The sequence below is a fragment of the Rhinolophus sinicus genome, linkage group LG14, assembly GCF_036562045.2.
Source record: "Rhinolophus sinicus isolate RSC01 linkage group LG14, ASM3656204v1, whole genome shotgun sequence".
NCBI classification, from domain to species: domain Eukaryota; kingdom Metazoa; phylum Chordata; class Mammalia; order Chiroptera; family Rhinolophidae; genus Rhinolophus; species Rhinolophus sinicus.
The window spans coordinates 25,649,265-26,802,697 of NC_133763.1; the positions used below are offsets into that span (position 1 = coordinate 25,649,265).

The 1,153,433-nt window shown below is 36.2% G+C and overlaps 4 protein-coding genes, 1 long non-coding RNA gene and 1 pseudogene across 15 annotated transcripts; 3 read left to right on the forward strand and 3 right to left on the reverse strand.

Annotated features, from left to right (window-relative positions):
- Positions 1 to 42,375: 42,375 nt before the first annotated feature.
- On the reverse strand, positions 42,376 to 856,166 carry SNTG1 (syntrophin gamma 1). Of its 10 annotated transcripts, none has more exons than XM_074318422.1 (21): positions 856,038 to 856,166; positions 854,846 to 855,632; positions 565,798 to 565,873; positions 369,428 to 369,541; positions 364,729 to 364,782; positions 351,427 to 351,561; positions 300,124 to 300,180; positions 287,047 to 287,104; positions 286,172 to 286,215; positions 286,037 to 286,078; positions 252,338 to 252,440; positions 228,600 to 228,682; positions 221,399 to 221,529; positions 196,698 to 196,827; positions 163,151 to 163,189; positions 130,785 to 130,901; positions 129,562 to 129,633; positions 114,984 to 115,154; positions 110,539 to 110,631; positions 87,022 to 87,132; positions 42,376 to 46,522 (listed from the first exon to the last, which is right to left on the reverse strand). In XM_074318422.1, exons 5-21 carry the CDS (start codon positions 364,753 to 364,755, stop codon positions 46,364 to 46,366), a joined length of 1,572 nt encoding a protein of 523 aa, XP_074174523.1. In that variant the 5' UTR covers positions 364,756 to 364,782; positions 369,428 to 369,541; positions 565,798 to 565,873; positions 854,846 to 855,632; positions 856,038 to 856,166; the 3' UTR covers positions 42,376 to 46,363. The 10 variants fall into 10 exon arrangements, with proteins under 10 accessions (XP_074174523.1, XP_074174524.1, XP_074174522.1 ...); XM_074318423.1 differs by lacking the exon at positions 369,428 to 369,541 and adding an exon at positions 518,484 to 518,567; XM_074318421.1 differs by lacking the exon at positions 369,428 to 369,541 and adding an exon at positions 662,482 to 662,574.
- Positions 519,729 to 528,426, reverse strand: LOC109435024 (sodium-coupled neutral amino acid symporter 2). The gene is given in 7 exon segments (XM_074318623.1): positions 519,729 to 520,109; positions 520,111 to 520,301; positions 522,351 to 522,824; positions 522,826 to 522,944; positions 522,947 to 523,249; positions 523,252 to 523,385; positions 528,380 to 528,426. Coding segments are annotated over 7 exon segments (1,551 nt in total). The 3' UTR covers positions 519,729 to 519,826.
- Positions 631,709 to 633,045, forward strand: LOC109435025 (heterogeneous nuclear ribonucleoprotein H3; annotated as a pseudogene).
- LOC141568446 (uncharacterized) lies at positions 855,701 to 858,349 on the forward strand. Its single transcript, XR_012491573.1, has 2 exons — positions 855,701 to 856,110; positions 857,247 to 858,349. It is a non-coding gene; the product is annotated as an uncharacterized LOC141568446 (long non-coding RNA).
- Positions 858,350 to 942,394: 84,045 nt separating this feature from the next.
- Positions 942,395 to 943,717, forward strand: LOC141568490 (endogenous retrovirus group K member 7 Env polyprotein-like). The gene has a single exon (XM_074318624.1). The coding sequence runs from the start codon at positions 942,395 to 942,397 to the stop codon at positions 943,715 to 943,717; it is 1,323 nt and encodes a 440-aa protein (XP_074174725.1).
- A 38,377-nt stretch (positions 943,718 to 982,094) lies between these two features.
- Positions 982,095 to 986,330, reverse strand: PPDPFL (pancreatic progenitor cell differentiation and proliferation factor like). Of its 2 annotated transcripts, XM_019712588.2 has the most exons (5): positions 986,165 to 986,330; positions 985,745 to 985,857; positions 984,151 to 984,228; positions 983,952 to 984,048; positions 982,095 to 982,985 (listed from the first exon to the last, which is right to left on the reverse strand). In XM_019712588.2, the coding sequence occupies exons 2-5, from the start codon at positions 985,797 to 985,799 to the stop codon at positions 982,973 to 982,975; spliced, it is 243 nt and encodes an 80-aa protein (XP_019568147.1). In that variant the 5' UTR covers positions 985,800 to 985,857; positions 986,165 to 986,330; the 3' UTR covers positions 982,095 to 982,972. The 2 variants fall into 2 exon arrangements, with proteins under 2 accessions (XP_019568147.1, XP_074174894.1); XM_074318793.1 differs by lacking the exon at positions 982,095 to 982,985 and having other exon boundaries at positions 983,948 to 984,048; positions 986,165 to 986,327.
- Between the last annotated feature and the right edge of the window lie 167,103 nt (positions 986,331 to 1,153,433).

Consider the following 1,153,433-nt stretch of genomic DNA (forward strand, 5'->3'; position numbering starts at 1 on the left):
TGTTTTTTTGTTCTATTGCTTTAAAAAATGCCATTGGGATTTTGATGGGGATTACATTAAATCTGTGCGTTGCTTGGGGTAATATTACCATTTTAACGATGTTGATTCTTCCAATCCATGAGCATGGAATGTCTTTCAATTTCTTCGTGTCTTCTTCAATTTCTTTTAAAAATGTCTTATAGTTTTCAGCATATAGTTCTTTCACATCGTTGGTTAAGTTTATTCCTAGGTATTTTATTCTTTTTGCTGCAATTGCAAAATGAATTGTTTTTTGTATTTTTTTCTGAGGTTTCATTGTTAATATATAGGAATGCAATGGACTTTTGTACGTTGATTTTTAGCCAGCAACTTAGTGAATTCGTTGATTATTTGTAATAGCTATTTGGTGAAATCTTTAGGGTTTTCTATATATAGCATCATGTCATCTGCAAAGAGTGACAATTTAACTTCTCATTCCTAATTTGGGTGCCTTTTATTTCTTTCTCTTGCCTGATTGCTCTGCTAAGGACTTCCAACAATATGTTGAAAAGCAGAGGTGATAGGGGACAGCCCTGACATGTTCCTGAATGTAGACAAAGGGCCTCAGTTTCTCACCATTAATTATGAGATTATCTGAGGGTTTGTCATATATGGCCTTTATTATGTTAAGTCATTTTCCTTCTATACACATTTCATTAAGTGTTTTAATCGTAGATGGATTTTGTATCTTGTAAAATGCTTTTTCTGCATCAATTGATATAATCATATAATTTTTTCCTTTATTTTGTTTATGTGATGTATCACATTCATGGATTTGAGGATGTTGAAACATCCTTTCCCCTGGGGTTGAACCCCACTTGGTCATGATGAATAGTTTTTTTAATGCATTGTTATATTCGATTTGCTAGAATTTTGTTTTGGATATTTGCATCTGTATTCATCAGAGATATTGGTCTGTAGTTTTCTTTTTTTGTGCTGTCCTTACCAGGTTTTGGTATCAGGGTAATGTTGGCCTCATAAAATGAGTTAGGGAGTACTGTTCCTTCTTCAATGTTTTGGAAGAGTTTGACCAGGATTGGTATTAGATCCTCTTTGAAGGTCTGGTAGAATTCAAGAGTGAAACCATCTGGTCCCGGACTTTTGCTTTTGGGAAGATTTTGGATGACCTATTCAATTTCATTACTTGTGATCGGTCTGTTTAGATTTTCCAGTTCTTCATGGTTCAGCCTAAGAAGGCTATATGTTTTTAAGAACTTGTCCATTTCTTCTAAGTTATTGAATTTTTGGCATATAGTCCTTCATAGTATTCTTGGATGATCCTTTGTATTTCTGTGGTGTTCATGATAACTTCCCCTTTTTCATTTCTGATTTTGTTAATTAGTGCCTTCTCTCTTTTTATCTTAGTGAGTCTAGCCACAGGTGTGTCAATTTTGTTAATCTTTTCAAAGAACCAGCTCTTTGTCACATTAATTTTTTCTATTGTCTTTTTGTTCTCTATTTCATTTAGTTCTGCTCCAATTTTTGTTATTTTCTTTCTTCTGATGACCTTGGATTTCATTTGTTCTTCTTTTTCTAGTTCTTTAAGGTGTAACATGAGGTTATTCATTTGGGATTTTTCTTGTTTCTTGAGATAGGCCTGTAATGATATAAATTTCCCTCTTATTAATGCTTTCATTGCATCCTAATAATTTTGATAAGATGTGTTTTCATTCTCATGTTTGTATGTATCTTTTGAACTCTCCTTTTATTTATTATTTGATCCAGTCGTTTTTTAATAGCATCTTATTTAATTTCCATGTATTTGTGGTTTTTCCCACTTTGGTTTTGTAGTTGATCTCAAATTTTCAAAGACTTGTGGTCAGAGAATATGCTTGGTGTGATTTCAATCTTCTTAAAGTTGCTAACTCTGGTTTTGTGTCTCAAGATATGGTCTATCCTTGAGAATGTTCCATGTGCACTAGAAAATAATGTATAGTCTGGTGTTCTAGGACAAAATGCTCTGTAAATATCAATTATGAAAAGGACAATAATCTTAAAACCACAATATAGAATAAATTTTTTAAACTGCTACTGGTACTTACCTGCCACATAACTGCTGTATTATTTTTTTCTCCTCTTTCCCCCATCCACGCCTAGTTTTGTAATCCAGTTCCAGAACATAGAGGTTTTAATTGGCACCAGCACATCTTTGGAATGTATGGCCACAGGCCACCACATCCCCATGTTACTTGGACCAGGGACAGTGGGGAGATGCTGGATGAATCCAGGCATCTGTCTACTCCCAGAGGCACTTGCAGAACATCACTCTGCAGGATTACAGTCCATTTACCTTTCATGCCAACCACAATCAAGGCTTTGTTCAAGCTACTTGTATAAAGTATGAGATCAGAAAGTCATGATTGAAATGTTTATGCTTCCACACTCAGAAAATTATTTTTGAACATAAAAAAAGTCAATAAATAAAGGGAGAGATATTTTTATTTGCTGTTTATTTTTGAAATAATAGAATTTTTAAAGTTAATCTGTTTCATATTAAAACTTGGATTTTTCTTTTTCACTTCAGTCTTTATCGAAGTGCCATAATCAACCACCAGCAATAAAAGAGATCAAGTCATTAATCTGGTAGCAAACTGTCAGAAGATATTTGTGCTTCACAATGCTTTACAATATAGGAAAGACACTCCAGATATGAAAGTGGAAAGGCTGTGCCCTACATTCGTAGTCACTTACTAAGCTGTCTACTCAACATAGCTTAAAAATATGCTGATAGCTTTTACAAGTAGCCTAGGCTGTATAACAAAAGCAATAATAAAATTATTTTGAACACAATAAATTCATATACATGGGCATGCAAACAAGTTAGAAAGGCTGTGTTTTTCTGCTATGCTATTCTTCTGTTCTTAAGCCAGGGCCTGCCTCTTTCTATTGTGGTTGTTGTTTGTGGGGATGTAGGTTTGTGTGCATGTATGTGTCCATGCATGCACTCGACACTCCTTGTGGGCTTAGAGGTTTAATAAACAGCAAGATATATGTTTTTGGAGTGATGTCAAAAGTCCTGATCTATACCAAACAGTTTTTCATCAGTTGACAAGAATACAATAATTTATAATTATCCATTTCAAGAACTTGCTGGAATCATGGACATTGTCATTTAGTTAAGAAATTTTACTATTTTACTTAACATTTGCATAGGATCTGATTTATCAAAAAATCAGACTCTGATAAACACAGGGGAAAATAAAAAACAGTTTAGAAATATGGAACTGACCAGCATAGCTCAATACTTGATTGTGGGCAATATCAGGGCAGTTCACTGCTGTGAGCAGTGAAACTGACCTACCAAAAGGCACAGTGCTTCATCTATACTAGGTTTTCAGCATTCAGTAAATATTTGCTGAATTAAGTTCTTTACCGTTAACTCCTAAATAGCAATAGATAAGTAATTTCTTGTTCCAATTGATATGTGTTAAGAAAAAGTTGTGTTTTCTCCTAGGAATATTAAAACCATGAAAATCAGTTTCTATACTCTAAAAAAAAAGTGTACAAAATAAATTTTTTCTTGAAGTCTATGGTAATTCCTGGAGGAGATTACTTTTGAAAGATTAAAGCATTATTTTGAGACTTTTAATGTGTTGGGATTGAAAAATATTTTTAACACAATGGTGTTTGTTGTTTTTTTTTTTTTTTTGCTTGTGTTTTTTTATTTAATGTCTGTTTTTGATGCATAATGACTAATCAAACATTTGTCCTCTAATAGTCTTTATTTCACATTGTACTAGTCTTCTGTTTCTAAGCTTCTTGCCTTTAGTTTCTATTTGTCATATTTGTTCATCTGCCTCAGTTTATGTTTAACTAAACTCTAATAACATTTACGATCCTCTTCGTTTCTCAACTACAATACACTAATGATTTCCATTGTCATCAGTTTGCACTGAAATCACCATCTGCTTATCTTTTTCTCCTTGCAACTGTGTACTTGTAGATCTACATGTTGAAATTTTTAATTGGTCTTGATATTGTTCATTAATTATTCAATACATTTATAAAAGAGGCTTATTTTGACTAGTGCATACATATTTTAATATTTTAAGATTTATCTCTTTTGAGTCATCAACAGATGTTTCATCCTGTTTTTTTTTTAGTTCTTTTAATGTCCATTTAAGCCAAGACCACAATTACTTACATTTTAATTTCCTTCCTGTAGCGGGCCAGCCGCCACGAGTCGAACGGTTCCTGACAAGGGGAGTGGGAATGAAAGAAGGCACTCACACTTTGATGATGGCGATCGCGGACCCCAGTGTTCCTGGAGACGCTGAGTTTATTTTGTCCCCAGAATTTATACCTTCTGTGGACGTGCAGTTTAACAAGTACAAAAATGCATTACCTAGTTAACAGTGAATCTTTAACTTTAACACAGGAGACACAAAATTTACTGAAACTCCCAAATGTAATTATCTTATCAATAGCCCTGATAGGCATCAGCCTTCTGTTCTGGGAACTGGCCACTCCCACCACATTCCTGAGCAGCATGCAAGCACTCTCCAGATGCAGGCAGAGACAATTGCTTCAGGGGGCAGGAAATAGGTTAAGTATAAACTGAGCCATTCTGTTAAGGCTTTAAAGTTAACTGCAACCATGGCTCCCCACATCTCCCCCTTTTTTATTTTATATTTTTGAGATTGTGTCTGGCTTAGGTGGTCAGTACAGACATTTTTACTTACCCGTCATTGGATATCGATCATCAAAGCGATCGACTCCTGTCTTAGGTTGTAAAAACGCTTACTGATCATTACCCGTCATTGGCTACCGATCTCCTTTGAGGAAAGCCAGAGACAGCAGTGGCTTTTCCCAGGCAGGGGAAGGGAGGCAAGGCCTCTTCCCATATTTTTCTAAGGCAGCTCATTGGGGGTCCCCACTCGGTTTTGCCTGGCTTAGGTTGTATCTCCCTTGAGATATCTTACCCGTCTTTGGCTGCAAACCATCTTTTGGGGACCAGACAGAGAGACATGAGGTGTAAAACATAAAGATAAGCAAAGTCCTACAAAGCCAGTCTTACAGGCTCTTCTTTCCTTAAGGAAAGACATGGGGGGAACAGTCGGCTAGGCTGTTGTGTGACTACATCTCCCCCTTTTTTGTTTTTGAAGCATGAGAAACACAGAACGTGTAGTTATTTCATTTACAGCCTGTCGGAGGGCTATTTGTCCACATCTGAGGACTATGTAAAACAAACAGAACAATAAACAGAATAGCAATATCCCCAGCAAACCCTCTACCCAAAGTCTTTATCCATTTAACAGGGTCTGAAGTGGAAAGTCCTTCTGCAGCTGTGGAAAGTGAGAGCTTTTTCACACCCTAGGGGCGTGGATGGGTATCTATAGATGTCTTCTCTTCTGTGGGCTGTCGCTCATGGTATGGTTTAACACCGACCAGGAATTTACAAAGGTTTTTTCTTCCAGACCTGGAGAAATACAAGCAAAGCCTCTTCCCCATGTTATCTCGCGGAGAGAAGTAGGATCAGCTTTTCCACGTAATATTTTAAACAAAGGTTGTAATTTACCAGTTGTCAACTGCAACTGAGGTCTAATCCAATTAATGTCTCCCAGTAGCTTTTGGAAATTATTTAATGTTTTTAAACAATCTCGCCGGATTTGTATTTTTTGAGGCACAATGGCTTGAGGCATTAAACAATATCCCAGATAAGAGTAAGGACGCACTTGCTGAATTTTTTTGGGGGGCTAGAACTAGCCCATAATTGTGGAGCTTTTTTTGTAAATGAGCAAAAGCAGCAAGCAACTTTGGTTCACAAGAGTGGGCAAGAAGTATGTCATCCATGTAGTGGATGATGTAAATATCTGAAAATGCCCTTTGGGTAGATTTTATTTCAGCTGATACAAATTTTTGACATAATGTAGGGCTATTAGCCATACCCTGAGGTAGCACTAGCCAATGATATCTCTTAAAAGGTTTTTGTAAATTAACAGAAGGAACACTGAAAGCAAATCTAGGGCAATCACTAGGATTTAAAGGTATAGTATAAAAACAATCTTTTTAAGTCCAAAACAATTTTATATGTGTTTTTTGGTATGGCTGTAGGACAGGGCAAGCCTGTCTACAAAGCTCCCATTAATTTCATGGTTTTATTAACTTTTTGTAAATCTTGTAATAATCTCTATCTACCAGATTTTTTCTTAATAACAAAAATGGGAGAATTTTAGGGAGAATTGGAGGAAGCAATGTGTCCCTTTTAAAGTTGGTCCTGTACTAGCAGCTTGTAAAATCTCTTGTAGGGGGGACCTTTGATCTTTTACACCTGATAATTGTCTGATTGTCACAGGGGCTACAACAGGGGCCTCAGGCTGTGGATTTAGCCCTGCAACTACACTTGGAGGAGAATTTAGTTGTAATCTAGGCTTTTATTTTGATTGAGATTTTAATAAAGGCCCAGTCTGTTGAGCCTGGACTAATTGCATTTGAACAGAGAGGGAAGTGAGTGCAGCTTGTAATCTTTGCACCTCTGTTTTTAAGGGGGATCTTTTCCCCGAGGATTTTATTGATCTCTAAAAGGAATCTGGGGACTCCGAGGACAATTTTCTCTGTCCACAGCTGTCCCTGAATCTTTTTTAGCTGATCTGCAAAAGAGAGTGCAGTGCCTGCAGGCTGCTCCTCTCCTTGAGCCATAGCCACTAAAGGAGGGTTTTTGTCCCTATCATATTTAGCAGCCTCATCCTCTAATTTTTCCTGGTCTCTAGGGCTCAAATTTTTCCATATGTCGTCTGGAAACTCTTGAGCAACCGGCTCTTTGTTAACTTTAAGAACTCCCTCTAACAACTTTGCGCCCCCTCCCTCCTTCTCTCTCTCTGCCGGAGAAGCGGCAGAAGCGGCAGATGGGAGAATTTCCTCGTTTTCAGCTTGTTTCACTTTTTCTAGCTTGCAGCCCTTTTGTTTAAGTCCATGGGCAGCATAATAATCTTGTAACTGTTTTTCCACCTTTCTTTTGCAATTTTTATAAAACTTGTCTAACTGTTCTCTGCTCACCCGACTGCCACGGGCGGTAAGCAACTTCTTAAGTCCTCTAACATACAGGTCCTTGCTGCTGGCGTGACCCATCCCTTTTCCCTAACTCGGTCCTTCTTTCAAACAAAGAAAAACACCCAGGTGTCCTTCTGGCCGTGTCCCATGCGGGGCTAAATCTGTCTTAGCTAGAGGCGCTCCGGTATAAATCCCCGGACAGGTGGGTTGTAAAGCCCAGTCGCCGTTATGCCGTATGACAGAACCGGAACCGCAGGTTAGGACCCAATCAAGCTCCGTAACACAAAGTCGTGGAGCTATCACTCACTCACACACTCATTCGACCGAGGGGACAGTGCCTTGCTCACCGTGCATCCACTGATTAGCTCCAATGAGCTGGGCCCTTGCCACACGGTGTTCCTCACTATTACCCCTATATCCAGTCCCTGTTCGGGCGCCACTTGTAGCGGGCCAGCCGCCACGAGTCGAACGGTTCCTGACAAGGGGAGTGGGAATGAAAGAAGGCACTCACACTTTGATGATGGCGATCGCGGACCCCAGTGTTCCTGGAGACGCTGAGTTTATTTTGTCCCCAGAATTTATACCTTCTGTGGACGTGCAGTTTAACAAGTACAAACAATGCATTACCTAGTTAACAGTGAATCTTTAACTTTAACACAGGAGACACAAAATTTACTGAAACTCCCAAATGTAATTATCTTATCAATAGCCCTGATAGGCATCAGCCTTCTGTTCTGGGAACTGGCCACTCCCACCACATTCCTGAGCAGCATGCAAGCACTCTCCAGATGCAGGCAGAGACAATTGCTTCAGGGGGAGGAAATAGGTTAAGTATAAACTGAGCCATTAAGGCTTTAAAGTTAACTGCAACCATGGCTCCCCACACTTCCTTAGACTGGCTGAGCAAATAATAAAAAAATTTAAAAAGCTTTATTGAGAGGGTTAAACATAGTGTGGAACAGTTAGGTGAAAAGGTCTATAGTCATCAACAATGCAAACGAAAACACTTGCTTTGTATGAGTCACCATGGTCATGGATTTTGTAAAATCTTCTCGAAGTGTGGGTTTTAATAAAATAGCAAATGCTTCATCTAAGCGCATGCTGGGTTAGCATTGGAGGTGGGATTCTGATAACCACCATTGTAAATGAAAGACCAAGAAATATCAAACTCATCATTCCGGTCTAGTTTCTCCAGCCTGCACTACCTACTTTGGTTATGTTCTGTTTTTTTGGGTTTTCTCACCATTGTATCAAAATTTCTTTATTGATCTAGCAAATCAGTCATTTTAGTGTTAGGAATGAATGTAAAATGATCGTGTACTCATTTATTTTCCTTTTTCTTTTTCTTTTTTTGATAGAATGTGGAGTCTTGGGAAATTAAAAAAAAATATATGAGAACACATGAAACATAAAAATGCTTTTCACCCAGACTTGGCTACTTACCTCATTGCTGAATATCACTACAGTCACCTTCGAAGCACTACCCTTGGGAAGTGATGCACCGATGCCAGTGCAGTTTTGGAACTCATTTTCTGGAATGGCCATCAGAGTTTTCATCGTATTACATTGAATATCATGAATGTCATCAAAATGTCTTCCCCTTGGGAAGCTATGCACTAACACCAGCACTTAGTCCGTTCTTCAAAGCAATTTTGGAACTCTTTCTGGAATGGCCATCAGAGCTGTCGGCCTGAATGTCTCAAAATGTCTTCCTTTCGATAGTTCCTTTATTTTTGGGTAAAGAAAGAAGTCATTGGCAGCCAGATCAGGAGAGTAGGGAAGGTGTTCCAGTACAGTTGTTTGTTTACTGGCTAAAAACTCCGTCAGAGACAGTGCTGTGTGAGCTGGTGCATTGTCGTTATGTAAGAGCCATGAATTGTTGGTGTTCAGGTAGTCCAACTTTTTCATGCAGCCTTTTCAGCACTTCCAAATAGTAAACTTGATTAGCTGTTTGTCGAGTTGGTACAAATTCATAATGAAAATCCCTCTGATATCAAAAAAGGTTAGCAACATCTTTGCAACAAGTTCTTGAACTTAATTGTGTGTGTGTGTGTGTGTGTGTGTGTGTGTGTGTGTATAGTACTCGTATATATCAACTTCTTTATCCATTCATCCATTGATGAACCCCAGGCTATTTCCAAGTCTTGGCTATTTTAAATAATGCTGCTATAAACATGCAGGTGCAGATATCTTTTGAGTTAGTGTTTTTGTCTCCTTTGGATATTCCCAGAAGTGGAATTGCTGGATCATAAAACATCTAGGAACAAATTTAACCAAGGAGGTGAAAAACCTCTACTCTGAAAACTGTAAGAAATTGATGAAAGAAATCAAAGAGGACACATAAGTAAATGCAAAAGTATCATGTGTTCAAGAATTAATATTGCTAAAATGTCAATACTACCAAAAGCCATTTATAGATTCAATACAATGCCTATCAAGATTCAATGGAATTTTTTTGGAAATAGAAAAAAAACACTCCTGAAATGTATATGGAACCACAAGTAACACTAAATAGCAAAAGAAATCCTGAGAATGAAGAACACAGCAGAAGGCATCACACTTCCTGATTTCAAGCTATACTATAAAGGTATAGTAATTAAGGCAGTATGGTACTGGCATAGAAATAGACAAAAGACCAATGGAACAGAATTGAAAACCCAGAAATTAACCCAAGTATATACAGTCAACTAATATTTGACAAGTGAACCAAAATATTCAATGGTGAAAAGATAGTCTCTTCCATAAACAATGCTAGGAAAATGGATATTGACAGGTAGAAGAGTGAAACTTGACCCCTATCTTTTACCACTCACAAAAATTAATTTGAAATGGAGTAAATATTTAAATTTAAGATGTGAAACTATAAAACTCCTAGAAGAAAACATACGGAAAAGCTCCTTGACATAGGTCTTGGTAATCATTTTTTGGAAGTCTAAAATAAAAGAAGCAAAATAAAAAATAAACAATTGGGACTGCAACAAACTAAAAAGCTTCTGCACAGAAAAAGAAACCATCAGCAAAGTGTAAAGACAACCTATGGAGTGAGAAAAAAATAACTGAAAACCATGTATCTGATAATATGATAAGGAATTAAATCCAAAATAGATAAAGAACACATACTACTCAATAGCAAATAATAACAATAATAACAACAGTAATAGTAATAATAATAATAATACAAATAAAATTAAAACCCCCCACAAATAATTCAATTAAAAAAATGAGCAAAGGACCTGAATAGACATTTTTCTAAAGAAGATATATGAATGACCAGCAGGTAAATGAAAACTTGCTCAACATTTTTAGCCATTAGGGAAATGCAAATGAAAACCACAATGGGAACATCTCTTTTTTGTGCCTTTGACACATCCAACCCAACAGGAATTTATTACTTAAGTATATTTTGCTATATAAGACCTGAAAAATTGCAAATTTGACACCTTCTTTTAATCATATTTCAACTAGAATTTTATTTCTACTAATACTAGTTATTATCATGTTTTTTACAAAAATACCATTTTATGTTTTCTTGAAACATATTTTTACAAAGCTAGTTAATTAGCCCCAGCTGCATAGACTATCTCATAGGAGAATACAGTTTCTCAAACCTGACAGGCTGAATCTTGGTCTTATGTTGATATATTTTTTATACTCGGGGTTATTGGGAATATACTGCAGACACTATGTTTAGACTCATGTCTAAACACTTTAGACATGAGCACTTTGGTTTATCATTACTAGTAATACTCTAAAATGAGATAGTTATTTGTCAGTAATTTAATGTCAAATGATGTAGAAAAGGAGAAGACTCAGGTTTAACTTTTTAAAGATAATTCCAATATAAGAATGAAAAATGGTTTTATTAAATACTATTGAAATTTCTAATTTCCTTGTTTATGTCGAAATGAAGGAACTTACTTGCAATATATATGACACCTAAATACTGCTTTACATTTAAATGGTATTTTTTTTATGTTTCTCTGCAAATTTGCTATAATTTGGTTTGATGTACTAAATCTAAATTAGGAGGCAACACATATTTAGATAAGAATATATGAAAAGTAGAAACAAGCTACTGTCAGATACAGCAATATAAATGTGAGAAGAAATGTTAGTAAGTTGACGTATTCATGATGCTGGGACATGGACCTAAGACTACATCAAGCTAACACTATAAATTATGTTCTCACTATATTTTAGACATATCTTATTTTTTAATGGTGGTTGAAGTTGTACGAGAAAAGATGCTGGGGAGGCTGTGAAAATAGCAACTCAAATTCAAAGGAAGTTTTGAAAATATTAAACATCCATTTCTTTGGCTCCATTTTGTCTAAATGGAAATACCAAAAGCTGGTCTGCAGAATTTTTAAAACTACTTTCGAATTGGGTTTCAACTGACTCAACTAATTAAAAGGATCAGAAGGTTTAACATTTATATGTTTTTAAAAAGGAGGACATAGAAAATAAATATTAGTCAAATAAAATATAATATGAAGATGCTAAAGTTGATGATCTTAGTTTTGTTCTCTTATTACTCCATTGTCATGTCCTTTCACCTCATAGGATATCTCACATTGATCACTAAATCTCAATTTAGAAGCCACTTCCCTAAGGGGGTTTCCTTTTTTTGACTCTATAATATCATAAGGTGCCTCTGTTGAAATTAATATTAAAATATACCCTTTAATTGAGTGATGTAAATGAATTTGGTAAATTTATCAAATATCCATAGCTGAGAAAACACCATTAGCAATAGGGGTAAATGTAGAAACAAACATTGTTTTAGAGAATGGAGAGTCCTAAATGTTGAAATTAGATTGTGTGAATGGAGTAAGGGTAGAGCACCATATGGAAGGAAACACTTGGAATGATTGGTTGAGTTAGAATGTACCAGATTTTGATTTTTGGCTATGGAAATATTGAAAAATGTTGATCATATTTATTATGTAGAATATTAATCAGTTCAAACTGAATATGATAGGCTGGAGTAAAGAAACACTGAAAGTGAAAAACCATTAGCGGTCTGACTATAGCCAAGTGATGTGTGAAGAGATCGACCATCTATGATAGTAGGAATGGAAAAGTAAATAAATTTTTTTCTAATAACTGGTAATATTTTTCAGACTCTTCCTTTCTTTCCTGAAGAGAATCAGGTTTCTTAACAATATTTTGAGCATAATGTCTCAATTCTTACGAATTTTTATATATCATGACAGCCTCATTCTAAGATGTCTCTTGCTGAATTTCCTATCATATTTTATTATGAAGGTTCAAATAATATTTATAGAATATTTTTAAATTAATTATTTTAATATTTCATGTGTCCCATTGTGTTGCGTCCCGCACGGTAAGAGTTGTGGGGGGCAACGAGGGCAGCTCAGGGTTAAGAAAAGACAGCAGCCATGAATATAATTTAAATGTGGAGGCTAAGGGACCGGCAGCCTCAAGATCTGGGCTGTGGCACCTGGTTGGGCCTGTGCAATAACTTTTATTAGTTAGGTGGGGAAGCAAAGGAGATAAAGCTTGTCAATTTCAAAATCTGTGAATTCTGTGCATCATAATAGAAAACCAATTTGAGTCAATCACCCTTGCCTGCAGGCAGCTGGACCATAAGTCTCAACTTCCCCAAGAGACAAAAACCTATATGCATATGAATAGATGGAGAACACCTCATTGAATTACTTCCCTTGCAGGTTTTGGGAAGGAATGTAGGGACAGAGGCTGAGGCTTTCCTTAGCCTGAGGAAGGTGGGGGGGCTGTGCCCAACTCTGTGAACCCCATGGGTTCTCCTGTTGGTCCCCACGACTGCATCTGGCTTGAGTTGTTCCTTCTGTGAGGAATCTTACTCGTCATTGACTGTCCAGTCATCTTTCTGGGACCAAACAGGGAGGCATAATGTGCAAACACAAAGGTTTAGCAAAGTCCCTGAAAGCATCTGTCTTACAGACTCTCCTTTCTTTTGGGGGCAGGTACAAGGAAACAAAAGGTGAAGGTGTTGTGTGGTGACACCATTGTTTATTGCTTTCTTGAGAACATCCACAGTTTATGTGTATTGCAGTGTTTCTCAAAGTTCTGTAGATCATTACTGGAGGTAATCTCCAAGACCCTTCTAGAATATTCTGGATCAAAACTATCTAATAATAATAGCAAGATGTTAATCCCCTTTTACACTGGGTTGACATTTGCACTGATAGTACAAAATTAATGGTAGGTAAAAGTGCTAGAACCTGAGGATGAACCAAGGCAGTGGCACCAAACTGCACTAGTGATGTTTATACTCCCCACTTGCAGTGGGGGAAAAAAATTATTTTACTTAAGAATGTTAGTGATAAAACAGGGGAAAATGCTACTTTTATTAAATCTTGACCCTTTCAGTAGTATGTGTGATGAAAAAAATTGGAAATAAAAACTACCAATTGTCAACTTTTGGTATAGTATCAAAGATTTTTCACAATTATCTGAGAGTTTTTAAAAAAATCTTATTTTTTTAAATACTTATAATTTGTGAGGCCATTCTTTATTAATATAGTTCAACTGACATGACTAATTGTAATACATTGAATTAAAAACAATTATTCGATTGAGATGTATAAAAGTATAAAACAGTGCTACTGCACTGTTTTAATTTTTGGAAAAATTAGTTAATTTTCATAAAAATAAGTTATTTATCTGAAATGTTATGGGTTTATATTGTGATTTTTAAATAAGTAAATAAAATGTAAATTTGTCAGATTTAATTTCTAATGTAAACATAGCTATATTTAACTGACATTAATAAAAGCTTTAAGGTTCTCAATAATTTTTAAATGTAAACTGTTCCTCAGATCAAAATGTTTGGGGAGCACTCATTTGTTAGTTTTTCTTTGCCTTTTTTCTAGACCTTTCACTTGTTTGGTTTTAATTTATCTCTTTATTTCCATATAATTTCATTTGTCTTTATCATGCATATTCTTTATGTCCCTTAATGTGTATTCACTCTAGAGATGCTTCTTTTAGTTATGCAATGGTTTTATTTTCTCCATCAATAATTTGCCCAACTATATGCAAATAAATGATAAACATTGGGTGAAATAGTAATAGTTAATGAAACCTTATTCCAGAGGAGATAAAAGTCTAAACAGAATATAGCAGGGGAGAAAAAAGTTGCCAAAGATCAGAGCAATGCAGAAAATCCTGCTGTTACTCTCTGGCATTGCAGTTAATTATCTGAATATTAAACTGTGAAAGAGTACCTTCAATAAAAACATGTGGCTAGGTGGTTTCCCAAGAAAAAACGTATTTTTAAATAAATGACAAACAATTCTAATGTGTTTAAATTGTTTCAGGGATTAGAAAATATTGAACACTATAAATATTTTTAATGAAACAAGCATAATCTTGATAATAATATCCTAAGAATTCATCAAAATTTGAAAAATGATATCTATTTCAAAAACCTATGCAAAAAAATCTAGGAGTATAAACAAATATTATAAATCATAAAGAATCAAGTAGTGTGATCCTGGGAGACAGTTGGCACAGTGCCCACCTATTCCACCATTTTAGCTCCTCCCTCCTCTTGCTGTATTTTTGATAGGAATTGCATTAAACTTAACATCAGTTTGTGGAGAAGTGACATCTTCTTGAGACTTCTATCTTAAGACTTCCAATCCATGAATATGATATGCGTATGTCTTTTCATTTATTTAGATTTTATTTGATTTCTTACATCAGCATTTTGTAGTTTTCAGCACACAAGTGCTATATACACTTTGTTAGATTTATGCCTAATTATTTTATTTTTTAAACACTTTTAAATCATTTTTAAAATTTCTGGGTCTGTATGTTTATTGCTTGAATACACAAATATATATATATATATATATATATATATATATATATATATATATATATACACATTTATCTTGTATCCTACAGTTTTACTAAGCTCACTTTGAAGTATTGTAGATTTCTTAGAATTTTCTACATAGACAGTAATATTATCTGCAAAAAGGGACAGTTTTATTTCTTTTTATTTTCTAATTTGCATGCCTGCAATGTCCTTTTCCTTCCATATTATACTGGCTGAAACTTCCAGCACTATGCTGAGTAAGAGTGGTGAGAGCAGACATCCTTGCCTTGTTTTGCTTTCTGAGAGGGAAAGCGTTCACTCTTTAACCATTAAGTAGAAAGTCTATGTGCATTTAAAAATTGTCTAAGTTCTATTCTTATTTTTTCTGAGAGATTTTATTTAATTATAAATGAGTGTTGAGTTAAGTGAAGTAACTTTTTTGCATTAATTGGTATTATCATGTGACTTTTCTTCTTTAGATGTTAGTATGGTAGATTCTATTAACTGATTTTCAAATATTGAACCAATCTTTCATCCCTGAATAAATTCTACTTGGTCATGGTGTATAAATATTTTTATACTGATGAATTTTATTTGCCAGTACTTTGTTAATGATTTTTGTGTCTATGTTCATGAGAGGAAGTGGTCTGCAGTGTTTTCTTTTTTGTTTTGTTTTGTTTTTTTTCTTTCTGGTACTCCCTTTATCTGGTTTTGTATCAGGCTAAACTTCCTCAAAAGAGTCAGTCAACATGCTCTTTTATTTTCTAGACAAGATTGTATAAAATTGGCGTTAATTTTTAAAAATTGTTGTATAGAATTCTCTATTAAAGTTTTTTTTTTTTTTTCCCTGGAGATTTATGTTTTGGGAGTTTAAACAATTATTAATTCAATTTCCTTAATAGTTATAAGGCTATTTCAATAAACTCTTTCACATTAGGTGAGTTATGTAGTTTGTGTTTTATGAAGACATGAAGTAAGATTGAATCTTTTCAATTTTAGCCAGCAATAAATATTTGGTGTTACCATGTATCTTACTACAGACTTACAAAAAGATACTGGGAAAGAATAATGAAAATCTCTGTACCCACTATTTAAATTAAGAAATAAATATGGTTAAAAACTGTGTGCATTCCTCTTCCTTTTTATCTGCTCTCCCCTCTACCTTAATTGCTACTACCCTGGGTTTAATGTTTATTATTTTCTCAGATGTCCAAGTAATTGATTTTTGAACTTCTTTCTTTAATTTTTCAATTATAGTTGACATACAATATTACATTAGTTTCAGGTGTACAGTATAGTGATTAAACAGTTATATAACTTATGAAAGGCTCACCATAGTTATTACACTATCACTGGCTATGTTCTTTATACTATACATCCTCATGCCTATTTTGTAACTACCAATTTATACTTTTTAATCCCTTCCCCTTTTTTACCCATCCCCCCAACCCGCCTCCCATCTGGCAACTCAAAATATTCTTAATATCTGTGAGTTTGTTTGTTCATTTATTTTGTTCTTTAGGTTCCACATGTAAGTGAAATCATATGACATTTGTCTTTCTCTGTCTGACTTACTCCACTCAGCAAAATACTCTCTAGGTCCATCCATGTTGTTTCAGATAACAAGATTTTATTAATTTTTTTATGGCTGAGTAATGTACCATTGTATATATGCACCACGTGTTCTTTATGCATTCATCCATTGATGGACTCCCAGGATACCTCCATATCTTGGCTATTAGTAATTGATTTTTTAAAAAAAACTAGTGTGGCTAATCAATATAGTATTCAGATATTTACTGTTTGACATGGCTGGCACATATTGACAAAAAAAATGATATTAACATGACATTAATTTTGTTTGTTTCCACAGTTTTCCCAGTGTTTACTGAACTGCTTCAGGATACAAGTGTAGAAGTTGGAAAGAATATAAACATTTCATTTCATGCTCAAGGAGAACCATAGCCCATAATAACTTGGAACAAGAGCTCAAATAAAAGTACAGTAATATTAAAAACACTGACAGATGTATTGACCCACTGAAACAGAGGTAATAGTTATCATATTGATTTTTTTACTATTGTGATTTTTGCTAGCAGGTAATACTTTTACACTGAAAGAGGTTTATTTCCTGCTTTTTCTTTTTTTTTTTTAAGTAACTATATCTGATTTTGGTTCAGGGCTTTGAATTTATCCTTTCTCATTTGCTTGCTCATAATAGCTTCATAAGTATAGCTAAATTTTTCTAAGGAAAAATTACTCTTGTTATGTATAAATTAAGAGTTTTCATGGCTAGCGAGAAACAAATTTGCATTAATAACTCAGAAGTAGCCATTAACTGATACAAGAAAGGAATGAAAAGCTTGGTATTAAAACAAAGTTACATGAAAAAAGTACTGCTCTGGGTTCAAAACTTGAGTGACTTTAGTAAAACAATAACTCTTTACATATCTTATTCCCTTACTCCTTTACTCCCATATTATTTCAACATAATTGATTAATTTTTTTAATCAAAATAAAATAATGGGTCTCAAATTCTGGTAGTCTTACAAATAAATGAAACTGCATACTCCTGAATGGCCATTTTTATGGAAAATTTTGACAAAATGTAAAATTTTTGAAAGTTGCTTTTCAAAACTACTTGGTTTATTATTATTTTTTGTTGCTATATGGTAATAAGGCCTTATATTTTTTGGTGGCTCACTTATTTTGTGCTGGAGCTAAGAATCGTATGCAGTTCTCTATAAAGAGTAAGTTTAGTGGTCTTAAATTTGAAAATTTAGGTCTATGTTCTGTCAATAGTATTAATATTTTTTTATAATTTCATTTTAATTTACTATTATATAATTCAAATGTTTTTAAGCTAAAATAGAAAATGTGAAAAAAAATACATTTTGGTCTGTATCTAAAGCATTGTTTGATAGTCTACTAAATGCTTTATCATATAATCTTACCAGCAAAATATCTCAGAGTCTAATTTCAAAAAGGTATCTTCTAATCATAAACAAACTGATTGAGGGCTGACTAAATACCAGACATATTACATACACTATCACGTTTTAGCTTCATAACAATCCTCTTCAATTCACAAATTTGAAAGGATATGTGTTAGGATACATTTGCTATGAGCTACAGAAACTACCTAAAACAAGCAGATAAGGAATTTATTGGAAAGCTGTCTGCTAGCTCAAAGACTCTAAGGGAAAGTTGTAGAACTGTAGGTCTAACCCAAGAGTTCTGGCAGCAAGTAAGGAGAAGAGAGGGGAAGGGAACAACTTTGGAAAGAAGATGCAGCAGTGGTCCATTAGAAGGAAGTGGAGGGACTTGTCCAGAAGGGAGGACCCTCTAGATCCTACTGCAGTGCACCTGTTTGCCTCATGCCCCTTCTATATAGATCTGATCTCTTTCAGTGTGCCCTTCCACCTGGTATGTCCCTGCCACTTATTCTTATTCACTACCTTGAGTTACCAGCTTGGACTTGTTTTGTAGCAATGACCAAAGACAGATGTGAGAATCTGAAGATCTATTAAACATTTTTTTTTTCACTCAAAACTTCTGTGGCTACATTCTGGCCTGTTGGATATCACTGGAATATAAATACTTTTGAAATAGTATCTCCCATCCTCAGTTTCCTGTAAGTCTTTGGGGGGAGGGGTGCAGGATAGAGACATCTCCATCCCTACTCCATTCCAAGTGTAGTCTCATAAAGCCAATTTCTTTTCCTCTCTAAATTAATAGCATAACAATGAAAAGTAAATAAATCCATGTTAACTATAAATGAATACACTTTAATAGTATTACATATAAAATGTAGCTATTTTTATCTTTTAAGGTATAATTTTAATTGAGAAACTGATATATAAAAACCATACAGTGATACAAAACTTATGAGTACATATGAAGACTTAGAAGAAAAATGAAAAAGATGAAATTATTTTGATGTTTTTATGTGGTAGATTTGTGAACATTTTTCTCCTTTTCAAATTTTGTTTTTATTGTTGATAGAATTCTTTTTTGGAAGTAAAGAGAGTATGGATAAACTGTATAGATTCTTCCATTAGAATGACGATTATAAAATAATCATCATATTAAATAAGTACATGACTGAACATTTCAGTATCATATTTATTACAATGAGAGAGAGAGAGAGAGAGAGAGAGACAGAGAGACAGAGAGAGAGAGACAGAGAGAGAGACAGAGAGAGAAACCCCACCTCCTGAAAACATCTCTCTCTTTTTTACTGTCCATTAGACTCATATAATACCTCATTTAGTGCTTGACACATAGTGGACACTTAATAGATATTCATTGAACAAAAAAAACTACATCAAACAAAATGTAAAGATGTTATTTTATAAGAAATCACATTTTCTCGCAGTTGACAATTCTTTTTCACTCCCTAGGCAGGCATTCAGATAGTGGTACATTCCATGTCAGCAGTGGAGGCATGTTAACCATCTATGATGCAGGGCAAGCTGACCAAGGAAGATATGAATGTGTGACTTGGAATTCATTTGGCCTCATGGCCAACATGTTTTTCACAGTCATTGGTAAGTATTTGTAGCTCCTCCTACAACACCAAAATAAATGTTTTTGAACAGCTTGTATTCTTACTACCCAGTTACTTATACATTCTTTTAAATCAAACATGTTAATGTTAAATTACAGCTATTTTAATTTTTTAAAAAAATCTGAGCTCTTAAGTGTAAACTATGTTAATAGGTATCAAACACCAAAATTAACAATGCCAAAAGAGACCATAAATAATAATGATTTGCAAATGTATATCATGTTTTCTTAAGATATGAAAATTATAGAATATAAGAATATTCATAGCCAAATAAATGTGCAGGCAGAGATTTAAGGATAAATGGAATTTACCATGTATTTAAACATACAAGGCCATGTCACCTTTTATTTAATCCTACATTAAAATTAAAAATCAATCAGTCAGTCAAACTTGTAGCTAAGATTTGCCACTATGAGGACAAATATCTTAATATTTGGAAGCATTTATAATTGGCCAAAATTGCCATTTTTAAACATTTTATCATCAATCTGGTTACATAGCTGCAGCCCTCTGTACTTGATTATAAATGATGATTGTTTACAAATTTGATTGTCATTATGTTATAAAAAATAAAGTCCTTTTTTTTAAATTTTATTTTATTAAATTTATTGGGGTGACAATTCTTAGTAAAATTACATAGATTTCAGGTGTACAATTCTGTATTACATCATCTATAAATCCCATTGTGTGTTCATCACCCAGAGTCAGTTCTCCTTCCATCACCATATATTCGATCCCCCTTACCCTCATCGCCCCCCACCCCCCGCCCCCCTTCCTTTTTTCAATTAATCATTTCATGTTAGATGTAAGACAGTCCGTTTGTGGCCAGACTCAAGTAGACTGAACTAAAACCTCTGTTGTGGTTATAGAAATGGAAACAGGCTGTCATGATTGATTGATATGTTCTCCACGTGGGGAAAATATTCCAGAAAAGCACATTATGTCTGCATGTGTGAGTTGACATCAGAGTTGCTTTTCTTGCAGATGATTTTAGCAGTTTTGGCCTTTTTGACAATCAGAAGTGGAAATAAATGAGTTCAGCTGCAAGTGTATGGGATGTTGTTTTGAGTTGTGCTCATTTTTTGATCTCCTCAGAAATGGGCAGATTTCACAAATAGAGTTTTGCAAATTATTTATCCTTTTTAGTTTTTCCAGCTCTTGTAGGTCTACAAAGGATATTCAGTGCTCTTTTCATTGTAAATACAGGCCTGGTTAAAAGTATTTAAACGAATCATATCCATAAAGATGTCACTATTTTTCTATCGTATAGTATATTAATTTCATGATCTTCCACCTGCAAATTCTTCTGAGGCAACAAACATGAATATCCCATTTGCTTGAGTATTTCATATGAAGTGTATCTTCATTAATAGCATATCAATTTTTATGTATTTACTATACTGTATAGTAAAACCTAGTCTCTGTAGAACATTTTTCTTAAAATTATAATGTAGCTAGTAACCAGCAAATATTTATTCTAGTAAGGATAGGAATTCCTTATTACTCAGGATTTCTTAATGTTACATAATCTTAGTCTTACTCAGCTATCCTCTATAATTTCATGTTTTTCCTGATTTAAAAATCTATGTGAGTTGTTTTCTTTTTATAAATTTGTGAAGGTCTCTCTGTGCTATTCAACTATTTATGAGACCGAACAAAAAATATCCTTGAGCCATCTGGAAAAAAGCTAATTTAAAATTTATGTTCTATACAAATGGCAAATAGACATATGAAAAAATGCTCAACATCACTAATCATCAGAGAAATGCAAATGAAAACCACAATGAGATATCACCTCACCCCAGTCAGAATGGCTATCATCTACAAGACAAATAATAACAAATGTTGGAGAGGCTGTGGAGAAAAAGGAACCCTCATACACTGTTGGTGGGAATGCAGACTGGTGCAGCCGTTATGGAAGGCAGTGTGGAGGTTCCTCAAAAAATTACGAATAGAATTGCCATATGACCCAGCAATCCCTCTCCTGGGTATCTACCCAAAAAATCTGAAAACATTTAGAGATAAAGACACGTGTGCTCCAATGTTCATTGCAGCTTTGTTTACGGTGGCCAAGACATGGAAACAACCAAAATGTCCTTCGATAGATGAATAGATAAAGAAGTTGTGGTATATATACACAATGGAATACTATTCGGCAGTAAGAAAAGATGATATAGGAACATTTGTGACAACATGGATGGATCTTGAGAGAGTAATGCTGAGCGAAACAAGTCAGACAGAAAAAGCAGAGAACCATGTGATTTCACTGATATGTGGTATATAAACCCAAAACAACAGAAGAACAAGACAAACAAATGAGAAACAGAAACTCATAGACACAGACAAGTTTAGTGGTTGCCAGAGGGTAAGGGGGGCGGGGGGTGGGGGGTGGGAGATGAGGGTAAGGGGGATCGAATATATGGTGATGGAAGGAGAACTGACTCTGGGTGATGAACACACAATGGGATTTATAGATGATGTAATACAGAACTGTACACCTGAAATCTATGTAATTTTACTAACAATTGTCACCCCAATAAATTTAATAAAAAAAAGAAGAAAAAAAATTTATGTTCTAGAGATGCTAAAAATCTCTACCCAAAGCAAACAAATAAACAAACAATCAAACAAACATTTTCTCTCTGCCTCTTATTCTCTCCCTGTCTCTGTTTTGCTCTGCCACACGCACACAAACATTGTAATCACAATGGCTAACATTTTAGAACCTCCAGTAAGACTTCCATTGTGGTTAGCTGAAATTTCACTAACGATCTTATACATACACACTAAAAGTAAAACATTCAGATTAAAATGTATTAATTGCTCTAGCAGATTTTAACACAGTGATGAGTAGCATTTATCAATAGTCTGCTCTATTGTGTAGAAAACAGAAAAATTAGGCTGTAGGTATAATACAAAAAAAGAGTTATTGTATCAAAAGAAAAAAAAATTTTGCTCTAGATACATTTATATATCAATATAAGGGAAAATTAATTTATATTTATATCACATACCAAATAAATTTAATAATATTAGAAATGTTTGTTTTTTTATAAAAGGAGGAAAATATAAGTATATAAATTTAAAAGGTTTGTGTAAGTTTAAGATTTCAGACAAGAAGTGTGTGTGTGTGTGTGTGTGTGTGTGTGTGTTTACATAACCCAAATTAGCACAATAGGAGAAATGTGTCAATATAAAATATCACTTATAGAACATTTTATGACTTAGATTTAGATTGACCAGGTAATCCTAATTAAAGGAAAACGCCCACGTGTTATAGGAAAATTTTCCAATTTTCTTGCCCTCACTTAGTAATTATGGAATGTTGTAAGTCCACTCACTGTGTAATAAGCAATACAAAGAGAATTATGCTTTCCAGTTTCTGTTCTGCATTGGGGAATATAACCATAGGAAGTAATCTAAAATAATGAAAACTACACAATAGAAATTTAAGCAAAAACTGAGCATTATTTATAAAAGGTACATTTTAGTGACCAATGTTCAAAGCAAGGAATTTATAATAGACAAAGAAAGTTTCCACAAGTTGTATTTTTTAAAGGATGTTTATTTTTCATAAATTTAATAGATTTTTAGTAGTTTTAATGGATTTAAATGACCAATAAGGCTGAAATAGTATTTACTGGGAACTTATCCTTTTGTTTAGGGTGACCTCAATGTGTTTTATATTGGCAAATATTACTCATGTCTGCACACTTCTTTTTCTAGATCATATTTGGCATGTGAATGCTATTCATTTCACTTTTAACTGAAAAAAAACAAAACATCAATTTTTGTTCAAAACAATTTATTTTAAATACACACACAAACACTGTTAAGTACTATGAAATATAAGACTTAGTTCCTGGTTTTGAAATGCTTCAGTCTAACTGAAGACACAAGACATTTATGTTGAAGATGAGAAGTGTGAGACAGTGGGAAAAAAAACTCTGGGTTAAATAATCAGACTTTATTGATATCAGCCACTGGATATCTTACTTTATATAACCGGAATTAATTTTCTCATTTAAAAAGGTGGAATTGAACACTCCTGAGAGTCCTCTGTGGTATAGAATTTCTGTTTCTGTGATAGATTCAAATGTGCAACAATAGTCTGGAAGCAGTTTTTGGCATGTCTGCATGATAGAATGCTTACTGTTGAGACTATAATATGTAGAGAAGGCTAAAATTATGGTGACACAGAATTTATTAAACAAAAATTTTGGAGCACAGACATGCACATACTATTTTTAATTATATAAAAATAAATCTAAACAATGTTCTTTTCTCTGAAATTCTGAGTTGAATATATAAGTGTCTGTTGGACATTTCATTTTGGTTGACCCACAGTACTCCCAATTCCAAATGTTAAAAATTGAGCTTGAATGTATTCCTCATTTTCTGAACTCCTCATTTTCCCCTCAAGATCCTGTATCTTTCTAGCAGCCCTTTAATATTGTCTGTATTCCTATGTACTGGAAGCATGAACCACTATTGATTTCTTCTTTTCCCCTACCCTCCTTTACCCCCACTACCACATATCACAAGGTTTTTTCTTCCTAACATTGCTTCTTTTCCACTGTTTTCTACATTACCTCCTCTTCCATAGTTTATCTTTTTGTCATTCAAGCTTTTGCAGTATGATCTTCCTATGATCATCCCATCTATAATATTCTCTACTTTGACTATATCTTTAATGCAATAAGTAATTATTGAACTTAACTGAATGAGAATTAAGGTTACATTAGTTGACTTTAAATTAGTGAGAACTTTTCTTATTTTAAGTAAATAACCTGTGTTAAATTCATACTAATATTACCAATAAAAATTAGTTAACATTTTGGACATTTACCATTTACCATGGACCACACCCTCCAGTTCTGTGACTTAAGCAGTCCTTTAAGGGCTTCCCCACCCTTACGCTGAGCAGTACTGACAGAGAAGCATGTAAACACATGGCAGACATGTAGGCTATAACCACTCCTGCGACCTAGCATAGAGGTGGAGGTCTAGTATTAGCCTCCAGCTTGGAATCTGGAACCACATTGACTTTCAATGGCACATCATTATCAATCTCGGCACCATCAAGATGGCGGGCCATGGAACCTGGGCTGGGCCTGCTAGGTCTGTGACTTCATTTACCAGGTGTTCCAAGTGCTATACATCAATGAACTTATTTAATTCTTGTGGGATACTTTTCAAATTTCTCAATTAATAATTTACTGATTATTTGACATTTAATGCAGATATTTATCATTGTCTAGACAAAATGTCAGTTCCAAAACTTCTGACCTTTTGCATGAGTGAACTATGAAGTATCAAAAATATTTAATGAATTATATTTAGTCAAATATATCAATGGAATTAAATTGATAATTGAATCATTTTAAATTGCTATTTTACAATATTTGTTAGTTTTCTCTGAATATGGTAGAAATTAGTTTACATAATAATTAATAGATACATGACAATCTTGTTTATATCACTAAACTTTAATACAAAATAAATGGTGAAATATTTCTATTAAAGGCAGCATATACATACACATACATTTATACTTTTTAACTATGTTGAACACATTACCCTTGCAGTTATCCATTAAATTTATAATAAACACGTGTCTTCATGAGATAAACCATGTGTTTCAAAAATGTTAGCACCACATTTCAAGATAAGTAAGTAGCTTTTCCAGATTTTTAGTGTAGATGTTTTTGGATACTTTAGAAATCATAAAGAAAATAAATCATATAGTTCTCGACTTTTTCTGTCTGACTTATTTCGCTTAGCATAATAATCTCAAGATCCATCTATGTTGTTGAAAATGGCACTATTTCACCTTTTCTTATGGCAGAGTAGTGTGTATATATTTGTGTATACATGCCACATCTTCTTTATCCAATCATCTACCCAAGGACACTTTGGTTGTTTCCATGTCTTGGCCACTATAAATAAAGCTGCAATGAACATCATAAAACGTACAACTTTACAGATAAATGTTTTCAGATTTTTTTGGTATATACCCAGGAGAGGGATTGCTGAGACATATGGTAATTCTATTCTTAAATTTTTGAGGAACCTCCACACTGCCTTCCAAAGCAGCTGCACCAATCTGCATTCCCACCAACAGTGTATGAGGGTTCCTTTTTCTCCACAACCTCTCCAACACTTGTTACTATTTGTCTTGTTGTTGATAGGCATTCTAACTGGTGTGAGGTGATATCTCATTGTGGTTTTTATTTGCATTTCTCTTATGATTAGTGATGTTGAACATTTTTTCATGTTTATTGGCCATTTGCATGTCTTTGAAGAAATGTCTATTCAGGTCCTCTGCCAATTTTTCAATTGGATTGTTTGTTTTTTGAGCTGTATGAGTTCCTTATATATTTTGGGTATTAGCCTTTTTTTCGGAGGCATTTGCAAAAATCTTTTCCTGTTCGTTTGGTTGCCTCTTTATTTTGTCAATGGTTTCCTTTGCTCTGCAGAAGCTTTTTAGTTTGATATAGTTCCACTCATTTATTTTAACTTTTACTTCCCTTGACTTTGAGATCAAATTCATAAAATCCTCTTTGAACCCAAGGTCCATAAGTTTAGTACCTATGTTTTCTTTTATGCAGTTTATTGTTTCAGGTGTTATGTTTAGATTGAGAATCGTATGATTTCACTGATAAGTGGGATATAAAACTGAAAACAACAAAGGATCAAGACAAACAAATAAAGAAACAAAAACTCATAGACATGGACAATAGTTTAGTGGTTACCAGGGGTAAGGGGGGAGCTGGGTGGTAGATGAGGGTAAGGGGGATCAAATATATGGTGATGAAAGGAGAACTGACTGGATGGTGAACACACAATGTGATATATAGATGATGTAATACAGAATTGTACACCTGATACCTATGTAACTTTACTAACTATTGTCACCCCAATAAACTTTAATTAAAAAATAATCAAAATAAAAAGCATATTTCAAATATCAAAACCTAAAAAATAAAAATACCTGATGTCTTTCTATTTTTCAGTCTCTGAAAAAAAACATGGCACCTGCAAGACAATGAATCTATTTACATTTTTAATGATGCAAAATAATGAGTAAGGCACAATTGTTTCTTTTCAAAGGAAATTATATCACAAAGGCAGTTATTTATGTCAATCTATATACTGTGAAAGTATCTGGTTTCCTAGGACAACAGTCATAAATGTCAGAGGTGGTCAGTGCCATTCTTTTTAGGGGAAGATTTAATGTGATCAGGTCTATTTAGTTATGACAGTTACATTATCCTGCTACTTTTCTCTAGGGGATGGGAAGGGAGAGATAAAGAATACTCAAAAACCCTGTTGGCAACTGGAAAATAAACTCAGCTTCAATGGAGACCTAGGCATTTTGTGGTGAGAATGATAGCAGGAGTACTCATTATAGTGGCCCTCCTCTAAGTTTCGTCCCCAGTCATACAGAGCAGACCATTTAATACGGTGGACACAGCACAGGTGGTGGGCCATTTGGCCTAAGCTTCCATTCTTGAAAGAACTTTAATTTGTCTTTTGACTTTATTCTCAAGGGGATAGAGTCTCATAGATACCATATTTTGCTGTGTATAATATGCTCTATATATAATGTGCACCCAAATTTTTGGCCTAAACTTGCAGGGAAACATTTTTTTTGGTTTTAATTCTTTAATTCAAAATTTTATTTGTTTACATTTAGGTACTTGTTTCTTGCATTATTAAGGAATTTTAGCATTTTTAAAAAACATATTATGGTACAAGAAATTTTATGTAACAAATAGTTTCAAAACACAAGAACAGATACAAGGTAGAAGAAATTTTATGTACCGGTAACAAATTTATGATATTTATGCATCATAGAAGGCCAAGAACTCTTCATTTTTGCAAGTTTGTCATTAAATACAACAGAACTGATGATCATATTCCAGGATATTATTTTGCATGTGGATATCATTATTGATTTCTAGAGTTACACTTTTAACTCATAAGCATAAATAAAAGAATTAAAAACATTTGTATATATATATGGAATTAGTACTACCCATGTATAACATGCATCCTTATTTTTCTCACAAATTTGGCCAAAAACGTGCTCATTATACATGGCAGAATACGGTGCATGGGCAGGATTTAAAGTAGATGTTCATCAGACAACTTAAGATGTGTTTATTTCTTAAACCTACTGAGGCCTTTCTTCTTTGTTAACTTCAAGAATTAAAGAAAAATAATCTAATTCTCTCTCCACCTCTGTAAAATTTTGCATAAAAAGATGGAGAATATTCTCAGAATTTTCTGATCATTCCATTCCTTGTGCCATTAATTGAGGCAGTTTTTGATACAAATAATTTATTGACAGTATGGTTTGATTCTAATGTGCCCCTCAAAACTGAAATTGTTTTGTATAATACAGTGCTGTTGTAAAGAAATTATAAAAATCCTTTCTCAGTTTGTATCAAATCAAACAAAACAATACTGAAACAAAATGAATAAAAAGATTAATATTGTCAAGAATATTTTCTGTGTGAACATATTGCATATTTAATGTACTTTTAAAATTCTGTGAACAACTTTTATATGTTTTTAATTTGTGTACTTTAAAATTTAATTATCTCAAAGTATATTTACATATTATGCCACCTTTCTTGTTACTTTCTCCTTTTTTTTATATCCTGACACTTGTTGGTTTCTTTTGAATACAGAGAAATAGCAAGTCAAGTTGAAGGAAATGACAGAAGACAATAGCAATTGAAAATTATGTGAGGATATAGATTACCTATTGGTTTAAAACATAATAATCATTATATTCACTCATTTTTGAATTGACATGTAGTTTTCTGCTTGCCTTTTTTGTTTGATAATCACACTTGATAACCACATCAAGCCTGAACTATATACTGAGTAAGTCTTATTATTTCTTATTATTTCTATTTTATGAATGAGTCAAAAGATCAAGAAGAGTTGTTAACTACCTTATGCTTATACATTTTATACAACTATAGCAGCAAAACTATTTTATAAATAGAATAAATGCAAAATTATCCAAGAAATGAAATTCAGATTAACATGTTAAATGATGCTTTCTGACATTTAACTATCACTTCCCAAGTTCTGTCTGCCACAATGAACAGCTTTTTGAGTTTTGGCATCTCAGCACTACTGTGTGCTCAGGGATAACTTAGTCCTAGCACACTTTTCTTACTTCCAAATGCAAGTACCACCTTTGATAACATATATTGCACACAGGTGCAGTGGTCCAATGACAATAATTGTCGTTAATAAGAGCACATGATTCATGATATTTTCTACACTTGAGGTTCAAGAGTGAAGGAGTTACAGGAAAACATGTCAGCCTAGATTAATTTGATTGATCTGTTTCCTTATTTCCAAGTAAAAGTAACAAATTAAGTGGATTCATGTTTACTGATTTTTTCATTAACATATCACAAGCAGATTGATGTACCTATATTGAGAATATTCAGTTTTCTCATAATCATTGTAATTATATTTATGTCATACCCAACTCCCATCATGTTCATTATATATGTAACAACTATAATACATTTAAATACTGGTAGTGTATGTTTTAATTAAATCATTTTATGGTAGTATGTTTCAGCTTTCTAATTTTTACATTAAGCGCTCTTCTTAGCTTCCATCCATGAGGGCATCCGGTCAATTCTAACTGCTGCATGGATAATTCCATATTGTGCTTCCACCATATTATTCTTGCCCACACTTCCATTGCTGCACAATTTTCTCCATTTCCTTTCACAAAAAGTTGCAATGAACATTCTCATTTATAACCCTATGGATTTGTATGAGAATTTATATACATATGTATATCTGTGTGTGTGTATATATATATGTATATATATATACACACATATGTATGTCTGTGTGTGTGTATATATATGCATATACACACACAGATATACATATATACTTATATATACATATATACACACATATATATACATATGTATATAAATTCTCATATATATATACACACATATATACATATATAATTAGATTAATAAATATGTATATCTTTGGACTAACATATATATATGTGTGTGTGTGTGTATATATGAATGAGCTTGATGAATTAAGGAGGTATACACTGGTAATTAATTCATTGATACTTTAAATTTTATTTCTGAGGTTTAAGTGATTTAGAACATCTCATATATTTATTAAACAGGGGTGTTTCCTCATTTATAACTTGCCTACATGTATTTTTTTCTTAGATTTAGAAACTGCAAATGTCATTACTCATTGTGTCATTTTTCTATGACATGTTACTTTTTTTACTTATGTCCTTCCTTGAATGAAAGTTGTTAATTTCCTATAATCAAATTGATCAAGTTGTCTTTTTTCTTTCAATTATCTTTAGCTAATATATGGTCAATACAATGTTTTTTGTTTTATTTGTTGTGTGTGTGTGTGTGTGTGTGTGTGTGTGTGTGTGTATTTTGGACTAGAAAACGTAACACTACCGTGTTACCCTGAAAATAAGACCTAACTGGAAAATAAGCCCTAGTATGATTTTTCAGGAGGACATCCCCTGAACATAAACCCTAATGTGTCTTTTGGAGCAATTTTTTTTTTTTTACTAGAATGCAAATCATTTTACTTTTATAAGAATTTAAATAAGATTGAATAACAACTCCCAAATATTAAATTAAAAATAATAGCCTTATTTAATTTTGATATAAAATCTATAGTTATTAACTATAATTTGTACTTCACTTTTCATTTGATAGAACATTTGTAATAGAAATAAAACAACAGAAACAAAACCATTGTTTTATGAATATATATGGAAACATTGATATTTTTGTTTGCATTGCCTTTAATGTATACCTATTTAATGAAAGCATATTCAAATGTGTTCCTTTGAATGCAATCACGTTTTATTTTATTTTTTGATATTATAAATTTGCCCAGTAAGACTCTCTTTATTTATTTATTTTTTATTAATTTTTTAAACTTTTTTTTATTAGTAGTTTCAGATGCACAAAACAATGTAATAGTTAGACATTTATCATTTATATCCCACACATAGTAATAACCCCCCTTCCCCCATCCACTGCCCCTTTGACATCGCACACAGCCATTACATTTCCAGTCTCATTTCCTAATGCTGTATTCCGCTTCTTGTAACTATATATGTATATAAAATTGTACCTGACATTCATTATTGTTCAGCTTCAGCTTCAGGTGTACAGTGCAGTGATCAGGCATCTAAATCATCCCTGAGGTGGTCTCCCTAATAAGACAAGTGCCCGTCGGATACCTACAAAATCTTTACAACATTGTTGATTACATTCCCCAAATTGACTTTCGTATCCCTGTGGCAATCTTGTGGTTACCGACTGTGCTTTCTAATACCCTCACTTTCCCCCTTATATCCACCCCCACCTCCCATTTAGCAACCCTTAGTTTTTCCACTATGTCTCTGAGACTGTTTCTGATTAGTTCATTCATTTATTATTTTATTTATTTATTTATTTATTTACTTATTTATTTTTAAATTTATTGGGCTGAAAATTGTTAGTAAAATTACATAGATTTCAGGTGTACAATTCTGTATTACATCATCTATAAATCCCATTGTGTGTTCACCACCCAGAGTCAGTTCTCCTTCCATGACCATATATTTGATCCCCCTTACCCTCATCTCCCACCCCCCACCCCCCTTACCCCCTGGTAACCTATTGTCTGTGTCTATGAGTTTCTGTTTCTCATTTGTTTGTCTTGTTCTTTTGCTGTTTTTGGTTTATATACCACATATCAGTGAAATCACATGGTTCTCTGCTTTTTCTGTCTGACTTATTTTGCTCAGCATTACTCTCTCAAGATCCATCCATGTTGTCACAAATGTTCCTATTCATCTTTTCTTACTGCCGAATAGTATTCCCTTGTGTATATATACCACAACTTCTTTATCTATTCATCTATCGAAGGACATTTTGGTTGTTTCCATGTCTTGGCCACCGTAAACAAAGCTGCAATGAACATTGGAGCACACGTGTCTTTATGTATAAATGTTTTCAGAATATTTGGGTAGATACCCCGGAGAGGGATTGCTGGGTCATACAGTAATTCTATTCATAATTTTTTGAGGAACCTCCACACTGCCTTCCATAACGGCTGCACCAGTCTGCATTCCCACCAACAGTGTATGAGGGTTCCTTTTTCTCCACAGCCTTTCCAACACTTGTTACTATTTGTCTTGTTGATGATAGCCATTCTGACTGGAGTGAGGTGATAGCTCATTGTGGTTTTTATTTGCATTTCTCTGATGATTAGTGATGTTGAGCATTTTGTCATATGTCTATTTGCCATTAGTATGTCCTCTTTGGAGAAATGTCTCTTCATGTCCTCTGCCCATTTTTCAATTGAGTTGTTTGTTGTTTTGTTGTTGAGTTGCATGAGTTCCTTGTATGTTTTGGATATTAGTGCCTTATCGGAAGCACAGTTTGCAGAAATCTTCTCCCATTCAGTTGGTTGCGTCTTTATTTTGTCAATAGTTTCTTTTGCTGTCAGAAGCTTTTAATTTTCATACAGTCCCATTCATTTATTTTAGCTTTTACTTCCCTTGCCTTTGAAGTCAAATTCATAAAATGCTCTTTGAACCCAAGGTCCATATTTAGTACCTATGTTTTCTTCTATGCAATTTATCCTTACAGGTCTTATGCTTAAGTCTTTGTTCCATTTTGAATTAATTTTGGTACATGGTGACAGATAACAGTCCAGGTCCATTGTTTTGCACGGGCTCTCCAGTTCTGCCAGCACCATTTATTGAAGAGGCTTTCTTTTCTCCATTGTATGTTTTTCGCTTTTTTGTCAAAAATTATCTGTCTATATTTATGTGGTTTTATTTCTGAGTTCTCAATTCTATTTCATTGGTCTACGTGTGTGTTTTTCTGCCAATACCATGCTGTTTTCATTATTGTTGCCCTGTATTACAAGCTAAAGTCAGGGAGTGTGATACCTCCAGCATTGTTCTTCCTTCTTAAGACTGTTTTGGCTATTCGGGGTCTCTTGTGGTTCCAAACAAATATGATGCCTTTTTGTTCTATTACTTTAAAAAATGCCATTGGGATTTTGATGGGGATTGCATTAAATCTGTATACTGCTTTGGGTAATATGGCCATTATAACTATGTTGAATCTTCCAATCCATGAGCATGGAATGTTTTTCCATTTCTTTGTGTCTTCTTCAATTTCTTTAAAAATGATGTCTTATAATTTTCAGCGTATCATTTTTTCACGTCTTTGTTTAAGTTTATTCCTAGGTGTTTTATTCTTTTTGCTGCAATTGAAAAAGGAATTGTTTTGTTTTGTTTTTTCTTTTTCTCAGAGTTCATTGTTAACATATAGGAATGCAATGGACTTTTCTACGTTGACTTTGTAGCCAGCAACATTACTGTATTCATTGATTGTTTCTAATAGCTTTTTGGTGGAGTCTTTAGGGTTTTCTATATATAGCATCATGTCATCTGCAAAGAGTGACAATTTAACTTCTTCATTCCCAATTTCGATGCCTTTTATTTCTTTCTCTTGCCTGATTGCTCTGGCAAGGACTTCCAACACTATGTTGAAAAGCAGAGGTGATATGGTACAGCCCTGTGGTGTTCCTGAACATAGAGCAAAGGGCTTCAGTTTTTCACCATTAATTATGAGATTAGCTGAGGGCTTGTCATATATGGCCTTTATTATGTTAAGGTATTTTCCTTCTATACCTTTTTTATTAAGTGTTTTAATCATAAAAAATTTTGCATCTTGTCAAATGGTTTTCTGCATCTATTGATATAATCATATGATTTTTGTCCTTTATTTTGTTTATGTGATGTATCACATTGATGGAATTGCATATGTTGAACCATCCTTGTGCCTCTGGGATGAATCGCAATTGGTCGTGATGAATAATCTTTTGAATGCGTTGTTGTATTCGAATAGCTAGAATTTTGTTTAGGATTTTTGAATCTGTATTCATCAGAGACATTGGTCTGTAGTTTCCTTTTTTTGTGTTGTCCTTACCAGGTTTTGGTTCAGAGTAATGTTGGCCTCATAAAATGTGTTAGGGAGTACTGTCTCCTCATTAATTTTTTGAAAAAGTTTGAGCAAGATTGGTATTAGATCCTCTTTGAAGGTTTGGTAGAATTCACTAGTGAAGCCGTCTGGTCCCGGACTTTTGCTTTTGGGAAGGTTTCCTATGACTGATTCAGTTTCGTTACTGGTGATCGGTCTGTTTAGTTTATCCAGTACTTCATGGTTCAGCTTAGGAAGCCTATATGTTTCTAAGAACTTGTCCATTTCTTCTAGGTTATTGAGTTTGGTGGCATATTGACCTTCATAGTATTCTTGGATGATTCTTTGTATTTCTGTGGCATCCCTGATATCTTCCCCTTTTTCATTTCTGATTTTGTTTATTAGTGTCTTCTCTCTTTTTATCTTAGTGAGTCTAGCAAAGGGTTTGTCAATTTTGTTAATCTTTTCAAAGAACCAGCTCTTTCTCACATTAATTTTTTTCTATTGTGCTTTTGTTCTCTATTTCATTTAGTTCTGCTCTGATTTTTGTTATTTCCTTTCTGCTGCTGACCTTGGGTTTCACTTGTTCTTATTTTTCTAGTTTAAGTTGTAACATGAGGTTATTTATTTGGGATTTTTCTTGTCTCTGAGATAGGCCTGTAATGATATAAATTTCCCTCTTAAAACTGCTTTCGCTGCATCCCCAAAATTTTGGTAGGATGATTTTCATCGTCATTTGTTTCTATGTATCTTTTGATCTCTCCTCTAATTACTTCTTTGACTCAGTCATTCTTTAAAAGTATGTTGTTTAATCTCCATGTATTTGTGTTTTTTCCTGCTTACTTTTTACAGTTGATATCCAATTTCAAAGCCTTGTGATATGAGAATATGCTTGGTATGATTTCAATCTTCTTAAATTTGCTGAGGCTGATTTTAAGTCCCAATATATGGTCTATCCTTGAGAATGTTCCATGTACACTAGAAAAGAATGTATAGTCTGATGTTTTAGAATGAAGTGCTCTATATATGTCAATTATGTCCATTTCATCTAATGTGTCATTTAGTGCTGCTATTTCATTATTTATTTTCTGTTTGAATGATCTATCCATAGCTGTCAATGATGTATTAAAGTCCCCTAGGATAATTGTGTTTTGGTCAATTTCTCCCTTTAGTTCTGTTAGTAGTTGCTTGGTATATTTCAGTGCTCCCTGATTGGGTGCATAAATATTGATTACTGTTATGTCTTCTTGTTGTATAGTCGCCTTTACCATTATGAAATGTCCATCTTTGTCTCTTGCTGTCTTATTCACCCTGAAGTCTGTTTCTTCTGATATCATTATGGCTACACCTGATTTTCTCTGGGTACCATTTGCTTGGAGTGTCAATTTCCACCCTTTCACTGTGATTCTGTGCTTGTCCTTATAGCTGAGATGTGTCTCTTGGAGACAGCATATGATTGGGTTTAGTTTTTTGATCCAAGCTGCTTGTCCATGTCTTTTTATTGGTGAGTTCAGTCCATTTATATTTAGGGTGATTATTGATATATGAGGATTTCCTGTTATTCTATCATTAGTTTTCTGGTAAGGCTGTTTCTCCATTGTTTCTTTGCCATTTTTTTGTTGTGTATTATTTATGTGTGGTGGTATTGTATGATGTTTCCCTTTGGTTCTTCTTTTATTACAGTATATATTTCAGTTCTGGATTTTTATTTATTTATTTTTTTTGAGTGGTTACACTTAATTTTATTTAAAAAAAAGTTTGATATTTAAAGTATTCCATTTTCTTCAGTATGCTTACTTTCTCCATTCCCATTTTCCAGTTCAGGCCTTTACGCTCCCCCTTTTTGTGTTTTGCTTGCCACAAATTGTCTCTGTTAATGGTGGTCAAATAGCCTTTTTTAAATTATTATTATTTCTTGCAGTGCAGGTCGTGTATTAGCAAATTCCCTCAGCTTTTGTATGTCTGGAAAGGTCTTTATTCCTCCTTCATATCTAAAGCATATCTTTGCTGGGTATATTATTCTTGGCTCATAATTTCTGTCTTTCAATAGTTTGAATATTTGGTTCCACTCCCTCCTGGCTTGTAGAGTTTCTGCTGAGAAATCTGATGATAATCTAATGGGCTTTCCTTTGTAGGTTACTATCTTCTTTTCCCTGGCTGCCTTGAGGAGTCTTCCTTTGTTGTTGATTTCTGACAGCTTCAATACAATGAGTCTTGGAGAAGGCCTGTTGGGATTGAGGTAACTAGGTGTTCTATTTGCTTTTTGGATTCGAGGATCAAGTTCTTTCTACAAGTTTGGGAAGTTCTCATTGACTATTTGAATATATTCTCTGTTCCCTTCTCTCTTTCTTCTCCTTCTGGTATGCCCATTATTCTTATATTGCTCTTTCTGATGGAGTCAGAATGTTCCTGCAGATTTCTTTCATTTCTTGTAAGTCTCAAGTCTCTTTCTACTTCCATCCGTGTCATTTCCAGGTTTCTATCTTTGATGTCACTGATTCTTTCCTCCATCTGGTCAACTCTACAACCTAAGCTGGCTATTTCATTCTTAATTTCTTCTATTGAGTTCTTAATCTACAGTAATTCTATTTGGTACTTTTATAAAATTTCAATCTCTTTGGTAAAGTGTTCATGTGTTCTTTGTGTTTGTTAATTCATTGAACTGCCTTTCTGTGTTTTTTTGCATCTCATTGAGATTTTTCAGAACTGCAATCTTCAATTCTCTGTCATTTAAGTCACATATTTCCATATCTTTAAGTTCCTTTTCTGGAGACTTTTCACTTTCTTTCTGAGCTATCTTGTTGCCTTGGTTATTCATGGCAATCAATGATTTATTGTTTCTCTTCCTAGACATCTACAGGAGTGGGTTTTGCCACAGGTTGATAGGAAGAGGTCTTTCTTTTGTTTTCCGGTATGTGTTGGTAAAATGTTTTATTTTCTCTCCACCTGCAGCCTGTTTTTCTCTCTCACCCTGTTGTGTTATGTTTTCTCTGCACTATTCTAGCTTCTCACACAATGGGATTCCGTGGAAGGCAGGCTTCTCCTCTGTTAACAGTTTGCCTGGGTCATAGGGCATGTGTCCCTGTGGGGATGTGGAGAACTTTTGAGGTTCCAAAGCTCTTCCTGCACCAGATTCAGAGCCCGTGTTTTTCAGCAGTTCTGTTTACTCCTGCAGGGATCCACCCAGATAGGTGGGGACAGGAGCTGGGTGAGTTGTGTGTGGTAGCCCAGAGCAATGTTGGCGACCACCACCCCAGCCGATCCTACTTCCCCAGCTCGTTCCCCTTTGCCGGAACTCACTGGGCTGTGAATCTACATTGGTGGATCACAGTTCTCAGAACTGCAAATATTCTGTACTTTTGATCCGACACTGCTATTGTCCCGCTTCTAGCACTGGGCAGGTTGGGTCAGGGCAAGCTCTGTGAGGGTAGAGAGGGGGTGGCTAGGCTCTGTGCCTAAGGCTTCTGTTCTCTGCTTGGCAGTGAGGGCTTACGCCACCTTTTTCAGCTTTCTTCCTTCAGTCTTTGCTCTGAGGTCTCTGCTGTGAGCATTGGGTTAAGCTGTGTTATATGCTATCCCCTCAGCACTGTGGGCCATAAGCGGAGCCCTAGCAGTCCGAGTTCTTCCCTCTCCCACAGCTGCGGTAGTTCTAGGATGCAGTGAGCTCGGAGCACTGAGCTAGGTCTGCGTCCTGTGCCTGCCTGTCTCCTTCTCCGCCCTTCTCCCTTCCCCCCTCCCCTGCTCACACAATTTGCCCACCTTTAGGTGAATTCAGTAGTGAGACTCTTCGTTTTGCCTGTCTGCTGTGCAGGGAGTCCTTTGTGGAGTTATATTTTTTCAATTTGTTGTAAATTCCAGGGGAGATTTTCAGAGGCTCACCTCATGCCGCCATTTTGATGACTTGTCTACACTGTAATGTTTTTATTTGACAGAAATTGCGTTGTTCCATAGGTGATGTGTGACACAAAGCATTGTCAAGCTAGAGGATAATTTATGGCACACTTTAAAACACATCTTCTCTCAACCGTAGCTCAAACCCAACTGACTGCAACAAACAATTTGAAACCTGTTATACACTCTTATTAAGGTTTGACACACAGTCTCCCATATTGAAGATCCCTGCCTTTCTGTTGGATGCCACTCAGCAGCAGCATTCACCATATATTGTGATCACAATGGAAAGTCTCCCTGTCACATATAGCTTCTGGTATGGCAATTTCTGTCAAATAAAAACATTACGGTGTGTCCTTGCCCACCTTATTCACCAGACCTCGTACTCTGCGACTTCTGCCTCTTCTCCAAATTCAAACTGACCATGAAAGATAAACATTTTGAATCGATGCAGGACATCGAGACAGCCACGGCAGCACAACTAAAGACACTCATGAAAGAGGGCTTCCAGAACTGCTTCAGAAAGTGGCAAGAATGATGGGATAAGTGTGTTCAAAGTGAGGGGGAGTATTTTGAGGGAGATTAACGGCAATGTGTCTTTTACTGTAATATTTTTTTAAACATTCACCCTATGTTTTGATCACACCTCGTATATATATTGATGAGAGATATTGGTCTGTACTTTTCTAAGTTCACATAATGAATTGAGAAATGTTCTCTTTCCTTCTCCAGTCGTGGACCACTTAAAAATGGGGATAGCTCTGAGAAATTTGTCATTAGGCAATTTTGTCCTTGTGTGAACATCTTAGAGTGCACTTACACAAACCTAGATAGCATAGCTACACACCTAGGTCATATATTATATGCTATTTCTCCTAGCCTGCAAGCCCATACCACATGTTGCTGTACAAAATATCATGACATTAAATCAAGTAGAAGAGAAAATGATGCAATCAAGAGACAGGGTAAGCACGAGATATGAGGCTGCTGCAGGAGTAATACAGCATCCTGTTTTATAGCAAACTTCTTTTCATAAGTAGAAAGAATACACTTTAAAATAATGACAAAAAGTATAGAATAGTAAATATATAAACTAGTAACATAGTCATTGATTATAATTATTAATTATTATGTACTCTACATAATTGTATGTGATATAGTTATATGTGACTGGTTGTGCTGTTACTTTGTTTACATTAGCATCAGCAGAAACATGAATAATGTGTTGTATTATGATGTTACTACAGCTTGATGTCACTAGATGATTAGAATTTTTCAGCTCCATTATGATCTTATGGGACAGCCATTTTATACGTGGTCCATCTTTGAAACATAGTTATGCAATGCATGACTGTTTTTCTAAGACATTGTGTAGGACTGGTGTAAATGTTTTTTTGTTTGTTTGTTGTTTGTTTGTTCATTAAAGTTTATTGGGGTGACAGTTGTTAGTAAAGTTACATAGATTTCAGGTGTACAATTCTGTAATACATCATCTATCTATCACATTGTGTGTTCAGCACCCAGAGTCAGTTCTCCTTTCATCACCATATATTTGACCCCATTTTCCTTCTTCTAAAACATCCATCCCCCCTTACCTTCTGCTAACCACTAAACTACTGTTTATGTCTATGAGTTTTTGTTTCTTCATTTTTTTGTCTTCTCTTGTTTTCAGTTTTATATAATTTTTCTTTAAAAAAAAATCACGTGTTTTGATTTTCTAGTGAAAATATCTGAGCCTGTAAATTTCTTCTTGGGAAGATTTATAATTATGAATTCATTTTTTAAATAATTATAGAGCTTTTCAATTTTCTGTTTTATGTTGAGAATGTTGTAGTAGTTTGTGCTTTTCAAGGAAATGGCCAATTCATCTATTGTCAAATCTATGTATTCAGATTATGTGTTTAGAGTTCATATCATTTCATATTATATTTTTGATGTCTGCACAATATTTAGTAGTATTCCTTTTTTATTCCTGATATTGGTAATTTTTGTTGTTTCTGTTTCTTTATTAGTCTTTTTGATATTTCTTGATATCCCTCTTTACCCATGTATTATGTAAATTGTGTTATTTAGTTGCCAAATGTTTAAAGATTTTTCTGTTCTTTTGTTGCTAATTTCCAGTTTGATTCCATTGTTGTCAGAGAACACATTCTGTATGAGTTCAATTCTTTTAAATTATTTTAAAATTCTTTGTTGAGGCTTGTTTTACAATCCAGAATATGGTCTGTGTTGATATGTGCTGCATAAAGCTTGAAAAGAACATGTAATCTGCTGATGTTGTGGTGTGAATTGTTCTATAAACAGCATATACAGTTTGGTGAAAACCTGTTAAAATCTTCTGTTCTTGTGAATTTCTGTCCAGTTGTTCTATCAATTGAGACAGAGTTGTTGAAGTGTTTAATTATAATTGTTATTTTTTAAACGCTCCTTTCAGTTCTATAATGTATTGCTTCATGTTTTTCAACTCTGCTTTTTGGTACATATACATTTAGGATGATGGACATATGTTCTTGGTGGATTGACTCTATTATCATATTATAATAACCATGTCTATTCTTGATCATTTTTTCTTTGTAATTGTGCTTTATTTGACATTACTATATTCACTCTTGCTTCCTTTTGCTTAATATTTGTATATCATATACATATATTTCATGTTTTTTATTTTCAACCTATCTATATCACTATATTTGATATTAGTTTCTTCTAAAGAGTCTATAGCTGGATCATTTTCTTTCTAAATCCAATATTCCAATCGCAGCTTTTACTCTGGCATTTTTATATAATTTACTTTTAATATAACTTGTGATATGTTGGAGCTTTTGTCTGCCACTTAATTTTTTTATTTTCTATTTGTTCTCTTGATTTTTATTACCTTTTTTTCCTTTCTCTTTTTCTGCTTTGCTGCAGGTTATGAAACATTTGTTTAGATTTGTATTTGTATTTATCTATAGTGTATTTAAATGTAAATGTCTGCATAATTTGTTGGGTTTTTTTAGTACATTATATCTTCGTAATATGCCTCTTTCTGTTGCTATTTACCAGTTCAAGTGCAGTATAGAGATCTAACTTTCCTTTACATCCTTTTATCAGCCTTCATTTATAATATAAATGTATTAGGAAACTTTATAAACAAGTGTTCTTATTTTCAACCATCATTCATAATTTAAAAAGCTCAAAACAAGAAGTTAAATCTAGTGTATTTAATCACATTAACTTTTTCTACTGTTTTTTCTTACTTCATGTAATGACAAGATTATGTTTTCATAGTTTCTTTTCTCTTTAGAAAATATCCTTTAGCCATTTATTTATTTATTTATTTTGTAAGTTTGTTGCTCATAAATTTCCTTGCTTTTACTTAGTCTGAGAATGTCCTGATTTCTCCCTTCTTTTTGAAGGATATTTTTACTGGATATAGGATTTGGGGTTCATAATTAATTTATTTCAGTACTTGAAAATTATTGTGCTACTTCCTTCTGGCCACTCTGGTTTCTGAAGTAGATTTCGATCTACTGTCATTCTAATTGTTTGCTGTTCTTTCCGCCCCTGCCCCATGGGGATAGAAAACAGGTCAATAATTGAAAGATGTTGGGATTAGGGGAAGGGGCTATCTATAAATGGCACCAAGTAATTTATTGGTGAGACTAAATTGTTCTATATATTGAATTTGGTGGTGGTACACAACCATATCCAATGTCAAAACTTGCAGAATTGTATTCTGAAAAGGTTGAATTTTTGTACCTGGTATTTACCTTAATTTATCTTAAAAATTAAAATAAGAATATTCTTGAGGTCATGATTCTTTTAAAACATATACATAATTCTACCTTTTGCTAACACAGTTGACTCTTTAACAACGTGGTTTGAACAGCACAGGTCCACTTCATATGCAGAATTTTTTCAATAAATATACAGTTGACCCTCTTATCTCCAGGTTTCGTATACTCAGATTCAACTGACTGCAGATCGAAAAGAGTATTTTTGATCTGTGATTGGGAATCTGAGGATGAGGAGGGTGGACTATATGCATAGTTCTACACCATTTTAAATAAGGGACTTGAGCATCCGCAGATTTTGGTATCCTCAAGGTGTCCTGGAACCAATCTGCAAATTTCGAGCGACTACTGTAGTTACATTTTGGGGAGCAAAGATTATCTGAAGATTTTCAACTACACAGTGGTCAGTGCCCCCAACCCCTGTGTTTGTGAAAGGTCGACTGTATATAGTTAACTTTTAAAAATTCACATTTTGCTATTCTTGTTCATATATCCCTCAAAACACAGTTATCTGTTTATTTTTTGTGTGTGAGAATATATTTATAGAAGCATTTAAATCTATGTACTTGTACATCAACTATTTTTTACCTCAATGTAAACATAAATGTATGTATAGAATAACATTTATCTAAAATTCATAGCACATATTTGTGATTGATATTTAATATCTGTTTTGTTTCTTGTATTCATTTTAAGTGCTTAAGTTACCTATGATAGGCATGTACGATTTTTTCTTCAAAACACACAAACAAAAAACACATATAAAACAAGAGAGATGTTTGTTTGGTAGCTGGAATAGTATAGATATCAGACTTGATTTTAAAATTATTTACATGATCAGTCACTTTTATGTCACTGTAATTACCTGAAGGACATCTGTGGTCTTGTATGACATAGTGATGAGTTGCTTCTCAGTTACAAATGACCAGATAATGATGCCCTGTCAGACTAGTCTTCTTGATATAGAGTCAGCTCATAATCAAACATTGTGAAGAGATCTAAGTTGTCATGCTTTCAATAGTTGTAACTCTGGTTGTTTAAGTAACTTGTTAAATAGTATTTTTCTTCACACTTTAGGACCTTTTAGAGGTCAGATATCTATCTTCATAAATATTGATGAACTAGAATAGATCATGTCCGAAGAGGTTTGCATCCAAGTCAGACAGCTCACATCTGCTCCTGTTTATTGTAGTTATATCTCTTAGGATCATGCTCTAAACATATACAAAACTTACAAATGCAGTCCAAAAATGGAAACACAAATGTAGTTAAAGTATTTGTTTTTATTGTCTAGGATGCTTCATAAAAAGGTTACAGTTTTATTAGTAGTACATTGATAAACTCAAAGAACAAAGTGACAAGCTTTTGTCACTGATATTAATTTACATTTTACAAACATCCACCAAAACAATTAAAAATGAAATAAATAGATTTACATTTCATATTTCTGGAATTTTCACTGTATTTTAATATGTATAAAATATATAACATTTATAATATTTATTTATCTTCAAAAGCAACGTCAAATGTGCAAATAAGTGAATATTGATTTTAAAGTATTGAGGAATAAGAATAAATCATAAACAAGAGTTTTAGAGGTATGAATAAAGCAATTCTTTAAGGAAAGTTCAGAGTACAGCAGTATTAAGAGTTGTAAAAGGTTTGTTATTAATATCAGAATATCTACTCTTACCTTAAAAAGTAAAGCACAAGATTGCCCTTGTGCTTTTAAAGCTTCTCCACACTGCTGATTTCTATCAGTAGTTTGAAAGAGTTGTTCAAATATTACTGTCCAGAACAATAAATTAGGCTTCTCTCAAATCCAGCATTCCATGTAGACAAAGTTTATGAACAAGCTTTGTCATTGTAAATGAGGGAAATGTCAATATATAAACTAATGCACCCAAAGGAAAATTACTCTGTTAACATTGTCAATATGGACTTGACATTTATTTTCAAGTGATTACTTTTCTACTTGCTAAACGACAGTTTTGTGAGCAAAGGCTTTAAAACTGTAAGTTGGTATATGTTTGGAAAATGGGCAAGAAATTATTAGCTGATAATTTAATTCTCACTTAAATATAGTGCTGGATGATAAATGTTAGGATACACATTACATTTACATTATTTATTGAAATATTTTTAAAGTAAATACTTGTTGCAATATGACACATTTAAAATTGCCTTGTTTTAATATATTTTAGCTTAAATGGATTGTTGTTATTCTTTATCAGGCAAAATACATTATTATAGTAGTTAGCAAAGATTTGAAATGATAGTTGAACTCCTTTCTCTGACCTAAGAATCTGTAATACAATATTTTCTTTGAGCTTGCACTGTGTGCACTATAATGTATCCTTTAATGTGCGTATATAGGCACACTTTGTATACATATATATGCACACTTTGCATACACACACACACAAACACACATACACACACATATACCAAGGCACTAGAGGGGTTAACACAAAATTGAGCATTCTTCTATTAAAATGTGCTCTAGTACAAACTAGGTTTTGATGAATAAATCTCATGCATCTAAACCTAAATTAAATAAGAAATAGAGATTTTTCTTAGTATTTTTGATTTCTAAAGTGTCTCATTCAAGTAATCCAAGTTATAGCAAATGATACTGACTAATCATTGCACTATAAAAGAAAATGATAAATACTATTTACTAACTAATGAAAATCAGAATCATAATTTTTAATAGGTGGCTGCTCTACTAATCCTGTTAAGTAAAAACATAGGCCGTTTTTATCAATAGTACCAAAAATAAATATGGTAGTATCATAAACTAATTCAAGCTAAAATTTACAATGTAAGTTTAAAGTATGTTAAGTGTATGTATTTAAAATATATCCTTCTAATATAATTTGTGGTTAGTATTTTATTTTATATACACATACGTATATGTGTATGTGTGTGTGTGTGTGTGTGTACTATACAATGAGATGTATATATCTCATTGTGTACCTTTTCCTTTATCATACACAGAACCACAGGCTAGAAGATTTTTATGATATAAGAAAAAGGATATTGAAATAAATTGCCTTTTTGTTTTTTTCTTCTGGTTTTTGTTTTTAAGAAGGTCGCAGCTCATAGTGGCCCATGTGGGGATTGAACTGGCAACCTTGGTGTTATCAAAACCACGTTCTAACCAACTGAGCTAACTGGCCACCCCCCACCTTTTTGTATTTTTAAAATGGAGTTTTTACAAAACTCAACATTAATTTTTAATGATTACATTATATGTATTTAAAGTTTTTAAACTTTTTTTTCCTTTTGGCTAACTAGCCAATTTCATATTGCCTGTCGACCAGGTTATCTCACTGTGGACATATAGATCTTATCCTAAGGTGAAGCACACCGACATACAACTCTATTAGTAGCAGAGATTCTATAATGAACTGGCTGCTACTGTTTCACATCCTAAGTTAGACACCTCCCTCTACTTTTTCTCCATAAGCTCTCGACAGTGGCCTACCGAAGCCTGTTTTGTGGTGGGCTTCTGATTTTAGAATGACTGTTGTGTTTGATCCATACATAGTGAGGGGTAATTCCATGGTATTACCATAATTATATATATGTACTTAGTTTTTTGATCAAAATAAATTATGCTAAAACAGTACATTGTCAAATTTGCCACAGTTATTTTAATAGTGTGTCCTAGATTCAACTTGACACTTGCACGCACAGGTAAAATTATGAACCTTCACTTTTTAAAATTTAATATTCTTCAGAATTAGTCAGATGGAAAGTGAATTGATAATTTATGGTTATGTAAATAGTTTGATGTTAAATTTTTAATTGTAATGGTAGTGCCCTTTTTATAAAAGATCATGTGTCCTTCTTGAGTGACTTTTTTCTTCCATTAAAAATGTAAATCAAAGCACCTTATTAGATACTTGGTCATTTTCACAAGGAAATATTCCACTTTGATTTAGTTGAGAACATGTGCATACATAAAAAAAATATTATTTTCCTTTTTTTAATGAGTAGCTGTTGTTTAAAAGCAGATCTCATGCAGTTGTAGTGAAGGTCAGAGAGTGTTTCCACATTATGTAAATAGTTATGTAATACCTGGGATTTGAGTCTCGTGCACACACCTCCAAGGCTTTCAAATTTCAAACCTCTTCAGATTTACATTCCTAAGAAAAAATACCTAAAATTACTGACATAGCTTGCTGTTATATGATCACTTTTCATGACATGGTAAAATACACATTTTAAATTGTATTTTCATATCTCACTTTATTTTCTCATAAAATATTACTAAAATGGAAAAAATGTCATTTAACATAAGTAATAGTTTTGAGACTACTTTGTAGAAACATTTCAGTTCATGATTAGCTAGCAGGGTTTCTCACGCTATATTTGTTGATATTTTTTCTACCAAAGTTTTCTCATGTCACTGCAAGTGTATGAAACTTTAACTTGATAATAAATCCCATTAGGTAAAATATAAATCTCCTTAAATGAATGAAAGAACAAGAGGTTCATGAATGTTTCCTTCATTCATAATGAAATTAACACATTTTGGCATATTTGGTTGACACTGGCAGTGAATAAAACATGTAGTATCAGTGATCCAAAGATGAAATAGTCCATTTCATACTGTGTCTATCATAGGTCAATGTTATTATCCTTTTATAATTCTTAGGAATATTTACAATAAGATGAACAAAATTGGAGAACCAGTGTCAAATCATGGAATGAGAATACAGGAGAAATCTATGTCAGCAAGTTAAAGTGCTTTTTACTTTGATGAAATTTTTTTGTATGCTAATGTTCTTGTTGCCATATGTTTTTTTGCCTCATTTACATCACTAATAAAACAATTACAAAGGATTAATTTATGATCTGAACCCAACATGTATTTTGAATGCAAAATAATCTAAAATACAGAAGTAGCCATTTAATTGGTATTTTCATTGATAGATAGGTTACAATTTTTAAATTATTTACATAATTTGAATCATTCATTCTTTTGTCTCCAGTTTTCATGAAAATATACTGGTACAAGTCAACCAAGTGAGAATAAGCTCTTGCACTCATTTAGGATTATTCACAGATGCCTTTCAAAACAGAAGTGCTTTTGAGATTTCTTATGATCCTTTTTCTGCAGAAACTTTAATTTGACTTCACTGTTGATTTGATGATATCATTCTTTCTTCATGGCCCAAAATGATGAATATGTTTATCCTATTTATATAGCATGGTAAATGGCAATACAAATCTCAGCGTGTCAAGTTGTGTACTTTGCTTTGTTTGTAGTAGCAGAGCTGGCAGCAGCAGAAGCAGTAGCCTGATTGCCCAAAAAGAGAGGGTCCAAACAAGCTACTTTGGCAGCAAAGAATGAATGAATGCAGTGAAGGACAGCAAATAGATTTGAAAATTCCAGCTCCTGCAAAGAAAACAGAAATGGGTCAAACAAAATAAAAACAAATTCCTTTAAAAAGTTCATAATACCTAGACAACTAGAAAATAACTAGACATTTTTTTCAAGTGCAGTAAATGTTACTAGAATCAATTACATCTAATGTATGGAAACTGTAGAAATATTTATTCAATTTGTAAATTCCATATGCATTGTAGATTTACTTCAAAACATGGTGGTCTAAGAGCTAGAAGGACTAAACATTCTTATTATCCATGCAAGTCATTTCAGTATTGATATATGCTGCATAAAAATTTATCTGTCCAGATTAAAATTTTATTCCTGATAAAGTATAAGTAAAGAGAAACCTGGGGAATGCTTAAAAACTATTTTTATAACTTTACACACTTCACATAATAAATTTGAATTGGAATAATTAAAAATACTTTTCATTATTCTATAGAATAAGTCACTATTTGTCATTAAGACAGTGAATATGAAATACTGAAAGCAAGAGGACATGAATGTGTTTGACATTAGTTTCAATTTAAAAAAGTAATGTATGCCTTAATTTTAAATTTAAATAATGTTTTTAAAGTTTATTGGTGTGACGATTTTTAGTAAAGTTACATTGGTTTTAGGTGTACAATTCTGTAATGTGATATATAAAACTGAAAACAACAAAGGAACAAGACAAACAAATGAAGAAACAAAAACTCATAGACACAGACAATAGTTTAGTGGTTACCAAATTTATATAACTTCAATTGTTGTACTTGGTTGTTAAAATCAGTAAGTGATGCTCAGGATAGATTTTAAAAGTTGACATCACGAACATTTTTTATGAAAAACCATACAAATATTTTAATTCCAAGAGGATTGAAAGAAGACAGATACATATATGTGCTTAATAAAGTCCATATGATAAAATTATCCTAAAGAGGATAACTAGAGGGTAATAAACCATATGAAATTGCTGATAAAACTGTTGCTATATCATTACATATTTGTAATACAGGATGCAGAATTATATTTGATATGTACATTACTGAGAGTGTTTGCAGTTTATAGTGTGTGGCAATCTATTCAATTAGGACATTTTAATACCTGCATGTACGAAGGAACTATTTTTATCAAATAACTCACTTTGGGGGTATTTTTCTCAGGTCATGCCATAGGAATGCAATAGATCACAGCATAGATTCATAGCTCTGTACAACACAGATAAAATTGCCTATGTTGTCTCAGTGATTCCTTTTAAAACTTGAATATTTCATACTCAGTTTCCTATAGCAAATGTTGACATTCTATTTAATTCAAGTATTTGAATTTTCTAAAATGCTTCCCTATAAAAACTATTTTAGTTACTGCATCATAATTATTTCAGAAGCTTTAATTTAACAATTCACTTCACTGGCACTGTATGTTATTCATTAACTTACAGGTTTCCTCTTGACTTAACTGAACCCCAAAATCCTCCATTCACCGCTTCATTCTTTGTGTAGTCAGCATATGTCACCTGCCGATTTTTAATAATTTCTGTGTCAACCCATATTAAGTTCACCAGATATAAAAAGGGTGGGACAGGTTTAGAAAATAAGAAATGTGCTTGTGTAGTATTAAAAAAATAAAACAAACAAAAACACCCATGAAATTCACTTTTGGTGAAGGGAAAAATATTGTTGAATTTTGCAACTGGACAACAATATAACGAATAACTTTTTCTCAAAAATAATTCTGTCACATCTTTATTAAATTGGAGATTATATCTTTGTTATCAAAAACAAATATCTAAATATACAATAATTTTGGGAAGATTAAAAATTTCAATTATTCATGCCTTGTCATTTATATGTCAATTACGTGATGTAGACTGGCACTTTAAAAATTTTATGCCTTTTCTCAGGGAAGTAAGTAGTAGACAAGAAATAATAGGTAACTAGAAGAGAAAGCAGGAGACAGAGATGTGCTCAAGTGTGGTCCTTGATTCCAATGTCAACTCATCTTTCCTCAGCCTGACGGATCCGCTTTGACAATCATATTCATTTCTAGGGTTTCAATTATCACTTCTACGTATATAAGTAAGACCCTCTTTTACTCGTTTATAATGCAAACCTTAGACCTACAGTTTCATCTATCTACTAAGTATCCAAGTTATTTACTATCTCCTTGTAATAAAGCTCATCCAAACCCCATCTATCTCACCAAACATGATTTCTTCAAATTTAATCATTCATTCCTTAAGTGAATATTTATTGATGCTTACTATGCATGTAGTCTTTTTCTTGGTGAAACATATAATAGTGAGTAACACAGACAAAAATAAGTATTGATGGAACTTATATTCTAGTGGCAGGGAACAAAATATAAAGGCATAAGTAAATTAAATATAATATTTCTAAACATGATAATAAGTACAGTCAAGAAAATAAACAGGAAAGAGAGCTGAGTGTGAGAGAGGCTGTGGGACAAGAAAATCCACATTACCATGTGGGCAAACCTGAAGGGGACATAGAAGTAAACCAGTTGAATGTTTGTGGTTAAGACCATTCCAGGAAGAAGTGCAATTTCAAAGGCTCTGAAATAGAGACATAATTGGAGATTCTGAGGTAAAGCAAGGGGCTATTATGCTTGGACAGAATGGATTAAGGAGTAATTAATAGAAAATGAGGTCAAAGAAATAACAGAGGTCAGAATTTGCAGTGTTGTATCAGCCATGTGTGAGTTTTACTCTATGTGCGATAGCAAACCACTGGAGATTTGTTAGCAGAGAAGTGGCAAAAACTGACATAAGTCTTAAATGATAATTCTGGCTACACAGCTGTGAATGAACTTTCTGGGAATAAAATTGAAATAAAGGAGAGAAGTTACAAAGATTTTCAATAAGAAAAGGTGTGGCATTTGAAAGTAAAGTTGAGTCAAAGATGATTCCAAGATCTATGATAGAACAACTGGAAGGAGAGACTTGCCATTTACTGAAACAGAAGTTTCAGTGAAAAGCAAATCTCTCCTTCCAGTTTGCTCAACCAATTTGCTATTTACTGCATTGTGGGAAACACAGGCTTGTCATGAAATATCAAGACTGGTTTTGGACATATTGCATGTGAGAGAAAATTAAAATTATAAGGAGTAAGTATATAGCTGCATAGATTAATATAAATGTAAGGGAAAATGTGAGATCAAGATGTGGAGGGCACTTAGCGAAAAAGATATAGGACTAATTCCTGGAATCTTACAGTATAAAATTGTAGGATTAAATAGGAAAGAACGAGGAAAAAAAAAAAAAAAGGAAAACAGAACAGCAGTTGCCAAGGAAGTGAGACAGAGAAAACAGAAAGTCTAGCAAAATGACACCTGAAAATTGACCATTACATTTAGCAATATGGAGGTTATTTTTATTTTTGACAAGAGAAATTTTTATGGAGAAGTAGAAGCAAAAGACACATAGGAATGGGTGACTGGGTGACTAGGTGTAAAGAAATTAGAGGCTGAGTATAGATAACAACACTTTAGGAGTCCTTTTTTTTCCTATATGAGCAGAAAAATGGATCAATAGATAAAATCAGTAATGCTTTTCTAATGTTTAAGAAATTAGGGAGCATCTACATCTATAAAGTAGATATTAACAGACCCAAAGGGAGAAATAATATAATATATTACAATATAATACTAGTAAGGGACTTTAATACCCCACTTACATTGATGGATAGAGCTTCTAGATGGAAAATTAGTAAGAAGACATGAACCTTAAGAAACACATTAACCAGATGAGGTTAACAGAATATTTCATCCAATAGCAGCAGAATATACGTTCTTCTAAAGAACACATAGAACATTCTCCAGGATAGGTTATATTTTAGACCACTAATAAAGCCTTAATAAATTTAAAAAGATTGAAATCATATCAAGCATCTTTTCTGACTACAATGATATGAAAATAGAAATCAATTACAAGAAGAAAATTGGAAAATTTACAAGCATGTGTAAAATTGAAGAACATGCTGCTAAACAACAAATGAGTCAATGAAAAAATCAAAAGACAAATCCAAAATACCCTAAAACAATGAAGATCGAAATACAACATACAAAAACTTATGCAGCAAAAGCAGTTCAGAGTGAAGTTCATAGAGATAAATGCCTACCTCAAGAAACAAGAAAAATCACAAATAAAAAACAAACTTTACAGCTGCTGGAATAAGAACAAGAAGAACAAATGAAGCCCAAAATTCGTACAATAAATAAAATAAAGAGTACAAATAAATGAAATAGAGACTAAAAGACAATAGAAAAGAGCAATGAAGTTGGCATTTAGATTTGAATGCATTTATGACTGTTTGTCTCCTAAACACTGTCCTTTAAGGTATTTCCTCCACTAGGATTTCCTTTTAATAAGCTAAAATTGTATTCAAAAGAAAAAAGAAGAAAAGAGCAATAAAACCAAGAGCTGGTTCTTTAGAAAGATGAACAAAATTTACAAATATTGGTTAAACTCACCAAGCAAAAAGAGAGAGGAATCAAATAAATTAACTTAGAAGTGAAAGAGAAAATATTATAACTGATACCACAGAAATACAAATGATCATAAGAGACTACTGCTAACAATGATATGCCTGTGCCAACAAGTTGGACAATCTGGAAGAAATGGATACATTTCTAGATATACAGCATTTGAAAACTGAATCAAGAAGAAATAGAAATCTGAACAGAACCAATTACTAGTAAGAGGTTAAATCACTGATAACAAACTATAGTCCAGGACAAGACAGCTTCACTAGTGAATTCTACCAAACATAAAAATAATACCAATCCTTCTAAAACCCTTCCTTTTAACCTACTGAAGAGAAGGAAACACTTCTAAACTTGTTTTAAAAGGCAGGTATTACCCTGATACCAAAACCCAACTAGGACTCAACAAAAAAAAGAAAATTACAGGCCAAAATCCCCGATAAACATAAAATCATCAAAAATGCAAAAATCTTCAACAAAATATTAGCAAACTAAATTCAACAAAATGTTAAAGAGATCATACACCATCTTTAGGTGAGATTTATTCCAGTTCAAGGATAGTTTAACACCCACAAATCAACTATTGTGATATGCTACGTTAAAAAAATGAAGGATAACAATCATATGATTGTCTCAGTAGATGCAGGAAAAGCACTTGACAAAATTCAACATCAATTTATGATATAAACTCTCAACAAGGTGGGTATAAAGAGAATGTACCTCATCATAATAAATGCTATATATAAGAGAAGCCTTCAAAAACATCACACACAAGAGTGAAAAGCTGAAAGCTTTTCCTTTAAACTCAGTAAGAGCAGAACGATGCCCATTGTCATCACTTTTATTCAACACAGTATTAGAAGTCTTAGCCAGAGTAGTTAAAAAAGAAAAATAAATAAAAGACATTCAAACTGAAAAGAAAAAATTAAATGTCTCTATTTGCAGATGATGTAATATGGTATACAGGAAACCATTAAAACCCCACCAAAAATCTTTTGTAATTAATAAACAAATTCTCCTAAGTGTCAGAGTTCAAAATCAATATACAAAAATCTGCTGTGTTTCAATACACCAATAACAAACTATCAGAAAGAGAAAATTTTAAATAATCCTATTTACAATTGCATAAAAAAACCCTCAAAATAAATTTAACTAAAAAGGTGAAACAGCTGTACATGGAAAACAAAAAATATTGATGAAAAAAATAGAATAAAACACAAATAAATGAAAAGATATTCCATGCTCATGGATTGAAAGAATGATATTGTAAAAATATCCATCTAGGATGGATATTGCAAAATATCCATCTATCCATCCTGCAGGTTACCCAAAGCAACCTACAAATACAATGCAATCTCTATAAAAATTCAATGTCATTTTTTCACAGAAATACAACAAACCATCCTAAAATTTGTATGGAACCAGAAAAGACACCAAATAGCCAAAGAAATCTTGAGAAAGAAGAACAAAGCCTGAGGCATCAAGTTGCTTGATTTCAACTATACTACAAAGCTATTGTAATCAAGACAGTATGGTATTGGCATAAAAACAGACATATAGATCAATGGAACAAAATGGAGTCCAGAAATAGACTGACACAGTCTACGGTTAATTAATTTAAAACAAAGGAGCTAATAATATACAATGGGGAAAAAACAGTCTCTTCAATAAATGTTAGGAAAACTGGACATCCACATGCAAAAGAATAAAACTGGGTTAGTGTCTTATACTATACATGAAAATAAATTCAAAATGAATTAAGGAATTCAATGTAAGACCTGGAGCTATAAGACTTATAGAAGAAAACATAGGCAGTAAGCCCCTTAACATTAGGCTTGGCCATGAAGTTTTGGGGACCTGATACCAAAAGTAAAGTGAACAAAAGAAAAATAAACAAGTGTGACTATATCAAACTAAAAAAAAAATTCTGCCCAACTAAAAAATAACCACCAAATGGAAAGGCAACCTACTCAATGGGAGAAAATGTTTGCAAATCATATATCTGATAAGGGGTTCATATCCAAAAAAAATATGAAGAACTCATAAAATTTAATAATAAAAAATAATCCAATTAAAAAATGGGCAAAGAAACTGAATAGACATTGTTCCAAAGGAGAGAACAGATGGCCTACATATACATAAAAAGATGCTCAATGTTACTAATCATCAGAGAAATGCAAATCAAAACCATAATAAGATATAACCTCATGCTTGTTAGAAAGGCTAGTATCAAAGAGACAATAAATAATAAGTGCTAGTGAAGATATGGAGAAAGGGAACTCTTGTACACTGTTAGTGGAAATATTAATTGGTGTGACCACTATAGAAAATAGTATGGATGTTTTCAAAAACTTAAAAATCAAACTTCCATATAATGTAGCATTTCCACTTCTAGGTATTTATCCGTAGAAAATGAAAAAAATAATTTGAAAAGATATGCACCCGCATGTCCATTGTAGCATTATTTACAATAGCCAAAAAATGGTAAAAATCTATGTGTCCATAGATGGATAAATAGATAAAGAAATTCTAATTATATATACGTGTATACATATGGAATATTCAACCATGGAAAAGAATGATTCATGCCATTTGCAACAACATAGGTGAACATTGAGGTCATTATGCTTAGTAAAATAAGTCAGAGAAAGAAAGACAAATGAAGTATGATATAACTTTTACGTGGAATTTAAGGGGGAAAAAAGTTCATAAATACAGAAAACAGATTGATGGTTGCCAGAGGTGGGAGTTGGGGTTTGACAAAATGAATTAATGGGTCACAAGGTACAAACATCCACTTATACAATAAATAATTCATGGGATATAATGTATACCATGGTGACTATAATAATACAGTATTGCAATAAAACATCAATACAATTATCGAATGCTGCTAAGAAAGTAAATTTTACACGTCCTCATCATAAGGAAACAAATTTTGTAAATGTGTATGGTGATAGATATTACCCAGACATATTGTGGTGACAATTTTACAATATATACAAATACTAAATCATTATGTGTTACACCTGAAACCAATATAATGTATATTTCAATTTTACCTAATTTTTTTAAAAAACTATTTTAATAGCTTCACAACTTCAGGAAAAAATCATGTTTAAATTCATGCTTTATCACATATATTTTAAAACTGTGTATAGTGAAAATAATGTCCAAGTTAAAAAATAAATAAAAGTATAAAGCTTAATTAGATTTTTTAAATTTAAAAGAGGTCATCACATGCTGGATTATGTTTATTTTTAATTAATTTTGCTAACCTTCGGTTTTTGTTTGGAATGTTTAACTTATAAGGCCTGAAAACTAAGTTCGCGAACTTAGCACTGTGCACTTACATTGGCTGCACTGTACAAACAGCTCGGTAAGGTTTCATAACCTTGGTGTATCAGTTTCTCACAGCTGTGTTCATGTTGACGTGTGGCGGTGTCTTGCTGAGTGTCGTTCATTAATGTTGCATGTTTTTGTGTGCCATCTCTAGAATGTCTGAGCTTGAATTAGAGCAATGAACAAACATTAAATTTATTGTTAAACTTGGCAAGAGTAGAAGTGAAATCAGGGACATGTTAATCCAAATTTATGGGGATAATGCCATGAAGAAAACAGCAGTGTACAAATGGATTAAATGTTTTTCTGAGGGGAGAGAATAGGTCACTGATGAAGAGAGGTCAGGGCAGCCAGTGATTAGCAGAACGGACAAAAACATTGCAAAACTTCATCAAATTATGTGTCAAAGTAATTGGCTGAATGTGAGAAGCTAGCAGACCAAGTAAACATTGATAGAGAAACAGGAAAATCTTCACTGAAAATCTTGGCATGAGAAAAGTGTGTGTGAAAATGGTCCCGAAAAAGCTCACCGATGAACAAAAACAAAGGAGAGTCAAAGTTTACCAAGACCTTTTGGAGAGGCAAAACAGAGTTTTGGGCCATGTTATCACTGGTGATGAAACATGGGTGTACCAATAGGACCCTAAAACAAAGCATCAAAGGGCACAGTGGAAGTCAGCCAATTCTCCATGACCAAAATAGTTCTGTCAGTCCAAATCAAAAGTCAAAACGATGTTGCTAACCTTTTTTTGATATCAGAGGTATTATTCATTATGAATTTGTACCAACTCTACAAACTATTTGGAAGTGCTGAAAAGGCTGCGTGAACAAGTTAGACGAAAATGACCTGAACTTTTCGCCAACGATTCATGGTTCTTGCATCACAACAGCTCGCACAGCACTGTTGGTGAGGGAGTTTTTAGCCAGTAAACAAATAACTGTATTGGAACACCCTCCTTACTCACCTGATCTGGCCCCCAATGACTTCTTTCTTTAAACAAAGATAAAGGAAATATTGAAATGAAGACATTTTGATGATATTCAGGACATTAAGGGTCATACGACGACAGCTCTGATGGCCATTCCAGAAAGGGTTCCAAAATTGCTTTGAAGGGTGGACTAGGTGCTGGCATCAGTGCATAGCTTCCCAAGGGGAGTACTTCAAAGGTGACCATAGTGATATTCAGCAATGAGGTATGCAACACTTTTTCTAGGATGAGTTCGCAACCATAATTGTCAGAGCTCATAGTGACTTTAAATGTAATTTATACATAAAGTAAATTTAATATCTCTCATTTGCTATTTATTTGCAATATATCTTAGTAGTTTTTGTTCCTTTATTTTTCATTACTGCTTTCTTTTATGTGTGTATATATTGTTGAAGACTATATACATATATCGTGTTGTTTTTCTCTTATTTTAATTATCTTTTTTATTTTAGTATATGTTTAACTTAATCTCATTCAGATCAATAGCAACTTAATTTCAATAGTATTCAAAATTTATTCCAATATGCCTGTCCCCCCTTCTTCATGCTATTACCTGTCACACGTATTATATCTTTGTAAATTATAAGTCCAATGACACATTTTTACAATCATTGTTGTATGTAACTGTCTTAAAACAGAAGAAAAGAATTACAAACAAAAATGTATTTATACTGTCAATTTAACAGTGTTAATTTCTTCATGTGGATTCTAGTTACTGTCTTATTTTATTCTTAAGGACTCTAGTATTTCCTGTAGTGCAGACCTACTAGTGACAAATTATGTTGTTTTTGTTGTAATTTTTATTTTATCTGGTAATAACTGAATTTCTCTTTCATTTTGGTTTATTATGAGAAATTACCTGTTACCTTTACTAATGGTCCCATGTATGATTCACATCATTTTTCTCTTGCTGCTTTCAAGATTTTTTATTTTTGGCTTTTAAAAGTTTAATCATAATATTGTTTCTCTTTGTATTTATCCTACTTGGTGTTCACTAAACTCCTGGGATGTGTAGGTTAAGGCTTACATCAAATTTGAGGTTTTCATTTCTTCGCTTCTTCATGTATTCTTTCTGCCCTTTCTTTCTCTGCTCTCATAGGGTTCCCATTATGCATATGATGGTAAACTTGATGCGGCCACACAAATTACTTAGAACCTTTTCATTTTATTGATGGATTGTTTTCTTCTTACTTAGACTGAATAATCTCCATTGACTTATTGAGATTGAAATGTTTTGAACTTTTCAAGTTCTCTCATTGTTTCCTCAAAAACTGTAATTTTTAGTTGTTCAATTCCTTTATGGAATTTTTTATTTGTTATTGCACTTTTAAACTACAGAATTTCATTTAATTCTCTTTATGATTTCTATCTCTTAATTAACAGTCTTCATGTCATGAGATATGCCATACATTCTTTTAATCCTTTGACATGACTTTTTTTAGTCCTTTGATCATATATGCAGTTCACAGTGCACAGCTTTTGTCTAGTAAGTCCAACAGCTGAATTTCCTTAGGGAAATTTGCTACTGATAACTTACTTTATTCCATAAGGACCATAATTTCCTGATTCTTTGAATGTCTCATAATTTTGTTTAAAACTGGACAGTTCAAATAATATACTCTGGAAATTAAGGTTCCCATCCCTCCCAAGGGTTTGCTATTGTCACAGTTTGTTATTAAGTCGTCATTGCTCTTTTTTGTGTGTGACCTTTCTAGAGTAATTCATAATTTTTAAAAACTTGTATTTTCGTTAATATTGCCAATAAAGTATCTGCTTGTTTAGAGTAGGGGTGTAATGATTTGACAGATATTTCCTTAAATGGCTTGAATCAATTTCTTCTAACTTTTCCGTGGATTTTTGTGTGTATTTTGTTGTACTCCTTCAGTAGTCTAGCAGTTTATAATTCTTTCTAAGCCTTCACTTCCTTCTTTCACAAGGTCATAAAATCATCCAGGTCTGAGACATTAGGGCATCTTTCCTCATCATGTGCACAGCCCTGCTCAGTAATATGTCCTTTTAGGTTCTCAGGAATATATTAGTTTTTCAACCTCTTATTAATAGCTATGCCTCAGATCTTTATTTAAGTTTCCTTAGTTTCTTATTTGAACAACTGGTATCACCAACTCAGGAATATTAAACAATATTGCTGGTTGTTTTCAATAAATATCTTGCAGTACAGTTTTCCCAGGAAACAAGGTCTGAGTCATGTTAAGTAATGACAAGCATTGTAAATGGGCTTTTCCAGGGAGTTTCCAGATAGATCAAATAATTATGATTTTTCTGGGCATAGAGCTTTTTGAGGTGCTCCAAACCCAGTCTGCACTCTTAAGTGGCTTCTGGGCTGCTGGTTTTCAAAGCTGTCATGTTTTCTAGGCATCTCATTTTCATGGTGATAATGAAGCTCAGGAGCAGGTGATAGGAAGAAATAAGGCAAGTTAAAAAGCCATAAATCTCCTTGTTCTTTCCAAAATTTACCTGTTTGTTTTGTTTTTAATAAATGCTCTGTGATTATTACAAATATTTGGCTAATTTCCAGAGTTCTGAAAAAGTTAGTTCTGATAATTATGAGTGTTTTCTCATTATTTTTCCAGAGAAGTGCCATTTCAGAAAAACTTTTTGTGTCATTCTGGAAGTCCAACCCACAGTTACATCTGATTTCTTAAAATGCCTTAAGATATAATGATTTTCAAAATGTATGCAGTCAATAAATAGCAAATCATTTGCATTGCAATGTTTATATAAATAGATCAGATTCCAACCCTTTTTTTTTGGATCCTTTCATTTTACTCTTTTCACCTACATTATGGGTTCCCAATAATAACAGCCTATATCTCTTTGAGGTTTGGGTTTTTTATTTATTATGTATTTCTATCTCCTGACTTCAATTACAGAGCTTGTTGAATAAAAATAGAAAGTATTTAATTGACAATCTATATTAAACTGTTTACTTTCAAAGTCTTAAGTACTTCTAAAAGCTCGATGCAATATAATCCTGTTTAATAATAATGTCATTCCTTCGAGTTAATTTAAAGAAAATAAGATACGGATATATGTTAATATCATATTTATACCACTTTTCTACTATTAAGTTATTTAGTAAATGGCAACATATTAGCCAATGTCTTGATATATTGAACCACAAATTTGGAGAAGACATGACTACTGCAGTAAAGAAACTTGTCTGGTGCATTATTAGATCTAAGTTAAACAGTTAATCCAGTGCATATGCAAACGACTAATTAATATATGTGCGGCTTCAGAACAATTCTATGGTACTTGTTATCATCATCAAATAATTAATTTTTTAGGTTGAAATTCAGTTCATTTTTCCTATTGTGAAATACTTTCATGGCTATTGTATTGCTTATGTTTTTTAAATTTATTTTTGAATGATAGTTAACATACTGTAATATATTAGTTTCAGGTGTACAACGTAGTGATTAGAAATGTATATACCTTACAAAGTGATCATCCTAAGTAAAATACACATCTGGCGTCATACATAGTTATTACAACAGTATTGACTATGTTTCCTATGCTGTATCTTACATCCCCATGACTATTTTTATAATTGGACATTTACAGTTAATCCCTTTCACCCTTTTTATCCAGCCCCCAATGTCACTCCCATCTAACCACCATCAGTTTGATTATTGTAATTGTTGATATTATTTCTTTATTATGAGAAGATAACACAGTACCTGGTTGCTATACTCTGTATTTTACGTTAATTTACCTCCTTGGAAAATGCTTTTAAGTGCATCTTTGTTCTTAAAATTCTGTTTTTCAAAATGTTTTTACTTACATGAATTAATTACAAAATATAATTACATTTCTTCTGTAGGTAAAAGGTGGCTTTTGGCAAAAAGGAAACAGAATTAAAAATCACACTATGAACTAGTTCCCCTTCACAGGTTACTTTAGAGGCATTTAATATATTTATTTCATCCAAAAAAACATCAATTTAAGTTTTTCCAGAATTTGTAAAGAGAGAATGAAGATTTATAGAGATTAGCTAGAAGGTGGCATTATTGAAAGTCAATATTCAGTTCCTTATTTGAATCCTACTGAACCATAAAAGATGTGGAAAGGTCTTTTATGGCAGCATATAATCTCTGAGATCCTGGAGATTGGGGGAAGGAAAAGGTTTTGGGGACGAAGCCTCCAGTGACCAAGTCTATTTAAAAATGTTGTCAAACTCAGCACCGCTCCACTAAATAGAAAAGCGATCTTTTCCTTCCTTTATTAGTACTGTACAAAACATCTTGGCCTTGGTTTCTAGATCTCAAATCCAATAATTTAGGATTAATATTATGTATACACTCATTTAGGAAATTCATATATATTTTTTTCTTTACCTAGGAAATTTTTAATGTATTAAAAATTTTAATCTTTATGTATTAGTGTCTATATTAACAATACATATAAACCACTTTTTAAAAACTTTAAAACAATAATAAAATGAGCTTTTATTGTAAGTTTTCAAATAACTACAGCATTGCTCATGACTTCAGTTGGGAATCATTCCCTTGTTCTAGGAAAATTCAGAGAAGTTTAATGAGGCTTTAGAAAACAGATGGGAAATATATTCAGCTTTCTGAGTACTGAAGTGAGAATGGGGGTTTCTGTATTCAAAAAAGGGTATAACAGGCTTTTGGATTATGACATTGTTCTTATATAGCTATAAAACAGCAACAACAACAAGAATTAAATTCCCCCCAACTCCCACATAAATCTGCATGTCTTCTCTCTGGATTTCTGAGACTTTTTCACAACAAAAGTTAAATAATACTTTTAATCTTGTAGTACATATGGTAACTCAAGCAATCATGTCCCCTAAACAAACCATATTTTTTTGTTGTTAAATAAGTTCTGGTTATAATTTGCCTTGTAACTGGAAATGTATATACATATTATTAAAATAAGGCATGTTTTATTAAAAATATTTACTTATTATCCCATGTGACAAAATTAGGGTCCACTCTCTAAACCATTTCATCCTTTTTAAAATGATTTTCAAAAGAAGAGAAACATTGTAATAGCTTCCATATTTAACCACTTTTTCTGTACTATATTTCAAATGCTGACTCATTTTTTATTTTATTTTATTTTATAAAGCTTTATTTTATATCTTTGACATGTAAAGTGGTATATATTTAAAATGTATGAATTTATGTTTTTAATATGCATAGATTGTGAAAAGAGCACAACAATCAAATTAATTAACATACTGTCACCTCTAACATAGCTACCATTGTGTGTGTGTGTGTGTGTTTGTGTGTGTGTGTGTAGATTTTATGGTAAAATCTGTCCTCTTTGCAAATTTCAAGTATACTATACAGTGTTGTTAACTATCATCATCACATTATACATTAGATCTTTATTCATTTCTATAAGTGAAATTTGGTGCACTTTGACCAGCATCACCCCATTTCCAACTCCCTCCAGGATCTGGCAACCATCATTTTACTGTCTGCATCTGCATTTGAGTTTGACTATTTTAGATGCCACATATAAGTGAGATCATGTGATATTTCTCTTGCTGTGTCTTGCTTATTTTGCTTAGCATAATGTCCTCCAGCTTCATCCATGTCACAAATGGCAGGGTGTCCTCTTTTCTAAGGTCGAATAATATCACTTTTTTTTATTTACTCACCTGTCAAAGGACATTTAGATTGTTCCCATATATCTTGGCTATTGTAAATAATACTGTAATGAACATGGGAGTGCAGATATCTCTTCAAGATACTGGCTTTATTTCATTTGGAAATATACCCAGAAGTGGGATTGCTGGATAATACTGGTAATTCTGATCATTCTATTTAATATTTTGAGGAATGTTTATACTGTTTTCCATAATAACTGTACCATCATACATTCCCAACAGCACTGTATAAGGGTTCCCTTTTTCTTCATTCTTGTCAACATTGTTACATTTTGTCTTTTTGGTAATAGCCACCCTAATAGGTGTGAGATCACATCTCATTGTAGTTTTGATTTGTGTATCCCTAATGATGCATGCTGTTGAGCACCTTTTCATATATTTGTTAGCCATTTAAATTTCTTCTTTTGAGAAATTGATTAGTCCCTTTGCCCATTTTTTCATCTGAGCTATTTGTATTTTTGGTATTGAGCTGTATGAGTTCCTTATACACAAGGTTGGATAATTAAGTTCATGAACTTGTTGCAATGATGTTGCTAATAACCTTTTTTGATATCAGAGGGATTATTCATTATGAATTTATACCAACTGGACAAATAGTTAACCAAGTTTATTTTATGGAAGTGCTGAAAAGGCTGCATGAAAAAGTTAGACGACCTGAACTTTTCGCCAACAATTCATGGCTCTTGCATCACAACAATGCACCAGCTCACACAACACTGTCTGTTAGGCAGTTTTTAGTCAGTAAACAAATAACTGTTTGGAACACCCTCCCTACTCACCTGACCTAGCCCCCAATGACTTCTTTCTTTACCTGAAGATAAAGGAAATATTGAAAGGAAGATATTTTGATGACATTCAAGACATCAAGGGTAATACAAGAGCTCTGATGGCCATTCTAGAAAAAGAGTTCTAAAATTGCTTTAAAGGGTGGACTAGACACTGGCACCAGTGCATAGCTTCCCAAGGGGAATAATTCGAAGGTAACTGTAGTGATATTCAGCAATGAAGTATGTGGCACTTCTTCTAGGATGAGTTCATGAACTTATTTGTCTGACCTGGTGTGTGGGTGTTAATCTACTATTGTATATATGTTTTACAAACCATTTTTTTTCCCATTCCATGGATTGTCTGTTAATTTTTTTGACTTTTTTGTTTTTACTTTTGTTTTTATTTATTTGTGAAGAAGATTTTTGGTTTATGTAGTCTCACTTCCCACTTGTCCATTTTGGCTTTTGTTGCTTATGCTTTTTGTGTCATATTCAAAAAAATATTGCTAAGATCAATGTCAAGAAAGATTTTTTCCTGTTTCCTTCTAGCAGTTTTATGGTATGAGTTCTTACGTTTAAGTCTTTAATACATTTTAAGTTCATTTTTATGTATGGTGTGAGATAGCCATTCAATTTCATTCTTTTCCGTGTAGATATCAAGTTTTCCCTGCACAAAATTTTGAAAAGATTGCGTTTTCATTGTATGTTCTTGGAACACTTGTCAATAATCAGTTAATCATAAATGTACGGGTTTATTTCTGAAATCTCTATTCTATTCCATTGGTCTATATGCCTCTTTTATGCCAGTACTGTACTGTTTTAATTACTATAGCTTTGTAATATAATTTGAAGTTTTAGGAAGTGTGATGTCTCCAGGCTTGTTCTTCTTGCTCAACATTGCTTTGGCTTTGGGGTCTTTTGTAGTTCCATATGAATTAATTATTATTTTACTTCTGTGAAGATATCATTGTAATTTTTATAGGTATTAAATCTGTAGATTGCTTTGGGTAATATGGTATTTTAACAACATTAATTTTTCTATTTCATCAACACAGATGTCTTTCCATTTATATGTGTCTTTTAAAATTTTCATTAATGTTTTATAAATTTCATTATACAAGTTTTTTACCTAAGTTAAATAATAAATAATGTATTTTTTTTGTTGCTATTGTAAATTCGATTTTCTTAATTTCTTCAGATAGCTGGTTGTTAGTGTATACCACCAACTTTTATTAGATCTTTTTATTTTCTCTGTTATCCATTGTATGTTTCTCTACTTAAACAGAATGTTTTATTTTTCTTCAGAAATATATGTAAAATATAATATTAAAACCCTCTAAAACTAGCCCAGACTTGATAACTACATTTTAAATACTCAAATATTTTACTCATAATTTATCTGGTGAAAGCTTTACATTTATATGGTCATTAATATTCCTAGGCTGTGAAAAACTAAATAAAAAATTTTCAATAACATTACCAAAATCAGCAATAAGCAAAGTAAAACATATGGGCATCACATAAACTACTTAGTAAAATCTTGAAATACCAGGAGAAACTATCTTAATATAAACATTTTTATATCTTAATTATAAATTATATAAATTATAACTATCTTAATTATAATCATTTTATAAACATTTAATATAAACATAATTCATAGGCCACCTATTTGATTATCTATATAAAATGGGATCAAAGTGTGAAATACAAATTTTATTTTGATAAATAAATACTATTTAATATTCTAAGGATGAAAAATGTTCTGTTGAATGATAACTAATGGAGTGAGAGATGTGGAGAAAAACAAATTCTTGTATGCAGGCAAGGGCCTTCACCTGAACAAACTGGTTATTACAATCTCTCCCTAAATAAAAACTATTGCAACTCATAATTCAACCACAATTTAAATTTATTTTTTATTTAAAATTGAGGATAAAAAATATAAATATAAATGTTAAATTACTTTAAACCATATAAATTCCTCCAGTACTTTTTAATCATGTGGAATCTATTATTTTATTGTGTCATATTTGCAATGAAGATAAAGTGGAACCCAGGAATACATTGTAGAAACCTTTTTATTCTACAAAAAAATAAATCTATATAACTAGGTCCTTGTATATGAAGAATTCTTGCTATCATACTATTGAGCTATAATAACAAGATTTATGACCATAATAACTTTAATTATCAAATTTTGCTTTATTTCTGTTACTATTTCATTGGGGATGCGAAAGGTGAAGAACTAATAATCTGACTTACTATGACAATTATTTTTCTTTTAGAAGTGACATTAATAGCAAGTTGTTTAAAAATAAATATAATTTACTTTGAGACAATATAAGCAGATGTATGTTTCTCTATTCCTCCCACTAAAAATAATCAAAAGCTGTGGATATGATATGTAAAATAAACCAGAGGACACTCTGAAAAGAGGTGAGAAGAAGGCAGATAGGCTAGGGATCTAGAGACCTCAGGATCTGAGGAACAATATCATAGTTAGTTCTAGGTTTTTTTTGTTTGTTTATTTGTTTGTTTTCAGCATACTGGGGGTGCCAAAAAATGCATACAGGTGGACACTTTGGTCAGTGTTACTCCAAGCAGTAGTTTGCTGTAATGGGAAATGTCTGGATGCTGACGGTAACCACTTTGAGCACCTCTTGTAATTGCAGAAGTCAAACATGACTTGTATTCATCTTTTGTTATCGGTATATATTGAGTATTATAATTTTAATAGTTTTTTTTTCTTTCTTTCTTTCTTAAAATGTGTATACTTTTTGTGGCACCCTCTGTATATCCCAAACAAGATAGTGGAGAGTCTGGCAACCCAGAAATACCAATGAGTGCAAACAAATAAAAATAAAAATAAAAAAATCCCAGGAGACATCTACTGTATCTAACCATATGACCTGAAAAGGGGCAGTATAGCCTGGCAGAAAGCTTACACACATTAATTGCTCTACTTTAGCCAAATGTTACAGTAAAATTGTGACCCTGCTCCTGCTCCCACCAGCAAAGGTGGAGTGAAAAGCCTACACTTCTACTCTTACCAAGCTCTAATAAAGTCATATCCTGGACCACAAAGATAATGTCACCTAATTTAAAAAAGAAAAAAGTGAAATCATACAGAATATGTTCTCTGAGCAACCAGGTCAGACTAGAAATTAATTCGAGAAAGATAATAGAAAAGTCCCCAAATACTTGGAAAATAACATCACACTTTTCAAAAAGTCCATCTGTCAAAGAGGAAGCCTTAAGGAAATTAAAAACACATTGAATTGAGTGAAAAGAGAAATACAATATATCAAAATTTGTGGAATGCAGTAAATGTAATGCTAATAAGAAAACTACAGAATTAAATGCTTTATCAGAAACAAGGAAATTTCAAATAAACAATCTTAAAATCCCATCTTGGGAAGTTAGAAAAAGAAGAGCATTGTAAAACCAAAGCAATCAAAAAGAAGCCACTAATGAAGATAATAGAAGAATTCATTAAATTAATAACTGATTTCAGTAGAGAAAATCATGAGAAAATAATTCTAGGTCTTTGAGAATTCTTTAGCAAGATTAACAGAAAAATAGAAGGCACCAATTTAATTACTAATATGAAAAAGGAAACAGATATAATTACAGAATCTGCAGACTTCACAGTGGCAATAAGGGAATGCTATGAAAAAGTCTACACACATAAATTTGACGACTTAGATAAAATTGACCAAGATCTTGAAAATCAATTACCACAAGCAAAAATTACCACAAGTTATCTGATAAGAATGGGTAATTTGAATATTTATGGTTTCAGTAAATTGAATTCATAATTTTAAAATATGCCAACAACGAAATCCTCTGCTCAGATGGTTCCACTAGAGAGAATTAATAACAACTGTACATAATATTTTCCAGAAACTAAAAGTGGAGAGAAGAACATTTCCAACTTATCTTATAAATCTACTGTTATCCTGATACCAAAACCAGACAAAGATAGTGCGGAAAAGAAAAAAGAAAAAAGAATAAACACCAAAACAAACAAACAAACAAAACCCTACAGATCAATATCTCTCATGGATGTAAAAGCAAATATACTTAACAGATTTTTCACAAATATAATTCAACAATATATATAAAGAATTACACATATTTATCAAGTAGGCTTTATCCCAGGAATGTAATATTGGTTCAATATTTGAAAATCAATTAATACATCCCACTATAATGACAACCTAAACAAGAAAACTTACATGGTCATATTAGTTGATACACAATCATAGTGAAAACTTTCAACAAATTGAAATAAAAATAGAACTCAACCTGAGAAAAAATTCTTTAAAGTACTAAAGTTAATAACATACTTAATGATGAAAGATTAAATGCTTTCTGCTAAAATAAGGAATTAATGGAGAATGTCCACAAAGGTATTCAATATAGTATTAAATTTGTAGCCATGACAATAGGCAAGAAAATAAAAGTAATATGAACAGATTTTACAAAGAAAATATATCTTTCCTTATTTGCATGCCTTTATGATTTATGTAGATAAACACAATAAATCTTAAAAACAAAAACACCTAGGACTAATAAGTATATTTATACAGATTTCAGAACGCAATATAAATATAAAAATTATACTTCTACATAATAACATTACTATTTGGAAAACAAAATTTAAAAAGAAATACCATTTACCTTCCCTCAAAAAGATAAAAAAAAATTATTTACCTAAATGCAAACTAACAAAGCATGCATAAGGTTTGTATGATAAAAACTACATAATGCATAAGAAATAAATCAAAAAGGTTTAAAGAAATAGAGAACTATTCTGTTTTCGTTGCTTCAAGACATATACATAGTAAAGTCGTCGCTTCTCCTCACATTGATATGATTTATGCCATTCCTATCAAAGTGCCAACAAGATAATTCAAGACATGATAATTCTAAAATGTCTATAAAATAAGGAACTACAATGGCTAAAGTGATTACAAAAAATAAGAGTAAAGTATGAATCATGCTATTTAATTTGAAATATTATTATATATATAATGTATTCATAAACACACACACACTTGTGTTTTGGTATCCTGTCTGTGAAACCATTGCCTAATTCAAAATAACAAAGATATAATAGCATATTTTCTTTTGCAATTTTATATATTTTTAATATTAGTTTCAGGCATGAAAAATATAATGATTAGACATTTAGATCTCTCACAATGTGATACTCCCCCAAAGTCTATTACCCCTCTGACATCATATATAGCTGTTATAATACCATTGGCAAAATCTTACCATTTGCAAAACCAAGGATAGACCTAGAGAATATTATGCTAAGCGAAATAAGTAAGACTGACAAAGATAAATACCACATGATCTCACTTATATGTAGAATCTAAAGAACAGAATAAACGAGCAAACAAAATAGAAATAGACTCCGAGACACAGAGAAAAAAACTAATGTGTTTTGGAGTATAGGGGAGAATGTGAAGGGATTAGAAAGTAAAAATTGGTAGTCACAAAACAAACACAGGGACATACAGTGAAATACAGTATGGGGGATATAATCAATAATGTTGGAAAGATTATGTAGGGTGCCAGACGGATAGTGGACTTATCAGGGGATCATGTCATAGATTGTGTAGATGTCTGACCACTGTGCTGTACACCTGAAGCTGAAGTAGAATGATGTTGAATGTCAACTATAATTATATATATATATATATATATATATATATATATATATGTATATGTATATGCATATGTATATATGTATATGTATATATAAGTTAAATATTATATATATATGTATATGTATATGTATATGCATATGTATATATATGTATATGTATATATAAGTTAAATATTATATATATGAAATTACATATATATATATATATAGTCACAGGGTGTAAAATAACATGCATATTTTCTTGTAAGAGTTTTTTAATTTTAGTTCTTATATTTAGTCCTAAGATTGATTTTGTGTTAATTTTCTTATGGTTTAATGTAAGGTTTCAAAATCATTCTTTTGCATGAGGATACCCAGTTGTAGCAACATTTATTGAAAATATTATTTTTTCTTCAGTGAATTGCCCTGGCAACCTTGTCCAAAATTAACTAACTGTAAATGGGAGGGTTTGGTTTTGGCCTGTCAATTCTATTTTATTGATCTATATCTACCCTTATACTAGAGTAATCAATACACTGTCTGATTACCATAGCTTTGTAATAAGTATTGAAATTAAGAATTCTCCAACTTCATTCATTGTCAACTATTTTGGTTACTCTAGATTTCTTGCACTTTCATAAAATTTTAGAATTAGCTTATCAATTTCCATGATAAAAACAGCTGTCATTTTGAAAACGTTAGTATTGAATCTATTGTTTAATATAGAGAGAAACTGCCTTTTTCACAATATTGTCTTCTGATTAATGAATATAGACTGTCATTTCTTTTATGCAAATATTCTTAATTTTTTTTATAACAATGTTATGTTGGTTTCAGTATAAAAGTTTTGTACTTATTTTGTTGGAAAATGTTTTTTATTTTATTCGTTTAGATGTTAATGTAAGTAAAATTGCTTTCTTAATTTTGGGGCAGAATTTTTTATTACTAGTATATATAAATGCAACTGACATTTTTATGTTGCTACATTGCTGAAATCATTTATTAATTAAAATAGTATTTTAGAGAGTTCCTTATATTTTTAAATATACAAATCATAGCATGTGTGAATCAAGATAGATTTTATTTCCTAATTGTCCTGGTTAGAAAATCCAGTACAATGTTGAATAAGAGTGGTGAGAACAGACAATCTTGGCTTGTTCTGACTTTATCAGAAAAACATTCAGTCTTCTTACTATTAAGTATGATGCTAACTGTGGGTTGTTCACAGATACCTTTTATCAGATTAAGAAATGTCCCTTCTATTCCTAGATTGAGTATTTTTATAATGAAAGGGTGTTGGGTTTGTCAAAGCTATTTCGGTCTCTATTGAAATGATATATATTTAAAAACTTTTAGTATGGTCTATTGCATTGATTGATTTGGGGTTGTTAAACCAATCATGAATTCTTGTAATAAATCTCATTTGGTCATGTTCTATGTATTTTTAACTGAGGTCACATTAGTTAAAATGTCATATAAGTTTCATATCTACAATACTATATGAGGTCTGACAATTAAGTTTGCGAGTTCATCCTAGAAAAAGTTCTACATACCTCATTGCTGAATATCACTATGGTCACCTTCGAAGTACTCCCCTTGTGAAGCTATGCACTGATGCCAGCACCTAGTCCACCCTTCAAAGCAATTTTGGAAATGTTTTTCTGGAATTGCCATCAGAGCTGTCGTAGTATTACCCTTGATGTCCTGAATGTCATCAAAATATCTTCCTTTCTATATTTCATTTATCTTTGGGTAAAGAAAGAAGTCATTGGGGGACCAGATCAGGTGAGTACGGAGGGTATGTCAATACAGTTATTTGTTCACCAACAGTGCTGTGTGAGCTGGTGTATTGTCGTGATGCAAGAGCCATGAATTGGCACAAAGTTCAGGTTGTCTAACTTTTTCACGCAGCCTTTTCAGCACTTCCAAATAGTAAACTTGGTTAACTGTTTGTCCCGTTGGTACAAATTTATAATGAATAATCTCTCTGATATCAAAAAAGGTTAGCAACATTGTTCAGACAAGTTCGCAAACATAATTGTAACACCTCGTATACACTATAGCATGTTCACCACCAAGTCTAGATTCCATCTGTCACCGTGCAATTTGACCTGCTTTACTTTCACTCTGCCCCCTATTCCCTTCCCCTCTGGTAACCACCAATATGTTGTCTTTATCTGTGAGTTTACTTTTATTTTGTTTTGTTTCTTTTTTGTTTTATAATCCACGTATGGGTGAAATCATGTGGAATTTATCCTTTTCTGTCTGACTTATTTCACTTAGCATAATAACCTCAAAGTCCATCCATGTTGCAAATGGCAATATTTCATATCTTTTATGGCTGAGTGTATTACATTGTGTGTTATATAGACCACATCCATCATTACCAATTCATCCATCGATGGGCACATAAGTTATTTCCATACTTTGACTACTATAAATAATGCTGCAATAAACCTAGGGGTGCATATATCCTTTCAAATTAATATTTTCTTCACTAGTGAAGTCACTTTTTTATGGAAATGCTTAAAGTATTAATTCAGTATCTACTTTTTTTTTTTTTTAAAGATTTTATTGGGGAAGGGGAACAGGACTTTATTGGGGAACAGTGTGTACTTCCAGGCCTTTTTTCCAAGTCAACTTGTTGTCCTTTCAATCTTAGTTGTGGAGGGTGCCGTTCAGCTTCAAGTTGTTGTCCTTTCAGTCTTAGTTGTGGAGGGCACAGCTCAGCTCCAGGTCCAGTTGCCGTTTCTAGTTGCAGGGGGGACAGCCCACCATCCCTTGAGGGAGTCGAACCGGCAACCTTGTGGTTGAGAGGACGCACTTCAACCAACTGAGCCATCCGGGAGCTCAGCGGCAGCTCAGCTCAAGGTACCATGTTCAATCTTAGTTGCAGGGGGTGCTGCCCACCATCCCTTGTGGCATGAATTATAGTGCTGTTGGCTGGGATAACTTATAATGTATGTATGTGGGACTCGAGGAATTGAACTGGCAACCTTGTGGTTGAGAGCCCACTGGCCCATGTGGGAATCGAACCGGCAGCCTTCAGAGTTAGGAGCATGGAGCTCTAATCACCTGAGCCACTGGGCTGGCCCCCAGTATCTACTTTTAAGAGGTATAATAAAAAATTTCTTGTCTGGTCATTTTTGGTCGTTTGTGTTTTTATATAAATTTCATCCTTTCATCTAAGTAATCTAATTTGTACATAAAGTTGTTCACTGTATTCTTTTTTTTTCTTAACTGTTAGATCAGTAATGATGTCTTCTCTCTCCTCAATTATTTTAGCAATCTGAGTCATTTTTTTAAAAATCAGACTTGCTAAGGGATTTTCAATTCTGTTGACCTTTTGAAGAACCAACTTTTGATTTTGTTGACATTCTGTATTGTTTTTTCCTTCTATTTCATATTTCTCTGCTCTAATCTTTTTTTTTTTCTTACTTGGAAATCTGTTAAAATATTGATTTGTGATCATTTTTTCTTTTTTATGCACACATTTATATGTATAAGTCTTCCTCAATCACTGCTCTCTATGCATTTCATAAATTATCATGTTTGTTTTTATTTTATCTCAAAATATTTTCTAATTTCTCTTATAATTTTACCTTTGACCCACTAACAATATAGAGGGTTTTTTTTCCCTCCTCATTATTTGCAAATTCCAAGATTCTATATTTGCAAATTTATCTACTTGCAAAATATTTGTATTCCAAAATAAATAGTTGTGGTGCTTTCCAGGTCATTCATGAATATATGCAGAGCAGTAAAATATTTTAGTCACCCAACATGCTCTCTCCCAACAGACGTCAAACAAGGTGGTACTCTGATTTCTTGTTTCTGCTCTCAAACAGTAAAGTGTGTACAAAAAATGTGCCCTTGTTGCAGCTTCTTTAGTGTTAAGTTTTTAACATTTTTGTATTTGTCATTTTCTGTTTAAAATGTCCCCCAAAGATAGTGCTGAGGTGTTTTTTAGTGTTCCTAAGTACAAGAAAATTGTGATGTGTTTGCAGAGAAAATACATGTGTTAGATGAGCTTTGTTTGGGCATGAATTATAGTGCTGTTGGCTGGGATTTCAGTGTTAATTAATTAGCAATAATATTAAATAAGCTGTCTTTACACAAAAACACAAATAAAACAAAGTTATGTATTAATTAGTTGATGAACGTGCTATAACCAGAGACTTGCAGTATGTAACCCTGTATTTCCCCTAAGAACAAAGTTTCCATATTTGCTGACTTAGTGTTTATGGCTTTATAGAACTTATCACAAGTAACAAGAATCAACTGTAATCATGAATTTCCCAAATTCTATTCTTTTATTTCAATTAAATCTATTTGATAGAGAATACGTTTTGTATGGTTTCAATCATTTTGAATTTGTTGGGACTTTTGCATGAGATAGCATGTGATTTATCCTGAAGAGTGGTCTATGAAATGTTGAGGAAAATGTATATATTCTGCTGTTGTTAGGTGGAGGGTCCCATAGATGTCTGTACAAACTAGCTGTTTTCTTCTGTTTTTCAGGTCTTTACTCATTCATCTTCACCCCAGTTGTTGTATCGATAATTGTAAAAGGGGTATTGATGTTTCCAACTATTATTGTTGAATTGTCTATATCTCTTTTCAGTTCTGTGTGTTTTTGTTTCATGTATTTGAAGTAATATTATTGGGTACCTGTATATTTATAATTGGTATGTTTTTCTCACAGATTCACCCTTTTATCCCTTTAAAATGTTATTTTTTCTCAAGTAACAATGATTGTTTTAAAGTTTATTTTATCTGAATAGAGTTCCCATCAAGATGGCAAAGTAGATAAACTCTGTGCTCACCTCCTGTGACCAGATCAAAATTACAACTAAATTATAGAATAAATCAACCTGTGGAACAACCTGAAAACTAGCTGAACAGAAGTCCTATAACTAAGGATATAAAGAAGAAGCCACATCTAGATTGGTAGGAGGGGCTGATGTGAGATGGGCTGGTCCCATATCCATACTTGGTAGTTTAGAATTGGGAGTCATATCTCAGCTGCAAAAGGTCCCCACCTGAGGAGCAAAAGGTCCCAGCCTTACATCAGGCTGCCCAGCTCTGTCCACAACTTCTGACTGTAAAAATAAGCAGTGATTCCATCCATCTGGGTGAGACAGGCAGATGCTGGAAACCTAGGTGCTCCCTTAAAGGTCCCGTGCACAGACTCACTCACTTGCAAGCACTCACCCTGTACTCCAGCAGAGGGATGGCAGCTTGGGAGGTGCCAGAGATATATAGGAAGAGACTGAGGTGTGTGGCTTCAGAGCAAGAGCTAGAGAGAAAGCCACCATTATTCCTATGTTGAGCCCTCCTCCCACACAGCTGGCAGGTGGGCACCATATTTAATGTGTTGAGCCCTACCCCCACACAGCCAAATCTGAATCTGTATTGTCCTGGTGAACACCACTCACTTCACCCTGATGACACTATGAAACAAACCCTGCCTCATGCAATCCCCATACCACCAGAAGCTTTTATGGCAGCAGACAGCTGGCCTTGGCCCACTGCCTTTTTAAAAAACTCTCAGAGGTCCACAAACCCTATTGGTAACAGCTGACCTCATTGCATCCTGTGCCTTTTCATGACTAGCCTCAGGCTAAGCATTGGTGCCAAATGTGAACCTGCATTATCTTGGTGAACACAACCTGTACAACCTTAATGACTCCTTGAGACCCTGCCTCACTGAACAGGTATACTACCCAAAGCTCTTTCAGTATCTGAGCCTTGCAGTCAGCTGGCAGGCAGTGGTAGGTTTTGGAGTACCCTGTAACTTATGGTGAGCTGCCCCAGGACCTATTCAGTGGCCCTCATTTCCCAGCATGGCCTGTGCCATGTGCTTCCAGTTTGAACACGAGAGGCTACCAACCATGGATCCCTTTATAGCCCTGGGCCAGTCATAGGCAACTACTGAACTGGACTACATAGGAATCTTTCCCAAGAGGTCCCAGAACCAACACAGGCTGTGGTTGATTTCAGTCACAACAGAACATCACCCAATTAGCTCACAAGCAGCACATCCAAAAGGTGGTCTTGGTAGGCACCAGAGCCTTCTGGGGAAAATCCTGCTCCATGGGGCCAGCCACAACACAGCAGCTTATAAGCTATAGTCATGGTAAATCCTCATATCCAGTCTGCTTGAGGGTCAATCACACCCATTGATGTGCCAACAGCAGTGAAAGCTCAACTACAACAGGAGTGTACATACAACCCTTACAAAGGACAATCCTGGAGCACCCAGGTCAAGTGATAAGGGACAATGTGCCACTGGGTCCTACAGGACACCCATTATATAAGACTACCCTGCCAAGACTGGGAGATGTAGGAGATCTACATACTACATAGAAACAAACACAGAGAAGTAACTACAATGAAGAGATAAACAAACATGTCTCAAATGAGAGAACAAAGGAAAACTATAAGAAAAGAAATACATGAAATAGAGGCAATCACTCTATCAGATACAGAGTTCAAAACACTGATAATAAGGATGTTCAAGGAACTTTGTGAGAACTTCAGCAAAAGATAGTAAACATTAAGAAAGGACATAGAAACTATAATAAAGAACCAGGTAGAAATAAAGAATGAAAGGACTGAAATGAAAAATAAACTAGAAGGAATCAACAGCATATTAGATGAAGCAGAGGATCAAATCAGCAATTTGGAAGACAAGGCAGCAGAAAACACACAACCAAAACAACAAAAAGAAAAGAAGAATTGAAAAAAAAAAAAAAAAAAAAAGAGGACAACATCAAGCATAACAACATTCACATTATAGGGGTGCCAGAAGGAAAAGAGAGAGAGTAAGTGGTTGGGAACTTATCTGAAGAAATAATGACTGAAAACGTCCTTAACCTGTCAAAGGAAACAGACATGCAAGTCTAGGAAGTACAGAGTCCCAAACAAGATGAACCCAAACAAGCCAACACCAAGAAATATCATAAATGCCAAGGATTAAAGACAAAGACAGAATCTTTAAAACAGCAGAGAAAGGCAGTTAGTTAACTAGAAGGGAGTGTCGTGTCCATAAACCTGTCAGCTGATTTGTCAACTAAAACTTTGCAGGTCATATGGATTGGCACAAAATATTCAAAGTGATGAAAAACTAGGAACTACAGCCAAGACTATTCTATCCAGTAAAATTGAAGGAGAGATAAAAGCTTCCCAGACAAGAAAAAGCTAAAGAGTTCATCACCATCACACCAGTATTATATGAAATGTTAAAAGGACTTCTTTAAGGAGAAGGGAGAAAAATAAAAAATAAAAATAAAAGTAATGAAATAGCAATAATTATGTACCTATCAATAATCACTTTAAATGTAAATGGATTAAATGTTCCAATCAAAAGATGTAAGATAGATGAGTGAATAAGAAAAGAAGACCCACACATATGCTGTCTATAAAATACCCACTTCAAATCAAAAGACACACAGAATGAAAGAAAAGGGATAGAAAAGGATATTTCAAGAATATGGAAAGGAAAAAAAAACTGGGGTAGCAATACTTACATTAGGGAAAAAACAGACTTTAAAACAAAGGCTATAAGAGACAAAATAGGACATTTCATAATGATAAAGGGATCAAACCAACAAAAAAATGTAACCCTTGTAAACACTTATGCACTCAACATAGTTATTTATGCACTCAACCTAAATGTATAAAACAAATACTGACAGGCATAAAGGACTTTAACACCCAACTGAAACATTGTCAAATATTACAGAAAGAAAATCAACAAGGAGTGGCCTTAAATAACACAGATGGATTTAATTGATATTTCTATCCCAAAGCAGCAGAAGATACATTCTTTTCAGGGGCACATGGAACATTTCTGAGATATAGTACATTCTTGGCCACGAACAAGTTTCTATAAATTTACGAAGATTGAAATCATACCAATCATCTTCTCTGACCACAATGGTCTGACTCCAAATCAATTACAAGAAAACAAAGAATGGAAAAACACACAAATACATGGAGGCTAAATAATATGGTACTAAACAATAATGTTAACAATAAGATCAAGAAAGAAGTCAAAAGATATTCTGAGACAAATGAAATGAAAACAAAATGGTCCAATATCTATGGGACATAGCAAAAGTCATCTTAAGAGGGAAATACATAGCAATAGAGGCGTACATCAAAAACAAGAAAAATCTCAAATAAACAATCTACCTTTACACTTAAAGCAAGTAGAAAAAGAACCACAAACAAAGCCCAAAGTGAATAGAAGGAAGGAAATAATAAATACTAAGGTGGAAATAAATAAAATAGAGTCTAAAGAAACAATACAAATGATCAGTGAAACAAAGAGCTGCTTCTTTGAAATGATAACCAAAATTGATGAACCTTGAACCAGATGCATCAAGAAAAAAAGAGAGAGGAACCAAATAATTGAAATTAGAAATGAAATAGGAGAAATGACAACTGACACCACAGAAATACAAAAGGTTATAAGCAAATACAATGAACAATTATATGTGAACAAAATAGACAATCTAGAAGAAATGGATAGATTCCTAAAAACATACAGTCTTCCAAGACTGAATCAAGAAGAAACAAAAAATATGAACTGTCCGATTACTACTAATAAAATCGAATTAGTAATAGAAAAAACTCCCAAGAAACAAAAGTCCTGGATCAGATGGCTTCACAGGTGAATTTAACCTAACATTCAAAGAAGAATTAAAACCTATTCTTCTCAAACAATTCCAAAAAAATTTAAGAGGAGGGAAGTCTCCCAAGCTCATTCTACAAGGCCACCATTATCCTGATTTCACAACCAAGCAAAGACATTACAAACAAGAAAATTACAGGCCAATATCCCTGGTGAACATAGATGTAAAAATCCTCCACAAAATATTACCAAACCAAATTCAACAATACATAAAAATTATCATACGCCATGATCAAGTGGGATGTATTCTTGGCTTAATGTTTGGCTTAATATCTGCAAATTAATTATTGTGATATACCACATACAAAAGAAAGATAAAAATCATATGATTTTTATCAATAGGTGCAGAGAAAGCATTTGACAAAATCCAGCATCCATTTATGATAAAAATTCTCAGCAAAGTAGGAGTAGAGGAAATATACCTCAACGTAATAAAGGCTATATATGACAAACCCACAGTTAATATACTTAATGGGAAAAAGCTAAAAGTGTTTTCCTTAAAATAAGGAACAAGACAAGGATGTTCAGTTTCATGACTTCTAGTCAACATACTATTGAAGACCTATCCACAGCAAACAGACAAAAAAAAAAAGAAAGGAAGAAAAATAAAAAGAAAAGAAAGGTATCCAGATTGGAAAGGGAGAAGTAAAACTATCATTATTTGCAAAATACATGATGATATAGAGAGAATATTAAAGATTCATTAAAAAAACTGTTAGAATTGATAATTGAATTCAATAAAGTAGAAGGATACAAAATTAATATTCAGAAATTGGTTTCACTTTACTATACCAATAACAAACTATCAGAAAGGGAAATAAAAAAACAGTCCCATTTACAATTGCATCAAGAAAATATAAAATACCTAGAAATTAATCTAAACCAGGAGATAAAAGGCTTGTACTCAGAAAATTATAAGACATTGAAGAAAAAAACTGAAGGAGATACAAATAAATAGAAGCATATACCAGTCTCATGGTAGGAAGAATTAACATTGTTAAAGTTCCATACTATCCAAAGCAATCTATAGATTCAATGCAATCTGTATCAAAATGCCAGTGACAACTTTAACAAACTAGAACAAATAATCCTAAAATGTATGTGGAACAGCAAAACCCAAATAGCCACAGCAATCTTGAAAAAGAACAGCCAAGTCAGAGGTACCACTCTACCTGATATCAAATTATATTACAAGGCCATTGTAAGCAAAACGGCATGGGACTAGCATAAAAACAGACACATAGATGAATGGAACAGAATGAAGAGCCCAACAATAAGCCCAGGCTTATATAGACAATTAATCTATGACAATGGAGGCAAGAATACACAGTGGGTAAAGACAGTCCATTCAATAAATGGTGCTGGGAAAACTGAATCAATACAGGCAAAAAGATGAAACTAGAACACCTCTTTATACCACATATAAAAATAAACTCAAAATAGATTAAAGACTTAAATGTAAGACTCAAAATTATAAAACTCTGAGAAAACATAGACAGAAAACTCTCTTATATTACTTTCAGTAATATTTTTTCTGATATAGTTCTTCACTCAAGGGAAACAAAAGAAAAAAGAAACAAATGGGACTCTCAAACTAAAAAGGTTTTGCACTGCAAAGGAAACCATCAACAAAATGAAAAGAGAACATACTTAATGGGAGGAGATATTTGCCAATGATACATTTGATAAGTGGTCAATATCCAAAATTTATAAAGAACTCATACAACTTAACACCAAAATAATAATAACAATAATAATAATAAGCTAAAATAGAGCAATCCAACTAAAAAATAGGCAGAATACTTGAATAGACATTTTTCCAAGGAGGACATACGCATGGCTAATAGACATATGAAAAGATGCTCAATGTCACTGTTCATCAGAGAAGTGTAAATTAAAACCGCCATGAGATATCACCTTACACCTATCAGAATGGCTATCAATAAATTAATAAATAACTGTTGGTGACAATACAGAGAAAAGGGAACCCTCATGCACTGTTGGTGAGAATGTAAATTTGTGCAGCCCCTGTGGAAAATGATTAGGCGTTTTCTCAAAAAATTGAAAATAGAGCTACCTTATGACCCAGCAATTCCACCTCTGGGTATTTATCCGAAGAAATCCCAAACACTAATTTGAAAAGATATGCATACCTCTATGTTCACTGGAGTACTACTTACAATAACCAAGATACAGAAGCAACCTAAGTGCCCATCAATAGATGAATAGATAAAGAACATATGGTACATATGTTCAACTGAATACTACTCAACCATAGAACAAAATGAAATCTTACCATTAGCAGCAACCTGGATGGACCTATTGGGTATTATGCTAAGTGAAATAAGTCAAACAAAGAAATCCAAATACCATGATTTCATTTATATATAAAATCTAAAAAACAAAATAAATGAAGAAACAAAACAGAAATAGACTAATAAATACAGAAAATAAACTGATGGTTACCAAATGGGAGGGGCATTCAGGAATTGGATGAAAAAAGTGAAGGGATTAGAAACTAGTATAAAATAATATTGAATGCACAATTTTGTCATACTTGAAACCTATGTAACTTTACTAACCATTGTCACCTCATTAAACACTAATTCAAAGTGAGACTCTGCTTAATACAGGAAAAGAATAAGGGAGAAATCTGAATGGTGGCAGCTTCCAAAACAGGAAGCAAAGAGATTTTGTTTACTTGAATAAAGGAACTGAAACAAAAAAACAAACAAACAAACAAAACCAAAAAACAAAAAAGCATTGAACATGAATTATAATTGGGAAAAACAATAAATTAAAAAATAAAATCCATTTTGTCTGATGTTATTGTAGCCATTTAAGTTTCATTTGATTTACTGCTTCTTCGTTGGTATATCATTTTCTATCCTGTGACTTTCAATGTATTTATTTTTCTGAATCTTAATCATGCCTTTTATAAACCACATATAGTTGAACATTTTAATGCATTCTGCCAATCTCTGCCTTAAACTGGGACATTTAAGCTCTCTGCATCTAATGCAATTACTGTACATGGAGAATATTTTTCTGTCATTTTTCTCATTGTTTACCATGTTTATTGGATTTTTTCCTCACTATTTGTTGAGTCCTGCTTTCTTTTCTGTTAGAGATTATCTAATGCAGATTTTTAATTCTCTTTTCTTCTTTATTTTATAATTTTATTTTTGCTGTTGTTACTAAGAGGATTACAATAACTTAAATCAATCTATTTCTTATTAATAACAACTAAATTAAATTATTTAGATGAGACTTTGCTTCAGTATGCCCCTGCTCACTATTTTTGTCATACAAAGTATACCTTTTTTACATTTTAAGTACATCAATACAGTTTTCTGAGGTTCTGTTCATTTTTTATTACTTTATTTTCTCCTGCTCAGAGTAGATCATCTTTATTGGCCTATACTCAAGATTGTTGATTCTTTCTTCTGCCAATTCCAATCTTGTTTAGCCCCTCTAGTAAGTGTTTAATTTCAATAAATGAGTATTTCAACTATATATTGTCTATTTTTATATATAATCTCTGTTTTTTTATTGGTATTTTCTATTTGGTAAAACACCATTGTGCTACTTTCCTTAATTCTTTGACATGATTTTCTCTAGTAATTTGAATGTATTTATATAGCTAATTTGAAATCTTTGTCTACTAAATCCAAAATCTAAGCCCAAGTAGAAGTATATTCTGTTGATTGATATTTTTCCTGTTTATGTATATACTCAGAGACCAAAACTAACAACATAGGATGGTCTGAACATAAAAATTCCTAACTACTTGAAAGCAAGTCATGGCCAGTAGTCACATCCTTAGCCTGTAGCTTCCTCTGACAAAGGTCAATCTTTACCTTATCTGAGCCTGTCTATTGAATTTTTACAACTAAGATAACACACCCTTTGAATGTCAGAGTAACCCCTTTTTTCCAACCCCTCAGAGCACAACCTGCCATACCAGAGCAGGAAACTACAGTCTCTCATTGTTGTTCCTATCCCGATTACTATCTCTATGTGCTGTAAAATGCTATTAACTATCCTGTACCCACCAATGTAAAAGAAGTATCCATCTCTCCAATTTACTTTTTATCCAATCCCAGAGATTTCCCCACTTTGCTTTCTCCCACCCCCTTAATCTACCACCAATGGATCATGTAATCCTCCTACTTAGATTCTAATGTATAAAGTAAATTGCAAAACCGCCATTTTCTGGAGCATTTTCTCAATCCATTGAGATTTTGCTTCCTGGAAATTGTCAGTTTGGCTCAAATAAACTCTTATAAACTTTCTCTTAGGCTGGATGTTTTTTCATTGACATTGCTATTTCTTTGTTTTGCAGTTTTTTGCACTGACTCTACAGATTTTGCATTCCCAGTAGTGTGTGGCCACTAATTTGTGTGTGTGTGTGTGTGTGTGTGTGTGTTTAACATTTATTAAGTCAAGCTTTCCACTGGTCATGTCTGGGTCAGCCAACTGTGGTCAGACAATTTCATTAAATGTGTTGCCTCTATATCTGTTACCTTTTGCCCAGGGAATTTGCTTATGAAGGCACATTTTCTTACATTAGACCATTCCCAAGACAAACTTGACTTTAATCTCCTGCCTGTTATGATCTCAAGCTGTCAGAGTGAGTAACTCCTGCCTTTTCCTTTTTCGTATCTTTTGTAAACATGCATACAGCCTTGAATATGCATATATGAATTTAGATCCCCAAGAATATGTCAGAAGTTTTCCTAAATTGTCAATCATTATCTAATTTTTCAAGATTTTCTTTTAAATTCTAGGCTAGGATTTTATTTACTCCAATTTAAATCTCAGCCTTAGGTATTTGAGATGTTGCTAACAGCTTGCTATTATTAGGTCCCCTTTGTTTTTTCCCCTCCCGCTGCTAGCTAAGCTCTGAGTCAAATAGCCACACATTCAATATAGAGAATTCCCAGGGAGTTGCAAATTCAACCAAATTATTGATTGTGCTCTGATTGAGGTCAAGCCTCTCGATTTTCTGCCATGCTGTTGGCTTTGCTACAAAGCCACTGATCTGGAAAAGGAGAGGCTTTTAATATCTTCAAGTAAAAATTTTAAGACATACCCCATTATCTTACTGAGTGAGATCCAGCACAGAAAATGTTCAGTCTGTTCTGTAACTTTCGTTATTTTTCATTTTTGTTAATTTGACTAATTCTAGAATGTTTTTAAATGAGTGTTTTATCTCAGCTGCTTTGCCTGTATTTTCAAAGTTTTAGAGGGATTCCACTGGATGATTTAACTTTTGTTTTATTTTTGGATTTTGAAATTTTGGTAATATGATTTAGGGTTTTTTGTTTTTTTTGTTTGTTTATTTGCCTGTTTGTTTAAAGTAATCAGGGCTCAGATTTCCCCTTGAATATGAAAACTCAAGTACATACTCAGTTTGGGGGATTTTCTTGTAATTTTAATTTTTTGTCTCCTTCATTTCCTACTCATTTTAAATGCTAGTTATTTAGCAGTAAATTCATGGAACTGTCTTTCACTTTTTATTTTCTATATGTTTTCTACTTTATCTTTAGAGAATCTCTCAGCTATAGTTTTCAGCTTTAGATGTTTCTATTCTGCTGTGGAGTTTTTATTTCAATTCTGATATTTATATTTCATAGAATCACTAATTAGTCTGGTTCATAAGAGTTAGGTTTTAAAAATTGGCTGCAAGTTTTTCTAAGCACTATGAGGAGTTTGATGTATATTCTGCTTAAGTGAGCTTGTCTTTGATGATTATTGAAGATGAGAAATATTGTCCCTAAAGATAGCTGGAAGTTTTCCTTATGGAGTAGGGGGTGCTATCCTTTCTAGAGACCCGTGGGGCACTCAGAGATTGATCCACATTCACAGCTGAAATATGAGAGTAAATCATTTCTTATGTCTACCTTAGCAAAGCTCATGAGTTAGGAGGGATTGGCTAACCCATTAAACTCAAAGGTAGTTTTCAAATAACTATCCTGACAATTGCACAAGTGTCGACCCTCATCCCCCAGTACTTCAGACTGTATACATGGATAACTTCCCGAATAAAGGTCAATCACTTGAATTTCTTTCATGGTCTTCTCTTGCATCTGTTTAGAGTCATGGGTTCTTCTGTGAATTGATCTTACTTTAATGCCGATGGCACAAATGACTTTTGTACTTTTTCTCTACCTATAACTTTCTGCCAATTCTAGGATATTTTTGAACATGTAACAGAAGTACATTAGTATTCTCAACCTTCTGAGAATAGCACATGTACTTTTATCCTTATAACTACCGTGGAATTTATTAATCTCCATCTTATATAAGAGGATGCCAAGGCTGAGTTTAATAACTTATCCCACATAAAAGACATTTATATGTTAAAGCCAGAGCTTAGAGCTTATTAACTATTAAGCTCATATTCTTACAACTACAGGGCAGCATTTTATTATAAAAATTAGATAAACAACAAATGATATATAAAGATAAACTGCAATAAATGATTTTTAAAATTTCAGTAACTGATATTCATTTAGTATTGCTTTATTTATTTAAAGCTAGGACAAGTGAGGTAATACTTACTGTCTCCATATCTTTACTCACCAAAGGGTTCTTTACGTTTAACCTAAAAATAATCTTTCATACATTAGTGATTATAAGAAAATATTCACAAGTGGTTCTCCAAGATCATACAGGATTTATAACATACCTGTAAAAGTACACTGAGACCTCTTACCACATAGCTTTCAAAACATTTCTCAAAATACTGTAAGTTGAAATCATCATCATTTTGATCTCTTTAATCTTAATTTAAGTCGTAAGAAAGCTGATATTTCTAGGTTTGGTCAATTTTTCATTAAATACATATGGAATTTTATGTCATTGGTTTTTAATGAAAATATGTTTAGTGTTTCTTCTTTTTTATTAGCTACTTCAGGAAATAATACCAGGAATATGGTGATAAATATTGTTTTTGTTAAACATTTGTTCATAAAAGCTCAGTTGCATCAAGTGATTTCATGCTTTGGATCCCTAAGAATGGGATCAAAATTGTATATATACAACTTACTTTCTTAGAAAACAATATTTTTTAATATAGACTAAAATATAGTGATCTAATTTGCTGGTTATTTTGTCATTTTACTAAGATTATTTTCTACTCAAGTTAAAGTTTACTTAGTCTGCTTTTAGATTATACAATTAAAAGTATATAATTGCAAATTATTTAAACAGCTATAAATTCAAGGCACTGTCCAATAAAACAATGGGTGAGAAATTTGGAAACAGATTGAGAGAGACAACATTCCACAAATAAAACATATCGCAAATTGCTCAATCATGCTTATGTCTGCAATTTACTTCAAAATGTGTCAACATTTTGATGGATTAATGGATAAATGATGAAGTGGATAGACAGATGTGTGATAAAGAAGTATAATGGAATATCAATAGTGGAATTTAGATTGATTATATATGGGTGTTTATTGGAAACCACGCTAAATATGCTGTATGCTTGAAAATTTTCATAACAAAATGTTGAGAAAAGTGTTTACAATTCTCCACTGTAAAGTAGTGACCTAGTATGTTTTAACAAATTTTTATTTTATGTCTGTAAACAAATTCACAAATACTTTTAAATCCATATAGCTTTATTTTTGTTTCTGATGGTTTGGTAAATGCCTTTAATTTCCCCAGAAGTCAGTTTCTTATACGTGATAAATAACATATTTCTGTACTGTTTTATTTTCTGTTGAAAGAAAGTATAAATGAAACCAAAATATAAAAAAATAAACAAAAGGAAACAACAGATAATCAGCATAAACAATTCAGCATGCATTTATTATACATAAAGAAATGCCAAATACTTCTACAGATCTTCTAATATACATTCACAACATGTACTTCATAGTCCATTCAGATTATGACTAATTAGTTAATTTGTTTGCCTAAGTGGAAAAAAAAAAAAGATTGGAGAGAGTGACTAAATAATGATACCAGGAAATATTAACTAAAACAGAGACAGTTATTACTTGTGCATTCCCAGGCAAGCATCAGGCTAGCCTTAGGAATACTATGTTGTAAGATATATTCTTTGTGTTTAAAAGTTGTTGATCTAGAGAATAAGGCACACTGATGAAATAACTGCCAGGAAGGATGGTCACCAATGTTATGGTATATATAAATTTAGAGGAGTTATATAATATAATCTATAAAAGTAGTTCTTGTCTCTGTAAAGTTTATAGCTCTAAACTTGAAAATTTTAAATGTGGGAAGGACAGAAGATTTATATACATTTAATAATTATCTTTACTGACTACTCTTCTAATAATAATAGCTATTTTTTCTAATATTTCCTTAGTTACTGTGCTAGTTTCTTTAAAAATGAAACCTTTCATTAGTGATTTATTGAGTGTCTTCTATATGCTGAAAACAGGGGGTATTTATTCTTTATATTTTCCCTGCAAGGTAGCAGTGGTAATTTACTGGTAAATACCCCAGGTAATAAAGCTAAAGAAGAGATTTTATCTCAAAGCTACCTGATTCTAATTTTCTTTTGACTGTATCATGTTACCTACCCCCTTAGTTAAAAATAGTGATGTTCTAACAAAATGTTGAATCCTCAAATGATATCAACTTCAATCATAAGGATGGCTTATGATACATGGGTCTTGTAAGTCCAGTAATGAAATACTTGCTGGTTATTCTCCTTGCTTTCCTTCTATGTGATACTTTTAATTCTTGCTCACAGTTGTAATTATAACAGTTATAAAATAGAATTTGTGGTAGTTTTAATTCTTATACAATTTCTATGATGTCAACAGAGGTGACACATACAGTATGGCTAAACGATTCTATAGAACTGGTCATTGTTTGATTGGTTAGTGGCATTTGATGTTAAATAGTATCCACGTTTAGTCTGGTATTTTCAATGTTATTCATGGAAGTACTATTTTCCCTTGTTTTATAGAAGGAGATGGTGACTTTACAGAACTTCAATAACCCACCAAATACTCTCATTATTTTTAAGACTGCTCTTTCTACTATTCAAAAATTGCCTATAAGTTTAACACATTCAATGAAAACCTTTTGAAACTAGCTCTTAATGAATGAATTTTTAAAATATTGTTAAAAACACTATAATAAGCATATAATAAGTAATATTTAGAAGCTGACAGGTTACTAATAACTAGTAAAGTTAACTAAATATAATTAGCTGCATATATAAAGGACTTATCTTACTACATTAAACTTGTCTATATACTATAGTGAATAATCATTTTATTGAATTTATCTTTTGCTTCTGTTGTCATAAAGGATTTGTTGGCACATTAGAAAGGATTACAAGAGAAGTAACTTATCAAATGCTATACTGCTGTCAGCAACTAGGGCTTATGGTTCAACATTTGCCAGAAGAATATAGAACTGACAATATTAACATCATTCACCAGTATTAAGATATGTCCAGTGTTTTGAAACATTGAGAAATCTATCAAAAACTAAATATAAATAATTCTGAACAATAGTAATGCATTTTGATAATAACAGAAAGAATCAATTTAATGAGCAGTGTTAGTGGCTGGAACAAAGTAAATGATCAATCAATGGTAACCAGAGGGGAAAAGAGAAGATGTAGCAAGAAATGAAGAGAAGACTGCTCCATAGATAAGTCTATACTTAGGGAAGAGGCAATGATGGAATGTAGATTTGAAAATTATGAGACAAGTTACACAAAGGAAGTGGATGAAGTTACCAAGATATTTGTCTAAACTGAAGGGAGACAAATACAAGGCAAGACCATGTGTAACAACAAAGCTCTGGAGATATACAGTAGGAAAGGAACCAGCAAAAAAGGACCTACAGCCACAATTCCCTTTTTAAATAACCTACAGACTAGGAGGGGGTAGTAAGATAAGTCCAAAGACAATCATAAGACAGAAATGGGTTATTCTCAGAGAGAATCAGGAAAAAACTAATGAAAAAAGTTAAGAGAAAAGCATGAGCAGATATATAAGGCAAAAAGAAGATATCTTGTTAAAAGAAGAATGAGAGTGCTAGAATAGCAAATAGGGTCATTCGTTGGAAGACTTTTAATGTCAGGCTAAGACTATTGCCCCCAAATTTAATAGGCACTTTAATGTAACAGAATTGTGGTAATTTTGATCTAGAGTTGAAAAATTAATTTTGAGGATTAATTTCCATAGAATTAATTTTTCACTTTGGTATTTGTTATTTTTCCTTTTTTTTCACATTGGAATACTATATTTATAATTAATTCTAACCCAAACATTGTTGTGGTGAATTCCATAGTAGAGTAATGGAAATAATTCATATTTTTAATAGTGAAAAATATATGTATTCATAAAAATAAAAGTAGTGAATATTTCTAATGAGTTAAATACAACATAGTTAATGTATTTCAGAATATCAAACATTTGCATGAAACAAAGCAAAAAATCATTTATTTATTAATTTCATTTAAAACATAATAACATGAGGAAAACATAAATTAATTTTAAAAATAATTTTTGTAAGGATTTCTATTCATATCCAAAGAAACCCATAAATAATGATAAAATAGTCAGATTTTTTAAAACATTTAAATTATCATTTAGAATGTTAAACCACTAAGAAAGTGACTGTTTAGTTACCAGAATGTTATTTTAGTGTGATATAAATGCAGTTCATAAGGAATTAAAAGTAAGAAATGCAATCAGTTATGCATAATTTAAGTTATGCCTTTCAGTGAAAATTAAAATCTTTAATTTATTCTTTTGGTCATGAGAGACATTAAAGGTAAACAAAGAAAATGTGTCCTTTTACACTTTTGGTTCTCTTAAATTTTCTCCCCTTTGCTTCTTAACAGTATTAATGCAGTTAGAGGTGGTTTATGTGATGAACTTGGGTTTACCTTTGCTTCAATCTGTTTAGTATCTGGATTCTGAAACAAAAATTTGATTTTGCTTTTGCCATCATCTGAAGAACCTTTAAGCTGAGAAAATTTATACCTCCAAAGTATAGCCTAAAAGAAAAAAAGAAACATATACAAATCAATACAATTAATACCTGTGTTGAAACCAAGATAGAGTTCTTGCTTAAGTGGGAAGTTAATCGTATTAAGTTAACATTATATCTCACTATTAAATACTAAATTGAAATACATTTATCTAAGGCTATAATAGTATTCAATATATACTTTAATTTCTAAAAATAACTTTAGTATGTATTTTCAAAAAATACATACAGAAAAATCAGAGTATCTTGATTTATATTATTATAAAATAAAAACAAGCTCATTTAAAGCATATGTCTATGCCAGCCACTAAGCAAAAACACCTATTGCTTGTTTCTTTGTTTTGTTATCAGTAGAAGTGATAAAGTAATTTTGAATTTATACTTCCATAGATAATTCTCAAGAACTTTCTTGTGAAGCTCAAACTAATAATCTGGAGCTTTTCAAAGATGAAAATAATTATGAGTAAATAATTATGACAAAGTTTTGCATGGAGTCTTCCTGAGATTGAACTAGAATAAGCATTGTATAAAACTAGACACATCAAACAATAATATCTCAGTTCATTGGATTATTTGACTAAAATTCCTCTTCCAGTATTGCAGCATCAGATTTAGATAGTATACAATCTACATAAGAATCAAACCACTAATTAAAATGTAACTGTGCTCATATTGTTTAAATACATAGTGAATTTTTCCATTTCTTTGAGATTGTCCAATTTGTTAGCATATAATTGCTCATAGTATTTTCCTATACTCCTTTGTATTTCTGTACTGTCATTTGTCACTTCTCTTATAGTGCTGATTTTATTTCTTTGGGTCTCTTCCTCTTTTTTTTTTGATGAGTCCAGTAAAAGCTTTATAAGTTATTTTTTCAAAGAATGAGCTGTTGATTTCATTGATCCTTTGTATTGTTTTTTCAGAGTCTATTTCCTTTATTTCTACACTAACCTTTATTATTTCCTTCCTTCTACAGCAATTGGGCTTTGTTCACTGTCTTTTTTTCTAGTTCCGTTAAGTGTAAGCTTAGCTTATTTATTTGAGGTTTTTTTTTTTTGTTTTTGAGGTAAGTCTGCATTGCTATGAATTTCCCTCTTAAGACTGCTTTCACTGTGTCTCATAGCTTTTGGGTCATTGTGCTTTCATTTTCAATTGTCTCAAAATATCTTTTGATTTCTTCCTTTATCTCATTGTTAGCCCATTCATTGTTTAGTAGCATGTTATTTAGCCTACATGTACTGGTGCTTTTTCAGGGTTTTTTTTTGTGTGTTTTTTTTGTTTTTTTTTCTTGTAATTGATTGAAAGTTAAATACCATTGTGGTCAAAGAAGACACTTGATATATAATTTCAATTTTCTTAAATTTGTTGAGACTTGTTTTGTGGCCTAACATGTGGTCTATCATGGAAAAGTATTGATATGCACTTGAAAAGAAAGTATATTCTCCTGCTTTTGGGGTGAAATGCTCTGAAAATATCAGTTAAATCCACCTGGTCTAGTGTGTCATTTAAGGCCACTGTTTCCTTGTTGATTTTCTGCCTGGAAAATCTGTCCATTGGTGTCAATGGGATGTAAAAGTCCCTTTCTATGACTGTATTGCTGATTGTTGTCTCCCTGATTGCTGTCGATCACTCCCTTTATGATGATCAATATTTGCTCTATGTATTTGGTGCTCCTATGTTTGGTGCATAGATATTAACTAGGGTGTATCCTCTTGTTAGATTAATCCCTTTATCATTATATAATGTCCTTTGCCTCTTATTATAGGCTTTGTATTAAAGTCTATTTTGTCTCATATAAATATTCCTACCCCAGCTTTTTTATTTTTTTGTTTCCAATGCATGGGATGTCTTTTCCATCCCTTTACTTTCAGTCTATGTTTGCTTTTCAATCTGAAGTGGGTATTTTCTAAACAGCATATATATGGGTCTTGTTTTCTTATCCATTCAGCTACCTTATGTCTTTTGATTGGAGCATTTAATTCATTTACATTTAAAGTGATTATTGATAGGTACATAGCTATTGCCATTTTATTATTCATATGTATGTTCTTTTATTCTCCCCCCCAACACACACACACCTTCTCCTTTATCATTTCTTATAATATTAGTTTGGTAATGATGAACTCCTTTAGCTTTTCCTTGTCTGAGAAACTCTTTATCTCTCCTTAGATTCTAAATGATAACTTTGCTGGGTAGAATAATCTTGGTTGTAGGTCCTTGCTTTCCATCACTTTGAATATTTGAAGCCAATCCCTTTTGGCCTGCAAAGTTTCTGTTGAGAAATCAGATGAGTCTTATGGGAGCTCCCTTATAGATAACTAACTGCCTTTCTCCTGCTGATTTTAAGATTCTGTATATGTCTTTAACTTTTGGCACTTTAATTATAATATGTCTTAGTGTGGGCCTTTTTGGGACTCTTTGTGCTTCCTGGACTTGTACGTTTACTTCCTTTGTCAGGTTAAGGGAGTTTTCACTCATTATTTCTTCAAATAGGTTCTTGATCCCTTGGTCTCTTTCTTCTCTTTCTGGTACCTCTATTATGTGAATGTTATTACACTTGGTGTTGTCCTAATTTATTATTTATTGATTGATGGATTGATTGATTGATTTTGCTGTTCTTGTTGGGTGTTTTCTGCTTTATTATCTTCCAAATGGCTGATTCAGTCCTTTGCTTCATGTAGTCTGCTGGTGATTCCTTCTAGCTTATTCTTCATTTCAGTTATTGTATTCTTTATTTCTGGTTGGTTCTTTTTTATGGTCTCAATGTCCTTTTTTTTATGCATGTTATTTTTTTGTTGAAGTTGTTACTAAGTTCCATGTGCATCCTTATAACCAGTGTTTTGAACTCTGCATCTGGTAGCTAGCTACTTCCATTTCATTTAGATTTTTTTCTGGATTTTTCTCCTATTCTTTCATTTGAGACATGTTTCTTTATTTTCTCATTTGGCTGCCTCTGTTTCTATATATTATATTAGGAAGAGCTCCTATGTCTCTCAGTTTTGCCTGGTGGCTTCATGTAGTAAATGTTTTGTATGTCTCAGTGGCACAGTCTCCCTGATTACCCACACCAACTGCTCCAGGAGTGTCTCTTGTGTGAGTTGTGTGCCCTACAGTTGTAGCTGAGCCTTGATTGCTATTGGCAAACCAGTGGGTAGGTAGGATTGACTCTCAGCCTGACTGACTATGAAGATTGGCCATGCCTACAGCATATGAGCTGCTGTGTGGGGGCTGACCCCACAGAGGGGGATTCTCCCCAGTGGGTTTGTGTGCCTGTTGTGACCACCCTTTTGGTGTGCCACTTGTGGGGTTAGTTGCATAGTAACTCTATTATAGCCTGAGGCTGGCTTCTTCTTGTGTTGGTTCTGGGGCCTCCTGGGTGGGGCTCTGGTGCAGGCCCAGGTCAGCCACTGTCTGTGACTGGACCAGTGCTACCTGGTAGAAACTATAAAGTTACCCATGGTTGGTTGCTCCCTGTGATGGACCTGGAGGTGCATGGGAGAGGCCACGCTGAGAACTGAGTTTAGCTGTTACCAGTACCAGGCCTGAGGCAACTCATTAAAATGTTCAAGGCACCCTGAGGCTTGACTCTACCTGCCAGTTGCCCGTGAGGTTCAGCTCAGCCACTAAAAGAGCCTTGGACTCTACACAAGTTGGGTGAGGTTGGGCCTAGAATAGTCACCAGGGTGGGGCAAGTTATGTTTACCAGGTCAATGTAATTCAGGTTTGGTGCCATTGCTAAGCCAGAGGCCCTTAAAAAGTCTCAGAGCAAATCTAGGCCAGCTGTTACCCTCCTCATGTTTGCAGACCCATGAGTGTTGTCCAGGTAATACTGAAGCCTTGGTGAGGCGGGTTACTCACCATGGAAAGTGCCTCATTCAGCGTGCAGCCTGAGACAAGCTATTTCTTCCTGAAAGAGTCTCCTCAGGTGCATGGGTTGGGGTTGGTTGTCCAGGCTCCCAAAATGGCTTTGGTGGTGTGCTAGTTGGGTGAGGCAGTGTTCCAGGGAGTCACTGGGGTAGAGTTAGAAATGTTCACCAACCCAACACAGTTTCAAAGTTGGCCATGTATGTGAGGGCTCAGGGAAAGATGGTGCCACCTATAGGCTACATTGGAAGAAGACTCAACACTGGGACAGCTTTTCCGTGTTCCTTTGGTGTCACTTGAGTTGCAATCCCTCTGCCAGAGTCCAGAGTAAATGCCTGTGAGTAAGTCTGTGTGCAGGTCCTTTAAAAGGACATCTGGGTTTCCAGCAGAGTTTCTGTTTCACCCAGATGGGTGGAATCCTTGCTGATTTTCACAGCCAGATGTTGTGGGGATTCCTCTTCCCGGCACTGGAAACTTACGCTTGGTGTCCTTGTGTGATGCTAGGTCCTAAGGGTGGACCTCTGCCATCAAGATATCCCTCCTGATGCTCCACCAACACATGTGGGTGTGGGGTCAGCCATTTTGTGTCTCTGCCACTCTTACCAGTCTCAACATAGCATCTTCTTTAAATTCTTAGTTATAGGACTTCTGTTCAGCTAGTCTTCAGATAGTTCTCCAGGATGATTATGCTATAAGTTAGCAATAATATTAATGTGATCATGGGAGGTGGCAAGGGAAGTATTTTCCTACTCTGCCATCTTGCCTGGAACTCTGCTTGCACCTCTGTCTTCAGAAGGTTTAGTTCTGGATAAGGCTGGGGTGGTGAAAATGGGTTATCTTCATTCCACCTCACTCCAACCAGCTTGGGAACCCCACTTTAAATCAATCCCCTGAATAAACCCAGGTGGGATTAATGCAGATCTTCTTCAGGAAACCAAAGACTGTGGTTGCTAATGGCGACTGCATGTAGCAGGAACAACTAGTGAATTCTAATATCTCAAAAAGTTGATAATGTGTGTATAATTGAACAAAATGTATTTTGATGTTTACCCATCCACCATGGGAACTACAGTATCTCTGATCACATAAAAACAGCACAAATTGGAAGATATTTGAAATATTAGTAGCTACTTTTTAAAAATGCCCAGAGTTTTTATAATATAATTAGACATATAATTATATTTAAAAATCATTCTTTTTGCATAAGTATTTATTTAGATCAAATGACTCTGCTTTAAAAAAAAATCTGGTCATTTTGAACTTCAAGTTTTCTTATACATGTATCAAAGTGAAGCTATTGAAATTGATTTGTCTCCATTAACAGGAAAACTTCACAATTAAATGATGTCATTTGTCTACTGATATTTTACTTAGAAAATCAGTTAACTCTAATAACTTTTTTTTCCATTTAAGTTGTACAATCAAAGTAAAGCTTTAGAAATTTCACTATGTCAAATCTATTGTTTTGAATGCTATTATAAATTCAGTTAAAACTTCAGCATTGGATATGTTACTTGTAACTGCAATGGTAATATGAATCAGTAGAGCACAATGTTGTGGTAATATTAATATTTCCCTAAATTAAGAAACATGTAGCTAAAGTATACTTGAATTGGTTTTGGTGAATACATCATTCATAATTGCATCTTAACAAGCTGCAGTACTTTACTAAATTATGTACCAAAAAATAATTACCCTGCTTATTAAAACTTAGATATTGATACAAATGTCTTTCAATTTTTCTCTACTATGCCTAAATACATGTTTATATTTTAGGGATAATAGTCTTTTAAAATAACTTTTGAACAGAACTATTTTTCAGGTCTACCAATATCAGAAAACTAACGTGTTTTCTAATAATTACTTATTATCACATGTGAAGAGTAAATTGCATGGTCACCCCACTTATTGATTACAAAGGGGTCTGATATTCAACTAGAACTGTAGGGAACTCAAAATTAGAGGAAAATGTTTGACTATGTCTCCTACTCTCATCCTTTTTCCAGAGATCTGACATCTTTTACTTAATGATCAATGACCATATAAATGTACAATATCTTTCACTTGCTACCTTTGTTGGTTTGTAATTATCTCCACTATATCTGCATGTCTTCCTAAAGCATAGACTCATCCTACTTTTGGTATTAAATATGGAAAAGTTAGTTAATTTAGACCACTTAAAGTAAAAGGCATATGTTAAATATGAGGGCAGAAAATTAAGTTCCCGAACTCATCCTAGAAAATGTGCTGCATACCTCATTGCTGAATATCACTATGGTACCTTCAAAGTACTCCCTTTGGCAAGCTATGCACCAACACTAGTGCCTTCAAAGCAATTTTGGAACACTTTTTCTGGAATGGTCATCAGAGCTGTCATCGTATTACCCTTGATGTCCTGAATGTCTCAAAATGTCTTCCTTTCAATATTTTCTTTATTTTCAGGTAAAGAAAGAAGCCGTTGGGGGCCAGGTCAGGTGAGTAGGGAGGGTATTCCAATACAGTTATTTGTTTACTGGCTAAAAACTCCCTCACAGACAGTGCCGTGTGAGCTTGTGCATTGTCGTGATGCAAGAGCCATGAATTGTTGGCGAAAAGTTCAGGTCATCTAACGTTTTCATGTAGCCTTTTCAGCACTTCCAAATAGTAAACTTGGTTAACTGTTTTTCCAGCCAGTACAAATTCATAATGAATATAACCCCTCTGATATCAAAAAAGACTAGCAACACTGTTGCAACAGTTTGGGAACTTAATTGTCAGACCTTGTACAAACAATGTTATGAATCAGAGGCCTCAGATAAGTTACAAATAAACACATAAATCTATGTTTTTACAATTAGAATGATCTCTCTCTCTGTCTCTCTCTCTCTCTCTCTCTCTCTCTCTCTCTCTCTCTCTCTCTCTGTCTCTCTCTGTCTCTCTCTTTCTCTCTCCCTTATGTTTCAAAAAAAAAAATCCTTTTGTTTTTCTGGCTTAACAGTTCCTTTTGCCACTTTTTGAAAATTCTTCCCCCAACTTATTTCATAGCTGTTCCATTCTTTCCATCTAGGCCCCTCTAGAAATAGAGACCTCAAAGAGCCTTTTCCTGGCAAACTGTTAAAAGGCCCTTCTGAGGTCTTCTTTTTCTCAATACTTTGCTCATTTCCTTGACAAACCTGACTGCAATCTGTGATCATCTTGCTCTGTCTCTCTCCAATATGAAGAAAGTTTCAAGTCGACAGGTAGTTGATCAAACAAGCTCATCACTGCATCCCTCGATCTTAACAGAGCAGCTGATATATAGTAGACACACAGTGAACCTAACTTTTGTGAAAAAAATGCATTGAGAGAGGATAAATATTAAAGAAGAAACGTGTCCCTTCTCTTCCCTTGTATTATTAGGCTGTCATGTTATTGGAGTCGTGCAATTAGGAGAAGTGGAAGAGACATACACTAAAGTGAGAACTTATAAAGTACTGTGAATTTTCCAATCACCAGTAGTAATCTTAATAGGTTAAACTTGATGGAAATCAGGTCAAAAAGGAGGGAGTAAAAGGAAAACAAAACAAAACCAATAAATAAATAATAGCAATTTATGAAGATATTTCAGAACATCTTTGAAATCTGGAATTTGACCCAAAGCCTTCATTTATAATAAAATTACATACTAAATTTTCACTTCCCCATGTCTTTTCATGGGTAACTTCTGCTTGCTCCTGAAGAAAAAGGATGTTAAATAAACATGGTCAAATACATTTAATGAGGATTATCTGCATAATAGCGTCTGAGGATATTTTTGGAAGAAAAACGTATTTAATTTTGTTAAACCAGGTAGATTTTCCCATGGAATACATTTCAAAAAATGATAAACATTTTCAGTATAAAATAAAATATTGAATGAATTTAAGTATAGCAATAATGGATCCAAAACACCTATGATTTATCAAAACATTTATTTGTTTTTGACAGTCAAAAATAGTGTTGTAGTCAACATATTCTTTGAATGATTATATGGACTGATACATATAAAGTGCATCTGGCATTTTGAAGATACATTTAAATATTTTAAGTGCTTAAAAGCTAAACGCAAAGATAACTATATGTATGAAGAAAGAACAATACAATGGATCACAACATTTTCAATATTGTTGGTGTAATAAAGTCATTGAAGATGACAAAGAAGGAAAATAATATGAAAATATATAGTAAAAGCTTATTAATCTAAGTGCTCTTACATTAAAGATTTTGAAAAATAATCATTTTGCAAAAGAATCTTTTGTCCCTGAGCTACTCTTTGCAATAGCTACATTTTATTTAAAACAATCCAAGCAAACAGATAAATGCTAAAAAACTTTGGATGTAATGCCATTTGGGGTTTATCATTTAAGGTCATAATTCTTAACTTGGGGAGTAATCTTTATAAAATGTGCTTACAAATAATGATTAATGCATTTGTGATTGAAGATGAAACATTGATTATTATCAAGCACAGTATGTTATGTAAAGATAATGAAGCACATAATACGTAATCTATCATTTATTCCTAATACTGATGGGTGAATACATGTACAAATCAATTTTAAAATACTTCATTTAGTGCCTGTGAAGCATTCCCTGTGTCTGTTGTTGTCTTTTCATGGAACATTATTATTACAATGAACATAACACTGTGGTAGGCCCTTTTGTACATTTTCTCTAATTTTTGCAAGAGCTGTGTGCTAACTAGAATATTGCCATTTTCTAGACTATATAATTAAGAAAACATCATACACATTGATAATATTTCATAGCTAATTAGTGGGAATCAAATCCAAGTCTGTTATTCTCCATGGTTTATATTTCTTCTTTTATCTCAACCTGTTTCTTTGCTTTGCTATAATTACCTTAACTAAACACCACAAACCCATTTATTGAGCATGATTATAAGTGAATTGCCTGATTTCTTTCTAAATATATAAGAAAAACCCAGAGCACTATTTAGTACAAGACACTAAACCCAGAAAAAGTAATTTACTGATTTTTTTCAAACATAGTGTGCAGAGTCATAATTTCTTCTTCCTTATAATGCTGTTATTATTTTAAGCTCCCCTCCCCCACCTCCTCTAGTAAAATGTTTCCCATAAGCTATTCATTCGTTTAAGATCCATTTTTAGAACTGACTTTAAGTTTGGAAATGCCAGTGATTTAGAGAACTTCAGTGGGAAGGAAAAAGAAACACCCTGCCCTTATTCTTCACTTTTGCCATTTATAACAAAGATTCTCAAAGGTAGGTGTAATCCATCAGCGAGCTGGAATGCAAAGCTGGCTACAAACCAAGGGATGCGGATTAGTGAATTAATTGACATTTGTAGAGCATCCAGCGTTCCTTAGCTGCAGGCTATTAAAAAATAAAATTCCTTGATTGTATATAAATGAAAACCAAAGTTACACAAATGATAGTGAAAACTTCCATATTGAACAAAAATAGGCAAAACAAACTCAAGTGCATCATTTATCAGTTTCCTTATCACTATTTGCATACCCCAGTTTTTCATGCCCTACAGAAAAATTCTTCTTTAAGAAAAACAGAAACAACTACTACATATGAAGATAATTTAAGCAGTATGCCAGCTACTTCATGAGAAATGGAAGTAGGATAGTTTACTATATAGGGGCCAAAAACACTAAAAGAATAATCTATGTGGATTGTGACTTAATACATAGAGCACTAAAAATTATAGCAAAGATGCTTTGAAGCCAGGATCTAATTTTGCACTCCTTATAACACCAGTTACCTGGTATTTGACATTTAACTAATGTTTTCCCAGGAATAACCACAAGCATTTTTTTTTTCTTTGCAAATTATCTTTATGTGTCTTTTAGTTAAGCAGTAAATCAAACCTTCCCACACAGTCCTATTTCTATTTTGCATCACCCTTCAACTTTAGCAAAAAGCACACGGACACATAATCCTTTTTGGCCTTCTATCCACCGCTTACCCTCACAATATTAATGTGGCTCTTCAAAGTGTCTCCTTTCCTTCCTTTTTTTGTGGGTTTGCTAGGGGGTCATATTTAGTAGAAAACCATGAGAAACCTTTTCTTTACCACTACTTTTCTTTACACATCTTTACACTTCTCATTTGTTTTTCATTCATGTGAAATTATCCTAATTAAATATGTCTTTGGCTTAAGTAATTGCATTTTACAAAATAAATATTTCAACTACATACTAATTTTATAAATTTTGTAAATTTGAATGGCAATTATGAATAAAGGGATAAAAATAGAAACATCAAAAGATCACAAAATAGACAAATGTTTATAGCTTTCACTATTTCCTTAGATAGTATCATATTAATTAATATATTTACCACTAGTCATAGAATTAATTCTGTGTTACTGAACTATGTTTGAGTCTGGACAAAGAGGTTAGAGTTAACATCCCCACCAGACTCGACTGTAATGCATTATAATAAGTGCTATGCTAGGGTATGCTTACAATTCTCTGCTCTCAAAGGGACATCTAAATCAGATTGGTGAAAAAAGCTTTCTGAATGAGGGTTTGCACTCTTGGGAGTGTTACGTATAAAAGCATGGAGTATAGCAGAGCCACTGATTGCTGGGGGGGATTGCAAGAGATGATGCTAAATTGTAGGCAGAGACCAGAACATTAAGAGGTTTCTATACTATGCTAACATATTGTCTTAAAGGTAGTAGGAAGCCACTAAAGTAATTAACAAGACATACTAATGACATAGCTGAATTTACATTTTAGAAGGATCACTAATCTGGTAGCGGTGTGGAAGATGGAACACAGAGGGATATAACTATATGTCCTTATAATGCTTTGGCTTCTTATCACACTATCTGAAAGTAACCAGGTCCAGATATGTCTTTTCTATTACATTGTAGGTTTCTTAAGAGAAGGAACTGTATCTATTTTTGTATTCCTAGTGTCTGTCAATGATCGTAGCACGTAGTTGGTGCATAAAAAAGAATGTGTTCAACAATAAATCGAGCAAGCCTTTTTGGACAATGTTGCAGTAATTCAAATGAGAAAGGATTACCCAAGTTAGTTAAGGTACACCTTCTAGATTTATTTAGAAGAAGTTGTTGAGGAACAGGTATAAGTATAAAATACAATTCAAATTCCTTTCAATATCTGAGATAGAAATGCAAAGGAGTCAGACAGCAATGGACAACAAATTCAGGGGTGGACACTCTCTGTTTAAGGTGCAGCCTTTCAGATCAAGATGTATGTCTGAGCTGGAGTTAACAGAACAGAAATTCATTATCATCAGGAGAATTGCCTAAAGTAAAGACTGGATGAAATTGCTCAATCAGGCTGAATTTCTCCATCAAAAGTATTTCAAATAAATTAATTCCCCCCAAATTGACTCTACATATTGAAATATATTTATATTTTTTTCATCAAATATACGGAACAATCAAAGAGGAGTATACAGATTTTCACTCTAAGAATTTATTTGGTTAAGATGTATTAAAATAGAAGTAATAAATATTCAAAAAATTATTTGGAATCTATAAAAAAGTTAAAAAAGGCAGGATAAATGTTTCTAAAACTCAGACCTTGTAGGTCATTTTATTTATTTATTTATTATTATTTTTTATTCATTGTGAGGCAACTATGTCTTAAACACTGTCCAATGGGAGCTGGTTACCATAAGGTCCTCAGTTCAATTCACAGAGTAACCTCAGTAATACAGATAAATTGAATTTGGTTTCTTTGCAGTCTAAAGATTACTGACTATTATGCTTGCCGATTAGAAATTTCTATTTATTTGTTTTAGTTTGTCTGAAATCTATGTTTTTTCATTTCATATATTTGATAGGTTGTTTTGTATTAGATTAAATTCACCAATTTAGTGAGTTGATGTACACAGAGTACTTATTTTAATCATATTTATGTAAAATTTTTCAGAAGAATAACCAAAATACATGTGGGAAAGCAAGCACTAACATGTTTCCACATATTATTCAATATGGTATGCCATTTATTATTCTTACCATACTAATTTCATTTTGAGAAACTTTATATGTTGTCTGTATAATAAATACTGTCAAGAAAATTTTGTTTTGTTGGCATAAATTTCTCAGAATCATAGGTTTTTGTTTTGTTTTGTTTTGTTTTAATTGTTGTTGCTGTTTTCTGACAACACGATAAAATTCAGCCACACTTATAATTCGTATTATCAATTCTCTATATAAGTCAACTCTTTTCTTTTTAACATATGCACACACAGTTGCTGCCAGCTCAGTGGATAATGACAACTCTAGAGAGAAAAAGAGATGAGTTTACTGCGATAGCTACATCTAAGTCAATATACCTGTGCAATGCAATAAGCCATCACTGTTTCATGCTCCAGGTTGTCTGTAGGCTGCTCCAATGACAGAGATTAAACACTTCATTTAAAACTGCTAAATTAACACCTAAGTTTCTGCATATTTTTATTTTGAGGCAGCACCAGCTAGTCTACACATTTACTAATTTGATTTCTAAACTTTAATTATGAATTTTATTGTTATGAGTCAACCATTTATTATTTTTTCCCTGAGCATAATAAAAAAAAAAATCTCCAAATTAAAACAAATTTGTGTTTCTAGCAATTGATAGTTTCCATTTGACTCAAATGTAAAAAGTATCACTTGGGAAATTATTGCATTCATTAAATTAGCAACATATAATGAATTGCCTTGGGATGTATACTCTTTCTTTCTGTATTGAATCATTTTGATTTAGTTAAACAGGCCATACAATATTGCAAATGGTGAGAGTCTGAATTACTCAAGGTTAATAAGGGTATATATACCATAAATATGATGCTTGAGTAAATTTATACAGGGTAGATCCAATATAGAAGGTGCCAGCTGGAGCCTAAATCTTGTTTACCCAGTGAATTTGGAAAAAAATTATATTTTGGTATCCTGGTGAAGCCTGATAGTCATAAATTTGTTTGTATTAGAGACAAGGAAACCTTTTGAAGTGAAAGTCATTCTGAGATAAGTAATACATTATATAGCATTGCATAGTATATGGAAAAGCTATTAGAACTAAACCTTGGCACTTTAAGTCCACAATATACTTTGTTTATAATATCTGAATCTTTGGTATATCACACTATGTTCAAATGTGTTTTTTCCAAGAAACAGGCAAGTTATTTAATGTAAGACACATAGCATTAGAAAAGTGAAAAATGTGTACTTCTCATCTTTACATCGAACATTCATAGTAACTATTCAGTGACCTCTCCATAGCCACTTTCATGAGAACAATTTAATGAATATCCTGCACATCCATTTCTTTTCCATTGTATTTCCTTTTCCCACATAATGCTCAAGTCAGAAACTTTGCTGTCATGCTTGTTCCATCCTTTCTATTCTCAAGCCCTACTCAGAGTCTATCCTCATTGTTACACAATCCCAACCACTCTGCATTTGAAAAGCACCTACGCTAAACCACATAATCTCCTATTAACCTCCTCCCATCCCAGCATCCACTCTTCTCCATCTCCAAAGCATTCTCCGCAAAGATGCTGAAGTCGTCTCAGATTGTACCCTGTTACTCACATAAAATCTGTTAGTGGGTTTCCATGGCCTTGGCACGATGGGCATATCAACCCTAATTTTCACGAATGCCTATTGCAATATAACTTAGAAATGCCCTTCCACCATAGACTGAGGTGATCTGTCTTTTTACTTGGTTTTGGTCTCAGTCACATGACATGCTTTGAACAAGGGGATTTTGCAATTTTTCCAGCAGCAAAGGCTAAAGCAAAATTGCACATTAAGGCTTATATTCTTTTGCATTTGCCATCTACAAGAAAAGGACACGCCTGGGATAAGCTGGTTCCACTAATAATAAGGAACAAGGAGAGCAGAACCTAATCGAGCATATTTGAAAGAACCATCCAAACTGCAGTCTCATTGATGAACCCTGTCCAAATCAACAGTTTGAACCCCACGGAAGTGTGAAAAATAAATATTTACTACTGTAAGCCAGTGAAGTATTGTCATTGTATGTTACATAGCTATTTTGTGGCCACAGCTATAATAACTGATGTAAGTTCCAAAGCTTTACAGTGAAGATAAAAGCTCCTCATTATTTGGTGTCTGACTACTTTACTTTTGAAAACTGCTCCCCTCTTATTCTCCTGCTCTTGCTACATTGATCCTGTCAGCACTTTCTCACATCTTAGCACACATGCTACTCAGTCTTTCTCCACCGTGTGCATAGTTAGCTTCTCACGACCTATGAATTCTCAGGTGTTATGTAATTTTCTCTAAGTACCACCTATGGTCCCTTAACCTAGTTTATATGCTTCCATGCTATCCCAAACTCCCTTTTCTGAGAATCATTAAACTTATCAATTACTTGTTTAATGTCAATCTTGTCTACTAGGTGCCATGAGAACAAAAACCTCTATAAAAGCAGAGACCCACGAGGACTAGAATATAGCAAACATGTTGATTGATTGATTGATTGATTGATTGATTGATTGATCAAGAATTCTAAAAAAGACAGTGCCACTTTGACATCTTGAGAGTGCCAGTGAGGTAGAAGGTGTTGTTTGTGCTAGTGCCCTGCAGTGGTCAGAATTACCTACCAGTGAATAAGCAACAAAATATCCACCTCTTATTGAAGGTTCATCATTTCCCACTCACTGTGCAACACATTCCACATACATTTTCTTAATTAACTTTACAATAATCCTATGAGAAGGGTGTCATTTTCATGTCCACGTTAAAGGTGAAAAAGGCTACAGCAACTATATGATTTGCAAAGATCCCACCAATGTTAATGGTGGGAGGACAGAAGCAGCTAATTTATGAATTTTGGAGGATTTGAAATAGAAGGGGGAAAAGAAGAATAGATTCCTGGGGTTAGATGAAAGACTGTGATTTGTGGTTGAGACAAGATCCATTGAAAGGTGGGATACCTGGAAATAATACTTAAGGACTTCCAAATCTAGGTGTTATATTTTTTAGTTTACTATTTTTTTTTCAAATAAGCTGTCTCATTTAGTTTTAGAATAATGTTGTGAGATAGACCCACAGCTATTATTATTTCCATTTATTATTTGAGAGTTTTAAAAATCAATACATTGTATTAACAAAAAAAAATAATGTAAATCAAAACTGACAGCTGAAGGAAAGACAATCTAAAACACAATGAGAAAAGTTTTAAGAGAGATATTCTTACTAATAAAAAATAAATAAAACCTATCAAAGACCATAGAAGGGAAGTAGAATTAGAAAATGTAAAGGGTGAAATAAGAGGAAACAAAAGATATAAAATGAAAGAAGTATGTAAAGCATATATTAGCCAAAGAATTTTTGACTATTACCTGATTTTTTTCTTTATATACTTTTAATTATAAATATAGTCAGTCATCTAATGAAGGACATTTTGGTTGTTTCCATGTCTTAGCCACCATAAATACAGCTTCAATGAACATTGGAGCACACTTATCTTTATATATAAATGTTTTCAGATTTTTTGGGTAGATACCCAGGAGAGGGATTGCTGGGTCATATGGTAAAGGGGATCAAATATATGGTGATAGAAGGAGAACTGACTCTGGGTGGTGAACATACAGTGTGATTTATAGATGTTGTAATACAGAATTGTACACCTGAAATCTATGTAACTTTACTAACAATTGTTACCCCAATAAACTTTAATTAAATATAGATAAATAAATAAAGTCAGTAAAGTATGTGTTAATTCTACATAACTTTCTAGTCTTTATATGGCAAGAAATGAACCAAAAAATCCAGAATTTTATTATTGTATTACATCTAGTTATATACTGGCACAAATACTTGGGTTAATACTTTTCTTCAGAACATTTACAGCTAACTTTGAAATGTTTGAGGGTTAAAAAAAATTACCTGATGGATTGTTTCCCTAAATGCCTGAGTTTGTTTTATAATAAGTGCAATGTTTTTTATTGCAAAGAAGAAATAATTTATCTGAAGAACATAAAATTTCCATCAAATAGTTAATTGTCCGTCTTTTGGTGCTGTAAGTTACACAATTAGAGAATAAAAAAGATTGAAAGATACTGTAAAAAGGAAAATGCTAAGATTTATATAGATATTGTCATAATGACATTCTAATTAATGTATTTTAAAATTTCTACTTAGGAGATATTTCAAGAAAATATTCATTTCAATAACTTCAAATTTTCCTTTTGTATTTTTAATAACTGTCTTTGATATGAAATAGCAAAAATACTATAGAACAAATAGCATAAAGTTAAAAAAAAAGTAATTCTATTTCAAGAGGTCTGACCTACAGAATTCATATTATAATTCTTTTATAATTATAAACGTTTTTTAGAAAAATTCAAATAAGCATATTATGAAATGTGTGCATATGAAAGACATATATCTTTAGGAGAAACAGTAGCTCAAACATTAGCTCTTTATAATTAGTGACCTTCAATTTATCCAATCCATATCAAAGACTTTTGAAAATGAAAAGTATAAGTATAAGTCAAATTAACTTTCAGATTCTACCTTGAAACACTGTAGAAATCAGTGTGTACTTAAAGGTATGAATGGATTAGATCGATTAAGATATTTCATGAATCAAATGCATTAACAATGAATTTAGTTCTGAAGCACAATTATTTGGGAACAGGAGCACTTCTAATTTTATAGAAAAAAATCTAAAACAAGAAGGAAGTGATTTTGGTTAGGGTGATATTGTTTTTTGCTACACAGAATATAAGTTCTTAAATTGCAAGTCACCATGCGGATATATGGGTTTTACAGATTTTCCCTAGATAATGTTTTCAATCTATGTTCAATGAAAATTAGTTATAAGGATAAGAAGAAAGCATAATATCTTTATAATAGATTCTAACATACAATGGAGCTAATTCTTTAAAATGTTACTATTTTATTTTGTAATTTATGATCTTTCAAAGATCTGTTGTTAATCATGATATCAAAAAATATTTCTAATATGCTATGTATTATTTAAATATCTTGAAATAAAGAAGTTTTTAAGTAAAGAAGCTGTTAAAGAAGCTCTTGACATTTCTCAAATTCAACTATTAAAACATTAAAAAAAAAACAAAAAACTATCAGACAATTACAATTTGGCAGAACTAATGGATTCACAGACTCTACCAGGGAAACAGTAAGAATGTGAGTAATAATGTCTTTCACTTTGACCCAGGTTTAAGGGTCAAGTTTTGTGGTGTTCCACACATTGCAAGGGACAATTACACAGAATGAAGTCCTCATGCACCAATTACAGCCAATGGAGCACTTGAAGTTGGCTCATCTGCAACATGATAAGGACTGAAGGGGAGCTTTATGGTGTGGCATTGGGATGACTTTTTCCTCATTTTAACCGTTACAGATGAGGTGTTATTTGGTTGATATAAATAAATAAAAAACACGCCTTGTCTCATTTTTTTTTTTTTTTATGGTTTCAAATTTCATGATTTTTTTTTTTAAGAAGTTATTCTTCTAAATTTTCAAGGGATAACATAAATGTCCATTAATTCAGTCTTGCCTCCACTCAATCAATGCAATCTATGCACCTCAGCTAGAATGATCTTTCCACAGTATAAATTAGATTTAAGTCAGATCTGGTCAAGATGGCAGAATAGGTGAATGCTGTGGTTACCTCCTTTTACCAACACATCAAAATTACAACTAAAGTACACAACAACCATCATTGATAATCACTTGAAGTCTAGCTGCACCAAAGCCCTACCATTAAAAAAATACAGAAGAAGCCACCTCAAGACTGGTAGGAGGGGCAGAGACACAGCATGGGGGGTCCTCTACAAGCATGTGATCATTAAAAATTTGGGGAGATATCTCCATTGCAGAGATCCTGCTGGGTGGAGTGGGGGGTCATATAGCCCCACACCAGTTTCCTCAGCCCAGAGTTTAATGAATTCCAAAGACTGAAGGTCCCCCATAACTTCTGCCTGTGAAAACTAGTGCCATTGTTTCTATGTTGAGACTTCCCTTCTCCCAGCATGTAGCCATAGGTGGCCACCATATCTGAATCTCCATCAACCTGACTAACACCATTTGTTTGCCCTGATTCCCTGAGATCCTATCCCACCCCACTTCCAGGCACATCCAAACTGCTTCCAGTGACTTTTCTGGCCTTTCTTGGTTCATGCTGTGGATTTTCCTAAAATCTCTCAAAGGCTCACAAATCCCACACAAGCAGTATCTGGCTTTGGTATGTCCCCTATCTCTGGCTAAGCAGACCTAAGCACTAGTGACAACTGACCTTGGTTCTTGGCTTGGCCTCTTGAGACACCTCCAAACCCATTTCAGGTGTTGGCCATCTGTGAATTGCTTTGTGGCTCATTCCAGGTGTCCCTAGGCAGGGTGAAGTCTATGGTTGAGCATAGCCTGCAGTGGGGCCCCTTCCAGGAGGACATGGGGCTGGCATGCCTGGCTAGGGCATCAGCCTGCTGCTCTAGGGATAAAACACTCAAAAGGGCACACTGGGCAGGCACCAGAGCCCTGCAAAAGTGCATCCTGCTCTGTAGGGTCAGCCCCTGTACCACAACACCTCCATTGTAGTCTCGACCAATCCTTACAACTAATCAGCCCAAGGGTCAATCTCTCCCATTGACATACAATTAGCAACCATACAAGGCTCAACTACAGTAGGAGGGCACACACAGCACACACAAGGGGCACACCTGAAGCACGTGGCTCAGGTGACCAGGAAGACAGCGCCACTGAATATCACAGCACACCTACTACATAGGGCTACTCTACTACCGTGTTTCCCCCAAAATAAGACTGGATCTTATATTAATTTTTGCTCCAAAAGATGCATTAGGGCTTTTGTTCAGAGGATGTCATCCTGAAAAATCATGCTAGGGCTTATATTGCAGTTAGGTCTTATTTTTGGGGAAACACAGTAAGAGAGAGAGAGATAGCAGGCCTCTCTAATGCATAGAAACAAACACAGGGACACAGCCAAATGGAGAGATTGATGAGACAAGCGTTAATAACAGCAAACTTGTACACTAACAGGAATGAGCTTAAACATGAAGCACTTGGCTCTGAATCCCCTGGCTAGTACTGCACCTGCAAGCTGACAAGCACCTTACATCCAGCATAGGTGGAAATAGAGCAGTTCCCAACCGCAACAGCAACCTATAAGCTGACATGCATCATATATGGGAGCAGGACAGTTCCCAGGAGAAGACAGTTGTAATGGCCGCCCCCACCCCCCAACCCCCTCAAGCCAACAAGCACCCTGCATTCTGCTTAGAAAAATATAAAACTCAAGCTAAACAGAAACCCAATGCAGCTGTCTCCATTGGCCTCTCCCCTGGCTAAACTCCTTTTGCCAGTATCTCTCTTGCCTCTCTGTCTCAGCAGCTCTCCCTATCAGACTGCTGTGGCAAAACTTTTGCCATTATTTCTCTTCCAAACAGAACTCTCTCTCTCTGCCTGACTTTCAATACAGCTTTCTTGCTCTCCCACTTTGTAGAGTCTCGTGGATGCTTTCACATTCTGTGAATGACCAGGGGTTAATTCTGTGCCAATACAAAGACACAGAAACATGTCCCAAATTAAAGAACAGAACAAAGCTCCAAAAAAAGATCTAAACAAAGAGGAGACAAGCGATCTACCAGACACAGAGTTCAAAACACTGGTTATAAGCATGCTCACTGATTGCAGGAAAACTTCAACAAAGACGTGGAAAACACAAAAATGGGAAAACATAAAACAGAACCAGCCAGAAATAAACAATATAATAATTGAAGTGAAGACTACATTTGAGGGAATCAACAGTAGATTAGATGAAGCAGAAGTTCAAATGAACGACTTACAAGATAAGGTAGCACAAAACACCCAAACAGAAGAGCAAAAAGAAAAAGAAGAAGAAGAAGCATCCAAAAACTGAGGATCGTTTAAGGGGCCTCTGGGACAATATCAAGCATACCAACATTCACATCATAGGGCTACCAGAAGAAGAAAAGAGAAAGGGAGGAATTGAAAACCTATTTGAATACCAATGACTAAAATTGATAAGTGAAGATGTAGTCAATATGCATATTACACGTTTTAAAGAAATGGAAATAAATAGTCCTTGGCTCTGCAGTGAACAACACAGATGGCATTCCCTCTCCAAACCCTCACTCTCCATCCTCTGGAGAGTACATACATTTGGATATTTTGGGGGATCTGTTCCTTACCCTCTGAACTCCCACTGCTTACATCTGAAACCCAGACCACAAATAAATTTGGATCATTTGGATCATGTGGTGCTTTTCACTTTCTGAATTTGGTATCTGACTCAGGAACTAAATAGATTCAGATACTTGATATTTACATAAGCTTACTGTAACTGCAGACCCTTAACTGGGAACTCCAACCCGTGTCTGACTCATGCAGCATGGAAGGAAAGGTTGAAAAGGAAATGTTGAGGATTCTGTTTTCACTGGCATAAGCCCTAGCGATCAAGATTACAGAAAATATCTGACAGTCGTAGGGGCATCCAAACTTGTTTAAACTGATTTCTCTTGTTGAATTCTGAATCTCTTTCCAAAGTAAACAGCATACTTTCTTCTTGTTCAGGAAAAAAAGAAAACATATTTGAAGAAATGGTGACTAATAAATTTTCTAACCTGGTGAAGGAAATAGACACACAAGCCCAGGAAGTGCACAGTGTCCCAAACAAGGTGAACCCAAAGAGGCCCACACCAAGACACATAATAATTAAAATGCCAAATTAAAGACAGAGAGAGACTCTTAAAAGCAATAAGAGAAAAGCAGTCAGTTACCTACAAAGGAGCTTCCTTAAGACTGCCAGCTGATTTCTCAACAGAAACTTTCCAGGCTAGAAGGGATTGGCAGAAAATATTCAAAGCAATGAAAAGCAAAGACCTACAATGATGATTACTCTACCCAGCAAAACTATCATTTAGAATTGAAGGACAGATAACGAGCTTCCCATATGAGGAAAAGCTAAAGGTGTTCATCAACACCAAACCAGAACTACAAGGGATCTTAGAGGGATTTCTTTAAGATGAACAACAAAGAACAAAAAAAGGATAAGGAATATAGTCAACAATATTGTAATAACTATGTGTGGTTTCAGATGGATACTAGATTTATCAGGGTGATAGATGAAAGAGGGGTTTGGGAACAGGGTGAAAAAGGGGGAAGGATTAAAAAGTACAAATTTGTAGTTAGAAAATAGTCAAGGTGTGCAAAATAAAGCATAGGGAATATAGTTAATACTATGGCAATAACTATGTATAATGCCAGATGTGTACTAAGACTAGTCAGGGGTACGTACAGCATAGGGAATACAGTCAATAGCATTGTAGTGTCAGATGGCAGCTGGTGATCATTGGTGATCATTTCTTTAGATACACAAATGTTTAATAACTGTTGTGTACACCTGAAACTATAATAATATTGTATGTTAGCTATATTTTAATATAAATCTTTTAGAAAAATCAGATTTAGGTCAAACATGAAATGGAACTTAACCATGTGGCCCTGCTTATTTTTTTCCCCCTCCAGTATTGTCTCTCTCCATCCCCTTCCTGCACCTTATCTTTCGGTTATACTAAACTACACTGTGATTACTGTTACCCTCAATTTGTAACAATGTGTTTATTTGACCTTGTCAACCATGCATATAATTTTCTGAGCGATGTCGTAGAGTGATAGATGCCCAGTTGAAGACAGATTTTGAGAATTTAGAATCTGTAGTTTGCCCAGGTTCGCTCAATCTTACTCATATACTCTCCTATTAGTTGTGTATTGTCAAATAAACCTCTTATCATTTCCTTCCTTTTTCTCAAACCCTTCAAAGGTATTCTTCTGTTCTTAACACCAAATCTGAATTCTTTAATAGAACCCCTTTCATCATCTGTCTCTTAGTTAGCTACACACTTGATCTCACATTTCTGACCTCAAATTCAATGTCCTTCCTCACTTACAGATATATGTCTGGATAATCTTACTCTCGGTGTCTCAATTTCTATGAAGCCTTCCTTGAGCACCCACGACTGACAGGTATACCCCACCTGTGTTTCTCTATAAACAGCAAGTATCAAGTAAATACTTATTTGAAAATATTACCAATGAAGACTCTGTTTACATGGAGATCTATTATTATATATAATTAACTAATGTACCTACGACTATGTGTGTTTAAAGGAACATAATGGCAGAACATTTATACTCTTAGCTATGAGAATTATATAAGTACCGCAACATCAGACTTTGACACATTAGTGAGAAAACCTTTTCCTAACATGGAAAAGGCTACATTTTAACAAGGATGAGGATTACAAAGGACAAGCTGAGCTGTATATGCCAACAAACTTCTGTGAGGGAATAACCCCAGCAACACTAAGGGAAACAGAAGAATGTACAACCTCCTGCTATGTTGCTAATGTAAACTGAAGTACATGGAATATGGTGCTATTTAGTGTGTCTTACACTCTCTGGAAAATCCAGGAAAATGGTTTTTATGGGGACTTTCATACACAAGTACTATGTAACAAGAACCAGCTTGACATTCCCAGACACCTCGCTGCTTCCAAACCAGTAGTATTCAAGTATAATCTAAAATCATGCTGACTCTCATTTCCTACGCTGACCACACCAATAGACTCTTATTTTTTCTCAAGATCAAAACACGTCTCCTATCTGTACACTGCCTTTCTCACATATTTATATCACTATCCTGTTTTATTTGCATTTGCTTTTTTAAAATCCTGTACAAGTCTTACTTTCTAGGTAAAATATATTTCCCAGTAAAGGGTTTCTCGTTAATCCTTAAAATTAGTGACAAAAAAAATATTGGTTTGTTTCTTAGGTTATACTTCGATAAAGGAGAAAGTGAGGTGCACCTAAGGAATTGATGTCCTTTTAGGAGAGAAGAGAGTGTCTTCCATTAAGACCAGAGCTCCAAGTCAGAAAGTTGAAGCAGTGACTCCAGTACTGGAAGATTAACAGTAGATGGTAGGTCAGTTGAGCTTTAGGATTTTTTAGATATAACTGGCTGAGAAAGTGCCCTTAATCATTCAATATATGTCCGTCCCACAAACATAACCTTTGTGAAAATGGCACCCAATTAGAGAGCACAAGACCATATTAAGTTATGTGTTTACAAGGATTGTATCCTTGGCTTGAAACTTCAAACCCTTAAATTCCTCCATTCTATAATTCTAACATATTATCCATAAAACTGAAAAATATATTTTCCCTATTCTGATATTGGAGATGTTGCTGCAGAAAAGTAATAAAGGGATATTTTGCTTTAAAAATAGTTTGGGGGAAGGAAAATTTCCCCTCAATATGAAGCCATACCTTTAGTAAAAGAGGATATATATGTATACATATATAATATCATATATACACTTTATATAGTTATAGTGTTTTTTGGCAAAAAATTGTTTATTAAAATTATTTTTTTTTGTTTTTCTATAAACAGATTAAAGCATAATTTAACTTTTTGAATGACAGGCATTCGAAGTTATTTCAATCATTCTTAAATTAGAATGTATGCAGCACATTTCCCAGAGCTGACTTGATCACATTACCTTTGTTGCAGCATCAAAGCAGATAAATCCTGTGCTAAAGTCAATCGTGAGTCCCATTAGATGACTTTCTAGGACACATGCATATGTCTTGCTCTAGACAAAACAGAAAATACTGTTACTTTTCATGTAATTGACCCAATATCAGCCTAAATAGCCAACATTTTTCAAAGACACTGTGAAAGCTCCTGTAGTAAGTTCTCTATATAATAGCTAACTTAATATCTGCAGTAATTGTATAAGGAAGAGAGTGTTATTAACTTCTTAATGTTAATAAAACAGAAGCTAAGTGATTTTTGACCTGCTAGGGGATACTCAGGGCCAAATTCCCAATTCTGCTCTGTCAGCTCTTGTCTTTACCTTGGGCCACACTGGCTTCCTTTGGTATTTTGGCAATAAACTTGGTATTAAAAATTTTAGGTGTAGGCAAGATTATGTTCAGTTGTTAAGTCCACTAGCTAAATATCACTGCATTTTCATTAAGTCAAAAGTGAATTATTAAAGATTAAAATGTTACTTAAATTCTTGACATATTAATTTTATGGATATTATTAGAAGAACTCTCAGGCACACAAATTCAGATTCCCTAACAAAGGCAAAAAATTCAAGAAACATCTTGACCTTAACAGTTTCAGTATGTTCATTCATGTCATGTAGCAAAACATATTTCCCAAATTACCACTTGTTATTATTTGTATAAACTTATTGATTCTTCAGAAATCAACAATTAATTAATTTTTACATTGAGACAGATTAATTTATAATGTTACTTATATAAAATTATTGGAAAGACTAATAAAACAGGTACTGAAATATAAGAATAACAGGAAATAAAAACTTGAGGCTTATACGCAACGTAATACATTTTTATATCCATGGGCTTGTTTTATTTGCATAGTTAGATATCCAAATAGAGAAAATTACTTGTAATTAACAAACAAGGAGAAAGAGAAGGAGGGAAAATAAGGAATAAATCTATTTCAAGCAAATTTTCAATACCAATCCTTACATTGCATTTGTTTTTGTATTACTGTATATGAAAATACATTAAATGAATCACATTCTCACTATAATTTCGGAGAAATGCATCAAGTTGTCTTCACCAAAAAGCTATATGGTATATTCATATATTTAAGTTCAATTTGCAAAGGAAAGTTATAACCATGCCAAATTATTCATTTGGAAATAACTTTTTTAGGATTAGCAAACAAACTTAATAGGACCTATAAGGTCGTTTGGGGTGGAAGTTTATTTATTTAATACATGGACATCTTCTATGCTTGCATCCACCCATTACTACTTTGTCAATACGACTATCAACATTAAGGAATGTTCAAGGCTATCTCATTTCCTCTAATTTAGACATAATTGTGTGCTACTTCAAGTACTATCATTTTTTAAAAATATGTCAGGTGAAAATATTAAATATTACAGAAAATTAAAATTTATTTCTTTAAGTTCAGATTTACAAATTAAATTACATTGTTTCAATAATCATTAAATTGAAACACATATGATGTAAATTAAAATACACTGAAGTTTAATTCTATAATGTCTAATCTTAATAAACATATATAATGAGTATACTTAACATGTTTTTCACATTAAAATATTTGATTAATTTCTATGTTTATTTTATAATAAAAATGGAATTATAGTTAGAAAAATGCAAAAAAAGTTTAGGAAGTTTCAAACTAGAAACACTTCAAAAGATTTTGCATAATTATATATTATTAACAACATTTAAAGATACATGACACAAAATATTTGTTAATATACCCTGTTGAATGACAGCTAAATGTGTATAGCTTGGTAATATACATATGAAATTGTCTGCAATCATAATTAAAGGAAATCATTATTTTCTTTTATAATTATATTCAAAAGTGAAATGATCACTTTTGAAAATGATACACTTTTTCCTTAAAAGTTCTGCTGTAAAAGAACTATATATTTTTCAAATTAAATTAATGTAAAGTCTAAAACAATTATCTGCTTTTTACTAACATTATTCATTTACTCTGGGAAGATTGTTCAGAAATAGGACAAGCAAAGGAACTAAAAATACTATAAATGAATTAGGCTTCATACTGGTACTTTGGATACTATGGAAATGTAAGACTTTATTCATATAAATTTTTACCTTTCTGTTTCAATATTTACTACATTTTCTATTACTAAGGTGTGAATTTAAATGTCAATATCAAGTGTTTAGAAATACCTGCATTCAATGGATTACCTATTAAATATGTAGATATTTATAACAATATTTAGTATAGTAGAGATCAGAAAACTTGTAAGTAGATAAAGGAATAGATTACAAGCTAGGAAATGTTAGAGTGCAATCCCATTAATGAAAACCAATTTCCAAATAAAAATAATTTTATTTATTAATTTATTAATCATATTAATCACTTCATTAATTTTCTACATTTCTGCCTATTTCACATATTTTCCCTCTTTATTTTTTTTATCAACTTTAATGTTAGTGGGAATATTGAGAACATAGAAGGAAACATATAAAGTTCTTTTGTAAATATATGCACATTCTTGTTTTTGAAAATAACACTACCAAAGTGTTTAGTCATTAGCTATTGATTCCTGATAAAGTAATTGACATAAAAATATTTTTATATTTGTATAGAAAATTTATGACTGGGAAATTATAAAGTCTATGATAAAACTGAAAGCTACAATGGCATTAAATATTTTACTTTTCACTTACTATATGCATTTTAAATTGGCATTGTGAATAGGTAAGTTGATAGATAGTCCAAAGAAATGCATTGCTCAAGACATCAGCTTAGAGAATATGAAGCCCATTTTACAAACATACACACACACACACATAAATAAACAAAAAGTATTCAAATATAGTAAAACAACATAACTTTATCTCTAGCTCATTTCTAAACATCAGGAGACTCAAAATGAAATATCAAATTGAGACCAACAGGTAGAAATCAATATGTAGATTTTTCCAAGTAAAATGTGATATTCTAGGAACATGATAATTAGGGAAACCTAAAAAATATCAATATAATTTTAAATAATGTCAACGTCTATGAAACTGACATGTTTTATGCTTTAAAATGGTCTTAGATGTTGTCACTTGAAATAAAATAATATTTAAGACAGTTTTCACCTTTTCATTTTTGATATTAATGTACCTATTTACTAAATTGAGGTTATATATACAGTTAAATTTTTGAAAGAGTATTTCTGTTACTTTAACATTTTTAGATATATGCAGATCAGCAGAGCTATTAGAAAATGTCAACTGAGAAATAAAACAAGTAGAATTTGAATCTTCTTCTTGTTCTTTTCCCCTTTTGTCATGTCATACTGCAAATTGATGTGTTGAATACAGGTTTGTAGTCAGAAAAAAATAATAATATATGTTATAAATCAGTTCAACATACGGAAAAAATATGCATCCAATCTCCTATTGTAGATAAGCATTCTAGGATAGTCAATGCTATATCATCATCGTCACATATTTGTTTTTCAAAATTAACTGCCTATGTGTCTATTTAGGTTCTGGTTCTATGAGTCTATTCACATGTGGCAAGTGCACCACAACTGTTCAGTATTGCCATTGATCTCTGGTCCCTGCCAGGCTCATAACCTATATTTAGTAGTCTGCTTCATTTCATAGTTCTATGAATTAGGGAGGCTGAAGGCTCTATGAAGTTTGATCTGGATATAACTTCATACTTAAGAAATAAAACTTAATAAGTATGTATTGAATACTAGTGATGTACAAAATACACTGTACTTCCATTTGTAGAGGAATAAAATAATCTCAAGCAAACTATAACTATTGTGAGCAATGTCAAGCACACATCACTTCAATACAGACAGTGTGAGCAGACTTAAGAAAGTGATATTGGTGTTAAAAAGTGAACAGGTTTGTTGTGGAAGGAGTAGTGGTACTCAGTGGCCAGCGAAGACTGGAAGTCAGGAAAATCTTCATGGATAATATGACCTATGAAAAGAGTTTCAAATTCTGTGTAGAGTTTTGAAACATAGAGACGAAGATAAAGCTTTCTAGCAAGAAAAAACATTATAAGTGAATGAAGCCATTCAGCTGAAAATTTGGTGGTCATGATTGGAGAACAGAAAATGGTCTTGTAAATGATTAATGAATATCAGAGTATTTCATTTTAGATTTAAAGTGGAGAAGATTATAATTAAAATTAGAAAGAATATATTTTGATGAGTGGCAGGAAATAGCCTAGACAGATCAAATTTTAGAAAAATTAAAGTGTTTTTCACAGCTGTATTACTATTCATTTAATCACAATGAATAATTATAAAATGTATTTGAGAAGCCAAGACTCACAGAACTGTATTTTTATGCTAATTTTAATTCAATAATTAGACCTTTAGGCCAGTGGTCATATATCTGTGTGAATCATAGATCCTAAAATTCCACAGACTCTCACCTGTATTCGTTCCACTTCCAGAAAGGTTGCTGTTTGGAAGGCTCTTTCCCACTGGGCAAGGTCACAATCTAACTCCACAGAGAAGTAGAGGTCTTCTCCAGACTCGGACTGCACAGTGAAGCAGTGTTTCCGCCGGTCTAGCAGGTCACTGTCCTGTGATGTATACACAGGCTGGCATACATCAATTCATATTGCTAACATGGTCAAACCTTGAATCAATGTTGACTAATGCACACTTAATACATGAGATTCAGGTTCTTATTGTACAAAGGGATAACACACAACCTCCTTTATTAATAATAGAGTCATAAAGGTTACTCTATTATTTTTATCATGTAATCTTCATTAAAATTGGTCATGGCAGTTAAATGCCAGGCCTCAAAGTCCATTACTAACATGTTTCTTTCCTGTATTGACACTGAAGTATGTCCATAAAATCGAAGTTTGGATTTCTGGTTTCAACTCTTATTAGCAATGTAACTACCAAACATTTAATACATGAGATTCAGGTTCTTACTGTACAAAGGGATAACACATGGTTATTCCTTTATTCCCCTACAGAGCTGTCAAGATGATAAAATTAAATAGAATGTGAGTTTGGCCCCAATAGAAATAATAACCTCCAGAATACTTTTTGCTAATTGGAAAGTATCATTTAATAATGGTAATAAAATAATAACTAAACATATCTGCAACAATATCTTTGTACACTTCCCTCATTTATGATTTCTCCTTTCAGAAATATCCTCTAGATTTTAGATTTATTCCAAGTCTCCTGGACATTTTCTGCAGACTAATAACCAAATGCTGTCCTTCCTAGGATAAGTTTGAAATTTATAAAGCAATAGTACATAGAAACCACATATTACAAATATGGTTGATAGTAATGTCTATATTTTTTCTAAGGTATTCAGAGATCAATGGGTCTAACCAAAGTGTATTACTTTTTTAAAACAACAACCAAAACAAACCATATGCTTATAATAATTATTGAACATATAGACATTACCAGTCATAAATTTTCTACTGTCTCAAAACATATAAAACTAAAGGCAGTAAAAGCTGCAAAAAAAAATCATTGAGTAATTTATTGCTGTGGCAAGTTTCTGCATATATCAGTATGGTTTCTTCTCTCCTTTATACTATATCACCCAATATTCACTAATATGACAAGTTACTTGTTTCCCACTGTGGACAGAAAAGGGGCCACATACTAAACCTGACAAGCTCAGGGGAGGCCAGCATGGGAGGTCCTGCAAACTCAGAGACTGAAATTAACCACATAGATTGTTCTGCGCATAAAAAGTCTTGACTAAAAGCAGTCACTGCTGATATTCCATCCTTGGCATATAGCTTCCTTGAAAAACTCAATCTTTATTTACCTTAAGTGAACCTGTCTATTGTCTTTTTGCATCTAAGATAACATACCCTTGGAATGTCAGAGTAATCCCTTTTTCCAGACCCCTCAAGGCTCAACACACCACACCAAAGCAGAAGACCACAGAACCCCTCATTTTTATTTTGTTCCCCAAATACCATTTCTATGTGCTGTAAATGTTAACTATCACCTATCATGTACTCACCAATGTAAAAGAAGTATGTGTCTCTCCATTTTACTTTTTATTCAATCCTAAAGATTTCCCCACTTTGCTTTCTCCTACCACTTAACTAGCACAAATGGATTTCAGGTTACTTTCCTTACATCTCCTCCTTTGATTCTAATAGATAAAATAAGCTGCAAAAGTGCCATTCTCAGGAGAATTTTCTTTTCTTTTTTAATTAAAGTTTACTGGGTGACAATTGTTAGGAAAGTTACATAGATTCCAGGTGTACAATTCTGTGTTACATCATCTATAAATCCCATTGTGTGTTCACTACCCAGAGTCAGGCATCCTTCCATCAACATATATTTGATCCTCTTTACCCTTATCTCCCACCCTCCTCTGCCCTTACCCTCTGGTAACCACTAAACTATTGTCTGTGTCTATGAGTTTTTGTTTCTCATTTGTTTGTCTTGTTCTTTTGTTGTTTTCAGTTTTATATACCACATATCAGTGAAATCATATGGTTCTCTGCTTTTTCTGTCTGACTTACTTCGCTTAGCATTACAATCTCAAGATCCATCCATGTTGTCACAAATGATCCCATATCATCTTTTCTTACCGCTGAATAGTATTCCATTGTGTATATATAACACAACTTCTTTATTCATTCATCTATCGAAGGACATTTTGGTTGTTTCCATGTCTTGGCCACTGTAAATAAAGCTGCAATGAACATTGGAGCACATGTGTCTTTATGTATAAACGTTTTCAGAATTTTTGGGTAGATACCCAGGAGAGGGATTGCTGGGTCATACGGTAATTCTATTCGTGATTTTTTGAGGAACCTCCACACTGCCTTCCATAACGGCTGCACCAGTCTGCATTCCCACCAACAGTGTATGAGGGTTCCGTTTTCTCCACAGCCTCTCCAACACTTGTTACTATTTGTCTTGTTGACAATACCAATTCTGACTGGGGTGAGGTGATATCTCATTGTGGTTTTTATTTGCATTTCTCTGATGATTAGTGATGTTGAGTATTTTTTCATATGTCTATTTGCAAATTTTATGTCCTCTTTGGAGAAATGTCTCTTCAGATCTTCTGCCCATTTTTCAATTGGGTTGTTTTTTTTTGTTGTTGTTGAGTTTCATGAGTTCCTTGTATATATTGGATATTAGCCCCTTACCGAAGGCACTGTTTGCAAAAATCTTCTCCCATTCAGTTGGTTGCCTCTTTATTTTGTTGATGTTTTCTTTTACTGTGCAGAAGCTTTTAAGTTTCATATAGTCCCAATCATTTATTTTAGCTTTTACTTCCATTGTCAAATTCATAAAATGTTCTTTGAACCCAAGGTCCATAAGTTTAGTACCTATGTTTTCTTCTATGCAGTTTATTGTGTCAGATCTTATGCTTAAGTCTTTGATCCATTTTGAATTAATTTTGGTACATGGTGACATATAGCAGTCCAGTTTCATTCTTTTGCACGTGGCTATCCAATTCTCCCAACACCAATTATTGAAGAGGCTGTCTTTCCTCCATTTTATATTTTTAGCTTCTTTGTCAAAAATTATCTGTCCATATTTATGCGGTTTTATTTCTGGGTTCTCAATTCTATTCCATTGGTCTATGTGTCTGTTTTACTGCCAATACAATGCTGTTTTGATTATTGTAGCCCTGTAGTACAAGCCAAAGTCAGGGAGTGTGATACCTCCAGTATTGTTCATTTTTCTTAAGATTGCTTTGGCTATTCGGGGTCTTTTGTGGTTCCAAACCAATCTGATGATTTTTTGTTCTATTTCTTTAAAAACTGCCATTGGGATTTTGATGGGGATTGCATTAAAACTGTATATTGCTTTGGGTAATATGGTCATTTTAACTATGTTGATTCTTCCAATCCATGAGCACGGAATGTCTTTCCATTTTTTTGTCTCTTCTTCAATTTCTTTCAAAAATGTCTTATAGTTTCCAGCATATACGTCTTCACATACTTGGTTAAGTTTATTCCTAGGTATTTTATTCTTTTTGCTGCAATTGCAAAAGGAATTGTTTTTTGTATTTCTTTTTCTGAGATTTCATTGTTAGTTTATAGGAATGCAATGGACTTTTGTATGTTGATTTTGTAGCTAGCAACTTTACTGCATTCGTTGATTGTTTCTAATAGCTTTTTGGTGGTCTTTAGGGTTTTCTATATATAGCATCATATCATCTGCAAAGAGTGATAATTTAACTTCTTCATTCCCTATTTGGATCCCTTTTATTTCTTTCTCTTGCCTGATTGCTCTGGCAAGGACTTCCAACACGATGTTGAAAAGCAGAGGTGATAGGGGACATCCCTGTCGTGTTCCTGAAAGTAGAGAAAAGGGCTTCAGTTTTTCACCATTAATTATGAGATTAGCTGAGGGCTTGTCATATATGGCCTTTATTATGTTAAGGTATTTTCTTTCTATACCTATTTTATTAAGTGTTTTAATCATAAATGGATGTTATATGTGGCAAATGTTTTTATGCATCAATTGATATAATCATATGATTTTTGTCCTTTATTTTGTTCACGTGATACATCACATTGATGGATTTGCAGATGATGAACCATCCTTGTGCCCCGGAGATGAACACCACTTGGTCGTGATGAATAATCTTTCTAATGCATTGTTGTATTTGAATTGCTGGAATTTTTTTTTAGGATTTTTGCATCTGTATTCATCAGAGATATTGGTCTGTAGTTTTCTTTTTTTGTGCTGTGCTTACCAGGTTTTGGTATCAGGGTAATGTTGTCCTCATAAAATGAGTTAGGGAGTATTGTCTCTTCTTCAATTTTTTGGAAGAGTTTGAGCAGGACTGGTATTACATCCTCTTTGAAGGTTTGATAGAATTCACTAGAGAAGCTATCTGGTCCCGGACTCTAGCTTTAGGGAAGGTTTTGGATGACTGATTCAATTTCATTACTGGTGATCGGTCTGTTTAGATTTTCCAGTTCTTCATGGTTCAGCCTTGGAAGGCTATATGTTTCTAAGAACTTGTCCATTTCTTCTAGGTTATTGAATTTGGTGGCATATAGTCCTTCATAGTATTCTTGGATGATCCTTTGTATTTCTGTGGTGTCCGTGATAACTTCCCCTTTTCATTTCTGATTTTGTTAATTAGTGTCTTCTCTCTTTTTATCTTAGTGAGTCTAGCCAAGGGTTTGTCAATTTTGTTAATCTTTTCAAAGAACCAGCTCTTTGTCACATTAATTTTTTCTATTGTCTTTTTGTTCTCTATTTCATTTAGTTCTGCTCTGATTTTTGTTATTTCCTTTCTTCTGCTGACCTTGGGTTTCACTTGTTCTTCTTTTTCTAGTTCTTTAAGGTGTAACATGAGGTTATTTATTTGGGATTTTTCTTGTTTCTTGAGATAGGCCTGTAATGAGATAAATTTCCCTCTTAAAACTGCTTTCGCTGCATCCCAAAATTTTGGTAGGATGTATTTTCATTGTCATTTGTTTCTATGTATCTTTTGATCTCTCCTCTAATTTCTTCTTTGACCCAGTCATTACTTAAAAGTATGTTGTTTAATCTCCATGTATTTGTGTTTTTCCTGCTTTCTTTTTGCAGTTGATATCCAATTTCAAAGCCTTGTAATCAGAGTATGTGCTTGGGATGATTTCACTCTTCTTAAATTTGTTGAGGCTGATTTTATGTCCCAATATATGGTCTATCCTTGAGAATGTTCCATGTACACTAGAAAAGAATGTATAGTCTGATGTTTTAGGATGAAGTGCTCTATAAATGTCAATTATGTCCATTTCATCTAATGTGTCATTTAGGGCTGCTATTTCGTTATTTATTTTCTGTTTGGATGATCTATCCATAGCTGTCAATGATGTATTTAAGTCCCCTAGTATAATTGTGTTTTGGTCAATTTCTCCCTTTAGTTCTGTTAGTAGTTGCTTGGTATATTTCGGTGCTCCCTGATTGGGGGCATAAATATTGATGACTGTTATGTCTTCTTGTTGTATAGTCCCCTTTACCATTATAAAATGTCCAATTTTGTCTCTTGTTATCTTTTTCACCCTGAAGTCTGTTTCATCTGATATAATTATGGCTATACCTGATTTTCTTTGGGTACCATTGGCTTGGAGTGTCAATTTCCACCATTTCAGTTTGAGTCTATGCTTGTGCTTGTAGCTGAGATGTGTCTCTTAGAGACAGCATATGATTGGGTTTATTTTTTGATCCAATCTGTTAGTCTGTGCCTTTTTAATGGTGAGTTCAGTCCATTTACATTTAGGGTCATTATTGATATTTGAGGATTTCCTGTCATTCTATCTTTAGTTTTCTGGTAAGGTTGTGTCTCCATTGTTTCTTTGCCTTCTTGTTGTTGTCTATTATTTCTGTTTATTGGTATTCTATGATATTTCCCTACGTTTCTTCTTTTATTACAGTATATATTTCAGTTCTGGATTTTTTTTTAGTGGTTACCCTTAAGTTTATATAAAAGAAAGTTTGATATTTAGAGTATTCTGTTTTCTTCAGCATGCTTACTTTCTCCATTCTCATATTCCGGTTTAGGCCTTTACTCTCCCCCTTTTTATGTTTTGGTTGCCACAAATTGTCCCTGTTGATGGTGATCGAATAGCCTCCGTTATTATTTCTGTAATGCAGGTCATGTATTAGAAAATTCCCTCAGCTTCTGTACGTCTGAAAAAGTCTTTTTTCCTCCTTTGTGTCTAACGGATATCTTTGCTGGATATATTATTCTTTGCTCATAATTCCTCTCTTTCAACAGTTTGAATATTTGGTTCCACTCCCTCATGGCTTGTAGAGTTTCTGCTGAAAAATATGATGATAATCTAATGGGCTTTCCTTTGTAGCTGACCGTCTTCTTTTCCCTGGCTGCCTTGAGGATTCTTTCTTTGTCGTTGATTTTAGACAGCTTCAATACAATGTGCCTTGGGGAAGTCCTGTTGGGATCGAGGTAATTAGGTGTTCTATTTCCTTCTTGGATTCGAGAATGAAGTTCTTTCCACAAGTTTGGGAAGTTCTCATCGACAGTTTGAATATATTCTCTGTTCCCTTCTCTCTTTCTTCTCCTTCTGGTACGCCCATTATTCTTATATTGCTCTTTCTGATGGTGTCAGAAAGTTCTTGTAGAGTTCTTTCATTTCTTTTAAGTTTCAAGTCTCTTTCTTCTTCCATCTGTGTAATTTCCATGTTTCTATCTTTGATGTCACTGATTCTTTCCTCCATCTGGTCAACTTTGCTACCTAAGCTGGTTATTTCATTCTTAATTTCTTCTATTGAGTTCTTAATCTCCAGAAATTCTATTTGGTTCTTTTTTAAAATTTCAATCTCTTTCGTAAAATGCTCATTTTGTTCTTTGATTGTGTTTCTGAGTTCATTAAACTGCATTTCTGTGTTTTCTTGCACCTCATTGAGTTTTTTCAGAACTGCAATATTGAATTCTCTGTCATTTAAGTCACATGTTTCCATATCTTTAAGTTCCTTTTCTGGAGACTTTTCACTTTCTTTCTGAGCTGTCTTGTTGCCTTGGTTATTCATGGCAATTGCTGATTTATTATTTCTCTTCCTAGACATCTACAGGAGTGGCTTCTACAACCGGTTTATAGAAGAGGTCTTTCTTTTGTTTTCCAGTACTTGTTGGTAGAATGTTTTATTATTTCTCCAACTGCAACTTATTTTTCTTCTCCCACACGGTAGTGCTATGTTTTCTCTGCACTATTCCAACTTCTCACACAATGGGGGGATTCCCTGGGAGAGGGGCTTCTCCTCTGTTAATAGTTCGTCTAGGTCACAGGGCGCAGTGTCCCAGTGGGTATGCGGAGAGCTTTTGATGTTCCAAAGCTCTTCCAGCTCCTGATTCAGAGCCCGTATATTTCAGCAGTTCTGTTTACTCCTGCAGGGATCCGCCTAGATAGGTGGGGCCAGGGGCAGGGTGAGTTGTGAGAGGTGACCCAGAGCAATGGCTGCGTCCACCACCATAGCCAGTCCTGCTTCCACAGCTCCCTCCCGTTTGCTGGAACTAGTTGGGCTGCGAATCTGTGTCTGTGGTCCACAGTTCTCAGAACAGCAAATATTCTGTTCTTTTGATCTGACACTGCTACTGTTCCTCTTCTAGCACCGGGCAGGTGGGGGCGGGGTGAGCTCTGGGAGGGTAGGGAGGGGGCGGCTAGTCTCAGTACCTAAGGCTTCCGTTCTCTGCTCAGCAATGAGGGCTTAAACCACTGTTTTCAGCCTTCTTCCTTCAGTCTTTGCTCTGAGGTCTCTGCCGTGAGCGTTGGGTTCAGCCGTGTTTTATGCTGTCCCCTCAGCCCTGTGGGCCATAAGCGGAGCCCTAGCAGTCCGAGTTCTTCCCTCTCCCGCAGCTGCGGTAGTTCCGGGAAGCAGCGAGCTCCGCGCACTGAGCTAGGTCTGCATCCTGCGCCCACGTGGCTCCTTCTCCGCACTTCTCCCTCTCCTCCTGCCCTGCTCGTGCAATTCTCCCACCTGTAGGTGACTTCGGTAGTCAGCCTCTTCATCTCCTGTCTGCTGTGCAGGGAGTCCTTTGTGGAGTTTTTGTTGTTCGATTCGTTGTAAATTCCAGGGGAGCTTTACAGAGGCTCAACTCACGCTGCCATTTTGATGAGCTTCGAGTGCTGTTTTTCTTATTCACAAAACTCCAAGCCCTACTAAAACAAAGCTTCACCTGTTGAGTCCTTCAATAATCATTTAGATTTCAAGTTTATTTAAAGCATTCTATAACTTTCCTAATTTTTTCAGTCAGCTAGGCTTTTTGTCAGCTCATCCTTCCTTTGAAGTTGTATTGAATCTCTAATACATACTGGAGTCCTTGGTATATATAGGGTACTTAACAAATATTTTTAATATATTTTTATTTTTCAATTACACACACATATGATGTTATATTAGTTTCAGGTGTACAACATAGTGATTTGACATTTATATAACTTATGAAGTAATCATTCTGATAATTCCAGTACCCACCTCACACCATACATAGTTATTACAATACTACTGATTATATTCCCCATGCTATACTCTATATCCCCATGACTATGTTGTAACTACCAATTTATACTTTTTAATTCCCTTCCCCCTTCACCTATCCCTCAGACTTCCCATCCAGCAACCATTAGAATGCTCTTTTTATCTATGAAATTGTTTATGCTTTGTTTGTTCATTTATCTTGTTATCCAGATTCCGCATATAAGTGAAATTATATGGCATTTGTCTTTCTCTGTCTGACTTACTCCACTGAGCAAAATACCCTCTAGGTCTATCCATGTTTTCACAGATGGCAAGATTTCATTCTTTTCATGGCTAATATTCCATTGTATATATGTACCACCTCTTCTTTATCTATTCATTCATTGGTGGACACCCAGGGTGCCTTCATATCTTGGCTATTTTAAATAATGCTGCAATGAATATACAGATGCACATCTCCCTACAAAGCAGTGTTTTGGGTTTCTTCAGATAAATACCCAGAAGTGAAATTGCTGGGTCCTCTTTGTCTCTTGTTATCCGCTTGTTTTAAAGTCTATTTTGTCTGGAATAACTATTACTACTTCAGCTGTTATTTTTATTTCCATTTTCATGAAATATCTTTTTTTTTCCATCCCTTTACTTTTTAGTCTGTGCATATCTTTCGATCTGAAATGAGTCTCTTGTAGGCAGCATTTTTTTTTTTTATCCATTCACCCATCCTATGTCTTTTCACTGGATTATTTAATTCATTAACATTTAAGGTAATTATTGATAGATATATAATTATTGCATTATTATTATTATTTTTATTAAAGTAGTTCCTCTAAGATTCCTTGAAATACTGGTTTGGTGGTGATTAACTCCTTTAGTTTTTTCTTGTCTGGGAAGTTCTTTACCTCCTTCAGTTCTAAATGATAGCTTTGCTAGGTAGAGTAAACTTGGTTGTAGGTCCTTGCTTTTTTTTTTATCACTTTGAATATTTTCTGCCAATCCCCTGGGCCTGCAAAGTTTCTGTTAAGAATTCAGCTGACAGTCATTTAAGTAACTAGTTGCCTTTCTCTTGCTGCTTTTAGGAGTCTCTGTCTTTAACCCTTGACACTTCAATTATGATATGTCTTGGAGTGGGTCTGTTACAGTTAATCTTGTTTGGGACTCTCTGCATTTCCTGAACTTGTATGCTTATTTCTTTCACAAGGTCAGAGAAGTATCCAGTCATTACTTCAAATAGGTTCTTGATCCCTTGCTGTCTCTCTCTTCCCCTTCTGGAACTGCTATGATGCAAATATTGTTATGCATGATATCCTGAAGCTCCCTTAAACTATCCTCACTTAAAAAAAAAAAAAAAAATTGTTGTTGTTGTTGTTGTTGTTGTTCTGATTGGGTGTTTTCTGCTACCTTATATTCCAAATCACTGATTTGATCCTCTGTTTTATCTAATCTGCTGTTGATTCTTCCTGATGTGTAATTCATTTCCATTATTATACTCTTTATTTCTGACTGGCTTTATTTATGTTTTCTATCTCCATTTTTTTATGTGTCTATCTCTTTGTTGGAATTTTCCCTGAGATCACTGAGCATCCTTATACCCAGTGTTCCAGTGTTGTGAACTCTGCATCTGGTAGTTTGCTTATCTCCACTTTGTTCAGTTCTTTTTCTGGAGCTTTGTTCTGTTCTTTCATTTGGCATGTATTTCTTTGTCTCCTCATTTTTGCTGCTTCTCTGTGTTTGTTTTTATATATTACATAGGACTTCTATGCCTGCCAGAGTTAGTAGAGTGGACTTATGTAGTAGGCATCCTGTGGAGTCCAGTGGTATAGTCTTCCTTGTCAGCAGAGCTGGTCTTCCAGGTTTGTCCCTTGTGTGGGACTTGTGAGCCCTCCTGCTGTTGAGACTTGGTTTCTGCTTGCATATCAATTGGAGAGAGACCCTTAGCCTGCTTGGTTTTGAGGACTGGCCATGACTATAGTAGAGGAGCTGTTTTGTAGGGGCTGGATCAACAAAGCTAGACTCTCTTTAGTGGGGCTCTGGTGCCTGCCCAATCTGTCCTTTGGGTGTCTTTTTTGTGGAAGTGGTTTGTTACTGCTCTGGTATGATATAAAGCTGGCCACCAAATGTGTTGGTTGTAGGGCCTCTTGGGAGGGGCTGTGCTGCAGGCCAAGGTCAACTGCTGCTTGTGCCCTTCCAGGGCCACTTGATATAAGATACAATGTGACCTGCAGCTGGTTTCCACTTTTGTTGGGCTTGGTGGCACCTGGACGATTCTAAATAATAGCTATGCTAAGAAGAAGCTAAGCTGGGAACTGAAGCTGGCTTCCACTAGTGCCAGGCTTGGGGCTGCTTAGCAAGAGGTACAGGGTATGCCACACCAGGTACTGCTTGTTTGTGTATCTTTGAGAGATTTAAGGAAAGTCCCCAGAATGAACCAACTTTGTATGGAAAAGCCATTGGAAGCAGCTTGAGTGGCCCACAAGTTGAGTGTGGTGGTGTCTCACCAACACGGGGCAAACTGTGTTAGCCAGGTTAATGGAGAATCAGATATGGAGGCCACCTCATTTGCATGTCAGGAGGAGGGAACGCTCAATAGTGGAACTATGGATTCTGATAACACTTCTGTGTAGGAGAAAACTGCTGCATCTCCCCTTGCCCTGGATCCAGACAATTCCATTCCTCTGTATGTCCCTGGTACCTCTGAGCTGCTGCCCCAGTACTGGACCTCAGAGCAAGTGAATCTGTCAGAGAATGTGTTCATGCTTAAGAGGAACACCTGGGATTCTAGCGGCCCTCCATCTCACTTAACCAAAATCTCTGCTGGTTTTCACAGCCAGAATTTGTGGAGGCTTTTCTTCCTGGCACCTCAAGCCTGGACCAGGGAGCGTGGTATGGGGCTGAGACCCCTCACTCTTCAGGAGTACCTCCACAGCTGAGATATCCCTCTCAATTTTTAACCACCATATGCGGGCATGGGAAAGCCCATTCCTCATCTCTGCCCTTTCTACCAGTCTCAAAGTGACTTCTTCTGTATGTCCTTAGTTGTATGACTTTTGTTCAACTAAACTTCAGGAGGTTCTAAATGATGGTTTTTCTGTAGTTTAATTGTAATTTTGATGTGTTCATGACAGGAGGCAAGCATAGTGTTTACTTACTCTGCCATTTTGTAGAACTCTCAACAAATATTTATATTATGAATTAATAAAGAAAAATGCATTTACAAATCAATTAATGCATTGCTGATCTTCACAATAGCCTATGTTTTATTAGCCCCATGGTCCAGGTGAAGAAACTGAAGCTTACAGTGCCTAATATAATTGCAAAGGGTAATACCCTAGCTCTTTGTAAACAGTGTATCTCTTTTCAGTGTGCCGCTTTCTCATTCTCATATCTTTCCATTTTATCAATGCTTATACTACCAGAGAAAGGGTCAATATGTTATAACACTTAAAGCACAGATTTCGGGGATAGATTGCAAGATTCAGATCCTTTGCTCCAACGTTAACTAGCTATATGTCCTTGAGATATTTAGTTAAACTTTCTTTGCCTTACTTTTCATATCTGCAAAAAGGGAATAATAATAACTGCCTCATAGTGTTGTATTATGTAAACCCCTTAGAATAATACCTGGCACATACATGTAAGCTATATACAACTAATGATTATTTCTTCATTTTCTCTTTTATTACTTGGTGTAGCTTCATATCAGAAGACAGAGGGTTTTCTCAATTAGTGGCCCCAGGCAAGATGTTCTCTGGTCCAGATCATTAAATTGTGGTTTCAAATTGCTTTACCTGAGGGATCCCTTTCTGGAGACAAAAGTCATCAACACACACAGCTTGCAGAAGACTTCTACCTTACAGTAATAAATGGTTGGTTCTTAGGAGTTGCCCCTTCAAATTTGCTACCCAGATCCAACTGTCTGAGACCCAGCTTCTTGTTAAACCAATTATCCTCCAGGCACTGGTCTGCATGCAGGAGATAATCCATTTAGCACTAAAGCTTATGTCCACTCCTCTGTTCTTGTGCTATATGGAATTGAATGAGAATTCTTGATGGATAATTCTGCATGTCAACTGTGAATCCATGATGCATAGAACTTTGGTGTTTTACTCAGTAATGGTAGGAGTGTTTTCTTATTTATGTATAACAAATAAGAGTAGATTTTTTTTTTTCTGTGTCTGAAAATATTTATCTCCAGGCCTCACTGCCTATGCAAAATTTTCCCAAAGCAACTAATAAGCTAAAGACACATTTTACATTGAAAGATAAATGTGAAGTGCTCTTTGATTTTAATTCGGTCAAAGTGCAAATACAAGGGCACTTCCAGATACTTGTGATAGCATTATAAATTGGTATGGTTTTTCTAGGAAGCAATTTAGATATATAAACCTGACATCTTCAATATATTAAGATATTTTCCACCCAGGAATTCCTAAACTCATAATTTACATTAAAGGAAATAACTTGGAATTACATAAACTCTGTGAGCAAGGTCAATTCTTTGCTATCTATTTTTTGGTATCCCTTTATATTTACTTAACATCTGTGTGATCCTTATAAAAGGTAAGCTCAATGAAAGCAGAGATTTTTCTTTTCCTGCCTTTTCCCCAGCCATATCACAATATTATCTGGTATATAACAAGTACTCAACAATTATCTATTAAATAAATCAAAGAATGTTTGTTGTAATATGTCTGATAAATGGGAAAGTATATAAATCGTAAAATGAAGGATTTAGCTAAATAAATATGACTAAATGATGGGATAGATGAAATCTACCAAAAAATATCATAGTATTTTTGAAAGAATATTAGTTGACATGAAAATTTCAAGACACTTATTTTTACATAAAAAAGTAAATTACAAACAACGTAATCCTAACTTTGCAAAACACATTTTTTTAAGAAAAGAGAAATAAAATAATGAGTACTTATATGGAACCAGATATAATTCATATTGTCTCCTTTAAAATTGTTCCTATTTCAAGTATAATAAACCACAGGGTTTTTAAATGTTCAGACATCTTTTTTTTTTTTTTTTAATAAGAGGTTATAAGGACTACTTAGCTACTTGGACAACAGGAAATAATCTAAGTCTAAATAAAAATATAAAAATGCATGCTGATCAAGAAAATTATACTGATGTATAAAAAAAGTCGTATTAATGTATAAATAAGGAATGGACAAATAAAATTGATTTGTTAGGGTAGTTTCCAGGTTTCTTTCTTTGTCTTTTCTTTCTCTATTTTCCTTCGTTCCTTCCTTCCTTCCTTCGTTCCTTCCTTCCTCCCTCCCTCCCTCCCTTCCTTCCTTCCTTCCTTCCTTCCTTCCTTCCTTCCTTCCTTCCTTCCTTCTCTCCTTCCTTCCTTCCTACTATCCTTCCAACTTCCCTTCCTTCCTTCCTTTTTTCCTCCCTTCCTTTCTTCCTTCTTACCTGTCTTTTTTCTTTTTCTTTCATTCCACTGGGGCTTTTGCTTAAAAAAATTCAACTAGAAAGCTATCTCATTAGCCATTTTTTGTAGTTATTTCAAAAACTAGAATTGAGTATTATCTCCTTTACTTCAGATGCTGGTACACCTTTTAATAGTTGCCAGAGCCAACTTTACTAACAATAAACTCAAGAATATCAGAGTTGTTCTTCCATGGTTAGTCTCACAATAGAATTAAAACCACGCACAGCAATGAACAAGCAATAACGTATATTTTTATTTAGCTCTTATGTTGTTGTAAATATCAGCTTTAATCTAGGATTATTCTGTAGGGAATAAAAATTATGAACAGTTTTGAGGTAATGATATATGTTATATATATAGCCAAAAAATGTATACACATTTTAAGAAAGGAAAAAACTGTATCAAAATACAGATAACAAAAGATGAAACCATGTGTACACATTTTTTTGACACCCCAGGATATATATATGTATTTATTTTCTTTGTATTTATCTTGTATTTTCTTTTATATTCATGCATCATTTATTGTCATGAGCTACGTTTAAGCCCAGAACCACTCTTTGTTGAGAAAAATACACTAAACTTTTACTACATATTGATCATACCTTGAGAATCTTGCACATAATCTCGTAAACTGAAAACGTTTTTTCTGCTCGGGTCCAGTCCCATGTTGTCACCTTGAAAAGATAAGAAACTAATATGCCATTTGTTTTAGAAAGATAGCTTTAATTCCTTTATGTTATTTATATAATATGGTGTATAAGTGAACCACTCACATATGTACTATATAATTTCTCAATTGTGAAGTTACTGTCATAGAGATCCACGTATAATGTTTTAGTTTCCTCTCTTCTAAGCTTGATCACCTCCTTCAGCAAATTTTTATATAACATGCAACAATCTCCACTTGCCTGATTTTTTTATACATTTTAAATAATGTGTGTATTCTCTACAATAAATACTAAGTATTTATATTTCATACATATTTTTTCAGTTTACCTTTATATATATATATATATATATATATATATATATATATATATATATATATGCATATATATGAATACTAGATAGCAACACAGACTTTAACTTTTTTAAAAAAGGCATTATTTTATATTAAGAAGTCATATCAAGATGTGAGCGTTTTATAACACTGTAAATGCATCAAACACTACAGTAAAGTTGTTTCATTTATTTAAGTTTGAAATATATATCCTCTGTCCAGTCATAGAAAGTATTCAGAGTAGTAATATAGTAAAACTTATAAATACAAACGTTTTTTTCCTACCTTCCTGGTGTTCTGAACTTTATGACACAGACATTCAAAACAGCAGCAAGCCAGACTTGATCATTCCAAGACCCTAAGCATTATTACTTGTGCAAGTGAGTGATATAGCATTTGATATTTATAGTCAACAAATATTTATTGAGAATCTACTGTTGTGTAAAGTGCATGTTTCAAAGGCAGGACTTTACATACAACAGATACCCATACATATTTAATACAAAGCCTAAAAACTAGAATATAGGATATCAAAAACATTATTGATTTGATTTAGATAGACATGCCACATAAGCTTATTGTGACTGTTATAAATGCCTAAACAGAAAGGACTTCTAGATTTTTCTGGGGTTATAAAGAAATGTTTAATGCCAGAACATATATCTTTAGCTAAATATATTCAGAAATATTTGGACTGTGTTCTATATTTTTCCTGTATTTTATTTTCTAAATATACTGGTAATATATTATCTGCTATTGTTTAGTTGATATCACTCTGTTGTGATAAGATGAGAAAAATAAAAAATGTTGGACAAAAATACTTACTGGAGGTGCCGGAAACTTGTGAAGACATGAGCCCCTCAGGGCTAGAAATGTTGGAAAGTACACACATTCTTGAAGGGGGTCCTGTTCCCGTGCTTCACACCAGCCCATGTAGACTATCTGCAAGGAAATTGAATATAATTACTGACAAATAAATCTCATATCAGTGTGTTATGTGAATTTTTTCATATCTTGTAGTATTTTAATTCTCATAAAATTATCAAATTAATTGATGCAAACAAGTACATTAACCAGATTTACCTTCAATAAGTGAATGGGAACCACTCATAAGAGTTTACAATATGTTTCTACCAGCACTTATTAAGTTTTTATTTGTTCATGTAATCCATCTTGGCATAAATTATAAATCCCACCCTCAGCCATTCATACTATGAAAATATTTTTTGTAATATAATTCGTTGACTTATACCATCATTTCCCCAATTAGTCACATTTTACTGTCTGGGAATGTGCTCCCAGGATAAAATATTCAAATGGATAAAGGAAATAAGTCAAAGAGAGAAACCCGATGTGATTTCCACTAGTGTGGTGCACCACATCTCTCCTGTGCCTGACAGGGTGGGATGATAACCTTTCTTGTTTTAGTCACTGATCTCAGAGGAATATAGATTTATTAAGCACTATTAATTTGTAAAGTGGCAGTGACATCAACTCTTTTCTTCTAGCTCTTAATTTAGGTGGAACAATTTCCAAAAGAAAATCATGAGATGAACCACCCCTCTAGACATCATTTGACAGTTTTAAAATAAAAAATGTACATAAACATTTATTAAATGAATATTACATATCTGAAAACATATTCATACGTCATTGCATGTATCTTTGACCACAATCTGTGTGGTATTATTTCCTACATCATGTAACTTTGATTTTATGGTTGGCAAAATGTTCTTTCCTGCTCCTACCATGTTTTCCCGAAAATAAGACCTAGCTGGACAATCAGCTCTAATGCGTCTTTTGGAGCAAAAATTAATATAATACCTAGTTTTATTTTACTACAATATAAGACTGGGTAATATAATATAATATAATATAATATAATATAATATAATATAATGTAATATAATATAATATAATATAAATACTGGGTCTTATATTAATTTTAGCTCCAAAAGATGCATTAGAGCTGATTGTCTGGCTAGGTCTTGTGTTCAGGAAACAGTAAACTTTCATTTTTTGTTATGATGACTAGAATATTAATGCACATACACAAGTAAGTTTAACGTATACCTTGTGCTTCTGTTATTACTATGAAAAAAGCATGCCCAAGACACTAGCATATGGAGCAGTCTAGAGAGCCCAAACTATCTCCTGTACCAAAACCCAGCCAGTTATAGCCTAGTGGCTAATGTCAAACAACCAATTCACTTGCAGAGAGAAATAAATACTTATTGTTGTGCTACACCTACTTTTTGGGTTGTTATGCAGCATCACTGTGGTGATAGCTTATTAAAAACAATGAAAAATTTGAAATGTAGAATTGGAATTAGGATATCTGTTTGATTTCAGCCTCATTTCCTTTCCACTATATTATAGTTACTCTCCAAAATAACTATATTGTCCATTATCTCATTATCAGAGTTTGATAATAAGCCTCTAAGAAATACAGACCTTTCTTTAGTAAATTAAGGAATTGTGATTTAAATAAATTATCCTGACAAGAGAATCAAACTTGATATGTTAGAATTGGAATTTGAACCAAGGTCCCTTATTCTTTTAATTATACTATGTAGTCTCTATATCTGCTTTGAAATATATAATACATGGGAGCTATTCAGAACTTCATTGGTTAACAATAACACAATAACAACCAGCTATAATAATTGATTATTTTGTATTGCTTATATGGCTATGTAGATATTTAATTAGATATCATCTTTTTCTTTCTTTTAGAGTAACTTCATTACTCTTTTAAAAAAGTTACTTCATTACTATGTGACCTTCTGAAATTTAGGGATGCATATATGAAAATTATTATTATTAAACATTGACAATCCCAATCATAATCTCAGCAATTCATTCTGTGGATATCCACAAAATGATTCTAAAGTTTATATGGAGAGGCAAAAAGATCCAGAATAGCCAATACAGTAATGAAGATGAACAAATTTGGAGGACTTACACTACTCTACTTCAAATCTTATTGTAAAGCTACATTAAATAAGGCAGTGTGGTATTGGTGAAAGAACAGACAAATGAGTTAATGTTACAGAGTAGAGAGACCAGAAATAGATCCACACAAATATAGTCAACTGATTTTTAACAAAGGAGCAAAGGTAATACAATGCAAAAAAGAAAGCTTTTTCAACAAATGGTGGTGGAAAAACTGGACATTCTCCTTCTAAGAAAAAGAAAGAAAAAAGAAAGGAAAAATCTGGACAGAGACCTTACACGCTTCACAAAAACTAACTCAAAATGGATCACAGCCCTAAATATAAATTCCCAAATATAAAACTTCCAGAAGATAGCATAGGAGAACATCCAGATTTTCTTGGATATGTTGATATTTGGCGTGCAACACCTAAGGCATGAGCTATGAAAGAAATCATTGCTAAGCTAGACGGCATTAAACGTTAAAAAACAAACAAACAAAAACTATGCTCTGCAAGAGACAATATCAGTAGAATGGGAAGATAAGCCACCAATTTGTGAGAAAATATTTGGAAAAGACATTATCTGATAAAGGACTTTTATCCAAAATATACAAAGAACTCTTGCAACTTAAGAATACAAGTACTGTAACTCAATTTAAAAAGTGGGCCAAAGACATTAACAGATACCTCACTAAAAAAAGATATACTGATGACAAATAAACATATGAAAAGATGTTCCACATTTAAGTTATTGGGGAAATGCAAATTGAAAAACAATGAGATACCATTATACATCTATTATAATGGCCAAAATCCAGAACACTGACAACACCAAATGCTGGTGAGGACATGGAGTAATAGGAACTTTAAAACCTTGCTGTGCGAATGCAAAATGGTATAGACACTTTGGAAGACAGTTTGGTGGTTTCTTACAAAACTAAGTATACTTGTACCATACCTTTCAGCAATCATGCTCCTTGGAATAAACCTAAATGAGTTGAAATCTTATGTCTACACAAAAACCTGCACATATATGTTTATAGCCCATTTATTTATAATTTCCAAAACTTGGAAGCACTCAAAATGGTTTGGTAGGTGAATGGATATATACACTCTGTTACATCCAAACAATGGAGTATCATTTACTGATCAAAACAAATGAGCTATCAAACTATGAAAAGACATGGAGGAATCTTAAATGTATATTACTATGAGGTGTGATCAGACAATACGGTGAATGTTTAAATAAAAACAATCATTATAGTAAAAGACACATTGCCATTAATATCCCTCAAAATACTCCCCCTCACTTCGAACACACTTATCCCATCATTTTTACCATTTTTTTGAAGCAGTTCTGGAATTCCTCTTTTGTGAGTGTCTTTAGTTATGCGATCGTGGTTACCTCGATGTCCTAAATCATTTTGCTTTTGGGGAAGAGCCAGAAGTCACACAGTGCCAGATCTGGTGAATAAGGGGGATGAGGACACACAATAATGTTTTTATTTGACAGAAATTGCCATACGGCGGAAGTGATGTGTGACACTGATCATTGTCATGATGGAGGACGATTTGTAGCACACCTTAACACACAATTTCTGTCAATCGTAACTCTCACCCCATTGACTGCACTGAACAAGCTGAAACTTATCACACACTGTTACTAAGGTTCGAGGCACTGCTTCCCATATTGAAGATCCCTGCCTTTCCATTGGATGGCATTCGGCAACAGCATTCACCGTAATTTCTGATTACAACAGAAAGGCTCTGTGTTACACATAGCTCTGATACAACAATTTCTATCAAATAAAAACATTAGTGTGTCCTCATCCATCTTATTCACTGGATCTGGCATCCTGCAACTTCTGGCTCTTCTTCAAAGTCAAAATGACCATGAATGGTAAATGTTTTGGATCGATTCAGGACATTGAGGCAGTCATGATAGCACAACTAAAGACACTAACAAAAGAGGACTTCCAGAACTGCTTCAGAAAGTGGCAATAACAATGGGTAAGTGTGTTCGAAGCGAGGGGTAGTGTTTTGAGGGGGATTAATGGCAATGTATCTTTTACTGTAATATTTTTTATTTGAATATTCACTGTATATTTGATCACACCTCATAAGTAAAGGAAGTCAACCTGAAAAGACTGCATGATCCCAATGATATGTCATTCTGGAAACAGTAGAATTATAACAATAGTAAAAATATCAGTGGTTGCTAGAGGTTGAGTAGAGAAGGATGAATTGGTGAAACACAGGATTCTCAAGATAGTGAAATTATTCTGTATGATACAATACGGAGTATACATGTCATTATACATTATTAAAACCCATAGAATGTACAACACCAAGAGTGAACCATGATGTAAACTATGGAATTTGGATTATAATGACCTCTCAATGTAGGAGCATCAGTTGTGACAAATGTACCATCTGATGGAGGATGTTGGTAATGGAGAAGTCACACAGGCTGTGTATGGGAGGGGGGCAGGAGGTCTATGGGAAATCTCTGTATCGTCCACTCAGTTATGCAGTGAACTGCATAATTCTCAAAACTAAACTAAACTAGTGAACTAAAACTTCTCAAAAAACAAAATGTATTTAAAAGAGGAAAATTATTATTTTAGCATTTATTATATTTTATTATGTAATAAAATATAATAAATTATTATACTTATATTATAATGGAAGGGGAAGTATTTAAGAAGATAGATATTACAATATAGCTTGTAATAACATATGCTTAACAAAAAATAAAACTGAAGCAAAAGGTACATTCTTGCAGCAGAATAATTATAGCACACTAAGTCTTTGCATTTATTAATATAGGTCAACAAGGGTGGGTTTAACTTTTCTTAGCTAAAGTGAAATCAGACAGAACACTTAATCTGATCTCCTGTGATAGTGTGGTCCTTGGTCCATCAGCATAAGTATCATCTTGGAACTTGCTAGAAATGAAGGTTATTATGCCATATGATTCATATCTACTGAATCAGAACCCTTGAGGTCGGGGCCCAGCACTCTGTGACTTAACAAACCCTCCAGCTGATGCTGGTGCTGCCTAAACTTTGAGCATACTTATCCTGAAACTAGGGAGTAGACTATCTAATTGTGTTATACTCCCAACAACTGGTAAGTTTGTGTATTATTGAGAACAGTGTTTTCTACTTATGATAGAAGAAACCACTGCAAAAGTATTTTAGTTCTTGAAAGAGAAAAAGAAATGTTGAGTTCTTCATAAACAGGGTATTTCCAAATACAACAATGGTCGACCAGCTTGTTGAAGACAAATTCTACTTCCTGGGACAACTAGAATAAAGTAGGCAACCATTTTAAAAGGAGGATTGTCATGCAGGGTGACAGGAGGGGTCTCTGCTCTCGCTCCCCACACAAGAACGCAGGATGTGGTGAGGCCCAAAAGGAGCACCCACGAAGCCATAGGTAGTGGAGTCATAGCATTATAGTCTCACTGGATTCACACGATGTGTGACCTGCTGTCCGCTTTTCTGCCAACCAACCGACTCCCCTCCACTCGATTCCCCAGGGCAGCCAGGGAAGTTATATTAGTGGCCAGTTGGCTAACCAGCTACAGCTGATGGCCAACTAGCCACAGTTGACAGCCATCTACTACCCGAGCCAGCACCCCTCCACGTGAGGACGAGAGCCTGGAAACTGCTCTCTGGGGCTCTGTCCCCACAGGATAAAAAACATTTTAGAAAGTATCGCTATGTTACCAAGGTATAAAGACTTAAGCAGTCCAGCTCCTAGTGAAAAATAAAGTGTAGAGATATGAGTCACCTTCAATTCTAGTCCCTCATGACATTCATCCTTTGTAAACTAGCTGTGGAGGGGCTGAAACAATGGACCTCAGCCTATTCAAAGTTTGATGTAATATGTTGGATTTCAGAGCATTCCAAGAAAAAAGTCCAGCAGAATACAACATAGGAGTAAAAACAAATGAGTAATAGGCTAGACCTCCTAAAGACTGGCGCTTATTGTATAAGCACTCAGTCCTGATTGTGACTAGGTAAATTGTAATTCTGATTTTATTTTGCCAGAATGAAAATAAATTCTCTCTGGAGGAAGGTGACATCATTCAGAGCCTCAAATTATGTCTATATAGATTTTTTTTTTTGCAGTGTCTACTCAACTAATATTTAGAAGTCATATAAGGAGACAAAAATAAATATAATTAGGAAAAACAGGAGATAAAACAGACAATAGGGGTAAAATAACACACACATAGGAAATTCAGATTTTGGAAGTATCAGACCCATATTTTAAAACTGATGTTATGCTCAATATATGTTCAAAATATAGATGACTAGTTTACAAATTATAGCAAATAGCTGGAAATTGCAAAATAATAAAACACATATCTAGAAATAAAAATATTAGAATAACTGTAACTGCACCTCAATATAATGATTTGCCAGAAGTTTATATACACCTGAAAAGAGGAGCACAGAATTAAATGAATTTAATAGTCACTGTATATAAAAGAAACATCACAGTCAGTTGCATTTCTATACTGAAAAGACCATTTTCTACCTTTTGATGTGCATGTGAATTTGCACTTGTGCACTTGTACGTGTGTGTACAAAGATAATTAGCAGAACTTTAAATGCTACAACTAAAACCAACTGGGAGTAACAGCTCTTTCTCAAGGCCAAAGCAATCTAAAATGTCTACAGAAGTCGAGAAGATAAAAAAAAATTAAATTATTTATTATGGAGTTCTGGTTTAGTGGTACCCTCGTCTCACAGCACTCCTCACCTTGCAGAACTTCAAAATTAGCCTCAACTTCCTAAATCAAAGGAGAGATGTAATATCTCCTAAATTACAATCATCTTTATGTTCCACCTTGCCCCTTATTCTTTCAGACCATGACATCGACAACTTCTAACAAATTCATGTCTTCCTTGGATAATGTTTCCAGGAGGTTTCTGACAAAACTGTGCCTATACTCATGACAGTATGTGGTCACTGCTGCCACTGTGTAACTCAGTTGTCTTTTCCCACAGTATCCACTCCAGCTGCTTCTTGGAGAAAAGCCTTTCCATGGACCTGTGGGCTTGAGTTCTGGACTGGTTCACCTGCTTTATAATGTGAACATGTCCTTTCTTCCCCTCCCATTGTTCTTTGCATTCAGTGGACACCACTTCCAGAAGCTGAAGCCATTCAACTCAAGTAACAGGACAGACTATGTCTCATCAAAAACGTTTATGTTAGTTGGCATCAAATTCACCCTCCCTGTCAGGCCAGGAGGCCAGCCTGTTTCTGTCTGGCCTCAGAGTAGAAGTCAAAACCACTCCTTCAGTCCTTTCCTCTGTCCAACCCCATTGTAATGTCATTCACTCACTGTTTGATAAATGTTTCATCAGGTGATTTTATTGAGGGGGGACTTTTACAGTACTTCTGTTGTGCTGATTTTTCTCTAAGTCAAATCTTAATAAAATGAATTTGAAAGAGAGCTAAAAATGGAAGAGAAGTTACAAAATATACCCTGAGTGCTCTGGTACAAGCAGGGAGAAGTAATCGTCACATTGTTGATTATGAGTTTACAAATGAACCTTTACCATTTTTATGCCAACTGTAGAAAACCATCCCCTTTCCCTGTTGCCAGCTGCTTCCCTGAAAACCACTGATGAGCCAGCAATTATTGTAGCAGCACAAAGCACCTCAAATAGGGGAGCGTGGCAATTACTTTGATTTGTCACCACAAAGGGTTGGCTATAAAGACTTTTTTCAAGACACTGAAACTAAGCAGCTTGGGACTATGCCAGGGTATTTTAGAGAGTAGCAATCAGGAGAGAAAAATGAGACACCACTGTCAGCACAAAAAAGTAGGTAGACTTGGCAGGAGGGGCTAAATGTGTTAATAAGAAATAGGATGACTGTTTTCTGGCAACAGGTGTCAGAGTTATCTGAGAAACATTGTTTTTCTGAGGTTGGTCACTCTCAGACAAATAAAATTATTCTAGGCCATCTTGATTCACAATTAAAGAGTAGAACAAGATTTTTGTTTTGTTTTATTATGTTTTGTTTTGTTTGGCTAAGAGGCATTTCATAAATAATGACATTGAAAGTTTCTGCATATATAAAGGTAACATTTTCAGATGATTGGTAACCTGAACATCTTTCCTTTTCATATACGCAAAATTTAGAGTAGTTGATTCAAGCCTCTGTTATAAACATTGGTGATATAGCAGTGAACTAAATACACACTGCAATAATATAACTTAGAGTCCAATTTCGAAGATTGAGAATGAAAAGAGAAAAAAATTAAAATATATGTTATATTAAAGAGTAAGAAGTCCTAAGGGAAACAAAGTTTTAAAAAAAAATAGGGAAGGAAAAAGAAAAAGAATTGGGAAGAGTCTGAAACTTTAGGTGAGATTGCATAAGGTCTTATGGAGGGGACATTTGCGTACAGATGTAACAGAACTGATATTTTCCAAATACTATATTTATCTGGAGGAAGAGAATTAAGGTGAAGGGACAAAAAAAGGCAAAGGCTGGAATGTAAGAGCGTGACAGGATGATTGGTAGGACTGTGAAGCTATGACGATTAGAGAAAAATGATTTAGAGATTATAGTGGATCATGAGGTAGATGGAACGTGACCACAGATGTGCACAACTTTGCAGACCACTGTAAGGACTCGGGCTTTTGCTCTGAGTGAGAAGGTCAGTTACTGGAGGGTCTGAGTATAGGAGACACAGAATCTGATTTGTATCTGAACAGCATCACTCAACTGAAAAAGAAATGAGAAAAGAGGCAAGGAGGCCTGTCAGAATGCTTTTGCAGCAATTCAGGCAAAAGACGATGGAGGCTTGAAAAGACTGGCAACAGAGCAGGTTTTAGGAAGCTGTTGGACTCTGAATGTATTTTGAAAATTGAATTTCAACATATGGTGTGAAAGAAAAAAGTGAAGTGAAAGATGATACAAGGGTTTTTGACCTTTACAAACAGAAGAATGCTGATGACCATTATGAAATGGGAAACCTTTGAGAAAATCAGCTTTGGAGGAAAAATCAGGAACTCAGTATTACACATTTTAAGACTATGATCATTTTTGACATAAAGTGGACATACCCATAAAATGTTGTGGAGTTCAAGAGAGTGGTCAAGTCTTATTATGTAGAATCCTGATTTGTCAGTTTAAGATATTTAAAGCCTTGAAACTGGGTAAATGTGTACTGAAGAGAGAAGAGGCCCAAAGATAGTCTTGGAGCAGCAAATGATTTGTGTGGCAGAGAAAAGGAGAAAATACCAGCAAATTTGATGTCATGTGAGATAAGTGAAAAGAGGTTGATCAACTGTATCAAGAAGGTAAATGGGGTCAAATATATGGTGATGGAAGGAGAACTGATTCTGAGTGGTGAACACACAATGTGATATAAGATGACATATTACAGAATTGTACACTTGAAACCTATGTAATTTTACTAACCATTTCACCCCAATGCATTTTAATTTAAAAAACAATGCCGCTGATGACTCCACTACCATGAGGACTGAGAACTGATCATTGATCTAGCAAAACAGTGTTTATTTGTGTCCTTGGAACAAACAGTTATTGAGTTGGGCACAAGGAGGACTCTAACTGGAGACATTAAATATTTAGCCTCTCTGTTAATGAGGTTCACTCTAAAGCAGTGGAGAATGGAGTGGTCATAAGAAACAAATCAGTGGAGAGGAAAACAATGATGTCAAGTTCCCTTGACTCAGGAGCACTATGCCTGAGTGAGCAACAGTGATAGCTAGGAGCTCAAACAATTCATTTAGACAAGAGCAACAGCAGAGCCAGCACAGATGCAGGGAGCTGGACAGATGTGTTCACTTCTCATCTGATTGCTTCAATTTTCCCAGTGAAGCAGGGAGCAAAATTGTCTTTGGAGTCTAAGGATATGGGTGGAGAGTTGAAGAGACAGCAGAAATTCATTTAAAAGAGAAGGAAATAGTGACCTAGGGGAAGATAGAATAATTGCCAAACTAGGAGTCTACTTGAGGTCAGTGATCATGAATCTGAGACATTATCATGACTGTTTATTGTTCATTAGCTATGTTTAGCTATATGAGAACAGTGATATAATGGAAAGAAAGTTTGATTTTATTTGAATTATTTTTTCGCAAGGGAGAATAAGGAGAAAAGCAAGCTGAGGATATATGTGATGGAATGGTAACATTAATTGATCACAGAATTTAAGCTAGGTAAGTGTAATGAATGCAGTAAAATTAAAAAAAAAATGATAGGGGGGGAAAAGTTGAAAATTCCATTAAAATCAGAGTATTATGCAGTTTGGGGTGCTAGAAGGGCCAGGGGAGAAGGATTAGATTTATCATTCTAGCAGAATGTTTGAAATTTAGATTACAGTCACTTTGTAGTTCCTCATAATGACAAGGTGAAGGGAATGACCAAGTGGTGAGGAAGTATGAAGGTCAAAGTGATTGGATAGGAGCAGGTCAGGAAACTGAACGACCAGGACACTTTAGTACATCTTCTTTCATATGGAGATACATATTGAATGAGTAATTATGGAGATATTTATAATGACCCAGGGACTAAAATTGTCACCTAGCTGGGCAGATATCTAAAGATGTCTGGCATAGTGGATAGTAAAAGCACGCGCGTGTGTGAGAGAGAGAGCGAGAGAGAGAGCGAGAGAGAGAGAGAGAGAGAGAGAGAGAATGATGAAAAAAAGATTAGAGGGACAATGTAATGGGAGCAAGCTTAATGGCTATGCCTCTCCAAGATTAATAATATGAAGAGTTAGGGAAAGAAATTAGATACCACTTGAGAGAAGTACAGGACTAAACAACTCTCCACAGGAAAGCCAAGTTTCAGTTAGCCCAGGAAAGTAAGCAACTCAGATTAAAGAGCTAAAATAATAACAAAAAGAACACCTTTAGCTAGACTCATCAAAAGAGAGAGAGAGAGGACCCAAATTAATAACATCACAAATGAAAGAGGAGAGGTGACAACAGACACCACAGAAATACAAAAAAATTTAAGAAAATACTGCAAGCAACTATATACCAACAAATTAGACAATCTGGAAAGAATGGATAATTTTCTACAAGTATACACCCATGTTTCCCTGAAAATAACACCTAGCCAGACAATCAGCTCCACTGCGTCTTTTGGAGCAAAAATTAATATAAAACCCAGTATTATATTATATTATATTATATTATATTATATTATATTATATTATATTATAGGAACTAGTCTTATTTATATATATTATATTATATTATATTATATTATATTATATTATATTATATTATATTATATTAAAGACCTCATTTTATATTATAGTAAATAAGACTGGGTCTTATATTCATTTTTGCTCCAAAGACGCCTTAGAGCTGATTGCCTGGCTAGGTCTTATTTTTGGAGAAACACGGACCCTTTCAAGGCTAACTCAAGAAAAAAACGGAAAACCTGAACAGACTGATTACTACCAGTGAAATTGAATCAGTAATCAACAGGCTCCCAACAAACAAAAGCCCTGGACCAGATGGCTTTACAGGTGAATTTTACAAAACATTCAAAAAAGAACTATCACCTGTTTTCCTCAATCTATTCCAAATAATCCAGAAGGAGGGAGGGCTCCCAAACTCTTTTTATGAGGCCATTATCACCCTGATCCCAAAATCACACAAAGACATTATAAAAATAGAAAACTATAAGCCAATATCCTTAATGAACATAAATACAAAAATGCTCAACAAAATATTCGCAAACAGAATTAAGCAATTATTAAGATCATACACTATGACCAAGTGGGATTCATTCCTGGTATACAAGGTTGATTCAATATCTACAAATCAATTAATGTGATACACCACATTAACAAAATGAAAAATAAAAATCATATGGTTATATCAATAGATGTAGAAAAAGTATTCGACAAAATCCAGGAGCCATTTATGATAAAAAATCTTAAGAAAGCGGGAATAGAGGGATCATATCTCAACATAATAAAGGCCTCATATGATAAACTCACAGCTAAAACATAGTCAAAGGGGAAAAACCTAAAACCATTCCCCTTAAGATCAGGAACAACAAGCTTGACCACTTTCACCACTTTTATTTGACATAGTTCTGGAAGTTCTAGCTACAGCAATCAGATAAGAAAAAGAAATAAAAGACATCCAAACTGGTAAGGAGGAAGTAAAATTGTCAGTATATTTAAACAACATGATACTATATAGAGAGAACCACAAAGACTCCACTAAAACACCATTAAATCTTTTAAATGAATGTAGTAAAGTAGCAGGATATAAAATTAATATTCAAAAACCAGTTGAATTTGTATACACGAATAACAAACTATCTGAAGGAGAAATTAAGAAAACAGTCTCATTTTCAATTGCTTTAAAAACTATAAAATACTTAGGAATATATTTAACCAAAGAAGTAAAAGACCTGTACTCTGAAAATATAAGACATTGAAGAGAGAAATTAAAGAAGATGCAAATAAATGGAAACATGTAAAATGTTCATGGATAGGCTACATTAATATAGTTAAAATGTCCATACTGCCTAAGGCAATATACAGATTCAACGCAATTTCTATCAAACTACCAAGGACATTTTTCACAGAACTAGAATATGTAATCTTAAAATTTATAGGAAACCATAAAAGACCCCAAACATCCACGGCAATCTTGAGAAATAAGGACAAAGTGGGAGGTATCACAATACCTGACATTAAGTGATACTACAAGGCAATAGGAATCAAAATATCATGGTGCTGACATAAAAACAAACCTATAGATCAATGGAACAGAATAGATAGCCCAGAAATAAATCCATGCCTAAATGGTCATTTAAACTATGAGAATAGAAGCAATAATTTACACTGGGGTAAAGACAGTGTATTCAATAAATGGTGTTGGGAATCCTGGACAGAAACATAAAAAAAAAAAAAAAAAAAAAAGAAAGAAAAATGAAGCTGAACCTCCTCTTTACACCATATATAAGAATAAATTCTAAATGGATTAAAGACTTAAATGTAAGATCTGAAAACATAAAACTCCTAGAAGAAAATATAGGGAGTAAATTGGCAAACATTACCCTTAGTAATATTTCTACTGATATATTCCCTCGGGTAAGGGAAATAAGAGAAAAAATAAGCATATGGGATTACATCAAACTGAAAAGTTTTTCAAAGCAAAGGAAACCAGCAATAAAATGAAAAGGCATCCCATTGAATGGGAGAAGATATTTATCAATGATACATCTGATAAAAAGTTAACATCCAAAATTTGTAAAGCAAACTCATTCAACTCAACATCCAAAAAAAAAAAAAGAAAAGAAAAAATACACAATCCAATTAAAAAAATAGGCAGAAGACATGAAGAGACATTTTTCTAGAGGACACACAGATGGGAAACAAACATATGAAAAAATGCTCAACCTCGCTAATCATTAGAGAAATGCAAATAAAAACTATGAGATACTCCCTCACCTCAGTCAGAAAGGCTATCATGAGTAAATGAACAACCAGTGCTGGCAAGGATGTGGAGAAAAGGGATCCCTCATGCACTGCTGGTGGAATTGCAGATTGGTGCAGTCACTATGGAAAGCAGTGTGGAGGTATCTCAAAAAACTGGAAATGGAACTGCCTTGGGACCCAGCAATTCCACTCTTACCTGTCTATCCAGAGAAATCCAAACACTAACTCAAAAATATGTATGCACCCCTATGTTTATTGCAACACTATTCACAATAGCCAAGACATGGAAACAACCATAATGCCCATCGGTAGATGACTGGATTAAGAAACTGTGGTACATGTATACAATGGAGTATTACTCGGCCACAAAGAAGAATGAAATCTTACCATTTGCAGCGATATTGATGGATCTAGAGAACATTATGCTAAGTGAAATAAGTCAGACAGAGAAAGACAAATACCATATGATCTCACTTATATATGGAATCTAAAGAATAAAATAAATGAAAAAACGAATCAGAAACAGTCTCAGAGATATAGAGAAAGAAACTGAGTGTTGCTAGATGGGAGCGGGTAGGGATGAGGGAGAAGGTAGGGATTAGAAAGCACAAATTGATAACCACTGGATTCCCATGGGGATAAGACAGTTTGGGGAATAAAATCAATAAAGCTGTAAAGATTTTGTAGGGTGTCTGATGGACACTTATCTTATTAGGGAGACCACTTCATGGACAGTGTAGTTGCCTGAGCACTGCAGTATATACCTGAAGCTGAAACTGAATAATAATGAATGCCAACTAATATATATATTTTACAGGATGTAGAGCATAGCATAAAGAATAGAGTCAGTGGAACTGTAACATCTATATATGATGTCAGAAGGGTAGTAGATTGGGGAAGGGGGGTTATCACTTTGAGTGGTGTAAATGTCTAAATATTACATTGTTTTGTATACCTGAAACTAATGATAATAACAAAAATATATATATATTTTTTTATTTCTGTGGTGTCTGTTGTCACTTCTTCTCTTTCATTTCTGATTTTATTAATTTGGATCCTCTCTCTCATTTTCTTGGTGACAGGCTACAGGTTTGTCGATTTTGTTTATCTTTTCAAAAAAAACAGCTCTTGGTTTCATTGATCTTTTGTATTTATTTATTTATTTTTTGGCCTCTATTTCATTTATTTCCACTCTGATCTTTATTGTTTCCTTCCTTGTACTCCATTTGCTATTATTTTTCCAGTTCTTTTAGGTGTAAAGATAGACTGTTGATTTGAGATTTTTCTTGTTTCTTTAGGTAGGCCTGCATTGCTATGAATTTCCCTCTTAGAACTGTTTTTGCTGCATCCCAGAGATATTGGGTCATTGTGTTTTCATTTTCATTTGTCTTGGGATATCTTTTGATTTCTTCTTTGATCTCATTGTTGACCCATTCACTTTTTAGGAACATGTTATTCAGCCTCCATGCGTTCGTGTGTTTTCCGATTTTCTTCATGTAATTGATTTCTAGTTTCATAGAACTGTGGTCAGAGAAGACACTTGATATGATTTCAATCTTCTTAAATTTATTGAGACTTGTTTGGTGGCCTAGCATGTGGTCCATCTTGGAAATTGTTCCATGTGCACTTCTGAAGTGTGTATATTTTGCTGCTTTGGAGTGAAATGCTCTAAAAATATCGATGAAATCCAACTGGTCTAATGTGTCATTTAAGGCCACATTTCTGTGTTGATTTTCTGTTTAGAGGATCTGTCTATTGGTGTCAATGGGGTGTTGAAGACCCCTATTATGATAATGTTATTGTCGACCTCTTTCTTTGTGTCAGTCAAAATCTGCTTACTATATTTAAGACCTATTATGTTGAGTGCATAAATCTTTCCTAGGGTTATGTCCTCTGTTGGATTGATCCCTTTATTATTATGTAGTGTCCTTTTTGTCTTTTATTATAGTCTTCATTTTAAAGTTTATTTTGTCCAATATAAGTATTGCTACCCCAGGGTTTTTCTCCTTTCCATTTGCGTGAAATATTTTATTCCATCTCTTTACTTTAACTCTGTGTGTGTCTTTTGATCTGCAGGAGTCTCTTGTATAAAGCTATGCATGGTTCTTTTTTATCTTATCCACTCAGCCACCCTACGTTTTTTGATTGTGACATTTAGTTCATTCACATTTAAAGTGATTATTGATAGCTATACATTTATTGCCATTTTATTATTTGTATTTCTGGTCTTCCTTTGTTAGTTTGTTTTCAATTTATTTTTAACATTTAACATTTCCTACATTGCTGGCTTGGTGGTAATGAATTTCTGTAGCTTATTATTTTCTGGGAACTTCTTTATCTCTCCTTCAATTTTAAATGATGACCTTGCTGGATAGAGCAATATTGATTCTAGGCCTTTATTTTTCATCACTTCAAATATTTCTTGCCACTCCCTTCGGGCCTGCAAAGTTTCTGTAGAGAAGTCAGCTAATAGTCTTATGGGAGTTCCCTTGTAAGGAACCCACTGTATTTCTTTTGCGGCTTTTAGGATTCTTTATTTGTCTTTAATCTTTGCCATTTTAACTATAATGTGTCTTGGTGTGGGCCTGTTTGGATTCATCTTGTTAAGGATTGTCTGTGCTTCCTGGGTTTGTGTGTAATTTTCCTTCACCAGGTTAGGGAAGTTTTGGGTCATTATTTCTTCAAAAAGTGTTTGATCCCTTTCTTCTCTTCTCTTTCTGGTATTCCTATGATGCAAACGTTGTTACACTTGATGTTATCCCACATGTCTCTTATTTTCATTGTTTTTAATTCTTTTTCTTTTTGTTGTTCCAATTGGGTGATTCCTACTATCTTATCTTCTAAATCACTGATTCAATCCTCTGCTTCATCTAATCTACTGGTTATTCCTTCAAGTGGGCTCTTCATTTCGGTTATTGTGTTCTTTATTTCTGACTGGCTATTTTTTTATGATTTCTGTATCCTTCTTTCTGTTTACTATCTCTTTGTTGAGATGCTCACTAAGTGCCTTAAATATTCTTATAATCAGGGTTCTAAACTCTATATCTGATTGGTTGGTTACCTCGGGTTCATTTAGTTTCATTTCTCCTGGTTTCTTCTGATCTTTTATTTGGGAAATGTTTGTTTCCTCATTCTGGCTGTCGCTCTGTGTTTGCTTCAATGTACTAGGTAGATCCCCTATGTCTCTCAGTCTTTTCTGAGTGGCCTTATGTAGTATGTGTCCTTTATATTTGAATTTCATAGTCTCTCTATTCTCCTGTGTATATGTTCCAGAGGTGTTCCTTGTGTTGTGTGTATTCTCCTGTTGATGTTGAGCTTTAATTGCTTTTGGTTTATCAGTGGGTGGGATTGCCTACCAGGCAGGCTAGTTGTGAGAATTGGCTATGTCCACAGTGTATGAGCTGCTGTGTGAGGGTTGACCTATCAGAGAAGGCTTGACCCCTGTGGGCTCTTGTGCCTGTGGAGAATTTCCTTTGGATGTGTCGCTTGTAGGTCCAACTAGGTAGTGCTCTGGTTTGGTCTGAAGTTGGCCTCTGGGTGTATTGTTTCTGGTGTCTCTTGTGTAGGGTTCCTACACAGAGCAGTTTCAACCCTGTCTGTTACTTGCCATGGCTACCTGGAAGGTTCCTCAAAGCTGTATGCAGTTGGCGAATGCCTGAGCTGGGCCTGGATTCATGTGGGGGTGGCCTCTCTGTGATCTGAGCCTGGCTGTTTGAATATGGGAGTGGAGAAAGTAGGCATGCTGAAGAAAATGGAATACTCTAAACGTCAAACCTTCTGTACATAAACTTAAGGGTAACCACTCAAAAAAACTCTAGAATGGAATATGTACTGTAATAAAAGAAGAAACACAGGGAAACATCATAGAATACCACCACACAGAAATAATAGACAACAACAAAATGGAAAAGAAACAATGGAGACACAGTGTTACCGGAACACTAAAGATAGAATGATAGGAAATCCTCACATATCAATAATCACCCTAAATATAAATGGACTGAACTCACCAAAAAGAGGCACAGAGTAGCAGATTGGATCAAAAAACTAAACCCAAACATATGCTGTCTCCAAGAGACACACCTCAGCCAGAAGGACAAGCATAGATTCAAAGTGAAAGGTTGTAAATTGATACTCCAAGGAAATGGTATCCAGAGAAAATCAGGTGTAGCTATACTGATATCAGGTGACAGACTTCAGGGTGAAAAAGTTAACAAGAGACAAAGATGGACATTTCACAATGGTAAAGGGGACTGTACAACAGGAAGACATAACAGTCATCAATATTTATGCCACCAATCAGGGAGCACCAAAATATACCAAGCAACTACTAACAGAACTAAAGGAGAGAAATTGACCAAAACACAGTTATGCTAAGGGACCTAAATACATCATTGACAGCTATGGATAGATCACCCAAACAGAAAATAAATAGTGAAATAGCAGCCTTAAATGACACATTAGATGAAATGGAAATAATTGACATTTATAGAGCACTTCATCCTAAAACATCAGACTATACATTTTTTCTAGTGTACATGGAACATTCTCAAGGATAGACCAATTTTATTGGGACACAGAGTTAACCTAAGCAAATTTAAGAAGATTGAAATCATACCAAGCATATTCTCTGATCACAAGGCTTTGAAATTGGATCTGAACTGCAGAAAGAAAGCAGGAAAAACCACAAATACATGGAGATTAAACAACATACTTTTAAAGAAAGACAGGGTCAAAGAAGAAATTAGAGGAGAGATCAAAAGATACATAGAAACAAATTACAATGAAAATACACCCTACCAAAATTTTCGGGATGCAGCAAACGCAGTTTTAACAGGGAAATTTATATCATTACAGGCCTATTTCAAGAAGCAAGAAAAATCCCAAATAAGTAACCTGATGTTACACCTTAAAGAACTAGAAAAAGAAGAACAAATGAAACCCAAGGTCTGCAGAAGAAAGGAAATAATAAAAATCAGAGCAGAACTTAATGAAATAGAGAACAAAAAGACAATGGAAAAAATTAATGTGACAATGAGCAGGTTCATTGAAAAGATTAACAAAATTGACAAATCCTTGTCTAGGCTCACTAAGATAAAAAGAGAGAAGACACTAATAAACAAAATCAGAAATGAAAAAGGGGAAGTCATCATGGATGCCACAAAAATACAAAGGATCATCTAAGACTACTATGATGGACTATATGCCACAAAATTAAATAACCTAGAAGAAATGGACAAGTTCTTAAAAACATAGCCTTCCTAGGCTGAACCATGAAGAACTGGAAAATCTAAACAGACCGATCACCAGTAACAAAATTGAATCAGTCATCCAAAACCTTCCCAAAACAAAAAGTCCTGGACCAGATGGCTTCATTAGTGAATTCTACCCAACCTTCAAAGAGGATCTAATACCAATCCCGCTCAAACTCTTCCAAAAAAATTGAAAAAGACACAGTACTCCCTAATTCTTTTTATGAGACCAGCATTACCCTGATACCAAAACCTGGTAAGGACAACAGAAAAAAAGAAAACTACAGACCAATATCTCTGATTAATATAGATGCAAAAATCCTAAACAAAATTTTAGCAAATCGAATTCAACAATGCATTAAAAAGATTATTCATCACGACCAAGTGGGGTTCATCCCAGGGGCACAAGGATTGTTCAACATAACGTAATTCCATCAATGTGATAGATCACATAAACAAAATAAAGGACAAAAATCATACGATTATATCAATTGATGCAGAAAAAGCATTTGACCTGATACAACATCATTTTATGATTAAAACACTTAATAAAATATATATAGAAGGAAAATATCTTTACATAATAAAGGCCATATATGACAAACCCTCAGCTAATTTCATAAATAACGGTGTAAAATTGAAGCCTTTTGCTCTACATTTAGGAACATGACAGGGCTGTCCCCTATCACCTCTGCTTTTCAACATAGTGTTGGAAGTCCTCGCCAGAGCAATCAGGAAAGAGAAAGAAATAAAAGGCATCCAAATTGGGAATGAAGAAGTTAAATTGTCACTCCTTCCAGATGACATGATGCTATATATAGAAAACCCTAAAGACTCCACCAAAGAGCTGTTAGAAACAATCAACGAATACAGTAAAGTTGCCGGCTACAAAAACAACATTCTAAAGTCCATTGCATTCCTTATATACTAACAATGAAATCTCAGAAAAAGAAATAAAAAAAGCAATCCTTTTGCAATTGCAACAAAAAGAATGAAATACCTAGGAAAAAACTTAAGCAAGGATGTGAAAGACCTATATGCTGAAAACTACAAGACATTTTTAAAAGAAATTGAAGACACAAAGAAATGGAAAGACATTCCATGCTCATGGATTGGAAGAATGAACATAGTTAAAATGGCCATGTTACCCAAAGCAATATACAGATTTAATGCAATCCCCATCAAAACACCAATGGCATTTTTTAAAGAAATAGAACAAAAATTTGTCAGATATTTATGGAACCACAAAAGACCCCGAATAGCCAAAGCATTCCTAAGAAAAAAGAACAATGTTAAAGTTATCACATTTTCTGACTTCAGCTTGTACTACAGGACAACAATAATCAAAACAGTATGGTATTGGCAGAAAATTAGACCAATGGAATAGAATTGAGAACCTAGAAATAAACCCACATAAATATGGACAGTTAATTTTCAACACAGAAGCCAAAAACATACAATGTAGAAAAAACAGCCTCTTCAATAAATGGTGCTGGTAGAATTGGAAAGCCACATGCAAAAGAATGAAACTCTCTCTTCTCTCTCTCTCAGATTTAACTTACAATATTCTTCCTTTATTGTACAATTATAGAATGATGCAGATATAGACATAAATTAAGATTTCAAGTTTCATATTTCATGATCTTACATATCTGAAGTTACATAAATAATTTAAAAATTTAATAATCCCTACTTAGCTTTTATCATTTCTGATTTCTCATCAATAACATGCCCAACGGAAATTGAATCTTGAAACTAATTATAAAATTATTCAGGCAATTGAGAAAATCAACTGATTTGTCAATTGAAAAAAATAATCAAATATTTCCAATGCATAGGCTCTGGACTAGGTAATGAGGTCATACATATTAACAATATCAGAAGAGATTGTTTTCCTTTGACACAGTAGATAAGTTCATCAGACAATATATCTTCCCAATATTTTTGGATTATGAGATGTACTAGCTACAGTATGGCATGTTAAAAAGCACAGAAAATAATGAACTTACAGTTTATAAGAGCATAGGAAATTACCTAATCAACGTGGCTTTGAAGTCATAAAATACAGTGCTCTGTGTGAATCTTATAGAAGTATAAGCAGCAGATGAGTGTTGAAATGCATCTTTTATGAGCAGGGATGGCATGTCTAATTTTAGGGATTCATTATTCTCTCAGCTTATAAAAATTGTTCATATCACTATGACATATTTAAAAAGCTTCCAGTCATGCAAAGCATAGATGATTTGCAAACATTCTAAATTTGAGAAAAAGAAAAATATTTTCAAATGTTTTTCCTCCCATAACCAGAATTTTGTATTTATTATCTGGGTATGGTTAATAAGGATCTGTTAGGGTAAATGGTTTCAGGAAAGTTTGTGAATGTCTGAATAGTGTTGGCTCCTGCTCTACAGTATTGACGAGGGAAAAAATTACTTCATTTGAAGTATCACTTTATTATCATTATAATATCTCTTTATACGTACTACAACACAAGGGAAATTATAAACAGAAAATATCATTTCAAAATAAACAATATTCAGGAAATATTACAATAACAATTTAAATTGTAATAAAAATTTGCATACATTTGAAAAAAATCTCCCCTACAAAACAAAACAAAGCAGACATAAAAACCACAGGTAAGACACTAAAACAAAAATGAAAAGAAACATAGCTGGTTTATCTCAGTAGAGAAATGACAACAAAATTTAAAATTTACAGAAATGAAGTTGAAATTCAAAGATACTATCAGAATAAACACTGCTGAAACTCACCTAGGAATAGACAATAAGACTGAGAAAATACGAAAAGTAAAATAGAAATGAAGAATATAAAAGAGTTCACTAGAAAATAACTATGGAAGAAAAGTAAAAGACACCCAATATGTACGTAACTAGTGAAACTGAATAAGAGAATAACACTTATGGGGAAAAAAACAAACATATAGAGCTATATTTAATACAAAAAAAGTTTTTGCAAAATGTAAGATTTGTGTCTAACAATCAAATAAGCACATGGTGTTCCAGGAATAACTGAACCAGAAAAGTCAATATTGAGGCCTAGATCAATCAAGTTATAAAAAAACAAAACAAACAAACAAACAAAAAAACAGAACAACAACAACAACAAAAAAATCATCAAAGAAAAGGAAAGAATCTTTTGATCATCTAGGCCAGGTCAATAAAGAAATCTTCTAAGAGGAAAATGGATGGATTTTGCGATTATAACGCTAAGCAAAATAAATCAGACAGAAAAAGCAGAGAACCATATGATTTCATTGATAAGTGGTATATAAACCAAAAACAACAAAGAACAAGACAAACAAATGAAAAACAAAAACTTATAGACACAGACAATAGTTTAGTGGTTACCAGAGGGTAAGGAGGGAAAGGGGTGGTAGATGAGGGTAAGGGGGATCAAATATATGGTGATGGAAGGAGAACTGACTCCGGGTGGTGAACACACAATGAGATTTATAGATGATATAATACAGAATTGTACCCCGGAAATCTATGTAACTTTACTAACAATTGTCACTCCAATAAACTTTAATTAAAAAAAATCAATTTAGCTTCGGTCACCTCAACTGCAAAATTTAACACATGAAGATAATAATGTTTTGAAAGGAAGAAACTGTGAACTTTTAATACCAATATGCTAGTCAAGCATAAAGGACACAGTTTACAAATTCTGAACATGTAAAAACAAATGGAAAAATTATTCTCTTGAAGAGAGATAATTTTCTTATAGAAAATATAAGAGGGCAAACTTCTGCCAACCAGAGAACTGAAATGAGTAAAAACAAACAAACAAACAAACAAACAAACAAACAAACAAACCAAGATGGTACTGGATAGTAGAAATTATAGTGTCTTTAAAAAGTAAGACTAAATTGAATCGGCAATTGTTACAAAAGCGGATTTAAATGTTGCAAACTATTGAACATTAAAACGTGCAATAAAATAAATAAGAATAGTTGGGAGTGTTTGGGGAAAGAAAACTACCAGTAGCATAATTATGCTGACTTTATCATATATTATAGTCAGTTATCAAAATATACCATTCAATGCTAAAGATAAAATAATAGGAAAGTAAATATATTGAATATATAAAATAATTTATAGAAGTCATGTGACATTAGGAAAGAAAAAAGAAAGGATAAATGTTTACTCGTACATTATCTTATTTTTCAAATTAGGGATTCTATAGCTCATATCTAATAAAATGGAGAATAATTGTAAATTAGAGGATTATAGTAAGGTAAACCTTTTCAACTGAAAGTAAGCACAAACAGGGAGTATTCAGTAATATAATGTATTTAATAAAACCTATAAAATAGGATTGTAGAATTAACACATATCTGTTATTTAATTATAATAAATGAAGTAAATTTCTTCATTAAAAGAAGTCTGTCATATTATTTCAGTAAGCAAAACACAATTATGCAATATATATAAAAATCATATGAAACGATGTGACTCAGGAAAGTGAAAATAAAAGGTGAGCAAAGGCAGACATGCCAAGCAAATGGAATAAAACAGAAGTGACGGTGTTTATATCCAGACATGGTAGAATTCAGGGAAAAAGCATTAAATAAGATTAATAAAAGCACTTTATAATAAAAAGGTGTGCAATAGACAATATCAATGTGCAAATAACAAAACCTAAGTATCAATAATAGAAAAGAAATGAGAATTTTGTGAGAAATAAATTAAGACTTTAATTTGCATTTCTTTTTTCATGACGGTCAAATGGCTTAAACCTTAATAATAACATAGAAGACTGTTCTTTCTAATTGAGGAACATATTTAACTTAATTCCTTGAACTGATTTATATAACCTACATTTGTATTGCTGCTTTTGTTACCTACTTCAATGTGTAGTCAATAACGACATAGTAACTGATATTTTCAGCATACTTTTGAAACATTTTGGCAGACTCTAACAAGAAATACATATTAAAAGGAGCTTGTTCTACAAAGAAAATTCAGCACACATATCTTCATAAGTGTGGTTATGCCTGAAAATATATATCTTAGAAACTCCTAGATCTAGCAGAATCAGCTGAAAAAGTGTATGCTCTCAGACAGACAAATCTGCATTTGAGTTCTGATATCAGAAGAGACTTTGAGCAGCTTAAGTAACCAGTCTGGACCTGTGCGTATAGCTGCAGGACGTGTACAAAATCCCACCACCACAGAAACACTAGGAAGAAAAAAAAACATGAGGTGTCTGTCTTCTAAAAGAAGCTTTTAAAAACAATTTAATACATATGCATTCCTATGCCATCCTAGCTATGTGAATCATATGTACACATATCAGAATACCCAGGTCATGTTTAACAATTTTATGATTCACTGAATGAAACCAAAACATATTATTTTTTTTAATTAAAGTTTATTGGGGTGACAATTGTTAGTAAACTTACATAGATTTCAGGGGCACAATTCTGTATTACATCATCTATAAACCCCATTGTGAGTTGTCGTGCTGGAGACCCTGCTCGATGCGCCATCTTTCAGGCGGGGCGGCCTGCGGGGTCTCTGCTCCCGCTCCCCACACAAGAACGCAGGATATGGTGAGGCCAAAAAGGAACACCCACGGAACCATAGGTAGGGGAGCCATACCACCATGGTCTCACTGGAGGCTGGGCCCACTGGACGCCGACCTGCCGTCCACTTTTCCGCCAACCGACCGACCAACGACTCTCCTCCACTCTCTCCTCTGTTCCTCTCTCTCGGCTCTCCTCTTCCGCTCTCCTCGGCCCTCCTCTTCTGCTCTCTTCGGCTCTGCTCGGCTCTGCTTGGCTCCTCGGCAATCCTCCGTAGCCGCAGCAGTTATACCAGCGGCCAATCGGCTAACTGGCCACAGCCGACGGCCAATCAGCCACAGCCAACGGCCATTCACCACCCAAGCCAGCACCCCTTCACATGAGGCCGAGAGCCTGTAAACTAGTCTCTGGGGCTCTGTCCCCACAGAGTTCACCACCCAGAGTCATTTCTCCTTCCATCACCATATATTTGATCCACTTTACCCTCATCTACAACACCCTTCCCTCCTTACCCTCCGGTAACCGCTAAACTATTGTCTGTGCCTACGAGTTTTTGTTTCTCATTTGTTTGTTTTGTTCTTTTGTTGTTTTTGGTTTATAAACCACAAAGCAGTGAAATCATATGGTTCTCTGCTTTTTCTGTCTGACTTATTTCACTCAGCATTACACTCTCAAGATCCATCCATGTTGTCACAAATGGTCCTATAACATCTTTTCTTACCACTGAGTAGTATTCCATGGTGTATATATACCATGACTTCTCTCTATTCATCTATTGAAGTACATTTTGGTTGTTTCCATGACTTGGCCACTGTAAATAAAGCTGCAATGAACATTGGAGCACATGTGTCTTTATGTATAAATGTTTTCAGATTTTTTTGGGTAGATACCCAAGAGAGGGATTGCTCGCTCATATGGTAATTCTATTTTTAATTTTTTGAGAAACCTCTACACTGCCTTCCATAATGAGTGCACCAGTCTGCATTCCCACCAACAGTGTATGTGGATTCCTTTTTCTCCACAGCCTCTCCAACACTTGTTGCTATTTGTCTTGTTGATGATAGCCATTCTAACTGGGGTGAGGTGATATCTCATTGTGGTTTTGATTTGCGTTTCTCTGGTTATTAGTAATCTTGAGCATTTTTTCATATGTCTATTTGCCATTTGTGTGTCCTCTTTGGAGAAATGTCTCTTCAGGTCCTCTGGCCATTTTTCAATTGGGTTGTTTGTTTATATTGCTCTTTCTGATGGAATCAGAAAATTCTTGTAGAGTTCTTTCATTTCTTTTAAGTCTCAAGTCTCCTTCTTCTTCCATCTGTGTCATTTCCAGGTTTCTATCTTTAATGTCACTGATTCTTTCCTCCATCTGATCAACTCTACTACCTAAGCTGGCTATTTCATTCTTCATTTCTTCTATTGAGTTCATGATCACCAGAAATTCTATTTGGTTCTTTTTAAAAATTTCAGTCTCTTTAGCAAAATGTTCATGTTGTTCTTTGATTCTGTTTCTGAGTTCATTAAACTGCCTTTCTGTGTTTTCTTGCACCTTGTTGAGTTTTTTCAGAACTGCAGTCTTGAATTCTCTGTCATTTAAGTCACATATTTCCATATCTTTAAATTCATTTTCTGGAGACTTTTCATTTTCTTTCTGAGCTGTCTTGTTGCCTTGGTTATTCATGGGAATTAATGATTTATTATTTTTCTTCCTGGGCGTCTACAGGAATGGGTTCTGCAACAGGTTTATAGAAAAGAGGTCTTTCTTTTGTTTTCCAGTACCTGTTGATAGGATGTTTTATTTTCTCTCTGACTGCAGCCTTTTTTTCTCTCTCACAGTGTAGTGTTATGTTTTCTCTGCACTATTCCAGCTTCTCACACAATGGGGGATCCCCTGGAAGGCGGGCTTCTCCTCTGCTCATGGTTTGCCTGGGTCATAGGACGCCGTGTCCTTGTGGGGATGCAGAGAGCTTTTGAAATTCCAAAGCTCTTCCTGCAGCAGATTATGTTTCAGCAGTTCTGTTTACTCCTGCAGGGATCCACCTGAATAGGTGGGGACAGGGGCAGAGGTGGCCCAGAGCAATGGCTGTGACCATCACCACAGCCAGTCCTGCTTCCATGGCTTCTCCCCTTTGCATAACTAGTTGGGCTGCATCTCTTTGTCTGTGGACCACAGTTCTCAAAACTGCAAATATTCTGTTCTTTTGATCTGACACTGCTACTGTTCCGCTTCTAGCACTGGGCAGGTAGGGGTGGGGCGAGCTCGGGAAGGGTAGAGGGGGCCCAGCTAGTCTCAGTGCCTAAGGCTTCTGTTTTCTATGGCAGTGAGTGCTTAAACCACCGTTTTCAGCCTTCTACCCTCAGTCTTTGCTCCAAGGTCTCTGCCGTGAGCAATGGGTTCAGCCATGTTATATGCTGTCCCCTCAGCCCTGTGGGCCATAAACGGAGCCCTAGCAGTCAGAGTTATTCCCTCTCCCACAGTTGAGGCAGTTGTGGGATGTAGCAAGCTTGGAGAACTGAGCTAGGTCTGCGTCCTGCACCTGCGAGGCCCTGTCTCTGCACTTTTCCCTTCCCTCCTCCCCTGCTTGCGCAATATGCCCTCCTTCAGGTGAATTCAGTAGTGAGCCTCTTCGTCTTGCCTGTCTGCTGTGCAAGGAGTCCTTTGTGGATTTATAGTTGTTCAATTTGTTGTAAATTCCAGGGGATATTTCCAGAGGCTCACCTCACGCCGCCATTTTGATTGCAAAAGATATTCTTATCAAAACTACAGTAGCAAAAACTTCAGAATATTAGCTAATATGTTGTTGATCCAAATAGTTTTTGTTAGACTGAAACAAACTGATGGCATTTAAGAGTATTAGATGTGAAAATATTCACTTACTTTTAGAAGGTTAACTAGGTATGAGCAGGGTAATCTGTGGTACAATGAGATGGTGATATGTGATTACTTTAAAAAAGTAATGTCCTGAAAGATCAGTATAGGTAGATGACTTCATATACAGGTATTCCTCATGTTATTGTGCTTTGCTATATTGCACTTCGCAGATATTGCTTTATTTATTTATTTATTTTTATGTAAATGGGAGGTCTGAGGCAAACCTGCGTCAAGCAAGTCTGTTGGCTCCATTTGTTCACTTTGTGTCTCTGTGTCTCATTTTGGTAATTCTTACAAAATCTAAACTATTTCATTATTATTATATTTGTTATGATGATCTGTGATCAGTAATCTTTTATATTACTGTTGTAATTGTTTTGGGGCACCACATACAAATTGCAAATTTAGTCCATAAATATTGTGTCTGCTCTGACTACTCTACTAACCAACCCTTCTCCCATTTCTCTCCCTTTCCTCAGGTCTCCGTATTCCCTAAAACAGAAAATGTTGAAATTAGGCCAAGTAATAACCATATAATGGTCTCTAATTGTCCAACTGTAAGGAACAGTCACAAGTCTTTCACTATAAATCAAATGATAAAAATAATTAAGCTTAGTGAGGAAAGTATGTTGAAAGCCAAGATAGGCCAAAAGCTAGGGCTGTTGTACCAAACAGTGAACTTGTGAATGTAAAGGAAATGTTCTGGAAGGAATTTAACAGTGCTACTCCAGTGAACACATGAATCATAAGAAAGTGGAACAGCCATATTCCTGATATGGAGAAAATTTTAGTGGTCTGAATAGAAGATCAAACCAACAACAACATTCCCTAAGCCCAAACCTTATGCAGAGAAAGGGCCTAAATCTCTTCAATACTGGCAAACTGAATTAAACAGTACATTAAAAGGATCGTAATTATTGATCAAATGGATCAAGTGGGATTTACACCAGGGATGCAAGCATGGTTCAATATCCACAAAACAATTAATGTGACTCATCACAAAAAAGAGAGAGAAAAGAAAGATAAAAATCATATAATTATCTCAATAGTTGCAGAAAAAGGATTTGTCAAAATTCAACATCCATTTATGATAAAAACTGTCAACAAAGTGCATATAGAAGGAACTTACCTCAACTTGATAAAGGCTATGTATGTGACAAGCCCATAGCTAACATCATACTCAATGGTGAAACTCTGAAAGCTTTTCCTTTAAGATCAGGAACATGACAACCATGCCTACTCTCACCACTATTATTCAACCCAGTACTAGAAGTACTAGCCGCAAAAATCAGACAAGGAAGACACATAAAAGGCATCCAAATAGGAGAGGACGAAGTAAAACTGTCACTATTTACAAGTGACATGTTAGTATATATATAGAAAACCCTAAAGAATCCACCAAAAAAATTAATAGAATGAATCAAATAATTCAATAAAGTAGTGGGAAACAAAATTAATATACAGAAATCTGTCGCATTCTTGTTCACTAATAACGAGCAATCAAAAGGAAAAATGAAGAAAACAATCCCATTCACAATTGCATCAAAAAGAATAAACACCTAGGAATAAACTTAACCAAGCAGGTGAAAGACATGTACTCTGAAAACTGTGAGACACTGAAGAAAGGAATTGAAGAGGACACAAATAAATGAAAGGATATATCATGTTCATGGATTAGAAAGATTAATATAGTTAAAATAACCATACTACCCAAAGCAATTTATAGATTCAATGCAATTCCTATCAAAATACCAATGTCTTTCTTCTCAGAACTATATCAAATAATCCTAAAATTTATATGGAACCACTAAAGACCCTGATTAGCCAATCCATTCTTGAGAAAAAAGAGCAAAGTTGTAGTTATCAGGCTCTCTGATCTCAAACTATTCTACAAGGCTATAGTAATCAAAACAATATGGTACTGGCACAAAAACAGACACATAGATCAATGGAACAGCATAGAGAGACCAGAAATAAACCCTTCCTTACATGGTCTACGACAAAGGAGGTAAAAAATATTCCCTGGAGGAAAGACAGTCTCTTCAATAAGTGGTGTTAAAAAAACTGAACAGATACATGCAAAAAAAATGAAACACTCATATCATATACAAAAATAAACTCAAAATGCGTTAAAGACAAATGTCAGGTCTGACACCATAAAACTCCTAGAAGAAAACATAGGTAGTAAACTTTTGACATCAATCTGAGTAATATCTTTTTGGATAAGTCCCCTTGAGCAAGGAAACAAAAGCGAAAATAAACACATGGGACTACATGGAACTAAAAATCTTCTGCACAGCAAAAGAAACCTTGAGTAAAACAAAAAGTCAACCCACTGAATGGGAGAATATATTTGCTAATGACATACCTGATAAGGGGCTGATATTCAAAATATACAAGAAACTCATATGACTCAATACAAACAAAAAATCCAATTGAAAAATGGGCAGAGGGCATGAAAAGACATTTCTCCAAAGACATACAGATGGTTAACAGACATACGAAAGATGGTCAGTATCATTAATTGTCAGGAAAATGCAAATCAAAACTACAGTGAGATACCTCACACTAGTCAGAATGGCTATTATCAAAAAGTCAACAAATAATATGTGTTGGTGACAATGTGGAGAAAGGAAACACTTGTGCACTGTTGGTGGAATTGCAAACTGGTGCAGCCTCTATGGAAAATTCTATGGAGATTCTAAAAATAAAATAAAAAAACAAACCTAAAAGATGTATAGACCATATGAACCAGCAATTCCAGTTTTGGGTATTTAACCAAAGAAAAGGAAAACGCTAATTCAAAAAGACATATGCACCCTTATGTTAATTGCTGCATTAATTACAATAGCCAAGATATGGAAACAATCTAGGTGTCCGTCAATAGATGAATGGATAAAGAAGTGGTTATATGTATATATACAATGGAATATTCTGCGTCAATAAAAAATAATAAAATCTTGCCATTTGTGACAACATGGATGGATCTAGAGGGTATTATGTTAAGTTAAATAAGTCAGGCAGAGAAAGACAAACACAGTATGGTTTCCTTTATATGTACAATCTGAAAACAAAAGAAAACAAAAACAGACTCATAGAAATAAAAATCAAAGAGATGGTTATCAGAAGCAAGGGAGTGGGTGGATGGGGAAAAGGGCAAGGGGAATATAGTCAATAATATTATGATAAGTTTGCATGGTGACAGATGATCACTAGAATTAGTGCGATAAACAAATTGTAAGGTATAAAAATGTCAAATCACTATATTGTACACCTGAAACTGATATAATAAATATAAGATTATATACCAACTATACTTAAATAAAAATTAATTTTAAAAATTCAACATCATTATGTATGTAACAAAAGAATAGTTGTGAAACATTAACATTTGAAACATTCACACTTAATATAAATTACACTAATTATTAATTCTTCACATGTTTTGAAAGATTCACATTTAATATAAATTACACTAATTATTAATTCTTCACACGTTGAGGTTAGAAAGGGCAAAGAAGGGTACTAACACAGATATTAGAGTCATTCTTCAAAAAGGTTTATCATTTATATTTTTGGCAAGAATTCCCCAAATAAGTTGATCTACATTTCTATACATTTGGCAATAAAACAACCTAGGTTTCTGATGGACATTACAACCTTACTCCATTGCTGATGTTTCTTTCCATTTGATTAATTTCTCATTAGTAATTTCTTTTCCCTTTACTGAAACCCTATGAAATTGTTAAACTGTTTTTCCCAAGATGTCACCTTGTACCACCAGCATCAGAATTACCTGGGATGGGATGAGAGATGCAAAGGTAGTTTTTCATGTTTCGTCATAGAGCTATTGAATCAGAAGCTCTAGGCAAAAGATCTGGTCTTAGCATTGCAAACAAGGGCCTCAAATATAACCACAGCTTGCTGAGGAATGTGATAAGACACATATATCTCTCCAACCTCTGCATCTATGCAAAACATCAACCTGTCTCAAGCATGAGGTCCTGAATTTAGGAGGCATGGGATGCCTAGGGCTGGAAATACATAGTTCTGAGAATTGTAGACATGCTGAGTTCTGCCGAGCTGTTCTCACTAATATTTCAGTCACACATGGCTTTGCGTGCTAGTCAGGGCTAGTGGCATAATTAATAATATAATTTATACAAGAACATATATTTTGTATTCCAAAGAACAAGTCTAAAAATTTAACACATTATCGATAATAATAGTGTATATTGAGAACTTTACATGTGATACCATTTAATCCTAAAAACAAACTTATTAGTTGTGCTTATACAAACAGATGAGGGAACTGAGGTATAGTTAAGAAAATAACCTAGTTTTTATAAACTGAAGGCAATTTTTACCATTGAAATTAATTTGTGATTGGTATACCATTTATGAATAGATACCTTAGACATTTAATTTTGATTAGTGGTTGCAAACTGAGGTTGATGTCAAGGGTAAGAAGTTTACGCCTTGCCGATGCAGTTGCACCATCACACAAATCCTGTATACCAAGTACATGCATGAGACAAAACACTGAGCCTTCACATACTTTTCCTACTCAAATTAATGTTATTTTGTTTATAAAAGTAACACAAAACTTGATTTTAGCATAATAAAGTTATAAGGGGTATCAGTTATTTACTATAACCAACTATTAATTTTATGTCAACTAAAATCTTTGCTTGATTAATTAGACGTTATCTTCATTCAATGCCTCAATTTAGACTCATTTGAAAAACAGTCAGCAAATTTTGAAAATTTCCTTTAACTTTTAGATCAATTTAATAAAGCTCTCCCAAATGTTGATACAGTAAAATTCTCATGTAAATAGCTTTCCAAGTTCTTTAACATTGTATTTAAATACATATAATATATTTGTATAATTAGTTTACTTAGATAAAAGATTTTTAAAACTGCTTTTTAATATAATGAAACAGACATATACTATGAAAGAAATCTAATAAACTACGTATTTTCCTGAAGATAGCAAATGATAGTACCAACTATTTCCACATAAAAATGAAATGCAATCAAGATTATCTTCTGTAATAAATAAAATGAAAGAAATACATAATTTGACTTTCTAAGTATTCTTCCATCTTACCTGCTGGTTTACAGGGAAGTTTCTGTTGATTTTTTTAATCTGCAATGTAAATAAATAATAAAAGTGAGAACAAAGATAAGGTGACACAAGATTCTTGGAATTTTATGAGAATCTGTTTCTAGTGAGTACTTACTATTGGCATACTAAAATAATTGCATATCAAACAACAATTATAAAAGTTATAAAAGTAAATTTTTTTTACCAAAATTATCCCATATTTCATATGAAAACATTTTTTTAATGAATACCATGATATCACTTCAGGAGAAGAAACCAGCTCATCTGAAGTAGTAAGTTATATACAAAAAGAAAAAGATTTTGTTGATTTTTTAAGAGATTTCCATCTAATTTATTTTGTTGTTTATGAGAAACCAAAAGACTGTGTCTTTTGTACACGTTAAATAACTATCTACTAAGAATATAGAGATTAACATCTGTAGTTTTGTATTTTTTTTTTTTTTACTTTGAAATCATATTATTTTCAAGGTGCTTTCACACTTAAGAGAACAAAGGAAATGGGATATTCAAATACTAAAGGATAAAATATGTGTTAAAATATTTTCAGTGAGAATCCCAAATAAAGTATAACATTTACTTCAAGACAAATGAGTGACATTTATAAGAATTTAAAATAAATCTTCAGAGAAAGAATTTCCTCCATCATAAGTTATGTTAAAAAACTTAAAAAACCCAGTGAAAATGAGTGTGAGATTTAGATAAATGATTGTACACTACACAAAGTCTTTGTTCAACAGCATTTGTACTAATCAAAACAATTATGATTTTTCTTTCTTTTTTAGATAAACTTAAAGAACGCTAACTCTGTATGGTTTAACCTTATATCCTACTAATGCAGCCTATTTTCATTTATAAAATGTTTTATTTATTACTTTATTTTTTCCGTTTTAAATTTTAGTTCCCTTGTCTTGCTGATAAATGTTAAATCATAGGAAATTTAATGGATATGGTGGATGAAATTGGAGAATCATCAAATAAATCACCTACAAGCAAGACCAGATTTTCTAGCAAGGTATTTCTCTTTTAAAATAGAAAAGAAATTTGAGAAGATTTATATGATTTCAGCAGGGTCATGTAAAAGAAAAAAATGTCTCTCTTACATTACAATAATTACTTCAAAGTAGTTTTGCTCTGGTGAGGAATCAGCTAAGCAAATCTCTAAAACTACTGGTGCCTTCAGCTAAAATGAGGATAGTTTGGAGATGTAGACAGAAAGAGCAGATCCTTATACATTTGTTATAAATCAGTCAAAAAGCCTGTATTGAATACTTTGTGGAATTATGCTTCTTGTTAGGTCTTATTAATTATTATAAAAAATCAATTAAATAAAAATATTTTTGTGGACCTGTGTTCAAGTGTATGCTATCTAACTTTGTAGTTTTGGTTTTTTGATCTGAAAAAAAAAGTCTGAATAATCTGTTTTGGAAAGCTGAAAATTATGTAGAGAAGCATTCCTTGATGGAAAATAGTGGTTGAGAGTAAAATACATGTGGATCGCAGAAATCTTTTTCTACTAACCCACATTCAGTAGTGTTTGTGGAATTCACATGCTTTTTTCTGTAGTAGTACAATTTCTTTTCCCATTACAGTATTTACTAGACCATCAGGTTTATTTACCTGTGTAAAGCTAGCATATTGTATTTGTTGTTGTTTTGTTATAGGTATCCTTAGTATATCCTGACTGTTCTCATAGATCAACTTAGTAACATATGAATCTTACCATCTGTTTTTTAAATACATTTATTTTATACTATTACTTCTATATAAAATAAAATGCATGGTATATTTTCCACCACTCTCCCCAAACTGCCAAGAATGTAGAAGCAACATAGATTGACAACAATTAGAATATAGGAAAAGTAAAGAAAGGGTATTTTAATGATTAGAGAGTTAGTATCACAAAATATTTAGTGAGATATACAAACAAGAATAGAATCTTTTAAAAAATGGTATGTAAAGAAATAAAAAATGTCTGGAAAATCATGAAATGGACCTTAGAAGTTACTTCTAGATTGTTTTCCTAACATGCAACAAATACAATATATTAATAAAAATAAAACAGAATAAGACCTTAATATTAAGTCAATTATTGAAGAATTAATGTTTTTTAAATTGTAAATACTAATAAATTATGTTCCTTTTTTCAAATTATACCATCATAAACTTATGACTTCATGCTTCTTTATAAATTCTTCATACCATATTTTTAACAATTTATCTTAACCTAGGAATCTGAATAAAAATATTTAAATATTTGAAAACTGCTACCTTTAGTATTAATAAATTTAGTTGGCAATGGCATGAACTTTTAGAAAGTTATTTCTAGTAAAATATACATATTTTAATTGTGTTTTGTATAAAATAATCTGCATATACTTCTTCATGTTTTAATTAGACAAAAAATTAAATAACCTAAGTACTAAGCATAAAGAAGTGGAAGGTTGCTAATCAGAGGGTGAGGCTGGTTCTATGGCACAGGAAAATGTCCCATCTAGTGCCCCATTTTGGCAGCAAGTAAAGTAAATCAATTCAGGTTTTTGTTGTGGAGTTTTAGACACAAAATATAACTAACTGTTAAGATTTTGAACCCATTTACACACCGTAATCCACTCTAAAGATAATTTCAATTATTCCTACAGCAAGTAGAGTAGAGCAATATAAAATATTCCATTTTCTTGTTATAATATTAACATTTTAAAATAAGACAATATAAAAAAATGTGAAAGCCTCACATCTGAAAAATTTTAAGAGTTCATTTTAAACATTCTAATAGTATTTTACACTCCCACAGAGAACAAAAATTGAATATAAAGTGTACTGCTGTTAAGATTTATATACAGCATATGGGGGCTAAAAAAATTAATACTTGTTCACCCACCTTCTAAGTTCTTCTAGCTGGGCTAATAATCAAATTAACAGGAGAAAAATCAAATGTTTTAATGTGTGCACATGGGGGATTCATATATGCATGAAAATTCCAAACACAGTGAGGCAATATTGGCCATATAAGACATTTTTGGACAAAGGAGAAAGTGAAGGGGACTACTGGGGTATTAGATTGTAGAAATGAGAATGGGTACTTAAAGAAGAGTGGAATGCACACTCTAAATTCTTGCCAGGCAACTTAGAAACAAAGAGACACAGGGTATCTGACTAACAGGTACCTGTCTGATGTCCTCTTATTTAACATACTTACTTCAAATTATCCTAAGGCAGCATTCTAACATTCCTTCCTGAGAAGATTTCTCTCTCTGAATCTCTTGGGCAGGAAAGGGGAAAGGGTTAAGGGTTCTTTTTGAGAATTATTTTTTGTAAAAGCTTAAAAATCAATATCCCAAAAAGCAGCTTCAGGGTGGCAAAATTTTAGTTCCCTTCAAGCATATACTGAATTATTTATAGTATTAAACAATGATCGATAAGTCCAAAACATTAGAATACTGTGTAGTCATCCCTAATGTTCATGGTATATTATTTATTGACTGATAAGAAACAAGGCTTATAAAATGCTCCCATTCAAAAACCGTGTTTTAAGCAATTATTTTAAAAATTTGATATAAACACATGTAGATTGGTAAATTATGCATAATCAAACACTTATTCTTTTAGATTAATGTATGCATGTATGAACCATTTATTTTTGTATGTCAAATACACACATATAAATAGACATATATGTATTTGTGTACAACAAAGTTTTTGACAATTATAAAAAATGTTAATTTTATTTTTGGTTTGGGAATTATAGCATAATTTTTTCCTTTGGTGCTCTGCATTTTCTCCTTATTATTTTAAAACAATATTACTTGGATAATTAAAAAATAATAAATTAGTGCAAGCCTTATTTTCTTAAAAAAGCTGTCTCACTATACATAAAATACCTTCAACACAAAGCCCAGAATAAGACGTTTTAAGGAGAATCCCTTTTATGTTTTCCCTCTCTACATGAAGTTTTAAGTCATTCGTGACATATTTAACAACCCTCAGGCCACAGTAATTGTATGTATGTATGTGTACGTGCACACACACATTTCTGTATATATTTGATAAATTAAGTGAGAAGGGGGTAGACTACTATTCATTCGTTTCTAAAATCCTTTTAATGATCTTCTACCAAGTGTGAGTCATGGTGCTAAGTGGTGGAACATGGAAATGAAAGACATCCCATGCAGAGACAATAACATAATGATGTAAGCCTACAGAGTCCAAATGGTCCAAAATGGCTACAGTGGGGAATAAAAGTTGAATGCAGGAGCTACAATGGAGATGGATAATGGCATAGTCAGGGAAACCTGAGTTTGAATTCTAACTGTAGCTGTTATTAAATATTCTAAGCAAGTTATTGATTACCCTGTTGTCTAATTCTCTTTCTTTGTAAAACGTCGATAATTACATTAACTGCTTGTATTTGTTGGAAAATTAAATGGAAAAACAAATGTCATGAAGGTAGACCTCAATAAGTGACAATTATTATTAATATAAAAGAAGTGTGGATTTTATTTTGAGACCGGAAGGTGACTTCCTCCTGTTGGTCAGAAAGGTCAGCTACTGGAGCCTGATAAGTTCATATCTGCCCTAGAGTACCACGCATCAGCATCAAGGAGACTTGAGAGGCAAACCAAAAAGATCCACTGCAGGGACCTAGCCCACAGTCATATATGAGATCTGACAGTTAAGTGCGCGAACTTGTTGCAATGGTGTTGCTAACCTTTTTTGATATGAGAGGAATCATTCATTATGAACTTTTACCAACTGGACAAATAGTTAACCAAGTTTACTATTGGGAAGTGCTGAATAGGCTGCATGAAAAGTTAGACGACCTGAACTTTTTGCCAACAATTCATCATGACAATGCTCCAGCTCACAGGGCACTGTCCGTGAGAGAGTTTTTAGCCAGTAAACAAATAACTGTATTGGAACACCCTCCCTACTCACCTGATTTTGCCCCCAATGACTTCTTTCTACTCGAAGATTAAGGAAATATTGAAAGAAAGACATTTTGATGACATTCAGGACATCAAGGGCAATATGACGACAGATCTGATGACCATTCCAGAAAAAGAGTTGCAAAATTGCTTTGAAGCATGGACTAAGCAATGGAATTGGTGCATAGCTTCCCAAGGGGAGTAATTCAAAGGTGACCATAGTCAAAGGTGACCATTCAGCAATGAGGTATGTAGCACTTTTTCTAGGATGAGTTCACAAACTTAATTGTCCAATCTCATAAACTAATAGTCAAGGTCTCCTGCCTCCTTGGGCATGCTGTGTATGTGAAAGCATGCCTGCAGGGCCTGCCAGATGATTTCTCCCACAAAATGCTCTTTGTTTAGCTCTACCTGTATAACCTTGCTTCTTCTTTGCCTCTCAGGTCGGTCACCACCAGAGACTCTCTCCAGTCTGTAAGTCTCAATAAACCTATGTCCCTCACTCATCCACCCAAATGTTCTCTGGGCTTGTGGCTTATCGAACACAAATCTTGAAAAAACTCAGATTCAGTCTGACCATCCACATACCATCAACAAATGATTTTCCCTATTACTGCACATGCACAGTAAGGCCCAAGAGTGTCCCTAAGGTGAACTTTCCCTAATTTAAATACTAAACATCATGCTCAGGGGTGGAGATTTCCAATGCAAATGAGACATGCGATGCATGAAGCAGCAAGTGGACGCACTTCCCAGGTGCCAAGAAACCTCCACCTTTATAGGCCTGAACATAGCTTTTACCCCACCTAGTTCCCTTTAAAACCCTGTCCCAACTTTTCTCAGGGAGCTACCAGAACCTTTCCTTTCTTGGTGTTGGCTCTGTTGTACACAAGCTTAATAAATCTTTTCCTCTTGCCTGAACTTTTCTGTGGTGATCTCACTTGATTTCCATCTTTGGAGACCTCAAGAACCTAGGGCACCAGTAACAATTTGAAGAGAATGAGGGTTTTTTTAAGGAATGCTGAGCAGAGATGTTTTCCCTCCACTACACTTTGCAAGTGCCTGTCTGTTTTCTTGCAAACTCTAGGTTAGGATTTGCACACTCACATGTCAAGTGGATGACAACTATGTGTGAATCAGGCTGGCTGCAGACCCTATGGCAGACTGGAGATTGCCTGCTATTAGCCTCCCCACTCTCAATCATTTGTAGGCATGCCCACAGTTACATGGATAATAAATCAATTAAAGCTTTCTCAGATGTGAAAGAGGTAGAATATCCTACTGTTTATAAATTGGAAACAGTATACCTCCTTTAAAACTTACAAGCATAGTCTAGGAAACCTAAATTATGAATAAACTCTGTGTGTAGAAAATACTAGATATCATTTGTTCTGAAAATTACTTATTTTGTAATCTTAACAACTAATATTGATAAAATAGCTTAATAAGATAAAATATTTAAAACATTGACAATAGAAATTTATTTTTAAAATAAAACATTATGTCATATGAGTGAGCTTGTTTAATTTATTATATGTAATAAAACGTTAAACTATAAATAATATATCTTAATAATAAAATACATTTATAAAGGGAGATCAAAGATGGCAGAGTAGATAAATGCTGTGTTTGCCTCATCCAGTGAACACATCAGCATTACAACTAAATTATAGAACAATCAACCTGGAGAACTATCTGAAGTCTAGCTGAACAGAAGTTATAATTGAGGATATAAAGAAAAAGCCACATTGAGACTGATATGAGGGGCAGAGATGTGAAACACATAGGCCCCAAATCTCTGTGTGGAAGATGAAAATTGGGAGGGATATCTCAGCTACAGAGGTTACCCACAAAGGAGAAAGGGACCCCAGCCCTACAAGAGGCTCCCCAGCCAAGAGTAATGGTAGTGGGAAGAGGAGCCCCCACATCTGGCTTTGGAAACAGTAGGGATTCACCAACAGACAGCAGACCACAGGGTGTCCTGGCTTTTTGCACAGCTACACTAGATGGATACTGGTAGCAACCATCCTCAGCATGGCCTCTCTCTTGCACATCCAGATTCAGCACAGGCAGTGACCAACCATGGATCACTGTACCTCCTCTCAGGTAGTCTCCAGATGATCACAGGCAGTGGGTGGCCTAGGCCTACAACAAAGCTCTTCTAAAGAGGCCCCAGACCCAACATACTTGGAGGTTGGCTTCAGACCACAGCATAACACCACCCAATTGCCCCACAAGTGGCACACTCAAGCAACAGAGCCCACTGGAACAAATCCTGCTGCATGTGGTAAGCACCCTGTATAGCAGCCCATAAGCTGTGGACATGGCCAGACACCACAGCAAGTCAGCCTTAGGACAAACCCCACCCACTGAAATGTCAATAGCAATCAAGACTCAACTATAACAGGAGGGCACACACAGCACACACCAGGGACAATCCTGGAGCACTTGGCACAGGTGAACAGGGAGACTGTGCCAGGGCCGAACAGGGCCAGTACTATATAAGGTCACACTTCAAAACTGAGAGATGTAGCAGGTCTACCTAATACATAGAAATATACAGAAGTGCCAAGATGAGGAAAAGAGGAAATATATCTCAAATGAATGAACATAAGAAAACTCGAGAAAAAGAACTAAATGAAATAAAGGCAAGTATCCTACTAGAGACAGAGTTCAAAACACTGGTTATAAGGATGTTCAAAGAATTTAGTGAGTATGTCAACAAAGAGATAGCAAGCATTAAAAAAAAAAAAAGACGTAGAAAACAGTCAGAACTGAAGAATAAAGTAACTGAAATGAGTAGTGCGCTAAAAGGACGCACCAGCAGACTAGATGAAGCAGAGGATCGAATCAGCAATTTGGAAGAAAAGACAGCAGAAAACGCCCAATCAGAAAAGTAAACGGAAAAAAGACTTTTTATAAAAAAGAAGATAGTTTAACAGACCTCTGAAACATCCAATATAATAACATTTGCATCATAGTAGTATCAGAAGGAGAAGAGAGAAAGCAAGAGATTGAGAACCTATTTGAACAAATAATAACTAAAAATTTTCTTAACCTGATGAAGAAAATAGATATATGAGGTCTGACAATTAAGTTTGCGAACTTGTGGCAACAATGTTGCTAACCTTTTTTGATATCAGAGGGATTATTCATTATGAATTTGTACCAACTGGACAAACAGTTAACCAAGTTTAGTATTTGGAAGTGCTGAAAAAGCTGCGTGAAAATGTTAGTCAAGGCAAAGAAACAACGGAGACACCATTCTACAAGAATATCAAAGATATAGTGATAGGAAATCCTCATATATCAATAATCACCTTAAATATAAGTGGACTGAACTCATCAATAAACAGGGACAGAGTAGCAGATTGGATCAAAAACTAAATTCAACCATATGCTGCCTCCAAGAGACATATCTCAGCTATGAGGACAAATGTAGACTCCAAGTAAAAGGGTGGAAATTCGCATTCAAAGCAAATAGTATTCAGAGAAAAGCAGGTGTTACTATAACGATAACATATGAAACAAACTATATGATAAAACCGGTAAAAAGAGACAAATATGGACAATTTATAATGATAAAGGAGACTATACAACAAGAAGACATAACAGTCATCAATATTTACGTTCTCAATCAGGGAGCACCAAAATATACAAAGCAACTACTAACAGAACTAAAGTGAGAATTTGACCAAAACACAAATCTAGTAGGGGACATAAATACATCATTGACAGTTATGGATAGATTATTCAAACAGAAAATAAATAAAGAAATATCAGCCCTAAATGCAACATTAGATGAAATGGACATAATTGACATTTATAGAGCACTTCATTATAGAACATCAGACTATACATTCTTTTCTAGTGTACATGGAGCATTCTCAAGGATAGACCATGTGTTGGGACATAAAACTAGCTTCAGCAAATTTAAGAAGATGGAAGTCATACCAAGCACATTCTCTGATCACAAGGCTTTGAAATTGGATATCAACTGCAAAAAGAAAGCAGGAAAAAAACCACAAATATGTAGAGATTAAGCAACATACTTTTAGAGAAGGACTGGGTCAAAGAAAAAATAAGAGGAGAGATCAAAACATACATAGAGAAAACAAGATGGTGCAGTAAGTAAACACTGTGTTTACCGTCTCTCACAACCACATCAAAATTACAACTAATCTACAAAACAACCAATATTGATAATCCCCTAAAATCAAGCTGAACTGAAGCCATTAAACTAAGGACTTGCATAAGAAGCCACCTCCAGACTGGTAGGAAGGTCAGAGATGCGGAACGGGCTGGTCCTACACCTGCATGTGACCTTTAAAGATGAAGAGAGCTATTTCAGTTGTGGGCGTCCTCCTATCCCCTAAAGGAGCCAGAGAATCCAGCCCCATGCCAGCCAAGGATTCCATAACCAGGAAAAGAAGTCCCCATAATTTCTGGTTGTGAAAACCAGTGGAGATTATGACTAAGTGAGACTGAGGGTGGCTGCACTCACAGGAGCTTTTCTTAAAGGGACTGTGGCTGTACTTATCCCCCAACAGAATCACTTACTCTGAGCTCCAGCACTGGGGCAGCAGGTGGGAAGGCGGTGGGAACAGATGGTGGGGAAATGAGTTGTCTGGCTTGGGATGGGGGCTGGAGAGGTGGTTTTCTCCTGGACCAGGAAACCAGTGGAGGACATCGTTTCTTTGTTGAGCCCACCCCCTTCCTGGCGGCTGAACACAGGCCACTACTGAGTGTCCCTGGGTGGGGCCCTGGGTGGCCCTGACTGGGGCTGAAGTAGGCCTACAGTGGATCCCCTCCAAAGTGGTTTTGGGGCTGATGCCCCCAGTAGGCAACTTCAAAATGAGCTGGAGCATCACCCAGCTGCCTCCAAGTATGACACACTGAAGGGGAGGTTTGGGCAGGCACCAGAGTCCTACTGAAGCAGATCCTGCTCTGCAGGGAGTCAGCCCCTGCACCACAACTCCTATACTGTAGTCAAGGCCACTCCTCACAACCAGTGAGCCCAAGGGTTAGTTTCTCACACTGATGTGCAATTATCAACCAAGGTTCAACTACAAGAGGAGGCCACACACAACTCACACAAGGGACACACCTGGAGTCCCTGGCTCAGGTGACCAGAAATACTGTGCTAATGAACCCCACAGCACACCTCCTACATAAGGCCACTCTACTAATACTGAACACATAGCAGCCCTAACACAGAGAAACAAACACAGGGAGGCAACCAAACACTGGTTATGAGAATGTTCAATCTGAGGGAGAACTTCAACAGAGCAACAGGAAGTATTAAAATGGAGATGGAAACCATAAAAAAGAACCAGTCAGAAATAAAGGATACAATAATAGAAATAAAGAATACATTATAGGGAATCAACAGTAGATTAGATGAAGCAGAGGATCCAACCAATGATATATAAGGTAAAGTAGCAGAAAACACCCAACAATAACAGCAAAAAGAAAATAGAACCCCAAAATTTGAGGAGTGTTAATGAGCCTCCAGGAAAATATCATATGTACAAATATTCACATTATAGGGGTACCAGAAGGAGAAGAGAGAGAGCAAGGAATTGAAAACCCGTTTGAAGAAATAATGACAGAAAATTTCCCTAACCTGGTGAAGGAAATGGACATACAAGCCCAGGAAGCACAGGATCCCAAACAAGATAAACCCAAGGAGACCAACACCAACACACATCATAATTAAAATGCCAAAGGTTAAATACAAAGACAGAATCTTAAAAGCAGCAAGAAAAAAATCAGTTAGTTACCTACAAGTGGGTCTCCATAAGACTTTCAGCTGATTTCTCAACAGAAACTTTGCAGGCAAGAAGGGAATGGCAGGAAACATTCCAAGTAATGAAAAGCAGCGGCATACAACCAAGATTGCTCTACCCAGCAAGGCTGTGATTTAGAATTGAAGGACAGATAAGGAGCTTCTCAGACAAGAAAAAGTCGAAGGAGTTCATCACCACCAAACAAGTATTACAAGGAATCTTAAAGATTCTTAGAGAATCTAAGTTGAGGATGGATGGGTTAGATTAAGGATGGGGGGTTAAGGATGGGTGAAAAGGGAAGAGACTAAGAAGTACAAATTGGTTGTTATGCAGTAGTCATGAGAGTGTAGGGTATAGCATAAGGAATATAGTCAATAATCTGATAATAACTAGGTACGGCGCTAGATAGGTACTAGATCCATCAGGGTGATAGACGGGAATGGTGTTGGGAGCAGAGTGAAAAAGGTGAAGACATTAAGAAACACAAATTGATACAGATGAGACAAATAAAGTGTTAACAGGAGTGGGCTTGTGAGCTGGCAGGATGGGACAGGCAAAAAGTTAACAGGAACGAGCTTGTGGGCTAATAGAAACAAACTTAAACATTAACCATTTGGCACTAGCTCCCCTGGCTAGCACTAAAACTGCCAGCTGACAAGCACCTTACATCCATCATAAGTGGGAACAGAACAGTTCCCAATGACAACAGCAACCCCCTGCAAACTAACATCCATCATAAATGGGAATAGAACAGTTCCCAGGAGAAGACAATCGTAACGGCACTCCCCTGCAAACTGACAAGCATCCTACATGCTGCATGGAAAAATATAAACCCCCAGCACACCTTCTCATTGGTGCAGCTGTCCTCCATCAGACTCTGCCTTGGTTAACTTCCTGCCAGTGTCTCTCTATTACCCTTCTGTCTATGCATCTCCATAGCTGTCCCCAATCGGACTCTGCCCTGGCACCACTCCATTTGCCAGTATCTCTCTCTTGCTCCGCTGTCTCTGCACCTGTCTCCATCAGACTGCTCTGGCACACTTCTGCAAATATCTCTCTCTTACCCCTCTGTTTCTGCAGCTCTCAGTCCCAAATGGCCCTGGTAAAACTTCTGCCAGTTCCAAACAGAAATCTCTCTCTCCCTTTTCAACTTTCAGTAAATCTTTTTTTTTTTCTGGATACTCTTATAGAGTCTTGTAAATTCTTTAACATTCTGTGAATGATGAGGGGTTAATTCTACACCAAGACAGTTAACACAGTATGGGGAGTGTAAGCAACAATGTTGTGAAGATCACATAAGGTGCCAGGTGGGCACTGGACTTATCAGGGGGATCATGTCAGAGACTGCATAGATGCCTGACCAATGCAGAATACACTTAGAGAGCTGAAGTAGAACAATAGTGAATGCCAACTATAACTGAATATATAAGCATATATAGTCATGGTATGTGGAGTACAACATAGGGAAGATAGTGTATGGTATAGTAACAGTTATATAAGATGTCAGAGGAGTAGTATCTTGGGGGGGGTTGGTTATCACTTTATGAGGGGTTTAAATGTCTAACTATTACATTGCTTTGTACATCAGAAACAAGCAAACAAACAAACAAAAAGAATAATTTAAAAAAAAGATATATAGAAACAAATGAGAATGAAAATACATCCTGCCAAAATTTTGGGGATGCAGGGAAAGCAGTTTGAAGAGGGAATTTTATATCATTACAGGCCTATCTCAAGAAAGAAGAAAAATCCCAGATAGCTAACCTCACGTTGCACCTTAAAGAACTAGAAAAAGAAGAAGAAATGAAACACAAAGTCAGTAGAAGAAGGAAACAATAAAAATCAGAGCAGAACTAAATGAAACAGAACAAAAAGGCAATAGAAAAAGTAATGCAACATAGGACTGGTTCTTTGAAAAGATTAATAAAATTGACAAACCCTTGGCTAGATACACTAAAATAAAATGAGAAAAGACACAAATAAACAAAGTCAGAAATGAAAGAGGGGAAGTTATCACTGATGCCACAGCAATACAAAGGATCATCCAAGAATACTATGAAGGACTAAATGCCACCAAATTCAATAACCTAGAAGAAATGGACAAGTTCTTAGAAACATATAGACTTCCTAGGCTGAACCATGAAGAATTCGAAAATCTAAATAGACTGATCACCAGTTAGAAAATTGAATCAGTCACCCGAAACCTTCCCAAAAACAAAAGTTCAGGACCAGATGGCTTCACTAGTGAATTCCAGTACACATTCAAAGAGGATCTAATACCTGTCCTAGTCAAACTTTTCCAAAACATTGAATAAGAGATAATACTCCCAAACTCATTTCATGAGGTAAACATACCCTGATAACAAAACCTGGTAAGGATAACACAAAAAATTACAGACCATTATCTTTTTTTTTTTTTTTTTTAAAGTTTATTGGGGTGACAATAGTCAGTAAAATTACATAGATTGCAGGTGTACAATTCTGTATTACATCATCTATAAATCCCATTGTGTGTTCACCACCCAGAGTCAGTTCTCCTTCCATCACCATATATTTGATACCTCTTACCCTCATCTCCCACCCTCCTCCCCCTTACCCTCTGGTAACCACTAAACTATTGTCTGTGTCTATGAGTTTTTGTTTCTCATTTGTTTGTCTTATTCTTTTGTTGTTTTTGGTTTGTATACCACATATCAGTGAAATCATATGGTTCTCTACTTTTTCTGTCTGACTAATTTAGCTTAGCATTATACTCGCAAGATGCATCCATGTTGTCACAAATGGTCCTATTTCATATTTTCTCACCACCGAATAGTATTCCATTGTGTATATATACCACAACTTCTTTATCCATTCCTCTATCGAAGGACATTTTGGTTGTTTCCATGTCTTGGCCACCGTAAATAAAGCTGCAGTGAACATTGGAGTACACGTGTCTTTATCTCTAAATGTTTTCAGAATTTTTGGGTAGATACCCAGGAGAGGGATTGCTGGGTCATATGGTAATTCTATTTGTAATTTTTTAAGGAACCTCCACATTGCCTTCCATAATGGCTGCACCAATCTGCATTCCCACCAACAGTGTATGAGGGTTCTTTTTTCTCCACAGCCTCTCCAACACTTGTTACTATTTGTCTTGTTGATGGCAGCCATTCTGACTGGGGTGAGGTGATATCTCATTGTGGTTTTTATTTGCATTTTTTTGATGATTAGTGATTTTGAGCATTTTTTCATAACAGACCATTATCTTTGTTGAATACAAATGAAAAATCTTAAATAAAATTCTAGCAAATTGAATGCAACAATACATCAAAAAGATTATACATCGTGACCAAGTGGGGTTCATCCCAGGGGCACAAAAATGGTTCAACATATGCAAATCGATCAATGTGATACATCACATAAACAAAATAGGAGAAAAATCATATGATTATATCAATAGATGCAGAAAAACCATTTGGCAAGATGCAACATCCATTTATGGCTAAAACACTTAATAAAATGGATATAGAAGGAAAACACCTTAACATAATAAAGGACATATATGACAAACCCTCAGCCAATATCATAATTACTGGTGAAAAACTGAAGCCCTTTGCTCTACTTTCAGGAACACGACAGGGCTGTCCCCTATCACTTCTGCTTTTCAACATAGTATTGGAAGTCCCAGCCAGAGCAATCAGGCAAGAGAAAGAAATAAAAGGCACCCAAATTGGGAATGAAGAAGTTAAATTGTCACTTTTTGGAGATGACATGATGCTACATATAAAAAGCCCTAAAGACTCCACCAAAAAGGTAGTAGAAACAATAAATGAATACAGTCAAGTTGCCGGCTACAAAAGTCAATGTATAAATGTCCATTGCATTCTTATATACTAACAATGATATCTCAGAATAAGAAATTAAAAAAAAATTTCCTTTGCAATTGCAACAAAAAGAATAAAATACTTAGGAATGAACTTTGTTTCTTTTTAGTATTTTTTGAATTAAATTTATTGGGGTGACAATGGTTAGTAAAATTACATAAGTTTCAAGTGTGCATTTCTATAATACATCATCTATATATCACATTGTGTGCTCACCACCCAGAGTCAGTTCTCCTTCCATTATCAAATATTTCACCCCATTTACCCTCTTTTACTAACCCCCTCACCCCTTGTCCCCTGGTAACAACTAAACTCTTTTCTGTGTCTATGAGTTTTTGTTTCTTTGTTTGTCTTGTTGCTTTGTTGCTTTCAGTTTTATATCCCATACATGAGTGAAATCATATGGTCCTCTACTTTTCCTGTCTGACTTATTTCGCTTAGTATAATAACCTAAAGATCCACCCATGTTGTCACAAATGGCACTATTGCATCTTTTGTTACGGCAGAATATACGTACACCTATGTTCATTGCAGCATTATTTACAGAGGCCAAGACAGAAACAATAAAAGTGTCCTTTGATAGATGATTGCATAAAGAAGATGTGGTACATATACACAATGGAATACTAAGAATAAACTTAAACAAGGACATGAAAGACCTATTCACTGAAAACTATAAGACGTTTCTAAAGAAATTAAAGAAGACACAAAGAAATGGAAAGACATTCCGTGCTCATGGTTTGGAAGAATCAACATAGTTAAAATGTCTGTATTACCCATAGCAATATACAGATTTAACATAATCCTCATCAAAACCCCAACGACATTTTTTAAAGAAACAGAACAAAAAATCATCAGATCTGTATGGTATCACAAAAGACCCCGAACAGCCAAAACAATCCTAAGAAAAAAGAACAATGCTGGAGGTATCACACTCCCTGACTTGAGCTTGTACTACAGGGAAACAATAATCAAAACAGCATGGTATTGGCAGAAAAACAGACACACAGACCAATGGAATAGAACTGAGAACCCAGAAATAAACCCACATAAATATGGACAAATAATTTTCAAGAAGGCCAAAAACGTACAATGGAGAAAAGACAGCCTCTTCAATAAATGGTGCTGAGAGAATTGGAAAGCCACATGCAAAAGAATGAAACTGGACTGCTATCTGTCACCATGTACCAAAATTAACTCAAAATAGATCAAAGACCTAAACATAAGACCTGAAAAACTCACTGCATGGAAGAAAATATAGGTACTAAACTTATGAATCTTGGGTTCAAACAGCATTTTATGAATTTGACTTCAAAGTCAAGGGAAGTAAAAGCTAAAATAAATGAATGGAACTATATCAAACTAAAAAGCTTCTGCACAGTGAAATAAACCATTGAGAAAATAAAGAGGCAACCAAAAGAATGGGAGAAGATTTTTGCAAATAACACCTCCAATAAGGGGCTAATATCCAAAAAATATAAGGAACTCATACAACTCAACAACAATAAAACCCAACAATACAATTTAAAAATGGGCAGAGAGCCTGAATAGACATTTCTCCAAAGAGGACATACAAATGGCCAATAGACATATGAAAAAATGCTCAACATCACTAATCATCAGATAAATGCAAATAAAAACCACAATGAGATATCACCTCACCCCAGTCAGAATGGCTATCATCAACAAGACAAACAGTAACAAGTGTTGGAGAGGCTGTGGAGAAAAAGGAACCTCATGCACTGTTGGTCAGAATGCAGATTGTTGTAGCAGCTATGAAAGACAGTGGACATTCCTCAAAAAATTAAGAATAGAATTACCATATGATCCAGCAATGCCTCTCCTAGGTATCTACCAAAAATAATCTGAAAACATTTATCCATAAAGATATATATGCTCCAATGTTCATTGCAGCTTTAATTACTGTGGCTGAGACATGGAAACAACCAAAGTGTTTTGATAGATGATTGGATAAAGAAGATGTGTAAACACAATGGAATACTATTGTGCCATAAGAGAAGATGAAATAGTGTCATTTGCTACAACATAGATGGATATTGAGATTATTATGTTAGGCAAAATAAGTCAGACAGAAAAAGTGGAGAACCATATATTTTCACTGATATGTGGTACATAAAACTGAAAACAACAAAGGAAAAAGACTAACAAATAAAGAAACAAGAACTCATAGACACAGGCAATAGTTTAGTGGTTGCCAGAGTGTAAGTGGGGAAGGAGGTGGTAGATGAGGACAAAAGGGATACAATATATGGTGATGGAAGGAGAAGTGACTCTGGGTGGTGAACACACAATGTGATATGCTTTCTCCTGCAGTAGTTCAATTTATTTTCCCATTACAGTATTTACTAGGCCATCAGGTTTATTTAGATATGTCAAACTTTCATATGGTATTTGCTGTTGTTTCATTATAGTTTTCCTTAGTATATCCTGACTGCTCTCATAGCAGTCTGGTATGGCTTCTGGTACGGCTATTTCTGTCAAAGGAAAACATTATGGTGTGTCCTCATCCACCTTATTTACCAGATGTGGCACCATGCAACTTGTTCTTCTTCAAAGTCAAAATGACCATGAGAGGTAAACATTTTGAATTGATTCAAAACATCAAGGCAGCCACAACAGCTCAACTAAAGACACTCACGAAAGAGGACTTCCAGAACTGCTTCAGAAAGTAGTAAAAATGATGGGATAAGTGTGTTTGAAGTGAGGGAAAGTATTTTGAGGGGGATTAATGGCAGTGTGTCATTTATTGTAATGAATATTTTTATTTAAATATTCACTGTATTATTTTATCACACCTCATATAAAAAATAGATTCCTAATTGGAATAGGAGAGCAAGAGGCACAACTCCCTTCCTATTGTTATCAACTGGAATGGAAAGATACGCTTACTAAAAGCATTTTGTTGAAAGACATCTAAGTGTTCCTGCTGTAACAAACGTGAGCATGACTAAGAGTACAGAGATGAGAAACACAAAGACATGAGGTGACCTTCTGTTGCTGGAAGGTAAGCACAGAGAAGAGGCTGGGAAGTGTAATTTGCTGCACAGAGAAAATGTGGGCAGACAGAGAAAGATACAGAGCATTTGCTTTTCTCCTAGGATATTAGCAACATTTGTGAACAGTGAGGCTTCAAACACAACATTGGTTCATCACAAGACATTTGCTATATTCTGAACCTTGAGCAAAACAAAAAGCTACAAATGTTAATGGGAAAACCTATGAAAAAACAGTTGATTTAGAAAACTTGCTATGCTGAGAGGTAAATGAGGAAAATTCATAATCAGCTAGGAACAGGAGTTTTGAGAATAGACCATATTCTCAGCTCTAAGGCATGGAGGGCTGTATCTTTGGGGACATGTTGAAAACAGAAGTTAACAGATCCTTAAAAAAACTTCAAGCCAGCCTTAATTCAGCTGATTGGATTAAGACATAAATCTCGGAATACAGGACTGTTGAATGTTCATATTCTATGATTTTTTTGTCTAAATACTTACATTAAGTAATGTTTTCAATGATTAATGTACAAAAAATTAATAAGACACTTTGATATTAATGATATGTTTTAAATGATTTATATGTCAAGTAATAACTCATTCATTAATTATGATGTAAATAAATAGCAGAATACCTATTACTTCATTAAAAGTAGGTAATCTCAGAATATAATTACTGTTGTGGAAAATGCTCATGATTAAATGTTAACTGAGCAAAGGATAATATCATCTACACAAGAGGATGGCAATTTTATTTTATATATGTAAACAAAAATACATATATCTCAATGTATATATAAACCATACATTAATTTAAAAAAAGCAGTAGCAATAAATATACCAGTATTATTCCAATATTTGTTATACTTTTCTGCATTTTCAGAAATACCTAAAACAAAAAAATATGAAAACACATATTTTAAAATATATTTGTTTACCAACTCTATTAACCCCAAAGACAAATGAGCCTTTTTGTTTAATTTTCTAGAAAACAATTTGTCCAAGATACATTCAAATCAAATAATATTTATATACTCTCCCAGAAAGAAGATTTCAAATAATCTCCTTAGGGAAAGTGTAAGTTAAAAACCCAACACGAGGAGAATCTTCACAGTTTTTAATGAAATGGACTAGAAAGAAAGTTATTTTAAAGATTTTACAATTTATTACTGAAAATTGTACTCGTTGTTGCAGATCATCTGCATTATTTTTACAGATGTTAAATAATATTACGAAAAATATGCATCATGTTTTATCAAATATTTTCATCATTTATGTTGCCCTCTTATTTTATTCTATTACATTAGTGATTTTTTTTTTCCTAGTAGGAATCTCTGGCATCATTGAAGTTTTACATTTAAAGAGACAAATAGCTAAAATCTCTATTATATGCAAAATTATATTCCCATATTAATAAAAGTCTAGTTTATATTCAGTAACTTATTCATTACAGAATTGTCATTAGAACTTTGTTAAATTTAAGACTCTACTTAAAAAGCAGAAGGACAAATATAAAGTTATTTAATGCTTATATTGCAAATGTTTTTCAGATGGTATTCCTTACCATCAAAAACTGGAGAGTGGTGATGTCATAAGATTGGCGTCATCTTGAGACCTGGTCTTCTTGAGTTCTTCTCTAAAATGTATCACAAATTGAACATCTATAACCCATCAAAGGACTTTCTGCTCATCACACAGAACAGCTAAGAGACTCCTACGAGGATTACTTGAAGGTAGGCAAACCAGACAAGCAGGGGAAGAGAGAAGGGAGCAGTGCAGAGACACAGCCCACATCTGTGGCTGCTGGGTCATGGGGCCTCAGGTCACAGAACAGAGATCACAAGACCCAGGAAGTGGGCTCTTTCACTGCTTCCCGCACCTGATCTCTCCTGCTGAGAAAGCAGCATATACAGCCTTTGAGGCGGTAACCTCAGCTAAGTTCTCTAGCTGGGCCCTAGGGCAAACAAAAAAGACAAAAGGCAAATTCCACACCTGGGCTCCTCCCCCCACTATCCCACAGCAATCCTATCCCTGCCCTTCCAGAGTCTCAAACTGGTCACTGAACTGAAGAGTAGTGTCAGATTACAGAGGAGCTGTAGTGATCAGGACCTAAAAAAAGCCACCTTACAGCTGTGACCTAGGAAAAGGCTGGAAAGAGTGTGACACTACTGGGCTGGGAGACGGAAGACATCTCCCTTCCCAATCCTCACCTTCTTGGGGTTGCAGCCAAGGAGAATTACAGCTACACACACACACACACACACACACACACACACACACACACACACACGGTCAATAGCAGGTGGCAGAGGCAGCTGTGGGCTTTTAACAGGTCAGAAATCTCACACCCTCCACACCCCCTGAAGAAAGAAGTGCCCTAAGACTCAGGAGAACTGGGCACAGGGAATAAACCCACCTCCGATTGACTGGCTAGGGTGCTCTCAGAGTATGTTCTGTGCAGACAAGAGCAGAAACTGCACTGACTTTGTAAAAACAACCATCCACACCCCACAGCCCCACTCATCTAGAACTGCAGTGCCAGGGAAACTCTGGGCACAAGGTGGACAGATCTGCCCCCACAAGATCCAGAGGACTTTTTGTACAGCAGAGGACAACCTGGAGAAAGTTTGGTAGGTTTAAGCAAAGACTGATGCTTTTTTTCCTTTTTTTTTCATTCTTGTATTTTTGCTATTTTTGCCTGTGTTGAGTGTAGGTTATCGGTTGTTTTTACATGTTAGTGTATCTGTTTTTTTCTTTTTAATTTATTTTTTTTATTAAATTTATTGGGGTGACAATTGTTAGTAAAATCACATAGATTTCAGGTGTACAATTCTGTATTACATCATCTATAAATCCCATTGTGTGTTCATCACCCAGAGTCACTTCTCCTTCCATCACCATATATTCGATCCCCCTTACCTTCATCTCCCACCCCCACCCCCCAACCCCCTTACCCTCTGGTAACCACTAAACTGTTGTCTGTGTCTATGAGTTTCTGTTTCTCATTTGTTTGTCTTGTTCTTTTGTTGCTTTTGGTTTATATACCACATATCAGTGAAAACACATGGTTCTCTGCTTTTTCTGTCTGACTTATTTTGCTCAGCATTACACTCTCAAGATCCATCCATGTTGTCACAAATGTTCCTATATCATCTTTTCTTACGGCCGAATAGTATTCCATTGTGTATATATACCACAATTTTTTTACCCATTCATCTATCGAAGGACATTTTGGTTGTTTCCATGTCTTGGCCACCGTAAACAAAGCTGCATTGAACATTGGAGCACACGTGTCTTTATCTCTAAATGTTTTCAGATTTTTTGGGTAGATACCCAGGAGAGGGATTGCTGGGTCATATGGCAATTCTATTCGTAATATTTTGAGGAACCTCCACACTGCCTTCCATAATGGCTGCACCAGTCTGCAGTCCCACCAACAGTGTATGAGGGTTCCTTTTTCTCCATAGCCTCTCCAACATTTGTTACTATTTGTCTTGTTGATGATCGTCATTCTGACTGGGGTGAGGTGATATCTCATTGTGGTTTTGATTTGCATTTCTCTGATGATTAGTGATGTTGAGCATTTTTTCATATGTCTATTTGCCATTTGTATGTCCTCTTTGGAGAAATGTCTCTTCAAGTCCTCTGCCCATTTTTCAATTGGGTTGTTTGTTTTTTTGTTGTTGAGTTGCATGAGTTCCTTGTATATTCTGGATATTAGGCCCTTATCGGAGGCACTGTTTGCAAAAGTCTTCTCCCATTCAGTTGGTGGCCTCTTTATTTTGTCTATGGTTTCTTTTGCTGTGCAGAAGCTTTTAAGTTTCATATAGTCCCATTCGTTTATTTTAGCTTTTACTTCCATTGCCTTTGGAGTCAAATTCATAAAATGCTCTTTGAATCCAAGGTCCATAAGTTTAGTACCTATGTTTATTTCTATGCAGTTTACAGGTCTTATGCTTAAGTCTTTGATCCATTTTGAATTAACTTTGGTACATGGTGACAAATAGCAGTCCAATTTCATTCTTTTGCACATGGCTATCCAATTCTCCCAGCACCATTTATTGAAGAGGCTGTCTGCGCTCCATTGTATGTTTTTAGCTTCTTTGTCTAAAATTATCTGTCCATATTTATGTGGTTTTATTTCTGGGTTCTCAATTTTTTTTTTTTTTTTTTATGAGTCTGGCTGGAAGTTTGTCGATTTTGTTTATCTTCTCTAAAAATCAACTCTTGGATTCATTGATCTTTTGTATTGTTTTTCTGGTCTCAATTTCATTTATTTCTGCTCTGATTTTTATTATCTCTTTCCTTGTACTTCCTTTGGGCTTATTTTGTTGTTCTTTGTCCAGATCTCTTTAGTATGAAAATAAATGGTTGAATAGTGTTTTTTTGTTTCTTTAGGTAGGCCTGCATTGCTGTGAATTTCCCTCTTTGGACTGCTTTCACTGCATCACATAGATTTTGGGTCGTCATGTTTTCATTCATTTATCTCGAGATATCTTTTGATTGCTTCCTTGATCTCATGGTTGACCTATTCATTATTTAATAACATGTTAATATTAAAGTCTATTTTGTCAGATGTAAGTATTGCAACTCCAGCTTTTCTCTCATTTCCAATTGCATGAAATATCTTGCTCCAACCCTTCACTTTCAGCCTGTGTGTGTCTTTTGATCTGAGGTGTGTCTCTTGTATACAGCATATACAAGGGTCTTGCGTTCTTATCAACTTAGCCACTCTATGTCTTTTGATTGGAGCATTTAAACCATTTACATTTAAAGTGATTATTGATAGGTGCATAGTTATTGCCATTTTTTATTTGTTGGTAGATTGTACTAATCTTTCTTCTGTTTGCAGAAGCCCTTTTAATAATATCCTGCAATGCTGGCTTGGAGGTAATAAATTCCTTTAGCTTACTCTTTTCTGGGAAGCTCTTTATCTCTCCTGCAATTATAAATGATAGCCTTGGTGGATAAAGCAATCTTCGTTGTAGGCCTTTGTTTTCCATCACTTTGAGTACCTCCTGCCACTCCCTCCTGACCTGCAATGTTTCTGTAGAAAAGTCATTTGATAGTCTTATAGGAGTTCCCTCGTATATAACCTGCTGTCTTTCTCTTGCTGCTTTGAGGATTCTCTCTTTGTCTTTAACCTTTGCCATTTTAACTATAATGTGTCTTGGTGTGGACCTGTTTGGGTTTATTCTGGTTGGAACTCTCTGCACTTCCTGGTCTTGAATGTCGGTTTCCTTCACCAGGTTAGGGAAGTTTTCTGACATTATTACTTCAAATATGTTCTCAATCCCTTGCTCCCTCTCTTCACCTGCGGGTATTCCTATGATGCACATGTTTTTGCACCTGATGTTATCCCAGAGGTCTCTTAAACCATTTTCATTCTTTTTTCTTTATGTTGTTCCACTTGGGTAATCTCTGCTAGCTTGTCTTCTAAATTGCTGAGTCGATCCTCTGCCTCATCTAACCTGCTGGTAATTCCTTCAAGTGTGTTCTTTATTTTAGTTATTGTATTCTTTAGTTCTAACTGGTTGTTGATTATGATTTCTCTATCCTTATTTATGTTGTCACTAAGTTCCTTAAACATTCTTATCATCAGTGTTCTGAATTTTGTCTCTGATAGGTTGGTTACCTCTATTTCATTTGGTTCCAATTCTGGAGGTTTCTAATGTTCTTTTATTTGGGACATGTTTCTTTGTTTCCCCATTCTGAGTGATTCTCTGTATTTGGTTCGATGTATTCGGTAGATCTCCTAGGGTTCTTGTTTTTTGCTGGGTTATCTTATGTAGTATGTGTCCTTTATATTTGACTTACACCACTTCCCTATTCTCCTGTGTATGTGCTCCAAAGGTGCCCCTTGTGTTGTGTATATTGTTCTGTTAAAGTTGATCTTTAATTGCTTTTGGCTTGTCAGTAGGTGGGATTGACTCCTAAGCTGACTAGTTGTGAGACTTGGCTCTGCCTACAGTGGATGTTCTGCTGCATGAGGGTTGACTGCTCAAATGAGGCTTCACCCCTATGGGCTCATGTGCCTGTAGAGAATTCCCTCTGGGTGCGTCCCTTGTAGGTCAAACCCAGTAGTACTCTGGTTTGGTCTGGAGTTGGCCTCTGGGTGTGTTGAATCTTGTGCTGCTTGAGCTGGGCCCTGGTGTAGGGCAATTTCAGAAAAAGCAAATCACCAAGCACAACAAAAACAACAACAAAGAAAAAACCAAATGCACTCACATGTAAAAACAACTGATAACCCACAGTCAATACTGGCAAAAATATCAAAAATGCAAAAATAAAACAAAACAAAAAAGCAGTGCCAATCTTGGCTTAAGCCCACCAAGTAATCTACAGGTTGTCTTCTGCTGTACCAAACAGTCCTCTGTGTCTTGTGCAGGCAGAGCTGGCCAACTGGTGTCCAGAGTGACCCTGGGACTGCAGTTCTGGATGAGACGGGCTATGGGTTCTGGATGGTGGTTTTTACAAAGTCAGTGCAATTTCTGCTCTTGCCAGCACATATGCGCACTGAGAGTAACACAGTCAGCCCTGTGTCCCGGTCTTCGAGTCTTAGGGCACTTCTTCCGTGTGTGTGTGTGTGTGTGTGTGTGTGTGTGTGTGTGTGTGTGGAGGGTGGGAGATTTTTGAGCTGCTGAAAGCCCAGAGCTGCATCTTCTGCCTGTTGCTGACCCCTGCGTATGTCTCTGCAGTTGTAATTGCCCTGCTCTAGGCAGGCCAGAAAATGTGGGAGCTGGGGATGGAGGAGTCTTCTCTATCCCAGCCCAGCAGTGTCACACTCTTCTCAGCCTCTTCCTTGGGTCAGAGCTGCTAGCTGGGTCTTCCCACATCCTGAGCGCTATGGCTCCTCTGTAATCTGACACTACTCCTCAGTTCAGGGGCAGCTTGAGTCTCTTGAAGGGCAGGGATAGGATTGGGAGAGTGGCGGGAGGGGCCCAGGTATGGTTTTTACATCCTTTGTCTGACCTAGGGCCCAGCTGGAGGTCGCAGCTGAGGTTACTGCCTCAAATGCTGGATATGCTGCTCTCTCAGCAAGAGAGATCAGCTGTGGGATGCAGGGAAAGAGTCCACCTCCTGGCTCTTGTGGTCTCTGTTCTGTCCTGGGACCCCCTACATCTCCGCAGCTGCGGATGCGGCCCGAGTGTCCACTCTGCTCCTTTCCCTCTTCTCTTGAGCACCCAGTTTGCCCACCTTCAAGTAATCCTCATACAAGTCTCTTAGCTGTATTGTATGATGAGCCGAGAGTCCTTTGATGGGTTATAGATGTTCAATTTGTGGTAAGTTCTGGAGGAGAACTCAAGAAGACCACCTTGCTACTCCCATTTCTATGACGTCTCCGCTTTCCCCTCTATGATAAGAACATTCCTGGGCTAGCTTGGGCTCCAGTGAAGGGATGGTGATTGGGGCGGGGGGGGGGGGACTCAAAAACATACAGGAGACAGACTGTGGTGTGTAGCTTCAGCAAGAGGACTGAAGGACAGTTGGCATTTTTCTGGAGAGGGGTCCTTTTCCTGTGCAGCCAGCAGACGGGTGCCTTCTTTCTTATGTTGAGCCCAATCCCACAGGACATCAATGTTATTTTATATTAGTTTCAGGTGTACAGCACGGTGGTTAGGCATTTGTATAATCTATTAAATAATCCCCCCAATAAGTCCAGTACACATCTGACAACTTACATAATCTTTACAACATTATTGACTATATTCACATCCCCATGCCCATTTTTCAACTACCAATTTATACTTCCTAATCCCTTTACCTTTCTCTCCCATCTTCCAACCTCCCTTCCATGTAGCAACCATCAGTTTTTTTCCCTGTATCTCTGTGTCTATTTGTTTTGTTTTCTCATTTATTCTGTTCTTTAGATTCCACATATAAGTGAGATTACATGGTGTTCATTTATCTCGGTCTGACTTATTTCACTTAGCATAATATCCTCCAGGTCTATCCATGTTGTTGTAAATGGTAAGATTTCATTCTTTTTATGGCAGAGCAGTACTCCATTGTATCAATATACCACAATTTCTTTATCCAATAATCTATTGATGGACATTTCGATTGTTTCCATATCTTGGCTATTATGAATTGTTCTGTAGTAGACATAAGGGTGCATATATTTTTTTAAAATTAGTGTTTTGGATTTCTTTGGAATAATATCCAGGAGTGGAATTGCTAGGTCATAAGGTAGTTCTAGTTTTAATTTTTGAAAAAAACATGGCACTGTTTTCCATTGTAGCTGCACCAATTTGTAATCCTACTAACAGTGCACAAAGCTCCTCCTTTTTTTTCACATCCTCACCAACACTTGTTGTTTGTTGATTTATTCATGATAGCCATTCTGACAGGAGTGAGGTGATATCTCATTGTGGTTATTATTTGCATTTCTCTGATGATTAGTGATGTTGAGCATCTTTTCATATGTCTATTGGCAATCTGTATGTACTCTTTGGAGAAATGTCTATTCAGGTCGTCTGCCTATTTTTTAATTGGACTGTTTGTTTTTTTTGGTGTTGAGTTACATGAGCTTTTTACAAATTTTGGATATTCACCCCTTATCAGCTGTATCATTGGCAAATATCTTCTCCCATTAAGTGGGGTGTCTTTTCATTTGGTTGATGGTTTTCTTTGCTGTGAAAAACACTTTTTTAGTTTGATGTAGTCCCATCTGTTTTTTTCTCTTGTTTCCCTTGCTCAAAGAGATATATCAGTAAATATATCACTAAGGGTAATGTCTGAGAGTTTACTTCATATATTGTTTTCTAGGAGTTTTAGGTTTTGGGTATTCTAGTTTTCAGGTCTTACATTTAAGTCTTTAATCCATTTTCAGTTTAATCTTATATATTTTTTTTCATGTATCTTTCTAGTTTTCCCAGCACCATTTATTGAATAGAGTGTCTTCACTCCGATGTAAATTCTTGCTTTTTTGTCATAGATTAAATGACCATATAGACATAGATTTATTTCTGGGCTCTCTATTTTGTTCCATTGATCTATGTGTCTGTTTTTATGGCAACACCATGCTGTTTTGATTACTATGGGCTTGTAGTTTAATTTGATATCAGGTAGCATGATACCTCCAACTTTGTTCTCCTTTCTCAGGATTGCCATGGCTAGTCAGGGTCTTTAATGGTTCCATATAAATTTGAGGATTATTTGTTCTAGTTCTGTGAAAAACGCCATTTGCATTTTTGATAGGGATTGCATTGAACCTATATATTTCTTTGGATAATGTGGACATTTTAACTATGTCAATTCTTCCTATGCATCCTTGTTTTAAAGTTTATTTTGTCCAATATAAATATTGCTGCACCATCTTTTTTCTTACTTCCATTTGCATGAAATATCTTTCTCCATTCTTTTACTTTCAGTCTGTGTGTGTCTTTCAATCTGAGGTGGGTCGCTTGTAGACAGCATATGCATGGGTCTTGTTTTCTGATCCATTCAACTACCTTATATTTTTTTATTGGAGCATTTAATCCATTTACATTTAAAGTGTTTATTGATAGGTACATAGTTATTGACACTTTATTATTCATATTTTTTTATCTTCGTTTTTTTTTTTGTTTTCTTCTTTCTTCTGCTTAAAGGAGTCCTTTTAACATTTCCTGGAATACTTCTTTTGTGGTAATGAATTCCTTTAGCTTTTTCTTGTCCAACAAGCTCTTTATCTCTCATTCAATTTTAAATGATAGCATTGCTTGGTAGACTAGTCTTGGTCATAGTCCCTTGTTTTCCATTACGTTTAATATTTCCTGTCATTCCCTTCTGGCCTGCAAAGTTTTTGTTGGGAAATCAACTGATAGTCTTATGGGAGCTCCTTTATAAGTTACTAGTTGTCTTTCTATCACTGCTTTTATGGTTCTTTCTTTGTATTTAAACTTTGCCATTTTAATTATGATGCATCTTGGTATGGGCCTGTTTGGGTTCATCTTGTTTGGGCCTCTGCACTTCCTGGACTTGTATGTCAATTTCCTTCACCAGGTTAGGGAAGTGTATGGTCATTATTTCTTTAAATAAGTTCTTGATCCCTTGCTCCCTCTCTTCTTCTGGTACTCCTATGATGCAAATGTTGTTATGCTTGGTTTTGTCTCACATGGTCCTTAAACTATCCTCATTTTTTAAAAAAAATTTTCTTCCTTTTGTTGTTCTGATGGGTGTTTTCTGCTACCTTGTCTTCTAAATCACTGATGTGATCCTCTGTTTCATCTAATCTGCTGTTGCTTCCTTGTAGTGTATTCTTCATTTCAGTTATTGTATTCTCTATTTCTGACTGGTTCTTTTTTATGGTTTCTATGTTCTTCCTTATGCTTGCTATAATTTTATTGAAATTATCACTAAGTTTCTTAAACATCCTTAAAACCAGTGTTTTGAATTCTGTCTCTGGTAGGTTGCTTGCCTTTATTAAATTTAGTTCTTTATTCTGGAGGTTTTTCCTGTTCTTTTATTTGGGACATGTTTCTTTGTTTTCTCATTTTGGCTGTCTCTCTGTGTTTGTTTCTATGTATCAGGTAGATCTGCTATGTCTCTCAGTCTTTGTGCTGGGGGTGGCCTTATGTAGTATGTGTCCAGTGTCGTCCAATGATGCAGTCTCCCTGATTGCCTGTTAATGGGTTCCAGGAGTGTCTCTGGAGTGTGTGTTCTCTTATTATAGGTGAGCCTTGAATGCTTTTGGCGTGTATGTTGGTGGGATTGACACTCAGGTTAGCTAACTGAAGATTATCTACCCCCACAGTGTATGAGCCGCTGTGTGGGGGATGACCCCCAGAAGAGGCTTCACCTCTGTGGGCTCTTGTGCCTGCTGAGACATCCCTTTGGGTATCCTGCTTGTGGGGCTAACTAGGATGTAATCTGGTGTAGTCTGAAGCTGGCCTCTGGGTGTGTTGTTTCTGATGACTCTTGGGAGATGCTCCCGTGCAGGCCAATTTCAGCCTTGCCTGTTACCAGCCCATGGCGACTTGGTAGGAGCCACAAAGCTATATGCTGTTGGCTGCTGCCTGTGTTGGACCTAGAAGCATGTAGGGGTGACCTCGCTGTGAACTGTGGCTGGCTGCCAGTAATATTGGGCCTGAGGCATCTTATCAAAAGGCCAAGGGGCCCCTACACCTATTTCCACCTGTCAGCTCCCTGTAAGGCTCAGCTGTTGAAAAATCCTCCTGAGGTGCTTGTGTGGGGCTGGTTGACCTGGTGTTGAGAGTGCCTTTAGCGATGCAGCACTAGCTGAGCAGGGTGGAGTCCCAGGGAGTCATGAGACATGGCTGGTGGTTTTCACAAAGTTAATGCACATTCAGTTCTTGCCAGAGTCCAAATTATGACTACTTTGCACAGTGCCCTGAAAACACCACAGTGAGCTACCACTTGCTTTGAATTCACAAACTCCTGAGAGCTGCCCAAGAGTGACTGCAATGCTGGTTTCAGGTCACTATCCAACTCCAAGAGTTCACCAGGCTGTTGCGGGCCTTCTGCTACTATAAAACGTTTTCACAGGCTTGTGAGTCAAGGCTGGCCACTCAGGCACTGAGAGTGCTCCCTGACAATGCAACTTTAGATGAGTGGGGCAAGGTGACAGGGAGCTAAATATTGTGATCAGTGGTTTCTACAAAGTCAATGCAGTTTCTGCTCCTGAACAAGTGCCAGACTTATGACCACCCCACAAAAAAGTCCCAAGAAGTCTAAGGCCAGCCACTGCCTGCCTCAGACCCACAGGTCCCCAAGAGCTGTGCAGGTCTTGGGTCACCACCCACCAACAAATGTTTCCCAGACCACCGTGGGCTGTCTATAGCTGCAAAAAACCTTCTGCAGCCTGTAGGGCAGGGCCAGCAACCCAACAGTTAAGAGTGTTCTGGGCAAAGCAGCACCAGCTATGTGGGGGTCAGGGATCCAGGGTATTACCAAGGTGGTGTGCACACTGCAGATTCTACCCAGTGCAGTACCAGGCTTGGCCCTTTGGGGGCAGACTCAACACAAAAACAATGGTGCCCTCCTGTAGACTACATGTGTATCAGGCTCCACACAATGATAATAATGACTCCTGTCCCTCTAGTCCTCGCCCTCCACACAACCTAGTCTTTCCCCACACATCTCTGGTCCTCTCGAGTTGCCATCCCTCCACCGGAGACCAGATGAGTGTTTGCAAGCGAGTGCGTCTGTGTGTGGGCTCTATAAGAGGGCATCTGGATTTCTAGCTGCCTTCTGTCTCACCAGGACAGGCAGACAGAGTCTTCATTGATTTCCTCTGCCAGATGTTGTGAGAACTTCTCTTCTTGGTACTGGACCCCTGGGTGATGTTCTGGCTATGTCCAAAGTTGGCCACTGGATGGCCACCCTGGCACCACCTGGGAAGAGACTTGCTGCAGATCAAGATCAGCTGCAGCCTGTGCTCTGCCTGGGACTACCTGGCATGAGCCACAAAGCAATCTGTAGATGGCCTCCTTTTGCATTGGGCTTGGAGGTGCCTTGAGAAATCAAACTGTAAACCAAGGCTGGCTGTCGCTAGTGTCAAGCTTACTGCTGCTCATTCAGAAGTACTGAACACACCAAAGTCAGATGAAGCTTGTTTGGGTTTTGTGAACCTTTGAGAGATTTTAGGAAAATCTGCAGCATGATCCACAGAAGGCTGTTTGTATGGAAAAGCCACTGGAAGTGGCTTGGGTGGGCCCACAAGTTGGGTGGAGCGAGGTCTTATAATTACCAGGGAGGGTTGAAGGAAAGGTGTTGGCCAGGTTTATGGAGACTCAGATATGGCAGCTGCTATGTCTTCAAGCCAGAGGAGCGCAGGGTTCAACAAACAATGGTTTCTGCCAGCTCCTCCTAGGACAAAGCTCCCCCTCCAGCACTTGCCCTGAGATGAGACACTTCAGTTCCTCCTTGTATGTCCCTGGAACATTTCAAACTGCTGCCCCAGTGCTGGAGCTCAAGGCAAGTAAATCTATCAGTGAGAAAGTCCATGTGGGTAAATCTATCAGTGAGTAAGTCCATGTGGGGTTTTTTTAAGAGGAACACCTGAGACTGCAGCTACCCTTCATCTCACTCAGCCACCATTTCTGCTGATTGTCAGAACGAGAAGTAATGGAGTCTTTTCTCCCTGGTACTGGATACCTGGGCTGTGGAGCCTGGTGCGTGGCTGGGACCCCCTCACTCCTCTGGTGGGGGACGTCTGAAGCTGACATATTGCTGCTGATTTTTTTAATGGTCACACGAGGTTGTGCGACCCATCTGTTCCATGTCTCTGCCCCTCTACCGGTCTCAAAGTGGCTTATTCTGTATGTTTTTATTTGCAGGACTTCGGTTCTGTTAGACTTCAGGTGTTTCCCGATGAATGTTCTATAGTTTAGTTATAATTTTGATGTGGTCATGAGAGGAAACAAGCACAGCATTTATCTACTCTGCTACCTTGACCAGAAATCTCTCAAAATCATTCTTATGCACACTAATCTTTAGATTGGAATTTCCTTAGATAGTTGTCTCAATATTTTTCTTTTGCACATATTAGTAACAGGTAAATTATTCAGAGTCAGACTTATAAAGGCCTACATGCCCTCAGAGTATTTGCAAATATAGAGATATTTAGTTCTATATTAATAGTATTAATGATATCAATATAGTCATTATACCATCACTAAAGTCAATCTAATGTTTACATATTATTACTATGGATAATAAGTTTTCAACATTTATGTAGCACTACAGATATGAGAGTGTGTTTTAATCATTAGTACTTTTGAATGAAGACTAATTACAAGATCAAAGGACATGCAATTGGAGTATAACCACAGGAAGGTTAAAGAACAAAAAGAACTTATAAAACGGCAACATCATCATACTAGATATAGCTAAAACACAATAGATAGAATTGTGTGCTTTCCTAAGTTTGATGCTGAACACTTATGAAAAACACGCAATGAAATTTGGTTCTTCCTTTTTTTGTGCTTACAGGGGACAGTGGCATTTATACCTACACCATTGCTGTTTTTTGTGTTTTCTTTTAATTAATATAGTGTTAACTTTTCATTAGCTTGCTTTTGGGGGTCATAGCACTCTAACTGAACATACATTTGAAAGAAACAATTTTTATAACAGAATTCCTAGGATTTAGGGTTGATATAAATTTGTATCTAGGTAAAGAGAAACACATTAGATTTAAAATTTAACTTTCTGTTCTTTAATTTTTTTCCTAATAAATATAAGATCTAAGCTTATTTGGGGCACTCTATTCATTGCATGTAATGAAATAGTCAGTACTCTAACAAGATATTTTTCTCTTTTTTTTAACCCTGGAACACCCATGTAAAGGAGTAAGGGATGAGGAGAGGAATGATCCTCAGAGAAATGCTGCTTTTTTACTTTTTATTTATTTTCAGTCAATCTGAAAACCTTCTGTCATCTTTTGCTGTTCCTGTATTATATCAACATATTAACAATGATTGGGTGTTGTCAGGTAATTCTTGCCCAAGCCAGACATGCCGAGGCCAGGCCTCGTTGTTGAGTGATGTTCCAGGTAAGGCTTTGTTTAGTTGGACCTATTTAGACACCATGAAAAAAATACACCTGCTTTTTATTTTATACCACAATGAGACACAGTTCCACACACACAAAATAGCCCCAAATTAAAAAGATAGGATAGTAAGAATTGTTCCAGTGATCTCTGGGAAAAGATTTGTCAGTCACTGAAAATAAGGAGGTAAATTACAAGTAATTTGGAAAACACTTGGCATTAACAGCAAATGTTGAACATGTACATATCCCATGCCTATCAATTCCATTCCCAGAAAATCCCTTCAACATCCACTAGGAGAAATAAGCATAGTTGTATATGATGATATTGTTGTCTTTAATGGCTAATGGTCTTCGTATTTAAAAAAAAAAAAATATATATATATATATATTTTTAATATATATATATTTTAAATATATTTAAATATATATATATATATATTTATCACAATCTTTTATAGATTTCAAAGCAAAATCTGTGCAAAGATATTTGGGTCTGGAGGGTCATTTATGTGAAGAGTTTTATATGCTCATGAGTTAGTGAAAAAGTTATATACTTTCAATTGACTATTTATATATCAGACCTCTGAATTTCCCATAGGACTTCTTAAATGCTCCAAAATGGCATAGAACAATTGTGGAAAGAGGACAGTATTATGCCATGGGTGGTATCTATTTTTTTAAATTAATTAAGATCAAATAATTTTAAATAATATGCATTAATACTCAATGAAGTGAGGTTTATGATTTTGCATATTTTGTTAAACTAATTTAAGTTATCAATCAATAGTGATAGAGAAAATAGTAATAATAAAGAGACAGGTATGGGGAAAGAAGAAAATGTTTAAGTAGAAAGACAGAGAAAAAGTAGAGAAGCCATTCCTAGTAATATAGACATGGCTTTTATATGCAAGTTACCAGATCCCACAATGACGTGTTCGGACTGTTCCTATACCAGTGTAGTCTTAGGTAATATCTTCAGTGTCCATGCTAACTCTTTTAACCATTCCTTCCAACTCCTTTGATAATTTCTACCTGCAATTCTCAGGTCACTAAAAGAAAATCAGCAATATTTTTGAAATTCATTCCAGAATGCTTTTATATAGATGATAGATAGATAAATGATCTAGACATAGAAATAGAGGCAGAAATAGAGACCGGTATTTAGTGATTACATGCTAAATATCTATTCTCATTTAACTAATGTAGATGTTTAGCAGGTTTCTGAATGGAAACCTATGTGTGTAACTATTCTGGAACTGATAAATTGGGCTAAAACTCTCAGGATAAAGTGATTTTCTTTTTATTAGTATTCCAGAAAACTTTCATGATGGATTTTCTTAGATGAAAACCGAACAGTTGATGCAGAGTTTTCCATATGTATATGGAATTCACCAAGGGGAGAAACTCTATGGTCATGTATCCCTTGAATCACTACTTACATTGTGCTTTGTGAGGTTTGAAATATTAGTTGCTATTGCTTGTAGCCAGTCAATACAGTCTTCAGCAGAGAGGCACTGAATAATCCCACTGCAGACCCCATCCACAGCAATGACTTGAAAAGCATTCTGCCTATAGATATGTCAGAACAAATCAGATCAAAACATTATCTTATTTATATATTTGCAACTTGAAATAGTAGCTGTTGAAAAGCTCTTCGTTCATACAATACAAATACAGCTTCAAATTCATATTTGCTTACTTCACTTAATATCTCTGTTTCTAAATGGAACACTAAAGACACATTAAGACAATATATAATTTTGAATTACTAGAAAGCATCTTAAGATTTAGATAAATTTGGAAAAACTTTGGGTTATAAAATATATATTATGTAAATGGAAGAATATCTAAGATATTTTAGGATTCTTTTTTCAGTTTATCATGAAATTATACGTAAAAGTTCAGCCATTATTTTGGCTATCATCCTCGCTTAACAATTTTAATGCATCTTCTGATTTATAATTGAAATATCACATTTTAAAAACCCAGAAATATAAACATATATAAAAAAAATTCACTTGATGTCATGACCTAGCATTTTGTCAGTTGGTAAACGACTTTTGATTTCAGTTAATTTATCTTCTCAGAGATGGTTTGGGAAAGAGATCACAGCTTCTCTTCAGGTCTAAATTGTCATACTGTAAATTACATGAATGTTGTGTATTTCAATGGCAATTAAACTTTTTCCTTAAAATGCAATGGCCAGTCTAAATATCCCTATGATCTTTTGTTATTGTTATTGGAGATAATTAAATAAGTTGTTTACCAAAATGCTATAGAATTTAAAGAAGCTCATAAAGCTTTGATGATTGACTTCTTTTTTTTTTTTTTTTCCTGTATCAAGTTCTTGCATGGTCAGATATAAGCTTAATGAACAGGAATAGACAAAAACCCAAAATGAATAAAAGGTAACCAAATGTCTCATGCTTAAGAATTATTCTGTTGTATAACACTTTAGAAAATGTACAAAGTATATTTAAATTCCAGCCAATTATAATGCAATAGAAACATTCTGTAGTTCAGTATTCAAAAGCTATGTAAAAAAAGTATATATATATATATACATATATATGTATATATATATATATATTCCAAATATATACATATTCCAAATAAATACTTTTCTGCCTCTTCTGAGTTTTGTAACTAGATATTTGTTGACATTAGACATGCTATTATTTCCCCAAACAAAGTATACCCCACAGAGCATATGTCTGGCTCAGTCTCATCACTAGGCCTGTGTCGCTCTTTCTTCCCATAAGAACCAGTCCCTATCTCTGAACTAGGCATTAAACTTCAACATTAAACTTTTTCCTCTAAGATAGTCTGCATCCAAATTATTAATATTTTTAGAGAAATTTGCTCTCATATCTTTGACCAAGCACTTTCAACTGATAACAAGGAAGTGTTCAAATACACTTTTTTTGTTTTATCTTAAACTACGTGAAAAGCCTTCAGGAAGTACAACTATTGTTTCTCTCTGAAATAATGTTCTTTGGAATTTGTGAAAAGAAAAAAATATGCATAGCATGAAAAGAATATTACAACTTTATATAATTTTCTTAGCTTTAATTTTGATATTCAACAGTGAATAGGACTTTTAAAATCCAGAAAGAAGTTCAACTGTCCATGGAAAATGAGTTAAATTAAAATAATTTCAGATTAACAATATACACTTCTTTCTATTCTCTGATCATCATAAGCATTACTTAATGAACCACAAATTAAAACATGTCTTGACATACTTGTTTTTTCTGCTTTAAATGAGTCATGGCAGTTTGATAGTTTTAGCTGATTACAGTTAATAGACTTACATCAAATCTACAATCTATATTATATATGTAACATCGGCCCTAGATGGAATGATTCTGAAGACTAACCTTTTATAAACCTAGACTATATATTCATATATATCACTTTTACATTCTGTTTTCACTTTAAGGTTGATTTGATGGAAACTCTCATGACTATAACTGAATTATTTGAACAGTTTCTTTGCTTACATAAGATTTCTTGCAAAATAGGCTGATCATAGAGATTGCCACTTGGGTCATAGTTCTGCCTCTAATATTGAATAAGTGAGAGTATTGATTAATTAGTCCACTTGTGCCTCAATTTCCCCTAAAGGAAAATAAAAATAATATACTTTGCAATTTAACAATTATTTATGGGGTAACTGGTGGGATCCAAATACTTTTACTGAAGCTGTATGAATACATTTCCTTTGAATGTTCAATTAATATACGGTCTTGATAGCAGTATTTGAGAGCATTTAGTGAGAATGTCTCCACATGGACTTACTATTTCATTAAGGATTTAATAAGAACTGCAGTGCTTTTTATTTTATTTGTAGCCTTTACAGAATGTAATTCTTTGAGTGAAGATAATTGAAAAACAAAATTGTTTCATATTATTTGATTGTACAAGGTATCAAATAATCGAACAATACAATGAATGTTTAAATAAAAAAATATTACAGTAAAAGATACATTGCCATTAATCCCCCTCAAAATATCCCCTCTTGCTTTGAATGCACTTATCCCATTGTTCTTGCCACTTTCTGAAGAAGTTATGGAAGTCCTACTTTGTGAGCATCTTTAGTTGTGCTATCATGGCTGCCTCAATATCCTGAATCGTTTTGACTTTGGAGAAGAGCCATAAGTCGCATAGTGCCAGATCTGGGGAATAAAGTGGATGACGACACACCATAATGTTTTCATTTGACAGAAATTGCCATATACCAGAAGTGATGTGTGACATAGAGCATTGTCACGATGGAGGATGGTTTATGGCACACTTTAAAATGCACCTTCTCTCAACCATAGCTCACACCCGACTCACTGCACTGAACAAGTTGAAACAGTTTCACACTGTTACTAAGGTTTGACGCGCAACTTCCCGTATTGAAGACCCCTGCCTTTTCTTTGGATGGCACTTGGCAGCAGCATTCACCATATTTTCTGATCACAATGGAAAGGCTCCATGTCACCACTGCGTCTGGTACAGCAATTTCTGTCAAACAAAAACATTACAGTGTGTCCTCATCCACATCATTAACTTGATCAGGCACCATGCGGCTTCTGGCTCTTCCCCAATGTCAAAATGACCATGAAAGATAAACATTTTGAATCAATTCAGGAAATTGAGGCAGCCACGACAGCACAACTAAAGACACTCATGAAAGAGAACTTTCAGAACTGGTCCAGAAAGTGGCAAGAATGATGGGATAAGTTGTTTGAAGCAAGGGGGAGTATTTTGAGGGGGGATTAATGGCAACTTGTTTTTCACTGAAATATTTTTTTTTTTATTTAAACATTCACACTGTGGTATATATTTTCTGAAATCAGTAAACTCCATTACCCGTTTATTTAGTATTGTAAGACATTAAACTTCAACATTTCTAGCAGTCTTGAGGATACCCCAAAAAAATTATGATACTTAGTACACACACACACACACACACACACACACACACACATATTTGTTGAAAAAAGTTATGTAATTAAAGAGTTAGATAATCTTACGTTTTGAGTACAGATTCTTTTTCCACTCTCTGTTCAGTATCTTTCACATTTTTCTAGGGATTCTTGGTCATTGCCTTGGCAATAAAAATTATTCTCAAATGTTGCTGAATTTTAAATTAGGTTTATTTATTTAAAATAAAAATTTAAGCTTTGTATGAAAAATACACTGTTCACTATACTAATATATAAATAACCTTCAATATACCACATATATATATATATTATATCTATAATATATATGGTATATATATAGTATATAACATATATATTTCTGATTAATACAATAATTATTGTTTTGATTCATTGTTGATTATATAACACATGAAGTCATATGCCTAAAATTTCCTTCTATCCCACTCCGTTTATTATCTGTATGGTTATTACAAGTAACTTAATGTTATGTAACTCTCTGACCTCCAACTTCTTTGCATGTAAAATAAACATGGCAACATTTTTCTAGCATACCTCACATATTTAGAAACTTTTTTAGAGCAGTTTTAAGTACACAGCAAAATTAAGAAGAATGTCCTATATACCTCCTGCCCCCACACATGCACAGCCTCCCCAATTATCAACACCCCCACTAGAGTGGTACATTTTTTACGTTTAATGAACCAACATTGACACATCATTATCAACCAAAGTCCTAAGTTTACATTAGGGTTTACTCTTGGTGTTCTACAATCTATAGGTTTGGACAACATATAACTCTCATTATATTATAATGAGTATTTTCTCTGCCTAATAATTCTCTCTGCTTTGCCTATTCATAAATAGCAACACCCCACTATCCCCAGCTCTGACAATCACAGATCTTTTTATTGTCTCCATTGTTTTGCCTTTTCTATAGTATCACATAGTTGGAATCATAAAGTATGTAGCTTTTTCAGATTGGCTTTTTTCATTTAGTGATATGCATTTATTGTTCCATCATGTCCTTTCATGACTCGATCATTAATTTCTTTTAAGCACTGAATAATCTACTGCCTGGATGTACCACATTTTATTTATTCATTCACCTACTCTAAGATGTCTTGCTTTCAAGTTTGGCAATTGTGAATAAAGGTGCTATAAATATCTGTGTTTGGGTGGACATACGTTTCAACTCCTTTGGGTAAATATCAAAAACTGTGATTGCTGGATTATGTGGTAAGAGAGTTTTTAGTTTTGCATTAAACAACCAAGAGTCTTTCAAAGTGGCTGTACTATTTTTTCTTTCCCACCAGCTATAAATGAGATTTCCTGTTGCTCCATATCCTCCCTCACCAGCATTTGATGTTGTCAGTGTTCTGGGTTTTCAACACCCTAACAGGTGCATATATCATTATTGTTTTAATTTACATTTCCCTGATGACAGAAGATGTGAGCATCTTTTGATATGTTTATTTACCATAGTATATCTTCCTTGGTCTAGTAAGATTTTTAGCTCACTTTTTGGTAGCTTTTTTCTCATTTTTGAATTTTAAGAGTTCTTTGTATATTTTGCATAAGAGCTCTTTGACAGTCGTGTCTTCTGTAAGTATTTTCTCCCAGTCTGTGGGTGTTCTTCCCATTCTCTTGACATTGTCTTTGGCAGAGAAAAAGTTTTTAACTTTGATGAAGTCCAGCATATTGATTATTTTTTTCATAGATCATGTCTTTGCTTTTATATCCAACAAACCATTGCCAAGGTCATCTAAATTTTCTTCTATGTTATCTTCTAGGAGTTTTATAGTTTTGTGTTTTACATTTAGTCTTTGATCTATTTTGAGTTAATTTTTGTGAAAAGTGTAAGATCTGTATCTAGATTCGTGTGTGTGTGTGTGTCCATCTGTCCCAGCACCATTTGTTGAAATGACTGTTTTCTCCATTATATTGCCTTTGCTCCTTTGTCAAAGATTTGTTTGACTATGTTTATGTGAGTCTAGGATGGGTTATCTATTCTCTTCCATTGATCTATTTATCTGTTACTTTGCAATACCACAGTGTCTTGGTTACTGTGGTTTTGTAGTAAGTCTTAAAGTTGGGTAGTATTAGTCCTCCAGCTTTGTTCTTCTCCTTCAATATTGTGCTGGCTATTCTGGGTCTTTTGCCTCTCCAAAGAATCACAAAATAACTTACTGGTATTTTGAATGAGTTTGCATTGGATCTATAGATCAAGTTGGGAAGACTTAACTCTAACCCTAATCCTAATCCTAACCTTAACCCTAACCCTAACCCTAACCCTAACCCTAACCCTCCTGACATCTTCACAATACCAAGTCTTCCTATCTATAAACATGGAATATCTCTCCATTTATTTAATTCTCCTTTTATTTTCTTCATCAGTTTTGTAGTTTTCCTCATATAGATTTTGTACATATTTTCTTATACTTAAGTATTTCATTTATTTGGGTGCTATTGTGATTTTAATTTCAAATTTCCTTGTTCATTACTTATATATAGGAGTTATTGGCTTTGAATAGTAACCTTGTATCCTGCAACCTAGCTATAATTGTCTATTAGTTGCAGGAGTATTCTTTTGTTCATTCTTTCAGATTTTCTATGTATATGATCATGTCATCTGCAAACAAAGACAGTTTGGTATCTTCTTTCCCAATCTGTATATCTTTTATTTTATTTTCTTGCTTTTTCATTTTAGCTAGGACTTAAAGCATGATGTTAAAAATGAGTGGTGAGAAGGACATTCTTGTTTTGTTCTTGATCTTAGTGGGAAAGCTCCCAGTTTCTCACCACGGAATATAAAGTTAGTTGTAATTTTTTTGTACATATCCTTTATGAAGTTGAGGAACTTCTCTATTCCTAGTTTACTGAGAGGTTTCTTGTGTTGTTTTTTTTTTTTTTTCATGAATGAGTGTTACATTTTGTCAAATGCATTTTCTACACAGATTTATATAATCGTGTGATTTTTCTTCTTTAGGTTGTTGATTTGATGGATAACATTAATTAATTATTTTAATGTTGAACTAGCTTTACATAGCTGAGATAAATCATACTTGGTTGTAGTGTATATTCTGTTTATACAATGGTGGATTCAATTTGATAATATTTTGTTGAGAATTTTTGCTTCTATGTTTATAAGAGATATTGGTCTGCATTTCTAATTTTTGTTTTTCTTAATAATGCTTTTGTCTGATTTTTGCATTAGAGTCTCAAAGAATGATTTAGAAAGTATTATTTTTGCTTCTATCCAATGAAAGAGATCATAGAGAATTGGTATGATGTCTTTCTTAAAGTTTTGTGGCATTCCCGCTGGACCATGTGCTTTCTGTTTTGGAAGCTCATTAATTATTGATTCAATTACTTTAATAGAAATATGCCTATTCAGCTCCTCTATCTGCTTGTGTGTGTTTTGGTAAATTTTTTCTTTCAAGGAATAGGCCTATTTCATCTAGGCTATCAAATGTAGGCATAAAATTGTTCATAATATTCCTTTATTATTCTTTTAATGTCCATAAGATTTGTAATGATGATGTAATAATTTGTGAAGATTTGGAACAATGTCTTCTCTTTATTCCTAATATTATGAGCTTGTTGTCTTTCTTTTTTTTTTTCTTAGCCTGGCTAGAGTTTTGTCAATTTTATTGATCTTTTCAAAGAACCCAGGTTTTGATTAGTTTTCTCTATTGATTTCCTGTTTTCAATTTTATTGATTTCTGCTTTAATTTTTATTATTCATTTTCTTTACTTGTGATTTAATTTTACCTTATTTTTCTAATTTCATAAGTGGAAACTTCACTTATTGATTTTATATCATTTCTTATTATGTGCATCTGATGCTATAAATTTTTCCTCTAAGGACTGCTCTTACTGTATTCCAAAATTTTTGATAAGTTGTATTTTCATTTTCATTTACTTCAAAATATTTTAAAATTTTCTTTTGAGATTTCTTGTTTAAGCCATGTGCTATTAGAAGTGTGTTGTTCCATATTCATGTATTTGGGTGTTTTTCAGTTATCTTTCTGTTATTAATTCTTATTTTAGGTCCACTGTGCTCTAAGAGCAGACATTTTATGATTTTTCTTATTTTAAATATTTTCAGTGTGTTTTATGGCTTACTATTTGGTCTATCTTGGTTAATGTTGCATTATATTGTATTTTGAAGCCTGTGACTGCACTTCTTAAAACCTGACAATCTGTTAAAAATGCTTGTTGCATTATTTCTACCTGTCAAATACAATTCAAATTTTAAAAAGTTAACTCAGATATCATCTAGTCCATGACTTTTTCTGTAACCCAGGTATTTGGAATAAATCTCTTCCACTTGAGTACTCTCAGTTTTCCCCACCCACTTATTGTAGTCTTTGTTCTTTGTGTTTCTTAAACCTCTGTTTGTATATATTACATACTGTTCTTTCTTAGTAGGCTGTAAGCTCCATGAGGAAGGACCATGTATGTTCATTTTAATTGCTCATAGTACTAGCTCAGTGTTGGTACTCTGAACTTTAATTTGTAAGTGCAAAACTATCCATCCCCATTTTATTTTAGCAATCTCTGCTTTTGCTAATTTGAGACCTAGTTGTAATTCAAGACAGCTTCACTCCTCAGCTTGAATTCTGATATTTCTGTTCTTTGACCTCTTTCTTTTTAACCTAATTAACTTTTCTTATTTTTATTTTATTTTATTTTATTTTATTTTATTTTATTTTATTTTATTTTATTTTATTTTATTTTATTTTATTTTATTTTATTATTTTTACTCCTTCCAGTTGTCTGGCCCATAAATACATTTAGGATTCTGTATCCCTACCAAGACTGGGTTCCCTGTTCATCCATATCAATTATGTGATTTTTTCTCCCCACCCTAGAATTTCTTGTCATTTTGACCTCCAGCTCTTCCTACATTACTAATATCTAGCCCTTAATAACTTCAATGTATAGCCTATTTTTCCTAATGTGCCAGGATTCTCTGGCAAAGGAATAATTTGTGAAAAGGAGTCACAATATAATTGGTCACTGGGAATCAGGTTGTTTATTTCCTCTTATATACTTTACTATGTTTCTACCCTCACAGCAGTCAGCATTGTATATTGCAGATTATTTGCCACCTAGTAGTCATTTTATTTATCTCTTCCTGATAAAATAAGAAAGTCCTATTCCTCATAACATATCTTCCTTAGCTTATCTGTCCGTTTTTAATTCCTGAATCCCTCCATCTCTATGTCATTCTGAGAAGACAGCTTTGCCTTACAACTCTTGAATATTTAGTTTTCAGGCAGCAGAAGCACCACATTGTATATCTTTAGTCTATTTTTGTCATAATTCATGGGTTTTTGACATACATATCCTTTCATTTCATCAATTAGAAAATCTTTCATCTGAGCCTAATGTGTACTGGAATATTGCTCTTTCAATGGTTAGTCCCTATTTATTTATTTATTTATTTACTTACTTATTTATTTTTTCTATTTTCCAGAGATACTCAAGTTCCCTGAGACTCTCTCTTTTCTGTCTATGGGAAATATTAAAATGTAATTAAAATGTAGTCTTGTATCATTGAATAAATATGTCACAAACTTCAGAAATGAAACCAGTAGGAAATCTTTGACAAGACAATTTTCTCCAGTTTGTAAAACCTATGCAAAGTTGCTCTAGAGCTGTCTATAAGAGTTTTGAGCTTTTAAAGAGAGAATTGTGTATCTTAAGGGTATTTTGGCAATTTCTTACTTAACATCACAGTACAATTGTGTAAGAAGGTGAAAAGGTGAGGTATATATGAAGATTGTGCTAGACATAGGGACACTTGCATTGCTCAAAAAGTAGGTAAAATCAAGTAGTATCTTAATTTTATTCAGTTAAATATTTTTTGAAAATCATTGAATGTTCCTGGTTTACATAGAACACAGTTCCTGTGGATGTGTTTATCTATTTGTCAGTTCAATAACTCTGGATCCCCATGTGTAGAACCACATGTAAAAATACAGCAATGGAATGGCAAAGGCCATGACACACCAAAAAAGGGATGTTGTCTCCATCTTTGATATTGACTCCCTCTCCTTAATCACTAACCATGAACATGATATACCTTGAAATTTATATGCCTCTTCTTCTTTCCTCATCACATTATAAATACAATAACCTTATACATTGGTTCTCTTTCTTTACTATCAATAATATTCTTATAACAAAACTGTTTTTCATCCAGTTGGTTCCAAAAATTATTCTACCCCAAATCACCCCAGAATTGATCACTATTTTTCAGTCATTTTAACATATTCTTTCTGTCATTGATGTGATCAACCATTTTCTTCTCTTTACAAACCTGTTTGAAATAGCTTCTCTGATATCATAATATCATACTTAGTTCTTCTTCCATTTACTTCTTTTCTATTTCATACATTCACTGTTTCTGTTTCCTCTTCAGATCTTCAAAAGTATACATTACTGAAAGTGCCACCCTTCCATGAGCAACCATGAATTGAGTGTTTACTATGAAGCAGATTCATACTTCTTTCTATTGTTACAAACCTATTTAAGCAGGTACTTGCATTATTGCAAGCATAGTTCTCACAACCCCTATCCTAAACTACTGTTCAGATACTGAATTTCATCCATAGGTGCCCCGTATGGCATCATCTCAGATGTTCTCACCTCAGGAGAAAAATGCTGTGTGTTCTTGAAAGGACAATAGAAATTCTGCTATCATTGGAAATTTTCTAAAATTAGTAGAAAATTCATTTCAATACTATTAATTTCCATAATTTATAATAAGCATGCAGTAGATGATACTCCTACTAGTAAAACAAACTAGAAATGAAATTCTTCCTCCTTATTATTTATTTAATTAACATTTATCAAGCACTTTTGAGCCATAAAATATGCTTAACACAGAAAGTACAGAGATAAATACTGTTTCCAAAACAGAAATACACACACACACACACACACACACACACACACACCGGGACTGCAACGTTCTGCATTATTAACACACTTCAGAGTTGAAAATAGGACATATTTTTATGAATTGAATATTACTCAGACATAACAAAAGGTAAACAATTGAAAAATGCAATGAATTGAAATAATTGTCAGGGAATTATGCAAAGTGAGAATATCCAAACCAAAAAAGTTATGTACTACAATATTCTGTTTATATAATGCTTTTAAAATGACAAAGTAATAGAGATGAAGAAGAGATTAGTAGTTGTCAGAAGTTAGGGGCATGGTAGAGGAGGAGTGATGCTGGCATGTTTGATAGAAAGGCAACAGGAGGATTCTTGTCATGAAACTTCTATATCATGACTGTGTTGATGAATATAGGAACATACACATGTGATAAAATTCTATAGAACTAAATACAATCACACACACACACATAAACTCTGAATGAGTGATTGATTTTATCAATATCAATTTCCTGAATGTGGTATTGTATTACAGTTTTCCAAGATGGTACCATTTGAGAAAATGTGTAAAGTATAAATGGAATCTCTCTGAATTATTTCTTACAATGGCATGTGACTCTACAATTAACTCAAGATAAAATATTTAATCATAAAAGTATTTTAAAGAATTGAATATAAAACAGATACTAAAGATAAAAATGGTGGCGTGAGGTGAGCCTCTTGAAATCTCCCCTGGAATTTACAACAAATTGAACAACTATAAATCCACAAAGCATTCCCTGCACAGCAGACAGGCAAGACTAAAAGGCACACTATTGAAATCACCTAAAGGTGGGCAAATTGCGTGAGCAGGACAAGAAAGAAGGGAGAAGTGTGGAGATGGGGCCGCGTGGGTGCAGGACGCAGACCTAGCTCAGTGTTTCAAGCTCGCTGCATTCCGGAGCTACAGCAGCTGTGAGACAGGGAAGAACTCGGAATGCTAGGGCTTTGCTTATGCCCCACAGGGCCAAGGGGCCAGTGTAGAACATGGCTGAACCCAATGCTCACGGCAGAGACCTCTGAGCAAAGACTGAGGGAAGAAGACTGAAAACAGTGGTTTAAGCACTCACTGCTGAGCAGAGAAGGGAAGCCCTAAGCACTGAGCCTAGCCGGCCCTTCCCCACCCTACCCAAGCTCGCCCCGCTCCAACCTGTCCAGTGCTAGAAGAGGAACAGTAGCAGTGTCAGATCAAAAGAACAGAATATTTGCAATTTGGAGAACTGTGGTCCACAGACACAGACTCACAGCCCAACTAGCTCTGGCAAAGGGGAGGGAGCTGTAGAAGCAGGACTGGCTGTGGTGGTGTTCACCACAATTTCTCTGGGCCACCTCTAATAACCCACACCACCCCTGCCCCCACATATTTGGGTGGATCCCTGCAGGAATAAACGGAACTGCTGAAATACATGGGCTCTGAATCTGGTGCAGGAGGAACTTTGGAACTTCAAAAGCTCTCAGCATCCTGAAATAGAGGAGGTGCCTTATGACCCGGGTGAACTGTTCACAGAGGAGAAGCTTGCCTTCCAAGGAAACCCCCTATTGTGTGAGAAGCTGGAATAGTGTAGAGAAAGCATAACATTACAGTGTGAGAGAGAATAAAAGGCTGTAGTCAGAGAGAAAAACAAACGAAAACATTCTACCAACATGTACTGGAAAACAAAAGAAAGACCTCTTCCTATCAACCTGCTGCAGAACCCACTAGTGTAGAAGTCTAGGAAGAGAAATGATAAATCATTAATTGCCATGAATAACCAAGGCAACAAGAGAGCTCAGAAAGAAAGTGAAAAGTCTCCAGAAAATGAACTTAAAGATATGGAAATATGTGACATAAGTCACAGAGAATTCAGGATAGCAGTTCTTAAAAAATTCAGAGATGCAAAAAAACATAGAAAGGCAGTTTAATGAACTCAGAAACACAATCAGAAAACAAAATGAACATTCTACCAAAGAGATTGAAATTTTAGAAAAGAACCAAATAGAATTTCTGGAGATTAAGAACACAATAAAAGAAAGAAAAAAAAAAAGAATGAAATAGCCAGCTTAGGTATAGAGTTGACCAGATGGAGGAAAGAATCAGTGACATCAAAAATAGAAATCTGGAAATGACATGGATGGAAGAAAACAGAGACTTGAGACTTAAAAGAAATGAAAGAACGCTACAAGAACTTTCTGACTCCATCAGAAAGAGCAATACAAGAATAATGGGCATACAAGAAGGAGAAGAAAGGAAGAAAGGAACAGAGAGTATATTCAAACAAATAGTCAATGAGAACTACCCAAACTTGTGGAAAAAACTGGATCCTTGAATCCAAGAAGCAAATAGAACACCTAATTATCTCAATCCCAACAGGCCTTCTCCTGTTGGGAATCATTGTATTGAAGTTGTCAAAAATCAATGACAAAGAAAGAATCCTCGAGGCAGCCAGGGAAAAGAAGACGGTAAACTACAATGGAAAGCTCATTAGAATATCATCAGATTTTTCAGCAGACACTCTACAAGCCAGTAGGGAATGCAATCAAATATTCAAACTATTGAAAGAGAGAAATTATGAGCCAAATATAATATATCCAGCAAAGATATTCTTTAGATATGAAGGACGAATAACGACCTTTCAGACATACAGAAGCTGAGGGAATTTTCTAAGACACAACCTGCACTATAAGAAGTACTGAAGGAGGCTATTCGACCAGCATCAATAGGGATAATTTGTGGCAACCAAAATATAAAAAGGGGGAGAGTAAAGACCTGAACCGGAATATGGGAATGAAGTAAGTAAGCATGCTGAAGAAAATGGAATACTCTAAATATCAAACTTTCTTTTACATAAATCTAATGGTAACCACTCAAAAAAAAAAAAAAAAAGAATCCACAACTGGAATATGTAACATAATAAAACAAGAAATAGAGGGGAAAATCATAGACTACCACCACACAGAAACAACAGACAAAAAAAAGGCAAAGAAACCATGGAGACACAGATTTACCAGAAACCTAAAAATACAATGACAGGAAACACTCACATATAAATAATTTTAGAAACCTAAAAATACAATGATAGGAAACACTAAATATAAATGGACTGAACTCACTAATAAAAATACACAGACTAGCAGATTGTATCAAAAATTAACCCAACCATATGCTGCCTCCAACAGACACATCTCAGCTACAGGACAAGCATAGACTCAAAATGAAATGGTGGAAATTGACACGCCAAGCAAATGGTACCAGGAGAAAATCAGGGGTAGCCATACTGATATCAGATGAAACAGACTTCAGGATAAAAAAATGGTAACAAGAGACAGAGATAGACATTTTGTAATGATAAAGGGGACTAAACAAAGAGAACTTAACAGTCATCAATATTTATGCCCCCAATCAGGGACACCAAAATATATCAAGCAACTACTAACAGAACTAAAGGGAGAAATTGACCAAAACACAATTATATTAGGGGACCTAAACACATCATTGAAAGCTATGGATAGATCATCCAAACAGAAAATAAATAATGAAATAGCAGCCCTAAATGACACATTAGATGAAATGGACATAATTGATATTTATAGAGCACTTCATCCTAAAACATCAGACTATACATTTTTTTTCTAGTGTACATGGAACATTCTCAAGGATAGAATATATATTGGGACATAAAAATAGCCTCAAAAAAGTGAAGATTGAAACCATACCAAGCATATTTTCTGATCACAAGGCTTTGAAACTGGATGTCAACTGCAAAAAGAAAGCAGGAAAAACCACAAACACGTAGAGATTAAACAACATACTTTTGAAGAGCGACTGGATCAAAGAAGAAAGAAGAGGAGAGATCAAAAGATACATAGAAACAAATGAGAATGAATATACATCCTACCAAAACTTTTGGGATGCTGTGACAGGAGTTTTTAGAGGGAAATTTATACCATTACAGGCCTATGAAGAAACAAGAAAAATCCCCAAAATAACCTCATGTTACACCTTAAAGAACTAGAAAAAGAAGAACAAATGAAACCCAAGGTCAACAGAAGAAAGGAAATAACAAAAATCAGAGCAAAACTAAATGAAAGAAGGAACAAAAAGACAATACAAAAAATTAATGTGACAAATAGCTGGTTCTTTGAAAAGATTAATGAAATTGACAAACCCTTGGCTAGGCTCACTAAGATAAAAAGGGTAAAAACACTAATAAAAAAAATCAGAAATGAAAGAGGGGAAGATATCACTGGTGCTACAGAAATACAAAGGGTCATCCAAGAATATTATGAAGGGCTATATGCCACCAAATTCAATAACCTAGAAGAAATGGACAAGTTCTTAGAAACACATAGCCTTCCTAGGCTGAATCACGAAGAATTGGAAAATCTAATAGACTGAGCACCAGTAAGGAAATTGAATCAGTCATCCAAAACCTTCCCAAAAGCAAAACTCCGGTACCAGATACAGCTTCACTAGTGAATTCTACCAAACTTTCAAAGAGTATCTAATACCTGTCCTATTCAAACTCACCAAAAAATTTAAGAAGAGACAATACCCCTTAACTCATTTTATGAGGCCAGAATTCCTTGATACCAAAACCTGGTAAGGATAACACAATAAAACTATAGTCCTATATCTCTGATGAATACTGATTCAAATCCTAAACAAAATTCTTGCAAATCGAATGCAACAATACATTAAAAAGATTATTCATCACAATCAAGTGGGGTTCATCCCAGGACCACAAGGATAGTTCAACATACCAAAATCTATAATATGATACATCACATAAATGAAATAAAGGACAAAAATCATATGATTATATCAATTGATGCAGAAAAAGCATTTGACAAGATACAACACCCATTTATGATTAAAACACTTAATAAAATAGGTATAGAAGGAAAATAACTTAACATAATAAAGGCCATATATAACAAACCCTCAGCTAATATCATAACTAATGGTGAAAAACTGAAGCCTTTTGCTCTACTTTCAGGAACACGACTGGGCTGTCCCCTATCACCTCTGTTTTCAACATAGTGTTGGAAGTCCTCCTCAAAGCAATCAGCCAAAAGAAAGAAATAAAAGGCATCCAAATTGGGAATGAAGAAGTTAAATTGTTACTCTTTACAGATGACATGACGCTACATATAAAAAACCCTAAAGATCACCAAAAAGCTCTTAGAAACAATCAACGAATACAGTCAAGTTGCCGGCTACAAAATCAACATACAAAAGTCCATTTCATTCCTATATACTAAAAATGAAATCTCAGAAAAATAAATAAAGAAAACAATTCCTTTGCAATTGCAACAAAAAGAATAAAGTACCTAGGAATAAACTTAACGAAGGATGTGAAACCTATATGGTGAAAAGTGTAAGACATTTTTAAAAGAAATTGAAGAAGACACAAAAAAATGGAAAGACATTCTGTGCTCATGGATAGGATGAATCAACATAGTTAAAATGGCCATATTACCCAAAGCAATATACAGATTTAATGCAATCCTCATCAAAATCCCAGTGGCATTTTTTAAAGAAATAGAACAAAAAAATCACCAGATTTATATGGAACCACAAAAGACCCCAAATAGCCAAAGCAATCCTAAGAAAAAAGAACAATGCTGGAGGGTATCACACTCCCCGACTTTAGGTTGACCTACAGTACAACAATAATCAAAACAGCATGGTATTGGCAGAAAAACAGACACATAGACCAATGGAATAGAATTGAGAACCCAGAAATAAAGCCCCATAAATATGGACAGATAATTTGTGACAAAGAATCAGAAAACATACATAGAGGAAAAACAGCCTCTTCAATAAATGATGCTGGCAGAATTGTAAAGCCACATGCAAAAGAGTGAAACTGGACTGCTATCTCTCACCATGTACCAAAATTAATTCAAAATGGATCAAAGACTTAAGCATAAGAACTGAAACAATAAACTGCGTAGAAGAAAACATAGGTACTAAACTTATGGACCTTGGGTTCAAAGACCTTTTTATGAATTTGACTCCTAAGGCAAGGGAAGTAAAAGCTTAAATAAATGAATGGGACTATATGAAAGTTAAAAGCTTCTGCACAGCAAAATAAACTATCGACAAAATAAAGAGGCAACCAACCGAATGGGAGAAGATCTTTGCAAACAACGCCTGCAGTAAGGGGCTAATATCCAAAATATAAAGGAAATCTTGCAACTCAACAACAAAAAAACAAACAACTCAATTGAAAAATGGGCAGAGGACCTTAAGAGACATTTTTCCAAAGTGGACATACAAATGGCAAATAGACATATGAAAAAATGTTCAGCAACTGTAATCATCAGAGAAATGCAAATAAAAACCGCAATGAGATATCACCTCACCCCAGTTAGAATGGCTATCATGAACAAGACAAATAGTAACAAGTGTTGGAGAGGCTGTGGAGATAAAGGAACCCTCATACACTGTTCGTGGGAATGCAAATTGGTACAGCCGCTGTGGATGGCAGTGTGGAGGTTCCTCAAAAAATTAAGAAAAGAATTACCATATGACCCAGCAATCCCTCTCCTGGGTATCTACCCAAAATATCTGAAAACATTTATCCATAAAGATATATGTGCTCCAGTGTTCATTGCAGCTTTTTTTACGGTGTCTAAGGCATGGAAACAACCAAAATGTCCTTCAATAGATGAATGGATAAAGAAGTTGTAGTATATATACACAATGGAATACTATTCGGCACTAAGACAAGATGAAATAGGACCATTTGTGATAACATGGATGGATCTTGAGATTATAACACTAAGTGAAATAAGTCAGACAGACAAAGCAGAGCACCATATGATTTCAATGATATGTGGTGTATAAACCAAAAACAACAAAAGAACAAGAGAAACAAATGAGAAACAAAAACTCATAGACACAGACAATAGTTTAGTGGTTACCCAAGGGTAATGTGGGAGGGGGGTGGTAGATGAGGGTAAAGGGGATCAAATATGTGGTGATGGAAGGAGAACTGACTCTGGGTGGTGAACACACAATGTGATTTATAGATGATGTAATACAGAATTGTATACCTGAAAGCTATGTACCTTTACTAACAATTCTCACCCCAATAAACTGTATTTAAAAAAACCCAAAAACAAACAAACAGAATATACTAAAATGTTAGATATTCCAATTATATAAGTAATTACATTAAAAGTAACTAGACTAAATAATCCAATTAACAGACTAAGATTTTTCCTTTGGATTAAAAACAAATAAAGAAAAAGAAAAAACACCCAAGCATGTGCAGCTGAGAAGAGGTGCATTTCATAGATCAAAAATAAAAAAGGTTAAGGATCTGGTCAAAATGGCAGAGAAGGTAATACGTTGTGCTTTCCTCCTGTCATGACCACATCAAAATTACAATTAAATTACAGAGCAACCATCATTGAGAATCACCTTAAGTCTAGATGAACAGTCGCCTAATGAAAAATACAGAGAAGAAGCCACATCAAGACTGGTAGAGGGAGTAGAGAGGCGAAACAGCTTAGTCCCACAACCATGTGTGGTGGTTAAAAATTGGGAGGAATATCTTGATTGAGAGGTTCGAAGGGTCACAGTCCCACAGGAGGCTCCCCAACCTGGGTTTCAGAGCCAAGAAAAGAAGTACCCATAACTACTGGATGCGGAAACAAGCAGGGGTTGTGGTTGAGTGAGCTAGAGGGCTGCTGAAGTCCCAGGTGCTCCTCTTAAGGGGCCATGCATACAAGGTCTGACAATTAAGTTTTTAAACTTGCCACCATGCCCTTACATTGGCAGCACTGTACAAACAGTTCAATAAGGTTTCATAACCTTCTTATATCACTGACTCTTGGCTGTGTCCATGTGGTTGCATGGCAGTGTCTTACTGAGTGGAGCTCATTATTGTTCTTGCATGTTTTTGTGTGCTGCCACAAGAATGTCTGAGCTTGAATTAGAGCAATGAAAAAATGTTAAATTTCTTGTTACCTTGGCAAGAGTGGAGGAAGAATCAGGGACATGTTAGTTCAAGTTTATGGAGATAATACCATGAAGAAAATGGCAGTGTACAAATGGAATAAACATTTTTCTAAGAGGAGAAAATGTGTCACTGATAAAGAGAGGTCAGGGTGGCCAGTAATGAGCAGAACTAATGAAAACATTGCAAAAAATTCATCAAATTGTGCATCAAAATTGTCACCTGACTGTGAGAAGCATAGCAGAACAAGTAAGCATTAATAGAGAAAAGGAAAATTTAACTGAAAATCTTGGCATAAGAAAGGTGTGTATAAAAATGGCCCCGAAGGAGCTCACCATGAACAAAAGCAAAGGAGAGTCGAAGTTTGCCAAGACCTTTTGTAGAGGAAAGACAATGTTTTGGGCCATGTTATCACTGGTGATGAAACATGGGTGTACCAATACGATCCTGAAACAAAGCGTCAAAGTGCACAGTGGAAGTCAACCAATTTTCCATGACGAAAAATGTTCCGTCAGTCTAAATCGAGAGTCAAAACAATGTTGCTAAACTTTTTTTTTTATATCAGGGGGATTATTCATTATGAACTTATACTGACTGGACAGACAGTTAACCAGGTTTACTATCTGGAAGTGCTGAAAATGCTGCGTGAAAAAATAGACAAAAACGACCTGAAATTTTGACAACAATTTATGGCTCTTGCATCACGACAATGCTCCAGCTCACAAGGCACTCTCTGTAAGGGAGTTTTTAGCCAGTAAACAAATAACTGTATTGGAACACCCTCACTACTCACCTGATCTGGCCCCTAATGACTTCTTTCTTTACCTGAACATAAAACAAAAAACAAAATTGAAGACTTTTTGTGTTTGTGTGTGGTATGAAATACTTTATTTATTTATTTTAAATTAAAATTTATTAGGATGACAATTGTTAATAAAGTTATACAGATTTCAGGTGTACAATTCTATAATACATTATCTATATCTCACATTATGTGTTCACCACCTAGAGTCAGTTCTCCCCCCATCACCATATATTTGACCCAGTTTACCCTCTTCTAGCATCACGTCATCTGCAAAGAGTGACAATTTAACTTCTTCATTCCCAATTTGGATGCTTTCTATTTTTTTCTCTTGCCTGACTGCTCTGGCTAGGACTTCCAATACTATGTTGGAAAGCAGAGGTGATAGGGGACAACTCTGTCATGTTCCTGTACATAGGGCCAAGGGCTTCAGTTTTTCACCATTAATTATGATATTAGCTGAGATTTTGTCATATACGGCCTTTATTATGCTAAGATATTTTCTTTCTATACCTATTTTATTAAATGGATGTTGTTATAATGGATGTTATCATAAATGGATAACACTTTTCTTGTCAAACACTTTTTCTGCATCTATTGACATAATCATATGATTTTTGTTCTTCATTTTGTTTATGAGTTCTATCACATTGATGGATTTGCATGTGTTGAACCATCCTTGTGCCACTGGGATGAACCTCCCTTGGTAGTGATGTATATAATCTGTTTAACTCATTGTTGTATTCGATTTGCTAGAATTTTGCTGAGGATTTTTGCATCTGTATTCATCAGAGATATTGGTGTGTAATTTTCTTTTTTTGAGTTATCCCTACTAGGTTTTGGTATCAGGGTAATGTTGGCCTCATAAAATGAGTTAGGGAGTACTATCTCTTCAATTTTTTGGAAGAGTTTGAGTAGGATAGGTATTAGATCCACTTTGAATGTTTGGTAGAATTCACTAGTGAAGCCATCTGGTCCCGGACTTTTGCTTTTGGGAAAGTTTCAGATGACTGATTCAATTTCCTTACTGGTCTATTTAGATTTTCTAAATAACATCAATCTATTTAGATTTTCCAATTCTTCGTGATTCAGCCTAGGAAGGATATATGTTTCCAAGAACTTGTCCATTTCTTCTAGGTTATTGAATTTGGTGGCATATAGTCCTTCATAGTATTTTTGGATGGTCCTTTGTATTTCTGTGGCATACATGATAACTTCCCCTCTTTCATTTCTGATTTTGTTTATTTGTGTCTTTTTTCTTTTTATCTTAGTGAGTCTAGCCAAGGGTTTGTCAATTTCATTAATCTTTCCAAAGAACCATCTATTTGTCACATTAATTTTTTTGTATTGTCTTTTTGTTCTCTCTTTCATTTAGTTTTGCTCTGATGTTTATTATTTCCTTCGTTCTGCTGACTTTGTGTTCCATTTGTTCTTCTTTTTCTAGTTCTTTAAGTTGTAACGTGGGGTTATTTATCTGGGATTTTTCTTTTTTCTTGAGATAGGCCTGTAATGATATAAATTTCTCTCTTAAAACTGCTGTCGCTGCATCCCCAAAATTTTGGTAGGATGTATTTTCATTCTCATTTGTTTCTATGTATCTTTTGATCTCTCCTCTCATTTCTACTTTGACACAATTGTTCTTAAAAGTATGTTGTTTAATCTCCTCATATTTTTGTTTTTTCCTGCTTTCTTTTTGCAGTTGATATCCAATTTCAAAGCTTTGTGATCAAAGACTATACTCGGTATGATTTCAATTTTCTTAAACTTGCAGAGGCTAGTTTTATGTCCCAATATATGGTCTATCCTTGAGAATGTTTCATGTACACTAGAAAAGACTATATAGTCTGATGTTCTCGGATGAAGTGCTCTATAAATGTTGATTATATGCCTTTCTTCTAATGTGTCATTTAAAGCTGACATTTCTTTATTTTCTGTTTGGATGATCTATCCATAGTTGTCAGTGATGTATTTAGGTCCCCTACTATAATTGTGTTTTGGTAATTTCTCCCTTTAGTTCTGTTAGTAGTTGCTAGGTATATTTAGTGCTCCCTGATTGGGGGCATAAATATTGATGACTGTTACGTCTTCTTGCTGTATAGTCCCCTTAACCATTATGAAATGTCCATCTTTGTCTCTTGCTACCATTTTTATCCTGAAGTTGTTTCATCTGATATCAGTATGGGTACATCTGATTTTCTCTGGATAATTTTGCTTAGAGTCAATTTCCACCCTTTCTCTTTGAGTCTTTCTTTGTCCTTGTAGCTGAGATGTGTCTTTTGGAGGTAGCATATTGTTGAGTTTAGTTTTTTGATCCAATCTTCTACTTTGTACCTTTTTATTGGTGATTTCTGTCCTTTTACATTTAGGGTGATTATTGATAGATGAAGATTTCCTATCATTCTATCTTTGATTTTATGGTAAGACTGTGTCTCCATGTTTTTTTTTTGTTTGTTTTTTGTTTTTTTGTTTGTTTGTTTGTTTTTGCCTTTTGTTGCTGTCTATTATTTCAGTGTTGTGGTATTCTATGATTTTGCCTCTGTTTCTTCTTTTATTATGTTATATATTTCAGTTGTGGATTGTTTTTGACTGGTTTCCATTAAGTTTATGTTAAAAAGAAGTTTGATATTTAGAGTATTCCATTTTCTTCAGCATGCTTACTGTCTCCATTCCGTATTCTGGTTCATGCCTTACCTTACTCTCCCCCTTTTATGATTTTATTGTCACAAAATATCCCTTTTATGCTGGTCAAATAGCCTCCTTCACTATTTCTTGTAGTGTAGGTCGTGTGTTAGAAAATTCCCTCAGCTTCTGTATGTCTGGAGAGTTCTTTATTCCTCCTTTATATCCAAAGTATATCTTTGCTTGATATATTATATTTAGCTCATAATTTCTTTCTTTCAATAGTTTGAATATTTGATTCCACCTCCTCCTGGCTTGTAGAGTTTTTGCTGAATAATCTGATGATAACCTAATGAGCTTTCCTTTGTAGGTTACCATCTTCTTTTCACTGGCTGCGATGAGGATTCTTTCTCTGTCATTAATTTTTTGACAGCTTCAATACAATGTGTCTTGGAGAAGGCCTGTTGGGATTGAGGTAATTAGGTGTTCTATTTACTTCTTGGATTTGAGGATGCAGGTCTTTCCACAAGTTTGGGAAGTTCTCATCGACCATTTGTTTGAATATATTCTCTGTTCCCTTCTCTTTCTTCTCCTTCTGGTATGCCCATTATTCTTATATTGCTCTTTCTGATGGAGTCAGAAAGTTCTTGCAGAGTTCTTTCATTTCTTTTAAGTCTCAAGTCTCTCTCTTCTTCCATGTGTATCATTTCCAGATGTCTATCTTTGATGTCACTGATTCTTTCCTCCATCTGGTCGACTCTAATACCTCAGCTGGCTATTTCATTCTTCGTTTCTTTTATTGAGTTCTTAATCTCCAGAAATTCTATTTAGTTCTTTTTTTAAATTTTTCAATCTCTTTGTCAAAATGTTTATTTTGTTATTTGATTGTGTTTCTGAGTTCATTAAACTGCCTATCTGCATTTTCTTGCATCTCATTGAGTATTTTAAGAACTGCAATCTTGAATTCTCGGTCATTTAAGTCACACATGTCCATGTCTTTAAGTTCATTTTCTGGAGAATTTTTATTTTTTTCTGCACTGCTTTGCTACCTAGTTTATTCATGGCAATTAGTAAATTATTATTCCTCTTTCTAGTCATCTACAGGAGTGGGTTTTGCAATAGGTTGTTAGGAAGAGGTCTTTGCTTTGCAGTAGGTGTTGACAGCATGCTTTATTTTCTTTCCAGCTATAGCCTCTAATTCTCTCTTGCTGTAGTGTTATATTTCTCTGCTCTGTTTCAGCTTCTCACACAATTGGGGCATTCCCTGGAAGGGGGCTTTTCCTCTGTGAGTAGATTGCCTGGGTCTGTGGGCACTGTCTCTGTTGGGGATGTGGAAAGCTTCTGAAGTTCGGTAGCTCTTCTAGCACCAGATTCAGGGCCTGTGTGTTTCAGCGGTTCTGTTTACCCCTGCAGGGATCTGCCCAGATAGGTGGGGAGGGATGGTTTGTGAGAGGAAGCTGTGAGTAATGTCAGGACCACCAGTACAGCCTGTTCTGCACCCAAGGCTCCCTCCTTCACTAGAACTTGTTTCGCTTTGAGTTAGTAGCTGCAGGCCACAGTTCTCAGAACTGCAAATATCTGTTCTTTTGATGTGACACTGCTACCATTCTGCTTCTAGCACTGGACAGGTTGAGTTGGGCGAGCTCTGGGAGGTTAGGAGGAGTCGGCTAGGCTCAGTTCCTAAGCCTTCCATCCTCTACCTGGCAGTGAGGACTTAAACCTCCATTTTTACCCTTCTTCTCTTAATATTTGCTCTGAGGTCTCTGCCATGAGCATTGGGTTCAGCTGTATGATATGCTGATCACTCAGGCAGGACTGTGGGTCATAGCAGGAGCACTAGCTGTCTGAATTCTTCCCTCTCCCATGGCTGAGGTAGCTCCAGAATGCTGGAAGCACTGAGCTAGGTCTGTACCTAGGTCCTGTGCCTACATGGCCTGTGTGTCAACACTTCCCATTTCTCTCCTCCCCTGCTTGCCTAATTTGCCCACCTTTAGATGATTTCAGTTGCATGCCTCTTAGTCTTGCCTGTCTGCTACACTGTGAGTCCTTTGTGGAATTACAGTTGTTCAACTTGTTATAAGTTCCAGGGGAAATTTCAAGGGGCTCACTTCACGCTGCCATTTCTATGACGTCATTTTTGAACTTTTTATTATACAAGGGCAGAGCTGAGTAGTTGTGACAAAGACGTTAAGGCCTACAAAGCTTAAAATACGTACTATACTCTTCTTTATAGGCAACTTTCTGATACCCTAGAAATTCCATCTCAAGAAACTGTAAGAACAAATAATAAAGCCATGGAATGGAAACAATCAAGAAAGAAGAGGAGACTTCTGATTTACTATACATACACATGTAGAAGACCTTCAATAAAGCCCCAAATTAGTCCTTTGAAAAACAAATTAATAAAATTTACAACCCCCTTGCAAAAGTGACCAAGATAAAAGAGAAAAATACAAAATTCAAGAATGAAAAGGAAGACATAGTTAGTGCCCCTACACTTATTTAAAAATATAATAATATGAGAACATTATAAACTACATGAAAATAATTTTTGCTATTAAATGAACTATATAATTTCCTTGAGAAAAAAATACTCATTAAAGAGGACACAAGAAAAATTTAAAAATCTGATGACACTATCTCTATTAAAGACACTGATTCCATTACAAATGTTTGTATTAGAGTCAGGGTTTTAATTTATGTTTTTATTACCTGATTCATAAATATTTTACTGTACTATACTATTCTTTTCTAGCTCTTTATCTTGCTATTAGAAACGTGTTAAAAAAAAGGATCATAAGCATACTATGTTAAAAGCATACTATGTAAATGTCTCTTTTTCAATCAACAGTAAATTAGAACTCAGTAACATGAACTCACCGACTCAAATCTGTCCCAGGTACATACTGAGAGAAACGAGAATGAAGTAGAGGGATCAGTCTAAGGTCACACCATTGCTTTTCCCATCTCAAGCCTGGAGATGTTGGCCATGAGGAGCACGATAATGTGTCCTGAAAAAAATATTAATATTCAGTATTGTTTTTTTTCTTCCTGTTTTGAGTTTCTATGTAACAAATCCTTAGACATTTACAGACTACCACAAGAAGAAATCTATATTCATTGACAATAAAAATGTATTTAACGTCTTTATTAATGTAATTCTATAAGAAAGTGAGGAGCAAGTTGTTAAGATTAATATTCATAGTGAAACATGAAAAAGATGGGTTGGGAGAAGAAAGAAAAATTAAAAGTATGACGGAACTGATTTCATCGACAAATGGTAAAGATGGGGTAAAACTGTAATTGTAATGAACTAGTAAGTGACAAATAAAAATAAGTTGTACTTCATCCAATTAGCCAATATTTTCTGAGTATCTGCTAAGCACAAAACACTGATATAAGTCTGTGTGATTTATCAGTTATTTGTAAATATTTTTCAGTATAATGAACAATATTGAGTAAATATTTTTGAATATTTTAAACAACATTTAAAAACTACTCAAGGAAATGTTTGTCCATTAAAACAATGCTATACATTAAAACAATACTTAAAACAAAACTTAATGCTTATAAAATGTTTGTATTTTTTTATATTGTTTTAATGTCAAGTCAACTTGCATGTATTTTATGTTTCATTAGAAGTCTGTGGTTTTTTCCCTTATGTATGGAGGAAACAGATTTGAATAAAATTTGAGATTTTCACTTGATGTTGATTTATGCTTCTATCACCATATGAGCTTCATTGTTAAAATTTCTTCATGGCTATAGTTTAGTGGTTATCAGAGGGTAAGGGGGTAGGAGAATAGTAAAAAAATAAAGTTCTTCATAGCACTAGCACATGAAATAAAGTTGATATTTAAGTTGCCATGGGTTGTAAGGAGCCAAAGCTTAAATTGATCAGGGAAATATTGATACTGATTTTCTATAATTTTTGAGTGACAATGTTAGAAGGTTCTGTTTTAGTCATGTTGAAACTTTTAGTCTAATATCTTTTGGATATTAATTTATTTAAAAATGCTTTAGGGAAACAAAACCTTCCATTATTATCACTAAAGGTTGAGTGTTTCTTGGCATTATTATGTTGTCTGTCACCAATTGTGCAAATACAAATCTACTAAATCCTTAGAACAGTTTAGAACACCCAGAAGGGAGAACTGGCTAAGACCACTCAGTGAGGTGTCCCTTACCAGTGATTCAGTGAGCACTTTGGTCTAAGACAAAATCCTTTGATGCAAGACAGTTGCCTTTAATGCTTATCTGGTAATTTCAAAGGCACAAACCTAGGATTCATGTTTGTCTTTCTTCTGGCCTTCATGACAGATGTTACAGATGGTCAGCATGGGGTCGTTTGTGGGCAGGGGGGTGAAGGCTCAGGCTCCAAATCAGAATTGGACCACCTGGTTTCAAAATCCCAATTTCCCAACTGACTTGTCCTTTAAAGCTAGGGGAAGTTATTTAAATTGTTTGTGCCTTATTGTGCCTATTTCCAAATATAAAGGTATTATAAGGCTACGCTTACAAAAAAAAAACCTCAAAGCTTTTTTAGACTCATTAAATTATTGCTTCCCCACCTTTTCTTCATGAGGACACTTGAAGAAATTATAATCCTGTGTGACACACAAGGATAAACAGACTATGTTTCTGTGGTCAGGCCAGAGCTAACCATAGGTATTGTAAGTGTCCCAGGTCCCACCAAGCTGCCCTATAACTCAGCCCATATCAGCATATAGTTCAAACCTTTTCCAAGACTCCAGTACACTGCTAAGACGGCCCACTCCTGAGCATTTCTATGGTCAATAATTTATCCAAGTCATCCAGCCAGCAAATGACTGGACCAGGATTTGCAGAAAGTTACATCTTTCTGATTCCAGGACCAACAAATCTATCATAGCACATTTAATATTCATAACCAAAGGTGAAATTATGGAAATAATTCAGATCTTTATCTTGATTATTTTACAGTTTTGCTATATAAGTTTAGGGAAATTATTTAACATGGTTCCTCATCTTTCTTGAAAAGTACAAATAGTTCCCCATTTGTTCATGAACAAATGGGATAGAAAATGTAAAAAATCATAAAAGACATAGGCAATAGAATATTGAAGACAATGATACCAATACACAAGTACGATAAGTTTTAAAAATGATATTTAATAGACTTCATATATTGCCAGATATGAAAATACATGTGATCTTTTACATAACTTTGATGTAGCATCCCAACTTGAGGCCTTTAGGAACCAAAGTTGTGAAATGTCACTTTCTTTAATGTTTGCTCCTTATAAAAAAGATGAATAAGCCCCACTTCAGCTATTGAATTAATCAGGGTTAATATATTTCATTTTATAGAGCTGTTATTTCATGGAAGACCTAGTGTATTTTGATGATTATTTATCTTTATTTATTTTAATTATGAAAGCAATGTAAATTTGCTTTCTGTCTTTTACTATAACAGTAATCTTAGAGTTACTGTGAATTGTATGTAAGATGATCTAAAAACACAACAATTTTTGGTTTTAAGGCCCTTTACTACTTTTCAAGAGCTTTATTCTTCAATGTCAAGAATGTTGAGTCCCATATTACTAATAACATGAATGGAGAAAGTAGCATTTATATAGCATTTGCTTTAAAATACTCTTTTTCCAGAACTTAACACATTTCAAGATGTATTGCCATAAAATAACCTCAGGGACAACCGTCTTATCAAAGTAGAATTGCAGAGATGGCAAAATGCTGATCCAGTTTCATTAAGAAATTTGCTTAGAAAGTATTTGTCAAAGGTATATAGTTATAACACAATGTTTCTAAAAGTCTGGCTGGATGATTATCTGAATTTAAGTCTCCTGATGAGAACAAAGCTAATTGTTTTTCTCTACCTTGGCTGGAAAACAAGATGACTCTACACTCTGAAATTGATGACATGAAGTCCTTAAAAAGACTAGACTATAATTTTCTGTAAGATGATGAAGTGATGTTAATACATTATAAGGTGTGATTTTGCCTTATTCTTAAAATACTGTTTCCAAAAAACAGAATTGTGCCTACTTACCCAAAATTTGCTTCAGAGAATAACTAAGGCATAGGAAGTGAAAATGAAGTTACCTGAGTCCAGGATAGATTCGAGGATTTAGACATATCAGTGAATTAAATATTTCTCTTAAGGAAATAATACATGCACATTTGGTGAAAAATACACGAGGTCTGACAATTAAGTTCATGGACTCATCCTAGAAAAAGTGCTACATACCTCATTGCTGAATACCACTGTGGTCACCTTCAAAGTACTCCCCTTGGGAAGCTATGCACGACACCATCACCTAGTCCACCCTTCAGAGCAATTTTGGAACTCTATCTGGAACAGCTATCAGAGCTGTTCTCGTATTACCCTTGATGTCCTGAATGCCATCAAAATGTCTTCATTTCAATATTTCCTGTATCTTTGGGTAAAGAAAGAAGTCATTGGGAGCCAGATCAGGTGAGTAGGGAGGGTGTTCCAGTACAGTTATTTGTTTACTGGCTAAAAACTCCCTCACAGACAATGCCATGCATTGTCATGATCCAAGAGCCATGAATTGTTGGTGAAAAGTTCCGGTTGTCTAACTATTTTATGCAGCCTTTTCAGCACCTCCAAATAGCAAACTTGGTTAACTGTTTGTCCAGTTGGTAAAAATTCATAATGAATAATCCCTGTGATATCAAAAATGCTTAGCACCATTGTTGCGACAAGTTCTCAAACTTAATTGTCAGACTTCGTAATTCACAATGTACACTTCCTTACAAGTTCCCACTGTTCTTTGTTATTTAGTGATGGGTCACAAGATAACATGCATTTGACTGCTTCTAATTTTATAAATCTCTGAGCAAAATGTCATCCATTCTTTACATCTACATCAAAGGCTATTCAAGTTATGGAAGAGAAACACAAGATAGCACTTGCTGTGTAAGTCTGTGTGATCCAATCAAGCCTGAAAGCTCATTCCCACAAGGGCAACAGAACATATTTGTTTGTAATTTTTGTTGAGTTCAATTAAGTCAGATACTCAAAGTCTCTAACAGGTCTTTTCTCTGATATTAGGATGCTAATCTAATATCCATTATTTCTTTTCTGTTTATGGTATAGTTAAATGCATGCATTTTTTATAGATCTGAGTTTTAAACTTTTGAGTCAAGAACCATAATTAAGTTCATCTCCTGTTCCCTAGAGGAGTGTTTTCACCGAGTAGTGTCCTGGTAAATACTCATTTAATTGAAATGCATTGAGATTATTTTCTTTATTTTTAATGTACTTTATTTGAATTTACATTTGTCTTTATTGCAGTCTAAAATCATGATAAATATCATTAATTCCCTTACACCTAAATATCTTTAGCAATGTCAAAATAACGTTCAGTCCTAATGCTAAAAACAAATAAAATGTGTCTCTTGAAAATAGAAAGACATAACTCCAGTAAGAAAAAAAAAATTATGACAACTGTGTTTTTATTTTATACAACTGAATTTATTTGGAACAATCCTGTTATGGAATTACTCGGTGATTTTTCTTGCTTTACTTATAATTTCCTGAAGAACATTATATATCAAGCAATGACATAGAGGCACCATTCATAAAATGAATTCCATAGATTTGTTTCGTACATCAATGGAATGAGTTAAAACCATAATGATTATGGTTAACCAGAATGATTTTTACGCATAGAACTTCCACTCTGACTTCTCTACTTTTTATTATTATAGAGGAGTTCAGGGGTACCAGGAGAAGAATTATGATAAAAATATTACCAGTTTTCTCCCAGTGTTGAATAAAATAGCTCTTCTTTCCTGTCTTAAAGCAGAGCTGAGATGGGGATTCTTCTGTGACTGTCATGTGGAGGGAAAGTTGTTGGGGGAAACCTGTGAAGACTAAAGGAAGCAGTGAATGGGGCAAGGAAAAACCTGGCCAGAGATGGAAGAAAAGCGTCCATGTCATCTGCCAAGGCCCTGTAAGAGGGTTTGGTTTTACACCCCATCAGTAAGTCCTGGGCTGCAGCCACGCCAGGGAGTGGGGTGGGACGCCCTGATTCCTAGGCAAATGTTCTTTACAGGAGGGGTCCCTGTGAATTAGGGGCAGCCAACACTCACAGCAGCTGGGGGTGTGCACAACAGCTCAGTAAAGAGAACTGGAAGGTCTTTGAAAATATCAAGAGCATTTAGAATGGAAGAGAAGAGGTCAGCAAAGCAATGACTAAAGTAAGAGGTGAAGATTTGGTTGTATATTATAAGTCTGTAGAATTGAGAAGGGAGCTAATAGGAGCACAGAGTGTATATATTCATTTCTTTTCATTAGGAAGTCAATGTTTAAGTAACTCAGAACTTGCCGTTTTCTGAAGATTAGTGTTTTAAGATAACCTCTGTATGACAACTGTTTCTGTGGCAACAAAAGTAAAAGAAAAGCTCAGATAAAATGCACTCAGATGTGGTTAGGTTATACTTGGAGAAATAATATTGGTTTTGCCAAGGGTTCTTCTTTAGGAGAAAATAAATACCTTATTTTGCCCAAATTTGTGAGGGAAAAATAAGGATGCACTTTATACGTGGGTAGTACTTCTGTATCTATATAAATGTTTTTAATTATTTTATTTATGCTTATGAGTTAAAAGTTAACTCTAGAAATCAATAATGATATCCATTTGCAAAATAATACCCTGGAATGGGATCATCGGTTTTGTTGACATTATGACAAACTTGCAATGACGAAGAGTTCTTGCCCTTCTAGGATGCATAAATATTGTAAATTTGTTACTGGTATGTACCTTGTATCTGTTCTTGTGTTTTATAATTATTTGTTACATAAGATTTCTCATACCATAATGTTAAAATCTAAACACTAAAATTTATTTATAATACAAAAAACAAGTACCTAAATGTAAACAGATAAAAATTTGAATTAAAAAATTAAAATCAGATTTTTTCCCCCTGAAAGTTTGGGCCAGAAACATGGGGGTGCATTATACACAGGAGCGCATTATACACAGCCAAATATGGTAAATAAATAAATAAATAAATAAATAAATAAATAAATACTAAAATAAATAAGACTTGGGGACCTCAGGCACACAGCTTAAGAATGATACTGATACAGTTAGGTACAATGGAGACTATTCAGGCCTTAAGATGTTCAAAAGGAGTAAAATTTTACTTTGAAGTAAAATGCTACAATTGGATTAAGAACTTCAAATAGAGGATGAATCATACAAGTCAGAAAAAGAATGTATATGTCTTATATATCCCAATATGTGGAATAAAAACATAAAAGCCTATTTAAAGTAAGCTCTGCTACTCTTATGTTTGTGAGCACAGGGGATAATCGTTAGTCTTATATATAGCTAGAAAGAATTGTTTTGTCTTTAGAATATGTGAATATTTTAAAGGGTGAAATCCATGACAATTAAAAAATACTTAAAAAAAAATTTTTAAACCTATTTACTCCAAAATACAAGTGAAAAATAAAAAATTAACATTTTATTAAATATATTTAAAACACATGTCAATTTTTCATTACTAAATACATGTTTAAAGTTCATTACATTTAACATAATGTGTAGCTTAGATTTTCTCACTTTGCATTAATTCCTTGATATGCATGAAGATTTCTGATAAATTCTAACAAATGGCAAACGAAATAGCTAAGTTTAGCTAAATAATTTCAATAGAAAAGGTTATTTTAAAAATCATGGCAAATCATTTAGAGCATGAAATTACATGTAATACGCAATGTTATAAAGTGATTATATGATATTATGCATGATGGAGAAAAGTGACATTAAAAAACTAACTGACCTACTTATTTTTTCCTTCCTGGATTATCATAATATTTAATGATGAAGCAACCAAGGATTTCAAACCAGATTCAATAGCAGTTTTTACAAACTATAAATATACATATTGTCCTGGGTTTTTTGTTTGTTCGTTTGTTTTGTCTTGTTTTGTGTGTGTGTGTGTGTGTGTGTGTGTGTGTGTGTGTGTGTGTTTGTGTGCGTGTGTGCGTGTGTGTGTGTGTGTGTATTCAATCTTATTAATCTGAACTCTGCTTCAGTCATCTTACTGTATTGTTGGGATGATAGTTGAGATGTAAGCCACTGTCACAAAGAGGAGAGGAGGTGCCACTGCTCTCGTTACTTGGCGCACCTACAGGAAACAAAAACACAATGCACCATTGGTCAGAATGAGAAACTGTCCTAAACTAATGTGTTCCACATTATACATGTGTACTTCAGCATACCCAATTTTATCAAGTAAATCAGGTAATAAAATAAAATTATTGTACTTATATCAATGTACATTTTGCAAGTAAGCTAACTGTCTAAATGTATAAGGGCTGCAAGTCTTGATCATTGATTTCAGAACTTTGAAAGCTTTATTAAGGAAAATATATGAGCTTATAAAAAGTAAGGCCATTATCCATAGTGGCTTGTACTTATGAACCATACTTATAATAGCTTTGTTTGCCTACAAAGTTCTACATAATGTCATGTTTCAACCTACTGGCAAATCCTATCATTAGATACCATAATTTTCCATGATGCAAAAAAGTTTGCCTGTGCTTTATCACTACAAATGCTCTTGGTATATACTATACTTGGAAGTACCCTCATTATTGCTATCTAATTTTTGTGAAACTGCAACTAAATACTTCATGTTAGATCTTAATGAGAAACCTAATATCTATTTTTTAAAGAGAAAATGGGGGCCAAAGATTTTTTATTTTCTAAGAGTCTATAATTTGGTTTTAGAATTAGAATACATATTTCTTGTTTTGTGTTTATTTAACATTTTCTAGAAGCATTATGTTTTCTGGAGTTGCTAATGTTCATGAATATAAGTTCTTAATTTACTTGACTCCCAAATTTTATTTGGAATATTATACTTAAATTTAAAATCAGCATCATAGGTAAAACTCCTAACATATTAAACAATGAGTTCAAAAAATAATGATTTTGTTCACCTCTTTTATTACTCTAAAATTCTGTAGTTTTCATGATGCTAAGAAGGGACTCATATCCTTTTTTGCTATACCAGCATGGATACAGTTTTTCCACACTTTAAATCTTAAAGATTTCATACTTTGTTTTAGCTACATTTTCCTGTTGATGTTTATCTACATTTCTCTTATGAGACAATAATTTTAATACACACACATATTACTTCAATGCTTGTATGTTGTCACGCAGCAGCCTACCCGTCTGTCCCCTCGTACCTACCCCTAAAGAAAGGAGAAACTGATCCTTTCAGGGACTTTGCTTCACCTTTGTGCTTACACCTTATGTCTCCCTGTTTGGCCCCCAAAATAGTGGCTGGTTAGCCAATGACGAGTAAGATTCCCCACAGGGGGGACAACTCAAGCCAGGCACAGTTGAGTGGGGACCAGCAGGAGAACCCACGGGGTTGATAGAGGTGGGCAAAACCCCCCACCCCCGGTTGAGAGCTTCTGCCTTTGTGGCTGTGTTCCTTCCCACAACCTGCTTGGAAAGAGATTCAAGGGTGTAATAACATCAGCTCTCCATCTATCCATTTCAGTAAGTTTCAGCATAAAGGTTTTGTCTCTTGGGGAGGTACATCCTGAAATTGACAGTCCAGCTGCTTGCAGGCAAGGGTAATTAGTTCACATCAGTTTCTTAATATAATGTGTGAAATTCACAGACCTTGGAGAAAGCAAGTTTGCTTTCTTGTGTGTGCATCAATAAAAGCCACAAGGTGCAGGTCTGATTTGGGGCTCTCAGTCCTTTGAGGCTGTGAGACCCTTGGCCCCTGTTTCATAACTTTCTTGATTTCTGTTTCTTACTTTCTTAATCCTTCGCCACCCCTTCTCGTTCGCTCACTGCCTGTGTTGCGCTGGAGGTGACACTTGTATCCATTTTGAATTGAATAAAATGAAAATGTAACATATCAAATTCTGTGAATGCATATACAGCAGTCTTTTGAATAAAATTTAAAGATTTAAATGTATGCACAAAAATAAGGTAGGCATAAATTCAAGGATATATGCTTATATCTTAAGAGTTAAAAATGGAAGAGAAAGTTAAACAAATAGAACACTGAAAATAATAAAATAAAAGTGGAAAGAAATGAAATAGAAAATAATACTCAAAATTAACCAAGTCAAATGTGTGTTCTTTGAAAAGATTAATAAAACCTATAGTAAAAATTATCTAGTAAGAAACAGAAAAAATACAAGTTACTAATATCAGGAGGCAGCATTACTACAAGCCAACACATATTGAAAGGAAAAATGAAAGGATTTCACTAATAATTTTATGCAAATACATTGACAACTTAATTGCAATGGACAAAAACAATGAAAAAGCTCTTACCAAAACTTACAAAAGAAGAAAGTTAACAATATATTAACAAATTAAAACCTGTAATAATAATAATAATAAAAACACAGTATCTATGACGTTGTGGTGCTTATCCTAAGAATGCAAGCTTGATTTGGCATTTAAAATCCACTTTTAAAAAGTCACTATATCAACAGAATACTATATATATATATATATATATATATATATATATATATGTATGTATCTCAATCGACTTTTTAAAATTGAGACAATTCAATATCAACTTATATTTTAAAAAAAGAAAGAAAGGAAACAAAAGAAAAATCCTCAGTGACCAAAGAATAGAAGGGCACTTCCTCAAGCTAATAAAGGGCATCTGTGATCACCTATAGCTAAAATCATACTTAACGGTAAGAGACTGAAAATTTCCCCTCTGACGTCCTGAGCAAAAGAAGGATGTTGGCTTTCAATATTTTATTCAACATTTAACTGGAGATCCTAGCCATTGCAATAGGAAAGAAAAAGGAATTAGCATATAGTTTGGAAAGGAATAAGGCAAACTCATTACTTGCAGATGACATAATATTATATGTAGAAAATTTTAAAGAATGTACAAAATGTCTTATTAAAATTAATAAGAAAATTAAGATATGTTGCAGAATACACAATATGTAAAATTGTATTTCTATGTGTTAGCAACAGAATTAGAAATTAAAGTATGTAAATGCCATTTACAATAAAATAGAAAAACAAAATGCTTAAAAATAAATTTACTGACAGATATGTAAGACTTCCCCACTGAAACACTAAAATATTGCTGAGAAAAATTAAAATATAAATAAATGGAAAGGCATATTATGTTCATGAATTAAAATGTTTAAAGTTGTTAAGGGACTTAATCCTTCAAAATTGTCTATAAATTCAATTTAGTCTCATTTACAATCATAATAGGTTTATTTCAATAGAAATTGACAAGCTGTTTCTAAAATGTATGCAGTAATGTAAAGGATTTAAAATAACCACTGATCTTGAAATTTTGCAAGGTTGAAGAACCTATCCTAGGGGATGTTTTAAAGACATTATAGGCATACCTCAGAGATATTGTGGGTTCAGTTCTAAACCACTGCAATACAGTGAGTACATATAATGTTATGTTTATACTACTGTAGTCTATTAAGTTTGCAATAACATTATGCCTAAAAAATGTACACACCTTAATAAACAATATTGCTAAAAAATGCTAACCATCATCTGAGCCTTTAGCAGGTTATAATCTTTTTCACTGGTGGAGGGTCTTGTCTCAATGTTGTTAGCTGCTGAATGATCAGGGTGGTGGATGCTAAAGGTTGGGGTTTCTGTGGCAATTTCTTAAAATAAGACAACAATGAAGTTGACTCTGACATTAATTGACTCTGCCTTTCATGAATTATTTCTCCATGGCATGAAATGTTGTTTGATAGTAGTATTTTACCCACAGTAAAACCTCCTTCAAAACTGAAGTCAATCTTCTCAAATTCCACTACTGCTTTACAGACTAAATTTATATAATATTCTAAATCCATTGTTGTCATTTGAACACTATTCACAGCATCTTCACCAATTGTAGATTGATTTCAAGATAACACTTCCTTTGCTCTTTCATAAGAAGCATGTCCTCAACCATAAAAGTTTTATCATGAGATTGCAGCAATTCAGTCCCATGTTCAGGCTCCACCTCTAATTCTAGTTCTCTTGCTATTTCTAACACATCTGCAGTTACTTCCTCCACTGAAGTGTTGAAACCCTCAAAGTCATCTACAAGGGTTGGCATCTTCTTCCAAATTCCTGTCAATGTTCATAGTTCAACCTCTTCCCATGTCTCCTAAATGCTTTTTAATGGCATCTAGAAGGGCAATCTTCTTCCAAAAGTTTTCAGTTTACTTTCTCTAGCTCCATCAGAGGAATCACAATCCATGACAGTTATAGCCTTATGAAATGTATTTCTTAAATAGTAAGACTTTAAAGTCAAATTTTCTCCTTGAAACGTGGGCTGCAGAATGGAAGTTGTGTTACCAGACAAGAAAACATTAATTTTGTTGTACATCTCCATCAGAGCTCTTGGGTGACTGGGTGCATTGTCAATAAGCAGTAATATTTTGAAAGGAATCTCTTTTTTCTTTTTTTTTTTCTGAGCAGTGCATCTCAACAGTTGGCTTAAAATATTCAGTAAATAACAGATGTGCTGTCATCTGGGTTTTGTTGTTCCATTTATATAGAGTACAGGAAGAGTATATTTAGAATGATTTTTAAGGTTTATAGGATTTTTTCAGAATGGTAATAAGTATAAGCTTCAATCTAAAGTCACCAGCTGCATTAGCCCCTAACAAGATATTCAGCCTGTCTTTTGAAGATCTGAAGACAGATATAGACTTCTCTTCTCTACTTATGAAAGTTTTAATGGCATCTCCTTCCAATATAAGGCTGTTTCATTTACATTGACAAACTGTTGTTAGTGTAGCCACCTTCAGTAATTATCGTAAAGTCTCCTTATAACTTGCAGCAGCTTCTACATCACCATGTGCTGCTTCACCTTGTGCCTTTATGTTTTGGTCCTATGTTCTTCCTTAAACCTCGTGAATCAACCTCTGCCAGCTTCAACTCTTTTTCCTGATGATTCCTCACCTCTCTCAGTCATAGAATTGAGACGAACTAAGGTTTTCCTCTGGATTAGGCTTTGGTTTAAGTGAATGTTGTGACTGGCTTGACTTATTTCCAGAATATTCTTCATGTAAGATGGCCATGGGCTGTGGCTAGTTGGCCATCAGCTGTAGCCGGTTAGCCAATTGGCCACTGATATAACTGCCGTGGCTGCGCTGGGGAGGGGAGTCGGTTGGTTGGCAGGCAGAAAAGCGGACAGCAGGTGCAGGACGTGTGACTTCAGCCTCCAGTAGGACTATAGAGGTATGACTCCCTTACCTATGGCTCTGTGGGTGATCCTTTTTGGCCTCACCATATCCTGCATTCTTATGTGGGGAATGGGAGCTGAGACCCTGCAGACCGCCCCACATGAAACATGGCGCAACGAGCAGGGTCTCCCGCATGACAAATAGCGCAGCGAACAGGGTGCGGTGCTGGCCAAGGCCTACTGAAGGATGGTGGAGCAGTTTCTGCATGTGAAAGCTCAGCTTCGGGAGGCCCGTGAGGAGCAACACCGGGAACAGGAGATGCAGTCTGCCTGGGAGACTCAAACCTCCGGATGGCACGCCACCCTGTTGGCCACAGCAAGTGTCATCTTCCTTTTGGTGGTCTGCTGCTGCCGTGGGTTCCTAGAGTTGTGGACATCTGACACGGATCCTCCACCCACTCAGACACCTGGCACGGAGAGCAGGATTCTGACCAGGTAGGAATGAGGTCTGACTCTGGGCAGGAGGATGTGTGGCCCCCCCTCCCCCCGGTGTGTGGTGTCCAGTGGCCACTGTTCTCAGGAGTTGGACCCCCAAGGAGGGGTGGGAGGACATGGATGGCTCTCTGGCCAGTGTGGAGAGGGCCCTGTAGGCTCTGGCTGAGCGGTTGTTGGAGGAGGCAAAGGCTACAGCTGGTCGCGTGGGCTGGATGTTCCTCACGGCCTTGAGTCTCAACATGGAGGGTGAAATAGCCCAGGTGCCAGACCAGGTGTCCCAGTTGGAAGCGCTAGAAGCCCAGGTCCGCCTGTTAGAACAGGGGCCCCATAGTGGAGACTCTGAGGCAGAGGTGGATGAAGTAAGTGGAGACAATTTAGCTCCCAACCCCCAAGCCCAGCCAATCTTGAAGCAAAGGGTAAAACGTGAGCAACCTTTGGGCCCCGGGGCATTGTTGCAGGCAACCCAGCTGTGACTGAGTTCACGACCTACACCCCATACACTCCCACTGAGTTGCAGGAGCTGGGGAGGCAGTACAGACAGCAACCTGGAAGGCAAGTCTCAGCTTGGCTATTATGTTTATGAGATGAGGGCGCAGACAACATTCTCTGCTCCCCAGGCGAGATGCATCCATCCTTGTGACAGTGCATCCATCCTTGTGACAAAGGTTACAGAATTGCCATAGGTTGGCCCAAAACCAGGGCAACCATTCTCTAATGGAGTGGCTCACTGCTGCGGTAAACACAGTATGGGGACAGGCTGGCGAGCTGCCAGACACTGTGAGTCAATGGCAGTCATATACGGAACTTACTCAAATCATCCATGAAATGGGCATGAGACATGCTATTTTCAACCCTAATATGCAAGGGCCAGATGACGAGCTTTTTACAGCCAGAATGAGAGATCTGGTTTTGGATACTGCACCTGCGAATGCTTTTGGATCCTTGGTCACCATTCTTACGTCCTATATGGGGCGGCGGATCCATAAAGTTACAACTGCCATGGCCACCCTAGGAGATGGTAAAAGCCAGAGGTGAAGGAATTTAAGACAGGAGGCCCAAACAGTCGAGACCTGGAAGCCCAAATCAAAAGTAAAGGGGCAAAGTCCTGGGCCTCAGAGAGTAACACGCACTAATGTGGCGTGACCTCGTGACAGCAGGGGTTGATCAGGGAAAAATAGACCAACAACCCGATGCACTCTTGTTGAAACTTTGGAAACAGTTGCGTCCAGAAGAGCAATTCTGGAGAAGCTTAAAGAAGTCTGGGAAAGCGCGACCTGTGTCCCTCCAGGACTTCATACAGCTGCCTGAGGCCGATTCCCTTCATCTTGATTAGGGGTAGGGCCAAGGTACCCAGTCAGAGGGGACAAGCAGGGACCGGAGGCCCCACGTGGAACTGTCCATACATTGGTCCCCTTCTGATGTGCAGAGGGTTTTAGCCCTAGTTGACACTGGCACAGACTGCAGTCTTGTTTATGGGAACCCAGAACTGTTCCCTGGACCAGCAGTCTGCATTGATGGCTACGGGGGAAAAACTGACTATGAAAGCCGTTTCCTTACCACTGGGTATAGGAAGGTTTCCCCCTTGTACCTACAAGCTTTATGTCTCCCCCATTCCGGAGTATAGTCTAGGGGTGGATGTGCTACATGTCCTCAGCTTACAGACGTCGGTAGGAGAGTTCCGTCTCTGGATCCAGGTAGTGAAAGCAGTGACACGTGGGCATGCTTGCTACCCGCCTCAAGTGTTGCCACAGCCCTGGCATGTGGTTACAGTGCGACAATACCGCCTGCCAGGAGGAGACTGGTGGTACCCTAAGAGGCCCAGGAAGTCTGGCTGTGCCCAGAAGGACTTGGGGTGCCCTGAGAAACCCTGACTGTGTCCAGAAAGCCTGGCTGTGTCCAGGATATTGCATACACCTCCAGGGTCCTCACACAGGGACCTTGCGGAAGATGCTTGTCGTGTAGATTGTGAGGTGAGACCCTGGAGGGGTGGAGAGTGGGGACAGACCCCCAGGGAGCAGTTTCCAGGCTCTCGGCCTCACGTGGAAGGGTGCTGGCTCAGGTAGTAGATGGCTGTCGGCTGTAGTTAGTTGTCCGTCAGCTGTAGCCGGTTAACCAATTGGCCACTGATATAACTGCCGCAGCTACGCTGGGGAGGGGAGTTGGTTGGTTGACAGACAGAAAAGAAGACAGCAGGTTGCAGGTCGTGTGACTCCAGCCTCCAGTGAGACTATAGTGCCACCAGTGAGACTATAGTGGTATGACTCTCCTCCCTATGGCTCCGTGGGTGTTCCTTTTTGGCCTAGCCACGTCCTGCGTTCTTATGTGGGGAGCGGGAGCTGAGACCCCACAGGCCGCCCTGCACGACAACTTTGTTGTCATTTATGTGGTCACTGGAGTAGCACTTTGAATTTCCTTCAAGAACTTTTCCTTGGTAATTTGGTTAACTGCTTGGTGCAGGAGGCCTACCTTTCATCCTTTCTTGACTTTCAACATGCCTCCCTCACTAAGCTTAATCATTTCTAGGTTTTTTCGTAAAGTGAGAGATATGTAACTGTTCTTTTCACTTGAACTCTATGAGGTTGTTGTAAGGTTATTAATTGGCCTAATTTTAATATTTTGTGTCTCAGAGAATAGGGAGGCCTGAGAAGACGGAGAGAAATGAGGGAACAGCCAGTCAGGTAGAGCAGTAAGAACACACATGACATTTATCAGTTAAGTTCACCATGTTATATGGGCATGGTACATGGCACTCCAAAACAGTTATAGTAACATCAAAGAAGACCAATCACAGATCACCATAAGAAATATAATAATGATAAAAAGGTTTGAAATATTGTGAGAATTACCAAAATTTGACAAAGAGACAAGAAGTGAGCAATGGTGTTGGAAAAATGACACTGATACATTTACTTGATGCAGGGTGGCCACAAACTGTCAATTTGTAAAAAAAAAAAAAAAATACAGTATCCCTGAGGCTCAAACAATACAATGAGTATGCCTGTAATGCTATAATAATTATCAGTGTGGTTTTGCTGAAAAAGTAGACACATAAATTCATGGAAATAAGAAAATGATTCCTTGATTCTTGATTCATACCTCAAACACAAAAAAGTAAATAATATGAAATGGATTATAAACTTAAATATAAAAGCCAATGCTCTAAACCTTCTAAGAAAAATTTAGGAAAATATCTTTGTAACTGTGGGGTAAGCCATTATTTTTCACAGAAGATACAGAAAGGAATAAGTATATATAACAAAAATTGCAATAACAGAAAGGTAAATCAGACTTTATCAAAATTAAAAATTGAGACAGAGGTCAAGATGGTGGAGTGGATAAATGCTATACTCGCCTCCTCCCATGACCACATCAGTTGTAATTTACAACTAAGTTATAGAACAACCACCTTTGAGAACCACCTAAACACTAGCTGAAAAAACTCCCATAACAAAGGCTATAAAGAAGAAGCCACAATGAGACTATTAGGAGGGGTGGAGAAGTCAACAGGTTGGTCCCACACCCATGTGTATCAGTTAAGAGAAAGAAGGGATACCTCAGCTGCAGTGGTTTCCCCATGAAAAGTGAGGGGTCCAAGCCCCAAACTGGGCTCCCCAGCTCAGACCACCAGTGCCAGAAAGAGGAGTCCACACAACATATGAATGTGAAAATCAGCAGGGATTCTGTCCAGGAGATGAAGAGTTGCTGGAATTCCAGGTGCTCTTCTTAAAAGACTCAAGCATGGACTTACTTACTGACCAAATGACTCACTATGAGCTCCAGGGGCAGCAACTTGAAAAGTTCCAGGAATATACAGGGAAGAACTGAGTTGTCTGGCTTCAGGGAAAGGGCTAAGAGGGGCAGCTTTGGCTAGGATGGAAATGCTGGCAGGTGCCTTTGTTCCTTTATTTAGCTTCCCTACCACATAGCCAGCAGGGACTGGAGAGCACGAAATCTGAGACTCCATCAAACTGGCTAATAATGCTAACTCCACTATGGTGATTCCCTGAGAACCCTCTCCACAACTCATACACAGGTCTGAATTTCCTCACAAGTGGTTATGTTTGACTCATGAGGCTGACTTCCTTATAAGCTCTGAAAGGAGCACAAACTCCCAACAAGCAGCAACTGGCCTCAGTGTGCCTTGTGCCTCCTGCTAATAGGCCCCATCCTGGCATGAGTGGAAGCCAACATCATTTCACAACACATCTTCTCTTTGGTGGCTCTAAGCCTAGTACAGTCAGCTATCAGGCACAGATCATTTTGCAGCTTCTATTTGGTGATGTTGGGCTTGGCACAGGCAGTGGCTGTCCTGAAATTGCACCATAGGCTCTCACAAGAGGCCTGTGAACAAACACACCCGATGAGCAGCTTCAGACCAACTAGAGCACCACCCAATTAGCTGCACAAGTGACACACCCATAGGGTAGACTCAGAAGGTATCAGAGCCCCACTACAGAGAATCGCAATCCATGGGATCAGCCCCCACACAATAGCTCATCTGCTATAGTCACAACCAGTCCTCATAACCAGGCAGCCGAAGGGTGAATTCCACCAACTGAGATGTCAAAAGCAATCAAGGCTCAACTGCAGTGTTTCCCCGAAAATAAGACCTAGCTGGACCATCAGATCTAATGCATCTTTTGGAGCAAAAATTAATATAAGACCCAGTCTTATTTTACTATACTATAAGACCGGGTCTATAATATAATATATAATATAATATAATATAATATAATATAATATAATATAATACCAAGTCTTATATTAATTTTTGCTCCACAAGACACATTAGAGCTGATTGTCCAGCGAGGTCTTATTTTCAGGGAAACAGGGTACAACAGGAATGCAAAAACTATCCACACAAACCCTCCTGGAGCACCTGGCTCAGGTGACCAGGAAGAGTGTAATACTGAGCCTCATGGGACACCTACTAGAAAAAGCCATGTTGCCAAGACTGAGAGATGTAGCACATCAAGCTAATATGTAGAAATAAACCAAAGAAGGCAAAAATGAGGAGATAAGAAAACATGATCCAAGTAAAACACAGGATAAATCTTCAGAAAAAGAACTAAATGAATTGGAGGGAAGATGTCTACCAGATACTGCATTCAAAACACTGGTTATGCAATGCTCAATGAAATTAGGAGAAGAATAGATGAACTCAGTGGGAATTTACACAAAGAGAAAGAAGCGATAAAAAAGAACGAGTCATAAATGATGACTACAATAACTGAAAGGAAGAATACATTAGAAGGAATCAACAGCAGATTAGATGAAGCAGAAAATCATATCAGTGATTTTGAAGACAAGAAAAAAATTAATTGGAACAACAAAAAGCAAAACGATTTTAAAAATTAGGATCGTTTAAGGGACGACTAGGACAACACCAAGCATAACGACATTCACATAATAGCGGTACCAGAAGGAAAAAAGAGAGAGCAGGAGACCGAAAACCTGATGAAAAGATAATGACTTTAAATTTCCCTGACCCGGTGAAGAAAATAGACATAAAATTCCAAGAAGTACAAAGTGTCCCAAATAAGATGAACCCGAAAAGGCCCACACCAAGATATACCATAACTAAAATGCCAAAAGTTAAAGACAAAGAGAGAATGTAAACAATAACAACAGGGATGCAGTTAGATACTATCAAAGTAGCTTCCATTAGATTGTCAGCAGATTTCTCAACAGAAATGTTGCAGGCCAAAAAGGATTGGCATGAAATATTCAAACAAATCATCAAAATGGCGGCATGAGGTGAGCCTCTGGATATCTCCCCTGAAATTTACAACAGATTGAACAACTATAACTCCATAAAGGACTCCCTGAACAGCAGACAGGCAAGACAAAGAGGATCATTACTGAATTTACGTAAAGGTGGGCAAATTGTGTGAGCAGGGGAGGCGGGAAGGGAGAAGTACAGAGATGGGAACTTGGGGGCGCAGGACGCAGACCTAGCTCAGTGCTCCGAGCTCGCTGCATCCCGGAACTACACAACTACAGTAGAGGGAAGAACTCAGACTGCTAGTGCTCCGTTTATGGCTCATAGGGCTGAGGGGACAGCATACAACATGGCTGAACCCAACACTCACGGCAGAGACCTCGCAGAAAAGACTGAGGGAAGAAGGCTGAAAACGGTGGTTTAAGCCCTCACTGCTGCAGAGAACGGAAGCTTTAGGCACTGAGACTAGCCGCCCCCTCCCTATGCTCCCAGAGCTCGCCCCGACCCTGCCCCCCACCCCCCGTCCAGTGCTAGAAGCAGAACAGTAGCAGTGTCAGGTCAAAAAAACAGAATATTTGCAATTCTGAGAACTGTGGTCCACACACAGATTTGCAGCCCAACTAGTTCCGACAAAGGGGAGGGAGCTGTGGAAGCAGGACTAGCTGTGGTGGTGGTCACCGCCATTGCTCTGGGTCACCTCTCACAACCCAACCTGCCTTTGTCCCCACCTATCTGGGTGGATCCCTGCAGGAGTAAACAGAACTGTTGAATCAAAAGGGCTCTGAATCTGGTGCAGGAAGACCTTTGGGACTCCAAAAGCTTCCGCATCCCCACAAGGACATGGTGCCCTATGATCTAGGTGAACTGTGAACAAAGGAGACACTCACCTTCAAGGGAATGCCTGCATTGTAAGAAGCTGTAATAGTGCAGAAAAAAACATAACACTACAATGTGAGAGAGAATAAAAGGCTGTAATCAGAGAGAAAATAAAACATTCTACCAACATATACTGGAAAACAAAAGAAAAACCTCTTCCTATAAACCTGTGGCAGAACTAACTCCTGTAGATGTCTAGAAAGAGAAATAAAAAAATCAATAATTGCCATAAATAACCAAGTCAACAAGGCAGCTCAGAAAGAAAGTGAAAAGTCTCCAGAAAATGAACTTAAAGATATGGAAATATGTGACTTAAATAACAGAGAATTCAAGACTGCAGTTCTGAAAAAACTCAATGACATGCAAGAAAACACAGAAAAGCAATTTAATGAACTCAGAAACACAATCAAAGAACAACATAAATATTTTACCAAAGAGATAGAAATTTCATAAAAAAGCCAAATAGAATTTCTGGAGATTAAGAACTCAATAGAAGAAATGAAGAATGAAATAGCCAGTTTAGGTAGTAGAGTTGACAAGATGGAGAAAAGAATCAGTGACATCGAAGATAGAACCCTCGAAATGACATGGATGGAAGAAGAAAGAGACATGAGACTTCAAAGAAATCAAAGAACTCTATAAGAAATTTCTGACTCCAACAGAAAGAGCAATATAAGAATCATGGGCATACCGGCAGGTGAAGAAAGAGAGAAGGGAACAGAGAGTATATTAAAACAAATAGTCAATGAGAACTTCCCAAACTTGTGGAAAGAACTGGATCCTCAAGTCCAAGAAGCAAATAGAACACCTATTTACCTCAACCCCAACAGGCCTTCTCCAAAGCATATTGTATTGAAGCTGTAAAAAATCAAAAACAAAGAAAGAATCCTCAAGGCAGCAGGGAAAAGAAGACAGTAACCTACAAAGGAAAGCCCAGTAGATTATCATCAGATTTTTCAGCAGAAACTCTACAAGCCAGGAGGGAGTGGAACCAAATATTCAAACTATTGAAAGAGAGACATTATAAGCCAAGAATAATATACCCAGCAAAGATATCCTTTAGATATGAAGGAGGAATAAAGACCTTTCCAGACATACAGATGCTAAGGGAATTTTCCAATACACGACAGTACTACAAGAAATACTAAAGGAGGCTATTCGACCACCATCAACAGGGACAATTTGTGACAACCAAAACATAAAAAGAAGGAGTAAAGGCCTGAACCAGAATGTGGGAATAAAGAAAGCAAACATGCTGAAGAAAATGGAATACTCTAAAAATCAAACTTTCTTTTAGATCAACTAAATGATAACCACTCAAAAAAAATTCAGAACTGAAATATATACTGTAATAAAAGAAGAAACAGACAAAAAAAAACATAATACACCACCATGCAGAAATAACAGACGACAACAAAAAGGCAAAAAAACAATGGAGACACAGTCTTACCAGAAAACTAAAGATAGAATGATAGGAAATCCTCACATACCAATAATCACCCTAAATGTAAATGGACTGAACACACCAATAAAAAGGCACAGAGTAGCAGTTTTGATAAAAAACTAAACCCAATCATATGCTGTCTCCAAGAGACACATCTCAGCTACAAGGACAAGCATAGACTCAAAGTGAAAGGGTGGAAATTGACACTCCAGGCAAATGCTATCCAGGGAAAATCAGGTATAGCTATAAGGATATCAGATGAAACAGATTTCAGGGTGAAAAAGGTAACAAAGGACAAAGATGGACATTTCATAATGGTAAAGGGGACTCTACAACAAGAAGACATAACAGAAATCAATACTTATGCGCCCAATCAGGGAGCACTGAATATATCAAGCAACTACTAACAGAACTAAAGGAAGAAATTGACCAAAACACAATTATACTAGGGGACCTAAATGCATGATTGCCAGCTATGGATAGATCATCCAAACAGAAAATAAAAAACGAATTAGCTCCCTAAATGACACATTAGATGAAATGGTCATACTTGACATTTATAGAGCACTTCATCCTATAACATGAGACTATGCATTTTTTTTCTAGTGTACATGGAACATTCTCAAAAATAGACCATATATTGGGACATAAAACTAGCCTTAGCAAATTTAAGAAGATTGAAATCATACCAAGCATATTCTCTAATTAAAAGGCTTTGAAATTGGATATCAACTGCAAAAAGAAAGAAAGAGAAAACCACAAATACATAGAGACTAAACAACATACTTTTAAAGAATGACCGGGTCAAAGAAGAAATAGAGGAGAGATCAAAAGATGCAAAGAAACAAATGAGAATGAAAATACAACTTACCAAAATTTTTGGGATGCAGTGAAAGCAGTTTTAAGAGGGAAATTTATATCATTACAGGCCTATCTCAAGAAACAAGAAATATCTCAAATAAATAACCTCAAGTTACACCTTAAAGAACTAGAATAAGATAGATTCACTAAGATAAAAAGAGAAAAGACACTAATTAACAAAATCAGAAATGAAAAGGGGAAGTTATCACGGATGCCACAGAAATACAAACGATCATCCAAGAATACTATGAAGGATTATATGCCACCAAATTCAATAACCTAGAAAAAATGGACAAGTTCTTAGAAACATATAGCCTTCCTAGGCTGAATCACGATGAACTGGAAAATCTAACAAACTATCACCAGAACAAAAGTCCGGGACTACTAAATTTTACGAAACCTTCAAAGAGGATCTAATACCAATCTGGCTCAAACTCTTCCAAAAAATTGAAGAGACAGTACTCCCTAACTCATTTTATGAGGCCAACATTACCCTGATACCAAAACCTGGTAAGGACAACACATAAAAAGAAATCTACAGACCAATATATCTGATGAATACAGATGCAAAAATCCTAAACAAAATTCTAGCAAATCGAATGCAACAATGCATTAAAAAGATTATTCGTCACAACGAAGCAGGGTTCGTCCAAGAGGCACATGGATGGTTCAACATATGCAAATCCATCAATGTGATACATCACATGAACAAAAAAAAGGACAAAAATCATAAGATTATATCAATTGATGCAAAAAAAAACAAAAAACATTTGACAAGATACAACATCCATTTATGATTAAAACACTTAATAAGATAGGAATAGAGGAAAATACCTTAACATAATAAAGGCCATATCTGACAAACACTCAGCTAATCTCATAATTAATGGTGGAAAACTGAAGGCCTGTGCTCTACATTCAGGTACCCGAGAGCGTTGTCCCCTATCATCTCTGCTTTTCAACATAGTATTGGAAGTCCTTGCCAGAGCAATCAGGCAAGAGAAAGAAATAAAAAGCATTCAAATTGCGAATGAAGAAGTTAAATTGTCACTCTTTTCAGATGACATGATGCTGTATATAGAAAACCCTAAAGATTCCACCAAAAAACTATTAGAAAAAATCAATGAATACAGTAATGTTGCCGGCTACAAAATCAATGTACAAAATTCCACTGCATTCCTATATACTAACAATGAAATCTCAGAAAAGAAATTAAAAAAAAAAATTCCTTTTACAATTGCAGCAAAAAGAAAATACCTAGGAATAAATTAACCTAGGATGTGAAGACCTATATGCTGAAAACTATAAAACATTTTTAACGGAAATTGAAGAAGACACAAAGAAATGGGAAGACATTCAGTGCTCATGGATTGGAAGAATCAGCATAGTTAAAATGGCCATATTACCCACAGCAATATACAGATTCAATGCTATCCCCATCAAAATCCCAATGGCAGTTTTTAAAGAAATAGAACAAAAAATCATCAGATTTGTTTGGAACCACCAAAGATCCCAAATAGCCAAAACAGTCTTAATAAAAAAGAACAATACTGGAGGTATCAAACTCCCTGACTTTAGCTTGTACTACAGTGCAGCAATAATCAAAACAGCATGGTATTGGCAGAAAAACAGACACATAGACCAATGGAATAGAACGAAGAACCCAGAAACAAAACCATGTATATATGGACAGATAATTTTTGACAAAGAAACAAAAAACATACAATAAAGAGAAGACAGACTCTTCAATAAATGGTGCTGGCAGAATTGTAAAGCCACATGCAAAGAGTGAAACTGGACTCTTATCTCTCACCATGAACCAAATTTAATTCAAAATGAATCATAGACTTAAGCGTAAGACCTGACACAATAAATCGCATAGAAGAAAGCATAGGTACTAAACTTATGGTCCTTGGGTTCAAAGAGCGTTGCATGAATTTGACTCCAAAGACAAAGGAATAAAAGCTAAAATAAATGAATGGGACTATATGAAAGTTAAAAGCTTCTGCACAGCAAAAGAAACCATTGACAAAATAAAGAGGCAACCAAGTGAATGGGAGAAGATATTTGCAAACAGAGCCTCCGATAAGGGGCTAATATCCAAAATATAAAAGGAACTCATGCAACTCAATGACAAAAAAACAAACAACCCAATTGAAAAATGGACAGAGGACCTGAACAGACATTTCTCCAAAGAGGACATACAAATGGCAAATAGACATATGAATAAATGCTCAACATCACTAATCATCAGAGAAATGCAAATCAAAACCACAATGAGATATCACCTCACCCCAGTCAGAATGGCGATCATCAACAAGACAAATAGTAACAAGTGTGGGAGAGGCTGTGGAGAAAAAGGAACCCTCATACACTGTTGGTGGGAATGCAGACTGATGCAGCCGTTACGGAAGGCAGTGTGAAGGTTCCTCAAAAAATTAAGAATAGAATTACCATATGACCCAGCAATCCATCTACCAAAAAAATCTGAAAAGATTTATACATAAAGGCAAATGTGCTCCAATGTTCATTGCAGCTTTATTTATGGTGGCCAATACATGGAAAGAACCAAAATGTCCTTCGATAGATGAATGAATAAAGAAGTTATGGTATATATACACAATGGAATACTATTTGGCAGTAAGAAAAGATGAAATAGGACCATTTGTGACAACATGGATGGGTCTTGAGATTATAATGCTAAGTGAAATAAGTCAGACAGAAAAAGCAGAGAACCATATGATTTCACTGTTATGTGGTATATAAAACTGAAAACAACAAAAGAACAAGAAAAAGAAATGAGAAACAAAAACTCATAGACACAGACAATAGTTTAGTGGTTACCAGAGGGTAAGGGGGTGGGGGTGGTGGTAGATGAGGGTAAAGGCGATCAAATATATGGTGACGGAAAGAGAACTGACTCTGAGTGGTGAACACACAATGGGATTTATAGATGATGTAATATAGAATTGTACACCTGAAATCTGTGTAACTTTACTAACAATTGTCACCCTAATAAACTTTAATTAAAAAAAAAGAAATATTAAAAAATGATGAAAAGCAAGGACATAAAAGCAAGACTATGCTACGCAGCATAGCAATCATTTAGAATCTAAAGAGAGATAAGGAGCTTCCCAGACATAAAACAAAACAAACAAACAAACAAACAAACAAAACCTAAAGGATTTCATCCCCATCAGACCAGTATTATAAGAAATGCTAAAAGGATTTCTTTAAGAAGATGAGTGTGAAAAAAAGATAAAAATATAAATAATAAATGACAACAATACAAAAGTATCAAAAATTAAAATAATAAATGGATTAAATTCTCCAGTCAAAAGACATAGGGTGGCTGAATGGATAAGGAAAGAAAACTCATGCATATACTGCCTATAAGAGACCACTTCTGATCAAAAGACACACATAGGCTGAAAGTAAACTGGACAGAAAAAGGTATTTCATGCACATAGAAGTTGGAAATAAAAAACAAAAATCTGGAGTATCAATAGTTTTATGAGCCAAAATAGTCTTTAAGACAAAGGTCAAAGACAAGAGTCAAAGAAGGACATTTCATGATGATACAGGGATCAATCCAACAAGAAAATATAATGCATATAAACATTTACACACCTAACAAAGGAACACTTAACTACATAAAGCAAATATTCATGGACAAAAAGGGAGAGATTAACAGTAACACAGTTGTAACTCAGGACTTTAACACCCTATTGACATCAATGGATAGACCATCCAAACACAAAATCCACAAGGAAAGAGTGGCCTTAAATGACACATTAGACCAGGTGATTTAATTGATATGCTTAGAATATTTCCCCCCAAAACAACAGAATATATATTCTATTCAAGCACAAATGGGTATTCTCCAGGATAAACCACATATTAGGCCACAAAACAAGCCTCAATAAATTTAGAAAGATTGAAATCATATCAAGCATCATCTCTGATCACAATGGTACACAACTAGAAGTCAATTACAAGAAGAACAGGGAAAAACTCACACAACATGCCACTAAACAATGAATGAGTTAACGAAAAGATCAAGGGAGAAATAAAAAATATCCTGAGACAAATGAGATGTAAAACACAATGACCTAAAAAATCTATGGGACACAGCCAAAACAGTTGTGAGTGGGAAATTCATAGCAATACAGTCCTATGTCGAGAAACAAGAAAAATCTCAAACAAGCTAACCTTAAAAAAAAGGAACTAGAAAAAGAAGAACAAACAAAGACCAAAGCGAGTAGAACGAAGGAAATAATAAAGGTTAAAGTGGAAATAAACAAAATAGAGTAAAAAAAAAAAAAATCAGTGAAACCAAGAGCTGGTTCTTAGACAAGATAAATAAAATTGATAAATCATTAACCAGATTCATCAAGGAAAAAAAAGTGAGAGGACACAAATAAATAAAATCAGAAATAAAAGAGAAGTGACAACTGATATCACAGAAATACAAAGGAGTAGAAGAAAATAGTATAAAGAATTACATGCCGACAAGCTGGACAACCTGGAAGAAACAGATAAATTCATAGAAACATATTACCTTCCAAGACTGAATAAAAAAGAAACAAAATCCGAAGAGATGGATAATTATGAACAAAATCAAATAAAGGATAAAAACAAACCAAAAAAAATAAATAAATAAAATAAGAAGAAAAGAAAAAAGAAAAACTCTCAACAAACAAAAGTCCTGGACCAGGTACTTCTCAAGTGAATTTTACCATACATTCCAAGAATTAACACCTATGCTTCCCAAACTATTCCAAAAAATTCAAGAGAATGGAAGACCCTCAGATTCACTTTATGAGGCCACATTACACTGATTCCAAAAACAGACAAAGACAGTATAAGAAAAGAAAACTACAGGCTGATATTCCTGATGAATATAGATGTAAAAATCCTCAGCAAAATATTAGCAAACCAATTCAACAATACATTAAAAAGATCACATACCATGATAAAGTGGGATTTATTCCTGGTATGCAAATGTGGTTCAATATCCACAAATCAATTAACATGACACACCACATAAACAAAATGAAGGATAAAAATCATCTGATCTTATTAAGAGATGCAGAAAATGTATCTGACAAAATACAGCATACATTTATGATAAAAACTCTCAGCCAACTGGAAATAGAGGAAATATACCTCAACATAATAAAGGCCATATAAGACAAACCCACAGATAACATAATACTCAGTGGTGAAAAGCTAAGTGTTTTCCTTAAGATTAGGAACAAGACAAGGATGTCCAATTCCATTACTGCTATTCAACATAGTAATGGAAGTCCTAGCCACAGCGATCAGAAAAGAAAAATAAATAAAAGACATTCAAACTGGAAAGGAAGAAGTAAAACTGTCATTATTTTCAGATGGCATGATACTATATAAAGGATCCACTCAAAACTACTTGAACTCATATGAATTCAGTAAGTAGCAGAATACAAAATCAATATTCAGAATTGGTTGCATTTTTGTACTCCAATAACAAACTATCCCAAAAAGAAATTAAGAAAACCATTCCATTTACAATTGCATCAAAATGAAATAAAGTAAAATACCTAGAAATAAATTTAACCAAGGAGGTTAAATCTGTACTTGCAAAATTGTAAGACATTGAAAACACAAATTGAACAGGATATAAATAAATGGAAGCATATACTGTGTTCCATTAGGAAGAAATAACATAGTTAAAATGTCCATACTCCCCAAAGCAATCTATACATTCAATGCAATCCCTATCAAATTACGAATGGCAATTTTCACAGATCTAGAACAAATAATCCTAAAATTTTATGGAACAACAAAAGACCCCAAATAGCCACAACAACCTTGAGAAACAAGCACAAAGTTGGAGGTATCATGCTGCCTGATAACAAACTATACTACAAGGCTATAGTAATCAAAACAGCAAGGTACTGGCATAAAAACAGACACATAGATCAATGGAACAGAAAAAAAGAGCCAAGAAATTAACCCAAGCCTATAGGGTCATTTCACCTATGACAAAGAAGGCAAAAATATACAGTGGGATAAAGATAGTCTATTAAATAAATAGTGTTGGAAAAACTGGACAGACACATGAAAGAAAATGAAAGTGGACTACCTTCTTACTCCATATACAAGAATAAACTCAAAATGGATTGAAGACTTAAATGTAAGACCTGGATCCATAAAACTCCTAGAAGAAAACATAGACAGTAAATTCTCTGATATTGCTCTTAGTAATATGTTTTTTCTGATATACCTCCTTAAGCAAGGGAGAAAAAAATAAACAAATGGGACTGCAACAAAATAAAATGCTTTTGCACAGCAAAGGAAACCATCAGCAAAACAAAAAAGACAATCTACCTATTAGGAAGGTATTTGCCAATGATACATCTGATAAGCAGTTAATATCCACAATTTATAAAGAACTCATACAACTTAACACCAAAAAAATAAACAATCCAATTAAAAAATAGGCAGAGGAACTGAGTAGACACTTCTCCTAAAAGGACATACAGATGGCCAACAGATATATGAAATGATGCTCAATGTCACTAATCAGATAAATGGAAATTGAAACCACAATGTGGTATCTCCCCTCACACCTATCAGAATGGTTATCATCAATAAATCAAAAAACAACAAGTGTTGGTGAGGATTAGGAGAAAAGGAAACCCTCATGCTCCATTGTGATTACAAATTGATGTAGCCACTATGGAAAACAGTTTGTTGGTTCCTCAAAAAATTAAAAATAGAGCTACCATATGACTCAGCATTCCCATTTCTGGGTACTCATCTAAAGAAATCCAAAACACTAATTGAAAAGAAACATGCATCCCCATGTTCATTGCAGCATTATTTACAATAGTCAAGATACGGAAGCAACCTAAGTGTCCACTGAGAGATGATTGAATAAAGAAGAGGTGATGTGTGTGTGTGTGTGTGTGTGTGTGTGTGTGTGTGTGTGTGCGTGCGTGCATGTGTGTGTACTATATGTAATGGAATATTACTCAGCTGTAAAAAAATAAATAAATCTTGCCATTTTTGACAACATGGATGGACCTAGAGAATATCATGTTAAGTGAAATAAGTCAGACAGAGAAACACAAATACCATATGATCTCACTTATATGTGGACCTTAGAAACAAAACAAATACATAATCAAAAACAGATACAAACTCATAGAAACAGAGAACAAACTGATGGTTGACAAGGTGAAGGGATTAAGAAGTATGAATTGGATTAAGAAGTATTAGTCATGGGGATGTAAAGTACAGCATAGGGAATATAGTCAATGTATTGCAATAACTGCATCATGTCAGGTGGGTACTAAGCTTATGTGGGGATCACTTTGTAAATTACATAAATGTATAAACAATATGCTGTACTCCTGAAACTCATCTAATATTGAATGTCAACTATATTTGAACAATAAAAAAGAATTTAAAAATAAAGCAATGTTCAAGAAAATTTAACATATAAATCTAAGACAACTTTAGACAAAAAATACTAGGGGTGCCAAAAAAATGTATACAAGTGGACACTTTGGTCAACATTGCTAAAGCAGTAGTTCAACATTGCATAATCAGAAGTGTCTGAATGCTGATGGTAACCACTTTGAGCACCTTTTGTAATTGCAGAAGTCAAACATGACTTGTATTCATCTTTTGTTATCGGTATATATTGAGTACTATAATTTTAATATAGTTTTTCTTTCTTTAAATGTGTATACATTTTTTGGCAACCCTGTATAGTTATAGATAGACTGAGTGAAAATATTTGTTTCACATAGAGCTGATAAATGGCTGTACACAGAATACATTTTTAAAACTCCTGCAGTGCAATAATAACATACAAAAAAAAAAATGGGCAAAAGACTTGATTAGATGCATTATAACATTACATATGCAAATGAAATATAAAATACGCAAATGGAACATGATAAGGAGCTCATCATCATTAGTTTTCAGGGAAATGAAAATTAAAACTACAATAAGCTACCACTACACACTCCATATAATGCCTTAAAAAAATTTTGACCATTAAACTTGGAATAATTATAGAACAACTTGAACTCTCATATACCTACTGGGGTGGGAATTGAGAGTTCTTTATATATATATATATATGTTTGTTTTATAAATAAATTTGGCAGTTTGTTAACAAGTTAATTATACATCTGTCTGTAACTCTACAATTCCACTTCTCGCTACTTGTAATAGTGCCATAAAATTCTAAGACTTCCAAAGCTTTGTACAAGAATGTTCATAGCAGCTCTATTTATAATAGCAAAATACTGGTAAAAGATAGGTGTCTATTGACAGGAGAATGCATTACCAAACTTTACTATATTCATATAATGGAGTATTACACAGCAATGTAAGTGAATAATCTACAGAAATATGTAACAAGTGATTATACATAATGAAAGAAACCAGACAAAAAGAATAAATACAATATGATTCCATTCTATACAATTTTAGAAGAAGCAAAAATAATATATGATGATAAGAAATGAAGTTAATGGATGTTTCTGGCAGTGTTATTTACTGGGAAAAGACACAGAGGAATTATTTGTGATTTAAAGGAGTGTGGAGTAAGCAAATGTGTGTATTTGTCAGAACCATTCCAACTATGCATTTAAGATCTTTTAATTTCATTGTATGCAAATTATACCTCAGTTAAAAAATATTGTTCTATCAAAAACATTAGAAAACATACCTTCCATTTCATAATATGCAAATGATTGATATTTTTAAGTAGCTCTTATGAAAATTAATACACTTCCACGTAGACTGGTACTTCCTGCAATCTTCCAATTTTTTTATCAGGACAACTTACATGTAAATGCTTTTTAGCAAGTAACTAGTCAAATAAGTGTATATCATTTTCTAGTTAAAGAAAATATATTCATCAAATATTATTAATAAAATTTAATAAAGATATACAATGTGTATATTTGATATATTTATTTTCAAACACACAATACTTCTACAATTATAGATTAAAAATAACTGTAAATGTAATGAGTATATTTTGAAATAAAAGTTACATCTGTTCTCTTTATATAAGAATAACAGAATGCCATAAAAAATGTTTGTATTCAGGCAGAAATCCCAATATTAAAAAGAAATTACTAATTACTGTCATGAAATAATACTTTGAATGTAAATATGATGAGTATTTTACCTATTCTTCATAAATGCTTACATGCACAGTCTTCATTCAGTGGGAGTTTGAGGAAAGCAGGCGCTCTTTTTATAAAAGACACTGTTAGGGTCACTTCTTCTCCAGCATTCCGAAGAACTTGAACCTAAAATAAAAAAGCATAAAATGACACCATTATCAGTATGTCCACAAATTTTTGATGATCATAAAACTTTGAAATTATTTGTTGTCTTTCCCTCCTTTCATTGTTCCCTGGTGGTCAGAAACATTTTATGAAAGACAGAGAGAATAAATGATCTAACATTATAGATATACAGTCAATAACATTCCTCTTTTTACCATTCTATGGTTTCCTGTTCAGTCAGTGTCATGATCTTCCATTCACATTTACTGAGGTTGTCTTGAGTCCATGGTCTATATTAGGCAAATACTAGGGATCGTGAAGTCTACAAAATGATGTAGTGATCAAACCGGTGTATTTATTAAATTAATAAATATTTATTGAGCATCTATTATGCAACATTTGGAAACATACAAATAAATGACTGCAGATATTGTCCAGAGTGCTAACTTTAATTAAACAAAATTGCCCCAATTCACTCAAACCCACTGGAAAAAAAAAAAAGGTATTATTTTCCTATTATATTATTGCATAATTTATGTTTCATTTCTTGACAAGTTAGAATTATAATGAAGACTATTATTATCAATAACTCTCATCATTTCCCAAATGTAATTAATACGTGTAGATCGACCAGTTAAAATAAAGAAAATTTCTCAAAAAACTAATCCAAGAGAAGTATAAAAAATATTAGGATTACAAAAAGCTGTGGATTTATTTATAGAAGACATACCTGGAAAAGATGTAAGTATATTTAATTTTTTAACATTTCACATAAACTAAGAGAAGAATTAAGAATAATTAATAAGTAGCCGTTAATAAACATGGGACCACAATTTGTTAATGAAACATAGAAAAGATGCTCGGATGACATCACAGAAACGACAGTGTGAGGTGAGCCTCTTGAAATCTCCCCTGGAGTTTACAACAACTTGAACTATAATTCCACAAAGGACTGCCTGACAGCAGATAGGCAAGACTAAGAGATGCACAACTGAAGTCACCTAAAAGTAGGGAAATTGGGTGAGCGGGGAGGACTGTAGTGGGAAGTGCGGAGAAGTGGTCTCATGGGCGCAGGACCCAGACCAGAGCTCTGAGCTGCCTGTATTCTGGAGCTATCGCAGCCAGGGGAGAGGGAATCACTCAGACTGCTAGTGCTCCCCTGAGGGCCCACAGTCCCACCTGAGGTAGCAGCCTTTAATGAGCTGAACCTAACCCTCATGGAAGAGACCTTGGAGCAAAGACTGAGGGAAAAGGGATGAAAACGGCTGTTTAGCCCTCACTGCCAAGCAGAGGAGGGAAAGCATAGGCACACAGCCTAATCAACCCCCTCCCACCCTCCCAGAGCTTGCCCCACGCCCACCTGCCCGGTGCTAGAAGAAGAACAGTAGGAGTGTCAGATAAAAAAACAACAACAGAATATTTGCAGTTCTGAGGACTGTGGCCCACAGCCACAGTCTTGCAGCCCAACTAGTTCTGGCAAAGGGGAGAGAGCTTTGTGTGCAGGACTGGCTGTGGTGGCAGTCACCGCCATTGATCACAGTCACCTCTCACAGCCCACTCCGCCCCTGCCCCACCTATCAGGGCTAAACCCTGCCAGGGTAAACAGAGCCACTGAAACACACAGGCTTGAATTTGGTGCAGGAAGAGCTTCAGAACTTCAGAAGCTTTCCACATCCCCCAATGGAGGTGGTGTCCTGAGATGCAGACAACCTGCTCACAGAGGAGAAGCCACCTTCCAGAAAATACCCACATTGTGTGAGAAGCCAGAGCAGTGCAGAGAAAATATAACACTACAGCATGAGAGAGAAATAAAAGCTGTAGTTGGAAAGAAAATAAAGCATTCTACCAACATCTACTGGAAAGCAAAAGAAAGACGTCTTACTATCAACCTGTTGCAGAACCCACTCCTGTAGATACCTAGGAAGAGAAATAATAATTCACTAATTGCCATGAATAAACAAGGTAAGAAGGCAGTTCAGAAACAAAATTAAAAGTATCCAGAAAATGAACTTAAAGACATGAAAATATGTGACATAAATGACAGAGAATTCAAGATTGTGGTTCTTGAAAACCTTAGCAAAATGCAAGAAAACACAGACAGTTTAATGAACTCAGAAACACAATCAAAGAACATGAACATTTTACCAAAGATATTGAAATTTGTTAAAAGAACCAAACAGAATTTCTGGAGATTAAGAACTCAATAGAAGAAAAAAAGGATGAATATCCAGCTTAGGTAGTAGAGTTGACCAGATGGAGGAAAGAATCAGTGACATCGAAGATGGAAATATGGAAATTACACAGATGGAAGAAGAGAGAGACTTGAGTTAAAAGAAATGAAAGAATCTACAAGAACTTTCTGACTCCATCAGAAAGAGCAATATAAAAATAATGGGCATACCAGAAGGAGAAGAAAAGGAGAAGGGAACAGAGAACATATTCAAACAAATCGTCGATGAGAACTTCCCAAACCTGTGGAAAGAACTGGACCCTCGAATCCAAGAAGCAAATAGAACACCTAATTACCTCAATCCCAACAGGCCTTCTTCAAGGCACATTGTATTGAAGCTGTCAAAATTAATGACAAAGAAAGAATCCTCAAGGCAGCCAGGGAAAAGAAAATGGTAACCTACATAAGAAAGTCCATTAGGGTATCATCATATTTTACAGCGGACACTCTACAATCCAGGAGGGAGTGGAATAAAATATGCAAACTATTGAAAGAGAGAAATTATGAGCCAAGAATAATATATCCAGCAAAGATATCTTTTAGATATGAAGGAGAAAGAAAACCTTTCCAGACATACAGAAGCTGAGGGAATTTTCTAACACACGACCATACTACAATAAATACTGAAGGAGCCTATTCGAGCCACATAAATACGGATAATTTGTGACCAAAATAAAAGGAGGGGTGGGGAGAGCAAAGGCCTGAACCGGAATATGGGAATGGAGAAAATAAGCGTCCTGAAGAAAATGGATTCCTCTAAATATGAAACTTTCTTTTACATAAACTTAAGGGTAACCACTCAAAAATAAAAAATAAAAAAAAATCCAGAACTGAAATATATAACATAATAAAAGAAGAAACAGGGAAAATAATAGAATATCGCCACACTGAAATAATAGACAGGTACAAAAAAGCAAAGGAACAATGGAGACACAGCCTTACCAGAAAACCAAAGATAGAATGACAGGAAATCCTCACATATCAATAATCACCCTACATGTAAATGGACTGAACTCACCAATAAAAAGGCACAGAGTAGCAGATTGGATCAAAAAACTAAACCCAACCATATGCTGCCTCCAAGAGACACATCTCAGATACAAGGACAAAGAAAGACTCAAAGTGAAAGGGTGGAAATTGACACTCCAAGCAAATGGTGTCCAGAGAACAGCAGGTGTAGCCATATCAATATAAGATGAAACAGACTTCAGGATTAAAAAAGGTAACAAAAGACAAAGATGGACATTTCATAATGATAAAGGGGACTATACAACAAGAAGACATAACAATCATCAATATTTATGCCCCTAATCAGGGAGCACTGAAATATACCAAGCCACCACTAACAGAACTAAAGGGAGAAATTGACCAAAACACATTATAGTAGGGGACCTAAATACATCATTGACAGCTATGGATAGGTCATCCAAACAGAAAATAAATAAAGAACTATCAGCTCGATGGAATAGAATTGAGAATTCAGAAATAAATCCACATAAATAGGGACACATACATTTTGACAAAGACGCAAAAAACATATTGGAGAAAAGACAGCCTCTTCAATAAATGGAGCTGGGAGAATTGGAAAGCCACTTCTGCAATTTGTTGGAAAAGAATGTAACTAGACTGCTATCTGTCACCGTGTACCAAAATTAAAATGGATCAAAGACCTTAAAGATAAGACTTGAAACAATAAACGGCACAGAAGAAAACAGGTACTAAACTTATGAACCATGGGTTCAAAGAGCATTTCATGAATTTGACTCCAAAGGCAAGGAAAGTAAAAGCTAAAATAAGTGAATGAACTATATCAAAGTAAAAAGCTTCTGCACAGCAAAATAAACCATCAAAGAATAAAGAGGCAACCAGCTGAATGGGAGAAGATTTTTGCCAACAACACCTCTGATAAGGGGCTAATATCCAAAATATATAAGGAACTTATACAACCCAACAACACAAAACCCTAACAATCCAATTAAAAAATGATCAGAGACTGAATAGACATTTATCCTAAGAAGACATACAAATGGCCAATAGACGTAAGAAAAAATACTCAACATCACTAATCATCAGAGAAATGCAAATAAAAACCACAATGAGATATCACCTCACACCAGTTAGAATGGCTATCAACAACAAGACAAATAATAACAAAAGTTGGAGAGGCTGTGGAGAAAAAGGAACCCTCATACCGTGTTAGTGGGAATGTAGATTGGTGCAGCAGCTATGGAAGAATGGAGGTTCCTCAAAAAATTAAAAATAGAATTACCATATGAACCATAATCCTGTGTATCTACCCAAAAAATCTGAAAAAACTTATCCATAAAGACTTGTGTGCTCCAATGTTCATTGCAGCTTTATTTATGGTGGCCAAGACAAGGAAACAACCAAAATGTCCTTGTCCTTCAATAGATGAATGGATAAAGAAGTTGTGGTGTACATACATAATGGAATACTATTGTGCCATAAGAAAAGATGAAATAGTACCATTTTTGACAACATGGATGGATCTTGAGAATATTATGCTGAGCAAAATAAGTCAGAAGGTAAAAGTTGAGAACCATATGACTTCACTGATATGTGGGATATAAAACTGAAAGCAACAAAGGAACAAGACAAACAAATAAAGAAACAAAAGCTCATAGACACATACAATAGTTTAGTGGTTACCAGAGAGTAAGTGGGCAGGAGTGTGGCAGAAGAGGGTAAATGGAGTCCAATATATGGTGATGGAAGGAGAACTGACTCTGGGTGGTGAACACACACTGTGATATGGTGGGGATGTATTACAGAATTGCACACTTGAAACCTATGTAATTTTACTAACCATTGTCACTCCAATAAATTTCAATTAAAAAGAAAAGAATTGGTTGTCAAGATGATTTACAATAACTTCTGTCACAAGATAACACAGATTCATCTCCCCTGTCCCTCCTAAATAAGTACAACTGTAAATACTGAAAAAATATGCAAGAGACAATCAGAGTAGAACTCTGAAAGATAGAATGAAAATAAAGAACTAATTAGGGACCCCCAGACTGCAGGAGGAGGACAGAGGAGGGATATCTTAAATGCTCCTACCCAATGGAGTAATTATCTACTTTCTGCTGGGTAAAGCATGCCTTGTCCACTTAGTGGCACCAGGGATCCACCTGGGAATGATATTTTCACCTCCTCAAACAGCACCAGCAGGTAGCAGTAGGAGTCCCAATAACAAAAAGAAAACCAATCAGATCAAAGTAGTAACAAACAGCCTGTAAATATTATGTTGTCAAATGAAACAAAGGCTACAAAATTAGACAAGGAATTTGTGCTAAACAGAGTGAATTCCTTCTTTTAAAAAGAAAAAAAAATAAACTTAAATAAGAGCCAGTCTCTTAACATAATATGCAATATGCAATAAGATATTTCAACAAGAAATTACAAATTCTCACTTGAAACAAATGAATAATTGCTAAGTTTTATCAAAGAAAGACAATGTATAAAAAATAACCAAATGAAAATTATAAGACTAAAAATACAATAATATAAATGAAAAAGAAACCATAGTGGATTGGCTCTATAATAGAGTGAAACAGACAAGATAGCATCATTAAACATGAGGACAGAACAATAAAATTAACTCAGTCTGAACGACAGGGAATATACAGATACACATGCAAGAAAACGATATATTTCATCACATTAACAGTAGATAAAAGGATATACATATATATATATATATGTGTGTATTATATATATATACATATATATATACACACATATATATTTAATGCAATAGATGCAAAGAAGCATTTCACAAAATTTATTTCATAAAAACTCATAGAAAACTGAATATACAAAGGGTATTCATATTATAAAGAGTATATGCAAAAAAATTTAAGACATACTATAGTTAATGGTGAATTACTGAAGCAGTTCTCTCTGAGATCAGGAATGAAGCAAAAATGTCCACTATCTCTTTTTTTTCTTAATCTTTCTTCAGGTCTTACTTCAATAAGGCAAAAATAAAGTAATAAAATATATAAAACTTGGAAGAAGAAAATAACCCTGATTATTTAGAGGTAACATTTTTTAGAATATAGAAAACACTTAAGAACTTATAGGCATGGTTACATGAGACATTAATGGGTGAGTTAGCAAGCAAGTTTAGTATGGAATAACATAGATACAAAGTTAATATACAAAGACCAACTTATTTTGATTTAATATCAAATAAATATAACAATTTTTAAATAAATGGAAGGATATGCTATGCCTTGAATTGCTAGACATAATATTATGAACATTTCAATTTGCTACTGCTTTTCTGTAAATTCAAGACAATCCCATTCAAAGTTCCAACTTTTTTTCATTCAATTTTTGGCTTAGTATGAATATATAAATGTGGCTTATGTTTTGCACTGACATTTAATATTGATATTATCATTATTACATGACTATACTGGGAGGTTATGACTCAGTGAAACATGAAGCTATAGAATGCAATCACTAAATACTTACGTTCTATAGTAAGTGTACAATAAATAATATCTAGAGTTAAGTAATCAACAAATAACAGTATAAGCATCTTAAGTGTAAACATGAGAATTGGACATGCATAAGTGAAATATAGTTGCTGCAGAAATAGACAATGGGGAACTGCTTTTCTTTTAAAACTTTACATTTGTACTTCAATCTTGAAGGTTTGTTCAAGTATAACCGAGAAAAATAAATTTTTTAAATTATAAAATCTCTCCCTAAAGAGATTATTTTGTTTTGTTTTTAATAAAAGGTCAGTTATGGGTATCTAGCTTTTTCAGCTATGTTCTGTATCAGCTAGTAAAATTAAAATACTAATTAGAATTTACATATTAATGTGTTAAGGTAGGTTTATGTAAGATAACTATAACTGAGGAAAAAAAATCTATAAAATCTATTTGAAAAAACTATAAAAATTGTAGGGATTTAACATGTAGGCATACATTGTAGGGATTTAACAAATAGGTATAGTAAATTGCAAATACTTATTGAAAGACAGAAAAAAATCTGTACCTTTTTGAGTATATACTTTATGCTTGATAAAATTTTCTGTAATAACCATTTAAGTCAACAAAATGTTTTAAATATCCCCCGGATAATCAAGAAATCCTTTTAAAAAAACAGGAGCAGTAGTTAGGAGAAATTGAAACTATATGCTGTTAAGACATATAGTCAAATAAATATATTGTTGATATACAAATGCACAGTATGATCAGTAGAAATGGATAGGATATCCAGAATAGATCGTAATGCTCTTGAACTTTTAATATATAATAGAGGTATTTTTTTTAAATCTAGTGTTTATTTATCAATAATGTGGCAGGCATATATGGCTTTTTTTTAGAAGAAAACAAACTGGGATACTATTTAGACAGTACACTAACAATACATCTTAATGAATTGAAGAGTTAAATGTAAATAATACTACGGAAATAATGTTGTAAGAAACTATACAGAGGATTCCATGTAAAATCTAGGAGTGAGAAGAACATATTAAACTGAAATGAAAACCCAGAACTTAGAAGAGATAGCTATATCTATCAAGCTATATATAGATAGACAGATATGTACATAAATGTTGCAACAATTACGCCTGTTCTTTAGAGAATTAGCCATTTCTTTTAAATAGATATGAAGACAACTGTTTTTATTTATTTTTACTCTTGTTTGTTTGCTTGTTTGTTTGTTTGGGTCACAATTTCTCTAAGCAACTCCTACACAAGGCCACTGTTCATTTAACCCTTGACATCATGCTTTTAGATGATCTTAAAAGTTCCATGGTTCTTAGATTTGTTCAGGCCAACAAATAGAGAAGAACAGTTTTCAATCTCATCATCTCACTCTTGTACTGGACAAAAGCACGATGAACAATAAGCTTGAATCTTAGCTATAGACTATATTTTAAATCATAGAAACAAAACTAAACCAACATGGTAAAAGCTGGCTGTATAATGTAATAGCAGGAGCTCCACCTGTCCTGTCTTGAAATCACTATCATTCTTAATTAACCTACACACACATCAATGGTTCTTTAAACACTATACTGTCGGAGATGACAATGACACATAATGCAACATTATTAAAATAGTCCAACAATAATTCAATATGACAATATTTCTCTAGTGAATATTAGACCAAATTATCTGACCAATAAATTATTTTGATTTGTTCATTTGTATTTCCTAAAAGTTTTACATTCAATTTTATGTTTAATGATTCATGTTTATGTAAATGAGTAACATGACACCACGTGTGCAAGTTACAATACAGCCTCAGGTTTACAAAATAAAACCCATGAAGTAAACAAGGCCAAAATTATTGCCTTTTATTTTACAAATGAGAATATGAAAACATTTAAAAGTTAAGTGACTTGCTTAGACATCACAGCTAATATATAATAGATTGACAAGTAAAACTACATGCATACATGTAAATGAATTCTCCATTTTTTCCAACTAGGCCATTTTCCAAGAAGCTCAATAGCTGTTTAGCTGTTTTTTAATGACAAATATTTAATAATTGTTTTAAAAGCATATTTGACTCTCATAGAAATTTTGAGATGATAATCATCATCACTCAGCTTCCACATACCCCTTTATCTATAGACTCCAGCGATACAGCACCAACACGCTGCTCTCCTTCTGAGAGGGAGCTTGGAGACAGAGTCCTTTTGGGTACCAAAAAGCAAGATAAAATGGAGTACATAACTTCTCTCTAAATTAGTAAGGCTGCATTTTTCTAAGTTACTTGTGCATATTTTCTTTTTGATATTAATGAATATGGAATTTGAATCAATTCAACAAACATATTTCAAGTGTCTACCATATTCAAAACACCATATAGAATATGCAATATTGAAATAAAGATGATAAAGCCCTTTAGTTCCAGAGACTACCAAACTAGTGAGAAGACAAATGGCTCACAGTAAATTAAAAAGAATAAAAAAATATAAGGAAAATTTGAAAAAGGAAATAATATATGTAAATTACTCAGTCCTAAATCTAGTCAGCATAATAACCATCACAGTATTTTTTCTAGTTACTCTGCTAACAAAAGTGATATCACTGCAGTTTTCTACACTCTTCTCATTGCTTAGCATGATAAAAACCACAACCAAAAAGCTCACAATGTCAAGGTCTAAGCAATCTTGCCACCAGTTTCTGCAGTTCTCTCATTGGTTATACTTCAGAGATCATCAGTGACTGTCAAATGAGCAATATTCAATTACCATACCAAATGTAATCAAATGTTTACTGAGGCCCTAAAGTATTTAAATGAGACATTGATGTTTGAATGAACCCCTTTCTTCCATCAATAATGAAAAGTATATTGATAAAATGGAGTCATTGCACCTTATAGCACATAAGTTCACTTTAAATTTTGGAGGAAGGGGGAAAAAGACATATTTTATAGGATGAAAATATTGTAGTATATTTTTATGTACAGTTTTGATATATTTGATGCAGAAGAGTGAGGTACAGAAAATCTCCATATTTATCTAAGAAAATCCAGTGTTTAAAATACCATACAGATGATAATATTTTGCTTAATCATATTGGACTGAAATAACTAATGCACATATTTATTCTAAATTTATAATATTAAAACCACAGCTACATAAATATCTAGTTTGTAAATACACCAGATTTAAGTAGTATTCCTGAAGGAAAAGAGAGAAATTGTAACACTTCCTTATTTTTTTAGAATTCTGTGTAAGATTATCTTACATAAAATGAATTGTCAAGATTTGAAAAACAAAGTTAAACATTATCACACTCTATTAGATTCACAGTTGCAGCATACAGTTGCTAAATATCTGTTTATATGTATTGTACATATAGATACAAAACATGTTTGCATAATATAAACCTAAGAAGTAAATATTTTACAACAGCTTGTGCTGTTTCCTGTCATATACTGTCATTTAATTCTATTGTAGGAGTCATTTAAATGTTATTTTGAATTTTAAAATCCATCCGCCTGTGATGCTCACTGAGTTCAGTATAAATACTCTGATACCATTAGCATCACTGTTGGGGACACCAAAATAGGCTGTGCCAGCATTTACTTGGTAATTGAAATTTGCACAGGGAAAAACACAGCTGTACTGCCATGGAAAAACAGCAGTTTCTTTGAGATTCTGGTAATTTCAAATACTTGAAAATGTGTATGTCTTAAATATAATGTATTAAATGATTAGGGACAAAACAATCTGCCTTATATGTTGCTAAATATATGAAGAAAAATATTTCTGCATTTTGTTACTCAATAATTACTTCATACAAATTGCCAGCTATAAAAATAGTCATGGGGATATAAAATACAGCATAGGGAATATAGTCACTAATATTGTAATAACTCTATATGGTGTCAGATACTAGACTTAGCGGGGTAATCACTTCATATGATACATAATGTCTAATCACCATGTTGTACACCTGAAACTAATATAACATTGTATGTCAACTGGAAACTGAAAAATACATTAAATTTTTTAAAAAATTAATTGCTTCAAATTTCAGTCTTCAGAGAAATCGATCATGCACAGAAATGTTGGAGATATGACAATTGTACAAGCCACAAGTTATTTATAAAATGATGCATAATACATGTGTTTTATGAGATGCATGCACTATATTTGGAATGTATGCACATGTATGTCACCATCTTGCTTATTGGAAATTACTGAGATTACATAAGGATGACTCTTAGCAAAAATTACAAACTTATTGTCTTTCTGTTTTGTCATCTTGAATTTCTCTCTGGTCTACTTTTCTATTTCATTCTAACAGAGGCCCTAAGGACACTCCTGCCACCACCTGAATGACAAAACAAACAAACAAAAACTAAAAAACACTCTTTGGGAAATCTCTGTTTATGCACTCCATTTCAGGCTCAGACTTCATTCTCATCCCCTTTCTTCTCCAAACTGCTTGCCTCGTCATCTCAATCCAAAGGAATTGCCAGGAAAGGGGTAAACACATTCAATGTAAATATGTTCAAAATAGTTTGGTGCCACTCTATTTTTACATGAGCCCCCACGTCTTAAAACTGCAGTTTGTCAGAAGACATCTGCAATCTTATATTTCTTTTGTGACCTTGTAGCAATGGTTAAACAACAGGAATTTAAGCTCTATATCTTTAAATGAATAGAAGTAAATTAATGCCCATTTCAGAAATCTATAAGCTATTCATTCAAGACATAAAATTGAAATGGTTTATATTCAGTTAGAAATTTTAGAACAAGTGTCCATTTAGGGTATGTGAACTCACAAATAATACTTTCAAATGAAACAGCATTGGAGAAAACTACTGATTGTAATCCTCACAAATATTTCCGTTGAAAAACAGGTGCTAAATAGGTAAGAATAAGGGAAGCTGGACTCCATGCCTACCTGGAGTGTTGAAGACATTAGACGCATATGTCTTTAAAATCCTCTTATTGTCATTCCACCTGCCTTAGTTATACTTGAAGTCCTGAGTGTAAGTCAATGTTTGTTAGTAATAAGAGGAGGCAAACAAAGCTGCTTTTACTTTCATATCTATTATTGCTCTGTCTTCATAGCAACCTGAGGCAGCAATACTCCCAGACAGAGTTATTCCATAACTACAACTTAATGAGAGAAAAAGAGGAAACATGGGAAAGACATGTTGACAGACTGAGTGGGGCAACAATTTATCAGATCACTAGACTGGGAAATCCCTGCTAACTTTATTCCTATCTTAACTTCATAAACTGGACACTCAATAAAAATGTTTCTAACACACAGCATGCAAGGTTGAAATCTAGGATCAGCACTATTTCTGTTCACTGATGAACTGACCATATCACTTTCTTTACAGTGCAGAAATCACAGAACTAATCAATAACAACAAATATTTCATTGTAAAGGAGATCAATAAGACCAATCAAGTATGCCTTCTCTTTGACATTGCTTTGTGAAAGAAACTGAAAAGAAATTTTTAGACATTTTTCAAACCAATCATCAAACTCTCTTTGATGTAACTAGGAGATATGTAACGTTACCCCAACTCTTGATAAGGAAAAAGAGAGCTACTATGATTTCTTTCGATGAGTCCAAAGAAACACAGTGGGAAACAGAGTGCAGGCCTTTTGTCCAGACTGTATATCATCTCAATGGGCTTTGACAGAAAAAGAAGAGTACACCAAAGTTTTTAATTATTTGCTACCCAACAAGCAGACTACTTCACATGCCTTCAATATATGGAGCCTGATTAATTATAGGAACAGAGTTGTAATGACAAGCGGGGAGGAGAAAAAGGGGGGGCACAGGCTAGAGTGGGGCTAATTAATTTATTTATTAACATATAATCAATTTATTTAGCATTATGCAATTGCAAAAGACAAAGCCATTTAATAGAATGTGCTAATGACAGAAAGTAAAGGTGGTTAAGACTAAACTATATACGTTGATACCAATGGCAAAGGAGTACACATACATATAAGTTTAAGAGATCCCAACATATGTTTACTATTGATCAAAAATCACTTGGCTAAATACACAAATAGCATCAGTAAGGAGTATCCAAAAGCAGTAACAAGATTTATAGGATAGTAACTATTACAGTAGATGCCAAAAGCTTGACAAACCAGGGTGGGGAACGGTACTGGAAAGCTCATAAATCAAAACCTTGCCAGGTCTGTAGCTGAGAGAAACTCAGGCATCCCCACACCCAACTAGTTTGCTAGTTCCCAAGAATGCTGCTGCTGTTGGCATTGTTGCTGCTGTTGTTGCTGTTGTTGTAGTTCTTGGAAGTTGGGAAGTCTTCTGATACTGCAAGCTGCAAGCTGCATACAAGTTCCCAAAGATGCTAGAATGATGACAATTAACCAACAAAAGAAGTCTCTACTGTCCATTGAGGCAAGTTCCGATCTCTTACTCAGAAACAATCCAATCCTGAAAATGAGTCCTGAAACAGCAAGTCTTCTGAATAGCAATCTCTTGAAACAGAAATCAATCCATATCAATATGCCACCTGAGGTCTGTCTTATATATCTACTTAGATGCACCCCAGAGCCAAATTTTATGTTCCTGCCTCCCCCCTCTCAAGGAATGGCCAGTTCTGGGAGGGTCTGACAGTTGCTGATATGAATGCTGCCCATCTGGCACAAGGGCCAATTCATCAGGATGAGCAATATCTACTGTTCTTACTTGGGACCATCAGCCCAGGGTCTTCCAAGGCCTGGCAATGTGCCTGTCACATTGTCTTGATATAACTTAGCTACTTTTTCTCTTCATCTGTTGATGTGGGTGAAACAGACAGAACAGAGGGAATTCTCTCAACTCCTGATCAAGAATTTCTTTAACCCTAAGCTAACCATCACCTCACAGCACAGACAGAACAGCAAACATCATCTCATATCTCCCTGCTCGGGAGAATGAGACCAAAGGGGGAATTTACTCAACCCCTGATCACAGCACAGAAATCACCTCACATACAGGGACAGACAAAAGCTAATAGACAAAAGCTCACATCAACCAATGAAGGCAAATTTTCCTCAGCATTTACCCTACAAGAGTGTAAAAAAATCAAAATAAAGCATATTTTATATATTTTCTATCACTAGCATCTGATAATACCTTATGTTGTATGCTGTATATAATACTTTATAATGTATGTCTTCAAACTATTACTACTCTGTTTTGTGGATGCTGTCATCTTAAACTATAAACTCTAAAGGGAGAAACAGAGCCTCTAGTATGACTTTTTTTAATGCTATATGTACATTAGATATTCAATACTTGTTTATTAATAAAACTGATGGTAATTATGGTTTTGTGTCTCTGACACTATTTGAATTATATCACTTTGAAAACAATATGCATTTTCTCATTTTCACAATCTATAATTCTTTCAACTAAATATTTTATATTGTTAAATATAAGCTGATTTCTGCTGCAAAACTAAGAATATTTTACTAATCATTTTGAGACAATACAAAATATCCAATATCTGATCATCAAATATAATTTTGTAAAGAATATGAAACAATTTTGACTAAACCTTCAACATCAAGTTGGTGTGAAAGAAACACTTCAGAGACTCTAAATGCTTTTTTTGGATGATTCTAAATGTTTTTTGGATGTTTTATGTCAATATTTTCATGCCAAAAAAAATATATATCTCGTGTAATTATTTTAATGCTAACTAATAGTATGTTACCATTTCTTTTCTCAGATTTTTAATGATGCTGTATGTTAGGAACTTGTGAATTCGTGTGAGAAGCTCCCCTGATAAATAGTAAATAAATTTAAGTAAATCAAACATTATAGTTCTAACTAATGCAATGGATTTAGACATATCTCTGTCGTATATTTTAAGGTATATGTGGTATATAAAATTGAAAACAACACAAATAAATGAAGAAACAAAAAATTGATAGACACAGACAGTAGTTTAGTGGTTACAAGAAGGTAAGGGGGGTAATGAATGGTAGATAAGGGTAAAGGGGATCAAATATATGGTGATGGAAAGAGAACTGACTCTGGGTGGTGAGCACACAATGTGATACATATATAGATGATGTAATACAGAATTGTACCCCTGATATCTATGTGATTTTACTAACAATTGTCACCCCAATAAACTTAAAAAAACACACCCAGATATCTCAAGTCAGTGAACTGAAAGTGGCTACATCGATTCCAAAGGTGACTGCACTCACCTGATCTGGGACTGGCCCTGAAGTTAAATTTGTTCGTGTTGGAAAGATCTCAGAGAAGGAAAGGATGACAATATTTGTCAAAGCTACTGTAGGCTCCACACTCGGAGTGAGTATAAATGTGTGTGAGGTGAAAGTAGGAAGAAAGGGTAGAGAAAATGACTTACTGAAGAATGCTATATTGAAAGGTTTCTGATATTAACTCTTATGAGTTAAAAAAAAATTTTATTATATTCCAAAATATTTGACATGTAGTTTTAGCCAGAGGTGTTCTTCCCTGAGTTAGGTTAAGGTGTTACTGTTTTATGGTCTCCATAGATATAATTCATCTATTGTTATAACCTTACCTTCTCTAATTTATTATCCTAATCAACAAATATTTACTGAACTTCTACAATGAAAATTACAACAGCATTCATTAAGATACCAGGGAAACTTGAAATATAGACAAATATCTGTAATTGTCAGGGTCTAGTTGATAGAAACTACTACAGGCATTTTAAGCAGAGGGATTTAATCAGGGAATTTTAAGAAAATCTCAATGGAGGAATGAGACAATGTGTAGACTTAGCAGCAGCAGAAAGCCACAACCACCCTGATATAAAGGACAATATAATGGGGCAATGTTGGATGGGCCCAAGAGACAAGGTGTTGCCAGACTCCAGATAGGGCTATCTGTGAAAACAGAGGAAAGGACTCTCCAGTGAGTTATAATGATGCCAGGATGTACAAATCTTATGCCATGTGAACCCAGCTTTTCTGCAGATGAGGGGTTAAATGAAACCTGGGGGACATATAGAAGGTGGGGGAAAGTTGGATGAGATAAAGGAAAGCAGCCAACAATTTCCCCCCAGTAGGGAAATCGATAGAGGACAGGAATTAAGAAATCCATTTCAAATGCTACAGGAGAGAAAGCATTTTTCCATTAACACACAACACACTACAGATTTGAAGCACAAAAAACACTATTGGACAGTAGGTCTGAGATGAGATTCACATTCAGGATAGAAAGCTGAATAATCAGGATAATCCCTCAATACTCAAGATCTATAAAATTCCGGGAAAAAACAAAAATCCAAGAACTTTAATCATATTCATATCTTCAGAAAAAAAGCTTACTATAATAAAATTATCCCAAAAATATTTAATCTAAATGGTATGTGCTCCAGAACTATGTATTGAGTTCTGGAATCAGACTTCAGTAGTTGAATTTCATAGCTACAATTTTCCAGCTGTATAGAGTCCAAAGAGTTTCTCAAGGAGAAGTTTTCAAAATGGTACTTGAAGACACAGATTTCTGTTAATTTATCTATAATCCCATGTGCTTTGTGGGAAAAGTAAAGGCATAATTTAAAACCATTTGTCCAAGGGCTAATATCTAAACCTTCCTTTCTTAAGTTGGTAAGAGAACTGTTATGGCAGTTTAATATAAAAATTGGTTATTATTTGGAAAGGGTAAAAAAAGAATAAGGAAGCAAGAGCTACAAGAGAGAAGGAAAACTATTTCTTAGACTAGTGGGGTAGTCTAGTTTGAAGTGGGGAGGTTATTTCAATATTTCATTCACTATATATTTATTCATCACTTGGATTTTGTCAATACACAACTCACTGAATAAATGAGAAACAATTCCCACCGCAAGGAGCTGACATGCCAGAAAAAGAGAGGAAAAAAATAAAAGTCAAAGAAAAAAAACAGTATAAGATCATGGTAAGTACCAGTCTATTCAGTTTTTTAAAATAAGCTTTTCTATATTAGAACAGTTTTAGATTTATAGAAAATTGAAATGATAGTACAGAGTGTTCCCATATACCTTATATTCAGTTTCCCTTATTAACATCTTACATTAATTTTGTAACTTTGTTATACGTAATGAACAAATATTGATACATTCTTATTAACTAAAGTCTATAATTCATTCAGATTTCCTTAGTTTCCCTTTAATGTCTTTCTTAGTTATAGGATCCCATCCAGAAAATCACATTATATTTAGTTGTCATGTCTCTTTAAGCTCCTCTTGGCTGTGACAGTTTCTCAGACTTCTCTTGTTTTTGATAACCTTAAGTTTTGAGGAGTACTTGTTAGATATTTTGTAGAATGTTTATGAATTGGGATTAGTCTGATGTTTTTTCTCATTATTAACCTGAGTTTATGTGATTTTGGAAGGACCACAGAAGTATGGTATCATTGTGCTTTTATCAAATCAAGGGCACATCTATCACCATAACTACTAGTGTTAGGCATGTTGATCTTGATCAACTGGCTGAGGTAGTGTTTGTCAAGTTTCTACACTCCCAAGTTACTCTTTCCCTCCTCTATGTAAAGCCCAAACTTATGAAGTGAAGAGTTATATTTCACCTCCATGAATGTGACCTATCTGCATAAATTATTTGATATTGTTCTGCACAGATTTGTCTATTGTTCTGTATTTAATTATTTATTCAATCATTTATTTATATCAGTGAGGTCTCATAGATATGTATTTATAAAGTGGATTATAATCCAATACTACTTTATTTATTTTGTTATTCAAATGGTTCCAGCTTTGGCCATTGGGAGCTCTTTCAATCAACTCCTTTGATCCTTTAACAAATGTCCATCAATGCTCTGTGTGTGTGGGGGGGATATAATAAAAATCACTGAAGTAGATGATGAATATAAAATTTAGGCTAGCGGTTATATCTGGAAGGCTATGATTACGATGGAGTATACAATGGGCATTTTGGATGGTAGACAAAATTGTATTTCTTAGTAGAGAAATGATTAAAAGTTTATTAGTCATAATAATTTGCTAAACTATATTTGTTTTGTATGGTTTACCATATTTGCTTTTTATTGTACTACAAAAATTTAAATACAATTAAATTTAAAACAGTAGAGTTTAAAATAACATTTAAATGGTACTAAATGACTTCTGCAAATGTATTTTCTTTTCATCCAACATTTCTATTGATAAATTATTTATAGACCATGAAATTCACCTATTTAAAGTATACAACACAGTGGTTTTTAGTATATATATATATATATATATATATATATATATATATATATATATATATATAGAGAGAGAGAGAGAGAGAGAGAGAGAGACAGAGAGAGAGAGACAGAGACAGAGAGAGACAGAGAGAGGTGTAGTCATCACCACTATCTAATTTTAGAAAAAGTTTCGTCAGCCTAAAAAGAACTGCATCTTTTAACATTAACTTCTCATTACTCCCTCTCCCAGTCCTAGGCAACCATTAATTTACTTTCATCCCTATGGATTTGCCTTTCTGGATATTTCATTTAAATGAGCTCATACAATATGTGGTATTTTGTGACTAGCTTCTTTTACTTAGTTTATTTTCAACGTTCATCCATATTGTATCCTGTATAAGAATTTCATTCTGTTTTTGGTCCAATAGCATTCCATTATGTGAATATACCACATTTTGTTTATCCATTAATTTACTTTTTGACTGCTAAGAATTATACTGCTATGAACATTTGTGTACGAGTTTTTGTGTGGATATATGTCATTTCTCTTGGGTACTTACTGTAGAAAATCCAAGACAAAAATGAAATCCTGAAATAAGCCAGAGGATTGAGGAAACAACTTACTTATAGTGGAATACAAATTAGAATTACAGCTGATCTCTTATCAGAAAATATGAAAGCAAGGAGAGAGTGATGTGAAATATTTAGAGTGTTAAAAGAGAAAACCATCAAATTAGAATTCTATATCCTATGAAATTATTCTAGGTGGAGAAATAAAAATGTTATCAGATACACAACAACAGAGAATGCCTTAACAGAGCCCCATACTGAAAGAAATATTATAAGAATTTCTTTAGGGGTTAAGGAAATGATATGTCAGAAACTCAGACATAAGGAAAGCAAGAACTAAAGGAGTGAATAAAAGTAAAGTATTTTATTTCTCTTATTCTTAATTGATTGGAAATACAATGTTTAATTTAAAGTAGTAATAGTAACAATGTCTGAGGTCATTAAAAAGTATAGATAAGTTACATGAATGACAGCAATGTTGTGAATAAATTAGGAATATTCCATTATAAGGTAACTGAATTGTGCTTGAAGCAGTATTGGGCTACTTGAAAGTGCCTGCAGATTAATTAAAAGTCATTTGGAAACTCTAAGGTAAATACTAATTGTTTTTCATGTATAGTTCATACAAAAAGAAGAGATATAATGGACTCATACAAAAAGCTTAATTTAAACCAAGAAAGCAAAAAAAAGAATTGGGGTGAGTGGGTTGCGGGAGGTGGGGGGGTTACAAAAAACAAATGCAACAAATAGAAAAGAGTTATAAACATGTTGGACATTCATTCAGTTATTATCAATAATCAGTTTATATTTAAATGTTCCACATATATAAATTAAAACACAGAGATTGTCAAGGGGATATTGAAGACCCAACTACAAATTCTACAAAAAAAATAAATAAAATAATGTAAAGACATTCATAGGTTTAAGGTAAAGACATAGAGAAAAGGCATAGAAAAAAGAACTGACAAGTAAGTTTGCGAACTCATCCTAGAACGAGTGCTATATATCTCATTGCTGAATATCATTACAGTGACCTTCCAAGTACTCTCCTTGGGAAGCTATGAACTGATGCCAGTGCTTAGTCCACCCTTCAAAGCAGTGTTGGAACTCTTTCTGGAATGGCCATTAGAGCTGTCATCGTATTACCCTTGATGTCCTGAATGCCATCAAAATGTCTTCCTTTCAATATTTCCTTTATCTTTGGGTAAAGAAAGAAGTCATTGAGGGCCAGATCAGATGAGTAGGGAGGGTGTTCCAATACATTTATTTGTTTACTGGCTAAAAACTCCCTCAGAGACAGTGCTATGTAGCTGGTACATTGTCGTGATGCAAGAGCCATGAATTGTTGGCGAAAAGTTCAGGTCATCTAACCTTTTCACGGAGCCTTTTCAGCATTCCCAAATAGTAAACTTGGGTAACTGTTTGTCCATTTGGTACAAATTCGTAATAAATAATCCCTCTGATATCAAAAAGAATTAGCAACATCGTTGCAACAAGTTTGTGAACTTAGTTGTCTGACCTCATATACTGATATAAAACAACCTAGGAACAGACTATCAAAATATATAAGGCAAATGCTGATGAAACCAAAAGAAAAAAGAGACATATTGATTATTATATTTGTATACTTTAGCAGAACTTTCAAGAATTGATAATTCAACCAGGTAGCAATTTAGTAAAGATATATTTGAACTAAACAGTACTACCTTTCAAATTTATATAATAGACTGTTACTGAATACTCCATCCAAAGACAGCAAAATGTATATTCTTCCCAAGCTCATACGGAAAATTCACAAAGATAGACCAGATTCTAGGTCACTAAAAAACAAAGCTTAACAAATTTAAAAGAATAAAAATCATACAAACTATGTTCTCAGACAACAAGAAATTTAAAGTAGAAATCAGTAACAGAGATAGCTGGAAAATACCCCAAATGTTAGAAGATAAAACAATACCTTTCTATATAATGCATGAGTCAAAGAAAAACTCTGAAGAGAAATTTAAGAATATTTTGAACTAACTAAAAATAAAATGTAATTTTTCAAAATTTGTGGAATGCAGTGACAGCAATACTTGCAAAGAAATTTATACTATTAAATGCATATATTAATAAAAAAGATTAATTTGAAATCAATGATCTAAGGTTCCACTATAGGAAACTAGGAAAAATAAAGCAATCTAATCCTAAAGCATTAAGAGGAAAACAAATAATAAAAAATACAGAGGAAATAAAAGTAATGAAAAATAAACCAAAATGATAGAGAAATATCAATAAAACTAAACACATATTCTTCGAAATGATAAATAAAATTGATAAACCTCTAGCCAGACTAAGCAAGAAATAAAAGAAGAAGATAAAAATTACCAATATCACAAATAAAAGAGGGGTCATCCCTATAGATCCCACGGACATTTTTAAAAAGGTTCGTAATGCAATATTATGAACAACTCTGTGCCGACAATTTGGATAACTTGGATGATATGGATGAATTCTTTGAAAGACACAAAGATTATAACTCCCACAAAGACAAATAGATTTTATGAAATGGCCTATATATTTTAAAGAAATTTAATAGGTATAGATTACAATACTGCAAATTGGTTACAACATGTAACCAATAAAGATCACAATATTTTTTTTTTTTTAAATCACATAACCGTGAAAGATTCCCTGGTGTGTTCTATCACTTATTTAATGAAAAGATTATACGAAGTCTCCACAATCTTGTCTAGAATATAGAGGTAGAGGCATCACTTTGCAATACATTCTTTTTTTAAATTCCTAACTTTTTGTGTAATAAATTTATTGGGTGACATTGGCTAATAAAATTATATAGGTTACAAGTGTACAATTCTACAATACATCATCTATATTATTGCATTGTGTACTCACCACCTAGTGTAAATTCTCCTTCCATCACCATATATTTGGCCCCTTCACCTTCTTCTACCTCCCCCCACTCCCTTTACCCGCTGTCAACCAGTAAACTGTTGTCTGTGTCTATGAGTTTTTGCTTGTTTGTCTTGTTCCTTTGTTGCTTTCAGTTTTATATCCCACATATGAGTGAACTCATACGGTTCTCGACTTTCTCTGTTTGTGTAAATCATTCTTTGATCTAGCATTATCTTAGTACCAAAAATAATTTTAAAAAATTACAGAAAAAGGAAATTAAAACCGATATCTCATGAATAAAGATGCAATGATCTTCAAAAATTATTAGCATATCAAATCCAACAATGTATAAAAGGAATTATACACACCGCATCCAAACTGGGTTTACAGCAGGTAAGCAAGGATGATTCAATATTTTAAATTCAATCAGTGTAATCTACCACATCAAAAGGCTAAAGAACAGAGGATATATGGTCACATCAATTGATGCAAGACAAACATTTGAAAGAACCCAACATACATCTATGATTAAAACTCTCTGCAAACTGAGAATATAGGGGAAATTCTCAACTTGGTAAAGAACATCTACAAAAACCTAACTAACATCTTACTTAATGGTGAGAAAGTAGACTCCTTCCCACTGAGACAAAGAACAAAGCAAGGATGTACTTTCTCACAATGGCTATTCAAATTGTATCGGAAGTCCTGGCTAGTGCAATATGACAATAACAAAACGGAAATAAAAGATACATAGATTGGAAAGGAGGAAATAAAGTCATCTTTATTCACAGACGATATTATTATCTGTGTAGAAAATCCCAAAGAATCTACTAAAATCAACAATAACAATAGCAGACGATTCCTAGAACTAATAGAGATTTTTTTTTAATGGAGCAGGATAGATATTTACTATACAAAAATGAATTGATTTCCCATTTGCCAGCAATCACTAATTAAAATTTGAAGTTAAAAAAGTAATACCTTTTACTATAATACCTAAGAATTGAAATACTTAGGTTTAAATCTAACAAAATATGTGAGTATATAGCATATGTGCAAATCTAGAAAACTCTGAAGATAGAAAAAAGACAAAATAATCCATGCTCATGCATTTATAAAATTCAATATTGTTTAGCAGTTGATTCTCCCAAATTGATCAATCAATTTAATGAAACCACCATCAAAATCCTAAAATCTATTTTGCAGATATCTAAAAGTGATTCTAAAGTTTATATGGAAAAGAAAAATACTTAGAATAGCTAATAAAATACTGAGGAAGAAGAACAAAGTTAGAAGGCATACTCTTCCTGATTTCAAGACGTCCCATAAAGCTGCAATAATCATGTCAGTATGCTATTGGCAAAGCAACACACATACTGGTTAATAGAAGAGAATAAAAAGACCAGATATAGCTTCACACGAATGTAGTCAACTCATCAACAAAGGAGCAAGTATAATACAATGGGAATGAATAATCCTTTGACAAATGTGCTGGAGCAAACAGAAAGCTGTATGTCAAAAAGAAAATAATAATAATAATAATAATAACTTAGAAGCAGATTTTACAAAATTTCACAAAAATTAGCTCAAAATAATTCTTAGAAGTAAATGTATATTTCAACATTACAAAAATTCTAGGAGGAAACCAAGGAGATTATCCAATGAACTTGGGTTTGGTGATGAGTTTTTACATGCAACAAAAAAGGCAAAATTAATGAAAAAAAAAATTGATGCATTGGACTTTATTAAAATTAAAAACTTTTGTTCTGAAAAATACATTTTAAACAAAATTAAAAGGCAGCTCACCCACATATAGGGAGAAAATAATTTTAAAACATATATTTGATGTTGTATCAAATATATACAAAGAGCTATAAACATGGAACTTAGCAATCAACAAACAAACCAATTAAAATGGGTAAAATATATGAAAACATATATCATCAAAAAAATATGAGGGCAAATAATCATATGACAAAATGCCCAACATTGCTGTCATTAAGAAATTATAAATGAAAATAGCAATGAGATATGACTATACACCTCTTAACATGGTTAAATTCCAAAATCCTGACGATGCCAATTGCTGGGAGAGTATAGACTAATGGCAACTCTCCTTCATTACTGGTGGCTGTACAAAATGGTACAGATATTTTGGAAGAGTTTGGCAGTTTCTTACAAACTAAACATAGTCTTAACCATATATTCTAACAATCATCCTCCAAGGTTATACTCAATTGATTTGAAAACTTATGTCCGCACAAAAACCAGTCTGAAAATATTTATTGCATCTTTATTCATAATTGCAAGAATGATATTATTCAATAGATGAGTGGATAAACAAACTGCAGTGCAGTTGTTCAATATTCCATTGTCTGAGCAATGGAATATTATTCAGTGCTCAGAAAGAAATGAGCTGTCAAGCCACGATAAGCACTATCAAGCCACTAAAAAACACTTAAATGCGCATTGCTAAGTGAAAGAAGCCAATGTGACAATGCTACATTCTCTACGACTCTAATTATATGACAATCTGTTAAAGACAAACTTATACAGACCATGAAATGGTAATTTCCAGAAGACTGTGGTATGGGGAGGAATTGGGGAGGAAGAGATGAAGAGAAATGTTTAGGGCAGTGACACTGTTCTATATGATATTGTAATGGTGGTGTCGTGCGGGAGACCCTGCTCGCTGCGCCATGTGTCATGTGAGGTCTCCCGCACGACAAATGGCGCAGCGAGCAGGGTACGGTGCCGGCCACAACCTACCGAAGCATGGTGAAGCGGTTTGTGCGTGTGAGAGCGCAGCTTCGGAAGGCCCATGAGGAGCGACACCGGGAACAGGAGGTGCGGTCTGCCTGGGAGACTCAAGCCTCCAGCTGGCACATCACCCTCTTGGCCATGGACGGCATTGCCTTCATTTTATTGATCTGCTGCAGCCTTAAGCTCCGAGAGTTGTGGACATCTTACACAGAGGCCTCCACCCACTCAGACACCTGGCACAGTGAGCAAGAGTCCAACCAGGTAGGCATGGCGTCTGACTCTGGGCAGGAGGACATGTGGCCCCAACACAGTATATGGTGTTTGGTGGCCACTGTTCTCAGGAGTTGGATCCCCAATGAGAGGTGGGAGGACATGGACGGCTCTCCGGCCAGTGTGGAGAGGGCCCTGCAGGCTCTGGCTGAGCGGTTGCCGGAGGAGGAGAAGGCTACAGCCGGCCGCGTGGGCTGGATGTTCCTCAAGGCCTTGAGTCTCAGCACGGAAAATGGGCTTAATGAAGTGGCCCGGGTGCCGAACCAGGTGTCCCGGTTGGAAGCGCTGGAAGCCCGGGTCCACTTGTTAGAACAGGGCCCCAAGGTGGAGACTCTGAGGCAGAGGCAGAGGAAGCAAGTGGAGACAATGTAGCTCCCAACCCCCAAGCCCGGCCAATCTTGAAGCAAAGGGTAAAACGTGAGCAACCTTTGGGCCCCGGGGGCGTTGCTGCCGGCAACCCAGCTGTGACTGAGTTCACGACCTACACCCCATACACTCCCACTGAGCTGCAGGAGCTGGGGAGGCAGTACGGACAGCGCCCTGGAGAGCCAGTCTCGGCTTGGCTATTACGTTTATGGGATGAGGGAGCAGACAGCATTCTCTGCTCCCCAGGCGAGATGGAAAAGCTAGCCTTCGTGACAGTGCATCCGTCCCTGCGACAAAGGTTACAAAACTGCCATAGGTTGGCCAACAACCAAGGCAACCATTCTCTAATGGCGTGGCTCACTGCTGCGGTACGCACCGTATGGGAACAGGCTGCCGAGCTGCCAGACACTGTGAGTCAGTGGCAGTCATATACAGAACTTACGCAAATAATCCGTGAAATGGGTATGAGACATGCTATTTTTAACCTCAACATGCAGGGCCCAGATGACGAGCTTTTTACTGCCAGCATGAGAGATCTGGTTTTGGATACTGCACCTGCGAGTGCTTTTGGATCCTTGGTTGCTATTCTTACACCGTATGTAGGGCGGCGGATCCATGAAGTTACAACTGCCATGGCCACCCTAGGGGATGTAGAAAGCTGGAGGCGAAGGAAGTTAAAACAGGAGGTCCGCACAGCTGAGACCTGGAAGCCCAAACCAAAGGTAAAGGGGCGAGGTCGCGGGCCTCAGAGAGTAACACGCGCACAGATGTGGCGTGATCTCGTGGCAGCAGGGGTCGATAGGAAGAAAATAGACTGACAACCCAATGCACTCCTGCTTGAACTTAGGAAACAGTTGTGTCCGGAACAACAATTCCGGAGAAGCATAAAGGAGGAGTCTGGGAAAGTGCGACCCGTGTCCCTCCAGGACTTCATGCAGCCGCTTGAGGCTGAACCCTTGCAGCTTGATTAGGAGTGGGAACAGAGACCCCGCAGGCCGCCCGCACCACGCCCCGCATGACAAATGGCGGAGCGAGCAGGGTCTCCCGCATGACAGGTGGATACATGATACTATGCACCTGTCAGAACCCACAGAATTTGCAGCCAAAACTAAGTGAGACTTAATCTATGCAAAACTTTAAAAAAAATCATTTAGGAGGTTGGGGGATATCATAATGGAATGCAGAATGTGTCAGGAGAACCTACTTGTATTACAAATATTTGAAACAATTCCACTGAAGGGGTTGAGGTAGTGGTACTGACTTACGCAACTTCGGAAATGAATGAAATTTGTAAGACTGAAAGAAAAAAATGAACTGTACATAAATCTTTTACTTGGGGCCATCCCAGTGGCTCAGGTGATTGGAGTGCCGTGCTCCTAATGCCAAGGTCACCAGTTCGATTCCTACATGGGCCCGTGAACTGCGCCCTTTACAGCTGAGATTGTGAACAACGGTTCTCCCTAGAGCTGGGCTGCCATGGGCTGGGATGGGCTGTTGTGTGTTGTGTGCTGCCATAAGCAGCCGGTGAACAGTGTGAGCGGCCTACAGCCAGCAAGAGCTAGTAAGAGCTGCTGTGAGTGGCCAACGACAACCTGTGACCAACTGCCTCAGCCCCCGGGAGTGCAAGGCTCATAATACCAGCATGGATGGTCCAGGGAGCTGTGTCCTGCACAACTAGACTGAGAAACAACAGCTGCTTGAACTGGAGTTGCTGGGTGGAGTGGGGAGGGTGAGGCAGAGAAAGAGGAAAAAATTAAAAAAACACAAAAAAACCTTTTACTTAATAACCTTTTTCTCATTGGGGAATGGGTTAACAATTTTGATACTGCTATACATGTGTTTTGGATTTGAACAATTAACTAAATGGATGTCAGATGGTATAACTATCTGTTGGAGCGGGAGATTACAGATAAGAAGGAGGAGGCTGGAATGATTGATGTGATAATGGATAAAGTTGGAGACAGCCATATAAACTTAATATTTAGCCTGATATAAATATACATGGTTTCATACAGAAATGTGTATGACTAGATATGTATATATGAACAAGTGTATATACACACATTTCCTGTTCTATCAGCTGACAGGGCCTAGAAGACACTGCTACTCTAGTAGCATTGAGCACACCTAGCACCCAGATTTTAGTTTATAATATGTTCTCTAATAAAAGGAAATGGGATCTCTAAGAGAAAGAGCTGATTCTTGGACTGGCAGGAAATATATACAAGATGAGCCTGAAAATTCTTGTGGTGCTGGAAACCAAGGAAGAGCTTAAAAAAAAAAAAAAAAAAAAAAAAATCAAGGGGAGTACATATTTCAAAGCAACACTGAAACCAACTGAAAGAGCTCCCGATAGCCAAAGCTGGAACCATGTGAGCAATAAAATAAATAAAATAGCATAGACTTTTAAACTGTTTAATTTATATGATGATTTCTTCCATCTCTCTATAAATATTTGAGTATTAAGTCCTTGTTTCCCCCTGAACCTTGTGTTGTCTCTCTTTCATTTTTTTTTTCTTTCTGTTTTAACCGTTACCTTTGATGTGCGTGATTTTATTCAAATACTGGTAATCCCACGGTATCAGCCAATATTTACAAGTGAGACATTAAAAAGCAAATTGATGTCTTTGGGTAGAGGATACATGGCTTATCCACCACTGAGATCTGCTGCGGAGTTATTACTAGTGGGAACCCAGCCTGCAGAGCTCAAATGTATTGTTGCATAATTTGTGGTCTACTTCTCTTAAATCAGTTTCACTAAAGAAGAATCTTCTAACATCCTCTCTTAGTGAAAAACAAAAACAAAACAAAACAAACAAAAACCTGCTGCCTGTGTTCTGAGAGTTGAAAGAAGAGCAAAGGCCGAGAAACTTACTATTCAAAATATATCTCTTCCTTTATTTCAGTAGGAACTTCACCCACACCCTCTGACGTTACTGGGGCCAACTACTCAGACTCTAGTAGAATTCTAACTCAATCTCCTATTCTTTTTTTTTTTTTTTTCATTAAATTTATTGGGGTGACAATTGTTAGTAAAATTACATAGATTTCAGGTGTACAATTCTGTATTACATCATCTATAAATCCCATTGTGTGTTCATCACCCAGAGTCAGTACTCCTTCCATCACCATATATTCGATCCCCCTTACCCTCATCTCCCACCCCCCACCCCCCGCCCCCCTTACCCTCTGGCAACCACTAAACTATTGTCTGTGTCTATGAGTTTCTGTTTCTCATTTGTTTGTCTTGTTCTTTTGTTGTTTTTGGTTTATATACCACATATCAGTGAAATCACATGGTTCTCTGCTTTTTCTGTCTGACTTGTTTCGCTCAGCATTACTCTCTCAAGATCCATCCATGTTGTCACAAATGTTCCTATATCATCTTTTCTTACTGCGAATAGTATTCCATTGTGTATATATACCACAACTTCTTTATCCATTCATCTATCGAAGGACATTTTGGTTGTTTCCATGTCTTGGCCACCGTAAACAAAGCTGCAATGAACATTGGAGCACACGTGTCTTTATCTCTAAATGTTTTCAGATTTTTGGGTAGATACCCAGGAGAGGGATTGCTGGGTCATATGGCAATTCTATTCGTAATTCTTTGAGGAACCTCCACACTGCCTTCCATAACGGCTGCACCAGTCTGCATTCCCACCAACAGTGTATGAGGGTTCCTTTTCTCCACAGCCTCTCCAACATTTGTTACTATTTGTCTTGTTGATGATAGCCATTCTGACTGGGGTGAGGTGATATCTCATTGTGGTTTTGATTTGCATTTCTCTGATGATTAGTGATGTTGAGCATTTTTCATATGTCTATTTGCCATTTGTATGTCCTCTTTGGAGAAATGTCTCTTCAAGTCCTCTGCCCATTTTTCAATTGGGTTGTTTGTTTTTTGTTGTTGAGTTGCATGAGTTCCTTGTATATTCTGGATACTAGCCCTTATCGGAGGCACTGTTTGCAAAAATCTTCTCCCATTCAGTTGGTGGCCTCTTTATTTTGTCAATGGTTTCTTTTGCTGTGCAGAAGCTTTTAAGTTTCATATAGTCCCATTCGTATATTTTAGCTTTTACTTCCATTGCCTTTGAGTCAAGTTCATAAAATGCTCTTTGAACCCAAGGTCCATAAGTTTAGTACCTATGTTTTCTTCTATGCAGTTTATTGTGTCAGGTCTTATGCTTAAGTCTTTGATCCATTTTGAATTAATTTTGGCACATGGTGACAGATAGCAGTCCAGTTTCATTCTTTTGCACGTGGCTATCCAATTCTCCCAGCACCATTTATTGAAGAGGCTGTCTTTGCTCCATTGTATGTTTTTAGCTTCTTTGTCAAAAATTATCTGTCCATATTTATGTGGTTTTATTTCTGGGTTCTCAATTCTATTCCATTGGTCTATGTGTCTGTTTTTCTGCCAATACCATGCTGTTTTGATTATTGTAGCCCTGTAGTACAAGCCAAAGTCAGGAAGTGTGATACCTCCATTATTGTTCTTTTTCCTTAAGATTGCTTTGGCTATTCGGGGTCTTTTGTGGTTCCAAACAAATCTGATGATTTTTGTTCTATTTCTTTAAAATATGCCATTGGGATTTTGATGGGGATTGCATTGAATCTGTATATTGCTTTGGGTAATATGGCCATTTTAACTATGTTGATTCTTCCAATCCATGAGCACGGAATGTCTTTCCATTTCTTTGTGTCTTCTTCAATTTCTTTCAAAAATGTCTTATAGTTTTCAGCATATAGGTCTTTCACATCCTTGGTTAAGTTTATTCCTAGGTATTTTATTCTTTTTGCTGCAATTGCAAAAGGAATTGTTTTTTGTATTTCTTTTTCTGAGATTTCATTGTTAGTATATAGGAAGGCAATGGACTTTTGTGCGTTGATTTTGTAGCGGAAACTTTACTGTATTAGTTGATTGTTTCTAATAGCTTTTTGGTGGAGTCTTTAGGGTTTTCTATATAGAGCATCATGTCATCTGCAAAGAGTGATAATTTAACTTCTTCATTCCCAATTTGGATGCCTTTTATTTCTTTCTCTTGCCTGATTGCTCTGGCAAGGACTTCCAACACTATGTTGAAAAGCAGAGGTGATAGGGGACATCCCTGTCGTGTTCCTGAACGTAGAGCAAAGGGCTTCAGTTTTTCTCCATTAATTATGAGATTAGCAGAGGGCTTGTCATATATGGCCTTTATTATGTTAAGGTATTTTCCTTCTATACCCATTTTATTAAGTGTTTTAATCATAAATGGATGTTGTTCAATCTCCTATTCTTAGCTACAGGTTCTCAACTGTCCCTTTTAATATCCCAGCTAGCTCAGATTCCTATCTGAGTTCTGTAATGAATGTTTACTAGACATTAGCATTTGCTTCAGCTTTCCCAGACCTTCTAGGACAGTTACCATTGAAATGAAAATCTGCTTTCCAGTTTCAAAATATTTACCAACAACACAGTTTATTGTCATATAATAGAGTTTCAGGAGAGAAGAGAAGTAAAAACATCTAATTTAACTCCAAATCTCTGAATTAACTTGCTCAGGATTGAACGTTTACCACTTTGGAAGGTGGCTTACTTCGCCCAGGCAGCTATGACAAAATACCACAGACTGGGTAGTTTACATACATCGGAAATTTATTTCTTACAGTTCTGGAGGCTGGAAATTTAAGATCAGTATGCCAGAGTGTTTAGGTGAGGACAATTCTTCTATATTCACGTGAGGGAAGTGGCCAGGGAACTCTCTGGGGGGAACTTCTTTTATAAAAGCACTAATCCTGTTCAGGAGGGTGGAACCTAAGCACATACCAAAGGCCCCAGTTCCTAATACCATCATGTTGGCATTAGGGTTTCTACATACAAATTTGGGGGAGGCACAGGTTTTCAGACCACAGTAGAAGGCATTAGATTTGTCTTTTGATGGGTACTCCTGAAAGGATCAAATATGCTATCTCCTGTGCTATTTTGATAACCCAAACCAGGAACCCAAGGAAGTGTTCTGGGAGTTTGCTCGCATGTATATCATTGGTACTATTGATTAAAGGAATAATAATTTCTATAGGACAAGTCTGTAGCAGCTGCTTTAGGGATCCCAGGCATCATAGCATACATATACAGGATATATAAAGCATATATTAAAAATAAGCATACACATGTAGGATATCTTTCTGCCTCAAACTACTCCTTATCTGGGTGACCACAGATATAGGGATCTTTAACTAGATCTTGGGGGTTTTCTTTTTCTTTTTGGTTTCCAGATTTCTGATCCAGGGAATCATGTCTATTGTCCAGATGACCTTCAGTAGTAGCTTATAGCATCGTGAGATGTCTCACAACTACTACAGAACATACAACTCCAGAAGCTTCTTGGTAAGACTTCCAGTATTGCCCAGGTATAAATGTGAATTCTTTAAGGCTTCACACTAACACAGGACCATAATAACGTTTTCACAACTGGGAGGATACAAGCTATTTTCTCTTCATTAATGAGAACTACCCACCTTAAAAGGGAGAGATAAATGTACAACCCTTATCTCATTTATTTTTATACCCATCATAAAAAACATAGAATCTCAACCCTCACAGCCATCTATCCCCTGATATTTCTCAGTATGACCATATGCTCAGAAATCAGTCTTTCTGTTTACCCAATGCCTTATTCTCTCTCTCTCTCTCTCTCTCTCTCTCTCTCTCTCTCTCATCTCTCTCTATTACTTTCATTCTTTCCTTCTCTCTGTCTCTCTCTGTCTCTCTGTCTCTCTCTCTGTCTCTCTCTCTCTCCCCCCGTCCCCATCTCTCTCTAAGTGCCCAGAGTGGACAATAAAGAATACCCCTTCTACAAAAGCCAAACCTTACAACTGCAACATAAAGTAACAACTATATTGTTGAAGGCTTCCTAAGAGTTAAGTTGATCAGAGACAGATGCAGAATTTCCAACAATATCAATGAATGGTGTAGGTTAATAAAAGTTATATGCACATGCACAAACAACATATAGTCATGCCCACCCAATTTGTTTCTGACTTTAAAACTTTATGTGAATCATTGACCTGGAATAAACAATGTGGTAGATCAGCATACTGTTTTAAAAACAGCTACATCCTCTGAGCTTCTGTTGCTTTTTTTGTTCCCATGTAAGTCCATTCTTAAATATTTAATTAACATCCCAGTCCCATGGAGGTGCAGTAGGTCTATTTGTTTAGGTAATTAATAGTGAAGACAAAAGGATCTAATCACTGGTGGACAGTGAAAGATTGAAATTAAATAAGAATATCAGTACGTACATTTCAAAGCTGATGAAGGTAAACCTCTTAAAAAAATAAAAGTTTATTGTGAAGGACCACACATAATTTGCAATACAATTCTACATTCCTTTTCTTTGAAACAGAATGAACATTATTAAGAAATGACATTATTAACAAGTTCCATTCTTTCATGCCACGCTAATGAGTTTAATCAAAGCTCCATCAGTTTGTCTAAGCATGCTGCCTGCCTCTGAAGGGAAAACTGCAAACATGATTCCATCTAACAGCATGTGGTTCTAAAGGAGAATGTACTTGTTTTTGCTCCCCGTATGAGTTTAAAATCACTTTGTATTTTTGGGAAAAAAAAAAGACTAACATTAAAATGTCTTTGCTTACATGGCAATATTTAAGATTCACACGAATCTGCAGAACAGAGTGCTCTGTGCTATGGTGTTCTCTCATTTGTCTAAAACACTGCTTTTCTCTCTACATATTCATTGGAAACTTAAGACTTACATACTTATATTTTACATAAAGTTCGTCACAGAATGGCAATAGGGTGGCCCAAGTAAGAAGACAAAGACAAGTGATGAATACAAGTGATTAACTATTCCAAGTGCTAATAATCAAGAACGCTCTCTAATATTAATTATTTGTAGAACTGTGGCTTTTTCACAGACACTCCAGGTTGCCTCTTTGAGGTTTAAAATATGTAAATATGTCAGAATAGGGTTTTCCAAATAGCTTTTAACAGAGGAGCAATGTATTAAAAGAAACAAATAAATAAGAGCTGTGAGAAGCAAAAGGCTTACAGTCTTTTTCATTTTGTTTGACCCTTGATATAAACATTTAAACATAATTTTTCCTCTACCCCTTCCCATGTGAACTGATGCAGAAATTCAGCAAAAGTTCTATAAATAGTATTTAATCAACCATGACAAACATTTCCCAAAGAATCTAACACTGTCCGATTCCCTTCTGTATCATTTTTATGTAATCGTACCATCCCAAACAGAAGCTCCTCAACCTTCCATTCTGCCTAGTACTAAACCACCTGTTTGCCTTGAGATTAAGGTCATTTAAATTCTCTCTCGCTCTCTCTCTCTCTCTCTCTGTCTCTTTCACACACACACACACACACACACACACACACACACACACACAATCTTTATATCATCTTCCAGTTGTTCCTGCTCCTGTATGATAATTTATGGGCATAAATTTTATTCTTTATAAATTCATAAACATTTGCAAAAATGTAGAGATGATTTCCATGTAGAGATATACTTAGTCGACATCGGTTGGTAGGGATTGATAGAAAAATTGGGAAAACATAGCAAACCCCCCACACCCAGGTATTTCTTTGAAATACATTTTATCCTGGGAAGTACTCGCTGATCTGTTTTTAATATGAAACAAACAAACAAACAACACAGCTACCAATTAAAAAATCAAGAAGTTCTTTGTAAATCTGATACCATAATGGACAAATGTCATATCTTTCTATTGAATAAAATGAATAGTTTTTAGCAATGTATTAAATCTTCATTTACATGTGGGGAAAAATCATATTAGGAAAAATAAAGAAAACTCACCACTTCTTCATGTCTGCATTTTCTCACATTAATTCCATTTATCTGCAATGAAAACAAAGCACAGTTTTATGTGGTATAATGTGAAATAACTTTATGTTTTGGTTACACATAAAGGAATAATGGTAAAATGCATACCTGCAGAATTGCATCCCCAATAAAGAGTAGTCCTGAAAGTTCCGCTATGAATGGAAGAGGACAATTGTTATGCATCAACTATTTTCTTCATACAGAGGAGTTTTTTAAATTAAATAATATCAAAACTGATAAACAGAAAAAATATAAATGCTTGATATGGATATCGTCTTAAAAGACCCACGAAGAATAGAAATGCAAAACAATTCTATGACTCAGCCCAAATATTAAAACACAAACTGAGATATTTCCATTTAGTTCTACCATTTTATATCTTACAGTTGCTTAAAAAAAAAGAAAAGAAAAAAGTGACTCTTCTGGAAGAATGATTAAATTTTCTCATGTGCTTATAATTTTAAGGTATTTATGAAAAAGTTTAGATCTAAACATTCAATCCATCAGTCATAGAATCACCTCCAACTTTCTTTTAAACATTAGATTGTCTTATAAATGTCAATCATTGATACAGTTACTTTACATCTTCATTGTTTTCCCTAGATACAATTTTATAGGGAGGGCTGAGTTAAATTTCATATGAGAACAGAAAATAATATACATTAAAATAGTTTACACTTGATGTGACTTGTTATCATCAGATATGTTCATTGTTTGTTTGTTTAATGAAACTAAAGTTATGCAGTCCCTTATTCATATAATCACATGCTCTGTTATCTTTCAGTTTTGCTCTTCCATGACAGAAGTCTTTCCCTAGAGTAATAAAGAGTCTAGACTCAGGAATCAGACTCATCCACTTAATGCCTGGTCATGGGGAAGCTGGAACTAGTCAATCACATATTTATGACTCATAATATCATCTTGTTCTTCAATAACAATGACTTACAAAGAATGGCTACTGTATAATTCTCTTAACCCATTACCTCTTTGTTCTTTGGAGATTTTTGAAATGACAACTGGAATGTTATGTTCTGCTCCTCCCTGAAAAGAAAACAAAAAACATATATGGTTCTTTTTAATCTGAAAAAATAAAAATGCAGCGTCTAGTTAGGAACTTGAGGCTATGAATAGTATATTAATGAAGATTAGATACAATTTAAATAAACTTGTGGAATTTTTTTACTAAGTAGATATTGTTCTCAAGAAACTTATCTACCTGTTCAGAATTTCACTATAACATCCAATAATTAATAATAGATGGCTTTGAAAGTTTTCATTTTCCTAATAAAAAATGATAATGAGTTAAATGGGTATTTTCTTCAATGTGGAACAGAGATGTCCATTATAGAAATTCTTATTTAGGGCTCCAAATACTTGATAATCATGTGTTTCCACTATATGCCTAAGTTGTTCTATGCAGGTGACCAAGCACAGCCCCTTTGCATGCTAAGTGACTAAAGAGACCTCTATCTGAACAAATCGATGAAATCAGAGTGTGCATATGCATGGTGTGGAAGGGATAGTCTGCATTTTTTAAATTAGCATTATATTCCTTTTCATGTGGAAACACATACTAAACAATTAATAGAGTAAAATAAAATGGCAAGAATACTGTAGCACTGCTTTGTCTAATTAACAAAATGAGATATGAAAATCAAAACAAAAATAAGTTAGCTGAATTTATGTATAATGAAATAAAATAAATCCCTGAAATAACTACACAAAAATTGTTTCTATATTACAGAGTTGAGACAGTTGAAAGCAATAATCGAAAAGTCAATTTGTGCATTAAAGAATAAAACGTCATGTGGAAAAGAAGTATAGCACTTTTAACATACGGTTGAAAAGGTGATATAATTCCACTGGAGTTTATCTTCAGAATAAATAAACTTTCTAAGCCTCTTTTTGGTAAGGACAATAAATTATTTTACAATAGACATCTATCCTCCATGAATGTCTATTTTTAACACTGAATTACCAAAATACTTAAATAGCAGATAAGCAGTAGTTGTTGAGAAAAGTGGTGATATTCGACTTTTGCTTGGAAAGTAGTTCTTTCTACTTCTGGAATATTAAGAAGAGACATGAAAAATAAAATATTGAAAACTGTCTTACTCAAGTTGAAATTGAAACCCACTACTCAATTAACCTTTTCTATTTCCCACCAACCCAATATTCCTCCACCCACCCTCACTAATTCAGTGAAGAAAGTCTCTGGCATAAGCTGCTTTGGCTTCTAACTTTGCTTTTGCCTTTTAGTCTGTATGTCCTTAATGAGCACTGTCTAAGATAATCTCTCATCTGATCAAAAGGATAGTGATTTTTGACTGATAGTGTGGTGGAACTGAGTGCTTATTTAGCACACAGTAAAAACTAAAATAAATAAAATGTAGCTATTATTGTAATGTAGTCTATTAAGATTTATGAGTAAAATTGTATGACATTAAATAGTAAAAATGTTAGTATTAATCTATTCCAAGTCTCTTAATATTTACTAGTTAGGATTCCAAATTCACAATCCCCTACATTCTGTTCTATTCTTTTCCATCATACTTACCAGTTTCTAATCTATTTTCTTTATTCATTTCTTACATTTATTATTTGTTTTCTTTCTCCTTCCTCCATCCCTAACTAGAATGCAAGTTCCATGAAGGCATTGAATTTTTCGGCAATCTGTTGTGTCCATTGATGTAACCGTAGTGCGTGGGATAATGTTTTTACTTTTTATCTTTGAAATGTTTGTGGAATAACTGAGTGAATGAATAAATGAAGTCTAAGGCTTTGCCAGCTTAAAATTGTTTGAATCTTCAAATGCATTGAGGAATGATTTTTAGTAGAAGATAATGTAACCACACATGAACTTCATTCCTTTAGCATGCGTTCTGCTTTAATCCACGCTTGCTTTGTTTAGCTGATAGAACTACATACCTCTCTTGCATTCTTTCCCTCAGATCCTCCTACTTGTGCGTATACTCTATGTCCATTCCTTTTAATCAGTAAGTCCTTAGGACATTAGATTCTGGTCAGCATCAAACTCACTCAAGAATAAAGCTTCAAGTTTATCAACCATGACCAAGATACAATAACCAAACTTTGTACTAGAATAAGGTTTTAATAAAACAAAGACAACACCTTCGCTTCAGTTGTGTTTTAGCTCCAGACTCATGAAAAGAGACCGGCCCCACGGACCACATCCCCTTGGAACTGGACCGAATGCCAGGACTGACACCAGGACCTGAAGCTATGATCAATTGCTCCCTGCCTTAACCCCGACCAATCAGTAGAGCCGACGACCCCAAGTCCTACAGTAACCATGATTAATGATTTTTCCCTTATATAACCTAGCTGCATGAAGCCAAGAGGCAGCCAGGTTTTTGAGAGCACTAGCTCACCTGTGTCTCTGGGCTTGACACCAACTCCTTAACTTTTACTTTCTTTGCTGCAAACTCCTGCTTCTGTCTTTTTTAGCTTGGATGCACACAGGCAAATGGACCCTTTGCGTCTATGATAACTAAAAAGGTGTACAATGAAATCAAATGTTCGTGGTCACTGACAGTTTCTAGACATACTTGGAAATTGGAAAGATTTTTTAAGAATGCATCTCCATTTTTTTAGAAGAAAAAGCTGGTCAACTAAAATGAATCATCCATTGAAGAAGTTTTAGGTGACAAAAAAAGAGGAAGCAAAACCATACAGATATTTTAGGGTAAACGATGACATTGTTTATGTCACTCTTGCTGTATGGCTGTCATCGGAGTATTTTTCTGTAGCTGTTTTTTTCACAATTTTCTCTCCTTGCATTATTGAGTCCAAAGTTTATCTTAGTCCTTAGATTTGTAATGCAAGTTACAGTGATAAGAGGGTGGGAAACCTCTCCCTGATGTCTGTCTAGAGAAAAGGCTGTTGAGATTGCAACTTTCTGAATGTCAACTCAGTAATGCCATTCTTCCCTAAACACTTAGATTTATAAGTATCTTTTAATGACAAGATATAAATAACCCCTATTTTGTCAACACTTTTATTTTACATATAAAATTTCTCCCGAAATCTGAATGGTTTGTGCTCAAAGGTATTTTATTTATTTATTTATTTTTTTATTCAGACATTTGGCGCTCTGAGAAAAATTTTAAACTATTTTTGGAAAATGACTTTATGATTAATTAGAAAAATTTAAGACAGCACTCAGGAGGTAAAAATTGTAACTTAAAATCACAGTACCTTCATTTATTAGATGAAATGTGAGAGCAATCCAACTCTATTGAAATTAATTAGATTTAGTTCTGGACTTAAATGGGAAAATTTGAGGTTTTCCCAGCAGTAATCTAATAATGTGACTCACCCTGTTTAAAACAGATGATAGACTTCCCCTTACACTTATAATAAAAACCAGAATGCTTAACAACCTTCTCTCATGTGGCCTCATTTTTCTTCTGCAGCTTCATCCTGTACCTTCATCACTCTGAGCACTAAGGGAGGTCAACATATATTGTCCTGTCTTCCAGGAAAGCATTTCTTTCTTTACTTTTAACCAGCTAAACTCCTGCTCATATTTAAGATTTCAGCTGAAGTGCCCCACTCCTTCAACAACTCTTTACTTGAAGTAATTCTGTAGCTCAAATCGTGGCTGTGATTTACATTTCTTTACATTGAAATTTCATCAAATTCTACTTTGCCACTAGAGTATAAAGGCCCTAAGGTCAAAGGCAGGGTTCCCTTTGTCAGCTTCTCTCCAGCCTGTTCTTAGACCAGAGTGTGGCTCAGGATCATGGTTTGGAGAATAATGAATTAATTGAACTCTATTATTCCAGTGTAAAATCAAGATTAGGAAAATAGAGGTGACATTCTAACATGCATCCCAGAAAATATTAAAGCATACATTACTCAATTTTGTAATAGTCTTTTTACAAACCATAGTTAATGTTACAGCTAGCCTTATAGGAACCAGATATAAAGTCCCATCTAAAAGCATTTTGAGCAGGACTCTATACAATGATTTTGCCAGTATAACCCTGCAATTCATTCAAATGAACTCCAGAATGTTTTTGATGATTGACAACTGTGCCAAATAAATCTTTTCAATGCAATATGTATATATTTTTTTATTTCAATCAATCAATCAATCAATCAGTCATATTCTGGGCTCTGGAAGAAAAAAGATGCATAGACTCCACCATTATATATTCATTTAAAGTAAAGAAAATACTGGTAAACAGGTAACAACACAGTTATTAGACTTAAGAGCCCAGTGAACAGGTATGGAAGAAGCAACTAAGGAAGATCACCTGAAAGAATATGGGCAACTATCCTTAATCTATTTGTATCCCACACTTAGCTGCCAAAATCACTTATTTTGGTTTTGTGGATGAAAAAGGGGTTCTCCAGAAAGTAACCTCACAGGGTGATCAGATCATAAATTCCTAACTGGGCAGGTCATGGTGGGTAGTCGCACCTCAGGCATATAACTTTTTAGTAAAAGTTTATCTTTGCCTTAAGCAAGCCCTGACCATTGTTTCTGTGCATCTAGGTTAACACACCTTTGAAATGGCTCTTTCAGATCCTTCTTTCTAAAGCATGACCACCTTCAAGAGAATACATAATCTTATTAACTATCCTATAGTCCAGTCTCCACCTTGCCTTCTCCTACCTTTTTGCAATCTTCCTTCAATTCCCTCCTTAATTCCAAATGCATAAAAGAAACTGCAAACTGTCATTTCTCGTCAAACAGTCTTTCAGCATTTTTCTAGTATGTTGAGATCTTGCTTCCAGGTGTATCCTCTATTCAACTCAAATAGATTATTATAAAAATTCTCTACAGGTTTGGATATTCTTACATTGACATTTTTGACAAAAATTAATAATCTTTCCCACAAACTATATGACTGCCTTCATAAAAGTCCAAAATGGGAAATCTATAGAGAAAGAAAGAGACTAGTAGTTGCTTAGAGCTAAGACAGGAAGACAGGGAGGTAAAGGAGTAATAGCTAACGGATATATATTTTTTCTGAGCTGCTGAATATATTGTAAAATAGAGTGAAATGATGATTGTACATGTTGGAGCCCAGGGCAGGCTGCCACAAGACATCCCATAATAGCATATTGATTATTTTGAATTAAAGTTACTTAAGAAACTATGCTTGCAAGAAGAAAACCCTGACCTCTCTGTCTCCTTAAGGGTGAGACAAATCTCACATTTGTTAAGTGCCCTCCTTGCTTTTCGGATTTGAGAGACAACTTTATCACGAGTTAAAAGAATTTAGAGTTGAAAAGTTTGTATAAACAAATCTTGTACTACCTTTGCTAAGTTACTACCCAAACCCAAACTTTGTTTAGATTCTTCACTAAGAAATATCCAAACATTGCTTTGATTCCTTTGTAATGAATACTAACTTTCCTTGTCCTGTCAATTTATGACAAATGTATTGTTTCTTTGTCTAAAAAGAATAAAAAGTTACCTGGTTTCACCATTTCTGTGAGCCTCATTTTACTATCTGAGCATCATATTGTGATTCTCCCTTGAGCATGTATTAAATTGGTTTTTCTCCTGTTGTTCTGGTCTTATGACAATTTTATTATAAATCTTGCCTTAAGTACTTAAGAAGGTGTGTGTGTGGGGAGGGGGGGAGGATTCTCCCTCTCCTCTACACACACGTCTATGAATATAATAAAAAACATTGAATTGTACACTTTAAATGGGTAAGTTGTGTGGTAATTATATCTCAAAAGGCTATTTAATTAAAAAATAATTTTTCAAATAATAATTTGTCAGTGATCTTTACTGATTTTGGGGACTAAATCATAATCTTCAATGTAAGCTTCATCACCTGCCTATTTCTATGGTGGTAGGTATCCATGTTATCACTGGTGGAAACAGATAAATCAGACTTAAGAAGAAAAAAGCAAGGGGACAAAATGGGGAGAAATGTATGCAAATGTGTGTGTGTACTTATATCAATAGTTGATATTTAAAGAGTTTTGCCCTAAAATGATTAATAAATTAATGACAGAAATTCATTACAGCTACAATGAAGGTGTACATTTTTATTTCGTAAATTTGACACTAATAAAACTCAGGACTTCTTATTAAGAAATCATTTGCTTGATCCTGGACATTTTAATCCATTTATTTTAGTTTTAAATAAACCTGATTGTAAATAACTTTGATAAGAAACATTTTTTGTTTTTTCCCAAATAAAGTGTTTAGAGATAATTTAGTTTAGGTTTTATATCTGTATAGTTATTAAGAGAAAGGGCTTTGTCATCAGGTTTGCATGGGGTTGAGGCGCAGCTCTGCCACTTACAATAATGAGTAAGTTAACTTATGTGTAGAGTGCCCCTGGAAGCTGTTAGAATGAGTTTTGTGTGAGCAAGAGTGACTCCATATTGAATGAGCAAGAGTAACTCCATTTTGGACATGCACAAAGAACTTAGTAGACAAAGCCCAGGGAGCTGCCCAGTTGCCCTGGTAATTGGGTATAACCAGCTATACCCCCAAAGGTCTGCTACTGAAGATATGATGATGTCAGGGTGGTCAGCTGGCTGCCCCTATAAGGTAACATCAGGAAGGCACTCAGAACTGCACAAGAACTGAGGACTTTTGCAGCTCAGAGAGCGGTCTCAATTGAGAAATGACCACGCTGCCACTCTGCTCTGCTCTAAGAACCCTCCACTCGGCTCTGCTCCACTCAGGCCGAACCTCTGCTGGATGAACCTGACAGACTAGTCACTCTTCCTCACTCCACCAGGACTCTGATTGACTTTGGGACTGGTTCGTTACTCTATTTTACTAAATTATGGTACTACTCTGTGTGCTTTACTATTTGGCGTATTGATGATTAATGTTTGAGTAAAGAGCATATTGAAAGGCATTTAACACCTTGCGTGCTCTGTGCTTCACTTGTGCCATGGCTACCATGGAGGCCTCAGTCAGTGCCAGGTAGATCCTGGGGTTCTGAGAGTCTGTCTGTCAGGAATTAGTTTCCTGACTTGCAGGGAGAGACTGCAGCATAGACTGTGAGCCTTGTAGTCACCAGTGACAACTTAACTTCTTAATACTTAATCTCATTATTTGTAGAGGGATAACAATAATTAGTTAGATACTCTGATGATAGTAAAAACCAAATGAAACAGAATATAAAGTATTTACCTCAGAATATGATGCTTAAAGATCAGTTAATAAATATTAGCAATTATTGTTCATATATGATACAATTTTAATGATAATAATAGTTATAATTTCATTTTTTATTGTTGCAAAGTGAAAGCTTCCACATATAAATCACTTTTGATTGCAAACATTTCCTTGATGAACTTGGCTAACTTATTGTTTACATTAGAAAACTTGTCTGTTAGAAAATACTCCATAAAATATTTTTCTATTAATAATATTCAAAACATCATTTCTCTAAAAGGTGATTTTTTAAATGACAATGACCAGAGGTATTTAAAAATATGTACATGTATGGTATTGTATTGTAAAAGATATGGAAGATAAAAAAATGTCTCACATGCTAATCTGCATAAGAAGAATGAGGCAAAAATACAAAATATTGGGTCCAATGATGCAAAAACTTGATAACTATTTGGTGTGTAGTGATAGAAACATTAAGTTACGTTTTAAAACAGTAAGTATCAGAACGATCCAGACAAGGAAGATGAGCACTTAACAGAAGAAGTCTACAGGAGGGCCAGAGGGCAGGAGAGCTGTAAGGGAAATGAGGCCGAGCCCCAGAGGTGGGAGCAAGACCCAGAAAATGCCAATATGAGTGGTGAAGCAACTTGAAGAATTAGACAGGAGCCCAGAGGTCATGTGCAAGATCAATACAAATAGGGAAGTCCTTCAGGAAAACTGAGAATATATACCAGCTTGCCTGATGAATCTGAGAGTTTCAAAGAAGCAGTTTCAGTCTGAGAACCGAGAATAATATGTGATTGCAAGTGGAAAGTTTAGTAATTCTTTTGTTCAGTTTTTGGAGAGTGACTATTGGGAGATTTAAAAATGCAAATACAAGAGCTTGACACTTACTGAAGGGCAAACAAAACCAAAAACTAATAAAAGAACACACACACACACACACACACACACACAAGTTTGTGACTTCTGAGGGATGTTTTAATCAAGAATTGTCAAAAATAAAATAAATAAATAAAGCAAAGTTACAGTAGATATTGAAGCAGGGCCTGGTTGGGACCCCTGTAGTAAAGGCCTCGCTGCATCCCCAACCTCACGTTTCCTTGACCTATAGCTTAGTAACAGATTATCTTCTTGCAACTTGAGTTCAGATTGTCCCCTGTCCCAGGTCCCTGTTTCAGAAAATTATTCTGAAACTTACAATCGATAAATACCCTTAGGTACAATCTCTATTGTCTAGCATTCTTTCCAGGCTATTCCCATCATTGTTCCTGGGTTGCTGACACCACCAGAGAACCATGTTGCTGAAGGGAAAGCTCCATGCAGACCCACAGAACCATCATGTATCCTCTGGAGGAACACCCAGAGTTTTCCTTAAGACAGTCTGACCGTAAGACAGTCTGAGAATGTTAAGGCAGTTTTTGAAGGTGTTAACGTGCTGCCTTCTCCAATCACCTGTGCTCTAACAATAAATGCTTATCCTATAGCCCAACTCCTGTGTCAGTCTATTGGCTGAGTGGCGAAAAAAACACAAGCCCCAGTCTCGGTTGCCCTCTGGTTTCAATATGAGAATGGCTCTTCAATATGAGCAGCACAAGAGTACAAATAAGAATAATAATTCTTATTTATTAAAAATAAATCTGGGAAGACTGAGAGCAGGTATGATTGCAGTGCAACAAGCCCTAGAAATGATTCATTACTAAGTTTCTGATCAGAAAGCATGGCAAGAATTTCTCGCTTCTTTGAGGTTGTAGAGCATGTGGATGAAAGGTCATTTAAAGGCAATGAGGGCTGTGCCAGGATCAGAATATGTACACCACGCTTCCAAATTTCATTTCATTGCACTCTGGTTCAGTTGCATATCTGTTCCTTCTAGATTTGTTAACTGCTGCAGTGAAAAAATAACTACAACATGAGACAAAAAAGCAAAGAAACAAGTTGTGATTCATGGATGTACATACTCCCCAGCGGTAAAAAACAATTCCTTTCATTTTTAGGAGATGAAGACAATTCATTTAAACCAGAGGATGGGAACACGGGAGCAAGAAAGTCAGCTTTGTGTGTGTCACCTCCTCTCTTCATGACATCTGCTTTACCTTATGATGCATCAGTACAAAACTGTTATGTGCTCAGATGTCCTTGGCTGTGTGTGTGCGTGTGTGTGTGCGTGATTCTTGTTTTCATAGTTTAGAATTAACATGTATATATAGGTAATTTTGGTCTCCACCTTTGCATGGTAAAATACTACCATTACAAAATGATGGGATTTTAGGAATGTATACTGTAAATTTGTCTAAGAAGATAATTGTGTGATTTCTGTATTGAATCTCAATGTAATTGATGTAGAAACATTTTTTGGATGACTGTGTTTCAAATTGAGGGTTTAGCATCTTTAGACATGATTCTAAAAATAATAACTATGATTCTCAAAAGAGAGTCTCAGAATCTGTAAAAAAAAATTCTTACAATGCAAACCAAAAAATTTCTTAAGGTGAAAAAAAAACAAAACAATAACAGAAAGGGAAGTGGACAAAATTTGAAAAGAAAGTGCATTAAAACTTACTTAAATTATATTTTTATCATTTAAATCTAATAAATATTTCTTTCATTTACATTAAATATATTATTTCCTCTTAATCTTTGGGATATTAGGAAATTTTGAAGTGGAAACCTTCCTCAATGGGCACTGTCATGTCTGGCATTTGGCCTTCAAGGGAAGATGTCAAATTGAAGACCTAGAACTCAAGTGTAGAGACATATAACTGTCTCAGTCTCTAAGTCACCTGCACATTTTTTTGTCACAGAAGTTTCAAAGTTATCTCATTAATAAGGCAAAGAAAAATAAAAGGGGTAAAGGCTGACTTTTACTTCTTCACCCCTCCAGGGGAATCTCTGGCTGGAGAGAGTGTTTGGGAGCAAGAACAGTGTTGTACATGGGCAGGTGACATCAGGCTTAATTAACAGCTTCAGAGACATCATACTACTGAGGGATGTTAATAAATAAAGCACTAGAAGAGATGCTATATAAAACGCTTCTGTGATGTTGGCTATCAACTTTCTTTTGTAGCACTGACTGCCACATGGGACATCTGAGGAATTACTGCCATGTACAATGGTGAGAGTGGCAGGAAGGTCCCAGAAGCCAAGATTTGTCAGGAGTATGGAGCGTGGTCAACTAGCCTAGACTTCTAATACCACATGTTAGAGTATTTTAGTATTTGCTGACCAAAAAGGACATCTTGTTATCTTTCAACCAATTTTTAAAAAAGAGTTTTAGGGAAGGTAAAACTGAAATAACAGCACTACATTTTCTGAGTACAGTAAAATTCAGGAACACCTACAAGAGTCTTAACTATATTGGTAAATGTCTTTTCAATTGTCTAACATATGCTTTTCCTTCTTTTATCGCTAGTTGAGATATTCACGGTTTTAAATAATAATTCCCACTTATAACAATCTCCAGCGTGTGTCAGTAGTAATTACTTAAATGAAACAAATAAGGATAAAATATATATTTATATATTATGTGCATAGTTATAGCTGACTGAAATTACTCCAGCAATAGATACATAGGTAGATAAATAAATGATCAACATTAAAATAATAATTCTGCATTTAACCTAGAATATTTTCTTAAACTGTTCATTTTATATATATAATTTATAATATAAAATATAAATCTAATTACATTGTATAATATAACATATTACATAATATAATCGTACTGTATAAACTATCAATATATAACTATTAATATAAAATAATATTAAAACATATATAACATATATATTTTAAATTCTCACATCTAAAGAAAATAGTGCGAGTAGATAAACACCGTGGTTTATCCAATTTACATGTGACAGAGCAAAGGAAACAAGGATTTGTATAATAACATTGTAATTTAAAATAAATAATCATATTTTGAAATACATTAACAGAATAAAAGGTAGTTTAAAAAACAGAAAAGCAAAGGTCAGGGGTAAGTATTGAGAAAATTAAAATGGAAAGCTCTAAAAATAACTCTTCAGTATAAATAGGTGTAAGGGTGACACTATATCTTCTATTTTGAGATTTAAACCTCTAGTGTAATTCGATTTCACAGTGTGGTTAGCTTGGGACTTTTTGAAAGATTTTCTTTTCTTTGCTTCTCAACCCTCAAACCAAACATTAACGACTTGGTTTACTATACATTTACTATGCATACCAGTTTCAATGGTCCTGTTTACTTTGGGCCCTGTGCCTGCCTGGCCCAGTTACTTGACAGAGGGATCCACTCCTGTCCCTGAGGCAGACTAACCACTATGAGGAAGCTAAAGGATATAAAATACCTGATTAGATTAGACCCATCACTCATGCCTGCGCAGTAAGGGTTGCAGTGACCTTCATTCCACCTAGCCCTCATTATACTATCATTATAATCTCATACCTATACCTGGATGTTCCTTAATATCATTATAACAGACTGAATTATGGGAAGAAACATGCAAGTCTGAAAAGATGATGTAAAGTCTCCTGTCAATCATAAGTACCAATCAAGAGGCTCCACACCCAAGGAGGAACAGCCCATTGTGGAAGAGAAATAAATAAAACTACCAAGTCTTCACCAGTCAGGGCGCTGAGCCACTCTTTTGCTCGGGTCTGCTTCTATCCCTTTGGAGTATGGTTTTGCTTCTAATAAACTGCTCTTTCACCACTTCCATTTCGTGTCCCTCTCAATTCTTTGTTTAGGATACCAAGAACCTGGACACCACACCGAGGGGAGTCCATGCTCTGGTAACAATGCCATTAAATCTTTCAGAGCAATCTCAACAAATATAGTGGTTAAAAATAAAAACAAACAAACCAACAAAACTTGTCTATCGGATGATGGAATTCCCACAGCATAGTTTCCATCATAAATCCTATAACTTGTTCTGTATGTCTCCTGGGTCTTACTTGATGATAGATAAAGTGAGAGTACAAATATATTTTAAACCTAACATTTTATGTAGTAATATTTTTATCACTTGACAACACAATACTATTCCACATTGATCAATTTTCTGAGTCATTGTCATAATGTTGACTAAAGCTGTAGTTCCAAATATTGAGTTCCACTTTCTAAGCATACATAATTTGATCTGTGTTAAAATTTCATGAAATATATACTTGAGATGTATGATGTTCACCCTGCATAAGGAAAATGACTAACCAAACAAGCAAGTTAAATTTCATTTATCTAGCAGAGGTATGGGTTTCTAAAAGGCATTCAAAGTCATTGAGTTAACCTTTCCAATATTTATATAATTTCCCATACTTTCAAAATTTCTGTTTTGCTTCAATGATGTAATTGCAGGTGTGGTACATCTTTAATGGTCAACAATATACAGAAAGGAAAGCCCTTTAGAATTTAATAATAAATGGAAATAAAAAGATATTATTTTTTATAATAGATCAGATGCGAAACATTAAGTCTATCCTATATACTTGGCAATGTAACATGAGATTTTACTGGTTTCTTGAATAAAAAAGAAAATGAAACAAAAGAAAAAGAAGAATAGACAACAATTAACAACTAACTAATAAGGCATTATTAGCATAAAACTTATTCTTGCTCCATTCATTGACAGGTTAGCATTTCCTAATCTGGCTGCTTAGAGGAAGACATGCACTTTGAAACACCATATTTAGTATTTTAGATTAAACTAAATGAACTTAATGAGTTATATTCAATGGCAGCTAAGGTAAAATTTCCAAATATTTTTGTAAAATTTCTAAATCAAAAGGCGGCCATGGTTCTATGAGAACCTACCTAATGCACATCCAGGTCCAAATATTGAGAAGTTTGCTACAGCCATTCTTGTCTAATAATTAATCAGTCAAAAATTAAAATACATGAAAATGCAGCATTATAGCACACCCTCTGTAAGAACAGACTGGAAGGATAGGCTACCTTTATGCTTAATCCAAATCCTCCTACAGTTTGTCGTCTAATGGTCACCGTTCTTTCCTGAAAGACAGGATTTTAAAAGTGGTTAACATTTCCTAATACTATACTTACACAACATTTTCCTTCTTTAGGTTTTATATGTATACATGAGGTCGGACAATTAAGTTTGAGAACTCATCCTACAAAAAGTGCTACGTACCTCATTGGTCACCTTCCAAGTACTCCCCTTGAGAAGCTATGCACTGAGGCTAGCGCCTAGTCTACCCTTCACAGAAATTTTAGAACTTTTTCTGGAATGGCCATCAGAACTGTCCTCGTATTATCTCTGATGTCTTGAATGTCATCAAAATATCTTCCTTTCAATATTTCTTTTATCTCTGGGTAAAGAAAGAAGTCACTGGGGGCCAGATCAGGTGAGTAGTGAGGGTGTTTCGATACAGTTATTTGTTTACTGGCTAAAAACTCCCTCACAGACAGTGCTGTGTGAGCTGCTGCATTGTTGTGATGCAAGAGCCACAAATTGTTGGCGAAAAGTTCAGGTCATCTAACTTTCTCACTCAGCCTTTTCAGCACTTCCAAATAGTAAACTTGGTTAACTGTTTGCCCAGTTGGTACAAATTCATAATGAATAATTCCTCTGATATCAAAAACGGATAGCAACATCCTTGCAACTAGTTTGTGAACTTAATTGTCACACCTCGCATATGTGTGTGTGTGTGTGTGTGTGTGTGTGTGTGTGACAGAGAGAGAGAGAGAGAGACAGAGAGACAGAGATAGAGAGAGAGAGAGAATAGAGGCTCCAATCTTGCAATAAATGGAGGGCTTTGTAATTTTAAAAACAAAGGTTAGTAATTTATTGGTCAAGATGAAAGGGATAGTACTGTTATTAAACAGCTCAAGTTTTAAAAAACAATCCTTTTCAATGATCTTTTGGATGCATTTTGGAATCAACTTTTAAAATATTTTTATTAAAATATAGTTAACATACAATATTACATTAGTTTCAGGTATACCCCATAGTTATTCAATATTTATATACCGAAAGAAGTGATCACCATGATAAGTCCAGCAGTCATTTGACACCGTACCATGTTATCACAATATTATTGACTATATTCTTTATGCTGAACGTGACTTATTTGTTTTGTACCTGGAAATTTGAACCTCTTATTTACCTTTACCTTTTCCACACCTTTCCAAAATTTTCAATTACAGTTGACATTCGATATGGTTTTATATTGATTTCAGGTAGAAAGCATAGTGGTTAAACATTTATATAATTTAAGAAGTGATCCTACTGAGTAGTCTAGTATCCATCTGGCACTTTTCATAGTTACTATATTATTGACTCCCTATGCTTTACTTGACATGCCCATGACTATTTTGTAACTACTAATTAATAGTTATTTTCCTTTCACCTTTTCCACGCAGCCCCCTAACTCCCTCTTCATCTTTCACCCTGATAAATATAGTACCCATGTGACACTATGAATAGTTACAATATTATTGACTATATTATTCCTTATGCTATACTTTACATCCCCATAACTACTTTGTAACAACCAATTTTACTTCTTAATACCTCTCCTTTTCAACCACTTCCCCAAAGACCCTCTCATCTGACAACCATCAAAATGTTTTCTGCCTTTACGATTTTGTTTCTGTTTTATTTGTTTATTGTGTTCTTTAGATTCCGTATACAAGTAAAATTACATTGCATCTGCCTGACATACGCCATTCAACAGAATACCCTCCAGGTCCTTTCATGCTGCTGTGGATGGGAAAAACACATTCCCTACATGGCTGAGCAATATTCCATTGTATATATGTACCACCTACTGTTCATCCATCCATCAATGGACACCCCGGCTACCTCCACATATTGCCACTGTAAACAATGCTACAAAAAAAAAAGTATATATATATATATGGATGACACACGCCCTCGAAATAGCATTTTGGGTTTCTTCTGATAAATACTCTGAAGTGGGATTACTGGGTCCTTCTTTGTCTCTTGTTACAGCCTTTGTTTAAAATCTATTTAGTCTGGTATAAGTATTGTTACCAGAATTTTGTTTCCATTTTCATGAAATATCTTTTTTCCATCCCTTTGCTTTCAGTCTTTGTGTGTCTTTCAATCTGAAGTGAGTCTCATATAAATAGCATATGTAAGGGTTTTGTTTTCTTATCCATTCAGTCACCCTATTACATTGGAGCATGGAATCTATTTACATTTAAAGTAATTGTTGATAGACATATAGTTATTGCCATTTTGTTATTCATATTTGTGTGTGTGTGTGTTAAAGCAGTTCTATGATTCTTTGAAACACTAGTTTAGTGATGATGATCTCTTTAGCTTTTTCTTGTATGTGAAGCTCTTTATCTGTCCCTCGATTCGAAATGATAGCTGTGTTGTAGAGTAATCTTGGTCCTTGCTTTTCATAACTTTGAATATTTTATGTCAATCCCTTCTGGCTGGCAGTTTCTATTGTGAAATCAGCTGATAGTCTTATGGGAGCTCCCTTGTAGCTAACTAATTGCTTTTCTCTTGCTGCTTTCAAGATTTTTTTCAATGTCTTTAAACTTTGGCACTTCAAATATGATGTATCTTTGTGTGGGTCTCTTTGGAATCATCTTGTTTGGGACTCTGCTTTCTGAGCTTGTATGTCTTTTTTTTTTGTGTGTGTGTGCAGGTTAGGGAAGTTTTCCATTACTATTTTTTAAAATAGGTTTTCAATCCTCTGCTCTCTTTTTTCTCCTGGTACTCCTATGAGGCTAATGTTGTTACAGTTGATGTTCCAGAAGCCGCTTAAAGTATATTCAGTTGTTGGATTCTTTACTCTTTGTTTTTGTCTGATTGGGTGTTTCTGCTAGTCTTCTAAATCCCTGATTTAATACTCTGCCTCATCTAATCTACTAATGATCCCCTCTAATATGGTCTTCATTCCAATTATTGTATTCTTGATTTCTGACTGGTTCTTTTATTACATTTTCTATCTCCATTTTTATATTTTCTATCTCTTTGTTGAAGTTCTCCCTGAGATAATTAAACATCTTTATAATTGGTGTTTTGACCTCTGTGTCCGGTAGATTTCTTGTCTCCATTTTGTTTAGTTCTTTTACTGAGCTTTGTTTTGTTTCTTCATTTGGCACATGTTTCTTTGTTTCCCCATTTTGGCTGCCTCCTTGTGTTTGTTTTTATGTGTTAGATAAGGCTATTATGCCTCCTGGTTTAATACAGTGGCCTCATGTAGTAGGTGTCCTGTGGGGTCCAGTGACACAGTTGCCTTGGACACCTGAGCCAGGTGCTGCAAATGCATGTCCCTTGTGTGGGTTGTGTTTGCCCTCCTATTGTAGTTGAGCCTTGGTTGCTGTTTGCATGTCAATAGGAAGGCTTGACCCTCAGGCTGATTGGTTGTGAGGACTGGTCCTGACTACAGTAGGGGAGCTGCCATGTAGGGGCTGAACCTATGGAGCAGAATTTGGTTTTAGCAGGGTTCTGGTGACTGCCCAGTCTGCCCTTTGGGTGTGTCATCCTTGGAGGCAGCTGTGGGATGCTCTGGCTCAGTCAGAATCTGGCCATTGGCTGTGCCATTTCTCGGGCCTCCTGGGAGGGGCCCAGCTGCAGACCAAGTTCAGCTACAGTCTTTTCCCTGCCTAGGGCCACCTGGCATGAGTCACAAAGCACGCCACAGATGGCTAGCACATGAGCTAGGCTTGGAAGTACCTGGAGAGTCCAAGCTGCAAAAAGAGGCTACCTGACACTATGCCAGATTTAGGGTTGCTCAGCAAGTGGTATAAGATACACAGAAGCCAAATGGTGCTTGTTTGGGTTTTGTAAATCATTGAGAGATTATAAAAAAATCTGCAGTATGAGCCAAGATAGGCCATTCATTAAGAAAAGTCGCTGGAAGTGGATTTGGATGTGCCTGAATGTTGGATGGGGCAGGATCTCAGGGAATCACCAAGGCAGGGAAAGTGAAAGGTGTTAGCTAAGTTGGTGGAGACTCAAATGTGATGTCTGCCTGCAACTGCATGCTGGGAGGGGGAAGGCTCAACAAAGAAACAATGGCTTTTGCCTAACTCCTTCTAGGAGAAATCTGCATCTCCAGCCATTGCCCTGAAGCCAGACAGCTCAGTTCCTCCCCATCTGCCTCTGGCACCTTTTGAGATGCTGCCCTGCCCTGGAGCTCAAAACAAATGAGTCCATCAGCAAGTGAATCCATGCATGGACCCTTTAAGAGGCGTGCCTGGGACTGCAGCTGCTCTTGTCTCACTTAGCCATAATCTCCACCAGTTTTCACAGCCAGAATTATGGGGACTTCTCTTCATGGCACTGGAACACTGGGCTGAAGAGCCCAGTGTGGGGCTGGGACCCCCTCACTCCTCAGGGTTTGGACCTCCACAGCCAAGATGTCCCTCCTGATTTTTCTTCTTTTTGAAAGCTTATAAGAGTTTATTTGAGCCAAACTAAAAATTTCTGGGAAGTAAAATGTCAACAGATTGAGGAAATACTCCCTCTCTCCCTATTTTTAATGGTCACACACAAGTGTGCGACCAGCTCGTTCCTTGTCTCTGCCTCTCCTACCAGTCTCAAGATAACTTCTTCTGTATGACCTTAGTTATAGAGCTTTGGTTCAGCTAGAATACAGGTGATTCTCAATGATGGTTGCTCTGTAGTTTACTTGTAATTTTGATGTGGTTGTGAGAGAAAGCAAGCACAGAATTTATTTACCTTGCCATCTTGACCAGAAATCCCTGGCATCAACTTTTAAATCTCTTCTCATTTTCACATTATGTATTCTTATTGTCTAAGAAATGACAAGCTTTTGGTTCCATAGAAGGAACTCAATGTCAATGGTAATATTATCTTTGTCAACCAAGGTCTTATCTATATTACTACCAAGTCATATTGCTTGTGAAGATTTGAGAGCTGATCTGAGAGGCTGCCATGTCCCATCACATAAATGATTAATTTATACGTCTGGGAATGAAACTGCAAATAAACAGTTTCAATAAAATTGCTTTTTTTCTTTAAAGGATTTTATACCTAACAAATAATTATAATGGAATTATCAATTTTCAAAATCAGTCCCCCTTTCCCCTCCACATTGGAAATAATAATTCAATTACTGGTATATGATTCTCGAAAAACACAAATCTCTGGAACATCACAAAAATGGTGGCATGAAGAGTGGTTCTTGAAATATCCCCGAGAAGTTACAACAAATTGAAGAGTTATAATTCAACAAAGGATAACCTAAGCAACACACAAGCATGTCAGAGAGATCTTCACATTGAATTGTCTGAAGGTGTGCAAATCAGGTTAGCAAGGGAAGAGAAGAGGGGGGAGTGCAGAGATGTGGGCTGCAGGACACAGTCCAGAGCTCACTGCAGTCTGGGGAGAGGAAAAAATTCAGGCTGCAGGTGTACTCGCTGTAGCCCACAACCCTGCCTGAGGGATCAGCATATAATATGGCTGATCACAGCATTCAGGGCAGAGACCTCAGAGCAAAGACCAAATACAGAAAGATGAGAACTGTGGTTTAAGCCTTCATTGCCAGGCAGAAAATAGAAAACAAAGACATGGAGCCTGGTGACTCCCCCCACTGCCTTCCCAGAACTGCCACTCCCACCCAACCCTCCAGGTATTAGAAGCGGGATCCAGAAGAAACAGTAGCAATGTCAGATTAAAGGGAGGAATATCTACAGCCCTAAGAGCTGGATACACAGTCCCATAGCCACAGACGCACACTGCAACTAATTCCAGCAATAGGGAAGGAACTGTAGGGATGAGACAGCTGTGAGCTGGTAGTTGTCATTACTCAGAGCCACAAACACACCAGCTACCTCTCACAGCCCATCCCACCCCCATCTTTCTAGGCGGATTCCTATGGGGGCAACCAGAGCCACTGAGAACACAGATCTGAATTGGGCTGCAGGGACAGCATTGAGATTTCAGAAATGCTGAGCTCTATTGCCCTCCATATTCTCCTATAGAGGTGATACCCAGAGATCCAGGTGACCTGCTCACAGAGGAGAAGCCCACCTTCCAGGGAATCTCTGTTCATGTGTGTGAGAAGCCAGGATATCACAAGAAAATAAAATGCTGCAGCATGAGAGAAAATAAAAGGTTGCCGCAAGAAAGAAAATAAAACATTCCACCAACACCTACTGGAAAGCAAAAGAAAGCCCACTTTGTATCAACCTGCTGCAGAACCCACTCCTGTAGATACTCAGAAAGAGAAATAATAATTCATTAATTGCCATGATTAACCAAAGTAACAAGTCAGGTCTGAAAGAAAATGACAAGTCTCCAGGAAATGACCTTAGAGACAAGGAAATATGTGACTTAAATGACAGAGAATTCAAGATCACAGTTGTGAAAAAACTCAGCAAGATGAAAGAAAACACAGCTAGGCAGTTTAATAAACTGAGAAATAAAATCAACAACCAAATGAATATTTTACCAAAGAGACTGAAATTTTAAAAAAGAACCAAATAGAAATTCTGGAGATTAAGAACGCAATAAAAGAAATGAATACTGAAATAGCCAGCTTACAAAGTACAGATGACCAGATGGAAGAAAGAATTAGTGGTGTTGAAAATAGAAATCTGGAAATAACACAGATGGAAGAAGAGAAAGACTTGAGAGTTAAAAGAAATGGAAGAAAAAAAAAATCTCTACAAGAACTGTCTGACTCCATTGGAAAGAGCAATATAAGAATAATGGGCATACCAGAAGGAGAAGAGAGGGAGAAAGTAACAGAGAACATATTCAAATAAATAGTAGACGAGGACTTCCAAAACTTATGGAAAGAACTGGATCCTCAAATCCAAGAAGCAAACAGAATACCTAATTAATGCAATCCCAACAGGTGTTCTCCAAGGCACATTAAATTGAAGCTGTCAAAAATTAATGACAAAGAAATAATTCTCCAGCAGACAGGAAAAAAAAAATAAGACAGTAACCTATAAGGGAAAATTCATTCAGCTATTAATATCATCAGACTTTTCAGCAGAAACTCTACAAGCTAGGAGGGAGTGGAACCAAATATTCAAACAATTGAAATACAGAATTTATCACCCAAGAATAATATATCCAGCAAAGATATCCTTGAGATATGAAGGAGTAATAAAGACCTTTTCAGACATACAGAAACTAAGGGAATTTTCTAACATATGACCTGCATTACAGGAGATACTGATGGAGGATATTCGACCTAAAACAACAACAATAAAAAAATCAAAAGAACACAAAACCATGAGGAAGATTTCGAACAGAAAGACAGAAGCAGAAAATGGCAGCCTATACACAAAATAGGGCACAATACACTTAAATATAGCATAAAGGGTAAATAAGATAAAAACATTTAAGAAAAAGAGAAAAAATGACAACTTGCTACTGCAACTCAGAAATCATCTCACAGAATAAGGAAGGAAAACTTATGACAAAAAAAAAAAAAACATAAAAGGGGAGAGAGTAAAGGTCTGAACCTGCCAAGGGAAATGGAGATAAGAAGCATGCTGAAGGAAAAGGCCTACTGTATATATGAAAATTTCTTTTCATAAACTTAACAGTAGCTACTCAAAAAAAAAAAAAAAAAAAAAATCCAGAACTGAGATATGTAACATAAAAAAAGAAGAAACAGAGGGAAAAATCACAGACTACTACCACACTAAAGTAACAGACAGCAACAAAAAAGGAAAAGAAAAAATGGAAACACCAAGCTACCAGAAAACAAAATATGGAATGACAGGAAATCCTCATATATCAATAATAACCCTAAATACAAATGTGCAGAAGTCACCGATAAAAAGGCACAGAGTAGCAGATTGGATCAAAAAACAAAACCCAACCATATGCTGCCTCCAATACACTCATCTCAGCTAAAAGGACTAACATAGACTAAAAGTGAAAGGGTGGAAATCGATACTCCAAGCAAATGGTCTTCAGAGAAAACCAGGTGTATTCGTACTTATATCAGATGAAACAGATTTCAGTATAAAAAAAGGTAACGAGAAAAAGATGGACATTTAATGATAAAGGGGACAATACAACAAAAAAGCATAACACTGATCAATATACTAGGTCTGACAATTTCATGAACTTGTTGCAATGATGTTGCTAACCTTTTTTGATATCAGAGGGATAATTCATTATGAATTTGTACCAAATGGACAAACATTCACCAAGTTTATTATTTCAAAGTGCTGAGAAGGCTGCATGAAAAAAGTTAGAGGACCTGAACTTTTTGCCAACAATTCATGACTCTTGCGTCACAACAATGCAACAGCTCACATGGTACTCTGAGGAAGTTATTAGGCAGTAAACAAATAACTGTATTGGAGCACCCTTCCTACTCACCTGATCTGGAATCCAAAGACTTCTTTCTTTACCCAAAGATAAAGGAACTATTGAAAGGAGACATTTTGATGACATTCAGGACATCAAAGTTAATATGACAACAGCTGTGATGGCCATTCCAGAAAAAGACTTCCAAAATTGATAGCAAGGGTGGACTAGGAGCTGGCATCAGTGCATAGCTTCCAAAAAGGAATACTTCAAAAGTGACTGTAATAATATTCAGCAATGAACTATGTAGCAGTTTTTCTAGGATCAATTCACGATATTAATTGTCTGACCTCGTATATACCCCCAAACAGGGAGCACCAAAATATACAAAGCAACTACTAACAGAACTAAAGGGAGAAATTGACCAAAGCACAATTATGTTAAGGGACCTAAATACATCATTGACAGCTATGGATAGATCATCCAAACAGAAAATAAGTAAGGAAATATCAGCCTTAAATTACACCTTAGACCAAAAAGGCATAATTAACATTTGTAGAGCACTTCATCCTAGAACACCAGACTATACATTCTTTTCTAGTGTACACGGAACATTCTCAAGGATAGACCATATATTAGGACATAAAATTAGCCTCAGCAAATTAAAGAAGACTGAAATCATACCAAGCATATTCTTTGACATAAGGCTTTGAAATTGAATATCAACTTCAAAAAGAAAGCAGGTGAAACCACAAATATGTGGAGAAAAACAACATGATTTTGAAGAACAACAGGGTCAAAGAAGAAATAAGAGGAGATATCAAGATACATAGAAACAAATGAGAATAAAAATACATCCTATTAAAATTATTGGGATGCAGTGAAAGCAGTAATAGTCATACCATTACAAACCTATCTCAAGAAACAAGAAAAAATCCCACATAAACAACCTCACATTACACCTTAAAAAACTAGAAAAAAAGAACATATGAAACCCAAAGTCAACAGAAGGAAGGAAATAATAAAAATCAGGACAAAACTAAATGAAATGGAGAACAAAAAGACGATAGACTAAAATAATGCAACAAAGAACCAGTTCTTTGAAAGATTAATAAAATTGACAAACCCCTGGCTTTGTCAGATTCACTACAGAAAAAAGAGAAAAGACACAAATGAACAAAATCAGAAATGAAAGCGGAGAAGTTACAACAGAAATACAAAGGATCATACAACAATATGAAAAACTATATGTTACCAAATTTAATAACCTTGAAGAAACGGGCAAATTCTTAGAAACATGTAGCCTTCCTAGACTGAATCACAAAGAACTGGAAAACCTAAATAGACCAATTAACGCTAAGGAAATTGAATTAGTTATCCAAAACCTTTCCAAAAGCAAAATCCCATGACCAGATGGTTTCACTAGTGAATTCTACCAAACATTTGAAGAGAATCTAACACCTGTCCTCCTCAAACTCTTCCAAAATATTGAATAAGACTCAACACTTCCTAACTCATTTTATGAGCCTGATACCAAAACCTAGTAAGGAAAAAACAGGAAATTACAAACCAATATCTCTGATAAATACAGAGGCAAAAATCCTAAACAAAATTCTAGCAAATTGAACACAACAAACAATGCATCAAAAAGATTGTACATCACAATTAAGTGGGGTTCATCCCAGGGGCACAAGGAAGGTTCAACATATGAAAATTGGTAAATGTGATACACCACATAAACAAAATAAAAGATAAAAATCATACGATTATATCAATAGACGCAGAAAAAGCATTTGACAAGATACAACATCTTTTTTGACTAAAACACTTAATAAAATGGGTATAGAAGGAAAATGAGCATAAAATGGGCAATAAAGGTTATATATGATAATATCTCAGCTAATATCATAATTAACAGTAAAACAACTGAAGTTTTTGGTCTACATTGACGAAAAAGACTCAGTTGCCCCCATCACCACTGTTATTCAATGTAGTATTGCAAGTCCTAGCCAGAAAAATCAGGCAAGAAAAAGAAAGAAAACACATCCAAACTGAGAATGAAGACATGAAGTTGTCACTTTTTGCAGATGACATGGTGCTATGTATAGAACACCATAATGACTCCACCAAAAAGCTATTAGAAACAATAAACAGATACAATAAAGTTGCTGGCTACAAAATCAACATACAAAAACTCCATTGCATTCCTATATACTAGCAATGACATTTGAGAAAAAGAAATGAAAAAAAAAATTCTTTTGCAATTGTAACAAAAATAATAAAATACCTAGGAATAAACTTAACGAAGGATGTGAAGGACCCATACACTAAAAACTACAAGATATTATTAAAAGAAATTGAATAGGACACAAAGAAATGGGAAGACACTCCATGTTCACGGATTAGAAGAATCAACATAGTTAAAATGTCCATATTACCCAAAACAATATACAGATTTAATGCAACCACCATCAAAACCCCAATGGCATTTTTTTTAAAGAAATAGAACAAAAAATCATCAGACTTGTATGGAATCACAAAAGGTGCTGAATAGCTAAAGCAATCCTAAGAAAAAAGAAGGTTGGAGGTACCACACTCCCTGACTTTAGTTTGTACTACAAAGTGACAATAGTAAAAACAGCATGGTATTGGCAGAAAAACAGACACATAGACCAATGGAATATAATTGAAAACCCAGAAATAAATTCACATAAATATGGGCAAATAATTTTTGACAAGGGAGGAAAAAATGTACTCGTACAATGGAGAAAAGAAAGCCTCTTCAATAGATAGTACTGGGAGAATTTGAAAGCCACATGCAAAAAGAATGAAACTAAATTGCTATGTGTCACTATGTACCAAAATTAACTCAAAATGGATCAAAGATCTAAACATAAGACCTGAAAGAATAATACGCATAAAATAAAGCATATGTACTAAACTATGGACCTTGGGTTCAAAGAGGATTTTATGAATTTGACTGCAAAGGCAAAGGAAGTCAAAACTAACATAAATGAAAAGGACTATAGCAAACTAAAATGATTCTGCACAGCAAAAGAACCATCAACAAAACAAAGAGGCAACCAACTGAATGGGAGAAGATATTTGCAAACAACATCCATGATATCGGACTAATATCCAAAATATATAAAGAATTCGTATAACTCAAATACAAAAACAACAAACAATCCAATTTAAAAATGGGCAGAGGATCATAACAGACACTTCTCCCAAAAGACATACAAATGGTCAACAGCTATATGAAAAAATGCTATTAGGGAAATGCAAATCAAAACCATAATGAGATACCACCTCACTCATGTTACAATGTCTATCATCAAGACAAATAATAACAAGCGTTGGGGATTCTGTGGAGAAAAAGGAACCCTCATATACTTTTGATGGGAATGTAAACTGGTACAGCTGCTGTAGAAAGCAGTATGGAGGTTCCTCAATAAATTAAGAATAGAATTACCGTATGACCTAACAATCTCTCTCCTGGGTATATGTCCCAAAAATCTTAAAACATTTATCTCTAAAGATATGTACTCCAATGTTCTCAATGTACTCATATGTACTCCAATGTTCATTGCAGCATTATTCATGGTGGTCAAAGGATGGAAAAAAAACAAAGTGTCATTTGATAGACTATTGGATAAAGAAGATGTGGTATATATACAGAATGGAATAGTACTCTGCTATAAGAAAAGATGAAATAGTGCCATTTATGACAACATGGATGGATTTTGAGATTATTATGCTAAGCGAAATAAGTCAGACAGTAAAAGTTGAGAATCATATGACTTCATTCACGTGTGGAATATAAAACTGAAAGCAACAAAGGCAACAAGACAAACAAACAAAGAAACAAAAATTCATAGACACAGACAACAGTTTAGTGGTTACCCAGAAGGTTGGGGGCAGGGGGAACCCTAGAAAAGGGTAAAGGGGGTGAAATATGTGATGATAGAAGGAGAACTGACCCTGGGTGATAAGCATACAATGTGATATATAGCTGATGTATTATAGAATTGTACACTTGAAACCTATGTAATTTTACTAACCATAGTCACCCCAATACATTTAATTACAATAAAAAGAACACAAAGAGCCACGTTTGGACACATTCTTTAATTTTCAATTTAAAAGATCAATAATACTCTGTTTTGCAGCACTTATCTTTCCATAATGAATATTCTGAAGGCATGAAGAAAGGTTGAAAGCTTTTATGTATGACTTTCTTCATTTATTTATAACCTCATCTTCTGGAATCTTTTCTTATCTATAAAGACTTGAGACACATTTTTCTCGTACCTGCCATAGATATTTGTTATATGGTTCCCGTATCTCACAAATGCTTAGTTTATTTGACTACATTATCCATTCCCAAATCTAAATACTGCCCTCTTTCTTATAAATGAATTCTCTCTATTACTCCCTGGTTTCAGAGGGGCTGTGTGAAATAGATATCATATCATTTAAAAAGCACCAAGAGAAAATCTGTAAAACATGGGTTTATAGTGGCTAATTTTAAAATGGCATAAAATTCATCACTTTGGAAAAGTTACAAGCTACCTTCATTTAGCCAAGTATTTAGATTTCATAAATAAAAACAAACTAATGATTATAGAACAAAATTGCCATAAAAGAAATTGAGGTTTATTAACTTATTTATTTTTAATTAAAAAATAATCCTTATTGTTCGGAGACTGGGGTGTATCAAAAAGAAAACTATTGGTGCCAATGAGTAGCATTTAATAACATAAATTTTCTTCTTTTTGACCTTGTGCTAATTAATTTGATCTATTTTAAAAGTACTTATAACTTTTACTCTTGTAACCAGTTACCTAATGATGTTTTGAAGCCAATATTAAAATTATATTTATACAACAAAGTTTATAGATATATTACAATTGATACAGGGCAACTTGAAATATAAAACACAATATTCATATTAAATAATACCATAAACTCTATTCTTTTAAATTCATGAACAGATTTTTATGTCAATTCCCGTCAGTCTAGTCACAAGTATGAGAAGATGCAGTGTTTTAGAATTTATATTGCAAATTTTATTAATATAAACATACCTGAATGTACAAAAGCAAAAAGAAGGTGAACATATGCATTATAAATATACAAAATCTAATTTAAAATAAGTTAAATGTTTTGGTGCTGTCTTTTTATTGAATAGATAAGAGCAATCTATTAAATTAATTCATCTTTGATTATTTTCCATTAAATGATTAATCAAAGGGAAGTTGTATATTACTAACAATATTGTAATTGAAGTCAGAGACTCTACCAATGACTCAAATATTTACAAATTAATTATGTTTGGCAAATTACTTAAGCCCTGTGAGTCTCTGTTTCCAAATCTGCAAAACTGTATATGACTTAATATTTGTGAGAAAACATAGCATATAGTAGAAACTTCATGAATACTGACACACACACACACACACACACACACACACACACACACACACTATCTGTTATTCCACACAGGAATTTTTACTTAACAGTTACTTAGACATATAATTACTGTTTAACTACCTCATATTCCAGTATTTGTATTACAGAGTAGCTCAAATACTGGAATACTGGAATACTCATTCAGAGTGTGGATAACTAATTGGCTATCTTTATTCTTATAAAACAAAGAGGCAAACTGCTTTCACAATACTGCCTATCAAACCAAACTAACATTCTTCGATAGCAGAGTTATTTTCTTAATTCCTTTTCTCTTAGGAATAAATACTTGATTCCTTAAAATAGTATTAAAAACCAATGCAGTCAGCTCAGAAAACCCATATAAACTGTCTTAAAATTAAGATTTCAATCTGTCAAAACAAATGCATTTTACTTAGCAAATGACATCACCAAAATTTTCTAGAACATCTTCCATAACAATCATTAGCCACGAAGGCAACCTGGTGGGTAAATTCTATTCCGTAGGCAGTATATGTTGAAACACGGATATTCTTTGAAGAAACGATAAGCATGCTGCTGTTATTAAAGGCCCATGCAATGCCTTTACTCCTTCTCTAACAAGACTGCCTTCCAATCTTTGGTAGCGAATATTTAGAACACGTTCCAAGTCAAATACAAAATTGCTGATGCAGACAGAAGTTTGGAGAAATTAAAGTTTCAATAGAAACTGCTGAAAGTCTCAGAAGCAGCACTTATTATAATATTTTTTAAATACAAGGGCACACATACACGCACACGCAAACCCCAGCCAGCAGCTCTATGTATTATTGTTTCATTAGCTTACTTTTAGAAAGTTAGGAGAGCCAGGTAAGACAAATTATTTCTTGTTTTGAAGCCAAAATACTCAGTTGGTCACTGCAGGCAGCAAATAACTGTTCTCAGTTTGGCACCTTGCCGATATTCTCCCCAATTTTGTGTGTGTTTGTTTTAGCTTTGCCCTCTATCCCCCTTCTACTTCTCCATATTTGGTGTTTCCTTCCAGTCCTCTCCCTTCCCCTTCTGGTCCTTTCCCTCTCCTCCCCTCCCCTCCTAGTCCTTTCCCTCCCCTCCCCAATAAAAGGCAATGTTAACAAATTGTTTCGTTGCTCACCTCATAAATCAGAGAATACCTGGAAGCTGATCTGAAGTTGTATTTAATTAACAAATCTTGAATATCATAAAGGTGTTGCCTAGCAACAAGCACTGTACTTTGGGAAACCATGGTATTATCAGTTATTTTTTTGAACACAAAATTAAGATGGGCATTCCTATAAACTCAGATATATAAAACAACTTTCCTTAATCTTCCAATTCCTTATAAAATGTAAAGGATAGAGTTCAAAATAATATTGGACTATATAAAGATGTACTGCACACCTAAATAATCAGTATTAACGTTTTGAAAAAAGCTTAGTTTGAATGGATAATGTGCTTTATGCTATACACCATTAAAGAAACAAAAAAATTGGTTTTCTACTGAGCACTGATGGAAACAAAAAAAATCTCATAGACCTTGAGGCTCTGACCCTCCATACCTAGTTGCCCAGTAAGTTTTGGGTCATGCAAATAACACCCCATAAGCTCAGTATGGCTACTGAGACCTCCTGAAGTCAGGATGGAGCCAAACCTGGATCCTCTGGCATATTCTGCCTGTAGGAGGATGTGTGCTCCCTTGTCCTCAGTCTCTTGCCTGAAAACATGGTGCTGGAGGAGGTCAGGCCTCTCTTAGACGTGTTGGCTGTCTGGAGCCCCTTAAGATTAATTGAATGAACATCAATAAAACATAAGCCACCATCATAAATGATGAAACTCAGTGATTTTTTTCCCCTTAGTCAAGACATCCCTGATAAAGGATGAAACCCAAGGGTTAACACAATTGGCCAGACTTCAGGAAGTCATCTTAGCACTGAATCCCTTGGCAACATTTATTACAAACTGTTGAGTCATTGCCTAAGAGCTGTCCCCTTCGGAGTAAAGAACTCTGGGACTCTTTTGCCTCAAGGTGCCAAAAATACAGAGGATGCCAAAAAAAATGTATACAGATTTTAAGAAAGGAAAAAATTGCATTAAAATTAATACTCAATATATACCGATAACAAAAGATGAATACAAGTCACGTGTATACATTTTTTGGCACCCCCGTTTTATATCAGATTCACACGTGTCTACATATACTAAGGGCCTTTCTAGGACACTTCCTTATCTCCTTCATAGTTACAGACATTGCTGATAGTAACCAGGGCACACATTTCACTTCTCAGAATACACAATGCTGAGCTCTTAATAAAGACAGTCAATAAAACTTTCATGTCCTTATAGGTACCAGATAGCAGGTTTAATTGAGAGACATAATGATCTCCTCAAATAACTTCTTCCTAAATTCTAGTCCAGCAACCAGGACTGCCCCTAAATGAGCCTTTGTCTTGTCCCAGACCTCAATCTCTCTTAATTCAAGGTCCCTTAAACAACTCACACCAACTTAATGAAAACTTTCCCATTGCCCTTTCCTAAATTAAAAGGGTGATATCTCTTCCTTCCATGTATATAACTCATTATGAGTCCCTCTATCTTTATAAATCCTCAATCTTGCATTCATTGTATAAGAGTTGGAGGCCAGATCAAAGGTACAGATTTTTCCAGAACCCATTACCTATAGATTGTCTCATGGACCAAGAGAAGGAAACTTTTTAAGACTAAACTTTTATCACTCCTCCTCAAGGTAAATTCCAGAATATCAGGGTTATAAAGTAGAGATACTTAATCTGGGCTCTCCCTCGGACCCTCTCCAGAAAATGGTAATTATATTCTTAATTTTTTGAGGAACCTCCATACTGTTTCCCACAGTGGCTGTGCCCATTTACATTCCCACCAGCAGTGTATGAGGGTGCTTTCCTCCGCAACCTCTCCAACAATCTCTATTACCAGTCCTGTTGACAATAGCCGTTCTAACAGGTGTGAGGTAGTATCTCATTGAGGTTTTATTTGTTTTTTCCCTAATAGCTAGTGAAGTTGAACATCTTTTCATTTATCTGTTGGCTGTTTGTATGTTTTCTTGGGAGAAGTGTCTGTTCAGATCCTCTGCCCATTTTGAAATGTGATTGATTTTTGTTGTTGTTGAATTGTATGAGTTGTTTATGTATTTGGGATGTTAGCCCCTTGTTTGCAATATTTTCTCCCATTCGATTGGAGACTCTTTGTGTTGTTTATGGTTTCTTTTGCTGTGCAGAAGCTTTTTAGTTTGATGTAGTCCATTGATTAATTTTTGCTTTTACTTCCCTTGCCTTTAAGGTCAAAATCAAAAAAATCCTTTCTAAGACAAATGTCCATAAATTCAGTATCGAGGTGTTTTACTATGTATTTTACTGTTTCTGGTCTTATATCTAGGTATTTGAGCCATTTTGTGAAAATTTTTGTGTATGGTGAAAAACAGCAGTCTAGTTTCATTCTTTTGCTTGTAGCTTTCTGATTTTCCAAGCACCATATATTAAAGAGGTTTTCTTTTCCCCGTTGTATGTTTTTTGCTTCTTTGTCAAAAATTATTTTCCCATATATATGTAGGTTTATTTCTGGGTTCTCAGTTTTGTTTCATTGGTCTGTGTGTCGGTTTTTCTGCCAGTACCATACTGTTTTGATTAGTTTCACTTTGTGGTATAATTTGAAGTCACAGAGTGTGACTCCAGCCTTCTTTTTTTTTCCCCCTCAGGATTGCTTTGGCTATTCAGGGTCTTTTGTGATTCTATGCTAGTCTGATGATTTTTTGTTTTGTATTGTTTTGTTTTGTTTTTAAAAGTCATTGGGGTTTTGATGGGGGTTACATTAAATCTGTATATTGTTTTGGGTAATATGGACATTTTAACTATGCTGATTCTTCCAATCCATGAACATGGAATATCTTTCCATTTCTTTGTGTCCTTTTCAATTTTTTTAATAATGTCTTGCAGTTTTCAGTGTATAGGTTCTTTATATCCTTGGTTAAGTTTATTCCTATGTATTTTATTCTTTTTGTTGCAATTGCAAAAGGAATTGTTTCTCATTTATTTTTTTTAAATATCTTTGTTAGTACATTGGATTTTGTACAATGATTTTGTATCCAGCCACTTTACTGTATTTGTTTATTGTTTCTAATAGCTTTTTGGTGGAGTCTTTAGGGCGTTCTATATAAAGAATCATATTTGCAAAAAGTGACAATTTTATTTATTCATTCCCAATTTAGTTGCATTTTGTTTCTTTTTTTTTTTTTTTTTTTTTTTTTTTTGCCTGATGGCTCTGGCTAGGACTTCCAATACTATGCTGAATAACAGTGGTTGAGGGGACATGATTGTCTTGTTCTTGGTTTTACAGAAAAAACTTGCAGTTTTTTCACCATTAAGTATGATATTAACTGATGGTTTGTCATATATGGACTTTATTATGTTGAAGTACTTTCCTTCTGTACGCATTTTATTAAATGTTTGAATCCCAAATGGATGTTGTATCTTGTCAAATGCTTTTCCTTCATCTATTAATATGATCATATAATTTTTACCCTTTATGTTGTTTATGTGGTGTATCACATTGATTGATTTCTTTGTGTTTAACCATCCATCTTTGAGCCCTTAGGATGAACCCCACTTGATTGTGATGTGTAATCTTGTTAATGTATTGTTGTATTCTATTTGCTAGTATATTGTTTAGGATTTTTGCATCTGTATTTATCAGAGGTATTAATCTTTTGTTTTCTTTTTGTCTGTGTGTGTGTTATCTTTGCCAAGTTTTGGTGTCAGGCTAATGTTTGCCTCATAAAATGAGTTAGGAAATATGATCTCTTCCATTTTTTTCAAGAGTTTGAGAAGTACAGGTATTAATGCATCTTTTTTTGTTTGGTGCAATTCACTAGCGAAGCCATCTAGTTCTGGACTTTTGCTTTTGGGGAGGTTTTGGATGATTGTTTCAATTTCCTTACTATTGATCAATTCTTTGTGATTCATTCTAGGATGGTTATATATTTCTAAAAACTTGTCCATTTATTTTAGGCTGTTGAATTTGATGATGTATAGTCTTTCACAGTATTTTTTGTATCAGCCTTTTTATTTCTATGGTGTCTCGTAACTTCTCCTCTTTCATTTCAGATGTTGTTTTTTGTGTGAATTTCTCTATTTTGCTTAGTGAGTCCAGCTAGGAGCTGTCAATTTTATTAATCTTTTTTTAAAAAAACAGCTTTTTATTGCGGTAAGTTTTTCCATTGAGTTTTTGTTTTCTACTTCATTTAGTTCATTTATTATTTCCTTCCTTCTGCTGACTTTGGGTTTCATTTGTTCTCCTGTTTCTAATTCTTTAAGAGGTAATGTGAGGTTGTTTATTTGGGATTTTTCTTTTTTCTTGAAAGAGGCCCGTTGCATTATATTAGGTTGGTGCAAAAGTAATTATGGGTTTGCAATTATTTTTAACCTTTTAAACCTCAATTACTTCTGCGCCAATCTAATATAAACCTCCATCTTATTACTGCTTTGGCTGCATCCCAGAAGTTTTGATATGCCATATTGTCATTCTCATTTTTCTCCATGGATCTTTTGATTTCTCCTTTTATTTCTTCCTTGACCTAGTCATTCTTTAGTAGCATGTTGTTTAATCTCAACATATTTGTGGTTTTCCCTGCTTTCTTTTTGCAGTTGATTTACAATTTTAAACCATGTGATTGGAGAATATGTTTAGTATTATTTCAATCTTCTTGAATTTGTTGAGGCTAATTTTATGTCCCAACATGTCATCCATCCTTGAGAATGTTCTATGTACACTAGAGAAGAATATATGACATGGTGTTCTGGGATTTAAGGCATTTTAAATGTCGATTATGTCCATTTGGTCTAATGTGTCGTTTAATGCTCATATTTTCTTATTTATTTTCTGTTTGGATGACCTACTCATAACTGTCATTTGAATATTTAGGCCCCCTAGTGTAATGTATTTGTCAGTTTTTCCCTTTAGTTCTGTTAGTAGTTGTTTTATATATTTTGGTGCTCTCTTATTAGGTGCATATATATTGATAAGTATTATGTCTTCCAGATGCATTTTCCCTTTAATCATTATAAAATAACCACCTTTGTCTCCTGTTACCTTTTTTATCTTGAAATCTATTTTGTCAGAAATAAGTATGACTATACTCACTTTTCTCTGGATGCCATTTGCTTGGAGTATAATTTTTCATGCTTTCACTTTGAGTGTATATTTGTCCTTGCAGCTGAGATGTGTCTCCTGAAGCCAGCATAAGGTTGGGTTTTGTTTTTTTATCCAGTCTGCTACTCTGTGCCTTTTTAATGATGAATTCAGTCCATTTACATTTAGGGTGATTATTAGTATATGACGATTTCCTATAGCCATTTTATCTTTTGTTCTCTGGTATCTCTGTCTCTCCATTGTTTCTTTTTCCTTGTGCTTCTTTGTTATTTTAGATCAGTGGTATGCTATGACTTTTCTTCCTGTTTCCTCTTTTTTATATTATGTGTCTCAGTTCTGTGTGTGTGTGTGTGTGTGTGTGTCTGTGTGTGTGTGTGTGTGCATGCATGTGTAGCTACCATTAAGTTTGCACAAAAGAAAGTTTTATAAATACAGTAAATTTGTCTCTCTGATGCATCTTATCTCCATTCTCCTTTGCAAATTTAGACCTTTATCCCCTCCCCTTTTATGCTTTTGTTGTCAAAAATTATCCCTATTTATGCTGTTAGTTCATTTCTGAGTTGCAGTAGCTATTGTCTTCTTGTTCTTTCTTTTTAAAATGTTTTTACCTCCTTTAATCTTTATGTTATATTTAAGTATATAATATCATATTCTAAATAAGAGTTACAATTTCCTACTTCTGTCTGGCTGTTAGTCATATTTCTTATAGTTTTGTATCCTTTTGTCTTTTTGTTTCAGGTAGAAACCCCTTCAGTATTTTCTGTAGTATTTGTCTTGTAGTAGTAAATTCCTTTAGCTTCTGTATATCTGGAAAAATCTTTATTTATATACATATAATATAACTTTGCTGGATATATTATTTTTCGCTGTTAATTTCTCTCTTTCAATATTTGAATATTTGAATCCACTCCCTCCTAGCTTGTAGGGTTTCTGTTGAAAAATCAGATGATAATCTAATGGGATTTCCTTTGTAGGTTGCTATCTTCTTTTCCCTGGCTGCCTTGAGAATTATTTCTTTGTCGTTAATTATTAACAGTTTTAATATAATGTGCCTTGAAGAAGGCCTTTTTGGATTGAGATAAGTAGGTATTCTATTTGTTTCTTGGATTTGAAGGCCAGTTCTTTCCATAAGTTTGGGAAGTTTTTTTTATCAACTATTTGTTTGAATAGGCTCTCTCTTACCTCTCCCTCCCTTCTTCTTCTGGTATACCCATTATTTTTATATTGCTCTTTCTGTTGGAATCAGATAATTCTCATAGAGTTATTTTATTTATTTATTTATTTATTTATTTATTTATTTATTTATTTAACTCTCAAATCTCTGTTCTTCCATCTGCCTAATTTCTATATTTCTATCTTTGATATCACTAATTCTTTCCTTCATCTGGTCAGCTCTATTTTCTAAGCTCACTAGTTTACTCTTCATCACTTTTATTGAGTTTTTCAGTGTCAGAATTCCACTTAGTTCTTTTTTGAAGTTTTAATCTCTTTGGTAAAGTACTCCTTTTGCTTACTGATTTCATTTCTGAGTTCATTAAACTGCCTATCTGAGTTTTCTTGCATCTCATTGATTTATTTCAGAACTTCAATCTTGAATTATTTCATTTCAATAACATATTTCCATGTCTTTAGGTTTATTTTCTGCAGACTTTTTCATTTTCTTTTTGAGTTGTCTTGTTATCTTGGTTACTCATGATATTTGATAGATTATTTCCTCTGCCTAAGCGTTTATAAGAATTAAATCTGCTTTTAAAAAAAAAGAAAAGAAAAGAATAATACCTTTTTAGCAGGTTAATAAGAAGAGGGCTTTCGTTTGATTTCCAGTAGGTGGTGATAGAGTGTAGGTGTTTTATTTTCTCTGGCACTGCACAGGCTTCTCAGATCTCTTTGCACAGTGGGAAATGCCTTGTGGCCAGGTTGCCTCCCTCTCAGGGCACCACCCCTGTGGGAGAATGTAGCCCCTTACTTTTCATGTGCTGCTTAAACTATTCTGATCTGGCTTCAGGCTTTTCCACACACCTGATACAGTCCTAAATTAAGTGGACTGAGGTACGAATATGACAGTTTGAACATACTGGCTCCTCTTCTGTTCATTGTTTGAATCAATTAGCTCTCTGTTGCCATGACAAAACTTAAAATATTTCCATGAGAAAACTCATCCTCTTACTACCCATCCTACTCAAACTTTGATGCTGCGTAAATGCACAGTTATTAGGATGATTAATACAAACTCCCATCCCTCCAGGGTCTCATAGTCGTTTGAAGGCAGCAAACATGTCAACATAGAGGTGCAATAAATGTCTTATTAGGCACACAGAGAGAAATGTAAACAGGCCCAGTGGAGATTCTAGTTCTCCCCAAGTGTGTGAAGTCAATGTTGACTTTGCTTGTTTGTTTTGTGCTGCATACCTATATAGTATTCTCTGAGGCTTGTCCTTATGGAATTTTTATGAGAAATTCTAGCTGAATATGTCTCAAATTCAATTTTTATCTTCCTCCTTTCTGACATCTGATATTCTTCCTCAGATTCCTCCCTTCATTAATGGCTCCACATTCCACTCCACTAAGCCATTTTTCATATGAGTTTGCACTTTACCTTACATCCTGCCCTACTTCATCCCACAAGCAACTTGTCCCATGACCCACAATCTTCGATTACTGCACGGTTTTTCATAGCTTGGTAATCTTCCACACACTTTCCCCTCTGCTTAGAAGTTCTGCTCTCCACATATATCTTTCAAAATTCTGCCTAATATTTAAGGCATGTTTCCTTAGTTACAACCTTTGGAAAGAGGTCTCTCATTTAGCTATCCATACTCTGTCATCAGCATGTCTATATATACCTGTGTTGGATCATGTTCACATAAATGAAAATATTATTTATTAAGCCTTTACTATGTGCCAGAGACTGTATTGCCTCTTCTAAATATATTAACTAATTTAATCCTCACAATTACCCAATGAATTAGATACTACTATCCTCATTTACATGATTTACATGTAAGGGAATGAGGTAAATCTTATTATTCTCTGCAGTTACATGTAAGGAAACTGAGATCATCAAACTAGTAAGTGAAAAAACGAATGGGTCTGGAGACAATTTTACACATTGTTCAATCGAACCACAATCGATTCCACAATCTTTTGCTCGAACCACAATCTTTTCTTCCAGGGCTGTCATATCTTCTGCAGCTTAAGTCCAGGGACATTAGTGACCCTTGTGATGATTGTTGACTGTTTGAAAACCAAAAATAACAGGAAAGAAGTTTTCCAGCACTGTCTTGTAAATTTAGCAATCTCTGTAACAATAAAAGAAAAAGGTACTCTAGTTTTAAAAGTTAGGCCTTTATACATCTTTCCATTTTAAAATCACAACTATCTAAATCATAATTGTCTACCTACAATTATGTGCTTTAATTTTGAGAAACATTCATACCCTTCCTTTCTTAATCTTATTTGCAGAATATTTGGAATGGCTGTCTCCCCAAAAGAGAATCGTTCAAAAAAGTAGGAGCAGAAACAAATACCCTCTATTGCTTCATTCATAAACATAAAATAAAATGTAAAAAGGATCAAGATTAAACCAATAACTTCTATTTTAATTTTACTGACCAATGACCACTTTTACTTCTATAACTGACTTGGGAAAATCAAATGAATTTACTTAGAACACATCAAATTTTAGAACATGTTCTAATAAGTCATATGTTGCCATATGAGATTACTTTTTAAAAGTTCAAAAAATAATGTGTATGTTGTGCATGTTTGTGTGTGTGTACCCAGATTCTGACCTCTGCATTGAATAGCTATTTGATGTGGAAAAAAGAAAAAAAAAAAAAAAAAAAAAATATATATATATATATATATATATATATATATATATATATATATATATATATATATATATAATCAGGCTACAGACACTATCCATCCTAGATTATATCATAAGAATCTGTCACGGGCTGGCCCGGTGGCTCAGGCAGTTAGAGCTCCATGCTCCTAACTCCGAAGGCTGCCGGTTCGATTCCCACATGGGCCAGTGGGCTCTCAACCACAAGGTTGCTGGTTCAAGTCCTCGAGTTCCGCAAGGGATGGTGGGCAGCGCCCCATGCAACTAAGATTGAACATGGCACCTAGAGCTGAGCTGCCTCCCCGATGGTCCAGTTAGTTGGAGCGCGGGCTCTCAACCACAAGGTTGCCGGTTCGACTCCCCCAAGGGATGGTGGGCTGCGCCCCCTGCAACTAGCAACGACAACTGGACCTGGAGCTGAGCTGTGCCCTCCACAACTAAGACTGAAAGGATAACAACTTGAAGCTGAACGGCGCCCTCCACAACTAATATTGAAAGAACAACTTGACTTGGAAAAAAAGTCCTGGAAGTACACACTGTTCCCCAATAAAGTTCTGTTGCCCTTTCCCAATAAAATCATTAAAAAAAAAAAAAAAAAAAAGAATCTGTCTAGTCTAGCTGTAATCTCTCTACTGATCAAATTGACCTCACCTCAGACTGCTCCACATCTTGTCACATCTCATGTGGAAGTTAGTTCTAACTCCAAAATTAAAGGTAAATATTACATTCTCTTAATGTTACCATCAGGAAATTATGGTTTCACTAATGGGATTATGAATTGCACATTTTCTCTCACATGGACAAATAAAGGAAGTTGTTTTGTTTTGTTTTAATGATGCCCGTAAGAACTTTATTGAGGTACTGAATATGTTGATGCTATATATCTGTTAATTCTGCCATAGTTAGAATTTAATCTCCAAGATTTCCTCAACTTTTACTTGCAGTGCATTTGAAATTGGTGTCTCAGTAATGAAATATTTAGCCATCTCATGTTGATTTTAGCCTCATCAGCCTTCTAAAAATATTTTGTCACTATTTAAAATTAGCATAGGCTAAATTTGATTTTTCTTCAGGACGACACTAAAGAGGATAACATCACTAGGTCAACCACAGCTATTTCTGCCATTGAGTGGTAGACGACAGGAGGAGCATGAAAGGGACTGAATGCTTGATTTCTGACCACAAGGGAAGACAATCACTTTCTTTTATGTCAACTAAAGCTTTAGTATGCAGTAGTCCCCCCTTTATTCACAGGGATATATTCCAAGACCCTCAGGTGCCTGAAGCTATGAATAGTACCGGGCTCTATGTGCTCTATGTTTTTTCCTATACATACATACATTTTCACTTAAAGAAAGCACATTAGGACGTCTCTTCGGTATATCTGAATTGCAAGAATCACTACTCTTACACTTTGGAGCCATTATAAAGTAAAATAAGGGTTACTTGTACACAAACACTGTGATACTGAGCGTTCATCTCATAACCCAGAAGGCTACTAAGTGACTAATGTGTGAGGAGCATATACAGTGTGGAGAAGCTAAACAAAAGGATGATTCACACCCTGGGTGGGAAGAGCTAAACAACATGAAATTTCATCACACTTCTCAAAATGGCAAGCAATTTAAAATTTATGAATTGTTTATTTATGGAAATTTTTATGTAATATTTTTGGGCCACAGTTGCCTGCACATAACTAAAGCCCCCAAAAGCAAAGCTGCAGGTAATGAGAGAATACTGTATATATCTGACAACTGCTGTGCATAATTCTGATCAGCACTCACTGTGCCATCTGCATCTAAAACTCCTGAGTAATTGCTCTCTGCGTTTTGTTACTGTTTCCCAACTATCTGAGAGGAACAGGTCTTATCTCAGATGAACTGCACACTCCACTTCTGAAGTAAAATCTCTGTCTTGGTCAGTTCAGGCTGCTATTTAAAAAAAAAAAAAAAAAAAAAAAAAAAAAAAAAGCATACCATAGGCTGGATGTTTCAAACAATAGAAATTTGTTTTCTCACAGTTCTGAGGCTGGAAGTCCAACATCAGAGTGCTAGCCTCGTTTGGTTTTGATGAGGGCCCACTTCCAGGCTTGCAGATGGCTACCTCCTAATTGAATCCTCATGTGATGGAGAGAGTAAGCTCTGTTGTCTCTTTCTCTTTTTATAAAGACACTTGTCTCATCATGGGGTCTCCATCCTCATAAATTTATCTAAATCTAACTACCTCCCAAAGATCCCCACCTCTTAATACCATCATATTTGGGGGTAGGGCTTCTATGTGTAAAATTTGGGGCAACACATATATTAAGTTCCTAACAACCTCTTCCCAGGTATTCCTTCATCATCCCAATCCAGTCTCCTGCCTTCTCATAGAGGCACTCACTCATGCACATGACTTTTCCAATTCTGGATTCCTGATCCTGAACTAAGCCCCATCATATGCCAAGGACTTCAGAGACAGGGGCTAAGATCACTCAGTATGGGTGCTTTGGTTTCAATCAATCTGCTAATCCGTGATCTTGAGAAACTAACGTTTTGCCGAATTTAAGTTCTTGAACCATTCCCTTCCATGTCTCATTTATATGAATGAGCATTTCCCTGGGCTCATGCTCCAGTGTTTTTGCTCCATGGTCAGTAGGCCAATTCCAGGTCCCAGGGCCCCTTCCCCCACGTATGGCTCAGATGTGCAGACATTGTCAAGCTGCACCACTAATTCCCCAGCGCAAGAATCATCCCACAGTGACTCTTCACTCAGAATGCCCAAGGGCTTTCTTTTATCCTGGACTGGGTAGCCCAGAAGTGTTAGGAGATGACAACCCTAGAAGTAGGCCTGAGCTAATGGGATGAGCCTAGGAACGCAAATGCCAGATTGCACCATTGTCAGGATGTAGGGAAACTGTGATAATCTACACTTTCTAGGAATTTTCTAAATAATGGACCTTCATTTTCCCTTAGAGTAAACTGCCTGATGACAAGGTGTCATTAGCCCTCCCAATGCCTGTGCCCTATTTGCACGTTCTCCAACCAGAGCTTCATAGCATCGCTCCCAGATTTCATACTATCATCTTTGCCTGGAGTCTCTACCTAATGTTTGCTATGCCCTACGGATACTCTCCCAAACTTCCCACTAATATGAGGGGCCTAAACATAACAGTTTTAGTTGTTAGACACAGATATGACTTTCTGCTCTCAAAGGATGGATGATTACTTCAGCCCCAATCCCAGCCCTCTTAAACTCATCTTATGATTAAGTTAAAAGTGAAGCTATCACTGTAAAGAGAGCACACTGGAACAAAGACAATACATTGTGAAGGGTCACGTTCAAAGAGGGTCTGTTTTCTCAGTGCAGAGGTATCTGAGGGACTTTAGCAGTGGGCGGTTTGCAAAAGCAGACATACAGAGTTCTCCCAGAGAAAAGTTGTGAGTCTGAGAATGCAGTGTGTGCTATATACTCTTTAGCAGGCTGGTTTCTCCCAGACCTAGATGCAGAGGGTAGAATTTCCCTTGGAAGTGATCCTAGGAAGCACTCTCGAGTAAGGGGAAGCCGGTTGGAGAGCAGAAGAAAATGAAGCCAGTGAAAGGCTTTTTTTTGGAAGCGCATTACTGAGGTATGCAACTGGGCCCAGTCCTACTGAGGGTCAGAATGTCCTTCAAAGTTCCCACCCAAAATCAAGGAAGCTGAGTGCTCACCTTCCACTTCCTGTTGGTCCTTGGTTAAATGCTGCTACCCAGGGAAGCAATTCCCAGCACCTGCCCAGTGCACTAGCACACTGTACTCCCACAGCCAGGGAGAGCTCTCAGCCAGACAGTGGCAGGGGCGTGAGACAGGAAACCACCATCAGGCAGCAAAAAGAGCACCACAGTATAATGAGCAGCCCCCTGCAGTACTGGCACCCTCTCTTATGGGGTGTGGGAAGGATGAAGATCTAGACCTGAAATGTTGCTGTGTCCATAAAGATAAAGACTAGTGACTCTTTGTTTTGGAGAAATATCTGAGAGATGGTGGCCTGAGCATAACTCTAGACCCTGCTGGTACATAGAAAGGAGCAGATAGGGAATACCTATTTATTCAGAGGGAAAAGACTATGGCCTCATGAGTTCCAATGTCTCTGTGAAAGGGAAAACAGGTTATCTCAGCTGCAGTAGCTACCACATACTTTCCTGAACAAATTCATTTGACCTAATAACAACATACTTATTGGAAAGGAAATCGGGTCTGTTTTGTTGGCAGTGTACCAAGAAGAGATGAGACTTCCTGTACAAGGTTCTTATGCTCTAAAGTTTTTTTGTGTGCGTTGTTTTTTTTTTGCTTTGTTTTTTAGCCTGTTGGTATCATGGGTTACATTGATTGATTTTTTAATGTTAAACCAGATTTGCACACCTGGGATTAAACTCATGGTGTACAATTCCTTTTATATATTGTTGAATTCAGTTTCTGAATATTTTGTTGAAGATTTTGCATCTATATTCATTAGAGATATGTCTTTGCTTTCTGTATATTTTTCTCCACCAATTTCATTTTAATCTGTAAGTGTCTTTATATTTAAAATGGATTTATTGTAGATGACATATAGTAGGGTCTGGATTTTGATCCACTCTGACAATCTGTCTTAATTGGTATATTAGACCATTGATTTCACGGTTGTCACTGATATCATTACAGTAATATCTAACTTATTTGTTATTGTTTCAATTTGTAGCCTTTGTTCTCTGTTACCTTTTTTGTCTTCCATTCTTTTTCTGCCCTTTGCTCTTTTAATTGATCATTTTAAGGGAGTCTATTTAGTTTCCTTTCTAAGCAAATGAGTTATAATTTCTTTTTTACTTCTTTAGTGGTTGGCCAAAAGTTTGCAATATATATTTACAGCTAATCCAAGTCCACTTTCAAATAATACTATACTGCTTCATCTCATAGTTATAAAATAATTTTAACTTTTCTCTCCTTTCCCTTGTATAATTGCTGTCATTCATTTCACTTATATATAAGCATATATATATATATTAAATATGTCTATATATATAATTTCAAATTCATAAACATATACAATCCAATATTTTTTGTTATTATTTTGAACAAACTCTTATCTGTTACATTAATTAAGAATAAGAAAAGTAAAATGTTTTATTTTTCTATCACTTATTTATTCTTTGATGCTCTCCATTTCTTTATGAAGATCCAAGTTTTTTCCCTATTACTTTGTGTCTCTCTAAAGAAGTTTTTTTCCTTTCTTGTAAGCCAGCTTTACTGGCAACAAATTGCCTCAGTTTTGGTCACAGAAAATCTTTATTTCGCTTTCATTTCTAAAGAATAATTTTGCACACTACAGCATTCTAGGTTGATGTTATTACTTTTTTTTTCCTCAACATTTTAAAGATCTCACTCCACTCTCTTCTTGCTTGTGTCACTTCTAGGGGGAAGTCAGTTGTAATTCTTATCTTTGTTCCTCTATAGGTAAGGTGTTTTCTTCCCTTTGGCTTTTTCCAGTATTTTTTCCTTATCTTTGACTTTTGTGTAGTTGTAAATAATATGTGTAGGTATAGGTTTTTGCTATTTATCCTGCTTGGCGTTCTCTAAGATTCTTACATCTCTGGTTTGACATCTAATATTAATTTGGGGAAATTCTCAGTCAGTCATTACTGTTTCAAATATTTTTTTCTACTTCTTTCTTCTCCTTCTGGTATTCCCACCGCATGCATCTTATATTTTTGGTAGTTGTCCCACAGTTCTCAGATATTTTGTTCTGGTTTTGTGGGGTTGTTTTTTTTTACAGTCTTTGTTCTCTGTTTTTCAATTTTTGAGGATTTTGTTGCTACATACTTTAGTTCAGAGATTCTTTCCCCATCTCTGCTCAGTGTACTAATAAGCCCGTTAGAGGCATTCTTCATTTTTGTTAATTTTTTTTTAAAAAACCTATAGCATTTATGTTTATTTCTTACTATTTTCATCTCTCACCTATATTGCCCATATGTTTCTGCATGCTATCTATTTTATTCATTAGAGTCCTTAGCATATTAAGCACAGTTGTTTTAAATTCTCAATCTGATAATTCCAACATCTATGACATGTCTGGTTCTGATGCTTATATTGTCTCTTCAAAAAAAATTTTTTTTCTTTTGCCTTTTTGGTATGCCTTGTGATAGTTTCTTGGTATCCAGATATGAAGTATGGGGTAATAGGAACTTCTGTCAATAGGTACTATTAATGTGGTGGTGCGTCATGGAGGGTGTCATGCAGCATCTCAGCTCCCACTCCCCACATAAAAACGCAGAATACCGTGAGGCCAAAAAGGAACACCCACGGAGCCATAGATAGGGGAGTCATACCACTATATTCTCTCTGGTGGCTGGGTTGGAGACACAGGAAGCAGAAGACACAGGAAGCAGGAGCCACACGATCTGCAACCCACTGTCCATTTTTCTGTCAAACCAACCTCACTTGCCAATTGCAATCCGCCGTGCTAACGCCAATCTGCACTTGCTAGCTTAGACATGGCAGTTATATTAGTGGCTAATGGCTAACCAGTAACAGCTGATGACCCACTAGTCATAGCTGATGACCATCTACTACCCGAGCCAGCACCTGTCCATGTGAGGCCAAGAGCCTGGAAACTGTTCTCTGGGACTCTGTCCCCACACTCCACCCCTATAGGGTCTCGCCTCACAATCTACTGGGAGGGTCCCTATGCCATATTAGTCTATAGACACGGGCGGAAAGAAATAGTGGTAGTCTTTGGAACCAACAATGGCAAATCCCTTCCATTTAGGAAGATACATGGCAGTTCTTTGTCCTGGGAAAGGAGGGTTGCTGCCACTGGCACCTTCCCCAGTTTGTGGTACCAGACTTTATGGCAGTGCTTGGGGTCCCTTGCATAGTTTCAACATGTAACAGAACAGGGGACCCCATAATAGGCCTTAACGAGAACACATAGGTTCCCCCCAAAATCATCCCAGCATTGGGACTTCCATATACCACAGTCACTTGCAGCGGCCACTTGGCCACCACCCCTGGTGTCACTTGCAAATCATGAGTCAAACCAGCCCCCCGTGGGGCTATCAGGCCCAACCACTGACAGTGGGGGCTTTTGACCCGCCAGGGCCAAATCCATTGCTGCCGTTCCCCTGCTTTCAAGCATGTGGGTGCTGGCAGCAAAATGTTTCCATTTCTGCCATAGCCTGACTTTAACAGAGTCTCACTTGTAGTAATCTGTAACTGAATGGGAGCAGCCATTCGATGTAGCAGAGCTTTTACTGGTGCTGGCCCTCCCTTCCGTGGTCTCTCATTCAGGACTCTCATGATGTCCCATAGATGCGAGGCCCAGTAGCACATTGTGGGAGGGTATTTTGACACCCAGAGGCCTTGCTTCAAAATCCGCTGTATCATTCGATCATGTCAGCTGCTTTTGGATTGTACGGGGTATGAAACAACCATTGCATGTCCATCCTGGCAGCCCAGCGCTGCACTTCTTGCCCTGTAAAATGGGTAACCCTGTCACTTTCAGTGATTTGAGGGCACCCATAGAGGGTGCACAGCCATGTAAGAGTGACCACTGTATGCCGCTGATCCGCAGCCGGACACGGCCAAGCAAACATCAACCCCGTAGCAGTGTCCACTGCTGTGAACGCATACATGGCATTGCGGGCCTGAGGTAGGGGTCCAATGTAATCCACTTGCCGGCGAGGGAGGGGCACCCTCCCTCGCATAGTCTGCTGTGTCTCCCATGGGAGCCTCCGCCTTTGGGGGCTATCTTAGGCACAGGAGGCACAGTCATACCAAGCATCTGTTATCTCCTGCCATTTCAAAGCAGACCCCAGCATCTGCTCACCTGCCACATGGTTTGGCTTTCAGCGTGCTGCAATTTCCTATGCAACCAATGGGCCACATCAATGGCAGGAGCCTGTTCTAACCATCGGACCCGTGCTAGGGCGTCTGCTTCATCATTACCTGGGGACCCTAAAGGGGAGTGACCTGTGACATGCATTAGGGTCACCTCTTTTCTCTGCCCTAGGTCCCAGAGGTCCTGCCACATGGCTTGACCCCACAGTGAACGGTGTCCTACCAACCAGTTTTGGTGTTTCCACGTAGGGAGCCACAACGTTAGACCCGGAACACCGCCTAGCTGTCAGTGCAAATAACTAGAGGCCAGGGCTCGTGGCTGATTACCATCCACACAGCCCATAGCTCAGCCCACTGGCTTCTCTGGCCCATCGCAGTATCAAACCAAAGGGTGTCTGTTTTGGGCTGCACACCAATAGCCGTCCAAATGGCTGCAGCTCCTCGGCTAGAACCATCAGTAAACCAGGCATCCTCAGGTACTGGGGACTGTCCTTCTTTGTCGAGCGAGGGCTCCAAGTCCTCCCCTCTAGGCAGAGCACTTGGCTCAGCCTGGGCTACAAGCTCCACAGGCCCCAGGACCTGTTGTAACTTTGTGCTCAAAGGGCTTGAACTAAGGCTGCTACGTTGCTCCAAGTAGGCACCCCACTTGGCAAGGGTGGTGGTCTGTGGCACCACCGTTTTGGGTTCCTGGGTCCACATACGGACACACCTCTGGACGGGATAGGTTGTTAGAATCAACACCCGTGTCATTCCTGTGATGGCTCCTGCAGCCACTAGGGCTGCATGCACAGCAGCCAGCTGTTTCTCTATTAGAGAGTAGTGGACTTTCACTCCTTTCCACAATTGGGACCAAAATCCCACTGGTGACCGGAGATGCTCCTGCCATTGCCAGAGGACCCAATTGTACCCCTCTTGGGTTACGTGAACATCAAGTTCAAACGGGCAACCAGGGTCTACTACTTGCAGAGCCTGTGTCTGCTGCACTGCCCATATTGTGGCAACAAAGACTTGCTCTATAGCCTCTGTCCAATCCCATGAGGCTCCCTTTCTTATCATGTTATAAAAAGGCCTTGCCATTTGTGCTAAATGGGGTAAAAAACCCCGCCAGTACCCCAGCAGATGCAAATACATCTGCAATTGGGAGACCTTGGTTCATCAGGGAAAGGTTTCTATTTTGTCAATAATTCCCTCAGGTATGACCTTTGTCTTACCCGACCACACAACACCCAAAATCTTGACGGATAAGCCAGGGCCTTGAAACTTTTCCTTATTCACCGCCCAGCCACGTGACTTTAGGTGGCAGAGAAGAGAGGGAGCTGCTTGCTCTAAATCTGAAAGAGAATCAGATGTTAGTAAAATATCATCAACATAGTGAAACAAGGCCACAGAGGATGGGCGATCCCACTGTGCCAAATTCTGGACTATGAGCCCATGCCAGATAGTGGGGCTATGCAAGTATCCTTGTGGAAGGACTTGAAAAGTCCATTGCCGCCTGTCCCAAGTAAAAACAAACTGCTCTTGACACTCAGGTGCAATGTCAATGGATAAAAAAGCCTTTGTCAAGTCCACTACGTACTGATACATTCCCAGGCAGACAGTCAGACGATCCATCAAATTGTGTATTGAAGGCACTGCAGTGCGCAAAGGTGGTGTCACGTTATTTAACTCCCTATTGTCCACAATCATTCGCCAGGTCCCATCTGGCTTCTTGACAGGCCATACTGGGGAGTTAAAAGGACTATGCATCGGCCTCACAATACGTGTCTTCTCCAATTCCAAAATTGTACGACCAATCTCCTCCTGTCCTCCTGGCAGGTGGTACTGTCGCACTGTAACCACGCGCCAGGGCTGCGGCAACACTTGAGGAGGGTGGTGAGCATGACCGAGTGTCACCACTTTCATCACCCGGATCCTGAGACGGAAATTTCCCACCGATGTCTGGAAACTGAGGCCATGTAGCACGTCCACTCCTAGAATATATTCCAGAATGGGGGAGACATACACCTTGTAGGTACGGGTGGGGGGAAAGCCTTCCTATACCCAGTGGTAAGGAAACCATTTTTACCTTCACAATCTTTTCCCCGTAGCCATCAATGCAGATTTCTGGTCCGGGGAACACTTCTGGGTTCCCATAAACAAGACTGCAGTCTGCGCCAGTGTCAACTAGAACCAAAACCCTCTGCACATTAGAAGGGGACCAATGTATGGACAGTTCCACGTGGGGCCTCCGGTCCCTGCTTGTTCTCTCTGACCGGGTACCTTGGTCCCACCCCTAATCAAGCTGAAAGGAGTCGACCTCAAGTGGCTGCATGAAGTCCTGGAGGGACACGGGTTGCACTTTCCCGTACTTCTCCTTTAGGCTTCTCTGGAATTGCTGTTCCGGATGCAACTGTTTCCAAAATTCCAACAAGAGTGCATTGGGTTGTCAGTCTATTTTTTCTCGATCAACCCCTGCTGCCATGAGATTACACCACATCTGCATGCGTGTAATTCTCTGAGGCCCAAGACCTCACCCCCTTACTTTTGATTTGGGCTTCCAGGTCTTAACTTCTCGGTCCTCATGTTTTAACTTCCTTTGCTGCTGGCTTTCAACATCCCCTAGGGTGGCCATGGTGATGGTAACTTCATGGATCCGCTGCCCCACATAGGGTTTAAGAATGGCAACCAAGGATCCAAAAGCACTTGCAGGGGCAGTATCCAAAACCAGCCAGAACCTGTAGGGCTCTCTCCACGCTGGCCGGAGAGCCATCCACGTCTGCCCACCCCTCCTCGGGGGTCCAATTTCTAAAAACAGTGGCTACCGGGTACCGCACACTGTGTGGGGGCCACCTGTCCTCCTGCCCAGAGTCAGACACCATTCCTACCTAGCCGAAATCCTGCTCGCCATGCCAGGCATCCGATTGGGTGGAGGGCTCAGCATCAGATGCCCACAACTCTAGGAGCCCACAGCAGCAGCGGACCACGAAAAAGAAGGTGACGCTCGCCCCAGCCAACAGGGTGGCGTGCCATCCAGTGGCTTGAGAGACCCACCAACTCACCGAGGAGTAATATTTCTCCCAAACAGACCGCACCTGCTGTTCCCAGCACTACTCCTCACAGGCTTCCTGTGAGGGCTTCATACATGTAAACTGCGTCCTCACAAGCTTCATACATATAAACTTCTCCATTACCTTTCGGAGAGTTTCGGCCAGCACCGTACCCTGCTCGCTGTGCCATTTGTCATGCAGGGTGTCAGGTGGGGTCTCAGCTCCCGCTCTCCATATAAGAAGGCAGGATATGGTGAGGCCAAAAACGAACACCCACAAAGCCATAGATAGGGGAGTCATACCACTATATTCTCGCTAGTGGCTGGGTTAGAGACACAGGAAGCAGGAGCCACACGATCTGCAACCCACTGTTCCCTTTTCTGCCAAACCAACCTCACTTGCCAACTGCAATTTGCTGTACTAACTGCAATCCATACCTCTCTGCAATCTGCAATCCACTCTTGCTAGCTTAGCCACGGCAGTTATATTAGTGACTAATGGCTGACCGGTAACAGCTGATGGCCAACTAGTCACAGGTGATGACCATTTACTACCTAAGCCAGCACCTGTCCACCTGAGGCCTGGAAACTGCTCTCTGGGACTCTGTCCCCACATGGTGAGATGGGGGAAGGGGAAGTGTTCTATAGTTCTATGATTATGTCCCAGTCTTTTAAAGAGTCTTTGCTTTTGGACTGTGAATCTCACAAGTGCTTCTCAGCTTTGTCCTTCTCCCTTATGTAGAGCAGGATGGCTAGAGTGGGCTAGAATTGGGTATTTTCCTTCCTCATGTCACTTAGAGTTTGGTAATACCACAGAAGCTTAGGGTCTGGTTAACTAGTTTCTCCTGAGGTCAGGCTTTGTTAAGAATAGTGTTGTGTATTTCAAAATGGTTCTTTCCCCCTTCCCTTAACAGAACCCCAGGGAATTTTTCTCCAATTTTTACCATGGAAAACTGGGTAGAAACAACTTGGATTTTCATTTTCTTAAAAGTTTTTTTTTTTTTTTTTAAAGATCAAAAGTGCTTAGTTTTGATTAAGTTCATTTTAACACCTTATTTTTAATTTTATTAGTATTGTTTTGTCCTAAGAAAATTTTGTCCTTCCCTAAACAAAATTATTTTCTATGATTTTTTCTAGATGCTTATTGGTTTTAGTTTTACATTTTAATGTAATATTAATCTAAAAAATGTTTGTAATATATATGAGGTAGGGGTCAGTTGTAATTTTTCTTTTCCATACATTTATTGAGTTGTTTTATTGCTATAATATTTATCAAAAATATTTTTATTCTCCTTTCAACTGATTTCAGACATTTGTTAAAAAAAAAAATGACCAATCACATTAGGGAGGACAGGGGACTTGGAAGCACCAGGAATCCTTCTTTCTACCTAGATAAAAATTACACTGGTTGAATCTGTTGATGTAATTATTTCAGAATTTTGAAATCTATTGTAAGTATTGCAGCTTTCAGGAGAAAGCTTGGATGGTAAATTGGATCTAATTTTGGTCAATTTCAGGTCTAAGAACCATAGTAACTACCCATCCCCCATCACTTGTCAATGACAGGCAGGTGTGTAGTTGTTCTTAGAGCATCTTGCTTGCAGGTTATAGGAAACAGGATAGGCAATAAGGAACCTTTACTCTAAATATTGGGGACCCTTTACTCTAAATATTGGGTTTGCTAGTTTCGATTTCTGATTGTAGAGGTGCACAGAGAGAAATAAGCTGCCATTGTTGCAACCCCCGTTGACCAAAGTGACTTCCAAGAGACTTTAAGAGCTAGAAACGTCACTCTCCTTCATTATTTTCTTTTTCCTCTTTTGGTGTTAGACATTTAAGAAATGGGGTATTCAAAAGAAACTGTATATTTGGGGAAATTGTAAAGTTACAGTGAATGCCTGGCAAATGACATAGGCTCAGAAAAGACTTGAGAAGACCTCAGGTTGACACCTTAGGCTAATCCTTGGACCAAGACAGTCTATGAAAATTAAAGTAGCCAACAAACCAAAATAGCAAGCCCTAGGAAAGGGGAAAAATTTGATTTCCAGAGTTATCACATTGTTAGAGTCAAATATCCAGTTTTCAACAAAAATTCACAAGACATACAAACGGGAAAATATAGCTCATTCAAAAGCCAGCATTCCTATGAAGTGTACATGGACTATTTTCCAGGATACGCCACAAATTAAGTCTCAATAGATTTAAAAAGATATATCTTTCGTGACCACAACAGGATGAAAGTAGAAGTCAATAACAGAAGGAATAGTGAAAACTCACAAATTTGTGGAAATTAAACAAAATAATTTTAAGCAACTCGTGGCTAAAAGAAGAAATCACAAAGGAAAATAAAAATACTTAGAAAAGATGAATATAAAAGAAAGTACAGATTAACGAAATTTATGTAATGCAGTGAAAGTAGCACCAAGAGGGTAAACTTTTGTTAAAGTTTACATTAAAAAAGAAGATCTCAAACTAACAACCTTACTTTACTACTAGAAGAAATAGAAAAATAAACGAAACAGAAAGCTAGCAGAAGGAAAGAAATAATGATGCAAACAGAGATACATAAAATAGAGAATAGAAAAACAGTAGAGAAAAATCAATAAAATAAAAAATTTATTCTTTCAAAATACTAATAAAATCACAAATGTTTCCTAGATTGGCTTAGAAAAAAGAAGACTCCAATTATTAAAATCAAAAATAAAGGTGAGCTATGTTTTTAGCAATCTATTTTCACTTGATCGTTGCTTAAATTTGAACACCTTCTAAAATAACTCCATATACTCATGCATAAGGAACATCATAACCACGAACCAAAATCTACAAGAGATATACAAGAAATAAATAGAAAGGAATCTAAACACAACACTAAAGAAAGTGATCAACATATAAGAGAATAAAGCACAAGAATAAAAAAGAAACAGAAGAAATATAAAAACAATCATAAAACAATAAAATAGGAATAACTATCAGTAATTACTTTAAATGTAAATGGATTAAATGCTCCAATCAAAAGTTGAATGGATAAAGATGTAATACATACAAGGTGTGATCAAACAATGCAGTGAATGTTTAAATTTTAAAAATGTATTACAGTAAAAGACACATTGCCATTAATCCCCCTTAAAATCCTCATCCTTGCTTCAAACACACTTATCCCATCATTCTTGCTACTTTCTGAGGCAGTTCTGAAAGTCCTCTTTTGTGAGTGTCTTTAGTTGTGCTGTCATGGCTGCCTGGACATCCTGAATCATTTTGACTTTGGGGAAGAACCAGAAGTCACATGGTGCCAGATCTGGTGAATAAGGTGAATGAGGGCACACTGTAATGTTTTTATTTGACAGAAATTGCCATACCAGAAGTGATATGTGACACGGAGCATTGTCATGATGGAGGATGATTTACGGCACACATTAAAATACACCTTCTCTCAACAGTAGCTCTCACCTGACTCACTGCATCAAACAAGTTGAAAATTGTCACACACTGTTCCTGAGGTTTGACACATCCCTTCCTGTATTGAAGATCCCTGCCTTTCCATTGTATGGCACTCAGCAGCAACATTGATTGTATTTTGTGATCACAATGGAAAGAAAGATTCTGTGTCACACATCGCTTCTAGTATGGCAATTTCTCTCAAACAGAAATATTATGGTGTGTCTTCATCCACCTTATTCACTGGATCTGGCATGGTGCAACTTCTGGCTCTTCTTCAAAGTAAAAATGACCATGAAGGGTAAACATTTTGAATGGATTCAGGACAGTGCAACTGAAGACACTCACAAAAGAGGACTTCCAGAACTGCTTCAGAAAGTGGCAACAATGATCAGATAATTGTGTTCGAAGAGAGGGGGAGTATTTTGAGCGGGATTGATGGCATTGTGTCTTTCACTGTTATACACACTTACACACACACAAACACACACACACACACACACATATATATATATATATATATATATATATATATATATATATATCTTTAATTTAAACGTTCACTATATTTTGAAATCACACCTCATATATACAATGGAATATTACTTGTCCATAAAATATAATGAAATCTTACCACTTGTGACAACATGGATGAACCTACAGGGTATTAGGTTAAATAATATCAAACAAAGACTAATACCATATAATTTCACTTATATGTGAAATCTAAAAAAACAAAATAAACAAACAAAACAGAAACAAAGTAATAGATACAAACTGATAGTTGCCAGATGGAAATTTGGGGTGCTTGGTGAAAAAAGGTGAAAGGATTAAGAAGTACAAATTGGCAGTTACAAAATAGTCACAGAGATGTAAAGTACAGCTTAGGGAATATAGTCAATAATATTGTAATAACTATATATGGTATCAGGTGGGTGCAAGACTTATTGGGGGATCAATAAGTTATATAAATGTCTAAACACTATGCTGTACACCAGAAACTAATAAGACATTTAATGTCAACTGTAATTGAAAAATAAAAAAAAAATAATAGAGGTGAGAACATACTAACATTTTAATAGAAATAAAAAATAATTCAAAGAGACTACTAAGAACAAACGGATAGCCTTGATAAAATGGACAAATTCCTGGAAACAAAAAACCTACTAAGACTGGATAATGAAGAAATAGAAATTTTGAATAGTCTTAACACTAGTAATGATACTGAATCAGTAATTATAACCTCCCAATGAAGAAAGTTGTGGACCTGATAGTTTTATCAGTGAATTTTACTAAACATTTAAAGAGGAATTATAATAGTTCTTCTCAAACTCTTTTTAAAAATTGAAGATCAAAAAACTCATAACTCATCCTTTAAGGCCAACATTACCTTGATACCAAAACCAGAATATAACAACACAAGAGAATATAACTGTAGTATCCCTTATGAATATTGATGCAAAAATCCTTAACAAAATAATAGCAAACCAAAGTCAGTAGCATATTAAAATGGTTATACATCGTGACCAAATGGGATTTACTTCTGAAATGCAAGGATGATCCAACATATGAAATTCAATCAATGCAATACACCATGTTAACAGAATGGAGGAGACATGCACGAGGGCGCACACGCGCGCACGCACACACACACACTCACGATCATCCTGATGCAGAAAGAAACACTTAACAAACTTAATACCCTTTCATGACAAAATTCAAAACCTTTAAACACTGATCAAACTAGATAGAAGAAAACTGCCTCCGTATAATAATAGCCATATATAATATAGAAAGCCCTCAGGTAAAACTATACTCAAAAAGTGAAGGACATAAGCTTATTTTGTAAAATCAGGATCAAGGCAAAGATGCCTAGTTTCACCATCTCTTTTAAATAAAGTACTGGATGTCTTAGCTAGATAAATTAGGCAAGGAAAAAATACATGTAATAGAAAGTATTGATTTTGGCTTGAGAGAGCAGAGTAGATAAGTACTATCCTTACCTCCTCTCATGACCACCTCAAAATTACAACTAAACTACAGAACAACCAAAATTGACAATTGTTTGAAGTCTATCTGAACAGAAGTCCTACAATTAAGGTCATATAGAAGCCACCTAGAGACTAGTTAGCCTGGGCAGAGACACAGAACATGCTGTGCCCACACCTGTGTGTGGTGGATAAAAATTAGGAGGGATATCTCAGCTGTGGAATTCCCCTTTGAGGAGAGAGGGGTTCCAACCCCACACCAGGCTTCCCAGTACAAGCCTCCAGTGTGGGGAACAGAAATCCCCACAACTTCTGGCTGTGAAAACCTGCAGATATTGTGGCTCAGTGAGACAGAGAGCTGCTGGAGTCCCAGGAGTTCTTTTTAAAGGGCCCATTCATAGACTTACTCACTAATGGACTCAATTGTTATGAGCTCTAGTGCTGCAGGAGCAGCTTGACATGAACCAGGGAAATATAGGAAGGAACTGAATTTTCTGGCTTCAGGGTGAGGGCTGGAGGGGCAGATTTCAACCAGAGAGAAATGCTGGTAGAATCCATTGTTTTTTTGTTGAGCCCTCCCCCGACCAGTGTGTATATGCAGGCAGTTGCCATATCTGAGTCTCTATCAATCTAGCCAACACCAACCATCCTGCCCTGATGATTCCCTGAAACCCCACTCCATCCAACTTATAGGCCCTCCCAAGCCACTTCTAGTGCCTTTTCCATACAAATGGCCTGACTTGACTCATGCTGCTGACTGTATTAAAATCTCTCAAAGGTTCAGAAACCTCAAACAAGCAGCATCTGATGTCACCATGCCCCACACCTTTGAAAGCAGCCCCAAGCTTGGCATTAGTGGCAGCTGACCTTGGTTCATGGCTTGGTGTCTCAAGGCACCTCCAAGCCCAGTAAGTGTGTTGGCCATCTGCAGATTGCTTTGTAGCTTATGCCAGGTGGATCCTGGCAGGACACAGGCTGCAGCTGAACATGGTTTATAGCACAGCCCTTCCCAGAAGTCCCTGAGGCCAGCACACCCATTTGCGGGCTTTGGACCAAGTACCACCCAGCCACCTTCAAGGGCTAGACATCCAAAAGGCAGACTTGGCAGACACCAGAGCCCTGCTAAAGATAATTTTGCTTTGTAGGGTCAGCCCCTGCACTGTAGCTCGTCCACTGTAGTCATAGCCAGTCCTCACAATCAATCAACCTGAGGGTCAATCCCTCCCATTGATGTACAAATAGCAATAAGGAAGCAAATTACAACAAAAGGGCAAACATAAACCACACAAGGGACAACCCTGAAGCACCTGGCTCAGGTGACCAGGGGAAAATAGCAGCCATAAGACTGTCATCTGATTTCTCAACAGAAACTTTGCAGGCCAGAAGGAATTGACACAAAATGTTCAAACTAATGAAAGTAAAGACTTACAACCAAAATTACTCTACCCAGCAAAGCTATCATTTGGGATGGAAGGACAGATAAAGAGATTCCCAGACAAGAAAAAGCTAAAGGAGTTCATCCCCACCAAACCAGTATTACAAGAAATGTTAGAGGGACATCTTTAAGAAGAAGAAGAAAACAAAAGACAAAAAATATGAATAAAAAAATGCCAATACCTACATATCTATCAACAATCACTTTGAATGTAAATAGATTAAATGCTCCAATGAAAAATAGGGTGGCTAAACGATTAAGAAAATAAGACCCTTACCTATATTGCCTATAAGAGACTGACTTCAGATCTAAAGACACACACAAACTTAAAGTAAAAAGATGGAAAAATATTTTTCATGAAAATGGAAACAAAAACAAAGCAAAACCAAAAATCTGGGGTAGCAATACTTATACCAGACAAAACACACTTTAAAACAAAGATTATAACAAGAGACAAAGAAGGACCCAGTAATCCCAATTCTGGCTATTTATCCAAAGAAACCCAAAACAGTATATGTGCATCCATATGTTCACTGCAGCATTATTTAAATAGCAGAGATTAAGCCAACCTGGGTGTCCCTGAATGGATGAATGGATAAAAAAGAGGTGGTACATATGTACAATGGAATATTATTCAGACATAAAAATAATGAAATCTTGCCATCTGCAACAACACGGATGGACTTAGAGGGTATTGTGCCGAGTGGAGTAAGTCAAACAGAGAAAGGCACATGTCATATAATTTCACTTATATGTGGAATATAGAGAACAGGATAAACAAACAATCAAAACAGAAGCAGGCTCACAGATACAGAGAACATTCCGATGGTTGCTGGACTGGGGAGAGAGGTTTTGGGAAAATGGGTGGAGAAGATTAAGAAGTACAACTGAGTAGTTACAAAATATTCATTAAGATGTAAAATATAGCATAAGGAATATAGTCAATAATATTGTAATAATTATGTATGGTGTTAGGTGCTAGACTTATCAGGGTGATCACTTTGTAAGTTATATAAAAATCTAATCACTGTGTCATACACCTGAAACTAATATACTATTGTGTGTCAACTATAATGGAAAATTTAAAAAATGTTTTAAAAATGAGAAATAGACAGTATCAAATTATAAACGAAGAAGTCAAATTATCTTTGTTCACAGATGACATGATCTTATATGTAAAAAGCCTAAAGATTACACATACACACACACACACACACACACACACACACTCATTAGAACTAAAAATAGTTTTCAGCAGATTAGTAGATACAATGTGAGCACACAAAAATCAGTTTGATTACTATACACTAACAATTAACAATCAAAAAAGAAAATTAAGAAAACAACTCCATTAATAACATAAAAAAGAACAAGATTCTTAGCAATTAACTAACCAAGAAGGTGAAAGACATACACTAAAATGTACGAAATATTACTGAAAGTAATTAAAGACATATATAAATGAAAAGGCATCCCTTGTTCATGGATTGGAAGGCTCAATATTGCTAAGATGCCAATAGTATCCAAAGTAATTTACAAATTCAGTGCTATCTCCACCAAAATCCCAATGTGATTTTTTTACAGATATAAAAAAATCCATCCTAAAATTTAGGTGTAATCTCAAGGAACTCTAATTAACCAAATTGTTCTTGAAAAAGAACAAATCTGGATGCCATGCACTGTCTGATCTCAAAATTTGGCAAAAGCTATAGTAATCAAAACAGTGTGGTACTGACATAAAGATAAACATATGGACCAATGGAGTAGAATAGAGAGTCCTGAAATAAAACCTCACACATGGTCAAGTGATTTTCAACAAGGGTGCCAAAACACAAATGGTATTAGAAAAACTGGATATATATCTGCAAAAGAATAAATTTGGACACTTACCTAACACCACATGTAAAAATTAATTTAAAAAGGATTAAATACATACATGCAAGAGCTAACACTAGAAGTTCTTAAAAGAAAATATAAGATAATATATTAATAGCATTGAAATTGACAATGATTTCTTGGATACAGCACCAAAGTATAGCCAACAAAAGAGAAATAGACAAACTAGATTTCATAAAAATGAAAAACTTTTATGTATCAAAGGAAACAACAGAAAAAAAGCTATCCCATAGGTTAGAAGAAAATATTTGCAAACCACATATCTGATAATAGAGTAAGCAACAAAGTAGTAGAGAATTACCATTTTATCCAGTAATTCTACTTCTGGGATCATAAACAAAAGAATTAAAAACAGTGACTCAGATATTTGTATGCACATGTTCATAGCAGCATTATTCACAAGGGCCAAAAGGTGGAAACAACCTAAATGTTCATTGTTGGGTGGATGAATAAACAAGTTAAACAAAGTGCAGTATATACATACAATGAAATATTATTCAGTCTTATAAAGGAATGAAATTCTAGTCCATGAGGATGGAACGTGGATACAATATACGAAGTGAAATAAGCCAGGTACAAAAAGACAAATATTGTGATTCTGTTTATATGAGTCAATACATAGAGATAGGAAGTAGAACAGTAGTTACCAGGGCCTGAGGAGAGGAGGGCACAGGAAGTTATTGTTAAATGGGTACAGAGTTTCAGTATGCAATAATGGAAGTTCTGGAGATGGATAGCAATGGTAGGTACACAACAATGGGAATGTACTCTGTGTCACTTAAAGGTACATTATACACTTAAAAATGGTTAAAATGGTAAATTTTATGTTATGTATAATTTACCACAATTAAAAAACAGCAATTGACCATATAAGTTTGGGTTTGTTTCTGTAGTCTTTAAAATGTTCCATTGATTCATGTGCTTATATTTACCACAATATCACTATTGTAGTCTTATATTAAGTTCTGAAATCAGGAAGTATAAACACTCCAACTTTGATCTTATTCAACATTGTCTTGGCTATATTAAGTCCTTTGTATTTTCGTGTAAATTTTAGAATCAACTTGGCAATGTCTACAAAAACATTTTTGGGTTTTGATTGAAATTGGATTATTTGGGAAGATGTGAAAACTTAGCAACATTTAGTGTTTAATTCATGATTGTGCTATATTTCTACATGTATTTGTTTACTTATCTTCATTTTCTTCATCACAGTTTTGTAGTTTTCAAGGTAGAAGCTTTATATACATTTTATTAAATTTATTCTGAAGAGATACCTTTGATATATTGTGAATTGCATTTTTATTTTGTTTGTTAAAAATTACAGACATACAATTAACTTTGGAGTTGGCCATTATTTCCAGCAACCTTGCTAAATTTACATGTTATTCTATTTTTATTTTTATTTTATTCCTTAGGCTTTTTTATGTACATCATTATGACATCTAAAATAACACCGTTTTAACTCTTTCCAATTATTATGCTGTTTATTTCCATTTCCTGACTTGCTGTACGACCAAAACAATATTGAGTAGAAATGAGGCAATTGATGATCTTGACTTACTTTCAAACTCAGAGACTATATTTAATGTTAAATAAAACATTAGTAACTCACAGAAGTTCCATCTTATTTATACTTTGCAGAAAGTATTTCTTATAAATGTGTGTCAAATTTTGCCAATTTTTTTTTTTTTTGCATTTGCTAACATTATCATGGGATATTTCTCCTTAATTCTGTTTGAGTTCTTTCTAACACTCTTTTCAAAAGAGAGATTAGGTCTATGTATTAGGTATTTTGACCACAAAACTTAAAAAAAAATATTTCAATGTTGAAATAATGAATTTTACAAATTACAAAATTATACTGATCTGTGTAATATTTGATTCCAGAGAGTTATATGAAACATATTTATTCAGTAAAATAAATGAAAGAAAGAATAGGAAGGAAGGAAGGAAAGGCACTATTCTTTCCTTAATTGAAAGAAATAAAGAGCAACCCCATGGGAACAATGTAATCAGCCTTAACAGCAAGACTGGTGATTCAGGATAATTTAAATGGTCTGTGACATAAGAATACTGCAAAACGCCCATTATCTTTAGTTAGCAAGGACATATTGATGTAGGATCTATGTGACTCCTATAAGATATTAGTGAGAAGTGAGATGGAAAGTTCAGCATTATTCACCACCAACAAAAACACTTCAAGATAAACATAGGGGTGCATATATTTTTTTGGAATTAGTGTTTTGGATTTCTTTGGATAGATACCTAAGACTGGAATTGCTGGGTCATAAATAAGAATTAAATCTTACAATTTGCAACCATATGGATGGACCTACAGAACATTATGCTAAGTGAAATAAATCAGACAGAGAAAGACAAATACCGTATGATCTCACTTATATGTGGAATCTAAAGAATAGAATAGAATAAATGAAAAAGCTAATCAGAAACAGTCTCAGAGATATAGAGAAAAAAACTGAGGGTTGCTAGATGGGAGGGGGGCGGGGATGAAGGAGAAGATGAGCGGATTAGAAAGCATAGTCAGTAACCACAAGATTGCCAAGGGGACAAGAAAGACAGTTTGGGGAATGTAATTGATAATGTTGTAAAGATTTTGTAGGGTATCCCATGGACACTTGTCTTATTAGGGAGACCACTTCAAGGATGGTGTAGATGCCTGACCACAGCAGTGCAGAATGCGGAGTACAGCATAGGGAATAGAGTCTATAGAATTTTATCAGCTTTATATGATGTCAGACGGGGAGTAGATTGGGGTAGGGGAGTTATCACTTTGTGAGGGGTGTAAATATCTAACTAGTACATTGTTTTGTACACCTGAAACTAATTTAAAAAACAAACAAACAAACAAACACTCCAAGGTAGGCCTGTTAATAAGCTACAAATGAAATCTTCCTGCTGGGGATTTTTTCAAAATGGCGGCGTGAGGTGAGCCTCTGGAAATCTCCCCTGGAATTTACAACAAATTGAAAAACTAAAACTCCACAAAGGACTCCCTGGAGAACAGACAGACAAGACGAAGAGGCTCACTACTGAATTCACCTAAAGGTGGGCATATTATGCGATCAAGGGAGGAGGGAATGGAGAAATGCGGAGATGGAGCCGCACGGGCTCAGGACGCAGACCTAGCTCAGTGCTTCGAGCTCACTGCATCCCGGAAATACCACAACTGTGGGAGAGGGAAGAAATCGGACTGCTAGAGCTCCGTTTATGGCGCACAGGGCTGAGGGGACAGTATATAACATGGCTGAACCCAAAGCTCATAGCAGAGACCTCGGAGCAAAGACTGAAGGAAGAAGACTGAAAATGGTGGTTTAAGCCCTCACTGCTGAGCAGAGAAGAGAAGCCTTAGGCACTGATCCTAGCCACCCCCTCTCTGTCCTCCAGAGCTCGCCCCACACCCACCTGCCCAGTGCTAGAAGCGGAACAGTAGCAGTGTCAAATCAAAAGAACAGAATATTTGCAGTTCTGAGAACTATGATCCGCAGACACAGATTCACAGCCCAACTAGTTCCGTCAAAGGGGAGGGAACTGTGGGAGCAGAACTGGCTGTGGTGGTGGTTGCCGCCATTGCTCTGGGCCACCTCTCACAGCTCACCCCGCCCTGGCCCCACCTATCTAGGCGGATCCCTGCAGGAGTAAAAAGAACTGCTGAAACACACGGGCTCTGAATCTGGTGCAGGAAAAGCTTTGGAACTTCAAAAGCTCTCCGCATCCCCAAAAGGACATGGTACCCTATGGCCCAGGCAAATTATTAACAGAGGAGAAGCCTGCCTTCCAGGAAATCCCCCCCATTGTGTGAGAAGCTGGAATAGTGCAGAGAAAACATACCACAACATTGTGAGAGAGAACAAAAGATTGTAGTCGGAGAGAAAATAAAACATTCTACCAACACGTACCGGAAAACAAAAGAAAGACCTCTTCCTAACAACCTGTTGCAGAACCCACTCCAATAGATGTCTAGGAAGAGAAAAATAAATCATTAATTGCCATGAATAACCAAGGCAACAAGACAGCTCAGAAAGAAAGTGAAAAGTCTCCAGAAAATGAACTTAAGGAAATGGAAATGTGTGACTTAAATGACAGAGAATTCAAGATTGCAGTTCTGAAAAAGTCAACAAGTTACAAGAAAACACAGAAAGGCAGTTTAATGAACTCCAACACACAACCAAAGAACAACATGAGCATTTTACCAAAGAGATTGAAATTTTGATAAAGAACCAAATAGAATTTCTGAGATTAAGAACTCAATAAAAGAAATTAAGAATGAAATAGCCAGCTTAGGTAGTAGAGGAAATTGAATCCATCATCCAAAACCTTCCCAAAAGCAAAAGTCTGGGACCAGATGGCTTCACTAGTGAATTCTACCAAACATTCAAAGAAGATCTAATACCAATCCTGCTCAAACTCTTCCAAAAACTTGAAGAAGAGACAGTACTCCCTAATTCATTTTATGAGGCCAACATTACCCTGATACAAAAACCTTGTAAGGACAACACAAAAAAAGAGAACTACAGACCAATATATCTGGTGAATACAGATACAAAAATACGAATCAAAATTCTAGCAAAGCGAACGCAACAATGCATTAAAAACATTATTCATCACGACCAAGTTGGGTTCATCCCAGGGGAACAAGGATGGTTCAACATACGCAAATCCATCAAGGTGATACATCACATAAACAAAATAAAGGACAAAAATCATGATTATATCAATTCATGCAAAAAAAGCATTTGACAAGATACAACATCCATTATGATTAAAACACTTACTAAAATAAGTATAGAAGGAAAATTTCTTAACATAATAAAGGTCATATATGACAAACCCTCAGCTAATCTCATAATTAATGGTGAAAAACTGAAGCCCTTTACTCTATGTTCAGAAACATGACAGGGCTGTCCCCTATCACCTTAGCTTTTCAACATAGTGTTGGAAGTCCTAGCCAAAGACATCAGCAAGAGAAAAAAACAAAAGGTATCCAAATTGGGAATGAAGAAGTTAAATTATCACTCACTGCAGGTGGCATGATGCTATACATAGAAAACCCTGAAGATTCCACCAAAAAGCTGTTAGAAACAATCAACGAATACAGTAAAGTTGCTGGCTACAAAATCAACGTACAAAAGTCCATTGCATTCCTATATACTAACAATGAAATCTCAGAAAAAGAAATACAAAAAACAATTCCTTTTGCAATTGCAGCAAAAACAATAAAATACCTAGGAATAAACTTAACCAAGGATGTGAAAGACCTATATGCTGAAAACTATAAGACATTTTTGAAAGAAATTGAAGAAGACACAAAGAAATGGAAAGACATTCCGTGCTCATGGATTGGAAGAATCAGCATAGTTAAAATGGCCGTATTATCCAAAGCAATATACAGTTTTAATACAATCCCCATCAAAATCCCAATGGCATTTTTTAAAGAAATAGGACAAAAAATCATCAGATTTGTTTGGAACCACAAAAGACCCCGAATAGTCAACACAATCTTAAGAAAAAACAAAAATGCTGAAGGTATCACACTCCCTGACTTTAGCTTGTACTATAGTGCAACAATAATCAAACAGCATGGTTTGGGCAGAAAAATGAACATGTAAACCAATGGAATAGAATTGAGAACTCAGAAATAAAACCACATAAATATGGACAGACAGTTTTTGACAAAGATGCAAAAAACATACAATGGAGAAAAGACAGCCTCTTCAATAAATGGTGCTGGCAGAATTGAATAGCCATGTGCAAAAGAGTGAAACTGGACTGCTACTGTCACCATGTACCAAAATTAATTCAAAATGGATCAAAGACTTAAGCATAACACCTGAAACAATAAACTGCATAGAAGAAAACATAGGTACTAAACTTATGGACCTTGGGTTCAAAGAGCGTTTTATGAATTTGATTCCAAAGGCAATGGAAGTAAAAGCTAAAATAAACGAATGGAACTACATCAAACTTAAAAGCTTCTGCACAGCAAAAGAAACCATCGACAAGATAAAAAGGCAACCAACTGAATGGGAGAAGACTTTTGCAAACAGTGCCTCCGATAAGGGGCTAATATCCAAAATATACAAGGAACTCATGCAACTCAACAACAAAAAGACAAACAACCCAATTGAAAAATGGGCAGAGGACCTGAAGAGACATTTCTCCAAAGAGGACTTACAAATGGCAAACAGACATATGAGAAAATGCTAAACATCACTAATCATCAAAGAAATGCAAATAAAAACCACAATGAGATATCACCTCAACCCAGTTAGAATGGCTATCATCAACAAAACAAATAGTAACAAGTGTTGGAGAGGCTGTGGAGAAAAAGGAACCCTTATACACTGTTGGTGGAAATGCAGACTGGCGCAGGTGCTATGGAAGGCAGTGTGGAGGTTCCTCAGAAAACTACGAATAGAATTACCATATGACCCATCAATCGCTCTCCTGGGTATCTACCCAAAAAATCTGAAAACATTTATCTATAAAGTCACGTGAGCTCCAACGTTCATTGCAGCTTTATTTACGGTGGTCAAGACATGGAAACAACCAAAATGTCCTTCGATGAATGGATAAAGAAGTTGTGGTATATATACACAATGGAATACTATTCAGAGGTAAGGAAAGATGAAATAGAACCATTTGTGACAACATGGATGGATCTTGAGATTATAATGCTAAGTGAAATATGTCAGACAGAAAAAGCAGAGAACCATGTGATTTCACTGATATGTGGTATATAAACCAAAAACAACAAAAGAACAAGACAAACAAATGAGAAACAAAAACTCATAGACACAGGCAATAGTTTAGTGGTTACCAGAAGGTAAGGGTGGAGGGGGGTGGGAGATGAGGGTAAAGGGGATCAAATATATGGTGATGGAAGGAGAACTGACTCAGGGAGGTGAACACAAAATGGGTTTATAGATGATGTAATACATAATTGTACACCTGAAATCTATGTAACTTTACTAACAATTGTCACCCCAATAAACTTTAATTTTAAAAAAAAGAAAGAAATCTTCCTGCTAAATAGCTACGAATGTCTGGGGAATCCATGAAACCAACTGTTTGATACTTGCTATAATTTTCTTCTGAAATCACATGTGGGAACACTGTTATGATGATGTCTTTAATGTTATTATACAAAAAAATGATAAATTAAAATTGTTCTGTTTTATTATGAAATTGTTTTGTTGAATTTAATCTAATTTTGCATAAAATATCTTCCACCATGGTACTTCAGTGTTAGTTAGCAGACCAATGAGTTTGATCATTTATGAGGTTAGAATAGCAGCATAGTACTATGTCTACTGTTTAGAGCATTAGATAGAACATGCTACAACACTCAAGCATAAGTCTATCAACGAGGTCCATAGAATTTTTCATGCATAGCCCCCTGGTGTAAAGCCACTTGGTGTAGACAGAAAAAAAGAAAAAAGAAAAAAAAAAGAAAGAAAGACTGAGTTCAGTGATCACTACCTTAAGCCTTATGCTTCCTAGATGCCAAGAACGGGGCTCCCCCTTGCACCACCTCCAGAAGGTCAACATGTGAGAGAAGGTCAGGGCAGGAAAAACTGCCATGTTAATCCTCTGTGTGAAAAGGTAGAATACAACCAATCTCTCATGATCAGAAAATACAGGTGTCACTCCAGTCACACGTAGACAACTAGAAGTCAATGAGACACCAAACTAGAACTGGACACAAAGTGTGTGGCTGTGGACTCAAGTATGGGTACTTATACAAAGACACTGCTTACTTAATAATGTAGACAAAAATTATATGCAGGGTGATTGACTAGACTGTAAAAGTAAAATACATTAATAAGTTTTAAGCATTTTAATGAAAAACAAAAGAAAAACAAAAAACTAAAATCTTCAACGGAAGTAAAATCTACTTACACCAGAATAGAAAGGCTCACCAGACACACATATCACATCTTGTTCCTGGATCATCAAAATATCTTTGGCTAGGTGCAGTCGGACTTTGAAAGGCTCCTGATTACCATCCTGCAGCAAACAAATCCCTGTCTTCGTCTTCAGACAGGAAAAAGAAAAAAAAAAAAAGACAGAGAAAATAATTATACTTATAGATTATAGTTGTATGGTGTATTTACTGTAAAACATGATGAATAACATTTGAGAACTAGGGGAAATGCACTCTGATAAGTCTGAAACAATACTTAATGTAGGTACAGACAAAAAGATAACCATTTCACATAAAGTAGACACCCAGGTCCCAGATAATAGAGATTATGTCAGAAAATCCACATAAATATTTGGAAAATAAGGAGTATAGTTTATACACCATATTGGAAAAAATGAAAATTTTGTTTACTACTTTTCTATATATAAAATTTTTGTATTGAGATACAGCTTTATTGAGATACGATTTATATTTTATACGATTCAACCCTTTAGAGTGTACAATTAAATGTTTTTCAGTATATTAAAAGTTGTGCAGCCATCACTATAATTTCAGAACATTTTCATTACTCCAAAAAGAAACCTGTTACCACCATCTCCCCAGCCTACCCCTCAGGCCCAGGCAACCACTAAATTACTCTTGTCTCTATTATAGAATTTTAAATCTGAAAACATACCTACTTAACATCTTCTCTAACCTCCACTATTTAATCATTTCTAGTTGCCAACACACACACACACACACACACTTTATACAGATGGAAAAACAAGGATAAAGAGGTGACCTGAACTGTCTAAATTAATACAGTTAATTAAAAACAGAGCCTGGTTTGAGACCCATGATTTTTTATTCCCAATCCACAGTTTTTGCTTCACACCTCTTTGGGAATTGTGAAACAACCTGTGAAGAAAGACTTCTGAACTTGTACTATATGGCTTTAAATCAGAAGCTTAGTAATCACTAGAGAAGTCCATGAATCTTGTCACTCCTGAAGCATGCCAGTGTTATAGTATCATCCAGATAAATAGGCAGATTCTCCCGAGCAACTGCACTTAATGTTCCCGTTTGTCAGAGATATAAAAAGAAATTATTTAGAGACAGAATGAAATCTCCGGATGTTATTCTGAACCAACAAGTCAACAGGAATAATGACTACTTTGGCAATTACACTTTTATTTAATAATTATTGAACTATTCTTAATTTAGATAAAGGGATCTGCTCATAGAAATACATATATTAATATATCCTTAGCATTTAATGAACACAACGTCCCAGACAAATAATGCCAGACTTTCCCTCTGTCTTGAAATAGAAATTTACATGTGGATTGCTAAGATTTTGTTTCTTTAAAGAAATGTTCCATAATGTTGATAAGCATACAGTTAGATAAGGCAACCTCCAAAGATAACTCTTTTAGTAAACTGCTTTAACCTACTTGTATGCACTAATACATGCCACTGTACCCTCTATCACATATGACATTATACTTTATAATTATTTTGCAAGGGTTATGATGTATTTTAAGGAAAAACATGCTTTGTTTGGAGCAAGGATGATATTCTTAACTCCTCTGAGACTGGTGCACAGCAGGCACCACTAATTAATCTATTCTAGAACAGAACTCCAGTGGATATGTCTAAAGGACAAAAATATTTCAGCCACAGCAAATTATATTTTCCTTAATACAGAACACAGTTTTCTACATTTTCACATGAGTTTCTTGTGCTTATAATGTGATCTTCGCTAGGAGCCAACATTAGGATACTCTGAGGTGGCAGGGGCAGAGAGGGGTATAAAATAACATCAAAGCCAGGTGAACAGAATTGAGCTCATTTGCTGGTTTTTCATTTGGTGCATTTTGCCCCCAGAAGTGTAATGGCAGAGCTGCCATTCACAAATAATGCTCTGTCTCAACTTGTAGGATGAAAGAACCCATAAATACATTATTGTTATACATCAAAAAGATATAAAAGATCACCCAGGGAAAGTTTGAAGGACTAAACAATTATGAGGCTTCTCTCATCACATTTCAAATGTGTTCAATCTTCATTCATTCAACATTCAAATAATATGTAAAATTAAAATGTCCCCTAATTATTAGATAGTTGTCTATAAAGAAAATACAGGCTCTGAACTCATGTTTTGGTTTTGAGATAATGAGAGAATGGGGCAGCTTTTTATTAGAATGAAATATACATATTACATATACAGGTAACCCCCATATAACACAGTTTTTGGGTTTCTAAAAACGTCGTGTTATGCGAATCCGTGTTATACGAAACAAAGAACTACCATGTTTCCCTGAAAATAAGACCTAGCCAGACAATCAGCTCTAATGCATCTTTTGGAGCAAAAATTAACATAAAATCTGGTCATATTTTACTATAATATAAGACTGAGTCTTACCTAATATAAGATTGGGTCTTATATTAATTTTTGCTCCAAAAGATGCATTAGAGCTGATTGGCTAGATCTTATTTTCGGGGAAACACGGTAGTACAAAAAAGGAGGTTAGGTTCCAAACTTAAAAAAAAATACTATTATATGTTTATAATTAGAAATATCTTTATTAAAGCAATTTTCACCAAAATTATAACATATTAATATGTATTAAATAATGTTTTCTTTGTCATCACTGCTAAGCTTTTACTGCATTCCATGTTGTTCGGGGATTTCCCTAATTTCAAATGAGATATCTTTTGCTCTTAAAAGCTTTTATTAAGCTCCATGTTGTTTGAGGATTTCTCTAATTCTCAAACCATTTTAGAGTGAAACCCTGTTCTAGGGTGTTGTGTTGTATGAGGATTTTCCACAATTCTCGAAACGTGTTACAACGAAACCATGTCATAGGAGTGCTGTGTTATATGGGGGTTTCCTGTGTGTGTGTGGGTGTGTGTGTGTGTGTGTGTGTGTATGGCATTTTGCAGAAATTACAGATGTTAGATATATTCCATTATGAAAATGCAGTTTGTGTACAAGAAAGTACATTTAAAACCCCACACATGCATCAATTTGCAAATATTGTATAACATTAACAGAGCCAGATATGAATTATACGATAATCTCTGCCCTCAGCATATTCCTACTTTCAAAAAAAATACATACGAGGTTTGACAATTAAGTTCGCAAACTCATCCTAGAAAAAGTACTACATACCTCATTGCTGAATATCTCTACAGTCACCTTCAAAGTACTCCTCTTGGGAAGCTATGCTCCAATGCCAGCACGTGGTCCACCCTTCAAAGCAATTTTGGAAATCTTTTTCTGGAATGGCCATCAGAGATGTCCTCATATTACACCTTGATGCTCTGAATGTCATCAAAATGTCTTCCTTTCAATATTTCTTTTATCTTCATGTTAAGAAAGAAGTCATTGGGGGCCAGATCAGGTGAGTAGGGAGGGTGTTCCAATACAGTTGTTTATTTACTGGCTAAAAACTACCTCACAGACAGTGCCGTGTGAGCAGGGGCATTATTGTGATTCAAGAGCCATGAATGTTTGACAAAAAGTTCAGGTTGTCTAACTTTTTCACTCAGCCTTTTCAGCACTTCCAAATAGTAAACTTGGTTAACTGTTTGTCCATTTGGTACAAATTCATAATGAATAATCCCTCTAATGTCAAAAAGAGTTAGCAACATCATTGCAACAAGTTCGCAAATTTAATTGTCAGACCTCGTATATAAGATGCAATGTGATATCTGATATGGGAGCAACATACAGAGAGGAATGGGATGTTCTTGATAGAATGGAATGCTAAGTGGGCTTTATAAGTAGAAAAATGTGTTGTTTGTGTTGAAAAAAATCAGTTGAGGAAATGATAATTGAAGGAGGCAAAAGTTATTTTATTCAAGATGGAAAAAGAAGTAACAATATGGAAAAGCATGAGAATGCTTAGTTTATATGATTCAAGAATACAGAAGCACAAGAATGCATCCCTAATGCTGATTCTCTGTGATTCATCAGGGGTCTAGGGAGAAGTGCCAGGAGAGGAGGAGATGGGGCAAAGCCCTTGTGTGATGTGCCAGGTGTTTGAAGGTAATGGAGATAACTTAATGAAATCACAGCAGTGAAATAATGCATTTACATATATGTTTTATAAAAAACATTTATTATAGCAGAGTAGAAGATTGATAGGAATTTGTAAAGTTCAAACATAGTTTTTGTTGATAGAAAAATAAACCTTGAGCTGGAAATGTTAGGGACTGGTAAACAATTGCATTAAATTCAGAGCTGCTATAGTAGATGAAAGAAAATGGATAAAATCCATCTGAGAGCACTCTCCTGATTTAGAGCAGAATTGCTGTACTGTATCATCACTAATGAAATGTGGTCATGTATTTCATTTACTTTTTGTTTAATAACCACTTATATAGAGCTTATTGTGTACCCAGAAATATTAATTTTTGACTCTCCCAATAACCCAGTGCAACCAGTCTCATAGACTGGACGGGAAGAGAGGAGCAGAGATGAGTGGGAGTCAGGATCTGAACCCTGGCTGCTGGGCTCCAGATTCTGTGCTGTTTTCATTTATTGTTTGGGAGGGCACAGATCACAGTGGTCCATTCAGAGATCGAACCAGCAACCTTGGAGCTATTAGCACCACAATTTAACCAACTGAGCTAACCGGCCACCCCCAGATTCTGCGCCCTTAACCACTCTCTTGGGTTTCCCTCAGGCAGAGTTTATTTGAGGGATGCCTCCTCCAATCTGCCTGTATACAGCCACATGGCTATTGGTGTCTTTCCCCAGGTAGCATTTTGGTCACCAAGAATCTCCTATAGGAGTGCAAAAATTCTGAGAAGGACCTCATCTTAAACTAGCTGTTCTTCATGTATCAAAGCAATGATTGCTATAGGGAAAATACAATGAGTAAGAGCCCACTCTGGAACCAACAGCTGATGTTCCTGTCAAAGACATGCTACTAAGGGAGTATAGGACACTGTCAGATATGGGGAGAGGCTTGACCTACAGACACTTCTCCCTCTGCATTGTTTCAGGAGTAAGAATGGGAAACAGGACCATGATAGTGGCCACTAATGTGGAAGAGCCTAAAACAGCCCACCACAAAGTCCTGACAGATCTGTGCACCCAGATTGTTTAAAAATAAAAGAATTGCCTAGTAATTATTGACCCCACATTTTAGTATAAATTTAATGTCTACACTTATCTTCTCTTTATTAACAAAACAATCATCTTTCATCAAACTTTTTTGACTCTGTATACATCTCACATGAGTCCAGAAATATATGCGGTCCAATTAAGTTCACGAACTTGCCATGGTGCACTTACATTGGCAGCACTGTACAAATAACTCAGTAAGATTTCATAACCTTGGTATATCAGTATATCACAGCTGTGTTCTGTGAAGAAGTGTCTTGCTGAGTGGCATTCATTATTGTTGTTCTGTGTTTTTGTGTGCCATCACGAGAATGAGCTTGAATTGGAGCAACAAACATTAAATTTATTGTTAAACTTGGCAAGAGGGGACATGTTAGTTTATGGGGATAATGCCATGAAGAAAATGGCAGTTGTACAAAGGGATTAAAACGTGTTTCTGAGGGGAGAGAATGCGTCACTGATAGAGGTCAGGGCAGCCAGTAACAAGCAGAACCGACGAAAACATTGCAAAAATTCATCAAGTTGTGCATCAAAATTGTCAGCTGACTGTGAGAAGCATAGCAGACCAAGTAAATATTGATAAAGAAACAGGAAAATCATAACTGAAAATCTTGGCATGAGAAAGGTGTGTACAAAAATGGTCCCGAAAGAGCTCACCAATGAACAAAAGCAAAGGAGAGTTGAAGTTTGCCAAGACCTTTCAGAGTGGTAAGATTATGCTTTGGGCCATGTATCACTGGTGATGAAACATAGGTGTACCAATTTGACCCTGAAACCAAGTGTCAAAGTGCACAATGAAAGCCAGCCAATTCACCATGACCAAAAAAGTTCCATCAGTCCAAACCAAGAGTCAACAGGATGTTGCTAACCTTTTTTGATATCAAAGGGATTATTCATTATGAATTTGTACCAAGTGGACAAACGGTTAACCAAGTTTACTATTTGGAAGTGCTGAAAAGGCTGAGTGAAAAAGTTAGACAACCTGAACTTTTCGTCAACAATTCATGGCTCTTGCATCACGACAATGCACCAGGCCACACAGCACTGTCTCTGAGGGAGTTTTTAGCCAGTAAACAAATAACTGTTTTGGAACACCCTCACTACTCACCTGATCTGACCCCCAATGACTTCTTTCTTTAACTGAAGATTATATATATATATATATATATATATATATATATATATATATATATATATATGTATAAATATATATATATATGTGTGTGTGTGTATATGTATATATATATATATATATATATATATATATATAGAGAGAGAGAGAGAGAGAGAGAGAGAGAGAGAGAAGAAAACATTTTGATGATATTCAAGACATCAAGAGAAATATGATGACAGCTCTGATGGCCATTCCAGAAAGAGTTTCAAAATTGCTTTGAAGCGTAGACTAGACACTGGCATTGGTGCATAACTTTCCGAGGGGAGTACTTTGAAGGTACTGTAGAGATATTCAGCAATGAGGTATATCTAGATATTTTCTAGGATGAGTTCGTGAACTTAATTGTCATTCCTCGTATGTGCTATAGTAATATATAAATATATTATGCTAACTCTAAAAAATATATAAAATTGAAATTTTAAAAGGTTGATTTATAAAAAAATTATATAAGTTCAAATGTTGTTTTCTTGTACCTGATGGATAATCCTATATTGCAGCTGGGTTTTACAAAACCCAGATTATTTGTTAGAGAAATATTAAAAGACAATATGTCTTAATTACTTAAGAAATAATACTTTTAAATATCTAGCTATTGACTTATTTTTCTGTGAATCAACTCAATGTGTTTATATATTTGCATCAATTTATTCTTTGTTTTAAAAACAAGCCTCACGTTTAAACTTATTAGGGATTTATGCTTCGCTTAAACTTAGTACCTTTGGAAGTTTAAAAAGGTGACTATCATTCGTTTTTTATTGATAGAGCACAAACTATTTGTTCTGGAAATTTTAAAACCTGTGTTCCTTTAATCTTGAAATATATAATTTGCAATATCAGTTGTAAGAAAATACAAACTACAAGAAACTAGTATACTCAGAATTTCTATAATTTGCTTGCCAAATATAATTTAATTTGTTCTATAAAGCTATTATTTTAAGTGATATATAGTATTTTATACTGTACCATACTGCTCTAGCAGCAGTGCACTAAATGCCATTTCATGCAAGGTTAAAATTTTATTTTATTCTTTCTTGTCCCTTTCCAAGATTACGTCTAATCGTGGTTTTCTCTTTGCTAAATTCTAGATGGTTTTCAAGTGCTATTATAAGACTCACTTCTCCATAAAGCTTTTGGAGACCACTCCATCCAAAAATGAGTACTTGCTGCTCTGAACTTAGAGTTTTCATTAAATAAATATATCCACCTAACAATTGAGTATTGTATTTAGGCATCACATGTAGTGACTTCAATAATATTTAGCTCTATATCACATTATTTGACTTTATCTTATACATCGTTATCTTAGGAAGATCTTAATAATAATATATTACTGTTTTTATAATTAAGGGTTATTAATCCATAGGACCTAGTACAGTACTTTATTTATACTAGATTTTCTTTCAATTCTTGTTTAAAGAATCATAGTCACAGATTATATTGTATTTCATGAGGAATTAAATTATATTATGTATGTGCATGAATTATTAAATTATTAAATTTGAGTTATAGAGAAATACGTATTTTCATAATCATCACACAGACATGGATTATATTTTAAGGAATGTAGATGTGAAAATAAAATATGAGGAAAGCCTACACTAGAGATAGAAAATTGGCTTACTGGATACATAGTTATTTTCATGAAACTTTTACAAGCAGATAAATCAATAATTATGCCTGACTATACGTATGCTTTTTCTTCTAAATTGCAGATTTTTTATTTGTTCCAATTGTATACTCTACCTTCATTTTTTGCATATTGTCAGACTTCTAAGTCTCAGTTCCTTTAAATAATTGCAATATTTTATTTTTAAGAGAAAAACTTTCTTAAACAATAAATAAACCTCTCTTTTAAAAAAGATCTGTATTAGAAAATTAAGATTTTAAAATGGAACTTATCTGGGCATAGTTCTATTCTGTTTCAAAGAACACATTTCCTGACATCAGCACTGTAACATTCTAGCTTGATTTGTCTGATGAACATGGATATCAGATTTTCATTTTTAATAATTTATTAGCAATCAAGAAAAAAAAATTGTTTAATATATCTTGACTGTGATATAATCTCCAGCAATGTAGTACTTTGGAAAGAGGCCCAAACTTAGACTTCAAGCTCCAAATTATGTTTTTAGCTAATTAAATGGCACTCAACATTTTATAAAACCTCTCAATTTCCTCATCTGCAAAATGACAGAGTTAAGCTAAATTACCTTTATGAATCCTTAAATATTCTGAGACTGTAAATTTCAGGCAAACTCACTGACTGTGTTCCAGTTGGAGGGTCATTTGATCATCCTCAGAGAATACTATGGTTTTGAATTCCTGCCAATCTACCCATCACGTGGAAGATACATGGGTACTCCTGCTGAACAGTTCTGAGAATGTTCGATTCCATGTGGGGACAGTCTAAAACAGCACAGATTTGCAAAGGGCCTATTCCAAGAGAGCAGGAACCCATTACTACTACAGAAGTAAGGGTAAGATGATCACAACAGTATTACCATTGTAAAATCAATCCTCTATTTATAGAATTTGATATATAGTCCAAATCAGTGAGTCAAAATAATTTTGTTGAAAAAAAAAAAAAAGGAAGTCTGGAAATCAACCTATGTGAGCCTTTGGAGTCTAAGGTAAACCATTTGTCAAAATAGCATTTGGCCACTATCTCTACCCCATGAATGTTATGTGTTTCATTTGTGTCTCATTCACACAAATATCCCTTGTTTTAACGAGTGCTTTACATAACACTTTGACAGAAATACAGATTTATTACATTCGATTGAGTATGAATTGAGTATGATTGTCGTGGGGGCGGCCTGTGGGGGCCTCTGGTCCTGCTCCCCACATAAGAACGCAGGATGTGGCTAGGCCAAAAAGGAACACCCACGGAGCCATAGATACGGGAGTCATACCACTATAGTCTCTCTGGCGGCTGGGCAGGACACACGCAGTAGTAGCCACACGATGCGCGGTCCACCGTTCACTTCTCTGCCTGCCTACCAACCAACCAATCAACGCAGCCCCGCAGTTACATCAGTAGCCAATTGGCTAACGGGTTACAGCTGATGGCCAACCAATCACAGCCCACGGTCATTCACTACCTGAGCCAGCACCTCCACACTGGAGGGAGAGCCTGGAAACTGCTCTCTGGGACTCTGTCCCCACACTCCACCCCTCCAGGGTCTCGCCTCACAATCTGTGTGACAAGCATCTTTCGCGAGGGTCCTTGTGTGAGGAGCCTGGAGGTGAATGTAGTATTCTGGAAACAGCCAGGATCTCTGGACACAGCCAGGGTTTCTCAGGGCACCACCAGTCCTTCTGGGCACAGCCAGACTTCCTGGGCTTCTTAGGGTACCACCAATCTCCTCCTGCCCTCCTGGCAGGCGGTACTGTCGCACTGTAACCACGCGCCAGGGCTGTGGCAACACTTGAGGAGGGTGGTGAGCATGCCCGCGTGTCACCGCTTTCACCACCCAGATCCGGAGATGGAACTCTCCTGCCAACGTCTTTAAGCTGAGGCCATGTAGCACGTCCACACCTAGAATATACTCTGGAACAGGGGAGACATAAACCTTGTAGGTATGATGGGGGAAGCCTTCCTATACCCAGTGGTAAGAAAACAGCTTTTACAGTCACAGTCTTTCCCCCATAGCCATCAATGCAGATTGCTGGTCCGGGGAACAGTTCTGGGTTCCCATAAACAAGACTGCAGTCAGCGCCAGTGTCAATTAGGGCTAAAACCCTCTGCACATCAGAAGGGGACCAATGTATGGACAGGTCCACGTGGGGCCTCCGGTCCCTGCTTGTCCCCTCAGACCAGGTACCGTGGCCTTACCCCTAATTAAGCTGAAAGGAGTGGGCCTCAAGCAGCCGCATGAAGTCCTGGAGGGACACGGGTCGCGTTTTCCCAGACTTCTCCTTTAGGCTTCTCCGGAATTGCTGGCCCAGACACAACTGTTTCCAAAGTTTCAAACAAGAGTGCATTGGGTTGTCGGCCTATTTTTTCCCGATCGACCCCTGCTGCCACGAGATCATGCCACATCTGTGTGCATGTTACTTTCTGAGGCCCCTTTACTTTTGATTTGGGCTTCCAGGTCTCGACTGCGTGGACCTCCTGTATTAACTTCCTTCGCCTCAGGCGTTCAACATCCCCTAAGGTGGCCATGGTAGTTGTAACTTCATGGATCCATCGCCCCACATAGGGTGTAAAAATGGCACCAAGGATCCAAAAGCACTCGCAGGTTCAGTATCCAAAACCAGATCTCTCATTCTGGCTGTAAAAAGCTTGTCATCCGGACCCTGCATATTAAGGTTGAAAATAGCATGTCTCATACCCATTTCACGGATGATTTGAGTAAGTTCTGTATATGACTGCCATTGACTCACAGTGTCTGGCAGCCCGCCAGCCTGTCTCCATATTGTGCGTACCACAGCAATGAGCCACTCCATTAGAGAGTGGTTGCCCTGGTCATGGGCCAACCTATGGCAGTTCTGTAACCTTTGTCGCAGGGACGGATGCACTGTCACGAAGGCTAACTTTTCCATCTTGCCTGCGGAGCAGAGAATGTTGTCTGCTCCCTCATCCCATGAATGTAATAGCCAAGCCAAAACTGGTTCTCCAGGGCGCTGTCTGTACCACCTCCCCAGCTCCTGCAACTCAGTGGGAGTGCAAGGGGTGTAGATTGTGAACTCATTCACAGCTGGTTTGCCCTCAGCAATGCCCCCGTGGCCCAAAGGTTGCTCATGCTTTACCTTTTGTTTCAAGATTGGCCGGCTTAGGGGTTAGGAGCTACATTGTCTCCACTCGCTTCTTCTGCCTCCGCCTCAGAGTCTCCACCTTGGGGCCCCTCTTCTAACACGTGGACCCAAGCTTCCAGCGCTTCCAACCGGGACACCTGGTCCGGCACCTGTGCTATTTCATTAGGCGCGTTTTCCGTGTTCATACTCAAGGCCGTGAAGAACATCCAGCCCACACGACCGGCTGTACCCTTCTCCTCCTCCAGCAACCGCTCAGCCAGAGCCTGCAGGGCCCTCTCCACGCTAGCCAGAGAGCCATCCATGTCCTCCCACCCCTCCTTGGGGGTCCAACTCCTGAGAACAGTGGCCAGCGGACACCACATGCTGTGTGGGGGCCACACATCCTCCTGCCCAGAGTCAGACTCCATTCCTACCTGGCCAGAATTTTGCTTGCCATGCCAGGCATCCAGTTGGGTGGTAGCCTCAGTGCAAGAGGTCCACAGCCCTCAGAGCCTACAGCAGCAGCACATTACTAAAAGGAAGGTGACGCCTTCTATGGCCAAGAGCGAGGTATACCATCTGGAGGCTCGAGTCTCCCAGACAGACTGTGCCTCCCATTCCCGGCGCAACTCCATTCAGGCCTTCTGAAACTGCACTTTTACATGCACAAACTGCTCCACCATGCTTCGGCAGGTTTTGGCCAGTACCATACCCTTCTTGCTGCGCCATTTGTCATGCGGGACGGCCTGCGGGACCTCTGGTCCCACTCCCCACATAAGAACACAGGATACGGTGAGGCCAAAAGGAACACCCACGGAGCCATGGGGGGGGGGGGAGTCATACCACTATACACTCTCTGGAAGCCGGGCGAGACACACGCAGTAGTAGCCACACGATCCACAATGTGCCATTCACTTCTCTGCGAGCCAACCAACCAATCAACACAGCCCCGCAGTTACGTCAGTATCCAATTGGCTAATGGGTTACAGCTGATGGCCAACCAATGACAGTCCACGGTCATTCACTACATGAGCCAGCACCTCCCCATGTGAGGCCTAGAGCCTGGAAACTGCTCTCTGGGACTCTGTCCCCACAATGATACTCTGCATTTAAACCTAGAGATAGAATAAGATTGAATTTGTTCTTCTAAATTTAAGCTTTTAAAACATTAATTTTTTAACATATGAATTGATAGATGTTAAAAGGATGAATAAATTATATACTATAACTTTATAGTATTCAGTGCTCACGAGAGGTTTGTAAACAAAAAACTACAATAAGAAGCATAAGTATCGAAAGTATAAAAAAGCAACTTATTGATTTTCTAAAAGAACTTAAGTTCTAAACTATGAATGAACTCTGACAAATATTTTTTTAAAGAAGATATTTTTGCAAGATTTTTAACACATGACATTTCATTAAAGGAACAATCTTCACAAATATTAATAACTGAAGGTTTTGTTGGTTGCTTTTTAACTCTCTCATAGGTTATCAAGTTGTGGTTGCTTTTTCTATTTATACACAATATTTATACACAACAAAAATATTTTATACCTTTTCAACAAATGTGAAATATTTTAACCTTTGAATATATTCATTTTGCCTGAAGAAGGGAAATACAATGCTTTCAGTGTCCCATGTTTAGTAAAAAACATAGTCTTTCTTTCTAAAATAGAATAGGTACAATTCCCTGGAGGCTCAATCCACGCACTTTTTACTGTACACTTGAATGGCCTTTAATATCTTTGAAAGAGCAATGCACAACTGTAAGTCATACTGAAGTATGATGACAGTTCTACAGAGAATCCGAATTGCCATATATTAATACTTAAATAATATTGAAATACTTAAATAATATTGGAGTCATAAAGTCATAGAATTTTAGTGCTGAAAGAGACCTTAAATGTCTTCTAATTTATAAACATTTATGTGGAAACATTTATGTGGAAAGAAGTACTTCCAACCCTTCTACTACCTGAAATTATGCAGTGCGTAGTTTTTGGAGAAGGGCAAGTTAGTCAAACCACATACACTCCCATCTTCTTCTTAACAGAAGAGTGAATATCTGAGGCTTCCCAGCATTCTTTGGCTTTCTAATCTTGCAGAAAGGGATCATATTCTGTAAATAAAATGGACCCCTCACCCATTCCTCCACTAAAAGCAGTGTTCCACTAATATAAAGGAGGGCCAAGTGTTTCCTGTTTCTACCTTATTCTTATTTGAAAAGCAGAAAGCCATTTAACCTACCTCCTCACAGGCAGTCCTGAAATCCATGTGCTATGGCACTGCAAAGGATGTCGTCTGAAAAGACAGAGAAATGGTAAGCCATCAAGACAGCATCGAGTATAAGAGAGAAGAACACTGACAAAGCGTAAGAAAATTATGAAGCAGTTCCTGTGGGCCAACAGTGTTTATGGTCACCTGTACCAAAAAATAACTCCCAGTGTATAATAAAGAGAGATGAAGGAAGAGATGAAAAGGTCTGACTCCCTGCTTTTGTAAAATACAAACACACTGCCATCATTCAGTGTGGTTGAGAGTGCATTTCCACACTCTATTCTGCTAAGCATTCAGACATGATCGACAATATAATTAACCACTTGTCTCAAGTGTCAGCTCTTTACTAACATTCATTTTGAAACCTGAGTTGGCAACTGGGAATGAAACTTCAAAAAGAGTAATTAAAAGTTGGCTTTCCTGTGGTTATCTCTTGAAAAAAAAGGTTGACTAATCTTTCTCTTTTTAATTGAAAAGCTACATCCATGAATAATTCTCTCTGGAACTTGAAATTTTATTCATAAAACAGTGTCATGTAAGGAAACAAGCTATTTATCAGAATGAATAATATTAAGATAAATTCAACGTACAAAATATATAATACAGATTCATTTTATGATCACTATAATACCTAAATGGAAGACATAGGCTTAAATGTATATAAATGCACCTAAGTTTTTTTTAATATTGTTAGAGAGTTTCAATTATATAATGAGCTTAATAAAACTAAGAGTTATCATAGAAAATTGAGACCCTAACACTAGAAAAAATGCAGACCAAAATATAATGGTTTAGGTAAATGAGACTTAAAAGTAAAATGTATGGCGAATTCAATTCCTAAAGAAGACTTTGTATACCTCAAAATTACTCCCCCTCTCAGTCTTTGAAACAGTAAACTATTTTGTCCTTTTTTATCATTTTCTGTTGTGTGATATTAATGAACAAGTATGTGTGGGTGAAATAGAGTAAAATGCTCACTTATGCTGTCACCAAATTACTACTATTTCTTTTGAAAGAAAGGAGATTGACCATTTTCAACAGTGAATGAACATGCCACACGTTGACTATTTTCCCTAAGTAAGTCTTAAGAGTTGTGGCCCTGGGTTCATTTTATTGGAATGAATAAGGAGGCTGATCACAATAAGTCATTAGCAAATAAAAGAGCAATCTGTTAATAAAATTATAATTTGAAAATATAAACTACATTATATTATGGTATCTATAAGAAATTTTCCATTAGTTTAATAATTATTTTTCAAAATTGCTCTTAAAGATTGAATTTGAAAAAACTAAATATTTTCTCTTCTTCAACTTTGACATAAGCCTATTCCTTTACTATAAAAGTAGTATTTCAAAATTTATTGATTACATAGAAACATCCTATCTCTAGAATAATTTTTCTGCTACTAAAAAGCAAAAAGAGAAAATATATGAGGATATTTATCCCACCTTTCTAAACTTAATCTCATAATTAGTTTCATATACTGATTTTAATTTTTATGTATACATTTTTAAAATGTCATTTCTAAACAATATGACGTATTTGAGTAGAGGCTGTATCTACACCTTCTTCCATTTTTAACGTCCTTTATTTTTCTTAATCTGCCATCATTTTTCATCAAAATATTAGAGAACAGAATCACGTGTTCATTCAGAAAAAGAATTTGTATAAGATTCAAAATAACTTAATTACTACATAACATAATAAACTATATGGCTATAATAAAACTATTTTCAATGCTCATAAATTTAAAAACTAAACTAAACACTGTTCCATATTTTAGTTTTTAAAATTTTCTGAGACTTTTTGTATAAATTTTTGTGTTGAAATAGTCTTAAATTTACAGGAACATTATAAAATAGCACAGATTCCATATATTCCACATTTTTCCCTCTATTATTAATATCTTAACATTGTGTCGTGCAGGGTATCATGCGGGGTCTCACCTCCCACTCCCCACATAAGAAGCAGGATGTGGCTAGGCCAAAAAGGAACCGCCACCGAGCCATAGGTAGGGAAGTCATACCACTGTGGTCTCACTGGAGGCTGGATTCATACAACGTGCGACCTGCTGTCTGCTTTTCTGCCAACCGACAGACTCTCTGACTTCCCTCAACTCTCCTCGACTTCCAAACGTAGCCAAGGCAGTTATATTAGTGGCCAATGGCTCAATGGTTACAGATGATGGCCAACTAGCCACAGCTGACAGCCATCTACTACCCGAGCCAGCACCCCTCCATATGAGGCCGAGAGCCTGGAAACTGCTCTCTGGGGCTCTGTCCCTCACTCCACCCCTACAGGGTCTCGCCTCACAATCTATGCAACAAGCGGTTTCCGCGAGGGTCCCTGTGCCATATTAGCCTATCGGCACCTATGGACGAAAAGAAACAGTAGTCTTAGGAACCAACAATGGCAAATCCCTTCCATCTGGGAGGATACATGCTAGCTTTTTGTCTTGGGAAAGGAAGGTTACTGCCACTGGCACCTTTCCCGGTTTGTGGCACCAGACCTTTATGGCAGTGCTTGAGGTCCCTTGCATAGTTTCAACATGTAACAGAACAGGGGACCCCATAATAGGCCATAGTGAGAGCACATAGGTTCCCCGCAAAATCATCCCGGTATCGGGACCTCCGTATACTACAGTCACTTGTGGTGGCCACTCAGCCACCAACCCTGGCGTCACTTGCAAATCATGAGTCAAACCGGCCCCCTGTGGGGCTATCAGCCAAACCACCGACAGTGGGGGCTTTTGACCTGCCATTGCTGTTGTTCTCCTGCTTTCAAGCATGTGGGTGCTGGCAGCAAAATGTTTCGATTTTTGCCGTAGCCTGGCTTTAACAGAGTCTCACTGGTGGTAATCTGTAATTGAATGGGAGCAGCCGTTCGCTGTAGCAAAGCTTCTACTGGTGCAGGCCCTCCCTTCTGTGGTCTCTCATTTAGGACTCTCAGGACGTCCCATAGACGTGAGGCCCAGTCACGCATCGTGGGAGGGTGTTTTGACACCCGGAGACCTTGCTTCGAAAGGCCATTATAGCGTTCAATCATGCCAGCTGCTTGTGGGTTATACGGAGCATGAAACAACCATTGCACGTCCATCCTGGCAGCCCAGCGCTGCACTTCTTGCCCCGTAAAATGGGTACCCCTGTCAATTTCAATGACTTGAGGGCGACCAAGGAGGGTGCACATCCGTGTAAAAGTGACCACTGTATGACGCTGATCCGCAGCTGGACACGGCCAAGCAAACATCAACCCTGTAGCAGTGTCCACTGCTGTGAATGCATACATCGCATTGCAGGCTTTAGGCAGGGGTCCAGTGTAATCCACTTGCCAGCGAGTGAGGGGCACCCTCCCTCGCGTAATCTGCTGTGTCTCCCAGGGCAGCCTCTGCCTTTGGGGGCTGTCCTGGGCACAGATGGCACAGTCATAGCAGGCGTCTGCTATCTCCTGCCATTTCAAAGGCAGACCCCAGCGTCTGCTCACCTGCCACATGCAGCCAATGGGCCACATCAGTGGCAGGAGCCCGTTCTAACCATCAGACCCGTGCTAGGGCGTCTGCTTCATCATTACCTGGGGACACTAAGGGGGAGTGACCTGTGACATGCATTGGGGTCACCTCCTTTCTCTGCCCTAAGTCCCAGAGGTCCTGCTACATGGCTTGACCCCACAGTGGACAGTGTCCAGCAACCAGTTCTGGTGTTTCCACATAGGAAGCCACAACGTTAGGCCCCGGAACACCGCCCAGCTATCAGTACAAATTACTAAGGGCCAGGGCTCGTGGCTGATTACCATCCACACTGCCTGTAATTCAGCCCACTGGCTGCTCTGGCCCGTCTCAGTATTAAACCAAATGATGTCTGTTTTGGGCTGCACACCAATAGCTGTCCAAACAGCTGCAGCCCCTAGGCTAGAACATCGGTAAACCAGGCACCTCAGGTACTGGGGGCTGTCCTTCTTTGTAGGGCGAGGGCTCCAAGTCCTCCCCTCTAGTCAGAGCGCTTGGCTCAGCCTGGGCTACAAGCTCCACAGGCCCCAGGACCTGTTGTAGCTCTGTGCTCAAAGGGCTTGAACTAAGGGTGTTATTTTGCTCCAAGTAGGCACCCCACTTGGTGAGGGTGGTGGTCTGTGCCACCCCCGTTTTGGCTCCTTGGGTCCACGTACGGACCCACCCCTGGATAGGATATGTTGTTTGAACCAACACCCATGCCGTTCCTGTGATGGCTTCTGTGGCCACCAGGGCTGCATACACAGCAGCCAGCTGTTTCTCCATTAGAGAGTAGCAGACCTCCACTCCTTTCCATAATTGGGACCAAAATCCCACTGGCAACCGGAGACGCTCCTGCCGTTGCCAGAGGCCCCATCCATGTCCCTCTTGGGTTACATGAACATCAAGTTCAAACGGGCGGCCGGGGTCCACTACTTGCACAGCCTGTGCCTGCTGCACTGCCCATTTCGTGGCAATGAAGGCTTGCTCTATAGCCTCTGCCCAATCCCATTAGGCCCCCTTTTTTATCATATTGTACAAGGGTCTTGCCATTTGTGCCAAATGGGGTACAAACGTCAGCCAATATCCTAGCAGCCCCAAATACGTCTGCAGTTGGGAGACCTTGGTCAGCCGGAGAAAGGCTTGTATCTTATCAATAATTGCCTCAGGTATAACCTTTGTCTTACCCGACCACAAAACACCCAAAAACTTGACAGATAAGCCAGGGCCTTGGACCTTTTCCTCATTCACCACCCAGCTGCGTGACTTCAGGTGGCATAGAAGAGAGGGAGCTGCTTGCTCTAAATCAGAAAGAGAATCTGATGTTAATAGAATATCATCGACATAATGAAACAAGGACACAGAGGATGGGTGATCCCACTGTGCCAAATCCTGGGACACGAGCCCATGGCAGATAGTGGGGTTGTACAAGTGTCCTTGCGGAAGGACTTGAAAAGTCCACTGCTGCCCGTCCCAAGTAAAAGAAAACTACTCTTGAAACTCGGGTGCAATGTCAATGGAGAAAAAAGCATTGGCCACTTCCACTACATAGTGATATGTCCCCAGGCAGACAGCCAGATGATCCATCAAATCGTGTATTGAAGGTACTGCTGCATGCAAATGTGGCATCACCTTACTTAACTCCCTATAGTCCACAGTTATTCGCCAGGTCCCATCTGGCTTCTTGACCGGCCATACTGGGGAGTTAAAGGGACTGTGCATTGGCCTCACAATATGTGTCTTCTCCAATTCCAATACTGTACGACCAATCTCCTCCTGCCCTCCTGGCAGGCGGTACTGTCGCACTGTAACCACGCGCCAGGGCTGTGGCAACACTTGAGGAGGGTGGTGGGCATGCCTGCGTGTCACCACTTTCACCACCCGGATCCGGAGATGGAACTCTTCTACCGACGTCTGTAATCTGAGGCCATGTCCAACCCTAGAATATACTCCAGAATGCAGGAGACATAAACCTTGTAGGTATGAGGGGGAAGCCTTCCTATACCCAGTGGTAAGGAAATGGCTTTCACAGTCACAGTTTTTCCCCCGTAGCCATTAGTGCAGATTTCTGGTCCGGGGAACACTTCTGGGTTCCCATAAACAAGACTGCTACCTACGCCAGTGTCAACTAGAGCCAAAACTCTCTGTACATTAGAAGGGGACCAACATATGGACAGTTCCACGTGGGGCCTCCGGTCCCTACTCGTCCCCTCTGACCAGGTACCTTGGCCCCACCCATAATCAAGCTGAAAGGAGTCGGCCTCAAGCGGTCACATGAAGTCCTGGAGTGAAACAGGTCGCGTTTTCCCAGACTTCTCCTTTAGGCTTCTCCAGAATTGCTGTTCCGGCGCAATTGTTTCCAAAGTACCAACAACAATGCATTGGGTTATCTGTCTATTTTTTCCCGATTGATGCCTGCTGCCTCGAGATCACGCCACATCTGTGCGCGTGTTACTCTCTGAGGCCCGCGATCTTGTCCCTTTACTTTTGATTTGCGCTTCCAGGTCTCAACTGTTCAGACTTCCTGTCTTAACTTCCTTCACCTCCGGCTTTCAACATCCCCTAGGGTGGCCATGGCAGTTGTAACTTCATGGATCCGTCGTTCTACATAGGGCATAGGGTGTAAGAATAGCATCCAAGGATCCAAAAGCACTCCCAGGTGCAGTATCCAAAACCAGATCTGTCATTCTGGCTGTAAAAAGCTTGTCATCCAGCCCCTGCATGTTAAGGTTAAAAATAGCATGTCTCATACCCATTTCACTGATGATTTGAGTAAGTTCCGTATATGACTGCCATTGACTCACAGTGTCTGGCAGCTCGCCAGCCTGTCCCCATAATGTGTGTACTGCAGCAGTGAGCCATTCCATTAGAGAATGGTTGCCCTGGTTGCTGGGCCATGTGTCGTGTGGGAGACCCTGCTCGCTGCGCCATGTGTCATGCAGGGTGTCATGCGGGGTCTCAGCTCCCGCTCCCCACATAAGAATGCAGGATGTGGCTAGGCCAAAAAGAACAGCCACAGAGCCATAGGTAGGGGAGTCATATCGCTATAGTCTCACTGGAGGCTGGATTCACACGACGTGCGACCTGCTGTCTGCTTTTCTGCCAACCGACAGACTCTCTGACTTCCCTCAACTCTCCTCGACTCCCCAACATAGCCGCAGCAGTTATATTAGTGGCCAGTGGCTCAATGGTTACAGCTGAAGACCAACTAGCCACAGCTGACGGCCATCTACTACCAGAGCCAGCACCCCTCCACGTGAGGCCGAGAGCCTGGAAACTGCTGTCTGGGGCTCTGTCCCCACACATTGGTAGGACACATTTGTAAAAATTAATGAACCAATTTTATTATATGGACAAAAATCATAAAGATATTTGAGTCCCATGCAAATGCTTACAAAAGGGTGAGTTAGGCAGAGGAAGATTTTAAAAGTCAAGTGAACAGGAAGATCTGTTCTGTGGCTACCAATTAGCCCCATCCACTCTGTCATTGCCCAATGGACACATGAATAAGGTGGCACTGGGGGCAGGGATGGAGGCTGTTCATTCATGTGCTCAACAACCCGGGCTTCCACACACCAAGGCCAACATCGTTACAGTTACTGCCCAGTAACGAATCCTCCAGCAGTAGAAATCAATATTGCATACAATATATTAATAGCACCATACCCTGGAATGGTTAACCAGCTACATGGTGACAGGTTGATTATATTGGACTACTTCTATTTTGGAAGGCACGGTGTTCTGTTCATACTGAACTAAACACTTGGGATACAGATTTGCCTTTCCAATACGGAATGCTTTGATTAAAACTGCAATCCATGGACTTAACAGAATGTCTTATTCATTGTTTGTATTCCATACAGCATTGCCTCTGATCAAGGAACTCAACAGCAAATGAAGTGGGGAATAGGCCAATGCTTATGGAATTTATTGGTCTTACCATATTCTCCACCATTCAGCAGCAGCTCATTTGACAGAACAGTATAGTGGCCTTTTGAAGGCTCAGTTGCAGTGTCAGCTACATGGCAATATCTTGCAGTGTGGGGTAAAGTTCTCCAGAAAGCTATACACTCACATGCTTTGAATCAGCATCCAATATATGGTGCTGTTTCTCCCATAGCCAGGATTCACAGGTTCTAGAATCAAGGGATGAAGTGGAGTGGTACCACTCACTATTGCCCATAGTGACTCAGTAGCAAAACTTTTATTATTCCTCTGACTTTGTGCTGTGCTGGTCTAGAGGTCTTCATTCCAAAGGAAGAAGTGCTTCCAGCAAGAGACACAATTGTTTCATTGAAATGAAAGTTAAGACTGCCACCCAACCACTTGGGACTCCTCATGACTCAAAATCAACAAGCAAAGAAGGAGTTACTTTGCTTGTTACTTTATTGATCCTGACTACCAAGGGAAACCGGACTGCTGTTCCGCAATGGAGGGAATGAAGTGTATGTATGGACTACAGGAGATACCTTATGGCTTCTCTTAGTATTGCCCCCATGTCCTGTGATTAAATCAAGGAAAAGCTAAAGAAACTCAATTAATGCAGAGCTGCTAATGGACCTTTATTCTCAAAGGTGAGAATAAAGTTTTGGATCACCCCATGAGATAAAGAAACATGACCAGCTGAGGTGCTTGTTGATGTTAAAGGAACATACAACAGATAGTGGAAGAAGATAGTTATAAGTACCACCTATGATGATGTGTTCAGTTGCAAAAATGAGGACTATAGTTGTATTTCTTCCTCATTTTGCTAGGAACTTTTTTGTGAGTATGTACCATATACATTTCAAATATCTTTGTTCACTTTCCTCTCTTATCCCCTTATCATCTAATCATGTAACATAGGATTTATTAAAATAATAAACGTTTATATCTCAACATTTAAATTACAGTAAGCCAAGGAGCACAGTGAACTCCATTGAAGGACTTTGCACTCCTTTCAAAGGAAATAGCTAGTATATTTTAGACCCTATGAAGGATATTTGTATAATGTTGGTTAAAAATATGAGTTTATGGTTTTTATTTGGTGGTTTAGTACAATAAGGAGATGTGTTTTGGTGCCAAGTGGACAAAGGGTGGATTGTGATTATTAACCTTTATGTACTACTTAGTTAACCTGGTACTCAGTTATTCAATCAAACACTAACATAAGTTTTGCTGCAGAGGTATTTTGTAGCTATGGCTAACATCTACAATTAGTTAACTTTAAGTAAATTAGATTAATTTTAGGCAATGTGGATGGGCCTCATACAATCAGTTAAAAAGCCTTATAAGCAAACTTAGACATTTCTCTGATAAATTCTGCTTTAAGACATCAGCACCAATTCCTGCCCAATAATTTTCAGCTTCCAGCCAATCCTACAGATTTCAGACTTGCCATCCTTCACAACAGTATGAAACAATTCCTTGAAATAAATCTGTTAATATATGTGCCTAGATTTACAAGTATCCAACTGGAGAATCCTAAATGATGCAATACTGTATACCACTGAGATTTTGTGGTTTTATATGCAAAATTAGGAGGTGTTATTAAAACATACAGTGAATGTTTAAATTTAAAAAAATTATTAGAATAAAAGACACATTGCCATTAATCCCCCTCAAAATACCCCCCTCTCTTCAAACACACTTACCCCATCATTCTTACCACTTTCTGAAGCATTTCTGGAAGTCTTCTTTCATGAGTATCTTTAGTTGTGCGGTCATGGCTGCCACAGTGTCCTAAATCCATTCCAAAGATTTACCTTTCATGGTGATTTTGACTTTGGGGAAGAGCCAGAGTTGCACCATGTCAGATCCAGTGAATAACGTGGATGAGGACACACCATAAAGTTTTTATTTGACAGAAATTGCCATACCAGAAGCAATGTGTGACATGGAGAATTGTCATGATGCCATTTGCCCATTTCATGTTAATATGTTGTTCGTGATCCATAATTTATGGCACGCTTTAAAACACACCTTCTCTCAACTGTAGCTCACACCCAACTGACTGCACTGAACAAGTTGTACACACTGTTACTAAGGTTCCACATGCCCCTTCCTATATTGAAGATCCCTGCTTTTCCATTGGATCACACTCAGCAGCAGCATTCACTGTATTTTGTGATCACAAACCGAAAGTCTCCATGTCACACGTCACTTCTGGAATGGCAATTTCTGTCAGATGAAGACATTACGGTGTGTCCTCATCCACCTGATTCACTGGATCTGTCACTGTGTGACTTTTGGCTCTTCCCCAAAGTCAAAATGACAATGTGGGGACAGAGCCAGGAGTGCAATTTCCAGGTTCTTGGCCTCACGGGGAAAGATCCTGGCTCGGGTAGTAAATGACCTTCAACTGTGATTGGATGGTCATCGGCTGTGACTGGTTGGCTGTCGGCTGTAGCCGGTTGGCCAATTGGCTGCTGATGTAGCTGCCGTGACTGCATGGGTTGGTTGGTTGGTTGGTTGGTTGGTTGGTTGGTTGGTTGGTCAGTTGGCAGGCAGAGAAGTGGAAGGTGGATTGCAGATCATGTGGATCCTGCTTCCTGTGTCTCGCCTGGCCGCCAACGAGAATATAGTGGTGTGACTCCCCTATCTGTGGCTCCGTGGGTGTTTCTTTTTGGCCTCACCATACCCTGCATTCTTATGTGGGGAGCGGGAGCTGAGACCCCGCATGAGTCCCAGCATGACAAATGGAGCAGCGAGCAGGGTATGGAGCCGGGCAAAGCTTTCTGAAGGATGGTGGAGCAGTTTGTGCATGTGAAAGCTCAGTTTCAGAAGGCCCGTGAGGAGCTGCACTGGGAACAGGAGGCATGGTCGAATGGGAGACTCAAGCCTCCAGATGGCACACCACCCCCTTAGCCGTAGAAGGCATCGCCTTCCTTTTGGTAATCTGCTGCTGCCGTAGGCTCCGAGGGTGGCAGACATCTTACACCGAGGCCTCCACCCAATTGGACGCCTGGCGAGGTGAGCAGGATTCCAGCCAGGTAGAAATGGCGTCTAACTCTGAGCAGGAGGACATGTGGCCCCCACACAGTGTGTTTTTCTTTCCCACTTTGGTCTCATTCTCCCAAGCAGGGGAGACATGAGATGAGGTTGCTTTTCTGTGTGGTCTCATTTTCACGAGTAGGGGAGATGTGAGATGAAACTACTGTTCTGTGTGTTATGTGAGGTGATAGTTAGCTTAGGGTTAAAAATATTCTATATTCAGGGGTTGAGAGAATTCCCCCTTTGGTCTCAGGTCTCATCCTCCAGAGTAGGGGAGATACGATTGATGATGCTTTCTGTCTGTTTTGTCCACATCAGCAAATGATGTGAAGAAGTAGCTAAGTTATATCAGGATGACATTGCCAGGCCTTGTTGCTTATCTGGATGAATTGGCCCTTCGGCCGGATGGCCAGGATTCATGTCAGTAACTGCCGGACCCTCCCAGAACTGGTCATTCCCAAACGGGGAGGCAGGAACAAGAAACATGGCTCTAAGGTACATCTGAGAAAATATATGACAGACCTCAGTTGGCAGTGTAATTATTATTTCGTCATTTGGTCATTTGTCATTGGTGATTTTTCACCATTCTAACATTTTGAAGATTTCCAGCAACATGCAGCTTATAACACCAGGGGACGTCCTGACTTCCAGCCGTAAACCTGATAAGGTCTGTCTGGTTCCCGACGTTTCCAGTGTTGTTCCCCACAGTTAGCCTTCTTGAGAACTTGTTAGCATCTTGAAAACTTGTATGCAGCTTGCAGCTTACAACATCAGAAGACTCTTGACTTCTAACAACAACGACAACAGCAACAACATTCTTCAGATTGTTAACACCTTGAAAATTATATGCAACTTGAAGCTTACAGCATCAGAAGAGGCCTTGACTTCTAACAACAACAACAACAACAACGGCAACAGCAGCAACATTCTTGGGAAATAGCATGCAGTGGTGTGGGAGACGCCTGAGTTTCTCTCAGCTGCAGACTTGGCAAGGTTTTGATTTATGACTTTTCCAGCATTGTCCTCCCCTGGTTTGGTGAGCTTTTGACATCTACTGTAATAGTTACTATCCTATAGAGCTTATTACTACTTTTGGATGCTCCTTACTGATGTCATTTGTGTATTTAGCCAAGTGATTTTTGATTAATAGTAAACATATATTGGGATCTCTTAAACTTATATGTATGTATACTCCTTTGACATGACATTGTTATCAATATATATAGTTTAGTCTTAACCACCTTTACTTTCTCACTTTAGCATATTCTATTAATTGCCTTTGTCTTTTGTTATTGCATATTGCTAAATAAATTGATTAGATACTGCTAAATAAATTAATTAATTCTCTATAGCATGTGTCCTCCTTCTTTTCCCTGCTCGTCATTACACTTGGGAGCAACTATTCAGGCATCTTTTATCTTTCTTTTTTTTTTTTTTTAATTGAATTTTATTGGTGTGACAATTGTTAGTTAAGTTACATAGATTTCAGGTGTACAATTCTGTATTACATCATCTATATCTCACATTGTGTGTTTAACACCCAGAGACAGTTCTCCTTCTATCACCATATATTTGACATTGTTTACCCTCTTCTAGAACCCCCCTCCCCCATCTTTCTATATTAGTTAGAATACTGGTTGGTTACTTTTAGAAGATTCCAACATAATAGTGGCTCAAACAACTTGTTTCCTCTCCTACAGTATAAGGTCTAAACTTAATAGTCAAGAGGTGAATTTAAAATATCTGAAACCCATTCTTCTCCCATCTTATTTCTCTGCCATCCTCAGCATGTGTGGTGTGAGAGAGTCCAGTTTCTGCCCCATGTTCAAATTCCTGCAAGTAGAGAAAATGGGAATTGAACACACCAAGTTTGTTTACATTTCATTCTTCTCATCTAGCCACATTGAGAACAGGAGATGCAGTGTTTATGGGGGCAGCTCTGTGATAATACAAAACGTGTATCACAGAGAAGAGGGTCCATCAGCAGCCAGGCCACACCAAATATGAACACTTCCTTTTCTCAGTGTTGCTCTTACTGCTTTCACTTCTCTTTTGTCTCTTTAGAACAAATCCTCCTTTAGAGACCATTTTTAGAGGCCCTGAGATTATTGAGAAAATTTTATGTACTTTTTATCATGGTAAAATTATTTTTCCCTACATATCAGTTTTGGCCAGTTATGCCTACTCTACTTGCTTGCAAAGTTGTCAAGAATTTTAGGTAATGTCTGTCTGTCCCTCAGGGACCTGTCCAAAATCAATTTAAAAAAATGAAATAACTTCAATCACTTACTGATGTTTGGATATTTTACATGGACTCTAAATTTCTACATTGATCTTACAACTCTTAAATGCATATTTAGGCAATAATATCACTATTTTAGATGATTTTGGTTTTCATGCTAAACTCATTTTCAGCCATTCTATTTAGCTAGATTTTTTGGCATTTTTGAGTGAATATTTATTTTTCACTTTGTAGTTTTGATAATATGCTACAAAAAAAGGAAGGATTTTTTTTCCTTTGGGTTTTTCTTTTTCAATATTTGATACTTCGCTTAGAAGAAAAGTTCTGAAATTCATTAATAGATTGCCAGATAAGCACTGCAGACCTAGTGAATTAGAAATAAAACAAATAAGATGTTGAAAGAGACATATGTGCTTAAAGGAAACTTCCAAAAAGCTGAAGAATGCCCTATTTTGCAAAATTATCCCCTCTTCTATGTTCTTGAATTTGGTGGAATCTAAAATAGCCAAACACATAAAAACAGAATGATATTGTGTTTCCAGGACCTGGGGTGAGGGAGCAAGAAAGATGTTGTTTAAGGGTATAAACTTGCAACTAATAAATAAGTTCTGGAGATTCAATGCACAGTATGGTGAATATAGACAACACTATTGCCTTATAATCATCAGACTTGCTAAAACTAGAGCTTATTTATTCCCACCATAAAAAAATATAATTACATAATATGATAGAGGTGCTAATTAATGAAACAGTGACAATCGTATTAAAATATATAAATGTGTCAAATCAACATGTTGTACACCTTAAACTTAGAAAATGTCATATGGCAAATATATTTCCATTAAAAAAATTAAATTTGTTTCTTCCAATCTAGAAAATGGATAAAATAATTGAAATTATGTACAAACTTGTAAAACCTTCCCATTGTTTCCAGAAATAAACCAAGAAGGATATGTAGGTGGGTATCAATATTCATATTTCTAGACATTTGATGTTTTCTTCTTTTTTTATCCCCTAAGGTTTTTATAGATGAAGATCTACAAAACCCACTGCCTAGGTTTTGCCATTTCAAAACTTCAGGAAAAAACAAACAAACAAACAAACAAACAAAAACAACTTCAACCAAGCTCATTTATATCATATCAAACTCCAGGCTCATTTGTCCTCACCATCGTCATACACACACCTGTCAAATACCAAAGAGGCATCTCCTTTAAATGTGGTTATTTTGTGCAGATGACTCAGGAAGTTGACAATTTATGGTACTTGTCTTAGGATGATCATGGGATTCATGGTGTCTGGCCAGGACAGGAGCTACCAGGGCAGGTCTGTTTGCCTCACTAGCTATTTCATTCTCCTGCATGCGGATGTACATTGGCAGGAACTATTAGAACATGGAGAGCTCTACAGATTTAAAATCTTCACACAAGGAAGTTGCCTCTGATTGTGAGATTTTCAAAGTATGGTGACATAGTTATTTTGAGGTTAATTATTTTGTTTCTATTTTGAAAAACATTCCTCCCCGTGCACGTGTCTGTACAATACACTGTATGACGGTCTCTATTTTCTTCTTCAGCATTTCTGAATAGAAGTTTTAAGTCTGAGACATGAGATTGAAGGAAGTAAATTCTGAATGCAGTATGTAAACAGCACAGGAAAAATGATCAACATATGTGACTTAGAAGGTGAAAGTGAATAGAGCTACAGAGTAAATTAATGCTTTTTATTAAACTCATAAAGAAATACATTTATACGTTTATAATGTCTGACAACTAAGTTCTCAAACTCATCTTAGAGAAAGTGCTACATACCTTTGTTGAATATCACTACAGTCATCTCTGAAGTACTCCCCTTGGGAAGCTATGCACTGATGCCAGTGCCTAGTCCACCCTTGAAAGCAATTTTGGAACGCTTTTGGAATTTTGGAACAAGAGCCAATTTTGGAACAAGAGCTGTCATTGTATTACACTTTATGTTCTGAATATCATCAAAATGTTTTCCTTTCAATATTTCTTTTATCTTCATGTTAAGAAAGAAATCATTGGGGGCCAGATCAGATTAGTAGGGAGGGTGTTACAATTCAGTTATTTAAATACTGGCTAAAAACCCCCTCACAGACAGTGCTGTGTGAGCTGGTGCATTGTCATGATGCAAGAGCCATGGATTGTTAGTGAAAAGTTCAGGTCGTCTAACTTTTTCACTCAGCCTTCTTAGCACTTCCAAATAGTAGACTTGGTTAACTGTTTGTCCAGTTGGTATAAATTCATAATGAATAATCCCTTTGGTATCAAAAAAGGTTAGCAACATCATTGCAACAAGTTCACAAACTTAATTGTCAAGTCTCATATTTGTGTGTGTGTGTGTGTGTGTGTGTGTGTGTGTGTATTATATAGAAGATGCCAAAAAATGTATACATATTTTAAGAAAGGAAAAAACTGGATTCATATATACGATAACAAAAGATAAATACAAATCACGTTTGACTTCTGCAATTACAAGAGGTGCTCAAAGTGGTTACCATCAGTATCCAGACACTTCTGATTATGGTGAACTACTGCTTGAAAAACATTGATCAAATTGTTAATATCTCTTAAAATGTGTATACATTTTTTTGGCATCTTGGTATATTTGTGAAAATAGATTAAATCCCTGGGATTCACAGAGGCAGATTAAAGCAAGTAAAGTAGGACCTTGAATAACGTCATTTCATTCAATGTTGTTATAATGTTGATGAAAAAAAAAAATCAATTCCTGGCCATGGGGACTATCTTTGTGGAGTTTGCACATTCTTCCCATATCTGCATGGGTTTTTTTCAGGTACTCTTGCTTCCTCCCATATCCCAAAGATGTGCACATTAGGTGTGAGTGTGGGTGTGGGTATAAATGCACCCTTCAATGGAACATTTTGTCCAGGGAGGGCTTCTGCCTTGTACCCTGAGTTGTTGGGATAGTCTCTGCCAACCTACAACAATTAGAATAAGCAGATTAGAAAATAATTATCTCACTTGTTTTTATTAACCTTTTTTAAATATATAGCTTACAATTATTTCAATGTTTAATAGTAGAAGTGTTTTGAGTCTTTATTTAGAAGTTTGGTGGTATTTTTGTGACTAGAAATATGCCACAGGAACTTACCACATTTTGCCATACATAATGCACTTCTCTGTATAAAGTGCACCCACGTTTTAGTCCCAAACTTTAATGGAAAAAAATATTTTGTTTTAATTTTGTAATTCAAATTTTTATTTGTTTACATTTAAGTACTTGTTTTTTGTATTAGAAAGTAATTTTAGCATTTATTTTTTTAACATATTATAGTACAAGAAATTTTATGTAACAAATAATTACAAAACGCAAGAACATATATAAAGTACAAGAAATTTTATGTGCTGGTAACAAATTTACCATATTTACACATCATAGAAGGCTAAGAAATCTTCATTGTTGCAAGTTTGTCTTAAGTGCAACAAAATTGATTATCGTGTTCCAGGGTATTATTTTGTATAAGGATATCATTATTGATTTCTAGAGTTATACTTTTAACTTATAAGCATAAATAAAAAAAATAAAAACAGTTATATAGATATGGAACTAGTACTATCCATGTATGATGCACATGTTTATTTTTCTCTCACAAATTTGGGCAAAAGATGTGCAATATACAAGGCAAAATACAGTAACTGTTGTTTATATCAATTGGCCCATGGAAAAATTTGTTTTATTCCACATTTCACTTAAAATTAAAATTTCCAAGAACTTATGTATGAGTTTCAGTGAGAACTTAATGTATCCAATTTAATGAAAATTCAGAAAGAAGACTAGTGGAGTATAGGAAACATCAGGCCACATTCAGGAAGTGCTCTATAATGACTGTGGTACTTATTTGCTGAATAATTTACTTAAATAGCCTTAGTGTCAGTACCCTTTTTTATCCAATGAGGAAAGTAATCAACACCCTTCTTCTCAGGGGTAATGTAAATAAAGTTCAAATGAGATACAATGTATATAAATATTTCAAAATTCATAATTTATTCTAACTATTGTCATTCAAAAGTATTATTAATCATTTCAATGAAAATTCAGAAGGAAGACATAGAAAAATATTTTACCCATTCTAGGATATGTAAATACTCAAATTTCAACCATAACAATGAGGTCTAATTTTCAGTAATTGCCAATTTAGTTTTAGATATAAAGTGAAGAGTGTATAAGCTCTACATAGTTAAAGTAAGGTAAAATTCCAATTGTTAATCATACTGTAAGAGGATTTTGTCAATATAACTTATCCTGGCTCCCTTTATGGGACTAACATCCCAAAATAACTGCATACTACGATTGTAAATTTGTCACCACTTCCAGGGGTTAAATCCAAAGAACTCCCATTTCTTTGCTAGTTTCCTTGACTATTTGTTTTCACTTTTTATTATGGTTATGATTATAATTTCACCAGGTCAGCACAGCATCCAGGACCACCCACGTTGGTCCACTTTGCCCAGCTGTGTGCCTGAAGGGGTTTGATGACATTAAAGTGAAGATTCAAAGCTCATGTCCTCAGAGGACAGCAAGGAAAACAGCATATTTTATCACTAGCATCCATCACATTTCAGAAATGATTTTGTTTCATTAACACTTTAGTTTGCTCCATATCAATGTGAGAGATCTCTAATAACAAACCTAGGGCAGAATATGGCCTGTAGATATATTGTTTGTGTGTTAGATTTTCACTCTGGCAGGACATTCACTCTTCAACTAATTAATCACTTGTTTCTTCTTTACAGGATACATTACACCTTTACTTGTTTATTTTATCTCCCAGTGCCTGTGGCATTTGAGCTTGTGAACCCTGTTTTTCGTTATGAAAACATTTCCATTTATGTGGAAACAAGTTTGCAACCTAAAACAGTTTTCCTCTGCTATATATAAATATATATATAGGAAATATAAAATAACCTAAGGAATAATATTTATCCAGCCATGGAATGCTGGAAGCCACTCTTCTCAAAGCCTGGAACTCTGTAGGGCAAAATTTAAAGACCACTCTACTAGGTAATTACTACAGCCCATATCATCTTATGGCCTGAGTATGTGGTCTATGAAGAGGCCTGACAGAGAGTGGCCAGAAAGTCAAGATGTTTTACATACCTTATTGCAATGATACTGTTCAATATAAATATCTACCATGCGTTACAAAAAATAAATAGACATTTTTCCAAAGAAGACATCTAAATGGACAACATTTATAATAAAAGTGGTAACATCACTAAACATCAGGGAAATGAAAATCAAAACCACAATGAGATATCACCTCAATATTGTTAGAATGGTATTATTAAGAAATAAAGACATACGTATTTGTGAGGATGTGGAGAAAAGGTAACCCTGTATAAATTGGTTCAACTACTATGTAACACAGCATGAAAGTTCTTAAAAAATAATAGATATATCATATAAGCCATAAATTCCATTTCTGGGGATATACCCAAAATAAATTAAAACAATGTATCCTAGAGATATATACACTCCCATGTTAAGTGCAGCATTTTTCACAAAAGCCAAGATATGGAACCAACCTAAGTGCCCATCAATGGATAAATGCATAAAGAACATACAACATATACACACAATAGAATATTATTTAGTCATACAAAAGAAGGACATCCTGCCATTTGTTACAACATGAATGGACCTTGAGAACATTATGCTGAGTGAGATATCAGGCAGAAAAAGACAAATACTGTATGATATCACTCCTGTGTGGAATCTAAAAAAGCCAAACTCATAAAAACAGAGAGTAAAATGGGGGTTTCAAGGGTATATGTAGTGGGGGAAAAGGACAGATATGGTTTAAGGCATAAACTTACAACATGTAGTAAATAAGCCCTAGAGATGTAATGCACAGTATAGTGAATATAGACAACAATATAGTATTATAATCATTAAACTTTCTGAGATTAGAACTTAATTATTCTAACCACTGAAAATAAATGATAATTGTGTAATATGATAGAGGTGCTAATTATTATTATAATGGCAATCATAGTACAATACATAAATGTATCAAATTAACTTGTTATACACCTTAAGTTGCAAGTTACATAGCAAATATATTTCAATTAAAAAAAAAGATAACTCCCTCATCCAAACAATATTGTAAAAATACACTGAAGTCTAGGAAAAATATTGACTAACTTTGAAAGGGCTGATATAACTTTGTTAGACAGAATTTAGTTACTTATTACAATTTTTTAATGATTTCAAAAATAAAAACACTGATATTTTGACAAGGTTAACGCTTAGATAGTAAGGGGAAAATATAATTGTACTCTTTCAAAAATATTACCAAATTTTTCTGTACCTAGAATAATACTTTCATTGGAATGATTTTAATGTCCAGCCCTGGGTTTTAACAATATTTTTTAACAGTTTATTTATCTTTTCTCTTTACAACTATTAAAGAAACCCTATTCTGAATGTAAAAGGGAAATATAATATTAATGGCTCTCACTGAAAAGTCAATTTTTCAACATAAATTGAAAAATTATGTTCTACGATTAAAAAAAATACTTAAAAATAAAAACTGAAGTCTTTACTTATTATGTGGCATACAATTGAATTGTATCTCAGAGAAATACAACCCAAAATTTCCATGCAAAGGAATCACTGTGGGATCCTGTGAGCATGCAGATTCCAGTTCAGTAGGACACTGGAAAAAGATCAGACTTCCAGGAGATGGTCAAAACCATATTGGTTCTTTGACCCCTCTTTTTAGCAGGGCTACAGATTTCCAAGGAAATTTATGATTTTACTGGCAAACAGAGAGATCTCAAGTACCTAAAAGGCGCTCAAAAATATGACAGATGGCTTTGGCAGCTTCTGTTTTACAGAGTCCTTCACCATCAAAATAGGTCATCTCCTAAGAAGCCATATATTTGAACACTAATATGTAATATATCATGATTCACAGCAAGAAACGCACACATTCATTTTACTCAATTTTATAAGAAAAAACATAATTTGTCAATTATGTTAGAGATGCAGAATACAATGTTAAAAATATGGAAGAAAAGGTGTGTAATGTTAATAATGAAAATAAGTCATTTTCAGAAGCAGATTTATTAGTGATCAAAACTCTTAAAGATTATCTCAGTTTATGAATCCATCATGTTTCTAATCAGATAGATAATAAAATTTTAAAAGCAAGCATAGCATTGATGATCATTTTAATATAACCTCCTCTTTATACTACTGAGAAAGGGAGTTCCAGAAAAATGGCATACATTTTCTAAAATACCTGTTTTGTGTCCAAATTTAAAATAGAACTCAATAGTTTTAAACCCTAGATGGGCTATTTATCCCATGGTCGCTTAAATATTTACTGAAGCACAGGTCTGGTTTGGTGTGAAATAACACACATCACATTCATAACTGAAAAGACAAAGTATAAACTTAATGTTAGAAAAGAAATATTAACTTTGTAGTTAAGGAAATCTAGGCTTGAATACTGACCACTCACTTACTAGCTTTAAGAAACTGTCAAATTATTTAAATTATCTAAGCTTCAGTTTCTTCCACTATAATCTCAGGTTGATATCTCTACCTCCACGGGTGAATGGGAAGAATTCAGTTAGATGGCATACATAAAAAGATAGTTAGAGTGCCCATACATAGTAGACACTCAACAGTGTTAATAAGAATGGTATATGCTTTACATAGTAATACATAGAAACCAAAATATGTTACATTTCTGCTTAGATTAATGCCCAAAGGACATAAACAAGAATATATCACTGTGTATAGCAGTGACTTGAGATGATTCATGAAATAAAGTCAAGTTACAGGACATTGAATAATAAAGTCTTAGCCATGGTCTCACTTCAGAAAGCACAGGCTGACTCAAGAGCTTACAGGTCAGGTGACATCAGCAAAATAGCAGAACAGAAATTTCTACCATCATCCACTCAAAGGAAAACATGTTTGACAATCACCCAAGTATCTTTCTGGAAATCTGGGACTTTAGTGGAGAAGTTCCAACAAACCATTGAAGAAAAATAAAAATCCAAGATTGGACATATGAAAGAGGATAAGAGGAACAGTTTTACTTTACCCACATGACCTTTCTCCTGAGGTGGCAGAGCTTAGTGCCAAGAATGATTTTCTCAGCTCATGATTTCTTCCATGGAGGAAAATGAAAGTGTGTGAATAAATGCCTGGCTCCCCCAGCTGTGCAGAACACTGCCAAAGAGGCTCAATTCTTTCTTGCTCCATCCAGAATACTGTGGCTGCATGGTGGGGAGGGTTGGGAGAATAGCAACCAAGGGTCTGTAAGGGCATCAAAGAGACATGGATACTACTAATCACTTTGCAGACACATCAGGAAGCCCATCAACAAGCTTCTGGGGATGCCTTACCTTTGGGTCCCCCCAAATGGTGCTGGGCATCCCCAATGTGCCATTTGTCACACGCACATACCCCCATACCTCAAGGCTGACTCCCTGTGCATGCTCCTGAGGGCAGTGAGCACACACATTTACAAACAGCTAGTGAGAACGTGCAGAAAGCCATCCCAACTCTGGGATTGAGAGAAAGTACACAAACTAAAGACTTTAGAACTCTTATGGAAAGTAAACAGAAGGCTTTCAGTACTCTACCTAGCTTTCTAGGGTTGAGAGAAAGCATACAATCTTAAGAATCTCACCCCTAAGAGAGAACAAGTGTGGAGTGTGTATATCCATAGAAATGGTCTGAAAATGTCTCAGAATCCCTTGCAGCGTTGGCACAGGTTTTTCTCTTCCAAAGTCATTCAAAGTAGATTGGATATAGTGACTGCTTCTTCAAATGTGAAGACAGCAATGCAAAATCTCAAGAGACATTAAAAAAAAAAAATGACACCACCAAAGAAAAACAATAATTTCTCAATAACCAACCAACCAAAAAAAAAAAAAAAAAAAAAGGAGATATAAACTTTGCCCAATAAAGAATTGAACAGTTTTTAAAAAGAAGCTTGGTGAGCTACAAGAAGACAATGCAATAAAGTCAAGAAAACAATGCATGAATAAAACAAGAAGTTTAACAGAAATATAGAAATTACAGAAATAACTAAACAGAAATTCCAGAGCTGAAGAATACAATGAATGAATTGAAAAATGCAATAAAGAGCATCAACCGCAGACCTGATCAAGCAGAAGAATCTGTGAAGTCAAAAATAAGTCATTTGAAATTATTTAGTCAAAATAAAACAAAGAAAAAAGGATAAAAAAATGTAAAGCCTAGAGCAATTTTGAGATAACATCAAAGGAAACAACCTACACATTACAACAGCAGGGGATATGTTCTAATACTAACAGTGGATGCCTCAAACTGCTGATAGTACTGACCCCTATATAGAATATGTTTTTTTGTTCTTGCATATACAAATTTAAGCTAAAGTTTAATTTGTATATTAGACATAGTAAGAGATTAACAACAACAGCCAGTAATAAAATAGAATAATTATAATATACTCTAATAAAATATATGTGGATGTTGTCTTTCTGTCTCTCTCATAATATCTTATTGTATTGTACTGTACATGTAGTGTGAATATGCTAGACAAATGGATGACACATGCCCCAGGTGGGACTGAATGGGAGAGCATGACATTTTATTACACAACTCAGTATGGCATGCAATTTAAAGTGTATGAATGTTTATTTTTGAAAATTTTCATCAAATATTTTCAAACCATGTTGACTTCAGGTAACTGAAACCATAGAAAGTGACAGCACAGATAAGGGAGGACTACTATATAGAGTCCCAGAAGAGAATAGAGAAAGAAAGGGTCAGAAAGCTTAGTAAGGGAAATAATTGTTGAGAATGATTTGGACATTTAAATTCATGAACCTCATAAGTCCTCAAAAAACTTCGACCCAAAAAGATCTTCTCAAAAACATATAGTAAATTGTCTAAAATCAAAAATAAAGAGAAAATTGCAAAAGGATGAAGAGAAAAGTATCTTCACACGTAAATTCATTAGTGGATTTCTCAGCAGAAACTTGCAAGCCTGGAGATAGGGGGATTGCATGTTTAAAATGTTGAAATAAACAAACAAACAAAAAATGCCAACCAAGAATACTTTACCTGGAAGAGCTGTTCTTCAGAACAAAGGAGTGACAAAGATGTGCCCAGACAAACAAAAGCTGGTAGGGATCATCACCACTAGCACTGCCTTAGAAGAAATGCTGAAATAAGTCATTCAATTTGAAAAAAAATGGGACACTAATTAATAATATAAAAACATATGAAAATTAAAACACACTGGTAAAGGTAAGTATATACTCAAATTTAGACTTTACTATAAAAGTTAAAGGACAATGGTATTAAAAATAAGTTTAGTACGACATTTTAATGGATAAACAATAGTAAAATATGTAAACTGTGACATCAAAAACATAGAATGTGGGGGAGGAGTAAAGGGGTAGAGTTTTTGTATGCAATTGAAGTTTAGTGGTAATTGACTTAAAACAGACTGCACTAATTACAAGATATATATACTTATATCATGGTAACCACAAAACAAAATCTGTAGTGCAACACAAAAGAAAAAAAGAATGGAATCAAAGCAAATCACTATTGAAAAATCATCAATTCACAAAGACAGCAAGAGAGGAAGAAAGGAACAAAGGGAGTACAAAACAGAGGAAATATTTAATAAGATGGCATTAGTAAGTCCTTACCTATCAAAAATTACTTTAAATATAAATGGAGGGATAGCTGCACTCCTATGTTTCTTGCAGCATTACTAACAATCTCACAATAGCCAAGACATGTAAACAAACTAACTTTCCATTGATGAATAAATGGATTAAGATGATGTATAGGCTAGATTATAGATTCCAAGACTAGACTCTGGAAGATAAGAGAGATGATTCTTGTAATGTCTTGAGAGTTGTTTTAAGAGTGAGGATGCTCAAGAGAGTAAGTACTATAACGGGACTTCTGAGACAAAAAGACCTGGTGGTCAAACAATGATAAAGAATGAGATCTGGAGTTAGCATCAACACAGCCCAAGTGATATCAAAGTCATTCTCACCATAACTAGATATAGATTTTAAAATATTTGATTTTATGGAAAAATAATTTTCAGCTGAAAATGTATTGTACTCTTCAAGTGCACATTGAACTATAATAAAAATTATGATACCTCTTCTGAGTTTAGAGCTTTACACTTTTTAAAGGAGCTTCCTATCTATTGTCCTTATATCATCAGAATAACCCTGGGAAATAGAATCTATCTTGAAGATGAGGAAACTGAGACATATATTGTACACTTTTAAACAACTCAGTAATTTAATTGTCATTTAAATCCACTTAATCACACAGTGCTAGACTTAAAAATGAGGTTAACGAATCAATTTTAACACAACCCCCCATATTTGAGCCTATAAAATTAATTTTGTGATTATATATTTGCACTCTTTAAACAATGACAAAAGAAAATTGCAACTCATTTATTCTTATGAAACAAAGAAGGTTTTATTTATTTTACAAAATAGAATTCACCAAGTACTTCGTTGGGATGATTTGCAATAAAGGTATGAAATATTTTTTACCTACATTGGCATTTTTACCTCCTTCTGTTCTCTGCAGAGATAAGAATAAAACTAACTTTTAAAAGAAACTTGTAACATTGAACGTTTTAAAATTCAGTGTGTAAATGCATTTACATACATGCAGAATGGATAAATGTTTAAATTTAAATTTCCCCTTTCAACAGCTGAAATAAACAGAAAATAATTTTCAAAAAAAAAAAGTTAAATTCTAAACCAGTTGTTCTTTTTTACCATTGCCTCTTGGAAACTCTTCAGTTAAAAAATGTATTTTTTTGTGATTGAAATACTTTTTTTTGGAAATATTTTGACATACAACATTGTGTAAGTTTAAGGTGTATAACATATTGATTTGATGCATTATTGCAATATGATTGTCATTGTAGGCTTTTTTTTAAAGTATAAAGTATCCAGTTTATCTCCCAAAATTCAACCCAGTGTGGAGTTTCTTGCAATTTAGTCTATGACTCCACAGAGGGAGGCAATCCCTCAGTCTTCACTCTGTACAGACTTTAATTATTTAAATTCTTACACGATTTTAATATTTTTTCTTGCTATCTCATCCCATTACAAAAATAACACAGAGGTGTCTTTCTTTCTTGTAATTCCCAGAACTTCCCACTGAACTTGGCACAGAACAGATATTTAATAAAAGCGTATTAAATTATGACCATTTCATGTGACTTAGTTGTAATAAAAATAATTTTAAAAGTATATTTATCCATTTAAAAATAGAGGCAAAAGGGGAATGCCATCAGCAAGATGGCAGAATAGAAATTTCAGCCATTCTCCACAGAGACACTGACTTAACATCAATATCTGGTATATAAAATAGTAGGGAGGAGATGAAAAGTGGAAACGTTGTATGTGACTGAGGTTAAATTCTTATCAGATTAAAATAAATTGCTATAACTTTACAATGTTTAATGTAATCCCTATGAGAACCACAAAGAACGTACCTATAGAAGGTGCAAAAAAAGGATAAAGGAATCAAAGCATATCACTACAATGAAATGCAAATGATTGCAGCAAGAGAGAACAAAGAGGGACAAAATAATTACAAGGCATGCAAAAAACAATAATGAAAATAGCAATATTTGCTTCTTCCACATCAGTAATTATTTTAAATATAAATGGATTAAACTGTACACAATGGATGAGTGAATAAAAAACAAGATTCAACCATATGCTGTCTACAAGAGACTCACTTTAAATATAAGGACATACATAAGACTGAAAGTTAAAGGATGAAAAAAAGGTATTTAATGCAAATGACAGGCAAAAGAGAGCAGAGGTGGCCATACATATCAAACAAAATAGACTTTAAGTCAAAAATTGTCATAAGAGACAATGACGTACTTTATGTAATGATAAAAGGATTAATTCACCAGGAAGATATGACAATTATAAATATATATGCACCTAAAGCAGAGCACCCAAATATACAAAGAAAATTTTAAAGAATTGAAGGGAGAAATAGACAATAAAACAATAATAGTAGGAAACTATAATAACCTACTTTCAATAATGGATAGATCAAACAGATATAAAATCAATAAGAAAATAAAACACTTGAACACTATAGACCAATTGGTGTTAACAACTATATACATGATACTCTACCAAAACAGTATAATACATATTTTTCTCAAGAGCACATAGAAAGTTCTCTAGGATAGATCACAAAGTAGTCATAACCAAGTGTTAACAAATTCAAGATTTAAATTATACAAGTTATCTTTTCTGATCACAATAGAATGATGATGCAAGAAATCAAAAGCAAAAGGAAAACAGAAAATTCATAATATTGTAAATGAAAGAGAAAACATTACAAATGATGCTACAGAAATAAAAAAATGATCATAAGAGACAACTATGAACAAATATACATGGACAAATTGGATAAACTAGAAGAAATAGATAAATTTCTAGAAACATACAAACCAAACAGACTGAATAATTAAAAAAATAAAATACCTCTACAGTCTTATAACTTGTAAAAACATTTAATCAATAATGAAAAACTTCCCAAAAACGTTTAGGACCAGATGTCTTCACTGGTGAATTCTACCAAACATTCAAAGAATTAGCACCAACCTTTTTCGAATTCTTCCAAAATATTGAAGAGAGAGAAAATTTCCCAACTCATTGTGTGAAGAAAGCATTACTCAGACAAAGCCATTGCAAAAAAAAGGAAACGACATACCAATATTCTTAATGAATATTGATGTAAAAATCCTCAATAAAATACTAGCAAATCAAACTTAACAATATATTAAAAGGATTCTACAGAGCAACTAAATGAAATACAAGGATGTTCCAACACATTAAAATTACTGCAATAGACATTGATAGAATGAAGGACAATAACAACCTGATCATCTTGATTAGTACAAAAAAGTATATGACAAAATTCAAATTACTTCAACATAATAAAAGCAACATATGAAAACCCCACAATTACCATCATGCTCAATGGTAAAACACTGGAAGTTTTCTATTAGGAAAAAGGAAAGGATGGCTGCTCTTGCCACTCCTATTCAACATAGTACTGAAAGACCTAGCCAGAATAATTTCACAAGAAAAATAAATCAAAGGCATCCAAATTAGAAAGGAAGGAGTAAAATGATCTCTTTTCACAGATGGCATAAGCTAATATTTAGAAAACCCTAAAAATTCTACAAACAAATACCTGTTAGAACTAATAAACAAAGTCAGCAATGTTGCAGGATCTTAATCAACACACAAAAATCAGTTGCATTTTTATAAACTAACAATGAACATTCAAAAAGGAAAAAAAAAATAATGTATTTATAATAGGATAAAAAGAGTAAAATATTTAGGATTAAACTTGACCAAGGAAGAAAGAGACTTGTATATTGAAAACTATAAAACATATTCATGTCAATTTAAAAAGTCACACATAAATGGAAAGACATCCTGCATTCATGGACTGGAGGACTTTATATTGTTAAGATGTCAATACTACTCAATGTGATCTACATATTCAATGAAATCCCTGTCAAAATCTCAGTGGGCTTTACCATCCCAGTGGCAATTTTTTCAGAAATGAAAAAATAGTCCTAAAATATACATGGAATCTTGAATACCTCAACCAGCTATAAAGAAAGTTGGAGGTTCACACTTCCTGATTTACTACAAAGTTACAGTAATCAAAACATTATCACTTTGCCATAAAGACATGCATAACAGACCAATGGAATAAAATAGAGAGCCAAGAATTAAACCCAAATAAGCTCAAATAACCTTCAGACAGGATTGAAGGCTGCACAATGAGAAAAGAGTGCTCTCTTCAACAAATGATGCTGAGAAAACTGGATATACACCTGTAAATGAATAAAGTTGGGCGTTACCTTACACCATATATAAACAGTAACTCAAAAGGGTTTAAAGACCTAAATATAAGGCCTAAAACTATCAAATTGCTGGAAGAAAACATCGGAGAAAAGTTTTATAGTATTGGATTTAGCAGTGATTTCTTGAATATGACACAAAATGCACAGTCATAAAAACAAATATAGATAGATGGGACTACACCATCTTTAAAACTTCTGCTAAACAAAGGAAACAATTAACAGAGTGGAAATGCCAGCTATGGACTGGGAGAAAATATTAAAAAATTAACTATCTAATAAAGGGTTAATATCTAGAATATATAAAGAACCTACACAACCAAAAAATTGGCAAATTAATTGAACAGAAATTTCTTTAAAAAAGATATACTACCCAAAAAATCTGAAAACATTTATACATAAAGACATGTGTGCTCCAATGTTCATCACAGCTTTGTTTACGGTGGCCAAGACATGGAAACAACCAAAATGTCCTTCGATAGATGAATGGATAAAAAAGTTGTGGTATATATACAATATGGGTGAACCTTGAGGACACTATGCCAAGCGAAATAAGTCTGTTACAAGAAGACATATATGAGGTCTGATAGTTAAGTTTGAGAACTTGCTGCAACGATGTTGCTAACCTTTTTTGATATCAGAGGGATCATTCGTTATGAATTTGTACCAAATGGAAAAACAGTTAACCAAGTTTACTATTTGGAAGTGGTGAAAAGGTGAAGTGAAAAAGTTAGACGACCTGAAATTTTCACCAACAATTCATGACTCTTGCATCATGACAATGCACCAGCTCACACAGCATTGTCTGTGATGGAGTTTTTAGCCAGTAAACAAATCACTGTATTGGAATACCCTCCCTACTCACCTTATTTGGCCCCCAATGACTTCTTTCTTTACCCAAAAATAAAGGAAATATTGAAAGGAAGACATTTTGATGACAGCTCTGATGGCCATTCCAGAAAAAGAGTTCCAAAATTGTTTTGAAGGGTGGACTAGGGGCTGGCATCAGTACATAGCTTCCCAAGGGTAGTACTTGGAAGCTGACCACAGTGATATTTAGCAACGAGGTATGTAGCACTTTTTTCTAGGATGAGTTAGCGAACTTAATGGTCAGGGTTTTCTCACACAATTATGGAAGCTAGTTCTCAAGATTCGCAGTCAGCAAGCTGGAGATCTAAGAGAGCTAATGTTGTAGTTTTGGTCTGAGTTCAAGTCCAAAGGTCTGAGACCCAGCAGAACCAATAGTATAAGTTCTAATTCCAAAGCCAGGAGGCTTACAAACCAAAAAGCCTGTCTTTCAGTTTAAGTCCAAAGGCAAGAAAAGACTGATATCCATAAAGGCAGTCAGCAGGTGGTGTTCATTCTTTCTTATGGGGAAGTCTAACCATTTTTGTTTGACTTAGGCTTTCAATTGATGGCATTAGGGTCACTCTCATTAGGGAGAACAATCTGCTTTACTCAGCCTACCAACTCGAATGTTAATTTCATCCAAAAACACCTTCACAGATACACTCAGAAAAATGTCTGACCAAATATCTGGGTGCCTTTGGCCCAGTCAGGATGACACATAAAATTAATCATCACAGGTGGTTACTACATATTATCTGCCAATACAGTTATGATTGTTTAAATATTTTTAGCAAACTGTGATTGATAATGATTGGAAAATGATTCCATAATAATATAAACAGTTGTTAAAATACATACATGTCTCTGTATTTTCAGTGGAGTGATTATTAAATGTAGTAATATTTTGAAAGACCACACAAGCAAACACATATTTCTATCACCATTATAAACAAAATAAAAATCAATGAAGTTTGCATATAAGGTTAGGTTATAATTGATATCTTTTAATACTGGCTATAATCCAGTATTTTTATATAATGACAAAATTAATGTGCTGCTGATGATTAATTTTATTGTTGGAACTTAATGAATTATACAACTATATCCATGGTAATGCTGCTAACTAAGAATGGGCTTCAGTTGATTTCCTGGTGGTCAAATGACTAAAATCAAAGTTTCAATTTGCATTTTAAAAAAATAGCTTCATGAAAAGAACTCGGAAAAACACTTTGAAAAACACTTGGAAAAAAAATAACACACTATCACATAGATGAGTGTTTTCCAAATATGATGGTCTCTGAATTACTTAGCTCAAACCAAAACAACTATCATCATCTCTGGGTAGGCTCTAGGAATCTATATTATTGTTATTGAAAATTTATCCCGGTTATTTTGATGTTGTAAGCTGTATTAATGAAATAGACAAAGTAGTTGATTGATTATATCTGTATTGTATCCCTTAATATCTGTATCTTTTAGACCTATATTCGTTTTTTAAAAAAACAACGTATGTAAAAATCAATTACAAGTTACTTATTAACAATGCAGATCCCCACCACCTATTTCCAGGCCCCAATATGATTCAGTCAATTTAGGAAAAAGCTCAGCATTATGAATATTTCTCAGGCATGCCAAATGATTGTGATTCAAGGGGTCAAAGACCACACTTTGAAAAGTCCTATGTAACTGCAGGGTGTGACAGAAAGGCAGTTGGATCAAGGCATAATTCTGTCCTGACGCACTCTGTGATCTTGGGCACAATCATGTATCATCTCTGATCTTGGTGTTGTCATCTCCAAGATTTGGGGTTAAGCTATGTTCTTTTCTAGATCTAACATTTAGAGGTCCTGTAAGTGTCCTTTACAGTGTTATTGTGGTGTGTTGCCTTTACCGTATCTGAAGCTCATGAGACCGTATAATAGTATAAATGCATTTAAGAATGGTTTCATTCATTGGGTGGACGATAGGTCTTATTCTATCATTGTTCATTGGAAATTTTTAATATTGCTTAATAAAAGTTTTATAGTCCTTAAATGGTTGGCTGATGAATAGTTTGCTAATACTTCAATGGCCATGCCTTTTAATTTAACCGTTTGAACTACAGTCAATTGGTGAGTTAGTTTACAAAAGCAGGAAATACTCAGAAATGAACTTTAATGTCAGCTGCCCAGAATCAAATCTAGATTTTAAACAGGTTTGCAATATTTTGTAAAAGAAAGTTTCCAAATGGACTTATGTTACCAATTAAAGAGAAATAAGTTTTTGAAATGTTTTATGCAATTTAAAATGAATACGTAAGAACAATTGTGCTTTACAACTCGTAATTTATGGTTATAAGAATTCTTAATCAAGAGCCATAATTAAGTAGATATCACAAAGTAATCAGGCTATTGAAATAAATAATAAGCCCACAGTAAATTCTTGAAGAAACTGGTCAAAATAACTGAATTTAAATCACTGTACCCATTCATGTAATTTCATAGCCCAGATATAATTTTTAAAAAGCACTTATTTATTCATTTTTGCAAGATTTTCTAAAGTCTATGATTTTATAAAGTTCTTTCATACTTTAGCTCAGATATGGTAGAAGTTTTCCTGTGTTTAACTAGTAAATATCAAGGAAAACTTATAAATGTATGTATATATTCTCAATATATATGCATTCATATATATATATATATATATAATTTATTTATTTAATATATATTATTTAATAGATATATACATTTAATTATAATACAAAAATTATACTATATGACATAATATATTATTTAAATGTATTATATATAAAAATTCAAATATATATGTATACATATAACATACAGAGATAAAAGGTATATTTAAAAATAACAAATATAAAAGTAAATTCATCTAACCAACTTTTTTCTCCAAATTTGGTTTATTTTGTGTTAGGGTGTTGTTTAAATAATCACCTTATCATGTCCCTTGCATAAACTATAATGATATACCACCAGAAAACTAAATATATTTATGGGAAAGGCAATGGGTAAATCTTTTAGAAGGTGACATCAGCATCATGGTGGAATAAGACATCCCTCCTTTTTACCCTCTCCTTTAAACAATGAAATAGACATCCATTCACAACAAAAGTGCCTTTGTGGGTGCTGTGGGATCCAGCACCATATGCCGAAGGACCCAGAATGAGTTTCACCACCTGGGCATCTGGAAATAGTCAAATAGACTTTATTTTGAGCTGTTGAAAGAGGGGAGTCAGCAAATCTACCCAGTCTACTCTGGGTATGGTAAGGAAAAAACACCTGGAGAATGCTGACTTGGGCAGAGACCCAGGCATGAGAGAATTTGCAGAAACTCCACCTTGTGAGGGGGAGATTCTAGTATGTCATTGGAGAAAGAAAGAAAGAGAAAAAAAACTTCCCAAATATGAATTTAGATGGAGAAGAGATAGTGGTAAAGAGAAACTTTCCCAGTGGCAACTCATCTTCCAAAGGAAATAGTTCATGGAGCTGATCTATCCAGGAACAGTGACCTAATCTGAAGAGAAAAGGATAGCAGCAAGTGAGCGCCCAGGTGTGTGGGCACAACTGGAGAAACTTGTTTTACTTCAGCAACACCAAGGTTACTGAAATGGGACCTCCATTACTGGGAGAAGTTAGATTGAAAAAAGGCAGACAAGGGATGCAATTTCAACTGATTGTGCACAGAAAGAAGTCCACCCACAACCCTCTGGGAGCACCAAACCTAGGGATCTCCTTACTGGGTCCATGAGCACCCTAACACCCTTAGTGGCAAACCCAGACCACTTGTGTGTGATTCCATGTGCCCCAGTGAGAGATCTTTGGTAGAGAGGGAGTACACTTAGAAAACAGGCCACGCTCTGTGGGCAAGGGATAAAACACAGACTTGAGCAATACTATCCAATTCTGGAAAACAAAAGAGAGATTTCTAGTAGTCAGCCTGGTTACTAGTAAAAACCAGAAAAGACATAAAAGCTTAAGAATCCTGTCAAAAGAGGGAGCAAGTCTCCAGTAATATAAAAAATATGGTTCTGGCATAATAAAACAGATATATAGAAAAATGGAACAGAATAGGACACCCAGAAAAAAGCCACTACATATACAATCACTAATATTTGACAAGAAAGCCAGGGACATACTCTCTAGGGAAAGACAGTTTGTTGAACAAGTGGGGTTATGAAAACTGGGTAAACACATGAAAAATAATGAAATTGGACCCCTATATTTCACCACTCACAAATATTAACTTGAAATGGATTAAGAAACTTAAACCTAAGATTTGAAAATCTAAAACTCCTGGAAGAAGTTCTTAGAAGAAATAATAGGAGGAAACTCCTTGACATTGGCCTTGGCAACAATTTTTCCTTTGGATATAACAGCAAAAGTACAAATGATAAAAGCAAAAATCAATAAGTGGAACTAGATAAAACTAAATAGCTTCTGCACAGCAAATATCACATAAAGAGTTAATATCCAAACTGTATAAACAACTGATGTAACTAACAAAAAAATGAACAATTTCATTTAAAAGATGAGCAGAGGAACTAAGTAGACATTGTTGAATGGTTGTTACTTTCTCAAAGCATTTTCACATTGTGCTATTGCACTCGCAAAATAAATATAAGCAACAGTTATGTTTGATATTTGTATAATGGAGTGAAAATATATGAAAAATATACAGATGATGTCCCAACTATTTTTTCAAAATGTTCAGTTTCAGTCATAACTTATTGTGAGTTTTACTTGGAATTCCTTAGAGCATTGCTCTAATTCTCTTTTATTCCCCTATTAAATTTAGGTTCTAAGTTGCTTTTCTGAGGTGCATGAAAAACGAAACTTATGGACTAAGACAATAGATGACCTCCCAGAAAACAACTATTTCCCAATTTTGTTTTATGACTATAGATATTTTACCATACACAAATATAGAAGTTTTTGTCTTTTGTTTGTTTTTGTTGTGTGTTTGTGGGGAGGGGCGGGGGGGTGGCTAGCAATTTATATTTTCCTTAAACAATAGTTCAATAACGTCTGACCCAGATGTTAAATTCAAATTGCAAATTTGGTCATAAATTACATGTTTATCAAGGATTTCCTAAAACACAGTTTTACTAAATTCCATCAGTTTATAAAATTTACCTGTGGGAAGAAACTAAATGGATTCAATACATAATATATGACAAATACATTTTGTAAAAATTGTTTTGGTTACTGATCCCTTGCAAAAATGAGAGGCAAATGTGTATGGATAAATTATTTTTTTTAAGCAAAAGTATAACAGTAACTACTGAAATGGAACACTCATGAAAAAATTTAATTTATATTAAAATATCTGTAATTCTAAATATTTTACAAATAACTTCTCAATTATTAACAGTGACTTAAGTAACTTTAAGATAATTATAATTAGTCCATGGTTTTGCTCTTAAAAACTGTAAAGAGCCTGAGATTTTAAAAGTTAACAATTCGTTTGCAAGCTAAAAATTTAGCTTGTCACAATGTCAAGGGTTCTGGCAGAACACAGGAGACTTCTAGGTCAGACACAAGAATTAATTAATTACTCACAGCACAACAAAAAACATAAGCATCAGCATATTGTGTCAGTTATTGTGCCCATGTCCCAAGGGGGTGGCACAGATGGGCGCAGATGGGTGACAGCAGACAAAGTTGGTTGCATTACAGTAAAGGAATGTTGACTATAGGAAACCTAAATCTTTCATAGCACACATTAAACATCCGTTGGCTTCTGCTCTGTAGACAGACATTATCTTTCTTGTGCTGGACATTAAGCATGCCTGCCCTTTGCTCTGGAAGGAAATGCTATACTTTTATTCTAAGGCTCTCTAATAATAAAATATCCTTGAAAGGATATCTGAAGCAAAGGGTAGTAAGTGCCCTTGGTAGTAAAGAAAAAAGATAAAAGAAATTATTTTTTAAATATGTCAGAGGAAAAGCTTGAGGATAATCTATCAGTGCTTTCTAGGATACCACATAGGTACCACAATGATAAGACTAATAAGTACATTTCTCCTAGAGAAAAAGAAAAAGAAAACATGATCTGCCAGATGTTGATAGAAAACTAGACTATCAAGAAGATGTTGAGCAATCCAGGTGTTTGGGAGATTTATATATATACATATATATTATATATTCATATATAGTTACATATAACATATATTATTTATAATATATACTATATAACTATAACTACATATAATATATTATATATATGCTATATGTAACTATATATAATACATAATATGTATATAACTTTACTATGTATATATAATTACATGTTTAACTGTATATTAGATATTTTGGAAATGTAATGGGGCATAGTATGTGTCAAAATAGCCAAGTTTGTTGCACAATGTAATTTGATTAGGGTTAACATCCTGAAAAATTTGTAATATGATGATATACTTGCGTGGGTGTGTGCACAGTATTTTCTACATGAATAGTAACACTAGCTAATAATAGTTGTTGATTATCACATTCATTGAAAGTTAGTATTGAGTCCTTCAGATATTTATCCTAACAAAGCTTCTACATAAAGGCTTAAATTTCTAGGAGAGCCATGGGTGTTTTGTTTATTTTCCTTTTTCTTTTTTGTTAAACATAAACATTCAGTGAATTAATTGAGTACCAAGGTAGTCAGAAAAATCTGTAATACATCCATGTGGATAGAGAGAAAAAGGCATTGCAGTGGAAAAAGCAGGAGAGAATGAAAGACTCTAGGTTTAAATGCAGAACATGGATTAAAAGAAGCCAATAGAAAGAAGAAAGATATTTTGAAATATTTTTTAATCCTCATTATTGAAGCTTTCTACCTTAAAATTTTCTCTCATCATGCTGACAGATGTTTTACAAAAGGGTTTTCTTTCACACATTTAATTTAGTGTACATTTGGGTTTTTTAAATTATTTTTTTCATGTTCAGTTGACAATCAATATTATATTAGTTTCAAATGTACAGCATAGTGGTTAGACATTTATATAATTTATGAAGTGATCCTCTTGATAAAATTCATACCCATGTGGCACCATACATTGTTAATAACATATTATTGACTATATTTTCTATGCTGTACTTTACATCCCTGTGACTATTTTGTAACTGCCAATTTGTATTCCTTAATCCCTTCACGTTTTTTATTCAGCCTCCCAACTCCCCTCCCATCTGGCAATGATGTTTGTTCTCTGTATCTATGAGTCTGTTTCTGTTGTATTTGTTCACTTATTTTCTATTTTAGATTCCACATATAAGTGAAATCACATGATATTTGTCTGCCTTTACAAGACAAAGGCACATTTTAGACAGGTTCACAAAATCACTTTGAGATTGGAAAACATTACTGCTATCATTGGTGCAAGACTAGCTCAAAACAAACTTTCTTGAAAAAGACGATCACATTGGGAACCAGAAGAAAACAGAAATACAAAAATTGGAAATAAACCAGGATTATATTGTGTTATAATATGCAAAACAATCTAATTTAGGACCACTTGAATTCCTGCAGTCTACAATGTGCAGACCCAGAAAGCAAATTGCACAAAGCAATAAAAGATCCAGCCCCAGTCCAGATGTTAATACATGCTGCTGAGTACAGCCGGGTGCAGAGCAGGGCCTGTGAACTGAGAAGTATGAGGGTATAAATGTTAGAAATCTAGAGATCTCGTAGAGTGGGGAGCAATTTCATGGACTGAGGCAGTCAGCTCAGATGAAGACCGAGCAAATAGCGGAATAATAGTTATGTCTATTTTGGGAAATTTTGGCATTCATGTGCCCAAGCAAAGAACTAGCTGAAAGTTTCAGTTGTGAAAGCAAAGGCAAAGGGAAAAACATAAGGGCATTCTGCAGTTGGAAGGCAGAAATGATTACACTTTGACCAACATTGCAGTGCAGTGTGGTGATCTGTCTGTGGACGATCAGAAATGAAGAGGTTAAGAGTCCACTTTTTGAGGTCAGAGACTACCAGCATGCATACCTCTTAAAACATTGAGACATAAAGGAATCTCCAATTATGTGCAAACTTAAATATGCAATAATAAGAGATAAAAATGTCACACAGCGAATGTTCTTTTGTCACACTTGATGGTTTGAACTTGAATAATTAATTATGGTTTAAAAAACAATGTATATCTGCATAGAAGATGTTAATTGTCCGTAGTACAAGATGGTAATTTATTGACTAAATTTGAAATCTTTGAACAGTAGCATAGCATTAACCTTAACGGTGATAGAAGTAAATTATATTTTTGATACTTACAGTAAAGTCATTTGGTAATTTATAGTGGGTTAAATTATCCAAATAATCATTATAAAAATTGTCTTAAAATAATTAAGCTTTGAGAGTTGAACATAGCATCATTTGTTCAATGTTTTCTATGGCCTATATCATTGCAAACTTCATCATAAATCATGAAATGTAAATGGGGGTCCTGGGCTAATTGTCACTAGAATCATGCATCCCTCTTTATTTGATTCTCTCTTTCAGTTTGTCAAATGTAAAAATGGAAGTGGTGCTTTTGTTGTTGTCTTTCGGTGCTTCCTGAAGACACGTGGTCATAAGTAGTCCTGACCTTTGCTTTTATCTTCCATTAGTTAATAAATTAAGAAACAAACAAAAAAAATAACTTACTCTAATGAACATTACAAATACAAGACTGTGAACATTCTTCCAAACAAGTTGGGAATGACCTGGAGCACAAGTTGTATAGCAAACAATGTTTCTTTTCTTTTTTTTCAATCAAAATGTATTGGGGTGACAATGGTTTGTAAAAGTATATAGGTTTCAATGGGACACTATTCTGACATAAGAAAAGAAGAAATAGTGCCATTTGCAACAAAATGGGGGGATCTGGAGATTATTATGGTCAGCAAAATAAGTCAGAAAAAGTCGAGAACCATATGATTTCACTGATACGTGGGATATAAAATTAATGTTTCTTTAACTTGCATTCCTATAATGTTCAAGACGATTTTGAAAATAGGCCATGGGTCTCCTAGAGGAGGTTTGGTCCTTGTTGGTAAGCATAGCATCCACTGCACCCAGCACATGTGGTAGCTGCCAAATGGTGGGCACAAAATAAATATTTGAAAGAGATCTTACATTATGTTAAAGTGGCTGGAAAAGGCTTTTATGGATAAGATGGGGCTGGATTTTAAAAGAGTAAGGAAGTACTAATACAACATTAAAAAAATACAACTTCTAATTACATAATACTCAATGTGGACAGAATCAAATATCAGTCATCGGGGTTATTGAAAGGAAATAGTGGCTACTAAAATCCAGCAATTATTTATCGTTGGATTTGGAGTTCATTGTATTTTTTATTCTTATTAAGCCTATTTCATCATTTTTTATGTAATACAAGATAAAATCCCTTTATATTCCTTAAAATGACATCACTAACTAATTATTAATGTATTGGAAAATAATTGTAGGTGGCAAGAGAAAAATACTTCTGGAAATACAGATAATTATGAATATATTGATAGGGACAATCAAGCAATGACAGCATTAAATGTGTTTCAATATCAAGGCTGGTCAATTGCTTTTGTAGTCCAGTCTTATTGCAGAAAATGATGTTAATATAATATAAAATCTACCTATCTTGGTAACTGGAGAAATAGTGATAATTTCCAAATGCCAGGAATATTTACATTGAATTTGCAATGTAGTTTTGAACTTCAGAACATGAATTTGTCTGATTCTTTGAGAATTCACTTCAAAATAATAATAAAGCATGTTTCAGAAACAACATGTATAGTTAGTCTGTCACTTCAATCAAATTCAACTTAGCATTTATTGACTGACTTCTACATGCCTAGATAATATCCAATGCAGGAATACAGAGATGTAAAGGACTATACCCCTGGCCCTCTAAGAGTTCTGGCAAAGGAGACCAAAGAGAAACACAACTACCCAGTCGCATGGGCTGTGCTGTGATGGGACCACATTTACAGAGTGCTGAGCCCTGGTTGCTGAGGGGAAAGAGAGAGTCCCTCACAGCAGAGTATGGCTGATGTAGGCAATGGGTAAGAGAGAATTCCAATGGGGAAATCCTTAAATCATGAGGAAGAGCATCTTCTCAGGCAGACTATGAAGAGAAGCCTGTCTGCAGAAAGAAGACAAGACATGTGCTAAAGTCCAGCAGGGGCATTTTGGATACAACACACGAATGAAACTCTTACAGTGATAATTCACTAAGACTGGGAAAGCAGAGCTTGGAGCCTTCTAGTTGGAACCTGAAGTTATACCAAGGTAATTTGTTTCAGGACCAGCAATGAGTCTGGTATTGTACAAACACAATCTTAATGAATTCTTATAAGAGTTATTTCTACATTATGAAAATTAAAACAAAAAACAAAAAACTTGACCATTTGCTCAACAGAATACTACATTTATTTTTATGGTAAGATTGCACATTTCTTTTGGACTATAAATCCCTGGTTGTGTCCACAACAGCACTGTGATGTCACTTTGATTCCTGCTTCTCTATTAAATTGGTACAGGGAAATGCAAACCTAGTCCGAGGCCTGCTCTGCTTTTATGTGCTGCTTTCACACCTTCGCTTGGAAGATGAACCTAATAATTTGGCTTAAAATCCCTGGAGACAGTCCCCTAAGGTTGCATAAGATGTTGTGAGTGAACTATCCTTCGACTTGATAGGTCTCTGAAGCCTGGAATCAAGTCAGCTTAGAAGCCATGATTAACTCCAAGCAAATAATCACAAGGTTTTTCAATAAACAGATTAGATTTATTCTGGCGATAGTTAAAGCTAAAAATGAGGATGTTTTATCTTACAATAAAACCCTCATTATTCTTACAGCATAAGGATCCCACAGATTGAGGTCAGACCCCACAATTGATTCTAAAGTGAATGGGAAACACTTGGGAATCAGATTTCTCATCAGCAGCAATTGATGCTAAAAGACAATGGAGTGACATCTTCGAAGTTTTCGCATGAAATGTTTTTCAAACTATCCTTTAAACATTAAGGCAAACAAAGACATTTTTTGACATTAAAAGATCTACAAATTTGATCTTTCATGTATCCTTTCTCAAGTAAAGCAAATGAGTATATAAAGAAGCATATAACTTAACAGGTACCAATTAATCCAAACATACTAATGTAATTCTCATTTTTGGATGGGAGTAGAGGGTAGCAAGAGAAAGTAATGCAAATTAGCTTGATTTTCTTCTTTCAGTAGATAGCATTCAAGTGTGATACATCATGAATTAGAGGTATAATCATATCATTTAGATTAAAATTGGCAATATAATTAATAAGAAAATTAATAAATGAGTATGAGGCAATCTAGGTACTTTAATTCTCAAATACCCTACTAAAGAGCTCTTTGGCTTATTTTTTTGTTTCTTAATTTGTAAAATAAAATATTTGAACTAAAATTATCTGTAAGGCAGCATGATTTCAGAAAAATAGTGTAGGTGTTGAAATTAAACAGATTAAAAAGACTTGCATTTAAATTTTTCTTCCACAACTTCCAGACCTTAAGTCTCCTTGTCAGAAATAATATATAGCTCTACAACTGCAAGGAACTCATTTATGCCAACAGTTATGTGAGCTAGTAAGAGGAATGACCCCAAGTTCCAGAAAAGACACAGCCTGGCCAACACCTTGATTGTAACCTTGGAAGACCCTGAACCAGGGACCCAATTAAGCCATACTTAGACTCCTCAAATAGAAACTGTGAGGTAATAATGCATGCTGTATTAACCCACTACATTTATGGTAATCTGTTACACAACAACAGAAAACTAATAGAGCAGAAGAGATAGTAATATCAATCCTCAGGTTACAAGATCTGCCTAGAGGTAACTAGGACAAGATGAAACAATATATAATAAAACAGCTAATTTTTTTAACCACTCTGTGAAAGATTCAGTGGTGATACAACATATAGAAAATCAGATCCTGAACCATAAGAGCCTAAATCTAGTATTATGAAAAATTAGGAAAGAAATTGTTATTAATATTACATAGAGTATTCTAGACAACATGTTGAAAGCTTTTGATGAAATCTAATTTAAAGAATGCTTAGTCATATTTTACTTTGAAGAGAGTCAATAGTGCTTTTTTAATGAAAGGTAGATCTGTGGCTGTTTGCTTCAGACAGAAAGAACTGTCTGTAACTTTTAAGGCTTTCAGGAGGGAAAAGATAAGGCTTCCTTTAGTAAAAACTAATAAAGAATAACTGAGGTTTGCATCAGCAGGACTGCATCAGGAACAGGCAGATTGAGCTTTCTGGATAAGGACAAGAAAGGACAGTACTTTCTGAAAGGGAAAGCAGTGCTTTGGCATTTATCAAGTGCACATTTCACTAATAGGTCTACCCTTCTGTGATAGATGCACTCTCTCTTCTGAGAGATTATGTGTCTTCCTCACTCTGAGAACCAGGTACATACTACCAATTAGTGATTTGAAAGCACCACGGTTTCCTTTGGGACCACTTAAAATAATAAACACTCAAAGCATGTTATTTGTGACTGAAGAATAAATCCTTCACCCTTATCTTCCTGGATGGTTTCCAGTCTCCATTTACCAATTCTTCACCCACATACAATTCTATTGAAAGCACCACTTCTGTTATCATACTAAATGTGGCTTTTCTGACTAAACTTTACCTTGTATGAAAAAAAAGAGATGTTTTCTGGCCTCAGTGCATTTACAGTTAACCATGTGGAAGAACACATACATAAAAATATATATCACTTGCTAAATGCACTTAAAATAAATGTTTATTCTGCATTTGACATGTGGATCACACAACCAAGCCCAAATTAGCTTGTCATATCTCATTTAAGGGAATTGTTTGACTTGGATTACATATCAAGGTAACAGTTTTAATTTTCATAGTGTTGATGAGTTCTACTTGCCTGGTATAATGAAAAGACTGAAATGTTCCCACCCATTTCCAGTGCTACTTTCAGTAAGTAGGATAATTAGTTAGAGTGTTTTTTTAATTCAGGTATTCTGAGAGGTCTAAATATTATGAGATTTATACTACAAAGTGACAATAATCAAAACAGTATGGTATTGGCAGGAAAGCAGACATACAAACCAATCAAATAGAATTGAGAACCCAGAAATAAACCCATACATATATGGACAGAAAATTTTTGACAAATGAGCCAAAAACATACAATGGAGAAAAGAAGGCCTCTTCAATAAATGGTCCTGGGAAAGCTAAAAAGCTGGACTCGAAAGAAACCAGATTGTTATCTCTCACCATATACCAAAATTAATTCAAAATGGATCAAAGACCTAAACATAAGACTTGAAACAATAAATTGTATAGAAAAAAATATATGTATAATTGTACAGAAGAAAGCAGAGACCTAAACATAAGACTTGAAACAATAAATTGTATAAAAGAAAGCATATGTACTAAACTTATGGACCTTGGGTTCAGAGAGGATTTTATGAATTTGACCTCAAAGGCAAGGGAAGTAAAACCAAAAAATAAATGAATTGGATTATATCAAACTACAAAGCTTCTGCATAGCAAAAGAAACCATCAAAACAAAGAGGCAACCAACCAAACAGGAGAAGATGTTTGCAAAAAACACCTCTGAAAAGTGGTTAATGTCCAACATATATAAAGAATTTGTACAACTCAACAACTAAGCAATCCAATTAATTAATTAATTGTATTATTGTAAATATTGTAATTATTGTAATGTAATTATTAATTAATTGTATTTACCATTATCACTTAATTTGAGTAAGTCTACCTTGCTGGATTTTAGTTATGTAATATCTAAGATAAGGTGCCTATAAATAAAATTCCTAAGTCTGTTCTAAATCAAAATTCTCTAAGCCCATACTCAATTTAACTTGTAAATATGAGTAAGAGAAAGTCAAATATATTAAATAGTGCAAAAAGGGAGAAAACAGCAATAAGGAAAATTTATCATGGCTGTATTTATCTTTCTTGTTTAAAAAAACTGGATAAAAACAGTTTCCATAGAAAGTTTTACAAAATTCTCTAATATCTTTTTCTTGTTGTTGGTTTTTTTTTTAAAGAAACATACAAAATTATGTAAATTACTAAAATTCCCTCCAAGAGAGAATTTTGCAACAGGATAAGTAGTATCTTAGGGCGAAACATTTTCTTAAAATGGTTTCAAAATAAAATGAAAACAAAAATGCTTACTAAGCTCTAAGTAGGAGTGTGTAAACACCATGAGGAAAGTAAGCTTTAGGAAATTATAAGCATCATAAACTAGCAATAGTTAGATAGTCAGGTTAGTCAGTGTGACTTCAGGCAGTCAGGAAATCCCTGGTAGAATGGACAGGGACAGTCATGTCTTCAAGGCCGTAAACCTGGGAAACATCATTAGCACAGAACAGCTGGTTTGTTTAAAAAGACTTCTCAAAAGCCTCCTCAAGGCTGAGAATTTGATAAAACTGTACCAATAGACATCAGCTTTTCTCCTGAGATATACAAGAAAAAGTACAAAAACCGAAGTGTTTTGCTTTAGCTGGTGGGCGTCCCAGGTTCGGGTACCTCCTCATGCTCAGGAGCTGTTACTCTGTGCTTTAATAAACTATCCTCTTCTGCAGTAAAACTATAAACTGCTTCAATTTACCTCTCTGTGTCCATGTCTTCGTTCTTCAAGTGCGTGAGGCCATGAGCCCCGGACACCAGAAACTACAAATCCTACATTATTGTGAAATAAGGAATGTTACAATTCCATGTTTTAAGAAGTTTAATTATTAGCTTTTGGATATTAAAGTAACTCAACTATAATTATTATAATTACCACAACCACAGTATAAGATACAAGTCCATACTTTGGGTGCTCTCTCTGAAATAATGTTTTAGAGGTAAACACATGGTGACCCATCATATAAAAACAGAAAAATCTTGCAGATTTGCAGACTTTAGCATACATTCAAAAGTTTACTGTAAACTATCATTTTTTTGTTCTTAAATGAATAATGTATCATCCTTTTAATACGCAACTAAGTTAGAAGCGTTAAAATCTCAATGGCAGGGTATGTTATTCCTCGTTATCCTCTCTTTGAAGAACCCCAGCACTTGCATCTTGGAGGCACTCAATATTTATTTTTTATTCTTAAAAGCCAATATTATTCTTTTCCATTCCAAGAAGAGGTGCATTGGTATTTCTCAGTCACCAAAGGTAATCTAGGAACTGTCTGCCTACTTCAGGAAAAAGAGAACTTTACTACCATTTTAAAGAAATCTTAATCAGGAAATCAGTCTAGAATGTACTTGCCAGTTTTCTCAGCAAGGTATGTCCTGAGACATAGGAAATTTACAGCTCTGTTCCACCTTTCATATCTCCCTTAAATTAGATTGTAATTTGTTTTTTAACACTACTGAATTTTTTTCATTTGTTTTCACTATTTCTCCTTGAGGTTTTGTTTGTTTGTTTGTTTGTTGGTTGGTTGGTTGGTTTTATGCCAGGGTCTATATTTTATTGTGCTATGTCTATGCTATAGGCCTACTTATTTCTAGAACAGCTCATTGAATGATTTGGTTTAAAAGCCATTATTAAGTTATATATGATTAAATGCAATGCTAAGAAAAAAAGAAAAAACATATTAGTCAACTGAAAAAAATCATTTATTGTGTCAAAGATTAATTTTCTAGAAAGTTCTAAAAATAGCATTCATTTTTTCTTTCAAAAATAGAAAGCATTTTTGTGACTTTTCTATATAAACTCTACATTGGGATATCTGAATGGTGGTTGAAGGGAAACACTGTGCATGGAAGTATCCCATCTAAGTAACCAACTTGTTCAGGTTTATCTTGACTTTCATAGTTTTTCATTGAAAGTCCTACATCTCAAGAATGAGAAATCTTCATGCTGAACTACCGGATAGGTCAGGAACCCTAATGCCAACTAATATATAAACAATGACAAAACTAGAATATCAGTATTTGCAACCTTAGTGAGCAATAGATTAAGTGAATAATCAACAATGGCAGTCAATACCACAAAAAGAAAGACAAAGGAACACAAAAAACTTTCCAAAGTAATCATATACCACTACTTAGGAAAGCATCTTATCAAAAACCAAAAACACACTAAACCTGAATCTTATCAAATCTCTAGAACTAAGTACCAATTTACAGGACATACAAAGTTGTGTATAATAGCACAGAGATGCATTTAACAAAATCCAGACTGGGAAACTGTACAAAGGAGATCTCATTTCTTCAACAAACAAATTTTGAGGATAAAATAAACAGATTGATAAAGAGAAGAAGAAGGAATCTACAGACTAAAAGATTACATTTTTTGTAGATTTGTCCTGTTAGGCTATGGAAACTTTGAAGCAAGACCTTTGTCTCAATCTCCAGCACTCAAAATTTAGCACAGTTCAAAAGCATAATGGTCATTCAAAGAAGGTTTGCTGCATATTGGATAAATAAAGCTTTTTCTAATTTTCCTAATACAAGTGAATTTTTCCCCTATGAAATCCAACAATTTATGCATGCTATACTAACATACTTGGCTTGTTACACTAAGCACTTAGTTCATTTACTTAACCAACAGTAAACTTCTTAATATCAGGGACTCTTCCATATTATTGTAAATTCTACAGTGTCTCCCTTAATGTCATACATACTATAAGAATTACATGCATATCTAGCAATGCATGCTATAAGAACTAAATCAGGATTAAATTCACCAGGGGTGATAGTTTTAATTATATGCACAGGTGGTGTACTGAAATAGTTTCCTACAAAGCCTCAGCCCAGCTGTGTTATTAAAAGACAAAATTTAATCTAAATCAGGTAGCCACCAGGTAAGGATGATGTTGGAACTATGAAATGACTGTCTTCCCCCTTTACATTCCTTCCCTGGGAAGAGAGACAACAATGTAAGAGCTGCTTATCTTAAATCCATAGGGTATTATTTATACTTCACTTGTCACATTCATTGCAGGTTACATACTTCTGGGGTACTTAATATTCATCCTGATTAGTTTTATCCTGAAGGAACACAAGATATTCTGGATCAGAGACATATTTCTCATTAATTTCCATACAGTAAACATTAAGTGCATTGGTCTCCCTTGCCTCAAACCTCACCTTTGGAGCAACAAAATGAAAGCAAGGCCAAGTGCCCTACATGAGTAGCCAGACATCTATATGCAGGGGATGGAAAACAATGAATTTTCTCATTATGTATAAGAGAGAAACAGTCATTCCATCTTCCCAAAAGGAGAAAGGGGGAAAAATAAAGCCCCTTTGCTCCATTGAGGCTTGATGGGAAGGATTCTGGGTTCTTACCCTAACATTTTGGAATGCAAATACACCTTCCAAGGGCCAGGAAAGTGTATTCATATCCTTCTCTGTCTTTGGCTCTTAAATCCTAGAGATGTCTCCCAGTTCCCTGGCTTCATTCCCCTTGTAATGTGAATACCTAGAAAGATAAGTCTCCAGTGCCCTTGTCACCTTGGCAGCTCACCAGGTGCCTGTTCCAGGATGTATCCAGTTAACTTTGGGAGAGATCAGAGAAGTTTTACTTTCATTTTGCATTAGAGCAATTAACTGCATTATCAGAGAAGCAATTAGCTATAGATCTAATACGTATGGTATGTGAGACTATTTCTTGGAAAAATAAAAGTAAATGTTCTCTAACTTTATATCATATATATTTCCATAGCTCATAAGGCTAAGACTGTTTAAAGGCTCACTGGAATATCTAGGAATGTTTTGTTTCCCCATAGTCTTACTTAAATTATACATGTATATATATGAATATTTATGTTTGTGTGCCTTATCCATTCAATTGAATTGAAAGCTCTTTGAAGGATCCATAACTTCATAATTTCTTGCAATAAAAAACATGAAGGAATAAATATTTTTTGAGCATCTACTATTAACCATACACTAGAAAGACTCAAGAGATACAAAGATTAACAATGTGTCGTCCTTATTATCAAGGATCTCACAGTTTACTATTTTTTTCAATTTCATACATAGTATGTGCCATGTACATAATAGGAGCTCAGAATAAATGAGTCAATAAATAAATCCCATTTTGAACTCTAAGGAAATCCCAATATAGCACAACTATGAGGTCTGACAGTAAAGTGTGTGAACTTGTTGCAATGCTGTTGCTAACCTTTTTTGATATCAGAGGGATTATTCATTATGAATTTGTACCAGCTGGACAAACAGTTAACAAAGTTTACTATTTGGAAGTGCTGAAAAGGCTGTGTGAAAAAGTTAGACGATCTGAACTTTACGACAACAATTCATGACTCTTGCATCACAACAATGTACCAGCTCACACAGCACTGTCTGTGAGGGAGTTTTTAGTCAGTAAATAAATAACTGATTGGAACACCCTCCCTACTCAACTGATCTGACCCCCAATACCTGAAGATAAAGGAAATATTGAAAGGTAGACATTTGAATGACATTCAGGACATCAAGTGTTATACAACGACAGCTCTGATGGCCATTCCAGAAAAAGAGTTCCAAATTGCTTTGAAGGAGGGACTAGGCACTGGCATTGGTGCAGAGCTTCCCAAGTGGAGTATTTCAAAAGTGACTGTAGTGATATTCAGCAATGAGGTATATAGCACTTTCTAGGATGAGTTCACGAACTTAATTGTCTAACCTCGTATATCTAATGACATTTTTTGAAGTTGGTTAGAAGAAAAAGCCTATTTGTGGTTAATGTAACATAGATATCTGTTTAATCATAGATGTTTTTGCAATATCTTAGAATACCATTTCGCTCCATGATGGCCCCTTATCATGTCAAATAACATAATAATAAATTTAAAAATAATAGAATTAAGACCAAATACTTACATGCTATTAGTAAAGTGAACTAAGCCCAGTTAATGTAATTAAACACAATTAGATTTGGTAAAATAATACTATTAAACTAAAACAATGTGGTTAAAATTAACTGGATGGAAAAAGATATGAGGCAAATGCAGATAAAATGAAAGAGGGATTTAACATACTAACAAAAACAGCATACTTGAAAAAGCATTATTTTACATAATGACATTTTATATTTATAAAGATAAAAGTGCACCACAGCATAACACTGAAATACTGAAAAGTAAATTGTATGGATACAAAGAAAAATTGATAAAAGTCAATAGTCATTGCATACTTTGACTTTTGTCTGAACTTGATAAAACAATTAGAAAATAAGCTTAAATTAAAAATAAAATCAATTTCTAGCTGATACAATGCATTCATAATACATCCAATTTTTTGTAAATCAAGAACATATATTTTAACTTCCCTTGTATATGGTACACTGGAAGTACCATTAAGAGTAAAAAGCCAGGATCCCAGAAGGCAAATCCAAGATTCCTGAAGGCAGAATTGGCATCCCAGAAACAAAGACAACAGGTCAGAAGGAAGAACCAAGATCACAGAACCCAGAGCCAAGATTCTAGAGGGCAGAGTCAAGAGCTAAATGATTCATACCCAGGCACTGTAACTGAGCTCTAATCAGTGAACTGACATGCTGGCTTTTAGAATTGCTGTTGTCCAGTGACAGCTGTTGGTCTCCAGTCTTTCCACTTCTTGAATAGAAGGGTCTATTGTGGCTATTCTAGTTCTGCCCAACTATTGTATAATGGTTGTGTAGGAGAAAATAACTTGTCTCTTTGGTGCAAAAATGTATTAGTTTGCTAGGGCTACCATAACAAAATTCCACAGACTGAGTAACTAAACAACATAAGTTTATTTTCTCACAGTTCTGGCAGCTGAAAGTCTGAGATCAAAGTGCCAGCAAGTTTGGTTTCTGCTGAGGCCTCTCCTTGTCTTGCAGGTGGCTGCCTATTTCCTGTCTGCTGACGTAGTCTTCCCTCTGTGCGTGCGTGCGTGCGTGCGTGTGTGTGTGTGTTCAAATTTCTTCTTATAAGGACACCAGTCAGACTGCATAAGGATCCACCCTAATTGCCTCATATTAATTTAATCACCTCTGTAAAGTTTATCTCCAAATATTCATATTCTGAGGTACTGGGAGTTAGGGCTTCCACATATGAATTTTGGGCAGACACAATTGAGCCCAAAATAATATCCTTCAGAACTAAACAGGCTGCACTCAAAGAATTAAACATGAGCAGCCTTATATAAACCTAGAGCTAAGCTGGATGATTAAATCTTGACCTGGAACTATAACGAGATAAATTTTTACAGAGTTTTTGAGAGAGGTTGAATTGAGTGTATTTTGCATATGGGAAAGATGCTGTGAATTGTGGAGGCCAAAGGGCAAAATGTGATGGATTACATTATTCAAAAATGCCCACAGCAATACATCTGTTCTCACATGCTCTTCTAGAACACTGCCACTACCCATCAAGAAGTGGAATCTATTTTCATTCCCTTTGAAATTGGGTGGAGTGTGGGGACATCTTTGACAAATAGAATAAGGAAGGAGTGACACTGTGTGCTTTTCATGATTATATCCAAACAGATATTGAAACTCAATCATGGTTTTCTTTATCTTTTTCTGTCTCTCTTATTTATCTGTCAGGACACTTACCATTGGTATCCTCTCACCACGTTGTGAGAATGCTCAGGCTACATAGAGAGGCCACAGTCATTGCATGTAACTAATGAGTGAGTGATTCTTCGGATGAGTCCAGGGGCCAGCCTTCAACTTGCCCCAGCTAACACAGCCTAGGGGAGAAACCACCTAACCTCATTGACCCCTGCTCAAATTAAAGATCTTTGAGCAAAATAGACATTTTTGTGTTGTTTTAAGCTCCTAATCTATGTGTAATTTCTTTTTTAAAAATAAAGTCATACTAACTGGAACACCGAGGTTTGTTTTTGTTTTTCTCCCCAAAAAGAATATTTCAAAATTCATGAGAAAAAAAATCATAGTAACTTCTAACTATAACATTATCATCCAATAAACTAATAGTAAAACAGTAAATCCCCAAACCTAAACCTTCTCAGACAAAAAATGAAATGTCTTTGACGTTGTTGTTTACATCCTGTGTTTTGGACTACTGTCATTGACACTGTAATGTCCTGTCAGAAGGAAGAGAAACCAGCTGTAGGACTGAGTTATCCCTTCAGGATACTAAAGCTACTCAGACTACTCTATCCTTTGTGTTCACTGATGTCTTTTTCTTGAATATGCAAGCCAGGGAAGCATCCACATTTATCACATTGTGATGGTGTTAAGGCCCAGAGTTTCAATTCTTTTAAGCCTACAACATAATCTGATTTTTTTTAAAATGCATATCTTATATGAGGTCTGACAATTAAGATCACGAACTCATTGCAACGATGTTGCCAACCATTTTTGATATCAGAGGGATTATTTATTATGAATTTGTACCAACTGGACAAACAGTTAACACAGTTTACTATTTGGAAGTGCTGAAAAGGCTGAGTGAAAAAGTTAGACAACCTGAACTTTTCGCCAACAGTTCATCACTCTTGCATCATGACAATGCACCAGCTCACATGGCACTGTCTGTGAGGGAGTTTTTAGCCAGTAAACAAATAACTGGATTGGAACACCCTCCCTACTCACCTGATCTGGCCCCCAATGACTTCTTTCTTTACCCAAAGTTAAAAGAAATTTTGAAAGGAAGACATTTTGATCACATTCATGACCTGAAGGATAATATAGTGACAGCTCTGATGGCCATTCCAGCAAGAGTTCCAAAATTGCTTTGAAGGGTGGACTAGATGCTGGCATTGGTGCATAGCTTCCCAAGGGGAGTAATTCAAAGGTAACCATAGTGATATTCAGCAATGAGGTATATAACAATTTTTTTAGGAAGAGTTTGTGAACTTAATTGTCCAGTCTTGTATATACTGTGTCATTACTGTTTTTTATATAAAAAATCAATAGTATTATTGCCTTGGTTTTCATTATCTGATAACCTCACTATGTTAAGTTGTTATGGTGATCACATAAGAATCATAAACATAATTTAACCAATGATTAATTTTTATGCAACTACAGATAAAATACAGTAAAATAAAGTATTTCCTAAATCTTATCTAGTTCTTCATTTAAAAATCCAATACAGTATTGGTAATCCTGTTAAAAATAATTTGCTTGCCTTTATTTTGTTTGTACTTTGCCATCTTTTAAAGTGTTGTTTTCAACTGTTAATTACTTTCAACCATTCTAATATGATACTTTGACTGCTCTAATATAAATATCTCACTTTACTATTCTAGTCTTAAAATGTAGCTTTATAAACTCAGGTAAGGACTTTCGCATAGAAGTCATAGTAATGCTATAAAGGTTTTCCATTTAGTTGTTGGCTCATAAACTACTTACTAATTAATGCCGTGTAATCTATTTAATCAATGCTGATAGTATCCTTATCTATGTCCCACCTTCTGTTGTAGTTTTGAAACATTTTCACTCACTGGGAGGTTAAGTTTGATTAACTTTAACTGAGTATAAACCTTGTTGACTGACATAAACCCATCAGAAATTACTGTTGATTAAATAACAAGGCAGGAAAATTTTCTGTGACAAATTTGTTTGATTTGTGTGCTTATTTGTTTCCTGGTTTTGATTTCAAATTTGTTTTCTGGAAATAAAATTCCAGGCACTTTTTCTTAAAAAGGGATATTATCTTAATAATCCAGACTTATCATACTGATGGATTTCTGTTCCCAAAACATTTATAATGTCGGGTACATAATAAATACAAAAAGTGAAGACACTTATTTTCTTCAATAACGATCATATTAAGAGACACACAGTAGTGAAGAGTACAAACTTAAAATTTAGGGGTTCAAATTGCATCTCTACCACTCCTTGGGTCATGACTATGCAGTTATTTAACTGCTCAGTGCCTTAGTTTCCTCATTGTAGAATACCTGTGCCTGGCAGATAATAGAATACCTGTGCCTGGCATTGTAGAATACCTGTGCCTGGCAGAATACCTGTGCCTGGCAGATACTAGAACAACATAAACAGAAAATGTTACTATTAATAAACATCAATTCAATAAGTCTATATGATATGTATTAGAACATTCATTTTATATCATTTATTCACTTCAACAAACAAACATGATGTGGGTTTACCATGTACATGGAACTCTGCAGAGTCTGGGTATGCACAGACATAATCTCTGCCCTGAGAAAACTCCTACGTTCTGAGGAGGCAGGCTATAACTGTGGTTCATTTGACATGTACTATATAAGTAAATTACTATACAAGGAAAACAAAGAAAAGGACTAACTAGCTCAGATAATATGGGAGAACCTCACATAGCTTCCACCAATGCCACAAAATGAGTGGCATTGATAAATGAGTGATATCTCCGTAAGTGTATAAATGGAGACAGAACACGAATAAACAAAATCACTGGCGATAGGACAACATGTTGAGGTAATCTCTGGATGAAATTCCAGCATGTAGTGAGACAATAATGTTTCTAATAGTAATGGTAAATAGTAATGTGTTTAGCACACAAAAAAATGGCAGAAGCTGGATTTAAAATAAAATAATAAGCTGAAAGACTATATGATATTAGTTATACAGCTAGGAATTGAGACTATAAAATCCTGAATAATAAATGAGATATTCATATAAATTTGGGGAGGAATATAAAACATATATATTTTTAAATGGCAGTAAATACAAAACAAATACAAAAATAGTATAAAATATGTCTGACATTATATAAATTTGAGAAATATTAATTCTTTTAATTTGTATAGCAACCTTGTTAAGTAGGCACTTTTACTATTCCCACTTTGTAGATTATGAAGCATAGGCATAGACAGGTTAAGTTATTATGTCCAAGGTCCCACAGCTGTGAAGTGGTGGGGTCAAGACTGAGGCCAAAAGTTTGACTCTAGAGCTTGTACCTTAACCTCTGTTTCATGACTTTAAATATGCCCAGAAGTACCCAACATTAACCATCATTTAAAATATGTCATAGATAGCTAAATGAAATAAGTGAGCTCAAACTTATGGAGAAAGTTAGTTTAGCCATTCTGTACATTAAGTGATAGGAAAATGGTTGGAAGACTTACTGGAGCATTAAAATATTAAGATTTTACAAAGTTAGTAGTGACTTTTAAAAATAGTTTTTTTTGTTTTGTTTTTTAGGAAGAAGAGCAACAAATCACAGTTAAAAATAAGTTAGATAGTATCGCAATTACATCAATGATTACTTAAATATAAATGTTTTATTTGTTTGTTTGTTTTTTAAAGATTTTATTGGGGAAGGGGAACAGGACTTTATTGGGGAACAGTGTGTACATCCAGGACTTTTTTCCAAGTCAAGTTGTTGTCCTTTCAATCTTAGTTGTGGAGGACGCAGCTCAGCTCCAGGTCCAGTTGCCATTGCTAGTTTCAGGGGGCGCAGCCCACCATCCCTTGTGGGAGTCGAACTGGCAACCTTGTGGTTGAGAGGATGCGCTCCAAAAAACTGAGCCATCCTGGAGCTCAGCGGCAACTCAGCTCAAGGTGCCGTGTTCAATTTTAGTTGCAGGGGTGGAGCCCACCATCTTTTATGGGACTTGAGGATTTGAACCAGCAACCTTGTGGTTGAGAGCCCACTGGCCCATGTGGGAATCGAACCGGCAGCCTTTGGAGTTAGGAGCCCAGAGCTCCAACTGCCTGAGTCACTGGGCCAGCCCCAAATATGAATGTTTTAAATACAATAACAAAAAGAAGAAGTCTCTTAGAATGTATGAAAAGTGCAGTGACAACTATATGCTGTCTATAAGAAGCTGACTAAAAATAAAGACAGAAATATTAAAAGTAAAAGGATAGAGAATGATATACCATGTTAACACTAATCTAAATATTAGTCACTGGAGTGACTTCTTGTATCTGGTCTAGCATGTAAAGAGGTTGTAAGTCATCACTCTATACCAAAAACAAGTCAAAAGCTGAATAAACTGAATAAATCAAGTATTCTTAGACCCACCAGAGAATTGATGGATTAATAGAGCAAAACATTGCTGCCAAAATTAGATAAGTAATATAGAGTATCACAACTTAATGGAGCAGAAACATTTTACCTAGGAGCAGAAACCACTGTGGGAACCAGCACCAGGTAGGAAAACCTGAACTGTAATTGACAAATTACTGGAAACTCACTGTGGATAAGTCTGAGAGTTAAAAACTCTGAACTTGTGCATATGTGATTAGAAACTTCCAAAACTGAAAAAGAAAAAAAGAAGGAAAGAAAGAAAGAAAGAAAGAAAGAAAGAAAGAAAGAAAGAGAAAGACTAGAAAATTGATAGAATTTCCAAGAACTATAGTATTCCCACAAAAAGTGAAACATTGATAAAGATAACAGAAGAAGAAGAGGAAGAAGAAGAAGAAGAAGAAGAAGAAGAAGAAGAAGAAGAAGAAGAAGAAGAAGAAGAAGAAGAAGAAGAAGAAGAAGGTCGGAAGAAAGAATTCAAGCAATAATTACTAAGAATTTCCCCCCAAATTAAGTCAGACAGCAAACCATAGATCTAGGAGCTCAGAGAACACCAAGCAAGATAAATGCCACACACACACACACACACACACACACACACACACACAAACACACATGCATACCCTACATACAGCATACCATAGTTCAACTTAAAAAAATCAAATATGAAAAAAATCTTGAAAGAAACCAGAGGGGTATGGAGAATGCATTATCTACAGGAACGCAAAGAATTACACCCACTTCTTAGAAACAAAGCAAGCAAGAAAAGAGTGGAAAAAAATCTTTAAAGTACTGACAGAAAAAACAATATACGAGAAATTATTTATCTGCAAGATTATTCTTCAAAAGTGACATAGAAACAAAGACTTTCTCAGGACAACAAAAATTGTAGGAATTTGTTGCCAGTTAATCTGTCTTTAGAAATGTTAAAGAAGTTCTTAAGAGAGAAGAAATATGATACAGGTCAGAAACTCAGATCTACATAAAGAAAGAAGGCATTAGAGAACAAATAAGTTAAAATAAAATTAAACCTATTTTTCTTATTTGTAATTGAGTTGAAGATAACAGCTTGTTGAAGCTAATAACTATGTATTTGATGATAATAGTTCATGTATAACTGAAATGAATGGCAGCAAAGATACAAGAAATGGGATGGAGGAATCAGGACTAATTTATTATAAGTTACTTGCACTACCTCTGAAATAGAGTACAGTTATTTGAAGGATTTGTATTAGTTGTAAATTTATATTGTGCACTCTAGACAACCATTAATAAAAATTCAAAAGAAGTATAATAAATATGTTAAGAATGGAAAAAATGTAAACATGTAAATGCTTAATTAACACAAAAGTCAGAAAAAAATGTGGTAAAAAATTACAATAGAAATAAGTAGAACTGGACATCATCAAAATGGCGGCATGCGGTAAGCCTATGGAAATATCCCCTGGGATTTACAACAAATTAAACAGCTATAACTCCACAAAGGACTCCCTGCACAGCAGACAGGCAAGACGAAGAGGCCCACTACTGAACTCACCTAAAGGTGGGCAAATTGCATGAGCAGGGGAGGAGGGAAGGCAGAAGTGCGGAGACGGAGCCGCGCGGGCGCAGGACGCAGACCTAGCTCAGTGCTCCGAGCTCGCTGCTTCCCGGAACTACCGCAGCTGCGGGAGAGGGAAGAACTCGGACTGCTAGGGCTCCGCTTATGGCACACAGGGCTGAGGGGGCAGCATATAACACGGCTGAACCCAACACTCACGGCAGAGACCTTGGAGAAAAGGCTGAGGGAAGAAGGCTGAAAATGGTGGTTTAAGCCGGCACTGCTGAGCAGAGAACAGAGCCTTAGGCACTGAGACTAGATGCCCACTCCCTACCCTCCCAGAGCTCGCCTCGCGGCACCTGCCCGGTGCTAGAAACGGAACAGTAGCAGTGTCAGATCAAAAGAACAGAATATTTGCAGTTCTAAGAACTGTGGTGGTCCTCAGACACAGATTCACAGCCCAACTAGTTCCGGCAAAGGGGAGAGAGCTGTGGAAGCAGGACCGGCTGTGGTGGTGGTCGCCGCCATTGCTCTGGGCCACCACACACAACTCACCCCACTCCAGTCCCCACTTATCTGGGCAGATCCCTGCAGGAGTAAACAGAACTGCTGAAACACACGGGCTCTGAATCTGGTGCAGGAAGAGCTTTGGAACTTCAAAAGTTCTCCGCATCCCCACAGAGATGCGGCGCCCCATGACCCAGGTGAACTGTTAACAGAGGAAAAGCCCGCCTTCCAGGGAATCCCCCCATTGTGTGAGAAGCTGGAATAGAGCAGAGAAAACATAACACTACAGTGTGAGAGAGAAAAAAGGGCTGCAGTCAGAGAGAAAATAAAATATTCTACCAACATGTACCGGAAAACAAAAAAAGACCTATTCCTATCGACCTGTTACAGAACACACTCCTGTAGATGTCTAGGAAGAGAAATAATAAATCATTAATTGCCATGAATAACGAAAGCAACAAGACAGCTCAGAAAGAAAGTGAAAAGTCTCCAGAAAAGGAACTTAAAGATATGGAAATATGTGATTTAAATGACAGAGAATTCAAGATTGCAGTTCTGGAAAAACTCAATGACATGCAAGAAAATACAGAAAGGCAGTTTAATGAACTCTGAAACACAATCGAAGAACAACATGAGCATTTTACCAAAGAGATTGAAATTTTTAAAAAGAACCAAATATAATTTCTGGAGATCATGAACTCAATAGAAGAAATTAAGAATGAAATAGCCAGTTTAGGAAGTAGAGTTGACCAGATGGAGGAAAGAATCAGTGACATCAAAGATAGAAACATGGAAATGACACGAATGGAAGAAGAGACTTGAGACTTAAAAGAAATGAAAGAACTCTACAAGAACTTTCTGACTCCATCAGAAAGAGCAATATAAGAATAATGGGCATACCAGAAGGAGAAGAAGGAGAGAAGGGAACAGAGAGTATATTAAAACAAATCGTCAATGAGAACTGTTTTCAGTTAAAGTTTGTGAAGGTCTCTGTCTAAATAAACTTCTAAATCTGAAACACAAAACTATAACACGCCTAGAAACAACATAGGGTGGAATCTAGAAGATCTTGGGTTTAGCAACAACTTTTCAGATACAAAACCAAAAGCTTGATCCAGGCAAGAAATAATGGATAAGTTGTATTTCATCAAAATTTTAAAATTCTGCTCTGTGAAAAACACTGTCAATATGAGAAAACAAACCAGATTTGGAGATAATATTTACAAAAGATATATCTGATAAAAAACTTATCTAAAATATACAAAAAAATCTTAAAACTCGACAATAAAAAATCATACAACCTGATTTTTTTTTAAAAAAAAGATGTAAACAGATACCTTACAAAGTAAGATGTAAAGATGGCAATTAAGCATATGAAAAGATGCTGAGCATGCATTAAGGAATTGCAAATCAAAATATCAATGAGATACACAGCAATTAGAATGGGAAAAATCCAGAACACTGACAACACAAAATTCTGGCAATGATGTAGAGTAACAAGAACTTTCTTTTTCTTTTTTTTTTCCTTGTGGGAAGGTAACATCATATGGCCACTTGGAATAGTTTAGTAGTTTCTCACAAAGCTAAACATAGTCTCACCATATGGTCCAACAAACTCACTCCTGGGTATTTGTCCAGGTGAATGGAAACTTATGTGCACACAAAACACTGCACACTAATGTTGTAGCAGCTTTGTATTTAATTGCCAAAACTTGGAAGCCACCAAGATGTCCTTCAATTGGTGAATGGATAAACAGGCTATGGTACATCCATACAGTAGAATATTATTCAGTAATAAATAGAAGTGAACTATCAAGCCACTTAAGGATGAACCTTAAATGCACAGTGCCACGAGAAAAAACAAAAGAAACACAGTATGAAAAGGCTACACACCACATGATTCCAACTATATGACATCTGGAGAGAAAGAAAAAAAACTTTAAAGAGTATAAAAAGATGAGTGGTTGCCAGTGGTTTAGAGTGAAGGCTGGAGGTATAAATAGGTGGAGCACAGAGGACTTTTAAAACAGTGAAACTATTCTACATGATACTATAATGGTGGATATATGACATTATACTTTTGTCAAATCACAGAACTGAAAAACACAGAATTAACCCTAACATAAACTATGGGTCTTAGTTAATAGTAATAGATCAATATTGCTTCATCAAGTGTTAACAAAAGTGCCACACTAATGCAAGATGTTAATAACAGGGAAAACTATTTGGAAGGGCATATGGAACTCACTGCACTTTCTCCTCAATATTTTTAGCTCTAAAAACTAAAGTCTTTTAATTTTAAAAAGTTTATTTTTTTTCAAAATAAAAAAAAGCTGCAGACAATGTAGGCAACTACATATTTAATGCATCACATACGACATATAATTCAGTGTTGACAAATATCTTCAAGATTTATTCTTGTCATGGGTAAAATGGGAAGAGTCTTAATAAAAGTACTTGGGCCATTGTGCTTAACTTGTTTTTTACATATGAAGACAAAATGTATGTTTTTAAACTGACTTTTCTATACTCTCTTTCCAAGCTACTGAATATATCTTTTGCACTAGCAATGAAAAGATTTCACAACCCATTTGGGTTTTAGGAATAATCTGTTCACAGTCACTTGAATTACCTATGATTAAAGATTTATGCCAAACTTTTGCTTTTGCAAAATTTATCATAATTTAAAATATTTTCTTAGAGTATAAAGATGTATCAAATATGCATTCGGAATTATAAATATCAAGTTCAGGAGGTAGGAAGCAAAATAGAATTTTAAACAGTTACCGCGGGACATTTCTTTAGTATGGTAGTAATTAAGTGGGTATATGAAACTACTTTCTGTATTGTTCACACATCTAATTTGTATAATAATAAGTAAGAAAGCCTACAAATGTAAAAACTACAACTGAAACAGAAGGAACCTGAGTTAATAAAAAAGTATGTTTGAGAAATATGAAAAATATGAAAAAGTAGAATTATATATTCTAAGAAGTAAAATAGACTAGCATATCTATGAAAAAAATCCAGAAATCATATAAATTTTAAATGTGAGTTTCAGGGAAAAAAGAAGTAGATGAACTAAAAAGAATAAGTCAAATAAATACAGAAGAACAATTTAGAAATCTGGAATTATGGGGTCAATCAATTTAAGGAGATTAATATACATTTGCTAAATATATTACTTAAATGGATAAAAATACTAAAATTAAAGTGACTATGCAATTTAAAGAAAGATACGTTTAAAGTATCTAAACACAAAATAGTCAATTTTCAAAATAAAAATTGTTTAAAAATTTGCAAAAGCTTTATTAAATCCGTGGATTTTATGCTCAGTAAAATTGCTTTCAAGTACTATGTATATAGGTATACAGCATGAAACATATCAGGTAACTCATTCTGAATAATTTATTTCAGAAAAAGCTTCAGATAACAAAACCAACTAGAAATAGATTAGCATAGGACTAATAATAAACATTAAATATGAAAAATTTAAAATATTTAAAAGGAGAGATTTTCAAAATAACTACATACTCTGTCAATGAAGATTAATTAAAATTATCCAAAAATAATGGGAATACTATTATAACAGCCAAAAAATGGAAACAACCCAAATGTTTACCAATGGTTAAATGGATAAATAAATGTAATATAGTAATACAATGGAATAATACTCAGCACTAAAAAGGAATGAGGTATTTATATCAGGTTTTATTGAAAAAATACAGTGAATGTGTAAATTTAAAAAATTGATTACAGTAAAAATCACATTGCCATTAGCCCCTCCTCAAAATACTCCGTTAGCTTTGAACACATTTATCCCACCATTCTTGCCACTTTCTGAAGCAGTTCTGGAAGTCTCCTTTTGTGAGTGTCTAGGTACAGGTGATGGAAGTACAACATTGTGAATGTAGTAAATGTTACTGAATTGTATACCTTAAAATTGTTAATTTTAAGTTAGATGAATTTTACCTCAATAGAGAAAAGTAATTAAGAGAATTGAAAAATATGAAAAAGTATAATAAACTAAAGAGTAACACTTACCTTGTGGTTGTTACACAGCAGTAAAAGAATATTATTTCAGATGCAGGTTAAGAGAAATATAAGAGATCATTGCTGATTTCATTATTGCTCATAGGAGGGAATTGACCGTCAATAACCAAACCAAAACCCAAATCAGAAAAAAAAAGGGGGTCAAGAAGGATAATGCATAAAGTTATCAATATAAGGATAAACATTAGAATAAAATAGAAATCTTCCTAAACATGAAAATATGTGCAAAAAAGAGGAAGATCACAGATGAAACAGATACCAAAGTAAAAGTTATCATGTTTAAAATGGAAGTATGCATCATAAAATTACAAAAAAATAATTACCTTCATGGGGAGGGAGGGAATAGGTAGAAGTAGACAGTAAAAAATAGACACTTTTGATTAGAAATTGTTTTATACATTTCACTTTGGAATTATATAAATATTTATTATAGTAATATGATTATGATCATGTAAATATTTATTACATGACTATGAAACAAAAATATCTAAAAATTCAAGTTTTTGCAATTGAAAATGAAATGGAAAAAAAAATAAGCCTACATGTCACAGGTACTATAACTGTAGCATAATCACACAAAATTGATTTGACTTTCAATAACAATATTTTAACTATATACCTGTAATGGAATACACTGTAAGATTAAAAGTACTGTAAAAAATGGAAACTGTCTTCAGTCATCATATTTTGATGTTATTCTAAAAATGTTCTGTAGCTAATGTAAGATAACATAAGTTAGCACTTAGTAACTATGTAACACTTTAATTCTACCATCAAGGATATTCTAGAGAAACAGGATTCTTGTTATAGAACAGGTAAATAAAATAAAGGAAGATAAATAAAAACCATTAGTAAAAAAGTCAAAGTAAAAATACTAATATGAATTAATGTTGTAATTTATGTATTAAAAATGCATTCCTCTTTTTTAAGTTTGAAGTTTGAAACAGTGATCAACCCAGTAGAAACAAGTACTCCTAGATTCGATTAGCATCCCAAAATATTACTTCTTATTTAAAAGATGTGCTACTTGGGAAATGATCAATTTCGGTTTTGGGGTAGGAAACATTCAAGATGTGTCTGGAACATCATAGAAATAGCAAGGAAGGAATCAAAAACTGCTAAGTAAGTGTAAAAAAGAGAAACTAAAAAAAAAACAAAACTAGTTATTAATTAATATTAAAAAGATATGGAAGGAAACTGAACAGGCCCTCACAAAACACACAATTTGAATATCAATCAGAATGATAACTGTTGTGACTGAAATACACAAAATGAGTTCATTGAGGTTACAATAGTGAGTGTGTATGCGAGTGTACTCATGTTATTAGCTACCATTATGTGAACTAAACCATTTTTTAAAAAATTGTTATACTTTACATACTTTATAGCACCAAAATCTTCAGTGAATTGCTTGTTGAAGAAATATTCAAATGAGGATATAGAAAGCTTTCTGTACTCCAGAAGACTCCACAGGCCACTGTCAGCAGTATCTTCCACAAGAGTAACTATTAATCTAATTTCTGTTACCAGAGATTAGTTTTATCTGTTTTTAACCTTACATAAGCAGAATTATACATTATGTATTTTTTGTCTGACTTCCTTAAATCAATATTATATCTCTGAGATTATCCCAAGCTACTGTGTTGCTAATTAATTCATTTGAATTACCATATAATGTTCCACTGTGCACAACTCATTTCACCATTCTGTTAATGGGCATTTGACTTGTTTCCAGTTCTTAGCTAATGTGAATAAAGGGACTATAACAATTTTTGTATATATTTTAATGGGAATAAGCATGTATTTCTACTGACAATATAAATTATTTTTTGAAAACTATTATATAAATAGAAAGAAGCATGTGTCATACTTTCCCTATACAAGGTATAAAACTAGAAACCACATAGTAGAAGGGCTGTTTCTTTGTATATCAATATTCCTGTTGATAAACAAAAGTGGAATGATAAAAGTAGAATAGAAAATATATGCAATACCACTTTGAAAATTTTTTTTAAAAAAGAAATGCATTAAAATATGAGGTTGCTTCTTTCTGGTCAATATGGCAGAGTAGTTAAATGCTGATTACTCCTCCCATGAGAACATCAAAATTACAACTGAACTACAGAAGAACCATCAGTGAGAATCCCCAGAAGTCTAGCTGAACCCAAACCCTACAACAAAAGACATACAGAAGAAGAAACTGCCAGACATATAAGAAGGTAAAAATGTGGAACGGGCTTGTCCCATACCCATGTGTGACCATTAAAAATCAGGACAGATATCTCAACTGTGGAGTTTCCCCCAGAGTAAGGGGTCTCATACTCATACCAGCTCCCCGGCCCTAGCATTCCTGTACCAGGGAGAGTAGTCCCCATAACTTCTGACTGTGAAAACCAGAAGAGCTTGTGGCTGAGTGAGATGAGGCCTGCTGCAATCCTAGGAGCTCCTTTTAAAGGGAATGGACACAGACTTACTGGCTGACAGACTCACTTGCTCTGAGCTCCACTGCTGGGGCAACAGCTTGAAAAAGCACAAGGGACATACAGGGAGGAACTGAATTGTCTGGCTGCAGGGTGAGGGCTGGAGGGGCAGCTTTCTCTTTGACGGAAGAGCTTGCAAGTCATTGTTTCTTTGTTGAGCCCTAACTCCTCCCAGCATGCAGACTCGGTTGGTCCCCATATCTGAGTCTCCATCAACCTAGCTAACACCTTTCATTCTCCCTGCCCTGGTGATTCCCTAAAACCCTGCTCCACCCAAATTTCAGGCACACCCAAGCCCCTTCCAGTGGCTTTTCCATACAAACAGCCTGTTTTGGCTCATGCTGCAGATTTTCCTAAAATCTGTGAAGGTTCACAAAACCCAAACAAGGAGCATCTGGCTTTGGCATGTCTGTATTTCTCGGTGATCAGCCCTATGCCTGGCACTAGCAGCAGGTGGCCTCTGTTAGGGGCTTGGACAATCCAAGACCCTCCAAGCCCAGCATGGGTGGTTGCCATCTGTGGATTTCTCTGTGGCTCATGTCTGGTGACCCTGGGCAGGGCACAGGCTGTAGCTGAACTTGGCCTGCAACGAATTTGCTCTCAAAAGGCCACAGGGCTGGCACACATGGTGTCCAGCTTCAGACAGAGCTGGAGCATCACCCAGCTTCCTCCATAATGAAACACCCAAAGGGAAGACTGTGAAGGCACAAGAACACTGCTAAAGGAAGTCCTACACAGTAGGGTCAGCCCCTGTACAACAGCTTCTCCACTGCAGTCACAGCCAGTCATCACAACCAATCAGCCTGAGGGTCAATCCTCCCCAATGGTGTTCCAGTAGCAACCAAGGCTCAAGTACAAAAGGAGGGCAACACACAACCCACACTATGGACATGCCAGGAGCACTGGCTCAGGTGAACAGGGAGACTGTGTCACTGGGCTCCATGGACACCTACTACATAAGACCTCCCTCCTAAGACCAGGAGGCATAGCAGCCCTATTTAATACATAGAAACAAACACAGAGAAGCTGCCAAGTGGTGAGGGAATAAAAAACACATGTACCAAATGAAAGAAAAAATAGAAAAGCTCCAGAGAAAGAACTTTAAAAAATGGAGAAAATCAATCTACCAGATGCAGAGTTCAAAGCACTGGTTAAAGCAATGCTCATTGATCTCAGGGAGAACTTCAGAAAGAGATAGAAAGCACAAAAATTGAGTAAACATAAAAAAAAGTCAGAAATGAAAAAAACAATAACTGAAATAAAGAATACATTAGAGAGAATCAACCATAGATTAGATGAAGCAGAGGATAAGGTAACAGGAATCCCCCAAACAGAACAGAAAAATATAATCCAAAAATATGAGGATAATTTAAGGGACCTCTGGAACAACAGCAAGCATAATAATATTCACATAATAAGGGCACCAGAAGGAGAAGAGCAAGAGTAAGAAATTGAAAACCTATTTGAAGAAATAATGACAAAACTTCCCTAACCTGTCAAAGGAAATAGATGTATAAGACCAGGAAGTACAGAGTCCCAAACATGATGAACCCAAAGAGGCCCACACCAAGACACATCATAATTAAAATGTCAAAGGTTAAAGATAAGGAAAGAATCTTAAAAGCAGCAAGAGAAAAGCAGTTCTTTACTTACAAGAGGTTCCCCTAAAACTGTCAGCTGGTTTCTCATCGAAAACTTTACAAGCTGGAGGGGATTGGTAGGAAATATTCAAAGTGATGAAAAGCAAGGACCTACAACCAAAATTAATCTACCCAGAAAAACCATCATTTAGAATTGAAGGACAGATAAAGAACTTCCCGGACAAGACAAATCTAAAGAAGTTCATCACCATCAACACAGTATTACAAGGAATCTCAGAGGGACTTCTTTAAGACATAAATAAATGAATACATAAACATATATATATATATATATATATAAATACAAACAATAAAATGGCAATAACTATATATTTATCAACAATTACTTTAAATATAAATTATTGAAAGCTTCAATCAATAGATAGGGTGGCTGAATGGATAAGAAAATAAGACCTTCACATACGCTGCTTACAAGAGATTCACTTTAGATTAAAAGACACACAGACTGCATGTAAAGGGATGGAGAGAGATATTTCATGAAAATGGACACAAACAAAAAGTTGAGGTAGTAATACTTACACCAGACTAAATAGACTTTAAAGAAAAGGCTATAACAAGGAAATAGAAGGACCTAGTAATCCCACTTCTGCATATTTATCCAAAGAAACCCAAAATTCTACTTCAAGGGCAGATGTGTATTCATATGTTCATTGCATCATTGTTTACAGTGGCCAAGAGGTAGAGGCAGCCTGGATGTTCATCAATGGATAAATGGATAAAGAGGAGGTGCTACATATGTACAATGGAATATTGCTCAGCCATGGATGAGAATGGAGTTCTTTCCATCTGTGGTGAATAGACCTGGAGGATAAGTGCTGAATGGAGTATGTCAGACAGAAAGAAAGATGCCATGTGATTTAATTTATATATGGAATCTAACAAACAAGAGAAACAAAAAAACAAAACAGAAACAAACTTATAAATACAGAGAACATTTTGATGATTGCCAGATGGGAGCGGTGTTTGAGGGTGAGTGTAAAAGGGGAAGTGATTAATAAATACAAATGTGTTGTTACACAGTAGTCATGGGGATAAGGATATAGTATAAGGAATATAGTCAATAATATTTTAATAACTATGTGTGGTGTCATATATGTACTAGATTTATCTGTGTGATGGGAGGGACTTGGGGGGCAGTGTGACTTATGTAAAGGAATTAATAAGTACAAAATAGTAGTTATAAAATAGTCATGAAATGTAAACTAAAACTTAGTGAATATAGTTAATAATATGGTAATAACCATGTATAGTTCCAGGGGAGTACTAGACTACTCAGGGGGATCACTTCTTGAAATATATATATATAGTCTATATATATATATATATAGTCTAATACATATATATATATATATATATATATATATATATATATATATATATAGTCTAAATAAATATATATATATGTCCAACCACTATGCTGTGCACCTGAAATTAATATAAAATAATATTGAATATCAATTGTAATTGAAAAATTAAAAAGGGGAGGGAAAAGTGAAGGGGAATAAGAAGATCAAATTTCCAAATACAAAACAAGTAAGTCACAGAGCTATAATGTACAGCATAAGGAATATAGTCAATAATATTGTGATTCCACGGTATGGTGTCAGGTGGTCGCTGGACTTATCATGGTGATCACTTCTTTAGGTATATAAATGCTGAATAGCTATGATATACATCTGACACTAATATAATATTGTGTTAGCTATATTTTAAAGTGAAAAAAGTGATGTTGCCAGTTAGATGGATGTGTGTATATTATTTTTCATATAATACGTTGTTGTGGTTTGCACAAATACACAGAACATATAGTTCAGTATTTTAAAACTGATATTGGCTCTGTAAGTCTAAATTATCACAGAAAACATAATTCAGATACTGACAAGAAAAGCTGGCAACTTCTTAAACCTACTTAAAGAAATTCGTCCAGCAGTATTGGCCGCAGAACTGTTGGTCCCCTCATTAGTGCTTTTGGAGACAAATGGTACAGACGGTTATCACAGGAGGGACACAGCACCATTCGTATTATGGGCAATTGAGAGATTAGTTCTGTTCTGTGATATGATGGAGGGCAATGAATTACATATTACCTTTTTTCCCCCAGGGAAAATGAGCAAAAATTTTTAACACACTGAGCTCCAGGAAAGTAAACAACATATAGGCCACAGCTTGCATATCAGTATGAACTCCCAAATTGAAGAAAGACAAAGTGTTTTATGCAGTTAAGCATTGTAACCAGTGGACTCCACAATGGAATAGCTATATGTTACCATAAAACATTATTTTACACATACTTGTAGATGGTCTTTATATACACAAAAAGAGTTTCAGGTATAGACTAAACAAAAGACGCAAGAAAGTCCTGTCCTCCAGTCCAGTGAGGAAGCCAAATACGCCTACACTAATTACAACTCAGGTGGTACGTGGCATGTGCTAAGTAGGAAAAAAAAAACGTTTTGAGGACCCATAAGAAAAGTAAAATTATTTAAAATCCCTTTGTAAACTCCAGTTTTTTGTCAGATTTGCTATACAAGATAACGACCAAGAATTAAATGACGTAAATAAGAAAATGTCAATACTTTACACTGCTCTTAATAATATTTTGTGATTTTTTGAAATAGCAACATGAGCAAAGGCAATAATCCCTCTTTCTGACAAACATGCTTTACTTTTAAATAATGAAACATAAAAAAAATGACTCCAAAATTAATGAAATATATACAACCATGCCCAGGATGTACATTTTCTGTTTTTAATCATGTCCTGTCATTCTCATGGACTCTACAATGGTTAGCACATTTTATAAGCTAGAAGAATATGCACAAGTTTGTTATGCATTACTTACACATCAACGGCATATTACAGGTGAGCAACAATAAAAACAATCCTAATAGTTATATATTGTTTTTAAAGAAAGCATATCAAAGCTCCACTTGGGAAGACTTTAAATATCACCTTGCTCTGTCATCTAAAAAATGAAAAAAGTAAGGTCTAGAGAGTATTCAAAATATGCTTAAGGGCACAACTTTTATTAGGTGATAATTATAGAATTAGAACACAGACTTAAGCACTCTTCTCCTGTATTATGATACTTGAGTTAATCATTTGCAATTATAAGACTAAGAGGAAAGAAGATTAAACATAATCTAAAAAACAAAAGACAAGGTAAGACAAACCTAACAACTGAAACCTGAAAATAAAGTGTGATTTTAAACTTCAGTTCTTAAAAAAACAACTAAATTTTGATTTGAATAAAAAATATGAGGAAATATTTGAGTAATAGTGTGTCCTTAAATGTTTAATCACATTCAATTTACACTTTCCTGAACTTCTAAGTAGTATTTATTCAACTACAATTCAAAAAGTATCCTAGAAATAACCTTGTCATGAGTACACTTTAAGCTTACAACCGATAATTTTTTAACTTAATTGCAATACAGATGTTTATGGTGTGAATAAAAGGGAGAAATGTTTTGATGACTTTGAATCCTTAGTAGTATTGTTATTATATTTTTTCAGTAGTGGTTTTAAATGTAGGTTACCTATGAAGCATACATTATTTTCACTGTGAGTGCCCAGGAGCAAAACAAATTTTTCTTGGAATAACTGCATTATCACAATTTCAAAACTAAACAATTTAATTAAACACTACAGGTTTTCTGCTTTGTTCTCTGAAGCAGTCTACATTTTCTGATTTTCCTTTCAGCACTCAATAACTTTCTGTTGCATTGTTTTCACCACCAAATATACCAGTTTATTATCCCTTACATGCTATTTTTATTACCCTTAAACAATTTACTAAACAGTGTTGATAGTACAATAAATTCAGTTTTTTTATTTTGTTTCTAATTAAAGTTTAATGAATTGTCTGGCTTCAGAAAGAGGACAGAAGGGAAAGCTATGTCCCAGACAGAAGTCCTTACAAAATCCATTGTCCCTTTGTAGATCCCTCACCTCACCAAGCATGGAGACTTAGGCGAGCACCATGTCTGAGATTTCATCATCTCAGCTAAAACCCTTTGCCCTGCCATAGTGATTCCCTGGTGTTGCCCCATCCAACTCGTGGGCCCACCCAAGCCACTTCCAGTGTCTTTTCCATATAAATGGCCTGTCTAGTCTCATGCTGTGGACTTTCCTAAAATCTCTCAAAGATTCACAATTTTGATAAAGAAGCAAAAACCATACAATGGAGAAAAGACAGCCTCTTCAATAAATGGTGCTGGCCGAATTGGAAAGCCACGTGCAAAAGAACAAAACTGGACTGCTATCCGTCACCATGTACCAAAATTAATTCAAAATGGATCAAAGACTTAAGCATAAGACCTGAAACAATAAACTGCACAGAAGAAAACATAGGTACTAAACTTATGGACCTTGGGTTCAAAGAGCATTCCATGAATTTGACTCCAAAGGCATGGGGAGTGAAAGCTAAAATAAGTGAATGGGACTATATCAAACTTAAAAGCTTCTGCACAGCAAAAGAAACCCTTGACAAAATAAAGAGGCAACAAACTGAATGGGAGAAGATTTTTGCAAACAGTGCCTCCTATAATAGGCTAATATCCAAAATATGCAAGGAACTCATGCAACTCAACAAAAAAAAAAACAAACCACCCAATTGAAAAATGGGCAGAGGACCTGAAGAGACATTTCTCCAAAGGGGAAATACAAATGGCAAATAGACATATGAACAAATGCTCAACATCACTAATCATCAGAGACATGCAAATAAAAACCACAATGAGACATCACCTCACCCCAGTTAGAATGGCTATCATCAACAAGACAAATAGTAACAAGTGTTGGAGAGGCTGTGGAGAAAAAGGAACCCTCATACACTGTTGGTGGGAACGCAGACTGGTGCAGCCGCTATGGAAGACAGTGTGGAGGTTCCTCAAAAAAAATTACGAATAGAATTACCGTATGACCCAGCAATACCTCTCTTGTGTATCGACCCAAAATATCTGAAACATTTATCCATAAAGACAAGTGTGCTCCAATGTTCATTGCAGCTTTATTTACGGTGGCCAAGACATGGAAAGAACCAAAATGTCCTTCTATAGATGAATGGATAAAGAAGTTGTGGTATATATACACAATGGAATACTATTCGGTGGTAAGAAAAGATGATATAGAACCATTTGTGACAACATGGATGGATCTTGAGATTATAATGCTAAGCGAAATAAGTCAGACAGAAAAAGCAGAGAACCATATGATTTCACTGATATGTGGTATATAAACCAAAAACAACAAAAGAACAAGACAAACAAATGAGAAACAATAACTCATAGACACAGACAATAGTTTAGTGGTTACCAGAGGGTAAGGGCGGAGGGGGTGGTAGATGAGGGTAAAGGGGATCAAATATATAGTGATGGAAGGTGGTGAACACACAATGGGATTTATAGATGATGTAATACAGATGTAATACCTGAAATCTATGTAACTTTACTAACAATTGTCACTCCAATAAACTTTAATTTTAAAAAAATGAAAGAAAGAAAGATAAAACACCATGCTTTTCATTACTTTGAATATTTTGTGCAAATCCCTTCTGGCCTGCAAAGTTTCTGTTGAGAAATCAGTTGACAATCTTATGGGAGCTCCTATATAAGTTACTAGTTGCCTTTCTCTTGCTGCTTTTAAGATTCTTTAACCTTTGGCATTTTAATTATAATGTGTTTTGGTGTGGGCCTCTTTGGGTTTACTTTCTTTGGGAGTGTGCACTTCCTGGGCTTCTATGTCTATTTCCTCTGCCAGATTAGGGACATTTTATACCATCATTTTTTTACATAGATTTTACGTATCCTTCTCCCTGTCTCTCGTTTCCTTCTGGTACTACCCCCAGTGATGTGCATGTTGGTATGCTTGATGTCATCCCAGAGGCCCTGTAAACTATCCGCATGGTTTTAGATTTTTTTTTTTTTCCTGTGCTGATTGGGTGTTTTCTGCCACCTTATCTTCTAAATTGCTGATGTAATCCTCTGCTTCATCTAATGTATTGTGGATTCTCTGCATCACATTTTTCATTTTAGTTATTGTATTCCTCATTTTTGACTTTTTTATGCTTTCTCTCTCCATTTATATGTTTCCTATCTCTTTGTTGAAGTTCTCTCTGAGATCATTAAGCATCTTCATAACCAAAGTTTTGAACTCTGCATCTGGTAGTTTGCTTGTTTCCATTTTGTTTAGTTCCTTTTCTGGAGTTTTGTTTTGTTCTTTCATTTGGGACATGTTTATTTGTCTCCCCATTTTGATTGCCTCCTGTGTTTGTTTCTGTGTATTAGGCAGCACTGCTATATCTCCCAATCTTGGTGGAGTGGCTTTACGTAGTAGTTATCCTGTGGGTCCCCATCATGCTGTCTCCCTTGTAACCTGAAAGAGGTGCTCCGGGTGTGTCCCTTGTGTGGGTTGTGTATGCCCTCATTTTATAGTGGAACCTTGGATGCTATTTCCATGTCAATAGGAGGGATTGACCCTCAGGTTGATTGGTTGTAAGGACTGGCAGTGACTACAATGGAAGAGCTGCAGTGCAGGTGCTGACCATAGTGAGCAGGGCTTCAGCAGGTGCACCTGTATATGATATTCACTGTGAATGAAGCTTGCAAAACTGGAAGTTGCTCTGGGTGAGTCCATGAGTGACTGGGGAGTGAATGGAAAGGTTTAGGACATTACTGTATTCTGTGGTAGACTTTATAAATGCTACACTTAGGCTACACAAATTTATAAAATATTTTTTCCTTCTTCAATAGTAAATTAACCTTAGCTTACTATACCTTTTGTAATAATTTCTTTTTAACTTTTCAACTCTTTTGTAAAAACATTAAGCTTAAAACACAAATGCATAGTAAAGATGTACAAAAATATTTCTTTTCTTTTGTATCCTTATTCTATAATCTCCATCTTCTAGTTACAGCTCTGACTTTCATTTTCACACTGGTACTCACCTTAGTTATTTCTGAATTTGGTTATACATCTAAAATAATGTTATAAATCATCTGCAAGCTTAAGAAATTTTATACTAACATTTTATATTTTTCCAATTTTTTAATTTACTTTATGTTTGGAGATAAAAGGGAGGAATTTAAGCAGGGTTATTAGAGAAATAAGCTATCTGTGGTTTAGGGCAACTATTTTTATTATTTTAAAATGACAACTAACCACCCAATTTTTGGAAACAGGACTAGAGAAGATTTAAACAGAAAATGCATGTGGGAACAAAAAGTATTTTTTGGTTTAAATTTGTACAATAATACTTAAATTATTGATTACATTCTCACCTATAACTTTGGGTTTATTACTTAATCAAACTTTCATATATTAAAGATAAGAACACTGAAGCCAAGAGTGAAACCCAGAGTAGGTGAGTAGCTCATCCATTGTCTTACAGGTAGATTATTGTCTATTTTAAAGACAAAAAAAATACTCTACATATGTAATTATAAAATACATTTCCAAATCACATTTGCATTGCCTTCATTCACTACTGTTGAAGAGAATCTATTCTTTCAGTCTTTTTCTTTTGTATGACTATTCAAGAATCCATGATGATCCCAGGAGATCAGATAAGACACAAATATCAAATAATTGAACTAGAGATCTCAAGTGCAAAGACTAGTTCGCAGTTACCTTGGCAACTTATTTAATTGAATATTTCACCTTACTCTCAAATGAATCAAAAACTGTACAAAGTGCATTTCCATGTAGTTTCTACAGAATATTTTTAAAAATAATCTTAAGCTTCAAATATTTCTAATTCTTATCTATTATTTAAAATGTTTTCTTTGTTGTCTTCATTACACACACACAACACGCACACACACACACACACACACACACACACACGTGCGAAAAGGACTGACACATTTTACCATTTAAGACTGTGAAATGTATTTCCAGAATTTCAAGGTACATAAACCAAAATTATTTGTATTTCTAGTCACATTGTGCATATTAAAAAGATACGTTATAAAATTAAGACATTTAAGTATGAGGTTATTTATAGACACACAACCTACTTAATGTAGCTATTTCAAATCCTTCTACTAATAAAAGGCTGATTTTGCTTTTAGTCAAATGCTACATATAAACACAAAATACATCAAAATGGTTATAAAAGCATTTTGGAGTTGTGTTTAATTTTGAAATTGGAGGTTAATCATCACACATATCACTGACTATAACAGAGCACAGCCTTTACCGAAGTGGCTCACCTCATAGGTCCTATAGCCCCTGATATGAATGCTAACAGAGATATCTAGTTACTCGGGCAGGCTGCAGCCAGACCTCTTAGCCATGTTAGCTGAAGAGAGTTGATGAGAGCATAAACATGGAACACAATCTCAGCTATCCAATCACAAAATCAAAGAAATACATTTTAAAAAACAAAACTTCGAACCAGTAATTTTGACTTCATAAAGTTCATAGTATTTTTAGAAAAGAAGCATAACTTAATGAAATAAACAATGAATCATAAATTAGGACATAGTTTTATATCAGACATTAAGTAGCTATGAGATCTGAATAAATCTTTCTGGACATTAGCTTCCTAATTTGCACAAAGGCAGAAAGTGAGTGGCAAGTGAGAATTGAACACTTGAATTAGATTATAAGACCCTAGTTAGCTATAGTAGTCTATGATTAAATTATACACACACACGCACACATTCTATATATGTGGGTAAACATATTTTATAGCCATATTTATATTTTATCTAAATAAACAAGTTACTTAGCAAATGTAAGTTGTGTACAGATTGTTTTTCAAATGGTACTTATTAAATATAATTGCCATCTTTAAGTCTCTTGAAATTCTACTCTTAGAACTATTTTTAGAATGTATTTTTGCAACTATCTTTAGCAATGTCAAATCTTCACCATTCTAAATTGAAATTTTATGATACTCCAAAGAATGCACAAACAATTTCATTTAATAAAACTAGAAAACATGCTGGGTAAGAAGTTTGAAATAAAACAAAACAAAAAAGATACCTTGAGCAGTTATGGTATCACTTTCCAAGACGACCAATTTGAAGGACAACATTCATTGGAAACAATGAGCTTAAGAGTGTCTTGTAGATTAATGCATATGGCAGACACAAATGCATACTGAGATTTATTTAATATGCACTAAATAAAATGGACAGTTATTTGATTGTTTTAACACACGTAAACACATAGTTTTTAATTTTAACATCAATATAACAGATGTAAAAAAAAATGTTTTCCCCTTAATTGTCTTAATTCAGTGTTTCTTGTTTAATGGCCAGTGGGGTTTCTGGACCTTGAGTTTACATTGGCAAGGAATTAAAATGAAAAACACTTTATTATTATACTAAGTGTTAAGATATGTTTCCTCTAAGGACTTACAACTTTAGGGAAGAGAAGTGATTAGAACTATATTAAGCGTATATTTGACTTATATCTCCACTTCCTCTTTCAGGTGCTTACCTCAGCCATCTTTGAAATAGCTTCACATTTAAGCCAACAACTAAGGCATGGTATATTTGTGTCAGCCTTAAACGTCACCTGTCACTTTTGTAGATTTTTAAATATTACCATTAAAGACAGATATAATCAATGTGTCGTAAATGAATAAATGTAGCTTGTATGTCAAATTTCCCACACTTTTTATTGAAATTTGAATGCTGTGCTATAAGATTGACTGCCACATACATTTGTTTGCCCAGCAGTAGTTTTGCATCAAACAATGGATTAAAAAAAAAATCAAAACTAGCAGACTTGCTTTTCTTGGAATAATCACGCATTTTTTCCTCAAAATAGAAAAAAGCTATAAACTTTTTAATATCTAGAACTAAAGAGAGAGAGAAAGAGAAGAGTAAACACACTGCTCATGTCTAATCATTAAATACTATCATTTATTTTGGGGTAAATGATAGGTTACAAAAGAAATTTAAGCCTAGGTACCCTTTCAATATATAACAATAGCAAAATCATGCGGTTTTCCTCATCTCCTGAACTTTAAGCTTGATTAAACTCAGTAAAAGGTCATTAACACTATCAGACAGTATTAGAAAAACATTTTGTATTAGCTCTTTCCAGATAAGTATAAATGTCAAGATTTAATGAAAATACATTTGTTTTCTTTTGTGAAAGCTGTTTAAAGTCATCTTCAATGTTTAAATCAAAACTATTGCTTTTTAGTTAGACAAAAAAACCGGTTTATGAATAGAAACATATTTTAGAAAACATACCACTGTTTCTGTAATACTGTATCTCTGGAAACATTTCTAAGAAAATGAGGACAGAGGGTAAGGGGGGTGGGGGGTGGGAGATGAGGGTAAAGGGGATCAAATATATGATGATGGAAGGAGAACTGACTCTGGGTGGTGAACACACAATGGTATTTATAGATGATGTAATACAGAATTGCACACCTGAAATCTATGTAACTTTACTAACAATTGTCACCCCAATAAATTTAAAAAAAAAGAAAGAAAATGAGGACAGCAAATTAACAAGAACAAACAAATCTAAATAGCATCTGTAAGTTTAACAGTTGATTGTTAAAATACATCTAATATCTATGAACAGTGATGAAATGACAGCAACTTTTAGTAGGCATTTAATAGTATTAATGAATAAGTATAACTTATGAGTAACTGAAGTGAAATAAAATTAACTGTAGTGTACTCTCTCCAGCTTAAGACATATAACTTGGAATATTATAAATCTCAAAATGGAAGGAAGAAGGAGATGGTGACAATGCAGATTTTTTATCTTCTTAAATGCCCCCCAAAACAGTTACTCACACACACACACACACACACACAAACACACACACACACATGCTGGCATGCCAAAAAGTGTGTACAAATGGACACTTTGGTCAACGTTGCTCAAACAGTAGTTCGCCATAATCAGAAGTGTCTGGATGCTGATGGTAACCACTTTGAGCACCTCTTGCAATTGCAGAAGTCAAAAGTGACTTGAAATCATTTTTTGTTATCAGTATATATTGAGTATTGCAATTTTAATATAGTTTTCCTTTGTTAAAAATGTGTATACCTTTTTTGGCACCCTCTGTATATTAATAACATATTAATAAATGAATAACATCTACAATGATGACAACACAAAAGGAGATGAGGTAGCCTCACACAACCCAAAATGTGTTTGGTAGGGGAGAAATACACAGAAACAATTACAAGTCTGTCATGGCATTAGTATCTGTGTGGAAAGAGCAGAGAGAAAAAAAATAAAGCTCTGTTGGATATAAAATAACATAAAAGTAAAAGAAAGAAAGAAACTCACAGCCAATAGTAATTCTCGGGAATGTACAGCAGGCTAATTTGAGAATGACAACTGAGGCTTGGAGGTACTTAATCATCTCAAATTAATAGGTGAAGAAAAGGGGGTCTATGATAATGTCTAAAGGTGCTGGGACAATGTATCTGGTCAACACTTCCAATTGTTTACCCAAATTTCCCCCCGGAACAAAGCCCTGAACTGAGGGGAAATCTCTGACAAAATGTTCCTCATTGAAAGGATAGCAAAAATAGTGGCAAAGAAAAGGGGTGATCACAACTAAAATTAAAGGAAAACACAGATCCAGTACAACTCAGAAAGCATGAGACTAACTTTTTGAAAAATCTATATGACAACAGAACAATCCTTAAATACACAAAGCTAGAAAAGCAAACCCTATATACATTCCTTCCTAAAAGTTCAGGAAAAAATTAATACCATATAAAAAATAAAAAACAGAAAGAAAATACAATTAAATTACTTATAGAGCTGCTGTAAGGAAATGATAATGAGGAACCAAATAAGGTCCTTACAGAATATGAAAGCACAATGATTCATGTCAACAAATAGATGAAAACTATTACTGAATTTTTCAAAATGAAGAAAAATAAATTAAGAACATAATAGAAGAAAAATAATAAATAAAGTAGAATGAAGAAAACTGGAAAACTAAATGATAAAAGGGTAAAGAATTATAACTGTAGTACATTTATTTTTCAGAAGTAAACATTAAGTAAGATAAAAACACAAAAGTAAATAAACCCAATAGACAACGCTTTAAGAGACTAGAAGTTGGAAAGAAAAAAAACATCTTTTTTTTAATCAAAAAGAAGTGGAAAGACAAAAAAACAAAACAAAACAAAACAAAAAAACACACACACAAAAACCCCACTATAATGCCATACTACCACATATATCACACAAAGACTAAATTAAAGATTATATATATATATATATAATATATATATATATCCCCAATTGTTTCAATAGGTAAAGAGCAATTACATATCTCATTAAGCACTTGTGGGTACAATCACTTTGGAAGACTGGCAGTACTTACTAAAATTGGACACATCCATTCTCTAAGACCTAGCAATCCCATTCATAAGTATATGTTCAAAAGAATGTTTACCAAAAGACAGATATATTAATAGTCATAACAGAACTATTCATAATAGCTAAGACTTTAAGAGAGTCCAACTTTCAATTAGCAGTATGAAAAATAATAAATTATGGTATATTCATTCAATGACACACAATAATATATTAATGAGATTTAATGGACAATTATACATAACCAAATGGATGAACTCACAAATATAAGATTGAGGGAATGAGGCCAGACACAAAAGTATACACACTGTAGTTATCCCTCATATAAGATTTAAAAACGTGTATGATATTAAAAATCAAGATGGTGGTTACTTTTGGTGATATTAGCAGTTAGATGAAGGTATGCAGGGCTAGTGGGGTCTGATAACTTTCTATTTCTTATCTAGATAATGTTTAACTGAGTATGTTCAATTCATTGAACTGTTATCTTCAGTATGTGAATTTTTGTGTATGTTACATTTCCACCTTTTTCACCCAAGAAATAAATAAAAGAAATTTTAAGAGTATTGGAAAGAAAGTGACATATTGAAGACAGGCAAAAAAATATATCTAACACACATGTAATAAGACTGCACATAGGAGAAAACAAAAACAAAAGAATGAATATATGTATAGATAGATAGATAGATGATAGATAGATAGATAGATAGATGATAGATAGATAGTTAGATAGATAGATAGATAGATAGATAGATAGATAGATAGATAGAGATATGTATGTATGTATGTATATACCTGAGTATGTTCAATTCATTGAACTGTTATATATATATATATATATAATCCTCAAATTAGAAATAAATGCTACTTGAAATTTAAATAGCATACCTTAAATCAAATATAAGTAACCAACACCAAAACATATTCTAGTAAAAATATTAAACCTTAAAGAAAATTTTAAAAATTAAAAAAAATAAATCATTTCATCACCTAAGCCAATGTTGAAGAGGTCAAGCATAAAGAAAGGAAAAGAATACCACTTCCAGATTTTTCAATTTCCATACTTTTTGCCAAAAGAAAGTGAAATAACATATTTAAGATACTCAAAAAAGAAAATGTGAACTACTGACATTGCATTGAGCCAAAGTGACTTCAAAATTAAAAGGTCATGACTGTAAGAGCTCAGTGAAGTATTCCCATGAATACTTCTTGAGAAATCAACAAGAAAACGTGCTTCAGATAAACAAAATGACAGGAAAGATAATCACAGAAAGAATGGTGGTAAACACAAAATGTATTTGCTGGTGGATCACAATTAAATGATGACTATATGGGACCAAGTATACTATGGAATAACTATATTCTCAGACAACAAAGATATAGGTCAACTATCAAAATTAAAGGTGAGAGGAGTTAATGCGGAGGCAATTGAAAAACTGAATTGGTTTGATGATGGTCATAAAAATTGAAAGAATAAAAGCATTATTTCAGATCAGCTGGCAGCCAAAAGAATGGGAGAAAGAAGAAGTTACAAGATGTTTTAGTAATGTTTTCTGTAGAGAAAAATAATGAAACAAATGACAATACTGAGGACATTACGTAAATATATTTATATTAATATAAGAGTAACCACGGAAACAAAAATAAAAAACTTGCTAATACAGAAGTCAATAAAAAATGGAAGGGAAAGAAAATGAAATACCAAAAAGGATGATTTATATAAATATCAGACTATATACATAAAAGATATAAATATGCACAAACATAACAAAGTATTGAATAAATTAAATGTATCTGTAATGTACATGGACACAAAATAACTTAAAATAAAAAAAAAAAAAAGACTTCTACAAACAAAGCAAAATCTTACTCTTGTGTATTCAAAAGACAGAAACAAACACAGAAAGGTTAAAATCCAAGTACATGCAAAGATGCCAGGCAAATACAAATATAAAGAAAGCTGGGGTCACAAACTTGCTACCTGACAAAATATACTTCAAAGAAACAAAAATTTCAAAAGAATAAAAAGGCTATTTTATCCTGCCAAAGGCTATGATTCACAATGATATATATAAATATAGATATAGGTAGAGATAGAAATCTGTGTGTGCATGAGAGAGCGATCAGAGACAGTGTTGGAAAAGGAACAGGGGAGAGAGGAAAAGATATGAGAAAAAGAAAGAGAAAATAAATGTAATATAATGTTAACTTTAACCCTTGAATAACCTTGTTCAAAAGTATACAAAAATTTTTCTACTTTTTTTTCATTTATTTTAGTAAATTTGAAATTACTTCAAGGTATAAAGTTAAAAAAACAAAAATCCCAGAAAGATGCTCATAGTGGAATGACAAAACACAAAGTCTCTAAGAGTCTTGTAAAGTTCTAACTCCAGAACTAGAGTGAAGTATATTGCAATTATTAATAAATTCTTTTTTAAAAATACATGATTTAGGAATCCGGTTTCTGATCCAACATCTAAGAAGTTTGGGACTTACCACTCTGTCCTATCAATAAATAAAAATCTGAACAGACTAAAAATATAACAAAGTATTCTTAGATCCATAAGAAAATTGAGGTCATGGGGCAAACTGCTGCCCTCAAAATTGAAGAGATCAATGAGCAAATATTGAGACTCACAACTCAATTGATCAGAAACCACCATGAGAACCAGTGCTTGCGGAAGATAATTGAGCAATAATTTATGAGTTGCTGGAGGCCCAGTGTGACAAGTCTGAGTGATAAAAACCTCCAGGGACAGCCAGTTATCAGGAAGCCCTGACTCTGTAGTACGTTTTACCACCTGGTTTTCACAGTGAATATCAGACATAAATCTCCTGTGCTTCCAATAGTGGAAGAAGAAAAAAAAACAAAAAACATTTTGAAATATGCCAGAGCATTCTGCATATTTGTTCCAAATAATATCTGCCCTCAGGAGAAACTAGATAACCAGAGTTTAAAATTCTGGGATTTTACCAGCTTAACTGACCTGGGGGAAGGGAAATACCTAAATCCAGCTTCCCCTAGCCTTCCTGTACTATCTAAAGGTGGAGGTAAGATAAACTTAAGAAGTTCAAATCCAGAAGCAAATGTTCATTAATAGACTGAGACCTAATCATAGGACTATAGAACACTATTCGTTCACACCTTACTAATACATTACTAAAGGCTCATTTATAACTGTTCTTTTTAACTGGTACGTCATGTCTGGCTAGCAAGAAAAAAAAGTATAAGATATAACAAAAAGGAAAAACAAAACACAACTTGAAGAGACACAGTAAGCATCAGAACCAGACTCAGCTATATCAGGAATATTGAAATTATCAGACTGGGAGTTTAAACAACTATGGTAAATCTGCTAAGGGCACTATTCAATAAAGTAAATAACATGTAAGAACAGATGGACAATGTGAGAAGAGAGATGAAAATCCTCGGGGCCGGGGGGAGAGAAAGAAAACTTAGAGAAGAGAAACACTATAATGAAATAAAGAATACTTTTGATGGGCTTATTAGAAGATAGGTCATGGCTAGGGAAACGATCTCTAACACAATTTCTTCCCCCAAAAAAGCCCTATACCTAAATATATTATTTTCAAACTAAAGAAAATTACAAAATTAAAGATAAAGAAAAAAATTCTGAAACTAGAGGAAAAGCATACAAACGAAAAATTCACCTACAGAAGAGCAAAGGGAAGAATTATATCTGAATTATTTTCAGAAATCATGTAAGCAAGAAGAGAGTGGACTGAAATATGTAAAGGGTTGAAAGAAAAAAATCCCACCAATCTAGAATTCTGTACCTTGCTAAAATATCCTTAAAAATGAAAATAAATAAATAAAGATTTTTCCAAATAATTGCAAATGAAGGAAAGTTTTGCCAGTAGATCCACTTTATGATAAATGTTAAAAAAAGAAAAATGTGTTTAAAGGGAAGGAAAAAGATATAGGTAAGAGACGTAGATCTACATAAAGTAAGGAAGAGCATCAGAGAAGGAAAACGTGTAGGTAAAATAAAAACTTAAATTTTCCTTATTCTAGCTAACAGATAACCATTTGTTCAAAATAATAATAGAGACAATGCATTTAGATAAATATATATATATATATATATATATGCTTATAAATATATATATATATATGATTATGTATAATTTAAATAAATGACAACAAGGACACAAAGGATGGGAGGGAGAAATAAGGATTATGTTGTTATTATAAGGTACTTGCTCTACCTATGAAGTAGTATAGTATTATTTGTATCTGGACTTCGAATTGTTCTTAAATTTATATTGCAAATGCTAGAGCAACTACAAAAAGTAAAAAAAAAAAGCATAAATTGGAGTCACATAAAATACTCAATTAATAACACAAGAGGTTAAAAAATGTGGAAGACAAAAATAGGAACTAAATAATGGCAACAAACAAAAAACAGTAACTAATATGACAAATATTTATCCAGCTATATCAGTAATCATTTGAATGTCAATGGTCTAAATGCGCATTAGAATTCAGAGATAGCCAAAGTGTTCAGCCAAAAAAAAAAAAAAAAAAAAGAAAATTTATGTGTTGCTTTCAATAAACCCACTTTATATGTAAGGAAACACAGGGATTAAAAGAAAAGAAAATGGATGGAGAAAGATATATTGTGTCAGTAATCAAAAGAAAGTGGAAGTATCCATATTAATTTCAGACAAAACAGCATCAAGCAAGGCAAATTGTAAGGGATTAAAAGGACAATTACATAATGATAAAGGGGTCAATTCTCCAAGAAGAATTAATAGTTATTAACATGCATATGCTTAACAACACAGTACCAAAATATATAATGCAAAAACTTATTGAACTGCAAGGAGAAATAGATGAAGCCATTATTATAGTTGGATACTTCAACATCCCTCTATGAGAAATGAACTCATTCAGCAGGCAAAAAATTAGTAAGGACATTGTTGAAATCAACACCAATATTAATTAACTTGATAAAATGAATATATATATATATATATATATATATATATATATATATATATATATATATATATATACCACTTTACCCAAAACAGTAGAATACAAATTTCTTCTAATGCACCATGAAATATTTACCAAGATAGACTACATTCTGGGCCATAAAACACACCTTAACAAACTTTTAAAAATAGAAACCATCACTGTCTTTGTTTACATATGACATGATCATCTGTGTATAAAACCTGACAGGATCTAGAAGAAAACTCTTGGAACTAATAAATACTTATTCAATAGTTGCAGGATACAGGTTGATATACGAAAGTGAACCACTTTTTTGTGTATCAGAAATGAGCAAGTGGAATTTGAAGTTTAAAACACCATACCATATAAATTAGCATCTAAAAATGAAATACTTAGGTATAAATCTAAGAAAATACGTTCAAGATCTATATAAGGAAAACTGTAAAACTGATGAAAGGCACTAAAGAACTAAATGAATGGAGAGATTTTCCATGTCCATGGATAGTAAGACTCAATAGTATCACTATGTCAGTTCTTTTTAACTTGATCTATTGATTCAAAGTACTACCAATACAATTACAGGAAGTTATTTTATGGAAATTGAAAAAGTGATTATAGATTTTACATGGAGAAGCGAAAAAAAAAAAAAAAACCAGACAAACCAACACAATATTGAAGGAGAATAACAAAGTTGGGATAAACCTTACCTGACTTCAAGACTTATTATAAAGCTTACTATAAAGCTACAGTAAACAAGATAGCATAATATTTGGGGAAGAATAGACAAATTAATCAATGGGACAGACTAGAGAGTCCAGAAATTGATTATATGTATAAGAATATATATATGTATATATGTATAATTGAATATATATATATTCAACTACTCTTTGAAAAAGGAACAAAAATAGTATTTTAAACGAATAGCACACGTATAAATAGACATCCATATGCTAAAAAAAAAAGAACCTAAAGACTGCACCTTTCACAAAATTAACTCAGATTTGGTCAGAGAACTAAATTTAAAGTGCAAAACTATAAAATTCCTAGAAAATAACTTTCTAGGTGAAATTGGAGTAAATATGAATAAATCTAGATGACCACAGGTTTGGTAATAATGTTTTAGTTTCAACACCATAGGCATAGTCCATGAAATAAATAACTGATAAAATGAACCCCTTTAAAATTCATTTTTTTTTTTTGCTCTGTGAAGGATACTGTCAAGAGAATAAAAAGTCATTTTCAGAAAAAAATATTTACAAAAAAAGTCACATAAAATAGATAAAATATACTTTAAAAACTTTAAAAACTGAGCATACAATGTGACATATAGGTGACGTATTACAGAATTGTACACCTGAAACCTATGTAACTTTACTAACAATTGTCACCCCAATAAACTTTAATTAAAAAAAACAAACTCAACAACAAAGAAACAAACAAGCTGTTGGTCCAGTAAAGATAGCAGAGTAGGTAAATGCTGTGCTCATCTCCTCCTCCCATGACCACCTCAAAATTACAACTAAACTACAGAACAATCACCATTGAGACTCACCTGAAGTCCAGCTGGACGTAAGTTCTATAACTAAAAATACACATAAGTTCTATAACTCCTTGAGACTGGTAGGAGAGGCGGAGAAGCAGAACAAGCTGGTCCCGTACCCATGTGTGGTAGTTAAAAAACAGGAAGGATATCTCAGCTGCAAAGGAGCTAGGGGTTCCAACACCACACTGAGCTCCCCAGCCCACAGTTCTTGTGCCGATAATAGCAGTCCCCATAACTTCTGGCTGTGAAAACTAGCAAAGATTGTGGCGAAGTGAGTCAGAGGGCAGCCAGAGTCCCAGGAATTCCTCTGAAAGGGCCAAACCATGAACTTACTTGCTGACAGACTCACTCATTCTGAGCAAAATCTCTGGGGCAGCAACTCAAAATGCACCAGAGACATACAGGGAGAAACTGAATTGTCTGGCTTCAGAGAGAGGGCTGGAAGTAGAGCTTTCTCCCACACAGAATTGCTGGCAGAATCTATTGTTCCTCATGACCCCTTCCCGCACCCAGCATAGAGACATAGGCAGGCAACGTATCTGAGATTCCATCAACATAGCCTGGCCCTGGTGATTTCCTAAGACCCAGCAACACTTGTTGCTGCTTCCAGTGACTTTTCCAAACAAATGGCCTGTCATGGCTCATGCTGTGGAGTTTTCTAAAATTTCTGAAAGGTTCACAAACTCCACATAAGCAGCGTCTGGCCTGGGTGGGCCCCATACCTCTTGCTAAGCAGCCTCACACCTGGAATTAGTGCCCACCAGCCTCGGTTAGCAGTTTAGCCTCTTCCAGGGATGTACAAGCCCAGCAGAAGTGGCAACCATCTGCAGATTACTTTGTAGCTCACATCAAGTGGCCCTGGGCAGGGAATAATCAGCAGCTGAACTTGACCTGTGACAAATACCCTCCAAAAGGCCCTAGAACCAAAACACTTGGTGCCCACCATCAGTCCACAACAGAGCACTACCCAACCACCTGCACAAATGACAAACCCAAAGGATAGACTTGGCAGGTACCAGAGCCCTGCTGCAACAAATCATATTCCTTAAGGTCAGCCCCTGCATAGCAGCACTTCCACTACACTCATGGGCAGTCCTCACAACAAATCATACCAAGGGTCAATCTGTCCCATTGACATGCTAACAACAATAAAAAATCAACTACAATAATAGGACACACATGACCCACACAAGAGTAACACGTGGAGCAAATCTTTCAGGTGACCAGGGAGAGAGCACCACTGGGTCCCACAGGATGTTTACTACTGAGGCCATTCTACCAAGATCAAGACATGTAGCTGATCTACTTAATTGATATAGACACAAGGAGGCAGCCAAAATGAAGAGAAAGAAACATATCCCAAATGATAGATCAGAACAAAGCTCCAGAAAAAGAACTAAATAAAATGAAGACAAGAAATCTATCAGATGCAGAGTTCAAAACACTGGTTATGAGGGTGCTCAATGATCTCAGGGACAAGTTCAACAATGAGGTAGGAAACATAAAAAATGGAGATAGAAAACGTTCAAAAGAAGAAGTCAGAAATAAAGAATAAGGTAAATGAAATGAAGAATATATTAGAGAGACTCAACAGTAGATTAGATGAAGCAGAAGACTGAATCAGTGATTTAAAAAACAATGTAGCAGAAAACACCTTAGCAGAACCGCAAAAAGAAAAAAAAAATCCCCCAAAAAACCTAAAACCACTTCAAAGGGCCTCTGGTAAAACTTCAAGAATAAAAACATTCACATCAGAAGGGTACCTGAAGGAGAAGAGAGAGAGCAAGAAACTGTTTGAAGAAATAATGATGGAAAAGTTCCCTAACCTGGCAAAGGAAATAAACATACAAGACAAGGAAGTGCAGAGATTCTAAAACAAGATGAACCAAAGAGGACCACAAAAAGACACATCATAATTAAAATGGAAAAGGTTAAAGACAGAATCTTAAATGTAGCAAGAGAAAAGCAGTTATTTACCGATGAGAGCTCTCATAAGACTATCAGCTGATATCTCAACAGAAATTTTACAGACCAGAAGGGATTGGTACATAATTTCAAAGTGATAAAGAGCAAGGACCTACAACCAAGAGTACTCTGTCCAGCAAAGCAATCATTTAAAATCAAAGGACAGACTAAGAGCTTTCCAGACAAGAAAAAGCTAAAGTAGTTCATCCCACCAAGCCACTATTACAAGAAATATTAAAGGGACTGCTTGAAGAAAAATAAGAAAAAAGATAAAAATATGAACAATAAAATCACAATCCCTACATAACTATCAACACTTATTTTAAATGTAAATGCATTAAACGCTCCAATCTAAAGACATAGCTGAATGGAATAGAGAGCAAAACCCTTATATATATTGCCTATAAGAAAATCACTTCAGATTGAAAGACACACAGACTGAATGTAAAGGCATGAAAAAAGATATTTCATGAACATGGAAACAGAACAACAACAACGAAGGCCAAAGCTGAGGAAGCAATACTTATAGGTGACAAAATAGAGTTTAAAACAAAGGCTATAAGAAGAGACAAAAAATGACCCTCTCCTGGGTGTTTATCCCACTCCTGGGTAGTTATCCAAAGAAATGCAGAATGCTTCTTTGAGGGGAAGTGCACATCCATATGTTTTTGCAGCATTGTTTACAATGGCCAAGATGTGGAGACAGTCAGGGTGTCTGTGCATGGATGAATGGCAATGGAATATTGCTCAGCCATAGATGAGAAAGAGTTCTTGCCATCTGCAGCAGCATGGATGAACCTAGATGGTATTGTGCTTAGTGGAGTATGTCAGACAAAGACAGATGCAATGTGATTTCATTTATATATGGAATCTAAAGAACAAAATAAACAAATAAAATAGAAACAAACTTATAGATTCAGAGACCATTTTGATGGTTGCTAGATGGGAGGGTGTTTGGCTCTGAGTGAGAAAGGGGAAGGGATTAAGAAGTACAAATTAATTGTTACACTGTAGTCTTGGAGATATAGAGTATAGCATAAAGAATATATTCAATAATATTGTAATAACTATGTATAGTGTCAGATGGGTACTTGATTTATTGGGGTGATAGATGGAAGGGAGGTTGGGGGATCAGGTGAAAAAGGTGAAGAATTACAAAGGACAAATTGGTAGTTAGAAAATAGTCATGGGGATGTAAAGTAAAGCATAGAGAATATAGTCAATAATATAGCAATAACTAGTTTTAATGCAGGTGGGTATTAGACTAGTTAGGGGATCACTTTTTAAATTATATAAATTTCTAACCACTGTGCTGTACATTTGAAATTAATGTAAAATAATATTGAATGTCAAAATAAAGAAAGAAGAAAGTGTGAAATATAAAATGAAATGAAATTCACAAAAGTAAATAAAAGTTAATTAATTAATTAAAAAAAAAAGAACCAAGTGAAAATTCTCCAGTTTAAAATAACAATAACTGAAATAAGAATTTCAGTACAGGGTTACTGTAATTTTTAATTGGTTGAATAAATAATCAGTGAATCTGAAGACAGATCAATATAGAACAACCAATTTAAACAGCAAAAATTAAAAAGAATAAAGAAAAATAAAGAGACCCTTAATACCACAAGACTCCATCAAGTGTAGTAACATAACTGTAATAAGAGTACAAGAAGTAGAGTAGATGGAAAAGAGCAGAAAAAATATTTAAAAAAATAAAATCTAAAAACTTCCTACATTTCATAAAAAGTATCTTTATATTCAAGTAGCAGAATAAATTCTAAATAATATAAATATAAAGTTTCCACACCTTGCTACATCATACTCAAACTTTTGAAAGACATAAAGATAAAATCTTTTTTTTTAATTAAAGTTTATCGGGGTGACGATTATTAGCAAAGTTACATAGGTTTCAAGTATACGATTCTGTAATACATCATCTATATATCATGTTGTGTGTTCACCACACAGAGTCAGATCTCCTTCCATCACCATATATATGGCGAAGACAAAATCTTGAAAGCAGCAGTAGGAAAATTAATTATCATACAAAAGGGAACCACAATACGATAAATATCTCACTACTCATTAGAATTTATGGATGCCAAAAGGCAGTAGAGTGATGTATTATAATTGTTAAGTAAAAATTAAAATGATAACCAAAAATTATGTATCAACTAAAACTATATTTCCAAAATAAAGGCAAAGAATTCCAAGATGAAGAGGAACAGACAAAATTTGTTGCTAATACTTGCCTTACAAAAAATAGTAAATGATTCCTTAATGCTAAATGGAAATGACACCAAACATTAACACAAATCCACATAAAATAATGACTATTGATGAAGTAAATTGCATTGTTATATGTAAGTACTCACTTTCTCCCAGATCTTACTCTTATAATTGTTATTTTCTTGCTCTACATTTTCTTTAATCAGTCTTTCCTTTTTTATTGTTTCAATTATTTGGACATTCAACATTATTTTATATTACTTTCAGATGTACAGTGTAGGGTTAGACATTTATATAATTTATGCATTCATCCCTCCTATTAGTCTAGCACCCATCAGCACTATATATAGTTGTTGCAACATTATTTACTATATTCTCTGTGCTGTACGTAACCTATCCATAACTATTTCATAACTCCCCATTTGTACTTAATTCCTTCACTTTTTTCACCCAGACACCAAAACTGCCTCCTATCTTGCAACCGTCAGTTTGTTCTCTATATGTGTGAGTCTGTTTCTATTTTGCATGTTCATTTATTTTGTTCTTTATTTCCATATATAAGTGAGATGATATGGTATTGGTCTTTGTCTGATGTTTCATTCTGCATAATACCATCTAGGTCTATCCATGTTGTGGAAAATGGTAAAATTTCATTCTTTATCATGGTTGAGCATTGTATAATATGCACCATTTCTTCTTTATCCAATTTTCCATTGGTGGTTACTTATATTGCTTCCATATCTTGGCTACTGTAAATAAGTGCTATAGTGAACTTAGGAGTGCATATATCTTTTCGAATTAGTGTTCTGTATTTCTGCAGATAAATATCCAGAAGTTGAATTTCTGGGTCATAAGGTAGTTCTATTTTTAAATTTTTGAGGAACCTTTAAATTGTTTTCCATAGGGGTCTCTCAATTTTCAATCCAACCGAGACTGCATCAGTGAGGTTGAAAATTTTCCGCATCTGCACCAACACTTGCTGTTTGTTGATTTATTGACGATTGCCATTCTGACAGGTGTGAGGTGAAATCTTATCAGGTATTAATTTGCATTTGTGTCTTCATAAGTGATGTAGAGCATCTTTATATAGGTGTGTGGTCCTTCTGTATGTCCTTTTTGGATAACTGCCAATTCAGATCTTCTAACCCATTATTTATTTACTTTTTTAAAATTAAATTTATGGGGGTGACAATGGTTAGTAAAATTACATAGATTTCAAGTGTACAACTCTATAATACATCATCTATATATCACATTGTGTGCTCACCATCCATAGTCAGTTTCCTTTCATCAACATATATTTGACCCCCTTTACCCTCTTCTGTCATCCTCCTTCCCTCTTTACCCTATGGTAACCACTAAACTGTTATCTGTGTCTATGATTTTTATTTCTTTGTTTGTTTGTCTTGTTCACTTGTTGCTTTCAGTTTGATATCCCACATACGAATTAAGTTGTATGTTTCTCAACTTTTTCTGTCTGACTTATTTTGCTTAGCATAACATTCTCAAGGTCTATCCATGTTGTTGCAAATGGCAGTATTTTATCTTTCCTTATGGCAGAGTAATATTCCATTGTATACATACTACACCTTCTTTATCAAATCATCTATCGAAGGACACATTGGTTGTTTCCATATATTGGTCACCATAAATAATTCTACAGTGAATATCAGAGTGCATACATCTCTACAAATAAATGTTTTCAGATTTTTTGGGTAGATACCCAGGAGACAGATTGCTGGGTCATGTGGTAATGGTATTCTTAAATTTTTGAGGAACCTCCACACTGTGTTCCATAGCAGCTGCACCAATCTGCTTTCCCATCAACAGTGTATGAGGATTGCTTTATCTCCACAGCTTCTCCAACATTTTTATTATTTCTCTTGTTGATGATAGACATTCTAACAGGTGTAAGGTGATCTCATTGTGGTTTTTGTTTGCATTTCCTAATAGCTAGTGAAGTTGAACATTTTTTCATCTACCGGTTGGCTGTTTGTATGTCTTGTTGGGAGAAGTTTCTGTTCGGGTCCTCCGTCCATTATTTAAAGGGATTGCTTGTTTTTCATTGTTGAGTTGTATGAATTTTAGTGTTGTGGTATTCTATAATTTTTCCCTCTTTCTTTGTTTTAATGTTACGTATTTCCAGATTTCTATCTTTGATATAACTGATTCTTTCCTCCATCTGGTCAGCTCTATTGCCTAAGCTTGCTATTTCATTATTCATTTATTTTACTGAGTTCTTAATATCCTGAAATTCTATCTGGTTCTTTTTAAAAATTTCAATCTCTTTGATAAAATGTTCATTTTGTTCTTTGATTCTGTTTCTGAGTTCATCAAACTACCTGTTTTCTTGCACTTTGTTGAGGCTTTTCAGAACTGCCATTTTGAATTCTCTGTCATTTAAGTCATATTTGCATGTCTTTAAGTTCATTTTGGAGACTTTTCATTTTCCTCTGAGCTGTCTCATAACCTTGGTTATTCATGGCAATTAGTGAATTATTATTTCTCTTCCTAGGCATCTACAGGAGTGGGTTCTGCAACAGGTTTAATAGGAAGAGATGTTTCTTTTGCTTTCCAGTAGGTGTTGATGGAAGGTTTTATTTTCTCTCCCACTGCAGCCTGTTAGTCTGTCTCAGGCTGTAGCATTATATTTTCTCTTACACTGTTCCGACTTCTCACATGATGGGGGGGGTTCCCTGGGATGTGGGCTTCTCCTCTTTGAGCAGTTCACCTGGGTATCTGGACACTGTCACCATGGTGGGTGTGGAGAGCTTTTGAAGTATTGATGCTCTTCCGGCAACCAGATTCAGAGCCTTTATTTTTCCAGGACTCTTTTTACCCCTGCAGGAATTGTGCCAGATAGGTGGGGATGGGGGCAGGGTGGGTTGTTTATGGTGTCTTTGATTTGCACACAATTATCTTGCCCCTGCAGACCCTTCCTTTTCACGGGAATTAGTTGTGATGTGAGTCTGTGGCTGTGGGGCTGCTGTACTCAGAAGTGTAAGTATTCTATTATTTTGATCTGACACAGCTACTATTCTGCTTCTAGCACTGGAAGGGGGTGGTGGTGGTGCAAGCTCTGAGTGGGTGGGGAGGGGATCTGCCAGGCTCTGTGCCTATGTCTTATATCCTCTGCTTGGCAGTGAGGGCTTAAACCACTGTTTATCACCCCTCTTCCCTCAGTCTTTGCTCTGAGGTCTCTGCCATGAGTGTTGGGTTCAGCCATGTTATATGTTATATTGCTCAGTAGGGTTTTGGGCCATAGGGGAGCACTTCCCTCTTCTGCAATGGCAGTAGCTCCAGACTGCAGAGATCTCAGAGTTCCAGTGTGAGTCCTGTGGCTCACTGCCGGTGCCCTGCATCTCTGCACTTCCCCCTTCCCTCCTTCACTGCTTGTGCAATTTGGCCTCCTTTAGATGATTTCAATTGAGCGTTTCTTGGGCTTGCCTGTCTGTTGTACAGGGAGTCCTCCTTTGTGGAATTATAGCTGTTCAATTTGTTGAAATTCCAGGGGATTTTTCAAGAGGCTCACTTCACATCACCATTTCTACAGCGTCAATCAGTAATTTCTCTCTCCTTCACTTTTAAATGATAGCATTGCTGGGTAAAGTAGTCTTGGTTGTAGGTCCTTGGTTTTCATCACTTTGAATATTTTGTGCCATTCGTTCTGGCCTGAAATGTTTCTGTTGAGAAATCTGTTGATAGTCTTATGGGAGTTCCCCCGTAGGTAACTAACTGCTTCTTTTTTGCTACTTACAAGATTTTGTCTTTGTCTTTACCTTTTGCATTTTAATTATGATGTGTCATGGGGTAGGCCTTTTTGGGCTCATCTTGTTTGGAACAAGAGAGTCTCCCTGTGCTTGTATGTCTATTTCCTTAGACACATTGGGAAAGTTGTCCATAATTACTTCTTCATATAGGTTTTCTATTCTTTTTTCTCTCTCTCTCCTTCTGGTACCCCTATGGTACAAATGTTGTTAAGCTTGATGTTGTCCCAGAGGACCCCTAAACTATTCTCATGTTTTTGGATTGTTTTTTTCTTCTTGCTGTTCTGATTGGGTGTTTTCTGATCCCTTGTCTTCCAAATTTCTGATTTGAACCTCTGCTTCATCTAATCTGCTATTGATTCTTTCTAGTGTATTCTTCATTTAATTATTGTATTTATTATTTCTGACTCATTCTTTTATATGGTTTCTATGTCCTGTTTTATGCTTACTATCTCTTTGTGGAAGTCCTCATTAAGTTCCTCGAGTATCCTGATAACCAGTGTTCCTAACTCTGTGTTGTAGATTACTTGCTTCCATTTTGTTTAGTTTTCTGGTGTTTCCTCCTGTTCGTCTATGTAGGACTTTTGTTTATTTGTTTGTTTCTTCATTTTGGCTGCCTCCCTGTGTTGCTTTCTATTTTTTTTGTACATCGATATTTTTCTCATTCTTGGCTGGATGACCTTATGTAGCAAGTGTCCTGTGTGGCCCAGTGGCACAGTCTCTTTGATCTCCTGAGCCAGGTTCTTTAGGAGTGTCCTTTGTGCAGGTTGTGTGTACCCTGCTGTTATAGTTGAGACTTGTTTGCTGTTGGCCTGTCAGTAGGTGGTATTGACCCTCAGCCTCACTGATCATGATGATTGGCCATAACTACAGCATAGGATCTGCTTTGTGGGGGCTTACCCCATGGAGAGGATTTAACCCATAGGGCTGTTGTGCCTGCCAAGGTCACTTCTGGGTGTGCCTCTTATGGGGTTAATCAAGTGGTGTTTTGTTTTTGTCTGAAGACAGCTTCCAGGTGTATTGATTTGGGGGCCTTTTAGGGGCTCCCGTGTGGACCAATGTTTGCTGCTGTCTATGACCAGCCCAGGGCTACCTGGTAGGAGCTTCAAAGAGATTCATGTTTGGTTGTTGCCTCTGTTGGATAGAAGCACAAGGAAAAGGCCACCCTGTGAACAGAGGCCAGCCACTACCAGTACCCAGCCTGAGGCCACACAGCAAAAGGCTCAGAGCATATCGAGGCCATTCACTGCCCACCTGGGGACCACTGACCACTAAAAGTAGTCCTGGAAATACTGAAGCATAGGACTGGTGTTGGCCGCCTAGCACAGAAGGGTCTCAGGCAGTGCACCAGCCAAGGATGTGTGTTTGCTGCTGAAAGGGTACCCTGACATAAGCACACTGGGGCTGGCTGCCCCCTCCCACATCAAAAATGCCTCTGGGAGTGCTCAAGTTGGGTTGGGTGGCGTCCCAGGGTATCACCAAGGTTGAATAAGCAAATTTTCAACAGGCTAATGCAGATTCATATTTGGCTGTGTGGGTGGAGGGCCCAACACAGGAAAGATGGCACCGACCTGTAGGCTGGATGGAAAGAGGGACAATGGCAGCTATCCCTCCATCCTTCGCCCTGAAGCCATAAAACTCAGTCTTTCCCTGTAGGTCTCTGGCACCTCCAGAGCCACCATCCCTCTGCTGGAGCCCAGGGTGAGTGCCTGCAAGTGAGTCTGTGCATGGGTTCTTTAAGAGGATACCTGGGTTTCCAGCAGTTTTCTGTGTCACCCAAACTGTCAGAATCCCTACTGATTTTCACAGCCAGATGATGTAAGTGCTGGGGAGCCCAATGTGGGGCTGGGACCCTTTGCCCCTCAGGGGTGACCTCTGCCATCATGAGGTCCTTCCCAATTCCCAACTGCCACACATGGGTCCAGGAGAAGTCCATTTCACATCACCCACTTCCCCACCTGTCTCAATGTGGCTTCTTCTTTATATCCTTAGTTTATAGAGCTTCTGTTCAGCTAGTCTTCAGATGGTTCTCCAGATTGATTGTTCTATAATTTAGTTGTAATTTTAATGTGTACATGGGAAGAGGAAAGCACAGCATTTACCTACTCCACCATGTTGCCCAGAATTCTCTATTTTTCTTCCATTGGAAAATTTGTCTGAATTACTTAATGTATAACCATAAAAGAAAATTTCCAATTATTGATATTTATTAGACTAAATTTTTGTTTAAATTAATTTTAAGTGACAAGTTGCACCTTAAAATGTTGTATATAGGTAAATGTGTGCTTACATGCTTTTAAGAATATGTGTTCATGAATATCTTCTGGTCCAATGTTCTTTTTCAACTCTATATATTTCTGATTGCATAATTAGATTGACCAGCAAAGTTAAAGTTAATTTACTACAACTACCTTTGAAATCAAATTATACTTTTATACTCAGAGACATTTGTTATCATTTCATCAAAAGTAAAGGAAAGAAAAGAACGTATTCATGAGTTCAGATGAGGACAGAAAATGGAATTTTTTATTTTTATTTTTATTTTTTGGTTAAACTAGGTCACATCAAGCAATTATTTAATTTACATTTTCTGAGTTACTAAACAAAGGAACACATTAGAAAAAATGCTTTGGAAAAGATAGATCTGCCAAGTCAATAAAATAAATTGCAGATGCTAGAAATTTATGTACCCTATCAGTCAAAGAGAGACATATTTTACAGCAGGATGACTTTTCTTGAATCACTGAAATTATAGTATGGCAGGATGTATTTTTAAATATGTCCATACAATAGCTCCTATTTCACATATTCCTTTCATAGTGTGACATTGACCCATCTCCCATTGAAAGGTGGGGACCATGACCCATTCCCTTGTAACTGGGTAGGATTTTGTGACATTTTGACCAGTGAAGTATGGTGCAAATAACATTATGTACTTTCTTAGTCTACATCATAAAAGGCAATGCCACCTCTGCTTTGTTTGCTGGAATACACATTTTTGAAGACTCCAGAAACCACTTGAATGTCCAATTGTCCACCATAGTGCAAGGAACCCAAAGTAGCCCACATGGAGGGATCAAATGACTAGACCCCTAGATTACATGAGATGAAAGAGATCTATACCACTGTTTTAGTTTGTCATTTTATGAAGGTATGTGAGAAAACCAAGGCAGACTTGTTGATCTGAGCTTTTCCCTCATTCTCAAACTTCTCATAAACTTGATGAGATAATAAAATTATTATTGTTGTTTTAAACTACTAAGTTGTTTTTTTGGGGGGTGGTTTGTTATATGTTACTGGAAACTGTACCATTTAGAATATATTTCATAAAATATAATTTGAGAAATCCACTTTAGGAATTATAATGATGTAATCATACTAATCTTAGTCTGCAAAATAGGCTGCCATAATAATTTTTTTAATGTTGTTTAATTTATATGATTACATTTTTCTTATGGTCCATGGAAAAGACTTTTAAAAATATATGAAAGATGTAAATCTGCAAGTACCTTAAGCCTCCACTGTAGACCCAGAAAGTGAGGAATAGTATGTATGGGTCTGACGATACTAATTTTTGTTTATACTTGTACAGTGGGGACAGGGAAAATGAGAAACACTATGTAAACTGAGATGTTGTGTATCTTGATTATGATTTACCCATGAATTTAGCACAGTGATCATAGTTGGAATGGCAAACTTTTGTTCAGTGAATGAATGAGTCAATGAATACAATCATTTTGAGTTCACTAGCCATGACCATATGTGGCATCAGGGTAATAATGATTAATAATAATTAGCTAGTTTTTATTGGGAACCCTCTATGAGCTTGGCAATAGTCTAAAAGGTATACATACAACTAATGCATTTAAGCTTTATAGCCAAATTGAGTGTATTACAATTATTCTCGCTTTATAGATGAAAAAAATACGATAAAGAGGTTATTGACTTGCCTAAGTTTATAGAAATGGCATGTTGAAATAAAAAGTCATGACTCATTTTGTTTATTTTCAGATATTAAGAAAGGTTTTAAATAATTTTAATTGTGCATATTTATTTTACTTCCTCAACTTTGATCCTTGAGATAGCTGTCCAAATGAATTTTATAATTTTGATAAAATTTTAGATCAATGTTCTTTTCATTGTAAGTGTAAACACTAATTTAGGCAAAGTACTGTACTCAGATGTCATACAGGAAACTGTAATTATAACCTTATCTCATGCTTGATTAATGAATATAGATTGCTAATATATAAAACTTATTTTTCATTTACCCTGAAAGAATTTATAGTCATATAACTGTTAATTGTAGGGAATTAAAAATCTTTTCACATATAATATGTCTGTGCCTAAATTATAGTATAGAAATATTAAATGGTACCATGTGTTAGGTGCTATATTTCCATTTAATATTTATATTATTAATTTTCTTTTCTGACGTTTCATTCAGTTTGGGGCTTATAATATTTTGTATCTACTGGGTTAAATAAAAAACACCATGAAAATTAAATTTACCTATTTATCTTACGTTTTAATATAGCTACTGGAAAATTTGAAACTGACATATGGAACAAAGCTATTGGATGCAAACCTATTGTTGCACTAACCTATGATGTCTCTGTGTGCTTCATCAAAAGATTACTTATAAAGGTTTTAAGATTCCAAAAAGATTATTTAAGTGCCTATCTCAAGGTACATACCTAATAAATTTTAAGTCTCATTTTCTTACCCTTTTTCCCCTCCAAACTAATAATTAAAATGAGGAAGCAGAGGAGGAGGAAGAAAAAATGGGCACTGCAACACTAGAAGAGGTTGAAATAAATGCAATATTTTGTATGTGAACAAGGAGAACTACCTGATTTTTATGCAGTCTCTACTGTCTCTAACACATTCTCTAAACAGAGAAACTAATGCCAGGAAGCTCTGGGGACCAGGAGGAAACCTTAAGTAAGTTCTCAACCTTATCTGAAAACAACGAGGTTAATACCCAAATAACAATTGAGCTTTATACATATTGGCAAATAAAGAATTTGGAATACAGTTTAATATTTTTCTGTGCTATAGTACCCTTATATCTTTACCTTTGACATTAAAATTATCAATGTGTGAACTGGTCCTGGAGGAATCAACTTAATTTTAATGGAACTTTAAATAATATTACCCATGATTTTGGAATTATGTTATTTGATTATTTTTTTTTTCACATAAGAGTTTTGAACATTCAAGGTCAAGGTATATGCTATTTCACTTTGAAACAAATGCATTTAAAACAACCTTGCCTTCAATGATTTATAGGAAATAAAATTTTCCTATTAGGTCTTATATGTTGGCATCGTTGCTTTGTGATCGATGTTTAAAGTATATAAAAACGCTAATCAAATAATAAAGGCTTTGTGGGGAAATAAATCTTTCTGGCAGTCCTCAGAGCTTATGCAAGATGCCTTAGGCTTCTGAGACATGGAAATGTATACAGTATAAAAATGGGAAATGTTTGCTTTCACCTCACCTGAAAACATTTTACTCTTCACATGACATAAGGATTACCTCCATAGTCATTTGTTGAGTTTCTCTGGTCTGAAAGGGTAATAAAACACTTACCTCCCTGAGATGGACAAATAGTCACAGCTCAGATTAGCTCCCAGGTTACACCACAAAGTACCAGGAAGACTAGAGAAAGTATCTTCCTAGGTATTTACATTTTAAAGAGAAATGATACCTGGGAATTTGCAAACATTTGTAGGTTGTAAATGTCCTCATACATAGGGCTATATGGCTTCCAAACAGATTCTATTTACATTACAAAGAGTTGGAGTTAGGACTCAGGCCCATTTTGTTCTAAAGGAGGAGACTCTTCCAGGAGAAGAAGGGGACAGCTGCTTCATTCCCCTTTATAAGCAAAGAAATATAATTTTCATCATCCCTCTCCTCTAGAGTTTCTGTCTATTCACATAGGAAAAATTTCCATGGGCTCTCATGACATGGGACAAGGGTTAAGGCATTGGGCAAGGGGGCAACAAATTTATTTAATTTTAAGTAATAAAAAAATCTCTCTATGATCAGGACACTTCATGTGAGCAGTCAAAATAAATATAATGAAGAAGATTATTGTAAACCTAATAGACGTCAATACATGTCTTTTTAGCATGTCCTCTCAACCAATTTTTGAAACCTAATTCAAACTTTGTTTACTTTTCATCAGTCACATAATGCTATATTTAATCAAACTTTTGTATTTTTTGTACAACCTACGAATTATTCATTGTACAGCACTCATGAAACTATTGCTGAATATGATTGCATGCAAAGTGAAACAAGAACACCAAAAGGAAAAATAAGACAATTCACATGCCATGTTTCCTGGAGAATAAGACCAGGTCTTAAACCATATTTCCCCAAAAATAAGACCAGGCCTTATATTAATTTTTGCTCCAAAAGATGCATTAGGGCATATTTTAAGGGGATCTCTTATTTTTTCATGTACGACCATCTACATTTATTCGAATACAGTCATGTCATGTTCTTCTAGAACATCATCATAATGTACTAAATGTGTCCATCTGGCTGATGATCTTAACTGGGGCTTATTTTCAGAGTAGATTTTATTTTCAGGGAAACATGATAGTTAAAGCTGGCAAGCTATTCCTACCAGTTTCATGTTTCCTTTTCTACTTTTTCATAGCATTTAGAGCTAGTCCAAAAGCATGCAACTTGTAAATTATTGTGTTTCATGCTTTCTTGTCTTTGTTCATGCAGATTCCTTTGTCTAAACCACTCTTCTACTCTATTATTTAGCTTTTATAATATTGCAGGATTCAGCTAAGTTCATTATTTGCATTTATATATAAATATGATGCATAGTGACTCAATGCATGAAGTATATTTATTACCTCCATTTTACAGATAAAGAAAGTGAAGTTTCAAAGGATTACTTGCAAATGTTACATAGTAAAGTAACAAACCCAGGAAATATGATGTTAGAGACAAAACTTTTCACTATTGTCTCACCTTTGTTGAAAGTAAACTGACATCTTAAGACATTTAACCATAGAGCTGGGAGGACTATGGGTGGAGTTGGGCCCCTTGTTGACTCTGTAGTCTTGACTACCTGTTGAACTCTGTGGTGACCTCCCTGGGGAGGGATGTGAATAAAGGGGGGAGCCAGGTTGGTCTCATGCTTCTGTCCACGTGGGCAGCCGGAGGGCAGTCCGATCAAGAGTGTGTTTGCACTCTCTGGTGGTTCCGTTTCTTTTCTTTTCTCAAATAAACCATTTTCTTTTGGTGGATTATCTGGAGAATTATTTGGCCAGACGCCACCTTACAAAACACATGTATTCTTCAAGTCACAGTCCAAACTTCATATCTTCTTAAAGATCCTTTCTTGATATCCTACTTTAATGAAAATGCCTTTCCTTTGCACCTCTGCACACATCTCCATCCTTACACTACTTATCACATGCTCAAATCATGCTGTAGTCACTCTTGTATAGACACATACACACCTATACATTCATCATATGCAAGTATAACAGGAATGTAAAGGAGACTAAGTTGATCTCTGCTTTTCTAGAATTTGTAATTGAATAAATACATACTTATTTAACTGAATAATTAACTAAGATTGGTTGGATCTGTAGATGTGGATCCCGTGGATACAGAGGGCTGAATGTATATGCTATTTTATTTCTAATTCCTAATTATAATTAGTATTCAATTTTCTGAGAAAGTGATTTTTTTTTAATGAGACCTGCATAAAAGAAGCTCACCATTGGAAAGAAGGAAAAAGAAGATGCATTCTACTGAGAAAGAAATAGAAAGTGATGCAAATAATATTTCAGGCAGAAGAAATATACTGCGGGAAAACCTTGACGTGAAAAGGAGTGGAAAACAATGGCCAATGTGCCAGGAGCACCTTTAATAAGGGAGTGAGAGACGCACGATCAGCTCGCTGTAAAGCTGGCAATGACGAGGGGAGTATGGCCCTTACTAGGGATAGTTCAGCATTTGAATAAGAAACTGATAGAGCATCTGTCTTCCCTCTCCACCCTATCCCATTACCTTGTTTTGACAACAAAAGCAATATTTTACCTATATTTCTGTTCTCATTGTCTAGCAGAGTGTCCTTACATAATAGATACCTAACTATTTATTGACAAAATGGTGTTGTCAAAAAAAGCCAGGTATATCAACCAACTCTTCCTCCTGCAACTTGTCTGTTTGCTACTACACTGCTCCCATGCTCAGTAATGAATTGTTCAAATAATGGCTACAATGTCATCGCTAGGTGATAGAAATTTTTTAGCTCCATTATAACTTTATGGGACCACTCTCATATATTAGTCCTTCATTGAAGGTAATCCTTATGCAGCATGTAACTGTATATAACTATATAAAATGTCTGCCCTTGGTCTTTATCAGCTAACATTTTCTTTATGAATTAATGCCTAATGAGAGGTATTTGTAGAATCAGCCACAAAATAAATCATTGAGAAATGGTGGCTGAAACAGAGAATCCAAGGATGAGTGTCTGAAGAGAAAAGAGAGCTTCTCATAAATCACAAAAAAGAAGAAAAAGAATAAGTTCTTCACTGTTTTGCTGAAGCCTGGTCCTACTCATTTTAGGATGAGTGCAAACCATATGAAGGATGCGGTGAAAAGGTCAGTGGTCTGAAATAGATTATCAGAGAGTGACCAACACTCAAGCACAAGCAGAATGCATTCCCAAAGCAAAGGAAGCACACCACCCACCATAAAAGAGGATAAGTATCTGAAAGGCCAGAATGAATCAGCATTCTCTGAAGAAGGCTTAATTGAAAGAGAAGAGCAGTGGGACCATTAATTAATTATGGGTCGGCAGCAAGAAGGCTTCTGGGGAATAACTGAACTTTTAAATTTCTGAAATCCTTTGGAATACCACTGCTTGACTTTGAGAAGCGTTCTCCATCTCTGCTCCCCAACACTCGCTTAGTAGTAACACACCTCCTGGGAAGCCCTCTTAATTGAACTTTAGAACTAAGTACAGATTGTTCCACATCACTTATAAATAAAGAACAAGCATTCATTTCAGTGATTTTACTTTTTAGTGACAAAAAAATTTGCAAACATGTGAGTGTTCTAACTTTAATACAGCCGAGCTTAATCCCTGATGTTCTGTTGATATAGTTTGCCTCCTAAAGTCAAATGTAAATAGCATTAATTTTAGCAGTAAAAAATAAATATTAAACACATTTATACATGAAAAAATAATGAATTGTTTAAAAGTTTTCCATTCAAAATATATTCATTCATGAAATAGATCATAAATATGTACTAAGCATTACCACGTGTCCTGAGCTGTGCTGAGCAGTGATAACTTAGGGATACATATGAGTGGACACTGCTTTTAAGGAATCCAGAGTTAAGTTGAATAATGATAAATTTAGAAATGGATTTATGGGATATGTGGGACATGTGTTTAGGGAGTGCTTTATGTGTTCACTGCTTAATAAACAGGATTGCTGATTTCCTCAAATATGATGTAAAGTCCATTTATAAAACGTGTGTGGTTTTGTTTTTTTTTTTAATAGCAACCTGTAACCCATCCTTTCCATTATTAGTGTTTACTCCTTTAATTAGGATACAGAACATTGTGCTGTGTTTGGAAAGTGTGTGTGGTCTGGTGGAAAACAAATTAAATGTTAAATGATTTCAAATCTTAAAATCTTCTTAAACACTTTAAAAAGTTTTTCCAGTCTAGAATTATATTAATGAGATACACACATACTCAGTTGCCATCATAGGATATAAATGCATGAGATGGAATTTCTATATTAAGAGTTTCTTTATTAACCACCAGGAATTGAAATCTCTACAATGGGTTTAGACTCAACAGGGGAACATTTGTTTAAAGATATTATGTCCTAAATGCTTTATTTTCTATATCAGGTATATGGGTTTTTGCAGTTTCTAATTTTTATTTTTTAACTTGCCTTTAAATAGTCAAGCAAATATTATGGCAATTAAAGAATATCTGCAACGATCAGAATAATTAAACTTCTAAAATTATTTGCCTGCACCAATTGTCATTGGCAGTAGTGTTTTTCTCTTTTTAACACAACACAAAAATGAGGAACCTATGATTTGATAAAGCAGGTGAATCGGATCAATAAATCTGTGATGGTATCTGGGAAACCACTTCTCAGTTAAAACTGCAAATATTGTCAATGACACACTGATTTAGATAAGAATTTTTGTTTCAAAGATATCATTCACCTATTTTATTAAAAGAGAAAAAATCTCTTAGAAAACTGTAAAAATTACATGCCCATATAGTATGTGTGCTACTATAGTACATATAATATTGTGTACGGATTTTTTAAAAAACATAAGCAGGTACATGCTTGAAATGGAGGTTATCAACAAAAATCATTTTCACTGTTCAATTGCCTATAAATATTGACATTATTGGTATTTATTTCTATTTACAGAGGGATGGATTAATATTATTAGAAAATGTGTGTTATTATTTAGTATTTAAATTGTAGCCTTATAAATGCACTGTATTGCTAGGCTTGATTTTATTGTATTTGCTTCTCTAATTTTTAAAAATATCTTGGAGGTAGATGCTGTCTTAAATAATTTCTTTATCAGACTCTAGTACATCCATGAGCATATGATATATACAAAATGATTTGTATAAAAATATTCTATTTATCTGACTGATCTGATTGTTTCAGAACCTGGCCACTAAGGGGAGGGATGTGATGTTTTGCTGAAGGAGTGATTTAGTGCAAACACTCTAGCTCTGGGGAGCTCCTAGCAGGATAATGGACCCCTGGACCACTGACCTGTGTACCGTGTTTCCCTAAAAATAAGACCTAGCCAGACAATCAGCTCTAATGCATCTTTTGGAGCTAAAATTAATATAATACCCGGTAATTATATTATATTATATTATATTATATTATATTAATTTTATATTATTTATTTTTAGGAATTATTCAGTCATTAAAACAATAGTGTTAGATGTTCTTAATTTTTAATGCTATGTCTTTATTTATTCCATTATATTTTTTCCTGATTTCATATAATTTTGGATATGAGAGGATAGACATGTGCATCTATTCTTAAAATCTAATCCCATCTTCCACATTTCTTAATAATAGATCTTAAATTAATTTACCATTATTGTTTAGGTCATAATTTTGTCTTGATTAAGTGTTCTCTCCAGCAACATGACAGTGTAAATTATTTTTCTCTATGAATAGTAAAGTTTTATGATGCTACATATTGAATAATTTCTGTAAAAGTTTTATTTTTTCCCTTTCTAGTCATTTATGTAAACTGACTGTTATGAGATGAATTATGTTTTCCCCAAATTTATGTGTTGAAATACTAACTTCCTGTATCTCAGAATGTAAATATATTTGGATATAGGGTCTTTAATAAGATAATTAAGTTAAAAGGAGGTCATTAGGGTGGGCCTTAATCCAATATGATGATGTATTTATAAGAAGAGGATATTAAGACAGACAAAGACAGAGGGAAGCCCATGTGAGATACAGAAAGAAGACACCCATCTACACACCAAGGAGAAAGACCTCAGAAGAAACCAATCCTATTGACACCTTGACTTTGAACTTCTAGCCATGAAAATTTTGGAAAAATACATTTCTTTTGTTTAAGCCATTGTCTTTGGTACATTGTAATAACAGCCCTAACAAACTAATATACTGACAAAACATCTTGCTGTCCAATTCTACAATCCATTCCAAAGGCTACACAATAGATGCACACACTAAATGTCCCAAGGCACAAATTGATGTGAGCACAATTTTGGGACCTCACAGATACTACCTACATCAGACACCCTCAAGAGGAGGCTTCTGTACTTTCATTTTACTTCCATGGTTAGAATGGTTTTCATCTCAGATCTTTGGATATTCTTTCTTTAGTCCTGTGCTCTCTATCTTTTAAATGCTATTGGACACTGCTTTTTCTCTGGTGGTTCTTTTGTTAGGTAGAAGTTAGAAAATGTAGAAGGAAGAGGGATGAGAGGGGTTCCATAGCGCTTACAGAAACAGCTCATAAATAGCTTTGATTAACTGCCGCCAGCCATCTGTTTTTACAGTGGATGAAAAGAGGTGGTCTGGAACAAAATAAGGATCTGAGTTAACAGACCTTTATCCGTCTTAGGAGGTCACGCCCTCCTGTGGAAGAGCATGCACCAGCATGCACCACCTTTCCAGACAAATCAATATGTAACTCCCTCACTCCACCCAGAAAACTATATACAGGTAACCCCCATATAATTTGGTTGTCAGATTTCTAAAAAATGCAAACTCATGTTATACGAAACAAAGAACTAATACAAAAAAGGGGCTTGGGTTCCAAAAATTTAAAAAACACACTATTATATTTTTATAATTAAGAGAAATATCTATTAAAGCAATTTTCACCAAAAGTATAACATATTAATATGTATTAAATAATGTTTTCTTCATCATGAACTACTAAGCACCATTAATCGAGGGTATTTCCTTTTTGACGAGATATCTTCATCCTCTGAACTTAATACTCCACGAACAAAATGGATTTACAATTCCAATAAATTTTAAAATTCTGCAGTCAAATCTGATACGACATCCATGCTCAAATGTAAAATTTCAAATGAGATATCTTTTGTTCTTAAAAACTCTTACTACGTTCCATGTTGTTCAGGAATTTCCCTAATTTTGAATGAGATATTTTTTGCTCTTAAAAGCTCTCATTATACTCCATGAGTTTTGGGGATTTCTCTAATTATCAAACAGTGCTAGAGTGAAACTTTGTTCTAGGATGTCGTGTTGTACGAGGATTTCCCCAAATTCTCTAATCGTGTTAGAGTGAAACTATGTTACTGAAGTGCCATGTTATATGGGGGTTACCTGTAAGTCCGTGGGACAAAGGGTCCGGAGGCCTATGCCTTTCTCACCCACCTCAGCTAGGCCAGTTCTCTTCCCTGAGAACCTATCGCTAATAAACCCTGCTTGCATACTAATCAGCTTGCTGACCTTTGAGTCTTCACTATGTTGGCAAGAACTGAGCTTCCCACAATACTTTCTTGCCCCCATTCTAGGCATTAATAGATAAAGCTCATTTATTTCTTTGGTTTTAATTGTTTCTTATAGGTTGTAGATGAGTGAGAATGAAAATATTCATTCCAGTTCTGTTCCCAAATATAAAACACCCATTTAACAAGGAGCACATCAAACTCATTATGTCTCTTCCATCCACCAGTGGTTTTTTGTCTCAATTGACAGTAACACTTCCTCCAAGCACTCAAACTAGCAACCTGACCTAGTCTTTCAATTTTCTTTCAAATTCCTTTACTTCTCTCTTTCCACAACCACCATCTGGGTCCAAAATGCAATCATCTCTCACCTGCACTCCTGTAAGTTTCTTAAACTGTTGGTCTATCTGCACTTTCTCTTTACCTCTCTGTTAGTCTTCAAACTTCAATCAGACAGATTTTAAAAAAGAAAAGAAACAAACAAACAAGCAAAAAGAAAAAAAGAAAGAAAAAAACAACAACAATTGAATGTGTTAGTAATTGCACAGTGGAAAATCTTCAGTCATTCCCCAGTACTCTTTTTTTTTTTAAATTGTATTTTATTAAATTTATTGGGGTGACAATTGTTAGTAAAATTACATAGATTTCAGGTGTACAATTCTGTATTACATCATCTATAAATCCCATTGTGTGTTCATCACCCAGAATCAGTTCTCCTTCCATCACCATATATTCGATCTCCCTTACCCTCACCAATTGAAAAATGGGCAGAGGACTTGAAGAGACATTTTTCCCCAATACTCTTAACATGGCTAGCCAGTCCCATCCCAACTTCGAACCTGCTTCTTCTTTCTGCTCAAAACATATCACATTCTCCATCCCTCTTTATTTCACCCAATCTGGTCTGTCCTGTCTTCACATGGCTCATGCTTTTAACTATAACTGTTAATATGTTATGCCAGCTTAGAATTTCCCTTTTACTTTTCTACTCTGGTAAGCATTCACACTCAGTCTTTCCCTGATCCTCTGCTCTTCTATCAATGTTACTCTGTGGATGATATCCAGTTTCATAGATTTAAATCCCAACTAAATACACTAATCATTCCCATATTTATATCTCTAGGATTAACTTCTCTCATGAACTGCAGACTCAAGCCAAACACATATTTCGTTACACATGGCTATATAATAGGTATTTCAATCTAAGTATTCAAACAAAAACAAAACATAAAACTTTCCCCATTCTGTTGCCTACTTTGAACCTTTCTCCATTTCAATAAATGTCTCTACTATTGGCTAGACTGAGTCACTATGGGTCATCTTGGTGCCTCCCTTTCGCCCACATCTCAGATCCAATACATCACAAATCCTATCTTTATCTTCAAAATTATCCTAACTATGCTTTTTGTTCAACATTATTCCTAAAACTGATCCAGCACACAAGCCACTCTCACTTGGATTATTTTGTTATTCTCCTAACTGGTCTTTCTGATTTCATTCTTACGTTCTTGCAGCCTATTCTCCACTCACCGACCAGAGTGGTTTTATAAACACCCATTTCATCAAGTTACTCCTCAGTCAAAACCTGCATTGACTCTCCAACATACAAACAGTAAAATTGTAAGTTCTTACCGTAATCTAAAATGCTTCCCACAGTCTGCTCTACCTTCCATCTAATGTCATTTCCCACTATTACATTTTTCATGTGTTATATTGTTGGTCCTCATACACACTAGGCAAGCTTTGATTGCATGGCATGTGGACATGTTTCCTTCTATCTGGAAAAGTTTTGCCTTAAATGTTGACATGGCTTGCTCCTCTGTTTGACACAGGTCTCTACTCAAAGAACAATCCTCACAGAGGTCTTTCCTGACCACCCTTTTAAAAATAGCACTATTTACACTCTATCCTTCCACTCAGTTTTATTTTTTATCATAGCCCCTCTAATTACCTCGCATTTTCTTATATATTTATCTCTCTCTCTCTGTAAGACACTTAAGGAAACAGAATTTTTTCTCTGCTAAAACCTCAGGGTATGGAAGTGCATTGAAAATGCACAATAATTATTGCTTGAATGAAATTCACACATTCAGGAATGAGTGGATTAGAATGGTATTATTAACATTGTAACTAACTAGAACCTGTTTTAAAGGAGAATAAACAAAAATAGACACATATATAAACAATAAGGACAATAAAGTATATATATGTTATATTGATGGTTATATTTAGAGACACACAATGTGAGAACTTGAAAGAACTCTACAGATATTTGGTAAACTCAACCTCAACATTTTTGGATATTTGCCAAAGATTGCACAGTTATTCAATAACTTTTCTAAAACCCCAGTAATCCAAACAATGATGTTTTTCTTCAGAGGCCTTATGTTATATAGAAAGTACAGCAGTGAAGATTGGTATAACTTATCCTACAATTATTTTAATTAAAAAGAAGGAAACATTTTTTCCCAAGGACCTTTTGGCATTCCTATTGGTATTCTGAAGCCTGAGTTAGGTTACTTTCAATAGAGATGTTATAAAATAAGCAGAAATAATATAATAACTGACACATTACATGATCTGTTTATTAAAGTAATCCCAGATACTTAAAATGAGCAGAGCTTGGAAGAATCTAGGCACAGGAGAAGTTTGGCAAACATGAAACTGAGGGAATGTGCCAGAAAAAGTCCTCAGCCTTAAATGAGTTTGAGAGTTGCCCTTTCTGAGAAGTCAAAGTATACACCAGGCATTCACTGGCTCTGGTAGCACTGAAAAAACTGAAAAGACCTACAGGTTTAAAGGGAATTTAATCACACTCCTGTGCGTGCGTGCACACGCACGCACACACACACATACACACACACCCAGGATTAATGTTTATGGGCATCCAAATCAGATTAATTCTGATTAAGGAAAAAGCATTTGGAATCAGCAAAATATTAAGAAATAAAATTCAACGATTCATTCAAAGAATAATAAATCATAACCCATATAACCAAATTGGATTTATTCCAGGATGCTTTTTCAACATTGAAAAATCAATCAATGCGATCTCTCATATCAATACACTGAAAAAGAAAAATCATATGATCATATCAATAGATTTGGAAAGAACAATAGACAAAATACAGCACCAATTCATGATAAAAATTCTCAGCAAATTAGTAATAAGGACTTCCTCTAATTGATTTTAAAAATCTAAAAAACCTACAGCTAGCATCATGTTTAATCATGAGAAACTAGATGTTTTCCCCTAAGATCAAAAACAAAGCAAGTTTTCTCCCACCATCCTTATTTAATATTGTAGAGGAAGTCCTACCTATGTATTAAGACAGGGAAAGAAAATAAAAATTGATACAGATTGGGAAAGAAGAAATAAGAAGAATATCTGTTAGTACATAACATGATTGTCTATATAGAAATTCCCAATTATATGGAAAAACATTCCTGGAACTAATAAACAATTATATTAAGTTCATGGGATACAATGTTAATATGCAAAATTTAATTGTTTTATAATATACCAGTAATGGACAATTGGAGTTTGACATTAAAAACAAAATGTCATTTTCATTTACATTAGCACTAAAAACTGAAATAGTTATAAACCTCATGAAATAAGCATAAGATCTAAATGAGGAAAACTACAAAAATCTGAGGAAATACTTTTTTAAAGATCTAAAATAATGTTGAAATATTCTGTTCATAGAAAGAAACAATCAATATTCTTAAGATTCTAGTTCTTCCCAACATGATTATGGATTCAATGTATTCTAATAAAAGTTTCAGCAAACAATGTTTTTGAATATTGATGAACAGATCCTAAAGAATATTTGGAAAGGCAAAGAATCAAAATAGCAAATACAACACAATACAATACAAAAAGAACAAAGCTGGAAAATTGAAACTACCAGACATTAACAGTTCCTAGAAAACTAAATTAATCATGTTAGTGTGGATATTGTGAAAAATTGACACATATATCAATGGAATAAAGAGAGAACACAGAGTTATGTCCACAAAATATAATTAACAAATTTTTGACAAAGGCGTAAACACAGTTCAGTGGAGAAAAGTAGTCTTTTCAACAAATGATGCTTGAAAAATTGGATGTCATATGCAAAAAACATGAATGTAGACACAGACTTCATATCTTTCACAAAAATTAACTGAAAATCGATTATAGTAGAAAATATAAAATGCAAATCTGTAAAACTTTTGGAAGAAAACATAGGAGAAAATCTAGTTGACCTATGATTTGGCAAATGTGTTTATATACAACACCAAGAGCAAGACGCATGAAAGTAAAAACTGATAAGCTGGACTTTGTAAAATTAAATTTTTTTTGATATGCAAAGTACACTGTTAAGAAAATGAAAATGCAAACTATATGCTAGGAGAAACTACAAAACACATACCTGGGCAGACTTGTATCCAAAATATACATAACTCTTAAAATTCAACAGTAAAGAAACTAACATTCCAAAATATGGGCAAAAGATCTAACAAGCACCTCACCAAAAGGCGAGAGAGAGAGAGAGAGAGAGAGAGAGAGAGAGAGAGAGAGAGAAGGCAAATAAGTATATGTAAAGATTCTCAGCAATGTGTTTCATTAGGCAATTTCAAATTAAAACAACGAGATATTATTACACACCTGTTAGGATGCCCAAAGTAAAACTAAACAAATAAAAAAAAACCCTGACAAGACAAGTTAGCAGTTTCTCACTAAGTCTAAACTTGTTTTACCATCTGAACCAGCAATTGATTTAATTGAGTTGAAAACCTACACTTATGCAAAAAGTGCACACAAATATTTATATCAGTTTTATAATTGCCAGAATTAGGAAGCAAAATGCTTTTTGATAGATAACTGGATACACAAATATGGTATGTCTATACATCACAATATTATTCAGTAATTTATTAGGCTGGTGCAAAAGTTAATTGTGGTTTCAAAGGTTAAAACAATTGCAAAAAACGTGATTACTTTTGCACCAACCTAATAAAAAATTTCTATCAAGCCATGAAAAGACATGGAGGATTCTTACATACATAATACTAAGTGAAAGAAACCAGTCTAAAAAAGCTGCACATTATATGATTCAATTATATGACATTCTGGAAAAGGCAAAACTATGGAAAAGGCAAAACTATAGAAAAGGCAAATCTATATAAATAGATAAAAGATTTCCAAGGATTTTCAGAGGGGACAAGTTATTAATAGGTGAAGCACAGGGGAGTATTTCAGGGTAGTAAAACTATTCTGTATGATATGGTAATAATGGCTATATGACTATGCATTCATAAAATTTGACAGAACTGTGGAGCTTTCCCCAAGTTAGACAAACTGTGAGATCTAGGACACAGCATTCCAGGCTGTCATGTCTATGACTTTTTACTACCATGGCAAAGAGGGTCTAAATATCAAGTTTGAGGGCACAGTTTTTATAAAGACCACTTTCATTTCTGACACCAACTGCAAGTTTGAGGGTCTTAAAAATGATCCTCAGTTTCAGAAATCACTAGGGATACAAAGAACTCACTGACAACTATTATACTTATGATTACATTTATGACACTTATGATTAATTTTATTACAGAGAAAGGATACATTAAAACCAGCTAACAGAAGAGATACTTAGGAGAGTCTGGGAGGGTTCTAAACATGAAGCTTCCACTGTCTTCAGAACATGTTTGCTGCCTTATTGTTTTATGACAAATAGCATGGAGTAGTGGCACCCCAGGCATCTCACCCAAGCTTCACTGTCCAGAGGGTTCATTACCTTGGCATGATTGACTGATTGTTTATCCACGTGGTTGAATCTAGTCTCTAAGCTGACTGATAATTTTGTTACCCAAAGCCCCACAATAAAGCATATAATTGATCTTTCTGGTATGGCCATTTCCTAGCCTACAATCATTGAGTGTAGCCAGACCACCTGATTCATCTCCCTAGCATAAACGATCAACTGTGGTCAAAATGGCCCACCATGACGTATGAAAACATTCACATCTCTCAGGATATCCCAAGAGTTTACCTCCAAAAACCAAGAACCATATGACTTCACTGATATGTGGGATATAAAACTGAAAGCAACAAAAGAAGAAGACAAACAAATAAAGAAACAAAAACTCATAAACACAGGCAACAGTTTAGTGGTTACCAGAAAGTAAGGTGGGGAGGGATTGGCAGAAAAGGGTAGAGGGAGTCAAATACATGGTGATGGAAGGAGAGCTGACTCTGGGTGGTGAGCACACAATGTGATATACAGATGATGTGTTACAGATTTGAACACCTGAAACTTATGTAACTTTACTAACAATTGTCACTGCAATAAACTTTGGTTAAAAAAAAAAAAGAAGAAAATTTTTCAATGATCTATTGTAACCACAACAATTTATTGAGTTAAAATAATGTTAAACTCTAACTGGATTTATTTATTATATTAATATAACCTATGTCCAGTTTAGCTATTATATGACAAGCCTCTTTCTGTGAAAGACATTTCCTAATTTATAATAAATTGTATATCAAAGATCTTCATATATATATGTAAAATTATTATTAATATTGAGTAAACAAGTCAGGTAGGGAGGCAGCCAAATGAGCAAATGTTTGATAGGCTGTTAATTCCCCAACACAAACTGATAAAAACTGCTTATAGAATTAAGAGTTTGAGATTAAATCATTGTTACAAAATTATTACATTATTTTATAAAATTTTATAATTTTTTTAATTTATAAAAAATGGTGGAGAAGTAAATGCCAATTCCTTTGTACAATGTTAAAATTATTGCCTTCTAGAAGAGTAAAATAAAAGAAAATGTTGATTTACTTTTAAGATATGGAAGACAGTGAAATTAGATGAATGTTGTTTGTTTAGGTAATTAACATAACATATCCTGTCTCTGCATCTTTGCTAGTTAATAGGAATAAATCACAGTCATTGCCTCAATACAATTTCGTGGCACTCACTAACTTAAAAAAACTAAGAAGGTTTTATCAGCAGTAGACTAAACATGGCAAAGGAAAGAATCAGTGAGTTTGAAGATATGTTAATAGAAACTTTTCAAAATGAAAGCAAAGGGATAAAAGCATGAAAAAACACACCCGAATATCTAATAACTGTGGAACCAGTACTAATGGTGTCACACATGCATAAGTGAAATACCAGAAAGAAAAGAGAGAACAGAAAAGAAGAAATATTTAAAGTAACAATGACAAAGAATTTTTCGACATATCCTAAACCACAGATGCAGAAAACGGAAAACACTAAGCAACATAAATGCTACCAGATTTACACCTAAGCATCAAAGTAGTCAAACTGAAGTAAACCAAAGACAAAGAGGATATCTTGAAAGAAGATACAGGATGGAAATATCTCACCTATAGAGGAACATGGATAAGAATTCTATTGGCCTTCTTATCAGGCATCATGAAGCAAAAGAGTAGTAGAGGGAGATATTTAAAGTGTTGGGAAAAAAATACAGAATATGTATCCAGTGAAATTATGTTTCAAAAGTGCAGGAAAACTACAGACTTTTTCAGACAAATAGAAACTGACGAATTTTCTCCAGTAAACTTGCCATACAAAAAAATGTTAACAACAACTACAACAAAAGTTTGTCAGATGGAAACAAAATTATATATGAAAAACTTAAATGTATGCAAAGAAAGGAAAAGCATCAAATGAGTGGGAAAAAAAGATAAAATAAAATATTTTTATTTTCATATTCCTAATTGATCTAATAGATAATTGTTCAAACTAATAATAGCAACAATGTACTGGGAGATATATATATATATATATACACTCACACACACACACACATATGTTGAAAAACTGAAATGAATAACAATATAATAACAAAGGGAGTTAGGAATTGTGAGTGCTCTGCTATAAGGGTTATAAGGTGCTTGCACTAACTGTAAAGCATAATGGTGTTATTTGAAAGTGAACTTAGATTCCTTGCAAATGTGAATTGCAAACTCTAGGACAAACACTAACAATATTTTTAAGGTCATAATTATGCTAGGAGAGAAGAAGTAGAATCTAACAAAATAATCACTTGTGTGAAGAGAAGACAGGAAAAGGGGAACATTACAAAAGGAAACAAAGAACAAGTGTAACAAACAGAAAACAGTTGAAAATGCTGTAGATATTAATTCAACTATATAATAACTTTAAACATTAATGATCTAAATGCATCAATTACAAGACAAACACTATCAGAGTGGATAAAAAACTGTATGCTGTTTACAGAAAACCCACTTTAAAAAAAAAAGTAGATTAAAAGTAAAAGGATAGACAAAGATGTATTGCACTAACATGAATCAAAAGAAAGCTGGATTAATTATATTAATATCAGATAAAGTAGACTTCAGAACAAAAAATATTATCAGTGATAAAGAGCAGAATTGCAAAATTATAAAGATATCAATTCTCAAAAAAGACAATAATCTGTAATGTGCATGTGTCTAACAATAGAATGTCAAAATCGTGAAATAAAAATTTGTAGACCTACAGAAAGAAACAGGTGTATCCACTGGTAGAGTTGGATATGTCCACAGCACTCTATCAGATTTAAACACCTTTTATCAGAAAACCAAGAAGCAGAAAATTATAGTAAAATAGTTGGACTGACCAGAAACACTGGTCAGCTGGATATAATTCACAGTAACAGAATACTTCACTTTTTGAAGATTCAAAATTTATGTAATAATTCTAACCAACTTGATCAGTAGATTCAATGCAATCCCAATCAAATCACAAGATATGCTGTGGATATCGACATGGTGATTCTAAAGTTTATATGATGATTTCCAGACCAAGATGGTGGCATAGGAAGATCTTGAATTCACCTTCTCCCGTTTACCCATTGAATTTATACATACGAACAGAGAAGTTTCCCCTGAAGAAGAACTGAGGGTTGACTGAACAACTTCTGCACAACAAACCAGAGAGAAAGACCAAATAGAAACAGGTAGGACAGACAGAGACAACATACTATGATTACCCCAGTTCCAAGATACTAAACTGCAGTGAGGAGAAAGCACTGGGAAGCCTGGACACAGAATCACCAGGGGACACAGTAAAAAACAAAAACAGTTGTTTAAAGGGTGCCTATGCTATATGGGAAGGAAATCTATTTACTAACCCTAGAGTGTCTGCAAAACTGAAGGGGAACTGTGGGAACTCTGTCCAGTGTGGGAGGCATCAGAGAGTGCCATTTGTTTCCTTTTTCCTTCCCCTTGATTGCACAAGCAGGAGCACAACAGGAATTCTAGCCAGCAAGCCAAGGCTGTCAGAGTTCACACCAGGCCCCAGCACTACACCAGCTCTGCAATTTGTTCCCAGGACTCCCCACAGCTCATGTTCATATTCCAACTACAGCTCTTGTCCTCAGATTGAATTACCTGCATGTCTCCCCAAGGCCTACTCCAGCTACAACATCCCGCTGGCATGCCAAGGCAGTCCCAGTGTACCTTCCCCTCAGGATTCCATGTGGCTTATACCCAACCTAGTTACGGCTCAGAGACCCAGTGAGGTATGTCCCCAGAACTCCTCATGGCCCAAGCCAGCTCCAATTACAACCCGAGCTGGCCCTGCCAAAGTGGCCCTGGTGAGGCTTGCTCCTGGGATTCCACATGGCCCACAACTGTTCCAGTTCCAGCTCCAACCAGCCTGCCAAAGTGGTCCTGGTGAGGCTTGCCCCCAGTTTCCTTGCGACACATAACACTATAGCTCCAGCATCAGCTGGCCTGTTAATAACACTAGGCACCTGAAGTCTACAAAGGGGAAGAATTTATACAAGTCCAGGCCTTCAGGATGGGGAGAGGTGGTTGTTTCACCTGATTCATAAAAACAAGCACAGAGAGCCAAGATGAGGAGACAGAGAAATACGTTACAAAAAACAAAACAAAACAAAAAAACCAAAACAGGGCAAAACCCCAGAAAAAGAACTAAATAAGATGGAGATAAGCAATCTACCAGATAAAAGAGTTCAAAGCATTAGTTATAAGGATACTCAATGAACTCAGGAAAAGAATAGATGAACTCAGCAAGAACTTCAATAAAAAGATAGAAAATATAAAAAAGAACCAATCATAACTGAAAAATACAATAGCTGCAATTAAAAAATACACTAGAGAAATCAACAACTGGTTAATTGATACAAAAAAAAATAAGTGAGGTGGAAGACAAGGTAGTGGAAATCACCCAATCAAAACAGTAGAAAGAAATAAAATAATAATAAAAATAAGGATAGTTTATGGGACCTCTGGAACAATATTAAGCATACCAATGCTGGAACCATGAGCTTTGAGAAGGGAAGGAAGAGAAAAGGGGGCAGAAAACCTGGTTAACAAAATAATGGCTAAACATTTCCCCAACCTACTAAAGGAAACATACATCTAAGTCCAGAAATCACAAAGCACCAAAGTAACCCAAACAGGCCCAACACCAGGACACATCACAATTAATATGCCATATGTTAAAGAGAGAATCTTAAAAGCCACAAGAAAAAAACAGCTAGTTATGGTCAAAGAATGTTCCATAAGCTAATTTTATATCAGAAACATTGCAGGACAGATGGGAATGGCAAGATATATTCAAAGTGATGAAAAGAAAATCTACAACCAAGAATACCCAGAAAGGTTATCATTCAGAATTGAAGGAGAGTTTCTCAGAGAAGCAAAAGCTAAAAGAGTTCATAACCACAAAACCGGCCTTAAAAGGAATGTTAACAGGACTATTTAAATAGAAAAGAAAAGGCCAAACCTAAAAATAAGAAAATATAGAACATATACTCTCACTGATAAAGGCAAACATTTAGTAAATTTAGTGAATCAACAAATTATAAAGCTAGTACAAAGGAGAAAAGACAAAAGTTCTAAAAGCATGTAATATATTAAGAGAGAAGCAAACACACAAACAAAAGATGTAAAATATTATATCAAAAATGTAAATGGGGGTGAGTAAAAAAATAGTGCTTTTAGAGTTCATTCAAATTTAAGCAACCATCAACTTAAAACAGACTGTTATAAACATACCTTGTTATATATGAATCTTATGTTAATCACAAAGAAAAAAATACCATAACATATACACAGAAAATAAAGAAAAAGGAACCCAAATGAAGCCATAGAGAAAGCCATAAATGTACAAGAAAAGAGTTAAAGAGAAGAAAGCAACAGGGAACTACAAAAACAACCAGAAAAAAATAAATAAAATGCCAGTAAGCATACATTAATCCATAGTTACTTTAAATGCAACTGGACTATATGTTCCAATCAAAAGAGATAGAGTGCTGTACTCCTCATCCTTGTGAGGGGTATAAATGTCTAACTATTACATTGATTTGTATACCTGAAACTAAATTAAAAAAAAAAAAAAAGAGAAAGAGTATGGCTGAATGGATAAGAAAACATGACCCTTACATATGCTAACTACATGAGACTCACTTCAGATTGAAAGACACACAGACTAAAAGTGAAGGGTTGGGAAAATATGCTTCATGCAAATGGAAATGGAAATTTGCATGAAGTACCCCATGGAATAGTACTACTTACATCAGACAAAATAGACTGTAAAGCAAGGACTATAAAAGAAAAATTGGGAATTACATAATGATAAAGGGATCAGTCTAAGGGGGATATAACACTTGTACACATCTATGTTTCCAGCTAGAAACATTTAAACACATAGAGCAAATATTACCAGACATAAAGGGAACTATCAACAGAAAAGTAATAATAATTGTAGACTGGGACATTGCACTTACATCAATGGATAGATCATCCAGACAGGAAATCAACAAGAAAACAGTGGCCTTACCAACATGTTAGATCAGATGGTTTTAGCATATATAAAGGGTGCAAAAAAATAAATGTATACACATTTTAAGAAAGGAAAACTGTATTAAAATTTTCATACTCAAAATGTACTGATAACAAAAGACGAATACAAGTCATATTTGATTTCTGCAATTTCAAGAGGTGCTCAAAGGGTTACCATCAGTGTCCAAACACTTCTGATTACAGCAAACAACTGCTTGAGCAACGTTGACCAAAGTGTCCAGTTGTATACATTTTTTGGCACCCCCAGTATTACAGAGCATTCCACCCAAATCAGTAAAATACATATTCTTTTCAATGGGACATTTTCCAAGATAGACCACATGTTGGGCCACAAAAAAAGTCTCAGTACGTTTAAGAAGATTTAAATTACTAGATGAAACTAAAAACCAATTACAAGAAGAAAACTGGAAAAAACACAAACACAAGGAGGCTAAACAACACACTGATAAACAGTCAATGGGTTAATGAAGAAACAAGAAGTAAAGCCATATATATATCGAGACAAATGGAAATGGAAACACAATGATCTAACATCGTTGGGGCACAGAAAAAGCAGTTCTAAGAGAAAAATTTATAGAGATACAGGTCTACCTCAAGATTTTTTTTTAAATCTCAATAAACACCAAAAGGAACTAGAAAAAGAAAAATATACAAAGTCAAAAGTGAGCAGAAGAAATGATAAAAATCACAGCAGAAATAAATTAAATAGAGACTAAAAACAAAACAATTAAAAAGATGAACAAAACTAAAAGATGGTTCTTTGAAAAGATAAACAAAATATATAAAACTTTATCCAGAATCATCAAGAAAAAAATTAGAGGGCTCAAATAAATAAAAGCAGAAATGAAAGAGAAGTAATAATCAACACCACAGGAAAAAAAAAAAAATAAAAAAAAATATATATATATATATATATATATATATATATATATATATAAAGAGAATACTATGAAAAATTGTATGCTAGAAGATACAGATAAATTCCTAGAAACATATAATCTTCTAAGACTAAATAAGGATAAAAAAGAAAATCTTAACAGACTGATTACTTGAAATGAAATTGAATCAGTAAAAAATAAATTAATTAAATAAATAAATAAATAAATAAACTCCCAACAACAAATGAAAAGTCCAGGACCACACAGCTTCACAGTGAATTTTAGCAAGCATTCAAAAAGAATTACAGCAATCCTCCTCAAACCATTAAATAAATAAATAGATGATAAATAGATAAATAGATAAATAAATAAATAGAAGGGAAAGCTGCTAAGTTCAGTGTACAAGGCCAGCATTACCCTGACACCAAAACTAGCAAAGACACTACAAAAAAACCCAGATAGTTACAGGCTTTTATCCCTGATGAATATAGATGCAATTATCCTCCATAAAATATTAGCAAACCAAATTCAGCAATACCTTAAAAAGATCATATGCAATGATCAAGTAGAATTTATATCAGGGATGCAAGGATTGTTTAATGTCTGCAAATCATTCAGTGTGATGCACCACATAAAAAAAGAAAAAGAAGGATAAAATTCATCTTAATAGCTGCAGAAGAAGCATTCAACAAAACTCAAAATCCACTTATGAGAAAAACTCTTAATAAATTTGGTATAAAAGGAACATGCCTCAACATCACACAGGTCATATATGACAAACTCACAGCTAACATCATACTCAACAGTGAAAAGCTGAAAGCTTTTTCTCTAAGATCAGGAATGAGAAAGGATGCCCACTCAGAGCACTCTTATTCAACACAGTATTGGAAGTCCTAGCCACAGTAATCAGAAAAGAAAAATAAATAAAACCATCAAAATTGGGAAAGAAGAAGTAAAAGTGTCACTATTCACAGATGGCATGATATTATATATAGAAAACCCTAAAGATTCCATCACAAAACTGTCAGAACTAATAAATTAATTTAGTAAAGTTGCAGGATACAATATTAATATTTTGAAATCTGTCGTATTTCTATACATAAATAACAAACTAACAAAATGAGAAATTCAAAAAAGATCTCACTTAACAATTACATCAAAAAGAATAAAATAGCTGGAATTAAATTTAACCAGGAAATAAAAGACCTGTACACTGAAAATTATCAAACACTGATGAAAGAAATTTAAGACACAAATGGAAGGGTATACTGTTCTCATGGTTTGGAAGATTTACTATTATTAAAGTGTCCATACTACCCAAAGCAATTTACAGAGTCAATGCAATCCCTATAAAAATACCAATGGCAATTAAAAAAAACAAAAAAAAAAAAAACTAGAACAAATAATCTGAGAATTTGTATGGAAACACAAAAGACCCCAAATTGCCAAAGCAATCTTGAGAGAGAAGAACAAAGTTGGAGGTATTGTGCACCCAGGTTTCAAACTATATTACTAAGCTATAATAATCAAAACGGTATGGTATTGGCAAAAAAAAAATAGATACATAAAACAAAGGAACAGAGACCCCCCAGAAATAAACTCACACTTATATGGTCAACTAATGTGGGACAAAGTAGGCAAGAACATACCATGGAGAAATGACAGTTTCTTCAATAAACAGTGTTGAGAAAACTGGACAGATACCTGGGAAGAAATGAAACTAGACTACTTTCTTACATCATCTACAAAGATAACCTCAGAAAGACTTACGTCTAAAACCTGAAACCATAAAAGTTCTGAAATATAATATAGGCAGTAAACTCTTTGACATAGGTCTTAGCAGTATTTTTTGGACATTTCTCTTTGGGCAAGCAACAAAAGCAAAAATAAATTAATAGACCTTCATTAAACTAGAAAGCTTTTGCGCAGTGAAGGAAACAATCAACAAGACAAAAATGTAAACTATTAAATGGGAGGAGATATGTGAAATTCATATATCTGATAAGGGAATAATATCCAAAATATATTTTTAAAAACTCATACAACTCCTCATCAAAAAAGAACAAATAATCCAATTAAAAAATGGGCAGAGGATCTGAATAATCATTTCTCCAAACAAGACATATAGATGACACAGACACATGAAAAGATGCTCCACATCACTAATTAAAAGGGAAACGCAAATGAAAACCACAATGTGCTATCAACTCATAATTGTCAAATGGCTATCATCAAAAATACAACAAACAATAAGTATTACTGAGGATGTGGAGAAAGGGCAACCCTAGTACACTGTTGGTGGGACCGTAAATTAGTGCAGCCATTATGGAAAACAGTATGGAGACTTCTCAAAATATTAAAAACAGATATATCATATGACTCAGCAATTCTACTTCTGGATGTTTATCTGAAGAAAACAAAAACAATAATTCAAATAGATATATACACCCGATGTTCATTCCAGCTTTGGTTCATAGCCATGATGTGGAAAGAATGTAAGTGTCCATTGATAGATGAATACATAAATAATACATATACACAATGCAACATTCCTCAGCCATAAAAAAGAATGAAATCTTTCCATTTGCTACAACGTGGATAGACCTAGAGAGTAACATGCTAAGTAAAATAAGTCAGACAGAGAAAGACAAATACCATGTGATTTCACTCACATGTGGAATCTGAAAAATAAAACCAATAAATAAAATAAAACAGCAACAAACTCAAAGATACAGAGAGCAAACTGATGGTTCCCAGACAGGAAGGGAGGGTTCGGCAAAAGAGGAAGAGGTTACTAAGTACTAACTCCCAGTTATAAAATAAGTAATGTACAGCATATGAATACACTTAATAATATTGTGAGAACTATATCACTTTGTGTGGTATATACATGTTGAATCATTACATTGTAAACCTGAAAGTAATATAATATTCAATGTCAATAATAATTAAAAATAAATTTGGGGTATTACATCACATTTATGGTGGTGTGAGGTAAGCCTCTTGAAATATCCCCTGGAATTTACAACAAATTGAACAGCTATAATTCCACAAAGGACTCCCTGCACAGCAGACAGGGAAGACTAAGAAAGGTGCAATAGCAATCTTCTAAAGGTGGGCAAATTCGACTAGCAGGGGAGGAGGGAAAGAGAAAGTGAAGGGGAAAGTGAAGAGAAGCAGACTGCGCAGGCCCCAGAATGCAGACCGAGCTCAAAGCATCCAGCTCTCTGAATTCCAGAGCTACCACAATCACCAGAGAAGGAAGAATTCACAGTGCTAGTGCTCTCCTTATGGCCCACAGTCCTGCCTGAGGGATCAGCATATAACACAGCTTAACCCAAAACTCACGGCTGAGATACTGGAGAAAAGACTAAGGGAAGAAGGGTGAAAACAGTGGGTTAAGCCCTCACTGCCTGGCAGAGGACAGAAGGCATACACATGGAGCATAGACGACCCCTCCGCAACCTCCCAAACTCAGCTAACCTGCACCTTCTCAGCACTAGAATCAAAATGGTAGCAGTGGCAGATCAAAATAACAGAATACTTGTAGTTCTGAGAACTGCAACATACAGTCACAGATTCAGAAAAAACTAGTACTGGCAAAAGAGAGGGAACATTGGGTTCAAGATTGGTTGTGCTGGTGGTAGTACCATTGCTCAGAGCCACTTCTCAAAATCCACTCCACCCCTGTCCCACCTATCTGGGTGGATCCCTGCAAAAGTAAACAGAGCCCCTGAAACAAAGGCCCTGGAAAAGATTTCAAACTTCAGAAGCTCTCCACATCCCCCACAAGGAGATGCCATGAAACCCAGGATATGTGCTAACAGAGGAGAAGTCCAACTGCCAGGCAACGCCCTATTGTGTGAGACTCTGGAACAGTGCAGAGAAAATATAACACTACAGCGTGAGAGAGAATAAATGTTGGATATAAAATAAAATATTGTACCAACACCAACTGGAAAGCAAAAAAAAAGCAAAAGAAAGACCTCCTCTTATCAACCTGTTGCAGAATCCACTCCTGTAGATGACTAGGGAGAGAAATAATAATTTACTAATTGCCACGAATAACCAAGGTAACAAGGCAGCTCAGAAAGAAAATGAAAAATCTCCAGAAAAATCAACTGAAAGACATGGAAATACGTGACTTAAATCACAAAGAATTCAAGATTGCAATTCTGAAAAAAACTCAATGAGATTCAAGAAAACACAGACAGGCAGCTTAATGAACTCAGAAACCCAATCAAAAAACAAAATGAACCCTTTACCAAAGAGATTGAAATTTTCAAAAAGAACCAAATAGAATTTCTGAAGATGAAGAACTCAATAAAAGAAATGAAGAATGAAATAGCCAGCTTAGGTAATAGAGCTGACCAGATGGAGGAAAGAATCAGTGACATTGAAGATAGAAATCTTTAAATGACATAGATGGAAGAAGAGAGAGACTTGAGACCTAAAAGAAATGAAGTAACTCTACAAGAACATTCTGACTCCATCAGAAAGAGCAATATAAGAATAATGGGCATACCAGAAGTAGAAGAAAGAGAGAAGGGAACAGAGAACATATTCAAACAAATTGTCGACGAGAAATTCCCAATCTTGTGGAAAGAAATGGATCCTCAAATCCAAGAAGCAAATAGAACACCTAATTACCTCCATCCCAACCGGTATTCTGCATGGCACATTATACTGAAGCTCTCAAAAATTAAGAACAAAGAAAGAATACCCAAAGCAACCAGGTGAAAGAAGACAGTAACCTACAAAATAGAGCCCATTAGGTTATGATCAGATTTTCCTGCAGAAACTCTATAAGCCAGAAGGCAGTGTAATCAACTATTCAAACTAATGAAAGAGAGAAATTATGAGCCAAGAATAATATATCCAGCAAAGATATCCTTCAGATATGAAGGAGGAATAAAGACCTTTCCAGACATACAGAAACTGAAGGAATTTTCTAACACATGACCTACACTATATGAAATACTGAAGGAGGCTATTTGACCTGAAAGAACAAAGAATACAAAACCATGAGTAGTATTACAAGCAGACAGACAGAGCAGGAAAAGTTAACCCATACACCAAATAGGACACTATATACACTTAAACATAATACACACGGTAAAGAGGAAAAAAAAAAAAAAACACAGTTAAGAAGAGAGAGAGGAACAAGACAACTTGCCACTGCAGTGTAGAAATCAACTCCCAGCATATATAGGCATAATTTGTGACAACAAAAACAAAGGGGAGAGAGTAAAGATCTGAACCGGCACTAGGGAGTAGACAAAGGAAGCATGCTGAAGAAAACAGAATACTCTAAATATGAAACATTCTTTTACATAAACTTAATGGTAACCACTTAAAAAAAAATCCAGAACTGAAATATACAACATAAAAAAAAAAATAGAAACAGAGGGAAAAATCATAGAATACCACCACAATGAAATAATAGACAGCAACAAAAGGCAAAGAAACAATGGAGACACCATCCTACCAAAAACCAGAGATAGAATGATAGGAAATCCTCATATATCAATAATCATCCTAAATGTAAATGGACTAAGCTCACCAGTAAAAAGATACAAAGTAGTAGATTGGATCAAAAAATTAAACCCAACCATAAGCTGTCTCCAAGAGACACATCTCAGCTACAAGGACAAATGAAGACTCAAAGTGAAAGGGTGGAAACTGACACTCCAAGCAAATGGTATTCAGAGAAAATCATGTGTAGTTATACTGATATGAGATGAAATAGACTTTAGGATAAAAAAAGGTAACAAGAGATAAAGATGGACATTTCATGATGATAAAGGGGACTATAGAACAAGAAGGAAAACAGTCATCAAAATTTAAGCCCCCAAGGAGGGAGTACTGAAATGTACAAAGCACTACTAACAGAACTAAAGGAAGAAATTGACAAAAACGCAATTATAGTAGGGAACCTAAATATATCATTGACAGGTATGGATAGATCATCCAAACAGAAATAAAGAAATATCAGCCCTAAATAACACATTGGATGAAATGGACATAATTGACATTTATAGAGCACTTCAATCTAGAACATCAGACTATATATTCTTTCTTAGTGTACATGGAACATTATCAAGGAGAGACCATATATTGGGACACAAAATTAGCCACAGCAAATTTAAGATTAAAATCATACCAAGTATATTCTCTGAATCCAAAACTTTGAAATTGGATATCAACTGCAAAAAGATAGCAGGAAAACCCACAAATATGTGGGGATTAAACACCATACTTTTAAAAAATGCTGAGTCAAAGAAAAATAAGAGGAGAGATCAAAAGATACATAAAAACAAATGAGAATGAATATACATCCTACCAAAATTTTGGGGATGCTGCTAAAACAGTTTTAAGAGGGAAATTTATATGATTATAGGCCGATCTCAAGAAAAGAAGAATAATCCCAGATAAATAACTTCAGAGTACCCCTTAAAGAACTAAAAAAGAACTATGAAACACAAAGACAGCAGAAGGAAAGAAATAAAAATCACAGCAGAACCAAATGAAATAGAGAACTGAAAGAACATAGAAACAGTTAATGCAACAAATAGCTGGTTCTTTGAAAAGACTAATAAAATTGACAAACCCTTGATTAGACTGACAAAGATAAAAATAGAAAAGACACAGATAAACAAAACCAGAAATGAAAGAGGGGAAGTTATCACGGACACCACAGAAATAAACACGATCATCCAAGAATACTATTAAGGACTATATGCCACCAAATTCAATAACCTAGAAGAAATGGACAAGTTGTTAGAAACATATAGCCTTCCTAGGTTGAATCACGAAGAATTGGAAGTCCAAATAGACCAATTAACAGTAAGGAAACTGAATCAGTCATATGAAATCTTCCCAGAAGCAAAAGTCCAGGACCAGATGGCTTCATCAGTGAATTATACCAAACTTTCAAAGACGATCTAATAATTTTCCTACCCACTCTTCCAAAAAAATTGAAGAAAAGTGAATACTCCCTAACTCATTTTATGAGGTCGACATTGCCCTGATACCAAAACTTGGTAAGGATAACACAAAAAAAGAAAATTACAGACCAATATTTCTCGTGAATACAGATGCAAAAATCCTAAACAAAATTAGCAAATCGAATTGAACAATGCATTAAAAAGATTATTCATCACGATCAAGTGGTGTTCATCCCAGGGTCACAAAGATGGTTCCATATATGCAAACCGATCAATGTGATACATCATATAACCAAAATAAACAACAGAAATCATATGATTATATCAATAAATGCTGAAAAAGCATTCAACAAGATACAACATCAATTTATGAGTAACACTTAATAAAATAGTTATAGAAGGAAACTACCTTAACATAATAAAGACCATATATGACAAACCTTCAGCTAATCTCATAATTAACGGTGAAAAACTGAAGCCCTTTGCTCATATACAGCAACACAACAGGGCTGTCCCCTATCACCTCTGCTTTTCAATATAGTATTGGAAGTCCTAGCCAGAACAACCAGGCAAGAGAAAGAAATAAAAGGCATCCAAATTGGGAATGAAAAACAGAAATTGTCACTTATTGCAGATGACCTGATGCTATACATAGAAAATCCTAAATACTCCATCAAAAAGCTACTAGAAATAATAAACGCAGTAAACTTACCAGTTACAAAATCAACAGAATACAAAAGTCCATTGCACTCCTATAACACTGAAATCTCCAAAAAAGAAATAAAAAACAAAACAAAACAATTCATTTCGCAATTGCAACAAAAAGAATAAAATACCTAGGAAGAAACTTAACCAAGGACGTGAAAGACCTATACACTGAAAACGATAAGACATTTTTAAAAGAAATTGAAGAAGTTGCAAAGAAATGGAAAGACGTTCCATGTTCATGGATTGGAAGAATCAATATAGTTAAAATGGCCATATTACCTAAAGCAATATTCTGATTTAATGCAATCACCATCAAAATCCCAATGGCATTTTTTAAAGAAATAGAACAAAAAATCATCAGATTTGTATGGAACCATAAAAGTCAGATAGCGAAAGCAATCCTAAGAAAAAATAACAATGCTGGAGGTATCACATTCTCTGACTTCACCTTGTATCACAGGGCAACAATAATCAAAGCAGTATTGCATTGGCAGAAAAACAGATACACACACCAATGGAGTAGAATTGAGAACCCAGAATAAACCCACATAAATATGGACAGATAATTTTTGACAAAGTCGCCAAAAACATACAATGGAGAAAACACAGCTTCTTCAATAAATGGTGCTGGGAAAATTGGAAAGCCATGTACAAATGAATGATACTAGACTACCATCTGTCACCGTGTACAAAAATTAACTCAAAATGGATCAAAGATCTTAACGTCAGACCTGCAACTATAAACTGCATGGAAGAAAACATGGATACCAAACTTATGGACCTTGGGTTCAAAGAATATTTTATGTATTTACTTCAAAGGCAAAGGAAGTAAAATCTAAAATAAATGAATGGGACTATATCGAACTATAAAGCCTCTGCACAGCAAAAGAAACTACTGACAAAATAAAGAGGCAACCAAACAAATTGGAGAAGACTTTTGCAAACAACGCCTCTAATGAGGGGCTAATATCCAAAATACATAAGGAACTCATACATCTCAACAACAAAAACATGAATAATCCAATTAAAACAATAGGCAGAGGACCTGAATAGGTATTTGTCCAAAGAAGACATACTCATGGCCAATAGACACATAAAAAAATGTTCAACATCACTAATCATCAGAGAAATGCAAATAAAAACCACAATGAGATATCACCTCACACTAGTTAGAATAACTATCACCAACAAGACAAATAATAACAAGTGCTGGAGAGGCTGCAGAAAAAAAAGAACCCTCATACACCGTTGGTGGGAAAGCAGATTGGTGCAGCCGTTATGGAAGGCAGTGTGGAGGTTCCTCAAAAATGAAGAATAGAATTACCATATGACCCAGCAATCCCTCTTTGGATAGATTTTTTGGGTATCTACCCAAAAAATCCAATAACAATAATATGTTGTCCGATGTTCATTGCAGCTTTATTTATGGTGGCCAAGACCTGGAAACAACCAAAGTGTCTTTCAATAGATGATTGGATAAAGAAGATGTGGCATATATACACAATGGAATACTATTCTGCCATTAAAAAAGATGAAATAGTACCATTTGTGACAACATGGATAGATCCTGAGGTTATTATGCTAAGTGAAATAAGTCAGACAGAAAAAGTTGAGAACCATATGATTTCACTAATATGTGGTATATAAAACTGAAAACAACAAAAGAACAAGACCAACCAATAAAGAATGCAAAACTCATAGACACAGACAATAGTTTAGTGGCTACCAGAGGGTAAGGGGGGGTCAGTAGATGACGATAAAGGGGATCAAATATGTGGTGATGGAAAGAGAACACACAGTGTGATATATATAGATGATGCATTACAGAATTGTACTCCTGAAATCTATGTAACTTTACTAAAAACTGTCACCCAAATATATTTTTATTAAAAAATAATAATAATTTTTAAAAATACAGAGGGTACAGATGTTGAACTACAATTATTGTATGAGAGAATGTCTGTTATGGTGGAGAGAACATGTCCCTTATAGTCAGACAGACTTGAATAAGTTATTTCACCCACCTGAGCCTAAGTTTCCTCACCTATAAAATGATAATATTAAATCTCTTTCATATGCAAATGATGTTTACCTGAATTTACAAAAGACCCACAGTAGCTAAACAAGACTGAAAAAGAAGAAAATTGGACACTCACCTTGTTTCACTTCATGACTTACTATATAGTTGTGGCCTTTAAAAACTTAATAGAACACTTTAAAAATTATATTATTCTCCTATTGGAAACTTTATCTTGGATATCTAATAGTATTCCTAATTCAACCTATCAAAAAATAAATACCTGATATAACCACCAAAATAGGTTTCACTCACAGCCATCCTCATCTCCAGGACCAGCAACTTCATGCTTCATGATTCTTAGAGCTCAACCTGTAGAGTCATCCATGACTCCTCTCTCTCAATCACACTTCACATCTAATCCACCGAGAAATGCTGTTGGCTCTACTTTAAAAGCACATCAATAAAATAACCTCTTCTTCTCACCACCTGTTCAGCTATCTTCCTGCTCAGGAGTCATCATAATGTTCATCTGGATTACTATATAAGCCTCTTCCTGGTCTCCAGGACTGGACTTGACCCTGTTGAAGTCAATTCCTCCTGCAGCAGACAGAGTGAACCTTTGAAAATGTTTTGATATGACCATGTTAATCCTCAGTTCAAACCTAGGGATGGCTCCCATCTCACTCAACTACAGACCAAAGCCCAAGCTGAAGCTTTCCAAGTCCCTCAGCGATCACCTAGTCCTTGTGTAATGCACTTCCCAGTAGTTGCCTCATTAAATCTCTGATTTTCTCTTTCATCATTCTCTCTTGCTCCCTTCATTCTGACAATTTTTCCATGGCTCAAACATACCTGTTATGAATTCACTTTAGGGCCTTGGCATGGCTGTTCCCAGAACATAAAATATTGTTCATTGACGTTGTTAACCATCTCACTTTCTTCAAGTATTTGTTTAAATGTCAGTTCCAGGGGACCTATACATCAATCTGTCTGTCTGAAATTGCAACATACATGTGTCCCCATTCAGCGTTTCCAATCTTTCCAATCCTCATGACACTAATCAAAGTTTCCATTTTTGCTATAACACTCAACATAATTTAACGTACTACATATCATTTTGTTATAACAGTTATACTTTGTTTTCTATATTTTCTGAGTATATGCTTAAGAGGGTAACAGTTTTTGTTTGTTTGTTTTGTTTTTCGTTTTGGTCATTGATATATCTCAGCACCTAGACAGTGCCTGGTACGCAGCAAGTACCATGTAAATGTGTGGAATGAAAAAGTGAACAAATGAATCAATGACCAGGTATGTGGTTTTTTGCAGAACTTCTATCAGGCTTGTGTTCTTCAGAAACCATTTGAACCATGTTGGATTAAGTATTTGCATAAGGCTCCCAGTGTGAAACTATGTACAATTTTATTGTGAATGCTGCTTCCCCCCCCCCCCAACGCTCTTATAATGTGACCTCCTAAGAATTGTTCATTAAAAATATCCTAAAATGACTCTAAATTTCAGTACTAGTCATCTTTCATGTTGATTCAAATTCTTTCTCATTCAAGAAGAATTTGAGATAATGTTTTTAGTTCTCATTATGGAAAATTTGAATAAACATTAAAATTTTTAAAAAATATAGAATTGCCAGAGGTATGGTCTAATCACTTTACCAGTCAAGGCTCAAGGCTTTTTGTCTTTGTGTCTCATGATGGCACTTAAAGTCCACAGGATAGGCAGTGGGAGGGAAAGATAGAAAGAAACAAAGGAGAGCAAGACCAAGCAGTAACTGTCAAGCATGAGCTGAAGACCACAAAAGGGACTGAAAGTTGTGTCAGTTCTTGTTGTATATGATCCTGATGGTATAGGGCCCTTGCAGAAGCTGAGACTCTTTGCTGTGGAGTTAAGTACACATACCTGGCAAAAGAAACATAAACAGTAAAGGAGGATCCAGGAGAAGATGTCAGTTGCAGGCTCAGCTGCTCCCTCAGGGCAAAGAAGTCAGCCAGTGGGGAAGGATACACCTGTGAGAACTACACAATAGCTGTTGCTTCCTCTCCCTCTAAAATCTCACAGGAATATTCCTTGTGGTCCACCCTAACCAGAAACATACAGAAAGAATAATTCTGGGAAATGTAGTACAGCCTATCCAAGTGAACATTTGAGAAAGCCACAATTAGCAATTATTTAAGAACTATATAATATTAAAACTAAGTATACATACCTTAACTTAAACACAAGCAGTTCCTCTAAGAAATCTTAGCTATAGAATTTTCAGGGTCAAGATGTTTAGGAAATAAACTCTCATAAAAATATATTGGCTAACTCCCCAGTTAAACTCAGTTGAATCGTGCTGATGAAAGAAAACTGAATTATGCTTTAATATTTTACTGCAATTTAACTGTTGGAAAGAAAAATGCTATAAGAAATCTATATAGGTACAAAATAAACCCTTGTAAATATAATCAGTAAAAAACAGCTCAAAAATTTAGAATTGATTTAAATGATGTCTGCCAATTAATTATCAGAAAGCATCCTGACCTCCAGACTTCAAATGTAAATCTAAAGAAAATATTTGTTAGTGATTTAAAAAAAAAAGTGGAAAAAACCCACTGTAAATTTGAATATAAACATAAAATCTTTATGAGTTATGGATAAACATAAGAAATATGGCACATTAAAATGGAAAATTATATTGTTTGTACTTCTTCAGTAAACATTATAATCATTATTCTTACAATTTGTTGGCATAATAATGTATCTTCAGAAAGGTTTAGGGATAAAATACCAAAACTGACATTTTTAATAATGCTTTCAATTACTCACATGCTTCTATAATCTTTTCCCCTAATCATGTTTTCCTAGGGATGTTGTTATTCCACTTAATCATCCAACCTCAAAGTACTCAGTGTTGATTTGAATTTGATACATAGCACCTCATGTTCTCCCTCAAAACAAATAACCTGGTTCATCTATTTCTCTGACTCTGACCAAAAGCTTCTAAGTGGCAATAAAGGAGACAGCCTGTCACTGCGGGGCGGCCTGCGGGGCCTCTGGTTCGGCTCCCCACATAAGAACGCAGGATATGGCTAGGCCAAAAAGGAACACTCACGGAGCTATAGGTAGGGGAGTCATTCCGCTATAGTCTCAATGGAGGCTGGATTCACACGACGTGCGACCTGCTGTCTGCTTTCTGCCAACTGACCGACTGTCTCCTCAACTTCCCTCGACTGGACTCCCCAACGTAGCCGCGGCAGTTATATTAGTGGCCAATGGCTCAAAGGTTACAGCTGACGGCCATCTGTTACCCGAGCCAGCACCTTTCCACGTGAGGCCGAGAGCCTGGAAATTGCTCTCTGGGGCTCTACTCCCACACAGCCAGAGCATATTTAGAATATCTTTCTCTGTATTCTAACTATGCCCAAATGCACTGCAAACAGATGAGCTGTGATTGCCTCATAACTCTAGGTCATAGCTGTGAATACCTCGATCTTTAAAGGAGCTCTTTCTCTATAAGATACCACTACTTGAACAGCTCTTTGTTTTTAGGTCTTCCCTTTCTCTTTGATGCACAAAATCAATATGTGATAAGCCTAATGATTCTATCTCATGTATGTGTGCATGCATAATGTCTTTAAAATATTTACTGATCTGTTCTTATGTTACAAACAGTGTAAAGTACTGAGAATAAAGCCCTGAACAGAGATGTGGTTCCTTCCCTCATTGAGCTTGTAGGATGGAAGGACTCTTGAATCTGTCTCTTTAACTCAGTTCTTTCAAAGACCATGCAATTCTCAGTTCCTCTGGCCTAAAATATAGCCCAATTACAGAAGACCTGTTTGCACCCTAATCATCATAACAGGTTTTTGGTGTTTAATTTACACCAGATAGCAGAGATATTTGTTAGAATAACTTTTCCTTTTTCTAGTTGTTGCTTTTTTTCTTTTCTTTATTTTTGGAAAAAACAAAGTTTTCACTCATACATGTTTTTATCAGATTCCCTGTTTCATATCTGTGTGGCCCTGTTGAAACACCTATAATGACTCTAACAACCTATAGGAAAGTTATAACATTCTTAACCTGGATTCAAGGCCGTCTAAAATGTGGCTTGAGCTTTTTTTCTGACAAGACCATCACATAGAACTCTCGACTTGAAAGACATGGGCTTATTGTATATTGCCATCTCATGGATTTTTTGTTTTGTTTTGTTTTGTTTTGCTTTGTTTTGCTTTGATACGCTTGTTCAAGCTGTTTGTTTTGCCCTGAATTTACCCTAGTAATAATTTATGTCTACAAAAATCTTCTTGTTCTTAAAGATTACCACAAAAGGCTTGTGTTTCATGGAGTTTTCCAAAAAGCATTGCTATCTGCGTCTTCTGCTCACAGAGTAAATGTGTATATGTCTTTTATATAACTTACCACATACTGCCTTGCATCACCATCATTTATATCTGTCCTGTTTTTAGTTACAGAATCCTTGAAAGCAATAACTATGTATGCAATGTTTTTCATCTTTTTCTGTGTCAAATTATGGTTTACCATATGCAAGCTATCATTTATGGTAAAATAGTAAATGTTTGCACATATATATCACACATATTTACAGGACAAAATTGTGTACATAAATCTGAGTACCACACTTTAAGATCACCATGAGGGAAATTCAAATGTAACTCTGCCTGTACATGACATTTTTCTTTTAAAAAATCTGTTTTGAGCAAAATTTTAGTAAATTTTTTTTTGAGCAAAACTATTTTAAATTCTTGTGTGCACTGTAAGAATTAATGCAGAAAGATCCAGAGTACACTTTACACAATTTATCTCAATGGAAACCTAGTATAATAACCAGAATTATGACATTGGTACAACCGACCAATTTTATTTGAATTTCTTCAGTTGTGTTTGCACCAATTTGTTTCTGCATTTATTTAATTATAGAAGGTCGGACAATTAAGTTCACAAACTCCTTGCAACAATCTTGCTAACCTTTTTTGACATCAGAGGGATTATTCATTATGAATGTATACCAACTGGACCAACAAGTTTACTATTTGGAAATATTGAAAAGACTGTGTGTAAAAGTAAGACGACTGAACTTTTTGCCAACAATTCATGGCTCTTGTATCACGACAATGCACCAGCTCACACGGCACTGTCTGCGAGGGAGTTTTTACCCAGTACACAGATAACTGTATTGGAACACCCTCCCTACTCACCTGATCTGGCCCCCAATGACTTCTTTCTTTACCCGAAGATAAAGGAAATATTGAAAGAAAGACATTTTGATTATATTCACAATGACAGCTCTGATGGCCATTCCAGGAAAAGAGTTCCAATATTGCTTTGAAGGGTGGACTAGGAGCTAGCATGAGTGCATAACTTCCCAAGGGGAGTACTTCAAAGGTGACCATAGTGATATCAAGCAATGAGGTAGAGCACTATTTTTAGGATGAGTTCGCAAACGTAATTGTCAGACTTCGTATACAATATTGTCACATGTGTAAGTTTGTGTATCCACAACCACATTCAAGATACAGAAGTTCCATCACATAAGGATACTTCCTGTTGTCCTTTAATAAAAACACATATCCCTCCCAGCCCCACATCTGCCCTTTTGTTAACAAACAACTGACAACTGCTACTGTTCTCAATTTCCATAATGTTGTTATTTCAAGAATAGCATATTAAGGGAATCATATATCATGTCATCTTTGAAATTGACATTTTTCACTCAGTATAATTCCCTGGAAATTCATCCATTTTCTTGTGTTCCAATATTCCATTTCTTCTTCTTGCTGACTATTATTTATGATAAGAATACACCATTGCTTGCTTAACCCTTCAGCCATAAATGACATCTAGTTTGTTGCCTGGTTTTGATTGTTACAAGTAAAGAAAGCTGCTATGACCATTTGTTAACAGCTTCTTATATGATGACACTTTTCATTTCTCTAGGATAAATGCCCAAAAGTAAAATTATATAGGTTGTATCTGTTGTATGTCTAGCATTATGAGAAGCTGAAAAAATGTTTTCCAGAAGTACTGTACTATCTTACATTCCCAACAATGAAATATGGGTGGCCACACCAGCATTTGATATTGTCACTATTTTTTATTTTAGCCATTTTGATTGGTGTGCAGAAATATGTCATTGTGGCTTCATTTTACATTTCCCTAATGGCTAATGAGGCTGAACAGCTTTACATGTGCTCATCATCTGTATATCCTCTTTGGTGAAGCATCTCTTTATATTTCTTATACATTTTGTACTTGAATTGTTCGTTTTTAACTGTTAGGTTTGAGAGTTCTTTATATATTTTACATATTATGCTATTTCTTTGCAATATTTGTTTCTAGCCTTTTTTTTTTATCTTTTCACCCTCCTAAATAGTTTCCATAGAGAATGTTTTGAATTTTTATGAAGAACAATTTATGAATTCTTCTTTTTATGTATCATGATTGTGGTGTTATGAGTAAGAATTCTTGCCCAGTTTTAGATATCAAAGATATACTTCCTGTTTTTTTCCAGTATTAATTTCATACGAGGTGCGGCAATTAAGTTCAAAAACTCATCCTAGAAGAAGTGCTACATACCTCATTATTAAATATCACTGCAGTCACCTTCGAAGTATTCCCCTTGGGAAGCTATGCGCTGACACCAGCGCCTAGTCCACCCTTCAAATAAATTTTTGAACTCTTTTTCTGGAATGGTCATCAGAGCTGCCATCATATTATCCTGAAACTCATCAAAATGTCTTCCTTTCAATATTTTCTTAATCTTTGGGTAAAGAAAGAAGCCACTGGAGGCCAGATCAGGTGACTAGGGAGGCTATTCCAATACAATTACTTGTTCACCTACAGTGCTGTGTGAGCTGGTGCATTGTTGTGATACAAGAGCCATGAATTGGCGAAAAGTTCAGGTCATCTAACTTCTTCACACAGCTGTTTCATCACTTCCAAATAGTAAACTTGCTCAACTGTTTGGCTAGTTGGTATAAATTCATAGTGAATAATCCCTCTGATATCAAAAAAAGTTAGCAATATCGTTGCAACAGTTTACTAACTTAATTGTCAGACCTCGTAGCTTTACATTTGATGTTCAAGTCTCTGAATCCAATTAGTTTTTGTATAAGGTGAATGTTTATCCCAATGATTGTTTTTTTTTTTTGTTTTTTTTTTACTATTCATATAAAATTGCTCAAATATTAATTGATGAAAATGCTATTTTATTTCAAATAAATTGCTTTAGCACTTTTTTTTCAAAACAAGTTGGGCATATTTATCACTATTCATTCTTGGGCTTTTTACTGTATTGTGTCCCATTGATCTGTGTAACTCTTCTTCTACCAATGCCATACTATCTTGATTATCGTGATGAAATATTAATGCTGAAGTGATTCTTCTCACTTTATTCTGTTTTGGGGTGTATTTTTTTTCAAAATTATTTTTGCAAATCTAGAACCACAGCCCATATAAAAATATTATATATATATATATATATATATATATATATATATATATATATACATTTTAGAATAATTTCCAAGAATTGACCTCTTTACTATGCTGACTCTTCCATGACACATGCAATCCATGAATCCATGATTATGGTATGTCTGTCTCTTCATGTGTTTAAATCTTCCTTGTTTTCATTTAGCAACATCCAGCACACAGACACTATGTATTTTATTAAATTTTTTTAAATAATCTATTGGGATAACAATGGTTAGTAAAATTACATAGGTTTCAAGTGTGCATTTCTGTTGTGTTTTTTTTTAAATTACAGTTTATTGGGGTGACAATTGTTAGTCATGTTACATAGATGTACAATTCTGTAAACCATCATCTATATATATATACATACATATGTATACACATATATATATACATATACATATACATATACATATATATATATATATATATATATATATATCACATTGTGTGTTCACCACCCAGAGTCAGTTTTCTTTCTATCACCATGTATTTGATCACCTTCACCCTCATCTTCCACCCTCCTCCCCACTTAGCCTCTGTCAACCACTAAACTACTGTCTCCGTCTATGAGTTTTTGTTTATTCATTTTTTTGTCTTGTTCTTTTGTTGTTTTCAGTCTTATATACCACATATCAGTGAAATCATATGGTTCTCTGCTTTTTCTGTCTGACTTATTTTGCTTAGCATTATAATCTCAAGAGCCATCCATGTTGTCAGAAATGGTACTATTTCATTTTTTCTTACCGCCAAATAGTATTCCATTGTGTATATATATACCACAATTTCTTTATCCATTAATTCATCGAAGGACATTTTGTTTGTTTCCATGTCTTGACCACCGTAAATAAAGTTGCAATGGACATTGGAGCACATATGTCTTTATGGATAAATGTTTTCAGATTTTTTCAGTAGACACCCAGGAGAGGGATTGCTGGGTTATATGGTAATTCCATTGTTAATTTTTTGAGGAACCTCCACACTGCCTTCTATAGCGGCTGCACCAGTCTGCATTCCCACCAACAGTTTATGAGGGTTTCTTTTTCTCCACAGCCTCTCCAATACTTGTTACTATTTGTCTTGTTGAGGAAAGCCATTCTAACTGCTGTGAGGTGATATCTCATTGTGGTTTTTATTTGCATTTCTCTGATGATTAGTGATGAGCATTTTTTCATATGTCTATAGGCCATTTGTATGTCCTCTTTGGAGAAACTTCTCTTTAGGCCGTCGGCCCATTTGTTAATTGGATTGCTTGCTTTTTTGTTGTTGAGATGTAAGAGTTCTTAATATATTTTGGTTATTAGCCCCTTATCAGAGGAGTTGTTTGCAAAAATCTCCCATTCTGTTAGTTGCCTCTTTTTTTTGCCCATAGTTTCTTTTACTGTGAAGTAGCTATTTAGCTTGATATCGTCCCATTATGTATTTTAGTTTTTACTTCCCTGGCCTTTGAAGTCAAATTCATAAAATGCTCTTTGAACCCAAGGTCCATAAGTTTAGTACCCATGTTTCCTTCTATGCAGTTTATTGTTTCAGGTCTTATGTTTAGGTCATTGGTCCATTTTGAGTTAATTTTGGTACATGGTGACAGCCTTCTAGTTTCATTCTTTTGCACGTGGCTTTCCAATTTTCTCAGGACCATTTATTGAAGAGGCTGTCTTTTATCCATTGTATGTTTTTTTGGTTTCTTTGTCAAACATTGTCTGTCCATATTTATGTGGGTTTATTCTATTATATTCCGTTGGACTGTGTGTCTGTTATTCTGCCAATACCATACTGTTTTGATTATAATTGCCCTGTAGTACAAGCTGAAGTCAGAGAGTGTGGTATCTCCAACATTGTGTTTTGTTTTGTTTTCCTTAGGATAGCTTTGGCTATTAAGGGTCTTTGCGGTTCCGTACAAATCTGGTGATTTTTGTTCTTTTTCTCTAAAAGATGCCATTAAGATTTTGATGGGGATTGCATTGAATCTGTATATTGTTTTGGGTAAATGGCGATTTTAACTATGTTGATCTTTCGATCCATGGACATGGAATGTCTTTCCATTTCTTTGTGTCTTCTTCAATTTCTCTTAAATAGTTTTATAGTTTTCAGGATATAGGTCTTTCACTTCCTTGGTTAAGTTTATTCCTAGGTATTTCATTCATTTTGTTCCAATTGCAAAGGGAGTTTTTATTTTTTTTTTTGAATTTCCTTTTCTGAGATTTCATTGTTAATATATAGGAGTGCAATGGACTTTCATATGCTGATTTTGTAGCTGGCACTTTACTGTATTCATTTATTGTTTCTAATAGTTTTTTGTTAGATTCTTTAGGGTTTTCTATATAGTATCATGTCATCTGCAAAAAGTAATAATTTAACTTCTTCATTCCCAATTTGGATACCTATTATTTCTTTCTCTTGCCTAATCGATCTGGCGAGGACTTCCAATATTATGTTGAAAAGCTGAGGTGATAGTGGACAGCCTTGTCGTGTTCCTGAATGTAGAGCAAAGGGCTTCAGTTTTTTCACCGTTAATTATCATATTAGCTGAGGGTTTGTCATATATGGCTTTTATTATGTTATATCTGTCATATATGGCCTTCTATACCCATTTTATTTAGTGTTTTAATCATAATTGTATGCTGTAGCTCATCAAACAGTTTTTCTGCATCTATTCAAATAATCGTATGATTTTTGTCCTTTATTTTGTTTATGTGGTGTATCACATTGATCAATTTGCGTATGTTGAACCATCCTTGTGCCCCTGGATTGAGCCCAACTTGGGCATGATGCATAATCTTTTTAATGTATTGTTGCATTTGATTTGCTAGAATTTTGGTTAGGATTTTTGCATCTGTATTCATCACAGATACTGGTCTATAATTTTCTCTTTTTGTGTTATCCTTACCAGGTTTTGGTCTCAGGGTAATGTTGGCCTCATAAAATGAGTTAGGGAGTATTGTCTCTTCTTGATTTTTTTGGAAATGTTTGAGTAGGGCAGGTATTAGATCATCGTTGAATGTTTAGTAGAATTAACTAGTGAAGCCAGCTGGTCTCCGACTTTTGCTTTTGGGAAGGTTTCAGATGACCGAATCAATTTTCTTACTGGTGATCGGTCAATTTAGATTTTCCTGTTCTTCGTGATTCAGCCTAGGAAGGCTATATGTTTCTAAGAACGTGTCCATTTCTTCTAGGTTATTGAATTTGGTGGCATATACCATGTTTCCCCCAAAATAAGACGTAGCTGGACCATCAGCTCTAATGTGTCCTTTGAAGCAAAAATTAATATAAGACCCTGTCTTATTTTAATATAAGACAGGGCCTTATATAATATAACATAATTTCAGACTGGGTCTTTCATTTGATATCAGTATGACTACACCTGATTTTCTCTGGATACTGTTTGTTTAGAGTGTCAATTTTCATCCACCCCTTCAATTTGAGACTATATTTGTTCTTGTAGCTGAGATGTGTCTCTTGAGGGCAGTATATTGTTGGGTTTAGTTTTCTGATCCAATCTGATACTCTATGCCTTTACACTGGTGAGTTCAGTCCATTTACATTTAGGGTGATTATTGCTATATGAGGATTTCCTATCGCTTTATCTTTGGTTTTCTGGTAGGACTGTGTCTCCATTGTTTCTTTGCCTTTTTGTTGCTGTCTATTATTTTAGTGCAGTGGTATTCTATGATATTTCCCTCTGTTTCTTCTTTTATTATGTTATATATTTCAGTTCTGGATGTTTTTTCAGTGGTTACCATTAAGTTTATGTAAAGGAAAGTTTCATATTTAGAATATTCCATTTTCTTCAGTATGCTTAGTTTCTCCATTCCTTTATGCCAGCTCAGACGTTTACTCTACCACCTTTATGTTTTTGTTGTCACAAACAACCTATATTTATGCTGGTTGAATAGCCTCCTTCAGTATTTCTTGTAGTGAACGTCATGTGTTAGAAAATTCCCTCAGCTTCTGTACGTCTGGAAAGGTCTTTATTCCTCCTTCATATCTAAAGGATATCTTTGCTGAATATATTACTCTTGGTTTACAATTTCTCTCTTTCAATACTTTAAATATTTAAGTCCACTCTATCCTGGCTTGTAGAGTTTGTGCTGAAAAGTCTGATGATAACCTAATGGGCTTTCTTTTGTAGGTGACCGTCTCATTTTCCTTGGCTGCCTTGAGGACTATTTCTTTGTTGTTAATTTTTGACAGCTTCAATACAATGTGCCTTGGGGAAACCCTGTTGGAGTTGAGGTAATTACGTGTTCTATTTGCTTCTTGGATTCGAGGATCCAGTTCTGTCCACAAGTTTGGGAAGTTCTCATCGACTATTTGTTTGAATATATTCTCTGTTCCCTTCTCTCTTTCTTGTCCTTCTGGTAAGCCCATTATTCTTATATTGCTCTTTCTGATGGAGTCAGAAAGTTCTCACAGAGTCCTTTCATTTCTTTAAACTCTCCAGTCTCTCTCTTCTTCCTTCGTGTCATTTCCAGGTTTGTATCTTTGATGTCACTGATTCGTTCCTCCATCAGGTCTATTACCTAAGCTGGATATTTCATTCTTCATTTCTTTTCTTCCATTCTTAATGAAATTCTATTTGGTTCTTTTTTAAAATTTTAATCTCTTTGGTAAAATGTTCATTTTGTTCTTTGTGTTTTTGAGTTCATCAAACTGCCTTTCTGTGTTTTCTTGCATCTCATTGAGTTTTTTCAGAACTGCAATCTTGAATTCTCTGTCATTTAAGTTACATGTTTCCATATCTTTAAGTTCATTTTCTGGAGATTTTTCATTTTCTTTCTGAGCTACCTTGTTACCTTGGTAATTAATGGCAATTAGTGAATTATTATTTCTCTTCATAGACATCGACAGGAGTGGGTTCTGCAACAGGTTGATAGGAAGAGGTCTTTCCTTTGCTTTCCAGTAGGTGTAGGTAGAATGCTTTATTTACTTTCCAACTGCAGTCTTTAATTCTCTCTCACGCTGTAGTGTTATATTTTCTCTACACTATTTCACCTTCTGACACAATAAGGGGATTCCCTGGAAGATGGGCTTCTCCTCTGTGAGCAGGATGCCTGTGTCTCTGGACACCACCTCCGTTGGAAGTTGTGGAAAACTGGAATTCCAAAGCTCTTCCTGTACCAGAGTCAGGGCCTGTGTGTTTCAGTGGCTCTTTTTACCCCTGCAGCGATCCGCCCAGATAGGTGGGGGCAGGGATGGGTGGGTTGTGACAGGTAGCTGTGAGCAATGGCATTGATCACCAGAGCAGGTAGTCTTGCACCCAGGACTCCCTGTCCTTCACTGTAACTAGCTGGTCTGTGATTCTCTGACTGCAGGCCCCAGTTCTCAGAACTGCAAGTATTCTGTTCTTTTGATCTGACAGTGCTACTGTTCTGCTTTTAGAGCTAGGCAGGTGGGGGCAGGGTGAGCTCTGGGAGAATAAGGAGGGGTTAGCTAGGCTCTGTGCCTAAGCCTTCCATCCTCTGCTTGGCATAAGCGTTACCTCCTTTATCAGCCTTCTTCCCTCAGTCTTTGCCCCGAGGTCTCTGCCGTGAGCATTGGGTTAAGTCGTATTATATGCTGATCCCTCAGACAGGACTGTTGGCCATAAGGGGAGAGCTAGCAGTCTGAATTCTTTCCTCTCCCTTGACTGCAGTAGCTCCAGAATGCAGCAAGTTCAGAGCTCAGTTCTGAGCTCGGTCTGAGTCCTGTGCCCGAGTGGCCCGTGTCTCTACACTGCCCACTTCCCTCCTCCCCCGCTTGCCCAATTTGCCCACTTTTAGATGACTTCAGTTGGATGTCTCTTAGTCTTGCCTGTCTGCTGCGCAGGGAGTCCTCTGTGGAATTATAATTGCTCAATGTGTTGTAAATTCCAGAGGAGATTTCAAGAGGCCCACCTCACACCTCCATATCTATAATGTCATCCCATTTAAAATCAAGTGTGCATTCTATAATACATCATCTATATATCGAATTGTGCTCACTACACAGAGTCAGTTTTCTTTTTATCACCATATATTTGACCCCATTACCTTTTGGTAACCACTAAAGTGTGGTCTGTGTCTGTGAATTTTTGTTTCTTTTTTTCTCTTATTCCTTTGTTACTTCCAGTTTTATATCCCACATATGAGTGAAATCATATGGTTCTCGGCTTTTTCTATCTGACTTATTTCCTTTAGTGTAATTATCTCAAGATCCATTCACATTGTCTGTTTTGTTAAATTTTTACCAAACTACATATTTTCTTGGAGGGATTTAGAATGGTGTTATGTTATGAAATTTTGTTTCCTTACGTTTATTGTAGTATATGGAAATACAAATGAATTTTCATGTTGATTTTGTGTCCAGTAACCTTCCTTAACTCACATTATTTCTAGGAGTTTTCTGCACATTGATTGTTACTTTCTTCATAGTCAATTTTATCATTGGCAAATAAGAATGGATTAGTTCTTCCTTTACATCATGTATGACTTTCACCTTTTGGTACTGTGTTTTATAAGAGTGATGAAAATGGACATTCTTATCTTTTTTATTATCTTTGAGGGAAACATTCATTCTATCACTGGAAGTATGACATCAGTTATATTTTGTTTTTATAGGTGCTCTCTATCAAGTTGAGGTACTTTCTATTTATTCTTGAATGTTGAATTTTGTCAAATATGTTTGAATACACATATACTCGTATAATAGTCCATTAGTATAGGGGATTACATAGTTTGAATTTTAAATATTACATAAGCTTTGCTGATTCATGTAGGAACTTAATGTTTAACATTTTGAGGAACTGTCAAATTGTTTTCCACATGACAGCACCATTTTACATTCCCTTGAGCAATGTATGAGCATCCCGATTCCTTCACATATTCACATTCAACAACAGCTATTGTCTGTCTCTTTGATTACAGCCATCTAGTGTGTAGGAAGAGTATCTCATTGTGGTTTGACTTGAATATCCATAATTAATAGTGATGTTAAACATATTTTCATATATTTTTAGCCAATTGTATACCATCATTGAAGAAATATCTATTCAAATTCTTCACTCATTTTTTTTCATAATTTTATTAGTTTCAGGTGTACAAAGCAATGTAATAGACATTTAAACACCTCATAAAGTGATAACCCACCCCCTAAGCTACTACCGCTCTGACATCTTAATATAGCTGTCACAATACCATCGATTATCTTCCTTATGTTGTACTCCACATCCTGTGACTCTGTATATATTTGGTTATAGTTGACATTCAATATTATTTTACTTCAGCTTCAGGTGTATAGTGCATTGGTCAGGCATCTACACAGTCTATGACATGATCCCTCTGATGAGTCCAGTGTCCATCTGGCACCTTATGTGATCTTTACAACATTGTTGATTATATACTCCATAATGTATTAACTAGAAATTTGTATTTCTTAATACATTCACCTTTTTCACCCTGACCCCCGCCCCATTCCCATCTGTCACCCTGATAGATCTAGTACCTATCTGGTACCATCCCTAGTTATTATAATATTATGGACTATATTCCTCATGCGATACCCTATATCCCCATGACTACTGTATAACACCCAATTTGTACTTCTCAATCCCTTCCCCTTTTCTCCCATCCTTAACGCCCCTCCTATCTTAAAGAAGTCCATCTAAGATTCCTTGTAATACTGCTTTGGTGGTGATGAACTCCTTCAGCTTTTTCTTGTCTTGGAAGCTCCTTATCGCCCTTCAATTCTAAATGACAGACTTGCTGGGTAAAGCAATCTTGGTTGTATGTCATTGCTTTTTGTCACTTGGAATATTTGCTGCCACTGCCTTCCTGCCTGCAAAGTTTCTGTTGAGAAATCAGCTGACAGTTATATAGGGGTTCCCTTCTAGGTAACTAATTGCTTTCCTCTTGCTGCTTTTAAGTTTCTCTCTTTGTATTTAACCTTTGGCATTTTAAATATGATGTGTCTCAGTGTTGGCCTCTTTGGGCTCATCTTGTTTGGGACTCTATGTGCTTCCTGGGCTTGAATGTCTATTTCCTTCACCAGGCTAGGGAAGTTTTCTGTCATTATTTCTTCAATTAGGTTTTCAATTCCTTGCTTTCTCTCATCTCCTTCTGGTACCCTTATAATGTGAATATTGGTATACTTTATATTATCCTGGAAGCCCCTTTAACTGTTCTAAAATTTTTGTATTCTTTGTTTCTTTTTGCTGCTCTGGTTGGGTGTTTTCTACTATCTTATCTTCTACATTGCAGGTTAGATCCTCTGCTTCATATAATCTACTGTTGAGTCCTTATAATATATTCTTCATTTCCATTATTGTATCCTTGTTTTCTGACTGGTTCTTTTTTATGGTTTTCATCTCCATTTTTATGCTTCCTGTCTCTCTGTTGAAGTTCTCCCTGAGATCATTGAGCATTCTTATAACCAGTGTTTGGAACTCTGTGTCTGATAGATTGCTTATCTCCATTTCACTTAGTTCTTTTTCTGGAGCTTTGTTCTGTTCTTTTATTTTGGGACATGTTTCTTTGTCTCCCCATTTTGGCTACATCTGGTGTTTGTTTCTGTGTATTAGGTAGAGATGCTATGCCTGCTGGTCTTAGTAAAATGGCCTTATGTAGTAGGTGTGCCGTGGGGTTCAGTGGCACACTCTTTCTGTTCATCTGAGCCATGCACTCCAGGTGTGTCCCTTATGGGGTTTGTGTGTGCCCTCCTCTTGTAGTTGAGCCTTGGTTGATAACTACACATCAGTGTGAGGGACTGACCCTTGAGCTCACTTGTTGTGAAGACTGGCCTTGACTACAGTGGAAGAGTTTTTATGAAGGGGTTGACCCTACAGCTCCAGCTACTTTTGAAGCCAGCCACTCGGGGCATCAGCCCCAGTACCACCTTGGAGGGGATCTGCTATAGGTCTACTTCAGCCACTGCCCACACCACATCTAAGACCACCCAGTGGGAGCCAGAAAGAAATCCGCAGATGGCTGCCACCCATGATGTTCTTGGAAGGCCTTGAGAGGCCAAACTGTGAACCTAGGCCGGCTGCTGCTTGTGCCAGCTTAGGGCTGCGCAGCCAGAGGCACAGAACACGCTCAAGCCAGATGCTGCTTGTCTGGGTTCCACAAACCTTTGAGAGACCCTAGGAAAGTCTGCAGCTTGAACAAATGCAGGTGGTCTGCATGAAAAAGTGGCTGGAAGCATCCTGGGTGTGCCTGAAAGTTGGGCGGGCAGTGTCTCAGATCACCAGGGTATGGAGAGTTAGAAGTGGCGATCACCTGTCTTCCAGTGACAGAAAGGGGGATGGCTCAACAAAGAAAAATGACCTCTGCCAGCTCCCCTGTATAGGAGAAAGCTGCCTCTCCAGCCCCCGTCCCAAGCCAGACAATTCAATTCCCCACCACTTGTCCCTGCCACCTTTTCACCTGCTGCCCCACTGCTGGAGCTCAGAGCGAGTGATTCTGTTGGTGGGTAAGTCCACGCGCTGTCCCTTTAAGAGGGGCGTCTATGAGTGCAGCTATACTCAACGTCACTCAGTCACAATCTCCACTGGTTCTTACAGCCTGAAATTATGGGGACTTCTCTCCCTAGCGCTGGAATCCTGGGCTGGATTGGGGCTGGGATCTCCTGCCCTTCTAGGGGATGGTGAGGGATCCCCACAGCAGAAATAGCCCTCCTTATCCTTAATGATCACATGCTGGGTATGGGACCAGCCTGTTCCCCATCTCTGACCTTCTTACCAGTCTGGAGGTGGCTTCTTCTGTATGTCTTTAGTTGAAAGGCTTCAGTTCAGCTTGATTTTAGGTGATTCTCAATAATGGTTGTTTTGTAGGTGAGTTGTAATTTTGATGTGGTCGTGAGAGATGGTAAACACAGTGTTTACTTACTGCACCATCTTTGCTCCTCTGATGCTTTTGATATCTGCTTCACTCATTTTTAATTGGGTCATTTGTCTTTATATTATTGAGATGTAAGTGTATAGTTTGAATACAAGTCTTTTATCAGACTTGTATGATTTGAGATATTGTCTCTCACTCTGTGTATTGTTTATCACTTTCTTAGTGACACCATATCTAGCACCAAAAATATTAATTTTATTAATTAATATATTTTGTTACATAAGATTTTATTTTCATATCATAAAAAACTCTTGCAGAACCAAATTTCATGAAGACTTATTCAATGTTCTCTTCTGAGACTTTTATAGTTTTAGCTCATATGTTTAAATTTGTAGTTCATTTTAAGTTAATTTTTTATGTTATGGAAGGTGATCCAACCTCATTGTTTTTGCACATGTATATCCAGTTGTCCCATAACAATTTGTTGAACAGGCTAATTTCCCTACTCAATTCTCTTAGCATATTTGTTGTAAACCAATTTATCATAAATGTAACAATTTATATATGGAATCTTAATTTTATTCCACTGATTTATGAATCTGTCTTTAGGCCGGCATCACACTTCTTGCTTACTGTAGCTTTGAATTATTAAAATCTAGAAGTATGAGTCTGCTAACTTTATTCTTCTATTTCAAGATTGATCTGATTATTCTCAGTATTCTGTATTTCTATATGAATATTAGTATCAACTCATCAATTTTTACAAAAGAGCCAACTGGGGTTTTGATAGTGATAGTATTTAATCCATAGGTCAATTTGTGAACTATAGCTATCTTAATAATATTGTCTTACAATCCATGAAAATGAGTGGTCTTTCTATTTAAGGATCTTTCTATTAAAATCATTAATTCCCTAATGTTGCAGTTTCACTGTATATGTTTTACACTGTTTTTATTAAACTTATTCCAAAGTATTTTATTATTTTTGATGCTATTGCAAATGAAATTGTTTTCCTGATTTCATTTAAAATTTTTCTATTGCTAGAGTATAAAAAATAAATTGATTTTATGTTGCTATTGTATTTGTAAACTTGTTGAACTTTCCTATTAGCTCAACTAATTTTTTGTGTATTTCTTAGAATTTTCTATTTACAATATCATGCCATCTGCAAATAAATATAGTTTTACTTCCTTCTTCCACTATGGGTTTCTGTTATTTTATTTTATTGGCTACTTGCCCTATTAGAACCACGTGTCACAGATGAATAGAAGTGGCAAAAACATATACTCCTGTCTTGTTAGAGAACCCATCAAGAAAGAATTAATCTTCAGTTATTAAGAATGCTGCCAGTTGCAGCTTTTTCATAGGTGCCATTTATCTAGTTAAGGAAGTTGCCTTCTACTTTTAGCTTATTGACTGTTTTCATAATGAGATGGGTGTTATATTTTGCCAAATAAATTTTTTATATCTATTGAGATAACCATATGTTTTTTTCTAATAATACAGTATAATGTATTACATTAACCAACTTTCATGCTAGTGATACATGACACAGAGTTTGAAATAAATGAGATTTACTTAATTAAGATAATTAAAATTCCAATGAGTTCCATTTGATTATACCTAAAATACTTAAATTTTATGAACCATCATTAATCTTTCACTCTACTTTTGTTTTGCTCCTTTGTTTAACAAACTAAACCTGGCTCAATTTTTATATTTTATATTTCATACCAGAAGAGATCTCATCTGTGGTGAGCAGAGAAAGCTAGAAGCAAGCAATAAAGGTAATCCTGTTTATGATGGACCAGAATCAAGTCTAATCCTCAAAGTTATCTCAACTGATGGTTGAGCAATAGAGGCTTTTTATTTAGGTCTCTGGCTCATTCCTTCATCCACAAGTAGAAATTATTCATAATATAATGATCAAACAAGGAAAATAATTTTAGGTATAAATAATTTTACCAGTTTTTAATAAAGTTCCTATTTACTCATGAGAGATTCATATTCTGAATTCATATTTTTAAATATAAGAAAATGATGTGTATTTTTCTGTTTCACTTTTTCTAGCAATTAAGGATGATGAATAGAAGACTTAATGGAATTAAGTCTTGATAGAGTCAAGAAGTGTCCACTCTAAAAAGTCATCCAGAAATTCATGATATCATAGGAAAATTTTATCTTTTATTGGAATATTAGGATAAACAAAAAAACTGTGTCATGTAAGTGTGGATTAAGGACTTGTGGTAGAGTAAACCATTATGATACACTCACAACTTAAAAGACAGAATTACGCATTTGTTTACTTTTTTTTTAATTTACAAAACGTGTTCATATACCTTTTTTTTTAACCTTTTTACTTTCTAGTTATAGATCCATGTGAATCATTATGTTATATTTAAGGCCAAAACTATAGGGGAAATGGTAAAGAGGGTAAGAAAGAATAGCTTGGCATCAGAGTTACAATTTGGAAGAGACAAATTCACACTGCATGGGATTAATTGAAGTGATAGAAATGTCTCAGGTGAATGGAAGAAAAACAATGTTTTTGGTGTATGACAATCTTCTGTTGAATTTTAGCCTCCAGTTTACAGCAGTGACCAAGATCAAGCTATGTAATATTCCTATAAACATCTAGAAGATCTAGAGTAAGGGGATAGGGAATGTAGGTGGGTATTGTTCCAATGTCCAAGTGGGCAGGCATGGATGTTGAGAAGTCCCTTCATGGACATAAGTACTGTTCTTGTCAGGGGTGTCCAAACTTTTTTCAACGTTTTTCACCAAGGGCCATATGCGGTAAAATACACAAACAGCCGGACCACTCACTCGAGGTGAAGTACGTATTGCCTCACCTGGTTTATTTAAGTAAACTAAATATATTTTTGGAATTTGTTGCGGGCCAATTAACAATGAATCATGGGCCGCAGTTGGCCCGCGGGCCGCAGTTTGGACACCCCTGGGTTAGATGAACAGAGTTTATTTCTTGAGAAAACGAAGAATAAGGTGATGCCACAATACTAAGAGGAAGTTGCAATAATAGTTGTCACAAAGTTGCTGCGGAACATGAACTAATGTAGAAAATTAAAGATGAGCAGGGAAAAATGACTAGACCTATGGGGTGAAATACACTTCCAAATTATACAATAAGCTTTATTATCAGAACAGATGTACCACAGGGTATACACCTGGATCTTAGGAAGCAATACGGATCCCACAAGACAACTCAAACATACCCGTCTCAAGTCATCTGAGCAAGGATTATTCATAGACAGTCCTGTGGTACTGAGGTGCTAGGTGCAAATAATAAGCAGCATTGCTGAGTGATAGAGACATAGGCTGAAACTCTTGCTTCCTTTTGATATCATACCAGTATTGATCTGTGGCCTAGAATTGAACTGTAACCAATGTATCTTAGAATTGCTGAAAAGAAAGGCAAAAAGACATAGCTGTGTCTGGGTGTGAGGTGGAGGGTAGGTGTAAGTTCTTTTAATTGGTACTAGTGAATTAAACAAGGCATTTATTATTATCTCAAAATTTTATTTAAAAATAGCCTTGTAGAAGTTGAGATATTTATGGAAAGTGAAATGGATAGCATGTGCTAGTGTCAGACGTTTTTCTAACATGCTCTTTCTATTACATCCTAAGTCATTCTAGTTATGCTAATTTATTTTTATGAATTATAAATTATTACTGGTTAGTATTCTTGATAGTTTTTTAAAAGGTGCATCTGGAAGAGCTGGAAGTTTTTAAAAAGGTGCATCTATCTATCTATCTATCTATCTATATGTATATACATATACATACACATACACATATATATATACATATATACATATATACATATATACATGTATACATATATGCATATATATATATATATATATATAGAGAGAGAGAGAGAGAGAGAGAGAATTACAGATCTGAAGCTGTAAATGATATTGAATGGGAAAAATTTTTCTTAGGTTGCTTAACACATCTTTATACAGAACTCACATCCAGAAGAACCCAAGTCATACACTCATTATATACATTCTCACATGAATTTTCTAATCTAATTTTTGTTTTCTTAAAATAATCATTGAAATTAAATGTGAAAGCCAGTCCACATGTTTACTTGGTGCATCTAAATCCCTTTTACAAATCTTACAGAGACAAAGAGAAATCTTCTTTCCTAAAAGGATTAGTACAGCTAAATGAAATTATAGTGAAATGTGAGAACAAATTCACGTCTTTACTTAGCTCATCAAAACCGCTTTTTAAATAATGTACAGTGACAAAGTAAAATTGTGTTTGAGAATTAAATAGAAGCAAAAGCAGCATAGCCTTTACAAATAGTAATTACAGAGTAGTTTTTCTCAGATTTTCAAAGAAGTTAATTTCAAGTTAGAAGAAAGTGGATGAATGCACTCTGACATGTCTAGAGGTGCATCTGGAAGCACTAATGGCAGAAATATTTTTTTTTCAAATCCAGAGGTTATTTAAATGTGAACTTTTTCACATGTTCTATTCTATTGATATGTGTGTTTTGTTGATCACAAAGAAAATGTTGTCCCTAAATATTTGAGTAAAGCTGGTGCTCAAAGATGCACCCTATTTATTCTGTAGCTTTTTATATAATTTAGTATATTGATGTGATCCTCCAGAATATACACACATTTTGCTGTGTGAGGGATGGAAGTAGGTAGACATTATCTTCCCAATAAGCTTTTTGTATATCCACATCATTGTGCATACTACCTTAAATTGATTTAAGTGTTTATAGACAATAGATAATGATATCTGTTTTTAGAACAGTACTGCACAGAAATCATAGACTTTACTTTGATTTTTCCCCCTAAATGTGATGTGGTCATTTATTTAAATACAAATGTATTTTATTTTATGTTTTAGGTCATGACATTTTTATTTATTTGTTTAATTTTTATTTAAACATAATTGTATACAATACTATATTAGTTATAAGTGTATAATACAGTGGTTTGAGATTTTTATACCTTGCAAGATGATTGCTCTACTAATTCTAGTAATGATCTGTCACTGTACTAACTTATCACAATATTATTGATCATATTCCCTTTCACTTTTTTCACTCATTCCCCTTCTGGCATCCATCCCTTTGGTGTCTGTTTCTATGAGTCTGTTTTGATTTCATTTTGTTTGTTCATTTTTTTTTCTTTTTTTAGATTCCACAAATCAGTGAAACCATATATTATTTATCTTTCTCTGACTTATTTCAAGTTCCATCCATGTTGTCAAAAATGGCAAGCATTCATTATTTTTTATTGCTATTTAATATTTCATTTTGTGTGTGTTTGTGTGTGTGTGTATATACAAGGGTGACAAAAAATGTATACACATTTTAAGAGATGTTATCTATACTCAAGCAGTAGTTCGCTATAATAAGAAGTGTTTGGACACTGATGGTAACCACTTTAAGCACCTCTTTCAATAGCAGAAGTCAAACATAATTTATATTCATCTTTTGTTATTGGTATATATTATTACAATTAATATAGTTTTTTTTTCTTTTCTTAAAATGTGTATACATTTTTTTGGCACCCTCTCTATATAATCTCACATCTTTCTTATTCATTCCTCTATCCAGAGACACTGAGGATGCTTCCATATTTTGGCTATTGTAAATAATACTGCAGTAAACATAGGGGCACATATATATTTTCAAATTAGCATTATCAGTTTGTTCAGATAAATACCAAGAAGTGGAATTGCTGGGTCATATGGTAGTTTTATTTTTAATTTTTTGAGGCATCTCCATACTGTTTCCCATAATGGCTGCAACAATTTGCAGTTCCACCGACAGTGCATGAGGGTTCCCTTTTCTCCACATCACACATCAATATATTTCTTTCCACCTCTATTGTACCAATAATAAAAAAAATATTGTGCAGCTATTAAGTATTATATCAATGGCCCAGGTCATTTTTATTCTTTGGAGAAATGCCTCATAATTGCAATTTTGAAAGTCAGAGCCAATACAATACACTGCTGAAGACTGAAAAAAAATGAGTAATTAAAGAATATCAGTGAAAATAATTAAATATTCCTTATTAAAATATATTAGAAACTTCATGCATAGAAATAATATATGTCAGCCACTGGTTACATTAAATGTGACACAATCATGACTGTATAAATATTTATCTGTAACGATATATGTGCCCCAATGTTCATTGCAGTTCTGTTTACCGTGGCCAAGACATGGAGACAACCAAAGTGTCCTTTGATAAATGATTAGATAAAGAAGATGTGGTATATATGCACAATGGAATATTATTCTGCCATAAGAAAAGACAAAATAGTGCCTTTTGTGACAACATAGATGGATCTTGAGATTATTATGCTGGGTATTTATCCAAAGAAATCCAAAACAGAAATCAAATAGGTATGTGCACCCCTGTGTGTATTGCAGTGCTATTCACAATAGCCAAGATTGGGAGAAACGGAAATGCACATCAATAGATGAATGGATAAAGAAGTTTTGGTACATATACACAATGGAGTATTCCTCTGCCATAGAAAAAGAATGAAATCTTACCATTTGCAACAAAATGGATGGACCTAGATGGTATTATGTTAGTGAAATAAGTCAGACTCAGAAAGACAAGTCCATGATCTCAATTATATTTGGAATCTAAAGAACAGAAGAAATGAACAAAGAAAACAGCATACAGAGAAGAAACTGATGGCTTTAAGATGGGAGAGGGGTTGAGAGGATGGGTGAGAAAGGTGAAGGGATTAGGATGTACAGATCAATCGTTACAAAATAGTTACAACAATGTGAAATACAGTGTGGGGAATAAAAAAAGAAAAAGGAAGAGGAAAAAGAAATAGTGGCTGATAATGTTCCAAATCTAACTGAAATCATTGACCTATACATATGAGAATCTCAACAAACTCCAAACAGTAAAAATAAAATAAAGACAGTTCTTCATGCAGACATATCATAGTAAAATGCTGAAAGACAAAGAAAAAATCTTGAAAGCAGCAAGATACAGGAGGACCACAATAAGATTAATAGCTTACTTCTCATCATAAGGTTTGAACAACAGAACACAGCATGCTGGTGTATCTGAAATCCTGAAAGAACTATGAGCCAAAAATTGTATATCAAACAAAATTAGCTTTCATAAATTAAGGGAAAATAAGGAAATTACAATATGTATAAAACCTTAGAAAATTTGTTGTTAACCAACTCACCTTAAAAGAACTACTAAAATTTTCTGATTTCCAATATGGTAGATAGGAAATTGGAAGCATCTCTTCCAGGTATGCCATAAAGAAAAACCTGAACAAACTGAAAATTACTACTAAAAGCAACCTACAGATTCAATGCAATCCCTGTTCAAATTCCAATGGTATTTTTCACAGAAATAGAACAAATGATCCTAAAATTTGTATGTATTCAGAAAAACCCCAAATAGGCAAAGCAATATTGAGAAATTAACATTGGAGTTATCACACTCCCTATTTCAAACTATATTACAAAACTATAGTAATGAAAACAGTATGATATTGGCAAAAAAAACAGAGAGATTAACGGAGCAAAAACACAGAACTTAGAAATAAATCCACACATACATTGTCAACTAATTTACAACAAAGAAACTAAATATATACAATGGGGAAAAGGTACTTTCTTCAATAAATGGTGAGGGGAAAGCCGGATAACCACATTCCTAAGAATGAAACTAGATCACTATCTCATACCATACACAGAAATAAGATATCAAAAACAAAAGCAAGTTCAGTGACAGAGAATAATAACAAATATGGCACAGGATAATTCAAATATATCAAATCAATAATTGTTTTTAATGTTGATGGTCTAAATATATCAATTAAAATATTGAGACTGTTGAAGTAGATCAAAACCAAGTCTCAAGCATATATAGTTTATAAGAAAATCTCCCTTAAAATATAAATACACATATAGATTATAAATAAAAGGATGGATAAAAATAAACAATGCTAACATTAATTTTTTAAAAAGCTGGAGTAGCTATAGTAATTTCAGACAAAATGAACTTCACAACAAGGAAAATTATTGAGTTTTCAGAAGGATATTATATAAACATAAAAGGATAAATTCTCCAAGAAGGCAAAACAAACTTTAACATGTATGCACATAACAAGAGATCGTCAAAATACATGAGACAAACTGATAGAAATGCAAGGATAATTATGTAAATCAATTATTGTGCTTGGAGACTTAAATACCTCTCTATCAGTAATGGACTGGTCCAGCAGACAGGAAATCAGTAAGGATATATTTGAACTACACAGCATTATAAATCAACTGGATATACTTAACATTTATGGAATAGTTCCACTGAAACAGCAGAATGCACATTTTCCTTAGTCTAACGTGATATTTCACTAAGATAAACCACATCCTGGGCCATAGACCAGACATCAAGAAATTTGAAAAAAACTAGCAATCATGTTTTTTCAACAAAAATGTTTGCTTTCATGTCACAATGGAATTAAACTAGAAATAAATAATTGAAAGACAGATTAGCATCAAGCTTCCAGACAAGATGGCGCAGTAGATAAATGCTGTGCTTACCTTCTCTCACAGCCACATCAACATCACAACTAAACTACAAAACAACCATCATTGAGAATCACCTAAAATCTTGCTGAATTAAAGCCTGACAACTAAGGACATGCAGAAGAAGCTACCTTGAGACTAGCAGGAGGGATAGAGATGCTGAACTAGCTGGTCCCACACTTGCATGTGACTACTAAAAATTGGGAGTGATATCTCGTCTGTGGAAGTCCCCCCAGAGGAACAAGAAGCCCCAGACCCTCCATAGCCCAGGGTTCCAGTGCGAGGGAAGGACATCGCCATAATTTCTGGCTGTGAAAATCAGCAGAGATTCTGACTTAGACAGAGGGCTGCTGGAGTCCCAGTAACTTCTCTTAAAGGGATTGCATGCGGACTTACCCACCAACAGAATCACTGGCCTTGAGCACCAGCGTGGGGCAACAGCTGGAGAGGCAGCAGAAACATAGTGGGTAACTGAGTTGTCTGGCTTTGTAGCAGGTGGGAGGAGCAGCTTTCTTCTGGATGGAGGAGCTGGCAGAGGCCTTTGTTTCTTTGATGAACCCTCCCCATTCCCAGCCTGCAGACACAGACAGCCACCATATCTGAATCTCCATCAAGCAGGCTAACACCCATCAATCCCCATGCCCTGGTGGTTTCAGACCTTGCTCCACCCAACTTTGGGGCACACTCAAGCTGCTTCCAGTGGATTTTTCATACAAATCGCCTGTCTTGGCTCATGCTGCAGACTTTTCTAGGCTCTCTCAATGGTTTCCAGAGCCCAGACAAGCAGCATCTGGCTTGACTGTGTCCTGTAACTCTAGCTGAGCAGCCCTAAACCCAACACCAGTGGTAGCGGGCCTTGGTTCATGGCTTGACCCCTCAAAGCACTTCCAAGCATGACATGGGTGGTGGCCATCTGTGGATTTCTTTTCTTTTTTTAATTAAAGTTTATTGGGGTGACAATTGTTAGTAAAGTTATATAGGTTTCAGGTGTACAATTATGTAATACATCTTCTGTGTACCGTGTTTCCCCGAAAACAAGACCTAGCTGGACAATCAGCTCTAATGCATCTTTTGGAGCAAAAATTAATATGAGACTCGGTCTTATTTTACTATAATATAAGACTAAGTCTTATATAATATAATAAAAACCCGGTCTTTTTTTTTTTTTCAGGAATAAGCATGTATTTATTTTAGTTCAGTTAAAACAAACATACATTGCTTCATTGAAACGGTGTAGCACTCTTTGCCAACAAGTCATACTGGAATTGTTGGCCTATAACAGTACAATGGGGATTTTTACATTATATACAGGAAGTTAACACAACCAGGTTCTCACAGGCCTTAGGTACAAAATCAACAATTCTTTCAGGAACTCAAGCAGAAGTGCCAAGTCTTGGTCTGAACTAGAGGTGAGGTTCTGGATTTGAAGGGAGTGCCAAAAGCCCAATTAAACGAAAGCAGTGCTGCAGAATCTACCTTCTCACTGCCTTTCTAGATGGTTCCTAATTGTTTTGTTTGTAGAAACAAACAAAAATGGACCATTGGTTTCACCCAAGGTAGCACTACAAGACGTTTTCAATTTCCACAAGCGTCTTTAATTATAGATAGACATATCTTGTCTGTAATCTAGTCACATATAATATGAGAATGCATAACAAAAACCTGTCTGCCACATTTCTGGCCCTTGCCTAAAACTAAAAATGTTTAGTTTAAGACAAAACCTTAGAGCCAGATGACCAATTGATGCTTCCATTATTTGCTTCCCCCAATCATCAATGGAATTAATGTATGTTAGATTTTAGACATTATGCCTGATGAGCAAAGTACCACATTATTTAATAACATATTCACCATACTTCATAACGTACAATAAATGTGCTCTTAAAGCCAAATTTTTTCAGCCAAAAATTTAACTGGAATTGAAACGGAAGGGTGAACGTGCAGTTGGACCAACTACTTACATGCAGGTTGCTAACCATTAGTTGGATGTAAACAAATAATTCTCTGTTGTACAAGAATGAGATGACAATCCTGTGCAGAGGAGTCTTTAAAAAAAAACAAAACAAAAAAAACTTACTGCATGAAAAACGCTGTGGCCGATATGAAGAGAACTCATACCAAATATCAGTGTAATCTGTGTATTAGACCTCTGCTGTAGACATGAACACAACTAACATGAGCACGACTAAGCCATACATTATTGTCATTCACACTCCCAGTAGTAGGCGAGCATTTTGAAAAGTTGTACTCTGGATACATAGTTTTGCCCAATAGCCATCAAATGCCCATTATCCACTGCTGGAAGTAATGTCAAAAAAGGGCTGACCCAAAAAACCCAGACCTATCTGTATAACTCTGGAGACAGATGCAACTGAATAGACCCTGTTTTAACCAGTTGCACTATTTGATACCTGAAAAGTAGTTATTTTACTTTTCCATAGAAATATCTGCATTATCTTTCCATTCTAATAGATTAAAACCATAAATATCTCAGTTTGAGTGAACTAAATTATTTGGGGACAAAGAAAAGTGATGAACAGAGTTCATCTGATTTGGTACAACAATAATCAATCATCCTTGAACAGTGAAGTTTCAATGGATAAACCTATACTCCTATTCATGGTACAATTTTTCATTACATCATTTTGTTTAAAAATCATTTTGGGTAAAAAAAGTATTTGGCTTATTATGCCTATAAAAAGGCAATTCATTTCATAATACTAATATTTGTTTTGAAAACACCAGTGAAAAATTTTTTTGTGGAATTTATTGACAGCTATTTTTGGACAATATCCAAAGAAAGCAATTTTTAAAAAGTAAAATAGTGCTTCTGAGGTCTTTAAATATTTTTGATACACACACACAAAAATAGTGTTTTTCTCAATGGTTATTTGAATATGTTGCTATAAATTAAGAATTGTTTCTCACACTAAATGGTTCCATTAGGCACATTTAAGTAAAATCATAAAATATCCAAGTTTAATAATGACACAGCCAAACATGTGACTTGATAACACTTAAGAGTCTGTCCATTCTCTGGAATGGAATAAAATTGTCACTTCCATTAACCCAAGACTCGTGACTTTGCTGTTAATGTCCATTTCTATCATACAGAATAGTTTCTTTTAAGAAAATAGAAAACAAACAAAAAAAGAATTCACATATTCTGCACTCAGAAGAACCAGAGAGGAATGTGCACTTCAAAAGGAAGTGAAACTAAAATCATTGAGTGACATTGCATAGTGGTTGAGAGTTGACTCAACACTGGCATCAAATGGACTACTGAAGTTTTAGTGGTGCCCAGTTAAGGGCCGTCTCCATGGGCATTGTGTGACCAATCCAGAATTATCAAGGCCATGCTTCCGGTCATCACCACTATGCCACTTAACAGGAAGAACATAGCCCCAATCTTCTGTACAGATTTCATAGGTTCTTTCTTAATTAATTTGATGTAGAAGACTGATGGGAGAATAAAAATCAACATAGCAGCTGAAGATGCACCAATGAAACCAAAGATATCTCTAATAGTTGGGACAAAGATGACAAGCAAATTGGTAAATGCCAAAAAGGACACTGTAATGAGACTGATGCCACCAACTGAAATCTTTTGCTGGGCTCAAGTGAGTTATGGAACCCTGGATCGAGAAAATAATGACTGATACTGTTAGGGTGACAACCACCAACAAAGTCAAATGGACAATGAGAAGAAGAATATCAGTTCCCAAGGCACTGGAGTAGGTATGAAGCAATTCAGACTCAACGTGTTCATAAAATGTCAGTGTCATGCAGGGTGTCATGTGGGGTGTCTGGTCCCACTCCAGTGTCAAAACAAATGGTGTCTGTTTTGGGCTGCACACCAATAGCCATCCAAATGGTTCCAGCTCTTCGGCTAGAACCATCAGTAAACCAGGCATTCTCAGGTACTGGGGACTGTCCTTCTTTGTAGGGTGAGGGATCCAAGTCCTCCCTTCTAGGCAGAGTGCTTGGCTCAGCCTGGGATACAAGATCTACCGGTTCCAGGATCTGTTGTAGCTCTGTGCTCAAAGGGCTTGAATTAAGGGTGCTATGTTGCTCCAAATAGGCACCACAATTGGTGAGGATGGTGGTCTGTGCAAATCTCATTTTGGGTCCCTGGGTCCACGTATGGACCCACCCCTGGATGGGATAGGTTGTTTGAACCAATACCCGTGCCGTTCCTGTGATGGCTTCTGTGGCCACTAGGGCTGCATATGCAGCAGCCAGCTGTTTCTCTATTAGAGAGCAGCGGACACCCTCTCCTTTCCACAATTGGGACCAAAATCCCACTGGTGACCAGAGACACTCCTGCCATTGCCAGAGGCCCCAACTGTACCACTCTTGGGTTACATGAACATCAAGTTCAAATGGGTGGCCAGGGTCCACTACTTGCAGAGCCTATGCCTGAGCACTGCCCATTTTGTGCTTGCTCTTTAGCCTCTATCCAATCCCATGAGGCCCCCCTTTCTTATCATGTTATACAAGGGCCTTGCCCTTTGTGCTAAATGGGGTACAAACACCTGCCAATACCCCAGCAGACCCAAATATGTCTGCAGTTGGGAGACCTTGGTCTGCCGGGGAAAGGCTTGCATTTTGTCAATAATCGCTTCAGGTATGACCTTTGTCTTACCCAACCACACAACACCCAAAAACTTGATGGATAAGCCAGGGCCTTGGACCTTTTCCTCATTAACCATCCAGCCAAGTGGCTGTATCCCCAGCAGGACGACACTGACACCCCTCACGATGTTCGATTGAGCCTTGTGTCTATGGGACGTCTTGAGAATCCTGAATGAGAGACCACGGAGGGGAGGGCCTGCACCAGTAGAAGCTTTGCTACATCGAACGGCTGCTCCCATTCAGTTACAGATTACCACCAGTGAGACTATGTTAAAGCCCAGCTACGGCAGGAATGGAAACATTTTGCTGCCAGCACCCACATGCTTAAAGCAGGGTAACTGCAGCAATGGACTTGGCTCTGGCGGGTCAAAAGCCCCCACTGTTGGTGGTTGGGCCTGATAGCCCCATGGGGGGCCGGTTTGACTCATGGTTTGCAAGTGACACCAGGGGTGGTGGCAGAGTGGCCACCGCAAATGGCTGTGGTATATGGAGGTCCTGATGCCAGGACAATTTTGCGGGGAACCTATGTGCTCTTGCTGTGGCCTATTATGGGGTCCCCTGTTCTGTTACATGTTGAAACTACACAAGTGACCCCAAGCACTGCCATAAAGGTCTGGTACCACAAACCAGGAAAGGTGCCAGTGGCAGCGACCCTCCTTTCCCAGGACAAAATCTAGCATGTATCCTCCCAGATGGAAGGGATTTGCCATTGTTGGTTCCTAATGCTGCTATTTCTTTCCACCCGTAGGTATACGGCACAGGGCCTCTCACAGAAGATACTTGTCATGTAGATTGTGAGGCGAGACCCTGTAGGGGTGGAGTGTGGGGACAGAGTCCCAGAGAGAAGTTTCCAGGCTCTCGGCCTTGTGTGGGGAGGTGCTGGCTCGGGTAGTGAATGACCATCAACTGTGATTGGTTGGCCATCAGCTGTAACCGGTCAGCCATTTGGCTACTGATGTAACTGCGGAGCTGCGTTGAATGGTTGGTTGGTTGGCAGGCAGAGAAGTGAATGGCAGATTGCGGATCATGTGGCTACTACTGCGTGTGTCTCACCCAGCCATCAGGGAGACTATAATGGTATGACTCTCCTATCTATGGCTCCATGGGTGTTCCTTTTTGGCCTCACCATATCCTGTGTTCTTATGTGGGGAGCAGGACCAGAGTCCCCACATGAGTCCCTGCATGACAGTCAGGTATCCAAAGAGGGTAGCAAGCAGGTACATGAGAAACATAACAAAAAATGAAATCTTGGACACGTTCATCATTCTTCTATGGCTGCAACCTTTCAGCTCTTCATAACTAGGAAGAATAGCAGGATGACAGACAAATGAAAAGTTCAGAATTGGCACAGCATAGACGGTCTGTAAGTTGAAGATAAAATAATGCGATCTGCAAGAATCATCAGTCATGTTAAATATCATATCATGTACAGAAGCTATTGGCCATGTGAAGGTGCCATTTACTGTTTCATTAATTATCAAAGTAACTTCCATAGGACAAGCAATCTCAAATTTCTTGCAAATCACCACAATCAGAAGGAACATCCTACATGACAAGGAAAGGCCACAGGTACATCCCAAATATCCTAAATCTCTCAGCAGTGACAAAGGAAGAATGAGCACCAATGACATCAGCAGAACCAAGTAGTCACTGTTCAGACACTGCACTCACGCCAGTTGTATCTTCCATGTCCATTAATGCCTGGGTTACCAAAGGTAACTCGTGTTTCACTGTGAAGAGGTAGCTTGACACAACTCCAATATGCGGCATTGTAATCGATCCAGAAGCTTCCCAACCAATGCAAATGCCTTATGTCCCAATCGTTGATACAGTAGAGACCCTCCTTCACTGGCAGTCTCCAAAGGGAGATGAACAGAATGCAGGAAAAACATTGATACAAATGTCAAGAGGATGATAAAAAGAGCAATTCCAGTGTTAGCCATAACACTGCCAAAATCGCAAAGCCCAAGGATTCCACTGCCCACAATCGCATTGCTCAGATTAACTACTAACATACAAAAGGAACTAGTACCTGGATGAAAGTCTGTTTCATACTTCTTTTTCCACAAATTCGATTCAAGTAAAAAGCTCAGTTTTCAGGGTCTACATCTGCATAATAGCTTTTCAGAGCAGCTTGCTTGTTGGGGTAGGAGTAGTTGAAGTCGCTGTTGGAACTGTAACTGCTGTTGTCCTCATCCAGGGAAATATTGAACTTTCCCATTTCGGCTCTTTATGCTGGGCACTGGGAGGAATTGGATGCTTCGAGTAAGACTGGGCTCCTTTTCATATGGGGTCTTAATTAATTTTTGCTCCAAAAGAAGCATTAGAGCTGATTGTCCGGATAGGTCTTATTTTAGGGGAAACACGGGATCACATTGTGTATTCACCACCCAGAGTCAGTTCTCCTTCCATCACCATATATTCCCTCCCTTTTACCCTCATCTACCATCCCCCACCTCCCTACACTCTGGTAACCACTAAACTATTGTCTGTGTCTATGAGTTTTTCCTTATTGGTTTGACTTTTTCCTTTGTTGTTTTCAGTTTTATACCACATATCAGTGAAATCATATGGTTCTCAACTTTTTCTGTCTGACTTATTTCGCTTAGCATAATAATTTCAACATCGATCCATGTTGTCACAAATATCACTATTTCATCTTTTCTTATGGCAGAGTAGTATTCCATTGTGCATATATACCACATCTTTAACCTACCATCTATCAAAGGACACTTTAGTTGTTTCCATGTCTTGGCCACCATAAATAAAGCTGCAATGAACATCAGAGCACATACATCTTTATAGATTGTTTTCAGAGTTTTGGGGTAGATACCCAGGAGAGGGATTGCTGGGTCATATGGTAATTCTATTCTTAATTTTTTGAGGAACCTCCACACTGCCTTGCATAGCGGCTGCACCAATCTGTTTTCCCATGAACAGTGTATGAGGGTTCCTTTTTCTCCACACCTCTCCAATATTTGTTACTGTTTGCCTTGTTGATGATAGCCATTCTGACTGGTGTGAAGTGATATCTCACTGTGGTTTTTATTTGCATTCCTCTGATGATTAGTGATGTTGAGTATCTTTTCATATGTCATATGTCTGTGTGCTCTCTTTGGAGAAATGTCTATTCAGATCATCTGCCATTTTTTCAATTGGACTGTTTGTTTTATTGTTGTTGAGTTGTATGAGTTCCTTATATATTTTGAATATAACCCACTTATCAAAGGTATTGTTTACAAAAATCTTCTCCCATTCAGTTGGTTGCCTCTTTATTTTGTCAATATTTCTTTTGCTGTGCAGAAGCTTTTTAGTTTGATATAGTCCAATTCATGTATTTTAGCTTTTACTTCCCTTTCCTTTGAAGTCAAATTCATGAAATCCTCCTTGAACCCAAGGTCCAGAAGTTTAGTACCTATACTTTTTTTTATGCAGTTTATTGATTCAGGTCTGAAGTATAGGTGTTTGATCCACTTTAAGTTAATTGTAGTACATGGTGACAGATAGCAGTATAGTTTCATTCTTTTGGATGTGGTTTTCCAATTCTCCCAGCACTATTTATTGAAGAAGCTGTCTTTTCTCCATTGTATGGTTTTGGTGCCTTTGTCAAAATTATCTGTCCATATTTAAGTGGTTTTATTTCTGGGTTCTCAATTCGATGCCATTGGTCTGTGTGTCAGTTTTTCTGCCAAAACCATACTGCTTTGATTATTGTTACTCTGTAGTACAAGCTGAGGTCAGGAGTGTGATACCTCCAGCATTATTCTTTTTCTTAGGATTGCTTTGACTATTCAGGGTCTTTGTGCTTCCATACAAATCTGATAATTTTTGTTCTATTTCTTTTAAAAATGCCATTGGGATTTTGACGGGGATTGCATTAAATCTGTATATTGCTTTGGGTAATGTAGCCATTTTAACTATGTTGATATTTGCTTTTGGGAAGGTTTCATATGACTGATTCAATTTCCTGCCTGTTAATTGGTCTATTTAGATTTTCCAATTTTTTGTGATTCAGCGAAGAAAAACTGTATGTTTCTAAGAACATGTCCCTTTCTTCAGGTTATTGAATTTGGTGGCATATATTCCTTCATAGTATTCTTGGATGATCCTTTGTATTTCTGTGGCATCCATCATAACTTCCCCTCTTTCATGTCTGATTTTGTTTATTTGTGTCTTTTCTCTTTTATGTTAGTCAGTCTAGCCAAGAGTTTGTCAATTTTATTAAACTTTTTGAAGAACCAGCTCTTCGTTGCATTACTTTTTTCTGTCTTTTTGTTCTCTATTTCATTTAGTTCTCTGATTTTATTATTTCTTTCCTCTGCTGACTTTGGTTTCATTTGTTCTTCTTTTTCTAGTTCTTTAAGATATAACTTGAGGTTATTTATCTGGGATTTTTCTTGTTTCTTGAGATAGGCCTGTAATGATAAAAATTTCCCTCTTAAAACTGCTTTAGCTGAAACCCCCAAATTTTGGTAGGATGTACTTTCATTCTCATTTGTTTCGGTGTATGTTCTGACCTCTCCTCTTATTAACTCTTTGACTGAGTCGTTTTTTAAAAGTATGTTGTTTAATCTCCACATAGTTGTGATTTTTCCTGCTTTCTTTTTGCAGTTGATATCCAATTTCAAAGCCTTGTGTTCAGAGAATATGCTTGTTGTGATTTCAATCTTCTTAAATTTGCTGAGGCTAGTTTATGTCCCAATATATGGTCTATCTTTGAGAATGTTCCATGTACACTAGAAAAGAATGTATAGTCTGATATTGTAGGATGAAGTGCTCCATGAATGTCAAGTATGTCCATTTCATTAATGTGTCATTTAGGGCTGATATTTCTTTATTCATTTTCTGTTTGGATGATCTATCCATACCCGTCATGATGTATTTAGGTCCCCTACTCTAGTTGTGTTTGGTCAATATATCCTTTTAGTTCTGTTAGTAGTTGATTTGCATATTTCAGAGCTCCCTCATTGGGGGCATGAATATTGATGACTGTTTTGTCTTCTTGTTGTATATTCCCCTTCATCATTAGGAAATGTCCATCTTTGTCTCTTGTTACCTTTTTTATTCTGAGGTCTGTTTCATCTGATATATGTATACCCACACCTGTTTTTCTCTGAATACCATTTGCTTGGAGTGTCAATTTCCACCCTTTCACTTTGAGTCTATATTTGTCCTCATAGCTCAGTTGTGTTTCTTGGAGGCAGCATATGGCTGGGTTTAGTTTTCTGATCCAATCTTCTAATCTGTGCCTTTTTATTGGTGAGTTCAGTCCATTTACATTTAGGGTGATTATTGATATATTAAGATTTCCTATCATTCTATCTTTGTTTTTTTGGTAGAACAGTGTCTCCATTGTTTCTTTGCCTTTGTGTTGCTGTCTATTACTTCTGTGTCATGGTATTCTATGATATTTGCCTCTCTTTCCTCTTTTTTTATGTGATAAATCTCATTCTGGATTTTTTTTTTTTTTTGAGCGGTTACCATTAAGTTTATGGAAAAACAGTTTCATATTTAGAGTATTCTATTTTGTTCAGCACGCTTCTTTTCTCCATTCCACTTTGCCTGCTCATACCTTTACTCTCTCCCCTTGCATGTTTTTATTTTCAGAAATTGTCCCTATTCAAGTTGTGAGTTGATTTCTATGCTACTGTAGCAAGTTGTGTTTTTCCTCTTTTTTCTTTTCAAGTTTTACTTTTTTTTTTTTTTTTTGTCTTCTTTCCTTTGTATGTTATGTTTAAGTGCATAGTGTCCTATTTGGTATAGGGGTTGCTATTTCCTGCTTCTATCTGTCTGCTTGTAATACTACTCATGGTTTTGTATTTTTTGCTTTTTCGTTTGTGGTCCTTCAGTATTTCTTGTAGTGCATGTCATGTATTAGAAAATTCCTTCACGTTCTATATGTCTGGAAAGGTCTTTATTCCTCCATGTCTAAAAAATATCTTTGCTGGATATTTTATTCTTGGCTCACAGTTTCTCTCTTTCAATAATTTGAATATTTGATTCTACTCTGTCCTGGCTTGTAGTGTTTCTGTTGAAAAATCTGATGATAATCTAATGGGCTTTACTTTGTAGGTTACTGTCTTATTTTCCCTGGCTGCCTTGAGGTTCCTTTCTTTGCTCTTAATTTTTGACAGCTTCAATACAATGTGACTTGGAGAAAGCCTGTTGGGACTCAGGTAATTCGGTGTTCTATTTGCTTCTTCGATTCGAGGATCCAGTTCTTCCCACAAGTTTGGGAAGTTCTCGTCAACTATTTGTTTGAATATACTCTCTGTTCCCTTTTCCCTTTCTTTTCCTTCTGCTACATTATTATTCTTCTATCTATTATTCTTATATTACTCTTTCTGATGGAGTCAGAAAGTTCTTGTAGAGTTCTTTCCCTTTTTTTAACTCTCAAGTCTTTCTCTTTTTCCATATGGGTCATTTCCACATTTCTATCTTTGATGTCAGTGATTCTTTCCTTGATTTGTTCAGCTTTATTACCTCAATTGGCTATTTCATTCTTCATTTATTTTATTGATTTCTTAATGTCAAGATTTTCTATGGTTCTTTTTTAAATTTTCAGTCTTTTTGGTGAAATGTTCATTTTGTTCTTTGACCGTTTTTCTGATTTATTAAATTGCCTGTCTGTGTTTTCTTACATCTCGTTGAGTTTTTTTCAGAACTGCAATCTTGAGTTCTCTGTCATTTAATTCACATATTTCCATGTCTATTAGTCCATTTTCTGGAGACTTTTTATTTTCTTTCTGAGCTGCCTTGTTTCCTTGGTTATTCATGACAAAAAATGAATTATTATTTTTCTTCCTAGGTATCTACAAGAGTGGGTTCTGCAACTGGTTGATAGGAAGAGGTCTTTCTTTTGCTTTCCAGTAGGTGTTGGTGGAATGTTTTATTTTCTCTCCCACTGCAGAGTTTTATTCTCTCTCATGCTGTAGTGTTATATTTTATCTGCACTGTTCTGGCTTCTCACACAATGGACTGATTCCCTTTAAGGTGGGCTTCTACTCTGTGTGGAGGTCACCTAAGTCTCAAAGCACTGTCTACTTGGTGTATGTAGAGAGATTTTGAAGTTCCAAGCTCTCCCTGTACAAGAGTTTGTCTATTTCAATGGCTCTGTTTACCCCTGCAGGGATACTCCCAGATAGGTGGGGGCAGAGGTGGGTGGGTTGTGAGATGTGCCTCTGAGCAATGTCTGCAACCACCAGTACAGTCAATCCTGCACCCAATGCTACCTCCACTTCGCCAGAAGTAGTTGGGCTTCGAGTCCATGGCTGCATGGCCAGTTGTCAGAGCTGCTAATAGTCTGTTATTTTGATCTGACACTGCTACTGTTTAGCTTCTAGCACTGGGTAGGTGGGGGTGGGGTGAGCTCTGGGATGGTGGACAGGGCTCGGCTAGACTCTGTGCTTATGTCTTCTGTCCTCTGCTTCACAGTTATGGCTTAACCACTGTTCTCACCCCTTTTCCCTCAGTCTTTGCCCCAAGGTCTCTGCCATGAGTGTTGGGTTCAACCATGTTGTATGCTGATCCTTCAGGCAGAACTGTGGGCCATAAGGGGAGCACTAGCGTCTGAATTCTTCCCTCTCTGGTCACTGTGGTACCTCTGACTTCAGGGAGCTCCGAGCTCCTGTCTTCGTTCTGCGGCCCACCGGGCCTGCGTCTCCACACTTCCCAATTCCCTCCTACCCTGCTCGCTCATTTGCCCATCTTTAGATCATTTCAGTTGGGTGTCTTTTAGTCTTGCCTGTCTGCTGCACAGGGAATCCTGTGTGGAATTTTAGCTGTTCAATTTGTTGTAAATTCCAGGGCAGATTTCGAGAGGCTCACTTCATACTGCCATTTCCGTGATGTAATCCAGTTTTATTACTACTTTTTAACAAGTGGCTTTTCAAGGTCTGAACACTTGGCAAGCCATAGCTTCATATTATTATCACCATAGTGCCACAAAGCTGTCAATTTCCTCTCAAATTTGGAAAAGTGGGCCAAATGCAAAACATACACTGCTGTACTGCTGTCTGCTACCAGGTCCTTCCCATAACATCAGCTCTCTCCTGCCATTTTGACTACTATGTTCTTATAATTGGTCATTATTTTTTGCTATGTGTGTTTATATGTGTGTCATGGGGACAGAAATGGAAGTTCTTGTATTAAGTATTTTTCATTATTTTTATTAATCTTTTATTTCTTTGATCTTTTTTTAATACCTTAGCTTTTTTGAACTCCTCTGTGTCTTTCCTTTCCATTTTAATTCTCAATTTTTTTTAATCCTTTCTATCCTACTGCATTTTTCTTAATGTTCAAATTAACTTTCAGTCTTGAGTTTTTCTCAAATAAGTGCATTAAGGGCTACACATGTCTCAGTGTCCTACAAATTTTTATATTCAATAAGTGCTATTTACAATATTGTATGTATTTGTATATATTTCCATTATGAATTTTTGAACTATTAGATTATATTTCACTGCCAAATATATGAGGTTTTAACAATTTTCTTTTATTATTAATGGTTAACATAATTGTGCTATACCAGACAATATATTATATGTAATAATAATGCTTGTTTTATGGACTTGATTTGAAAGAAAAATGTTTTTTCCACTTGCCCAATGCAGTGTTCTATACACAGCCTATTATGCTACAACATGTGTTTCTATAAAGAAAATTCACTTAAATATGATTCATTAATAGAAGGATTATTTTGAAATGGAGTAAAAATTGTATTGGTTCATGCACAATACCTTTTAGGTAAGAGTAAGCAGAATGATATAATTATGATCTTTATTTGAAAAGGGAAATGTGTCAACATTACAGCAAAATGGCAAGAAAAGCACTTCAGCATTGCTCTTAAGATGCTAGGAATTAGGATTTCAAGATGGCAGATTAGGCAAATGCTCTGCTTACCTCTTCCCATGACCACATTAAAATTACAAATAATTATAGAACACTCACTCCCAAGAATCACCTGAAGACTAGCTGAACAGAACCCTATAACTAAGGATATAAAGAAGAGGCCACATCAAGACTGGAGGGAGGGACAGATACACAAAATGCGCTGACTCAAACCCACAGGTAGTGGTTGAGTATTAGGAGGGACAGCTTGGCAGCAGAGGTTCCCCCTGAAGAGTGAGGGGTCCCATCCTCACACAGGGTTTCCCAACCCAGTGTTCCTATGCCAGGAAGAGGAGACTCCACAATGTCTGGTATAAAATCAGTTAGGATTCCACACATTCTGGTGAGACAGAAGGTGGCTGGAAAACCAGAGGCCCTCTTAAAGTTCCTGCATAAAGGCTCACTTGCCTGCAAGTACTCACCCTGGACTCTGGTGGAGGAGCGTTAACTTGAAAGGTGCCAGAGACATACAGGGAAAGAGTGAGTTGTGTGGCTTTAGGAAGAGGGCTAGAGAAATAGCTACCATTATCCCTGTGTGGAGCCGTCTTCACATGTAGACTACAGATGGGCACTATCTTTCCTGTGCTGTACCCTCCCCAACATAGCCAAATCTGAGACTGCATTTGCCTGGTGAACTCCACACATGGCCAGCTCACACAGCATCACCAGGGCCACTATTGACACCTGGGAGGCCAGACACACCTCACAAGTTCTGGGAGGCTTTTCCAGAAGCACATCATGCAGTCTCTGTGGCTATCTGAGAAACTTCGAGTGGCAGGAAGTCAGCCCCAGCTTATGCTGCAGCCTTCCTTGGGAGACTCTCGGGAATCTCCAGGCCCAAAGCAAGCAGTAGCTGCCTGTGGTGTTCTCTGGGCATTTTGCACAGTGGCCACAGGTGCAGCAATGGTGCAAGAACTGAATTTACTTAAGTATGTGAGCAATATCCACCCCACCTTGGTGACCTTTTGGGGCCCCACCCCACTCAACTCAGGTGGCATCACTGGGGGCAATATCAGCACCTGGAAAACCACCCTGATCCCCGCACCTAAGGTGGCTCTTTCAGCAGCTGAACCTCATGGGCAGTCAGCAGGTCGCAACAGAACTAGGGGTGCCCTGGGCATTTTGCTAAGCTGCCCAGGCCCAATACTGGTGGCAGTCAGTCGAGGGTCACAGCTAGGCCACTCCCACGTGCCTCCAGGTCCAGCACAGGCAGCAGTCAACTGAATACAGTTTTTTAGCTCTAACCAGGTAACCCCAGGCTGGTCACATGGAAGGTGAAAATTGTCTTGCACAAGAGACTCTCCCAAGATGCACCAGAAACAACACAACCAAGATTGGCTGAAGACACAACAGAGCACCACCAAATTATGCCCACAAGTGGCCCACCCAAAGGGTGGTCTGAACAGGTACACAAGCCCAATGGGTTGAAACTCCTGAGGGGACAGCCCAACACAGCAGCTCATACACTGAGGGCATAGCCAATCTTCACAGTAATTCTACCTCAGAGTCAATCCTATCTATTGATTTGCCAAAAGCAATGAAGGCTAAACTACAACAGGAGGCCACAAACAACACACCCGAGAAACACTCCTGAAACACATGGTGTACCAGGGAAATCAGGTAGATTGTGACATTGGACAGCACAGAACACCTACTACATAAGGCCATGCAGTGAACACTGGAAGATATTGAACTACCTAATAGAAATAAACACTAGAGACAGCCAAAATGAGGAAACAAGAAACATTTCCTAAATAGAAGTAAACTCCAGAAAAAAAACCCCACAAAAAACTAAATTAAATTGAGGCAACCAACCTACCAGAGACAGAGTTCAAAACACATGCTATAAGAATGCATAAGAAACTTAGTAAGAATTTCAACAAATAGATGGCAAGCATAGAGAAGGACATATGAACCACAATAACAGAACCAGACAAAAATAAAGAATATAATAACTGAAATGAAGAGTTATTACAGGGACCTCTGAGATAATATCAAGCATAACAACAATCACATCACAGAGCACCAGACGGAGAAGAAAGAGACCAAGAAGTCAAGAACCTATTTGAAGAAATAATGACTGAAAACTTCCCTAAGCTGCTGGGGGGGGGAAAAAAAACAACAACAAAAAAAAACATACAAGGCCAGGAAGCATATAGAGTCCCAAAAAAGATGAACCCAAAGAGGTCCACAATAAGATACATCATAATTAGACTTTAACACCCCATTGACAGATTTTCCACAGAATATCAACAAGGACACCATGGCCTTAAATGACACACTAGACCAGATAGATTTAATTGATGTTTTTAGACCATTTCACCCCAAAGTAGCAGAATATACATTTTTTTTTTCAAGTTCACATGATGCAGTTTCTAAGACAGGCCATAAAACAAGTCTCAAAAAATTCGAGAAGATTGAAATCATATCAAGCATCCTCCCTGACCATAATGGTATGAAACAAGAAATCAATTACAAAACCATCCAAACAAAGAGCCCTAAAAAACACACAAACACATGGAGATTAAATAACATGCTACTAAACAATGAATGAGTTAATGAAGAGATCAAGAAATAAATCAAATGATACCTTGAGACAAATGAAAATGAAAACACAACATCTCAAAACTACAGAGAAAGTATTTCTAAGATGGAAATTCATAGCAACGCAGTCCTACCTCAAGAAATAAGAAAAAAATCTCAAATAAACAATCACAATCGAACATTACACTTAAGGAAACTGGAAAAACAAGAGCAAACAAAGCCCCAAAGCGAGTAGAAGAAGGAAATAATAAAGATCAGAGCACAGATAAACAAAAAAAAGACTTAAAAGCGTACAAAAGATCAATGTAACCAAGAGCTGGTTCTTTGAAAATATAAATAAAATTGATAGACACTAACCAAACTCATCAGGAAAAAAGAAAAGACCCAAATAAATAAAATAAGAAATGAAAGAGGAGAAGTGATAACAGAAACCATCAAAATACAAAAAGTTTAACAAAATACTCTGCGCAATTATATGCAAACAAATTGGACAATCTTGAAGAAATGGAATAATTCCTACAAACATACAAGCTCCCAAGGCTGAATGAAAAAAAAAAAACAGAAAATCTGAACTGACTGACTACTATTAATAAAATTGAATCAGTAATCAACAAGCTCCCCAAAAAACAGTAGTCCTGGACCAGTCCTGGACCAGATGGCTTCACAGGTAAATTTTATCAAACATTCACAGAATAATTAACATCTATTATTCTCAAACTGTTCCAAAAAATTCAAGAAGAGGGAAGGCTACCATTACCCTCATTCTAAAACCAGACAGACAATTCAAAAAGAAAATTAACTCTGGGTGGTGAACACACAATGTGATATATAGATGATATATTACAGAATTGTACATCTGAAACCTATGTAACCTTACTAACAATTGTCACCCCAATAAACTTCAATTAAAAAGAAAAGTAAACTATAGGCTGATATCCCTAATGAACATAGATGCAAAAATCCTCAACAATATATTAGCAAAATGAATTCAGCAATACATTAAAAATATTATGATTCCATGGGATTTATTCTTGGGATGCAACATATGTTCAATATAAACAAATCAATTAAAATAAAACAACAGATGAACAAAATAAAAATCATATGATCATACCAATAGATGCAGAAAAAGCACTTGACAAAATCCAGCATCCTTGTATGATAAAAATTATCAGCAAATAGAGAGAATGCATCTCCATATAATAAAGGCCACATATAGCAAACTCACAACTAACATCATACTCAATAGGGAAAAGCTAAAGGCATTCTCCTTATGATCAGGAACAAGACAAGGCTATTCACTTTCATCACTTCTATTCATCATAGTATTGCAAGTTCTAGCCACAGCAATCAGGAAAGAAATAGAAATAAAAGGCATCCAAATTGGAAAGGAAGACATAAAATGGTCATTATTTACAGATGACATGATACTATAGAGAACCCCTGAGATTGCACCTATTAGAACTGCTAAATGAATTTAGTAAAGTAGTAGGATACAAAAATAATATTCAAAATTTGTTGCATTTTTATATACAAATAATGAACAATCAGAAAATAATAAGAAAACAATCCCATTTACAATTGCATCAAAAAAATAATATATATATGAATAAATTTAACCAAGGAAGTGAAAGTCCTGTACTCAGAAAATTATAAAACACTGAAAAGAGGAACTGAAGATACAAATATATGGAAGCATATACCAGTTTTATGGATAAGAAGAGTTAATATATTTTAAATATCCATACTACCCAAATCATCTATAGATGTAATGTAGTCCCTATCAAAATACCAATGGGATTATTTGCAGAACTAAAACAAATAATCCTAAAATTTATATGGAACCATAAAAACCTCAAATAGCCACAGCAATCCTAAGAAAGAAGAACAAAGTTGGAGGTATCATGCAACCTGATATCAATCTATACTACAAGGCCAGAAATCAAAACAGCATGGTCTGCCAATTAAGTTCATGAACTCATCCTAGAAAAAGTGCTACATACCTCATTGCTGAACATCACTACAGTCACCTTCGAAGTCCTCCCCTTGGGAAGCTATGCACTGATGCCAGCACCTAGTCCACCCTTCAAAGAAATTTTGGGACTCTTTCTGGAACGGCCATCAGAGCTGTCATTATATTAACCTTGATGTCCTGAATGTTATCAAAATGTCTTCCTTCCAATATTTCCTTTATCTTCAGGTAGAGAAAGAAGTCTTTGGGGGCAAGATCAGGTGAGTAGGGAGGGTGCTCTAAATACATTCATTTGTTTACTGGCTAAAAACTCCCCACAGACAGTGTCATGTGAGCTAGTGCATTGTCGTGATGCAAGAGCCATAAATTGTTGGTGAAAAGTTCAGGTCATCTAACTTTTTCACACAGCCTTTTCAGCATTTCCAAATAGGAAACTTGGTTAACTGTTTTTTCCAGTTGGTACAAATTCATAATGAATAATCCCTCTGATATCAAAAAAGGTTAGAAACATCATCGCAAAAACTTCACAAACTTAATTGCCAGATGTTGTAAAAAGAGATATATAGATCAATGGAACAGAATAGAGAGCCCAGAAATAAATTCATGTTTATATGATCATGTAATCTATGACAAAGGATGCAAGAATACAAGAATATACAAAAGTCTATCCATAAGATATATGAAAAAAAAAAAAAAAAAAAAAAAAGAAAAAAGAAGAAGAAGAAGGAGGAGGAGGAAGAGGAAAAGAAGAAGAAGTAGTAAGTGGAACACCTTCTTACACCATATACAAGAATAAACTCAAAATGGATTAAAGACTTAAAAATAAGACCTGAAACAACAAAAAACTCCTAGATGAAAACATAGGCTATAAATTTCAGACACTACCCTTTCATCTGTCTTGTTTCAGCACTCAGCAGTTATTGTCCAAAAAAAGGTTTGCCATCACTTCCACTCTGTCATTTTGGTCATTTTTAGTAACCAATGTGACATCTGTTCACAGTAATATATCTGCATGGGCAGTCCAAATAATTCCATTAACTCTCAGTTGCTCCTTTTGTTTGGTGCTCTTGTTACAAACTACATAGTTCTGTATATTCCTTCCAAATTATCTTTATTTCAGAAGCCTTGCTGTATGTATACACACACACACACACACACACACACACACACACACACACGAGAACACAATGATTTTCAGATTAGGTTCTCACCAGTTTTAAGACACAGTAAAGATAAGAGTGCAGGTAGCTAGTGTCATCAACATTATCAAATTTGCTTCCTAGAGTATCGTACCTTATGAAAAGCTTTCTTCAGTGAGGAGTCCTGCCTCCCATTTTGAAGATTAAAATATTCTGCATTTGGATACTCTTATTTATTGTATTGGGGTAATGCAATCTATGACATGTTGAGACATTGATAAATCTAAAGGATACAAATTTAGGTTACCTAGGTTTGGAGAATAAATCATCTACATATTTTTTTCTTTGTTTTCTAAACTAATAGTTGTCAGTAGGAAATAAATATCAGAAATATGTGGAAAAAGACAGTAATTATGCATCATCACTCTTTGTCATTAACCTTCTATTGCTCCCATTAAACTTCTCTTCCATTCTCCAGTACATGGTACTTCTACTCGTATGAAGTTAATCTACTTGTCTATCCCTACATCAGCTAGTTTGTTTCCATCTCTGTACCTCTTTACCCCTCCTAAGTAGCTTTTCTCCCAACTTTAGGCTGGAGAAGCATTTCTATTCTGCTAATGCCCAAAGGAAGACACTTTTTCCAGATCTCCTTTGAACTCTCCTCACTTGACAATTAAGGATAATCCATCAATTTCCTGTTTGCTTGCAGATCCCTTCCTTCCCACCTTCTATGTTGCTCCTATTTCTCACATTACCTTGACCTGTGATTTCTAGTTAAGCCAATGGGAAATACTAGTGCAAGATTGGAAGGTGAGATGAGAGGAGAAGACAGAATATTTTTCTCCATCATTCTTGCTGTTGCATTCCAGTAGCATCATGTCTCATGTCTACTATGGATTCAGCTTCATGGGATTTACTCTCTTTTTGTGATCTCAGATCCCATTGGATAGTCCTGGACTCTGATTCCTCTAGTTTTCTATAGTTGATAATCTCTGAATTGTCTCAATGTTTGGCTTCTCAGCATTCCCTTTGCCTGGGTAACCAATTCCCTCTGATAAGTTCCTCCTGTTAGAAAGCTGTGTGTGTAGTACTTTCTGTCTTCCAGCCTGGAGTCTGATGTATAGAGCATACCTTTCAATTTTTATAAGTATGTATTTGCTATATTGACTGTGAATTTTTCTATAAATCTTTCATTTGAATAAATGTAAATATTTTGTTAGCCTTACTAAGGTATTTAGTTACTTAAAGAAGGAAATACCAATTTCTAATTCATTAGTTAGACACTTTCCTAAACAAAACCTATCCTAGTTTCTTTCTGTATTTAGTGGGTTTTAAATAAATAATAAAGTCTGTGTTCCCTTTATCTTTGTTTCCTCTCTAAGAATTTCGTTAGTTCCCTTTACCACATTTGTTGTTTGTGTTAAACCTACCATCCAAAAATATACTCCTTTCTCCACTAAAGCAACTCAAATATGCTAATGTTTTAAAACAGAAGTATGTATCTGTATGTCCTTTAGTGTTACCTTGTAATTTGTGTGGTTCAAATCTCCCTTACACTTAGTATCAATTTTGAAGAGTAGTGCATTAAATCTCCCAGAAAAAAACAAAAACAAAACTGAAGCTATGTCCATTTCTACTTGTAGTTCTTTCACTTTTGGCTTCACATATTTTATTTATATTACAGCTTTATGAAAGTCTAGAATTGTTCTTTTCTCCTCAATTGAACTTCCATGTTTAATCTCTAAAAAGGCTTTTGTTCATAAGGTCAATTTTGTCTTATATTAATAAAATTACATTTCTCTGATCTTGTATCATTTGCCTTTTGTAATCTGAGTATCCATCTGAAAACTGTGATACTTCATTACTGATGTTTGTTGCTTCTGCTACACTTGTTCCCTATGATTTATATCCTAAGGTTTTGAGGATAGTGGGATTATGATAAATTAAATTTTATCTATGCAACTTTTGAGACTTTGATTGAGAGTGGATTCCCTTTATTCATTCAGTCAGGTACATGGGAAGGGTACACATTGGGACCTTCTTAAAGTAAATTCCAAGCTTAAGTCTTCTGGGGGCTATAGCAGCAGTGTTGAGTCCAGTTTAAAAGATACATTGTAACCAGACTGTCATTGGAAATTCTTTGTTAAAGCTGTTTGTAAGCCCTCCACATAAGCATGAAAGTTTCCCCTCCCTCTTGTCAGTTGAGTGCTTTCTTGTTTTCATAATTTCTCTTTTCCTTCAGAAAATTGTCTTTGGAGTCAGTTTTTGTGCAAGATTCTCATGATTTCCCACTTTGTGCAGGATGTAGACTTTTTCTTCTTTCTTCCTTGTGAGTTCCATTAAAATGGAGACATTTGGACTATGGAAGATCATAATGCTCTCATGGTAGCCCAAGTTTGGTGCTTTATCACCCTTCATATTTGTTATTTTGGTTTCTGAGCATTTCTCTCACTTTCTTGCCAAATCAACTCTGCACATGAAGATGATATTTCTATTTACATAACTTGTTTTATACAGAGGGTTCCCAAAAAATGTATACACATTTTAAGAAAGGAAAAAATTCTATTAATTGTAATACTCAGTATATACTGAAAACAAAAGATGAATGCAAGTCACGTTTAACTTCTGCAATTACAGGACGTACTTAAAGTGGTCACCATCAGCGTCCAGACACTTCTGATTATAGTAAACTACTACTTGAGCATAGATAACATCGCTTAAAATGTGTATACATTTTTTTGGCATCCCCAGTATGTAAAGTATTGGTAAGGCTATTCAGATAATTAGTCTGCCATATTGCTGGCATATTAAGTCTGATTGTGGTCACTGTTTATTTTTTTCTGTGCACATGTATTTTTTAAATAGCCATAATTAAAACACATTATCCTGATGATAAAGTATTATTAAATATTTTTTTCTTAAATACCTGGAATGGTTGAAGGGTGTTTAGACGCAAAGTATAGCACACAATACTAATCATTCTTTCATGTTTTAAAACTTGTAATTTCCTACAACTTTCCTTAAACTCTTTATATGTCATTAGAATTATTAGCATGTGTACTGTTCATGTGGCTTAACAGAAAACACTGTCCTTGTTTTTTAAACTGGCATCTATAAAAGGAATTCAAAATTTAACTATGAAAAAAATGAAAAAATATCAATATATCCAAATTTCATGGCAGGGAATTAGTTCTTGCTGCAATAATAATCAGTAGTTGGAAAATTTATAAAACTCTCTTATCTCAAGAGTCTGAGGTGATACGGTATTTTTGTTATTTTTGTCTTTATTCCCAGAACAGAGGTTGATAGTAACAAAGTTCAAAGGAATCAAAGTCCAGAAATTGAGCTGACATACCCTCATTTTTCCATGGCTAATGATTAATCCAATCTCCAGTGTTTCCCTGATCTTCAAGTCCACTGGTTCTTCCTTTAGGAATCGCACACAGACAGAAATCAGAACAACAGTGTTTGAATTACTTCCCCATCACTCTCAGGAGCATTTTTAAAATCAAGTAATATTTCTTAGTTTCATAATTTGTAGAGTTGTCATCACGAGTATATATTTTTACTAAATGTAAAAACAGTGTCTTTAGAATATAAAGGGAGATTTAATGTACTAGGTTTTTAATATCATAAGTTTATTCAAGATCTGAGAATTAAATAGTAGATAGACTTGATCGTGTGTGTTTCCACTCAACGTTTTTCTATTATATCTACTATTGGCCTATTTTCATTATATGAAATGAGATAAGAACATTATTACATAATCACCACCTATTATGAAGGTGCTGAATAGCAATACAAATAAGCACCTAATTTTCTTGCCAAAATCAGGAAATAGTATTTTAAAAATTCAGACATATAGTATAGATTTAATTAAACTCATAATCTCCTAAAAATTTTCTAGAATGTTTGAAACTATTGGATTATCAGTATCAGTAGACACATCTCTGCCTATCATCTTTCTTGAATGGGGAGTTTGGAATCAATTAGTTATTTAGATTAAAATTGCTTATCTGGATTGATGACACTTTTTTTATGTTTCTAAAAGTAAATCTGCAACTTACCTCTTATTTTATTAATTTAAATAATCCCCATAATTTTCACTTTGAAGATCAGTTATGAAATTTCAGGATATCCAAATCCAACTTCAATCCTTTACCTATGTTCAATTATGGATGACAAATTCAAGCAGGAATTTACTCATACCAGCCCTATGCCTTACTAAAACAATAAAATATTATGAGGAATTGTCATTTTTTTAGGTAAAACTTCTTTTTTCATCTTACTGATCATTTCATAATATAACTCACATTTAATCATCTTGTTCTGAAGTATAAATGTCAATAGAAATGAAAAATAATTAAACTTCTTCACAATGTGATATGTCACATAATGCACATTATATGGCTAATTTTGCTTTATTTGCAGAACAAAAAAAAAAGCTCATAGAGAAAAGAAGGAAAACTATTTCTCTCTTTGCCCCTTGCCCATCCTTCAGCCAGTGGTCAATGTTTTGTGCATCCTTCTACATTCAATGTTTGCTATATTGATAACCATACATAAAATATACACAAACAAATAGCTCACTTTCACAGAAAACTCTGAAGTATACTGTAACATGGCTGAGTTCTTTAGATTAAAACATTGAAACATTGATTCATTTGTAATATGCAGTACCATTTGAAAGCTATATAGACTTAGATCAATTTACAAAATGTATTTAGTAAAGTAGAGCCAAATGTATTATGAAAAGCTACATCGAATCTATTCTTAATTGTTTTTAAACAAAAAGTGCATATAACAGTTTAATTTTTGTATAAAAAAAGATACCTCATAATCACAAATCTCCGTTAGAATACCATCCTCTAAAATTCTCAGCTGATTATTATGTTTTTCTCTTTTGATATACACTTGTGTCTTAATTAAGACAAGCCTGGTTGATTCTGCCTTGAAAGATAAGTCCCACAGGGACAATGACCCCTCCAATAGCAGTTGCCGCACATGGAGACATCTGGAGTCAGGCTACAGACGGCATCAGAACAAATCCAGACAACTGCTTTCTGGGTTTCATAAACAGAAAATTGACACAGGTTTGTTTTTGTTTCTTTCTTTCTTTTCTCTTTGACATCAAAGCTACTGAAAGTGCCACTAGTGAAGTCAAAAAAGGTCTCCTTGAGATATGCAAGTGGGTTGTGAGGGTAATAATTTCCCCTTGCTTCTAGGATATCACTTTTCTCTTGCTTTCTTATCATTGTCAGGCTAGTGGTGCTGAAACCAACTCACTTGTGATTTGCTTACACTGCTATTATCTATTTGCTTTGTGTCTTTCATTTTGTATTCTAATTGCCAAAGACTAATGGGAACAAATGAAAAACTTTGTCCTCAAATCAAACTATTAGAGATATAGACTTAATATTGAATCAAGTCAGGACAATTTCATTGCACAAATAACACTGACAAAATCTTCAGGAGGAGAAAACAAAAAACAGTAGAAAATTGCACAGAAGACATTTTCATGACCCTAATTTTTCTCGTACATGTAAAATACAAAACACATGTTTACCTCTATTACAAATGTTATACTTTCCTGTGTAAAGTGATCTCATATTTTTCTGGTCCATATAAAAATAAAGAGGATATCGAATTTGTATTTTTCTAATGCTGGAAATAAAACCACATTTCATTCTTTCAAAAGTTCAATGGCAAAACACTTCAAATTATTTTTAGATAAATTCATAATTACTTATATTTATGCCAAAAAACATTCCTGGGATTTCCCCCCAAAAGTAGTGTCTGGTATGCCACAGCCCACATAATTTATAAATAATTGTATCAGTACTAACCCCATTCCCTTTAGGTTTGTTTTACCATTCAATATTTAATCATAGGAATATAATTTGATGGAAATGTCTGTACACAATATTTCATTGAGAAATTTCTGTTCAGATATTAAGATGTTGCAGCTACAGAGAGAGAGAGAGAGAGAGAGAGAGAGAGAGAGAGAGAGATTGATTTCCTTCTAGTAATATCTATTAAATATCCATTCATGAGCAAGCAAGCTTGGTACTATTGTATATGTAAAGATATGTAGACATCCATACTTTCATAGGGACAATTACATCTACAAAGACATAAGGGAATTATGTCAGGGTCCCCATAACCAGTACAGACAATAAAATATAAGTACTTCAGAGGCAGAAGAAAATTTGTTTCCAAATGGGGGTTTGGGGAGAGGCTTTGCTGAGATGTTCACCATTGCATAGGCAATCCTAAATTGTGTTGTAGCTGCATTCACACATTCCCTGACAGAACAGTTCAGACTATTCCAACCAGAACTTCTATTCAAATTGGTCGGCCTAATCTTAAAATACAGTTGCTCAAAGAAAGTGAATGGCACTTTTGAATTCCTACCAACCACACTGCCTCATGGACAAATCATGTCTGATCTGCTCAATCCAATAGCAAGTCTATAATTTGATTTTTTCTGCTACTGAACACACACACACACACACACACACACACACACTGTCTTAATAATTAGGTTCGTGAATTTGTTGCAATGATGTTGATAACCTTTTTTGATATCAGAGGGATTAGTCATTATGAATTTGTACCAATTAGAAAAACAGTTAATGAAGTTTACTATTTGGAAGTGCTGAAAAGGCTGCATGAACAAGTTAGACGAAAATGACCTGAACTTTTCGCCAACGATTCATGGCTCTTGCATCACAACAGCTCGCACAGCACTGTCAGTGAGGGAACTTTTAGCCAGTAAACAAATAACTGTATTGTAACACCCTCCTTACTCACCTGATCTGGCCCCCAATTATTTCTGTCTTTACCTAAAGATAAAGGAAATATTGAAAGGAAGACATTTTGATGACATTCTGGACATCAAGTTCAATATGATGGCAGCTCTGATGGCCATTCCAGAAAAAAAGCTTCAAAATTTCTTTGAAAGGTGGACTAGGCACTGGCATCAATGCATAGCGTCCCAAGGGTAAAACTTCGAAGGTGACCATAGTGATAATCAGCAATAAGGTATGTAGCCCTTTTTCTAGTATGAGTTCACAAATTTAATTGTCTGACTTTTGTATATACAGCCTCAGTGAACAGACAACATGGCAGAGTGTGAATTTACTATCTCATATCCCTGTGGCACCTTGTAATAGAAAAAAAAAATACTATTTTTCTTATAGTGAAATATTAGCGTTTTTTCTCTCCCTCATCTGTCTCTCCTCCTAGCCTGCAAATTATGTATGTGTATATTTGTATCTTGTATGCTTATAGAATGTTGGATAATGAATGCCCAATAGGTATGGAGTGATTATGTTACAGCTTCTATGTAATCTTGCATCTCAGCACTAAGTTCTATGTTGTTCTGTAGAGAGGCATTTATCCTATAAGAGAATTTAATTATTCATTCATTAGGGGATATAATCTGTCTATATTTACTAATGGTTAAAATGGTCCCTTAACTGGAAACTGATGAATGCAGGAAAGAGAAGTGTTGCCCAGGCAACAAAGCTGCTTTGTTTGAATGGTTTTTGTTATTATCACAATGGAAGTTAAAAAATATCATGTTCAAGAAATTGCTAAATTTGTAGCAATAAGTGGGCTGATGAAGAGAATAAGAGAAAAAAAACTACTACGTTTATGTGAAATATATAAAATTTCTGGACTTCTCTCAATGTTGTTTGGATATTATATTTATATTCATTAAAAATTATTGAAATCCCTGAAGGAATTCAGAAGTTTACTGCAGTTCACAAATCCAGTCTGTTACTTATTTTTGCTTATTAATTTTCCGTTTCTCCTTTTGAAATGTGAGCATCTTGAGAGGAGAAACCTTGTTAATCTTGTCCAAAGAGGTGAACTCATATACTCAGAATTAAAGACATAAAATAACAGGAAAATAAATTTTGTAATTAGGTATATAACATAAGTAGTATGTAAATTATTTTGTCTCATGAAAACAAAATTATTTTATATTTGTAATTTCAACATTTCTTATGAAAATAAAACACTTTTAAAAAGAATGAGAGGTTTAGTCTTATAGCTCATTTCATTGATAATTATTTCATTTCTCTGATAATAAAGATATGTCAAAATCTATTCAAATGTCAATAACAGTTTTCATTTTTAGAGCATGCACATATGAAATAGAGTGAAAATGCATTGTTTAAATATTTGCTTATTGCATCAAGTTGATTTCTTATATCCTCCTAGTGGTACTAAACAATAAATCTCGAGATTGCTTTATACTTGTTATGAAATTTTTCTGAATATTACCATGTTATAATAATAATAATAATAATAATAATAAATCATTGTGGATAGCTTCTAGAGTCAATGTATATTTTCCTCACTGCATTACATTACGTTTTTTTGCAGTGTGATTTTGTAAACCCTGTTTCAATTACTACTGTTAAATAATATTGATTTTTAAAATATTAGACTTAAAAGAAACAATCAGAAATTATTGATGCATGCATGTCAGTGATTGTGAGTCTTTCATATTGCAGGTATTGTCTGGGAAAATCATATGACTTGGCTAAGAACAAATTTAATTAGTACAAAGTAATTGTTCAATTAGGACTAGCTTCTATTCTGGTTCATTTTTTATCTTGTCACTTCTAAGAATTAAAGTAGCATGAAACTGATCCTTTTTAAAAATTTGATGGTATTATTACAATACTCCTTTGAGATATTTGACTAAATCCTTGAGTGTGACAAATCAAATGATTGGAATCACTTTGCTATTTAATTGTAGTCCAACTCTACTTACCAATGAAAGCACTATCACTAAATTAGTTCTGTTTGGTTATAGGATTAATTAAATTGATTTCCAGCAAATGTATTTTAACATTTATGCTATTCCTAGGTTAATATTTACAGGAAAGTATTTGCAGTCTACTTCAAAGCAATCTTGGTCAAAATAGAAAACCACTGTCAGGATAATTCATTTTGAACATAATTCATGCCCAGATAATCCAGTATTGACTTCATTCATTTCAGTGCTACATTACTTAGTCAATAAAAAGATGTCTGATGTCTAGTAGAGATATAGAGGTATAGTAAAGATAAGCTAAAATAAAATAAAAATGTAACAAATAAATCTCATTTGATATATACTTGAAATTTGCAAGATTGATGTCTAGGCTATCAGTCATCCAAACTTGAAGAAATCAAACATTTCTTGTTCCTATTTTAATGCATTAGTAAATTGTTAAATATAGATTAAAATCTGTCTGTACACAAAATACGTCTACTACATTTTTAAGGTAATATCTGTGCATTTTCATAACCTTATAAAACTAAAAGATCTCTAAGACAGAGCTGCCATTTACTGAGTTCATCAATAACAACAGCATTACTAGGTTTAAATATTATATATTTGTTACAAAACTTCTATTGACATTGCCTAGCTATTTCTGATCATCCTACATTCCTTTTATGGCTTCTTATTTTTTAAACTAGAAGTTTTGCATTATTCTTCCCCACAAATATAACAAGATTTTATTACAAATACATGTGCTTTTTAAAAGTCCGCCAAATAACACGACAAGATAGTACAATTGATGGACTTTTGCATTAACTGCATGCTCTCTTTCTCTCTCTGGTCCCAAAAACTGTTCGGAATTCCCAATTAAAAGGCATATATTTCACATTTTTTACTGCATGATTTTCTGCACACAGAGTAAAACCACCAAATAAAGTCTGAATACTGCCATTTAAGAAACAGTAAGCTTTTGGTTTCAGCTGTAATGAGTAAAGAACTTGGAAGTAGTCACTTCCATCTTTACAACAAGAAAAAAAAAAAAAAAAAAACTAACAAAACTAAAAGTCAGCAACTTTTATGGGACCCATCAGAGAACTAAGATCTCAGAACAGACAACCACCCTGAAATCTGTAGCGACTGGTGGATACAAAGAAAGAGCTGAGATCAGCTTACCAGAAGAGATGCTTCTGGATTCATAAACTGAGCTCTACTAGAAAAAGTAGACAGTATACAAGAACACACGGGCAATGTAAACAGAGAAACAGAAACTCTAAAAAATAATCAAAAGTAAATGCTAGAATAAAAAAAACCCTATAACAGAAATGAAGAATACCTTTGATGGGCTCATTTGATGCCTAGGGCATTGCGCAAACAGCCTGAAACACAACCCTAGTATTCCTGTGAAAAAGGCCTACTTATTTAGCCTGGAGTTTCAATATAAGAAACAAGCTTCAGGTCTCCTACGTACCTAGAGGCTAATGAGGTGCACCCAGGTAACAAAAGCACGAAGACACTATCCGTGTACATCACCTTAACCTTGCTACAACTCAAGTAGACTTTCCAGAAAGGAGCTTAAAATTTCATCTTGAGCCCCGATTTTGGCAAATGTTGCCCAGGTGTTCCTCCAGATGTCCTAGTCTAAAGACCACCAGGGATAATAATTGTGGCATCACAGTACTATATAAATTTACATACCATAGAAATCTGCTGCCTGAGGGTCTAGCATCCAATCAGCCTGAAACTAGGTGCTAAAAGAGATCCCTTTCTTTGGAACACTGACAGGTCTTGATACACCATCAACAATGTGGTCATAACAGGAGTAACTTAGGCAGAATAGATAATTGCAAAGATCTGAGAGACAACCAAGAGCTAGGACAAGGGTGAATAAGAACAATCGTCTCCTACACATGGCCACATTTTCAAGCATGAAAAAGGTAGCTATTTCATTTTATATATATATATATATATATATATATATATATATATATATGTGTATATATAATTGTGTATATATATAATATATATACATATATATTATATGTATAATATATATTAAATGAAGTATATATGTGTATATATGTATTATATAATATATACACATATATATTTTATATATAATATATAATAATATATATGTATATGTGTGTGAGTGTGTATATATATATATATCTATATATATATATATATATTCAAGAAAATGAGAAGATGGAGGAAGTGTGTTCCAAGCAGGAAATTAGACAGGATGCCAGAAAGAGAATTTAAGGATACAGAGATGATCCTAACAATGGTCAAGAAACTCACGAAAAGGAAGGTAGAACAAAGTGAGAACTCTAAGAAATAGATAGAAAATATAACACAGTACCAAATATAAGTTATAAATAAACGGTAAAATACACTACAGGGGTTAGAAATTAGAATGAAAGAAACAGAAGAATGAATCAGCAAGCGGAAAGGCAGAACAATGAATCTCTGCCAGACAGCAGCAAAACAACAACAGCAAATAATTTTAAAAAGTGAAAATATATTAAAGAACTTCTGGGACATCAACTGGAGCAATGTTCACATTATAGGGATCTCAGAAGGAGAAGAGAGATAGAAAGGCCAGAAGGTGGTGAACACACAATGGGATTTATAGATGATGTAATACAGAATTGTACACCTGAAATCTATGTAATTTTACTAACAATTGTCACCCCAATAAATTTAATTAAAAAAAAAATTATTTAAAGAAATAATGGCTGAAAATATCTCTATTATGGAGAAGAAAGTAGACATCCAGGCCCAGGAAGCCTATATTTTTTGAAATAAGATGAACTCAAAGATCTTAAACAAAACTCACCATATTAAAAAGGTAAAATAAAGGATTAGAAAGAACCTATAATGCAGCAAGAGAAAAACAATTTATCATATAAAAGGGAAGAAACCCCACAAGACTATAAACAGATTTTTCAGCAGTAACTTTATGGGCCAGAAGGGGGTGGTATGACATATTTAAAGTGCTGAAAGAAAGAAAAACAACTTAACAACAAATAATTCTTTACCTAGAATGATTATCATTAAAAATAGTTTTCCAGATAAGCAAAGCTTAAAGAATTCATCACCACTAAACTGGCCTTATAAGATGTGTTAAAGGAACTTCTTTAGGTGAAAAGATACAGCACTAGTTAATAATCAGAAAACATACAAAGGTAAAAATCTTATTATAAAAGACAAATATATAGTAAAAGTAGAGGAACAATCACTTAAAGAGCAAATATGAAAGTAAACAGACAGAAGTAATAAAATTAGCTAAAATTACAATAATTAATTATAGAATGTATAAAACTTTAAAAAGTAAAAAGTAACATGAAAATATAAAGCAAAGGGAGGGGAATAAAAATATATGCAGTGTGGTCAAAATATAATGTGACTGCTGCTGCCAAGTGCCATACAACAGAAAGGCAGGGGTCTTCAATATGGGAAGTGGCACGTCAAACTTTAGTAACAGTGTGTGACAAGTTTCAAGTTTTTCAGTGCCATCAATTGGTTGTGAGCTACAGTTGAGAAAAGGTGTGTTTTAAAGTGTGCCATAATCATGGATCATGGACAATTCATTAACATGAAATTTAGTTTCAAACAGCAGAACAGTGTTAAAGAAACACACGAAATGTTAAAATTAGTTTATGGTGATACTGCAGTGACTATGAAGATGGTTTACGAGTGGTTCGAACAATTTATAATAGTTTTGAATCTATCGAAGATGAGGAAAGATAGAGGAGTCCTTCAACATCAGAAACACAAGAGAATGTTGAAAGAGAAAGTGAAATGACTTGATCAAAGAGGCAATTGACTATTAGGGAAATTTCTTAGGATCAGAACATTTTTTATGGTTCTGTTCAAAGAATTTTAACAACAGATTTTAACATGAGGCGAGTGAGATGCGAAATTTGTTCCATGCATTTTTGACTGTCAAACAAAAGCAACAGTGACTTGTCAATTTTGTTGGCGTTTGTGATTGTGCCACTTCAGATTCCAGCTTTTTAAGATATGTCATGATCGGAGATGAAACTTGGGTCTATGGTTATGATCCTAAGACCAAGGTTCAGAGTTCTCAATGGAAGTCATCCAGTTCTCCTTGTGAGATGTGTCAATCAAGATCTACAAGTAACATCAATGTGATGTTCTTGTATTTTTTTACCTTGATGGAACTGTCCAAGCTGAGTTTATACCCAAGAACACTATTTTGAACACTGAATATTATAAGGGCTTATTAGAGCACTTAAGAAACAATGTGCATAGAAAACAGCCTGAGAAGTGGGCAAACAGTTTCATCCTCTATCATGATAATGCTCTGTGTCACACATTGCTTCTAGTATGGTAATTTCTGTCAAATAAAAATGTATGGTATGTACTCACCCAATTTATTCACTGGGTCTGGCACTGTGCAACTTCTGGCTCTTCCCCAAAGTCAAAATGACCATGAAAGGTATATGTTTTGAATCAATTCAGGACATTGAGGCAGCCACGACAGTGCAACTAGACACTCAGGAAAGAGGACTTCCAGAACTGCTTCATAAAGTGGCAAGAATGATGGGATAAGTGTTCAAAGTGAGGGGTAATATTTTGAGGGGCATTACTGGCAATGTGTCTTTTACTGTGATAACTTTTTTATTTAAACATTTACCATATTCTTTGATTATTCACCTCATATATGCAAAAATCCTCAACAAAATATTAGCAGACCAAATTTAAAAATATGTTAAAATGATCATATAATATGAAGAAGTGGGATTTATTCTAGGAATGCAAGAGTGGTTCAACACGCAAATCAATCAATGCAATATATTAACAAAATGAAGGATAAAAATCTGATGATCATCTCAATAGATTCAGAAAAAGCATTTGAGAAAGTTCAACATCAATTTATGATAAAAACTGTCAACAAAGTGGATATAAAGGGAACATACCTTAAAATAATAAAGGTCATATATGGCAATTCCATGGTTAACATACTCAACAGTGAAATGCTGAAAGTTTGTCTTCTAAGATCAGGAGTAAGACAAGGATGCCCAGTCTCACCACTTTTATTTGACATAGTATTAGAAGTCCTAGACAAATAATTAGGCAAGAAAAAGAAATAAAAGGCATCCAGTTCAAAACAGAAGAAATAAAACTGTCATTATCTGCAGATAACATGATACCATGTATAGAAAATCCTAAAGAGTCCACCCCATTTACAATTGCATTAAAAAAGCATAAAATATCTAGAAATAAATTTAACCAAGGGGAGATTCCTGCGCACTGAAAACTATAAAACTCTGATGGAAGAAATTGAAGAAAACACAAATACATGGAAAGATATTCTGTATGCATGTATTAGAATAAAAATAATTATTAAAATGTTCATAATACCCAAGAAAAGTTCCAGATTCAACACAATCCCCTTCAAAATTCCAATGGCATATTTTACAGAACTAAAACAAATAATTTAAAATTTGTACGGAACCATTAAAGATCCCAGATAGCAAAAACATTGGCTTCAAACTATACTACAAAGCTATAGCAATTCAAAATATGGTACTGACACAAAACATACACAGAGATCAATGGAACAGAATAGAGAGCCCAAAATTGAAACCTCTGTGTATATATACAGCAGTGACAGATTTATGACAAAGGATCCAAGAATATACAGGGTAGAAAGGACAATCTCTTCAATAAAAAATGTTGAGAAAACTGGACAGATACATGCAAAAGAATGAAAGTACACCCCTGTTTTACACCATACACAAAAACTAACAAAAAAATGGATTAATATTTTTAAAGTAAGACCTGAAACCATAAAATTCCTAGAAGAAACCTTAAGCAGCATGCTCCTTGACATTGGTTTTAGTGATGTTTTTGTGCATCTGAATCCAAAGGCAAAGGAAACAAAAGCAAATATACACAAATGGGACTATATCAAACTAAAAAGCTTATGCACAACAAAGGAAATCATCATATAAAAGAAAAGACAAACTACAAAATGGGTGAAGATATTTGCAAATCATACATCTGATAAGAGGTAATTATTAAAATATATGAATAACTCATACAACTCAACGAAAAAAAAAATAAAAATAAACAACTAATAACCCAACTTAAAAACAGGAAGATCTAAATACACATTTTTCCAAAGAACATACAGACGGTTGTTAGGACTATGAAAAGACGTTTAACATCATTAGTTATAAGGGAAATGCAAATCAAAACCATAATGAGAAACCACTAAAAAGATAAGACATACTAGAGTTGAAGAGGATGTAGAGAAAATGAAACCCTCATACTCTGTTGATGGGACTGAAAATTTGTATAGCTATTATGGAAATATTATGAAGATTCCTCAAGTAATGAAGAATGGACCTATGATATGATCAAGCTATTCCACTTCTGGATATTTATATGAAGAACACAAAAACACTAATTTGAAAAGATATAGACACCCCTATGTTCATTGCAGAATTATTTACAACAGAAAAAATATAAAACAACCTATGTGTCTATCAATGAAGGACACTATATTACTCAGGCATAAATAGGTATGAAATCGTGTCATTTGCAACAACATGGATAAATCATGAGATTATAATGCTAAGTGAAAAAAGTCAGGAGAAATACAAATAACATGTGATTTCACTTAAATGTGGAACCTAGTAGAAAAAAAAAAAAAAGAAAAGAAATTCATAGAAACAGAGAACAGATCAATGGTTACCAGAGGGAAAGAAACAAAGGGGGTCAATTGCATGGTTAGGGAAAGTAACAAGATTTTCAGGGGTGATCATTTTGTTTATGCAAATGTTGAATGATAATATTGTATACATGACATTATATATATCTATAATAATATATATATGAGAAGGGACAGTATATATATACATACATACATACACACACATGCACACACACACTCACACACAAATACAGAGGGCACGAAAAAATATATATACACATTTCAAGAAAGGAAAAAAACTGTATTAAAATTGTAATATTCAATATGTACTGATAACAAAAGATGAATACAAGTGATGTTTTACTTCTGTGATTAAAAGAGATGTTCAAAGTGGTTACCATCAGTGTCCAGACACTTCTGATTATGGCAAACTACTGCTTGAGTAACGTCGACCAAAGTGTCCACTTGTATCCATTTTTTGGGGTTGTATTGGTATACCCATGTTTCATCACCAGTGATAACACGGCCGGAAACATCGTCTTGTCTCTCTAAAAGGTCTTCACAAACTTCGACTCTCCTTTTGTTCATCTGTGAGTTCCTTTGGGACCATTTTTGCATATACCTTTCTCATGCCAAGATTTTCAGTTAAGATTTTCCTAACAGTTTCTCTATCAATGTTTACTTGGTCTTCTGTGCTTCTCACTGTTAGCTGACAATTTTGACGCACAATTTGAGGAATGTTTTCCTCAGTTCTGCTTATTAGTGGCCACCCTGACCTCTCTTCATCAGTGACTTGGTCTCTCCCCTTCTAAAAACGTTTAATCCATTTATACACTGCTGTTTTCTTCATGACATTATCTCCATTAACTTGGACTAACATGTCCCTGGTTTCACTGCCACTCTTGCCAAGTTTAACAAGAAACTTAACGTTTGTTCATTGCTCTAATTCAAGCTCAGACATTTTCGTGACAGCATACAAAAACACACAATAGCAATAATGAACGCCACTCAGCAAGACATCGCCACATGTTGACATGAACAAAGCTGTGAGAGACACTGATATACCAAGATTATAAAACCTTACCAAACTGTTCATACAGTGCTGCCAATGTAAACGCATGGTGGCAAGTTGATGAACTTAACTGGCAAATCTTGTAAAATAATATTGAATGTCAAAATAAATAAAGTGTAAAAATGTACCACTATGTACACAACTCACAAAAATTAACTCAAAACGAAGTAAAGACTCAATATAAAACATGAAACTGGAAAACTCTTAGAAGAAAAACGAGAAAATGCTTTTTTGCATTAGACTTTTCAACAATTTTTGGATGTGACATCAAAAGCACAAGCAACAAAAGCAACAATAAACATGTGAGACTACATCGAACTAAAATCTTCTGCACAGCAAAAGAGACAATCAACATGATGAAAAGACAACTTATGGAATGGGAGGAAATGTTTGCCAACCAAGTATCAGATAAGTGGTTAATATTATATATATATATATATATATATATATATATATATATATATATATATATATATATATCTCAAATATATGATCTGATTAAAAAATGGACAAAGGAGCTGCATAGACATTTTTTCAAAGAAGACATGCAAATGGTCAACAGGTACATGAAAAGGTGACCAACATCACTAGTCATCTGCTATATGCAAATCAAAATTCAATAAAGTATCATCACAACCTGTAGGAATGGTAATCATCAAAAAAGATATCAGATAAGTATGGGAGAGGATATGGAGAAAAGGGAAGCTTTGTGCACTGTTGGTGAGAATGTAAATTGGTTCAGCCATTATGGAAAACAGTATGGAAGTTCCTCAAAAATTATAAATTGAAGTACAATATGATCCTGAAATCCCACACTGGGTATATATCCAAATGTAATATAAACAGGATATCCCATGTTTCCTGCAACATTATGAAAACAACTTAAGTGTCCATCAATTGATGAATGGATAAAGAAAATGTTTTATATCTACATACATGGGAATGTTATTCAGCCATGAGAAAGAAGAAATTCCTGCCATTTGCTACAACAAGGATGGTCCATGAGGGCATTGTGTTAAGTGAGATAAGTCAGAAAAAGACAAATACTCTATGATATCACTTATATGTAGGCTCATTAAAAAAACACCAAACTCTTAGAAACACAATGAAATGGTAGCCATCAGGGGCTGGGGTGTGTGGGAATTGGGAATATGTTGATCAAAGGGTAGAAACCTACCGTTAGTAGATGAATAAATTCTGGAGATCTAATGCACACTGTTGTGTTTATAGTAAACAATACTGTAATAGTGTACAATACTGTAATAACTTCAAAGTTGCAGGAAACTAGATCTTAAATGTTCTCACCACAAAAAAATAAATAATGATTATGTTATGTAATGGCTCTGTTAGCTTATGCTACATTGGCGATCATCTTGCAATACATAAATATATGACATTATCACCTTGTTCACCTTAAATTTACAGTGTTGTATGTCAATTAAAAATAAAGAAATTCTACCTCAACACAAAAAATTCAAATTTAAGATTAAATTGTAAAACCATCACTGTATACTAAGGTAATAACTCTGGATTAATATGTTAAGTAGAAAATTATCCAAGGTCAGAGATATTTCGTTCCTCATAGGTTACTTGGAAAAAAAAGAAAAAAGAAACACAAAACAGAGAAATAATGTACAGCTCAAGATGCAAGCATTGATTTTTCTCCTTAGAGTAACTTACACAGCATCCAACTAAAATCTTTGACTACTCAAACAAAAACACAAACAATATGTAAGGGCCTGTTCTCAATTAGAAGAGCTGTTTATTCTAATGTAAACATGGATCCCTGGATGTTTTCCTCTTTTATAATTGCTGAGAACTACATTAATTATAATTGCTGAGAACTACAATAAGTAAGACTTATGAGAACTACATAAGTCTTACTGCTTTTTTTTGTTGTTGTTTTTCTTTCCTGACTTAATACTATGTTAAAATGGAGCCGTGATAGAGATACTGAGTTTAGGAACAGGTCCTTTTTATGTAAAACAACTTGTAGAGTTTACACATAAAATATACTTATCAAATTGTAATAATTCATATATTTTTATTACTAAAGACAATATTAAACGCCCATGTTAAAAATTCAACTCATAGAAACTGAGAATTTTATGATGTTTCATAGAAACAAGATACATATCCCTTTCTAAACTTTAGTAGCACTGAAATCAAAATAATTGCCTTTTCAATAAATTATACAGATATATGTTTTTGTCAAAGAATTTTTATCTTTATATTTGAAGTAGGAAGATAGAGTACTCAAAGGTTTTAACAAAGTACTTAAAATAATGGAATTGTCCTAGTTGTATCTGAAAAGAAGCTAACCTTTCAAATGACAAAAGATTAATTTAAACCATAGGGAAAGTCTAAGTAAAACTGTTGTTTTAGTGTTTTTTTTAAATATTAAAAATGAACCTCTGTTTTAAAATAGATGGATAAATACTGAATTCATTGTTCACTTTACCTGTTTATAGGTTGAGACATAGTATAGATGTAGCTCTTTTGTTAATACGATAAATAAATAAAGCAAATAAAAACATTACAAGGAAAGATATTAATGAATTTTATTTTTCTGCCAGAGATAATCCTACGCCTTAACCCTAGGGCAAAGTGTAGTTAGAATGTAACACTGGAATGGGGCTAACTTCCTTGTTTTACAGATGCAATAACAAAGGCTCAAAGAAAGTAAGTAAAGTTCTGAAATTCATAAAGCATTTGAGTTGAGCCAGAGATTCCTATATCCCAGACCAAGAAGAATCTGGTGACACTAAACTCCTTCTGGTTTTATTCTAAAACAAACAAAACCCTTTTGTTGTTATTTTCTTTCTTGATCAGTATAAGTGAAGCAGCGCCCAGTTGGGACCCCCAGAGTAGAGGCTTCGCCATGTCCCCGGCCTCACCTTTCCTTGATCTAGCTTAGTAAGAGATTGTCCCCTGCTGCTTGAGCTTGGAATGTCCCGTCCCAGTTCCCTGCTTTAGAATATTACCCTGAAACTTATGATTAATACCCTCATGCTTATTGATCACAATCTCTACGGTCTAATATCTTTCCACCCTACTTCCATCATTGTTTCTGGGTTGCTGACATCACCAGAGGGACACATTGCCAGAGGGAAAGTTCCATGCAGTCCCCCAAACCACCATGTAGCTTTGAGAGAAATGATCAGATTTTCCCTTAAATACCCTAAGCCAGTATGAGAATGTTAAGGTAGTTGTTGAAGGTGTTAACCTGCTGCCTTCTCAGACCACCAGTTCTCTGACAATAAAATGCTTATCCTATAGCCCAGCTCTTGTGTCAGCCTATTGGCTGAGCAGCACAGGCAGCGTGAGCCCTGGGCTCAGTTAAGTATCAGACAGCCTAAATTCACTCAGGCTGTCCATGGCCAGGACTGGATTTGTTGGTTCTCACAGATCAGGCCACACTTAGCTATCTCCCTGGATTCTCTGACTCAACATAATCCAGTAAATACTGACAGGTATAATGATGCAGCAAAGTTTGGAGATTCTGCCTTTTATTATTCTACCATAATAAACTAATTTATTGAGATGAAAAACATTTAATAGTAATTTATATCGTTAGTCTTATCTCAAGAATAGGTTCCCCCTCATAATTCTGTGTTAGAAGTGTGGGTTTTTCAATATAATTTGCAGCTAGTTAATCAATGACAGCAACATAAATGATTTGCCAAGCTGTTTCAAATTGTGCTCTTATGAATAAACTGAATAATATTCCTTCATCTGTCATATTGCAACAACTTATGCCAAGAATTGACGTTTCAAAAGTAACCAAAAAATTGCAAAGCATCATTCCCCCTTTGTCCTACAATGGTGATTGTGCTGAACCAAAATAAGAATAAAAATAATTTTTTGAATAAAATCTTGTTCTTACCATCACCAAATGGCTACATATAATGCAGGTAGTTTGACTATCAGAGAAACTTTTGTCCCCTGGAAAATTACAGCCTAATATTTAAAAACCAACTAACCAACGAACAAAAAAACTACAGCCTAATATTTTTGACTAAAAGTCAGCCATAAACCTACGAGATTTTAAAAGAATGAATGTTTATGATATATGCCAAGCCAAATGAAAATTAAAAAACTCTGAAATAGTAAAATTTGAAAAGAAGAGCAGTACAAGAAAAAATAACAAACTGCTTCTCTAGAAAATAGTCTCTAAACCAGCAGGCTTATTGGCCATGAAAAGGAAGCTGTTTGTACTGTAATAACACCATTCTATCTAAGCCCAATTTACTCTTATTATCTTGTCATTTTACTTTTTTCCTACAGCTCTCTAGCCACCTTCCTTCATGTACTGAAAGAGTGAACACCAGGTAGCTGCTTCCTAACTTGGAGTCCCTTACATTGCCTTGCTAATAATAGCTTTTGCCCCAAATGACCATGCATGTCACTTCTGAAATGTCTGCAATATCTTGCTGTGTTTGTCACAGGAAGTGTTAAAATGGCTTACAAATCTTCTACAGGAATGTGCAAGAAGTTTTAATGAAACAATACGCCTTTAAAAAGCATTGACAAATGTTTAAAGAGAAAAAGAATACTTGCTGTGACTATACCTTCCAAAGTTTTCAAATGGAAAAGAGCATCCATTTGATTTATGACATGTTAATTAGTTACAGGCGATTCTTTATTTCTTTTCTCAGAAAAAAAAAAATTGACATCAATGGGAGCTATGCATTTGAAACTGATTGGAAATAGCCATACCCATACTGTTACCAATGCTGTCAAAAGCAGACTTAAATCACTTATGTCTTTTAATTTTAATTATACATAGTTATTGCCTCTTATTTCAGTAGAGCAGGTAGCAGATATTTGAGTTTGTGACACAGAAAAATATATTTTGGAGATAATCCATAATACCCCTTTATTTGATTTTTTAATTTGATACATTGAAAAAAATCAGAATTGTAATTTTATGAGCAGAAATCATGGCACATAAGTCTTACTGGTTTTTTTTGTTGTTGTTTTTCTTTCCTGACTAACCTCCTCAGTTGAGGGAGGTGAGGACTATAAAACACAGTTAACAGCTGAATTTTGCACTAGACATATTATCTTATGTAATGAAACATAAAATTGTTCTAGGAAGAATTAGAAGCAGAATGCTGGCCTTCCTCTGTAAAGACAGTTACAAATCACTAGACTGTGAGGTCCATAAAAGCAGAATTTATATTTTATTTGTCTTTGAATCCCCATGATTAACAAAAAACTTAGTATATAGTGGGTATTCAACACATACTTGCTGAACAGATGAATACATGAATGAAAGCTACCAAATAACTGTTATGGATAATTTAATTTTCAAACAGGAAATAGGAAATAACATAATCAAAAGTCTCCCATTGTTCTCAAAATACCATTCACTCAAATGTACTCTGGAGGAGAATTAGATTATAATTTAAATGAGGTTAGAATTTAGAATTAGGTTTCAAAGAACATTAATTCTTAGATCTGCTATTGATATTGATTTAAAATCTTTGTCTTTTTAAATACTTTCTTGTAAAGATACCATATGTTACGCATAGCATATTCAATATTCATACTTAAAATTTTATCTTTTCTGAAATATATCAGGTATTGAAATCTGCTGTGTAAATGTCACACAGTACCTAGATCTGCAAGCAGATTAACACAGGAGTTCTAGATGGTCTCACAGTGTACCTAGTACCGTGGAATATGAATGTCATCAGTTTATCTTCTACACAGGACTGTAATCCCTCACCCACAGAACAAATTCAGAAATAAAACACAGCTATCGGTGACAAATCACAGTAGAGTTAACATATAACTTGCTTTCTGATATAAATCACCCATTTCAATCTCTAGTGGCTTTCAAAGTGTGGTCCCTACATCAGCATTACCTGTGAACTTGAAAATGCAAACTCTTAGGTGCCATCCCAGACATACTGAATCAGAGAATCTGGATTTGGGTCCCAGAAATCTCAGTTTTAACAACCTCTGTCATTTTGATGACTCTCTATTTTGAGAACTACTACTCTGATATCTTAGGGTATTAAAAAAAAAAAAAAAACATAATAAAGCCATAAGACAACATTAAGCAAGTATTTCCATCTATGAATTTCTTCCTTAAATTCATAGGCTCTCTGTTGGCTTAATTATGTTGCTACCAATGTTTCTAGGGTCCAATGGTCTGGAGATTGTCAAAATATCCCTTACAAGGTAAAGGGCAAGTTGTTGCTTCTGGTCACTTTTACTACTCCTACAGGGCCATCTTCGAATTTGGGAGGAATCATATACTTCGTTTGGGTAAAAGCCACTGGTTTTGAGTGGAACGCAGAACAAGAGAAGGCTCAGTAACAGATCCAGACTGCTGTGCAAGCTGCTCTGCCATTTGGGTCATATGGTGCCACATATCTGATGGATCTTGGAATTCAAGTGGCAGGGATGCTCTTTGAGCTTTTGGCAGGTCCCTCGAGGTGAATTATAGCTCAGGCCCTGAGGATTTTGGAACAAAACTCTACCATCCACAGTGGACATCTACTCTCCTTTTAAGAGGCAGCTTTTGGTCTGTTATAGGGGCTTAGAAGAGACTGAACATTTAATCATAGGCCACCAAGTTAGTCTGTACCCATTATATAAACTGGGTACTATTTAGTCAAAAAAAAAAAAAATAATAACATTGGGTATCTACGTAAGCACACATCATCAAATGGAAGTTTTATATATATATATATATATATATATATATATATATATATATATATATATATATATATATATATACACACACACACATACATATATATGTTTGGGCCTGAGTAAATCCTGGAGGTACAAATTGCTTGAAGAAGTAGCACAAAAGCCCATGGTCCCCACTTCTACTACAATGTCTTCTCTCCCTCTCCCTGCTATACCTATGGCCTCATGGGGAGTTCCCTCTGACTAGTTGACCGAGGACAAAACTCTCAGACTGGTTTACATAGATAGCTGCAAGTTCTTGTATGATAAGAAGGTGTTTAATAGAGAAAAAAATTATTTTGGATAATTAGTACTATACAGAGTTAGCATTGAGGAAAGATGGGATTTAGGATGAGGCAAAAATAGATCCAACAGGAAGAACAAATATAGTTATCATAATATGAGTCGAAAGATGAGAACACTGGATGGTTATAAACTTTATGAACAACTGGAATTTTAAAAAAGTAAGGAGATCCAATTGTGGGTTTTGCAATTTTTAACTTTTCACACCACAATTACTTTTATACCAAACTATGATTTAAAGATGAGACTTTGTATTGTCTTTGTTCATTTATGCATTCACCTGTGTTGTTTATAATTGCATTTTCCAATTTGTTAATTTCAAAACCTATGTGTTAAATTTTCCTTAATGTTTTTGAGGAGGAGAAGGACGAGAAGGAAGAGGAGGATGTGGAGAAGGGAGCAGAGGAAAAGCTGGGGGAAGAGGAGTGGGAAGGAGAAGAGAAGAAGAGATAAGAAATCTCACTTGGTTTCTCTCATGAGTACTATACTTTTCTGTCACAGAACTTGAAAATAATTATAACTACTTTAATTTTCTGTTTTCAATTCCTTAATGTTTCTGTCTGTAACCAAATATCATTCGTGATGTTATTTGCCTGGTCCAGTTTTAACAAACTTCATTATTTCAGAGAAAATGACTCTACTTATGAGGTATGGTTATAAAATATGACGAATATTTAAATTTAAAAAAAAAATTGATTATAGTAAAAGACACATTACCATTAATCTTACTCAAAATTCTCCCCTTGCTTTAAACACACTTATCCCATCATTCTTGCTACTTTCTGAAGCAGTTCTGGAAGTCCTCTTTCATGAATGTCTTTAGTTGTGCTGTCATAGCTGCCCTTGATGTCCTGAATAGATTCAAAACTTTTACCTTTCATGGTAATTTTGACTTTGGTGAAGAGCCAGAAGTCACACGGTACCAGGTCCAGTGAGTAAGGTGGATGAGGACACACCCTAATATTTTCATTTGACAGAAATTGCCGTACCAGAATCTATGTGTGACATGGGGCCTTTCTGAGTGATCACAAAATATGGTGAATGCTGCTGCCAAGTGCCGTCCAATGTAAAGGCAAGGATCTTTGATATGGGAAGCAACGAGTTGAACCTTACTAACAATGTGTGACAAGTTTCAACTTGTTCGGTGCAATCAGTTGGGTGTGAGCTATGGTTGAGAGAAGGTGTGTTTTACAGTGTACCATAAGCCATCCTCCATCATGACAACACTCTGTATCACACGTCGCTTCTGATATAGGGAAATTTCTTCTGTCAAATAAAAATGTTACGTGTGTCCTCATCTACCTTATTCACTGGATCTGGCACTATGTGACTTCTGGCTCTTCCCTAAAGTCAAAATGATTCAGGACATCAAGGCATCCACGACAGTGCAACTAAAGACACTCACGAAAGAGGACTTCCAGAACTGCTTAAGAAAGTGGCAAGAATGATGGGATAAGTGTGTTTGAAGTGAGGGGGAGAATTATGAGCGGGATTAATGGCAATGTGTCTTTTAGTGTAATACTTTTTTTTTTCATTTAAACATTCACCATATTATTTGATCACATCTTGTATTATGAGAGTATATTTTTAAAGTATCTTTTCAATGCATAGGTTCCTAATTCTAAAGCAATACTACAAAAATTCAATATTTTTAAAAAGCATAAAATTTAAAAATTGACAATATCAATTGCTGGCAAGGATATGGAGCAACAGGAATGCTCCTTCATTGCTGGAAGGAATGCAACAGTGTACAGCCACTTTGGAAGACAGATTCACAGTTTTTTATAAAACTGTGCATAGCCTTACCATATGATACAGCAGTTGCACTACAGGGTATTCAAACAACTGATGTGAAAACTTATTAAAGCCTGCACATGAATATTTACAGTGGCTTTCTTTATACTTTCTTTCAGTAGACAAATGAGTAAACAAATTGTGGTCAAAACATAAAAATATATGATGAATCTTAAGTGCATATTGTTATCTGAAAGGAGCTAGACTGAAAAGGCTAAACACTATATGATTCCATTATATTAATATGATATTTGGAAAAAAGCACAACTGAAGTGATGATAAAAACATCAGTGGTTCCCAGAAGTTTAGAAAAGGAAGGCTGAATAGCTGAAGTACATGAAATATTTTTAGATGATGAAACTCCCCTGAGTGATACTACTATAATGTTAGATACATGGTACAATGCCTTTGTTAAAGCCTAAAGAACTTTAGAACACAAAGGTTGGATCTTAATGCAAATGAAACCAACTATGAGACCCCTCTGGGTACAAGGCCCTGTACAACTGTATGTTTCTCCCATCCATGAAGTCAGCCCTGCTCCTATTGCATTGGTCTATTTATGTTTGTATAATGAGCTTGTAATCCCTTGTAATTGTGAGCAGATTCTGGGAAACCAGAGCCTCTGTGGCTCCTGTTGGGTTGTACCAGGCCCTCTAGCTGCTATAGCTCCTCCTCTGTGAGAATAATGGATGTTGTGCTGAAGATGGCCCCTATATGCAGTGGGGGCTGCCAGGAATCTTAGGACATGAGACACTAACTGCAGCTGAGGCTCTGTAAGCATGGAAATAATGTGAGCCATCACCAGGAAAATCCCAGCCTGAAAGCAAAAAGCATCTGAAGTTCAAAAAGTGGGCAGGACTGAGTGGATGAGGAAAGCATATGAACTAGGTCCATACTCATATGGGGGCACTATATCACTCATCATTTCACTTGCCATTCCCCTGGATTTCTAATTCTGGTCTGCAGCAGTGATACAGTGCCCAGCATTTAAACTGACAACATTTATGAAATTTTTAAAGATTATTTTGTTTCCTTTATCACCAAAGGTATCTGATAGTGACTTAAAGATTTTCTGTGAGTCTTCATCACAGTCAGGAAAAAAAAAAAGATACATGAATATACTCTGAGCCATAAGATCCTGAAAATAGTTTTTATCTAGCCAGAATTATCAAACCTTCCCTTAGCTGAATTTTCCAGAATAGAGAGGTATGGAATTTTTAAGACTAAAACAGCCTAGATTATTCTGTCCATGAAGGAAAAAAATACTAAGAGGTACCAGAAACCCATGCATAGTGACTGGGAAACGGAAAAGGGAGATCAGAGGGATTTCTTCCTTCCTATGTTTCCCTTCCTTCCTCTTTTCCTCCCTCCCACCCTTCTTCTTTCCCTCCCTCCCTCCCTCCATTCCTTTCTCTCTCTCCCCACTCCTTTCCTTCCTTCCTTCCTCCCTCCCTCCCTCCCTCCCTCCCTCCCTCCCTCCCTCCCTCCCTCCCTTCCTTCCTTCCTTCCTTCCTTCCTTCGTTCCTTCCTTCTTTCTTTCCTTCCTTTCAGTGTAGCAAGACTTACTCAACTATAGGAGAATGTCTCTGAATTGCATAGAATGCACCTCCAGAAACATTTTTATCAATTTGTTAATTTTTCTAAAATGTTTATTGGTATCCTATATATCTTAGCATGATGGTAGATCCTGAGGTCACAAAGAGAAATTATAGTTTCTTTCCTCAAACTCTCATGGAAACAAAAAATTAAAAAACAAAACAAAAACAAAACACAGGTCATACTTGTTTCTATACCAAAGAACAGCATTACTATTAAACCTTGGCCAGGATCTACAATTCCTACAACTTATTCAGTCACATCCCATAAGCAAGATAGATGGTAAGAGGATCACAGCGAGAAAACATTAAGAAATTAGCCAAAAATATGAAGTCAGCCTTGGACTCAAAGCTAGGCATCTTTGCATTTTGTAAGTGTCATTTTATCCATGATTGGCAACATAGTCATGACAGAGAATGTGATAGACAAAACTAAAGTAGATATTTTACCGTGCAGCCGGTGATTCTAACATCTCAAACATGCCTGAAAAGACTGGGGATTTGAGTAAAAATTCTGGTGGCAAATGGGCCAACAGAAGCTGTGTCCTGTGAGCAGATGCATTGTATAAAACAAAGAGGGAACAGACAGCAGAAACATCAACCAAAGTGCAAGCCAAGTTCAGATGCCTCAAACATCCTCAAAGTACAGAATAGCAGCAACAGTATAACATTTAATCATTCAAATATCAACTACTTATATTATAGTAATCTTGTTCTGGCAATAGGAACATGTCCTGGAAGGCAGAGCTCTCCTCTAGCCAAGTAAGGCGGGAGGCAAGCACAAAGCTGGGGCATCTGCTCACACACTGGACATACAGTTTATTCCTGCTCATGGGGCTATTTTCTATTCAAATGTGAAGCCAGTCTAGTTTTAAATGTGGATACTTATGAGCATCAATAAAACATGGGAGGCACAAGTAAAATTCTACAGGTCAGATGAGAGACTATAAGAAATCCACTAACAATGCATGCTGATACACGCAGTTTCAAAATATTTCTTACGTGCAAAGTATCAGAAAATAGGTAATGTGAGCATACTATATTTTATGACTGTGTTTACTATTTCTCCTCTTTAGTCATCCTCTCTCAAAACGATATCAATTCAGATGTGTTGTTTCTCAATATGTATGTTGAACTCTTAAAATAAAACTATGGAGACATAGATATAAAGCTAAGAGTACAGAGAAATGTTTGAAATGAATCTGGAGACTTTAAATAACATACTTACTTTTTGTTATAGCAGAAAAGGTGCTTTGAGGATGGGAAGAGCCACCCTCAAATGAATTGTCATTCTTCCCCTTACAAATGCCTTTCTCCCTTTCTTCATTTATAATGTATAACTTTTCTTGGGACTCTGTCAGGCTTTACAGTGTATGGTACTTTGCACAATGGTGAAGTGAAAGCATACAGAGCAACATGTGATACTGGGAAATTCTAAATAGGTAATAAATGACCCTCTCTGCAAAGCAATAACTTTGCCATTTATGCTTAGCACAGCATAATTTGGGTAGTTCTCACTGCTGTGGTTTGCTCTGTGTCTCTGTTTAGTTAATTCTTTCATATGGGCTTCAAAATTAAAGGCTGAGAAGCCAAGGAACACAGGGTTCCGGGAAATATGAATGTCCATTAGGTTCGAAGGGTTTTGGGGAATGAGGAATGGATTCAAAGATAAGGAAATGCTTGTGGCAGAGAGGACAAGCAGTTCTAGAGCACCCACCCGTTTCAATAAAAAGTGTTCTTTCCCCCTCTCTTTTATCTATTGAACCTCTTATGGTATTTTATTTGAAGAGAAAGTATAACCAGAAGAAAAGGCTTAGCTGTGAGAAATCATTTGAAATCCTTGGATATAATCCAGCACTTTCGCACACTAGAATGCGTTCTTGCTCTCTAGGAAAATGTTCATTAGAATTTTCTGAGTTTATTAAAATGATAAGGGAAAAGCTACCTGATTTCAGGTGGTTAGTAATCAGGATTGGTAAGGAAAGATCAATCAATCTATTAGCAACCCACCCTATCTGTGTTCTACTATGACAAATATAGCACAATATGGCTTCCATACCTAACAGAATATTTATTAACAAGGACAGCCCTAGACCTATTGTTTGTAATCCTAAGTGGCTCTGAACTTCACCATAATTCTTGAGAACCCAGTTTGGGAAACCCATTAATAAGTCATCTGCAAGGATGCATCCAGTTTTAGAACTCTATGAGTTTCATAACGCACAAGCATACATTCTGATGTATTCTTGTCAATTTAATATTACTTTTAAATATTATTTAATACAATAATATAAACAATACACTTTTAAGTGTTCGTATTCATTTTAACATAATAGATGACAGGAGTTTTATGATTATCACTAAAACCACAGTAGAAGTCCTTGTAGTGACAGGAAATAAAAACTAAAAAATACTGTGATAATTTGTTAGAAAAATAGATTTAGTGATGTGAATCCAAAATTTTGGCTACTCTGTTCTGATCTTTCTAACAAACAGAGTTTGAGTCTTTCCAAAAGTAACACTTGTCCTAGCACCAACGTCACAGACGATATTCATCTTCTACTTGCTCTGACTATGCTGACTCACGTTCCCTTTCTGAAGGTAGGTTTGATTTATTTTACAATTTCACACATTTTTCATCCTTTATTCTGAAAAAACAAAAGGAGTGTGATAGTCCCCTAGGCTCTAGCATTGTGAAGCATTTTACGACTAAGTTTCCCAGACACTCTTGGATTACTCTATATCTACCCTTTCTCTAGCATTCTAGTGCTCACTGAAATGTGTGACACTAGTTCTCATCTTGATAAGGACTCAGGGCCCCTTATCATAAAGTAAGCTTTTGAAAAACTGATTAATATTGTCATTCCTCTGAATAATACTCACTAAAGTAACAACATAAATTCAATACAGTTTAAATGAATATGGTGGAAAGATATGTCCAAATACAGTCTAATTACTAAACATTGGCATGCATTTGTAATGTTACTACCCTCCTCACATCAGATTTTTTTTAAAAGTTGATATTGTTCAAGAACATATAAAGAGCTTTAATATTGAAGAAAACAACTTCCTTATAGAAATGTAGAGAAAGAATATTTTTGTATTAATTTACTGACAAAGACATATTGAAAAGTAGTGATCTTACTTGGGGTTAGGTAGAGCAATATTCTCCTTTTATCGGAATTCACTTCTCTGGCAATCTCAACATTCTGGAGAATAGTCTAGATACAGAAAGCAAAAATAAAAAGTCTTATGAATATTCAAAAAAGAAACAATAATGTATACACTAAAACTTATTCACTTTATCCATAGGAAGACATGCATTCAATTTATATTTATATCATATACAATTTTACCACATTTCCTTGTTAATTTCTAGGAGTAACTCAAAATCTTGCAAATCATCAAGAGACTGAAATAAGATAATAATTATTCCCTAAGTGGCTAATGTCACAAAATTAAGTTTTGCAGAACACATTTTGTGGAGATTGGCTTTAAAAGAAGTACCAAAGGATATTTGATAATCTGCCCAGAATTGTATCTGCCAGTAGTTGGCATTGAGATCTAAACTGCCGATACTGCAGCCTTTAGAATGACTCCAAGTTACAAATATCGGTAATATTTAAAAGTTTTGTTGTGAGGAATTGCCTATTGGTTTGATGCCAAGAAGTGATTACTATTTTTAATAAGACATAGATATTAACTCAGTTTCATACTGAGAGAGAGGAGAGGGTTGGAGGTTTGACCACTATAAACCAAGGCTTAAGCAACAGATCACTAATTCTAGAGGTTGGAATGATATCTTTGCCTCTGCCAATTAATTTTTAATAATCCCATTTAAGTTATTTGTTATCTCATGAACTCCATTGTAGTTTTGAAAATGCTTTTATACTTTAATGAAATAATCATCAAGTGATATGTTATATTTAACAGAGCAATGCTTATCTGAGAAGTTCCAGGGACATACAGCTGGCTGCATAGAGGTAGCCTGTATGGTTCATCAAAGACATATCTGATTCAGTAGGTGCATTCTGATTCTGAATCTGGATTCAGATTTCTACAGAGCCCTATGAATACAGCATATTAATAAACTCCCCAGGAAAACCTGAACCTTAGGCAAGTTGGGAACCCTAAACTAGAATATAAACTTTTGGGCTGTGATAGGAATAATTCTGGAATGTGTCCTAGACTCCTGACCCTTGGTGAACACTCTGCATGATCTTTTATGACTGTGGGCTTAGCTTGTGACTGTGGTGTATTTCACTCATGTGATGAAGTTTCAGTAAATGACAAAGGCGAACTGATTTTGCTGCTGTAATTTCCCAAATGAGTTAATTTTCAGTTAACCAATTTAAGGTAGATTCTCTTGGGTAGTCAGACTTGGTCGAGTGGGAGCTCTTACAAATGGTAGGATATTAAAATTGGGACAGATTCTCCTGCTGGCTTTGAAGAAGTAAGCTGCCTTGTTGGGAAAAGGCCACATGCTTAAGTTCTTTAACAAGTGGCCGCTATGAGCTGAGAGCAACCAGTTGCTGACACACAACACGAAAACAGAGAAATCAGTAGTACTACAAACAAAAATAACTGGATTCCTACAATGACTTAAATGAATCTAGAAAAAGACCCTGAACTCGGTATGAGAACACAGCCTGGCCAACAGTGTGACTGCAGTCTTGGGAGACCCTGCATGTGATTAACGTTGTTTTTTAATGTAAGTGTAAGAATTAAGATTATGTATTAATTAAAAATAATATTAATTGCACTGCAATTATCAACATTGCATCTTATGATACATAAAATTTAAGACTTGTTTTGTACATAAAATTTCATTGTTTTTGTTATTTTTAATTGTCTTCTAAGAACTAATAATTTAACTTAATCACATTTTTTTCTATAAATATATTCTATAGGTTGAAATAATAAGTATATGTCAAACCTCTCCAATTAAGAAACAAATAAACAACAAAACACGTTTGTGTTCCACAGGACCACTGTTGAGGTATGAGAGTAGGGACATTCCTTAGAGAACAATGCTTCTTTAATCAAGCTGGCCCACACCTGCTTTGCATATGTACAGAGGGGAACAGATATTAAAACTTGACTATACTATGAGTAAAACAAAGAAGCCAAATAAAAACTAGAACAATGGGCAGCTCAAAACAGAGTTTGCTACAACTACTAAAGAGACACCTAAAGAATATATGTTAATTATTTATTATGTAAGGAAATACAAGAAAGGAGGGATTCAACGTTTTTGCCAACCAGGATATATGAGGCCAAAAAGAAACCCCAGGGCCTTCACTATGATGCCTTCCCTCAGAGTCTGAGTTCCCTGGCTGATCTGCCTTCCCAGGTCTTAATATGCATGTTTTATGTATGTCTAGGATTTTAAGTTGTACTTAAGTGGGATAAACAGGCAAAACTGATTCTACTCCATTTTGTTCAGAAACAAAAATCTGATTCCATATTTTGATTTAGGCATTTAATAGAAATTTTTTAAATATGAATTTTAAGAGTCTGCATGTGACTTAAAAAATACAATCCTGACTTTAGTTATTCAGTGAGAAATATAATAAGATGCATTACCTGCATACTCTATGTTGAATTTTCATAAAATAAATGATTATTTACTGAAATTACTGTAAGACAAATATCACCAAGGAAAACATATTCAAGGAAAAATATGGAAAAGTTAAAGAAAGAAAATTAAATAAATTAAATGTAAAGTATTTTGGAATACTATTCATCTATACAGAAATTTAAAACAATTATTGTGTCTGACATATTATTTAATGAGGTAAGACATTGTTGAAATACTACTTGGGCTTAAACCCAAGGGATTAGCATAGACTTTGTAAGACAAAATCATCTTTATTTGACTGGCAATAAATTTTGATGTGTTTTCTTTTTTTTTTTTCTTTTCCATTTGGTGAACAATAAGAATTTCACAACCCAGAACTTCTTTAAATGGAATTTTTGTCAGTATTTTAAAAGTGTTATCAGCTTTAATGTTACAAAAAACAAACAAAACTCTAATATAATTGATGTCAGAGGAACTACTGTAAGACTTCTTGCCTCAACTCACTCTAGGACCCTGTTATAGTTAAGGAAATCTGTATTTTGTACTGCAAACATCAGAGTCTTTTGTTACAAAATAAAGTGTGTTGTAACAGTGACATCCTCAAATTAAAATTCCCACAGTAGCTAAAAACATGAATAGAGCAGTATGCTACAAACAAAGGGGTCAAGATTTGTGTTCAACCAGCAAACTACATGGAAAATATTCCAACCTACAAGAGTAAGGTAGCAATATTATTAGTGTTACTTTAACAATTCCCAAAATAATTCTAATTAATTATTTTCATAATATTTATTTATTTATTTTAATTTTTAGTAAATGTATTGGAATAACATTGCTTACTAGTAAAATTATGTAGGTTTCAAGTGTACAATTCTATAATACATCATCTATATATTGAATTGTGTGTTTGCTGTCTAAAGTCAAGTCTCCTCCCATTACCATATATTTGACCCTCTTTATATTTATAGAAAAATAATGTTAGGGATGTTTCACTGGCTTTGTTACATTCCAGAATACATTTTTTTAAAGATTACTGTGCCAAGGCAATGAACTAATTTGTCAGAGTAAACTCAGGATAATAAAGATAGGAAGAAATGACATCTTTCAAAACCATTACAGAGACTGTAAAAAGAGTGATGTCTTAACTCTTTGTTGTATCCAGATCCTTCACAAATGGACTTCATAGCATCTCAAAAATGTCTAGTTACATATTCCTTAAATCTATGCCGGGCTTGGTCAGTAACTTGCAGTACAAGTACATATATGGTAGGCTGCAACAAAGGTTCAAGAAGCTTTGCATATTTTCACTTCCTTTCAGAAATTTTCCAGTGGGAAGGACAAACCCAGAATGACCTACTGAATGACAAGAGCTCACATGGAGGGGAGACTAACTGTTTTATCTGAGGTCCTAGTCATTTGAGAGTTTAGCAAAAGTGCTTATCTGACCCGTGGTCAGCCATGAAAACATGCAAAAGCCAAGATAAATGACCTAGTTATTCAATTTACTAAAATTTGGGATAGTTTATTATGCAGTAAACACTAAAGACTAAGGGAGACAACCACAGAACTGGAAAAATCATACATGCAATTATGTATTTAACAGATACCTTCATAATTCTCATATTTGTGTAAGTCATTTACATTGACATCCTTAAGGATTGATTACACATATATTCCTTACTGTATTCAAAAAAGCCTTTGTAGACTTCCAGGCATTAGTCTGTGGATTACTCAATATTCTTCTCTCCTGTTTCTATCACTGTCATGACAAAACAAACCTGTATACAATTATGCAAAAATCAAAAATCTTTGCTAATATCCCCCACTATAACCACATAAATTTTATCCCTTATTCTTTCAAATTAATACAACAAATTGGAAAATAGTTTGATAGTTCCTCAAAGTGTGAATAAATGTATACAAGGTGTCTGCTATTTTATGTTAACAAAGTTCCACAAAAAAATCATGCTTAAGTTGTTGAAATAAAATGCTAAATGAAGAAAAATTAAGTAGCTGAAAATGGTTTGGATATAATACTATTTTTATATGGGTAAAACACAAGAAAATCAAACACCATATGGTTTAGACATACATACTTTTCAAAAAAGCAAGGGAAATGGGAGGATTCATGGAAGATTGCTGAGTAGGAAATACCAGGAATCTGTTTCCTAACATAGACAAGAATTTCACTGGCAGAATCTGTAGTTATTTTGGTCTCTGGAGTTTACTGAAGGCTTGCAACATTCATGCAAAGACTTGAAGAGTAAATTTCAGTTAATCGTTGCTACTAATATAGTCAGCAACCTATCTCCCATCCCTAGTCCTGTGTCAGGCAGCTGTGCACGTTTTTCTAGAGCAGACTCCATAGAGTTTGCAGTAGCCAGAATGGACAAAACCACCCTGTCCTACAAATATTGGGGATCTGCACTCTGATCACTGATTACTGTTTCGGATCACACAGGTACAACAAAATAGTAGCAGTCATTGTTGTGACACTTTCCCCCATTGTGACAAGCACTTCCCCTATAGCAGAAATGACTTCTGAGGAGATTAAAAGGGCTAGAGCCCTTTCCCCTCACCTTCATTTTTCTCTTTTTCTCCGTTTGGAATCAGACATTAAAGACTAGGACATTAAAATGCAACTGCATATAAAATGAGAGTTAGAAAGCAACTGTGTATGGTCAGGAAATGACAAAGGCTCAGAAAAGTCCTGATAAGACCTTAAGTTTAAACCTAAGAATAATCCTTGATGCCGAAACAGCCCACAAAAATAAATAAATGTAAGTAAATACATACATCCATACATATATAATTTTAAGCAAAAACAATTTTTAAAAAGGCAAAATTAAGGAAGGGGGAATATGATTTCCAGGGTGACAGCATTGTTAGATGCAACTATCTAGTTAAAAAAAATCACAAGGCATACAAAGTTATAGGAAAATATGGCCCACTCAAAATTAAAATTAAAAAAAAAAAAAAATCAGAGGAGTTCCGGAAAAATGGCAGAGTGAGGTGAGCCTCTGTAAAGCTCCCCTGGAATTTACAAAGAATTGAAAAACAAAAACTCCACAAAGGACTCCCTGCACAGCAGACAGGCAAGACGAAGAGGCCCACTACCCACTGAAATCACCTACAGGTGGGAGATTCGCGCGAGCAGGGGGAAGAGGAAAGTGAGAAGTACCGGAGAGGGAGCTGCGCGGGCGCAGGACGCAGACCCAGCTCAGTGCGCCGAGCTCGCTGCTTCCCGGAACTACTGCAGCTGTGGGAGATCGGACTGCTAGGGCTCCGCCAGGGCTCCACAGGGCTGAGGGGACAGCATATAACACGGCTGAACCCAACACTCACGGCAGAGACCTCGGAGAAAAGACTGAGGGAAAAAGGCTGAAAACGGTGGTTTAAGCCCTCACTGCCGAGCAGAGAACGGAGCCTTAGGCACTGAGACTAGCCGCCCCCTCCTTCCCCTCCCAGAACTCGCCCCGCCCCCACCTGCCCGGTGCTAGAAGCGAAACAGTAGCAGTGTCAGATCAAAACAACAGAAAATTTGCTATATTTGAGAACTCTGGACCACAGACACAAATTCACAGCCCAACTAGTTCCGGCAAAGGGGAGAGAGCTGTGGAAGCAGGACCGGCTGTGGTGGTGGTCACCGCCATTGCTCTGGGCCACCTCTCACAGCTCACCCCACCCCTGGCCCCACCTATCTGGGCGGATCCCTGCAGGAGTAAACAGAACTGCTGAAACATACGGGCTCTGAATCAGGAGCTGGAAGAGCTTTGGAACATCAAAAGCTCTCCACATACCCACCGGGACACTGCGCCCTGTGACCTAGACGAACTATTAACAGAGGAGAAGACTGTTACCCAGGGAATCGCCCCATTGTGTGAGAAGCTGGAATAGTGCAGAGAAAACATAGCACTACCTTGTGAGAGAGGAAAAAAAAAAGCCTGCAGTCGGAGAAAAAGTAAAACGTTCTACTAATAAGTACTGGAAAACAAAAGAAAGACCTCTTCCTATCAACTTGTGGCAGAAGTCACTCCTGTAGATGTCTAGGAAGAGAAATAGTAAACCAGTAATCGCCATGAATAACCAAGGCAACAAGATAGCTCAAAAAGAAAGTGAAAAATCTCCAGAAAAGGCACTTAAATATACAGAAATATGTGACTTAAATGACAGAGAATTCAAGATTGCAGTTCTGAAAAAACTCAACGAGATACAAGAAAACACAGATAGGCAGTTAAATGAACTCAGAAACTCAATCAAAGAACAGCATGAGCATTTTACGAAAGAGATTGAAATTTTGAAAAAGAACCAAATAGAATTTCTGGAGATTAAGAACTCAATAGAAGAAATTAAGAATGAAATAACCAGCTAAAGTAGTAGACTTGACCAGATGCAGTAAAGAATCAGTGACATCGAAGATAGAAACCTGGAAATGACACAGATAGAAGAAAGAGACTTGAGACTTAAAAGAAATAAAAGAACTCTACAAGAACTTTCTGACTCCATCAGAAAGAGCAATATAAGAATAATGGGCATACCAGAAGGAGAAGAAAGAGAGAAGGGAACAGAGAATATATTCAAACAAATTGTCGATGAGAACTTCCCAAATTTGTGGACAGAACTGGACCCTCGAATCCAAGAAGCAAATAGAACACCTAGTTACCTCAATCCCAACAGGCCTTCTCCAAGGCACATTGTATTGAAGCTGTCTAAAATCAACGACAAAGAAAGAATCCTCAAGGCAGCCAGGGAAAAGAAGACGGTAACTTACAAAGGAAAGCCCATTAGATTATCATCAGATTTTTCAGCAGAAACTCTACAAGCCAGGAGGGAGTGCAACCAAATATTCAAACTATTGAAAGAGAGAAATCATGAGCCAAGAATAATATATCCAGCAAAGATATCCTTTAGATATGAAGGAGGAATAAAGACCTTTCCAGACATACAGAAGCTGAGGGAATTTTCTAATACACGACCTGCACTACAAGAAATACTAAAGGAGGCTATTCGACCACCATCAACAGGGACAATTTGTGGCAACCAAAACAAAAAGGGTGAGTAAAGGCCTGAACCGGAATAGGGGAATGGAGAAAGTAAGCGTGCTGAAGAAAATGGAATACTCTAAATATCAAACTTTCTTTTACATAAACTTAAGGGTAACCACTCAAAAAAAATCCAGAACTGAAATATATACTGAAATAAAAGAAGAAACAGAGGGAAACATCATAGAATACCACCACACAGAAATAATAGACAACAACAAAAAGGCAAAGAAACAATGGAGACACAGCCTTACCAGAAAACTAAAGATAGAATGACAGGAAATCCTCACATATCAATAATCACCCTAAATGTAAATGGACTGAACTCACCAATAAAAAGGCACAGAGTAGCAGATTGGATCAAAAAACTAAACCCAACCATATGCTGTCTCCAAGAGACACATCTCAGCTACAAGGACAAGCATAGACTCAAAGTGAAAGGGTGGAAATTGACACTCCAAGCAAATGGTACCCAGAGAAAATCAGGTGTAGCCATAATGATATCAGATGAAACAGACTTCAAGGTGAAAAAGATAACAAGAGACAAAGATGGACATTTCATAATGGTGAAGGGACTGTACAACAAGAAGACATAACAGTCATCAATATTTATGCCCCCAATCAGGGAGCACCAAATACACCAAGCAACTACTAACAGAACTAAAGGGAGAAATTGACCAAAACACAATTATACTAGGGGACTTAAATACATCATTGACAGCTATGGATAGATCATCCAAACAGAAAATAAATAACGAAATAGTAGCCCTAAATGACACATTAGATGAAATGGACATAATTGACATTTATAGAGCACTTCATCCTAAAACATCAGACTATACATTCTTTTCTAGTGTACATGGAACATTCTCAAGGATAGACCATATATTGGGACATAAAATCAGTCTCAACAAATTTAAGAAGATTGAAATCATACCATGCATATTCTCTGATCACAAGGCTTTGAAATTGGATATCAACTGTAAAAAGAAAGCGGAAAAACACAAATACATGGAGATTAAACAACATACTTTTAAAGAAGGACTGGGTCAAAGAAGAAATTAGAGGAGAGATCAAAAGATACATAGAAACAAATGACAATGAAAATACATCCTACCAAAATTTTTGGGATGCAGCGAAAGCAGTTTTAAGAGGGAAATTTATCTCATTACAGGCCTATCTCAAGAAACAAGAAAACTCCCAAATAAATAACCTCATGTTACACCTTAAAGAACTAGAAAAAGAAGAACAAGTAAAACCCAAGGTCAGCAGAAGAAAGGAAATAACAAAAATTAGAGCAGAACTAAATGAAATAGAGAACAAAAAGACAATAGAAAAATTAATGTGACAAAGAGCTGGTTCTTTGAAAAGATTAACAAAATTGACAAACCCTTGGCTAGACTTACTAAGATAAAAGAGAGAAGACACTGATTAACAAAATCAGAAACGTAAAAGGGGAAGTTATCACGGACACCACAGAAATACAAAGGATCATCCAAGAATACTATGAAGGACTATATGCCACCAAATTCAACAACCTAGAAGAAATGGACAAGTTCTTAGAAACATATAGCCTTCCAAGGCTGAACCATGAAGAACTGGAAAATCTAAACAGACCGATCACCAGTAACGAAATTGAATCAGTCATCCAAAACCTTCCCAAAAGCAAAAGTCCTGGACCAGATGGCTTCACTAGTGAATTCTACCAAACCTTCAAAGAGGATCTAATACCAATTCTGCACAAACTCTTCCAAAAAATTGAAGAAACAGTACTCCCCAACTCATTTTATGAGACCAACATTACCCTGATACCAAAACCTGGTAAGGACAGCACAAAAAAAGAAAACTACAGACCAATATCTCTGATGAATATCGATGCAAAAATCCTAAATAAAATTCTAGCAAATCGAATACAACAATGCATTAAAAAGATTATTCATCATGACCAAGTGGGGTTCATCCCCGGGGCACGAGGATGGTTCAACATACGCAAATCCATCAATGTGATACATCACATAAACAAAATAAAGGACAAAAATCATATGATTATATCAATTGATGCAGAAAAAGCATTTGACAAGATACAACATCCATTTATGATTAAAACACTTAATAAAATAGGTATAGAAGGAAAATACCTTAACATAATAAAGGCCATATATGACAAGCCCTCTGCTAATCTCATAATTAATGGAGAAAAACTGAAGCCCTTTGCTCTACATTCAGGAACACGACAGGGATGTCCCCTATCACCTCTGCTTTTCAACATCGTGTTGGAAGTCCTTGCCAGAGCAATCATGCAAGAGAAAGAAATAAAAGGCATCCAAATTGGGAATGAAGAAGTTAAATTATCACTCTTTGCAGATGACATGATGCTATATATAGAAAACCCTAAAGACTCCACCAAAAAGCTATTAGAAACAATCAACGAATACAGTCAAGTTTCCGGCTACAAAACCAACGTACATAAATCCATTGCATTCCTATATACTATCAATGAAATCTCAGAAAAAGAAATAGGAAAAACAGTTCCTTTTGCAATTGCAGCAAAAAGAATAAAATACTTAGGGATAAACTTAACCAATGATGTGAAAGACCTATATTCTGAAAACTATAAGACATTTTTAAAAGAAATTGAAGAAAACACAAAGAAATGGAAAGACTTTCTGTGCTCAAGGATTGGAAGAATCAACATAGTTAAAATGGCCATATTACCCAAAGCAATATACAGATTCAATGCAATCCCCATCAAAATCCAATGGCATATTTTAAAGAAATAGAACAAAAAATCATCAGATTTGTTTGGAACCACAAAAGACCCCGAATAGCCAAAGCAATTTTAAGAAAAAAGAACTATAATGGAGGTATCACACTTCCTGACTTTGGCTTGTACTACAGGGCTACAATAATCAAAACAGCATGGTATTGGCAGAAAAACAGACACATAGACCAATGGAATAGAATTGAGAACCCAGAAATAAAACCACATAAATATGGACAGACAATTTTTGACAAAAATGCTAAAAACTTACAATGGAGCAAAGACAGCCTCTTCAATAAATGGTGCTGGGAGAATTGGATAGCCACGTGCAAAAGAATGAAACTGGACTGCTATTTGTCACCATGTACCAAAGTTAATTCAAAATGGATCAAAGACTTAAGCATAAGACCTGACACAATAAACTGCATAGAAGAAAACATAGGTACTAAACTTATGGACCTTGGGTTCAAAGAGCATTTTATGAACTTGACTCCAAAGGCAATGGAAGTAAAAGCTAAAATAAACGAATGGGACTATATGAAACTTAAAAGCTTCTGCACAGCAAAAGAAACCATTGACAAAATAAAGAGGCCACCAACTGAATGGGAGAAGATTTTTGCAAACAGTGCCTCCGATAAGGGGCTAGTATCCAGAATATACAAGGAACTCATGCAACTCAACAAGTAAACAAACAACCCAATTGAAAAATGGGCAGAGGACTTGAAGAGACATTTCTCCAAAGAGGACATACAAATGGCAAATAGACATATGAAAAAATGCTCAACATCACTAATCATCAGAGAAATGCAAATCAAAACCACAATGAGATATCACCTCACCCCAGTCAGAATGGCTATCATCAACAAGACAAATAGTAACAAATGTTGGAGAGGCTGTGGAGAAAAAGGAACCCTCATACACTGTTGGTGGGAATGCAGACTGGTGCAGCCATTATGGAAGGCAGTGTGGAGGTTCCTCAAAAAATTACGAATAGAATTGCCATATGACCCAGCAATCCCTCTCCTGGGTATCTACCCAAAAAATCTGAAAACATTTAGAGATAAAGACACGTGTGCTCCAATGTTCATTGCAGCTTTGTTTACGGTGGCCAAGACATGGAAACAACCAAAATGTCCTTCGATAGATGAATGGATAAAGAAGTTGTGGTATATATACACAATGGAATACTATTCGGCAGTAAGAAAAGATGATATAGGAACATTTGTGACAACATGGATGGATCTTGAGAGTGTAATGCTGAGCAAAATAAGTCAGACAGAAAAAGCAGAGAACCATGTGATTTCACTGATATGTGGTATATAAACCAAATACAACAAAAGAACAAGGCAAACAGATGAGAAACAGAAACTCATAGACACAGACAATAGTTTAGTGGTTACCAGAGGGTAAGTGGGTTGGGGGTGGGAGATGAGGGTAAGGGGGATCAAATATATGGTGATGGAAGAAGAACTGACTCTGGGTGGTGAACTCACAATGGGATTTATAGATGATGTAATACAGAATTGTCCACCTGAAATCTATGTAATTTTACTAACAAGTGTCACCCCAATGAATTTAAAAAATAAATTAAAAAGAAAAATAGCAAAAATTTCAAATCAACAGCCTAACTTTACTTAAGGAATTAGACAGTGAAGGACAAAATAAATCCAAAGCTAACGGAAGAAAGGAGATAATAAAGACTTTATTGTCAAATTTACGAAACTAGAAAAGATTATAGAAAGTACTATGAACAATCATGTCAAAAAAGTTGAATTGGGATGGCCAGATGGCTCAGTTGGTTAGAGCGCAAGCTCTTAACAACAAGGTTGCCAGTTCACTTCCCGCATGGGATAGTGGGCTGCACCCCCTGCAACTAAAGATTGAAAATGGCAACTGGAATTGGAGCTGAGCTGTGCCCTCCACAACTAGATTTAAGGACAAGAACTTGACTTGGAGCTGATGGGTCCTGGAAAAACACACTGTTTCCCAACATTCCCCAATAAAAAACTTTAAAAAAAAATTGAATAATCCAGATGAAATTAAAAATTCTTAGACATACAAAACTTACTAAGACCAAATCACAAAGAAATAGAAAAACTGGAATCATAACTCTACCTTATTTCAACATAGATTACAAAGATTTAATAATTAAAACAGCATGATAGTGGCATAAAAACAGACACATAGATCAGTGGAATAGAATAGATACCATAAAAATAAACTCACATATATACAGTCAACTAAATTATGACAATGGATCCAAGAACATGCAATAGGGAAAGGACAGTCTTTTCGATAAATGGTGTTGGAAAAGAATGAAGCTAGACCACTGTCTGACACCATCTACAAAAATTAACTTAAAATGGATTAAAGAATTGAATGTGAGACCTAAAACCATAAAATACCTAGAAGAAAACATATGTAGCAAGACCTTGAAATAGGCCTTAGCGAAGATATTTTTGGATCTAACACCAAAAGCAAAAGCAATAAGAAACAAGTGGGATGACATCAAAATGTAAAGCTTCTTCACAGCATAAGAAGCCATCAACAAAATCAAAAGACAACCTAAAAAATGAGATAAAATATTTGCAAATCATACATCTGATAAGCATGAAATATCCAACTATGTAAAGAACTCATACAACTCAATAGCAAAGAAACAAATAGTCCATTTTAAAATGGGCAGAAAATATGAATAAACATTTTTCCAAGGAATATATACAGATGGCCAGCAAGTACATGAAAAGATGTTCAAAATCTTTAGTCATTAGGAGAATGCAAATCAAAACCACAATGAGGTATTGCCTCAAACTGTTAGAATGGCTATTATTATTAGAAAAGCAAGGAATAATAAGTGTTTGTGAGGGTGTGTAGAAAAGGGAACTCTAGTATATTGTTGGTGGGAATGTAAATTGGCACAGTCACTGTGGAAAATTGTATGGAGTTTCCTTTAAAAGTTTAAAACTGGAATTACCATATGATCCAGCAATTTCACTTCTGGGTATTTATCCAAAGAAAACAAAATCTGTAATTGAAAAAGATATACGCATGTTCATTGAAGTATGTTTAACAATAGCCAAGATATGAAAACAAACTAAATGCCCATCAAAGGATAAAGAAATTGTAGCTGCATGAATTTATTCCACCATGAAAAAAAATGAAATCTTACCACTTGAGATAATAACCTGGATGGACCTTTAGGGAATTATGCTAAATAAAATGTCAGACAGAGAAAGACAATTACCATAAATTTCCATATGACCTCTCTTATACGTGGAAACACACACACACACACACACACACACACACACACACACACACAGAGGTTGCCAAAAAAAAAGTATACACATTCCATTTGAGACGACATGGATGGATCTTGAGATTATAACGCTAAGTGAAATAAATCAGACAGAAAAAGTAGAGAACCATATGATTTCACTGATATGTGGTATATAAAACTGAAAACAGCAAAAGAACAAGACAAACAAATGAAGAAACAAAAACTCATAGACACAGACAACAGTTTAGTTGTTACTAGAGGGTAAGTGGGGAGGGAGGTGGTAGATGAGGGTAAAGCAGATCAAATTTATGGTGAGGGAAAGAGAACTGACTTTGGGTGGTGAACACACAATATGATATATAGATGATGTAATACAGAATTGTACACCAGAAATCTATGTAACTTTACTAACAATTGTCATCCCAATAAACTCTAATAAAAAAAAAAAAGTATACACATTTTAAGAAAGGAAAAAAATTGTATTATGATTGTAAACTCAATATATACTGATAACAAAAGATGAATACAAATCATGTGTATACATTTTTTTGGCACCCCCGGTATACACACACACACACACACACACACACACACACACACACACACACACGAGGTCTGACAAGTAAGTTCAAGAACTTTGTTGCAACAATGTTGCTATCCTTTTTTTGATATCGGAGTGATTATTTATTATGAATTTGTACAATCTGAACAAACAGTTAACCAAATTTACTATTTGGAAGTGCTGAAAAGTCTGCATGAAAAAGTTAGATGACTCGAACTTTTCACCAACAATTCATGGCTCTTGCATCATGACAATGCATTAGCTCATATGGCATTGTATATGAGGGAGTTTTTAGCCAGTAAACAAATAACTATTGGAAAACCCTCCCTGCTCACCTGATCTGGCCCCCAATGACTTCTTTCTTTACCCGAAGATAGAGGAAATATTGAAAGGAAGACATTTTGATGACATTCAGGACATCAAGGATAATATGATGACAGTTCTGATGGCCATTCCACAAAAAGAGTTCCAAAATTGCTTTGAAGGATGGACAAGGCACAGGCATTGGTGCATAGCTTCCCAAGGGGAGTACTTCGAAGGTGATCTTAATGATATTCAGCAATGAGGTATGTGGCACTTTTTGTAGCATGAGTTCTCGAACTTAATTGTATGACCTTCATATATACATGTGTATATACATATACAGAGGGTGACAAAAAATTGTATACACACTTTAAGAAAGGAAAAAAGCTATTAAAATCACACTAATGGTAACTACTCTGAGCACCTTATAATTGCAGAAATCAAATGTGACTTGCATTCATCTTTTGTTATCGATATATATTGAGCATTACAATTTTTTTTGGTTCTCCAATATATCTTTTTTAATTCTTTCAATGTGATTTGTTCATTACTTAAAATGTGTATACAGGGGCGGCTGGTTGGCTCAGTTGGTTAAAGCACCATGCTCTTAACAACAAGGTTGCAGCTTCGATCCCCACATGGGCCTTGAACACATGAGCTGTGCCCTCCACAACTAGATTGAAACAACTACTTGACTTGGAGCTGATGGGTCCTGGAAAAACATACTTACAATAAACAAATGTTTAAAAAACAAATGTGTATGCATTTTTTGGCACCTCTGGATGGATAGATAGATAGATAGATAGATAGATACTAGATAGATGATGGATAGATAAATAAATAGATATAACTATATCTATGTCTATGTCTATAGATATATAGTATATTATATATATATATATATATATATATATATATATATATATATATATATATTATATCTATATCTATAAACATAGATATCTAGATAGATAGATATATACAGGTACAGAGAACAGATGCTTATAGATACAGAGAACAGATTAGTGGTTACCAGAGGTCAGGGGTAGGATGTGGGAGAAATGGGTGTACTGTTGTTGTTTTTTTTCTTTCTTTTTTAGTTCAAATTTAATTTAAAACATAGAAAATCTGCATAGATCTATAAGGATGGAAATTGGATCACTAATGAAAATTCTCTGGATATAAAAAAGCCCTTGGCCTTTATGATAAATTCTACTAAACATTTAGAAATGAACTAATGCTAATCTTTCTTAAACATTTCCAAAAAATTTAAGATAAAGGAATACTCCATTCTATGAGGCCAGCATTGCCCTGATAACCAAAGCCAAACAAAAACACAATAAGAAAACTATAGACCAATATCACTTATGAACAATAATACAAAAACTGTACAAAATATCAGCAAGCCAAATTCAGCAGCATATTGAAAGAATTTTACACCATGACTAGAGGGATGTATTCCTGGAACAAAAAGATAGTTTAACAAAATGGAAGGGGGAAAAATGACCATCTCAATTGGTGTAGAAACAAAGCATTTAACAAAATTCAATATAATTTCATGATAAAAATACTCAAGAAATTAGTAATAGAAGGAAACTAACTCAACATAATAAAGTTTATATATTCCCATAACAAATACCATACTCAATGTTGAAACACGTAAAGTTTTCCCTCTAAGATAAGGAACAAGGCAAGGATGCCTGTTTTCACCAATTCTATTCAACATAGTCCTGGAAGTTCTAGCCAGAGAAATTAGGCAAATAAAGTAAAATAAAATGGCACCTAAATTTGAAAAGAAGTAAAATTATCTCTGCTTGCAGATGATAATATATATAGAAAACTCTAAAGATGCCACACACAATAAAGTACTTAGAACTGATAAATCTATTAAACAGATTACCAGGATACAAAGTGAACACACAAAAATAAGTTGCATTTCTATACACTAACAATGTACATTCTAAATAGGACATTATAAAGCAATTTCATTTTAATAGCATGAAAAGAATAAAAGCTTAGGAATAAACTTAACCATAGACTTGGGAGACTTTCACAGTGAAAACTACAAAACATTGCTTAAAGAAATTTAGGAAAATATAAATACATCAAAATCTACCTTATGTTAGAACACTTAATATTAAGATGTCAATATTACTGAAATTGAGCTACAGATTCAACGCAATCCATATAAAAATCCCAATGGCAATTTTTTTTTTTTGCAGAAATAGAAAATTCAATCCTAAAATTCATGTAGAATCACAAATTATCCCAAATAGCCAAGAATATTTTGAATAAAGCAAATAAAGCTGAGAGACTCACACATTCTGATTTCAAAACTTACTACAAAGCTACGGTAATCAAAACTGTCTGTGTTTTTTCTGGCATAAAGACAGACAGATATATACACCAATGGAATTGAATAGGGAAACCGGAAATAAAGCCTTATATATGACGTCTGACAATGAAGTTTGTGAACTCATCCTAAGAAAAGTGCTACACAACTTATTGTTGAATATCACTATGGTCACCTTCAAAGTACTCCCCTTGGGAAGCTATGTACCAACACCAGTGCTTAGTCCACTCATCAAAGCAATTTTGGAACTCTTTTTCTGGAATGACCATCTAAGCTGTCATCATATAATACTTGATGTCCTGAATGTCATCAAAATGTCTTCCTTTCAATATTTCCTTTATCTTCAGGTAAAGAAAGAAGTCATTGGGGGCCAGATCAGGTGAGTAGGGAGGAGGGTGCTTCAGTACAGTTATTTGTTTACTGGTTAAAAACTGCCTCATAGACAGTGCTGTGTGAGCTGGTGCATTGCCGTGATGCAAGAGCCGTGAATTGTTGGTGAGAAGTTCAGGTCATCTAACTTTTTCATGCATCCTTTTCAACACTTCCAAATAGTAAACTTGGTTAACTGTTTGCTCATTTGGTACCAATTCATAATGAATAATCCCTCTGATATCAAAAAAAGGTTAGCAACATCGTTGCAACAAGTTCACAAACTTAATTGTCAAACCTTGTACATGGTCAAATGATTTTTGATAAGCATGCTAAAATTATTTAATGGGAAAAGAACAATATTTTCAAATTTTTGTGTTGGGAAAATTGGATATTCACATGCAAAAGAATAAAGTTGGACCCTTATCTAACACCACATGCATACATCATCTAAAAGTAGATCAGACATAATTGTGAGATCTAATAGTATAAAATTCTTAAAAGAAAACACAGATCAAAAACTTCACAGGTCTTGATTTTACAGTGACTTTTTGGATGTGACACCATATGCATAGACATCAAAGAAAAATATAAACAAAGTGGCCTCCATTAAAATTCAAAAAAGCTCCTAAAGTAATAAGTTTAGTAAAGTTACATCATACGAGATCAACATATAAAATTCAACTGTGTTTCTGTATACTAACATCAAACAGATAGAAACCAAAACAAAAAATGCAATGCTCTTTACTATCATCCCAAAGAAATATTTAGAAATAAATATAACAAACATGTTCAACATCTACATAGTGGGAGTTACAAAATGCTGATGAAATAATCTTAAGAGGATTTAATTAAATGGATATTTATGGGTTGGAGGATAACATGCTAGTGCAAGCCATATAGGTGTTCCTTGCTGGGCATGAAACTATCACATACGTTTAATTAATTAACTTAGTTACATTAAGCAATATTAAGTCAATTATACTCTTACCACTTAAAAAAATTTCTGTCTAGAGGTTAAGTACAAGAATAAAAAATACATCAGTATGTAGGGAATGAAAGACTTTTGGGTGTATTTTGACCAGTAGGCTTATCTGGCCTTTGATTTGAATAAATCACTAGAGTGCAAAATGTCTTCAATATATCCATACATCAGCTTGCTGAACTGTGATATAAAATGTTAATCTTTACAAGTAAAGAATTTGCTAGTGCAAGGTAAATAGGTCTTTGAGTGAGGATGGAGATTAATCTTTAAGTTAAATTGATTTCACTTAATTAAATGGAGCAATATTAAGCCATTTGTACAAAGCTATACTTTAGTAAACAAAGCTATGCTTGTGAAGCTCATCATTGTGGAATGCAACACTGCTCTACTCTAAAGATTAAAAACACCTGACACAAAGTTTAAGACTGTCTTTAAAATGAAAAAAAAAAAGATTTTACCCCAACTTAGGGGGAAAGAAAAACATCTTAGTATCTATGAATAATATGGTTGCTATTTTATTTCACGGTACATATGAAATAAGCTAAAGGCAAATTTAAAAATTTGTAAATAAGAAATGACTCATTGGGCCAGCCCTGTGGCTCAGGCAGTTAGAGCTCCATGCTCCTAACTCTGAAGGCTGCCGGTTCGATTCCCACAGGGGCCAGTGGGCTCTCAACCACACGGTTGCCAGTTCAATTCCTCGAGTCCCGCAAGGGATGGTGAGCAGCACCCCCTGCAACTAAAATTGAACATGGCACCTTGAGCTGAGCTGCCTCCCAGATGACTCAGTTGGTTGGAGCACGTACTCTCAACCACAAGGTTGCCGGTTTCGACTCCCGCACAGGATCGTGGGCTGCGCCCGCTGCAACTAGCAACGGCAACTGGACCTGGAGCTGAGCTGTGCCCTCCACAACTTAGACTGAAAGGACAACAACTTGAAGCTGAACGGCACCCTCCACAACTAAGATTGAAAGGACAACTTGGCTTGGAAAAAAGTCCTGGAAGTACACACTGTTCCCCAATAAAGTACTGCTCTCTTCCCCAATAAAATTAAAAAAAAAAAAAAAAAAAAAAAGGGAAAGAAATGACTATTAATTTACCAGCATTTTAGAGAAATATTTAGAATAACAAACTTTATCCCCTGATGTTATTTTGCCATACTTTTTAAGATGGCCACAAAGTATAATATTTCCAACTGCTGACATAAGGGTTATATATTTCAAAAGGCTATTTTCTACTTATATATTCCCAAATATTTGAGTGCCTGCTAGAAACCCAGTATTTTTCTAGAGTCTCTGAATGCAGAAGAGAAAGAACATACACAATGAACAAATAAATAAATGAAAACTTACATCGTATGTGATACTTTATATGCACCAAAGACAATTTCAACTAAGCAACCTCTAATGATTTAAAATGTGTCTATTTGTGGCTTACTTAAAAACCTATCTACTTTTAAATATCTTTTGATTTCTCAAACTAAACTATCAGTTCAGAGAGAATGTCTAATAGTTATGGTTTTAACCTGACAAATGCCAGTAAATGGGATTTGCTTTGTCATCTATTATTCATCCTTGTCAATTTACAATTATGTATTCTCTAATAAAAAGTAATCCCTTTCAGAACTTGACACTGGAATAGAACATGTTTATGTGAAGAGTTCTTTGTAATTGTTCACCATGTCATATCCACACTGGTAAAGCACCTGAATAGCAGCAGAGTAATATTTTTTACTCACTTTAACCATTTAAGTTTATATGTGGAAAAAAGTGAGTTTTATGTTAATTTTTACTTATGACCACATTTTAAGCATATTCAACAAACCCTAAGTGATATAGAGCACAAAGGAGAAGCTCTAATTTTCTATCAACATCTTTGAGATCAAGAATATTAAATTGGCTAAAAAGGAAAATTAAAAACTAAGCAAACACAAAAGGTAGATCAAACATACAAATTTATATCTTTCAGTTCAATAATTTGTAGTGTTAAGGGCTACAATTGTAACAATATAGTTATTATCCTGAAAGAGGGAAGATTCAATAAGTGACTTCTGAATTCTTAATTTTATTATTTTCACTTTTGATTTTTAAACTGTTGTTCCAAAACACTGTACAATTGTCACCCCGATAATCTTTAATTTAAAAAAAAAGAAAAAGAAAAAACTGTTATCCTATAATGTATATATTGCATTGTGTGTTCACCATCCAGAGTCAGTTTGATTCTTATTTTTTGGATGGGACAAAATCACAACTTGTCAGAATAGGCAAACCACATTTTATTTTATTTTGTTTATTTGTTTATTTATTTTATTTTTTATTTTTTTTTAAAAATTTATTTTATTAAATTTATTGGGGTGACAATTGTTAGTAAAATTACATAGATTTCAGGTGTACAGTTCTGTATTACATCATCTATAAATCCCATTGTGAAACCTATATAAATTTACTAACCTATGTCACCCCAAAAATTTAATAAAAGTTAAAATATAAAAAAAAAAAAAAAAAAAAAAAAGAAAAAACTGTTATCCTAAAAGCTTATATATAGCCACATTTGGAAAGTTAATTTAAACAAAATCCTTGAGAAGCAACTTTAATTTCTTAACTTTCCTTTAAGAAACTTGCAAAAAAAGGAAGACACAAATTTCACAAATGTTATATTTTGGTATACTCATAAGCAACAGTAAAAGTTACATTGTCCTTTAATCAATATTCTGTATGTTATGATTAGGTAGATATTTGTCAAAATTTTTAAAATATGAGACACTGGCTGAAGATGAAATGAGTCTATTTCTTGAAAGGCAGGTAGAGTAACTGGAGGAGTTGAGAAGTTTTCTTCCCTGTTGGCATGATCTATAAAGAATTTGCAAATATGGAAGGGCATTCATGGATAGTGAGGGAGCGGGCCTCTTTCTTGAATGGGGAGCCAGGACCTAGGCAGCAAGGAATTTGGCCATTTAAATCTGGAAGCAGATAATTGGTAAAAAGCTGGAACTATTTACCCCCAAAGTAGCCAAAGTAACCTGTGAGTAACTTCCTTCCATTTTCCTTAAACTATTAGAGAGGTCTTCTTAAGTATTTTGAGGTGATCTCAGCTGTGTCTTGCAGTGAGGTATGAGAGAAAGAATGTGTGTAAGCTCCCGTATGTAGTAAAGGAGGAAGCCCACTGAAGTCAGGATAGTTGGCACATTTCTTCCTGAGGAAACTCCTGGGGCAGATGTCAGGAGCAGAATGAGATTACTGTGTAACTAAGAAGGAGTGACCAGAATGATTTAGATCAAAGTAGAATGATTTGGCTTTACATATGTGACATAAATATCCCTTTCTAACCTAGCTCTCTAGATAAGATAGAGCCCTAAATGGCTGAGGGCACAGGTGGCAATGGAAGATGAAATCCTGCTAGCCACTACATGGTTCCTAATAACAAGTGGATTTCAAGGTCAACTTTTGGTGCGGCCCCATTTCCCCCCAGCTTTGTTACACTGCTTTCCCACCCTAAAGTGATTTACTGAGCTGCCCTGATAATAACCAGGGTTACTAATTCTCTGATCTAATACATTTTTCTTCAACAGCTTATTTTGTCTGTGGGGGCAGAGCCCCAGAAAGTAGTTTCCAGGCTCTCGGCCTCACATAGACAGGTGCCTGGCTCAGGTAGTAAATGACCATCAACTGTGATTGCATGGCCATCAGCTGTGGCTAGTTGGCCATCAGCTGTAACCAGTGAGCCATTGGCCACTAATATAACTGCTGTGGCTACGCTAGCAGAGAGAGAGAGAGAGAGGAAAGAGAGAAAGAATGGGGGCTAGCAAGAAGATGGTGGCTGGGCTGGCAAGTGTGGATGGCGGTTTGCGGACAGTGTGGATCCAACCTCCAGTGAGAGTATAGTGCCGCCAGAGAGAATATAGTGGTATGACTCCCCTACCTATGGCTCCGTGGGTGTTCCTTTTTGGCCTCACCATATCCTGCGTTCTTGTGTGGGGAGCGGGAGCAGAGACCCCGCCGGACACCCTGCACGACAAATGGCGCAGCGAGCAGGGTCCCCCCCACGACATTGTCCTTACAAGTGAGTCGTAGTTAAACCAAGCTCTCCACCTTTCCTCTCTGTAACTTCTACAACTCATTTATTTCAACAACATGACATCTTTTTCTCCCTCTTGCCTTTCTCCTTCTTCTTCCCTCTCCTCCTCCTCCTCCTCTGAGCTTCATTCCTTCTCTTCATTCTTCTAAAGCAGGTGAGGCCAGATTGTAGAGGATTTTGAATACCTGGCTAAGATTATATACTTTATCAATGCACGGCAGGGAATGAATTGAGTTTCTAAAAACTGATTCCCTCTTGATCTAATTTATGATCTTGTCTTCTGCCCCTTAAATAGTCATTCAACCATTTTTTTCTGATCTTTTATACTTTCTTTTGGTAACTCTTTTCTTATTATACCAATACTTTCAAGTCTAGAGCCTATTTTACCATATCCACTCAAGAATCAATTACTGATTTATACCTTGAGGTCAGAGATTTTCGTGAATTCAAGATAAACATATAAAGCACTGTAACATACATCCTTTCTTATATAGTCCTCAAAATCAACACATTAAAATAGAAAGTTAGGATTTTCCCACCCAAAACACACCCGTAGTTCCACATATACTGTCTCCATCAATGGTACCATCATATACTAGTCTCCTAAGCTTTAGATTTCATTTCTTCCTTCACCACGGCCCTCTACATTCAGTGGGTCAATAAGTTCTATATAAATTTCCTCATAATTATACACCCCCTAAACATTTCTACCCACTTTGGCCATTATTTCAGTTTATTCTGTTATCATTGCATGCTTAGATTTCTATAGTCATAGGAATACTGATCACATGGTATTCCATATAAAATTCCTAATTTGCTCTATCCTCTGCTGTAAAGTTATATTACAAGCATTGTAACTGAGTTCCAAACATGTAATCTTTTTAAAATGCAAATATGTAATTGTGTGACTCTTCAGCTTCAAGTCCTTTCACAAATCTTCATAACCTTCAGGACAAAATCATTATCACTTAGAATAATATTCATTGTCCTTAAAGATCTGTCTATAAGCCTTGACTTTACAGTCTAATTATCTTCTCAAATTTACTGTTCTAAAGTCATTGTCATTCTGTAAATGTGAGTTCCTCTCTTTGCACCAGTGTTACTTTTCATTGGCAGTTGCATAAGCCTGGGCTCCTCTTTCCCTGCATCCCTTATCCTTTGGTCTTTCTGCCAGTCTTGTTCACATTTGTTTTCCAAAATTTTCCAGAAAGTACTCTCTAGTCTATGTGCTCAAGTTGTGAACTCCCAAAGAAATACTGTAGGTAGCCGTGGCTTTACAAGAGCCCAGTGAGTGTCAAATGAATGAATGAATATATATATATATATATATATATATATATATATATATACATATATATACATATATACTTATATATATGTATATATATATGTGAATGTCAACTTCAAACTGCATAAAGATATACAAAATGCATAAAGATATATTTAAAGTAATTATAAGCTATGCATATTGTTACTTAGGGTGTTGCATACACCTGTTATTATTCAGGAGGATCACAGCTATACATTTTATTATTAGAGTAATTTAATAACACATTATTTTATTTTTGTTACATTTCATTCTCTATGAAATGTGAAAGTTAAACAGCACTCTAGTCAGTAATATAAAATCAAAATACAGAAGGGAAAAACATGTCAGAGCCTCTAAGTAACTAGGGCAATCTTGAGCAATTCCTGTGACCCTTTAAGAAAACAGACATTTTCTATTGAAGAGGTAATTGTTTGATAAGAATAGCATTTTCCCTTGAAAATTAATCTTAGGAGTCAATAAAAAATTACCAGTTGCCATTAGAATAGGTACTGTTTATATCATATCATTCACACAAAAATTTCAGATATAATAGAAAATCAATTTGCTGTGTCAAAATGTGTGTGTCAGAAATCGAATTCAATCCTATAAGCCTCTTGAGGACTATCTAGAAACAGTCTCCCAACCCCCCAAATTAGTAAGTTTTTCTCCAAACACTTGTAGCAAACTGCATCAAAAATTAAGGGCAGTGCCCAAGAGCATCTCTTCCTTTCATTAGAAAACTCATCAAACACATCATTCAATATGAATTTCATGAATGTCAAACATGCAGCTTTCTACATTTTTTGTTCTGAATTAAAATTGATCCCAGCTAATTTCTCTTTTTAAATCTATTAGGTAAGTGCCTATTTTAGGTAATTAGACTCATTTTTTAGTAGTAGAGGAAGCTACAGATAGATTCTGGAAAAGGCAGTTTAATTTCTCATTCTAATTTACTAGTGGTCAAGTAAATTATTCCTGATCAAGCTAATTAGGGCTCTGATCTGTGGTCAATTCATATATGATGAGATTAGTAAGACCAATGGGGCAGGACAAGAATGAGAAAATGTCTGTGAAAGTATCATAGAAACACAAGACACTGCTAGTGAATGAAATGGTTGATAGAGTCAAATAAACAATTGTAGGCAGATGGCTTTTAGTTTCACTGAAAATTTAAAATAATTATGACTATTTTACTTACTTTTTATTCACATATCAAAGTTAAGCATGGAATAACAATAGACTAAAGACATATTTCCTTTTTTTTTCCCCATCAACCAAAATTGTATGAGATTATGTGAAAGGTAAATCAAAAATTACAAAGAACAAGAGAGGATACAACAAAATTTTGGAAGTTAAAAATCAGATGGATGATGGGTACCTCTCTTTAAAAGCCAACAAATGTTTAAATCTGCCCTAAGCCAATAGTTGGCAAAGAACAGAAATAAAACAATTTATATCACAGAATTCTAGTAAAGCTAGAATATGTAGAAACTAGGTAATTTGAAAGTATTGCCAGAAGTGGGGCTGAAAATAAGAAGAATGATTTATAGGATATCTGAATGAGTTATGTCACAAACTCATAGAATGTATCTGCAACAAAAATAAAACTACAAAAGGAATATTTAAAGTATATTAAAAAATCATTAAGATAAAGACCAATAACCCACCATAAAAATAAATACAAGACAAGAACAGTCATTTTAGAGAACAAGGAACTCAAATGGCCAGTAGTCATATCAAATGACACTCATGCTTATGAGTTATCAGGCAAAGGCAAATTATATTCACGACACAGTGTTATTCACAACCATCAAATGGTTGTGATAAAATTTAAAATTTAGATAATTTTATCTAATGTGGTAAAATTCAGATAATTTTAGTATCTAAAATCAGTTAGATAACATATGTCTGTGACTAAGTGAAGCAACTGATTTTTATACTCTAATAGGAACACAAATTGGTAAACTCACTATGGAAAATAGTCTAGTGTTATTTATTAAAGTTGAAGATGTACATATCTGAAGTCCCAGCTATTCTATTATCAGATATATTACCACTTAAAGCAAAACAAAAACTCTTGTACATGTGCATCAAAACATACCAGAATTTTGTTCATCAAAAGCATTTTTATAATTGCAAGAAACTTAAGAAAAATAAAAATACATTCATGGAAAAAATAATAGAAAAAATGTGCAATATTACTGCAATGAAAGGTTGGTTACAACACTGAAAATTAATTAACTACAGCTACATGAAACAACTTGGGTAACTTGGAAACATGCTTAGGTACTCAATAATTGCACAGTTAAAAAATTAACAAGCTGTTAACTTTCAATTTTACATTATTTTTTGGATTCTATTAACTTTGCTAAATAGAAGGGCTGCTCATGCTCCACTATCATAGGTATAGCATCCATTGAGCATTGTCAATCATCAGAGATTCTGCCCAGTGCTCTCCTCCAGTGTCCTCATTTCCATTTTATACCCCAATAAGTGTTCAGAACCCAATAGGTTATTGTGTATAAAGGTCATATCTATCAATATATACTGTATTAGAAAGTAAACTAAAAAATTAAAAATATATATTCATTGATTCATTTAAAAATAGCAATCAACCCATCATATGTTGACATAAGTAACATGTCCTTATAAAAATAATTATTTCCATAGCAAAGTAAATTACTGAGAAGAATGTCAATGTTATACTGTTTTTGCAATCTCATTAATGTCTACCTTCAGAGACAACAGTCAAATCTTCCTATTTGCATCTGCATTGTATCTGTTGTGATATGTTGTTTTTAGTGAAATTCATGAAGTAAATACAACATTCCCCAAATCTAATTTTATTTTGAAAGCTTGTATTTATCATTGACAACAAATACTGTTACTGTTCCCTTTGAATTAATTCTCATTTCGTTCATTTTTGAGAAAATATTTGCTGAAGCCTACATAACAATATTTCATTTGTCAGTCCTACATTGAAGTAATAATGGTGTTCAATGAAAAGAACTGTTTAGTCCTCAGTTAAATCTCTCAAGTGTTTTCCCTTGTGATAACCATTGTACTTTGGTATACCGCAGAGTTGACTGCATAGTTCCTATTTCCTCATACAGAATATTAAAAGGATATATACTCAATGGTGGAGATTTAATAAAATTATACTTTTTCTGCTTCATCAAAAGCAGTTTTAAATATAATTAGCATTCTTTTTTTAACCGTGAGTATATGACAGTGAAGAATATTATGACCATTCTATGGTTTGGTGCCACTTCCTTGGTTCATGCTAAGGCACCAGAGGATTTTGCACCATTGGAGCAAATTAAACGTAGTGCAATGGGCAAATATAAACAGTATTCTTATGAATATAGTTTTGACTTCTCAGAACTGCTGAAAGCATTTCAGACACCACTCCCTCCCAAGTTCTGTAGACATCATTTTGACAACTGCTGAAAAAATGAACTCATACATATGAACATATAAACAAATACAAGAGGAAAAATCTTATACATGCTGCACACCAGAAAGTAATAAACCAGATGGCATTCCAAAGTCCTCTGGGACTTTAAGGGCAGGTGAAATTATTTCCCTCTTAGGGCCCAGGAAACCCCTTTTAAAATAGTTAATGTTTTGCAAATTTGGAGATTCTGGGACTGATTCTCCAAACAGAAATTATAGGAACACATGTGTGGAAATGAGAAAGTGCATGATATATGTGGGGACAGAGCCCCAGAGAGTAGTTTACAGGCTCTCGGCCTCACGTGGAAGGGTGCTGGCTCAGGTGGTGGATGGCTGTGGGCTGTGGCCGGTTAGCCAATTGGCCGCTGGTATAACTGCTGCGGCTATGGAGGACTGCCGAGGACTACCAAGGACTGCCGAGGACTGACGAGGATTGCCGAGGATTGCCGAAGAGCCGAGCAGAGCCGAGCAGAGCGGAAGAGAAGAGAGGAACAGAGTCTAGGAGAGTGGAGGAGGGTCCGTCGGTAGGCGGAAAGGCAGACGGCAGGTCACACGTCCGGTGCGCCCAGCCTCCAGTGAGACCATAGTGGTATGACTCCCCTACCTATGGCTCCGTGGGTGTTCCTTTTTGGCCTCACCATATCCTGCGTTCTTATGTGGGGAGCGGGACCAGAGACCCCGCAGGCCGCCCCGCACGACAAATGGCGGAGTGAGCAGGGTCTCCCACACGACAATATATGAGCTAAAGAGAAGGGAATAAACATAACAGACTGTCATGCGGGGTACTCTGCTCGCTGTGCCATGTGTCATGTGGGGTCTCTGCTCCCGCTCCCCTCCTAAGAATGTAGGATGTGGCTAGGCCAAAAAGGAACAGCCACGGAGTCATAGGTAGGGGAGTCATATCACTATAGTCTCACTGGAGGCTGGATTCACGGGACACGCGACCTGCTGTCCGCTTTTCTGCCAACCGACCGACTCTATTCGACTGCCCTAGACTCTCCTTGACTCTCCTCCCCAGCGCAGCCGGGGCAGTTATACTAATGGCCAACGGCTCAATGGTTACAGCTGACGGCCAACTAACCACAGCTGACGGCCATCTACTACCCCAGCCAGCATCTTTCCACGTGAGGCCGAGAGCCTGGAAACTGCTCTCTGGGGCTCTGTCCCCACACAGACATAGACATTATATGGTCAAGCATAACGTGCGCAGCCACTGTCTCTAAGGAATTGTTTCTGCTCACATATTTACTGGGGCACCTTAAACCATTAAATCCATATTACCAATTTTCCAGTTTAGTTTTTGCTCTCTTTCATGATTATTTAAAGTTCAAAATTATTTTTAGAGTTGAGCTCAAAATCACTGACGTCATTCAGTTAGGCAATAGCTAGTTATGTTTGGCCTCCATTTTTGAGACATAATATGGATATCTATACTAAAATATATTTAATGTTGGTAATGGGTATATTACCCTTAATAAAATAATTAATATTTAACTGAAGAATGTCAATTTAAGAATTAGTTCAGTTAGTCTGTTATTTTCCTTTAGAGACATTTTACAAAAATGAGCATATGCAAGAGTTGAACAAATACTATGTAAATTCAGAAATTTATCTTTTTTCTAAAATTCTGTTCTTGGATACCATGACTCCACTGTAATCTTTCTCTAAAGATCAGAAAGTGACATTTTGTTGCTCAAAAGAAATAATATCCTAATTTTATACCTCAAGAAATTAGGACAGGAAGAATAAACTGTCCAAATTAATTAGAAGGCATGAAACAATAAAGGTAAGAATATAAATAAATAAAAATAGAAACTAAAGCAACAATAGAAAAAAATAAGGAAACCAAGAGTTAATTTTTTAGAATGATAAACAAAATTGACAAACTTTAGGTAGATTAAGGAAAAAAAGAGTACTAAAATAAGCAAAATTACAAATGAAGAGTAGAGATTACAACTTAAATACATAGAAATGCAAAGCCATCACAGACCTAGAAGTACAAAGGATCATAAGAGGCTACTATGAATGATTATACATCAAATTGGAAAACCCAGAAGAAATGGAAACACAACATGATTCAAGAATGAATCATGATGAAAAAAAAATCTAGACAGAACAATAATGACTAATGAGAATGAAGCAGTAGCCAAAAGCCTCCCAAAGGAGAAGCTCAGGAACATATAACTACAAAGGTGAATTCAAAAAACACTGAAAGAATTAATACTATGTGTATGTCCTCTTTGGAGAAATGTCTATCAAGTCCTCTGCCAGTTTTTTAATGAGATTGTTTGGTATTCTGATGGTGAGTTGTATGAGTATTTTATAAATATGGGAATTAACCACTTACAGATCTAACGTTAGTGAATATCTTCTCCCATTCAGTACCATGTTTCCCCGAAAATAAGATCTAGCCAGACAATCATCTCTAATGCATCTTTTGGAGCAAAAATTAATACAAGACCCAGTCTTATTTTACTATAATATAAGACCTGGTCTTATATAACATAATATAAGACTATGTCTTGTTTCACTATAAGACTGGTCCATATAATATAATATAATATTATATCATATAATAGAATATAATACTGGATCTTATATTAATTTTTTTCTCCAAAATACACATTAGAGTTGATTGTCCAGCTAGGTCTTATTTTCAGGGAAACAGGGTAGGTTGTCTTTTAATTTGATTGATGGTTTCCTTTGCCATGCAAAGATTTTTAGGTTGATGAGTCCAATTTATTTAGGTTTTCTTTTTGCCCAAGGAGGAAAAAAAAAAAAATTACCAAAAGCAATATCAGAGAGTTTACTACCTATGTTTTCTTCAAGAAGTTTTATGATTTTAAGTCTTTAATCCATTTTGAGTTAATTCTTGTATATAGTGTAAGAACATGGTCTAGTTTCATTTCTTTTGCATGGATCTGTCCAGTTTTCCTTACACCATTTATTGACTAGACTGTATTTACCCTACTGTATTATTATTGCCTCCTTTGTCACAGATTAAATGACCATACAGGTGTGCACATGGTCAATAGACATATGAAAAGATGCTTAATGTCACTAATCATCACAGAAATGCCAATTAAAATCATAACTAGATATCACCTTTCCTCTGTCAGAATGGCTATCATCAATAAATCAACAAACAGCAAGGATGTGGAGAAAAAGGAAACTTCCTGCCTGTTGGTGGGATTGTAAATTGGTGTGGACTATGGAAAACACCCTGGAGGTTCCTCAAAAAATTAAAAATACAAATACTCTATGAGCCAGCAATTCTACTATGGAAAACACCCTGGAGGCTCCTCAGAAAATTAAAAATACAAATACTCTATGAACCAGCAATTCTACTATGGGTATTTAACTGAAGAAATCGGAAACACGAATTCAAAAAGTATATATGGACCTCCATGTTCACTGCAGCATTATTTACAACAGCCAAGATATGGAAGCAGCCCAAGTGCCCATCAATAGATGACTGTATAAAGAAGATGTGATAGATATACATATACATATAAATGATATAGATATAGATACAGATATAGATGATATAGATACAGATATATTTCATTACATAGATATATATTCCATTATATATATATATATATATATATATTCCATTATATATATTCCATTATATATATACATTCCATTATACATATACATTCCATTATATATATACATCCCAGCATATATGTGTGTGTGTGTGTGTATATATATATATATATATATATATATATATATATGCCATAAAGAGAAAATAAAATCTTACCATTTGCAACAAAATGGATGGACTTGGAAGGCACTATGGTAAGTGAAATAAATCAGAATAAGACAAACAACATATGATCTCACTTATATGTGAAATTTAAAGAACAAAATAAATGAACAAACAGAACAGAAACAGAATCATAGATACAGGGAAGAAACTAATGGTTGCCAGAGGGGAGAGGGGGTTGGGGACCTGAGTGAAAAAGGAGAAGGGATTAAAAAATACAAATTGGTAGTTACAAAATAGTCACAGGGATGTAAAGTACAACATAAGGAATATAGTTAATAATATGGTAATAACAATGTATAGTGCTAGGTGGGTACTAAACTATCAGGGGAATCACTGAATAAATTGCATAAATCTCTAACCCCTATGCTATACACTTGACACTAATATAAACTAATATTGAATGATAACTCTAATTAAAAAATAATAAAAATAAATTGACTTGAAGAAAGTATCAGAGTACAATTTGCTATTCTGAATAAACATTTTAAGACAATTCATTTTAATCTATAATGCATTTACATACAAGATGGTTTTGCCCCTGAATAGTAGTAAGCACTAAATAAAAGAATACTGAAATTTTTTAAAAGAGAAAAATTTCAAATAATTACTGTGCATTTTTTTATACAATGTGAGTATTATAATGATTTTGCCAGGACCTGTGCAGTGATTTCATTTCTTTTAATTAAAATTTATTGGGGTCACAATGGTTAGCAAAATTATATAGGTTTCAAGTGTACATTTCTGTAATACATCATATATATATATATATATATATATATATATATATATATATATATATATATATATATATATATATCACATTGTGTGCTCACTGCACAGAGTCAGTTCTCCTTCCATCACCATATATTGACCCCGTTTACCCTCATCTACCACCGCCCACGCCCCTTACCCTTTGGTAACCACTAAACTATTGCCTGTGTCTATAAGTTTTTTCTTTATTTGTTTTTTTCTTTGTTGATTTCAGTTTTATATTCCACATATCAGTGAAATTAGATGGTTCTCAACTTTTTCTGTGTGACTTATTTGCTTAGCATAATAATTTCAAGATCTATCCATATTGTTGCAAATGGCAGTATTTGATTTTTTTGTATGGCCAAGTAGTATTCCATTGTGTATATATACCACATCTTCTTTATCTAATTGTCTATTGAAGGACACTTTGGTTATTTCCATGTCTTGGCCACTATAAATAAAGCTGCAATGAACAGCAGATGTTCCTCAAAAAATTAAGAATAGAGGGTAAGGGGGGTGGGGGGTGGGGGGTGGGAGATGAGGGTAAGGGGGATCAAATATATGGTGATGGAAGGAGAACTGACTCTGGGTGGTGAACACACAATGGGATTTATAGATGATGTAATACAGAATTGTACACCTGAAATCTATGTAATTTTACTAACAATTGTCACCCCAATAAATTTAAAAAATAAATTACAAAAAAATTAGGAATAGAATTACCATATGACCCAGCAATCCTTCTCCTGGGTATATACCCCAAAAATCTAAAAACATTTGTCCATAAAGATATATGTACAGTGGTTTCAAAATGAAACTATAATCTTCATACTTTTTTCTTTCACTTTCAGATTCATTCAACTGAAATGTTGAACTTCATTAACCTTGTTGGAAACTTCAAAATACAACAAAACTGCTTTTGAATGTCCTCTTAAAAAATAAAAAGGCATCCAAGTCAGAAAAAAAGAAATAAAACTGCTACTTACAGAAGAAATAATATTGATATATAGAAAACCCTAAAGACTCCATAGAATAACTTTTAAACCAGTAAAAAAATTTAGTAAAGTTACAAGATAGAAAATCAATAGGCAAAAATCTGTTGTGTTTTCAGATACTAATAACAAACTATCAGAAAGAAAATTAAGAAAATCTCATTTACTGTATCATAAAGAATAAAATACTTAGGAATAAATTTAAACAAGAAGGTGAAAGATTTGTATGTTGAAAGATTTGTATTTGTAAGGTGAAAGATTTGTATTAATGAAAAAATAAAAGAAGATATAAATAAATAGAAATATGTTTTGTGTTCAAAGATTGAAATAATCAGTATTAATAAATGTCCATACTACACAAAGCAATCAACAGATCCAATGCAATCCCTATCAAAATTCTAATGTCTATGAAGTATAGCATAGGGACTGGAGTCAATGGAATTGTAATAGATATATACGATGCCAGAGGGGCAATAGATTGGGGTGAAATGTCTAACTATTGCATTGTTTTGTAGAACTAAAATAAAAAAAAAAATTCCAGTTGTATTTTTCACAGAAATAGAACAATCCTAAAATTTGTATAAAACCAAAAGAAAAACCCTAAATAGCTAAAACAATCTTGAGAAAGAAGAGCGAAGATGGAAACATCATACTCCCTGATTTTAAACTGTATTACAAAGATATAGTAATTAAAGTGGTATGATATTGGCTTAAAAACAGACGTAGAGATCTGTGAAACAAAATCAAGAGCCCAGAAATGAACCCACATATTTATAATCAATTAATGACACAGAGCCAATAACATACAATGGGGAAAGGACAGTCTCTTCAATAAATGGTGTTGGGAAAATTTGACACCCATATGCAAAAGAATGGAATCGACAACTATCTTACACTGCATATCTGTAATTTCTGTATTTATGTGTATATATGCTATTAAAGCATACAGGAGTTTATGTTGATATCTCCATTACTTTTTCCATTATCTTCAGGCCTACAACGGTTTTGATGAAAAGTTAGGAAACATCCTAACTGTTTCTTGTATATAGTGTTTCATTTTCTCTGAATGCTTAAATATCACATTTATTTTAATAGCATTCTTGAGTTTTAATATATTACATAAAATAAACTGAATGTTTTTTAAAATATATAAATTTATTAATATTGACAAGTTGACAATTTCTACCATATGTATTTGACTATGAAATATATTCCATTACCTCCTAATTTTTCTTCATGTAGCTTTGTATTCATTGCTTCCCTCTCATCCATTCCTGCTCCCCACCCTCATACATTTTTCCAACAACCTTCATTTGATTTATTTCACTATAGATTATTTTTCACATTTTAGACACTTATAAGAAAGGAAATAACGCAACATTACTTTTGTTTTTGATTTGGCTTCTTTCACTCAGCATAATTATGCTGCAATGCACCAATGCTATTGTGTTATAAATAGTCCATCCTTTTTATTTTTGAATTATATGCAAGTGTACAAACATATCAAATGTAATTTGATTATGTATTCACCAATTATAGGCATCTAGTTTGTAGGTTTTGTCTATTACAAATGAAGCTTCTATGAACATTTTGTACAACACTTTTGTTTGGAAATATACTTTTATTTCATCTTGATAAATACTTAAGAATGGAATGGCTAGATAATATGGTAGATGTATATTTAACTATTAACAAATTACCAAATTGATCCTTAAAGTGATGCTTTATTCCCAGTAACAGTGTAGTAGAGTTCCATTTTCCACAATCTTGCCAACACTCAGTATGGTCAGTTTCTGTAATATTAAGTATTTTGATTGGTATGTTGTGGTACATCATGTGTTTTAAATTCACATTTCTCTACTGACTAATGAGTTGAGCATCTTTCATGTAATTACTTGTTATGCTTATGTCTTTTTTGATGTAGTGCCTGTTCAAAACTTTGCCCATTTTTAATTTCAGGTTGTTTGTTCTATTTTACAGGTATACGTCAGATATATTGCTGATTCAATTCCATACTTCAGAGATATTGCTGATTCAATTCCAGACCACGGCAGTTAAGTGAATGTTGCAATAAAATAAGTCACACAGTTTTTGTGTTTTTGTTTCATTGCATTAAAATATATGTTTACACTATATTGTAGTCTATTAAATGTGCGGTAGCATGATGTTTAAAATATGTACATACCTCGATTAAAAAATGCTTTATTGCTAAAAAATGCTAATGATCATCTAAGCCATCAGCAAGCCATAATCTTTTTACTGTTGGAAGATCTTGTTTCAATGTTGAAAACACAATATCTGCAAAACGTAATAAAGCAGAAGTCATCAATAGGAAGTATGCCTGTAATTGTATTTTGAGAGTTCTAACATATTTTGGAAACAATTCTTTCACGTGTTATGTGATTTACAAATATATCCTTCCAGGCTGTGGCTTGATTTTTCATTCTCTTAATAGTGTATGTCAAAAAGTAAAAATGTATTTTGGTAAGTACAAATTGTCAAGTCTTCCTTTATGGATTGTGTTTTGGGTTTTATAACTGAAAAATTTTGCATAACCCAAGGTCATAAAGATTTTCTTCTGTTTTATTTTATAAATGCCATAGTTTGGGGATTTACATTAGGTCTCTGATAACCTTTGCATTAAGATTTGGATATGGATAGATGTTTGAATTAAGGTTCATTCTCTTTACTTACAGATATCCAATTGTTTTATTAGTATTATTTAAAAATACAACACTTTGGGTCAACTTCATAAAATCCTCTTTGAACCCAAGGACCATAAGTTTAGTACCTATGTTTTCTTCTGTGCAGTTTATTGTTTCAGGTCTCATGATTTGTTCTTTGATCCATTTTGAGTTAATTTTGGTACATGGTGACAGATAGCAGTCTAGTTTCATTCTTTTCAGTATAGCTTTTCAATTCTTCCAGCACCATGTATTGAAGAGGAGTTTTTTCTCCATTGTATGTTTTTGGCAAGGGAAATAAAAGCTAAAATAAATGAATGGAACTATGTCAAACTAAAAAGCTTTCCTGCACAGCAAAAGAAACCATCAATAAAATAAAGAGGCAACCAAATGAATAGGAGAAGATATTTGCTTGCAAGCAATGCCTCTGATAAGGGCTAATACCTAAAATAGACAAGGAACACATACAACTCAAAAACAAACAAAGAAAAAAACTATTGAATTTAAAAATGGGCAGAGGACCTGCATAGACATTTCTCCAAAAAGGACATACAGATGGTCAATAGACATATGAAAACATGCTCAACATCACTAATGATCAGAGAAATGCAAATAAAAACCACAGTGAGATATCATCTCACATAGGTTAGAATGGCTATCATCAACAAGACAAATAATAAGTGTTGGAGAGGCTGAGGAGAAAAAGGAACCCTCAAACACTGGTGGTAGGAATGCAAATTGGTGCAGGTGCTGTGGAGGCAGTGTGGAAGTTCCTCAAAAAATTAAGAATAGAATTACCACATGACCTAGCAATCCCTCTCCTGGGTATTTACCAAAAAAGTCTGAAAGCATTTATCCGTAAAGATATACAAGATGGACAACTAAGTTCGGGAACTTGTTGTAACTATGTTGCTAAACTTTTTTGGTATCAGAGATATTACTCATTATGAATTTGTACCAACTGGACAGTTAACCAAGTTTACTATTTGGAAGCACTGAAAAGGCTGTGTGAAAAAGTTAAATGACCTGAACTTTTCGCCAACAATTCACGGCTCTTACATCATGACAATGCACCATCTTCCATGGCACTGTCTATGACGGAGTTTTCAGCCAATAAACAAATAATTGTATTAAAACACCCTTCCTACTCAACTGATACGGCCCCAAATAACTTCTTGCTTTACCCAAAGATAAAGGAAATATTGAAACAAAGACATTTTCATGATATTCAGGACGTCAAGGGTATTACAACCACAGCTCTGATGACCGTTCCAGAAAACAGAATTCCAAAATTGCTTTGAAGGGTGGACTAGGCATTGGCATTGGTGCATACCTTCCTAAGGGTAGTACATCGAAGGTGACCATAGTGATATTCAGCAATGAGGTATGTAGCACTTTTTCTGGATGAGTTCCCAAAAGTAATTGTCAGACCTTGTATGTGCTCTGATGTTCATTGCAGCTTTATTTATAGTGGCCAAGACATGGAAACCACCAAAGTGTCCCTCAATAAATGATTGGATAAAAAAGATGTGTTATATATACACAATGGAATATTATTCTTCCATAAGAAAATTTGAAATAGTACCATTTGCAACAACATGGATGGATCTTGAGATTATTATGCTAAGCAAATAAGTCATACAGAAAAAAGTCGAGACCCTTATGATTTCACTGATATGTGGAATATAAAATTGAAAGCAACAAAGGAACTAGACAAACCAAGAAAACAAAATGCACAGACACAGACAATAGTTTAGTGGTACCAGAGGGTAAGGGAGATGGGGCGGGGGGGTGGAGTAGGTGAAGGTAAACAGGGTCAAATATATGGTGATGGATGGAGAACTGACTCTGTAGTGAACACGCAATGTGTTATATAGATGATGTATTACAGAATTGTACACTAGAAACCTATATAATTTTACTAATTGTCACCCCAATAAGTTTTAATTAAAAAAGTAATAGTCATAAAAAGACACAACTTTGGTTTTAGTTCTTTAATTGTCACGTTAAATTTTGTTCCAAGAAAAAGAAAAGATGATCCTTTCCTCATTGAGTTTTCTTTGCAACTTTGTTGAAAACAAATTGATCGAGTAAATGTGAATTTAACTTAGACTCTCAATTCTGTGCCATTGATCTCTTTTCCTACCTTTATACCAGTACCGCAATGCCTTGATTACCACAGCTTTATTTTAAGCCTTGAAATCAGGCAGTACTATAATTTTGTTTCTGGCAGGATGGCAAATACGCTCTTGCCTTAAATGAAAATCTAACTCCTCAAAAAACATTTTAATAGAGAATTTTCCTATAAAATTCTCCCAGTTTCCCCTAAGGTTAACATTCTAAATAACCATATAAAAAGTTAGCACTGGTATATTACTATTAATTAAATATACACTTTATTCTGATTTCACCTTTTTACCACTGTTGTCTTTTTACTATTCCAGGATAACATCCAAGACACATTTTATTTAAGCAGCATGTCTCCTACGTCTCCTCCAACCTATGGCATTTTTTTCCCCTCGGAATTCCTTTGGTTCTCATTACCTCCACAGTTTTAACTAATACAGATCAGGTAATATGTCTTTCAATTTACTTAGTCTGATATCTTCTCATGATTAGACTATGTTTATGGGGTTTTTGTTAAGAATATGACAAAGATGAATGCCCTTATTATTTCATTATATCAGGACGTCCAGGAAAGCATCATGACATCACTGGTGATGTTCACATTAATCACTATGTTAAAGGAGGTGTCTGCCAGGAGGTGTCTCCCTTTATATACTTTATTCTTTGAAAGTGAGTCTATAGTTTCAGCCCACACTCAAGAGAGAAGTATTAGCTTCATTTCCTGGAAGAGTGTGTATATATATACATCATTTGGAATTCTTCAAGAAAGATTCCCACTCAATATATCTACAGAGGGTACCAAAAAATGTATATACATTTTAAGAAACAAAAAAAACTGTATTAAAACTGTAATACTCGATATACACTGATAACAAAAGATGAATACAAGTCACCTGTATACTTTTTTGCCACCCCTAGTACGTCTTCAAATTTCCACCTAACATTTTATATAAAGATATTTCAAGCTATCAAGTTTTCAGAATTTTAATAAGCATATTTCTATTTACCCTTTAAATGCATTTCAATTTTATTATTTATATATTTATTTACATTTATTATATATATCTAATTGTTCAAAACTAAACCTGTATTTTAAAATTATTTAAATGATTAAACTTCTTTGCACCTGTCAAAATATATAAAAATACAAGTGTAATGTGAATTTGATAATAAGGTTTGTTATTCACTTTTAATAATATGTTTTGTTAAATTCCATATATCACAAATATTATTATTTCAACATATAATCATTACTTAAAATTATTAATGATATTTTTATTCATTTCTTGTACTAAGTCTTATAGTATATCTTAATTGTCACATTTCAAGTACTCAATGTCCACATGAAGCTAGTGACTACCGTATGGGGCTGCATTGCTCTAGACATTTCAACAGCAATTGCACAATCATCTGTCTCTCTTTAAGCATTCTCCTTTCACAGTTGATAATCTCCTGGTTTTCCTTCTGCCCTCCTACCTCTCTCACCTCCTAGCTGCTCTTCTTCTTTATGCGGCCTTCTTTCTGTCTTTTTTCTGTAGCCTATCCTTGGTTGGACTAGCCCTGTCCATGGCTTTCTATCAAAATGCTGCTGACTCCCACATTCTCAACCCAAAGCAGTCCTCTCCTCTTACTTTCAGACTCTTACTTCCAACTAAGTTTCTAATTCCCCATGACCTCTCAATCTGTTACCTAACCGTGGCCTCAAAGTCCTACATAATCTAGTGCCTACCCACTAATTGTTCCTATCTTCCCTTGGCTTGCTGGACACTGGTCACTCTGCCTTTATTTCTCTTATTAAAACATATCAAGGGTGATCCTGTCCCAATGTCTTTGCACAAGTTTTTTTTTTTTTTTTTTTTTTTCTGTTGCTGTGTTTTCTTTTTTTTTATTTTGGAACAATCAACTTTATTTTCTTTCATCTAAATTTGGCTGCATGAGTGAAAATAAAATTTCAGTTTAACATTCCTTAAAACAGAATATCTCAGCACTACCTTCTCAAAACAATTCCACAACATTACTCTTTTCAAAGGCAGTGTAGACATTCAAGTTCCATCCCAAGAGATTCATCATCAGTAAATCTGTAAAGGGGCCCAGGAATTATCAATAACAGACTTCTTATTTGACTTTAATCTACAACTAGGGTTAAGAAACATCTCATGATCTTGCTATATATGTTTTGTTTTAGCATAACAACTGGTTATGAATCAATTACTCTGAAAGTAATAAAAATGTAGAGAAGTCCTTCCTCCGTAGACAAAACAGTAAACAAATGGAACAAATGTCAATAATTTTATCTATCCACCTGTGTGTGTTTCAAATTATCTGCTTTTGTTCACAGTGAACCTTATTAAAAGATTGTTCTATAGTTATTTCTCCATTTGCATGTTTTTGAAAACCTTGTCAATCTTTTAAAATCAAACTTTTCCCCTTCTCCTCCCCTAAGGTTTCTCTGTTCATGGTTGTTGGAGCTCTCGATGTTATGACACCTGATGACACACAACAACATTCATTATAGTTGACATTTCCTTCATTCCTGAAGCATTGTGTTTCCTTTGCTCTGGGTAGGTCACGTTACTGGTGTTCCTCACTAAACTTCTCATCTCCTTCCTTGTTGCTGTCCCCTCAGCTGGGTTTTCAAAACCTGGAACATTGCAAGTTTTGTGCATATTCTCTCTAATCTCACTCTAGAATCTCTCCATATGATCTCCTTCACTCCCACGACATTAAACATCTATATGTCAGTGGCTATGAAGCTTATTCTTGTTCCTGAGCTCTCGTCAAGATAGCCAAGACTGCCAACCTGACAACACTACTTGGATATTTTATAGGCATCTCAAACTTAACATCTAAAAAAACACAACTATTGATCCCTTCCGGTACAAAAAAAAAAAAGGAACAAATAAACTCTTTCCATATATATAAATAGAATCACCATCCACCAAGGTGCTTAAGTCCCAACCTACAGCATCCCCTCCACTCACCTCTCAAATGGAATATATTTATTCTTTTCTAATTTGTCTCTGTAATACTACTTGGATACACATGGTTCTCTCTATTGCCATTGTTTGCACTATTATGCAAATCACCATCATTTTCCAGCATTAGGGAAGAAGTTGCCATAACGTTCTCCCTGATATGATTTTGGCACATTATTATTTATCCTACAGTGATAAACATGAGCCATGTTATAACACTTCCCACCATAAAATTCTCCAATACTATTTTATTGACTTGGTAAAATTATCACCCTTTACCTACAATACACTAATTTCTTTATACTTTGCTTAAACCATTAATCCTTATTTATTACTCGTCCATCTTTGGTTTACTGAGTAGATATCTTTTCCTAAATATAAGAGTTTGTTCCTACTGCACGACCTAACACTTAACTGTTTCCTATTGCTAAAATAGTCTTTCCTCAGCTCAAATATCTCTTGCTAAAAGAAGCACTAATTCTTGATAACATATCTTAGGTATTGTCTAGCCTTGCACTTATCTCTATCTTGTCAACCAATTTTATTTTCCTTATAGAAATGACCACTACCTGGGAAGCAGGTCTGAGATGGTGGAATAGGAAATTGCTGAGCTCACCCCCTCCCAAGAACATAACAAGTGTACATCTACATTTATAGCAATTCCTGAGAGACAATTGAGGACCAGTTGAACAACTTCTGCAAAAAAAACAAGATATAAACTTCATAGAGATATTTGGGGAATTGTGAGAGCTCTCCAGGAGCTGAGGGAAATCCCAGGAATGGAAATAAACAGTGAGGATGATTGTTTACATTTCCCTTGCTTTTGGGTAATAGGTTGGAGCTCTATCCAGGTTCTCTAGCCAAACTTCAGGGCCACTGTAGCATGTCCCAAGCCACCCCTCTTGGAGTTAGATCCAGCAGGAACAGGAGGGTGCCATAGTATATGCACATGCCACCCCCGCCTTGCAGAGATTGACCCAGCAGGTGTGACAGGTCCCTACTACACTCACTCACCAGACTACACACACGCAGGGAGTTCCCTCCTAGAGAAAATGTGAAACTAGCAAAACACTGCTATACCAGCATGAAGGTATGTCCCATCCAGAGAAAGAGTAGAGATAGTAGGGCATGTCCAAATGCATATATGGGACAGTCTTGCCTGGACAAAGTGTAAAAGTAGTAGGGTGTGATGTGTGAGTACCTAGGACTGTCCCGGCCAGAGAAAGTGTAGAACTAACAAAGTGCTGCAGTGAGGACACACCAGTCAGCGCTACCTGGATCAGAAGAGCAAAGAGGCACACACACAACAGGCTGCCCAGTGCAAAACCCATTCTCCTTCCAGCCAGGCAACACAACAGGCACTGCTCATGTCTGACCCAACCACAACTGGCCTGACAAAACCACCTGGCACACATTCTACACAGAGGCCACTTTCTCAAGATTGAAAGAGATAGCTATTTCATCTAACAAACACAGAAAATCAAACAAAATAAGGAGACAGGAGAATATGCACTACATGAAGGGGGGAAAAAACTAAGAAAAACTCTAATAAACAATGATAAGTAATTTGCCTGATAAAGTGTTCAAAGAAATGGTCATAGAGATGCTCAACAAACTTGAGAGTAGAAAAGAGAAACTCAGACAGAACTTCAAGAGTTACAAAACATAATTTTAAAAAATGATCAGAGATGAAGAATACAATAACTAAAATGAAGAATCCATTAGAAAGAATTGACAGCAGATTAGTTCATAAAGAAGAATGGATCAGTGCACTGGAAGACAAAATAGAAGAAATCACCCAATCAGAACAGAAAAAAATGAAAAAAGAATTTTTTAAATTAAGATAGTATAAGGGACCTCTGTGCTCTAATATTTGTATTATAGGGATTCCAGAAGGAGAAGAGAGAAAGGGGCAGAAAGTATATTTGTAGAAACAATGGCTGAAAACTTTCCTAATCTAGAAAAGGAAACAGACATCTAGATCCAGAAAGCACAGAGAGTTCCAAAGAAAATGATCCAAAAGAGGCCAACACCAAAAAATATGGTAATTAAAATAGAAAATATTAAGGATAAAGAGGCAATCTTGAAAGCTGCAAGAAGAAAATAAGTCACATACAAAGGAAACTCCATAGGTTATCATCTGATTTCTCATCAGCAACTTTACCAGAAAAGAGTAGCAAGAAATATTTAAACAGCTGAAAGAAGGGAAACTACAACCTTGGATACTATACCTAGCAATGGTATCATTCAGAATTGAAGAAGAGATAGTTTCCCAGACAAGCAAAAATTGAAGGAGTTCACAATCACTAAACTGACTTTTCAAGAAATAATTGAGGATCTTCTTTATGTAGAAAAGTAAAGGTCATAACCAGAAATATGAAAATACAGGAAAGAAAGAAATTTCACTGGTGAAGGCAAATATATATAATCACAGTGAATCGACTACTTAAAAAGCTAACATAAAGTTCAATAAATTTAATAGATAAAAGTAGCAAAATTAATTATGACTACAATAAAGAGGAGATATAAAACAGAAAGATGTAAAACATGACATCAAAAACATAAAAAGTGGAGGGGGTAGTAAAAATATAATGCTTTAGAATATATTTGAAATTAAATGCCTATCAGCTTAAAATAGACTGCTACAGATAGAGATGGATACATATGACTGTCATGGTAACCACAAACCAAAACCTGCGAATATAAACGCACAAAAAATAAAGAGAGAAGTGATGCCAGCATCATGGCAGTGTGAGAAGACCCCCAGGTCTCTCCCCTTGAAGTCACAAATTAAACAGCTATAAATCAACAAAGAACTCCCTGCTTAATACACACACATCTGAGAGATCTATGCATTGAGACAACTGAAGGTGGTTATCAGGGAGAAAGGAGGAGAGACACAACAGGGAAGGACAGAGACAGGAATCACAGATGCAGTCCAGCATTCGCTGCAGACCCAGCCAACGTGATACAAGTGAAGAGTCAGGGCACAATCCCAACTGGGAAGACCAGAAGGGCAGAGGCAGAAATCTGACTTGAGTGACCAGTACACATTGAGGCTGAGCCCAGAGTCAGTGGCAGAAAAGCAGTGCAAAGAATGGTAGTGTTCCACAAGCTGCCATCACCAGGCAAACTGCAGGTGTGGGAATCCACCGTCCCTCCCACTTCCTGTGCCCCACTCAGTATTACAACCCTCACTCAGCAAATCGCAAAGGGGCAGAAGCAACTTTCCTGCCTAAGTGTTCTGTACTAATTGTGGTTGAAACTACTGGAAAGAAGAGAGCCACAGACACACAAACCTTCTTGCCCCTGCACACTGTTCTCCCACCCATCATGGCACAACCTGGTAGAGGCAGCTAAGACACCTTAAACAGAGTAGCACACCTGGCTGCTTCTGACTGTGGGAATATGGTGCTGAGAACACACAGACTTGGAAACCCATAGCCTGCCACATCACACCATGGGGATGGTGACCAAGATGAACTGGTCGTAAAGAGGACTTGGGAAATCTGGGGCATTTTCCACAGCTGAGGGACACCACCCAACAGAGATTCTGGAAGTCCCAGCAGTGCAGGTAAGAGAAAATAAAAACTTGTACCCCCTAATGGACAACAAAAGAAAGACCTTCGTTTATCAACCTGCCAAACTGTTAAAAAGAGACAGAATTTAATAAAAAGACTTCATTCCCTCAAATGCCCAGGCAGAAAAATAATTCACCAACTACTACGAATGACCAAGGTAACAAGGTAGTTCAAAAAAAGTTTTTTTTTCTAATCTCCAGAAAATAAACTAAAAGACATGGAAGAGTAATTTAAATGACAGAGAATTCAAGATAACAATTCTGAAAAATCTCAAACTGATACGAGAAAATGCAGAAAAGCAGTTCAATGAGCTTAGGAATAAAATCAATGAACAAAAAGTGTACTTTACTAAAGAGATTGGCACTTTAAAAAAAGAACCAAACAGAAATTCTGGAGCTGAAGAACTCAATAAATTAGATGAAGAATAAATTAGAGAGCTAAGAAAATAGAGCAGACCAGATGGAGGAAAGAATTAGATACACCAAAGATAGAAAACTAGAAATAACTCAAGTGGAAGAAGAGAAAAGATTAAGAAAAAAAAAATATGAAAGAACCATAGGAGAACTATCTGACACAATTAGAAAGAGCAATATAAGAATAATGGGTAAAGGAGAAGGAGAAGAGAGGGAGAAGGAAACAGACTATTAATGGAATTTATCACCACAAATCCACATTATAAGAAATGCTTAGAGGAGCTCTTCTATCTGAAACAAAAAGGCAAAGGATAAAAACTATCGGTAAGATGACAAAAGCAGGAAATTGCAACTCTTGTTCAGAATAAGATTTAACACTTACATATAACATAAATGTTAAAACAGGTAAAGTCATTTTAAAAGGGACAATAGCTATTGCAATTTGGGAATGAATACACCAAGTATAAAGGGATAATTTGTGACAACAAAAACATAAAAGGAGAGGGGAAAAGGACTAACTTGCACAATTTAATAGACACAAGAGGCAATCAGAACAAAAAGGCCTATTGTAAGTTTGAAAATAAAATTTCTAAACAGACAGTAACTACAAAAAACAAACAAACCCTAGAACTGAGACACATAACATATAAAAGAGGATACAGAGGGAGAAAAAAATCATAGAGTACCATCAAACTAAAATAGCAAACAGAAACACAAGGGAAAAGAAACAATACAGACCCAGAGTAACCAGAAAAAAGATAAAATGGCTATAAAAAGTCCTCATATATCAATAATTACCCTAAATGTAAAAGAACTGAATTCACAGATTAAAAGCCACGGGGGGGGGGGGGAGGGGGATGCATCAAAGTGGTAGTAAGAGGAAAGTTTATAGCATTACAGACCTACCTCAAGAAACAAGAAAATTCTCAAATAAACAATCTAACATTTCAAATTTAAGAACTAGAAAAAGAAGAACAAAAGAAGCCCAACATCAGTAGAAGGAAGAAAATAATAAAAATAGAGCAAAATTAAAGGAAATAGGGAACAAAAAGACCACAGAAAAAATTAATGCAAAAGAGACAAAGCTGGTTCTTTGAAAAGATAAATAACATTGACAAATGGTAATAAACACATACCTATTAATAACTACTTTAAATATTAAATGAATTAATACATTCTTTAAATGTAAATGAATTAAATGCTCCAAACAAAACACATGTGTGGCAGAATGAATTAAAAACCTACAAAATTTAATTTTTAAAAAGACCCACCTATCTGCTGACTATAAGACACTGACCTTAGATCCAAAAACACACACCGACTGCAAGTGAAGAGATGGAAAAAGATATTCCATGTGAACAGAAACAAAAAGAAAGCTGGGGTAGCAATACTCAGATAAAATGGACTTTTAAAAAAAGAACATGAAAAGAGAAAAAGGAAGGACATTACATAATGCGAAAGGTATCAATCCTAGAAGAGGATATAACAATTTTAAATACACACCCAACATAGGAGCACTAAAGTAAATAAAGTAACTATTAATGGATTTAAAGGCAGAAATTATCAGTAAAACAATAATAGTCAGGGACTTTAATACTCCACTAACCTCAATGGGTATATCATCCAGACAGAAAATTAATAAGAAAATAATGGCTTTAAATACCATGTTAAAACTGCAAAAATTAAGAAAACAATCCCATTTATAATTGCATCAAAAGAATAAAATACCTAAAAATAAATTTAACCAAGGAAGTGAAAGAACTGTACTGTGAAAACAATGAGATATTGAAGAAAAAAACTGAAGATGACACAAATTAATGGAAAGGTATACCTTGCTCTAGAATTGGAAGAATTGATATTGTTAAAATGAACACACTACCCAAAGCAATCTACAGATTCAGTGCAATCATGAAAATACCATATTTTTTCACTTATATGTGCAATTAAAAAAAAAGTCTAAACATACAAACCCACAAACAAAACAGATGCATCGAAATAGAGAAGAAACTGATGGCTGCCCAAGAGGAGGGAATGGAAGATGGCTGAAAAAGATAAATGGAAATATAGTCGATAGTGCGAAAGCTGTGCATGGTGATAGTTAATAGAACTAGTGTGTGATGAGCAATCATTATGTTGTACACCTGAAACTAATACAATGTGGTATACCAACTATCCTTTTACTAACAAAATAAATAAATAAAAATAAAATGACCACTGGAAGACAAATTACAACTAAAATTATTGTCTCCATTTGTACCTTTTCCCACTAATTGATTTTTCCCTCTGCCTTACCTCCATAATTCCAACATATAACACAAGTTAATTTACTACATAAATAAGGTACTTCATCAGTGACTTTCGTGACCATTTAAAAATTTTTTAAATGGCATATATAGTATAATTTGAGGCATCATTGTGCAATGTTATGGTTAAGTAGGCATTTGGTTCAATCTGAAAAATATTTCCAGGCTAACATTTCTAGCCAGGACACTGGAAATAAACATGTAGCTCTATCTATTTGATAATGCTAGTGATGCTATGCATTATGATTTAATCCTCTTCTCCAGTGAACACTGACTCAGGTCTATACAAAAGAAGATGGCATGCTTTCTGGTGACATGCTTTTGTTAGGCATTTCATTTACCTAATGTTAAAGAGAATTCTATTTTTTTTAATATCAATTTTTCTTACTTTTATTATTAATTTCAGGGGTACAAAACACCATAAGGATTAGAAATTTATACCCCTCACAAGCTGATAACCCCAATAACTCTGCTGCCAATCTGGCACAGTAAGTAGCTATTACCATACCAATGATTATATTCCCTATGATGGACTTCACATCCCATATCTATAGGTGCAATCAAACAATAAGATGAAAGTTTAAATTAAAAAATTATAAAAACACATTGTCATTAATCCCCCTCAAAATACTCCCTCTCACTTTCAACACACTTACACCATCATTCTTACCACTTTCTGAAGCAGTTCTGGAAGTCCTCTTTTGTGAGTGTCTTTACTTGTGCTGTGTGGCTGCCTCGATATCCTGAGCCATTTTGAGTTTGGGGAAGAGCCAGAAGTCACATGGTGCCAAATCCAGTATATAAGGTGAATGAGGACACATTGTACTGTTTTTACTTGACAGAAGTTGCCATGTACCAGAAGCAATGTGTGACACAGAGCATTGTCTTGATGAAGGACGATTTATGGCACAATTTAAAACAAACCTTCTCTAAACTTTAGCTCAGCCCCTACTGACTGCACCAAACAAGTTGAAACTTGTCACACACAGTCACTAAGTTTCAACATGCCAATTCCCATAATGAAGATCCCTGCCTTTCCTTTGGATGGCACACGGCAGAAGCATTCATTGTATTTGGTCATCACAGTGGAAAAGCTCTGGTCATACATCCCTTTTGGTACACAGCAATTTATATCAAATAAAAACATCAGGGTGGGCCCTCTTCCACCTTATTCACTGGATCTGGTACCATGTAACTTCTGCCTCTTCCGCAGTCAAAATGACCATTAAAGGTAAATGTTTCAATCTATTCATGACATTGAGGCAGTCATGACAATGCAACTAAAGACACTCACAAAAGAGGATGTCCAGAACTGATTCATAAAGTGGCAAGAACAATGGGAGAAATGTTCTTCAAGTGAGGGGGAGTATTTTGAAGGGGAGTAATGGCAATGTGTCTTCTACTATAATATTTATTTTAAATTTAAAACATCCGCTGTATTTTTTATCACTGTATATAATTATAGTTAATATCCAATACTATTTTATATTAGTTTCAAGTGTGCACTACAGAGGCCAGGCATCCATATCTTATGAAGTGATCCCCCTGTCAAGTCCAGAACCAACACCCTACACAGTTTTACAACATTTTTTATATATTCCCCACACTAAACTTCACATCTCTGTGACTATTTTGTAACTACCAATTTGTGCTTCCTAATAACTTCACTTTTCTCACATTTTGGCCCAACTCCCCACCTATCCAGCAACTATCAGATTGTTCTCTGTTTGTATGAGTGTATTTCTGATTTGTTTGTTCATTTATACTGTTCCTTAGATACCACATATAAGTGCAATCATATAGTATTTGTATTTCTTATTTGACTTATTTGACTTAGCATACTATCATCTAGGTTTATCCATGTTGTTGCAAATGGTAAGATTTCCTTGTTTTAGATGGCAGAGTAATACTCCATTGTATAAGTGTAGCACGGTTTCTTTACCTAATAGCCTATTGAAAGGCATTTCATTTGATTCCATATCTTGGCTATTGTGAATAGTAGCACTGCAGTAAACATAGGAGGGCTTATATCTTTTTTTGAACAACCGCTTTGGATTTTTTTTTCCAGGAGTGGAATTGCTGGGTCCTAAGGTAGTTCTATTTTTTTAATTTTTGAGGAACCTCCATACTGTTTTCCATAGCAGCTGCACCAATTTGCAACCCGCCAAAAGTGCACAAGGGTTCCCTTTTCTCTACATCCTTGCCTACACTTATGATCTGTTGATTTATTGATGACAGCCATTCTGACACGAGTGATGTATCTCACTGTGGTTTTTATTTGTATTTCTCTGATTAGTGATGTTCAGCATCTTTTCATATGTCTATTGGCCATCAGTACATCCTCTTGGGAGAAACGTCTATTTAGGTTCTCTGCCAATTTTCTAACTGGATTTTTTTTTTATGTTGAGTTGTATGAGTTTATTTTATTTATTGATACTAACCCCTTATCAGATGTATAATTCTCTCCCACTTAGTAAGATGTATGTTTCATTCCATTGATGATTTCCTTTGCTGTGAAAAAAACTTTTTAGTTTGATATAGTCCCATTTATTTATTTTTTCTTTACTTTCCCTTACCCAAGGAGAAATATCAGTAAAAATATTACTAAAGCTAGTTTCTGAGAATTCGTTTCCTATATTTTCTTCTAGGGATTTTATGGTTTCGGGTATTATTTTAAAGTCTTTAATCCATTTTGAATTTGTTTTTGTATATGGCATAAGAAGGTGGTCCAGTTTCATTTTTCCCATGTATGTGTCCAGTTTTCCCAGCACTATTAATTAAATAGACTGTCCTTACCCAATGAAAAATTCTTGCTTTCTTTGTCATAGAATGAGCATATAGACATGGGTTTATTTCTGGGATCTTTACTCAATTCCATTTATCTATATGTCTGTTTCTGTGCCAATACCAAGCTGTTTTGATTACTATGGCCTTATAGTGTAATCTGATATCAGGTAGGGTGGTACCTCTAGCTTTGTTCTTCTTTCTCAAAGTTGCCAAGACTATTTGGGATCTTTGATGTTTCCATATAAGTTTTAGAATTGTTTGTTCAAATGCTGTGAAAAATGCCATTGGTATTTTGGTAGGGATTGCACTGAATCTATGGATTGTTTTGGGTAGTATGAACATTTTAAATATATTAATTCTTCCAACCCATGAACATAGCATATGTTTTCATTTATTTGTATCTTCTTTAATTTATCTCTTCAATGTCTTAAAATTTTCTGAGTATAAGTCTTTTACTTTCTTGGTTAAATTTATTTCTATGTATTATTAATTTGGTTTTGAAATGAGAATGTTGATGGCCTCATAAAAATATCTTGGGAGACCTCCCTCCTCTTGGAACTTTTAGAATGATCGTAGGAGAATAGGTGTTAATTCTTTCTTGAATGTTTGGTAAAGTTCACCTGCGAAGCCATCTGATCCAGGACTTTTGTTTGTTGGGAGCTTGTTGATAACAGATTCAATTTTGTTGCTAGTAATTGGTCTGTTCAGATTTTCTGTTTCTTCTTGATTCAGTCTTGGAAAATTGTACAAGGTACCTAACATTTAGGTTTGTGAATTTGTAGCAAAATTGTTGCTCACCTTTTTTTGATACCAGAGGGATTATTCATTGTGAATTTGTACCAAATGGATAAACAGTTAACCAAGTTTACTATTTGGAAGTGCTGAAAAGGCTGCGTGAAAAAGTTAGACAACCTGAAGTTTCCACAAACAATTCATGGCTCTTGCATCATGACAATACACCAGCTCTCATGGCACTATCTGTGAGGGAGTTTTTAGCCAGTAAACAAATAACTGTATTGGAAAACCCTCCCTACTCACTTGGTCTGGCCCTCAATAACTTCTTTAGTTACCCAAAGAGAAAGTAAATATTGAAAAGAAGACATTTGGATGACATTCAGGACATCAAGTTTAATACAATGGCAGCTCTGATGGTCATTCCAGAAAAGGAGTTACAAAATTGCTTTGAAGCTTGGACAAGGTGCCGGTGTCCGTGCTTATCTTCCCAAGGGGAGTACTTCACAGGTAACTGTAGTGATATAAAGCAATGATGTATGTAGCATTTTTCTAGGATAAGTTTGTGAACTTAATGGTCCATACTTTTATGCTTCTAGGAATTTATTCATTTCTTCTGGATTGTCAAATTTGTTGACATGCAATTGTCCATAGTATTTTTTAAACGTTTTCCTATTTTTGTGTGGTCGGTTGTCATTTCTCCTCCTTCATTTCTGATTTTATTTATTTGGGTCCTCTCTCTTTTTTTCTTGATAAGTCTGGTTAAAAGTTTGTCAGTTTGGTTTATCTTTTTAAAAAACCAGCTTTTGGTTCCATTGATCTTTTGTAAATTTTTTTTTCCAGTCGTCTCTATTTTGTTTATTACCACTCTGATCTTTATTGTTTCCTTCCTTGTACTCACTTTGGGCTTATTTTGCTTAGGTGTAAAGTTAGACTATTTATTTGAGATTTTTCTTCTCTTTTAGGTAGGCCTGCATTGCTATGAATTTCCCTTTTAGTATTCCTTCCTCTGTGCCTCATAGATTTGGGGTTATGTTTTCATTTTTTGTTTTGTCTCAGGTTATCTTTTCATTTCTTCTTTGATCTCATTTTTGACCCATTCATTATTTAGTGGCATGTTATTTAACCTCCAAGTGTTTGTGTGTTTTTCACTTTTTTTTCTTGTAATTGATTTCTAGTTGCACACCATTGTGGTCAAAGAAGACACATGATATGATTATGATCTTCTCAAATTTATTGTAACTTTTTTGGAGGCCTAACTAGTATACTATCTTGGAAATTGTCCCATGTGCACTTGAAAAGAATGTATATTCTGCTGCTTTGGTGTGATATGCTCTAAAAATATCAATTAAATTTTTCGGTCTAGAGTGTCATTTACAGTTGTTGCTTCCATGTTGATTTTTTTGTCTGGAAGAACTTTCCATTGGTGTCAGCGGGGTGTTAAAGTCCTTTATTATGCTTGTGCTACTTTTGATCTGATTTCATGTCAGTCAATATTTGCTTTATATATTTAGATACTTCTATTTTGGGTGTATATATATTTACTAGGGTGATGTCCTCTTTTTGAATTGGTGCACTTATTATTAGGTAAAGTCTTTCATTATCTCTTAGTATAGTCTTTGTTTTAAAGTCTACTTATTTTGTCCAATATAAGTATTGTTACCCAGCTTTTTTATAGTTTTATATTTACATTAAATACCTTTTCCATGCCTTTACTTTCAGTCTGTGCGTGTCTTTTGATCTGAGGTGGGTCTCTTGTAGACAATATACGTATGTGTCCTTTTTCCTTCTCTATTCAGCTACTCTACATCTTTTGATTGGAGCATATAATCCATTTACATCTAAAGTTATCATGCACAGGTACATAGTTATTACCACTTTACTATCCAGATTTCTTACCTTTGTTTGTTTTCTTCTTTTTTCACTTAAAGAAGTTCTTTTAATATTTCTTGTAATACTGGCTTGGTGGTTGAATTCCATTAGCTTTTTCTTGATGGGGAAGCTCTTTATCTCTTCTTCAATTTTAAATATCAGCCTTGCTGGATAGAGTAGTCTTGGTTGTAGGCCTTTATTTTTTGTTACTTTGAGTATGTCCTACCACACCGTTCTGGCCTGCGAAGTTTCTATTGAGAATCCTGCTGCTGATGGTCTTATGGGAGCTTGTAAGACTATTTGTAAGTAACTATTTGGGTTTCTCTTGCTACTTTTAGCGTTCTTTCTTTGTCTTTCACTTTTGCCATTTTAACTATGATGTGTATTGGTGTGGGCCTGTTTGGGTTCATCTTGTTTAGGACTCTCTGTGCTTCATGGGCTTGTATGTCTATTTCTTTCACCAGAGTAGAGAAGTTTTCAATCATTATATCTTCAAATAGATTCTTGATCTCTTTCTCCCTCCCGTCTTCTTCTGGTGCTTCTATGATGGGAATGTTGTTGCACACGATGTTGTCCCAAAGTTTCCTTAAACTGTGTGTGTGTGTATATATTTATATTATTATTATTATTTCTTTTGTTGTTCCAACTAGGTGTGTTCTGCTGTCTTGTTTCTAAATTGCTGATTCGATCCTCTGCTTCATCTAATGCACTACTGATTCCTTCTAGTGTATTCTTCATTTCAGCTAGTGTATGAAGTTTCCAATTAATTTTGTGAACTCATTCTAGAAAAAGTGCTACAAACCTCATTGCTGAATAGCACTATGGTCACTTTCGAAGTACTCCCCTTGGGAAGCTATGCCTTGACGCCCACACCTAGTCCACCCTTCAAAGCAATTTTGGAATTCTTTTTCTGAAATGGTCATCAGAGCTGTCATTATATTACTCTTGATGTGCTAAATGTCATAAAAATGTCTACCTTTCAATATTTCCTTTTTCTTCGAGTAAAGAAAGAAAGTCACTGGGGGCCAGATGAGGTGAGTAGGGAGGGTGTTCCAATACAGTTACTGGCTAAAACCAATACAGATAGCTGGCTAAAAACTCCCTCACAGACAGTGTCGTGTGAGCTGGTGCATTGTTATGATGCAAGAACCATGAATTGTTGGCGAAAAGTTCAGGTCATTTTTTTTGTTTTAATTTTTTCACACAGCCTTTTCAGCACTTCCAAATAGTAAACTTGGTTAACTGTTTGTCCATTTGGTACAAATTCATAATGGATAATCCCTCTGATATCAAAAAAGATTTAGCAACATCATTTCAATAAGTTTGCAAACTTAATTGTCTGAGCTCATATGCTTTATTTCTGACTGTCTCCTTTTTTTTTTTTCATGATTTCTGGGTTCTTCCTTCTTCATACTTGCTATCTCTTTGTTGAAATTCTCATTACATTCCTTAAGCATTCTTATTATTGGTGTTTTAAACTCTGTCTTAGGTTGGTTGTCTTCAACTCATTTAGTTATATTTCTGGAGGTTTCCCTCTTCTTTTATTTGGGACATGTTTCTTTGCTTCCCCATTCTGACTGCCTCTCTGTGTTTGCTTCTATGTATTAGGCAGATCTCCTATGTGTCTCAGTCTTTGCTGGGAGGCCTTATATAGTACGTGTCCTATTTGGCCCAAAGACATATTCTCCTGGTTCCCTGTGCATGTATTCCAGGAGTGTCCCTTGAGTGTGCTGTGTGTGTTCTTCTGTTGTAGTTGAGCCTTGATTGCTTTTGGTGCATTAGTGGTGGGATCGCCTCCCAGGATGACTAACTGTGAGGATTGGCTTTCCCACATTGTATGAGCTTCTCTGTTGAAGCTTACCCTTCAAAGGGGGATTTACCTCTGTAGGCTATTGTGCCTGTTGAGACCACCTCTTGGGTGTGCTATTTGAGTCATTAACCAGGTTGTGCTCTGGTGTGGTCTGAAGCTGGCCTCTGGGTGAGTTGTTTCTAGTGTCTCTTAGGAGGGTCTTCCCTGCAGACCAATTTCAGCCTTGCCTGTGACTGACGCAGAGCTACCTGGTAAAAGTCACAAAGGTATATGCGTTTGCCTGCTGCCTGTGCTGGACCTGGAGCCATGTGGGGCTAGCCTTACTGTCAACCAGGGCCAGATGCCACAGCTTAGGGCCTCCTAGGCCTATTGGCACCTGTCAGCTGTTAATAAGTCCCAGCCACTTAAAGAGCCTCCTTAGGTACACAGGGTGGGTTGGTTGGACTGGAGTTGAGAGTGTCCTCAGCAGTGCAGCCCTAGCTGGGTTGTACAGGATCCCAGGGAGTCACAAGGCATGGCCTGTAATTTTTACAAAATTAATGTAGATTTAGGTCTGGTACCAGTGCTGAGCCTGTGAGCATTTCCCAAAGCACCTGAGAACCACTTGCCCTGGGGCAGTGTCTAGTATCGGACCACTCTGTGAATTGCCCTGAAAACACCACAGCCAGCTACCACTGTCCTCAGGCTGACAAAACCCTGAAAGCTGCCCACATGAGGCTGTGGTGCAGGTTTTGGGTCACTGCCCAACATCAAAAGCCCCCCTAGCAGCTGTGGGCCATCTCCCATATTAAAAGGCTTCTGCAGCCTGTGGCACAGGCCTGCCCCCCCCCCCCAGGTGTTGAGAGTGCTTCTAGCAATGCAGCTCTAGGTAGTCAGGCCTGGGTTCCAGGGAGCTACAGAATATGGGCAGTAGTTTTTACAAAGTTAATGCAGTTTTGGCTTTTGCACCAGTGTCAGGCCCATGAAAACTTCCCAAGAATACCAAGGACATCCACTGCTCTCCTCAGACCTACAGGTACCCAACAGTTGCCCAAGAGAGGCTGTAGTACAGGTTCTGGGTCACTGTCCACCACCTATAGCTTCTGGGGTGCTGCACACTGTCCACTTCTAGGCCTCCATAGCTTGTGAAGGTGGAGCCAGATGTTCAGTAGCCCAGAGTGTCCCAGGTGATGCAACACTAGCCATGCAGGGTGGGCACACAGGGTGTCTCCAAGGTGGTTTGTATGCATGGATTTCACCAGACCAATGTGGTCTAAGATTTGTCCTTTTGGGGGATGGGTCAACATAGAAAAGACAGTGCCCTACTGTAAGCTACAAGTGAGTCATGTTCACAAGGATAATGTCTCTTCTCCCTCTGGCCCTCACCTCAAGCCATACAACCAGTCGTTCCAAATAAGACTCTGGTAACTCTTGACTTACTGCCCATCAACAGAGATAGGGTGAGTGTTTGCAGGTGAATGAGTCTGTGTGCAGGCTTTTTAAGAGGGCATCTGCATTTCCATCCACCTTCCATCTCACTGAGATGGACCAATAGAGATCTCACTGGTTTTTACTGTCAGATGTTGTGGGAACTTCTTTTCTAGGAACAGCACCCCTGGGCTAGGGAGTCCACTGAGGTGGTGGGACCCCTTCCTCTTCCAGTGGGAATTCTGCCACCAAGGTATCCCTCCTGGTGTTCAACTACTATCTGTATGTTTGGGGTCAGCCTGTGTCATCGCTCTGCCCCTCATACCAGTCTGGATGTGGTCTCTTCTTTATATCTTTAGTTATAAGGATTTTATTCAGCTAGTCTTCAGATGATTCTTGAGGTTGATTGCTCTATAATTTACTTCTAATTTTGGTGTGATCCCAGGATACAATAGGCACAGCATGTACCCAATCTGCCCACTTGGACCTTGAACCAATAATTCCAATTTTTAATACTTATAAAGGTATTTGATATCACTATTTATCAACAGCATAGAATTGCTGCATTCCAAGTCTTTATCTAGGAGTCAGTCTTAAAGTTTATTCTCCATTATCAATATAGTAAAAAGCATCCTCAACGAAATTTTTATTTACTATTATGTGACACATCCATTCTTTTTGCTACACTAAAATATACACCCAAATCAAAAGTTGTGCATCTAACAGTATTGCATTAATTCTCCCTAAATTGTAAGCAACTTTTATCAAAATTTGCATCGCAGCAAATTTTAAACAAATGCATGTTTAAACATAAGAAAATATATGACAAAGCTTGGTGAAAACCAGTTGAATCCAGGTATTTTTAAAATTCTGTTTCTAATGTGAGTAATTTTTTGATGCATAGAATAAATCATTGTTGCACGACTGACTGGTTGTCACTTTAGTTGGGAATGTTATCTAGAATCATCTCTTCCATTGTTAAAATTTAATTTTACTTGCCTTTTATTCAGTATTTCAATATCAAGGGAGGAAAAGGGACACATTAAAACTTTTGTACTCCGTAAGTAATTTAATATTATACAATGTAGTGAGGCAAAAGCTGAAAACTAGGAATAAATTTTTGTCTCAGACAGAAAGTGATCTTATTATAAAAGCACTGGTAGTCAGAAACACATAAACAAATTTCCTACTAGATAAAATTTCTAGCATATGACAGCAGCATGGTAATGTAATGTCATTGTTCTGGGTAAACGGATGCATTATGGATTTTATTTTCAACATGTGGTTTTTACAAAACTAGTAAAAAGTCATATCATGATAAAATAAACCTGTCAAACTGTATTCATAATTTTGTCACACTTTTACAAAACAAGAATGTGGGGCACTGGAAATTTTTACTCCTTTTGCCATCAACTTCATTAACAAAAGAATATCTCTTCTCAAATAAAACTATGTAAAATGTTATTAGTATGTATTCTTTCTGGGTCACTGTTTCTTAAAAAATGAAATTTCTCTTATACCTAACCACTTAACTCATTTACCCCAAATTTTTAAATAAACAATAGGTTTGTATTAGGAAGAGAAAGGCAGGGGGTGGCTCAGGCGGTTAGAGCTCCATGCTCCTAACTCCGAAGGCTGCTGGTTCGATTCCCACAAGGGCCAGTGGGCTCTCAACCACAAGGTTGCCAGTTCAATTCTTCGAGTCCAGCAAGGGATGGTGGGCTCCACCCCCTGCAACTAAAATTGAACACGGCACCTTGAGCTGAGCTGCCGCTGAGCTTCTGGATGACTCAGTTGGTTGGAACGTGAGCTCTCAACCACAAGGTTGCCTGTTTGACTCCTGCAAGGGATGGTGGGCTGCGTCCTCTGCAACTAGCAACGTCAACTGGACCTGGAGCTGAGCTGCACCTTCCACAACTAAGACTGCAAGGACAACAACTTGACTTGGAAAAAAGTCCTGGAAGTACACAATGTTCCCCAATAAAGTCCTATTCCCCTCCCCCAATTAAAAAAAAATTTAAAAAAAAAAAAAGAGAAGACAAAGGCAAAATTTTTTATATATGCTTGGAATCATTCTTCAGTCTCCTACTCTGTTCTTATAATTTTCTTTATTCATAACTCTGATATAACTTTGATGTTATTATATTATAAATAACATTACATCCTTTGTCTTCACTATTGTCTGGATTTCTGTAGAAAAAAGTACAATGAATTCAGGTGTCTCCAGACTACTGCAAAAATGCTTATTTATAGTAATAAATATTTGTTTACTCCCTAAATAAATGTAGAAATACTTAAATAAAAATATTATATTCATACTATGAAATTATGGAGCCATATAAAGCAATGAGGTAAACATAAAAAAAAAATTATAGTGACCCAGAAAAATAAAACTCCATAATATATAAAGTTACAACTGCAATAAGTTGTTAATGAATATATACTATAAAAAGATGTAAATTGTGACATCAATTTTATTTGAGTTTTCTCATAAAATGTGTGTGGGTAGGAGAAAGTGAAATGACTGAGCCCTTACATGTAAAGAAAATTAAGTGGTTGTCAGCTTAAAATAAACTGTTATAATTCTAAGATGCTTGTGTAAGCCTCGTGGAAACCACAAAACAAAAACCTATAGCAGACACACACACACACACACACACACACAAAGGTAATCAAAACACACCGTTACAGAAAATTAACATATCACAAAGGAAGACAGCAAGTCAGGAAGTGAAGATCTACAAAACACACAGAAAGCAAATAAGAAAATAACAATGATAACTCCTTACTTATCGATAATTATATTAAATGAATATGAACTAAATTCTTCAATCAAGAGACATAGAGTGGTTGAATGGATAAAATAACAAGATCATATGCTAAACTATATGCTGCATACAAGAGACTCACTTCAGCTGTAAGGAAATATATTGGCTCAAAGTGAAAGAATGGAAAATACATTCCAAATGGAAACCAAAAGAAAATAGAGATCGCTATACTTATATCAGATAAACCAGGCTTTAAGGAAAGAAGGAAAGAGAGAGAGAGAGAGAGAGAGAGAGAGAGAGAGAGAGAGACTGGAACAAGTGACAATAGAGGCCATTATATAATAATAATAAAGGTGCAAATTTGTCAAAAGTAAATTACAATTACAAATATGTACACAGCCAACACTGACGCATCTAAATATATAAACAAATATTAACATATCTGAAAGAAATAGACAGGGATATAATAATAGTTGGAGATCTCAATACCCCACTTTCAACAACAGATAGATAATCTGGACAAAAAAATCAAGGAAACACTGGACTTAAAATACACTTTAGAACAAATGAATCTAACAAATATATACCGACTATTCCATCCAAGAGCAGCAGAATATACATTATTGCCAAGAACACACAGAACATTCCCCAGGACAGATCATATGTTAAGCCATGAAGTAAGTTTTAACCTATTTTTAAAAGTTTGAAATCATATCAAGTATATTTTCCAACCACAATGCTATAAAACTGTTAAAAACAAAACAACAGTCCCCAAATGGGATTACTAATGCTAAGCCCCATGACACCAAGCCAAGACTTAACAATTACAGCTTCAACTATCCCAGTCAATAAAGAACTGCCTGATAAGCTCTTGTCAGCTAATTTTTCTGGTATACCACTGGTATCCCCTAAAGGAAAATAACTGCAACATCCAAGCCACTTTTTTGCCTAGTATAAATTCCTTATTCCTACTCTCTCTGGTTATCAAAGTCTTTCATTTTGTACATCTCTTCAGAGCTCCTTTCTATCTGCTAGCTTGGATCCTGCCTGATTTTAATCAAATTTTACTCAAAATTCAACTTTTTAATGTTTCAGTTTATCTTTTAATTATATAAATTAATAAATATGTGGAGTTCACTCAAAAAGGAAATCAAAGGGAACTTTTTAAAAATTGAGACAAAAATTGACACAAAACACACAAAAAAAATGGGTTGCAGCAAAAACAGTTCCATAAGGTACATTTATAGTGGTAAAACCCTACATTAAGAAAGAAAAATGATCTTAGATAAGCAACCTAACTTTATACTTCAAGAAACTAGAAAGATAAAACAAAGTGTAATTAGTAGAAGGAAGAAAATAACAAAGATCAGAGCAGATATAAATGAAATGGAAACTAGAAAAACAAATGAAAGAATTAATAAAGCAAAGTGTTGGTTTTTTGCAAAGATCAACAAAATTGACAATCCTGAAACTAGAATAGCTAAGATAAAAATAGAGAAGACTTGAGTAAATAAAATCAGAATAGAAAAGAAGACCTTACAACTGATTCCACAGATATATAAAGGATATAAAGGATCATTAAGAGACAACTATGTGCAATTATAAGCCATGGATAAATTCTTAGAAATGTATAACCCCCAACCCCCCAAGATAGCATCATGCAGAAATACAATATCTGAACAGAATAATAATGACTAAGGAAATTGAAACAGTAATGAAAAACTCCCCTGCCCTCCCCCCCAAAAAATAAATAAAACTAAATGGCTTCACTAGATGAATTCTACCAAACATTTAAAGAAAAAAACAATCACAACCATTCTCAGATTTTTCAAAAAATTGAAGAGAACACTTCTAAACTAATTTTACAAGTCCAGCATTACCATCATAATAAAGCCAGATAAGGACACAACAAGAAAATATATATACCAATATTCCTTATGAACATAGATGCAAAAATTCTCAACAAATTCTGACAAATGAAGTTCAACATCAATTTAAAAGTATTACACACCATGATTAAATGGGATGTATCTGTGGTGTGAAACGATGGCTCAACACACGCAAGTCAATATATGCAATACACCACATTAACAAAATGAAAGATAGAAATCATACAATTATCTCAATAAATGTAGAAAAAACATTTCAAGTATTTTCATAACAAAAAATATGAAAAGAAAGAATATACTTTAACATAATAAAAGCCATATTATGAAAAACTCACATCTAACATTTTACTCAATGGTGAAGAGCTGAAAGCTTATCCTTTAAGATCAGGAATAAGAAAATGTCTTTTCTTACCGCCGAATAGTATTCCATCGTGTATATATACCACAACTTCTTTATCCATTCATCTATCAAAGGACATGAAATCTATGTAATTTTACTAACAATTGTCACCCCAATAAATTTAATAAAATAAAAAAAAAATAATAATAATAATAAAAAGAAAATGTCACCTTCTCTTCTCACTTCTATTTATTACAGTACTGAAAGTCCTAGCCAGAACAACTAGGCAAGCAAGCAAGCAAGAAAGAAAGAAAGAAAGAAAGAGGGACAGAGAGAGGGAGGGAGAAAGGGAGGGAGGGAGGGAGGGAGGGAGGAGGGAAGGAAAGAAGGAAGAGAAAGAAAGAGAGGGAGAGAGACAGAGAGAAAGAAAGAGAAAGAAAGAAAGAGAGAAAGATATCCAAATCACAAGAGAAGAAATAAAATTATCTGTGTTCACATGACATGATTTTATATTTAGAAAATCCTAAAGATACCACCATAAGATTGTAAAATAATAATAATAGTAATGATAAATTCAGTAAAATTACAGGACACAATATGAATATACAAAAATCAGTTTTATTTCTATATGCTAAAAATAAACTAAATAAGACATTAAGAAAAGAATTTGTGTTATAACATCAAAAATAATAAAATACTTAGGAATAAATTTAACCAAAGGGGTCAGCTTTAGACTGAAAACAATAACAGATCAATGAAAGAAATAAAAGAATAAATGGAAAGACATCCCATGTTCACAGATTGAAAGAATTAATATTGTTAAAGTGTCCAATCTACTCAAAGCATTCTACAGATTTAGTGCAATCTATGTCAAAGTTCAATGACAGTTATCACAGAAATAGAAAAAAATATCCTAAAGTTCATATGAAATAAAACAGATCGAAAATAGCTAAAGCAACCTTGGAAAAACAGAACAAAGCTGAAGGATCACATACTGATGTCAAGCTATGTTACAAAGCTATAGTTATCAAAATGCCATGGTACTATCATAAACAGGCACCGACCAACGGACCAATACAAAAAGACTGGAAACAGCCTCTACATATAATGTCAATTAATTTAGATAAGTGCACCAATAATACACAGCCAGGAAATGATAGTCTCCTCAATAAATATTGTTAGGAAAATTGTATATTATCATGCAAGTGAATAAATTAAAAAATTATCCTATATTGTATACAATAAGCAACAAAAAATTGATGGACAGCATAAAGGTGAGACTTAAAACTGTAAAACTGAAAGAAAAACAAAACAAGAAAAAGCTCCTTAATATTTTTCTTGGTACTAATTTTTGGATTTTTTTTTAACACCAAAACCACAAATAACAAAAGCAAAAATAAACAAATGTTCCTACATCAAACTAAAATGTTTCTGCAGAGCAAAAGAAACAATTAAAGAAAGGAAAAAGAAAAGGCAACCTATATAATCAGACAAAATATCAATCTGATAATGAGTCAATATCCAAAATATAAATTGAATTTATACAACTAGATAGCCAAAAAAATCAAATAATTAGATTGAAAAATGAGCAAAGGAGGAGTTCCAGTCAAAAATCCATTTTAAAAAAAGATTTAAAAATGGACAGAGTATGTAAAAATTGTTCTTGCCTCCTCCTGTAACCATATTAAAATTACAACTAAATTATAGAACAATCAACCTGGAGAACTATCCACAGACTAGCTGCACAGAAGTCCTATAACTAAAGATATAAATAAGAAGCCGCCTCAAGAATGGGAGAAGGGGTGGAGAAATAAAATGGGCTGGCCCCACACCCACTTGTGGCAGTCAAAAATAAGGAGAGATATCTTGGCTGCAGATGCCCACCCCCCACCCCTCAACCCAGAGAATGTAGGTTCCCACCCCAAAGCACCAGAAACAGGAACCACCACAATATCTGTCTGTGAAAGTCAGTGGGGAGTCCAACTATTAGGGTGAGATAGAAAATAGCTGGAAACCCTGGCATTCTCATAAAGGGCCCACACACATACTCTCACTTCCAGGCACTCACCATAGGCTCTGTTAAGAGGGATTGTGTCTCAGGAAGTGCCAGAGAAATAAAGGGAAAGACTGAGTTGTGTGGCTTCAGGGAGAAGGCTACAGGTAAAACCATCATTGTCCCTGTGTTGAGTTTTTACCCTTTGTAGCCAGCCAACAGATGCCATTTTTCTGTGTTGACCCCTCCCACACATGATCAAATCTAAAATTTCACTGGCCTGCTGAGCTCTGCTCTCTCCAACCTGGTGACTACCTGGGGATCCACCCCACCCAACTTGTACAATGGCAGAGGCTTTTTTATTGCTAACAGGCAGCTGTTGTTGCCTTAAGCTGCATTATTTCTTGGACAATTTTTGGGTGTCCTCAAGCCCCAGGTAGATGGTGGCTGGCTTTGGTGTACTCTGAGCCTTTTGCAGAGAGGCCCAAGGATCACAACTGGCATCAATCTAAATCTGCATTAACCCACTGAACACTACTCATCTTATACTGGTAACTCCCTGAGACCCCACCCCATCCAACTCCCATACCACCCTAGGCTCTTTCAGTGGCTGATCATTATGGAAAGCCAGCAGGAGAAGACAGGCCTCAGGGTTCCCTAGGTGTTTTGCTGAGCTACTGCAGGACAGGGAGAGGTGATGGCTGGCTTTGGCTTGCAGTGTGCTCTCTCCCACACACCTCTAGGTTCAGCAAAGGCAGTGGCCAACCATGGATCACTTTGTAGCTCCTACCAGATAGCCCTGGACCAGTCAGACAGTGCCTGATCTTGGCCTGCACAGGAGTCCCTTCTAAGAGGCCTCAGAATCAGCACAACCAGTGCTGCTTCAAACCACAAATTAGGCCTACAAGTGGCACATGCAAACAGTTGTTTTGGAAGGCGCCAGAGCCTACTGGGCAAATCCTATTCTGTGGGGTAAGCCCTCACACAGTGAGTCATACATTATAGTCATGTACAATCTTCACAATCAGTAAGCCTGAGAGCCAATGCAACCCACTGATGTGCCAACATCAGTCAAGGCTTAACTACAACAGGAAGTCACACACAACACACATAAGGGACATTTCTGGAGCATCCACCTTAGGTGACCAGGAAGCACACTGGGTGCCACAAGACAACTACTACATAGGGCCACCCTGCCAAGACTGGGAGATGTAGCAGATCTATCTAATATATAAAAACAAATGAGAGGAAGTCAAAATGAGGAAACAAACAAATAAAAAATGTCCCAAATGAAAGAACAAGAGAAAATTACACACACACACACACACACACAAAACAGACAAACAAACAAAATCAGCCCTAAACTAAGTGGAGACAAACAATCTACCAGATACACAGTTCAAAACACTGGTTCTAAGGATGCTTAAGGAACTTAGTGAGAACATCAACGAAAAGATGTTGAGGATGAAAAAGGACATAAAACCATAAACAAAGAATCAATCAAGAATGAGGAATACAATAAATGAAATGAAGAATACACCAGAAGGAATTAACAGTAGAATAGATGAAGCAGAGGATCGAATCCACAATTTAGAAGACAAGGTGGAAAAAAACAGCCAATCAGGATAGCAAAAACAAAAACATAATCGAAAGAAATGAGGATAGTTTTAGGGACCTCTGGAACATCACCGAGTATAATAACATTCTCATCATAGGGGTACCAGAAGAAAAAGAGAGAAAACAAAGGATTGAGAAGGTATTTGAGGAAATAATGATGGAAGACTTCCATAACCTGGTGAAGGAAATACACATACAAGTCCCCAAAGAGTCCCAAACAAAATTAATCCCAAGAGGTCCATATCAAGAACATCATAATTAAAATGCCAGTGGTTAAAGACAAAAAATGAATCTTAAAAGCAGCAAGAGAAAAGCAGTTAGTTACCTAGAAGGGAGATCCCCTAAGAATATAACTTGATTTCTCAACATAAACTTTACAGAAGGGATTGGGAGAAAATGTTCTAAGTGACAGAAAGCAAAGACCTACATATGCCAACAGTTTCAAAAATCTGAAAAAATGAATGCATTTCTAGAAGCATACAATCTTTGAAGACTGAATCAAGAAGAAAAAGAAAATCTGAACAGTCTGATCACTACTAACAAAATCAAATCTGTAATCAAAAAATTATCCACAAATAAAAGTCTTGGACCAGATAGGTTCACAGGTGAATTTTACCAAACATTCAAAACAAGATTAACACCTATCCTTCTCAAGTTATTCCAAAATATTCAAGAAGGTGGAAGGATCCCAAGTTTGTTTTACAAGTCCACTATTAGCCTGATTCCAAAACCAGACAAAGACATTACAAGAAAAGAAAACTACAGGCTGATATTTCTGATGAACATAAATGTAAAAATCCTCAACAAAATATTAGCAAACCGAATTCAGCAATACATTAAAAAGATCATACACCATGATCAAGTGGGATTTATTCCTCAAATGCAAGGTTGGTTCAGTATTAGCAAATCATTTAATGTGATATATTACCTAAAAAAAAAAAAAGATACAAATCACATGATCATATCAATAGATGCAGAAAAACATTTGACAAAACTCAGTACCCATTTATAATAAAAGTTCTCAGCAAAGTGGGAATAGACAGAATATACTTGAACATAATAAAGGTCTTATATGACAAACCAACAGCTAACATCATACTCAACAGAGAAAAGCTAAGAACATTCTCATTCAGGTCAGAAACAGTAAAAGGATGCCCACTTCACCACTTTTACTCAACATAGTATTGGAAGTCCTTGCTACAGCAATCATACATGAGAAAAAATAAAAGGCATTAAAATTAGAAAAAAAGAAGTAGAACTGACATTATTTGCAGATCACATGATAATATATAGAGAGAATCCTTAAAATTCCATTAAAAGTTATTAGAATTTATAAAAGAATTTACTAAAGTAACAAGATTCAAAAGTAATATCCAAATAGCAGTTGAATTTCTATACACCATAATGAATTATCAGAAAGAAAAATTAAGAAAACAATCCAATTTACAATTGCATCAAAAAATAAATACCTAAGAATAAATTTACCAGCGGTAAAGGACTTACACTCAGAAAATTATAAGACATTGAAGAATAATATTGAAGAAGATACAAATAAATGGAAGTATATATTATGCTCATGGATAAGAAGAATTAACATTGTTAAAATGTCCATACTACCTAAAGCAAACTACACATTCAATGCAATCCTTATCAAAATGCCAACAGCACTCTTCAGAGAACTCAAACAAATAATCCTAAAATTTATATGAAACCACAAAAGACTCTGAATAGACAAAGCAATCTTGAGAAAGAAGAACAAAGTTGGAGGTATCTCAATACCTGATATCAAAATTTACTACAAGGTTATAGTAATCAAAACAGCATTGTACTGGTAAAAACAAACAAAAACAGACATAGTTCAATGGAAGAGAAGGGAGAGCCCACAAATAAACCCATGCCTATACCCCAAAAATATGCAACGGGGTAAAGACAGTCTTTTCAATAAATAGTGCTGGGAAAACTGGATAGATACATGTAAAAAAATGAAACTAGACCATTTTTCACACCATATACATGAATAAGTTCAAAATGAATTCAAAGACTTTAAATATAAGACCCAGACCATAAAATTCCTAGAAGAAAACATAGGCAGTAAACTCTCAGACATTGCTCTTAGTAGTAATATTTATTTTCTTTTCTGTTATGTCACCTTGAGCAAGGGAAACAAAAGAAAAAAATAAACTAATGAGACTACATCAAACTAAAAATTTTTTGCACAGCAAAGGAAACCATTAACAAAATGGAGGCGTCAGATGGGCCTGTCCTCCCACTGGGGCCTCCCTTTCTCCACAGTCTTGGTTGGGCTATGCGGGCTGGCTGGACTGTGAGTGATTTCTGATGCAGATTCTCAAGATGAGAGAGGCTGGAGCTGGGGGTGGAAAGCCAACGCCACAAAGGTACTCAACTCCCAAATCCAGGACAAAGAAGGCAGACAGTCAGTGGCGAATATTTTAAAGCCAGGCTTGCCTGCCAGATGGCAAGGGGGTAAAGGGAGTACTCTCCCTAGCTCTCTGTTCTCTAGGGCAGCCAGATAAATGAAAAGTCTCCAGGGAGGTATAAAGGATGTTTAGATGGCCCTTATATTCCAGATTTGGAACTTCAAAAAGACATTTAAATCAAATGGTATTGAGAGGGATTGGGTTATGAAACATAGTGGTCCAAATGGCACTAGTAGTGATGAGACAGTACAACTTTGTGGACTGCCACTTGGTTGCAGCAAAGAGGAAATAGTTAAGTTCTTTCAAGGTATATTGAGATCCTCAGAAGTAGCAGGAGTGAAATCAAAGGATTTTATCATCCACCAAGAAGATTGCTGGACCAGCAAGTGGCACCATGTGCTAGACCAATAGAAAGAAAAAGGGGTTATTATGGAGGTGGGCATAGAAGTTATGGACATTTTGATGACTCTGGGGGCCACAATAATCATGGTTATGGAAATGACGGCTTTGATGACAGAGTGAAAGATGGAAGAGGTATGGGAGAACATGGCTATAGTGGAGCTGCTGATGCAAATTCAGGTTTTCATGGTGGTCATTTTGTACACATGAGAGGATTGTCTTTTTATGCAACTGAAAATGACATTGCTAATTTTATCTCACCTTAGTGAAATCCAATACGAGTGCATTTTGATATTGGAGTTGATGGCAGAGGGTCAGGAGAAGCAGATATAGAGTTTGTGACACATGAAGATGCAGTAGTTGCCATGTCTAAAGATAAGAATAACATGCAACACTGATACATTGAACTCTTCTTCAATTCTACTCCCAGAGGCAGCTCTGGAATGGGAAGCTCTGGAATGGGAGGCTATCGCAGAGATTGAATGGATCAGCTGGAATAAGGTTATGGATCTGTTGGAATAATGGGAAGGGGGAACAATTACAGTGGAGGCTATGGTACTCCTGATGGCTTGGGGGGTTATGGCCATGGTGGTGGAGGCAGTGGAGGTTACTATGGGGCAAGGTGGCATGAGTGGAGGTGGATGGCATGGGATGTATTAAAGCATAACCACCAACATAAGATTCTGACAATAACATCTGGTTTACTAGATTTTCTTACAGAATTAATTTCTTTTTTATTTTAAGAACTTTCTAATAACTGAAGGAATGTGTTTCAAAATATTATTTGGCAAAGCAACAGATTATAATGGGAAAATCTGTTTGCTGTAGGTTTTATTTGTTGCATATTTTGACTTAAAATTAATTTTTATGTTCAAAAAATGGAAAGACATAAATATGTGTATACATTGAATATATAATATATAATATATTATATATGTAATATTATTCAGCCAATAAAAGGAAGGGAATTCTGTCATTTGTGACAACATGAATGAATCTCAAGGGCATTACGCTAAGTGAAATATATATCAGACAGTGAAAAACAAAATCTGTATGATCTTACTCATATGTGGAACCTAAAATATTTTTTTAAAAAATGAAATTATAGAAACAGAGTAGATTGGTGGTTGCCAGGGGCTAAGTGGAAGGGAGAAAATGGATGAAAGTGGTCAAAGAGTACAAACATCCAGTTATAAGATGAATAACCTCTAGGTATCTAATGTACAGCATAATAACTATAGGTAACAATACTGTATTCATACTTGAAAATTGCTAATAAATTACACCTTAAAAGTTCTAACCACACACATTTAAAAAAGTAATAGTGGGAGGTGATGGATGTGTTAATTTACATTATTGTGATTGTCATTTGCAATATATACCTACTTCATATGCACATATGATTTAAACTTATACAATGTTACATCAATTATATCTCAATAAAACTGAAAAAAATATATACACCATTAGCTATTTGAAGTCATTTAAAACTCAATTTCATTTAGTGTGCTATATATAATGCAAGTTTTTAAAAATTATAGATATTTAAAGAGGGAGAAAGCATTTTGCCAGAAATATTGTGAGCTTAAGAATGCAGCAGAAAACGTGAGCATAATCATTTTAAAATACATGATTTTATTTGATGAAAACATAAATTTTAGTTGTGTAAAGCAATATAGTTTTGGTATGCAAAATTCAATATAAATGTATGAATCTATTTTTATACAGTTTAGCACCTGTAAATATTAACATATCAAAACATATCAGAAGCAAGTATTATCCAAGACATGAAAAGGAAAAAAGTCAGTAAAAACACATATTTAAACATAAATCACAATCAACTTTTTAAATTTAAGGTATATACTTGAGGTCAATGCAGCAAAGTTTCTTTATATTTAGATTAACTGTCAATTTTTAAAAATAAGTTATCCTCTCTTTCATAGAACATACTATTTAATGAAAATGTAGATCATAATGACAAACCAATGTAACTCAACTGAGTTTTTTCTTTCAACAGGTAGACAAAATTATTCAAGAAAAACCCTTCCTGGTACATTGTAATTAAAATTCTGGATAAAACACACAAATTAAGTTGGCTTCAAAGTAAGTGGATACCCTGAAAAACAGAAATAAGAAAAATGTGGAAGTTAACAGACACGTACAATCTTAAAATTAAAATATCAAGGAATAAATTAACAAGGGTGGTAAAAGAACCATACTGGAAAAATTATAAGACATTGAAAAAATAAGTTGAAAAAGATTCAAATAATAGAAGCATAAACTGTGCTTATGAATAGGTCAAATTGACATCATTAGAATGTCCCTACTAAAAAAAAATAAAATGAAAAATGCCCATACTACCTAAAGCAATCTATAAATTCAATGCAATGCCTATCAAAAGCCAATGGTATTTTTTGCAGACCTAGAGCAAATATCCTAAAATTGATATAATACCACAAAGACATTGAATAGCATAAGCAATCTTGATTAAGAAGAACAAAGTTGGAGGTATAATGCTACCTGATACCAAACTATGCTACAAGGCTATAGTAATCAAAACAGCTTGATACTGGCATAAAAACAAACACATAGCTCAAAGGAACAGAATAGAGAATCCAGATAAACCCACATCTATGAGGTCATTTATTCTAAGACAAAGGAGACAAGAATATACATTGGGATAAAGGCAGTCTAGTCAATAAATGGTGTTGGGAAAACTAGACAGATACATGCAAAAAATATATATAGAAAAACAATCATATAGAAAATACCACATAGAAAAATACCATATAGAAAAACAATCACAATGGATTTAAAACCATAAAAGGCCTAAAAACCATTAAATCCCTAGAAGAAAACATAGACAGTAAACTCTCTGACATCACACTTAACAATTATTTTTTTTGGTAAGTATCCTTGGGTAAAGGAAACAAAAAGAAAAAAAATGGGATTATGTCAAAATAAAAAACCATTTTTGCACAGCAAAGGAAACCATCATCAAAACGAAAAGAAAACCTACTGAATGGGAGAAGATATTTGCCAAAGATACATCTGATAAGGGATTACTATCCAAAATACATAGAAAACTCATACAACTAAACACCAAAAAACAAATATTCCAATTAAAAAAGTGGACAGATGACCGGAACAGACATTTCTCCAAAGAGGACTTACAGATAGTCAATAAACATATGAAAAGATGCTCAAGTTCACTAATTATCAAAAAAAGCAAATAAAAACCACAATGAGATATCACCTCACAACTGTCAGAATGGCTATCATCAATAAATCAACAAACAGTAAGTGTTGGCAAAGATGTGCACTATTGGTGGGATTGCAAACTGGTGAAGCCACTATAGAAAACATTATTGAGGTTCCTCAAAAAATTAAAAACATAATTACCATATGACCCAGCAATTCCACTTGTGGGCATTTCTCTGAAAAAAGGCAGACACTAATTTGAAAAGATATATGCATCTCTATATTCACTGCAGCATTATTTACAATAGCCAAGATATGGAAGCAACCTAAGTGTGCCCATCAACTGATAATTTGATTTAAAAAAAAGTGAGATTATCTGTGTGTGTATATTTATATATGAATATTACTCAGCTATAAAAAATGATGAAGCCTTACCATTTGCAACAATTTGGGTGAACCTAGAGGGTATTATGCTAAGTGAAATAAGTCAGACAGAGAAAGACAAACACCATATGATTTCACTTATATGTGGAATCTTAAAAAAGGAAATGAACATACAAAACAGAAACAACCTCATAGATATAGAGAACAAAATTATGTTTTATAGATGGGAGGGGAGTTGGGGAGTTTGGTGAAAGAGATGAATGACTAAGAAGTACAAATAGGCTGGTACTGAGTAGTCATAGGGATGTAAATGACAGCACAGGGAATGTAGTCAATAATATTGTAATAACTACGTATAGTCAAGTGGGTCATAAACTTACCGTGGGAATCACCTTATAAGTTATATAGATGTCTAACCACTATGTTGTAACACCTCAAATTACTATAATATTGAATTTTAACTGTAATTGAAAGTAAAAAATAAAAATAAGAAGTCATTTGTGAAGAAATATTACATGAACATAATAATAAATATAAAGTAATCTGCAGAAACTGACAATATTGGAAGTTATACAGAATCATAATTGTAAATACCACCACATTTTAATCAGCAACTATGAAACACAAAATGATCAGATATAATATGCTTAAATAATTGAAAGGTCAATTGGAAAAGAAATTGTAAGAATAAAAATTATCAAAATGTACATGATAGATTTGAAAAAGGCTAAAACAAATCTTATGAAAATTCTTTTATAGTCAAAGCACAGAAACAATTTTTATTATAGTGTTTCTGACTCGGATATATATATATATATATGTTAGGTTAGTTTCAGGTGTACATAACAATGTAAAAGTTAGATATTTATGGGGTGGCCAGTTAGCTTAGTTGGTTAGAGCATGTTGCTCTAAATAACAAGGTTGCAGGTTCAATCCCCACATACGCCACTCTGAGCTGTGCCCTCGTCAACTATACTGAAACAACTACTTGACTTGGAGCTGATGGGTTCTGGAAAAACACACTTAAAATAAATAAAATTTTTTTAATGTTAGATATTTATAACCCTCACAAAGTTATAACCCTCCCAATCTACTACCCCTCTAACATTGCATACAGCTGTTACAATACCATTGACTATATTTCCTATGCTGTACTTTCCATCCTGTGAAAATATATATATATTTGACATTCAATAAACAATCTTATGAAAATGAAATACATAATAAATTATATATTAATAAAAATTTAAACAGTAGAATCAGGGATTTAGGTAGTTTCTAGTAAATATTCAGGAATTATAATTTAAGAATAAAACAGATTTTTAAGTTATGAAATTTAAAGCACTAAGATACATCTAGTCTGAGTCTGGAAGGCAAGACTACAGAGACTGGCAAAAAACAATATCTGAAAGGATAATAACTGGGACTTTTCTAGAGTCAATGTCCCCAATTTCAAGAAGATGATCAGTTTCAAGAAGATCATCATATCTCAAGAAACATAACAGGGGAGAGATACTATTTAAAGAGGTAATTGTTAATAATTTTCCAAAATTGTTGAAATCATCTTCCCTCAGATTCAGGAAAACTAAAGTAATAGAAATAAGTAAAATGTCATAAAGTACCATAAAGAAACTTTATAATAGTAAAAACAAAAAGAAATTTTAATTCAGTCATAGGCAATAAATAAGTTGACAACATTGTAACCTTTTTCCCCATGGAAAGTATGAAAACCGTAAAAGGGGAATTAAACCATAGAAGAACAGAAAGAAAATAGCTGTCAAATCTGAATTTCCAGACACATTATTTTTTTTAAAAAAAAGGACAAGAACAAGCAACATTTTTATATGAGCAAAAATTAAGACAATGTGTTGGCAAATGACCTTCATTAAAATATATCCTAAAAGTGCTTTGTTCTGCTTTTGCCTAGGAGGTAAAAACATCTACACACACACATACACACACACAAACACATACAGACACATAGAGACATACACATGCTCAAGATAAACAAAAACAGGGAATATGGTAACATTTAGACTCAAAAGAAACTATAAACATGGCACAGTGCAATACTGAATGTGACAATCTTGTTCCCTCCAAAGACCCTTCCTAACTATCATGACTGTTCAATCAAATAAGTGACCCCTCTTCAAATGTTGAAATTCTTATACATCTTGGCTTCTAGAATTGAAGTCCTTTCTAGCACTGCACAGAACAAAGATTTGCCTCATAGATGCTTAGTGATTGATTGATGATTTTTGATCATCTGGGACATTATAGAATAATATATTATCTTAATGACATCATGAGTTTTGTGACATTGTACTCTAGCACTTATAATTTTTGCACTGTCTTTATTACAATATAAAACAAAACCACAGGGTTTTCTGTTACATGTGAAAATCTTCAGACATCAACTAGACTTAGATAGGTTGACACAAACTGAACCAAAATACTGAGCTATTTGAGTGTACTTATCACGAAGGATCAATGTGAGTCTTTCTGCAAACTCTCTAATCTCCTTTAAACTTCAGTGATTCACTCTTGGCTCTGAGCTTTGAAATTTTGACAGGTATCTTGGAAATGTGCACAGTGGACACATGAAAGACAATTATTTGTTTCTTCAAATAGCACCATTGTGGAGTGCATTAAGATAATTTCTGAATCCTATAAATGGAGAGAGCTCTTTCTTTGCTTTGCTGAACTCTGCAAGAGCAGGCTATATCATGACACATCTAATGAATCTGTTTTTATTTTTTATGTTTCATTAATGGACTTTTAAGAAAATAATTTGGAGTCATTTTAGTATATATTTCAAAATTTTATATTTGAAGTCAATTGTTGGCAGACATGATATGTGCATTCTATTTTCTAGGTCAGTGAACTCTCATATTATTGTAGTCCTTTGGGGTTGAGGCGGGGCATTCAACAATATATATTAAAGCCTAAATTGTTTACATAGTTTGATTACATACATTCATATTTCGAATGTAAGAAAATAACAAATATTGATAGACATTATGCATATGAATGTCCATAGCAATGTTATAGTAAAAAATAAAATCAAATTACATATCCAAATATAAATTATTAGTAAAGTAAATTGTGGTATGTACATTCAGTATATAATAATATTTTGCTGCTATCTAACAGTCTTATTAAAAAGGTTGTGATAACATAATTTTCCCAGACTATTTATCTCCTATGGACTGAATTGTGTCCACCCAGAATTCATATGCTGAATCTTTAACCACAATGTGACTATATTTGAATATAGGGACTTTAAGAGATAATTAAGATTAAATTGAATCATAAGACTGGGGTCCTTATCCAGTAGGATTAGTGTTCTTATAAGAAGAGATACCAGAGACCTAACTTTCTGTCACATCATTGAGGAAAAGCATGTGAGGATATAACAAGAAGGTGGCTATGACATAAACCCTTGCTTATACGGTAAATTCATCTATGAAAAAGGAGGCAAAACTATACAATAGAGAAATGACAGTCTCTTCAACAAGTGATGCTAGGAAACCTGGACAGATATATACAGAGATGTTAATGTATTGTTTGTTATCCATGATTACGGCACACTGTAAAACACACCTTCTCTCAACCGTAGCTCACACTTGAATGGCTGCACCCAACCAGTTGAAACTTGTCACACACTGTTACTAAGGTTCAACACACCACTTCCTGTACTGAAGATCCCTGCCTTTCCACTGGATGGCGTTCAGCAGCAGCATTCACCATATTTTGTGATCACACCACATAGGTAGTAAACTATTTCACGCAAGTGTTAGTAATATCTTTTTGGATGTGTCTCTCAAGCAACAAAAACAAAAGTAAAAGTAATCAAATGAGACTACATCAAACTATTAATAAAAAGTTTATGCACAGCCAAGGAACCAACAACAAAACAAAACAACAACCTACTGAACAGGAGATGATATTCACAAATGATATATTTGGTAAGAGATTTGTATCCAAAATATATAAGGAACTCACACCATTCAATGACAGAGAAATAAATAATATGATCAATAAATAAGCAGAGAATATGAAGAGACATTTTTCCAAAGATGACATACAGATGGCCAATGGACAAGAAAAGGTGCTCAACATCACTAAACACCAGAGAAATCCAAATCAAAACCACAATGAGATACTACCTCACATCTGTCAGAATGGCTATCATCAAAAAGTCAACAAATAACAAGTGTTGGTGAGGATGTGGAGAAAAGGTAACCTTCTTGCACTGTTGATGGGACCGTAAATTAGTGCAGCCGCTATGGAAAACAGTATGGAGGTTCCTCAGAAAACTAAAAATAGAACTTCCATAAGACTCAGCAATCCCACTCTGGGTATTTATCTGAAGAAAATGAAAACATGAATTCAAAAAGGAAACATATGTCTTTATGTTCACTGCAGCATTATTTACAATAGCCAGGATATGGAAGAAACCTAAGGTGTCCATCAATAGATAAATGGATCAAAAAGATGTGGCACATATATACAATGGAGTATTACTGAGCAATAAAAAATAATGAAATGCTGCTATTTGCAACAACATAGATCAACTTAGCGGGTATTATGTTAAGTGAAATTAATCATACAAAGAAAGGCAAATACAGCATGATTTATCTTATATATGGAATCCAAAATACACACAAATAAAGATAACAAAAACAGACTCATGAAAACAGGGAACAGACTGATAGTTGCCAGAGGGGTTGGCAGATGGGTAAAAAAGGTGAAAGCAAATATTATCAATAACATTGAGATAACTTTGTATGGTGACAGATGGTTACAAGATTTAATGTGGTAATAATATCACAAGGTCTATAAATGTTGACTCACTGTGTTGTACAACTGAAACTAATATAATATTGTATACCAATTATACTTCAATTAAGAAAAAAAAAAAAAAACTGTCTGCAAGCCAGGAAGGGGGTTCTTACCAAAACTTAAATCAACTAAATAAATCAACCTTGATCTTGGAAATCTCAGTATCTGGAAGTGTGAGAAACTAAATTTCTGTTGTTTAAGCCACCCAGTCTGTGGTATTTTGTTATGGAAACCTGAACAGACTAATACAACATCAAAAATAGGCTACTAAGTAAGATGTTCATTAGATCTCAATTTTGTCACTTAGAATATGAGTGTAGATCCTTACAGATAGATGAAAATATGCACAATCGTATAGAAAAAATACTAGACATGCACACATCAAAATAACTGCATTTGTACCTAGCACGATTACAAGTATGTTTTATTTTCCACTTTTTTCTGTCACTTCTACATTTTCAGAGTCTATTTTAGTAATTTTATCATAAAAAACAAAATTTTTAAATTAAAAAAGTCAGTATGTATTTTGTGTCAGCCAAACATAGTTTATTATTTTGATTACTCATAAAAATCTGCAATATCCATAACCACATTTATGAATCCCAACTTTTTATCCAAGTAAGTTAGGGTTTTTCTGCTTAAAATAGATGGCTAATTTATTAGCAAAAAAGAAAATCACAAATGGCTACATACAGCACCCACCAGCAAATATCTGCTGCATACCCACTGAGGCAAAGATGGTGTATGAGTTATTCAAGCAATATTTTCCATTAGAATTTTTGTATTTTCATTGGAATCATTCTGACTTATTTCAATTGCTGCTTTCCTGGACAGAAATTTTCAATGCTTTCTTTATTCAATACATATTTTCAGGAAATACATATTTCTTGAAAAAATACATATATTAATTTGTGTGTGTATGTGTGTGTGTTGCCCTGATGCCCTTATTCCTTATTCCTGGAATGTTGAATAAGGTGGTCAAAACAATATTATTTTTAGTTTCTAAAAAACAAGTTATCAGAATCTATAAATTATTTTTCTATCAGATTGGAGAATGGGACCCAGAAAACTGACTATATCCTGGGAGGTAAGGCCTGACTGGCATCTTGACACAATGATATTTTCCCAAGGAGTCAACACAAAACAAGGTCACTGTTTGTCACTAACTCTGATCCAGGCTGCCACAGCACCATCACTCCCGTCTATTACATGATGTATTGCTAAATTTTTATTTATGCCTCAGCATTCATAAATAATTCCAACTTTGTCACTCATTCTAGATGCAGAATCATAGAAAGGAGTACCGTATGTGTAGAGTCTAGGCCATATTAGGATGCTGTGACTCTTGACAAGCTGGGAGGGAACACTTTTGCACTTCTTGGTATCCATAACTTGAGATAACACACTGACTACCATCCATTGCACATGCCTCCAGCAAATAAGAGTGTTTCAATGTTAGGAAGTCAAAAAGGCAGAGGTCAACTGTATCTGATGTAGATACATATAAAAAAAAAATAGAGAAGACCAGTCCATAAATGAAAGGTCCATGCCTCTTTTTATTCTAAATAGAAATTATTACTGTAAACACTCAAATGTCTGTGAGTGAATGAAAAAAATATCTAAGGAGTACAAACCGATGAGCAATTTTTCCTGGGTGAGTTGAGGCAGCCTTCACAAAGGAAGTGATTTTTAAGAAATTAGTTGTATTTTTCCAATAAGAAAAGAGGAAAGAAAATTAGAGAGAAAAGCACACTCTAAGCAAAGTCTGGGTGATATAAAGTAACTAGATGTATTCAGGGAATGGTGAAAAGTCATTCACCTGGGATATAGGATGTACATAAAAGATTTTGAAGGGGAAGAGAGATGCGACACAAAGGGAGAGTTTGGGATCTATTAGAAAGCATGGGGTCTGAAAAGGCTTCTTCAAAGAACAAGTCAAAGAACAGATCTTTATTCTCTAGGAAATGGATAGGTTTTAAAAGCAGATACTTAAAGTGACTTGATTTGTGTTTTATATAATTTCTCTCATATCTCTTGAACAATGATTTTAACTCTATCATTGATAAATTTAATGATCCATTCTCAATCCTCATCTTATCTAACCTATCAACAAAATTTAACATATGTGTCAACACACCTGTAGATGACCCCTCATAGGGCCATGAAGATGATCCATACCTTTGGATACTAATATATTTGTGCAACCCCTTCCCTTTGAAAGCAGTTAGTATCTGTGACTTGCTGCTAGCCAATAAAATGGGCCAAAGGTAATGGGATGTCACTCCCATGATTATGCTGCATTTATAAGACTCCATCTTAAGCACATTGAAGTTAGAGGGTCTCCTTGCAGGCTTGTCGAAGTGAAAGTCCATGTTGGAGAAGGCCATGTGGTAAGAAAGTTTGGGTGACCTCCAAATTATACCCAGCAAAAAACTGAGACTGTCAGTCATATAGCTGCAAGAAAATGAATTCAGCTAACAACTTGAGTGAATTTGGAAGCAGATTTTTCCCCAGTTGAACCTCTGGATAGGAATGCAATCTGGCCAACACCTTGATTCTAGCCTTGTAGGTCCCTGAAACAGACACCTCGGCTAACATGTCCCGTGGACACTGTCCATGGATAATGTCAGATAAGAAATGTATTTTGCACCAAGCCATTAAGATTGTGATCATATATATGCAGCAAAATTAATATAGAAAACTAATATAGAAAAAAAATAATAAGCTAAACATTCTTTTTCTCTTTTGGAAATGCACTTCATCTGACTTTTGGAACATTCCCTTCTCTTGGCTTTATCTTTGCTCACTGGTGATAATTTTTGGTCTTCTGTTTGTTTTGACTCATCATTCCAATCTGGATGTTTTGGAAGGCACTGAGTCTCAGTCTACAGAACTCTTTACTCTGTATTGTCCCTTCCATGGGGACCGCATCCAACCTGAGAGTCTCAAATACAATCCCTGTGTTGATGATGTCTCAAGACAGGAAGCAGATCCTGCCTGAAATGTCTTCTAAAATCTCTTCCCAATAGATCCTCTTACTTTACTCACCTTCACTTTCTCCAGATTACTGTCAGCTATGACATTTTCATTGAGGTCCTCCCTGACCACCCCATGTAAAATAGCCCATTGTCACTCTATGTCTCTCACTCTGCTTTCTTTATTCTCAGTAATACGAATTGCCTTCTAACATACTATTTATATATACGCTTAACTATTAGGTTAGTGCAAAAGTAATTGCAGTTTTTGCAATTATTTTTAACCTTTTAAACCTCAATTACTTTTGCACCAGCCTAATAGTAGTTACTGTCCTCTCCCACCAAAAGATAAACTCCGTATGTACAGAGTCTTTGCTTTGTTTGCTGCCATGTTTCCACACTTACACTAAAGCATGAAACACGGTAATCATAATATAAATATTTGCTGAATGAACAAGGGGGAATTGACTATAGGCAGTGGGAGCATTTGTAATTAGTATAGTGAGATGGGGTGACTCAGAGCTTGTCATTTGCACTATAATGAAAATAAGTGAGCAGATTAAAAATGTTGTCTTACACTATGCTCCACTTTTACTCTCTTATTATACTAATGCGATGGCCTTCAAACTCATCTTTTCACTTTCATTCTCATTCTAATACTCTTCATTATCCACACTGCCTGGGAGGATTTCTAAATACAGCACATTAATACTGTGTAGGAGGTAAGGTTTTTATTTCTTAGAGTATACTGGAGGGTCCTCCCTGGTCAATCTGAAGCAGTTATTTTTCTGTATGTGTTGTATTTCAGATTGTTCTCAACATATCCCTTGCCAAAAATATTGTGGGGTCCCAAATGCTTTGTGCCCCTTTCTTCTTGGTGAAAACCTACTCGCATTCAATAGATGGTTCAAAAGCATCAGTTCTAAAGAAGCTCTTATTCATGTAGGTAGCACTGACCACAACTTCCTCTGTGCCCCAACCTCACACCAGCATGTACTTATGTCAGTCACCATGGGACTTGACTTAATGATTTATAGGTCCATATAATATGAGCTCCTTGAGCACAGGGATAATCCCTGTTCATCTTTGTGCCCCTCACAGCTCAGGCCCAAATAATATTCAACAAATAGCAAATGAATGCTCTACTAAGCAAATGGAAATTTTGATGTGAGGTTTAATGAGAGAAATCGTGAAAAAGGGAAAACAGAGAAAAGAGACAAGGAAAATGAGAGAAGAGACAGTGAGATTAGCTAAAATTGTATAAAGTTTATGAAGTAATCCTAACAGAATATGTATATTATGAAGCAAAAGGAGGTTACAATAACTCCAAAGACTCATAATCTCAGTAGAATAAGTCACGAAAGAGGTACCAAATAGTGATAAAGAAAGTTATGAAACAAATAAAGATTGACAAGAGTGGTGGAATCTATGGTTGAAAAGATTTTTTTTAAATCAAATTATTTAGAAAAACTATTCCTATAACATCTCAAAAATTGTTATTGCACTAAGAGATAATTAGTGATTTTGAGATAGTCCTAATTTTAATAGAATATAAAGAATCTCTTTTCCAAGTGTTCCATATTTCATTTTATATTTTTCTGTTGTCTAAACAGGAGCATTATAAACAAAGCCAAAGAAAATTCTGAAAGACTATGTAAAGTTTAACTGATGAGAAAATGTACAAGGTTTGACAATTAAGTTTGTAAACATATTTCAATGATGTTGATAACCTTTTTTTATACCAGAGGGATTATTCATTCTGAATTTGTACCAACTGGACAAATAGTTAACCAAGTTTACTATTTGGAAGTGCTGAAAAGGCTACATGAAAAAGTTAGATGACCTGAGCTTTTTGTCAACAATTCATGGCTCTTGCATCATGACAATGCACCAGCTCCCATGGCACTGTTTGTGAGGGAGTTTTTAGCCAGTAAACAAATAAATATATTGGAACACCCTCCCTACTCACCTGAGCTGGCCCCCAATGACTTCTTTCTTGAACCTACGATAAAGAAAATATAGAAAGGAAGACATTTTGATGACATTCAGGACATCAAGTGTAATACGATGACCACTCTAATGGCTCTTCCAGAAAAAGCGTTCCAAAATTGCTTTGAAGGGTGGACTAAGAACTGGCATTGGTACAGAGCTTCCCAAGGGGAGTACTTCAAATGTGACTATAGTGATATTCAGCAATGAGGTGTGTAGCACTTTTTCTAGGATGAGTTCACGAACTTAATTGTCAGACCTCATATAGTCACTAATAGACATATAAAAGACAATAAAATAGTTCTTGCTTCCTATTGATCATTTTAATATCTGTTGCCTATTAATGGTAGCTATGAAGAAGTTTCCCTGTTGGTAAATACAAAAATAGAGCTAAGATATCAATTTAAATAATAAGTGTTGACCAAAACAAAAATGAAATTAAAAGAAGATAACAAATCAGTTTTATTATTTTATGTGATCTTTTAAATTTTTGATTCTTCAATTTATGTATTACCACATAATGGAATGCTATTTAAGAACTGTCAGGATTTTGATACAGAATCAAATTCAAATATTAATGCACATGGAATAACATAAAATCAGACTTAATTCAGAAAGCTTTGAGGACAGAATCTTGGTAAGGAGAATTAATATTCATGGATAAGATCCAGTCACTTTTGATACTGTTTCTTGATAGGTTTAGTACTTTGAAAAGGGTTGACTTTTCTCATACTGCAGCATGCAGCAATGCAGAAGAGCAAACCTAAGCCTCATAGAAATATTAATATCCAAGCTGACTACTGCATTGACATAATTGGATATGTGGAGCTCTTTCTCACGAGGATCACAGAAAACAACAGATTCAAGATCAAATCAATGCCATTGTTTCTTTTTCTTTGATCATTGTTTTCACTGCAAAGAACATGAAAGAAGACTGAAATTGTTTTTAAAACTACTGAAAGAATATAATCAAAGCTGTACTCTTTTTAATAGTAAGTTCTGATCATTCTAGTCTGTCCAAAGTGAACCCCTCCATGTATGCTCTGAGTTTCAGTTCTTCCAGTAACCATATTCCATAAGTTATGCAATTTCCCTCTTTTTCTGCCATGTTTAATTTAAATTTTCAACTATTTTCTCTCCTTAAGCACATACAAATACCTTAGTGTTTCTTATTTTTAAAAAGTAAAAAGTAGAATACATTCTACCACCCATTCAGTCGCCTTAAGTATCATTCTCTCTTTCTTTCCCACCAAAGCAAGGTTACTTAAACTGTTGTCAACAACTTACTAATTAAATTTCCCCCAAATTCCACTGATACAGCTTTTCCATAGGTCAGGGGAGCCAGTGGACAAACACATTTCCTTTTCTTGCCTAATCTCTTTGTAACAGTCTATACCTGACCCATCCCACCTTAGTCAACACTGCCATTCTCTTTCTTAGTATCCCATCTAACATTCTAAGTCTCACCTGAAAGTTCCTCTTCCTGTACCCTGTCAATAAATGATGGTAATTTCCAGCATTCCATTCTCCCTCTTCTTTAATCAGTGATGCATATCTGATTAACATGGATGATTTATTCACTGCCATTGGTTCATAACTGTCATAATAGGTGCAAGAAAAACCTCACATGTTCTCAGCAATTCAAGTATATTATTTTCTCTGAAAGATACCCTGATATTTACCCACAACTATCTGCATTTAAATATAATCTACAAAACCTTAGAAAAACACCTATTTCCTTTATGTTGGCCTTCAAAAAAATCCTACTTGACAATGTAGGCTATTTAAACACCACCTCCTCAAGAATGGTCTTCCTATACATTCCAGTTTGAAATAGTTGTCCACACTGTCTGCTCTCATCACTGACTTTATATTCAAGCTTCTTTAAAAGAAAAAAACAAGGTTTATTGGGGTGACAATTGTTAGAAAAGTTACATAGATTTCAGGTGTACAATTGTGTAATACATCATCTATATATCACATTGTGTGTTTTACCACTCAGTTCTCTTTCCATCACCATATATTTGATCCCCTTTACTCTCATCTACCACCTTCCTCCCCCCTTACTCTCAGGTAACCACTAAACTATTGTCTGTGTCTATGAGTTTTTTCCCTCATTTGTTTGTCTTGTTCTTTTGTTGTTTTCAGTTTTATATACCACATATCAGTGAAATCACATGGTTCTCTGCTTTTTCTGTCTGACTTATTTCGCTCAGCATTACTCTCTCAAGATCCATCCATGTCGTCACAAATGTTCCTATATCATCTTTTCTTACCACCATATAGTATTCCATTGTGTATATATACCACAACTTCTTTATCCATTCATCTATCGAAGGACATTTTGGTTGCTTCCATGTCTTGGCCACAGTAAACAAAGCTGCAATGAACATTGGAGCACACGTGTCTTTATCTCTAAATGTTTTCAGATTTTTTGGGTAGATACCCAGGAGAGGGATTGCTGGGTCATATGGCAATTCTATTCGTAATTTTTTGAGGAACCTCCACACTGCCTTCCATAACGGCTGCACCAGTCTGCATTCCCACCAACAGTGTATGAGGGTTCCTTTTTCTCCACAGCCTCTCCAACACTTGTTACTATTTGTCTTGTTGATGATAGCCATTCTGACTGGGGTGAGGTGATAGCTCATTGTGGTTTTGATTTGCATTTCTCTGATGATTAGTGATGTTGAGCATTTTTTCATATGTCTATTTGCCATTTGTATGCTCTGACCATTTTTTAATTAAATTTTTTTCCTGTTTTTGAGTTGTATGAGTTTCTTACATATTATGGATATTAGCCCCTTATCAGAGGCGCTGTTTGCAAAAATCTTCTTCCATTTGGTTGGTTGGTTGCCTCTTATTTTGTCGATGATTTCTTTTGCTGTGAAGAAGTTTTTAGTTTCATATAGTCCCATTCATTTATTTTAGCTTTTACTTCCCTTGTCTCTGGAGTCAAATTCATGAAATGCTCTTTGAACCCAAGGTCCATAAGTTTAGTACCTATGGTTTCTTCTATGCAGTTTATTGTTTCAGGTCTTATGTTTAGGTCTTTGATCCATTTTGAATTAACTTTGGTACATGGTGACTGATAGCAGTCTAGTTTCATTCTTTTGCACGTGGCTTTTCAATTCTGCCAGCACCATTTATTGAAGAAGCTGTCTTTTCTCCATTGAATGTTTTTGGTTTCTTTGTTGAAAATTATCTGTCCATATGTATATGGGTTTATTTCTGGGTTCTCAATTCAATTCCATTGGCCTGTGTGTCTTTTTGTCTGCCAATACCATACTGCTTTATTGTTGCCCTGTAGTACAAGCTGAAGTCAGGGAGTGTGTGTATAGACCATATAAAATGTATTATACATGTTGGATTGAGGTTTACAAAAACAGTTGTTTACTAGTAGGGACAGGACTATGGCCACATATGTTTGAGACTGATAAGACTGAAGTGAAAAATATGTTTTTGTGTGAAACTGAGCATAACAAAATTGATTGATAAACACATTTACCAAGCGACTTCTGGTTATCATCTAAGATGTAAAAAAAAAAAAAAATCCTGGCAAACAACAACTGGTTATCATCTAAGAGGTAAAAAACTCCTGACAAATAAATCTGGTTATCACCTAAGAGATAAACACCTCCTGGCAAACCACTTCTGGTTATCACCTAAGAAGTAAACAAGTCCAAGGAAAAGAGGATAAAAGCAGAATTCCAGAGCAATGCCATGAGTAGTCTAGCTGGGTGATCCGACAGAGTCTTCTGCACGGTGCAAACCACCATACTCCGGGACTCTCCGAAGTTCTTCCTTGCAAGACCAGCTTGCCTTAGACCCGTGGTGGGCCCAGTTACCTCTCCTGGACCAGGAACCTTCTCCATCCCGATTCACTCTGGGACTTGGTTCGTCATTAAATTCTATTCTACTCTGTATAACCTTCTGTGCTTACCAGAGCATTGGCGTCTGGAGGGACATTGGCTCCCAAACAAAGCTGTGTTACTCACTCTGTCTGAACCTGTGTGCCGGGACTTTGTTCCCCACTCACCTCACGAGTACCAGCCAGGGACATAAGGCCCTGCTGATGGGTTAATGTCCCCTTGACTTTCAGGAAGATTGAAGTGTGACGACTGCCTTACAGGCAGGCACTCGTGACATTAAATTGGCATAGTTGTCATTCTCATTGGCATAGTGGACTTTAAATTAGCATGGTCGGAACTTTCACTTCCCTGCCAACTTCACAGCTGATGCCCACGCCGCTGCCATAAATCAGTGTAGTTTGCCATAAATTGGCGTCATTCGCTGTAAATTGGCGTCATCTGCTGTAAATTGGTGCAATCTGCCATAATCAGTACTGTCCCTTTAAGAACAAAAACCTTCCCAGAGGCCATTTAGCTCAGTTGGTTACCGATTACTGCTGGTAACCCCCAGGCAGTTGGTTTGATTCCCACCTGGGCCACTTTGAGCTCTTCCCTTCTTTAAAAAAAAAAAAAAACAGAGGAAGGAAAATGTTTTCTTAAAATCCATCTGGTGCTCAATGATACTGGGTAACAACATACGGAACATTGGATAGCCAAAATAATATATCAAAGAGCTGAATTGTGTGAGGAAAAAATTGAGAATTTGTTAATAGCTGGAACTGTGAAATGCAAATTTTTGGTCTGGAAAACTAATTGCTTATATTCTCTTGCATCCAAACTTCTATAGCTTGTTTTCTGTTTCTTTTACATATTATTTCCTTCTCTCTCTCTCTCTCTCTCTCTCTCTCTCTCTCTCTCTCTCGATGTGGACCCTAGCTAAATCCCTAAAAAAAGAAGCTTAGTGTTAGGAGACGTCCAAATACTGTGCTTAATAAGGAGGACACATTCTATGAGACGGACCAGAAGTCAGGAAACGGCTTCCTGTACAAACCCCTGAGGATGTACGGATGGACCTCAAAAATCCCAATAATGTGAATCCATTAATTTCGAGCGCGCCCATGCAGGAAATTCCTGCGATTTTGCTTAAAAGCCTCTCGCAGGTTGATGAGGACAGGAATAAAGGGAAGACATTGACCAGGAATGTTTTGAGCACATCTGCAGAAAACCTAAATGTTAGGTTTAAAACTGATGATGAATGGAAACGAAGGGATTCGCACCCAGAGAATCCAGCAGATTATGATAATCCATGGGCCCCAGAGGAAGTCTACCAGGCTAGACCAGTATTATCTAGAAAACAGGTTTAAGATTATAATCATGGACAGGGAATACTACAATACCTAGAGGAAGGAAGATAATTCACTAGAGCAGAACTCCAAACCATGAGGATTGATTTCTCACAAAAAGATTTGGCACATACAGAATGGCTCCTTCCTATTTGGGATAAAGGAACAAACACTATCATGCTTACAGGACAAATGTCAGCTATCACTGAGCAATCTCAGTTGAATGCACAGCTATTGGCCATAACTCAGGCATACCCAACAGGGATACTGACACTATGGGATTGAATTGCAAAGGCTTGGCGATCCACATACCCTACAGTGGACCTAACGTCCCTGGGGGATGGTTTACACTGGAAGGACACAGCCCAAGCCATCAAAGTCACTAGAAAATTGGCAATTCTAGCAATGATACATGACAAAAATATTAACACTCCCATACAGGTTACTGCTTCAAATGCAATAAAGAAAACCATACTCAGAGGAACCACACCACACCTAAAAATGTCATATATGAATTCAATAGCACAGGCAGGGATAATTGAAGACATAATTAAGGTCTTCAGACTGGCAGAGGAACTCCATGGCATTCCAAAATTTACATTCAATGAACAAATCAGGAATCCCAGCAGAAGCTTTATGCCACAGCAACAAACCAGGAAACAAGACAACCCTAGGCAGACACTTAACAGGTTCTGGAACAGCAGATTTTTCCCAAAACCAGGAACCATTATTAATATGTTCAGGAGATGGTCTCCAAGAAACTGGACTCCAAGAAATCAGCAGGTAAATACCTTTTCAGGGAATCCACAGCAGAATTCCAATTTTCAGGGTAATTCTTACCGGAGCCCTAATTTTCAAAATAAGTCTAGGAGAAATACACAACCCCTAAGACAACCTCTTAACAGGAATCCTAGATGGAATCCTAGAGATGACCAACAATCACAGTTACAATAAACTCAGAAATTCTGTTCAAAAAACAGGTAAACCCCCAGGTTGACATAGCTAACACCCATGGTCGACCCAGGGATAATAGACCTTATATAAAGTTATGTACAGAAATTTTTTCACACCCTCAGGTGGTACAGGCTCACAGGTTACTCTGTTGAATCAAACAAATAGCAGAAATTTGGGACTATTCCCATCCTGCAATATTGAAGGGCTTGGAGGTACACTCTCCAAAGCATATAAAACTCCTCTCACTATACATAATTATGATAGGAACCCAATTAACTCCTATGCCTATATAGGACTTAAGATCAAAAGGATGGACCATAAATGAGGAAAAGACCTCAGGTCCCGCAACAACTGTTAAATTTTTAGGCATAACATGGAATTCACAAGACAGACAAGCACCACATTCAGCAACTGACAAAATTAAAGCTCTAACAGCACCAAGGATAAGATACAGGCTCAGAGGCTGATAGGATTGTTTGGCTATCGCAGACAACACATTCCTCATATGGGAGCATTGCTGGCACCATTGTACAAAATAACTAGGAAGGCAGAAAATTTTGGGGGGACTGAGAACAGGAGAAAGCTTTTCAGCGGTTAAAAGACTATGTTATAACCTTTCACAAGGCGATGACTTGCGTTTGGAACTAGTACAGACAGGTGATCATGGCGCATGGTCTCTATGGACCAAAGAAAGGGTGACAGACTGTTCAAACCATGTGGTTTCTGGACCAAGTGACTTCCATACTTCCCTAATAAATATACTAAATTTGAGCAATCCATCTGGCTCTTATATGAGGTTTTAAAATCAACTGAGCCTCTCACAGGCAACACCAAGCTCACTGTTCGAACCACAGTACCTCTCCTACAATGGACTAAGCTGTCACCAGAAGAAACAATGAGCGTCCAATGTGACCAGTGGTTGCTAGCCTGAAATGGTATATACAAGGCGGGGATACTGCCCTGAGAGGGCAAGCTAGTCTTCTCACAGAGGAGATTTACAAGGCAGAGATAGACTTGCCGGACCTTGGTCCGAGGGATGAGCAAATCCATGTCTCAATAGGAAAATGGAGCTTATCCTGGTCTCCTGTCTTATACAACATCTGATTCACAGAGGGCTCAGCATTGGTAACTAAGGGCATGACTGCATGGACAGCAGCAGCTTTCAGGCCAGAGGATGTCGTGGTTCTCAAAGAACAAGTTCTGCTCAACATGCAAAGCTCATAGCTGTGGTGTTGGCAGTGAGACACTCAGTACAAGAAAAGCAACCTATGGTCAGAATTTTTACTGACTCCTGGACAGTTGCTAATGGAATTACAATTTGGTCACAAAGATGGAAAAACACAGATTTCAAAATTAATGGCAGAGAAGTCTGGTCCAGGGATTACAGGAAAGAACTAAGTTTATTAGCTGAACAGATTAAAATCTTAGTTACACATGTATCAACACACAGAAAGGGTGAAACACCAGATGAATGCTATAACATTGCAGACTCTCTCACCAAAGAATCAGAGCTAAGGGTAGAATCTAAGGATTCATTATCTACCCCAAAGAGACACACCTAATGTCCTATTAAATATCAAGACTATGATACAACTGGAGCATTTAAGCATCCTAATGAACCAGACAAAACACAATCCTTAGACCCCAAAACACAACCACATAGGCATTTAGGCATTAAGGAACACATTCCCATTATAATTGGCTGACTAAATGGTTTACAAATTCCATGACAATGCATTAAGCATATTATTTCTACATGTTTTGATTGCAAAACATTTAGTGACAGATATAAATATAAAGAACCACGTGATAATACATCTATACACACTTTAATTTTCTTTGTCAAATTGATTTTATTGGACCATTAACACATTCGTATGCCCAAAAAAAAGAATGCACCTTGATGGATAAATTCTCTGGCATAGGAATTTCATTAGCCTGTCACAAACCCACATCAAAGGCAGCGCAAAGAGAAACTCTTCGATGGTGTTTCTATGGACCACCTAAGATTATTGAAAGTGATCAAGGATCACATTTTACCTCCACAGCAACTAAAAAATTGGCACAACTTTTAGAAATTCAATGGCGATATCATTTGCTTTATAATCGCACTGCTTCAGGCAATATTGAAAGATTCAATGGACTTTTAAAAAAAGGAACTAAAATTACTAGAGCAACAATCTTCTTTTCAATTTGCACTGGATGTTGTAGGTTTCCATTTAAATCAAAGGGAAAGACTTGGTTGTGAGCCACCTCACTCCTATTTAAATTGTTCACCAGACATTGTCGATTTGCCAATTGACAACAAACCTTGTAAATTTCCTTATAAAGTCACCATTAAGGATCATAAAAATAAACTCCCCACAGGATATGATCCCTGATGGACGAGGGAATATGTGATGCAGGGTGTCATGTGGGTTCTCAGCTCCCGCTCCCCACATAAGAATGCAGGACACGGTGAGGCCTAAAAGGAACACCCATGGAGCCATAGATAGGGGAGTCATACTAGTATATACTTTCGCTAGTGGCATCCATCTCTCTGCAATCTGCTCTTGCTAGTTCAGCCACCATCTTCTTGCTAGCTCCCATTTTCTGCTACCACAGCTACGGCAGTTATATTATTGGCCAATGGTTCACTGGTTAAAGCTGACGGCCAACTAGCCACAGCTGATGGCCATTCAGTCACAGTTGATGGCCATTTACTACATGAGCCAGCACCTTTCCACGTGAGGCCGAGAGCCTGGAAACTGCACTCCTGGGTCTGTCCACACAATTACCTTTTTCCTTCGTGAATATGTCTACTGGAGGGGATAGCATGTGCCTCAAATACACCCTTTCAGCAAACCCCCAAAACATTATCAGGTCATGGGGCCCTCAGGAGGGGATATCCCACCTGTATAATTTAGGACATAGGCTATGCAATAGATACTGATGCATATGCACTTATGTAGCGGTAAGGCTACCTAACAGACAAACTAGGGCAATGGAATTTGAGAAAGTAAAACAGCCAGTTTTTTTATCTTTGGTGTGCTTAGTGAAATATATAAGTGGGGACAGAGCCAGGAATGCAGTTTCCAGGCTCTCGCCCTCATGTGGAAAGGTGCTCACTCGGGTAGTAAATGGCCATCAACTGTGACTGGATGGTCATCAGCTGTGACTAGTTGGCAGTCAGCTGTAACCAGTGAGCCATTGGCCACTAATATAACTACCGTCGCTACACTAGCAGAAAATGGGGGCTAGCAAGAAGATGGTGGCTGGGCTAGCAAGAGCGGAGTGTGGATTCTGGATTGCAGACAGGCAGATTGCAGTTAGAAAGTGAGGTTGGTTGGCAGAGACAAATGGATGGTGGGTTGTGGATCATATGGCTCCTGCTTCCTGTGCCTCCAACCTAGCCACCAGCGGGCTCACAGGTGGTACAGAGTCTCACTGGTGGTAACTTGTGGTTGAATGGGAGCGGCCGTTCCATGTAGCAGAGCTTCTAATGGTACAGGCCTTCCCTTCCGTGGTCTCTCATTCAGGACTCTCAGGATGTCCCATAGACATGAGTCCCAGTCACCCATCGTGGGCGGATACTTTGACACGCAGAGACCTTGCTTCAAAAGGCCATTATAGAGTTCAATCATGTCAGCTGCTTGCGGGTTATATGGAGCATGAAACAACCATTGCACGTCCATCCTGGCAGCCCAGCGCTGCACTTCCCACCCCATAAAATGGGTACTCCTGTCACTTTCAATACTTGGGGGCTACCATAGAGGGCACACAGCCGGGTAAGAGTGACCACTCTATGCCGCTGATCTGCAGCCAGACACGGCAAAGCAAACATCAACCCTGTAGCACTGTCCACTGCTGTAAATGTGTATATAGCATTGCTGGCCTTAGGCAGGGGTCCAATGTAATCCACTTGCCAGTGAGTGAGGGGCACCCTCCCTCGCGTAATCTGCTGTGTCTCCCATGGGAGCCTCCGCCTTTGGGGGCTGTCCTGGGCAAAAACAGCACAGTCATAGTAGGTATCTGCTATCTCCTGCCATTTCAAAGGCAGACTCCAGCCTCTGCTCACCTGCCACATGGTTCGGCTTCCAGCGTGCTGCAATTTCCTATGCAGCCAATGGGCCACATCAGTGACAGGAGCCCATTCTAACCATGCTAGGGCATCTGCTTCATCATCACCTGGGACACTAATGGGGAGTGACCTGTGACATGCATTAGGGTCACCTCCTTTCTCTGTCCTAGGTCCCAGAGGTCCTGCCACATGACTTGACTCCACAGTGCACGGTGTCCTACCAACCAGTTTTGGTGTTTCCATGTAGGGAGCCACAATGTTAGGCCCCGGAACACCGCCCAGCTGTCAGTACAAATAACTAGGGGCCCGGGCTCGTGGCTGATTATCATCCCCACAGCCCGTATCTCAGCCCACTGGCTACTCCGGCTGGTCCCAGTATCAATCCAAATAGTGTCTGTTTTGGGTTGCACACCAATAGCCGTCCAAACAGCTGCAGCCCCTCGGCTAGAACCATCAGTAAACCAGGCATCCTCAGGTACTGGGGACTGTCCTTTGTAGGGCAAGGGCTCCAAGTCCTCCCCTCTAGGCAGAGCGCTTGGCTCAGCCTGGGCTACAAGCTCCACAGGCCCCAGGACCTGTTGTAGCTCTCTGCTCAAAGGGCTTGAACTAAGGGTGCTACATTGCTCCAAGTAGGCTCCCCACTTGGCGAGGGTGGTGGCCTGTGCCACCCCCGTTTTGGGTCCCTGGGTCCACGTACGGACCCACCCCTGGACTGGATAGATTGTTTGAACCAACACCCGTGCCGTTCCTGTGATGGCTTCTGTGGCCACTAGGGCTGCATACACTGCAGCCAGCTGTTTCTCTATTAGAGAGTAGTGGACTTCTGCTCCCTTCCATAATTGGGACCAAATCCCACTGGCAACCGGAGATGCTCCTGCCGTTGCCAGAGGCCCCATCTGTACCCGTCTTGGGTTACGTGAACATGAAGTTCAAATTGGTGGCCGGGGTCCACTACTTGCACAGCCTGTGCCTGCTGCACTGCCCGTTTCGTGGCAATGAAGCCTTGCTCTATAGCCTCTGTACAATCCCAGGAGGCCCCCTTTTTTATCATATTGTACAAGGGCCTTGCCATTTGTGCTAAATGAGGTACAACCGCCCTCCAATATCCTAGCAGACCCAAATACGTCTGCAGTTGGGAGACCTTGGTCGGCCGGGGAAAGGCTTGTATCTTATCAATAATCGCCTCAGGTATGACCTTTGTCTTACCCGACCACACAACACCCAAAAACTTGACAAATAAGCCAGGGCCTTGGATCTTTTCCTCATTCACCGCCCAACCGCGTGACTTCAGGTGGCAGAGAAGAGAGGGAGCTGCTTACTCTAAATCAGACAGAGAATCTGATGTTAATAAAATATCATCGATATAATGAAACAAGGACACAGAGGATGGGTGATCCCACTGTGACAAATCCTGTGCCACAAGCCTGTGGCAGATAGTGCGGCTATGCAAGTGTCCTTGCAGAAGGACTTGAAAAGTCCACTGTCACCCATCCCAAGTAAAAGCAAACTGCTCTTGACACTCAGATGCATTATCAATGGAGAAAAAAGCATTGGCCAAGTCCACTACATAGTGATACATTCCCAGGTGGACAGTCAGACGATCCATCAAATCATGAATTGAAGGCACTACAGCGTGCAAGGGTGGTGTCACCTTACTTAACTCCCTGTAGTCCACAGTCATTCACCAGGTCCCATCTGGCTTCTTGACAGGCCATACTGGGGAGTTAAAGGGACTGTGCATTGGCCTTACAATATGTGCCTTCTCCAATTCCAATACTGTACGACCAATCTCCTCCTGTCCTCCTGGCAGGCGGTACTGTCACACTGTAACCATGAGCCGGGGCTGTGGCAACACTTGAGGAGGGTGGTGAGCATGCCCGCGTGTCGCCGCTTTCACCACCCAGATCCGGAGACGGAACTCTCCTACCGACGTCTGTAAGCTGAGGCCATGTAGCACATCCACCCCTAGAATATACTCTGGAACGGGGGAGACATAAACTTTGACGGTACAAGGGGGAAGCCTTCCTATACCCAGTGGTAAGGAAATGGATTTCACAGTCACAGTCTTTCCCCCATAGCCATCAATGCAGATTTCTGGTCCGGGGAACAGTTTTGGGTTCCCATAAACAAGACTGCAGTCGGCGCCAGTGTCAACTAGGGCCAAAACCCTCTGCATATTAGAAGGGGACCAATGTATGGACAGGTCCACATGGGGCCTCTGGTCCCTGCTCGTCCCCTCTAACTGGGTACCTTGGCCCCACCCCTAATCAAGCTGAAAGGAGTCGGCCTCAAGCGGCCGCATGAAGTCCAGAAGGGACACGGGTTGCACTTTCCCAGACTTCTCCTTTAGGCTTCTCCGGAATTGCTGTTCCGGATGCAACTGTTTCCAAAGTTCCAGCAGGAGTGCATTGGGTTGTCAGTCTATTTTCTTCCTATCGACCCCTGCTGCCATGAGATCACGCCACATCTGTGTGCGTGTTACTCTCTGAGGCCCACGACCTCGCCCCTTTACCTTTGGTTTGGGCTTCCAGGTATCAACTGCGCGGACCTCCTGTCTTAAATTCCTTCACCTCCGGCTTTCAACATTCCCTAGGGTGGCCATGGCAGTTGTAACTTCATGGATCCGTCGCCCCACATATGGTGTAAGAATAGCAACCAAGGATCCAAAAGCACTCGCAGGTGCAGTATCCAAAACCAGATCTCTCATGCTGGCTGTAAAAGCTCGTCATCCGGCCCCCACATATTAGTGTTGAACATAGCATGTCTCATACACATTTCACAGATGATTTGAGTAAGTTCCGTATATGACTGCCATTTACTGACAGTGTCTGGCAGCTCGCCAGCTTGTCCCCATAATGTGTGTACTGCAGCAGTGAGCCACTGCATTAGAGAATGGTTGCCCTGGTCGTGGGCCAACCTATGGCAGTTCTGTAACCTTTGTCACAGGGACGGATGCACTGTCACGAAGGCTAACTTTTCCATCTTGCCTGCGGAGCAGAGAATGTTGTCTGCTCCCTCATTCCATAAACGTAGTAGCCAAGCCAAGACTGGATCTCCAGGGCGCTGTCTGTACCACCTCCCCAGCTCCTGCAACTCAGTGGGAGTGTAAGGGATGTAGGTTGTGAACTCATTCACAGCTGGATTGCCGGCAGCAATGCCCCCGGATCCAAAAGGTTACTCACGTTTTACCCTTTGCTTCAAGATTGGCCAGGCTTGGGGGTTGGGAACTACATTGTCTCCACTCGCTTCCTCTGCCTCTGCCTCAGAGTCTCCACCTTGGGGCCCTGTCATGCAGGGTGTCATTCGGGGTCTCTGGTCCCGCTCCCCATACAAGAACGCAGGATATGGTGAGGCCAAAAAGGAACACCCACGGAGCCATAGGTAGGGGAGTCATACCACTACGGTCTCACTGGAGGCTGGGTTCACTGGACGTGCGACCTTCTGTCCGTTTTGTCTGCAACCCACCGAAGACTCTCTTTCACTCTCCTCCACTCTCCTCGGCTCTCCTTCGTAGCCGCAGCAGTTATATTAGTGGCCAATGGCTCACTGGTTACAGCTGACGGCCAACTAGCCACAGCTGATGGCCATGCAATCACAGTTGGCCATTTACTACCTGAGCCAGCACCTGTCTATGCGAGGCCGAGAGCCTGGAAACTACTTTCTGGGGCTCTGCCCCCACAGGCCCCTGTTCTAACAGGCGGACCCAAGCTTCCAGCACCTCCACCTGGGACACCTGGTCTGGCACCTGGGCCATTTCCTTAAGTGTATTTTCCATGTTGAGACTCAAGGCCGTGAGGAACATCCAGCCCATGCGGCCGACTGTAGCCTTTTCCTCCTCCAGCAACCGCTCAGCCAGAGCCTGCAGGGCCCTCTCCATGCTGGCCGGAGAGCCGTCCATGTCCTCCCACCTTTCCTTGGGGGTCCAACTCCTGAGAACAGTGGCCACCAGGCACCACACACTGTGTGGGGGCCACACGTCCTCCTGCCCAGAGTCAGACGCCATTCCTACCTGGTCAGAATCTTGCTCACCGTGCCAGGTGTCTGAGTGGGTGGAGGCCTCCATGTAAGATGTCCACAACCCTTGGAGCCCAAGGCCGCAGCAGATCAACAAAAGGAGGACAACGCCTTCTATGGCCAAGAGGGTGATGTGCCAGCTGGAGGCTTGAGTCTCCCAAGCAGACCACTCCTCCTGTTCCCGGTGTCGCTCCTCATGGGCCTCCCGAAGCTGGGCCCTCACACGCACAAACCGCTCCACCATGCTTCGGTAGGTTTTGGCCAGCACCATACCCTGCTTATGAAACTGAGCTTTTATACGTGTAAACTGCTCCAGTACATTCCGGAGAGTTTCAGCCGACACCATACTCTGCTCGCTGCGCCATGTGTCATGCAGGGCGACCTGCGGGGTCTCTGCTTCTTCTCCCCACATAAGAATGCAGGATGTGGCTAGACCAAAAAGGAACACCCACGGAGCCATAGGTAGGGGAGTCATACCGCTATAGTCTCACTGGAGGCTGGATTCACACGACGTGCGACCCGCTGTCTGCTTTTCTGCCACTCGACCGACTCTCCTCGACTCCCACTCCCCGGCACAGCCGCGGCATTTATATTAGTGGCCAATGGTTCAAGGGTTACAGCTGATGGCCAACTAGCCACAGCTGACGGCCATCTAATACCTGAGCCGGCACCTTTCCATGTGAGGCCAAGAACCTGGAAACTGCTCTCTGGGGCTCTGTTCCCACAACACCTATAGAAAATCTGAAGAACACAAATATAATCTATAAATTGCTTTAAACTTTAGAAAATCACTTAACCCAGTGTGGGGCCAGAGTCCCAGAGAGCAGATTCCAGGCTCTCGAACTCAGTGGAAAGGTGCTGGCTTGGGTAGTAGATGGCCATCAGCTGTGACTAGTTGGCCATCAGCAGTAACCAGTTAGCCATTAGCCACTAATATAATGGCCGTGGCTAGGCTAGGGGTGGGTTGGTTGGCAGAGAAGTGGATGGCAGATTGCGGATCCTGTGGCTATTGTTTCCTGTGTGTCCAACCCAGCTGCCAGCGAGACTCTAGTGGTATGACACACCTATCTATGGCTCTGTGGGTGTTCCTTTTTGGCCTCATTGTCATGCGGGGTGATATGTGGGGTCTCTAGTCCCACTCTCCACATAAGAACGCAGGATATGGTGAGGCCAAAAAGGAACACCCACGGAGACATAGATAGGGGAGTCATACCACTAGAGTCTCGCTGGCGGCTGGGTTGGACACACAGGAGGCAGGAGCCACACGATCCGCAACACACTGTCCACTTGTCTCTGCCAACCAACCCCACTTGCTAGCTGCAATCCGCCTCCCTACAATCTGTAATCCACACTCCGCCACACCACTATACCACCACTTCGCTAGTTTAGCCGCGGCAGTTATATCAGTGGCTAATGGCTAACCGGTAACAGCCGATGGCCAACTAGTCACAGCTGATGACCATCTGCTACCTGAGCCATCACCTTTCTATGTGAGGCCGAGAGCCTGGAAACTGCTCTCTGGGGCTCTGTCCCCACAGTCACCATATCCTGTGTTCTTATACGGGGAGCGGGACCAGAGACCCCTCATGACACCAGGCTCACGGCAAACTATTATCATTAGACTACTATTAGACACTTTTACAGAGACACAGAAATATTTAACTAGGAGGATTCAATTTTTTAACACACATAGGAATGCCAAAACCAGACAATGTGTTGGACCTTTAGAACCAAAACATTGGACAGAAGATGAAATTATAACTAGTGTGGGACAGAGCCAGGAGTGCAGTTTCCAGGCTCTCGGCCTTACGTGGAAAGATGCTGGTTCAGGTAGTAAATGGCCATCAACTGTGATTGGATGGCCATCAGTTGTGGCAAGTTGGCCCTCAGCTGTAACCAGTGAGCCATTGGCCACTAATATAACTGCCGTGGCTACACTAGCAGAACAATGGGGGCTAGCAAGAAGATGGTGGCTGAGCTAGCAAGTGGCGGAGTGTGGATTGCGGATTGCAGAGAGGCGATTGCAAGTCGGTCGGTTGGCAGAAAAATGGACAGCAGGTTGCACGTCATGTGAATCCAGCTTCCAGTGAGACTATAGTGGTGTGATTACCCTACCTATGGCTCCGTGGGTGTTCCTTTTTGGCCTCACCGTGTTCTGCGTTCTTATGTGGGGAGCGGGAGCTGAGACCCTGCAGGCCATTCTGCACGACAACTAGGAATCTGAGAAACTACATTTTGGGTAGAAGAACAAATAATAGGGAGATTAGAAGGGGATTACAGGAATTACAAATCAAACCCTAATTAACTTTACCACTATCACAAATGATTTCACCTTGCAGATTCACTTGCATAGTTTTCAGCTTTCTTGTTTATTTGATCCTAATCTATACAGCCATATTTTGATCGGACACTACACCATTTGTGGGACTAGAAATTGCTGTCAGGATAACACCACTGCAGAGGCTGACTGTAAAGTTTACCAATTATATCTTGTGTCTTCTGGAAACATTGTGGCTCTAGATGAGGACCGCAGGAAGACTCTTCTTGGATGCATAGATTTGATCTTCTCACGCCTGTAAGGAATGGGACCTTAATGAAAGAACATAAGGACTTACTGATACAAGTTTGTTGAAGCACACAGCTTTTGGCTAGACATCAAACTGAATATGGAAATATAGGATTCGCTTGGCTTTAGTATATATGGTACATGTATTTGTCCGTTGCTTCTTAAGCATCGGAGAAAATATAACCCTGAAATTTTGCTTGCTAGACCTGAATTACCTACTCCTAGTCATTATGCAGTTCCACTGTTAGAACACATGCTTTCAGAAACTTCTATCCACCCTCCTTATACTCGCAGGTATAGACCCTATTAATAACACAATCTCTGCTACAATTCATACTGAAGCTCCATCTCCCCTTACTTTATTACCACCTGTAAGAGCAACATATAGGATACTCACAGATGCCACTCTCCTTCCAGCACCAGGATTAGAGGAACATATTCCTGAATACATTCTGTGTAATACTTCTAGGCTTTTCAGTACGTATTTTAACAGAGGAGCACAGATCCTATCATGGCTCAAGGTTCAATCCTATTGCTATCTGTCAGATACAGGACAGGTGCACGCAGGTTATACTGTAAAGACTGCAGACTGCCAGGGGATGGAGAGAATTTACACACCAAACACCACAAAGACAAGATGTCCAAATTTGCAAGGATACACTGATAGAATGTACACAATTGGATTATTGTACATTAAATCAGGATTTTAATAATATAACATCTCACTTTTCAGTATACTTAGAAGACCTAGAGGATGCAGAAACTTTTAAAATTCACAAAGGCTCTACACAATATAATGACACATCTTTTGGCATAGATATTGATATTACCCAAATTAAATCATATAGTCTCAGCCCTAATTCTACATGCTTCCAATCAATACTGGACTCTTACAAGGGCTTTCCCAATTTAATCTATAACTTTTGGTCGGTACCTGGAGAAGAGGAGGAGGATGTTTATGATGGTTATCATGATGAGGATTATGAAGATTATGAGGAGAGCAATAACATTACATATACTACAAGAACAACATGAGCAGTGAAAGCAATTTTTTTTAAGATCCCACTACTTAGAAAACCAGAGAAGAGGACACTGATAAAATGTACACTTTGCTGCAGCTTGCCTATGCTGACATTCAGAGACTCCTCAATTATGGTATTGCATCTACTAACTCTTGGAGCACTTCTTCTCTGTTAGAAATGGATTATTCCAGGCCATCTGTCTGTACAGCCAACGGTGAATGTCAGATCAATCTAATAGAACTAATAGATACAGCTTCAGTACTTTCTATAACTCTTATGCTACACCTGTCACAATTCAGGGATGAACCTTTGTTCCCCTTGAAATACCCTTTTATCTACAAGGTTATTACCTTCCTAGAGATCTTGTTCATCCTTTCACTTCATCTATTTACTTCACTATGCATCCTGTAGAAGTTACCTTGTCTGATATTCCTATGCTACAAACTGAAACCCCAACACTGGTAAAGAGCTTGGGTGATGGCGCGTGGATTTTGTGTACACGCAACATATCTCATTTATTATATTTTAATCACTCAGTCGTGTCAGATAACAATTGAACTTTTACAGCTTGCATACATGTTTTGAATGTCATTAATATTACTTTTAATGGTTATAGTTACATGACTTCTACTAACAAACCCATGGTGGCAGATACTAGAAAACCAGTTCCTTGGATTATTTCCATTACAATCAAGGAAGCTATTCATCAAAATTTGGATGCCCTAAAGACCACTCATGATGACACCATTAAACACCTCTAGGCATTGGAGGCACATACAACCAAAATACAGGCATTGGTTTATACCATGAATGCAGGGTTATCCAAGGAAGGCATAGCCACTGAATTAAGTACACCTTGTTCCTTTTGGGGACTCATTAAGAGATCCCTGTGCCTACACACTTTTCTTGCTCATGGAGTACATATAACCCTTGTATTTCTTTCGCAATACCTGGAATTTTGTCATTGGAAATGTTTGGAGTGGACTTAAAGAAATTTTGCTTTTTATGATATGTATTATTTTTGGATGGTATTTGCTGAAATATATAAAATGCACCTGTTGCACAGGTAAACTTTTCGCTAAAACACAATAATTGTGATTTCCTCAATGTTTTCTTTATAACATTTCAGAAATCAGGGTATGGCATATATAGAGCATATAAAATGTATTATATATGTTGGATTGAGGTTCGCAAAACAAGTTGTTTACTAGTAGGGACAGGGCTATGGCCTCATATGTTTGAGACTGATAAGAGTGAAGTAAAAATGATGTTTTTGGTTGAAACTGAGCATAACAAAATTGAGTGATAAACACCTCACCAAAACAACTTCTTGTTTTCATCTAAGAGGTAAAAATCTCCTGGCAAAAAACATCTAGCTATCACCTAAGAGATAAACAACTCCTGGCAAACCACTTTTGGTTATCACCGAAGAAGTAAACAAGTCCAAGGAAAAGAGGATAAAAGCAGAATTCCAGAGCAATGCCATGAGTAGTCTAGCTGGGTGCTCAGCTAAGACCCTCACAAGGCTCTGAGCCAGACACTATCTGACAGAATCCTCTGCAAGTGGCAAGCCCCGATACTCCGGGACTCTCCGAAGTTCTTCCTTGCAAGACCAGCTTGCCTCAGACCCGTCGTGGGCCCAGTCATCTCTCCCAGACCATGGACCTTCTCCACCTCAATTGACTCTGGGACTTGGTTCATCATTAAATTCTCTTCTATTCTATATAACCTTCTGTGCTTACGAGAGCATTGGTCTCTGGAGGGACATTGGTTCCCAAATAAAGCTGTGTTACTCACTCTATCGGAACCTGTGTGCCGGGAGTTTGTCCCCACTCATGTCATGAGTACCACGCAGGAATGTGGAGCCCTGCTGAGGGGTCAATGTCCCCTTGACTTTCAGGAAGAAACTGAAATGTGGCGACTGCCTTACAGGCACTTGCGACAAATACCAACATTCACCTAGCTGTTGCCAAGTCACTCTGCACTTGACATGACCCAGTTTTGCTAATTACAAATCTAACCAGTACTTATTAGGTTGTGAGGGAAAATCAAAACAGAACCTGATTTCCGACCTGATATTTAAAAAGATAATAAAAATGAATGCAGAAAATGTTACCTTCCTCTTAGTTCCTGAGACTTTTAACTTATTGGTAAACATTCTTATGGTCTGGGGGCAACACAGAAAATAATTAAACAGTGACTTACAGAAAGCAACTATAGTTGCTCCCTGGAGATTTAATGAGAGCTGTATCTTCCATGGTAAATTGAAGTATTTTTTAAAATCATTTTAAAAAAATAAATTCTAAAATTCAAACAAAAATCCAGTGAAAATTATTTTGCTCAGAAGCATGAGGGCTGGCATTATGCCTTACTCCCATCCGTAGCTATTTACCAGTTCATTCTGAGATACAGTGTTTTCCTGTGTGTTAGTCATATATCTTACATTTTATATTCTCTTTGAGGAAAATGAAGGGAAATATGTCATATACAGATGTTATAAATCAGTTTCAGACAAGGAATAATCCTCCCTGTTTTATTTTTCCATAATGTAGAAAATCTGAAGAATTACATGCATTTTGATCATACAATATAAATTAACTTAGCCTGTGTATTTTATGATATAATGGAATATCATTTTAGCCTCTAAACTTATAACAATATATTGTATCTGTTTTGAAGTTAAATTGTTTTTATATTACAACACATCCAAATTGTGTGCATACTCTGGAAATAATGTCTAGAAAGAGATTTGAATATTTTTATGCATATGTGAAACAACGACAAGCAATGGTTCTCATTCAGCTAAGTGATTAAACTTTATTAACAAGAAAGAATACAATATGTTGTTTCCAGTATTATTAAAAAGTGTTTTACAATATTAAGCATTATGATAATATTATGAAGTATAATATTCTTTATGCTATTCTCCACTGAGAAAATGAGTATTAGCATAAAAAAATATTCTAAGTGTTCAAAACCACAGGTTTTCTGTAAAGGAAACACAAATTTTTCCACTAAACTTAAAATGCTGAAGTAGTTTATGACTATCTTTCATAATTCTGAAGATTATCCTGCTAATGATATGATCAGGTTGAGTCATATGTAAATTTTCAGAATGAACAGAATAAAACTTAGAAAGTTATGGAATACTCGTATGACTTCTGCATTAGTGTAGAAATAAGAGCAACAGTTACCATAAGCTTCAAAACTAAATGCTCATAGAAATTGAGTTTAAAATAAAACATTTCTGACATACTAACAAACTAGTCTAACCAATTACAGTGAGAGATAGGTTTTAAAACATAAAACTTCATGTAAGCATGCCTCCAATGGGCATTCTAAGTGCATACTAAGAGGATATATGTTCAAATTTCTTATAAATTTATAAAGTCAGAATGAGGTGGGCAATAATTGAGGATATGGAAGTGGGTAAGAATTTGGTCCTACATGTTTAAAGTCCTTTCCTACACTAAGTCAATGATTCTTAAAAGTTATTATACAAGCAAAGAAAACCAAAAGACATGTTAAGAATCTCATAAATAATATAACTGAGGGTGGAGTTGGGGAAAAGCCAGAGGCAGTGAGAAGTCAGGAAGAAGGAACGCTAAAACTGATTTAGGAGGCATAATCTAATCCAATCTTCTTATTCTACAAATGAGTAAATCCTGCTTCATGGTATTACATTAAATAGAAAAAAAGTCATTTGTGTAGTGTATAATACCAGACAGTGTTTGTTATAATGTTTCAGACCATGGAATCTGGAATCCAACATCCTAAATTTTAGTGAAATAGAAATTGGAAGATATTAATATCTGCCCATATTGTATTTTTTACTGTAGGATAGGGATAAAAATGATGCACGTCTCATAAAGGAGTAAATTAAAAGATATGTGAATGTACTTAAATGTGCCATAAGCACAGTAAATACTTAATACTACTATTTTATGCTGCATGATGGCATATTTTACTTGCCCTCAGGACTAAGGTTGGATGACTGATACTTGATTCCTTTTAAACTAAAATTCTGTGCTTTGAATAAGCTTGGTCACAGGCAATTACATCATAGACCAATTACTTTGAGTACAAGGAATTGGAGCACAGAGGATGGATGACATGCCCAGATCACTTTCTTACTACCAGTCAGGACTAGAGTTTATATCTTCTAATGTTAATTTGAGCTTTTTTTTTTTTTTTTTGAGATTTCAAATGATCTTTTATTCATCTTTCTGTATTTTTCAATTATCTACAATAAATGTATCTCACTTTATTTTTTTTTTTAATAAATTTATTGGGGTGACAATTGTTAGTAAAATTACATAGATTTCAGGTGTACAATTCTGTGTTACATCATCTATAAATCCCATTGTGTGTTCATCACCCAGAGTCACTTCTCCTTCCATCACCATATATTCGATCCCCCTTACCCTCATCTCCCACCCCCACCCCCCACCCCCCTTACCCTCTGGCAACCACTAAACTATTGTCTGTGTCTATGAGTTTCTGTTTCTCATTTGTTTGTCTTGTTCTTTTGTTGTTTTTGGTTTATATACACATATCAGTGAAATCACATGTTTCTCTGCTTTTTCTGACTGACTTGTTTCGCTCAGCATTACTCTCTCAAGATCCATCCATGTTGTCACAAATGTTCCTATATCATCTTTTCTTACTGCCGAATAGTATTCCACTGTGTATATATACCACAACTTCTTTATCCATTCATCTATCGAAGGACATTTTGGTTATTTCCATGTCTTGGCCACCGTAAACAAAGCTGCAATGAACATTGGATCACACATGTCTTTATCTCTAAATGTTTTCAGATTTTTTGGGTAGATACCCAGGAGAGGGATTGCTGGGTCATATGGCAATTCTATTCGTAATTCTTTGAGGAACCTCCACACTGCCTTCCATAACGGCTGCACCAGTCTGCATACCCACCAACAGTGTATGAGGGTTCCTTTTTCTCCACAGCCTCTCCAACATTTGTTACTATTTGTCTTGTTGATGATCGCCATTCTGACTGGGGTGAGGAGATATCTCATTGTGGTTTTGATTTGCATTTCTCTGATGATTAGTGATGTTGAGCATTTTTTCATATGTCTATTTGCCATTTGTATGTCCTCTTTGGAGAAATGTCTCTTCAAGTCCTCTGCCCATTTTTCAATTGGGTTGTTTGTTTTTTTATTGTTGAGTTGCATGAGTTCCTTGTATATTCTGGATACAAGCCACTTATCGGAGGCACTGTTTGCAAAAATCTTCTCCCATTCAGTTGGTGGCCTCTTTATTTTGTCAATGGTTTCTTTTGCTGTGCAGAAGCTTTTAAGTTTCATATAGTCCCATTCGTTTATTTTAGCTTTTACTTCCATTGCCTTTGGAGTCAAGTTCATAAAATGCTCTGTGAACCCAAGGTCCATAAGTTTAGTACCTATGTTTTCTTCTATGCAGTTTATTGTGTCAGGTCTTATGCTTAAGTCTTTGATCCATTTTGAATTAACTTTGGTACATGGTGACAAATAGCAGTCCAGTTTCATTCTTTTGCACGTGGCTATCCAATTCTCCCAGCACCGTTTATTGAAGAGGCTGTCTTTGCTCCATTGTATGTTTTTAGCTTCTTTGTCAAAAATTATCTGTCCATATTTATGTGGTTTTATTTCTGGGTTCTCAATTCTATTCCATTGGTCTATGTGTCTGTTTTTCTGCCAATACCATGCTGTTTTGATTATTGTAGCCCTGTAGTACAAGCCAAAGTCAGGAAGTGTGATACCTCCATTATTGTTCTTTTTTCTTAAGATCGCTTTGGCTATTTGGGGTCTTTTGTGGTTCCAAACAAATCTGATGATTTTTTGTTCTATTTCTTTAAAATATGCCATTGGGATTTTGATGGGGATTGCATTGAATCTGTATATCGCTTTGGGTATATGGCCATTTTAACTATGTTGATTCTTCCAATCCATGAGCACGGAATGTCTTTCCATTTCTTTGTGTCTTCTTCAATTTCTTTCAAAAATGTCTTATAGTTTTCAGCATATAGGTCTTTCACATCCTTGGTTAAGTTTATTCCTAGGTATTTTATTCTTTTTGTTGCAATTGCAAAAGGAATTGTTTTTTGTATTTCTTTCTCTGAGATTTCATTGTTAGTATATAGGAATGCAATGGACTTTTGTGCATTGATTTTGTAGCCGGCAACTTTACTGTATTCGTTGATTGTTTCTAATAGCTTTTTGGTGGAGTCTTTAGGGTTTTCTATATATAGCATCATGTCATCTGCAAAGAGTGATAATTTAACTTCTTCATTCCCATTTTGGATGCCTTTTATTTCTTTCTCTTGCCTGATTGCTCTGGCAAGGACTTCCAACACTATGTTGAAAAGCAGAGGTGATAGGGGACATCCCTGTCGTGTTCCTGAACGTAGAGCAAAGGGCTTCAGTTTTTCTCCATTAATTATGAGATTAGCAGAGGGCTTGTCATATATGGCCTTTATTATGTTAAGGTATTTTCCTTCTATACCCATTTTATTAAGTGTTTTAATCATAAATGGATGTTGTATCTTGTCAAATGCTTTTTCTGCATCAATTGATATAATCATATGATTTTTGTCCTTTATTTTGTTTATGTGATGTATCACATTGATGGATTTGCGTATGTTGAACCATCCTTGTGCCCCGGGGATGAACCCCACTTGGTCGTGATGAATAATCTTTTAATGCATTGTTGTATTCGATTTGCTAGAATTTTATTTAGGATTTTTGCATCGGTATTCATTAGAGATATTGGTCTGTAGTTTTCTTTTTTGTGCTGTCCTTACCAGGTTTTGGTATCAGGGTAATGTTGGCCTCATAAAATGAGTTAGGGAGTACTGTCTCTTCTTCAATTTTTTGGAAGAGTTTGTGCAGAATTGGTATTAGATCCTCTTTGAAGGTTTGGTAGAATTCACTAGTGAAGCCATCTGGTCCTGGGCTTTTGCTTTTGGGAAGGTTTTGGATGACTGATTCAATTTCGTTACTGGTGATCGGTCTGTTTAGATTTTCCAGTTCTTCATGGTTCAGCCTTGGAAGGCTATATGTTTCTGAGAACTTGTCCATTTCTTCTAGGTTGTTGAATTTGGTGGCATATAGTCCTTCATAGTATTCTTGGATGATCCTTTGTATTTCTGTGGTGTCCGTGATATCTACCCCTTTTACATTTCTGATTTTGTTAATCAGTGTCTTCTCTCTTTTTATCTTAGTAAGTCTAGCCAAGGGTTTGTCAATTTTGTTAATCTTTTCAAAGAACCAGCTCTTTGTCACATTAATTTTTTCTATTGTCTTTTTGTTCTCTATTTCATTTAGTTCTACTCTAATTTTTGTTATTTCCTTTCTTCTGCTGACCTTGGGTTTCACTTGTTCTTCTTTTCTAGTTCTTTAAGGTGTAACATGAGGTTATTTATTTGGGAGTTTTCTTGTTTCTTGAGATAGGCCTGTAATGAGATAAATTTCCCTCTTAAAACTGCTTTCGCTGCATCCCAAAAATTTTGGTAGGATGTATTTTCATTGTCATTTGTTTCTATGTATCTTTTGATCTCTCCTCTAATTTCTTCTTTGACCCAGTCCTTCTTTAAAAGTATGTTGTTTAATCTCCATGTATTTGTGTTTTTTCCCGCTTTCTTTTTACAGTTGATATCCAATTTCAAAGCCTTGTGATCAGAGAATATGCATGGTATGATTTCAATCTTCTTAAATTTGTTGAGACTGATTTTATGTCCCAATATATGGTCTATCCTTGAGAATGTTCCATGTACACTAGAAAAGAATGTATAGTCTGATGTTTTAGGATGAAGTGCTCTATAAATGTCAATTATGTCCATTTCATCTAATGTGTCATTTAGGGCTACTATTTCGTTATTTATTTTCTGTTTGGATGATCTATCCATAGCTGTCAATGATGTATTTAAGTCCCCTAGTATAATTGTGTTTTGGTCAATTTCTCCCTTTAGTTCTGTTAGTAGTTGCTTGGTGTATTTCGGTGCTCCCTGATTGGGGGCATAAATATTGATGACTGTTATGTCTTCTTGTTGTACAGTCCCTTCACCATTATGAAATGTCCATCTTTGTCTCTTGTTATCTTTTTCACCTTGAAGTCTGTTTCATCTGATATCATTATGGCTACACCTGATTTTCTCTGGGTACCATTTGCTTGGAGTGTCAATTTCCACCCTTTCACTTTGAGTCTATGCTTGTCCTTGTAGCTGAGATGTGTCTCTTGGAGACAGCATATGGTTGGGTTTAGTTTTTGATCCAATCTGCTACTCTGTGCCTTTTTATTGGTGAGTTCAGTCCATTTACATTTAGGGTGATTATTGATATGTGAGGATTTCCTGTCATTCTATCTTTAGTTTTCTGGTAAGGCTGTGTCTCCATTGTTTCTTTGCCTTTTTGTTGTTGTCTATTATTTCTGTGTGGTGGTATTCTATGATGTTTCCCTCTGTTTCTTTTTTTATTTCAGTATATATTTCAATTCTGGATTTATTTTGAGTGGTTACCCTTAAGTTTATGTAAAAGAAAGTTTGATATTTAGAGTATTCCATTTTCTTCAGCACGCTTACTTTCTCCATTGCCATATTCCGGTTCAGGCCTTTACTGTCCCCCTTTTTGTGTTGTGGTTGCCACAAATTGTCCCTGTTGATGGTGGTCGAATAGCCTCCTTTAGTATTTCTTGTAGTGCAGGTCTTGTATTAGAAAATTCCCTCAGCTTCTGTATGTCTGGAAAGGTCTTTATTCCTCCTTCATATTTAAAGGATATCTTTGCTGGATATATTATTCTTGGCTCATGGTTTCTCTCTTGCAATAGTTTGAATATTTGGTTCCACTCCCTCCCGGCTTGTAGAGTTTCTGCTGAAAAATCTGATGATAATCTAATGGGCTTTCCTTTGTAAGTTACCGTCTTCTTTTCCCTGGCTGCCTTGAGGATTCTTTCTTTGTCGTTGATTTTAGACAGCTTCAATACAATGTGCCTTGGAGAAGGTCTGTTGGGATTGTGGTAACTAGGTGTTCTATTTCCTTCTTGGATTCGAGGGTCCAGTTCTGTCCACAAATTTGGGAAGTTCTCATCGACAATTTGTTTGAATATATTCTCTGTTCCCTTCTCTCTTTCTTCTCCTTCTGGTATGCCCATTATTCTTATATTGCTCTTTCTGATGGAGTCAGAAAGTTCTTGTAGATTTCTTTCATTTCTTTTAAGTCTCAAGTCTCTCTCTTCTTCTATTTGTGTCATTTCCAGGTTTCTATCTTCGATGTCACTGATTCTTTGCTCCATCTGGTCAACTCTACTACATAAGCTGGTTATTTCATTCTTAATTTCTTCTATTGAGTTCTTCATCTCCAGAAATTCTATTTGGTTCTTTTTTAAGATTTCAATCTCTTTCGTGAAATGCTCATGTTTTTCTTTGATTGAGTTTCTGAGTTCATTTAACTGCCTATCTGTGTTTTCTTGTATCTCGTTGAGTTTTTTCAGAACTGCAATCTTGAATTCTCTGTCATTTAAGTCACATATTTCTGTATCTTTAAGTGCCTTCTCTGGAGATTTTTCACTTTCTTTCTGAGCTATCTTGTTGCCTTGGTCATTCATGGCGATTACTGGTTTACTATTTCTCTTCCTAGACATCTACAGGAGTGACTTCTGCAACAGGTTGATAGAAAGCGGTCTTTCTTTTGTTTGCCAGTACTTGTTGGTAGAATGTTTTATTATTTCTCCAACTGCAACTTATTTTTCTTCTCCCACACGGTAGTGCTATGTTTTCTCTGCACTATTCCAACTTCTCACACAATGGGGGGATTCCCTGGGAGAGGGGCTTCTCCTCTGTTAATAGTTCGTCTAGGTCACAGGGCGCAGTGCCCCGGTGGGTATGCGGAGATCTTTTGATGTTCCAAAGCTCTTCCTGCTCTTGACTCAGAGCCCGTATATTTCAGCAGTTCTGTTTACTCCTGCAGGGATCCGCCCAGATAGGTGGGGTCAGGGGCGGGGTGAGTTGTGAGAGGAGGCCCAGAGCAATGGCGGCGACCACCACCACAGCTGGTCCTGCTTCCACAGCTCTCTCCCCTTTGCTGGAAGTAGTTGGGCTGTGAATTTGTGTTTGCGGTCCATAGTTCTCAAAACAGCAAATTTTCTGTTGTTTTGATCTGACACTGCTACTGTTTCGCTTCTAGCACCAGGCAGGTGGGGGCGCGGCGAGTTCTGGGAGGGGTGGGAGGGGGCAGCTAGTCTCAGTGCCTAAGTCTCCGTTCTCTGCTCGGCAGTGCGGGCTTAAACCACCGTTTTCAGCCTTTTTCCCTCAGTCTTTTCTCCGAGGTCTCTGCCGTGAGCGTTGGGTTCAGCCGTGTTATATGCTGTCCCCTCAGCCCTGTGGAGCCCTGGCGGAGCCCTAGCAGTCCAATCTCCCGCAGCTGCAGTAGTTCCGGGAAGCAGCAAGCTCGGAGCACTGAGCTAGGTCTGCGTCCTGCGCCCGCGTGGCTCCGTCTGTGCGCACTTCTCCCTTTCCTCCTCCCTCCACTCATGTGAATCTCCCACCTGTAGGTGATTTCAGTTGGTAGTGGGCCTCTTCGTCTTGCCTGTCTGCTGTGCAGGGAGTCCTTTGTGGAGTTTTTGTTGTTCGATTCTTTGTAAATTCCAGGGGAACTTTACACAGGCTCACCTCACGCAGCCATTTTTCCGGAAGTCTCTAATTTGAGCTTTTAAACTGTTTCCCATACTGACTGTTGCATTAGTATCTCATAGAAAATATTCAAAGGTGATTTATTCAAACATAGGTTATGCATAAAGTCATTGTTTAGTCTTATAAATAATCTCTACTAGGCAACTGTAACAAGGAAGAAGGAATGGGTATAAGGCAACAGGGGGGAATTGGGCAAGACCATTCATTAATGCCTCAGTTCTTTTAGTACTAACACATACATAGTCATATATTAAATCTCTTGGCAAAGAAAGCATTAAATGATTTTACATATGTGAACAACCTTCAAATAAAGAAACAATTAAATAAATAATTTAAATATAATTTTGTATATAAATGAGTAAATAATAAAATCTATATAATTTATATTATATATATATACCGGGGGAGCCATAAAAATGTATACAAGTGGACACTTTGGTCAACGTTGCTCAAGCAGTAGTTCACCGTAATCACAAGTGTATGGATGATGACGGTAACCATTTTGAGCACTTCTTTTAAGTGCAGAAGTCACACATTGACTTGTATTCATCTTTTGTTATCTGTATATATTGAGTATTACAATTTTAATACAGTTTTCCTTTCTTAAAATGTGTATACATTTTTTTGGCACTCTCTGTATATAATTTTTAAGAACAAAGCCATCTCAAAAATTATACTCATTCTGATTCAAGAAAAGGTAGTATTGACTTACTTTCCCTTGCTTTTTCCTCTAAATAAAATGAACTATCCTGGAAATTATTCAACAGAAAACCATACAATGAGTCTGAAATTTGGTGGTAGAAAAGACAATGGATTGGCTAGAGAACTCATACTTGAGGAATAACCATGTGATAAATTTGATTAGTTTTCTTTTATCTTTCACATATACTATACTGGGTGTCAAAGAAACCTACAGGATTTTTAAAAAGAAGAAGGAAAACATGCTTTCTCTAGACAAAGGATCAAGAGAGGGAAGCCCAACAGAAACCTGGGGTGAATGTCATCATTCACACTGTTGCCCTTGTGGTGGCCCCATCCCTGGGAGCAGAACAGGGGTGAAGCCTCACTGCTGGCCACGCTTAACATCTGGCTGGGTGGGTGGTCTGACCTACAGGCCACCCACCTGATAAACCCCTGGCTGACCTGGCTGATGTCACAAACACGACACTGGCAGTGGCCTGTTCACCAACATCAGTGCCAACAGTGAAGCCTGACTATCGCAGTCATAACTGGCATATTGGTGGACGACCTCATCTACTATTGACAGCAACAGCAGCACTTTACTCAGTGGCATAAAAAGACCCAGCCAAGTCACTTTTCTACCTTCTCCAATGTCAAAAGTTTTCTCAGCGACAACTGGTGGCCCAAGAAAGCAACTGCTATCTCTGCAGAGGGCAGCAGCAAGGATTGAGTCAGAGACACAGATTTTTTCCTTTTTGTTAGTGAAGTACAAGTTTAAATACTATCAAGAATTTCTTGAGAGTTCCGGAAAAATGGCAGAGTGAGGTGAGCCTCTGTAAAGCTCCCCTGGAATTTACAAAGAATCGAACAACAAAAACTCCACAAAGGACTCCCTGCACAGCAGACAGGCAAGACGAAGAGGCCCACTACCGACTGAAATCACCTACAGGTGGGAGATTCGCGCGCGCGAGGGGGGGGAGGAGGAAAGTGAGAAGCGCGCGGAGACGCAGCTCTGGGGGCGCAGGACTCAGACCCAGCTCAGTGCGCCGAGCTCGCTGCTTCCCGGAACTACCGCAGCTGCGGGAGATCAGACTGCTAGGGATCCGCCAGGGCTCCACAGGGCTGAGGGGACAGCATATAACACAGCTGAACCCAACGCTCACAGAAGAGACCTCGGAGAAAAGACTGAGGGAAAAAGGCTGAAAACGGTGGTTTAAGCCCGCACTGCCGAGCAGAGAACGGAGCCTTAGGCACTGAGACTAGCCGCCCCCTCCCTCCCCTCCCAGAGCTCGCCCCGCCCCCACCTGCCCGGTGCTAGAAGCGAAACAATAGCAGTGTCAGATCAAAACAACAGAAAATTTGCTATATTTGAGAACTGTGGCCCACAAACACAAATCCACAGCCCAACTAGTTCCGGCAAAGGGAAGACAGCTGTGGAAGCAGGACCGGCTGTGGTGGTGGTCGCTGCCATTGCTCTGGGCCACCTCTCACAGCTCACCCCGCCCCTGGCCCCACCTATCTGGGCGGATCCCTGCAGGAGTAAACAGAACTGCTGAACAAAAGAAAGACCTCTTCCTATCAACTTGTTGCAGAAGTCACTCCTGTAGATGTCTAGGAAGAGAAATAGTAAACCAGTAATCGCCATGAGTAACCAAGGCAACAAGATAGCTCAGAAAGAAAGTGAAAAATCTCCAGAGAAGGCACTTAAAGATACAGAAATATGTGACTTAAATGACAGAGAATTCAAGGCTGCAGTTCTGAAAAAACTCAACGAGATACAAGAAAACACAGATAGGCAGTTAAATGAACTCAGAAACTCAATTAAAGAACAGTATGAGCATTTTACGAAAGAGATTGAAATTTTAAAAAAGAACCAAATAGAATTTCTGGAGATTAAGAACTCAATAGAAGAAATTAAGAATGAAATAACCAGCTTAGGTAGTAGAGTTGACCAGATGGAGGAAAGAATCAGTGACATCGAAGATAGAAACCTGGAAATGACACAGATAGAAGAAGAAAGAGACTTGAGACTTAAAAGAAATGAAAGAACTCTACAAGAACTTTCTGACTCCATCAGAAAGAGCAATATAAGAATAATGGGCATACCAGAAGGAGAAGAAAGAGAGAAGGAACAGAGAATATATTCAAACAAATCGTCGATGAGAACTTCCCAAATTTGTGGACAGAACTGGACCCTCGAATCCAAGAAGCAAATAGAACACCTAGTTACCTCAATCCCAACAGGCCTTCTCCAAGGCACATTGTACTGAAGCTGTCTAAAATCAACGACAAAGAAAGAATCCTCAAGGCAGCCAGGGAAAAGAAGACGGTAACTTACAAAGGAAAGCCCATTAGATTATCATCAGATTTTTCAGCAGAAACTCTACAAGCCAGGAGGGAGTGGAACCAAATATTCAAACTATTGAAAGAGAGAAATCATGAGCCAAGAATAATATATCCAGCAAAGATATCCTTTAGATATGAAGGAGGAATAAAGACCTTTCCAGACATACAGAAGCTGAGGGAATTTTCTAATACAAGACCTGCACTACAAGAAATACTAAAGGAGGCTATTCGACCACCATCAACAGGGACAATTTGTGGCAACCAAACCTCTAAAAAGGGGAGAGTAAAGGCCTGAACAGGAATAGGGGAATGGAGAAAGTAAGCGTGCTGAAGATAATGGAATACTCTAAATATCAAACTTACTTTTACATAAACTTAAGGGTAACCACTCAAAAAAAAATCCAGAACTGAAATATATACTGAAATAAAAGAAGAAACAGAGGGAAACATCATAGAATACCACCACACAGAAATAATAGACAACAACAAAAGGCAAAGAAACAATGGAGACACAGCCTTACCAGAAAACTAAAGATAGAATGACAGGAAATCCTCACATATCAATAATCACCCTAAATGTAAATGGACTGAACTCACCAATAAAAAGGCACAGAGTAGCAGATTGGATCAAAAAACTAAACCCCACCATATGCTGTCTCCAAGAGACACATCTCAGCTACAAGGACAAGCATAGACTCAAAGTGAAAGGGTGGAAATTGACACTCCAAGCAAATGGTACCCAGAGAAAATCAGGTGTAGCCATAATGATATCAGATGAAACAGACTTCAAGGTGAAAAAGATAACAAGAGACAAAGATGGACATTTCATAATGGTGAAGGCGATGTAAAACAAGAAGACATAACAGTCATCAATATTTATGCCCCCAGTCAGGGAGCACCAAAATATACCAAGCAACTACTAACAGAACTAAAGGGAGAAATTGACCAAAACACAATTATACTAGGGGACTTAAATATATCATTGACAGCTATGGATAGATCATCCAAACAGAAAATAAATAATGAAATAGCAGCCCTAAATGACACATTAGATGAAATGGACATAATTGACATTTATAGAGCACTTCATCCTAGAACATCAGACTGCATTTTTGCTAGTGTACATGGAACATTCTCAAGGATAGACCATATATTGGGACATAAAATCAGTCTCAACAAATTTAAGAAGATTGAAATCATATCATGCATATTCTCTGATCACAAGGCTTTGAAATTGGATATCAACTGTAAAAAGAAAGCGGGAAAAAACACAAATACATGGAGACTAAACAACATACTTTTAAAGAAGGACTGGGTCAAAGAAGAAATTAGAGGAGAGATCAAAAGATACATAGAAACAAATGACAATGAAAATACATCCTACCAAAATTTTTGGGATGCAGCGAAAGCAGTTTTAAGAGGGAAATTTATCTCATTACAGGCCTATCTCAAGAAACAAGAAAATTCCCAAATAAATAACCTCATGTTACACCTTAAAGAACTAGAAAAAGAAGAACAGGTAAAACCCAAGGTCAGCAGAAGAAAGGAAATAACAAAAATTAGAGCAGAAATAAATGAAATAGAGAACAGAAAGACAATAGAAAAAATTAATGTGACAAAGAGCTGGTTCTTTGAGAAGATTAACAAAATTGACAAACCCTTGGCTAGACTTACTAAGATAAAAAGAGAGAAGACACTGATTAACAAAATCAGAAACGTAAAAGGGGAAGTTATCACGGACACCACAGAAATACAAAGGATCATCCAAGAATACTATGAAGGACTATATGCCACCAAATTCAACAACCTAGAAGAAATGGATAAGTTCTTAGAAACATATAGCCTTCCAAGGCTGAACCATGAAGAACTGGAAAATCTAAACAGACCGATCACCAGTAACAAAATTGAATCAGTCATCCAAAACCTTCCCAAAAGCAAAAGTCCGGGACCAGATGGCTTCACTAGTGAATTCTACCAAACCTTCAAAGAGGATCTAATACCAATTCTGCACAAACTCTTCCAAAAAATTGAAGAAGAAACAGTACTCCCCAACACATTTTATGAGGCCAACATTACCCTGATACCAAAACCTGGTAAAGACAGCACAAAAAAAGAAAACTACAGACCAATATCTCTGATGAATACCGATGCAAAAATCCTAAATAAAATTCTAGCAAATCGAATACAACAATGCATTAAAAAGATTATTCATCACGACCAAGTGGGGTTCATCCCCGGGGCACAAGGATGGTTCAACATACGCAAATCCATCAATGTGATACATCATATAAACAAAATAAAGGACAAAAATCATATGATTATATCAATTGATGCAGAAAAAGCATTTGACAAGATACAACATCCATTTATGATTAAAACACTTAATAAAATAGGTATAGAAGGAAAATACCTTAACATAATAAAAGCCATATATGACAAGCCCTCTGCTAATCTCATAATTAATGGAGAAAGACTGAAGCCCTTTGCTCTACGTTCAGGAACACGACAGGGATGTCCCCTATCACCTCTGCTTTTCAACATCGTGTTAAGTCCTTGCCAGAGCAATCAGGCAAGAGAAAGAAATCAAAGGCATCCAAATTGGGAATGAAGAAGTTAAATTATCACTCTTTGCAGATGACATGATGCTATATATAGAAAACCCTAAAGACTCCACCAAAAAGCTATTAGAAACAATCAACGAATACAGTAAAGTTGCTGGCTACAAAATCAATGCACAAAAGTCCATTGCCTTCCTATATACCAACAATGAAATCTCAGAAAAGAAATACAAAAGACAATTCCTTTTACAATTGCATCAAAAGAATAAAATACCTAGGAATAAACTTAACCAAGGATGTGAAAGACCTATATGCTGAAAACTATAAGACTTTTCTGAAAGAAATTGAAGAAGACACAAAGAAATGGAAAGACATTCCGTGCTCATGGATTGGAAGAATCAACATAGTTAAAATGGCCATATTACCCAAAGCAATATACAGATTCAATGCAATCCCCATCAAAATCCCAATGGCATATTTTAAAGAAATAGAACAAAAATCATCAGATTTGTTTGGAACCACAAAAGACCCGAATAGCCAAAGCAATCTTAAGAAAAAGAAACTATAATGGAGGTATCACACTTCCTGACTTTGGCTTGTACTACAGGGCCACAATAATCAAAACAGCATGGTATTGGCAGAAAAACAGACATATAGACCAATGGAATAGAATTGAGAACCCAGAAATAAAACCACATAAATATGGACAGATAATTTTTGACAAAGAAGCTAAAACATACAATGGAGCAAAGACAGCCTCTTCAATAAATGGTGCTGGGAGAATTGGATAGCCACGTGCAAAAGAATGAAACTGGACTGCTATTTGTCACCATGTACCAAAATTAATTCAAAATGGATCAAAGACTTAAGCATAAGACCTGACACAATAAACTGCATAGAAGAAAACATAGGTACTAAACTTATGGACCTTGGGTTCAAAGAGCATTTTATGAATTTGACTCAAAGGCAATGGAAGTAAAAGCTAAAATAAACAAATGGGACTATATGAAACTTAAAAGCTTCTGCACAGCAAAAGAAACCATTGACAAAATAAAGAGGCCACCAACTGAATGGGAGAAGATTTTTGCAAACAGTGCCTAGTATCCAGAATATACAAGGAACTCATGCAACTCAACAACAAAAAAACAAACAACCCAATTGAAAAATGGGCAGAGGACTTGAAGAGACATTTCTCCAAAGAGGACATACAAATGGCAAATAGACATATGAAAAAATGCTCAACATCACTAATCATCAGAGAAATGCAAATCAAAACCACAATGAGATATCACCTCACCCCAGTCAGAATGGCCATCATCAACAAGACAAATAGTAACAAATGTTGGAGAGGCTGTGGAGAAAAAGGAACCCTCATACACTGTTGGTGGGAATGCAGACTGGTGCAGCCGTTATGGAAGGCGGTGTGGAGGTTCCTCAAAAAATTACGAATAGAATTGCCATATGACCCAGCAATCCCTCTCCTGGGTATCTACCCAAAAAATCTGAAAACATTTAGAGATAAAGACACGTGTGCTCCAATGTTCATTGCAGCTTTGTTTACAGTGGCCAAGACATGGAAACAACCAAAATGTCCTTCGATAGATGAATGGATGAAGAAGTTGTGGTATATATACACAATGGAATACTATTCGGCAGTAAGAAAAGATGATATAGGAACATTTGTGACAACATGGATGGATCTTGAGAGTGTAATGCTGAGCGAAATAAGTCAGACAGAAAAAGCAGAGAACCATGTGATTTCACTGATATGTGGTATATAAACCAAAACAACAAAAGAACAAGACAAACAAATGAGAAACAGAAACTCATAGACACAGACAATGGTTTGGTGGTTGCCAGAGGGTAAGGGGGGTGGGGGGTGGGGGGTTGGAGATGAGGGTAAGGGGGATCGAATATATGGTGATGGAAGGAGAACTGACTCTGGGTGATGAACACACAACGGGATTTATAGATGATGTAATACAGAATTGTACACCTGAAATCTATGTAATTTTACTAACAACTGTCACCTCAATAAATTTAATTAAAAAAAAAAAAAAAAAAAAGAATTTCTTAACATAATAGCTATAAATACCCAGGATAAGTAAAATCTCATTTATCAAACCAAGATACAGGAAAACAAAAATTTGAATAAACTGATGCCAATATTAAGATGAATCAGAAATTGAAATTATCTCACAAGAATTTGAAAGTAACCATGAATTGCTTAAATATTTGATTAAAAATTATTTTTAAAAATTGAAGAAAAACAAAGAAAATAAATATAGAAGATTTAAAAAAGAACAAATAAGAAATTATAGAAATGAAAAATAAAATCACCAAAACAAAATATCTTGTTGGATGGACTCAACAATAAGAACATATGACAATACATAGATTCTAAACAACTGAGGGAAATAGACTGAACAGAGCCTCAGAAGTCTTTGGGGAGCAAAAATCACATACTATTAGTACCATTAGAATCCCAGAGGAGAGGAGAAAGAGTGTGGAACTAAAAAATGTAACAGCTGAAATAATGGCTGAACACTTTCCGTATTGGGCAAGAGACACCTATGATTCCAGAAGCTGAGAAAATTCTAAATAAGAAAAAAAATCCTATTACGGTGCATCACAATTAAATTTCTGAATACTAAATTTAAAGATAAAGAAAAAATCTTAAAAACTTCTAAAAAGAAATTATGCATTTTGTTAACTATAAAGGAACACAATTCAAACGATAGCAGATTTCTCATCTGAAACCATGATAAACAAGTGAAAATGACACAACATTTTCACAGGCTGAAAAGAAGGTTGTCATGCAGTTAATAAAGACATTCTCAAAGGAAGGAAAACTAAGATAATTTATTTCTATCATAACTACCCTTAAGGAATGAATGGCTAAAGAGGATCTCCAAACACCACCAAATATTATATAGCTGATTGGGAATTTCAGAAAAAAAAACAAAGAATTAGTAAAGATACAAGTAAATATAATAGACTATAATTTTATGAGGATTTTTAATCATAACTTAAAGTCAAATAAAAATTGACACTGGATGGCATCTAATGTGGTACAGGAAATACTTAAAATACTTATATTTTAAAAGTGTGAATGTTAAGGGGGTCTAGCTCTAAATGGTAAAACATTGACACCAATAGGCTGTGATAAATATATATATATATATATATATATATATATATATATATATATATATACAAGCATTAAAAAACTATACAAAGCAATAACTCAAAAATATTATGCATAATTCAAAATGGAACTCGTATAAAGCTTCAAGTCACCCACAGTAAAATAGGAAAATAATAATAACAATAGAAAAACAGAGGGACAAGAAACAGAGAGATCAAACAGAAAATGAATAATGCATTAAAAAGTTAAGCCATAAAACGTCAAAAGTTATTGTAAATACCAATGTTCTAAATGCATCAATTATAAAACAGAGATTGGCAGAATGGGTAAAAAAAATGACACAACATTCTATGAGAAAATCTCTTCAAAGTTAACAATATAGGTAGGTTGAATGTAAACGGATTGAAAAGAAATACCTCACAAATATTAATTTTTATAAAAATCAGAAATGGATATAAAATAAATTTCAGAGCAAAGAAAATTACTGGCCAATAAGATGGGCATCACACAATGATAAAAGAATCAATCCACCAAGATGATATAGCAATCCTAAATCCCAACCAATAGAATTAAAAGAAGAAATAGTCATCCACAATCATGTTAAGAATTCTCAGCAATTGATAGAACTACTAGACAAAAAATAAGCAAGCATGTAGAAGAACTAATCAGCATAAGCATTATAGGACAGCCACCAAACAACATCAGATTAAGCATTCTTTTCAAGTGGACATGGAACATTCACGAAAAAAAAAAAAAAAAATATATATATATATATATATATATATATATATATATACATATATATATATATATATATATATATATATATATATATATATGTCAAAAATATAACCTTAAGACATTTAAAGAATTGAAATCATACAGAAAATGGTCTATATACTGATTGGAATCAAACAATACATCAATAAAGCAAGACAACAAGAAAAAATATCTAAACATTTAGAAATTAAACACTAGACTTCTTAGTAATACGTGTGTCAACAATTCACGAAGAAAATAGAAAATACATAAAACTGAATGAAATGAAAACAAACTATATTAAAATTAGTGTGATGCATATAAAGCTAAGAGGAAAATGTATGGCATCAAACTGTTATATCACAAAAGTAGAATGATCTCCACTTAATAATTTCAGCTCCTACTTCTAGAAACTAGGAAAAGAACAAGTTAAAACTAAAACAAGCAGAAGTAAAAAAAATAAGTGAAATGGTAAAACAAGACAAATGGAGAAAATTAATTAAAAAGTGGGTTCATAGGAAAATCAATTAAAACAGACTTCTAGTAATATTTACAAAGATAAAAAAGATAAAAGACATAGATCACCAATATCAGGTATTCAATGGGGGTACCATACATCCTGCAACCAATAATATCATAAGGAAATGCTACTAATAACTTGAAATTCATATTAAACAACATAGAAGTAATAATCTATTTTTTTAATTGCAACATTAAAAACTCAGTCAAAATGAAATAGAGAACCTGAATAATCTTGTAAATAGTAAATAAATAGAATTTGTAATTTAAAATCTTCTGAGAAAGAAGTCTCCAGGATCAATAGTTTCACTCGAGACTTTAACCAAATACTCAAGGAATTACTGTTAATTTTACACACTATCTTTCAAAGAATGGAAGAGGAGAAAACAATTCCCAACTAATTTTATAAGACCAATACTACCCTGACATCAAAACAAATTAAAAGAACACCAAAAAAGAAAACTACAAGTCTATATCACTCATGAGTTTATACAAAAATCCTCTAAAAATATTGAATTCAATAGTGTATGAAAGCATAATATACTGCAGCCATGTGGGATTTATTTCAGTTATGTAAAGATGGATCAATATTTGAAAATCAATCAACATAATACACAATTTCAACAGGTTAAAGAAGGAAAACATTATTTGGCACAAAAAGCTTTGACAAAATCCCACACCCATTTATTATAAAAACACCTGGCAAGTTTAGAATAAAGGAAAAATAACCTGTTAAAGAGCATTAACAGGAAACCTCATATCTAGTGTGCCACATAACGTATTTTTTGTAAGGTCAGAAGTAATGCAGGGATTTTTGCTCTCACCACTCTGAAGCATAATACTGAGACTGAGAGTTCCAGCTACTGTAATAAAACAAGAAAATGCATAGAAGAAAAAATTACAAATTGGAGCTCATCAAGAATAAAGACTTCTTCTGCAAAAGAGGATGAAAAGACAAGCTACCAATTGGGAAAAACATTTAAAAGTATGTCTCTCTCTCTCTCTCTCTCTCTCTCTAACTCTACCTTTCTCGTTTTCTCTCCACACAACACACACACACACACACACACACACACACACACACACACACACATATGCATGCACATTTTCTTTTAATCTCTCAGTCAGCATAGTTATCACTTCTCTTCTTAACTCTGGATTACCATGATAATAACTTCCCTGCAAAAGTCTCCCACAATCTTAACTCTCTAGCTTACATTGTAAAAGCACATTTTTAGTGAAATTCAATCTACATTTTTTTTCATTCTTATACCTGAACACCTGAATTTTGCATGAGAATATCAGAAAAGTTAACAGGAAGGTTTCATTTTAAATTAATGATCTAAAACTTAAGCTTTATTGTAAGCCTTATACATTTTCAGTTAAATTTATTTTCAAGTATTTGTAGCATGTTGGTCATTATTGGAAATAAATTTATGTTTTGTCACTTACATTAACATAAAAAAAGTCTATTGGTTGTATATTTATATTTTACATAGTTATTTTATCAAATTGTTTAAAACAAGTCCAGAGGCTTTTTAGTTGAGTATTTGATCTTCTAGGTATGTAATAATGTATGTGAAAATAAATAATTGTGTCTCCTATCTGATATAGTGTTTGTATTATTCGTTAGGGACTATTACTAGTGAGGATCTCCAAAATAATCCAGTACTACTCATACTGGAGATAAGACTCTCACCTGAGTTGTATTAATTTTAATAATAGCTCCTTTAGTATTTCACCATTTAATATATTTTCTATCTGCTTCAGGAAAACACCATTACAATGTCTAAGTATTTTTAATCTAGTCCTGATTTAATTGTCTTTAAATAAAGTAGTAATTTAATATTATCAAATGTGATTTTGAGAGTTAGGTAGGTGTTTTGTTTTTGTTTTTTTTCCCCTATTATAATAAATAAGTAATGAAAATATGTTATGTAAAGTTGAACCATTTATTCATGCTTACATTTAAATTCTTGATCATATTGCATAATTACTTTGTTACATACATTTTTATTTTATTAACTAGTGTTTTAATTAAGATTTTTAAGATGCATTCTTAGGTTGAATTGGCCTAATGCTTTATTTTATGATATATTAATTTTCCAGTTTAGGGATTACATTAACCTCACTTTTCTCTTTTCTATTTTAATATGTTTATAATTGAGTAATCTCTGTATTCCTACCTGGTTTGCAACATTATTTTTCTGATATAACCTCTGATTAAATTTACTAACATTATAATTAGAATGATTATGTCTATATTCTTAAATCAAACTTAGTTATAGCCATATGTTAATAACATTCTTATCTGAAATATATGCCAACTATCTTTTGTATAATCTCCAATTCATTAGATGTTGAACTAATTTTTGTTCTCTCAAGGCTCACTCTTACCTTTTGTATTTGCCCTTTTATTCTAGTATCATTGCATTATTCAAATTTTCTAACCTCTGCAGTACAATTTGATAAATTTTAATTTTCTTAAAATAATCTATTTTTCTCTCAAATTTATTGCCATAGGATTATAGGGTTACCTGTGTCACTATATTAAACTATATTATTGTAGCCTTAAGGATTGTTTTTCTTTTTTAACCTTCTTATGATTTATTTCATTCTAAATCTTGGAAGCTTTTTTCTTTCTTTTTCCTTTTTTTTTTTTTTTTTTTTAAGCTATCCGCTACATCCCATTTATCACTCATGATTTCCATATGCTGGAATTTTTCCGTGGAATTGTTGCTTGTGTTCTCCAATGGAGCTTGGCAAATATAATACAGTTTTACCTGTGATCATCTTTTTCTCTTCTTATTAAAAGGTTTATGTGGAGGGAGGGGTTTATTAGTGCTAGTGCTGCCATAGCAAAATACCATAGACTGCAAAGCTTAAACAACAGAAATTTATTTTCTCACAATTGGGGAGGTTAGTAGTTTAATATCATGGTGTTGTCAAGATTAGTTTCTGGTGACATCATAGAAATGGTGGCAGTGGCGTGGGCTTCTTGAGTTCTCCCCTGGAAGTTACCACAAATTAAACATATATAACTCATCACAGGACTCTCTGCTCATCCCACTGAACTGCTAAGAGACTCACACGAGGATTACATGAAGGTGGGCAAACCGGGCTAGTGGGAGAAGAGAGAAGGGAGAGGTGTAGAGACGCGGCCCACATCTGTGGCTGTGGAGATGAGGGGCCATAGGACGCAAGCCAGAGATCACATCATCTAGGCTGTGGGCTCCCTCCCTGCACCCGACAATCCTGCTGAGAGGTCAGTATATAGGACAGCGGTGCCCAGCATTTGAGGCAGAAACCTCAGCTGAGAACTGCAGCTGGGCTCTCTTGGTCAGAGAGAAAGCAGAGAAAACTCCATACCTGGGCTCCCACCCCCACTCTCCCACAGCAATCCTACTCCAGCCCTTCCAGAGTCTTAAACTAGATGCTGAATGGAGGGTAGTGTCAGATTACAGAGGAGCTGTAGACCTCAAGAACTGGAAAAAACTGATTTGCCGCTGTGACCTAGGAAAGAGGCTGGACAGGGAGACAAAAACACCTGCCTACCCCTGTCCCACCTTTTCTGGGTGGCTCCCAGCAGGGCAGTTACTGCTGCTGAGACACATGCAGGGATCTGCAGCAGATGGCAGAGGCAGGTCTGGGCTTTCAGCAGCTCGGACATCTCACACCCTCCACACCCTCTAACTCAAGAAGTGCCCTAAGAACCAGGAGACCTGCGCACAAGACATAAGCCCACCTCCAGGTGGCTGGCTGTAGTGCTCTTGGCACATTTGTGCAGGTGACAGCAGAAACTGCACTGACTTTGTAATAACTACCAACCACAACCCATAGCCCAACTCATCTAGCGCTGCATTGCCAGGGTAACTCTGGGTGCCAGGTGGCCGGTTCTGCCTCCACAAAATGCAGAGGAGTTTTTGTACAACCTGGTGACAGCTTGGTGACTTAAGCCAAGAATGGCACTTTTAAAAGTATTATTGTTATCATATATATATATATATATATATATATATATATATATATATATATATATGATTTTTTTCCCATTTCTCTCTCTTCCTTTCTTTTTTCTTTTCCTTGCTCTGTGTTTCCTTCTTCTTTCCATTTTTCTGTATTGATATTTTTGGGGGTGGTGTTGCTATTTTTGTTTTGTTTCTTTTGTTTGTTTTGTTTTTCGTATTTTTGATATATTTGTTTGTGTTAAGTGTTGGTTGTCAGTTGGTTTTACATGTGAGTGTATTTGGTCTTTCATTATTGTTGTTGTGCTTGTTGATTTGTTTTTTTCTGAAATTGTCCTTCACTAGGGCCCAGCCTAAGAAGCACAAGAATCAACACACCCAGAGATCAACTCCAGACCAAACCAGAGCATTACCTGATTTGACCTACAAATGACACACCCAAAGAGAATTCTCTACAGTCACAAGAGCCCATAGGCGCCAAGCCTCATCTGAGGGGTCAAACCTCACAGAGCAGCTCATACCTTGTTTGCATAGCCAATCTCACAACTAGTCAGCCTGGGAGTCAATGCCACCTACTGACAAGATGAAAGCAATTAAATATCAACCTTAATAGGAGAATACACACAACACAAGGAACACTTCTGGAACACACGAACAGAATAAGGAGACTGTGCAATTCAATTATCAAGGACACATGCTACATAAGTCCACCCAGCAAAGACTGAGAGACCTAGGGGCTCTGTCTAATACATAAAAGGAAACACAGAGATTCAGCCACAATGAGGAAACAAAGAAATACGTCACAAGTAAAAGAAGAGAAGAAACCTCCAGAATTGGAACTAAATAAAATAGAGGTAACAAACCTATCAGAGACAGAGTTTTGAACATTGATGATAAGAATGTTTACAAAAATTAGTGAGAACATAAAGAAGCATAGAGAAATCATAGAACTAAAGAATACAATGACTGAAATAAAGAGCATACTTGGAGAAATTGCCAGCAGGTTAGGTGAAGCAGAGGATCAAATCAGTGATTTAGAAGACAAGATAGCAGAGATCACCCAAGCAGAACAACGAAAAGAAAAACGGGTAAAAAACAATGAAATGAGTTTAAGAGACCTCTGGAATAACATTAAGTGCAACAACATGCGCATCATAGAAATACCAGCCGGAGAACAGACGGAGCAAGGAATCGGAAACATATTTGAAGTAATAATGACAAAAAACTTCCCTAACCTGGTGAAGGAAATTGACATACAAACCCAGGAAGTGCAGAGAGTTCCAACGAAGATGAACCCAAAGAGACCCACACTAAGACACATTATAGTTAAAATGGCAAAGTTTAAAGACAGACAGAATCCTAAAGCAGCAAAAGACAGACAACGAGTTACTTACAAGGGTGTTTCCGTAAGACTATCAGCTGACTTTTCTACAGAAACTTTGCAGGTCAGAAAGGAATGGCAAGAGGTATTCAAAGTGATGAAAAACAAAGGCCTACAACCTATATTGCTTTATCCAGCAAGGCTATCATTTAAGATTGAAGGAAGGATAATAAGCTTCCCAGAAAAGAATAAGATAAAAAAATCGTTACCACCAAGCCAGCATTGTAGGAAATGTTACAAAGGCTTCTTTAACCAGAAGAAAGATGAAAACAATCTAACTAATGAAGACCAGAAGTACAAATAACAAAATGGTAATAACTACGTACCTATTAATAATCACTTTAAATGTAAATGGATTAAATGCTCCAATCAAAAGACATAGTGTGGCTGAGTGGACAAGAAAAGAAGACCCTTGCATACGCTGTATACGAGAGACTCACCTCAGATCAAATGACAAACATAGGCTGAAAATAAGGGGATGGAGTAAGATATTTCATGCCAGTGGAATTGAGAAAAACTCAGAAGTAGCAATACTTATATTGGACAAAATAGTCTTTATAATAAAGAATATAATAAAAGATAAAGAAGGGCACTACATAATAATAAAGGGATCTATCCAACAAAAGGACATGACCCTAGAAAACATCTATACACCCCACATTGGAGCACCTAAATATATAGAACAGATATTGACTGACATAAACACAGAGATCAACAGTAACACTATCATAATAGGGGACTTCAACACACCTCTGACAACAAGAGTCAGATCTTCCAGATAGAAAAATCAATATGGAAACATCACCCTAAAATGATGCATTAGACCAGTTGGATTTAATCGATATTTTACAGCGTTTTACCCCAAAGCTGCAGAATATATATTCTCCTTGAATTCACATAAAACATTTTCCAAGATAGACCAGATATTAGGCCACAAAACAAGTCTCAATAAATTTAAGAAAATTTAAATCATTTCTAGCATCTTCTCTAGAACACTAAAGACTCCACCAAAAAACTATTAGAACCGATAAATTAATTTAGTAAAGTAATGGCATACAAAATAAATATTCAGAAATCATTGCATTTGTATATACCAATAATAAACTATCAGAAGGAGAAATTAAGAAAACAGTCCCAATTACAACAGCTTCAAAAACTAAGAAATACTTAGGAATAAATTTAACCAAAGAAGTAAAAGACCTGTACTCAGAAAATTATGACATTGAAGAGAGAAATTAAAGAAGATACCAATAAATGGAAATACATACCATGCTTTTGGATAGGAAGAATTAATATAGTTAAAATGTCCATACTGCCTAAGGCAATATACATATTCAATGCAATTCCTATCAAACTACCAATGACACTTTTCACAGAAACAGAACATATAATCCTAAAATTTATATGGAAGCATAAAAGACACTGAATAGCTACGGAAATTTGAAAAATTAGACCAAAGTGGGAGGTATCACAATACCTGACCTCAAATCATACTACATGGCTATAGTAATCAAAACAGCATGGTACTGGCGTAAAAAGAGACTCGGAATCAATGGAACAGAATGGAGAGCCCAGAAATAAATCCATGTCTATATATGGTCATTTAACCCAAGACAATGAAAGTGATAATTTACATTGTGGTAAAGACAGTCTATTCAATAAATGGTGATGGGAAACCTGGACAGACACATGCAAAAAAATGAAGCTGGACCACCTCCTTGCACCATATATAACAATAAATTCAAAATTCATTAAAGACTTAAATGTAAGATCTGAAAACATAAAACTCCTAGAAGAAAACATCGGAAGTAAATTTGCAAACATTACCCTTAGTAATATTTTTATTGATATGTCCCCTCGGGAAAGAGAAGTAAGAGGAAAAAAAAAAATAAACATATGGGATTACATCAAAATAAAGAGTTTTTTTGACAGCAAAGGAAACAATCAATAAATAAAACAAAAAGGCATCCTACTGAATGGGAGAAGATATTTGTAAATGATACAGCTGATAAGGGGTTAATATCCAAAATTTATAAAAAACTCATTCAAGTCAACACCAAAAAAAAAAAAAAAAAAAACCAATTAAAGAAATGGACAATGGACATGAAGAGACACTTTTCTAAAGAGCACATACAGATGGCCAACAGACATACGAAAAAATGCTTAACTTCACTAATCATTAGAGAAATGCAAATAAAAACCACAATGAAATACCACCTCACTCCAGTCAGAATGGCTATCATCAATAAATCAACAAATAAGTGCTGGCAAAGATGTGGAGAAAAGGGATCACTCATGCACTGCTGGTGGGATTGCACTTTGATGCAGCCACTATGGAAATCAGTATGAAGGTACCACAAAAAACTGGAAATGGAACTACGCTATAACCCAACAATTCCACTCTTACCTGTCTATCCAGAGAAATCCAAAACGCTAATTTGAAAAAATGTATGCACCCCTATGTTTATTGCAGTGCTATTCACAATAGCCAAGACATGGAAACAACTGAAATGCCCATCAGTAGATGACTGGATTAGGAAACTGTGGTACATTTATACAATAGAGTATTACTTGGCCATAAAGAATGAAAAGTTACCATTTGTAACCATATGGATGGACCTAGAGAACATTATGCTAAATGAAATAAGTCAGATGGAAAAAGACATACACCATATGAGCTCACTTATATGTGGAATCTAAAGAATAGAATAAATGAATAAACTAATTACAAACAGTCTCAGAGATACAGGGAAGAAACTGAGGGTTGCTAGATGGGAGGGGGGTTGAGATGGGGGAGAAGGGGAGGGGATTAGAAAGCACAATCAATAACCACAAGATTGCCACTGGGATACAAAAGACAACTTGGGGAATATAATCAGTAATGTTGTAAAGATTTATATATATAATATATATGTGTATGTCATATATATGTGTGTGTGTATATATATATTAACAGGATAATTAGTACAGCATAAGGGAGTCAGTGGAACTGTAACAGCTATATAGCATGTCAGAGGAGTAGTAGATTGGGGGAGGAGGGGTTATCACTTTGTGAGGGGTATAAATGTCTAATTATTATATTGTTTTGTACACCTGAAACTAATAATAATACTTTTTTAAAAAAGCTTAATTTCTGGTGAGGATTCTTTCTCGCTTATAGACAGTTGCCTTCTTACTAAGTCCTCACAGAGTTTTTCTTCTGTGTGTGTAGAAAGAGAGAGGGGAAGAGTTTGCTCTCTGGTGTCTTTTCTTATATGTAAACTAATCCAATGGGGTTAGGACCCTACCTTCACAACTTTGTTTTATCTTAACTACCCCTTAAAAGTCCTATCTTCAAATACAATCACAGTGGGAGTTAAGGCTTCAGCATATGAATTCGGGATGGAAACAATTCAGTCCATACCAGAGAGGTATAGTAGTTTACTTAGTAGGAGGTGATCTCAGAAAGCAAATGTGAGGGAGCTTGTAAGACAGGAAAAGAAAAAAACACACCAATACTGACATCTATTTATTAGTATCAGTACTACAACTAAAAGAATTGATTCTTTCAAGAGTCCTGAGATGACACTGAACGCCTCCTCAAATATCTGTGTGAAACAGAGGTCTTCAAACAATAATCGGTAGATAAAATACTCAGTTAACTTTGATTTTCACATAAACAACAAATAATTGGTTTAGGATATATTCATGCTAATAAAAGTTAATGGCTTTTTATCTAAAATTCCAATTTAAGTAAGTTTCATGAATTTCTATATGTAAATATGGCAACCCTTCCCACTGACCAAATTTGCCAGTGGCCTGTTTTTGTAGATAAAGTTTTATTGGAATAAAACCACACCCATTTATTTGTGTATTCTCTATGGCTATTTTTGCACTGTAGTGGTATGAAATATTCACAACAAAGACTGTGTGCCAGCAAAGGCTGAACCATTTACTATCTGTTAACTGAAAAATATTTGTAGACCTAGGGTTTAAAGAACAAGAAACTCCATCTCCCATTAGTTGAAGTTGTATCCATGAGCGTTAGTCCCTTTACCTGCTTTTCCAGGTTCTGCGTGCCTGCAGAAGGACTGAAAAGTACTCAGTATTATTGAAAAATAACAGTTTAAGCTTACACAGTCCCTCTACCACAGCTGGGGATGAAATCAAGGATATCAAAGGCATGTGCTGCCACTAAATGACAAAGCAGGAAGAGTGATGATGGTCGTAATAATGCTGCCAGTACCTGAATTTCCTGTTGAATGAAACAACGCAGTTCTTTCTTTATTTAACCAATTGTGGTAGGTTTTCTATTCATTAAGTTTGAGTACAATCCTGATACACAAATGAACATTCTTTTAAAGAGGCAAAATATGGTTTAAGAACTTTTGCCCTAAATGAGAAATTAGACATAGGTTAACCAATATCCCCTAGTATCATTTCTCCATGTTTTAGACTCTCCACTGAGGCTGTTGATTCTGCCGACTACTGTGTTTAGTTTTTTCATAATCTCTTCCAGTTTATGGCAATGTGATTTTCCATAGAACATCAGAATCTATGATTTCTGAAACTTGTATGTGAATATTAATTGCATCTGCTTAGCAATTCTCATTACATTTTATATTAATGGCCTATTTGCACAACTATTTGCCTATTTATATCAGTAAATATACAGGTTAGAATTTTGAATCTTCTGGAATGAAAGGCAGTTGAAGCTCAAGGGGCAGATTATTTTTCCTGAGTTTTCACAGTATGCCACTGCTTGATATTCTCTGACTTCTCAAGAGAGGAATGTAGGATATACACTAGGCCCAGGAGCAAGAAGTGTACCTGATGTCAACAGAAATGACTAATCTCTTAAAGCTGCACTTAGCAATCAGAGGGTTCCTTCCCCTTTATTAATCGGATTTCCTTAAATCTATTGTATTCTCCTGTTTTGACCATATACAAGGTGTGAGCAAAACAAGCAGTGCATGCTGCTGCTCATAACATCTAGATGATGTTAATTGTGTTTCTTAATCTTGCTTGAATTGTGTGAGATGAGTTTGTACCCAGAAACACTATGGTGAACTCTGAATATTATAAGGGCTAATTAGAGCATTTAAGAAACAATGTGCATAGAAAATGGCTTGATAAATGGACCAATGATTTCATCCACCATCATAACAATACTCTATGTCACACATTACTTCTGGTATGGCAATATCTGTCAAATAAAAACATTACGGTGTCCTCATCCACCTTATTCATCAGATCTGGCACCATGCGACTTCAGCTCTTCCCCGAAGTCAAAATGACCTTGAAAGGAAAATGTTTTGAATTAATTCAGGATATAGAGGCAGCCATGACAGCACAACTAAAGGCACTCATGAAAGAGGACTTCCAGAACTGCTTCAGAAAGTGGCAAGAATGATGGGGAAATTGTGTCCAAGGCTAGAGGGAGTATTTTGAGGGGGATTAATGGCAATGTGTCTTTTACTGTAATAATTTTTTTTATTTAAACATTCGCTACTTTTTTTTATCACACCTAATACATACAGAGAAGTGATGCTAAGATTGCTGCAGAAGATGTCGTCATCTCATACCTGCAAAAATTCTTAGGTGTCTGATATGTCCAAAGTCTTTTTCAAATTCCTTCTTCAGTCCAAAAGTAGATCATAGTTGTATTAGTTGTAAGTTTCCCTAAACAGTGTACTGAATATAACACAATTCAAAAACGTCTCTTCAATCTCTATATGACCAGAATCCCCAGGAATAACTTAGCAAAAGTCCTGCCAAAGAGGTTTTTAACAAAGACTTGATAAATGGATGAAACATATATAAAGTATTAAAAAATATTTTAGCTTCAATAAGGTCACAAAAATAAAATACCATATTATTTTTGTTGTTGTTTTATTTAGGTATAAATCTTAGCTGTTTCCACCTTCATATACCTTTTCCTTATATTATAAATCTTGCTTATTGTACAGTATCCTTTCTTTCCTACAATTATTTTTAGACACATTGAATCAATCCCAATTCCATTTGAAATTATTGCCAATGATGGCAAGTGTATGTTACTATTACTACATCATCCTTTGACCTATCCTCTGAAATACCAGAGTATAATCTGTCCTGTATTTTGTAACATTTGTTCATTCTCTGAAGGCAGCTTGACTTTACTCACCATGTCAAGTCAAATAAATAACAGCACCCTAATATTTTTAAAACAATGTTCTATTTTGCTTCAACGACTTTTAACAGAGTTCTGCTTAGTTAGTACAAGATATTTACCCAAGGATTTGAAAACAGAATACTCTGCAAGTCAGGGTTTGTGTGACCCATGGGAGATCACCTCATTATAATCTAAAATCTCATCTGGTGCAAATATTTAGTACACTACCTTATGCAGTTTGGATGTGATCAATGAAATGGACACTGATTCATTATTTAAACTATGGCTTTGGGAACATCCAAGGCAAAAGCAAAGTATTATCACTTATCAAGGGAAATTATTTATGAGGCACTAAAACTATTTTAAATATGTCCTTATTTGATTTTTACACCTTAGTGATTTTTTTCTTGTTAAATCCATGATTCCTAACTTAAACTTCTTTAGCCTTTCAGATAACTTACTCCTAAATCTTAAATAAAGTGCATTTGTTGTAGTTACTAAAAATAACAGACTAATAAAATAAAATATTTAATTACAGATTGCGTTTAAAAACTGACTTTAAATAAAATTTATGCATGCAAATCTGTCTATCATGTATCTACCTATTTACCCATCCTGTCTACATAGTTAACATTCTGTATAGAATCCTAATATACCCTCGAGGGAGGGGTGTATGTCTCTCTCCTTCAGTTTAGTCATTTTACTCTGTGTTTTGGCTAGTTATGACAGTCTTGAGAGACTTTCATGAAAGGTAAAGAAATTTAGAGGATGAAAATATTAATAGGCAACAAGGAAAATCAATTTGATGCACATCATTAATAGTGTCTTCATAGACAGTACAAGTTTATGTTCTCAAATTGTCTTGGTATAGAATGGAAAATTACTTTAATTGTATTAACTTCCACTTTGGTGCTCTATGTGCATATTGTCAACAGGCTAGAGGATGCTCCTGCCAGTCAAAATAACTTTTATTTTGTTCCCAAAAGTCACTCAGCTATATTTATTTTCAAACCTGGTTATTTCAGTGAAACTGGTTGTGATTAGGTCAATGAAATCTATGAATGCTTGGTTAGATATAACAAAAGTCAGTTGATAAGCAAAAATGTTATCAAAATGAAAATATGACAAAATTAAAATAAAATTGTAGGTTTGAGAAACTTACAAAAACGTAAAAATACTGCATTCAGATTGCTTTTTAAGAATTTAAATATTATTATTACACTTAAGAAGATCCTGAAAATGGAAATGTAATATAGAAAATGCAAACCGGGAACCATTTATGCAAAGGAAAAAAATGGTACCATTTATGCAAGGAAAAATAAGAAGACTCTAAGCAGCAAACACATGCTCCAAAAAAATGCCTTAGCCTTACCTCAAAAGGTCAAATAAATAATGCAATTATTATTTGATGTTAATATACTTGCAAGATTATGTCATTTTTAAATCTCCCCTTTTTAAACAATGTTTTCAATTAACCAACAACTCTGTTTCCTGAAAATGTGTGTGTGTGTATGTGAGTGTGTGTGTTTCAGTGGCAGACTGTTTAAAATGTAAAAATGTGTGGGTTTTGTTGAGAAAATAGTACAACTCCCTAAATTCTCAAAGACCAGAGTAGAAAATCTACTTATATGATAGAAAATATAGTTAGTAATGGAGTGTGAATGGGTGACTACCTGTTCCTAAATATCTCTCCCAAACAGGTCTGAAACATAGTCTGAAACTGTATCATTTGAGACATATGTTTCAATTGAATTCCCCATTTTGTGTGAGGCTGTTTATTTGTTTTGTTTTGTGTGTGTTTTATTTGAGATATTTATTGTTTTAAGCCAAGAAGTTTGGGGGTAATTTGTTGCCAATGCATAATACATCACCAAAATCTTCCCAGCAAAGACCATGAAATGTCTTTCCTTTATTCAGATCATCTATTTGTTATTAGAGTTTTGTTTTGTTTTTTCCTATAAAGGTCTTTTGTTTTGGTTAAATTATTTTCTAGATACTTGACGTTATTGTTTGTTGTTGATGTAGAGAAATTCTTTTGATTTTTATAAGCTGTTTTGTATTTTTTTTAATTCAGTATAAAATGTGAACATCTCCAACACTCCTTCTGTAATCTGTACATAGATTGTGGACTCGTTTATGTGCACATGGTTTATTAACCACTACTTAAAAAGGAACATTAGTTTCGTTTGGTTACTATTTTATGTAAAGCTATAGTGAATACCTATCTCCTTTGTTAAATTATGAGAACTCCATGCGAAAATGGACTTTTCTTCCATAGACTATCCAAAACCTGAGGAATAAATGAATGCATATATTTATGTTAAATTCTCTCCTGAATCATATGATGATGTATAAATAAGAACTGAGGCTGAAAGAAATACTTGTTCATAATCACATATGGTAAACATTGCATTATATAATAGACTTGTCTGTCTACTGAGGAGATCCACAATGGCAGAGTAGGCAAATGCTGAGTTTGTGTAATTCCATGAACACATTAAAATTAAAATTAAATTATAGAAGAGTCAACCTGGAGAACCATCTGAAGTCTAACTGAACAGAACTTTTTAAACTAAGGATATAAAGAAGAAGCCACGTCGAGACTGGTAAGAGGGGCATAGACACAGAAAACAATGCAGGAGTTCTTTTTCTTGTGGAGTTTGTATTATAATAACACTTAGAGAAACTTGCTGTGGGGAAGGGGCACACAGCTACAGTTTATTGATCTCCTGACAGTTCATGGTGGCCCCAAACCTCCTTGTGGTGGCTGAGAATTGGGAGGGATATCTTGGCCATGGAGGTTCCACCCAGAGGAGTGAGGGGCCCCAGCCACAGAATACACTCCCCAACCCAAAGTACAGCTACTAGGAATAGAAGCACCAACAATATCTGTGAAAACAGTGGGGATTCTGATCATCTGGGTGGGATAGAAAACTGCAGGAAACTCAGACATCCTCTGAAAGGGCCTACACACAATCGCACTCACTTGCAGGCACTCACCCTGGACTCTGGAGGAGGGACTGTGACTCTAGGGGCATTGGAAACATATGGGGAGAGACTGAGTTGTTGGCTTTTGGGTGAGGACAGGAGGTAGAGTTGCCATTTTCCCTCTGTAGGGTCCTTCTGTGCATCCAGCAGGCAGGACCATTTTTACTGTGTTGAGCTCCTACCCCCATGCCCATGGCCAAATCTGAATCTGAAATGGTGTGGTGAGCTCCAGTTGCTCTACCCTGGTGACTCATTGAGATCTTGCCTCACCCAACTTCCATACTGCAGGAGGCTTTATCAGTGACTGAACCTTACAGAAGCTGGCGGGTAGCAACAGGCCTCAAGTGTCCTGGCTTTTTGCAGAGTTACCCCAGACCTGATACTGCTGGCAGCCATCCTCAGTTCATCGTGTGGTCTCTCCAACACACATCCAGGTCCAGTACAGGCAGTGACTAACATGTATCATGTTGTAGCTCTTACCAGGTAGTCCCTGGCCTGTCACAGGCAGTGGCTGGCCTGGACCTGTAAAGGAGCCCCTTCCAAGAGGACCAAAAACCACCATACATACAGGTTGGCTTCAGACCACAGCAGAGGACTATGCAATTAGCCCCACAAGTGGTACACCCAAAGGGTGGTCTCCATAGGCACAAAGCCCACTGGGGTTAATCCTGCTTTTTGGTGTAGACCCCACCAAAACAGCAGTCTGTAAACTATGGATGTGGTCAAACCTCACAGCCAGTCAGCCAGTGTGAGGGTCAATCCCACACACTGACATGCCAATCAAGCATCAACTATAACAGGAGGGCACACACAATCCACACAAGGGACACTCCTGGATCAGCTGGTGCACTTGACCAGGGAGACTGTGCCACTGGTCAGCACAGGGCACCTAAAACATAAGGCCACCCAGCAAGACTGGGAGACATAGCAAATCTACCTAATACATAGAAACAAACACAGAGAGGCAGCAAAAATGAGGGAAAAAATAAATACATCTCAAAAAAAAAAAAAAAAAAAAACACAGGAGAGAACTCCAGAAAAATAACTAAACAAAATGGAGGCAGTCACACTACCAGAGATAGAGTTGACAACACTGGAGCTTAGTGAGAACTTCAATATCTTTATGGTAAGCATTACAAAGGACATAGACACCATTAAAAAAAAAAAAAAACAATCGGAAGCAAAGAATACAATAACCAATATATTTGAATAAATGAATACATAGGGGAAAAAAAGACTACAATGACTGAAACAAAAAAGCACTAGAAGGAATTACCAGCAGATTACATGAAACAGAGGATAGAATCAGTGATTTGGAAGATCAGGTAGCAGAAAACACCCAATCAGAACAGCAAAGAGAAAAAAAGAATTAAATAAAATGAGGATAGTTTAAGAGACCGTTGGGACATCAAGTGCAACAACATTCGCATCATAGGGGTAGCAGAAGGAGAAGAGAGTGAGCAAGGAATTGAAAACGTACTTGAAAAAATTAGGACTGAAAACTTTCCTAACCTGAAGAAAATAGACATAAAAGTCCAGGAAGTGCAGACAGTCCCAAACAAGATGAACCTAAAGAAGCCCACATCAACACACCTCATAATTAAAATGTGAAAGGCTAACGACAAAGACCTAAAAGAAGCCAAAAAAAGGCAACTGGTTATTTATAAGGGAGTTCCCATAAGATTATCAGCTGTTTTCTTAACAAAAGCTTTGCAGGCCAGAAGTGATTGGCATGAAATATTTAATGTGATAAAAAGTCAGGAACTACAACCAAGACCACTCTACCCAGCAAAAATATCATTTAGAATCAAAGGACAGACGAAGATCTTCCCAGACAAGAAAAAGCTAAAGGAGTTCATCACCACCAAACTAGTATTACAAGGAATGTTAGACTGACTTCTTTAAAACAAATAAAAAAAAAAAAAAATGAACAATAAAATGGCAATACCTACATATCCATCAACAATTATGTTCAATATAAATGGATTAAATGTTTCCATCAAATAATAGCATGATTGAATGGATAAAAAGCAAGGCCATTACACAGACTCACCTCAGTGGAAGTAAAGGGATGAGTAAAAGACATTTCATGAAAATGGAAAAAAAACCTACAAATAAAAAAACCTGTGGTAGTAATACTTATACCAGAGAAAATAGACTTTAAAACAAAGGCTATAACAAGAGACAAAGGAGGACCCAGTAATCCCACTTCTGCGTATTATTCTGAGAAAACCCAAAACACTACTTCGAGGGGACATGTGCATCCATATGTTCATTTCAGCATTATTTACAATAGCCAACATGTGGAGGCCATCTGGGTTTCCCTCCATGGGTGAATGGATAAAGGGGAGGTGATACTTATATACAATGGAATATTGCTTAGTCATGGAAGGGAATGGGTTCTTACCATCTGCGGTGGCATGAATGGATCTGGACAGTGTTGTCCTGAGTGGAGTATGTCAGACAGAGAAAGACAGAAGCAATATGCTTTCACTGATATGTGGAATTGAAAGAAAAAAATTAACAAACCAACAAATCAGGAACAAACTCACTGAAACAGAACATTTTGACAGTTGCCAGATGGAGAGGAGTTTGGAAAAGGTGAAAAGCGAAGGTGTTAAAAAGTAGAAATTGGTTGTTACAAAGTAGTCACGGGGATATTAGGCATAGCATAAGGACTATAGTCAATAATACTGTAATATCTACGTATGGTGTCAGAAGAGTAGTAGATTTATCAAGGTACTAGATGGGAGAGGGGTTGGGGAACAGAGTGAAAAAGTTGAAGGCATTAAGTACAAATTTGTAATTACAACATAGTCATGGGAATGTAAAGCATAGGGAATATAGTAAATGATATGGTAATACCTATGTATAGTGCCAGGTGGGTAGTAGACTAGTCAGAAGGATCACTTCTTAGATTATGCAAATGTCTAACCACTATGCTGTATTCCTGAAATTAATATAAAATAATATTCAATGTAAACTGTAATTGAAAAATTAAGAAAGAGAGGAAAAGTGAAGAGGCATGATAGGTCCAAATTTCCAGGTATAAAACAAACAAGTCATGGGGATGTAATGTACAGCACAGGGAATATAGTCAATATTAGTGTGATAGCGTGGTACAGCGTCAAATGGTTGCAGGACTTAACATGCTGATTACTTCTGTAATTTGTGTACATCTGAAACTGATGTAATGCTTTATGTTAGCTATATTTTTTAATAAAAATCTTTACAAAAAGCAAAATTATAAATAAATAAAATAAAATGGACTTGTCTAAATCCCAAACTCATGCTTTCTCCACTATATTAAGAAACATTCCCTTACCTGTCTTGAAATGCAATACTTTGGGAAGAATATTTTGTTCATTAAATTCTCTAGAGTAAACTAGTTTGGCAGATGGCCTCTTCTTGACTAGCAAGATCAAATCAGTAAACACTTTGAGCTTACTGGAAAAATGTTGAAACCATGTAATAATTTAAAAGGATATCAAGAGACAATGAAAATAAATCTGTCTCCAACCAGTTTTGCGTAGGGTTAATGGTATGTTTTAATTAATCTGAAATTCCTACTCCTATATGAAAAACGATGACAATTACAGGATTTGGAATAAGTAGAAAGAGTTCCAATAGCTTGTCACACCTCAAAACTTAATATTTACACCTTTCAAAATATTCATATAAAAATTTATGTATAAATTTACATAGACCAAAGATAGTCATTGAAAGAAAAAATATGGCATAAACAAGTTTGAACAAAATACAGCACACTTAAAACAATACCTACATTACACAAAAGTTTCTTTTGACTCTGGTAACTGCCACAATTCTGGATGAGTGAAAATTCTCTTAAGGTTTTAGAGTCTGAATTAGAATTAAAAGAAACTTTTCTTTATACTCTCTAATGTGTGTGTGTGTGTGTGTGTGTGTGTGTGTGTGTAATAGTCAATAATCCTTCTATCTGGAACACTACTTTTAATAGAAAAATCCATCCATCACTGAAAAACTCTTTTATTTTGCAGTAGCTGTACCTGCAATCTCCTTTTCAAATTTAACAATTTACAAACTAACTTTTTTTCTTTCCTCTACACTGTATATTTAGTATAAGAATGTTCTGAGCACTCTTGTAGGCACTGATGAGGCATTGCTGGATAACTCAAAATCTTTTCTCCCATTTAGGTTACATTATTCTGGGAAAGTCAAGAGGTAAGGGATTCAAAGGACAGAGACAGGGCTCTTTGTATAGTATAATTAGCAACTTAATAATATGACATCCTCAGGTTATTTTCATTTTTCTTCTCTACTCCTCTTAATGTTTAATTCATTCTTAGGTTGGTTTCATTGTCACACTATGTAGACAATCTGTGCTGCAGTCTGTACTATATACCTCCTGTTCATAGTCACCAGGAAATAAAGCAAACATGACCCCTGAGCCTGGAATATAAATTATTCCCTATGTCTGTGTCATTTAGAGACATAGGATATACCTGGAGAAAGACAAGCTTGGAAAGCTATGTTATGTATTGTGTTTAAACTGCCTGTATCATTCCAGGGAGTTATGCCCAAGACATAAGTGGGTAGCAATTCTGTGACTCAACTGAGTGTGCTCATGAACAGAGACAGGATTTCTGTGCTGTTTGAAAGAGCTCATTGGAAATATGGGTTTGGAGGTCACCATTAAAAGGAAAAAAAAACTAGTTAAAAAAAAAGAAAGCCTGTTGCATATTGTGTTAAATAGCGAATAACAAGGATGCAGGTTTTAAAAGCAGTGATAACCTTTTAGGTAATTATAGTGGTAGAATAAAGCTTTTTTAAGATTAGAAATGGGCAGTGTTTTAGAATAGTCTTTCTGAAGATAATTGTAATACTCAATATATACCAATAACAAAAGATGGATACAAGTCATGTTTGACTTCTGCAATTACAAGCGGTGCTCAAAGTCAATACCATCAGCGTCCAGACAATTCTGATTATGACGAACTACTGCTTGAGCATAGATAACACCTCTTAAAATGTGTATACATTTTTTGGCACGTCCAGTGTGTATGTGTGTGTATATAAGTTTAATAACATAGGTCAATTAGAAAAAAATAAAAAGACATTAAAATCTCTCACTAATTTTACAAAAAATATCTGGAGCATTATAGTATAATACCACAAGACAAATGTACTCAATCCTAACGAGACCTTGAAATGTCTCTCTTGTAGGATAAAACACAATGACCCTTCCTTAGAATTGTAGAGAACCACAGAACACACTTACCTTCAAAAAGACTATTCTAAAACCCTGCCCATTTCTAATCTTAAAAAACCATTATTCCACCACTATAATTAAAAGATTGTCACTGCTTTTAAAGCCTGCATCCTAGTTATCCACTGTTTAACACAATATGCAATAGGCTTTTTTTTACTAGTTTTTTTCCTTTTAATGGTGACCTCCAAACCCATATTTCTAATAAGCTCTTTCAAACAGCATAGAAATCCTGTCTCTGTTCATGAACACACTCAGTTGAGTCACAGAATTGCTACCCACTTATGTCCTGGGCATAACTCCCTGGAATGATACAGGCAGTTTAAACACAATACATAACATAGCTTTCCAAGCTTGTCTTCAGGTATATCCTATCTCTCTAAATGACACTGTAAAGTAATATAATGTGAGTTAGGTGCCCCTTTGTGCCTTCCACTTGTTTCGTCGGGGAACGCTCTGTCCCCGTGGCACCTGGACATTGACTCCCCAGTCAGCAAGACTAAACTCAGGAAGGCCTCGCCAGCTTCCCTGGTTAAACAACAGCTGCCCCGCAGTGGAACGCATAATTAGGATCACGTAGGTTGCCCTGTGGCCATAGCAACCTCATGTACATTGTGAAACAGCCGGAATCATGTCCCCCGCCTCCTGCCCTAGATAATTACCCTGAAACGTGTGATTCATTGTCCCCATACTTGCTGATTGGAATCGTTATGGCCTAGCATTCTTTCCCGACTGGTAATCTATTGGGAAAAACCTGATATAATTAGTTTCCCTGGGGTGCCCTAATCGGAACTCTCCAACAGGGATGCTCTCCAGACACACCTGAAGCCAAGACGCTGTCTCGGTTCCCCAGCGCCTTGGAAACACTCTTCGGGTGGTGAGAACTCACTGTTGCTCTTTGTCTCACTTTGCTTTATTCTATCTATCTTGCTTATTGCCTCACTTAATAAATAGTGTTTTGCTGCCTCAACTCCATCTCAGTGTGCATGGTGAATGCGTACTTGACACCCAAATTCTGCGGCCACTTAAAATGTAGCCCTTTCCTGCTACATTGACACAGGGAATAATTTATATTCCAGGCTCAGGGGTCATGTTTGCTTTATTTCCTGGTGACTATGAACAGGAGGTATATAGTACAGACTGCAGCACAGATTGTCTACATAGTGTGACAATGAAACCAACCTAAGAATGAATTAAACATTAAGAGGAGTAGAGAAGAAAAATGAAAATAACCTGAGGATGTCATATTATTAAGTTGCTAATTATACTATACAAAGAGCCCTGTCTCTGTCCTTTGAATCCCTTACCTCTTGACTTTCCCAGAATAATGTAACCTAAATGGGAGAAAAGATTTTGAGTTATCCAGCAATGCCTCATCAGTGCCTACAAGAGTGCTCAGAACATTCTTATACTAAATATACAGTGTAGAGGAAAGAAAAAAAGTTAGTTTGTAAATTGTTAAATTTGAAAAGGAGATTGCAGGTACAGCTACTGCAAAATAAAAGAGTTTTTCAGTGATGGATGGATTTTTCTATTAAAAGTAGTGCTCTAAATAGAGGGATTATTGATTATTTGTCTTGATTTGTATATATTTTCTGTATATTTTTAATATTCTAAAAATGTCTTTCATATTTTTAATAATAAAAGGAAAGTTATTTTAAAAAATAAATAAAAGATGTATTGACAAATTTCCTCCATAATTACTTTGTAACATGGACAGTTGTGATTACCTAAAGAAGTTGCATAATGGCTTCCTGATATTACATTATCTAACTTGAGAGTGTACATTGACTGATACATTTAAAAATTGCAAACATGCTCATAATTTATTATAAGTACAAACACGTTCATAAATAATAATTTTAGGCATTATTGAACAATAGTTTACTCTCACTTGAGTCATGGAATAATTAAAGCAAGGATCTTCAAAGGATTTATCCCAAGTCATATAGATCTTGGTCATCCAGATTTTAAAAGAAAACTGTTACAGTATATTTAAAGATTTTTGTACCACTACACAATGTTTAGCATAGTGTTTTCTTCAAATGAGACATTTATTATTAGAGTTAGGGGATGTCTTTCACAGGTGGGTATTGCAGTATATACTTAGTCTAGAATGAGTATGTACATAAAATAATTTGTGTATTTAAAGGTATAAGAATGAGACACTTGGAGTTTAAAGAAGTTTTCGATAAAATTTGCATCAACATATGCAGGATGACCAAGAAAGTATTAAATTAGTGAGCTATACTGTTTTTTCCAGTAATTCTATATTCAGAAAACCATGTTATATTATTTGCACAACCAAATGAATAATAATCAGTCACAGCAAAATTACTGACTAGGTGGTGAGAAAACATGTGCATTGAACAAACGAGAATAATAAACACACATAGTTCCATCATTTTGGCAGTTAACATTTCCCCAGAAATGGGATTATATATCTAGGACAACAATCAAATTTTAACACACCAATCAAATGAATGCTTGAAATACTTGCTTAATTAATCTTATAGCATGAACTATTTCTGATTGATACAATCCTGGTAGTGAAAGAATATATTGTCTTATATAACATTCAGAAATTTGTATCTGAATTTGTACATTGGTAATGGACTCAACACAGGTTTATAATTGCCTAATTCTTCTATTACGTATTACCGGCATAAGCCTTGTTTCTCAATGAATGGGTTTGATTATATTTGCTGAGCTTGATTAAGTATAATCATCACAGGATAATGTGTAGGTACATACTGACTTGAGCTATTAAACAATGAATTAAAAAAATGTCTAAGTACCTTTAACTTTCTAAATAAACACTTATGTAAAATTGTTTTTATGGCTTATGACATGAACACGAAGGTCTGACAATTAACTTCGTGAACTTTTTGCAACCATGATGCTAACCTTCTTTGATATCAGAGGGATTATTCATTATGAATTTGTACCAACTGGACAAACAGCTAACCAAGTTTTTATTTGGAAGTGCTGAAAAAGCTGTGTGAAAAAGTTAAACAACCTGAACTTTTCACCAACAATTCACGGTTCCTGCATCATAACAATGCACCAACTCACATGGCACTGTCTGTGAGGGAGTTTTTAGCCAGTAAACAAATAACTGTTTTGGAAAACCCTGCTTACTCATCTGATCTGGCCTCCAATGATTTCTTTCTTTACCCAAAGATAGAGGAAATATTGAAAAGAAGATATTTTGATGACACTGAGAACATCAAGGGCAATACAATGACAGCTCTGATGGCTATTCCAGGAAAAGAGTTCCAAATGCTTTGAAGCGTGGACTAGGCACTGGTATCAGTGCATAGCTTCCCCAGGGGAGCAATTTGAAGGTGACCAAAGTGGTATTCAGCAATTAGGTATGTAGCACTTTTTAAATATGAGTTTGCAAACTTAATTGCCAGACCTCGTAGACACATCTTCTTCTAAAAACTCAACTACAAAACTGGACAAATAATCAAAATCAACAATTTTTGAGCTCTGGAATTTGATCAAGGTCATATAACAAACTGAGAAGCATTGATTCATGAAAACCACTAAACTTCAGCTAAGAATAGTGAAAAATTGTACTGAACACGTGATGGCTGATTGGCCCAGTTATTCCTTCCATTCTGGTGGCACAGAAGTTTAACAAAGTCAGGACAGGCTATGGAAACCAGGAGCTTCATAACAACTTGGGAAAAGATTTATCTCTCTTGATCTGACACTTGTCATTTAAATTGGCAATCTTCGTGGCAATTGAAAAGAGGTCAGTGGCTCCATTAACATGAGATTGAGGTCCTATTTGTGCAAATAGTAGGAATAGGACTGTAGGAATAGTGTGGGATTTAACAGGGAGCTATAGTAGCTGAGATAGCCATAGAGGTCCAGGGGACTTGATAAGCTCCATATATCCCTACTTGACAGGATCAGTGAATGTTCACTGCAGAGACCAGAGGCACAAAATGTTCCCAAGAAAAGAAAACTTGTGTATGTACAGATGTGACATTGGTAGGGTAGGTCGAAAGGTAGAAAGAGCAGGAGAAAGAGGGAACTAGTGCTGGCTAGAAGTCCCCTTGCAGCTGCTCCCACTTGGGGAACAAACACCTTGCTTGCTCACCAAGATATCAAGACCAAGATAAGTCATTAGAAGAAGGAAAAATGTTGGAGACAGAGAGAAAGAAACCATTCAGCTTATTAGAATACAAATCCTGCTTCTTAGAACCATTTTTAATGAGTTTATCAAATAAATCATGGTAAATTAACCAATTCACACTTATGCCCTGAGAAACAACCTTGAGAACCAGAAGGGAGAATTGGACACCTTAGCAAAGAAACAGAAAAATAACAGAGAGGGAGAGGGGAAGATAATTCTACCCATAGTGATAAAAAAACTCTCACACAATGTAAGGAAAGTCTGCTTCCCTCTCTTGGGTCATCCTGCTTCATGTCTGGGAGTGTACTTGCCTTTATTAATAAACTTCTTTCGGCACAAACTGTCTCCTTCAAGAAGACAAGAGTTGAGGTACAACATCATTTCCCGTAAGAGTATGATGAGATTCCATTAGAAGTAAAAGCCAGGGAAACTAAAAAGGCCTGACATTTTAAAACTCTCCCTAGGCCATGCATAGACCCAGCAACAAAGACTAGAAACCTTCATGACTAATGGTCTTTGAGCAAATTCTTTTACAAATCTTAAGATGAACACTAAGCTTTTTAAACACAGTAGTTATTAGAAATACAGATGTAAAAATAAGCCCAAGAGGGGATTTCCAGTCATGATGGTGGAGCAGGTAAATGCTCTGCTCACCTCATCTCAGGACAACATCAATTACAACTAAACCACAGAACAACCATTATTGAGAATCGCCTGTAGTCTAGCTGAACTGAAGCCCTACAACTAAGGACATACAGAAGAAGTCACATTGAGACAGGTAGGAGTGGCAGAGACATGGAAAGGCTGATCCCACAACCACATGTGACCATTAAAAATGAGGAGGGATAGCTCAGCTGTGGAGGTACCCCCTGGTGAACAAGTGGTCCCAGCTCCTCCCCAGCCCAGCTTTTCAGTGTCAGTGAAAGAAGTCCCCATAGCTCTTGTGAAAACCAGTGGAGATTGTGGCTGAGTGGGACAGAGGGCAGCAATATTCCCAAACACTCCTCTTAAAAGGTCCAGGAATGGACTTTTTCACTGATGGACTAAGTTGCTCTGAGCTCCAGTGCTGGTATAGCAGCTTGGTATGTGCCAGGGACATATAGGGAGGAACTGAGTTGTCTAGCTGCAGGTTGAGGTTTGGAGGGGCAGCTTTCTAAGGGATGAAGGAGATGGTGGAAGCCATTGTTTCTTTGTTAAGTCCTCACCCTCCCTGTGTGCAGATGCAGGTAGACAACATACTGTGCTTCCCTGAAAATAAGACCCAGCTGGACCATCAGCTCTAATGCTTCTTTTGAAGCAAAAATTAATATAAGACCCAGTATTATATTATTATATTATATTGTATTGTATTGTATTATATTATATTGTATTGTATTGTATTGTATTGTATTGTATTATATTATATTATATTATATTATATTATATTATATTATATTATAGACCGGTCTTATAGTAAAATAAGACCAGGTCTTATGTTAATTTTTGCTCCAAAAGACGCATTAGAGCTAGGTCTTATTTTTGGGGAAACACGGTATCTGTGTCTCCATCAAACTGGCTATCATCTTTCATTTGCCCTGCCCTGGTTATTCCATGAGACAATGCCCCACCCAAATTTCAGGCATAACCAAACCACTTCCAGTGGCTTTTACATATAAACTTCCTGCCTTGCTCATGCTGCAGACCTTCCTAAATCTCTCAAATGTTCACAAAACCCAAAAAAAAGCAGTGTCTAACTTCAATGTGCCCCCAACCTCTGGTGTAGCAGTCCTAAGCCCAGCAAAAATGACAGGCAGACTTTGTTCACAGCTTGGCCTCTGAAAGCACCGCCAAGCACCAAGCACCATTCATGTAGCAGCCATCTCTGGACGGCTTTGTGGCACATGCCAGGTGGCTATGGGCAGGGCATAGACTGCAGATGAACTTGGCCTGCAGTGGGTCTTCTCCAAGGAGGCCCCAGGGCGGGCAGGACCAGTGGCCAGCTTTAGACTGGACTGGCATCATGTGGTCACCTCCAAGGATAACACACCCATAGGGCAGGCTAAGCAGGCACCAGAACCCTGCTAAAGCGAACTCTGCTTTGTAGGGTCAGCCCCTGCACAATAGCTCCTCCACTGTAGTCAGAGCCATTCCTCATGACCAATCAGCCTTAGGGTCAGTCCCCACCACTGATGTGCAAATAGCAATCAAGTCTCAACTACAACAGGAGGACAAACACAACACAAACAAGGGCCACACTTGGAGAATTCAGGTCTGATGTCCAGGCAGACTGCACCACTGGATCCCACAGGACACCTACTACATAAGGCCCTATGCTAAGATCAGAAACATAGCAGCAATACATAGAAACAAACACCAGGAGGCAGCCAAAATGAGGGGACAAAGAAACATTTCACAAATAAAACAATAAAGCTCCAGAAAAAAAACTAAAGAAAATGGAGACAGCAATCTACCAGATGCAGAGTCCAAAACACTGGCTATAAGGATGCTCAATGATCTCAGGGAGAACTTCAACAAAGAAAGAGAAAACATAAAAATAGAGACAGTAAGCATAAAAAAGAAAAAGTCATAAATAAAGACTACAACAACTGAAACGAAGACTACATTACAAGGAATCAACAGCAGATTAGATGAAGCAGAGGATTAGATCAATGATTTAGAAGACAAGGTAGCAGAAAACACCCAATCAGAATTGCAAAAGTTAAAAAGAATCCAAAAAAATGAGGACAGTTTAAGGGGCCTCTGGGACAATGTCAAGCATACCAACATTCGCATTATAGGGGTACCAGAAGGAAAAGAGAGAGAGCAAGGATTGAAAACCTCTTTGAAGAAATAATGATTGAAAACTCCCCAGACTAGAAAAAGCTAAAGGAGTTCATCACCACAGAACCAGTATTTGAAATAATTTTAGAGGGGAACCTAAATAAATAAATAAAAGAGCAATCAAGTCTCAACTACAACAGGAGGACAAACACAACACAAACAAGTATCACACTTGGAGAATTTATTTATTTAAAATTTATTTATTTTAAAACCTAAATACATACATACATGCATACATACATACATACATGCATAATATGAATAATAAAACGGCAATAACTACATATCTCTCAACAATTACTTTAAATGTAAATGGGTTAAATGCTCCAGTCAAAAGACATAGGGTGAATGAACAGTTAAGAAAACTATACCATTACATGTGCTGCCTACAAGAGACTCACTTCAGATTAAAAGACACACAAGGACTAGAAATAAAGGGGTGAGAAAAGATATTTCATGAAAATGTAAACAAAGAAACAAAAAAGCTGGGGTAGCAATACTTATACTAGACAATATAGACTTTAATACAAAGGCTATAACAAGTGAAAAAGAAGGACCACTTCTAGGTATTAATTTGGAGAAACCAAAAAACACTACTTTGAAGGGATGTGTACATTAATATGTTCATTATAGCATTGTTTACAATGGCAAAAATGTGGAGGTAACCTGGATGTCCATCGATGCATGAATGGATAAAGAGGAAGTGGTATGTATATTCAATAAAATATTACTCAGCCATGGAAGGAATGGGTTCTTGTCAACGGTGGCAGCATGGATGGACATGGAGTATATTGTGCTGAGTGGAGTGTCAGACAGGGAAAGACAGATGCAATATGATTTTGCTTATATATGGAATCAAAAGAACAAAATAAAGAAAACAACAAAATAGAAACAAACTCATAGGTAAAGAGAATATTTTATTGGTGCCGGATGGAAGGGGGGTTGGAAAGGGTATAAAAGGGGAAGGGATTAAGGAGTACAAATTTGTTGTTACACAGTAATCATGGGGATGTAACATATACCATAAGGAATTTAGTCAATAATTTTGTAATAACTATGTATGGTCAGATAGCTACTATATTTATCCAGGGTGATAAATGAGATGAGGGTTGAGGGCCAGGGTGAAAAAGGTGAAGGGTATAAGAAGTACAAATTAATATTTACAAAGTAGTCATGGGGATGTAAAGTGAAGCATACATGTTTCCCCAAAAATAAGACCTAGCCAGACAATCAGCTCTAATGCATCCTTTGTAGCAAAAACTCATATAAGACCTTACATTATATTATATTATATTATATTATATTATATTATATTATATTATACTATACTATATTATATTACATTATATTATATTACATTATATTATATTACATTATACATGGTATTATATTATATTATATTATATCATATCATATTATATTATAAACACCCGGTCTTATAGTAAAATAAGACTATAAGACCGGGTCTTATATTAAATTTTGCTCTAAAAGACATATTAGAGCTGATTATCCAGCTAGGTCTTTATTTTTGGGGAAACATGGTAGGAAGTATAGTCAATAATATGGTAATAATTATGTATAGTGCCAAGTGGGTAGTTCACTAATCAGGTGATCACTTCTTAAATTATAAAAATGTCTAACCATTATTCTGTCCACCTGAAATTAATATAAAATAATATTAAGTGTCAACTGTAATTGAAAAATTAAAAAAAGAGGGAGAAGATGAAAGGGGAATAAGAAGTTCAAATTTCCAGGTCTTAAACAATTACATCATGAGGATATAATGTACAGCATGGGGATATAGTCAATAACATTGTGATAGCATAGTATGATGTCAGATGGTTGCTGGATTTATGGTAACCACTTCTTTAGGTATGTAAATGTTAAATAACTATTGTGTACACCTGAAACTAATGTAATATTTTATGTTTGCTATATATATATATACATATTTATATATATATATATATACATATACATATATATGTATATGTATATATGTATATATATTTTAATCTTGGGACAGAACAAAGCAACAACCAAGAATATATTTAAGGGCAGAGAGGCTTCACAATTTTTTTCCACACAAGTTATAAAACAAATTTGAAAAACAATATTCAGTAGGATAAAATATGAATCTCAACTTGCTACAATAAATTGCTCACTATTATACCAAAGAAAATTAAAGATGAAATGAAACAAGAAAGTGTGACAAATACTCAGTAAAATAAAACAAAATAAAATAAACTTTCCATGCACATTGCCTCTGAAGAACAAATGTGCGACTCAGCCAAATCTTCAAAGCAGCCTTTATAAATGTTTAAAGAGCTAAAAGAAATAAAGTCTGAATAATTAAAATATAATGGCAGTGGCTCAGTAAATAGAGAACCTCAACAATCATAAAAATTAACTTCAAAAACAACTGAAAATTCTTGAGTTTAAAAGTACAGTGGCTAAAACAAATTTGCTAGAAGAGAAAATAAAATTTGAGATGGGAAAGGAATCAGTGACCTTGAAGATAAAACTAAATATTCAATCCGGAGAACAGATAAAAGATTAGATAAAAATGAACAGAGTTTCAGCAACCTGTGGGAAAATGTCAAGTACAGCAACATACATGAAATTGAGCCACAGGAGGAAAGGAGAAAGAAATAGGGGTTGAAGCAATGTGTGAAGAAATAACAATTCAAAAATCCCCAAGTGTTATGGAAAATTTCAATCTACAGATATAAATGACCCAATAAATCTCAAATAACATAAAGAGGTAACATCTGGGCATAGCAATCAAATTGTTGAAAATCAATCAATCAATAAATAAATAAATATAGAGAACTTCGCAGCAGTGAGAGATAAATGACCAGTTATATACAGCACAATAAATGACTGGCATCAGAAATAACAGGCAAAAAGTAGTGTTTTATTATATTTAAATTGATGACAGAAAACTATTATTAACAAAGAATTTTATAACCAGAAAACTCATCTTCAAAATTGAAGGCAAAGTATAGACATTCTTGGAAAGAAAGTTGACTAAGGTTGTCTGTTGCTACCAAACATGACTTATAAGAAATACTGAAGGAAATCCTTTAAACTGAATGGAAATATCCACAGAATAATTCATACTTACAGAAAAAAAATTAAGAATGCCAGAATGGTAAATACATGGATATATATATATATATATATATATATATATATATATATATGACTATAAATATGTCTTCTCAGTTCTTTTACTAACTTATATAAAAGACATAAGGTGGTATGAAGTAATAATTGTCACACTGTAGACATATATAAATATATAAACATATAAATATATAAATATATAAATATAAAATATATAAATATATATGACAATATTAACACCAAAAGGGAGAGAAAAAAAGAGACTATTATAGCAAAACTTCTGTATTTTAACATAATTAAGCCATTGCAGTTCTGATATTGATTGTAACAAGTTAATATACACAGTGTAATCCATAGAAGGTGAGAGGGCAAATTTTGACCTATAGATAAAATCTGGCCTGCCACCTGTTTTGTACCTATTTTTTTAAATTGGGAAAAAAGCCATACTTTTCATATTGACTTTGTTTGCTTTCACAGCAAGATGGCAGAGTTGATCAGTTACAACAAAAGAAAATATGGCCTACAATGTCTAAAATATTTATCATTTTGTCATACAGAAAAAAAATATGCTAATTCCTACCTTAGATGAACACTAAGAAAATAACTCAAAATAATGTAATAAAAATATAACCACAGATATTAAAATAGCACGCTGAAAATGCTATGTTAACACCAAAGGAAGCAGTAAAAGAGAACAGAAGAAACTGAATTGATAATGAGATGATTAAAATATAAGTAGCAAATGGCAGGAAAAATGCAATAATAGAATTAAATATCAATGGACTGACCATCCAATTCAAGAGACAGATTGTGTCTGTACTAATGAAAAATTAGGATACAACTGTATGTTTCCAATAAGAAACACATCTTCAATTTAGGAAATAAGCAGATTGAAAATGAAAAGACGGCAAGTGATATACCATACAAAGAGTAACCATCAGAAAGCTGGACTGCTTTTATTAAAATCAGAAAAAATAAACTTAAAATAAAAATATTACAAGAGAAAAGAGGGAAATTTCATGACAAATTTGTCAATACACACAAAAATATAAAATTTATAGGATCATATACACTTTAAAAAGTCAAAAATATATGAAGCAAAAAGTGACAAAATTGAAAAAAGAAATATAAAATTAAGCAATCATAGTTGAAGATTTCAACTATCCTCTCTGAACATTTAGTTAAATGATATAGAAAATCAGGAACTATATGAGGTGTGATCACAAAATCTGATGGCTATATAAATAAAAAAAATTATTATAGTAAAAGAAACATTGCCATTAATCCCACTCAAAATACTCCCCCTTGCTTTGAACACACTTATCACATCATTCTTGCCACTTTCTGAAGCAGTTCTGGAAGTCCTCTTTTGTGAGTGTCTTTAGTTACGCTGTACGCTGTAGTGATTGCCTCAATGTCCTGAATCCCTTCAAAATGTTTTCCTTTCATGGTCATTTTATCTTTGGGGAAGAGCCAGAAGTCGCACAGTGCCAGATCTGGTGAATAAGGTGGATGAGGATATAACATAATGTTTTCATTTGACAGAAATTGCCATACCAGAAGCGATGTGTGACACGGAACATTGTCATGATGGAGGATGAAATAAAGACAATCATGAATGAAGACTTCCAGAAGTGCTTCAGAAAGTGGCAAGAACAATGGGATAAGTGTGTTTGAAGTTGAGGGGGGAGTATTCTGAGGGGCATTAATGCCAATGTGTCCTTTACTATAGTAATTTTATTTAATTTAAGCATTCACTGTATTTTTCTATCACACCATGTATATACAAAACATAAAAATGTTATCAATAAACTAGACCTAACGGACATTTTAAAAAACTCCATCCAAAGTTTGAAGAATACATACATTCTTTAAAAGTGCACATGAAACATTCTTAAGATAGATCTTATACAGATCACTAAAAATAAAACAATAAATATAAAAAATAACTGCTATGCAAAGTATATTCTATGGCAATAAAAGGATCTAGAGATCAACCATGGAAATAAAATCAGGTAACCACAAATATTTAGAAATTAAATAATACATTTATGATAATGCATACATAAAAAATTAAAAATAAATTTTTAAATATTTTTATTGAATGAAAATTAAAGCAAAATATATCAAATTTATAGAATGCAGCTAAATCAGTATCTAGAGGAAAATTTATATTTTTAATGCTATGTCAAAAAAGAAGAAATGTCACAAATCCTTAACCTAAGCTTTTATTTTAAGAAAGTAGAAAAGAATTCAACTAAACACCAGTCAAGCAAAACGAGACAACAAATAAATTATAGAGTGGAAATTAAAAGCAACAAACAAACCAAGAGAAAAGCAATAGAGGAAATCAGGTAAACCAAATATTGATTCATTAAAATGATAAGGCATAAAAAAAGGAAAAAGAAAGACAAATGCATACTGTCACTGAAAGTACGAAAAAAATACCACTGTTGATTAATTTTGAAAGTAAAAATATTGTTAGAAATAATAAGACAAGTTTATGCCATCAAATTAGACAACTTAGATGCAAGAGAAAATATCTACAAAGACACAAATTATGCAAACTGACTCATTAAAAAAGAGAAAATCTAAGTGTACTTATAACTGGTAAAAAAATAGAATTAGTAATTAAAATCTCTCTGCAAAGAAAACCCTAGCTGAGGTGGCTTCACTGTGTATTTTAGCAATTATTTAAAGAATTAACAATACAAATCTTCACAAAATCTTTCAGAAAATAGTGACGAACACTTCACAACTCATTCTTGGATCCAGGACACTGTGATAACAAACCAGACAGAGGTGTCTGAAGCAAGAAATACTAAGCTTAACATTCCTCCTTAATATAGACACAAAAATTCATAACAAAATATTAACACACCAAATTTAGCAATTTATAAAAATGATTACACATCATGATTAAGTGAATCTCATTCCAGGAATGCAAGATGGGTTTAACAAACAAAAGTTAATTAATGTATTAATTTAAATTATAGTGATAAAATAAAAGACAAGCCACATAATCACTTCAGTGATACAAAAGAATTTTACTAAACCAACACCAATTCATGACAAAAAAAACCCCACAAAACTCAACAAACTAGGACTAGAAGATAAGTTTTTCAACTGACAGGAGGCATCTTCAAAAAAACCTGTGACTAGCGCCATACTTAATGGTGAAAGAATGAATGTATTCTCCTTAAAATGGAAACAGGTTAGAATAGCAATTTTTCATCACTTATACTCAACATTTTACTTGAAGCTCTAGCCAATTCAATAAAGCCAAAAATAAGTAAACATGTAAAGGCGTCCAGATTGGAAAGGAAGGAATGAACAATCTTTATTTGTGAAAAAACATGATCCTTTATGTAGAAAATTGCATTAAGTCCACAGTAAAACTACTAGAACTAATGAAAAAGTTCAGCTAAGTAATAGGTTAAAAACTCAACACAGAGTATGTCACAGAAATGGTGGCATGAGGTGAGCCTCTTTAAACTTCCTTTGGAATTTACAACAAATTTAACAGCAATAATTTCCATAGAAGACTCCCTGCACAGCAGACAGGCAAGACTGAGAGACACGCAATCAAATTCATCTAAAGGTGGGTAAATTGGGTGAGTGGGGGAGGAGGGAAGGGGGTAGTGCAGAGATGTGGGACTCGAGGGTTGCAGACTGCAGACCAAAACTTCAGGAATCTGGCTTTACAACAGTGATGCAGAGATTAAAGTGCAAGTCAGGTGACAGGAAAAGCTGAAATTAGCGGTGATCTCACAGGCAGATAATCTGCCTGAAGATAATTCCAAATTAATATAAAAGCAACATTTTCAGAGCCCCTCTTCAGCCACATGCACTGATCCCACTGAGATTGTAATTAGAATTGCATTATACCTATTACTTGAGAAGGAAAATATCGCTATGTAGACAATTTATCAAGGAACACGATTGATTTTCCCCCCATTCTTTCACATCTTTTGTGTCTTTCAGCAAAGTTTTGTACTTTGCTTCACACAGGTCCGTCATATTGATATTACAAGTTTTTCTAGGTATTCTGTCTATTTGTGTATGTGTGTGTGTTTGTGTGTGTGTGTGTGTCTGGAATGTATGAGTGGGCTGGGACATGATGTGTAGTAAAGTAATTTGAATTAGAAACTCTAGAAGGATTTTTTGAGAACATCTAAATCTGTCTTACAGATTCCTATAATCATTCATGCAGTAACTACTGATTGAGATCCTGCCTTGAGACAGGCCCTGCTATGCCCCTGTGCCCAAAGACTGAAGACAGAGGACAGGGGACCACATACACAACATCATTCAAGATCTAGTAGGACAAAGCTGTGAGCAAGCAAAGCATCTCCAAATGTGCATTCTGAAAACCTCAGGCCAAGGGCAACAAAATCATGGTGTGAATTTTCAAACTTTGACAAAAAGAGAATGTTGGTCAACTTCAGATTTTTATCTAATTAAGATAATACATGAGTTAAGATTGAGAAAATATATTTTTAAAAGTAAAGAAAACAAATTACAAGTTGTTAAAGATAAGACCTAAGGCTTAACAAATTTTAAGAACTGGAAGGGTAGTTCAAGAAACCAATTAGTTTCACACTATGCTAAGTAAACAAGCTTATCCGAAATAAAATTCCACATCAGAAATGCAAAGACCTGAAATAACCATATGGCCCACAATTGTTTTTCAACTAATCTTATTTTCTTAATGGTTTAAAGGTAAATTTAAGGTTAAATTAAGTTCAGAATGCAATTGTAAGTTAAATGGTATGTAAATTAATAGCTCTGTCTTTTTTTCCACCGTATTTTCTTTTTTCTTTTTTTTAATTAAAGTTTAGTAGTAAAGTTACATAGATTTCCGGTGTACAATTCTGTAATACATCATCTATATATCACATTATGTGTTCACCACCCGGAGTCAGTTCTCCTTCCATCACCATATATTTGACCGCATTTACCCTCTTCTAGAAACCCCCTTTCCCCTTACCCTCTGGTAACCAGTAAAATATTGTCTATGTCTATGAGTTTTTGTTTCTTCAATTGTTTGTCTTGTTTTTTTGTTGTTTTCAGTTTTATATACCACAAATCAGTGAAATCATATGGTTCTCTACTTTTTCTGTCTGATTTTGCTTACTGTTATAATCTCAAGATCCATCCAAGTAGTCGCGAATGGTCCTATTTCATCTTTTCTTATCGCCGAATAGTATTCCATTGTGTATATATACCACAATTTCTTTATGCATTCATCTATCAAAGGACACTTTGGTTGTTTCCGTGTCTTGGCCACCGTATATAAAGCTGCAATGAATATTGGAGCACATATGTTTTTATGGATTAATGTTTTCAGATTTATGGGGTAGATACCCAGGAGAGTGATTGCTGGGTCATATGGTAATTCTATTCGTAATTTTTTGAGGAACCTCCACACTGCCTTCCATAACGGCTGCACCAGTCTGCATTCCCACCAGCAGTGTATGAGGGTTCCTTTTTCTCCACAGCCTCTCCAACACTTGTTATTATTTGTCTTGCTGATGATAGCCATTCCAACTGGGGTGAGGTGATATCTCATTGTGGTTTTTATTTGCATTTCTCTGATGATTAGTGATGTTGAACATTCCTTTTTAATATTTTATTGATTGATTGATTGATTGATTGATTTTTATTGGGGAAGGGGAACAGGACTTTATTGGGGAACAGTGTGTACTTCAGGACTTTTTTTCCAAGTCAAGTTGTTGTCCTTTCAGTCTTAGTTGTGGAGGGTTCTGTTCAGCTTCAAGTTGTTGTCCTTTCAGTCTTAGTTGTGGAGGGCGCAGCTCAGCTCCAGGTCCAGTTGCCGTTTTCTAGTTGCAGGGGGCAGAGCCCACCATCCCTTGCGGGAGTCGAGGAATTGAACTGGCAACCTTGTGGTTGAGAGCCCACTGGCCCATGTGGGAATCAAACCGGCAGCCTTCGGAGTTAGGAGCACGGAGCTCTAACCACCTGAGCCACCGGGCCGGCCCGAACATTTTTTAATAGTTCAATTTTTAAAGTAATGATAACTTTAGTTTGGATTTTGAAATAAACTTATCAAAAAACACAGATGTGTGAAATAAGAATATTTTCAGCTTTATAAAACTTTATTAAAATTGCTTACACTAAAACATAGCAATCAAACTAATAAAAGAGAGAAAGCAACAGTACTAAGTGCAAAATATTACTGTACTTGGATGTCCTTTAGGAGGACATATATTTAAGACAAAACAAAAATAAGATAAACATGGTTAACAGAAAGTGTATTTTAAAAAATAATGAAAAATAATTGATAAAAAAATCAGTAATAATTAATAATGTTTATTGTGTGCATTTACTGCTATAATCAAATTCACTGCCCTGTTTGTTCCAATGGTGTTTTCTACATAAGTATATGAAGAGGTTCAGAGCAGGCCTCCCAAACATGTGCTACTTTGTCGTGGGGATTATTTTGAGCTGAAGGCAAGTGAGACCCTGTGGGTTCAGAAGACACTTCTGAACTACCTAGAAGAATCTAATTTGAGGTCTTGCCTATAAAAAGAGTTATTACTAAAGATAACATTTTATGACCTAGCTATAGAGCGGGCAAACTTCTAATTACTGAACATCCGCCTTTCTTATTCATCTCCCTTCTGAAGCCTTGAGTACCTAACCTCACCTTAGCTCAGAATGTCAAGTATACCTCAGTTTTATCTTTCTGTCTTGGAACTTCTAATCTATGTGGGGGATCTGACTCACTCATGTATATAGGATTCTCTTATGTACATATGTAATTAAATCTGGTTATCTTTCTTTATTATTATGCCTCACGTCAATTTGAGTTACACCAACTGAGAGAACCTAAAAGATTAAGGAAAATTTCTACCTCTCCCCCAAGTACAAAGTTTTCTTTATTATGTTGTATTGTTTTTCATTCAAGGATTTTCCAATACATAGGTCATTAGGTACTAGAAACTACTAGTGACTAAGTAGCTTGGCTGATAATTAGAATACTTCCATGTTTATCCTTTATTATTTTAAACACTGTAACTAAAGCAGCTTCTATTCATCCTTCACATTCTATATTTAGAATATCGGAAATAGAATTACATACTCATACATTTTACTTCAAGATCTGCACTAATTAATTTCTGAAAATATTTGCATTACTATAGCATAGGTATAAACAAAAAATGTGGGAAAGAGATGGGGAAGAAAAGGAAATAATTTAATCAATTATTTTTAAGTTATCATTGTACTATAAGTATAAGTATTATTATTATTAGCCTTATTTTTCAAAAACTTTCCACTGAATTAAAAAAAAAAAAACTCCAATAAAATAAAGAGGTAGTTTCATATGGGGGTTATTTTAAGCTGAGAAAGTAATATGAAAAACAGAATTCTATAGACCTAATCCTCTTGTCGCAGCATCCCAGGAGATATCTTTACCTTGAACATTTTTAAAAGACAGTAAATTAATATAGCTATGATAGATAGATAGATAGATAGATAGATAGATAGATAGATAGATAGATAGATAGATAGATATAAATATATATATACGTGTGTGTGTGTGTGTGTGTGTGTGTGTGTGTGTGTGTGTGTGTATTTCAAAGTACTCCTTCACCTGCAGGAACTTCCCATATTGGTTAAAGAGCTGGTTTAAGCATTTCGTCTTGTATATAATCAAACTATTAGAGTATATATAGCAAAATGCACAACAGCTTATTTACACAATGGTCAATATTGTGTAACTATTCTGAATATATTGATATTTCCCAAGACATCTTTTTAAAGGGGATTTTATAATATCCTATAAGTTGTCATTTTAAAAAAAATGATTGACTCACATAGTTTTCTTAAGGTTTGTGTGTAATTAGACCCTATTATTTTTGATAAGTCATACCAGAGAAGTGCCTGGCAATTGAGTTTCAACAAACTGGACTTTAAATTAAATTGTAAGTTAACTTCTTCATCTTATTTGTTTGCCTCTGTATTCTTTTTAATGTAAAACTAGAATTGTTTTTATTTTCTAAACAGTTTAAAACAAAATAAGACTAAAGCATGATGCTTAATATCAACTTCTTCTGGAATTAGTGATAAGTGAATTTTTATTTAATTTATTGTGGTGACAACTGTTAGTAAAATTATATAGATTTCAGGTATACAATTCTGTATACCTGAATACAATTCTGTATTACATCATCTATAAAGTCCATTGTGTGTTCACCACCCAGAGTTAGTTCTCCTTCCATCACCATATATTTGATCCCCTTTACCCTCATCTCCCACCCCCCACCCCCCTTACCCTCTGGTAACCACTGAACTATTGTCTGTGTCTATGAGTTTCTGTTTCTCATCTGTTTGTCTTGTTCTTTTGTTGTTTTTGGTTCATATACCACATATTAGTGAAATCATATGGTTATCTGCTTTTTCTGTCTGACTTATTTCGCTTAGCATCATACTCTCAAGATTATCCATTTTGTCACAAATGTTCCTATAGCATCTTTTCTTACCGCCAAATAGTATGCCATTGTGTATATATACCACGGCTTCTTTATCCATTCATCTATCGAAGGACATTTTGGTTGTTTCCATGTCTTGGCCACCGTTAACAAAGCTGCAATGAACATTGGAGCACACATATCTTTATGTATAAATGTTTTCAGATTTTTCAGGTACATACCTAGGAGAGGCATTGCTGGGTCATATGGTAATTCTATTCGTATTTTTTTGAGGAACCTCCACACTGCCTTCCATAGCAGCTGCACCAGTCTGCATTCCCACCAACAGTGTATGAGGGTTCCTTTTTCTCCACAGCCTCTCCAACACTTGTTACTATTTGTCTTGTTGATGATAGCCATTCTGACTGAGGTGAGGTAATATCTCTTTGTGGTTTTTATTTCCATTTCTCTAACGATTAGTGATGTTGAGCATTTTTTCATATGTCTATTTGCCATTTGTATGTCCTCTTTGGAGAAATGTCTCTTCAGGTCTTCTGCCCATTTATCAATTGGGTTGTTTGTTTTTCTGTTGTTGAGTTTCATGAGTTCCTTGTATATTCTGGATATTAGCCCCTGATCGGAGGCACTGTTTGCAAAAATCTTCTCCCATTCAGTTGGTGGCCTCTTTATTTTGTTGATGGTTTCTTTTGCTGTGCAGAAGCTTTTAAGTTTCATATAGTCCTATTCGTTTATTTTAGCTTTTACTTCCATTGCCTTTGGAGTCAAATTCATAAAACGCTCTTTGAACCCAAGGTCCATAACTTTAGTACCTATGTTTTCTTCTATGCAATTTATTCTGTCAGATCTTATGCTTAAGTCTTTGATCCATTTTGAATTAACTTTGGTACATGGTGACAGATAGCAGTCCAGTTTCATTCTTTTGCACGTGGCTATCCAATTCTCCCAGCACCGTTTATTGAAGAGGCTGTCTTTCCTCCATTGTATGTTTTTAGCTTCTTTGTCAAAAATTATCTGTCCATATTTATGTGGTTTTATTTCTGGGTTCTCAATTCTATTCCATTGGTCTATGTGTCTGTTTTTCTGCCAATACCATGCTGTTTTGATTATTGTAGCCCTGTAGTACAAGCTAAAGTCAGGGAGTGTATTACCTCCAGTATTGTTCTTTTTTCTTAAGATTGCTTTGGCTATTCGGGGTCTTTTGTGGTTCCAAACAAATCTGATGATTTTTTGTTCTATTTCTTTAAAAAATGCCATTGGGATTTTGATGGGGATTGCATTGAATCTGTATATTGCTTTGGGTATATGGCCATTTTAACTATGTTGATTCTTCCAATCCATGAGCACGGAATGTCTTTCCATTTCTTTGTGTCTTCTTCAATTTCTTTCAAAAATGTCTTATAGTTTTCAGCATACAGGTCTTTCACATCTATGGGTAAGTTTATTCCTTGGTATTTTATTCTTTTTGCAGCAATTGCAAAAGGAATTGTTTTTTGTATTGCTTTTTCTGAGATTTCATTGTTAGTATATAGGAATGCAATGGACTTTTGTACGCTGATTTTGTAGCCAGCAATTTTACTGTATCCGTTGATTGTTTCTAATACCTTTTTGGTGGATTCTTTAGTATTTTCTATATATAGCATCATGTCATCTGCAAAGAGTGACAATTTAACTTCTTCATTACCAATTTGGATGCCTTTTATTTCTCTCTCTTGCCTGATTGCTCTGACAAGGACTTCCAACACTATGTTGAAAACTTGAGGTGATAGGGGACAGCCCTGTCGTGTTCCTGAACATAGAACAAAGAACTTCAGTTTTTCACCATTAATTATGAGATTAGCTGAGGGTTTGTCATATATGGCCTTTATTATGTTGAGGTATTTTCCTTCTATACCTATTTTATTAAGAGTTTAAATCATAAATGGATGTTGTATCTTGTCAAATGCTTTTTCTGCATCAATTGATATAATCCTATGATTTTTATCCTTTATTTTGTTTATGTGATGTATCACATTGATGGATTTGTGGATGTTGAACCATCCTTGTGTCCCGGGGATGAACCCCACTTGGTCGTGATGAATAATCTTTCTAATGCATTGTTGTATGCGATTTGCTAGAATTTTATTTAAGATTTTTGCATCTGTATTCATCAGAGTTATTGGTCTGTAGTTTTCTTTTTTGTGTTGTGATACCAGGTTTTGGTATCAGGGTAATGTTGGCCTCATAAAATGAGTTAGGGAGTACTGTCTCTTCTTCAATTTTTTTGGAAGAGTTTGAGCAGGATTGTCATTAGATCCTCTTTGAAGGTTTGGTGGAATTCACTAGTGAAGCCATCTGGTCCAGGATTTTTGCTTTTGGTAAGATTTTGGATAACTGATTCAATTTCGTTACTGGTGATCGGTCTGTTTAGATTTTCCAGTTCTTCATGGTTCAGCCTAAGAAGGTTATATGTTTCTAAGAACTTGTCCATTTCTTCTAGGTTATTGAATTTGGTGGCATATAGTCTTTCCTAGTATTCTTGGATGATCCTTTGTGTTTCTGTGTTGTCTGTGATAACTTCCCCTTTTTCATTTCTGATTTTGTTAATTAATGTCGTCTCTCTTTTTATCTTAGTGAGTCTATCCAAGGGTTTATCAATTTTATTAATCTTTTCAAAGAACCAGGTCTTTGTCACATTAATTTTTTCTATTGTCTTTTTGTTCTCTATTTCATTTAGTTCTCCTCTGATTTTTGTTATTCCCTTTCTTCTGCTGACCTTGTGTTTCACGTATTCTTCTTTTTCTAGTTCTTTCAGGTGTAACATGAGGTTATTTATTTGGGGTTTTTCTTGTTTATTAAGATAGGCCTGTAATGATATAAATTTCACTCTTAAAACTGCTTTCGCTGCATCCCAAAAATTTTGGTAGGATATATTTTCATAGTCATTTGTTTCTATGTATCTTTCGATCTCTCCTCTAATTTCTTCTTTGACTCAGTCGTTCTTTAAAAGTATGTTGTTTAATCTCCATGCATTTGTATTTTTTCCTGCTTTCTTATTGCAGTTGATATCCAATTTCAAAGCCTTGTGATCAGAGAATATGCTTGGTATGATTTCAATCTTCTTAAATTTTCTGAGGCTCATTTTATGTCCCAATATAAGGTCTATCCTTGAGAATGTTCCATGTACACTAGAAAAGAATGCATAGTCTGACGTTTTTGGATGAAGTGCTCTATATATGTCAAATATGGCCAATTCATCTAATGTGTCATTTAGGGCTGGTATTTTATTATTTATTTTCTGTTTGGATGATCTATCCATAGCTGTCAATGATGTATTTAAGTCCCCTAGTATAATTGTGTTTTGGTCAATACTCCCTTTAGTTCTGTTAGTAGTTGCTTGCTATATTTCAGTGCTCCCTGATTGGGGGCATAAATATTGATGCCTGTTATGTCTTCTTGTTGTATGGTCCCCTTTACCATTATGAAATGTCCATCTTTGTCTCTTGTTATCTTTTTCACCCTGAAGTCTGTTTCATCTGATATCAGTATGGCTACACCTGATTTTCTCTGGGTACCATTTGCTTGGAGTGTCAATTTCCACCCTTTCACTTTGAGCCTATGCTTGTAAGGACAGCTGTCTCTTGGAGACAGCATATGGTTGGGTTTAGTTTTTTGATCCAATCTGCTACTCTGTGCCTTTTTATTGGTGAGTTCAGTCCATTTACATTTATGGTGATTATTGATATGTGAGGATTTCCTGTCATTCTATCTTTAGTTTTCTGGTAAGGCTGTGTCTCCATTGTTTCTTTGCCTTTTTGTTGTTGTCTGTTATTTCTGTGTGGTGGTATTCTGTGATGTTTCCCCCTGTTTCTTCTTTTATTACAGTACATATTTCAGTTCTGGATGTTTTTTGAGTGGTTACCCTTGAGTTTATGTAAAAGAAAGTTTGATATTTAGAGTATTCCATTTTCTTCAGCACGCTTACTTTCTCCATTCACATATTCCGGTTCAGGCCTTTACTCTCCCTCTATTTAAGTTTTGGTTGCCACAAATTGTCCCTGTTGATGGTGGTCGAATAGCCTCCTTTTAGTATTTCTTGTAGTGCAGGTCGTGTATTAGAAAATTCCCTCAGCTTCTGTATGTCTGGAAAGGTCTTTATTCCTCCTTCATAAGTAAAGGATATCTTTACTGGATATATTATTCTTGGCTTATAATTTCTCTCTTTCAATAGTTTGAATATTTGGTTCCACTCCCTTCTGGCTTGTAGAGTTTCTGCTGAAAAATCTGATGATAATCTAATGGGCTTTCTTTTGTAGGTTACCATCTTCTTTTCCCTAGCTGCCTTGAGGATTCTTTCTTTGTTGTTGATTTTAGACAGCTTCAATACAAAGTGCCTTGGAGTAGGCCTGTTGGGATTGAGGTAATTAGGTGTTCTATTTGCTTCTTGGATTCAAGGATCCAGTTCTTTCCACAAGTTTGGGAAGTTCACATCAACAATTTGTTTTACTATATTCTCTGTTCCCTTCTCTCTTTCTTTTCCTTCTGGTATGCCCATTATTCTTCTATTTCTCTTTCTGATGGAGTCTGAAAGTTCTTGTAGAGTTCTTTCATTTCTTTTAAGTCTGAAGTCTCTTTCTTCTTCCATCCGTGTCATCTCCAGGTTTCTATCTTCGATGTCGCTGATTCTTTCCTCCTTCTGGTCAACTCTACTACCTAAGCTGGTTATTTCATCTTAATTTCTTCTATTGAGTTCTTAATCTTCAGAAATTCTATTTGGTTGTTTTTTAAAATTTCAATCTCTTTCATAAGATGCTCATGTTGTTCTTTGATTGTGTTTCTGAGTTCATTAAACTGCCTTTCTGTGTTTTCTTGCATCTCGTTTAGTTTTTTCAGAACTTTAAACTTGAATTCTCTGTCACTTAAGTCACATATTTCCATATCTTTAAGTTCCTTTCTGGAGACTTTTCACTTTCTTTCTGAGCTGTCTTGTTGCCTTGGTTATTCATGGCAATTACTGATTTATTATTTCTCTTCCTAGACCTCTACAGGAGTGGCTTCTGCAACAGGTTGAAAGGAAGAGGTCTTTCTTTTGTTTTCCAGTACTTCTTGGTGGAATGTTTTATTTTCTCTCTGACTGCAGCCTTTTGTCTCTCAAACATGGTAGTGCTATGTTTTCTCTGCACTATTCCAGCTTCTCACACAATGGGGGGAATTCCCTGGGGAAGGGCTTCTCTTTTAATAGTTCGCTTGAGTCACAGGGCGCAGTGTCTGTGTGGCTGTGCAGAGAGCTTTTGAAGTTCCAAAGCTCTTCCTGCACCATATTCAGAGCCCTTATGTTTCGGCAGTTCTGTTATTCCTGCAGGGATCCACCCAGATAGGTGGGGCCGGGGGTGGGATGAGTTGTGAGAGGTCGCCCAGAGCAATGGGGGCGACCACCACCACAGCCGGCCCTGCTTCCACAGCTCCTTCCCCTCTGCCAGAACCAGTTGGGCTGCGACTCTATGTCTGTGGTCCTCAGTTCTCAGAATAGCAAATGTTCTCTTCCTTTGATCTGACCCTGCCACTGCTTCACCTCTAGCACCGGGCAGGTGGGGGCCAGGCGAGCTCTGGGAGGGTAGGGAGGGGGCGGCCTGTCTCAGTCCCCAAGGCTTCCATTCTCTGTTTGGCAGTGAGGGCTTAAACCACCGTTTTCAGCCTTCTTCCCTCAGTCTTTTCTCCGAGGTCTCTGCCATAAGCTTTGGGTTCAGCCGTGTTTTATGCTGCCCCCTCAGCCCTGTGGAGCCCTGGCGGAGCCCTAGCAGTCTAAGTTCTTCCCTCTCCCACAGCTGCGGTAGTTCCGGGATGCAGCGAGCTCAGAGCACCAAGCAAGGTCCGCATCCTGCACCCTCACGGCTCTTTCTCTGCACTTCTCCTCTCCCTCCTCCACCAGCTCGCGTGACTCGACTACCTTTAGGTGAATTCAGTAGTGGGCCTCTTCGTCTTGCCTGCCGGCTGTGCAGGGAGTCCTTGGTGGCGTTATAGTTGTTCAATTAGTTGTAAATTCCAGGGTAGATTTACAGAGGCTCACCTCACACCACCATTTTGATGACGTCTCTGATTTTTTAAATGTATTCATCAACTGATGAACACTCATGATTTGTCCAGTTTTTGGATATATTGAATTAATGCTGCTATGAACCTTCAAATGCAACATTTTGTGTGGACATATGTTTCTATTTCTCTTGAATATATAATTAGGAATGGAATTGTTGGCTCATGTGGTAATTCCATGTTTAACTTTGTGAGGAACATCCAACCATTTTCCACAGCAGCTTGCACCAGGGTGCATTCCCAACAGCAATGTACAAGGGTGCTAATTTCTCCACATACAGACCATTTGTTATCTTCTGTCTTTTTTTTATTATAGTCATCCTAGTAAATTTGAAGTGGTATCTCATTGTGGTTTTAATTTGTATTTATTTAATAAATAATGATGTTGAGCATCTTTTCATGTGCTTATTGGTCATTTGTATATCTTCTTTTGTGATATATATATCACTATATACATATATATATATATATATATATATATATATATATATATATAGTAAAATCCTTTGCCCCTTTTTTAAATTGGACTGCTTGTCTTTTTGTTGTTAAGTTGTAAGAGTTCTTTATATTCTTTATAAGAGTACTAGACCCTTATTAGAAATGTGATTTGAAAATATATTCTCCCATTCTCTGCGTTGATGGTATCCTTTGACATGTAAGTTTTTAATTTTGATGATGTCTGGTTTAATTCTTTCTTTTGTTGTTTTTGCTTCTGGTTTCATATGTAAAAGACCATTGCCTGACATATAGTCAAAGGGGTTTCTTTTTATATTTTCTTCTAGGAGCTTTATTGTTTTAGCTCTTACATTTAGGTCTATAATCAATTTTTAGTTTATTTTTGAAAATGTTAAGAAGCAGGGTGTCCAAACTCATCCTTTGCATGAGAATATCCAGTTGTGACACCACCATTTGTTAACAAGGCTGTCCTCTCCTCATTGAGTAATCTTGGCACTATTGTTATAAATCAGTTAAGCACAAATGTGAAGGTTTACTTCTTGACTTTCAATTATATTCCAGTGATTTGTATGCTTAGCTTTATGCAAATACTTCAATGTAATTATTGGTGTAGATTTGAGGTAGTTTTTGAAATTGGAAATGATGAATCCTCCAACAATATTCTTTCTTAAAATTAGTTTGAATGCTCTTAGTAATTGCAGAATTTGTATGAAATTCACTTTCATATGAATTTTATAAGCAGTTTACCAGGTTCTATAACAAATGTGCTAGCATTTTTATGAGGGTTAGAGTGAATCTGTAGATTAATGTAAGGAATATTGTCATTTTAATAATGTTGTCGTATGTTTAATGAAAATGGATTGTCTGCCAAGTATTTAGAAATACTTTAGTTTGTTTCAAGAAGTTTTACATTTTTCAGTGTGCCATGTTCATTTCAGAAAAATATACATCCTGCTGTTGATAAGTGTTGTGCTCTACAGATGTCTGTTAAACCTAGTTGTTCTATAGTGTTCAAGTCTTCTATTTTTTCATTGATCTTCTGGCTAGTCATTTTATCTATTATTGAAAGTAGGTATCTAATCTTCAACTAAATTGTTGACTTATTTGTCTCTTTAATTTTGTCAGTTTTTACTTCAGTATTTTGAGGATCTACTTTTATGTGCTTCTATGTTTATAATCATTTATATTTCTGATTAATTAATTCCTTATCATTACAAAATGTGCTTGTTTGTCTCCAGCAACAATTTTGTCTTAACGTCTGTTTTGTCTGATATTAGTACTGATATTTCATCTCTATGTTAAACTACATTGTGTATTTTCCCATCTTTATTATTTTTCAACTTATTTACATTTTTAAATGTAAATTGTTTCTCCAGTAAACAACATTTGTTAAATTGTATTTATTTTTAATATTCTGTCAATCTTTGCCTTTCAGCTGGAGTGTTTAATCAAATTTAATGTAGGTATGGGTAAGGTAGTATTTATATCTGTCATTTTGCTATTTGTTTTCTATATGTCTTTTTAATTTCTTTATTTTTATTTATTTATTTATTTATTTATTTATTTATTTGCTTCTTAAATAAATATATTCTAGTATAAATTTTGTTTTTTCCTTGTTTCTTTTAATGTATACTTTTTTACTTATAATCTTACTGGGTACCCTGAAGATGACAACTTTTCAGTTTAACCTAATCTAGTTCAGATTAATACCAACTTAATTTAAATAGTATTCAAAACCTTTGCTCTAATATACTTCTCTGTTTCTTTCCCACTTTTTTGTATTATTATCATACAAATTACATTGCTATACATTATAAGATCATCAAACTTTCATAATTTGAACAGATCGTTGCCTAACACATATTCATAAAGGATATGCAGCTATATTTAAAACAGATGATAATAAAACAATAGCAAAAGAAGTACATGTATACCATCTGCCATAATACCATTGTAGTTACTTTCACAGTCACTCTTTCTTTCTTTGTATGTACTTGGCAAACCATCTACTGTCCTTTCATTTTACCCTTTAGTATTTCTTGTATAACACCTTTGCTAGTACTCAGTTTCAGTTTTTCTGGAAATCTTTTAATTTGCCTTTGTTAGTAAAGATGAGTTTAGCTGCAGGAAAAATTCTCAGCAAACAGCCTTTTGTTTCTAGCACTTTGAAAATGTCATTTTTCTGCCTTCTGTTTGTCATGATTTCTGATAATAAGTCAGCTGTTAGTATTATTAAGGATCCCTTGTACATGATAAGCTATTTTTGATGTTTCTAGGAGTTGATCTCTTTGAGTTTATTTTACTTGAAGGACGTTGAAAATCTTGAAAGTGGAAGCTAACTATTTAATAAAATTTTGTGACCTAACAGCTATAATTTCTTTAAAAATTTCCCTGTCCCTTTTTCTTTCTCTTCTCTTGCTATGAATATATCTACACCTATATCTTTCATGGTTTACCACATATTTCTGATGCTCTGTTCTTTTTTTTTTTTTTTGTAATTCAAAATTTATTTTAAATGGCTAATATGCACAAGATTTTTAAATTTTGAATAATAAAAATGAGTATACAGTGAAAAGTAAATTTCCTCCTCTATTCCATCCACCAAGATTGCCACAAGTATATAAAAAACAGTTTGGGGAATATAATCAATAACATTGTAAAGATTTTGAAGGGTATCCGATGGATATTTAGAGAGACCACTTCAAGGACGGTGTAGATGCCTGACCACTGCAGTGTACACCTGGAGTTGAATAATAACGAATATCAACTTGTAATGACAAGCAGGGAAAAGAAAGGGGAGGGACATGCTAGAGAGGGGCTAATTGATCTATTTAGCAACATGTAATCAATTTATTTAGCAATATGCAATAGCAAAAGACAAAGGCAGTTTAAACGAGGTGCTAAGGACAGGAAGTAAAGGTGTTTAAGACTAAACTATATGCATTGATAACAATGTCATGTCAAAGGAGTACACATACATAAAAGTTTTAAAAAATCTCGACATATGTTTACTATTGATCAAAAATCACTTGTCTAAATACATGAATAACATCAATAAGGAGTATACAAAAGCAGTAATAAACTTTATAGGATAGCAACTACTACAGTGGATGCCAAATCTCACCAAACTGTGGGGAAACAGAACTGGAAAAGTCAGAAATCAAAACCTTGCCAGGTCTGCAGCAGGGAAAGCTGAGGCATCTCCCACTGCTGCTTGCTAGTTCCCAAGAATGTTGCTGCTGTTGCTGTTGAGCTTATTGTTGCTGGAAGTGAGGGAGTCTCCCGAAGCTGCAAGCTGCAAGCTACATACAAGTTTCTAAAATGCTAACAGTTCTCAAGAAGGCTAATCATGGGGAACAACACTGGAGAGGGTGGTAACCAGCCAAACCTCACCAGGTCAGCGGCTGCAGGTCAGCGGATGGAAGTCAGGGCATCTCCTGGTGTTGTAAGCTTCATGTTGCTGGAAATTTCCAAAATGTTAAAATAATGAAGAATCACCAGTGACAAATGACAAAATTACACTGCCAACTGAGGTCTGTCTTATATATATTTTTTCAGATGTACCTTAAAGCCAAGCTCTTTTTTCCTGACTCCCTGTCAGGGAATCACTAGTTGCCGGATTGGCAGTTACTGTGATAAAAATATTGCTTATCGGGTTGAAGGGCCCGTTCATTCAGACAAATAATACCTGCTGCTCTCTCCTGGGACCATCAGCCCAAGGCCTTCTAAAGCCTGGCAATATGCCTGTCGCGTCATTCTGATATAATTTAGCTACTTCTCCATCTCACCTGCTGATGTGGGGCAAACAGACAGTAAGCAACATCCTCCCATATGTCTCCAGCTGGGAAAGAGACTCGGGAGAAATTTTCTTAACCCTAAGCTAACCAATACCTTACGTGCAGTCTCCCATGGGAGGGAACCCTACATGCAGTCTCTCATGTGGGGGAACAAAAAGCTAACCAGCTCCTCACATGCAGTCCTCCACATGTGAGGGAACGGACAAACCTCACATGTAGTCCTCCACATACGAGGGAACAAAAAGCTAACCAGTACCTCATGTGCAGTCTCTCACAGGAGGGAACCTCACATGCAGTCTCCCATGTGAGAGAACAAAAACTAACCTTAATCTGACCAACTACCTCATATAGGGGGGACTAACATCACCCCACATGAGGGAAACAAACCGACAAAAAAAGCTAACATCAGCCAATGAAGGCAAATTTTTCTTCAACATCTTAGTCTGTTCATTTTTATTCACTGCTTTTTTCCCCCTCTGTACTGCATAATCTCTATACACCTATCGTCAAGTTACCTGATTCTTTTGCTTTCTCAAATCTATTGTTAAACTCCTCTAACAAAGTTTTCATTTCAATTATTTTACTTTACAACACCAAAATTTCTACTCAGTTCTTTTAAAATTTTATTTTATTATCAATATTCTGTATTGAGTGAGACGTTGTTTATATTTGACCCTTTAATTCTTTAGACATGGTTTCATTTAGTTCGTTAAACATTTTTATATTAGTTGTTTTAAAGTCGCATACTACTGTTTGTTTTATATGTCTTATATCCCAAATCTGGATTTTTTTGGACATTTTTTTGTTGGATCCTTTCTTTCTTCTGTGCATATGGCACTCCCTTCTGTTTCTTTGCAGGTCTCATAGTTTTCCGTAGACATTTTATATAGTATACCTTCTCTCTTATCAGATTCTTTCATTACCTGCCCCTTAAGATCTCTTGTTGCTGTTGTTGTTCCTTATTTGTCTGGCACCTGTCTTACTAGTTATATAGATTCTGTATTTCCAGCTGTTTCTGTACACTGAAATCTCCTCTAATATTGTTTATTAAATTCTTTTTACTATTTTTAAGCTTGGTTTCCTAGGAGTCATACTTTGTTTATTATAACATAATGGTAAGCCAATGCTTGGTTGGAAAATTTTCTTAGATGCCTTGCCTACATGTCTTCTATTTTTTGCCAAAAGGATTTGTGTATGAGGGTATATATTCCAACTTCAGACAGTTTACAGGATTGTTATAGCACTTCATTTTTCTGCTTATGTAAGTATCAATGTCAGCAAAAAGTGAGTGACTGATATTTGTCGTTCCTCAGAACTTTTATACACACATACACACACCTCTAGATCCCCAGGAATATGTCAAAGCATTTTTGAAGTCCCTTTCATTTGTAGTTCTTATGATTTCCTTTTAAATTTCAAGTCAGGCTCTTGTTTGCCCCAACAGAAATTGCATCCTTAAGTACTTACAAGGTTGCCAGCAGTTTTCTATTCTTCCTGTAATAATGTGAGGTACAGTTTTATTTGCTTCCACCCTGAGTTGAGCTCTGAGTCAAATCAAACAGCCACCATACTTGGAGATTTATCGGGGAGCTGCAAATTTGGACAAAATATTGACTGTGATCTGGGGTTGTGCTTTTAATGGAACTTTAAAAATGGTCACATATCTCCATTGTCTGCAAAGATTTTGGTTTTTGGCTACTATATCACTGAGTTGATAAGTGGGAGGAAAGGGGATAGGAATAGCCCCAAGTTAAAAATCACAGAGCCTGCAGTCATACTGTGGGGCTCAATTATGTCTCTTAGACAGATGATTTTCAGTACATTTTGTGGCTTGGTGAATTGCCCAAGTTCTGAAATGGTTGATTTTAGTTGTTTTGTCATATTTTTGTTGCTTTAGAGGAGGACTAAGTTAATCAAGTTCCTCCTTACTCTGCAATTACAGAATTAATTCACCAGTGCAACATTTCAGGTTCCCAGTCTGAACTCCTTTAGTGTGTGTACCTATGAAAAACCTTGGGCACATGTCTGTTTATTTTCTTTGCTATTTCCCCTGGAAAATGTTAAATATATTTAAATTTTATAGAATTATGTAAAGCACTAATTAAAAGAAGCACAATATTTTTACCTGATTTTTGTTCAGAGAATTACTTTAACAGAGAACCCTGTTGAAAAAGTACAGCTTTGTCCTAAAAGTTATAGATTTAATTGAGAGAAATTTTTGCAATTTATTTTACAAATAAAAGATCAATAAGTTGACAAAATTTGACAAGGAAACAACACACAGACAATTTTATTTGAAAAATGTGAAAGCAAATAAAAATCTATGAAATACGTCTATTTTGCTTTTCTCTGTTTTAACAAAAAGGCCTTCCTAATCTTTGTAGTCTACTAAACATTCAATGAACACTTTATCACTCTGTTAAAAAATAATACTGTTTCAGGTTTCCATTCAAGATGACAGGGACAGGGCAGGAAATTTGCTGTTCCTGCCTCCTCTCATGACCACATCAAAATTACAACTAAACTAAGGATATGCTGAAGAAGCCACCTCGGGACTGGTAAAAGGGATAGAAATGCAAAATGAGCTGGTCCCAAACACATGTGTGGGAGATAAAAATAGGGAGGGATATCTTGACTGTGATGGACCTGGAGGAGTGACAGGTCTTAGCCCTACACCAGACTCCCTAGTCCAGTGTTCCAGTGCTGGGAAGACAAGTCCCCACAACTTTTGGCTGTGAAAATCAGCAGAGACTATAGCTGAGTGAGACAGAGCCTCAAGTGTTCCTCTTAAAATGTTCATGCATGAACTTATTCACTGATGGACATAAGGAAAAGAACTGAGTTGTCTGTCTTCATGGTGAGGGTTGCAGGGGCAGTTTTCTCCCAGGCAGAAGTGCTGGCAGAGTCCACTCATTCCTTGTTGAGCTCTTCCCCTTTAAGCTTGCAGATGCAGGCAGCTACCATATCTGGCTCTCCATCAAACTGGCTAGTACCAGTTGGCCTGCCCTGGTGATTTAAGACATTACCCCACCCAACTTGTGGCCCACCCAGGCCAATTCCAGTGGCTTTTCCATACAAATGGGCTGTCATGGCTCATGCTGTGGATTTTCATAAAATTTCTCAAAGTTTCACATAATCCCAAACAAGCAGTATTTGGCCTCAGCATGCCCCTCTTGCTGAGTAGCCCCAAGCACAGCACTAGTGGCAGCCACCGACAGTCTGTGGCTTGGCCTCTCAAGGCACCTCCAAGCCCAGCATGGGCGGCAGCCATAAGCAGATTGCTTTGACTCATGCCAGTGGCTGCAGGCAGGGCACAGGCTGTGGCTAAACTTGGTCAGGATACCTGGTGGCCAGGTTCAAGCTGGATGGAAGACCCACCTGGCTAACTTCAAGGATGACAGACCCAAAGGGCAGATGAGGCCAGCACCAGAGCCCTGTTAGAGAAAATAGTGTTCCATAGTGTCAGCCCCTACACAAAGGCACCTCCACTGTAGTCTCAGCCAGTCGTCACAATCAATCACCCCAGGATCAATCCCTCCCATTGACATGCAAAGAGCAACCAAGGCTCAATGACAACAGGAGGGCAAACACAACCCACACAAGGAACATACTTGCAGTACCCACCTCAGGGAATCAAAGAGACTGTGCCACTGAGCCACATAGCATACCTACTACATAAAGCCACTCTACTAAGACAGGGAGACAGAAGTTCTACCTAACACATAGAAACAAACACAGGGAGGCAGCCAAAGTGGGAAGACAAAGAAATGTCCCAATGAAACAAAAGAACAAAGATCAAAAAGATAATAATAATACTTAACCAAAATGGAGATAAGTAAGCTAACAGATGCAGAGTTCCAAATACTGATTATAAGGAAGCTCAATGATCTCACAGAAAACTTCAACAAAAAGATAGGAAACATGAAAATGAACCAGTCAGAAGAGAAGAATACAATAACTAAAATAATAAATACATTAGAGGGAATTAGCAGTAGATTAGAGGAAGCAGAGGATTGAATCAGCAATTTAAAAGATACAGTAGCATAAAACACCCATTCAGAATAGCAAAAAGAAAAAAAGAATCCAAAAATATTGGGGTGGTTTAAGAGCCTCTGGAACATTAAGCATATCAACATTCACATCATGGAGATACCAGAAGGAGAAAAAAGAGAACAAAGAATTGAAAACCTGTGTGAAGGAAAACTAATGGAAAACTTCCCTAACCCGTCAAAGCCCATGAAGCACAGGCTCCCAAACAAGATGAACCCAAATAGACCCACACCAAGACACATCATAGTTAAGAAGCTAAAGGTTAAAGACAAAGGAAAAATCTTAAGAGCAGCAAGAGAAAAGCAGTTAGTTACCTACAAGGGAGCTCCCATGAGAATATCAACTGATTTTCTCAACAGAAACTTTGCAGGCCAGAAGGGAGTGGTAGGAAATACTCAAAGTAATGAAAAACCAGGACCTACAACAAAGACTACTCTACCCGGCAAGGCTATCATTTAGAATTAAAGGAGAGATAAACAGCTTTTCAGACTAGAAAAAACTGAAGTAGTTCATCACCACCTAACCAATATTGCAAGAAATGTTAAAGGTACTTCATTAAGAAGAAAAAAAAGATTAAAAATATGAATAATAAAATGGCAATAACTCCATATCTATCAACAATTACCTTAAATGTAAATGAATTACATGCTCCAATCAAAAGATAGGGTGGCTGAATGGATAAGGAAACAAGACCCTTACATATGCTGCCTACAAGAGACTCACCACAGTTCAAAAGGCACACTTAGATTGAAAGTAAAGGGATGGGAAAAGGTATTGCAGGAAAATGGAAGCAAAAAACCTGGAGCATCTATATTTATACCAGAAAAAATAGACTTTAAATCAAAGGCGATAACAAGAGACAAAGAAGGACCCAGTAATCCCACTTCTGGGTATTTACCTGAAAAAAACCAAAACACTACTTCTAAGGGACATGTGCATCCACATGTTCATTTCAGCATTGTTTACAACAGCCAAGATGTGGAGGCAGCCTGGGTGTCTGTCGATGGATAAATGGATAGAGTAAGTAGTTCATATACACAATGGAATATAACTCAGTCATGAAATCTTGCCGTCTTCAGTAACATGAGTGGACCTAGAAGGTATTGTGCTGAATGGAGTAAGTCAGACAGAAAAGACACATGCTACATGACTTCACTTATATGTGGGATCTAAAGAACAAAATAAATGAACAAACAAAACAGAAACAATCTCATAAATACAGAGAACATTTTGATGCTTGCCAGATAGGAGAGGGATTGGGAGTTGTGTATGACAAAAAGGGAAGGGATCGAGAAGTACAAACTGGTAGTTACACGTTAGTCATGGGAAGGTAAAGTATAGCACAAGGAATATAGTCAATAATATTGTAATAATTATGTACGGTGTCAGGTAGGTATAAAATTTATCATGGTGATCACTTCATAAGTTATACAAATGTCTAATTACTATGCTGTATACCTGAAACTAACATAATATTGTATATCAACTGTAATTGAAAAATAAAAAATCTATATAAAAAAATAATAATACTGTTTCTGTCCACCAAGCTTAAATACTGGTAAGATAATACTAAGAATATTTGTGAATCAGTTATTCATTCATTCACCGAATACTTATTGAGTAAAATGTCTGGGCCTCTATTAAGCATGTTTCATTATTCTGATGTATTGAAATCTGGGGTTCGCCATTGTAAAAGTACTACCCCTCCCATTTCCTAGATGTAGTAAACAACTCACTTCTCACCTGCAAGTGTGCCTTTCATCTTGAAACTCATCTATCCAAAGTCCACACCTTAACCACCTCCCTTAGTGCTCACATTCCAGGTCAACATCTGCATGTCCCCATAAGCCCAGCTATCAGAAAACTACTAACAACCCCTATGCTTCAGAGCCTTCTGGAATATTCAACTAGCCAACCCTAAAACTGCTTACCATGCCTCACCTGTTCCTTCTCATAGAAATAACAAGAAATGCTCTTGCCCACAGTTCTCTCTTCTTTTGCTTTCTGATTGAATCTGTTCCTCCCCTTTGCGTCCTCTCCACTTGGGAAATGTAACAAACTTTCTTTTAAATGGCAGTCTCTCTGATCTCTTGGCCTCACTATAACTGAATAATAATACGATATGCATTTTAAAACAGGGCTTAACATTCCAGTTAGTTTAATAACCTAACTTCCTCAGGGTCATTGCAATAATATGAGACAATAACCAATATATAACCTGTCTGAATTGTTAAAAAGTTTGTACAAATGTAAGGGATGAATATTATCAAGACCTTGTACTTCTCAAGATTTTTCTTGAGGTAGTTCACCTATTTTTGCAGTCCTTTGCCACTTCAGTCCTGGGCATGTACCGAATAGTGACAGAATTTTTTATGTGTGAGGAAGGACCAAATTTCCATGTAGAAAATACAACAATCCATTCTCAATCCCCACATTCTATTAAAACACAAACGAAATTAAAGCCTTTGTTGCAATTTCCTGCATGAAGACAGGCAAACAGAAAGTGAGATGCAGGCAACATCCACAGAAAAAGACCAATGTGTTCATGACAGCTAAGCAATAAACAATTTAAAATAAAACATTTTTTTCAGGTAAAATTAACATGTATGTAGAAATTATTCATCTTTTACCAACTTCACTTAACCTTTTGCCACAAAATTATTTAATATTGCTTTTATTACAGAAGAACTTGAATTTACTACATGAAATTGCCAATTTATGGAAGGTTTTTTGGGTCATAGTCTGCTCCTAATGAAGAGGCAATGAAGATGATAAAGCTTTTCCAGTGATGATCTTTGCCCATAAGGAAACACTACATTTTGTGGCTGTTCAAAGTTTTCCACCTTCCTTGGAACATAAGATCGAGGAGGGCAGAATCTGCTGTCTCTATGTTTACTGCTGTATTCTCAGCACCAGGCACCAAGTCAACACATCTTCATCTTTCAGTATCGGAAAAGAGGATAATTTCACAAAATATATTCCTCCCCACCTGGCATTAAGGAACTGACAATCTCTGTCCAAAATTCAAATGATAGCACAATTCCTTTCCAAAACATAGAGGACACAGGAATACTCAAAAGATCTTTCCTTGCCTTGGGATAGTGGCCTAAAATCACAAAAGTATGCATATTAAAACTTACCAGTGCTGGATTTAACATTTTTCTGCCATTAAAAGAATACTTAAAAGGTAAAAAAAACACATAATTTAAAGTTAAATAACTTTATCAAAGCTCTCAAAATTCTGAGTTTTAACACATCTTTGGAGGAAGTTAGACACATTGGTGCCAAAAAATATGGAAGAGTTCATGGAATATCCTTGCATAAGACTAATAAGTAGCATGTAAAAATATGTTTCTTTAAAACATTATTTTTATCAAAAATCTTTGATAAAAATCTTTGACATGGAGTATTGTCATGATGGAGGATGATTTACGGCACACTGTAAAACACACCTTCTCTCAACCACAGCTCACACCTGACTGACTGGACCGAACAAGTTGAAACTTGTCACACACTGTTACAAAGGTTTGACGTGCCACTTCCTATATTGGAGATCCCTGCTTTTCTGTTGTATGGCACTTGGCAGCAGCACTCACCATTTTTTGTGATCACAACGGAAAGTCTCCGTGTCACACATCACTTTTGGTACGGCAATTTCTGTCAAAAAATTTTATGGTGTATCCTCATCCACCTTATTCATTTGATCTGGCACTATGAAACTGCTGGCTCTTCCCCAAAGTCAAAATGACCATGAAAGGTAAATGTTTTGAATCGATTCAGGACATCGAGGCAGCCACAACAGCAAAACTAAAGACACTCATGGAGGACTTCCAGAACTGCTTCAGAAAGTGGCAAGAATGATGGGGTAAGCGTGTTCGAAGCAAGGGGGACTATTTTGAGGTGGATTAATGGTAATGTGTCTTTTACTGTAATATTTTTTTTTATAAAAACATTCACTGTATTTGTTGATCACACCTCATATTTTGGTGATTTTCTAGGACATGTGATTTCTTATCTATATGTATTAGCAATCATATGATGCATTCTGATTTTGTCTTATGAAGTTGGGCATTTGATTAATCTAACTCTCTAAATACTAAGGAAACACATACGGATCAAAAAAATTACCACATTAACCAAGAACACCCCTTACTAACAGTGTGATCATAGAAGCTCCTAAAACTCTTTGTGTTTCAGTTTTCTCATCTGTAAAATGAGGAAAAGGTCTCATGAGACTTTGTGAGGCTTAAATGAGTTATTGCAAGTAATGCACATAGAATAGTGCCTGGAATAATTGAACACATTTTTTATTGTAGGTATTGAATAGACACAATTCCAAATTAATATAGAGAGGTCCAGTAAATGTTAATACATGTTAACAACTTTCTTTAAAAATGAATACATGTTAATAACTTTCTTTAAAAATGAAAAATTCATCAAGAAATTAAACTTAATTAAAAAGACTTGATGAAAAGGAAAATAAAAGGGCATTCAAGAGACAAATATAGGATATAGTACCAGTATTGTGCATATTTGAATAAATGAAAATTAACACATTGCAACAATTTTTCTTAATAAAAGCTCAAATCAACCTTAGGTTGATTTTGGAAGATTGGCAACAACCAACAATGACAAAAAATGTTCAATAATTATTCCAGACATATATAGAGACAATGGCTGTGACAAGAATTAGTTCTCAAACCACAGAACATAATGAAATAAGATAGCAGCACAAAACTCCAAAGCAACAATGCTTATGCCAGTCCTTGGATTATGCATCTCCTTCCTTTATATTTATGATGAAAGCAAACAAACATATGCCAAATGACATTCCCATACTTTCAATCCCAGAGGAAAAGTATTTGAAATCTACACAAACTATCCCTTTGGCTAGAGTAGTATTTATATTAGAACTCTTACGCTAAGCACAATGGTATAGAAATATTCCCAATACTAAAATTAAAGTTAAAAGAGCATGGTAATTGCAATTAAGTTATAAATTTTAAGTGGGAGCTCTGTGTTATGTAAAAATGATTTTCTGTCTATAAGCATGTAAATCATATAGAACCCGGGTACAAAGAAGTTCAGAAATAACAACATGACAGCTTAGAAACTTCTCACATAGGCATATGTAATGTCCTTACACATATAAGTTATGACAATTAAGTTCAAGATCTCATCCTAGAAAAGGTGCTACATACCTCATTGCTGAATATGACTACGGTCACCATTGAAGTACTCCCCTTGGGAAGCTATATTCCGACCCCAGCACCTAGCCCAAGCTCCAAAGCAATTTTAGAACTCTTTATCGGGAATGGCCATCAGAGCTGTCATCTTATTACACTTGATGTCCTGAATGTCATTAAAATGTCTTACTTTCAATATTTTCTTTATCTCTGGGTAAAGAAAGAAGTCATTGGGGGCCAGATCATGTGAGTAAGGAGGGTGTTCCAAGACAGTTATTTGTTTACTAGCTAAAAAACTCCCTCACAGACAGTGCTGTGTGAGCTGGTGCATTGTCGTGATGCAAGAGTCATGAATTGTTGGCGAAAGTTCAGTCATCTAACTTTTTCATGCAGCCTTTTCGGCACTTCCAAATAGTAAATTTGGTTAACTGTTGTCCAGTTTGTACAAATACATAATGAAAATCCCTCTGATATCAAAAAAAGTTAGCAACAAGGTTTTGACTCTTGATTTGGACTGACGGAAATTTTTTGGTCATGGAGAAATAGCTGACTTTCATTTTGCACTTTGATGCTTTTTGCAGGGACATATTCCTACACCCATGTTTCATCATCAGTGATAACATGGCCTAAAACATCTTCTTGCCTCTCCAAAATTCTTAGCTAACTTTGACTCTCCTTTGCTTTTGTTCATCAGTGAGCTTTTTTGGGACCATTTTTGCATACACCTTTCTCATGCCAAATTTTCAGTTAAGATTTCCCTAATTGTTTCTCTATTGAGGATTACTTGGTCTGCTATGCTTCTAACAGTCAGACAACGATTTTGAGGCACAATTCGATGAATTTTTGCAATGTTTTCATCAATTCTGCTAGCCACTGGTTGCCCTGACATCTCTTTATCAGTTACATGTTCTCCCCCAAAAAAAACCTTTAATCCATTTGTACATTGCCATTCTCTTCATTGCATTATCCTCATAAACTTGGATTAGTATGCTCCTAATTTCACTTCCACTCTTTCCAAGTTTAACAAGAAATTTAATGTTTGTTTGTTGCTCTAATTCAAGCTCAGACATTCTCACGGTAGCACACAAAAACATGAAACAATAATGAGCACTACTCAGCAAGACACCACCACATGTTGATGCAAACACAATGTAAGACACTGATATACGAAGGTTCTGAAACCTTACTGAGCTGTTTGTACATTGCTGCCAATGTAAATGTACAGTGGCAAGTTCACGAACATAATTGTCAGACCTTGTAATCATGAGAAATCCAAGATATGATAAAAATAAATTGAATTCTAATAAATCAATAATTAACTGAAGCACTAACTGAAAAAAGGATTGTATGTAAGAGGCAAATGGTGAGATTGAAGAATAAAAATTAAGATTACTTGAAAATTACTTGAAATAACTGCTTACATGTTAGAATATTCCACAGAGCCTTTTTGATACACTAACTTTTCAATTATAGAGAAGCGCCTAATTAACAACAGGGGCTACATATAGCATGCACTAAGTAATACTCTATATAGATCTTAGCACAACCATTTAAAATTTTATGAGGAATCTAATTCACTTGTTTTAACAAATTAGCAATATGATAAAACTGGTGGTTGACACATAATTTGTTTTACTAAGATAAACTAGATAAAGTTAAATTAGCATAATATTATCTACTATGAAGTTCATGAAATTGTTCATTGTTTCTTCATCCATCCATCTATCTATCCACCGATGTACCAACAAACAACATCTGGGTGACTGGAAAAAAAATTAAAAGCCCATAATAATGAACTTTACGTAAAAAGGAAAATTGAGAAATTGAACCCGATTGCTAAGAAAAGCAATAGCTCCCAAGGATACATATAATAATAGAAAATAACAATCATCAAGTGCTTATCCAGACACTCAGAAATGTGCACAAATTAGCTCATTTAATCCTTCAAACTCCCCTTTGAGGCAGGTACAATTGCTAGTTTTTTCACATGAAGAAACTTCAGTATAGAGAGTTTGGTAACTTTCTTCATGTCACTTAGTTGCTGGGAAAAGAATGAATATTCCAATCCAGATAGTTTGACTCTAGAGTTCCTACTGTAAAGCACTAAGCGTTGCATTCTATACAGAAATATTGATTTTGTATAAAATCCTTGAAATTCTTCTTTGTTCCTCTAAATTCCTGCCCAGAAATTTTGGAATGTCTCTCAATTCAATTTTCACACCCCCTTTAGCTCACTTTGATTTCCTCTTTTCAGAATTAACACAGAACTTATCATCATTCAGGAAGAAGTCATGACCTGCCACAAGGAATATCTGGAAACAATTCATGTGTGTGTGTGTGTGTGTGTGTGTGTGTGTGTGTGTGTGTGTGTTTTACTTTTTCATCTTTTAAATTTTGTCTTGTGAATTCTCAGTTCATTGAGTCCTTAAATCTTGCTAATTTATTTTCCACTTCAGGGAATGCAGTGCCATTGAAAAGGTAAGAAAAACTGCTATGTTTTTATAAATTAGAAATTTCCAGTGAATATGGTAAAGACTATGTCTCCCTGCTCCTTCCTGCAAATACAACTGAAAATCCTGGCGGGAAAAAAATGCAAGAGACAATAAAAGGAGCACTCTTAAAGGAAGAGAGAAGAAAATGAATTGGTTAGGGACCCCAGAACTGGAGAAGCAGCACAGAGTTGGGGCATCATATAGCGCCCACCCATCAGAAGAAGAACACTCTGGCCCAAAGTTTCCACACCCCCAATATAACAACATAAAGCCGACCAGATAGGCTCATGACACCTCTGCATCAAAAGGTAGTCCTACCAACACTAGACATGTTGAAAGAAAACTGGTAAATGGGACTGATCAGACACTCTGTGACAGTATGTAGCCAGTGAACGTGGTCTTCTTCCTTGGCCTGCCTCTTCTCCCCTACCTAAAACACCATTTATCCAGGCATACCAGCAGAGACATGCTGCCACAAAACCTGATCAGCCTGGGAATCCAGTTTGTTCCCCAGGACCTGAGACTGTTCTCACCCAAAGACAGTAAGTACAATGTGGGGAAACATACACATGGGTAACCCTGCCCAATAAGCAGCCCCCTGAGAGGTGATCCCAAGGGATCTACTCTACTTCCTCCAAGTAGAGTATATTTCTACACAACAAACATTGCCTTGGAAAGTCTTGTTGAGGAAGGTTATCAAGAAAACATGACTGCCAGTGGACTGACAAGCTGGACCCAGGCAACTGGAAATTCTTCACCCTCTCTCCTGTCTTTGGACTGCATTTTGCTTGCCATCGTCATTCCCAAAATCTTCCCCAAGGATACAGCCTTAAGGTAGGAATGTGGTGTTGAGACTATCTGGACAGTATATTTGACTAAATCCAGTTAGGGCCTCTCTATAAAAACTAAGATTTGGCTGACAATCTACTTGTGTGTAGTTGCCCAAGAAAAGCGTCATGTAAATTCTCTTCTTTATTAAACCTGTTCCTTATCAATCTGGAGTGTTCTGGCTTTTTTTTTCTCTCTCTCTCCCTACGATCCACATATGGGGCTGGTTTAAGATTATAATGGAGCAGCTCCCAAGAAGGTTCCAAGACAACAGTTGGCGAGCCAGTCAAGAAACCAGAGAAATGGGCCTTGGGAAAGAGGAATCCATAAAGGAAATTCCACATTAGTCATTGACCTCTATGTGGAAATGTGGCCCATACAAGCCTTTTAAGTAAATTTTTTAACCTTGAAAAAGAGACATCCATGGCGAATATTCCCAAACTATCCATTGACCTCTTTGAGAGGAGGAGTAGCCTATATGTTAGATGCTTGTGGACCACTGTGTGAGTAAGATGATGATCTGAAAATGCCAACTGCTTTAAGGAGCTTGTTTGAAGAACATGACACACTGTGGCAAAGAAGTGAAATGAATGGTTGCAGTGAAACCAGAAGCCAAATGATCCAGTGCTTGTGTTGCCTGCACTGCTCAGCCAATAGACCAACACAGGAGTTCGGTCATAAAAATAAGCATTTATTAGAGCACCAGTGGTCTGAGAAGGCAGTGGGTTAACACCTCCAAAAACTGCCTTCACATTCTCAGACCAGCTTGGGGCTTTTAAGGGAAAATCTGGATGTTCCTCCAGAGGCTGTGTGATGGTTCCAGGGGTCCGCATGGAACCTTCCCTGTGGCTACATGTTTCTATGCTGGAGTCTGCTGATGGGAACAATCCGATCCTGAGATTATCTTGTTAGACCATGGAGATTGTGATCAATAAGCCTAAGGGTATTAACAACTGAATGGGACAGGGGACATTCTGAGCTCAAGCCACAGGGGATGATCTATTGTTAAGCCAAGATCACAGGTAGGTCAAGGAAGGGTGAGGCCAGGGACTTGGAGAGGCTTCTACTATGCGGGTGCTAACCAGGCCCTGTTTCAATTCCCCCCTGTCTTTTATTCATTTTATTTCTATGAAATTAGAATGGTTGCAAGGGCCAGGGATGATGACTGTTCTTGGTTGCTTCCTGCTGAGAGTGGGCATCGTTCCTACCCATGGGCACTGGAGTTTATTGCTTCTTCTTCCTAGAGGAGCCCAAGAAAGAGGAGAGCCGAAAGGTGTCCAATGGGCATCCCAGGTGGGGCACAAGTAGAGAAGCAAAAATGAGCCGCTCCAGCAGTTCTGTTTGAAGAGGAGCTTAAACAGGAACAAGAGTGACAATTGGCTCACAGGAACAAGAGTGGCAGTCTTCCTTTCTTGGGGGAGTCCTGTGGAGACTTAAATGAAATATGTTTGATTCAAGGGAAGGGGACCCAGCCACTGACTCTCTGAAGCCGGACAACATTTGGGGTGCTCAGAAAAATTGCAAAGGGTCCTTTCCATTTAGAAACTAACTAGTCTATTAGAGACCCCCTGCCCCTCTAAGCTTCTAATAGTACTTGGTCCCCTGGCTTTCCAGGGCGACAATGCATGGACAGGTTGGCCAGGGGGAGGTGCCAGTTCCCCATATTTCCTACGTGACTGCTGAACCTCTCCCCCAAGTTAACAACATAGGATATAACAGCATTGAGGTCAGAATCCAAAGCAATGGGCAGCAACTAGAGGTGGAGCTTTGAGGTCTCTTGACAAAACTTCTCCAAAGCCATTTTTAAGTCTGATTTCCTTGTTTCATTTCCTCTAAAGTATAGGCCAATGGTAAGAAATAGGCTTGAGTATAGCCCAAACTTAGGGGTTTTATTTATCCACACAACTGAACAGGTCTAGAGGAAACAGGCCCAAAGTGAGCAGTCAAGATAATATAAATGGCTCCCATATCAATCTGGAAATTAACAGGCTTACCTGCCACATCAAGAGTCACCCACAATCCCTCCCCTGTGATGAGCATGGCCTCTTTCTTTTTGGGAGCCACTAGGAACTTTAGGTCCATCAGTCAATTATAGCCATTTGCAGGGAAGGAGTTGGTCCCTGCTCCCTTCAGAATAGGGGACAATCCCTCCTCCAGTGCCCTTTAGTTTGCCTGGGGGGCATGGTTGCTTTGTAGGATTAGGACACTCCTTTTTCCAGTGGCCTGGGCTTCCATATCCAAAGCAGGCTCCTTTTCCTCTTCTGGGGTTGCTGGGATGGCCCTGAGGTAGCCCTGGCCTTAGCCTATTAACTGCAGCCAATAATCTGGCCTGCTTCTGCCCTCATCTACAATCTCACTGTTCCTGCTTTTGCCCTCATCTACAATCTCACTGTTCCTGCTTCTGCCCTCATCTACAATCTCACTGTTCCTGCTTCTGCCCTCATCTACAATCTCACTGTTCCTTAAAGATACCTGAGCTTCCTTACACTGAGGAGGACATATAAACTCTAGCCATTCTAACATACAGAAGTTTATATGACTATTAGCAAAACTCCGTTCTTAGATTTCATTTTCTCGAGTAACTAAAGACCTAATTTAAAACAGAATATTATTTTGATGACCCATATAATCTTTGCTTTTCAGGTAGAAAACTTTTCATAGTATCAGTAGCAGACCAACAGTCTAACAAACTTTGTCTTATATAGCAGAGAAAAAAAAACTTAACTAATGTTTTACCAGCTTACTTTTGATATTTAAATTTATTTAGTGTTTTCATGCAGCAGCTTAACCATCTGTCCCCCCATGCCTATCCCTAAAGAAAGAAGAGTCTGTGAGAATGTTCCTTTCAGGGACTTTGCTTCACCTTTGTGTTACACTTCATGTCCCTCTGTTTGGCCCCCAAAAGATGGTTGGTCAGCCAATGACGGGTAAGATTCCTCACAGGAGGAACAATCCAAGCCAGGTGGAACTGTGTGGGGACCACCAGGAGAACTCACAAGGTCAATAGAAGTGGACACAGCCCCCACCTTTCCCCGCTGAGGAGAGTCTCTGCCTCTGTGGCCATATTCCTTTCCATAACCTGCGTGGGAAGTGAGCCAATGATGTGATAACATCAGTTTTCCTTCCATTCTTAACAATAAGTTTTAGCATAAAGGATTTGTTCCTGGGGAGGCACACATCATAATTGTTAAGACATCACGGGACTTTTGATTCTGACTGTTTGTAGGCAAGGGTGATTGATTTGAACCAGTTTTCCGGTATGATGTATGATCAGGACTCACAGACTGTGGAGAAAACAATGCTACTTCCTTGTGTGTTCATTAATAACAGCCAGAAGGCGGCCCGATTCGGGGCTCTCAATCCTTTGAGGCTGGGAGACCCTTGGCCCTGTTTCATAACTTTCTTGATTTCTGTTTCTTTCTTAACCCTTCACCTCCCCTTCTCGTTCTCTCACTGCCTGTGTTGCTTTTAGCTTAACCGTATATAAAATTGTCTCAAGGTTTTCTTTTACAAACTTTCTATAACTTATTTTGTCTCCTCTCACTCACTCATAAATAACCATTCTTAGGACAAACTACTTTCTTTCAGTTCCTTCAAAAATGCATTTCCACACCTTATACCTTCCTTGAAAACATACATCATTTCCTTTCATATTAGTTAGAATCCATAACCTTCAGAACCTTGATTTCTACTGACAACTAAAAGCAATCAACCAATATTTCCATTATCAAGTCCTTAAGTACATTTTGCAACCTTTAGAAGTACAGGTTTTGGGAATAAAATACAAGATATATTTATTAACAGATATTAATTTATCTTTTAGCTTTCTTGTGACAAGAAACCAAAAAGTAGGTGAACTCAGACTCATCCAACAACTAATATTTCAGCACTGTTATTTTGAAATACCAAGATATTCAATAGTTTTTATTATTTAACACAACTTAGTAAAACTGAAATCTTAAGATACCAACAGATGCTGAGCATCCACATCATACAATTGTTACTGAAAAGTTTCATCTAAAGCCTTATTTCAGTTAACATTTTATTAGTTCTTAACTCTGAGATTTCAAAGTTAATTATTACCCAAGCTACTTTCTTGACAAATTTTGTAACAGAGATAACATATTTTTTGTAAACCCAAATAAAACAAAAGATACCATATTTCATGTTAATAACCTTAAAAGACATACTATCCAAAAGTTAAACCAGCCTCAGTATCAAATATTTTTTTAGATCAAGTAATCCTGAAAAGTACTTGGGTTAGTTTTTTATTATTCAAATTTTATATGCAAGTGCTTAATCCTTTTTTTAAGCCAATCAAACATTATAAACTGGTAATGCCATCCAATGGCAAAAACACCATATTATATACAAAACACAGACAATCACAGATATCAGAGATCATATACACATAAACAGAATCATTAACAATTACAAAGAGGACCTAAGATCTTAAAATTGCCTGTACAATTTCAAAGAGGCTGGAACTGTTGGGACAGTTTTTCCGGCAGGCCCCCCCTAAGAGCTCAATCTCCTTATTGGAGCTATCTCTGGCAAGCTCCCCCTAAGAGCTCTGTCCCCCTCCTCCTCCCATACCTTATCGGAGCTGTCTCCTGCAGGCACCATAGTTAGAGGCCTCCCTGTCAAAACAAAGTTGAGGGATCACAGCTGCTAGGGACGGATCTCCCTGGCACCCCGGCCAGGTTTCCCCCCCAACCCGGAGGCCTAAACACATAAAATAAAGCACCTGACCCCAGTCAGTGCTCAGTTCTTTGGGAACAATCCCACTGGGCCCACCAGTGTAATAAAGCTGTGTTCTCCTTGCCCCCTGGGAGCCGCTTGGGTTTTTCGATCCTCGCGGCTCTTCCGCAACAGAACAAGGGGTGGGGGGTCTGGCTAGGTTTAGAGAATTAGCCATTTGGTTTTAAAAGTGTCTCTTTTTTTTTCTTCAATTAGTTCAGTTTCAGGCATTCCCAGTGGATTAAGGGACAGGTGGAGACCCATTTTCTCTAAATGATCAGTTTTGTTCCCTTCTTTTCACAATCTATCATAGAGGCTTATACATACGAAATTTCATCCTATTTCCCAGACCTTCAGTTGCAAAATATTATAGTTCAACAAACTATTGAGTGATCTTGAATCTATTGAGCTCCCGAATCTAATACATACATTGACCAAGCAGTACTATAAAAGAATATTAATTACTGTTTTGGTCAATGGCTCATAGCCATAGTTTTGCCAATGGCCTAATATTTTGCCCAATGGGCTCCCAGCCAGGATTAAAACCTTAGATTCCTTTATTGAGCTGAAATAAATGTACCTGCTCTTACCGTGTTTCCCCCCAAATAAAACCTAGTCAGACAATCAGCTCTAATGCGTGTTTTGGAGCAAAAATTAATATAAGACCTGGTCTTATTTTACTATAAGAGGGGTCTTAGCATAATATAATGTAATTTATAATAATATAATATAATATAATATAATATAATGTAAAATAATATAATGCAGTACCGGGTCTTATATTAATTTTTGCTCCAAAACACGCATTAGAGCTGTCTGGCAAGGTCTTATTTTCTGGGAAATACAGACGTACAAACTTACACACACAGACACTGATCCAAGTATCCCCTGAATGAGACAGATGAAAACCAGAAAAAACAGATTCGGATCCAAACACCAGATAAACCAGACCTAGCTAGGTGCCAGATTCAGATGCGACATCGTCTTACTCCATATACATGGTTTGTTGACCATCAGATGATAGGACAGTGGGCTAAAACCAGGAACCAGATGTGACCTTAAGACCACCAGATGCCCAAAGGCTGAAACCAGAAGTGGTGGCTTTTACAGTGCGGCAGGTGGGTCCCGCTTCCCAGGGAAAATGTTGCCAACCACAAGCACCCTTCCAGAACCAGAGCAAGCTGATAGGGTATTATGCCTTGCTGGATATTGCAACCTCACGTATTGGCACCAATGGGTCAGTATGACCCCCAGATGGCCCTCAAAGAGGATCCCCAGGTGGTCAGTGCAAAATCCTTTGGCTGCACAAACCGGAGCCAGCCCAATTTTCGAACCAGTAAATAGAGGCAGGAAACAGAGCAAATGCTTATTCTATCCCAACTGAGCAAAACAGGCATCCGTGACAGGTGGGCCTTGGCATAAACCCCACGTTGATGAGCGAAATTGCTTGGCAGCTGCTTCCAGAGGTTGGTGTGTGCCAAGGAATCTGCCCAGTCCCAGGCAGCCCCCAAGACCCTCTGCAAGCCGAAAAAGTTACCAGAAGAGCCCCGAGGCTATCCCTTCATGGTTGCCAGAAACTGAAACCAGAGGCCAAACAAGTCTGGGGCCTTGTGCTCCCCGCATTGCTCAGCCAATAGACTGACACAGAGTTGGGTCATAGAATATGTATTTATTATCAGAGCACCAGTGGTCTGAGAAGGCAACAGGTTAACACCTCCAAAAATTGCCTTAACATTCTCAGACCAGCTTGGGGCTTTTAAGGCAAAATCAGGGTGTTCCTCCAGAGGCTATGTGATGGTTCCAGGAGTCCGCATGGAGCCTTCCCTGTGGCCACATGAGTCTATGGAGTCAGCAACCCAGGAACAATGATGGGATTATCCTGGTAGACCATTGAGATTGTGATCAATAATCCTAAGGATATTAATAACTAGGTGGGACAGGGGATCTTCTGAGCTCAAGCCACAGGTGGATGATCTATTGTTAAGCTACAGGTAGGTCAAGGAAGGGTGAGGCCAGGGACATGGAGAGGCTTCTACTATGGGGGTGCCAACTGGACCCTGTTTCAGCAGCAGTGGGCTGGCTTCTTCTGTGGCCAGTTTAATACTCAATTAGAGGCTGAAACTCAAGTTAAAATGTTGGAAGATGAGCGGAAGTTAGAGAAGGATATGCTGGTGTCCACTACTCTGCTGGCTTCAGGGCTAACAGACAAGGAGGGAGAACAGGGTAATAAGTTGGGGACTTTAGCTTGCCATTTTGCAAAGCGAGGAAGGCACAAAAGGCTGAGAATTAAGAGTCAAGCACTTGCGACAAAGCCTGATTACAACACAAAGAGGTAGAATCTCTGAAAAAGTGATCAGAATGAGAGGATGTTATAATTATTGATGAGAAAAGGAATGAAACACCCCATGCCTTCTGACCTTAATGCAAAGGATACATTTAAATAACAATTAGCCCAAACCACCTGGGAGAAAATTTGCATTCTTTTCCTAGCTCTTAAAATTGTAAATCTTATCATGTCTTTTAAATGTGAGCAGTGCCAAAGGAGGATAAAGGGGAAAAAAAGAAAGGAGGATTTTTAAAATACAGGATGCTATAGAAGTTCCCTTGCCAAAATGGACTTGTAAAAGAGCTAAGTTTTTTTTATTTTGTTTCGTTTTACAAAACTACTCAAAAATAGTAAAAGTGAAAAACAGTGAGTACAAATGAAAAGTAAAGAAATTAGAATTTTTTTATACAAGAAAGACATAAAGGCCTTTTTTTGTTAAAGGAAAAATGAAAAAGAAAATAATTTTGTCCTAGAATTAAATGATTATTCCAAAATAGGAAAGGGAAAACATAGTATAAAACTTAATTGGATATAATAAGTTGCAGAAGTTTGTGGAAAAGAAATCTTAAAAAAAGGAATGTTTATGTGTAGTCAAGATAAGATTGGAATGCATTTATTTAAGTTAAAAAAAGGGGAAATTTTAATATCAAAAGTACATTGGTACAAAATTAGAATTCACTGTTAATTTGTTGAAAGGACAAACTTCCGTAGATTATTGGTCTGCTCTTAATAAAAAAAATGTAAACAAAGGTTTTTCTTTACCTTTAATGTAAACTGCCTAGAAAACAAAGAATCTGTGTTCTGTATTTATCAGAAATCTTTGATAACTTAAGAAAACTGAGTTTTCTTCATAAAAAAAAAAATAGCTAAGTTTTTACAACTATGTCACTTTTTGCATATGTTAAATTTCATGGGAAGTATTGTCAAATAAAAAGTGATGCTAAACTTTTAAAAATACATATTTCAGAAATAACTAAATTCCCTTGTCAATTGTATTATAATAAACTCTCATCAGATATTTAACCATGGGCATTTTAAAAAGTCTTTTGTCCTTTACAGTTACTGTTTTACTCTAATGCTTTGGTTAAAAAAAAAAAAAAATGTTCCTGTAAAATTATTTCATCTTCAAGAATAGTCATAAGAAAGACTTATACAGGTTTCTGATAACTAAGATCAATGTGCCTTCATGTGGGAGGGTCAATAATAAACCTTTCAAGTGCTTCCCCAAGGCTACCTGAATAGCCCTGCAACATGTCAAGGGATGTCAGCCCAAGACCTGTCCCTGTTCCCCTTCCTCAAATCAGTAAAATGGGCCCACACTGTGAAAACAGTGTAATGAAGACAGTGTATCATAGAAGACTTGCTTCTGCTACAGGACGCTCTGTAGCCTTTGCTGGAACATCTGTGAAGGAGAAGATGGATAACGAACCCACAGAAAATTCAAGGCCCAGGCACCACCATAAGGCTCTGGGAATCATTTGGTTATGTAAGATGCATGTTGCCCAGAAGCTCTGTTTGATAAGATACAACCCTATCAACCCCCCAAAACATAAAGGAAATGCAAACATTTGTAGGGATTTGGGGGTTTTATAGGATGTATATTCCCCACCTCCATTCCTTAGGCCACTTTTTAGAGAAAGGACACACATGTAATGGGGGATCAGAACAAGGTATCTTTGAGAAGGTAAAATACTAGTGAAGAAGATTAGAGCTCTGGGCATCTCCCAAGCAGGGCTACCATTTGCATTAGATGTTTCTGCAATTCTGGAAGGTATGGGGTAAGCACTGAGGCACACACACCAAAAGGGGAGAAAATGAGTGTAGAAACCCAATATAACCCCATGGAGTAACAGTTCCGAGCAGTGTACACAGTGCTCCTCCAGGTAGAACCTCTCAGGAAGGAATAAACCACAGCATTGAGTGCTTAACTCAGAGCTGTTTGGCTTGTGATTACTCATTGTCCCTGGACGTTAAACCTATGCATTAACAGTTGAGCTATTCTAGAGATTAGCCCTATGGCTTGGACAATGAAAAGTCTAGGGGTAGGTAATTCATGAATGGACCCTTGTGGGGTCAGGATTGGGTTCACCTACGAAAGCTTGAGTCAATCCTCCCTTCTCTGTTCTGACTCATAAGTCATTGACGGCTCCTGACAATCAGGAGCTGATACCCTAACTCAAGTATGAGCCCTAATAGCTGACCCTTTGGTACATAAAGCAGACTGGGTACCTAGAATGGGTGGCCACCATGTGTCTGAGTAGGATGGCATATTTCTAAGGATGCCAGATTGCCCTTAAAATACAGTGACTTAGTTAATGGAGTAACATCATGACATTTGAGTTCTAAACAAACTCCAAAACAACTGTCAAGGTAATCTGTGGCCATCTACCAAAGTTTCAAACTGGAAAGGAATTGACAAATTGATTATATTGCCCCCTCCCTTTGAGTGAGGTTCTAAACATGCCCAAGTTTGTGTAGACACGCATTTTGCCTAGCCCAAGCTTTCCTCTGTCACCACACCAACAAGGCTGCTACTATTAGGGGAATAGAAAAGCTGAGTACTGTAAATAAATAGTGATCAGGTGTCACATTTCAAAGGTCATGATATGCAACACTGAGCAAAAGAACATGGTATTGAACAGAGAGGTTCCACTTTTCCTATAACTCACAAGCAGCAGGGTTGATACAAACTAAAAACAAAATACCAGAAGTGCCAAAAAAATGTATACAAGTGGACACATTGGTCAACATTGCTCAAGCAGTAGTTCACCATAATCAGAAGTGTCTGGATGCTGATGGTAACCACTGTGAATACCTCTTGCAATTGCAGAAGTCGAACATGACTTATATTCATCTTTTGTTATTGGTATATATTGAACATTACAATTAATACAATTTTTTCCTTTCTTAAAATGTGTAATACATTTTTTAGCACCCTCTGTTTTAAAGCAGCAGATTCAATTATTAGTAGTAAAACCATATTGACCAGGGAGATTGAAGTACTGTCCCAGGTGTTAATACATTTGACTGATCAGTCAGTAGGTCCTGTTGCCCCATATGCCACACTGGAGAACCCTGTGGAAACACCAAATATTGTAATGGTATAGAGTTGAGGGAGAGAGCTATTGCCCTGACTCTCACCATGGATCAAAGTGCTATGCTGCTGAAAACACCAAGCCCCAATATGTCTGGGAAAGGAGTTATCTACAGAAATTTACAATGGGACACCCCACCAGAATGGATGAATTTCTTCGTAACTTTGGGTGAGAGGGAACTACTCAATCTCTACTGGGATCCCATTGTCCTGTTACAATCTGGACATGTTGAAACACATACCTGAAATGTAACACACACCATTGAAAGAGGGGAGAATATGGAAATTCTGGTCTCGTATATCCCACCCCTGGTCCATCTCCACATACCTGACAGTGCTGCCTCCCACCAGTAATATGTTTGGTATGCACAGCTAGGTCAAGTTCCTAAAGCTGCCAATCTCCCTATCCTCAAGGCCAGGTGAGCACATTTTGTTTCCCACTGGTATGATCATTTGTCTGCTATCTTTTTTTCCCTCCATTGACTTGGAGGACATTATAGCACACATAGAAGCCCTTATTAAATTCACCTAGCAAATCTTGAATGATAGTCAACAAACCCTGCCATTAATGAACACTAAAATGTCTCTTATAAAAAGTCTGCCCTCCAAAATAAAATGGTTTTGGACATTATTACTGCCTTGCAAGGAGACACCTGTGCCATTAATCAAACAGAATGGTGTGTGTTCATATATGATGAGTCTGCTAATGTGTTATCTTTATTAAGTCATATGAAAACACAAGAGAACACCTTGAGTGATCCAACCCCCAGCCTAAGGACTTAGTAACTTAATGGTTCTGATAGTTCCTATATTGGACTCTTGATTTATTTAAAAAAAAAAAAAAAAGTTGTCACTAATTTTAAAAATCATTGGCTTAACCTGTGTTTTCTCTTGGATATGAATGTATGTTATGATGGCATCTGCCAACCATGCAGCCAGATAACTACCAAATGAGCCACCTCTATGCTAAAGAAACCCCTTGCTGACTGCTTAGGACACATTAAGAAAAAGAGGGGCATATGACATTGTGAAAGCCAGTCACACAGGGCAAATTGTTGGGAGAGGTCATCATGAAGACATGACAGACAGTTTAACATGGAGATGGACAGGGGCAATTGAAGGCAGTCCACTGTCTTCCCTATTCTTGGGATGTGTGTTCCAATTGCCTTCCCATGTGATAAATTTAAATAAAGTGAATTCCTGTTAAAAAGAAAAAAATATCTTAAATATGACTCAGATTCTATTCTGCCATAAGAAAAGATGAAATGATGCCATTTGAGACCACATGAATGGATCTTGAGATTATTATGGTAAGCAAAATAAGTCAGACAGAAAAAGTTGAAAACCATATGATTTCAGATATGTGGGATATAAAACTGAAAGCAACAAAGGAACAAGACAAACAAACAAACAAAAACTCATAGACATTGAGAATAGTTTAGTGGTTACCAGAGGGTAAGGGGGGAAGGGCATGGTAGATAAGGGTAAAGGAGATCAAATATATGATGATGAAAGAACTGACTCTGGCTGGTGAACACACAATGTGATATATAGACAATGTATTACAGAATTGTACACTTGAAACCTATGTAACTTTACTATTCATTGTCACCTCAATAAATTTTAATTAAGAAAAAAGAAAGAAAATAAGAAAAGAGATCAACCACCTCCTTCCTTAGAGCATTACTTTAAAAATAAAATATATGACTCAGAGTTTCCTAACAAAATAAGCAAAAAGATAGGATACATCGCTTCTCAGCCTTTTGGCTAAGATCAAGTATAAAAAGATAGGATACAACAAAAAAAATGTGTCATACCAAGAACCAAAACAATAATAATTTGAAAGATCAAAGACAATCATCTAATATCAACAATTAGATAAATCACATATGGCAAGCTTACAAGAATTTTAAAGCAAGTCACAGAAATGTTTTAATAAGCAAATTCAAATTCTCTTGAAACAGATGAAAAAATATAAAATTTAAACAAAAAAAGTTACAAAAATTTAAGTTACAGAAATAAAAAACAAAATAACAGATATGAAAACAACAAGCTGAAGGAGCACAATTTTAGAGTGACGATGAGAGAAGATAGAATGAAAATGAGAGAAGATGGCAGACAGATCAAAAGACTTCACCCAATCTAAACAGCAGAGAGAATATGCATATGTCAAAGAGAGAGTGAGAGAGAATAGTCTCTGGGACCCGTGGAACAAAAACAAAATATCCAACCATCACATCATCAAATCTAATTCTATCTCATGGTGTTCTATATCTGAATTTCAAATATTCATCTTATAACACCTGAACTAAGGTGCTGTATATGTAAATCAACACTTTTATTTAAAATGGTGCAATGAGATAGGTATATTTATATATTATATGTACTTTGTAATAATCATTATAGCACAATATTGAGTTCATTTTGGATAAAAATCCACTTGAACTCTAACAAATATGTAATGCATTAAGTATACACTCAAATAGTCAAGTATGTTTATTTTTTACAGCAATATTTGTAGACTATGTCATTGTATTCAAATACTCTCTACTGTTCTTTTTTCAATGATGAGAAAAAATAGGACGTTTTAAAATTTCTTTCTGAGGCACTCATTCAATTAAAATTAATATGTATATATAAAACACATTATCATGACAAAATATATAATCCTTACTAAAGATTATCAATGTTCATTATCCTTGAAATGAGTCACAACATTTTACAAAATAAAATAAGTTTTCTTTTTATTTCTTCAACACTCATGATAATATGTAAACCATTTCTGTGTTTTCATTATTCTCTAATTTAGAACATAATTTTTTCTCTTGTTATAATGTGCGTTTTAATTATTATCATTAACAGTATGAATAGATTTTAGAAATTTACTAGAATACATCTTTTTAAGTATTACTATCAGAAACAATAGAAAAAACATGGCTATGTTTTTTCAGTGTATTTTCTGTTGCAAGAAATAAAACAAACAAGTAAAATGTAATTCAATAGGCTAATGCAATAAACGGGATTTATTAGCTCAAATAATGAAAGTCAGTGGGCAGGGAAGCTATATGCATCATTTAAATTCAGCAATACAACAACGTCATAAGGATTTCGATTTCATTAATTTCTTCTGCTTTGCATGGTGTGATATCAGGTTCATTTCAATGCTGACTTCCCTTTTACTTCTAAGCAGTCACAGGTTTACTTGCTCCTTCATCTAATTCCAAGGATAGAGGATTTCTTTTGGAAGTTATTTCAGGAGACTAAGAAAGTTTGCCTATTTGTTTCTCTAAAGGCTCCAGGCATCTCTACATATACATGATTGTGTCACACTGGTTCATATGGGAATCACCACAACAGTAGATATTGCTAGTGAACGTGATGTTAGGACTGAGCAACTCGTCCTTTCTACAGTCAAGATGGAGTCAGCTTTACTTTTAATTTAAAAGTAAATTGTGCAGGGGAGGTATGGAAACGTTAATAAGGAAAGGGAAAGCGGGGCTAGGAATGTTGAGCAGGCAAGTACAGTATCCACGGCAGAGCTTCATTACGTGCAAATTCTCTGGATACTGACAAAAATTTTAATTCCCAGTAACCACTAATTACCATTGTCCTCCTGCTGCTGAAATTTGGGAAACCACCAGTCTTTGTTATAAATATTTAAAGTGACTATGTTTCCCAAACAAACACTTTTTGGAACTTAATAATTTCCACTTTATGTGAAATGAGTTGGCCTAGTGTACATAAAATCCATGGGGCAGAAAAGATAGAATATAAGCAGCTGTATTATCATTATTACAACTACATAAATTGTGTATACAATATTACATTTAATCCTTATAAGTCATTAATGGTAGATGCATATTACTCCAATAAGAGACCAGAAATTCAGATTAAAAGATACTAAATAATGTCCCTAGGATTATATGACCCCAATACACATGCTGCTAACCACTACCATACTCAAACAGGAATAAAAGTCCTAACATAATTTGGGTTGCTTGGCAAAGTTTTTTTGTTTTTTTATGATTTTATTTATATGAAATGTTTACAATAGGCAAATCCATAAAGACAGAAAGCAGAGTAGTGGTTGCTAGAAACTAGAGGGTACAGAGAAATGGGAAGTGACTATTAATTGGTATATAGTTTCTTTTGGGAAAGTCTTTTAAGTGGAGCAATAACTCTAAGTCAATCACAGTGAAATTCAACTCACCCAGATTGCTCTGGATAAAGACCAGACATTGGGGAACAGAATGGAGACATCTAGAAGCATGACTTAATTCTAACTGAGAAGGCCAAGTGAGCAACCAATTTAATTTGGGTGTTTTCCAGAAAGAAAATGGCCAAATCATTTTTATCCCTCCTAGAGGCATTAGCAAAATGTTTTAATATGTACAAGAATAGCTCCTCTTACAGAAAAAAAAAAAGTAAAATATCAAGTCATTCCATTAATAAATAAAAACATCAATCTTCTAAATAGAATTTTCTTTTAAGAGGAAAAAGTAGATTTCACACAATAATCTTGCTTTTTAGTTGAAGTAAGGCAAATAAATATTTCCACATTAATACCTCAAAATTTTGAAATGTATTGTTTTATTCCTGAATCTAAATATATCTTTTATAATAAATAATATGAAATTAGTTTTAGTTCAGGTACTTAATGAAAACATGTTAATTGTTCCTAGATTCCATGAAAATATTCCTAACACATCTTATTTTCCAGAACACTGCAATTGTTTGGCGGGGGGGAAGCATTAATATTTAATCATCAGTAGTTAACATTTATAGTTTAAGTAATGGGAAGAAATAATTTCCTTGCCCTATGTTTTAAGCAAACACAAACTACCATTACCTTATTTAAATAATAGCTTTATTGAGGTGTAATTCATATACCATTAAATTCACCTTTTAAGAGTGTATAATTCAGTGACTTTTAGTATATTCACATATTTGTGCAAACATCACCAAAATCTAATTTCTAAACATTCTCATCACCCCACAAATAAAAGCCCTCACACTTACTCAGTATTCACTCGTTCGTCCCCCATTCTACCAGTCCCTGAGAACCACTAATCTGTCTTTATTGATTTGCCCACTTTTGGCATTTCACATAAATGATCTCTTGCAACAACTTCTTACAAGGAGCATAACATTAAGATTTAAATTTGTTGTAGCATATATCAATACTTCATTCATTTTTCTAGCTGTATAATGTTTCATTATATGAGTATACCACAGTTTGTTTAACCATTAGTTTGTTGATGGACATTGGTTTTGTCCCCATCTTTTGTCTATAATAAATAGTGTTGCTATAAATATTTTATACATATTTTGTGTGGATATATTTTCTTTTCTCTTTGGTATATACTTGGTAGTGGAATTGTTGGGTAATATGGTAACTTTTATTTTATTCTGTTATTATACAAACAACATCTCAAATATACCAAATTTGGAGGAGGTGTTGTATGTAATTTCTTAAGTAATTTTAAGAATTGAGACCTGAAAACCCTCATAGCTCAGAAGAACTGAGCTGTCCTTACAATAGTCATATTTGTTTTCAAAACAAAGGAAAAATTGTATTGATATTAAAATTATGTTACGATATTTTAATTATTGAACTTAAATAGCTGTTTATATTAAAATGTTACATTTTTATTGAAGAAAACAAAAGAAAATACTCCAATCATCTCAAAGAAAAATAGTCAATATTAAATTTTTCAAGTCATTTTTTTCTATTTCTTTAACAATGCAAGTAATTTTTAGGTGGATGTACTCTTTCATACTTGCTAAAATTTCTGACCGTCTCCGTAGATGAATCTTCTCATTGAATTATATTTCAAATTTAAAAACATTTTATAGATTAGGGGGATGATAAAAGTATATTTTATCTTCAACATACACCAAGTATAAACCATTAGTAACACATACAAGTAAGAGATATCAATTGTATAGTCTAGAAATCACATTATAGTTGAGGAGACAATACAGATAAAGGATAAAAAAAATGCTGTAGACCATCCTGAGGACTAAATAATAATGATATTGTGTTCCTGCATTCAGAAGAGAGAAAAAAATTCTGAAGGAAAGTCTTCTAAAAATATATATCTATTTTTTGATACATTATTTTCCTAAATGACTTAATCTCATCACTTCAATTTGTACCTAGGTTTCTTTGTAATTTACAAAGATATGACTTAATACCAGAACACTTTAATATAATAAAATGTCTAATACTGGAGGTGGCAAACACATGACATGCATGATAACGAATGAGGTGCCAAATGGAAAGAACATTGGTTGGTCTTGGAGCACCAAAGCCACAGTGTTGGCCTGCTTCTCTAGTTTTATTGTCTGTGTCAACTTTGGCAAGCAATTAATTTACGTGGGCTTAGTGTTCTTACTTGTATCCGCAAAATGGAATTCTGTTCCCTGTCTTCTTCTCATGGAAGTTGTTTAAATGAAATAAACTAATACTAGTGAAATTACTTTTTAAACCGTATGTTTTGCTGCAAACTAACTGTCTAACCTTCAAGAAACCGCATGATTTGGCACATGATGCTCCTTCCTGACTTTGAGAGGGCAGTTGTCACTGCTCTTCAAAAAACAGTAATCAATTCACAGATGTTCAGACCAGAAAGAGAACCTAACATTAGTTCTATGCCTATCTCACTTATACTCTGTTTTAAGCATGCAATAGGAGGCCTGTCTTGTGTGTAGAGAGGAGTTGACCACCCACAAAACCCTGAGAGTTGTTGGTGTCTTGAAGTAATGGTGAGCCAGTGTTATAACTAAACTAAATGATAAGGCATCCAGAAAGAAAATGAAAGGGGGGAAAAAAACACTTTGACAACTGTATTTGACAACTGTATTGCTTGGCAACTTGCTCTGAATCTTTCAAAGGGATCAAGTTCAGACATGGTAAAATGGTTTCCCTCAATCTGCTAAAATAAACAAATTTGTCTACTGCTGACATGAAGGATAACCTCTTGTCCAAATCTATAGTAAACTAAAAGTATGGAATGAAGTACATTAAATAACCAGCAGGAAGCAGTTGTTTCTGACTACATTTATAAATCACAATCTCTGGTTTCTCATACATTTATTTGACTTCAGGGTCACAAAAGAGTAAAAGCTTAGGTTATTGGAGTCAAGGAGAATATTTGATGTTGCTTATGAAAAGTAGCGTAGAATCTGTGATATTTGCATTATGGGCTAGCTTTTCTCAGATCAGGCTCTGCACTGAAGTTTCTTTCTTTTCACAAAAAGGTGAGGCTCCTCACATTGTTACAGCATAGCTGAAAGAGGGATAAAGACATGCAGAGCTAAAACGTAACATGAAAAACAGAAAAACATTCCAAGATAACAGGGACAATCAGGCATTTTCAGAGTGCACACAAGCTCTTTCAACATTTCTGTGATTAAAAATCTTGGAGGAACTGGAATTAACAGACTTTCAAGGAACATACCGGTTAAAACTAGGCTTAAAATCTGACCTAGAAATAATGGCAGTGAGAAAAACACTGAAAACTCTGCCGTAGATAACAAAAGCTGGGGAATAAGCAATCAATTATTTCAACAGAAGTGGCAAGAGACAAGAACAGAAGTAGATTATAGAGCTTGAAATATAAAAATATGACATTTGGACTGGCCTGGCACAGTGCTGGTTATTATGGTCAGCACTAAATGAAAAAAAGAAAGGAGAACAAGAAGGAGGAGGAAGAAGAGGAGGAGAAGAAGAAGAGGAAGAAGGAGAAGTAAACAATGTTAACTGAATGAACAGACTTTCTCCTGGCCATACCAGACTAAGCTTTTAACTTTTATTGTAGTGAGGAATGGTTAGACATTAATACCAGCTACAATTAATTGACCAATTCAACAATATTTATTAAGCCAGGAACTGATATCAGCACTGGGGATAAAGCAGGAAACAAAACAGAAAAGGAATCATCCTAGTTCTTTTGGAGCTTATATTCTAGTGGGAGGAGGCAAGTAAAATTAAGCAAATGATTTAATATATTTAGTATGCCCGCTGATGACAAGTGCTATTGAGAAAAATAAAGCAGAAGATGGGAATAGAAAGAAATGGGAGAGTCAAGTGTTCTCACAAAAAGTCACAGAGAAGCCATGGCTGTGAAGGGTAGACTTGAGCAAGTCCTAAAGGAGTGAAGGAGAGTGTTATGTAAACATCTGAGGAGAAAATATGCAGGCCTGGTGGAATAGCAAGTGTAAAGCCTTGTGTAAAGAGGTCTGTGTGGCTCTAGCGAAGGGGGTAAGGGCTGGGCAGCAACGATGTGCAAAAAGAACTGGGGTTCAGTGGTCTGACTCGTCATGAGTCATTGAGGGAATTTTGTGTTTTATAAGAGTGATGTAGAAAGTCACTGACATATGTTGATCAGACTTGATTTGACTTTATTTTATTAAGATTACTTTGGTTATTGTATTAAGAATACACTGGAAGGGGTGGGAAAAGATAGGCACAACAAATACCCAGTCAGGAGGCTGTAGTAATCCAGGAGAAGATAGTGGTGACTTGGATGGCATAGTAATAGCAGAAGTAGTGTGACATGGTTAGATTCTGATATATTTTGAGAGAAGAGTTATTCTCTTAGTGGAATAAATGGAGAGAGAGACAGAGACAGAGACAGAGACACAGAGAGAGAGAAAGAGAGAGAAAGAAGATTTTGGCTTCAACAAGTAGAAAGTGGACACAACTTTTTTTTTTTAATGCAAAAGAGAAGGTTTGGACATCGCAATTTTCACATGGATTTTGGACATTCAAAGAGCTATATTGGACTGCATATATGTAAGACTGGACTTCAGGATAAAAGTCTTTATTGAAGCTATAAATTTCTGAATTAACATAGTTTTCGAAGTCAAGGAGCTGAGAAGGACTTCCAACCGCTGGAAAAAAATAAAAAATAAAATAAATAAATCTAAGAAACAGTAGCTAGTGAGATTGGAGGAACACTAGGGCACTATTGTTTTTTGGTTGTTGTTTCTTTTGATTTTTTTTTTTTTTTTTTTTTTTTTTGTGAAAGTCAAGTGATAAAATATTTCCAGGGTAAGGGTATGATCAACTGTGACATATATACTAATAGTTAACTCACTGCACTTGAGTTGAGTGGATTCATAATGAAATAGGAGTGGGAAGGAAGTGGAGATAGGAAGTAACGCCATTGATGAGTAATGGAAAGCGAAGTGAAGTGATTTTGATGAAAATCAAAAAAATAATTTTTTAACATTTTTTGATAGGCAAAATTAAAATTATCTATATGCTGATGGTAATAATCCATTAAGGCACAGGGATTAAGGGTATCCTAGAGAGAGGAGAGGGAAGAATTTCTGAAATGATGCCCTGAATAGTGAAATACATGGATGGTTTGGCTTTACATGCACATTTGTATTTATATATTTATATATTTGAGTTTAAATAAACAGAAAAGTGTTCTTATTCCACTGTTCAGTTTATATAGAGAACAACTTCATGGACTCACATAGTTGCCTAGTTCAGGTAAATCCAAGTAAATTTTGTATTCTTCAATGAATAATAACTAAGTGTCTCACAGAAGGTTATACAGTACTGATATACAGTACTGGATTCCATCCTTAAATTTAGATCACAAAGGAAGAAACACTTAGATCCCTGCTAATATCAAGGTCCTAGATATTAAATATTCAAGGGTTATGAAAAATTCTAGTTATTAGAACTATAATCTTCTGATAGTATTGAGTAGTGAAAAGCATTGGAAGTAGATCTAGATCACCTCCAGAGAGCAAATTTTAATAAACATTTTGATTACCATTAGACTCTTTCTTCAAATAATATTATATTTGTAATAGTATTTTAAGTACTGCAGTTTATTTACGGGGGCTTTATTGTTTTAGAAAGTATATTTTAAGTTTGTCCTTACTTCAAAGCTTCATAGTGACAAAAAAATTTTCCTCAGCATGGAATGTGAGGCTCTTAGATAAAATTAGAACTTAAGGAAAAGAAGAACAATGTCATGAAGAATGAACTGCTCTTTCTTTAAAGCATGTTTTAACAAAAAATTGTGGAGGAAAAAGAAAACATATTGCTTGTGCTTTACTTTTCACCTTTATATATTTATTCCAGAATAATGAGCAATACAATCTTTATTTCCAAGATTTGTAATACTGCAGGTAATTTGGCATATGCCTACTCCCTTGAAAAATTATATCATTCTAGAAGCAATAAAGCATTCATAAAATATTTAACTACATTCTTCTATTTCACTTAGTTTTCCGTATAAATTGGGGAAATAAGAAGATAAAACAATGAAAAGTGCTTGTTTTCTAAAATGGCAAAAACAAAACCAAAAAAATCAAATTTAAACAATAAACTTATTAATATATATTTTCTAGTGTTCAGTTACTCTTTTGAATTTCTAAGGTCTTTTTTCCCTTAAAATTTAGAGTTGAAACGTTTTCCCTGTAGTTGTACTTTCTGACTGTCAGCGTGAATTTGTAGATTCAATGAAACTCAGAAAATTTTTATGTAGGCCTAAAATGTGTGTAGGCCTAAGAAGTGTATCTTGATTACCAGCTAATGGGAAACCAAACAAACAGTATTCACAAAACAGAGGAAAACAGTGAGCTATTGAGGGAGTAGTAAGTAAAATCTGAGTGTGTAAGGTTAGCTGGTGAGCTACAAGGACACTGCAGAGAATGTTCTTTCTTGACCTGGTTCTTCATTCTTCATTGAACATAGATACCAATATCTATTTTATCACTGTTCTGAACATTTTTGCTGCAGTATTGCTTTACACTGAACAGGCTGAATGTGCATGGAGTGGAAGTGGGGACAGGAGTGGGGTGGGGGGAATCTCACTTGATAAACGTACCTCTTTGAACTACTGAATGCTCTTGAAGAAAAATCCCACAACCGCATATATTGGTGCCATCATTACTGCATGAATTCTAACTGTGTTCAACTAGACTCTTAACTCCCTCTACCAATAGTTCTATATCGATAATTTTTCGAGTCTTCCTTAGCAGAAATACTTTCTAATTTCTCCATTCTTCTCAAACTTAAAACCTTGTGACCACCTGATCTATTCTCACAAGATAATCTTATTTCCAATTTTCCTCACAAAAGCATTTAAAGATAAGATCCTCAACATTCACCCAAATTCCAACAAATATGCCTGTAGCTGCAAGCATCCTGTTTTTTTGTGTGTTTTTTTTTCATTTCCTGTTTCACACTGTATTGAGTGATCATGTTTAATTTAAAGTTGAACTCTTCATGAGACTTTGGGATTTTCTCCACTCTGAAATTCTTGAAATCTCATCAATACATTATTTCCTTTTCTCTTGCTTCATTAGTATCTCCCTTTCAGTTGGTGTTCTCAATCTCTGGATTCTCCCATCTTAAAACAGAAACTTCAATTCACCTTACAATGGGACCTCAATATTCTTATTTAAATTATAAGGTGATACAGCTAGGCAATTACTATATTTTTTCTAATATTTACATTCTATTAATTAAAATACTTTTGTGGTTTGATGTAGTAAATTGTCCTTTACAGCTTCTTACAATATAGGGTGATTCTAAATGAAATCAAGAAGTAGGCATTATTATCTTTAATACCCCATCTTTGATGTCTCCTCTAAGCCCTTCAATATCTTGCATTCCTGACTTTTCCACCATAAAAACTGTCATCTTTCATCTCATTATATCATTATATGATCTCTATGTTCAGTGAAAACATTAGTATTATTATTTGAAACTGAGGGCTTTATATTAGATAAGCTTTAATGATTCTTTCACCTTTGAAATAATATTATTTCATTGGGTTATCCCAATTCAATGAACAGCTCTTTATATATTTCTTTGTAAAAAAAAAAAATTCAAGAATTATACCCAATATTAGGTAGAGAGAAACAAAAATTTATGTTTTCACATGTTTTATTTATGCCATCTAAGACAAAAAATATTTATATAATGACAAAATAATTTTATATACAGTGTGCCAAAAAAATGTATACAAATGGACACTTTGGTCAATGCTGCTCAAGCAGTAGTACACCATAATCAGAAGTGTCCGGATGCTGATGGTAACCACTTTGATCACCTCTTGTAATTGCATATGTCAAATGTGACTTGTATTCATCTTTTGTTATCAGTATATGTTGAGTATTAATACAGTTTTCCTTTCTTAAAATGTGTATGCATTGTTTTGGCACCCTCTGTGTTTGTATATAAATATGCTTACATATATACATATGTAACAATTTAACACACTGAAAACTCATGCAATAAAATTCAATAAACAATAGACTGTATAATGTATATATTAGGGGACTCGAATCCTATGTTGTAATTAGTAGAGAGAGAAAAGGATATAGAAGGAGGAAAAGTTTCCTTACACATTTACATGTATAAGAATTGAAAGATGCTTCAGTAGGAATGTGATGGTTCATCTGATATTCCACTCATTAGATATTCGACACCATACTCTTATTAACACAGCAGGAAAGTACCATGGAAAAGTACAATGGAAAAGTACTATGCTCATTTTAGGATGAAATTACCTTCACATATCATTCTCCTTTATCTTCTTAAAGACATAATACTTTTAATTGCACACACATATATATGTAAACTTACATATGACTAGGTTTTTTTTCTTCACAAAAGAAAAGATTTTAAAAATTTAGGCATGAATAATATATTCCTGAAAAAAATAATACTCTGTTTTCAAGTTTCCAATGACTTATGTATTTAAGCTCTCACCAAGAAAGTGAGTAAATGCAACACAATATGAATACCACTGGTTGCATTCACAAAAAGCTGATTTTAATCTTTCTGTGAGCATATCATTTACTAAGAATATGTTTTTAGCATTGCACCTTAAATTATGTGTGTAAGTCAATGGTTAATGCAACACATAAAACCCAATTGTTCTCAAAATGTCCATTAAGAAATGAAAGTCACATTTACCCACAGGGATAGTGAAGTGTTTTAGTCAGGAGAAATGTATTACTTGGAAATCTACCTGATGTTAGCTGCTGATGTTAGCCACTATCATGACAGTCAATACACAACTTTTTCCAACACTACCCATTTGTCAATGCTGATGTCTGGGAGTTTATTTCCAGTTAACTAGGTTTCTGAGGCTCTCTGTGTGTACTTATGACTTTCAACCACCAAGATTTCCTTTAATATTGAGTACCTCGAGTAATGTAAAAGTTAACATGCTTCAAATAAATATTGTAGAAATCTATGTAGAAAACTTTATGTAATAAAGTCATAGTTTTCAAACTACATGAAAATAAAAATATTTCCTCCCCCAAAAATTACATTGTGATATTGTCATTTATAATACATAACAAAAATATATTTGTTCTTTGTCCTTGTTTCTGGCACAAATTTCCTTAAATCCTTGAAATTTCCTGTGATAAGAGCAATAATGGTTTCTTGATATTCTTTTTTTTTTAATTAAAGATAATTGTAGTGACAAATGTTAATAGTGTTACATAGCTTTCTGGTGCACAATTTTGCAATACATCCTTCATATATCACATTGTGTGTTCACTACCCAGAGTCAGTACTCTTTCCATCACCATATATTTGATCCTTTTTACCCTTTTACTACCACCCCTCTCCCCCTAAACACTCTGGTAACCACTAAACTATTGTCTGTGTCTATGAGTTTTTGTTTCTTCATTTGTGTCTTCTTTTTGTTGTTGATGTTTTCAGTATTATATACCATATATCAGTGATATTATATGGTTCTTGACATTTTCTGTCTCACTTATTTGGCTTAGCATAATAATCTCAAGATCCATCCATGTTGTCACAAATGGCAGTACTTCATCCTTTCTTATAGAAGAATAGAATTCCATTGTGTATATATATCACAACATCTTTATCCAATAATCTATCAAAGGACACTTTGGTTGTTTCCATGTCTTGGCCACCGTTAATAAAGCTGCAATGAACATTGGAGCACACTGTCTTTATCTATAAATGTTTTCAGAATTTTTTGGTATATACCAGGCAATGGATTGCTGGGTCATATGGTAATTCTATTCTTAATTTTTGAGGAACCTCCACCCTGCCTTCCATAGCAGCTGCACCAGTCTGCACTCCCACCAACAGTGTATGAGGGTTCCTGTTTCTCCACAGCCTCTCCAACACTTGTTACTATTTGTCTTGTTGATGATAGCCATTCTGACTGGGGTGAGGTGATATCTCATTGTGGTTTTGATTTGTATTTCTCTGATGACTAGTGATGTTGAACATTTTTTGAAATGTCTATTGGCCATTAGTATGTATTCTTTGGAGAAATGTCTACTCAGGTCCTCAGGCCCATTTTTTAATTGGATTGTTTGTTTTGTTGTTGTTGTTGAGTTGTATTAGTTCCTTATATATTTTGGATATTATACTTTTATCAAAGGCATTATTTGCAAAAATCTACTCCATTCAACTGTGTGTTTCTTTATTTTGTCGATGGTTTTTTTGCTGTGCAGAATCTTTTTAGTTTGATATAGTCCCATTCATTTTAGATTTGACTTCCCTTGCTTTTGAAGTCAAATTCATGAAATCCTCTTTGAACCCAAGGTTCAAAAGATTAGTATCTATTTTTCCTTATATGCATTTTATTGTTGCAGGTCTTGTGTTTCAATCTTTGATCAATTTTGAGTTAATTTTGGTACATGGTGACAGATAGTGGTCTAGTTTCATTCTTTCGCACGTGGCTTTCCAATTCCCCCAGCACCATTTATTGAAGAGGGTGTTTTTTCTCCAGTGTATGCTTTTGGTTTCTTGGTCGAAAATTATCTGTCTATATTTATGTGGGCTTATTTCTGTGTTCTCCATTCTATTCCATTCGTCTGTATGCCTGTTTTTCTGCCAATACCATAAAGTTTTGATTACTGTGGTATACTGTAGGTGAAGTCAGGGAGCATCACATCTCCAGCACTGTTGTTTTTTCTTAGGCTATTTGGGGTCTTTTGTGATTCCATACAAATCTGATGATTTTTGGTTCTATTTCTTTAAAAAATGCCATTGGGGTTTTGATGGGGATTACATTAAATCTGTATATTGCTTTGGGTACTATGGCCATTTTAACTATGTTGATTCTTTCAATGCATGAACACAGAATGTCTTTCCATTTCTTTGTGTCTTCTTCAATGCCTTTTAAAAATGTCTTAGACTTTTCAGTATCTAGGTCTTGCACATCCCTGGCTAAGTTTATTCCTAGGTATTTTATTCTTTTTATTGCAATTGGAAAAGGAAATGTTTTTTTATACCTTTTTTCTAAAATTCACTATTAATACGTAGGAATGCAATGGACTTTTTTACATTGAGTTTGCAACCTGCAACTTGACTGCATTCGTTGATTGTTTCTAATAGCTTTTTGGTGGAATCTTTAGGGTTTTCTATATATAGCATTATGTCATCTGCAAAGAGTGACAATTTAACTTCTTCATTCCCAATTTGGATGCCTTTTATTTATTTTTCTTGCCTGATTGCTCTGGCAAGGACTTCCAACACTATGTTGAAAAGCAGAAGTGATAGGGGACAGCCCTGTCGTGTTCCTGAACGTAGAGTAAAGGGCTTCAGCTTTTCACGATTAATTACGATATTAGCTGAGGGTTTGTCAAATATGGCCTTCATTATGTTGAGGTATTTTCCTTCTATACCTATTTTATTAAGAGCTAAATCATAAATGGATATTGTATTTTGTCAAATGCTTTTTCTGCATCAATTGATATAATCATATGATTTTTGTCCTTTATTTTGTTTATGTGATGTATCACATCGATTGATCTGCATATGTTGAACCATCCTTGTTCCCCTGGGATAAGTCCCACTTTGTTGTGATGTATAATCATTTTAATGCATTGTTGCATTTGATTTGCATTTGATTGCTAGAATTTTGTTTAGGATTTTTGCATCTGTGTTTATCAGATATATTGGTCTGTAATTATTTTTCCCCTTTCTTCCACCCCCCACCCCCCGCCCCCGTCCGGTTCAAGCTGTTCTTTCTCAGTCTAGTTTCCTGGCCCAGGCAGGTATTGAGAACCTTGCACTTCCCCCGCTCCAGCTGAGGCAGTCGGTTTCAAGTCATAGGTCAGCCGCTCACAGCAGCTCTCACCGGCTGCCAGCCGCTCACAGTGGCTGCCAGTCAGCCCCTCATGCTGTCCACCAGTCGCTCCTTGCAGTACATGGTAGACCACGCAGCTGTGGCAGCACACAACAGCCAGCGCTGACCTCTGGCTGCTCAGGGCAGCCCAGCTACAGGGAGAGCTGTAGAGGGCACAGCTCACTGGTCCATGTGGGAATAGAACTGGCGACCTTGGCGTTAGGAGCACCGCACTCCAACAACCTGAGCCGCTGGGTGGACCCTGTAATTTTCTTTTTCTGTGTTAGCCTTATCAGGTTTTAGTAGTAGGGTAATGCTGTCCTCATAAAATGAGTTAGGGAGTATTGTCTCTTCTTCAATTTTTGGAAGAGTTTGAGTGGGACAGGTATTAGATCCTCTTTGAATGTTTTGTAGAATTCACTATTGTAGCTATATGGTCCTGGACTTTCGCTTTGGGGAAGGTTTCGAATGACTGACTAAATTTCCTTACTGCTGATTGGCCTATTTAGATTTTCCAATTCTTTGTGATTCAGCCTAGGAAGGCTATATGTTTCTAAGAACATGTCCATTTCTTCTAGGTTATTAAATTAGGTGACATACTATAATCCTTCACAGTATTCTTGGATGGTCCTTTGTATTACTGTGACATCTGTAGTAATGTCCCCTCTTTCAATTCTGATTTTATTTGTCTCTTTTCTTTTTATCTTAGTGAGTCTAGCCAAGGGTCTGTCAACTTTAATGATCCTTTCAAAGACCCAGCTCTTGTTGCATTAACTTTTTCTATTGTCTTTTTGTTCTTTATTTCATTTAGTTCTTCTCTGATTTTCATTATTTCCTTTCTTCTGCTGACATTGGGTTTCATTCGTTCTTCTTTTTCTAGGTCTTTAAGGTGTAACATCAATTATTTATCTGGGATTTTTCTTGCTTCTTATGATAGGCCTGTAATGATATAAATTTCCCTCTAAAAACTGCTTTCTCTGCATCCCAAAAATTTTGGTAGGATGTATTTTCATCTCATTTATTTTTATGTATCTTTCAATCTCTCCTCTTATTTCTTCTTTGACCCAGTCATTCTTTAAAAGTATGTTGTTTAATCTCCACATTTTTGTGGTTTATCCTGCTTTATTTTGGCAGTTGATATGCAACTTCAAAGCCTTGTTTTCATAGAATATGATTGGTATGATTTCAATCTTCTTAAATTTGCTGAGGCTAGTTTTATGTCCCAATACATGGTCTATCTTTGAGAATATTCCATGTACACTAGAAAAGAATGTATAGTCTGATGTTCTAGGAGTAAGTGCTTTCTAAATGTCAATTATGTCCATTTCATCTAATGTGTCATTTAGGACTGATATTTCTTTATTTATTTTGTGTTTGGATGATGTATCCATAGCTCTCAATGTGGTATTTAGGTCCCCTACTATAATTGTGTTTTGGTCAATTTCTCCCTTTAGTTCTGTTACAAGTAGTTTTGTATATTTCGGTGCTCCCTGATTGGGGCTATAAATATTGATGACTGTTATGTCTTCTTGTTGTATAGTGTCCTTTATCATTATAAAATGTCCATCTTTGTTTCTTGCTACTTTTTTTATCCTGAAGTCTGTTTCATCTGATATCAGTATGGCTACACCTGTTTTTCTCCATATAATACCATTTGCTTGGAGAGTCAATTTCCATCCTTTCATTTTTAGTCTATATTTTACCTTGTAGCTGAGATGTGTCTCTTGGAGGAAGCATACAGTTAAGCTTAATTTTTTGATCCAATCTGCTACTCTGTACCTTTAATTGCTAAGTTCAGTCCATTTACATTTAGGGTGACTGCTGATATATGAGAATTTCCTATCTATCTATCTCTGGTTTTCAGGTAGTCTCCATTGGTTCTTTGCCTTTTTGTTGCTATTATTTCAGTGTGGTGGTATTGTATGATTTTTCTCTCTGTTTCTTCCTTTTTTATGTTATAAATTTCAGTTCTGGATTTTCTTTTTTGAGTGGTTACCATTATGTTTATGTAAAAAAAAAAAGTTTTATATTTAGAGTATTCCATTGTCTTCAGTATACTTCCTTTCTCTATTTCCTTGTGCCGGTTCAGACCTTTACTCTCTTCCATTTTGTTTTTGTTGTCACAAATTATCCCTATTTATGCTGTCAGTTGATTTCTGCACAGCAGTAGCAAGTTGTCTTTTTCCTCTCATTTTTTAAGTGGTTTTTTTTCTTTTTTCTTTCTACCCTTTACGTTATGTTTAAGTGTATAGTGAACTATGTGGTACAGGGGTAGCCATTTCTGCTTCTGTCTGTTCATAATGCTACTCATGGTTTTGTATTCTTTTGCTTTTTTATTTTGGGTCAAATAGCCTCCTTCAGTATTTCTTGTAGTGTAGGTCATATGTTAGAAAATTCTCTCAGCTTCTGTATGTCTGGAAAGGTTTTATTCTTCCTTCTTATCTAAAGGATATCTTTGCTGGATATATTATTCTTGGCTCATAATTTCTCTCTTTCAATAGTTTGAATATTTGATTCCATTCCTTCCTGGCTTGTAGTGTTTCTGCTGAAAAATCTGATGATAATCTAATGGGCTTTCCATGATAGGTTACAATCTTCTTTTCCCTGGCTGCTTGAGGATTCTTTCTTTGCTGTTAATTTTTGACAGCGTCAATACAATGTGCCTTGGAGAAGTCCTGTTGGGATTGAGGTAATTAGGTGTTCTATTTGCTTCTTGGATTCGAGGATCTAGTTCTTCCCATAAGTTTGGGAAGTTCCTGTCAACTATTGGTTTGAATATACTCTCTGTTCCCTTCTCCTTTTCTTCTCCTTCTGGTATGCCCATTATTCTTATATTGCTCTTTCTGATGGAGTCAGAAAGTTCTTATAGAGTTCTTTCATTTCTTTTAGTTCTCAGGTCTCTCTTCTTCTATCAGTTTCATTTGCAAATTTCTATCTTCGATGTCACTGATCCTTTCCTCCATCTGGTCAACTCTACTACCTAAGCTGGCTATTTTATTTTTCATTTCTTTTATTGAGTTCTTAATCTGCGGAAATTCTATTTGGTTCTTTTTTTTTTTTTTCCATTTCAATCTCTTTGGTAAAATTTTCATTTTGTTCTTTGATTGTCTTTCTGAGTTCATTAAACTGCCTGTCTGTGTTTTTTTGCATCTCATTGAGATTTTTAAGAACAGCAATCTTGAATTCTCTGTCATTTAAGTCACATATTTCCATGACTTTATGTTTATTTTCTAGAGACTTTTCATTTTTTTTCTGAGCTATCTTGTTACCTTGGTTATTCATCGCAATTAATGAATAATTATTTCCCTTCCTAGGTATCTAGAGAAGTGAGTTCTGCAACAGAATGAGAAGAAGAGGTCTTTCTTTTGTTTTCCAGTTGGTGTTGATAAAGTGTTTTATTTTCTCTTTTAGTGCAGCCTTTTATCCTCTCTCTTGTGGTAGTGGTATATTTTCTCTATAATGTTACAACTTCTCACACAATGGTGAGGTTCCCTGGAAGATGGGCGTCTCCACTGTGAGCAGGTTGCCTGGGTCTCAGCATACCACCTCCGTGGGGATTGTGGAGATCTTCTGAATTTCAAAAGTTATTTCTGCACCAGTTTCAGGTCCTGTGTGTTAACTCAAGCAGGGATCTGCCCAGATTTGTGGGGTTAGGGGCATGGTTGGTTGTGAGAGGTGGCTCTGAACAATGGCGGCGACCACCCACACAGCCAGTCCTGTACCTTAGGCTTTCTCCTCTTTCCTAGAACTATTTGGGCTGTGATTCCATGGCTGTATTCTGTTCTTTTGATCTGACACTGCTACTGTTCCACTTCTAGCACTGGGAAGGTAGGGTGGGGTGAGCTCTGGGGAAATAGGGAGGGGATCTGCTAGACTCTGTGTCTATGCCTTCCATTCTCTGCTTGGCAGTGAGTGATAAAAACTGCCATTTTCACCCTTCTTCCCTCAGTCTTTGCTCCAAGGTCTCTGCTGTGAGCGTTGGGTTCAGCTGTGTTATATGCTGATTCCTCAGGCAGGACTCTGGGCCATAAGGGGTGTACTAGCAGTTTGAATTCTTTCCTCTCCCAAGGGGAGTGCTGTAGCTCCAGAATGTAGGGAGCTTGGAGCTCAGAGCTCTGGTCTGCGTCCTGTGGGCCCACACGCAGCCCACATCTCTGTACTCCCCCTTTCCCTCCTCGCCTGCTTGCCCAATTTGCCCACTTTAGATGATTTCAATTGCGAGTTTCTTAGTTTTGCCTGTCTGCTGTGCAGGGAATCTTTTCTGGAATTAGAGCTGTTCAATTTGTTGTAAATTCCAGGGGAGATTTCAAGAGGCTCATCTCATGCCACCATTTCCAACCTTCTCTGGTGTTTTGATATTCTTAAACTCATTTCAACCACATTTGAGTTGTTAATTAATTGACCTTAATCAACCATGTGATTAGATGGTTGGAAGTTTTAACCCATCCTATCACCTGACCTCCTTAGAGAGGAGAGGGGCTAGAGGTTGACTCAATCACCAATGGCCGTTGATTTAATCAATAATGACTTTGTAATAAAGCTTCCATAAATATCCTAAAGTATGGGTTGGTGCACAAGTGGAGATTCTGAGTTTTTGGCTTGCCCAGAAAGCATGGAAGCTCTTGGCCCCTTCCTACTTTTTTGTCTTTTCATCTCTCCCATCTGGCTTTTCTTGAGCTCTAGGTTTTTATAATAAACCACTAATCTAGTAATTAAACTGCTTTCCTGAGTTCTGTGAGCCATTCTAGCAAATTAATTAAATGAGAGGAGGGGGTTGTGGGAACCTCCAATTTATATTCAGTTGGGCAGAATCACAGACATCTAGACTTGGAGTTGGCATCTAAAGTAGGGGCAGTCTCGTGGAAACGAGCCCTCAGCCTATGGGATCTGACAATCAAGGTATCAGAGTTGAGTTAAATTTATGGGACACCTGGTCAATGTCTGCTGAGAATTGGAGAATTGTTTGGTAGTATAGAAAAAATACATCATAATTGGTGTCAGAATTGAAAAAATCCAAATCTTAAATATGTAAAATTACTAAAAAGTCAGCATGCTAAGGTTGACTTGCTGAAATTGAGAGTGTGATCACTGTAGTGCTTTCTCATTTGGTAACTCTATTTAACATTTTAAGGAACTGCCAGATTGTTTACAAAAGCAACTGCACCAGTTTACAATCCCACCAATAATGTATGAGTTCTCAAATTTTTCCACATCCTGTTATTAACTTTCTTTTTGATCACAGCCATCCTAGTGCATGTGCAGTAGCATCTAATCATGGTTTTTATTTGCACTTCTCAAATACAATAGATGGTTAGCATCCTTTTGTGTGCTATTGACCATTCTATGTCTTCTTTTGTAGGATAGTCTTTCAGACTCTGTGCATTTTTTAATTGAATAATCTTTGTACTATTAAATTGTAAGAGTTCTTTATATATAAGTTGCCAATACTTTCTCTAATTCTGTCAATTCTCTTAATGATGACTTAACACAGAATTTTAATTTTGATGAGGCAAATTTATTTTTTCTTTTGTTTTCATTTATTTGACATTTCTAAGAAAGCTTCACAAAACCCACAATCAGGAAGATTTTGTTACATATTTTTTTCTAAGACTTACTGGCCAGGTCTTATATTTAGGTCTGTAATACATTTTGAGTTATTTTTTGTGTATTTTGCGAAGAAGTAAAACTTCATTTTTGGGGCATGTCAATATCCAGTTGAACCAGCACTCATTTTTTAACAAAATTCCTCCTTACCCATTAAAATACTTGCCACAAATAGAAAATAGGTTGACCATAAATGTAAATGATTATTTCTGGAATCTTAATTTTATCCCATTAACATGTTTGTTTTTTCTCATGCTAATACCACACGGTCTTGATGTAGTTTTGCAGTAAGTTATGAACTCAGGAATCCTGAGTCCTCCAACTCTGTTCTTTTTCAATATTATTTTGCCCATTCTGGGCCCTCTGCATTTTCATATGAATTTTCAGATTACCTTTTCAATTTCTGCAAAAAAAATAAATAACCAACCTGGGTTTCTCTAGAGATTGCATGAAATCTTTCGATCAATTTAGGGAGTCTTGCCATTTTAACAATATTAAAATTTAAATTCACAAATGTATGTTAGTGTTAAGGTTTTAATTTCTTTAAAATATTTTTGCAGTGTTCAAATAACATATCTTCTACTCCTTTGCTTTCCGTGGTAAATGGAATTGTTTTCTTAATTTTATTTTCTTATTTCTTATATAGTATATTGAAACACAATTAATTTTTGCATATGGATCTAGTACCTTGCAACTTTACTGAAATCATTCATTATTTCTAATATTTTTGTGGATTATGATTTCTCTATCTACAAGATCATAACATTTACAAATAGATGGGAATGTATTTCTCCCTTTCCTCCCTCCCCACCCCCTTTATTTGACTAACTATTCTTGCTGGAACCTCCAGGACAATGTTGATTACAAGTGGCAAGATCATACAAATTTATTTCATTTTCTGATGAGGAAAGCATTGAATTTTTCACAATTAAGTTATGTTAGCTGAGGGTTTTTCATAGAAGCCCTTCACTGGACTGAGGAAGTTCCCTTCCCTTTATTTGTTGAATGGTTTCTCATGAAAGGATTTTGGCTTTTGTCATATACTTTTTGTGTGTATATTGCTATGATCATGTATTTTTTGTCTTTGATTGATTTTCAGATATTATACCAACCTAATACTTTTTAGATAAATCCTGTGTGTTTATGATGCGTAATCTTTTTTATAGGCTGCTGGATTCAGTTTACTAGTATTTAACTAAGGATTTTTGAACCTGCATTCATAAGAGATAGTGTTCTGTGGTTTTCTTTACTTGTTATGTTCTCATTTGTTTTTGGTATCAGGTAGGGTTTCTGGGCTGCCTGTTCTTAGGAATTTTTTTCACTTTCCCCTTCCCGAATCCTGAGAATAAACTGTTTTCTGTTCTCCACGATGTATCATTTCCACAAAGTGACAGCCGATACTACCAACCACCTGGATTCAAGGAGCTGATTTTCCCGATTTCCTGGCCAACTTTTCTCAGGATTCGGGAACGGGAAAGCGAAAAAAATTCATGAGAACGAGTGGGAATTCCCACCTGGAAACCCTAGTATCAGGTAACACTGGCCTTAGAAAGATTCATTCTCTTATATTTTGGGAAGGTTTTGTTTAAAAAATTACCAATACTTTAAAAATATATTTGGTAGAATTCACAATTGAAGTAATCTGTGCCTGGGCTTTAACTCTATGAGAAGTTTCTAAATTAATAATTTAATCCATGTACTTGTTATATGCCTACTCAGATTTTTCTTGAATCAATTTTTGTAATTTATAGCTTTCTAGGAATTATTTCATTTCATCTAAGTTATCTAATTTATTTGCATACAGTTGTTATACACACACTCACACACACACACACACACACACACACATATATATATATATATACACACACATATATTTGATTCTCTAAGGTCAGCATTGATGTCCTTTTATTCCTGATTTTAGTAATTTGAATCTTCTTCTATTTTACTTGGTCATTCTAATAATAAAGGTTGTCTTTTTTTTATTTAAGAGAACTCATTTTGAGTCCATCAATTTTTTTGTTGTTGTTTTTTTGTTTTTTATTTTGTTATTTTTTGCTCTAATGTTCCTTATTCCTTCCTTCTGTTTACTTTATGTTTACTTTGTTCTTTTCCCCCTTACTTTGTTGGGATAGACTAGGTTACTAGTTGCAGAATTTTTTTTTTTTTTAATATAGGCATTTAATACATACAATTCTTTCCAATCACTGCCTTAGCTGCATACATCAGTAAGTTTTTATATATTATATCTTCATTTTCTTTCATCTTTTTAAATTGACATTGTGATTTATTTTTTGACCAATTGGTTATGAGGAGGATTTTGTTTATTTCCACATACTTGTGAATTTTCCACTTTTCCTTTTGATATTGATTTTTAATTACATTACACTGTGATCTAACAACATACTTTGCATGAATTCAGTGGCATTGAATTTATTGAGACTTTTAAAATATCTTAATAGCTGGTCTATTCTAAAAGATGTCTCAAGACCACTTGAGAAGAATGTGTATTCTGTTGTTATTGAGTGGAATTACAGCATTTTTCAAGGTTTCTCTTTGCTTATTGATCTCTTCCTACATGTTCTATCCTTTATTGAAAGTGGTTTCAGATGAGAAGTTGAAATCTCAAACTATTATTTTTGAATTGTCTGTTTCTCCTTTTAATCTTGTTAGCTTTTCTTCATGGATTTTGAATCTCTGTTATTAATCATGTATATGTATGTGATTATTATATATTCCCAAGAGATTAACCTTTCTTTTACTTTCTTTTATTTTTTTTTAAATTAAATTTACTGGGGTGACAATTGTTAGTAAAATTACATAGATTTCAGGTGTACAATTCTGTATTACATCATCTATAAATCCCATTGTGTGTTCATCACCCAGAGTCAGTTCTCCTTCCATCACCATACATTCGATTCCCCTTACCCTCATCTCCTACCCCCCACCCCCCGTATCCTCTGGCAACCACTAAACTATTGTCTGTGTCTATGAGTTTCTGTTTCTCATTTGTTTGTCTTGTTCTTTTGTTGTTTTTGGTTTATATACCACATATCAGTGAAATCACATGGTTCTCTGCTTTTTCTGGCTGACTTATTTCGCTCAGCATTACTCTCTCAAGATCCATCCATGTCATCACAAACGTTCCTATATCATCTTTTCTTACCGCCATATAGTATTCCATTGTGTATATATACCACAACTTCTTTATCCATTCATCTATCGAAGGACATTTTGGTTGTTTCCATGTCTTGGCCACAGTAAACAAAGGTGCAATGAACATTGGAGCACACGTGTCTTTATCTCTAAATGTTTTCAGATATTTTGGGTAGATACCCAGAAGAGGGATTGCTGGGTCATATGGCAATTCTATTTGTAATATTTTGAGGAACCTCCACACTGCCTTCCATAACGGCTGCACCAGTCTGCATTCCCACCAACAGTGTATGAGGGTTCCTTTTTCTCCACAGCCTCTCCAACATTTGTTATTATTTGTCTTGTTGATGATAGCCATTCTGACTGGGGTGAGGTGATATCTCATTGTGGTTTTGATTTGCATTTCTCTGATGATTAGTGATGTTGAGCATTTTTTCATATGTCTATTTGCCATTTGTATGTCCTCTTTGGAGAAATGTCTCTTCAAGTCCTCTGCCCATTTTTCAATTGGGTTGTTTGTTTTTTTGTTGTTGAGTTGCATGAGTTCCTTGTATATTCTGGATACTAGCCCCTTATCGGAGGCACTGTTTGCAAAAATCTTCTCCCATTCAGTTGGTGGCCTCTTTATTTTGTCAATGGTTTCTTTTGCTGTGCAGAAGCTTTTAAGTTTCATATAGTCCCATTCGTTTATTTTAGCTTTTACTTCCATTGCCTTTGGAGTCAAGTTCATAAAATGCTCTTTGAACCCAAGGTCCATAAGTTTAGTACCTATGTTTTCTTCTATGCAGTTTATTGTGTCAGGTCTTATGCTTAAGTCTTTGATCCATTTTGAATTAACTTTGGTACATGGTGACAGATAGCAGTCCAGTTTCATTCTTTTGCATGTGGCTATCCAATTCTCCCAGCACCATTTATTAAAGAGGCTGTCTTTGCTCCATTGTATGTTTTTAGCTTCTTTGTCAAAAATTATCTGTCCATATTTATGTGGTTTTATTTCTGGGTTCTCAATTCTATTCCATTGGTCTATGTGTCTGTTTTTCTGCCAATACCATCCTGTTTTGATTATTGTGGCCCTGTAGTAAAAGCCAAAGTCAGGAAGTGTGATACCTCCATTATAGTTCTTTTTTCTTAAGATTGCTTTGGCTATTTGGGGTCTTTTGTGGTTCCAAACAAATCTGATGATTTTTTGTTCTATTTCTTTAAAATATGCCATTGGGATTTTGATGGGGATTGCATTGAATCTGTATATTGCTTTGGGTAATATGGCCATTTTAACTATGTTGATTCTTCCAATCCATGAGCACGGAATGTCTTTCCATTTCTTTGTGTCTTCTTCAATTTCTTTCAAAAATGTCTTATAGTTTTCAGCATATAGGTCTTTCACATCCTTGGTTAAGTTTATTCCTAGGTATTTTATTCTTTTTGCTGCAATTGCAAAAGGAATTGTTTTTTGTATTTCTTTTTCTGAGATTTCATTGTTAGTATATAGGAAGGCAATGGATTGTGTGCGTTGATTTTGTAGCCAGCAACTTTACTGTATTCGTTGATTGTTTCTAATAGCTTTTTGGTGGAGTCTTTAGGGTTTTCTATATATAGCATCATGTCATCTGCAAAGAGTGATAATTTAACTTCTTCATTCCCAATTTGGATGCCTTTTATTTCTTTCTCTTGCCTGATTGCTCTGGCAAGGACTTCCAACACTATGTTGAAAAGCAGAGGTGATAGGGGACATCCCTGTCGTGTTCCTGAACGTAGAGCAAAGGGCTTCAGTTTTTCTCCATTAATTATGAGATTAGCAGAGGGCTTGTCATATATGGCCTTTATTATGTTAAGGTATTTTCCTTCTATACCCATTTTATTAAGTGTTTTAATCATAAATGGATGTTGTATCTTGTCAAATGCTTTTTCTGCATCAATTGATATAATCATATGATTTTTGTCCTTTATTTTGTTTATGTGATGTATCACATTGATGGATTTGCGGATGTTGAACCATCCTTGTGCCCCGGGCATGAACCCCACTTGGTCGTGATGAATAATCTTTTTAATGCATTGTTGTATTCGATTTGCTAGAATTTTATTTAGGATTTTTGCATCGGTATTCATTAGAGATATTGGTCTGTAGTTTTCTTTTTTGTGCTGTCCTTACCAGGTTTTGGTATCAGGGTAATGTTGGCCTCATAAAATGAGTTAGGGAGTACTGTCTCTTCTTCAATTTTTGGAAGAGTTTGTGCAGGATTGGTATTAGATCCTCTTTGAAGGTTTGGTAGAATTCACTAGTGAAGCCATCTGGTCCCGGACTTTTGCTTTTGGGAAGGTTTTGGATGACTGATTCAATTTCGTTACTGGTGATCGGTCTGTTTAGATTTTCCAGTTCTTCATGGTTCAGCCTTGGAAGGCTATATGTTTCTAAGAACTTGTCCATTTCTTCTAGGTTGTTGAATTTGGTGGCATATAGTCCTTCATAGTATTCTTGGATGATCCTTTGTATTTCTGTGGTGTCCGTGATAACTTCCCTTTTACGTTTCTGATTTTGTTAATCAGTGTCTTCTCTCTTTTTTTATCTTAGTAAGTCTAGCCAAGGGTTTGTCAATTTTGTTAATCTTTTCAAAGAACCAGCTCTTTCTCACATTAATTTTTTCTATTGTCTTTTTGTTCTCTATTTCATTTAGTTCTGCTCTAATTTTTGTTATTTCCTTTCTTCTGCTGACCTTGGGTTTTACTTGTTCTTCTTTTTCTAGTTCTTTAAGGTGTAACATGAGGTTATTTATTTGGGAGTTTTCTTGTTTCTTGAGATAGGCCTGTAATGAGATAAATTTCCCTCTTAAAACTGCTTTCGCTGCATCCCCAAAATTTTGGTAGGATGTATTTTCATTGTCATTTGTTTCTATGTATCTTTTGATCTCTCCTCTAATTTCTTCTTTGACCCAGTCCTTCTTTAAAAGTATGTTGTTTAATCTCCATGTATTTGTGTTTTCCCCGCTTTCTTTTTACAGTTGATATCCAATTTCAAAGCCTTGTGATCAGAGAATATGCATGGTATGATTTCAATCTTCTTAAATTTGTTGAGACTGATTTTATGTCCCAATATATGGTCTATCCTTGAGAATGTTCCATGTACACTAGAAAAGAATGTATAGTCTGATGTTTTAGGATGAAGTGCTCTATAAATGTCAATTATGTCCATTTCATCTAATGTGTCATTTAGGGCTACTATTTCGTTATTTATTTTCTGTTTGGATGATCTATCCATAGCTGTCAATGATGTATTTAAGTCCCCTAGTATAATTGTGTTTTGGTCAATTTCTCCCTTTAGTTCTGTTAGTAGTTGCTTGGTGTATTTCGGTGCTCCCTGATTGGGGGCATAAATATTGATGACTGTTATGTCTTCTTGTTGTACAGTCCCGTTCACCATTATGAAATGTCCATCTTTGTCTCTTGTTATCTTTTTCACCTTGAAGTCTGTTTCATCTGATATCATTATGGCTACACCTGATTTTCTCTGGGTACCATTTGCTTGGAGTGTCAATTTCCACCCTTTCACTTTGAGTCTATGCTTGTCCTTGTAGCTGAGATGTGTCTCTTGGAGACAGCATATGGTTGGGTTTAGTTTTTTGATCCAATCTGCTACTCTGTGCCTTTTTATTGGTGAGTTCAGTCCATTTACATTTAGGGTGATTATTGATATGTGAGGATTTCCTGTCATTCTATCTTTAGTTTTCTGGTAAGGCTGTGTCTCCATTGTTTCTTTGCCTTTTGTTGTTGTCTATTGTTTCTGTGTGGTGGTATTCTATGATGTTTCCCTCTGTTTCTTCTTTTATTTCAGTATATATTTCAGTTCTGGATTTATTTTGAGTGGTTACCCTTAAGTTTATGTAAAAGAAAGTTTGATATTTAGAGTATTCCATTTTCTTCAGCACGCTTACTTTCTCCATTCCCATATTCCCGTTCAGGCCTTTACTCTCCCCCTTTTTGAGGTTGGTTGCCACAAATTGTCCCTGTTGATGGTGGTCGAATAGCCTCCTTTAGTATTTCTTGTAGTGCAGGTCGTGTATTAGAAAATTGCTCAGCTTCTGTATGCCTGGAAAGGTATTTATTCCTCCTTCATATCTAAAGGATATCTTTGCTAGATATATTATTCTTGGCTCATGGTTTCTCTCTTTCAATAGTTTGAATATTTGTTTCCACTCCCTCCTGGCTAGTACAGTTTCTGCTGAAAAATCTGATGATAATCTATGGGCTTTCCTTTGTAAGTTACCCTCTTCTTTTCTCCAGCTGCCTTGAGGATTCTTTCTTTGTCATTGATTTTAGAAAGCTTCAATACAATGTGCCTTGGAGAAGGCCTGTTGGGATGAGGTAATTAGGAGTTCTATTTGCTTCCTGTATTCGAGGGTCCAGTTCTGTCCACAAGTTTGGGAAGTTCTCATCGACAATTTGTTTGAATATATTCTCTGTTCCCTTCTCTCTTTCTTCTCCTTCTGGTATGCCCATTATTCTTATATTGCTCTTTCTGATGGAGTCAGAAAGTTCTTGTAGAGTTCTTTCATTTCTTTTAAGTCTCAAGTCTCTTTCTTCTTCTCTCTGTGTCATTTCCAGGTTTCTATCTTCGATGTCACTGATTCTTTCCTCCATCTGGTCAACTCTACTACCTAAGCTGGTTATTTCATTCTTAATTTCTTCTATTGAGTTCTTCATCTCCAGAAATTCTATTTGGTTCTTTTTTAACATTTCAATCTCTTTCGTAAAATGCTCATGCTGTTCTTTGATTGAGTTTCTGAGTTCCTTTAACTGCCTATCTGTGTTTTCTTGTATCTCGTTGAGTTTTTTCAGAACTGCAATCTTGAATTCTCTGTCATTTAAGTCACTTATTTCTGTATCTTTAAGTGCCTTCTCTGGAGATTTTTCACTTTCTTTCTGAGCTATCTTGTTGTCTTGGTTTTTCATGGTCATTACTGGTTTACTATTTCTCTTCCTAGACATCTACAGGAGTGGCTTCTGCAACAGGTTGAGAGGAAGAGGTCTTTCTTTTGTTTTCCAGTACTTGTTGGTAGAGTGTTTTATTATTTCTCCAACTGCAATTTATTTTTCTTCTCCCACACGGTAGTGCTGTTTTCTCTGCACTATTCCAGCTTCTCACACAATGGGGGGATTCCCTGGGAAACAGGCTTCTCCTCTGTTACTAGTTCGTCTAGGTCACAGGGCGCAGTGTCCCGGTGGGTAGGCGGAGAGCTTTTGATGTTCCAAAGCTCTTCCAGCTCCTGAGTCAGAGCCCGTATGTTTCAGCAGTTCTGTTTACTCCTGCAGGGATCCGCCCAGATAGGTGGGGTCAGGGGCGGGGTGAGTTGTGAGAGGTGGCCCAGAGCAATGGCGGCAACCACCACCACAGCCGGTCCTGCTTCCACAGCTCTCTCCCCTTTGCCGGAACTAATTGGGCTGTGAATTTGTGTCTGTGGTCCACAGTTCTCAAAACAGCAAATTTTCTGTTGTTTTGATCTGACACTGCTACTGTTTCGCTTCTAGCACCGGGCAGGTGGGGGCGGGGCGAGCTCTGGGAGGGGAGGGAGGGGGCGGCTAGTCTCAGTGCCTAAGGCTCCGTTCTCTGCTCAGCAGTGAGGGCTTAAACCACCGTTTTCAGCCTTTTTCCCTCAGTCTTTTCTCCGAGGTCTCTGCCGTGAGCGTTGGGTTCAGTCGTGTTATATGCTGTCCCCTCAGCCCTGTGGAGCCCTGGCGGAGCCCTAGCAGTCCGAGTTCTTCCCTCTCCCGCAGCTGCGGTAGTTCCGGGAAGCAGCGAGCTCACCTCACGCCGCCATTTTTCCTGAAAATCCAACCTTTCATCATTATAAAAATTTTCCTCATTATCTCAATACCGTGTTAGTTTTAAAGTGCATGTACTATGTACAGCTACTCCATTTTGTAAGATTGCATGATAAATCTTTTTCCATCCTTTTGCTTACAATCTACTTGTTTCTTTAAATCTAAAGTGTGTCTAGTATAGATGGTACATAGTTGGATTTTTTTTTTACTAATCTGATAATATATGCCTTTGTATTGCATTTGAGTGCATTAATTTATTCACATTTAATGTTAAAGAGATATAGTTGAATTTATATTTGACATCACACTTTCATTTTCTGTATATCTCATACCTTTTCTATTCAGTTTTTTTTTTAACTTTATTTTTCATTGAGTGAATATTTTTATTGAATAATTTTGATGCCTTCAAATATTTTTGAGTCATTTTCTTTGTGGTTGCTCTAAGGCTAACACTGTACATATTAACTTATCAAAATCTGTTTCAGATATATACAAATTTAATCCAGTGATTTATATATAAATGTGACTCTTATATAACTCAATTCCTTCTCTCCTTTTCTGTGCTATTAGTGCTTTACAATATTATTTCTAGCTATATTACAAACATGACAATATATATTGTTGTAATTATTACCTTATACAATTATATGTCTTTTAAATAATCTGAGAGAAAAAAGGAAAGCAAATATGTTTGTAGATTTTTATAATATTAACTTTTTTATTTAACATTTCTGTTTCTCTTAATTATTTCTTGTGGATTCACATCATCTTCTAGTGTCGTATCCTTACTTTAATATAGCTTTGCTGCCACCCACATCCTTGTGATGTCATGGTCAAATTATTACATTTGTACATGTTAAAGAACCAATAATACAATTATATATAGGTCAGCTGAGAACGGCATTACTGTCCTTGATTTGTGTGTTGTTGTTGTTTTTTGTTTCTTTTCGTGTGTGTGTGTATTTAAATTACTTTATGAGTATGTTGAGCTTCTCCAAAGTCTAGATTCATTTGTTTTCATCCCATTTGGGAAATTTTACACCATTATTTCTTCAAATATTTTTTCTACTTCTTTCTCTCTTACCTCCGATCTTGGTACTCCCATTGTTCCTATGTTAGTTATTCTCTGAAGCTCTGTTGATTTTTCTTTATTTCTTTTCTGTTCTTCAGGTTGCACAATCTCTATCAATCTATCTGCGAATTTGCTAATACTTTTTTCTGCCAGCTCAAATCTACTGGTGAACCTAATAATTTAATTTAATTATTGGTTATAGTTTTTAACTTCAGAATTTCCTCTTGGTTTGTTTTTATATCTCTTTATTTACATTGCCTATTTGATGAGACATTGCCATTAAACTTTTTAACTTCTTTATTTATGCTTTGCATTAATTCTTTGACTTTATTAATAATATCTGCTTTGAAATCTTTTTCTGATAAATTTGACTTCTGGACCCTATCCTTTTCTGTTAGTTTTTTTTTTCCTCCCCCCTATATATGGTTTACTGCTTTTTTTCTATTTTAGTCCTAATGTTTTGTTGAAAACTAGACATTTTAGATAGTATTGTAACAACTCCAGATAATGACTTTTAATATTATCCCCCCACGTCTTGTTGTTTTTGCTTTGCTTGTTTCATTACTTGGCTAGGCTATTTCACTGAAGTCTTTCCCCCCAACATGTGCCATATCTGTTGTCACTTCTCAGAAGTCAGTCTTGAGTCTGTGTGCAGTTGCCCTGGGATGACAGTGGTTTTCATAGAGATCTTCTGTTTCTTTCCTTGATTTCTCTGTTAAGCTGTCTGTTTGTTTATATCATACCCATCTTTTTGCATCCACTAATTTCAGGCCAATTGCTTTATTATATTAAAAAATGCCCTTTGTATAACTTTTTCCACAGTCTGATACAATTAAATTTGAGCTGCGTTGAAGGGGTGGACTTTGGGAATAGAATTTGAGGCTTGTTCCATCCAGCCCTTCTTAGATATATATTTCCTTTTTCCTTGCTCAACTTTTAGTTAGTCCAGGGTTTAGCTTGTTGTTCTTATACAGCTACCATTCTCTTTTAACTGCTTATAAGCAAAATTTCCATTGTTTTCAATAGCACTGTTAGGCTTAAATTTCTCACACCTTTTTCCACATAAAATTATTTCTTTTGGGGAAATCTTAGGAGCACTTTGTCTTAAAGTCTGCTTTTCCTCTTTGGGTAAACTTCTACGTCACTGTCCAGAATTTAGGTCAAGGATAACAGCCCATTTCTCCTGTAGTTAGACAAATTTTACATTGGGGAGCTATGTAGGGGCAGGAGGTTCTGATCTTCTCAGCTTGCCTCTCTCCCTGCAAGAAACCTTTACCCTACAAATGAGCTGGGACTGAGGGAATTTGGGCACCAATATTTGGCGAGGCATATCTTGGTTAGAGTTTCTACTTTATATGTGGGGTTTGGTTGATAGACTGTGTCCCAGAATTTCCAGACTTTTTTGCCTAGAATAGAACTTCTGGAACATGAAGCTGGGGAAGATGAGAAATATCACAGCTTTCTACTCCAATGAACATTTTAGCCGTAAGCTACATTGGGAGTGGGGTGAGGGGATGTTGGTTTTCATTCAAATTCAGTATCTCTTTATTCTTATCAAGATTTAGTAAATTTCTTGAATAAGTGTTCCTTTACTAGCTATATGTCATTGAGATAATTTCCAGAGACTGTAAATCATTGTTTGTCTGTTTTATAAAGTGGCAGGGCCTGGCTCAATTGTGATCACGTCCTAATGTCTTGAGGAAGATAGAAGTTGGGAATGATGAAATTGGATATTGGCTAAAGCTGTTCCTAAGCAAAATTTAAAGGTGTGGCTTGATTATTCTTCAACATTTACAGTAAATGCAACAAGAGAGAAATGATGTAAAGATGAAAATGTTAATCAAACATGAAACAAAACTAAAGTTTGAAAAATTCTAAGCCTATCCACATTGAAAAGAAAAATGAGAACGCATGTTCAGAAAAGAACACTAAATGTGTGGCCAAGCACTTCTTTAATAAGGAGATTAGTATCATTGTGAATCATGGACTTGGCCACCCCAGCAGGAAAACAGCCAATTTGAACTAAAGGGGAAGGAGACAGGAAGGAATGAAGAAATGTTGTAGGACTTTTTAGAGATTACATGATGGGACCATAGCGCTATTCGGCTGTGAAAATGCATTGTTATCCATTCAAGATGAGGGAAAAGGACCCCCAATGTGACTCAGAGATCATCAGGACTGCTCCCTTTGTTTCAATACAGGGTCCATCACCTGGATTTCAACAGGTCAGGTAACTCCTGCCCAAAACCATGAAGGCCAGACCCCTGTCCAGTAAAGACATGGGGCAGTGGCTACCTCCACTTAGATTTCAAAGAATGGAGCTGCCCAGAGCTTCAAGCAAGTGACCTAGGCAGAGGACCACAGTGAGGGCAAGGTCACTAAAGGGAGCCTCCACTAGAACAATAACCAGTTGCCCCGCTCTCCTTTAACTCTAGACCAGTAGTGACACAGGCATATAAATCTAACCCATGAGAGCTGCTGCATGGGCTACACCCAGCACAGTAATGGGAGCATGTTGCCCCAGTCTGTCCAGAAGGCTGGTGTCCAGTCTTAGTTGGCCTAGAAAACAGAGTACACAGTTAAAGAAGATTATCCTCAAGTCTTATGATTTGGTGTTGTGTGGCCTGTTCGGTTTTGTACATGTTTGGGACCTGTCACCCTTGTCTTTGCTATTTCTCCTTTTTGTAATGGGAGTTTTTACCCTATATCTGTTCCACCATTGTATTTTGAAAGTACATAACTTCTTTGATAACACTGGTTCACAGCTAGAGATAAATTTGCCTCAAGATGAATCATATCTTGAGTGTCACAATTTATCTCTTTGAGATGATATTTAGCTGAAACTTTAGAGTTGATGCTGGAACTAGTGAAGATTTTTGGGGACTGCTAGAATGAAATGGATGCACTTTGCATGTGAGAAGAAAATGAATTAGGGTGGCATAGGCAAAATGCTATGGTCTGAATATTTTTGACCCCCAAAATTCAAAAGTTGAAATCCTAATGCCCAATGTTCTATTACAAGGTAAGGCTTTAGGGAAGTTATTAGGTTATGGAGGAGGAGACCTCATGAATGAGATTTGTGCCCTTATAAGAGGCCCTGGAGAGATCCCTTGCCCCTTCTGCCATGTGAGGACACAGTGAGAAGTCTTCAGTCTATAACCCAGAAGAGGGCCTTCACTAGAACCTGATCATTCTGACACCCTGATCTTGGACTCACAGCCTCCAGAACACTTCATTATCTGAAGCCCAGCTGAATTAATCAGAACACCAGCTGAACCAGTTATAACTCTTTTCTATTCTATAGACTTGATCTTACATAGATCTTTGTTATTACAATGAATTATTTTAATTTTTAATGAGTAGAATTTTATGAGCCCTCTCACAAAAAACCCACTTATAAAATGGAAAGATCATATGATATAGACCATTATTATTTCCACTTGGTAAAGGATGACAAAAATCTGTTCATAAAATCATAGTTTTAAAACACAATCAAGTGAAGAAGTTATTACCACCTATGGTAAGAAACTATAACTCCGTCAAGAACCAAATTACTGAATTATTTGAAATAGCCAATTTGATTGTCAAAACTTGTATTATAAACTGAACAGTCTTCTTTTTACAATATTTATTGTATACGATTTACATACCGTAGTTCCCCCAAAATAAGCCCTAACCAGAAAATAAGACCTAGCATGATTTTTCAGGATGCTTGTAATATAAGCCCTACCCCCAAAATAAGCCCCAGTTAAGATCATCAGCCAAACAGACGTAGTTAGTACGTCCGTTGCAACACACGATGGACATATTGAATTATAAAATAATAATATTAATATATAATTAAATATAAATAATATTGTTGACACTAATACATAAAATAAATCATAATATAAATTATAATTATTTGTAAATACCCAAGCGGGCACCTTTGGATGAGAGGTAAACATCTATGTAAACAGACGAACTCGAGACTTATTGCCAAATGACCAGTAGGAGTACAGACACAATGCACAAATAATGTGTGCACTTGATAACGAACAGACGTGGTTGTGTCTAATATGAATCTTCATAATTCAATACATCATGTATTGTAACGGACATACTTAATGCACTCATGTGAAATAAAGAAACATTTTCTGAATTTTGGTGCCTGCAATTTTTCATCAGTTTTCTGTAGACCATCATTATTAACTGTCATCATTTTTGTTGCCACTCCTGTCTTGTAAGTCGTCAATTAACACTTGATTTAATGGTAGAATGAAAGGGAATACTATTTTGACCCCCAGGCAAAACGAGTGCAAAAAGAAAGAGCTATTCTGTCAAGTACAAGAAAGGAATTGTGGAGGACTCCTGGGGCAAGAATCTTATGGCTTTCTGCAAAGAGAAGAAGTTGGATCGCTGACTGGTCCGAAAATGGCGAACAGAGTATGATAATCTCAGTTAACAGGTGGATGAGGGAAATGCTAAGAAGCATAAGTGTGGATCAGGTCAGCGACCATTATTTCCTGAGCTGGAAGACATCATCTGTGAATGAATTGCTGGCAGGAGAGCAAAGGCTTTGGTTGTGTGCAGGGCTGATATTCAAGCATTTGCCCTTGCAATGGCACCACAGTTAGAAATATCCCCAGAAGAATTCAAAGCATCACAACACTGGCTAGATGGCTTCCTTCAGCGGTATGAACTGTCTAAGATCGACAACACTGTTCAAGCTGGAAGATACTGAAGTTATTAAATGTGCACTTGCTTTCATGTCCTTTGTTGATGGCATTGACTTTTCTAAATACCAACTCCCCAACATGATTGCTGTGGATGAAACTGCAGTGTTTATGGACCAAGGATCTCAAACGACAATTGATCAGAGGGGTGCCTTGTCAATATATAATCCCTCCACTGGTTATGAAAGTGCACGTGTTACCTGTATTTTGGCAATTAGTCTGGAAGGAAAGAAAGCCCCACCTCTAATCATCATTAAGAGCAATAAAGATCATGTTGAATGAATTTCAGGCATTTATGTTCTTGAAACCAAAAAAGTCTGGTGCACACAAGCAGTTATAAGGGAGTGGGTCGATTTAATGCCGCCACTTGTTTTGAGAGGTTGCCAAAGAGGTCTGCTAGTCTGGGATTCAGCCAGCACTCACCACGCTAAAGACATGAAGAACTTTCTTGCAGACAGAATAGATCGAATAATTATCCCACATGAATGACTGCCTATCTCCAGACTTATTGCAATAAACAAGCCATTCAAGGACCATTTGCGTATGGAAATCAATGACTACATTGAAAATAGAATGGAGAGAAATCAGCGTGGAAACTTTGTGAAGCCTAGCCTGCAAGAGGTCGTGACTTGGGTAAAGAATTCATGGGATAAAATCACTGACAGCTGTGTTGCCAATGCACTACAAGCAGGCTACATGGACAAGAAATGCTCAGTTAAGGAGAGCTTTATTGCTGGACATGAGAGATTGGGGCCAATGGTTCTACAGGAAATGGAGACGCAAGAAATCCAAACCAGAATTCGGGTTTGGAGTTATGACAGTGTTCCAGAAGAAGATGACATGACTGTATTTGAATAAATGTAGATTTTTGTATGTAAATAAATGAATAAATGTAGATTGTTGTACATGAATAAATGTAGATTTTTGTATGTAAATAAATGAATAAATGTAGATTGTTGTACATGAATAAATGTAGATTTTTGTACATGAAAAAATGAGACATGCTCTGAAAATAAGCCATAGTGTGTCTTTTGGAGCAAAAATTAATATAAGACCTGGTCTTATTTTGGGGGAAATACAGTAAAATATTGAGTCATTAACTCCCTCAACTTGTAAGTCTAAGGAAAAAAATTCCATTTTCTCCTCTAAATAAAAGCCTAACCTTCCTATGGGGAATTCTATGACAACTTAATAACATTAACATTCTCCAGGAAGATAATAAGAATTATTACTTCAATATTTATTTTAATGGGATAAAAAGTATTATGTTTGCTTCCACTTTTATAACATTTGCAGTACATTTGAACAATCAAATTTTGCCTCTGTAACCTTGCTTCTCAATTTCTCATGAAGTTTTACTTCCTTAGGGATCTAATCCTAGGCACCAGAACAGAGCTGATTACTTAGAATTGAATCAAAAATGTCTTGAGATAATTTTCCTTCTGGAAATTGGTAAGGCAGAGGTTAGAAAATGTACTCCAAGAGGAGAACAGATTGGTTTTTGCTACAGGTGCTTAAGAATTTAACATTATAAAGGCAATTTACTTTTCATGACTCTCCTCCTATAAATATTTTAATTTAATAGTATGTGTGGAAAGTTTACCATTTCATTAATGAAATCAGCTAGGCAGATATTCTTAAAGTGTACAATACTTAGCATGGTAATCTCTTCCTATTGCAAATTGTCAGTTCTTCAATTTACTTCCTATGGAATGTAGCAATGGTTTTGAAAAAGAGAACAAACCACAGTAATTTAGCAAGATAAGTTATACATTTAGGTCTAAGACATTAAGGAAAATTTAATCCCTCAAGTCATTCATTTAATGTTATTGGAAATAATCTATACTTTATTTCCCTCCAATCCAAGAGAAATATACTCTTTAGAAACGACAAAAACAAAAGCTGATCACAGCATGAGTTATATTTTTTAATGTTTGTGCTTTATTCTAAGTCAGTTTGGTTTTAAATCTATGACTTGGAAGATAAAATACTAGTTTCAATAGCAAACTAGAATTACAGAGAGTCAAAAAAAGTGGTGGAAGTAGAAGAGAGCAAGACAGAATTGTGCTTCTTGGTAATAGATTGAATTTGCACCCATTTGAAAGTAATCAAATGTTCTCATGAATAAAATTAAGCATAAAGTTCAAAATCTTAAGTAGGGCAGTATTATTTGCAAACTATAGAGAGGTGACAAAAAAAGGAGTATACTAACAGTGGTACTTTTCTACATCACTCTCAAGTAAACCATATAAAAGCACCAGGACTAGGAGATGGTGTAATCCTGGTGACTACAGTGGCTGCTGCTTACAGCTGTGGCTGAATTATAGGTGTTTCTCCTCCATGCAAAGGTTTCTGTGGCCTTCGGCAGGCAAGTTAGGAATAGAAGAACAAAGACAGGAAGTTATTGGCCACCTAGGCAACACTGAGGGCTCTTATATGTTATCTCACATGCATATCTTTAAGTTCACATATCACTAATTTCTCAGTAATCAAAAACAAATGAGGTTATTTACAATGTATTCAGAGAGCTCAATGATAAAATAAAGGATTTCTTAAATACATAAAGTTCATATTCTTTGTATTAAATGTCTGAATTTAGATATTTTATTGGACTCAGAATAAACTATACCATATGTATGGGATCACATTAAATGTATAATTTTATAAAAATGTTTTTTAAACTTTGATTTCCAAATCATCTGACTTTTATAGTTCATGTATAGACAACTATCTCTTAACAGAGATAATTCAGAAAGTTCCTATCTTAATTTTTTTTCCCTTGTCAAAGTTAAGTTCCATAAAATATAATTATCTATCAAAGACGATTTGCCAAGTATCAAAGTGATTGCATAACTGTATAGCTATGTTTGAAGTGTTATGGTCCATGAAATTACTCTCGTATAAATCATCCTATCCCTGCTCCATCTCTTTGGTTAAGTATGAGAGGAAAATGTCTTTATGAAGGTTCAGTAGTCTTCCTTTAGACAACCTTTTTGCCTTTGAAAAAAACGATATAAAAGTACACAAATTATATACTATTTAATGCTATTTAATTAGTGAGTTTCCAGCTTAATTGAATGATATTAAATTGATTGAACCATGTTTTCCATCTCTCATGGTTTAATACTAACTGTGAAGTATTAAACATGTAGACCTAAGTATTCATTCTATTAATATCAATTGTAGGAAATATATGGACATAAATATTACTAGATAAAAATCCATTTGATTACTTTTTAAAAAATAAAACTAGATATGACCTAGATTGGATTAAGATATCTACTTTCTTCAGGTAAATAAAAGGTAACATAAAATCCTTAGACCTTTATCAAGTTTATATAATTTTGTATTTATAAACACACACTTTATAATCATATATACATATATATACATATATTATGATATCTATTGTGTATGCATGTATACAAATTTGTAAATTAAAAAATGTTTAGCTATCAAAATTTTTTGCACACTTTCCTATTTCCAGAACTAATAAATAGCAGATCTGCAAAAAATATTTGCTGAATGAATCAAAATCACTTGACCCTACAAAATATTTTCAACTCTCAAAATGAAGGATTCAAATACTAAGAATACCACTGAGGTGGCCGTTCATACTATGACTGAAAAACCTCACAATGGTTATTAGGTAACTCTCCAGAGCATAGATATACTTTTGTTTTTATAAATGATTTCATGTGGAATTAGAAGGATAGTATTTTTTAACTTAAAGGAGATATGAAACTTTGACTGGACCAAGTCATTATAAGAACCATATTCATTTTTTTCCTCAAAGATTTTTACTTTTAAAACTATTGTTTTCTGCATAGATTACATTAACTTTAGTTATTTTGATTAACAAAAATCTGTGGTGAAAATAACTATTAATATCCACATTCCTTATAGATTCAATGCAATTCCTATCAAACTATCAATAACATTTTTCTCAGAAATAAAACATATAATCCTAAAATTTATATGGAACCATAAAAGACCCCCAATGGTAATCTTGAGAAATTAGAACGAAGTGGGAGGTATCATGATACCTAACCTATAGGTATCAAGGCCAGCATAGTAGTGGCATAAAAACAGACACATAGATCAATGGAACAGAATAGAGACTCCAGAAATAAATCCATTCCTATATGGTCATTTAATCTATGACAATGGAAGCAAGAATTTACATTGAGGTAAAGACAGTCTATTTATTAAATGGTGCTGGGAAAACTGGACTGACACATGCAAAAAAATGAAATTGGACCACCTCCTTATGCCATATACAAGAACAAATTCAAAATGGATTAAAGACTTAAATGTAAGACCCAAAACCATAAAATTCCTAGAAGAAAATATAGGGAGTAAATTTGCAGACATTACCCTGGGGGAAGTAAAAGAAAAAATAAACATATGGGATTACATCAAACTAAAACGGTTTTTTGCAGCAAAGTAAGCCATCAATAAAACAAAAAGGCATCCTACTGAATGGGAGACGATATCTGTCAATGGTACATCTGATAAGGAGTTAATATCCAAAATTTATAAAACACTCATTCAACTCAACACCAAAAAAACAAACAACCCAATTAAAGAAATGGGCAAAGGACATGAAGAGACATTTCTCTAAAGAGGACATACAGATGGCCAACGGACATATGAAAAAACGCTCAACCTCACTAATCATTAGAGAAATGCAAATAAAAACCACAATAAGATACCACCTCACTCTGGTCAGAATGTCTATTGTCATTAAATCAACAAACAACAAGAACTGTTAAAATTGTGGAGAAAATGGAACCCTTATTCACTGTTGGTGGGATGGCAGATTGGTGCAGCCACTCTGGAAATAAGTATGGAGGTGCCTCAAAAAACTGGAAATGGAACATTATGACCTAGCAATTCCACTCTTAGGTATCTATCCAGAGAAATCCAAGACGCTAATTCAAAAAAAATTATGCACCCCTATGTTTATTGCAGCACTATTCACAAGCCAAGACATAGAAACAACTGAAATGCTTATCAGTAGACGACTGGATTAATTGAATATTACTCGGCCATAAAGAAGAATGAAATGTTACCATTTGCAATGATATGGAAGGACCTAGAGAACATTATACTAAGTGAAATAAGTCAGACGGGGAAAGACAAATACCATATGATCTCACTTATAGATGGAATGTAAAGAACTGAATAAATGCGCAAAGTAAACAGAAATGGTCTCAGAGACATAGAGAAAAAACTGATGGTTGCTAGATGGGAGGGAGGTGGGGATGAAGGAGAAGGGGATGCGATAGGAAAGCACAAATTATAACTACAATATTGCCACAGGGATATGAAAGACAGTTTGCAAAATATAATCAATAATATTGTAAAGATTTTTTAGGGTGTCAGATGGGCACGTGTCTTATTAGGGAGACTACTTCATGGATGATGTAGATGCCTGACCTTCAGCTGTACACCTGAAGCTGAAGCTGAATAATATTGTATGCCAACTATAATTATATATATATATATATACATATATATATATGTATATATATATATATGTAGTTACAAGATATGGAGTTCTGCATAGGGAATAGAGTCAAAGGAATTATAATAGATATGTATGATGTCAGGGGGCAGTAGATTGGGGGAGGAGGGTTATCACTTTTTGCGGGGTGAAATGTCGGGCTATTGCATTGTTTTTTGCACCTGAATCTAGTAATAATTTAAAAAAAAGAACTCACTAAATTAACATTTTTAGCACTGTGATATTATGGGATATGCTTCATCATTTAAATAAAATTTTGGCTTAATGCTTTAAAAAAATAGTGATAATAATATCCACATCCCAAACAATTAAGATAAACTTAGGACTAAAACATATTATAAAAGTAGCATTTCATTTTTAATGCATTGATTTTTCCACAAGATTTTTTTTTTTTTTAAGAAAATTTATAAAAGCCCAATGGGGGCAGGGATTATTAGGTTTGTTATTTTGTTTTTTGCTTTCGTTGATGTCTTGTTTTAATACATACATTTAATTTCTTAACTGAAAGCAAAATATTTTCATGCAGTTTTAAGAAAAAGAAAAGCATTTCATAGAATGCATACATTAAATGTATAAAAATTAACAAATTACAATATTACAACTATTATTGATCACCTTAAAAAGATAAAGCTGTTCAATTGAATTAATTTACTATAATAAGATGTAATGTTAAGGTGGCATATTCTCTTTCCTAAAATTGCATTTGACATAGATGTTGGCAGACAGGTGAACAATTAACCATAATACAGGACAGGAAAAAAACAAACGATATTTGTCCATCTTTTTGCCCTATTCTAATCAGTAATGTCCTTAAAAATAATAGTGTAATCCTGTAAACCTATAAAGTCCAGACTTTTTATCATTCCAGCTTACTTGTCTTCAAGATAAACAAAAAGATGATTTTCATGATCTAGCAAAACCAAGGGCAAAGTTTCTGAGCCCGAAGCCAGATGAGACTCAAGTGCTCCCTATTTGCATTTGCATTATTTGGCTCTTCTAATCATGAATCTCGCACAGGGGTCAATGTATTTGTTCCTCTCCTCCTTTCTTCCTTTCCCTTCCTGCTATTATTGCCAAGGTCACTTCAAGTATGTTTACTTTATTCTGTGATACTTCCTCTTTTAACTCACATGCCTTCCCTTGCCTCAGATTAATACCTTGGCCTACCAGAAAACTCAATTCAATGTTCATCAGGAACCTAGTCTAGATAGATGATAGTCACTTAACAACGTCTAGTATTTAGCTCCCTAAACTCTTAAGCATCGCTCTTCACTATTGTATGTGTACACTGGCTCCAGACAGGCAGTTATAGAAAATGAGGATGATATATCATAAATTCATTCCATTATTATTGAAAATACAGTTCTCTAAGAAAAAAATGTTGTTGTTTTTCTCAAACAAGAGAAAAATACACAGGAGAAGTCATAAGAATGTATAGTTTGTGATTGAACATTCACCAAAAGTTAGGTTTAATGTTTCTAAAGGCTTAGGAAAATATTTTCCCTAAATATTTTTTGTTTTGTTTTTTTGGTTTTTGGTTTTTTTCTAAGATTTTATTGGGGAAGGGGAACAGGACTTTATTGGGGAACAGTGTGTACTTCCAGGACTTTTTTCCAAGTCAAGTTGTTGTCCTTTCAGTCTTAGTTGTGGAGGGTGCTGTTCAGCTTCAAGTTGTTGTCCTTTCAGTCTTAGCTGTGGAGGGCGCAGCTCAGCTCCAGGTCCAGTCGCCTGATGTTAGTTGCAGGGAGCACAGCCCACCATCCCCTGCGGGAGTCGAGGAATCGAACTGGCAACCCTGTGGTTGAGAGGACGACCTCCAACCAATTGAGCCATCCGGGAGCTCAGCGGCAGCTCAGCTCAAGGTGCCGTGTTCAATCTTAGTTGCAGCGGGCGCTGCCCACCATCCCTTGCATCCCTCGAGGAATTGAACTGGGAACCTTGTGGTTGAGAGCCCACTGGCCCTTGTGGGAATCGAACCGTCAGCCTTCGGAGTTAGGAGCATGGAGCTCTAACTGCCTGAGCCACTGGGCCGGCCCTAAATAATGTTTTATATTAAATTTTTAATTACCCAATTCAAAACACAGAATCACTTTACCAATAAGTACTTGAAATTAAATAATTTCAACTATACCCAAGTATGATTTATAACGTTTTTTATAGAAGGAAAATTGGGGAGCACAACCTGTGCTGCATGAGATGACGCTGCTAGGCAGCAGAGAGGTGACCAAGCTGCGGAGCAGAAGCTCAGAGGGGAAGGCATCCTCTGCTAGATGGCTAGGGGTCCCGGGGGCTGGATATGGAAAAATTAGTGAAGACAGAAATTGGGCTGTAGGCATTTTTTGTGTGAGTAAGCCCACATATAAAGGGTTCCATCTGCTTAGAGCTTAGACAATGATGAGAATTCCAGGGTGGCTCAATCTAGAGTACATAGGCAATGGTCACTGCTCCTAACATTTAATTTTTCTATGTCAAGCAGGCCTTAATTAAAGTAGAAAGAGGTATCTAAGGCAATCAAATTCAAGCAGAATGTAGGATGCTGGTTGCCAGGGCTGGGGGAGAGGGATAAAGGGGAGTTGTTTAAATGGATATAGAGCTTCAGTTTTGCAAGATGAAAAAGTTCTGGAGATTGGTTGCACAACAATATGAATATCTTTAACACTACTGAACTGTACTTAAAAATAGTTAAGATGGTAAATTTTGTTGTGTGTGTTTTACCATACCACAGTTAAATATTTTTTTAAACAGGAGATTGATTTACAATCTGACATGATGTTCACAGTTTAACAGCAAAGACAAATGAAAATTTAAGGTGGTTATCTAGAAAGTGTAGGTGCAAAATGCACTTGTCCAAACAACTAATCAAAAGGACAGAAAAGTTCCTGTTTATTTTTTTCCCTAAACTTGCTCCATCCCTGCATTTCAAGAGGCTAATGCCCTCCTTCCACCCTGACAATATGAAATACATCTGTCAAGCAATGCTCAACAAATTTTGTGTCATCTCTATAGGTTTAGTGACTGTTTTTTAACAGAAACTCTTTTACTAGGATAGAAATTTTCCTAAAATATAATCTGCCGATATAAATAACTATGTGCATCTCTACACATACACACAAGCTATAAATAACTGATGTATATTGCTGTTTGCACACTCATGAGGTATGAGTATGGACACTGCACAGTTCTCTTATTGAACATTCAGACCATATGCATTAAGCAGCCTCCATGCCTAGAGCAGTAATTAATAAGACAAGCAGGGTTCCTGCCCGCACAGAGCCTATAATTTGGAGAGACAGGCCATTACAGTCTGTGATGTTACAGCTGTGGAGTGTCACCAAGACAAGCTAAGGGTTGGATCCTTAGCCAGACCAAGCCAAAAACCCAAGCATGTGTCCCAAGGAGGTATATGTGTAGACAAAAGAAGAGAGGGACAGGGTCTAGAAAGAAGAGTAAAGGTTAGGCAGAAGGAGCAGCATAAGGAAATGACCTGAGGCAAGAGAAACATTGTCACCAAAACCACAGAATCTTGGTTATGAACAACTCATACATGATAGGAATGAACAGTTTTTGAGGTGGTCTGTGTGAAGCAGTGTACATATGTTAACACATGATCATCCCAGTACCTTTGTAACATCAGCATCATTTCCCATTATGGAGATATTAAAATTAAGGCTCAAAAAAGTTCACCTGTCTGTGGTCACAAAGCTAGTAAGCCACTTTTCTAGGAAGCAAATTAGGTCCTTCTAAACTATAAAGCAGTATGTCTCTACCTCAGAGGCTGTGTGTGTTTTCCTGTCTTCTAACCTTATCTTTTAATAATCCTTGCTGTGAATTCCACCCTTCCCATTTTCTACCTATGACATGATAAAACAGTAAGAAAGAGGAATATAAGTCAGGTTCAAACTTCAAAGAATAAGCACAGAGGGAGAGGAGGCTTTGTATACTGGGCATGGTCTCTTTGCCACCATCTCAACAACTACTTATCTGGGACACTCTTCTGAGTTTATTGAAAGATAACTTCTGTCTTTGAGCAATTTACCATCTAACAGGGAAGACAAAGCTCGAGAAACAAGTTCACACGAGTGACAGCACTGCACAGACCAGCAAACCTAACTATTGCCAGGGAGATCCTGACCCTCAACATCTAGGGATGGAAGAGAGAAAGCTTTGGTGTTGTGGGCATTGAATCATCAGATGGTCACATGGGCTCTGCATGAAAGGAAAGGATGACAGTGAGAGTCTCATGGTGGTGGTAGAGGCCATAGTGAAGTGATGACAAAAGGAGAAGCCATATCTATTTTTTGTCTTTCTTTAAAGAAAGGTAAGTAATCCCTATCAGGATATCCATGACCATCACAATTTTCAAGGAGCCCTGCCTAGACCAAATGTCCAGCCCCTTAACCTTGAATATGTCTGTCTGCACCCATTCTTCCTCTGGTCTACTTTCCTACCTAATTTTTCTTTTGAAAAAAAAAATATTTCAAACTATGAAAATTATTTATTCAGTATAAAAACTGAGATGTACACATAATTAGTACTAGGCTGAGCATCAGAAGGACTGGGTTCTAGGACCAGCCTGTACTCTGTTGGCTAAGTGGCCTTGCATATGTAGTATAATCTCCCTTGGGTCTGAGCATCCTCACTGGCCAAAATGAAGGGTTATATGTAAATGACCTTCAAGAGCTTTTCTGATTTCAAATGTAGGATTCTACATTCAAAGTTAGAATGCATTTTCTTAAATGTTTGTTTTAATTGGCTGATTTTTTTTTTTTTGAAGAAAATAATCTAAAATACTTGTGAGTATAGTACAAGGAGTAAAAATGTTTTACAGTTGACTGCATGCATTTTTTTAAGCAATGAACCTAATTAGTGTTGCTGAGAGGATCTGAAATTAATTCTTACTTCACCCTCTAGAACCACCTTTCTAAACTTTCCACTTCCCACCGACCCTCTCTTTTAGTCTGGTCTCACTTACCTTTGATTTGGGTGGGTTGAAATGACTGTACTTTCCAACACTTCAAAATTAAATCATGGGCTAAGAGCCCAGAATACTTCCATTTTCCCTCACCAGCACTTCCTATGTGCAAATTATTAGCATCTGCCCTGGGGGTCACTAGAACAGAGCCCAACTTCTGGTCTCTGAGCTGCCTTCTTGACCCTAAAATTCTTTTTTCACATAATATCAAGAGTGAACTCTTCAAAAACAAATGGATTATGCCATTCAATCTTGCTTAAAACCTGCTGGTGGCTTCCTGTTGTACTTAGATTAAGTTGAAACCCCTCTCTTGGCTTTAAATTCTCCACATGATCAAGACCGGGACACCCCTCTCGTTTAGTTCCTCTGACTGGCAGGCTCTCTGCCATCTTGGTGTCTCCCTTCTGTTTGTTAACTCTTCCCCTCATCTTCACATAGTTGGCTTGGTTATTCAATTATGCTCAGTATAAATTTTATCCCTGCAGAAAAGGCTTCCCAGAGGACCTTAAGTCACTTTTCTTTTTTCATGACATTGTAAAATTATCCGCATAACATTCATCAGCAACATGTTTCATTCTTTGTTTGCTCATGTTTTATTACCCAGTCCCTCACACACACACACACACACACACACACACACACACACACACACACACTTGCATGTAAGTTTCATGAAAACAGGAAACTCTGTTTTTATCAGCCTCATGGCCTGGAAAAAAATCAGGTAATACTTTAAGAATAAATATGAAAATGCAAAAACAGAAAAAGAGTGGTTTGCCTTGCAAACTTTCCTATCTGTATCAAAAACACCTAACTAAAACATTGTCATATACACCTCACTTTACAAAAACAAGGAAAGCTTCTCTTCCCATTCCTTTCTGTTTTCCACATGAATATTCCCACAATGAGCCTTCAAAGAAGGTCTTGCTTTCCTCCAAACAAGTTATAAAATCTAATTAAATTTGACTCTGATTGCAAGGTAAAAGATCTGACAATTAAGTTCATAAACTCATTGCAACAATGTTGCTAATAACCTTTCTTTGATATCAGAGGGATTATTCATTATGAATTTGTACAACTGCATAAACAGTTAACCAGGTTACTATTTGCAAGTGCTGAAAAGGATGCATGAAAAAGTTAGATGACCTGAACTTTTCAATAACAATTCATGGCTCTTGCATCAAGACAATGCACCGGCTCACACAGCACTGTCTGTGAGGGAGTTTTTAGCCAGTAAATAAATAACTATATTATAAAACACTCCCTACTCACCTGATCTGGCCCCCAATGACTTCTTTCTTTACCGAAAGATAAAATAGTGAAAGGAAAACATTTTTATGACATTCAGTACATCAAGGGTAATATGATGACCACTCTAATGGCTCTTCCAGAAAAAGAGTTCCAAAATTGTTGTTAAGGGTGGACTAGGCACTGGCATCTGTGCATAGCTTCCTAAAGGGAGTACTTCGAAGGTGATCATAGTGATATTTATCAATGAGACATGCAGTATTTTTTCTAGGATGAGTTCACAAACTTAATTGCTAGACCTGGTACATCTGGATGAACTATTGCTATATTGTAAACTGGGATATAAATCTTAAAAGTTAGAATCATAAAAATGGTGGCATGAGGTGACCCTCTTGGAATCTGCTACAATTTACAACAAATTGAACGGTTATAATTCCACAAAGGACCCCTGTGCAGCAGAGAGGCAAGATTAAGAGACGCAAAATTAAAATCATCTAAAGGTGGGCAAATTGGGTGAGCAGGGGAGAAGAGACGGGGGAAGTGTGAAGACACGGGCCGCATCACAGGCCGCAGAATGCAGAGGGAGCTTGGACTTCCGAACTCCATGCATTCCACAGTGATGGGAGAGGAAAGAATTAGACTGTGAGTGCTCCATTTATGGCCCACAATTCCACCTCAGGGATCAGCATATAACTCGGCTTAACCCTAACACTCACAGCAGAGACCTTGGAGCAAAGACTGAGGGAAGAAGGGTGAAAATGGTGCTTTAAGCCCTCACTGCTGAGCAGAGGAAGGAGGGCATCGGCAGAGAGTCTAGCCATTCTTTCACCACCCTCCCAGTGCTAGAAGTGGAATGGTAGCAGTGGCAGATGATAGAACAGAATATTTTCAGTTCTGAGAACAGTGGCGCACAGCCATGGACTCACAACCCAACTAGTTCCAGTGAAGGGGAAGGAGACTTGGGTGCAGGAATGGCTATGCTGGTTGTTGCCGCCATTGCTCTGGGACATCTTTCACAAACCACCCTGCCCCTGTCCCAACCTACAGGGGTGAATCCCTGCAGAAGTAAACAGAGCCGATGAAAAACACAGGCTCTGAAATTGGATATCAACTACAAAAAGAAATCAGGAAAACCCAAATATATGTGGAGATTAAACAACATACTATTAAAGAACGACTGGGTCAAAGAAGCCATAAGAGGAGAGATCAAAATATACATAGAAACAAATGAGAATGAAAATATATCCTACCAAAATTTTGGGGATACAGTGAAAACAGTTTTAAGAGGGAAATTTATATCATTACATGCCTATCTCAAGAAACAAGAAAAGTCACAGATAAACAACCTCACATTACACCTTAAAGAACTAGAGAAATTAGTACAAATGAAACCTAAAGTCAGCAGAAGGAAAGAAATAATAAAAATCAAAGCAAAACTAAATGAAACAGAGAACAAAGAGACAATAGAAAAAATTAATGTGACAAAGAGCTGGTTCTTTGAAAAGATTAATAAAATTGACAAACCCTTGGTTAGACTTATAAGAGAGAAAAGGCACAAACAAAATCAGAAATGAGAGAGGAAGTTAATACAGATGCCACAGAACACAAAGTATCATACAAGAATACTATTAAGGATTATATATCACAAAATTTAATAACCTAGAAGAAATGGACATGTTCTTAGGAACAGATAGCCTTCCTGGGCTGAATCATGAAAACTAGAAAATCTAAATAGACTGATCCAAAGTAAGGAAATTGAATCAGTCATCCAAAACCTTCCAAAAAGAAAAGTCCGGGACCAGATTGCTTCACTAGTGAATTCTACCAAACATTCAAAGAGGATCTAATACCTGTCCTACTCATACTCTTCCAAAAAATTGAAGAGACAGTACTCCCTAACTCATTTTATGAGGCCAACATTACCGTGATACCAAAACCTGGTAAGGACAATACAGAAAAAAGAAAACTACAGACCAATATCGCTGATGAATTCACATGCAAAATTTTTAAACAAAATTCTAGCAAATCGAATGCAACAATGAATTAAAAAGATTCTACATCATGACCAAGTGGGATTCATCCAGGGGCACAAAGATGGTTCAACATCCACAAATCCATCAATGTGATGCATCACATAAATAAATAAAGGAGAAAAATCATATGATTATATCAATAGATGCAGTAAAAGCATTTGACAAGATACAACATCCATTTATGATGAAAACACTTAATAAAATAGAGAAGGAAAATACCTCAACATAATAAACAAACCCTCAGCTAATATCATAATAAATGGTGAAAAACAGAAGAACTTTGCTTTATGTTCAGGAACACGACAGGGCTGTCCCCTATCACCTCTGCTTTTCAACATAGTGTTGGAAGTCCTTGCCAGAGCAATCAGGCAAGAGAAAGAAAATAAAAGGCATCCAAATTGGAATGAAGAGCTTAAACTGTCACTCTTTCCAGATGACATGATGTTATATATAAAAAAACCTAAAGACTCCACCAAAATGCTATTAGAAACAATAAACCAAACAGTAAAGTTGCCAGCTACAACATCAATGTACAAAAGTTCATTGCATTGCTATTTACTAAAAATGAAATCTCAGAAAAATATATTTTAAAAAAACAATTCCTTTTCAAATTGCAACAAAAAGAATAAAATACCTAGGAATAAACTTATCCAAGGATGTGAAAGACTTATATACTGAAAACTATAAGACATGTTTAAAAGAACTTTAAGAAGACACAAAGAAATAAAAAGACATTCCCTGTTCATTGATTAGAAGAATCAATATAGCTAAAATGGGCATATTACCCAAAGCAATGGCATTTTTCAAAGAAATAGAACAAAAAACATCAGATTTGTATGGAACCACAAAAGACCCTACATACCCAAAGCAATCCTAAGAAAAAACAAACAATGCTGGAGTTATCACACTCCGTGACTTCAGGTTGTACTACAGGGCAACAATAATAAAAACAGTATGGTATTGGCAGAAAAACAGACACACTGACCAATGGAATGGAATTGAGAATCCAGAAATAAACCCACATAAATATGGAGAGATAATTTCCACTGAAGATTCCAAAAACATACAATGGAGAAACACAGCCTCTTCAATAAATGGTGCTGGGACAATTGGAAAGCCACATGCAAAAGAATGAAACTAGACTGCTATCAGTCACCATGTACCAAAGTTAATTCAAAATGGATCAAAGACCTAAACATAAGACCTGAAACAATAAACTGCATAGAAGAAACCATAGGTACTAAACTTATGGACCTTGGGTTCAAAGAGCATTTTATGAGTTTGACCTCAAAGGCAAGGGAAGTAAAAGCTAAAATAAATTTGTGGGACTATAGCAAACTCAAAAGCTTCTGCACAGCAAAAGAAACCATCAATAAAATAAAGAGGCAACCAACCAAACGGGAGAAGCATTTTGCAAACAACGCCTCCAATAGGGGGCTAATATCCAAAATATATAAGAAACTCATACAACTCAACAACAACAAAACAAATAATCCAACTAAAAAATTGGCAAAGGACCTGAATGGACATTTCTCCAAAGAAAATATACAAATAGCCAATAAACATATGAAAAAATGTTCAACATCACTAGTCATCAGGGAAATGCAAATAAAAACCACAATGAGATATCACCTCACCCCAGTCAGAATGGCTATCATCAACAAGACAAATAATAACAAGTGTTGCAGAAGCTGTGGAGACAAAGGAACCCTCATACACTGTTGGTGGGAATGCAGATTGGTGCAGCTGCTATCGAAGGCGGTGTAGAGCTTCCTCAAAAAAATTAAGAATATAATTACCGTGTGAGCCAGCAATCTGTCTCCTAGTATATATCATGAAGATCTGAAAACATTTATCCATAAAGATATATGTGCTCCAGTATTCATTGCAGCTTTATTTTCGGTGGCCAAGACATGGAAACAACCAAAGTGTCCTTTGATAGATGATTGGATAAAGAAGTTGTGATACATATACACAATGGAATACTATTCTGCCATAAGAAAAGGTGAAGTAGTACCATTTGTGACAACATGGATGGATCTTGAGATTATTATGCTAAGCCAAATAAGTGAGACAGAAAAAGAACAATATAATATCACTGACATGTGGGATATAAAACTGAAAACAGGAAAAGAATGAGACAAACAACTGAAGAAACAAAAACTCATAGACACAGACAACAGTTTAGTGGTTACCAGAGGGTAAGGGGGGTGGTAGGTGGGAGATGAGGGTAAGGGGGATCAAATATATGGTGATGGAAGGAGAACAGACTCTGGGTGGTGAACACACAATGGGATTTATAGATGATGTAATACAGAATTGTACACCTGAAATCTATGTAACTTTACTAAAAATTGTCACCCCAGTGAAATTTAACTTTAAAAAAAAGAAAAGAAAGTTAATAATATGTGTCAAAAATGGGAGATCTTCTTTTTAATTCTCTCTCCATCCCAGTTTTTCAAATAAAAGTAAGAAAAATAAATAACTCTGGAAGGAAATATAGTTTGCAAAAGAACCTGTTAATTGAAAATAAATGAAGCTCCTTTCCATGTATGCCATTAATAACATGAACAAAATCCTGAAGAATATAGTAATGCAGGGTCTCAGCTCCTGCTCCCCACACAAGAGCGCATGATATGGTGGGTCTAAAAGGAACAACTGAGCCATAGATAGGGAAGTCGTACCACTATATTCTCAATGGTGACTGGTCGAGACACAAAAGCAAACATCTGCCAATACCCCAACGAGGTGTCTTCCTCCACCCCAGTCTCGCTGGTGGCCAGGCGAGACACAGTGTCGTGCAGGGCGTCCTGCGGGGTTCTCTGGTCCCGCTCCCCACCTAAGAATGCAGGATATGGTGAGGCCAAAAAGGAACACCCACAAAGCCATAAGTAGGGGAGTCATATCACTATATTCTCTCTGGAGGCATCCGCCTCTCTTCAATCCGCTCTTGTTAGCTCAGCCACCATCTTCTTGCTAGCCCCCATTTGTTTTTGCTAGCGTAGCCACAGCAGTTATATTAGTGGCCAATGGCTCACTGGTTACAGCTGACGGCCAACTAGCCACAGCTGATGGCCATGCAATCACAGTTGATGGTCATTTACTACCTGAGCCAGCACCTTTCTATGTGAGGCCGAGAGCCTGGAAACTACTTTCTGGGGCTCTGCCCCCACACACAGGAAGTAGGATAAACACGATCTGCAATCCACAATCCTGTTGCTAACCACACTTCCTAGCCGCAATCCACGGTCCGCTTCTCTGCCAACCAACCAACCTTCAGGCATAGCCATGGCACTTATATTAGTGGCTAATGCCTAACCGGTTACAGCTGATGGCCATCTAATAACTGAGCCAGCACTTTTCCACATGAGGCCAAGAGCCTGGAAACTGCTCTCCTGGCTCTGTCCCCACAAATATGAAAAAGAAAAAATGCTGAAAAAGGCAATATAACAAATTTCCAATCCCATTATTTTGTCAGAAATAAAGACAAAATGTTTGAATCATATTTGAACAAATGGACCCTCTATGTATAAATATGCTTTTGTAGGTACTGCAGGTACACAATGATGCTGTTTTAAAGCACTATAAATTTTTCCCAAAACTTAGATTAATAGTCCTCTTCTTGTGGACTGCCTTTGATTTATGTGTATAGAGAAACTGTTTATTTTGTTTATTGGAGAGCTGTGGGGACAGAGTCCCAGAGAGCAGTTTCCAGGCTCTCGGCTTCAAGTAGAAAGGTGCTGGCTGGGGTAGTAGATGGCTGTCAGATGTGGCTAATTGACCATCAGCTGTAACCTGTTAGCCAATTAGCCACTGATATAGCTGCCGCAGCTGCCCTGGTTGGTGAGTGAGTCGAGTCAGTGAGTCAGTCGGTTAGCAGGCAGAGAAGCAGAGAGCAGGTTGCAGGTCCTGTGACTCCAGCCACCAGTGAGACTATAGTGCTGCCAGTGAGACTATTGTGGTATGACTCCCCTACCTACGGCTCTGTGAGTGTTCCTTTTTGGCCTCACCATATCCTGCGTTCTTATGTGGGGAGCGGGACTAGAGACCCCGCAGGCCGCCTCGCACAACAAATGGTGGAGCGAGCAGGGTCTCCTGCCACGACACGCCCCTATCTATGGCTCCGTGGGTGTTCTTTTTTGGCCTCACCATATCCTGCATTCTTGTGTGGGGAGCGGGACTAGAGACCTCGCATGGCACCATACATGATACATGGTGCAGCGAGCAGGGTTTGGTGTCGGCCAAAACTCTCCGAAAGGTAATGGAGCAGTTTATACGCATGAAAGCTCAGTTTCGGGAAGCCCGTGAGGAGCAGCGCTGGGAACAGGAGGCGTGACCTGCTTGGGAGACATGTTACCCCTCGGTGAATTGGTGGGTCTCTCAGGCCTCCGGCTGGCACACCACCCTGTTGGCCGTGGTGGGCGTCACCTTCCTTTTGGTGGTCCGCTGCTGCCATGGGCTTCTAGATTTGTGGGCATCTGACACTGAGGCCTCCACCCAATCGGATATCTGGCATGGCGAGCAGGATTCCGGCCAGGTAAGAATGGCGTCTGACTCTGGGCAGGAGGACAGGTGGCCCCCTCACAGTGTGTGGTGCCCGGTAGCCACTGTTCTCAGGAGCTGGACACTGAGGAAGGGGGAAGGGAGGACTTGGATGGCTCTCCGGCCAGCGTGGAGAGGGCCCTGAGGTTCTCGCTGAGCAGTTACCGGAGGAGGCTAAGGGTGCAGCCGGCTGTGTGGGATGGATGTTCCTCACCACCTTACATCATAACATGGAGGACGTGCTTAATGAAATAGCTCAGGTGCCGGACCAGCAGCCACAGCAAGAGGCGCTGGAAGCTCAAGACCACCAGTTGGAGGAGGCCCTCACTGCATTGAGTCACAACTTGGAGGAAGCGCTTGCTGGAATAGCCCAGGTGCGGGACCAGCAGTCCCTGTGGGAGGTGATGAAAGCTCTGGTCGCCTGTTAGAGGAGGAGCCCCATAGTGGAGACTCTAATGCAGAGGCAGACAATGCGCGTGGAGACAATATAGCTCACAATCCACAGGCACAGCCCATCATGAAGCAAAAGATAAAGTAAGAGCAACCTTTGGGCCCCAGGGGCATTGCTGCCGGCAACCCACCAGTGACTGAGTTCACAACCTACATCCCTTATACTCCCACTGAGTTGCAAGAGCTGGGGAGGCGGTGCCGACAGCGCCCTGGAGAGCCAATTTTGGCTTCGTTACTGCATTTATGAGATGAGGAGGCATATAGCATTCTCTGCTCCCCGGGCGAAATGGAAAAGCTAGCCTTCATGACAGTGCATCCGTCCCTGCGACAAAGGTTACAGAATAGCCATAGGTTGGCCCAAGACCAGGGCAGCCACACTCTAATGGAGTGGCTCACTGCTGCGGTACTCACAGTATGGGGAGAGGCTGGCGAGCTGCCAGACACTTTGAGTAAATGGCAATCGTATACTGAACTTACTCAAATCATCCGTGAAATGGGTATGCAACATGTTATGTTCAACCCTAATATGTCGGGGCTGGATGATGAGCGATTTACAACCAGCGTGAGAGATCTGTTTTTGGATACTGCACCTGCGAGTGCTTTTGAATCCCTATGTGGAGCATGAAGTTACCATCGCCATGGCCTCCCTGTGTGATGTTGAAAGCTGTTGGCAAGGGAAATTAAGACAGGAGGTCTGAGAAGTCAAGGCCTGGAAGCCCAAGTAAAAAGTAAGGGGCGAGGTCGCGGGCCTCAGAGAGTAACACACACGCAGATGTGACGTGATCTCCTGGCACCAGGGGTTGATCAGGAAGAAATAGACTGACAACCCAAAGCACTCTTGTTGGAACTTTGGAAACAGTTGCGTCCGGAACAGCAATTCCAGCGAAGCCTAAAGGAGAAGTCTGGGAAAGCACAACCGGTGTACCTCCAGGACTTCATGCAGCCGCTTGAGGCCGACTCCTTTCAGCTTGATTAGGGGTGGGGCCAAGGTACCCACTCAGAGGAGACGAGGGGGCACCGGATGCCCCATGTGGAACTGTCCATACATTGGTCCCCTCCTAATGTGCAGAGGGTTTTGGCCCTACTTGACACTGGTGCAGACTGCAGCCTTGTTTATGGGAACCCAGAACTATTCCCTGGACCAGCAATCTGCATTGATGGATACGGGGGAAAGATTGTGACTATAAAAGCTGTTTCCTTACCACTGGGAATAGGAAGGCTTCCCCCACATACCTAAAAGGTGTATGTCTCCCCCATTCCGGAATATATTCTAAGAGTGGATGTGCTACATGGGCTCAGTTTACAGACGTCGGTAGGAGAGTTCCCTCTCCGGATCCGGGTAGTGAAAGCGGTGACACGTGGGCATGCTCACCACCCTCCTCAAGTGTTGCTGCAGTCTGGGCACGAGGTTACAGTGTGACAGCACCACCTACCAGGAGGACAGGAATAGATGGGTCATACAATTTTGGAATTGGAGAAGGCACATATTGTGAGGACGACGCATAATCCCTTTAACTCCCCAGTATGGCTTGTCAAGAAGCCAGATGGGACCTGGCGAATGACTGTGGATAATAGGGAGTTAAATAATGTGACACCACCTTTACGCACTGCAGTGCCTTCAATTCACGATTTGGTGGATCGTCTGTCTGCCTGGGAATGTGTCACTATGTAGTGGACTTGGCAAATGCTTTTTTCTTCATTGACATTGCACCCAGGTGTCAAGAACAGCTTGCTTTTACTTGGGTGTTATGTGGTCAGGTAAGACAAAAGTCATACCTGAGGCGATTATTGACAAAATACAAGCATTTCCCCAGCTGACCAAGGTCTCCCAACTGCATACATATTTGGGTCTACTGGGGTATTGGCCGGCATTTGTACCCCATTTAGCACAAATGGCAAGGCCCTTGTATAACATGATAAGAAAGGGGGGCCTCATGGGATTGGACAGAGGCTATAGAGCAAGACTTTGTTGCCACAATATGGGCAGTGCAGCAGGCAAGGCTCTGCAAATAGTAGACCCTGGTCGCTCATTTGAACTTGATGTTCACGTAACCCAAGACGGGTACGGTTGGGGCCTCTGGCAACGGCAGGAGTGTCTCTGGTCACCAGTGGGATTTTGGTCACAATTGTGGAAAGGAGCAGAAGTCCGCTACTCTCTAATAGAGAAACAGGGCTGCTGTGTATACAGCCCTAGTGGCCACAGAAGCCATCACAGATACGGCACGGGTGTTGGTTCAAACAACTTATCCCATCCAGGGGTAGGTCCGTATGTGGACCCAGGGTCCCAAAATGGGGGTGGCACAGACCACCAGCCTCGCCAAGTGGGGAGCCTACTTGGAGCAACGTAGCACCCTTAGTTCAAGCCCTTTGAGCACAGAGCTATAACAGGTCCTGGGGCCTGTGGAGCTTGTAGCCCAGGCTGAGGCAAGTGCTCTGCCTAGCGGGGAGGACTTGGAGCCCTCGCCCTACAGAGAAGGACAGCTCCCAGGATCTGAGGTTGCCAGATTTACTGATGATTCTAGCCGAGGAGCTGCAGCTGTTTGGACGGCTATTGGTGTGCAGCCCAAAATAGACACCATTTGGTTTGATACTGGGACGGGCCAGAGTAGCCAGTGGGCTGAGCTATGGGCTGTGTGGATGGTAATCAGCTACGAGCCTGGGCCCCTAGTTATTTGTACTGACAGCTGGGCGGTGTTCCGGGGCCTAACGTTGTGGCTTCCTACGTGGAAACACCAAAACTGGTTGGTAGGACACTGTCCACTGTGGAGTCAAGCCATGTGGCAGGACCTCTGGGACTTAGGGCAGAAAAAGGAGGTGACCCTAATGCATGTCACAGGTCACTCCCCCTTAGTGTCCCCAGGTAATGATGAAGCAGACGCCCTAGCACGGGTACGATGGTTAGAGCGGGCTCCTGTCACTGATGTGGCTCATTGGCTGCATAGGAAATTGCAGCACGCTGGAAGCCGAACCATGTGGCAGGTGAGCAGACGCTGGGGTCTGCCTTTGAAATGGCAGGATATAGCAGATGCCTGCTATGATTGTGCTGTCTGTGCCCAGGACAGCCCCCAAAGGCAGAGGCTCCCCTGGGAGACACAGTAGATTATGCAAGGGAGGGTGCCCCTCACTCGCTGGCAAGTGGATTACATTGGACCCCTGCCTAAAGCCTACAATGCAAGATATGCATTTACAGCAATGGACACTGCTACGGGGTTGATGTTCGCTTGGCCGTGTCTGGCTGCGATCAGCGGCATACAGTGGTCACTCTTACACGGCTGTGCACCCTCTATGGCCTCCCCCAAGTCATTGAAAGTGACAGGGATACCCATTTTACGGGGCAAGAAGTGCAGCGCTGGGCTGCCAGGATGGACGTGCAATGGTTGTTTCACACCCCGTACAACCCACAAGCTGCTGGCATAATTGAACGCTATAATGGCCTTTTGAAGCAAGGCCTCTGGGTGTCAAAACACCCTCCCACAATGCGTGACTGGGCTTCACATCTATGGGACGTCCTGAGAGTCTTGAATGAGAGACCATGGAAGGGAGGGCCCGCACCAGTAGAAGCTCTGCTACATCAAACGGCTGCTCCCATTCAGTTACAGGTTACTACAAGTGAGAATCCGTTAAAGCCAGGCTATGGCAGAAATGGAAACATTTTGCTGCCAGCACCCACAAGCTTGAAAGCAGGGAAAGGGCAGCAATGGACTTGGCCCTGGTGGGTCAAAAGCCCTCACTGTTGGTGGTTGGGCCTGATAGCCCCATGGGGGCTGGTTTGACTCATGATTTGCAAGTGACGCCAGGGTTGGTGGCTGAGTGGCTACCACAAGTGACTGTGGCATACAGAGGTCCCAATGCCAGGATGATTTTGCAGGGAACCTCTGTGTACTCGCTATGGCTTATTATGGGGTCCCCTGTTCTGTTACATATTGAAACTATGCAAGGGACCCCAAGCACTGCCATAAAGGTCTGGTACTACAAACCGGGAAAAGTGCCGGTGGCAGTGACCCTCTTTTCCCAGGACAAAAAGCTGGCATGTATCCTCCCAGGTGGAAGGGATTTGCCATTGTTAGTTACTAAGACTACTATTTCTTTCTGCCCATAGGTGCCTGTAGGCTAATACGGCACAGGGACCCTCGCGGAAGACGCTTGTTGCGTAGATTGTGAGGCGAGACTCTGTAGGGGTGGAGTGTGGGGACAGAGTCTCAGAGAGCAGTTTCCAGGCTCTCGACCTCACATGGAAAGGTGCTGGCTCGGGTAGTAGATGGCCATCAGCTGTAACCAGTGAGCCATTAGCCACTAATATAACTGCCGTGGCTATGCTAGCAAGCGTGGATGGCGGCGAGCAAGTGCGCTTATCAAGAGGAGTGTGGATTGCGGATCGTGTTGATCCTGCTCCCTGTATCTCACCTGGCCGTCAGCGGGACTGGGGTGCAGATGGGCCCCTCGCTGGGGTACTGGCGGATGTTTGCTTTTGTGTCTCAGCCAGCTGCCATCGAGAATGTGGTGGGGTGACTCCCCTCTCTGTGGCTCCATTGTTGTTCCTTTTTGGCCTCACCGTATCCTGTGTGCTTGTGCAGGGAGCGGGAGCTGAGTCCCTGCATTAGACCTGCTTTGGATAATTACCCTAAAACTTGGGATTCATACTTGTTGATTGTAATCATTGAAGCCTAATGTTCTCTCTTACCGGTTCCAGGCCTAATTCCAATTAACAACACCTGAATGACTGGTTAAGGGGCCACAGGCTCTATAGAACTAACGGATTTCAATCACAGGTGTCAATCAAGTGGTCCCATGCCAGGAAAAGGACAGCCCATTCCAGAAAAAAAAAAAAAAAAAAGGATAAAAACTCCAAGTCCTTGCCAGTCTCGGCCCTTTGAGCCTTTTGAGCCTTGATTTTGCTTAGGAGCCCACTCCAAACCCTTTGGAGTGTACTTTTTCTTTTAATAATGGGTCCTTGGGCCATTCTCGGCTGCTCAGGTCTGCTCCTGTTTCTTTGGAATGTACTATCTCTTCTAATAAACTGCTCTTTCACCATTTTATTTCTGTGTCTCATTCATTTGCTCAAGATGCCAAGAACCTGGACACCGTTCAGAGAAGAGCCCACTCTCTGGTAACAATAGGACAGCAAAAATATTTTTTAAGGGCAAGACTTCTAATACCGTATTTCCCCAAAAATAAGACCTAGCTGGACAATCAGCTCTAATGCGTCTTTTGGAGCAAAAATTAATATAAGACCCGGTCTTATTTTACTATACTATAAGACCAGTATTTTCTAACATACGACTGGGTCTTATATTAATTTTTGCTCCAAAACACGCATTAGAGCTAATTGTCTGGCCAGATCTTGTCATGCAGGGGACCCTGTTCGCTGCGCCATTTGTCATGCAGGGCGACAGGCGTGGTCTCTGGTCCTGCTCCCTACATAAGAACTCAGGATACGGTGAGGCCAAAAAGGAAGACCCGTGGATCCATAGGTAGGGGAGTCATACCAGTATATTCTCGCTGGCAGCTGGGTTGGAGATACAGGAAACAGGAGCCACACGATCCGCAACCCTCACTTCGCCGCTTGCAGGCTCAGCCACCATCCTCTTGCTAGCCCCTATTTGCTGCTAGCATAGCCATGGCAGTTATATTAGTGCCCAATGGCTCACTGGTTACAGCTGATGGCCAACTAGCCACAGCTGAAGGCCATCCAATCATAGTTGATGGCCATTTACTACCTGAGCCAGCACCTTTCCACGTGAGGCCAAGAGCCTGGAAACTGCATTCCTGGCTCTGTCCCCACAGTCTTATTTTTGGGAAAACAGGGTCGTATCATGCTTCCTTGGCCCCGTATAACCTTAAAGCCACCTCCGCTTTCAGTCAACCCTTCAAAATCTAACCAAAGTGAAACATGAAGGTAATAATGTAATTAAGTAACCTCTTTTAGACTGCTGATATTTCAGTTTTTATTCTTATCTTGATATCTGTGGGAAAAGTATTTGGGGGAATTTTGTCTTCTGAAAAACATTCATTCCTGCCAGTATATTCTTGCCAGGTATTCTCTTCACCTGTCACTCCCTCCCATGTGTGGGGATATACAAATCATGACACTCTCCCACTCCTACATGTGGCTAAGCCAACTCCAATTGCTGTAAACTATTTCATACAAGATACAGCAGTGGTAAAGGAAAATAACATAAAGATGAATGACAACTATAATTATAGCGTTCACATTTTTTAAATAAGTGCATATAATTACAATAAAGATATACAATATAGATAAGAGAGCCATAACTAAAATGAGCTCAAGAAAATCATATTTTGTTGATTTTGTCTTTTCCATTCTTACTTACTGTCGTGCGGGAGACCCTGCTCGCTGCGCCATTTGTCGTGTGGGAGACCCGGAGGGGTCTCTGCTCCCGCTCCCCATACAAGAACGCAGGATATGGTGAAGCCAAAAAGGAACACCCACGGAGCCACAGGTAGGGGAGTCATATCACTATATTCTCTCTGGCGGCACTATACTCTCACTGGGGGCTGGATCCACACTGTCCGCAAACTGCCATCCACACTTGCCAGCCCAGCCGCCATCTTCTTACTAGCCCCCATTCTTCTCTCCTTCTCTCTTCTCTTTCGTAGCCGCAGCAGTTATATTGGCGGCTAATTGGCTAACTGGCTACAGCTGACGGCCAATCAGCCACAGCTGACGGCCATCTACTACCCGAGCCAGCACTCCTCCACGTGAGGCCGAGAGCCTGTAAACTACTTTCTGGGGCTCTGCCCCCACACTTACCAAATATCACACTCTCCTGGAAAGTGTAAGAATTAGAAAACCCACACACCTTTTCCTAAGACCCACATGAAACAAGGTTGCAGAAGCATTGTCTTTAAGTATGTAGATCTATTAGGATATGACACTGATTGCACTGTTTTTGTTAAAGCTTTAGAGGTTGCTGCCTGTAAAAGACTTGAATTAGCCATTTCTTGTTTAAGATCTTATTTCTTGACATCCATTTTTATATATGTGTATGGAGACAAACATGATTATCATATCAGTGCTACTCTGTGTTGTAGGCTGCCTGAGGTTGTACATAGATCATCTAATTTCACTGCCACAACAGCCTTAGCACCCTCAATTGTTTTAATACATGTTGATGAGTTTTGCTAGGAAATATTTACAAAGTAACAAAATAAAGTGGGAGATATGTTTATTTGGAAAGTTCAGGCTTCGCATTCCCGATAATGCAATCTAAGGACACAGTTGGGTTGTTCATTTTAGGATTTTGCCTCAATTACGCAAATTGGTTCAGTGAGTTTTTTCAAGTCACTAGTTGTACAATATATTTTGTTCAAACTCCTAACTTATGCTTTTATTACTGCACGTGTAAGAATAAGTAAAATTTCTGCCATAAACATAAAAATTTTAAATCTGTACATTCTTTGTACCAATGGCTCTTGTTAAATAACTAGCAGCTGATACATGGAACACTGTAGGATATTTCTGTGATGGGAAAATCTCTCCAGCTGGATAGAAGAAAAATTTGGCATAGGAAAGAAGCATATGTCAATCAAAATAAAGCAGAAGAAAAATCACCCTGAAAATGAGATGACATATATGGGTCCTAGAATTAATTTGTCAAAGGCATAGGAATCAAGGCCAAGGGCCTCTCAGAGCTTATCAGCCTTATAAAAGGCAAGCTGGGAAAAGCTCATAATTAGTATTTACATCTATAATAAAATAGTAATACATTTTGGAGACTTCAAGCTGTGTGGAAAATCTGCTCAGCAGTGTGGGTGAACACAGTGGTTTTGCAGGATCTCAAGATTTTTGTCTTGGTCTTCTACCAAGAAGAGAGTGGTACCAATGGGAATTAAAAACAGTTTAAAGCAAAAAGTCCATTACAATCAAATAAATAACTACTAAGTAGTTAGTAAAAATAAATCACATTAATCCATTTCCCATTAAAGACAAGTAAGTGATGAAAAGCTTCTGGGTGGGTCTTTGCCAATTGATTTGTAAATGTAAGTGATTTGTACATCTAAGAGCTTTAGTTCTTGCTTGTGCATTTGAACTTGCAAAAGCAGGTGTGAGCTCTGGGGCTTACTGTAAGTGGGCAGCTTCAACTTACCTTGTCCATCATGATAATAGGTACACTAAGCTCAATATTGAACACACCTACCATTGATCCATGATCCAGTAGAGAGTGGTGCTGATGAAAAACAATCTTACTTTACTACCTGAATATGTTCTAATAAAATCAATTTAAGTTTAAAACTACTTTAACTAGCTAAAAGAAAAATTCATATGTCCAATCTATACATGAAACATATTTATGAAATAACTGAATATACACTGAAATCCATTATACAAAGTCTTTGGTCTTGAAGGGAAATGAAATATACCAAATATTCTGGCTGAAAGTATTTTCAATCATGACATATGTGAATTATAGATCTTTAAGAAACATGAATACAAAAGTACCTTGTATTAAAATGACGTCAGGCATAACTATTCTTTTGATGTTCATAGAAACTCTTCAAATTTGTTCACATTTTTGGAGACATTAATAACCTTGCCAATTATAGAGGTGTGGATTAATAAACACTTCTGCTAAATAGAATGCTGGATCAATAGGCATTTACAACATATGGATCTATAATGACTAAAAATATTATAGTTTTCTGAAGGATTTAAAGCAAACAATCAATAAGAAATATATTACTTAAATATTACATACTAATAAGTCAATAGGCTTTGTCCCTTTCTTTAAGGAAATAGAAAAAAATTGTTCATGAAAACATGTTGGTCTTTTTTCTGAGAAATACTCTGGCTTGATAGTTCACGGGGGGTATGGGGAGGGTTACTGATTTAACCAAGGGATCTATCATGTAAAATTTAAAGAAAATGGCAGATTTTATTAAAACCATAAATTAAAAGCAAGAAGAAAGCAAAGATAAGGTACACACACTATTATTTCAAGTTTTACTTTTGCCTCTATTTTTCTCTGAAAATTTCACAGAGAGTTAAGGAAATACAAACTGGATTGCCCTTCTCGCTCTAAAAAGCAGCATTTGTAAGTTGCTTTAACTTATGATACTTACTGGACATTACAGCATAAAATAATTTCTGTTAGAGCTGTTAGTGACTTTTATATTTGATACATAGTTTTATATTTTCATATTTGATACTAATCAAATGTATAAACCATTTAGCTATTTGACATCTCTCTGAATGTGGTCTGCTAATTTATTTACTACATTTTAAGACAATAGCATTCATTTTAATTTTACTTTCTGATCATGAGGGATTCTCTCTCTGCTTAGGTTTCCTTTAAAAATTACCCAGTTAGTTAAAAATTATTAGGGGGATGAAGATCAAATGAAAATACATGTTAAATTATTATAGCTATTTTTATGCAAACTACTCCCAACACATTTGTAATCATATTTTCTACATCTTTCTATTGTAACAGAAAATAAAATAGGTCATTTCAATCCTTTCATAACTAAAGAAATAAGTTTTTCCAATCAAGATGGCAGCGTAGGTAAATGTTGTGTTTGCCTCCTCTCATGACAATATTTAAAAAAAACAACTTAACTACAGAACAACCATCATTGAGAATTGCCTGAAGTCTAGCTGAATCAAAGTCCTACTAGTAAGGTCATAAAGAAGAAGCCACCTCAAGACTGGTAGGAGGGGCAGGGACACGGAATGCTACTGTGTCCCTGAAAACAAGACCCAGCTGGACAATCAGCTCTAATGCGTCTTTTGGAGCAAAAATTAATATAAGACCTGGTTTTAATGTAATATAAGACCAGGTCTTTATAATACAATATAATTATAATATAATATAACACTGTCTTATATTAATTTTTGCTCCAATAGATGCATTAGAGCTGATTGTCCAGCTAGGTCTTATTTTTGGGGAAACACGGTAGTCCCACACCTATGTGTGACCATTAAAAATTGGGAGGGATATCTGCACAGGTTCCCCACACTGAAGGAGCAAGGGGTCCCATCCCCACACCTGGCTCCCCAGCCAGGGTTCCAAGTGTCAGGGAGATAAGCCCCATAACTTCTGGCTGTGAAAAACTCTGGCTGAGTGAGGCTGACGACTGCTGGAGTCCCTAGGCGTTCTCATAGAGGGCCTGAGCATGGACTTATTTGCTGACCAAATCACTTGCTCTGAGATCCAGCACCGGGGCAGCACCTCAAAACGCATCAGGGACATATAGTGAGGAACTGAGTTTTCTGGCTAGAGGGAGATGGCTGGAGAGGAAGCTTTCTGCCAGAGAGAAGTGCTGGCAAAATTCCTTTATTTTTTATTTTTTTTTATTGAGCCCTCCCCACTCCTGTCATGCAGAAGCAGGTGGTCACCATATCTGGGTCTTCATCAAACTGGTTAACACTCTTCGCCCAGGCCTGGACCCACCCAACTTGTGGGTCCACCCAAGCCAATTTCAGTGGATTTTCCATAGACATGGCCTGTCTTGGTTCATGCTGTGGACGTTCCCAAAATCTCGCAAAGGTTCACAAACCCAAAACAAGCAACACTTGGCTTTGGTATGTCCTATACTTCCTGCTGAGCAACCCCAAGGCAACCACTAGCAGAAGCCAGTGTCAGCTTGCAGCTTGGCCTCTTTGGGCACCTCCAAGGCCAGCCCAGGAGGTGGTCAACTGAGGATTGCTTTATGGCTCATGCCAGGTGGTCCCAGCCTGGGCACAGGCTGCTGCTAAACTTGGGCTGTGGCATGGGCCCTCACAGGAGGCCCCGTGTCAAACTTTCAGACTGAGGCAGGACATCAACAGCCTGTCTCCAAGAATGACACACCCGAAGGGCAAACTGGGAGGCAGGTACCAGAGTCCTGCTAAAACGAATCCTATTCCATAGGATCAGCCCCTACATAATAGCTCTTCCACTGTAGTTATGGCCAGTCCTCACAACCAATCAGCCTGAGGGTCAATTCCTCCCACTAACATGCAAACATCAACTAAGGCTCAACTACAAGAGGGCACACAAACCCCCAAAAGGGACATACCTAGAGCATCTGACTCAGGTGACTGGTCAGAATGCTCCACTGAGCCCCACAGGACACCTAATACAGGACACCTAATACATAAGACAAGGAAACATAGTAGCCTACTTGATACATAGAAAGAAACACAGGGAGGCAGCCAAAATGGGGAGACAAAGAAACAACAAAAGAACAAAACAAAACTCCTGAAAAAGAACTAAACAAAATGGAGGCAAGCAATCTAACAGACGCAAAATTCAAAACATCGGTTATAAGCACGATGAATGATCTCAGGTAGAACTTAACAAAGAGATAAGAAACATAAAAATGGAGATAGAAAGCATAAAAAGAAACCAGTCAGAAATAAAGGATATAATAACCGAAATAAAGAATACATTAGAGGGAATCAACAGTAGATTAGATGAAGCAGAGGATTGAATCAGCTATTTAAGAGAAAAGGTAGCAGAAAACAGCCAATCGGAACAGCAAAAGGAAAGAAGAATCCAAAATAATGAGAACAGTTTCAGGGGCATATGAGACAACATCAACCATACCAACATTTGCATCATAGGAATATCAAAAAGAGAAGAGAGAGCAAGGAATTGAAAACCTATTTGAAGAAATAATGACAGAAAATTTCCTTGGTGAAGGAAATAGACATACAAGCACAGAGAGTCCCACACAAGATAAACCCAAAGGGGCCCACACCAAGACAAATCATAATTAAAATGCTCAAGTTTAAAGACAAAGAATGAATCTTAAAAGCAGCAAGAGAAAAGTAGTTACCTACGAGGTAGCTCCCGTAAGACGATCAGCTGATTTCTCCACAGAAACTTTGAAGGCCAGAAGAGATTGGCAGGATATTCAGAGTGATAAAAAGTCATGACCTACAACCAATATTACTCTACCCAGAAAAGCTATCACTTAGAATCAAAGGACAGATAAAAAGCTTCCCAGACATGCAAAAGCTAAAAGAGTTCATGACCTGACCATCAAACAAGTATTATAAGAATTGTTAGAGGGACTTCTTTAAGACAGAAAAGAAAGAGAGAGAAAGAGAGAGAGAGAGAGAGAGAGAGAGAGAGAGAGAGAGGGAGGGAGGAAGGAAAGAAAAATAAAATGGCAATAACTACATATCTAGCTATAATTACTTGAAATGTAAATACATTAAATGCTCTAATCAAGAGACAGGGTGGCTGAATGGATAAGAAAACAAAATCTTTATATATGTTGCCTGCAAAAGACTCATTTCAGATTCAAAGACACACACGGGTTGAAAGTAAAGGAATGGGAAAAGATATTTCATAAAAAAATGGAAACCAACAAACAAACAAAAAGCTGGGTAGTCATACTTACACCAGACTAAATGACTTTAAAACAAAGGCATAACAAGAGACAAAGAAGAACCCAGTAATCCCACTTCTGGATATTTATGCGAAGAAACCCAAAACGCTACTTCCGGGGGGTGTATGCATCCATATATTCATTGCAGCACTGTTTACAATGGCCAAGATGTGGAAGCAGCCTGTGTATCTATCAGTGGATGAATGGATAAAGAATAGGTGGTACATATATACAATGGAATATTGCTCCACCTAAAAAGGGAATGGCTTCTTGCCATCTGCAGCAGCATGGATGAACCTAGAGGGTATTGTACTGAGTGGGGTATGTAAGTTAGATGCAATGTGATTTCACTTACATGTTGTATCTAAGGAACAAAACATACAAACAAACAAACAAACAAAACAGAAATTAACTCATAGATACAGAGAATATTTTGATAGTTGCAAGATATGAGGTGGTTGGGGGGATGAAAAAGGGGAAGGGATTAAGAACAAAGTGGTTGTTACAAAGTAGTCATGGAGATGTAGGGTATATCTTAAGGAATATAATCAATAATATTGTAATAACTGTGTATTATGTCAGATGGGTACTAGATTTACCGGGGTGATAGATGTGAGGGAGTTTGGGGAACAGAGTGAAAAAGGTGAAGGGCTTTAGAAGTACAAACTGGTCATTACGAAGTAATCACTGGGATGTAAAGAATAGGGAGTATAGTGAGTAGTATGCTAATAACTATGTATAGTGCCAGGTGGGTACTAGACTAGTTAGGGGTGCATTTCTTAAATTAGATAAATGTCTAACTACTATGCTGTCCACCTGAAATTCACGTAAAATAATATTGAATGTCAGAAAAATCTCACAAAAAATAAAACTGCTCAAAACTAAAAAAGAAATACAGGAAAAATACATCCTGAAACTTGCAATTCTATCTGTTTATTTTTTAAACACAGTGAATTTTTATTAAAAATATAATAGAAGTGCTGATAAAATAAGGGATGAGGAGAAGAAAAGTAGCAATTTGTAGTTGCTCCATAAAATAATTCCATAATTTTCTTACACAGTGCTGTAATCATTTTTTCAGGAGTCTGATTATCCAAAAAATGAGCTGAGCCTCCACAAAACTGGATTTGTTTTTCTGACATAGGCCATGTTGTCCTTCACTCTGTGGGAGACTTGACTTCAGCAATAAAAATAGTAACGACTATGTAAGGCTTTACATTTTTCTAGGCTATTTCCAGTAGCTAAAGTAAATTTAATTCTCATCATACCCTGGGGAGATAACAAAATAGATATCTTCTACATTTACTTTGTAAATAGATATCATTAAAATAAGTAATAAAAGAGTGTGAGCTCCAAACTCTCAATTTAAAGTATTTTGCTCTGCCAGGCATCTTCTGTTCACTCCTGTACCTCTCTCTACCTTCTCTACCCATTTTGTCATATGAGGACACTGATGTATATTATTACAGCACAGCATCTCATCTCTAGCTTCTAGGTTTATCTGGCCATTAGGCAGCATCAACAGAAGGTAGAATGAAGGGAGAGAGAAGAATGAGGACAGGGCATTTATCCTCTGGTTCCCTCTCAAAGGTCTCCTCAGACTGACTGAATATCTAGAGAGCAGGCTGCAATCCCTGCTAGCAGGCCTGCTGTCTCCAGGGAAGAGGAGTTGTGACACATTGGTTATTAGTCCCTTTAAGGGTAAATCCTCCTAATTTGACATGTTATTTGTTTTCTGTTTGAACCTTGACACATACAGTCTCCTTTGCTGGTTTCTTCTGCACTATCCTTCCTCTAAATGTTGGAGTTATTCTGGCTTATTCCCAGCCTTTCATCTCATTCACTTCGTTGATGGTCTCATCCATTCTCATAGACACAAATCTCATCTATAACCTAATGACTTCAAACTGTACAGATCCAATTCAGACTCCTCTGAACTCCAGACTCTTATACACACCTATTTATTGGCATCTTCATGTGGAAGGCAAGAATTTTATCCACATGAATATGCCTGATACTGAACACTTGATTTCCACCTATGCCACCATCCCAAACTTGTTTCTAACCAAATTGTCTCCATATCAGTACATTGGACCCACCCAGCTAGTTGGCCAACGAAGAAACCTACACGCTTCGCCTTGATTCATTATTACCCATCACATCAAATCTACAAGTCCTATATATTCAACTCAGTAACACATTCAAAATCTGTCCAAACGTGTGTTATGATCCTAGTCCAAGCTGCATAATGTGTGGCCTAAACCTCTGCACCGGCATCAAACTGAGCCTCATTCTATCACTTCCTCCTCCCAGGGCAGGTATTCTTGGAAGTCACAGATAAAAACGCAACAATAGCTACAAAGGATGTATTATGCCAGTTACTTAACCTAAATCTCCCCCTTATTCTAAACTCTGGTCCCTCATTTCTAAGCTCCAGCCTGCTCTAACTTGTTAAACAAAGCAAGATCTTTCCCATTTCCACAACTATGTTTGAGTTTTTTCTCCTATTTGGAATGCCTCTCCCACTGTTTTGTGTAGAATTGGTTCCTTCTGTTCCATTCTCACCCCAAAGGAGGTATTCTCCCTCTACATTCTTATCAGACATTTGCATTATTTAATACAGCAGCATTTCCTTTATAGAATTTCCCATGGTCTGGTTACTGTCTTTCTCAGAATCTCTGTGAAAAGAGGGGCTAGTATATTGCTTTATTTTTCATGATTATATTTACTGGTGGCAAGAGCCAGCGCATGTTCACAAATTGTCTCAAAAAGCTCAATGAATATTAATAAAAATTTGCACTTTCTAATAACAGTGCTGCCCTTTCCTGGTTTTGTGACCATGGCCAGCACATGCTTTCTCTGTGCTTCAGAGGAGTCAAAGTAAAATAGGCCAATTCTATCTGCCTCTATGGGGTTAAGAGGACGCATTTAGATATTTTATTTAAAACCCGGATACAGTAAGCATTCAGTCAATGACACTTTTTTCCTCTGAGCTTACTGATTATTTATTTTTATTTTCACTGCTAAATATCACTGCTTTCACCTTTGACATACCTACTATAGCATATACTATGATGAATTAGATGTCAGCAAACCTAATTTCTATTCTTACTCGACCACTAATTAGCTATGCAAAATTGGAGTAAAAATATAATCTTTCTTGATCCCAATTTCAGTATCCGGAACAATGAAAGTGTTGGAATAAATGCAATAATACTTGAAAACTCTAAGATTATCAGGGTTTTATGAGTAACCAAACAATAGTAGCTTTGGTATTGTCTAGACAGCAGATTTATATCATTTTAAAAGAGTATGATGTGAGCCCTTGCCAGTGAAGAAATGTAGTTTCAAAACAGTTACAATATTTTTTTGAGTTCTGGGAGAAATTCACCTCTTAGAGCTTTAAGAAATGAAGAAAGCCAGGGAAGCATTGGGTATAACACACTTTGGCAGACAGTGAAGGTGAATATTGACATATTTTCCACCTGCCAAATCAAAACCAGCTACCCAGACATTTACTGCATGATCAAATTTATCATTCTGAGAAAGAAAAATATATAATTCTCATGAACAAAACATAGGTATTATTAAACTGTCTTTGTCATGATTGGCAAAGAATAAGCATTTCCCCTGAATTCCTGATTTCATTGGAAAAGAAAAAAACAGTAACCTAATATTTATTAATGCAAATAGGAGCTGCAAGAGGAATAGCATACACATGCACATAGCACTTGTTCAAAACCTTTACAATTATAATTAAATCTGAAGATAAATTGTTTATTTTATCAATAATGTGCCATGGGACATTTGAGATGGTCAGTAATATATTTAACTTTAGTTTTAATAGAAGTTAAGCAGCTAACACTTAAGATTTACTTATAGAGGAATAGCCAGAAATGTCCAATGAAACCAGTTGTCCTCTGAACTTTCCTTTATGGTCAAAATGTTCCAATAGTAACTAAAACATGTTTGAAAATTTCAACAAGTAATAACTACACCCATTAAAACATTACTATAACAGGATAGGTCAATTAACCCAAAAGTGTGTATTAACAAGTACTCCCTCGTGTTTTTGTATGTATGGCATTCTTAGGCCATACAAGTTACCTATGAGCACACAGAATTTAGATCTCTCATTTATTACAACTGAAAACTATAAAAATCAAAGGCATCCAATGAATGAATCTATCTATCACGTAGTGCTGTGTGTTTTTTTAAGAGATGCATGTTTATCCCAATTAATATCGCATGGATTCAGGCAATTCAAAATAACTAAATAACAACTAAGATCTCATGAGATGAGCTTCATGCCCATGAGAAAAGGAAGACAATGGTCTTCACTTAACAAGATCATTGAATTATAGATTAAGCATAAGGTCTGAGTTACTTTTAGTCCAACACACAAGGATTGAGTATTCGTTCTTAACTTGAAATTGAGCTGTAAATCAGCTTGTTGTGTGAATTTTTTTTTCCCTGATGACATTGATTCTTGATATATGTTCCTATAAGTGTGTACTACCATTTCAAATGACTCATTAGCAACTCTGGTGAACAGTATCCCAACTGGCTTCTCACCAACCACAAACCAACCACCAGCCCTGTCCTAGGAAAAGCAGCTTCTAGAATCATCTAGCTTACAGACAGTATGGCTTTAAACATTAAGTGTCTGAACTGAGGAGAAGCACAGTATATTTTTCTATTTGGTCTGAGGAAGCTTTGGGAACCAAGGAGTGAAAGCCAATGCGTGAGCATCAGTTCACTTATGATGTGGAGAGCATGGTTCTCAGAAGCTCTGGAACCTCTAAAAAAAAAAAAAAAAAAAAAAAAAAAAAAGGCTGACAGACTTTGGAGGACCTAATGGGAAAAGGGGAAAGATGAATTTGTCTCCTTTATACCCTGAGCCTGGGAGCACCACAGAATTTGTAGTTAAGGCAAATGGAGAGAATGGCTTCTTCCCAATGACTCAATAACAGACCGACAACCTTCTGGCCCAGAGGAACTCCATCATTTTTCCTGGTTTTGCTTCACAGCCAGAACTGAGCTTTAAGTATCAATCATGAAAAACAAAGAAAAATAATCTAGAAAGAGGGAAATTTTTTAAAAATGGGTTTTTACCAAAATGAAGCTGTTAGATAAGACGGAGGACATTTAAATAAAAAAATAGTGAGTACTTAAGAAGATTCCCGTACAAAAGTAAAGTCCAGGAAAAAAGAACATAATTTTCAAACTAAACTACCCAGTAGATGATTGAAGAATAGACAGTAATTGTTGAGTAGCTTGAGAGTTAAGGTTGAAGAAATATCTCAAATTACATAGAAAAAATGCCCATGACAAGAATCTTGAGGGAAAAAGATAACAGATTTGCAGGACACATTCAAGTCTTTGTTAGTAGATCTATGAATCTTTGTATCTGGTAGAGGATATCTATACATCTTTAAGGTTCAACTCCCTCAACACAAAATGAGGAAACTAACCCACAATAATTAATGAAAATTAAAATGATATACTTAAAGCAGTTTTGAGAGATCCAGCTCAGTGTGTGAACTTAATAAATGTTAGATTTTAATAATAAAATATCATTCCATGTGGGTTTTAATTTACAGAGATATCATGAGACAAGAAAGGAGAGAATAATTAAGAGTCAGATATGTTTTTGCTGTAATTGCACAGATCAAAACCTCTTCTGAATTTTATTTTTAAGGTGCTAGATTTTAATGTTAACAGAGTTTCAATACAGCAAAAATGCATTTATTTAGAGAATGTTTAAATATCTTTCAGCATTTTCCTTTAAAGTCTTAAACTCTGATGAGTTGGTTTCCTAAGAAATTAGAAAATAGTGATTATGAATAAATGAAATCACTCATAAGTTAACCTTCAATGCGTATTAAAAAGTCAGCTAGCAATATACCTCTTGTCACTAATTTTCACAGCTTACTAGTTAGAAAATGCAAATATAGTAATTGACATAGACTACATCTATGGAGATTAAAATATCACTAAATTTTTTTTTAAAAATCCTTCCTGGAAGATACCATTTATAACATGCATTCTTACAAGTGAACATGTGGAGCAAACCTGGTTTGCTTACCATCCTGATGAAGATGATGACAGCAAAAACAATGCCTTCGACAATATAGCTCTTTGTAGTTTGCTAAGTGGTTTCACATGCCTTACTTCACCTGCAATTTATAGGAATCTTGACTAGTTAGCATCAGAAATATCTTCTCTAATTTATACATTAAGAAATTGAGTATCAAAAGGATCAAATAACTTATAACAGGATCTATGGCTAGTAAATTGCACATACAGAATTAGGAATAATGCATTTTACTTTTAGTTTAAAGCTTTTTAAAAATCATTATATAGTTTCTATTTCTTGATTTAATTGTTATATATGCTCCTATTTAGTTTTTCTTGAATGAAATACATAAATTAACTTCTTTTATTCAGTAATCATTTTAGGATTCTAAGAAACCTGTTAATAATGTCCAAAATGTTTTAAATGGGTAGGATGGATATTTTGGGAACACTTGGTTTTACCTTTTTCTTGAGATTTTGTAAATGTGTAACAAGAGCAAATATCCCACTGCCAGTTCTTTCTGATTTTTTCACATCCTATGAAATATTTAGAAAGAAAATGTTGTGATATATTGAAATACAGAGTTACAAGAAATATAAATATTTTTTAATGCTAATTTGATTTAAGGTATGAATCCAAGAACTCATACAATATATTGATATTTAGTGTGACTTTTAAATATGTTTTTTAAAAATAAATATTTGAAATGTAAGGATTAACTAGAAAAGATCAAACACTTCCTAATATTGTACCTTTTGCTTAAATTATATTCCCTATCTTTTTATTTCAAAGAACTTATGAATTGTGCTACTTAACAAAGGTAACATTTATTGAGCATGCAGATGACAGATATTTGTATAGATTTTAGTTGATTAGTTTATGTAATTTCTACAAAATCTTAAATGGTTTGATTTAACTTTTTTTCCCAAATAAGGAAAGTGAAAGTCAATGAGAAAAGTGACTTGCCTAAGGTTATACAGATAAGTGAGTGCTGTGGCAAATCCAAGTCCAAGTTCTTTTCTTACATATGTTTACAGTGGTAATTTTCTCAGTAACACTGTTTGTCATTTTTGTATTATCACTGAGAATAATTTGTAACTGTTTTGAGGATAGAAATCAGTATTTTTATTCTTCTGTAATCTCTTGCAACACTTAAGTGTTTATTCTTTAGTAGATGTGTTAAACCTGTATGTTGAATATGTTAATATTAAAATTGAAAATATGAATATTTATGAATATATTCATTTCAAGAGTAAAGAAAATGGTAAGCAACTGACATGAAATTTGATTCCAACTAAAGGTTACATCTCCTAAGAATCACTTAACAGAGATACAAGGTTAACCTTTTCATACATAGTTTAGGTTTTGTCTAGATAAAAAGAAGAATTGTGTCATGTAATCATCGAATTTCATAAAATTGACCAGATTCAGATTATATTAGAAGGTGCAATTTGACTATAAAAAACATTGTAAGACTTAATTCAATATTAAACTGCTTTCCTCCCTTTCCAAATAAGAAATATTATCTTTTCTATTTCAATAAGAAAAAAAAATCCTGAAATCACTTCCCATTTAATTCTATAATGTAAAATTTAGCACAACTACTTTAAAATTAGTTTTAAATAGTTAAAATTTTCAAAAATCCAGGTAAAATTTAGAAAGGATTGAATTTCTTCATATGTGTGAACATTTTACCACCACACACGTCCACAAATTTTCCAACATATTTTTCATAGAATTTCACTGAAGCCTAAACTGGTTAGAACATATAGTGAATTATATCTCTGAATTTAGGTGTTTAAAATATTTCGCGTAGTTGTAGTAATAGATTTTAATGCGCTCCTGGGTATGAGACAATGGTGACTATAATAGCTAGGAGTGTGAATTATCTGGATAATAAAAGAATGTTAATGGTAACTGGATAAAGTAGTAAACATGGAACAGAGGAATATTTAGGGAAGTATGAAGTTTTATACATATGTACACACACACACACACACACACACACACACACACACACACATTGGACTAGAGAGAGGCAGTGGGAACAATGAAAAGAACAAAGTCCAAAGAAGAGCATCTTTAGACTCAAATATCAAATAGCTTCTAAGCCTTCTACTTAGTGTGACCCAGGCGAAGATATTTAATCTTTCTTGATTCTCAGTCATTTTATTTGCAGTAAAAGGGCATGTTTATGATGACCTGTTTTCATGCAGAGATCAGATTAAAATGAATGATATTTTCAATTATTGTCCAGCAAGTATTCCCACTCTACTGTTCCCCCTGTTTACAGAGTGCCCATTCCTGTTCCACTCATGTTCAGCTTGGCTATATAATATGCTTTGACAGTGGACTATTACTGAATTGATGCAAACAGAGGCCTTAAATGTACCTGTGTTCTTTGGCTTGCCTGTCATGCTCCAGTCATCATTATGAGAAGATGACCTGATAGCTGTCCCTTCAGAGTGGGCCCTAGGATGCATGCATATGAAACAGACAAACCTAACCTGAGTCTGGGGCAAGGCTGAGCCCAGCACAGATCAGCTGAACATGGTTCATTTATAGACTCATGAATGTGAAAATAAAGTCTTGTTGTTTTAAGTTGTTATAAGTCACTGTGTTCAAAATGCAGCATTATCTGGGTGATAGGTGATTAACATAAAATCAATGAAGAAAGGTTAAGGAATGCAGATATTGTCTTTCTAACCACTTGGAGCTACTGAATAATGGAATAGGCTCTCTAAGTGTAAAATGTTTCTATTGCTTAAGGAGCTCCAGCAGAGCGCAGAGAAGATTCTGATCTGCCAGGGATACTGCACCAGGGACTTCCACATTTGGAGGAGGAAGGTCTCTTTATCATAGAGTCTATCAATCTATGAATGTGTTTGTATTTTAGTACGAAAATTAACTTAGCAAACTTCTAACAATGCTTCTAACAATATTATACAATTATAAATTCAAAGACTAAAGATGGAATAAATGAATGGTATCTTAAGCAGGGTACTAAATACATAATTATTAGATATTTATAATATCACCTCATGAGAGCAAATTACATGGTAATTAATATTTGAATTGGGGTATTTATGATAAATACAGTAATAAATAGTAGTTAATATTCAGATAAAAGAATTAAGAATACATGTTATGAATTGACACAAATGTTTTTTCTCCAAATACTTCCTAACACAGGACTTACTGATTTATATACTGAAAGGTATAGTAGTAAATTTCATTATTCTTAAACTAGAATTCTCTACTCCGCAATGTACAGAGAGTTTTGCAAAGTCAAACTTGATACCCTGTTTAAGCATCTTAGGAGCTATTTTTCTTTTCCCAATGAAATAGTTGTGAAATATGTCAGAATGAGGAGCCTACAAAGATATCCCACTAGGATAATAATAGACAAGAATTAGGATATGCATAAAATAAGAATAAGAATAGAGTTAACTGTTGAAATAATTTGGAAAGGGGCATTAAGAAGATCATTTTTTAATTATCAACACCAAAATAATAACACATAAAATATAGGATGATAATATTCCTTAATTCTACTTTTATACTAACCACTTTATATGTGTTAGAACCATTATGAAATTAAATTTTCCTTAAAAACCTTAAATAATAAATTCATCAAAAAATAATATAACAAAAACTGAGCATTTAAACTTAAGTGGTTGCTTAAATATTTATTGAACTAAAATAAAAATGCAAATCAAAATCAAATGCTATATATCAATTGATGCGAAAGTTTATTTTTATAAGAAAGACCAATTTTATAATTTTATTATTGTTTTGAAGGCTTTTCCATTTTAGCTTATTTTACTTTATATATTTCATTGCTCCTCTTTTTCGTTTTTAAAATAAAAAGTAGAGAAGAGATGCTCTCAGCTTAATGGATTCTGGATCTTCTCAGGATCTGCTGTCTTCCCAAGAAGGCCTATGTTTAGAACTTCTTTTGAAACTCTGTGCTCTTCAGGAGAATAGAAGAATGGAGGGTGAGATTTTCTTTATAAAAAACAACATAAAAAAAATAAGCATAGAACATACTAAAGAGCTACAGAACAATTTGTTCAGTCTGGTTACTTTATAAGCCTATTGAATGCTTGAGAGAATCAAAGCCAACTTAAAAGACATATGGCACAAATTTGACTTACAAAAATAAAGTACAATACGTTGCTTTTTTTATTAAATGAGCATTTATTGTGTCTCTCCTAAGTAGTAAAGGGCAAGGGGATTTTAAAAAGCTGTGATAAGACCACATGGTACTCTATCATTTAGTTAAATTATTTATTGACATCTGACTATTAACAGATAATTTACAGATGAGATCCTAATGGTTGAAAAAATGTGAAGAGATTTTAAAATTTACTAGTAATGATTGAAATTCAAGTGCCAACATGTTAATTTTCACCAAACACAATGGCAAAATTTAACAGTAGACTATGCCAAAGGTTATCTAGCATGTGAGAAAATGGAAATCCTCATCAGTAGTGGAGAGGGTATAAATTCAAATAGTCATTCTGGGAAATAATCTGGCAGTACTTAATGAAATTAAAAATACAAAAACCAGGCCAGCCCAGTGGCTCAGGCGGTTGGAGTTCCATGCTCCTAACGCCGAAGGCTGCTGGGTCGATTCCCACATGGGACAGTGGGCTCTCAATCACAAGGTTGCCAATTGGACTCCTCGACTCCTGCAAAGGATAGTGGGCTCTGCCCCCAGCAACTAAGATTGAACACGGCACCTTGAGCTGAGCTGCCGCTGAGCTCCCGGATGGCTCAGTTGGTTGGAGCGTGAGCTCTCAACCTCAAGGTTGCTGGTTGGACTCCTGCAGGGGATGATGGGCTGCGCCCTCTGCAACTAACAGTGGCAACTGGACCTGGAGCTGAGCTGCGCCCTCCACAACTACAATTGAAAGGACAACAACTTAACTTGGAAAAAATCCTGGAAGTACACACTGTTCCCCAATAAATAAATAAAACAAACAAACAAAAAAACTGAACTTGAAAATGGAACTACCTTATGATCCAGCAATCCCACTCCTAGGTATCTATCTGGAGAAATCCAAAACTCCAATTCAAAAATCTTTATGCACTCCTATGTTTATTGCAGCACTATACACAATAGCCAAGACCTGGAAACAACCGAAATGCCCATCAGTAGATGACTGGATTAAGAAACTGTGGTATATTTATACAATGGAGTATTACGCAGCCATAAAGAAGAAAGAAATCTTACCATTTGCAACAACATGGATGGACCTAGAGAACATCATGTTAAGTGAAATAAGTCAGAAAGAGAAAGACAAATACCATATGATCTCACTTATATGCGGAATCTAAAGAAAAGAATAAGTGAATGAACTAATCAGAGACAGTTTTGGAAACATGGAGGAAAAACAGAGGGTTGCTAGAGGGGCGGGGGGGTGGGGATAAGGGGAAGGTGAGAGGTTTTGGGAACGTACAGAGGGATAGTGGATGGGGGAGGGGGGTTCACACAGTGTGAGGGATATAAATGATAAACGTCTAAGTTTTGCTTTGTCTTGTGCACCTGAAACTAATAAATAAATAAATAAAAATAAATAAATAAATATATATATATATATATAAAACCTTCTGACCCAACAAACCCGTAAGTCAATAGAAGACATATGCAAGTTTAGTTTATTCTACTATTGTGCATGATATCTGGTAACTGAAAGCAATCTGGGTCCATCTCTAGAAGGCAGGTATGTAAAATATGATCAGTCACTAAGATGGTATACAATGCAGCACATACAGTAGAAGTAGTTGAACTATAGACTATGGAGACATAAAAAAAACATGGTGATATCTTCACAAACTACTGCTGAAGGAAAAAAATGATAAACATAACAAGATGTGTAGTACAAAACCATTTGTATAAATTTATAACACATAAAATGTTACCTATTTTATAGGGATATTTTCGTATTTTAAAAAAATCCTTCATTCACATTCACCGCTAATCTCTGTACCATGAAGGCTGAACTGAGTCGACTATATCAAGTGGCTTTCTTGCCTCTGGCTTCTGCTCGGATGAAGCCAATGAAAGGCTACAGAAAATAATTTATGGTGTTTATTCCCAAGTCCCCTGTCTATGAAGTCCTTGGGGGGCTAAATTCTTCTTCAGGAAAACACAGGCCCTGGCAGGCAGCTCTATCCTTATAATCACCTCTCTGAGATCAGGAGAGTGCTCCCATTTGCCATCCTTTGCCTCTTGAGGCAATTTCCGGTAGGATACTGCATATTCTCGTTTCACCATATCCTGCCCACACGTTGTAAATAATCCTTGTATTAAGCTGCCTTCAAATGATGTCCTTTCAGTGATCCAGTTTCCTGCTGGGACACTGACTGGTAGTAAACAGTATAATTAATTAAATTCCTGTCATAAAGTCCAAGAATATAATGGAAGAAACGGAGGGAGAGAAAAGGGAGCAGGTGGAGGAGAGGAAGGAATTTCACTAAATTTTAGGCACTGGCAGACTAGTACAGCAGTTCATTTGAATCCTGAATATGTAGCCAGGAGTTTCATCTTGAGAATTCAATTTAACATGCATACATCATGTTTCTCCATCTATAAAATGGAGATTATAATTGTAGATTTAATGGAGATTTAATCTGTACAAGAACCTTCTAGGATTCTTGTACAGATTAAATTAGATATGGCATGCAAAGTGCTTAGCACATGCTAAGCTGACATTGTGGTTTTGGAACATATCATGGGAAATGACTGTACATAAGATTAGAGAGACAGATGGGCTCAGCTTGTGAAATAGCTTTGCAAATTACTCCAAGGAGCTATCCTACCAGTTGTGGGTAGCCAATGGAGGTTAGTAGTTAAGGACATGGAAGGATTAGGATTTGTGTTTTAGAAAATAATCCTGAGAATGTTATGGATTTGAAAGGAGTCAGAGGACCAATTACGAGGCTGCTGGCAAAGCCATGGAGGTGAGAAGGAAAATGCAAAGATAAATGCAAGGCAGAATTTAACACTGGTTACTTACAGGGTATGAAAAAGGAGGCAGAAAGACAAGGTCAATGACTATAACAAAATGACCAGCTTGTGGATCTGTCTGGTTGGAGTAATGTTTCACAGAGGAAACTGAAATAAGAAGAAAGGGTGATAGCTAAAAAGAGAGGGAAGGAGAGAGAGAAGAGAACAGTGTCTTCAAGAAGAGCTGAACAACTCTTTAAAGAGAAATGTAAAATCAAGATCTAAGAAAAGTCACATATAGCATTTGGTTGCTATTTTTCATAAGTTCCTTTTCAGCTATAGTTTCTCTTGCCACATATTTGTTTAAAAAGCCTAGTCATTTGCCCAAACGTTCCCCATTCTGGGTATACGATTGAGTCCTAGTGGTATTGCTCAACATATTGTTTTATCCCCCACATTTCCTCCAAAATAGCAGTTAGGCCTAGATCAGCACTTAACAGCTTTAGGGAGGCGAATCGAAACTTAACAAACTGCACATATTTAAAGAACACAATTTAAAACAACCACCACCACAATCAAGGTACTGAACACTTTACTTGAACCAATTTTACATTTTATGTTTTAAATACCAAACATGTGAGTGATACTTCCACAGTTCTCTAAAACTGCAAGTTGCATAATTCTTAAAAGAATATTTGGTTCATTATAAAATTAACTCATCCTAAAAACAGAGATATTTTAGCAAAAGTGGCTTTGATACATTCAGCACACTGAATTTTCAAGGTAAATAATATGGGGCACATATATAAAAAATAGAAGAAAATGTTTTATTTTATCTAAATCAATTTTAAATTTATTGTTAAAAGATATTCATTTAGTTGATTTAATTTTAGCCAATTCTGTTAATGGTCCTTACTCATGTACTAAGCCTTTAAATTATATCCATTAGTTAGCCATTGCAAATGATCCCTAGATTCTTGAATTGTGGAAAATCAGCCATTGCTAACAAAGTCCACAGGATCCATTCCAATTAGGATTCTATTTAGTGTTCATAAACATTTTTCAGTTTTAACTTTAATTGGTTTTCATTGGCTTCATTTTCATATTATCAATTAGTTCCTTTAAGCTGAAAATGCCAAAGTTCATTGTCACTAATATCCATTGAAAAATCAAAAATATGGTAGCAGGACATTTAAAAACAGAAAAGGCACAATTGTATCTCATGCATTTCCCCAGTCGGGAAAATGAATGGAGAATTGAGATGAGAATAACAATGTTAAAGACCACAAATGAGCACATCTGTAAGGTTCTCTGGTAAATTGTAGTGCTCGGTTTTGCAGTGGCCAAGGTGTTGGCACTCTAGCTTACCTCCACTGAGCAAAAGCTGCCGATTGAAAACAAAGTACTGTGCCAGGTGTATAGGAGCGAGGCCGTGCTGATGGCAAACCAATCTGGGTGCTTCAAACCTTGGTCCAATGCCTTGATGTCTCTTAACCAGGACTTGGAAAGTAGGGATCTACGTGAATGTGGATAGAGCTGCCTCCTCTGCTTCAATTATTCTTTCTTACCTCAGCTCTCCTTCCTCACATGGGCCCACTTTACCAGTGACCAAGCATTTCCCACACGTAAAATCTTCCTAAGCATCTCTGCCTGTTCCTTAATACAAAAAAGATGAATAACGGCTTTGAGGGCCCTTAATAAAGGAAACAGTATGGGGGTCACTGGTGATATGCTTCAAATTCCATATTTCATTGTGATGCTCTGCAATAATTTCTTTTCAGAAGATGATATCAGAACACTCAGAGGAGCTTAACATGCAAAATACACACACACACACACACACACACTTTCTTCTATTTCACTGCTCTCTCATTCCAGAGATAAGGTTAGGTTTTAGCAAGTCTGAACTAGAGTCAAGAAACTATACTTCTAAAAGCTTCCTAGAACTTGTTGGCCAGTTTTATTAACCAGTAATCTAGACAACTTCTTTAACTCCCTCAGCCTTTATTGGTACTGGATGGTTAAAAATTACCAGTGTTAAATGAGTGTTGGCATTGACTTCTCATTCATGTCCTCTCACACAGATAAATAATAGTATCTTCTTAAAATATGTTTAAAACTTTTGTCCAAAAATTCAAAAAGAAGCAAGTCCTTTATTTCTGCTTTTGTCTCTAGGCTTCTTATCTAATCCTGTCAGAAATCCCTTTGTAATACACGTGCATAAACCTGTTTGAACTATTTGGCTGATTAGGAGTTTTATGCTGAAACCCATGAAATTGATTTTAAATCAATCTATTTACCTGTCCAAATAGAATATTTCCACAGGCATATAGAAATATATTTATCTTATTTTTGCATCTGTATTTTTTAATGAAATTTCTTATGAACTATAGGCATAATCATTGCAATGACAATTACTTTTGGATTTTGACAAAATTATACTAAGTTTAAAAAGCCAACCACAAAAAAAACACAGATTCTATGATTTCATTTATATGAAATTCCAGAATAGGAAAAAGCCATAGAGATAAAAGTAGATTAGATGTTTCCAAGGGCTGACAGGAGAGGAAAATGGAGAGTGATTGCTAGTGGGTACAGTTTCTTTTTGGGTGATGAAAATATTTTGAAAGTAGATAGTGGTACTAGTTGCACAACCTTGTGAATATACTGAAAGCCACTGAATTATATACTTTAAAAGGGTGAATACTATGTTATGGGAATTATATCTCAATTATTTTTCAAAAAAGAAATAGTGAGCAAAGAAATTGTCAGTAAATAGTCTAAAGATACATTGAATATATTTTAAAAAGCAATAATAACTAGTTTGAAATAGCTAAAACACTGCAACTTAATATAACACTGAACGACAATAATTAAGTATGGTGATATTAACAAACAGTAAATCTAGGGGAAGGGTCTATAAGTGTTTATTGTACTACTCTTTCAACATTTTTGTAAGACTGAATTTTTTCAAAATAAAAGGTTAAAAGGAAAGTGAATGGAATTGTATCAAAATTAAAGAGCAGAGCAAAATTATATGTCACATTAGTCTTTTTTTTAAAGGTAGATATTCACTTACAAATATTTTTGAGCACTTACTGTGTACTGGAACTCAAACAGAGAAACTGGGTCTTATAGTTTGATGGTTCATTTTTTTTTTTTAGTGCTGAATAATATTCCATTCTGTGTATGTACTACAGTTTATCCATTCACTACTAGTTGCCTCTAAGTATTGGCAATTTGAATAAAACTGCTATAAACGTCTGTGTACAGGTTTTCATGTGGATGTATATTTTCAATTCATTTGATTAATACCAAAGGGCACAACTGCTGAATTGTATGGTAAGAATACATTTATATTTGTAAGAAACTACCCAACTGTCTTCCAAATTATTTGTACTATTTGCTTTCCCACCAGGAATGAATGAAGGTTCCTATTGTTCCAGATCTTCAACAACATTAGGTGTTGTCAGTGTTTTGATTTTTGGCTATTCTAATAGGTATGTACTGGTAAGTCATTTTAATTTGCAATTTTCTAATCACATATGATATTGAATATCTTTGCATATGCATATTCATCATCTATATCTCTTCTCAAGTGAGATCTCTGTTTCAGTATCTTGATCACTTTTTAGTTGGGTTGTTCATTTATTTTAGAGTTTTAAGAGTTTTTCATATATTTTGAATAACAGTACTTTGTCAGATATGTATTTTGCAAATATTTTCTCCTAATCTATGGCTCATCTTCTTTTCTTCACATTATCTTGCACACAGCAGAAGTTTTTGCTTTAATGAAGTCTAATGGATTGTGCTTTTGGTGTTGTATTTATAATAAAATATCATCACCATACCTGAAATCATTTAGATTTTCCCTTATGTTGTCTTGTGGGAGTTTTATAGTGTTGCATTTTATATTTATATTTATATTAGGTCTATGATCCATTTTGAGTTAATTATTAAGGAGGATGTAAGATTTGTGTTGATTTATTTTTTTTAATTTTTATTAAATTTACTGGGGTAACATTGGTTAGTAATATTATATTGGTTTCAAGTGTACATTTTTATAATACATCATCTGTATATTGCATTGTGTGTTCAATACTCATAGTCATTTCTCCCTCCATCACCATATATTTGAACCCTTTTCCCTCATCTACCACATTCCTCCCCCCTTACCCTCAGATAACCACTAAATTGTGTGTCCACAAATTCTTGTTTCTTTGTTTCTTTGTCCTGTTCATTTGTTGCTTTCAGTTTTATATCTCACAAATGGTTCTTGACTTTTTCTGTCTTATTTCGCTCAGCATGATAATCTCAAGATCCATCCATGTTTCCCAAATGGTGGTATTTCATCTTTTCTTATGGCTGAGTAATATTCCATTGTACATATGTACCACATCTTTTTTATCCAATCATCTACAGAAAGACTCTGTATTTCCATGTTTGGGCCACCATGAATAATACTGCAATGAACATAGGGGTGCATACATCTTTACAAATAAATACTTTCAGATTTTTGGGGAATGGATACCTAGAAGGCAGAGTCTTGGGTCATATGGTAATTATATTCTTAATTTTTGGAGGAAACTCCATACTGTTTTCATAGTGCCTATACCAATTTACATTCCCACCAGCATTGTACAAGTAAGAGGCTTCCTTTTTCTCTGCACCCTCTCCAACACTTGTTATTATTTGTCATGTTGATAACAGCCATTCTAACATGTGTGAGGTGGTATCACAATGTGGTTTTGATTTGCATTTCCCTAACAGCTAGTGAAGTTGAGCATTTTTTCATATATCTGTTGGCCATTTGTGTCTTCGTGGGAGAAGTGTCTGTTCATGTCCTCTGTCCATTTTTGAATTGGATTGTATATTTTGATGTTGAGTTGTACAAGTTCTTTATATATTTCGGATATTAGCCCGTTATTGGAGTTGTTGTTTGCAAAAATCTTTTCCCATTTCATTGGTTGCCTCTTTGTCATGTTGATGGCTTCTTTTGCTGTGCAGAAGCATTTTAGTTTGATATAGTCCCATTCATTTATTTGTGCTTTTACTTCCCTTGCCTTTGAAGTCAAATAAAATTCTCTGTGAATCCAAGGTCCATAAGTTTAATACCTATGCTTTCTTCTATGCAGTTTATGGTTTCTGATATTATGGTTAGATCTTTGATCTATTTTGAGTTAATTTTGGTACACGGTGACAAATAGCAGTCTAGTTTCATTCTTTTGCGTATGGCTTTCCAATTTTCCCAGCACCATTTACTGAAGAAGATTTATTTGCCCTATTGTATGTTTTTGGCTCCTTTGTCAAAAATTATCTATTCATATATATGTGAGTTTATTTCTGGGTTCTCAATTCTATTCCATTTGTCTGTGTGTCTGTTTTTCTGACAATACCATGTTGTTTTGATTATTGTCTCTTTTGTAGTATAAATTGAAGTCAAGAAATGTGATCACTCCAGCCTTGTTCATTTTTCTTAATATTGCTTTGGCTATTTGGGGTTTTTGTGATTCCATACATATCTGATGATTTCTTTTATTTCTGCATTCAGGCATATTTTATGCTGATCTCAGGCAGGATTGCTGCGCTCACAGAGAGCACACCTGCAGTCTCCCATCCACCCTTCTCCCAGGACGGCAGTGAGCCCTGGGCTGCAACCTGAGGGACCAGTCTGCATTTCTCCTTTCCCTCCTCCCATTTGCCCCCATTTGCCCACCTTCAGATGTTTCTGATGCATGGATCTCTCAGATGGGGTTGTGTCGTATAGGGAATCCTTTGTTGAGTTATAGCGGTTCAACTTGTTGACACTTCAAGGAGAGAGATCAAAGGGCACCCCTCACACCACCATGTGTTTGACGTCACTTATAGATTTATTTTTGCATATGGATGTCCAGTTGTTCAAGCACCATTTCTTGGAAAGACTTTTTTTTTAATTCATTTTTAATTATGTGGTACTAATCAAAGATCATGCTCTTAGAATTGTAAACATTGAATTTGGCATGGTTTGCTTTGTGAAATTATATATGGTCATCTTTTTGTAAATATACTTGTGAACTTCTATTATAAGTTGAAATATTTTATATTTGCATATATTGTGTGTTGATTTTTAAAATTTGCATATCATTTTTTGTTATAGAATGTGTGCAAGATTATAAAATCAAGTAAATATGACATTAACTAAAATTACTTCTTAGAAAATCAATAATTTTGTGAGAGCATTATTGAATTATTTAAGCTTTCACTTTAATTCTTAGAAAAATATAATTGTTTTATACTTATTGCATATCAAAAGCCAGTGTTCATAGAGCAAAAATAATTTGTATAAAACTATCATTCATCAGTGTAAAGCCAGAGTTTAAGATTGTATTATTTGTTCAAAATCCTTTATGTTCTCCAGAATATTGTCTACCTTTTCAGTATGTATTTCTACTATTACTATTGGCTTCCTAACCTGATAATTTATGAGTACATTTACAGTTCTACCTTGTAATGACTTTATGATTCTATATATTCTTGTTTTGACTTATTGGATTCCAGCCTTCTTGAGGTCAGAGACCAAGCTTAGTCTTTAAAAGTAATGTATACTATCTCATTCTGCATAAGGTGACCTACAAATACTTGTACAGACACTTGTGAGTTATGAGTTGTATTTGCTTCTATTTATCAGTATTCCAACCACTTGACGTTGAAATTTAGAATTTTTGGCAATGCCAGCAAAGTGCTGAACACAAATTATTTCTAATAAATGTATTTTTTTCTACAAAGTGACATTCACCTTTCTTTATGAAAAACATAAGAGTTTAAAGTGGTTGGAATAGAGAGATGCAAGATGGTGAAGTAGATAAATGTTGTGCTTGCCTGATTCTGTGATCACATCAAAATTACAACTGTAGTATAGAACAATCAACCTGGAGAACCATCTGAAGTCTAGCTGAACAGAAACTTTATAACTAAAGGTAAAAAGAAGAAGTCACATCGAGACTGGTAGACAGGGAAAACACAAAATGGGCTGGCCCCAAACCTCTGTGTGGCAGAAGAAAATTGGGAGGGATGCCTCAGCCACAGAGGTTCTCCACAGAGGAGTAAGAGACTGAAGCCTCACCCCAGGCTCCCCAGTTAGGAGTACTGGTACCAGAAAAAGAAGCTCCCAACATCTGGCTGTGAAAAACAGTGGGGATTCTGACTATCTGGGTGAGATACAAGACTGTGGGAAACCTAGACATCCTCTTAAAAGGTCTGCACAGATCGACTCCCTGGGACTCACATGGGGCTTTGGCAGAAGGACAGTGACTCGGGGGCATAAGAGACATACAGGGAAAGACTGAGTTGTGTGGTTTCACAGCAAGGAGTGGAGGAATTTTCCCTGTGTGGGGTCCTCCTACTATGCAGCCAGCAGGTGGGTGCCATCTTTCCTTTGTTGAGCCCTCCCCCATGACCATAGGCAAATCTGAATCTGAACTGGTCTCATGAGCTCCACTTGCTCCACCCCAGTGATTCACTGAGACCCCACCACACCCAACTCCATACCATAGGACATTTGATCAGTGGTTGAATCTTACAGGCGCTGGCAGGTGGCAGCAGGCCTAAGTGCGTCCTGGCTTTTTGTGGAGCAACCTGAGACCTGATACTGGTGGCAGATGTCCCTGGTTCACAGCATGGTTTCTCTCATGTACCTCCAGGTCCAGCACAGGCAGCAACCAACCATCGATCACTTTGTAGATCCTATCAGGTAGTCCCCGGCCAGTCACAGGCAGTGGCTGGCTAGGGCCTACACCAGAGTCCCTCCCAAGAGGCCCCAGAACCAACATACTTGGAGGTTAGCATCAGACCACAGCAGAGCATCACCCAATTAGCCCCACAAGCAGCACACAAAAAGGGCAGTCTCAACAGGCACAAGAGCCCGCAAGGGGGAATCCTACTTCATGAGGTAAGCACCGCCACACAGCAGCCCATAAGCTGTGGACATGGCCAAATCCCACAGCCAGTCAGCCTGAGGGTCAATCCCACCCACTTATGTTCCAATAGCAATTAAGGCTCAAATACAATCCCCACACACACACAAGGTACATCTCTGGAGCACCCGGTGCAGGTGACCAGGGAAACTGTGCCAGTGGGCCCCATGGGACACCTACTACATAAGGCCATGCACAAGACTGGGAGACATAGCAGGTCTACCTCATACATTGAAACAAACAGAGGCAGCAAAAATGAGGAAACAGAGAAATGTATCCCAAATGAAAGAACAGGGGAAAACTCCAGAATAAAAACTAAATGAAATGGAGGCAAGCAACCTACGAGAGTTCAAAACACTGGTTATAAGGATGTTCGAGGAACTCAGTGAGAACTTCAACAAAGAGATCACAAGCATAAAAAGGACATAGAAACAAACAAACAAAAAGAACCAGTCAGAAGTTAAGAATACAGTAACTGAAATGAAGAATGCACTAGAAAGAATCACCAGCAGAGTAGATGAAACAGAGGACTGAATCAGCTGTTTGGAAGACAAGGTAGCAGAAAACACCCAATCGGAAGAGCGAAAGGAAAAAAAATAAATTTAAAAAAAGAGAATAGTTTAAGAGACCTCTGAGACAACATCAAGCATAACAACATTGACACCATAGGGATACAAGAAGGAGAAGAGTGAAACAAGGGATTGAGAAATTATTTGAAGACACATTGACTGAGAACTTTACTACCCTGGCAAAGGAAATAGACATATAAGCCCAGGAAGCACGGAGTCCCAAGCAAGATGAACCCAACAGGCCTACACCAAGACACATCATAATTAAAGTGTCAAAGATTAAAGACAAAAAGAGAATCCTAAAAACAGCAAGAGAAAGGCAACTAGTGACTTATAAGGGAGCTCCCAAAAGATTTTTGGCTGATTTCTCAACAGAAACTTTGAAGGTCAGAAGAGAGTGGCAGGAAATATTCAAAGTGATGACAAGTCAGGATCTACAACCAAGACTACTCTACTAAGCAAGGCTATGATTTAAAATCAAAGGACAGATAAAGAGCTTCCCAGAAAAGAAAAAGTTAAAGGAGTTCATCACCACCAAACCAGTATTACAAGGAATCTTAGAGGCACTTCTTTAAGATGGAAAAAAATAAATAAAAATATGAATAAGAAAATGGCAATAGATATCTATCAACAATTACTTTCAATGTAAATGGATTAAATGATCTAATAAAAAATATAGGGTGGCTGAATGGATAAGAAAACTAAACCCTTACATATGCTGCCTACAAGAGACTCACTTCAGATTGAAAGACACACACAGACTGAAAGTAAAAGGACGGAAAAAGTTATTGCAAGAAAAAGGAAATGGGGGCAAAAAAAGCTGGATTAGCCATACTTATAACAGACAAAATAGACTTTAAAACAAAGGCTTCCACAAGAGACAGAGAAGGACCTAGTAATCCCACTTCTGGGTACTTATCCAAAGAAACCCAAAATGCTACTTAAGGGTACATTCCATATGTTCACTGCAGTATTATTTACAATAGCTAAGACGTGGAGGCATCCTGAGTGCCTATGGAAGGAGGAATGGATAAAGAGTAGGTGTATATGGTACATATACTCATGTATAATGGAATACTGCTTGGCCATGGTAGAGAATGGGTTTTTGTCATCTGCGGTGGCATGGATGGACCTAGAAGGTATTGTACTGAATGGACTATGTCAGATAGAGAAAGACAGATGCAATGTGATTTCACTTATAGGTGGAATCTAGAGAACAACAACAATAACAAAAACCCAGAAAGACACTCATAGATATACGGAACATTTTGAAGATTGTCAGCTGGGAGGGGGCTTGGGAATGGGCGAGAAAGTGGAAGGGATTAAGAAGTACAAATTGGTAGTTAAAAAATAGTCATGGGGATGGAAAGTAAAGCATAGGGAATATCGTCCTACATGGTAGGACTGGTAATAGCTATGTATAGTGCCAGGTAGTCAGGGGGATCACTTCTAGTGAGTACTAGACTAGCCATTCAAATGGCTAACCACTATGTGTACACCTGAAATTAATATAAAATAATACGGCAAGTTAACTGTAATTGAACAATTAAAAAGTGTGGGGAAGTTGAAGAGGAATAAGAGGTTCAAATTTTCAGGTACAAAACAAATAAGTCATGAGGATGTAACGTACAGCATGGGGAATACAGTCAATGATATTGTGATAGCATGGTATGATGTCAGAGGGTTGTTGGGCCTATGGTGATCACTTCTTTAGCTATATAAATGTTGAACAATTATGGTGTACACCTGAACCTGATATTATGTTATATGTTCACTATACTTTTTTAATAAAAATTTTAAAAAAATAAAATAGTTGGAAAATTATATCTTCATATATTAACATATGAATCTTGTTTTATAATTCTATATGCTATAGAAATTTAAGAACTTTCAGCTTCTTTACTATATCAATTAAATAAAATTTGTATTGGTTTAGCAGAGCTAGTAGATACACTATCCCATTCATTAAAATTTAACCTCTCTCGGAGTATTACTCAGCTATGAAGAATGAAATCTTACCATTTGCAATGATATAGATAGACCTAGAGAACATTATGTTAAGTGAAATAAGTCAGATGAAGAAAGACAAATACCATATGATCTTACATATATGTGGAATCTAAAGAACAGAATAAATGAGCAAACTAAACAGAAATAGTCTCAGAGATATAGAGAAAAAACTGATGGTTGCTACATGGGAGAGGGGTGGCGATCAGGGAGAAGGTGAGGGGATTAGAAAGCACAATTGGTAACCACAATATTGCCACGGGGATATGAAAGACAGTTTGGGGAATATAATCAATAATGTTGTAAAGATTTTGTAGGCTGTCAGATGGGCACTTGTCTCATTAGGGAGACCACTTCATGGATGGTGTAGATGCCTGACCACTGCGCTGTACACTTGAAACTGAAGCTGAATAATATTGAATGTCAACTATAATTTTATATGTGGAGTACAGCAATTATAACTGTTGTATATGATGTCAGAGGGGTAGGAGATTGAGGGAAGGGGGTTATAATTTTGTGAGGCGTATAAATGTCTAACTATTACAATGTTTTGTACACCTGGAACTAATAAAAAAAATTTAACCTCTCTAGACAGGAACTTGGGCCAGGGCTTCTCAGAGTAGGTCCTTGGCTCCGGAGCAGACTTCATATATATATTCTGCAGGGGCTCAACCAGGCATGAACTGTAAAAGTGAAACCATGAAAGTACTGCTAGGAAACATGGATGAATCATTTTTATTCTATAATTTTGGAGTGGAGAAGATATTTCTAAAGCATAAAACAAAGCCCAGAAATGATAGATAAGTACGAATACATCAAGTTTAAACAATATGATCATTGCATGTTCCACAAGTAAAGTCAGGTGACAACAAATGGATCTAGGGAACATTTGTGCAAATACATGTGTAATAAGAATATTGATTTCAGCATTACTTATTATAATAACAAAAAATTGAGTAAAGAGTAATAGGCATTTAAAAGAGTCAGGTTAAATAAATTTTGGTACATCCTTAAAAAAAATAAAAACTAACCTGCCTTGAATTTCTCTTCAAAATATCCTAGAAAAATTCAAAACCACCGGTATTATAGGAACACATATATGGCTTTAACAATCCAGTATATAGATCTAATGATGTTCTATAATGTGTTGAATCAATATCATCTGTTAAACATTTATTGCTAATTCACTTTATAACATGCTTTATTAAAAGGTATTAAAGCCTGCAGCTGCATCCTGTAATCATTTCCTAAATATAAAGCCTGCATTTATAAATGATCTCCTTGTTCAAAATACTGCCATACAGCTCACAAGCTCTTTGTTAGAAGCCAGACAGCTTTAATTCGTTACAAAAAGAAATGCTAAGTAATTCATCAGATGCCAAACTTTTTTTTTCTTTTCTTTTTTTTGGCCACATATCAGCCTTGTTCCAAGTGTTCAACTTCTATGTTCGTTAAGAATATTTAAAATATAGTCTCAGATTAATGCTCAGGACTTTGATCTATTTGAGCGCCATCTTGCTCCAAGGAGTCAATCCCTTAATATGTATCCGTGATGAACTTGAAAAAGTTCAGTGATTTGGCTCAGCTAAGCACACTGATGTGAGGTTCTTATGTAAATATTTTGGAACTACACAGTGAAGGAAGAGACTGCATTTCATTTGGAGTTTTGTTAATTCTGTTCAGGAGAAAATAGCCTAACTGGGGCTTTATATGAGTGTATACATAAACAATGTAAATGATTTCTAGGCTTTTTCAACTGATTATTCTATGATTGTACTTCTCTTATACATATCTCAAAAAAATAAGTTCAGAGAAATAAAGTTTGGATAAGATTTAAATTTAATTTTCACATAAAAATGAATTGTGTGCGATAGAGTTGCTTATTTCTTAAAAATTTTCATTGGAAATCTTCAGCATTTGTCAATGTTTTGGGCAGTACCTCCTAAAACAATTTAACTAGTGGGAAGAGATGCTGAAATACGAATAAAACACGTTATGAAATAGTGTTGATCCATCTTCATTCCTATTTATTCTATGGACTATTTTTCCCCCGACAATATTTTTGACCATTCAGAGAAAGGGTGTATCTATTTCATCTCAGCCACTCATCATTTTTTGAGATCTATTTCTGGTAAATTTCTAAAAGATATTAAGATTAGGTTTTTTTTGCCAAGTCATGGTTCATTCTTCCATTTTTAGTTAAAACCACAGAGGACTGGAAAAAGACTCTGACTAAACAAGTCAGTATTGGGTTTTAGCAAATGCCACTGAAAACAGAAAAGCAATGGTTCTACAGGCTACAAGATACAGAAGCATCCTGTGTACTGAGTCCACCTTGTAGGCAGTTTTATTGAAAACTTTTTTAAATTAAATTAGGTGAAAATAAGGAAATTTTACACAAAATTATGTTTTTAGTTCCCATGTTTTGCTATAATCAAGGAGAGCTGAGAATCAGGAACCCTACTGTGGGATTTCTCTCTGCAGTTTGCTGCAGGCCCCATTGGCTAGCCACACTCATTAGCTTACCTAAGGCCCTATGGCCATTTGAATTGAAGCCTCCATGCAAGGAGATATAGGCTTGAATAAGAAAACAATCTAGGATGAAGCATGAATAAAAGAATTATGTAGAAGCAGCACTGTATGTTTTGGAAGACAATATATGACACAGGGTTTTATCTGAAGAAATATTAAGAGAACAACTGTGTGAGACTCAGAGCCACAATACCCAGACTGTCCTAACAAGGTAAGTAATAACAAACATCAACTTCACCAATTTCCTGCTGTGTATGGGCAGTGCATGAGCCATTTTCTATACCCTGTTATATTGACTGTTCCCAACAACATATTGAGGTGGAAATTTTCTTTTGTTTTACATATGAAAATAAAGAGATTCATTCCTTGCCCATGTTTGCATAGTTAATGCATCCTGTCTGTAAATCAGGATTGAAATTCAAATCTATCTTGACCCTAAATCTCATACTTTCCACCATAAAAGCATGGGCACGTTTATGATAGAAATGGTCTGAGGGAAGAAGAAAAAAAGTTTTTGAAGTCAACTAAACCTATAGGTATTTGTTTGTTTTCTAATTGGCATAATGATTTCCCAAGATAATCAAGAAAACAGATGAGCTATTTAATTAAGATAAAGTGATTTACACAAGATCACATACATATTCAGCTGATGAGGAAACTATGTTTGACTGAAAGAAAATTTGTATGTATTTCATGTATTTTTAGCCATGCAATTCTGTTTTCTTATGGACTTTCTTAAATTTCTTAATCTCAGATACTTATGGTACTTCTCAATATGGATCTCTTTGAGAAGATTCCAGGAGAATGCATTATTCTTTTCAAGTTTTATATGTGTAACAGATTATTGTTTTTGTTGTTGTTGTTGTTGTTGTTTTAATTGGGGAACAGTGTCTTTCTTGAGGGCCCATCAGCTCCAAGTCATTGTTCTTTAATCTAGTTGTGGAGGGCCCAGCAACCTTGTTGAGAGTTCACACTCTAACCAACTGCGCCATCCGGCCACTCACGGATTATTGTTAAAATTCTGATATGATTTCTAAAAGATCCCTTCTTTCTGTTACTTTATTTAGTGATTTATTAAGTAAGCATTTATTCCTTAAATAATTAAATCTTTAGCTCTTCCAAATTTTGAATGAATGGTAATATATTTGGTAAATATAAATGTAGTCGTAACTACTTCACAAATTTTAATTTTAAAAATTTCTGCAAGTATGTACATTAAATGTGGTGAAGCGATAAAGAATTAGCCCATATCCCAATGCATGGATTTAATGATTCTTTTATTAAAAAAATAGATAAATACTATTACTTTAGCTTTGATGAGAATTTGAAGACAAAATTCATGAAAATCTTAGATGATCTTCTGACACTTTGAATGTGTAGAATGTGCTGAACAAGCTTCACATACATAATAATTTAAAGATAAAGCTCTTGGTTACATGACATTATTTTAATGACCTTTCACTTCCTTTTTTTCTATTTTCCATTCTATTATTTCTTTCCTTTTTTTTCTTCTTTTTTGATAAGTGATGACAAATAAAACCAAAAAAAATAAAAATCTCAAAATTCTATCACTAGCTAGGTAATTATATAATTTTGCATCTCTGGTAGTCAAATAGTTTAACCACACAACTATATTGGAAATGACTATAACACCAAACAATAATTTAGATATCCTGAACACGCTAGCAGTATATTTTTAGTGCTTCTGTAGAAATCTATGCGGACTAAATTTAAAATTTGCTTTCTAGCTAGTGAAGATGGAATTGAAGTGGGGAAAATTTAAAAATTTAAAAATTACATTTAAAAAAATCATAGTCCCTTTTAAAATTTCAACTGATGAAAAAATAAATAAGCACGTGAGACCTCTTAAGGACATCTATGAATAGAACCTAAGCTTTGTACTAAATCAATACAACGTCTTTACAGCATGTCCAGTGTATCCACATAGATTAGGTCCATGTAGTTCACACTTCATTCCATCTTCACTAGCTAGAAAGCAAATCAAAAAGCTTTCCAATTGTATTTTTAAATTTTGAGTTTTAAAGTCCACTTAATCTTATCTTTTTCCTTGTTGATATAAATAATAATAAATATTAATCTCTTTATAAACCAGAAAATTAAGACACAAAGGCAGTGATTGATTCATTTAAGGTAAAAATGAAAGTAGTTAAAATGAACTTGGGATATGCTGATCACTATGGTATGAAAATGTGATGTCAATTTTGAATAATAAATACTTTTAAACCAGCTCCTAGCACCATTGAAATCTTTATTCCATTAAGAGATATAAGAAAATTGATACTGAATTAACACAAAAATATACTCTCTACATTGAGAGTTTTTAAATGTATGAGGCATACCCACCATATTGTAATTAGCGGGGAATTTTTTGATAAATGAAGAAATTAATGCTATTGGAGATTATTTATAATAACTCAAAGATATAGCACTTAAGTTTCCAAAACACTCTCAAAAGCATCATATTGGGACTTTCCAATATTCTACAGAGTAGGAATCTGTTCATTCATCCAACAAATACTTAGGTGTCAACTGTATAAAAAGGATTGTGCCTTAAATGGGAGGTAAAGTATCCCTTTTTAGAGAAGAAAAATGAAGTTTCATTGGTTTGAGTGGTTTGTCCAAGATCTAATGACAAGCAGTTCAAGAATCCTAATCTTTTGACTATCAAAAAGGACTTGTTCTGCTATATCAAGATGCATAACATATTTATACTGCAGTATATTGTCTCTTTCAACATGTCATGTATAGCTCTTCTCCTAAACAGGAAGAAAATATTAAATAAGAGGTCTCTCTCTATTTGAGTACTATTCTATGACTCACTGTACAGATTTCTGGGAAACTGAGATGACTATGGAAATAATTTCTAGCCTACAACATGCTTTTCACTAGTGGGTTTTGCCTTGCTTGTTACAATTAGATGAATAAGCAGGTTGGTTGCCTAGAATATACATCTTTTGAATGACGCACACACACAAAAAGTTAATTACTGAGGGCCTTCTTAAATTCCAATAATAATCATCTCATATTTTATACTTTTAAATAAATAAGTATATAACTTGGTTCAAACCAAAGAAACAATTCTAAAGGCAAACTCTTAACATTCAAATCCACTATGATCTGATAGTATCAATAATTATATTGGAATATCCAGTTAATGTTTAGATTGTCTACACAACAAGTTAAACAAGAAGTATTTTTATAATATTTTATAATTTAAAGATGCAGGCCATAACTTCCTGTTCCACTCTCCACACAGTATTTTTTGGTAAAAGAAGAAAAGCAACTGAACAGATTCTAAGGCTCATTTCTAGTTATCCTCTGGTCCTATATACACTTTATATTTTCCTACTTATGCAATCCTATTTCACTTTTCTCCTTTCAGTCTAAACTATAAGCAACAGTCAACCACACTTTACCCTACCAACAAAATGATTTCCCCATCACCAGTACCATCACCACCCTCATGGAAGAGGGTATGTTGAAGCATTATGTCTGGTACTCTGCAAACCTCAAGCAACTGTTTTCCTTAAGGGACCAAAATAATTATGAAAACGAACAGCTTGCTTTAATAGGATATGGATATTCTGGAATAAAGCTTTACAGACAGGTGATTCTGTGCAAAAAAGACTTTGTTCTGTTAACTCATCCACTCCTTTTTTTTTTTTTTTTTTCTGGCAGGAGGCAGGTAATGGGGATTACTTTACAAAACTCCATCTCAGTATGAGGACATTTCCCCAAAGATAAGTATTGACATGAGCTTCCATGTATCTTGCCTGAGCTTGGAAGGGTGAATTAGAGTTATTTATTTCTATTACTAACTCGCCAAAGGGATTAGGCAAGGGTAACTTTAACTTTGTGCAGTTTCAGCCACACATAAAGAAATCCTGCCCTCCCTACCACTAAGAAGGTAACTGTAGCCACGTACCCACAGGTATGCTTCCTGGAATACATTATCTGCTTTCATTTTGCGAGATGCCAGCCACAGAGTCTGTCTATGTTAATTAATTGACAACCCATATATCAGTGTAACAATATACTGTAAGTCTCCTAAAACATCATTAATTATCCCATGTGGTAATTTACCGTTCACATCTCTCAGATTAGAGGGGGAAAAAAATCAGGTTGAGTTAGAAGCACATCGTAGTTCTCCTAGGAAGGAATGTAAATCAATGGTACATTTTCTCTTCCTCAGATTATCTTTCTGACCTATATAGGGCAATACAGCCCCCAGCAGCTCAATGACATAAATGCCTCTGTTCCCTTTCTGCTATGCAAGTAGGTTCATGGTAAGTGGTAAGTGACAGACAAAAATGATTTTTTTTCTTACAGTGTAATTGCTACTCTCAGCCATTACAAAACAAGGGCCCATCAGCCCACCAACAAATACCATCTTAACTGCCTCAGAGGTTTTTTTGTGTTGAAATTGAACTGTAATTTTTCAAAGGGGCAAATTCTTTCCACAGTGTTGGTTATACATATAGTATCAGATGTATTTACATGGCTGTAAAAGTCCATCCTTGCAAGTCAACACTCCATTGAATTGAATGTGCTTATTGGAATTGATCAAGCTCTTAGTGAAATGTCAGACACGGGCTATAAATTTGTATAACTGCCTTTACCCAATGAAACCTTTTTATGAAAGTAGAATGCTTGTCAAGGTCACTATGAAAGACTGTAGTTTTAAGCTCCAGGGGAAGACTCCAGAAATAAGAATCAACAGAAAACAGATTTAATGAACACTTTAAAGCTTATGATTTGTCAAGAACCTATTTTCGCCTACCACTTTTTGGATTTCAGTGACAAATGTATTTTGTGCATCTAAGAAGGCAGAATGCTATCAAAACCCAGCTCTCCTACAAAGGCACACGAAAGCTTTTCATTTTCTGCCTTCTGGCAGATGTGGTTTGAGCAAGCAGTCTTTAGCTTTAAAAGGCTGGAAAGACGATGCTAAATAAAAATGTGTGTATTTTAGTTAAGATTCTATAGGTGTAGGCATACTTGGAGTTTCAGGTGGAGAGAGAGATCAGGTGTGTATGTGCACATATTTGTTCCTGTTCATTGTTTGGCAAATTATATAAAGTACAACAGAAGGTGTGGTTAAACCGTGTCTACTTGTGACTTTTAGAGTCTTACAAACTATATAACACAGACAAGATTACTTTAAACTGTATACATAAGACAAAAAAATAAACCTCTTACAAAATGCCAGGTTATATTAGTTTGGAGGGAAAAGACATACACAACTTCAAAATTATGTTAGATCAGCAATATGAAAAATACTCAACTAAGAGTTTATTATAATTATGTAAGCCAATATAGGTAATTTTTAATATTCTTGTCACATAAGGGAATTCAGAGAAGTAAAATATCCAACTATTTTCTTAGGCAAGACATTTCCTAAAATAATGATGCAGGAACGATCATTTAAAAATCAAGTTGCTCATCTCCTTAATCGACAAGGAAAAATAATACTGTTTATAATCTTTCTGTTAAAATCTTGAAAAAAGTCATTAGAGCTCTAGATAAGAAAAAGAAAAATAGTATTATCACTTACCTGCCAAGTAAAATAATTAGAAGTCTTTCAGTTTCTCTAACGTGGAGTTTTGAGTAGTTCTGGAACCTCCTCTCACAAAGCTATTCCCCAAACGGTTGCAATTCTCCCATGAATATTTTGCTTATTTCAAAATGAGTGGGCCTTTAAGCATTTCGACCCCTACTTCAGAATCCATGATTTCTCAGAGCCTTTAAGAATTTTGAACTCTTCTGCTTGCATTTCTCTCAGCCCCCTATAGAAAATTATTCTTGAAGTTGCGGCTGAGGGTTTAATCTGTGGAACAAGAGTACTCCTCACAGCCCTGTATGGCAGTTATAGCAGGTGAATAAGGAGGCTTACTTTTCGTTTATCAAGGAAGGGGAGGAAGGACGACGGGGTATTAGAAGACACCGCCTTTTAGCTGTGAGGAGCAGGGAGCCCAGCTGCCCGTGGCGACGACAGTGGCAGCAAGGCCAGCAGCAGTGGCAGCGGCAGCGCAGTTCTGTTCCCGTGGCTTCAGCCTCGTCTGCAGATGCTGTCCATCCCCTCCGGTGCTGAAGTATGTGTACCGGAACCCCCTCCAGCCCGTCCCCAAATTGCACTTTCCTCCACCAGCGAATGCAAAGGGTTTCCTTGTCTTCCAGTCTCACCTTTTCTCCTCGCGCCTTATATTTTGGCAGGGGTTAATTGTTTCTCCAAAATAATATCCTCATACTTATTTGGTGGCAGCGTTTCCGGACATTATTTGACGTGGAAGTAGGAATCCGTGGGAAATCATATTTAAGCCTCTCCAGACTTTTCAGTGGCTCTGAACGAGTTTCCAAATGAAAAGAAACGCAGGCACACGCGCGCGTGCACATGCGCACGAGGGGAGGAGGAGGGAGAGAGAGAGAGAGAGAGAGAGAGAGAGAGAGAGAGAGAGAGAGAGAGAGAGCTATATTGAATACGTATTATGTACCATAGAAAAGCCAGAGCTTCTTTGGGTCTCTCATTACATGAAATGGAAAGGACTATTTTGGAAGACTCCAAATCTTGATTACCAATTATGGGGACCGCATTTAAATTCTGAGAAGCCCAATTTGAAATTCCTAGATTAGACACAGTAAAGAGGTCATGGATTCTTCTTAGACCCTCCAAGCAGAAACGACAAGTTATTGTGAAAAAATGCAAAGACAGAGGACGAACGAAAGAAAAGGCATCTTGGCTTTGCTACCTTTTAAAATGGTGCTGAATTGGTTCCGAATCGTTGCAGAACAGTTAAGAGGACCCAACCGGACGCTGTTCGTGTGAGTGTCAGTGTTCGGGGAGTCTCGAGAAACGGCTGGGAAAACCGGGAGCCTCTGGACACTGCATTCCCAGGGCAGCGCTCTCGAGCCACCCACGGCTCAGGCTCCTGCGGAGAGGGGTGGGGGGATGGGGTGAGAAGAAGCTGATTTCACAAAGGATCGTATAAGGACTGCACAAAGGCGGTAGGAGGGCTCCACCATCCCCGCCCTTTTAATGACAGAACAATTCCCAACGCAACGGGCTGTGTACCCGGGGTTTCAGCCCATTTCCCGTCACGTCTCCCATGCTGCCCTCTAGACGACTCCCAGGTCCGGAGCCTGTGCTCTCCCCAGGCCTGACAAACTCCGCTCCCGCTCGGTACAGGCCCCTACTTCTGCCCGCCCCAGCTGCTTTCAGCAATCGAACAAAAGGAAGGGTTTGTGTGGGTGGTTCCGAGGCAGTCACCGGTAGCTGTGCTACCTACCACTCAGCACCGGATGCAGACTCCAGTCGGTGTGAGATTGGGGACTTGATATACACAACGTTGAAACAACGCTGAGACTTGAAAAATTGATCAAAATCGTGTCCACGGGGATCCTCGAAGCTTTGCGTAGTAAAGAGGGAAAATGTAGTAGAAGGGGAGACATAATACAGCCCGCCTCTTCAGGCACCGAACGTGTGCAGTCCAGGAGATTGTTGGTAGACTTGTGAGTAAATTCGAAAAAGAATGAGTAGGGGTGCGGGGGTGGAGGTGAAGGGAAGCACTAATTTGTCCAGCGCAATAGTACAGCGGTTGATCGCGGTCTCTGGCCTCCGCGCCCTGTGAATTTCTCAGATTGCTCCTCCTCGGTTTCTGACTGTAGAGGGGCGGTCTTACGGGGTGGAGTACTGTTTCCTCCCGAGCTTTTACCAAGGATTGGGGCGCGCCTGCTGGTGTGGAACCGCTGATTCCGGTGGGTTGTACTTGCCTCCTGGAGGGAACGCTGTCTCCCGGCCACTGGCTGAGCAGAGGCCAGGCGAGCTAGGTCGAGCCGGGCGCGGGTGGCAGCCAGGAAGAAGACCCAGCTTGTTCCTTTGAGGCGAAACGTGATGAATTGGGAATGAAAATCAAACAGGCAAATTATTTACTCACACTAACAGCCCATGTTCTCATTAGACTTGGAGCCATTTCGCTGCCGCATCGATGCCTCGTTTCCCTGGGGTGGCCGCCAGCCGGCGCTGCGCGCTGCAGGGCTCTCGCTGCAGAGAACTCGCGGTGTCCGACTCCTCTCCGGCGGCGAACGCTGTGTGGAGCTGCACACGGAGGCTACGTTCGCCTCGGGAAGACGCCCTCAGCATCCTCTAACAGGCCTTTTGAACCCAGGCACTATTAGAAGGTGTGAGGCTGTCTCTCAAACTACGTCTGAAGAAGCCACCTGGCCTCACTGAGATACACAAACCTGCTAAGGGTATTTGTTAACTTGCGGCTAATGTGGAAAGGCTGTGTTTTATTTTATCCGTGGGGTCCGTGGGGAACGAGATGGATTGCTCAGGATTGTGATAAACAAAGTTTCCCTTTCCTTTGACAAATATAGACAAACACATGCTTCTTGTAGCTACATAAACAAGTAACTTTCAGAAAGCGCGGGGTTTCTGTTAGGGGACGAAAACAAACCTCCTTGTGTGAGGGCTACACTTCCGGTGCCACTCTCTCCCTGTCAGTAAAGAGGATTTTCTCCGCAGGATTTAATTCTATGCTTATTGCAGCTGACTGAATTATTGAGTGTTTTAATTATTTTCTCGGAAGATGTGGAAGCAAGAATAATCGCACAAATGTAACGCACGAAATAAGAACGTTTAAATGAGGCACAGAGTACAATGTTGTTGCTAACTGAAGCATATGCACTTGATAATTCAGACCTAAAGGAACACATTCTTTCTTGCTGAGCATTGATCAATGTAAATGCAGAGCCTGTCCATCTTTCTTCCCCCCACCCTATCTCTTTTTCTCTGCCGTTAAGAGAAAAAATAAATAGTTATTAATTTGAACTGCCATTCCCAGTAATATCATGCTAGTTTGATGTCTTTTTTTGAAGAAACAAAATCCACTCCTTATTTTTCCTCATCAAGTTGTGTAACCAGTTATGGAAATTAAGATGATGAAAGTAGATGCAGTCTAACATCTGATGCTACAAAGACTATAAACGAAGTACATTGAAACTAGGGAGCAGATAAACTGAGATGAATTAAAGAAATATTAAAAGAAATTTCACCCTTGGAGTGGAGTTTTTAAAGTTTATTTTAAATGTAAATTTTTATTCTTATTTTAAGTTAGCATTTTTAAAATGTAAACATAGTAAAATGTGAATGTAAATAATCAAAACAATGCAATATATGTAGCATTATGTTCACAAGAAAATTTAGTGCCCTAGGATGGTTACTGCTAATCCTAAAGCAGGTCATTTCAATATCTCTATTTACAAAACTAGTATAAAATCCCTACCCAGCCCACCCTTCACACTGTCAGAAATTTAGAAAAACATATTAGTTTATGGAACATTTTGAACACAATTTGAAATCTTTTGGAGGAAGAAATTTGAAATGCAAAGCAAAACCTCCATACAATATGATCTCATGTAATGATCATTGTATATGAAACTCTGACACTGGCTGTGTAACTTACACAGCCTCTCAACTATTTTGACCATCTTGAGACTATATATAAAATGGTAATAATGGTATAATTTCTGTTACAGAAAAAAATCTTGGAGATATCATTTAAAGTTTTCTCATTTATTATTTTTTTCTCATGTCTTATCACACCATTTTTTAGACCAATCTAATTATATTTCTCTGTCAAAATCACCAATGAGTTCTCTCTTTCTGAATCCACTGCTCATCATTCTGTCCTCACTACATTCAACTCTTACCTGACTAACGAGCAGCCTTTGACCCATTTGATGACTCTTTCTTGAAATGCTCTTCCTTTGGTTGTTGTGATGTTATTCACACAAATAGCTATTTTTCCTCAGCCTTCCCTTTCCTTATCTGCTCAAATCCATTAATGTTGGAATGCCACAGGATTTAGTTTCTGGTCCTCTCCTGTTTTTTTTTCTTCATTATCTGCTCAAGTGATCTATCTCATCCAATACCATTTATATAACATTGACACTTAAATCTGTAAAGCACTCCTAACCTGTCCATTGAGCTCAAAATATATATAGATACAAGTTGTATACTTGACGTCTGTACTTGAATGTTTACTAAACATCTCATACTTAAAAATCTGACACAGCACTCTGGGTGACCACCCCAGTGAAAGTGTCCATTGTCTTTATTAAGTAAATGTATCACTACCTACCAGGCTAAAGCTTACAATCTAGGAGCCATCTCAAAGTTTATCTTCCTTTACCTACAACATACAAATAATCTGCCAGGACTCTTGCTTCTGTTTCTAAAATATATCCCAAATCTACCCACTTTCTCCAGGATAAATTATTCACTCTAGTGCAAGCTGTTATATTTTCTTATCTATACTAATTCAGTAGTCTAGTAATTAATTCATTGTAGCCACTTTTTGTCTTGGAATCCTGCCCCTGCACAGCAGTGGGAATAAATTTGTGACAACATGAATTCTTCCTTCTATAGCATGCCTTTGCTTAAATTTTCCAGGGTTTCCTAATACACTTGGGAAAACATCTGGCTTTGCCAGTCTGATATTTATCTATTACTCTCTCCTCCTTGATCTCCTCATATTGGCCAAGCTCAGTGCTGCCTTGGGGACTCTGCAGGTGCCATCCCCAAAGCCTGATAGCACTCTCCGTCCCCTGTCCTTAGCTAGATCTTTACACATTTGGCTCCTTCTTTTCCTTCAGGTCTCAGATTGAATGTCACATCATCAAAGAGGCCTCCTTGACACCCAATTTAAACAATCCTCATGGTCTCTTTGTGTGTCCATAATATCTATAACAAGTATCACTGTGGGAAATCATTGACCTGCGATTTTCCTTATTGATTCCTCTCTATGATCCAGGATGCAGGAAAGCAGTAACCTCGTGTGCCTTGTGAGTCCCCTTCCTAAAAACAGTACCCAGAACATAGTGGATGCTCAGTAAATGGTTGGTAATTGAGTGATTGAAAGACTGAAGCTCAATGATAATTCTTGAGAGTGCAAAATTAAACAAAATATTGTCTTTGCTCTTCAAACTTGGGAAATATTTGTTACTTACATTAATAAGAGCTTTAATACTGTGGTCCTTCCTATATTACCAGCTTTTAAAAAAGATGCTCATCCATTTTGAAACTATCAAATGTGTATTTTCAATGTTGTAATAAGAATTTATTTTTAGAGAGATTCACCTTGCATGCTTATATAATTATAACATTTTACTATAATTAACTAGATAAATATTTATGTTTAATATAATGGAAACTATTAATCTGGCAAAATCAAAAGGTTATATAGGTGGGGGATGAGGGTGAAGGTGAAGGGATAGAAAGCACAATTTGGTAGTCACAAATTAGTCACGGGGATGTGAAATAAATGTAGGGATTATAATCAATAATATTGGGGGGAATCACTTCATAGATTGTATGTATAGATGCCTGACCACTGCCCTGCATACCTGAAGCTGATGTAAAAGAATATTGAATGTCAACTATAACTACACACACACACACACACACACAGGTGTGATCAAAAAATATGGTGAATGTTTAAATTAAAAAAAAATTATTACAGACACATTGCCATTAATCCCCCTCAAAATACTACCCCTCACTTTGAACACACTTACCCCATCATTCTTGCCACTTTCTGAAGCAGTTCTGGAGGTCCTGAATCTATTCAAAACATTTATCTTTTATGGTCATTTTGACTTTGGGGAAGAGCCAGAAGTTGCACAGTGCCAGATCTGGTGAATAATGTGGATGAGACCACAGTGGTAATATTTTTATTTAATAGAAATTGCCACACCAAAAGCGATGTGTGAAATGGTGCCTTTCCATTGTGATTAAACAGTTTGGTGAATGGTGCTGCCAAGTGCCATCCAATGGAAAGGCAGGGATCTTCAATACAGGAAGCAGTGCACTGAACCTTACTAACTATGTATCACAAGTTTCAACTTGTTGGACCCATTCAGTCAGGTGTGAGCTATGTTGAGAGAAGGTGTGTTTTAAAGTGTGCCCTAAATCATCCTCCATCATGACAACATTCTGTGTCACACATTGTTTCTGGTATACCACAATTTCTGTCAAATAAAAACATTACCATATGTCTTCATTCACCTTATTCACCGGATCTGACACAGTGCGACTTCTGGCTCTTCCCCAAAGTCAAAATTATTCAGGATACATAATACAGTCACAAAATGTAATATACAGAATAGGGAATATATTCAGTGGTATTGTAACAGCTATGTACAATGCAGAGGGGTAGTAGACTTGAGGGGGTTATCACTTTGTGAGGGGTGTAAATGTCTAATAAAAATTATTTTTAAAGACAAAAAAGAAAGTAAAGTCATAGGCACAGAATTTATTTTAAACTCTCCTTCTCACTCTCTTTGATTTACATTCCTTATATTTTCAAAAATTGATTTCTGTAGAAGGAGTAGTTATGAATAATTTTATCTATAAATGCATCTTTTATTATAAGACCAATACAGTGACTATGGAATAATTGGGGAAAAATGAAGGAAAACTGGCTCATCCTTACCAATATGTCACAATTTAAATGGATTTTCTCCTAAACATTTTTCAATGTGTCACCAAGCCTACCATTAATTATCACAGTACAGTTACAATTTTTACTAATATTTTTAATTTAATACTATGTAAGATTTTTCTGTGTTGTTATATAATCACTTTTATACTCCTTATAATAACTTTTAAAGGCTGCATATAAGTCTATTATTTGGAGGTAACATAATTGGTCATATCTTTATTTTACAACATTTAGTGTATTTTGAAATTCTGATATGACTTATATGAATAGTTTCATAAATATACCTTTTCTATCATTTGCATTATTTGGAGTGGGGGAAGAGATAAAAAAATGAAAATATGCATTTAAAGAAGTTGCTTATTTTTGTGGTTCATAATATATGGTCTATGGGTGTGTGTGTGTGTGTGTGTGTGTGTGTGTGTGTGTGTGTGTGTGTGTCTGAGAGAGAAATACTGAAAGAAAGCAAATTACCTGGGCTACCCTGCCTTACTAGGAAGATAATGAATGAATTCTAGGATGATAAATGAATTCTGTTATTCTCTCCAGGACCTACCACATGGAGTTTCCCGTATGAGAGGTAGCATGATTTTAAATTAGCACATGTAATTTTTCATTATTACTCTATGGAATTATGTTTGCAACTATTCTTTGTTTCTGTTTTCTACATCTTTTTTTCTTTAATTAAAGTTTATTGGGGTGACAATTGTTAGTAAAGTTACATAAATTTCAGGTATACAATTCTGTAGTACATCCTCTATAAACCACATTGTATGTTCACCACCCAGAGTCAGTTCTCCTTCCACCATATATTTGATCCCCTTTTGCCTCATGTACAACCCCTCTCCCCCCTTACCCTCTGGTAACCACTAAATTATTGTCTGAGTATGAGTTTTTGTTTCTCATTTGTTTGTCTTGTTCTTTCGTTGTTTTTGGTACATATACCACATATCAGTGAAATCATATGGTTCTCTGCTTTTGCTGTCTGACTTATTTTGCTTAGCATTATAATCTCAAGATCCATCCATGTTGTCACAAATGCTCCAATTTCATCTTTTCTTACCACCAAATAGTATTCTATTGTGCATATATACCACAACTTCTTTATCCATTCAACTATAGAAGGATATTTTGGTTATTTCCATGTCTTGGCCACTGTAAATAAAGCTGCAATGAACATTGGAGCACATTTGAGTTTATGGATAAATGTTTTCAGATTTTTTTGGGAGATATCCAGGAGAGGGACTTCTGGGTCATATTGTAATTCTATTCGTAATTTTTGAGGAACCTCCACACAGCCTTCCATAGTGGCTGCACCAGTCTGCATTCCCACCAACAGTGTATGAGGGTTCCTTTTCTTCCACAGCCTCCCCAACACTTGTTACTATTTGTCTTGTTGATGATAGCCATTCTGACTGAGGTGAGATGATATCTCATTGTGGTTTTTATTTGCACTTATCTGATGATTAGTGATGTTGAACATTTTTCATTTGTCTTTTGGCCATCTGTATGTCCTCTTTGGAGAAATGTCTCTTCAAGTCGTGTGACCATTTTTTTAATTGGATTGTTTGTTTTTGTGTTGTTGAATTGCATGCGTTCTTTATGTATTTTGTATATGAGCACCTTATTGGAGGCATTGTTTGCAAAAATCTTCTCCCATTAGGTTAGTTGCCTCTTTTTTTGTCAATGGTTTCTTTTGCTGTGTACAAGCTTATTTTGATAGAGTCCCATTGATTTATTTTACCTTTTACTTCCTTTGCCTTTGGATAAATTCACGAAATGCTCTTTGAACCCAAGGTCCATAAGATTAGTATGTATGTTTTCTTCTATGCATTTTATTGTTTCAGGTCTTATGTTTAGGTCTTTGATCCATTTTGAGTTAATTTTGGTACACAGTAACAGATAGCAGTCTAGTTTCATTCTTTTGCACATGGCTTTCCTATTGTCCCAGCACCATTTATCGAAGAGGCTGTCTTTTTTCCATTTTATGTTTTTGGTTTCTTTGTTGAAAATTACCTGTCCATATTTATGTGGGTTTATTTCTGGGTTCTCAATTATATTCCATTGGTCTGTGTGTCTGTTTTCTGCCAATTCCATATTGTTTTTATTGTTTTTGTCCTGTAGCACAAGCTAAAGTCAGGGAGTATGATACCTCCAGCATTGTTGTTTTTTCTTAGGATTGATTTGGCTATTCGTGATCTTTTGTGGTTCCACACAAATCTGAGGATTTTTTTGTTCTATTCCTTTGAAAAATGCCATTGGGATTTTGACAGGGATTGCATTAAATCTGTATATTGCTTTTGGTAATATGGCCATTTTAACTTTGTTGATTCTTTTAATCCATAAACATGGAATGTCTTTCCAGCCTTGTCCTGTTCCTGAAGGTATGGCAAAGGGCTTCAGTTTGCTCTGTCAATTATGATGTTACCTGAGGATTTGTTATATATAAGCTTTATTACGTTAAGGTATTTTCCTCTACACCTATTTTATTAAGTGTTTTAATCACAAATAGTTGTATCTTGTCAAACACTTTTTCTGCATCTATTGATATAATCATATGATTTTTGTGCTTTAGTTTGTTTATACCGTGTATCACGTTGATTGATTTGTGTATATTGAACCATCCTTGTGCCCCTGGGATGAACCCCACTTGGTCATGGTGTATAATCTTTTTAATGCATTGCTGCACTCAATTTACTACAATTTTGTTTAGGATTTTTGAATCTGTATTCATCAGACATATTGGTCTGTAATTTTCTTTTTTGTGTGTTATCCTTACCAGGTTTTGGTATCAGGGTAATGTTGGCCTCATAAAACGAGTTAGGGAGTATTGTCTCTTTTTTCCATTTTTTGGAAGAGTTTGAGTAGGACAGGTATTAGATCCTCTTTGAATGTTTGGTAAAATTCACTGGTGAAGCCATCTGGTCCTGGACTTTTTCTTTTGGGAAGGTTTCAGATGACTGATTCAATTTCCTTCTGGTGACCGATCTATTTAGATTTTCCAATTATTCATGATTCAGCCTAAAAGGCTATATGTGTCTAAGAACTTGTCCATTTCTTCTAGGTTATTGAATTTGGTGGCATATAATCCTTCATAGAATTCTTGCATGATCCTTTGTACTTCTGTGGCATCCATGATAACTTTCCCTCTCTCATTTCTGATTTTGTTTATTTGTGTCTCTTCTTTTTATCTTAGTCCAGCCAAGTGTTTGTCAATTTTATTAATCCTTTCAAAGAACAAGCTCTTTGTCACATTAAATTTTCCTATTGTCTTTTTTTCTGTATGTCATTTAGTTCTGCTCTGATATTTATTGTGTCCTTCCTTCTGCTGACTTTGAGTTTCATTTGTTCTTCTTTTTCAAGTTCTTTAAGGTATAATGTGAGGTTATTTATCTGAGATTTTTCTCGTTTCTTGTTAAGATAGGCCTGTAAAGATATAAATTTGCCTCTTAAAACTACTTTCCCAGGGGAGGGAAAAAAAAACAAAAAACTACTTTCCCTGCATCTCTAAAATTTCGGTAGGATGTATTTTCATTCCCATTTGTTTCTAAGTATATTTTGATCCCTCCTCTTTTTTTTTTTTTCATTGACCTAGTCATTCTTTATATTATTTTATTTATTTATTTATTTATTTATTTATTTATTTATTTATTTATTGTAAGAATTTTATGGTTTTATTAAAACACAATTTCCACACAAGCTGTCTATTCATTTTCTTCACCGCGGGGCATTGGGATTGGTGACGCTGATGGCCAGTGGTCTGCTCTTTCCGCAACGTCTTTGTGGTTCTTTGAGGAGATGTTAGGAGCAATCTCAGCACGGTAAGATTTGTTGCATATCAGCAGCACTTTAAGCTCTTTGACATTGTGGACCAGGAACTTCCAAAAACCACTGGGCAGCATGTGCTTTGTTTTCTTGTTACTCCCATAATCAATGTTGGACATCAAGATCTACCCCTTGAATCTTCTGCGCACCCTGCTGTCAATACCTCTGGTTTTCTGCCAATTACGCTGAATTTTGACATATCGGTCTGACTGGTGCCGGATAAACTTCTTGGTCCTTTTTTTGACGATCTTGGGCCTCACGAGTGGTTTGAGGGTAGCCATGATACGTGTTGTTAGGATAACGTAGAATATTTGGAATTCTTTCTGAGCTTCTAAGGCCTGGTGAAGTTGAAGCCGCTCCTCCGTCAGCTTTTAGAGTATTTCCGCCGTCATTTCTTCTGCTCGACCCAGTCGTTAAAAGTATGTTGTTTAATCTCCACATATTTGTGTTTTTTTCTCCTTTCTTTTTGCAGTTGATGTTTGATTTCAAAGCCTTGCGATCAGAGAATGTGTTTGGTATGATTTCAATCTTCTTAAATTTGCTGAGGCTAGTTTTATGTCCCAATATATGGTCTATCCTTGAGAATGATCCATGTACACTAGAAAAGAATATATAGTCAAATGTTCTAGAACGAAATTCTCTATAAATGTCAGGTATGTCTATTTCATCTAATGTATCATTTAGGGCTGATGTAATTTTGTTTATTTTCTGTTTGGATGATGTATCCAAAGCTGTCAATGATATATTTATGTCCCCTACTATAATTGTTTTTTGGTTAACTTCTCCCTTTAGTTCTATTAGTTGTTTCTTGGTATATTTCAGTGCTCCCTGATTGGGGGCATAAATATTGATGACTGTTATGTCTTCTTGTTGTACAGTCCCCTTTACCATTAAGAAATGTCCATTTTTGTCTCTTGTTATCTTTTTTATCCTGAAATCTGTTTCATCTGATATCAGTGTGGTATACCTGTTTTTCTCTGTATACCATTTCCTTAGAATGTCAATTCCCATTCTATTATTTTTGTGTCTATACTTGTCCTTGTAACTGAGATGTGTCTCTTGTAGGCACCATGTGGTTGGTTTTAGTTTTTTGATCCAATCTGCTCCTCTGTGCCTTTTTATTGGTCAGTTCAGTCCACTTACATTTAGCGCGATTATTGATATATGAGGATTTCCTATCATTCTATCTTTGGTTTTCTGATAGGACTATGTCTCCTTTGTTTCTCTGCCTTTTTGTTGCTGTCTATTATTTCAGTGTGGTGGTATTCTATGATTTTTCCTCTGTTTCTTCTTTTATTATGTTATATATTTCAGTTCTGGAATTTTTTTTTTTGAGTGGTCACCATTAAATTTGTGTAAAAGAAAGTTTCATATTTAGAGTATTCCATTTTCTTCAGCATGCTTATTTTCTTCTTTCCCTTATACCAGTTCACACACACCTTTACTCTCCCCCCTTTTATATTCTTGCTGTCACAATTTATCCCTGTTTATGCTGGTCAAATAGGCTTCTTCAATATTTCTTGTAGTTCCGGTCGTCTGTCAGAAAATTCCCTCAGCTTCTGTATGTCTGGAAAGGTCCTTATTCCTCCTTCATATCTAAAGGGTATCTTTGCTGGATATATTATTTTTGGCTCATAATTTCTCTCTTTCAATAGTTTGAATATTTGAGCCCACTCCCTCTTAGCTTATAGAGTCTCTGCTGAAAAACTAATGATAATCCACTGAGCTTTTCTTTGTAGGTTACCGTCTTCTTTTCCCTGGCTGCCTTGAGGATTCTTTCCTTGTCGTTAATTTTTGACAGTTTCAATACAATGTGCCTTAGAGAAGGCCTGTTGCAGTTGAGGTAATTTGGTGTTCAATTTGCATCTTGGATTCGAGGATCCAGTTCTTTCCACGAGTTTGGGAAGGTTTCTTTGAGACTATTTGTTTGAATATACTCTCAGTTCCCTTCTCCGTTTCTTCTCCTTCTGGTATGCCCATTATTCTTATATTGCTCTTTCTGGTGGAGTCAGAAAGTTCTTGTAGAGGTCTTTCATTTCTTTTAACTCTTAAGTCTCTCGAGTCTCTCACTTCTTCGATCTTTGTGATTTCCAGATTTCTATCTTCGATATCACTGATGCTTTCTTGCAACTGGTCAGCTCTATTATCTAAGCTGGCTCTTTCATTCTTCATTTCTTTTATTGAGTTCTTCATTTGCAGAAATTCTATTTGGTTCTTTTTTAAAATTTCAATCTCTTTGGTAAAATATTCATTTTGTTCTCTGATTGTGCTTCTGATTTCATTAAACTTCCTGTCTGTATTTTCTTGCATCTCATTGAGTTTTTGCAGAACTGCAATCTTGAATTCTGTGATTTAAGTCACATATTTGCATGTCTTTAAATTCATTTTCTGGAGACTTTTCATTTTCTTTCTGAGCTGCCTTGTTACCTTGGTTATTCATGGAAATTAGTGAATTATTATTTCTCTTTCTAGGCCTCTACAAGAGTGGGTTCTGCAACAGGTTGGTAGGAAAATGTCTTCCTTTTGCTTTCCATTAGGTATTGGTAGAATGCTTTGTTTTCTTTCCAACTGCAGCCTTTAATTTTCTCTCACACTGTACTATTTTATTTTCTGTGCACCTTTCCAGCTTTTCACACAATGGGGGAGAGTCCCTGGAAGTGGGCTTCTCCTCTGTGAGCAGTTTTCCTTGGTCTCAGGGCACCACCTCTGTTGGGCGATGTGGAAAACTTCTGAAATTCCAAAAGTCTTCCTGCACCAGATTTAGGGCCTGTGTGTTTCAGTGGCTCAGTTTACCCTTGCAGGGATCCTCCCAAATCGGTGGGGGCATTGGCGGGGTGGGTTGTGAGAGGTGGCTTCGAGCAATGGCAGTTACTACCAGCACAGCCCGTCCTGCACACAGGGCTGCCTCCCCTTTTCCGGAACTTTGGGCTACGAGTCCATGACTGCGGGCTGCGGTTCTCAGAACTGCAAATATTCTGTTCTTTTCATCTGACACTACTACTATTCCACTTCTAGCACTGGGCAGCTGGGGGTGGGGTGATCTCTGGGAGGGTGGGGAGGGGTTGGTGAAGCTCATACCTAAGCCTTCCATCCTCTGCTTGTCAGTGAGGTCTTAAACCTCCGTTTTCACCCTTCTTCCCTCAGTCTTTGTTCCTAGGTCTCTGCCATGAGCATTGGGTTCAACTGTATTATATGCTGATCCCTCAGGCGGGACTGTAGGCCGTAAGGGGAGCATTAGCAGTCTGAATTCTTCCCTCTCCTGTGGCTGGGGTAGCTCTGGAATGCAGGGAGGTCAGAGACCCGAGCTACATCTCCATCCTGCGCCTAAGTGGCCTGCGTCTCCATCTCCGCACTTCCAACTTCCCTCCTCCCCCACTTGCCCAATTTGCCCATCTTCAGATGATTTCAGTTGCGCGTCTCTTAGACTCGTCTGTCTGCCATGCAGGGAGTCCTTCGTGGAATTATCGTTTTCAATTTGTTGTAAAGTGCAGGGAAGATTTCAAGAGGCTCACCTCATGCTGCATTTTAATGACGTTCATGCTTTCCAAGTTTTAATATGTATGTGTCAATATTACTCACCTCTTGTAATATTATAATTTCAGCCTCTGAAGAGGATAACTATCTGCCAAGACATCCGAAGTCTGACAATTAAGGTCACAAACTCATCCTAGAAGAAGTGCTACTTAACTCATTGCTGAATATTACTATGGTCACCTTTGAAGTACTCCCCTTGGGAAGCTATGCACCGACACCAGTGCCTAGTCCACCCTTCAAAGCAATTTTGGAACTCTTTTTCTGGAATGGCCATCAGAGCTGTCATCATATTACCCTTGATGTCCTGAATGTCATCAAAATATCTTCCTTTCAATATTTCCTTTATTTTCAGGTAAAGAAAGAAGTCATTGGGGGCCAGATCAGGAGAGTAGGGAGGGTGTCTCAATACAGTTATTTGTTTACTGGCTAAAAACTCCCTTTGCTTTTGTTCATCAATGAGCTCCTTTGGGACCATTTTTGCACACACGTTTTTCATTCCAAGATTTTCAGTTAAGATTTTCCTAACTGTTTCTCTATCGATTTTTTTTTTCATCTGCTGTGCTTCTCACAGTCAGCTGACAATTTTGATGCACAATTTGATGAATGTTTACAATGTTTTTGTCAGTTCTGCTTGTTATTGGAAACCCTGACCTCTCTTCATCAGTGACGTGTTCTCTCCCCTCAGAAAAACTTTAATCCATTTGTACACTGCCATTTTCTTCATGGCATTATTCCCACAAACTTGGATTAACATGTCCCTGATTTCACTTCCACTCTTGCGAAGTTTAACAAGAAATTTAATGTTTGTTCATTGCTGTAATTTAAGCTCAGACATTCTTATGATGGCACACAAAAACAATAATGAACACCACTCAGAAAGACACTGCCACACATCAACACGAACACAGCTATAAGACACTGATATACTAAGGTTATAAAACCTTCCCAAGCTGTTTATACAGTGCTGCCAATGTAAACGCACTGTGGCAAGTTTGCGAACTTAATTGTCACACCACATATACCCCCTAATTCCACAAGTGTTATTTCTATAAATTCTACAAGACATATTTTTCTCAAACCACCTCAAAAATAGTATTGAAGTATGATGGTATTCAAACTTCTCTGCATAATGACCATTTAATGTTTTTTAGGTTCTCTTCAGGGTCCTCCCAAGTAAATTTCATATAGGATATCTTCTTTAAGTAAACTCATCCCAGACATATACTAATTCAAGTTTTTGATAATGGGTAGGTTTCAAAAGAGAAAAATAAATTGAAATTTGTCTTTCCTTTTTAGATTCATATATATATATATATATATATATATATATATATATGAATTTAAATATATATATATATATATATATATATATATATACATATATTTTTATTTTCAGAAAGTTTAGAATGAAACACATAAATAAAGTCAACAGTTGAGTGTGACTGGATAAAGAAGTAGTACAAATATACAATGGAATATTACTCAGCCATACAACAGAATGAAATCTTACCATTTGTGACAACACAGATGAACCTAGAGCAGGGATGACCAAACTTTTTTCAACGTTTTTTACCAAGGGCCATATGTGGTAAAATACACGAACAGCCGGGCCACTCACTCGAGGTGAAGTACGTATTGCCTCACCTAGTTTATTTAAGTAAACTAAATATATTTTTGGAATTTGCTGCGGGCCAATTAAAAATGGATTGCGGGCCACAATCCCACGGGCTGCAGTTTGGACACCTCTGACCTAGAGGGTATCATGCTAAGTGAAATAAGGCAGACAGAAAGACAAATACCATATGATTTCACCTTTATCAGAAATGTGAAAAAGAAAAAAAGTGAAGAAACAAAACGAACAAACTCATACATAGAACATTTGAAGGTTGCCATAGGAGGGGTGTTAGGGAGATAGATGAAAGTGGGGAGGGGATTAAAATGTGCAAATTACCTGTTTTGAAAATAGTCTCAGGGATGTTAGGTACAGCACAGGAAATATAGTCAATAACATTGTAATAACTATGTATGGTGTCAGATGTGTTCTAGATTTATTAGGATGATTACTTCATAAGTTATATAAATGTCTAATCACTATGTTGTACACCTGAAACTAATATGATATCATATGTCAATAATAATTGAAAATTTATTTTAAATATTTAAAAAATAATCTACTTTTTGTGAGTGAAAAAGGGGTCACATACTAAATCTGACAAGCTCAGAGGAGGCCTGCATGGCAGGCCCTACAAACAAGAGACTGAAATTAACCACATAAAAATTCCTAACTAAAAGAGGGTTCTGGCAAATAATCACATCCTTGGCCTATAGCTTCCTTGACAAAGGTCAATCTTTACCTTAAGTGAGCCTGTCTATTGTCTTTTTACATCTAAGATAACACACCCTTGGAATGTCAGAGTAATCTCTTTTTCCAGAACCCCCAGGGCACAGCTCACCACACCAAAGCAGAAAACTACAGAACCCTCATTGTTGTTCTTGTCCCCCATTACCATCTCTGTGCTGTACAATGCTAACTATTACAATGCTAATATTAACTATCCTGTACCCGCCAACATAAAAGAAGTATCTGTCTATCCAATATATTTTTTATCCAATCCCAGAGATTTCTCTGCTTTGCTTTCTTCCATCCCCTGAATCTACCACCAATGGATTTCATACCCTTCCTCCTTAGATTCTAATGTATAAAATAAGTTGCAAAACTGCCATTTTCCAGTGAATTTTCTCAATCCTTTGAGATTTGCTTCCCCTCAATTGTCCTAAGTTTGGCTCAAATAAACTCTCATAAGCTTGTACTTAGGCTGGATGTTTTTTCGTCAACATTTTAATAATCTCAGCATGGATCACCTAATGTAATCATAACAAATAAAACCAAAGCATTTTAAAGGAATGCTGTGTAAGTGCTGATAATTTTAACTTTAGTATACATTTTTTTATATTTGAAATGCATTAATACTCCATTCAGGTTAAAATATTTTTTTAATGTATTAATTCACCTGCATATATTCTTAGAGAAAATTTTTCATAAAGAAATGTTACTGGTATCTTTAACATTTCAATAAATATATTTGAAGAATTAAGTGGAAAACCTTAAAATTCGTGCACAGAGAATATAGAACATCACATTTAATATCCACAAGTGTATTTTACTTTTAAAACGCTACCTCAGTTTTAGAGACAAATATAAGCACATGCATATGCTTTATTTCTGAACATTTATGCAATGAATAAGTAATGGTATGGAATAGAAAAGATTGAGCATTTCATTTGCTGCAGGACCTCATATTAAATCCAAAAATCTTTAGAATGGTCATCCCTTTAGATCAGAAGTGATATAGAAATCTTCATGAGTATGAATTTTTGTGTTTACATTTATAACATAGTATAACAATGATATTACAACATTAACATTTTTATGTCTTACTTTGATTCTTTCCTTTTTACTCTCACCTACCTTTGGTTTAAAACAATATATATCAAAAGGAAAATAACTATCATTCTGATGTTAGGATAGGGCATTCTTTATGGAATTTCTATATGTCTGTGACATTTTCTGTCCTGCATTATGTTTTCAAGGATATTTGTATAGCAAACCACCTTGGAAGACAGAAGTAGTGATACAGGAGAGTTAGCATATCCCTAAGTAGACAGGGAGGTCCCTGGTGGAATAAACAAAAGACAGCCATATCCTAAAACTTCAGGTTTTGAAATCACTCCTTTGCTCCAACACATAATGTAACAAGGCCTTGAGGTTAATCATAAAATTCATTTGGGCCTGACAAATGGAGCAGACCTGATAGATAAAGAGTGGGTTACTTTCCTAATTCCTTTAGGATGGGCAAGCAGAACAAACCTGGTAGACGAATTTCATTAGAAGGTGCCAGTTCCCTTCTCCAAACAGCTCCCCTGCCCCAAATAGGCAAAGGGAAGGTATAAAAGTAGGAGCTTTTGCCTCAGTCACAGGCACCCCTTTTCGGAAACTCTCCCACTCAGGAGCTGCAACCTCTGCTCCTGCCTCTAATAAACTACTCTTTTTTAAAAACTTTTTGTCTCTCCCTGGTCCGTGTTTCCATTTTTCGGCTTCACGAGAAACGATCCTGGCCCACACTTAGAAACTGCTAGCAGAACCAACATCATCTATATCAGTAGTTAGTATATTTTCCTAGGGCAGAGGAATGTTTTTGTTTGTTTGTTTGTTTTCTGACCTGGGATAACAAAGATAATGTCTCTCTGTTTGGCAAAAGTTGAGCTGTTTTGTTTGCAGCCCCTTTATAAAATTGGAGATTTTCTAAGCTCTGTGTTATGTGACTGCGACACAAACCCGCTCTATACACGGCCTCCACCTCTGTATTATCCCTATGGGACTTGAGGGACAAAAGAAATTGATGTGAACATGAAGCTTATTCTGCTTGCGGTGTCATGAGTAAAGTCTGCTGTCTCTCAATCTTGAGTTTCGTTTCTCTTCTCAGCATATATTAAATTATGGCAGGTGTGGGATTGAAGATAAATACTTTTCCTCCCATTTTCTAAATTCTTCTATCTGGGCTAATACTCAAATTAAGAGATGGATTAATAGGAGAAAGTCAAAATTTTAATACATGCACATGGGGAATTCACATAAGTGTGAAAATTCCAAAGATAATAAGGTAAAATTGGTTATATATGTTATCTTGGACAAAGGAGAAGGGAAAAAAGATTTCAGACGTAAGAATGAGTGATTTACAAGTAATTGAGGAAGAGCAGAAGACAAATGGCAGGGAAATTCTTGTTTCAGTGGGACACAGGTGGTGATCTAGCCTCCAGGACCCCAGCTTGGCATTTTCCTAGCTACCATAATTAAAATTCAAATTAGGCTAAGGCAAACATCCTGTATTTTCTTCAGGAGCAGGTTTCTCTGTGTGAATCTCTTGAGCAGAAAAATGGGGAGGGTTAAAGCTTCTTTCTGAATGTTTTGTTTCTTAATAACCAGCTTAAAATCCGTATCCCAAAAGACAGCTTTAGGGTGGCAAAACTTTGGTCCCCTTCACAGGCTAATTTGGTAATTTATAAGTAAGGTAAAATCTCAGTACCTTCATAGTTATCGACACCAGAAGAACAGAGAAGAGCCCCATAGTGTTACTGGGGAAAGTAAGATTTTTCTCAGAAAATCTTGCTAAATCAGGCAAGACTGTGTTAATCTAGATCTTTACATTAGTGTATTTGAATCCAGTCAGGGGAGGAAATTCAAGGAAAAAAAAAATCTAAAGTGCTTCATAACCAATACTAAAGAAATGAATTTAGGATTTAATTTTTTTTATTATTTTAGTGAAAACTATGTGGATGGAAAAGGGGCCACCTATTAAACCTCACTAGCTAGGAGACTGAAAATAAGCACATAAGATGGCGTGAGCATAAAAAATTTCATAACTAAGTGGGCCATGGTAGGAAGTCACATATTTAGCTTCCTTCATAAAGTTAATCTGTGCCTTTAAGTGGGCCTGTCCATCGTCTTTTTGCATCTATGATAACATCTTTGGAATGTCAGTAAACATTTTCCGGAACCAGAGCTGGAAACTGCAAAATTCCTCATTATTATGCTTGTCTCCTCATTACCATCTCTGTGTGCAGCAAAAAGCCAAGTGTTAACTATCCTGCACCTACCTATGTAAAAGAAGTACCTGTCTCTCCAATTTACTTTTATGCAATCCCAGAGATTTCTCTGCTTTGCTATCTATCACCAATGGATTTCGTGTAATCTTCCTCCTTTGGTTTTATGTATAAAATAAATTGTAAACTGCCATTTCGCAGAGCATTTTCTCACTCCCTTGAGATTTTGCTTCCCGGCAATTGTCCTCAGTTTGACTCAAATAAACTCTTATAAACTTTCTCTTGGACTGGATGTTTTTCGTCGACAACAACTAATGTAAATCTAGAAGCAAGTCAACTGGTCATCTTAATTAATGCTAATTTAAAGATTTTTCAACTCTCTGACCTTAGCCAGTATGATTTTATCTGCAGAACCATTAAAAGCTTGGCTGAATTAATATTAGTGAATGTTTCTTAAATATAGCAGTTTAATTTTTAAACACGTGGACACCAAGGAGGATTAAAACAATGTGACTTCTGTGAATTGATTAAATTAAGGTATTTTTAGCTTGTGATATTGGCGTGTATATATTTGGCTAAAATAAATTTATTTTTTATGTGCCAAAAGGAAAAAAAAGATACCTAGTCACTTCAGCATTCTGCTTTTTATCTAAAATGTTTACATAATGTTTACAGACTTCATAGCAAAAAATTGTTCATAATATATTTACTCACTTCCTGACCTTGTCTTCTAGCTATTTAAATCCTTTTTTAAATTAATAATTTTTTAAATGATTTTTAATAAAAACTCTTAAAATATGAAATTATGTAATCCAGAGTGGATATTTTACTTTGGAATATAATGCATAAAACATGTATTATTTCATGTGGATAAACCCAAAACTTAGTAATATAAACCTCCATGTAATAAAGCCGACAGTGTGATAATATAACTCGAACTGTATGCTTAGGAAAGCACCTCTTCTTCCTAAATGTATGTAACCAGTAATTTGTGATATCTTAAATTGGCATATTGCCATAGTGCTCCAATAAAGGAAAACAAAGATAAAAGGAGTTATCATTATATTAAATCCATTTATTACATTCTAATTTCATAGCTACTCTGATTTCTTTTGTTTCCATTTCTCTACAGTGCAGTAGATTCACAAGATTCTCATATATTTGCAAGTTATTTACTGTTTCTTCCAAATAGATTATTCTCCTTCCTCCTGGATATTACCCTGGAAAGTCCCTGTGCCTGCTACCTGCTTGACTGTTGAGAAACATTGTCCTGTGAAGCTGTTTTTTTCTCTGAACTTCTCTGCAATTTTCATTTAATCTCTTTTTGTAAAAAATGGCTAAAAGTACAGAAAGCAAATAGAAAATTTCTATTAAAGAATCCTATCATGTTTCCCTGAATATAAGACCTAGCCGGACCATCAGCTCTAAATGCGTCTTTTGGAGCAAAAATTAATATAAGACCCAGTATTATATTATATTATATTATATTATATTATATTATATTATTATATTATATTATATTATATTATGTTATGTTATGTTATATTATATCATCATTACTGGGAATAAAATATTATATTATATTATATTATATTATATTATATTATATTATATTATTATACTTGGTCTTATAATATATTAAAATAAGACCGGGTCTGTGGAGACAGAGCCCCAGAAAGCAGTTTCCAGGCTCTCGGTCTCACATAGAAAGGTGCTGGTTCAGGTAGTAAATGGCCATCAACTGTGATTGCATGGCCATCAGCTGTGGCTAGTTGGCCGTCACCTGTAACCAGTGAGCCATTGGCCACTAATATAACTGCTGTGGCTATGCTAGCAGAAAAAATGGGGGCTAGCAAGAAGATGGTGGCTGAGCTAGCAAGAGCGGATTGCAGTTAGGATGGCGGATTGCAGACAGTGTGGATCCAGCCTCCAGTGAGAGTATAGTGCCACCAGCAAGAATATACTAGTATGACTCCCTTATCTATGGCTCTATGGGTGTTCCTTTTTGACCTCGCCATATCTGGCATTCTCTTGTGGGGAGCGGGAGGAGAGACCCCGTCTGATAACCCACACAACACATGGTGTAGTCGGCAGGATATGTTGCCGGCCAAGGCTCTCCGAAGAGTGGTGGTGGAGCAGTTTGTGTGTATGAACACTCAGTCTCAGGAATACCAGGAGGAGCAGCTGCCGGAGAGCTGGACCCCCGTGGAGGGATGGGAGGACGTGGATGGTTCTCCCACCAGCACAGGAAAAGCCGTGCAGCTGCTGGAGAACTGGATCTCTGTGGAGGGGTAGAAAGATGTGGACGGTTCCCCAACCAGCATAGGCCAAAGAAAGCGAAGGTTGTTGCGGTCCTGTGGGCCGGGAAGTACTTGCTGAGGCAGCCCGGATGCAGGACTTGTAGTCCCAGGAGAAACGCTTGCTGCGTCCTCCATGGGAGCTGCGGGTGAGGTCAAGGTCGTCCCTCACTCCCAGGACAGCCCTGGCGAATGACTGTGGACTATGGGGAATTGCCTTCTATCCCTAATTTAATGGACCTCTTGATTGTTTTTTTGGGGAACATACCACCATGTAGTGGAACTAGCGGATGTTTGCTTTTGTGTTTTGACCAGCCGCCACAGAGAATATGTAAGCACCTTGACTGTGAGTCGCTGTTGTTCCAGCAGGGTACCCTGAGAGGCCCAGACAGTGGCAGTGCCCTGAGACACCCTGGCTGTGTCCGGGAAGGCTGGTGGTACCCTAAGAATCCCAGGAAGTCTGGCTGTGCCCAGAAGTACTGGTGGTGCCCTGAGAAACCCTGGCTGTGTCCTGGGAAACTGGTGGTACCCTAAGAAGCCCAGGAATCTGGCTGTGCTCACAAGTACTGGTGGTGCCCTGAGAAACCCTGGCTGTGCCCAGAGAGCCAGGCTGTGTCCAGGATATTGCATTCACCTCCAGGCTCCTCGCACAGGCCCCTCGCAGAAGACGCTTGTCACATAGATTGTGAGGCGAGACCCTGTAGGGGTGGAGTGTGGGGACAGAGCCCCAGAAAGCAGTTTCTAGGCTCTCGACCTCACATGGAAAGGTGTTGGCTCTGGTCATAAACGGCCATCAACTGTGATTGGATGGCCATCAGCTGTGGCTAGTTGGCCGTCAGCTGTAACCAGTGAGCCATTGGCCACTAATATAACTGCTGTGGCTACGCTAGCAGAAAAAATAGGGGCTAGCAAGAAGATGGTGGCTGAGCCTGCAAGTGGCGCAGTGAGGCTTGAGAATTTTGTGGCTCCTTCCTCCTATGTCTCCAACCCAGCCGCCAGCGAGAATATAATGATATGACTCCTCTACTTATGGCTCCGTGGGTGTTCCTTTTTGGCCTCACCATATCCTGCGTTCTTATGTGGGGAGCGGGAGCAGAGACCCCGCCTGATACCCCACACGACATGTCTTGATGGATAAATGATTTCAGATATTTTAGGTAGATACCCAGAAGAGGAGTTGCTGGGTTATATGGTAATTCTATTCGTAATTTTTGAGGAACCTCCACACTACCTTCCATAATGGCTGCACCAGTCTGCATTCCCACCAACAGTGTATGAGGGTTCCTTTTTCTCCACAGCCTCTCCAACACTTGTTACTATTTGTCTTGTTGATGATAGCCATTCTGACAGGGGTGTGGTGCTATCTCATTGTGGTTTTTATTTGCATTTCTCTGATGATTAGTGATGTTGAGCATTTTTCCATATGTCTATTGGCCATTACTATGTCCTCATCAGAGAAATGTCCCTTCTGTCTGTTTTTAAATAGGATTGTTTGTTTTTCTGTTGTTGAGGTGTATGAGTTCCTTATGTATTTTGGATATTAGCTCCTTATTGGAGTCGTTGTTTGCTAAAATCTCCCATTCAGTTGGTTGCCTCTTCATTTTGTCGACGGTTTCTTTTGCTGTGCAGAAGCTTTGTAGTTTGATATAGTCCCATTCGTTTATTTTAGTGTTTACTTACCTTACCTTTGGAGTAAAATTCATAAAATCCTCTTTGAATCCAAGGTCTGTAAGTTTAGTACCTATGTTTTCTTCTATGCGGTTTGTTGTTTCAGGTCTTTATGTTAGGTCTTTGATCCATTTGGAATTAATTTTAGTACATGGTGACAGATAGCAGTCTAGTTTGATTCTTTTGCACATGACTTTCCAGTTCTCTCAGTACTACTTATTGAAGAGGCTGTCTTTTCTCCATTGTATGTTTTTTACTTCTTTGTCAAAAATTATCTTTCCATATTTATGTGGGTTTATTTCTGGGTTCTTGATTCTATTCCATCGGTTTGTGTGTCTGGCTTTCTGCCAATATCATATTGATTTAATTATTGTTGCCCTGTAGTGCAAGCTGAAGTCGGGGAGTGTCATATCTCCACCGTTGTTCTTTTTTCCTAGGATTGCTTTAGCTATTTGGGGTCTTTTGTGGTTTCATACATATACAATGATGTTTTGTTCTATTTCTTTGAAAAATGCCATTGGGATTTTAATGGGTATTGCATTAAGTCTGTATACTGCTTTGGGTAATATGGCCATTTTAACTATGTTGAATCTTCCAATCCATAAACATGGAATGTCTTTCCATTTTTTTGTGTGTCTTCATCAATTCTTTTTAAAATGTCTTATAGTTTTCAGTATATAGGTCTTTCACATCTTTGGGTAAGTTTATTCCTAGGTGTTTTATTCTTTTTGTTGAGATGGCAAAAGGAATTGTTTTAATTATTTCTTTTTCTGAGATTTCATTGTTAGTACATAGAAATGCAATGGACTTTTGTACGTTGATTTTGTAGCCGGCAACTCTACTGTATTCTTTTATTGTTTCTAATAGCTTTTTGGTGGAGGCTTTAAGGTTTTCTATATATATAGCATCATGTCATCTTCAAAAAGTGACAATTTAACTTCATTTCCAATTTGGATGCCTTTTCTTACTTTCTCTTACCTGATAGCTCTGGCTAGGACTTCCAACACTATGTTGAAAAGCAGAGGTGATACAGGACAGCCCTGTCGTGTTCTGAGAAGTAGAGCAAAGGATTTCAGTTTTTCACCGTTAATTATGATGTTACCTGAGGGTTTCTCATATATGGCCTTTATTATGTTAAGGTATTTTCCTTCTATACCCATTTTATTAAGTGTTTTAATAATATATGGATGTTGTATCTTGTCAAATGCTTTTTCTGTATCTATTGATATATTCATACGATTTTTGTCTTTTATTTTGTTTATGTGAAGTATCACATTGATGGATTTGTGTATGTTGAACCATCCTTGTACCCCTAAGATGCACTTCACTTGGTCATGACGTAATGTTTTTATTGCATTGTTGTATTTGATTTGCTAGAATATTGCTGAGAATTTTTGCATCTGTATTCATCAGAGATATTTGTCTGTAATTTTCTTTTTTTGTGTTATCCTTACCAGTTTTTGGTATCAGGGTAATGTTGGCCTCATAAAATGATTAAAGGAGTATTGTCTCTTGTTCTGTTTTTTGAAGGAGTTTAAGTAGGATTGGTATTAGATCCTCTTTGAAGGTTTCGTAGAATTCACTAGTGAAGCCATCTGGTCCTGGACTTTTGCTTTCGGGAAGGTTTTGGATAACTGATTCAATGTTCTTACTGGTGATTGGTCTATTTAGATTTTCCAATTTTTGTGATTTAGCCTAAGAAGACTATCTGTTTCTAAGAACTTGTCCATTTCTTCTAGGTTACTGAATTTAGTGGCATGTAGCCTTTCAGAGTATTCTTGGATGAGTCTCTTTCTGTGGCATCTGTGATAACTTATCCTCTTTCATTTCTGATTTTGTTTATTAGTGTCTTTTCTCTTTTTATCTTAATGAGTCTAGCCAAGGGTTTGTCAATTTTATTAATCTTTTCAAAGAACCAGATCTGTGTCACATTAATGTTTCTATTGTCTCTTTGTTCTTTATGTCATTTAGTTCTGGTCAGATTTTTCATTATTTCTTTCCTTCTGTTGACTTTGGGTTTCATTTATTCTTCTTTTTCTAGTTCTTTAAGGTGTAACCTGAGGTTATTTATCTGGAATATTTCTTGTTTCTTGAGACAGACCTGTAATGATATAAATTTCCCTCTTAAAACTGCTTTTGTTGCATATCAAAAATTTTGGTAGGATGTATTTTCATTCTCATTTGTTTCTATGTATCTTTTGATCTCTATTTTTATTTCGTCTTTGATTCAGTTGTTATTTAAAAGTATATTGTTTAATTTCCACATATTTGTGGGGTTTTGTTACCTTTTTTTTTTTTTTTTTTTGCAGTTGATATCCAATTTCAAAGCTTTCTGATCAGAGAATATGCTTGGTATGATTTGAATCTTCTTAAATTTGCTGAGGTTAGTTTTATGTCCCAATATAGGGTGTATCCTTAAGAATGTTCCATGTATACTAGAAAAAAAATATAGTTGATATTCTAGGATGAAGTGCTCTATAAATGTCAATTATGTCCATTTAATCTAATGTGGCATTTAGGGCTGATATTTCTTTATTTATTTTCCATTTGTATGATCTACCCAAAGCTAGTAATGTATTTAGGTCCCCTACTATAATTGTGTTTTGGTCAATTTCTCCCTTTAGTTCTGTTAGTAGTTGCTTGGTATGTTTCGGTGCTCCCTGATTGGGGGCATAAATATTGATGACTGTTATGTCTTCTTGTTGTACAGTCGCCTTTATCAGTATGAAATGTCCATCTTTGTCTCTTAGTTACCTTTTTTATCCTGAAGTGTTTCATCTGGTATTAGGGGGGTACACATACTTTTCTTTGGATGCCATTTGCTTGGAGTGTCAATTTTCACCATTTCACTTTGAGTCTATATTTGTCTTTGTAACTTAGATATATCTCTTGGAGACAGCATATGGTTGGGTTTAGTTTTTTGATCCAATCTGCTACTCTGTGCCTTTTTATTGGTGAGTTGAGTCCATTTACATTTAGGGTGATTATTGATATATGAGTATTTCCTATCATTCTATTTTTGGTTTCTGGTAGAACTGTGTCTCCATTGTTTCTCTGCCTTTTTGTTGCTGTCCATTATTTCAGTGTAGTGGTATACTATGATTTTTCCTCTGTTTCTTCTTTTTTTTATGTTGTATATTTCAGTTCTGGATTTTTTTTTTTTGAGTGGTTACCATTACGTAAAAGAGTATGTTCATATTTAGAGTATTCCATTTTCTTCAGCATGCTTACTTTATCTATTCCCTTAATCTGGTTCAGCCCTTTATTCTCCTCCATTTTTATGTTTTTATTGTCACAAATCATCCCCATTTATGCTGCTAGAATAGCCTTCTTCAGTATTTCTTGTAGTGCAGGTGGTGTGTTAAAAAATTCCCTCAGCTTCTGTATGTTGGAAAAGTCTGTATTACTCCTTCATATCTGAAGGATATCTTGGCTGGATATGTTATTCTTCGCTCATAGTTTCTCTTTCAATACTTTGAATATTTGAGCCCACTTCCTTTTGGCTTGTAGAGTTTATGCTGAAAAATCTGATGATAATCCAATGAGCTTTCCTTTGTAGGTTACCGACTTATTTTGCCTGAGTGCCTTAGGGTTTTTTCTTTGTCTTTAATTTTTGACAGCTTCAATACAATATGCCTTGTAGAAGGTCTGTTGGGATTGAGGTAATTAGCTGTTCTATTTGCTTCTTTGATCTGCAGATGCAGTTCTGTCCACAAGTTGGGAAGTTCTCATCGACTATTTGTTTGAATATGCTCTCTGTTCCCTTCTCTCTTTCTTCTTCTGATATGCCCATTATGCTTATATTGCTCTTTCTGATGGAGTCAGAAAGTTCTTGTAGAGTTCTTTCATTTATTTTATCTCTCAAGTCTCTCTCTTCCATCTGTGTAATTTCTAGATTTCTATCTTTGATGTCAGTGTTTTTTTTCCTACATCTGGTCAACTCTACTACTACCTAAGCTGGCTAATTCATTCTTTGTTTCTTTTATTGAATTCTCAATCTCCAGAAATTTTATTTGGTTCTTTTTTTAAAATTTCAATCTCTTTGATGAAATGTTCATTTTGTTTTTTGTTTGTGTTTCTGAGTTCACCAAACTGTCTGTCTGTTTCATCTTGTTGATTTTTTTCAGAATTGCAATCTTGAATTCTCTGTCATTTAAGTCACATATTTCCATGTCTAAGTGCATTTTCTTTCTTAGCTGCCTTCTTTCTTTGGTTATTCATGGAAATTAATGGATTATTATTTCTTTTCCTAGGCATCTACAGGATTGGGTTCTGCAACAGGTTGATAGAAAGAAGTCTTTCTTTTTTTCTAGTAGGTATTGATAGAATGTTTTATTTTCTGTTTTATTGCAGCCTTTTATTCTCTCTCACACAGTAGTGCTATATTTTCTCTGCAGTGTTCCAGCTTCTCACATGAAGGAGTGATTCCTTGGAAGGTGGGCTTCTCCTCTGTGAACAGTTTGAGTCACAGGTCACTGCTTCCGTAGGGAAATATGGAGAGCTTCTGAATTTACAAAGCTCTTCCCGCAGCAGAGTCAGAGCCTGTGTGTTTCAGTGGCTCTGTTTACTCCTGCAGGTGTCTGCCCAGATAGGTGGGGACAGGGGCATAGTTGGTTGTAAGAGGTGGCCCAAAGCAGTGGCGGTGACCACCATGACATCCAGTCCTGCCTCCAAGGCTCCCTCTCCTTCGCGGGAACTAGTTGAGTTGTGAGTCCGTGGTTGCCAGCCACAGTCTCAGAACTGCAAATATTCTGTTCCTTTGATCTGACACTGCTTTTGTTCCTCTTCTAGCACTGGGCAGGTGGGGGTGAGTCGAGCTTTGGGAGCGTGTGAGGGTGTGGCTAGGCTAAGTGTCTAAGCCTTCCATTCTCTGCACTGCAGTGATGGCTTAAACGACCATTTTCACCTTTCTTTCCTCAGTCTTTTCTCTTACAAGGCCTCTGCCATGAGTGTTGAGTTCAGCTGTGTTATATGCTGATCCCTCAGGTGGGACTGTGGGCCATAAGTAGTCCCAGTTCTAACTGCTCCTGTACCTGCATTAGTTCTGGAATGCAGGGAGCTCGGAACTCCAAGATAGGTCTGTGTCCTGTGCCCGCTCTGCCCATCTCCACACTTTCCGCTTCCCTTCTTCCTCACTCACCCAATTTGCCCACCTTCAGGTGATTGAGTTGTGTGCCTTTTAGTCTTGCCTGTCTGCTGCACAGGGAGTCCTTTGTGGAATTATTGTTGTTCAATTTGTTGTAAATTCCAGGAGAGATTTCAAGAGGCTCACCTCATGCTGCCATTTTTATAATGTAATCCTGGGAGTTACTGTTTGATGGCAGAGTTTCATTTGGGATGATGAAAATGTTCCATAAATTGGTGGCGGTAAGAGTTGTACAACAATGTGAATGGGTTTAATGCTGAAACTAGGCCCTAACATTGAAACTGGGTGGCTTCTGAGGACATAACACTGAAACCAGACCCTAAAAGGTTTTGTTTCATTTTACTTTTCTTTTAGTATTTTTCATCGTATTACACCAGGCCTCCATACACTGCTCCAGAAACCACCAAACCTAGCTGGATCAAATGGGTCCCAGAAGCTTGACTAGGCACAATTAGCAGTAAAATAATCCATAACAGAACCAAGGTTTCCAAAACTTAAGTAACAGAGGTGCCTCTGTTTGTCACGTGGAACCCTTTAAAAAGCAAGATGTCCACCAATAAGAAAAATTCTGTACCTAGACCAAATAGAGATCTATACTATACTGACCAACCAAACTCTGCCAGATTGAAATCACTTTGTTCTGTGCTGCCCTCTTTCATGTTCCTTACCCTAAGTGGCTTAGTTCCAGATTCCCTAAATTAGAATTAATGAATATGCATAACCCCTGTTCACCTTAGTCTTTAAATTTGCTTTAAATTTTTATTCCAGGAGATGGATTTGTACATTCTCCCTGTCTCCATATCAGGTTATTTCACAAATAAAATCAACTTTGCTCTGTGAAAACCCTGTTGTCAGAATCTGGCTTCTCTGTATGCAATGGACAAATGACCCACCAACTTTGGTCAGTAATAATACCATTGAGTTGTACACTTAAAAATAGTTAAAATGGTCAATTTTATCTTACATATATTTTACCATAATAAAATAGTAAAATAAGCAAACCAAAATGCAACAAAAGAAACCCTTATTTAATTTTTAAAAGGAAAAAGAAAAAAGATATCCCCTTTTACTTTTTTTGCTTCCTTCTATAACATACTGCATACTTTTCATAAGCTTTCACATTTTCTATCTACCCTAACATTGTGTAATACAGTTATTTTATTATGCTTTGTATAAACCTGAGAGAGAAAGGAAAACTACTTTTATTTTATTTATATTTTTTTGGGGGGTGGCGGAAGGGGAACAGGACTTTTTTGGGGAACAGTGTGTACTTCCAGGAATTTTCCAAGTCAAGTTGTCCCTTCAATCTTAGTTGTGGGGGGCGCAGCTCAGCTCCAGGTCCAGTTGCTGTTGTTAGTTGCAGGAGCTGCAGCCCACCATCCCTTGCAGAAATCGGACCAGCAACCTTGTGGTTAAGAGGACATGCTCCAACCAGCTGAGCCATGCGGGAGCTCAGCGGCAGCTCAGCTCAAGGTGCTGTGTTCAATCTTACTTGCAGGGGGGTGTAGCCCACCATCCTTTGCAGGAGTCGAGGAGTCGAACCAGCAACCTTGTGGTTGAGAGCCTGCACTCCAACCAACTGAGCCATCTGGCACTGGCCCATGTGGGAATCGAACCGGCAGCCTTCAGTATTTGGAGCACAGAGCTCCAACCGCCTGAGCCAATAGGCCGGCCCCCAGGAAAACCACTTTTAATCATTTCCAATTTTTCATTTTCACGAGTGCCAGACTAGGTTATCTATTTTTGTCCAAAATGTATGCTTATATCAGTGTATTTATTTAAAATGCTTTTACTTCCATTTTTATCATCTTATACTGGCAACTTCAGCCAGAATTTCAATGTTTATAACTGTGATATTTTAAGGAAGAAAACACAAGAAAAAAGAATTAGAAAATGAAGAATATAGACAGAAGGAAGAGATGTAGAATTATAATTGGCATTTTTAAAGCTGGCTATTTTAGAAGAAGGAAAAAGAAAATTCCTCCACCTTAGATTCAGTGGCTGGGCCTACTAATTAAACTAACAAAAGACAGATTAGCAGGAGAAAAGGATTATTTTGCATGGGGGCTTCACAGAAAAGAAGTCAAAACCCCAAAGAAGTCATTAGGCCTTTTCAGATCCTCATATACCATTTTAACAAAGGTTGATAAATTGTGAAGAAGTGACTAGACAAAGGAAGGGAGGTTTGGGTGGTAAATTATGGGGAAACTAATGAATGGTAAGAGTTATTTAGTAAGGCTTGTTTATAGAGACAAATCAGTGAAGTCTTTAGGGGTAAGAGCCCTCTATTTTGAATTGTTCTCCTCTTCTTGATACTGGAGAGGGAGAACCCTTTACCAATAGAATATCATGCCCTGATTTTAGGCAGAAAAGGGGAGAACAGAGTTCTCAATTGCCTTTAGCTCAAAATAATCATTATGTCAAAATGGCCTTTTCTGATCCCTTTCACTACTAAGATGCAGTATGAAACTGTACTCTTGTAAAAGTTCAGAATATGCTTGTAGTGCTTAATCTGACAGTGACCACCATTAATTATGTAATTTCAACATCAAACAAAACAAGTGGTTAAAGGCTGATTATTTAGCATCCTGAACTTACACTTTAACTTACTCCTTCTGTTTTATTTAGTAATTGCCTTTAATATTCAGACTGCTCTACAAATGTCAACATTATTCTTAATTTGGTCAGTTTTCATTACAATTATGTATAGACACATTTCAGTGCATGCCTCTATGCGTGATATAAACGCTACATACAAACACATATATACTAGGTAGTTCTTTAAAATATTTAGACTCCAGGGTGTCCTATGTACATAAATTTAATGCTGAACTACTGGATGTAGATACAAGCAATTTTTTTCTGGGTAAAAGTGCTCATACTTCTTACCATGGTATCTAAAGTGTGGATGAAAAAGGTGTGCTGTGAATCATAAATTCCTAACTGAGCAAGTCATGACGGATAGTCAAGCTCCAGGCTTACAATTTGCTTAGTGAAAGGCTTTTTAAAGCAATCCCTGCCCATTGTTAATGTGCATCTAGGTTACCACACTGTTGAAATGCTACCTTTTAGACCCTTCCTTCTAAGATGTAACAACCTTCAAAAGAGCAAATAACCTTAAGTATCCTGTAATCCAATCCCCACCTTGCTTTTTCCCACTTTCATGTTATCTTCCTTACATTCTCTCCTTAATCCCATATGCATTAAAAAAAACTTCAATCTGTTATTCTCAGGGAGCATTTGAGATCTTGCTCCCCAGCATATGTCACCTGTTTGGCTCAAATAAACTGTTGTAAGAATTCTCTACATGTTTGGATATTTTTTACATTGAGAAAATATTCACAGCCACTGAAGATGTATTATGTGAACACAGCATTTTCTTTTTTTTGGGGGGGGAATCATTTTATAGAACAATAATTTCTAGAGAAAAAAATAAAAATAGTCATTATTCTCCCTCCCACATTGAGGCTCTTCTCTAAACAACTTTTGGAAAATTGTATATTTTTTGTCATTGATATTGTTTTCATTGTCTAGATAAACATTTCTGTTAAGGATAGCATTTGTGAGTGAGTAATGGTAGAGGACTTAAAAGGCAGAGCAGCTTCCATACTGTTCTTAAAAGTGCTTCCCATCATAAGACAGCATAGGGACTTGGATCCAGAGACAAAGGAATTGGATGGTTGAGAAGCATGCCAGATAAGCTGACCACAAGAATATCACCACCCGCTGCTCCTTACACAGAACTGCAGAAGTAGCTGATTATTATCCCCCTTTTAACCACTTAGTTCCTTGCAGATGTTGAATCCACTGTTCCGCATGTGCAGTTGATCAAGGTTTGACCACTGTACAACCTTCCTGGGGTGGAGCTAATAAGCAGCGCACCATCTTGCCCCACAGCCCAGGCAAGAACATAGTTACCAGGCAATGCAGCTATCAAAGAAAGCCCATCACTTTAAAAAAGCCTGCCTTTTTTGCACAAGCCTGTTTTGTCCCCATCTTATAAAAGCAGTCAAGCAGAGCCAGTCCCCAAGTCAGTTTGGAGGACCTTCTTCTTCTCGTCCTGCCTCCCTTGTGCTTGAGCATAAGCTTAATAAAATTTGTCTGGAAATTTTTCTTGGGTTTCTTCTTGATTTCTGCCTTGGGAAACCCAAGAATCCAAATGCTAGTAACAATAGCTCAGATACTGTCAGAGCAGTACCATGTGATCTCCAGCAGCATTCTGTGGAAGGAAGCTGACAAGACTTAGGGGTTATGTGTGAACTTGATAACCTGATAACACTCTGATGCCATCTTTTTACTCTAAGCGCAATGCCTACTAGAGAACATATTACCATAAAGGACACACACACACACACACACACACACACACACACCTAAGAATTAAATTACTGCAGTATTTCAGATTTGAAGAACTTACCATTATTGATGAAAGAACATCCAAACTTATGAAAAATTTTTACAAGAGTTTATTTGAGCCAAAATTTTGAGGACATGACAGGAAACAAGACCTCAACAGATTGAGAAAATGCTCAGGAGAATGGAAGTTTTGCAGTTTATTTTATACATTTAGAATCAGAGGAGAGAATTTAAGAAAGGTTTCATGAAATCTATCTGTGGAGAGTAAGGAGGTGGGAGAAAGAAAAAAGGGGGACTCTCTAGGATTGGATAAAAAGAATGGAGAGATGAATACTTCTTTTACATTGGTGGGGACAGGATAGATCATATTTAACATTTACAGTAAATAGAGATGGTGTTTGTGCAAAAGAATGAGATGTTTCAGGGCCATAGTACTCCACACGGTGCCAGGTGGTTACGACTCTTAGGGGTTTGGAAAAGATTACTCTGACATTTCAAAGGTATATTATCCTAGATGCATAAGCACAATGGACAGTGTTCACTTACGGTAAAGATGACTTTTGCTAATGAAGTTATAGGCCTGGGACTTAACTAACTGCCATGACCTGCCCAGTTAGGAATTTATGATCAGAACACCCTGTGTGATTACTTTAGGTCAGTGTGCTTATCAGGTCTGTCATGTGTCCCCCCAGGTTTATCACATAGCCCCTTTTTGTTCACACCATGCTTATTTCTATGCTGCTCACTGATATGTAAGTTAATGTAGCTTAAATTACTATATTAATTTAATATAATTAATTAAAGGAAATTAATTTAATATAATTAGAGAAGGAAAAACTACTTCATCCACATTTAAATACTTTTAATTATCTTTTAGGCAGCATGTCTTGTAAAAAGTACACTTTGTAGTAATTTAACTGACAATTCAGTGAATTAAAAATGTTTATTGCTTTTCAGATATGTGTTCACTCTCTTTAGCATTATGCTTAGTACCTTCATTGGACTGATATACCTAAATTCATTTAACATAGGAAGAAGCAATCTACTTTTCTGATATATAAGAAAAACTTTTCATGGGATAGTTTATCTAGAAGTGTCTAAATCCCTGTAAATTTTCCTCATGTGAAACATTCCCACTTCATAGCTGCTTGTCAATAATAATATTATTGTGTTGATGTAAAGAAAAAAAAAAAAGCATGCAAATATGTACAGGATTTTTATGAGTTTATTTGAGCCAACACTGATGATAGTTGCTGGGAAGCAAGATCTCAAATGCTCCAGAGCATAACAGTTTGCATCTTCTTTTATGCATTTTGAATTAAGTAGGGAACATAAGGAAGTTTATACGAATGTGAGAGAAAGCAAGATGAGAATTAGGTTATAGGATAGTTAACAAGATTATGTACTTTCTTAAGGGTACTTATGCTCATTTCAAAGATTTGTTAACCTAGATGCACCAAAATGATGGATAAGGCTTGCTTAAGGCAAAGATACGCTTTACTAAAAACATTATATGCCTGTGATGTGACTACCCACCATGATTGTCCTGTGAGGTTACTTTCAGTAGAATCCCTTTTTCATCCACAATTGTAACAGTAATAATAGCTAACATCTATTGGATTTTCTAAATGCCAGGCACTCTTCTGCATTCTCTTATCTCCGTTTTACTGATGCTCAAACTGAAGTTCAGAGAGGCAAAGATTAAGTTACTTGCCCAAGATTATGCAACTAGCAAGTGAAGCGTCATCACTTAAACAAGACGTTGAGCTTCAGAACTCAGGCTTGGCATGGTCACTCGCTTGTGGGTTGTGAAAGCATTCACGAGGCTCATAGGAATAGGAGTTAGAAAGTTTATTTAAGAAGAGAAGCCCCGACAGAGGAGTTGCCAGGGCATAGTCTGGAGCAGATAGCTGTGCTGAGTTTCTGTTTAGCTGGGGTTTTTATACTTTTCTGACCACTGTGTAACTTGCTTCGGCCTGTAGTAGAATCTTCCATTGTATCTGTTGGGGTGGAGGAAGGTGTGGTTAAACTTGTTATGGCTCCCTTTTATTTGTTATGTAAATTTAACTTGGAGCCCCAGTGTCAAATGGCTGCCCCCTAGGCTCATTCTTGTTTATATCAAGGCTCTCAGCAGGACAAAAGGTAAAAGAGATGGTATTTTCTTCTTATAATCCTCCTACTGTTAAGCCCTCCATAAAATAACTTTTTCCCAAGAATTTATACTATATTAATGACAATATCAAACAATAAATTTTGACTCACTTTACTTTTAGTTTGAAGGTTGTTTGTTTATTACTTGGCTAATATCTGACATGTCACCACTTGAATTGGAATTCTATAATATCAGTTGATGTCAACCACACATATACAAAACAGTTGATAAATACTAATTTTTGTCAAGAAAATAATCTGCAATTGCTATAATATGTGCAATCTGCACATAAACCATAATAATTCCATATCTACGTATTTTAGGATACCTGAATGAGAATATTAGAATGACAGATATTAGATATAGATTTTAACAAAATCACTATACATAAAAATATAAAGTAATCTTGGTCAGTAAGAAAACATTTGATTCTAATAACCCAAGCTACTATTCTGTCAAGACAGAAGTAAAATATAACAGCTAAGTCTCTGATTTAAGAGATTAAAAGCTTGGATAAATTTATTAATATTTTAAAGGTTTCATGAGTTTTAGTTGAATATACTGTAAGTTATTTGAATGCTTATCTTATATTAGCTACTCTGTGTGGTGCTGAAGATATAAAGATAAATTTAGTTCCTCATCATGAAACAACTAGGAATTTTGATGGAGTATGATAACTGTTATAATAGAGACACAAGTCAGAGGGAATATGTAGGGACAGAAATTAGCCTTGCTGAACAATGAAGCAGGAATGAATTAGAAAATGATTCCTGTATCTAGTGATCTCTGAGATTTCAGGGATGAGAAGTTAACCAGTCAAGAACTGACTCTGGGTGATGAACACACAATGGGATTTATAGATGATGTAATACAGAATTGTACACCTGAAATCTATGTAATTTTACTAACAATTGTCACCCCAATAAATTTAATAAAAAAAAAAAAAAAAAGGTAGGCATGGTTGATACAGGCACAAATTAGTGAAATAATTAATTCATGTATAAAAGCAAGGAGATGAGTGATCTCATGACATTTTAAGATTGAAGTAAATAGTTTGGCATACAAGTATTCATTTAAAATGTTGATATTTTAACACTGATCAGGTATGCAACATCTTACAAATTTTTGTGAAAAAAAGAAAAAAATGAATGAAAATTTATTTTTACTTACCATAGTTTCAAATCTACTTGCAGAAAGAGCATACACATAAAGATTAAAAAATTTTCAATATTCTATTTTGAGATTTAAACCTCTAGTGTAATTCGATTTAACAGTGTAGTTTAGCTTGGAACTTTTTGAAAGTTTTTTTCTTTTCTTTGCTCTATTTACTTCCTGCCAAACCTTAATGAATCTGTTTACTATACATTTACTATGCATACCAGTTTCAGTGACTCTGTTTACTCCAGACCAGTCTTGATGATTATTTTTATTCCAGACCATATGCATGCCAGGCTCAATGAAGCTCTTTCCTAAAGGAAACCTCCAGGACACTGACTGCAAAGAAGTTTTTACATCTGCATAAGATCCACTCCTATCCCTGAAATAAACCAGCCTCTGGGAAGCACCTTTTCAGTGACTCTGTTTACTCCAGGCCAAGAACACCTCCTCCCCATCCCCTTTTTTCTTTGTTCTGCCTCTTCTTATGTGCCTATAAAACCTTTTGGCTGTGCTGAGAGCAGGGGAAGGGGATGGATGGCCTTCATGCAGGAGTCTGCCATCCTTCCAGAATGCTGGCATTTTGAATAAACCTGCTTTTCTTTTCACGAAACACGCCTATCTAGTTTTGGCTTTCATGCGTTGAGCAGCTGGACCTTTAGCAGGGTAGCAATCATACTAATGCTACTAAAATTTTATTGACATTTTTAATCCTCTTATTGAATGTTAGTACTGTGCTTCACGTTAGAGGCAGAAAGAAAAATAAGATACAGTTGCTGGCCTCAAGAAGATTACAATTAATGGTAGGGACAAATATGTCAATAGACACTTTAATAGAAACTGATAAAGGCTAAACAAATCAATAATAAGATACCATAGAAAGAAGTATCTATCCTGGGGTGTCAAGAAAGTGACTCAGAGAAGATGGTACTGAAGGACTAATAGAAATTAACCAGAGTTGGAGGAAGAGAGGGTGAAAGATGCTTTCAAGAGTGATGGAGTAAAGAGGTAGGAAATCAATACTCCTCCCAGCAAACAAACAAAAACTATAACACCTAGCAAAATTATAACAAAGTTTATATGGTCAGGGCTCTAGAAATTGACCTCAGATAAACACCAGATTTTAAAAGAAAAACGAAAAGAGAAACTGCTGTAGTTTGGACAAGAACAATATTCCATATTTGTCTGGGAATTCTTCACCACCACCACCTCTACCCTATCTCCAGCTCATTTTATTCAGGAACGTTACAGGAGAGAGATGAGGAAAACTAGCAGTTTTGTAGTTAGAAGACACTAATTTGGAGCAGAAAGGATAAACTCATGTCTATTGGCATTGTCATTAATGACAGCAATCTTGATAGGAAATATTTGGGAAGAGGCTATGCTAACAGAAAGCCATAGAAAAAATAGTTATGTTCTCCACGCATCCCTTACTGAATGGGAGTTTACATATTTGGAAGGAGAGACCTAAGGAGCATAATCATGCAACATACTGCTGTTTTTTTGGGACATTGTAATCAATTCAAGGATATCCTGAAAGAGCCTGGCACAAAGCAAAATCTGGGGTAGACTTGAAACTTTCCAGAATATTGAATACAATCCCCAAGCAACACACAGATCTATAAAAAGAATATTGAAACTTCGCTGGCTCGACCTCTGTTATCACAATCACTGACTAATCATTTGCTTACCACTAAGCTGTGCAGTAAATGAATTATCTCTAAGAAGCAGGTATGAAAAATAAAATAAACAGAGTTGCCAGGGACTGCTTACCACTGGGCATGCACTGGGCATTGAAAATTCTCAGATTACATCCAAGTAAGTTACTAAAAAAAAACAACAACAACACAAAGCCCCAAGAAACTAAAATAACACCACAAATAACCATAACAAAATTGAAAACAAAACTCCCCAGAAACATCAATAAGCAAGAAAGGGGAAAAAAATGAGTTGCTACAATATAATATCTCAAATATCTAGTTTCCAGCAAGATATTATGAGACATACCCACTCTTCAAGAAAAGCAAAACAAAACAGGAAAATATGACCTATGTTTAGGGGGGAAAATTTAATAGAAACTCTTCCTAAATGGGCCTAGAGATTGCATTTACCAAAGACATAAAACCTCTATAATAAAGTTGCTCAAAGAATTTTTAAAGAAAAATATGCCAAAAAATTGTAATCGAAAACTGTCAGGGTTCCGGAAAAATGGCGGCGTGAGGTGAGCCTCTGTAAAGCTCCCCTGGAATTTACAAAGAATCAAACAACAAATACTCCACAAAGGACTCCCTGCACAGCAGACAGGCAAGACGAAGAGGCCCACTACCGACTGAAATCACCTACAGGTGGGAGATTCCCGCGAGTGGAGGGAGGAGGAAAAGGAGAAGTGCGCAGAGACGGAGCCGCGCGGGCGCAGGACTAAGACCCAGCTCAGCACGCCGAGCTCCCTGCTTCCCGGAACTACCGCAGCTGCGGGAGATCGGACTGCTAGGGCTCTGCCAGGGCTTCACAGGACTGACGGGACAGCATATAACACGGCTGAACCCAACGCTCACGGCAGAGACCTCGGAGAAAAGACTGAGGGAAAAAGGCTGTAAACAGTAGTTTAAGCCCTCACTGCTGAGCAGAGAACGGAGCCTTAGGCACTGAGACTAGCCGCCCCCTCCCTCCCCTCCCAGAGCTCGCCCCGCCCCCACCTGCCCGGTGCGAGAAGCGAAACAGTAGCAGTGTCAGAACAAAACAACAGAAAATTTGCTGTTTTAAGAACTGTGGACCGCAGACACAAATTCACAGCCCAACTAGTTCCGGCAAAGGGGAGGGAGCTGTGGAAGCAGGACCGGCTGTGATGGTGGTCGCTGCCATTGCTCTAGGCCACCTCTCACAACTCACCCCGCCCCTGACCCCACCTATCTGGGCAGATCCCTGCAGCAGTAAACAGAACTGCTGAAACATACGGGCTCTGACTCAGGAGCTGGAAGAGCTTTGGAACATCAAAAGCTCTCCGCATACCCACCAGGACACTGCGCCCTGTGACCTAGACGAACTATTAACAGAGGAGAAGCCCGTCTCCCAGGGAATCCCCCCATTGTGTGAGAAGCTAGAGTAGTGCGGAGAAAACATAGCACTACCTAGTGAGAGAGGGAAAAAAAAAGCCTGCAGTCGGAGAAAAAGTAAAACATTCTACCAACAAGTACTGGAAAACAAAAGAAAGACCTCTTCCTCTCAACCTGTTGCAGAAGCCACTCCTGTAGATGTCTAGGAAGAGAAATAGTAAACCAGTAATGACCATGAATAACCAAGACAACAAGATAGCTCAGAAAGAAAGTGAAAAATCTCCAGAGAAGGCACTTAAAGATACAGAAATAAGTGACTTAAATGACAGAGAATTCAAGATTGCAGTTCTGAAAAAACTCAACGAGATACAAGAAAACACAGATAGGCAGTTAAAGGAACTCAGAAACTCAATCAAAGAACAGCATGAGCATTTTACGAAAGAGATTGAAATTTTAAAAAGGAACCAAATAGAATTTCTGGAGATTAAGAACTCAATAGAAGAAATTAAGAATGAAATAACCAGCTTAGGTAGTAGAGTTGACCAGATGGAGGAAAGAATCAGTGACATCGAAGATAAAAACCTGGAAATGACACAGATAGAAGAAGAAAGAGACTTGAGACTTAAAAGAAATGAAAGAACTCTACAAGAACTTTCTGACTCCATCAGAAAGAGCAATATAAGAATAATGGGCATACCAGAAGGAGAAGAAAGAGAAGGGAACAGAGAATATATTCAAACAAATTGTCGATGAGAACTTCCCAAATTTGTGGACAGAACTGGACCCTCGAATCCAAGAAGCAAATAGAACACCTAGTTACCTCAATCCCAACAGGCCTTCTCCAAGGCACATTGTATTGAAGCTGTCTAAAATCAACGACAAAGAAAGAATCCTCAAGGCAGCCAGGGAAAAGAAGACGGTAACTTACAAAGGAAAGCCCATTAGATTATCATCAGATTTTTCAGCAGAAACTCTACAAGCTAGGAGGGAGTGGAACCAAATATTCAAACTATTGAAAGAGAGAAACCATGAGCCAAGAATAATATATCCAGCAAAGATATCCTTCAGATATGAAGGAGGAATAAAGACCTTTCCAGACATACAGAAGCTGAGGGAATTTTCTAATACACGACCTGCACTACAAGAAATACTAAAGGAGGCTATTCGACCACCATCAACAGGGACAATTTGTGGAAACCAAAACTCAAAAAGGGGGAGAGTAAGGACTGAACCAGAATATGGGAATGGAGAAAGTAAGCGTGCAGAAGAAAATGGAATACTCTAAATATCAGACTTTCTTTTACATAAACTTAAGGGTAACCACTCAAAATAAATCCAGAACTGAAATATATACTGAAATAAAAGAAGAAACAGAGGGAAACATCATAGAATACCACCACACAGAAATAATAGACAACAACAATAAGGCAAAGAAACAATGGAGACACAGCCTTACCAGAAAACTAAAGATAGAATGACAGGAAATCCTCACATATCAATAATCTCCCTAAATGTAAATGGACTGAACTCACCAATAAAGAGGCACAGAGTAGCAGATTGGATCAAAAAACTAAACCCAACCATATGCTGTCTCCAAGAGACACATCTCAGCTACAAGGACAAGCATAGACTCAATGTGAAAGGGTGGAAATTGACACTCCAAGCAAATGGTACCCAGAGAAAATCAGGTGTAGCCATAATGATATCAGATGAAACAGACTTCAAGGTGAAAAAGATAACAAGAGACAAAGATGGACATTTCATAATGGTGAAAGGGACTGTACAACAAGAAGACATAACAGTCATCAATATTTATGCCCCCAATCAGGGAGCACGAAATACACCAAGCAACTACTAACAGAACTAAAGGGAGAAATTGACCAAAACACAATTATACTAGGGGACTTAAATACATCATTGACAGCTATGGATAGATCATCCAAACAGAAAATAAATAACGAAATAGTAGCCCTAAATGACACATTAGATGAAATGGACATAATTGACATTTATAGAGCACTTCATCCTAAAACATCAGACTATACATTCTTTTCTAGTGTACATGGAACATTCTCAAGGATAGACCATATATTGGGACATAAAATCAGTCTCAACAAATTTAAGAAGATTGAAATCATACCATGCATATTCTCTGATCACAAGGCTTTGAAATTGGATATCAACTGTAAAAAGAAAGTGGGAAAAAACACAAATACATGGAGATTAAACAACATACTTTTAAAGAAGGACTGGGTCAAAGAAGAAATTAGAGGAGAGATCAAAAGATACATAGAAACAAATGACAATGAAAATACATCGTACCAAAATTTTTGGGATGCAGCGAAAGCAGTTTTAAGAGGGACATTTATCTCATTACAGGCCTATCTCAAGAAACAAGAAAACTCCCAAATAAATAACCTCATGTTACACCTTAAAGAACTAGAAAAAGAAGAACAAGTAAAACCCAAGGTCAGCAGAAGAAAGGAAATAACAAAAATTAGAGCAGAACTAAATGAAATAGAGAACAAAAAGACAATAGAAAAAATTAATGTGACAAAGAGCTGGTTCTTTGAAAAGATTAACAAAATTGACAAACCCTTGGCTAGACTTACTAAGATAAAAGAGAAGACACTGATTAACAAAATCAGAAACGTAAAAGGGAAGTTATCACGGACACCACAGAAATACAAAGGATCATCCAAGAATACTATGAAGGACTATATGCCACCAAATTCAACAACCTAGAAGAAATGGACAAGTTCTTAGAAACATATAGCCTTCCAAGGCTGAACCATGAAGAACTGGAAAATCTAAACAGACCGATCACCAGTAACGAAATTGAATCAGTCATCCAAAACCTTCCCAAAAGCAAAAGTCCGGGACCAGATGGCTTCACTAGTGAATTCTACCAAACCTTCAAAGAGGATCTAATACCAATTCTGCACAAACTCTTCCAAAAAATTGAGGAAGAAACAGTACTCTCCAACTCATTTTATGAGGCCAACATTACCCTGATACCAAAACCTGGTAAGGACAGCACAAAAAAAGAAAACTACAGACCAATAGCTCTGATGAATACCGATGCAAGGATGGTTCAACATACGCAAATCCATCAATGTGATACATCATATAAACAAAATAAAGGACAAAAATCATATGATTATATCAATTGATGCAGAAAAAGCATTTGACAAGATACAACATCCATTTATGATTAAAACACTTAATAAAATGGGTATAGAAGGAAAATACCTTAACATAATAAAGGCCATATATGACAAGCCCTCTGCTAATCTCATAATTAATGGAGAAAAACTGAAGCCCTTTGCTCTACGTTCAGGAACACGACAGGGATGTCCCCTATCACCTCTGCTTTTCAACATAGTGTTGGAAGTCCTTGCCAGAGCAATCAGGCAAGAGAAAGAAATAAAAGGCATCCAAATTGGGAATGAAGAAGTTAAATTATCACTCTTTGCAGATGACATGATGCTATATATAGAAAACCCTAAAGACTCCACCAAAAAGCTATTAGAAACAATCAACGAATACAGTAAAGTTGCTGGCTACAAAATCAACGCACAAAAGTCCATTGCCTTCCTATATACTAACAATGAAATCTCAGAAAAGAAATACAAAAACAATTCCTTTTGCAATTGCAGCAAAAGAATAAAATACCTAGGAATAAACTTAACCAAGGATGTGAAAGACCTATATGCTGAAAACTATAAGACATTTTTGAAAGAAATTGAAGAAGACACAAAGAAATGGAAAGACATTCCGTGCTCATGGATTGGAAGAATCAACATAGTTAAAATTTCCATATTACCCAAAGCAATATACAGATTCAATGCAATCCCCATCAAAATCCCAATGGCATATTTTAAAGAAATAGAACAAAAATCATCAGATTTGTTTGGAACCACAAAAGACCCCGAATAGCCAAAGCAATCTTAAGAAAAAGAACAATAATGCAGCTATCACACTTCCTGACTTTGGCTTGTACTACAGGGCCACAATAATCAAAACTGCATGGTATTGGCAGATAAACAGACACATAGACCAATGGAATAGAATTGAGAACCCAGAAATAAAACCACATAAATATGGACAGATAATTTTTGACAAAGAAGCTAAAACATACAATGGAGGAAAGACAGCCTCTTCAACAAATGGTGCTGGGAGTATTGGATAAGCACGTGCAAAAGAATGAAACTAGACTGCTATTTGTCACCACGTACCAAAATTAATTCAAAATTGATCAAAGATTTAAGCATAAGACCTGACACAATAAACTGCATAGAAGGAAACATGGGTGCTAAACTTATGGACCTTGGGTTCAAAGAGCATTTTATGAACTTGACTCCAAAGGCAATGGAAGTAAAAGCTAAAATAAACGAATGGGACTATATGAAACTTAAAAGCTTCTGCACAGCAAAAGAAACCATTGACAAAATAAAGAGGCCACCAACTGAATGGGAGAAGATTTTTGCAAACAGTGCCTCCGATAAGGGGCTAGTATCCAGAATATACAAGGAACTCATGCAACTCAACAACAAAAAACCAAACAACCCAATTGAAAAATGGGCAGAGGACTTGAAGAGACATTTCTCCAAAGAGGACATACAAATGGCAAATAGACATATGAAAAAATGCTCAACATCACTAATCATCAGAGAAATGCAAATCAAAACCACAATGAGATATCACCTCACCCCAGTCAGAATGTCAATCATCAACAAGACAAATAGTAACAAATGTTGGAGAGGCTGTGGAGAAAAAGGAACACTCATACACTGTTGGTGGGAATGCAGACTGGTGCAGCCGTTATGGAAGGCAGTGTGGAGGTTCCTCAAAAAATTACGAATAGAATTGCCATATGACGCAGCAGTCCCTCTCCTGGGTATCTACCCAAAAAATCTGAAAACATTTAGAGATAAAGACACGTGTGCTCCAATGTTCATTGCAGCTTTGTTTACAGTGGCCAAGACATGGAAACAACCAAAATGTCCTTCGATAGATGAATGGATAAAGAAGTTGTGGTATATATACACAATGGAATACTATTCGGCAGTAAGAAAAGATGATATAGGAACATTTGTGACAACATGGATGGATCTTGAGAGAGTAATGCTGAGCGAAACAAGTCAGACAGAAAAAGCAGAGAACCATGTGATTTCACTGATATATGGTATATAAACCAAAAGCAACAAAAGAACAAGACAAACAATTGAGAAACAGAAACTCATAGACACAGACAATGGTTTGGTGGTTGCCAGAGGGTAAGGGGGGTGTGTGGTGGGGGGTGGGAGATGAGGGTAAGGGGGATCAATATATGGTGATGGAAGGAGAAGTGACTCTGGGTGATGAACACACAATGGGATTTATAGATGATGTAATACAGAATTGTACACCTGAAATCTATGTAATTTTACTAACAATTGTCACCCCAATAAATTTAATTAAAAAAAAAAAAAGAAAACTGTCAGGAAAAATGGCAGAGTAAGGATCTCTTAAATTTTTCTCTTTCATAATAGTAATGAAAAAACTGTCAAAAATGTTAGAATAAACATTTTCAGAACTCTGGAAATTAACCAACTGCTTGCAGCAATCAGCGGAGAGTTTATTCCAGAAAAACTGTTGAATTTCAATTGGAAAAGCAAATTTTGTGCATTTTAATATGACCTAGTTCTATTTTCCACTCTCCAACTTGACAGTAGCCTTGAAAATTCCTGGATTATTTGCTACTTGAGGCTAAGAAATAGAAGGCTTGTGTTTTTCCTTACGGTCCCTGTGAAAATAGACGGATTTCTTTTTCTGCACAAATTGAGATGATCATGTTGTTTCTTCTTCTTTCATTCTGTTTGTGCTGTATTCAATCAATTGATTTTTGTATGTTAAACCATCTTTTCATTCCAGGAAGTTGGAAGTTGGTGACTTACACAATGAAAACTACAAAACATTGTTAAAAGATTTAAGAAAAATATAAATATATAGAAACCCATTCTATGTCCATGAATTAGAACCCTTAATATTGTTCAGATATCAATACTTGGTGAGCTACAGACTCAATACAATACATACCTGTCCTATAAAATGCAAAAGCGAATACTTCAGGATGAAATTCAGTTCTTCAGGACATTAGACAATAACTCAAATCCAACAAAGAAACAATACTAGTAAAGGTAATTGAACAGGTAAATATAAAAGACAATTATAAGTAGATTTTCTAGTTTTAACTCTTTTAGCTTATATAATTTAAAACATTACTGTACAAAATAATAATTATAAATTAGTTTTGATGGGCATGCATGTATAAAGATGTAATTTATATGAAAATAGTAGGACACAAGCAAGGGAAGGGATAGAGTAATAGAGGAATAAAGTTTTTGTATATTACTGAAATTAAGTTGGTATTAATGTGGAATAGATTGTTATAATTTAAGGCATTAATTGTGATCCTCAAAAAACCAATAAGAAAATAACTAAAAAATATGTAGTAAAAGAAATGATGAGAATTGAGATAATGCAGTAGAAAACCTTTCTCCCTTTTGTTTTCCCCTTTGGCTTCATTTCCTGTACTTTTTTTTGTCTGCTTTTTTTTTTCTTTGTTTCAGGTGTACAAATAACATAATGATTAGACATTTATATTCCTCACAAAGTGATAACACCAATAAGATTATTACCCATCTGACAATGCACATAGTTATTACAATATTATTTACTATATACTCTATGCTGTACTATATATCCCCATGACAATTGTTTTAATTACAGTTGACATTAAATATTATTTTATGTTAGTTTCAGATGTATAATGTAGTGGTTAGACACATAATTTATGAAGGGATAATTGAGGAATTCAGTGGTTTTTAATATACTCATAGGCTTGTGCAACCAGTACAACTATCTAATTCCAGATCATTTTCATCCCCCAAAGCAACTCCATCTCCATTAGCAGTCACATCCCATTTCTTCCCACCCACCAGCCCTTAGTAACCACTGATTTCTGAGTCAGTTTGATGCTTGCTCCATCTAATTAAACTGTGTTTTCGTTTCTTTTGCATATTTTTTATGCTTTGCAATTTTTTTAAAAGCAAAACATAAAGTACTAAGTAAAAGAACTGAGGTAAATAGGGTCTTAGTGTGAGGTTTTGTTGATCTGGATAAGAGGTAGGCTTTCGGGGCCGCCCCGGTGGCTCAGGCGGTTTCAGCTCCATACTCCTAACTCCGAAGGCTGACGGTTCGATTCCCACATGGGCCAGTGAGCTCTCAACCACAAGGTTGCCAGTTCAATTCCTCAAGTCCTGCAAGGGATGGTGGGCTGCACCTGCAACTAGCAATGGCAACTGGACCTGGAGGTGAGCTGCGCCCTCCACAACTAAGACTGAAAGGACAACAACTTGACTTGGAAAAAAAAAAAGTCCTGGAAGTACACACTGTTCCCAATAAAGTCCTGTTCCTTTCCCCAATTAAAAAAAAAAAAAAAAAATTGAAAAAAAGAGGTAGGCTTTCTTTACAGTTTGATATAGCTGCATGATAAAATTTTCCCTGGTTTCCTTTGTTTTGTCCCCCATGTTGTTTTCAGGGTTCATAGATACTTATTAATAAAGTCTGATGTGAAGTTTTCTCAGTTGTTATTATATGGGAACTCCATTGATGTGTCAGGAAAGTGTGGGGGTAGGGGAAGCATTCTGTAGTCCTATGTTTAGGTCTCAGTCTTTTAGTGAGCCGGTACCTCTGGCTTGCTACTTTTGCAAGTGCTTCTCAGTTTTACCCACTGCCTTAGGTGAGACAGAAAGGCTAGAGGAGGCTGAAATTTGGTATTTTCCTTTGCCCAAGTACATTGGGCTGGTTAAAGCCAAAGTTATGCAAGCTCTGTTGAAACAGTTTTATTTCAGGGCAAATCTTGTTAAAAACAAAATACTCTGGGTATATGCCTTTCACATAACTACTTTCTCCTCTGTCTGGTAGAAGCATGGACAGTGTTTTTTGTTTTGTTTTGTTTTCTTTCATTTGTTAATGTGAGAATCAGTTAAGGATAATTGAGATAAAACTAACAAAACTTTGGGAGTCTTTCTAAGACTGGAGTTTTTTTTAACACAAATTTGTCCTGCTGAGCCTCTAGCAATTTCTCAAGTACAGTTTCAGTTTTCCTACTCCAGTACTAGTTCCTACAGAGAGGGTACCTGCTCCAGTAAGTTGTGATTTTTTTTTTTTGATTTTTTTTTTGTATCTTCCTGTCTGTACATCCAGTTTTGGAGGCATCAGTTGGCTCTGTGACCTAAATTCTCTGATTATGGTAAGAAGTATTGATTTTCAGTTTGTTCAGATTTTTTTCTTGTAAAGATAGAATCAATACATTCCAAGCTCCTTACAGTGCTGAAAAGAAATGGGAACTTGTTTCATCATTTTGAGAAACAATTTTGCCAAATATCGAACTCTTGTTTGACAGTTTTATTTTACTTCAAGCATGTTAAATTTCCTTCTGTTATCCATTGCGTCTAAGGAGAATTAGTTATTATTCACATAGAGGATCACTTGTACGTGATGATTTGCTTCTCTCTTGATGCTTTCAAGATTTTCTTTGTTTTTAGCTTTCAACTGTGATTATAATGGGTCTCAGTATGAATCTTTTTGAGTTCACGTTATTTAGAGTTCTTATAGTTTCTTGGGTGCATATATTATTGTCTTTCATTAATTTTCTAAAATTTGTCAATCATTTTTTTCTTCAAATACTCTTTCTGCACTTTCCCTCTTGAGAGATTTCCATAATGTGTACATTGGCCTGCTTGATGGTGTCCCACAGATGTATCAGGCTCTGTTCATTTTTCATTCTTTTTTCTCTTTCTGCTTCCCCAACTGGATGATTTCAATTGTAATATTTCCATGTTTGAGGGCTGTGTCTTCTGCCTGCTCTTCTGTTGAACCACTCTATTTAAAGTTTCATTTCCATTATTGTACTTTTTAGCTCCAGGATTTCTGTTTGGTTCCTCTTTATAATTTCTCTCTCCTATTGATTATATCATTTTGTGTATATATTGCTTTTCTAGTTTCATTTCGTTCTTTATTTATGTTTTCTTTTAGCTCTTTGAGCATATTTAAGACAATAGATTTATTATTTTTTTCTAGTGAATCCAATATCTGGGCTTCATTAGGAAAGGTTTCTGTCAACTTATTTTGCTCCTTTGAATGGGCCATACCTTCCTGTTTCTTTATAGTCCCTGTGAATTTATTGTTGTTGTTGTTGTTGGAAATGGGACATTTGAATATTGTAATGTAGTAACTTTATAAATCCGAAACTCCCCTTTACCCAGGGATTAATGATTTTTTTTTGTTTTTGCTGTTGAAGGGCGATAATAGTCTATTTGTATAGTGACTTTTCCTTGCTGGTACTGCAGAATCTATGTTACTTATTGTTTGTGGTCACTGATGTCTCTGGTCCTTAGGTAATGTTCAGCTAGAGTTTGACAGAGATTTCCTTGAATGTCAGGAGCTAAAAAAATCAAACAAACCAAATAATACAAAAATAAAAACACCTCACCTACTCTTTTCATATTGGCTCTGTGCTGGCTCAATCAGGTATCATTTTTAAATAAAATTATAGGGTTTTTTTTTCAGGTATTTTCTGATCATGCATCTTGCCTTGGGCATGTACATGATTTTCTAACCCAACCCCCCAAAACATATATGGATGATTAGGAACACTCTAATTTTCCAAGGAAACTCTCTAGGCTTTCTTCCCAGGCCTTAAGAAGTCTTTTGTATTCTCCACTATAAAAATTTCCCCACGCATTTGTAGATGTATTTGTCAACCTTACAGTATTTTCAAACAATATTCAATAATTTGCTGGTGTAGGTAAACTCTGACTTAGGCAAAATAGAAATGAACACCTTATATCAGTTCTTCTGGTCCAAAATACAGGCTAGAGCAGACATATACAATAATTTGTGAGCAAGTTTGTTTTTGCCATCTCGAGAATCAGAGCTAAATCTCACCCTGAGGAGGTAGGTTGCTGTGATCAACATCACCCTGTCATCCACTGAGCTGGGGAGGATGTAAGTAAAAACATCATAGATTTACTTTCAATTAGGTTGCTTTTTTATTGTTCAGTATTTGCTTAGTTGCTGGAAACATGTGATTGTTTTCTGACCATTTTGTTGATATCAATCCAGAAAATATTTGTCTAAAACCAAAGAAGTCAAAAATGGAGAAACATAATAGAAATGACACTAGATATAGAAAACAAATAGCAAAAATTATATGTATATACATTAATGATATCAGAAGATTTATGTCTATCTTTTTGCTATTTGTTTGGCTTAAACACCCCAATTGGAAGGCAAAATAGATAAAAATCATCATTCAATGATAAGCTGCTTAAAAGAGATACACTTTATGGTAAAAAATACAAGTAGGATGTAGTTAGAGCAAGGTGAAAATACACCATGTGAACAGTAAAAAAGAGAGCTGGCATGGCTATACTAATTTCAGAAAATAAAAATACATTAGGATAAAAATTGTTACTAGAGATAATGAATAACACCTTATAATAATTATAGTGTCAATCCATTGAAAAATGTAATAAGTGCAAGCACACATGCACCTAACAACAGAGCCCCAAAATACGTAAGTAAAAACTAAAAGATTTAAAGGGGGAAATATATAATTCATCACCAATATCTGGAATCTTCAATATTTCTCTTTCAACAATGGATACAAATGATGCAGAAGATCAATAAGGAAATAGAAAACCTAAAAAATATATAGCAAATAAATTGAGTCAACATCAATACAATAATCCACCAAACATCAGCAGAATACACATGCTTCTCAAGTGCACATTAAATATTCTTTGAAGAGATTATATGTTCAGCCATAAAAAATAATTATAAATTTAATAAGGACTGAAGCCATATTAAGCACCTTATCTGACAATAGAAATAAATAACAGAAGGAAATTTGACAAATTTACAAATATTTCAAAATTAAACAACACACTTCTCAATAAATTAAAGAATAAATCTCAAAAAATTAGAAAATAGCTTGAGATAAATTAAAATTTAAATGTCGGGTGGCCTGTTGGCTCAGTTGGTTAGAGCACAGTGCTCATAACACCAACGTGGCTGGTTCAATTCCCACATGGCCCAGTGAGCTGTGCCCTTCACAACTAGATTGAAAACAATGACTCCACTACTAGATTGAAAACAACGACTTGACTTGTAGCTGATGGGTCCTGGAAAAACACACTATTCCGCAATAAAAATTTTAAAAATAAAAAATAATAAATAAATAAATGAATGGATGAAAAAATAAGTAAAGTAAAAAGTTAATGTCAAATCAAGAAGCATATTCAAGCATACAGTTAGCACAGTGCTCAGAGGGTAATTTTCTATTTTTAACTACAGCTGTAAACATCTGTATTTAAAAATAGAAAAAGTCTTAATAATCCAAACTTTCCCTTAAAACTAGAAAAATAAGAACAAATTAGGCTCAAAGCAAGCAGAATGAAAAAAAAAAGATAAATGTTAGACTGAAAATAAATGAAAGAAAATAGAAAAACCAATTGAGAATATTATTTAAACCAAAATACTTTCTTTGAGAGGAAAAAAACAAAACACTCTTGCTAGACTAAGAAAAAAGGAGAAGATTCAGTTTACTAAACTCATGCATGAAAGGACATTATTATTGACCTTACAGAAATAAAAAATATATTATAAAAGAAAACAATGAACAATTATTTGACAAAATATAAAATAGCTTAAATGACACCAACAAATACATCCTAGAAAATAATAATTACCAAAACTAACTGTAGAATAAAAATATCTGAATTGACCTAAAACACACACACACACACACACACACACACATGCTGCCAAAAAAAAAGTGTACACATTTTAAGAAAGGAAAAAACTGTATTAATTGTAGTACTTAATGTATACCAATAACAAAAGATGAATACAAGTCATGTTTAACTTCTGCAATTACAAGAGGTGCTCAAAGTGGTTACTATCAGTGTCCAGATACTCCTGATTATGGCGAACTACTGCTTGAGCGTAGATAACATCTCCTAAAATGTGTATACATTTTTTTGGCACCCCCGGTGTGTGTGTGTGTGTGTGTGTGTGTGTGTGTGTGTGTGTGTGTGTATTAGGTTGGTACAAAAGTAATTGTTGTTTAAAAGGTTAAAAATAATTGCAAAACTGCAATTATGTTTGTACCAACCTAATATATAGATATATATATATATATTTATATATGTATGATATATATGTAAATGTATATATCTATATATTTATATATATGTTATATATAAATATACATATGATATATATGTTCATATATATATACATCATATATGCCTCAAAGTATAAGACCAAATATCTTCACTGCTGAATTCTGCCAAGTGATTAAAGAAGAATTAACACAAATTTTCACAAAGCACTCCAAAACAAAGGGGAGGAAACACTTCCCAATTCATTCTATGAGGCCTCTATTATATGAATACCAAAAGCCGATAAAGATATCACAAGAAAAGTATAGACCAGCAACTCTTATGAATATAGATGCAACTATCCTCAACAAAATACTAAAAAAGCTAATCCAATACAATACAAAAGATGCAAGATAACAACATACTAAAGATGCAACAACATACTAAAGATAGGCTCAACCTATGAAAAATCAATCAGTTTAATGTATTGTATTAGTAGAATAAATGACAAAATCACACTATCAATAGACACACAAAAATATTTAATAAAATCCAATAGGCATCATGATAAACACACTCAGTAAAATAGGAATAGAAGGGAACTTCCCCAATATGATAAAAGGCATCTACCTAAAACTCACAGGTAACATCACTGTTAATAGTAAAAGATATAAAACTTTCCCCCTAAGATCAGGTAAAAAACAAGGATGTCCTCTATCATCACTTCTACTTACATTATACTAAAGGTCCTAGTATAGGCAATTAGGCAAGAAAAACATTAAATGCCATTCAGATTGAATAACCAACATTATTATTTATGTTTTCAGATAATTGTATAATTGAAGAATTGACACTATTATTTATATTTTCAAATAATTGTATATGGAAAAATCCTAAAAAATTCAAGCAAAATATTACAACCAATCAAATTTATTTAAAAAATTATTAAAGCTTATTGAAGTGGGGTACAATAATGATATACACAAGTTTTGTTTTCCCACACTACCAGTAAGCAATCTAAACATTAAATTAAATTAGGATGATTCCACTAATCATAGCATTAAAATAATAAAATATTGAGGAACAAATTTAATCCACAAATTGCAAGTCATGTACATTAAAAACCATAAAACATCATTAAAAGAAATTAAAGAGAACCTAAGTAAAAGGAAAGACATCTTATACTCATTGGTTAGAAGATTTAATCTTATTAAGATGAAAATATTCAAATTTTTCTACAGATTCAAAAAATATCTGTTAAAATCACAGCTGCATTATCATAGAATTTGCAAGCTGATCCTAAAATGCATTTGGAAATGCAAGGGATCTAGAATAGCCGACACCATCTTGAAAAAGTAGAAAAAAGTTTGGGGATTCACAATTCCCTATTTCAAAAGTTAATATAAAGCTACATTGTGTAATACTGGCATAAAGATAGATATATATGAGGTGTGATAAAAAATACGGTGAATGCTTAAATAAAATAAATTTACAGTAAAAGATACATTGCCATTAATCCCCCTGAAAATACTCCTACTTGCTTTGAACACAATATCCCATCGTTCTTGCCACTTTCTGAAGCAGTTCTGGAAGTTCCATTTTGTGATTGTCTTTAGTTGCACTGTCATGGCAGCCTCAGTGGCCTGAATCGTTTTGACTTTTGTGAAGTTGCACTGTGCCAGGTCCGGTGAATAAGGTGGATGAAGACAGATGGTAAAGTTTTTATTTGACAGAAATTGCCATAACACACCTTCTCTCAACCATAGCTCACACTTGACTGACTGTGCCCAACAAGTTGAAACTTGTCACACACTGTTGCTAATGTTCAATGCACCACTTCCTGTATGGAAGATTCCTGCCTTTCCATTGGATGGCACTTGGCAGCAGCATTCACCGTAGTTTTTTTTATCACACTTCCTGTATCAACGGAATGGAATTTAAATTCTAGAAACAAACCTACATATCCATAGTGAATTAATTTTTAGCCAAGGAAATAAGTCTCAGGAAATAAGTTAAATGGGGAAACAAAAGTCTCTTCAACAAATGTTCTGGGACAACTGGATATCCAAATACAGTAGAATGAATTTGTTTGCCTACCTCACAACACAAACAAAAATTCACTCAAAATGGATCAAGACCTAAATTTATAAAGCAAACACCTAAAACGTACAAAAAAAAAAAAAAAAAAAAAACACAAAAAAAGCTATAAATGTAAATCTTTATGAACATTGAAAGATGCTCTACCTTATTAGTTATTAGGTAAATACCAATTAATATCACAGTGAGATACCACTCCATACCCACTAAAATGTCTGTAATAAAAAAGACAGACTATTTCAAATGCTGGCCAAGATGTGGAGAAATTAGAAACTTCATACATTAACAGTGGCTATGTGAAAAAATACAGCCACTTTGTAATATTGTTGGACAGTAATTCAAAATGTTAAGAATAGAGTTTATATAAGATTCAGCAATTCTACTCTTAAGTATGTACCTAAGATATTTGAAAATGTATGTCTACACATAAACTTTACATAAGTGTTCATAACAGCATTATTTCTGATAGCCAAAAATGGAAATAGCATTAATATCTATAAACTGGTAAATAAATAAATTGTGATATAGTCATACAATGAAATCTTATTTATCCTTAAAAATAATGAGGTCCTGCTATATACTACAACATGTATTTGGTATTCCAGGAGGAGAAGAGAGTGATACAGTGGAAAAAAAAAAATATGTAAAGAAATAATGGCTGAAAAATCCCCAAATTTAATTAAAAAATGTGAATCTCAAATTAAATGGGTCTAAATGGATCTCAAGTGGGTAAACATTAAGAAATCCACCCCTAGACATATTCTAAAGTGGAATTAAATTAGAAAGCAAAAATAGAAATATGTTTAGGAAATAACCAAATTAAAAAAATTAAGCCACATATTTTAACATACATACAACTTACAAATTTTGGATAGCAGTGAATAGAGGGAATTTTATGATTTTAGTCACATAAATGTTATTTTTTCAAATCAAAAATACATACTCCACCTTAAGGAAGGAGAAATAAAGGGAGCAAATTAAACTCAAAGCTAGCAGAAAGAAGCAAGTTAAAAAAAGATCACAGTGGAAAGCAATTAATTTGAAAACAAACACAGAAGAGTAAAACAATGAAACTAAAAATGTAGTTTTTTAAAATATCAGAAAACAATTGATAAAACTCTAGCTATACTGGTGAAGAAAAAATAAATAGATAAATAAAACAGAGGACACACAAACTTCCAAAACCTTGAAGACAAAAGGAATGTAACTATAGACTCCAGAAAAATTATGAGTAGTAGCAAGAAGTAAGGAACAACTTATGCCAACATATTAGCAATTTAAATTTAACAAATGGACATATTCCTAGAAAGACATAAATTTCTTAAACTTCCTCTATAACGAATTAAAAATCTGAATAAACCTATCCAAGTAAATAAATTGAATTAGTAGTTAAATTTTTTCCCACAAAGGAAATCCCAGGTGGTTCACTGAGAAGTCTACCAAAAATGTTAAGAAGCAATATTAGTATTTCGCAAACTCTTCCAGAAAATGGAGAAGGAACATTTTTCAACTCAATCCATAAGATCAGTATTATCCTGATACCAAAGCAGTTCAAAGACATCACAAGAAAAGAATACTACAAACCAACATTCTTCATAATCATTGATGCAAAAATCTTTATTAACTTACTAGCAAACCAAATCCTGCGAAACATTAAAAATATGCGGAATGACCAAGTAGGATTCATTCCAGAAATACAAAGTTGACATAAAATCTAAGGATTACTTAACGTAATACACCATATTAAAAGGATAAAAATAACCACATTAAGTATTTCAATAGTCACAGAAAAAGCATTTGACAAAATACAGCATGATTCATAATGAAAATTTGCACCCAGTCAGAATACAAGGGTGCTTCTTCAACCAGATACATACCTAGCATTTATGAAGAACTTATGGCTAGCATCATAATGATGACTCAATTCTGCTTAAAATTGAGTACCAGACAAGAATGTCCCTCTTACAACTTCTATTCAACATTGAACTGGAGGCTCTGAGCAGAGAAATAAGGTATCAAAAAGTTGAAGGCACACAGTTTGAAAAGGATGAATTAAAACCATCTTAATTTGTAGAAAACATGATTTAATATATAAAACATCCTAAATAAATTATATATAAAAATACTAAACCAATAAAAGAGTTTACCTAAGATGCAGAATGAAAGATCAATCTGAAAATATGAATTATATTCCCAATGAACAATCAAAAAATGAATTTTAGGAAACAATTCTAAATAAACAGGATATTTAACATTCATGAATCGGAAACTCAGTATTATTAAGATGGTAACTCTCCCAAAATTAACCTCTAGATTTAATACAATCTCTGTCAAAATCTCAGAAAGATTTTCATAGAAATTTAAAAGGTAATTCTATTATTTTTATGGAAATGCAAACACCCAGAATAGCCAATACAAATTTTTAAAAATAGGAGAACTTAAACTACTTGATTTCAAATTTTACAATAAATATGGAAAAATCAAGACAGTGTGGTATTTGAGTAAAGATTAGACCTCTGGATCAATGTATCAGAATAGAAAGTTAACCTTGCTTCACTTTTTTTTAAATCTTTACTCCAGAGAAGCCAACTTCCTCCACCGCTGGGACAAGGGATCCTTGCAATTCCTATTCTGCAGGGTATAATGATGGTTTTAGACCAATTTTTCTATAAGTTTATTATTATTTACTTTTCCAAATGAGAGTTTCTCCTGTGACGAAGATGATTCACAATTGTATCTAAGATGATTCACAATTGTATTTTTTGTATGAGGGTCCAGATAATTGCTTTTCAATTTATAAGTCACTTGATTATGAGACACCATGTTACAGAAGAGTGAAAAGTGAGGCTCTTGGAGAGGTGGAACATCAGCTAGAAATCCTGGACTTGAATTGGATGTGATAACTGGGTGGGATTGCAGTTCTTTCCCTTATAGTCATGAGTGGACTCTAGTGTGGTAGAAAGGAGATATAGTTGTTTAGTGTCATAAGAAGGTTATGCTGTGGACACCACGGCTGTCCACTAAAATCCATTTTCCATTTCCACTGAAATGGAATGATGGCTGAGTGAATGGCTGTCGAGCACATTTCATGGCATTACCTCACTCATGTAAAGGAAATGGAAACAACATATGGGTTGTCTAGGCTTGCACTATAAGTAGTTGACATGCCTCTTTTGTGGCATTTAGCCTTTTTCTTTGAGCCACAGAGAGATATCTGAAATTCAGCCTCCAAAATGAAGAGGGGGCCACATGCCTGGCATAAAAGACAAACAAGATGGGGGCTCTAAGTCTCCATAAGTCAGACTGCATAGATCTGCTGACGTAGCATGCTCACTTTGGAAAATTACATGAAATGAAAATACAAGACAGGTGAGCCACTGACTTATTGAGCTCTGGTTAGTACAATCTCCTCTTACCTTCTTCTAAAACAGAATTAAGACATACAAACAATTCAATGGGGCGAGACTAGTCCTTTTAGAAAAAGGTGTTGCAAAAATGAGATATACTTATTTAAAAAAATTAAGTTGGATTCTTAGCTTACACCATATACAAAAATTAATTCAAAATAGACAAAAGAACTAAACATTAAGATTAAAACTATAAAACCCTTAAAACAAAACCTAAGGGAAAAGCTTCATGACATTGGATTTGGCATTGATTTCTTGGATGTGACATCAAAGCACAGCCAACAAAAGAAAACAGATAAATTGGACCACAAAAAATTAAAATGTTTTGTGCATCAAAGGACACTATTACCAGAGTGAAAGGCAACACACAGAACGGGAAAAAAATATTTGCAAGTCATATTTGTGATAAGGGGCTAAAATTCAGAATATATTAAGAACTCCTACAATTGAATTACAACAGCAAAAACAACAACAAAAGCAACCCATTAAAAATAATTAAGGAAATACAAATCAAAACCACAGTGACACATCACTTCACACCCACTAGTATGGCTATTATCAGTAAAATAGAAAATAAAAAGTGTTGTCAATGATGTGGAAAAATTGGAACCCATGTATACTGCTGGTGGGAATGTAAATTGGTTCAACTGCTATAGAAAATAGCATGGTGGTTCCTAACAAAATTAAAAATAGAATTACCATATGATCCAGAAATTTCACTTCTAGGTATATACCTGAAAGAATTGAAAGCCAGGACTCAAATATTTGTGTATCCATGTTCATTGTAGCATTATTCAGAGTAACCAAAAGGTGGAAGCAACTCAAATGCCTATTGAGGGATGAATGGATAAACAAATATTATTTGGTCTCAAAAAGGAAGAAAATACTGACACGTTTGACAACATGCATGACCTTGAAGATGTTATACTAAGTGGAATGAGTCAGTCACAAAGAGACAAATACTGTATGATTTCACTTCTAGGAAGTACCTAGAGTAATGAAATTTATAGGGAGAAAAAATAGAACAGTGCTGGGGGAACAGCTAGTGGAGTTAGTATTTAATGGGGACAGAGTTTCAGTTTGGTAAGATGCAAGAAGTTCTGGAGATGAATGGTGAGAATGGTTGCACGAGAATGTAAGTGTACTTCAAATGGCATTCCATTGAACTTTACACAAAAATGGTAAATTTTGTGTTATGTTTATGTTACCACAATTTTTAAAAAACAAAATATAGCATGGGAAAATTTTTTAAAAGTTACAATATAAGTGACATCACAGGAAGGGTGGCATGACGGGGTGCTTCTTGAAGTATCCCCTGGAAATTATAACAAATTGAACAGCTATAATCCAGCAAAGGATTCTCTGCTCATCACACAGGAATGGCTAAGAGACCCTCACATTGAATCACCTAGAGGCGGGCAAATCGGGCTAGTGGGGGAGGAGGGAGGCAGGAAGTGCAGAGATGTGGGTCCCAGGGCTGCAGGACACAGTCCAGAGATCATAGCATCCTCAGGAGAAGAAAGAAGCCAGGCTGTGGGCTCTCTCCCTGTGGCCCAAAGTCCTGCCTGAGGGATCAGCATATAAGATGGCTGTGCACAGCATTTGGGGTAGAGATTTAGGGTGAGAACTGGGGCTTACACCCTCAAGGCTACACAAAAAAACAGAAAATAAAAACATTGAGCCTTGCTACCACCCTCACCCTCCCAGAGCTCACCCTACCCCTACCCTTCGAGTATTAGAAGCAGGCTCCAGAAGAAGCGGCAGCAGTGCCAGGTTAAAGAACAGAATAGCTATAGCCCTTGAAAACTGGGAGGACAATTTTGAGGCCACTGATCCACATTCCATGGTGGGGGTTGGGGAGGAGGAGCTGTGGGGGTGTGGCAGTGCTGAGCTGGTTGGAGTCAATGATGGGACCTGCCAGCCCATCTCTCGCAGCCTGCCCAGCCCCCACTTTTGGGGGCAGAACCCAGTTGGCAAACTAGAGCCACTGAGACACACACAGATTCAACAACGAGTTGCAAGGGAAGCATTGGGATTTCAGAAGCTCAGAATTCTATCGCTCTCCACATACCCCCATGGAGAAGGTGCCCAATGACCCAGGTAACCTACTCACAGAGGAGAGGCTGACCTTCTAGTGGATATCCATGTTGCTCTTAGCATATTTGTGTGGGTCAGAGCAGAAACTGCACTGACTTGGGGTGCCTGGGCTGGCCCTGCCTCCACAAGGCACAGAGGAGATTTTTTACAGCAACAATCAATCTTCAATGGCCTGAGGAGATAGCTGGAGGGTATTAAGACAAAACTGGCTTTGTTTTTATTTTTCTTCTTGTTTTCCCACTCTCACTTTTTCTTGCTTTTTTCTTCTTTTTTCTGTTTTTGTTTTTTTGTACTTTTGTTTGTTTTGGGTGATTGTTGTTTGTGTTCTTATGTGTGTATGCATTTGTTTTGTGTTGCTGTTGTTGGTTTGTTTTGTTTTTTGTTTCATTTTGTTTCGTGGTAAAGGGCCCAGGAATGGTCCAGGAGCCCAGACTAAAGTGAATTTGTAGAAACCACTGACCACACCCTTCAGCCCCCTATAACCCAACTCTGCCCACCTACAGCTGCATTGCCAGGGGCACGCTGCTAGCCTAGGCAAACAGCCCTGTCCCTACAGACTGTAGAGGAGGCTTGCTACAGCAGTGGATAGTCTGCAATGGTCTGGAGAGATTATGGTGGTAAGCAGTGACCCAGAAACTACACTGCAAACATGTGGGAGCAGCTCTTGGGAATTTGTGAGCCTGAGGTTGAGGCTGGCTGTAGTGTCCTCCAGGCACTGTACAAGGTAGTCACAGTCCAGGTACAGGTGTACGATCTGAATCTGCATTAACATTGTAAAAGTGACAGGTCACGTCTCGTGACTTACTTGAATTCGACCCCACTCAGCTAGTGCTGCATTGCCAAGAGCACTCTCAAACTTGGTCAACCAGCCAGACAAACTTGCCTAAGAATACTTTCAACCGTTGGGCCTTACGGACAGCTGACAACAGGCCTAGGGGTCCCTGGGCCTCTTGCTTAGCTGCCGCAGGCCCCATATTGGTGATAGCCAGCCTCAGTTCACAGCAGGACCATGCCCACATGCCTACAGGTCCAGCATGGGCAGGAACCAAAGACACACAGCGTTGAGGTACCTACCAAGAAGCCACAGGCTGGTAATAGGCAGGGCTGAAATTGCCCTGTATGAGTGCCGTGCCCAAGAGGCACCAGAAAAAACATACCCAGAGGCCAACTTCAGACCACAAGTGGCACACACAAAGGGGGTTCTCAACAGGTACAAGAGCTTGTGGGGCAAAGCCTCCTCTGAGAGGTCAGTCCTCACACAGAAGCTCATACACTGTAGGTACAGTCGATCCTTATAGCTAGTCAGCATGGGAGTCAATCCCACCCACTGACATTCCGAAAGCAATCAAGGCTCAACTGAAACAAGATAACACACGCAACACAAGGAGCACGTCTGGAACACATGCACAGGAGATTAAGGAGACTACAATTTGATTACAAAGGACACATAAGGCCACACAGCAAAAACTGAGCGATATAGCCGATCTACCTAATACATAGAAGCAAACACAGAGCAGCAGCCAGAATGAGGAAACAAAGAAACATGTCCCAAGTGAAAGAACAGAAAAAAACCCTCAGAAATGGAACTAAATGAAATGGAGGCAACCAGCCTACCAGACACAGAGTTTAAAACACTGATTATATGAATGCTTAAGGAACTTAGTGAGATTTTCAACAAAGAGATAGCAAGCACAAAGAAGGATATAGAAATCATAACAAATAACCAGTCTGAAATGAAGAATACGTTAGAAGGAATCACCAGCAGATTAAATGAAGCAGAGGACTGAATCAGCAATTGAGAAGACAAGGCAGCAGAATTCACCCAATTGGAACAAAAAAAAAGAATAAAAAACAAAGACAATAGTTTAAGAGACTTGTGCAACAACATCAAGCGCAAAAACATTCCCATTATAGAAATACCAGAAGGAAAAGAGAGGGAGCGAGGAATTGAGAACATATTTGAAGAAATAGTGACTGAAAACTTCACTAGCTTTGTGAAGGAAAATGACATACAAGCCCGGGAAGTGCAAACAGTCCCAAACAAGATGAACCCAAACAGGCCCACACCAAGACACATTATAGTTAAAACAGCAAAGGTTAAAGACAAACAGAGAATCCTAAAAGCAGCAAGAGATAGACAGCAAGTTACTTACAAGGATGTTCCCATAAGACTATCAGCTGACTTTTCTATAGAAACTTTGCAGGTCTGTAGGGAGTGGCAGGAAATATTCAAAATGGTTAAAAACAAAGGCCTACAACCAAGATTGCTCTACCCAGCAAGGCTATCACTTAAAATTGAAAGAGAGGGGTGATGTCATAGGAATGGCAGCAGCAAGTTGGGCTTATTAAGTTCTCCTCGGGAACTTACCACAAATTGAACATCTATAACCCATCAAAGGACTTTCTGCTCATCACACAGAACAGCTAAGAGACTCTCACGAGGATTACTTGAAGGTGGGCAAATCGGGCGAGCGGGTGAAGAGGGAAGGGAGCAGTGCAGAGATGTGGCCCACATCCATGGCTGCAGTGATGCAGGGGCCCCAGGACACAGAACAGAGACCACAAAAGCCAGGTGGTGCTCTCTTTCCCTGCATCCCACAGTTGATCTCTCCTGCCGAGAGAGCAGCATATCCAGTATTTGAGACAGAACCTCAGCTGAGATCTCCAGCTGAGCCCTAGGTCGAACCAAAAGACAAAAGGCAAACACCATACCTGGGCCGCTCCCCCCACGCTCCCACAGCAATCTTACCTCCATCTTTCCAGAGTCTCAAGCTGGTCCCTGAACTGAAGAATAGTGTCAGATTACAGAGGAGCTGTAGTGCTCAGGACCTGGAAAAAGCCGGTTGCAGCTGTGACCTAGGGAAGAGGCTAGGCCGGGAGATAGACGGCACCTCCCTTCCTAGTCCCCACCTTTATGGGACTGCTGGCAGGGTAATTACAGGGTGCTGAGACACATAGCAGGTCAACAGCAGATGGCAGAGTCAGCTCTGGGCTTTCAGCAGCTCAGAAATCTCGCGCCATCCACACACCCCTGACGAAAGAAGTGCCCTAAGACCCAGGAGACTTAGGTACAGGGAATAAGCCCACATCCCAGTGGCTTGTTGTGGTGCTCTCAGAATGTGTATGTGTAGGCAAGAGCAGGAACTGAACTGACTCTGTAGAAACTAACTACCAACCACACCACATAACCCCACTCATCTAGAACTGCAGTGCCAGGGTCACTCTGGACACTAGGTGGCCAGCTCTGCCTCCACTAGATGCAGAGGACTCTTTGTACAGCAGAGGACAACCTGCAGGCAGATTGCCTGGTGGGCTTAAGTCAAGACGGGCACAGCTTTTTTTTTTTTTAGTATTACTATCATTTTTACCATATATGTATGATTTTTTCCCCTTTCTCTCTCTCTTCTATATTCTCTTCCCTGCCTTACTTTTCCTTCTATTTTCCATTGTTTCTGTATTGATTTTTTGGTGTAGTTGTGTTTTTGATATTTTGCCTGTGTTGAGTGTTGGTTATCAGTTGTTTTTACATGTGAGTGTATTGGTATTTTCTTTGTTGTTGTTGTGTTTTTTAATTTGTTTTGTTCTGAAATTGCCCTACACCAGGGCCCAGCCCAAGAGGTACAAGATTCAACACACCCAGGGGCCACCTCCAGACAAAACCAGAGAATTACCAGGTGTGACCTACAAGTGACACACCCAGAGGATATTCTCTACAGGAACAAGAGCCCATAGGGACCAAGACTCATCTGAGCAGTCAACCCTTACATAGCAGCTCATTCCCTGTGGGCATAGGCAATTCTCACAACTACTCAGCCTAGGAGTCAATCCCATCTACTGACAAGCCAAAAGCAATTAAAGCTCAACTTTAACAGGAGACTACACACAACACAAGGGTCACCTCTGGAGCACACACACAGGAGAATAGGGAAGAGGTGCAACTCAAATATAAAGGGCACATATTACATAAGATCACCCAGCAAAGACTGAGAACCCTAGGGGATCTACCTAATACATCGAAGCAAACACAGAGTCAGCCAGAATGTGGACACAAAGAAACATGTCCCAAATAAAAAAACAGAAGAAACCTCCAGAATTGGAACCAAATGAAATAGAGGAAACCAACCTATCAGAGACAGAGTTTAGAACACTGATGATAAGAATCTTTAAGGAGTTTAGTGACAACATAAAGAAGGATAGAGAAATCATAATGAACAACCAGTTAGAACTAAAGAATACAATAACTGAAATAAAGAACACACTTGAAAGAATTACCAGCAGGTTAGATGAGGCAGAAAATTGAATCAGCGATTTAGAAGAAAAGCTAGCAGAGATCACCAAAGTGGAAAACAGCAAAAAGAAAAAAGAATTATAAACAATGAAAATGGTTTAAAACACCTATGGGATAACATCAAGTGCAACAACATGCGCATCATAGGAATACTAGAAGGTGAAGAGAAGGAGCAAAGAAGGGAAGGACAACATATTTGAAGTAATAATGACTGAAAACTTCCCTAACCTCGTGAAGGAAATTGACATACAAGCCCAGGAAGTACAGAGAGTTTCAACCAAGATGAACTCAAACAGGCCCACACCAAGGCACATTATAAGTAAAATGAAAAAGGTTAAAGACAAAGAAAGAATTCTAAAAACAGCAAGAGAAAGACAGTGGGTTACATACAAGGGCACTCCTATAAGACTATCAAATGACTTTTCTATAGAAACTTTGCAGGCCAGGAGGGAGTGGCAGAAGGTACTCAAAGTGATGAAAAACGAAGGCCTACAGCCTAGACTGCTTTATCCAGCAAGGCTATCATTTAAAATTGAAGGAGAGATAAAGAGCTTTCCAGAAAAGCTAAAGGAATTCATTACCACCAAGCCAGTAATGCAGAAATGTTAAAAGGGCTTCTGTAAACAGAAGAAAGATGAAAACAATATAACTAATGAAGGACAGAAATACAAATAACAAAATGGCACTATGTACCTATCAGTAATCACTTTAAATGTAAATGGATTAAATGCTATAATCAAAAGACATAGGTGGCTGAGTTGATAAGAAAACAAGACCCTTGCATATGCTGTATATAAGAGACTCACATCAGATCAAAAGACATACACAGGCTAAAAGTAAAGGGATGGAGTAAGATATTTCATGCAACTGGAATTGAGAAAAAAGTTGGAGTAGCAATACTTATATCGGACAAAATAGATTTTAAAATGAAGAATATAATAGAAGACAAAGATGGGCACTACATAATAATATAGGGATTGATCCAACAAGAGGATATAACTCTAGTAAACATCTATGCACCCAGCATAGAAGCACCTAAATACATAAACTGATGTTGATTGACACAAAGACAGAGATCAACAGTAACATTATCATAGTAGGAGACTTCAACTTGTCAGTGACAATCAGGGACAGGTTCTCCAGATGGAAAATAAATATGGAAACAGCGGCTTTAAATGACACATTGGGCCAGTTGGATTTAATTGATATTTTCAGAGCATTTCACCCCAAAGCTGCAGAATACACATTCTTCTCAAGTGCACATGGGACTTTTTCCAAGATAGACCACATGTTAGGTCACAAAACAAGTGTCAATAAATTTAAGAAAATTGAAATTATATCAGCTGTTTTCTCTGACCACAGTGCTATGAAATTAGAAATCAACTACATGAAAAAAATCGGAAGACACACAAATACATGGAGACTGAATAACATGTTACTGAATAATGAATGGATCAACAATAAGGAAGAAATCAAAAGATAACTCGAGACAAACAAAAATGAAAACAGAATAACCCAAAATCTGTGGGATGCAGCAAAAGCATTCTTAAGAAGAAAATTCATAGCAATGCAGGCCTACGAAAAGAAACAAGAAAAATCACAAATCAAGAGTATATCCTTACACTTAAGAGATCTGGACAAAGAACAGCAAAATAAGCCCAAAGGGAGTACAAGGTAAAAGATAATGAAGATCATAGCAGAAATAAATGAAATAGAGACACAAAAAAAAAAATACAAAAGATCAATGAATCCAAGAGCTGCTTTACCGAGAAGATAAACAAAATCAACAAACCTTTAGGCAGTCTCATAAAAAAATAAAAGAGGACCCAAATTTATAAAATTAGAAATGAAAGAGGAGAAATGACAACAGCCACCACAGAAATCCAAAATATTTTAAGAAATTGCTATGAGCAACTATATGCCCACAAAAGTACACAATCTGGAAGAAATGGACAATTTTTTAGAAGTGTACAACCTTCCAAGGCTATCTCAAGAAGAAACAGAAAACCTGAATAAACTGATTACCACCAGGGAAACTGAATCAGTAATCAACAAGCTCCCAACAAACAAAAGCCCTGGTCCAGATGACTTTACAGGTGAATTTTACCAAACATTCAAAAAAGAATCATCACCTATTCTCCTCAAACTATTCCAAAAAATCCAGAAAGTGGGAAGGCTCCCAAACACTATTTATGAGGCCACTATCACCATGACCCCAAAATCAGACAAAGACATTACGAAAAATGAAACTACAAGCTGTTATCCCTAATGAATATAAATGCAAAAATCCTCAACAAAATATTACCAAGCAGAATTCACCAATACATTATAAATATCATACACTATGATCAAGTGGGATTTATTCCTGATATGCAAGGTTAGTTCAACATCCACAAATCAATTAATGTGATACACCATATTAACAAAATGAAAAATAAAAGTCATATGGTCATATCAATAGATGCAGAAAAAGCATTTGACAAAATCCAGCAGCCATTTTTGATAAAAACTGTGAAGAAAGTGGGAATGGAGGGAACATACCTCAACATAATAAAGGCCATATATGATAAACCTACAGCTCACATCATACTCAATGGGGAAAAGCTAAAATCATTCCCCTTAAGATCAGGAACAAGGCAAGTTTGCCCATTTTCTCCACTTTTATTACACATATTTCTGGACATTCTAGCCACAGCAATCAGACAAAAAACAAAAAACAAATAAAAGGCATCCAAATTGGTAAGGAGGAAGTATAATTGTCATTATATTCAAATGACATGATACTATATATACAGAACCCCAAAGACTCCACCGATAAACTATTAGAACTGATAAATGAATTTAGTAAAATAGCAGGATATAAAAGTAATATTCAGAAATCGTTGCATTTGTATATACCAATGATAAACTATCAGAAGGAGAAATTAAGAAACAGCTCCATTTGCAATTACTTCAAAGACTGTAAAATACTTAGGAATAAATTTAGCTAAAGAAGTAAAAGACCTGTACTCAGAAAATTATAAGACATTGAAGAGAGAAATTAAAGGAGATACAAATAAATGGAAATACACACCATGCTAATGGATAGGAAGAAATAATATAGTTAAAATGTCCATACTGCCTAAGGCAATATAGAGATTCAATGCAATTTTTATCAAAATACCAATGACATTTTTCTCAGAAATAGAACATATAATCCTAAAATTTATATAGATCCATAAAAGATCCCAGATCGCCTCTACAATCTGGAGAAATAAGAACAAAGTAGGAGGTATCACGATGCCTGGTATCAAATTATACTACAAGGCTACAGTAATCAAAACAGCATGTTATTGGCATAGAGACAGACACATAGATCAATGGAACCGAATAGATAGTCCAGAAGTAAATCCATGCCTATATGGTCATTTAGTCTACTACAAAGAAGCAAGAATTTACACTGTGGTATAGACAGTCTATTCAATAAATGGTGCTGGAAATCCTGGACAGACACATGCAAAAAAACAAAGCTGGACCACCTCCTTACACCATATACAAGAATAAATTCAAAATGGATTAAAGACTGAAATGTAATATTTGAAACCATAAAACTCCCAGAAGAAAATATAGGAAGAAAGTTTACAGACATTACCTGGAGTAATATTTTTACTGACATATCCCCTCCAACAAGGGAAGTAAGAGAAAAAATAAACATATGGGATTACGTTAAACTAAAAAGTTTTTTCAGAGCACTGGTAACCATCAATAAAAGAAAAAGGGATCCTACTGAATGGGAGAATATATAGGGTTAATGATATATTGGATAAGGAGTTTATATCCAAAATTTATAAAAAACTCATTGAACTCAACACCAAAAAAACAAACAACGCAATTAAAAAATGGGCAGAAGACACAAAGAGACATTTTTCTAAAGAGGGCATACAGATGACAAACAGACATACGAAAAAATGCTCAACCTCACTAATCATTAGAGAAATGCAAATAAAAACCACAATGAGATACCACTTCACCCCAGTCAAAATGGCTATCATCAATAAATCAACAAACAGCAAGTACTAGTGAGGTTGTAGACAAAAGAGATACCTCATGCACTGTTGGTGGGATTGCAGATTGGTGCATCCACTATGGAAATCAGTATGGAGATTTCTCAAAAAAATTGAATTGGAGGAAATGGAACTACCTTATGACCCAGCAATTTTACTCTTAGGAACTATCCAGAGAAATCCAAAACACTAATTTGAAAAATATATGCACCCCTATGTTTATTGCACCACTATGCTCAATAGCCAAGACATGGAAATAACCAAAATTCCCATCAATAGATGACTGGATTAAGAAATTGTGGTACATTTATACAATGTAGTATTACTCAGCCATAAAGAAGAATGAAATCTTACCATTTTCAACAATATGGATGGACTTAGAGAACATTATCGTAAGTAAAATATGTCAGATGGAGTAAGACAAATACCGTATGATCTTACTTATATGTGGAATCTAAAGAATAGAATAAATGAAAGAAACTAATCAGAAACAGTCTCAGAGATATAGAGGGAAAACTGAGGGTTGCTAGATGGGGGGGGGGGTTGGGGACGAAGCAGAAAGTGAGGGATTAGAAAGCACAATCGGTAACCACAAGATTGCCACAGGGATATGAAAGTCAGTTTGGGGAATATAATATATAATGTTGTAAAGATTTTGTAGGGTATCTGATGGATATCTATCTTATTGGAGAGAAAACTTCACGGATGGTGTAGATGCTTGATAACTACATTGCACACCTTAAGCTGAAGCTGAATAATAATGAATGTCAACTATATATATTCACAAGAAGTAGAGTACAGTATAAGGAATAAAGACAGGGGAAATACAATGACTGTATGCGATGTCAGATTGGGAGAAGGGAGTTATCACTTTGTGAGGGGTATAAATGATAAATGTCTAACTATTACATGGTTTTGTACACTTGAAACTAATTAAAAAAAACAAACATGTATGAACATGAAAAAAGCAAACAAGGAAGCAAACATACAAAAAAAAAAACCACAAAATAAGTGGTACATATATACAGTGAAATATTACTCAGCCAGAAAAAAGAATGAAATCTTGCCATTCATGACAACATGTTGGACCTAGAGGATGTTATGCCAAGTAAATAAGTAAGACAGAGAAAGACAAATACCATATAATTCACTTATATGTAGAATCTAAAAAGCAAGATAAATGAACAAACAAAACAGAAACAAACGCATAGATACAGAGAATAAACTCATGGTTGACCGATGGCAGGGAGTTTGGGGATGGGTGAAAAAAGGTGAACGGGAGTAAGTACAAATTACCAGTTATAAAAATAGTTATGGGGATGTAAAATACAGCACAGGGCATATGGTTAATAATATTGTAATAAATAGGTATGGTGTCAGATGGGTACTAGATTTATCGGGGTGATCACTTGTAAGGTATATAAATGTCTAATCACTGTGTTGTACTCCTGAAACTAATATAATAGTGTATGGCAACTGGAATTAAAAAACAAATTTAAAAAATAAGAATTAAATAAATAAATAAATAAAAATTGGAGAGATAAGGAGCTTCCCAGAAAAGCTAAAGCAATTCATTACCATCAAGCTAGTATTGCAGGATATGTTAAAAGGGCCTCTTTAAGCAGAGGAAAGGTGAAAACAAACTAACTAACAAAGACCAGAAATAGTAATAATAAAATGGCAATAAGTATGTACCTATCAATAATCACTTTTAATGTAAATGGGTTACATGCTCCAGTCAAAAACTTAGGGTAGCTGAGTGGATAAGAAAACATGACCCATGCATATGCTGTTTACAAGAGACCATCTCAGATCAAAAGACACAAGAGACTGAAAGTAAATGGATGGTATAAGATATTTCACAGAAATGGAAACAATATAAAAGCTAGAGTAGCAACACTTATATCAGAAAAAATAGACATTAAAATGAAGACTATAATAAAAGACAAAGAAGGGCACTACATAGTAAGTAATAGGGGGATCAATCAAAATAGAGGACATAACCATAGTAAACATCTATGCACCCAACATAGGAGCACCTAAATATATAAACAGATATTGACATACATAAAGACAGAGATCATCAATAACATTATCATAGTAGGGGACTTCAACACCCCACTGACACTAATGGACAGATTCTCCAGACAGAAAATCAATACAGAAACAATGACCTTAAATGACACATTAAACCGGTGGGATTTAATGGATATTTTTAGAGCATTTCACCCCAAAGCAGCAGAATATACATTCTTTTCAAGTACACATGGAACATTTTCCAAGATATACCACATGCTAGGCCACGAAACAAGTCTCAGTAAATTTGAGAAGATTAAAATCATATCAAGCATCTTCTCTGACCAGAGTGCTATGATACTATACATTAATTACAAGAAGAAAACCAGAAAACACACAAACACCTGGAGACTGAATAACATGCTACTAAACAAAATATTAGCAAACAGAATTCAGCAATACATTAAAATCATCACACACCACAATCAAGTGAGATTCATTCCTGGTAGGCAAATTTGGTTCAATATTTGCAAATCACTTAACGTGATTCACCACATTAAAAAAATGAAAAGTGGGAGATATCACGCTACCAGACATCCAATCATACTACAAGGCTACAGTAATCAAAACAGCATGGTATTGGCATAAACACAGACACATAGATCAATGGAACAGAATAGAGCCCAGAAATAAATCCAAGCCTATATGGTCATTTAATCTATGACAATGGAAGCAAGAATTTACTTTGGGGTAAAGACAGTCTATTTATTAAATGGTGCTGGGAAACTGGACAGATACATGTAAAAAAATGAAACTAGACCACCATTTTAAGCCATATACAAGAATAAATTCAAAATGGATTAAAGACTTAAGTGTAAGACCGGAAACTATAAAACTCCTAGAAGAAGTAAATGGGAAGAATATAGGAAATAAATAAGAAGTAAATTTGCAGACATTACTCTCAGTAATGTTTTTACTGCTATATCTCCTTAGACAAGGGATACAAAAGAAAACATAAACATGTGGGATTACAGCAAACTAAAAAGCTTTTCACAGCAAAGAAAACCATCAATAAAACAGAAAAGCATCCTATTGAATGGGAGAAGATATTTGCCAGTGATACATCTGATAAGGGGTTAATTTCTAAATTTATAAAAAAACTCATACAACTCAACACCAAAAACCAAACAAACAACCCAAGTTAAAAAAGGGGGAGAGAACATGAAGAGACATTTCTCTAAAGAGGACATTCAGATGACCAACAGACATATGAAAAGACGCTCAATGTCACTAATCATTAGAGAAATGCAAATAAAAACCACAATGAGATACCACCTCACTTCTGTCAGAGTAGCCATCATCAATAAATCAACAAACAGGTGATGGCAACTCAGTGCACTGCTGGTGGAACTGCAGACTGGTGCAGTCACTATGGAAAACAGTATGAATGTTTCTCAAGAAACTAAAAATGGAACTACCTTGTTACCCAGCAATTCCTCTCCTGGGTATCTATCCAAAGAAATCCAAACACTAATTCAAAAAAATATATGCATCCTCATGTTTATTGCAGCACTATTCACAATAGCCAACATATGGAAACAACTGATACGTCCATCAATAGACGATTGGATAAAGAAGCCATGGTACATTTATACAATGGAGTATTACTAGGCCATAACAAGGAATAAAACCTTATCATTTGCAACAATATAGATGAACCTAGAGAACATTATGTTACATGAAAAAAGTCAGACTGAGAAAGACAAATACCATATGACCTCACTTATAATTGGAACTTAAAGAACAGAATAAATGAACAAACAAAACAGAAATAGACTCAGAGATATAGGATATAAAAACTGATGGGTTTTAGATGGGAGGAGCATAGGGATGGAAGGAAAGGTGAAGGGATTAGAACGTACAAATTAGTAGTCACAATGTAGTCATGTGGATATGAAATACAATATGGGAAATATAATAAATATTTAAAAATATGTGAGGTGCCAGATGGGCCCTGGACTTATCCGGGAGATCTCTTCATGGATTGTGTAGATGCCTGGCCACTGCACTATACAGCTGAAACTGAAGTTGAGTAATAATGAATGGCAACTATAATTATATATAGGGATGTGGAGTACAGTTTAGGGAATACAGTCAATGGTATTGTAACAGCTGTATACAATTACAGAAAGGTAACAGATTGGGGAGGGGTGTTATCACTTTGTGAGGGGTACAAATGTCTATTATATTGCTTTGTACACCTGAACTAATAGAAAAATAAAAGTTACAGTATATTTGCTATTTGTTCTCTTTTTGTTTTATCTGTGTGTTTTTAGCAATGTTGATGTAACAAATTCAAAATGTTTTTAATAAATTACCTACCCAGGGTCTTGGGGTCCTTCCCTCTTTCGCAAAGCTTCAACTCTGATGGTCCGTCCTGCTCCTTCCCTTTCTATCACCAGATAGTTTCTCTGTTTATTAGTTCTCATCTTAACCATTACTTCCTTGGAAAAGTCTTTTCTAACTTCCATGTGATATTATCTCACCTATGATATGATTTAAAGAATGCTGGATTTATTCAAAGTCTTCAGTTTCTTGTTATAATATTTTTCACTGTTCGGTAAGCTTTAGGAGGGGAAAATAGTGTTCTTTTTCCTTTCCATAAAAATAACCACTATTCTCTTTCCTGGGAGATATAAGTATAGATATAGTCTTCATTTTCACTAACACAAATAGTTAACAACTTGTATGTAGATCTTTGCTCTCATTAGACCTCACTCTTTTCTAATGATGATATATTTATAGAAATTAAATCGCTAGAACAAATGCCATGCCTATCTCTGTTTTGGATACATTTGCACAGTAAAGAGGATGACTTTAAAAATCATGTGGTTGCTAGGCAGTATTTTTACAAATTACATAGTATGGCTGACATTTTCAATTAATGAAAGGCTATTTGCAGTTTTCGTAAACTTTAACGAGATGTTTAAAAATTAAAGAATGAAGGTGGTTTATCAGGTTGTTTCTTAAATGATTTATGTTACATACATTTTTATTTTTTTATGTTTTTAATTACAGTAGACATACAACATAGTCATTAGACATTTACAAAACTTATGAAGTGATCACACCAATAAATCTAGTACCCATCTGACACCATAAATAGCTATTACAATATTATTGACTATGTTCCTTATGCTATACTTTACATCACAATGACTGTTTTGTAGCTACCAATTTGTACTTCTTAATGCCTTCTATTTTTTCACCCATCCTCACAACACTCTTCCCATCTGACAACCATCAAAATGTTCTATGTAACTATGAGTCTATTTCTGTTTAGTTTGTTTTATTTTGTTTTTTTACATTTCACACATAAGTGAAATCATATGTTATTTGTCTTTCTCTGCTTGACCTATTCCACTTAGCACAATGTTGTTGCAGATGGAAAAATTTCATTTCTTTTATGGCTGAGTAATATTCCACTGTATGTCTGTACTATCCCTTCTTTATCCATTCAGCCATTGATTGACAGTTAGAATGCCTCCATATCTTGGCTATTATAAATAATGCTGCAATGAACATATGAATGCACAAGTCCCCTCAAAGTAGTGTTTTACGTTCCTTCAGCTAAATATCTAAATATGGAATAACTGGGTCCTTCTTTATGTCTTGTTATATAGGCTTTGTTTTAAAGTCTATTTTGTCTGTTACAAGTATTGCCACACCAGGTTTTTTCTTTTATTTCCATATTCATGAAAAATCTTTTCCAGTCCTTTACTTTCAGTCTCTGTGTGTCTTTCAATCTAAAGTGAGTTTCTTTACTTTCTTTTTTTTAATTAAATTTTATTGGGTGACAATTGTTAGTAAAGTTACATAGATTTCAGGTGTACAATTCTGTATTACATCATCTATGAATCACATTGTGTGCTCACCACCCAGAGTCAGTTCTCCTTCCATCACCATATATTTGATCCCCCTTACCTTTATCTACCACCCCTTGCCCCCCTTACCCTCTCGTAACCACTAAACTATTGTCTGTGTCTATGAGTTTGTTTCTCTTCACTTGTTTGTCTTGTTCTTTTGTTGTTTTCAGTTTTATGTGCCATATATCAGTGAAATCATATGGTTGTTGACTTTTTCTGTCTGCCTTGTTTTGCTTAGCATTATAATCTCAAGACCCATCCATATGGTCCCATATAGACTATTTCATCTTTTCTAATGGCAGAATAGTATTCCGTTGTGTATATATACCACAACTTCTTTATCCACTCTTCTATCGAAGGACACTTTGATTGTTTCCATGTCTTGGCCACCGTAAATAAAGCTGCAGTTAATTGGAGCACATATGTCTTTTCAGATTTTTGGGGTAGATATCCAGGAGAGGGGTTGCTGGGTAATATGGTAATTCTATTCTTAATTTTTTGAGGAAACTTCACACTGTTTTCCATAGTGGCCACACCAATCTGCATTCCCACCAACAGTGTATGAGGGTTCCCTTTTCTCCATGGCCTCTCCAACACTTGTTACTATTTGTCTTATTGGTGTTAGCCATTCTAACTTGGGAGAGGTGATATCTCATCGTGGTTTTTATTCGCATTTCTCTGATGATTATTGATGTTTAGCATTTTTTCATATGTCTACTTGCCATTTGTATGTCCTCTTTGGAGAAATGTCTCTTCAGGTACTCTGCCATTTTTTAATTGGATTGTTTGTTTTTTTGTTGTTGAGTTGTATGAGTTCCTAATATATTTTGGATATTAGCCCCTAATCGGAGATGTACTTTGCAAAAATCTTCTCCATTTGGTTGGTTGCCTCTGTATTTTGTAGAAGATTTATTTTGATGTGCAGAATTTTTTAGTTTGATATAGTCCCATTCATTTATTTGAGCCTTTACTTCCCTTGAATTTGGAGTAAATTCATAAAATGCTCTTTGAACCCAAAGTCCATAAGTTTAGTACCTATGTTTTCTTCTAAGCAGTTTATTGTTTCAGGTCTTATGTTTAGGTCTTTGATCCATTTTGAGTTAAGTTTGGACATGGTGACAGTTAGCAGTCTAGTTTCATTCTTTTGCATGTGAGTTTCCAATTCACCTAGCACCTTTATTATAGAGGATTTCTTTGCTCTATTGTATGGTTTTGGCTCTTTTGCCAAAAATTACCTGTCCATATTTATGTGGGTTTATTTCTGAGTTTTCAATTATATTCCATTGGTCTGTGTGTCTGTTTTTCTAACAGTACCATACTGTTTTGATTATTGTTGCTTTATAGTACAAGCTGAAGTCAGTGAGTGCGATACCTCCAGCATTGTTCTTTTTTCTTAGCATTGCTTTGTCTATTTGAGGTGTTTTATGGTTCCATACAGATCTGATGATTTTTTGTTCTATTTGTTTGAAAAATGCCATTGGAATTTGATACAGTTTGCATTAAATCTGTGTATTGCTTTGGGTAATAAGGACATTTTAACTGTGTTCATTCTTCCAATCTAGGAACATGGAATGTCTTTCCATTTCTTTGTGTCTTCTTCAATTTCTTTTAAAAATGTCTTACAGTTTTTATTATATAGGTCTTTCACATGCTTGGTTAAGTTTATTCCTAGGTATTTTACTTTTTTGTTGCAATGCAAAAGGAATTGTTTTTTTAATTTCTTTTTCTGAGGTTTCATTGTTGGTGTATAGGAATGCAATGGACTTTAGTACATTGATTTTGTAGCCTGCAACTTTACTGTATTCGTTGATTATTTCTAATAGCTTTTTGGTGGAGTCTTTAGGATTTTCTATATATAGCATCATGTCATCAGCAAAAAGTGACTATTTAACTTCTTCATTCCCAATTTGGATGTCTTTTATTTCTTTCTCTTGCTGGTTGCTCTGACTAGGACTTCCCATACTATGGTGAAAAGCAGAGGTGATGGAAACAGTCCTGTCCTGTTCCTGAAGATAGATCAAAGGGCTTCAGTTTTGCACCTTCAATTATGATGTTATCTGAGGAGCTGTCATATATATAGCCTTGTAAGGAATAGAATATATAAAGGTCTGCCTGGGAACATTTGGGGATGTAAACTCTCACAGTGGCTGGTGTATGTGCTTGGCCTTGGAAGGACTGGCTACCCTCCCAAAGACCAAGAAAATACTTATAGGATGTGGAGCCTGGCCTTCGCCTTGACGCAGGTGGGCCGACCTCCTTGACGCCTGGCCTTCACCTTGACGCAGGTGGGCCATCTAATCTCGTACCAAGGACTGGCCCCGGCTCCTAGCCAGATCCGAGACCAATTCCTTGTGTTGCTGACACATATGCTTATTGGTTCCTTGCCACTGTTGTTAGTGAAGTCCTCAAAACCCCAGAAAACCGAGGCAGGCACAGTAGTTGTTGTTCCCGGGCTGCCTCGGCTGCTGCAAGATATTCCGCCCGTGCTGATGACTTTACTTGACTGGGATTTGCCCATGCTGATGAAGGGCCGGTGCTGTTTCTATGACGCTAATTGACTAGGCCCTGGTGGTATGATGAATTGCCTCCTTGCTTGTTAGTGGTATGATGATATATCCCCCTAATCTCTGTCTTGTCTTACTTACTTTCACTTTGTAATAAAACTCTTTAACCCCTTCATCCCGGCTTGTGGTGGTGTGTCTTGTGTATCGGGCCTTGAAATTAAGTCCGTGCACAGCAATCGATAATACTTATCGATACAAATTGGCGTAGTCGGCAGGACATGCACGACCACCGAAACAAGGCCCCTGTTTAAAAAGAAAAGTGAAGTGACTTGTGTACCTTGTGATGTTCCCAGATGGGAAGATCCTAAGTTTGCTTCGCTGGCTAAGGAACGGGCAATAGGGATGGTTTAAGTGAAAACTGGGATGGCAAGTTACAGACTGCCAACCCCCTCTGTTGCTTGAAGTGTTGAAGACTGTTCCTATAGAAAAAGGAGGGGAATTGGTTGCCATAGCAAGGTGAGAGTGTGTTCTGCTTACTGCTTATCGCCACATGTGTCAACGTGTTAATACCTCAGTTGAAGAAAAATGTAATCTGGAAAAAGAGAATACTAATTTACGAGGCAGGATGGCCATGCTACAGTGTCAAAACTATATTTTAGGTGATCAGGCCTGTGGCTATCAAATGGGAGCTGAGAAAGCTGCTGTATGGTGTGCTCAATACAAATATAAAAAAGGAGAGGTAGAGTGACTCCCCGTGAAGTGCACGCAGTGATCGCCTAGGCCAAGGCCGACTGGGACCCTGATAAATGGGATGGAGATATTTGGGATGATACTGATGATGAGGTAGATTGGGGAGACTTGGAGGAGGAAGCCAGGAGATATGATGAGGAAAAACATCCCCCGGCTTTACAGGTGAAGCCTCTGCAGCGTAGACAGGAGAAGATCTCCAATGAATGGACAAAGGGAGTTTTTAGTAATTAATGAAGACTTCTCCCAACAAGAAATTAATGATATCTTATTCAAATTTTCCCAAAATTCGGGAGAGAAATTGCTTGAAAGGATGATTGGAATTGCTGATCCTGGGGCAGGCAGTATTAATATAGATAGTGTGGATGCCCCCCGCTTTATTACCATTTCTACAACCTATGTTCAGGCAGCCATCCATGATCACCAACACGCGGGAGGTGCAATGACCACTTGATTAGCGCTAGCGGCCCGCGGATGTACAGCCCAATATGCTTCTGATACTTCCTGGCCGGTTGAGACAGGGCCCTGGTACACCATAGGGATGGCATGCACCATCTGAAGGGGGAGGCAATGAAAACTGCAGTCATGCTAGGACAGGCCGATCAGTATCTGACAGGCCCCATAACCGCCTACCATCCCAACCTAATTGTACAGACTGCCCCTCCTGCTTACAAGCACATAATGATGACTGCTATTAGCAGAAACTGGGCAACCAGTCGAGCAAATCTTAGAAAAGATGTCAGAAGTAGGAGATATGGGAGAATGGAATAAGGAAAAGCAAAATGCCACTGACAATAGAGGAAAGCCCAATAATTTTGGTGGACCCAGCAACAGCAATCAGGTCCCCAGAAAAGAAATGTTTCAAGCCTTATTAAAGGCCGCGATGAGCCTGGACAAATTGGATGGCATTTCCACCAAAGATACATGGTTGTTGTACAAGGAGAAAATAAAGTGAGCCAACTGGGTAGAAATCCAACAGACTGAGACTGAACCCATTCCCCTTTCGGTTCCTTCCCCCTCTGCCCCACCTGCTGGAATCTATCCCTTTGAAGATTTGTGTAAATTTGGATAGGATGGAAGCCAAGCTTCGTGTATCCCACAGATTAAGGAAATACACCGATGGGACTACCATCGTGTACAAATAACACTTCATTGGAAAAAATGATTCACTACAGTGGCTAATGCACTTGTGGATACTGGAGTGGAGGCCTCTTTAATTTATGGGAACCCAGGCAAATTTAAAGGAACCCCAATTACTATTTCAGGTCTTGGTGGTCATGAAATTCCAGCTAAACAAATTAAGGTGATAATGAGCATTGGTGATTTGCCCCGCCAAGAATATTCGTTGGTAGTAGTCCCCATTCCTGAGTATATAATTGGCATTGATATTTTAAGGGGAATGTCCCTTAAACTACAAGATGGGACTTATCATTTTGCAATCACAGCTTTGCAAATGCATTCTGTTGTAGTAGGCAAATTACTCATTGACCCCATTCACCTCCCGGAGCCCACAAAGATTATCAGGAGCAAACAATATCGTATCCCGGGTGAACATAATGAAATAACTCAAACCATTAAAGATTATGTTAATGCTGGTGTAATAATTCCAACTGCTTCAGCTTGGAACAACCCAATCTGGCCAGTAAGGAAGTCAGAGGGGTCTTGGAGATGACAGTAGATTATAGGGAGCTGAACAAAGTCACTCCCCCACTGACGGCTGCCGTACCAGACACTATCACTTTGATTGAGCGTATTCAGTCTCATCCTGGTGCTTGGTAGCTGCTATTGATCTGGCTAACGCTTTCTTTACTATTCCCATTGATCCATCCCAATGGGAACAATTTGCCTTCAGCTGGCAGGGGTGTCAATTTACCTTTACTAGTTTGCCCCGAGGCTACAAACATAGCCCTACCATTTGCCATCGACTATGGCTGAACATTTGGATGAATGTGACGTTGTTCACCCCTCAGTTTTAATCACTCATTATATAGATGATATCTGAATCCAAGCTTCCACTGAAGATTCTGTAAGATATTGTTTAGAACAAATTGTAGAACATTTGACAAAGAAAGGTTGGGAAATTAACCCTGACAAAATCCAGGGGCCAGCCCAGGAAGTCAAGTTCTTAGGAATACATTGGAATTTTGGGCATAGGGCCATCCTTCCGAAAGCCTGGCAGAAAATTTTAGACTTTGCAACACCCCAGAATAAGGAGGCTCAAAAATTTATAGGCCTTTTTGGCTATTGGATAAATCATATTCCTCATTTAGGTCAGATTTTATAACCTCTGTACAGAGTTACAAGGAAGAAATATAAATTTGACTGGGGAGCTGAGCAGGATAAGGCATTTGAAGCAGCAAAAGCTGCAATCCAAGCAGCCTTTGATCTCTGGCCAATCAGAGAGGCACCCTTAGAATTAATGGTTACTGTGGACGCCGGGTATGCTAACTGGAGCTTATGACAAAAGCAGGATGCCAAGCGAGTCTCTCTAGGGTTTTGGGCACAAAAATTACCAGAGGTTGGACAGAGTTATACTCCCTTTGAACAACAGTTACTCGCTGCTTACTGGGCACTAACTAAAACTGAACAGTTAATGGTGGGACATGAGGTGGCTTTATGGCCCCGAATTCCTATTAGGCAGTGGATTATGAGTGACCCAGTGTCCCATAAGATTGGACATGCCCAAGAAGCCAGTATTATTAAATGGAAATGATATATACAAAATAGAGCCAAAACAGGCCCAGCTGGAATATTATCTCTACATGAGTTAGTTATTGAGGCCCCAATTACCAATGATGATTTCCAACCGATAGCCATCGAAAGAACTGAATCTCCTGTAGTATATAATCATGGATATAATTCCCTTTCTGCCGAACAAAAGAGACATGCCTGGTTTACTGATGGCTCTGCCAAATATATCGGCAATGCTCGGTACTGGAAAGCTGTAGCCTGTAACCTTATCACCAAAATAGTGTTAGAAACTAGTGGAGAAGGGAAAAGTAGCCAATGTGCTGATCTGCAAGCCACTTATCAAGCTATGAACTTGGAAAAGGATGGACAGTGCCACATTTTCACTGACTCTTGGGCTGTGGCCAAAGGTCTGGGCCCCTGGATGCCTAGATGGAAAAAGGACCGTTGGAAAATCTATGACAAGGATTTATGGGGTGCTGATACATGGAAAGAAATTTGGGAGATTGCAAAAACCTCTAACCTCTCTGTGTTTCATGTAGGTGCACATGCTAAAAAAAACCTCGGTGGAACGTGAGTATAACGTTGATGTAGATCGCCTCACAGCAATTGCTGAAGTAGAGTGTTCCACCCCTATAAGTAAAGAAACTCTGGCACTTGCTCGATGGATCCACCAAAAGACAGTTAATGGTGGGACATGAGGTGGCCTTATGGCCCCGAATTCCTATTAGGCGGAACGCTGGTTCCGCTGCTATGCACAGGTGGGCACAGGACAGAGGCATAAGTGTTCCTCTGTCTTGATTTAAAGAGCACTAAGGAACAATGCACCACTTGCCAATTGGATGAAAAACACCCCTTACCAAAAATAGTCACTGGAGAATTATTGCGGAGGCAGGCTCCAGCTCAAATTTGGCAAATTGATTATATTGGGCCCTTGCCCCCCTCCAAAGGGTGTCGTTATATTTCTACCTGTGTAGACACTTATTCAGGAGTTCTGATCGCCTGTGCATACAAGCGTGCCACGCAGCTTAATACAATTAAAACTCTTGATATTCTTACCTTATATTATGGAATACCTCTACAAATTCAAAGTGATAATGGGTCCCATTTTAAAGGTAAAGAGATTACTAACTATTGTGAGAAAAACAACATTCAGTAGATCTATCATATCCCCTATTATCCACAAGCCACAAGCAGCTGGCTTAATTGAGCGCATAAATGGGTTGTTGAAAGAAAAATTACGCAAAATGGGCTCCATTGCTGGGTTCCATTCATATTACAAGCGGAAAGATCATCTTTTTACAGCCCTACAAGAACTCAATAATCACGCTCTCAGTACAGGAGGTACTCCCTTATCTAGAATGATGACTCCCAATTTGCAAATACAAAAGATCCATACTTTCCCAACACTGCACTGGTGGGCAGTCCACCCTGTGGGGAGCCATGGTTACAGCTAATTGCAAGCCTTAATGGCTCAGTTAATGTATAACCGGTTTTTGCTCCTGCGGCATTGTCTTTGCCTGCACCTGGAGGGTGCTTACAAGCCGTTGAGGTATGAGGTGGGAACGGCCAGTTTCAAGACATAGTGATGCTAATCAGGATAATTGATGGATTCTGTCATGGGACAATCGTTTTGGGGAGTTTCAATGATTATGTAAGTTTCTGGGAAAAAGTTAAAAATCAACTGTTAATGATGTAATGCATTTTTGTGATTGTGAGCTTGCACGTACTCAAAAGGTATAAATTCAGCAGAGAAAATAAACCTGGTGCTTCAGGACCACTGAAGACCGGCCGCATTAGCATTTGTGTGAGTGCCCTCTTTCATTCCCACTCCCCTTGTCAGGAACCGTTCGACTCGTGGCGGCTGGCTCGCCACAAGTGGCGCCCGAACAGGGACCTGAATATAGGGGTAATAGTGAGGAACATCGCGTGGCAAGAGCCCGGCTCGTATTAGAGCTTATCAGTGGATGCGCGGTGAGTAAGGCACTGTCCCCTCGGTCGAATGAGTGTGTGAGTGAGTGATAGCTCCACGACTTTGTGTTACGGAGCTTGATTGGGCCCCAATCTGCGGTTCCAGTTCTGTCATACAGCATAACAGCGACTGGGCTTTACGGTCCACCTGTCCGGGGATTTATACTGGAGCGCCTCTAGCTAAGACAGATTTAGTCCCGCGAGGGGCACGGCCAAAAGGGCACCTGATTGATCCTTTGTTTGAAAGAAGGACCGAGTTAGGGAAAAGGATGGGTCTCGCAACCAGCAAGGACCTGTATATTAGAGGACTTAGGAAGTTGCTTGCCGCTCGCGGTAGTCGTGTAAGCCGAGAGCAGTTAGATAAATTCTTAGACTTTGTAAAAGAAGTCTGTCTGTGGTTTCCTGAGGAAGGAACAGTCAGCTTGGAAACCTGGCAGAAAGTGGGAGAACAATTACAGAATTTTTATACTGCCCATGGACCGCAGCAGGTCCCGCTTGAAACATTTGGGCTATGGACTTTAATTCGAGATTGTTTAGACCTAAAACATGAAGGATGTAAATTAGAGAAAGTGAAACAAGCTGGCAATGAGGAAGAAGGGAACACCAAAGTGTTAGAAGGAATTCTCAAAGTAAAGAAAGAGCCTGTTAGTCAGGAATTTCCTGACGATATATGGGAAAACCTGGACCCTAAAGATCAGGAAGAATTAGAGGATGAGGCTGCCAAGTGTGATAAGGAGAAATATCCCCCTGTTGTGGCTATGGCCCAAGAAGAGGGACCGACATCTGATGCTCTTCTTACAATGTCAGAACAGATTAAAAAGATTCAGGGACAATTAATAGAACTAAAGGTTTCAAAAAATGAGGGAAACGGTCCTCGAGGCTCACAAGTCTCTTGTAGAGATCCCTGGAATCCGGGGAGAGGGGATCCTCCTTTTGATCCTTCAGCACCGCCCCCCGATGAGACTGGAGTGTGGGACCCTCCATTACAGCCTCCTGTCTGGGATATGCCTACACAGCCTCCACCGGGTTATGTTAAACCGGGATCTGATTCCTTTGATGTAAAATCGCCACTTCAAATGGCTTGTGAACAAGCACATAGGCAAGGGGAATCTACGGAACAGTTTGGGGTCTATCCTATTTTTGATAGAATTGACAGGAGAATGGGAAACAGAGTTTGGCATTGGGAGCCATTTCAATGGAAGGAAATAAAAGAGTTAAAAGAAGCTTGTGTGCAGTATGGACCCATAGCTCCTTTCACCATGGCAATTTTAGACGCTTTGTCAGGAGAGGCAACTCCCCCTGAGGATTGGAAACATATTGCCCATGCCTGCCTTTCTGGGGGCGATTACCTTTTGTGGAAATCAGAATTTTATGAGAATTGCAAGAAAAAGGCTAATCAGAATGCCTTGCGGCGAGTTCCCATTACTTTTGAAATGCTAGCAGGTGAAGGGATATACGCTAATTTAGAAAACCAAATGGGTTTTGTCCCGGGCGCCTATGCACAAACTTCTGTAGTGGCCAAGGATGCATGGCGAATACTGCCTGATACCTCCCGTAAAGAGGAGCATGTATCTCAGATAAGACAGAGACCTTCCAAGATTTTGTGTCTCGCCTTACCACCACAGCCGGAAGGATTTTTGGGACGTCAATTGCTACCCAGTCCTTTATAATGCAGCTTGCCTATGAAAATGCCAATTCGGCATGTCAAGCTGTTATTAGGCCAATTAGGAAGAAAGGAAACTTATCTGATTACATTCGCCTGTGCACTGATGTGGGCTTCTCTTTTACCCAGGGAATAGCGATAGCAGCTGCTCTTCAGGGAAAGCCTATGAGGGAAGTGCTATATCAACAGGCAAGACTTAATACAGGGAATCGTACTGGAGCATGTTTTACTTGCGGGAAAAGGGGACATCGAGCAGCCCAATGCCCAGACAAGGGAGAAACTGAGAATGCAGCTGCTCCTGCTAAGAAACCTCCAGATGTCTGCCCTAAATGCAGAAGAGGGAAACATTGGGCTAATGAGTGTAAATCTAGGACAGATAAAGATGGAAAACCGATTCAGGGAAACTGGGTGAGGGGCCAGCCCCAGGCCCCGAATCAGCAATGTTATGGGGCTCTGCAGGTTCCCGAGCAGAAAGGGAACGAACCTCAGAAAGGAAATACATCACAGATTTATTCCGGGCCACCTCAGGCAGCGCAGGATTGGACTTGTGTTCCACCGCCGACATCGTATTAACTCCTGAAATGGGAATGCAAGCCCTACCCACAGGGGTTTTTGGGCTGCTGCCGCCAAAAACCATTGGGCTTTTATTAGGGAGAAGTAGTACGACCATGAGGGGAATTCAAGTTTCCCCGGGAGTTATTGATGAGGATTTTACCGGAGAAATTAAGATTATGGTTCATTCACCCCTGACTATTTCCAATATTCCCTCTGGAACTCGGATTGCCCAATTAATAATTTTGCCTAGAATGAAAATAGGGAAAAGTAGACAAGACCAAGAACGAGGAGATCGAGGCTTTGGTTCCTCGGATGTATATTGGGTTCAAGAAATAAAGAAAGATCGACCTGTTTTACAGCTTAAGATTGCTGGGAAAGATTTTCAAGGGCTTTTAGATACTGGAGCCGATGTATCTTGCATATCTGCGCAACATTGGCCATCTAATTGGCCGATGCAAAGTACGAGTACAAGCCTGCAAGGTATCGGTCAGTCTCACGCCCCACAGCAAAGTAGTAATTTGTTATCATGGCAGGATGATGATGGTCATCAAGGAACATTTCAGCCTTATATTATTCCCGGTTTGCGGTGAATTTGTGGGGACGTGATATTATGAGCAATATGGGAGTTTATCTTTACAGCCCGAGTGTTCAAGTTACTCAGCAGATGTTTGATCAGGGCTTCTTCCGGAAAGGCTTAGGGAGCGCAGGACAAGGACGTCAGGAACCTATATCGCCCAATCCCAATTTACAGAGGACAGGTTTGGGGTATTTTCCCCAGGGGTCATAGATTTACCTGTACTCCACCAAAAAGCAGCAGAGGCAATAACTTGGAAATCTGATACGCCTGTGTGGATAGATCAATGGCCCTTACTAAAGAAAAATCTTGGCCGCTCAAGCGCTAGTACAGGAGCAGCTTGAACAAGGCAACATAACTGAATCAACCTCTCCTTGAATTCACCCATTTTTGTAATTAAGAAAAATCAGGAAATGGAGATTGTTACAGGATTTAAAAAAAGTAAATGAAACTATAAAAGTTATGGGGGCTTTGCAACCAGGATTACCTCATCCCTCTGCCATACCAAAAGACACTTATAAAATAGTCTTGGATTTGAAGGATTGTTTTTATACTATTCCCCTTCATCCGCAAGATTGCAAAAGGTTTGCTTTTAGTGTCCCTAGTCCAAATTTTCAAGAGCCAATGAGGAGATATCAGTGGCGGGTTCTTCCCCAGGGTATGGCAAACAGCCCCACCTTGTGTCAGAAGTTTGTTAGTGAAGCAATTGATAACACCAGACAACAATTTCCTTCTGTGTATATCATTCATTATATGGATGACATCTTGTTGGCTTGTAAGAAAGAAGGAATGTTATTAGCCTGCTTTATAAATATGAAGAAGAACCTTCTGGCTTCAGGTCTTATTATTGCACCTGAGAAAGTACAGAGAAGTGAGCCTTACTCTTACTTGGGATTTCAGTTATTTGCTCAACATTTTTCCCCTCAAAAGATAGAACTCAGAAAAGATCATCTTAAGTCTCTTAATGATTTTCAAAAGCTGTTGGGAGATATTAATTGGCTGCGTCCTTCTTTGGGACTAACTACTGGAGATCTTAAACCATTGTTTGAAATTTTAAAAGGGGATTCTGATCCAACCTCTCCCAGGTCTCTTACTGAGCCTGCACGAAGCGCTCCTTAAAGTAGAGAAGCTATCCAGGAACAACATGTTTCCTTCCTTGATTATGATAAATCTTTGGATGTGTATGTATTAAGTACTAAGCATACACCCACTGCAGTTTTGTGGCAAGAAGGGCCACTTAGATGGATACATCTTCCTGTGACTGCTCAGAAAAATCTTACTCCTTATTATGAATTTGTGGCTAGTTTAATTCAAGAAAGTCGCTTAGAAGCTAGAAAATATTATGGAAAAGAGCCAGATTCTATTGTTGTTCCCTTTACAAAAATCCAAATTCAAGGTTTGATGCAGTTTACTGATAGCTTTCCTGTTGCATTGGCTGGTTTTACAGGAACATTGGACAATCATTATCCCAAGCATAAATTGCTTCAATTTTTTCAGCATCATGCTCCTATTTTTCCTTCGGTTGTGTCACATGCTCCTCTTCCTGCTGTACTTAATATTTTTACTGATGGATCTAGTAATGGTGTAGCTGTCTATGCACTCAATGATAAGGTCATCAAAAGAGTGCAGACACCTCCAGCCTCAGCTCAAATAGTTGAGCTTCGAGCAGTTCATATGGTATTGCTTGACTTTGCTTCCCAGTCTTTTAATTTATTCTCTGATAGCCATTATGTGGTCCGTGCTATCCAAAATTTAGAAAAAGTACCTTTTATTAGTACCAGTAATCCTGTTATCCAGGATTTGTTTTTTCAGGTAGAGCAGGCCATTCAGCTGCGCTGTAAAAAATTTTATATTGGCCATATTAGAGCTCATTCTAATCTTCCAGGCCCTTTGGCCTCAGGAAATCAAATTGCAGACTCTGCTACTCAGCTTGTTGCCTTAACTCGAATAGAGAAAGCACAAAAGGCTCATAGCCTCCACCATCAAAATAGTCAGAGCCTAAGATTGCAGTATAAAATAACCAGAGAAGCAGCACGTCAAATAGTAAAACAGTGTCCAGATTGTTCACATCTTCTGCCTGTGCCTCATTATGGAGTCAACCCTCGAGGCTTACGTCCTAATGATTTATGGCAAATGGATGTGACTCATATACCTGAATTTGGAAAGTTAAAATATGTTCATGTTTCCATTGACACCTTCTCTGGGTTCGTTGTGCCTTCCGTTCAAACAGGAGAAGCCACATCTCATGTTATTAGACATTGTCTTGCTGCATTTGCCATGATTGGAACTCCTAAAAAACTTAAAACAGACAATGGCTCATGTTATACCAGCAAAAAATTTGCTCTATTTTGCCAGCAATTTTCGATCGATCATGTTACTGGCATTCCTTACAATCCCCAAGGACAAGGGATTGTTGAACGTACTCATGGAACATTAAAAATCAATTTACAAAAAATAAAAAAGGGGGAGTTATACCCCCTGACACCTCATAATTATTTGTCTCATTCTCTCTTTATTCAAAATTTTTTGACCTTGGATGCCCATGGTAAGAGTGCTGCGGAGCGCTTTTGGCATCCTTCTGCAGCCCCTCAGGCTTTGGTTAAATGGAAAGACCCACTTATGGGCTCCTGGCATGGCCCAGACCCAGTCCTCGTATGGGGCCGAGGACATGTTTGTGTTTTTCCACAGGATGCAGAAGGCCCTCGGTGGCTGCCAGAAAGATTGGTGCGACATGTGGACCCTCAGCCCATTGATGATGTTGCTGATGCTTTGCCAAGAGACAGCGGAACCTGATCAGACGTATTGGGCTTATGTACCCGATCCACCTATTCTTCATCCTGCTATTTGGGAAGGTCCGGAAATTCCAGTATATGTCAATGATGCTCATGCCTTAGGATTGCCTTCTGATGGACATATGAAACAGCATTTGGAAAAGAATTTCACTTACAATGGCATAGGTTTGGGATTGCCTATTTGTATTGCAAAAATTAGCTCCATGATTGGGTGTTTGCGTAGTTCCCCTGTCACTATGCATATTGATGATTCTTTAATTGGATGGACTGTTCGTCTTAACATGCTAGGCGACTGGTTCGGGGGACGCAAAGTAAAACTGCCCATCCCTCCATCACGTCCATCTTGTGCTAAACAGCTGAAATTGAATGTTGAGACTGTTCCGTGGAGAGCTTGCCGTGGTAGTGATCCTGTTCGTTATGACATCCCTGGAACAGGCAGATACATCATTGACTGGTCGAGAAACAACCGGTCCGGACGGACCCGTGAATTGATTTCTGGACTATGGAGTTCTGATATGCAGTATCAGCAAAATTCATTATGGAGACTTTTGGGAGCAATGGATAAAGTTGAAACCTGGCTCTCCCTGCCTATGAAGGTTTTGGAAGATGGAACTGAAAGTTGGGATACTGTTACTAAATCTGTTAATATATCTGCTTGTGTTCCCTCCCCTTATGCTTTATTGATTGGAAATATTAGTGTACATTTTGTGGAAAATCAATTTAATGTGTCTTGTAATAATTGTATTCTGACTAATTGTGTTTCCTGGGTACCCTCGGGAACCCAAGTTATGATTTTAAAGCAGCCCTCGTTTGTAATGCTTCCTGTTAACATTTCTGGACCCTGGTATGCTGAAAGAAGTTTACAGATTTTTAAAGAAATTGAGTATGCCTTGAGTAGACAAAAACGGTTTATTGGACTTCTAATTGCAGGAATTATGGCTTTGGTTACTATAATTGCCACTGCAGCTACAGCGGCTGTTGCTCTTTCTCAAACCATTCAGAATGCTCAGTATGTAAATACCCTTTCTAAGAATGTTTCTTTAGCCTTGGGAACCCAAGAGGCTATTGATGAGAAATTGGAACAAAAGGTGAATGCCCTTTATGATACCGTTCAGTATATGGGAGATGTTATTCATGGTATGAAGGTTAAATCTCATCTAGAGTGTCATCCAGAATATCATTGGATTTGTGTTACCTCCAAAGAATATAATAATAGTCAGTATGATTGGAATCGAGTTCGTTTGCATCTTCAGGGTATTTGGCATAATGCTAATTTATCTCTGGATATGTTTAGACTTCATGATGAGATTCAGAGTTTGAGAGAAGCTGAACCTTTGAAATTCGATGCTGCTCAAGCTGCCTCTAATTTTGTTACTGTTTTGAAGAATGCTTTTCCTTCTTTGCCTACAATCACCCATTCGATTACATTATTTCTCACTTTGGGTATTTGTATTTGCTTGGCTCTGTGCTTGTTCCCACTCCTTGTTAAGTGTTTTGTTAATGGCATGCTAGACATGCGTACTGATATTCATCATCTAAAGCTTAAGGCAAAACCTTAGCAGTTCCTCCCCTGAGCATTCCGACGGACGGGTTAGCCAAAGACGGGTAAGTACTTGGGCACCACTTCAGAAGGGCCACATTTAGGCCCTTAAGTGAAAAATCTTCTGAAGTTGGCCTCCCGGGGCACCTAAGACAGGCGCCGTCTCCTCGCCATTCCGGCTGGATGGAAATTGCTCTTAATAAATAAAAAAGGGGGAGATGTGGGGAGCCATGGTTACAGCTAATTGCAAGCCTTAATGGCTCAGTTAATGTATAACCGGTTTTTGCTCCTGCGGCATTGTCTTTGCCTGCACCTGGAGGGTGCTTACAAGCCGTTGAGGTATGAGGTGGGAACGGCCAGTTTCAAGACATAGTGATGCTAATCAGGATAATTGATGGATTCTGTCATGGGACAATCGTTTTGGGGAGTTTCAATGATTATGTGAGTTTCTGGGAAAAAGTTAAAAATCAACTGTTAATGATGTAATGCATTTTTGTGATTGTGAGCTTGCACGTACTCAAAAGGTATAAATTCAGCAGAGAAAATAAACCTGGTGCTTCAGGACCACTGAAGACCGGCCGCATTAGCATTTGTGTGAGTGCCCTCTTTCATTCCCACTCCCCTTGTCAGGAACCGTTCGACTCGTGGCGGCTGGCTCGCCACACCACCCCAATGCCCAAGCCCCATATGTGGGCACTACTGCATCTGCAGGGTATGATTTACATAATGTTGAAGAAATCTGGCTAGATCCTAATACTAGCCAAACAGTCCCCACCAGAATTGGAATTCAAATTCCTAAGGGTTACTATGGTCAGATTGCTGCCAGGGCCAGCCTGGCACAGAAGGGAGTCCAAATCATGGCTGGAGTCATTGATACAGACTATGTGGGAGAAATAAAGATTTTACTGCATAATGTCTCAAAAGAAACCTTGCACTTTCTCCCAGGCACCAGGATCACTCAAATATTAATCATTCCATGTGTCTCCACTGGCTTTTGGGAGAAGTTAGATACTCCTCCTAATGCTATCACACAATATGGAGGCTTTGGCTCAACAGATTATGTGGCTGGTACCAAAGTTTGGGCCAGAAAACACACCACTGACCCTCCGAGGGCTGGAGAGGTCATAGCCCAAGGAGACAACATATAGTAATTGTCATGTTCCCTGGGCTAGATCAACCTGAAATGTATCCTACTAACCAATTGTTTTTACGATAGTAGCTCCTGATTTATGGCGGCCTAGTCTGGACCTGTTTCCTGGTTGAAGCTTAGATGCCTGGCATACCTGTGCAGCAACTCAGTCATACAAGCCCAGTCACATTCTATTGGAGATGGCGGAATAAAACTATCCCACGCACACAAGATAACTACACCTGCAAAGAAAACCAACCATGTATTATAGCTAATGGAACTATAAGAGCCACAAACCTCACCGGATGGATAGGAGACCACAACCCATATCGTTTTGCTTTCTCTGGACCTCCACCCATTAATATAACTATTACTGCACATGTAAATATGTCATGTTGGCAACAAAATTCCACCGATTTTTACGAAAAACCGGGATTAAATTGGAAACAACCCCACCGATGGGTTAATATGGCAACAGGCCACGCAGTTGCCTATAACCATACTTTTTCTGTACAGACTTCTCAATCTATCCTTTGTAGTAATGCAACCCCAATTGAAAATTGAACCATGTGGGGAGATTTTCTCTGGCTTTCTGTTGCTCGGCCTCGAAATAACATTCCCCAACTTGTACCTGTACCCCGTACCTGTAGTAATGTTTCTGTTGCCGCTAAAAACGACCTAATTCATTTCAACATTTCATTTCCTGAGTTACCTGATTGTAACCGTCGCCGCCGAGCCTGGTATGATACCCTGCTGGGTGGCCTCGGTTCTGGATTTGGTATTGCCAATTCAATTGACCTAGAAGACTAGGCCAGCCGTCTTCGGCAGACTGGCTCAGATACAGCTGAGGCAGTCACCCTGAATGCACAATGGTTACCCACTACTATTACACCCCATTCTAATACCTTAAAATATCAACAACAAATGCTACAAATTTTCAATACTACTAATATAGATACCTACATCGTGGAACTTAACATTAGCAAGTTATTTGATTGGACTAGATGCTCCTTACAAATGTAATATACCTTAATCCAAAAAGAAGAAGCACAGCACGTAGTAACACAAGGAGACTCCTACACGTGGAGATCTATGTTCCCCATTCCAAAGTATGCTTGGATAGCAAAAGCCAAGCCGAATGTTACGTGCACCTCTAGATGGTGTAGCTGCACTGTAACTTGTTATATACCTGTAATAACTAACCTGCTATGCTCTTTTCATGTTCTGCCCATTATCAAGGGTAATTATTTTTTACAGACACGCATTGAAGGCACCCATATAGGTAATAATAATAATAGTACTTATAAGCTTACAGATTGTATATCTTCAGATAAAGGCTTTGCATGTAATGGTTTATTTTGAATGATAGAACCCTGTTTACTTTCTCACTCTGTTAATCTATGTACTCTAACGATTTTTCCCATAGCCAATTTCTCTGTCCTATATGAAATAGAGCCACAGCATATATGCCTTGCTAGCTCTAATGCTGCCGAACTAGCCGCCATGGGATTACCCTCCCCTTTCTCGGGATGTCTGCAGCATCTCGAGTTGCTCCACTGGAACGGTGATCTAGTCTATTTAGTCTAGTCCCGATCTAGAGGCTAATGTATCCCTTACTTGGATCCCCCGGCGGCTACAGCCTCCTGCTACCTATATACACTTGTCCTTGGCTCGGATATTACAGAACTCTCAACTATTGCAAACCCACATAGATCACAATGCCCAGTCCCTCGTTGAACATCGGATTATGACTCCCATTGTCAGTAATAAATCAAAGGGCCTCTCACATATTATAACCCAAGACTCCAATCATCATTGGTATGATTTTCTATTCACCAGCACAACCGCGCATAAGTATTTTAATGCAATATTAACTCCCCTATTAATCATTGTGAGCATTTTACTATTATGTATATACAACTGTTGGATGTACTGTTGCATACAAAAAATACACACTGCATTCATGTTTCAAAACTGCTATGTAAACTATGCTTATGCCCCCACGCAGCCCTAGGGACAAATTGTAAGGAATAGAATATATAAAGGTCTGCCTGGGAACATTTGGGGATGTAAACTCTCACAGTGGCTGGTGTATGTGCTTGGCCTTGGAAGGACTGGCTACCCTCCCAAGGACCAAGAAAATATTTACAGGATATGGAGCCTGGCCTTCTCCTTGGCACAGGTGGGCCAAGCTCCGATACATCTAATTTCGTACCAAGGACTGGCCCCGGCTCCTAGCCAGATCCGAGACCAGTTCCTTGTGTTGCTAACAGGAGCTTATTGGCCAAGAGTTTATTGGCTCCTTGCCGCTGTTGTTAGTGAAGTCCTCAAAACTCCAGAAAGCCGAGGCAGGCACAGTAATTGTTGTTCCCCGGGCCGCCTCAGCTGCTGCAAGATATTCCGCCCATGTTGATGACTTTACTTGACTGGGATTTTGCTCACGTTGATGAAGGGCCGGTGCTGTTTCTGCGCATGATGTTTCGCCCGTGCTATTGAAGGACCGGTGCTGTTTCTACGACGCTAATTGACTGGGCCCTGGTGGTATGAAGAATTGCCTCCTTGCTTGTTAGTGGTATGATGATATATCCCCCTAATCTCTGTCTTGTCTTACTTACTTTCACTTTGTAATAAAACTCATTAACCCCTTCATCCCAGCTTGTGGTGGTGTGTCTTTTGTATCGGGCCTTGAAATTAAGTCCGTGCACAGCAAGCAATAATACTTATCGATACAAGCCTTTATTATGTTAAGGCATTTTCCTTCTATACCTATTTTATTAAATGTTTTAATCATAAATAGATGTTGCATCTTGTCAAACACTTTTTCTGCATCTTTGATATAGTCATATGATTTTTGTCCTTTATTTTGTTTACGTGGTGTATCACACTGATCGATTTTTGTATGTTGAACCATCCTTGTGCCCCTGGGGTGAACCCCACTTGGTCATGACATATAATCTTTTTAAATCATTGTTGCATTCAATTTGCTAGAAGTTTGTTGAGAATTTTTGTATCTGTATTCATCAGAGATAGTGGTCTGTAATTTTCTTTTTTGTGTGTTACCCTTACCAGGCCTCATAAAATTAGTTAGAGAGTATTGTCTCTTTTTCCATTTTTTGGAACAATTCAAGTAGGACTAGTATTAGATCCTCTTTGACTGTGTGGTAAAATTAACTGGTAAAGCCATCTATTCCCAGACTTTTGCTGTTTGGAAGGTTTCGGATAACTGATTCAATTTCCTTCTGGTGATCGATCTATTCAGATTTTCCAATTATTTGTGATTCAGCCTAGGAAGCGTATATGTTTCTAAGAACTTTTCCATTTCTTCTAGGTTATTTAACTTGGTGGCATATAGTCCTTCATAGTATTCTTGGATGATCCTTTGTATTTCTGTGGCATCTGTGATCACTTCTCATCTTTCATTTTGATTTTGTTTATTTGTGTCTTTTCTCTTTTTATCTTAGTGAGTTAGCCAAGGGTTTGTCAAAATTGTTAATCTTTTCAAAGAACAGATTTTGAAATCTTTTCTTTGTCACATTAATTTTTTCTATTGTCTTTTTTTCTCTATTTCATTTAGTTCTGCTCTGACTTTTATTATTTCCTTCCTTCTGCTGACTTTGGGTTTCATTGGTTCTTCTTTTTCTAGTTTTTTAAGATGTAACATTAGATTATTTACTTGGGCTTTTTCTTGTTTCTTGAGATAGTCCTGTCATGATGTAAATTTCTCTTTTAAAACTGATTTCAGTGTATCCCAAAAATTTGGGTGGGATGTATTTTCATTCTCATTTGTTTCTATGTATCTTTTGATCTTTCCTCTTATTTCTTCTTTGACCCAGTTGTTCTTTTATTTGTGGTTTTCCCTGCTTTCTTTTTACAGTTGATATCCAATTTCAAAGCCTTGTGATTAGAGAATATGCTTGGTATGACTTCAGTCTTCTTAAGTTTGCTGAGGCTCAATTTATGTCCCAATATCCTTGAGAATATTTCATGTACACTAGAAAATAATTTAGTCTCATGTTCTAATATGAAGTTCTCTATAAATGTCAATATGTCCATTTTATCTAATGTTCTATTTAAGGATATTTATTTTTCTATTTTCTGTTTGGATGATCTATCCATAGTTGTCAATGATGTATTTAGGTCCCCTACTATCATTGTGCTTTGGTCAGTTTTTCCCTTTAGTTCTGTTATTAGTTGCTTGGTATATTTTGGTGCTCCCCAATTGGGGGCATAAATATTGGTGACTGTTAGGTCTTCTTGTTGTATAGTCCCCTTTATCATAATGAAATGTCCATCTTTGTCTCTTGTTATCTTTTTTATTCTGAAATCTGTTTCATCTGATATCAGTATGATACAAATGCTTTTCTCTGGGGACCATTTGCTTGGAGTGTGTATTTCCACCCTTTTACTTTGGGTGTATATTTTTCCTTGTAGCTGAGATGTGTCTCTTGGAGGCAGCATATGGTTGGGTTAATTTTTTGATCCAATCTGGTACTCTGTGCCTTTTTATTAGTGAGTTCAGTCCCTTTACATTTAGGGTGATTATTGATATGTGAGGATTGCCTATCATTCTATTTTGGTTTTCTGGTAGGACTGTGTATTATTTCTTTGTCTTTTTGTTGCTATTATTTCTGTACGGTGGTATTCTATGATTTTCCCCTCTGATTCTTCTTTTATAATTTTATGTATTTGAGTTCTGGATTTTTTTGAGTGGTTACCGTTAAGTTTATATAAAAGAAATTTCATATTTAGAGTATTCCATTTTCTTCAACACGCTTACTTTCTCCATTTCCTTAATGCCCATTCAGACCTATACTTTTCCCGCTCTATGTTTTTGTTGTCACAAATTATCCCTGTTTATGCTGTGACTTGATTCCTGTGCTGCAATAGCAAGTCATCTTTTTCCTTTTGTTCCTTAAGTGCTGTTTTTTTCCTTCTTTACCCTGTATTTTATGTATTAGTGTATAGTGTCTTATTTCATGTAGGGGTTGCCGTTTCCTGCTTCTGTCTGTCTGTTCATAATACTACTCATGGTTTTGTATACTTTTGCTTTTTTGTTTCAGGTTAAATAGCCTCCTTCAGTATTTCTCGTAGTGCAGGTTGTGTGTTAGAAAATTCCCTCAGCTTCTGTATGTCTGGAAAGGACTTATTTCTCCTTCATATCTAAAGGATAGCTTTTCTGGATATATTATTTTTGCTCACAATTACTCTTTTTCAATAGTTTGAATATTTGAGTCCACTCTCTCCTGGTTTGTACAGTGTTTGCTGAAAAATGTGATGATCTAATAGGCTTTCCATTGTAATTTACTGTCTTCTTTTCCCTGGCTGCAGTGAGGATTTTTCTTTGTTGTTAATTTTTGACAGCTTTAATACAATGTGCCTTGGAGAAGGCCCGTTGGGATTGAGCTAATTAAGTGTTCTATTTGCTTCTTGGATTCAAAGATCCAGTTCTTTCCACAAGTTTGTGAACTTTTCATAGACTATTTATTTAATTTATTTGAATATACTCTCAGTTCCTTTCTCCATTTCTTCTCCTTCTGTTATGTCCATTGGTTTTGCTCTTTCTGATGGACTCAGAAAGTTCTTTCATTTCTTTTGTCTCAAGTCTCTCTCTTCTTTGACCTGTGTCATTTCCAGATTTCTATCTTCAATGTCACTGATTCTTTCCTCCATCTTGTCAGTTCTACTACCTAAGCTGGCTATTTCATTCTTCATTTCTTCTACTGAGTTTTAATCTCCAGAAATTCTATTTGTTTCTTTTCAAAATTTTTGATCTCTTTGGTAAAATGTTCATGTTATTCTTTTATTGTGTTTCTGTGTTTATTAAACTTCCTGTATGTGTTTTCTTGCATCTCGCTGGTTTTTGTCAGAACTGCAATCTTGAATTCTCTGTCACTTAAGTCACATGTTTCCATGTCTTACGTTCATTTTCTGGAAACTTCATTTTCTTTCTGAGCTGCCTTGTTATCTTGGTTATTCATGACAATTAGTGAATTATTATTTCTATTCCTAGACATCTACAGGAGTGGGTTCTGCAATAGGTTGGTAGTAAGATGTCTTTCCTTTGCTTTCCAGTAGGTATTCATAGAATGCTCTATATTCCTTCCAACTGCAGCCTTTAATTCTTTCTCACACTGTAGTGTTATATTTTCTCTGCACTCTTCTGGTTTTCTCACACAATGGGGTAGACCCTGGAAGGTGGGTTTCTCCTCTGTGCACAGGTTGACTGGTTCTTAGAGCACCACCTCCGTTGGGAGATGTGGAAAACTTCTGAAGTTCCAAAGTTCTTCCTGCACCAGATGCAGGACCTATGTATTTCAGTGACTCTGTTTACCCCAGTCAGGGATCCACCCAGATAGATGGGGTCCGAGGCAGGATGGTTTGTAAGCGGTGTCTGTAAGCAAAGGCAGCAACCACCAGCACAGCCCCTCCTGAACCCATGGCTCCCTCTCTTTAGCTGGACCTAGTTGGGCTGCAAGTCTGTGGCTACAGGCTGCAGTTCTCAGAACTGAGAATATTCTGTTCTTTTGATCTGACACTGCTACTTGTCTGCTTCTAGCACTAGGCAGGTGGGGATGGGGCGAGCTATGCGAGGGTGGGAGGGGTTGGCTAGGCTTCAAGCCTAAGCCTTTTGTCCTCTGCTTGGAAGTGAGGGCTGAAAACTTCTATTTCTCCTTTCCTCCCTCAGTCTTCGCTCCAAGGTCTCCGCTGTGAGCGTTGGGTTCATCCTTTTGTATACTGATCCCTCAGGTGGGACTGTGGGCCATAAAGGGAGTGCTAGCAGTCTGAATTCTTCCCTCTCCCATGTTTCAGTAGCTCTGGGATGCAGGGAGCTCCAAACTAAGTCTGTGTCCTGTGCCCACTGGGCCTGGGTCTCCTTAGTCTCTGCACTTCCCACTTTCCTCTTCCCCTCCTTGCCCAGTTTGCCCATCTTTAGATGATTTTAGTTGCCCGTCTTTTAGTGTTGCTTGTCTGCTGCGCAAGGTGTCCTTTGTGGAATTATAATTGCTCAATTTGTTGTAAATACCAGGGGGGATTTCAAGAGGCTCATCTCATGCTGCCATTTCTATGACATCATCCTTTGTAATTATTTTTAATCTTTTAAACTGCAATTACTTTTGCACCAACCCAATATAACCATGCTATGAAGTAGGTATTTAATTATGATTTCATAAATTATGTTATGAAAATATAGTTGCAACCATGCCTTGTAAGTACGTTTTTGGTAAACATTACTGTTTTTTATGAAGGATTAGTCTACTCTATTAAAATTTATGCTTCCAGGGCTTTATTCATCTACTTGATGTATTAGTTTTGATGCTGGAAGACAAGATAAGGTTGCATATATTACATTTTCCAAAACCTTTTAATGTAGGGAGAATCCCAGAAGGTATGCAAATATATAGTTCCTGACATTTCTCCAACATTAAACTAGAAATCCATTGAGTAAAATTTTCCAGTGTTTTAAAAAAATATTCTCTCCATGAAACTGAATTTCTAATGAATTAGTTAAATGTGTCTTTCCTACCTGTCTCCCATAAATTTTGAAGAAAATAAAAAGAAAATATTGCCATACTTCAGCTTATAATGATTTACTTATTCCCTTTTTGTATGTATTACTCTTTTTAACGGCATCATTTATAATTTACTGTGAAAATACATGTATGTGTTTACATCTATTTGCAAAGAAAGCATGAAACATACTATTTTATATTGTGATATTTTTAAAGATGAGGTTACGATTTCTTCCTTGTCATTCAGAGAGCTGAAAATGCAATATGTGAGAATGACTTGAATGTCAGGGTATCATTTATTCATTTAGGCTTTAATTAAACAAGATATTAATTCCAGTCTTCTGGTTTCACAGATAAGGAGATTGAGATTTTTTAAAAAAACTTATTTGCTTATGGTCTTGTCCAGTCACATTTGTGACTTTTCCTTATGTGAACAGGAAACTTAGCAAATGTAGAGATTTCCAGGGTGAATGTGGAACCCAGATACATATCAGGTGACAGGCCAGACTTAGAGCTCACTATAACAGCTAAAACGTCCAAGTAGGTGAAAATATATTCCACCATTATTGGTGCCATAGGACAGTATCCTCCCCTTGCTAAACAATTCTGAGAGCACAGTTGTATAAATATATTTATTTGTTTATACATATATTCCTTGGGCACTGATTTTTTTAAATTAAACTTACTGAGGTAACATAGGTTAATAGCATTATATAAATTTTAGGTATACAATATTGTAATTCAATATTTGTGTTCTCTATTGTGTGCTCACCACTCTGAGTCTAGTTTCCTTTCGTTACTGTATATTTAACCCCCTTTACTCAATTTGCCCTCCCCACCCCTTTTTTTCTGTTGTCTATATCTATGAGTTAGTTTTCTGGTTTGTTTTGTTAGTTTGTTACTTTTTTTTGGTTTTATATTCCACATATGAGCGAAATCATGTGATTTTTGTCTTTTTCCATCTGACTTATTTTACTTGACCTAATATCTTCAGGATATATCCATAATACTGCAGTATTTCATCTTTTTATGGCTGAGTAATAGATATGGATAAAGAAGTGATATATATATATATATATATATATATATATATATATATATATATGGCTAGATAGATAGATATATTTATCTATCTACCAATCTATCCATCTATCTATCTATCTATCTTTTATCCATTCATGCATTGAGGGACACTTAGGTTGTTTTCATATCTTAGCTATTTTAAATAATATTACAATGAACATAAGAATAAATATATCTTTACAAATTAGTGTCTTCATATTTTTTGGGCCAAAAAGTATATACACATTTTAAGAAAGGAAAAAACTGTATGAAAATTGTAATATCCAATATATACCAATAACAAAAGATGAATACAAGTCACATTTGACTTCTGCAATTACAATAAGTGCATCAGTGTAATTTTAATAGTTTTTTTTCTTTTCTTAAAATGTGTATACATTTTTTGGGCACCCTCTGTACAATGACTCTTAAGATTCATTTTCTTTTTTTTTCTGAGACTTCTATGATATTTGTAAACCTTTTCAACAATAGCACTTATCTTTTGAAGGTAATTAGGCAAATCCACTCTTCAAGAGATGATTGAAAAAATGTATCCAATCAAGAAAAAAATATTTCATTAATACCTTCTTATATACATTGGTCACACAAATTCTAGATTAAGACTGCATAATGTCTTTTGTCAGTGGTTTCCAAATCTGTGGTACATGACCCAGTGATATACAAAATTATTTTGTGTTACCGTATACGAGAGTGCCAAAATAATGTATACACACTTTAAGAGATATTATCTATGCATTATTTTTTGAAGTTGAATTGAATTATATTAGCAATTTGTAGTATGATGTTCGCTCAAAAGATGACATTAATCAAATGAATGCTAGTGTCACCGTGTGACAGGAAAAACAGTCAAAGAGAATGGCAGAAGCACGGTTGTCATTCAAGGAGCACAAAACCATTTTGAAGTGGTATTTGAAATTTGAGAATATTGTGAAAGTACAATGACAATGGAGACATGAGTGTGCAACAGAACTTCCAACACACCTAACAATTGCACACACTCATGATAAGTTTGAATGCATGATACTGCGTGTGATGTGCACAAGGAAAGATCCAGGAGGCCTTACACAGCAAAAGTCCTGCTTCTTCTGCTGTGGTCTTGGAACAGTTTGCATGCTCACCACAGAAGTCTACCAAACAATGTTCGCCATAATCAGAAGTTCTGGATGCAGATGGTAACCACTGTGAGCATCTCTTGTAATTGCAGAAGTCAAAAGTGACTTGTATTCATCTTTTGTTATTGGTATATATTGAATATTAGAATTTTAATACAGTTTTTTTCCTTTCTTAAAATGTGTATACTTTTTTTGGCACCCTCTGTATTTTGCTCTCATCCTAATATTGAAATTATGAACCAAGACCCATGTAAACAAATTATAAAGGAAAAGAATAGCATAAAGAAAACATATTTTGACATATTTAATGATAACATTTGATTCTAATATCAGTTTTTTTAACAAAACGTCTTATGAAATAAATAGGTTCACTGATTTTTTTTTTCCAGTAAATTTGGGATATAAAATTACAAAGTGCTGCCTAATTGTTTTAGAAAATTAATTAACAAAATTATAGCAAAGTTACCATGGTAAATGGTGTTTTAAGGGGTATTTTAACTTCTAAGTTCTTACTTAAGTTTCAATGATAAAAAGAAAAAGTATACATCAGTTTTTGAGATTTAACATCTAAAAAGGAGCAATTGATTTCTTCTCACAAATTTGTCCTGCCCCAAGCTTTGCTGGGCCTTCCAATAATCACACCACCATCTGCATAGTCAGTGAAGCCAAAATCTCAGCTTCTGCCTTTATTTTTTTCCTTTAATCTGGAGTAAGTATATGTCCTGATTTATTCAGGAGAATCCCAATTTATATCTCTTGCCCTGGCTCAATTTACCGTAAAATGTATTATGGTTTGGTTAAATTATATGGTTATATGATTATTCCACCCGTCTCTAAATTAATTTCTCCAGCAAGCTCTGTGAGAGCAACCTACAAAACATATCTCTAATTGTTTACTCCTCTCATTTCCATTTGTCCTTAACATGCCCTAAGCCTCTGTCATATTTAATACCTACCACTCACTGTGCATCCAATCTCAAAGCAGCATCCAAATCTATTTTCATCAAATGCAAACCACCACTTTACTTAAAGCATTCAGTGTCATGCAGAAAGGCCAAACAAGCTCTTTGCTGTGGTCCTATCTCCACTTGCTTTGTTCTTGTCCAATATATTCAGAAATACATCGTTCATTTTGGCATGGTTGCACTAACTCCCAGGAACATCTGTATTCCCTAGTCTCTCAGGATAGAGCTCTTCCTCATGATCAGACCCTCTTCAATATCCACGTCTTGGAATGAATGCCAATTCCTTAGCCTTTCTTCGCCATCCAACAAAAATAGCCCACAAACTACTCATCAGTCTCTATTACATGGCTCTGATCACCTCCCTTTCCAGCACTTATAATTAGTTAGGTTTATTGTGATCATTAATCTAACTATCTTCCTCCTGGCAGGATATGAACTCAGAACTAGTACTTGTATCTTTTTTTCCATGACTATAGTTTTTCTGCTTCAAACAATGTCCCATATGTTCTATAATACACACATAGTAAACATTTGTTAATGAAAGATTAAAGTTGATAAAGGTCATTATGATTATTGTTATAAAATTCCTCCTTCTGTTATGAAATAGTCTCTCAAAATTTCTTCCAAATTAGAGTGTAGTTTTCAAAAACTAAAAAAAAATTAAGCCTCATCATTCTCCCCAAATTTCAGGACTTGAAATAGCATTTACTATACTTTACAAAATGATAATAATAATAATACTGATGTTATAATAAATTAAGTATAATAATATATTAATACATAATATAATAAATTATAAATAATGCAATAAGTATAATAATAAATGTAATCAATTGTGGTTGATTCTTCATAAACTTGAATGTAGGAGAAATACCTATTTATTTTTCTTTAGATCCCATGCCAGCATTTTTCTATGATAGCAGTAAATTTAATTACAGTCCCTTTTTTTTTTTAAGTACACATTGTTCCTCAAGGATGAACAATTATCTGAGTGGGGAGATGGGCAGGGTTGCAGCTGCACAGAAAACAAGGGTATGGGCTCTAATTCATCATGGTAACCACTGACAGAGCTTTTGCCAAGTCCACACAGTCCTTTGAAGTTAGGGGCTCCACTATCCCCCGTCAAGCTGGAAAGTCAACTTTCCCTGTTCTGTAAGCCCCAATGCCTGGGGTATTAGCTTCCTGGATGAACCTACTGAGTCAGAGCCTTTAAAGGCTCTGCCATGACAAAAAGTCTTAAACTTTGCCCTGTTCTCCTTTGGCAAAATGTGCCTAAGAGCGTTACCTTTCCTCATTACCCAACTAGTAAAGATGGTCTCCACAACCAGTCACAGCAAACCCATTATTTTTTCTAATTTGACAATGAGGGTATTCTCAAGGATATGGTCAACTTATATACTGGAATGTGAGGCATCTTCTCCATGTTGACTCAATTTTTAAAAACTCTGAGCACAGAAAATACATATGAATAAAAAGAAGTTTAAATCACGTTAATTTTCACAATATCACTGGGAGCTGAGTAGATACTGGGCATCACATACGCCCCATGGATAGTGGGTAAAATGAGGTGCAGTGCAGTTGTCTGAATACTAAAAGTACCTAAGTGAAAGAAATCACAGATGGAAGGCAATTTGCATAATGCCTTTTCCTCAATAAGACTAGAAATGTTACACAGCACATGTTTTTAAAGCAGAAATCAAACTTGGAGGATATATATTTTTTCCGTTCAATATGAGGCTAGTATTCATTTTTTCTTTGTATTCTGCCTTCTCTCTATACGTTTCTAAACAAAAATGTACCCTGAATTGCATTAGACACAAACAAAATTGTGTGATTTAAAATCCTAGTTTAGAGAAGAGTCAACATTTTATGTTTCATTTTATGAACATTTGGTTGTCTTTCATGCCATTGTATCATATCATATTACCATTTAACATGTAATTTTTAATTTTGATTCTGATCCAATTTCAGAATTAGAATCATTAAAGAGGCTGATTTTTGCAGAAAACATTCTGTAACTGATAAAATTGAATGACCTATCATCAAAGGTCAACATAAGAAAAGCAACCATCTGTTTAACCACATTTTAAACTATAAAGTAGATAATACATAGATTTAAGATGGCATTTCCACTGTAGTATTTAAAAAATATAGTCATTGGAGTAGGTACATTGTGAATCAGAGGCGCCACTTTTATTTGTTTATATTTTGTTGTATTTATTTGTTTTATTTTTATTTATACAAGCTATACATAATTTCCATATTAATTTTTTCTAAACAGAGGAGTTTAATGTTTGTTATTAAATGTATAACTCATATGTATTCCATTGGGTTTCCTACTTGTATTAGTAATTCTCCTTTGTGCTATTGCTATACATATACATATATATGCTTTTAATTCAGAAAGGGTATAAGCATGCAAATTACAAAGATGGGAGCCACATTGAATAATGCGTAATTAAAAATTTCAAGCTTAGCATTGACAATCTATTTTGTCAACAAAGGCACAAACAACTTTCCTAATACTCTGAGTGTACTTCAGTTGTACTGACTGATAAATAATAAGTGTACTGTCAGTAAAATATGCCAGAGAATTAGCAGCCTCAATGCAAGGTGTGACAAGGTTACAGCTTGTACTAAGTGGCCTTAATGGTTGTCAATGTATTGTGATAAAAGACAGTAATCATATTTCATGAGTTAAGGTGAAATAAAAATAAAACTGTTGTGTATCAGGTGGAAAATGCAATCTTAAAGCACCTCATAATTTGATTGAACCATAGTATCTCCATAAATGGTTTATGAGATGTGCATTTTCTACTGTCAGCCTGATAATAAAATATAAATTTTGTATGTTAAAAGTTAGGTAAAATTGGGAAACCATCATGAACTTTTTAGCTGGTACTTGTGGCCAGGGTGGGTGACCGCAGGCCGTCTTGTCCTCAGGTGCTGCTCGCTGTCCCTCTGGAGTAGGTGAAGGAGAAGGCATGTAAAGCTGTAGTGGCAGAGGAGTCTTGGTGACTGACTCTGCTGTGTCCCTGAGGAGCAGCTGGTGCTCACAGATCCTGATGGGTGGTGAGTTCCTCAGGAAAGCTGACAGATAAGAAAAGGCATAATTGAAATCAGAGAAGTGGATTAAAATGAGGAAATCTGCATGGCTGGAAATATGGTGCTCTGGAGCTCAGGGAGTAAGACAGGCATTGGCCGCTTATAAAGCATTTGTGGCTAACAGCATTTATAGTTACAGATGTTTGGCCTAGCAAATATGGATTGTTGTTCAAACGAAGCAGCTCTTCATGTGAGGTACTTCCAGGTCCACCCAGAGGAACTTCTCCCACTGTGTTCAGCATGTTGCTTCCACTAGAAGAAAGAACCACATTTGCTTGTCAATGTGCCAGAAAACATCACTGTTTCTCTGAATAAGGGTCCAACCTCTGGAACATGTCTATGAGGAGCTCCCTCACAGCACACATCTGAATCCTCTCCAAAGGAGACTCCCACGTGGACTGGACTTTCCAGAATGAGTCCTCTCTCCACAGTCTGAGTGGCCCCACTTCCTCACCCAATCAGCAATCTTGTTCTCCTTCCATCTCCAACATGGTGGCTCTAAAGTGGGAATGGAGTGTAGAGTGTGTCTTTGTTTGACCAAGATAGACCAAGACAGAAAGCACCTTTACCCCCTGTGTTCAGCTTGTTGCTTCCACTGGAAGAAAATCCACACTTGTTTCTCAGTGTGCCAGAATGATTTACAGGAAACACTTATTGATAACGCTGACTCTTATGTGAAAGATGAACAGGGACATTACCAAGCTGGATATGCAATAACTTCCATGTTCCAATGGACCGTTGCAGAAGAATAAAAGACAATATGGCAACAAAAAGGGGGAATCTTTGACCCAAACAGATATAGCTTAGTATGTACATGAGCTAATGCATTGGGGTCTTGGAAAATAATTTCATGGAGTAAAAAATATTATTAGAAACCTCCTAATGTAGCTCATAAAGTGTACAGCAGATGTTTTATCTGCTCAAAATATAACCCTGGAAAATCACTCCGTGGGTCCCAAGGACATTTACAATTTACTTTAGATCCACTTGAGGTATGGATCCAACTGCCACCGTCTCAGGGATACAAATATGTGTTAGTCATGATATGTATGCTATCTCACTGGGTTGAGACAGTCTCTTGTAGGAAAGCAGCAGTCTTAATGGTAGGTAAGTTATTTATAATAATAATAATCCCTAATTGGAGAATTCATGTGAGTTACATAGTAATTGACAGACTCATTTCACTGGGCCAATAATATATTCTGTTTGTAATATTTGGCTTATTTCACAGTATTTTCACTGTGCTTATCACCCCAGTCCTCTGGATTGGCAGAATGTACAAATGTAAATTAAAACTCAACTACCCTGTTTCCCCGAAAATAAGACCTAGCCAGACCATCAGTTCTAATGTGTCTTTTGGAGCAAAAATTAATATAAGACTGAGTCTTATTTTACTATAAGCCCTGGTATAATTAATATAATATAATAATATAATATAATATAATATAATATAATATAATATAATATAATATAATATAATATAATATAGGGTCTTATATTAATTTTTGCTCCAAAAGACACATTAGAGATGATGGTCTAGCTAGGTCTTATTTTCAGGTAAACATGGTCGGTAAATTTTCAGAAGCTTTTAATCTCCCTTGGTCAAAAATTCTCCTTATGGTGCTTCTCAGCCTGAGATATATTCCTTTTGGTAAACAGAAGCTTTCACCTCATTAGTCATTGTTCACCCTATGCAAAGGGACATATGAACCAACATTACTAAAAGGAGACATTCTGCATTATTATCAAGGATTTATCAATTATCTTAAAGAAATTACTAAATTAATAACTAATTCACTTCAGTGTGCTCCGGGGAGATGAAGACTTAAAAGACCACAACTCACAAGCAGGAAATTTTTTCCACTGGACAAGACATCAGTTAAAGACTCTCTAACCTTGTTGAAAGGGACATATCAGTGGATTTCAAAGACTCCTCAATAATGAGAAGTTGCCAACATCAGGGTTAGACAGCTATCCCAAGATATCGAGAAGGACTGTATGTCTACATAATTGATATTGAACTTAAAATAATCATTTGTTTAATTGTCTTTACCAGTGTGCTAATAATAATAGTAATAATGATAGTTATACTTGTTCTATAGGATTTTCTCAAACGCTGTACTTACATAGCCCAGCAGTTAATAATTGCTGAATGTATATAAGATGATAACTTTTATATTATCAATAATGCTATTTTTATGATTTTGAAATTTAGAATTAATGTTGTAGTATGGAGAAAAGGGGTGTATGTGTATTTTTGAGAGAAGTTAAAAGGAATTAGTTTGTCCTGGTAAGTTGATTATTTCTGAATAAGGAAAAGGAGACAAACTGCGAAGGACAAGTAAAGTTGTAGAAGATTAGTTGAAAAGAAATATTGAGAAAAAAATTTTATATATATAAATATTAGAACCCAATTATGCTTACCCCTTAACACAACAAAGACTACTAACTGTATTATTTCAGATAGAAGCTGCAGTGACCCTCTATAATGGCTGCTGAGGCACAGAAAATTTATTTATGAAACTTTTACTATCCTCCTGGTCTCTAGAAATTTTTAGGTAGTAATTAAAATTTACACCATTGTGTTCTTATAGCCTTAGTCCCTATTAAACCTTAAAGTTATAGTTCCCAGTTATACAACTAGCAGAAATCATATTAATGAATAACACTTGAATGTTTCTAATGCAAAAGTAGATAGGCCATATTAAATCAAAAAGGTAAATATTATGTTCCCAATCTATATGGAATACTGCATTCATCCAATTCTGGCCTATCATATCCACCCAAAAAAACAACAACAATATGAGGTATATGGGAAGGGTTAGAAAATTTTTCTGTCATTCTAACTGATTTCTATTGTAATAGCACCAAGTTTACAGTAAATGCTATGGGAATATGGTGTAATACTGAAATCATAGTCAAATGAACTTTGCCTAAGGTTAATGAAACCTATGATAATACTGATACTGAAAATCCAATGTATTGGAAAATTGAACTTAATCTTCCCCATAAAGTCATTTGTATAGAAACTAATTAGCCAGAAGAAAAAAATTAGAACTTGTAGATCATGAAATAACAGAGAGTCTTCATTCATCTGGCCAAACTTATCATAAGGTACAAATAACAGTAGATGAGGGAGGAAAACACATTATTAGCTTAATAAAAAATTATGATAATGCATGTAAAGGTTCTTTGGATGGCTAAAATGTTTGCTCCCCTCAGACTCATGCTTGTTTAATATTGGACATTTTCTGCTCCTAATCGGTGTCACTGGTTTAATCCTATTGCTCTTGGTCCTAGTTTGTAAATGTTATAACAAAGAAACGAAAACAAAAATACCCGTAAGACAGAGAAAAAACTCAGATCATAATAGGTCAAAGATTAGCAATGATCCATAATATATTTAATAAAGACATATAGGATCTGACTGCCCCCCTCCGTCAAAAAAAGAAAGTTAGGTACAATTGTTTCAGAATAAATAACTTTTTGGGAACAGGTAGTTTAAAATTATATGTGTAAACAATTCAAAAATGAAGTTTCTAGATCCCTTGAGAATATCAATAATATGAACATGATTGGCAACTTAGGTAGACGCAAGGCCCAGTGCCACCTTTGTCCTGAAGAAGGCACATCTGACGTTCAGTGTCTCAGAATAGAAACATGGAATCCTCCATTACAGGGAAGGAATCACAGGTCATTTTAGAAGGATGCACTTCTGTGTTTCATTTCTCCCTTGTCCTCAGCTGGGTTAAATTTATAGTAGCTGGCCTGGCTGTGCCAGACTGCTCCCCCTCCCACCCTCCTCATGCCAAAGCTTTTCCTGTGAGAGAACCAGAGAGGATCCTTCATAAATGAATCATTAATGTGGGGAAACATTAAATTTTCACTCTTTAACAAATGGATTATTTAACATTTTTCTCATTTAAAGTTTAAGTTATATTTTACTATAGTTATCTTACTGTTTTTAAAATTTTTGAAGCAGCCAATTTTAAAGTTTGAAATGATAACCACTCTTCAGTTAAAACCCTTTTTCCATAGATTAAAAAAATTAATTTCAATGAAGTCAGAGCATTTATGAAAGACCTTCCCTTATGTATTTCTCAGACAGACATAATTGATTGGAAAGGACTTATCCAAAAAATCTTTTCTTTTCCAGGACATTTGGAAGGGGTAAAAAGTGGAGAAATAGAAAAAAATAATCCCCTAATGCTGTCAATATAGGAAATTTCTATCTTCAAGTATTATGCTACTCTCCTTTCTCTCTTTGATAATGTTTAATTTAATTTAAAATCCACTGGTTCATTTTTCAATTTTATTTAATGGATTGGAGAAACCAAAAGGGGTAGCCCAACATCACTTTGCATGAGAATCATCACATGATTATCCAGCCACTATCTGGAGACTTGACTGCCTCTTTTTTCTCTCCCTCAAAGTCTCACTATCCTTTTCTACTAGGGAACAAGGAAAGAGGAGCTAAAAATTGACACGTTACCCATTTTGCACTACACTTAGTATAGATTTTTTGCTTTTAAACATCCAACAGCCAGAGGATTAGTCTATAGAGGAAGCAAGACGCACAGTACTTGCTTAGCCTACAGAGATACTATGGAAGCCCATTCATTTTTAGATGTGACTTCTGAGTCCAGCAAGTTCTGAACTATGTCAAACTTATTGAGCAAATGGCTGCTGCTGCAGCAGCGTATTCATACAGGATAATATTGATTCACTCAAAATTAGAATGCTCCTCTATATACTACTCTTACCATAAGATTTTGACTTTCAAAGCATTGTCAGTGGCCTGGAATCTTTTTAATATGAGAACACAAGAGTGTTGATGAACTCGCATATACTCCTTGAACCTATCAGATGAGAGAGGAGAAACCATATCTCAAGAAAGTTTCTAAAACTGTGACTATCTGGGATATTTTTACTTTTCAGACAAGTGAGCCATTAGCTGGAAGGGGTTCTTTACAATCTCTGTTCTGTGCCATTACTCTCTGTTGAAAGGAATGTACAAAGTAGACCTGAAGCACCTCCTAATACCAGGAAGTAAGAAAGTACTCTGAAACAAAACACACACACACACACACACACACACACAAAATGAGGGGCTATGTGAAAGAGACATAAGAAACAACTGAAAAAACTCCCAATGAACAAACTATGAACAATATGAGCAAACAACATATACAAAATAGCTTAGATTATAACTACGAGTTATATAAGTACAAAATAAATATTCATCCATATTAGTATGAATCATGATTGAATAAATAAATAAATGAAGGAAAAGGGACAACGTTTTTGTTCAGAATAATTCCAAATAATTTATGTAGATACTCTGACCTTAACTAGGTAGAGCTCAACTCTTCACTCCTTCAGTGTGGGCTGCACATAGTGACTTTCTTCCAAAGAGTAGGATAGGGGAAAAGGAATAACTTTACAATGGAGAAACTGGCAAACACTACTTCATTCAGGGGACTAGGGTCAATATGAGAAGTGATAAGTCCTGTTGTAGTATGTACTCTTAAAATGGTGTGATAAAAATAGCACTTTACCTCTGTGATCTTACACCCAACAATTCTTAACCCCGTCTAATGGAAAACAGATAAATCCTAACTGAGGAACATTGTATAAAATATCTGACTATTGTTCCTCAAAACTGTCAAAAACAAAGAAAGTATGAGAAAATGTTTCCACCAAAAGGAGCACAAGGAGACATGATGACTAAATGTAATGTAAAATCCTGGATGGAATCTTAGAGCAAGAAAAGACATTGGATAAAAACTAAAGAAATCTGAATTAAGTATGGGTTTTATTTAATAATAATGTATCAATATTGGTTCATTAATTGTGATAAGTGTGCCTTGTCAACATAAGATTTGAATAATAAGAGAAAATAAATGTGGGATATATGAAAACTCTCTATAGTATCTTCTCAACTTTTCTCTAACCAAAAACTGTTATAAAATTAAAATTTATTAAAAAGATATTGAATTCGTTATTTATAAGGAAAAAAACAGTAATCTAAAATACAAAACCAAGAACCATATCCAACATAAGAAATAGAAAATTTTTAAATTAAATTTGGGTTTATCCATTTAGTTAAATATTATGTTGCCATTACAAATATTTTCAGAATGTTTAGATAAAAAATGGGAATAATTATGTTGAAATGTTAAATGGAAAAAGCAAACAAATTCTATATTTCATATGATCACATCACACATCTACATAAACTCAAGATCCTTCCTAAATAGAAAGAGAGAGAGAGAGAGAGACAGAGACAGAGAGAGAGAGAGAGAGAGAGAGAGAGAGAGAGAGAGAGAAAGGGAAGCTATATGTAGAGAAATACCTAATCGATAACATAAAATATTCAATTGTATATTTTTAGGATGTGAGCATAAATTTTCTTTTATTCTGTTTTATGTTCATGGATTTTGTACATGGATTGGTCTTATAAGGGAAATATATTGTTCAAAGAAAGAAATATACGTCATATACATGATATATTTTATAGTATTCAATCCAAGATTTGGAATGTTAAAAAAATACTCTACATGAGTGGTTTGAGCTTAATTGTAAAATCAGACTTAATACTTATATGAACTTTGAAAAAATTATTCAATTTCTAACTCTTGATTTCCTCATTGGAAAAGTGGAGCATAATTATATCTATTAAAACATTTATCTCAATTATTGAATCATGGTGATGATGCTAAATAAATGGTTAGATATTTTGTCAGAAGAAAATTATAAGTATTTTAGTCTGAATTCTACAGAAGAAAGATGGGAGGAGGTGGAGTAATTCTGAGAAATAAACAGAGAGTATTAACTTATATTAATTTCCTCCAAAATCTTTCTTCAAGTCACTGGAGAAAGATAATAGGTAGACAGGAACATTATTCATGATAATGGAGGAAGGGTGGTAATATGAGCCTAAGGCAAAAGAACAAATTCCAAGTAAACCCTGAAGGGAATTAATGCAAACCATAGGCAAACTCAGCAAAGAAGCAGAACATTTTTCAAGAAAAAATAAGGCTAGAGAAATAATCTCTCGTTGTAAAAGAAAAAATAATGCTTAATAAGATTTTAGAAAAAGTAAAGTTTAGTGTAAAAGTGAAAAGATTCACAAAGAGATTTGTTTGAGATATATTACACTGGCATAGGGAGGTTTATGCTTTTTAAAATATGCAATGTGAATATTTAGGAATATTGATTTAACTGTTTGATTGGGAATACAAATTTTGAAGACAATTGTTAAATATGAAAACACAGAAATTAATATTTATGTAAGATTTTTTTGTTAAGTTCAGGTTGTTAGTGAAGTGATCTTTGGTGGCTCGTTATCACAGAACTCCAGAGGAGCCATCAATAAACAGAGCATAGCCAATTTATGGTAAGATAATCCTAAAATGCTTAAGAAGAAAGTAAAATGAAGCCATACAAGGAAAACTCCATTAAGTCTGAGCTGCAAGACTAGGCACTATTTAGCCACTGAGTAGCTTGTATTAGTTTGTCAGGGCTACCATAACAAAGTACCACAGACTGGGTGGCTTAAACAACAGAAATGTATTTTGTCACAGTTCTGAAGTTCAGAAATCCAAGATCAAGGTTTCAGCAAGGTTTGTTTCTTTAGCGGCCTCTCTCTTTGGCATGGAGGTAGCCATCTTCTCCCTGTGTCTCCACATGATCTTCCCTCTCTACATATATGTATCCTAATTTTCTCTTTACAAAAGGAAATCACTCATACCAGATTAGGGCCCACTCTAACCATCTCAATTTAACTGCATTACAACTTTAAAGGCACTATTTCCAAATATAGTCACATGCTGGGGTACTTGGGGATTAGGGCTTCAACATATGAATTTTGGAGAGACACAATTCAGTCCATAACAAATGTTATTTCATTTTAGTTTGGGATAAACACAGGGACAATAACCAGACGGATAGCACCAAGACAATTCTACATATAAAAGTAGCCATCTACACTGCCAACTGTAATTTGTACCCCACATAAGTAATATATCAAAGATTAGTACATGTGGTCAGGAGATGTTGTCATCAACATGGGTTTATGTCCTTCCACATGATTTGCGTTTTCCCAACCTCTACAGCAGTGTACACATACATATTTTAAAATAAGAATATACCTTTCAGAAGCATTTCTTTAAAGGCTTGAAAAGTTGTCATCTATTACCCTCAGAAAAGGCAACTCAAAAAGTGATAGCAATTGCCAAGATTACACAAGACCCAAGGGGCTAATAAATTTCAAAGAAGAGAGGACTCTGATGTAAGGAAAAGTGCCATGATTGTGAGATGGCTACAATTAGCTGTGGTAAAAATTAGGAACTACATGGGGTATCAGGATGAAGATCAAAGCATAATGGGAAAAGTTGAATTAAAGGCAAATGTGATGAGAGAATGTCAATGAAGAATCTCCTAGGAAGATGAGGATTAACGACAAAGAAAGAATCCTCAAGGTAACCAGGGAAAAGAAGACAGTAATCTACAAAGGAAAGCCCATCAGATTATCATCTGATTTTTCAGCAGAAAATCTACAAGCCAGGAGGGAGTGGAACCAAATATTATGAGCCAGGAATAACATATGGAGCAAAGATATCCTTTAGATATGAAGGAGGAATAAAGACCTTTCCATACATACAGAAGTTGAGGGAATTTTCTAATACACGACCTGCACTACAAGAAATACTAAAGGAGGCTATTCGACCACCATCAACAAGGACAATTTGTGGCAACCAAAACATAAAAAGGGGGAGAGTAAAGTCCTGAACCGGAATATGGGAATGGAGAAAGTAAGCGTGCTGAAGAAAATCGAATACTCTAAATATCAAACTTTCTTTTACATAAACTTAAGGGTAACCACTCAAAACCATCCAGAACTGAAATATATAATGAAATAAAAGAAGAAACAGAGGGAAACATCATAGAATACCACCACACAGAAATAATAGACAACAACAAAAAGGCAAAGAAACAATGGAGACACAGCCTTACCAGAAAACTAAAGATAGAATGACAGGAAATCCTCACATATCAATAATCACCCTAAATGTAAATGAACCGAACTCACCAATAAAAAGGCACAGAGTAGCAGATTGGATCAAAAAACTAAACCCAACCATATGCTGTCTCCAAGAGAGGCATCTCAGCTACAAGGACAAGCATAGACTCAAAGTGAAAGGGTGGAAATTGACATTCCAAGCAAATGGTCCCCAGAGAAAATCAGGTGTACCCATAATGCTATCAGATGAAACAGACTTCAGGGTGAAAAAGATAACAAGAGACAAAGATGGGCATTTCATAATGGTAAAGGGGACTATAAAACAAGAAGACATAACAGTCATCAATATTTATGCCCCCAACAAGGGAACACCGAAATACAACAAGCAACTACTAACAGAACTAAAGGGAGAAATTGACCAAAACACAATTATATTAGGGGACTTAAATACATCATTGACAGCTATGGATAGATCATCCAAACAGAAAATAAATAACGAAATAGCAGCCCTAAATGACACATTAGATGAAATGGACATAATTCACACTTATAGAGCACTTCATCCTAGAACATCAGACTATGCATTCTTTTCTAGTGTACATGGAATATTCTCAAGGACAGACTATATATTGGAACATAAAACTAGCCTTGGCAAATTTAAGAAGATTGAAATCATACCAAGCATATTCTGTGATCACAAGGCTTTGAAATTGGATTTCAACTACCAAAAGAAAGCAAATATGTGGAGGTTAAACAGCACATATTTTTAAAATTTTCTTCTTTTTTTAAAATTGAAGTTTATTGAGGTGAAATTGTTAATAAAGTTACATAGATTTCAGGTGTACAATTCTGTAATATATCATCCATGTATCACATTGTGTGTTCACCACCCAGAGTCAGTTCTCCTTCCATCCCCATGTACTTGATCCCCTTTACCCTTATCTGCCATCCTCCTCCCCCCTTACCCTCTGGTAACCACTAAACTATTGTCTGTGTCTATGAGTTTTTGTTTCTCATTTGTTTGTCTTGTTCTTGTGTTGTTTTTTATTTACATACCACATATCAGTGAAATCATATGATTCTCTGCTTTTTCAGTCTGAGTTATTTCGCTTAGCATTATAATCTCAAGATCCATCCATGTTGTTACAAATGGTCCTATTTCATCTTTTCTTACTGTCGAATAGTATTCCATTGTGTATATATACCACAACTTCTTTAGCCATTCATCTATCGAAGGACATTTTGGTTGTTTCCACATCTCGGCCACTGAAATAAAGCTGCAATGAACATTGGAGCACACGTGTCTTTATGTATAAATGTTTTCAGATTCTTTGGGTAGATACCCAGGAGAGGGATAGCTGGGTCATATGGTAATTCTATTTTTAATTTTTTAAGGAACCTCCACACTGCCTTCCATAGTGGCTGCACCAATCTGCATTACCACCAACAGTGTATGAGGGTTCCTTTTTCTCCACAACTTTCTAACACTTGTTACTATTTTTCTTGTTGATGATAGCCATTCTAACTGGGGTGAGGTGATATCTCATTGTGGTTTTTATTTGCATTTGTCTGATGATTAGTGATGTTGAGCATTTTTTCATATGTGTATTTGGCATTTGTATGTCCTCTTTGGAGAAATGTCTCTTCAGGTCCTCTGCCCATTTTTCAGTTGGGTTGTTTGTCTTTTTGGTATTGAGTTTAAACAACGTACTTTTAAAGAATGACCGGGTCAAAGAGAAATAAGAGGAGAGATCAAAAGATTCATAGAAACAAATGACAATGAAAATACATCCCACCAAAATTTTGGGATGCAGCGAAAGCAGTTTTAAAAGGGAAATTTTATCATTACAGGCCTATCTCAAAAAATAAGAAAAATCCCAAATAAAGAACCTCAAGTTACACCTTAAAGATCTAGAAAAAGAAGAACAAATGAAACCCAAGGTTATCAGAAGAAAGGAAGTAATAAAAATCAGAGCAGAACTAAATGAAATAAGGAAAAAAAAGACAATAGAAAAAATTAATGTGACAAAGAGCTGGTTCTTTGAAAAGATTAACAAAATTGACAAACCCTTGGCTAGACTCACTAAGATAAAAAGAGAAAAGACACTAATACACAAAATCAGAAATGAAAGAGGGGAAGTTATCACGGTTGTCACAGAAATACAAAGGATCATCCAAGAATTCTATGAAAGACTCTATGACACCCAATTCAATAACCTAGAAGAAATAGACAAGTTCTTAGAAACATATAGTCTTTCAGGCTGAATCACAAAGAGTTGGAAAATCTAAGTAGACCAATCACCAATAAGGATATTTAATCAGTCATCCTAAACATTACCAAAAGCAAAAGTCCGGGACCAGATGGCTTCACTAGTTAATTCTACCAAACATTCAAAGACGATCTAATACCTGTCCTACTCAAACACTTCCATAAAATGGAAGGAGAGACAATACTCCCTAACTCATTTTATGAGGCCAACATTACTTTGATCCCAAAACCTGGTAAGGATAATAAACAAAAAGAAAATTACAGACCAATATCTCTGATGAATACATATGCAAAAATCCTAAACAAAATTCAAACAAATCAAATGCAACGATGTATTAAAAAATTATACATCATGATAAAGTGGGGTTCATTCGAAGGGCACAAAGATGGTTCAACATAAGCAAATTCATCAATGTGACACATCATATAAACAAAATAAAGGACAAAAATCATATGATTAGATTATACCAATTGATGCAGAAAAAGCATTTGACAAGATACAACATCCATTTATGATTAAAACACTTAATAAAATAGGTATAGAAGGAAAATATCTTAATATTATAAAGGCCATATGTGACAAACCCTTAGGTAACATCATAATTAATGGGAAAAAGTTAGACCTTTTGCTCTATGTTCAGGAACACGACAAGCCTGTCCCCTATCACCTCTGCCAGAGCATTCAGGGAAGAGACAGAAATGAAAGGCATCCAAATTGGGAATGAAGAAGTTAGATTGTCACTCTTTGCAGATGACAGGCAGAAAAAGAAGAGAACCATATGATTTCAGTGATCTGCAGCATATAAAACTAAAAACAACATAAGAATAAGACAAGTAAATGAAGAAACAAAAACTCATAGACATCGACAATAGTTTAGGGATTTCCAGAGGGTAAGGGGGGTGGGGGGGCTCTAGAAGAGGGTAACCTGGGTCTAATACATGGTGATGGAGAGACAAGTGACTCTGGGTGGTGAACACACAATGTGAGATATAGATAATGTATTACAAAATTGTACACCTGAAATCCACGTAACCTTACTAACAATTGTCACCCCAATAAACTTTAATTTAAAAAAAATGAAAAAGGAAGAGAGGAAAGTGGATTCCTGAGGTTTCATTGGAAGGGTCTCAGAACAAGGGCCATTATAAGCACTTTTTTAAAAATTAGTTTCAGGTATACAAAACAATGTAATAGTTAAACATTTATCATTTATATCCCTCACACAGTGATAACCCCCGCCGCCCCATCTACTACCCCTCTGACCTTCCATATAGCCATTACATTTCCACTCCCTCTATTCCTAATGCTGTCCTCAACTTCTTGTAAAGATATATATATATATATATATATATATATATATATATATATATATATACACACACACATATATACATATATATATATATAAAATTGTAGTTGACATTCATTATTGTTCAGCTTCAGCTTCAGGTGTACAGTGTAGTGATCTTACTGTTTTTTATTCACACTTCTTTGAAAATAGAAATCTTTAGAACTGAACAGCATCAAATGTACCTATTGGAATATTTCATGTTCAATTAAAGTCATTGAGATATATTCACGGGGACATTTTAAGTCAGAATTTATGCAAATGAGATTAATTTTAAAACTAAAGTGAGTTAGAATAGAATATATTTGGGAAGTTCTGAAATCACTTGGGATATTTAGTATGCAAGGTCATAAAGTTGGATGTAATATAATAAATCTAGGTAACTTTTTAGTCAAGAAAATATTTATAAGAGTTTAATGATGAACTTCTTTTTCTTTGTCAATGTTTTAAGTATTTTTTTTTTAACTTTCATTTGCATTTATCTTCAGGTAAAATTGTCATCTTAAGTATGTACCTATGAGCAAGCTTCAAGTGGTGATTGACCTCAATTGTAATTGTCCCCTGTTAGCCATTAATTATTAAGGACATCAGGTTATGGAGAAATAAGAACTCATTCTGAGTCACACACACACAGACACACACACACACACACACACACACACACACACACACACACCTTCCATTCACAGAAGCACTGAGCTTGAAATAATACAGATTGATTCAGATAAAATCAATTACTTATAAAATAATGTTAAAAACTGATCATTCAATTCCCACTGTATAAAACAATCGCAATAATAAAACCAATGCTGTACATCCAGTTACAACAACAGATGAAGCATGACATTTTTTACAGGCCAAAGTATAAACAGAGGTGAAATTACAAGAGTTTGGGAAAGGGAAGATGAGAAAAATAGATGAGCTGTCTGCTATGTCATTCTGGAATGTTGACACGCAGGCATCCAGTCACATAGGCATACACTCAACTTTAAGAGAATACTTAGGCTCTTAAGTTATAAAAATCAAGACATTCTTCTCCTTCTCATTTGGACAGATAGGATTTCTGAGACTGTTTTAGAGTATCTCATAATAATCTGTTACCACTTGGTTCACCAAACTGTAGTAAATGTAAAACAGAGCAGTCAACACCTATAAAGGAAGAGGAAATAGTTGTGATGGACACACATGGGAAAACAAAACCTTTCAACTCGCTATTGTTTGTACTGATTTTAGAGGCCTGATGACTCAGTACTTGTGCAACAAGCATAGATATACTGTTTCACACAGGATGTTTATTCAGTGCATGTTATATCCCAGCCATTGTGTTAACACACATAAAACAGTGGGTAAGATAGGCAAGGTCTCTCTTTTCAAGAGGACTATACTGTAGTTTGACTGAGACACTGATCAAGTCATATAAAACAAAGCAATGCATTAGAAAATTATGTGGATGATGTAATTAATGTTTGATGAGTGATTTTACTTGGGTGTTTGGGGAAATTCTCAGAGAAGGTAAACATTTGAACCAAAGTCTGAAGTGAAAAGGGAGACAATCCTATGAAAATCTTGGGGCAAAGCCTGATAAACACTACCTGGACGAAGGGGAAGAATGAGAGATGAGGGGGATTGGATTTTATTTTATATGCAGTGAAAAGCCTTAAGAGATTTTTGATAAAAAGATGATCAAATTTTATTGATATTTAAAAATGATCTCTTTGGTTTTGGAAGTAGAACAGATAGGATTTGCACATGAATGTGATGTCATCCAAAAAAGTGAGTTTGTCAATTCTCCCTCACTCCTCTCTGGCAGTCTCTAGCCTTATGGAGAGCTCTGATTTGATTCTTAGATTCTCAAATGCTTTCTATGTAATTGGTAATGTACTGGGGAAAAGTGACATCAAATGTCATTTCTGTTTTTTCATCTTAGATCTTGACTCTGCAATAGTTCCTTTCTTTGTAGTTCCCTAACGTTTTCTAATTCATGACATTTTAATTTTTTCCAGTTTTTCTAGTTGTATTCAACAGAGCCATTGGTCCCCATTACATATTTGACTATTTATTATGTTTATTATCATATAAAAATGCAAACAAAAACCAAATATGTATAAAAATATATAACTTATGAGTTCAGGTTAGTGACACAGTAAATGATTATGGTATCCAATTTCGACTGATTCTGCCTTTATAAAGTCAGGTTGCATAATGCATTATCAATGATAAATAAACACTGCAAATAATAAATACACTTGATAGATTAGGCTGCATTAAGATTAATAATTGTTCTTAGAAACAGACAATGTAGAAAGTGAAAAGATAAGTGACAAACTTGGAGAGATATTTGGATATTAAATAACAGACATAAAATTAGTATTCATCATACTATGAGAACATTAATAAATAGTAATAATAATAACTTATTAGAAAAATGAAGAGGGCTGGCCCAGTGGCTCAGGTGGACCATGCTCCTAACACTGAGCACCATGCTCCTAACACTGAGGTCACTGGCTCGATTCCCACATGGGCCAGTGAGCTGCACCCTCTACAGCTGAGATTGTGAACAACAGCTCTCCCTGGAGCTGGGCTGCTATGAGCAGCTGGAGGTTGGTGTGAGCTGTCGTGGGCTGCTGTGTGCTCCCGTGGGCTACCGTGTACTGGCATGAGTCGCCTATGGCCAGCGTGAGTCGCAGGCAGCCCTCGTGAGCAGCCAGCAGCCGTTGAGAGCTGCCGTGAGCTGCTGTGAGCAGCTGACCAACAACCAGTGACCGACTGCCTCAGCTGGGGGTAGCACAATGGTCATAATAGCAGCATGGGCCAAGGAGCTGTGTCCTACACAACTAGACTGAGAAATAATGGCATGAATCTGAGTGGGTAGGAAGAGATGGAAGAAAGGGGGAAAAAAAAAAGAAAAATGAGCAAAGGAAACAAGCAAACATTTTAGAAGAGCAAACACAAATGGCCCTAAATTATATGAAGATACACACATTATTAGTAATCACACAAATGCAAATTGAAGTTAAAATGAAATACCATTATATATCCATTTAATTGGGGAAAAAAGTTATCAGAGAGCTTAAAGAAAAAAAGTCATTGAAAAGTGAGGCAACAGAAACTCAGCTGTGGCTGATAAAAATATTATTCACAACAATAACTTTGGAAAATAAATTCACATACTTATTAAAATGAGAATGTATAAACATATGGCTTAGCTATTTTGCATACACAAGAACACACACACACACACACACACACACATACACATACACAGACTGACAATTAAGTTTGCAAACTTGTTGCAACAATATTACTAACCTGTTTTGATATCAGAGGGATTATTCATTATGAATTTGTATATTAGAAAATTCCCTCAGCTTCTGTATGTCTGGAAAGGTCTTTATTCCTCCTTCATATCTAAAGGATATCTTTGCTGGATATATTATTGTTGGCTCATAATTTGTCTCTTTCAATAGTTTGAATATTTGGTTCAACTCCCTCCTGGCTTGTAGAGTTTCTGCTGAAAAATCTGATGATAATCTAATAGGCTTTCCTTTGTAAGTTATCGTCTTCTTTTCCCTGGCTGCCTTGAGGATTCTTTCTTTGTTTTTGATTTTTTACAGCTTCAATACAATGTGCCTTGGAGAAGGCCTGTTGGGATTGAGGTAATTAGGTGCTTTATTTACTTCTTGGCTTCGAGGATCCAGTTCTGTCCACAAGTTTGGGAAATTCTCATCAACAATTTGTTTGAATATATTCTCTGTTCCCTTCTCTCTTTCTTCTCCTTCTGGTATGCCCATTATTCTTAAATTGCTCTTTCTGATGTCGGAAAGTTTTTGTAGAGTTGTTTCATTTCTTTTAAGTCTCAAGTCTCTTTCTTGTTCCATCTGTGTAATTTCCAGGTTTCTATCTTCGATGTCACTGACGCTTTCCTCCATCTGGTCAACTCTACTACTTAAGCTGGTTATTTCATTCTTAATTTCTTCTATTGAGCACTTAATCTCCAGAAATTCTATTTGGTTCCTTTTTAAAATTTCAATCACTTTCGTAAAATGCTCATGTTGTTCTTTGATTGTGTTTCTGAATTCATTAAACTGTCTTTCTGTGTTTTCTTGCATCTCGTTGAGTTTTTTCAGAACTGCAATTTTGAATTCCCTGTCATTTAAGTCACATATTTCCATATCTTTAAGTTCCTTTTCTGGAGACTTTTCACTTTCTTTTTGAGCTGTCTTGTTGGCTTGGTTATTCATGACGATTACTGATTTATTATTTCTCTTCCTAGACATCTACAGGAGTGGCTTCTGCAATAGGTTGATAGGAAGAGGTCTTTCTTTTGTTTTCTAGTACTTGTTGGTAGAATGTTTTATTTTCTCTCTGACTGCAGCCTCTCTGACTGCTTAGCATAGTCAGCACATATCTCCACTCTCACTAATTCTCTTTAACTACAATGATTTAATTTATGTACTGCTATTTTTGAAAACTTAAAAACATATTTTAATATTATAGGGCAGTTTTCTATACTTATTTTGACCGTCAGAGTGCTGTCACAGAATCACTATATATATATATATATATATATATATATATATATATATATATATATCCAAAAAAATATATACACATTTTAAGAAAGGGAAAAAAACTGTATTAAAATTACGCTGTATTAAAAAACTGTATTAAAATTACACTGATGGTAACCACTTTGAGAACCTCTTGTAATTGCAGAAGTCAGACATAACTTGTATTCACTTTTGTTATTGGTATATATTGAGTATTACAATTTTAATACAGTTTTTTCCTTTCTTAAAATTTGTATACTTTTTTTGGCACCCTCTGTTCGCGTGTGTGCCATGTATGTATTCAGATAACCATAATATGTATTTTATATGACAGGTAAACAATAGCGATAAATTAAGGAAAACTATCTTTCTTTTAGATTGCATTTATCTTTAACATAGGTCAAGAACTGTAAAATAAGAGATGCATTTTAATTTAAAATTAGCAGTTTTATGTAATCATTAACATTTGAGGATGTAGAAGAAAACTAGTTATAGAATGAAAAATCTTTCCAAACTTCACCTCTTCCTCCAATCTGTGAAGTCAATTGATTATGCATGTTCATCTCCTAACCATTTCAGATTTGAAATAACTTCTCTGTATTACATGATTTTATTTCCAGAATCACTCATATGCTCTCTCAGGCAAATTAAGCTTTTTACACTTACAAATACAACCACAGCTAAACATAATAGCTTGTTTCCTGAGATTGGCAATTGCAAAGAGAATGGTTGCAGGTTGCCAGTCAAATAAAGCATTACTCTCCCTATCAGATACAATTCACCAGGGGCACTTAATAGAGAATGAGATTTTTAGGCCTTAGCCCAGGACCATTGATTTAGGATTTCTGGAGATGGAGCCCTGCTATTTGCATTTTATCAAACTCCCACATGATTTTTAGGCACACCAAATTTTGAGAATCACAGAGCTGTAGCTTTGCTAAAATAAATTGCTATCTTTTTTGGTAATAACCAAGGCTCTTTCAGAGTTGTTATACTGTTGTAATACACTTCTCCTTTCTCTCCAGTATGTGTCATTTTAATTATTTAGTGATGAGGCAGAAAAAGAGTTAATAAAAGTGAGCCCAAAGAGGGACTGCCCAGGCCTGCATCCCCTCCCCAGTGGAATCCCCTATAGATAAATTAAGCTGTCCAAACACGTTAGAAAGAGGAGCTAAGACCCTAACTGGAGTGATCTAGTTGTAATGCCTGTGCAAACTGCTGAATCCTGCCCATTATTTGAACTCCAGCCTCTTTATATAATAATATAATTAAAATGGAATGGACATTATAGCTTGGCCCCCCTGTGGGTTTTTCTGTATATATTCTGGGTAAGAACATACACAGAAAGAAATTAATTATATAACCAACATATGTCAATCAAATGACCTCAGTCTACACGTCAAATGTCCTGAGTTTGGATGTCATATCTCTTGCTGTAAGAAAATTTACCTGCCCTTTCCTATATAAAAAAAAAGCTAACCTGAAGTTCGGTGCAGTTGTCTGCAGCAGTCTGCTTGAGAGTCTGCCCCCGGCAGCTCTGCTGGTGTTTCTCTTAAATAAACTTTCTAACTTCTGTTTCTTTTGAGTCTTGTGAATCCTTTCACATTCTGTGAAGGACCAGGGGTGTCCAAAGACAAAGCATTAGAGAAGTTGTCACTGCCATTTGAAGAAACACGAAGTGTTTCACCTAAACACTAGAAATGGAATGATTAGCTAGAAAAATATTTGACACATTGAAATTCAGTGTTTTCTGGAATTTTGAAAGGAGAAACTATGGAATAGTATTAAAAGGTGGTTTTCAAAAGGAAAATACTTGTTGATTGAATTGAAATTAAGTGGCTAGTTACATATTGGTTAAATTTTTAGAATATATTTAAGTAAATTAATTCACCTCTGTAGATTCCCAAATTCTTTTTCCAGTACCACAATGCTGCTTTGAATGAAATCTGCTTTCAGTTTTGGATCTTACTCCTGTGGTGTCCAGAATTCAGGACCAAATTGAGCTCTCATATTCACCATCAGACTCAAATGTGCTTCTACCTCAAGGACTGTGATGAACAGAAACCAAATATGATAAAGCCAGAAGGATATTTTCTGCAAAATAAAGAGAACAATATGCTCTCCTTCCAAAATATTAAGCCGCATCAACTGCAACAGAAAATAAATGAATATGTAAAGTCCATCTAGGATGACAAAGAACAAAGTAGTATGATCAGTTTACTTTGTGGGGTTTATCTGTCTTTACTTTTCACAGTGAAATTTAGCTTGAGATTTAAATATGGATAGCTCATTAATGTACTTTTTAAGATTGCACAAATATTTTCAAGAGTAGTTTATTTGAAAGCAGTGTTTGTCACTCTTCCTTGCAAAGCAATTTCAAAATCCTAATCTTTGTAGTGACTTGACATACAAATAATAGTTCCAGTAACCATTCACTAATTTGAAAATCTCTACTAGGATAAAAAAAGGATAAAATATCTATGAAGCTCACATTCCAGTTGGCTGTTAATAAAATAATCACTATAGTACAAGGTTTAACATATTTTGGGTTTACAACCTGGAGGCAAATAAATTTCAATATATCTAATTAAAAATGAAGCAAAACTTGTATATCCCATTTATTTAGATAAAACTATAAAGAAAATGCAAATCATTTTTTCTGAATAAATGAAATAAATATTTGGTTATAAAGATTTTAATTAAAATGTATTTAAAGCTTTAATAAAAGTTGTTTGAGGTACCATATTAGAAGCACATTATATTTTTTCACCCCCTCAACCTTTTGGAAGCCAAATAATTATACTGTAATAAGAGAAACCTTTTCAGACACCAGAACTGAAATAGATTCTTTCTATAAACTATTGAGGAAGGAGAGTAACTGTGTAGTACTCTCGTTTTCTTGTTCCTTGATATGAAATAGTTTCAAGACAAATTTTTGAAAAGAAATTAGAAAAGAATCTTTAAAACAATAGACATTTGTTTATCCATTTGGTATGAGAGATAGGAATAACATGATAAGGTGAAACTTACTTACCTTGTTAGTTTAGAAAATTATTTCAGGAACTGGAGATGGTTGTGAAGCTGTGCCCCACAGGACTCAAGGCATTCATGAGAACTGTGAGAGATGACGGGTGACTTTACATGCATGCTATTATGCAGTGTGATTTTGGACAATTTATACGTCACTATGAGGGATTTTCAGTAGAGCAGGCATAACTCCAAACCTCACCATTTCTCATCCTGGGTTTCGTTGGAAACAAACCAAACACTGTAGACAATTTGACCTCCACTGGAAAATGACAACGGTGTAACAGGAGACTGGATATACTTACGTAAAGCATGGTAAATTGCACTGGCTATTTTTTCTGCCTAGAGTACTTTCCACAAAATTGACTGCTTTCCCTGTCATGACTCAGACTCCATGCCATCTTTTCAATGAGTCCTTCCCGAACTACATCAATTAAACAGATTTCCCTCAACCTGTTCTATCTCAATCGCTCCAACAAAATACTTTGTTTTATTTGCTTTACAGCACATATCACTGTTTGAAAAATGTTTTCTTTACTAATTTAGTGTTTAATCTTCTTTACTGGAATGTAACACTTTTTGGGAGAGTGATCAATTCTAGCTAAAAAACCACTATCATTCATTGACAAATACCTGTTGATGTCTCAGAATCTAGGTGTAAAATGTTGAGCAAAGCAGACATGACACTTGCCCTCATGTATTTTATAGTGCCCTGGAGAAAACAAATAACTAGACAAACAAATGTAAAATTATAACTGATAAATGCTAGGAAGGAGAGAAACATGGGCTATGAGAGCCTATAATAAAAAAATCTAATTTAGTTAAGTAGATCAAAGTTTTCTCTGAAAAAGAGACTTTTGAGCCAAGATTTAAAACATGAGTAGATATTAAGTGAAGAGTCTAAGCTGAGTGAACAGCCTGTTGAAAGACCCTGTGGCAAGAGGGAAGATGATGTACAGAAGGGAGTGAAAGAAGGGTGATGTACGTAGCTGGCACACAGGACCGGGGAAGGGAGACGAGATACAAGAACAAATTATAGAGATCTGCATTGAGTAGAATATGTGGGGATTTGAGAGTTGTAGCTATCCTGAGCAAAATAGAATTTTTGAATGTTGTGTGTTTGTGTATTTGTGTGTTCACCGGAGAATATTAACAGATTTGTGCTTTGTACAGATGATTGTGACTAATCTGAAGGGGACATTCAAATGATGAGATCTAAAAAGAGGTGTATGGATGTCGTGGCAGTATCCCTCAGGAGAACTGGTAAAAGTTGGGATTCAGGTATAGCTGATGGGAAAGGAAATATAAGTAGTATGCAGATTTAAGAAATATAAAGCAATAAAATTGAAAGGACTTGGTATTTGATTAGCTATAAAAGATATAAAGGATAGCTTGATGCCTGTTTGAGCTGATGAATTGTGTAGAAGCCATTCTCTGAGAGAGAAACTACAAGGAGATATTGTGAGGTATTAGATCATGAGCGGGGTTTTGACCTATTCAGTTATAGGATGTTATTGGGAGGTTGGATAAATTATGATTCTTTATTTTTCTTGAATTTCTATGGGTTAGAAATTTAGCTCTACTCAATTCAACCTGAGCAATTGATTTCCATCTCCTTAATAGTCAAATAGAATTCTGCAATTTTGTTTCCTACACCCTAACTTCTAAATAATGTATGAAGCCTTAAATTTCAGCTAGAAGAATTTTACTCTAGTGAAAACCGATGCATTGGCTGTCGCTGGTTTTATCTATAAATCAATAACTCGGAACCTGCTATCAAAATAATGTCTCAGTAAAATTAGTAGAATCTCAACATATAATTTCACAGAATCTGAGCAGAAATTGTCAAAACCTTGTTACATTTAATGCAGACATCATAGCTAAATCAAATAACATTTTATATCAGATTAGAATGATCATAGCAGATTTCAAGTAAGAGTTCTGATACCTCTCTAACATATTTAGCCTATATTATTCACTATGTACCCAATCGGCAGCAGAGCTGGGCAAGAAATATTTTAATAAGAGTTATGTTAAGACCTGTGTGATGTACTTTTTAAAGACAGCCCTAAAGTATCTGAACTGTAGGAAAATTACATTAGAAGCAATTAACTAGAATATACCTAGAAGACATTTTGTTCTTTTTATTTATTTTTATCGTCTTAATTCTGTAGAAACTCTGAGCTAGCACACAGGAATACTTTCAATTTTTAAATCATTTTACAAAAGTTCACATTAACATTACTTTTCAGGAAGATTTCTTATATTATTTTTAGGATATCCATCTCTCTATCTGCCTATCCATCTATCTATCTATCTATCTATCTATCTATCTATCTATCTATCTATCTATCTATCTATCATCTCTATCTATCTTCAATCTAGCCTCACATACATAGGTGTGCATGCATATTAACCACTTTAAAATGCTTAGTTATGTATTATTCATGACATGTTTGATTTAAAATCTTACGTAAAATCCAACTACTTTAAACAATAACTTTCAGCAACAGTAGCACGATTCTAAACTAAGAAGAATTTTGACGATTTTGGGAAATTCATCAAATAACATAAACAAGCAATCTGCTTACACATAGACCAAGGATTTCTGTGAAAAGGAATTTGCTGATAACCTTAAAGGAAAAATAAAATTTCTTAAAATTTACCATTTCGTTTTACCACATTTTTTTCTGTTTAGAAAAATATCAATCTTTAATCAATGTCATTTAATTTTAGACTAAAGCCAAGTGAGATATACAGTCCAAAATTTAATTGGCCTCTACAAATATATAAAAATTATAAACGCAAGCAACCACCAGATAAGGAATATGTAAACAATGATATGCTATTGAGCCAAAGTGATATTTGAGTCCCTTCATTGACAGCAAGTGATAGAGGGCCACAAAATTAAAGGAATGCGTGTGCCATTTGGAAAGAGTAGTAAATGGTCAGTAGTGTCCATCACTGAGAATAAACAGTCTTGATATTTTTTCATGGTTATATGGTTGGATAAGAAGACAGTTTTACTAATAAGCAATCATGTGTGCTCTACAGGATGTTTAATGCAATGCCAGCCACAAAACACTGTAGTGATATCTACCTTTGAGTGAGTTCAGTATTTCTAATTTCTAAGCATATCATCTTATATTGAAAAATATTTGCAAGCAGTATATAAAAACTTTAAAATTGAAACTCATTAAGTATTTTCTAACCAATATTGAAGAAAGTAGAAATATTTTACCCAATGTAGGAAATATTCACGTTCAGAAAGTTTTTTTTCCAGTGCTCTTTTTTAATACATTTAAGTATTCTCTAATTATACACAAAATTGGTTGCATCAAAATTTGAGAAGATACAGAAAAAATGTAAAGAAGAAAATGAAAATCACCCATAATCCCATCTCCAGAAATAACCACCATTACTATTATGTTGTATTACCTTTTAGTAGTTTTACTAAATAATAGTCTTATGCATATATTCCTTTTAACTAAAACCACAATATATATAGATTATCCTGTTTTTTTCACTGAACTTTGCATCATTTTAATTTTCTGTGTTGCTAAATATAGTTTAAAATCATGAATTTTAAAGTCTACACAATAACCAATTCGTTAGATGTGCAATAACGTATGTAATAGATAATGGGTATGTTTGCTATTTCCAATGTTCATTATTAAAAGTAAAAATTTTGCAACTCTTTTACATGTTTGAATCCAATGGACTTTAAACCATTATGTTAGGCATCCATGCTTCAGTTTTAAGGCATAATAAATAACTGACATAAAGCAAGTCTTGCAAGTTTTTTGAAAATTAAAAAAAATAATTTTGAAATATTTTTTGGAAAATAATATGGATAATGAAAAGGTTACTACATTTGAAGACTCATTACTTTAAAAGGGCACGTGTTTCTCAAAACATGCTTTACTAATATTCTCCATGAACCTGATGGCATTTACAGCTATTGTCTTAGTATTGAAGAAAATGTCTGAACTTTTATGGGTGGCTTCCGTGATCTTGTCTAATAAATAAGATCTTGGGCAGGTTTTGTCTTCTTAAATGGAGAAGAGTCATCTGGAATAGCTTGAGTGCTGAAAGGTGTAGTTCACATTTTTAGCACTTCAGCAGGTGCAGTCATTTTGATTGTTAGACTCAACAATTAGTGCTGTATAAAATAAACAGTTGTTAAACTCAAGATCTATCCATGTTGTCACAAATGGCACTGTTTCATATTTCCTATGATGAGTAATATTTCTTAGCTGAGTAATATTCCATTGTATATATGTACACACACACAATGCAATATATAGATGTCATATTATAGAATTGTACAGTTGAAACCTACATAATTTTATTAACCAATGTCACCCCAATAAATTTAATTAAAAAAAGACAGTTTCTACAACAACATTCATTGTATTGCAATACAAAGATGATTAGCTGAGAAATGCTTATCTGTAAGTTAGGTTGCCTTTATAGTCATAAAGTGGAAAATAAGTGAAACATTTACCTAGATAATTCAAATCAATATACTTTATAAAGAGAGTAAAGAGTACATATTTTCAAAAATTAGTCTTATTTAATTGATTCTACTTTAAATTTATTATGTGGAAAATTTATTAAAACTCTTATGTTTTAACACTAGAGTCTATAAATGCCACCATTGTTTATTCTTTTTATTCCATTTAGTAGGTGGTCATTATTAGTAGTACTAGTCATTATCTAAAAAATGAAATAACTCCTTGTAAAAAAACATCAGTGGGACAAAACTAGGTTGTTTAGGACAGCAAGTAGATAGTTATTTGCTTCCTGAAAGTATTAAAAAAGCACATTTAGAACCTTGCCTCTGATTCCCAATCTATCCTCCCAAAACAATGATAAAAATTGTCATATGACTTTTCAATCACACTTTAGTGATAGAATGAGAGTGCTCATGGTCTGACTGATGGTTAACTAGAATGAGGGAGCTACTATTTTCTCCCTCACCATCCCACAAATATTCTTTATATCACAACCTTCATCCTCTTCAAGAAAAAACTATTGTCTTTATTGGTTAACTTAATAATTATGACATGCATTGTTTCATTCACTAGGTAAGAAATATCCTTATCAGAAAAAAGCTGCAACTTACCCACTAGTAGACAGATCTTTTTTTACATTAGAAAGCACAGATTCAGAATGAAAAAAGGAACTAATCCACCAGGTGGAGTCTGCCGCTTCGGGTAACCCTATCAAATAAAACTTTTATTACTCTCTTATAAAACACATTTGAGATATTAAAAACAAAAGAAAATACTGAGGGTGGTGCTGTTAAGAAATAAACCAAATACCTTGCAGGGATTTGTCCTCATCTATGAAGTTAACAGAGTCAGAACCAGTTAGAGAGCTAACTGAAGAAATACTGGCCTCTACGGGGGAAAAAAATAATAATAAATTAACAAATAAATAATAAGCAAGCATACACATATTATTTATTTATCTCTAAACTCTCAAGTCACATAGTTTGAAATCATTTACTTCTGGCTCATGAATTTATGAATTTAATAAATTATTAATCAATTAAAAAATTCTTCCAGAATAAGGTATATTGCATTTTTTATTAATATGGTATATTCTTTTTCATGGTAGACATTCTCTTTCTCTCTCTCTCTACCTCCTCCTATTCCTCCTTCCTCTCTCTCTCTGTCTTTCTGCATGGATACCATACATATAGGTATAGAATTTAAAATGTTATATATGTTGTCAAATTAAAAATCTCAGGAAACACAAAATTAAAAATAAATATGATTGTACCACATTAGATATAGTATGTGTATATATTTACATAACCTAAAAAGCTATCGAATTTAGAAATAAAGGAATTTTTTTTAAATAACAGTTTGTCTTATCATACTTGCATTTGAAACCTGTACATCTTTTAAAAGATCAGAATATAAAAATAACTTCTGTGGATATAATAACACTAAGTAAATAAGCATAGTTTAACTTTGTTGTAAAAAGAATAAATCAATATATATTTCAATATATATTTCTTATGCTACAAACAAACCTTGAAATAAGAGTTTTTTACATGTTGCTGGCATATTTTCAATAAGTGATAATTTGGTTTTCACTTTTATTTAATGAAATTTCTAAATTTTCTTTAAGAAGCTACAATTTTCTATTGAGCTATGAATACTCAGAGATGGATAGATAAAAATAAAACTGGAGTGATAAATGCTGACCTATTATTTATAGCAGCAAATGGAAATTAGAAAATCCCTGAAGCATAGTCATACTGTCCCTGCTTATCTAAGGAATAAATATTATTTTATTTATGTAAAATTGTCATTTTTTTTTAGTTAGTTTATTGGGGTGACAATTATTAGTAAAGTTACATAGATTTCAGGTGTATGATTATATAACACTAAAAAAAACAACAAGACAAACAAATGAAGAAACAAAAACTCATAGTCATAAACAATAGTTTAGGGGTTACTAGAGGGTGAGGGGGGAGGAGGGCTCTAGAAGAGGGTAAACGGGGTCTCATATATGGTGATGGAAAGAGAACTGACTCTGGGTGGTGAACACACAATGTGAAATATAGATAATGTATTACAAAATTGTCAGTAGTTAATGTATCCTGTTAAAGTTATTGAAATTAAACATAATTATGAAATATAAGCTGATTTAACTCATTTATAAGTGTTAATGGTTTCATCCATATAACATAACATACTTAAACAAAGAAATGAGACTTCCTTGATAATATTGATTCAGAGAGGTCTCAAATGGGTTCTATTCCTATTTCCTTCATGATTACAAATGGTTGTCAGTTTTCTCCCTTAAGTTCTGACCAGGTCATGATACATAGGTTACTAATATCCTATAGACATCACCTCAAATAATCCTCTAGGGATATCCTCTAGTGATGATACAACTTACTTCGATAATACTGATTTTTGGCCAGAAGGCAACCAATAGAAGGTACTGATGCCATTGCTTTCCCTGTAAGAGACCACCGGGGAGACTGTGAAGAGCAGTCTGAGAAACAGTGACTGGAAAAGAGAGGTTGATATTAACAACATGGAGTTTCCCTTTTTTCCCATATAAATAATTTTTGCAAACCAAGATAAATTAATACCATGTAATAAATATCTGATAAAAAGAATTAAAAAGTTTACATAAAATTATAATCAAATATACTGCAATAAACAAAAGTGCAATCAATGAGTATATTTATTTGAAAAAGCAAGGAAAAAAATTATGTAAACTACTACCAACAGTGTCCACAACTTATTTCATCTGAAATAAACGTAAAGGTCAGAGAAAAAGTATTAACACAGCCATGATATAGTCACTCACCCAATTGTTTTCTCCAAGTTGTTTTTTTTTTTTTTTTTTAATTAAGATGATTCAAAAATTTTCTCAGAAAATGCACAGTTTGAAACAACCAATTTGTTGTGATCCAGGACAGACTGTGTTTCCCCAGCAGGCCAGGAGACACTGTGCAGTGATTTTGAGTGTGGCCGAGGACTCCTGAGCACACCTTATATTTAGAAGTCTGAAACCTGAGCTGTGGGTGAACAGAGGTGAGTTGGGCACACAGCCAGCCAGAGGAACTTTGGGTAAGCTCTCTGCCCTTGACCATGACAGCATGCCAAGTGGGGCTCCATGCACCAGGGACAAACTTGGCCCAGATGTTGTTTTGCACTTGTCATCTGTAAGGTCACACCTTATGACTGTTACTTTCTACAGGGAAGGAGGTAGTACCCACATATCCTCTCAGCATTGGATACATCACGCATTCTGGGAAAAAGCACCATGCTGGACTCCATAGCAGACACCACAGACATGCTTCAGGCCAGCTGGGGGGATTGGACATACCCACAAATACACTAATGCAAGACAGAGTCACAGGGTCACAGAGAACAATGAAGAACATGAAACACTGAAGAACGATGAGTTAGAAATTCCAGTGAGAATGATACAATACATGAAAGTTATGGGTATAAGTGGAAATTATGTGACTTTATCACACTATATTAATATTATTTATTGATACAAAAGTTAATTTTCTATTCTAATTTTAGTATTATTCCTTATATAAACTAGTCTATCATTTCATAGACTTGGTTTGCCTATGGATCCAATGTTGTTCCTCATTACATTGAGAGAGTTCTCTCGTTTGTTCTTTATTTGGTTAACTATTAGTTTTACCAGCTTAAATCAGCTTTGATAATGTAACATTACTATAAAATTACTCATGTCAGCTAGGTTAAAATTTATTCAAAACATTTATTTTAGTATGCCATTATGGATCTCCACCTGGTTATGGCTCCTTTATGTTGCTAGTATTATTTAATTTTGCTTTTTCTCATTTTTTCTTTATTAGTTTTGCTGGAGGTTTCTTGTTAAGTTAAAGAACTTTATTAAATTAGTTCTTTCAAAGAACTATTTGTTTCTTTCTTTTGTTTCTTGGTCTTAAATTTCATTATTATCATTAATATTTTTTAATTAAAGTTTATTGAGGTGACAATGGTTAATAAGGTTACATAGGTTTCAGGTGTACAATTCTGTAATGCATCATCTACATATCAAATTGTGTGTTCACCACCCAGAGTCAGTTAAATAAAGGAAAAAGAAAAACCTCATAGACACAAACAATAGTTTAGTGGTTACCGGAGGATAAGGGGATGGAGGGTAGATGAGGGTAAACAGGATCAAATACATAGTGATGGAAGGAGAACTGACTTTGGTTGGTAAATTGCATTATTTTCTGTCTTGATTTTGTTCTTCTTTCTTTTACTTACTTTAGGATTATTCTTAATCTTATTTATTTCAAAATAATTTGTAACTGCCATTATGACATTTCTTGAACATTTGAATTATTTAAGGATACTTTTCTTTTTTCAAATGTATACTTTTTTAAAACTATCTTTTCACTGATGATTTATAAGTTCACTACACTGTATTGTCAAGAGAGAATGTTTGATTTTTATTCATTCTTTGAAATAGTTTTTGGAAATGGCTGTTAGTACATGGAGACCCACAGAAAAGCCCCAAGACTGAAAATCTACCTTGGTGAAAAATAGGCTGGTCATTCCAGTCTATTAATTTATGGATTTTATTAAGGGAAACTTACATAGGAGGTATGTCTTTGGCAGCTACAAGCTGAAATAAATCCCCACATTGCTTGGCAGGCACCAGAGAATTATACAGGGTAAAGGGGGTGGAAATAGTTACAGACAGTGATAGGTGAATACTAGCAGGTACACAAGTTATTTTACATGCTTGACCAGGTCAGGACAACAACCAGCACGTAGCAGGAGGCAAGTGAGTAGGGCTGATTTATGTCAAAATAAACATCAATTATGATCAGGCATTCTCTAAGGGAGATTTACAGAAAGCTACCTTCATTCTGGCCCAGGTCCAGCTCTTGGGACAGACGGCTGTCGCATCTTCCACATTGATTTTCTGTATATTTGAGAATAATAAATATTCACATTTACTGCTTGCAATCATTATTTTATATGTGTTCATTAGATTGTGTTACTTAATTTTGTTAAACAAATAATCTATATACTTACAAATGTTATTGCTTGATCTACCAGTCTCTAGTGTGATTGCATCATCTAATTCTATCAATTTTTGTTTCATATATTTTGAAACTATGTGCACACAAACCACAATTGTAGTATCTTCTCTGTAGCCTCTGCTTTTATCTTCATTTATCAGCACTAATGCTTTACTTTTGCTCTAGTTGGTGAGATATAAATATTGCTGCACCAGATTTTTTGTTAAGCAATTACAAGGTATATCATTTTGCATCTCTTTATTTTCCAATCTCTGTACTATTTTACTTTAGAAATCACTTATGTGCACCCTTTAGCTGTATTGTTTTTCCAAATTTTACATACAAACTCTCTTTCTAAAAATATGGGTTTAGTCCATTAACATTTATTGGAATTAGTCATGCATTTCAACTTGTTTTTAATCATCTTATGGTTTATATAAAACCACATTTTACTTCTTGTATAGACCTTTATCTCTCCACCCTTCTAGAACAAAATATTGCATTTTTATTCTTTTATTTATTTTACTTTACTCTTTGAATAAGTATTCTTATTTTTATTACCATAGTATTCAACTCTAAATTCTTAAACAAGCCCATTCTGCAGTTGTGCTGGGTTTGTCTAAGTATAGAATTTGTTTTATTATTCTGTACTGTACTGAGAATGTACATTCCTAATCGAACAACTATAACTCCACAAAGGACTCCCTGCACAGCAGACAGGCAAGACAAAGAGGCCCACTACTGAATTCACCTAATGGTGGGCGATTCGCATGCGCGAGGGAGGAGGGAAGGGAGAAGTACGGAGACAGAGCCACACGGGCAGAACACAGACCTAGCTCAGTGCTCTGAGACCGATGCATCCAGGAACTACCACAGCTAGGGGAGAGGGAAGAACTCGAACTGCTAGGGCTCCGCTTATGGCACACAGGGCTGAGGCGACAGCATATAACACAGCTGAAGCCAACACTCACAGCAGAGACCTTGGAGAAAAGACTGAGGGAAGAAGGCTGAAAAGAGTGGTATAAGCCCTCACTGCTGAGAAGAGAACGGAAGCCTTAGACACTGAGACTATCCCCCCACCCACCGTCCCACAGCTTGTCCCGCCCCCACCTGCCCGGTGCTAAAAGCAGGAACAGTAACAGTTTCAGATCAAAACAACAGAATATTTGCTTTTCTGAAAACTGTGGACCGCAGACACAGATTCGCAGCCCAACTAGTTCTGGCAAAAGGGAGGGAGCTGTGGAAGCAGGACCGGCTGTGGTGATGGTCGCCACCATTGCTCTGGGCCACCTCTCACAACTCGCCCATCCCCTGGCCCCACCTATCTGGGCGGATCCCTGCAGGAGTAAACAGAACTGCTGAAACATACGGGCTCTGAATCTGGTGCAGGAAGAGCTTTGGAACATCAAAAGCTCTCCATATACCCACAGGGACACTGCACCCTGTGACTCAGGCAAATTTTGAACAGAGGAGAAGCCTGTCTCCCAGGGAGTCCCCCCATTGTGTGAGAAGCTGGAATATTGCAGAGAAAACATAGCACTACCGTATGAAAGACAAAAAATAAAAAATAAAAGGCTACAGTCGAAGAGAAAATAAAACATTCTACCAACAAGTGCTGGAAAACAAAAAAAGACCTCTTCCTAGCAACCTGTTGCAGAAGCCACTCCTGTAGATGTCTAGGAAGAGAAATAATAAATCAGTAATTGCCATGAATAACCAAGGCAACAAGACACCTCAGAAAGAAAATAAAAAGTCTCCAGAAAAGGAACTCAAAGATATGGAAATATGTGACTTAAATGACAGAGAATTCAAGATTGCAGTTCAGAAAAAACACAATGAGATGCAAGAAAACACAGAAGTGCAGTTTAATGAACTCAGAAACACAATCAAAGAACAACATGAGCATTTTATGAGATTGAAATTTTAAAAAACAGCCAAATAGAATTTCTGGAGATTAAGAACTTAATAGAAGAAACGAAGAATGAAATAGCCAGTTTAGGTAGCAGAGTTGACCAGATGGAGGAAACAATCAGTGACATCAAAGATAGAAACCTGGAAATGACACGGATGGAAGAAGAAAGAGATTTGAGACTTAGAAGAAATGAAAGAACTCTACAAAAACTTTCTGACTCCATTAGAAATAGCAATATAAGAATAATGGGCATACCAGAAGAAGAAGAAAGAGAGAAGGGAACAGAGAATATATTCAAACAAATTGTCAATGACAATTTCCCAAACGTGTTAACAGAACTGGATCCTCGAATCCAAGAAGCAAATAGAACACATTACCTCAATCCCAACAGGTCTTCTCCAAGGCACATTGTATTGAAGCTGTCTAAAATCAACGACAAAGAAAGAATCCTCAAGGCAGCCAGGGAAGAGAAGACGGTAACCTACAAAGCAAAGTCCATTAGACTATCATTAGATTTTTCAGCAGAAACTCTACAAGCCAGGAGGGAATGGAACCAAATATTCAAACTATTGAAAGAAAGAAATTATGAGCCCAATATAATATATCCAGCAAAGTTATCCTTTAGATATGAAGGAAGAATAAAGACCTTTCCAGACATAAAGAAGCTGAGGGAATTTTTAATACATGACCTACACTACAAGAAATATTAAAGGAGGCTATTCGACCACCACCAACAGGGAAATTTGTGACAACCAAAACATAAAAAGAGGGAGATTAAAGTCCTGAACCAGAATATGGAAATAGAGATAGTAAGCGTGCTGAAGAAAATGGAATACTCTAAATATCAAACTTTCTTTTACTTAAACTTAAGGGTAATCAAAAAACATCCAGAACTGAAATATGTACCGTAATAAAAGAAGAAACAGAGGGAAACATCATAGAATACCACCACACAGAAATAATAGACAACAACAAAAAGGCAAAGAAACAATGGAGAAACAGCCTTACCAGAAAACTAAAGATAGAATGACAGGAAATCCTCACATATCAATCATCACCCTAAATGTAAATGGACTCAACTCACCATTAAAAAGACACAGAGTAGCAGATTGGATAAAAAAACTAAACCCAACCATATGCTGTCTCCAAGAGACACATCTCAGCTACAAGGACAAGCATAGACTCAAAATGAAAGTGTGGAAATTGACACTCCAAGCAAATGGTATCCAGAGAAAATCAGGTTTAGCCATACTGATATCAGATGAAAGAGACTTCAGGGTGAAAAAGGTAACAAGAGACAAAGATGGACATTTCATAATGGTAAAGGGGACTATACAACAAGAAGATATGACAGTCATCAATATGCATGCCCCCAATCAGGGAGCACCAAAATATACCAAGCAACTACTAACAGAACTAAAGGGAGAAATTGACCAAAACACAATTATACTACGGGACTTAAATACATCATTGACAGCTATGGATAGATCATCCAAACAGAAAATAAATAACAAAATAGCAGCCCTAAATGACACATTAGATGAAATGGACATAATTGACATATATAGAGCACTTCATCCTAAAACATCAGACTATACATTCTTTTCTAGTGTACATGGAACATTCTCAAGGATAGACCATATATTGGGACATAAAATCAGCCTCAGCAAATTTAAGAAGATTGAAATCATACCAAGCATATTCTCTGATCACAAGGCTTTGAAATTGGATATCAACGCAAAAAGAAAGCAGGAAAAAACACAAATACATGGAGATTAAACAACATACTTAAAGAACAACCAGGTCAATGAAGAAATTAGAGGAGAGATCAATAGATACATAGAAACAAATGACAATGAAAATACATCCTACCAAAATTTTGGGGATGCAGCGAAAGCAGTTTTAAGAGGGAAGTTTATCTCATTACAGGCCTACCTGAAGAAACAACCAAAATCCCAACTAAATAACCTCATGTTACAACTTAAAGAACTAGAAAAAGAAGAACAAGTGAAACCCAAGGTCAGCAGAAGAAAGGAAATAACAAAAATCAGAGCAGAACTAAATGAAATAGAGAACAAAAAGACAATAGAAAAAATTAATGTGACAAAGAGCTGGTTCTTTGAAAAGATTAACAAAATTGACAAACCCTTGGCTAGACTCACTAAGATAAAAAGAGAGAAGACACTAATTAACAAAATCAGAAATGAAAAAGGGGAAGTTATCACGGACACCACAGAAATACAAAGGATCATCCAAGAATACTATGAAGGACTATATGCCACCAAATTCAATAACCTAGAAGAAATGGACAAGTTCTTAGAAACATATAGCCTTTCTAGGCTGAACCATGAAGAACTGGAAAATCTAAACAGACCGATCACCAGTAACGAAATTGAATCAGTCATCCAAAACCTTCCCATAAGCAAAAGTCGTGGACCAGATGGCTTCATTAGTGAATTCTACACAACCTTCAAAGAGGATCTAATACCAATCCTGCTCAAACTCTTCCAAAAAATTGAAGAAGAGAGTACTCCCTAACTCATTTTATGAGGCCAACATTACCCTGATACGAAAACCTGGTAAGGACAACACAAAAAAAGAAAACTACAGACCAATATCTCTGATGAATACAGATGCAAAACTCCTAAACAAAATTCTAGCAAATCGAATACAACAATGCATTAAAAAGATTATTCATCACGACCAAGTGGGGTTCATCCCCGGGGCATAAGGATGGTTCAACATCCTCAAATCCATCAATGTGATACATCACATAAATAAAATAAAGGACAAAAATCATATGATTATATCAATTGATTCAGAAAAAGCATTTGACAAGAGAAAACATCCATTTATGATTAAAACACTAAATAAAATAGGTATAGGAGGAAAATACCTTAACATAATAAAGGCCATAATGACAAGCCCTCAGCTAATCTCATAATTAATGGTGAAAAACTGAAGCCCTTTGCTCTCCATTCAGGAACACGACAGGGCTGTCCCCTATTACCTCTGCTTTTCAACATAGTGTTGGAAGTCCTCGCCAGAGCAATCAGGCAAGAGAAAGAAATAAAAGGCATCCAAATTGGGAATGAAGCAGTTAAATTGTCACTCTTTGCAGATGACATGATGCTATATATAGAAAACCCTAGAGACACCACCAAAAAACTATTAGAAACAATCAATGAATACAGCAAAGTTGCTGGCTACAAAATCAATGAACAAAATTACACTGCATTCCTATATACTAACAATGAAATCTCAGAAAAAGAAATACAAAAAACAATTCCTTTGCAATTGCAGGAAAAAATATAAAATTCCTAGGAATAAACTTAACCATGGAGGTGAAAGACCTATATGCCGAAAAATATAAGACATTTTTAAAAGAAATTGAAGAAGATATACAAAAATGGAAAGATATTCCATGCTCATGGAATGGAAGAATCAACATAGTTAAAATGGCCATATTACCCAAAGCAAAATACAGATTTAATGTGATCCCCATCAAAATCCCAATGGCATTTTTTAAAGAAATAGTATAAAAAATCATCGGATTTCTTTGGAACTACAAAAGACCCCGAATAGCCAAAGCACCTTAAGAAAAAAAGAACAATACTGGAGGTATCACACTCCCTGACTTTAGTTTGTACTACTGGACTACTATAATCAAAGCAGCATGGTATTGGCAGAAAAACAGACACATAAACCAATGGAATAGAATTGAGAACCCAGAAATAAAACCACATAAATATGGACAGACAATTTTTGACAAAGAAGCAAAAAACATACAATGGAGGAAAGACAGCCTCTTCAATAAACGGTGTTGGGAGAATTGGATGGCCATATGCAAAAGAATGAAACTGGACCGTTATCTGTCACCGTGTACCAAAATTATTTCAAAATGTATGAAAGACTTAAGCATAAGACCTGACACAATAAACTGCATAGAAGAAAACATAGGTACTAAACTTATGGACCTTGGATTCAAAAAGAAACCCTTATGCACTGTTGGTGGGAATGCAGACTGGTGCAGCCATTATGGAAGGCAGTGTGGAGGTTCCTCAAAAAATTACGAATAGAATTACCATATGACCCAGCAATCCCTCTCATGGGTATCTACCCGAAAAATCTGAAAACATTTATCCATAAAGACACATGTGCTCCAATGTTCATTGAAGCTTTGTTTATGATGACCAAGACATTGAAACAACCAAAATGTCCTTCGATAGATGAACAGATAAAGAAGTTGTGGTATATATACACAATGGACTACTATTCGGCTGTAAGAAAAGATGATATAGGAACATTTGTGACAACATGGATGGATCTTGAGAGTATAATGCTAAGCGAAATAAGTCAGACAGAAAAAGCAGAGAACCATATGATTTCACTGATATGTTGTATATAAACCAAAAACAACAAAAGAACAAGACAAACAAATGAGAAACAAAAACTCATAGAAACAGACAATAGTTTAGTGGTTACCACAGGGTAAGTGGCGGGAGATGAGGGTAAGGGGGATCAAATATATGGTGATGGAAAGAGAATTGACTCTGGGTGGTGAACACACAATGGGATTTATAGATGATGTAATACAGAGTTGTACACCTGAAAATCTATGTAGTTTTACTAACAATTGTCACCCCAATAAATAAAACAAAAGAAAACCGAAAAAAAAAAAAAAAAGAATGTACGTTCCACCAAAGAAATCATCTTCTTTTTCATTTTGGTGATTTGTCAACTATTTTTCCGTCAAATGCTGCTTTTATATTATATTAATTAGATCGTCCCACAATAGTACATCATAAACACCTATGTGCACATATACCAGTCAATGGCATGCAACAATAAGCATGTGTTTCTCATATCAGTTGGTACAAACAGTAATCGTGCCTACACATTTGTGATTAGCTGAAGAGGCTCTTCCAGGGCAGGTCTGCAGGTTGGCTGAGATGTGGAATGATCTCCATGTGGTCTCAGGCCATGTGTTTGGTTTTGGTTGTCTTCCTGTGCCTATGACTGCTCAGAGTCGCCAGCTAGTAGTGCATGTGTTTCAGATACATTGGATGGAAAGTTCCAGAGGAATTATTGAAAATATTCAATGACTTTTTAAGTCTAGGCTTGGAATGTCATATCAGCCAATATTCCAATGGCCAAACAAATCATATGCCTAAAACTAAGATTAATGGAGTAGGGACGTATACTATCACCATGAAGGGTTGGAAGTGTGTGGGGGAGTAAATATCTTCTGGACAATACTTTAATCTATCATGCCCATTATTTCCTCTATTCTTTATTGCTGGATCTCCTCTTAATTAGATGTCAGGGTCTTCCTCTATATTGCTTTCATGTTTCAACCACATATGTGTGTATACATTTAAAAATGTATACAATGTATAAATTATATAGTCAATTTTGTCATATATCTATGCTGCATTCTGAATGAATCTCACAGCATTTCTTTTCATTTACTACTTCCTGCCTTAAAAATGTCCAATTGAAACTTATCCTGTTTGTTGAGGTTTAAATTTTTTCATTGACGTCTTTTCTTTATAGTATTTCTAAATAGTTTTTCTTTTTTACTACATCTACCTAATCTACCTCTTACTGTGTTTTTATGCCTTTTCCCCCATAATTTTTTCATTTGTTTCTTTGACCATCCTTAACATGGTCATTATGAAATCCTGATTAGACTTCTCCATAAAATTAACTTAATCTGATATACTTTCTGTCACTATTGTTTATTTATTGGTTGTCTTTCTTGTCATTAGATTCCGTAATAAGTTTTAGAATGGGCTTGCAGGTTCATTTTGAGTGGGAGATAAGTGTTATTCTCTTTCTCTCTGCATCACCCCCATCTATTACATCACTTCCTCTGTCCTGGTATCAAGGTTTTACCCACCTGACTAGTTTTTGTACTTTCTATTATAGCAATACTCACATTTAATTGAGTTGTTTGTGTCATACATGTGACTTCCTCAAAGACAGAGTGTACCCTATTCATTTTTGCTTTGACAATGCCTACCACAAAGCCAGACACACATACCATGTTTCCCCAAATATAAGACCTAGCCGGACAATCAGCTCTAATACGTCTTTTGGAGCAAAAACTAATATAAACCTGGTCTTATTTTACAATAACATAAGACCGGGTCTAATATAATATAATATAATATAATATAATATAATATAATATAATATAATATAATACCGTGTCTTATATTAATTTTTGCTCCAAAAGACGCATTAGAGCTGATGGTCCAGCTGGGTCTATTCTGGGGGAAACAAGGTATTAGTACATGTTTTGAAAATCTGATAAAATTAATGTATTCCTCCTGTGCATAGTAATGAGGATTGCATCTTTGGCAAATAATTAAAATGTCAAGGCTCAGATTTCCATGCTATAGCTATTATATAATGAAACTAATTTTTATTTGATTCATTTTTTTTTAATATCTAAGTATTAAAATTGTTTACAACCACATTTTTAATGAGTCTTTCATCCCAGAATTAAGTTATGTTAACATTTCTCTTTGATGATAATGAGAGTGATTGCCTAGCTGTGATGACAAACTTCAAACCAACGTGGAAGATGGAGCTATCATTCATGTGTCTGTTCAGACAAGTTGCAAGATGCTCCCAAATGACACCTTACATAGAGAAAAATAGATGTAAGAAGGAGTAAGTACTAATTAAAGTCTTTCTGACAAGTGATCTATTTATCACATGTGACATGCTGTTACTCTTTCTAATTATATTGATATTGAATGAAGTAGTAAATAGATATCAGATTACTGTTTTGTAGAACAAGGAAATTCATGGCAAGAAAAATGGTTAAGCTCGTAGATAATTTACCATGACCCTGAGTTGTCATAGACAATTGGAGAATTGAACAATATAAGATCAATATCTGACTGGTCTGGAAGGCTTAAACTGTACAGATATAATTCCAATCTACAGTTATTAGTATAAATACAAGATGTCAAAATTTTATATTTTCTTATTTACTTATTTTTATTAGTTTCAGATGTACAAAACAACAGTGATTGGACATTTCTATACCTCACAAAGTAATCACCCCCAAAAGTCTATTACCCATCTGACACTGCATATAGTTATTACAATATTATCGGCTATCTTCCCTATGCTGTACTTTATATCCCTATTACTATTTTTTTAGTTATATTTGACATTCAATATTATTTCACATTAGTTTCAGGTGTACAGAGTAGTGGTTAGACATTTATATAATTTATGAAACGATCACCACAATAAGTCTAGTACCCCTCTGACTATTCATATTTTTTACAGTATTATTGACTCTTTCCCATACTGTACTTTACATTCCTGTGATTCTTTTGTAACTATCAATTTGTATTTCTTAATCCCTTTCCTTTTTGTCATCCAGTCTCCCCAAACCCCTCCCATCTAATAACCATCAGTTTTTTCTCTGTATCTATGAGTCTGTTTTTGTTTTGTTTGTTCATTTATTTTGCTCTTTAGATTCCCAAAATAAGTGAGATCACATGGTATTTGTCTTTCTCAGTCTGACTCATTTCATTTAGCATAAAACCCTCTAGGTCCACCCAGTTTGTCACAAATGGAAACATTTCATTCGTTTTTATGGCTAATATTCCATTGTATATATGTACCACCTCTTTTCTTTCTTTTTTTAATACAATCGTCTATTGATGGGCATTTCTGTTGTTTCCATATCTTGGTTATTATAAATAGCGCTGCAGTGAACAAAAAGGTGAATATATCTTTTTGAATTACTGTTTTGGATTTCTCTGGATAAGTACCCAGGAGTGGAATAGCTGAGTAATAAGGTAGTTCTCATTTTAATTTTTTGAGGAAGCTCCATGCTGTTTTCCATACTAGTAGCCACTATGCACCAATTTACAATCCCACCAATAAGGTACAAAAGTTCTCTTTTCTCCACCTCCTTGCCAACACTTGTTATTTGTTGATTTATTGATGATGGCCATTCTGACAGGTGTGAGGTGATATCTCACTGTGGTTTTTATTTGCGTTTCTCTGATGATTACTGACACTGAACATCTTTTCATATGTCAATTGGCCATCTGTACATCTTTGGAGAAATATCCATAAGGTCTTCTTGCCGATTTGTTAATTGGATTGTTTGTTTATTTAGGGTTGAATTGTATGAAGTTTATGTAAATTTTGGATACTAACCCTTTCTCAAATGTATCACTGGAGAGTATCTTCGTATATTCAGTAGGATATCTTTTTGTTTTGTCGATGGTTTTCTTTGCTGTGCAAAAACCTTTTAGTTTGATGTAGTTCCGTTTGTTTACATTTTCTTTTGTTTCCCTTGCCCAAGGAGATATATCAGTAAAAAATATAACTAAGGGTAATATCTGAGAATTTACTGCCTATGTTTTCTTCTAGGAGTTTTATGATTCAGGTCTTACACTTAAGTCTTTAATTCATTTTGACTTTATTCTTATATATCAGCAAGGTGGTCTAGTTTCCTTCCTTCCTTCCTTCCTTCCTTCCTTCCTTCCTTCCTTCCTTCCTTCCTTCCTTCCTTCCTTCTTTCTTTCTTTTGTTTTTTTTGCATGTATCTGTCCAGTTTTCCCAACACCATTTATTGAATAGACTATCTTACCCACTGTATGTTCTTGCATTCTTTTTCATAGATTAAATAACCACATAAGCATGGATTTTTTTTTTTTCTGGGCTCTCTATTCTGTGTCACTGATTTATGTATCTGATTTTATGCCAGTACCATAGTACCATGCTGTTTGGATTACTATGGTCTTGGAGTATAGTTTGATATCAGGTAGTGAGATACCTCTAGATGTATTCTTCTTTCTCAGGATTGCTATTTGTGGTCTTTTATGGTTCCATATAAATTTTACCACTATTTGTTCTAGTTCTGTAAAAAAAATGTCAATGGTATTTTGATAAGGATTGCATTAAATCTGTAGATTGCTTTGGATAGTATGAACTACATTATTTTTTCCTATCCAAGAGCATGGATTATGCTTCCATTTATTTGTATCTTCTTTAATTTCTGTCTTCTATGTCTTATAATTTTCTGAGCACAGGTCTTTAATTCCTTGCTTAAATTTATTCCTAGGTGTTTTATTATTTTTAGATGCAATTTTAACTAGGATTGTCCTTAATTTCTCTTTCTGATATAAAATACAACCAATTTCTGGATATTGATTTTGTATTCTGCTACTTTACTGAATTAATTTATCAGTTCTAATAGTTTTTTGGTGGAATCTTTGGGGTTCTCCATATAGTATGATGTCATCTATGAATAATGACAATTGTAGTGCTTCCTTTCCAATTTAGATGCCTTATTTATTTATATATATATATATTTATTTATTTATTTATTTATTTATTTATTTATTGTTCAATTGCTGTGGCTAGGAGTTCCAGTACTATGTTGAATGTTGAATAAAAGTCATTACAGTGTGTGTCCTTGTTTTGTCCCTGATCTTAAGGGAAATTTTTTTAGCGTTTCCCCATTGTGTGTGATTTTAGCAGTAGCTTTATCATACCAGGTATGACAGTTAAGATCACAAACTTGTCATGTGTACTTACATTGGCAGCACTATGCAAATAGCTTAGTAGGGTTTCATGACCTTAGTATATTAGTGTCTCACAGCTGTGTTCGTGTCCATATGTGGTGGTGTCTTGCTGAGTGGCGTTCACTATTGATGTTACATGTTTTTGTATGCCATGGCAAGAATGTCTGAGATTGAATTAGAGCAATGAACAAACATTAAATTTCTTGCTAAACTTGGCAAGAGTGGAAGTGAAATCAGAGAAATGTTAGTCCAAGTTTATGGGGATTATGCCATGAAGTAAACGGCAGTGTACAAATGGATTAAACATTTTTCTGCAGGGAGAGAATGCGTCACTGATGAAGAGAGGCCAAGGCAGCCAGTAATGAGCAGAACTGACGGGTACATTGTAAAAATTTGTCAAATTGTGTGTCAAAATTGTCAGCTGACTGTGAGAAGCATAGCAGACCAAGTAAACATTGATAGATAAACAATTAGGAAAATCTTAACTGAAAATCTTGGCATGAGAAAGGTGTGTGTGAAAATGGTCCTGAAGGAGCTGACCGATGAACAAAAGCAAAGGAGAGTTGAAGTTTGTCAAGACCTTTTGGAGAGGCAAGATGATGTTTTGGGCCATATTATCACTGGTGATGAACATGGGTGTACCAATACGACCCTGAAACAAGGCGTCAAAGTATAAAATGGAAATCAGCTGATTCTTCATGACCAAAAAAGTTCTATCATCTAAATCAAGAGTCAAAATAATGTTGCTAACTTTTTTTGATACCAGAGGAATTATGTATGAATTTGTACCAAGTAGACAAACAGTTAACCAAGTTTACTATTTGGAAGTGCTGAAAAGGCTGCATGCAAAAATTAGATGACCTGAACTTGTCGCCAACAATTCATGGCTCTTCCATCATGACAATGCACCAGCTCACACAGCACTGTCTGTGAGGGAGTTTTTAGCCAGTAAACAAATAACTGTATTGGAACACCCTCCCTACCCACCTGATCTGGCCCCCAATGACTTCTTTCTTTACCAAAAGATAAAGGAAATATTGAAAGGAAGACATTTTGATGACATTCATGACATCAAAGGTAATAACATGACAGATCTGATGGCCATTCCAGAAAAAGAGTTCCAGAATTGCTTTGAAGGGTGGACTAGGTCTCAGTGCATAGCTTCCTAAGAGGACTACTTCAAAGGTGTCCATAATGATATTCAGCAATGAGGTATGTAGCACTTTTTTGGATGAGTTCATTACCTTAATTGTCAGACCTCATATATGGCCATTATTATGTTGAGATGTGTTCCCTCTGTTCCCAATTAGCTGAGATGTTTTATCATAAATGTATGTTGGATTTTGCCAAATACTTTTTCCTTCATCTATTGGTATGGTTTGTGATTTTCACTTTTCATTTTGCTTATGTGGTGAATATGTTAATTTTATTTTGGATATTGAGCCAACCCTGAATCCCAGGAATAAACCTCACTTGATATGGTGTATGATTTGTTTAATATATTGCTGAATTCTGTTTGCTACTATTTTGTTGAGAATTTTCTCATCTATTGTTTATCAGGGATATCGGCCAGTAGTTTTCTTTTTTGTAATGTCTGTCTGTTTTGGGATTAGGTTAAGCGTGACTTCATAGAATGAACTTGGGAGTCTTCCTGTCTCTTGAATTTTGTGGAACAGTTTGAGGAGAATAGGTGATAATTCTTTTTTGAATGTTTGGTAAAATTCACCTTTGAAGCCATCTGGTCCAGGACTTTTGCTTGTTTGGAGCTTGTTGATTACTGATTCAATTTCATTGGTAGTAATCAGTCTGTTCAGATTTTCTGTTTCTTATTCATTTGGGCTTGGAAGATTATATGCTTCTAGAAATTTATTTATTTATTCGACATTGTCTAATTTGTTGGTGTATAGTAGCTCATAGTATTTTCTTAAATTTTTTTGTATTTCTGTGGTGTCTATTGTTACTTTTCCTCTTTCATTTCTGATTTTGTTAATTTGGGTACTTTCTCTTTTCTTCTTGATGAGTCTGGCTAAAGGTTTGTCGATTTTGTTTATCTTTTCAAAAAACCAGCTCTCAGTTTTATTGATCTTTTGTTTTTTTTGTGTGTTTTTTTTTTTGGTCTCTATTTTATTTATTTCCACTCTGATCTTTATCATTTCCTTCCCTATACTCACCTTGGGCTTATTTTTCTGTTCTTTTTCCAGTTCCTCTAAGTGTAAAGATAGGTTGATGATTTGAGATTTTTCTTGTTTCTTTAGGCCTGCATTGCAATGAATTTTCCTTTTAGGATTGATTTCACTGCATTCCATAGACCCAAAGGTCGCTGTGTTTCCATTTTTGTTTGTCTCAAGGTATCTTTTGATATCTTCTTTGATCTCATTGTTGACCCATCCATTATTTAGTAACAGTTATTCCTGTGTGTTTGTGTGTTTTACAATTTTCTTATTGTAATTGATTTCTGGTTTCATAGCACTGTGCTCAGAAAAGACAATTGATATGATTTCAGTCTTCTTAAATTTATTTAGACTTGTTCTGTGGGCTATTGTGTGGTCTATTTTATAAAATATTCCATGTGCTCTTGAGAAGAATGTATATTCTGCTGCTTTGGGGTGAAATGCTCTAAAAATATCAATTAAACCCATCTGGTCACGTGTCATTTAAGGCTGCTGTTTCCATGCTGATTTTCTGTCTGGAAGATCTGTCCATTGGTGTCAATAGGGTGTTAAAATTTCCTACTATAATTGTGTTATTGCTGGTTTCTCTCCTTATGTCAGTCAATATTTGTTTTATATATTTAGTTGCTTGTATGTTGGGTGTGTAGATGTTTACTAGAGCTGTGTTCTCTTGTTGGATTGATCCCTTTATCAATATGCAATGTGCTTGTTTGTCTCATTATAGTCTTTGTTCTAAAGTCAATTTTTGTCTGGTATAACGATTGCTACCCCAGCCTTGTATTTGTTTCCATTTACTTGAACAATATTTTTCCATTCCTTTACCTCCTATCTATGTGTGTCTTTCAGTCTGAGGTGGGTCTCTTATAGGTAGCCTATGCTTGGGTTATGTTTCCTTTATCCATTCATCCATGCTCCGTCATTTGATTGGAACATTTAATCGATTTACATTTGAAGTGATTATTAATAGGTACATAGTTATTGCCATTTTATTATTCACATTTTTATCTTTTGTTTGTCTATTTGTTTTTCCCTTTCTTCTTCTTAAAGAAATCTCTGTAATATTTCTTGTAATACTGGCTTAGTGGTAATGAATTCCTTAACTCTCTCTGGTCTGGGAAGCTCTTTATCTCCTTCAATTTAAATGGTACCCTTGCTGGGTAGAGTAGTCTTTGTTGTAGGTCCTTGTTTTTAATCACTTTGAATATTTTCTGACATTCCTTCTTAGCTTTCAAAGTTTCTGTTAAGAAATCAACCGGTAGTCTTATGGGAACTTTCTTGTAAGTAACTAGCTGTCTTTGTCTTCTGCTATTAGGATTCTCTCTTTGTCTTTAATCTTTGCCATTTTAATTATAGTGTGTCTTTGTGGGGGCCTATTTGAATTCATCTTGTATGGGACTGTCTGTACTCCCTGGCCTTGTATGTCTATTTCTTTGGCTAGGTTAGAGAAATTTGCAGTCATTGTTTTCAAATAGGTTCTCAATCTCTTGCTCTCTCTCTTCTCCTTCTGGTAGGCCTATGATGTGAATTTTGTTGTGCTTGGTGTTGTCCCATAGCTTGCTTAAGCTATCTTCATTCTTTAAAATTCTTTTTTCTTTTTGTTGTTACAATTGGGTGTTTCCTGCTACGCTGCTTTCTAAATTGCTGATTCAATCCTCTGCTACATCTAATCTGCTGTTGATTCTTTCTAGTGTATTCTTCATTTCAGTTATTGTAGTCTTTATAGCTGGCTTTTTAAAAATGGTTTTTATGTCCTTCTTTATGCTTACTATCTCTTTGTTCTAAGTTCCTTAAGCATTCTTATAACCAGTGTTTTAAACTCAGTCTCTGGTAGGTTGGTTGCCTCCATTTCATTTAATTATTTTTATGAAGTATTCGCTTGTTCTTTTATTTGGGACATATTTCTTTGTTTCCTCACTTTTGCTATCTTTTTGTGTTTATTTCTATATATTAGGTGGATTTCCTATGTCTCTCAGTCTTTGTCAGGTGGCCTCATGTTGATGGTGTCCTATGTGGTCCAGTGGCACAGTCTCCCTAATCACCTGTGAGTGTATTCCAGTAGTGTCCCTTGTCTATGTTATGTGTATACTCCTGATGTAGTTGGGCCTTGAATGCTTTTGGCATGACAGTGAGTGGGATTGACTTTCAGGCTGACTGGCTACGAGGATTGGCTATATTCACAATATATGAACTGCTATCTGGAGGCTGACCCCTCAGTGAGAGATTTGCCCCAGCAGGCCATTGTGCCTGTTGAGATCCCCCTTTGGGTGTGCCTTTTGTGGGGCTGGTGTTTTCTGAGACTGGCCTCTGGGTATGTTATTTCTGGTGTCTCTTGGGATGGGCTCCTGTATAGGCCAATTTCATCCTTGCCTGTGACCCTCCCTGGGCTACCTGGTAGGAGCTACAAAGCTATATGCTGCCTGTGCTGGATGTGGAGGCATGTAGGGTTGTTCTCGTTATGAACTGAGTCTGGCTGCCAGTAGGAATGGGCCTAGAGCAGCTTAGCTAAAGTCCCAGGGCCTCTGTAGGCATGTTGCCATCTACTATCTGCCCATGAGGCTCAGCTACTGAAGGACTCCCCTTAGGTGCCTGGGCCAAGCTGGTTGACTTGGTGCTGACAGTGCCCCTAGCAACGCAGCTAGTGTTGAGTCTGTGTCCACTCCACAAAGTGTCCAGAGAACACTGCAGACAGCCACTGCTTGCCTCAAGTGCACAGATCCCCAAGAGCTGCCCAAGAATGGCGCTGCATAAGCTGTGGCTGATTGCTGGCCACCGGAATTTTCCCAGGTTGCTGCAGGCCGTCCACTGCTGTAAAAGGCATCTGTAGCTAGTTAGGTGGGTCTTACCACTCAGGAGAGGAAATTACCCTCTTCAATGTGACACAGCTAAGTGGGGCAGGGCCCCAGGGCATCATAGGTTGTGTCCAGTGGTTTTCACAAAGTTAATATATAGTCAGTTCTTTCACCAGTACTGAGCCTATGGCCACTTTGCAAAATGCCCCAAGAATACTGCTGCCAGCCACCACTCACCTCAGGCCTGCAGAACCCTTAGCATTTCCCAAGAAAGTCTGCAGAGCATGCTGGGACTAACTATTCTTCACCAAAAGTTTCCTAGGCTGCTGCAGGCCGACCATTGTTGTAGAAACCTCCCACAGCTTGTGGGGCTGGGCTGGCTGCCCAGTAGCTGAGAATGTCCCCAAAATGCCACACTAGGTGTGTGGGGCAGGGTCCCAGGGAGTCACCAAGGTGATGTACACGTGGACTTTACCAGACCAATGTGGTCTCAGGTTAGTCCCTGTGAGGAGGGTCCTTCACAGAAAAGATGGCGCCCTCCTGTAGGCTCCACATGAGGCAGGCTCCACACAGCGATGATGGTGGCTGTCCCTCTGGCCCTTGTCTTGAAGCCACACAGCTCAGTCTTTCCCTGTATGTCTCTGGTACCTCTCTAGTTGCTTACACCCCTCTGAAGCCCAGGGTGAGTGCTTGTAAGCGAGTAAATCTGTGTGTGGGCCCTTTAAGTGGACATCTGGGTGTCCAGCCACCTTCTGTCTCACTGAGATGGACAGAATCCTTGCTGATTTTCACTGTCAGATGTTGTAGGGACTCTTCTTCCTGGCACAGGATTCATAGGCTGGGGAGACCAGTGTGGGGCTGGGCTCCCTCACTCTTCAGGGGGAACCTTCATTGCTGAGGTGAACCTCCCAGTTCTCAGCCACCCTGGGGTCGGTTTGGGGTCGGCCTGTTTCATGTACACACCCCTCCTACCCATCTTGATGTTGCCTTTTCTTTATATTCTCAGTTATAGGGGCTCTCTTCAGCTAATTATTGCGGTTGATTGTTCTAAAATTGAGTTGTAATTTTAATGTGATTATGGGAGGCAGCAGGCATAGCATTTACCTATTCCACCATCTTAGACCTTCTTCCAAGATGTCAGGGATTTTAAATATATAGTAATATCCAGACCAGTAACATGCCATATTAAACATAGATTAGTCAACTGTAACAACTAAGGCTTCAAATGAATATGTGTACCAGATACACATATATGTGTACCAGGTACACAGATAATGAATATGTGTACCAGATGCTGTTAAAAGACATGGCAATTTGCATTAAAACACTTCCATTTAATAATTGTTGTGGGAAAATTACCAATAATTAGTCAATGAATGTCTCTGGGCCTCCACATCTAATATGTAAAATGGGAATAATAAACCCCTACTTTATTTCAAATACAATCCAGTCCCAAAATATATAATTCAATTGTTTATTTACATTTTGCATTTATCTGAATTACCTATAGTCTATCAGTCAATTATTGTGGTTGTACACAACAGAAAACAATTCCATGTAGAAGCAGAGAAACTATTGGGAGAAGAGTGCCCAGTTCATAAAATCAGTAGGAAACATTGAAAGCTTGGTCTGAGAACCAAGATCATCCAATGAGATCCTGGGAGCTTATGTGGAGTTGTCTGGTCAATGAATCAACTGGTGACATGGGAGTAGGTGCAGCAAAACTGAGCTTCCCATGGCACAAGGAATTAAAATTGCCACAATTTCACACTGCAAGAGCTGGGCTGCTTGTTTTCCTAGACAATTCCCCTATAAAGTGGGTACCTCATATATTTGACCAGGTATATGGTGATGGAAGCAGAACTGACTCTGGGTGAATACATAATGTGATATATAGATGATGTATTACAGATCATAATGTGATATATAGATGATGTATTACACTTGAAACCTATGTAATTTTACTAACCATTGTCACCCCAATAAATTTAAAAAAAATGAAAGAAATGGGAACTAAAAAAAAATTAAAAATAAATAAAGAGCGAGCATCTCAAATCCAGTCTACCTTCTAACAAACAGTGTGTTTAGTTCTCCCCTAAGAGAGTTGTATTACCCTATAATAAGGAAGAACTGTAAGAATTCACATTCACCAGAAAATCCCGGCCCTGTGTGCCTCTTGGGGGAATAATGGAAGTCTGAGGTTTGGAGTGCCTTCTCTTACTGAACCCTGGCCCATAAGCTTTCCCCAAAAAATCCTGTTTTTCAACTGATACTATAAAATTTCGTGCATACTGTCCTGAGAACTATTGAACTTCTGGAAAGCCACCCAGAAGGAACCAGGCTTAGAATATGGCAGGAACCAAAGCAAGAAATCACCTGTCCAGGTTATGCCTAAACAGAATATGGTGAAGACACTGCTGTCAGCTATGACTAACCTTCCAATCCAAAACAGCCAGTGTAACTGATCTTATTGGCTGACCATTGGTCAGCTTATATCTAGCTGCATAATTAGGAGACATATCCTTGTAGCAAAAATTACTAACTGTCCTTTAGGGTCTCGTCTCTCCTTTTTCCTTCAATACTCAATAGACATAGTCCACCCAACTGCAGACTACATTTCTCAGCTTCCCTTCAAGCTAGAAATTGGCAAGGGCCAATGAAATGTGAAAAGTATATGGTTCATCTTCAAGGTTATGTCCTTAAAGACCAATCTACTTGCCTTGGACTTCCTGTTGGAGGTAAGTGGTCACAGCTCACGGGGTGTCATAGATGTCCTTACATAAGAATAAAATAAAATTCACTTTTTAGACATTTTATTCTGTTCTTGTTATTATGCAGCTTAGCCTGCTCTTTGACCATTAAAAATCACTCTGACTCTGTAGTGGGAGGTAAAGAGTGCTGGATCCTCCAAATAGAATGGATCCAGAGATGCTGGACTGCCAGGAGCAAAAGGTGATGTCACCATTATGTTCCATTGCATCGATTTCTAACATGTATCTTTTTTGAGCAGTTTTAGCCATTTTCTTCAACTTGTGGCATTCTGACTCTCACTATGTGTCTTTACTTACATTGCTTACCTGACTTGCAAGTCTTTCTCTTCTGCTCTCTTTCCCGATCACTTTGACGCAAAAAAAATTAAGTTCAATGACTTCCTTGTGTCTGTATTACTACTTGATAGAATAATGAGTCAGTTACCAACTCTGCAAATAGTCAAACATTATAAAAAATCAGCCCCAGTTTTTATCTTCTCTCCTCTGGCCCACATCTCCTTCCCTGGGCAGTTTTCAAACATTAATCATAATACAAAACACCATTTGGTCACTTATTAACAAGCACTAGTTTTGATTCTTGAGGTTTCATCCACAGGTCACCACCACACCATTTGCAAAGCCATCAGGCAGGTGATAACAATGGTGGTAGCCAAATCTATAAGAGTGGTAACAAGATGCTTCCTCCTCTTGTTAATTTATAGACTGAAAAGATAGTTTTTCTCCCTTGTGCAAAGACCATTTCTCAGTAGGTTCTTCCTTCAGAGGACTCTCAGTTGATATTTTAAAAAATTACTGTCAACCTTTTCCTTCTAGGTAAAGTATCTAAATTAGCATAATAACTGGCTGAACTCCCCATGGCTCTAGCACCTTACATTCTCCAGGACTACCAGGGCAGAGTCTAGAGAGCTTGTGAGGAAACACATGACAGTTATGTCATCAAATACATTTTCTTTCTTAAATGCTGAGATATTTAGGTTAGCAAATGCATTGAAAACAATAAATATATTAGAGGCAAAAGGATTTCACTTCAATTTTCTCTTGGTTTTATGATTTGAAGCATAGATAAATATTAATAAGTATCCAAGATAGTGTTTGTGAACACAAAGATAGTGGCTTGGGAATTTCATGCCTGCCAAGTTATATATTCACTTTCGGTAATGATCAATATAACAATCATTTGGGGACTTACGGAAAAGTTTGGAGACATGAATGAGTTTTATCTTTTATGTCTTCCATAGTACCTATAAAAGCAAATAAAAATTTATGGATTTCAGGTGAAACTTCTAAACATCATTTTCTTTCCCCTAATCTAATCACTTCTCAGTCTAAATATGAGAAGTTTGCTTATTTTGATATGTCCCAATATCCTAATCTGAAATGCATAGTGTATCTGATTATCTAACTGTAGGTGTCTTAGGTTCTCTGTTCTTTGGAAAACATATAAATTTGTATACAGTTGTTATAGGAGACTTCTCTCAAAACAAAACAAAACAAACAAACACACAGAAAGAAAAACAGAAAGTGAGTGAGAGAAGCAGAATTTGAGGGAAGTTGAACTGCAATATACTTGCCTCAGTAGATTTCATTAAGAGCTCTGGAAATAAGATGGCCCTTCTGAATTGCCCCAAACTGTGGCAAGGGTCAGGCTTTTGCCAACTTAAATCTACTAGTCATTGAATGTGGGCTGCCCCTGGGGGTAAATAACAGTGGAAAGGTAAGCTCCCTTCTATGGATAGAAATTCTTGGAGATGAGCAGCAACCCTCTAAGAGCGAGCCGTCATGGTTGCTGTGATGAGCACCTTCGTCCTAAGAGAAATCTAGGCATATAGCCAGGTCCCCACAGTCCACCCCTTGCATCACTGAAATCAAATGCTGCAAATAGTAGGTTCATTCTGTTCAGGGAAACCTCTGTGAATACTCAGGTAGGTTTCTTTTCCTGGGAAAACTTACAAGAAGGTGAATGGGATGAAGTGCAATCCCTGCCACTGCAGCTGCACTTGTATCACCTGAGATAGCCATTCTCTCCATCCTTTACTGTGCATCCTATATTCCCCGTATCCTTGCTAGCACCACTGCTGGTTCAAGAGCTTTACCAGGAGGACTGACCTAAATCTTCGTCTTGAGTTATTTGAGCCCCTGGTCATTATGCCCTTTTTAAGCTTGAGGATGTTTGTGTGGGAAAGGGCACATTCCCAGAAAGGCCTATTTTTATGACTGGCCCATGGCTGGCTCCTGTAAACTGAGCTCCTGGAATGTTCTGTCTCATAAGACTGTTTTGCATTCCAGAGGCCTTGAGCACGCTGTACCAGTTGTCTATATGGTTTATAACTAGGCGATTTATGGTGGTCTGGAGCTTCAGTAACTGAGGTAAGTCACGCAGGTGTCATGTGCCTATGTGACTAATCCTCCAATAAAAGCCTTGGGCTCCAAGACTGAGGAGAATGTCCCTGATTGAACACTTCACACATGTCACATCTTTACTGGGGAAATTAAGTGTGTCCAAAGTGCCACTACTGAGAAAAGACACCTGGACATTTGCACCTAACTTTCTCCAAACTTATCCCTAACCAGGGGAATTGTTGGAAGTTTACCATCATCTATAGGATCCATATGTGTTTTATAGAGGTCAGGCAGTTAAATTAAATAGGTATATGATGGCAACCATCACTCATACATTCTTGGTGTCTTTAGAAGTAGCAGTCATTCTTCCCAAAATGCATTTTTAAAAATTTACTATTTTAGCCATGGTGTGCATAGGGGCAGTTTGGGAGGCTTCCACCTTGCCTTTCCCACCACAGTCACTTCTACAGTCACAAGGTAATGACCGATATGGCAGTTCTGTCATCCAGAGAAATGAACATGAGACCCAGTGGACAGAAAAAGTATGAGTCAGACTTGGGCCAAGTCTCTGTTAATGACCTGGGTCCAATACATCCCATTCTAGCAAGAATGTCATAATGATATTTCTAATCCCTAGGAATCAATTCCAACATAGTCCTTTCATTTATAAGTCCTCAAAATGTCTATGTATTCCCACTCCACAGTATATCAATGCCTCTGAGGTCCTTTTGGGGAAGAACTACAGGAATTATCCGATTCACTTTCCATGGTATTATAGGATCCTAATTCATGGGAACCCAGTACTCTTTAAATCAATGAATTCCAGATATAAAAACTGTCTCAACTATTCGGCCTCAGGAATACCATGTTGTGTAAGCCATTTCACTGTATATAAGTCTCCTTTTGCTGCTACTCTGAACTTACAACCCATTATGATAATTGCAGTCACCAAGCTTCTGATATTTAAGTGCCACTGCCTTGCCTCCTTTTAGGGATCTTGTCATCTCCATTTCATTATGTAGTCAATTCTATAACAATACCTTTTGCAATCAGTCCTGAGCTGTAGAGAAAGTCCTCACTGAATTTCTCAATGAAGTTGGTGCTCCTCTCTCTAATGTGCTCCTCCTCATTTGGGAAAACAGAGTAGCCCCTGGGAAACATAGTCAGCTGAGATTTCTGGCCTTAAGGAGGATATCTACCCTATCATGAAAATTTCTGAGTTTATTTTTACCTCTGCCACAATCACTTTCTACAACAATTCTAGAATTTGTTTCACTTTGTATGGGCCATTTTTTCCTAAAAAAAAAAAAAAATCTTAACAACATATTAGCATTGCATAGTGCCCTTACCAGGTTATTAGATCCTATGTTATGGGGAAACTACCCTTATCAATAAACTCTCCCTCAGCCAACTTTATGACTGGCAGTCTTTGGTTCAGCACCATAAAGATCTAGTTCAATTTGTATTCACCCATGGACATGGCATGTCTGGCATGTCCTGCAGCTCCTTTAGAGTAAAATCCCTTTATACCTTAGCAGGCCCAACATGTCTTAGCTAACTAATGTAACTGATTTGAGTTATTTGTGCAATAGCCAGATAGGAGATAGGGGGAGTTCCTGAGGGCATGTGGTGTATTGCAAGCCAGAGGCTTATGCGTCATCTTTAAGCAAGGGAGTAGCTATGGTTTTTACAAAGATAAGTTGGCCATTTCTGCAAACACAGAAGTGGTGGTTGTCACTTTTTTTTTTTTTCCCAATGGCTTGACTCAGATGTCCCTATCACAAATCTCAATATCTAGTTTCTTCCCAACCAGGGCCCTGGCCTTGGAAAAGAAGACTTGCCAGGGCTGGGAATTTAATTTTCTCTGAGCTCTGATCTTTTTAGAAGCAGAAGATAACAGTTCTATTAATTGCTACTTCCAAGATGTTACAAATGCTAGTGTTTCTACTTCCACCATTACCCTATCCCAGTTCACCACTGATAAATATTTTAACAGTTGCCCTGTGTATTAGTTTTCTAAGCTGCCATAACAAAGTACCCATACTGGTTGGCTTAAACAATATAAATTAATTTTATCACAATTCTGGAGGCTGAAAGCCCAAGATCAAGGTGTGGACATTGTTGGGTTCTTCTGAGGCCTCTCTTCTTGACTTATGGGTTGCCACCTTCTTTCTGCCTTCACATGGTCTTCTTCTGTATGTGTCCATGTTCTAATCTCCTCTCTTATAAGAACTCTGGTTATACTGGATTAGGGTCCTATCCTAAAGACAATTAAACTTAGTTACCTCTTTAAATACCTTACCTCCAAATACAGTAACATTCTGAGATTCTGGGCCGGGGGGTCAGAATGTCCACATGTGAATTTGTGGGGAACACAGTTTAGCCCATAACATGCTGCCAGGTACTTCAGAACTTCACCTATCACCAATGATAGGGTCCATTTTGCCAGATAGCTGAAGTGTAACCCAGCTCCTAAATCCCAGACCCTCTGTCGTACTATGTTTGGCTGAGTTCTCTGGGAAGCAGACTCTAAGATGCAATGGAGGAATTTATGGGGCATATCAGAAAGAAGCCTTGGGTATCACCTGTTCTATTTATTTATTTAACTATCTATCTCTTCATCAATTTTATTATCCTATCACTCAGATAATTTACCAAATAAAATCGAGATGTCAAACACAACAGTTTTCTAAGAATAAAAATTTTAATTTTGGACATGAATTATTTACTTTAATTGAATATCCAGTATTATATCTATTTTGATTTGTCTTTACCCATAAATGTAAGCATTGCTATTGCTGGAATGTAATATACATATTTTCTGACTTAAAATTTCACACACTGCAATCATTTTTTTTTTTCTGATCCTTCAACTAAACTTACACCAAACAATTTCTTAGTTAGAATTAAACCAGAAATGCAATGAGCTTTCGAGGCAGAGACACAAGACACATTTTTAATAGCCTAATGGTTATTATCAAAGCCAAAATCAACGCAACATGTTAAAGCATTAGATTAAACATTATTTATTTAAAACAAACATTTTAAATCTGAGACATACACATAAAAAGAAATAGCAGTTTTAATAGTGGTGCTTATTTTATTATACTTTTCACTCTTTATATTTAATTGAGGACATAATTTTCAACTGTTGTGTTATTTTACTTCTTATCTGCTTTTTTCTCTCTCATGGAAATAAATGTGGCTGAACTTCCAAAAGAAGTATTAACTTTTATCAGATTATTCAAAGCTCAAAATGGATTTTGAACAGCATATATCTTGATCAGTTTCATCACAAGAAAGGAAGGGCAAAATTACTTTGGGCAGAATCTTCCCAAGCTGTTGCCAGAAACCATAGAAAATTCACTTATATTAGAAATCCATTATAAAATCATAAAATGTTTTATATTATCAAGCTCAGTAGTTCAAGGTAATTTATGAATAGTTAACTCTAGAAAGGCACAAGCAATTAATTATGTGGATCATACACCTCTTCTATAAAGTATTAGGTCTATATGTATTCAAATGCATGCACTCACTCACAAAAACATGCAAGGAGATACAGAATTTCAGATGTCTAAACAGTAAAAATTTGTAACACTATAGTTTTACTTGGAATCTAGGGAAAATATTGGCAAAATGTTTGCTGAAAACAGAATTGCCACGATATATGGCACAATCTTCTATGTTTGTATCTATGACATTGAACTCAAAGGTAAAATTTGGTAGTCTTTCATGAATCTACATTTATTTCAAACTATTGGTGAATGTGTACAAATATTTGGGGATTCATTATATTTTGACTAAGCCTTATTTTCCTCACTACTACAATGACCACCTTATCCCCACTTTATTTAGGGCCCAAGATGTGTGTGTGTGTTTCTATTTTAACCTACCCCCCTTTCCCAACCTCCAACAACATGGAATATACCTGGACTTGGGATCTGGAAACAAGATAAAAACATTAGAATGCAAATATAGGAGTCAGAGCGAGACAGAAAATAGAGCCTGTCATGTATGCACTGTTTTCATCCAAGTTAAAGTAGGATGAGACAGACACTCTATTCTCTTGGAACATGTCCATTTTAATGGTGCCACAATAGTAGTTGTTTGGTCAATATTACTCTGAATGTGCAATATAATATTTCAATCATAGTGTGGAGGAAAAAGAAATAACCTGACATTAGGTTATATACACTTCAATTGGTGGAGATAATTTTGGATAGGTAGGCCAATAAAGGAATGTGCACAGTCAGGCAAGTTAAGAAAGTTTTCATTTTAAAGGGGAAAGTCTATCAAACTAAGCCAAGACAGTTACAATCCAGGCTGAAACTGGAGGAGATTGCAGCTCAGAGGGAGGGGGTAAGGAGGGTTTTATAGGGGCTGTGCTGGCAGGGTAGTATTTATTTAACAGAAAATGCTGACTGCATGTAAGCCAGTAGCTGTTTTGTGGTGTTTTCTGTTATTGCTAGTTTGGCTCTGTTGGCAGGTGCAGGCCAACAGACTATTTTGTTGTTTTCTTGCAGACATGGCTCTGTCTATAAGTCAAGGTCACTGAGACCTAACATTCAGAGATCTAACAATTTTATGCAAAGACAGACAGAAAAAAAGACCCTCTGAAAAGAAAACGAATATGTAAATTGGTGGACGTGGCATTCAGGGAGCTGATGAGACATAGAGGTAGAGTCTCAGCATGCAGCTGATGAAACAAATTCCCTGAAGTAAGATTTCTGAGGTTAAGATTTCTTTAAAACTCTTTATTACATAAATAAACCCACAGTATTTCTTTTCTGGCCCCTTGTCTCATGTTGAGATGACAAAACCTCTCCAGCTGAAGCAAATTTTTAAATATCCCACTGTAAACAATGTGCTAACTTTAAAATATCAACCTAAGGGAAGTAAACTGCATCCATCTTTGTCATATTAATATTCTGAATGCATTTAAGCTGTAATTAAAACACATTTTGCTTTGAATTCACATGTAATATTCTCAGTAAGATTAATGAAATACCTTTAGCAAGCTGATCTTTTACTTTTTTGTTTCCATCATAACATATGCGTGGATTCAATACCTCACTTGAGATCCTTTTACTGTCTTCATTTCTCACATATACCAAATTAAGAATGTCTGAACATAGAACTTGAATAATACATCATAAAATCACAAATTATATGATCCATAATAAACCATTTAATTATAAATTGTCAATATTTTAAGTAAAACTATAATTATTTCACAGAATTGGAAAGAGATGTAATCCAGATTTCAGAATTTAAAGTTAGAAATCAGCACAAATTTCCTTGTATCTAATTCCTACAATGTACATTTTTCATGTACATCTGTTGGTAAAGAAAGCTAATGAAATTCAGGAGCCAGTCCATTTAGGTGTGGATTTGGTCTAAATGTGCTAGAGTAAGAGAGATGGCATATATCTCCATATATCTTTATTTCTTACTGTGAACATAGGCTATTAAAATTGAAAAGTACTTCAAAGTATTATATATAGGAATCTTTAAATTCTTGTGCACATTTGAAAAGCATGACACATTATAGCACTTGTTACTTATGTAACCCAATTAGTGTTCTCCATTTTTTTATTACTATTATATTTTAATTAAAGTTTATTGCGGTGACAATTGTTAGTAAATGCACATAGATTTCAGGTGTATAATTCTGTAATACATCATCCATATATCGCATTGTATGTTCATGACCCAAAGTCCGTTCTCTTTCCATAACCATATATTTGATCCCCCTTACCCTCATCTACCATTCTCCTGCCCCCTTACCCTCAGGTAACCACTAAACTATTGTCTGCGTCTATGAGTTTTTCTTTCTTCATTTATTTGTCTTGTTCTTTTGCTGTTTTCAGTTTTACATACCACATATCAGTGAAATCATACGGTTCTTGACTTTTTCTGTTTGACTTATTTCACTTAGCATTATAATCTCAGGATCCATCCATGTTGTCTCAAATGGTACAATTTCATCTTTTCCTATGGCAGAATAGTATTTAATTGTGCATATATACCATATCTTCTTTATCCAATCATCTCTGGAAGGACACTTTTGTTGCTTCCATGTCTTGACCACTGTAAATAAAGTTGCAATGAACATCTGAGCACATACATGTTTACAAATAAATGGTTTCAGATTTTTTTGGTAGATATCCAGGAGAGGGATTGTTGAGTCATATGGTAATTCTATTTGTGATTTTTTTAGGAACCCCCACACTGCCTTCCATAGCGGCCACACCAATCTGCATTCCCACCAACAGGGTATGAGGGTTCCTTTTTCTCCATAGCCTCTCAAACACTTAGCATTATTTATCTTGTTGATGGTAGCCATTCTAACTGGGGTGAGGTGATATCTCATTGTGGTTTTTATTTGCATTTCTCTGATGATTAGTGATGTTGAGAATTTTTTTATATGTCTATTGGCCATTTATATGTCCTCTTTGGAGAAATGTCTCTTCAGATCCTCTGCCCATTTTTTTAATTAGACTGTTTGTTTCTTTGTTGTTGAGTTGTATCTGTTCCTTGTATATTTTGGATATTAGCCACTTATCTGAGGCTTGTTTGCAAAAATCTTCTCCCATTTGTTTGGTTGCCTCTTTATTTTGTCGATGGTTTCTTTTGCTGTGCAGAAGCTTTTAAGATTCATATAGTCCCATTCGCTTATTTTAGCTTTTACTTCCCTTGCCTTTGGAGTAAAATCCATAAAATGCTCTTTGAACCCAAGGTCCATAAGTTTAGTACCTATGTTTTCTTCTATGCAATTTATTGTGTCAGGTCTTATGTTTAGGTCTTTGATCCATTTTGAGTTAATTATGGTACATGGTGAAAGATAGCAGTCCAGTTTCATTCTTTTGCACGTGGCTTTCTAATTCTTCCAGCACCATTTATTGAAGAGACTGTCTTTTCTCCATTGTATGTTTTTGGCTTCTTTGTCAAATATTACCTGTCCATATTTATGTGGGTTTATTTCTGGGTTCTCAATTCTATTCTATTGGTCTGTGTGTCTGTTTTTCAGCCGATACCATACTGTTTTGATTATCGTTGCTCTGTAGTACAAGCCAAAGTCAGGAAGTGTGATACCTCCATTATTGTTCTTTTTTCTTAAGACTGCTTTGGCTATTTGGGGTCTTCTGTGGTTCCAAACAAATCTGATGATTTTTTGTTCTATTTCTTTAAAAAATGCCACTGGAATTTTGAAGGGGATTGCATTCAACCTGTGCATAACTTTAGGTAATATGACCATTTTAACTATGTAGATTTTTCCAATCCATGAACATGGAATGTCTTTCTATTTCTTTGGGTCTTCTTCAATTTCTTTTAAAGATGTCACAGTTTTCAGTATATAGGTCTTTCACATCTTTTGTTAAGTTTATTCCTAGGTATTTTATTTTTTGTTGTTGCAATTCCAAAAGGAATAGTTTTTTCTTTTTTTCTTTTTCTGAGATTTCATTGTTAGTATATAGGAATGCAATGGACTTTTGTACCTTGATTTTGTAGCCAGCAACTTTACTGTATTCGTTTATTGTTTCTAATAGTTCTTTGGTGGAGTCTTTAGGGTTTTCTATATGGAGCATCATGTTGTCTACAAAAAGTGACAATTTAACTTCCTCATTTCCAATTTGGATGCCTTCTATTTCTTTCTCTTGTCTTATTTCTCTAGCTATAACTTCCAATACTACGTTGAAAAGCAGAGGTGCTAGGGAAGAGCCCTGTCGTGCTACTGAATGTAGAGCAGAGGGCTTCAGTTTTTCACCCTTAATTATGATATTAGCTGATGGTTTGTCATATATGGCATACGTTATGTTAAGGTATTTTCCTTCTATACCCATTTTATTATGTGTTTTAATCATAAATGGATGTTGTGTCTTGTTAAACACTTTTTCTGCATCTATTGATATAATCACTTGATTTTTGTCCTTCATGTTGTTTATGTGGTGTATCATATTGATTGACTTGCATATGTTGAACCATTCTTGTGCCCCGGGGATGAACCCAACTTGGTCATGATGTATAATATTTCTAATGCATTTTTGCATTCAATTTGCTAGAATTTTGTTTAGGATTTTTGCATCTGTATTCAACAGAGATTTGGTCTGTCATTTTCTTTTTTTTGTGTTATCTTTACCTGGTTTTGGTATCAGGGTAATGTTGGCCTCATAAAATGAGTTAGGGAGTATTGTTTCTTCTTCAGTTTTTTGAAAGAGTTTGAGTAGGACAGATACTCGATCTTCTTTGAATGTTTGGTAGAATTCACTAGTGAAGTCATCTGGTCCCAGACTTTTGCTTTTTGGTAAGTTTTGAATAATTGATTCAATATCCTACTGGTGATTGGTCTATTTAGATTTTACAGTTCTTCCTGATTCAGCTTAGAAAGGCTATATGTTTCTAAAAACTTGTCAATTCCTGTCCAGATTATTGAATTTGGTGGCATATAGTCCTTCATAGTATTCTTGGATGATCCTTTGTATTTCTGTGACATCTGTGATAACTTCCCCTCTTTAATTTCTGATTTTGTTTATTTGTGTCTTCTCTCTTTTTATGTTAGTGAGTGTAGCCAATGATTTTTCAATTTTATTAATCTTTTCAAAGAACCAGATCTTTGTCACATTAATTTTTTCTATTGTCTTTTTGTTCTCTATTTCATTCAGTTCTGCTCTGATTTTTATTATTTCCTTCCTTCTGCTGACTTTGGGCTTTATTTGTTCTTATTTTTCTAGTTATTTAATGTGTAACATGAGGTTATTTACCTGGGATTTTTTCTTCTTTCTTGAGATAAGCCTATAATGGTATACATTTCTCTCTTAAAACTGTTCTTGCTGCATTCCAAAAATTTTGGTAGGATATATTTTCATTGTCATTTGTTTCTATGTATCTTTTGATCTTTCCTCTTCTTTCTTCTTTCTTCTTTGACCCAGTCATTCTTTAAAAGTCTGTTGTTTAACCTCCACATATTTGTGTTTTTTTCTGCTTTCTTTTTGCTGCTGATATCTAATTTCAAAGCCTTGTGATCAGAGAATATGCTTGGTATAATTTCAATATTAAATTTGCTGAGGCTACCTTTATATCTAATTACGTGGTTTTTCCTTGAGAATGTTCCATGTACACTAGAAAAGAATGTATAGTCTCATATTCTAGAATGAAGTGCTCTATATATGTCAGTTATGTCAGGATTTCATTGAATGTGTAATTTAGGGCTGATATTTCTTTACTTATTTTATGTTTAGGTGATCTATCCATAGCTGTCAATGATGTATTTAAGTTCCCTACTATAATTGTGTTTTGGTCAATTTCTCCCTTTACTTCTGTTAGTAGTTGCTTGGTATATTTCGGTGCTCCCTGATTGGGGTCATAAATATTGATGACTATTATGTCTTCTTGTTTTATAGTACCCTTTATTATTATGAAAAGTCCATCTTTGTCTCTTATTACCTGTTTTGTACTGAAGCCTATTTCATCTGATATCAGTATGGGTACACCTGCTTTCTTCTGGATATCATTTGCTTGGAGTGTCAGTTTTCACTCTTTCACTTTGAGTTTATATTTGTCCTTGTAGCTGAGATGTGTCTCTTGGAGTCAGCATATGGTTTGGTTTAGGTTTTGGATCCAATCTGCTACTCTGGGCCTTTTTATTGGTGAATTCAGTCCATTTACATGTAGGGTGATTATTGATATATGAGGATTTCCTATCACTCTATCTTTGGTTTTCTGGTAGGACTGTGTCTCCATTGGTTTTGTTTTGTTTTGTTTTGTTTTGTTTTGTTTTGTTTTGTTTTGTTTTGTTTTGTTTTGTTTTGTTTTCCCCCATTTGTTGCTGTCTATTATTTCAGTGGGGTGGTATTCTGATTTCCCCCTCTGCCCCATTTCTTCTTTTTTATGTTACATATTTCAGTTCTGGATTCTTTTTGTGTGGATACCATTAAGTTTATGTAAAAAAAAATTCATATTTAGAATATTACATTTTCTTCATCATGCTTATTTCTCCATTCCCCTTTCCAGTTCAGACCTTTCTGCTCCTTTCTTTTATGGTTTTCTTGTCACAAATCATCCTTATTCATGCTGTGAGTTGATTCCTGCACTGCCATAGCAAGTTGTGTTTTTCCTGTTTTTCTTTAAGTGGTTTTTTTTTTTCTTTTTTCTTTCTTTCTTTACCTTGTATGTTATATTTAAGTGATAGTGTCTTCTTTGGTGTAAGGGTTGCCATTTCCTGCTTCTGTCTGTTTGTCTGTAATACTACCCATGGTTTTGTACTCTTTTGCTTTTTTGTTTCAAGTTGAGTAGAGTCCTTCAGCATTTTGTAGTGCAGGTCGTGTATTAAAAATTCCCTCAGCTTCTGTATGTCTGGAAAGGTCTTTATTCCTCCTTCATATCTGAAGGATATCTTTGCTAGGTATATTATTCTTGGCTCATAATTTCTCTCTTTCAATAGTTTGAATATTTGGTTCCACTCCCTCCTGGCTTGTAGAGTTTCTGCTGAAAAATCTGATGATAACCTACTGGGCTTTCCTTTGTAGGTTATCATCTTCTTTTCCATGGCTGCCTTGAGGATTCTTTCTCTGTTATTAATTTTTGACAGGCTTCAAAACAATGCGCCATGGAGAAGGACTGTTGGGGTTGAGGTAATTAGGTGTTCTATTTGCTTCTTGGATTTGAAGATCCTGGTCTTTCCATAAGTTTGAGAAGTTCTTGTGATTATTTACTTGAATATACTCTCTGTTCCCTTCTCCCTTTCTTCTCTTTCTGGTGTGCCCATTATTCTTATATTACTTTTTCTGATGAAGTCAGGAAGTTCTTGTAGAGTTCTTTCATTTCTTTTGAGTCTCAAGTCTCTCTCTTCTTCCATCTGTGTCATTTCCAGATTTCTATTTTTGATGTCTCTGATTCTTTCCTCCATCTGGTCAACTGTATTACCTAAGCTGGCTATTTCATTCTTCATTTCTTTTATTGAGTTCTTAATCTCCAGAAATTCTATTTGGCCCTTTTTTAAAAATTTAATCTCCTTAGTAAAATGGTCATTTTGTTTTCTGATTGTGTTTCTTAGTTCATTAAATTGCCCATCTGTGTTTTCTTGTATCTTGTTGATTTTTTTTAAGAATGGCAATCTTGAATTCTCTGTCACTTCACTCACAAGTTTCCATGTTTTTAAGTTTATTTTCTGGATACTTTTCAATTTCTTTCTGAGCTGTCTGGTTACCTTGGTTATTCATGGCAATTAATCAATTATTATTTTTCATCCTTGGCATCTACAGGAATGGGTTCTGTAACAGGTTGATAGAAGAGGTCTTTCTTTTGTTTTCCAGTAGGTGCTGGGACAATTCTTTAGTCTCTCTCTGACTGCAGCATTTTATTCTCTCATGCTGTAGTGTGATATTTTCTCTGCACTGTTCTGTCTTCCCACACAATATGGGGATTACCGAGAAGGCAGGCTTCTCCTCTGTGAACAGTTCACCTGGGTCAGGACACCATCTCTGTGGGGGGATGAAGAGAGCTCCTGGTTTCAAAACTCTTCTTGGACCAGATTCAGGGTCTGTGTGATTCAGTAGCTCTGTTTACCCCAGCAGGGATCCACCCAAATATGTGGGGTGGGGGCGGAGTGGCCTGCCAGAGGTGGCTATAAGCAATGGCGGTGACCACCAGTACAGCCCCCAGGACTCCCTCCCCTGCACTGGCAGTAGTTGGGCTGCCAGTCCATGGTTGTGGGCCACAGTTCTCAGAACTGCAAATATTCTGTTCTTTTGATCCAACATTGCTACCCTTCCTCTTCCAGCACTGGGAGGGTGGGGGTTGGTCAAGCTCTGGAGGGTAGGAGGGGTTGGCTGGGCTCTGTGCCTAAGCCTTCTTCCATCCTATGCTTGGCAGTGAGGGCTTAAACCACTGTTTTCACCCTTCTCTCCTCACTCTTTGCTCTGAGGTCTCTTCTGTGAGCATTAGCTTCAGCAGTATCATATGTTGATCCCTCAGGCAGGACTGTGGTCCATAAGGAGAGTGCTAGCCATCTGAATTCTTCCCTCTCCTGCAGCTGTGATAGCTGCAGAATGCAGGGAGCTCAGAGCTATGTCTGCATTCTGCGCCCACACAGCCCACGTTTCTGCACTTCCTGTTTCTCTCCACCCCTATTTGCCCACCTTTAGATGATTTCAGGTTCAGGTCTCTTAGTCTTACCTGTCTGCTGCGTCCTTTGTGGAATTATAGTTGTTCAATTTGTTGTAAATTTCAGGGGAGATTTCAAGAGGCTCACCTTACGCCACCATTTCTATGCTATCATAATGTTCTCCTTTTACATTTAAATTAATCTCTAATTGTACGTTAGACAACTGTGAAATATCATGAACTAGTTTCTGCCTCTTCTAGTAAATCCCTAAGGGGGAATGTCTACTGGAGTTGGGTTACTGGAATATGTAATCTTATTAGAGAACATGAAGGGTTTCCTTCACTGAACTTCATTAAAACTAACTTCCCTTGGGGTGGCTGTTTAGGTTAGTTGGTTAGAGTGCAGTGCTCTTAACACCAAGGTTGCTGGTTCAAATGTGGGCCACTGTGAGTTGCAACCTCCACAATTAGATTGAAACAACTACTTGACTTGGAGCTGATGGGTCCTGGAAAAACATACTTAAAATAAGTAAAAACATACTTAAAAAAAACACACAAAAAGAACTCCTATCTTCCCTTGATCATTAAAACACAGTTTGCCTTTGTATCAACTTTTCTTGGTGAACATAGCCCTTTGTGAAGCATCCTACACTACAATACCTTTGAGTTTGATTTCATTTAAAATTGCTAACAGAATTAGCAATGCATATGCTATCAATATGTACAATGACTGAAAATTCACTGATATTATTTTATAAAATGTTTTGTGTTTACAGTAAATACAACAAAATCCACTCTTTTTTATCTTATAGGAATACTCTGAGTTTGTTTTAACTTTTAATTAATTTAATTTTCCAGACAAGACATGAAGTGCTTATTATTTTTTATAAATATTTATGAAAGCCTATTGTTCAAAATTCACAAGCCTTCATTCAGATTCACAAAATTATATTTCATCAAAAAGTGAGATCATAAAATGAAACACTTTGTAATTCTTTTTTTTTAAATTAAAGTTTATTGGGGGTGACAACTGTTGGTAAAATTACATAGATTTCAGGTGTACAATTCTGTAATACATCATCTATATATCACATTGTGTGTTTGCCACCCAGAGTCAGTTCTCTTTCCATCAGAAAAGATGAAATAGTACCATTTACAACAACATGGATGGATCTTGAGATTATTATGGTAAGTGAAATAAGTCAGACAGAAAAAGTTGAGAACCATATGAGTTCACTGATATGTGGTATATAAAAATATTTCAGGAGCCACAATAAAGTATGTTCATGAATTAGAACCACGCACATGTTAGTAAGCATTAGTAGTTTTTCCTTTAGAACATATATTACAAGTGCTTACTTAGGATCAACAGTGTTTTAGATACCACTTATCACTTTAGGGAGAAGTACTAACTGCTCAGTAACTTAAACATATGTCAAAATCTTTCAAAAAAAAATAAGGGAAAGACAAGGTTCTAATATTGTGTTTACAGATAATAATTAGTAAATCCTGAAGGAATATTGGGAAATTAATTTTATGATTTAAAAGTCAAGGATCCATGCATCATCATCTGACAGACTAAGATGAGAACAAATTTTCCAACATGTTGTTCAATGTAATAGTTATTTATAGAGTGGCATTATGCTGCTATTTTTATTTCCAAGAATCATGTGAACTTCAATAAAGAATACTGAAGTTTCACTGAGTGTCATATCTCTATCAATAATGGAATGGAAAGTCAGGGATTGAAATCATAAATAAATTTTCAAATAGGCATCTTGAGTTTATCATTCATGAATATTAGAGGTTTTTTTTTATAGATATTGTTTGACAAGCATGGTAAAAGGCAACATTCTATCTGTAAATTCTCAGTACCCATGAATATTTGGGATGCTTACACACAGATAGTCATGATCCTCAGTCAATTCATTCATTCATAGGTGGTTTGGAGCTTATACTATATACCATGGCCTATTATTATGCTGATACATAAGGTGAACAAGACAAAGTCCTTGATCCAATGGACTCTAGTGAGCAAATAATAATATGATTTCTGGTAGGGTAATATGCTACAAATAAAAAAAAGATAACTAATTTGTTGGGGGTGGTGGAGAGCTAATTTAGGTATGGTCATAAAAAACATCTTCTCAGAAGAGGGGTTATTTGGCCCTCTAAGTACTAACGTAATACAGTACTTAAACCCAAAAGTCTGCATAGGATTACCTGGTTATATGGTGTACAGAGACATGAAAATAACATGGAGAACTCAGTTCAGGGGTAAGCCCACATTTAGAAATCAAACCGAAGAGCAAGAACCATCACAAGAAATGGGGCTTCGGCAAATAATGCAGTACAATAAAATTTTACAAAATGTGTTGTTTAAGAGCAAAGTAAGATAAAGGTGGCAATAAGAAGGATTTGTCAATTGTGTCAAAACAGAAACCGTTAATTTGCAATGTGGAAGTCACTGAGTTTGACAGGAGATTTAGGTGACGCATGGAGCAGGCGTTCAATAATTGAAATAAGAGAACAGCAATAAGGATGGACAGAAGAGAAATAATACAAATGGTGTTTAACAAAAAAAACTTAATTGAACTCAGAAACCAATTGACCACAGAGCCAAGGAGGACTTGCAGAATTGGACAACAATCTCATTCTGTAGGCAGAAACTTGAAGGAATAATCTCATTTTAGGAAAATTCAATGGGGTCAAATTTAAACATATTTATACTGAGGTGCCTGAAGTATGCATGGAGTTGTGAAGAAACTGGATAACAGGACTCCAGCCAGGATTAAAAACATAAATAAATAAATAAATAAATAAATAAATAAATAAATAAATAAATAAATAAATAATAAAACTATAAAAATTTAAACAAATAACAAAACAACCATGAAAAAACTAGAATGCCTACTACGTAAGCTTGAAAAAAAATATACAAAAACAGAATTTTTTTTAAACTAAAGTTTATTGGAGTAAGATAAAGATTTAAGGAACACCAACATTTAAAGAATGCATTGCACAAAATGACACTGCCCAAGAAAATTAGACAAACTAAAACTAAAAGAATTAATTGACATATATGAATTAGATGCTACTTGAATGATGATGGTGAGTTATTATAAATTTCCTTGTGTTATTCTTTCCAAACTTTTTCAATCTGGTTCCAAATCTTTGCCTGGAGAACAGGCAGATTGATCAATAATTACTTCCACTGTAGTAAAACAGAGAGAAAAGGAAAGAGTTATAGAAGGGTGTAAAGATATACATATATATAATATTATATATTTATATATTGTACACACACATACACAAACACACAAACACAGAGGGAGCCAAAAAATGCATACACATTTTTTTTAAAATTAAAGTTCATTGCGGTGACAATTGTTAGTAAAGTTACATAAATTTCAGGTGTACAATTCTGTATTACATTCTCTGTAAATCACATTGTGTTTTCAACACCCAGAGTCAGTTCTCCTTCCATCACCATATATTTGATCCCCTTTACCTTCATCTACTACTCCCCTCCCCCTTTACCCTCTGCTAACAACTGAACTAATGTCTGTGTTTTTCAGTTTTTGTTTCTCATTTGTTCATCTTGTTCTTTTGTTGTTTTTGGTTTATATTCCACATATCAGCGAAATCATATGGTTCTCTACTTATTCTGTCTGACTTATTTCACTTAGCATTATAATTCCAAGATCCATCCATGTTGTCACAAATGGTTCTATTTTATCTTTTCTTACCGCCGAATAGTATTCCATTGTGTATACATACCACAACTTCTTTATCCATTCATCTATTGAAGGACATTTTGGTTGTTTCCATGTCTTGACCACTGTAAAAAAGCTGCAATGAACATTGGAGCACATGAGTCTTTAGGGATAAATTTTCTCAGATGGTTTTGGGTAGATACCCAGGAGAGGGATTGCTGGGTCATATGGTAATTGTATTCGTAATTTTTTGAGGAACCTCCACACTGCCTTCCATAGCGGCTGCATCAGTCTTCATTCCCCCCAACAGTGTATGAGGGTTCCTTTTTCTCCACAGCTTCTCCAACACTTGTTAATATTTGTCTTGTAGAATGCATACCCATTCTAACTGGTGTGAGGTGATATCTCATTGTGGTTTTGATTTGCATTTGTCTGGTGATTAGTGATGTTGAGCATTTTTTTATAAGTCTATTTGCCATTTGTATGTCCTTTGGAGAAATGTCTCTTCAGGTCCTCTGCCCATTTTTCAATTGGGTTGTTTGCTTTTTTGTTGTTGAGTTGTATGAGTTCCTTGTATATTTTAGATATTAACCCCTTATCAGAGGCACTGTTTGCAAAATCTTCTCCCATTCAGTTGGTGGCCTCTTCATTTTGTCGATGGTTTCTTTTGCAATGCAGAAGCTTTTTACTTTGATATAGTCCCATTCGTTTATTTTAGCGTTTACTTCCCTTGCCTTTGGAGTCAAATTCATAAAATGCTCTTTGAACCCAAGATCCATAAGTCTAGTACCTATGTTTTCTTCTAAGCAGTTTATTGAGTCAGGTCTTATGCTTAAGTCTGTCCATTTTGAATTACTTTTGGTAAATGATGACAGATAGCGGTCCAGTTTCATTCTTTTGCACGTGGCTTCCCAATTCTGCCAGCACCATTTATTGAAGAGGCTGTCTTTTCTCCATTGCATGTATTTGTATGTTTTTAGCTTCTTTGTAAAAAATTGTCTGTTCATATTTATGTGGTTTTATTTCAGGGTTGTCAATTCTGTTCCATTGATCTATGTATCTGTTTTTCTGCCAATACCATATTGTTTTGATTTTTGTTGCCGTGTAGTACAAGCTAAAGTCAGGGAGTGTGATACCTCTAGCATTGTTATTTTTTCTTAGCTTTGCTTTAGCTATTCAGAGTCTTTTGTGGTTCGAAATACATCTGATGATTTTTTTGTTCTATTTCTTTTAAAAATGCCACTGGGATTTTGATTGGGATTGCGTTAAATCTGTACATTGCTTTGAGTAATATGTCCATTGACAGAGTTATAGAAGGGTGTAAAGATATACATACATATATATATATATATATATATATATATATATATATATATATATTATTATACATTTATATATTATACACACACACACACACACACACACACACACACACACACAGAGGGAGCCAAAAAGATGGAACGTCTTTCCATTTCTTGTGTCTTCTTAAATTTCTTTTAAAAATGCCTTATAGTTTTCAGCATATAGATCTTTTACATCCTTGGTTAAGTTTATTACTAGGTATTTTATTCTTTTTGTTGCCATTGCAAAAGGAATTGCTTTTTTTAAATTTCTTTTTCTGAGATTTCATTGTTAGTATATAGGAATGCAATGGACTTTTGTACGTTGATTTTGCAGTCGGCAACTTTACTGTATTCATTGATTGTTTCTAATAGCTTTTCGGTGGAGACTTTAGGGTTTTCTATATATATAGCATCATGTCATCTGTAAAGAGTGACAATTTAACTTCTTCATTCTCAATTTGGATGCCTTTTATTTGTTTCTCTTGCCTGATTGCTCTGGCGAGGACTTCCAACACTATGTTGAAAAGCAGAGGTGATAGGGGACAGCCCTGTTGTGTTCCTGAACGTAGAGCACCCCATTTTTCAAGGTTAATTATGAAATCAGCTGAGTGTTTGTTATACATAGCCTTTATTATGTTAATGCATTTCCCTTCTATACCTATTTTATTAAGTGTTTTAATCATAAATGGATGTTTATCTTGTCAAATGCTTTTTCTGAATCAATTGATATGATCATATGATTTTTGTCCTTTATTTTGTTTATGTGATGTATCACATTGATGGATTTGCGTATGTTGAACCATCCTTGTGCCCCTGGGATGAACTCCACTTGGTTGTGATGAATAATCATTTTAATGTATTGTTGCATTTGATTCGCTAGAAATTTGTTTAGGATTTTTGCATCTGTATTCATCAGAGATATTAGTCTGTAGTTTTCTTTTTTTGTGTTATCCTTACCAAGTTTTAGTATCAGGGTAATATTGGCCTCATAAAATGAGTTAAGGAATACAGTATCTTTGTCAATATTTTGGAAGAGTTTGAGCAGGACAGATATTAGATCCTCTTTGAAGGTTTGGTAGAATTCACTAGTGAAACCATCTGGACCCGGACTGTTGGTTTGCAGAAGGTTTTGTGGGATTAATTCAATTTCCTTACTGGTGATCGGTCTATTTAGATTTTCCAGTTCTTCATGATTCAGCCTAGGAAGGCTATATGTTTCTAAGAACTTGTCTACTTCCTCTACGTTATTGAATTTGGTGGCATGCAGTCCTCCATAGTATTCTTTAATGACCCTTTGTATTTCTGTGACATCTGTGATAACTTACCCTCTCTCATTTCTGATTTTGTTTATTAGTGTCCTTTCTCTTTTTATCTTAGTGAGTTTAGCCAAGGGTTTGTTAATTTTGTTAGTCTTTTCAAAGATTCAACTCTTTGTTGCATTAACTTTTTCTATTGCCTTTTGTTCTCTATTTCATTACACATTTTGAGCAAGGAAAATCTGTATTAAAATTGTAATACTCACTATATGCAGATAACGAAAGATGAATACGATTCCTCTTTTTTCCTAGACCTATGTGGACACAGATCTTTCTCTTTACCCCTCGGCAAAGTGGGCAGGCAACCACAAAAGCTAAGGAAAAAAAAAAGAAATCCTAAAACATAGATATTTTTAAAAATGGCATACAAAAATGGCGGAGTGAGGTGAGCCTCTGTAAAGCTCCCCTGGAATTTACAAAGAATCGAACAACAAAAACTCCACAAAGGACTCCCTGCACAGCAGACAGGCAACACGAAGAGGCCCACTACCGACTGAAATCACCTACAGGTGGGAGATTCGCGAGAGTGGGGGGAGGAGGAAAGGGAGAAGTGCGCAGAGATGGAGCCCCTCGGGTGCAGGACTCAGACCCAGCTCAGTGCGCCGAGCTCGCTGCTTCCCGGAACTACCGCAGCTGCGGGAGAGGGAAGAACTCGGACTGCTAGGGCTCCGCCAGGGCTCCACAGGGCTGAGGGGACAGCATATAACACGACTGAACCCAAAGCTCACGGCAGAGACCTCGGAGAAAAGACTGAGGGAAAAAAGCTGAAAACGGTGGTTTAAGCCCGCACTGCCGAGCAGAGAACGGAGCCTTAGGCACTGAGACTAGCCGCCCCCTCCCTCCCCTCCCAGAGCTCGTCCCACCCCCACCTGCCCGGTGCTAGAAGCGAAACAGTAGCAGTGTCAGATCAAAACGACAGAAAATTTGCTGTTTTGAGAACTGTGGCCCACAGACAAAAATTCACAGCCCAACTAGTTCTGGCAAAGGAGAGAGAGCTGTGGAAGCAGGACCGGCTGTGGTGGTGGTCACCGCCATTGCTCTGGGCCACCTCTCACAGCTAACACCGCCCCTGGCCCCACCTATCTGGGCAGATCCCTGCAGGAGTAAACAGAACTGCTGAAACATACGGGCTCTGAATCAGGAGCTGGAAGAGCTTTGGAACATCAAAAGCTCTCTGCATACCCACCGGGACACTGCGCCCTGTGACCTAGACGAACTATTAACAGAGGAGAAGCCCGTCTCCCAGGGAATCCCCCCATTGTGAGAGAAGCTAGAGTAGTGGGGAGAAAACATAGCACTACCTTGTGAGAGAGGGGGAAAAAAAGCCTACAGTCGGAGAAAAAGTAAAACATTCTAACAACAAGTACTGGAAAACAAAAGAAAGACCTCTTCCTATCAACTTGTTGCAGAGGTCACTCCTGTAGATGTCTAGGAAGAGAAATAGTAAACCAGTAATCGCCATGAATAACCAAGGCAACAAGATAGCTCAGAAAGAAAGTGAAAAATCTCCAGAGAAGGCACTTAAAGATACAGAAATATGTGACTTAAATGACAGAGAATTCAAGATTCAGTTCTGAAAAAACTCAAGAGATACAAGAAAACACAGATAGGCAGTTAAAGGAACTCAGAAACTCAATCAAAGAACAGCATGAGCATTTTACGAAAGAGATTGAAATTTTAAAAAAGAACCAAATAGAATTTCTGGAGATTAAGAACTCAATAGAAGAAATTAAGAATGAAATAACCAGCTTAGGTAGTAGAGTTGACCAGATGGAGGAAAGAATCAGTGACATCGAAGATAGAAACCTGGAAATGACACAGATAGAAGAAGAAAGAGACTTGAGACTTAAAAGAAATGAAAGAACTCTACAAGAACTTTCTGACTCCATCAGAAAGAACAATATAAGAATAATGGGCATACCAGAAGGAGAAGAAAGAGAGAAGGGAACAGAGAATATATTCAAACAAATTGTCGATGAGAACTTCCCAAATTTGTGGACAGAACTGGACCCTCGAATCCAAGAAGCAAATAGAACACCTAGTTACCTCAATCCCAACAGGCCTTCTCCAAGGCACATTGTATTGAAGCAGTCTAAAATCAACGACAAAGAAAGAATCCTCAAGGCAGCCAGGGAAAAGAAGACGGTAACTTACAAAGGAAAGCCCATTAGATTATCATCAGATTTTTTAGCAGAAACTCTACAAGCCAGGAGGGAATAGAACCAACTATACAAACTATTGAAAGAGAGAAATCATGAGCCAAGAATAATATATCCAGCAAAGATATCCTTTAGATATGAAGGAGGAATAAAGACCTTTCCAGACATACAGAAGCTGAGGGAATTTTCTAATACACGACCTGCACTACAAGAAATACTAAAGGAGGCTATTCGACCACCATCAACAGGGATAATTTGTGGCAACCAAAACTCAAAAAGGGGGAGAGTAAAGGCCTGAACTGGAATATGGGAATGGCGAGAGTAAGCGTGCTGAAGAAAATGGAATACTCTAAATATCAAACTTTCTTTTACTTAAACTTAAGGGTAACCACTCAAAATAAATCCAGAACTGAAATATATACTGAAATAAAAGAAGAAACAGAGGGAAACATCATAGAATACCACCACACAGAAATAATAGACAACAACAAAAAGGCAAAGAAACAATGGAGACACAGCCTTACCAGAAAACTAAAGATAGAATGACAGGAAATCCTCACATATCAATAATCACCCTAAATGTAAGTGGACTCAACTCACCAATAAAAAGGCACAGAGTGGCAGATTGGATCAAAAAACTAAACCCAACCATATGCTGTCTCCAAGAGACACATCTCAGCTACAAGGACAAGCATGGACTCAAAGTGAAAGGGTAGAAATTGACACTCCAAGCAAATGGTGCCCAGAGAAAATCAGGTGTAGCCATAATGATATCAGATGAAACAGACTTGAAGGTGAAAAAGATAACAAGAGACAAAGATGGACATTTCATAATGGTGAAGGGGACTGTACAACAAGAAGACATAACAGTCATCAATATTTATGCCCCCAATCAGGGAGCACCGAAATACACCAAGCAACTACTAACAGAACTAAAGGGAGAAATTGACCAAAACACAATTATACTAGGGGACTTAAATACATCATTGACAGCTATGGATAGATCATCCAAACAGAAAATAAATAACGAAATAGTAGCCCCAAATGACACATTAGATGAAATGGACATAATTGACATTTATAGAGCACTTCATCCTAAAACATCAGACTATACATTCTTTTCTAGTGTACATGGAACATTCTCAAGGATAGACCATATATTGGGACATAAAATCAGTCTCAACAAATTTAAGAAGATTGAAATCATACCATGCATATTCTCTGATCACAAGGCTTTGAAATTGGATATCAACTGTAAAAAGAAAGCGGAAAAACACAAATACATGGAGATTAAACAACATACTTTTAAAGAAGGACTGGGTCAAAGAAGAAATTAGAGGAGAGATCAAAAGATACATAGAAACAAATGACAATGAAAATACATCCTACCAAAATTTTTGGGATGCAGCGAAAGCAGTTTTAAGAGGGAAATTTATCTCATTACAGGCCTATCTCAAGAAACAAGAAAACTCCCAAATAAATAACCTCATGTTACACCTTAAAGAACTAGAAAAAGAAGAACAAGTAAAACCCAAGGTCAGCAGAAGAAAGGAAATAACAAAAATTAGAGCAGAACTAAATGAAATAGAGAACAAAAGACAATAGAAAAAATTAATGTGACAAAGAGCTGGTTCTTTGAAAAGATTAACAAAATTGACAAACCCTTGGCTAGACTTACTAAGATCAAAAGAGAGAAGACACTGATTAACAAAATCAGAAACGTAAAAGGGGAAGTTATCACGGACACCACAGAAATACAAAGGATCATCCAAGAATACTATGAAGGACTATATGCCACCAAATTCAACAACCTAGAAGAAATGGACAAGTTCTTAGAAACATATAGCCTTCCAAGGCTGAACCATGAAGAACTGGAAAATCTAAACAGACCGATCACCAGTAACGAAATTGAATCAGTCATCCAAAACCTTCCCAAAAGCAAAAGTCCGGGACCAGATGGCTTCACTAGTGAATTCTACCAAACCTTCAAAGAGGATCTAATACCAATTCTGCACAAACTCTTCCAAAAAATTGAAGAAGAGACAGTACTCCCTAACTCATTTTATGAGGCCAACATTACCCTGATACCAAAACCTGGTAAGGACAGCACAAAAAAAGAAAACTACAGACCAATATCTCTGATGAATACCGATGCAAAAATCCTAAATAAAATTCTAGCAAATCGAATACAACAATGCATTAAAAAGATTATTCATCACGACCAAGTGGGGTTCATCCCCGGGGAACAAGGATGGTTCAACATACGCAAATCCATCAATGTGATACATCACATAAACAAAATAAAGGACAAAAATCATATGATTATATCAATTGATGCAGAAAAAGCATTTGACAAGATACAACATCCATTTATGATTAAAACACTTAATAAAATGGGTATAGAAGGAAAATACCTTAACATAATAAAGGCCATATATGACAAGCCCTCTGCTAATCTCATAATTAATGGAGAAAAACTGAAGCCCTTTGCTCTACATTCAGGAACACGACAGGGATATCCCCTATCACCTCTGCTTTTCAATATAGTGTTGGAAGTCCTTGCCAGAGCAATCAGGCAAGAGAAAGAAATAAAAGGCATCCAAATTGGGAATGAAGAGGTTAAATTATCACTCTTTGCAGATGACATGATGCTATATATAGAAAACCCTAAAGACTCCACCAAAAAGCTATTAGAAACAATCAACAAATACAGTAAAGTTGCTGGCTACAAAATCAACGCACAAAAGTCCATTGCCTTCCTATATACTAACAATGAAATCTCAGAAAAAGAAATACAAAAAACAATTCCTTTTGCAATTGCAGCAAAAGAATAAAATACCTAGGAATAAACTTAACCAAGGATGTGAAAGACCTATATGCTGAAAACTATAAGACATTTTTGAAAGAAATTGAAGAAGACACAAAGAAATGGAAAGACATTCCGTGCTCATGGATTGGAAGAATCAACATAGTTAAAATGGCCATATTACCCAAAGCAATATACAGATTCAATGCAATCCCCATCAAAATCCCAATGGCATATTTTAAAGAAATAGAACAAAAAATCATCAGATTTGTTTGGAACCACAAAAGACCCCGAATAGCTAAAGCAATCTTAAGAAAAAAGAACAATAATGGAGGTATCACAGTTCCTGACTTTGGCTTGTACTTCAGGGCCACAATAATGAAACAGCATGGTATTGGCAGAAAAACAGACACATAGACCAATGGAATAGAATTGAGAACCCAGAAATAAAACCACATAAATATGGACAGATAATTTTTGACAAAGAAGCTAAAAACATACAATGGAGCAAAGACAGCCTCTTCAATAAATGGTGCTGGGAGAATTGGATAGCCACGTGCAAAAGAATGAAACTGGACTGCTATTTGTCACCATGTACCAAAGTTAATTCAAAATGGATCAAAGACTTAAGCATAAGACCTGACACAATAAACTGCATAGAAGAAAACATAGGTACTAAACTTATGGACCTTGGGTTCAAAGAGCATTTTATGAACTTGACTCCAAAGGCAATGGAAGTAAAAGCTAAAATAAACGAATGGGACTATATGAAACTTAAAAGCTTCTGCACAGCAAAAGAAACCATTGACAAAATAAAGAGGCCACCAACTGAATGGGAGAAGATTTTTGCAAACAGTGTCTCTGATAAGGGGTAGTATCCAGAATATACAAGGAACTCATGCAACTCAACAACAAAAAACAAACAACCCAATTGAAAAATGGGCAGAGGACTTGAAGAGATATTTCTCCAAAGAGGACATACAAATGGCAAATAGACATATGAAAAAATGCTCAACATCACTAATCGTCAGAGAAATGCAAATCAAAACCACAATGAGATATCACCTCACCCCAGTCAGAATGGCTATCATCAACAAGACAAATAGTAACAAATGTTGGAGAGGCTGTGGAGAAACAGAAACTCATAGACACAGACAATGGTTTGGTGGTTGCCAGAGGGTAAGGGGGGTGTGGGGTGGGGGGTGGAAGATGAGGGTAAGGGAAATCGAATATATGGTGATGGAAGGAGAACTGACTCTGGGTGCTGAACACACAATGGGATTTATAGATGATGTAATACAGAATTGTACACCTGATGTCTATGTAATTTTGCTAACAATTGTCACCCCAATAAATTTAATAAAAAAAAAAAGAGATGAATACAAGTCATGTGTACACATTTTTTGGCACCCCCAATACACACACACACGCACACACACACGTTTTTATGTATATATATTCTCATAAACTGGTTTCTTTTGGAACATAAAATTTCAACCAATCTTGCTCATTTAGTGCACAAATGAACTATAGTTTAACATATTGGATAGGAGATAGCTCCTGAAGCAAACCAATCTGAAGTTGAATTCCTCTTGTTAGTTCTAAAGTCTGGCAACTTACTTCATCTTCATGGCCATTGCCTCATTTGAGGAATGAGGATCATTAAACAAACTTCACAAGGCTGTTGTAAATATTACTTATGATAATATGTATAAAAGTTCCACCATACTACTTGGAGCATAAATGCTTAAGAAATATTAATTTTCTTCCTGTCTCTACAATAGGTATTTTTGAAGACCATCCACTCCAATGAAATATAAGATTAAGGACATAATTATATTCTGAAACCTGTTTTAAAATTTCAATAGTTGTAGCTAGGAAAAGTTGAAATAAATCATGTTGTTTTTATTATTTAGAACTTCATTACTTTTTATTGAGGTAAAATTTACATACAGTGAAATGCACATATCTTAAGTGTATAATTGGATGTTTTGATAAATGTACCGTATTTCCACAAAAATTAGACCTAACCAGAAAATAAGCCCTAGCATGATTTTTCAGGATGCTCATAATATAAGCCCTACCCCCAAAATAATCCCGTTAAGATCGTCAGCAAGAGGGATGCATTTAGTAAGTCCATTGCAACACATGACAGACGTATTGAATTATAAATTAATAATATAAATATATAATTAAATATAAATAAATATTATTATTGACATTAATACTTAAAATAAATGATAATATAAATTATAATTAAGTATTTGTAAATACTCAAGCAGTCGCCTTTGGAGGAGAGGTAAATGTCGATGTAAACAGATGAACTCCAGACTTATTGCCGAATGACCAATCAGAGTACAGACACAACACACAAATAACACGTTCACTTGATAAGGAACGGATGTGGTTGTGTCTAATATCAATCTTCATAATTCAATATGTCGTGTATTGTAACCGATGTACTTAATGCACTCGTGTGAAATAAAGAAACGTTTTCTGAATTTTGGTGCCTGCAATTTTTCGTACTTTTGTGTGGACCATCATTTCTAACTGTCATCATTTTTGTTGCCACTCCTGCTTGTAAATCTTCAATTAACACTTGATTTAATGGTAGCTTGAAAGGGAATAATATTTTGACCCCCAGGCAAGATGAGTGCAAGAAGAAAGAGCTATTCCGTAGAGTACAAGAAAGTAATCATGGTGGACTCCTGGGGCAAGAATCTTATGGCTTTCTGCAAAGAGAAGTTAGATCTCCGATGGTGAGCACAGTATGATAACCTCAGTCAACAGGTGGATGAGTGAAATGCTAAGAAGCACAAGTGTGGATCAGGTCAGCAACCATTATTCCCTGAGCTGGAAGACATCATCTGTGAATGGATTGCTGACAGGAGAGCAAAGGCTTTGGTTGTGCACAGGCCTGATATTCAAGCATTGGCTCTTCCAATGGCTCCACAGTTAGAAATATCCCCAGAAGAATTCAAAGCATCAAAACACTGGCTGAATGGCTTCCTTCAGCGATATGAACTGTCTCTAAGATCAACGACACTGTTCAAGCTGGAAGATACTGAAGTTATTAAACGTGCACTTGCACTCAAGTCCTTTGTTGATGGCATCAACTTTTCTAAATACCAGCTCTCCAACACGATTGCTATGGACGAAACTGCAGTGTTTATGGGCCAAGGCTCTCAAACGACAATTGATCAGAGGGGCACCTCATCAATCTACATTCCCTCCACTGGTTAACTGTATTTTGGCAATTTGTCTGTATGAAATGAAAACCCCACCTCTAATCATCACTAAAGGCAAGAAAGATAAGGTTGAACGTGTTTCAGGCATTTGTGTTCTTGAAACCAAAAAACTTGGCGCACACAAGCAGTTATAAGGAAGTGGGTTGATTTAATGCTGCCACTTGTTTTGTGAGGTGGCCAAAGAGGTCTTCTGGTCTGGGATTCAGCCAGCACTCACTGTGCTAAAGACATGAGGAACTTCCTTGCAGAGAGAAGAATAGATCAAATAATGATTCCCGCAGGAATGGCTGCCTATCTCCAGACTCTTGACATTGCAATAAACAAGCCATTCAAGGACAATTTGCACATGGAAATCAATGACTACATTGAAAATAGAATGCAGAGAAATCAGCGTGGAAACTTTGTGAAGCCTAGCCTGCAAGAGGTCGTGACTTGGGTGAAGAATTCATGTGATAAAATCACTGACAGCTGTGTAGCCAATGCACTATATGCAGGCTACATGGACAAAAAGTGCTCATTTAAGGAACGCTCTATTGCTGGACATGAGAGATTGGGGTCAATAGTTCTACAGGAAATGGAGTCACAAAACTTCAAGCCAGAATTCGGGGTTTGGAAAGTTATGATGATATTCCAGAAGAAGATGACATGACTGTATTTGAATAAATGTAGATTGTTGTACATGAATAAATGCAAATTGTTGTACATGAAAAAATAAGACATCCCCTGAAAATAAGCCCTAATGCGTCTTTTGGAGCAAAAATCGATATAAGACCCAGTCTTATTTTCGGGGAAATATGGTAGAAAGACTCGTTCCTAGGAAGTCTTAGTGTCAGCATTTGACTTGCTGAATGTTGGACCATTGGGAATATGGCAAGACCAAAACCTTACATGGCATTCAAGGCCAAATCATTTATTATATTTAAAAGAAAATATGAGCATATGGGAAGCCGTCACATCCTATATGTCTAAATCAAACATATTCTGGATCATTTCTAATCTTTGAGCTATCATCATCTGAATTTTTTTTCTCTCTCTCTATCTTATGTTGTTTTTTTGCATCTAGTATAACATGTACAATCTAGGACCAAGACCAATAGCATCAAACCTGTAACACTGATTAGGAGCAGAAAATGTCTACTACTAGAGAAGTATGAGTCTGAGGGGAGCAAACATCCTAGCCAACCAAAGAACAATTTACATGCATTAGCATAATATTTTATTAAGCCAATATGTTTTTTTCCCTTGTCTACTGCCATTCGTACCTTATGATAAGTTTAGCTAGATGAATGAAGACTCTATTATTTCATGATCTACAAGTTCTCATTCTTCTGGCCAATTAGTTTCCATAGAAATGACTTCATGGGGAGGATTAAGTTTAATTTCCCAATACATTGTATCTTCACTATCAATATTATCAAGGGTTTTATTGACTTCAGGCAAAGTTAATTTGCCTATGATTTTAGTATTACACCATATTCCCACAGCATTTACTGTAAACCTGGTGTCATTACAATAGAAATTAGTATGACAAGAATTTTCTAATCCTTCCCAACAGAAAAAACCTCTCTTTCTCATTTACCATATATTGTTGTTTGTTGGGGTGGATATGATATGTCAGGATTGGGTGAATTCAGAATTCCATATAGATTGGGAACATAACCATTTACCTTTTTTATTTAATATGGCCTATTTCGTTTACATTGGAAGCACTCAAGAGTCATTCATTAATCTGATTTCTTTTAGCTGTATAACTAGGAACTGTAACTTTAAGGTTTAATAGGGGCCAAGGCTGTAAGACAGAATTGTATAAATTAGAATTACTACCTAAAAATTTCTAGAGGCCAGGAGGACAGTGAGAGTTTCATAAATAAAATTTCCATGCCTCATCAGCCACTATAGAGGGCCATTTCAAAATATTATACATGCACTTCAGCTTCTATCTGAATTAATATAACTAGCAGTCTATGTTGAGTTTGGGGGTGAGCATAATTGGTTTTAATATTTATATATACAAAATTCCTTTCTCAATATTTCTTTTCCACTAACCTTCCTACATACAACTTCACTCATCCTTCTCAGTCTGTCTCCTTTTCCTCATTCAGAAATAACTTACTAGGACAAACTACTTCCTTTTAACCTCTCTCAAAAATACACACACATCACTTTTCTTCCTTTTATAATATTCCTTCTAAATTTCAAAACCATAAATATAATATTCATAATGAATTTATCTTGTATACATTTAGCAATTATTAACACTAGGGCTATATAAGTACAATGTTTGAAAGAAGGTTAAAGAACAAGTATAATTATCATTATTACTAATATTATTAGCAGACAGGTAATCAAACAAATGGTTATTTTAAGTTCAATATCAATTATGTAGATATACAGGCCTTCTTGATGTCTTGCATTAGCTGTCTACCCCTGATGTCAGCAGCTGCTCGTCCTGAAGGAGTCTTTGATATCCACTGATATCCCTTCTGACAAGGTTGGAGTCTTTAATTGATGTCTTCAGGAGACTTCCAGAAAAATGGCGGAGTGAGGTGAGCCTAGGTAAAGCTCCCCTGGAATTTACAAAGAATCGAACAACAAAAACTCCACAAAGGACTCCCTGCACAGCAGACAGGCAACACGAAGAGGCCCACTACCGACTGAAATCACCTACAGGTGGGAGATTCGCGCGAGTGGAGGGAGGAGGAGGAAAGGGAGAAGTACGGGGAGACGGAGCCGCGCGGGCGCAGGACGCAGACCTAGTTCAGTGCGCCGAGCTCGCTGCTTCCCGGAACTACCGCAGCTGCGGGAGAGGGAAGAACTCGGACTGCTAGGGCTCCGCCAGGGCTCCACAGGGCTGAGGGGACAGCATATAACACGGCTGAACCCAACGCTCACGGCAGAGACCTCAGAGAAAAGACTGAGGGAAAAAGGCTGAAAACGGTGGTTTAAGCCCTCACTGCTGAGCAGAGAATGGAGCCTTAGGCACTGAGACTAGCCACCCCCTCCCTCCCCTCCCAGAGCTCGCCCCGCCCCCACCTGCCCGGTGCTAGAAGCGAAACAGTAGCAGTGTCAGATCAAAACAACAGAAAATTTGCTGTTTTGAGAATTGTGGACCGCAAACACAAATTCACAGCCCAACTAGTTCCAGCAAAGGGGAGAGAGCTGTGGAAGCAGGACCGGCTGTGGTGGTGGTTGCCGCCATTGCTCTGGGCCACCTCTCACAACTCACCCCGCCCCTGACCCCACCTATCTGGGCAGATCCCTGCAGGAGTAAACAGAACTGCTGAAATATACGGGCTCTGAATCAGGAGCTGGAAGAGCTTTGGAACATCAAAAGCTCTCTGCATACCCACCGGGACACTACGCCCTGTGACCTAGACGAACTATTAACAGAGGAGAAGCCCGTCTCCCAGGGAATCCCTCCATTGTGTGAGAAGTTGGAATAGTGCAGAGAAAACATAGCACTACTGTGTGGGAGAAGAAAAATAAGTTGCAGTTGGAGAAATAATAAAACATTCTACAAACAAGTACTGGCAAACAAAAGAAAGACCTCTTCCTATCAACTTGTTGCAGAAGTCACTCCTGTAGATGTCTAGGAAGAGAAATAGTAAACCAGTAATCGCCATGAATAACCAAGGCAACAAGATAGCTCAGAAAGAAAGTGAAAAATCTCCAGAGAAGGCACTTAAAAATACAGAAATATGTGACTTAAATGACAGAGAATTCAAGATTGCAGTTCTGAAAAAACTCAACGAGATACAAGAAAACACAGATAGGCAGTTAAATGAACTCAGAAACTCAATCAAAGAACAGCATAAGCATTTTACGAAAGAGATTGAAATCTTAAAAAAGAACCAAATAGAATTTCTGGAGATTAAGAACTCAATAGAAGAAATTAAGAATGAAATAACCAGCTTAGGTAGTAGAGTTGACCAGATGGAGGAAAGAATCAGTGACATCGAAGATAGAAACCTGGAAATGACACAGATAGAAGAAGAAAGAGACTTGAGACTTAAAAGAAATGAAAGAACTCTACAAGAACTTTCTGACTCCATCAGAAAGAGCAATATAAGAATAATGGGCATACCAGAAGGAGAAGAAAGAGAGAAGGGAACAGAGAATATATTCAAACAAATTGTCGATGAGAACTTCCCAAATTTGTGGACAGAACTGGACCCTCGAATCCAAGAAGCAAATAGAACACCTAGTTACCTCAATCCCAACAGACCTTCTCCAAGGCACATTGTATTGAAGCTGTCTAAAATCAACGACAAAGAAAGAATCCTCAAGGCAGCCAGGGAAAAGAAGACGGTAACTTACAAAGGAAAGCCCATTAGATTATCATCAGATTTTTCAGCAGAAACTCTACAAGCCAGGAGGGAGTGGAACCAAATATTCAAACTATTGAAAGAGAGAAACCATGAGCCAAGAATAATATATCCAGCAAAGATATCCTTTAGATATGAAGGAGGAATAAAGACCTTTCCAGACATACAGAAGCTGAGGGAATTTTCTAATACACGACCTGCACTACAAGAAATACTAAAGGAGGCTATTCGACCACCATCAACAGGGATAATTTGTGGCAACCACAACTCAAAAAGGGGGAGAGTAAAGGCCTGAACTGGAATATGGGAATGGAGAAAGTAAGCGTGCTGAAGAAAATGGAATACTCTAAACATCAAACTTTCTTTTACTTAAACTTAAGGGTAACCACTCAAAATAAATCCAGAACTGAAATATATACTGAAATAAAAGAAGAAACAAAGGGAAACATCATAGAATACCACCACACGGAAGTAATAGACAACAACAAAAAGGCAAAGAAACAATGGAGACACAGCCTTACCAGAAAACTAAAGATAGAATGACAGGAAATCCTCACATATTGATAATCACCCTAAATGTAAATGGACTGAACTCACCAATAAAAAGGCACAGAGTAGCAGATTGGATCAAAAAACTAAACCCAACCATATGCTGTCTCCAAGAGACACATCTCAGCTACAAGGACAAGCATAGACTCAAAGTGAAAGGGTGGAAATTGACACTCCAAGCAAATGGTACCCAGAGAAAATCAGGTGTAGCCATAATGATATCAGATGAAACAGACTTCAAGGTGAAAAAGATAACAAGAGACAAAGATGGACATTTCATAATGGTGAAGGGACTGTACAACAAGAAGACATAACAGTCATCAATATTTATGCCCCCAATCAGGGAGCACCGAAATACACCAAGCAACTACTAACAGAACTAAAGGGAGAAATTGACCAAAACACAATTATACTAGGGGACTTAAATACATCATTGACAGCTATGGATAGATCATCCAAACAGAAAATAAATAACGAAATAGTAGCCCTAAATGACACATTAGATGAAATGGACATAATTGACATTTATAGAGCACTTCATCCTAAAACATCAGACTATACATTCTTTTCTAGTGTACATGGAACATTCTCAAGGATAGACCATATATTGGGACATAAAATCAGTCTCAACAAATTTAAGAAGATTGAAATCATACCATGCATATTCTCTGATCACAAGGCTTTGAAATTGGATATCAACTATAAAAGAAAGCGGAAAAACACAAATACATGGAGATTAAACAACATACTTTTAAAGAAGGACTGGGTCAAAGAAGAAATTAGAGGAGAGATCAAAAGATACAGAGAAACAAATGACAATGAAAATACATCCTACCAAAATTTTTGGGATGCAGCGAAAGCAGTTTTAAGAGGAAAATTTATCTCATTACAGGCCTATCTCAAGAAACAAGAAAACTCCCAAATAAATAACCTCATGTTACACCTTAAAGAACTAGAAAAAGAAGAACAAGTAAAACCCAAGGTCAGCAGAAGAAAGGAAATAACAAAAATTAGAGCAGAACTAAATGAAATAGAGAACAAAAAGACAATAGAAAAAATTAATATGACAAAGAGCTGGTTCTTTGAAAAGATTAACAAAATTGACAAACCCTTGGCTAGACTTACTAAGATAAAAGAGAAGACACTGATTAACAAAATCAGAAACGTAAAAGGGAAGTTATCACGGACACCACAGAAATACAAAGGATCATCCAAGAATACTATGAAGGACTATATGCCACCAAATTCAACAACCTAGAAGAAATGGACAAGTTCTTAGAAACATATAGCCTTCCAAGGCTGAACCATGAAGAACTGGAAAATCTAAACAGACCGATCACCAGTAACGAAATTGAATCAGTCATCCAAAACCTTCCCAAAAGCAAAAGTCCGGGACCAGATGGCTTCACTAGTGAATTCTACCAAACCTTCAAAGAGGATCTAATACCAATTCTGCACAAACTCTTCCAAAAATTGAAGAAGAGACAGTACTCCCTAACTCATTTTATGAGGCCAACATTACCCTGATACCAAAACCTGGTAAGGACAGCACAAAAAAAAACTACAGACCAATATCTCTGATGAATACCGATGCAAAAATCCTAAATAAAATTCTAGCAAATCGAATACAACAATGCATTAAAAGATTATTCATCACGACCAAGTTGGGTTCATCCCGGGGAACAAGGATGGTTCAACATCAAATCCATCAATGTGATACATCACACAAACAAAATAAAGGACAAAAATCATATGATTATATCAATTGATGCAGAAAAAGCATTTGACAAGATACAACATCCATTTATGATTAAAACACTTAATAAAATGGGTATAGAAGGAAAATACCTTAACATAATAAAGGCCATATATGACAAGCCCTCTGCTAATCTCATAATTAATGGAGAAAAACTGAAGCCCTTTGCTCTACGTTCAGGAACACGACAGGGATGTCCCTATCACCTCTGCTTTTCAACATAGTGTTGGAAGTCCTTGCCAGAACAATCAGGCAAGAGAAAGAAATAAAAGGCATCCAAATTGGGAATGAAGAAGTTAAATTATCACTCTTTGCAGATGACATGATGCTATATATAGAAAACCCTAAAGACTCCACCAAAAAGCTATTAGAAACAATCAACGAATACAGTAAAGTTGCTGGCTACAAAATCAACGCACAAAAGTCCATTGCCTTCCTATATACTAACAATGAAATCTCAGAAAAGAAATACAAAAAACAATTCCTTTTGCAATTGCAGCAAAAAGAATAAAATACCTAGGAATAAACTTAACCAAGGATGTGAAAGACCTATATGCTGAAAACTATAAGACATTTTTGAAAGAAATTGAAGAAGACACAAAGAAATGGAAAGACATTCCGTGCTCATGGATTGGAAGAATCAACATAGTTAAAATGGCCATATTACCCAAAGCAATATACAGATTCAATGCAATCCCCATCAAAATCCCAATGGCATATTTTAAAGAAATAGAACAAAAAATCATCAGATTTGTTTGGAACCACAAAAGACCCCAAATAGCAAAAGCAATCTTAAGAAAAAAGAACAATAATGGAGGTATCACACTTCCTGACTTTGACTTGTACTACAGGGGTACAATAATCAAAACAGCATGGTATTGGCAGAAAAACAGACACATAGACCAATGGAATAGAATTGAGAACCCAGAAATAAAACCACATAAATATGGACAGATAATTTTCACAAAGAAGCTAAAAACATACAATGGAGCAAAGACAGCCTCTTCAATAAATGGTGCTGGGAGAATTGGATAGCCACGTGCAAAAGAATGAAACTGGACTGCTATTTGTCACCATGTACCAAAGTTAATTCAAAATGGATCAAAGACTTAAGCATAAGACCTGACACAATAAACTGCATAGAAGAAAACATAGGTACTAAACTTATGGACCTTGGGTTCAAAGAGCATTTTATGAACTTGACTCCAAAGGCAATGGAAGTAAAAGCTAAAATAAACGAATGGGACTATATGAAACTTAAAAGCTTCTGCACAGCAAAAGAAACCATTGACAAAATAAAGAGGCCACCAACTGAATGGGAGAAGATTTTTGCAAACAGTGCCTCCGATAAGGGGCTAGTATCCAGAATATACAAGGAACTCATGCAACTCAACAACAAAAAACAAACAACCCAATTGAAAAATGGGCAGAGGACTTGAAGAGACATTTCTCCAAAGAGGACATACAAATGGCAAATAGACATATGAAAAAATGCTCAACATCACTAATCATCAGAGAAATGCAAATCAAAACCACAATGAGATATCACCTCACCCCAGTCAGAATGGCTATCATCAACAAGACAAATAGTAACAAATGTTGGAGAGGCTGTGGAGAAAAAGGAACCCTCATACACTGTTGGTGGGAATGCAGACTGGTGCAGCCGTTATGGAAGGCAGTGTGGAGGTTCCTCAAAGAATTACGAATAGAATTGCCATATGACCCAGCAATCCTTCTCCTGGGTATCTACCCAAAAAATCTGAAAACATTTAGAGATAAAGACACGTGTGCTCCAATGTTCATTGCAGCTTTGTTTACGGTGGCCAAGACATGGAAACAACCAAAATGTCCTTCGATAGATGAATGGATAAAGAAGTTGTGGTATATATACACAATGGAATACTATTCGGCAGTAAGAAAAGATGATATAGGAACATTTGTGACAACATGGATGGATCTTGAGAGAGTAATGCTGAGCGAAACAAGTCAGACAGAAAAAGCAGAGAACCATGTAATTTCACTGATATGTGGTATATAAACCAAAAACAACAAAAGAACAAACAAACAAATGAGAAACAGAAACTCATAGACACAGACAATAGTTTAGTGGTTGCCAGAGGGTAAGGGGGGTGTGGGGTGGGGGGTGGAAGATGAGGGTAAGGGGGATCAAATATATGGTGATGGAAGGAGAACTGACTCTGGGTGATGAACACACAATGGGATTTATAGATGATGTAATACCGAATTGTACACCTGAAATCTATGTAATTTTACTAACAATTGTCACCCCAATAAATTTAATAATAAAAAAAAAAATTGATGTCTTGTCCAATGGACAAACTTTCCTGGTTGTGAGTCACGGTCTTTGAAGTCTCTGTCTCCCAGGAGCACACTGAAGTGAATCAGCTAGTAATTTATTAATTTCTTTAAGATAATTGACAAGTCCTTGATAATAATTGTAGAATGCCTCCTTCTAGTAAGGTTGGTTGATATGTCCCTTCACATAGCGTGAACAATGACCCCTGAGGCGAAAAGCTGTGTTTACCAAAAGGAACATCTCAGGCTGAGATTGAAAGCTTCTGAAAATTTACCTAGTTGAGTTTTAATTTACCATTTGTACATTCTACCAATCCAGAATGCTGGGGTAATAAGCACAATGAAGATTCTTTAAAATAATCCAAATATTACAAATAGATTGTATCATTGGCTCAGTAAAATAAGTCCCTCAGTTACTATGTAGAGCATCTGCTATACCTTATGAGCTACAGTAAGAGGTTGTTGCTATTCTTTACTCCATGAAACCATCTTTCCAAGACCCCAATGCGTTAGCTCATGTACATGCTAAGCTATATCTGTTTGGGTCGAAGTTCTCTATTTTGTAACTGTATTTTCTTTTCTTCTGCAGCTGGCCATTGGAACTGTAAAAGTCTTTTATGGATTCAATGGGGAGAAGAAAAATTCTCAAGTCAGGATAATTTGGCTGCTTATTGCTACCAGTCTAGCTGCAGTATCAGCTAAATTATTTTCTTTTCCTTCTATGATGGCAGCCTTAGAATGTCCTGGAATTTTGATAATTGCCAATAGTTTGGGCTGCTGTATGACATCTAATTTAAATTCTATAACCTGTTTTCCATTCTTATGGTCTGCCGTAAGGAAATTAAGAAGCCTCACTGCTTCCACAAGTTGTGAGCTACACCAAAGGTATAGCAACTATCAGTGTAAATATTAGCTATTCAATCTTTGGCTCATTTATGAGCTCCTGTTAGATTAATTAATTCAGCTTGTTAGGCTGATCTATTCAAGTAAATAAGAAACTTAAATTTATGTTTACCATGAAAGTTATTGCATATAGCATAAGAATCAATCATACACATACTGGATGAGAGTAGAATTTCTGTAAAGTTCAACATTGTTCAAATCAACTTTTAGTATCTGGGAGAAATAGGTGGACTCTCTGTATACCCCTGGGGCATTACTATCCAAATAAACTCTGATCTTTCCAGGTGGAAAAACAAAGAGGTTTTTCCTGTCTTTTATTTCACAGGAATGCTGAAAAAGTCACAACATAAATCTATCACTGAAAAATATTGGCAATACACACAGGAATTGCTGATAATAGGGTATGTGCATTTGGACGCACAGGATATCTATTTATAGCTCTGAGATCCTGTGCAAATCTCCATCTTTTCCCATTGAGTTTCTTTACTGGAAGGATAGAATTACAGGTGCTCATACATGAAATTATAAGTTCCCTTTTATTTATGTAGTTTGTTTATTTATTTATTTATTTATTTATTTATTTATTTATTTATTTTTCACTGAGAGAATTTTTTTTTAATTTAAATAAATGGAGACATACAAGCACAACATGTGCTTTGACCAGAAGACTCAATACAGTTAAGACGTTAATTCTCCCCAAATGTATCTACAGATTCAATGCAATCCCAGTCAAAACAACAACAGAAATTGAAAAGCTGATTTTAAAATTTATAGGGAAATTCAAGTGACCCAGAAGAGCCAGACAACTTTGAAAAAGGAGGGTAATTTTTTTTTTTTTTTTAAAGGGAAGGGGAACAGGACTTTATTGGGGAACAGTGTGTACTTCCAGGACATTTTTCCAAATCAAGTTGTTGTCCTTTCAGTCTTAATTGTGGAGGGCGCAGCTCAGCTCCAGGCCCAGTTGCTGCTGCTAGTTGCAGGGGGCACAGCCCACCATCCCTTGCGGGACGCGTTCCAACCAACTGAGCCATCCGGGAGCTCAGCGGCAGCTCAGCTCAAGGTGCCATGTTTAATTTTAGTTGCAGGGGGCGCTGCCCACCATCCCTTGTGGGAGTTGAGGAGTTGAACTGGCAACCTTGTGGTTGAGAGCCCACTGGCCCATGTGGGAATCCAACCGACAGCCTTCGGAGTTAGGAGCACGGAGCTCTAACCGCCTGAGCCACCAGGCCAGCCCCAAGGAGGATAAATGTTTGAGAATTTATACTAACTAATCTCGAGAATTATTATACAACTGCAGTAATCAAGACACTGCTTTATTGACATAAAGATAGTCATATAGATCAATGGAACAAAATAGAGAGTGCTAAAATAGACGCATACATATTATACATATTTTGATTTTCAGTTGATTTTCAACAAAAGCTAAGCAATTCAATGGGGAAAAGATAATCTTTTCAGTCATGTACTGGAACTGGTGCACACCAGCTTCCAAGAGCTGATTGTGCACATCTCTTCCTAACTGCACCTTTGCTGATGTGAGGTTGTAAGCTTAATTCAGCCTGTGTGAGTAGTTACATTACAGACATTAACTACCACTACAAATTGGGGCGCTTTCCTTTCCTGGATAGCTGGTTGTCAAACATTTACCAGCACACCATTTCATGTATTCATGATCTTGATTTAACTGGTGTATAAATGTGTCAAAATTCATCAAAATATACACTAAAAACATGTGTCGTTATTGCATATCAATTATACCTCAATAAGTCTTTAAAAATAAAATTAAAACTTCCAGAAAGTCAGTCATATATATATGAAATTGGTATCAGTGCAGCTTTAGTCTGTTTTGTTTTATTATCAGCAGCACTGGATGCAAAACAGATACTCGAATAGTATTTTCTTTTTTCCTTTTTATTAGTTTCAGGTGTACAAAAGAATAGACATTTATCATTTATATCCCTCACCCAGTGATAACCCCCTTCCCCCCATCTACTACCCCTCTGACATTGCATACAGCCATTACATTTCCACTGTCTCTATTCCTAATGATGTCCTCCACTTCTTGTAACCATATATATATCTTGTACATATATAATGTAGTTGACATTCATTATTGTTCAGCTTCAGCTTCAGGTGTACAGTGCAGTGATCAGGCATCTACATCATCCCTGAGGTGGTTTCCCTAATGAGACAAGTGTCCATCAGATACCCTACTGTGGGGGCAGAGCCCCAGAAAGAAGTTTACAGGCTCTCGGCCTCACGTGGAGGGGTGCTGGCTCGGGTAGTAGATGGCCATCAGCTGTGGCTGATTGGCCGTCAGCTGTAGCCATTGAGCCGTTGGCCACTAATATAACTGCTGCGGCTACGAAGGAGAGGGAAGAGGAGAGAGAGAGAGAAAGAATGGGGGCTAGCAAGAAGATGGCGGCTGGGCTGGCAAGTGTGGATGGCGGTTTGCGGACAGTGTGGATCCAGCCCCCAGTGAGAGTATAGTGCCGCCAGAGAGAATATAGTGGTATGACTCCCCCATCTATGGCTCCGTGGGTGTTCCTTTTTGGCCTCACCATGTCCTGCGTTCTTGTATGGGGAGCGGGACCAGAGACCCCGCAGGCCTCCCTGCACGACAAATGGCGCAGCGAGCAGGGTCTCCAGCACGACACCTACAAAAACTTTACAACATTATTGATTACATTCCCCAAATTGACTTTCGCATCCCCATGGCAATCTTGTGGTTACTGACTGTGCTTTCTAATCCCTTCACCTTCCCCCTTATCTCCACCCCCCTCCCATCTAGCAACCCTCAGTTTTTCCTCTATGTCTCTGAGACTGTTTCTGATTAGTTAATTCATTTAACTAGTGAGATCATATGGTATTTGTCTTTCTCTGTCTGACTTATTTCACTTAGCATAATGTTCCTAGTTCCATCCATATTATTGCAAATGGTAAGATTTCATTCTTTTTTATGGCTGCGTAATGCTCCATTGTATAAATATACTACAGTTTCTTAATCCAGTCATCTACCGATGGACATTTCTGTTGTTTCCATGCCTTGGCTATTGTACATAGAGCTACAATAAACATAGGGGTGCATAAATTTTTTCGAATTAGAGCTTTGGATTTCTCCAGATAGATACCTAGAAATGGAATTCTTGGATCATAAGGTAGTTCCATTTTCGGTTTTCTGAGATGCCCCCATACTGTTTTCCATAGTGGCTGCACCAATCAGCAATCCCACCAACAGTGCACGAGCATTCCCTTTTCTCCACATCCTCGCCAGCACTTGTTGTTTGTTGATTTATTGATGATAGCCATTTTGACTGGGGCAAGGTGGTATGTCATTGTGATTTTTATTTGCATTTCTCTAATGATTAGTAAGGTTCAGCATTTTTTCATATGTCTGTTTGCCGTCTGTATGTCCTCTTTAGAAAAATGTCTCTTCATGTCCTCTGCCCATTTTTTAATTGGGTTGTTTGTTTTGGACTTGAGTTGAGTGAGTTTTTTATAAATTCTGGATATTAACCCGTCATCAGATATATCATTGGCAAATATCTTCTCCCATTCAGTAGGATCCCTTTTTGTTTTATTAGTAATTTCCTTTGCTGTGAAAAGACTTTTTAGATTGATGTAATCCCACATGTTTATTTTTCTCTTACTTCCCTTGCCCAAGGGGATATATCAGTAAAAATCTTACTCCAAGTAATGTTTGTAAACTTTCTTCCTATATTTTCTTCTGGCAGTTTTATGGTTTCAAGTCTTACATTGGAGTCTTTAATCCATTTTTAATTTATTCTTGTATATGGTGTAAGGAGGTAGTCCAGCTTCATTTTTTTGAATGTGTCTGTCCAGGTTTCCCAGCACCATTTGTTGATTAGACTGTGTTTACCCCACAGTAAATTCTTGCTTCCATTGTCATACAGTAAATGACAATATAGTCATGGATTTATTTCTGGGCTCTCTATTCTGTTCCAGTGATCTATGTGTCTGTTTTTATACAGTACCATGCTGTTTTGATTACTGTAGCCTCATAGTATGATTTGATGTCAGGTATCATTATACCTCCCACTTTGTTCTTATTTCTCAAGATTGCCAAGGCTATCTGCAGTCTTTTATTGTTCCATGTAAATTTTAGGATTATATGTTCAATTTTTGTGAAAAACGTCCTTAGTAGTTTGATGGGAACTGTGTTGAATATGTATATTGCCTTAGGCAGTATGGACATTTTAACTACATTAATTCTTCCCATCCATGAGCATGGCATGTGTTTTCATCTATTTGTGTCTTCTTTTATTTCTCTTTTCAGTGTCTTATAATTTTCTGAGTACAGATCATTCACTTCTTTGGTTAAATTTATTCCCAGGTATTTTATAGCCTTTGAAGAAATTGTAAATGGGATTGTTTTCTTAATTTCTACTTCTGATATTTTATTATTGCTATATAAAAATGCAACTGATTTCTGAATATTAATTTTGTATAGTGATACTTTACTAAATTCATTTATCAGCTCTAACAGTTTCTTGGTGGAGTCTTTAGGGTTCTCTTTCTATAGTATCATGTCATCTGCATATAATGACACTTTTACTTCCTCCTTACCAATTTGGATGTTTTTTATTTCTTTTTCTTGTCTGATTGCTGTGCCTAGAACTTCCAGCACTAAGTTGAATAGAAGTGGAGAAAATGGGCAACCTTGCCTTGTTCCTGATCTTAAGGGGAATGGTTTTAGCTTTTCCCCATTGAGTGTGATATTAGCTGTGGATTTATCATATAGGGCCTTTATTATGTTGAGATAGGATCCCTCTATTCCCACTTTCTTAAGGGTTTTTATCATAAATTACTGCTGAATTTAGTCAAATGCTTTTTCTGCATATTGATATGATCATATGATTTTTATTTTTCATTTTGTTAATGTGGTGTATCACATTAATTGATTTGCGGATGTTGAACCACCCTTGCATACCAGGGATGAATCCCACTTGATCATGGTATATGATCTTTTTAATGTATTGCTGAATTCTTTTTGCTAATTTTTTGTTGAGGATTTTTGCCTCTATGTTCATTAGGGATATGGGCCTGTAGTTTCCTTTATTTTGTAATGTCTTTGTCTGATTTGGGGATCAGGGTGATAGTGGCCTCATAAAAAGATGTTTGGGAGCCTTCCCTCCTTCTGGATTTTTTGGAAGAGCTTGAGGAGTATAGGTGATAATTCTTTTTTGAATTTTTTGTAATATTCACCTATAAAGCCATCTGGTCCTGGGCTTTTGTTTTTTGGGAGCTTGTTGATTACTGATTCAATTTCCCTGGTGGTGATCAGTCTATTCAGGTTTTCTGTTTCTTCTTGAGTTAGCCTTGGAAAGTTGTATGCTTCTAGAATATTGTCCATTTCTTCCAGATTGTCAAATTTGTTGGCATATAGTCGCTCACAGTAATGTCTTAAAAATTTTTGTATTTCTGCAGTGTCTGCTGTCACTTCTCCTCTTTCATTTCTGAGTTTATTAATTTGGGTCCTCTCTTTTTTTTGATGAGTCTGGCTGAAGATTTGTCGATTTTATTTATCTTCTCTAAAAACCAGCTCTTGATTCATTGATCTTTTGTATTGTTTTTTGGTCTCTATTTCATTTATTTCTGCTCTGATCTTTATTATCTCCTTCCTTGTACTCCCTTTGGGCTTATTTTGCTGTTCTTTTTCCAAATCCCTTAAGTGTGAAGATAAACTGTTGATTAGTGATTTTTCTTGTTTCTTTAGGTAGGCTTGCATTGCTATTAATTTCCCTCTTAGGACTGCTTTCGCTGACTCACATAGATTTTGGGTCATGTGTTTTCATTTTCATTTGTCTTGAGATATATTTTTGATTTCTTCCTTGATATCATGGTTGACCTATTCATTATTTAATAACATATTATTCAACCTCATTGTATATGTGTGTCTTCCAGTTTTTTGCCTGTAATTGATTTCTAATTTAATAGCACTGTGGTCAGAGAAGACAATTGGTATGATTTCAATTTTCTTAAATTTATCAAGACTTGCTTTGTGGCCTAACATATGGTCTATCTTGGAAAATGTTTCATGTGCGCTTGAGAAGAATATGCATTCTGCAGCATTGGGGTGAAATGCTCTGAAAATATCGATTAAATCCAACTGGTTGAATGTGTCATTTAAGGCCATTGTTTCCATATTGATTTTCTGTCTGGAAGACCTGTCCCTTGTGGTCAGAGGTGTGTTGAAGTCCCCTACTATGACAGTGTTACTGTTGATCTCTGCTTTTATGTCAGTCAATATCTGTTTTATATATTTAGTTGCATATATGTATGTTGGGTGTATAGATGTTTACTAGGATTATATCCTCTTGTCAGATAGATCCCTTTATTATTATATAATGCCCATCTTTGTCTTTAATATGTTCTTCATTTTAAAGTCTATTTTGTCAGATATAAGTATTGCAAGTCAACCTTTTTTTCTCATTTCCATTTGCATGAAATATCTTACTCCAACCCTTCACTTTCAGCCTGTGTGTGTCTTTTAATCTGAGGTGAGTCTCTTGTGTAAGCTTATGCAAGGGTCTTGCTTTCTTAACCACTAAGCCACCCTGTGTCTTTTGATTGGCTAATTTAATCCATTTTCATTTAAAGTGACTATTGATAGGTACATAGTTATTGCCATTTTTTTATTTGCAGTTATATTGTTTTCATCTTTCTTCTGCTTACAGAAGACCTTTTAATATTTCCTGCAATGCTAGGTTGGTGGTAATAAATTCCTTTAGCTTATTCTTTTCTCTCCTTCATCTCTCTTTATCTCTCCTTCAATTTTAAATGATAGCCTTGCTGGATAAAGCAATCTATGCTCTAGTCTTTTGTTTTTCATCACTTTGAGTACCTCCTGCCACTCCCTCCTGGCCAGCAAAGTTTCTGAAGAAAAGTCATTTGATAGTCTTATAGGAGTGCCCTTGTATGTAACCCACTGTCTTTCTCTTGCTGCTTTTAGGATTCTTTGTTTTTAACCTTTGCCATTTTAACTATGTGTCTTGGTGTGGACCTGTTTGGGTTTATCCTGGTTGGAATTCTCTGCACTTCCTGGGCTTCTATGTCAGTTTCCTTTACCAATTTAGGGAAGTTTTCAGACATTATTACTTCAAGTATGTTCTCGATCCCTTGCTCCCTCTCTTCACCTTCTGGTATTCCTATGATGCTCATGTTGTGCTTCATGTTATCCCAGAGGTCTCTTAAACAATTTTCATTGGTTTTTATTCTTTTTTCTTTTTGTTGTTCCATTTCGGTGATCTTTGCTAACTTGTCTTCTAAGTCGCTGATTTGATCCTCTGCCTCATCTAACCTGCTGGTAATTCCTTCAAGTGTGTTATTTATTTCAGTTATTGTATTATTTGGTTCTAACTGGTTGTTCATTATGATTTCTCTATCCTTCTTTGCGTCATCACTAAGCTCCGTAAACATTCTTATCATCAGTCTTCTGAACTCTGTCTCTGATAGGTTGGTTACCTCTATTTCATTTGGTTCCAATTCTGGAGGTTTCTTCTGTTCTTTTATTTGGGACACGTTTCTTTGTTTCCCCATTCTGGCTGACTCTCTATGGTTGCTTTGATGTATTAGTGTCAGGCGGGAGACCCTGCTCGCTGCGCCATTTGTCGTGCGGGGGACCCTGCTCGCTGCACCATTTGTCATGCAGGAGACCCGGCGGGGTCTCTGGTCCCGCTCCCCATACAAGAACGCAGGATATGGTGAGGCCAAAAAGGAACACCCACGGATCCATAGATGGGGGAGTCATACCACTATATTCTCTCTGGTGGCACTATACTCTCACTGGAGGCTGGATCCACACTGTCCGCAAACCGCCATCCACACTTGCCAGCCCAGCCACCATCTTCTTGCTAGCCCCCGTTCTTCTTCTCTCCCTTCTCCTCCACTCTCCTCCGTAGCCGCAGCAGTTATATTAGCGGCTAATTGGCTAACTGGCTACAGCTGATGGCCAATCAGCCACAGCTGACGGCCATCTACTACCCGAGCCAGCACTCCTCCACGTGAGGCCGAGAGCCTGTAAACTACTTTCTGGGGCTCTGCCCCCACAATTAGGTAGATACCCGTCATGCGGGAGACCCTGCTCGCTGAGCCATTTGTCGTGCAGGGAGGCCTGCGGGGTCTCTGCTCCCGCTCCCCACAAGAGAACGCAGGATATGGTGAGGCCAAAAAGGAACACCCACAGAGCCATAGATAGGGGAGTCATCTCACTACTATAGTCTCGCTGGTGGCTGGGTTGGAGAAAGAGGAGCCACACGATTCGCAACCCTCACTCCGCCGCTTGCTAACTGCAGTCCGCGCTTGCCAGCTCAGCCATCATCTTCTTGCTATCCCCCATTTTTCTTCTCTCTCTACTAGCATAGCCACAGCAGTTATATTAGTGGCCAATGGCTCACTGGTTACAGCTGACGGCCAACTAGCCACAGCTGATGGCCATACAATCACAGTTGATGGCCATTTACTACCTGAGTGAGCACCTTTCCATGTGAGGCCGAGAGCCTGGAAACTACTTTCTGGGGCTCTGCCCCCATAATACCCTAGGGTTCTTGGTTTTTGCTGGGTTATCTTATGTAGTATGTGTCCTTTATATTTGACTTGCTCCACTTCCCTATTCTCTTGTGTGTGTGCTCCAAAAGTGATCCTTGTGCTGTGTATATTGTCCTTTTAAAGTTGATCTTTAATTGTTTTTGGCTTGTCAGCAGGTGGGATTAACTCCTAGGCTGACTTGTTGTGAGACTTGGCTCTGCCCACAGTGGGTGATCTGCTGCATGAGGGTTGACCGCTGAAATGAGGCTTGGCCCCTGTGGGAACAGAGCCAGGAGTGCAGTTTCCAGGCTCTCGGCCTCATATGGCAAGGTGCTGGCTCACGTAGTAGATGGCCATCAGCTGTAACCAGTGAGTCATTGGCCACTAATATAACTGTCGTGGCTATGCTAGCAGCAAATGGGGGCTAGCAAGAAGATGGTGGCTGGCAAGTGCGGATTGCAGTTAGGACGGCGGGTTGTGGACAGTGTGGCTCCTGCTTCCTGTGTCTCCAACCCAGCCACCATTGAGACTATAGTGATATGACTCCCCTACTTATGGCTCCGTGGGTTTTCCTTTTTGGCCTCACTACGTCCTGCATTCCTATGTAGGGAGCAGAGCTGAGACCCCACAGGCCACCCTGCACAACACATGGCGCAGCGAGCAGGGTTGCAAATAGCATGTCTCATACCCATTTCACGGATGGTTTGAGTAAGTTCCGTATATGACTGCCATTGACTCACAGTGTCTGGCAGCTCACCAGCTTGTCCCCGTACTGTGTGTACTGCAGCAGTGAGCCACTCCATTAGAGAATGGTTGCCCTGGTTTTGGGCCAACCTGTGGCAGTTCTGTAACCTTTGTCGCAAGGCGGATGCAGTGTCATGAAGGCTAGCTTTTCCATCTCGCCTGGGGAGCAGTGAATGTTGTCTGTTTCCTCATCTCAAACATAGAAGCCAAGCCAAGACTGGCTCTCCAGGGCTCTGTCGGTACCGCCTCCCCAGCTCCTGCAACTCAGTGGGAGTGTAAGGGATGTAGGTTGTAAACTCAGTCACAGCTGGGTTGCCTGCAGCAATGCTCCCGGGGCCGAAAGGTTGCTCACGTTTTACCTTTTGCTTCAAGATTGGCCGGGCTTGGGGGTTGGGAGCTACATTGTCTCCACTCACTTCCTCCACCTCTGCCTCAGAGTCTCCACTCTGGGGCCCCTCTTCTAACAGGCGGACCTGAGCTTCCAGCGTGTCCTGCGGGAGACCCTGCTCGCTGCGCCATTTGTCAGGCGGGGAGGCCTGCGGGGTCTCTGCTCCCGCTCCCCGTACAAGAACGCAGGATATGGTGAGGCCAAAAAGGAACACCCACAGAGCCATAGGTGGGGGAGTCATACCACTATATTCTCTCTCGCGGCACTATACTCTCACTGGAGGCTGGATCCACACTGTCCGCAAACCGCCATCCACGCTTGCCAGCCCAGCCACCATCTTCTTGCCAGCCCCCATTCTTTCTCTCTCTTTCTTCTCCTAGCGTAGCCACAGCAGTTATATTAGTGGCCAATGGCTCACTGGTTACAGCTGATGGCCAACGAGCCACAGCTGATGGCCATGCAATCACAGTTGATGGCCATTTACTACCCAAGCCAGCACCTGTCTATGTGAGGCCGAGAGCCTGGAAACTACTATCTGGGGCTCTGCCCCCACACTCCACCCCTACAGGCTCTCGCCTCACAATCTACGCGACAAGCGTCTTCCGCGAGGGGACCTGTGCGAGGAGCCTGGGGGTGAATGCAATATCCTGGATATAGCCAGGCTCTCTGGGCACAGCCAGGGTTTCTCAGGGCACCACCAGTGCTTCTGGACACGGCCAGACTTCCTGGACTTCTTAGGGTACCACCTGTCTTCCCGGACACAGCCAGGGTTTCTCAGGGCACCACCAGTACTTCTGGGCACGGCCAGACTTCCTGGACTTCTTAGGGTACCACTAGTTTCCCCGGGTACAGCTAGGATTTCTCAGGGCACTGCCACTCTCTGTGGGCACAGCCACACTTCCTGGACTCAGCCAGGGCTTTCAGGGCACTGCCACTCTCTGTGGGCACAGCCACACTTCCTGGACACAGCCAGGGCTCTCAGGGCACTGCCACTCTCTCTGGGAACAGCCCGACTTCCTGGGCACAGCCAGGGTATCTTCAGGGCTCAGCCAGACTTCCTGGACTCAGCCAGGGCTCTCAGGACACTGCCACTCTCTGGGAACAGCCGGACTTCCTGGGCACAGCCAGGGTATCTTCAGGGCTCAGCCAGACTTCCTGGACTCAGCCAGGGCTCTCAGGGCACTGCCACTCTCTGTGCCTCTCAGGGTACCCTGCTGGAACAACAACGACTCACAATCAAGGTGCTTACATATTCTCAATGGCGGCCAGTCAAGAGACAAAAGCAAATATCCCCCAGTTCCACTAACAACAGTTCCCAAACAAACAGTCAAGTGGTCCATTAAATTAGGGATGGAAGGCAATTCCCCATAGTCCATAGTCATTCGCCAGGGCTGTCCTGGGGGTGAGGGACGACCTTGACCTCACCCTCATCTCCCACGGAGGACTCAGCAAGCGTTACCTCCTGGGACTACAAGTCCTGCGTCCGGGCTGCCCAAGCAGGAACCTCCCGGCCCACAGGGCCGCAACGACCTTTGCTTTCTCTGGCCTGTGCTGGTTGGGGAACCGTCCACATCTTTCCACCTCTCCACAGGGCTCCATCTCTGCAGCAGCTGCATGGCTTTTCCTGTGCTGGTGGGAGAACCGTCCACGTCCTCCCACCCCTCCACGGGGGTCCAGCTCTCCGGCAGCTGCTCCTCCTGGTCTTCCTCAGACTGGGTGTTCACACGCACAAACTGCTCCACCACTCTTTGGAGAGCTTTGGCCGGCACCATACCCTGCTCGCTGCGCCATTTGTCAGGCGGGAGACCCTGCTCGCTGCGCCATTTGTCAGGCGGGGAGGCCTGCGGGGTCTCTGCTCCCGCTCCCTGTACAAGAACGCAGGATATGGTGAGGCCAAAAAGGAACACCCACAGAGCCATAGGTGGGGGAGTCATACCACTATATTCTCTCTCGCGGCACTATACTCTCACTGGAGGCTGGATCCACACTGTCCGCAAACCGCCATCCACGCTTGCCAGCCCAGCCACCATCTTCTTGCCAGCCCCCATTCTTTCTCTCTCTTTCTTCTAGCATAGCCACAGCAGTTATATTAGTGGCCAATGGCTCACTGGTTACAGCTGACGGCCAACTAGCCACAGCTGATGGCCATGCAATCACAGTTGATGGCCATTTACTACCTGAGCCAGCACCTGTCTATGTGAGGCCGAGAGCCTGGAAACTACTTTCTGGGGCTCTGCCCCCACACAGAGCTTCCAACCGGGACACCTGGTCTGGCACCTGGGCCATTTCATTAAGCACATTTTCTGTGTTGAGACTCAAGGCCGTGAGCAACATCCAACCCACAAGGCTGGCTGTAGCCTTCACCTCCTCTGGCAACTGCTCAGTCAGAGCCTGCAGGGCCCTCTCCACACTGGCCAGAGAGCCATCCATGTCCTCCCACCCCTCCTTGGGGGTCCACCTCCTGAGAATAGTGGCCACTGGGCACCACACACTGTGTGGGGGCCACACATCCTTCTTGGTTTGGTCTGGAATTGGCCTCTGGGTGTGTTGAATCTTGTGCCTCTTGGGCTGTGCCCTTCACAAGGATCCTAAGAGAAGCAGATACTTATCAGCCCAGGTGAAAACAGTAAAACTGCATCAATCAAGCCTTGTGGTTTGAGCACTGCATTGGCAGAACCTGTGAAGCTTTGCCATTGCATGTGGGAACCGCCACCATCTTCCCTCACCCTGAGCGGAATGATCCAACACAGCAAACCACGATGAACTGAGCCATCCTGTAAGTTTTCTTTATACTATCCCAGCTTTGAAAAACTTGAACATTCTGGAGATTAGAGTTCTGAAATCAAGGTGTTGGCAGGGTTGATTTCTTCAGAGGCCTCTGTCCTTGGTTTGCTGACAGTCATCTTCTTGTGGTGTTTTCACAGGGTCCTTCCTCTGTGCACCTAGTATTTTCAATATACGTGTATCAGGGAGCTGGGCTGGATTGTGGGGCTGGCTAGAAAAGTCCAAATCCACAGGGCAGGCCATCAGGAGAGCAGTGGTTTCTTAGATATGAAGCAAAAGCCCTTGTGATCCTGAAAGGGCGAAAGCAAATCCTCTCCCTCCTTTGTAGGTGGCTGTTATTGTTACTCCATCTGTACTTGGGTAATGACACCCACCTTTCCATTCAGGCTTGTCTTGGGTGCCACAAATCCATCTCCTCCTATGCCAACCAGAATCAAAATTTATATAGAGGCCTTAAAGGAGTTCAGTTAGGGTTCAGTCCTGTGTACTAACCCACTGGTCTCAACAACTATAAGTTCTCCTTTTAAAGGTAATCTTTTACAATGAGCTAATTCCAGCTGGTGTAACAGTGCACCATAACTATTACAATACCCATTAGGCTAAGTTTCCTTACACTGGCATATACTCTGATGCCCCAGGTGGGCACATGAACTCCAGCAGTCCTAAAATACAGAAGTTTACATAATTATTAGCAAAACTTTGTTCTTAGATTTAGTTCTCTTGAATAACTAAAAACCTAATTAAGACAATATAAAACATAGAAAAATATTTTGATGACACATAATTTTTGCTTTTCAGGCTGAAATCTTTTCCATAATATTAGTAGCAGACCAACAGTCTTGTAACAAACTTTGTCTTACCTAGCAGAAAGAGATACCTTAATTTTACATTTGCTTACTTTTGATATTTAAATTTAGTTAATCGCATTTAGCTTAACCATACATAAAATTCTTTCAAAATTTTCCTTTACAAACCGATAAATTTCCCAGTTCCTCTTATTTCTGTCTCTTTTAAAATCATTATTTTCCCAATCTGATTCGTTTAGTTCTAAATACATTTCACCCTTCTGGGAGCATATGTGAGCATCATTGGTTAGAAAGTCTCACACTATCAGGTAAGTTGGGGCAGATTTTAGTAGTAATAATGTATGTTGCCCCTTAACATTTCCTAGCTGGAGGGGAACAGGTTCTGATTTAAACAGACATTGGTTGATTAGATGTTTCTACCATTTGTTTCAGAAGCTTTATTCCAAGGCAGAGGGCAATTTAGCCAGGTGGTGTTAACAGATAAAGTAACCCTAATGTTAATAAGAAGGGGAAATGCCCCCATAGTCCTTAGAGCAGCCCTATGCTTGCTTCTATTTCCCTTGTTTTTCTAAATCCTATTTTAGTTTTTTACAACCTTCAAGGTGACTTGTCTTTTTACAAAAACAGATTCCTCTACAGGAGCAAACCTTTAATAATTCTGTGGCTTTGCTTTCAGAAATCAGTAAATGCATTGATTGGAATACAGCAGAAAAGCCAGGATTATATGTTCTAACAGTTAATTCAAATTCCTTTCCAAAGTCATCAGGGTCCTAGAGAGGTTTGGGGAATCTTTAGTAGATTCCTTAGTTCTGCCTGCATACAACTCCAGATTCCTCTCTGCCCAAGATCAGCTCCTCTCCAAAGGGAGCTGCAACAGAGCTGCAGAAGAGAGACAGAGGAAAAAGAGAGCAAGTCTGGACAAGTAAAGCACACAGTAGGGCAGCCGAAGAGTGAAAAGTGAGGTGTTGGCATTCAGCAGCTTCAGAAACCTTCTTTAGTTCAGAGACAGTCTCTAAAATTTTCTTACTAAGTTCCTGGAGAGAAGGACGTCTCTCTGTATCATTTCAGAGGCTTCTATTTGCCAGTTGAGGTAAAACTCCCATTCTGTTTAGTTTGATTTTTAAGCCGGCTTTTTCTAATTGTGCACACAAAAATTTAGATGTTAAAAGAGCTCCATTTTGGCCATCTTAAGTTGATATCATTTCTAGATAAATCTTTTCATATCTGTAAGTACTTGCAAGACTCCTAGAAACTGTACAGCTGCAGGAGAATTAGTGGGCTGGAACCTGGGAGCTTGTCGGCCTTTTTGGGCATGATTTCCCATGTTACTTTTTAGTTTTCTGAGATCTGCAGAGTCTGAACAAATTTCTAGTGATATCATGTAGTGGGTTGAAGTGTGCTGCTTATGGGTTGAGCTCCAAGGGTCTGTCACCTCCCAAGTCGCTTCAACCCTCTTACGTGCTTCTGTTTCTCTCCCCAGCTTTCTAGTACAACCCTGAGGACTTGCAGCACTAGGTGACCAGCCTTTATGTGCCCGTCCCTGGGTGAGTCAAACATTTAATTACAGTTGTGTTGCAATTTCTTGTGGGACCACTGTACATTTTGAGGAGTACCCTCAAACACCTCCACAGAGATTCTTAGTCACCTAAGAATACCTGAAATTCGAGCTAGAGGGAGTAAATGTCCCTTACCTTTGAAGTTAAACAAATTCAGATTCTCATTTATCCAGCAAAAAGTTTTGTTCAGACTCACAGTAAGCAATTCCAATTGAAAAGCCAAAATTAGAACCAGCCACCCAATTTTTTCTCCTGTTCCTGAGTTATCCTAACTCTTGTCCTTAACCTGGGTTGTCTCAACCCTTAACCTTTAATGCTACCTCGAGGATTTAAAAACAAACAAACAAACAAACAAACAAACAAACAGCTCAAATAAAGTCAAGACCTCCTACCTTAAAACAGGGAGGTCTTGAATTCCAAGAAAAACTCACCCAAGTTCACCAGATGTGATGCAGGGAGCCAGTGGGGCACAGTGGGCCCCTGCTGGTACCTAGCATTGAATCCCGGTCCTCAGGGTGGTCCTGGGTGGGCTTCTTTGGAATGCTGCCCACTACTCCAAGTAATATCTACAAAATACATGCAGCCTAAGAAAACGCTTAGAAGAGTTTATTTGAGCTAAACTGATGACAGTTGCCGGGAAGAAAAATGTCAACAGATTGAGAAAATGTTCTGGGAAATGGTGGTTTACAGCTTATTTTATAAGTAGAATCAAAGGAGGAGGTTACATGAAATCCATTGGTGATAGATTAAGGGGGTGGGAGAAAGCAAAGTGAGGAAATCTCTGGGATTGGATAAAAGTAAATTGGAGACAGGTACTTCTTTCACATAGGTGGTACAGGATAGTTAATAGTTCTCATAGAGCTGTTAATCAAGGGACAAGAATAATAGAGAGGGATTCTGTACTTTCCTGCTCTGGTCCAGAAAAAGGGATTACTGACATTCAAAGGATGTCGTCTCTGGTGCAAAACGACAATAGACAGGCCAACTTAAAGGCACAGATTAACTTTATGAAGGAAGCTAAAGATGTGACTTCCCGCCACGGGTCACTTAGTTATGAAATTTTTTATGCTCATGCCATCTTATGTGGTTATTTTCACTTTCCTGAGCTTGTCAGGTTTAATATGTGTCCCCTTTTCCATCCACAAAATACTGTAGAATAGGCCAGGGCGTTACAGTGTTACAAATGGATTGCATTATTACCCAATGATATGAGAGCCTCAGTCACATGTAACTCAGAGGGTATTCCTCAACTGGAAATTATTTTTTTCCTAACAAAATGTTAACTACTGTGAAGGCTGTTGCTATCCTGAAAAAGAATGCTTCAACACAGTGAGGCAAGATACAAATTATAACTAACACATATTTGTATCCTTGAGATGGTGGCATTTGGATAAATTCCAACTGCTATACATCAAATGGACCTGAAGGTTGTGGGAAGTGTCCCTGGGATCCACGGAATGGTTATATTTTAGACAGATAGAACATATGCTACATATTTTATGGGCTATGGTGGGGAAAAGGTTTTCTGTAATATTATTTACTCCACAAAATTATATTTTCAGGACCTCAATGTGTTAGTTAGTTCATGTACATATTGGAGTATAGGCAATTGAGCCCCTATAGGTAAGATTGGTTTCCCATTGGGTCCAAGCCATATCTGTTATTTGGGTCAAAAGTCCCCCCCTTTTGTTGCTATATCTTCTTTTCTTCTTTCTTAGCTATCTTTTTGAACTGTAAAAGAGAGTCTTTTATTGATTTTGCATAGAGCAAAGACCATTCTCACATCTGGATAATTTAATTGCTTAGTGCTGCTTGTTTAACTGCAGTATCAGCTAAGTGATTTCCTTTTGCTTTGATAATGGTAGCTTTAGTATATCCTGGAATTTGGATAATTGCAAGTTATGTTGGTTGCTATATGGCATCTAATCTTCCATAACATTCCAGAGTCATAAGTTACACCAAAGACACAGTGATTATCAGTGTGAATATTGGTTATTTGATCTTTGGACAATTGACATGCTTGAGTTAGAGCAATTAATTTCATCTATTGGGCAGATCATATTTCAGGTAAATAAGAATTTCAATTACATCCATATGGAAGTTACTGCATGTCCAGCTTGGTAATATCCCTGTTCTTCTTTGTGATAAGATCCATCTATAAACCATATTAAATCAGAATCATTGATAAAATTTTTACGTACATGAAGCAAGAAGTTGGTCAGTAAGTAAAATGCAATCATGGGTGTCTTTATCTTGTAAACAAGGTAGTACAGTTGCTGTGTTAAGACTGTTACATCAAGCTAAAGTAATATTGGGTGCACAAAGCACAGGTACTTTTTAAAAAGACAGTCAGCTGACTGAGTAATGCTGAGTATGGTGAGAGTTTAGCAAAGATTCAACAGAATGAGGAACATAAATGGTTAAAGGAGAACCAATAACTATTTCTTCTGTTTGTTTACACAACATGGTTACAGCAGAGATGGCCCTCATACATGGAGGGAGCCCTTTTGCTACTGAGCCTAATTGCTGGCTGTAATATCCTATGGGTCTATAATGATGACCATGTTTCTGAATTAGAATTCTTGAAGCATTTTCTTTATTTTCTTCTATGAAAAGGAAGAAAAAATGTTTAGAATTAGGCTGTCCTAAAATGGGAACTTTAGATCATTTTTCTTTAGAGCTTCTACTACTTTTTTGTCTTCTGGATTCAACTGGATTGCTTCAGGTTGATCTGATTCTAACAAGGCATATAGAGATTGAGCCATTAATAAAAATTTTGGAATCTAGTTGGGACAGTATCCAGTCACCCCTACAAAACTGCTCAGCTGTGTTTTAGTTCTTGGAAGTGGGAAAGATAAGATTTCTCTGAATCTTTCAGGGTTAATTAGTAGCCCATCTTTTGATATAAAATGGCCAATGTATTTTACCTGGGCAAACATAATTGAAGCTTGTCCTTTGAGACCTTATGTCCTTTTATAGTTATCAATTGTAATAGGTAAATTGTGTCCTTTTGGGAGGCTAGCAATTTCCTAGAGCATCAAAGTAAGTCATCCATATATTGGATTAGTGTGGAATCTCTGAGAAAGTCAATATCATTTAAATCAGCTTTTACCTGAGAGAAATAGGTGGGACTTTCTGTATATCCCTGGGACATTACAGTCCAAGTAAATATATGATCTTCCCAGGTGAATGCAAAGAGATATTCACTTTCTTTTTCAACAGGAATGTTGAAAAAATGTACTACATAAATCTATTGTTGAAAAATATTGGCAGTCCACGGGAATGACTGTAATAAGAGTAAGTGGTTTTGGAACCACAGGATATCTGGGAATAACTGTTTTATTGTTAGCTCTTAGATATTGTACAAATATACATTCTTTTCTAATAGGTTTATTTACTGAAAGGATAGAATTACAGGGCTTGTACATGGAATTATAAGTCTCCCTTCTAAGTAATCATGTATAATGGGTTTATTTCCAGCTAGAACATCACATCTTAAAGGATTTGACAAATATTAGGTAGAGGCAAAACATTGTCAATAATTATTTAGTTATTCTGATGGTAGTGGCTGACTTGATCTTCCCAATATCTGTGCTAGAAAGAGCTCAGAGCTCCATAGCAGCATCCTGCAGCACGCGTTTGGTTATAAGGTTAGTTTCCTGTTATGGAGGTTCCTTTAAAATCACAATTTTTCTCAATTGGTTCCGCATCTGATTCATTTAATTCTAAATACATTTCACCCTTCTAAGAAAAAGACATGTGGGTGTCATGGGTTTCAAGAAAGTCTCATCCTATCAGGTGACTTGGGACTGACTTGACCAGCAAAAATATATGTTGCCCTGAAACATTCCCTAGATGAATGGGAATAGGTTCTGATTTAAAAATGGACATTGCTTCCTTAGATATCCCCACCATTTGTACAGAAGTTTTGCTTTGAGGTAGAAAGCAACTTAATTGGATAGGGTTAAGAATAGATAAAGTAGCTCCAGTGTCTACAAAGGCCTTAATAGTTTCCCTTTTAATGATAATTTCTATTTCTCCTAAAGTATTGGTAAGGAGAAAAGGAAATGCCCTCTCACAATCCTCAGACGAGCCCTGTGCTTTCTCCTGTATCCTTTCTTTTTCTAAATCTCATTTCAGTTTTCTACAATCCTTTAAATAACCTGGCTTTTTACAATAATGATACAGGAGAGTTAGCATGTCCCTAGGTAAACAGGGAGGTCCCTGGTGGAATAAACAAAGACAGTCATATCCTAAAACTTCAGGTTTTGAAATCACTCCTTCCCTCCAGGACATGATGTAACAAGGCCTTGAGGTTAATCATAAAATTCATTTTGGCCTGACAAATGGAGCAGATCTGATAGATAAGAGTGGGTTACTTTGCTAATTCCTTTAGGATGGGCAAGCAGAACAAACCTGGTAGATGAATTTCATTAGAAGGCGCCAGTTCCCTTCTTCAAACAGGGAAGGTATAAAAGTATGAGCTTTTGCCTCAGTCATGGGGCACCCCCCATTCGGGACCCCCTCCCGCTCGGGAGCTGCAACCTCTTCTCCTGCCTCTAATAAACTATCCTGTTTTTAAAACTTTTTGCCTCTCCCTGGTCCATCTTTCCACTCTTTGGCTTCATGAGACACGATCCCGGCCCACACCTAGAAACTGTCGACAGATCCAACATCACCTACATCAATAAGAGCAGACTCGTTTCTCCCCTCATTAAGAAAACTGTCGGGAGGTCTGACCTGATTATTTAGTTTGTGGAGATGTAAATTCATAATTTTAGTAGTTTTATCTTTTTTCTGCCTTTTGAATAGTTTTAAATAATTGATCAGCCAGAGTTGCTAGTTTATCAGTATGTGTGGTCAGACAGCTTAATTCATGTTGTTTGATCAGAGTTACAAACTCCTCCTCTAATCATTTCAGAAATGACAAATTAAGCATTGGATCATTTTGATGATCCTTAAAACTGTCTGGAAGCAATCCTGAATATTGTTTGAAAGTTTTTCCAAATTTTTCAAAAAAATCAAATACGGTTTCATAGGTTTTCATCTACATTGCTAGATTTTTGTCCAATCTATTTTCCATGGAAAAACCACAGAGATGACTTGGTCAAGCCAAAGGTGTAATTTGCTGCATTTTTTCCTGTCTGTTTAATTTTGTTTTAAAAAATCATCCATAGGAATTTTCTAGCAGAACTTGCTTAGCCATTCTGCTGCTTTGCCCTCAGAAACCAATAAGTGTATTAGTTGGAACAGGTAAGAATAGCCAGGATCATATATTTCAACAATTAAGTCCAATTCCTTTGGGGCACAACAGGGTCTTGGAGAGGATTAGGAAAACATTAGTTACATTGTGTAATACTGCTTTAGCCCAAGGAGAGTAAATTACTGCGGGTTCTCCGCATCCTGAGACTGGCTTTGCAGGAAGCTTGCAGAGTTTCTGCTTTTTCTAGCCTATCCAAGTCTGGCTTTCTATTCATAGTTTTGCCTAAGTCAGTAGAGGGTGGTGACCAAGGAAGTGTAGAGGAGTAGAAAGGGAGAGCAAGTCTAGAAAAGGGAGTTCAGAAAGTAGTGGGGCGGTTAGAGAAAAGGGGGGAATGGGGTATTGTCATTGAGCAGTTTCAGAAGCCTTTATAATTCAGAGACAGTCTCTAAAAGTTTCTTATTGCCTTCCTGAAGAGAGGAAATTTTATCTGAGAGTTAAGAGACTCTTTAAATTTTTCTTATTAACTTCCTTAAGAGAAGAAAGTTTATCTGACCTCCTTTTAGAGGCTTTTATTTTCCAATCAAGGTAAACATTCTATTCATTCAGTTCAATTTTAGAGTCTGCCTTTTCTAAGTGATCATGCAAAAATTAATTTAGAGGTATCAAAAGAGCTTTATTTTGGCCACCTTAAACTTGGTCTCCTCATTTCTGTACATACTTATAAGTTGAGCCTCCATATGAATTATACATACAATTCTTCAGAGTATTGAAGGGAGGTTAATAGTTGTAGGGCTTGTTGACCTTAAAGGCATGATTTCCCTCGTTAATTTTTCTTTTTCTTTTTGAGATAAGGCAGGACCTCCAAGAAAAACCACTAACCATCAGCCAAAGACAAGGGACCAGTAAATCAAGATGTGATAAGGAAGCTAGCCAGAATTTGTCAAGATCAAGGTGGTGACAAGATTCACTTCCAAGTAACCTCCAGCCACATTATACATTCATTGTAATATACCTTCACGATGCTAAATGACATACCCATCAGTGTCATGATATCTCTGGAGACACCCAAATAAGGACAAAAAAGGGGGTGTAACCAAAATTCCCAGAAAAAGCCACCCCTTTTGAGAACAAATAAGATATCAGTTATCCCCCTTATTCCCATGTTAAAAAGCTTAACTAATAAAAACCAAAACCATAAGGAGTGTCGGGCTGACTCTTGCCTAAGGGCAGCCTTTGCTCTACCTATGGAGTAGATCTTTATTCAATAAACTACTTTCACTTTATTTCCTGGCTCACACCGGTCTTCTTTCCTGTATGAAACTGAAGACCCTCTTTCCTGCAACATTTAAAGCCAATTACAAAATGTTGAAATTAAGAGCAGCAACATACGCACAGCTCAAATAAAATCAGGAATGACTACCTAAAGCAGGTAGGTTCGGGATTCCAAGGTAAGACTCACCCAGCTTCACCTGATTCTAGGTCTGGAGAATACTTTGGTGTCCCCCAAACATGATATATGTCAAATTTCTAGGCCTAATAGTCCAAGGGCATTTTAAACTCGGCAACAGTTTGGTGTCTGGAGAGGTCAAGTACCAGTAGCTGCTTTTTCCAGTACAAGACATATGCTAATTAAAAGCCATCACCTACCCCTATGCACAATTCCCCCTGGGCTGCCTTTTCAGGGCAAGCACACCTGGTGGTGCTGCACAATGCTTCGCTCCAAAGAGAGCCATTTGGAAGTCTTGATGCCTGGAGAGTTTTCATGGACCAAAGACCCTTATTAGTTAACAAATTTAATTAAGGACTAACTGGCCACTTCATCTTTAAAGCTGCGGCCTCACGAAGATTTACAGGAGATGTAGGGGCATCCTACATGCTGGGGGTTATGCAATGTTTGAGACTGCCCTGAGAAGCCTCCCAGGGCTGGCGGGCCCTGGATTCCTTAGGCCAGCGCACGGCATGCCTAAGCAAGTATGCAGTTTGTGTAGGTCCAGCACATCAAAAACCAGGAAACAGGCTGGTATCAGGAGAGGCGAGGAACCAGCAGATCCATTTTGGGAAACAAAGCACATGCCTAATTAAAAGACTTCAGCTACCCACATATGATTTTCCCCATGAAATCTAAGCTGGTAAAATATGGGCTACATATCAGGTTGAGGACAGGTGAAGTCAGCCAAGGTGATGTGCAGTGAGAGACCCTTGGACTCCTTGATGGAGGAGAAGCCCTGGCCCGCATCGAACAGTATGTCCAAATAATGGCTGACTGACCATGACATCTTTAAAGCTGTCACCTCACAAATATGTGGGAGAAGTGTGGGGGCATCCTACATGCTGGGGCTTGTACAGGGTTTGGGAACTGCCCTAAGGAGCATCCTAGGTCTGGAGGACACTAGACAGGGTTCCTATTGTGTATGTTCAGGCTAGGCAGGTCCAGGACACCAAAGACCAGGAGCCAGGCAAGTGTTAGGTAGGTTGGGCTTTAGGATCTAGTTCTTGGGGTAAGAAGGCACATGTCTTATTAAAAGCCCTAAACTACCCATATATGTAATTTTTCTCTGAAGGCTGAATTGGGAAATTCTGGATTGCTTATTAGTGACAGTCTGAGTGGGGTTAGGCACTGTTATCTTCCTTGAGAGACCTGTACATTTTGATGGCTGGAAAACCAGGAGTTCCATTAGGTAGCAAGTCCAAATGGGGACTAACTTACTGTCACTGCTTTCAAGCTGCTACCGCTCAACAATTTCCTGGAGGAGTGGGAGCTTCCTTAACTCTGGGGTTTGGGAATAGCCCTGATGAGCCTCCAAGGCCTGGAGGGCCCCTGTTGCCCTAGATTGGCAGACAAGGGAAGCTCATGGGTGGTTTGCGCAGATCCACAGGGTATCAGGCAATAGACAGATGTTAGGAGAGGCCATATTTCAGGAGCTGGCTCATGGAAGGGCTTCTCTAGTCATTAAGACATGCAGGTCTGCCATTAGAGAAAACCAGGTCTGTCATTAGAGAAAACCATGGCCAGCCTTACTGGCCTTGCCCTGGCAAGTCAGTGCAGATTTTCCCACTCCACATTCAAGGGGGAAATACCTATGTAAGTAGGTGAGGGCTTCTAATTAGACATATACCTTGGTCCACTCAAGAACAAGCTGCTTGGCACTGGCCTCTCCTGACATCTGCCTTTTGCCTGGTCCTTGGTCCATGTGTGGCCTTTACATGCTTAACGGTCGCCTTGTCCTCAGGTCTTGAGCAGCTGGGGCCCTCTAGCCTGCGTGTGCTGGGCCGGCCTGACCTCCTGCCTAACCTCTAGTATGGGGGGAAGACCCATGCTTCCTGAAAACCTTTGTGAGGCAGTAGCTTTAAAGTTAAAGCAGCTTCATTTGAAGTGCTGCCCTACAGCCTCCTGGGCTTCTCTGGCCATCAAGATGTCCTGGTGTGAGCATAGGTTACCATGCTGATTGAAATTAACGTCTTAAATTTATCACAATCTAATTTGAATTGATAGCAAGATAACTTCAACAGCATACCAAAATGCTGCTCCTGGACAGCTATCCCCCCAACCTTTAATGTTTTTGTCATAAATTACATCTTTACTTATTATGTGCCTGAAACATATATTTATAATTTTATATGAATTTGCATTTTAAATCATATAGGAAATAAAAAGTGCCTTTACAATCCAAAATTACAATGCTGCCTTTTATATTTACCTATGCAGTTACCTTTACCAGAGATCTTTACTAGTATTCTACTTTGAGTTACTATCTATAGTCCATTAAATATGAAGAACTTACTTTAGCATTGTAAGGCAGGTCTACCAGTAAAGAAATCCCTCAGCTTTTGTTTATCTGTGAATGTCTCATAATTCCATATATGAAGGATAATCTTGTCAGTTTTAGAATACATGGGTGACATATTTTTCTTTCAGCACTTTTAATTGGCATTCCACTGTCTTCCAGCCTCTGTGATTTCACTGAGAATTCTGCTATCAATCTTATTGAGGATCCCTTTTCTCTTATTACTTTCAATATTCTCTATTTGTCTTTGGCCTTTAACAGTTTGATTATAATGTGTCTTGAGTTTCTTTTGTGAATTTTAGATTGTGAATATATATATATATATATATATATATATATATATATATATTATATGTTATATATATTATATATATGTATCACACGTGCACACACACATACATGCATGATGCCAAAAAAATGTATACACATTTTAAGAAAGGAAAAAACTGTATGTATTAAAATTGAAATACTCAATATATACAGATAACAAAAGATAAATACAAGTCACATGTGACTTCTGCAATTACAAGAGATGCTCAAAGTGGTCAATATCAGTGTCCAGACACTTGTGATTATGACGAACTACTGCTTGAGCAACGTTGACCAAAGTGTCCGCTTGTATACATTTATATGTATATATAATTATTTTTGAGTTTATCCTTCTTGCGGCTTGTTGAACTTCTTGAATGTGTACATTCATTTCCAGTCTTTTATCACATTCAGGATGTTTATGACCATTATTTCTTCAAACATTTTTTTCTCCCTTTTTTCCCTCTTCTCTAAGACTCGAGCTATAATGTGAACACTGGCCTACTTAGTGGTGTTCCACAGGTCTGTTAGGCCTTGGTTCACTTATCTTGATTATTTATGCTCTTTAAGCTAGATAATTTCAATGGTCTTATATTTAAATTTGCTAATTCTTCTGTCTGCTAAAATCTGATGATGAAGACATCTAATGAATTTTTTATTTCAGTTGTCATACTCTTCAGCTCCAGAATTTCTATTTCATTCCTTTTTAATAATTTCTATCTCTATATTGATATATTATCTCATTTTATTCAGACCTTGTTTTCCTGGTTTCCTTTAGCTCATTGAGCATGTTTAAACAAGTTGATTGAAATAAAAAAAAGAAAAAAAAAATAAGTTGATTGAAAGTCTTTCTAGTTATTCCAATGTCTGTGCTTCCTCAAAAATGTTTCCTGTCAATTCTTTTCTATGAAGGGATTGTATTTTCTTGTTTTTGTATGCCTTGTGATTATTGCGTTGAAATCTGATCATTTGAATATTACAATGTGATAACTCTGATAATTAAATGTTCCCTCTTCCCCATGATTTGATGTTTTTATTGTTAACTGTGGTACTTTTCTATTTTTTTAGTGACTTTTCCAAACTGTTTTTGCAAAAATTGTGTTCTTTGTCATGTGTTGTCACTGAACACTTTGATTTTTAGCTTGTGTGCAGTTAATGTTTTGACAGAAATTTCCATTTTTAAGGGTCTTTTTCCTGTTTCCACTTTTTTGTTGTTGTTGTTAACCTTTGACTCTTCCAGCTACAACTTTCTGCTTGTTTTTGAATGTTTCTGTGGGGGACATGAATTGAGAACTGCCTACTTTGCTATTTTGTTCTAATGTAAGTATCTTCATCATAGAAGCACTGACCCTATGTCAGAAAGCAGCATTTGGGAATGGTGCAGCTCTAAATTCTGAGAAACGTGGCCTGGTGTGAACCCATAAGGTACATTCTTAAGTCAGTCTGTTCATAAAATCTACCAATCAAAATTACTCCAGTAACATTTAAAGGATTTTACACATGGTGCTGTGCAACAAAGAGAGCAACATATGAACAATAATAGAATCTTGCTTTTGTACTGTGTGACCATGGGCATGTCATTATGATCTGCAAATAAGAAATTAATATAAGCTGTTGACTAAGGTTTCTTCTGGATCTTTTGGTCTATGATTACATATCTGGGGCCTGTATGTTACTTTTTTTTTTTTAAGTAATTGCGGTTTTTGCAATTATTTTTAACCTTTTAAATCACATTTTTTTTTTTTTTTGTAAAGATTTTATTGGGGAAAGGGGACAGGACTTGGGGAACAGTGTGTACTTCCAGAATTTTTTCCAAGTCAAGTTGTTGTCCTTTCAATCTTAGTTGTGGAGGGTGCAGCTCAGCTCCAGGTCCAGTTGTTGTTGTTAGTTGCAGGGGGTGCAGCCCACCATCCCTTGCGGAGTCGGAGTTGAACCCGCAAACTTGTGGTTGAGAACCCACTGGCTCATGTGGGAATCGAACTGGCAGCCTTTGGCATTAGGAGCAAGGAGCTCCAACCGCCTCAGCCACCGGGGAGACCCCTGTATGTTACAATTTAACATACATCTTTTTAGCTTACCTTTTCATCAACTCATCAATACATAATCTTGTTTTATGTGTTTCTGTTTAAACAGGAACACACACATAAAAACAAAACCATGGCACTAATAAATAACACATTTGTTTATAGTATGAAAGTTAATCCAAAAATAAGGGCAATGGATATCTTTGGAAACATGGACTTTCTCAAAGAAAGGTAAGGAAACCAATGCTCCTGATGATGTAGATAATAATTGATAACTATTATTTTATTCTTATAATACTGAAAACTAAATAACATTAAATGCACTAAATTAATCTTAATCTGTAGTGAATTTCTTACTATTTATAAATAAAATATTTGATTCTCTTAGGCCATTAGATTTCATTAAGTACATCCATTACAACACACGACGTATTGAATTATGAAGATTCATATTAGACACAACCACATCCATTCATTATCAAGTACACACATTATTCATGTATTGTGTCTGTATGTTGATTGGTCATTCGGCAGTAAGTCTGGAGTTCATCTGTTTACATAGGCATGTACCTCTCGTCCAAAGGCACCTGCTTGGGTATTTACAAATACTTAATTATAATTTATATTATCATTTATTTTAAGTATTAATGTCAATAATATTATTTATTTATATTTAATTATATATTTATATTATTATTTTATAATTCAATATGTCCATTGTGTATTGCAATGGACATACTAAATGCATGTCTTGCTGACGATCTTAACTGGGGCTTATTTTGGGGGTAGGATTTATATTACGAACATCCAGAAAAATCATGCTAGGGCTTATTTTCTGGTTAGTTCTTATTGTTAGGGAAATACAGTAGCACTGTAGGACCACACTATCCACCCAAAAGGTTGGTCATCAATGAATGTATCCTTCGGATTAACTTATGGCCAAAAGGGGCAAGTCTGGATGGAAAAGGGGCCACATATTAAACCCAACAACCTCAGGAGAGTGAAATAACCACATAAGATGGCGTGAGCATAAAAAATTTTATAACTAAGTGGGGCCATGGCTGGAAGTCACATCTTACCTTCCTTCTTAAAGTTAATCTGTGCCTTTAAGTGGGCCTGTCTATTTGCACCTAAAATGACATCCTTGGAATGTTAGTAATCCCTTTTTCTGCACCAGAGCAGGAAAGTACAGAATCCATCATTACTATTCTTGTCCCTTAATTAACACCTCTATGAGAACTATTAACTATCCTGTACCACTTATGGGAAAGAAGTATGTGTCTCTCCAATTTACTTTTATCCAATCCCCAAGATTTCCCTGGTTTGTTTTCTCCCACCCCCTTAATCTATCACCAGTGGATTTCATGTAACCTTCCTCCTTTGATTCTATGTGTAAAATAAGCTGCAAACCACCATTTTGAGGAGCATTTCTTCAGTCCGTTGACATTTTGCATCTTGGCAATTGTCGTCAGTTTTGCTCAAATAAACTCTTATGAGCTTTCTCTTAGGCTGGATGTTTTTCTTTCTTTCTTTCTTTTTTTTTTTTTTTACTTACATTTTACTTTTATTTTTGCTAATAGTACATTATTTAAAACATTAGCCTGGATGCTTTTCATCGACAATTTTCATTGGATTGGTGGAAACAGAAATGGTACAATCAAAACTCAAATAGCTAAATTTTCAAAAAGTTTTAATCTTCCTTGGCCAAAAGCTCACCTTATGAAGCTCCTCACACTGAGATCTACAACTTTTAGTATATATAGACTTTCTACATATGAAATAATTACTGGTCGCCCTATGCATCTTGAAGAATGGGCATATGAACCAACCTTATTCAGAGTAAACATTTTGCATTATTTTCAAAAACTTATTAATCAGCTTAAAGAAATTGATAAATTACCAACTGATTCATTTCACAGTGCACTCCCAGGAGATGAAAATTTTAAAGACTAGATCTTTCAACCAGAATATTTTCTCTATTGGAAAAGACAGCAAATAAAAGACTCTCTTCAACCTCATTGAAAGGGATCTTATTAGGCATTACTGTCAACTTAAAAGCATCAAAACACATAGAGAATTTTTGTAAGAGTTTATTTGAGCCAAATAGAGGATACACCTGGAAGCAAGACCTCAACAGACTGATATGAGTACTTCTGAGAATAACACTTGGCAGTTTCTTTTATGGGCTTGAGATTGAGGAGGAATTGTATGGAAGATTACATTAAGGTGGAAAAAAGAAAGGCAGGGATTGTATTACAGGATAGTTAAGCTTTTGGGGGTGGTATTAGAAGGAAGGACCTGAACAGGTGGTCAGGTATTAGAAGGAGGGGCTTGAAAAGGGGCATTTCAAAAGTGTGTTAACCTATATGTACAGAAACAATGGGCAGGGCCTGCTTGAGGCAAAAATAAGCTTTTTAGTAAAGAAGTTTTATGCCTGGGATATGAATACCCATCATAACCTGCCCAGTTAAGAAGTTATGATCAGCTCATCCTGTGAGATTACATTCCATAGAACCCCTTTTTTCATCCACAGTTACACCTTTTGGTCATAAATCCATTTGAATAATGCATTGATGACCAACCTTTTGGAGAGATAGTGTGGTTTTACCACACTAGGAAGGCTCATTCCTAGGAAGTCTCAGTATTGATGTTGTCTTGTTGAAATGGTGGACCATTGGGAATGGGACAATTCTGTAACCATGGGATATGAGTTGAGGCCAAATTTTTCCCCAAAAGGGAAGGGCAGGTACATGGAAGGCAGTCTGGTCTTATGGCATTTATTGTGAAAAACAGTCTGAATCCTTTCTATCCTATGAACTATCATGATCCTAGTTTTGCCCTCTGTCTAATTTTTCTGCATTTGGCATCTAGTATAACATTTACATTAACCATAGTGGTAATCATGTTCTATTCTAAGATGAGAAGCCACTGACCTCAGAGAGTGAGCTACTTCAAGAGATGGACAAGGCCTGCATACCTACGGATTGATATTGAACTCTGAAACCATTTTTAAACTTTCTTTACCTATCTGCTAATGATATTGGTCATGATAATAGTTATACTTGTTCTGTGGTTTTTTCTACTTCTTAGTGTTCATTAGAAATTGAGGTTTTAAGGGTTAAAACTATATATATATATAGGAATAACTTTAGTGTTCCAGAAGGGCCCCTAAAATACCTAGAAGCTTTGTGTTTTACATTAGATTGTCTGGGAAACATTGTAAAATAAGTGATGATACATTTCTAGGGTATATTGTATGGATAAATTAAATGAATAGTAGTCAGCATTATAAAAAACCCAAGACAGCCACTTGGTTTTGATAAAAGAGAACTGGCATCTTAAAATGCTTTACCACAGAGCTGGGAGAACTATGGGTGGAGCTGGGCCCCTTGTGATCTTTCTAGTCCTGACTTCCTGTTAAACTCTGTGGTAACTTCCAGGGGAGGGATGCTAATAAATAGAATAGCCATCTTGGAACCAAGGATTATTCTTCTTCATGTGGGCAGCCAGTTGGAAGCCCAGATTGGATGTATGCGTTCCCACACTGTGGTGGTGGTTTTTGGTTCTTTTTTCTTTTCCCAGATAAACCACTCTTTGGTGGATATTCTGGAGAGTTAGTTTTGCCAGTCAATATTTTGGGGGCCTTGTTCCAGGATCCAGAGAAGAACACAATTCTAGTGGCTGTCTAGCTGGTGAGCATACCAAATAGGCACCTACTGAGCCATTTGCAGGTCCAATGCTTTGCTCCTCAGCTTAGGGACTGCAGGATAAGTTCTCTCCTGGATCTGAGCCAATGGGCTTTTTTTTGTCTCTGGTGCTCTCCAGGTTTTATTTGGGAATTGTTTGAAAATTTTTGTGTGTGTTTGTTTGTTTGTTGCTGTGTGTGTGTGTGTGTGTGTGTGTGTGTGTGTGTGTGTGCGCACGTGTGAATGCATTAAAGGCCTATTTGTCTATGTTGTCTAGGTACTCGTTGTGGTACATTGGCTTAAATTCTTTGAAAAAACAGTAGTTTAAGACAAAGACTGGCCTTCGCCTTACACCCTTTTGGGGATAAAAGGGTTATTTCTACTGAAATTGGTTAGTCTTGGCCAGTATTAGGCTAAAGTGGGAAGAGTACCACCCAGCTTAACCTGTAGTTTAATTCCCTGAGACTTGGCTATTTCCCTGGAATAGCTTTCTGTCCTTGGCCTGATTCTCAGTGATGAGACTGTTTGAATGAGGTGGGCTGAAGGCCTGCAGGTTATTTGAGCTGTGAATTGTTTTAGGGCCCAGTGTTAAAAAAGGGGGGGGGATCTCTGATGTCTAAGCTTTCTAAAATTGTCCCTCCTCCTGGGACACCTGCCAAGTATATGTTTAAATTCTGCGGGGAATTTTCATGCACGTATTTAACTAAATGGACAGATCTGACTAAGAGTAATTTTAAAAATCAGTGGCCACTTTGGGGAACTTTTGAGATTCCAAAACTTGATTTTCTGAAAGCTAAATTAGATAGTAACAGTGTTAGATAAATTAGATAGTAACAGTGTAAATTAGATAGTAACAGTAACTGAAAAAGAGGAATGGAATGGCTATTTGGAGTGGTATATTGAGGCTGCCAAACAGAACTACAAATCTAAAGTTTCATTTTACAAAATAAAGTCTCAAAGCTAAAGAAAGCTGTTAAAAATTCCAAAAGAGATAGAATGGCGGCTGAAACCTCATGCTCTTCGTCTACAACATTGTTTTCTCCCCCATTTTCAACTCAACCCCCAGCCACACCTTGTCTCGAATCTCCTCCCTTCTTCTTCCTCAGAACTTATCAGTACTTTTCTTTTTAAGATTAAACCCTCTGGAGATCCTAATAAACCTCACATTTCCTATGTCCCCTGGACAAAAGCTGAGTTACAAGCCATTGTAAAGGATTTTCCTAAGGTAATTGAGGATTCTAATAAGTTTGCTGAGGAATTTGATATTACTATTCGAGCATATCAACCTGGGTTTTCTGACTTGTACCAGTTGATCCATATGTTAGTTGGTGAAGGCCCAAGGTAGACATTGGATGAGGATTGCCAGATGGGAGCATCCTGAAAGGGATTTAGAAAAACAAACCTCCAAGTATTGGGAGGAAGCCAGGGAACTTGATTGAAAGCTACATCAATCAATTCATGAGGCTTTTCTAAGATCTATCGATTGGAGCAAAATTCACACTTGCTCACAAAGGCTTGATGAAACTCTTTATGACTATTATAATAGGTTTCGGTGGTTTATAAGGAAGATTCTGGCCTTCCTTCAAATATTGACTCCACATGTGTAACTTTTAATTTTTTGTTTGTCAATGGGCTAAATAAAGACCATTCCCTCCTGGTTAGGAGATCCAGGATGGGATGGGGAACTATGCCTACCCTAGACTTGCTAAATTTAGCCAATGAGCTTACTAGTGCCCTAGAGGAGCTGCCTAAAAACAAGATTGCCAAGACTTTTCATTTTTACCCATGGCAAATGGGAGACACTGTGGGAAATCAAAGAACTACAACTTATTGCCACTACTACAAAGAACAAGGACATTGGAAAAGGGATTGCCATAAGTTGAAGCATACGATATACTCTCTGCCAACTAACCAGTCTCTTTCAGGTCTTCCTGATTCCCAGTGACAGTGCTCTGAGAAGTTATAGGGTTTTTTCCCCCCAGTCCTTCCCTTTAATTCTCTTGGAGAAACAGGTTTATGTATCTGAACCTATTCCCTTTTTGTCTAGGTCCCTTAAGAGGTGAACATTAACATAGTTTTCTCTTTAGTTCTTCTGTCCCTACCTATTTATTAGACAGAAACTTCTTAGAGAAGTATCATGCTGGAGTTTCTTCCTCCTGAGGCTGAGGAAACCCCTTATGGCTGCCTAATACTAACAGGCCACCTCCTACTCCTGACTCCTTGTGATGATTTATAGAAAACTTATCCGGATAAAGCTGATTTCTCATGGTTTATCGATGGTTCATATTTAAAAAAACTACGCTGGTGAGTACTGTGTTGGTTATGTTGTCATAACCCCTTCTGAAGTCATTGAGGCAGCAACTTTGCCTCTGGCTACTTCAACACAGCAAGCTGAATTATATGCCCTCACTCAAGTATGCATTTTAGCAAGGGATAAAACGTCAACATTTAGGGCTTTTGTAAACAGAAGAAAGATGAAAACAATCTAACTACAAATTTAAAAAATGGCAATAACTATGTACCTATCAATAATCACTTTAAATGTAAGTGGATTAAATGCTCCAATCAAAAGACATAGGGTGGCTGAGTGGATAAGAAAGCAAGACCCTTGCATATGCTTATACAAGAGACTCACCTCAGATCAAAAGACACACAAAGGCTGAAAGTGAAGGGTTGGAGTAAGATATTTCACGCAAATGGAAATGAGAAAAAAGCTGGAGTTGCAATACTTATATCTGACAAAATAGACTTTAAAATGAAGAACATATTAAAGACAAAGATGGGCACTACATAATAATAAAGGGATCGATCCAACAAGAAGACATAATCCTAGTAAACTTCTATGCACCCAACATAGGAGCACCTAAGTATATAAAATAGATATTGATTGACATAAAGACAGAGATCAACAGTAACACTATCATAGTAGGGGGCTTCAACATACCTCTGACAACAAGGGACAGGTCTTCCAGACAGAAAATCAATATGGAAACAATGGCCTTAAATGACACATTGGACGACTTGGATTTAATCAATATTTTCAAAGCATTTCACCCCAAAGCTGCAGAATACATGTTCTTCTCAAGTGCACATGGAACATTTTCCAAGATAGACCACATGTTAGGCCACAAAACAAATCTTGATAAATTTAATAATATTGAAATCATGCCAATTGTCTTCTACCACCACAGTGCTATGAAATTAGAAATGAACTACAAGAAAAAAAAAACTGGAAGACACACCAATTCATGGAGGCTGAATAACATGTTACTAAATAATGAATGGGACAAACAGGAGATCAAGAAATAAATCCAAAGATATCTCAATACAAACAAAAATGAAAACAGGCCAACCAAAAATCTATGGGATCCAGCAAAAGCAGTCCTAAGAGGGAAATTCATAGCATTGAAGGCCTACCTAAACAAACAAGAAAAATCATTAATCAACAGTTTATCTTCACACTTAAGAGATCTGGAAAAAGAACAGCAAAATAAGCCCAAAGGGAGTACAAGGAAGGAGATAATAAAGATCAGAGCGAAAATAAATGAAATAGAGACCAAAAAACAATACAAAAGATCAATGAATCCAAGAGTTGGTTTTTAGAGAAGATAAACAAAATCGACAAACCTTTAGCCAGACTCATCAAAAAAAAAAAAAAAAAAAAAAGAGAAACAGGACCCAAATTAATAAAATCAGAAATGAAAGAGGGGAAGTAACAATAGATACCACAGAAACAGAAAATGTTAAGAAATTACTATGAGCAACTACATGCTATCAAATCTGACAATATGGAAGAAATGGACAATTTTCTAGAAGCATGCAACCTTCCAAGGCTAACTCAAGAAGAAACGGAAAACCTGAATAGACTGATCACCACCAGGGAAATTGAATCAGTAATCAACAAGCTCCCAAAAAACAAAAGCCCAGGACCAGATGGCTTTATAGGTGAATATTACAAAAAATTCAAAAAAGAATTATCACCTATTCTCCTCAAGCTCTTCCAAAAACTCCAGGAGGAGGGAAGGCTCCCAAACATCTTTTTATGAGGCCACTATCACCATGATCCCCAAATCAGACAAAGACATTACAAAATAAAGGAAACTACAGGCCCATATCCCTAATGAACATAGATGCAAAAATCCTCAACAACATATTAGCGAACAGAATTCAGCAATACATTAAAAAGATCATACACCATGATCAAGTGGGATTCATCCCTGGTATGCAAGGGTGGTTAAACACATACAAATCGATCAATGTGATACACCACATAAACAAAATAAAGGACAAAAATCATATGATTATATCAATAGATGCAGAAAAAGCATTTGACAAAATCCAGCAGCCATTTATGATAAAAAAAAACCCTTAAGAAAGTGGGAATAGAGGCATCATATCTCAACATAATAAATGCCATATATGATAAACCCACACCTAACATCATATTCAATGGGGAAAAGCTAAAACGATTCCCCTTAAGATCAGGAACAAGGCAAGGTTGCCCACTTTCTCCACTTCTATTCAACATAGTGCTGGAAGTTCTAGCCACAGCAATCAGACAAGAAAAAGAAATAAAAAACATCCAAATTGGTAAGGAGGAAGTAAAATTGTCATTATATGCAGATGACATGATACTATAGAAAGAGAACCCTAAAGACTCCACCAAGAAACTATTAGAGCTGATAAATGAATTTAGTAAAGTATCAGTATACAAAATTAATATTCAGAAATCAGTTGCATTTGTATATAGCAATAATAAAATATCAAAAGTAGAAATTAAGAAACAATCCCATTCACAATTTCTTAAAGACTATAAAATACCTGGGAATAAATTTAATCAAAGAAGTAAATGAACTGTACTCAGAAAATTATAAGACACTGAAGAGAGAAATTAAGGAAGACACAAATAGATGGAAACACATACCATGTTCATGGATAGGAAGAATTAATATAGTTAATTGTCCATACTGCCTAAGGCTATATATATATATTCAATGCAATTCCTATCAAACTACCAAGGACGTTTTTCACAGAAATAGAACATATAATCCTAAAATTTATATGGAACCATAAGAGAACCCGGATAGCATTGGCAATCTTGAGAAATAAGAACAAAGTGGGAGGTATAATGATACCTGACATCAAATTATACTACAAGTTTACAGTAATTCAAACAGCATGGTACTGGCATAAAAACAGACACATAGATCAATGGAACAGAATAGAGAGCCCAGAAATAAATCCTTGCCTATATGGTCATTTAATCTATGACAATGGAAGCAAGAATTTATGGTGGGGTAAACACAGTCTATTCAATAAATTGTGCTGGGAAACCTGGACAGACACATGCAAAAAAATGAAGCTGGACCACCTCCTTACACCATATACAAGAATAAATTCAAAATGGACTAAAGACTTAAATGTAAGATCTGAAACCATAAAATTCCTAGAAGAAAATATGGGAAGAAACTGTACAGACATGACCCGGAGTAAAATTATTACTGATATATCTCCTCAGGCAAGGGAAGTAAGAGAAAAAATAAACATGTGGGATTACATCAAACTAAAATGTTTTTTCACAGAAAAGGAAACCATCAATAAAACAAAAAGGGATCCTACTGAATGGGAAAAGATATTTGTCAATGATACATCTAATAAGGGGTTAATATCCCAAGTTTACAAAAAACTCACTCAACTCAACTCCAAAAAAAACAAACAACCCAATTAAAAAATGGGCATAGGACACGAAGAGACATTTTTCTAAAGAGGACATACAGATGGCAAACAGACATATGAAAAAATGCTCAACCTCTCTAACCATTAGAGAAATGCAAGTAAAAACCACAATGAGATACCACCTCACCCCAGTCAAAAAGGCTATCTTCAATAAATCAACAAACAACAAGTGTTGGCGTGGATGTGGAGAAAAGGGAACGCTTGTGCACTGTTGGTGGGAATGCAGATTGGTGCAGCCACTATGGAAAACAGTATGGAGGTATCTCAAAAATCTGAAAATGGAACTACCTTATGTCCAGCAATTCCACTCCTAGGTATCTATCCGGAGAAATCCAAAGCTCTAATTCGATTACATCTATGCACCACTATGTTTATTGCAGCACTATACACAATAGCCAAGACATGGAAACAACCGAAATGTCCATCAGTAGATGACTGGATTAAGAAACTGCAGTACATTTATACAATGGAGTATTACGCAGCCATAAAGAGGAATGAAATCTTACCATTTGAACCAACATGGATGGACCTAGAGAACATTATGTTAAGTGAAGTAAGTCAGACAGAGAAAGACAACTACCATATGATCTCACTTATATGTGGAATCTAAAGAAAAGAATAAATGAATGAACTAATCAGAAACAGTCTCAGAGGAAAAACTAAAGGTTGCTAGATGGGGGTGGGTGGGGATAATGGGGAAGTGAGGGGATTAGAAATCACAGTCAGTAACCACAAGTTTGCCACGGGGTTACAAAAGTCAATTTGGGGAATGTAATCAATAATGTAAAGATTCTGTAGGGTATCCGATGGACACTTGTCTCATTAGGGAGACCTCCTCAGGGAAGATGTAGATGCCTGATAACTGCATTGTATACCTAAAGCTGAGACTGAACAATAATGAATGTGTCATGCGGGAGACCCTGCTCGCTGTGCCATTTGTCATGCGGGGCGGCCTGCGGGGTCTCTGCTCCTGCTTCCCACATAATAATGCAGGATGTGGCTAGGCCAAGAAGGATCACACATGGAGCCATAGGTAGGGCACTGGGGGACAGAGCCCCAGAGAGCAGTTTCCAGGCTCTCGGCCTCACGTGGAAAGGTGCTGGCTCAGGTAGTAGTTGGCCATCAGCTGTGGCTAGTTGGCCGTCAGCTGTAACCAGTGAGCCATTGGCCACTAATATAACTGCCGTGGCTACACTACCAGAAAATGGGGACTAGCAAGAAGATGGTGGCTGAGCTAGCAAGCAGCGGAGTGTGGATTGTGGATTGCAGAGAGGCGGATTGCAGCTAGCAAGTGAGGTTGGTTGGCAGAGAGAAGTGGATGGCAGGTTACGGATAGTGTGGCTCCTGCTTTCTGTGTCTTCAACCCAGCCTCCAGTGAGACTATAGTGGTATGACTCCCCTATCTATGGCTCATGGGTGTTCCTTTTTGGCCTCGCCATGTCCTGCATTCTTATGTGGGGAGCGGGACCAGAGACCCCACATGACACCCTGCATGACAGGGAGTCATACCACTATAGTCTCACTGGACGCTGGATTCACACGACGTACTGTCTGCTTTTCTACCAACCAACTGACTCCCCTCTCCAGTGCAGCCATGGCAGTTATATCCGTGGCCAATTGGCTAACCAGCTACAGCTGACAGTCAACTAGCCACAGCCGATGGCCATCTACTACCCAAGCCAACACCTTTCCACGTGAGGCCAAGAACTTGGAAACTACACTCCTGTCTCTGTCCCCACAGAATGTCAACTACAATTTTATTATATATATATATATATTTTTTTTTTTTACAAGAAGCGTAGTACAGCATTAGGAATAGAGACAGTGGAAATGTAATGGCTGTGTGTGATGTCAGATGGCTAGTGGATGGGGGGAGGGGGGTTGTCACTGTGTGAGGGATATAAATGATAGATGTCTAACTATTACATTGTTTTGTGCACCTGAAACTAATTAAAAAAGAAAAGAAAAAAACACTATAAAGGTAAATGGGGGGAAATTTAAAGGAATTAAAAGTGGTTGACTAGAGAGCAAAACTAAGAGGTGGGAAAGAATGGGGCAAGGAGTTGCCATTTTAAAAACATTTTAACACAACTTTCTCTTTATTTTATTACTATAATAAAAATTAAAATAAAATATAAAAAGAGTAAAAAACAAACAAACAAACAAACAAAAACTGTCAACATTTATACTAACAGCAGATATGCCTTTGGGGTGACCCATGATTTCGGAATGCTATGGAAACAATGTAGTTTCCTTACCTCCATTTGAAGTCTGTCAACTAGACTTCATACAGCTTCCTCCATCTTATGGATACAAATATGTTTTAGTCACAATGTGTATTTTTCTCACTGGACTGAAGCTTTCCCTTGCAGACAAACTAATGCACCTGCAGTGGCTAAAGTCCTGTTAGAGAAGATTATTCCTACTTGGGGGACTCCTCTTGAACTCCACAGTGATCCAGTGATCGAGGAACCCATTTCACTGGGCAGGTGCTGAAGCAAGTCTGTGTTGTTAGGCCATTCCTACAACATTTTCACTGTTTACCATCCTTAATCTTCAGGATTGGTTGAACGCACTCATGGTATTATTAAAACTCAATTGGCAAAATTGACAGTAACTCTTCAAATACCTTGGCCAAAAGCATTGCCATTAATCCTTTCAAATGTCAGATCCACTGCTTTTGAGACTCATAAGCTCTCGCTTTTTGACATAATTACAGGACATCTTATGCATTTAGCCCCTACTACATAAGCTAGGTTGCTATGTTTTAATTCTTTCTTTAATTTTGATCTATTTAAGCTCTGCTTCCACATACTTTTCCCCATGATGTAAGATATGACACCCAGAAGAGTCCCGTCTGACATCGAGGGACAAAAGGCTGAACAGACACTGAGGGACTAGAAACTGGACATTGGAAAACCTGAGACTAGAAGACCTGACTGTTGACCAATGATCTTTAAAGACAAGATCTTGATCAAGAGGGAGGAATGATAAAAGTGAACTGGCATCTTAAATGCTTAAACATAGAGCTGGGAAGATTATGGGTGGAGCTAGTCTCCTTGTTAACTCTCTAGTCCTGACTTCCTGTTAAACTCTGTGGTAACTTCCGGGGGAGGGATGCTAATAAATAGAATAGTCATCTTGGAACAAGGGATTCTTCTTCTTCACATGGGCAGCTGGTTGGAGTCCAGTGTTGGAGGTGTGCATTCCTGCACTGTGGTGGTGGTTTTTGTTTCTTTTTTATTTTCCCGAATAAGCTGCTCTTTTGGTGGATTTTCTGGAGTTAGTTTTGCCAGTCAACAGTTCTTTTCCTGGTTTCCTGGCATACGTCTTTTTTCAGTATTTACATTCCTTCTTGCATCACAGTATATTTAAGCTGAAGTATATTTTAGATGAAGGTATGAGCTGACATTACTAACAAGAGACGGCTTACACTATTGTAGAGCTAAGAGAAGTATAACTTTTAACACCCTTTTTATGGCTTATGTAAATGTGGTTTTGTTTGTTTGTTTATTGCTTTTGCTTTGCCTTGCAATAAAACCCATAAGACCTGACTACCTTCCATGTATGTGCCCTTCCCTTTTGGGGAAAAATTTGGCCGCAACTCACATCCCATGATTAGAGTATTGCCCCACCCCCCAATGGTCAATAAATTGGCACAAATTCTGAGACTTCCTTGGAATGAGCCTTCCTCCCGATGTGAGACCACACTGTCCTATCAAAAGATTAGTCATCGGTGCATTCTTTGGGTTGATTTATGACCAAAAAGGGGAATTGTGGATTTGGAAAAAAGGGGGTTCTATGGAATGTAACCTCACAGGGTAATCTGATCATAAATTTCTAAAAGGGGAAAGTCATTGTAGGTAGTCATGCCCCAGGCCTATAACTTCCTTAGTAAAAGGCTTGTCTTTGCCTCAAGCAAGCCCTGTCCATTGTTTCTGTGCATCTAGGTTGTAAGGGTGAAATTCAGGGAATCAAAAATGCAGTTAGACCTAGCTAGTTTGCAGTTTAACTCACTGCATAGCTTGCTATCTGGCTACCTATACTTAGAATTAGTTTGTTTGCAGTTAGGTCCATCCTGATATTCATCATTTTTCTCTTTGTCCCTTCACTGATTAACTGAAGAACTCTATTCCTTTTTATCAAGAAAATCTGTACCTCATTAATTAACAACATCCTAGCCTGAGAAAGAGCAATTTCTTAATCCTCAGCTGCCTGGACACTGGAATCCAATCTACAACTCCCTTGCAGTTTTTATTGGTGACACATTAAAGTCCCAGGCCTCGATAGCTGAGTCCAATTCCAGAGTTCAGAGAACATTGTTTTCAAACAGACCAGACCCCAGGAATGATGTCAGCCCTCAAAGCTGCCTGACTGACTCCCTTTTTCCTACATAAGAAAAAGCTAACCTGAAGGTAGATGCAGCTGTCCAGTCTCAGACTCTGGACTCTGTCTCCGTGACCCTCCCTTACCCTTGCTGGTGTTTCCTTACTACCTGCAGCAGCTGTCCCCATCAGACTATGGACTCTGCTCTGATGACCAACCCCTACCACCAGTGTTTCTCTCCTTATTACCCGAGGCAGCTGTCATCTTTGGACACTGCCATGGGCATTCTCTCTCTGACCTAACGTTAACAAAAGCTATCTTTGTAGAGTCTGTGAATGCTTTGTCCTGTTGTGAATGACCAGGGGTTAATTTCATGTCATGACATAGGTTAACACACCTTTGAAAAGCCTCTGGTGATGAGAAAACATCCAGCTGAAGAGAAAGCTTGTAAGAGTTTATTTAAGCCAAGGTGACAACAATTACAGGAAGCAAAATCTCAACGGATTGAGAAAATGCCCTGCAAAATTGTGGTTTGCAGCTTATTTTATACATAGAATCAAGGAGAATTACATGAAATCCATTGGTGGTAGATTAAGGGGGTGGGAGAAAGCAAAGCGGGGAAATCTCTGGGATTAGATAAAAGTAAATTGGGCAAACAGGTACTTCTTTTGCATAGGTGGTACAGGATAGTTAATATTAATAGTTCACATAGAGATGTTAATCAAGGGACAAGAATAATAATGAGGAATTCTGTGGTTTCCTGATGTGTTCTGCAAAAAGGGATTACTGAAATTCCAAGGATGTCATTTTAGGTGCAAAAAGACAATAGACAGGCTCACTTAAGGTGAAGAATGACCTTATGATGGAAGCTTCAGGCTAAAGATGTGACTTCCCACCTTAGTTATGAATTTTTTTTATGTTCATGCCATCTTATGTGGTTATTTTCAGTTTCCTGAGATTGCCAGGTTTCACCTGTGGCCTCTTTTCCATCCTCACCTCCTGTCAGATCCCTTCTTCTAAAACCGGACCACCCTTTCAGACCTCTCCTTCTAAAGCATCACCACCATCAAGAGAGGACAAACTCTTAACTATCCTGCTATAGTCTGATCCCTGCCTTGATTTCTCCCACCTTCATGAAATCTTCCTTTTTTCTCTCCTTAATCTCAAATGCATAAAAGAAATTGCAAACTGTTATTTTCAGAAGCTTTTATCTTGATACGGTACAAATGAAAGGGCTTCTCACAACAGAAACTCTAAGTTTTCTTTCTTTAGTGTTTTAACTCCATTAGTTTCTTAGTCATAAATAATAGATTGTTTTTAGTGAATCATAGAAATCTCTTACCCCCTGCTTTAGATAATTGCCCTGAAACATGTGATTTATGCTTGTTGACTGTAACCATTGAAGCCTAATGTTCTGTCCTACCCATTCCAGACCTAACTCCTGGACAATTAAGGACACCTGAAAAATTGATTAAGTTGCCACAGGCCCTAGAGAACTGACAGATTTTCCATCACGTACCCACCTCATGTTAATAGCTTTGAGCTCTACTCTTTAAGCCAACATTTTTAAATTTATTAATTAAACTCTATTTTTCCTCATTCAGGGGCCTTGGGGATACAGATGATACTCCAACAAGATTACCGGTCCCAACCAAAGAAGCCAACATGATCTTTCAGGCAGATCTCGAGACCCCTGTGAGGACAGAGTACCAGAAAGCAGTTTCCAGGCTCTCTACCTCACATGGAAAGGTGCTGGCTTGGGTAGTAGATGGCCATCAGCTGTGGCTGGTTGGCCATCAGCTGTTACTGGTTAGCCATTAGCCACTGATATAACTGCTGTGGCTACGCTCGTTGGTTGGTTGGCAGAGAAGCATATGGCGGATTGTGGATCCTGTGGTTACTGCTTCCTGTGTCTCCAACCCAGCAGCCAGCGAGAGTATAGTGATATGACTCCCCTATCTATGGCTCTGTTGGTGTTCCTTTTTGGCCTCACCATATCCTGCGTTCTTGTGTGGGGAGCAGGACCAGAGTCCCTGAATGACAACCCCTTCTTCTCATTTGAGATCAGATAGGGAGAGAGTTCCATGAATCCCCCAATAGGTAGGGACAGCTCTACGCCCCTGCCCAGCAGGAAGCAGATACAGAAGAAAAGACCTCCTGTCCCTCAATTTCCCATAGAGATTTTATGGGTATCACATCTCTCAAGGGGAAAACAAGGCAGGCAGTTAGAGATAATCATCGGGTCTCTGCATTCCTGCATAACCTACAGAATGCAACCACCCAAAAGACCTCTGTTGTGCGGGGGACCCTGCTCGCTGCGCCATTTGTCGAGCAGGGTCTCCCGCAAGACAACCTCCTCTCTCTGCCCAAAACTTCCCCTTTCCACTGTAATTATCTACCCCTATGAGGAAACAAATGGGTACAAAATACCCAATTAGATTAAACTGGCCACTGACACCTGCACAGTAAAGGCCACAATGACCTTCATTTCACCTGGGTCTCATTATAATATGTATATGCCCAGAAGTTCATTAATATCATTATAACAGACTGAATTCTGGGAAGGAACATGTGCAGTTTTAAAAGATGAGGTAATGGCCTCTTATCAATCACAGGTGTCAATTAATTCGTCCCACTCCTGGAAAGGAACAGCCCACTCTAGAGAAAAAAAGGGATAAAAACTCCAAGTCCCCACCAGTCAGTGCCTCTTGAGCCTTGCCTTTGCTTGGGGCCCACTCCAAACCCTTTGAAGTGTACTTTTACTCCTAATAATGCTGACTTGAGCCTTGAGCCCCTTGGGCCTTTGAGCCTCTTCTATTGCTTTGCCTGCTCCAAACTCTTTGGAATGTACTTTTTCTCCTAATAATGCCACCTTGGGTCCTTGAGGCGTTCTCTGCTGCTTGGGTCCACTCCTATTTCCTTGGAGTGTACTATTTCTTCTAATAAACTGCTCTTTCACCACTTTGTTTCTGTGTCTCATTCAATTCTTTGTTCGAGACACCAAGAACCAGGACACTGCACCAAGAAGGGCCTGCTCTCCGGTAACAATCTCAGTTTGTTGAGATCTTGTATTTAATCCTCTGTTTGGCTCAAATAAATATTTTAATAAAAATTCTCTACAGGTTTGAAAGTTTTCACACCAGCAATCATGTAAACTTGAAAAACATTTGAGTTATTTATCTATTGTATTTATGGAAATTTTATGAATGCTTAATTCATGTAAATGCTTAATTTTTGAGCCAATTAAATAGAGCTTTTTTACAAGTTAATTTTAGTAATATCATCTGGAGGTACAAAATACCACACATCTACAGCAGGTATGTATAAGTAGACACAGAGATCTTATAGCTTATGTTATAAAATTTTTTCCATAAGCCATGCAAAATAATACAAAACTCACTAATTATAAAATAAGTTAGATCTAAGCTGTTTTTCTGGTAAATGGTATAAGTTAAGGCTACCTGCTCAGATGTTCAAGCTTCTTACTAATGTTTGGTGGAAGGTAGGTATGAGAGACAGGAGGGGTAGGTGATAATGTAACCAGTGCTTTGCACTGCCCAGGTCCACTCCCCAAGTACCACCCAGGTCCAACCCCCAGGGACTAATTTTGTGGTTAGAACATCCTGATAAGAGGGAATTAAAATCCAACCAGAATTAATCTGGTTTTCAGCACCTGCACAGAATATCAAAGTGATGCAAGATATTTTTTTTCCATGAGTGAATGTCAGGATCGAGTCTCGTGAAACCGAAGAATGGAAGTATGGACCAAGGAGTTGTAGAAGAGGACAGTTTATTAAAGTAAAGGGTTACAGTTCCCAAGCGGGAAGGGATTCTTGAATGGGATGTCCAGTGACTGAGGCAAAAGCTCTTCCTTTTATAGGGAGCTGGAGCCTTCTAATGGAATTCATCTATCAGGTTCATCCAGTTTGCCCACTCTAAAGGAATTAACAAACCCATTCTTATCTATCAGATCTGTTCTGTTTGTCTAGCAAAAGGAATTTTAAGAGATAATTTATTAACCTCAAGGTGCTGTTACATTTTGTCCTGGAGTGAAGGAGTTATTTCAGAACCTGAAGTTTCAGAATATGGCTGTCTTTGTTTATTTTACCAGGAACCTCCCTGTCTACCTAACAATATGCTGATTAACCTGTCTCAATCCCCCCTCTGAAGACATAACCCTAACTGCCATTAGGGAATAGGGATGATGACTACTCTGGCTACTTCAGTCTGAGGAGGGGCATAGAGAGAGACCAGCAGCTAGGGCTTGTCCAGAGGTCTACCTAATGGTCCCTGGTAGATGGAAAAATCCAGGTGAGGATGTTATTGTCCTGTAGGCCATCATAGCCAACCAGTGGGTAGTCTGTAAGCTGAGATGCGTTGTAGGCAACAACATGAGGTAATCCCTATAATAATCAATAAAAGAAAAATGAGACAACTTTGATTGTGTTTGAGAAGTAGATCTTATGGAATGAGTAGCCTGTGAGGTAGCGTTGAGGGCCGTTGTTATTGAGCAAGCTATTTGACTAATCTCTACATTTAAAGTAATGGTTATAGTGGGTACTACAAAAAGAGACAAGGATACATACTCAGCTGGGCTGATTAAGTGTCCATTTTTTAATAAAGATGCTCATCAGTGAAGAGCATCCAATCTGGGTTGTCTAGGGGTAATTTTTATAAATCTATTTTGGCAGCATAGGTTTGCATTAAAGCTTGTTGACAGTTATGTTAATTCTTCCTTCATTTCAGGGAGGAATGTGGCAAGATTAAAGGAGGAGCAGGGCCCTATTTGGATTACAGGACCTTCTAACAAGAGGGCCTGATTCCGCAGGAGGTGGCTGTCTGTAAACCTGTGACTATTATCAGCATTTAAAAAGTCCTTGAATGTGGTGTGGGGTGAAAACGGTTAAATGTTGTCCCATCGTGAGCTTGGAGACTTTTTGACGTGATTAAGAAAAAATGCGAGAACATTAGGTTATCCCATATGCAACCTAAGGGCTGGGAGAAATATTTAGTGATTGGCTTGTCTATTATTCCGTGGACAGTAACATGTCGATTGGGGAGGGTCCCTTATATTTTTGGGGTGACTTTTGAACTTCTTAAGTTAACATAGGAAATAACAGAATTGAGGTTAGAATTTACAAGCAATGGGCAGTAATTAGGGCTAGGGCTTTAAAGGTCTCCTGACCAAACTTTTTTAGAGTCGTTTTCTTGCGTCTCTATTTATCTTTACAACCAACCGGTTTTTAGAGGAAAAAGGTCTGGAGTGAGCAGTTGAGACAGAATAAATGGCTTCTATATCAATTAGGAAATTAACAGACTTACCTGTCACGTCAGGGTCACCCGTAGGTTTACTCCTGTGATGAGAATATCTTGGGAGCTGCTGGGAACTTCAGGCTCATTAGTCAATCACAGCCATTGGTGGGGAAGGAGTTAGTCCCTGTTCCATTCAGAATAGGGGGCAATCTCTCTTCCAGTGCCCTTTAGTTTGCACAGGGCCCACGGCTGCTTTGGAGGATTAGGACACGTCTTATTCCAGTGGTCTGGGCTTCCACATCTAAAGCAGGCTCCTTTATCTGGCATTTTTTTCTCTGGGGCTTTTGGGGTACCTTAGGGTGGCTTCAGCCCTGGGTTGTCTAACTGTGGTCAAAAGTCTGGCCTGTCTCTGGTCTCATCCTCTGGTTCCTTTGTTCCTCATTTTCCTTTCTTAGTTGTTAAAGACATTAAACAAATTCCGGGCCTTCTCTAGGATCTGAGCCTCTTAATCAGGGATGTAGCAGTGGGCTAGAACCCTTAGAATTCCTTGCCAGTTAGCAGAAACCGTTAGGCTAAGCTTCCTTATATTGGCCTATAGCTGATACCAAGGAAGGCACATGAGCTCTAGCCATTCTAAAATCACCAGTTTACTTTTGAGATTTAAATTTACTTAGTTATCTACATTCAGCTTAACCATAGATACATTTTTTTCAAGGTTTTCCTTCACAAACCTACAACTTTCCTATTCCCTCTTAGCTTGTCTCTTTTCATTCATTCAGAAATAACATCCTTAGGACAAACTACTTTCTTTTAATACCTTCAAAAATGCATTTCCATACCTTATGCCTTCCTTGAAAACACACGTTATTTTCTTTCACATTAGAATCTATAACCTTCAAAACCTTAATTTTTACCGACAACCAGAAGCAAACAATAAGTACTTCCACTGGTAAATCCGGGAAAATATTTGGTAACCTTTAAAAGCATAAGCTTTTGTAATAAAATGTAAGATATGTTTATTAACAGATCTTAACTTATCTCTTAACATTTCTGTGACAAGAAGCCAGAAATACATGAACTTAGCAAAAATAAAACAGATGGTGAGAAACCTTGTCCAAATATCCACATATATTTCAGTAATATATTATTACTGAAAAGTTTCATCTGTAAACATTTTATTAGCTTTTAACTCTGTGAGATTTCAAAGTCAATAATCTAAGTTATTTTTTTGACAAATTCTGTAACAGAGATAACATGATTTTAAAAGTAGGCTTATTTAGAATGTTAGTACTCTGGGACTCCAGTCTAAAGGCGATTTCCCTTACAATGAATCCCACTGCTGGTGGTCCTTGCAGGATTTAGAATTAGAACAGTGGAGTAAGGGGGAGAGGGTCTGGCTTGAGAATTAGCTGCTTGGTTTTAAAAGTGCCACTTTTTTCCTTTAGTTACATCAGCCTCAGGCATTCCTGTTTATAGGTGGATTAGGAGATGGTGGAGCTCCTTTTTTTTTGAACTATTAGTTTCCTTTTTCATGTCCCCAGTGAGGGTTTCCAGAAACCTGGCACATCTGGCTATGCCTTTTACAAAACAAATCTAACTGTAAGATAGTATTATAGTTATTACTTCCCTCAGGAGGCCAGGTTTCCCTATCTTCTAGCTTGTATTGTGGCCAAACCTCAGAACAAAAGATCAGGCACAGTTCTTTCAGAGTCTGAGGGTCAAATTTGTCCCAATGTTTCAAGATGCAATTCAGGGGGGTGAAGGCGCATGAGAGGCTGATTCCCCATCTGAAAGGGGGGGAGAACAGAAAGGCGTCCCTTTGCAATTTATCTCCCAACAACCTTGTCTAGGGCGTCCCCTAGAAGACTGAGCCAGGAGATCGCATGACAGGTTCTGAGGTGTGAGGGGAGACAGCGCGCACCAGGGTTAGTCGTGCTTATCTGGGCTGCCCGGCCCATGTCTCCAGTGGGCACCTACCCAAATCCATGGGTGACCCCGCCTGGTTGTTTGGCGCCGGTCCACAGGCTGATAATGAGGTGCTTTACAAGTGGAAGGGTGTATGGCCCGCCTCTGGGCATCCTGAAAATTGACGGCACGATTGATATAATAGCGGCCTTCTGAACAGAGGTGTAAAGAAAGCCTGTAAGGAAGGCATATGGCCTAGGTGAGAGGGACTAGAAGGAGGCCCTGAAGCTTACATGTGAGGGGGAACAAAAAGAGGTAATGGAAACCCCAAAAGACTTCAGACAAGGCTGCTTCCTTAAGGAAAAGTGAGTCTGGAATATGTCGGTCGGTCCTCTTTAAAAAACTGCCTGGCAGTGGCTGTGGTGGCCGGGCGGTAGCCTGATGCTCCGAAGCCGTGCTCTTGTGGCTTTCCCCCTCCCTTTAGCTGCTGCTGTAGCAGCGCCAAGCTGGGGGCAGAGGCAGGCAGCAGAGAAGCGGCAGGCTGACGTCCCCAGGGGAGTTCAGCGAGATTGTGGAAGAACAAAGGACATGAAAAATCAAGTCTCCAGAGAGACATTATGCCGTACAAACACAGAACTTACAGGTGTTTGGATTTGACTTGAGCCTGGCAGGTCCTAAATAACCTTTTCCAAGACCAGGTTATCCTGTCATGAGAGTCTTCAAGTGGCAGACGCCCTAATGGCCATTTAACTGTCCGACCCGTGCCCACAAAGAATGGCAGACAAAAGAGGTTACAGAAGAATGAGTAAGAGGTTTTGGGGGGCCCATAAAAGGGGCTTACCTCCTGGCTGGCTTGCCAAAATATGTTACCGGAGAGTGTTGAGGAGCTCTCACAGGGAAGGGACCCCAGACCATCTCAAGAGCTCGGGAGAGATAGTGACAGGATGAAGGGAACAGTATAGATGTAGAAGTCATCCCACTGGCACCCTTATGGGCGGTCAGGCTGGGAAGGGACCAGAGAGAACTTTGGGACCTACCGCAGAGTTGCTATGGCCAGATCCCCTCAGTTGTCTGCAAAGGCCCACAATCCTGGCCTTGCACCAGCATTCAGCCTCCTTGCAGAAAGCAAAAAAGACAGCAAAGGAATAGGGGAAAGGAGCAAAGAGGGGGAGGGAGACCCTCCAAATGGCACACTTCTGGCCAGTTGGAAGACCCAGGGAGCCTTTGGAAACTCACCGTAGATTAGCCATGGCCAGAGCTCCTCAGTTGCTACCTAGGATTGTTCACGCCAACTTCGTGCCATTCTCGAGCTCTCCTCCTTAAAAGAGAAAGCAGTTGGACGGGAGCCAACATTCCCCCGGCTCAGTGCTGGGGTGGGATTGATTACAACCCTTCCATAAAGCCTTACCTCCATGGCTTAAGAGTGGTAGCCACGTTATTCACCTTTGAGTGGCTGACGGAGGGCAACTATTTGTGTGACAGGAGAAAGTGACAAAAAATGACGACGGCCCATAAGTGGGCAAGTAGAAAGGCACAGATAATGTTTACCTCTCCTTCAATCCTGCTATGATCCCCCAAGTTATGTGGGGAATTTTTCCTGTGTGAGTGTCGGGATCGTGTATTCTTCTCTTCATGAGAAACCGAAGAATAGAAGCACAGACCAAAGAGAGGTGAAGAGTTGTAAAAGAGGATAGTTTATTAAAAGTACAGGGGTATAGCTTCTGAGCAGGAAGGGGTCCCGAATGGGATGCAGTGACTGAGGCAAAAGCTCTTACTTTTATACCTTCCCTTGCCTGTTTGGAAAAGGGAGCTGGCACCTTCTAAAGGAACTCATCTATCAGGTTTGTCCCGTTTGCCCACCCTAAAGGGATTAACAAACACATTCTTATCTATCAGATCTGTTCAGTTTGTCCAGCAAAAGGAATCTTAAGAGATAATTTATTAACCTCAAGGTGCCGTTACATTTTGTCCTGGAGTGAAGGAGTTTTTTCAGAATCTGAAGTTTCAGGATATGGCTGTCTTTGTTTATTTTACCAGGGACCTCCCTGTCTACCTAACAGCATGCAAACTAACCTCATGCTAACTGTCTCAAAAGTTAACCCTTTGTTTAACCTTAGCCTCATTATAGTTACAAGAAATTAGCTTTGCGATTTTAACCCCTTCCATGGGTTTTTCTGTGTGTATTATGGGTAAGGGTATGCGCAGAAAAGAATGGGTTATATAACCTACACATGTACATCAAATGACCCAAGTCTGTAAGTCGCAAGCAGACCTGGCCCAGAGCCAACAATAGAAATAAAGCTCAAGCCCCAAACCCTTTGGGGCCATTGTCCCTCTTGATTTGGCTCATTTTTCCCTTACAATGTATCCTAATAAACTTTTCTTACTCTATACCTTTATGTTTGCTGATCTGTAATTCTTTACTGCATCAGCAAAAATGACTGAGCTGTTTTTGTGGAGAATGTAAAAGTATTTCTTAATCTGCCTAAGTTTCAAATTAATTTTTTACTCTTTAGTTTTTCTTGTGATAAGAATTATCTCCCTGAAATTTGCATCTCAATGAGATGGCCTATATAAGAATTTCTGAAGAAAACCAGGCAGAACATTTACATCTCAAAGGCACAGGGAAAGAATACAAGTTCCTCTAAAAAGGACTTTTGTTTCCTAAAGCCAACATATTTACAATACTTGTAAGCCCTTTGAGATAAATAGGGAGGTTTGTGGATTGGTAAGAGAAGATAGATAGGTTGTCTTTGAATTGTTTCTGGAGTCTAATTTCTGGGTTTGCAAAGATTTATAAGATAAAGACAGCTGCTTTTAAAACCTCAAAAAATTGGACTGCAACTTAAATAGCATCATAGAATGACCCTCTTGCCCAATTACATTATTTTCAATTTAATTCCTTATGCCAAAAAGAGGATTTCCACTAAGATGGAATTCAAAAGCTTCCGGTGTTTTTGATTTAGAACTGTTTGTCTTTGGAATGTTTTACTAAATTTTTCCACAAAGGCTTCTGAAGGTTTTTCTTTCCCTTTGAGTACACAGTTTCATTTTAGCTTAGTAGAGAAGATGTAAGAACTTAAAAGAAATGCTTTTAAATATTATGTCTGTTTTCAGCCAGGACAAATATTAAATATCCCTGACAGTGTTGAACAACCTCTGGACTCAAGAGGCATCCCCAAATAGAGTGCAAAAAATATTCCATTTTCCCCTCTCTAATGACTACTATAGACAGATCTGGGAGAACTGACTCGAATAAGAATTCTTACCCTTCACTGGCGTTTGCCAATCTTCCCAATAGCCTATCTGTGGATTCCAAGTACAGTCAGAAGTAGAACGTGTAGTTCTGATATCTACCAGAATTTGGCAAAGTTTTATTTACTTTTATTTTGGTTTCTCCTTGGCTGTTTAAGGGAATAATATAGTTGTTTACCCTTCTAATAATATAGTTGTAAACCCTTCTTCTTGAAGCAGGTTTTAGCTGGGCCCCCTGTACTCAGAATGCCTCCAGGATGCCCTGCCCCTATCCCAGTTGGCTTCACTTTTTCCTTAGCTGTAGTTAAACAGTAAATCACTCCACCTGCAGCTTGATCTCAGAATGCCTCTGGGCTTATCTTAGAAGATCAACTTGTAGATGCTAGCTAATTACAGACTCTATCAATCAGCATTTTCCCCAGGTTACTCCCCCACCATTCCTGGACCACTGGTACCAAAAGAGATATGATGACAGAGGAAGGCATCATGAAAGAAGAGGCTTCTGGGACCATCATGTAGTCTCTGGGAGAATGTCTTGATTTCCCCTTAAATACCCTAAGCCAGTCTGAGAATGTTAAGGCAATTTTTGGAGGTGTTAACCCACTGCCTTCTCAGGCCACAGGTGCTCTGACAATAAATGCTTATTCCGTGACCCAATTCCTGTGTTGATCTATTGGCTGAGTGGCAAAGGCAGGATAAACTCTGGACTCATTTGGCCTCCAGTTACAGTTTATGGCAACCACAAAGGGATAGCCTAAGGGTTTCTCCAGTAAGTCTTTTGGCTTGTGAAGCACCTCAGGGGATGCCTGGGACTGAGTGGATTTCTTGTTACAGGACCAAGCTCTGGAAGTAGCTGCTGTGATTTTGCTCACAGTGGGGGTGGAGGATGGTGGGTGGGGTTGGGGGTGGCTTGCTCCAGGGTCCGCCTATCAGGGATGCCTTTCTGCTCAGTTGGGATATAATAAGTATTTTCTCTGTTTTCCTGCCTCTAGTTACTGGTTCAGAGACTGGAGTGGCCCCGGTGTGCACAGCCAGAGGATTTTCCATTCACCATCTGGGGCTCCTCTCTGAGGGCCATTTGCTGCACTGTAAAAGCCACCACATCTGGTTTTGGCCTTTGGGCCTTAAGGCCACATCTTGTTTCTGGTTTAGCCCACTGACTGACTATCTGATGGTCAATGGACTATATTATATGAAGTAAGACGATGCTTTATCCAAGTCTGTCACTTAGCTAGGTCTGGTTTCTTTAACTGGTGTTTGGATCTGAATCTGTTTTGTTTGTTTTTTTCTGGTGTTTGTCTGGTGAATATTTAGGTCTGTCTGTTTGTCAAGTGTGACTGCCTTTGTTCCAGCTCAGTAACGGGATCTAAAGTTTCAACCCCACTGGGAGCCCACTGGGCAGAATATTAGGCCATTGCCAAGATTATTTCTATAAGCCATTGACCAAAAAGAAATTAGTATTCAATTGCAATTGGCCAATGTATATATTAGAATCTGGGGAATTTTGGTCGCTCAATAGTTTATTGAATTATTATACTATTTTGCAATTGCAATTGCTCTGTTACAGGCCTGTGAAATAGGATAAAATTTCTTATGTACAAGCCTTTATCATAGACTCTGAAAGGAAGGGAACTAAAGTGATAGTTCAGAGAAAAGGGGAATCCACCTACCTCCTAATCCACTTATAACCAGGAATGCCTGAAGCTGAGGTAACTGAAGAAAAAAAAAGAAGAGATACTTTTAAAACCGTACAGCTAATTCTCAAGCCAGACCCCCCACCCCTTTGTTCCAGCCTCAATGAAATTGTAGGGGCAATTGTAAGATCTTCGGTCCTCTCTGCAATTGTTAATAGTTCTTGTACATGTGTATTATTTCTGATATTTGTTTGCCTATGTTTTACATATAGTGTTTTGTCCCCGGATGGTATTACCAGATTATAATGTTTTATTGGCTTAAAGAAAAAAGATTAAGCACCTATATAAAATTTAAATAATAAAAGAGTAACCCAAGTACATTTCAGGATCATGTGATCTAAGAAAATATTTGATACAAGGCTGGTTTAACTTTTGGTTGAATAGATATGTCTTTTAAGGTTATTAACATTAAATATGGTATCTTTTTACCTGGGATTACCAAAATAACCTCATGTTTTCTCTTACAAAATTTGTCAAGAAAACAGCTTGGGTAATAATTAACTTTGAAATCTCATGGAGTTAAAAACTAATAAAATGTTAACTGAAATAAGGTTTGAGATGAAATTTTTCAGTAATAATTATATAGTGTGGATGCATAGACATGGTTTCTCAGCATCTGTTGGTAACTTAAGATTTCAGGTTTACTAAGTTGTGTTAAATGATAAAAATTATTGAATATATAGGTATTTCAAAATAATGAAATGCTAAAATATTAATTATTGGATGGGTCAGAGTTCATCTATTTCTGGCTTCTTATCACAAGAATGTTAATAGATGGATTAAGATCTGTTAATTAATATACCTTATGTTTTATTACAAAAGCTTATGCTTTTGAAGGTTACAACATGTGTTCCTGGATTTTCCACTGGAAATGTTACCATGTTTCCCTGAAAATATAACCCAACTGGAAAATAAGCCCTAGCATGATTTTTCAAGATGACATCCCCTGAACATAAGCCCTAATGCGTCTTTTGGAGCAAAAATAGTATAAGACCTGGTCTTATTTTTGGGGAAACATGGTAATTGCTTGCTTTTAATTGTCAGTAAAAATTAAGGTCCTGAAGCTTATGGATTCTAATTAATATGAAAGGAAATAATATATGCTTTCAAGGAAGGTATAAGAATACATTTTTGAAGGAACTGAAAGAAAGTAGTTTGTCCTAAGATTGTTATTTCTGAATGAGTGAGAGGAGACAAACTAAGAGGGACTGGGAAAGTTAAAGAAGGTTTATGAAGAAAATCTTGAAAGAATTTTATATATGGTTAAGTTAAATGCAATTAATTAAGTAAATTTAAATATCAAAAATAAGCTGGTACAAAATTAGTTAAGTTTTCTCTCTCTGCTAAATAAGACAATTTTTTTAGACTATTAGTCTGCTACTGATATTATGAAAAAGTTTTCTGCCTGAAAAGTAAAGATTATATATCATCAAAATAATTTTCTATGTTTTATATTTCTTAATTAGATCTTTAGTTACTCAAGAAAATAAAATCTGAGAACTAAGTTTCACTAATAGTTATGTAAACTTCTGTATTTCAGGACTGCTGGAGTTCATATGCGCTCCTCAGCGTCAGAATATAGGCCAGTGTAAGGAAGCTTAGCCTAATGTTTTACTAACCTTACAGGATATTATAATGGTTCTGGCCCATTGTTACATCCCTGATAAAGAGGCTCAGATCCTAAAGAAGGCCAGATTATTTGTTTAAATGTCTTTAACAACCGAGACGGGGAAAACAAGGAAAGAAAGGAACAGTGAAACTGGAGACAAGGCCAGAGACAGGCCAGATTTTTGGCTGCAGTTAGTAGACAGGCCAAGTCCAGGGCCACCTCAGGGTCACCCCAGCAGCCCCAGAAGAGGAATATGGAATCCAACATCACTGGAGTAAGGAGTGTCCTGATCCTCCAAAACAGCGATGCCCCTTATGCAAACTAAAATGGCACTAGGGGAGGGATTGTCTCCTCTTCTGAAGGGAGCAGAGAACAACTCCTTCCATACAAATGGCTGTGACTGAGACAGGCCTGAGGTTCCCAACCACCCCTCTGGAGAAAGGGGTAAATCTCATCACAGGGGAGGAACTGTGGGTGCCCCTTGATGTGGCATGTAAGTCTGTTAATTTCCTGGTTGATATGGGAGCTATTTATCCTATCTTGACTACTCTCTCTGGACCTGTTTGCTCTGAAACCTGCTCGGTTGAGTGGATAAATAAAGCCCCTAAACTTGGGCTCACATTCAAGCCTGTTCCTTACCATTGTTCTATACCTTAGAGGATGTGTAAAATAAGCAAATGAGACTTAAATAGGATTTTGGAAAAGTTTTGTTAGGAGACCTCTAAGCCCTAGCTCTAACTATTGCTCATTGTTTTGGATTCTGACCTCAATTCTGTTATTTCCTATGTTGTTAACTTGGTTAGAGAGGTTAGGTAGGGGCTTAGAAAATATGGGGGACTGGCACCTCCTCCAGGCCAACCCTTCTATATACTGTAGCCTGGAAAAGCCAGAGACAAAATACTATTAGAAGGTTAGATGGGGAAAGGGTATTAACAGACCAGTTGGCTCCTAAATGGAGGGGACCCTTTGTTGTAGTTTTTCTGAGCACCCCAGCTGTTGTCGGGCTTCAAAGAGTCAGTGGCTGGGTCCACTTCCCTCGACTCAAACTTGTTTCATTTGAGTCTGCATAGGATTCCCCAGAAGAAAGACTGTCGCTCCTATTCTTGTGAGCCAATTGAAGACCTTATGCTCCTCTTCAAACAAAATTGGTATAGCTGCTCATTATTGCCTCTCTACTTTTGCTCTACCTGGGATGCCCATTGCACACATTTTGGCTTTTCTCTTTTCTGGGCTTCTCTAGGGAGAATAAGAGACTAATATTTTTGTAAAATTTTTCTGATATAATAGTTAGGTTCAATAGTCTCTCATAGCAGGGAAGCCATGAACAGCCCCTTCCCTGCTATGATAGAGTGGCAAGAAGCTCTAGTGCCCATAGGCAGGGACAATGCCCTCTCTCAGCAGGAAGCAGCTGAGCACGGTCATTGTCCCCGACCCTTGCAACCATACTAATTTTATAGACATTAAATAAATAAAAGAGGGTAGAATTGAAACAGGGCCTAGCTGAGTCCCCAGAACTCAGAGTGCCTCCAGGATGCCCTGTCCCCCTCACAGTTGGCTTCACTTTTTCCTTAGCCTGTAGTTATACAGAAAACCACCCCCCCTGCAACTTGAGCTCAGAATGCCTCTGGGATGCCTTGCCCCGGTTCTTGCTCCTATCTTAGAAAATCACTTTGTGGATGCTTGCTAATTACAAATTCCATTGCTCAGCATTTCCCCCAAGTTACTCCCCCCACCAATCCTGGATCACTGGTGCCACAAGAGATATGATGGAGGGCATCATGAAAGAAGTACAGGCTTCCGGGACCATCATGCAGCCTCTGGGAGAATACCCTGATTTTCCCTTAAATACCCCAAGCTGGTCTCAGAATATTAAGGCAGTTTTTGGAGGTGTTAACCCACTGCCTTCTCAAACTACTGGTGCTCTGATAATAAATGCTTATTCTATGGTTCAACTCCTGTGTCGATCTATTGGCTGAGCGGCATAAGCAGCACAAGTCCTGGACTCATTTGGCCTCCAGTTATATTCTCAATTCTAAGAGGGGGCCTTATGTGGGGGCCTTCTTTGGGGTAGATATGGGAGCATTTGTAAGGCTACTAACTTGGGAGACTTTGTTTGGTTTTGTTCCAAACTTCATTCAAAGTGTTCAGGTGTGCTTGTAAGTTCAGTCAGACTGGTGGTCTCCCATATTATTTTCTTCCTTTTTTATCAATCCACTAATCTTAGAAGGTAATCTACTTACAAGAAATTTTGAGCAGCCTCCATGGGCTTAGGAAAAAAATTTAAACTACAACCCTTAGTTTGGCCATTGACAAAGAAGTGAAAGATATCTGAAGATAATCTCCTGTATCTTCAGGTGGTCCTATATTAAATGTGACTGTTTCATTGTCTCTTCATAGTGAAAAGTCAATTTAGAAAGAAGATTACTAGGATGAGTACTCAAATAAAGAAGGATGGAGGAGAGCAGTAAGAGTTATGTCTGTCTTACAGTCTTTTATTTTAGCTGCCCCTTATACTTTTATTTATTACTAGCCTTTTGCAATGAATTTATTTAATGGAATAATTTTGGAATCTTGAAGCCCTGTGAAAGCTTCTGCATACCAATTAAAATGTGTATACCATTCAGTTTATTTGATTTGGGAACCAGTGCTTTCAAATGTACTTTGTAAATAATCTTATATAATTGGGACATTCCCCATAATATAATTCTAAGTTGTTTTTTGTAATTCTAGGTAAGATTTTGTCATTTTTACAGCTATCTACAGCTTCCAGGACCATAGCTTTTAGACATAAAATAAGCAGGTATGCCAGAAAGTGGCATGGTCATCTTTTTGGAATGTTAAGGATCCCACTTCTACTTGTTTATTTATTTAGCTAAGACTTTGGATCTCTCAGAGCCAAACTAATACCTAAAAGGGAGGTTGTGCCACTTGGTTGGGAATTGTGTGATGTTTCACAATGTACCTTATTGCACAGAAATTTTCTTGAGATGGGCAGGTGACCTAATTTCAAAATAAATTTTTCTGTGACCAACCTATTCTAACACGGGAGTCTTAGGATTAGGTGGTAAGGGCTTTAACATCTTATACATGCTCAAACCATTCCCACCAATTTCTGTAGATTTTTGGCTTCTGAGTTTCCCATTAGCAATAGCGTTCATCTACACAAAAAAAGAAAAAACAAACATGTACACCTTGACACACCAGCAGCATCCAAGAGATATTACTGCAGCCTGGCCAAAAGAAAACACTGTGTACAGACCAAGACAAACATGTGCAACACACCAACAGTCACCAAAGATGCTACTGTGGCCTGCCTAAGAAAGGCTCTGTGTGAACCACCAAAAATTTTCAACGTGGAATCTGGGACTGGGGAAAGAAAAAGGATTGAATCAGCAAACTCCAAAGAGAGTACAAATAGTTTTACTTTGTCCACATCACACCTCCCTCAAGGCAGCACAGCTTAGTGCCAAGAAAGACCTTCTCCACCCATAAATTCTCCCATGGGGAAAAGAGAGAGCATAGTGAGTGAGAGCTCCGCATTCCCAGCCATGTGTAATATTGCTCAACAGTCCCATTTATTTCACATACCATTCATAATACTGAGGTTATCAGCTTGGCTGAGGGGTTGGGAGAGCCTGAGAACAGGGAAGACAGGGCAGACTTACAGCAACAAAGGCTGGAGACTCAACAGAGGGCTAGGTATCCTGCTAACTATTTTGTGGACTCCAAAAGGAAGCCTGCTTATGAGCTGCTTGTAATGCCTCAACTGCAGAACTCAGCAACTGGCATATAAGCACCCTGAATACTCTGAATGTCTACCCACCCCTGTGACCAGTTGCTCATGCATGCCTCCATACATAGCAAGTGAGAGATTATGCAGACACCTCCTGAATGTGCACAGAAAGCTGGCCTTTTGTTAGTAGTTACATAGATTTCAGGTGTACAATTTTCACCCCAATAAACTTTAATTAAAAAAAAAAAATAAAAGAAAGAGAGAGAGAGAGAGAGCTGACCTGACTCTGGGATTGAGAGGAGGCAAAAATTTGAACATTTCAAAGCACAACTCTAAGAAAAACAAATTAGAGGATTTCAACACCCAGACTGGCTTTGTGGGATCAAGAGAAGGTATACAATTTTAAGAATTTCCTTCTAAGAGAGAATAAGAGATGTGGACAGGGTACATCTATATAAGAGTGCTGATTAGTCCAGCAAGTCTGACTAATGAAGGTATTTCTCTCCCCAAACCAGTCAGTAAAGCCTAGAGAAGATGATTACTTCTTTAATTCTGAAGACAACAATGCAAGATTTCAAGAAATGCTAAAAAAGATCAGTGAAGCATGATACTACCAAAGGAACACATTACTTTCCTAGTAACAGAGAGCGAAGAAATGGAGATCTATTAATTGCCTGACAAAGAATTAAAAACTAATTGTTTTAAGGAAGCTTGGCAAGGTAAAAAGAACACTGATAGACAACTAAATGAAATCAAATAAATAATATATAAACAAAATGAGAGGTTTAGCGGAGAACTAGAAACCATAAAAATAGCAAACAGAAATTCTGAAGCTAAAGAATACAATGAATGATGTGAAAAATACAATAGACAGTGTCAACAGCAGACTTGACAAGGCAGAAGAAAGATACTGTGAACTAGAAAGCAGATTATTTGAAATTTTACGGTAAAAGCATACAAAAATGGAAAGGAATGAGAAAAACTTATGGTATTTAGGGCAACCATCAAAAGAACTAATACAGACTTACTTTGGATATAGTAAGGGTTCCGTTCCAGACCACAACAAAAAAATGAATATTGCAAGTTCTGGTCAAGATGGTAGGGTAGGAAAACACCTCTTCCCATGACTACATTAAAATTACAGGTAAATTATAGAACAGTCAACCTGGGGAACCATCTAAAGACTAGCTGCAGAGAAGTCCTATAGCTAAGGATATAAAGAAGAAGCCACGACAAGACATGTGGCAGTCAAAAATTGAGAAGAACATCAAGCTACAGAGGTTCCCACTAAAGAACAAGGGGTTCCAGTCCTACACTGGGCTCCCCAGCCCAGAGCACCAGTGCTGGGAAGAGGAGCCCCCACTCTGTGAAAATCAGCAGGAATTCTGTCCATCCAGGGGAGATGGAAGGCTGCTACAAACCCAAGTATACTCTTAAATGATCTGAATACAGACTGTCTTGCTCCCAGGCACTAAGTCTGGGCTCTGGAAGAGGAACAGTGGCTCAGGAGGTACCAGAGACATATAGGAGAGATTGAGTCATGTCACATTAGGGCAGGGGCTGGAGTGACCGCTGCCATTGTCTCTGTGTTCAGCTCTCCTCCCATGTGGCCAGTAGGCATGCACCATCTTTCCTGTGTTGAGCACCCCCCACACAACCAAACATGAATCTTCATTGGCCTGGTGAAATCCACTTGTCCACCCTGGTGATTCCCTAAGACCTTGTCGTGCCCAACATGTGCACTACCAGAGGCTCTTTCAGTGGTCTGCAGACAGCCAATTTTGGTCCACACTTCAGTCTTTCTTGAACAATATTCTAGGGTCTATTGCCCCCAGGTGGGTAATGGCTCGCTTCAGTGTGCCCTGAGCCTTTTGTGAAGTGGTACCAGGTTCAGCACTGACATCAAATCTGAATCTTCATTTACCTTTTGATCACCACTTTCCCAAACCTGGTGATTCCCTGAGACCCTGTCTCAACCGACTCACGTACCACCTAAGGCTCTTTCAGCAGCTGAACCTTATGGGTAGCTGGTAGGTAGCAGCAGGCCTTAGGATGCAATGAGCTTCTGCAGAGCAGCCCCAGGACCAATACTGATGGCAGCCAGCCTCAGTTTGCACCTCCACATCCAGCATAGGCAATGACCAATGGTGGGGCTACTAGGGAGCCCCAAGCCACATACAGGTAGTGGCTGACCTTGGACTGCACTAGAACCTGTCCCAAGAGGCCCCAGAACCAAAATACTCCACGGCCAGATTAAGACCACAACTGAGTGCCACCCATTAGCCCCATAAACAGCACACCAAAGGGTTGTCTTGTCAGGCACTAGAGCCAACTGGGGCAAATCCAGCTCCCTGGGTCAACCTGCATACCGCAGCTCATATAGGCAACACACAGCCAGTAAGCCTGAGGGTCAATCCCACCCATTGATATGCCAATAGCAATCAAAGCCCAACTACAACAGGAGGGTATATATCACCCACATAAGGACACTCATAGAGTATCTAGCTCAGCTGACCAGGGAGATAGTGTCACTGGGCCCTAGAGGAAAACTACTACATAAGGCCACACTGACAAGACTGGGAAACGTAGGAGATCTACATGAACATAAAAACAAACACAGACAGGAAGCCAAAATAAGGAAAAAAATAAATATGTCCCAAAGAAAAGAACAGGAGAAAACTCCAGAAAAAATGAAATGGAGGCAAACAATCTACCAGATACAGATTTCAAAACACTTGTTATAGATGAGTATGGGATGATGTCATAGAAATGGTGGTGTGAGATGAGCCTCTTGAAATCTCCCCTAGGATTTAAAACAAAATGAACAACTATAATTCCACAAAGGACTCCCTGTGCAACAGACAGGCAAGACTGAGACACACAACTGAAATCATCTAAAGGTGGGCAAATTAGGCAAGTGGGGGAGGAGGGAAGTGGAAAGTGTGGAGAGGTGGACCGTGTGGGCGCAGGACGCAAACTTAGCTTGAAGCTCCAAGCGCCCTGCTTTCCAGAGCTACTGCAGCTGTGGGTGAGGGAAGAATTCAGACTGCTAGTACTCACACCCCACAGTCCCTTCTGAAGGATCAGCACATACACAGCTGGACCCAATGCTTATAGCAGAGACCTTGGAGCAAAGACTGCGGGAAGAAGGGATAACATGGCTGTTTAAGCCCTAACTGCCAAGCAGAGAACTGAAGGCACAGGCAAGGGGCCTAGCTAACCCCTTTCCACCCTCCCACAGCTCAACCTAATTGCACCTGCCCAGTGCTAGAAGCAGAACAGAAACAGTGTCAGATCAAAAGAACAGAAGAGTTGCAGTTCTGAGAACTGCAACCCATGGCCATGGACTCACAGCACAACTACTTTTGGAAAAGGAGAGAGAGCTCTGGATGCAACACCGCTTGTGCTGGTGGTTGTTGCCATTGCTCACAAACACCTCTCACAGCCCACCTGCTATGACCTATCTGGGAAGAACCTTGTAGGGGTAAACACAGCCCCTGAAACACACAGGCCCTGAATCTGGTGCAGGAAGAGCTTCAGAACTTCAAAAGTTTTCCACATCCTCCAACAGAGGCAGTGCCCTGAGACCCAGGCAACCTACTCCAGAGGGAATACCCCATTGCGTGAGAAGCCAGAAGGGGTGCAGGGAAAATATAACATTACAGCATGGGAGGATAAAAGGCTACAGTTGGAAAGAAAGTAAAGAATTCTACCAATACCTACTGGAAAGCAAAGGGAAAACATCTTCCTGCCAACCTGTTACAGAACTCACTCCTGTAGATGCCTAGGAAGAGAAATAAGAATTCACTAATTGCCATGAATAACCAAGGTGACAAGGCAGCTCAGAGAGAAAATGAAGAGTCTCCAGAAAATGAACTTAAAGACATGGAAATATGTGACTTAAATGATGGAGGACTCAAGTTACAGTTCTGAAAAACCTCAACGAGGTGCAAGAAAACAAAGATGGGCAGTTGAACAAACCCAGACGCACAGTCAAAGAACAAAATAAACATTTTACCAAAGAGGTTGAAATTTTAAAGAAACCAAATAGACTTTCTGGAGATTAAGAATTCAATAAAAGAAACGAAGAATGAGAAAGCCAGCTTAGGTAATAGAGCTGACCAGATGGAGGAAAGAAACAGTAACAAGATAAAAGGTGGAAATCACACAGATCAAAGAAGAGACAGACTTGAGAGTTAAAGGAAATGAAAGAACTCTGCAAGAACTTGCTGATACCATCAGAAAGAGCAATATAAGAATAATAGGCATACCAGAAAAAGAAGAAAGAGAGAAGAGAACAGAGTATACAAAAACAAATAGTCAGCAAGAATGTCCCAAAATTGTGGAAAAAACTGGATCCTCGAATCCAAGAAGCAAATAGAACACTGAATTACCGCAACCCCAACAGGCCATCCGCAAGGCACATTGTATTGAAGCTGTCAAAAATTAACAACAAAAAAAGAATTCTCAAGGCAGACAGGGAAAAGAAGACAGTAATCTACAAAGGAAAGCCCATTAGGTTATCATCAGATTTTTCAGCAGAAATTCTACAAGCCAGGAGTGAATGGAATCAAATATTCAAACTATTGAAAGAGAGAAATTTGGAGCCAAGAATTACATATCCAGTAAAGATATCCTTTAGATATGAAGGAGTAATAAAGAGCTTTCTAGACATACAGAAGCTGAGGAAATTTTCTAACACATGCCCTGCACTACAAGAAAAACTGAAGGAGGCAATTCGACCAGCATAAATAGAAACAATTTGTGACAGCAAAAACATAAAAGGGGAGAGAGTAAAGGTCTGAACCGGCATAAGGGAATGGAGAAAGTAAGCGTGCTGAAGAAAATGGAATACTCTACATATGAAACTTTCTTTTACATAAACTTAAAGGTAACCACGCAAAAAAACAAAACAAAACAAAACAAAGCAGAACTGAAATATATAACACAATAAAAGAAGAAACAGGGAAAAATCATAGAAGAAGAAAAAGAGGGAAAAATCATAGAATACCACCAAACTGAAATAATAGACAGCAACAAAAAGGCAAAGAAACAATAGAGACACAGTCCTACAAGATAACCAAAGACAGAATGATAGGAAATCCTCATATATCAATAATCACCCTACATGTAAATGGAGTGAACTCACCAATAAGAAGGCCCAGAGTAGCAGATTGGATCCAAAACCTAAACCAAACCTTATGCTGCCTCCAAGAGACACATCTCAGCTACAAGGACAAATATAGACTCAAAGTGAAAGGCTGGAAATTGACACTCCAAGTAAATGGTATCCAGAGAAAATTAGGTGTAGCCATACTGATATCAGACGAAACAGACTTCAGGATAAAAAAGGTAAGAAGAGACAAAGATGGACATTTCATAATGATAAAGGGGGGGGGGTGTCTATAAAACAAGACAATATAACAGTCATCAATATTTATGACCCCAATCAGGGAGCACCGAAATATACCAAACAACTACTAAGAGAACTAAAGGGAGAAATTGATCAGAACACAATTATAGTAAGGGACCTAAAGGCATCACTGACAGCAATGGCTAGACCATCCAAACAGAAAATAAATACCTATCAGCCCTAAATAACACATTAGAATAAGTGGACATAATTGACATTTATAGAGAATTCATCCTCAAACATCAGACTATACAATCTTTTCTAGTGTACATAGAACATTCTCAAGGATAGTCATATATTGGGACTTAAAACTAGCCTCAGCAAATTTAAGAAGATTGAAATCATCCCAAGCATGCTATCTGATCATAAGGTTTTGAAACTGGGATCTACTGTCAAAAGAAAGCAGGAAAAAACATAAATAGGGGAAGATTAACCAATGTAATTCTAAAGAACGACTGGGTCAAAAAAGAAATAAGAGTGATTAAAAGATACATAGAAACAAATGAGAATGAAAATACATTTTACCAAAATTTTGGGGATGCATAGAAAGCAGTTTTAAGAAAGAAATTTATATCATTACAGGTCTATCTCAAGAAACAAGAAAAATCCCAGACAACCTCATTTACACCTCAAAGAACTAAAAAAAGAAGAAAAACTGAAACCGAAAGTCAGCAGAAGGAAGGAAATAATAAAAATCAGAGCAGAACTAAATGAAATAGAGAACAAGAAGACAATAGAAAAAAATAATGTGACAAAAAGCTGGTTTTTTAAAAGGTTAATAAAATTGACAAACCCTTGGCTAGACTCACTGAGAGAAAAAGAGAAAACAGAAATAAACAAAATCAGAAATGAAAGAGGGGAAGTTATCACGGATGACACAGAAATAGAAAGGATCATCCAAGAATACTATGAAGGATTATAAGCCACCAAATTCAATAACCTAGAAGAAATAGACAAGTTCTTAGAAATATATAGCTTTCTTAGACTGAATAAAAAAGAATCGGAAAATGTAAATCGACCAATCACCAAAAAGGAAATTGAATCAGTCATCTGAAACCTTCTCTAAAGCAAAAGTCCAGGACCAGATACCTTCACTAGTGAATTCTACCAAACCTTCAAAGAAAATCTAATACCTATCCTGCTCAAATTCTTCCAAAAAATTGAAGAAGAAACAGTACTCCCTAACTCATTTTATGAGGCCAACATTACCCTGATACCAATACCTGGTAAGGATAACACACAAAAATGGAAACTACAGACCGATATCTGTGATGAATACAGATGCAAAAATCCTAAACAAAATTCTAGCAAATCAAATGCAACAATACATTAAAAAGATTATTCATCACAACTAAGTGGGGTTTATCCCAGGGGCACAAGGATGGCTCAATATATTAAAATCCATCAATACGATACATCACATAAAGAAAATAAAGAACAAAAATCATATGATTATATCAATTAATGCAGAAAAAGCATTTGATAAGATAAAATATCCATTTATGATTAAAACACTTAATAATATAGGTATCGAAGGAGAATACCCTAACATATTGAAGTCCAGATATGGTAAATTCTCAGCTAATCTCATAATTACTGGTGAAAAACTGAAGCCCTTTGCTCTACATTCAGGAAGACGACAGGGCTGTCCCCTATCACCACTGCTTTTCAACATAGTGTTGGAAGTCCTTGTCAGAGCAATCAGGCAAGAGAAAGAAATAGAAGGCATCCAAATTGGGAATGAAGAAGTTAACTTGTCACTCTTTGCAGATGACATGATGCTATATATAGAAAACCCTAAAGACTCCACCAAAAAGCTATCAGAAGCAATCAACAAATACAGTCATTTTGCCAGCTACAAAATCAACGCACAAAAGTCCATTGCATGCCTATATACTCAAAATGAAATCTCAGAAGAAAGAAAGAAAAAACAATTCCTTTTGCAATTGCAACACAAAGAATACAATACCTAGGAATAAACTTAACCAAGGATGTGAAAGACCTATATGCTGAAAATTACAACACATTTTTAAAAGAATTGAAAAAGACACAAAGAAATGGAAAGACATTCCTTGCTCATCGATTGGAAGAATAAACATAGTTAAAGTGGCCATATTACCCAAAGCAATATACAGATTTAATGCAATCCCCATCAAAATCCCAATGGCATTTTTTTAAGGAAATAGAAGACAAAATCATCAGATTTGTTTGGAACCACAAAAGACCCTGAATAGCCTAAGCAATCCTAAGAAAAACAAACGATGCTGGAGGTATCACATTCCCTGACTGTAGCATGTACAGGGCAACAGTAATCAAAACAGCATGGTATTGGCAGAAAAACAGACACATAGACCAATGGAATAGAATCGAGTACCCAGAAATAAAACCATATAAATAGCGACAGATAATTTTTGACAAAGAAGCGGAAAACATACAATGAAGAAAAGAAAGACTCTTCAATAAATGGTGCTGGCAGAATTGGATAGCCACGTGGAAAAGAATGAAACTGAACTGCTATCTGTCACCATGTACCAAAATTAATTCAAAATGGATCAAAGACTTGAGCATGAGACCTGAAAAAATAAACCACATAGAAGAAAACATAGGTACTAAACTTATGGACCGTGGGTTCAAAGAGCATTTTATGAATTTGACTCCAAAGGCAAGGGAAGTAAAAACTGAAATAAATGAATGGGACTATATCAAACTGAAAATCTTCTGCACAACAAAAGAAACCATCAACAAAATAAAGAGGCCACCAACTGAATGGGAGAAGATTTTTGCAACCAGTGCCTCTGATAAGAGACTAATATCCAAAATATACAAGGAACTCATTCAACTCAATAACAAAGAAACAAACAACCCAATTCAATAAATTTAATTAAAAAAAAAAAAAGAAAGAAAGAAAAATGGGCAGAGGACCTGAAGAGACATTTCTCCAAAGAGGACACACAAATAGCAAATAGACATATGAAGAAATGCTCAACATCACTAATCATCAGAGAAATGCAAATAAAAACCACAATGAGATATCCCCTCACCCCAGCTATAATGGCTATCATCAACAAGAAAAATAGTAACAAGTGTTGGAGAGGCTTGGAGAAATAGGAACCCTTATACACTGTTGGTGGGAATGCATATTGGTGGAGCCTCTATCAAAGGCAGTGTGGAGGTTCCTCAAATAATTACGAATAGAATTACCATATGACCCAGCAATCCCTCTCTTGGGTATCTACCCATAAAATCTGAAAACAGTTATCCATAAAGACAAGTGTGCTCCAATGTTCATTGCAGCTTTATTTACGGTGGCCAAGACATGGAAACAATCAAAATGTCCTTCGATAGATGAATGGATAAAGAAGTGTGGTATATATACACAATGGAATACTATTTGGCAGTAAGAAAAGATGAAACAGGGGTATCATTTGTGACAACATGAATGGATCTTGAGATTATAATGCTAAGCAAAATAAGTCAGACACAAAAAGTAGACAACCATGTGATTTCACTCATATGTGGTATATAAACAAAAGAAAAACCAAAAGAACAAGACAAGCAAATGAGAAACATAAACTCATAAATATAGACAGTAGTTTAGTGGTTTCCAGAGGGTAAGGGGGGAGGAGGGTGGTAGATGACGGTAAAGGGGATCAAATATATGGTAATGGAAAAAGAACTGACTCTGGGTGGTGAACACACAATGGGATTTATTGATGGTGTAATACAGAATTTTATACCTGAAATTTATGTAACTTTGCTAAAAATTGTCACCCAAATAAATTTTAATTAAAAAAAAAGAACTTATACACTGAAAACTATAAGACTTTTTGCAAAAGAAATTGAAGAAAACACAAAGAAATAGAAAGACATTCCATGTTCATGGATTGGAAGAATCAACATAATTAAAATGGCCATTTTACCCAATGCAATATACAGATTCAATGCAATCCCCATCAAAATCCCAATGGCATTTTTTAAAGAAATAGAACAAAAATCCATCAGATTTTTATGGAACCACAAAAGACCCCGAATAGCAAAAGCAATCCTAAGAAAAAAGAACAATAATGGAAGTATCACACTTTCTGACTTTGGCTTGTACTACAGGGCAACAATAATCAAAACAGCATGGTATTGGCAGAAAAACAGACACATAGACCAATGGGATAGAATTGAGAACCAGAAATAAACCCACATAAGTATGGACAGATAATTTTTGACAAAGAAGCTAAAAACATACAATGGAGCAAAGACAGCCTCTTCAATAAATGGTGCTGGGAGAATTGGATAGCCATGTGCAAAACAATGAAACTAGACTGCTATTTGTCACCATGTACCAAAATTAACTCAAAGTGGATCAAAGACCTAAACATAAGTCCTGAAACAATAAACTGCATAGAAGAAAACATAGGTACTAAACTTATGGACCTTGGCTCCAAAGAGCATGTTATGAATTTGACTCCAAAGGCCAGGGAATTACCACGTTTCCCCGAAAATAAGCGCTAGATGGACCATCAGCTCTAATGTGTCTTTTGGAGCAAAAACTACTATAAGACCTGGTCTTATTTTAATGTAAGACCAGGTCTATAATATATAATATAATGTAATGTAATGTAATGTAATGTAATGTAATATAATGTAATATAATATAATATCAGGTATAATGTAATGTAATATAATATAATATAAGGTCTCATATTCATATTCATTTTTGCTCCAAAAGACACATTAGAGCTGATGGTCCAGCTAGGTCTTATTTTCAGTGAAACATGGTATGTCTGTTTGCCATCTATATGTCCTCTTTAGAGAAATGTCTCTTCATGTCCTTTTCCAATATTTTTTTAAATTAAAGTTTATTGGAGCAACAATTGTTAGCAAAGTTACATAGGTTTCAGGTGTACTATTCTGTAATACATCATCTGTGTTGTCACATTGGGTGTTCACTACCCAGAGTCAGTTGATGGAAGGAAAATTTATCAGATGTGTTATTGGAAAATACCTTCTCCCATCCAGTAGGATGCCTTTTTGTATTGTTGATGGTTTCCTTTGTTATGAAAAAACTTTTTAATTTGATGTAGTTCCATATGTTTATTTTTCTTTTGCTTCCCTTGCCCCAGGGGATCTATCAGTAAAAATATTACTCAAGGTAATGTCTGCAAGTTTACTTCCTATATGTTCTTCTAGGAGTTTTATGGTTTCGAGTTTTACACTTAAGTCTTTAAACTACTTTGAATTTATTCTTGTGTATGGCCTAAGAAGGTGGTCTAGATATATTTTTTTACATGTGTTTTTCCAGTTTTCCAAGCACTATTTGTTGAACAGACTGTCTTTACCCCAATGAAATTTCTTGCTTCCATTGTCATAAATTAAATGACCATATAAGGATGGATTTAGTTCTGGACTCTCTATTCTGTTCTGTTGATCTATGTGTCTGTTTTTATGCCAATACCATGCTGTTTTGATTACTATAGCTTATAGTATGATTTGATGTCAACTAGTATGATACCTCCCACTTTGTTCTTATTTCTCAAGATTGTCATGGCTATTCGGGGTCTTCTATGGTTCCATATAAATTTTAGGATTATATGTTCTAGTTCTGTGAAAAATGTCATTGGTAATTTGATAGGGATTGCATTGAATCTATATATTGCCTTAGGTAGTATGGACATTTTAACTATATTACAATAATTGTTCCTATCCATGAGCATGGTATATGTTTTCATTTATTTGCATCTATTTTTATTTCTTTCTTCAATGTCTTATAATTTTCTGAGTACAGGTTTTTTATTTCCTTGGTTAAATGTATTCCTAAGTATTTTATTGCTTTTGAAGCAATTATAAATGGGATTGTTTTCTTAATTTCTCTTTCTGATAGTTTGTTATTGGTGTATGCAAATGCCACTGATTCTGAATGTTAATTTTATATCCTATTACTTTACTAAATTCATTTATTAGTACTAATAGTTTTTGGGGTTCTCTATATATAGTATCATGTGATCTGCATATAATAACAATTTTGCTTCCTCTCCAATTTGGATGACTTTTGTTTCCTTTTTCTTGTCTGATTGCTGTGGCTAGAACTTCCAGCACTATGTTGAATAAAAGTGGAGAAAATGGGCATCCTTGTCTTCTTCCTGTCCTTAAGGGGAATGCTTTTAGCTTTTCCCCATTGAGTATGATGCTAGCAGTGGATTTATCATATATGGCCTTTATTATGTTGAGATATGATCCCTCTATATACACTTTGCTAAGAGTTTTTATCATAAATGGCTGCTGGATTTTGTCAAATGCTTTTTCTGCATCTATTGATATGACCGTATGGTTTTCAATTTTCATTTTGTTCATGTGGTGTATCACATTAATTGATTTGTGGATATTGAACCAACCTCGCATACCAGGAATGAATCCCACTTGATTGTGGTGTATGATCTTTTGAATGCATTGCTGAATTCGGTTTTTTGTTGTTTTCTTTCTTGTAATGTCTTTATCTGATTTTGGGATCAGGGTGATCATGGCCTTGAAAAATGACCTGGGGAGACTTCCTTACTTCTGGATATTTTGGAATAGTTTGAGGAGAATAAGTGATAATTGTTTTCTGAATGTTTGGTAAAATTCACCTGTGAAGTCATCTGGTCCAGGACTTTTGTTTGTTGGGAGCTTGTTGATTATTAATTCAATTTCATTGGCAGTAATCGGCCTATTCAGATTTTCTGTTTCTTCTTGATTCAGCATTGGAAGATTGTATGCTTCTAGAAATTTATCCATTTCTTCCACGTTGTTTAGTTTGTTGGCATATAGTTGTTCGTAGTATTTTCTTAAAACTTTTTGTATTTCTGTGATGTCTGTTGTCACTTCTCCTCTTTCATTTATGATTTGGTTAATTTGGGTTCTCCCTTTCATTTTCTTGATGAGTCTGGCTAAAGATTTGTCAATTTTGTTTATCTTTTCAAAAATCCAGCTCTCAGTTTCCTTGATCTTTTGTATTGTTTTTGGTCTTTTGTTTGTTTGTCTGTTTGGGATTTTTTGGTCTCCATTTCATTTATTTCCACTCCGATCTTTATTATTTCCTTTCTTATACTCCCTTTGGGCTTATTTTTATGTTCTTTTTCCAGTTCCCTTAGGTGTACAGATCAACTCATGATTTGAGATTTTTCTTGTTTCTTTAGGTATGCCTGCATTGCAATGAATTTCCCTCTGAGGACTGCTTTCACTGCATCTTATAGATTTTGGGTCATTGTGTTTCCATTTTCATTTGTGTCAAGGTATCTTTTTATTTCTTCTTTGATCTCATTATTGCCCAATTCATTATTTAGTAAAGTTATTCAGCCTCCATGTGTTTGTGTGTTTTCCAGTTTTCTTCTTGTAATTGATTTCAAGTTCCATGGCACTGTGGTTAGAGAAGATGTTTGATATTATTTCAATCTTCTTAAATTTATTGAGATTTATTTTGTGGGCTTTCATGTGGTCTATCTTGTAAAATATTTCATGTGTTCTTAAGGAGAATGCATATTCTGCTGCTTTGGGGTAAAATGCTCTAAAATTATCAATTAAATCCAGCTGGTCTAATGTGTCATTTAAGGTCACTGCTTCCATATGATTTTCTGTCTGGAAGATCTGTCCATTGGTGTCAGTGGGGTGTTGAAGTCCCCAACTATGACAGTGTTACTGTTGATCTTTGTCTTTATGTTGGTCAATATCTGTTTTATATTTTTAGGTCCTATGTGGGGTGCATAAATGTTTACAAGGGTTATGTCCTCTTGTTGGATCAATCGCTTTATTATTATGTAGTGCCCTCTTTTGTCTTTTATTATAGTGTTCATTTTAACGCCCACTTTGTCTGATATAATTATTGTTATCCCAGATTTTTCTTGTTTCCATTTGTATGAAATATCTTATTTCATCCCTTTACTTTCAGTTTGTGTGTATCTTTTGATCTTGTAAACAACATATGCATGGATCTTGTTTTTCCTATCCACTCAGCTACCCTATGCTGTTTGATTGGAGCATTTAATCCATTTACATTTAAAGTGATTATTGATAGGTACATATTTATTGCCATATTGTTATTCATATTTCTGGTCTTCATTTGTTAGTTTGTTTTCACCTTTCTTCTGCTTACAGAAGTCCTTTTAACATTTCCTGCAATGATGACTTGGTGGTAATGCATTCCTTAAGCTTATTCTTTTCTGGGACGCTCTTTGTCTCTCTTTCAATTTTAAATGATAGCCTTGCTGAGTAAAGCAATCTTGGTTGTAGGCCTTCGTTTTTCATCATTTTGAATATTTCCTGCCACTCCCTTCTAGTCTGCAAAGTTTCTATAGAAAAGTCAGCAGATAGTCTTATGGGAATGCCCTTGTAAGTGGCTAGCTGTCTTTCTCTTGCTGTTTTTAAGATTCTCTCTTTGTCTTTAATCTTTACCATTTTAACTAGGATGTGTCATGATGTGGGCCTGTTTGGTTTCATCTTGTTTGGAAGTCTGTCTGCTTCCTGGTCTTGTATGTCATTTTCCTTCACCAGGTTAGGGAAGTTTTTGGTCATTATTTCTTCAAATATGTTCTCTATCCCTTGCTCTCTCTCTTCTTCATCTGGTATTCCTATGATGCGAATGTTGTTGCACTTGATGTCCCACACGTCTCTTAAACTATTTTCATTGATTTTTATTCTTTTTTCTTTTTGTTGTTTCAATTGGGTGAATTCTACTATTTTGTCTTCTAAATCACTGATTGGATCCTCTGTTTCATCTAATCTGCTGGTTATTCCTTTTAGTGTGCTCTTCATTTCAGTTATTGTATTATTTATTTCTGACTTGTTATGTTTCATGGTTTCTATATACTTCTTTATGCTTGCTATCTCTTTGTTGAAATTCTCTCTAAGTTCCTTAAGCATTCTTATAATCAGTATTTTAAACTCTGTATCTGCTAGGTTGACTGCTTTTGTTCCATTTAGCTCCATTTCTTGAAGTTTCTTTTTTTCTTTTATTTGGGATATGTTCCTTTGTTTCCTTATTCTGGCTGTCACTCTGTGTTTGCTTCTATGTATCAGGTAGATCACCGATGTCTCTCAGTCTTTGCTGGGTGACCTTACGTAGTCTGTGTTCTTTGTAGTTCAGTTGCTCAATCTCCCTAATCTCAGTGTTTCAGGACTGTCCCTTGAGTCTGTTGTGTATATTCTCCTGTTATTGTTGAGCCTTGATTACTTTTGGCATGTCAGTGGGTGAGATTGACTCCCTGGCTGAGTAGCTGTGAGGATTGGCAATGCCCACATTGTATGAGCTGCTGTGCGAGGCTATCCCCTGAGTGGAGGCTTTGTCCCTGTGGGCTCTTATGCCTGTTGAGAATTCCCTTTGGGTGTGCCGCTTGTAGGTCAAACCAGATAGTGCTCTGTGTGGTCTGAAACTGGACTCTTGGTGTGTTGGTTCTTGTGCCTGTTGGGCAGGGCTCTTGTGCAGGGCAATTTCAGAACAAAACAAACCAACAACCAGAACAAAACAAAACAAATACACTCACACATAAAAACAACAAACAACAGATACTCAACACAAACAAAAATAAAAATAAATAAAAAATAAAAAATAAATAAAAAGACAAAGCAAAAAAAGAACAAGAAAAAGAAGAGAAAAAAAGAGAGGGGGAATTAAGAAGGAACAAAAATGTATTTTAAAAAGTGAAAAACAGCTCAGGTCTTGGCTTAACGTCCACCAGCTATCTCCGGGTTGTCTACAGCTTTAAAAAATTTCCTCTGTCTTGTGGAGGTGGGGCCAGCCATCAGATGCCCAGAGTGCCCCTGACAATGCAGCTCTAGGTGGGCAGGACTATGAGGTGTGGTAGGTGGTTTTTACAATGTCAGTGCAGTTTCTGCTCTCAGTTGCACAAATGCTCACTGAGAACACCACAGCCAGACATTAGAAGGTGGTCTTCTCTTCTGTGAGCACATCACCTGGGTCTTAGGGTACCTCTTCCCTGGGGGAGATGTGGAAAGCAATAGATTGAGCTTCTGAAAACCCAGAGCTGCCTCTGCAACTGAATGCTTAAAACCTATGTGTTTCTCAGCAGCTCTAGTTGCAGCTATAATGTTCTTTAATCTGACACTCCTCCTGCTTCTTCTGGAGCCTGCTTTTAATGCTGAGAGGGTGGGTGTGGGGCGAGCTCTGGCAGGGTCGGGGGAGGTGTCCAGTCTCTGTGTCTTTTCTGTTTTTTGCCTAGCCATGAGGGCTTAAGCCACAGTGCCCAACTGAGGTCTCTGCCTTGAAAGTTGGGCACTGCTGTCTTATATGCTGATCCCTCAGGCAAGAGCACAGTGAGAGAGCCCAAAGCCTGGCTTCTTCCTTCTTCCAGGGCTGTTGTGGTCTCAGGTCTGCATCTTGGGGCTTTGCGGTCTATGGTCTGTGTCTCCACGCTTCCCTCTTCCCTCCTCCCCTGCTTGTCCAATTCACCTCCCTTCAGGTAATTCATTATGCAGGTCTCTTAGCTGTTCTTGTGTGACGAGCAGAGAATCCTTTGTTGAATTATAGCTGTTCAATTTGTTGTAACTTCCAGGAGAGATTTCAAGAAGTGCCCCTCATGCCACCATTTCTGTGATATCACTCCCCATTGGGTGTTTTTTTTTTTTTTTTTTTTTTTATTCTGGGGGAGTGTTTTTTAAATTAACATTTTTAAATTGTTAGAAAGCTATTAAAAATAATTCCACTAAATATATATTATTAACAAGGCACTGTAATAGACCTTCTCTGTGTTAGCCTAGTGGACTATCCTAGAAAATCAGCAGTCTGTTAGTCACACCCACAGTTTTAGAAACACACTATCTGAAATTTAATACAAACTGAATCTAGTTAATGCCCTCTGTTATAGATATAATACACTGAAGTTTAGTGTGTATTTACTAGAAACTATAAGTAAACAAATATTGTACAAAATAGAGTAAGACAATGACTATAACTAACTCACACACACTGCATACCTACATACATACCAGGAAAAAAAAAAGCTAGCAGAGTTCAAATGAGAGCTGAATCGCATCTGTTTAGTGAAAGCAGAGGAGGGCTATTTTAGATAAGCCATGAAGCATGATAGTAGTTAAGAATAACTAACATTTTTACTGAATTGATTTCTTACTAGGCACTGAACTAGTTGCTTTATATGGATTATCTCATGAAATATTTATAACAACCTCATTCAATAGGTACCATCATTATTCTAATTTTGTAAAGGGAAAGTAACTTACTCAACATCACACAGCTAATAAGTGGTAATGTCAGGATTCAAACCCAAGCTAAATCCAGAGTCTCTCTAAACCACTGTAATATACCGGCTAAGAATTCAGCAGAGTTTTACTATAGGGAAAAGCTTTCAAGAGTCAACACCAACCTTAGCAAATATGAGAGAAGTTTAAAAGTCTGTTCAGTGAAAGTAAATAGCCCAATTTTGATGAATTGTGTGATTCTCTGAAAGATAAAGTAAAAGCAAAGTTGTAACTATGTCAGGATTATATACTAAGAAATAAAAATGGAAAAAATTTGTGTTTAAGCTGGCAGTTGAAGAGGAGCAGAGAATTCTAGTGTTGCGAGATTGTAACATAAATCACACATAGAAGTGCAAAATCTGGTTTTGTTCATCATTGCTGCTGACCATTGTTAGTAAGTATAATCCTTCCATACAAATGTTTATTGACATATTAGAGAAAAAAAAATAATTTTTGAATGACATAAGAGCAACTACTAGATAACATAGCCACAATTCCAGGTATGAGATGATCAAAAAAAGTGAAATCCATAATTTAGAAAGGATCTTGGGTGTAGCTAAACCTGTGTTCCATGGGGAGATAGAAGTGAAGGGTGGAAGCTGCTATGTTCCAAGAAAAGCAAAAATGAACACTGTGCTCTGTAGTGACTAGAAGTGGGGAGTGAAAGCTGTACTCTATGGAGAGTAGAAGTGGCGATGTACTTGTCTCGTACTCCATGTAACGCGTCTTTGAAATGACAGTGAACAACAAAAGTACTCCCAAAATGACAAAGAGAATTGGACAGAAGGAGAGAAAGTGGATGGTAGGCATTAAATAATTTAGGGAGAATGGAAAACAATTGCAAAACATTGATGGAAGAATTTGAGTTAAGGGTGCCATAACGTAGAGATGGGTGCCCTAGAGTGGAGGTTGTTAACTAACTTCTCAGAAAGCACTAGAGAGATCAGAACCCATATGTGAAAAGTGAATCTGAAAACATAGAGATTTATTTATTTTTATGGAGCAACAAAAACAGTCCCCATTAACAACTTACCACTACCACTATGCAAAGAGCTACTGGAAACTGCATTGTTCCAAAATAAAGTGGAGGACTATTTCTGCAAGCATTAACTAAGAATGGCTGTGTAGTCTAGTGTGGGTCTGGCACATGAAAATAATGCTTTCCATATTGTAGCAATTGGGATTTCCCAAATATATGGACAGCTTCCTACTTATTTATCCAAATATGAATTCAGTCCTGCAACAATGTCCAGGATGTTCATTCAGGAAAGAGTTATTTGGGAGACCCATCCATCTATGCACTGCTAGAGGATACCTCTGCTCTTAGAATCAGCCAATGCTGCAGATGTTGTCACTACCTTGACTTTGCAAATGGGCTGTGTGTGCACCCTCAGAGTCTATAACTCTTGAATGTGAGTATATCGAGGGTTTAGCTAAGCTACCCCATGGTATTGCCATCTGAGCTTCCATTTTGTTTGCCCAAGTGACCTGCAGGAACTTTAAACTGACACTAACAACCCCACTTCTCTGCAAGCGCATGCCCTAGATAGCAACACAATCACCGGCAAATATTAAGTTCCTGATATGATTTCCCCAACAACCTTTGTGATCAGCAGTCTCCCCTGCCTCCCAGTGCCTGGATGCCTTATGTGCTTCTTAGGTGAGCCCCTGTGGAGCTTACTAAAACCCTACTCTTTTGGTTTGAGTTGTTGACCAGCCCAGTCTTAACACAGGAACCCCAAAGCATGGACCTTAATAAAAACATGTACCCCAAGTCCTGTCTCTCTCTCTGTCTTCTCTCTGCCTTGACCTCCCCATGCGACCCTTTGAGGCATGCCTTGTACTTATGTCAGAACCTGTGAGTAATAACTTTCTGCATTTCAGTTTTCTTGTGGTCTGTTGAACTGTTGTTCACCATCTGGCACCCTGTGCTCCGCTCCACCTAACAAATGTTAATTTAACAAAGTCATACAGTAGAAAGAAGGTCAAAGATCTCAAATATTTGCAGACAATTGAAGGCCTAAAAATAATTAATCTAGATAGTAGAAAAATAATTGATCTAGATAAATAGAAACAGAAATAATTGAGGGCACAAAAGAAAGCATTTAAAAAATTCCAATTGCCTTTCTCAGTAAGATTTAGAGTGATTACGTATAGTTATGGGATACAGAGTATAGCACTAGGAATAGAGTCACTGGAATTGTAACAGCTATATACAATGTCAGAAGGGTAATAGATTGGGGGAGGGAGGTTATCACTTTGTGAGGGGTGTAAATGTCTAACTATTACATTGTTTTGTGCACCTGAAACTAATTCAAAAAAGAGAGTGATTGCTTTCATAAAATAAAACATCAAGAATGAGAACTTGGATATAAATGTAAGAATGCTAAAATAAAAATGCCAATAAAAAGGACAGAGTATGATCTCAAAATTAAAGAATGCAAAAAAGGCAAAGACATTAAAAATACAAGAGAAAACATATAAAACATTATATGGGTAGGCCAAACTCTAAAAGGTTTTTTATCCCAGTTTTATTGAGATATAATTGATATACATCACTGTAAAAGTTTAAGTCCCACCTCCAGTATAACACAGTTATCAATTTGACAGAAACAGTGATCCAACTCACACCCTTGCCCCTTTCTCCTTCCCAGGTAACTTCTGACCTGGAGCTTATGTGTAATTTTCTCTTGAAAGTTCTTATACCTGCACTAAATATGCATGTATCCAAAAATAATGTACATCATTGCTATGTTTTTTTAATTTACTTAACTGACACCAAATTGTACCTACATGCAAGGTTTTTCTTTATTCAAGATATAATTTGATACATTTATATCATGTTTACTTGTTAAAAGCATGTTGTTTGGTTAACGCCTATGTTTTTTCATGCCTTTGCAGCACATCCCTTGGTGTGGCTCTCAGGCAGGATCTAGAAATGATGAAGATGCAACTTCCAAAGAATCCAAACAGATGGCTTTTAAAATGTCAGGGTTCAGTGACCAGGGCAGGCTGTACTCTGCAGTCATGACTAATGTGTTGCTGACCTCAAGACTAGATCCCAGCCCAATCCAGGAGCAATCATGTCACACAGAAAGCAAGGACTGCCCTTTATCCTTTGGCGCTGGACCTTCCTACAAGTCAGCAAAGTACGTGGTCACCAATATGGTCTGGCTTAGAGGCATAGGGAAGTAAGTCCCTCCTGCCCAACAGATCTTTCACCATCAGCCTTCTATTCATACTGTAAATCTTACCATTAAGAATCTATCTTTAGTTAGAGAACTTATTCTTTACAGAAATATCAACCAATAATACCTATTTCAAATAAAGTAATATAAACTGCTTTTGGAGTAGCTACATGTTGAATGAACAGGGCATAGGTGAGTTTGCACAGAGGAAATGATAAAGAAATATGGAACAACCTGCCTGAAAAGTTAAGGCAAGTGGGGATTCTGAACAGCTAAGGCCCAGCAAAGGAACCTATGGGATGCCCCTCAAAAAACGGTCTTTGTTTATTTAATATATAGGGGGAAACCTGATTTCTATTGATACATTTTAATACTTTCGTCTTCTAGTATCTAGATAAGGGACTTAGTGCATGTATTTTACAGTTGATTTTTCTGAGCTAGTTCCATTCTTGAAGAGAATATTTAACAGTTCAGAAGTTATATACTCATAATATATAAATATAAATATCATTTATGTTGTTATATAAATATTATTATATAAATATAAGACAATAATGAAATGAATATTTCTTTAGAAAGCAGTATCATACTATGAATTACTCAATTTCAGAATTTCAATTGTTGCTGTTCAAGCTACAGAATCTCTGGGTCATATAGCTTGACTTGGAGAATCTTCCAGGCAGCTTTCATATGTGCATTGCCGAAATACTCGAGGTCCAGGAAGGAATAGGATAGATTTATTTATTTATTTATTTATTTATTTATTTATTTATTTATTTATTTAATTTCCACTAGACAGAGGGGCAGCCATAGCCAGTGAGTGGGAAGGGCTCAGACTTGTTTTTATGGACTGTAACATTTGTGCGTACATGTGTGTGCATACATGCATGTACTTTCTTTGTAAGAAACATATCAGACATTCAGAAGAACAGAATTACTTAAAAAGAAAATAAATCAGTTTTTCTCTTATAGTCAATATATAATATAATCCATGAAAAAGAAAGATATACAGATCCAGTTGCGCCTGTTAGTTTTTTGCCTACGGAGATGATCCAGGAAGGAAGACTTCATAAGCAAGCTGAGGTGTCCAGAAAAAACAACCAATGCTGCCTGAAAGGAGTAGAGTAATTTTTAAAATACAAGTGTGATCACTGCAGCCTTGGCCTGTCTTCTCGCTTCTGTCGCTTCTGTTTAAGGCCTTGGCCTTAACCCAAGAATAGAATTTGGTCTCATGACCTGCTTCTCATCCCACCTGGATGGCTCATCTCCGCCCACACCATTTCATTGTCTATGCTTCATCATACTGAATAATTTGCAGCTCCTCCTCTTAGAAGACCCACTTGGCCTTGTTGAGCACAATTTTCTCTTTAAGATTCCACCTGCAATGCCATTTCCTCCAAGAAGCCTTCCCTGACTGCCTGCCCCTAAAGTTGAGCAGAGCTTTTACATGCTCACTGCAATCTAATAGCCATTTATATCAACTGCAAATGTCAGGTTCCTGGGGACAGGGACTTTCTTGCTCACCAATATGTCTTTTGGCTTTATCAGTTTCTAGGCACAATAAGCATGCCATGCATGTGTTTTCACGAATGAATATCAGAAAATCATAGAAATAAGAGCCTGGCTAAATAGAGGTCAACCTTAAAGGGCGCAGAAGGAGAGAAGGAAACGATGTTTGGACTGTTGCTGCAGAGATGCTGCTGCCCAGGACATGTACAAGCTGAGACAAAACAAGTATGTAGGGAACAGAACCACAGGGCAGAGGACATACTCACCTTTGCTAGATCCTAAAGGCAAAAGCTGAGGAAGTTTCTAGAGTAACAGATTTATTCAGGGAATGTTTTGAGGTAATTCTCCCAGTCAAGTAAATTGAGAATAAAGGAGAAGAAGTGGTAGACCTAAGGAAGGCTAGGTCAAAGGGCAGAGGTGGCTGCAAGTTGAGTATCAAATATATGTGGCAGCACTATCATCCTAAAGCCTTTGGAAGGACCCTGCTGGTTCTGAAGAAGCAGAGACCACATCAAGTGATTGAGGCTGCAGGAAATGCCAGACCATGACCTTACTTTCTACAGCTGTGTTTTATAAACACAGGTTATTCTATTCTCAGAGAGGGCAAACTGCATCTCAACCAGAATCCACCCTTGGTCCAGCATTTGAATACTAGACCACTAGTGATAGGAGCAAATGGGAAGGTGAGTTAAGAGATGCTATGTTGGGTATATATTGCCTTTTAGGAAGAAGGCATCCTCAGGGAAGACCCTGATGTAAAATTTTAGCCCACAAAGGAGCTTTCTAGATGTGTTTCTCTTAGCAGACAAGTATGCATTAATGTAAGACTTATTAGGATTTGCAAATTTGGGGAATATGTGTTTTCAAAATCACTTTTGAATTTATAGAATCACTGTTGTAGATTCACTGGCAACCTGGAAAAGTTGAAAATGCTCTTGTTATTTCTTGTATTGATACAAACTCTTCCGCAGGTATGTTATCTGTCGCTGACAACTGTGATGTTATTTCTTATAACAATTTACATCCATTGAGCATTTACTACATATCAGCCAAAGACCTCAATGTTTTTAGGTAAATTTAATCATCACAACAATCTTAAAATGAAGATGTTCTTATTATCCATTATATCCCAGGATGAAACTCAGAACATAGTGATGAAAGAATTTCACTAAAGTCATGCAAATGGTAAGAGACAAAGCCAGGACCCAGACCCATTTTGCCATATTTCAGAATTCATATGTTAATCATTGCCACTATGCTGCCTCCCAGTTTCTCATTTGTATGAGCTAGTGAGAACACTGTATTTTGAGTGTTTGTGGGTTTATTTGTTTGTTTCCCTAGGAATTGTTATTATGAAAGGATGTTTACATTGTAAGCTGCTGGAATGATTATTATGTTTGGTTGGGGGTTTAGCTGTGCATCTGTTTGCCAAATATGGATTTAGCGGTGTAATTTCCTATGAGTCCTATTAGCCTTGCATCTTTGGGAAAGTGATACTTGAAGACACTCGAGGATGAAGTAATACAGTATTGACATGTCTGCTTATTGTTCAGCCCAGCTCCTGCACAAAGGCCTGTCATTTACCTGCAGTTCAATATAGATTTACTGAATGATTGGATTAAATGAGTGAACTAAAGGGATTTCATGCATGCTGATGAAAGCTGTCCGGGATTATAGTTGCTAAAATAGAGCCTGCAGCCCCAGTCAGACTCTGGGATGACAATTGATCCTCAAGTCACCAAACCAAACAAGGAACTGGGGAAACTGAGAAGCTCCTGAGCATACAATGTCAGACAAATAAGTTCGCAAACTTTTCACGTGCACTTTACATGGTGGAAAGCTCGCAAACTTAATTGTTCAACCTTCGTCTTTTAGAACCAAATTGTTCTTCTCTCCTTTGTGGAGATGCAGATACAGGAGATATCCTTTTTCTCGACTTAATCTCTGTAAAAAAAAAAAGACAGGCCGTCTCCACTTTTTCATGGCATGTGCAATTTTGAATACTATACTTATAACAATAGAAGGTATGATTATATTCTTCCATATGATCTGGCAATAAAACTATCTTCACTACCTTTTCTAAGAAACTAATTTGGACAATCCTGTGGGATCTAAATGACAGGGGAAATAGATGGGCGGAGATGACTTCCTGCAGAAACTCAAGTGAATTAATGTCAGAATTCATTTTTATTCAATTCTGGTTTAAGGTGTGTGAGTGGAGCTACTCAACTCATTGTTCCCAAATTGAGACATAGTAGCACGATTAGAAAATCAGCCTCTACAGGAGGAAAGTCTTTATCCCTTCCTCTTACTCCTAAGAAGCTTTCAAGGTTTGGGATTAAAGGCAATTTCATTACTTCTAGAGACCTTCTCTTAGGAGTAAATTCAGCAGCACACATTGGTGACTAGATAGGATTGGGGTTCTTTCCTAAAACACAAATAACATGGTGTTTAGTTCATCCGGATAAAAGACTAGGTATGTACTTGAGCCTGAAGGCTTACTTCATTAAAACTTCTTTCGTGTGCCTAGATTACACATATATGGGTCAATAATTTCCGACAAAGGAGCCAAAAGCATACAAAGGAGAAAAGAAAGCCTCTTCAATAAATACTACTGGGAAAATGGGAAAGCCACATGCAAAAGAGTAAACTAGACTGCTATCTGACACCATACACAAAAATTAACTCTAAATTAATTAAAGACTTGAACAGAAGCCCTGAAACAGTAAGATACATGGACAAAAATATAGACACTAAACTTATGGACTTTGGTCTCAAAGGGATCTTTGTGAACTTAACCCCAAAGACAAAGGAAGTAAAAGCAAAAATAAATGAATGGAACTACCTCTAACTAAAAAGTTTGTGCACAGCAAAAGAAACAATTAACAAAACAAAAAGGCAACCAACTGAATGGAAGAAATATTTGCAAATACAAATATTTTTAAAGATTTCATCTACTGCAGCATAGATTTTTGGACTAAGGAACTAGGAACATTTTTTATTCTTTTTTATAGATTTGGACTTATAATTACATACTGCCCTCTGGTGGCCATTGTATGTATGTCAGGGCTACTTAAAGTAAAATTTAGTATGTTTCTTAGAATATTTTAATCCAATCATCACTAATGTAAAGTTAAAATAATAAAATACGTGAAATGGAAGAACTGTTCTTATTACATATAATTTAAAAACCTTTTAAAAATTTTATATGCTTTGATTTTCCATTTAATATATTTTTTTAAATTAAAGTTTATTGGGGTGACAATTGTTAGTAAAGTTACATAGATTTCAGGTGTACATATGAACACTTTTATATGTGTTATGTAATTGTAAAATAAGACATATCACCAATATGTACAATACATTTTACCAATCCTTCTGATGGTTTACATACACCGAAACGGAGGGAGATTTAAGCCACCTATTTAGAAGTTGATAAAGTTATTAGAGAATAATTGAAAAGGAAAGTAATTTAAAGAATGGGCTGCCTGGATTAGAAAATCCTAGGTTAGCTTGCTTTCTGAAAACATGACCTTGGGCAAATATATACTAGAACTTAGTTTCAGTTTTTTCATCTTCAAGTTATTTATACATAACATTAACAGAATCATTCCAAAATGAATATAATGTTATATAATTTGTAGAGTAAGACAATGTACACACAAATCACTTAGACCATTTCCTGGCATAGATTAAGTGCTCACTAGTTGTCAGTCTCCTTATCTTCCTTCTTTTTGAGCAACAATTCTCACAAGCTATACCTTCAAATATTGACAAACATTAGGCACTCAATAATATTGTTAAGTGAATGAATAATTTTAGCAAATGATAGTAGTTACGAATGAAGAAATTTTAGCATATCTCAGGGTCTGTTTCTGGCCCAATTGCTTTTCACATTCAGTATATTAATGGAGTCATAACTGAAATAAAATACAAAAGTATGGATTTATGTATTGCTTGTGAAAGCAGTGGACTATTATAATTCATTTTTTTTTCTTATTCTTCGCTTGGTTTCCATGGAAACTGGTTTGAAAGCTGAGATTTTTATGTATTTATCATAGATAGTTACTTCTGTTACCTCTATGTCCTTGACTTATAAATATGAGAATGACTCAAGGCTAAGGAACATGGAAAATGAATATCTATCTCTATCTCTATCTCTATCATCTCTATCTCTATATATCTCTATATCTATCTAATATCCACAGTTACTAACCTGATATCAGCAAATTACCTTCAGGTCTTTTCTATAGAGTTTCTCCCATTTCTATTTTTCCACTAAATGGTGACTGCCTCCATGGGCAGGGAACCTGTCTTAGTTGTCTGTGCCCTCATGGAGTCCAATATAAGACATTGTACACAGGTGAGACTTTAGATGTTCAATGTAAATAAAGTGGTCTAATGGGGCACCATAGATAATCACTTCCCTTACTCCTATAGTAAAAAGGGATTTTTAGCTTCTAATTATCACTTGAAACTGCTATTATTAGAACTTATCATTTAACATCTTGGTTAATATCAGTTTACAATGATACACTTGAAGTGCAGGAATAAGAAACTCACAAAGAAACCAGATACATTATTATTAGGGCTCTTGGGCCATTATTCCAATCAGAAAAAATAATTATTGCTCTTTAGAAATGAAATTATTTTCCATGCGTGGGGTATTTATTCAGACTATACTATGTACCAGACATTGAATAGGGACTGGGGATGCAAGGATGAACACAGCATTCTTTTTGGCACCCAGGGGTCTCTGATCTATGGAAGCAAAGAAGTAAAACAGAGAAAAGCACAACTATGGGCTAAGAAAGGACAGCTCACAGAAGGGATATCTGAGTTGAAACATAGGAGGACATATTCACTAGCCAAGTGAAAATAGCGTGGAAGGAATGGACTGATGGAAGAAATGTTTCAGGTAGAAAATAACATAAGAAATAATTAAAAGGTAAGAGAGATCAGGATAAAATCAAGGAGTTTATTTGTGGAATAGCTCCATATATCTGTAGCACAGATGAAGATGGGAGAGTAGTGGATGAAGAGTTCTGAGAAGTGAGCAGAGGTAGGAGCATACAAATATCCTTATAAGCATGCTAAGATGCATTTGAGCTCTAACCTGAGAACAAAGGAAAACCTGGAAACATTTTAAGCAAGAGTGACAATCATATGTGAATTTTTGAAAGATATTTCTATTACACTCTTAGGAATAGATTAGAATAGAGAGGGCCTGGAACTAGGGAGACAAGATAAAATGTTTTAAACTGTCTTAGTAAGAGCGGATAGTGGGCTGACTTCAAGCGGGGGCCAGAGTTACAATAAAATGTGGGTACAGAAAGTAAAATGAATAGGTTTGGTGACTAAATAGAGTACAAGGAAGAGGAAAGAGTCATAATGAGGCTTCTCACATGAAAAACCAGGGTGATGTTCTCAGGGGTCTAAGAGCACTGAAGGGGAAGTAGGTTTGGGGTAGAGGGCAATATGGTAAGTTTAGTTTGAGGAGCATTCAGCAAGTTGGATGCATGGATCTGAAACTGTGGAGCAAACCAGAGTGAACATGCTGGTTTATAGTCAACACCAGGTAGGTAGTCCATGAAGGCCTGGGAGGTAGGGATGTTGCTTGGAGGGAATGTGCAGGAAAGAAAAGTAGATGGGACCTACAATAGAGAGAGGGACATCCACAAAACAGTGAGGGTCTCCAGGGAAGTGTTACAGAGTAGGTATTCAATAAACATTTGCTTGATTACATAGTTAATTTGAATTTTAAAAGATCTATAACAAAAGGCTTTGTAGTACTTTTTGGAACCAATAGAAAAAATTTAAAAATATATATTTATAAGAGTGCTCTGCACATAAAAGTAACAGTTGATGCTATTGTTTGAGCAGTTACCATATGCTAGACACTGCCTATAAACCTCATACGTATTACGTGGTGCATTTTATTACAATCTGACGACGTTTATTATTTAAATTTGATCCATGAGGATATATATGACCATAGAAGCAATATAATGTGGTTTTTAATAATATAAGCCTTGATATCAGAAATACCTGGGTTTTGTTTCTGACTATACTACTATTGGTTGATGGTCTTGGACAACTTAAATTCTTTAAGTTTCTCATCTCTCATAATTCATACATATAATAAGCATCATATTATATTTTTGCTATATTATTTTTATCACTGGGTAATTTACCTAAAGTCACAAAGCTTATCATAAATTGAACAAAGATTCAAATCCAAGCACAAAAAGTCCAATCATTAAACCCAACCCAACTCTTCTATATCTCAAAAAAATTCTAAAACTATATATCTATATCATCTATATCTATGTCTATCTACATATGGTATTTTTTAATAAAGAGTTCATATAAGATTTGATGATCCCTATTAATAGATGGGCAAATGACATAAACAGGTATTTCATTAGTGAAAAAGAGTTTCCAGTAATTTAACATATGAGAAAAAAGGCTTCAACTTTTTTCTATGTAACTTTACTAACAATTGTCCAAGAATACAATAAAAATTTAAACTGAGATATACAATTTTTCATGTACTAAAGAAACAGCAACAGTAAAAATACTGTTCTACATTGGCTGTGGTGTGCTACACAAATTGGCTCATATACTGCTTATCTGAACACAAACTGCTTTTATTTTGATATCTAGATTTGGGCAATTTGTTTCATGAGGCATGAAAATGTTTATAGCTCTTGGCATAATAATTTTATTTCAAAGACTATTTTCTACATCAACATATTTATTATATCATTATTTATAACAGTAAACATTTGGAAACAACAAAATGCCCATAAACAGAAGGTAGATGAGGGTAAAGGGGATCAAATATATAATGATGGAAAGAGAACTGATTCTGGGTGGTGAACATACAATGTGATATATAGATAATGTATTACAGAATTGTACACCTGAAATCTATGTAACTTTACTAACAATTGTCACCCCAATAAACTTTAATAAAAAAAAATAAATAAAACACAGTAGGATCCTTCCATATAATGGAATATTATGTAGTTATTTATAATCATGATCATGAGGAGTATTTAATAACACAGAAAAATTCTTAGGACGTAACATTAAATAAATGAACAAAACACATTTTTGCCTGGATATTCCTCTTGAAACTATATATAAAATGTGCATAGGAAGAAACTTAAAAATTAATGCAATGAAATTTTAGCAAGTCTTATAGTGCTATAAATAACATAACTTATTTTCTATTTCTCTCTATTTACCAGATTTTTTTTAAAAAGTCAATTCTCAAAGAAATTAAAAGTTTTATTTACAAATACACTAAATGTAATAGACAGTAGCACTTTTTTGTCTCTTCTAAGAATTCATAGTAAAACTATTAGCTTCAGAGGAAAACATAACTGGTGTATTTAAAAACTAGGATTTTGGAAGGGAGAATTCTAAATTAGTGCAGCCACTATAGAAAACAGTATGGAGATTTCTCAAAAAACTGAAAATAGAATTGTGTATGACCCAGCAATTCCACTTCTGAGCATTTATCCAAGGAAAATGAAAACACCAATTTGAAAAGATATATGCACCCCTATATCCAGTGCAGCCTTGTTTACAATAGCGAAACTATGGAAGCAATCTAGGTGTCCATCAATAGATGAATGGATAAGGAAGATGTGGTACATATATACAATCCTAACTACTAAACTACTGTCTGTGTCTATGAATTTTTGTTTCTTCATTTGTTTGTCTTATGAACACACAATGTAATATATAGATGATGTAATACAGAGTTGTACACCTGAAATCTATGTAACTTTACTAACAATTGTCACTCCAATAAACTTTAACTAAAAAAAAAGAATATTACTCAGCAATAAAAAAGAATGAAATCTTCCCATTTGGGATAACATAGATGTAACTAGAGATTGTTATGATAAGTGAAATAAGTTGAACAGAGGAAGACAAATATTATATGATTTCATTTACATATGGAATCTGAAAAACAAAAAAATATGAAAATGAAACAGAAAGAAACTCAGATACAGAGAACAAACTGATAATTGCCAGGAAGAATGTCGGTGAGGAGTTGGGCTGAAAAGGGGAAGGGAATTAAGAGGCACAAACTTCCAGTTATAAAGTAAGTCACAGGGACATAATGTACAGCATAGGGAATAAAGTCAATAATATTATAATAATTGTGTATCGTGACTGATGGTTACTAGACATATTGTGGTGATTACTTTATACAGTATATAAAGGTTGAATCACTGTGACGCACACTTGAAACTAATATATTTTATGTCAACTATAATTAAAAATAAATTTTAAAATAAAAATAGTAAAATCTAGTATTCAAAGCATCCAATAAATAAACAAAAAACAATGGACCCAGAAAGCATGATAACACAAGACCGCTTAATATGGAAATCAATTAATTTAAGATTTATTAATATGTGTGGGGAGCCATGGTTGCAGTTAACTTTAAAGCCTTAACAGAATGGCTCAGTTTATACTTAACCTATTTCCTCCCCCTGAAGCAATTGTCTCTGCCTGCATCTGGAGAGTGCTTGCATGCTGCTCAGGAATGTGGTGGGAGTGGCCAGTTCCCAGAACAGAAGGCTGATGCCTATCAGGGCTATTGATAAGATAATTACATTTGGGAGTTTCAGTAAATTTTGTGTCTCCTGTGTTAAAGTTAAAGATTCACTGTTAACTAGGTAATGCATTTTTGTACTTGTTAAACTGCACGTCCACAGAAGGTATAAATTCTGGGGACAGAATAAACTCAGGGTCTCCAGGAACACTGGGGTCCGCGATCGCCATCATCAAAGTGTGAGTGTCTTTTTTTCATTCCCACTCCCCTTGTCAGGAACCGTTGGACTCGTGGCGGCTGGCCCGCTACAAATATGTCAGAAGATTAAAACAAAATAAAGAAATAAGCCAAAATGTAGAAGAAAAAATGTTATTTTTATAATTTTACTGTTCTCCAGTTCTTTCTGAAGGGCCAATTATTTCATATTAAATACTTGGGAAAGCCTTTAGGTAGTTACAAAAGAAGTGACTTCCAGCTTGATAGTTTACTTACTTTTAAACAGGCAAAGAGGTAAACTCATGTGCTAGAGATTTTGTTAAACCTTACCATGCATTCACCTGATAAGCTGAAAATAAATTGGAAAAGGGTTGAGGGAACCCTCGGATGAAAATGTTAGGCAACTGCTTATTAAAAAACTTACTCATTCCTGAACACTAGGATCCAATTCTTTGAAATACAATATTGAAGTTCAGCAAAATTACAAATGACTGCATCTCAAGTCTTTGTCTCTTAGCAAATTTTTTTTTAAAGAACAGCTTTATTGAGATATAATTCACATAACCATGCAAATCACCTATTTAAAATGTACAAAGGCATGGCTTTTAGTATGTTCACAAAGTTGTGCAACCATCACAACAATCAGTTTTAGAACATTCTCAACCCTTAACCCCCCCACCCCCCAAAAAACCCAGCCCCATACCCATTAGCAGTCACTCCTCTTCTCCTGTCTACCCATCCTCTGCAGCCGTTAGATATTCCAATAGATAGCCAATAGATATTCCCTATCTCTATAGATTTGCCTATTCTGGGAATTTCAAGTAGGTGGAACTATATAATATATGGTTTTTTGTGGCTGTTTTTTTTCACTTACCATAATGTTTTAAACGTTCATCCATGTTGTAACATGTAACAACTTCATTTCTTTTTATTACCAAACAATTTTATTATTATTATTTGGTATTATTTGCTATTTCAGGTGTACAAAACAACATAGTGCTTAGACATTTACACACCTCACAAAGTGTTAACCCCAACGAGTTTACTACCCATCTGACACCGCAAATAGCTACTACATATATTGACTATATTCCCTATGCTGTACTTTACATCCCATGACCATATATATATATACATATATATATGTATATATATGTAATATTATAAAATATAAATTACAGTTGACATTCAATATTATTTTATATTAATTTCAAGTGTTTCATAAAATACTACTCTGTGAGAATGAGTGTTCTACTGAAATTTTTTTTTTTTTTACTTAAAGTTTATTAGGGTGACAATTGTTAGTAAAGTTACATAGATTTCAGGTGTACAATTCTGTATTACATCATCTATAAATACCATTGTGTGTTCACCACCCAGAGTCAGTTCTTCCATCACCATATATTTGATCCCCTTTACCCTAATCTACCACCCCCCCCCTTACCCTCTAGTAACCACTGAACTATTGTGTCTATGAGTTTTTTTTTCTCATTTGTTTGTCTTGCTCTTTTGTTGTTTTTGGTTTATACACCACATATCAGTGAAATCATATGGTTCTCTGTTTTTTCTCTATGACATATTTCGCTACCATTATAATCTCAAGGTCCATCCATGTTGTCACAAATGGTCCTATTTCATCTTTTTTTTACTGCTGAATAGTATTCATTTGTGTATATATACCACAACTTCTTTATCTATTCATCTATCAAAGGACTATTGGTTGTTTCCATGTCTTGGCCACTGTAAATAAAGCTGCAATGAACATTAGAGCACACGTGTCTTTACGTATAAATGTTCTCAGATTTTTTGAGTAGATACCCAGAAGAGGGATTCCTGGGTCATATGGTAATTCTATTCATAATTTTTTGAGGAACCTCCACAATGCCTTCCATAGCAGCCGCACCAGTCTGCATTCCAACCAATAGTGCATGACGGTTCCTTTTTCTCCACAGCCTCTCCCACACTTGTTACTATTTGTCTTGTTGATAATAGCCATTCTAGCTGGGGTGAGGTGATATCTCATTGTGATTTTTATTTGCATTTCTCTGATGATTAGTGATGTTGAGCATTTGTTCATATGTCTATTGGCCATTTGTATGTCCTCTTTGGAGAAATGTCTCTTCAGATTCTCTGCCCATTTTCAAGTTGGGTTGTTTGTTTTTTTGTTGTTGAGTTCATGAGTTCCTTGTGTATTTTGGATATTAGCCCCTTATCAGAGGCACTGTTTGCAAAAATCTTCTCCCATTCAGTTGGTTGCCTCTTCATTTTGTCGATGGTTTCTTTTGTTGTGCAGGGCTTTAAGTTTGATATAGTCCCATTCATTTATTTTAGCTTTTACTTCCCTTGCCTTTGGAGTCAAATTCATGAAATGCTCTTTGAACCCAAGGTCCATAAGATTAGTACCTATGCTTTCTTCTATGCAGTTTATTGTGTCAGGTCTTATGCTTAAGTCTTTGATCCATTTTGAATTAATTTTGGTACATGGTGACAGATAGCAATCCAATTTCATTATTTTGCATATGGCTTTCCAATTCTGCCAGGACAATTTATTGAAGGGGCTGTCTTTTCTCCATTGTATGTTTTTTGCTGCTTTGTCAAAAATTGTCTGTCCATATTTATGTGGTTTTATTTCTGGGTTCTCAATTCTATTCCATTTGGTCTATGTGTCTGTTCTTCTGCCAATACCATGCTGTTTTGATTATTGTAGCCCTGTAGTACAAGCTAAAGCCAGGGAGTGTGATACCTCCAGCATTGTTCTTTTTTCTTAAGATTGCTTTGGCTATTCGGGGTCTTTTGTGGTTCCAAACAATCAGATGATTTTTGTTCTATTTCTTTAAAAAATGTCATTGGGATTTTGATTGGGATTGCATTGAATCTGTATATTGCTTTGGGTAATGTGGCCATTTTAACTATGTTGATTCTTCCAATCCTTGAGCACAGAAAGTCTTTCCATTTCTTTGTGTTTTCTTCAATTTCTTTTAAAAATGTCTTATAGTTTTCAGAATATAGGTCTTTCACATCATTGGTTAAGTTTATCCCTAGGTATTATATTCTTTTTGCTTCCATTGCAAAAGGAACTGTTTTTCCTACTTCTTTTTCTGAGATTTCATTGTTAGTATATAGGAATGCAATGGATTTATGTACGTTGATTTTGTAGCCAGAAACTTGACTGTATTCATTGATTGTTTCTAATAGCTTTTTGATGGAGTTTTTAGGGTTTTCTATATATAGCATCATGTCATCTGCAAAGAGTGACAATTTAACTGCTTCATTCCCAATTTGGATGCCTTTTATTTCTTTCTCTTGCCTGATTGCTCTGGCAAGGACTTCCAACACTATGTTGAAAAGCAGAGGTGATAGGGGACAGCCCTGTCGTGTTCCTGAATGTAGAGCAAAGGGCTTTAGTTTTTCACTGTTAATTATGAGATTAGCTGAGGGTTTGTCATATATGGTCTTTATTATGTTAAGGTATTTTCCTTCTATACCTATTTTATTAGGTGTTTTAATCATCATTGGATGTTGTATCTTGTCAAGTGTTTTTTTCTGCATCAGTTGATATAATCGTATGATTTCTGTTCTTTATTTTGTTTATGTGACATATCACATTGATGGATTTGCGGATGGAACCATCCTTGTGCCCCGGGGATGAACCCCATTTGGTCGTGATGAATAATCTTTTTAACGCATTGTTGCATTCGATTTGCTAGAATTTTTTTCAGGATTTTTTCATCTGTATTCATCAGATATTTTTGGTCTGTAGTTTTCTTTTTCTGTGTTCTCCCTACCAGGTTTTCGTATAAGGGTAATGTTGGCCTCATAAAATGAGTTAGGGAGTACTGTCTCTTCTTCAATTTTTTGGAAGAGTTTGAGCAGGATTGGTATTAGATCCTCTTTGAAGGTTTGGTAGAATTCACTAGTGAAGCCATCTGGTCCCGGACTTTTGCTTTTGGGAAGGTTTTGGATGACTGATTCAATTTCGTTACTGGTGATCGGTCTGTTTAGATTTTCCAGTTCTTCATGGTTCAGCCTAGGAAGGCTATATGTTTCTAAGAACTTGTCCATTTCTTCTAGGTTATTGAATTTGGTGGCATATAGTCCTTCATAGTATTCTTGGATGATCCTTTGTATTTCTGTGGTGTCCGTGATAACTTCCCCTTTTTCATTTCTGATTTTGTTTATTAGTGTCTTCTCTCTTTTTATCTTAGTGAGCATAGCCAAGGGTTTGTCAATTTGTTCTTTTCAAAGAACCAGCTCTTTGTCACATTAAGTTTTTCTATTGTCTTTTTGTTCTCTATTTCATTTAGTTCTACTCTAATTTCTATTATTTCCTTTCTTCTGCTGACCTTGGGTTTCGTTTGTTCTTCTTTTTGTAGTTCTTTAAAGTGTAACGTAAGGTTATTTAATTGGGGTTTTCTTGTTCTTGAGATAGGCCTGTAATGATATAAATTTCCCTCTTAAAATTGCTTTAGCTGTATCCCAAAAATTTTGGTAGGATGTGTTTTCATTTTCATTTGTTTGTAAGTATCTTTGATCTCTCCTCTTATTTCTTCTTTGACCCGGTCATTATTTAAAAGTTTATTGTTTATTCTCCATGTGTTTTTGTTTTTTTTTGTTTTCTTTTTGCAGTTAATATCCAGTTTCAAAGCCTTCTGATCAGAGAATATGCTTTGTATGATTTAAGTCTTGTTATATTTGCTGAGGTTAGCTTTATGTCCCATTATATGGTCTACCCTTGAAAATATTCCTGGTAAACTAGAAAAAAACTTATACTCTGATGTTTTAGCATGAAATGCTCTATAAATGCAAATTATGTCCATTTCATCTAATGTGTCATTTAAGGCTGCTATTTCTTTATTTATTTTCTGTTTTGATGATCTATCCATAGCTGTCAATGATGTATTTAAGTCCCCTAGTATAATTGTGTTTTGGTCAATTTCTCCCTTTAGTTCTGTTAGTAGTTGCTTGGTATATTTTTGTGCTCACTGATTGGGGGCATAAATATTGATGACTGTTATGTTTTCTTGTTGTAGTATGATGTGTCCATCTTGTCTCTTATTCCCTTTTTCACCCTGAAGTCTGTTTCATCTGATATCAGTATAGCTACACCTGATTTTCTCTGGATACCATTTGCTTGGAGTGTCAATTCCACCCTTTAACTTTGAGTCTATGCTTGTCCTTGTAGCTGAGATGTGTCTCTTGGAGACAGCATATGGTTGGGTTTAGGTTTTGAGCCAATCTGCTACTCTGTGCCTTTTTATTGGTGAGTTCAGTCCATTTACATTTAGGGTGATTATTGATATGTGAGGATTTCCTGTCATTCTATCTTTAGTTTTCTGGTAAGGCTGTGTCTCCATTGTTTCTTTGCCTTTCTGTTGTTGTCTATTATTTCTGTGTGGTGGTATTCTATGATGTTTCCCTCTGTTTCTTCTTTTATTACTGTATGTATTTCAGTTCTGGATTTTTTTGAGTGATTACCCTTATGTTTATGTAAAAGAAAGTTTGATATTTAGAGTATTCCGTTTTCTTCACCATGCTCACTTTCTCCATTCCCATATTCCGGTTCAGGCCTTTACTCTCCCCCTTTTTATGTTTTGATTGCCACAAATTGTTCCTTTTGATGGTGGTCGAATAGCCTCCTTAGTATTTCTTGTAGTGCAGGTCGTATATTAGAAAAGTCCCTCAGCTTCTGTATATCTGGAAAGGTCTTTATTCCTCCTTCATATCTAAAGGATATCTTTTCTGGATATGTTATTCTTGGCTCATAATTTCTCTCTTTCAATAGTTTGAATATTTGGTCCCTTTCCTCCTGGCTTGTTGAATTTCTGCTGAGAAATCTGATGATATTCTAATAGGTTTTCCTTTGTACGTTACCATCTTCTTTTACCTGGCTGCCTTGAGGATTCTTTCTTTGTCATTGATTTTTGACAGCTTCAATTCAATGTGCCTTGGAGAAGGCCTGTTGGGGTTGAGGTATTTTTAGGCCTGTTGGGGTTGAGGCCTTGGAGAAGGCCTGTTGGGGTTTAGTGTTCTATTTGCTTCTTGGATTTGAGGATCCAGTTCTTTCCACAAGTTTGGGAAGTTCTCATTGACTTTTGTTTTGAAAATACTCTCCATTCCCTTCTCTCTTTCTTCTCCTTCTGGTGTGCCCATTATTATTATATTGCTCTTTCTGATGGAGTCAGAAAGTTCTTGTAGAGTTCTTTCATTTCTCTTAAGTCTTAAGTCACTTTCTTCTTCCCTCCGTGTCATTTCATGGTTTCTATCTTCAATGTCACTGATTCTTTTCCATCTGGTCAACTCTACTACCTAAGGTGGCTATTTCTTTCTTAATTTCTTCTATTGAGTTCTTAATATCCAGAAATTCTATTTGGTTCTTTTTAAAAATTTCTATCTATTTGGTAAAATGTTCATGTTGTTGTTTGATTGTGTTTCTGTGTTCATGAAACTGCCTTTTTGTTTTTTCTTGCATCTCGTTGAGTTTTTCCAGAACTGCAATCTTGAATTCTCTGTCACTTAAGTCACATATTTCCATATATTTAAGTTTCTTTTCTGTAGACTTTTCACTTTCTTTCTGCGCTGTCTGGTTGCCTTGGTTATTCATGGCAATTAATGATTTATTATTTGTCTTCCTAAACATCTACAGGAGTGGGTTCTGCAACAGGTTGATAGGAAGAGGTCTTTCTTTTGTTCCCAGTACATGTTGGTATAATGTTTTATTTTCTCTCTGACTACAGTCTTTTTTTCTCTCTCACACTGTAGTGTTATATTTTCTCTGCACTATTCCCGCTTCTCACACAATGGGGGCATTCCCTGGAAGGCCGGCTTCTCCTCTGTTAACAGTTCTCCTGGGTCATAGGCCGCTGCGTATATGTGGGGATTCGGAGAGCTTTGGAAGTTCCAAAGGTCTTCCTGCACCAGATTCAGAGGCCATGTGCGGAGCAGCTCTGTTTACTCCTGCAGGGATCCTTTCAGGTAGGTGGGGATAGGGGCGGGGTGAGTTGTGAGAGGTGGCCCAGAGCAATGGTGGTGACCACCACCACAGCCAGTCCTGCTTCCACAGCTCCCTTCCCTTTGCCAGAACTAGTTGGGCTGCAAATCTGTGTCTGCAGACCACAGTTCTCAAAACTGCAAATATTCTGTTCTTTTGATTTGACACTGCTACTGTTCTGCTTCTAGCACTGGGAAGGTGTGGCGGGGCAAGATCAGGGAGGGTAGGGATGGGGCAGCTATTCTCAGTTCCTAAGGCTTCCATTCTCTGTGGCAGTGAGGGCTTAAACTACCATTTTCAGCCATCTTCCCTCAGTCTTCGCTTTGCGGTCTCTGCCGTGAGTGTTTGGTTCAGCCATGTTATATGCTGTCCCCTCAGTCCTGTGGGCCATAAACAGAGCCCTAACAGTGCAAGTTATTCCCTCTCTTGCAGCTGAGGTAGTTCCAGGATGCAGCGAGCTCTGAGCACTGAGCTTGGTCTGTGCCTGTGCCCGCGTGACCCCGTCTCTGCACTTCTCCCTTCCCTCCTCCCCTGCTCGCACAATTTGCCCACCTTTAGGTGAATTCAGTAGTGAGCTTCTTCTTCTTTCCTGTCTGCTGTGCAGGGAGTCCTTTGTAGACTTATATTTGTTCCATTTGTTGTAAATTCTAGGGGAGATTTCCAGAGGCTCACCTCATGCTGCCATTTTGATGACTGAGTTCCTGAAAAAATTTAATACACATACAAATTTGCCTTTGCTTTTGGTAAAAATAGGTAAAGTGAGTTATGATAAAACTTCCTGGACTCTATTTTTAGGCAAAGCAGACTTTCTGGAAGATAATATGCAAGAAATAACCCAAGAGATACAGAAAAAAAAAATGGCCACACACTAAATCTGATAAGCTTAGGGAAGGTCAGCATGGTGGGCCCTGCAAACTCAGAGAACACCATTAAACACATAAGATGGTCTGAACATAAAAATTCCTAACTAAAAGCGGGCCTGCAGCTTTCTTGACAAAGTTCAGTTTTTACCTTAAGTAAGACTGTCTATTGTCTTTTTCCACCTAAAATATCATACACTTGGAATAGCAGAGTAACCCCTTTTTCCCGATGACTCAGGGCACAACCCACCACACCAGAGTAGGAGACAAAAGAACCCCTCATTGTTATCTTGTTCTCTGAATACTAGCTCTATGTGCTGTAAATGTTGATTATTAACTATGCTGTAACCACCAAAGTAAAGGAAGTATGTGTCTCTCCATTTTGTTTTTTATTCAATCCCAGAGATTTCCCCACTTTGCTTTCTCCCATCCCCTTAATCTACCATGGATAGATTTCACAAAATTCCCCCTATATCTCTTCCTTTGATTGTAATGTATAAAATAAGCTGCAATGTTCATTGCAGCTTTGTTTATGGTGGCCAAGACATGGAAACAACCAAAATATCCTTCGATAGATGAATGGATGAAGAAGTTGTGGTATATATACACAATGGAATACTATTCGGTGGTAAGAAAAGATGATATAGGAACATTTGTGACAACATGGATGGATCTTGAGAGTGTAACGCTGAGCGAAATAAGTCAGACAGAAAAAGCAGAGAATCATGTGATTTCACTGATATGTGGTATATAAACCAAAAGCAACAAAAGAACAAGACAAACAAATGAGAAACAGAAACTCATAGACACAGACAATGGTTTGGTGGTTGCCAGAGGGTAAGGGGGGTGGATGGTGGGTGGTGGGAGATGAGGGTAAGGGGGATCGAATATATGGTGATGGAAGAACTGATTCTGGGTGATGAACACACAATGGGATTTATAGATGATGTAATACAGAATTGTACACCTGAAATCTATGTAATTTTACTAACAATTGTCACCCCAATAAATTTAATAAAATTAAATTAAAAAAAAAAATTCTCTACCAGTTTGGATGTTTCTTATGTTGACAGAGGAAACCAGAAACAAACAAACAAATAAATATTCACATAAAATGGAGAGAAAATGAATCTCTCAAATTCCAAAAGATAACATGAGGAGTTCCACAGACAGTCTCTCTAGTAAAACAACTGTAACTAGTAAAAATTATAGGAAAAAACCCACCAACTTCTCTGTACATTGTCTTAAGGGCATTCAGCAAATGGAAAAATATTTTTTCAATCAAAATCTACTAAATCTCAGTAAAAACAGTGAGAAAATGAGGCATTATGTATGTACATACAAGGGTTCTGATGAAGCAGAAAAAGAGTTAACAAAAGCAAGCCTGAGAGGGACTGCTTAGGCCTGCGTCTGCTCCCCAGGGACTGCCCAGGCTCAGATTCTAGAAATAAATTTTTCTGTTGAAACATCCCTAGACAAAGGAGATAAGACCCCCAACAAGAACTATCTAGTTTTTAGTGCTTGTGCCGACTGCTGGAGTTTGCCCATAGCTTGAACTCCAGCCTCATTATAATACAATTAAAATAAAATGAACATTATGGCTTGCCACTACCCCCACCCTTGGATTTTTCTGTATGTATTCTGGGTAAAAGCATATGCAGAAAGAAACAAGTTATATAATCAGCATATGCCAATCAAATGACCTCAGTATATACATCAAATATCCTGAATTTGGATGTCACGTCTGCTGTAAGAAAATTTACCTACCCTTTCCTATATAAGAAAAAATTAACCTAAAGTTAGGGGCAGTTGTCTGCAGCAGTCTGCTCTGGATTCTGTCCCTGGCAACTCCTTTCCCGGTGCATCTCTTAAATAAACTTTCTAACTTCCATTCCTATTTTGTCTTGTGAATTCTTTCACATTCTGCAAATGACCAAGGGTATCCAAAGACAAGACAGTTTCCACAAGAATATGAGACTTGAGGATAAATTTGGCAGTTAAGTCTTATAAGTTATCTTGAGCAAAGGAGAAAGGAGGGTTGGTGGTTTGGGATTTCAAAGGCCAGGAAAGACAATTTACACGGAGATGGAAAAGAAAACGTTTGGTAAACAAATGAGACACAGAGAGGACTTTGATCAAATGGGCCTTCCTATGTTCCTCCCTATCACACATTAGTTCATATTAAACTATAGTAATCTATGATGATATCTCACTTCCTAGAGCATGTCCTCTGTCTAAATTCTTTTAGGCTGTTAGAAAGAAGGCCAAAGGATTTTCCTGAGTCTTTTGTTTCTTAAAAATAACCAGATTAAAATAATCAATATCCCAGAGAAACATATTTTGGGGTGGCAAACTCTGCTCCTCCTCGATGCAACTGGAAGGCTACAAATCACCTTTGCAATATTCCTCCCAAAAATGTTAATCTGAATAATCAGATGAATGCAGATTTTGCAACATTTTTCAAACATTAAAAATATGTCAGTGCATAGATGCCACAGGTACTGTTAAAATATCATGATGAAATGAAGTGTTTTAGAGCAATGATCAATTAAAATGTTGGTAGCAAATAAATCTCAAGTGGACAAAATGTCTCCGAAAAATAAGATTAATTGTGTGGCTCAGCTTCCAAAACCAGAATTAAAATTGATAGAGAGAAAGACATGAGACTAGACAGCAGAGACATTTAGCAAATTTAAACAGAATGTCTAGAAACTGTGGATATGGTTATTGACATATAGACTTAATTGGAATCAAATATATTGTAATCTACCCAAGTCTTTGAGAGTTTTACTGCCTAAACAAACTGTTACCATAGGCATATAGAATAGGGTCACAGGGAGAGAAGGGGAGGAAGGGAAGGAGGAGGTGAGGAGAGACAAAGGAGGGAAGACTGAGATCATCCTTAAGAAAAATTGTAGCTACCAGTCCAACCAGAACTAGATTTCGGCAGCCAAGAGTGGATCCAGGATGCCATCTTGCCACTTCAGGTGAACGTTAACTAATTATAACGGATTATAATATTATTAGCCTAGTGGTTTAGGAAAATGTCTACCCCCTGTGTCACCATGACTATTCCAACAAGGGCCAAATAAGGAAAAAAATCCATCCTCCCAACAGGAAGGAATTGTCAGCAAGGACCTGCCTAGGAATGCCTATAATGCCATACCCTAAGTCTTGAATATTTTGCACCTTCATTTTAAGTGTAATAAATTCCCAAGTCCCATTTTTCTTTAGGGCAGCTGCTCTTCTCCCAGCCTGCCCACTCTCACTCTCTCGAGAGTGAACTATCCTTTTCTAATAAATCTACTGCTTACTTGGATTTTCCAGCAATTAAACCAGCCAAGATTAAAAGAGAATGACACTATGTAAGAATTAAAAGAATCATTGGTTCCTAGCCCTCTATGGGCAAGAAGAGGGCCTGGAAATCTGTTTAGTCCCCAAGGAGAAAATAGGTCTCAATGTTTATTTCAGATGTAGCCAAAGAAGATCAAGGAAAATGAAGAATTTCCCATAGTGAGGCCAGAGATGATGAAGATCAAGGTACTCTAGGAAGGAAATTTAAGACCTAGACAAGGAAGAACTTCACCTTCAAAATATCTGTCCCATGAACATTTAGAATTGCTTTTGACCAGTGACAATAGTATGTTTCTCATTCTTCATTTTTCTAATGGGACTAGTGTTTATTGTGATTTTTCTGTCCATGTTCTACCATTATATACAGAGATATTTGCAACAGCAGGTCATTGGTCTGCGGACCAAGAGACAGGTCACATCCACATGTAATCTAGAAGCTTTCAGCCACTATCTAGATAACCTTGACTTTGATGTTATGCATATCAGTATATAATTCTTGGACGGTCTCTTATTAAGTAATGAGAATATTTTGCCTTGGGAGGGACAATAATTTGAATATGTGGTGACAGGACAGAATTAGTAGTAATTGATACTATTTGCCAAATGCTTCTGGCAGTCAGTCTTCAGGGAGCATGATGGGATTGGATTTTCTCCCCCCTTTATTTGGGTAGGTCATGTGACTACTTCTCTGGCCAAATGATTTTGAGGAGCATTGATGTGTGTCACTTCCAGACCAGAATACTTAATTACTCATTCATCCTCGCTGGAGCTCTTATTCTCCTTTCTCTCTGACTTGCAATGGGGGCCCTGAAATATCTATAAGGAGTAAAGACTTCCCCTGACCCCCAATCTCCAGATGTTTCCTCAAAATGGACATTTAACATAAGCAAGAAATAAACCTGTGTGTTTAAGTTACTGACATTTAGTATTTTTTTTAAATACATTATTTTTTTCTTACAGTAGTCTGATCTAGTCTATTCTGAATGATATATGTCTTCCACGTCCAAGGACATTTTAGCTGAGTAGCAAGATAGACATGCTATGAATAGCTGTTGTATGAGTCAGGATAAATTTTACCCCAAATGTTCAAATGAAGATACTTAAAAGTAGGACTACTCATAGAAATTTGAACAAAGGACAAAGCAAGACGTGATAAGGCACAAAAACACTAGCAAAAGGAGGAAAAGCCCTTGCAAATGAAGGGATAAGGGGAGGAAATACAGATACTGTAACTAGGTAGGAGCTGAAGCTTTGAGGAAGAGCTGTCCTAGGACTCTCACAGAGAGAAACATGATTATGAAGCAAAGAAGGAGAGCAGAAGAAACACCTGTATTTCTTTCCTCTTCTGCTCTCCTATCTACTGTCTCCTATCTGGACAGCCAGGAGTCCGAAAAATGCATTCTACATGGGCTAGTGTTATAGGACGCAGAGAAAAAGTATTGATGGGGAGTGCGGAGGGATTGGTTAAAATGCCACTGTGGGTGCGATGATCAAAAATTTAAAGAGTATCACAAAGGGTGCCTTCATAAAAGCAATACATTCTTTTGAAACAAATCTTAAAATAATTTTATGAATTTTTATGCTCATGCAGCACTTGTGTAGAGTAGTAGCATTATCTTTGTGATATAACTCCTAGTAATTAATAAACGCAGAAATATAATTGTTTAATTATTGACTGTTGTGCCCCATGTCTAAACTAATTGAAAAAAATATAATTTAAGCATATTCCCAAATTATTGATTCTTGAGAATACTAAATTATTTTAAAAATAAAAGAATTCATTTTTTTAAGAATCATATTTTTGAGGGGTGTAAATGTCTAACCATTACATTGTTTTGTATACCTGAAACTAATTAAAAAGTAAAAAAAAAGAAAGATTAAAAAATATATATAAGGCCCCTAAAGAACAGAAGAAAGGAACAAACAAAACAGAAACAGATTCAGAGATACAGAGAATAAACTCATGGTTGCTAGAAGGGAGGGAGGTTGGGAGGATGGGGAAGAAAGGTGAAAGGATTAAGAAGTACAAATTGGTAGTCACAAAATAATCATAGGATATGAAATACATTATAGGGAATATACAGAGGGTGCAAAAAATGTATACACATTATAAGAAAGGAAAAAACTGTATTAAAATTGTACTCAATATATACCAATAACAAAATATGAATACAAGTCATGTGTATACATTTTTTTGGCACTCCTGGTAGTTAATAATATTGTAAAAACTATGTATGGTGTCAGATGGGTCCTAGACTTATCAGGGGATCACTTCTTAAATTATATAAATGTCTAACCACTGTACTGTATACCTAAAACTAATATAAAATAATATTGAATGCCAACTATATGTGTGTGTGTGTATGTGTGTACATATATATATATATATATATATATATATATATATATATATATATATATTGTATATTCACAGGATTTAAGTACAGCATAGGTAATATAGTTAATGGTATTGTAATAGCTACGTATGGTGTCAGATGGGTAGTAGACATTGGGTTTATCATTTTGTGAGGTCTAATCATCATGTTGTTTTGTGCACCTGAAACTAATAAAAAAATAAAAATATAGAACCCTTCCTACTGAAAATAAAAAGAATTATATATTTTTAAAGCTGTACAAATAAAAGACAGTAAAAATCAGTGCTTGCAGTCAATGCACTTAGAGACAAAATCGCTCCTTTAACTTATTTTACATGCTCACTTGCCAATTAACTCCACATCAGCCCTAAAAGATCCTGTTGGGTAACATCGTTGGTGATTAAAGCAAAGAACCACCATTTTAACAGCTAGCGAGGTAATTTCACTCTTTTTACTTTGGAAAATTGCATATATATATATTTTTTTACTACATATGAAAATGACCTGCCAGGAGTCAAAATATTAAAATGAGTTGTATTGTCACATGTACTAATGCAGACAAGCCATTACGACAAACATTTATAACTGAAATGCTCTAATTATTGTAGAATGTTACATATTTCTTAAGAACTGGTATTCAGACAAGTGGAAAAATTACTTATTATTATTTGTAAACTGTTCCTACACAGTTATAAAATATACTAACCATGAACTTCACTTAATGGTTTGTTCCTGTACAAATTACATAGTCGTGAAAAGGTCTTTACTCCCTTTCTCAAATAAGCCAGAGTGAGTGATTTCTTGTGTGTTCTTTGTTCTTGTTGGTTCTTTTATGTTCACGCTAATAAAGTATAAAAAGCACATTTCAACAGTGGTGTTCTAATAAAGTGTATCACTTTTGTGCCTGCAGGTCACGGACCTGGTTGTATGTGAACTAAGGTGCATTGCTCCCATTGCAGGGAGTAGCTCTGTTGCTGTTTGTGAACTTTGTTTTATTGAAACTTTTGACAATTTTGACTCTCTCATCATTACATTTTGTAAATGCCAGTAGACAGAGCACAGCATATCATTATTTATGGTATACAGCTGAAGCATCACTAAGTATTCCTAATCTAGGTTTAAATGCCTATATTAGAAAAGAATAATAATCTCAAATCAATAATCTAAGCAGTCCCTTTTAGTATATTGATGAATAACTAAATAAATTGTCATACCCTTACAGTAAAATATTAAACCAAGCTATAAAAGTGAATGAAGTACTAATACATGCTACAAGATTGATGAACCTCAAAAACATTTATGTGAAGTGATAGGTGCCAGATACAAGAGACAACATATATGATTCCATTTAAATGAAATGCCTATGTAAGGAAAATTTACAGAGACAGATAGTATTACGTTGGTGCAAAAGTAACTGCAGTTTTTGCAATTATTTTTAACCTTTTAAACCACAATTACTTTTGCACAAACCTAATAGGTTAGTGGTTGCCTGGGCCTAGGGGTATGGAAATTACATGTACATGATCATGAGAGATCTTACCGGGAAGATGGAAATGTTCTAAAACTCATTTATGTGATTGTTACAGCACTCAGTAAAGTTGCTAAAAATCTTGAATTGTACATTCTAAATTAATAAATATTATGAAAGGTAAAATATAATTCAATAAAGCTGTTAAATAAAAACATAAGCTACATTCATCTAGGCAAAGATGAATAATACCAACAGCCTCACTTCTAGGTATCTCCCTCCAATAATATTTTTCGAAAAACATGAAAATGTAATTTTATGCCACCAATGATTAGTTTTCAACCATTCCTTTGAGTACTTTATGAGGTGTAAGGGTAGATTAAAAAAAAAAATTCAATTAGTGAAGCAACTGACTTAACAGAAGAAAGAGAAAAATGTGTAATGGCATAAAACTCAAATCTATCCAAATGTTTGCCTAACAAATTCTATTGTAATTCTTGTATAAAATAATAAAGAGCAAGAGAATCAAAATCTTCAAATCATTTTTAATTCTTGTACTATTTTCTATTGTTCCATAAGAAACATACCCACACACAGCCTCTTACTTCCTCAGTATATGTTTCATTGAGTGGCTACTTTACTCAGAACTGCTCCATCTCCAAAATCATTAATTCAAATATCCCACTCTGAGTATAATGTTGTATTCTGCCAAATTGTTTACTCGTTTGATTCCCTAAATCTGTTATTAAGTCTTAAAAGACGTCAATTTATTGAGTCCTCTGAGTTCTCCCTTCTATTAGCCTTCTCATTTCTTTACTCATTTCTTTATTTAATTGAATTGCTATGGTTCATTATTTAACTAATATATCTGCTGTACTAGTTAATATTAGGTTTAGCTTGATATATTAAAAAATAAAAATAATGCATTAAGTGTTTATTTCTCTCTGACTAGTTTTAAAAAAACAATGTTAAGTTACTGAGAGATTAAAAAAACTGTCAATATAGAATTCTGTGCACAGCACAAATACCATTAAAAACATAGGTGAACTTCATTTAAAAAAGATCTAGGAATAAATTTAACCAACAAGGTTAAAAACTTGTACATGGAAAACTATAAGATGCTGATGAAAGAAATTCAAGAAGACCCAAATACATGGAAAGATATGTGATGCTTTTAAATTGGGAAAATTAATATTGTTAAAATCCTAAAATTTGTATGTTACCACAAAAGACCCCAAACATTCAAAGCAATCCTGAGAAAGAGTAAAAAAGCTGGAAGCATCACACTTTCTGATTTCAAACCACATTCTGAAGCTATGGTAATCAAAACAGATGGTACTGGCATGAAAACAGACACACAGGACAATGGAATAGAATAGAGAGCCCAAAAATAAACCCATGCATATGGCACAAATTAATTTACAGCAAAGGAGACGAGAATAAACAATGGAGAAAAAACAGTAAGTGGCATTTGGAAAGTTAGATAGCCATATGCAAAAGAATTTGCAATCTTGCACCATACACAACAATTAACTCAAAATGGATAAAATTATTTGAATATATCTGAAACCATAAAACTTCTGGAAGAAAACATAGGCAGTTATCTCTTTGACATGGTTTTGGTGATAATACTTTGTGTCTTACTCCCAAAGCAAAGGCAAAAAAGCAAAAAAACAAGCTAGACTACATCAAACTAAAAAGTTTCTGCACAGTACAGGAAACAATCAACAAAATGAAAAGGCAACCTACTGAACAGGAGAAAATATTTGCAAATCATATCTTTCATAAGAGCTTATTATCCAAAATATATAAAGAACCCATACAATTTAATAGCAAAAAAAAAAACACCAAAAAAACCCACAAACAAACAAACAAACCAAAAAAACCCCAAAACAAAAATTAAAACAACCCCACCAAATCTGAATAAAGAGTGAACAGCAGATATGACTAGACATTTTCCCAAAGAAGGTATATACATGAGCAAAAGGTACATGAAAAGGTGCTCAACGTCCCTGATCATCAAGAAAATGAAAATTAAAACCACAATGAGATATCACCTCACATCTGTTAGAATTGCTATTATCAAAAAGACAAAAAACAGTATTAGTAAGGATGTGGAGAAAAGGGAACTTCTGTGCACTGTTGGTAAGAATGTGAATTGCTACAGCCATTATGGAAACAGTATAGAGGTTCTTCAAAAAATTAAAAATTGTACTACCATATAATCCAGCAATTCTACTTATGGGTGTTTCTTCAAAGAAAAGGAAAACACTAGTTCAAAAAGATTTATGCACTCTCAATTCATTACAGCATTATTTACAGTAACCAAAATATGGAAACCTGTGCTTCCATCAATGGATGAGTGAATAAAGAAGATTTGGTATACATACGGGGGATGCCAAAAAATGTATACACATGACTTGTATTCATCTTTTATTATCAGTATATATAGAGTATTACAATTTTAATAAAGTTTTTTCCTTTCTTAAAATGTATATACATTTCTCTCTATATATATAATATGCAATATATAATATAGATTACATAATATATAAAATATATAACATGTATAATATATAATCCATATATTTTGTATTTTATATATATATAAATATGAATAGTATTCCGTTTTATTTATATATATATATAAATAAAACGGAATACTATTCAACCATAAAAAGTAATGAAATTTTGCGATCTGCAAAATGGATGGATCTTGGACGTATTATGCTAAGTGAAATAAATCAGAGAAAGTAAATACCACATGATCTCACTTTATTTGAAATTAAAACACAAAAACAGGCAAACAAACAAAAATCAAGAGCATAGATAGAGACAACAGATTGGTGGTTGCCAGAAGCTGGGAATAAGGGGTGGGCAAAGTGGGTCAAAAAGTACAAACTTGAGTGACGTCATAGGAACGGCAGCAGCGAGGCAGACTTCTTCAGTTCTCCTCCGGAACTTACCACAAATTGAACATCTATAATCCATCAAAGGACTCTCTGTTCATCACAGAGAGGATTATTTAAGGTGGGCAAATTGGGCGAGCAGGGGAAGAGGGAAGGGAGCAGAGTGGAGACCCTGCCTGCATCCGAGGCAGCAGAGACGCAGGAGGTCCCAGGTCGGAACAGAGACCACAAAAGCCAGGAGGTGGGCTCTTTCACTGCATCCCACAGCTGATCTCTCCTGCTGAGAAAGCAGCATATCCAGCATTTGAGGCAGTAACCTCAGCTGAGACCTCCAGATGGGCCCTAGGTCAATCAAAGGAGGAAAACTCCAAACCTGGGCCCCTACCCCCACTCTTCCAATCCTACCCCCACCCTTCCAGAGACAAGCTGGCCCCTGAACTGAGGAGTAGTGTCAGATTACAGAGAAGCCATAGTGCTCAGGATCTGGGAAGACCCGGCTTGCAGCTCTGACACAGGGAAGAGGCTGGGAAGAGTGTGATACTACTGGACTGGGATAGAGAAGACTCCACCCCCAGACCACAATTTTTCTGGCCTGCAGGAAGAGTGTGAACTGCTGCTCTGGGAGAAAGAAGACTCCTCCATCCCCAGGCCCCACCCTTTCTGGTCTGCCTAGGGCAGGGCAATTACAACTGTGGACGGAGAAACTCCCAGGGATCAGCAGTAGGTAGCAGACACAGCTCTGGGCTTTCAGCAGCTCAGAAATCTCCCACCCGCCACACACACACACACACACACACACACAGACACACACACACGGAAGAAGTGCGCTGACTCAGGAGACCTGGGCACAAGGCTGGTTGTGTTACTCTTAGTGCGCATATGTGCAGGCAACAGCAGAAACTGCACTGACTTTGTAGAAACTACCATACAGACCTCTTAGCTCCACTCATCTAAAACTGCAGCCCAAGGCCACTCTGGGCAACAGGTGACCGAATCTGCCTGCACAATACGCAGAGGACTCTTTGGTACAGCAGAGGACAAACTGGATATTACTTGGTGGGCTTAAGCCAAGACTGGCGCTGCTTCATTTGTTTTGTTTTGTTTTTATATCTTTGATATTTTTGCCTGTGTTGAGTGTGGGTTATTGGTTGTTTTTACATGAGAATGTATTTGGTTTTTTCTTTGTTGTTGTTGTTGTTGTTGTTGTTGTTGTTATGCTTGGTGATTTGCTTTATTCTGAAATTGCCTTAAACCAGGGCCCAGCTTAAGAGGCACAAGATTCAACACATCCAGAGGTCACTCCAGACCAAATCAGAGTACTACCAGGTATGACCTACAAGTGACACACCCAGAGGGAATTCTCTACAGGCATAAGAGTCCATAGAGGCCAAGCCTCATTTAAGTGGTCAACCCTCACAGAGCAGAACATCCTGCTGTGGGCAGAGCCAAACCTCACAACTAGTCAGCCTAGGAGTCAATCCCACCTACTCACAAGCTAAAAGCAATTAAAGATCAACCTTAACAGGA

Coding starts and splice junctions, on each gene's coding strand:
- LOC141568490 (XM_074318624.1), top strand. CDS start 942,395: ATGCATATTGATGATTCTTTAATTGGATGGACTGTTCGTCTTAACATG.
- SNTG1 (XM_074318420.1), bottom strand. CDS start 364,755: ATGGATTTCAGGACTGCCTGTGAGGAG. Junction 252,441..286,036: donor AATGCAGACATGAAGAAGTG/GTGAGTTTTCTT, acceptor TTTTTATTTTAG/GTTCAAGTTCTTCGGAATGC. Junction 221,530..228,599: donor ACTATCATCCCAACAATACA/GTAAGATGACTG, acceptor TATTTTTTTCAG/GACACATTATCGTGCTCCTC.
- PPDPFL (XM_019712588.2), bottom strand. CDS start 985,799: ATGGCATCAGTACCTTCTATTGGTTGCCTTCTGGCCAAAAATCAGTAT. Junction 984,229..985,744: donor CAAAAATCAGTATTATCGAA/GTAAGTTGTATC, acceptor TTTCCCCCGTAG/AGGCCAGTATTTCTTCAGTT. Junction 984,049..984,150: donor TGAGGACAAATCCCTGCAAG/GTATTTGGTTTA, acceptor TTTATTTGATAG/GGTTACCCGAAGCGGCAGAC.